The following is a 1084519-nucleotide window of genomic DNA, read 5'->3' as shown; positions in this document are numbered from 1 at the left end:
GTATCCCTGCTATTTTAGTCTAGGGCCTCATTCTCAAGATGTCGTGTCACTCTATTAGCCTGGATTTCTAGCTGTATCTTCCTTTGCTATCAGTTGCCACATCTCCCACCCCTGGGCAGGGTAAGGGCCACTACAGCATAGAAGCCCTCAACAGCATCTCTTCAAGAAGAGCCTTTGCTGGACATTTGTAAGGCAGCAACGTGGAGCTGAAACATTACAGACATTGCATACCTGCATCCTAGCACCCCACCCCCCGCTCCTATTTGAGTCTTGCTTACCAGTTATCCGGAATGTGGAATACACATAGGGACCAGCACTCAATGAAGAGGTTATATATCTGTAACTTGAGGTTCTTTGAAATATATGGTCTCTATCTGTATTCCACTACTCTGCTTTGGCTCATGACTGGATTCACAGTAGAGAAGGAACTGGAGAGTTTGTGGGGAAGCACCTCTCCTTATACTGTCAAGCATGAGGAAATCCAGGGTGCAGGCACAGATCACCAGACATTAACAAGATTTTCCAGTCTCAGGCATGTATCCATGTGTGGAACACAGAGAGGGACCCTACATCTTGAAGTACCTCCAGTTATAAGTAAGTAACCTCCACTTCTGATCAGATAACTCCCCCTCCCACCCCTCCCCATCCTTCAAACTGACACAAAACCTGTTTAAATCCAGGAAAACAAGAGGGCTCCACCATTCCCCTCCCTCCAATTTTGGCCTGCAGCTGGCCTAAGTCCCCGCTTAGACAGCACTTAGCTACCACTTCTCAGGGAGCTGGATTAACTACAGTAACAGGAGAATCCCTATTGTCAGCAGAGGTAGTGTCTGTATTGAAGTGCTACAGTGGCGCTGCTGTAGCATTTTAAGTGTAGACAAGCCTGATGTTTTGTGTCTCCAGGGAGGTCTGGCAGTTCCACTCGCTGTTAATCCACTCAGGTTGTTTTCTGGGAGCAATCTGGTTAATGGGGACAAAAGATTTTGCAATAAAACCTTCTTCCATTCTTGCCACTACGAACATATTTCTCTCTCTCTCTCTCACACACACACACGCAATCCCACAGACCCCCCCACCCTTCCCCACACACCTTGAATCCTTCATCTAGTGGTTTCCTGGCTTTTAGTGCACCCCATTCAAGTGCCTCATCCTCCCCTTAAAGGTCTTTGAATAATGCTGCCCCTATTTCCTCCCATTCTTGCTCCCTATGCACCTCCTCCCGATTGCTCCCTTCATTTGTGCAGACTCTTTCATTCATCAAGCTGCCCCTCTGCCTTGGTAAATGTTCTGCTTCCTATGGACCCAGTGCCCACCCTACCCTCAAATCCTCCCATAAACCAATTTCTCCCAGAAACCCTCTTTCCCCTGTTCTCTTCACCAATAATCTCTCTACACCCTCCTTTACCTCAAATCTTATCCCTTATCTGCTCTGTCTTATATTTTAAAACTATCAAGTCAGAGGCAGGTACATTTCAGTTACAATAATTGAGAAACAAGGAGATTACCCATCTAATGAGTTACATATGTGCGTTTTTGTTGGATTAGCTTCAGACTCTCTAATCACACTTGCTAATGTACCCTTATGCGTAAAGCTGTGTTCAGACTCGGCCTGAGTTCCTTGTGATGTTGAAGCTGTTTATAATTGAATTAAATAAGAAGAGGGCCCTTGAAAATCTAGATTTGAATGACATGAAACTAAAAATGATTTGGTACTGCCACCCAGTGGTTGTACAGGTTTAATGTAGTGAGCAGTCCATACAGTTATCAAACACTTTTTCTTATTATTTATTTTGTTTTATTTTATTTTGGGATTCAAAATAAAATTCTCATGTAAAATTTTCTAGTACAAAACAATGTCACCCACTACCCTGTATGTGGCTGAATGACTGGATCCAAACCCCAAATAATTAATTAACTGACAGATTATAAAAGCATTTAGTCAAGTGCTTTTTTTAATTTCCAGCTTGGGCCAATATAACACACACAAACCACCCAATAAAAATGTTGCCTTGTGCTAATGATACACAAGATGCCCCCAGATTCCACTGGGATCTTTTTCTTTATATATTCAAAAACACATTGTATAAAAAACAAGGTCAAAGATTGTGGGATGAGCTTGCTGAGGGGACTGGGCAATGGAGTATAAATAGTACTTTATAAATCAATAGCACCTTTCATTCAAAGCTTCTCAGATTAATGAATTAAGCTTCACAACGCTCCTATGATGCAGGTGAGAGAGCTACATGGATTATTTCACCTATAGCTGCTGCATTTCAGTTGTATAACAGCTTGTAGCGGCACTGCACAACAGTTGGGAGCAGCGACCAAAGAAATATATCACTTCTAATTGAAACTGCAGGGGGATGTTAGGTAGGCTGAATTTAATTACCCGAATTTGAATTTGGCTTACACATTAGGTAATTAATACTAATTGCTTTATGCAAAGTATCATGAGATCTTGAATTACAAGTGGTCAGTTTTTCATCGCAATCTAAAAGACAGCACAACGGTGCCCTCAACACCAATACTACTCGGGTCAGTACTGAGTCAGAGAGAAAGTGTCATTTGCTGAGGCATTTTGTTGTGCTTTGTAGATTTCCCACTGAAAAAAACCAACAACCTGAACCTCTACAGCTTGTGAGAGCTGTTAGGACTTCAGCACAAGGTGGTATGAGATCTACCACTGGTGTGGTACTAGAATACTACTGTGGTACCCAAGAGGGTAGAGGTGAAAGGGTATTGGTAGTTGGCACTTATTCATATGAACTAAGTCCAGTCTATTAGATAAATGTCTATCCGGGATGGTCTAGACAGTATTTGGTCCTGCCATGAGGGCAGGGGACTGGACTCAGTGACCTCTCGAGGTCCCTTCCAGTTCTAGAATCTATGAATCTATTCTCCCTTGGACATTTGTCCATATCATAAGAGCCATGGCTACAAACTAGTTAAGGTTTGATTGGTAATGGAAACTGAACCAAATCTAACACCTTTCAAGAACAATAAATATTCTAAAGGGAGACTCACATTTAAACAAAGCCCTGCATAAACCAGAACCACAAAATTTATTGTTAAGCCAAACTGCCACAAGTTCCAACTGAAGAGTTAAAAGAGCATGGATTGTAGCTTTGATAAAGAAATTAAAACATCCAGACAAACCTCCCTTGTGCAGAGGGCTGGCATAAAGCAGTGCCTCGTTTCAGTGCCACTTAAGACCTCAAGGAACTAAGGATGTGCATAAGCCTTGAGTTGGCTCTCTGCCCAGGAGATGAATTGCACCCATAGCAAATAGCTCCACCCTTCAATGCAGCAGTTGGGCCTTACACACAAAAATATTTTTCTTCCAATAGTGCCCTCCTCCACCATAATCCCAGCAGTGACTTACATAAATCACAGTATTTGTGTCCCCCATTACAAACTGCGCAGGCCTCACATTCATTCTCATCTACCCAACCCATTGACTGTAATTAACATTGTTTTTAGTCCCAGTGTATAAAATGCTGGTCAAAAGAAAGGGACAGACTGGTGGTTACACAATCCAATGAGAAGGCCAATCATAACTACTCTTCCAGAAAGTAACACTAGTCCCAGTAAGAGTACAGCATTGGCTTAGTAGGCTAATGGGATATATTTTTCTCATTTTATAACTGTGTGTCCAACCACCTTTGAGGATCTGAGCTTTAGTGTTAATGGAAGCCTCCTGCATGTACAGTAAAGGAAAATCAGGTTATTCTTCCTTCATTACAGTCTATTGGATGAGTAAATAACAAAGCCTTTCAGTTCTTGTTTTGGCCGATAGGAGCCTGGAATCATGGAATAAGGTGCAATAAGTGACTAAACTGTGAAAAATAGGCTCCTTGTTCTCTCCCCTTGATTTATTTTACCCCAGTTTAACTCCATAGATGGAATGGGAGTTAATTCTTATTTACACTGGTGTGAATGCGAAGAAAATCAGGTCCCTGGGTTTTTCCCCCTAAGCAGTCAGAAAGAGATTCCCTGGCAGGAAAACGGGTAAAATCAGAACCATGCTAGTTACCCTTTACTTCACACTGTGCTTCCTCTACTGAAATTAAAATGTCATAATTTCACAGGGCATGAAACATCATTTTTATGGATTGTAAAGACACACTTAAGCACATTATGAAGAGCAGTAGCACATACACAGTTTCTTAGAGTTTAACAAAGGAACCTTTATTCAAAATTTGTTGATACAGAGTACATAGATTTGCTCTGTTCAGTGACTAGAAATTGTTTGCAGATTTTTTTCTAGCCATCAGGCAGTTGACAGTTCACTTAGGCTATCAAGTCTTAAAGAGAGAATATTCATATACGTTAATGGTTACCTAGAACACTACAGGTGCAGAACTGAAGAGCATGTGTTATTAAATTCACATGTTAAAAAGGGTTACAGTGAAATAATTATGGACATTTCCCAAGCAGCTCGCAAAAGCCATTGATCTATGTTTTTAGCTTTCACCTGTAGTCCCCTGCAGGGAATTTGCTAGCTTATAATCACCCCTTAGCAAAACCATTGACAGAAAATTAAAATAGACTCTACTTATAGTGTATTCAGAGGGGAAATTCAGCCCTGCGCAGGTGGCCAGCACAAGGCATCTGCACCACTTAAGTCAAATTGAAATCTCTTTTGAGGACTTAACTGATGCATGGGATGAATTCCAATCCAATGACTGTCCCAAAGTGTGCCAATGCATTGAAAAGAGCCCTCTTAACAGAGATAGGCCCAAACCATTGAGTTGGATCCTGACTTCCAACTGAACAACATAGATGCAATCATTGTTAGGGAGTGTGAGAGTACTGTGTTCTTCTTAGACACCTAATTATTTTTCTGAACATTGGTGTTCCCATCATTACAGCAGCAGGACAAAGAAATTACCCACTTTGTGCAGTAACGATGGTTTTTCGAGATGTGTGTCCCTATGGGTGCTCCACTAGAGGTATGCTTACATCTCTCCTAGGACCACCTTTACTATGGCACCGTTGCACTGGGCCCACACCCATTACAATTACATATATATTTTTTGAAGTGTACACATCGTGAATTGCAATGCATTTCAATAGAGAATGTGTGTATGTATTAGGAATTTGATGCTACATTTTCAAAAACAAACTATTTGAAAAGTGTATATATATTTTAAGTGCCACATAATCATGTTGTAGTTTACATTTTATTTCTGGTAAGATGCCTGGCATCACACTCTCAGTGGTGTATGTATATATGCACGCACTGCAGTCTGCTGCAGGCATGGGTGAGTTGCAGAGCGGTAGACTATAAACATAGGAGAATGAATGAACAAGGCCAAGTGATGAAGAAAATAATGTTGAAAAAACATGTAAGTGGCACTCAAAAGCAGAGGCATAAAGCAGAAGTTGAAGATCAGAATGCAAAACTGCATTGCATAAGCAGTTACTTCATTAATAACAGTACAGAGACTCCCGATAATGATACTAATAGTACTAGTAATGATGATGAGTGTATTACTGATGATACTAGTATGGCGGCGGGTCCAGCCTACATTGATCATGGCTCTGAAGAACATGCTGTTTTTTCTAATGAAATCCTTTCATCAAATGAAGAATACAGCAACCTGCTGTTGCAAAACGCACCTGTATGATTACCTTTCTCCGATGCTACCCTATGGATTGTTGAGGCTTTTATCCAACAGACACGGATCCTGATTGCTGCCAAAATCGTGATGGAAAATATGCAATGTCATCAAGACAACAAAAGGACAGAACAAAATCATTATAATGTTTTATTCTTACTTTTATAAATTATTGAGTCATTTTACGAGATCAAGTTTTTTCCAGCAGGGGTTGGCTTCACTATTAATTTTGTGAGACAGTTGAAATAAACAGATTTTTATTGTATCCACATGTAAAAGCTAGGTTACTCACTACTACACTATGAGCTGCTTACTCTCTTAATGCAAGTGTGCCCATTTTCATCTCAAATATAGGAGAAGATGCATTAATATTAAAATGTTTTTTATTTTAGGACACTCTGTGATACAGCCTTTAATTAAGTGTTCCTGAATGGTAAAACTATTGAAAGGCTCTTGCTCATATAGTCACCATCAAATGGCTGTGTCTTCTGTTTTGTGTGCAAATTGTTTTCTCTGAACAGCGCATCTACATTAGCCAATAGAGAGGATTTGATTCATGGGATCACATTGGCAGACTTTGTGACCATGAAAGTTCTACTGAGCATTGACAAGCTCTTCCCCACTTATACAATGTGTTTGTCAAAGACTCAGACTTTGATAAACATATAGCAGATTAATAAAAGAAAGAAATTACGGGACGGAAGTGTTGAAGTGAGTTGTATCAGCAATAAAATTTCCGACAACACGAGATCTGGCACTTAGAGGGTCTAATGAAACCTTTGGCAGTCTTAATAATAGAAACTTCCTTGGCTGCTTGGAGTTCTTGGAGTACGACCATTTCCTGGCCTGCCACATTGACAAGTCTGGGAAGCTGGTCATGGCACAACATCATAGCTATCATCAACTACCTGTAAAGAGTTCATCAAACTAATGGCTGACAAGGTAAAGCAGGACATTTTGGATGAGCTAAAATTGACTAAGTACTCTTTCTTCCACGCCATACTGATCAGCTGACATTTACTGTGCGCTACATGCTGAATAACTGTACATCTGTGGAATGCTTCTTGAATTTTATTCCAGTTACATCACCTAGAGGTCTTCATCTGTTTAATGTTACCAATGAAACCCTAAGTGACGAACTAAAGATCAATGAACAGGGCATCTAACTATTTTTATTTCCGTCTCTGAGGCACTCTATATTCTAGTACAAGAAGTGTGCTTGTCCCTTTAACACAGATTGAGAGAATTTGATTAGCATGTCTCCTTCCATTCTCAGTGTCAGTCTTTCCCAGACGCCAGCAGATCAGGAAACAGAGCTCTAGCTAATCAAGTGATAGACTTAAAGGGACAAGCAGTTGCTCTCTCTACCTAGAAGCTGAAGGAAGAGGATCTTTAAAAAGTCATTGAGTAAATTTTTCTAAAGCTCCAAAGTACTTGTCACTTTTTGAAAATGGGATTTCTTTTCAAAAGCACCTAAGTGATTTAGGAACCTGCATTCCTTATAGTGCCTTTAAAAGCAGAACAACATTTTTTACTTTTCTTGTTTGGTTTCAGAATTGAAATCTCACATATGTAGCTGAAAAAAATATCCACATACCACTGAACATATAGGGTCCACGCTCAGCCCACTCCTGCCAATTGCATGTGCCACCTCCAGGAATAAAAAGACAGTGTGCATCATGTGCTGAGGCAAAACAGCAAGATACTCACCAGTTGCATGACCCCAAGTACACATGACAAGCACTAGCTTTCCACATTTTTTTCAATGGTGAGAAAGGAAGAGGAGAGAGAAGGATTTGAATTTCAGCAAAGCTGTCTCCTCATTTATTTACCTCCCATGAATGCTCCATGCTCTTACTTACAGGCCATGCTCAAGAGTGCATGTAAGGTCTTCAGCATCCTTAATTGTAAGATTGACAGAGGACTTGGCTTATTGAACGATCACAACATTCTTGCTTCATTAGTTTCCCTTTCTCAGGAGATAACAAAATAATGTAACATCATTGGTAACTCTGGCAACTATTCCACTTCCCCTATCCCGGCGTCACAGACAGACACACAATGAGAACTCCTGCTTTATATCACTACACTACTCGCTGGCAGCCACGCAGCCCAGCAAGGGTGATAGGTACAGAGCTGCACAGAAGGGCGTGACAGTATGTAATGGAGGTGGCTGAAGTGCAAATGAAGTGTTCATGCAGGATCTGCTCAGTGCTGGGTGTCACTTTAAACATAAACACCAACTTTTACTGGAGGCTTCCAAAGCATTTTTAAGACATTGATTTATTCAGCCTCACATCAGCCCTGTGAGCTAGATAAGCATCATTAGCCCGACTTTATAGATGGGGAGACAGAGTTCAGGGAAGATAAACGATTTGCCAGAGTCATATAGTGTGACAGTCAGAAACCCAGTAATTCCCATAACTATAATGGCCAATGCTGGAAGAAGCACATATGTTTGTTCAAAGGTATTGTAGTTTTTGCATCAGTGTGCTCCCGTCCTCGCGTCTCAGTGACCCTAGAGGAATTCTGCTTCTGTTCATAGCCCCTCTGATAGTACATCTCTGGCCCCCTGCCTCCACAATACAAATCTTGCTCTCAGAATCATAATGCGTGGTCACATATTGAAATGAATGTTCTCTAGCCATGACATTTTAATCCTCATTCTCTAATTATAGGATGCATCCTGGCGGTACCCTGATCTTAGGTTGGTATTTTGCCTACAGCTCAAATAATTAATTCTGAACTCATTTGTACCCCAGATGGGGATGAGTCCAGCTGCTCCATGGAACATGAGGATTTTTTACTAGCTTCCAATCTCTAGTTTTGGAAGCAGGGTGAATTACTTGGGACAAGGCATTGAAATGATCACTGGAGTAAATAAGCCCAGAAAAAAGAAGCTATGCTAGTGTACTTCAAAGGCCTGCTTGATCCAGTGTCTTGTCAAGGCTCTAGTCGACAGGACAGCAAGGTGCACGAAAACAAACAACCATGTTATTTTATTTGTTAAGCATCTGCCTGGGGGAAACATAAAGAGATATTAACTAGAAAGAGCATATAAGGAGTTGATAGATCTACTAGCTTGGCTACATCATATGAGAAAGCAACTTCTTCCCTTTTCCCCTTGCTTCTATCCTTACCCCTTCCTTCTTTCACCCTACATTCTACTTACTTCTCAGCAAATTTGCCTCCCGAATAGAAACTTTTTGGAGGCTTATTTCCTTTCACTGGTTTCAGATGTGACATAGCAGCAGTACTAATTCAACCAAAGAAAATGTTGGATGGAATTTTTCTGTTATATCTGAATTTCTTTTTTATTATCTTAAGGTCATAGATATAGATGGGCCCAAGCCACTATCTAAGCTGAACACTCCCATGGTTTGGAGACGTTTGGATCATGATTCATATACCACTGTCTCAGCTGACACGTCTCACACTGAACTGAAGCCTAGGATCCAAACTTTGTGAAAGTCCAAATGTAGATCCTGATCCAAACTGCGTGGTTAAGACCAGTCTCCAGTTGTACTGCAACACAGAAATGTGCAAAGATAAATTGTTGTAGCATGAAATAGCTTTGTACCAACTTTCTGTATGTGAAAAACAAAAATGAAGTCATTAAGAGCGAGGACTGTTAAAGCCACTAGCTGCCTTACTTACTAACTGTAGTGATGGACTGCCTTGCCACAGAGATCAAGGTGAACCGCCATGATACAGGATTTTTTTTCCTGGTCTCAATCCATGTATGAAGAATTTAAAGATTTCACTTAAAAAAAAAAAAGAGTTTTCAGGCCTCCTAAATGTGCCCTGATGCCTGGATCTGAGATTTCAGGTGACCAGACTAAACCCTCGCTCTATGGGGAGCTGCGTGCTGCCGCTGTTCATCTCAATGGACTGATGAAGCATACTGATGACTATTTAAATGTCAAGAGTTTAGACTACTTCATAGCTGATCATTTTAGCTGAACTATCCAGCTGTTCTGGGATTTGGGCAGAAAAAGAGCTTGAGTAGATTACCATCACTTTCCCTCCAATTTGACTCCTGGCTAGGAGATACAAACAAAGCCCCCTTCCCTATGTGGAAAATCACAGATAGTTCAGAAAGGAAAAGAGGCACAACTGTTGTCAATCTGACACTGTGTGAAATGGAGAAACTGCAGAACAGCCAGCCCTGAAAAAGTCAAACTGCCAACCGGTAGTAGCCCAGACGTGACAGAAGAACTTTTCAGAATTGATACGGCTGCACTGCTGTTACCATATTCTGTGGTTTCTGTGGTTTCCTTGGAACCCTTACAATGCCAGCTTAACAGTTCCATGTCACGTATGTAGTAGGGCTGTCGATTAATCACAGTTAACTCACACAATTAACTCGAAAAAATTCATCGCAATTTAAAAAATTCATCACACTGTTAAACAATAGAATACCAATTGATATTTATTAATCATTTTGAATGTTTTTCTACATTTTCAAATATATTGATTTCAATTACAACTCAGAATACAAAGTGAACAGTGCTCATTTTATATTATTATTTTTATTACAAATATTTGCACTGTAAAAATGATAAACAAAAGAAATAGTATTTTTCAGTTCACCTCATACAAGTACTGTAGTGCAATCTCTTTATCATGAAAGTAAGGAGGAGTCTTTAAGGTGCCACCAGACTCTTCATTGTTTTTGTGGATACAAACTAACATGGCTACCCCTCTGATACTTGATATCATGAAAGTGTAATTTACAAACATAGATTTCTTTTGTTACATAACTGCACTCAAAAACAAAACAACATAAAACTTTAGGGTCTACAAGTCCACTCAGTCCTACTTCTTGGTAAGCCAATCACTCAGACAAACAAGGTTGGTTACAATTTGCAGGAGATAATCCTGCATGCTTCTTATTTATAATGTCTCCTGAAAGTGAGAACAGGCATTTACATGGCACTTTTGTAGCCAGTGTTGCCATATATGCTAAACATTCATATGCCCCTTCATGCTTCGGCCACTATTCCAGAGGACATGCTTTCATGTTCATGATGCTCATTAAAAAAATAATGCATTAATTAAATTTGTGACTGAAATCCTTGGGGGTTAATTATATGTCTCCTGTTCTGTTTTACCTGCATTCTGCCATATATTTCATGTGATAGCAGTCTCGGGTGATGACCCAGTTTATGCTTGTTTTAAGAACACTTTCACAGCAGATTTGACAAAATGCAAAGAAGGTACCAATATGAGATTTCTAAAGATAGTTACAGCACTCGACCCAAGGTTTAAGAATCTGAAGTGCCTTCCAAAATCTGAAAGGGATGAGGCGTGGAGTATGCTTTCAAAAGTTTTAAAAGAGCAACACTCTGATGCAGAAACTACAGAACCCGAACCACCAAAAAAGAAAATCATCCTTCTGCTGGTGGCATCTGACTCAGATGATGAAAATGAACATGTGTTGGTCCACTCTGCTCTGGATCGTTATCGAGCAGAACCCATCATTAGCATGGACACATGTCCTCTGGAAAGGTGGTTGAAGCATGCAGGGAGAACATGAATCTTTAGCATGCGCATCTGGCATGTAATATCTTGTGATGCCAGCTACAACAGTGCCATGAGAATGCCTGTTCTCACTTTCAGGTGACACTGTAAACAAAAGCGGGCAGCATTATCTCCTACAATTTGTAACTGAACTTGTTCATCTGAGTGATTGGATGTACAAGAAGTAGAACTGAGTGGACTTGTAGGCTCTAAAGTTTTACACAGTTTTCTTTCTGAATGCAGGTTTTTTTGTACATAATTCTACATTTGTAAATTCAACTTTCATGATAAAGAGATTGCACTACAGTACTTGAGGTACTGATGAATAGAAAAGGTGAATTGAAAAATACTATTTCTTTGTTTTTTAGAGTCCAAATATTTGTAATCAATAATAAATATAAAGTACCAGTAAGCACTGTACACTTTGTATTCTGTGTTGTAATTGAAATAAATATATTTGAAAATGTAGAAAATACCCAAAAATATTTAAATAAATGGTATTTTATATGCAATGCCTTGGCTATGGTATGTATGCATGACCAATAACTAATTCTATCCATGCCTCATGGCTTTAGCATATTATAGTCTATTTACTAGACCATATGTACTCTCAGATCTTCTTCTGGCTCATTTATAGACAGATTGTTTAGACCTTTGGAAAGCTGTGCAGATACCCAACCAAGAAAGAAAGAAAGAAAGAAAGAAAGAAAGAAAGAAAGAAATCCAAACTATAAGACCTTCAAAAAAACCAAAGGTCATTACTCTTTTGATACCAGGGAGGTATGTGCCAATGGTCAAAGAACTCACCCTAAGCTCATGACAAAACATTAAGCAATTTCCCAGCCAGATATCTCTGCTATGACCACATCTAAACCATAGAATATTAGGAAACATGTAGCATTTTGCATAATGAGCTTTGAAAAAGACCACACTGCAGTCAGTAGGCTGCAGAGATGCATCATAAACTTGGTGTATGTGGCTTACCACCTAGTCTCTGAACCCTCAGTTTATTGAATCAGATGGTAGTGTCGTCATAGCTCATGCTGTAAAGGCCCATGGGCCACACACACATACCTTTCTTGTGCACATTGCCTAAATCCCACTGATCAATGACTTCCTGCCTGGTTACTGGAATGCTCTGGGAAGAGGCACATAAAATTTCCTAAACTCATTTAGCTGTTCTGTCAAAGCTTAAAGAAGTTCTGGCCCAGCTTCAGCTAGAAAACATATGAAATATATCAGCTGAAGATGAATGCAATAGAAGTTGATGGCCAGTCTGGATATTGCTTCTATTTCTATGAGAAGGTTACTTCTGAAGCCAGTACTAAGGATTCATTTAAAAGCCCAGGAACTCTAGCATTTGGCAAGTATATAGTAAAAGGAGCAAATTCAGGTTACTCTCCCACCCCCTCATTTTAAAAATACATTTACTATCTATGTTTCTAACAACATAATCCTTTGAGGATTATAAGAAATAAGAGAATTGCAAAATATAATGCATTTCCATTGTTTTTCCTATTTGGCTTCTTTCTCATTCTTTCATTGTTGACCCTGACAATAAACTAGTCCTCAAGCTGTGCAGCTGATGAAAGTTCCATTTGCCAAATGATTTTGAGATTTTGATATGTGGATTCATTACAAATTGGAATGAAAACCAAACATTTCCAAATTCTCGGCAAAGGAAATTTCTAAAACAATTTCATTTCAGGTTGGTTGAAAGGTTTCATTTTGACAACACTGAAATGCTTTGTTTGTATTTCAACTTTTTAAAATTTTGCATTATATTATGATATACAATAACATACAAAATAAAACAACTGAAACAAAAAGTCATCATCTCAAAAGAAAACCCCACTAAACGTTTCATTCCAAAGTTGTCGGAAAACTTCCAGTGGGCCTTAGGCAGTATTTGCTTTTGAAAATCCCAATTGATGCCTATCTGCATCTTTGGCACCTAAATACTTTTCCAATTTATCTCTTACGATCTAAATAGAGAAGGCACACAGAGGGTGGGAAACATTATTATAATCCCTATTTTAAAGTTGGGGAACTAAAGCACAGAGTAAACTACAGGCTTGCCTAAGGTCAGCGAAGAAGTCTGTGATCAAAGGCTGGGTGCAAAAATCCACATGCCTTTATTTCCTGTGTTTGCATGGGGTATTATCATGAATGAATGCATAAATTAGGTATTTGTGCCACTGCAATGTCTAGAAGAATATTTCCAAACATAATACCTGATTTGTACATGCAGTCACAGTAACTGAATGCAGAAATATAAGTACCAAATCGTGTATGCCTTTTTATTCACATCTCAAGCATTCATTTTTTGAAAATGTAATAGAAACTTAAAAGCATAGAAATCAGAAATAGAAAAGCTCTCTTTGACGACCCAGTGCATCTAGCTCATGCAGGGTTAATAGTTTCTGACACTTTGTCTAGTCAACTTATAAAATCATAGAATCATAGAATGTCAGGGTTGGAAGGGACCTCAGGAGGTCATCTAGTCCAACCCCCTGCTCAAAGCAAGACCAATCCCCAACTAAATCATCCCAGCCAGGGCTTTGTCAAGCCTGACCTTAAAAACCTCTAAGGAAGGAGATTCCACCACCTCCCTAGGTAACCCATTCCACTGCTTCACCACCCTCCTGGTGAAAAAGTTTTTCCTAATATCCAACCTAAACCTCCCCCCTGCAACTTGAGACCATTACTCCTTGTTCTGTTATCTACTACCACTGAGAACGGTCTAGATCCATCCTCTTTGGAACCCCCTTTCAGGTAACTGAAAGCAGCTATCAAATTCACCCTCATTCTTCTCTTCTGCAGACTACATAATCCCAGTTCCCTCAGCCTCTCCTCAAAAGTCATATGCTCCAGCCCCCTAATCATTTTTGTTGCCCTCTGCTGGACTCTTTCCAATTTTTCCACATCCTTCTTGTAGTGTGGGGGCCAAAACTGGGCACAGTACTACAGATGAGGCCTCACCAATGCCAAATAGAGGGAAATGATCACGTCCCTCGATCTGCTAGCAATGCCCTTACTTATACAGCCCAAAATGCCATTAGCTTTCTTGGCAACAAGGGCACACTGTTGTAAATACCCAAAGTGGTGTGGTTTCTACCACTCTCTTGAGACAGCCTAATACATCTCACTGTCAGAAAGCTTATTTTGATAGAGTACATTATTTTCATATTCATTACTCCTTAGTTCTTCTCCTAGGCATCATATTGGACAACTCATGTCCATCCTTAGTGATTTTTCCTTTCAAATATATAAATTATCATATTCACACCCTCACCCTTCCACCTACCCCTTAGTACTCATTGAGACAAGCAATACATATTTAGTTATGTAAGTGGATCCTTTCAGTTCTCTGGTCATTAGTCATGACTTCCTTTCAATTCAGCAATGTGGTACCCAAGACATTATTCCATGAGATGTAGCATCTGAGCCACATAGTGATATGACTGCATCAAGCCTGCTTCATGATGCCATGCTTTTGCCTGGTCATGTCATGCTTTTGCATTTACAGCCTAATTTGAGATTAGCCATTTTTGCAGCCATGTCACATGGCAAACTCACGTCTAATTTGCTTTCCACCATCACCCCTAAGTCTCTTCAGCATCACTACTTCACAGGTTTCTCAACTTCATTCAATATTTGATGCATCTGGAGAAAAATAAGCTTGACTTTTTCTAGAATGTCTCATTTTTTTATATTCTCTCTATAGTTTTAATCTCTCTAGGACCCTCTTTGTATTAGTTATCCATTCATCTGGTATGATGGATAACGATGAATTACTTACTGACTGAAAGTGGTAGTAGCCTGATTATGTTCAATATGGGCAGAGGACAGTACCAACCAGTAATATATATATTTGAGGCTTCTAAAGGGCCAATTTCATAAAAATGAGGAAAATTATGAGTGAAATAGATTGGAAGGAAAAATGTAGACAGAAAAATGTGAATGAAAATTGACAGTTCTTTAAGAAAAAAAGATTGAATGGCCAAAAATTCCACTAGCAAGAAAGAGAACAACTTCAGCTAAAAGTCCATCCCGGCTCAGTGGCGAAGTGAAGGCAGCAATTAGAAATAAAAAAAGCTATGCATAAAAAATGGAAATGGGGGAAATTGATAGCAATTGATATAGATTAGAAGTTATGCCATAGAGAAATTGCTTAGGGGAAGCTAAAGACATGAGGGAACAATCTGGCAGAGCTAAGGACAACAAGAAGGAATTTTTAAATATATTAGGCCCCTTCCTAGATGGAAATGATAGATATAGATAGATAGCAATGCCAAAAAAGGGCAGAAGTGTTCAATAAATATTTCTCTTCTGTATTTTAAAACTAGCAGAATGATGTACTTGTATCATATGAGGTTAATGAAGTACTTTCGAGTCCATTAGTAACTGAAGAAGATGTTAGACAACATCTGCTAGGAATAAACATTTCAAAATCAGAAAGCTCAGATAACTTGCACCCGAAATCCTAAAAGAATTGTCTGAGGAAATCTCTGATCAGCTCATAAATCTTGAAATAGTAGGGAATTCAAGAATACTGGAAAAGTACGAATATTCCAAAAGGCCAAATAGCATGAGAAAGGCAACTATAGGCTGGCTTGCCTAATATCAATCCTGGACAAAATAATGGAAAAGATTATATGGGATCCAACTGTTAAAGAATTAAAGAAAAGGAACATAATTAATGCCAGTCAACATGGTTTTACTGAAAATAGGTTGTCAAACAAATCTAATTTTATTCTTTGAAGAAATTACAAGTTTGGTTGATAAAGTTAAGTGCATAGACATAATATTCTTAGACTTTTGTAAGACGTTTGACTTAATAGCATATGACATTCTGATTAAAAATAGTTCTATGCAATATAAATAGAGTATATGTTAAATGGCTTTAAAATTGGATGTTAAAAAAAGTAGTTGTCAATGAAGACTCACCATTGAAAGGGGGTTGTTTCTGATGGGATTCAGAAGGGGTTGGTAGTAGGCCTGAGACTATTCAACATTTTAATCAATGATCTGGACATAAATATAAAATCACTGCTGATAAAATTTTTGTGGATGACACAAAGATTAGTGGAGTGGTACAAAAGATGAGTTTTAACACAGCCAAATGTAAAGTGACACATATAGGAAAAAGGAGTGCAAGCCATATCCATAGAACAGGGAACTGTGAGCTGGAAAGCCATGACTCTGAAAAGGATTTAGGAGTTATGGCAGACAAGCAACTGAACATAAAAGTCCAGTGCCAGGCTATGACAGAAAAGGCAAATGCAATCTTTAGTTGTATAAGACAGGGGAATAGGGTGGTGATTTTATCTCTTTTTATAGCATTGGTAGACCAACATAGGAATACCATGTACAGTTCTAGTATCCACAATTTAAAGAGGATGTTGAAAAGTTGGAGAGGATGCAGAAAGAAAAGATACAGAAATTATTAAAGGGCTGCAGAAAATGCCTTACAGTGAGAAACTTAAAGAGCTCAATGTATTCATCTTATCAAAATGAAGACTGAGTGCCTTCATGGGGAGAAAATACTGAGTTGTAAAGGGGTCTTCAATCTAGAGGAGAAAGGCATAACAAGAACCAATGGTCTGGAAGATGCAGCCAGAAAATTCAAACATCTCAAATTTCCTATCAGTGAGGATGATTCACCACTGGAACAAACAAGAGAAGTGGTGGATTCTCCATCTCTTGACGTCTTCAAATCAAGATTGGATGCCTTTCTGGAAGATACGCTTTATCCAAATACAAGTCATACTTTGGTCAAACACAGGTTATTGATGGCTAGATGGATGGGTGAAATGTAATTGCCTGTGATGAGCAGGAGGTACTTTCTGGCTTTAAACTCTGAAAGAATCTATGAATCATTTAATCTATGAAAGAATACAACTGTGTAAGAATCAGGATATTATGAAATAAGTACTCTCCTTAGTTAGGCATTCAGAAATTATTGAAAATGATTTATTTGATTTTGAATAGCTAATTCTGAACATCCATAGTCAATGGAACACTATCATGAACCAGTTGTGAAAATTCATAGGTCCAAATCTGTTTATGTAGTATAAGTCGAACACTTGCAATCAATTACCAACCTCTTAAAATGCATTCTGTTGATCGATGGCTCATGACCAGAAGAAAGAACTAAAGTCAATGAATAAAATGTTCACAATAAATAGTTGAACCAGTTCCACCAGAAATATAATGAATGAACAAGAACACTGGTGCCGTAATACAATGCCTTACGGAGCAGGACCTAGCCACTTCCAGAAACCAAATTCTTGCTTTCTTCCTGCTTTGTTTTGCTTGGTAAATGGAGGGATTTGTGATTCTGAGGCATTCATTTCCGTCCTAGTCCCTCTTTTTCATCATCCTTTGCTTTTCGACCCCTGGACAGTAGGCCAAACACCCATATTCCTTAGCTTTTTTTCAAGACTTCCCAGCATCCTTTTTAGTTCACCTCAAATGAAATGTTTTAGTTTAGTAAAAGCAGAATATATCAAGAGATTTATTCAGGACTGCTTGTCAGTTCCAGATTGTGATTTATCAGTGGACTTCAGTGAATGTGCCACAAATGTGGGCTTTTCCAGGTAACAGTCACACAGACAAAAGCCTGCATATGTGGGAGAAAATGTCATGGAACCCTGTGTGACGTATATAGGGTGACTGAATGTCCCAATTTTATAGAGACAGTCCCAATTTTTTAGTCTTTTTCTTATATAGGCTCCTATTACCCCCAGCTTCTGCACAATCTCAGATAAAGAAGTTTATTTTGTGGGTGGAGTTTGGAAGAGTACAAGAGTACCTTTTTTTTTCACCTCCAATCTCGCAACATGGCACATCACAGGTATATTAGCTTTTTCATACAGCTTAGTTTAATGTTAATGGTGGTAGTCTTTGGAGTGAGGAAGTCACCATTTGAAGATAAGACCTTGTCTACATGATAAAGTCAAACTGGTTTAACTTAAACCTGTTTCTAAACAGAGTTGCTGTAACATAGATAATGGACACTCTTATTTGGTTTACGGGCAGCTTATTTGGGGTTAATGCATTCCTAATTGACATAAGCTAAACTAAAAGAAGCCTGGTTTAAACCACAAAAAGAGGGTCCATACACAGGTTTATTCTGGTTTAACTAAAACAGTTTAAAATCACACTTTAAGTTAAACCAATGTAACTCTCTCATGTAGATCACCCCAAAGTGTTTTCAGTTACACTAACAGGAATGAGCTTTACAAACTCACTTTGTTTGTCATTTGCATTCTTTCATTCATGGCCTTTTGTTTCTTTTTTTTTGTTTGGTAATTTAGCAACAAAGGGCAACAAAAATTGCCTTCTCAGGCTGAGTTGGTGGTTGGCAAATTTTCAGCCCAGACCCAATTTCAGTGCTACTGTAAGTCCCTGAAATACCAAGTTAGAATGGAAAAAATGTGGAGCTAACCTGAAACTATAGCTGTGTGAATGGCGCCACTCTAATTAAGTTATGAAAAACTGTCCCTCTGGAGAGGCATCTCCTGCAGCTCACAAGGAAAAAGATGCAGAACATGTGAATTTGGCTGCAAGCATCAACTGTTGACAATCCAACTTACAAAGCATCTGTATCCATGCCCTTTGGGAAGAATGATAAGTGGTCCTCATGGGAACCACATATTTGTTTAACTCGTTCCTTAATCAGCCAAGGAAAAAATATTTCATATTATTCTGAATACCATCTCAGATTCTGGCAGGATTACCCATCAAGATTATTGCAACCTCTTTGGTTACTGTACTTCAGAAATAAAGCAGTGAGATTGGCTTTGAAATGCAAAAATTCAGGCAATACAATCACACTGTTAAAGGGCCTTCATTAGCCCATGGCTGACCTTTAAAAAATGTTTTTCTCTCCAATTCTTCCACAAACTGCCTTTATGGGGATCTTCTTAGTTCTATCAAGTCACAAGGTTTGACTGAGTGACTCACATTTCTTTAGCTGCTCTCTCACTGTCACAAGACATTTTTATATTTTACACATAGCCACAATTGCTAGGAGGAGACGACATAAAACACACCATTGGCCTTTTATGAGTGGCATGTTTTTATTTTTAACCTCAGCAATTTTATAAGAGGGCGATCTTATTAAAAGTGTCATTCATCAAATTAAATTGTGTTGGCTAGGTTTTGGCAAGGGCTAGGTAACACTGTGACCAGCGAGATGAGGTTTGTAGTTACATAAGCTAAACTAAGATAAGGGTAATCAAATAGGAATAAGGCCATAACTTATTGTCACAGGGATGCAGGCAATATTTCCCCTTGTATATAACATAACACTGCTAGCTGGATGTACTTCATCTTCCCTTCAATAATTTGCAGACAGGACACCATGTATGATGGACCAATAGATTGATCCCTATCCTGTGGTCATGTCTATATTAATAAAAGCACCTGCAAAGAAACCCTCATCAGAATGCTTGAAACTAGATAAAGAACAAACCACCCCCTGCCCTAATGAAACAAATAAGTACTCATCCACAGTAGAGTTGTCAGATCTACTAGTTATCTTCAGAGCTTGGAACTGTTGTCCAACACCTGGATTAACTACCTGCCTGTGGGTGAGGTTGGGCCAGACATTGTCTCATCATCATCCAGCACCTTTGCTATAGTAGAAGAAAACTAGATCCCTTATCAAAAGAAGAGCTAATAGGAGATCATCAAGAAGGAAAAAGATGATGTTTAACTGGGCTGTCTCATAAGCATCCTCTCCTCATCACCCACATTCAGCCCCCTAACAGACAAGAAGAGTGTGCACCAGATGGCTAAGAAGGCACATGCACACAGACGTAATGCATCCGTCGTTGACATACACAGCGTACCAGCTAAACAATGCACTTCCAGAATGGGGAATTGAATTCCAGTCCTCCTGTTCCACTCGCCACTTGAACCACGGGAGTATCACTATTAGCGTCAATCAAGAATTGTGTCTTTGTAGGCCAGCCACTGGAGTGTGATGGAAAAATAAACACATGAGAATGTCTAACTCAGAACATAAGAATGGCCATACTGGGTCAGATCAAAGGTCCATCTAGCCCAGTATCTGTCTACCGACAGTGGCCAGTGCCAGGTGCCCCAGAGGGAGTGAACCTAACAGGCAGTGATCAGGTGATCTCTCTCCTGCCATCCATCTCCACCCTCTGACAAACAGAGGCTAGGGACACCATTCCTTACCCATCCTGGCTAATAGCCATTTATGGACTTAACCACCATGAATGTATCCAGTTCTCTTTTAAACCCTGTTATAGTCCAGCCTTCCCAACCTCCTCAGGTAAGGAGTTCCACAAGTTGACTGTGCGCTGTGTGAAGAATTTCCTTTTATTTGTTTTAAACCTGCTGCCTATGCACATGCACAACAGACAATATATTCCAAGACCTGTTTGATTTTACATTTGCCATCCAACAGCAAGAAACTTGCCACTGTTCTTGCAACAGAGAGAGCAGCCCACAAATCTCTCTCCTTTCCGCTAGCACCTGAGCCACAACACTCGCTTCCTCTCTATGACTCGTTAGCTGATTCTCCAGCACTTCCCCTGAAATTCAGTAGAAGACTCACTTCGGTACAGGTATCCCAACACTGAGCACCCAATACCCAGCGACTCCGTGTCACACCACCTATCATTTCCTTAGTTCTTATTACCTCTTTAGCAGGACTAGGCATTTGCTTTAGCAGCTTGTTGGGAGGAGGTAGGGAGAGACACAAAGGGACCCTTCAGTATAATGGTATCACTGCTTTTCCCAGCATGGCAATCAATGCTGACATGATGTTATTCTTCAGTATGTGCTGCTTAGTTGACCAGTAAGCTAACAACACTGGACACAGCAGCAGCAGCTGGGGTATTAACAACAAGAACAGCAGTGGAGATAGTACTGTACAGCAAGAGGAGCTTACTAACTCAGCTTTACTCAATGTTACGGGAGCTGGAACCAGAACAGAAGCTAACATTCCCTGTTCTAATGCTCTCGATGTCTCCGAATGAGCTGTATTTCACCCCGCATAGCCTTTAATTGTGGGGTGAAGTGAGGCACAGCGAACAAGTGTGTATGGTACCTTGTGCTGTAGGTGAAATAAAACCTTTAGCCAGACAAAATATATAATGTCATGTTATGTGCAACAGTCACACGCACATTCAGTGTAGCATTCTGTCTGCTCTAGGGTGGTTGATGAGCCTGCAACTATTTCAGCTAACAGAGACTGGTCTTTTAGCTCAGGCAGGAGAGGCTCATACTTGAAGACATGGAAGTTTGAGGTTTTGTCCCTGCTGTTCACCACCCACCCAGGGGTGCAACCATCACAACAAAGCTGACTTCTGGTGAGTCACCAAAGTGCTGAATCAGACTCCTCCTAAACTTTGGGGATTGAAACTTTGGAATCAGAGCATGGATATGGATCTCATAGCTAGCTGAAATGGGTTAAAAAAGCTGACACCTGAAACTTCCCAGAACTTTGGGACAAAGTGTAAATCTGGATACAATTTTTGTGGTTCTTGGTTCACCTTTAGTGGTTACCAATCAGACAAGCCGTTCATAAAAAGAAAGAAAAAGTACTGCTCTCCCCTCTTCTGACACCATATTACCACTCTGTTGACCAGTAGATGTTCAGTGCCCTGCAAGTTAGTTTCCCAGTGGAAGAGAAATGATTGGGGCAGAGTCTGGATATACTCTCAGTGTAACTTACTTTATTTTCACACATACACTATTCCTGAAATGAGATGGTCAAACTACATGTTGCGCCTTTCTTCCAGGAATCTGTCCAATTCTCTGGGGGCAACTCTGCCTGAAGAATTGATGCTAGTCAGAGCCCAAGGCAGAAAATAAACTCCCTTGCCTCTCACATGGCTTCCTTGCTCTTCCACAGCTGACTCTACATGCAACCTTGCATGAGCTGAAAATTAACAAGACAATATATCTCCCTGTAGCTGATTGGGCACTAGCTGCCGCAGCACCTCCTGCTGGTCAGTCTGGGAATAAGCTCTTTTCCAGCTACAGAGCGCCTCCTGCTGGCTGGTGTCCCTTCTGCTGCAGGCCCTGCCGTGTCCCTCCTGGACCCCGGTGCCCCTTTCCCTTGGGGTGCTGCCCACAGCAGCGCCCCCCCAAACTCTGGGTCTCCCTTCCAAGGGAACCCCCTCTCCCTTTTCCCAGCTTGCCTCAGTGGCTACTGCCAGTCATCATCCAGCCCTCTTTCCCTGGGGCAGACTGCAGTCTGTAATGGCCACTCATCACTGGCAAGGGGGTTGGACCAGCTGTCTCTGCCTATCCCCGTGCTGCACCTCTGCAGCCCCAGTACCTCCTTAGGCCTTTACCAAGGCCTGCAGCCGGGGATTTGTCAGGCTGACTTTCCCCAGCTCCTTTTGCCACCCCAGCACTGCTCAGCTTCAGGTACCCTGTGTTCCCAGGCAGGTAGGTCCATCTCTCTCCAAAGCTAGCTTTGCCTTCTGGCCCGGCAGCAATTTTATAGGGCACAGCCTGGCCCTGATTGGCTGCCTCCCAGCCTCTTCTTATTGGCTCTCAGACCCAGCCCTCTCGCAGGGCTGGCCTTTTAATCCTTCCAGGGCTGGAGCAGGGTGACCATCCCACTACACTTCCCAAGAGACAAAATTTGCTCGCACACCAAGGCTCAGGACCTAGATTACTATGGCCCTGTCTATACTACACAGTAGTGTACACAGCTGTAACTCACCCATGTGGACACTGCAGGTGCAAACTAGAAAGTTCCTCATTTCCATTAACATAATCCTCTCCAAATAGGGTTTGATGTACTTTGGGGTGCTCTGCTATGGACACACCTCCAGTCTGAACCAAGAGGAAGTGTAGACATAGCCTGTATAACAGCCCCACCTGGTGACATTATAATGCTCATTATGAGCCAGATTTCCAGGCAGACCTCAATGTGGCCTGTGCTTTTGTGAACACAATTTTGTGCTCACAGATTCTTGCATCAGTATTTCACCACAGTGATTACCGAAATAAAGAGATGTTTAATTCTGTGATTTGCATGCACAGACAGTTAAATGTTAAACTACTACAACAGGCCTGCACAACTCATAAAGCAGCGAGGGCCATATTACTCCAAAGAAAACAGCTGAGGGCTGAATCCCCCCCCAGGCCCTGCCGAACCCCCCCACCCAGTGCCACCAAGCACCCCCCCAAAACACAACACGCTCCCAACTCCACCCAGCCCCCCTGAAATACTCCCCTCCCCAGCACCGCCTGCCTCACGGAAACAAACTCTCTTTCCCCAGCGCTGCCCCACCGAAACAGTGGTATTGAACCTTGGTAATATGTTATAGCGGGCCCCTAGGGAAGTATAATTAAGGTAAAAGAAAAATGTCTTTTTGCTAGAAGTAGAATAAGATCTTCCCCTGACATTGTAATCAATTGCCCTGTTGACTGAATGAGGTGTGAATGAGGAAGGCATGGATGGCAGCACCTCCAGACAGCTGCAACCCTTGGAGAGGGGATGGGAGCCAGACCAGATCAGTAGAACAGGTCAGCTATTGACTCCTCGATCGCCTCCTCAGCCCCCCACCCCTCCAGCCCACCTACGCACCCCTTGCCACTGCCCGCCCACTCGCCTCCTCAGCCCCCTATCCCTGCCGCCAGCTCACCTGCCCCGCCCCGCCACTGCTCGCCTCCTCAGCCCCTCACCCCCCTGCTCACCTCCTCACCCCCCACCAGCTCCTGCCTGCCTCTTCAATCCCCTCCCTCACCCACCGCTTGCCTACTCAATCCCCACGGGCCGCACAATGATCCCACCTACTCATCCCCCATGGGCCGCACAGTGAGCCCACGCAGGCCACATGCAGCCCCTGGGCTGCATGTTGTGCAGGCCTGTACTACAACTTGTCCCCAGAATCAGGACAAATTTCACGAGGGCCTTATTCCTGGTGCTGCCTTGCCAATGTGCCTTAACAGCACTAGGAATGAGAAGGCAGAGGTGTTTTGATGCCCATTCAGGGTTTAGCCTCCCTGCAGTATTAAAGGAATGCCAGAATCTGTATTCTGCAATTTATATGTCATCACAAGTCTCAGGCTTTAAAGGGTGTTTTTGCAGCACCATTTGGTACCCAGATCGCGTTTTCTTTCCGTATTAAATTATTGTCGTACAATCCAACCACTTTAATATTCTACCTAATATAGCATCCTCCCTGCTGAAAGGCTCCATTTCCTGTATTCTAATTACAAATAAGTTCCATCATCATAAATATCACCCCTGTTAAGATATTCCCTACTGCTCATGTATGCCGGTGTGAGAGAACATCTTGCTCAGTCGGGCTTCCCTGCAGGCTCCTCTGAATATTCAGGATCTGGCTACATTAAGGCCTTGATCCTACAAATCCTTGTGCAGTGTGTAAGGCTGTTGCATGCAAGCTACTATTTGAATGGAAAACTATATGTGGAAGGATTGCTGGAGCAATGTGTATAGTGGAAGTGCTGAGAACCATTGAACCAAACTGTAAACCCTGTATTTGATGGAAACCACTTCAAGCCAGGGGTGTGGCAGCACCCCAGCTCGCCTAATGATATGTGGGTTCAAATAAGGTTAAGCGCTAGCCACAATTGTCTTTACTGAGGACTAGTCAGTCTCTAGCACCCTCTCTTTTGCTCTCAAATGCACAGGTTAAAATGGGACAGGATGTAAGTGGAGAATGGCTGGGACAGAGGAGATTTGGGTCTGTCATGTCAATGAGATATGTAGCTACCTTTTAAGCCCTGACCCTGCAAATGTGAACACATGCGCTTAACGTGTTGTATATGAGTAGTCCCAGGCACCAGCGCAGGAAGCAGGTGCTTGGGGAGGCCAACGGAAAGGGCGGCACATCCAGGTCTTCAGCGGCAATTCAGCAGCAGGTCCCTCAGGACCTCTCGGAGGGAAGGACCGGCTGCCAAATTGCCGCTGAAGAATGAAGTGGTGCGGTAGAGCTGCCACTGAAGTGCCACCAATCATGACCTTTTTTTTTTCTTCGTCACTTGGGGTGGCAAAAAAGCTGGAGCCGGCCCTGAATGGAAGTATTTATGTGCATAAACTTACACACGTGTGCAAAGTGCGTGCACAATCAGGGCCTTAGTCATTCCTCATACTAGCCAGGAGCAATTTAGCAGCCAAGCAATAATGCAATCATGCAGCCTTGCCTGCTAATGCTGGATTGCATTCCTCTGTATTCCTCTGTATTCTCTATCCTGGCCATTACTCTTTAACCTGCACTTCACAGCGTACAGAATCAAGTCATCAGGGCTGGCAGAAGGGACTCTTTCTCTCACTCCCACCCCCTAATTTTGAACCCACTCAAACACTGTAACTGCAAAGTTAAGTCTTGAACATCCTGCTGAGGACAGAAAAAATAATGGGAAATAGAGTAAAATTGAGCAGGAATCGAGCAGAGTGAAAAGCAGAAAGAGAGAAGTAGTGACTAAAGGAGCGGAGTAGGGAGAGAAAATAATTATTTGTACTTGTATATTTAGACATTGCTTTAATTAAGCAATGTATAACACATAAATCTGTCTACAGTCTTTTATAGTGCCTACTTAGCTTTTGTAAGATACCTCATATTCCTAATGCATACGTAGAATGGGCTTCCCTTTTAGCAAAAATAAATAAATAAAATTAAAAAACCCCCTGTATCTGTAAATTGAATTTCTTTTGGAACAAACCTCAGGTTTTAAAATGTCAGAAGGCAAAACTTCACAAACGCTCCACATGTGGCAAATTTTAAAAGTACTTTGAGAGGGTCCCAATACTGCCAATTTCATGTGGTTCATCTATTCCTAATTCAGTCTGTGGTTTTTAATCACGTCAGCAATGCCACTGACTTGGGAACAGTTTGCCATGTGGCTTAGAGATCTGTTCTCTCTTTCTCTTTTATGAGGCCATGTTAACTACTGGTTAGAGTAGGGTAACAGGTGCTAGTAGCTTAAGATTTTCAAAAGCGGGTAGCAATTTCGAGTGCCTCAGTGTTTGGATGACTAACCTGAGATATGCTAACAAGGCCTAATTTGTAGAAAGTGCTGAGCACCCCCTCTGAAACTCAGCCTATGTGAGGTGTCACTGGTTGGGCACTTGGGTCCATATTTGTAAATGTATGTAAATGCTGGAAGAAGCTAGCTAAAATTCTAGTGGGATTTTCAAAAGCACATAGGTATTGATTGATTTCGATGGGATTTAGGGCTGAGATCCACAAAGTATTGATGTGCCTAGTTCTCACTGAAATCGATGGGAGTTAGGCATGTAAATACCTTTGTGATCCTGGCTTCAGCACCTAAGTGCTTTTGAAAATGCCAATAGGCTTCTTTAGATGCCTAAAAACCTTTCAAAATCTGGATCTTCACATCTCTATACAATATATGTATTAACAGTGCCCATCTCAGAAGGGACTGATGAAGCATCATGTGTGCTCAATGCTTAATTCATGCTGATAAAAGATGCTGGGTCAGAACAAATCATTATGACATTATGATCATTTGACTGGATAATGGACAAATTTAGGGTTTTTTTTTAACCCTGCGCAACCTTGTAAAGTATCTGGGCTGCTGTCAAACAATACTGCATTGTTCCTGACAATCAAGTAGGGTCTCTTCAGTAACTAGAAGGATGGTGACAGTAACAGACCTTGCTGGCTGATGGACCATGAGAAGTGCAAGGCTGTTTTATTTGAAAGCCATGCAATGAATAGCAAGGAGAAGGCAAGTCAGATGTTTCGGCTTCCAGTTGTAAAAAAAACAAACAACGGTGAATGTTCTCCGATAAGCCCCTGGATTTAAACAGAGAGGCACATTCTGCTCCATGGGAGTTCCACTTGAGTAAGTGAGAGCAGAATTTGGCCCCAGATCTTCTCAGGCTTAAAACCTTTGGCACCAAATTCCAGGAAACAGCCATTTGTAGATGATGTATCTGTAAGGGAGGTATTTTGAAATTCTTCATATTAAGTGACTGTAAAGTGAAAGGATCTCCTTTATGAACTCTTCAGAGTGAATCAGATTTCACAGAAACAGTGGATTGGAACTGGGTGATTGGAACTGGCACAAATTTAATGCAAGAGCAGATTCTTTTCATTCTTCCCAAGAAAAGGGGATATATAGCCTGATTCTCCTCTAACGTACATGGCTGTATAGGCTGGATTTTGCAAAGTGTTAAGCAGCCTCCACTGAAATTGAAGTCAATTACAGTTGAGGATGCTCAATATCTCATGGGAATACTCAGTGCCTGGCAGTGCTAAACCTAAAAATCTGGATTAACTTCATGGAGTTATGTCATTGCAGAGACTCTGGTGTAACCTGTGTAAATGAGAAGAGAATTGAGACCACAGAAAGAAAAGATAATTTACAACTAAGAGAAAGAGAGAGATAACTTAGAATGGATTTCCCATTTGCTGATCATTTCAGCCCTGTTTTGCGGTGTTCACCTGGGGCTAACCTTTACTCACATTGGTGGGCACTTATTGCACAAGTAGTGCCACTGGCATTGTGTGAGTAAGGGTTACACAATCTAGCTCATTTACACTGTAACTTTACATGCTGTGCTCCAGCATGTCCCCCACCCCCAACACACGCTAATCCTCTTTGAGCAGTGGGAGATTATACACTATAGATAAAAAAGTGCTTGTTTCTTTGACAAATGCAAGACCTGAAGACCACCCTCTGTTCTGGAGAAAAAATTAGTTTATCTCTGGAAAAAAATGCTGTTACTAAATATTACCCATCATTTGTGGGTGGCCTGAATGAAACTCTCAATTCATCTTATTAAAGGTTATCCTTTGAGGAGCTTTAAAAGGAAATACATTGTTCTTAATTATTCTTATCTCAACAGCTGTATAATTCCTGTTCTTGATTTATAAAATAATATCCTATGAAGGATTATATTTAAAAGCTAGAGATGGGCTTGAATAGCCATCCCCCAGCAATGAACTTTGCAGACATTTTGAACTGGATCTAAACTTTAAAGTTTATGCTCTTTTCAGATTAAAACTCTTTTATTCTTGGTGAAAAGTAAATATCTATAGTTAGTATATTTTAAGTTCTCTTCCTTTGGACCTTTCTTTTGTGAAGATGCACATTAAACTGTTTCTTTAAATTTATAAACTGAAGCCAGACAGGACTGGGCTTGGGAATAGGCAGAAGGTCTCCACTTTTTAAAAAACTTATTCTGATGAAGTTCCCTGTACAGTATTAGAAGATGTGACTGGAGCCCCACAAAAAAGGAGACAAAATCCAATTTTGAATTTTTTTGTGTTTTTGTTTAAAAGTGCAAAATGAAAACTGAAAAATACTCAGGTTTTGGGTTTCTGTTTTTTCAACAAAAACCTAACATTTCGATGAAAGTGGAATTTTTGGTGAAAATTTCTGTTTAGTCAAAATGCCATTTTTCATTGGGAAAAAGTTTGCATGGAAATTTTTTCACACCTTCTGTGAGTCTTTACCATTGTCACCTGACACCTTCCCCTTCAAAAGGGAGCTGCATATTATCGAACTAGATTTCAAAAGAGCTCAGAGGCAGTGTTTTAAGTGCTTGGCTTCTGCACTTGAGCCCTGATTTTCCAAAGCACCTAGGAACTTCCACTGGGAAACTAAATGTCAAGTGATTTTCAAAAGAGCTCAGCTCCCAAAGTGTTGAGTTCTTCTTAAAATCTGGCCATGTATTAGGTGCCCAAATGGGAGCTGAGCATTGTTGAAAACTTGCCCCCCATTTGTGGGTACTGAACTCATTAAAATCCTGATCTATACGTCTCATATAGTGAAGGGTATGTGTGTGTACGTACGTCATGGAAAGATTACTAGAAATATAGAGTCTGTGGACGCATGGACCAAGATTAGAAAAAAAAGAGCCTTAAATTGGGCTCCGAGACCCACATTTAGGCACCTACTAAGTAGCATGATCCAGAGGCTTACATTGGCTAAAATCAGACCACCTACTTAGGTAACTAAATATGCATTTAGGAGCCTAATTTTAGGCACTCATTTTTGCAAATCTTTGTCACCTTCCTCTACATCCCATATATTAATTTAAAGCTCAGTCTTGCAGATGCAAACTAAGTTGAGCAGTTGCCAAAGTTTGCTGACCATGCTGCTTACTTGTTCCTGATCCACTAGGTAGGACTGAACTATTCTGCTCTGTATCAGAGCAGATGCACAGTTCATAGTGATCCTGTTTGACTGGCCAGACATCCTGCTCATGGGTGCTTTGCTTAGTGCACCCTCTGTGCTCATGCTCACTGGTAAGATTTACTCAGTTAGAAAGGCTGGCCCTGCCACAGCTATGCTTCCCAGAATGAGATGCCTCTTGCAGTGCATTTGAGAGGCTAATGTATTTCTACTGTGACTGGTAAAGTATTTGTAAAGGGAAAGAAGCTGTACCTTATTAGATGGGGCAATGAGGATGCTATATTGGACAATCTGGATGCCACATGTTACATCCTGAAAAACATCACGGTGGTGTGCTTTATCAGCATGCCCTGACTGCCTGCGTTGTGCTTTCCCCAGTGCCTGAGACTGTACTGAGCAGATGGTGAAGAACTACGGAGGTGCAAAGCCACTGAAGACTCAACAACTGCAGAGTATGCCCAACAGGGTGCATTGCTGGCTTCACCATTGCCAGCTAGCACAAATAGGCTGTAATCCTGAACAAGCCACTAGAGTGGCACATGGTACACATGTTGCCAGAGTGTCCTCGAAGCTTTTGGGGCAGGTGCTTTCTCTTCATATTTGTTTTTAAAATACTTTTTAGCACATATGTGGCACCATATAATGAGAACAACTACAGCAAAAACAATAATAATTATTTGCTATTTTAAGCACCCATTAGTGTGCTAGCTGCATAATAATACTTAATAATGATTGATAGTCAATATAGTATAATAGAACTACTAGCAATGAAGTCACAATAGATTTACAGCCATATAATTGAGATTATAATCGGGTTCTTAGTGGGATCAGTTATATGTGATTATTTTGTAACTTGACTTTGTGAAATCCAGTTCATATTAACACACCTATGAAGGTGGCCTGCACAGCTTCTTTCTAACACAGTAACCACAGTGTGCACCTAGACAACAATCCTCTCAATGAATATCACATAGTTAGTTACACTTATGTAGAATATCAAGTCCCAGCTGGAGAAGAACAAAATACTGCTAATTTTTCAATAGTGGATAATGTATTGTTCTTTCACCCTGAGTAGCATCATGCCATTTTGAAGCCACAAATAACTATGTTCTTACTTTTCTCTCTCCAAAATAATATGTGTTACAGTAGTCTGGAATACAGGACTAATGACACCACAGTGCAGCCTTGTTCAATAAATACAGCAATGCTAGCAACAAAATATATCCCATCTTACCCAAAATGCCATCAGGCACTTTCCATGTGGAAACAGACAACTCCCATCAAGAAGGTGTAATTGTCCTTAATACCACTGAAGTTTCCATAGACAATCTGTATTACACCAATTTTTATGCAATATTAACGGATGTGTTGCCACTTACCTCACGTATGCATCATTTTGAACAGTGGCTCATGTAGTTGCTAAGGATATGCCTCAGGGAGGGCCTGGCCCTAAGAAATATTTCAGAAATTACAACATGTATTGACTTTAACGGCCATTGTGGATGCTCAGTAACTCTCCTGAGCAAGATCTTAATGTGCAAAGTTGTAACACTCCCATGATACATAATATGCAAATTTCAGCTGTTTTACACCCTGAGTAGCATCACATGAGAAATGGATTTACGTCAGGCTGATCCCTAATGTAGCTATTTGATCTCTGCTCCTCACAGCAATTTATGTTTCAGGGGCAGCCTTATAGTAGCCACTTAGGTCCCAGCATCAGTAGGCTAGCCACTAGATTCACCAAAGGACTTAGCCACCTAAATGCCAGAATCAGGCCTCACTGGGATTCACAAAGCCCCAGCTCAGCTGACCGCAAATACTGTAGGCACCTAAACTTGCTTGACACCTAAATTTTGGCAGTAAAAGCTCCCTAAGTTCCTATGTTTCTGCCTCTAATTATGCACACTGTAGCCCCATGCCAGGTGTTTGGATGCACAAACCAGGGAAAGATACTTCTTCCGCCAAACTCACCTGTGTGGCCCAATCCAGTAAGTGTGCCCAGACCTCACCACCCAATCAGGCTCCTATAGGCGAGCTTACACAAAATGCTGGGGGAAGGAGCACTTCCTCAGAACTTTTACCTCAGTGGTTAGGGTACTCATCTGCAATGTGAGAGATGCTCCTCACCATCTGAGAGAGAGAGAGAGAGAGAGAGAGAGAAAGGATGTGAACTGGGGTCTGCCACATCTCAGGAGACTGCTCTAAAAACACTGTTATGGGATATTCTGATGTGGGACACCCTCAGTCTGTCTTGTTGAAGCTGTTCCTCTTTGGATGACAAATTTTCAAAAGTGATTGGAGAAGGGGAACAGGAGCCTGGGTCTCCCACCTCCCAAGGGAGCATGCTAGTCAGTAGGCTACAGAGTCATTCCCACATGTCCTCTCTCTACTTGTCCAATGATTATTTATTTTTCCAACGTGCAACAGCTCCAAAAAGACGATGAAGGGAGCCCCACCTCCTGCTCAGCACTGGGCTGAACTCCTAGTGCAGACCAGAACAGGCCGATAGCTTTGTTCTAGTTGCCCCCATTGCCCAAGGGCCATTCCAGCAGCCACGGATCACAGAGTCATAACAACACCCCCTTTCTCCTCAGACACCCTTATCCATCTCTGCTGCTTCTACTACCAAAGGATTCTCCTACCCACAGAGAATCCTCCATTGGGTGAATCCATCAAGGTAGCTTTGCGCAGGGTGACTGGTATAATGCTGCTGTAACTGACAAGAAAATGAGCCATTTTCTTTCTCTGATCTCTACACCTTATTAAAAGCATTTATCTATTCTACAATAATCATCCACAGCTCACACTGATGGTTACTCATGTAGAATACTACAGTATTTTTTTTCTAGCAACGTCTGTTTCTATGCTTTTTATATTTTGGCATAAAAATGCACCCCGTGACATGTGCAATGGAAGGAACTGTCCCTTCATCAGCAGTGAAGATAAGAGATCGTCACACAAGCAGTACAGTAATTGTCTTAATTCAAATTCCATATATTTGCTCGTATCACAAGCTGATGTTTTAAAATTTGTGAATCAGGTTTAAAGTGAGGAACAAGTAGCATTGGCATACTGTCTAAGCTCCCCGCATAGCTCTGCCAATACAATGCGTCTCTGCCATGAACTGTAATAATAACCCTGCTAGTCCACTCTCTGGGAATAGACTTTTGTAATTTTCCCATCATTTAAACAATTTTTGAAACAGATTTTCCCACCACCACCATGACACACGAATTCATCAGAATCAAGTAGTCATTTAACCTCATCAAATTACCTGTGATGAAGAGACGTATTATGATGTCAATTTTACAGTTACAAAGATTTAAATGACTGGCTCAAGATGACTCAAGCAGTCTGTGGCAAAGTGTGGAATTGAACCTGTGACACCCTGGCACCCCAATATTCACCATTGTCATGTAATTGGGATATGTTCTGCACAAAATATGCCTTGTGAGGTATCATTCAATTGATTTACTAGACATTAATATCTTATTGGAGTGTACGTGCTATTGTTGAATGTGAAGTTATGAAGTTTGGCTATGTATGTGTTACTGAAACATGTTGTGAGGTTGAATACACCCACAAGAAGCCTTTCAGGTACACCAGAGAAAAGGCCAAACAATGTTAATGGCTTATTGAGGAAATATACACAAGCACAAGGATTACCCCAGGAACTGTGTAAAATAGAAACCTCTCAGAGATAGCACTGCACAATGGGCACTGTTTGACCCAGGTCACAGCAAAAGAGCTTTCCAGCAAGTGGGAAGAACATATAAAAGGGGGGAAAATGACATCATGGGGGGACCTCACTCTCCCTACAACAACACACCTGGAAACACCTGAGGAATCAAGACTGAACAGTGGGGAAGTGATGGTCCCAAGCAAAAGGGATTTCTAGCCTGTATATGAAAACCTGGGAAACAAAAGCTGCAAAGCCAAGGCAGCTTGTGCCTTAAGAATCTGCCAGCCTGTTTATCACTCAGGCTGAAAATTTGCTAATTCATATCCTACTTATCTAATATGTTACGCTCAATCTGTGGTTCTGTTTATTTACTAGGTAATCAGCTTTGATCTGTTTGCTATCGTCTATCATTTTATAGTTAATAAACTTCTTTTATGTTTCAGTCCAAACTAGTGTGTGTTTGACTAAGGAGTCTGGGGAAAATCTCAGCTTGGTTATCGCAAGTGCTCATGGTTCTCTTCATATTGAGGGATAGGTAGACCAGGCGTTAAACCCATATACTGGCCAGATTTGACCAGGGCAGGACAGCACTGCTCTGGGGTCCTAGGCTGAGAGGCTGGTGGTTAGAGACCCTGCATGTGACTGCAGCTGGGTGTGTCCCTACCTGTGTGAATGCTGGTGAAAGTGCAAGTTTGGTGGGCTTTGCAACTTGGCACAGCAGCACAGTGTGAGAGGGAGCCCATGCTGGTAGGTCAGAGGGCTCAGTGGTACCCCAGTTCCAGGTGACACCCTGCAGGGTGGGGGGGAACCCGTCACAGAACCCAAATCTTCTGAGTCATTACCTTAATCAAGCATGATTTTGTGATTCCCCTAAATGTTGGCTAAGATTAGCAACCACCACACTGATATTAAAATCTCATCAGAGCCCAGTCTCCAGAGATGGCAAGCAAATGTCTTGATATCTGCATCAGAATCTGCTAGAGGCACCCATGTGAATCTCTAAAGACATCAGCAGGACTACGTACAGATGTAGCGGTGCATGAAGACAGATCCCAATGCAGAACTGGGGCCATGAGCACTAACCATTGGCTCCACTACTTGCTGTCTTAATTATGGCAACAAGCAAACCCTGAAAAATCTGGTGCCTGATTTCGCTTCCATTGAAATCAAGGGTAAATCTCTCATTGACTTCCATGGGAGAAGGATCAGACCTATGACGTGTCCATTTTCAGGCCATGAAATGACAGGAGAGTCAGATACCGTGTAGCAGATAGCCTGGAAGCATCAACTAAACTCCAGGGCAGTGTAGCCTGACAAGACAAATATAGCAGTTCATTAACTATCCCTGTCCTAAAAATCTGGACTAAACGTTTCAGTTTCTGATCTTACTTTGGATTAATTAGGCATGGCTCAAAATTGACCACAATCGCCAAGTTTCTGATCCCTTTGAATGATTTCAGTTTGAAAATGTAACTGCCTTATCCACAAATGTTTAGAAGAAAAGCTAAAAATAGAATTAAAAAAACTCCTGTGACCATAGAGTGTGTGCGTATCTGAAAACGCAAACCTCCAAGCCTGATCTAAACCAGACTGTTTCTCTCTTTTTCCTCTCCTTTCCCACTCTTTTATTTAAAGAGAACTAGAAAAGAAAAGGCACAATCCTCTGACTCTAATCTGTAGGATAGGACTTAAAGAAGAACCAGTCTGAAATAGAACATGAAAAATCTCCTGAAAAATGACTAGCGGCTTAATGCTGTCACTGTCCTGTGTTTATTTTTCTTTCTTTGATGTCTGATGTCAAAGAGAAAATAATGTCATCTGCTGGAAACTCAAACATGTTTGCATTTTGAGGTAATTAGAATTAATGTTGGAGGGCAAAACTAACACCAAACAATTCCAGCCTTTCCCATGTGAGGAAAACATTCTGTAATGACTTACATTTAATCTGGAATTTGGCAGGCTGTCAGGAGCAGCCCAGATTCATGCGACAGGGTAATATTTCAAAAATATTTTCTTCCAAAAAAACAAAAAAGTATATGTGGTCAGGTTTATAAATGAGGGTAAGGGCCTGCTGCATCAGAGCGCTACTCCAGTTTTACAGGGTGTAACACCATTAAAATCAAAGGAATTGCCATGGTGTAAAACTGGGAGTAATTCATTGGTGGTTCAGGACCAAGGAACCAGATTTTCAAGCACTCAGCATCTGAAACTGGGCCAGATTTTTGGAAAAACTCAGCTCCCATTTAGGCATCTAACAAAGGGCCACATTGTCAGAAACGCCTAGTATCTTGCAGCTCCAATTCTGACGCAAGGGGGAACGTACTGAGCTCTTTTGAAAAGCTGTTCCATATTTATTTTGGACCAGATCATGCCACCACTTATGCGTAGTGAGTAGTAGCTAACTCTGGGAATAGTCCTACTAAGTAATCCTGCCCTGCATGGCTGTTGAAGGAGAAAGGGATCTTTCTCAGGGACTTCTTTTAAATGCTATGACTATGAAGCATGGCTGGACTACAGAAATCCCGAAAAGTTCTAGGATACCTCACAGAATTTTCTTCTTGGAAAGGAAAAAAAAGTGGGAGAGGCAGCACGGGCGGCTCCAGGCACCGGCACGCCAAGCGCGTGCCTGGGGCAGCAAGCCACGGGAGGCGCTCTGCTGGTCGCCACGAGGGCAGCAGGTAGGTTGCCTTAGGCGGCATGCCTGCGGAGGGTCCGCTGGTCCCGCGGCTTCAGTGGACCTCCCGTAGGCGTGCTACAGAATCCGAGGGACCAGGGACCTCCCGCAGGCATGCTGCCGAAGGCAACCTGCATGCCGTGTTTGGGACAGCAAACTACCTAGAGCCGCCCCTGGAGGCGGAAAGAGAGAATTACAAGTGACAAATGCTAACCTTGGTGCTTAATGCACTTCTGGAAGGCGCTCAGATCGTACAGAGATTAGGGAAATATAAAAACTGAATAGAACAGAATTGAAATGACCAGGGTCAGGATTTGGACCAGGAGAAATTTGGTTTGATCTTCACAAAAAAGACTTAAAGTTTGAGTTTGATCCATTCAGGCATCTTTTTGAGTTAACAAAGAATGAAAAAACATAATTTGTCTTCATAAACAAAATAAATCACAATTCTTTTCTCTGCATGGGTAATTAAAAACAGCTAAACTTTGCAAGTTGAAATTTTGCACACAGCTAGTCCTCTGTGAGGAAGAGACTCCTGGCTAAATTTAACATATTAGAAAATGATGAAGTTACTATTGAGTGAATGAAAATGTATTTCATGTATGTGCAATACAAAAAAAATCTACTAAATTTAGAGTTATTGTTGATATAACTATGGAACAGCCTAAATACATAATATATTTGCTTAAAAAGAAAACAACTTCTTTCACACCAGTTTTACCCCAAGGTATCTCCACTTACATCAGTGTAATTGAGAGCAGAATCAGGCCCACAGTTTCTTTGCTTCAGTTATCCAAACAAACGTGTATAACTCCAGTTCCTTGGTTTGTAAGAGTCCCTGGGTTATGAAAATTGAAACTACTGCAAGTATGGGTAGAAATGTTACATGATGTACCTTGGGACTGCAGTTCCTGCTTTGGGACGTTCACATAGACTCCCCACCCCCATCCTGGGATTCCCCTGGGGAATCTGTATGTTTTCCATTTCATACACCGAAGGCAATACTTATTCCTGTAACCATTAATTTCCCATTATCTGTCTTCCTCTGACAATGGCATGTGAAATAGAAACTAGACAGATTCATTTCCTTCAGTCAGTCTTTGTCTGGTTTACTGAGGTGAAGCAGCATGACTAAGAATGCAAAGAGGAAGCATGGGAGTAGCTCCATGGTGTCATTTTCACAATGTGATTTTTAATCCGCATTTTGTTGGTCTTCAAATATCTACACAGAGCTCCCTTTCCTACCACAAAAGCTATGATCTCACGTATGCCAGTGTTCACTAATGTAATACAATGGAGTTACTCCTGATTTACACCGATGCAAGGGGGATGACAATCATGTTCTTGCCTTTAAAGGTAGGTTCTCAGGATGTGAACAGCATTGAAATGAATCACCTGAAAGTAGTATCAGTGCTATCCCAGGCAGTGTGTCACAAAGGATCTAATATCAAACGTGAGATGAGTATTGAAGCAATCATATAGTGCAAGTAAGATTGGTGTTTGACTTTCCATATCCCCAGTAACAAACCTTTAGCGCTAATCCAGATTTATATTATTTATCCATATTTATAATACATATATTATCTCATACTGTCATTCTCCTGGATACCTAACTTGTTTTCCCATCTCACTGCAAGGGACACATGATTCTGCCAGCTCTGAGAGTCACATAAACATAATATCAGCTAGATCTCAAGCAGAGTGAACCAACAGCTTTCTGCATAAGTGACAAAATCTGGAAAGCTCAGGAAATTTTTCTTAATGTCTGCTTGAACCATCCTACAGCGAAGCGAAATCCCAAACTCTGATCATCACCCAGACCATCAATGTTTCTTAACTCTACAAAACTGGCAAGAGAACCTCTTGCTCTTTTTCACCCAAGTTGATAACACCTGTCTTACTTATCCATGACAAAAAATAAAACAAAGTACAGACCATCCATTTTAAATTTACATTGGCCTAGAAGACAACTCCAAAGAAAGTACATGGGACTACTCACTCATATTCCTTGTTAATCATAAGACTGGATTAAACAGCTATCTGGCTGCTCTGAGTGAACGTGCTGAATAGACGGAGCTTGCACTCTCTTCTCTAAAAATGTAAACATAAAGGAATATTCTTGCAAATGGCAAGGCCATACTAGCTACTCCATGTGCTGCCCACAGATCTACTGAGTTCCAGCCCAAGCTTAGGACTGGAGGGAAGTACAAATTTTATTTATGTGCTTCAATCCTGCTTTTGTCTCCCCCTCCCCAGTCGCCTTGCACTCTCCACTCTTGTCCAGTTTCCTCCTCATTTCCATTGACCCTGCCTGCGGTGTGGCTCCCCACCAGAGGTATGATCTTTTTCCTCAATGAGCTGAGCACTGATCAGTGTCTGAAGAAGTACTGTCATGTGTCAAGCAGAGCTAAGAGCTCTACTCCGATCAGCATTTGGCTGTTCACTCTAGCCAGGCATTTCAGGCAGAGCTGACGAGTGGAGTGACTGATGGTGGAGAACAGACAGTATGCAGGGTTCTCACAAAGCAGCAGGCTTAGAGAAGGTAGCATGTGGCAAGGCTCCGATTCCTTGTCTTTTTTACTGCAAAAATAATGTAATATTTCTTTCTGATTTCTTTATTTACAAGTATGGTAGCACCAGAACAACCCGCTCTCTGTTGGCTCTTCCTCTTTTTAGCCTATCTGGTCCCTTTACCTTTGATTCTTTTCCTTCTTTTTTCCCCATGTGCTCCTTCCCGTTGTTTTACTTCCCCTCCAACCACTTCATGTACTTTGATCTGCACAGCAAGAGTCCTTCACAGTGAAATTGACCCGCCTGTGTGAGTCTCCTTTTGCTCTGCACACACATACTCTACTCTAGTCCCAGTACACTCACCAAAAAGAAAGGTATCCAAAGTGCTGTGAAGTCCTTGCTTAACAGCCAGCACACTAGGTTCCGTGCCTTTGTGTTCTGGACAAGAATGAGCACATCGGTTATATCAAACAGAACAGGGAGCATTAATACGGAAAAAAAGGAAGATCTCCCAAATCAGCACCCTGAACGTGCTTTGCTTTTAAAAAACTATCTCTCACCAGTCAAAAATAATCTGTTGCTCAGTGTGGACATATTGGACTTGACTCTCTTCTCCCTTATCCTGAAGTAAAGCAGTAGTAATCCATTAAAATCAACAGAGTCATGTGAGTATTAGGTCTATTCTATGTATGGTTGTAATGTTACCAAGGTCACCAGTTCTTAGGCAGAATTCCTAATTGACTCCTGCTTAAAAACTGACATCCCAATAAGCCTCATTCTTATGCTCTCTTCTAATGAAAAAAACCTCAATAAAAAGTAATTTATCTGTAATAAGCTGTTTGAAAATCCAGGTAAATTTGAGGTTGTTCATTGGGTCACCTTCATCTACTAAAGTATGTAGTTACTTTATTCAAATCTTTCTAACAGGATAGACTGCATAGTTTTTCCCATATAGAATCTTTATGGGTTTTGCCCTTATTAAGCTATAAACTGCAAGTGTCATACCAGTCTGTTATTAATTAGATTCTCAGTCACTTTTTCCAGTACTGAGGGTGAGGTTTGCTGGTCTGAAGCAAAGGTCACCAGAATCTTTCTTGGCTCCTTTATTACATATATTCACATTGTTAGTGGAATTTCCAACCTTCAGGAATAACTGCTATATTTAAAGCAATAGAATACATTTCTTTGTTGGTATACCAGCTATTTCACACTTAATTTCCCTTGGATGAGTACTCTCTGCCCATGACTATTTACTACACTTGAGTGTGTCAAGCTGCTCCATAACTTCCTCAGAGGCTTCAAGTCCAATCAAGGCTGCACTCCGAAGTTCTGTAAAGAGAACTTTGGAAAAAGGAATTTCTGAATCACCTTCAACAACAAAGTCTGACACAAAAATTAATTTAACCTCCTCTGCTACTCCAGCATTCTCATGAACTACCTCTCACTCTGGAAGCTCTAGAACAGCTACAGACATGCATGCGGCTCCTTGCTTCTAACATATAAGGAAATATTCTCGTTAACAAGCTTGACATTGTTGGCTGTCTGGTCCCCCATGCCCTACTTATTCAATTTATTTCCAATTTAGGCTGTGTCAACACTACACTACAAACTTGGGTCAATACATGTTATGTCATACCCAGGCTGCTTGTGTTGGTGCTTCACACACCCTCTAGGGGTGCTTGTGTAGACTTCGCCTGGTATTGCCTGAGTTCCAATCACTTGGAGCAGTATTTCCGTTCTTACAGTCTGCCATTGTTAACCCCAGTAAATTCATGCCCTTCTCCACTTAACCATGCAAGTTTTGCTCTCCCTTTTTACATTCCGATGTCATTCTCATAGGTATACAAATGCTCAGCATTTCTGATAAGGTCTTCTTAACGAGCCTTCAAGCCCATCCTTCAGTCTCAAGTTTTTGGTTTTGTTGTTGTTTTGATTCCGCAACAATCCTTATTTCTCATTTGAATTTCCTCACCTTTATCCTAGGCAAGTACCCGACTATTAAAATATCAACCCTGACTATTAAAATATTAACTTTGCAGTGATCGATACCGCCCATTGGAGCTCATACATTCATCCGCTAGTATAAACTCCTTTATATTTAAGGCTAAGATGAGTTTCCCCTGTGCTAAGCACTAAAAGAAGTGGCTTTACATAGCAGGCATTTATGGTATTAATCAAGTTCCTCTCAAAACCATTCCAGATGTGCCATTCAACCAGTCTATACTGGTTTCATTCAGATCACCCACTGTTATTATTGTACCAACAGATTTTGCAACTTCTTTAATTTCTTTTAACATATGAAGATCTTGAGTCAAGATCTCATACATCTCATACAGGGCAAATTAATTCCAGAGGGCTGCATAACCATCTGTGTAAGGGGCCAATTGACAGTAAGGTGATGGGTGTAATGGGAACTAGGGTAGCATCCCTTTAAATAGTTAATGAGCCCTCTAGTGGGTCTCATTGTGTTCTATATTTTAGAAACTGCCAGAAGCCAGCTGAAGCAGCAGCATGTACATAACTATGCATTGCGTGTTTGTGACTATTTAGTAAACAAGGTTATTTGGGACCTAACTGCACCCCGTGGCTTTTTCATGTTATTTTTGTTGTGCAGAGTGCAAAAGACAACAAACAGATCTAGTGGACAGGGAGAGAAGGTGAGGGCCGCTGGTCACCCCCTGGGTAAGGTGGTGCAGAGCTGCTTGGATGAAGATAGATCTCATACAAATGAGATTTCCCTATTGTGCTAGTGCAGGCTGTGCCTTCAAGGGCTGTGCTTCCCAGACAGTCTGGGCAGGGGCACTGAGAATCACTTGCACTGAGAAACCATCACAGCCAGTAGGAACCAGACACAGAATAAAGCAGATCTCTTGCAAGCACCTTATGCAATGAGTGAACTATTGACAGAGGAACAGTCAGTGCAGCACATGCACAGGGCCCACACAACTTAGAGGGCCCCAGAAGGCTCAAAAGTTTGTATTAGTATTAAGGTCACAGGTTTATCATGGTGTGAAAAGAAGTCATGGAACCCCTTTGTCCATTTGTCTGTGACTTTTTTTGTGTGTCTGTGATTCATCCCACAGTGGCAATTCCAGTGGCACCTCTATCCCCCGGGGCTGGGCCTGGCACCCTGTTCTGGACGTTGCAACCTGGCACACAGAGTCATAGTGTGCCTCGGTTTTGGCACACTTAACTCTCCATGATGATGTGGGGACAGGTGGACCAAACTTCAGTGAATGGCATTGCAACCTTGGGCACTGGGATGGAGGTTTGGGTGGGCCAAACCTGAGCAGTGCTGTGACCAGGACCGGCTCTACAGTTTTCGCCGCCTCAAGCAGCTCACCGAATTGCCGCCGCAAATGGTGGGGGCAGTCCATGTGCCCTTAGGGCGGCAGGCGCGTTTCCGCGGCAGCAGCAATTCTGCAGCAGCTTCTATGTTTATCTGAAGCAGCCACGGACAGCTAAACATAGATGCTGCTGTTGAATTGCCGCCACCACAGAAATGCACCTACCGCCCTAAGGGCACATGGACTGTCCCCGTCGCCTGGGGCGGCAATTCGGCATGCTGCTTGGGGACAAAACAACAGGGACTGCTGCCCCTTGCAAATTGCCGCCCCAAGCACCAGGTTGGAATGCTGGTGCCTGGAGCCAGCCCTGGCTGTGACCCTCTGTGACAGATTGCAATGCCTGGTTCAGGGCATTGGACCCAGCCTCATGGGACACAGGAGACACCATTGTTGGGTGAGTGCAGGAGTGCTTGGTCTCCAACAACTCTCCGGCAAGACTTTCATTCTGGATTAGGATTGTGGTGCCTGGGGGGAAGGAAGGTGCTTCTGGGATTGGTGCCGTTGTGAGTGGGGGACTCACAATGAAAACCTGCACTGAGGTCCATCTTTCTGTTGCTCTGTCACCGGAGTGACTACTGAACACAATGCAATATCAGGTGTAAAAAGGAGCAGTTAAAAGTCCCACTATAGCCCAAACTCTCTGGAAATGTGGAAAACAACCAGAGAAGGTTTAAACAGTGCTTGACATATATCTGCATATATGGTTTATATCTGCAAGCAATGGCTGCCAGTAAAAAGGAAGGCAGTCAGAAGGTCGCCTTATTTCTGACAATAGCTCATTCAGATACACTTGATGTGGTAAATATTTTCAGTTAACCCAGACAGAGGAGACTAATTATGAAACTGTATTACACAAATTTAAGGAGTACTGCACTTCACATAAAAATGAAACAGATGAGAGAGAGGTTTTTAAAAAGAGCATACAGGAAGAAGATGAAACCATAGACCAGTCTGTGACTGATATGAGCCAATCTTACAATTTTGGAGGGCTATAACTGTGTCCCTGATAAGAGACTCGATATGGAACAAAAAACTCAGAGAGAGACTAATGGAAGACAAAGAATTAACTCTGGTCAAAGCAATTAGAATTTGCCAGGAAAAGGAAGTTGCCAAGTCCAAAATGAAGCTTATGGAGGGTGGATACTCTACATATGACAGAGAATCCAAAATACTACAAAAATCGAGACCTGAGGCAGAAAGGCAGGTGAAGCTCAAAGTCAGATTTCAGGCAAAAGAGCACATGGAGCTGCACATGCTGTGTCAACCAACACAATGCCCAACTTATGGGAAAAGACATGCCCCACTAAGACAAAGCCTCGCATATGGAAAAGATGCAAGAAACGCAATGGATTACATCACTTTGCAAGAGTTTGCAAGCACCAACAGCATGCACAACATCGAAAAGAGGGTGATGACAGCACTACTAGCTCAGGTAAATTCTTTGTGGGAGCGATGGACAATGTTGCAGCAAAAGATGATTGGACCATCAATTAAAAGCAAGTGGGTCCTTTATTAATTTTAAGTTGGACACTGGTACACAAGCCAGTGTGTTGCCAGAAACAGTGCTATTAGAACTAAAAGAGAAACCACAGAGATTGGAGGGTAAATGGGTAAAGCTCAGGACTTAAAGCAGAGAGCTTATCCCCACAAAAGGCACATGTGAACTAAATGGATGGGTAAATAACAAATTAGAAAAGATACAGTTTGTAATAGTATCAGGGTTTAAAGTGTGTAAGGACTTGATCTCATCGAGAAGGTGAAGGGAACCAAAACAATTGAGGAAGAGTCCAGGGGACAGGAAGCTCTCAACAGAACAGAGCTGAAAGATCCCCAACTGCACCACAATTCATGCTCCCTAGGAAAGTTCCCTTTGCCCTTAGGCAGAAGTTAAAAGAGGAGTTGTATAGGCTCATTGCATTGGGAATCATAGAGCAAGCAGAAGAACCAGCACAGTAGGTACACTCATTGGTTATTGTTGAAAAGGAAGGACGAACCCTTCACTTATTCATAGACCCAAAATAATTAAATCAATTTGTAAAAAGAGAACATTTTCCACTACGTACAAGGGGAAATATTTTTGGGGAATTGGCCAATGGCAAATATTTTTCTGCACTTGCTGCTTTCTAAGGGTTCAGGCAGGTGCTCTTAGAAAAACAGAACACACATTCATGCACAGTCAGCATCTCTTTCAAGAGACATTAGACTGTCATTTGGATTATTTTTGGCACCCAAAGGTGTTTCACTGGTAAATACAACAAAGTTTTGATGGTATAGAGATACTAAGATTTACATTTTCATCTGGGAAAATACAGTAGAGGAGCATGACCAGAAGCTCTAAGCAAATTTGGAAAGAACCAGAACTGCTGGGCTAAAGCTAAACAAACAAATGTAAATGTAATGGAAATAGCATACCTATGGGAGAAATTAATACAGCCAGGTGTACTAGTAAATCACAGTAAAGTTAAGGCCATTACCAATGTGCCTGCTCCAAAGAACAAGGAAGGATGCAAAGATTCTTTGAACTGGCCAACTATGTAGGGAAATTTGTGATCAATCTAGCTGCCCAAACCAGCAACTCAACAGTACTACTGAGCAAAGACGTCCAATAGATGTGGGATGGAAATCTTTTAAAGAGTTTGAGAAACTGAAGGAGTTAATTAAAGAGGCACCAGTCCTGAGGTACTATGGCAATAAACATAAAATTTAAGTTGTCCATGGATTCCTCGTTGGAGGATATTGGCGCTTATAGCAGTGTGATCAAAACTGGAGACCATAGGCACTCACAAAAACTGAGTATCAATACACTCAGAGAGAGACAGCGAGCACCACTTTGGCTTTAGTCCCTGGGTGTAAAAAGTGTAATGTATTTTTTTAGTGTGAGAGCAGTGTTAGCTGAAACTGACCATAAACCACCTACTGCCATTGCCAAAAGGAGTCGGTATTCACTCCCACCCCACCCCATGAACACAGAGGTTATTTTTTTTCTGCTACAAATGAATGATCTGCAAATTGAGTACAAGCCTGAGAGAGATTTGGTGTTTGCAGATACTTTCTCTAGAGCATTTGACAGAAGTGCAGTGGAGCAAAGTCCAGAGCTAGATTTTCTACATATCAGTCTGATCAAAAAACCTGTCCAGCCTCAAGTGAAATGTGGACTGTGATTTCCAAAGCTACTGCTCAGGATGAGACCCTGGAGAAAGTGATTAAGGATATTAGCACAAAGGGGCCTGGGCAGCATCTTCCCAGCCCACATTATTAATTTCAGTAGGAGCTCTCAGTACTAGATGGGATTTTCTTTAAAGGCACCAGGAAGGTGATTCCTAAAGTGTTACAGAAAAATGTTAAAAAGAATACAAGGGGGTCATTTAGGGATTGAAAAATCAAAGAGAAGGGCCAGAGACATTTTATACTAGCCCCAAATGAACAGCCACATTGAAGAAGCTGTTAAGGTTTGTCGCATGTGTCAAAAATACAGGCCAAGTGAAATGAAAGAGCCCAGATTGGTGACACAGGAAAAATTGTACCCCCGTCCCCCACACCAAATTAGGTCATATATTTGTTTCAACTGGCCAGAAAATACTATGGACAAATAGATTATTATTCTCACCGCCCTGAGATAGCTTTACTAGAATGTATGACATATCAAATCTATTTTTGCTAGACAAGGTACATCTGACATAGTGGTGTCTGACAATGGGTCACAGTAGTTTGCAGTAAAGTACAGTTTTAGATATGTAATCACACCCTCAATCCAATTGATTGGTGGAAAACACTGTCAGACTAATAAAGCACCCTCTAAAAAAGTCAGAGTCAGACTCTGATCCATGTTTACCACTGTTAAATTACAGAGCAGCATCAATGAAGCATTTGCTGTCATCTTCTGACGTTGTTAAACTGAAAAACTGAAAACAAGAGTGCCTACACTGTTAGAAATGGATGCCAGTCACTGGGGACTTGCTGATACATAAAGAGACATGTATGGCAAAACAAAAAAAATTAACATGATTTGGGATCCTGGGGGCTGCCACCAGGTCATGAAAATGACACTGTGTGTCTCTATGATGGGAAACAATGGTCGCACACCGCAGGGGTGTCACAAGAGGTTGTCCTGCAGTCATGTGAAAATGTCACCCCAAGTGGATACATACTATGGAGGAATAGGTGACACCTTTTCCAAATCTCATAAGGGAGGGACAATGAGTCAGCCAGTTTGCACAAGAGGGGCTTGGGCAGGCAATGGCCTCAGCAGGTTGAGATAAGGGAGCCCCAGAACATGAAGCAACCAGAACTAGTGGACTTGCCTCATCCTGACAGCAGTAGGGCTAATGTTCCAAGGGAGACCTGCAGGTCCAAGTGACAGTGAAGGACACCTAAAAGACTAACAGAACACTGTAAATTTAGTTATGAGGTTGTTATAAGTATTTGTAATTCTGTGTTATATTAATGTTGGGTTTTTAAGTGTTAGTGTTATTAAGTTTTGGCTTGGAAGGAAAGACGTGGTTTTAATTTGGGGACTGTGTCTTTGAGGGCTGAGCTTCCCAAACAGATAGTCTGGGCAGGGTGTGGTGAAACTCTTGGTATTACGCATAGCCAGCTGGAACCAGACTCTGAATAAAACAGAGCTCTTGAAAGCACCTTAAGCGCTGAATGGTCATTGAACAAGACACCTCACAATCTGAACAGTGCTATGAATCCTGCAACCTTTTCTCTTCATATGAGACAGTGGGGGTTATTCGAATAGTGTGGTTGAGAGGTGAAAGGAACTAGCTATCCGTCCCATTTTTGTATGCAGAGTGTGTTTGTCACTTTCCCCAAATGGCACGGAGCGGGCCGGGGGGAGTCCTTCAGATTGAACAACAGGTCTTTGGATTATACTGTCAATTCCGTCTCTCCCTCAGATGCCCCAATAGGAATCAAGGAGGTATTTTCTCCTCTGAGGGAGCTTTTAATTTCCTTCTATTTATGGAGTGGCTTCCCTTGATCTAGGGTGTAACAGGTCCCAGGTCTCCTGTGTATTGCAGTCCAGGATCAATAATGTCCAACAATATAGTATATTGTATTCTAGGTCTCATTCTGATCTAATGTACACCAGCTCAAACCCACTGACATCAACTGGTGTAAAAGGAGAGGAAGAGAGACCATAACCAGGCCAACTGAAATGACAACAGAGTTCTGAAAAGCACTTGTACCGAGAGTCTTTTCAGTAGTACACTAATACAAACACCGAACTCAACCAAAGACAAAAAAGAAATTCAGTAATAATCCAGTCATGGTTTCCCATTTGATGGAAGCATTTTCATAATGATTTAGACTTCATCTGGGCACTGGCAATCTGTTATGACTAGCAACTGAAATCCAAACAATGGATTAATATTTCAAAAATAATTAAAGCAAAACAAATAATCACATGAATTGTATTATTTTTCAAAATATGTGATCTTTGGTAATTTGTAGTTTTCACTCCTTGGTGCTAAAATTATGTGGTGCCTTTAAAATTTTCAGGCTTAGGCTGTTTTATGAAGAAATAGACACTAATCACAGTATGTTGCACTGATTGATAGAAATGAAATATTAGTTTCTGTGGACAAATATACTTCAAGTTCAAGCCTCAAATGCAACAGCCTATAGCCTACAATTTGAATTCTTGACCTAAGATACAGGGTAGTTTGCACATCACTCAAAACACAAGTTAACTTTTCCTCTCCTTCTATAGCTGAAACAGAAATGACCTTTCTCCTTCCATCATCATCGCCTCTAAAAACATTACATTATACTTACAACATTTATTTATTTTGGGCTGCAAGTCGGAAAAAAAATTCATTTTCAAATGTTCCCCTCCCTGTGAATTTGATTACATTGTAATAGTTCTTAATCAACCTCAGGTCTGTTTGCCTTCTGGGGTGAAATGATGTTTTGGAAGGTCTATATGGCAGAGTGGAGGTGGGGACCACCAGGACACTATGATAAAGTACTTTTCTTTTTAATTTTACAGTCACAGGGAAAAAAAACCTGTAAACAGAGCTGGCTTTGTACATCTGCACAACACATGGTCACCCAGGTTGCCTCCTGTCATGCGGTAATTGTGCAGAACACTGTGAAATGATCGGTCACACAGGGAAAACAGCAGTAACATTACCCCTATCCAGGACAATTAAAACTTGACTGACAGGGAACAGTGAGTAACTGTAAAGGCTGAGATTGGGGCGGGGGAGCAGGATTGCCCAATATTTTCATTAATGAGCTACTGTAATTTCCACACTTGTGGGCCACACCAAAACTGAAAGTTTGGAAAGCACACAGGACAACAGATCCAACCAACAAAGCCACCTGTAGAGATTAGAACCTATGGATAAAATAGGCCAAAGTACAGTTTAAGCTGCTCCCAATGCTTTGCAAACTGCACACAGGACTCTGGCTGTTAAATCTCCTGGCTCTCCACCATTCTTGGCTCTGGCTTCAAGAACCACTGCTCCTCTAGCACTCTGCCTCATCAGTAAAGTCAATGGAAAAGCTCCCATTGACTTCCCCGGGCTTTGGACCAGATGGTGAAACAGGTAGCTATTGTACCTCATTGCCTGCTGAGTGGTCTGATTTCTTGAGGTTCCTAGATAGGACACAGGAGCCACTCTGGCAAGAGGCAGACAAGGCCAGTGAGTCATTTCACTAGCTTCTAACGTTTGTATTTGTAAAACAAAATTATTCAAACATTCACTCCCCTTGCCCGCATTAGGCACAATTAGGCCTGCCATTTCCATGGGTGTACGTGGGAGATGAAGGAGGCATGCAAAGTAAGCTCCCCACCTTACTTGTGTGGCCCATGACAGTGTCTGTCACAAATGCAGGGAACTGCTCCCTCAGGAAAACATCCTCAGGAGTGCACATCCCTGTAAATAAGGCAGGAAGGCATTGAGGCTATGACCCCACCTCTTTTACAGGCTGAACACTTCTCCTTGCCCTCCTTCCCCCCATGTACCATAAAGCTCAGGGGACAGTTATGTCTCAGGCACCCTGAGCTGTCTTGGGTGGTATGGCTCAGCACAAACCCCTATGCTCAGATGTACCAAAATGGTCCTTTGAGTATACTTTTCTCTTTCTAGCTCAGTCTGTTCCTTTCTCTCCTGTCTGTGGTCCACTCTGCCATTGTTTCTAACATTTGATATTGTCCTTCCCTTCTCCAACCCAGACAATCTTCCTCTTCACATGCCTCTTCTTCCTGAGGGAACTCTATGGTCATTCTCCTCCATTTGGTTCTACGGCAGGCTACGAATTCATACCGTTCTGGAACCCTGACTGCTGACACTTTCACTGTGATGCAGAGAGCAGGACATGACTCAACTTAAACTGACAAACTGGATGGACTATAGAGGAAAAAAGAAGTGATTAAAGGACTGGGGGTGGGAATGAGGAAAAATGAAAGGAATGGAATATATGTAGCTTGGTTGAAAGATGATTAAGCAGGATATGATAAGTATTAGAAAGATGTAAACACCAAAGAGGCAAATTAATTTTTAGGGAATGACGAGGGAGTACAAATAGCAGTTTTGGGATGAAAATGAGAAAAAGGCTTTTAGAAAACATTTGCTAGTAGTGAGATCTCTTATACTGTAGCATAGGATTACAAGGAAAGTGGTGGAAATCCCATTGCTTGAGTTTTTTTAAAGTAGACTGGACAAAACCCTTAAGAATACACTGTAGGGAACAATCCTACACTGATAAGAGGATTAAAAAAATATCTAATAGTAACTCTTTCTGTCTTTATGTGATGACCCTATACTAAAGTTTATTGAGCTGCTAGCTAGTCATCAGTAAAATAAATGATATCTATATCTCCATCCCTATGGTATGCCACACAGCTCCTTACAGCCTTACTTTGAGCTCTGTCTAGTATATATATACACAATAGACACTTTGTTTATAGCAGAAATGTCATCCTCAATTCACAGACTACAATTCATGGTCACAACAACATGGCAATCCTCAATCCACCATGTTTTGCTGATTTACTGAAGGGTTCCCTAAACAGGTGGTATCTTAAATGTCATATGGCAATAATACCTCAGCACTGCACAGTGGAGTGAATTCATTCTGATGTTTTGGCATGAACTCTGACTTTTCTGGTTTGGGAGAGTTTAAATCAGACCTTCAATGGTATTTAAAGATCATTAATTTTTCTTTTTCCTTCTTATCCCAATACTACACCAATTACACAAAGAGCAAAACATAGTATTTGTAAATAGAAAAAAATATGAAAAATCATAACCAACCATTTTTTAAGTATTTAATGCAAAGAGATTACTTGATGCTATGCAAAAAAAAAGTACCATATGATTAACAGGAAATACAGTTATAGAAATATTTATCTGTGAAACACTACATTTCTAAAATATGCCCTTCCAAATTGCTTATGTTATATAATTAACACTAGAGCTGGCAGTTTGCAGTTTGCTGGCAGTTTAAAAAAATTTCAGAATCCAAAAGTTGTGACATTTTTCAGTGAATTGGAAAAAAAAATCCATTTTGGGTTGCTCAACTGGAAACAGATTCTTCCAGGTGGCAATGACAGAGGCCTCCCTTATAACCTTAATGCCAGTGGTTACAGCACTCACCTGTGATGTGGGAGACTCCAAATCAACTCTCCCCTCTGCCAGATAGGGAGAAAGGATTTAAACTTGGCTCTCCCAAACTGTAGGAGTGTGCCTTAGCCACGGGACAGGTCTCTCTCAATAGATCCTGTTGAAGCTGTCCCATTTTGTATGAATAGTTATAGCAGCATTCGAACAGACTTGAACTTGGGCCTTCAGTGTCATAGGTGAATGTCCTAAGATAGAGTAATTTATTCTCTTTGCCTGGCCCAATGACTATTCATGTTCATGATGAATGACTAAGATTTTGGAGGCAGGGCAATTTAAAGTCCCTCAAAATTATTTTGACCGAAACTCTTTGGTGAATTCATATCAAATTCGCAAATTTTTTCAGATTGACTGAAATTGCATTTTCAATTAATAAACTGTTTGTCTATAAAACTTCACCCAGTTCTGATGCAGACATATTATATAAACAAATAAAAGATACATATGAATGGCCACATTTTCAGCTGGTCTCCATCAATGTACCAGCAATATTTTCAGGCATATCTATTTGCATATGCCAACTCCTATTGTTACAGTAGGACTTCCTCCTAACCATAAAGAAACGGACGCACTTGCAGACTCCCTGGACCTGTAGTGGTCCCAGGTTGAGAACACATGATCTAGTCTGACATGAATAACACAGGTCATAGAATTTCATCCAGTAATTCCTAGGATAAGGTGGGAGCACAGGTATCTGATTTGCACATGCTAATACCAATCTGCACCCACAGACAGGATTTTGTGCATGCAAATACAAGCACCTGAGACATGCTGAATATCAGGCACCAAACTCACTCAATGGACTTCCACTGAGTCTGGCAAATTAATACCAGCCTATTGGTGGTATTGCTGATTTCATCAGTCTTCTGGTCAATGAACCAATTACGTGTTGTCTAGTGGTCAAGCTGGAAGACAGGAAAGTGTTTGATTCAATACTAGTTGAGCCACTGACTCATGATGTTACCCACCAAGTAAGTCATTTGACCTTCCTGTAGTTCAGTTAATCCAGCTGGAAAATTGCACGGGAAGAGGGGAAAAGTAGGATTCTCATTGCAAACCACAGACTGAATCTGAGCTGAGTTAAAATACAAAAGGCAATATCAGAATGTGAGTCATAATCAGAACCTCCCTGGCCTTTTCCATCCAGAACGTCTAGTAGTATCATCATTATCATAACAGCAAGGCATTTACTTTAAGTCTCACTTCAGACTCCATGACCAAAAAGGAAACACTGAACACTTGTGCCAGACACATTCAGCTCCTGAATAAATTGAAGGACTATCTGAATGGACTTAATAACTTTGGACTTCTCTGTGTGGCTTGAATTTAAAGTGCATAAATAACCAAAGTGAAAACTGGAATAGAGAAGGATTTATAGTGCTAATATTTTTTTTTAAAAATTCTGATGGGAAAATGGAAAAAGTAGGAGCTTAAAAATACCTTTTTTTCCTTGTGTTATGCTTTCTGTCAAATTTTGCACTGTAGAGACCCAAAGAACATTGTCTGGCAAATCACCAAACTAAATACAACTTGGTGTAAGTTCCTAATAATGGAAATAAAGTTGTGGTGAGAAAGTGTCTTGAGCAGTTTTTGTTGACAGAAGGTCCCTGAATCAGCTGCAAAAACAATTTCTTTTTCAGAATGTCTTCCTTATTCTGAAAATATAAATAGCTCTAATTAAAGCCTCTCTTACTATACGGCTAGTAAGTAGAGTTAAAAAGGGTTGGTTTTGGCCCATACTACCAAAAAGTTGCAAAACAATATATCTCCGTCTCTATCCATAAGGGAACCTGAAATTCAAAGAGGTTTGGCTTTGAGGGCTTGGATATGTCTAGTGTGCCTATATTTAGTTGTGATATCTATAGTGCAACCATGAATTGCAATCCCTTTGAATTTTGAAAGGGTTTGGATTAAAACCTATTTCTGAGGGCCAGATTTACTCGCATTGAATAGTACACCATGAATGGGACCATACATCAGCTAAGGTGTTGCTCAAAATAATCGTACTTTTCTACATCTCAGGGGTGTGATGATCTATATATTAAAAATTGTAAGGTGCTCAGATACTATGGTGATGAGGGCCAGATAAGTGTCTAAAATAGATCAAATGTGAGTAAGGTGGTTAAAATCTGGCTTTATATCATTTAGATTCTGAGCTGGATCCAAAATTAGAATGGAACCAGGTTCAGGTCCTACTTTGAATGCAGCCAAAATCTGGTGAAATAAGTAAGTCTTGTGAGATTTTGACTCAAAATGGCAAAATTTCCTGAAAACAGCTGATCAATGTTGTAACCATTGTAGTGATGCCCTGTCAATAGTTTATCAAGGAGCCAGCATTAAAAAAAATATCTTTAGCTTATCACAAGTGAGTGTGCATGACCACACAAAGAAATTCACTCCTGTGCAAAGGGACAACATAAGGGCTTATGCAAATTCACTCACAGGCATGCTCTATATACAGGGCTGCAGTTTGCTCACAGAGATGAGTGAATGAGGACACTATTTTCTCATATAAGTAAAATTGCATTCTTGTAAGCATAACAAAGGTGGATGGGGTCAGCACCACTTGGCAAAACAAGCACAGGAAGTGCACTTGGTAAGGTTCATATGTTGTCTTGAGAATAGAGTCTCAGCATATACATGACTCATGGGAAGGACACAAAGGCAGGGGCATCAGCTAAGGGGGGGCATGTGCCCTCCATACATGACCTTATTCTGACCCCTCCCCATCCTGCCCCCATCCTGGAGCCTCTGCGCTCTCCACATCTCCTCCCCATCCCATTACCTGTGGCGGGGGGGTTGTCCTCCCGCTGTGCTGGAGACTTCTGATCCGCAGGGCTCTCCGGAACCACAGTGGCAAAAGGAGCAGAACGCGGGGCCACTGGGCAACTCCAGTGTGGCTGTACCACCTCCAGCCCCACCCCCAGCCCTTCCATGCAGCTGTATCTCCTTTCTTCTGTTTGGGGTCTGTACCGCCCTGCCAGAGGACAGGGCAGGGGGCAGTACTGGTACAGCCACATCAGAGCAGCTGCAGCGCATGGCACTGGCTTCTGGGAGCAGCAGCTCCACACCCACAGCTCCTCTGGTGCAGCTGTCCTGCCCCCAGCCCTGTCCTCCAGCGAGGCTGTACAGAACCCAAACAGGAGACGCAGCTGTATGGAAGGGCTGGTGGCGGGGCTGGGGCAGTACAGCCATGCTGGAAGAGCTGCTGGCATGGGCCTCACGTTCTGCTCCAGTGTCTTTCTGGTACAGCATACCAGCAATAGATATCTTAATGGTACGGCATACCTGACCGTACCGCCCTACTTGCACCACTGTTCAGCACAGTGATAATAGCACAATACAGATGAGTGGGAATGAAGATACTTGAGTAGGTAGGAGGGATTTGTACACCAGGAATATTATACTAACACATATAAAGATATATGCTATGTGGTGCAATCTTGTACATTCCAAAGGCAAAATGCTGTGCTGCCTGGCAAAGCTTTTATGAGCCCCAGAGAAGTCACCTCTGACATGGAGTGGAGATATCAAGAGTGGAGACAGACTCCATTAACGTCATGCAAAACCCCCATCAACTTTCCCTTTAATTTGGTGGTAGAATTTGGCAAGGGAAAAAGGCAGATAGGAAGGCAGAGCTGCTCAAAATGTACTTTGCGTTAATCGTCTCACAAAAAATAAGACGTGACCAGACTATTAGCAAAGTTTCTATAGACAATAAAGGGGAAGGGATGCAGATCGGGACCAGGGATGCAGGTCAGAGAACTTCTGAACAATCTGAATGAATTCAGATCAGCAGGGTCACATGCTATTCACCCGAGGGTACTGAATTAGCTGAAGAAATCTTGGAATCCTTGGCAATAATATCTGCAAACTCATGGATAACAGGAGAGGTCCTGGAAGACTGGAGACAGGCTAACATAATGCTTATCTTGAAAAAGAGGAAAAAGGAAGAGCCTGGGAACTATAGACCAGTCAGCCTGATTTCAATACCTGGGAAGCTACTAGATCAGTGTATAAAACATTCAATTTGCAAATACCTGGAGGATGAAGGGATAATACTAGCAGCCAGCATGGATTTACCAAGAACAAATCATGGCAAGCAGCTTGATTTCCTCCTTTGACAGAATAACTGGTTTGGTGGATGAGGGGAATGCAGTGGACATAATATATCTGGACTTCAGCAAGGCTTTTGACAGAATCCCACATGACATTCTGATAAATACGCTGGAGAAACACAGGTTTGGAAGAACTACCATTAAGTGGATACCTAATTGGTTAAACAACCACAAACAGAGAGTCACTATTAATGCAATGGTGTCAGATTGGGGAGGGGGGCTCTCAAGTGGGGTTCCATAGGGATCTGTTCTAGGTCCAGTGTTGTTTAACTTCTTTAGTAATGACCTGGGTGTAGGAATAGACAGCTTGCTGATCAAATATGTAGATGACACAAAGCTAAGAGGGGTGAGGGGGGTTTTCAGCACTGTGAAGAATAGAGCTAAAATTCAGAAGGATGTTGATAAATTGGAGAACTGGGCTATAGACAACAAAATGAAACTCAAAAAAGACAAATGTAAGGTGCTACACTTAAACAAGAAGAAAAACCAAATGCACAAATACAGACTGGGGGATAACTGGCTTGGCAAGAGCACTGCTGAGAAGAATCTGACAATTGTGGTGGATCACAACCTCAACATGACTCAGCAATATGATGCTGTTGCAAAAAAACAAAATGCAAATTTAGGTTGCTTTTACAGAGTCATACCATGTAAATCAGGGGAGAGAATTGTACCGCTCTACTCAGTGCTGATTAGGCCCCAGCTGGAGTAGTGCGTCCAATTTTGGTCACCAATGTATAGAAAGGATGTAGAGAAACTGAAAATGATCCAAAGGCAAGCGACAGAGATGATCAAAGGGACGGAATATAAGCCTTATGAGCAAAAGCTGAAGGAACTGGGTATGTAAGGGAGGACATGATAGTGGTCTTCAAATGCTTGAAAAGCTGCCATAAAAAAGATGATGAAAAGTTGTTCTCTCTTGTCATGGAGGGCAGGACAAGAGACAATGGGTTCAAACTGCAGCATAGCAGATTTAGATTAAATCTCAGGAAAAACTTCCTAACTGCAAGAACAGCAGAACAATGGAACAGACTGCGTCAGGTGGTTGTGGAAGCTCCTTCACTGGAGATTTTAAAAAAGAGGCTGGATAGCCATCTGTCTTGGAGGGTTAGGACAGAACAAATCCTGCCTCGTGGCAGGGGCTTAGACCAGATGACCCTTGCAGTCCCTTCTAACCCTATTATTATATGATTCTATCCAGACTCACCGACAGGGGAGGGAAGGGGGAAGCAAAGAGGGCAATTGCCCGGGGCCTGGGAGATTTAAAAGGGCCCAGAGCCCCGGCTGCTACCACTGCTGCGAGAGCAGTGGAAGCTGCCAGGAACCCCGGGCCCTTTTAAATTGCCGAGGTGCTGCAGGGTTCCTAGGTGTGTGAAGGTGGTATATAGGCCAAGTTTCTAATCTGCCAGGGGTGTGTGCTCCCCTGGTTCTGCCCATGCCCCACCCTAATCCACCGCTTCCCCAAGCTCCCAACCCCCAACTTCTTTCCACCCTCACTCCACCCCCACTCTGCCCCTGCCCCGCCTCTTCCTGCCCAGTTCTGCCCCCTTCCCTGGCACGCTGTGCCCTCATTCTCCCTCCCAGCGCCTGCAAATGCCATGAAACAGCTGATCCACAGGAGGCGCTGGAGAGAGGGAGAGGCACTGATCTGCGGGGCCTGCCAGCAGGCAAGAGGTGCTGAGGGGAGGGGGACGTGCTGATAAGGGGGCTGCCGGTGGATGCTCAGCACTCACCATTTTTTCCCCATGGGTACTTCAGCCCCGGAGCACCCACGGAGTCAGCGCCTATGCCAATGGCAGCGAAGACAGCTGGGCAGGCATGTTGTCATAACATTTTTTCCCAGATCTGGACCTTAGCGTCCAAAATATGGGTGTTAGCATGAAAACCTCCAAGCTTAGTTACCAGCTTGGACCTGGTAATTAAGCTTGGAAGTTTTCATGCTAACACCCATATTTTGGATGCTAAGGTCCAGATCTGGGAAAAAATGTTATGACATGGTGTGCAGCGTTGTGGGAAAGATAGAATCCAGACAAAAAACAAAAAAACTTACACCCAAAACTTCCCTCCACCCAGATTTAAAAAAGTCTTGTTTCCTGATTGGTCCTCTGGTTAGGTATTTTAGGTTCCCTGTGTTAACCCTTTACAGGTAAAAGAACATTAACCCTTAGCTATCTGTTTATAATACATGTGGAAGCCCAGGCCGTGCCGAAAGAGCACATTCAGCAGAACAGCTGGCAGCTCGCTGGGCACCAGCCAGTGCAGGTGCAGCACTGCCCAAATGTCAGGCGGACCGCATCAGCACCTGCTCGGCTTGTGCGTGCATGCACCAGCCACTACATGTGGTCCAGCTCCATGCCCATGTGGTGTTGCCATGCTGGGCTAGCAGCAGCATGGGGCCTGGCTCCAGCCTGCTCTGCATGGGCTTTCTTGGGGACCCACTGACTGTTCTGCCCTGGGGCCCGGAATTGCTGTCAGTGGGCCTGATTATATCCTGCAGGCTCCCATGAATCAACCAAAATTGATTAATTTTGTCAGAAAAATGTCACATCAAGAGTGGCAAAAATATGGTGAGATCACTCTTGAGATTTCAGTGCAATCAAATCTGAATCCAAACATTAGCCTGATTTGGGTTCAGATCTAAACTTAATCAAGGATCTGTGGCAAACATCAACTCTTTGGTTCTCATATGAATCAGAACAAGAATGTTAGATATGAAATACCTTGAACTTTGGAGATCTTAACTGAATCAGAGGATTTCAACCCCTTGAACTTTGAGACAGTTTGGATGTAGATTTGGGGCTTGTCTACAAGGTGTATAGTCCACAGTCAAGGGTGTAAATTCTAGTGTGCACTAGAAGGTTGCACATTAAGTGGTGAGTGTGGACACTGCTGTTATGCATTAAAAGTTCCCTAGTGGACATTAATGTAGACCCTTTGCACACTGGACTATATTAACATGCACAAAGGAACTTTTAGTGCATAACAGCAGTGTCCACACTCACCACTTATATATATAACATTATAGTGCATTTACACTCCTAGACTGTGGACTATACACATGGGCCAGTTAGTGTGTAACATTCTAGTGCACACTAGAATTAGTCCTCTAGTGTGGACTAATGCTCTGTGCAGACAAGCCCTTGAATATGAGTGGTGAACTTCACAATTGGGCTCCATCACTTATATAACATGATTATATGATTACAGTTTGAAATGTTTCATTTTCAGTCTCTGTAAAAGCTGGGTGTTTTTAAACTTCCCTTTACATTTTTTTCCTGTACAGAAAAAAAATCCAAAATGATTATGTATCATCTCTACACAGGATACTGTAAGAAGAGGAATATTATTTCTTCATTACATACTTCTCCTTTCACTTGTTTCCCATGTCCTACAGGCCTGAGACTCGTAAGAACCATTCAGGTTATAATAAGGTCATCCCTCTGAGCAATGAAGGATTTTGATCATAAAGTGTGACTGAACCATGACCCTGCTGCATGAATAATATGAATGATACATCACTAAGGTTTTGGAGCACCGTCTATTTCCCCCAAACAGTAATGCCATGAATTTACACTATATTAGGATGTTGCAAGTGTTACGTGAAGTACCAAAAGTACCTAACCCTTTTAAATGAGGATTCCAGGCAAGGAATTAAAAAAAATGATTTGGGTGCCAAACCTGAGACATCTTAAAAGGGGTTGATTTTTAAGAAGCCCTGAGCACTATCTCTGGAAGACTCTGCTGCTGCCCCAGTTTCCCGCCAACCATAAAAAATAAATAAAACCACCACCACAGCTGAAGTATAATTATTCTCCTTTTGGTTTAGTAACATAAAACAACAGTTTAACTCAAAGCTAGACATTCTCAGCTGTTTTGTCCAGGCTTACCAGTCCACTATACCCTCCCTGGGCTCATTATTCCCTAAAGGTTTTGCTCACTGCAGGTGGCTTCACCCAGACATTTTTTCTAGGGAAGGCTTCTTCCCCAGTTCTCCCTGACCCTGGTCCCCTTTGGATCCTCTGCAGGAGCCTTCCCTCTGTATCCTTGTATCAGGACATCAGGCCCCAGCTCTCTAGCTCTCTCTGCTGGGCCCACTCTGAACCTTTCCTGAGCATTCTTCCACCACTGGAGCAGTCTACCTCTTACAGGAAGATCTCAGTCGGGCTACACACGTGATGCCTAGTGACCTGACCCAACCACTGGCCAACACCCATCACCTGGCAGGCAGATAATTAGGCAGAGGTGTGACTGAGCCCCACTCCACTTAGGGCATGTCTACACTGCAGCTGGGACCAAGTCTCATAGCCTGGATACACAGACTTAAACTAGAGAGGCTAGTGTACTAGAAAGAGCAGAGTATCAGAGGGTAGCCGTGTTAGTCTGGATCTGTAAAAGCAGCAAAGAATCCTGTGGCACCTTATAGACTAACAGACGTTTTGGAGCATGAGCTTTCGTGGGTGAATACCCATGACATGCATCTGAGGAAGTGGGTATTCACCCACGAAAGCTCATGCTCCAAAACGTCTGTTAGTCTATAAGGTGCCACAGGATTCTTTGCTGCTTAAAAAGAGCAGAGTGGGGAATCAGGATGGAGCTTGGGCTCTCAAGCCTAGGGGTCAGGTGGGCTTAAGTGCCTGACCTCCAGCCTGTGCCACCAAAGTCCACACTGCTATTTTTAATGAGCTAGATTGAGCCCCAGTAGTATGAGTCTGTATACTCAGGCTGTGAGGCCGCTCTCAGAGGTAGTGTAGATGTATTCTTAAAAGGATCCTATTCTGTGACAGGCACAAAAAATCACTCAACTGCTTTTGAAAATCTCAGCTCTCAGTTTCTACTGTAGTGGCCTCAAATGCAACATATATTATGTGGTTCATTTACATATATAATAGAAAGCTTTCCTTTAAGCACTCTTTGCCCTCCTCTCAATAATAGAATGGGTCAGGATGAAGGGGAAGGTGAAAGCAGGTGGAAGGTAAAAATGGACGGAGTCAAATTTACATCATGGTCTATGTCTTAGACTTAGACCCAGATTCTGAGCTGCTGTAAATCAGCAAAGCTCCATTGAAGTATGCTGATATACACCAGTGAAGAAACTAGCCCCTAGTATTTGAAGTGCTCATCTCACACAAATATATTGGTGCATTTAGAAATAGGCCGATCTTCCATATCAGACTAAGGAGTTCAGTTCTTGTACAGATATGCAGTGGATGAAGAGCAGTTTCACAGATGAGAAGACCTAGATGCTCAGGAAAATAGCATTCAAATAGCATTGCACTGTTAGTCTATCAGTACTAGAATGAAGTGCTGTATTCCACTTGGAAATTGCAGTGGTGAGGTAGCCAGCTGCTCTTCACTGGCAAAATGCGCACACTTCGTGCCATGATGATTCAAGAAATATTGGCCCTTAAACCTGTCACTAGACCAGAACTGAATATAGCCTGTGTTGCAGCACACAGTCTAGTTTTTTTTTAAATAATGTTGGCTTGCAGGTTTGGAATGTTAGACATATTCTCACATGTGGCATGATAAATCACAGGACTAAGCAATCCATTATGCAGCCAAGAAATAAGCTACATTTCTTTGCACCTCTGACAGCCTCACCTGTGCTTTGTTCTTTAATTTGTTACTGCCAGGACAACTTCTAACATTCCAAACCTCTGAGCATTTTCCAAGCTGCCACCATTTTAAAATACAAACCGAAAAGTTGCCACAGGACTGTTTCCCTCTTTCCTCCCAAATTTGGAACAGGTCTTTCCCTTCCCCAGAATTACACTGGTCTGTGCTGCACATCACTGAGGATGATATCCGTGGGATCAGTTATGGAGACCTGTTTGCCTTACTTGCACTTCTTCCATTAATCCATCTTCCCAAGACTCATTTTAACAAGCTAAATCTCTGAGCAACTTCAACCCGCCTTTGTCTTTTAACAACACATATAAACATATTTCCCTCTCATTTTTACTCTTTATCAATATAGAATTACCCTCCCCTGCAAAAAACCCAAAATAAACGAAACCTATAGCTCTGCCAGAGACTCAGGATGGGACATATTCAATTCTGAACCAGTGACAGATTTCAGGTCTGGTATCTCAAGACCCCAAAGGGTTAGAATTAAGAGTAATGGAAAGGGGAGATTCCTAGCATCCCACACATTTGTGTCTAGCCTTGAAAGGACCCAGGACACCAGACTGGAAACTTGTGACACTTTTATTCATAGAAAAGCTTATTCATCTTATGAAGTGTTTTTTAAAATTACTTTATTTATTCTTTGAAGGTTTTCTCCTCCTCAAGGATGGGTACTTATAGCACTAAGATAGCCTGCTGTAGCTTTTCAGAGACAAGCATAACAGAAAAACTTGCAATAATGCTCTACATGTGATATATATAGAATATGTGATGGTATTAGGGAGTACAAAAGCTACTCTTAGTACTCATTTGGGTTTGCCACTCACATGGATAGCGGAGTCATCCCAAGCCCGTGCCAATAAAAGCTTTATAGCACAACACTACTTATTCTTTATTTACAGGATAGCTTCTCCCTTCCACTCAGACCAAACAAAGTGAAACCAAAATCCATCAGCAAATTACATTAATCGCTGAATGGCATTTTGCCTTAATCCATGGCTTTTAATTTTCCACATCCCTGTCCTTACACAAATCTTCCACTTCTACAGACTGTTCACTGTTTACATGATAAACATTTTCTCCACATTCCCCCTCTAGACTTGTATTGCACAAGCACAAGGGCTGCAGCATATCCCACTTCCTTACTGGCCCCTTGAAACCTCCCTGATGACAGCATTTGGTGACCACAACAGGCAATGAGCACTAATATTGCAGTACAGAGGATTTCCCCCCATCAATGAGGCATGATGCTCAGTTTCTCCATCTGTTCTTCTCATTCCTGGAAACCTGCTGAAAATAAAAAAAACAAAAAACGCCATCCTGGAGGTATGAAATATCAGAAACAGAGGCAGCATCCTTTCCTCTAAAGAAGTGACTGAAGAGAATGGGGCCCCAACCCTAAACTGGGCTGCAGCTGCTCCTTTTTTTGGACTGGTGGAGCAAAGTGGCCCTAAAGCTTTTGTAACAGATCCCTGGAAGCTCACTGCAGTGTGGGAGGCTCCTGTGGAGGCATAGAGTCAATACAATGGCTTCAACACTACCTTCTTCCTGGCATAGGCACATAGCTATAAAAAGGGGATATGGGCAGAGTTTCCTTGTGCCACAGCAATCCTTGGCTCCCTTAAAAGCCTTTTGTGGATGTTGTCCAGGGCCGGTGCAAGGATGTTTCGCACCCTAGGCGAAACTTCCACCTTGCACCTCACCCCCCCGCACTGAGGCGTGCCCCCTCCCCCGTGTGGCAGCTGCCCCCCGTCCACTCAAGGCGCCCCCCTTGCGGTAGCTCCCCACCCTACGCCCTGAGACACCCCTCCTGCCCGAGCTCACCACTGCTCCGCACATGAGCACCCCAAGCACCCCGTCACTGATTGGCGCCGCAAGCCTGGGAGGCAGGAGAAGTGAAGCAGCTCACCCATGCCCCGCCTCCTCTCCGAGCACGCCATCGCTGCTTCACTTTTCCCGTCTCCCAGGCTTGCAGTGCCAATCAGCTTAGGCGCCGCAAGCCTGAGAGGCATGAGAAGTGAAGCAGCCACAGGGAGGAGGGAGGGCAGGGGTGAGCCTGGCGGGGATTTCCCCTGCGTGCCACCACCCTTACTTGCTGCAGGCGGCCTTCCTCGCATTCCCCTGCCCCAGCTCCCTCCGCCTAAATGCAGACAGCAACCAGGGCGGCTGAGGATCCAGCCGCTGTGGTCACTGCCAAAGAAAATGGCTCCCCCCAAATCCCAGCGCCCTATGCGACCCCCGAGGTCACCTAAATGGTTGCACCGGCCCTGATGTTGTCAGCTGGTGAAAGCTTCAGGCTGCTCTAACCTACACTGGCCATTGACCTGACATAGCCTCTTTTTCTGAATTGCACTGTGCATTCTGGCATAGCAAAGGATCAGGACTCATGTTAAGCAATTTTTCTCATTTGACCTGGGATGTCTCCCACTGAGAGGTATTTCTTGCTTTGTAAAACATTTGAGTCAGCAGCCTCAGGAATCAGACATTCAACCTAACTGAGGTAGGATACAGCGCTTCAGTGATTCAGTTTGGTGTGGAAAAATAATTACCAGCAAGTCAGTTTTATGCTGGAGTATTATTAGAGTTCCACCAGCAATCACTCTCCCTAGCCCATAATGCCTGCCCAGCCCAGGCTGCGTTAACCTCATCAGCTTTACTATGGGTCTTCAACCAATGTGCTTCTGGCATCACTTATATGCAACAACTGTAAAGGAGAAAGGAACCATTAAATCCCTACCCATACCTTACATTTTGTTAGCACGATTCCAATGCTGAAATAAAATGGTTATCTAAAAGAGAGCGAGCTTTATACTTTATTCAGAATTTACCAAATTAATGTGAACATTCTTCATAATTAACTAACTAATTTCAGATTCAGGGATATCATCTTCCACAACCTGGCCCAATACCTTTCCGTATGATCATGAGTCTTTTGTTACTGGGCTCAATCTATGGGATCCTATGTGCTTGCAAGCCAGCTGGGTCTGGATAACATGACAGGAAATCAAGGAACACAGGCTTAGCAAAGGAATTTCTTAATCACAGAAACTTTACTCTTAAAAAGGCTTGAGAGTTACAGATCTCTGAAAAATAACAAAAGTCCTGAGATACCCACTCCCCTAGTCTGATCTTACCCCTCCTGAGAGTCCAAGGTTTGTCAGCATTTTAGGTTGGACAGAGTCCCTCCTGCCCTTTTTCTCTCTTGGATGCCCTGCTTACATGTGGTGATGATCAGCCACCTGCACAATGCAGTGCCCCCCTCATAAATAGAGTCTCTGTCTGTTTGCCATGCACTCCACTGGGAAACTCCAGCCCCTCCAATTTTGTCCCACCTGTGGGCCACTGTGTAGAAAAAACATTATTCCATGGGGATGAGCTGGTAGTTGAAAGACAATCAGAGTCTATGGCCCTAGACTGACAGCTCAGTAATAATCCTTCAATGAGATGTCAAGCACGTTCCTCCCAGGAAGGGCACTATCTGCATTGCAATATTATTAGCTGCCATAGGCAAGCCTAGACTCATGTTCAGCACTAGTACAAATATGTGTTTAGACACTGTTCAGCACATAATACAAGATGGAATTGCTAATACACAAAAGGGAGTTCAGAGTTTGCTACAGACGTATCCCACTGGCACGCGACCTATATTGAAATGCATGCTTCATAGCATAAAAGACTACTTGCAAGATAATTAAAAATTCTTATTTTTTTAAGGGCATTACTGCAAAAATTAGACATGAATTAACAATCTGAACAGTGCAATTATGCCAGTGCAATTTTGGGAATTTCATATTTGGGGAGTGTATATAATGACATCATGTCACAAGGCAAGAAGTTACTGTAGATAGGGGTCGATTGTGCAAGGCATGGAGCAATCTGGTTACAAGGCAGCAAGGCACTTAAGCATGTGCATAACTTTGAGCATGTGAGTAGTCCCATGGGGTGAAATCCTGAGCCTATTGAAGTCAATGGGACTTCTGACATTGACTGTATTAGAGCCAGGATTTTGCCCAGACACCTTAATTGGATTTAATTTAACTTATGTGCTTAAAGTGAAGAACATACTTATGTGTTTTGCTGGATCAAGGACCAGAATGGTTAGCACTTTGCAGGGTCAAGTCCAAAGTCCCTATCTTCATGGCTTTGGTGTGACAGCATCTGGATTATTATATTCATTTCTAGACACCTCATTTCTATTTAGTAAATTGAAGGGAGTTTAGAGAAGAACAATGAAAATGAGCCGGAAGCTAGAGGAATGATTTAAGAGGAAAGGACAGATATAATGTAAAATTATTTGTCTTTTCTCAAAATTCAGAAAAGTCTTAAGAGAAATAGGTACATTTGCAAAACTCAGAATCAATTCACAAATGATTTGTTAACCCCTAGAACACACTTCCTCACAGGCGAGGCATTTGCCTTCTCTTTGCATTAGTTTCCTCACCTATGTCATACCTAAATAGTGTTTATAAACTGCCATATACTTGCATTTTTTTATTAAGAAAAATTAGTGAGGGCTAGATTGTGGTAGCCTTCATGGAACTCGGAGGGAGGAGTTTGGAGGAGGCACCAGGAAGTCAGTCTGTGTGCACATGCCTTGAATGCTAGCTGTAGTTCCAGCATCTCTGTAAATATTCTCTTAATAAAGAGCCAGTTTAATTTTAGATATATGGAGTTATCTCACATCATTACCCAGCACATGGTATGCGAAACATGGATGGTGGTAGAAATCAGGTGCTCCTAACCTTGTGCTTAGTTCACTGGACAATGTTGATTTTGTGGTTCTCTTTCACCTGACTCCGTGCTGAAGATCTGAAATCATCTTTGAAAGTTTACGTTATTTCAGGGATAGGCAACTTTTGGCCCACAGTCTGCCAGGGTAAGCACCCTGGCAGGCCGGGCCATTTGTTTACCTGCCGCATTGGCAGGTTCGGCTGATCGTGGCTCCCACTGGCTGTGGTTTGCCACTCCAGGCCAATGGGGGTGGTGGGAAGCGGCGGCCAGCACATCCCTTTGCCCACTCTGCTTCCTGCAGCCCCCATTGGCCTGGGACGGTGAACCGTGGCCAGTGGGAGCCACGATCAGCCGAACCTGCGAACAGGTAAACAAACCACACAGCCCACCAGGGTGCTTACCCTGGGAGGCCGCATGACAAAGGTTGCAGATCCCTACATTATTTCTTGCCACAATTTTCATACTAAAGTTACCTGCTGAGTTTTGGTGCTTACCCACTCATGTCATGTAATAAATACATTTAATAGTAAAGCATGGTAAAAACTCTGTTATATTGGCAATGTAATACGTTATCATAGCTGGCATTCCCAGAATTATTAGCACTGTATCACTAAAAAATCATGCTGGTAGTGGACTGTACAGCATTTCTATTTAAAATAATTCAGTAAAATGTGAAACGGGTAGTTGCAGGTGGGAATTGCTTTTTCCAACCATTGGAAATTCTATATCATTCTATTCTATATAGGTTTTCATACCAATCTCATCATCACAGTATCTGAACACCTTCCAATAGTGCATTAAGTAATGGGGCAAGCATCTGTCATGACTGATTCATTCTCTCTCATCCACTTCTGAGGGGACAACTGTTTGCACACTGTCATGGTTTGTTGTTGTTGTTTGAATGTATATGGGATGATGTATTTAGTAGACAGTATTTGTATGTGGATCCTGGTTAGGCTTAGGCAAGCATTTGCATTCAAGGCCAATTTAAAGTTTAGACCCAAGAATTTGACTCTTCCCTCACCCTCACACTCCAAGTTTAAAGGGGTCCCTATGCTGGTTCATCTCTGCTGATGTAAATCAAGAAGGATTACAGAGGTCTATGTCCCCTATGCTTAAGACAGTGACTTTTTCATTGTTTCTGAGGTGGTGAGAAATAAATGTAACTGAAAAAAAAACTAAGGACTGCACTGTGAAATATGCAGAAGCTTTATGCTGGCTACCAATGCAAGTATGCAGGAATGGCCTGAAGCCCAAATCACACGGACTAATCTCACAATTTGGAAAAGCTATACAGACTTACAGCTCATTAGCTCACCAATCTCTCCACTTTGGTAATAGAGCCAGTGGGAGATGCAACTCACTGTCTAATCTCCATCACCCCTGGAAGGCCAAGTCAACTCAGTGCCCAAGTTCTACTCCAACAGATTATAGATCTACAAAACCAGCTGGATTTCCTTGGGTGCAAAATAACAGTGCTAAAAATGAAGGATTATAAACTTGAATTCTTTCTTTGCAGGCAGAAAAGTCTGTCAGAAAAAAAAAATAGAAGCAGCCTGAGCCTATACATTTCTCTTGGTCAATTGCTACTCATATTTACCAACTTCCAAATTAGTAAAAAATGCCTTGTAAATTTCAGTTATTAACACACGAATCATAGTCGGACAGAACAAGAACAGGGAAATCAAAACAAATGAGGAGAGGAGATGTGTGAGGGAGCTTAGAACAAGGATGTTTATTATAATTATTATTATGACTAAACCACTTCTAAAGTGGCCATCACTAAATCATGTCGATAACCATACATATATATTTGTCTAATGCATATGATGTATCCTATTTGTATAGGAAATGGAATGGAATCCAGACTGGGGTCCTACTTATCCTACTCCAATTTAGAAGTGAGTCAATCTATGTTTTTATTTGGATATGTGTTGCAACAACAAATATTTGATCCTTACTTTTTGGAAGATAATTCATAAACTGGATTTCATACAGTCCTCCAAATTTATAGTATTTGGCCAAAATGCTTGAATTTGGGCATCTAAAATTAGGCTTCTGAATCCATATTTAGATACTGAAAAAGACATGGCATGGTTTTCAGAAAGACTGAGTGCCTATATAACCTGTTGAAGTCAGTGAGATTGGCTGAGTGCTCAGAATCTTTGGAAAGCAGGCCACTTTTATTTAAATGCCTAAGTATGGACCTCAGAGAAGCCTAGCTTTATACACTCAATTTTGAAACTTCTGATCTTAAAAGAAAAAAACCAACCCCCCACCCATACTAATTCTTGGCATCAGCCCTCTTTTGTTCTTTTGCCATTGAAAAGCTCATTTAGCTTTGAGAGGCCCGTTATGCATTGTGAAATATTACCACAAGAATAACTCTGGGAGTGCTACAACACATTTCCTTTTGGGTTTTGTACAAATAAATCAACCATATATCATAAAACACAACCTGTAATAACAATCACCAATATTTATCAAATTTCTGACTAGTTTGAAAACCTGCTCAAATACTTTATACCACCCACAAAAACATGTGTAATAAACCACACTGCAACAAAAATCATACAGCACATAATTACTGGCATTATCATCTATCCTTCTCCCTTTTTTAAAGAGAAGTTTGTTGGTTTGCAGTGGCGCTTCCTAAGCTAATATGTCAGGTGATTTTTAAAGAAAAAAATGCTATACATAGCTAAAAATGGAATGGAATTTTTTTAAATAGCTCATATGCTCTAATTCTAAATGAGTCATTGCCAATTACTAGGACATATTTTACAGGGGATTTACAGAAGTATGGACCTAATCCTGTTCCCACTGAAGTCAATAGAGAAACTACCATTGACTTTAATAGGGCAAGGATTCAACCCTACTTACATATGGGAGCCAAGGATGGAAAAAATTAGAGGGGTGTTAGTTGTTGAACAGATGTGTAAGAACCCTCCCAATTCCAATTTCCACAGAATGTGGCACATTTTATTGCTCTCCTGGTTTTCACGTAGACCATAAGGCGTACATTTGTAAATGGTCTGAACATACAAACACTGCATCCTATATTTGTGTTTGCCCGTCGTAAACTCCTGCCTTCATATCTGTGGTGAACTCATTGTCATTGCCTGTGAGCTCATGTGAGTGTGCAGGAGATTGGTGTATCCAGGAGTGGGCCTAGTCGACACTGTGTGGCTGTTCTATTGTCAATAGGATTTGGACACATCACTCCCATTCAGAGTCACAGGAGCTGTATTTCTAGATTACTTGATCGGCTTTGAAAATAGAAAGCCTATGTTCTAACCCTATCTTTATAACAGTGTGACGAGAGGTGCACAATACTTCTAAAACACTAGGCCCTTAACCTCTCTCTGCCTGATTCCCTTCTGCAGAAGGGATGCAATTATACCACACAGAGATATCAGGAGGCTAAATCCATTCTTGTTTGTAAGGTGCTCAGGTACTATGGTTTTGGGTGCAACAGAAAAGATTAGACACAGATAGCATTGGTATGCAATATAAAATATATATGTACAATCTACAGGTGAATATACAGAGCTACAGGGGCACTGTGCCATTCAAGAGGGAGCTCCTAGAGACATTGTGTACGGGGCAGGCACAGTGCCTCTGGCAGTGCTAGGAAAATGCAACCCCTGCTACCGCCAACCTTTGAAGCCTGTTATGCCCATGGATTCCTTTGATTTAGGGGAAAGAGAGAAGATCAGGTTTCATGGGGAAAAAACGTTTCTCTGTTTTCCTTACAAAATTGCCCTTAAGCATGTAAACGGAAATAAACTAATTATAGTTGAAAAGAGTAGGCAGCTGAGTTCCCTTCTGCAGCAAAAACAACAAGGAGTCTGGTGGCACCTTAAAGACTAACAGATTTATTTGCAGCAGGTCTTCTGCAGCAGGAGACTGGAGAAATTTAAATATTCCCCTCCTCCTCCTTCCCCAGGACAGACATATACATATAAAATAGGTTAAGTGTGAATTAAGTTTGGGATGTATCCAAAGAATCATCTCACTAGGCTTTCTCAAGACCTCATATAAAACGGTGCGACAACAGTGGACAAGAATTGGTTGTATTTGGAAGGATGGCAAAAAATTGTTTTGTGGGGCAAGGTCCAAAATGTACACATTCCACAAACACATGCCAGGCCAGTTCATGCACCCATGGGAAAGAGAGGAGCCCTCTGCATGGATGTCCCTGCCCCTCTGTGGTATACTATCCTGAGAGCTGGAAGGATCACAGAACATCGGCTTTTAAAAGGCTAAACACACTGCCCATTCTGAGGGAGGCAAACCCTCTACTTTCCCCCAAACAAAAGGATTGACATGTGGAATCGTGCAGTTTTCTAGCCTGTTCTTATATGTGGGTTTTTCTCCAAGTGGGTAAGACTTCATCTTTTAAAAAGAATTATTGATAAAAAGTGCAACTGTTGAAACATTTATACCTCCAGTGATGAAAGACTGTCATTTATCTTGTAAAGTCCTGCAAGGTGAAAATTTCAAACAACATTTTTGTGCACTACACACAGGCAGTCACAAGATGAAGTAAAAGCAAATCACAAAGCAAGAAAGGAAAGGGCTCTGTCAACAGCAGCAGCTGAATTAGAAAGTTACATTCCCCCACCAGGAACTTTTCCCACCATTAACATGTCTACAAAGCATTTGTGGATGATATCCAAGCATTGCACACTACCAGTCACAGGATTAAATAGGAATAACTCTAGAATAAATAAGCAGCAGTGATAATTTCCCAGACTTTCCAGCCCTGCCCTCTAACAAGTATCTCTTCCCATAGCATTACAAGGAGTAAATGATAGTATACAAAGAAATTAATAAGTGGTAACCTCATTAGCAGAGTTACATATATCTGCAGGGCTGTTTCCCCCACTACTGTTAATGATGAATAACATTTAAATAGGATGCTATTCATAGGTCATCCCAGGCTCATATACTAACAGAATTCCACGCTTGGTCCAAGAAAGAAGAATCTTTCCCATTGCTGTTAAGATCAACATGTGCCTCAAAGCTTTGGTAGACAAAAGATAAGTTCACTAAACCTGAGTAGATGTAAAATGAACTCAAGCCAAAAATGTCAGACCTGGATGCCTTGATAGTAAATGCATGTTTAGACACCTAAGAAAAATTTGGAGATAGACTCAGCACCTGCAGTTCCCAATGACTTCAGTGGATTTAGCAGCCTAACTTTGGGAACCATGTCTTGAAATTTGTGACTTTAGTGTATGCAATCTAATAAGAAATTCTGCAAGCAAGAACGCCAGCAGATAAGCTGCCCTTTTCCGTAGAAGTGTCCCACAGATGTTACAGAGACTAAAGCAATTTTGCACGATAGCCAGTATGTTCAATATATACAATTAAAGTAATGGCAAACAAAATGAGAAATGGGGTCACGCCCACCCACACTTATGAAGTGGATTTTTCCATATAAAGGAGCAGCTGAATGCAACTGTCCTTCAGCTACATAAGACCAACGTAACATGTGCGAGCGAGAGAATCCTGGCATGTTAATTAGCAATGTAGCTGTCTGTCTGTTGAAAATTGATGCTTCTCATGGCTTTTCTCACTGTGGCTCCCCTCTGAATAACAAAAGGAAAGTCAAAAGAAAGTCTGCAGGAACACGAATAGGCATTGTTCACTAGATGGTTGTTGCATGGGTGCACACAACAGGTTTTGATACATTAGTGTTCAAAGAGACCTGTGAAGCTATCCCATTTCTCCCTAGCCTCCTCACTTCTATTCCTGCTATCGTCTAGGCACTCACTCAGGCAGCAGTTTTGTGATAGCAGGTGCTTGTTCATTTTAACAACATTTAACATCCCCATGTTCCCTGTGGACAGGAATGTTGGCCTGTTGGTCACTAAAGCATCTGCTGAGCTTGATACCTATTCAGAATACACACTGGATGGAAGGCAGTTTAGATAGCACAGAGATATCATTACAAGTACAGCTTGCAAATCCTCCAGAAGTGGTCCTGTGTTTGAAAACACAGTAAGGATGTCTTAAAGATACATTTCCACCCTCAGTGTAGCTTTTGCTTTAGAAGAATTTTCAAGTTCTTAGACACCATCGGAGTCCAAAGTCCTCCAAGCTACCCCAGATAGTCTTTGCACCATGTCCATTACCATTGTCTACATGCCATCTCCTGGTGCTACCATTGATACCTCCAATAATCTCCCTCACAAGTGATGTGTGGTGTAAATCAGGCTAGATGCACTCAGCCATTATGTTAATCAACTTCTAATTCCACTGACTAAGATCAAATTCTCTGCTGGCATATACGTAACTCCACTGGCTTTTAAATCATGGGTTACCTGAATATCACTGTTATGATGGTAAATCCGTTGCAGGGCCTGTTGCATGCTAATGATAGCACCACCTTGTCATCATCTGCCTGATCACATAGATGGATCATGTAGAAAGTATTTTCTGCAAGTAGGCAGATGAGTTACATTATTTTATTGAACCAATTTCTGTTGGTCAAGCTTTTGAGCTTCAGACCTGAAAACGAACTCCAAAGCTTGTTTCTTTCACCAGCAGAAGCTGGTGGGTAGAAAGTAACCAGTCCTAGTTAGCCACTGCCCCAGACTCCACGTATGTCCTGCTATAGCTCTTTAACAGTGCTGCATCTTGTTCTTTTGCATATGTGATAGTATTGTTGTTGCTCCTGAGTCTGACCCACTTCCTGTTGCAGAGAATGTTTGATGGCACAACAGACACATGAAAAGAGGCTATTATACACAAAGTAAAACAGTTCTCAGCAATGACAGAGGGAATTCTAGTAGGCTGTATTACAAACCTAAGGGAGTGTGTAGGCCTTTCTCCAGAAATAATAATCTACAAGTGTCAGTTTGATGGCTCCAGAGAACTCAGAAGTCTGTGAAACAAATAAATTTCACCTTGTAAATATAGTACTTTGTCCTCCTATAATGACTTCCATCTGAGCATCATGTAGTACTGTGTCAGTGCAATATGCTAGAATATTGCTATATATTATTATTTTATAATCAAAGCTCATTTGTTAGTTCATATTTTTGCAGCTTTGCTAAAGAAATCAACAAATCAACATAATGTTCTTCCTAAATATGTAAATTCTATGATCTAAAATAAGACATCAAAAAAATACAAAGTTACAAAAAATAAAATAAAGCAGGAAAGTTAATGAAGGTAATAAATACATAAAATGTGCAAAGTTAACATTCAGGGTTTGGTTTGCCTCTCACGTATACTAATGCAAAATAGAATCAAGATTGTAATGTTCTAAGTTTACCAAAAAATAATAATGAAAATGGAGTAGACTCAATACACAGTAATCAAACCCTAATAATAGTGCTGTAATCTCACCTAACTGTATTCTGGAAGAAGATGTTGTTAACAATATTAAAACTAAAAGTAGAGCTGGTTAAATACCAAGCAAGCCTTTTTCTGACAACCAGTGTGACAATTCAACCAAAATTAATTCTTCATTGTGAAATGCAAATTATTTGTACATTTAAATTAACCATTAATCAATTAAAATTAATCCTAATTAATGATATACATTATCAATTCTTTTCTGACACACAGGCATGCATGTACATGCACACACGTAAAAATATATCACACTTACTACAAAAATTAAGAGCAGTTTTCTATTGTTTTTAATAGTTTTAAGGTGTTACCACAAGTAATTTGTTAATTAGCATTAATATTTAGTTAACTATGCCCTTAACTAACCAAAGAATTAGAAACAACCTTAAATATCTATCTGAATGTTGTAACTCTTAAATCATTGACTCAAGTCACTGTTTCAATATGTGAGATGCTAAAAATTTCATGCCACATTACAAGTCCTACATTATTTAAATGATTGCGGATTTTGTGGGGCCTTATAAATATATATGCTTTCCCTTTGATAATATTTTTGCACTGCATGTAGGAAACAGCATACTTATTAACAATAGTGATCTATGTTCATGTACAGTAGTGCAGAGAGCTTAATGTCTTAATATTCTTAACAACTGCTTAATTCCAAGTACAGAGAGTAGAATTTGTTAGTAATATGTGTAACCCTTCTGCCCCTCTGAGTTGGCAGCAACAAGGGCCGGGTTCAGTATCCAGGGGTTTCGTTTCAACAACACAATGCCAAACCAGCTCGAGCCCTCACCCAGTGACCTGGGAAAATCTTACACACACCCCTAGGTGCCTTGAAGACGCAATACTTCCCCTCTCACAAGCACAGAGTCTCGGGATAGTAGAAAAGGTTTAATTACATGAGATAAACAACAAGCATTACATTGGGAAAACACCTTAACTAGAGTTCATAGACCAAACCGTGAGCAAAGACCCACCCCAGGAAATTGGGCCGTGTCCTTTTCCCTGGGCTCTTGAGTCCAGCAACCCCCAAATCACCCACAGCCCCAAAAGACCCACAATCCAAAAGTCTCTGTCCTGGGTCAGTGCAGCCCCAAAGTTCAAGAGTCCATCTGCAGACATCCCTCCCCCCAGCCTGGGTAGGAAGGGGCACTTTACGTGGTCCGGGGCCAACTGCCCTGCCTCTCCTTGGGGTTCTACTTTCGCCTTCTCCACGAACTGTTCCGCTTTACCAGCCACTCCGCTCTGCTCCTCCAGCCGTCCTCACAAACTGCTCCGCTCCGCTCCACCAGCTGCTCTGCTCCACCAGCTGTCCTGTGAGCTGCTCTTGCTGTCCCTGCAAACTGCTCGGCTCTGCTCGCTCTGTGGGCCGCTCCAGCCATCCCCACAAACTGCTCCCCGCCACTCTGCCAGCTGCTCTGTTCCACAGTATAGCTTCAGGCATCCGCACTCGTTAGCATGGTACTCAGTGCTCTCAGCTCAGTAATTCCAGCTCTTTAGTGATTTCAACTCTTAGTGATCTCAGCTCATAGTAGGGGAGCCCCAGTGCTAGCGCACCATTAGCTCAAAGTGAGTTCAGCTCAGTAACCTGTATCTAGATTCTTAAGGGAATAAAAAAATCAACTCTGACATTCCACAGTGGAGAGAGGAGGGGGTGGAACTGGTGCTTCTGGCTCCACAAGGAGACTGCACCACCAGGCACAGATACCTGTCCCCAGCCTCTCTCAATTCACTGGGTTTTGGAACCCATGTCCCTTGTCTAGCAAGTACCACCCAACTGAGGTTGAGTCATTTCTGTCACAAAGCAGTCCCACAGCTCGCCAGTCTGGGATGGGGTAGGTGTGCCTATGCAAATACACTCTCTGAAAGTCTTTCCCCCAGATGTCAGGGCAGAGCTCATCCTGACTCTGCTTACATCTGCATCAAGTTGAGTGGCTGGGAGTAACACTCAAGTTATTTATGCCTTAATCTTGCAACTGGCTCCCCTACACCCATGCAGAGTTCCATTTTGTTCAATGGGAGTAGAGGTCTGTGCCTACAGATGTGAATGCAAGATCAAGACCTTATGCTCTTATTGTTCAGGTACACCCTTTCTAAGAAGATTGTATTAATTGTATTAAATAACCGGGCACAGACATCTCCTGATTCACAGCCTGTGCTTTGTCGTATGGCTATTCTTGCCCTATCTTTTTTGAAATTGGAACACCACATCTGACAAAATATTTCATAATATTAAAACATTTCCCACTGACTGGCGGAATTACAGAAGCAGTGCGTAGGTTGTGTAGGCCTCTGTCCAGAAATAATAAACATTAGGGTTCAGTGTGATTATGCAAAAGAGCTCTGATAGCAGAGAAACAAATAAATGTATCCTTATAAGACTGGAAGACAGTTGTGCCAGGCCAAATATTAAGTGATAATTACTAGGGATAAGCAAACCATGTGGAGCTGGAAGTTTTGCAGGAAGCTCAAACTTTTAAAAATGTTTTGGTGTTTCACAAAATAAGCTAAGGCTTGTGAAACCCTAGACTTAAAAAAAAAAAAAGAAAGAAAGAAAAGAAGGAGAGCTGGAAAACCTATAACTCACTCCTCTCTGGTCCTGCTACACTGCTCCTGTTGGAAGAGGTGTGGTTTTGATTAAGATCCCAGGGGAAGAGGCGTAAAGACATTTGTGTCCCTCCCCAGAACTGACAAGGATCAGCCAGCTCGCATGACACTCATGCCTACTGTTTGCACTGTTGTAGCTGTGCTATTCCCAGGATATTAGAAGGACAAAGTGAGGGATAAAATATCTTTTATTGTTGGTGAGAGACTCAAACTTTTGAGCTTACACAGAGCTCTTCTCCTGTCTGGACCAATGGAAATTGGTCCAGTAAAAGATATGACCTCACCCACAGTCTCACTCATGCATACTGCCTGGCCTTCACTCGTTCACGCAGCCCACACTGAATGTGTCATCCATTCAGCTGGGTTGCAGGAACAGCTTGCAATTGTGCAGTGTTGCCAACTCATGCAATTTTATTGTAAGTTTCATGATCCTTGACACTTTACTCAAAACTTCAGCTGCTGGATTCAGCATGTTACCTGAGAATCTCAGCTTTAATTTGTTTTTAAAAGTAAGTTGCTAGCCCTCACGGCTGCAGAGAAGAGCTGGCCTGACTCATGAGTTTGGAATGCTTTGGGTTGGCTACAGTGATTTTGGCTCCAGCCACCACAGGCTGCTGTGCCACCTACAAAGCAGCCTGTTGGATCTGAGCAGGGAAAGAGTAATGGGGGAGCAGGCAAGCAGCGGTGAAAGTTGCAGTAGCAGCAAGTAGAGGCAGTGGGGACAGCAGGTAGCTTCCTGCTAAGCTATGCAGCTACCTCCTTGGATACCTTAGCAATACAGCTTCTGCAGGCAACCTCTCTCCCAATTTCTCCCACCTCCTCCACTCACCCAGCCTCACTCCAACAGTCCCCAGCAGTGACCACAGACCCAGCTGTCTTGGCCCCATGGGTTACCCTGATCACTGCTTAGGGCAGTGTGTGATGACAAATTGATGACTATGATCACTTACAATTTTTTGCAAATATGCAAATTTTATGAGCTAAACTGCATCATTGTAAGTAATGTGCATAAAATTCCACACATGAAGCTGCACAAAATAGGTAGCTATGCCTCCCACACTCCAGGACCACTTCTCTTTAATTATGTCCTGGGGAGAAAGAAGTGGCCACCCCTTATGAGCTCTTGAAAGTAGAGACTGATGCTTCCTGCATTATCTATTCAGAGAGGAGGAACAGAAAGGATAACTAGCCCTGTCTCCCTCTTGAACCAGTGCCAGAAAGGTTCTCCTAGGCTAGGCAGCCTGCCACCAATCCCCAAATCCAGTAGTGGCAGTGCTGTGGAAACATCCTTCTTGTCCTGCTGCACTGACAGAGATGCCCTAGACTGCATTTAACTCGGGGTAAACTCTACCATAGCCCAGCCCAGACTTGGGTCTTTTTTGGCATAGCCTCCTATGCAGTCCAGTGAGTTTTAGAGACATCTCTTCCCTAGAGACCGTAAAAGAATTGTGGATGAGAACTGGGTGGATATTTTTCACTGCTGGATGGATGAAGGCATTAAGTCCAACCCAAAAAGCCCCTTCTGAGTTTGGAACGGCAATAGTGATTCCCGCTGGCAGATCCCTCATAAGGAGGAATCGTGACTGCCCCAGGAGAGAGAGTGAGCACTGGTCATCACCTCTCCCCTCCAGAGATGACTAAAGGCAAGAGTTTGGGAGGTCAGGGTTTGTTGTAAGGGACATACAGAGAAGAAGATAGAAAATTCTTCTTCCCTCTGAGAATAGGACAAGAAGGCGGATCCCTTCCATGGGGACCAGGGGAAGTTGTGTTGAGTGCTATGTAGTGAGATCAGGTGATATGTTCCTTTCTTCTCCTTCCTCCAGCTCAGTCAGGAGGACTTGGTGTGTCAGGCCACAACTAAGAGCTCATGCACTTTTAAAGTCCAGTCTCAATAGCAGCCCAGAACTGGCATTTTGCCCATTCTATATAAAAAACAAGTCCAATAAGTTTGGACTTCTGTTCCTAATTATGAATCCACAATGTGAGAATGGGTTTAAAATGAAGTAAAATATGTTCACCCCTCCCCAATAATATTAAAGCACTTCTGACCGACTGGAGTAATACATGCCTTTGCCCAGGAGTCATACACGATAGGTCTCAGTCTGCATAACAAAATAATTCTGGTACCACTAAAATAAGTAGAACATCTGTTCTAAAACTGGGAAACACATCACATCAACTACATAATTAAAATAAGGCATTTCTGAAAGGAACTGTAATGAGTAGTCAATGTACTTGGACACTGTCCCACAGAGTAGACAGATATAAGAGTCCCGATTAGTATTTCACTTGCACTGGTGTAAATCAGGAGTAACACCACTCATGTGAATGGAGTTACAACAGTATATGTGAGATCAGAATCAGGAATAAATAATTCCCCTTTTTTTTTCCAGTTGGATCATAGAGTTCAACTGACTTGAAGCCTCTCACTGAGAAACTAGCTGAAAATGGCTTCTCCTGAGCTGGGTTAACCATGGAAACATAGTGTTGTAGGCCTAGCAACAAAAAGGCACATTCCTGGAGTTTGTAAACAAAATTACTTTCCCTGGGTTCTTTATTTCAACCTGCTCAAAAAGGCAGCAAAATGTACCAACAATTTTACAGATCATTTCAGACATTTTTTGGAGGTAAAGCAACCCTCATGGAACTTGGAGGGAGGAGCATGAGTTATGGGTGGGAAGAGTTTGGAGGAGGCATCAAGATGGAAGTCAGTCTGTGTGTACATGGCTTGAATGCTAGCTGCAGTTTCAGCATGTCTCTGAACAGTTTTTCTAATAGAGTCAATTTAGTTTTACAACCAGGGAGTCTTTTCATGTTATTTCCCAGCACATGGTACGTGAAACAGGAGGCATCTGAGGGGTCCACAGACTACATCTAAGGGGTCTTCAAAAGGCTGTTGTTACCCTAGAACAATGGTTTTCAACCTGAGGTCTTGGAACTCTGGGTGTCTGCAGACTATGTCAAAGATTTCCAAAAGGAACATCCATGTGAACATTTTTTAGGCATCCACAAATGAAAAAAGCTTGATAACCAGTGGTTTACACCATCATTATGAAGCAAAGAATTACAGATTTTAAAAGTGGGCTATCTTTTCTTCGCCTTCCATGTGAGGCCATCAGAATAGCCTAGCTTCATTGTAACCTCTCCCATCTTGTGGGAAAGGCACTATTTAAACATCTCCCTTAGTTCCCATTATGCCTTGCTAGAAGCAAATGACAATCAGGAGGTCTACCAGTGTGCACTGCATTTCTCAGGCTTCCCTGCTCAATCAGTTCCCAGAGGAAGACTGGCTTTAACCACCAAGAGTCAGCCTGTTCCCTTGCCGCTGGGGAGAGAAAAGAGTTCTCCAGACTCCCCTACTTGTGGCCTAAAGCTGGGGTCAGCAGCACACATATGATTATAAAAACCAAAGTGCTTCCCTGAGACCACATCCTCCCTCTTGGTGGTAATGTCACCTTTCCTATACAGATTTGTATAAGGCAAACCTGAAACACGGTGGTAATGGCTCCCCTCAATACCCTCAAAGGACGTGTATACACAACTACCCCTGGAATTAACATATTGGATCAGATCATTATGTATCTACTTTGCATCACATTTCTCACATCCCTAAAAATAAGGCACAGAGATGGCCACGTCTTCATAAACCAAGCAGAAACTGATTAGCTTATGCCATAAATCATGAGGTCTCATATTCTTCACAAATGTAAATCCTATCTAACATAACACCGAATGTTCTCATACTCTATATTATACACAGAAAACTATGTAGGAAGAACATTATTAAAATGGATAAGTCTTGCACTCAGAAGTTGGGATATGTCAGAATTAAGGCTGCCTGTGCATTTGTTATCTTTTGATTGTTTGACTCTTGCACTCTAAACATATTCTTTTAATGTTGATTTTTGTGCATAACTTCCTGTTTTTTTAAAAAAACAGACTGACAAAACAGAAATTGAAACATATGGCATAATATTGACTCCCACATGGGTCACCTGCACTGTTGGAACCTTTAGATCCACCTAATAAGGCCCCTGTCACTTGAGCTAATGGGGAAACTTATAGCAATAGTAGGTTGTCATACTCTATGTGGACCGGCACTAAATTGGAAGGGGACATTTTGTGAGTTGGTTTCACAGCTGTTTGCTGACTGCAGAGGAACAGAGACACAGGAGTCTTAGGTTCCATTACAGGCTCTGGAAGGAAGTATGCTCTAGTAGGCGCAGACTCTTCTGTCTATGTCATCCAAGTGTGATCCTTCTACCCTATCCCCTCCAACCTATGCTTCTCCCAGCCCTGTTTCTTCCCCCCTGACTCCTTGTGCCAATCCCATTTTCTTCACCTAGTCAATCCCAGTCTCCATTCCTCAATCTTCTCAGCCCAGTTGCAGTATCTCCCCACTCCCAGTCCTCGTCTCCTTGCCCAGCTGTTCCCATTTCCCTCCACCATTCCCAAATCTTTGTCCCTAGTCTCCTTGGCTAACCAGTCCCAGTTCATCCTTTCTGGGTCCTTATCTGATCAGACTCTCTCTCCTGCCTCTGGCATCACCTAGCCACCTCCCTCTCCACTCATGTTCTCTGTCCCAATCTCTCCCACTCCTAACCTCTCACCCTGGCTCCTTTCCAATTCAGTATCTCTCTCTGCCCCCACCCCAACCCTTCAGCTCCTTGTCCCAGTCTCTTTGCCCAGACAGATCCAGTACCTCCAACCCCTACACTGTGGCTCCTATTCAGAGCTTGCTCTCCTTCCCCCTTATCTCCTTTCCCCCATCCCACTCATCCTTAGTCCCATTCTTCTTGCACAGTCAGTCTCAATCCCCATTTATGATCCAATCTCAGTTTCCTCCTTCCACCTAGCTGTTCCCAGTACATCCCATTTTCCCTTCCTGGTGACTTTCCCTAAGTGACCCATCCCCATGAAATAAACTTGAAATATACCAAAAACAGCAACTTAGACAAGTTCAAAATATACAAATATCAGGTATCCGGAGAGAGATAGAAAAAAAATGAATAATCAATATTTTCTAGGCACTAAGAAGCCACTGCTGGTTCGTGGATATAGTTTGAACTGAAATAGGGCTAGTTCTTTGGATAATTTTGTGTTTCAAATTGAACAAGTCTCCTAGCACTAGTTTTGAACAAATATACTGTAATGTTTTATTTTTATATAAAATTACTTGGAATTTCTACAAAGTGTGTGTGAGCGGTTTCATGTTAACAGAGGGAAAGATGAGTCCACCATCCCTCATTCTCCTTCCTCTTGCCAGATGATATAAGCTCTAATAGAGCCCAAGCAAGGCGGGCTTGATTGAAATGCCACTTCCAGGCGGTCCTAACCCTTTAGTATCTCATATACAGGCCCTTGATTTGAGTATACCCAACTTTGGCTGGAACTTGCTTTAAAAATATGGCATTGTTTTAGTCATTATTGTGCTGCTAGGTACATAAACTGAAATGAACCTTGATGCTGCCCCAGAAGTCATGTACATGTTCAATGAAATGACAATATTTCACCCGATTGCTGCTGCTTAAAAGCTTGCTGCCCCGTTCTGCTGTGGAGAATCTGCCACGGATGCCAAGAGCAAAGAGATTAACAGTGTCAAACTTCAAAAGATTTAGCCCAGTCAGACAAATTCAAACATATGTTGGGTGGGTAATATAGATCTATAAAATTCTTCTGAAGCAGGATCCTGCTATTCCTAATGTAAGCCACACAGTAATATTCGCCTGCCAAAGTTTTCATCTGGCAATAAATGAGTGGCTCAGAAGCATAACACGGGGAAGCAAACAACTAAAAAAGCAAAAGTACTGTACATATATAAAAGCACCCTGTAGAGTATTGTAAGCACGAGGGTTATTTTATAAAGCTTACACATTGGGGTTCTTATTTCATCAATTTGTTTGTAAGGTTAAATATCTGACTTTCTGCAACAGATATGTAACCTAAAACCCCAAGAGTACCCTTGGGTGCAGACCAGAAAGGTTAAATACCACGAGATACAGCACTGATTATCCTGCCCATACTAAGAAGGAAGCCATGTTTCAAAACAATTTGAAATGGCTCCTGTACTAATAAAAATTGACTGTCTGAGATGTACAGGGCCAAACTGTTCTACAAATTGTGCTCAGAGACCGCGGGTGAATTTAGGTTTGGCCTTGTCTGCATCACCCAGCCAAAGTGCTGGCTTGCACATCCATAGGAGCCATTTCCATAGTTTTCAAACATGTCTCCTTTCTTAGTAGAGATGGGTTTACTAAAAACTGGGCTGAACTCTGTTGAATCTTAATGAACCATTCTGTAAACCTGGTCTGAGTTCTGAGTTTGCAATGAAAACTGAAATCATGCCAGTGTCTGGTGGTTTGGGGTTTCACTGACACTATTTCACGTAGTTCTAGTTACTGGCCAGGGAATTGCTAATAAATACAATGTGGCTGCATCAACACTAGACAATTGGACTACTGATTGGTGGGATAGCACTGGTGTTAGTACAAAAACTGCAATGGATCTATAGCAGCCTTACTATATGGTTTGCATTTCAGCAACATGTCCGCATTTACTGCATTCTCAACCTTTTCTGCTGAAATGCCCCTTAGGTTTCTAGTCCACAATCCCCACTACAACTACCTGAAGACATGGATTCTTGCAAATTTTGAAAGCTCTTCCTGGAGTCCCTGGGAATTGTGGGGGAAGAGTTCACATTCCCATATGGATGACACTCATTTGCTCCTTGCTTGCAAAAAAAGACTTTTGCAGAAAAATAATAGGTAACTAATATAGCACTTTTCATCAGTAGATGTCAAAGCACCTTACAAAGGAGGGCAGTATCATTGTCCTCATTTCACAGAGGGGGAAACTAGGGCACATAGAGCTGAGGTGACTTGCTCAGTGTCATCAAGCAGGCCAGTGCGAGGAATAGAGCTCAGGCTGCTGAATCTTGATCCAATGCGCTATCCTCCAGGCCACACTGACTTTCTGAAGCAGTCATGAGGCATTTGATGCAGGTGCAGGAAGAAGTGGAATTTTCCTGCAATAGTCCCCATCCCTCTGGAACAGCCAGCTCTATGATAATGTCATGGGGATTTGGCCCACGAAACATAGATTGTTGTTCTTTAGACCTGGGAGGAGAATGGAGATTGTTCTGTGCAAGAAGACTATGGATATTCCTGGGCCTAGTATCTTTCTGCTATTGCTTTGTTCACCGCTTCCGCTGTGTACTCTTCGGCTAAATAAGTTGGATTCAGGCAAATTCTTCTGGTGGAGAAAAGCCTAAAACAGGTCATTTTAGACATTGATGTAAATGTTAAACTGACATTGCCCTGTTTTAACTACACTTTTATATTGTGCACAAAAGGTACAAGTTATGATGGTCCCCGATTTTCGATGTTTGAAATATACTGAAATTTCACGATGATGAAGAAAACAGCAGCAATAAAAAAAAATCCAGCTACTGCCACTAAAAAATGGTTGTTCACATGGGCCAGATCCCTGGGTCCTTTAAATGAGCATAGTTTTATTGACTATGCCCCCATACACTAGCTGAGGATCTGGCCCTATTTTCCCATGTCAGTGTATGCCACAAATTAGATGTTTACCTCTCCCAAGCAGCAGTGGGATTTCTATGCATAAATCCTTATGCATAACGATGAAATATATCCCATGAAAAAAACCCTCTATTTTTTGCGTGTGTCATAAAACTTAAAAGAAGGACAAATTTTAGCTCGGAGGGAACTTTTATGGCCTAGCTATAAATCTCTGCAAGGAGTGGTTTGCAATTGAAATACTGACAAACCCTCAAGCAGAGCAGTGCCAGTGGGCGCGACAAAAATGTGTGCTCCAAATTCTACTCCAGTGCGAACAGTGTGTGTGATGCCACTATTCTCAGAGTCCGCAATGGAGCAACCACTATAAAGACTGGAAAATAGTTATTTTTGAATTATTGTCCTCTTCAGAAAATAACTACACAGACAGGATAATTTTGTTGCTAGAACAATTTGGTTCATACATGTTAACAAGATGCTATCAAAACAACATTTTTTTTTATATAAATGCAAACAGGAGAAGAAAAAGAACTAAGGAATTTGTTCTGACACTTCTGGTCTAACAAAGGGAATGCTTTTGGTGTTACACTTTCAGACAATCAAACTTCTTTTTCATCCCCTTTACAAGTATTAGTGTTTAGTGTATTAGTGTTCCTTCATTTCTAGCTCCAACTCTATTGAAGTGTTGTAGCTCATGTTTTCATACATTTTCTTCCTTTTTTCTAGTTACAGAATATTAAAAAAATAATAAATATAAGAAAATGGATTACATTAACAACTCTCAGAGTTAAATTTGGTATCATACCAAATTGCCTTGATCAGTTAATCAACCTCCCTTCAGTTTGTTTTCTTGCCCCCTTCATGGCCAAACTGCTCATGAGACAGAACAATATTTCTATCCCATAGTTCCTCTGATGGACTTAATGATTATGCCTATTAATTATTAATAGCAGTCTTATTTGAATTTCCCTTCTTTACATTTCGTGGTAGCAGGCCACCTCTGCTTGCCAGTCATAATTATAACTACTGACTCTATCACATTTTGCTTTTTTAAATGAAATATAATGTTTGGTTTGGTCCTGTGCCAAGAATTGGATCATTCCCAAATTTGTAATAACATAGCCTTGGCTGATGTTTCTTAGTAACATGTGTAAATAGGAAAAAACAGTTGCAATGCAGCGGCTTGATTTGGCCACATGTGATTACAGTTAAAGAACATGGGAAGAAAATCAGTGGTCTTTCCATGACAGGAGGCCAGTTCACCAATGAGCACATTGCACAGACACACAGAAGGGCAGAGATATGAAAAGTTAACCACTTTCTTTGCCCGGCATCAAGCTAATGCACCATATAAAGTATTCACTAAGAACAGCAGCTTGATATAAGTCATCAACTAAAAGATGAATATTCATACTCACACACACACTCCAACCTCCTTTAGAATATTCCGTCTGGTGAATAATAATTATTTACCTCTGGCAATATTAACACTTTGTTATAAGTAATTACCTTTGTTATAACAGCACCTCTTTCCATTTAATGATGCTCCAAGTAGTTGGCTCCCATAGATAGGACTGTATTGATAATAAAGTGTAAGTGTAACAGTTAGAGATGGGCTCAAGCTTGTAAAATTTGGATCTGGATCTGGATTTTGGACCAGCCAAACTTCCATAGTGTGTGGATCTGGGTTTTGTGGTTCAGGCCATTGTAAAGATAGGGGTCATCCTCAAACTTGGATCAGATTTCAAATTCCCCCAATGTTCAGAAGTCTTTGGATCCAAGGTATCTGGATTCATAGAAGAATGACCCCATGCCCACTAACAATATTAAAAGGGGGCGGAGGGGTCATTAAGTGGGGGGTAAGAGAGTCAATAAGAAAAACCACAATTCTTTTGATTACTTGTGAAATCATCATAGAATTCTTTTCTCAGACTCCAAAATGCTATTTCTGGGGGGAGAGTGATTTTGTATATTACATTTTTCTCTTTCTTTCTTTGTCTGGGTTATTTTAATTTCTTTATAAATTAAGCATCATATATTTACCTTAGAAAGAAATGAATCAAATCCATAATAGCATGAGTGCTTGTAGCAATGAACCACCTTCTTGTTCAGAGATCCATTGTCTACTGTGGGTTACATGAGTTTTATGTATTTATTTGACAATGTAACCATTTTTAAGCTTAAAAATAACATTCAAATAAAAAAAGGAAAAAGCTGCTTTCAATGCAGTGAACTTCACCTGGCGGTTCCATCTCATATCCTGCACAGTGAACAGTTCTGTCTATGCTACGGTCTACCCCACAGGACTCGGGCATTTTTATCACTGTGCAGGCAGGGATTGATGAAGTCAATCTCTTGTTCACATTAGGGACCATTTAGAAGGTCTGCACACTGACACAACCCATAGCTGTGTCTACTTTTGAAATTCTAAGCCCTGTCAACACTATAACCTCCACCATTGATCTGGCAGAGGTACACCACTGATGAAGCCTGGGGTCCTATGCTCAAGTATGAGAGAAACATTTCTCAGTACGTTGGCACTTCTGCTGTCAGAACCTGATAATGCAGCGATGTATGGAAAAATAATAAAAATTAAATAGACAATTTTGAATTTCAAAAGAAGTTCAGTGGAAATCAGATTCATGCTAGCATGAAACTTGGAGGGAATCTTCTTTTATTTGAACTGTTATATCTACTACTATAGATAAGTGATTTTTCCATTTACATCAGAGTTTGAAAATATTCAGTGTTTCCCCACTGTGTACACTCAACTTGCATTCAACTTGTTCCATGAAATTTTAAAGACAAGAACATTGTCCACTTTTCTAGGCTCTATTTGACCTGTCTCATTTGCCTACCACTTCTTGGGTGTAAAGTTGTTTTTCAAAGTCTAATTAATACACCACATATGAACATGAACATTTCAATGTGTGATTTGGTGGTTACAGAAGGAAGCTGGGAGTCAGGACTCCTGGGGGCTGGCCATTCCCGGAGGTCCTGGTGTGCAGCAGAGCAGATGTGCATATATTAATTCAGTCAGATGCAAAATGGAACAAAGGGAATTGAAAAGGCTGTGGCTGGATTGTCCCCCTCAGGGCCGCCCAGAGGATTCAGGGGGCCTGGGGTCTTCGGCGGCAGGAGGCCCCCGCTTCAGCAGTAATTCAGCGATGGGGGGTCCTTCCGCTCTGGGACCCGCCGCCGAAGTGCCCCAAAGACTCGCAGCGGGGACTCCTCACCGCCAAATTACCGTGGAAGCGGGACCCAGCACTTCAGCGGCGGGTCCCGCTTCAGCAGTAATTCGGTGGAGGGGGGTTCTTCCGGCCCGGGACGGAAGGATCCCCCGCCCACCAAAGACCTGGAGCGGAAGAAGCTCTGGGGGCCCGGGCCCCGAAGGAGTTTTCTTGGGCCCCCGGAGTGAGTGAAGGACCCCGCTCCAGGGGCCCCAAAAAACTCTTGTGGGGGTGCCTGTGGGGCCCGGGGCCTGGGGCAAATTGCCCCACTTGCCCTCCTCTCTGGGTGGTCCTGGTCCCCCTACCACACTATATGGCACTTCAGATATTGTGCACTCAGCAACAGGTGAGAGCAGGTGAAATGGGGCAGGAAGACAGAAGCAGCACAGCAGTATCCCCCATTTGTACAAACAGAGGAGCAGCATTAGCATAGGGTTCATAAAAAAAAAAACAGATCCAGGCAGCTCTAATTTACACTTTCCGCTATAGGTGGAATGTATAGCCCAGGAATAAAATGGCTATATTATGGGTTCAGATATAACCCACCAATGCCAGTACTGAAAGTGGGGCATAGATGCCCATTATTATAATGTAGGAAGATGGGTCAATCCTGAAGAAGCTCATTAGGCACATATACAGAACATGACTGCACATTACATTGGTAGAAGAAAAGCTTTGCATCTCACAGTCTCTCTCACGCCACATATTCAGGGAATCTTAAGTATGCTAAGAACGTTCATTACTGTTCGACACCTCCTTCTCATGGGACAACTTTGTTTATTGTTGTTGTTTTTTGAAGATGCTCTTTTATATTTGCCATTTACAGATTTCAGAAACTGCTACTTATAACTTTTCTATGAAAAATTAACACTTCTGACTAGTCCTGGGTGCTCTTTTGAAACTTCTGTTTCTAACATTAGCACAGAAGTATTATATGCATTGTGATAAGTAGGTGTACATTCGGTCCCTTGGATACTACAGAGATGGGGCTATATGGGAACCTAGTTAGACATATAGAGTGCGACTACTCATTCTGGATGGCTGCAAGAGGGTGCTTTTTTTTTAAACAAGAAATTAACTTTTATATGAAGAAAACAGCAGTAATGCAAAGAAGAATTTAAATGTGACCCAGCCATAATGCAGCACAGTGATTTTAGTGGGACGGGAGGTTGTAAGATGCAGTTGCATTTTCAGTTACAGACTAACCCCCATATAAACTCTGTGGGGTCCTGCTCTGGTAGAACGGCTGACGTCATAGACCCTTCTGTCGATTACTAGCCACCACCCCTGCAGTGGGTGCCCCTGGCCCACTCAGACCACGATATTCTCCAAGGTGAAGCACCACTGGAAGGAGCCCGCTCCTGGATCCGGCTCCATCATCCCTGCCTTAGGACCCCACAGCAGAGCCATTCCCCTACCTGCAGTCTCAGTGCTGAGACCTGCCAAGCTAGTCACATACTGAACTGGGTCTGCTCCGCTCTATCATAACCAAGCTGTGTACTGTGAGCAAAGGTAGATACATTAGCCCCAAAATGTTAAAAGCCCTCTTCCCTACTAGCTGAGACGAGGTTTTCTCAGGTCAATGAGGGACACCTGATTCCAATTATGGCCTGCCTGAGGCCTTTAAAAATCTTCCTCTGGTGAGAGAAAAGGAGAGAGAGAGAGACAAGATGCTGCCAGGCTAGTGGCAATAGGGAAATAAGCTTCTGCAGGATGGGAAGCTGGGCTTCTTCCCATAGGGGAAACTGCCAAACCTGAGGCCTGCTAGGGGAAGGACTAACACCCCAGGGCAATCAACTGGGCAACATCCTGCACCAGGGAGGAGGCAGTAAAAAGTACTCCCCTGGATTTTCTTGTTTCTTTTTGTTTGGAGGAGGATCAACCTTTAGGCCAGCCTTCAGGCCTACTCTGATAGTATGACCAAGGGAGCACAGAAGTGGGAAGGCAAATCCTGCCGTGAGTGGGGCTGATTACCCCAGTCCCGCCACCATCACCAGAGTGGGAAGCACTAAATCTGGTGAGACAAAGGAGGTGCCTTGCCACAAGGGTCAGAGCCTGGCCCTCACTGTGGTTGGTTTTTAAATCAATCTGCTAGCACAAGGCAACTACAAAGATGGCTTATCAAGATACCCAAGGATTCTCATGGGGTGAGAGCATCACTGATAGCCAAAGAACAGGAGATCCTCCCATGCCAGAAAGACTCCTTGGAGGCTACTGCAGCCAGTGCAGGTTAGAGCAGCTGTGATGCTAGTTTAACTTGCCCCAGGGGCTGAACTGGGTGCAGTATGGGAGTGCAGCCAGCTTTGCTCCCTCCAGAGTCTTGCATCAAGCAGAACTTAGACAGACCTGAGGATGGAGTCCAATGAGTATTTTATTTTTAATTTGTATTACACTAATACCCAAAATGCATACAAATCTCTAACATCCATACAAACTTAAAGTATGCTTTATGTTATAAATGTTGTAAAGTGTCCCTCCTGTAAGTACGTGAACCATGCTACCAGAATGGAAATGATTATGTCATTAAGAGACATTATGGGAATGACTATTCCAGTGTTAAACCTATGACTATGCCCAGTGTGCACTAGATGTTTGCTGAGGGCCAAGCAGACTCTGTCTGAGGTGAGTATGCATTAAATACAAATATGCATTAAATACAAGTGCCAGAATATTTATTGTAATGCCAGAACATTATAACACCAAAGATGGAGCTCTTAATTTCAGTTCAAGGCCAATGTATTGGCAAAGAAACCCTGAAGAAGAAAAATGGCGAGTTCTTACCACAACAGTTTAAATATTTTCCATTGCAGAGATAGCTCCTACAGTGAAGGTGATGACATTTCTCCACATGGAGGCTCAACACCATTGCAGGTATATAATACTTTTGCAGGCAGAAGAAAGAAAAAAGGGCATTCAGCAGAGACTTTGAATAAATCTGAGAGGTACTGTAACCCCTGAAAATATGTTACTTATGAGAGACATTTATTCTTCATTCACAATCAAGGTCAATGTGAAACAGTTGATTCATATGTTACTCACTTAAAACTTGGAGTTCAAGCATGAATTTGAAGGAGCCATGTGACTCTGCTACATGAAAGTCTTGATACTTTATAAATTCTTAAAACACACAGATTAATAAAATAAAGGCTCATATGTGGCATACAGAATGACCCAGTGATATTTAGAGTGTTATGGGAGGCTGATTTAGCCCTGAGCATAGCCATTTGGAGAGTGTGTGAAATACAGATCTGGGACAGCTCCACTGAAAGCAATGGGGCTACAATGATTTACACTAGTTGAGGATCTGGCCCCAGGGCACCAAGTGACTCAGTACAGAATGGGCTAGTCCACGTGACATCATTCCAAAAACTAGAAATCAAGGAAACCAAAAAAGCAATCAAAATAGGAGAGTTGACAGGCCAAAGTTTCTATGCAAAAGATGGAGTTGAGACTCTGAAAGCTAGTAATTGCCCAGCATTTAGTCAAATATGCCATAAAGTCAAAAGGAAAAGCATCTTCCCAAAGGTATAACACACAATTTAAACCACAACAGTCTCTACATGCTTGGATAACAGCACAGCAGAAAGCCAGATCTCTTTGGAGGTACAGTGAATGAAGGGCACAGTGTTTTGGACTGGGAAACAGATACAAATGATCAGTAATAGCGGAGCTGTATCCTTTGAATTGGATACATTTTAATAATAGCAAATACACTGCTATTCCAAAGGATGAGCTATAATACTGCATCTATGGGAAGTGTTCAGAAAGCTAAAGCAAAGTGAGATTTTTCATATTCATACCTAAAATACTATTACAAAGGCAAGTAGCTACTGTATCACAACTGCTTTAAAAACAATGGGCCAAACTCTGATCTCTGAAGTCAACAGACGTTTTGCTTTTGACATTTATGGGCCATGATTTGGCCCAGTGGGTTTAATTCACCACATTGCACAAGCTGTCCATTGATATAACTCCACACTGGAGTAAAAGTGGAACAGTGCAGTGGTGGATCAACCCAGTAACACTTAATTACTTTCTAAGTTGTATATACAGTTGTACCACTGATATTAGGACAAAAAACTTGTCCAGTTATGAAGTTAGTTACAAAGATGTTTGCTATAATTGTCATAGGATCACTTACAGAGGAGATAAGCCAAAATAATTCTCAGATGTATCCGAACAGAGAATGCCACATCAAGAGAGAGAAATCTGTTACTCTGCTGATGCATCCACCAAGAAAAATTCCATTTGCTCTAACAGCTAAAGTAAAAAATAAACTTAAGAATTTAGAGAGAGGCTAGTTCCAAATACAGTAGCAGATTCCTAAACCTCTTTATGTGGTCCAGCCACTAAAGGAACATTTGGCCAGCATCTTGTACAGAAAAGTTAGGAGTTACTAAAGAGGCAGAACAACATACAAACATGTTTATACTGTGGTTGTCATTGAAAAGCCAAACACAGCACAGATATGTACAGATCCACATGATTTAGATATAGCTATAAAACATAAACATCAGATAAAACCTGTTGAAGATGTGGCCGCTCTCAGAAACAAACATGTTTTGCAAGTCAAGTCTGATGACTTCAGCAAATATTAGTCCTGCTCCCAAGGCATTCTAAAGAATAATTCCACAGATCTTTAAGGAATTAAACAGTGCTAAATTTATAATGGCTGATGATTTCATTTAGATGAGGGACATAAGGAACACAATAAAAGACACAAACAAGTTTTACCGAAAGTAGGAGAAAGACACCTAATATTAAACTTAAAGAAGTAAACATTTGGTCTAACAGAAGTTATCTGTATTGGATGGGAAATCGGGCAAAGACAGATTAATCACTGATTCAAACAAATTGAAAGCAATAGTTGGGCTGTTCACTCCAGAACATAGCCTAGACCTACAGCTATATGGGGATTATGTGACAAAATTCATTCCAAATCGGTCTATGGCTAATAAGGTTTTGAAAAATCCTGAGCAGTCTGGCTGAATCCAGCAAAGCACTTAAGCATGTGCCAGCTGCATAACCATGAGTTACTCAATTGACTTTAATGGATTATTCAACTACTTAAAGTTGGATCAGGCCAAATGTTGGATTAGATCAGAGTGCTCAGTACTTTGTACAGTCAAGTCCTGTGCCCTAATGAAATTACTGGAAAGTGTAAGTGACATTGTGCAGCACTAGGGAGACACAAATAAACAAACATTTGAGCCACTACAAATGTTAATCACCATTTTCAACTATTATGATTTAATTAACCCAGTTGCATTGTCTGTATATCTCTTTCAAAGGCCTATGTGCATGTTTTAATGCAGGAAGGGCAGCCAGTTGCTTCTATACCGAGATCTCCATACAAGACCAAAACCACTTTTCCAATCCCTAAGCAAGAGAGCGATACGATACCCATATTTAAAAGGAGAACTCTACGTGGTTGTTTGAAGTTTCACTAATTTATATGTACGCTTTTAATGTATATAAATACATCACATATCACTTGAAAGTTTGTTTAAAGATCCTTTTATCTATAGCATCACTTAGAACGGAATGTGTGATCTCAGTGTGGAATGTAATTTGGGTTAGGAACTAGCCATACTCTTAATAGGTAATAAACAGTCCAACACCAACCGAAAGTGAAGCACTTTCCTATTCCTACCTCAAAATCAGAAAAAAAAAAAACCCACAGATATGCCCTCCCCCTAATTTTGCATAAACTGAAATCAGCAGTTTACAATGGGTTAAAGAAAGAGCGTTCACATCCCCAAAGGTGGCCATCTGAGAAAGGAATTAGCGAAAATACAATGTATTGCTAGAAGGAGAAAGATTTGTTTCAGCAGCACTGAGTAAAAATGTTCAGCAAAACCCAGTCCTCATCTATCTACTGAAAAATGTTAGCAAGGGGCAAGAAAGATTTTTGTTTTGGCCTGTGGTACATACTTAGCTAACAGACACAATAGCTTCCCAAGAACTCAACTGAAAGTGCTGATCAGGCTCATGAAATCCCAGAGAGATTATGGGAAAAGCTAGATAGAATTTGACCTAGAAATCTATTTGTTGTTACTTGATTCCTACTCTAAAATCCATGCAAAGGCCAAAACTAATTAACAAGTTATAAAATGTTAATGGTTATCAATACTGAATCACAGTGTGTGCAAGGCATAGAATACTAGGGGTTCAGGTTACTGACAATAGCCCCCAGTTCACCAATATATTCACAGAGTAATGGGAGGACTGAGAAAACCAGTCAGAAATAAAAAAATAACCTCTCTAAATATGCAAATAAAGATATGCATCTAGTTCTGCTGGATCTTAGAACTACACCAATAAACACCCGCTTTTGTAAAGCCAATAAAGAAATTGGTTTACCTGGCTCTGATGCTAATGGGCAAATGATCAAGGTCTTTACTATCCGCATAACCTCAGTTATTCAAACCTAAGAAAAGAGTAAACTTACCAATACATCTGTGAGAAAGGCAAAACCCCCCAAGAATGTTAGTATGAGAAACATATGGAACCATTGCCTGCATCCATAGCCACAACCACGTTGTTATAGTAAACCATCCATCTGTGAACTGACAAAAAACAGCCTGAAGTCAGGAAGCATTTGCAGCCCAGGGTAGACTTGTGATTGTATATTGTGGAAATGGACATTTTGTGGTATCAAAGATATGCGTGGAATACCTGTGACATCCCAGATACCAATCAGTGCAGAACTAAGTGATGAAAACTGGGCTCTTAAAGGAACAGGGTGGAGCATCTGTGGTTAAGGCATTGGACTGGGGTTCATGGTGCCTGTCACAGACTTCTTGTGTGACATTTGGCAGGCTGTGTAATCTCTCTGGGTCTTAGTTCTCCATCTGTAAAATACAGTTAATAATACTTCCTTTTTCTCAGCCCTCTCCTCGTTTTTCTTGTCTACATAGACTGTAAGCTCCTGAGGACAGAGACTGTCTCTTGCTATATGTGTGTACATTGCCAAGCAAAACACAGCTTTGAAGTCAGTTGAGGCCTATATGCACTGTTATAAAATATGAAGTAATAACAGCAACAGATAAGGGAATGAGAGACTCTACATCAATGCCAGCAGAGTCACTCCAGACACATGCATATTCAATTTATGAGTGTCATCCAGAACAAACCTTGTCTCACACACAGAGATGCACATCTGGGGAGTAGAAAATGACCACTGGCAACGATCAAGAAACCCCTATTAGTCACTAGAGGTGACTAGAAATGGAGGAAACAGTTCAAATAAATAAGATCCTTTTTCAAATCTTCATCCAAAACTCAAGCTAAGACTTGAGGTCTAAAAAGTGGAATTAACTTTCTTTATTATTTTCCAGTGTTGACTGTAGTTCTGGTACTGTGTGTGGAAAAGGTAAACTGGTAGGAGGAGTATAGATTTGTTAGTTGTGATGTGAACATCACCAGTATAATCTGATCTCTCTGCCAAAGTCTTTGTTTGATTAAATATCAGTCGCAGGTGCAGCTGCTACCTATAGGTTATATCCATGCTGGTCAAACAGAAAACAATACCTGGTGTTAAAATATTACACCAGCAACTGGAATTTTTTGACATCTGTGATGTGCTTGTGTGAAATGCGGGTCGTGATTGCAGTTCTCTTGCCACTAGACAGAAATCTACATAAAACAAAACCATCATAAGTATCAGAGAGGTAGCCATGTTCGTCTGGATCTGCAAAAAGCGACAAAGAGTCTTGTGGCACCTTATAGGCTAACAGAAGTATTGGAGCATAAGCTTTCGTGGGTGAATACTCACTTTGTCAGACGCATCTGAAGAAGTGCGCATCTGATGAAGTGGGTATTCACCCACAAAAGCTTATACTCCAATACTTCTGTTAGTCTATAAGGTGAAACAGGACTCTTTGTCGCCTTTACCATCAGAAGTGGTACCACTATCACTACTCTCAGCAGAGAGATCAGGATTTAATGGACAATGAACTATTCTCCTCTTTGTTTCTCTCCAAAGCATGTTTGAGAAACATTGATGGGATGACATGGGGGAACTTGTGCTGCCAATATGTGTTCTGTGAATAAATAGAACACTTCATGGTCCAGCAATGTCAATCTGGCACCTTTCATGAGCATTCACACCAACATTGCTTTTGATAAAATATACATTCTTGTTTATTTTCCATAGTGCACCAACTCTTGTTAGATGCTCAAGGTCTTAGGAGGTGCTGAGCACCCTCAGTTTTCAATGAAATTCAAGACATGAGCTGAGGACATGGGTGCTTGCAAGATCAGACCCTCAGCTAGTTTGTTTTACACCGGGGGAGGCAACCTATGGCTCGCGTGCCGAAGGCAGCACATGAACTGATTTTCAGTGGCATTCACACTGCCCGGGTCCTGGCCACCGGTCTGGGGCGTGCTGCATTTTAATTTAATTTTAAATGAAGCTTCTTAAACATTTTTAAAACCTTATTTACTTTACATACAACAATAGTTTAGTTATATATTATAGATTTACAGAAAGAGACCTTCTAAAAACATTAGAATGTATTACTGGCACGCAAAACCTTACATTAGAGTGAATAAATGAAAACTCGGCACACCACTTCTGAAAGGTTTTATCTCATTTCATGTGTAAGATAAGACATTTACACTCTGTTTTACACCATCAGGAATGCAACACAATGACCCTCAGGCATTAGAGTTCCTGCTGATGCTGAGAACATTTTGCTCTTTGTATCATTTCCCAAAGAAGTCCAAAAAAGGCACCCCAATTTTTTTGTTATTCCATTTATTTCTGCTTTGACACACACTTTTTTCCATGGACATATTAACATCCAGCTGTACATTCCAATTCCAAAAGGATGAAGGTTTCTCAGACACTTCATTTAAAGTTAGCTACTTTTTGGCCAATATTAATTCTGTTTTCAGAAATTTCATTGAAAAGGGCAAAATCAACTTTAACTTACATTTACTATTTTGTATTGGGTGGGAGGGCACCACCCACTGTGTAGCTAAATGACGTCCTAGGTACTGCATGCAGCATTGCAGCAGACCTAACATACCCTGGACATTGCAGGAAGGTTTCATGTGGCCTTCTTAACAGCCTTTAGATACTATAGGTCCTTATAAAGCAGCTACAATAGATAGATAGATGAATGCAGCAAGTGTTCTAGAAAGAGAAGCTCAGGACACAACCATACTCCAGTGTAGTAGCTGAGAACACAATTGGATCTATTTTTGCCAGTTCCAGCAGATAGTTGCAACACAAAACTGAAATGGAGAAGTGTACCACAGGGCAAACGAATGGCAGTAGGAGAAGAGCTGCAACAGACAAGCGAGCACAGAGTCAGCACATAGCTCTGGGAAGCAAAAGACAATAGTAGTCCCAGGACAGTTGTGGCTGGCCTACAACCTCAATCTGTAAGCACTGCGTGAACCGTATGCCAGAAAGGTTGCCTTCTTCCCGCTCCCTTTCATTACACAAGGTCTCTCAGGCTTACGCAACTACTGACTCTCTTTTCATGGGGAGACTCTCCTAGGCTGGTGAAACAGTCAGGAACCAGACTCCAGATTCTAGCAGCCAGTGTCTGAGACTTTTGAACTCAGCACCATGACAGGCTGAATCTGCCTTCACACTGAGAAACTCTTCTCTCACGGGACCCAACATCCTTCAATGTCCTCTGCATTAGGCCTATAGCATGGCAGCAACCATTAGCCAAGAGCAGTTGACTTTAGGTGAACTGCTGCCCACTCAGGTGCTTCCATCATAGCCAGGTAAAAACCTAACTGTTCCCTTCTTCCTTCATGGTGCTCCCAGTCTCTGCTGGCCTCGAGAGCAAATGACTGTACTCCTGCTTTTCCTATCTTCATGAGTCTCATACCCATCTCTGCATCCTGCTAAAGCATCTCTGACAAGAATGTTTTTTATAATGGTTCATAAAGACATTTTAGAAGAGCCAAATATTTTCCCTTTGGGTTGCAACACTTTGCACCAAATGTAAGACATTAAAAGTTTTTTTTTTTTAAATCACACCTATCCCTGAGACCTGTCTGAAAAAGCATTATTCTGCTTACTTTCTCTTTGGAAAGTGCAAAGACACTATAGTGATGGGCACAGCATCGAAACTTAGAGATATGCCATAGGTTATTTCCCCTCTGAGTAAAAAACAAAGTTTAACACCACTCCTGAAAGATTCCTACTTCCCAATACGTAATCACCGGCACAGACTGAGATTGATTGTTCGGGGCCTTTTTGAAGCGGTTCAGACTCTTAGAACCAGAGACTTGGAAAACATGAGAATCACAGCTCAAAATAATGCTTCATTAACAGGGGAGACAGATTCAATAGGTCCAACAGGCAAACCTAGGAGAAGGCCATCTCTTTGAAAGTTATGATAATAAAACCAGTGATGGAAAAAATAGCTCATAATCCGTCCCATCCCCCCACCAATGAATGATATAACAAACAAAATCAAAGTCTTTCAGCTACAAGGAGGATAGGAACTCATGCTTTAGGGGTTGATAACTCTGTCATTTCACGTGTAAGATAAGACATTTATCTTTCAGACAACAAACAATGTAACACACATCTTTATTGTTTTCCAACATCAATTTATCATTATTCTATTTTATTTAAAATTTATTTTCTTATGAAATATTCAGTTTAAATTGCATTAATTCGTCTAAAATATAGAACAAACACAGAATTTGCTAAAAAAAAAAAATCCCGTTTGTGCTTGTGTTAAACTCCAGTTTGAATTTTCCCCAGTAGAGGGAGCTCAAACTCTAAATAAATACATAAAATTCTCTTAAACTTCATTTCTACTTAATTAGAGCTCCTATTAAAGTCTTCACTTCATGGGAATTAGCTTGCTCTCCATCACACACACAAATGATGTAGACTGAGCAAGATTTCACAAATGACAGAATGAGGAAGCTTCAGTCTTCTAGGAAGTCTTCTTTTTTCCATTCCTTTTTTTCTGGACAGACCAAGTTTTGTGCCAAAGGGAAGTCTCTCCTTTCCCAAGGCAAAACTTTAAGATTATAACTCAAGGAGGAGAGCGATTAGGATAGTGTATACCTTCCCATTTCATTTGGGGCAATGGTTTCCCCTTTAAATCCACTTCTGTCCTGTCTACCCATATACAGGAGCTACAGCGTCAGGTGCCTTCATGCAGACAGAATTTCCTGTCAGGCTATGTGTTAGGCTAGTGGCTGCCTGAGGGAGAGAAGCAGTGTGTACCCTTCCTATCCCATAAACACTCTGTGATGGCCCAGCACTCCGCAAGAGCAACATGTGAGAGATGGAAGCAAGAATAGCCTAGGACCCATGTTGTGAGCAGATTGTCAATGATATCCCTCCAATATCTTGCCTCTCATTCAGCACCATAGACTTCAACGTGCTTCATGAAGATGGGTAAGCATCATTATTCCCATTTTACAGTTGTGAAAATAAGACACAGAGAGATTAATTGACTTGCCCAAGGTCACACAGCAAGATAATGGAGGAGCTAGGGGAAAACAGAGCGTGGGTCTCCTAATTCAGCCTAGTATCCTATCTCCTGGAATATACTGCCTTTCCTCTATGCTATGCTGTCAAGCCCTACTACCTTTAATAACTTTGTAATGGGGAAAAAAGAGACAGAAATGGACAGTTTCCCTTAATCACTACTTTACTGTGCATATCCAATAGTACAATGTAACTTACACACAGATGTATCAGTTAGAAAAATGTCTCCTTTAAAATGCTCAAGAGTTCTCGCAAAAGCTAACAAGGCAAAGAACTGGCATTATCTGACACTGGGCCTGCACACTGCAGTGTATTTGCCAGCTTGGCAGAATCGCCTGAAAGAACTGGTGCTGCTGCTGCCAAGCTCTGTCACAGAGCGTGCACCATTGCAGACAGTGCTGTGGAACTTTTGCAGGGTCACAGAACCCCATGCACCTAGGCTCCACCACCATCCATTGTTTGCCTTGATTTTGCAATTGCTCAAATAACATGGCAATGAGAGTCATAAAAGTAGGATGATCTAGCGGCCAGGACACTACACTAGGACCCAGGAGATGCAGGTTTAATTCCTGGCTCAGCCACTGCCTTCCAGTAAGACTGTGGGCAAGTCACTTAATCCTTGCCTCAGTTTCCCAACTGTAAAATGCACATAATACTTTTCTACCTCACAGGGATGTTGTGAGGATAAAATCCAGTAATGATTGGGAAGCATTCAGAGATTATAGTAATAAAGGCTATATAAGTATTCAGAAAGATAGGTATCTAGATAGCCGGACAGATATGAGTTTATTGTGACTCTATCAAGTTTAAACATTTTAAGATAAACGCTGCTATTGCAAGCCTCTTAGGGTCAAGGAAATCCAAAATAAAAACAAACCGCCAGCACTGAAATGATTGGGATTATTCACATTCAGAACAAGCAAAGAAAATGAGCGAAATCATTTGCCAAGGTCATTTTTAAGACTTTAACCATCTAGACATCTGAGAATAAAAAGTTACGTCAAGCAACTGAATATGTGAAGCCACGTACCAAGAAAAGCTGCAACAGTTTAATTTCTTCCTCCACAACCATTCAAATGGAAAGAAACAAATACAGTGTTTTATCCTTGACTGAAAGCTTTGCAAGTCCGAACTCTGTAAATGAAAGGAAACTAGGCTGGCCAAATTCTGCCCTTATGACGCTCCATCGGCTTTAACTGGAGTTACCCCACAGATTAATTTGGCCCAGGATGTTTACCATTAAGAGAAAATTCAGTTAATCTTGATAGCACAACAGCTTTGAAGCACAGCGTTAAAATGTCAGAAGGCAACTGTCTCACTATTTAACCTCTTTTTCCTCAGCTCTCAGACATCGGCCTGATTTGTAGTTGCAGCTGATAAATTACAAGGTTGACTCTAGCTCCTAATCCACAGGCTAGAGATTTTCCTTCTTCTAAGTTTGGCAGGCAGAAAATTTTGTTTTAAAATGCACCCAAGTGGCATTTGCAGAGCAAAAAATACAAGGCCGGCCCTGTTGTCTCCTGACTTCCCTCCTTCACATTTCTAAATACACATACAGTTGCATGCACCAGCACAAATAAACACAATCATTAACACACAATCACACAAACACATAGAGCAGAGATGAGCCTGAGCCACAAAATTCTGATCCAAATTCTACCCAGCGCCCCAAGTTTATATTTAGGGTTTTGTTTCAGCCCCATCTCTAATTCAAAGCAAGTCATAATCACAGAAACACAGCGACAGAAATACACACACACATATTAACTTCCCTAAGAGGAAGCTTCCAAACCTACATGGCCTTAATTGGATCCTGATCCCCATAATCAATGACTAAAAAAAGCATGAAACTCAGTGTTATGAACTATGTGGAAACTGAGCTCTTCAGTCTTGTTAAACTGGGATACAATTTTTGTGTGTGTGTGTCCAACTCAGACAAGCTGACAATCTAATCAATTATTGCTGTAATTGCGCATGAGTTATTTGTTGTAAAGGAGGCCTGGGATCTTTCCTCTAGTGCATCTGTTATTCTCCCGCTTCTACGTTTCAGGGAGTCTCTTTAGCCTGAGGAGTCTCATTGTCAGTACCCAAAGAAGAAGGGCTGTTTCCATTCTTGTGAATCTGTGTGTGTCCATGTGCGTGTATGCATGTCTTGGTAAGATGCATGTTCAGAAATGTAACAGTGTATTTCTGCACAAGAGATGTCCCATATGTGTGTCTTATAAGTGTTGCACAATGTGTGAATTATTCTGATTCTTATATATACAGGTTTGAAATGGGCAACTGGGCACATGTAATTTAAATGTATTAATATCAAAGACAGAAGGGCTGATGCATCATCAGTGGCTGTTGTTTAATGGATGAAAAAAGTTGGTGAACTCCAACACACAAGCATAAAAAGTAAGGAAGCTGAGCACTGCAGGTTAAGGCAAGGTGCTAAAGTACAGGAGTGAGAACCCTTGAACCAAGTGACAAAGTGATTTACCTGTTTCTCATGTTATTTCCTTTAACCTCATATTTCACCTTTTTACTCTCTGCATCTAACTTCAGTGAACAAATAATGCATCCCCCCTTCCTTCAAAAGATTGGCATCCATGGAGACTAAAGTCCCTTGTTTATCCATAGAAAAGATACAATACAGTTATCGGCAGCACATATCACTATAACCCTAGATGTCAGAAACCATGCTGAGGAGGGTCACATCTAGTGGTCAGAGCCAGGGGGTCAGAGCCAGAATGAGGCACTCAGGGTGGGGTTGTAATGAGGTGAGAATAAGAGAAAGGCCGGAGCAGGACTAGGAACAGGGTTGGAGCAAGAGGAAGGCTGGAGCAAGCTACGGCTTGAGGGGTCTGTTGTCACTATCAGGCAGGGAAGAGTTCTAAGATCTTGAGTGATCTTGAGCAGCCTGACCCGCTGTTCCTTCTGAGAGGCTTAAATACCAACCCTGAGAGTCACCAGACCAGTTTGTGTCTTGTGGATTGGCTGGAGCCAAGCACAGAAATAACCTTACAATAGATCTCTAACAGTTCTAGATCTTAGTCTCCTTTGCCATTCAATCTTTGGCTTCTCTGCTAAGAATGCCAACAAGGGTGCCAGTTAGTCCTAATTGTGTAGGTCACTTTGCCTTTGTGCATCATTTCTCCAGCTGCAAGATGGAGATACTACTTCTTACACATTTGTATACTGTTTTGATATGATAAGGTGCTTTATATGTGCTAAGTATTATTATGAATAATGGTAGCAATCACATTGACAACCACAGTCAAGTGATGGATGTACAAAGCAGGAAGGGTCCCTGTGTCCATATATTCTTACTTGTTGTATCATCTGTGCAATCCCTTTGGAGTCCATGAGGTCGCATGATGGTAACCAAAGACAGAATCTGGTCTCTTGACTTGGCCTCCAGTTAACCAGAGATTCAAGTTGGTACCTCCTGTTTCACAACTGGCTTAGATTAGGGCAGTTATAGTAGGTAAGAAGAAGAGTTATTGCCTGAAACTAATCAATACAAAATTTGGATTATACACTTCTTAATTATGATGTCAGCCAAGCAATGAATAATTTACTCAGTAAAAATTGTCAATACTCCATCACTGGGGGTATATGCAGGAGAAAATAAAGAGGAAAATATAATGGAATAACTTTTGTACTTGTGTGGGAATGGACTAGATGACCCCCAAATCTCTATCAGCCCTAAGACATGTAAGTCAATGGCATGCTATCCAAGAAAGTATTGATTTATACAGGTACTTATAAGACACCCCCCAATCACTATAGTACATTTTAGACTGTAAATTGTCAGCTCTTGGACACAGGGATTGTCATTCACTACATGCATGCATGCATGCACAGAGGGTCTCCAGTACTCATTCATATCTGGCTACTGCAGCACTTCAGAAAAGTAAAATGATCTGAAAAGTGTAGGGGCTTTCATAATAGCTAGGGTGGTTAGAATTGTGTGAAACCAGACTGATTTCACAATCCTCAAATTTAACTTTCCATGAAATTAAATGAAATGGCGACATTTTGTTTAAAATATGCACAATTTTAAAATTTAAAATTCCCTTTTCAATTTTGAATTGAACCATTTTGATTCAGAAATCATCTCAGTTTTACAGGAATATGGTTGCATATTCAAGTGACACATTTATAAATATGGTAAATTTGGGCATCCGTAACATTCTCTGAAGTCTGTGATCACTTTGGATATGCAAAGGATGCAGGATCAGGTTCCTAAAGGTTATTCTTTCCAGCAAGAGCAGCAGCCATGCAATTTGCTAGCTCTGTCAAGGAAGACAAAAAAGCGAAGGGAATAGATGAAAAGTTGTTCAGCTTTAGCAAGGCCCAAGTTATACACCTTCCTGAACAGCTGCAGGTGACTTTCATGTATCAGAACTGGTGTTTTTCAGTTGTGCTGGGGCTTGGAAAGATTAGTCTATGTAGGAGGTGAGCATGCTTTCTGCATAGTACAGTTCTGCTGCACAGGGACAGCATATTGCTGCACAGTGGAAATTTAGGGGTGTGGTGGCAGCTTGTCAGTCTGCTACTTCACGGATCCACTGACCATTCATCACCCACACAGGGAAGGTGCAAGCACCACTGAGGCTACCCTCAGATGTGAGGCTGGAAAAGAAGCTGCAGAGCGACTGCTGCTGCTCTGCGGCCTGGGCAGCGGCAGCTCCAGGCACCAGTGCTCCAAGCACATGCCTGGGGCGGCAAGCCACGGGGGGCGCTCTGCCGGTCCCTGTGAGGGCGGCAGTCAGGCTGCCTTCGGCGGCTTACCTGCAGGAGGTCCACTGGTCCCACTGATTAGGCAGCAATTCGGCAGCAGGTACGTCGAAGCCGCGGGACTGGAGGCCTCCTGCAGGCAAACCACCGAAGGTAGCCCACCTGCCGTGCTTGGGGCGGCAAAAAAGCTAGAGCCACCCCTGGGCCTGGGGAGAGGGAAGGATTACTTCCCTCCCAGCCCTAGATGAACTCTCCAGTACATGGAGCAGCTGCCTGGTCTATGAGTAGAGCAGAGGATTTCAGTCTAAGAGCAAAAGTAACTGTTAATGGAAAACGTATGAGATGTCTCCACTGCAGCTTTCAGTGCTGCTGCCAGACAGAAATCCTAACAATTTTAAGTTGCCATATTCACTGAATACAAACTAAAACAACTGTGTATGAGCGAACATGAAGAGGAATCTATAGTCTCTTGTTCTTTCCTGTGATCCTAACAGGCTGATAAAAAAATGTGGTTGGAGTATATGGAAGGTATTCCATAAATACACTGAATGGAACTTTCAGCATCTCCAGGGAGCTCATTCATCAACTCTGACAGGGATATACACATGAAGGCCTTCACTGAATTAAAAAAATGCTATCCACTTATCTCAACATTCGGTTATCTCTGATTTCAGAGAGCGCTCAGAGAAATGTTAAGCTCTCGCTAGGCCTTAAAAAATAAAAAGGATTCCTAAAAAAAAATAAAAATGAAGAAGATATTGTGCTTAAGTACAGGAGACATTCTATGATTCCTGGTGGACATATTGCCTTGCATTAAAAATGTATTTACTCACTAGTATTTAAATCTCTCATTTTCTCTGATTTAGAGAAAGATATTAAAATCTTGACTGAACAATTCAGTACTCCATAGACAAGCCAATTTTAAATTCCATTGGCATGTACTATTGTCCATTTTGTGTGATTTTTAGGGGAGTTTTCATTATTAAATCTGAAATCTTTTAGGGATCAGACAGCTAAAAATAAATAGGAACCATCTATATCAGGGGTTAGCAACCACTGGGTATCAGGGTAAGCACCCTGGTGGGCCGGGCCAGTTTGTTTACCTGCCACGTCTGCAGGTTTGGCTGATTGTGGCTCTCACAGGTCACACGGTTCGCCACTCCAGGCCAATGGAGGTGGTGGGAAGCCACAGCCAACACATCCCTTGGCCCACCCCACTTCCTGCAGCCCCCATTGGCCGGAAGCAGCGAACCGCGGACTGTGGGAGCCACGATAGACTAAACCTGTGGACATGGCAGGTAAACAAACTGGCCCAGCCCGCCAGGGTGCTTACCCTGGCAAGCCGTGTGCCAGAGGTTGCCGACCCCGGTCTATATTATTCAAGTAGGGCTCAATCCTTCACATTACTGACTACATCCAAGAGCAACTCAACTCCTGCTACTCTTAATGGGAGTTGACGGTGCTCAGCATTTCTGAGAGGTGCTCTGCACTTTAGAGGATGGATCCCTTCAACGACAGGCACAGGGCACATTCTAATACTGGCAAGCTTCCAAAAAAGCTCCAGCAATGATCTCAACCCTGACCTGGAGGGATCATCTCTCCAGCGGCCAGAGATAATTCAGTTTCCATGTTAGTTCATGCCTGAATCTTTCCTGACCAGAGATGGTCAATTGGTGCAAATTATGAGGAGCTGTCTTAGGTCTCAAGATACAAATTACCATCTGACAAGAAGTGAGGGCTATAAACTGATTTTATTTGGAAGCTGAACAAAGGTAAAAGACTGATGCTATATCTACTAAGCCTCCAGTCCCACAAGATATCTAGTTTCCATTTGTAGGTTATGGGGATGGTGATTTAACATACTGCCCTGTGTAACCAATACATAATCAGTGACTTTAAGCACACTGAATACTTACTGTACTGAATTCTGTACTATGTTAATCAACTGCTCCTTGGTACCTGCAGCAAAACAGGCACATTTTGAATTTCACATGAGTTTGGTCTCTACAGCTTGAAAGGTGAAAATAAACAGACAGATGCTAGAAATTTGGACACTAAATCAGACTAGGAATCCAGAATCATCCAAAATTACTAAGGCAGTCTCAAACTGATCCTTCCTAGGATGCCCATTTGCGAATGACAATCTTACATTTGTACAGTATTTTTAATCTAAGAGCTTTACCAGACTTCACTAACTGACTGTATGAACTTTATGTATAGCAGTCGTTCCCAAACTTAGTTCGCGGCTTGTTCAGAGTAAGCCCTGGTGGGCTGTGAGACTCTTTGTTTACTTGAGTGTTCATAGGTACAGCTGCTCGCAGTGCCCGGTGGCTGCAGTTTGCTAGAACTTACCCTGAAGAAGCCGCAAACCAAGTTTGGGAACCTCTGATGTATAGTAATCACTTCCTCCACTAGCTGAGTGCAGCTAGCTCTGAGGAGGAACATGGTAACTTTTTAACTGCACACAGCAGCTCTGCACAATGATTAAGATGAGGATACCTATCCAACTGAAGCAAGAGTGATTAAGATAGGCAGAACTGAACAACTATTTGGAATTAGTCCAATACATTGGAGATAATAGCAGCATCTTTGTGGAACATGCTATAGGTATTGAATCCTTTAATGAACACAAGTGGTCAGTAACTTGGTCATCAAGAACAGTGGCTACTGCACCCCTTTCAGGAATCTGATTTGTCTTGCCTACCCCCAAGTTTCACTTCACTTAAAAACTGCTTGCTTACAAAAATACAAAAGCGATACAGCACACTATTTCTGAAAAATTGCTTATGTTCTCATTTTTACCATATGATTATAAATCAATTGGAATATAAATATTGTACTAACATTTCAATGTGTATATAGAATGGTATAGACAAGTCATTGTCTGCATTAAATTTTAGTTTGTACTTGCTTTGCTAGTGCTTCTTATGTAGCCTGTTGTAAAACCAGGCAAATATCTAGTTGAGCTGATATACCACCTGGAAGACCACTGCATGCCTCCAGAGGTACGCATACCTCTGGTTGAGAACCACTGATCCAGAGGACAGTACCTCTATCAAAACATGTGCCCCCTAACACCTGGGGTATTGTTCCTGTACTGACTAAGAAAGAAAAATGCAACTTGTTGACTCACTAGTCCCAAAGTCTTCCAGTAGCACTGGAGTATTTTCCCCAGAACCTTCCCATCTAAAACTGACCCATTTAGCTGGTGACATATTACATGATGAACTATTGCAGCCCGAGTGTCAGAACCCAAATACTTTGAATTTATATAGTCAAGGATCCCTAACATTATAATAAATATATTTTTAATGACTTATCTGCTCTTGCCTCTTACGGCCTCATCTCTGCCCCTCCATGCCCACAAAAGTGCCACCCTGAATGTCCATTTGTCTACATCTCACACAAATGCCTCTGCATTTACTTTCATGCTGCTTCCTATTCATAGAATGCCCTCTGTCAATATATTTGGAAGGCCACAAAACTCTCCTCCAAATCCCTCCTCGAGACCCATCTTTGCTCTGGTGCCCACAAAACATCATCCAACTAATGGTGGCTAAGCAGAGAAGCAGCTGGGGGATAGCAAATTTTATTTATTTGTTTTAATAGGCAATAATATTTTTAAATTAGTCTAAACGATCACACTGTGCCTATAGCTAACCCATGTTACCGTGTGATCTTATCACCATTACTCTTACCTTCCTTCCCATTTTCTTCTCGCGGTTGGTTAAACTCACTCAGTGCATCTTCTTTTAAATATGACTGTAAGATCCTTGGGGAAGAGGCCATGATGTCCTATGCATTTGCACAGCACCTAGAACAATGGTGCCTGATGCGGGCCTTTGGGCTCTGCCACAATTTAAATAAATAATAACCTTATAACAGCCCGGGAACCGGGTACTAGTACTTGTAATCCCATTTTATATATGGAAAAACTGAAGTACAGAGAGCTTATGTCAGTGTTCAAGTATTATGTCACATGGTACAGTAATACAATAAAAGTATAAATGACTCTATTATAAGGCATATCCACAAAGAGGACAAATTATTTCTGGCATTTCCCAACTTTTGCGTACTCAACCTCTTTACTGCTTGTCAGCTAGATCACAACCTACAGCTATCCGGTATTTTCTTTAGCTCAAGTGGCAGAGGTCTGTGCAGTGAATCTAAAGTTTTCAACCCTGCTAATGACCCATGTGGGTGTCAATATGATGCCACAGGATGGAATTCCTGTTTTTTTTCCAGTTTGCTTTTTTAAAAGCAAAGGAAATTAAACACAACCATCTATCTTAAAAGAACATCATAAAGGTTGCCAAGTCAAGCATTCAAATGTTAGAAAATACCAGAATTAAGCTTACCTGTGCAACACTAGTTCATAGAATCATACAATCATAGAATCTCAGGGTTGGAAGGGACCTTAGGAGGTCATCTAGTCCAACCCCCCCTGCTCAAAGCAGGACCAACACCAACTAAATCATCCCATCCAGGGCTTTGTCAAATCTGACCTTAAACATTTCTAAGGAAGGAGATTCCACCACCTCCGTAGGTAACCCATTCATGTCCCTTGTATTCAAACAGTGTGATGGAATCTTATTACATAATCACATACTACTTTTTCCACAGGACTCCTGCCTCAGTCAGTGCACAAGATGGACCTTCCCTGAGGATGAAACAGAATTTTGTAGTAAAAGAGGCTGTTGTCTGTAGGACCCATGGCCTCATTTGTTACAGAAGCTGGAAGGTGACCAGTGCATAAGGCAGAGGATTGCAGAAGAGAAATGATAGTTTCATGTTTATGAAAGTTGAATGCTGACCTGGAGAACTAGATTTTATCCCTACCTCTGCCAGAGTTCCTGTCATTTAAAAAAAAAATTTCCACAGGTGACCAATAATTTGTGTGTTCCTCATTTTCTGGGTGCCTGACTTGATACCCTGGGGTCTGATTTGCAGAATCTCACAACAATTGAAATCAGTGGGAGCTATGCTTTGAACATATTAAGCTGATAAAAGGTCACAACTCTATGAACATTGAATGTATGAATATTAGCTTCCACAGGAGAGCTATGAGATTTAGGAAAGAACACAGGTAGGTGTATAAACTGGTTAACAGGAAAACTGAAACCACTTTTGTAAAAAATTCAGATGCAGTTTGAAAGTAACCCTTTCCTTATTTAATATAGGGTATAGAGGGCTAGCCATTGAGACCTGTATTTTGTTCGATACATAAGCTGAGGTAACAGACATCAAAAACACTCTCTTAATGGATATGTGGTATAATGAACAAGACAGAAACACTGGTATTCAAGCCTCAGATCGGAAAAAGTCTCTTTAACTGGTGGGAATACATGAAGCAAGCCCTTTAGTAATCTGAATAGAGTGGGGTGGGAAAAAACGGAATGACCATCAACAGGAAGAAGATATGCAGAGATAGAAGCTAAGTGCACTCTAATAATAAAACTGACTGTTAGACTGGAGCATTTTAAAGACAGGAGATAGTTCAAGGTATCAGGAATAGAAGACTCCATGAGTTGAAGATAACTTTTAATGGCCTACTATGCAAATGCTTTTACTTAGCTCTGTATGTCATTCCTGTAGAAGTCTTTCTGCTCTGAATCAAAATACCCCATACTGCTGCAGAAGAGCTCTTGCCAACAGAACTCATCCAGCTAGTCTCCATGACATAGACATGCTGGATTTTGACGTAATGCAAGACATTGTTTCTGAGAAATGATCTCTGGAAGGTTTGGAAGTAGAAGAGAAGAGAAGAGAAGAGAAGAGAAGAGAAGAGAAGAGATGGCGAATGTCCTCTGTGACTTTCTGTGGTGTGTTCCGAAAAGAACCAGTTGTTGAGAAAGCTTTGTCTCTTAAGGTGAGCCACTGCCACCAAAAGACATTTAGTAAAAACTCTTGGGGCAGTTGGCAGCCTGAAGGGTAGGACTCTGAACTAGCAATAAATGTAGTTGACCATAAAATGCAAATACTTCCTGTGAGCTGGGTGGATCGACACACACAAGCAAGTGTCCTGAAAGACAAGAGTCACAAGCCAGTTGATGGGATCTAGAGAGGGGATTATAGAAGAAAGGGTGACCATCCAATGCTTGAAGTGACAGATGAATTCAGTGAGATATCTGAAATCAAGTATAGGACAACATCCTTCTCCTTTCTAATGAGCAAGTAGTGGGAATAGAACCACTTGCTGCAGAAATCCCAGGTGTCATCACCACTGCATCCATCTTAAGAAGAGTGTCCATCTGTAAAAGCAGCAAGCGGTCATGAGAGTGGTCCCTGAAGAGGTACAGGTTAGTGGGTTGTGAAGTTGGCAAAGACTAAAATTGAATTGCATACCCTTCCTGGATAACTTATAGAACCCATCTGCAAAAACTGAAAGGCAATTAGGGGAAAGGAAGGAGAAAAGGAATAAAGATCCTCGAAAATCCATGTAGGACTCTCAGACATAACGTCTTTGCCAGATGAAGAATACACAGTTACAGTAGAAGAAGAAGGGTCTCTGTCTTCTTTCCTGGAAGTGAGGTATTTTCTTAGAGTCTGGAGTCCTCTGATGATAGGAATAAGATGAGGGAGGGCTCTGTCTCAAGAAAGCCTGAGGCCTTCCTTACTTCCTCCACTGAGCCACACTATAGAGACCCAAAGACCGAAGGGTAACCCATTTGCCTTTTAAAGAATGAAACACCTTTTCCATTTTCAAATTTAAAAGATTGTGGCCCTCAAAAGGCAAATCCTCCATTATGGTCTGGACCTCTTCTGGAATGCCTAGCGACTGAAGCTTAGATGCTCTGTGCATAGTGACTGCAGTGGCCATGGATCTTAATGCAATGTCAGAAGCATCCAAAGAGGCCTGAAACAAAGACTTCACCATTGGCTGACCTTGTACAGGAATGGCTCTGAATTAATCTCTGGATCCCTGGGGTTGTTTGTTAACAAAATGAAGAATCTGATACCCCTGTAATAAACAATATTTAGTCAACAAATCCTGGTAATTGGCTATGTGGATCTGCAGGCCTGCTGAGGAGCATACTTTCCTTCCCAAAATATCAAGCTTATTTGGCTCGTTATCCCTAGGAATGGATTTAACAGCACCAGGCTGCAAAGATTTTCCATGACCTACTGCCACAACCAAACCCTCAGAACAGGGAGCTGAAAAAAGATCCTTTTGGGGGACCTCCAGTTTACTTTTCTTAGGAGAGGCTAAGATGGAGGCTGGAGGCTAGGATCTGCCATAGGTCCTTGGTCAGCTCCAGAATACCCTCATAAATAAGTATTGCTAGGTAGTCTTGGAAGACTGGATGTAATACATTAAATAACTTGTGGCAACTTTCCTGGACTATTTCTAATGGACTCTTCAATCATTCTTTTAAGAAGGTCCTGAAATGCTTTGAAGTCATCTGTTGTTGAAGACACAGTTAAGTGTAACAGCTTCATATTGCCAGTGCAGCAGGATGATCATCCTTCTCCTCCCTGAGATTCCTCCTCCTCACTGTGAAAGCCCTGACTCAGCTCCTGAAGGATCTCATATTGTGAGAGCTGAATCACTTTAGATCAGTGTTCCCAAACTTGGGACGGTGCTTGTGTAGGGAAAGCCCCTGGACGGCAGGGCTGGTTTGTTTACTTGCCGTGTCCGCAGGTCCAGCCGATCGTGGTTCCCATCGGCTGCGGTTCATCGCTCCAGGCCAAAGGGAGCCACAGAAAGTGGCAGCCAGTATGTCCCTAGGCCCGTGCTGCTTCCAGCAGTTCCCATTGGCCTGGAGCAGCGAACCGTGGCCAGTGGGAGCCGTGATCGGCCAGACCTGTGGACACGGCAGGTAAACAAACCGGCCCGCCCTGCCAGGGGTTTTCCCTACACAAGTTTGGGAAACAGTGCTGTAGGGAAAGGACTTCTAGAAGAAGATGTTGATAACAAAAATTCCTCTAGCTCTCTGAGGAGTTGAGACAGGCTGATGAAATCCAGACATAACACTCTTAGAGGTGGATACCGGTGAAGAAGAAAATGGGTGCCATGGTATTTTCATAACTGGTACTCTAGGTTCCATGATAGGAGGAGAGTTGGACATCGTAGACAATGGAAAAATATCCAAGATTGGAGATTCTGGTTCCAGAGTAATCATCAGACCAGCAGGTTTAGTAAATGAAGCCAGAGTTGAGGAACTCTGCACCAAGGAAGATGATACCACCAAAGTCAACACTGTCAATACTGATATGGAAGTAGACTCTCCAACAAGTGGAAGATTTCTATCACAATATGGTACTAAAGATGTCAAGATGGTACCGATGACATTGGTACCAAAATGGAGGCAACTGATTGCCAAAGACTGATGGTGCTGTACTGAAGCCAAGGGACATGAGTCAATGGGTACTGGAGATTCACAGTGCTGGTCAGGCTTAGAAAGAACAGGCTAGGAAAAGTCAGAAGAGTTGCTCTTAGATCTCTTCTTGGCTGGGACCAGGGGTTGGTTACTGGTGCTGAAGATTTCTGCGCCTTCTTACTTCAGGCAGCAGGAGTCACTGACTGACCTAAAGAGGGCAGTTGTGAGGGACCTGAGTGCTTCACAGAAGCATGAGGTTTCCTGATACCTAAAGAAAGCCTTTGGTGCTAGGGTAGCCTGGGCACTAATGGAGTCTGTTTTAGGAAGAGCAATAGACTGTTTTTAAGATGAGACATCAGAGTCAAATGCACTCCTCATGGATTTCTCCATCAAAAATAACTTGAGATGAGCATCACAGGCTTTGTGTAAGCACTTAGAGAAAGAGCTAGAACTTGTCAGGGATAGGAATTTCCCCTAGATAGAAGTCATTTCATTTGCCCATCATTAAAAGTCATAGCTGCCTCACAGACAGGGCAGGTTTTAGAACCTGGAGACCAGTCTCTGTCATCAGACCAGATTAGGTACTGAGGGGAGATTTAAAAAAAACCTGTCTTTTTGGTTTTTGGGATGATGGTTGTTCTTGATTTACACCAGGTGGCCAAATGAAACTTAATAATGAAACTACAACCAACCAACACTAAATCTCTAAGCTGCACTAGAAAGCTGAGGGGAAAGAGTAGAACACGTTGTAGCTCCATCTTCATGTCATGGGCAGAAAGAGAGAACAGGGTCATAGCGCAACTGCTCTGCCCTTTATACTCTTGCAGTGCAGGAGGGAGCCAAGGACATTCAGGTCACAGGTGCAGCTTCCACATACTGGTCAAAGAGTCCAAGCTTGTGTGCACAGGGCTCATTTGCCTACAGTGGGATCCATGTAGAGAAACACATGAAGAACCTTAATTCTGGCCTTTCTTCACTTGTAAGTGCTTGACATTGCAACCCTGATAAAGTATTTTTAATGTAGTTTGTGTATGTGTAATATTATATATATATGTGTATGTGTGTGTGTGAGCGTGCATGTGTATATCCCCACACACGTATGTGTGTATGTCTATACGGTGTCTACACAAATAAACATCTGATATGTACATAAAATACTGAAGTCATGCTAATTCTTGTGATGATTTGTAATGGAATATGGTTTCATAATCCAGCTATGTGATATTGCCTGCTGGTGAATTATATTTTATGAGTACAATTTCACTGTATGTATTATCATGTGAGTGTATATAATACAGCGAGTATTCCTTCTGTGCACATATTGGGCTGATTTAAGATTAAAGAACCTCAGTGTATTTAGTCTATTACACAGAAAGTTAAGAGGTGACTCAGTCATGGTCTCTAAGTACCTACATGAGGGGAAGTTATGTGATACTAAAGGACTCTTTAACTAGCATACAAAGGTAGAACAAGATCCACTGGCTAGAAGCTGAAGCTAGATATGTTCAAACTGGAAATAAGGTGTACATTGCTAAGAATAAGGGCAATCAATCACTGGAATATTTTACCAAGGGATATGATGGATTTTCCATCACTTAAAGCCTTTAAATCAAGACTGGATGTTCTTCTAAAAGATACCCTCTAACAGAAATAAGAGATAAGCTTGATGCAAGAATTAGTGAAATTCTACTGTTTGTGTTACACAAGAGATCAGGCTAGATTATCGTAATGACCCCTTTCTGGTCTGAAAATCTACGGAACTATAACTATAGCCTATTGTGGTGTTTTATTCGACTGAGACCACCAAACTCATTTCACATAAATGCAGACTCCAGATAACAGATGGAACAACTTTTAGTCATTACCAGCGTAGGCTGTATTTGATAATTTAGGGCTTGAGCCTGTCCAAATCAGAGCTTTGGGAACAGGATCAGACCCTTAGATGGAAGGGTTCCTAATACAGTATTTCATATCCAATCCCCAAGCCATTCCCTCTCCCTGAAGAGAAAAATAATATTCTTATAATATTCCTCTAATGGGGGAAACACCATCAGCTACAATATATATTGTATACAATATATATATGTCATGTCTACTCCTGGCCACTAATTCAGTCACAGACATTTTTGCTGTCTCTTTCCCATGACTCTTCATAATCAAGGTGCTGTCTCACTTCTGATGCCTGTCCATCTGGAAGAGTTGCCCCCTCATCCTAGCTCAATGTAGATGAATCATTTGCTCTTTTTGTACCTCATCTTAAAGCCTTCCCTTTCTTTCTAACTCATTCCTCCTAACTACTCCCTCCCTGCCTCCCTCACATTAAGGGGATCTCTTTGGGATCCCAAACCACTGAAAATTGAGTTATATGTGCAGGGGGTTACTATATCCAGTGATATAGGTTTGCTATATGAGAAAATACTGGCTATCTAGTAAATCAATAATGAATATCTATTTAAAAACATAAGTTAAAAAAGAATTCCTGAAATCTCTAGAAATTTGGCATCCTTTCTATTAAAGATAGATAGATAGAAAGACAGACAGACAGACAGACAGACAGACAGACAGACAGACAGACAGATAGATAGATAGATAGATAGATAGATAGATAGATATAGTTTAAGTGACCCAAAATAGAGACTTATCAGAAAATACACTTAGGATATAATAATTAAGTAATTAGTATTTGTACAGTAGACTCCACCTATAGGGAAATCACATGTTGGATATAGTGATAATCCATTATGTATTATTGAAATATATTAAATATAGAAGCTGCAATTTTCATTACAGTGAAACTTCACTGATGTTTTACAAAGCAAGTGTCTTTCTTCTATGAGGATGCCACTGCATTTCATTAGTGTTGATTAAAGGTCATCTTGCTGAAAATACCAGACTTCAGCAGGAGTTTGAAACAGGGGAAGGACTCTCCGACCGGGGAGAAAAGGATGATTGGTGAGACATGGAAAGAGAGCTAGTAACTATTTTTGTATGACACATGAGACACGTTATAATAAAGCTGACTAAAACTAAGCATGATTTAGCCAGTCTTCTTGAATAATGATGTCACTCACTTTCTGCTTTCTCCAAACTTATGATTAATAAAAGCGGGGGAGGGGAGTTATTACAGTAACTTACTCTTAGTGGGCAAGAGTGACATCAGCAGCAGCTGAGCAAACTGACAGAACTTAGTTGTGTGTTGCTTTTTCTTCTCTAGCAATGACTAACAAGGGGCTAACAGCATCTGATGAAACAAAGGGCCCTTGAAGGATGCTTCTGGTGAAATGTTTGAATAGGAACCACCATTTTTATTCTGCTTAATTTTATAATCGAATGATGTTTTGGTTGGCCCACAGCATACTCTTGTCTTTTTTCTATTCATAAAATAGGTCAAAAAATACCCCACAACCAGTTCTGACACAAGATTGTTTGAGCCCCATTTTCTGTCTCATCTGCTGATATTATAATGACTTTTTTCTTCATTGTGAATTGCAGGCTGTCTTTACAAGAGGAACTAAACGTATCTTTAGAGCATGGATTATAACAACAACAACCCTAAAAAGTTAAACGTGGTGTGTAGAATGCAGAGCCTCCAGTTAATCTCTGGAAGAATGTTGTGTTTAATTACATTTTCCTTTTCCAAACTGATAGAGACTTATAGAAATCCTGCCTGCTATTTAACCTTTGCAAACTTGACCTCCCTAAATTAGATCTGGCCACCTGGAAATATTTACCAACTGAACTGAAATGCACTTGTGAAAGCACTGCCAGTGTAAATTGAATTCTTACCCCTGTCGAGTAACAGCATGCGCATTGTGCAGCCCTGAACAGAACTCGGAGGTGCCCGGACAGAAGGTTAGATACTTTGGACTCTTTCTATCAGGTTAAGTCTTGCACATGAGGCAGGCAACGTTTGTACTGATAAAATGGGCACTACCTCCAACTCCTCCCCTCTCCCATTCTCCTGTGAGGCAGTGATAGAATAACTAACTGGAGGCTGTGGAGACATGACAAGCCTGGCATTATTAAACAGTTATTCTTTCTGACTGCAACAAACAAACACGGAGTTTACATTCTAATCATTTATATTTCCAAACACTACAAGGCTTCTCATTGTCACTCAGACATCAGACGTACCTTGTGGGGAAAATACATAGGGGCTACTAAAATGAACTGGTTGATAATCCCAATGGTAACATTTGGAAACTCCTCCACAAGTTGAGTGAGGAATACTACTAATAATTAAATACTTAATCATATATCAGCTGAGTGTGTCCTAAAGATGTTCTTGGTTGGAGATCGGTCCTGCTTTGAGCAGGGGGTTGGACTAGATGACCTCCTGAGGTCTCTTCCAACCCTAATCTTCTATGATCTTGCTGGCATTTCACCATTCATGACCAGGTGGCAACATAGTCTTCTGAGAATGGGCGGGGAGGCCTAGGGACTATTGGTGTGTTCTTATCTCCATTCTGCCAGAGATTTGCTTTGAGGTCTTGGACAAGTGACTTGACCTCTGTGTGTCTAAATTTCCCCTACAGATAAATGGGAATAATAATAATTACATACTTCACACAGGATATTTGAAGATTAATTAATTATTTTATGCCGCATTTTAAATATGCAAAGCACTACATACATGCCAAGTATTATTACCCAACACTAGTTATTTTATCTTTTATGCTTAACTTATTGGTGTTGGGGAATCCAATAAGGTAATATAAGCTCTTTGCTATTCTTAGTGTATTCTCACCTAATCTTGGACCTCAAATGTCCTTGTGAACAATGTACTTTTCTTATAAGGGCCATATTTGGAGCTGATCTCTAAAAATGCTCCACAATATTTGTAAATGCATCGATTTGTGCCCACCAAACTCTGTATTTGCAAGTGTAAATAGCGTGTTGCATGGCAGATGAGGTAACTGCACCTGAAAGTGCTGATTTAGTCATGCAATAATTTTGTGTGCAAAAACTGGAATGGAAATCAGGTAATTGCACATACAAATGGGAAGACAGATGAGTAACAACCTATTTATATGTGCAAATGCAGGGATTTTTGATGAACAAGCACGTGTCCAGAAGTAGTTCAGATTTATATTTAGAGATGTGCTGATACTGTATCCCTAGATATCAACTCAGTAAAGAACTGATTTTCTGGAAGAAAGCAATGCATTTGGTCCTACTTTGTGGTGTTAACAAGATGGACTTTTTGCTGCCAACAAGATTTTTATCAAGTGATATGTGCTGCCATTTTTTTGGTATCACTCTTATAGGTATGATCTCCAATAAATAATACTTCTGAGGAAAATGTCACCTGATTTGGTCCAGCAAGAGATCTGTTAGAGAGCCAGTCACAGTTCCTTGATTCTTGGCCCCTGTGTAGGTTAGAACAGCCCAGAGCTGCATTGACTTCTGCCAGCTGGCTTTGGCTCTACACCAGCTCAGAGCTCCTCAGTGTTGGTGGTATACCCAACAGAGAATTTATGGGTAGTTCCTGCTCCCTTTGCATCACCTGTATAGCACAAAGTTAGAGAATTAGGGCAGAGGATCTAACCTATTATATTACTCATCCGCCTATGAAGCACAGTCATCTCTAGAAGAGTATATGGCAGCTATTCTGCACCAGTAACACTACAGAGGATAAATGGTATCATTAGGTCAGAAATGTTGATTGGCCTAAGCATTCTGTCTGAAATCAAACCTCATCCTGTAACTTTCTCACATCTTCCAAATTCAATTGTCATTTGGAAATTCTGACCTTGAGGCCCATTTCTGTTTCCAGAATGACATATGCAATGTGCTTTCCATAAATATTTAAATGTTGAGTCCACACCCGCAGTTCAGAGGCTTAGCTCTGCAGCTTCATACGGAAGGCAGCACTGCATGGTGATTCAGCTCTCAAAGACTATGAAAAAAAGCAGTCTAAAACAAAAGAAAAGCATGTGCCTAATTTTTCAGCTTAACTATATGTACTTTTTGTACTTGAGGTACTCTTTTGTTAAAACTTTACTGGTGGAGGAAACATTTCCAATTGTCTATGATCAAAGCTAACGAATCATAATATTAAACACTTATAAAGTGCTTTTCATCTTCAAAGTCCTACCCAGGAATGACTGGATGGCTCAGAGGATTAGCCATAAAATATTTGGATATGGCACTTTCCACAGCTATAGCACCATTTCAAATCCAACCCACATCAGTGGTCACTAAATATCATTTCCAGGATGGCTATTTGGTGGCTTCTGTGAAATGAGTCAGTTGTCTCAGTTCTGCTCTCAATGAACAGGTGTCCAAATCATGAAACCACAACTGGCATCTTTTTTCTTTTTTTTTTTTTTTTTGAGTCCAAAGAACTGAACAGGCAGAGAGAATGAACAAAAGAAAAAGAGTGTGCAAGCTCGTATTGCTTCTGCTTGTGCTATACCTCTCCTGTGAATAAGCAGAGAATAATAGTATTCAAAGCTGCCAATTTGGCACTGAACAGAGGAGCTAAATTCAGTTTAAGAAAAAACAAAACATTGGAACTAACCAAGAAAAATCTGCTTGATAAGAAAGCTCTCGGTACAGTACTTTGTTGATTTTATAGCATGCAAGAGATACTGTACTTTTAGATTCTTGGTTACTGTCCCTGCATGGGCAATTTCAAAGGAGCAATTGAAAGATGTGCGCATGGAAACACTGATGAGCCCAGCTTGCACACAAAATGTTCATTCTGAGCTACCTTATGTCACCCCTTTTAGTGGGCCACCCTCAGGACTCATCATGAGGGCATGATACCAATAAGCAGACAATGAATAAAGAAAATAGCTGTTTCTACATTCATAGCTGAAGCACAAAAGTGATTGAAGAGGAATCAATATACTAAGCAATTAGATATGGTTTCCAGACCTGTTTCCCTAACCATTAAAAGGCACTTTAAAGGCCTGATTTTGAAAGGCCTCTACTAGGCCATCAATTTGGCAGGTGTAATTTTGCACATACTTTCCACCACCTGGACCCCGTGGAAGGGCCTGCCGGGCTGAATTCAGTTGAAGGTCTGTGAAAGTGGCAATGCTTATGAGCTCCATTCTTATCCTTCTTACATGTCAAGAGATTTAGTAGTGTCAAAAACATCGGCAAAATTCACTCCAGCCATCAGTGGAGTTAAACCAAGGATGAATTTAGACCATGTTTAAAATCAGATGAAAATTGAGACCTAGTTTTTTTAAAAAATATCAGATCATTAATAATAGGCAGTAATGATTTAGAAATAAAAGAAAGATTCAGGTCAGATCTTTATCTGATGTAAATTGGCATATGAAGTCAATGGAGCTATCCTCACATTTACATCAGCTATGAATCTGGCCCTTCATTTGTGAGCAGGCAAACACTCATCAGACTTTCTAAAATCATGAAGCATTATTATACTGAAAGAGGCATCAGTTAAAGGTGAACCACAAAGCCCTTTACCTAACACCTGAGTTCTGGGTGCTCTTTTTATCCTGTAATGGCTGGCATCATTCCTACAGGTTAAATCTGGGTCCAGTTGAAGTCTGGTCCCAAACGAGTCATTGACTTCAATGGGACTGAGATTTGGTTCTAAAAGCTAAAACAGAACCAGTGGTGGAATTGACACTACTATAGATGCTATGCCATTACCTGCAGTTAGAGGAACTCAGAACATGGATCCCTGGATCTATCAGGCAAGAAAGGAAGGAACTGATTACCAAATATTTTGTTTTAAAATTTGCCCTTGGGCCAAATTTATCCCTGATGGTACTCCATTGATTTCATTGGAATTCAGGGGGATTCTCGCCCCTCAGACCAATGCATGTTTCCTGGATTAGGCCTTGAGTCTTAAATGATATGTTAATTAATAACCTTTGAAACACCTTTAAATGTTAAATGCTGCTCCGTCTCTAGCCATAAACTTTTAACATAACTTGCAACCAAATAGGATCTACAGTCTCAAACTCTCTTCAGGAAACTGGCAAATTTTGCCAGTCTCCATGTTTAATTTAAGCCATTTGATGTGATCCTTAATCATGGTCTCTCAAAATATATTTGAGTCAAATATCACTCTCAACATTCTCCACATAACAGAGCTGTTTCTCGGGGAAAATACCTAACCTAGCACTGTACTGGAGATCTGCCTGCTATAAGAACTAGATGGCATGTTAGCTAGTGCGAACACCTCGATTGCTTGCCACAGTCATGATTAAACTACATACTTCATAAATCACAAATCATTTCCTTTTGTAAATAGATTTATTTCCACCCCTTGAGATGTTTTAAACAGACACTGACTGTACACCACATTTGTGTCATTTCATTTCAATCTGATAACATCTTCTGTGTCACCTGCTTTATGCATTTGTATCTTCTGGCTTGTAGTTTAGAGCGGGAAACAGCAATGTACGTGCTCCATGAATGTGAACATAAAAATATTCCTTTTAAAGGCATAGCTCATTGTCCAATGAGCTGTAAGGAAAGAGATCAATTAATAGCATGAGTGGAAGTCGTAAGACATAGTTCAAGACACAAAATGAACATACTTGCTTTTCTTGTTCTAGTGACTTCATACAAGGACAGACCCTGATCAAATAGCACATAGTTAACTTGGTCCCTGAGATGTATGTCAACAACCATTATGAAATAAAGGGGAGAACATGAAAGCTATTCTTTACTTCACCCTCTGAACTTGAGCTTTTATCCTCAGATGAACTTTATTTTTTGACCAGTTCACTAATTATGATTGAAAACACTGGCCCCTCTAAAGCAGCACATAAGCCTTAGAACTAGCAGCAGCAAAACTGGCCCTAATTGGTCAATTTACATAAAAGTGGAAATATAAAACGTCTAAGTATAAGTGTCTGGCACATCTTTTTTCACAATTACAGTAAAATAAGGTACAACAGAGTGACATTCCAGCTGATTCGCACAGCAATCTGTGCCAATGTGTTTTCTAGTGACTGCTCTTCAAAGCAAGAATGGAGACATGCAAATACTCTTGTGTGCAATTCAGGGTTCTAAAATGGCCACTAAATCATGCAACCTCCACTAGGTGAATAACGAAATGGCAGTGGTCCATTTTGCTAGTGGCTGGTAGATTAAAATAGACAATTGGGAAAGGAGGCAAGTTATTGGTATATTAACATTTCTCTCTCTTGCTCGCTCTTTTTGATTCACCAGAGAAATGGAACACGCCTGAAAGTCAACTTGCAGGTCCAGCCTCATTCAGATTTTATGTTGTTTCAACTGCTGACACTAGAGCCTGAGTCAGAAATCCCAACTGCACTAAATGAACAATCATTTTCTGTATTCTCGATCTGACAAAACAAAAGGAAAAGAAAAAAAATAAGAAAAAGAAATCAAGAGTCGCTCTGAGGAGCAGTTGCCCTTTCTGGTGGGAAAGGGTAAAAATAGAGGCAGCTCATTAATACGACTTGACACTGCTTAATGGCAACCAGTGTAAAGGGTCAGATCAGCGGGTTTTTCCATCCATGCTCCCGGAACACTGCCAGCAGGTGTTGCTGTAGGTACAGCAAAAGACAACAATGAAATGAACGGAGCTGGATGGGGTGGAGAAAAAAACAGAGAAAGGAATAAGCATGAAAAAAAGTAGTGATCAAATAGAGCATTCATAAGGCTTTTGGTGAAGCTGTATATCAATTCCCTAAGGAAACGAAGAACATGCACTGAAACGAATAATGTGGCCCTTAATCTCCCTCTAGAAATCCTTGTCATATATCATATGGATTTTAGCATGATTTACTTGGTAGCAGTTTTGCTCACTGTATACCTCCGCAACGGAGCATCTTACCTTGTGTGGCTGTTTGCTACAGTGCAGTAGTTGGGGGAAAAGTCGCTGCATTGGTACAGGTATTGTACTTGGACGAGAAGTTTAACAAGGAGAAGGAAATTAAAGTACTCACAATATGTTGGTCCCAAGTACAAGATAAACCTACTATGCTCCTGGCCAACTTTTTCTCTATCCATAAAGTCAATGCTGTGTGAACTCTTACTGAGTGCATGATCGCTGCCTTGTTCACAGGCATTCACTGCACTACTGATATCAGACTTGTTATTACAAAGAACTTTTAGTGTGGCTACCTTAGGGTGTGAGAGGTGCTAGTTAAAATCAAATCAGTTCTAAGAAAACAGAATTCCATGCTCAAAAAATTCCTTTCCCTGGCTTTATTTTAGTGTTCCAGAGTTTAAGATCTTGTCCTGAGAGTAAATATGTGTGTGCTCATCTGTAATGAAATTATACACTCCTTCAAGTATCTCCCTCACGATCTCTAAAGAGGAAAATGCTCTCCCTAACAACTATGATTCTGAATGCCTACTGAAACCGGTTTCAAGAGACAAGAGCCTACAATCAGCAATTTGTGGCACTCTGAAAGGCTTATTATAAGCATATTTCTGCCAACAACACAACCTATCTGGTCATATGGTTCCCACTATGTCCTAATTTTGCTCATTTTACCAAACTTATCATGTGAACATGGCTCATTCTTCAACCATTCTCCATTCAGACAGGAGTCTCTGCTGCATGAGCATTCCTTTGTACCAGTGCGAGTTTGATATTTCTACTTGTTTTCCTGATCAATTTAGTCATATTCCAAAAAATGTTCATACCCATGTTACAAACGAAAATATATAAATACAATTACAAAACATATTGTGAAGGATGGGGAGTCAATGGGTGTTTTGATGATTAAGAACTGTAGAATCAGGCCCCAGGATCATAATCTGAATGACAAAAGAACCAGCAACAATGTGTGAGTACAAAAAAAGCAAGATTTTGGGTCCACTTTTGACCCTTGCACCGATTTTACTTTGGTATTACTCAATCGACCTCAATGCAGTTACTCTCGATTTTCATTAATGTGAGATCAAATTCTGGCCATTTTTTTCACATGTGCCAAGTCAAACATTATTTACAAGACAGATAGTATGTGTTGTTAATTATAAAATTTTTTAGATGTCCTATTTTTAAAATATGTGATGTAATCTGCATGCAGAGAAAAAAGAAGAAACGGATGTGAGCAACATGATCAAAACAAACAAACAAAGTTATAAACAGCTTTAGAAGCATCCCTAAATTAATAAAGAAGCAAAACTTAGCTAGTAAAAAATTATACCCACCACAAACTGATTCTGAATAAAATCATTTATTTTCCTGACTTTTCTTAAAACCAGAACTTGCGAGTAGAATCTTCAATGTTTTCTTATTAACAAAGCAGGCTAAGACAATTATCTGATTAGTAATTAAATGGCTGACAGATCCTGTGATTGAACTAACAAAAGCTTATCTGTATATATTTATCTAATAAAAAGTTGAAATTTGCCTCTTTGAGTCAGCATGTTTACTTTCCGTCTGATTTTTTTTAAGATGTATACTTTAAACTGGAAATGGTTTAATACTGATACTTGAATCCATGACACTTGAATCCATGACACTCATACTAGACATCAGCTAATTACCAAGAAGTATGTCTCACACAGGAAAACAGTCACCTGATGAGGTCAGTTGGATAAACCAATCCGAAACAATATTCCAACCCACCTAATTTTGATTTAATAGTCCACAGTATTCCAACCCATTTAAATATGTGTGAGTGAGTATATACATGAGAACTACAGTATACAGCTTCACCTTGTTCCACAAGGAGGAATTTGAGCAGTTCTTAACACATAATACACAGTCTCCTAGAGAGTGTGAAGACAGAGAGGTAAAAACTTTAAAATCTGAGTTTTTTTTCTTTTCTTTTTTAAATTAAGACATTTTATCTGCATGTTATCATAGATATATTTAGTGAATGTATGCACAAAAAATTACAGCTTATTTAACTTTAGATACTAATGTGAATTATATTCTCTGCAGTTATCAGAGTAATATGGACTTTATAACTTAAACATATTAAAGTGTGCACAGTACAGAATATATGTATATATGTACACCCAGTCTACATATTTGATTCAAAACTTTGTAAATGTAGAGTTCTTTAAATCAATAAACACTAAGATATGTTAGTACTATATGACATATATATATAATATTACATAGGTATAATACACGTGGCTAAACAACCACACAGGATGAGAAACTAATTATATATACCTATACCTCTATAGCAATATACATCCATACTGTACTTATATGTCAGATATTACTGTGATGGGTGCTCCATAAGAATTTATATGGTTATGTTAATATCTCTTATTTACATACATACTTATCTACTTTACCTGTCAGCACCTGTAACTCTAAATGTATATTGTCATCGCAAATTATATTTTCAGTCAATTAAACTTTTAGTCCTATTTCAGACTCACTTTCAAACTTACTGTAATTACAACAGACTTTGGGCTGTTCATGAGACCGAAGATATTTATATATAGCAGGGGTTGTGTTACAAAGATGTGTTTATAAGAATGGCTGCAGGGTTTATAAAGGAAATGCTGATAGACCCTTAAGCATAACAGTATAGTAACTGAGGTGAGTAGAACTCAGATTAGGGTGTACTGTAGATGCTTTTTAATAGAGAAAAACTCTTATAAAAGAGCCCCATTGAAAAAAGAATTGCACTATGTAACATTTGCAAATGTCTTGTTGATTGCACAAATATTTCTGTATATTTAATTTATTTTCACTATATTATCCCCTGACCTTCCTCTCAGATCTCGTACGTGCAGTTGCTTTATGGGAATTGCAGATTTCACAATGCTTATATTTATGACTTTTTCCCTCTGATGATAATATATGGAACTGTACTAGTTGTAAGATATGATGACCGTATATAAAAACGCAAATTGTGTGTTTGTGTGTGCGCGTGAGAATATAAGAAAGAACTCACGTAAGAAAAAAAAAGAAGAAAAGTGATCTTAAAGATCTAATAGGCCATTAGAAAGAATCTTGAAAGTTTGAGGTAATAAATCTAGTTTTCCAGTTTTTCATTATAACATCAAAACAAAAGGAAGTTTTCTCACTTAAGTGTTTCTTCTTAGCTTGCCAAGGTGAGTAGAGTAGAAGATTATAAAGCATGTCAGGACAACGTGAGGTACTGTAACTGACAAATTAATGATTTTTTAATATGCGGCCAGGTCTACAGCTGATATTAATTGGCATATGGTTACTAGCAGAGGATCTGGCTTTTAATACTATTTTAGATTTACTCATCCTATGCAATCACCTCTTCTGATGTCACGATTATACTATGTGGTTTAAATGAATAAAACAAAAGAAAAGTGTTTTCTAAAAACAATGGGCCAAATCTAGAAGACTTTACTCAGACAAAACTTTTGTTTGAATCAATGAGGGTTTTGCCTGATTAGGGATTGAGTAAAAACTGAATTCGGGCTTTAAGATTTGGCCAGGTTATATATAGCATGTGTCACCATCAAACACTTTTCAGTCATTACTTGATTAACCCCAAACTTAAATATATCTGTCTGAGAAGTTTTGGGAGAACACTAGGGTAGAATGAGGCATATATTTGGATAGGAAGGCAGTATCTTAATATGACACAGATATGTGCTGTACTGTCTCCTGCTTGTGTCTTTCTATGCTTGGCTGCGCTGTGCAGCTGGAAAAAGTGTAATGTACTGTATAGCTCCCCTCGACACCCCCCATCCCCAACAAAAAAGTTTTATTTTGCTCCCTTCAGATTTCTTGCCAGTGTTGATAACTTTGAGCATTAAAAAGTAAACAGAAAAGTAGCATCTTTTCTCTTTTTTCATTCAGGACAGAACAATGTTAAGCTCCAAATATTCAGATCTCTTGTCTTCATACTCCCCCCGTCCACCCCTCACACGCACTATTTAACATCTAATATTGTACAGGAGCAAAAATGAGGTGCTTATCAAAAAGGTGAACTCTTTTCTTTCATTCATGCTTCTCCTGTTCCGTTAAGCTTGTAATGTTGTTGAAGAAATAGAAAAAGATGGGGAATTATAGCAAGGAAACTCAAACAGAAAAATTGAGAGAGAGAAAGAGTAAAGTGAAAAGAAGTGAAAGAGATTTTTTTAAAAAGAAAAGGGGGTGGGGGAGGGCAGAAAACATGAGTGGTGATATTTGAAGAGAGGTGTGGGTTAGGGAGCAATGAGCATAAGGAAGGCAGCTTGGCTGTTCCTCCCCCTTTCCTAATCATAGCCCTTACTCACAGACAAAACTCCCTCCCTCTCTCATTCACTCACTCACTTTAGGCCAATCCGTCCTCTTTCTCTCTCTGTGTGTCTCTCTCCTACTCTGAGACAGAGTCAGAACTCTTCTCCCTGACAGCCACAAACATCTACAGCACTTACTGCATTCAGAGAGGGAACCTGCAAACAAAACTTCACAGAAAACGTTCTATTCTTGTTCCAGACAATTTGCTGGAGAGGCGAGGGGAAAAAAACAAACATACAAACAAACAACAAAAAAACCTGTGTGTGAAGAGAGAGGAAAAGCAGGGCTTTTTAAAAAGGGAATCACAACAACTTTTGCTGCCAGGATGCCTTTGCTTTTGAAGAGAGGATTTTTGTTGGTGCTTTGCTGGATTATAGTGAGGAGTTCTCCAACCCCAGGATCTGAGGGGCACAGTTCAGTCACTGACTGCCCAGCGTGTGCCCTTGCCACACTCTCAAAGGATGTGCCAAACTCACAGCCTGAGATGGTGGAAGCAGTAAAGAAGCACATACTGAACATGTTGCACTTGAAGGACAGACCTAACATCACCCAGCCGGTGCCCAAGGCAGCACTTTTAAACGCCATAAAAAAACTCCACGTAGGAAAGGTGGGAGAGGATGGCTATGTGGAAATAGAGAATGACATTGGAAGAAAAGCAGAAATGAATGAACTTGTAGAGCAAACTTCAGAAATCATCACATTTGCAGAATCAGGTGAGTGCTAGAAAACACTACTGTAAAATATATCTTTCTATGCCAGAACTGCAATTAACTTGTTTCTTCTCCCCAACAATAATATTTTCTGTAAGATTATAGGATGAAGGGGAGGGGGTTAAGAGAAAAGAACTGTAAAAGAATTTGATTCTACCTGATTTAGTCTTGGCTACAGCTTACTTGCTTACACTTGCTAAACTCACACAGCCCAACAGTAAGGAACCTATCTAACCAATCTTGAGCAGAAAGTCAGGCTGCAAAGGAATCTTCCAAACTGCTTGTGAAACCAGAGCAGTTGAAGTACTGGATGCTGGGTCTGATGGTGAAACCTCTCAGAAAGATTCTAATGAAAGAAAGGGATCTGAATATTGTTTTTTAAAATAAACCTTCCTTGTTTAAAAAAAATACCAGTAGGTATTATACCACATGGAGCATATTTAACTTAATACAAGCGAGAAGGCATTTTTTGTTGTTTAATTAGCACAGCATCCTAGGCAATACATTGTTTCAGCGACTGTCAGATAAACTTCAATAGAACCAGGACAAATACTTGTAGATGATCCAATTTATAATGCTGACTTTTGCATGCTGGAAAAAAAAAAGGAAAGATTCTGTTCCTAAGTGCTCCCTGCCAAAGAATGCAACCTTGACAGTGTTCACTTTGAACTATTCTGCTCTCTTTAATTGGTAAGAATAAAATGTTCAGGGTATAGAATTTACTAACTATTTGCTCAAAACCACATCGTATGCCTATAGAAAGCCGCTGTAACATTCTCCCCTAAATGAGTAGACCTAGAACTCAGTACAATAGACTATATGTATGTGCATATACATAAGATCGTCTACATCTTGCTATAGTTGTATCACCAATCTGGAAAGGTATGAAATTGTTCATAGCAACTCTTTTTATGATGCTGTCTAGCCAAAGAATTTTTTCTTGTTGCCAAGACAGTTTTAAAAGAATGTCACTGTTTTGTTTGGTACAGCATATGGTAGGCAAAGTATGCACAGGAACTCCAAGCATTTTTGTTTAAAAGTTTGCTGCAGCAGTATAAACAATTAAGACAACACTCAGAATTTCCAGTCCTGAAAACCTGTTGACTCAGATGTTCTGTTTGCAGGCAAGCCATGCACAGAAGTGTGCATGCTTTTAAGAGCAGGCATTCCTGCCGGCTGTATGGTTTCCAACTGTACAAGAAGCCTTTGCCTTTGGCGTTCTTGTCAATGCAGCCGTTATCAGTTCTTTCCCTGGGAAGAGTTGTGCTTTTCTTCCCTTGTGTGCTTGCCATTTCAAACATTGGATAGAAGATCTCAGTGCAAGTGAACACTTGAAGCAGCTGTGATTTTCTACCTGTTTAAGGAATAGACTTATGGAAGCAGAAAAATCGCTAGGCTAATGAACAGATGCCCCACCTGGTTTTCAGCACCTTTCTCAAAGCAGAGTGGAACACCTATGGAATGAATAGTGGCTTCTGTTCATCCATCAAGTCTCAATTATTTGTAAACTCATTATTGTCTTTCCTGAGCCCTGATGCAAAGGGATTCTGAGTTTGATATATGCCTATTAAACACAACAGCCTTAAATTGCAACTCCTAATCCAATTGGCTCAGAGTCACATGACCAAAAATAATTTTGCCATTGCCCACAGACTGGCCAATAGTCCAGCTGCCAATCTCTCTGTTAATAACTACTGAACTCTCACACAACACCAGTTTGATTTACGTCCATATAACGATCAATATTAACAACAAAATTAATTTAACAAGATTTGTGGTATCTAGTTCTTTAGCAGAATGCAGGGTGCAGAATTTTATTCTCTTGCCTTTTTGGTTGCATTGATGCACTCCACCTTCTTGGAGGGATGTTCTAAGAGATGTTTGGGGCCTTTTTTCCATATCTACTGGATTTAGTTGGAAGGAGATTAAGGGAATTTTTTTTTAAAAAAGTGTTGAATAAAGTAGATATGTACAAGAGTCTAGATTTATAATGGAAAAAATTGACTTCCAGTAGGGTCATTACTGCTAGTCAGTTCTTTAACCTGCTGAACAAATAATTTTCCTCTATAAATTCAAGATTTATTAATAATACTTTGCAGCTGAATAACACTTTCCATCCATGGAGCTCACAGTCTATACAAACACAGATGATTTAATTCAGCTTGACATTAGCTTGCTGACACATACTCACTTGTAAAGATGGAGGTTAAATCCTAAAGCAGTATTATTTTCCCTGTTGTGCACACGTGGAAACTGAGGCAAAGAGAATTCAAGCAACTTCTCTTAGGTTATAAAAGAAGTGTGTGGAAGAGCCAGGAACAGAACATAGATCCATGGGCAATCCCCAATGCCTATAACAATTAATAAGAAAACAGTTGATAAAGAGTCTACAACATTGAAGTATGAGACTAAATATACTCTTCTTTCAGTTAGGATAATATTCTTGCTACTCCTACTAGAATCCACCGTCATCTAAAAAGGAAGCAGTAGAGAATCAATGAAAATTAATGGAAGTTTGACACGAGTTACATCAGCTAAATGCTGGTGAAAATAGGAGTAAGAATTTAGATTTTTGTTTGTGTGGGTATGACCACACATAATCCTATCATATTTTGACTATAGAATAACCAGGAATTGAGGTTATTCTATAGTCACAGGCATAAAAAGAGATATTTCACTTTTTATTGTGAAATCGTCTCCAGCTGTTGCACACAAATATACACCGAAAATGAAGTGTGCACACACTACTCTGTGCATCTATTCTGTTTTTCAAAATCTATATTTAGGCTGATGTTTTATAAAACACAGAGACTAAAATGAAAAATAGGAGAGGATATAGATAAATGGGTGGGGATGAGGGTGTGTGTGTCGGGACTAGAGTAAATGTATTGAACTCTTCTAAAGCACAGGTGCCCTCATATCCTTGAGATCAGCAGAAGTCTTGGCAGGTATTTTTCACTGCTACAATTCCAGGCACATCTTTGTAAAACTAATGACCAAGCATATTGGACAAAAGTTTACAAAAGAACTCTTCTGTACCCTGGCATTCTAACAAATAAAACATGAAAATGATTTTCTACTTACATATCCAGCTAAGATTACTAACTGAGATTAGTTCTGCGAGCATCCTTTTGCCAAAACTCTGTGGTTTACTTCAAGGTCTTAAAAGTTGTGTTAGAGAAAAGGGGAGCGGGGCAGACATATATGTTCTCGACAAGCATAGCCACAAGTTTCCATTGCTTAGATAGCCAATGCGTATAAAATCTGGTTGGTTACTAACCCCTTTATTTTTTTTAACTAGATAGCTTATTAGCCAGTCAACTACTAAGCCTTGAGATAGTGCCAAGTGCATATACTGATCCTGGCAACTAAATCAGCACTGAACAGGGCTACTAACATCAGTCACTGGGTAAGAGAGGGGAGTTGTAAGCATTGAAATCCCAAAGCTTGTCATTAGAGATATCAAGAATAAATGAGAATTGTGATAGCTATTCACATCAGTTTTACCTTTTTGCGTCATTTCATGTCAAATTTAGATGTGAATTGACTTGACAGTAAAGACTCAGACATCTCTTTTCTTAGACAGATTGCCAGCACTGGTATTAATAGCAATGTGTTTGATGTGGATGAGGAGGAAAAAAAGGAGAATGGGTCATTTATCCTTCTTCAATTGTTTAATCAATTGCCTTTTTAAAAGATGCTTATTTAAGTGCACATCCTTCAGTGCTCAGTAAAGCACTTAATGGCCACAAGAGGGCACACTCTTCCAAAGCCTTTTCAATTCATGCAAGTTAACCTTCCTGCAAGCTGCTATTTTACCTAATTGGATCCTGAATCCCAAAGATCTTTGTGCTTATCTGTAGCCTCTGAGTGGAGATCTTGTTTCTTCCATCTAGTTTAAAAGGCAGAAATTCACTGGAGTGGAAGACTACCGGAAAAATAATGCAATGTAAGGAAACAGGCAAAGGAAGGGAAAAGATAAATCTGATCAATTGTTGGATGCTTACATTCTCGAAATCTAGAAATCAGAAATGATTTTTTTTTACAACAGACACTGAGAAATGTGACCATGAATCATCAGCTGAGCTGATTTTATCACATTTTTTCTAATGCAGTCTCCTTGGCTTTTAGAAAACAAATCTCTTTCCCCTTGGGTTTTTTTTTTCTCTTCTCCACTTTGAGATACTTTGTCAAAGATTCCAAGTCTAACAAATGAAAGCAAATTACTTCCAAGAGAGGAAAACCCCTCTTAATTAAATTTATTTTACTGAAACAAAATGAGAAGCTTCTCTAGGGGTTGGTTTGGTTGTGAACAGTTTAAGAAAGTGCAGGTGAATCAAGGAGATAACTAGTTTAGAAAACGTATCTGCATGAACATCACTGTGCGTGCAGACATGTATGCACTTGTGTCTGCAAATATATTTGCTTGTATATATGCATAAATGTGCCTATGTATTTTTATATACATGTATGTGCCAGGGCATGCAAGCCTGGACATGGGTATGCATGAATTTGTGTGTGTAGTGTTTCTGTGTAAATGGGATTGGGCACTTGGATAAAGGTATGTGCATGCACGTCCACATGCATGCCTATGTATAAATGGATGCATATCAGTGTCCAGGTGTATATAAACTGGCCTGTCTGCATAAACGTGCATAGATCTGTGATCAGGTGTCCTTAAATGTGGATATGTGTATTTGTAAGTGTGAAGTCAATATTGTTTGTGGCAACAGAGCTTTAACAATGTAAGTTAAGGTCTAATACTAGTTCATTTGAAGACAGTGGAAACGCTGCTATTCATCTCAATAAGCTCAGGATTTGACCCTTACTGCACAAAAGTGCAATATTTTTATGGAAAGAGTGACAGCTTAGAATTCAGATCTGCAGTATAATTAACATCACACAAATTGTTCTTTTGTCTTCTGCAATACAATGAACCATTTTAACTTAACATTGCAAAAACCTTACTGGTGAAAGCACCCCTACAACTCCCTTGAAAACACACACACACACACAAAACCTTATGAAGGAAGATTTTTAGCTCTAGTGAGGGAACTCTACGTTGTAAGTGCAGAATGTCTCCTTTTTGGATAATAAGGAACACGTTAATTTCTGATAGAATAAAATATGAGTCAATAGTTAGTAGAGCTGAATTTACTCAAATTTCAGATGAGACGACCTTGTCTGTACCTTTTCTGTTGGCCATTTCATGAACATTTATGGGAATGGGTTTTTGTTCACATGAACATTTGGGGAATGGCTGTTCTTCCTGCAAATACCTGTATTCACCTGTAGACAAGAGTATGTGAACATGAATACAAGGTATTTGCTATTTGCACCAGAATTGCTCTTTCCTTGTTTAAAGAGTTACAGTTATCCAGTCCGGGAGCAGATACACAATCCTGTGAGTTAGGTGACCAATCACACATGAAGAATAATGAATAATTGGAGAGAATCATTGTGAGTGATCCATAGACTGAAACACATCCACATAAATTGCCACTGAATAATCATGAATAATGAAAAAAATGTAATAATCAGTCTGATGAGGGATGATTACCAGACAGATAACAGGGCTAAATTCACTGGAAAAACTGTGACCAATTCCTCTAGCTCTAGTGGTCACTCATTAGTAAACCTTTCAAGCAAATATCTCTCAACCACACTCTTCTCTTCATTCCCTCCAGAAGAACCTTTCTGCTAACCTATTTCTTTTTCTCTGTCTCCTGGGGAACGAAAATGAGGAGTAAAGAGAAGGATGCTTTAGAATGTAATTACAGATTGGCACATGGTACAAATCTCCCTCCCCTCCACCCAATCTAATCACAGGCAGTAGTAAAGTTAGCAACTTAAAAAAAAAAAGCTTGCTTTGTAGGGAAAAATAGTTCACTTACAATATAACATAAAAATGACTCAAAATGAAACAGCAATGAAGAATGGAAATTTAAAGTCACAGAGCTCTCTTATACTGTGAACATTTTTCCATGGCCAATTTAAATACCGTATATTAAGAGTAAGCTCCACTGTAATGGTGGGAAGTATAATTGTTTCCATGGGTGGCTGTTGGGTCTGGGGGGAGGGGAACAAAGACTTAACCATTTAATAACATTTGGTTAAGGAAAAACCTACTTTAAATGTATTATCGTTTTATTCAAAAAGATCTTCTAAGTTGTACAATTTAGGCCCTACCTGTGTAGGTGCACATAGCTCAAACTCACAGGGCCCTATCCTGAGGCACAGTGTAAGTCCGAAGTCAGAAGGCTGGAACTGCAAACTAAGGGACTCAACTTGGCAGAAGTGAGGAAAGGAATCATGAGCCTCAGAGTGCACTTTAACACCAGCGGTCCTGTGGTTTCTATTGAGAGACCTAAGAGGGAGTAGCAGGCCTCATGCAGGGATTTGCTGCGTGGGGCCACAAAGTGCCTGGACCCACTGGCAAAGCCCTTGTTTGTCTGTGATATGCCTGCTTTCCTTCTGCATTCTCCTGAGGGACACCAAGCACACAAAAGCCAATTCTGAAGAATAAAGAGGTTTCAAAGTCCCTCACCTCCCAGCTCTGGCATGGTTTTTTCTAGTGAATTGCACCTTCCCTGTCCCCTCAGCCCCATTCCATGCAGTCTAAAAAAATTAATTCTTCCATATTAGGTCATTATACACAGACATAAGCAGCCTTATGATTGCCTTTGCAGCTGGGTACATGAAGGATTTAAATGCATCCTTCCTTCCCATCACATGTTCATGCTCCTGTCCTTAAAGGTATGCAAGCAATATTGAAAGGCAAAAGATGATAGCGCAAACTCATTAAAATATCAAATAGTGTTGCTGTATTTCCCTCCCACTGAATAATTCCTTCCTTATAAAAGCTTTTACCACATAACATAAATTATTTTTTTATTGTTCACTTTTCTCCACAGCTATTGCCAATGTATTTAGCTTTGCTAGAAGATTCCTGTTTGCTCTTTAGAATCAAGACCTTCTTTGTGGCAGAGACCAGCCAGAGCTGGGAAGTAGAGAGGTGGAATCAGACACAAACATCCCCAATGTTTTGTTAAGTAAAGGATGAGAGGATGAGATCTGGGGTTCTGGAATAAGCACATCTCTCCCTTCTCTAGCATTTTCCCCTGTGATAACACAATCCAATATTTTGTCAGTATAGCTCAGAAGCACTGAAGAGATGAAATGGTCAGCAGTGTTGGATTGTGGGACTTTCCACGTGAATCAGGCAGGAGGAGCAGGGTGATTAGAAATGGAAAAAGTCCCTTGAAAATCAGCCGCAGCAGACAAGGAAATACAAAAAGAGGACAATGAAAATATTGCTGTGAGCTTGTGATGAAATGATACCACCCAAAACATTTAGTGAGTTCTCTTTTGCATTTTCAGTTATCAGACAGACTACAGCGTGTTTTTTCATTAGACAACTATATATGAAGCCAGTGTACATTTCCAAAGCATTATGCATTACGCAAGGTTTAACTGAAGCTAAATCCCTGAGCAATGCTTGGGGGAAAAGGGACTGCAGAATCTCTAACCTAAAACACTTGAGATGTGATTCCTCTTAGGATATTTATGTGGCTTTTTTTAAATAAAGACTCTAACCTGGTGAACGTTCAATCATATTGGGCCAACTCTTGAGGTCTAACTAAGCTTTTACTCAGGCAAAACTCTCACTGACTACAATGAGAGTTTACATGAAAGAGGGACTTTGTACAAACCAAGGGTATGTCTCTACTACCCACCAGATCGGCGGGTAGTAATTGATCTATCGAGGATCAGTTTATCGCATCTCATCTAGGTGCGATAAATCAATCTGCGAATTGACGCCAGTACTCCACATCGGCAGAAGGAGTAAGCAGCGTTGAGCCATGGCAGTCGACTCACTGCCATGAGGACAGCCAGGTAAGTCGAACTAAAATACTTCGACTTCAGCTACACGAATAGCGTAGCTGAAGTTGCATATCTTAGATTGATCCCCCCATACACCCCAGTTTAGACCAGCCCCAAATTAGGACTTCAGTATTTGTACTGTTAGTTCTTTCTCAGAAGCTGATTACAAAAGATCATAGTTAGCTGATTTGGGGTAAATTCAAGAGAGTTTTGATTTTTCCCCACCACTGTGTTAATTTTCCCTCCAGCTTTGTTCCATACTAGCCTCCTGAAAACGGACCTAAAACAGGTTTCTTTTTAACATTATAGAATTTTCTGCTAAATAATGTGGGCCTGAGGACTGCATAGAATTTTTTTTCCATACAGAAGCATTAGAACAGTTTGACTTTTTTGCATCTCCCTCTTTCCTTGGAATTTAAATCCATAGTTCTTTATGAAAACATGTCGAATAATGTTGGTGATGCTGTTATGGCATTAGACTTTATCTTATGTTACTTTCCAGCAGCCGTTCAGAAGTGAGGTAAGGCAAAAGCACTGGAAGTCTATTCAAATACTTCATGCTGTATTAGTCCATTTTTTTAATTACTACTAGGGGTTAATTCAACTTTCAAAAACATGGGGACTTATGAAAAAATAATTTTAAAAGATCCAGAGATTTTGTGTCTTTCATGCAACATCTGTCCAAACTGAGTAACTAAGTTGTTACACATTCTACTTTTCAGCCTACATATAAGGTAACTGTGGCTATTTACTGATGGAAGTATGTCACTTTATGATTATTATCAGCTCCCATTATAATGCTAAGAACAGAAATGTTAAATATTGCACCTTGACACCTAACAGCATTAAGTAACGCTTTAATAAGTACTCTCTTTATAAAGCCCTTTTCTCATTATACATTAGAACCAAAAGCCTCAATTTGAATTCCCTTGAATTTAGAGGTGTTTCATATCTAGATCCAGATGCAAATCCAAACCTGCAGCATAATTGCACTACTCTCAATGTTTTGCTCAGAAGTTCAGGCGCGTAACAAAGGGGGTACATGTATCATATGTCTTGAGAGATAGATCATGATAAGCCACAAAATTCAATTCCTGATCCAGAACTCTTGCATATTTTGGGGTGCTCTGATTTAGGTTTTGGTTTGGCCCAATACAGAGACATGAGCAAACTATAAAGTTGGGGTCCAGATTTGAACTTTTCCAAATTTCTAGCATATATGAAGTTTTGGTTAATGCCCATCTGTATCAAAAACCTTCTGCACTTGTGAAGCAGACAGCTTTGCCATAGTTTGTCTATTGCCAGAATAGAAACATGAGCAGCGGCCATGAAATAGCAAAAAAGGCTAACTCATCTCCTTTTAATCACTATCAAGTGCCGGTCATTCTCAGAAAACCTCACATCTCAAAGCTTATGTCACCTTGGATTAGCATGGTCTCTTTTCCCAAAACTTCTTACTAATTTTAAGTGAGAAAAGATACACCTCTGAAAGCAATACATTTACCCGACAGTTCTGTTTAATTCCATGAGAACCACATTTAACCCCCTTTGGAGACGGGTATCAGCAAAGTCGATGGGAAACAATCCATGGGGTTTTCTGTCCCAAGGACAGTTCAAGTCCACAATTTCATACTCTCACTGGGAAGGAAAACAAAAACAAAACAGTGTGCCCTCTGGCTACTCTAATTTAGAAATTACTGTCTCTTTGACCTGGGAATTCCACCTGGAGTAGCTGAATATATCTGTATCAGGACTTCACAGAAAAAAGAAAGCAACAGGTAGCTTAGAAGACAGTGTGGGATGGTCACAGGGTTATAGGAGCCAGGAAATCTTGAGTTCTCACACAGGATTTTCTCTGTGGCCTTAGGTAAGTCACTTAAACACTGTGTCTCAGATTCCCAATCTGTGAAATGGGGATACCTCTGAGGGGTGTTGTGAGAACTAATTAATGATTGTTTGTGGAATTCTTTCATGAAGAAGAGCCAGGATCAACAGCCTTGCTGATGCAATAACACTTTTCAAGTGACCTTTTTGATGCTTTGGTCCTACCATTTCAGTCTTGATCAGTGATTGCCCTTGATACCCTGACACAACATCTTGCTCCACAAGTGTAATGCAGTTTGAAGAATCTGTCCCTATCCATTTTAAAGTTTTACAGTTTTACATCTATAAATTCCGAACATCTGCTGCCTGCCCATCCTATCCCAGAAAGAAAACTTGTAGCCCTTTACCCACAGGGTGCTGGTCTTCTCTTTCTCTAAAAAAAAATCCAACTTTCCTACAAATCATAATGTCATAGTCATAGACACAAACCACCTCTGTTTCTTTTTTTTTCTAAACTAGCCAATTGATTCTCTCTTAACTTCTTCATGCTTTAGTGATCAAACCATAAAACAGCCCTCATCGTTCACTTTAACTTCTGCCAGGGATATGAGGTCTGTATCAAAGAAATTCCCTCTTCCCAGCATAATCATCATCACTGGCATTCCAGCAAGTTTATATAGTTATGCCAGAGAACCTTCTTCAGAAGGTTCTTTAACTCATTTCTTGGTGGATTTGCCATTACTATAACAACGGGCACACTGTGTTAAATTAAGAACAGAATCTATAGCTAGTAGTCCACAGAATTAAATGTCTGGCTGCAGAACACTAAGCCATTTCTGAAATGTATAGATCTGTGAATCTCTCAATGCTAAGAATGATATTTAAGTATTGCTAGGTTTCTGAAACTATTGGCATATACTTCTTTGGTGTAAGAACTTAATGAAGAATGATGATGATTTATAGGGGCCAGATCCTGCTTCCTTTGGCAAATCTCCCATTGACTTCTTTGGACACGGATCTAGTCCCACAATTTTTATCTCTAGACACAGATTTGTATGTGTATTATATATTTTCATGGGCTTTTTAAAAAAAAACAACAACAGTGATTACTTCCCCTGTCAGTTAATAGCAATCACAAGAGAAAGCCAAGCAAAATTAACCCCTACACACCAAGTAATGCCCATTTGCCATTAAATGTACTTAGTGAATTCACATATATGATTAATGCTCCCATAACAAAATTTGATATGAGAAAAAAATTGGAAAACAAATACTTCAGTAAATAGAGAATTTCCACTAAAGAAAAAGTTAACATCAAAGAGATGTGGGAGACAGAGGGGGTTAGCAAGGCACAGTAGGGAACACTCCAAATATTAAATAGAAACATAACTTAGGGAATTTTATTCGTCTGGTGACAATACAATCTTATCAAAGGAATGAAAAATACATACTAACCAGTTCTTCCCATCTGTTTTTATTTATCAACTTCAGGCACCGCTAAGAAAATGCTGCACTTTGAGATTTCCAAGGAAGGCAGTGACCTATCAGTAGTGGTGCAAGCTGAAGTGTGGCTCTTCCTGAAAGTCTCTAAGGCCAACCGAAGCAGAACAAAAGTGACCATCCGACTGTACCAACAGCAAAGACAGCCCAAAGGCAACTCTGAAGGGGCAGAAGAAACGGAGGACGGAGAACTGAAGGATGATAAAAGTGAGACTCTCATCTCTGAAAAGGCGGTGGACACCCGGAAAAGTACCTGGCACCTCTTTCCTGTCTCCAGTAGTGTGCAATACCTGTTGGACCAGGGCAGGAGCTCCCTTGATGTGCGGATTGCTTGTGACCAATGCCAGGAGACTGGAGCCAGCCTGGTGCTGCTGGGCAAGAAGAAGAGAAAAGAAGAGGATGGGGAAGGGAAGGAGAAGGAAGTTGGGGAATCCACAGTAGAAGAGGAGAAAGAGCAGTCACACAGACCTTTCCTGATGATGCTTGCTCGGCATTCCGACGACCGCCTGCACAGACGACGGAGAAGGGGCCTGGAGTGTGACGGCAAGGTCAACATCTGCTGCAAGAAGCAGTTCTTCGTCAGCTTCAAGGACATTGGATGGAATGACTGGATCATTGCTCCCACAGGTTACCATGCCAACTACTGTGAAGGTGAATGCCCCAGCCACATAGCGGGCACATCTGGTTCATCATTATCCTTCCACTCCACGGTCATCAACCATTACCGCATGAGGGGCCACAGCCCCTTCTCCAACCTCAAGTCATGTTGTGTGCCCACCAAGCTACGGCCAATGTCCATGCTATACTATGACGATGGACAGAACATCATCAAGAAGGACATTCAGAATATGATTGTGGAGGAGTGTGGCTGCTCATAGACACACACCCACACCAAGGGCCTGTTGTCTGTGTGGAGAATTGAAAAGAAGCTGCAGTAGAGGAAAGACCCGACTATGGTTTAATCTTTCCAAATGAAACAATTTAAAAAAAAAAGACAACACATGGAGTTCAAAAAGACTGAAGACAGACAAAGGAAGAAAAAGAGCGCATAAACAAACAGGGCTTGAATGAGAAAATTTTTGAATAGCAGTGTGGGAAGGGGGATTCCCCTTCCTTTCAATATGTTCCATATTTTATTATATAGTATGTTAAACATTATTTGTTACAAGGGGAATTGTGTTCCCTCTCCTAGTTACCCATCAGTTCAAGCCCTGGTAGCAGCTTGCCTAACCTGCAGCAATTTGGACTCTGAGTCCAAAACAGCATTGAAATTCTTAGAAAAGCCATGTGTATGAACACTACATTCACTGGCACTTTCCCCTCTCCCCTCCCCCCCAATTTACCAAGGACATAATGAGAGTGTATGTACTATATGTGTCTGTGTGTGTTTGTATGTGTGTGTGTGTATATATATATGCCTGTGTGTGCACGTGTGTGTTTATATGAGCACACACACACACACACACAAATACACACATACATACTCGCACACACACACACACAAATACTCGCATACATACACTTACTTATGTTGGTAAAGGGATAATATTGCGCAGGTGTTCACACCTTCATCTTCTGCACTACATTTGCAAAAAAACCCACAAAAAAACAAAAAAAAACAAAAAAGAAGAAAAAAATGAAAAAGAATGAAAGAAAGAATACAAAGTTACATTTCGTTAAGGTGCTTACAACATTAGAACTATGCAACCTAGTTGGTTTGAAACTGTTTACCTGAGAGAGAAAGGAAAAAAAAAAAAAAAAAAGAAAGAAAGACTTTATTTAATGGAAGTAACATTTTTTTTGTTTCAATGAGAGATACTTGAAAGGAACATGTTTGTCCAGTTACTGGAGCCGAACATTTCTATATTTTGTAAAAAAAAAAATTTTTAATCGTTTACTATTTGCACTACAATGGTGTTTGACCTGTCTAATCTTTATTTAACAAGTATATTCGAGGGAGGTTGATTGGGAGTAGGAGGGGCTGAGAGCTGCACTTATTGTGGGCTATACAAGAACTGCTACAGCACACAAAATAGTTATTTATATTATAATAATAATTATTATTTTGTACCTTAAAAAGAATAGACACATACACCAAAGACATTTATATGAGCCTCTAAACAGTCTGTTTGTGGTTGGTACCGGTCATAAGTAACAAGTCAGGGTTTAGATTAAGGGGACAATGGGGTTGATTACATTCAGGCTGAAATATTGCCCAAAACATCACATTGCGATCTGGATTTAGCTGTGGATTTCAAACCCCTAGAAAATCCTGGGGTGCTTGGGTTCAAGATTCTATTTCAGGCCCATCTGCGGTATAATTGTTACTCCTTTCACATTCATGACACTAAGACTTTTTCCTGATGTACAGCAGCTGTACATTATAGGAAAACAACTTCATACAAGGGGGATATACGTATACTATATATACACATGATATAAGCACTTCAGGCTTCACCCTAATGTTCTTAAAGCAATGAATGGTTGTGTGCAAAGCACAGTGTATTAAAAGATTATTTTTTAATGAGTAGAAAGGAACACATTTAAAACAATCCCTTGTAACAAGAAATCTAAAGCTCCAGCGTATCACTTAGCAAGATCTGATATACTGCATGCAGCTTTGGGCCCTCCCCACCATCACCCTTGTAGAACACAGAGCAAAATGAAAGCTATGGTATTATTTCTATTTCAAATACAGTCTTTAACTGGCTGTCTCAACCACCGCTCTCCAGTCTGGCGACTCTTGATGAGTTTGCACACTATAAGACCTAATTTTCAGTGTCAACACCTAACCTGAAGGGTCCAACCCATAGGGCATAGGTAGATAGGTTTTTAAAATTCTATCACTGTCATATTTAAAAGAATGCTGAAGTAAAAAAATTGTTGTTGGGTAGGGGAATAGGTTAGAGGGAATGGGAGAAACCTTAAGGCCTTGTCTACACTGAGTTTGGAAACCATGAGGCCTGATGCTGCAAGTTCTTACCCGTGTGAGTAAAGGTTTGCAGGACCAAGCCCCCATGTTAGCAACATCCTAGTAAACTGTGCTTTAAAAAACACTTCTTGCTAGAAAAGCATGAATATGGTTCCCCATCTTGGCGATAGCACGGTTTGTAAAAAAAGAGTTTTATAGCACAATTAAGCCCTGTCGACATTGGCCGGGGATACAGTGTGTTAGCACTTTTATGGCAAGAACCATATTTAAGCAGTGTAATCAGGGCCTTCATTTTTGTCAGCCAAAACTGTGTGTGTATGTGTGTGTGTGTGTGTGTACCCATGTCTGTATGAATCGATTGAGATTTTAAAAAAAAGGAAAAAAAATTCCTCTGTTGAATAAATATCAACGTATGTGCTTATAGCTAAGTTTTCTATCTAATTTATTCCATAGTATTTAGATTGCATAGTACAGCTAATGGGTTATACATTTATGTACTTTTTATACAATGCATTTTTTTACAGACTTATTTGCAGTTTGCAAAAAAAAAAAACTTTGTAAAAATTGTAACAATTAGGTAAACACTAAATTTGTCACTAAAGTATTCTATAAGATATCAAGGCTTTCTGATTTTAATTTTTCACAGGAGTTTGTTTTTTTCTTTAAGGGGTTACTAACTGCCAATGGAAAAAAAGAATACATAAATAATTTCTCTTTACAAATTAAACAAACTAAGTGCCTGATCTTGCATCCATTGAAGTGAGTAGCAAAATTACTATGGATTTCAATAGGAGGCAACTCGGATTCTGGAACACTGGAGGCCTGATCCAAAGTTTATTGAAGTTAATGAAAAGATTCCCATTGACTTCAATGGGCTTCAGATCAGGCTCCAAAATTATATATGTAGCCCTCGTGGAAACCTTTCTCATGTCAGTAGTCCCATTGACTTCTCAGACTGGAGCTTAGCTTTGGTCTGTTGCAAACGGTGTGTGGGGAGAGAAACTGTATTTGCATGAATGATGCCACATCCAACATTAATTAGCTCCCACTTACATGAGACTATAGAATGGTTTTGTGAACCAGTTTACAGCATGGTTAATCTCTATGTGCACTGGTAAAGGGAGCCATGTTAGCAATGTCATACTAGCAAGAGCTATTTTTAAGTTTGGTTAGATAGCAGCTGCTGGCATGAACTCCAAGCCTTCTGCCATTAAAGACAATGGCAAAACTCCCATAGACTTCAATTGGAGTAGGATTGGGCTCATGATTTTCCTGGCCAGAGCAGACAGAGTCTAATTTAAAAAAAAAAAATGATGTAGTATAGCTCAGAAAGCCAACTCCCTCCACAAGTTTGTATGTGGTGAAAGGGGACTGGTTCTGGAAAACATGAAACTAGCATGAGAAAATTCTCAAGTGAGGAAAGAAAAGAGGATTTTAGATGTGGTGGCAGGATTACATGACATACATATTGCAAAGAGTGGGAGGTTTTCAAGTCAATAAGTAACTATTCCCAAGCCCTGCTCAGTAGCATATGTACACCCTGTTTCCAAATTTTAAAAGGTTCTCTCCCTTCAATCTCTAGACTCGGTCATGGGGTTTTGATTTGTGGTCAGAGTTATTTAAAGAAGAGGGAAATGAAAACCTATATGATGAAATAAAATCAGAAATTGGGATGTTAATCAAGACTGACTGATCAACCCTCTCCCCCTGTAATAATCTGGTTTAATTAAATCTACATGTCCTCAAAATAGCATTATAAATTGCTACCACATTTGACAAGTTCTTTGAGGGGATGTGATCTTGAAAACAAACTCTCTTTTTAGGTAGCAGCATAGTAAAAGAAAAGCAAAAGGGAAGGCTTTTAAATGCTAACGTATTCCCCTCCATATAAGCCACTCCTTGTGAAATTGAAAATAAAAAATACGTTTCTTCAGTATCTGTCCAGCCCTCATGCTGTAAAATTTCTCAGACTTTCCAAAATGCTGCCTCTTCTGATGATAAAAATTTTTTTTACAAATGTTAGATATTAATAGTACATACAACTTGGAGAGCCTGTTTTAAGTACAACATTGAGAGGATGAACGTATTTATCTGTTATTGTATTCTGGGCCTTTAGTAAAAGGAAATGCTTGCAGATAATTATGATTCCTTTTAGGATTTTTCTGCATTTACATTTCACAGCAGAATGCTGATCTAGGGTCCCAACTTGTGCCCATTAGAGGGAATGGGAGTTTTGCCATTGTCTTCAATAGGAGCAGTCCCTTAACAATCACTGTAAAGTAGTATTGAATCATAAATACCCCATTATTTGCATTCAGGTCATCAGGTTAATTTAAGTGGAACACTACAAACTCAAGGGGAGATTGGCAGCATCCTCTGAGTTGGAGAAGCTTAATCACCCATAGAAGTCTATATACTAAATTAAAAAACTGAAGGGCTACTCTTACTCATACTGAAGAGTGCCTTACTCTGCAAATAGTCCTACTGAGCTCAGTGGGGGAACACATATAGTAATTACTACTCGACATGAGTAGTGGCAGAATCTGCTCCTAAAATGTAGCTTAAAAGGCATGTGTTAAAGTTATTAACATCTTTAAATTAAACCTCACGTTAATCATAATCAATACTATGGGTCAATGTAAGAACCAGTTTCTGATCCACTTGCTAATACTTAATAGAGCTTTATTCCCCAACTGGTGTCATTGCCTTTAAAGGGACTACTTGTGGAGTAATGTGCTATGCAGACTGAGTAAGAGAAATAGGATTTTGGTCTTACATGAACAATTACAATTCATATTTCCATGGGCAGAAACAAACAACTTCTGGGTTGTTTTTGGCGATACAATGGATTTGTGTTAATTCTTAATGGGGTTTTGTATTTAAACACTTTGAAAACCATAAATTGATGATGGGTTGAAGATATATATGTATATGTATATATGTGTATTATATATATCTACTATATATATACACACACACACACCCCCCAGTATAGATATACATATATATAAATTATGAAAGCCAAGATATTATGAAGCCTATTTTGTTTTTATCATTTTGTTTTTTGTTGTTGATGTTATTATTTTTATTATTATTATTATTATTTTGCATATTACATGCAGTGCTTTAACCAATGTCTGTTTGGCTAATGTAATTAAAGTTGTTAATTTATATGAGTACATTTCAACTATGTCAATGGTTTCTTAATATTTATTGTGTAGAAGGACTGTTTTTTAAATTTACAATATGTTTAAAGAGGTAACAGTTTGATATGTTCTCATTTGTTTATATTAGAAGTTATTTATTTTCACGGCATTCCATCTGATATTTTGATATTTGAAGGCATGCTACCTATACTTTGTACAGTTAGTGGGCAGTATTCATCAGCTCCCAGTAGATTCTTAGGCCTTACATTAAATAAAAGACCTGTTTGGGGATTTTTATTTTAAATCTTTCTTATTGGTTTGCCAGGAATAACTCAGCGCACTAATTGTCAGATATTTTGCCTGTGTGACCAATTTATTCCTACTGTAATTGCCTGAAACAGAGGACCAAAGTTGTCCCTGGTGTAAGTCCAAGGAGTTCAGTGAAGTTACATCACAGAAGAATTTGGCTTACAGAGAGAAAATGCCTGTTCTGCAGGAGAATGCAAGGAAAAGACAGAGTGAGAGAAGAGGAAGAGTCTTTGCATTGGGAAAGGATTTTCATGTGTTAAAAATGTTTGGGTCCGGTACAATTTTATTTTACATTGTTCCTTTTGTTATCTTGCTCTTTCCCTACACAACAACAGCAACAACACAAGTGAAATAAATAAAGGGAGTTTCACTGAGCTTTGTGTACTTGTCCCTTAATATGTATTCCTAGTTGGGAAAGTGGGGAGCTGGGAAAATAACAGAAAAGGGGAGATAGAAAAATGAAACAGACAGATGCCTCCTCGTGTAAAACAGATCTTAAAGTTGGGAATTCTACCGTCACTACCTATTAATTCAAGTACATGATCCCAGGGGAAATGGGAATTTTTCATTCATTCATTTTTTAGATAGTGGAAGATACCCAAGTCTGAAAAAGAAAGCAAAGCACATCTGCTCATTTTGAGACTTAATTCTTCCACTACATATTTCTCTGCAACTACAAAAGGATTGAAGACATACAAAACCAAGAGAATTAGGAGTTACCCTAGCAAGATAAAATTACAAGGGCTACTAGTCCATATGAATCAAGGTTTAAACTGATCAACAGTTCCATAATTTGCTCAAATAGGCATAAACAATCAACTAATCAGCTGGGCTAAAGAAGAAGAATTCCCCTGGTGGTATAGTACTTCACAATTCAGTACTATAAACTCTGAGGGTTTTATCTTTTTTCTTTAGCTGTCCTGATTGCCTATGAATACAGCTAGTCCAGGCTACATGGACCATTGGAATGTTCCAATATAGCAAGCCGCAGGGAGCTGGAATATTGAGGTTCATCTTTATGATAGATTGCCTGCCCGCTGTTCAAGTGCACTCGATGGCTGCTGCCATTTGGCCTTTCAATAATCAGAACTTTTTCTGCTGAGCCAGGAGAACTGACTTCCTGTCTTCTAGGTTATTAACTTGAATGCCACTTTTCAGCAAATCAACAGTCACTTCAAGAGAAAATCACTGGCACAAACAATGCCACAGGAATTCAATAAGGGATTGAATACTTTTATTAACATGTATGTATCATTTGCAGCTGTGCCAGCAAAAGAAATTTAAATGGTACCAGTAGCTGCACTAGCAAGACAAGGCTATGAGGGCTATCAGTCCTTATGGTCCAAGGTGCAAAGTGACTAACAGTGATAAAAGTGTAATCTAACTCACATTGTTCACTCAAGGAGGTCAGAAAGAAATGTACCCCCACACCTTTCCCCTAGTATTGAATAACTGAGTTGGTGTATTATGGCATGTTCTCCTCTCTTTGAGGCATCAGGTCATTGACCCCTGGTGGAAGCAAGTAATAGATAGGAGCACGGTGTCATCCAGAATTCTTATATTACTATTAAGGATCATGTACACCACTTTGTCTTTTACATTGGTATTAAATATGGTTGCTACTGTTTTAACTGTTGCTGAAATGCTTCATGTAATGAACAATGGAGACCAAGGAGGTGCATTCCACACTGATGGAGCAATCCCTGGCAAAATTGAGTATCCTTAGTACACTATCATAAGAACAAATTGCCAAATATTAATGAGAGATTAAACAATTAATAAATAGACATGACTTAATTAATGGTGTGGTGCTGAAGAATGGTTCCACAGATCCTGCCACTTCTGTTGCGCTCTGCAAATGCCAGGACGTAAACATTGTGATGTAAATGTCACACTCTCTCTAGTCCCCCATAGGGTTATCAAGGCTGGCTCCAGGCACCAGCGAAGGAAGCAGGTGCCTGGGGTGGACAATAGAAAGGGGTGGCACGTCCGGGTCTGTGGCGGCAATTTGGCAGCTGGTTCTTTAGTGCCTCTCTTCCTTTCTGGCAGCACTTCAGCAGAAACTCAATCACTCTGCTTCAGTCTTCAGTGGCAATTCTGCGGTGAGTCCTTCACTCCCTCTTCTCCTCTTTGATGGCAGCTCAATCGGGTTTTTCTTTTTTCTTTTTTTTGCCACCTGTGTAGAGCAAATGGATCATGGAATGCTATAGCATTATAGCTGTACTATAGCTCTGTATACAAAACAGAAAAGGGAGTGACAAAGAAGGTAGCATGCAAGACACCAGCAGCTAGACTCTGTGGAGAGAGACGAATCTAAATTAACTAAATTAAATTACTGCATCTACAATGGGGAATTGAAAAAGAGGAGATGCCTCCAAGCCTCTCCCCCAGAAATTGAGGGGCTCAACATTTACTTTATCACTGAATAGAGCTATCACAATTTATTGATGCAATTTCAAAAATTCAAATCAAACATGGCAACTCAATGCCAGGGAGCTATAGCACAATTTTTTTGAGGTGTCTTATCCATTTTGCATCCATTTGATGAGGAAGTTGTTCTATCTCTTACAAGACAAATATCTGTCACCTTAATTATTAGCTGCTGTGCTTTCACAAGAGACCAAAACAGAATCTAAAACATTGTAACAGTTTTATTGAGAACAATATTGAGAGGAACTTTGGCCTCAGGAACCAACATGGCTTCCTAAGAAAGGCTCACGCACAGGTTGCTTCTCCACAATGTACAGAAAATCAAGAATGTCTTTCTTCTGTTTTGTTAAGCTACAGATTATGGCCCAGTCCTGTTGCAATTGGTGTATTCCAGATTTACACTGGTTATCTGAAAGCAGAATTTGGTCCCATATTTCAATAATATAACTGAATACAAAGAAACCCCAAAGAGCTGAGAATATAACAAAAGACAACATACATACTTGTATAAACCAAGTAAGTGGCTATTCAAAGTTGAGTGCCATTTGCCTAAGCCTTTGAAAAGCATGAAGATCACCCAGAGCTAAGTTATTTGTGTAAAGAGCTTCCATTTTATCTCCACTGTAAAATACAATCTCCAATCTCCCTTCTACTGTTTGCCTCTAACCTTTACTCTTGGGGGAAATTCTGCACCAAAAAGTTAAAAGTTCTGCAAAATTCTGCATATTTTATTTGTCAAAATAATGCAATATAATCAAACCAGTTTCAATTATTTTGGTAATTTATTTAAACTACAATATAGAAAAAATTACTATAATTATTCAGCATTTCCTAAACACATGAGAGTTAAGTTACAAATACTTGGTAACCAATACTCTGCATTCCAGTTATAATCCTGGCTGGATACTTTGGAAAGTGCTTGGTTCTGATTGCCCTGACATTTTATTGACTGTTTGATAAACATTTTATTTGCCCTCAAAGTCTTTTTTTTTTTTCTTTAAATGGGTAAGTAAAATAGATTCTGAGCTGTAATCTAACCCCATTGTGCTTCTCTGGCACAGGAATAAAAAAAAGCCAGAAAGCACACAGATCTTCCTAGCTGAGGATTCCTTTACTGTCATTTACAATAAGGCTCCTTTAGACCACTCTGGGAATGTAAAGGAGCCTTAAAACTTTTACAATGTGTTTTATGCTCCTGGGGGAATTGACTATGAATGGGAACAATTAACTAACAATAGGAACCTATTAACTAACAAACAACTACACAGGCTGACTGCTACATTTCTGTCCTGCCTGAGGGGACAGAGCCTGCCTCACACCATCCTCCAAACAACCTGAAACCCTACTCCTTTACACTGGGTGCTCCGCAATAGAGAGCGAGAAAGTGTTTCTTGCTCCTTTGCACACACTCCCACCCAACCCTGCTCCTTGGTGGTGATTAACGTCTCCCCACACACGCATACGCAGACCCTCCACTCCTGTGGTGATTTACATCTCTGCCAGCTGCTCCAGGCACAGGAACAGAAGCACCCAGGCTAACGGGGAAGAGGCATGTGTCCCCTGCACATTTTTTTGCTTCCCCATTTTTGTGCAGGGGAGCAAAGAAATCTGCAGGCGATATGAATTCTGTGCCTGTGTAGTGGCACAGATTTCCCCTGAGAGTAAAACTTATTGAGCACTGTCTATTCCCTCTCCAGCTGGTGGTCTAGAGGCTTTGGCCATCTGGTTGGGACTGAGCTACATAATCTATAGGCCTGGACCTCTGGGTGGGACAGAGCAAGGAGCTGTCTTTAGCTCAAAGTCTCCTGTCTAGGGCAGACAGCAAGTAATGGTCTGGTGCTCTTGCCTTCTAGATGGGATAGAGCAGCAAGCAGTCCTTGGCTTCATTCTTTGGGCTGGAACACACAACAATCACTGTCTAGGAGCCCACAGCCTCCTGGCTGGAGCAGGTCACAAATAAGGCAGAGGACTTCCGGCCTAGGCTGAGTAGGTTGGGGACTGGAGTCCACCCAAGGGGTTAGGGAACCTGAGTCGTCCCTACTCCAGGTCCCCACCCAGTACCCTAATAGTGGCAGGTGGTCCTGCCACTGGGTCAGCGGGGATCCCACCAAAACACACTGACTCGCTTCCCGGCAACACAACTGGACTAATATCTGGTTCCCCAGGCTCCTTCCTGCCTTTGAGGCTGGCATGATACTATGGTGCAGCAAAATCAGCCAGCTTTGTTACCCATCTAATTATATCCAAATATTATTCATTTTACTGACATTTTTATAAATTCCCTTTATTTTAAATCATAAAATGACACAATCCTCTAGGCCAGGTGGCTTCAGTTTCTGATGATGATCTTTTGAGTATCTCTCACTCAAAGGCTAGTCAATGTTTCCTCCAGCAAGTTCAAATTCAATTCATGCTAGCTGTTCTAGTCACACAGGCTGCAGGCACCCGTTGGAAGCCAGCTCTGTGAGTAAGTCAACTTGTGAATGACCAGATCGGGCCTGCTGCATTCATACAACAGCAGCAGAGATTATGCTGTTTAGTTTATTATTCCTGGCCTACACTGTCTAAGAAGTAAGAAGGGGGGAACAAAAACAACCCAAAACAAAACAAAGATGAATGATGTGGGAAGATGTAGATAAAAGAAAAAAATTAAGAACGGCCTTTAAGGCATTCTTGTATAAACATAAGTGTTAGTGTTATACAAGGTTGTTGGTTTTTTTCTTTTTCCCCACAGGGAAAAGGAGAGAGTGTAGACTGAAAAGGAGACATGGGTGTAACTTCAAAGATATGAACACACCAGTGGGCAATAAATATTTATAAAACAAGACATGGGCAATAGACCATTAGCCTGCCACACAGTCCTTCCACAAAATGATATATGAAAGACTAAGCCAGGATAAAGAAATGCCGAGTAAAGTCACAGTGGGCCTAAATTTAGATTCCTGTAGGTTTCCAAACACAGCATTTTCAAATATATTAAATGAGAAGGAGGGCAGAGGGGAAAGATGAAGGATTTTTCAAACTAAACACAACTGTTTCACATCTTCATTTTTTCTTTGTTTCTTTCCCTTTTTAAAAAAAATTTCCCTCAACTTCCAGCCTTTGTTCCTTTGTCTCCTAACACATTATTATTCTCAATATGACAAATGCTGTACTTTTTATGCCACATTTTTGATATATTTCTAAAGGAAAATCAAATACAGACCTTTGACTGCAAGGAAATGTGCAAGTTTGCTTCATGCTATAATGTACTCCATCCCCCATTTCCACTTAATGTCTTCACAGACAGACTGCCACCTAGGCATATCCCTGATTGACAGGGTAGTTGGACAGACTACCACTTCCCCAAACCAGGTACTTCTGCTTTAAATTCATAGACATTCTATTGACAGCACTGGATAATGAAGACCTGCCTGGAACATTTAGCAGCATAGAAGAGAAGAAGTAGTCAGATTTGCATGTTAAATACCTTGAGGGACTGGGACTTGGACATCCTTCATGGTAATTTAGACTGCTAATCATTAGTATGCAGAACTAGCATCTCACGTAGGCCTCAAATGGCAGTGAAGGTACATCCCTAAGGAGTGATTTGTTCTCAACAGAACTATTTCTTCTGTGTATTCACAGTTATTTCTGAAAACAAAAATGGGTTTTTTTTTACCGTTTTTTACTTCCATTAGCCCTGCCAGCCTTGAGTGAGAACCATAAATAAGTTGCATTCTGTCTCATCTTCGGCACAGTCCCTAGAAAGGTTTACTGAGCTCCAATCAGTTACACCAACGCAAATTCACTGAAGACAATGGGGTTGACAGGTATCCGCAAAAGCATAATCTGAAGAAAAAGAGTTGAATTGGTGGTCAATGGAGTTACAATTTCAGAAGCCCTAAACTAGCCTGTAGTATATGATGACAATGTGCCAGAAAAAAGAACCTAGCTTCACCCTCAAACCCTAGTGCATTTGCAGAGCTAATATTTAGAGAAGACTGCTTTTTACTTATAAAATGATCAGTTTTGATGCAGAAACTATTTACAGACTATGCCATTTTTAGTGTCACTTTTTTCAGAGAAAAGCCATACCTTAATGCACAGTAGAGCATTATGTCAAGTATCAGAGGGGTAGCCATGTTAGTCTGGATCTGTAAAAGCAGCAAAGGGTCCTGTGGCACCTTATAGACAAACAGACGTTTTGGAGCATGAGCTTTCGTGGGTGAATACCCACTTCGTCAGATGCATGTAGTGGAAATTTCTAGGGGCAGGTATATATATGCAGGCTGCCTGCATATATATACCTGCCCCTGGAAATTTCCACTACATGCATCTGACGAAGTGGGTATTCACCCACGAAAGCTCATGCTCCAAAACGTCTGTTTGTCTATAAGGTGCCACTGGACCCTTTGCTGCTTTAGTAGAACATTATGGCATTCTTAAGCTAAAGAGAAAAGGAAGATTTTAAAGGCTAGGCTTAATAGAAGTGAATATGAGGCCTAAATTCTGATCTCAGTTACACAGGAGTAAATCCAGTGTAATTTCATTAGATTTATCCCTGATTTTCACAAGTATCAGTGAGATCAGAATGTAGCCAGGAGAGAAAAGGGGGGAGAGTTCCTATAAAAGAGTAAACAAAAGCACAGCAAACTTACATTATGAAGAACTGCAGGAAGAAGACACAGGGCAGCCAGATAGGGGCCCCTCTGTGGTACTCAGGGCCCAGAACATTGTCCAAGGTGGGCAGTTGAGGATTCCCTCTGAATACTGGCTTTAGACACACATACACGGGAGCGTGTTTTTCTAGGAGGAGGAGGGACTCAAGTGTGCTGCTCTCTGGCAATCTCCAGCTGGTGTACAGTACCCAGGGACTTCTGTACAAGCCTGCCTAATTTAGAACAGCAAGAATCCTCAAGGTTATGCTGAGGGCCAAACCAGTCCTCGGAAAGTTATGGGATTTGTGGAGTGCTTAAAGCTACCCTTCTCGGATGTGCCAAGTAGAGCTTGACAACGGTAGAGTTATATTCAGCAAGCAAGACGATAGGTAAGTATGGGGTCAGAGAGGTAATGAAGAGCAAGTCCCTGAGGAGTTTTGAAAACCAGCAAACCAATTTTGAATTGGAATTGGAGCTGGACAGGAAGCCCATGTATTTGTATCTATCTATCTATCTATCTATTTAGCTTTAAAGTCATAAAGATTCTTATACACGGCTGTAGGAAGCCCAACAGAATTATGTATACAGTAAATACAATTACATTAAATCTCAGCAGCATTCAGATCAGTTCCACAGGAATTCAGCCAGCATACCCTCGGCCCTCTCCAGAGCCCCAATCAAACAGATGTATTTTGGGCAATTTTGGACTGGTGGAGGAAGAAGTTCCAGAGTCTTGAAGCTCTCACAGAGAATATCCTGCTAACAAGAAGCTCCACTTAATAAGCAAGGCACTGTGTCTTCAATGAGGTGACAAAAGTATAGATAATAGTGGCAAGGTCCTTTTCCAAAAGGAAAGGTTGCAGCCTCCTAGCCAGAAGCAGATAATAAAAAAGCTGACTGGATAATTGCTGTAATATGGTTGTCCACAGCAGCTGGGGATTTAAAACCACATCTAAGTTGTGAACCTGAGTAACTAATGGCAGATGTACTCCTTCAATCAAAGACCGTCATTTTACCTCTGTTTGCCTCCCTGGATGCTTCCCTCAAAGCACCATCATCACCTCACTCTTGCCTGGGTTGAGTTTCAGTCGGCTCACTCTCATCCATGCTCCAATCTTGACTAGACAGTGTCTGAGGCACTGATGTACATCATCCGAATCAAACAAGATAGAGACATACGGTTGGGTGTTGTCAGCATAGAGAAAACACAGAACACCATGCCTCCTTACTCATCCTCCTAATGGCTTCATATACATATAGAGCAGGAGGAGTCACAGAAAGGCCCCTGCAGCACTTCACATTTAAAAGCTCTTTGAGAAGAGAAGCAGTTGTCCACAACTACCAGTTAAAATCTCTCAGAGAAAAAAATGAAGCCATTGAAGAGCAATCCTGTACACTCCCACAGGTGAGTCAGAAGCATCTTGTGATCAGCTAGGTATAAGGTAGTGGAGAGATCGAATAATCCTACCATGGACACCTGGACTTCATTGCCAGGAGGAGATCATTGGCCCAAAGCAGTCCCTGTGCCATAGCTAAGTCTGTGCCCTGATTGACAAGGGTGAAGAAAATCAAAAGCATCTAGATACTGTGAGATCTGTCTCACCACAACCTTCTCCACAGTCTTACCCAAAAAAAGGAAGATATCATCCTGGCAAAGAAATAGCAAAGTTGTCAGCGTCTAGCAATGACTTCTTTAGCAAAGGCCACATCAACGCTTCCTTCAAAGCAATTAGTAGTCTGCTTTCTCTAAGAGAGATCTTGACAAGTAAGGGATGTAGTACATCCACACGGGCCTTCACCAAACAGAAAGGACATGGATTCTTAAATCACAGGTAGTCAACATAAGATAGTGAATGGATCAATACATTCCCTCTTCTGGAAACAGTCTTGGCCATTACCTTACCTTATGCAATTACTGAATAGAGATGAAGGGACAGAAAGTCTATACTATTGAACAGAAAACCGATTGCAAAGAGTACCTTCCATTTGGCCTGGTCTTTTGGTTTATGGAACCCTTTCCTGTAACTGGGCATATCAGGAAATACATGGGGACTGGAACATACAGCTATCTAATTTGATCTATACACTTTACACAGTCATTCAAAATAAAAAGGAATAACAAAAAAAGAAATGTTTCCTGCTTCAATCTGCATGAAGAACTTTTAATCTGATACCTCACAGTCCTTTCTAATGATCCTTAGTGTCATTTCTGTAGTGGGCAAGTATAATTATTTTTGTTGTAGGAATCACTGGGAGAAATACTGTTGGCCTGTGTTATGCAGGAGGTTGGACTAAGATAATCAGAACAGTTATTTCCAGCCTTAAAATTTAAGACTATATATTCCTACATCAAAAAGACCATATCACAGTAAACAAGATGAAGAAGAGAGAAATGAAAGAGATGAAAGAGATCACGTAAAACATGATAAAGGTTAGCACAAAACACAGTAAAATTTCTGTCAAAGAGGGATAAAGCAGATAATTTTGATGCTGCCACTCTCCAAAACAGCAGCATACTACATATTAGGCAAAAGCAAAGGAAAATGCAAATGTGATGTCCTAGAAGACAATCATTGCACATCTCACCCCCAAATATATTCAAAATTACAACATAGTATGTTCTTCATTCATCAGCATTTTCTCTCAACAGTGTTTGGTTTTGGCAGCAAAACTAACATTTTGCTTTAATTCAGATGCAACACTCTGTCAGGTTTAAAAGGTCTCTGGAATGATGACAGCTATACTGTCAGCTCATTGTATTTTACACATTGTTTGGGTATCTTTCCTTTTGTTCTAACCTCAGGCAATAAAGAATATTCTGTTGATACATTAGTAGTATATGGAAAATGCAGTTGCAAACAATTGCAGCACAATGCATTTAGAATTCTCATACACAGGATTTTAGCTATATACTGTGGTTCTACTTGTAGCCACATAGCAACAGCTCTTAGAGTCTAGGAAGGGTGGGTCAGTTCTTGGATGACAGATCTCCAAGTAACTCATAAACATTTCAGGGAGAGGTATTGACTTCTTCTGCGTCTGAGTCAGTATTGAACTGATGACCTAGTATGGTGTAAAGTGGCACTATGCTGCTGGAGGTACTGACTTTAGCATGACGCATAAAAATTAAGTCTCAGCCACCTGTGGTTATTTAAAAGCTCTTGGCTCTTTTTGTCCAAGTAGGGGTGTAAACACTTGTGGTAATTAAAAATCACATAGCATTTACCTACATTTGCAACATGCTGCCTACCTGAAGTGTCAATTGCATGGAATATTCTTACTTTCTGACAAAATATTGTGCAACGTCATTCTGTGCTATTAAAGAATTGCTACATTTTACTCTAAGGACTGGTGCACTTCAGTATCCTGCATACGATTTGTATTTCAGTTTCAAAAGCCTTTACAGATGACAGATGCTATGTAAATATAAGATCTTATTGTACTGGTAACTATTTATGTCGCTGGACATGATGTATATAGTTGGGATGTGAACTGAACACTCTTTTCAAGAGCAGATAATTGTGATCAGACACAATGAAAAGAAATGTAACAATACTATTTTGCCATCATCTCAAGGAAAGTGATTAGCTAAAATCTAAAGGGTTTTTTGGAATCCTAACTCTCAGGACTGGCGCTAGGGGTTTTAGCGCCCTAGGCGCACAGCAATTTCGTCGCCTCGCGCGCTGGTCTCGCGGCTCCGGTGGAGCTGCTGCACTCGTGCCTGCAGGAGGTCCACTGAAGCCGCGCGAGCAGCCGACTGTCCGCAGACACACTTGCGGCAGCTCCACCGGAGCTGCCCGCCGCCCCCTCCAGCAAAACGCCGCCCACCAATAATCCTGGCACTCTAGGTGATTGCCTAGGCTGCCTAAATGCAAGTGCCGGCCCTGCTAACTCTTATGTAGGATTTCTGGTACCAGTATATAAAAACTGATGAAATGTTTTACATACAGTAATACAATACCCTAATTACAGTATGTAATCCATCCATACATCTATGAAAAAGTAGGAATGGTAGGAACAGTGTTTGGGGGCATTTGAATTTCACTTAAGCATGGTGGGCCAAATCCTGAGGTCCTTAATCTTTACTCAAGTAAACTCACATTGAGGTGAAGTAAAGACCCCAGCATCTGTCCCAGTGCATCAGATATTCCTCACATTCTCGTACAGTATTTATTTACTATGGTGCTAGGCACATTAGAGAGATTCAAGATAGACAGACAGATAGAGGAACTGGATGGCTCAGGGGATTGCCTGAGACATAGAGAGATGTTTTCAGGGGTGATGTAAGCAGGAGTAACTTTCAAGTTGGTAAGCAAGCGTAAGCTATGGTAAAATGATATAAAGCCAATGAGAAGGAAAGAAAGAGTTGTGGCATGAAAATAACAGGAAAGTAAGTGGAAGATTAAGTCATCATTCTCCACTACCCTGTGACTGTGTGCACAAATTAGGTAATTGCATACATAAATGGTTTATTACACCTCTAACTAGCCATTTATTTATACATGCAAGTACTGTACCTGACTGCTCATGCAATCGTAATAATCTACGTCCAGTCACAGGTGTGCCTTTGCATATGGCCCCAGAGCTTTTACCTTCTGTATCTGGCTCTATGTCTCCTCAGTTTGTCATTTGGGTTTCTTTGTACACCAGAAATTTAGGCAGGCTACAGTGGTTATTTAAAAATTTCTCATATGACCTTTGAAAATAGATACAGTTAATCATGGTATTATCTATTCTTAGTAAATATTACAATGAATATTGTGATAAATTTTTAAAGGAAACTGCTGTATGCAAAATTCACAAAATCCAATCTCAATGAGAATGTGGCATGAAATGCTTGTGTGCACATATGTCTACCAGACTGCAGTTCCTTGAACATAGTTATTCAAATTAAAAAGTAAAATAGATGCTTTGGTTCCTCTCTAGCTATACCCCCTCTTACTATTATTTCATCAATGCCCATCAACTGAGGCTCGCTGAGTTTAATAAGTGTATGGAAGAGAGACTCAGGGCTTGTCTAGATTAACACTCAGTGAGCGGCAAAATGGGATGTAAATATACAGCTCACTAGCCTGCTGCATTCTGTCTGTTTGGACCCTGTTACCATTCACCAAAATGTGGCAATTGCATACAAAATACCTACATTCATCAATGTGCTTTGATCTATTCTGCTTTGAAACAGGATTATGCCAAAGTGCACTAGGGAACTTTTTGTGCACGCTACCAGCGTCCATGTGGGCAGTTAATGTGTTGCATACTAGCACACTGTAGATTTTCCATCCCAGTTTACTGTGCACTGTTTGTCTAGAAAAGCTTTAATACCTGGCACATTTCCCGCTGTCTCAGTACTATACCTAAACCCAAAGTTCATGATTCTAGGGAGTCAGTGCACTTTTATTCAGATGGGATTGAAACCTGTGGTCCTGACCACTTATGATGAAAGATCCCATGACACTTTTCACAGGAGTAGGGCTATTAACCTCCTTGACCTGACCAAATTCCATTACCCATTAGGCACCATGGGGTGGAGTAAGCCTGAATATGTATGTATAAATTTTTGTGTGCGTTTATAGTGTATGTACACAGTATATGTTGAACAGAAACCAAGGAATGAGCTGACCACAGAGGCTCTAAACCTACTTCCGTGTCCCAGATTGATGTTTTTACATCATTTATTGGCAAGAATGCCAAAGATGTTAGTAGACCATGTTTATTTGCAGAAGATATATTGTAAACCAAAGCTCACAGACTTCCCCAGCGCTCACAGTTTCAACATCCAAGGAGGAATTACAGCACCCTAACGCTAGTGCAACTCAGTGGAGTCACATCAGCATTAAATGGGGTGATGAAGTAGAGAATCTGGCCCATTGTATTTAGTTCATCTTTTCTACGCTGTGGTTGCTATTCAGCCTCTGAGTAGCGGAAGGTTAACATTAACTTTCCTGCTTGGTGCATTTTTCTCTTTCTGCAGGCTGCCACCCTGAATTAGGTTTTGTTTGTTTAATAGCTTGATGGGAAGGATCTTTGCATTCATATTAGGAGATTAATTTAATGCACTTCTGATATTCCAGTGAAAGCAGCCAGGGCATCTAGGAAATTCTGAACACCCACAACTATCACCATCAATTACTGCCTTTATTAGTCCAACCTTGCGGTGGAGACCCAGGGAGAATTTCACTGTCAATTTGAGCATTTCACAGCTTCCCATGTTTCATGAATATATATATGGCGTAATTCACATTTCACTTGTTTGCTACCCCACCCTGTTAAATGTAGCCACTTTGGTAATATGGTGTAAATCACTTTTTATAGTCACTGCTAACAGTTGTCATGGTGCAATAAGCTATATCATACACTAAGAAGAAAGAGGGAGGGGTGGAGTGTGACATACACAGTCCAACAGATTTATTAAGCTGCTTGGTTGATAGGCCTATTCATCTTTCAACACTAGGTGTACAATAGTCCTTCTAACCTAAACTAACAGCACTAGGAAAATGCTAAGAATGTAGATAATATGCATATCAGGAAACACTGATACTGTGTATTCAGTGGTGACAACCTACTACTTTGATAATGGAGCTGATGTATTTTAGGCATCCATTACCTTCCGGATATTTTTTTAAAGGCATTTATAATTTAGGTTGCAAGCGTAGTGCAAATCTGTACTGAACACTGGATTGTACCTATTTTAAGCGTGTGGGGGGTGTTTATAGATCTCAAATGTGCTTAGAAGTATAATCCTAAATTTTCAAAAGGGGCTATACTTCAAGTGCCTCAATTTCTAGATGCAGATCTTGAATAATCTTGGAGAGCTCAATTTTTTCATAAAATGCTGAGCCCTCATGTCTTAAAAATTAAGCCTCTTTAAAGGTATCTTAAGTTGGGCACCTAAATCACTAGTCATTTTTGAAAATGTAAGCCTAGATAGCTCTTCTGCTACATTAATAATGTACAGGGACAGATTAGACAGTCATTTTTAACAAACTGAGTGAGCAGCTGGGATAGGTTGCCCAGGGCTGCCCAGAGGATTCAGGGGGTCTGGGGCAAAGCAACTTCAGGGGCCCCTTCCATAAAAAAAGTTGCAGTACTAGAGAATACTATATTCTCTTGGGGACCCCTGCAGGGCCCAGGGAAAATTGCCCCACTTGCCCCGCCCTCTGGGCGGCCCTGAGGTTGCCGCTTGTGGGGAGTTGCCTGAGGTGAGTGGCATCCGGATCCGGAACCCCACACCTCCCTTCCATGCCCCAAGACCCCTCCTGCACCAAGATTCCCTTCCAGAGTCCACACTCTGCTCCCCCTCCCATGCCCAAAACACCTGCTGCCCCCATACCATCCGGACTATAAACCAGACTTCCTATGAAGATCAGAAATGCTTGTTCATAGAACTTTCTGGTTGGTGAAGTGAAGGATAAAACAGCATTTACTGTATATAACTTAGAATGAGAGGGGGAAGATTTATCCAAACAAATTTGAATAAATTCACAAGTGAAACCAGCCTGAAAAATCAAATGAACAAGTAACTTTTTACATGTGTAATTGTCTCAACGTTTTGTCATTCCTATTCCACATTTAAAACAATAAGACAAAAATGTGGATAAAATCATGTTACCCTTCCCACTCAAAAAGAGCTATTTTTTCAAAGCTCTTATACTGAAAAAATGTGGTGTCTAGGAATTAATGATTTAAACGACATATAATAAGCATTTTGGTGTTCTGGTTAAAGAAAATAAACAAGAGTATTAGCAAATCTTTGTTGAAATAAACAGATGCATAAAATGGGATATCGTAAAGCAATGCAGAATGGAACAAAGACCATTAGTATTCAGCATACTACATAAGGTTCAGCAAAGGTTAACCATTTCAGACCAGAATAGGTGCACAGGATGGATGAGTATACAAGTAGGTTTCCCTCCCTGATGTCCCCTGCATAGAGATCAGGTATAATTACAGCTCTTCGAAGCACAAGGGCTGCTCTGAGCTAGAGCTACCTTAAGTATTCTCTTATTTGTAAGAGGTGGGAAGGGAAAGAACTGCTAAAAGATGCAACATCACATTGCCCCCCATCCTGTACCTCAGGGCTGTGCTTTAATGGCCCAGATTAAACCCAAATGTTACACAAATATCAAGATTATTTGCAGAGATTGATAATAAAGATGGTGGAGCCTGAACCCATGGTTTAGATTAGGGTTTAGGGTTTTGGACTGGAGAGGTGCAAACCATCTGAGATTTGTTTCAAGAAGAATTTGTGAATGTATAGTGCCCAGATCCATTCTGATGGGTTCTCAGGGTCCTGAAGCATTAGAAAGTTTCAAACATTTTTATATAATCACCTTTCATTGTGAACCCCTATACACATTTGGAAATGGAGAGCTTCGTGTACGTTTGCAGAATTTTCCTGCAGTCATCTGTGGGACTAGGCCTCAGCTGTACAACAGCAGATCTTTGAGAAACGAATGTTCTGCAGAAGAACTGGGATCTGATATTTTATGTAAGCCAAATATGGAAAGATGAGTCAATTCACAATAAAAGACAGAATTACAGGAGGAGGTAAGGATAGTAGGCCTAAGGGAAACTACAATTATGCAAGATGACTGCTGCCAAAGTGATAGGGGGCTAGGAGACTTTTTTTCTGTTTTTCTCCCTCGTTGAAAATATTCCTGATAAAGGAAAGGAAGATGACTTTTCAACTGAACATGCCCTCCTGAGCCCATCAAATGGGCTCAACTAATAATGGATGCAGGTGACATACCATGTGACATCTGACACATGATTTATCCCGCTAACCTGTGTTGGGCTCAAATTACACCACAAAGGCAAACATGAAGACCTAAAAAGTTTGCTGATTTCCAAAAAGCTTGCCAAGGGCCTCATTGGACGGCTCACATAATAATAATAACAATAACTAAAATGCTCTAATGAATTACCACTGGTTTGCAAATACATTAGACTCAAACCAAGATAGATTTTGAGTATATTTGCAGTTCAGATCAAACTTTTTGCACATCTCTATTCTAGAATGCCAAATATTCAAAAAATTTTAAAGTCTGCATTTTATAAAAGTAAATGGGGGGAGGGGGAGGAGAAGAGCAACATATACTCTAATTTTAAGAAATTATTATCCTAACACCAACCAAAGAAGAGACTTTCCCCAAATAATCCATCCCCTGTTTTACAGAGTTTCATATGTGCTGGGACAGGACTTTGGGAATTTTGTCAGCACTGTGTAGATACATACATAATACGGACATGATCAGTAAGGCTTATACTTACAGGAGTTGCTATTAAAATCTTTACAATTGCAATTTGCACATAATTAACATTACCAGAGAGTTTATGATATTCCCCACACCATGAATAATGCAGTAAAGTTAATTAGGCAAAAGGCAGAATTGTAAAGATTTTAATTTGTGTAATGCTTCTTTTAGAGTCTCAGTGCCTGGATTTAAGGAGCTCCCAGTAGCTGGGAAAATAGCAGGGGACTTTGAGTGGGGAAGGAAGAAGAATAAACTTGATTTTTTTAAAGGAATTCATAACTGTTTTGTAAATTCTCAACCTACTATTCTTTACTACATTTCCCAGTCTATGAATTTTTTTGTTATGAAGAAAATCTTATCGGTTTTCCATCAGAACACACATTTCTATTGTGTGTTTCTTAGGATATTTCAGTTCCAATATTGTTCAAAAATAGCTACAAGAACCCCTGGCTTTTATTATGGGCTCTGCTTGTAGCCTCTGCCCATGGGCATTGACCCTGCAGCTCCCATTGGCTGTGGTTGCCAGCCAATGGGAGCTGCAGGGTCAGTGCTCAGGGCAGGGGCAGAGTGTAGAGCTGCCTGCTGCACCTCTGCCTAGAAGCAGCAGAAACATGTCACTGCTTGTGTGGAAACTGCCTGAGGTGAGTGTCCCCTGGATACGGCACCCCGAGCCCCCTTCGGCATCCCAACCCTGTGCCCCTCCTGCACCCAAACTCCCTCCCAGAACCCATGCCCCACACCCCCTCCCACGCCCCAACCCCAGCCCTAAATGCCCTCCCACACTCAAACTCCCTCCCTCTTAGCCCTGGCCTACACTGGGGGAGGGGGGAATCGATCTAATTTACGCAACTTCAGATACGTGAATAACCTTAGAGACTAAGAAATTTATTTGGGCATAAGCTTTTGTGGGCTAAAACTCACTTAATCAGATGCAAAATACAGTAGGAAGATATATATACACAGAGAACATGAAAAAATGGGTGTTGCCATACCAACTATAACAAGACTAATCAATTAAGGTGGGCTATTATCAGCAGGAGAAAAAAAAACTTTTGTAGTGATAATCAGGATGGCCCATTTCCACCAGTTGACAAGAAAGCATGAGGAAAAATTAGCATGGGGAAATAGTTTTTACTTTGTGTCATGACCCATCCACTCCCAGTCTCTATTCAAGCCTAATTTAATGATGTTCAGTCTGCAAATTAATTCCAATTCTGCAGTTCCTTGTTGGAGTCTGTTTTTGTTGGAGAATTGCAACTTTAGGTCTGTAACTGAGTGACCAGGGAGGTTGAAGTGTTCTCCAACTGGTTTTTGAATGTTATAATTCTTGATATCTGATTTGTGTCCATTTTTCCTTTTGCATGGAGACTGTCCAGTTTGGCCAACGTATATGGCAGAGAGACATTACTGGCACATGATGGCCTATATCACATTGGTAGATGGGTGAGGACAAAGTCACAAAGTTCAGCCACCAGGTTTGCTGTGACAGCTTGTAGTCCATCTTTGTGTGGAATGTTGGTGTAGAGGGCTTCTACATCCATAGTGGCCAGGATGGTGTTATCTGGAAGATCACCAATGGATTGCAGTTTTCTCAGGAAGTCAGTGGTGTCTCAAAGATAGCTGGGAGTGCTGGAAGCATAGAGCCTGAGGAAAGAGTCTACATAGCCAGACAATCCTGCTGTCAGGATGCCAATGCTTGAGATGATGGGGCATCCAGGATTTCCAGGTTTATGGATCTTGGGTAGCAGATAGAATACCCCTGGTCAGGGTTCTAGGGGTGTGTCTGTACAGATTTTTTCCTATGCTTTTTCAGGGAGTTTCTTGAGCAAATAGTGTAGACTCTTTTGGTAATCCTCAGTGGGATCAGAGGTCAATGACCTGTAGAATGTGGTGTTAGAGAGCTGTCTAGCAGCCTCTCATTCATATTCTGACTTATTCATGATGACGACAGCACCTCCTTTGTCAGCCTTTTTTGATGATGATGTCAGAGTTGTTCCTGAGGCTGTGGATGGCATTGTGTTCTGCACAGCTGAGGTTATTGGGCAAGTGATGCTGCTACTGACTGCTATACTTACCTACATGCCTCCAGCTTTCATTCAGACCACATCACACGATCCATTGTCTACAGCCAAGCTCTAAGATACAACCGCATTTGCTCCAATCCCTCAGACAGGGACAAACACCTACAAGATCTCTATCAAGCATTCTTAAAACTATAATATCCGCCTGGGGAAGTGAAGAAACAGATTGACAGAGACAGAAGAATACCCAGAATTCACCTACTCCAGGACAGGCCCAACTAAAAAAAGTAACAGAACACCACTAGCCGTCACCTTCAGCCCCAACTAAAACCTCTCCAGTGCATCATCAAGAATCTACAACCTATCCTGAAGGACGATCCCTCACTCTTACAGATCTTGGGAGACAGGCCAGTCTTCGCTTACAGACGGCCCCCCAACCGGAAGCAAAATACTCACCAGCAGCCACATACCACACAACAAGAACACTAATCCAGGAACCTATCCTTGAAAAGGGTGGGGGGGAGCAGCCCTGCAGTGGCTGCTCTCTCCTCCCTTGGACTGTGACCCACAATGTAAGTAACTAACTTACATGAGTAACATGGGCTTGCAGGATGTGCACTTATAGACTCATAGACTCTAGGACTGGAAGGGACCTAGAGAGGTCATCGAGTCCAGTCCCCTGCCCTCATGGCAGGACCAAATACTGTCTAGCCATCCCTGATAGACATTTATCTAACCTACTCTTAAATATCTCCAGCGATGGAGATTCCACAACTTCCCTAGGCAATCTATTCCAGTGTTTAACTACCCTGACAGTTAGGAACTTTTTCCTAATGTCCAACCTAAATCTCCCTTGCTGCAGTTTAAGCCCATTGCTTCTTGTTCTATCATTGGAGGCTAAGGTGAACAAGTTTTCTCCCTCCTCCTGATGACACCCTTTTAGATACCTGAAAACTGCTATCATGTCCCCTCTCAGTCTTCTCTTTTCCAAACTAAACAAACCCAATACCTTCAGCCTTCCTTCATAGGTCATGTTCTCAAGACCTTTAATCATTCTTGTTGCTCTTCTCTGGACCCTCTCCAATTTCTCCACATCTTTCTTGAAATGCGGTGCCCAGAACTGGACACAATACTCCAGTTGAGGCCTAACCAGCGCAGAGTAAAGCGGAAGAATGACTTCTCATGTCTTGTTTACAACACACCTGTTAATGCATCCCAGAATCATGTTTGCTTTTTTTGCAACAGTATCACACTGTTGACTCATATTAAGCTTGTGGTCCACTATGACCCCTAGATCTCTTTCTGCCATACTCCTTCCTAGACAGTCTCTTCCCATTCTGTATGTGTGAAACTGATTGTTCCTTCCTAAGTGGAGCACTTTGCATTTATCTTTATTGAACTTCATCCTGTTTACCTCAGACCATTTCTCCAACTTGTCCAGATCATTTTGAATTTTGACCCTGTCCTCCAAAGCAGTTGCAATCTCTCCCAGTTTGGTATCGTCCGCAAACTTAATAAGCGTACTTTCTATGCCAACATCTAAATCATTGATGAAGATATTGAACAGAACCAGTCCCAAAACAGACCCCTGCGGAACCCCACTTGTTATACCTTTCCAGCAGGATTGGGAGCCATTAACAACTGAGTACGGTTATCCAGCCAGTTATGCACCTACCTTATAGTAGCCCCATCTAATTTGTACTTTCCTAGCTTATCTATAAGAATATCATGTGAGACCGTATCAAATGCCTTACTAAAGTCTAGGTATATCACATCCACCGCTTCTCCCTTATCCACAAGGCTCGTTATCCTATCAAAGAACGCTATCAGATTAGTTTGACACGATTTGTTCTTTACAAATCCATGCTGGCTATTCCCTATCACCTTACCACCTTCCAAGTGTTTGCAGATGATTTCTTTGATTACCTGCTCCATTATCTTCCCTGGCACAGAAGTTAAACTAACTGGTCTGTAGTTTCCTGGGTTGTTTTTATTTCCCTTTTTATAGATGGGCACTATATTTGCCCCACTTCATTTTAATTTACAGCTACACCTATACCACTCCCCTAAAAATAATTCATAGTACATAGAAAGTAGTGAATATGGAATTCTGGATGAAGATAATAGAATGTGGAGGGGAAAAAAACAGAGTAGAAAACTGGCATCCTGGAAAGGATGTCATCTGCCAATGAGCACAGGTTTTGAGATGAACAATGAATCAATTAATTGTCTGAAGAAACAGTAAAGTTATGAGAAAGAGCAGTCTCTCAAAATATCCAATCTTGGTGGTTACAGCCATTCATTGTTATGTGGATGAGGTCTGCCTCAATCCGCAGCCTGATGGGAAGTGGGAGAAGGGAAGATCTCAATTCTAATTTTGATCTTGAAACTGACATTTGTCAAGGTGCAAGATGTTTTTTACTTAGAACATTTCTCCCAGCACCTGTTGACCTTTTCCCAGCATCCCTAAAAGCAGAAATGGACAGAGCACAGTACTTGTATACAGTCTTGTCTGGCTCCTGGGTCACTGCTGGATTAGACTGTGGTTCACAAAGGCAGCTGTAACAGGTCTGCTATGGGAGTGGTGCTCCGAGAATATCATTAGATATCTGAACAGGAAAATGAGTTGGGCAGTTCCCAAAGCAATCTGCCCGCAGTGGTAGTCAGGCTTATATTATAAAAGAGAATGTTTTGTTTTTTTTTTATTTATATAATGAGATTAAAGTGAGAAAAAATGCAACTCTTTATGCTGCATTGCTGAGATTGTATTCAGAAAGGCTACTCCAGTAAGGCCTTCTGGGTTAAACTCATAGCAACACAGAAACTTGCTGATTAATTGCTTTGTGCTGTTAGAAACTCGGGGATGCTTCAGGTGGCTGCAAGTAACACTGGAGCTTGAAGCAACAAATCTTTGGATGAGCTCAAACATTCCAGGTTTTCCTGTGCTTAATATGTTACATTGCTATGTTGATATGTAATGTCACAGATGGTAATATTAGTCAGGAAAGAACAAAGAAGCCAAGTCTGTAGCCAAATTAAGGTTAAAGGGACAGGGGAACAAATATATACAGAAGACAGGGTTTACTTTAAAGCTTCTTATGCCCCACTGAACACCTTCTCAAGATCCACATGTTGGCAAAAGTGCCTTTAGAAGACCATAAATCTTTAACCTGGCTGGTATCCATCAAAAAAGATGAAGAAAGAAATGTGGTGAAAATGCTCGGAAATGAATGGATGATCTTAATTTAACAATGGGCAGCCATCCCACAAATTCTCATGGAAACCAGCAGTAGCTTCCTCTCTTTTTAAAATTAACTGTGCAGCCCTTTCCAACAAGGAGACTTACAAAATTTATGTTTATCTTCCTTGCACCATTTAAACTTCCCTTTAACCATTTGTGTGCAGCTCAGGCCCCCTTTTGGTAAGAAGTTCAAAGAAGAGAATTTAGATAGGTAAACTTCAATGAGAAAAGAAAGTATAGGACACAAACTGAAGATGTCCCTTTGCAGATTGGCCATTGCATCTGGATTGCTAGAGGAGATTAACTAGGCCATACAGAGAATATAGTGTTCCTTGGGAAGCATCATAAATAATTAAACTGTGATACTGGTACAAAACACTGGTGCTCTGTCCCACTGCCTTCCTTTTAATTCCACATGTTTAGGAAATGGAGCTGATAAATACTGTGGCTACGTGAAAGAGATACAGAAGTAAGTCCTGTCATTTCTTGAGTAAATTTCAGGAGGGGACTAAGCAACATCTAAAACACCAACAGAACAATTTATATGGAGGAAAATTACCTCATCTCTGACTCATCTAAATATTGGGGGAGGGGAGGAGAAAAAACAATTGGGCCAAATTCAGACCTGGTATAAGCAGATGCAGTTCAAAGTAACTTTGAGAGATTTCAGAAAAGGAACAAGTACCATGTACAAATATAGAACTTTCTTCCTTCTCTTCTAGTTCAAATGAAAGGCAAGAAGAGAAGATAGATATTTCACCCTCAGTATATAAAATGCTGTATTATGTATGTTTAGTTTGGAAACAAATGTCCCATTTTTCCTCCTCACTTAGTTGCGTCTGCAGAGATTGGGGTCGATACAATGCCAATCTACAAAAATTACAAAAATTGTGTAAATACCACAGAGGAAAGACAGCTGAGGGTGCTTCAAAGGAGTGTAATATGGAGCAATGCGATGAAACTGAACAAAGAAAATGTTAGACTGAGTAGCAGGGAATTTTCCTAACACTGATTTTTATTAGACTGGAGTAGGATCCCCAGTGAAGAGTTAGAAGGCCATTAGCCTGAGATGGAAAATACTGTATACTGTAGAGAATAATCTTGCCCTGGCAGGAAATACATAACTTAATAGGTCTTTTCCATCTCCATGATTCCATAAGCTGGGGCCATTCCAATGTGGAAGGTAAAGGAAAGATATATTAAACTACTGTGACTATTTTATAAAGCATTTGAGATATCTCGACATAAGTAAGCATATACGTAAAGCTGTTTTGTTTAAGAGATTTTAGTGTTTGGAAAGAGATTTGATTGTTCTCCATGGACTGGAAAAATACAGTGAAGGCAGAAATAGTGGCAAGCTTTGCCCCCTCTCTTCAATGCTATTCAATCTGAACTCCCATTAGTCTTTACTGTCCTGCTTTCCCTTGAAGAAGGAAATGCCAAACTAAGCTGCATTACATATGATGGTTTTGTAATGTCCTTGATTGTATCAATCCACAAATTCACTATATCCATTATTTCAGTTTTCACTTAAGCCATAAAGTAGGGGTGCTGACTTTAAGTTATAAAATAAATTTACCATTTTATATGATCCATGATTAACTGAGTTACTAGTGAAAACCTGGAGTCACTCCCCAGATGTTGCAGGAGCCTGCGAGTAACACAGAGTTGGTTGCATTGAAGCTTTGAATGTAAAATCTGGAGTGAGGATGCATTTTTTCAAGGGCTGGAATTTTAACAGTATTTGGCAGCCACTTACTTCCCAAGACTAACCAGAAACAGTTAAGAGGATTATCATGTAAAGAATCATAGTAGATGCCCTGGTAGATTAGTAGATACATTTTGAGGTAGAAACACTGAAGCATGGCACCCAAGCCATTTTGAGTCAGAAAAGCCAGAAGAGAGCCTTCAACCTTTGCAGAAGAGGAAAGTAATAGAAATATGTAACTGTGCTTACCTGAAAATCTCCTTTCTTCAAGTAAGTTCCAAAGATCCCTACAATGGGCACTGCAGACTGCTTGTAGGTTGGGAGCAGACCAAACTTCTCAGTCACTGGCAGCAGGGGATGTCCCAGCTCCTGAAGTTCCCTCCAGTCAAGATAATTTGCACAGTTAGGATAATTCACATCTATTTTCCTAAACTAAACTATATTTGGAGGAAAGAGCATAATAGTTTTTCCTCCTACGGAGCATGAAAAATTCCAGCTACTGATAACAAAGCCAAGTCCTTGATGTCAATTTCTATCTCTATTCTGGATGACCTATTGGTCTCCAGGATGGCCAAATCTATGGATCTTATTACTAAAAGAACAGACATTTTCATGTAAGCTCAGTGTGATGCTCTGTACCTCAGCGGCACCCCCTGCACCCCCCATGTTCATCTTTATAAAACAATTGTGTGGTATCCAATGCAAAGTTTGTCATGTTGGGTGTCTTCGAAAAGCTCATAATGCACTGAGCATGGTTGTTACAGTAATTGTCACAGAGGGGTATGTATCAGAGGGGTAACCGTGTTAGTCTGGACCTGTAAAAGTTGTAAAGAGTCCTGTGGCACCTTATAGACTAACAGCTGTATTGGAACATGAGCTTTCGTGGGTGAATACCCACTTCATTGGATGCATGTAGTCATGTCACAGTAATGTTATAGTAAGGTTATAATTTTATGTGTATAGTTATGAGGCTGAAAATGTATCCTCATGGCTTAAAGCAAGCCTATGCAAAAACTCATCAAGCCATGGATGGGACAAACCCAGCCCAGCCTCACAGGAACAATGGACCCTGGCTTAGGCAGCAACAAAAGAATCTGTTAGACCCTTGAGGGAGTCTCCCCCTTTCTTTGGGCGGTTTGGGACTGCAATGAGGTAATGCTCACCTGATTCTGAAGGGGGGTGGTGCAAAGCCAGGAGGAAAGGGAGGACATGATAAAAGGGAGAGATATTTTGCCATGCTCTCTCTCTCCCACTTACATCTACAGACACCACTACCACCATCAAATGACTGAAACACTAATAAGATTTTCATAGCAGTGTGCCAGCAGGGTGGTAAGCAGGATCATCCTTTAAAGGTGGACATCCAAAACAAGGTAGAATATAGATAGATATCTTTTCTGTTATCCCCTGGGCACTAAGGCACAGAGAAGACTGCACTATGGCAGTCGATCACCTCCCAATACAAGAAACATGGCTGTTATGCCCTGAGATTGTCAGTGGTCCTAAGGGACTGTGGTGCATAACCGAAGGGAGAATACTTCTTGAATTTACTTAGGGTAATGAATGTTATGACAGAGGTGAGGACTACCTGTCTGCATTAAGAGTACAAAACTAGTACTAGATTGGAGATAGTAGCCATTGGGAAGCCTGCTCTAATGGGTAGGAAATATGATGACACCTCCTTCAGGGGCTGAATCTGGGTAGTACTCTGTGGAGCAGAATTGGGTTCCAAGGTCATGCTCTATGACCTTGCAGGGCTGGAATACGGTTGCTGACCGAAGGAAGTATTTAATGTTGGGATTTGTATAAAACTTCCTTTTCTTGTTAAATGTTAACATGGTAATTAAACTAGGGACTTTGCACCGGCCAGTTGAATAAGTTTTACTTGCTGACTTCACTTTTGGCATCCAGGAAAGCAATAATCAGATCATCTAAAGGCTTATCTATACTTACATCACTGCAATGACGGATCTGCACTGGTGAAGCTGTGCCTCCATAGTACTTAATGAAGAAGATACCTACACCAACAGAAGAACTCCCATTGGGAAGTGGTAACTATGTCAACAGGAGACGCCCTCCCATTGACATAGCGTTGTCTACACCTGGCGTTCAGATGGTATAACTGCACCACTCAGGAGTATGAGTTTTCAATACCTCTGAGCACAATAGTCATACTGTCATAAATTCATGGTGTAGGTTAAGTATTTATTCTAGTCCCAGGTGGTCGATTACTCCTCTAGTAGCAAACAGCTTTTGGGCTATGAAGACATCCAAAGATCCAATGCAAGGCTAATCTAGTTGGAGAGCCATAGCTTCCACCATGCCACCAGAAAGGCATAAACAGTATGATTACTGTTCTTGTTTCTATCTTTTGTATTGTCGTGGGGAGCAGTGGAAAAGGTAGGAAGACATATGGCAGGGATTTTTGCACAGCTTTGCCAGAGGTCATTCCCCACATCACATCCTGGGTCATGATATACAGAGAAACTGCAGGGAAGTTTATATACTGTTTCCAAATGCAAAGAGGTTGATAACGAGCCCACCAACTGATTTATGATAAGAGAGATATTTTGGGGTATAGGAACCACTCTGCTAATCGGACTTCTGCCATGTATGTCTTACTGGTAATCTCCTTCTTGCTGTGAAGTCTATGGGGACAGGAAATTTTGCTCTGCTCAGGGCAGAAGAATTAATATGAAAACTCTATCAGACATGTTGACCAGAACAGGTCTGTTATCCATGGAAGGAGGTTATGAGACCTCAATGAACATGGTATTCCAGATGATGGATGCTGTGTTCTCACTTTTTGGTACCCATTCTCTGTATTGAACTGGGAAGATCCCTTCAAAAATAAACTTGTATAATAATCCCAGTTGTGGGGGTGGAGAATATACAATTTGAGCTAGATAATCTGCCAACAGATGAGACAGTGAGATGCAGAGGTGATACTGAAATTATTGGATAGGTACCAGATGAACTCTGGAACCTTGAAGCATGCCTGTCTATGAAAGCAAAGTTCCCAATAGGCTCCAATAAGAATTGGATTTCTGTTTCTGTGACACGGCTTATTTTCCATTACGGCAATCTTCAGCTTCTCTTAACATACTTCTGAGATGAGACCTTGTACCCAATACTATTAATCTCACCCCAGGCCTATTGCTGACTTTTCTGGCATCCTGGGTGTATCCTGAATCCAGGATACTCCAGGAACTGTATCACTCTGTGTGATTACTTCAGCTTTCTCTCTGTAAAAAATTCCACAGAAAGATTGTCCAGAAGATAAGTGAATTTTGTTCCTTCAGAAAGCCAGTATTGTTGCTACCATATTCCCGGAGAGAGATTCTGAGAGTACATGTAAGATCAAAAGGTAGCGACTGAAGTTGGGAAAAAGTAAAAGGCCCATCTATAAAATCTAAGAATTGTCTGAGATAAAATGGCAATGATTTGAAGCCAAGCCTCTTTTAGGAGCTTATTTAAGTGTTTTAGACAGGGCTCTGCTCCGCTTGTCCCATATACTCTGAGGCTAGAAACAGGATTGAGAGCAGATTGTAATGCTCTGATCTGAAGCAGATGATGGATGATTTCATTTATGTTGTAACCTTTCTATGGGTGTCTGAAACTGGGAACGGGACAAAGCTGTTCCTGTAATTCTTGCACAGTTCCATAGGATACCCGCTTCTGGACAACGTACAATGACCTCATTAGATCAAAGCTGCAGGTAGCCCTCTGGATAACAAATTTAAAAAGCTTGGCATCAGTCAGTACTCTGTCTCCAGACAAGACCAGTAGGGATACTGCAGATAGCTCTGAGGTAAAGAGAACACCTGGCCCTGCACTTGTTCCAGCGGTCACTTGCAAAGAGGTATTTTGGGGTGGAAAAATGCAGACTTGTTTGTTGAAATTAGCCTATTTGTAAAAATCTAAACATTCTGTGAAGATAGTTGAATTTCAGAGAAGTTCTGATGGGACCCTGGTAGAGTTCCAACAAAACCCTGCCTGTCTGTTTTCCAGCCAACTTTCCCACCTGGGTTCATGGCAGCCCACCAACTGGACTGCACTGGAGTCAAGGACCTCAGAGCTCCCAGGGTCCATGACTCCTGATGAGACCACCACACCGATTGCCTCTGAGTTAGGGACCCCAGATCTTCCAGTGTCTGTGGTTCCAGGGCAGGCCACCATGCAGACTGCCACAGTTGGGGAGCACAGGGCTTCCAGGGTTCACCGCCTCAGCCCAGCCCACCCAGCAGACTGGCTGAGAGCCAGGACTCCATTCCCTTTCACAGAGAGTTTTGAAATATATGGTTTTTGTTCCAAATTGGAATGAAACTAAATTTCAGTATATCAAAATCCTCCACTAAATCCTGTGACACAAGGCCTGCATTGCATTGATCTACTTTGCTGCACTCTGTAAAGCTGAGAAGGGAAAACAATACTGATTTTATTTTCATTCCCTCCGCCCTCTCCCCCCGCTATGGGAGTTTGTCCACATAATTCTGCTTCAGAGGGGATAGTAAAACTGTGCTTAGAAATTGCACCAAAATATTTCAAGAGAGTGGCTAGTGAGCTCCCTGTCCTCAGAGAGGCAGAGCTTATTTGTCTCTCAAAGAAGGCACTGGTCTAGGGCTCAAGGATGGGCTTCCAAGAAACTCTACTCTGCTCTTCCATTCAGGATCCACATGGTCCAGGTAGGTCCAGCATTGGCACATTCATGCTCTGTCTAGTGCCCTCCCTTGGTGGCCTACAGGAACACAGAGGGTGAGGAGGCAGCTGAGCATGGCTGCTGGTGCAGGCTCTAGGGATTCAGGCCCGGATTTCCATCTGACACACTACCTTTTAGTGTCATTCCCCTCATGGAGATGGAGAAGTGGCCAGGGAGGGGTTGTTTGCTATGGAGCCAGTTCTTTTCCAAATCTGCCTGGCTCTTTACCTGCTAGGGGCAGCCCACATTGGTGAGGACTGAGTTCTGCCCCCAGAGCTGGCCAAACTCCCTGAGAAGACACTCAATAAATGTGGGAAGCAAGAAACACAGACCCTTCTTTTACCTTCTGGGCTTTTCTCAGTCTAGCTCACATCCTAAAGACTGCAAGGGAAAGAGCTGCTGCAAATGCCTCAGAAGAGCAAGAGGAAGTGGTGCTGAAGGGACACTCTCCCACAAAATAAAAGGCAGCCCTAGGACGCAGTTGGGAATTAGAGAGACACATTAGTGAGCAAGGTTGCGAGTCAGAGATTAGCAAATAAGTTTGGAATTGCCAGAAAAGGCAAAAGAACTTCTGCCCACTGTGGGGATAAATTAAATGGAGGAAATTTCAGACAGGGCAGTCTGGCACTGCCCTGCTACCAGTGACTGACAGGCCTGATTCTGCCCCTAAACTGCCAGAAAACTGAAGTAATGGTTCCATGGACCTTGGAATAACTAAGAAATTGTTTTACACCGCTTTACACTCCTACACCTACTGGTGGTTAGCTAGGAGCAGCCTTACGATCTCACTGGCAGCAGAGATACACATGATAAACAAAGCTGAAAACAAACAGCTGTGTAGTGTATAGCATTAAAGCTTTCACAGTACAGCAGTAGTAGGACATAAACAAGTCCCTCACTAATTGGAGGATATCCAACAAAGCGTGAGGACTGAAACTATTTGATTGTAGTCTTCATGAGATGAAATGCACACTGCAAGGAAGTCCTATAGAAATCTAAACAGTGTCATTGAAACTGCCAGGCCATGAATAAAAGTAACAAATGGAAAGGGTTATAATAATATATACTCAGCACTTTCAAAACCTAAAGTGCTGACAGGACATTAATCCTCCCAATAGCTTTGTGAGGGCAAACGCAGCTTTAGCATTTTGAGGTGGGCCTGTGAAACAATTTTTGGTCTCAGCCTCAAACTGACTGTTCGCCATGATCACACCACTATGAACTAGAATGGCCTTCTAATTTTTCAGACTGTGAACATGATGATTCTTTGTTTTCTCCACTCTGAGTTTGGAAAGCAGTGCCCAGCTGGCTTTCCTAGAGGTCATGCGCAATTACCAACACTAGACAAACATTTTCTAAGAACAATTCTCCCAATTAACCTGGTCCTGAGCACTACTAGACTCCCAGTCACTGAAGGCATTTGACAGATTTTGTAAATGTTTGGTTATTGTCTCAATGTTTTTCTTTAATTATTTAACTATGTAATGCAGAGTGGCCAGCAACAGACATCTTAGATACTCAAAGTAGCCATCCCTAATACATACAGAGGAAATCTCTGTCAAAGTCTGCCAGAAAAAGCAATGCCCTAAATGTAGTGCACATCTTTTCTTTCACAAATTAGTAGTTACAAATTATTCATTCTCCCACCTCCCCCCGATTAAGAGATAGTACTGCTTCTCCTGCACTAAACCCCCTGCTTTTTGGCTTTTATCACCTATCTATTATTATTTATTGTTTGTACTATTTTAGTGCCTAGGAGCCCAAATCATGGACTAGGACCCTGTTGGGCTAAACACTGTACAAACACAGAACAAAGACAGTCTATTTAGGGTTATGGTTGTGCCACCCTGCGTCACTGTCTACGGTCTCAATAAGTCAATACTCATACACAGCCCTCATCCAACCATTAGAAATGCTGGCTATGCCTTTATGGGAATTAGGAATAATTTAATACCACCTCAGGCAACTTTTGAGCAATGATGAATGACCAAGTACATAAGTCCCTGAAAGGCCTAACCAAATCCACATCATAGTTCTGCCATGGATTTTCAGCTTATGACTATAATTACACAATTTCTAATTCCAGTGAGTGATATGAGAAGAATTCCATAGTCTGACATTAGAAGCAACCTTCCAGCTAACTATTGAGACCAACTGTATTTGCAAAAATCAAATCTAAGATTGAGAGTTGTAAGGGGCTGGCCTAAAACCTTTCTCTTCCTAATAATACATACACAAAGTTTAAAAATGCACATATCCTTTTTGGTATATTACATACAGAAGACTTAAAAACAAAGACATTAATGAGCCAGTCTCTTTGGATCTCAGAATCTGTCCTATTTTCTTCTTGATCTAAACTCTTAGCAGTTCAGACATGCCAGAAGAGAGAGCATCTCATTTTAGATTACTCACATTTCATCTGGAAAAAGCAAGGCTATTTCCACTGCATCACCTCCTGGAATTCTTTTCTCTTCACTTGTCACCCAGATAAGTTTGGATAAGATAAAAAAATCTTTTCCTTCTTCCCCCTCAAAAGACTTAATTTCCTCTTGCTTCCTACTGCCAGTACCTGTTTCACAGTCATAAATATCCACAAAGATGACAAGATCATTTTTTCATCTGGTTATCCTTGCAGAAATGCTACAGCTCTTCCCTCCTCCTCACAAAGAGGGTCGGTTTTCAAGTTGACCTTTAATATTTTAGGATGACCTTAGTCTTAACTAGCTTAAACTATATTTTTAACCACAATATCAATTTGCTGGTATCACTATTCAATACCTTCCATGCTTTTGTCCATATTGATCAATCCAGCAGTTATTAACACAATTTCTCTCCTGCTGACTTCATTGTCTTGCCTGGCTAAAGTATATTTGAACACACAGCAGTCTAATCATTCTCCCCAAAGTCCTGGTCAGAAATCTCTGGTGTAAGAAATCAAGTATGCCTGAGAAAGGAAGTGTTCTAAATTTAAAAATATATATTTGTTTCTGTTTCTTGGTATTTTTTAGATTTCTTTTCCCTGCAAAATGTTGCACAGGCACATGGGGGAATAACAATCGGGGCTAGTCTACAGTCAATTTTTGCACAGGGTTGACTACATTGAAAAATGTATGATTTAGTTATATTGGTGCAACCCCCTAAAATGTCTATAGTAAATGATAAGAAGATTTAATTGATATCTGAACAAGCGATATTGATACAAAATTTCCTAGTATCAGTACAACTGCTTCCACACGTAGTGTGTTCACAGTTATCCATTTCCCCCCGTCGATGTAGTTAATTTGGTGCAAAAATTAAATGTAGACCAGTACTCAGCCACATACACCTGTTTTAGCACTAGCCAATAAGAGTTCCATTTGGTTCAGAAAGGGGCACACAAGAATGGAGAAAACTCTTAAGCCCCCTCCGCACCACTCATCTATGCAATGGCAGATCATTACCTGGTCCTATATTTGCAAAAACAAATATCGACTCTAGAAATGTGACAAATGAGATTAAAAGAATTAAGAGAAAAAGACGGTAGGTTATGCTACCAAATTAACAACTCTGTGATAACATGGACCAAGTGAGATGAACAGGTAAAAATTTGTTGATAGAGTTTAATAGTATGTATGTAACATATAGACTTATAGACTCATAGACTTTAAGGTCAGAAGGGACCATTATGATCATCTAGTCTGACTTCCTGCACAATGCAGGCCACAGAATCTCACCCATTCACTTCTATAACACAGCCTCAATCTATTATATTCTCTTCCATTGCATAACTGACACTCTTCTAATACTTATTTAAGACGATTAAGTGTAGTGTCAACAATTCTGTTTATTTTTCGTAAAGATTTAGTAACAAATATAATATTTGCATTAAGGACACATAATGTACTAGACAAAACTGAGTATCATTGTTGGATGTTATTCTTGAAAATGATCTTGAAAACTAAAATAAAGCTGGTCAAGTAGTGCAAGTGATTTAAGGATAATTTTGTGAATAAACTTGCTGAGTTTGCTCCACTATTATTTATCGGGTTATGTTATTCTTTACTGAAAAGTCTTCAGGTGATTACCAGTTTATATGTAAAAATGTTATAGCACATGAAAGTTCCACAAATTCTAGCACAAGTGATGATTTGTTCCAAAATTTGTACTGAATTGCCTTATTTATTAAAGGCTATTTATTATGTCCTATTAATAATTGCTTATCTTCCTGTTCAAAAAGTGTCAGTTATCCAACCATGGAGCTGAAACAATTTAACATGATTCGGGTGATAATACACACACATCACAAAAACTGAAGAACCAGTTATTGAAAACAAAGTCAAAGCCAAATGATGCCAAATAACTCACAAGGTATTTATTTACATAAACTCTTCAGCAGAAGACTTGTGAAATACAAATGCATTAGTAGATATCAGGATCAATTTGTGAATGATTCACAAAAGTAGTAAAATAGCTAAATTTACTGATAACGATGTGGAATCAATAATTCAAATACTTGTAATGAAAAATATGTATAACCTTAAAACTGAAGAGAACAAGAATCAGTACTACATTTAGGATCGGGATTTTTACAATAATCATCATTGACGTATTTGCAGCATTTACTGTTGAAATCCAGACTAAGTATGGTAACAGAGTAAGAATGTTAACCACAAGTAATAGGTATCCAAAAAGCAAAACAAGCCTCGTGCCATGATAGTTTAGGATTTCATGATTGAGATAAGGAATTATTTGTGTTTGTCTAAGTGCAGAATTTATCAAAAACATCCACACACACCAAAAAAACCCCAAGCCCTAGCGGGTGAGTCCTTGTTCGGCTACACAATTGTACAATCATTTCTATAAAAATGGGACGCCAATGAAGCTAAAAAGTTAGAAATGTGTGCTGCTAGTGGAAATCATAGAATGAATATTCAAGGTCAGATTCTCTGTTGTGGCCAGGAGCTGGGTAGATATTTTATATCTGTTTATGTTCAGGTCCTAAAACAGAGGAACTTCCTGTGTTTGCATCTCCGTTAGTTTATCTCAAAAAAATACTTAAAAGAAAATAGAAATATTAGACCGCAGCAAAAATCAAAACCAAACCACGCCCAAAATACAGCTAACCATGTTATCTTTTAGCTAGGTCTGTGTAAGGAAAATGCAGAGGCATTTCTCTGGGGGAGATGGGAACTATTTTGTGCCAAAACCTCATATATAACTCATGCTTTCCACTCAGTAAACCCTAATCACACTATATATTACATATGCAGGTTGGTTGTGTGGATGGAAAACATGACCAGCCAAAAAACAGATATTCATAGCTCCAAAGAAGAAACTACCTATTTACTTCCCCTAAAGGGAACAATAAAAGAAGTTCTCCTTTCTTGGTCCCTTCCCCACAAAAACAAACAGTACAGCCAAACTGAGTAGGTCTTAAATCAAACAAAAAAAATTCCATAGGGCCAGTTCAAGCATCTCATGGTTAAAGTAAAATGTGGATAAATCTAGACAAGAAAGCATTGACATGAAGAAAATAATTGCATATTATTGTATCTTTAAAACATATAGGGCCTGATTCAACTCCCACAGAAGCAAGTGAAAATACTCCCATTGAGTTGAGGTCCGTAAGTCTGACTCAGCAAAGTACTTAAAGTTGTCTAACTTTAGCACTGGAGTATTTCCATTGACTTCAGTGGGAACTGAAGACAAGTTTAGAATTAGACACATATTTAAGTATCTTCCCGAATGGGGCCTTAGTGTCGAGTTGCTTTCCATATTAATAAATAATAATGGTTACATGACACATAAGTGCAGAGATTGCCCTATTTTTCTACATAATTAGATAATGTTACTTTATTGTTTGCTATATTTCCTATACTTGCTGCCAGGTATACATACCAAGGGAATAGTGTAAATTCTGATGATGACATTATTTAGCAATCAGCAATAATATAAATTATATGAGGCAACTGTACAGCTTTAAAGGTGATAACTGTATTATATGATATAGTATAGCTGTCTGTTAGAAGCATGGTATATTAAATATGCTTAAAATATTATAACATTGAGGTCATAGATCAAATCCAAGATATTGCAAATCAATGGAATCATTCAAATGACATACAAAAAGTATAAACTTCCAACCATATTGGAGGAGATCAAAGTTGCCTGCTCAGGTTCATTGGTCTTACAGCGACATCACTGATCAGATCTGAGCAGTTATTACAAAGCTAGGGCAAAATACTATTTCAATTATGTCTGTTGGTTGCTAATATGGGAGAAATTCAAATCTATTTATTCATACAGTGACACTTTTAGAATCTAAAATATAAGATACTATTGTTTTATGTTAACTATTTAAATGTTGAAATTATAAAAAAAAATCATAGAATTATCAAAATATAGGGCTGGAAAGAATCTTGAGAAGTCATAAATTCCAGCCCCCTGGACTGACGTAAGAGAAATAAAACCTAGACCATCCCTGACAGATGTTTGTCTAACCTGTGCTTAAAAACCTCCAAAGACGGGGATTCTACAATCTCCCTTGGAAGTTTGTGTGATGGGTTGGACCCCTTAGGATGCCATCTGATGTGCTCAGATACCACTGAGTCCACTTTTTATGCCAGTTTGGCCACTCTTTTTACCTGTCTTGCTGAGTAAGGCTATTAAGCGTTCTCCAACACACACAGAACTACCCCCAAGTGCAGAACAAAACAGACATGGAGATCAGTTCTGGGAAGGCTCAGCTTAAGGAACTTGCCCCGGCACACAGATGTCCACCTCCCAAAGATATATTACGAAATCTGCCTCTCCCTCAATGTGGAGGAGGGTATGCATACTTCTTGCCCCTCCTCCCCCAGTTAGAAGTTACAGAAAAATGGGTTTAATAAAAAAAAATAAATTTTATTAACTATAAAAGTCAGATTTTAAGTAGTAAAAAGGGTAACAAACAGAACAAAGCAGATTACTAAGCAAGTGAAACCAAACATGCAAACTAAGCTAGTTTCACTAAAGAAATTGGTTACAAATAGTATTTCTCACCCTAGATATTGTTGCAGGCAGGTTGCAAAGTTTCTGTGGTTCAGAGTTCCAGTTGTATTCCTTTTCAGACTGGACCCCTGTCTCAGTCTGGACTTCCCCCTTGCCTTCCCTTCAGGTGGCTTTTGCAGTTTTTCTTCTTGGGCAGACAGCCTTGGAGAGGAGAAGTCTGATTTACCTTCCTCCCCACCCTTAAATAGGATTTACATAAGGCAGGAATCCTTTGTTTCATAAACTTCACTCCCCCCCCTTCCCTTACAGTGGAAAGATATCAGAAGTCCTGGGATACTTTTAGTATCACCTGACTCTGTAGGATCAAAGCATCCATGAGTCAGTGGCAGTATGGAGCGTCTGCAGGAGGGCCAAGTTTTTCACAGTCCGTTGTCCTCACTGATGGGCCATCTGCCCTGTCTGGCTTTTCCATTGTTGTACCTGAATTGCTAGCAGCGGGCATCACCCAAAGTAATAGTCAATATTCCTAATTCAGACACAGAAATGATACAGGCCTACAAATTGGATAATTGCATTCAGTAAATCATAATCTTTCCAATGATCTCATATGAGCCATCTCATATGAAAGTATATTTCAGTTATGTCATATTCATATCATAAGCATATTTTCATAAAGAATATGGAATCACACATCACAGTTTATTCCAATGCTTAACTAACCTTATAGTGAGAAAGTTTTTCCTAATATCTAATCTCCCTTGCTGCAGATCAAGCCCATTGCTTTTGGCCTGCCTTTAGTGAACATGGAAAACTATTGATCAGAGTCCTCTTTATAACTGGCCTCAACATATTCAAAGTCTGTTATAAGATCCTTCCTCAAGACTAAACATGCCCCTTTTTTTTTAAAGTTTTCCTCATAGATCAGGTTTTCTAAAGCTTTTATCATTTTTGTTACTCTCCTCCAGACATTCTCTCTAGTTTATCCACATCTTTCCTCAAGTGTGCCACCCAGATTTGGACACAGAACTCCTGCTGAGGCCTGACAGTTACTTCCCTTGTCTTATACACAGTACTCCTGTTAGTATACCCCAGAATGAAATTAGCCTTTCTTGCAATTGTGTCCCATTGATAATAGATCAGAAACACCCCCAGATCCTTTTCAGTAGTACTATCACCTAGCCAGTTATTCCCCATTTTGTAGTTGTGCATTTGATTTTTCCTTCTTAAGTACTTGTACTTGTCTTTATTAAATTTCATCTTGTTTAATTCAGGCCTATTTTCCAATTAGTCAAGGGCATATTGAATTCTAATCCTGTCCTCCAAAGTTTCTGTAACCCCTTCCAGCCTGGCATCATCTGCACATTTTATAAGCACACTTGCCACTCCATTATCGAAGTCATTAACTAAAATATTGACTAGTAGTGGACCTAAGACTGAACCCTGCAGGATCCATTTTGACAGTGTACCATTGGTCTTTAAACCAGTTATGCACCTACTTTATAGTAATTTCATCTAGACCACATTTCCCTAGTTTATGAGAATGTCATGTGGGATTGTGTCAAAAGCCTTAATTAAAATCAATATATATTGTGTCTACTGCTTCCTCCTGATCCCCACCCACATCCACTAGGCCAGTAACACTATCAAATAAGGAAATTAGGTTTAATAAAATACATGCATATGGTACTATAGTGACATAACATAAGTCCAATGACAGCAAATTAGCTCCAGATTCATTCTCCAGGACATATTCATTCCTGTACTATAATTTCACATTTTTCCTTTGTGAAAGTTCATCTTATAACATAATTATAGGGGATATGACTGACTGCACACTTATGCCAAGGCAGGTGGTCAGCAGACTGACATGCTTTCTTTTGGAACATGTGGGCTCTTGATGCATCCCAATATCTTGGCACAAACAAAGGGAAAGAGGACAAAAAGCTCCTGTTTCTAATGCCTGCTCACACGCATTGGAAGTACAAGTCGAAACAAAGACAACATTCCTTGTGCAATTGTAACCCACACACCTTCTGGGTGTGGTGTTCTGTCCCATCTAGTGGTACCAAGACCACTTGGAGAGAGTTAAATGAGTCTGCTCTGCAAGCAGGTGGCTTTTAGTTCATGTGGTAGCAGCTCATGCACTAAGCTCCACAGGTCCCAGGTTCGATCCCGTCGATGACCAGGGTTTGTCGGCGTTACACAGTTAGGCAGTTCTGAAAAGAAAATTTTAACCAGTGAGATTTCAACAGCAAATTCTGTTTCGTCTAAGATGGGTACCTTTGCAGCTTGTTGTGCACTGTATTTTAAATGGAGTGTAACCAAACTCATGCTGTATTGCTTCAGAAACATGCACTTCCCCTGCCCCCCCAACCAGAGCTGCCCAGAGGGGTGGGCAAGTGGGGAAATTTGCCCCAGGCCCTGCAGGGGCCCCCACAAGAATGTCGGAGGCGCCCCCCTGCATCCGCCTTCCCCCATCCCCCAGCGCCTCAGCGCGCCGCATCCAGGAGTGGCCCTGGACAGAGCTAAAGTGGCATGGCTCCAGCGGGGCCTGAGCTCCTCCCACTCACAGTTGCATGGTAGAGGGGGCAGGGTTGCGAGCTGTGGCTGAGCGGCGGGAGCTCAGGTCCTGTTGGAGCCATGCAGCTGCAGCACTGTCCAGGGCCGCTCCTGGACGTGCATGCTGAGGCTCTGGGAGAGAGGGGAGACGGGGGTAAGCAACATGGTAAGGGGGCTCGGCCGGGGGGGTTGGATAAGGGGCAGGGAGTCCCGGGGACAATCAGGGGACAGAGAAGGGGCAGAGGTTCTGGGGGGGGTTCAGGGGATGGGGAACAGGGGGTTGGATCATGAGCATTCCTGGGGTCTGTCAGGACTCAGCGGGGGAGTGGATAGGGGTCAGGGCAATCAGGGGACAGGGAGCAGGGGGGCTTCATGGGGGCAGGATCCTGGGGTGGTGGTTGAGGGGATCTTAGGGGGCAGTCAGGGGACAAGGACCAGGGTGGGTTGGGGATTCTGAGGTGGGGCAGTCAGGGGGCAGGAAGTTGGTGGGGGTTGGATAGGGGGCAGGGCCAGGCTGTTTGGGGAGGCACAGCCTTCCCTACACTAAAGCTCATTCAGCAGTTTGAGACTTGCTGACAGCTATTTAACACAAAGAGCCAAGCTTTTATCTTTTCCCTTAGGGTTACCATCCCTTTCACTTCTCAAATGCCAAATTATATCTACATTTAATTTCAGTGCCATAGAGAGATTCATGTCAGGGGAGAGTAGCTTCATTTAAAAATTAGCCACTTTAGATTAACAGTGATAGAGACAAGAGAGCCATAGAGGAGGGGATCACATGAGAAGAACAATATCCTACACTACCTACCTCCTTCCCAACCCTACCAAGGGAAACCCCCTCTCCTCTGCATTCCCTGAGACTCCAGAGGGGTTAATTCAGTGGTTCTCAAATTTTTGTACTGGTGACCTCTTTCACATAGCAAACCTCTGAGAGCAACACCCCCCCGTTATAAATTAAAAACATTTTTTTATATATTTAACACTACTATATATGCTGGAGGCAAAGTGGATTTGAGGTGGAGGCTGACAGCTCACAACCCCCAGTAATAACCTTGTGACCCCTGAGGGGTCCCGACCCCCAGTTTGATATCCCCTGGGTTAATTTAATTTTAGCACCCTGTGTCCATTCACATGCATGTGTTATTTTGAGCATTTCAGTTTTCACAACATAGGCTCATCCCAGATTCTGGAACAAGCTCAAGTGCTCAGTTTGTGGAGTATGTACATAAGCTATAAAAGACAAACCATCTCCAGTTTGTGAGGGACCCCATGGAGAAAGTCTCTAGGAAACAGATAAATTCATGGAGGTTAAGTCCATTAATGACTATTAGCCAGGAGAGGAAAGGAATGGTGTCCCTAGCCTCTGTTTGTCAGAGGGTGGAGATGGATGGCAGGAGACCGATCACTTGATCTGTTAGGTTTACTTTCTCTGGGGCACTTGGCATTGGCCTCTGTCAGTAGACAGGATACTGGGCTGGATGGACCTTTGGTCTGACCCAGTATGGCCATTCTTATGTTCTTATGTTCTAACCTAATGAACCCAAAATTATGGAGACAGATATGAGTCAAGGAAGCCAGCAGAGTATCAGAAACCTGGAAAAATCTCTGACTGGATGGGCTCAGGCATTTGGTCACAAGCTGAGGTGGTTCAAAAGTTTTGGAATTTTTTTAAGCAGAATTTTCTTATTGTTAAGGTAGGTGAGGTAATATCTATTATTGGACCAACTTCTGTTGGTAAAAGAGACAAGCTTTTGATCTTACACAAGCTCTTCTTCACTGGGAAAGGTACTCTGAGTGTCACTGCTAAATACAAGGTGGAACAGACTGTTTAAATTAATACTGTTTAAATCTTTTAAAAAGATTTTAATTGTCTGTTCCACCTTGTATTGTTTCTTTAAACAATCAAACACAGCAAGTAGCAAATATTTGGCTACACGCTTCTGAAACCCCAAACCATATTCAGGTTTAGGCAGCCTAATTTCAGCTTTTCAATTAAAAAAAACAACAAATTTTGAAGGAAAGCAGACACTGACCATGATTTTTTCTGCTTTTAAAAAACCCCTAGTTTCTGATCCAAAAAAAGTTTTGACGGAAAAGATCTGTCCAGCCCTTTTAAAGAGCTTTAGTGCCTTTTAGCACTAGCTGATGCTGAGAACCTGTGATACTTTGTAAAGGTGACTTGAAAAGAAGTTCTCAAAACTGGGTGCCAAGATGCAGAAGGTTTTTAAATGTTTATTTTTCCCAGGGCTGCCGGGGGTGGGGGGGCATGTGGGGCAATTTGCTGCATGCCCCACAGGGGCCCCCACAAGAATATAGTATTCTATAGTATTACAACTTTTTTTAATGGAAGGAGCCTCTGAAATTGCTTTGCCCCAGGCCCCCTGAATCCTCTGGGCAGCCCTGCCCCCAACAGATGGGTACCCATTCTCTGTTGACCCATTCCTACACTGCATGAAGCACAATAATTGGCAAACCATTCAACCCTACCGTATTACGAGCAAATACTACAGTTTGGCAATATTGGGCTTTAAAGAGCTAACCAACTCCTGAATGCAGTCATCAGGCCTTCTGCACTGAAAAACTAAGATCCTTTGTAAGTATGAATGACTGAAAGGGAAACTTCAAAAGACTCCAGATACATTCCCCTAGATGGCATAATCCTGGGGCTGAGGTAACTCTTTTGCTCTCCAAGGAATAGAGATGATTTAAACAGAAGCATAATGGCAGTCAGTTGATTTTTTTGTAGCAGTGTTGAAGACTGCTACAACAGTTTCAGTAAGACATTTATTTGGCTGATGGCACAATCAAGAAGAAAAGCCCCTCCAAAAGCAGCACATAAAGAAACCTCAAAAAGGTTAAGAAGTTGCAGCGGCTGGCATCAGTTTACAATTTTTCTTTCCTTTCACTGGTGCAATTACCAGTGATAGTCTGCATGCAAAAGGTCAGACATTGATTTCACTTTTGCTGGTAAATGCAGAATTACATGGACTTCAGTTGAGTTATTGTTCCACATTTACATGAGTAACAGCAAGAGGAGAACCTGGCCCAGAATATGAACAGGATAAATCATTTTCCTGATTCATGAGCTCATAACTTAACTTAAATCAGTTACCAACTGCAAAGCACCCCCGTGCGCACACACATTTCTGTGTGATTGCTCCCACTCTGATACAACCTCAAGGCAGCCCTGGAAAACATTCTGGAAGCATTTGAGGCTGCAGTCGTACAGCAAAGTGCGGCATGGGTCTGGTTAATTTCAGAAAATTGGAGTGTTGGAATTACAATGTGGTGACAGGACTCATCAGAAGGATTTATTTCCCTGCTTTGGGCTGGTGGCCTAACAAATTGGAAAATATTTGCCTATGTCCTCTGCTTAAGCTCCAGATTGAAGTGACATCTTTTATTAAAATTGCTAGTTTTATGTACTGAAAGATATGCCATGCCCAATCTTACTATCAATCAGGCTATAGTATGTACAACTTTCATTATGTTAAATACCATGCTGATTTTTTAAAGAACAGAAGGATAGAATTTCTTTATAGAAAAATTCTTTAATTGTATATGCAATGCAGTCTATATAATTTTTTTGTACAAGCTATATGTATGCTGTTTAATACTGTCAATATTACATGGTTATTTGCAGTGTTGCTGTAGCCATGTTAGTCCCAGTATGTTAGCGAGACAAGGTAGGTGAGGTAATATCTATTATTGGACCAACTTCTGTTGGTAAAAGAGACAAGCTTTTGATCTTACACAAGCTCTTCTTCAGATCTAGAAAAGGTACTCTGAGTGTCACTGCTAAATACAAGGTGAAACAGACTGTTTAAATTAATACTGTTTAAATCTTTAAAAAAGATTTTAATTATCTGTTCCACCTTGTATTTAGCAGTGACACTCAGAAGGCAAGGAAGACAATCCATATCTGAGAGTGTATACTACAAAGAATGGAAATAATGTTCTACAAGGGATATGTGGACAATAGAATGGTGTGTTGTCTTCCTGGAGACAAGACATGAGACATCACCTAAGACTGGATAGGCTTCTGGAGTCTATTGGCAAGAATCCTTTTGTGATGGGGTCCATACCGGCATTAATGACACAGTGTTATGTGATATTTCACATATTATAGATGACTTCACAGGTTTTTAAAGGGTGCTACAGGAGGGGAATATCCAAGTAATTTTCTTTGAGATCTGTTCTGTCATGAAAGTCAAGGAAGACAAAAGTCATAAGATTCTGGAAGTGAATCCCTGGCTAGGTAAGTGGTGTACAATTGTGGGTTTTGGTTTTGTGGAACACTGGTCCACCTTCTTTAGAGAGATGGGGGCTGTACAGTTTGATGTCTTCTAATGGAGGGGGAACCAATCTTCCAAGGGACAGGCAGGCTATAGTGGGTCAGGAGGCTGAGAAACAATAAAATGGAAGGGTGAACAAGGGGAACAAAGGAGCACACATTTAGCGCAAATTCAAGATGTCAAGAATAAAATTAATCAAAGTACCAAGGGACCTGAAGAGAAGAAATTCTTTAATTGCCTATATTCTAATGCTAGGAGCCTGGGTAACAAAACAAAAGGAATTGGAACTGATCATTAATGAGCATAGATTTGACTTCCTGAAATTACTGAAACCTGGTAGGAGATTCACCTGACCAGATTTTTAAAAAACAAACAAACAAACAATTACACTGGTGTAACTGTCTAGGAAGGCTCAAATGGATAGAAGTGGAGGGAGAGTGGCACTCTGTGAAAAATGGCATTACCTGTTTCCAAGTTACTGATAGTTCTGAAGCAAATAATCTTGAATGCTTATGGATTCATGTTGTAACAGATAAAACACAAGATGGGACACTACTTGGTGTCTGCTACAGATCACCATATCATACTAGAGAGCAGGATGACTGTCTCCTTAAACACACATATATAATGCGTAAGAGAAAAAAAGCTGCATTATAATGGGGGACTTCTATTTGAGTGGCATATGCTGGAGATCTGTTGCATCCAACATGGATAAATTCTACATGAGACCCCAACTCAACAAAGAGGAATTGATCTCAGAACTAAAAGAATTATGGTTGCTTAGATGCAAGTGATCCTGATTTGGTTACATTAGCGTGCGCAAACAGAATAAAGTCCAAAAAGGACCAATTTCACAAAGCTGAAAACAGTTATGAGCCCCATCAGCTAAAGAGAGAATTTAAACAGAAAAATGTGAAAGATAATTGGAAACTGCTTAAGAACATTTTACCAGATGCCCCAAAAGCCATAATCCTACAGTAGAGAGAGAAAGCTACACTGGTTAAAAAGACAAGCCTGGCTTTGAGGGGAAGTGAAAGTGGCTATACATTTTTTAAAGAATACTCAATACAAAACAAATGGAAAAGTGGGGGGAGGTTGAAAAAAATGAATATAAATGAGAAGCTAGGATGTGTAGAAAAATTTATAAGGGAAGCAAAAGGCTATAAGGAGAAATCTATGGCCAGAAGAGTTAGACAATTAAAAGAAAAACCGCACCTTTCCCCCTCCCCAACTATATCATGAACAAAAGGAACCCTAACATTGGTATTAATGCATTACTAGGTGGACACGGTAGAATTGTCAACAATAATGCAGAAGTGTTCAACAAATATTTGTGTTCCATCTTCAGAAGGGGCGGTGGGAACAGCTAAAATTCATCATGAAGAAATATTTTCTACTCCAGTTGTAACTAAAGCTTATGTTAAAGAGCAGCTACTAAACTTAGACATTTTTATATCAGCAGGTCCAAATAACTTCCTTCCAAGACTTTTAAAAGAACTGGCTGAGGAGCTTTCTAGACCATTAATGTTAATTTTCAATAAGTCTTGAACTACCAGGGAAATTCCAGAAGACAGAAAGAAAGTTAATGCTTAGCCAGCTGCTAAAAAGGATAAATGGGATGCCCTGGATAAGTATAGTCCCGTCAGTTTGACATCAATCCCATTAAAACAATGGAGTGGCTGATATGGAACTCAATTAATAGAGACTTAAAGGATGGTCAAAATTAATGCAAACCGACATGGTTTATGGAATACAGGTCAAGCCACACTAACTTTATATATTTTTATGAGTTTATAAGTTTGGTTGAGAAAGGTAATAGATGTAATGTATTTAGACCTCTGTAAGGCATTTGACTTAGTAGCAAACAACAATCCTAATTAGTGAGAATGAGAAATGATACACTTTTAATGACTTTAAAAGCTAGTCTCAAAACAATTGTAAATAGAGATTCATCACTGAGCATCTATGTTTCCATTGGGGATCCGTTTTTCCCACAGGAATTGTTTTTTGGCTGTATGCTCTTTTACATTTTATTCACTGACTTGGGGGGGAGAGAATCATTAGAGATAAAGTTTGAAGATTACACAAAGATTGGAACAGGAATAAATATCAGTGACCAGTGCTCTATTTGTTAAAGAGCAATCTGAATCACTTGGTGTGCTGGGCACAGACGAATACTATGCATTTCAATACAGACAAATGTAAGGTCACAAATCTAGGAAGAAAGAATGTAGACATTACTTACAGGATAGGGGACTCTGTATTAGGAAGCAGTGATTATGACAATGACTTGGGGGTCATGCTGGATAGTCAACTGAAGATGAGCTTTGTGCAATGCTGTGGCCAAAAGGACTAATGCCATCTTTGGATGTACAGACAGGGGAATGTCTAGTAGGAGTACAGAGTTTATATTACCTCTGCATTTGGCACTGATATCACTGTCACTGGAATTGTGTGTCCAATTCTAGTGTCCACATTTCAAGAAAGATGTTGATCAAGTGGAAATTGTCATGGCTCTTCTCTGAATCATGATTAAAGGATTGGAAAGCATGTCTTATTGTGAAACACTTAAGGAGCTCAATTTATTTATCCTATCAAAGAGAAGGATCATGGGTAATGTCATTGCAGTTTATAAGTACCTAGATAGGGAAAGAAATTTGATAGAGGGCTCTTCAATCTAGCAAAACAAGACATAACTACCAGTGGCTGGAAATTGAAGCTAGACAAATTCAGACTAGAAATAAGGTGAAAATGTTTACCACAAAGGGTTATTAACCACTGGAAAGTTTACCAAGGATTGTGGTGGATTCTCCATCCCTGGAAATGTGTAGCTCAGTATTGGTTGTTTTTCTAATCATGCTCTAGTCTAAGCACAGTTATTGGACTTGATGCAGGAATGAATACAATTGATGGTCCGTGTTATGCAGGAGGTCAGGCTAGATGATCACAGTGGTCCCTTCTGGCCTTAATAATTTTAACAACAATAATTCAGAGATTTTTATTAATATACCTAGTCCCTTGTCTGATCTCTTGTCTACAACCAGCTGGACTAAACTATGAAGTGTTACAGTCCATCTATTTGTTAACTAGAGAGTTGAAGAAGTAGGGAGACTAGGAGTGGTACATTTCCACAAAGGAGTTATTTTTAAATCCTAATTCCTAGATTCACTTCAAACTCACTGGAAAATGAACTCCCAACCACAAGATACAATGTGGTAAATTTGGTACCAATAGACGTGCTTTTGCATAAAGAACAAAATAACTTTATATGTAAATATCATTGCAACTAACTCTGAAGTGGCTGCCAACACCTCCATAACAACATGCAGCTCAGAGCAGAGAATATAATTTAGGATATGTGAGTTTGGTGCTCTTATAGTTTACTGTGCGAATAATGTAGTGATGAAAGAGATGGTCCACCTGGGAATACAGACAATGCTTTGTTGTGTCATTTGCTATGTTCTGTAGACAAAAAAAACAGTGTTGTGACCTAGAAGATAAAGTGAGAAAAGGCCACTACACACAAAAGTGTCTCAACACCACATCAACTACCTGTGAGCTACCTTGTTTTTTTAAAATCATTTATATTTGTTTTCTTTCCTTTATCTTTTGCACAAACAGTGCTCAGACAACTTTCCAGAAAAAGCTTTGCTCTGTGAACTACTTTACAGACACAGGGTCCAATTCTCCATTCACGCTGGTGAAAGTCAGGATTAACTTTACTGAAGTTTACAATAGAGCTGATTTGAAATGACAATTTGGCTTTGTATAATCTTTGGCTCCACAAAGTCACGGGACCTCCTGGTCAACCTCCTCCTCGCCCTGGCTAAAATGGTCATCTGCGCAACCAGGGAGAGGAGGTTGGCCAATGGAGACTCCTGTGACTGTGGGGCTTGTTTCCGATCCTCTGTCCGTTCATGTATCCGGGCAGAGTTCCTTTGGGCGGCGTCCACTGGCTCCCTTGACGCCTTCGAGGAGCAGTGGGCACTGTCCGGGGTTCTCTGCTCGGTGTCCCCATCAGGCTCCCTTCTTATGACCCTTTGACCGCACTCTTGTCCCTGTTCTTTTATTAGTTGTCCCCCGAAATCAGTTGAGTTCTGAGGTCCTGTAGATCCTCCCCTTAAGCTGGGGGGGGGGATCCTTTAGCAGTGAGTGGGCTTCCGCCCGCCCACTTCCCGGGAACCCAATAGGTACAAGGGACCATTGCTGAAGCTTGTCCTGCTGATAATACCCAGGCTGCCCCAGTTCTGGGGGTGGAGGTCTCAGGTTCCAAAGCTGTCAGCACATCACCAGATTCATGCAAAAACCTATTCAAGAACATACTAACACACTGAGTTCCAAATAAGTTAGAAGCTCCTGCTTCAGCTGATGTTTTGATAGAAATGGTAGTTGAGTCATTGCAGCTCAATGTGGATTTTATTACGCTTAAGAAAGCATAAAGAGGCAATAAATGTTACATACACTTTCCTAGTATGTTTTGAATGTTGGCCACAGCACACAAGTGGGTGGAACGACAAATAGTTGCTCTTTCAGAACTGGTTGTCACGGATTTTCAGTAGAAAGTCTGAGAGCATTTACATTAGTATCTACTGCTGTGTCTCACTGTTTATTGGGATTTTTTACCCCACTGATGTACCAGGGTTCTTAGGACCATTCTGTTTTGTGCCATTATTAGAGATGGGCTCAAATCAAACCCCAGATTCATCACCCAAAATCTTTGCAAATGTGTGATCTAGTTGAAATTGGATTAGGAGTCAGGAGACCTGGATTCTATCAGAAGAACTGGCCAAAACTCCCATTTTGGGTTTGAAAAAAATTTCAACATTTCAAAATTTGTTTTTACTCTAAATCAGAATGAAACCAAATTTTTCTAAAATTTCTCAAGAACTGGATATCCTGAAAAACATTCATTTCAGAAAACACCAAAACATGGTGTTTCTAAAACAAAATACAATCCCCAGAGCAGCTGAGAGAAATTGACATTCCTGTCACTTTTGCCACTGCTATTAGCATTGAAACTGACAAGAATGTCAATTCTGGTCAGCAGCTGCCAGGGTCTATGGCTCCAGGGCAACCCTGAGCAGGGCTGGCTCCAAGGTTTTTGCCGCCCCAAGCAGTGAGAGAAAAAAAAAAAGCAGCAATCGCAATCGGTGCCTGCTCCACCACACCGCTTTCTTCTTTGGTGGCAGGTCCTTCCCTCCGAGAAGGATCAAGGGACCCACCACCGAAAAGCCCAACATGCCGCCCCTTCCCCTTGGCCACCCCACGTGCCTGCTTGCTCAGCTGGTGCCTGGAGCCAGCCCTGACCCTGAGGTCTGTTCTGACCCTGGAAACTCATTTCAGTCTCCTGGGCCAGATGACTCCCCAGGTTCCTGAGCAGGCAGCCTGAGGAGCCAGCTGGCCCAAAAGCCTGGAAGCCCAGTGGACCCTGTCTCCAGGACAGCCTACATGGTGGGGCTGCCCCAGAACCTAAGACTTGGAAGCCTGTCCCAGAACCTCCCAGCTCCATGGCATATGCTGAGGGTATATCTACACTGCAGCTTGGAGTAAATCTCCCAACCCTGATAGACAGACTCATGCTAGCAGGTCTCAAGCTACTGCTCTAAATATAGAGCACAGGTTGGAGCTTAGACTCTCAAGCCTATGGTATTGGGTGGTCTTGACAGCCCAAGCTCCCCCCTGAGCCCCGATGTCCACATGGCTATTTTTATTTAGTGCACTAGCTCGAGCCTCTAGGACTTCCAGGCTTACAGCTCTGTGGCACAAAATGAAAAGCCAAACTCCAGTTAGAGCCAGAGACCCCACAGCTTCCAGCTCTGTAGTAACTGGGAACCTGGAAACTTTGGAAGTCCTGGTATGGCATGGAGCTGGGCGGTCTGCATAGTGAGGCTGCCCTAAAGCTGTAGAGGCTAGAAGCCAGCGTCCCTAGTTCTGGGGAAAGCCGCATGGCAGAGCTGCCCTAGAGCCACAGGCTTTGAAAGCCTGGTGTCGCTGGCCTCAGGCAGTCCACATTGCTTGGCTCTTTAGCAGCCTACTAGGCCTGTGATTTGGGGAAAGTTCATCAAACCCAGCCTACTATCACAAAAAATTGCAGTTTCAACAAATTGGCATTTTCCAGCTAAACTGTTTTACTGGAAAATTTCCATTTCTATCCTTAGCTCTGTTGCTGATCTGATGTGGGTAAGTGTGACAGGGTTTGACTCACCACTGTGGCACCTCCTGATGGCTGTCCTGGGAATTAGTTTAGCCCATCCATGCACCCTTATCTGGTGACATCTCACCACCATCACTTCTGTTCCCAGATGCGAGTTGTCCCAACAAACAGTGTCCTCTTCAAGACACAGCCCTCCAGCTGTGTTACATTCTGTTCTCCTCCCTTCCAGGAGAACTGTAGTCCACTGTCCAGCCACCTCCTCAGTGGCAAGTGGGAGGGCAGGCTCACCCACTACTCCAGGCCCCCACCCAGGGACCCTGTCGATGGAAACCACATACTGCATCCCCTCCAATCCCTTGGCCACTTCCCCACAGCCCCAGAACCTTCTCCAATCTTGTCTCAGGGCCTCAGCATGCCAGCAGTCAGCTGGGAGCTCACTCTTGCTCCCCAGATCCATCCCAGCACAGCTCTGTTCAAAATATTGGCTGCCCTCTACTTGCAAGACAGCTAGTCCTGCTCCAGGGAGTGCGACTGATCTGACCTACCCTGCGGCTCTTCTTATATCAGCCTGTCTGGCCCTGATTGACTGCTCCTCGTAGCCCTCTCCAATTGGCTCCCTGTTGTGCAGCCTCCCTAGGGTTCTTTTAACCCTTTATGGGCTAGTATGGGGCAGATGTCCCATTACAATAAGTCACTTCACCCATTTCCTCTCCCACCCTTTGTCTTGTCTATTTAGATTGTAAGCTTTTCTGGGAAGGGACTGTCTCTCAGTGTATGTTTTGTACAGTGCTTAGCACAATGGTGTCTCAGTCTTAGTTAAGGCATCAAGGCACTAATATAATACAAATAAATACATGACTACTACTACTAATAATAATAATGGTGTGTATAAGGATTCAGTATCTGGATTAGAATTTTCTTGATGTTCCCTATCTTTATATCAGTTGAACCAAACCTACAGATCTCATCTCTTTTAAATTTGCGGCGTTATGGGGTAGAATTTGAAATCAAGATCAAGACCTGAATTTTGCAGTTCAGGCTCATCTTTAAATATCAATTTTGGTGACTAAATTGGTACTTAGATTGCATAGCACTGAATTTCCCTCTCCTACACTGGTTTATACTACCCCAGTGTTACTCCACTGACTTCAGTGGAGTTATTCATTGATGAGAGGAGAATCAGGGCCTATCTAATCACCATTTAGGAGACTAAAAATAGCACTTCCAAAAGTGGCCACATAGGTGCCAAATAAGGCCATTTAATAAGTATGTTTGTGCAATCACCACTAGTTTTAAATAGGAATGGGTGGGTAGGCAGGTCATTCTCTGAGAAGGCTTCTGTACTTTGGAACTTGTTTTCCCCTTGCGTCATCAGATGTATTAACCTTCTGGATACACTGCAACATCCACCTTTTTTGGTAGGCCTTTAGTGAGGGGAGGTAAGTTGATCAACTTACCGACTGAGTATTTTACAAAGATAGTTAATTTAATGTTACTGGTTAGATTTAAAAAAAAAAAGCCAGATATTTCACTTGAATATTGGATAGCAAAGAGGGTGTGAGATGCCAACTACACATTTTAAAAAATGAAAAGGATATATGCAGATTGAGACCAGTCAATGGAAAATTTCACACACAGATGGGCTTCTGGCAATTATAAAGCTTGTTCCCCTGGACTTAGTTACTTTCATGAAGAAATTTGAGTTGTTTCTGTTAAACGCTAGAGCACAATGAGGATTTCTAACTGAATCATCTGAAAGACTATTTTAAAGAGAGACTATAATAGCAAGTACTACAAGCTTCCTTCTCAGGCTAAAAAGAATCCTTCCTTCAGTGCAATTACTTCAATGGGTTGGGTTTTTTTTATTTTTCTGTCCTCTACCCTCCTTCTTCTTTATTCCCTCAATTTTCATAGAGCTACAGTAACAATTAGTTATGACTCAGATCAAGAGGATTAAAGCCGTACTATTATTAAGACCTAACTGGGGGATTATAAACTACTTTTGAATTCATAGGGTATCTAGGTAGCAATATTTATCCATGTATTATTCATCAGCAGATGATGAGCTAAATACGAATGGTTGAAACAGTTTGGATAAAATAAGAACAGACCAAACTTTCACCTAAAATTCAAACTGTGCCTGGATTTTTTTTGAATTTTGAAAAAAAATGTTTAATTTTCTCCCCTTTTGAGTTGCAACACCTCCGCACTTTCTGGTTTTGTTCAGCAATAAAATAATTTGAGAAAGAATGAACCTGCAAGAAAAGTCCACAGAAAAGCCTGTTAGCATGAGCTTTTCAAAACAAGAAGGATAACATACGTTCACAATCATTTTTGCACTAGCAATATTATTTGTTCTCCCATCATTTATCTTAATGGACAAATGGGCCCAGTTAATTACACAGTGTTTCAACGTAAAAAATAACAGGAAACTGGTTACAAAAATTTTTTAAGGAAATAATCCTGAAAATAATATCTTATATGCAACAATGTATGTACGTTCACGTTTTGGCTCTATAGGAAACAAAAGTGCATTGCAAATACAATTGGGACATTTTACTCAACACTAAAATGTAGCCTTCTTTCTAACGGCACACAGAAATTGTATAATTTTGCACAGGAACACTATTCAGCAGTTTAGGATACAAGAACTTATTCAGTTGTGGGAGAATTTATTTAGGCACAATGTAGAATCCTGGTCCCATTCAAATCAATGACAAAACTCTCCTTGAGTTGAATGAGGCCAGGATTCCATCCAGTAAAATGCCCTTTTATTGGAATCTGGACTGGACATGGGTTCTGTACTGCTACTCTGGTAAAAAGTACCATCAGATAGAGCTTTAACAGCCTCAAGTGGGCAGAACTTTTACATCACACCTTAGATTAGATGGCATTCAAGCTGGCGAGAAAAGTTTCAAAACTCAAATAAAATTTCAATGGAAAAAGGAACAAACAATTCAGAAAAAAGTCATCCCATTTTCAAGCAGCGGGTCAAAAAAAGAAATTTCAATGACATTTCTGTTCCTGAAATTTGAAGTTTTATGAAAAAAAATGGAATACGATTTTCAAGAAAATTGTCATCTTGTTCTTGACTCACTCTGGTTGGCACTTTATAAAGATCAATGTGATCACTCTGTGATTTATACAGAAGTAAACCTTCTCAGAAGCCAGTTACATTTTTTAAAAGAAAGAATCCATTTTTCTGGTGTTGTCATATTACCAGCTATTGAGAAAGAGAAGGGAACACAATCTGATTTTCATTCCTCCTTCAATTCCTTGTAATTCTCACAAAAAGATTCAGCTGAAGAAGCTGTGTGTCTCCTTATAGCATCCAGTTCAGATGTTCTTCAGAAAACTGTCCAACATTTCACCCTTACTTCTTTCTTCTTCTCAGTTTTCACTAAAAACATGTGAAGTGACTTTGTTTAAGGGTCTGGTTTACTTCAGACCAAAAGTTTCTAGCAAACTTTTGATGGGAAAAGTATAAAGTACTGACATATACTGACTTATATATTTTAAAAACCTTCTGAGGGTTGGGAATGACAGAGGACACAGGAACTGGGAGGTGTTCCACAAGCCTCAAGTAGCATGACTACTCCTTCATGCAAAAAGGCCAAAATATCTCAGTGATGTTTTTAAAGCAATGAAATGCCAGAAACCAGTAGCCACAGGTAAAATACTTAAATACTGCCAACATTTTTGCAAGACAGGCTTATAGCACAAGCCAAAACCTGTCCACAGAAAACCATGGTAAAATTGAAGACCATGCCTCAGTATAGTTTGTGCAGTTAAATTTTTTACACATCTGGTGACCATACCTCTTGAGATTTGGATTTGCACAGGAGTGTGTTGCATGCCTCCATTTCTTGTTTGCCATGTTTAGTGAAACAGTGTTACACCACCTTTGTCAGCAGGAATTTTTACAATAAATTTACCCAACACTGTTTGCAACTAAGTTGTAATAATCTCAGGATGTGATACACCAGCCATTTAGAAGGGAGAATCCACTCTAGGTGGGACAAAAAGTTAATTACAAATTTTGTTGGATCATTGTGTGCACACAAAATAAGGGCTTATTCACGTCAGTTAAGAGGCAGAGCTGTGCTGAGGAGAGGGATGAAGTGAGTTGCCTGAGCTACAGTCCCCAGGAACAGTATACCCATGTAACTCATCCAGTATATCTCTCTAACTCATTATTTCTTCAGAGACACTGTGATCACAGTGTCTCTCCAAGGGCCAGAATTTTATAGGTATTTAGGCAACTAGTTTGACACCTAGTTCAATAGGAGTTAGGTACCTAAATACCTTTAAAATCCTGGCACTAAAAAAATTATACCTTAGCAAAGCATGGAAATGGCAGCCCTTTTTATACCTTTTAAAAGGTATAACCAGCACTCCCTCCATGTCATAGTATAAACCCCCACTCTGAACCTTAGCGTCCAAAAGATGGGGTACCAGCATGAATTCCTCTAAGCTTGATTACCAGCTTAGAACCTGTAGTGCTGCCACCAACCAGGAATTCCAGTGCCTGGTACACTCTGGTCCCCACAAGACCCAGACCCTCTGGATCTTAACACAAGGAAAGTAAACCCTTTCCCTCACTGTTGCCTCTCCCAGGCTTCCCCTCCCTGGGTTACCCTGGAAGATTACTGTGATTCAAACTCCTTGAATCTTAAAACAGAGAGGAAAATTCACCTTCCCCTTTCCTCTCTCCCCCTCCCAGACTCTCCCTGAGAGAGAAAGTAATCCTATCACAAAGAGAAATTAATCTTTCTCTCCCCGTTCCCTCCTTTCTCCCCACCAAGTCCCTGGTGAATCCAGACCCAGTCCTCTGGGGTCTCACCAGAATAAAAAAACAATCAGGTTCTTAAACAAGAAAAGCTTTTAATTAAAGAAAGAAAAACCAGTAAAAATTATCTTTGTAAATTTAAGATGGAATATGTTACAGGGTCTTTCAGCTATAGACACTGGGAATACCCTCCCAGCCTAAGTATACAAGTACAAATTAAAATCCTTTCAGCAAAATACAAATTTGAACTCCTTCCAGCCAAATACACATTTGAACTCCTTCCAGCCAAATACACATTTGCAAATAAAGAAAACAAACATAAGCCTAACTCACTATTCTGTACATATAAGAGACTGTATCAAAGAGATTGGAGAGAAACCTGGTTGCACATCTGGTCACTCTCAGAACCCAGAGTGAACAACAACCAAATGCTAACAGCACACACAAAAACTTCCCTCTCTCAAGATTTGAAAGTATCCTGTCCCCTGATTGGTCCTCTGGTCAGGTGACAGCCAGGCTCACTGAACTTGTTAACCCTTTACAGAGAAAAGAGACATGAAGTACTCCTGTTCTGTTAACCCTTAACTATCTGTTTATGACACTCCAGCACAGCTTTTCTAGCACTATCCGGTGTGCCAAGGGGCAGGGTTGTCCTATTCCTGAAGAAGCAGGGAGTCTTGGGTTTCAATGAATTTTTATTTAACTGCTCCTTCAGGAACATAGAGATGACACTGAAATTATTTTCTCATTCAGACAGTCCCCAAACCCTTCCCTCTCTAGCCAACATCCTGCTAGATGGTATTATACAACAAGGGCCATGGCCACCACATCTCCTCTGGTCCATTCAGTAAGCTTGGCATAGCTAGTCAGGGCCTTCTCTCCCTATCACAGAGAGCACTAGTAACCAAGTTATTGTTACTTTCTGTAGGGGTGTGCTAGAGAGGGAAGGGGCTCCTTTCAGGAGCTATATAATTTTGCCCTTCATAAGCGGTGTCAGAAGAAGACAGTGCATGAAGAGTCTGCAAATCAGCTACCTGTCTGTTTTTGTCATACCTAGGGTGTCACAAAGAGCTCACCTCTTTTTTTACAAGCACACATATTGTTTTATTTACCAGTTTGTGAAACTGAACTAGGTATCTGGTTCCCAGCTCTCTCTCTCTCTCTCTCTGTGTCTCAACTTCCTGCTTCTCCTTCCAAAAGTGCTTTCTCTTCCCATTCCCCTTAATGTTGAAATGCCCTAAACTTAAACAAAGAGCTAGAACTATACTGCTGACATTACAGTATATGGGGAGTACTGGGGAGTCCAGATTCATGTAGAGCTTGTCCTGCCTAAGCATAGCCACTTCCTCCCTTGCACAACTGTGCAGCTCCAGATGCAGTCAGTCAGTCCACTTGGGTATGTTCAAATATGTTAAACTTCCAGCACATGTTGGCATAGGTTTTCATTTGTGTGGCACAGTTTGAAACATAACAGATAGCACCTGTTGCTGGAAAGTTTCCCTTAACTACTGTGTCTTTTTTCACTCCAGCACCAGGCAGGACATGCCACTCCAGAGATGAAAATTCAGAAACTGCTTCTTAGCTTTAAGTCAGCATGTTGTAGTCAACCGCCAAATTCACAGGTGAGGCTATTGCCTCCTATTTGGAGGAAACTTATTTATGTGGTCAGTCAAATGAGTAAGTAAACAAAATAGTGTAGGAAATCAAATTATCACAGTTAGTGGTTGGATCCATTCTTCTCTCTTATTTCTTGGAATAAGAACAGGAGTACTTGGGCACCTTAGAGACTAACAAATTTATTCGAGCATAAGCTTTCATGGGCCAAAACCCACTTCATCGGATGCATAGAATGGAACACACAGAAAGAAGATATTTATACATACAGAGAACATGAAAAGGTGAGAGTAGTCATACCAACTGTAAGAGGCCAATCAATTGAGATGAGCTATCATCAGCAGGAGACAGAAGAAAACCTTTGAAGTGATAATCGAGATGACCCAGAGAATAACTTGAAATAACTTACATGCAAAATAAGTTACCATACTGTAATAAAGAATACTCATGATAAGTTTTCATTTCCATGGTATGTTTATTACTGAACTTCCTTATACTTTGTGAATTACAACCTCTATTTGTACTATCTATAGGGGGGACATTTTTGTTCTTTTTACTTGTATGACAATTTTAGATAGTCTAAAAAATAATACTTCCCCAAAAGACACGGATCGTGTTCCACACTCCCAATATCCTTCTGTACTATTCAATAACAACATCTTGTATTTCTATAGTGTCTTTTCATCTGAGGATCTCAAAGAACTTCACAGCATTCCGAAGGCTCACAACAACACCCCTGTCATGTAGGTAAGTATTATGATGCCTATGTTACAGAGAAGTAATTTGAGGCAAAGCATGGTTAAGTGACATGCCTGCATTGACACAGTGAGATGGGCCTGACCTACACACAATGTTGCACCGGCGTAACTAAATGTAGGATGTTGGATTGGTTTAATTAAACCAGTGCAACTTTGTGTGTGGATATATTGGTATAACTTGCTTCTGCTATTTGAACTGATGTTAGAGTTTCCAGGATGGAATATGGATAACTGGTCCCAATCCAGAACCCAAGGCTGCAGGACTGGATATCTCCTGTGGGCTAAAGAATGGGATACAAGGCCTTTCCCCTTTAGTGTACTGGCTCTTTCCAGCCCTAGAATAGGAAGACATGACATTTGTATGTAGACAAGGGAAAGCCCATGGGACCAAACCCAGGTATGCTGTCTCCTCCATTCTCTCCTTTCTGCATCCAGTTTTTGTTATTTCAGCATCAGCCAGCTCTTACAGGAGGGAATACCATCGTTTGTAAGGCAGCTAGATTTGGATCATTTGCATAAATACACTATGCTTGACAAAATTATCCATTATTCATTGTAAAAGAATTACCCAGTGTCACTCAATATATGCCAACAGTTAGACAAATAATAACAGTTTCAGCATTTCCCTCAATCCAGATCACTATGAATTTCACTTCATTATGTTCAGTATGTTCTTCAGCAAACACACATTTATTTGTATAAGCAGTTTCTGTCTTCTAATCAAGGAATTTTAATTTTAGCACAATTCCTGTGCTCCTAATCTAAATGTTAAGAAATTACATAAAAATTATATTAGCATATAAAGGCTTATATTCTCCAGCCTCTTCCCAAGGCCATTGGTTATACTTTGAAAATAAATGTGTCTGTCCATGGAGTTGGGATTAGACTCGGTGGGGCCCAGGGCAGAAAGCCGAAGCCCCAACCCTGCTGCCCAGGGATGAAGCCGAAGCCTGAGCAACTTAGCTTTGTGGGGCCCCTTGTGGTATGGGGCCTGGGGCAATTGCCCTGCTTGCCAACCCCTAATGCCAGCCTTGTCTGGTCACATTGGCAGTACTGTGGCTGTTATGGAAAGGCCACCTTGAAAAGGTGGGTCTTATATCTTGTGCTGAACATAGTGACTCTGTGGTCATTAAGCACAATTTCTAGGTTCCTAAACATTCTGGCAATAGACCTCAGTTATCCAAACCATTGTTCTGATTTGCCAGTTGAGACTTTTGGAGATGTCAGAGCTGTACAAGATTACTTGGCCCTATATGGGATCTTGTCATCAGAAGCCATTCTCCAAGGGCCATAAGGGTTTGTGTTCTAATTGCACCGGTTTGTTCCAATAACACTGAAAATAATAGAGCACAATCAAAAGAGCATTCATGATACAAGGCATTTGTGATATGTGACATGTATGCTATAAAAAGGGGCTTATTCACTATGGAGATGGAATCCAGAGCATCAGAAGTAGCTTCGTACCATAATTCATGGAAAGTGACAGTGAAGAAGCCCTGTAGTTACCAGTGAAATGAAAAAAGGCTAGTAGTAGATGACACTAGGCTTGAGGCTTTCTGTTGGTTCTAAAGTATCAGATCACCTTACTCACAGAATGCCTTGGGATTAGAGAGAACCAGAATGAGGAAAAACAGTTTGAAAAACACCAAACAAACCCTAAGATCTGGACCAATCTGGTATCAATGTTCGCTTATGGAAAGAGTTCACCTTTGCTGAAATGCACTATAGGGTCCAGTAGCTCTATGCACTTTCTGCTGAGTAACATATTGGCTTCAAATCTCATAATTTATTGAACTTCCCCAAGGTCAGAAATGCAGTAAGGATGGGGAAACTTACTTGGGTGAAGGTCTGAGTGGCTCATCATTTCATCACATAGAAACCCAAATAATTTTTTAGGTTCAAGACCATCTAAAAGTCACTCCGAACATGTTTCTTGGGGGGGAAATGGCCCTGTGACCTCCTAGAAAAAATACAAATCCCAGGAAATTGATTCTTCACTCCAGTCAGATGGAATTTATTAATTTTTAAACAAGCCAGTACTAGTCAGTGTTGTCATTATTTGTTGTCTCCTCCTACTGAACTGAAATAGGCCACCTGCCTGCTTTTCCTTTGAGAACAGAAGAAAATAAAAGCTACCAGAGCTCACGCACACTGACAAAATCGTGAATAGGGTTTACTCAAGTTTATGCAAAAACAGCCACACATTTCTACAAGTCAGCTGCTAGAAGCTAGAATTATTACACTCAGGGACTTTGGAATACAACTTGGAAACCTAATAAGGAACCAGTATGAAATGGTTGAGATGGAACATTTTACAAGGTAACTGGGTGCATCAGGTTTATGTGCTGACAAAAAAGGAGGAGGATGGACGTTAGATGGAGTAGCTAAAGCACTGCATTCAAATGTGCAAGTGTTGTGCCCACATTGCCGGGAGATAGCAGGAGGCAATGAGTCATCCAACATTTAATCTAACACCCCCTAAAACAAGATGTATTCGGCATCAACGTGGGATCTCCAAAGGGCTCTCAAAGTTCTGATGATGAGTGGCATGGGTTACTCACACCTTTCTTTCCCTGTAATGCAGCTAGCAGTTAGTAAGCAATTTGATTCAGAGGGAGAGTTTCTGATGAATCATACAGAACTCAGTATCTCAATTTAAGGGCTGTTTGTCATGGTAGTAGATTTCTTACTGCTAATTTTATGTAGAAAAGGGCTTTCGAGGACATCATGATGTTCTCCATTTAGGGAAAAAAATGTAGAGAAGGAAAGAGTGAGTTCAGGGAGTCATGGAAACAAGTGGGTGGGTGCTGCAAGTGTACCAGAGACATAAGAACGGTGGTAGTGGGTCAGACCAAAGGTCCATCTAGCCCAGTATCCTGTCTACTGACAGTGGCCAATGCCAGGTGCCCCAGAGGGAGTGAACCTAACAGGTAATGATCAAGTGATCTCTCTCCTGCCATCCATCTCCACCCTCTGACAAATAGTCTAGGGACACCATTCCTTACTCATCCTGGCTAATGGCCATTAATGGACTTAACCTCCCTGAATTTATCCAGTTCCCTTTTAAATGCTGTTATAGTCCTAGCCTTCACAACCTCCTCAGGTAAGGAGTTCCACAAGTTGACTGTTCGCTGTGTGAAGAAGAACTTCCTTTTATTTGTTTTAAACCTGCTGCCGATTAATTTCATTTGGTGACCCCTAGTTCTTGTATTATGGGAATAAGTAAATAACTTTTCCTTATCCACTTTCTCCACATCATTTATGATATTATATACCTCTATCATATCCCCCCTTAGTCTCTTCTTTTCCAAGTTGAAAAGTCCTAGCCTTTTCAATCTCTCCTCATATGGGACCCGTTCCAAACCCCTAATCATTTTAGTTGCCTTTCTCTGAACCTTTTCTAGTGCCAGTATATCTTTTCTGAGATGAGGAGACCACATCTATACGCAGTATTCAAGATGTGGGTGTACCATCGATTTATATAAGGGCAATAGTATATTCTCCTTCTTATTCTCTATCCCCTTTTTAATGATTCCTAACATCCTGAGACATAATGTGTGAAATTTGTTAGCATACTGTGGACTGTTCTGGTGGTTGATTGTTGTTTTTTTTAAAGGGAATATTGGGAAGAAATTAATCAGATTGTTAAAAAACCTGGCAGAATAAACATGTCAACAAATCTTCTTATTACCCACACTCTATTAAAACGCTGTGAAAGATTTCCATGGAAACATAAGGCTATAAGAAAGGGGAATACCCAGCTCTATGGAGGCTCCAGTCCTCATTTCAAAAAGAGATAGGCAACAAGTGTCAAAACTGATACCTTCTTTAATCAAATCCTAGAAAGGGGGAGCATGGCAACATTGGATGATTCAAACCCAACAGGCCTGGTTGCCTGTGGTGAACAGCAGGAATGATGTGCTAATGCTGACATATGAAAGTACAGAAGAAAAAAAAGTTTCTCAACTGATTTGAATCTGGATGACTAAAGCTGCTACTTGAAATTTTTCAGCATTTGGAGACAGTTTCTAAGTGTGTAATAGTACGGACATCCTGAGAATGCCGACATTTTTTAGAATTGATGACACCTCCCTTTGCAAATGAACAGCAGCTCTGCCTTTCTGCTTTGCCCTTATGCAAGAGCAAATGCACAATATTCCCACTACCTGGAGCTCAGAGAATTGTGCCGCCCAATTTTTTACTATTCACACCTCCTTTCTTTTACACCAGATCAGGATCAATGGAATATTTAGCATTTTTACATGCTTTCCCTCAGCCATAAAACGAAAGTTCATAAATGATTCAGAATAATAAATCTATACCAATGTCTTGGTTCTAGAACTCTATGAACTAATAAATAGGTCCTCCTCCCCTAGCTTCTGAGAGACCCCTTGACTAGAATAACATTGCTTCCCAAAGCATGAAATATAAGTAAGATTCCAATTAGAATTCACTGACACACAATATTTAGAGATCATGACAAGTCTCCTCCTTCTAAAAGATCAAAGGAAAAAAGGAAGGCATAGGTATATGTTCCAATATAAAGCTTTCTGGGCAACATTTCACCTTTTACATTTCAGTCAGGGGTGCTGGAACAATTTGTACAGTGGGAGTGCTGAAAGCCATTGAACTAAACTGCAAACCCTGTATATGAAGGAAATCATTTCAAGATGGGGGTGTGGCAGCATCCCTAGTTCCAACACTTATGATTTCAGCTACCTCCACCACTAAGTAAGGACAATTCATATGAATGACTCTTTTTCAGTATTTTCTCTATTCTATGATATATTCAAAGGTCATGCTGATCCTCATTAAATATGTACTTAAAATCTTGTCCTTTAATAAGCCTTTCAACTGATACAGCAACTTTCATCCAAAGATACCAAATCAGTTGTGAGCAACCTGCGGCCCGTGGGCTGCACTCGGCTCATCAGGGTAATCCGTTGGCGATCCACGAGACATTTTGTTTACATGGACTGTCCACGGGCACAGCCACCCGCAGCTCCCAGTGGCTGCAGTTCACCGTTCCTGGCCAATGGGAGCTGCAGGAAGTGGTGGCCAGCATGTCACTATGGCCTGCACTGCTTCCCACAGCTCCCATTGGCCGGGAACGGGTGAACCATGGCCACTGGGACCTGCAGGCAGCCATGCCTGCGGATGTTCAACGTAAAAAGGAAACTGTTTCGCAGCCTGCCAGCAGATTACTCTGATGGGCTGCATGTGTTCTGCGGGTCTCAGGTTACCCACCACTGAACCAAGTACTTTACAAATGCAAGTACTATCCTTCCAATTTTACAGATGGACAAGCTGAGGCACAGAGACCTCAAAGCCAAAATTTTCAGGACTGGTCCTTTATTTTGTGTATCTCAAGGCTTGGATATGTAACCCTTCTGCCCCTCTAAGTTGGCAGCAACAAGGGCTGGGTTCAGTATCCAGGGGTTCCGTTTCAGTAACACAATGCATAACCGGCTCGAGCCCCCACCCAGTGACCTGGGACACTCACATACCACACTCCCTGGGCGCCTCTAGGAGGCAATACTTCCCCTCTTGCAAGCACAGAGTCTGAGTGTAGCAAAATCTTTTTAATAAAGGGAGGAATCAATGCGGCATCCCATTGGAGAAACACCACAAACCGGGTTATAACACAAACCATAAACAAAAACCCACCTCCAAGTACGTTTGGCACTGTCCTTTTTCCCCTTAGGGTTTTAAGTCCAATCACCCCAAAGTCCAACAACCCAAAAGTCTCTGGTCAATGCCGCCCCAGAGTTCGAGAGTTTATCTGTAGAGGTCCCTCCCCCCAGCCTGGATAGAAAGGGGCACCTTACGTGGTCCGGGGCCAACTGCCCTGCCTGTCCGTGGGTTCTGCTTCTGCCTTCTCCACAAACTGCTCCGCTTTACCAGCTGCTCCACTCTGCTCCTCCAGTCGTCCTCAGGAACTGCTCCGCTCCACCAGCTGCTCTGCTCCATGAGCTGCTCTGCAAACCGCTCGGCTCCGCTCACTCTGTGGGCCGCTCCACCCGTCCCACAGCTACTCCGCTCTGCCAGCCGCTCTGCTGCCACCAGCTGTCCCGTGATCCGCTCCAGCCGTCCCCGCAACTGCTCCACTCCGCCAGCTGCTCTGTTCCACAGTATATCTTCAGGCTCCCCCACTAGTTAGCACAGTACTCAGTGCTCTCAGCTCAGTTATTTCAGCTCTTTAGTGATTTCAACTCTTAGTGATCTCAGCTTTTAGTGGGGGAGCCCCAGTGGTAGTGCACCATTAGCCCAAAGTGAATTCAGCTCAGTAACCTCTATTTAGATTCTTGAGGGAATAAAAATCAACTCTGACATTCCACAGTGGAGAGAGGAGGGGGTGGAACTGGTGCTTCTGGCTCCACAAGGAGACTGCACCACCAGGCACAGATACCTGTCCCCAGCCTCTCTCAATTCACTGGGTTTTGGAACCCATGTCCCTTGTCTAGCAAGTACCACCCAACTGAGGGTGAGTCATTTGTCACCAAGCAGTCCCACAGCTCAGCAGTCTGGGATAGGGTAGGCGTGCCTATGCAAATACACTCTCTGAAATTCTTTCCACCAGATGTCAGGGTAGAGCTTATCCTGACTCTGCTTACATCCTCCCCCCAGCCAAGAATTTGTCGTCCCGACAAATCACATTCCCTACTATACCAACTTATTGGTTCCCTCCAAAAGGCATTAGATAGCCTACTTTAGCTTTCACAAACCTGTGTGCTAAATGTATAGGCTCCTCACTAATCACCCCAGGTGCATCGTAAGTTGGTCTTATTACCCTGTCTCGCCTATTGAGAATCTCTGTTGCTATGGTAGGGGGGACATCCTCTTGAGTGCCGGATGGGGAGGTTTCCTGTGAGTTCCCCTCAGATACTGGCATAGGCTCCTGCATTTCTAGTCCTAACAGTGGAGGGTCGCAGGTGCTCTGGACATCCTCCATCTGTATATCACCACTGTCCAATAGCCTGTGTAAGTCATTACACGGGGGTCCCACCAGTGGCTCAGGGATGTCAGGAATGGGCCTAAATACTTCTGCCATAGGGTTTAGGGTGGAAGAGGATGTGCTCTCTTCTGATTCAGCGGATCGAGACTGAAATCTTGTCTTGATCCCAGGATACACCATGGTTGTGTCTTCCTCCTCAGACTCACTGTCCGATGTGCTGAGTAGGGGTAGGTTAGCTGCAGGAGGCCGGCTGTCCACGTTGGAAGGCGGCTTTGGTACAGCACCTTCGTTCTGCCCAGTTGCCCTGTTGTGGCCCATCTCATAAGGGCTGCCTACCAATTCTCCCACAGGGAGCAAGAGGTTTCTATGCACGGTTTTGGTCTGCCCTGGACCCTCTTCAGGTTTGATCTTGTAGACCGGCAGGTCTCCTAGCTTTTCCATCACTAAGTAAGGTATTGCCTTCCATCTGTCAGCTATCTTGTGTTTGCCAGCAATACCCAAATTTCACAGCAGGACTCTGTCCCCTGGCTGGAGCTCTTGCAGACGCACCCTAGCATCATATCGCTGTTTGTTGCGGTCTGCGTTCTTCCGAGCTGCAGACGTAGCTAAGTGATAAGCATCCCGTAGCTTTTCTCGTAGTCGGGATACATATTGCTGATGGGTTTCATAGCTATCGCCATCCTCTGATACACCAAAGCACAAATCTATGGGTAGTCTTGGTTCTCGCCCAAACATCAAGAGATATGGGGTGACCCCCATAGCATCGTTCTTTGTGGCATTGTAGGCGTGCACCAGAAATGCAACATGTTGGCTCCAGGTTGCCTTCTGCTTTGGCCGCAAAGTCCCTAACATATCCAATAGGGTTCGGTTGAACCTCTCTGGCTGAGGGTCACCTTGTGGGTGGTAAGGCATTGTCCTCGACTTTTTAATACCTGCTATCCTCAGCACCTCCTTCAGAAGGTGACTCTCAAAATCTCATCCCTGATCCGAGTGTATCTGGGCTGGGAATCCATAAACTGAGAAATATTTTTCCCACAGTACTCGAGCGACAGGGGTGGCCCTCTGATCACGTGTGGGATATGCCTGCGCATATCGCATGTAATGGTCGGTCACTACTAGGATGTTCCCAATATTCCTCTTGTCCACTTCTAAAGACAAGAAATCAATGCAAACCAGCTCCAGAGGTTTGTTGCTGGTGATGTTCTTCAGATATGCAGCCCTCGTGGGCAGAGTTTTCCTTTGAACGCATCGTGCGCAGGTCTCACATTTCCTGCGAACATATTCAGCCATCCGTGGCCAATAGAATCTACTGCGGATAAGTTCCAGGGTCCTCTCCATCCCTAAATGTCCAAAGTCATCATGCAGGGCCCTCATGGCCAGGGCTCTGTAATCTTTTGGCAGCACTAATTGATTCAGTTGCTTTTGTAGAGGGTCTGTGGTCGTGCGGTGTAGCACTCCCTGAATCAGTTTTAGTTTGGTCCATTCTCTCAATAGTAGTTTGCCCTCTGGGGTAGGTGGGACAACCTCAGCTGGGCCTCGCCCCTCTCTTTTGGCAAGTAGTGTATCATGAATGTCAATATCTTGCAGCTGGGCCTCTTGCCAGTCAGCCGTATTGAGCATGGGCAAGGGAGATTGGTCCAAAGCAATATAGTTTACTGAAGCAGAAGGCACGCATTCAGGGGGTAGGCCCAAAGTTTCAGCAACACATCCATGAAGGCTCTCATGGGCCTCCGGCTCTCGGTGACTTACACTGCAAATAGCTCTCACTCCATCCGTGGGTATCACAGCAAGTCGTGGTGCCTGTGGACACCTGGACAATGCATCTGCATCTACATTGCTTCTCCCTGATCGGTACTGAATGCTGAAGTCATAGCTAGCCAAAGCGGCCACCCATCTTTGCCCTGTAGCATCCAGTTTAGCACTTGTTAACACATAAGTCAGTGGGTTGTTGTCTGTCCACACCTGGAACTGAGCCCCATACAAGTAGTCTCAAAATTTCTCAGTGATGGCCCATTGCAAGGCCAAGAACTCCAGCTTGTGGGTGGGATAGCGGGTTTCACTATCAGACAGTCCTTGGCTGGCAAAGGCTACAGGTTTACGCTTGCCTTCCACCTCCTGGTACAGTACTGCCCCAGACCCTCCAAACTGGCATCAGTATGCAGGATAAATGCCTTGCTTGGGTCAGCAAATACTAGGACTGGGCATGAGTTAGGCAAGTAATGATTGCTCGAAAAGCCCTTTCACATCTCTCATCCCACCGTGGCCCAAAGGGTTCGAAGGAGCCATAGTGTCTCTGCATGGAAGGCCTTTTATTCTTGGTCTTAGATTTGTCCTTGCTGGACTGATATCCCCTGGTAAGATCATTGAGGGGTTTTACAATTGTAGCATAGTTTTTCACAAATCTGCGGTAATAACCACTAAACCCAAGGAAGGTCTTGAGTTCTCTGTAGTTGCTTGGACATGGCCATGTAGTGAGTGCTTCTATTTTATCAGGATCAGTACTCACACCCTCTTGGGACACGATGTGCCCCACATACTTCACCGAGGTCCTGCAGAACTGGCATTTGTCAATTGAAAGCTTCAAACCATAATCCTCCAGCCTATCAAGCACTTTAAGAAGTCTTTCTTCATGCTCCTCCAAAGTTCTTCCAAACACAATCAGGTCATCCAAATAAACTAACACTTGCAGTAAATTCATGTCTCCCACAACTTTCTCCATAAGACGTTGAAATGTGGCAGGTGCTCCAGAAATCCCTTGGGGCATGCGTTCGAACTGATAAAACCCTAATGGGCAGATGAAGGCTGTCTTCTCCTTATCTTCTTCACCCAAAGGGATCTGGTAGTATCCACTCCGAAGATCCAACACAGAGAACCACTGGCTTCCCAGCAAACAGTCTAAGGCATCTTGAACTCGAGGCATTGTGTACTGGTCAACCACAGTACGGCGGTTTAGGGTGCGGTAGTCAATACACATCCGGATTTTCCCATTCTTTTTACGGACCACCACAATGGGCGAGGCGTATGAGCTGTGGGACTCTGTAATGATGCCATTTGCAGCCAGCTCTTGAAGATGTTGTCGCACATCTTCCATCTCGGAGAGAGCAAGCCTCCTAGATCTCTCTCTGAAAGGTTGAGAGTCATGTAGTCTGATGTTGTGCTCTACTCCTTTTGCACATCCCACATCCCACTCATGCAATGAGAACACCTTGGATCTTTCACAAAGTTTCCTTCTTAGGTGATCTTTCCACTCCTCGGACAATGGTGAATCTCCAAAGTCAAACTTTGCTGGGTCTATTGTTGGCACTTGAGTCTCACACTGGGGTTTTACAATTGATTCAGGCTCAAAGAGGTCTGCTATCTTTTGTCCTTGCCTCACAACAACATCTCTACTTGTTTCATTAGCAATCAGTATAGTCACCTTTTCCTGGGCTTCAGCAGGTAGGGTTATGATCCACTGGGGACCAGCACTCCTTCCGGGAGCTCTCCTTCAGCCGGCTGCTCTATCATTGCTAATGCCCCTTTACTGCCTTTCAGCCTGGTACTCATGACAAGTACTTCTTGCTCCGTCCTTGCAGGCACTACAAAGGGGGTTGTACCCATGTACTTCAGTGCCCAATCGGTAGCTCAGATGTCTCCTTCTTGGTGCTTTCAATCTTCCTATAGGCTTCAGCACAAAGCGTATGGATCATCAGGGTACTCAGGTACTGGTCCCCAGCCCGTTGTCTGCAGTAATCCGTGAGCACCTTGAAGAGGCTGGAGTTGGTCCCTATCAGCACAGACACATCAGAGGTCCCTTTCGGGTCAGGGCATATTAAGGCAGCGGTGTCCACCTCTTGTTTTACCCCAGCAACCTCCTCTTGGAATTCCAGGTGCACTATGACATACCCTTGATAGGGGTATTCATCCATGCTGAGGCCACACAGACCAATGCCAGTCAGTGGCTGTATGGGCAGGTGCCTAAGCATCTGTTGGTAGAATGACTGAAATATAATAGTCACTTGAGATCCAGTGTCAAGCACGGCTTTACACTCAGCCCCTTCAATCCTCACCATGACCTCTGCTCGAGGCCCTATCAGTCCTGCAGGGATCCCAGCTGGATGGTCTCTTCTGGGAGAATCTTCAAATCCTCTAGGCCTAGGTGGTCTCTGTCCCCGGACCTTCTGGCAGCTACTGGATCTCTTCCAACTAATCCTCAGCTTTTCATACACTAAGGAGGGGTTCTCTTCCTTATGGCAGTTAGCAGCACTGTGCCCATCCTGACCACACCGGTAGCAAAAGAATTGTCCTTTCCCCATTCGGCGAGGTGGGACGGTGACTCTAGATACTGACTTCTCTGTCATCACAGTCTGAGGCTCCTTATTCCTGGAAATCTTAGCTCGGTCAATGATGCTTTGCAGCTCAGCTATCCATTCTGTCAGGACCTGCATTTGTTGGGCAAGTTCCTCTGTGGTGCTCACCATCAGTACACTGGCCATTGGCGGTGGCGTCGTGCTGGCTGGTTCCAATGTTTGGGCTTCCCAACACTCGCTGGCCGCCTGCCTTTCTTCTTCTTCCCTGACCTTCTTTATCAGCTGGGAGTAACTTGAGGGATGTTCCTGCCATTCTCTTAGTCGGAGATGAAGTAGGATTGGGTTCCGATACTGAGTCCCTCTTATAACTTGAGCCAGTCTGGTCTGATCCATCTGCTCAGCAGTCACTGCTCCCCTCATAACAGCTCTCTGAAGTAGTCTCTCCAGCCTCTGTATATAGGCTGAAATTTTCTCACCCCTTTGCTGTCGTGAATTAATGAATTTACAGTAACTGTCCTCAGGGCCCTCTACGCTCCCAAAGGTATTATCAAGGGCCTCTAGGCAGTCCTTCACACTGACCTCAGGGTCAGTGAGCTTCAGGGTGCGAATTACATCTAATGCTGGGCCACTAAGGCTCTCTATTAGACATTGTCGCTTTTCTACATCGGGTACAGCCCACTCCCGCAGCATTTCAGTAGTATGCTCCGACCAGAGTTCAAACTCCTCTTCCCCATCAAATAACCTTAACTTACGACAAGAGTTCGACGTAGCATAGGCCAACACAATCTTTTCCAATATATGCCCCAGTGCTTTTGCCCAATCATAGGCTGAGTCTGCCGCCCCTGAGCTAGAGGCTGCAGGGCTGGGGCCCAACAAACCCGACATATTAGCCATTATAAAAACAGTAGTTTCCTCAAAATATAAACACAATTATTTCCCAATACAGTGGAACACTCAACAGGTGCTTGCGAGGGGTACTGATCCAGGGATCCCGGACGAGCCCCCAAAAATGTAACCCTTCTGCCCCTCTGAGTTGGCAGCAACAAGGGCCGGGTTCAGTATCCAGGGGTTCCGTTTCAGTAACACAATCGGCTCGAGCCCCCACCCAGTGACCTGGGACACTCACATACCACACTCCCCTGGGCGCCTCTAGGAGGCAATACTTCCCCTCTTGCAAGCACGGAGTCTGAGTGTAGCAAAATCTTTTTAATAAAGGGAGGAATCAATGTGGCATCCCATTGGAGAAACACCACAAACCGGGTTATAACACAAACCATAAACAAAAACCAACCTCCAAGTACATTTGGCACTGTCCTTTTTCCCCTTAGGGTTTTAAGTCCAATCACCCCAAAGTCCAACAACCCAAAAGTCTCTGGTCAATGCCACCCCAGAGTTCGAGAGTTTATCTGTAGAGGTCCCTCCCCCCAGCCTGGATAGAAAGGGGCACCTTACGTGGTCCGGGGCCAACTGCCCTGCCTGTCCGTGGGTTCTGCTTCTGCCTTCTCCACAAACTGCTCCGCTTTACCAGCTGCTCCACTCTGCTCCTCCAGTCGTCCTCAGGAACTGCTCCGCTCCACCAGCTGCTCTGCTCCATGAGCTGCTCTGCAAACCGCTCGGCTCCGCTCACTCTGTGGGCCGCTCCACCCGTCCCACAGCTACTCCGCTCTGCCAGCCGCTCTGCTGCCACCAGCTGTCCCGTGATCCGCTCCAGCCGTCCCCGCAACTGCTCCACTCCGCCAGCTGCTCTGTTCCACAGTATATCTTCAGGCTCCCCCACTAGTTAGCACAGTACTCAGTGCTCTCAGCTCAGTTATTTCAGCTCTTTAGTGATTTCAACTCTTAGTGATCTCAGCTCTTAGTGGGGGAGCCCCAGTGGTAGTGCACCATTAGCCCAAAGTGAATTCAGCTCAGTAACCTGTATTCAGATTCTTGAGGGAATAAAAATCAACTCTGACATTCCACAGTGGAGAGAGGAGGGAGTGGAACTGGTGCTTCTGGCTCCACAAGGAGACTGCACCACCAGGCACAGATACCTGCCCCCAGCCTCTCTCAATTCACTGGGTTTTGGAACCCATGTCCCTTGTCTAGCAAGTACCACCCAACTGAGGGTGAGTCATTTGTCATCAAGCAGTCCTACAGCTTAGCAGTCTGGGATAGGGTAGGCGTGCCTATGCAAATACACTCTCTGAAATTCTTTCCACCAGATGTCAGGGTAGAGCTTATCCTGACTCTGCTTACAAATATCTATCTGGTGCCAATTTTTGCAGAAGTGATGAAGAGTCAGGATTCTTATTAGTGGTAAATAACTTGCACAAAGTCATGCAGTAAGTCATTAGTACAAAAGAGTCTTCTTCGAGTAAAGGCAGACGTGTATTCCACTTAGGTGTGTGTACGCCCAGTGTGCCGAGCTGAATATTTTGCCTAGCAGTACCAATAATGATTCCAGCCTCCAGGCATCCATTGAGCCTGGTACCGATGAGGGAGCTGGCTGTATTCATGTCATCAGAATACCAGGCAGCCACAGACCTCCTCTGCCTTTCAGTCACAACCTCACCATTGGTCCAGGACTTTTCCAGGGTTGCGCCATTTACAGCCCCTCTAATGGAGCAAGCTACTGAACCCTCATGTCTGTCGGTATTGCATCCCCGTCTAGTAGTGGGGGGCAGAGCCAGTCTGAGGGACTGTGGTCAGAGTTGGACGCCTCACTCCATATGTACATGCTGGATCTTCAGGACATTCACAGTGCATGCCATGCCTTCCGGGACAGCAACAGGACACTCACTCGTTCACATACTCACTGACAATACCACCACCATGTACTAAGTGAACAAACAAGGGAGAGCACACTCTATGTTGCTCTGCCTAGAAGTGATCTATCTGTGGCAGTTTTGCATTGAGGAGGACATTACTCTGATAGCTCTCCATTTACCTAGAATGCAAAATCATGTCATGGACCATCTCAGCAGCTAGTTTTCTGTATCCTGTCTACTGCCCCTCTTGTGTCAGAAAAACACATTCCTCATTGCCATTACATCTTCAAAAAAGGTGTGTGAGGGCTTGTCTTCACTCCCGGGAAGATCAACGCTGCTGCAATCGATGCAGCAGGACTCGATTTAGCAGGCTAGTGAAGACCTGCTAAATTGACAGCAGAGTGCTCTCCGGTCAACTCCAGTACTCGACCTCTCCGAGAAGAGTAAGGGAAGTCAACCAGTGAGCGTCTCCCATTGATATAGCACAGTGAATACACCGCAGTAAGTTGACCTAAGGTGCATCAACTCCAGCTATGATATCACATAGCTGGAGTAGCATAACTTAGGTTGACTTACCCCAGTAGTGAAGACAAGGCCTTATTTGCAGGCTTTGATGATGGGGCCTCCTTACACACAGTTCTCCAAAGAGAAGGTAACTTTGGATAAATTTTGGATGTGGTCATAAAGTGGTCTCTCAGTTTCATGTGAACCAGGCAGTGTATTTACCTGTGTTATTCCCTAAGTCACATTCATCCCCAGAGGAACAGCACCTCTATATTTTAGATGTCAGGCAATGTCTAGCCTTTTATCTGAACTGAACTGTTTCGTGCTTCACCTCACTTGTTTATGTCATATGCAGACCGCATGAAGGGACAAGCACTGTGCAAGTGTGACATGAAGGGGCAAGTCTCTGCACAGACCATCTCTGGATGGATAACAGCCTATATCAAGACTGCATATCAGATAGCTTTGGCTACATCTCATCCAGATACAAGATCATTCGACATGAGCGCAAGAAATGCCAATAGTCTTCTTCAGTGACAATTCCACATTAGACATGTGCAGAATGGCCTCGTGGTCACCCATCCATACATTTACAGACAATTACACTAGTGCCACATTTTCCAGAGTGGACGCAGGTCTCAGTAGGGGAAGTCCTGTGATCCCTATTTTGATAGATAGACTGCAAGCCCCCACTACCCCACTACTCCTGCATGGGGTACTGCTTGTGAGTCACCTAAGTGGGATACATGTTTGCATCTACTTGAAGAAGAAGAAGAAAGTTACTTATTGTAAATGTGGTTCTTCAAAATGTGATGCAGACATGTATTTCACAATCCACCCTCTGCCCCCTCTATATCAAAGTCTGCCACATGGATGTTCAGTGCAAAGGATCTGAGGGGGGTTGGGACAGCGCCACCTCATATAGCCAGGGAAGGGGCCACAGCCACAAGCCACCCATCTACAGGTACTGCTAGGCAAAATCTCCCGGCACACTCAGCATGTATATATTTAAGCAGAATACATGTCTGCATCACATCTTGAAGAACCACATTTACAGTAATTAACCATTTCATCCAGGTCTCCCAACTGCAGGACCCTGCTCTAACCATTAGACCTCTCCTTTATGGATTGAAAACAGAAAATGATTGCTATAAAAAGTAACCAAAAATACTAGATTTTTTGGCCTCTTTTTCCTCCCTAGAATATAGAGGATAAAATTTGGAGTGCAATAACATAACTGGAATGAAACATTGCCTGTTGGGTTCTGATTGTTATCTGTTGACAAATCCACTTATATAAATGTGCCAAAGAAACAGCGAGATGGAATTTAAGATAAGCATTCCAGAACATCATAGATGGCGAGTACAACAGGCCAGTGGAAACTAAGCCTCTGTAGCGTGCCACTTAGGCCTCTTCCTGTCCCTGCTCCACCTCTTCCCCAAGGTCCCCACCACCTGCTGCTGCCTGGCTGAATCCCTCCTCTCCTCCACTCTACCCCACCTCTCCTGAGGTCCCCGCTGATTGCCGCATCCCTCCTCTCCTCTCCTCTTCTCCCCTGCTGGCCCCCACCACCCTGAGTCCCTCCTCTCTTCCACTCCCCTCCCCCACAAAACCCTCTCACCACATTCCTGTGGGCGGGGGGGGGCTCACAGGAGAGAGGGGAGAAGAAGAGGAACATGGTGAGTGGCAGGAGGAGGCCAACCAGGGGTGAGGCCTGGTGTGGAGCTTAGGGTTGAGTATGGACAGGGCTGTGGGCCGAAAAGGTAGGACAGGAAGTTAGCCTTCCCCAAGGGAAGCTTCACCCTCTGCCCGTGCAGAAGATATTATTTAGAAATGCCATGGGCAGCATGGCGTTTTATGCGCTGTACTGCCTTTGTATCAGTAATCTGTATAAGGAGTGATCTGTAATTATGCAATTACAGTTGATTAGTGTCAAACTCATCTGAACACACAAGGTTTGAATAAACACCATACAATCATGCTATACACAGCAAAATAGAACACCACTGCATTCAAATAGGTCTGCAGGGTTGAAGATGACATATATACTCTATAGGAAATTGTACTTAAATGATACTGCTTTTTTCGCCTACAAATTGCAATCCAATATCCTAATCATTTCACATAAGGATTAGTGATAAGTGAATGTCAAAAGGCTTGGAATTCAAGTTTAATTTAGAAAAAACATCCCAAAGATTTGTATACTTATCAATAGTTAATTTGCACATCCTGATTTTGCAACATTCAGCAAAAATCTCCCAGGTATCAGTTCTTTTATGAGGTTTCTGGCAATTCTGCTTCTAACTGTGATATACTAGTCTAAATTTTCAAAAATGACTAGTAATGTTGAGTGTCTAATGTGAGACAGCTTGAAGGATTTGCAGAGGGTAAAATACACAGAACTTTCTTAAAATCAGCCTGCTCCAGGATGTTTTGAATTGGGCCCTCGGACACTGAACCCCCAGAAATCACAAGTGCCTTTAGAAAGTTTAGGCCACTTTCCTATAGTATTTTGGAAGTTTTAAGGTTTTTGTCTTAGACTAAAAGTGGAAATTAAAAAAAATACACATATAACAGAGCATCTTAAAAAAAAGATTTGGTTCAAGAAATGAATAAAGGTTCAGTTAGGGTAGGAAGTTTCTTATTTTCTCCAAACTTGGTCACTCATCCCTAATAAAGATGGATTTGGAAGTGTAACAGGAGATAATTTCAAATTTTTTTTTAATTTTTTAATATTTCTCATGTTGTGAAACACCAAGTGATGTGCAAACCTAAAAAACAATTAATTTTAAATGGCATTTATTCTGCCAGGCAACGAGATAGGAAAGAATAAGATAACTATCTCATGGATACTAGTAAAAGAAGGAACGTTCTGAAAAATCCTCACCTATCACAACAAACTGAGGAGTATACTGTAAATTCCTTGCTCACATTGGTGACAAGTTTCTCACCCAGGTTGTCTCATTCAGTCTAATGGGATAAGTCAGATGAGCAACTGCTCACCAGTATAGGTGAGGTATTAACACACTGGCAATTAATTTTTTCAGGATCAGACCTCCAGTGGGTGTAAAATAGGCAAAACACCATTGACTTAACGGAAACACCAGTTCATAGCTGCTGAGGATCTGAAGGGAGGGTTCATTAGCAATTGCTAGGTGCCAATACAAAAAGTGAATGAACTTTTTATTCAGCCCAGGCTGAAGCATTACAAATTAACAAATGGGGAACTAGATAGATTAAGGAACTGATGAATCAGATACAGAGACTTTCATCCACAAAACACCTGTCTGAATCTGGTTTAAAACACTAAGTGACTGAAGTCGTGACAATCTGACAATTATTTACTGGCCTTTGCAAAGAAAGGTGGTCTTAGTCCTTTTTTCAGCAGGCTGCTGTCCAGGCCATAAAGATCACCCTCTGTAACTGGCATCTTTATTGACAGTTTCCACAGAAAGACTAAGGATAATAAGTCAAGGTACATGATCTACCTTCTTGCCACATGGGACTGATTAAAGCAGGCACAGCAACATGGGGAAAATTGCACTGCTGCTGTCTGTGCTGTAGTTGTTCTGTCAGGAGACAAGGAACACATCCCTGCAGTGTCAGTCTGACACATGTCACAAGCATGGCATTATCTGTTTTCAAAAAGGGGGCTCACTCTAGAAGTTCTGCTTTTAAACTCGAAAGTGGTCAAATCTTGTCTCCATTGTAAAGTTGAAAAACCTAGTCTGTTTTGAATTATACTTCTTTCTGGTGACAGCAAGATGACAAAACCGCTTTACCCAGTCTGGGAAACCCTCAGTAGCAGTACTTGCTTAAGTCAATAACCTTCATGCAGCAAGGGAAAAAGAAAGAAAAGAAAAACTTGTGGGAAGATCAGTCTGATGCAACAATTTAATGGCTTGATGCTGAGAAAACAATTCTCTGTAAAGGTTAGGGTTGATGTCCACTTGAAATTTACTTTTTAAAAAATCAGAATTCAAGAATAATGAGGGCATGCATCAGACATAGTATAATACCAGTTATTCTGACCACAGTCTTTATGATATCCAGACACAACCAAGCAAAGATTAAACATATAGATATTGAGTTTTTTTGGTCTTTCAGCTGAGAATCTTTTTAGGCACAAACACAGGAGAACTTTGTGGTCCCCACTTCAAAAGGGAAGTCTACTGTACAAACCTAAAATGCTAGCTTCCTGCTAATTTAATTTTGACGCCAGCATAATGTATTTCAATATTACTCGGAGAAAGAAGCCTGGATTTTTTTCCCACTTGTTACTGAGAAACCAGTACAGATACAGTTTTAGGGAAGGAATATTAATCAGGGCATAGTCAACTGATGTCATGATTATCATGAGAGATGGAGTCTGGTAAAATAGTTAATTGGAGCTTATTGTGGAACTGAGGCAGGATCTGGAGTCTCACTGCAATCATTTCAAGTCCATTTGTGCATATGCACGTGAAACTTCTGATGACTGAGTTTCTCTGGGACACGTCCCTTTCATCAGTATAAGACACTGTGCAGAAATCAATTAAAACACATTGTGTTGGTCACCAGAGATGAAATTCTGGCATATAAACCCCTCTAGGCTCTCTTAAAAAATCTGGGACCAGTTCTCCATTTGCCTGGCTTTACTTCCGACGTAAACATCCTCTGTGGTGTGCTTACTAAGCTAATAAAAAATAATAATCCAGCTTGCTTGCATGATCATTGGGAGCACTGAGCATGGGGCTGTTGGAAAGGAGGAAAGAATAAACTGAGGGTATGAAGAGAGTGTGAGGGAGGTGTGGCCAAAGAAGAACAACATCAAATTTACCAGATGGTGGCAGAAGCAGAGTGACGAGGGAGTAGAATAGGAAAAAATATTCCCCAAAGCGGCTCTCCTGAAGATCTCATGCTGTTTCTAAGAAGAGAACTGCAAAGTTCCAGGAGACGTTTACTCCAGTACTCATGCCGTTCCTGCCAGCATAAATGTGTGTGTGTTAGTGCGCACAGACAGGGCACATACTTTTGTATTGGTGCAGGTATTACGCAAATAATGGTAACCATGTAGGAGATTTTAAAGACACACTGTTACATCTTCAATGCTGTCTTCCCTTCCAAAGAAATGTTAAAACGTGAAAGCAAAAAATATTGTCTTACTGTCAAGAACACTAAAGATGCTTTTAAAACCAGCAATTGATTTATACTGTATTTTGTTTGTACACAGCAGCTGGTTTACAGGACTGTCATGTGGTGGTGATGGCTGCCTTAAGAATTTTACAACAATTTTTCTAAAAAACCAAAAATTCAAACTTTTAAATTTAAAATCCAAGGAGAAAGACTTTTTTTTAATTGGCCCTTGTACAACTTACCCACTGCTCACTGTTCTTAAAATCACTGGCTCCATTGTCAGAGATAATAAGGCTGGAGGACGGACCCTAGAAGGTAAACGGCACATTTATTTGGGCTTTCTTTAAGCTTTATTAGTATATAGGCTGCTATGTGATCTTTGGGAAACTCAGAGATGCGGTTTGTTTATGAAAGCTACTGCCAGTGGCTGAGATTAGGCTTTTCCCAATGGCACCCCTGGGAGTTGGGACACTTCATGTAGTCAAGTGTCTGTCCACTTGTCCTGCAATTCTGTGACTGTGTTTATGCTCAGCCTCAAGGCTTGTTTTCTTAATCTGGATTCAATGTAGCACAGCTGTGGTATTGAGTGGGTTGCCAGATATGTTTAAGGCAGCATGTTGAACCCCAGTGTGGCAATGGCCACAAGATGGTTGAATGTCGTTGTATACAGAAGTGTGTGGCAGGTAACCACAAGACAAACTTTCCTCTGAGGAAAAGGTGCTTGTTGTGGTACTATCCTGTCCACTGTATGATCTAAGTTAATTACTTACTTGATTTAGTCAGTGAGACTGCAGAACTTTGAACAGAGTCCTGTTGATATTGTAATGCATCTATAACCTTTCCCTCCTTCCCAATGTTGCTATCTCAGCCAGACTGCAATGAATGCACTCCTTGTAGCTAAACAGCACAAGAGTGACCAGATGGATTTCAGAGCTGCCAGCATTCACCCTTGCACCCTTGTTTGGTTGCAAACAAAGCCACAGCCTATGGGATGTTGCCTCTATCTCAGGGAGAAAAAATTACACATATCAGATGCTCCTGGCTGTGCTATCGATATTCGGTGTAACCTTGGGCAAGTCATTTAACTCCTAAGTGATCATAGGCAAGTCACTCAATTTCTCTGTGCCTCCATTTCCTTGTCAGTAAAATAGGATGTTATTACTTACTGACTTCACTGGAATATTGTGAAGCTTAATTTAGTAATGTTTGTAAGATCTGAGATCCTCAAATGGTAGGCCTTAGAGAGAAGGAAAGTCCTGCAATAAAAGTCATAAAAGTCAACTCTTGCTTTTAGTCACTAACAGGGTTCTAAAGCTGCTACCCCTTACTACATTTTGTAGGCCTTGTCTCTGCCTGAAGGAGATTTTTTTTTTAAAGTTTGACGAAACACATATAATTCAATGTGAAGTACAAGGAAAGTGAGGGGAAAAATTCCATGTGATAAAATTATTGCAGTGTATTGTGACAGCCCTAGCTCCAGGGACACTATAGAAAGAGACTAGAAATTTGGCATGGAGTGAAAACAGCTTTCTACAAAAAGTGTTGTGGTTAGTGACATTTAGTTTTGATTTCACCTAATTATGAGTCTTTGAAAACTGCACTTTGTGCCTATGCAGTGCAATGAGTATGATTTTAAGCACTTTTCAGCAATATTTTGAGTCCAGGTAATCTGTGATTCATGCACAAGTAACTTAGCAGCACTGTGAAAAATGCAGTCAAGGGATAGGGTAAAGGAGGCAGGAATTAGGAATTATGTTATGTACCGATATGGTGCCTTGAGAGCATCCCTTTTTCACTAGTCAGCATCTCAATTTCAACTCCACACTGCAGAAACTTACCCCTGAGAAGGACAATTGTTGAGATGTCAGATGTGTTTGTGTGGGGCCATCCCTAATTAAAACTGATTTCTTCTAACCTTTGTAAAACTGCACTAAAGAATGAAACAACAAAAATGGCCAAATAATTTTATATAAAAGTGTTCTCACACTCATGTGATCTGAAAACAGAACAGTCCAACAGATTCAGCAAAAATGTGTAAGGTCAGTTTTGAGTAAATAACAAAATTGCAAAGTAGAAAATGCTCCACGACTGGTAGGGTTTCAAGATTGCCTCAACATCTGGAGCATTTTATAATCAATCTGTTGTAACATACATTTCAAATATCTATATAGAGCAGTTTTAACAAAGGCGTGGCCTGCCAAATTATGGATAATGATCCGCATTCCAAACACTCCATAGTTTAGAAGCACCGAGATTGAGCCTTTTTCAGAGCTTGAGCAAAACAAGAGCCAATCAGAAAACTACAGTAGTTCAAAGTCCTGATCTGGATACTGAAAATGCTACAAAGTTATTTGGTACTCTCATGTGGTAATTTTTCTGTATGAGAACATACTTATGGATATTGCATTAAGACAAAACAGAAAGCTCTCAATTCCACAGAGGTTAATAACCATACAAAATAATAGACTGTCGTGTGTATAATATTCACATGATATAGTATTTTCCTTTGGGCCCTCCATCACAGGAAGAACAAGTGCAAATGAAATATTGTAGGAAAGAACACATGGAAACTGAAGAACAATAATTTCTAAAGCCAGAAAGATGAAGCCAGTGATATTAACCAACATTGATGGTTATTCCCTTTTTCCTCATAAAATACTAATTGGTAAACCAATGAAATGTCAATATGGGAAAAACTTATTTGAATCCTATCACCTAAAAAGATACAAGGATGGATTCAGAAGGAAGTCTAAGATAGCTTAAGTAAGCTTAAAGCTTGTTCCAGCTCTTCCATATGTTGAACTTCACCAACCTAGATTCCCTTGGAAATTTACTGAGATGTATCTTACACTCTCCTGCACACCATCTCAAAATGTGGCCCATAGTCCCTAAACATATTAGGGACCAAATTATTACCTGGCATCTTTAAAGCATATTTCCATACATAGGAGCAATACATTCCAGAAAGGAGTACATCTCCTGAACTTCAGAGATGTGATCCTACTCATACTAGGACAACACAATGAATATTCATATTTTTTTGTTATCTGCAACTCGGGAGTGCAGGGACAAAGAAAGACATTGAAAATGAGTAAAAAAAAAAACCATTTGGCAGCTCCTGTCAACACTTTAACAACAATGGAAAAGTAAGTACTGCATGCAATTAGAACTCACATCATGACATTAAGGTCTGCTCACTGCCCTTCGAGCAGCCTGGAGAGGTTCAAAAGGAAAAGACAGAATCTCATCTCTCTCTTATGACAGACATAACACAAGCAATAAAAATTAACAGATGATTTTGAGCCTTGTTTACATTACATCAGTTCCTCACTGCTCTCTAATGTTCATCAACCTTCATTTAACAAACCAGAGAGAGAACTAAGTTTCAGCTGTATTTTTTTTTAGGATGGGTTTGCTCTCTTTTTTTTTGATCATTTTTCTTTGAACTGGTTTTAAGTGCGGTTATAATTTGAAAATATCATACTGTTAAAATGCCATTGTAGGTTTTCATGTTTATTGTCTCAATGATTTCCAGATCACATTTGCTCAGTTTACAAACAAAATTTTGTTGTTGTTGTTGTTTTAATATTTACCAGGGCTATATACTCAGCCTGGGTACTGAAAGCCAAACTGGCTCATACCTAATACTCATCTCCAATAAAAAGATTCTGCAACTGGAATTTAGTTAACAATTCTGTTTATGATGTGTGAGACAGTATAGAATCCAGCTTGCTCTCTCATAACTACATTGGCTTTCTAGCGCTAAAAGGAGAAAAAATGAAAAACTTGTTTTTGTGAGTAAGATACACATATGAAATTGAGTTGACACACAGAGAACAGAGCTGTTGACTAAGAACATGCCATTTTCACACAGTCACTTTTCTGACCATAACCACACTTTAAACTCTGGGAATGGTTTTATTTTTCTCTCCTGTGGCACACCAGATGTGATACATTTTAATTTTTTTTAACAGGACTCAATTTAAGGCCACATGACAAAAACCTGACACCATAATCCTTAAATTTATATGTCTGACATTATGAAAGTCCTGTGTCAGAGTCAAAATCCTAATAAATCAAACTCCTCACCCTAAAAATCTCCATTCATCTGATGTTAAATGGGACAGAATGTCTCCATGAAGTATTCTTATGAACAACAGAAGGTTCTAAGATGTAATTTTAAAAAGTCTCAGGTCTCCAGCTGTAGTTGTCCACCACAACATACTAGGGGTGGCTGATATAGCAGTTGGCTTCTATGAACACTCAGCTACCTCATTGCTGGGTTTGCATGTGTACCACATTTCACTTCAGTCTTTGGTTCAGTCTGGTGGCTACCTCCCTTTGAAGGTGCTGTGCAATATGGGATGTCATAGAAGGAGGCAGTGAATTATGGGACACTTCAAAAGGGAGGATACCACCTGCCTACAGCAAAGATTCCAAGAAAGTGGGAGGAAGAAACCAGTGAGTGGAACTGCAGAAGATCTCTGTGTCTGTTACATTAAAAGACAAAGACTCCTTTAAAGGAACACAGGCCATTTCTTTTTTACCTAGCCAGGATATGACAGGTAGGCATCACAAGCATGCTTAGTCATTTGCATATGACAGCTTCTATTTTTCAAAGGTAATAATCCAGGAATCCAATTTTATAATACACCCTGGAGGCACGAAATAGAAGTCAAACCATCCAGATTTTGCAACTGTTACTTGGCACATTGCATATGTGTAATTAAAAATCTTTTAATGGAAATCGCTGCCATAATTTGTAAGCTTTCTTTAATCCATCTATAATATATGCAGCACCTGCAGGCACCTGTTCTGTTCTCATAATACAACATCAATAACATGTCTGAAGATGATGGGAACCTAGAAAGGAATGCCAGTTTGAAAACTTGGCTGGTGCTTGGCTCTTCTTGTTTACGGATTTAGCCATCCCCTGACCAAGAAATATCCCATGGATAAATGAGTTTTCTTTTGGAAGAGTCCTGGCCAAGTGGCACTAAAGTATTTTATCACAAAAATAAATTTAAACAAAAACAATGTAATTATATACATAGCCTTTAGGTACGTATATACTGAGTTGCAACAACAGCAATATAACGAAGCAGCATGTGATTTATTAATGAATTAAAAAACCTGCTTTTGGCCAAAGCAAGTTCAAATGTCCTTAAATAATTTGAAATTGCAGACTTGAAATGATCGATTATTAACAGACAGCTGCAAGTTTTCTTGTGAAATTCATCCTAAAGCTGCTGTGTTTGGCCTGAGCTAAATGCTGTTTGTTGGGTTCCAACTGTGAGGACCCAAAATGTTACTTTCTAGCTTTCATGTTCCCAGTTACGTCCCTTTGGCCCAATTTCTCGTCTCCCTATTACTCCAGCAGCTTCCCTAGAAGAGGAAAGCAGACACTGTCTCTCAAAAGTCATTGTGTTCTTCAGCTTTCCTAAGTGGAGAAATCCACAGAGCATTGTCTCTCTGAACAGGAGAGACAGTGCATTCCCTGGGCATTGAAAACAGAGACCCTTTAACCTATTCCAGAGGAGAAAGTATATTGCCATGATTCATGGATTTGCTGTACTGACCATAAAGCATTTTAATACCGTGTCATTTCACTGGGGAAAAAATTACCACTTGCCTTTAAAAAGGAACACGCACATATAAGTTCATGTTTCTCACAGTCTTTGCTGATCTTCAACACATAGTGAAATATTCAGTGAGGGCTGATTCAGAACTAGCTAATGTCAATGGGAGCCCTTCAGTTGACTTCAATGGGCATTGAATCAGATGCCTAGTGTTTTTTTTTGTTTTTGTTTTTTACTTTTTTGATAAGGGCAATAATACACATATTTTGTACTTCGTAGAGCACCTTTCATTGTAGAATTTCAGATGCTTTACAACTAACTGCTGGAGCTGAGTTAACAACTGATTTTTGGGGTTAGTGGCCAAACCCAAGAATCCTCTCCTTTCCCCCGCCCTGCCCATTCTGTTTGTTTTGAATTAAAACTGATTTGTTTTCAGTTTTTTATTGCTGATATGAAAAACAAAGAAAAAATGCGTTGCATTCAATTACAATTGACATTTTGCAAATGGAATGTTGATTCAAAATGACATTTAAAAATAAAATAGTTTTGTTTAGAAACAAAATATCAGCTTTAAAAAAAGAGTTTCCTCATTTTTTATTTGGCCAAAACTATGTGCTGAATTTTACCCAAATTCACTAAAAGTCTTGCTCGACCTCAGACTGCATTTTTCAGCGACTTTACTATTTGCCAAAGAATAAAAAAAAATAGGCCAGATCTATTAAATGCTAATTTTGTTAATCCCCGGGAATGTGTCAAATGTTATTCTTACCTTCATTTGTCAGGTTGGTAAACTGACGCACATAGAGGTAAACTGATTTGACAATGTTTAAATAACGAGAGGAGGAACAGAATTGGAACTCTCATGTTAGGCCCCTATTCAAGAAAAAAAACAAAACCCTACTGTAGCCTCTTTACTTCTCCAGTGATGCCTGCCTCATTATTTTATTTGGCCCTATCGCCAACTCTTATTTCAGTAGGGTTTTTTCCAGGCTGCCTCCAGTGAAGGCGATTCTCTGACTTCCCTAGGCAGTTTGTTCTATTGTTCTACTGTTCTTACAGTTAGGAAGTTTTTCCAGAGATTTAATCGAAATCTGCTATGATGCAGTTTGAACCCATTGCTTCGTCCTGCCCTCTGTAGCAAGAGAGAACAATTTTTCTCCATCTTTTTTTATGGAAGCCTTTCAAGTATTGAAGACCGCTATTATGTCCTCCCTTACTCTCCTTTTTTCCAAATTAAACATACCCAGTACCTTTAGCTTTTGCTCATATGGCTTGCATTCCATCTCTTAGATTATCTTTGCTGCTTGCCTTTGGATCCTTTCCAGTTTCTCTACATCCTTTCTATATAGCGGTCACCAAAATTGGACACAGTACTTTAGCTGAGGCCTAACCGGTGCAAGTAGAGCAGTACTATCACCTCCCATTACTTGTATGCTATGCCTCTGTTAAGGCAAACTAAAATTGAATTTGGTTTATTTGCAACAGCATCACATTGTTGACTCATGTTCAGGTTGTGATCCACCACAACTGTCCATGGTGACTAAGTTGGATCTATCTTCATCACCTTTGAACCCCACATTTAGTTGGCTCAGCTTCAGGACCATGCATAAACTGGTGGGACAGCCTTACCAGTGGCATAGTTCCCTTCTCTCAGAAGGGTGTAATGAATAATTCCCCTCCATGGGTTCTGTCTGGGTTCCTTCCCCACTCTGAACTCTGGGGTACAGATGTGGGACCCACATGAAAGACCCTCTAGGCTTATTTTTACCAGTTTAGGTTAAAAACTTTCCCAAGGCACAAATTCCACCTTGTCCTTGAACAGTATGCTGCCACCAACAGGTGATTTAGACAAAGAATCATGGAAAGGACCACTTGGAGTCCTATTCTCCCAAAATATTTCCCCAAATCCTACACCCTTTTTCCTGGGGAAGGCTTGAGAATAATATCCTCACCAATTGGTACAGGTGAACACAGACCTAAACCCTTGGATCTTAAGAACAACGAAAAATCAATCAGGCTCTTAAAAGAAGAATTGATTTAAAAAAAGATGAAAAAAATCACCTTTGTAAAATCAGGATGGAAGATAACTTTACAGGGTAACAAAAAGATTCAAAATACAGAGGATTTCCCCTCCAGGCAAAACTTTAAAGTTACAAAACAGGGATAAACCTCCCTTTTAGCACAGGGAAAATTCACAAGCTACGACAAAAGATAATCTAACACATTTCCTTATTATTACTTACTATTTCTGCAATATTAGATGCTTAGTTCAGATATGGTTTAGGGAGATGTATTTTCCCTGCCTTGGTTCCTTGCTGACTCCAAGAGAACAAAGAAACACATGAAAACAAAAATCTTCCCCCACAGATTTGAAAGTATCTTCTCCCCTTATTGGTCCTTTTGATCAGGAGTCAACCAGGTTATCTGAGCTTCTTAACCCTTTACAGGTAAGGAAGGATTTTATGCTACGCTTAGCTGTATGTTTATGACAGGTTCTAACATGCAGAGTCCTGCAGAGCTTCATTCTGCACCAATAGTGTACGAAGGGCATTTAAACATGCTAAGGGACATTTTAAGACATTAAGGGCTGTTACTGAGACCCAGTTCTCATCCTCATCAGACCTAAAATATGAAGAATCCCTGATTTACTCATTCCAGGTTGAAGTGAGAATATGGATGAAACAGAAGTATCTGAAACTCAATCCACAGGATTACTAGTTGGCTAGGGACTCATTGCCTATTAGAGGGTAAGGCTATGTTTGCGCCATCTAATGGACAACTATGCCTGTCTTCTGACAACATGGGCTGCAGCCTAGGGACTAGTCTCGATCTGTTTAGATTCCCAGAGGACTTTGGTAGCTCACAGTCCACTTGCCTCTCATGCTGTCCATGAGACTATGGCCTCTTCACTCAGATATGGACCTTGCCAGTGTCACCAGACCTCTGCCCCACCAGCTATATTGTTTCAGGTTTCTTGGCTTCTGGTTATCCTTGAAGGAGTGTCTCAAGGTTAAGCAGGTTACAAAAACAGCAGCTCACCTCCTGAATGAGTTGGGTGGCTATGAGCACCCCTTACTTTTCTGATCTGCTTTTTGATGGTTATGCATTTGCTTCCATGCTCAAGGTTTTGGTTGCAATTTCTGAGGCCCTGAATTGTCTGGGATCCTGTTACATGAGAGATTGCCTTTTTCCCCAGATCTCACTTTGCCAGCTCAGATCTGCTGGGTTGCTCTTGCTGATTTTCCCTTGAGTTTCATCATCTGGGACTGGGACCAGGGTATTCTCAGATGAGGACTTGTGCCCTAGTTGCCTATGAAACTGGCTATATCTGGCTATGCACCAAAGCTCAGCTTTGACTAGCACCAGTGCACAAGACAAGGTGTTTATACAGGCCTTTAAGTAAGCAGCATGGAAGTCCAACTGTTAAATAATTAAAACTGATAGCCTCTAATTGAGACTGTTTTATGTTTGTTTTAATTGTTGTAACTGTGCCAAGACCCTACTGCAATGTATACCACATGAAAATAAACTTCTGACTCTCCATTCATCTGTTCAAACTAAGAGACAATGTTCCTACCTCATTTTAAGTGAAGGGTATGATGGGTAGCAGAATGGCTGGCAATTGTTATTCCCTATTGTAGAACATATTGTTTGTCTTATTGTTTAAATTATGTAAATACTCTCAGCAGATGTGGCAATGTGAGCCTAATAATGAAAATAAAACTTTAAAAATATATACCAAGAAGTCAACTATTATGAATGTTAAAGAGTTTCCATAACTGAAAAATGGTTGGGGGGGGGGGGCAGGCCCTTCTTTAAACACCAGACCGTCAGTGTTTGAAGGCACTACTGGAAATTGTGTATGAAGTTATCATTGTGTGTTTCTTTGATAGTAATTGGTATACTCCAAAACAAGATCTGTAATCCTGGCCTTCTTCAATTATGATGCTTTACATCTCTTTGTTTGAACTAGGGACTTGTGAATTCATCATGCTTGTTTTTGAAAAGCTCAGACATTGCTGGTTGGAATAAAATATTATTAGTTTCTTGTCCTGATCAGGAGAATGTATTAAAAAGGAGCATGGAGACAGGCCACAGAGAGAGAGAGAGTGGTTAGCATGTAAAAGAAATACAGAGAGACTGTAAAATCAGAGCAGAGAAGGAAAGAGAGAACAATTACTTGGAGATATTAAAAGCAAAGAGTCTCTGCCGTTCTCTTTTAAATGAAACAGAAATGGAAGTAATTATTCATTTGTTTTACAATTTATATCTTCATGTAATTATGCTGACAGTAGTGCATGCCGCCAATCTGTGTTCTTTCCACAGCCATTATTATGGGCCCTTCTGGCCTTAACTGTGTGAAGCCTCATGCTAACACAAGTTTAAAAGAAATTGCTGTACTTGACTGATGTTCAATTGGAGCAAACCTATACTCTCCATCCTATTTACAAAGTATAGGACCCGTGAGCATGTGGCTTTATCCTAAGGGTCACCTGCCTCTCACTCTAACATTGGAAGAGTTGAGCGAGTTGTCAGTGGTTTCTCATGTTTCTTCCTCATGCACCACATTTAGCATACTGTGACCAAAGGGTGGGTGGGGGCATTTGCTTGAGACAGTTGCACACAATGAAAGCTAAGTAACAGAAGCACTTATCCACTTTGGTAAAAGGGAGACGTCTGGCTTAGAAGTAGAAGCAAATATCAAGAATAGACAGATGTGAGAGGGCGGCCTTAACATCAATCCATGGTGCCATCATCATTAATGGCTAATGTCCCAACAGTAATTTGACTGCAATAGAAAAGTAGTGTAGTTTGGTTCATCTTACCATGGACAGACCAGCCTATAGACAAGTTAGTGCTCACTGTGTCATTTTTGGTGGCAGATGTAGCAGAAATAGTATGTCAGTGTGTCATGTGGGGCATGTACAGATTTAAAGACATATATTGCCAGTTTAGTTTCATGGCAGAAGTAGATTTTGCAATTTGATATATGAAAACTAACTTTTGTCTCTAAAACGCCACGTTCCACGAAACTGAGGACGTGACTTGGTGAAAGGTTTATGGCCAATTCTGCTATGTTCTAGTACATAAACAGAAAACACCACATTGGACAAGTCATGACACCCACAAGACAGCAGTAAGGGGCAAGAAGATCCTGCATGCTGGATCTTTAGGTAATGTGGAGCTGAAGCAGCATGGCGGGACAGGATTGACAGATTACAAGAATTCAGCTTTAAAGTGAATGTGAAACAACAGCACATGGCACAGAGATGTAATGAAAGCTCTTCTTGGGTTCATGTTATCTGTAACCACCTTCTCCATGAATTTGCAAAAGGGCAATTGAATTCAATAATTAACCAGACTTTAACATTGCTAGCAGTGGCCTATATGCTGTCATTTTCATGTGATCCAGACATAAGGGAAACTGTGGTCACCAACTTGTTTCACATATGAATAAACAAAGACTTAAAAAAAATCTGACGCTTGTAATTAAGAGTTTGGAAGAAAAAGTGAGAAATAGTCCTATTTTCTGGATTGAATACTGACTGAAAAGGTATATTTTATTAAACCTATGGACTTAGAGGTCCAAGATTTCATCTACTGGGGTTTTTCTTTGTGTTTGTTCGTGTGTTTCATATACAGTATACTGTGCTTTGTTCATTGTTGCTATTTTTACCCCCGAGTGTAATTAGAAAAAAATTCAATATACAGACTATGTACAAAATTCCACAGTCCATACTCCCTTTCCTTCTCCCTATCTCCCCCATCATTTCATTGAACAATTAGTTTTAACCTACAAAGGGCCATTATATGGTTAAGTTTTCATATGAATCAACACAGATGAACGCAACAGAGAACACTGACATAACCATGTAAAAAAGACTGTATGGACCAACATTTGAAATGAAAAAGCAACATTTTCTTGTCCTGGGTAAAGACTAAAATTTGTAACTGACATAAAAGGTGATTTTTTTTAAAGACTTGTATTTTCTTTGCCCTTATCCCAGTTATTACTGCTGTATTTGAGACTCCACAGACACTGCATTTCTTCTACTGGCTGGACATTTCTGAAATAGTACCACTATCAGGTAGATCAGATTGTTGGCAAAAGCTTTGGCACCAGAGAGACTCAACAAATAAATTTCATCACACTGACCCTGTACTAAACAGCAACTTTATGTGGATAACCTCATGGGAATGGAAGTTGAGAAAGAGCTATTTCAAGGCCTCCAATAACTTAATCTCTGGACAGTTCATAATGTAAAGCCATTTCTGCTTCCTTTGCTCTCAGTGCTAGAGTGTTTCTGGGATACTGTAATCCTAAAAAGGTAGGGAGGGTAACACAGGGGGTAGGAGTTTGAGAGAGGAGGAGGAGATCCCACTCTAATTATACACTGCTTTAAAATTTAAAAAAAAACAGGAGCCAACTTTTTTTTTTCATGCTGGAAATTCTCACAGCCTCAGTTACGTGAGTGCAAAAAGTAACTTTTATTTGAAGAACCAACACTCACTTCTTTGTTCGGAAACGCAAGGCACCACCCAGCAGACTTGAAGGCTCCTATATTATCAGCTAACTATTTCCTGGGTATATGTTCACCCTTTCCATGCAGCTTGCCTACTTTTTCAATCAAAGAAAATAAAATGTGGGGCAAACAAATTCTGTAAAGCAGTTGAAGTATCTGTGATTTGCTACAACTACTTTATTTTATTTATTTATTTATTTTGAAGTAATGGAAATTTCGGAAGCGTCCAGCTTTACAGAAACAAAATTGGAAAGAATCCAAGGGGAGCCCTAGTATAACACTATGAGTTCTTTCCAAGGTAAAGGGATTCTGCTTAGCATTGCTTGCCATCATTTTAGAATTAGCCATAAGAGGCAGGGCCAGTGTGTGTGGTTGAAAGAAATTGCCAAAGTGGGAAAGGGTTTACATTAGTGAGAGTGTTAATTAATCATTAATGAACTATTTATGCATGGAATGTTTAACCAATTTCTCAAGATTTATTATAACTTCAAATCTATTTTTCCATGACTGGATTTTTTTTCACCTAGATATGTTAGGGCATACTACTGCACTATTCTATCACACTGCAGTTTAGAACAGTGTTTTCAAATGTGCTGAGCCATTACTGTAGAAATCTGTAGGCATTTGTTAAAGGCTGTCTCTGAATTCACCGTATGTAACTCTCAATATGTATGTGTCGTGGAACTTAGGCAATCCAATTTCCAGTCAGCTCGAGAGAAGAAGTGAACATTGCTATCTCTGATCCTAAAGGGCTTGTTTTCTTGGTCACAGAAGCACTGGCACCAGTTTCTTCAAAGCCAACGATGCAAGAGATGGGATCAAATCAACCCCCAGAACTGAACCACACCTGAAATTCTTTGAAATTCAGATCTGGATCAGATTATTGTGGGAGAGGCCAGGGCCTCCCTGCCACAAGACCTTGGTCTGAATGCTTCAGACTTCTCAACATTTTAGATCTAAATCTGACTTTGGGGGTTGGTTTCATCTCTGTCCCTAAAAAACACAAGGACAGACTGTGCCTGACATTAGCATGGGGGTGCAAAGTGTTTTTCCCATCCCTTACTTGTACTCCCTGTGCAATGACTAGGCCTGACAGCAGACAGGAACTGCTCCCTCCCTACTGGAATCGTGGGAGATGCTAGTAGTTCCAAACAGTGCTGAGAGTTTGGGGCAGGAGGAGATAAGACAGGGCCAAGATTCTGACCACAGAGCTGGTTGACTGTACAAGATGAAGCAGGCCGCATGGTCCAAAAGGCTGGTGCAACATGCCTGTTACCCCTGGGCATCAAGGAGTTATAATGCTTTCTAGAGCACTATCCTCTCCCACCCCAAACATGGGTCAATGCCTAAAAAGCACAATCTGTCCCGTTCTTTATAATGCAGCAACTTCAGACAAGCTCTCCCCTCAAGCTCATATGCATGTGCCTTATTGTTCCTAGGCAGGCTAAGAATAAACAGACCATAAATTATCAATGAAACGCTGAAATATTCTTCTCTGTTGTCTTCAATTTTCCTTCTGTATGCAGAGAAGTCAGGCCTCATCCAGCAGCAAGAAGTTTTGCAAAGCCATTGTGGTCTCACAGTTACAGAGCAACATTAATACTAATATAATAAACAGGAGGTGCTTTGGGTTTTTTTCAGTTATGCTAGTTGAGAGTTTTTTTTTTAATAAAGGAATAAGAAAAATGAAGACATCTCCTTTCCCGTCTGCTTCTTTGACCATAAATCTTCAGCACAAACATTTTAGTCCTTTTTAAATACAATGCATCTTTTCATGAGGCAGCTCTTGGAAGCTAGCCTTACCTCATGTTACTGTATATATCAAGGTAGAGTACAGTTTACAGGGTATGCTAGTTTCAATGGGATTGGGAAGGGAGATGAAGTAATCTTATGAGAGGAAGCTTTATTAACTAGAGGTTTAGTCTATAGATTTCACAGATTTCACTGGCCGCAGCTAGCCATGGCAATTCTATTTCATTGTGCCTGAGTTTTAAACATGACTTTGCATTTCATTTCACCCGGTCCTTGAGAAAGACAGGTGTCCATGGATAGTGTATCTGGACACTAAACCAGATACCCAGTCCAAATTCAGGAATGACAAAAGGCTACTGTGATGGAATAAATGCTTCATTCTCAGGCCAACATTTACAGTTTCACCTTCTTTGTCTCCCAGTTCATTGCCCTGGTAAGGTGTCTAGCAGCCGACAAACAGAGCCTAAAATTTAAGACGTCTGCAAAGGTCAAGTTAGCTTTACTTGCACGTTTAGTGAAAGGAGAGCCTAGGCATCTTGCCTTGGCTGTGTAAAGTAACAAAGCAAAACAAAAGAGAAAGTTTAAGAATTTATCGTCTGGAAGTCTTTTGCATCCCTAACAATGCCTTTGTATTTCAGGGCTTTTCAGCTGGCCTTGTCACACTGGAAAGATCTCTGCACAGTCAAGAAAATCCTCTACACAGTTTGATCTCATAAGACCCTGAGATATGATAAGGTTGCAAATCCAAAGCTTTAAAGAAACAGTGACAATGGAAGGGTAAAAACCAAAACAAGTAAAAGGGCCGGGAGTGCGGTTACAAAAGGAACAACGGGATAAGTTTACATAGTATCGCTTTTTTAATATGGGGATAAACATTCATTTGACAGCTTGATTTTCAAGTTTACCTTTTTAGCACTAATACTTTCCCCTACTTCACCAGAGAAACTGAATTCGATTCTCTTTCTGCCTTTGGCTTCCCATGCTCATGACTTTCCCCCCAAATTGTTTACTCTTTTACTCTATTTTCAGTAAAATGTCAGCAAACAATTGTCACCTACTATCTGTAAAAGATAAGTATAGGTGAAAAGGGGAATAGAGAAATCTAACACGTCCCTGCAAGTACTACTGTACTATCTGCAACAGATACATTTATCTGTGCGTAATCTGACCTTCTAACACCCCACAGTATTCTGAAGAGTGAATGCCTGACCCAACACATTTGGGTAGGGTAGCAACTGGTCCTTCTTTTAAAAGACACAGGTCTTCCGAAGAGTGAATACCTGACCTGACTAGCTAATGTCATCCAAAGGGACTCTCTGCATTGATTTCAATGGGAGCTGGATCACATGCTAAGGAAGTTGTAATGGGTCCTACTTTTGAATGTCAGGTATGGTTTACTCCTTTCTAACTATGCACTTTTGCATTTTTCAGCTGGCACATTATGCAATAAAATGATCAGTTTGGAGTAACTGAATCACACTAGGTCATCCCAAATTTAAAAAACAATAAATGATCAATTATCAAAATTGTAGTTAGAAACCTGTAGTTTTGAGATCAATGTGGTATTTAACACCACAAACAGGAAAATAAAGAACTAATACTACTCATTCAAAATCTGGGGATAGAGCCAAAAATACTAGAAGGCTGTCAGTGTGAAGTGCAAAACATCTAATTGCTGTAATTTTACAATGTGTGCTCACACTGTGTGCGATTGTTCTGGCAGATCACCTGATATTGGCTTTTTTCACTTAATGATCATACATGTTTATGAAACATTGGGGGAGGGAGTCTTTACAACTAGAGCTGGGCAAAACTTTCTGGATGAAACATTTTTTTCACTGAAAAATGCATCTTCAGATTGATCAAAAAAATCCAAAAAACTCAAAACATTTAATTTCAACATTTTCAAAATGAAGATCCCATCTGAAAGGTTCTCCCCCCTCAGAGAAAACAGAGTTTAGCCCATAGATTCTTCAGCTATTCTCTGGACAGCAGCCTAGTATCTCTTCAGTTCCTCGGGGAACTATCTCGTTTCCAATGGGGCCAAGCTGTCACAGACTTCCCCCCAATTGCTACCGTAGAGACCTCCCTCTGGGTTGGGAGAATTCCACGTCAAGGAGAGGGAAAATACTAATGTTAATACTGTGTTACTGTCTTCATTGGTTTTAATGTAAGTGTGGAATGACAAGGGGATTAATGAAGGGTTGGGGGCAAGAGAAACAATACACGGAAAATGCCTACCCCTCAGATTCTCCTTTTCCACCCCATCTTTTCCCTCTTCACATGTGGATCCCCAACACCAAGGAGTAGCTAGTGCAGGGAAAGGGATGGGAATGATGCTGCATTCTCTCCCCTTTTACATTCCCAGAGGGCATCAGCCAAACTTTTAATCCTCTTTTGTCTAGAGAGATCATATGGAGCTAAGTTGGTGTTCCAGTTTTTAATATGTTTATTTATGTGCTGTAACTCAAAAATAGCTTGTGGAAATCCTAATTATGTGTTTCCTTCTTGACAGTTAAAGAAAAAATGTATTCAAGGAAACAGCAAATCCTCTGTCAACAAACACTCCACCCAAGCTGCACAAGTCAAAAGAAAAGTAATATGGAACCATGCTTACACAGGGTGACCAGATGCCCTGGATTACTCAAGGCAGTGTTGGAATTAGGCCCACCATCTGTCCCTATTTGGAAGGAAATATAGGGCCTGCTCCCATTTTCCTCAGGGTGAATGAGAGGTTTTCTATTGATTTCAATGGGTGATTCAGGGTACTCAGCATTTTTGAAAATCAAGCCTCTTCATTAGGTGCTTAAATATATGGACTTTGAAGCCAAACTTTGGCATCCATTTCTCAAAAAAATCTTGGCCCTGTCTTTGTATGAAAATGTTAACTTCTGTTCTCTAGGACCTATAATATCTGCAGTTCTTCTGTGAACACTCTCTCTCTCTCTCACACACACACACACATGCTGCAGAAATCGTTACAGGCAGAATTCCTGAAAGTTTACCACCTTCAAATAGATTACTAGATCCCAGGGACAGAGGGGTCTTGAATAACAAGTAGCTAACACATTGCAATCAGGGAGAGATTATGGTTCTATACTGAAAGCCAGAAAGCCGGCCTAGCAAAGCAGCAGCAGTAATTTAGGATTCTGAAATACCAGATGATTTAGGGCTGCAGTCAGGCCTAAAAGTACTACCATTATTGCAAGGGATATAAGCAAATTTTATTACCTCCTGCTTCCTTTCAACCTCTCTTATTCACCATCTGTGTGAATAGCACTGTACCCAAAAATATAATGGGTTAAATACTTATACTGTTTCCCAACTCCAACATTATTTTAGCAAGTATTCTTTTAAAAAAAGATTATTGCTGTTCATTTGCAAGTTAAAAAACACACAGTACGCTAGGATATTTGTTAAACTGGAACTCTGACAATATTTCATATGATGCATACTGCCTTATCTATTTACACAAAACATAAAAATCTGATATATGTATTTCAGTGCTGTGATGAGGAGGGTTCTGATGTAAAATCCATTGCAAACAACAGAAGTAAGTCCTTACTGCTAACAGTGTAAATATTTTATTGCAAGGGCTTGATAAGAGTGATCTCACAGAGCAATGGATCCAGCATGGGTTTGAGAGAACAGCGTCAACTACCTAGCAGTAACAGTGTATTGCTATAGAAAGTTGTCATTGAGATAGGACAATGATCATTTGTGGATGGAAGTGAAGCTTTAAGATATCTGTGGTATTTAGTGATTCATTGTATGAGTGTTTTCCCAATTATATTTTAGAAAAATGTGAAGGTGGCTCAAAGAATGCCAGATCTCCATTATACCTAACTCCTATTTTTCCCTCCTGTCCCCCCATATCATGGTATAAAACCCCACTCTGAACCTTAGCATCCAAAAGATGGGGTACCAGCATGAATTCCTCTAAGCTTAATTACCAGCTTAGTACTTGTAGTGCTGCCACCAACCAGGAATTCCAGTCCCTGGTACACTCTGGTCCCCCAAAAACCTTGCCCGGGGACCCCCAAGACCCAGTCCCTCTGATCTTAACACAAGGAAAGTAAACCCTTTCCCTCACCGTTGTCTCTCCCAGGCTTCCCCTCCCTGGGTTACCCTGGAAGATCTCTGTGATTCAAACTCCTTGAATCTTAAACAGAGAGGAAAATGCACCTTCCCCCCTCCTTCTCTCTTACCCCTCCCAGACTCTCCCTGAGAGAGGCAGTAATCCTAACACAGAGAGGAATTAGCCTCTCTCTCCCCCTTCCCTCCTTTCTCCCCACTAATTCTCTGGTGAATCCATACCCCGTCCCCTGGGGTCTCACACCAGAATAAAAAAAAATCAGGTTCTTAAACAAGAAACTTTTAATTAAAGAGAGAAAAACAGTAAAAAATTATCTTTGTAAATTTAAAATGGAATAGGTACAGGGTCTTTCAGCTACAGACACTGGGAATACCCTCCCAGCCTAAGTATAAGAGTACAAATTAAAATCTTTTCAGCAAAATATCAATCTGAACTCCTTCCAACCAAATACACATTTGCAAATAAAGAAAACAAACATAAGCCTAACTCGCCTTATCACCTAGTACTCGCTATTCTGAACTTATAAGAGCCTGTATCAGAGAGATTGGAGAGAAACCTGGTTGCACATCTGGTCCTTCTGAGCCCCCAGAGTGAACAACAACCAAAAACTAACAGCACACACAAAAACTTCCCTCCCTCAAGATTTGAAAGTATCCTGTCCTCTGATTGGTCCTCTGGTCAGGTGGCAGCCAGGCTCACTGTTCTTGTTAACCCTTTCCAGGCAAAAGAGATATGAAGCACTTTTGTTCTATTAACTCTTACTTATCTGTTTATGACACCCCAGTTCTCTCCTTCTCCCCTCTCCCTATTCATGGATGTTTTCTCCTATTTTATTACTGTTACTCTCACCCTAACATGTTATGTCTATGGGGTACTGTCCTGTTTTGCAGTTTTGACAAGTTGTGAAATTGTATAATTCCATAATTCTGTTGGAGATGATGTAAAGCATAAGGTGTCTAGAAACATATACAAGCTGTAAGTCATTTACCTTTTGTACTTTTAATTGTCTATTTATTTAAGAAAAATCAATACAAATTAAAGGATAAAAGTCTGCCAATGATGCAATAAGCAACAGTGGTTTCTTTCATATGAAAAAAATACTACAGTATCTCCATATCTGTGATTTTGCCCCTTTTACAAGCTCAAGTATGTTGGCCATTTCAAAGCAAATGTCCTTTAACTATCCATTAATTCACACAGGGTGACACACCATAATACCCCAATGTACAACCTGAGAAAGGTGTTATCTCTGCAAATAGAATCTACAGAGTTATCCACTCCTTGCTTATGATGCCATCCAGTATTGCAAAAAGTAAAGACTTATTTGGTGGTACTTCTAGGAATTTCACAACAAATGCTGTTAGACTCCGTTTTTTACATCGGCCTTTCCCGTAGTTGCAAGACTGATGGGCAGGGGGTTGTGTTTATCCTTGGAAGGAGTTAATTTTTTATATCAGTAACACAGTACAGTATGATTTTGCATCTCTGAAATCAATGGGACTACTTGCAAAGAGTGAGAACTACTTGAGGAAGTCAAGATTGCAAGGTCAAGCCCTTAATTTGTACTCATTGGGACCATTCGAGAACATACATATTTGTGTGAATAGTCCTTACTCCCCTGATTTGTCATAGTATTCAGTGACATTATTTTCATCAGTAAGGACAACTCATGCGAGCAAAGGTTTCAGGATTAGGTCTAATATCTGCATTTCAATACTGCATACATTCAAAGCCTTGAAAAGAAAGCATGTTATAAATAAGTAAATAAATAATACATTAAATAAACGTAGCAGTACCAAAAGTCAATAGTGGTGAGACTAGACAAATATCCACTCCCTCCTTTGGCAGCCGGAAACTTCCCGGCATATCTACCTGTGTTATAAGAGGTATCCTGAGTTTCTTGCCAATTTGCTCAAACCATCTCCACTTATAAAAACAATTTAAATAGTCCTGGTTGCCCCCTGCCACTGCTGAAAATATTACATCAGAAAATGTCTACTCTGACTCTTTGTTTACATGGCTCTGTCGAATGAAACATTGGAGAATTCATTGCAGGGAACAATCTTGTGTTAGCAGAAAAATTGACAAGATGACCTAATAGGTCTTTTCCATCTCTAATTTCCATGATTCTACTATTCCTAGAGGGGAAAATAACTTGTCAGCAAAGTTATTATAGAAGAAAATATAACAGCAAAAATAGCTAGAAAGAAAAAGCTGACCATTTCCTTGCTCTAATATATGAATGTAGTTATTCATGTGACAGTTCCTTGTTCCTAACAATTGAGAAAAGCATGATCCAAGATTCAATAGAGTGGTCAGCCAGAAAACCCTCTTGAACTGTCAGAGGCTCAGAAATCCTGAATGGCAGAGGAAGATGAGCAAGGAAGTTAATAAGTAACTTACAAATATATGAAAAATGTAAGTGGAGTCTTCTCTACTCATTTATTGAATGTACATAGTAGAGTTTGGGAACCTGTCTAAAAACTGTTAATTTTTTAGTAATGTGAATTGAACAAAAAAGAAATATAAACCCCCCTGTTGCTTTTGCTAGCCAACACTTTGTTAGAACGATATATCATCAAGTGCTGCTACCAATTCTTGCCTAAGCATAGGTTAAGGACTTCTAGCTGCCAGCACTGGTATCTTCATCACTTCCTCAGGCACACAAATTCACAGGATAGAAAAAAAATATATAAATGGTAGGAAGATCCTTCAAAAAATGGCTCGATTCAGACGGGCATTAAAGCATACTAAGGGCCGCACTGAAGTGTGCTTTAAGTACCTTCCAGAATCAGTACCTAAGTTAAGTGAGTGAATTTGAAGCTTGCATTCCACAAGCATTTCTCACCAAAAGACTGAGAGTTACACTCATCATTTGATCCTATTCCTTAATTAATCTGGCCATCTACTGTGTGCTTTGTTTGCAAAAATGAAAACAGGGAAGAATATGTTGATAATTAGTAAATGATGTACCTAAACTTCAGTTATATTAAAAGAGCACAGACAATTCCACAAATTCCTCATCAGGTTAATTCTTGTGTAACACTAATAGCCAGCACTGTTATTCTGATCTGACTGGCTCAATATACTACTTTAATTTTAAGATGTTCCATTCCTGGACAGCCAAACACAGTCCACTTGGCTGAAAAAAGGCCATGTGATGTACAGTAGTTTTGGAACATGATCCCTTCAGCTAACCAGAATATAACTGAAACCGCTGCCCACATAGGAAAAAGAGTTGTTTTAAAAGGTTATAATGAAAGTTTGGGGGACTGATTCTGTTCTCGCTTATACTGGAGTAAGTGTGGAATAACTCCATTGAAGTCCCCCATCAGTGACAAAGCATTGTATGTGAAATCGTAACTAGGCCTAGGAGATATGCTGCCTACATTTTAGAAAAATCTTAAACCAGACTAAGATCCAGATTTCTCTTGAGGTCTGACCTAAGCAGTTGAGACCCACACTGAACAAAAAAACTAACAGAAACCTTTGGAATTTAATTTTACTGGGGAAATTACAACAATCCTTTGGATTGAAAAGATGCCTTCAGTAAAATGCATTTTTAGACATTATACCCCACATTCTTAGTCAGGCTTCCAACTTGAAGTGGAGGAGAAGGTGAATATTATCTATTATAAATCTCAACATCAGTCAATTAATGTTCTCTAAGCACACACAAAATACCATATAAAAGTATATGTATATTAAGCTGTGGTGAAATCATGAGATCTTACATTGGTAGGTTCACCAAGTCCTGCCACACAAGTTGTAGTCTGAGGTGAAGTGAATATCCATAGCTATTTCTCAGCATTTAAAAAACATCCTTATGGCTTATAACATCTTGAATACATGTAAATGATAACGAAATATGCCATTGTCAGCTAACAATAAGATTCATATTTCATGTGTTGTTATTGGAGGGCTATATTTCATGGCTGCAATATTCTATCTGTGCATATCCCATTACTCATGAAATACCAGAAACAGTATATCAAAGATGAAACAACCACAGGTGACTTATAAAAATATAGCCTTTGATACAGAACAAAAATCTCATAGAGCTTATAATATATTCCATATATACAACAGGTGCGCATTTTTAGTTAGATATGATTATAATAGCTAGGAAGTAAAATTATATATATTTAGACTAACATATAAATGATTAGGATCATATCCGGCTTTCCGAAGCATCAACACAACTCATATTTATTTCAGTAGGATTGCAAGCATGTCCCCAAAGGACATACACTGTGTTATTTGTCCAATATTCTTTAAGGTTTCAGAGGAGCCATTATGGACTGTTGTATACATTAATATTCTGGCACAGGTAAAAACATTCACGTCGTTTGGGTATAGAGAAAAAGTCCTAATGATTGTAGATATAAAATATGAATAAAATAATTACTATAAATGTGTCACTCTGAAAAGTCAATTATCTTGGCTATTCCATTTTAAAACAAAAATATGTTTCCAACACCTAATAGATTACATTTCAGACCAATTACTTCCTAAATCCCGCTACTTAAATCGAAGTCATATTTGTTGTATTGCATGCAAGATTCCAAGATTAAAACAAATACAAAAACCCACCAATAATGTGATCTGTGACATCATGGATAAATAAGTTATTGTTTTTAACTTTAAAATATGTAAATGAATTTTTACAGCTGAATTATAAACACCTGAAAATATGATTTTGTAATGGATATGTATACACAAGTAGGGATCAATGTTCTAGTTCAGAAAAATAAGCACCAAGCCAAACTTCAGCTCAAATGTTGAACTCAATCAAACTTAACCCGCTTCCCTGAAGATGGCTCATATGGATCAATGGAAACAGACCACCACCATAAACAGCGAACCCTGTGAGGAGTCTTGATGAGGTGAAGAGAGTGGTCCTCCCCTGGAGATCTGGAAGAGGGCTAGCTACACTTTTGAAGACATTGGGATGGGAGTAAAGTTCATAGAATCATAGAATATTAGGATTGGAAGAGACCTCAAGAGGTCATCTAGTCCATACCCCTGCTCAAAGTAGGACCAATCTGCAACTAAATCATCCCAGCCAGGGCTTTGTCAAGCCTGACCTTAAAAACCTCTAAGGAAGGAGATTCCACCACATCCCTAGGTAATCCATTCCAGTGCTTCACCGCCCTCCTAGTGAAGAAGTTTTTCTTAATATTCAACCTAAACCTCCCCCACTGCAACTTGAGACCATTACTCCTTGTTCTGACATCAGGTACCACTGAGAACAGTCTAGATCCATCCTCGTTGGAACCCCCTTTCAGAGTTGAAAGCAGCTATCAAATCCCCCCTCATTCTTCTCTTCTGCAGAATACACAATCCCAGTTCCCGCAGCATCTCCTCATAAGTCACGTGCTCCAGCCCCTAATCTTTTTTGTTGCCCTCCACTGAACTGTCTCCAATTTTTCCACATGCTTCTTGTAGTGTGGGGCCCAAAACTGGACACAGTACTCCAGATGAGACCTCACCAATGCCAAATAGAGGGGAATGATCACGTCCCTCGATCTGCTGGCAATGCCCCTACTTGTATAGTCCAAAATGCTGTTAGCCTTCTTGGCAACAAGGGCACACTGTTGATTTATATCCAGCTTCTTGTCCACTGTAACCCTTAGGTCCTTTTCTGCAGAACTGCTGCTTAGCTATTCAGTTCCTAGTCTGTAGCAGTGCACGGGATTCTTCCGTCCTAAGTGCAGGACTCTGCACTTGTCCTTGTTGAACCTCATCAGATTTCTTTTGGCCCAATCCTCTAATTTGTCTGGGTCCCTCTGTATCCTATCCCTACCCTCCAGCACTCCTCCCAGTTTAGTGTCATCTGCAAACTTGCTGAGGATGCAGTCCACGCATCCTCCAGATCATTAATGAAGATATTGAACAAAACCAGCCCCAGGACCAATCCTTGGGGCACTCTGCTTGATACTGGCTGCCAACTAGACATGGAGCCATTGATCACTACCCATTGAGCCCGACAGTCTAGCCAGCTTTCTATCCACCTTATAGTCCATTCATCCAGCCCATACTTCTTTAACTTGCTGGCAAGAATACTGTGGGAGACCATATAGAAAGCTTTGCTAAAGTCAAGGCATAATACATTCACTGCTTTTCCCATGGCCACAGAGCCAGTTATCTCATCATAGAAGGCAATTAGGTTAGTCAGACATAACTTGCCCTTGATGAATCCATGCTGACTGTTTCTGATCACCTTCTTCTCATCTAAGTGCTTCAGAACTGATTCCTTGAGGACCTGCTCCATGATTTTTCCAGAGACTGAGGTGAGGCTGACTGGCCTGTAGTTCCTTGGATCTTCCTTCTCCCCTTTTTAAAAGATGGGCACTATATTAGCCTTTTTCCAGTCATCTGGGACCTCCCCCCATCCCCATGAGTTTTCCAAGATAATGGCCAATGGCTCTGCAATCACATCCACCAACTCCTTTAGCACCCTCGGATGCAGCCCATCCAGCCCTATCGACTTGTGCTTGTCCAGGTTTTCTAAATAGTCATGAACCACTTCTTTCTCCACAGAGGGCTGGTCACCTCCTCCCCATGCTATGCTGCCCAGTGCAGTAATCTGGGATCTGACCTTGTTCGTGAAGACAGAGGCAAAAAAAGCATTGAATACATTAGCTTTTTCCACAACCTCTCTCATTAGGTTGCCTCCCTCATTCAGTAAGGGGCCTACACTTTCCTTGACTTTCTTCTTGTTGCTAACATAAGTCATAACATGAGTTAAAGGCCCTCTTGTGGTCTGAAGAAAGCATCAAATAAAGAGGACTGAAAAGCATGCATTCTGGAGGAAAATGGCTTACAGGAAACGCATTTTGCAGAGGAACATGTTCCAATTGGGAAACAGTTGCACAATCTATTGAGGAGAAAGGGGGTTGTGTGGAAGGGAGTGAATTTCCTGGACTAGTGGTAGCCCAAGTCTTCTCTGATGTATGCCACACTACAGTGAGTTTGTGGTTGATTTAGAAGTCCTAGTTATTAGTAAAATAGTCAAGGAATGTTTTTAAGCTGTGATATTTGTCCTGACAGTGTTCTCATAACTTGTTCCTGCTCCCATTGAAACCCATAGATTTTAATGATGCAGGATCAGCTCCACTAAGCTCTACCCTCTCATGAAAAATGAGAGAATCATGGCATGAGGCAAAGAAGCCCCTTTTCCTTCCTGTAACACTTATTTTTATAAAAAACCTAGAACCATGGAGCAAACTATTCCACCATAAGACATCATCTCCCTACACTGCTTTAAATATCTGCCAAACAGGAATCACAAGGTCATGTAGAAAAAGGAAAAATGTATATAAACAGGTTTTTAAAGGAATAAGTGGAGTCCAATAATATAGGGAAGCCCCTAGTAAAGTACACTCCACCTCAGATATGAGTAATGGGACTTTTGTAACTCACATTCACCACGTGTGAGTTATAGACTTTAGCTTCACTGCTGAGAATTAAATATTAACCATTGCAAGCCAGTGAGCATTCCAGACATATATTTAATAATATATTCACCTCATCAGAACTGCAGATGGAGTGTTGGTTATTTAGTTAGATCAGCTCATAGAGAGACCACATTTGATCTCCACTGGCCAGTGCTGATTCAAGAAAATCATTAAGAATAGTTTTGCTGTTTCACTGGAGCAGGAATTTTTTTCTGTTGGCACAGAGGGTTGCTTTCCAGACAAAAATCAACCTAAATTGATTCCTGAACCTCTGGCCAAAGACCAAGGATTCAAGTACATTGTACGGAGGAATTTCCAGTCATCTTCTTAAAGTGATACTTGAAGGAATAATAAAATAATGATTCAGTATTCTACACTGACAGAAAACAATGATCCTCTCACCTATTAAAGAAAAATACAACAAGGTCTTCCACATACATCTCCAGGTACACTGTATGCAGTCCACATGCCATGGCAATGTGTGTGGCCCCCTGAGCTAATAGCTAACAAAGGAATGCAGAGCCAGAATGTTCCTCCTTAGAGTGCATGTGGGGTGGAAGGAGGGAATCAATCAGCACCACACCACTGTCTCTCCCATCTTGGTACTCACAGAGGGTTCTCCACATACCTGAGTATCTACACATGTGAAGTGGATATAAAGGGGAAGGATTGAGGCAAGTCCAGGGGCACGCACATTGTCCCCCAGCCACAAGCAGTAAGTCTGCCATAAATTAATCACTCCTGAAATTTCATTTCACTTCAGTGCTGAGACCCCTTTGAGCTATGGAACCTCAGTCATAGAAACGCATTCCCTAGCAAAATAGCTATATTATTATTTCTTAAGACAGGTAATATAAATTAGGTGCCCTCTTCATTGTTCTGGCAATTTCAAACTGGGACAACCTACAAAGATGTCAGGGTGCATGTTTGGTAAATCCATTCCTTTAAAATGCACTCTGTTCCACATTGTCTTCTGGAAACACCCCCTTCTGTCTGCAGCCACACAACATTCCCAAACCACTGGCCTAGTTAGATCACTGATTTTAATATATTAAAGATGGATTCCTAACAAATGTTCTTATTGTTTCCTAATTATTTGCAGTGGATTTCAAACCAGCAATGGCACAATTAAAAAGAAAATGAAAACTTCTGTAACCCTTGGAGAAAACGACTTCCATTCTGTGTATCATGTCTCATGTTCATTTGACACGCCAGCTGCATAAGATGGCTGTATATTTTTCCCTTCTTAGAATAATTTCTTTTAAAAAAGGAAGTTATGTTTGAAGGGGCCAGAATAAGTTATGAAAGAAGGTGTCAAAAAAAGAAAAGCACAGGAAAAAATTATGTATGAGAACCAGCAGGGAAAGGCCACGTTAATCTGAGGAAGATTAACATTTGTTGTACTAATATAAGTAATTACTGCATAATAAGGATTGATTGGTATCAATGCTGGTGAATTAGGGCATGCCTATCAGCTTATATGGAATGCTATCCTTTCTAATGTAGTGCAGAGCCAGCAGGTCATATATGACCTAAACCGTGTACAAATTAAACCCCATATAGTTTGCAACAATGAAAAAACAGAGAAAATAGTGCAAATTGGGTGGAGAGAGAAAAAGGTATTAAAGGGGGGAGAAAAGGGGGAGATGCAAGGAGAGGAGGAGGAACAGAATCTACCCATTGAGCAGCCAACAATACACACACAAGATCAAACAACTAAGAATTATGATGCTACCATTGAAACAGGGGCCAGGTTTGCCATTCACCAAAGAGAGGGAAGCTTGAGAGAGCCCCCGAGAGCCCCATCTTTAATTCCAGATGTAACTTGAAAAAAATATCATACTTGCCTCTTGTTTCTGCTGTGTGTGCTCAACTCCCCATTGGGTTATTGGATTCACTCGCTCCCTGCTATCACTGCTGCCAACCGAAAATGTCCTGTCATCTCCCTTGCTTCCTGCCCCTAGCATCCTTGATGATTTTACTGTTCCCTTTCCCTTGCTTTCTCCTCTCACGTATCCTTCTATCTCCATTTCGGCCTCTCCTTTCCATGCTGCTGGACAGGTTTTCCCTTAGTGTGCCAGTGACCTTTTGGGTGCAGAGAAGAATGCTGGCAGACTCTTGACTAACCCACAGATTAACACTTTGGACAAAGTTTATGGATTTTCTTAATTCACAGGTGGGAGTAATTCCCGTGATCTATGAGCTTTGTTTTTGCACTGGTTGCAACATTCCATGCATGACATCTAATACACAAATAACATAGATAACTAAAAAATAACACTTATGTGTTAAAACTAAAGATTCATACTTGTACCCAAAATTTAGCTGAAGGGAAAATGGGGGGTTGAAGAGGAAGGCATCTGGGTTCTTCATAGGCCTGTTTTATTTGGAGGGAAATTTTGTTCTAAACCAACCAATTGACCTGGGGCTGCAGAGAAAACAGACTGAAGCATGAGCTAGAGTTAAAATTCCTGGATGTGATTCTTAATTCACTTACACCAAAACAACACCACTGCAGTTGATATCAGTACTAGGCCCAATGATTCAATAATGTAAGACTGAGGAACAAATTGCATGTGTGGGATTTTCATAAAACTCAGTAGTGGTCTAACTGTTCCTATTTAATTCAATGGACTTCAGTTAGAGCAGAGATAGGCCAGTGCTGAATGCTTTCAAAAATCCCACCCTGTAAGTACAGGATGCTCAGTGTTGATGAGTTAACAACCTGCACTTCCCAAGGCACCAGTAGAAGGACCATGGTCAATCTCTTCTATACAGATGTAGCAGCCAAAATGACCTGCAGGTTAGATTAAAAATGCAAACGTTTATTATTGTGGGATTGTATGTAACATGGCTAGAGGAGACACATGCCTGAAGTAGATCCTGAGAAGTTTTATGAGATTCAGAGGACGATTTGAAACAACGTGCCAGACAGAATTAACTTGAAAATTAAGTGGGTGTCCAGCAAAATCTCTAGGGCAGTGGTGGGCAACCTGGGGCCAGTGGGCTGCACGCAGCCCATCAGGGTAATCCGCTGGCAAGCCGTCAGTTTGTTTACATTTGCATGGCCACCCACAGCTCCCAGTGGCTGCGGTTTGCCATTTCTGGCCAATGGGAATTGTAGGAAGCGGCAGCCAGCCTATCCCTATGGTTCACGCCACTTCCCGCAGCTCCCATTGGCTTGGAACGGAGAACTGCGGCCACTGGGAGCTGCAGGTGGCCGTGCAAATGTAAACAAACTGCCTCATGGCTTGCCAGTGGATTACCCTGTCGGGCCGCATGTGACCCGCAGGCCGCAGGTTGCCCTCCAGGCCTCCACTGCTCTGTGGGGAGATATATGCAAGAACTTTAGTTATGCCAGATCTCAGCCTTTGGAAACTGTGCCCTGAGAAAGGGACCTTTATCTGCTGATCACCTATTACATGAAGAAAAGATCAGAGGCCCAAGCCAGATAAAGGACTAAGTCTCAGATTCATGGGTGTGCGTGTTCTGAGCCAAGGTGGTTAATAACTTGTAACCTCTTTATGGGGTTTGATGGGCTGACTCCTAACAAAGCCCTTGTTGGAGTTGGGTGGTGATCTTTGGTAAGCTTATTAGCATATGTGTAGGTTCTTTTATTGTTTTAATATGTTTTCTCCATAATGCTTTCCTCTTAAGAATAAATGTGCTTGCTTAGGAAAAGCTGTGTGGGACCCTATAACTGTTGGAATTACACTCTTCCTAGCCTCTGAGACAAAAAGCAAAGCAGGCCTGCATAGGCAGTTTGACTTGCTGGGGAATTCACAGTGTAGGCAGGGAACTGTGTGGCCTGGAAGGATCCCAGTCAGAAAGAAGTGAGACATGTGTCTCCACCCAAGAGAAATGATGGCTGAGGAACCAGAAGCTTGAAAGCAGATGCCCTAGAGAAAGAATATATATGCTGTTGCCGTGAACTGTGACGGTAGCCATAAAAGTCATTCAAATCAGCTAAATGAGTTCTGAACTTTAAGGTGAGGATCTTCAAACACTTCAAAGCCTTTGAACCTTGCCAGTTTTGTTCCAGACTTTAAGCCTGTCAAGTTTACAAACTTCAAGACCTGTTTAGAAATGTGTAAACTCCAAGGCAACAAAGAGTTTTTAAGTTTGAAATGATCACAGTGAGTAACCACCAGAGTTAACCAATAATCAGTGTTAAATCACTAACTTTCCAAAAATACCCAAAGATCTTCAGTGAGAATAAATAAAATAAACAATGTTTGAAGACACTTTTTAAAAGTAGAAGTTGTTTTAGAAAGTTCAAAAATCAATCTTTCTAAAACACCTTGTCTGATTGACCTCAAACATTTCATAAACATTTTCCCTTTTTGGAAAATGAAACTTCCAAATTTTCAGATGAAATGGAATATTTTTGAGGAAGTTATAAAGGCAAAAAATAGGGTTTCTGGAGCTGCAAAAAATGCTCTACAATACAGATAATGATAGGAACTTAAAAGCAATACAGTACTTATTCATGATAGTGCCAAGTTTTTGTCATGGAAGAAATAAAGTGTAAAGTTATTTTAATTGTCTTCTGTTGCACTTGCACTGAAATGTTTACTTTAGATATTATAGCATAGATAAGAAAGCGAAAAACGAGCTGACCACTACTTCAAACTACTGCTCAATCTTTGGGGACTATACTCTTTGGCTTGTTGCTATTTCCTCTTCCCATTTTTACAGGCAGGTCAAGTGCCTGGTTGCATTCAGGAGCAGAAAGACTATGAGAAGCTTAAATTTGAAAACAGGAGCTGGAACTGGATTTTAAGCTGTTTTCAAGCCTGGAAGCAGGATTTTTATGAATCCAGGATTGTGAATGTGATAGCTTGTGGCAAGCCTGTTTCAATTCCACAACAGGATCTAAGTTTAACAATAGTATATTTTATTCAGTGCTATGCTGTATTAAAATAACTTCTTGAAATGATTTTTTTTGGGGGGAGGGTGTTGCCTTCTCTGATGATGTTCTCTTACAAACATAATTTAAACCAGCCATAGTCACCCCAGCAACAGGTTTATCCCCAGATGAGCAGTATTTATAAGCACTGACTGTAAATAATAATTCATTTGATCATTTTGCCTCTTTTTCTGTTAATCAATTGTATTCAAGCGGGTTATGAATCCATTCAAAACTATCCACTAGTGGTGAAATCATTCATATGCAGAGGGCTAGCACAAGGCATAGGCACCACTTAAGTGCTCAAAATAGAGTTTTAGTGAGTCACAAGTATTATATTGGCTCGCTGGCATAGAAGTGAATTCCATTCTGAATCATTTGATACACTGTAAATTATTTGCGAGCAGTTTGCTGCAGGTGTTTTCTTGCACTCCCTGTCTCTGTTGCATCCACCCGTTGTCTCTTGTTTTAGACTGCAAGTTCTTTGGGGGCAGGGACCATCTTTTTCTATGTGTTTATACCATGCCTAGCACAATGGGGTTTTGGTCTAGGATCTCCCAGGCCCTATCTCAATTAAAATAAAATTAGTATTCTACATTTGAGCTGTGTTGGGTAATTATGACTGAATATATAAGGAACATGGTATTCTTTTTCCCAACTGAACAAAGGTAACTTTTTGAATCATATTTTTTTTATTATTAGCAGTTCTGAAATTTGCTCCCTCCCTCCAAATAATCTGTGAGTAAACTCATTTGCTAGAACATATGTGGACAGTGAACTCAAACGAGGTAAAGCAAGTGATGTTTCTGAGTGAATGCTTGCAGAAAATGTAGAGATATTTGTCCAACTCTGGCACTGTTCAAACACCCTTTCCCCTGACCTTCCTACAGTTCCAATGCCATTAATAAACTAGAGCTGAGGTAAACCATTTATTCTCTGTAGAGAAAACTTACCACAAAGTTTGCTTTGAGACAGAGAGATAAGATAAGGGAGCTTTCATTAAGCACTGAAACAGAGCCCGTTCATTCCCCCCCCCACCCCATAATGCATTATGTAGATTAGTGGAGAATGACAGGTAGTGACGGCAGGAATTGAGAGACATGATTTTTACACAACAAGTACCTGACAGCACTACACATGGGCAAATCTTTTGCAGTTAATGATTTATTTAACAACTGTAGCCTCATCTGCTGTTAACATTAACAAAGAAGATGTGGAAGACACCGCTCTTATAAACACGACAGATCAGGTTGCATACTGCAAATCACACAGGCGCAGCCCACAGGGAAGGGGCAAAGATGCTTTAAGCCACCTTTCCACATTCCCAGTTCTGGACAAGTAGGGAGTCAAAGAGGCCAAACAGACAAACTCCCATTGACTTCAATGAGGCCAGAATTTCAACCAGGAGCCTTATTTTTTCCCCATGTAGGATACAAGTCTCTCTCGTTAATTTATGCTCTCTATCAAGAAAAAAACAACCCTAGATCTTTTAAAATTCCCCTGTCCCAAAGGAGATTGCCTACCTTACAAGTTTAATTCCTTTGTATAACACTGCGATCCTGTCTTTAAAAAAAACCAGAAAAACTGTGAAGAATTTCATGCACTGATTACATCTGTTCATTGGGATGGTATGATCAGATGCAGTTCCACTGAATTCCAGTTACATTGGAATTTAATTTGGCTTATGGTATCTGGCTACCATTTGCTGGTTACAGCAATCAGCAATGAGGGCATGAATCGCCTCCCATATGCAGCCTGGACAATGGAAAGAAAATATTACATACTGTACAGTGCTGAATGTGAGTGTGATTTCCAGCTGAGAGACACTCAGCACAACTCTTACTGAGTCAGCCAGTAGGAGGTTTCCCTTCAGCCAGCTTGGCTGGGAGTTACAAGGCTTCCTGTTAAAGCTTCAGCTACTGTAGCATACAAGCCACTGTATCCAAGGGCTATATCAGGGAGAGACTCTGGCCACCTCTCAGCACCTCTCAGCCATTGTCAGACTTCTTTCCCAGACACATCAATATTGCTTCTAGTCCTTACTCACACAAAACAGTTTAATATTCCATGCAAGGGACAACAGACATCATACCCTTGTGGTACAGTCTCTCTAGTTTGTTTTGGAATGAGACAATGGTTTCCCTAGGTCTGCAGTTTAAACATTCTCCTGTCTGTAAAGCAAATGGTAACCAGTCTAATCACAAGGAACAGGTTCTCTGGTAACACACCTCAGAAAGGACACCTTTAAATATTATGCATTCCAAGAACGTTATAAGTACATCACATAAAATATAATGAAATGTACAGAAGCCGCTGTTTTATCAAAATGCCATTAAATGGATTTGCTCATGCTACTGGAAAGCTTTGTTGCAAGTAAAAATGGATTTGATAGATGGAGCAGAACCCTACACCAAAACACCTGCCCTTAGACAGCATGGCCCAACATCTGTGTCAGCAGCAGATATGCATTTTGACGCAGTATTACAGAGAAGGATCCTTTGGGCTGACCTGCTTCCTCTGGAGGAATGGCGGGGAAAGATTAATTATATCACTGTCCAGCCATTCCAATTTGTACACCTCACTCTTTTTGCATATGCAAGTTTGTATGAGAGAGTCCGATGGCTCAGATCAGGTAAGAGCACAGGATGATGGTAGCTAATCTCACTGAATATGATTGTTTCTCTTGCTTTGTGCAACATCCTCTGCTTGTGAGGATGTTAATCATCACTACTTATTTTTCACCTTTCTTGGGTGCTTCTGAGACATCCTATATAGAGCCATGATCAACTCGATTACCTAAAACAAAAGCTAGGCTTGGGAAACAAGACTTGGGCCTGGTCTACATTACATGGTTTGGTCGATGCAATGCAGGTTATGTTGACCTAAGGCTGCCTACACTGCTGGCCAGCTTGATCCAGCAGGGGTTGATTTATCGTGTTTACTATAGACACAATAAATTGACCACCGATCGCTCTAACATGGTCTGCGGTACTCCACCTCAACGGGAAGCGCAAGGGGAATCGATGGGAGAGTGTATCATGTTGACACACTGCAGTGACGATACCACAGAAAGTAGATCTAAGTACATCGACTTCAGCTACATTATTCACATAGCTGAAGTTCTGTAACTTCGCACGATCTCCCCCACTCCGTAGTGTAGACCAGCCCCTAGTTGTGAATGTGTCTAAACTTAAATTTTGCTTCCACTGATGTAACTGTGCTGCTGTGCCAGCTTACCACAACCACCTCCCTGAGCAGTGTAGAGTCAGGGTCAATGTAGTTAGGTCAATGCAGTATCAGTGTAGACACTGCATTACTTACATCGACTGTTATTGGTCTCCAGGAGCTGTTCCACAATGTCCCACCCTTGTGAACTCTGCTGTCCAGTGGCCAGGTAGTCAGGAAGTTGCCCCTCCCCTTTAAAGCCCTATGCATGTTTGAATTTCCTTTTCCTGGTTGCCCAGCTTTGCAAGCACACCTAGCAGTTCTCCATTGTTGAATGCAACTGCCCAGCCAACCATGCCAACTACATGCTGCAGACACCTTCCTGCCTGTAGTACTCAGGAGATGTTGGATCTCCTGGGTCTGTGGGGAGAAGAGGCTGTGCAGGCACAGCTTTGATCCAGCCATAAAAAGGTGGCCCTCTGTGAGCAGATTGTTCAAGGCTTGGAGGAGAAGGATTATGACAGGGACCAGCAGCAGTGCTATGTAAAATTTAAGGAGCTGCAGCAGGCATACCAGAAGGTAAGCAATGCCAACAATTAATCTGGTGCAGAGCTGCAGACCTGCTACTTTTACAAAGAGCTGCATGCCATTCTCAGGGGAGACACCACCATTGCCAAGAGTCCTGTGGATACTTCGGAGGAGCCTGAGTCACAGGCCCCAGCCATGAACAGCGAGGAGGAGGAGATATATGAGGAGGAGGAGGAGGAGTATAGGGGACAGATGAAAGGGGGAATCCAGATGCGCAGTGAGCCAGGACATTTTTGATTCTGCCACAGTCCAGCCAGCCGAACATGGACAAGCCTGATAAAGGGGAAGGAACCTCTGGTAAGTATGCAGTTTGCTTTGAAATTACAGGGACGGAACCCCTAAAGTAGCAGGACACGTCTGTTGGTTTATTTTTTTATATCTGTGCTAAAACAGGTAGTGAAACAACAAGAGGTAGAGTTGCTATCTGCTTTACATTCCCCTCTAGGGTTACCCAGAGGGGACTACACAGAGCAGTTTATGTGCACTGGGATGTCCAATGAATCCTCTGTAGAGATCTTGATGAAACTTTTATAAAAGTACTCTGCAATCCTCTGCTGAAGGTTTCTGGGGACAACTGTCTTATTTCTTCAGCCATAGTAGGACACTCTCCCATGCCATTCAGTGATAACTTCAGTAGTACACATTTCAATACACAGGCTAGTCACATATGGGCCCAGGCAGCATCAGAATGCCAGCAGCTGTTGTGTTCTCTCTCTGCCTCTGTTACCCTCAGGAGTGACATATTAGCTAAAATCACCACTGCCTGTCAGAATTTAGTTTCATTGCCCTATACAAATATATTCATGCCTGTGAGCTATTCCACCCTCATTCCCTCCCCATCCCGCTGAGGGCCACACTCATCGGTGGCTGGTGCTGTGACTGGCACCATGCTATATCAATCCCAAGGAGAAGTGATAATGTGCTAACAGCTTTTGGGGATCACAGGGAGTGAGTTCAGTATCCTAAAGTTCAATTTCTGTTGTGAATACACTGACAACGATACCTGTGTGTCTTGTATCTGAAGCTCCTGCCTTTGTGGCATTCTGGGTCTGCCCCTCAGAACACCTGAGCAGATAAGGAGGAGAAAGAAGTGGACTCAGGAGCACATGTTCCTCCAGGATATGCTGCAAACCTGTGCTGCATCAGAGAACAAGACCAGGGCCTGGAAGATGACCTTTGCAGACAGCATGGAGAAGGAAAGAGCAGAGATGGGAAAGGCTTGGAAGTACAAGCAGGAAAAGGAGCAGGAGATGCAGCAAGACATAATGAAGCTTCTCAGGTAGCAAACACAGATGTGGCAGACTCTGGTTAACCTGCAGGTTCAACAATCCTATGCTCGCCTCCCTATGCAGCCCATTGAGAACTCAATGTTGGACCTCTACTCCCCCTCAATATCCCACATGGCCGCAGGGGTCATTGTACTAGCCCCACCGCTCCACCCCGGAGGACGTTAAAGACAACAGCTGCACATACACTGACATGTGAAAGACACAGTTGATGTATGCGTAGCTAAAATAGAAATGATTGTTCTTTCTCCTTCATAAGTCTTGTTCCCTTAATTTATTAAGTTTTATTAAGTTTGAAATGTTTTTATTTGCCTGCTTCAATTCTATTTTTTGGAACATAATTCCTCTTTATTAGTTCACAACATATGCTGGCTGGTGCTGAGCAGGTCTTACAGAGATCAATTTCCTTGTTGCTACACTCTGTCAGAGAACCCAGACTGTCATTCACAAACAATATTAATAGATGAATTGAAAATGTTTGATTCCTACATACACAGCATTCACTATAAGAATCTTATTGGGCTGCAAGAGATCAAGGCCAGGCAAAGCACACAACAGCAACACACACTACTCTGGCTCATTATTAAAATGGTCTTTCAAAGCCCCTCTGAGCCATATAGCTCCATGCTGAGCTCCTCTACTAGCTCTTGTATCTGATTGTTCAAATTCAGCAGCGAGTTGTTCCACCTCCACCCTCTATCCTAGCAGAAACTTTTCCCCCCTTACTTCACAGATTTTATGCAGGACACAGCAGGCAGCTATAACCATTGGATATTCTTTTCACTGAGGTCCAATCTCATAAACAAACAACGGCAGTGTCCCTTCATAGTGCCAAAAGCACATTCAACTGTCAATCTGCCCCCACTGAGCCTGCAGTTGAAGCGCTCCTTGGCACTGTCGTGGTGGCTAGTGGACAGCTTCATGAGACCTGGAAGCAAGGGGTAGGCTGGGTGTCCCAGGATCACTATTGGCATTTCAACATTTCCCATGGAAATCTGCTGGTCTGGAAAGAAGGTCCCTGCTTGCCCCTTTCTGAACAGTCCTGTATTCTTAAAGATGCACACATCATGCACGTTTCCTGACCAGCCTGCACTGATGTCTGTAAAGCGTCCCTGGTGATCCACCAGCACTTGCCTCACCATAGAAAAGTAGCCCTTTCTGTTGATGTACTCTGTGCCTAGGTGGTCCTGAGCTAAAATAGGGATATATGTGCCATCTATTACCCTATTGCAGTTCATGAAGCCCACGCTGCAAAACCATTCACTATGTCCTGCACATTGCCCAGAGTCACAGTCCTACATAGCAGGAGGTGATTAATGGCCCTGCACACTTGTAGGACAATGGCCCCTCCAGTGGATTTCCCAACTCCATATTGATTCCCAACTGACTGTTAGCAATGTGACATTGCAAGTTTCCACAGTGCAATCATCATTCACTTGTCAGCGTGGCTCTTATTCTGGTGTCCCTACATTGGAGGGCTGGGACATGTCAGTACACAGATCCAAGAATGTGGCTTTACATATCCAAAAGTTCCACAGTCACTGCTCATCATCCTAAACCTGCACTATGATGTGATTATGGGATGGAGAATACTCCCCTGAATGACCTGTTTCAGCCCCAGGAGGCATTGCAAAAACTTCTCAAAACATCCTGCACTGGATGGTGGCAAGTAGCACAGTGGGATATCTACTCATAGTGCACTGCAGTCTGCATCGATACAAGTTTTCTTGGTGAGGACATGCATGACTGACGCAAGAAGGGTAGTTAGTGTGCACATGCACAAGCGATGTAATAACTGCAGCAGCTGTATGCCAACATAATTTAGGTCGACATAATTTGTAGTGTAAACATGGCCCTAAACACTTTCCAATCTCCCCGCATCAACAACAATGTGAAGGCACTGAATGAACCTCACAGAACCACTTGAACCCTAATAGTCAAGTGGAAACCATTTTATGTGGGGCAGTTAATTCAAGATCTACCCTTTCTAGTCCCAGACACCTAAGAATTTCAGTCTGCTTAGTTCTCAAACAAACATACAAAAAAAATCAAAATACAAGACCTAGAACAATCCCATCACCTAAGTGAAAGTCTTGATAATATGAAGGGTTACTCTACAAAATGTCCTTTTTTGCTTTGAACAAGTAACAGCCAGAAAGTGAAATCAAGATCTTACACAGTAACTGTAAAATTATACCTAACTTGTTTTGAATGTGGGAACTAATGTGTTCAGAAAAACTTGTTCTTTATCATATTTTATTGGGAGGGTATCCAGTATTTGCTCCACTGTTAGCATATCAGAGTCCTGACATTGCTCAGAAGGACAGTTAAATAAATGACTCTACCAGTCAAATCACTGAACAATTGTATCCCTGCCAGCTCACTTCTGGATCCCCTGCACCAATGGACTGTGGTGACAGCAGTTATGTCATCAGTAAAGTCAAGAAGCTGAGAGTACTTATGCCAGCTCTCAAAACTGCTTATTTGTCTGTCCTATGGCTGTCACTTCTGTTTACTATGAGCCTTACCACGTTTGCAAAGAGTGAATTCGAGATAACACACACAGATGCTGTGAAAACATGAGGGAAGTTAAACTATCCCTGAGAGATCATCTTCCTCCTTTGCTTCCAAGTATGTGCTTCTCATATTGTTCTGGGACTAGATGAGGAGTCTTCTTTCATATGATCATGCTTAAGCGATAAATGGTGATAAATGAACCTACAAAACAATCCACCATGTGCAAATGCTTTAACCTCATCTGTAATGCTCTGCTGTCTGACAACAGCATAAAAACAACATAGGTTGATTTGTGCCCTTCATAGGGTGTCCAGGTGTATTCTTTTTCATGAGAATATTTGGATAATATAAGCCATTTGGTGAATTCTGGTGCTTTTCCAAAGGCAAGGCATTTCTATACAAAATGACCTTTATTTACCTGAGATAAAAGTAATCCCTGACTGGGATGTTTTTGCAGTATTCTGAGAGCAAGATAAACTGTACTCGAGGCGAGGAACAGCCAACCCACTCTTCAGTTTTGAAAACTTCGGGACCACAAGATACCACACAAAAGAGCAACCACAATCTAGTTCATGCACCATATCCTCAACTGATACAAACTGGGAGGGATCCACTGAAGTCACTGGAGCTACGATGGTTCACACCAGCTGAGGAAGTGGCACTATGTCTCTGCGGTAAGTTTCTTGGGGCAGGGATCATCTTCTGTTCTGTGTTTGTACAATGCCCTACCACAATGAGGCTCTTGGTCCACGATTCCTCCTACAGCACTACAGCAGTACACATTCATAATATTGACTCTGAGATGTTACAAGTGAATAACCACCTGGCAAGAAGAGAACTAGATCATTTTCATGGTTTTATCACTCAGTGGACCCTTGGGACGTGGAATTTTGTCAGGTGTGAATTTCTCTCCCATGCTACAATAGCAGCTCAGCCTTCTTGTGATGTATTGAAAACTGTGTTAAAATTACAAGCTATTACTTTAAGGTCTAAGGGGTTTCCTGATCCTGCTCTGAGGGACGCTTGTGATCTGGCTTCAGATCTCAGCAGTCAGTCTGCAAAAGAGCCAGGCTTGAGCAAGGTTTCAGAGTGGTAGCCATGTTAGTCTGTATTAGCAAAAAGAACAAGGAGTACTTGTGGCACCTTAGAGACTAACAAATTTATTTAAGCATAAGCTTTTGTGGGCTAAAACCCACTTCATCAGATCCATGCAGTGGATAGATAGATAGATAGATAGATAGATAGATAGATAGATAGATAGTTAGATAGATATACACACAGAGAACATGAAAAAATGGGTGTTGGCATACCAACTATAATGAGAGTAATCAGTTAAGGTGGGCTATTGTCAGCAGGAGAAAAAAAAACGTTTGTAGTGATAATCAGGATGGCCCATTTCCAACAATTGACAAGAAGGTGTGAGTAATAGTAGGAATGTAAGCAGAGTCAGGATAAGCTCTACCCTGAAATCTGGTGGAAAGAATTTCAGAACGTGTATTTGCATAGGCACACCTACCCTATCCCAGACTGCCGAGCTGTGGGACTGCTTGGTGACAAATGACTCACCCTCAGTTGGGTGGTACTTGCTAGACAAGGGAAATGGGTTCCAAAACCCAGTGAATTGAAAGAGGTTGGGGACAGGTATCTGTGCCTGGTGGTGCAGTCTCCTTGTGGAGCCAGGAGCACCAGTTCCACCTCCTCCTCTCTCCACTGTGGAATGTCAGAGTTGATTTTTTTTTATTCCCTCAAGAATCTAAATACAGGTTACTGAGCTGAACTCATTTTGGGCTAATGGTGCACTAGCACTGGGGCTCCCCTACTAAGAGCTGAGATCACTAAGAGTTGAAATCACTAAAGAGCTGAAATTACTGAGCTGAGAGCACTGAGTACTGTGCTAACTAGTGGGGGAGCCTGAAGATATACTGTGGAACAGAGCAGCTGGCGGAGTGGATCACGGGACAGCTGGTGGCAGCAAAGTGGCTGGCAGAGCGGCGTGGCTGTGGGATGGGTGGAGTGGCCTGCAGAGTGAGCAGACCCGAACAGTTTGCAGGGAGAACTCGAGCAGCTCATGGAGCGGAGCAGCTGGTGGAGTGGAGCAGTTTCTGAGGACGGCTGGAAGAGCAGAGTGGAGCAGCTGGTAAAGCAGAGCAGTTCGTGGAGAAGGCGGAAGCAGAACCCACAGAGAGGCAGGGCAGTTGGCCCTGGACCATGTAAGGTGCCCCTTTCTACCCAGGCTGGGGGGAGGGACCTCTACAGATAAACTCTCGAACTCTGGGGCGGCATTGACCAGAGACTCTTGGGTTGTTGGACTTTGGGGTGATTGGACTTAAAACCCTAAGGGGAAAAAGGACAGTGCCAAACATACTTGGAGGTGGGTTTTTGTTTATGGTTTGTGTTATAACCCTGTTTGTGGTGTTTCTCCAATGGGATGCCGCATTGATTCCTTCTTTTATTAAAAAGATTTTGCTACACTCAGACTCCGTGCTTGCGAGAGGGGAAGTATTGCCTCCTAGAGGCGCCCAGGGGGGTGTGGTATGTGAGTGTCCCAGGTCACTGGGTGGGGGCTCGAGCCGGTTATGCATTGTGTTACTGAAAAGGAACCCCTGGATATTGAACCCGGCCCTTGTTGCTGCCAACTCAGAGGGGCAGAAGGGTTACAGGAAGAATAGTTCTACTTTGTGTAATGACCCATCCACTCCCAGTCTTTATTCAAGCCTAATTTAATGGTGTCCAGTTTGCAAATTAATTCCAATTCAGCCGTTTTTTTGTTGTACTATTGCCACTTTTAGGTCTGCAATTGAGTGACCAGGGAGATTGAAGTGGTTTAGGAATGTTATAATTCTTGATGTCTGATTTGTGTCCATTTATTCTTTTGCATAGAAACTGTCCGGTTTGGCCAATGTACATGGCAGAGGGGCACTGCTGGCATATATCACATTGCTAGATGATCAGGTGAATGAGCCTCTGATAGTGTGACTGATGTGATTAGATACTATGATGGTGTCCCCTGAATAGATATGTGGACAGAGTTGGCAACAGACTTTGTTGCAAGGATAGGTTCCTGGGTTAGTACTTTTGTTGTGTGGTTGCTGGTATTTGCTTCAGGTTGGGGGGTTGTCTGTAGGCGAGAACTGTCCTGTCTCCCAAGATCTGTGAGAGTGAGGGATCGTCCTTCAGATAGGTTGTAGATTCTTTATGATGCGCTGGAGAGGTTTTAGTTGAGGCCTGGAGGTGGCGGCTAGTGACGTTCTGTTACTTTCTTTGCTGGGCCTGTCCTGTAGTAGGTAAGTAGCAAGATGAGTTGTGCCTCTCTGCCTTTGGTAGCAAACTGCATGCTATGTCCCTCTGGATTTGGTGGTGCTGCATTAGATTTTTGGATTCTGTGACAAAGTAGTGTTATGCTGCAACTTTTTCTTTGTTTCTAACTCTTTGGCTATACTGCATGCTTCTTTCAACTGTGTGCGGAGCATGTACTCAGGTAGCCCCTGTTGCACTGCTATTTAATGCCATGCTAGCAGTGTGCTACAGTTTAGGATAGTACAGTACAGACATGCCTGAAGGATGTGGGTATATTCCTGACCACACAGCTCTCTACTATCCCAATCCATGCCTCCCCATCTACTCTGCAATTTTAGCTGTGTAGCCTCTTGCTACCTCCCAGCTGTCAGAGCCTTTCCCCATGCCAGGGAATGACTCCGGCAGTGGGGAGGCACCAGGGAAAAGCTCTGCCAGCTCCCCACTGCTAGAGCTTTTTCCCCTCAGAGGGAAAGATTCCAGCAGCTCCCTGCTTCTGGAGCCCTTCTCCACTGCTGGTAAGGTCACTGGTAGCAGGGAAATGGTTCTAGCAGCAAGGAAAGACTGAGCCCCCTGCCAAAGCTTTTCACTGTCCACTGAAACATGGAGGCAGCCTGCTTTTCACTGGGGCGTTTAGCTACATTCCTCCAAAAGAGGTGTGTAGTGTAGAAGTAGTCTGTGTGTGTATGCTGTGAACACAACCCCTTCCTACTGCCATGCCCATCTCACTGCTGATTTCTAAAAGCTTTGAAACTGAGTTACCCTCGTTATTGTGTTGCTCCAAAAGGACTTATTAGGAGATATGATTTTTAAAAAAATCTACTGGGTCCATGTAACAAATTCATGGAGGAAACCGCTCCACAGTGAGACGCTAAAGGAGCTGGGAAAGAGAAGAGGGAGATTCAATACAATGCTGTGATGTCTTTCCAGTTGCACCCTGCTTTATCATTTGAATAAATACCAGTCAGATCCGCCTTAAAACTACTGTAGCTCTATTATCAGAGGTGTCATATCAAAATCTAAACATTCTGTAGGAAACTGTCAACTCAGATAAACCTTCCAATGGGAACCAAACAAGACGGCTCATTTTGCCTCCTTTACCGCAGTGGCATAATCCTGTAGGTGTTGTTTGTGACACTGTCAAAGGAATTCAGAAAGTTCTTGGGGCACTGGTGTTCAAACTTTCTGCCTGTGGGCTTCCAGTGCTTAAAGGCCAGATCCTGTAAGGTGCTGGGTGCAGTGGGGTGGGGGGAGGGTCACTTAGAACCCTGCAAACCACTGCTTAGACATAGTGTCAAGTCCAACTCCTTAACTCCAGTCAGAAGTTAAAATGGTTGGAATGTGTCTCTTGGATGCAGAGAGAACTAAGAGTTAGGAAAGAAAAGGTCCTGCAGTGAAACCCAAGGAACAGCTTCACTTACAGAAAATGCTTAGGCTGAAGTTTATTTTATGTTATTTCAGCTACCAACAGAGCTAGGAAGATGATAGACTATGAACAATTTGGCTATGTCTAGACATCAGCTGAGCAGCAAAGAGAACTGGTTATAGGGCAGGAGAGTGCAAATGGTGCACTACTGATCCAGGGCTGCTATGCACAAGGCTTGTTCCCAAGCTTAAGGTGGAAAAGGCAAGGTGGCTGCTAATAGTCCTCAATATTGGCACAGGGGTTTCCCAAGACACATTCCCTTTCCTCTAGCCACACCCTCAGGGAAAGTCACTTTCCATGTTGTCCACAATTTTGGAGGATCCTTGCACTGGAGTGATCCTGCCAGGGCCTGGTATATACACTGGCTTTAGCCTTAGAATTTGTTAGCAGTGTGGCACAAAGCAGTCATTCCCCCGGCCCCCAAATGATCGGGTTCCTCTTTTAAAAAAATAAAATTAAAAACAGCTCCAATTGTGCATCTGCTGAGGCTATTAGAGAAGTACTAATACAATGTAGTGATGTGTATCGGCTCAGCCTGACATTTACATATCACCAAAACAATGGTCATGCTTCTTGAAGCACAAGGACTGCTCATTTCAGTTAATTTCATGCATTACTCATGTAGTCTAAGTAGCTTGGAGGGAAAGTGAGAGGAGAAGAGTATCTATGCATGCTTTAATGACTGTTAGACAGGAGGACAATTTGTTTTATGTTTGGAGTAAAGCAGAATTGCATCTAGAACCCAATTAAAAATATAAGCACTGGGTTTATTAAAAGATTAATTCAAACTACCCCATCAAGATAAAGTGCAACCACTCCAAAACTGAAATATAAACAATTCTGAAGCCCATTACATTATTCTCATAGAATTGCATAATAAATTGCATCATACTATATCTATTTTGTCCCCTTATGCTATGCTATGTTGACAGCTGAGCTGGGGTAAATGTTCCAAAAAAAACAGTGATAATGGGAAAAAAAGAGGGTGCCCAGAAATCACAGAGTAAGGATTTTGAAATCTAAAAGTTATGAAAAGGTAGAAAGGAATGAGAACATTTTAGGGATCCCAAAGTTTGGGGATGTTTGGATCTGAGGTTTTGGTTCAGCCTCATTAGTAGAACTGGATAGAAAAAAAACAAAATTTTCCTGTGAGAAATTCTGAGCAAAAATCTTTGTTTGAAATGTATTGATCACACAATTTTGGTTTTCCTGTGGCAAGTTTTATCTTGATTTCAAACAAAAACCTTTTGTTTTTAATTGACATTTCAGCTTAAAATGTAATTTCATTTCAGTTTCTTGAAACAAAAAAACCGAAACAAAATGAAAAAATGTTATGAAATTTCCTGCAGAAAACACACAATATTTTGTCTCAATATACATTTTCTTACCAAAAAGGTTGGTGTTAATGAAAACATACTTCTGGTGGGAAAACTTTCTGCACAAATTATTTTGACCAGCTCTATCCATTACAGAGATTGGGGCAAGGAAGAGTTCTGATCTTGGTCTACATTTTCCCCAAATTCATGGTTGCTGGACTTCAGGGCTTTGATGCAGCTACTAGCTATTCTTAGATATCTGTAGTTTTGCAAATTTTACTTAAATGCTAATAGTGTCTAAAGTTTAATTAAAGACAGAAAAAAATGAATCCTGCCTATATCTCAATTGCTGTAGAAAAAACACCTTCAAATCTTGAAGGTCTAAAAGAATTTTCAGAGAATATCATCAGAATGACTCAGAGGAGTTCTACATCAATGTGAAGGGTCCTCCGTCTAGGGATTAGGCCTTGCACTGATCAGTGTTGCAAAGCCTATGATTCAGAAGTTAAATTCCATTTTCAAAAGTGACATGGGCCTTCAGGGCCTGGATCTATTGAAATCCAGAGGAGTTAGGTGCCTAAATACCTTTTAGGATCTAGTTTTAGGAGTCTAAATCCTATTGACTTTCAAAGAGACTTCTGAAAATGTGTCTTAGACCATCCAATGCTGAGGAGCAATGCCTAAATACCTTTAAAATTCTGGGCCTCAAAGTTTTCCACTCTGCTACAATCAGATATTTCTAAGGTGCCTATCATCATGATGCCTAAGTATCAGTAAATTTATTAGGCCAAATTCATCCCTGTTTAAACTCTGTTAAAGTCTATGGAGTTATGCTAGAGATATACTTTGGACGCTGTGTAATAGATACATATAAACGATATAATCAGGAGAGAAGGCTGAATGAACAGGATTTATAAAGTCATTTGGATAATGTCAGTGATCTGACTGGCTGAAGGGGATTCTACCCAGCGTAATTATCTCCTAATGAATGCACACTCAGGGACTATATGTACTACAAGACTGTAGACAGAGGGAATGTGTTTTTTCCCAAACAAGAAACCCCTTAAGTATTCCCCAAAAGAGGACTTGAGGAATTATATGTGACTCACATGCTTTGGAGGTGAAAGGCAGCACACACCACTGTGTCACCTGGAATCCTGACACTCTTGCCATTTGCACTTAATCAGCATCGGTCCTGATAAATTATTTACCCTGGAGGAATGCAACGGGACGCCAGTTTGTCTGTGCATACGCTCTTATATTCTACTAGACTAAATAAGCAGTGCTGAGGGTTGAGAAAAGAGCCCTGATTACTGTCAATGGGACCCTTTTTACACTCAACTGGCTCTGCTTTATGCACTGCACTCTGCCTACTGTGACACAATACATGTTTAGATGCACCCTTGACATGAGTTTCCTTAAAAGGGAAGTTCAGTGTAGTGGTCATGCATAGAGTATGTTAGACACAATAGGGCTTAGAAACAATAAACTATTGTGTAGGAGGTTGATAGAGAAATGATATCTTAGGCATAAGATCCTATTATTTATGCTATTTAGCATCAAGAGGAAAACAAAATCAGAGATACCATAGATAATATAAACGTTGTTAACCATATTTTAAGGGCCTGATTTAAAGCCACAAAAGCCAGTGTTCATGGTAAAACTCCACAATATTATATAATACATTATCCTTAAATCACTGTTGTGTCTAAACTAGCTACTGTGCTAAAAAAGGTCTGAGAACAGTGCACAAAGTTTCATATCCTTCAGTACTTGCTAGGCAAAAGAGTGGGGAATTAGTGCTGAAGTCTCTGTATGGAGCCTCAACCTAACTTTGAATTGCTTGCTTTTGTAGATAAGTGGGTGGGTCACACCTTTAAATATATGATTTCATTTCTGGAAACCTTCTGACCTGGAGGTACCTTGAAGTGTATCTGATTTGAATAGATTTGACAGGAGATCAGATACTACAGTAACGGAAAGGGAAAAAATGAAAAAGTAAAAGTATACTTAGTGTCACTCACTGAGCCGTAAGGAAAGGGAGCGACCAAATTCTAGGTTTTGTGATTCAAGGTTTTCCATGTTTGTTTAAGGTTTTCATTGGCTTTATTCAAGCCCCAGAGAACCATTTATAGGACAGAATAATTTAAGATCTTTCCTACTTATGGCACTAGTATTCCAGAAAGGTGGAAATACCATGAAAAGACCACATCTGACCCTGGTCATTGTTGCTAGAAGTGAAAATACTCACAAAAGCTACCTACAACTAAAAACACTGATTATTTTGGTTTCCCTGGAATTCCAGTGCTCAGCCTTTACCTCAGGCCTGTTAGGGGTTAATAAAAGCAGCAATTTTTTTTTTGCCTTTAAAATATACCAGATTATTAAAAAAATGGATAACAAATGCATTTAATACAGGATTGTTTCCCTACTACTTGGTTATTAGAACACTTTTTTCTTTAAATGAACAAAGAAATCCAAAGGTTAACCAGTTCCTCATTCCTTTTCACTGTGAGCCAGCATACAGGCTTATCACAGGTTATGCCAGGTTTACACTTAAAATTTAGGTTGACATGGCCACAGTGCTCAAGGGTGTGAAAAATCCACCCTCTGAGGTTAGCTATACCAACCTAACCCCTGGTGCAGACACAGCTGGGGTATCTGAAGAAAACTTCTGTCATGTTAGCTATGATGCTATAGCACTCATAGAATAGACATGGCATTAAAGGAAAATGTTTGTGGAAGCCCTGTGTTAAAATATTGTTAGCACATCACTGGAGTGGTTAAAGACAGGGATAGGGAGGGAAGGAAAGGAAATGAGACGAATGAGAGAAAAAACAGAGACAAGTTCAGCGAAGTCTCTGTATTTTCCAGGGCTCTGAATTTAGCAGGCTGGATCCCTTTGTTTAGCTGAGCTGGGCTCAGTGTAAGACTAGAGTGGGGAAGTCACCTCTCTGTTGCCCTGATTCTGGAACAGACTCAAGGCTGAACTGTGCCCAGCCTGCCCATACATACCTTCCTTCCTTGGGTGAAGGAAGCATAGTGTGTGTATCTGGCTATACTGGTATTATGGCACCTAGGGATCCCCTAACACTAGCAAAATTCCTGGCTGCCCTTGTAGTTCCCCAGAGCAATGCAAAGGAGCTACAACAAGGGACCAGAATCTGCCCCACATTTTTTAGCAGGCTTGTGAAGCAATTTTTCTCTTCTCACTCTGCCTCCTTGGGTGTACACTGACTCCTGTACACTGCTTTCACCACAGTACACAAGGACAGCCTCAGCATTAGGGTAGAATTGTTGAGATGATTGTCTGGGACATTCCTCAGACTCATTACACTCATTTTATAAAACTAATATGGAAGGGTGGTGACCTGGACCCCAACAGCCTCCTGCTGGAAAAATGGAGTTCCTTTTCCGGGGTCTGTGTAGAGTTGCCACTATCTAAAAGAGTTTTGTAAAGAACACTTGTCCAAATAAATTGAGGGCCTATAGACTACTAGGTCCCTAAGCCATAGCAAGGTTTTGTATGCGTTCTGGTGAATTTTTGCCTACATACCACATTTTACAAATAACTAGCTAACACAACATGCCTCTGAATGAGGTATGTATTATTATCCCCCTTTTACAGATGGGTTAAAAAAGAGAGTAGGATTAAGTGATGCTAAAACCACATGAGGAACCTATGTCATAGACAGGATTAAATTGCGGAAGTCTCCCACTTCCAACCCGATGCTTGGTCCACTGCACCATTATGCCCCTCATATCCAACTCCTCTTCTTGTGATCAAAGACCATGCTGGCTGTCCAGCAGAGGATCCTGCTCAAGTGAAGGCAGTTATCTGGGAAGAAGTTAATGAAGGCTTTCATCCCATCAGCCTCAATTTAGATGACACTGCTCCCCACAACCATTTACTGGTTTCAGGCCTTTTCCAAAATGGAGAAACTTGTGTCATGGAACCCAAATCAGCAATGAACATTCAGCTCTAGTGAGCAGTTGATTTTTAGGGCTACTTTCTACAAAGAAAACTAACTTTTGCAATAAAGGAGAAAGATGAAACTAGGTTTTACTAGGACTCCAAAATTTGGGGCAGCTTGTGACAGTGACCTTCACAGGCCTCCAAGGCCACCTCTGCCATGGTTTATCTGAAATGAATCCCTGAGCATATAAAGAATGTTCACTAATCAAAGTCCTTTCATGCTCTAATCAACTCCACTAGCTCCCATTTGTCCATCACATCAAATTTAATCTTCTTGTCCCTACATTCCAGGCCCTACATCACTCTCCCCTTTCCTATTTTCTTGACTTGGTTCTTATCTGTCCTTAGAATTATCCCTGCTTTCAATCCCTGATGTCACTGTTCTTGTGCCAACCCCTACTGTGGATAAGGAAAGCCATGATTGGCGTTGGTGGCGCTTACCTCAATTTCAAGCAAATCGTGGCTTCCCTTGTCTATACTAGGGGACTGCACCTGGGAGCCTACCCTGACAGGTGAAATTAGCACTAAATCCAAGTGGAGACTAGGTTCTTGTTTCTTATGTTGTTCCAGAAGAATTCAATTCTGCCAAGGATGCAAGACTTGCAGCCCCCTTTTTCCATTTCTCCCACAAATGTGTCTATACTTATCAGCTTATTGCCCCTCTGCAAGGAAAGCCCTCATGGCTCTGTCTGACAAACCACTATCTTCTCCTCATTAAAATCACTCCTAAAGTCTCTCTTCCAAAGTGCCCAATATTAATGAGTCAAGAATATTAACCAACTTTATCTTCTTTATTTTTAAAACTTATTTAAAAATAACTCATAAATTGAATCACTGTGATGTGCGTATGCCTAACTGAGTATCCAAATGAATACACTGCTGTAACCTCCCATCCTCACACAATATTCATGTGTCAAATCTAAAATTTGAATGACAAATTATTTAGGGCAGGGACCATTTCTCTCTATGTCTTCTATGAAACATCTTGCAAACCACTGGATGTTATAAAATTATAATAGATAAGTGGAGGTGTATAGCTTTATAGCTTAGTTACCTGTGTAATATAGTTTTCTTATATCTACACCTTTTATAACGAAGGATGCTGATGTATATCCTAGTGCTGGGATGTATGTGAATATATGCAACCTTTGTTTGAAGTACCATAACTTCTAACAAAGAGGCTCCTGGAATGCATTTGAGGCCCACATTTGTCACAATTTACCATGTACAGATTCCTGTTGAAACTTCGTATTATATTCCCAAACCAAAACGTTTGTTTCAAAAACTAGTTACAGTTGCTAAGTGACACCAGCATACTTACCTACTGCATCATTATTTACAAAATACAAACACATAAAAGTAAGGAAACCAAAAGCTAAGGATATCATAAATCTTACACTTCACATAGGATAATCATAAATACACTGCTCTTATCGAGAAGACACATATTTAATCACAAGACAAAAAAACATTAACTCTGATTTTTATGGATTACTTTTTCTATCTTGATCTTAGTACCTAAACATTTTCTTTTAAGGGATATTGCTAACTGGGAATGATCAGTTAGTATCAATTGACAGTAACATATTTTGGTAAAGTATTTATAATTGTGGTTTCTTGATAATAACTGTCTATATTTAGAGTAAGTGGCAAAGTGTTTAAATGGGTTAATTCTGAGGCACGCAAAGACAGATGTCAAAGAAAGACATTTAAAACAGAGTGAATGTACACACACACACACAATCTAAAGTTTTTAAATCATATGAACTTATCAATCCAAATAGACACAGTATATTTTATAAATGCAGACCAGTAGGTTGAAAAGTAAGAATAGCATTCCACCAGAATATCAAGTATAAAACTGGATAAAAATAAAGATTTTTCATGAAAATCTTTGGTTCCACAAGTTTATCTGAAAATTTTCAGGAACAATTTTTTTAAAGGTTGTCATAGTTTTATTGCTCCTTGCTCTCCCTTAATTTTAATCATCTCCCACCCCTTTCCTGCATTTTATTCTTCTTGTTTCCATTTTGCCACTTGAGGGAAAAAAAGGAGGAAGAGAAAAAACACACAAAAAATGGTTTTTAGTCAAACAGAAAATATTAAAAAGAAAACATTTTCATAAACATTTTTCTTCTTAAAAAACTATTTTGACAAAAAATTAATTCCATAAATTTCTTACAGTTTTAATAAAGCTGAAAAAGATTTTAACTCAAGATAAAATCATAATAATGATAATCATTGGTGGCAGGTCTCCTACTAAAAGCAGAGTTTTTAGTGGCCATTAGGTTTAGATTTCCATGCCATTGACCCACAGGGGAATCCCCAAAGAACCACAGATTTTGGGGGAAGAACCCTTTTCTTCATGGGAGTGAACCTTCCCCAACCCCAATGGATCTGAAACTCTGGAGTTTCCATCCATTATGCAGATTATTTGTGTGAAGAGCTAGAAGGATACATCAAAGTTGAAGTAATATTTTGACTTCCTTTCATATTGTGGATTCTCTCTCTCTCTTTTTAGAGAGAGCAGATAACACTAATATACAGTGTGGTGATGCACATCTGACTCCCTCCTGACTGGGGTATTTCCACGTTGCACAGTTCCCTGCCTCCACTGTGCATTCACCAGCGAGTAAGACTGCCTAAGCAGATCTGCTTTACTTTATTCCTCAGAGGCTAGGAACAGCATAATTGCCCTCAGTTATAAGGTACCACATAGCTTTTCCTGAGCAAGCAGATTTATTCTTATGGTGAAAGCATTACAGAGAAAAACATTAAAGAACCTCCATGCATGCTAATAAGCTTACCAGAGATCACCTCCAATTCCAACAAGGGTTAAGATAGGAGTTAGTCCTTCAGATCCAAGGAAGGGTTTTTTCTGTGGTTACAAGTTCTTAACTGCCTTGGCTCAGAACAAGCATAGCCATGAATCTGAGAGTCAGTCCTTTATCCTGCTTCGGCATCTCATCTTGTCCTCATATAACAGATGATCAATGGTCTATCCTTGGGATGGAACTTCAAAAGGCTGAGTTCTTGCATAACTAGAGGGAAATATTTGCATATACCTCCCCCTAAAGATTTTGTGGGAAACCCACTTAACTTTAAAGTTCATTCTGTCTGGTATATTTTTTCATATATCCCTTTGAAGCTCGTAACACTGGTCATGTCTCTCCCCTAGAGATGTTACATACAATCCCACAATAACACATATATTTGCATTTTTAATACAATTAACTCTTAAAATATGTAAACTTAATTCAATAAGGTTTATCCAGGGTACTCCAAGAAAATGCTATATCTATCTCAGCCAGAACATAGGGTTTTGTGTTATGTCATATGTATTTCTTTGATAAGAAAAGTGTGTTTTATAAATCACGAAACTTTCATCTTCCCCCACTTCTTCTCTACATTAAAAATATACTAAATTACAAACATCAGAATACAGATTTTTGGGGTACGTATAAAATCTGTTATGTGCTTAACTGTTGATTACCTGACTTGTAGTTGTTTGATCTTTGTAAATAATGATATGAAAGGTACGTATATAGTCATCACAGCAACCATGTGTGGTGGTGGTGGTGGTGTTTTGAAATGAAGGCTGATTTTTTCCTTTTGGAATATATTCAAATTTACACAAGAACCTGTTACCTGTGAAGATGAGACAGTTTTTAGGGCCTCTAATCTGACCCCATGATATCCCTGGTCAGCTGCTGTCACTTAAAAGTAAGGTTGCATGTTGGTCCACAGAGAACTTACCACTGGTCTGCAGGCTGGTCACATGGTGCTGGCTCTCCTTGTTTCCAGCTATGAGAAAATTACAACAGATGGGAGATAGAGAAACTGAAATGAAGAATAAAAGAACTATTGGACTAACTACAGCTGTAAAACCCATTAAAATACTCTCCTAATGTGACTTTTCCATGTAAACAATTTCTGTAGTTGTCATAGGGATGTTATGTGATTGTGAAAGAGAGGGGTGGGCCGCATGATCTCAAACAGGAAGGAAGCTGGTCCATGACAAAATATCTCTATTAGAAACCCTTGATCTGAAGTCTGGGATGTTATAAGTCTGCACCAAAATAGAAACACTGAAGTGATACAGAGACCGACAAACTACAGGCCACCAGATAGGAAAAAATACGATATCTTAATGTGAGGCCCCACATGCAGAAAAGAAGATCTGGACAATGTAACAGAGAGAGAGAGAGAGAGAAACTAGAAATATATACATCATGTTATGACCAAAAGCAATATTACCAACCAGAATGCTGTAGTGTAAATTTACCTTTGTACCAAAGATAACACAGAAAAATATTAATTACCTACAACATACCACATATCTACAATGTACCAGTCTATATGCTTACACATATCAGTGTAATGTTCTGTGAACCTGCTCCAAAGTTCCACTGCCTGGAGTGGGCTTCACACAGGATTACAGAATCAGACCCTCTCTCTTAATTGTTCGAATTACCTACCTGTCTACAAATTATATGAATAAAAACAGACTGTGTAAGATTGTATTCCCTATTCTTTAGTCTGTTTTTTGCACACCATCCTGTACTCTTTGTTAAGATCTTCTTTAAAAATTGCTAATAAATTAGATGACCTCATCATTTAATTTATTAGTAATTGGACTGTACCATAAAACCTATTGTTGTTGATAGAAAATTACTTTTTTCTGCTACTACTACTAAAATTTTCATGGACAATATATAACAAAAGGTGTTAATGTCATATTTCATCTGATTGTATATTGGCAGCCTCCCAAACACATACCTTACCTAGGTGCTTGCACATTCCTAATCACCATAATATAAGTGGGTACCTCCCAAAATTCAAGCAGCATTAATATAGATGCCTCTCCACCATGTCTGCAGGAGGGTATGCTGTTGAGAGTAGCTTCTCCTCTCATCCCCAGCCCCATTCCTTCAAACCTAGTATATCTCACTACCCACAAAATTGCAAAGGAGGTGCATGGATGGGAGAGAAATTATATTATGATGGTATTTCTCCTCCTCTGTGCCTTCCCAGACAGACTAAGTCACCTTCAGTTACAGAAGCAGAGGGGCCAAATTTAAATATTCATATGAGGGGGAAGGGCCAGATTCTGGTTTCCCACTTGTGTAAAGTCCCTTGAAGTCACTGAAGTTATATCAGTGTATGTTCAGTAAGAGACTGTAACCTGGCCCAGTGTCTTAGTTGGATCTATCCTGTTTAGTGCCGCACATCCCTTTGTAAGAAAGTGTTTGGTCTCTAAGAAGTTCAGTAAAATACACAACTTTCACCATGAGAGACAAGGTGGGTGAGGTAACATCTTTTTATTGGACCAACTTTTGTTGGTGAGAGACAAGCTTTCCAGCTTAGACAGGGCTCTTCTTCAGAAGCTCTGTGAAAGCTCGTGTATCTCACCAACAGAAATTGGTCCAATAAAAGATATTACCTCACCCACTGTATCTCTCCAGTGTCTTGGGACCAACATAAATACAACAAACATTGCACACACTTTCACCATGACATGCAAACCAGCAGTGAATCTTTGAACTGACACGTTGCTCATTTTACTGGCAGCTGCCATCGATTATTGCTAATAGAATTTCATTAGCGATGTTTCACAATGCCACCCTCAAACAAAAAGAAAATCCAGATGCTCTGGATTTATTTTGCCTTAGAGATGGAGATCTTCAAAATTAATGCAGAACGTTTTGAGATCCTATAATATGCATTTTAAAATCACAAACCTTGATCAACAGTAACTGTCATCCATCTAAATATTAGGGTTGTATGAACCATGCAGGGTTCTCAACTTTCCATTCACATGAGCGAGCACTGCACCACCTCTGTAGATGCATAGGGAAGATTGAGTTCATGTTGAACCTCCATGAATTCCACCCCCTCTTCCCAGGAGTGATTCTTAGCACCAAACACAGCAGGGCCCCAATTCTGCAAAGCTTACATATATGCTTAACTTTGCTACTGTGAATAGTTCCATTGCTGCATAAGTATTTCAGGATCAGTTCCTAGAAAATTAGCCCTAATACTTAGGGGACCAAAGCCTCCATAAATATGCAGCAGTAGGGACTATGCAGAGCTAGAAACTCTTCAGAGTAGATGTTTCCCATCTGCTCTCAAGGTATGGAGTGATACCTTCTGCCACTGATCCAGGAAACCAGCTAAAATGGGAAATGTGTCATTCTGTGCGTTAAAGCAACGTTTAACAATTAGATGATATTTATGCAAGCATCACATAATACAGAAACCTGTGAGCTTCAGTCTGCCATTCTCTGATGTGTGTCAAGTCCAGAGTCCAAAAGTAGCTCTTCCACACAGGTGACCCATACTTGGTGATGGCCTCCCAGACACATGCAGAGCAAGACCAATTGCCATCTTGTTCCCCACTGAAGAATGGGAGTGCAGGTGCTCAGCTCCCTTTGAAAGCATTTCACGGTAAGAAAGAATGAGTGGGGAGGTTGCCTTAGAGCTGTCTGCTATATTAACAGCCACACCCTAGGTGTGCAGCACTTTCATGGAATTGGGCTGGTATTCACGGGTTTGGGTAGAGTCCAGAGGATGGGTCAGGTTTGGTTTCTACTTAAACTATTCACTCAGTGCTGTTAAAGTTCCAATTTCTTTAAAACTAGTGACAAAATGCCACCTATATTCTGTGTAAAGTCTCCATCAATTCTGAAACAAAAGGTGATTCTGTAAAAATGGCATTTGGGGATTCCATGGTCCTTTATTTTCACATGAGATTTGCTGGTAAACAGAAGGGTCCCACCCACATAACTGTTGATACCTACATTATTAGAGTCAAGTTAGGTTATTTATGTCTCATTCATGCATTATCATCAGCCCTAATGACTTTGCATAATGAATTCTTCCTTCAGCTATTGTGGAGACTTACTGTCTTGAAACCATCCTTCTGATTACTAGAAAACCTCTGTCCATTGCACCACTAGCTCCCTGAACAAACACACTTACCCTGGCTCTATGGAACTACCCCTCCTTACAGTTTTCTAAAATTGCATGGCACAGGAGTTTCAAATAGGATGGGAGACATGGTCACACATTCAATCTTAACCCTTGTATTCAGAGGCCTATGTCAAATGGGAGCCCCATATCTGCTTGATTCAACTCTGGGTCTGAACATAGGATTAGGACCCAGGAACTGCTGAGTTCTGTTTTCTTCTCTGACACAGACTCTCATTTGGAAGTTGGTCAAATCACTTAACCTCTCTGTCTCTTAAGATCAGATCCTAACTCAGAATCAAACCAATGAAGCTACAGTGGTTTATAACAGCTGGGGATCTCATCCTCTGTCTGCAAAATGGAGACTAGGCAAGGTAAGCAAATAATTTGCAATGAATAATTTATCTGAGGAATTGGCCTCCTATTTTGCTTGCAGAATTATTGAGCAAAATACATTGCCCTTGTTTTTTTATTCAAATTTGTTCAACATATGTGCAATTTTTTAAACTCTGTGAATGAAGTGATAACCATTCTCTGCCATAGTCGATAACTATAATCTGAATTGTGTTTGTTAGTTGTGACTAATTAAATTCATTACACTGTTGGCAATTTGCTACTAGGAGGAATGGAAAGACATGTTCATCACCAGCACTCTCACATGCTTCTGCAGATATTCATGAGACAAACATGATCTTCCTAAAAAATGGCAAGAAGCAAACTCAATAATAAAATTAACGAAAGTGTTTAACCAAAAATTCACTGATTTTTTTCTCCAATATTCACACAGCTCAATTGATTAGCTAATGCTTAGAAGATGAAAAGTACTGCACTGAGGTAAAGATGGACATAAACCAAAGCCTGGAAAAGAACAACCTAAAACTCTAGAAAGGTTTGGATTCGAGCCTACATTTTTATGCCTAGGCCCATCTCTGATATAAACAACACATTTTACCCACACAAATAGTTTCATGAACACAAGACAGAATTCAGAATTCGAACCATAAAGTCCTGTTTTTCATGTAATGGACAACTGTGATTAGAGAATTTGCATTATCTGACAAATAAAGCAGAAAGAAGGATGTTTCCAATCCTCTGAAATATGCTTTTATAATTTTTTTAAAATAATGCAGCTTTTTGTTGTCTTCAAATCCATAAATCTTAAGCAAAACAAACCAATAATACACATTTCCAAGATACTTTCAGCTTGTGAATTAATCTTGGATGCCTAGTTTTACTTTTGTCTTTATTTTCTCACAGCTGTTCGTCGGTTGAAGATTAAATGTCTTTTTATCTCGTGATTCTCTCTCTGGCTAGTAGACACTAAATTCCTCTTACGTTGGTTTGCGCTTTGCAGAATGAAATATTCTGAAGACAACTTTTACTTTTAGATAATGTTCATATTTTAATTAGCTCACTGGCAATACATTTTATGCAAGCCTTAGAGTTGAACAATAGGCCACATTCAGAGGTGAGTCTAAGACAGTTTAAGAAAGTCTAGAGAGCTGAAATTGGTATAAGTTACACTTTCATCCTGTCCTCTCAAACACATATGTTATGCCAAATGGCTGGCCTTAATGAGACACTCAGACTCACAAGGCCAAAGGCAAAGATAATTTGCAAATCATATCCCCTTACACTAGTTTTGACTCCCTTAAGGAAAGACTCCCATTGACTTCTGTCTCCTTGGCATGCAAGCTACACCAACATGCGCTACCTTAAATGCTGGGAAACTAAAAGTGAAAGTAGCCCTAAGGGAATCTGAGTACAACACCAATCTACTTTACATGGAGTCTCCCTGGGCGAAGCAGACCACTCAGACTCTACATGTTGCAGGATTGGAGCTGACGATATTATGAAAGTGGTTCTAATATGAAAAGTAATACAATTTTTAGGCTGCCTAGAAAGAAATATTTTTTTATATTTAGGATGACCAGATGTCCCGATTTTATAGGGATAGTCCCGATATTTGGGGTTTTTTCTTATATAGGCTCCTATTACCCCCCCCGTCCTGATTTTTCACACTTGTTGTCTGATCACCCTATCTATATTATATCCCTTTCCAAGATATATTCAGTTTATTACATATAGGCACTATGTGGCATTTGTGTTTTAATTAGAATGTGGATGTTTTCCTCTCAATTTCTCCATTTAATGTTTTCAGTGGGTGAAGGAATTTTTTTATATTTTAAGTTTTTTTGAATTTTTTCACTTCCTGGTTAGTTTTAGAGTTTAGTTGATTTATGGTTGTGTTTTTATTGTTTGTTTGTGTAGTTTGGTTGAGGTGATGATGTCTTTTTTTAATTAGTTCATTTAAATTGGTTGTTCCTGTAGTAACCTTCCCTCCCCCAGGTCTGAAGGATGCTTTGGGGCTTTTCTCTGGTGCTTTGCTAATCTTCATCAGACTCCAACCATTCTTTATGCCTTTCTCTCCTTTATGCCTTTCTCTCCTTGCATGTCTTAGCTAGGTTTGCATGTCTTAGCTTCTTAACCCTTTGCAGCTCACATGGACCCAGTGTACTTCTGCACTGTCATTCTTCGATGGACATTCAACTGAAAGAAATAGATCATCAGGATGTATAATGTGCATACAGAAAACAGACATGCAGAGGATGTTCTTAGTACAGATATGTTTATTATTTAGCATATAGTTATATAGCATAATTACAAACTGACATTCACTTGAACGGGTTCTGACATTTTCTGCTGTACAGGAGGGCAATAGTATGCATGTACATACTGTAGCCAACATTAAATTATGTAAAGTGAATTAAGTAAATGATGATGTGGCCTCAGCTAAGCTTTGAGGGCAAACATTCTTATCTTAATCATGCATGATAGATCTACTTCCTATATTTAGTTCTTGTTACATGTTAGAACTCCAGTGTAAGAATTTGCTGATTTCACTGGGAGCTTTACCCACTTTGAAAGAGCAGAAAATTGAGATCGACAGATGTAGGAGGGAAGAAAAGGTATAGTAAGTGTTAAGACTCTTTTAGATACCTGCTGATCAGTGGACCAAGTGCAAGCTTCACATGGCACAAACACGGGAGTGTGCTTTGTCCCAGTAATATATGTATCATATAAGTGAATTTGTTGAATGTGTACCCAGCTTGGTTGCTGGGTTTTGAGTTTGGTTTTTTTTTGGAAGGAGGAGATGATGGCAAGGGGTTGTGGACTAGGAAAAAGAAGATTAGGGAGAACATAAGTAATTAATAAACTTGGAATTACTACTCTAATGACAGTTTGTTTCCTGATAGACTGAGAGGCTTTTGATTGCCAACATGAGCTGCATCTGTATGTGACCATGGCTATCTGAATGTCCAGATAAGAAAATAATTGAAAATCTTTCACTTTTGGCACAAAAAATAGATTATGTGTCTAATCCTGAAGTAAAAATCCCTGTAACAGGTCTTTTTACTCAATATCCAATATAACTTGCAATATCTCATCAGAGTTCAAAGGAGGATGGCATTATTCAGTTTCTTCCCACTTTTTGGCACATCTATCTTGTTTTAATCTCATAATTATATTTGTCCCATAACAAAATTAGCATCCTCCCCTTACTTTAGCTATGTGTATTTGCCTAGTGATGAGGAAAGAGATTTTCTCTATGGCTGAGGAAGATTGCACAAAAAGCGCAATTCAGATGACTCTAATATAGTAGGAACTCTAATATAGTAACTAGAATTGTAAGCTGACAATGTGGAAAAGACAAAAGATAAAATACAGGGGCACTGTGGGGAAAACAAAAAGGGAAATGTAGTATATGCTCTGTATGTTGAAAAGAGCCAAATTAAGCTCAGTCACTTTCACTTTTAGAGCTCATTTTCTAATAATGTCCTTATTATGCTGGTCTACTCATGAATTATACATTTCATAATAAGAAGAATCAAAGATGTACTAACAAGAATCTGGAGCTTCCCCACCTGCTGGTGGAAGAGACATAAAGAAGCAAGCGTGTCAGTCAGTAGGTATCTACTAAGGTCCGAGGTCAGAAAGATCAAATTAACTCATTGTTCTGTGTCTCCCACAGAGTCCTTCTTGTACAGTCTGATTAGTGGACTGTATGAAGAAAGGGTGGGGAGAAACTTTCTTTTCTAAAATGAAACAAGCCATTCACCCACCCCCCTCATTTCTCCACTCATCCAAAGCAAACTGGATTAACAATCTAATTTGTTAGCTCCTATAGAAATTATTTATGTGCATAAGGTGGTACATTCAATGATGGAAATGCCTTACGGTGATGGAAGCTTGTAAGTAAGGAGATCTGCTAAGTCTATGTAGCGGATACCTCACACACAGAAGAATGACACTTGTGTGTCATTTATTTCAATAAGAAAAATTTGACCTTAAATCACAATATCTGATTTGTACGTAGGTTCTTGGATAGCATTCTCTCATGGATAATGTTACCATGAGCTGCACATATTGGACAATTTTGCCTTCCAAGTACACCTGTGCAGCCCCATTGACTTCATAAGAGAAAGTAAGCCAAGGGAGAATGACTGTATATTTGTGTGTGCATGCACGTACTATGCTTAAACTAGGCTAATTGAGATGCCAAAATGTAAAGCTCTGGCTGACAGTAGTAGAGCATGATACAGAATGCAGCCAGATAGCTTTTCTCCTGGCTACAGGATATGTCCCAGGTAAAGAGGTTAAAAAAAGAAAAACAGGAATAATTAGAATGAGTGAGGAAAAGAAGGATGGCGGTGCTCAGAGAATGAAATTATCCTTGCCACATTCAACACCATTCCAGAGGTATCCAAAATTCCGATGATACCCATTCTGTGTCATCTTCATTTGCTCTCAAAAGTAAGATTGCCTGTTAATGGGTCAAATTCTGCCAAAAGTTGTACCAAGATAACCTCACAGGCAACTTTGAGTCTTTTGCCGAGGAAAATCTATCAGAGTTGGGAGGAGGATAGCATTCTGATAGCTTAGAAGGCTTCTGGGATTGAAAATTATTTTTCTTCACATAATAATCACAGTGACACTCTTCCCATTCAATCTTATTTTCCCTACAGAGCTCTAAGAGGGGGCCAGTTCTTCAGCTTGGAGAGGTTCTACAAGATTAACCCTACAAATACTAACACACATTTCCCCAAAGTAAAAAAAAGGTAGTTACATCTTGTATCTAACTCATCGTTGGACTTGAACTGGATATTAGACATTTCAGAAAGAATTTAATACATTTCAGTTAAAGTATAACACATTGACCACACACACACATGCGATTTCCTCCCCACTCCCTTACATTTCTTTCCTTCCCTCTTGCTGTCTCACTTTCTTTCTAGCTCTCATAGGAAACAAACTAAAATACATACCACACAGACACAAGATAAACAAAAGTCAAGTCCACAAGACTAAGCCACCAGGACACTGGTTAAAATATTTTCACATGCAACAAAAGGAGAACAGGCATTTGTCTATATATCTGCTTTCATCTCCCAAACCTTTAAAAGTTAATTCATGGTTTCATAACTACAACAAAGTAACTATGTAAAGATTAAAATCAGGGCCTCTTTTTATTTGGATATCAACAGTATGAATCCCACCCAGTCTTTCTAAAAATGGCTTTGGCTGACTCTCTGAAATGCTTCCTCAAGTTCCTCTCCAGCCAAATAAGCAGCGGTCTGGAAAGGATTCATCCATTTAGCAGACACAGAAGAGCCTCATCTTAGATCTATAAAACTAGTCTTTAAATTCCACTGTTATGACTCCACAGACATAAATAGAACAGATACTATTTGTGGCATCCCAGCTGGCTTTTTAGACAAGGTGCACCCATCTGCAAACAGTGGTTTCATGCAGTGAGTAGGAACAATGGCAGATGCCTGGATAGGATAATATGTGGAGTCCAAAAAAGGAATATTTCAGAATGTTTTTTGTATGTGAAGATACTTACAAAGAACTTTCCTGTAAGAGTACTTGTTGTACAGAAACTGCCTTTGTACCTTGAATGGTGCTATGTTTTCAATGAATACTTTCAGTGAAGATGGACTTGATGCTAAGTAAAGCTCTGCTGTACAGTGTAACTCATTGAAGTTCTGGAATAAACAAAAAGTAATAATAGCTTTGCATCGTTAAAGTGAACTCTTTGCTACTAACTGTTTTTTTAAAGTGTCATGCCTTCTACTGATGAAAACAACCTTGAAAACAGAAGTTGTTTGCTAGGGGGGAACAGTGTTTTTTTTTGGTTTGTTTTTATTTTTTACCAAAAATTACAATTTTTTTCTGTTCTCTCCTACATCAAGGACTGAGCACTGAAGATGCATTCCGTAAGCAAAATGGCCATAATTTTGCAGTTCTGTTGAGCAGTTCCATACATCGTGCAACAACTCATTGCATGAAGCCTGCCACATGTTGGCAGTATCTACAGTATCTACCTGCCTGCCTCTGAGTTGCCTGTTCTGCTGAACAGCCAAAGATCTCTGGCCACCAGAAAGGGCATGAGAGGCAGTGAGGGCTAGTGGACTAAGGGTAGGATGAATATCAAAGGGCTCCATCAGCATAACCCATCTCTCTGGGCCAGATTTGCAAAGATATTTAGATTCCTAGTAGGATTTTCAAAATAATCTAGGTACCTAACAACATTGTGATGTGAGGTTGTGATGATTAATTGGGAGACACTGTGATATCTACAATTCATGAATTGTAGAAAACTCCATATGAGGTCCTATTGAAGTCAATGGAACTCTTTGTGGAAAGAGGTACTACCAAACGTAGTAAAGGTGTCACAATGTGGCATTAATGTTGGCCTGGTATTATATAGACAGTACTAAAATCCACAAAACCCTTCAACTGCTTTTGGACAATTGTATATAGCAAAACATTTTGTTATGTTGCCAGTTGTACACAAAATAAGGCACAAGCAGCTGAGCTGGGGAGAGAAGTGACACACAGAATGAGTCCCCAAAGTTTGGGTTGCACACCACGCAATCATCCTCATTAGCCCTCCCTAGTCTCTCCTGACTCGCTGGTTACTCTGAAACCTGGCCTATAAGTGAAGATGAAGTAAAGATAGACAAGAGGCACTTACATTTGGGGTATGAGTGGAGGGGTATGGCAAAAAACTGCCTCTCAGGCCTGTGCATAAAAATGCTAAGGCCACTCTGGGAGGAAAATACAGCTGGTTTTACAATGCACAGGCATCTTTCAGCAACCTACAAAACTGTCAATCCCTGGATGCGATCAAGAAATTTAATGAGGTTTCAGAATGTCATATTAATAGGGCTAAATCAGAGGTTCTAATATCTGTCAGTGATGTTACCTTACTAATATCTCATCCTTGAAATATAAATGGGTTCTGAAGAATGTGACTTATCTAAGCATTAAGCTGAACAGGGGCTTAAATAATGTAATTAAAGATAATATGGATCCAGTTGTGTTAAATATGCAGGAAAACTTTGGACACTGGAATACATTCAGGGTTAATCTCTGGGGAAGGCAGTAGCATGATAAAGATGACTACTGCACCACAGTTTAATTTTGTCATGCAGATGCTCCCTGCAGGCACTGCAGAGGAATATTTTTCTAAAATAGAAAAACCAATTCTTTTGGAAGCATGTAAATCCAAAGCTTAAGAAAACAAAATTATATCCAGCTTTGCGAAAACAGAGGGATAAAACTGCTAAATGTAAAATGGTGTCAAATTGCATCCAGTCTTACAAAAGTTAATAAGTTATGGATTCCGGACATCAATCCTAATATGCCCTGCGTGCAAATGGACAGCCAATGTACTGACTCAATAAATCACAAATCAGATCTACTATAATGCTCTCAATAACAGACAAATGAATATAACCTGTTGAACAATCAACATAGAACAATGGGGTACACTACATTTCTGTAACATTGTTAAGCAAAATCTTATGTATTAAGAATGGCTCAAAACTCACTTAGGAGAAGTCAACTGAGGATATTAAAGTTTTCAGGACATATTAAGCTTTGAAGGTATATTCAAAGCAGATAGTGTTTCCCCAGTGGATCTGAAAAAAAATGAGGCTTGACTGTCAAATGCTTGGTAACACTTGCTATTAAGAGAAATCATGCAAGAATTGTTGGGCCTTACCATGAGAAAAATTACCAGCTGGAGAACCAGCAAGCTTTCTAGAGAAAATCAAATACAACCAGCAGCAAGCATACTCACCTTAAATCAGTTTTATCGCAAATTGATGGGTCTTTTCCTACTTCCACTAGGGTTAGTAAGAGAATAGGGCTCTGAGACAGACAGCTCCTATAGATCATCAAAAGTAGTTAAAGGTGAAGGACGCTGAAGAAAATATACTGATAAGCAATAGACATACTCTGGAAGGGGAATTATATAAATATGAAAGAGGACAGGCTAATATTACAAAATAATTCCAACCACCAGAATGATTAGCCCTTGGGTTACATAATTTGAGGATAACAGATTCTAATTTATGCAAAAAACTGAGTTGAAGTGCAACACATATGTTTTTAAGTCATGATAATGTGATTTTAAGGAGAAAACAATCAAACAATCAAACAATCAAAACAGGGCCCTCGATTCAGGTATATAGATAGATACCATGGGTCTGATCCTGCACCACTGAAGCTAAAGGGAGCGGAATCAAGCCTGATGAGTATAAAAAGAATATAATGATTGAATGAGGGATTTGCATGTTTGTTTGTTTCTTAATTACACACAGTACTTAACTGTTTTTGCTAAAAGACTCAAAAAAACCCAAATAACCATAAAATCTCTGGTCAAAGACAAGACTGAAAGTTTTATTCCAAATAGAATTTGATTGTGAAAATTATGAGTAATTGAACTAAGGAGGTTATAACAAATTTTGCAATTCAACCTTAATTTTAAACTATTGTACCATTGCCATCATACTACTGTAGTTATATTACGCTAAGCTAGAGTAATTGATTTATACGTAGAGCTGGGTGGGTAACTCATTTTTCAGTTCACTGGCTGCTCTGAAAAAAAATGGAAAACAATTCAGTTTGTGTTCAACTGAATCCAAAAATTGTAAAACCTTTTGGCGAATCAATCCATTTCAGGTCAAACAAAACAGAACCTGTTTGACCCAAAATGGATATTTTCAGGCACTACTGGATTCCCTTATAACCTTTCGGTCAGTGGTTAGAACACTCACCCAGGATGTGGGACACCAGTTCCCCTTTCTACCTGATGTGGAAAAGGGATTTGAACTTGGGTCTCCAACATTTCAGGAAGTGCCCTAGCCACAGGGATATTCGAGGGCAGGTCTTTCTCAATTTCTCCTTTTGAAGCTATTCTACTCTGTAAAAATAATTCAATAGTCATTGACGCAGGGGACAAAGAAGTTCCCTGTGAAAGGGGTAGGTGTGGGCTAAGGGATATAATGGGGACTACTGGGGAGCTATTAAGACTCAAAGAATCCTGTGGCACCTTATAGACTAACAGACGCTTTGGAGCATGAGCTTTCGTGGGTGAATACCCACCTCCTCAGATGCATGCATCTGAGGAAGTGGGTATTCACCCACGAAAGCTCATGCTCCAAAACGTCTGTTAGTCTATAAGGTGCCACAGGATTCTTTGCTGCTTTTACAGATCCAGACTAACACGGCTACCCTCTGATAATTAAGACTCAGTGTTTGAGGAGGGCAGCTGGATACGGTCGTCCCAATAATTTCTACTACCATTCCAATGGCAGTTGGTGCTTGAGGCCCTGTGCTTCCACTCCCTCCACCTTAGCAGCTCATACCCTATACATCCCCTTCCAGGTGCCAGTGTCCTGTCCTGTCTCCAATCCAAGTATCTGATACACATGTTCTTGCTCATCCCCTGGGCTGGGTGTCTCTGCCATGACTCGCAGTGGCTGGAAGGCAGGACCAGGCTGGGCTAGGAAGTCAGATCTACTCCCCGGCACCACTCCAATCTCCAGTCCCTCCTCTAGGTCCCACTCTCAGCTCCAAAGTGTATGGTGGGGGCAGAAAACATTGGGAGAGCAGAAACATAGATCCTGCCCCTTGATATTTCCATTGAGGGGGCACTAGCTCGCCCCTGCTGGTTCCGCCATACATAACTGGAGAAAAGACTGGGGCGAGGTGAGTACCCTAACCATCAGGCTAGAGAGTCACTCATTCTTTCCCTGACCTGATGACTATTCATCGTCATTCATAGCGCCAATTCAAGTCAAGTCCCTAAAAAAAATTGGCTAAAACTATTTGGTGAATTCTTGTCCAATTCATAAATAGTTTTGGGTGGAATGAAACTTCATTTTTTGTCACACAAAAATAATCCCAGCTCTATTTATACATACTGTAGTAAATCAGAAAATGAGAGATTTCCATCTCACTAAATTGTGCTAGATAAAAATAGCCAAGTCAAAAGACATTATGAAGGGACGAGGGGAGCAGGAAATAACCTGACTAGTTTTGATAGCACTAGAGTTAAAAAAAGAAGAAAAAAGAAAATATCTCATTCCCTAAAAGAACTATTTAAATATAATTTACAAGGCCTTTGCATGATTTTCAGAAAATCTTTCACAACAAATATGTAGTTTTACATTGTAAAGGGCCATTTGTTTTATAAAATAAAAGTTATTGATAGAAATCAGCTACACCATTAGTACAATTTACCTAGGATTATAATGTAGCTAATTAACACAGACATTATTCTTCACTATTAATGACAGAGTAGCGGGTTTCCTTTCATGTTATACTGACTTTATCTGGTATTTAAACTACAGTGTATATGCTGTACAGCATATCACAGTGCTAGGAAAGAAAAACATTCCCTAGCAATTTTTCTAAAGAACAATAGGAGATTGTAAAGTTAATGTTGGTGTTGGGATTATTGGAAATTCTATCTTCCACTTATTTCTGAGATGGAGTGGGAAAGTTTCAGTGTTGTCACGAGGTTACCAGAAATGGGTGCAATGGTGAATGTGAACTTGTCTTCAGTGGGTGATTGTTGCCTTGTGGTCATTACTTGGGAATGGCTCTGGATTACTTTCTTATTTATATTGGCTCTAATTTAAAAGACACCTTCTTCCGTTGGTTGAAAATAATGCTGCTTCTTTCATTCTAACAGCAGCAGCCTAGGGCTGGAATGTTCTAAAGAAACCCAAGCTTTTGTAAAATGATGTCATATGCCAACTGTGCCAGGCAAATGTGTAGTAATAGCTAAAGCATTCTATAATTAAAACAAGTCCTTGTTAAACGAGACTGAAAGTGATCAAAGCTCTTTTGTCTGTTGTGACACTTGGTAGATGGGAAAAAGTTTTGCTTACATTGAAGGTGTTGTGGTTTATCTCTGTCTCCATCTGAAGTGACCATATGGTACATCCCAAAGAATCCTAGTCTGCAAAGAAAGCAATAAAAAAATGCAGCAAAACAAATGCTGCAAAATGACTTTTTTAATTGGAAAGAAGTGATATGCTCAAATTCAGCCTGGTGTAATGGTTTCACCTACCTTTGTAATGCACATAGCCTACTATCTAATGATCTGTTGAATGGCTGGAAGCCATACTTAGTAGTGGTTTTGTCAAATCATGCTAAGAGAAACAACTTGGCCCTGGTCACTTCACTTATAATATGTGATCTTTAACCTTCCAGTTGTGTTGATTTAAAATATTGTTTTACCAGTAAACCTGCACTTTTGAAATATTTCATACAGTAGATGTGAACAAATCTTTGTCAGCAAAGTCTTTTACTCATTGAAATCCTGGTAACTTAACAGCAGTGGTTCTCAGCCAGGAGTATGCATCTCCCTGAAGGGATGCAGAGGTCTTCCAGGGGTACATCAACTCATCTAGATATTTGCCTACAACAGGCTACATTAAAAGCACTAGCAAAGTCAGTACAAACTAAAATTTCATATAGAGCACTTATTTATACTGCTCTATATACTATATTCCAATTAATTTATTTTATACTTGTATGGTAAAAATGAGAAAGTAAGCAATTTTTCAGTAATAATGTAGTGTGACACTTTTACTTTTATGTCTGATTTTATAAGCAAGTAGTTTTTAAGTGAGGTGAAACTTGAGGTACACAAGACAAATCAGACTCCTGTAAGGGGTACAGAAGTCTGGAAAGGCTGAGAGCCATTGACTTATAGCACACTTTGGACCTGGGCTGTATCATCTGACCTGTGTACAGAATTGCCCTGGAGTGCCATGACATGGATACAGAATTAGACCATTTGTAGTGGCTTCCTATGTAATTATGCAAAATTACCACTCTCACCTGTCCTTACCTTTCTTGATTTCATCCTGTAGAAGCATTTAATTTTGGAAAAGCACACTAATACAATAAAAAAGTCTGTTCTAATGATATTTCTAGCCCAACCTGAAAGAGAAAGTACTGGAAATCTTGAAAGAAAGCCTGCTCTCATGAGTTTTCCATTCTGACATGTAGGCCAAAGAGATGAGTTAATATTACAAGTGCTTCTCTGAGCCTAAATATTTTGCTGAACTGAATCTCCAAACCTTAGGGACGCTGATTTCAAACTTATTGAAATTCATGCATTCTTGAATCAAAGTGGCACAACAATAATTGCAAATGGATGGTAGGGAGGCAGCTGACACAGAGACAATGGCACATGATCATTGAAAAGCTACAGTAGAGGCCAAATACAGCTCAGCATAACAGCCAAATAAAAGGAGGACCACGGGCTGAAAATTCAGTGTTCAGGCCTAAACCAAATATTTATCACTTTGAAATGTGGTGCTCCAACAAAGAGTTTTACATGACTAAAAGCCTATTTCTTAAATGGAGTTTATTGTTACTTCAAAAATACATATGTACTAAACGAGGCTTGAGCATTTAAGGGCACACATATGTGAATAGTTCCATTAACTTCAGTACTGATGAATAAACTACATAAATAAAGTTAGCTGTAATACGCAATACAATGCTGTTTCAGATCCAGGACTCCATAGGTTGGGCTCCATCTCTAATACTTGTCTTTGATTTTACACTACACTCAGCACTATTATATCTGAGCCTCTTAACAAGCTTTCACCTAATTTTTTAAAACAATATTACATATTGAGTTTTATTCCCTCTCCCTCCCATTGCATTTAATTTAAATATCAACTGCCTTTTCCACCATCATTTCAAATGATATCCCCTCAAATTTCAATCCTGTCTCCTCAACGGCGAGCAAAAAAAAAAAAAAAAAAAATTAAAGAGAGAGTCATGTAATGAGAACAAGAATTTCCCTGTTGGGAACCTCCAATATTGAATTACTTGTGTGTCATCTGCAGACTGTAAATCATTCAAGTTAAAAACCCCAAGACAGATTTTTAGGCTTCTCTCATTTTCCTCTTCCCTGACCTTTCTGCACTTTATATCCTTTCACACTACACTTGGCCCACGATCACTTAACTAATTCCTTCTCTATTCTAGATGATGTCTTCTTTTGATGGGCATGCTAATCTGACACATAAACCTACTCTAAAGTATTGTGTCATTAACTCTGAAATGCAATCATGAGAGATTATGTTTATCCTTCACTCCTCTGATCTGTGTGTTACTTTGAAAAAAAAATCAACCCAATTCATACAGACAAGATTTAGCCCTTATGAAAGAGGCTGTTTAAGTTTTTATTAGCACATATGATATTACTCCAGATGTTTCATGGTCTCTAATTTGATTTACACCAGGAATGAATTTGACCCAGTGTCTATAAGTAATTTCACCATAAATTTAGACTTAGTGGTCTCTAGTTTCCTGGCTCTTTTCTACATAGGTTTTCATAGCATGTCTACTCTCTGTATCTATCTTAAAATGGGGTTTATGGTTTTTTCCTGAATAGCCCTTCAGAACTGCACGTCTATCCAAGAAATGTTTAACTTTTCTGTTAATGTTAACTCATGCCTTCTCTTTTGGATTCAATAATGTAATTTGTTCAGGTTTGGATTTTTGTTGGCCAGCAGTCCTTAAATGCAACCTATGTTGAGTGTCTCAATCACTGCCTTACACCAAGCCTTGTTGAGTGTCTCAATCACTGCCTTACACCTTCCAATATGGGACCTTTCCCTTCCCTTTTATAAAGTTGGGAATAAACAAAACCAGAATTAAATCAGAATATACTGGATGTGGGCACTTTACTAATGTACAGGTCATGTCCATAGCATATGGAATGGAGGTTGCAGAGTCCACCAATTAGCCCAGGTTCATGACTTCTATTGACACTCTAGCATTTTTGCTACCCTGCTAACCAAAACTGCTATGATGGTACAGTGGAAAGTTTATGTAATAAAATATTTTAAAAATGTTTCTGGGAAATGACTTCAGTACTTATGAATATACTCCGTAAATAAGAGTTGACATCATTAGCCAACACAATGAATTCCCAGCAAAGTTGCATTTGGTGCCTGACTAGAAAAACAATCCAAGCATTATCAAGAATGAATGTAATTCAACATATATTAAAAACACTTTAGGCTGATGTTTTAAATGTTATTAAGTTTGGGAAGCCATTCGTGTTTGTTAAATGTTACTAATTTGACTCAAAACTTACTTTATAACTCTGGTCAATTATTTGCATTATAATTACTAAGATTTGGTCTACACACAGTTTTTTAACTGAAATAACTATTTTGGTAAGAACCGTGTGTTGTTTTTAAAAAAATACTGCAATAGTTATACCAGTACAATACACTTATATGAGTGTAGAGTCATAGATTTCAAAGCCAGAAGGGACCGTTATGATCACATAGCCTGGCATACTATATAACACAGGCCATAGAGCAGTGGTGGGCAATCTGCGGCCTGCATACAGCCCATCAGGGTAATCCACCAGCCGGTTCCGACATAGTTTGTTTACATCCACAGGCATGGCCACCCACAGCTCCCAGTGGCTGCGGTTCACCATTCCCAGCCAACGGAAAATGCAGGCAGTGGCACAGGCCACAGAGACAGGCTGGCCGCTGCTTCTTGCGACACCCATTGTCCAGGAACAGTGAACTGTGACCACTGGGACCTGCAGGTGGCCGTGCTTGCGGATGGTCAATGTAAACAAACTGCCTCAGGCCTGCCAGTGGATTACCCTGACGGGGCCGCGTGTGGTTGCCCACCACTGCCATAGAGTTTGCGCAAATAATTCCTTTTGAACTAAAGCGTATCTTTAAAAAAAACACATCTGTCTTGATTTAAAAATTGCCAATTATGGAGAATTTACCACTACCCTGGACAAATTGTTCCAATGGTTAATTACCCTCACTGCTAAAAATGTACGTATTATATCCAGTCTGAATTTGTCTAGCTTCAACTTCCAGCCACTGGACCTTGCTATACCTTTGTCTGCTAGATTGAAGAGAGTCATCAAATATTTGCTCCCCATGTAGGTGTAACTCTTCTGCCCGTCTGAGTTGGCAGCAACAAGGGTTGGGTTCAGTATCTAGGGTTCTGTTTCAATAACACAATGCAAAACTGGCTTGAGCCCTCACCGAGTGACCTGTGACAATTACAAACCACCCCCCAAGTGCCTCTAAGAGGCAATACTTCCCCTCTCACAAGCACGGAGTCTGAGTGTAGCAAAATCCTTTTAATAAAGGAGGGAAACAATGCGGCATTATGTTGGGGAAATACCACAAACAGGATTCATAACACAAACCATGAGCAAAGGACCCACCCCTGCAAGTATCCTTGGCAGTATCCTTTCCCCCTCAGGGTCTAAAGTCCAGGAACCCAAAAAAATCACCCAAAGTCCCAAAAGTCCAATACCCCAAAAGTCTCTTGAGTCCAGCAACCCAAAAATCACCCAAAAGTCCAACAACCCAAAAGTCTCTGTCCCTCGTCAGTGCAGCCCCAGAGTTCAAAAGTTTATCTGCAGAGTTTTACCTCCCAGCGTGAGGGGGCGCAGGAGCTGAGCAGTGTTAAGGGGCACCTTACATGGTCCGAAGCCAACTGTCCCGCTACTCCATGGGGTTCTGCTACAGCCTTCACCGCGAGCATCTCCACCAGCCATCCCATGAGCCACTCTAGCCATTCTGCGAACTGCTTTGCTCTGCCAGCTGCTCCGCTCTGCCAGCTGTCCCACGAGCCACTCCAGTCATCCCACAAACTGCTCTGCTCCACTGGCTGCTCAGCAACATATCTTCAGGCCCCCCCACAGCACTCAGTGATTTCAACTTGTAGTAGGGGAGCCTCAGTGCTGATGCATTATTAGCCCAAAGCAAATTCAGCTCAGCAGCCTGTAACTAGACTCCTAATGGAATTAAAATTAGTTCTGATATTCCACAGTAGAGAAATGAGAAGGTGCAGTTGGTATTTCAGGCCCTCAAAAGGAGCCCATACCATCAGGTACAAATTCTTATCCCAAGTCTCTCTCAATTCACTTGGTTTTGGAACCCATGTCCCTTGTCTGATGACTGCTACTTAGTTGATGGTGAGTCCCTCTATCACTGGCCTTGATTCACATAATCACGGTAACAACACTTTTTTCTTCCTGCCCCAATAACAGAGAAACTGGGGATCCCACAGCAGCCAAAGTGACCATTTGGACTCATGCTAGGCGGGGTGGGTGTGCCAGTCCAATCAAGATCAGCCTCTGAAGTTCTTTTCCACAACTTGCCACAATTCACCACCAGATGTCAGGGTAGAGCTCATACTGACTCTGCTTACATAGGTACTAATAGATTGCGGTCAAGTCACCCCTTAATCTTCTCTTTGTTTAGCAAATTGGATTGAGCTACTTGAGTCTATCACTATAAGGCATGTTTTCCAATCCTTTAATCATTCTCATGGCTCTTCTTTGATCCTTTCCAATTTATCAACATCCATTTTGATTTGTGGACACAAGAACAGTATCCCACTAGAAGTCATACCAGGGCTATATATTGAGGAAAAATAACTTCACTACTCCTACTTGAGATTCCCCTGTTTATGCGTCCAACAATTGCAATAGCCCTTTTGCCATAGGGGGATCTCATGTTTAGCTGATTCCTTAATTGCCTTATTCTGGTATAATCTATTCTCCTTCCTGGATGGGAAAAAGCTACGTTGGTATAAGCACTGTTACAGTAGTAACAGTAGGACCCAGCTGTGGCAAGCATCAGGAAGTAACCTGAATGGAGTTGGCTATCATGCAAGCAGTGATATCTTGCTGGGGAAGCTGCTACAAAGATCTGTTCGTTTGATCATCCTGGGAGGTGTGTCTATGGTAGTTGCTTCTCTGTTCAGTGCTAAATCAGGGAACATTATATTTATGTACCTAACTCTAATATAGATTGGCCAGCAGTATTTTAACCTCTGTGTTGTCTAACCCTGCTTAGAGCAGATCAGACAATAGTTAGGGACCATCTTTTTGTTCTGTGTTTGTACATAACAATGGGATCCTATTCCATAACGGGGGTACTAGGTGCTATTGCAAAAGAAATAATAAATAGTAAAAAATAATAGGTTGACTGAAACACTCGCCACCATTAGTGCCTTGCGGATACTAGCACACTTGCATGTACTACCACCAGCGGAAATGAATTTGTGGCAGCAATTGTGGGAAATTTTGGAAAGTAAATATAATGTAGACAAGCTGATAAAGCCTGCCATCCTACTATACTGTCTTCCTTTTAAAGAATGTCTTTGTAGGGTTCCATTTTTATTGTCCATCAATGGCTTCCAGATCATTTCTTCTGTTCACAAATAGATAGATGGAGAATATGGATTTTGGAAGAGATTATATGTGAAAAGTCATGAAGAACTGAAAAAGTACCAGAGGACTGAAAAACACAACTTGGTATAACATTCTGAAATAGGAAAGTAGAGCAATCCGGACAAGAACTATTAATTTATGATAACATCTGTCATGTATTGAAAACTGTTAAAATTACAACATTACTTTAAATTCTCAGGGGTTTTCCTGGTCCTGGTTGCAGGCTAGGGTGCTCTGTAGGGAAGCATGTGAACTGGGTCTTCAGCAGTCAATCTGTAAAGAGTCAGCCTAGAGCAAGCTGGGGTGTGTTGTGCCCTTCTGCCTCAGGGAGCAGTCTGTTTTCTTTTTTTCTTTTTGGTCTGTGTGTGTTATTCTGATTTTAAGGAATAAAGTAGTGTTACATTGCAATCTTCCAGATATTTTTATCTGACTGCTCTGTGTGTAAGCCGTGAACATATCATCCTCAGCTAAACATTTTTTGAGGGGGAAATAATCCAAAACATTATGGCAACTCCCATTGTCTACTAAAAACAGTATGCAACCATGCAAGACAAACAAAAATTGTTTGCTTTGTATCTGTAGGGCTAAAATTCTATCATCATGGAACTGATGGAATGTCCATAGCCCAGAGATTTTCAACTACAGGTTGAACAAAATTGTGTTAGAAACTACAGGAGGGTGCTTGAGTGTTTGCTTTGGACAAGGTATTGTCTAGCGGGGTGGTCCTCAGTACAGGCTTTGCTGTCCCTTTGAACATTCGCAGGCAAAGCTTTAAAAAAAGTAAGAAAACTCTCTATCCAAACAAAGCTTTAATTGAAAAGGAAGGGTAATCATGTCTTGTCAATTTTACTAGACGAGATTATATGTTTTCATATAAATTAACTTGCTCTTTTAGCTGAGACTTGCTCAAAAAAATTAAGGTAATAAACTATGCAACATTTATTTTGCACGCATCTCATCCAGAATTCATGACTTGGAACAATGAATGCAGAATGAGGAACTTGGAACACAAAATATAGAATGTACAACATGGTATTACTCATAACCTGGCAAAGAGGTCTCACAGAAAGCAAATACAGTTGGCATTCTTTGTAATTACAAGTGACACAACATTCACACAGCTCCAAATTTTGGAAATGCACATGAAGCAATATGGAATGTTTTTGTTCGTGATCTATAACTAGAATCCCTGACAGTTTTCAAAGTGCCGTGATATGTATTGAATATGCTGTAGGCTGGTGGCAAGTTGTGTTGAGGGATACACAAATATACCTGGCATCCCATTAAAAAATTATTAAAGTCCCTTTACATATTACCGCCTAATCACTGTTACATGAGGAACTGACATATTAATGAGGTATCTTAAACAAATTTTACCTTAATTATTTTAGTGTAAGTACCACCATAGTACTTTCAAATGGAGTCTGTGAAGTAACATCATCATAAAACTAGAACAGTCAGAAAAAAATCAGACCCATATTTTTTCCATTGGGCCCCAGTTCTATATTGCCTTTCACCTTTTGAACCCATTTACAACAGTGCAAATTAAGAACAGCATGGAGCACTATTAAATCAGAATGCTGCCTCCTTCCCCTCTTCCCACACCATTGTGTGTGGAATTATGCATGCTCTATGAAATTGGGCTCCACAAGCAACACAGGTGGGTCAACACCTACTTTCAGCTGGTTTGAAGATCCTACTGGGGCTTAGACACGAGTTAGGTGTCCAGATGCCTGACTGAGGCAACAGTGTGGATGTCAATAGGCGGAAACTTAGCCACCTAGAGAACTTCAGTGGTGGAAATGTAGGCATCAAGGGGGATTTTAAATGTCTACAAGATTGGGGAAGAGGAGGCAATGGCAGCCTTCCTTATAACTTAGGGGGTAGTTGTTAGGGATGTGGGAGAGCCTGGATTTGTTTCCTCCCAGTGTCTGATGAGTAGAAGGGATTTGAACAGGGGTTTCGCACCTCTCAGTGAGTGCCACAACCACTGAATTATAAGTTATTCTGATGCAGGGCTCTCTCTTGTTGAAGTTGTTCTACTTGGATTAAATATGCAGTGGACCAGAGTGAGAGTGACTCTATAATCCAGTAGTTAGAGCACTTTTCTGAGAGGTGGCAAACCAACGTGGCAAATCCCTTTTCCACATCATGCAAAGGGAGGAACTCCCATATATAACCCAAAGTTTATAAGGGAGTCTTACCCCAACCATTTTGTGTGGACTTCTCTGTGCACCACCACTGTTCTTGCAAGAAACAGCTTAGGCACTTGACCCCAAAAGAGGGTTCTCAGCTGTGGATCACAAGCATCAATAGACACAAACTCCCTGGGAGGCTTAGCACATCATCAGACTCTGCTACTGGCTAGCTTAGGCAGCTCCCTGCCTAGTGTTCTGGCTTTTGCGTGGACCATTCTCAGATGCCTCTCTCCCCATGCATTTTATAGGGAGCCTTAGCACCTAACTGAGGGTTTGGGGATTCCAGCCCATGGCTAGGGCCTAAAAGTTAGGCACTGCAACAGCTAGCAATGCAACGCCTAAGTCCCTTTGTGGATCTGGCCCTAGGGTAAATAAGTAAAAATGTCTTTTTACTCTACATTTTTCCATGAAGCAACCATAACTGTGGGGGGGGGGGAATGGGGAAGGGGGTGGAAAAGAGGAAAGAGGCCCAGGAAGGGCTTTCTTTTTCCAATTTAACTGAACAGCATCTCTCTGTAACCAGAAAATGACATATAAGCCTCAAGTTATTCAGTGGATAGGTCCACTTTCACAGGAAGGCCTCAAAGTACAACCAAAGGCTCTACAGTCAATGGGACTAATGTGCTTAAAAGTTAAGTATGTGCTTAAGTGCTTTGCTGGATAGGGGCCAGAATCAGGACCACAGATAGTCCTGTAAATGCCACTGTATTGACGGATAAAAGTAACTATTAAACAGAAGACTATATGAGGCTCACAGCGATAGACAAAGCGTAACAATCTTAAAACGGAAAAAGTATAAATTAAAAGACTATCATACATTTTCAGATAAATAAGATTTTCCAACTACATAAGGAACATGACGTGATTGGGTACAAGAGGGCCTCTGACAGAGACGAAGGTAATTTATTGACTGAAAAGACAGAGATTGCTAAAAAAGATAAATTAATTCTTTGTCTTATTGTTCCAAAAAAAAGGGGGACAGGAGATAAGATGACAGAAACAGGAAGACATTTCCCAGGAGAAGACACACAAATAAATTATAATTACCCTAAAACAAGTGATCAAGAAATTAGAGCATCTGAACTTGTTACTGACAAGACTCTAGGGCCTAGAACAGAATGATCCCTGCTCTCAGCATTCTGAAGGCAAATGGCAAGAGAGACCTTTACCGGATATATTCATTTAAAACTTCCTCCAAAGCACTGGGAATATCGATGACCTTGAGTAAAGTAAAAGGAACTCCTGAAGTGTTTATTTAGGATGTAAGGAAGAAGTAAAAATCCACAGACCTATCAGCAGTAAGCAAGCTACTAGAAACACTTTCTCACTATGCTCAGAGGCACAACAGGGGAGTACAGTGTTTCTTGTAGACAAGGTAATTACTGGAAAACAAGAAGGCAAGAATGATTGGATTTAGGAAACAGCTGTACCTGATTTACATGGGGCCTGTCAAGGCTTTGTTTTGAATGCATACTAAAGTTCTACAAGAGGCACCGTGAATTACCAATAAAAAGGTTTCTTGAAAAAAGAAAACAGGCAGGGGTGAGAAGGCAACTTATGAAAAATATAGAAGTTTGTTAACAGATGTTCTCAAACCAGAAGCTTAATTTATATGATGGGGATTTCTTTATTTACAGTATCATTCCCCAGTCCACACCTTCTTCCAGAGCTCCCCAAGCCATATTTCTTTCAGCTTTCTCTGCTTGCTCCTTAGAAATAGGAATTTCTAAATTGGATCAGACTAATGGTCCATATAGCCCAGTATCCTGTCTCCAACAGTGGGCAGTCCTAGCTGATCCACAGGCAGCTGAAACAAAACCTACAGTAAGTGGTAATGGAATAACCTGCTTGCAGGGAAAATTTCCTCCTGCCCCCAAATAATTAGGTTGGCTTGTGCCCCAAGCAGAAGGATTTATATCCCTCCCAGAGATCTTATTCATGTGTTTGTTTATTTATTTGCTATTTACTATAACTCTGAATATTCTTGTTATCTCAGTGGTCCCCAAACTGTGGGGTATGGGGGGCATGGTGGAATGTTCGGGAGGGCTTATGGCAGGGCCTGGGCCAGCCCGCTCGGCAGGGTGGGAAGGGAATGCCACCCAACCCAGCTCTACCCATGCCAGCTGGTCCTAGTTCCACTCTGCCCCCTGCTCCATCCCAGCTCTGCCTCTAGACCTAGCTTCTCCACTGTCCCTAATTCAGCCCCCAACTCCACCTTCAGCCGAAGCTCCTCTGCTGAGCCAACTGTGCAATAATGGAGGGACAGATTCCATTACTGGTAAGGGAAGGGGCGTGACAGGGAAAGTTTAGGCACCACTGTGTTATCCATCTAATTGTCCAGTACTTTTTTTTTAATCTTACTAAACTCTTGGCCTCAATGACATCTTGTAACAATGAATTGCACAAGATACTTGTACATTGTGTGAAAAAAATATTCCCATTTGTTGGTTTTAAATTTGCCCACTTTAAATTTATGCGAATGTCACTGTGTTTTTGTGTTCTGAGACAGGGAAAATAGAAGCTGCTGATCTTCTCTCTCTACTACAGCAGTGCAAATAACGGATTTTTCTGTTTGGCACCCATTCTAGAAATTCTGAAATGTTTTGATTTCAGGTTGACCCAAAACAATATTTTTTCTAGTTTTTTGACAAATTGAAAAGCCAGGAAAAAAGTAGTTTGAGGTTGAGCGAAACATTTTGATTTCAGACATCTTTAACTGTTTTTGTAAGCAAAAGCGAAGGAAATTTAGACATGAAGGGCTAAATTCACAAGGGGACTTAGGTCCCATTCATAATAACCTAGGAGGTGGTACAGGTGTTAATAGCCCAGTAGTTAGAGAACTCCTCTGAGAGCTATGAGATGTGTGTTCTAGTCTCTGCCCCAGACTAGAGATTTGACCCTGAGTCTCGTACATCCCTGGTGAGTGGTATACTAAGTATGGGGGAGGGTCAGAAACACCACCACTGCCATTTTCTGAAGCTAATCTGAAAAAGAAAAAGTAAAAAATAAGCAATTTTGACACTTCAACTTTTTCTCCCCTTTTTAAGGGCCAAACTATTTGACAAAATAGACACAATTTCACAAAATGTTTCAGTCACCCCAAATCTGTATTTTTCAGCAAAAAAGAAACCCCCTCTTAATGTGCCTAGTTCTTTTCTCAGTATCATCCATTATTTTGTATGCTTTTAACATATTGCCTCATTCATCTCATCTCTAAGGCTGGCTGGCTGGAAAACTGCCAGTAGGGCTGGCTGGAAAACAAGAAATTCATGAAAAATGTACAGAGTTCAGAATTTAAAATTTGCCAGTTCCACCCAAGAATAGCCAATAGTTAGTCTTTCTTGGAGTTGTTCCACTCTGTGTATGTAATTAAATATTCATGGAGGAGAGGGAAGGCAAAGAGAGACTGACACTATAGCCCACTAGTGAGGCACTGACCTGGGATATGGGAGAGTCAGATGCAAGACTGATTTGGAGCAGAGACTGTAACCTGAGTTGTCCACACTCCAGGTTAGTGGGCTATTCTGAGGTCTCCCCACACACACAGAAAATTTCATTTTGGACCCAAGACACCTTCCTGATGAAAGTTTAGTCAAAAATGATATGATTCCACAAAAAAAGTCTTGGTTTTAATGAATCAGAATTTTCCAATTAAAAACATTTTCTTGAAAAATTCTGGACTGCTTTAGAAGTTGGTCCCAATCTTGTCACATTCTGCACATGAAACTTTTCCCGTGCTCTTAGTCATTCTTGTTGCTTGTTTTTCAATCCCCACTATTTCTACTAATTTCTTTTTTGAAATAGGTAGACTGAACTCAGTATACTACATGAAGGTGTAACACTGATTTATATAATGTCATTATAACTTCTTCTGTAATTTTGTGCAACCCATAATTTATACATCATAACATACTCTTTGTTTTTTGACTAATGCTACACTTTGGGATGAGATCTTCATTGAGTTATCCTCAATGATGCTCATGTCTTTTTCCTGAGTCAATAAAACTAAATTAGAATCTAGTAAGGTGTATGAGTAGTTCAAACTATTACCTCCAGAGTTCATTACTTTTCATTTGTTGACACTGAATTTTATCTGCCATAGTATTGTCCATTCACCTAACATGATTAAATCATTCTGAAGATCCTCACAATCTTTTCCAGTCTTGAATAACCCAAATAATTTAGTGTCATCTGCAAGTTTTGCTATCCCACAGTTCACTCCAGATCATTAATATATATTAGGGCAGGGATCAGCAACTTTTGGCAAGCAGCCTGCCACAGTAAGCACCCTGGCGGGTCGGGCTGGTTTATTTACTTGCTGCGTCTCCAGGTTTGGCCAATCACTGCGAACTGTGGGCAATGGGAGCCACTCCAGGCCAATGGGGGATGCAGGAAGCAGTGGCCAGCACATCCTTTAACCAGCGCCGCTTCCCGCAGCACCCATTGGCCTGGAGAGGTGAACCGTGGCCAGTGGGAGCCGCGATCAGCTGAACCTGTGGACACGGCAGGCAAACAAACCAGCCCGGCCCGCCAGGGTGCTTTCCCTGGCGGACCGTGTCCCAAAGGTTGCCAATCCATGTATTAGGGCTATCACACAATTTAAAAAATTAATCATGATTAATCACATGATTAATTACACTGTTAAACAATAGAATACCATTTATTTTAATATTTTGGATTTTTCTATATTTTCAAATATATTGATTTCAGTTACAACAAAAAATACAAAGTGTATAGTGCTCACTTTATATTTATTTTTATTACAAGTATTTGCACTGCAAAAAACAAAAAATAAACCTAATACAAGTACTTTAGTAAAATCTCTTTATCATGAAAATTGAACTTACAGATGTAAAATTATGTACAAAATAATCTGCATTCAAAAATAAAACAATGTAACATGTTAGAGCCTGCAAGTCCACTCAGTCCTACTTCTTCTACAGCCAAACACTGAGAAAAACAAGTTTGTTCACATTTACAGGAGATAATGCTGCCCTCTTCTTCTTTACAATGTCACCAGAAAGTGAGAACAGGTATTTGAATGGCACCCTTGTAGCTGGCATTGCAAGGTGGTTACGTGCCAGATATGCTAAACATTTGTACACCCTTTCATGCTTCGGCCACCCTTCCAGAGGACATGCTTCCATGCTGATGACGCTAGTTAAAAAAAAAGATGTGTTAATTACATTTGTGACTGTACAACTGTAGGAGGAGAATTGTATGTTCCCTGCTGTTTTACCCACATATTTCATATTATAGCAGTCTAGGATAATGACTCAACACATGTTGTTGATTTTAAGAACACTTACTGTAGATTTGAAAAAACACAAAGAAGTACTAATATGAGATTTCTAAAGATAGCTATAGCAGTTGACCCAAGGTTTAAGAATCTGAAGTGCCTTCCAAAATCTGAGAGAGACGAGGTGTGGAGCATGCTTTCAGAAGTCTTAAAAGGGCAACACTCTGATGCAGAAACTACAGAACCAGAACCAACAAAAAAGAAAACCAACCTTCTGCTGGTGGCTGACTCAGATAATGAAAATGAAGATGCACCGGTCCACACTGCTTTGGATTGTTATTGAGCAGAACCCATCATCAGCATGGACGCATGTCCCCTGGAATGGTGGCTGAAGCATGAAGGAACATATGAACCTTTAGCACATCTGGCACATAAATATCTTGTGATACCAGCTACAACAGTGCCATGAGAATGCCTGTTCTCACTTTCCGGTGACATTATAAAGAAGAAGAGGGCAGCATTATCTCCTGTAAATGTAAACAAACTTGTTTGTCTCAACATTTGGATGAAGAAGAAGTAGGACTGAGTGGACTTGCAGGTGCTAAATGTTACATTGTTTTGTTTTTGAGTGCAGTTCTGTAACAAAAAAACTACATTTGTAAGTTATACTTTCACGACAAAGAGATTGTTTTACCATATTTGTATGAGGTGAATTGAAAAATACGATTTCTTCATTTATCATTTTTACTGTGCAAATATTATAATAAAAATACGCTGATTTCAATTACAACACAGAATACAATATATATGAAAATGTAGAAGAACATCCAAAATATGTAACAAATTTCAATTGGTATTCTATTGTTTAACAGTGTGATTAAAACTGTGATTTATCATGACTAATTTTTTTGAGTTAATTGCATGAGTTAACTGCAATTAATCAATAGCCCTAATATATATAAATTCACCAGTCTTTATGGCACCCCACCCAGGATGATATATTGCTTCTCACATCATAACTACTTAGTACCTTTAGTAACTTCTTGTTAGGGATTTTTCAAAGGCCTTCTGAAAGTCCAAATGCTCTTACTGTAGTAGGTGTCCTACAGGGACAAATACTCCAAATTCTTATTTAGGCAATCCTTCAATTGATTTCAGTGGGCTTGATCCAATGTTCATTAAAATCAGTGGGAGTCTTTCCATTGACTTCACAAGACACTGGGCCAGGCCTTTAGTAAGGGCTGCATGATTTGGTCCAAATGCCTAACTATGGGAGTTCTGCATTGTACACACAAAGTATACACAGGCCCCATAGCTGCCTCACTTAACTCTGAAAATTTTTGATAAGCCTAATTAGAAAAAAATAGATATGACTGATTTGCTTTATTAAAATATGCTTTACCTATCTGTAAAATGAGACACTGTTACTACTGCCCTGCCTACTTCACAAGGGTGTTTCGACACTCACTAAATTAACATTTATATAACTCCTTGGCACTCCCTCAAACGCCCACATAAAAATGTTATTCCCATGTCACAATTCAGGAAGCAGTAACACATTTCAATCTACAAACAGTAAATTCTTGAGACTGAGGTGTTGGCAGTAGCATGCTCCTCCTAGGAATGGGTGAACCACTTCAGATAAAAGATCTTACTAAAACCACACTGCATCTGAAGATTTATTTTGCTAATTCATAAAATGGCTAGCTTTCTCTCTCAATTATCAAAAAGCCATATATTTCTACAGCCTGGAAATAAGTTTAAATTCAGAAGTTTAACTGGGTTAGTTTTTTGGGGGGAATGGTGATATTTTCCATTTTATGCCAGCAGCCTGGAAAGGCAATAGGACTGCTTGATTTCTCTGACCTACAGTAGAATGTAAAATCTACATAGAGGCTAAAGTGTCAGTTAATTTAGAAGCATAAACTGAAGCATGTAAGGCCAGAATGAGAAAGCCAGACAACCCATGCCGCACTAAGATTCCTTTAGACCAGCAGTTAAAAAAGCAGTGTATGCTCAGTGAGCGTCTGAAAGACTTCCAGACCATGAAAGTTCAGGGGACACAGACGAAAACAGATATTGCTGTCCAAGAAACTAACACATTTGAGATTACTTCTCCTGAGTACTGTATACATGCCAATAAGAAAGCTATTTCTGCAGCAGAAAACCCACATTACATACACACACACACACACACAAAAGTGTAAGAAAGATTTTAAACATGACAAAGCTAAAACACCCTATTAATTCAACCACTTCAGGAAAATAATTCCAAGTCTGAACAGGAAACAGCAATCCCCTACCCAGGCCCTAACGTGATGGCATAATATGTACCGGAAACTGTAAAATACTTAGCCAGACACTCTAGAAATTACCTGGAGGAAGGAGAAGCCCTTCAGCCAGAAGTAATCAGGTTTAAAAAAAATACAGAAGACAGAGAGAAATGGTACTGGATGAACAGATGGAAACATATCCATGAAAGACTGGAAGACACAGACCATCAAATACGATGGCTGAGGAGAACAGGCCATTCGTACATCTCAGTAAAAGCTAGCTGTTAACTTAAACCTCAAAAAAGAGAGAATATTACTTACCACCCTTATAATGAAATCCACAAAATTTTAGTGCAGTCACCTGAAAAAGAGAAAGCAGTAAATAATCTTTAGCTAGCTGTAAAAGTCTACATCTAAAGAGCAGATTGCAAGCTTCATTCTTGATGCAAAATAAAGTAATACTTGTTTGATTAGTCATGGCCTTGAATCCTTTGGTGTTCATGTTTCTAGCACCAATAATATAAAATAGCACAGAGGTAGGCTTATTTTTAAAAGTATGTTTGAAATTTCACATTAGAATCTTTGGAAAACCTGCCACTTAGATCTATTACGTCTGAAACATCAAACTGTGGTCAGCTGGCAAAACTTAGCTGTTTTGTGTGACATGGTGATGGCTAGGAAAGTAAGTGGTACAGATCTTGATTTCCATATCCATTGAGCTATTTTGAGCATTTGCTCTAGTGACTGATCCTAGAGCACCTCCTGCACTATGTCACAAACCTTCAACTCCACTCATCGCTCATAAATCCTGAAGGCCAAAGTTAGGACCACACATGAGCTGCTTAGCATCTCACAGGACCCCCACTCATTCACTGAGGGACTGATCTGGTAAATGCAGTGTACCCTCAATTTCCAATGAAGTCTGAGGGTTGAAAGCACTGGGCACATCACAGGATTAAGCCCATAAGGCCTAATATTGTACAGTTCAAATCAATGAAGGTTTTGCCATTCATTTCACTAGGAACAGCACGGATACCCTCAGTACCGCTTAACCTTGTCCAATATTGGCTGTCATTGAAGTATCCTGGCCACGCCAAAACCAAGTAGTCCTGGAAATCATGGAAGATTAGAAACTCCACTTTTTTATAGTTTATCCTAACCTTTTGAGATGTTTTACCCAACGTCTAGAAGGGCCTAATCCAAAGACCATTCAAGTAAATGGAACTAGTTCCATTTACTTCCATCAGGTTCAGACCAGGCCCTTACTAAGGCAAAAAAATCAAGAGGTACTATACCTAGCAAGGTCCAGTTTAGCTTTGATAAACTTGGACCCGTTCCTTCTTCCATTTAATAAATGTCAGAACTTCCATCAACTTGAACGGGACTGGGATCAGACCCCTGATTTGCATGGCCCTTTCTGAAGCTTTACAGGCAATGTAATTTGATATAGTCCTCAATATTTTATTACAATACTGCTTTTCAAGTTCAATTTAATTTGATCTACAGCGTATTGTGCTAATAATTTCCAACTCCTATTTACCTTTCAAGAAACCCAATTAAAATTAAAAATATATTTTTTCCAAACTGCTTTTGTTGTTATATCAAGTGCAATAATTCAAATGGGTTCAAACTGTTGGAGATGGATGAAAGTAAGCATTTGCCCAGGGACAGTAAACCTATGATGAATCCAACACATTCCCCCTTATTCCTGTTTCAAATTAGTGCAAAGACGACCTGTGGAATTCAATTTTATTTTCTTTTAATCAGACACTTTTTAAAAAAAAAAAGGAAAAGTTACTACATAATTAAGTCCATGGCTGTGCCCTTCTGACTTCTCTATTTAGCTGCCAGCTAGTGGGATTTGCATACTCTTGAATAAAGGCCAAAAAAAAAATGGTTTAGTAAAACTACTTATATGCAGACCCCCCTAAAGTGCCCCGTGAAAAGTTTTTATTAAGTAAGATTAAAATTGCTCATTATCCTATAATAACTTCGGCACGTGATGTTGTTTAAAAAAATACTGTACTCGATATGACATTTTTGAAATTTCAAAAGGTAGTTAGACTCTCATTCTTGCAATAAGAAAACAAAAGCTCTGCGATTGTGCATATTATCAATGAACTATAGAATTGCTCCCTCCTCCCATCCATTTATCCTTCATCTGAGATCATTTAGAAAACTAAATTCATGTAATAATATATAGGGAGGTGTTTTAATAGGCCAGATGGAGATCTACATAAAGTAATTCCTTATCATTACCCACATGGAGGATGAATGAGGAATCAGAAAAAAAAGAAGGGGTTTTGTTTGGTTTGTGAAATAATCAAGTTATAAATTTTAACTTCAAAAGGAAAGATTGGCTTTCCCCAGCACTCACCAGAGGGATATGAAAAGAACATATTTGGAGAGTAGACTGGGATTTCATTCCCAGGCCTAAGAGTGACATTGTCTAAACAGCAGGTGCATCTTACGCTATGCCACTTAAAAAGATCTAATAGCAGCATTAAAAAGTAAAGGTACAACAATGCTGAATTGATAGGACTGCATCTGCTATTCTGCTATTCTTTTCCTGCCTTCCCTTCTTGCCTTACTCAACCAAGTAGTTCTCTTGAGTTCAGTAGTTTTCCCCCCGTGTCAGTATAAAATAATGAACTTCAGAAAAGACCAAAGAAAAAAGCCCAACACTCAGAACCGCAGCCAAGCCAAACTACATTGCAAATTCTGAAGTGTATTAACAGTTTTCCCTTAAAAAAAAAAATCTGCCCTTTCCACTTGCAGCCTACCCAAAAATCATAAAGAAGCCTATTTGTAAAATTATCAGACAAATTCTGAGGACAAAAATCCAGGAAGTTTGGATACATATTTGAACTTCTTGACCTTTGGGCCTTAATGCTTGCAAAGACTTTGTATGTGCTTAATGTAATGCACTGTGAATAATCTAAATGACTTCAAAGAAACTATTCGCAATGGTAGAGATAAACATCTGCATAAATCCTTGCAAGATTGGGACATTAGATTCTAAATTCTTTGGGACAGGGACTACACATCACCCATGTGAGCCAGTGTTTAAAGATTCATGGACAGATTTGCAGGGCTGGACTTTTGGTGGGCAAAATGGCTTACGCAGGGAGGATGCCACAAAGGTTGCTTCCTGAATCTCAAGACTGTTCTAAATTGCTCCCCAGCTGCAACAGTCTCAAAGAGTCAATTCCAGTAGCCAAGCGCTGAGCACTCTGGATATGTCCCTTTTCCCCCTATTCCTAGGGCTGTAAGTGTGGAGAGGGCTTGTAGCCCCTATAGCCATCTCCACACCACTGGAGGATTCCCCTTGAAGAGTGAGGGGAATTCTCAGCTAACCACTTCAGCTGACCTTGAGTCACAATCAAAGCAGCACAAAATAGATTGATGGGGTTAAGGAATTGATGGGGTTAAGTCAGAAATCTTTTAACCCAACCTGATTATCTGATTGCAAAGATCTAAACAGCACACTACCTGCCCTGAAAGAGCTGAGTCGGGGCTATGATGACAGCACGTGTAGAAAGGATGAATCAATAGGAAAATTTTAACCAAAAATGTAGCAAACAAGGCCAAACATGCCTATTAAAAACTACTCTTAAGAGCAATGACTTTGTGTGCTGTGCTGGAGGACATTAAATAGATTTTTTTACGTTGATATTGGAAGAGAGCATGTAGCAATAAGGTCAAGGCAGATGTACACCAGGAAGCCCTTGGCGAGGGCTGTATGCAGTGCATACACTATGAACAGACACAAGTGTCTCAGCTGCCAAGTAAAAATCCACATCTGTGCCTTTTTCTTAGCATGTTTGTTTTATTTCAGCCTTGGTACAGTTTGCACATTTGCCTTGCTCAAGACCATCTAGGCAAACTTAGATATTATTTCCATTGCTATCGCTTGTACATTATTAAAACTCTTCTCTGCTCCAGGCAATGAATCCTCATAAATATCATTCTTTTCAATAGGTTTGTTCTGCCAAGACAGAGGAAGCAGCATTATAAAATATAGCATTATAATTTGCAATTCTTCAAAACACAAATAGCCAAGAATTTTGTCAGATCTCCTTCAAGGCATTTTTATAGGCCAGATCTTCAGCAGGAGTAAAATTACATCATTTCAGTGAAGTCAATGGAGCTGCACCAATTTACACCAGTTGAGGATCTAGCCCAGTACATATAATAGTTGTTTATATCGAAATTCTCTTCAAAGTTTAAACAACCAGTCAATTGTTAGAGACCAACATAAAGGTAGAGCAATGACTGTCCAGAGAAACATAAATGCCAAATGCCAAGGGGGGAAAAGGTTCATGTTATAACAGACAGGAAGTGACATAATGTGCTTTTACTTCTGAAAGACTAAAAGAAGTCCTACACTAAATGATGTGGTATGCTGGGGTAGGCATCTCCTAAAAACAAACACATACAAAACCACTCAGTCTTTCCAAGCATTTCAAGGTGGGAGGTATAGAAAGCCAATCATTGTTTGGAGAACAGTGTAGCATTTGTGATACCTAAAGTAACTTTGTTTTCATGCAGCTAGGGCAGCAATCCAAATCTACTAAACTGTGACCACAAACCTATGATTACAACACATCTAAGAGATTATGTCAGAACACAAGTCTATTTTTGCATAAAGTATGCCCAGTCTCTAAGGGAGCATAATTATCCTTTGTATTTAGTAAGCTAGTATCATTTTATGGGTTACTAGATGCCTACAGGTATCTCAGACAAGAATGCAATGGTCCCACTAATGTCAGACAGTCTCCTGCACCTTCACAACAATCACATTTTCTGTATGAGTTCATACCAGGAACAAACTGAATAAGACAATAGATTCTTTCAGACTCTCCAATCCTTACATCATTCCCAAAGCTAGGCCTTTCTGAGGTACAAAGTCCTAAATTTCTGACTTTCAAACCTGGTTTTTGTTTTCCCCTTTAACACTGAAGTTTCTGACTTTCTAAATTTTAGTCTAGTAATGTTATTTTAAAGTAAGACTGAGTTTTTTAATAAGTGGGAGCTTACTGTTATTTAACTGTCTACATCCGAATTCAGGAGCCTATGACCCCTGATTTTGAAAAGTATTAAGCACCCAACAGCTCCCACTGACTTCAGTGGATGCTGCTGGGTACTCAGAACTTTTGAAAATCTGGCCTTTTTTTTAAGACAACTAAGGATGAGCTTGGGAGCCTAATGTTTTGGGAGCTCCCATTTTACAAAATCTTGATCTATTTAAAATCCTTAATTATCTTGTGATGTACCCAAAGAGAGCTTTTCCCCCAAAACCTCTATGTAAACACTGATGTGAGAACACTAAACAGAGATGAACACTCTATAGTGTGTTTCAGGGAGTACAAGTCGGGAGTGCAACACCTGCAGTTTATAAACTGCACAGATTCCCTACAGAGTTTGTAATACGTGCATTAGGCCATGGCACAAAACATATATAAAACCTGGAAAGTCTACCATTGAATTCAATGGACTTTGGATCAGGCCCCAAACGAATATTTTACATTGGAGCTCTATCTTACAGATCACTTGTCCTATGCCAGATCCGCCTTCTCTTTCCTGTTCTTCAAAGCTCTTTTTAAACCCAATCTCCCCACCCCATATGCCAGTCACATGTAACCCTCTTATATATGTCAGGCCTCCCTGAGATTAGAATGTCATGGGAGCTGTAAGAACCCCAGACTGTTGAGTGAACGGAGCAGGAGCAGTAGAGTCAAGTTCACAGCTATGTGATAATACAGCTCAAGAGCAGATGTGGTCATGGGACAATGTAAGAGCATGTTGGGATGCTTTAATGAGCCTACACACATTGGGCACGGTGTCTCAAAACGCAGGACATTTGATAGTTATGAACTTCAGCCTGGAGCATTTTGTCCTTTCAAATGGAAACAACAATGTGCACCTCCATCCCTTTCTGCTTGCAGACAGAGATCATAAGCACAGGTTCTGCGCTCGCTGGAAGAACATATAAATGTGATATGATGGGAAAGAACAATGTAAAACTGTATGAAGCCAGAGATACTATATCCTAGTACCACACTGAACACAATGGAAACAATGCAATTAAAGCCGTGTCTCAAAAATGTATTACTCCCTCACTAATCTGCTCCTTCAGTGTATCCAGCAAGCTGACTTTCCATTTGCCCTCTCCAAGTTATAATGAGTTGCCACCCTCTTGTTACTAGAATTCATGGAGCAATAAAGCTGAACGAGAATATATTACAAAGGCATGCTTTCTGTGCTCCTACCAAATATTTACAGGCTGCTTTAACACCTCCAACCAAAACTTAGTGAAAACATGCAAAAAATAAGAGGAAAGAAGAGATGTGATTACAAGGGAAAGAAAGAGGAATGGAAGGTGAATGGAGAAATGAAAGGATGATGAGGATTCTAAACAGCGAGGAAATGAGGGGAAAGAAGTGAACTGAGAAACAGGGGAAATAAAAGCTAGAAAAGAAAAAAAGAGAAGGCAGGGAAAGGGAAGGAATGATTTTTGTAGTCTCATTGTCCTCTAAAGATGGATACATATTGAAGGGGATCAACCTAATGCTGCACCATCTCCAGAGCTTCTTGCAAGATCCTAGGCTACCAAAAATTTGGAACCTTTCCAACCCACAGGCTTCTAAAGAAAGAGCAGTGTATTTCACATGTCTAAATCTAACTTTTATGGAGAAAAGGGACCATCTTACAAGTTAATTCCTCTTGAGTCTCTAACTTTTCCTAGACAAACATTTGATAAATGCGCCAGACTCAGAGATTACTGTTGATGCAGGCTGTATGATAAGAGGATACCAAGATTCTGGATACGATGGGTGAAATCTTGACTCCACTGCCAAGTCAATGGGAGTTTTCACCCTATGTTTCAACAAGTCTTCTACCCTCATTCAAAGCTAGAGTATTACTCTCATTTGCTATTATTTTTGCACTGAATATCTGACCTCTTCTTACATAATGGATAATGGGCTCAAAATTGTAACAAAGTCTGTTTCCTTAGAACCTGTGGCTAGTTTATATTATTCCCTGAATAGTTTTCTATTCACTGAGTAGGCACATTTGTCACTAGTAACAATGGTATTTTATAAGCTGGAGGAATAGAAAAAGAAAATGCAAACTAAACCCAGAAAACAAGACATATATGGGTTGTGGTAAGTGTTCTATTGCATTGTCCACCTGATGTGTTGCTAGTATTGTTCTCCACACTTGAGATCTGATCCAAAGCCCAATTAATTCAATGGAATGACTTCCATGAACTGTACTCTTCCTACCACCTTTATGCCTACCTGCTGACTACCTGGCAATACTTTCCTGTTACCATGTTGACTTAACTGTATTGTGTAAATTAAATTATGTCACATGCAAACACGTAAATGGATGAGAAACTTGGCACCCTGGAAAGCAAGCTTCTCTCTCCTGCAGTTCTGGAGGATGCCGCCCCGCATCTTAAAGGCAGGATTTGCAATTCAATTATCTCTATGTATATGAATGGGATTTTAAAATTTACATGTTGAAATTAAATTAAGAATTCTTCCAATACATAGTTGATGTGTAGCTCATTTTCTTACCAAAATTAAAGTAGGTTAGACACAGGAACTAGAGATACCCAGGATTATTCCTCTCCTTGCTTGAATTTTTAATAGACAAAATTAGGTGAAAACCCATGCTGCTGTATGGGTGTAATTTGTGACATACAAAAAAAGGTGGATAATTTAAAAATTGGGCAGTAACAAACCCTGAATACCAGCAATTTTTGAACCCAGTGATATTCTGAACAAAAAACCCCAACCCATCCTCGTAGATGTTTCCATCATTTCACACTGACTCTCAGACATTCTAAGCTTCAGTGTGACATGCAGAGCGACAGTCCTGGAGTCTTTCCATGTCGATAGCCTATGCGTTGAGTTGTTAATCCGTCCACGTTCAATTCACTGGAATGTACAGTATCACCTTCATGGCTCTGTCTCTTCCTTGCACAGGCCTTGCATCTAACCCATTACGGCCCCTGTCCTAACACCATCAACATGTGTATTCCTGAATCTGCAGCATCTTTGTAGACTAGTGAACATTTGGAAACATTTTAAGATGTCTGGATCTGTACAGCTGTTACAATGCTAGGCTCAATTAATTTAGCTCGCTGGTAATCTTTCACAAGCACATTTGTTAAAAGAAATAGTTACGTTGTTGGACCGGACTCATGAAATGGATAATGAAGGGGAGAAAATTTTTCCCATTTCAAAAGGCATAATTATGTGTAGCTTGTCAGACCTGTCAATTATTAGTATACAGTAGGCCAATCAATATTTCTTAAGGAATTATTGCCTAAAAATATCAAAACTGTTGACTAGTTATTCAAATTCAAAAGAAGATAAAGGCTTAGGAAAGTACTTCATATACATATAAAATGTAAACAATGACAATTTTCTAATCATTTCATGAATCCAGCCTAGTGATTCTAGGAATTGTAAGTCTTTCAAAAAGAAGGACTTGTGCAACAAATTCAACACCACTCCTAGCTGCTCAGCTAGGATAATAGGGTTGGAATAGTTAGAAATGAACTTATTTGATTATCTAGGCTGTCTCTCTGCCAGAGCAGGATATAACCCCCCATGAAGGTCATATTAGATACTCTGTTGATGATCCACCCAGTCTTAGCCAAAAGACCTAGAACATTGGCGTCTTCCTACATCCTGTGAAGGTCCCAGTTCATGCCTTGGCTATAGTTACGTGTTTGACACACCAGCAAGTTCAACCACCAGATGACGGACTCCACTAATTGTTTAACTCCATACTAATATGTGGCCACTGGTTGGCAAACAAGAAGGAGGAGGATATGATGGGATCCCATGGGCAGCATTCTAAACTGAGTGAGATAGTGAGAGTTACATCAGTTATGTCAGTATTCTCTTGGGCTTTGTTTCAGAAGTGATTTTTGTAATGGTTGTAAAGAACACAGATAGGCACTGACTGGCTTTAGGCTAACCACGGCCTATAGCCCTTATGGCTCTTGTTGCTGATCTCACTCTAGGGTATGCAGAGTACACTGCTCTGGAAATGCTGCAGGCAGGGGTTCCCCCACTCCCCCTTTACAATAAGGAAATACAGCTGATAAAAGTTAGCTCACTTTTGGCTAGATAATGCATATTAATCCCATGGCTTGCAAGTAGTGATCTCACTATAAAACACAACAATAATTTATCCCTGAGCGTGCAGCCAAAACTGCACATGTTCTTACTGAATGTTCTTTGGAACAAGAAGAAAAATGTAAAAGATAAAATGATTATGGCCTTTCATTGTCATGAAGTAAAAAAATACATTTGAGTTTTTTTAAAGAAACTATGGTATTTTAAAAGGCTTATGCTGTCATTGCTGAACCGGAAGGTCAAAAGTTTGCTTCTTCCCTGAGCATTTGCTCAGGCTCCTCTCAAACTAAGAGACTCAGACAGCAAATGTTGCTGGGTTGTATGAGATATCAATTAAATATTTAACCAAGATGAAGCTCTTCTTTTGGACCCAATGGCTCTTTTGCAAGATGCGTAAGAGTGTAAACAAGAAGGAGGAAATCCTGGCACCAATGATTTCAACAGAGATAGGATTTCATCCCAAGTGTCCTTAGCAAATCCCTCGCCTTCTTGCAGTATAAATAAACTTCTTCCTCCCTCTGTCTTGGACCAGCCTCCCCAAAGATTGTGGTCAAAAATGCACCAGAGAAAACTGAACTAGCCAGTGAGAACCAACTCTGCCATGCTTACTCAGGTGAAATAATTCCTTATTGGGACTGCTCGCAGTGTAAGGTAAGGGTCTACTCGAGGAGTAAGGTGCCACTCAAAGGTGAGGGGCAGAATCTAGTCATAAATAATTAATACTTATTATTTGTACCACAGTCGCAACTCCGATCAGGGTTCCATCTTCACAATATCTAATTTACTATGACTTAAATAGTATTTATGCTAGTCAGAGTTAAGCACTGAAATAGAAGTAGGAGTCAGGGAATGTTGCCAGAATATCCATGCGTTAAGATGGTGTTAAATTAACGACGATGGAATTGTCTTTTCACCAGTAATACTATTTATTCACTGAGCTCTGCTCTTACAGCACCAAATGGCAATTCTTAAAGTCAGAAAAAAATATTTTATGCTTTCCCCCCACTGAGTTACATTTAGCCCCCCTTCCAAACACACAAACTTTCCAAAAACAAAACAAAAAACACAAGCATGTGCTCAAAGTAGAAACTGAAGATTGTGTATTTTAATACACGCAATCATACAAATACAAAATTAAAATACAGAACCTGACAATTATTTACAAATACTGTCAGCAAAAGAATTACAATAAAACAGTTCCAAAGTTTCTTTTTCCTAATCAATTATTCTTCAATGTTATTGATGTAAATCCTCTGAGTAATTAATTTCATTTACCAAGCTGTGTGAAATTCAGACCCAGTTTCAAACTCCCAAAGATCTGTGTGGGCCTGGATCCCAGTTTTGGGCAATCACAATACATTAAAAATAATAAGCTTCATTTCTACAGCAACTTCACCTGAAAATCTCAAAGGGCTACACAGACACATTAATTGAGCCCCACAATATCCCTATTAGAGAAGCATTATCAACCTCATTTTTCAGATGGGAAACTAAGGAAGGTTGATTAACGTATCCAAGGTCATACAGGAAGTCTGTTGAAGATCCAGGAAATAAAATGCAGACAATCCAACTCCTAGGCCAGACCTTCAACCACAAAACTCTCTCTCTTTTCTCTATTAAAGTCTTATATAGGGCCAAACTTCACCACACAGAAATGAATTCAGGTGTCAGAAGGAGATAATATTTTACAGGTTCAATACCAAAAATACTATGAATCATAGTGCTTGCTATCAGAATTGTCTTGTGGTTTCTGTACTGGTACTGAGGAGAAATAGATTAAATTCCCAGCTCGGCAACAGATTTCCTGAGAGACCCCAGGCAACTCACAATCTCTCTATGCCTCAGTATCTCATCTGTAAATCGGGCACATTAAGAATACTCTATCACACCTAACGATGAATTTTCAAACTGCGAATAAATAAATAAAAACAATTAAATCTTGCAGGACTGTTGAGAGGAAAATATCATTAACGACTGTAAGGAATTGACATACCACAGGGATGCTCTGCAATCAATGCTAATTGTTATTCTAATTCCAAATTGATTTTGAGGTCCTGAAATTTACCTATGAAAATCCACCACAGGTTTAACTCGAACTATTTCAAATACCACCCACCTCTCTCTTCTCCCCACAACGTCAGCTGAATTTGGTTTTATCTAATAGATCAGAGGTGGGCAAACTATGGCCTGCGGGACTGTCCTGCCCAGCCCTTGAGCTCCTGGCCGGGGATGCTAGCCCCCAGCCCCTTCCCTGATGTTCCCCCGCCCCCACAGCCTCAGCTCACTGGTAGGGGGGTGGATAGGGTTCGGGGCAGTCAGGGGACAGGGAGCAGGGGCGAATGGAGGTGGGGGGGTTAAGGCTGAGGGGTCCGGGAAAGGGGCAGTCAAGGGACAAGGAGCAAGGGGGGTTGGATGGGTGGGGTGTTCTGAGGAGGGCAGTCAGGGGGCAGGAAGTAGGAGGGAGCGATGAGGGGTGGGGGCTAGGCTGTTGTGGGAGGCACAGTCTTCCCTACCTAGCCCTCCATACAGTTTTGGAACCCCGATGTGGCCCTCAGGCCAAAAAGTTTGCCCACCCCTGTAATAGATCCCAGTTTTGAACTCACAGGGTCTGGATGTACTCAAGAAAGACTTCTCACCTTTGGAATCTATGCCAGTTGATCATCAAGCTGAGCCACTTTTAAGACATGACAAGAGTCACCTCTTTGAACAGGCCTGCTCCATTCTAATATCTGAATGATGGAGTCATTATAGCTTGTTCTCCCAAAAGCCCAACAGGAATTTAATACCTCTTAGGAACACAGCTGTCGAAGTGGAAAGGAAGGAAATTTTGATCCTTTTTAATTAAGAAATACAACCCTTTTCCATTATGCAGTGGACCACCAAGATATCAGAGAGCAATGGGTGCCTTCTTAATAATCTGTGATACATAATAGCCAGAGAACATATAATAAAAGATTATAGAACATTCTCTTGCAACATCAGTCCTAGAACAGCTGAGAGAAAATCTTAGCAGCTAATGGTTCAATAAGAATAATAAAGGAAAGAGGGAATCCTAGTTTAGTATGCTGGCCCAACAGAATGTACTCTGAGCATGCATCATTTGCCAGCATGTACCAATACACAATGGGTTCGGTTTCAGCATTACTTCTCTGAGTTTTCCTTCCTTGTGATGGATTTCAGTCAAACCCAGATGCTACTTACAAACTAGTTCTTCAGGATTTAATTCTTATTTGAGTTAGTAATTTAAATGAGGCTTGGAGACCAGCAGTTTGTAGTTCCAATGTATAGGCACGTTATGGAGATTTAGGAGCCACTGAAACTCATAGCGAAATTTTTTTTTCTTAAATTTAAAATTATAGTAGAATCTTGGAAAATCTGTTTTTTTGTTAAAGGGAAAATAGAAAGGAAAAAACTGGCTTACAAGGCAATGAAACCAAAAACCAAACAGGGTGAAAGAAGAGAAAATTATATTTTCCAAGATTACTAGAAGTCTGTTTTAAAGCTAAGCTGCAACAGGAAGGACGCTTTAATTTCAAACAGTACTTTAAATTTAAAGATCCATTCCAAATGCTATTACCAAGCAGATCCTATTGTGATGGTAATGACATATTGCATGGGAAGTAGTGGTTTTACTTGGACCCAAAGAGAAAGAACTATTCCATGATTGATGTACCATATGAGGGTCAAACCGCAAAATCTCTAACTCATTCACTGTCCAGCTCAGTGGAATTGGGTTACTTAAGTATCTTAGATTTCCAAGCTTTTTTTGGAGGGAGAAGGGGGTTTAATGGTGAGAATATTTCACAAATTAAATACATTTTCTCCAGAGGGAATTCTACTAGCATTTGATTTACTTTCTGTTGGTGGGTAACAGTTCCACTAATCCCTCTTAAAGGCCACCACACCGCAGTAGAGTTATGGGTGAAGATGACCACCCAAGACACAGCAGTTCAGAATATTCTCAAGATACTTCAGAGTAAAGGAATGTAGAAGGCAGCTAATAAGTACATTCAGAATAATCAGTCACTGATCCTTGTGTTTCACAATTTAGGTATGAGGAGAAATGGCTAATAATTATTGGCCTAAACACTGGTTTTAAAAAGTTTCTGGGAGTATTAATTATTGTCTGATTTGTCCTCTTGTTTATGTATTCCCTTTTCTCATTTATTTTTTCCCAAATAAGGACATTAAAGGCAGATGAACTCAGCCCCTTAATTGATTATGTTAATCTATGGTATTAGAATTTGAGCCTTCACTGCTAGAGTTAATGGGAGCTCTGTCAGTGATTTCAACTGATGCAGGATCAGGTCTTTAGGCCCCAGTTCCACAGTCCATCCCTATTCAGTAAAGCACAAGCAATAAAATCAATGGGACTTGAATACTTCAATATTTTGCTGAATAGGAATAGATAAAGTTAGTATTTAAATTCCTTGTTCAGTTGGGGCCTAGTGCACAACAGACTGTCCCAAAAGACCTGCATCATTTATATATTCAAATAGCATCCAGAGTACATTGCTTCACTAATGGGATGCCCTTATAAATTTCTGATAAACCATCAATAATATCCTTTCTTCTACCCCACTAATCATAGGTGAAAATGTAGAAGGTCTGAAAGAATGGTGCTACCCCCCCCACCCCATTTCTATACTGATGTCATCTTTACCAAAGAACTGCAGAGTCACAGTATAAAGGAAATACTCCAAGTGGGAAACCTAGAGCAATGGTATAACACTTCAAGGGAAAACTCAGCTACTCATCATAAGGAGGAAACGCTTGCTGAGTGAATTAAGTATTGCCTATTCACTATACTTAAGAGCTAACTTCAAGTCAAGTGACATTTTCTCTCTCCATAGTTCTGAGAAGTCCCCAGGAATAACATCCTCTGCTATTCAGGTCTGCATCTGTTTTGAACTTTACCATTAATCCCAGTTTTAAAAAAACAAAGCAGTTCAAACCTCATAACAAAGTTAAATGAAAATAAAAGAGCAAAAATTATTTGAAAAACTAAGGTATCTTCTCTTTGCTTTCATTTCTTTATTTGAATATAACAAACTTACGGTAGCATGATTGTTATTTTGAATGTAAGGAAACAAAACCACCTGATCGAGGATTGGTTTGTTTTTCCTTAAATCCATCAGCAATTTGTTTTGAATTTGACAAGTCTGAAAAATGATGAATAGCTTAGATGTGTTTCAACTGGTCTATTTCATTTCACTTCTCCCATGCCACTACCTATTTAAAATGAAACATGCTATATTAATCAATGACAGGTTTAGTTATTACTGCTAACATTTTGAAAGGTTTTTTTCCCCTTGTATAATTCCATTCACATTTGGTAGAAAATTTCTCTCACAGTTAGATCATATGGTGTTTAAAATCCATTCAATTTTTACAGCTGTTAATGTTTTTCCACAATCAGCATACTATGTATAGGCCAATCTGAAGAAAATATACAGAGATGATCTACAGAGATCCTTAAAAGTGAGCATATAAGATTTTAAACCGTGTATTTTAAAATAATTACCATTTCTATTTCCTCCTATGAAACTCCTTTGGTAACAGCTTTCTTAGTTTGCCTCTTCAATGATCGAATGAACCCTGACCAAATTCATGTAAGTGTGTTTGCCAAGCACCACAAAATCAGGCCCCCTGGCCCTACTCAAATAATAATCACACAAGGGTTTTTTTTTCCGTGGGACTAAATGGCTCATTGGTCTCTAACACTTGGTTCTCTGCCACTGTGGAACTGAATTAAATCTGTCCCAGGTCACAAATAATTGAGTTAGACAGTGTCCGCTCTTGTAGATTGTTAATGGACAGTAGACCACAGAAGAAAACTTCTGCACTACTCACTACCAGCAGCCTATGTTCACAGGAAACCTTAAGTTGGCCACACTATGGAGAAAGATGGTTCATAGTCATTAGAATTTGATTCTACTTTGGTGGAGATGTGAGAGCAACGTAATACATCTCATGCAACCACCATGTGTGCTGTTAAACACTACTACTGTACTTCAGTTTGCAGACAACATTTAGATACCTTTCTTTAAAATAAACTCCATCCTAAAAATGCATTAGCATTGATTTCATCAGTACCCCACAGTTATGGCTAAGTGGTAGAAAGCACGTAGGGATATTTGGAATTCAACTTCATATAGAAAATCTTAAATTATAACCAGACATGCCAAACCCATGGGGGGGGGGGGAATGCAGAAATTGGGCTTATTTTTGGCTTGTAGCTTGCTGCTTTTTTTTTTTTTTTTAATCAGCTCCCAGCAAACAGGGACAAGGAGGGCAAGCAGGGGCAAGAGAAAGAGTCAGGGGTGCACAGTGAGCCCACCACAGTCCCAGACTGCACGTCATGGGGGTGGAGGGGATCTACTCACAGAGTGTCGGGGTTCTTAGGAATTGGCTTGTTTGGCCTTGTTTTGAAATGGGATTAGCTTGATTTTTGCCTTATTGTGAAAGTTGGGGTGCTTATTTACTGCATGAAAGTTGGCAACTGTAGTTATAACAATAATATTTATCACCCACACTTTCAAAGCATCAAATGATTTCACGATAATAAAACTTGCTCTCTGCTTTTAAAATTAAACCCTATAGCCCATTTAATTTAAGTCAATGGCAATTTTGTCTAGATAATGAGCCCTTACGGGTATGTCTTAAAGTCAGGAAATTCAGATTTAAGGTTAAATTTCTGTTCTTAAACTGATCCCCATGATGGCTATGTAGTCATTGAGGTTTTTAGTGGTGAACAATCTTATATCTCATTTGTAGGGTCCCTACCACATTCACAGTCTATTTTGGTCAATTTCACAGTAATAGGATTTTAAAAATAGTACATTTCATGATTTCGGCATTTTAAATCTAGATTTTCACAGTGTTGTAAGGGTCCTGATCCAAAAGGGAGCTGTAGGGGGCAGGGTCACAAGGTTATTGTAGAGGAGGTTGCAGTACTGCTACTTTTCTTCTGCACTGCTGCTGATAGTGGCAGTGCCTTCAGAGCTGGGCAGCTGGAGAGTGGCAGCTGCTGGCCCGGAGCCCCACTCTGACGGCAGAGGCACCATCAGCAGCAGTGCTGAAGTAAGGGTGGTATGGAATGGTATTGCCACCCTTACTTCTATGCTGCTGCTGCCAGAGCTGGGTTCTCAGTCAGCAGTTGCCACTCTCTGGCAGCCCAGCTCTGAAAGCATCAGTGCAGAACTAAGGGCAGCAATACCACAACCCGCCTGCAACTCCCTTTTGGGTCAGGACCCCCAATTTGAGAAATGTTGGTCTCCATAGATGGGGTAAAAGCACCCAAAATACCAGATTTCACATGGGGAGATCAGATTTCATGGTCTGTGACATATTTTTCATGGCTGTGAATTTGGTAGGGCCCTATTCATTTGGTCTTTGACAGGCAAACTTTAGTTCAGATAATTAACCAAAAGTTTAGATGTGTAGCTGAATCTTATCCAGATCCTCTAAATCTTTTAGGTCTACAAAACTGGGTCCTTTATGAAAAAGATTTTTTGTCAAGTTTCCACTATATCTAGCATCCTATTAGATTGGCCAGCCATGAAAACAGCCATTGTGAGAAGAGTTTAATAACTTGCAGTTCAGAGCAGGAATTGCAAAGTAATGAGAAAATGAAAAATGCTCAGCCCCTAGAAAGCTTTGGTTCAGATTTTGGATCAGGGCTTGGTGTTTTTCGTTCCTATTTGTTTTATCTCAGACAAGTGATCACCTGTTCCTGCCAGCAGGATCTGGACAAAGAAGGGTTGATAAAGGCTTCATTTCACCCTTTCTCCTGTAACTCTGACAACTTTAAGCCCAACACTTAGGGCATGTCTACACTGTGAAATTAAGTCAAGTCGATCTTTAGCAACCGATTTTATACAGTCAATCATGCATGTCCCCACTAAGCGTATTAAGTCGGCAGAGTGCATCCTCAATACCGTGGCTAGCATTGATTCACAGAGTGATACACTGTGGGTAGCTATCCCACAGTCCCCGATGCCCATTGGAATTCTGGGTTAAGCTCCCAATACCTGATGGGGCAAGAACGTTGCCAGGAGTGGTTTTGGGTACATGTCGTCTGTCTCCCCTTCTCCCTCCCTCCTTGGAAGCAACAGCAAACAATCATTTTGTGCCTTTTTTCATGAGTTATCCAAGCATGGAGCCCACTCAGCTGTACATTGCTTTTGTAAGCATTGCAAACACCTTGCACATTATCCTGTGGTATGTGCAGAGCCTAGCTAGGATCGCCAGTCTGAAGAGGACATGGACCCAGATGTTCCTGAAAGCATGGGATGTGGCAATTGGGATATCATGATGGCATTGGGACACGTTGATACAGTGGAACACTGATCCTGGGCCTGGTAAACAAGCACAGACTGGTGGGACTGTATAGTGTTGTGGGTATGGGATGATTCCCAGTGGCTGCAAAACTTTCACATGTATAAGGTCACTTTCCCGGACCTTTGTGAGTTTCTTTCCCCCATCCTGAAGCACAGGAATACCCAGATGAGACCTACTCTGACAGTTGAGAAGCAAGTGGTGATAGCTCTGTGGAAGCTTGCAACACCTGACTGCTCCGGGTCAGTTGGAAAACCATCCAGAGTGGGCAAATCTACCAAGAGGGCTGCTGTGATCCATGTAGCCAGGGCAATTAATACCTTTCTGCTAAGAAGGGTAATGACTCTGAGAAATGTGCAGGGCATAGTGGATGGCTTTTCTGTCATGGGTTTCCCTAACTGTGGTGGGGTGATAGACCAAACTCGTATCCTTATCTTGTCACAGGGCCACCTTGCCAAAGAGTATACACACCGCAAGGGGTATTTCTCATGGGTGTTGCAAGCACTGGTGGATCACAAGGGCTGTTTCACCTACATCAGTGTCGGATGGTCAGGAAAGGTGTGCATGACACTCGCATTTTTAGGAACTCTGGGCTGTTTGAAAAGCTTCAAGAAGGAACTTTCTTCCCAGACTGGAAAATTACTGTTGAGGATGTTGAAATGCCAATAGTTAACCTAGGGGACCTAACCTACCCCTTGCTCCCATGGCTCATGAAGCCATACACAGGCAGGCTGGACAGTAGTAAGGAGCAGTTCAACTATAGGCTGAGCAAGTGCAGAATGGTGGTAAAATGTGCCTTTGGGCCTTTAAAAAAGAGCTAGTGCAGTTTGCTGAGTAGGTTAGACCTCAGCGAAAGCAATATTCCCATTGTTATTACTGCTTGCTGTGTGCTCCATAATATCTGTGAGAGTAAGGGGGAGACATTTATGGCGGGGTGGGAGGTGGAGGCAGATTGCCTGGCAGACAATTTTGAATAGCCAGACACTAGGGCAATTAGAAGAGCACACTGAGGTGTGCTGCAGACCAGAAAGGCTTTGAAAAATACTTTAATGACTGACCAGACTATTGTGTGACAGTTGTGTGTGTTTGTCCTTGATGCAAACCCACCCCCTTTGGTGAATTCTTTGTAAGTCAATCCCCCCTTCAGCCCCAGCTGGCACAGGAAATGAAGTCCCTATTGTTCTGAATCCATTCATTCTTTATTTATTAAAAAAACTTGAGATCACTGGCAACGCTGACTAGTAAAAGGAAGCCCGGGTGTACAAAGGGTTTGATAACAGAGTGGGGTGGGGGAGGAGGGAAGGACAAGGCCACATTGCTGATTGTAGCCACACTACAAATCAAAGCTGTTTGAATGACAGCCTTCTGTTGCTTGGGCCATACCCTGGAGTTGAGTGGCAGAGTCCCCAGAGCCTCCCCTCTGCGTTCTTGGGCATTGGGGTGAGGAGGATAAGCAACTGGGTGAGGAGGGCAGGCGGTTCAACAATGGCAACTCGACTACAGACCCCCGCTGCAGCCTTTCCTGCAGCTCCACCAGATGCCTCACCATGTCTGTTTGCTCCCCCATTAGCCTCAGCATCTCCTCCTGTGTGTTTCGATCACCATATGCTTTCCTGGTCTTTGCCACCAAATGCCTCCATGCATTCAGCTGTGCCCTATCAGTGCAGGAAGATAGCTCGAACTCTGAAAACATGTCATCGCAAGTGCATTTTTTTTCACCTTCTAATCTGTGATAACCTCAGAGACAGAGTTGATGTGGGGAGCACAGAAACATTTGCAGCTACAGTGGGGAAAAAGGGAGAGTTCACTTTACAGAAGATACATTTCTGAGAACAAAAGGAAGAGTCTTTCACAGTGAATCAAGCAATTCACCGCAGACCACACATGTGTTTTAGGTACATGGGCGCATTGTGCCTTTTATATTGAGCGCTTGCCGATATGGTGACTCACACACGGCTGGGTAACAGACTTCAGTTTGCAAGTAGCAATGGTAAGCAAAAAGGTACGTGGGGTTGGTTTCTTCCGCGTTCATAACATGTGGGAATGGTTTCAAACTGCAGCATCCTCCTTTCCCATAGCAACCAATGCCAGTTGTGTTTGCTGTTTAAAAGGAGGGGATGCAGTTTTGGGCTGGATGTGCAGCACATCCCTTCCATCCAGCGTGGCTATTCTTTGGGACGATCCCTTTTAGCCAAGTGCAAACAGTCCAGCATGCCCAGGGTCTAATGTGTCAAGGATCATCAAACAGAGGGGATTACTGTTCCCTTGCAAAACTTCCCCTATTTCAGCCAGGTGACCATGAATGACATCACTCTCCTGAAACCGACACAGAAAGATGAAGACTGAATGTTGCATGAATGCGACCAAAACCCAGGACCATTCACTGCCATGCTTTGTGCTGCAATTATTCCAGACCACTTGCTACTGGCTTGGCATGGTAAAGTGTCCTACCATGGAGGATGGAATAAGGCTGCCCTCCCCAGAAACCTTCTGCAAAGGCTTTGGGAGTACCTCCAGGACAGCTTCATGGAGATGTCCCTGGAGGATTTCCGCTCTATCCCCAGACATGTAAACAGACTTTTCCATTAGCTATACTGGCCGCGAATGCATCCCAATTGTTCAGGGCAAATGAAACATTAAAAACAATTGCTTTTAACCCAGAGGTGTAGCGAGCGCCCTCCATACCCTCTGACCGGAGGGGGCCCCACAAGGAAGGGGGCCCCTAAAAGTGGCAAAAAAATGTAAGGTATAACTAGGTAAGTGACATTTATTGACACTATTGCACAATCCATGTCGGTTTTACTGACAAAACCGTGAAGTCATTATGATACATCATAATGCTATTGGCTACATCAGTTGTCTGTAGGTCAGTTTCGAATTTTAATTGGACCCATTCAAAGAATGTGTATTTGCGTTCATAATGGCGGTCGGCGGATAAATGTTATTAATTTAGTTGTTTAGTTTTTTATTGGTTGGAAATGAAGAAGTGTGCTTTGTGATGTCTAAGAGAATGTATAAGAGAGGAGCTAGTAAACGAAAGGCAGCAAAAGATGCCGAGAAGGAACTTGAGAAAATTCCAAAGTTGTCAACATATTTTGCGCTGCAATCCAACGTACAGGTACAGGCACATGAAATGGACAGCGCTAGCAGCGACGAATCGTATCCAGAAGTATCCAGAAGTGCTTCAAGTGAGGTCGAAGGTGAAGCCAGTTGTTCTACCAAACAAACTGTGACAGATATTCCAGCTGCTGCTGGGAAAGAAGTATCTGAAACTGAACCACTGACTGATGATCCAGGAGATTGGCCGTCTATAATATCGGACAGGCAAGTGTGTGACATTGTTGCACGTGGCCCACCGCAGCAGAATGAAAGTTACGAATTTCCATTTAATGAGGAAAGACGGAGGTTCACAAGTACTCATTTCTATTGAACCACGGCAAATGGTGAAAAAATAAGACGTTCATGGTTAATGTACTCAGTTCAGAAAGATGCCATTTTTTGTTTTTGTTGTAAATTATTTGGCACTGGCGACATACCGCTACGTCGTGGAACATCTGCTTGGAAAGCACTGTCAAAAAGATTTCAGCAGCACGAAACAGGCAAAGGTCATCGAGACTGTATGGTGAAATGGTTTGACCTTCGGTCAGGCATAGTAAACCGTACATCTATTGACCAACTCGAATTGCAGGCTTTTCTGAAAGAAAGAAATTTCTGGAGAAATGTTGTCAAACGCATAGTTGATGTCGTTATTTTCTTGTCCAAAAGAAACTTGGCATTTCGAGAAAGTAATGAAAAGCTCGGCGATCCTTCAAATGGCAACTTTTTGGGACTGTTTGAATTGCTTGCAAAGTATGATACTGTCCTCAGCAAACTTTTACAGAGGATTAAGAAGGCAGAGACACTTGTTCAGTACCTCAGTCCACAGATCCAAAACGAGCTAATTCAACTTGTTGCCAGTAACATTCAAGAGGCCAACATAGCGCAGCTTAAAAAAGCAAAATATTATTCAGTTATTTTGGACTGTACTCCCAACGTGTCACATGAAAAACAGATGTCTGTGGTGTTACGCTTTGTTGAATGCAACGGTGAAGATGGTGTCAATATTCGTGAAGCGTTTGTTGGTTTTCTTAATGTTCATGATACAACTGGCGAGGGCTTATTGGAAGCGTTTCTTGAAAAGGCAAACAACTTAGGAATTGACATTGCTGACATGAGAGGCCAAGCTTATGATAACGGCGCAAATATGAGAGGAAAGAATAAAGGAGTTCAAGCCCGCATGCTAGAAATAAATGACAGTGGCTTGTATGTACCATGTGGAGCTCACACTTGGAATCTTGTAATCTCAGACACAGCAAAGTCATCGAAATATGCCGTTGACTTTTTCGGTCTGTTTAATAGAATATACATTATCTTTTCTTCTTCACCTTCACATTGGGATATACTTCAAGAACATATGCCAATATCTGTTAAAGGGTTATCGGACACTCGTTGGGAGTCGAGAATTGATGCTGTGAAGCCATTGCATTTTCACCTTGAAGAATTGTGCAATGCTTTGTCATCTTTGCGAGAATATGCGCTCGAAAAGAAAGATGGCAATACAGCAACAGAAGCCGGTGCACTTTTAGACCATGTTACTACGTGGCCTTTTGTTCTGACTGTGTACACGTGGTACGATAAACTATTTCACCTCAATAAAACCATCAAATTAATTCAGTCACCAGATGTGTCAATTGACGTACTGCAGGCAGAAGTCGCTGCTACAATGAAGTTTTTGGAAGACTATTGAAATACAGGATATAACACTGTGGTCACAAATGCATGTGAAATAGCAGAGCATATGGGTATTGAGCAGGTGTTTCCAGAAACCAGGGTGCGACGTAAGAAGAGAATGTTTGATTACAAATGTGCTGATGATTCGAGTCGTCTTTCTGCCAAAGAAAAATTGAAATCGCAGTTCTTTCTTGTTCTCACTGATCAGGCCATATCTTCTGTTTCGTCGCGATTTGACCAACTCGTGGAGTGGGTATAAGTTGTTTGGATTTCTGTACAACGCTAACAGCCTGAAGCAGTGTCACAGAGAAAATGAACTGGAGAATCACAGCAAAAATTTTGAAAGAAAAATGGGAGACATTGATGCCAACGAACTCATAATGGAATTGAATCGTTTTATTTATGTCATCGAGAAAGAGAGGGGACTTGTCACGGCAAACAATTTTTTAACGTACATATACAAGAACAGCCTTCAGGAGATATATCCGAATCTTTGCATTTGCATCAGAATTCTTCTGACCACACCAGTTACTGTCACTGGTGCTGAAAGGAGCTTCAGCAGAATGAAACTGATCAAGAATATCCTGCGCTCAACCATGACAGATGACAGGCTTTCTGCGCTTGCAGTTATCTCAATCAAAAACAAGATTGCCAGATCTCTGGACTATGACGCATTGATTAACCAATTTGCAGAGAACAAGGCTCGAAAGAAGCGCTCTGCGTAAATACAGAATACATGTACACTGTAGGCCTATGTATACATAATATGAACCCTGTATATTGTATAAAATAAATACCGCATTCCAGTTTCTGCATTGTAAGGGGCCCCGGACGTATGTTCGGAGGGGGCCACGTTCTTTGTTGCTACGGCCCTGTTTTAACCCCTGAAGTGTCGTTACAAATGTGCACTCACCAGAGGTGCCTTCTCTGCCATCAGGGTCTGGGAATAATAGGTTGTGGGAGGGTACTGGCTCCAGGGTGAGGAAAAGGTCCTGCTTGCCTGCTGTGCATTCTCCTCCTTGTCCTCCTCCTCCTCCACAAAATCTTCATCTGTGTTGTGTGAGGCTGCCACCTTGCAGGTGTCTCAACGGAGAGTGTTGGGGTACTAGTAGGGCCTCTGGAAGGGCATGCAGCCTATCATAGAAGCGGCATGTCTGGGGCTCTGACCCAGAGTGATCACTTGCCTCTTCTATGTCTTTTGGTAGGCTTGCCTGAGCAACTTAATTTTCACGCAGCGCTGCTGTGCATACCTGGTATAGCCTCTCTCTACCATGCCCTGTGCAATTTTGGCAGATATATCAACATTTATTCTGCTGGTTCAGAGTTCTGCCTGCACATATTCTTCTCTCCATACAGCAATCAGATCCAGTGTCTCCCGTTTGCGATTCTAGGACTGAATGGTCACTTGTTCTGCTGAGATCGCTGCACTGACCAAACAGGAAATGAAATTCAAAAGTTCCCAGTGTTTTTCCTGTGTACCTGGCTAGTGCATCAGAGTTGAAAGTGCTGTCCAGAGCGGTCACATTGGAGCACTCTGGGATAGCTCCCGGAGGCCTATACCATTGAATTGCACAGTGCTGTGTCTACACTACCCTAAATTTGACCCAGAAAGGTTGTTTTTAGCACTACTCCCCTCGTCAGAGAGCAGTACAATAGTTGATTTCAAGGGCCCTTTAGATGGACGGAACGGCGTTAGTTGTGTAGATGCATTCATTATAAAAATCGACCTAATGCAGTTAAGTTTGAACTAACCTCGTAGTGTAGACCAGGCCTTAGGGTGAAATCCTGGCCTCACCTGGCAATACTTCCATTGACTTCAATAGTGTTTAGATTTTGTACTTTGATTTTACCAGTGAGTTTCTACTTCTTAAAAATATAACAACAATAATAATTTGAAGGTGGGGGGAATATATGAGATGATCTATTAGCACAAATTCCATTGGAGATTGGATGGCCAGTGGGGATTAAACCCTTTAAATTGCATTAGCCTAGACAATTTGGACTTCCTCCAACAAGATTACACTTAGGAGGTTCAAAAGAGAACAAGTTCACATCTCTAGCAACTTGAGGGATGGTCACAGCCAAGACAAGCAAGAAAGAACAAACAAGCTTCCACATTTCTTGGCCCATAAGAAGCTTTCATCCCAGTATCACCTGACATATTGAAAATGTCGACAGGGACTGCTTGCCTCCCCCAGTGAGCAAATAGCTCAAATGGGCCAGTCCATAGCCCTGCACTCCTCCATTCTCCTACCCTATACATTTATACACGCACACACACACACACACACACACACACACATGCCTGATGAGCAGCAGCAGGAGAGATGCTGCTCTGTTCCTTTTATGCCACATAAAAAGGCCTTAACAGCCTCATTTCAGGGTGGGGTCGAATTCCCACAGTGGTACCTTCAATAACCTATTCAAAAGCCCTGGTGTAGGGGCTGTGTCAGGGTGGAAGGAGTGGTAGGAGCAGGTCCACAGCACACACCACAGTGGAAATTCTGTGCAGCACTGCAGTCCATGTGTCAGACTCCCTAGACTGCCCTAAGCTTATGTAGGCATGCAGGCCTGCCTCAGTCACTGCAGTGGTCACTACATCCCCCAGGACACTCAGGATTAGGAGGTGCAAAGGTGACTTTTAGCCTACTTAGCTCCACTGTCTCAATCTTCTTTAGATGCATGGATCTATCAATAAGCATTCCCTGGTTAGAATGGGAGACTATCGCCAACATGTCAAGACAGGATGGCTATTCTGTTTATCCTAAAAACATACTTAGCAAACCTACTGAGGTGCTGGTAGCCCTGCTCCCTCAATGGCTATTCTCTATGACAGGATTCCAGACCTCAAGATAATAATTCGAAGAACACTAATTTGACCAAGAGTTAAACAATGAGGTCTACTCTCCTCCTTCCTTTTCAGCATTGTACTGTTCTGCAAAGAAAGGGCAGGTGTTGGGATTGGGGGTATTTATTTCAGCTCTTGCTTTTGCTGATATGACCTTCCTGAGTGATTCATGTATGTAGCGGTAGGGGAAAATGCCATCTTCATTTCCCCATGTGGAAAGTTTAGAAGTTAAACCTCTCTTTTCATTAAGGACAATAGATGGAGTGATACCTCGTGCCCTTCCCAAAGGTTTGGGCACTGCAACCACATGCCTCATCTCATCAACATCTGTGGAAAATGTCACTTTCCAAACTAGACACAAATGGACAACAAAAGTGCTTTTACAATATATGTATCTCTAGTTTCTAACACTCCTGCTGCCTCAAAGTGCTATATTTTTAAGCCTTAGTCTTCCTTCACACAAATTTTACACAAGTGCAATTGCATATATATCTAGGGCCCTACCAAATTCATGGTCCATTTTGGGCAATTTTATGGCTAGAGGGTTTTTTATTTGATCAATTTCACAATTTCTGATGTTTGCATCTGAAATTTCACAGGGTTGTAAACACTGGGAGCCCTGACCCAAAAGGGGATCATGGGTGGGGGCCTGCGGGATGTCACAAAGCTGTTGTAGAGAGGTCTAGGATTGCTATCATCACTTCTGTGCTGCCTTCAGACCTTGGGTCTGAAGGTAGCAGCCACAAAGCTTTCTGAAGCTGCAGGAGGTTCCCGGAGGTGGGTCTGATCTCCCTCGTGCTGCTGGAAGTGCCTCAGTTGAGTGCTCCTAGCTGCTAGTCCCAGCCAATGCCCAAGAGTCCAAGCCAATTTGGGGCCCCCCAGAAAAATGGTGCTCCCAGGAGCCATCAGGGAGGAAGAGGAGCCCTGAGCCCAGGTGGCTCAAGCCCCAGTAGGAGCCATTGGAGGATGGGGGACAGAAAGGGGGCAGAAGCCCTGAGCACGGGCGCTCCAAGCCCAGCTCCAGGGTTGCTGCAGTGCAGAAGTGATCTCCTCACCTATGGCAGATGTGCAGGGGAAGGACAAGTCCTGTCCCTCCCCATCCTGGCCAGGACTATCAATTAGAAGTCCATGACTGGGGCACTCCCAGCAGCAGGGAAGAGATTATATTTCACACGAAAGGGCTTATTTCATGGTCTGTGACATGTTTTTCATGGCTGTGAAATTGGTAGAGGCCTATGTATAGACCTACAGTTACTTATGATTTACACCATTGTAAACGGAAGAAATCAGATCCAGCCTGTCTAGTCAAAGCAAGAGCATCTGAAACCAGTAACATGAATTGACCTTTTGATGCCAGAATTGGAATATCACGAGGAACCTGGAAAATTGTAAGTGGGTGCAGTAAAACAACCGGATTTCAACAACCTTTTCACCAGCAGGTATCAGCCTGCTAGCAATATTCCTATTCCACATATAGGAATAACCACTGTTCAAACCAGACAAGAAAAGGAGACTCAGAACACTAATCCAATCCCTGTACACTACTGGCCAAATCTGAGGAAAAGGAAAGAGACAGCAGCGCATATCAGCTCTGCATTGCCATGTCATACTAGCAGCACAAAACTCAGCAATGTGAGGCCAGCACTGGGCTTGAGGAGGTGGTGAGGCCTATCACCACACCAAAAGGGACTGCTCAGTGCACCCATTAGCATCATAGCAGTGAAGCGATGTCTCTTGGGCACAGGGGAAACTGAGGGAGAGAAAACAAATAGAAAGATTTGAGAGGCAACAGGGGAAGAAATTAAGAAGAATCCAGATGAGTCCCCATGCAAACAGGTGCAGGAAATGCCCTTTGCTGTGCTTGCAACTGCCATGGGGTTCTCAGAGGACAAAGTTGCATGCCTGTTGGCAAGCTAGATGAAGAAATCCCTAACTCAACAGGGATATTAAGGCTGTTCCACTGCTGAGTGCCAGGGACCCACTGACGGGACTGATGCTGGGATAGAGCATGACTGAAACAGGAATAGCCTGCTGAGATAGAACAGATTCTGTAATACTCCCAAATCTTCGCATCACTGATCTCGGACTCGACATTCAAAATGCTAATCCAGGACATTAAAGTAATTGCTGTGGGAAAGACCAGAAATCAATAGGAGCAACATTATTATAAGATCAGAACTGGAACCTTCCCACAAGCAGATCCTTCACAACAATGAGATACGGAAAACAAAGCAGAACCATGCAACATATAGATCAGCTATCACAATCTGCCGTTAGAAAATGTGGGAGACAAAGCACAATAGATACCCACAGATGAATGACTGCACAACTAAGTTGACAGTGGAGAGATAGAAACTAGGGACTTTTTCTGCTCTGAAGTTGAAAGAAGCAGGGAATGTGCAAGCAATTGCCTCAATGCTATCCATTAGGAAAATACTGTCCATCAAAGAAAGGCAGTATTTACTCTGTCAATTTTGGAGAGAGGAAAGAGACAGTAGAGAGAGAGCATCTCAGTTCTACACTGCAATGTCACCATGTCAACGCAAAGCCAAGCATTGTGAAGTCAATGAGATCAGGAGCGCTGCCATCTTTTTTGCTGCCCTAGACGGCGGAAGATCCCATCCCCAAAATGCGGCCCCTGACAGAGGCAGCAGAAGGTCCGGCCGCCACGGTCGATGCCCCCCAAATGTTAGTGCTGCAGGCGACCACCTAAGTCACCTAATGGGTTGCGCCAGCCCTGGCTGAGATCAGCACAGTACCTAGGAGGAGGTGAAGCCTGGGTCTGGCTACCCAGAAGGACCTGAGAAGTTAAGTGGGAGCAGAGTGCCTGGGTGAGTCACATGGCCATAGAGAGAGGCAGGGGCAAGTCAAAGGGGAGAAAAGGGAAATGAAATGCTGTAAACGAGATTTAACAGCATTATAGGAAGAAAATAAAAAATTCAGAGTGGTCCCTGGAAGCAGATATGTTCTTTGTGCAGAGAGGACATGTGAGTGAGAGCATGTAGGGATTGGCCAGAAGACACCATTAGATCATCTAGTCTGACCTCCTGTGTATCACAGCTATTCAAATTTCATCCAGTTACCCTGATATTGAGCCTAAGAACTTGTCTGTAACTGAAGTATATCCTCCAGACAGACATCCAGTCTTGCTTTCAAGAGATGAAGAAATGGATAATCCACGATTATCGTTGGTAGTTTGTTCCGATGGTTAATCACCTTTCCTCTTTTAAATGTGTAACTTCTTTCTCAGCTTTTGGCCATTGGTTCTTGTTATGTCTCTCCTCTAGATTAACAAGCCCTTTAGTACCCAGAAGTATCTGTCTGTGAAGGTACAGACACCCTGTAATCAACTCACCTCTCACTTTTTGATACACTAAACCAATTAAGCCGGTTAAAAGTCCATCACTGTAAGACATTTTCTCCATCTCTTGAATCATTTTTGTGGCTCTTTTCTGCATCCTCTCCAGTTTTTCAACATGATTTTTAAAATGTGGACAGCATGCAGTATTCCAGTATTGCTCTAATCGATGCTATATAAAGAGGTAAAACATCTTCCAACTTCTACATTCTACTCTATACTACCAAAGATTGCATTAGACCTTTTTTGCCAGCATCTCAATATTTGCTAGAATATCATGCGGAGTTGCCTGTCCACTATAACCCCTAAATCCTTTTCAGAATCTCTTCTTTCCACGAGTTCACAATTCTGTAGGTATGGCCTGTGTCCCTTGTTCCTAGATGCATCACTTTTCCTTTGGCTACCTGTAACTGGGTCCTTTTCCTCGGCCCCCCTTGCTGAGGCCCTTTGCTGTTCCAATAAAGCACTACAAGCCTCTTCTTGACGCAGCACCCCTGGCTTTTATTCACACAAAGTTCCCACCACCAGTGATACTATTTACAGAGAGCTTTATAGGTCTTACTGTCTCCTCTTACAGGGAGTCTACCCCAGCCTGGAGACTGCCCTTTCTCTGGCCATTCCCCCCTGTTCTCTGGCTGTCAGCCAGCCTTTATGGCCCTTCAACCTGCAGGCCCACAGGTGCAGCTAGTTCCAGAGGCCAGGCACCAGACTTCTCCCCAGCCCCAATCTATTTCCCCTGATTGGGGCTGGCTGAGCAGAGGCTAATTAGGTGCCCTTGCAGCAGCACCCTGCTACACTACCTTAAAACACCTTTTCTTTGAAAGGGCCCAGGTTCTAAGAAATCCAGACTGCCTTGTCTTCATTATTTACAAGAGAACAATCTCAGAGAAATCCCTAAATCCATGGAACTTTAAAGGTTTGGCCCTTTACTGAGAGCTGGGTAAATGGTGCTGCGAGCCCTTGGAAATTTTCTAGTGCTAGGTATAGTGGTTCTGGGATCTTTTTCTAATTGCATTGAGATGCCAATAAAATATAATATGAGATTATGAAGAAAACAGACGTTCTTCTAGCTGCTCTGGTTCAGAGAGAGAAGAGGTGCTTTGTAGTTGTTGGGTAGTTTGTCTTTGAGAGAGTAAGAGCTTTGTCTGCTAGGGATTGGTGCAGAGGGAGCAATAGATTAATGGATCCCATAAAGTGTGAGGGAGGCGTTGTGCAGGCTGTGTTGTGAAATTGATTGAGTCTGCTAGTGTTCTGCAGAGCAACTGCATCTCCCAGTCAGACTGGGCTAGTCTCTTCTTTGTTCCCAGATACAGGAATTAAATTATAACACCTTCCAACCTGAAGAGAACTATGTTTATCTCCAATTCCATGTGACAGAAGCCCTGGGAAGTGCAGAGGATGGACCCAAGAGAAGTCTGAGCCCACAGGAGACAATGGGTAGAACTATTCCTCTGAATTCCATCAGGAAAACAAATTAGAATGAGTTGAAGACACAAACAACCCTCAAAACAACAAACAATTCTTACTGGAATCAGTTACTATAAACCACACTGAATCTGAGGAAATTCAATCTAAACAAGACACTGATGCCTGGTCACTCAGCTCAATCAGCCCAGAACCAGGAGACACTGGTCCAGTCCTACATGTCCTTCACATGACCCTGCAGATGTAATGGCCTCTGATCACTCAGAGCATACTACCAAAAAAAAACCTAGCCTAATCTGTGTTGTCCAGGTCACAGAAGGGTGGCAAAAGCTAGCTCTTTGGTTCTAAGGCGTGGCATAAGGCTTTTAGTTGAAGAAGACTGAAGGGAGAACTGAGTCAGGGGTACAATTAAAAGAAATCCCAGCTTTGAGGGGAAAATTTGTGCAATTCCATAATTTATTTTTTTTTACACTCAACCCTTCCCACACTGAGCAGCCTTGAGGGGAAGCATATAAATATTCTAGATCTCACAGACCAACCTGGATGAAGCCCTTGTTTTGGGGATGCCATGATAGGAAAGGCAAAGGTTCCCCAGATTGTCATACTTTCAGGTGCTGGAAGTAAGTCCTTTGAAGAGTTCTGTGTATGGAAGAGAAAATGCATTGCACACAGTATTACCTGCCCCAAAGTTTCAAAAACCATGAGTCAGGTGCCCCCAATGTCAAGAGACTGGCTTAGAAATCAGATTAAAAAATGTAAATTGTTGTTCTTCTACCTTTCAATTTTCTAGCTCAATCAGGAGACCACAGGTTTCTACCTGAGGCTTTCTTGGCTGGGCAAGTGGTAAGGTTCCAAACTGGTCTTGTACTGATTGAGTTCCAAGGTGGCTGGGCATGAAAAGTCCCAACAGGAGCAGTTGAAGCCCTTGGTGATGTCCTGATTCAGCCTGAAAAGGCTCTAGAAAGTGAGGTGGAAGGAAGGAGTGAGGTCCACAGGTGGCTGGGGTCCATTATATCTCTTTCTAGGGCACTGCTGGGAACCAGGACCAGTGTCTGCTGGTCATGGGTAGATGCAGAGAAAAAGGAAAGGTTGCTCTGGGTAATCAGAGGCCCTTACATCTTCAGGGTGCTGCAAGGGACTTGAAGGATAGGACAAGTGTCTGCTGGTTCTGAGCTGATTGTGCCTGAAAGGCAGATCCCCTCTGGGCATCTGAGGGTCCATAAGAAATGTCAAAGACTCTATGGGGTCAGTTTGAAGTTCCATGTCACCCTCATAGTCCCTGATTCAACCTGGCCAAGTGAGGAGGCTGGGAACATTTCAAAGTGCCCAACTATCTGCTTTCACTTGTTTGCCATATTTGGGATAACAGAGGCTGGGGTGCAGGTGACTTAGAAAGTTCCCTAAGACATCCCCCTCCCAGAAACAATATTTATAACAATATAACAATATTGCCAAAGAGGAACCTGAAAGATCATTAATAGGATGGCTATGCCAGGTCAGGTTCTGCACATACAGGATGGGATCCCAGGGACTGGGCCCAGGGTGTAGAGCCAGCTACGCAGTCCTTCATTCAATCCCATGCGACTTGAAAGCTGAAGCCAGCAAGGGGGTGGGAAGGAGTCCTCCAGTGTGGCTAGGCCACCTTGCCAAGCACCTAGTTGATATGATTATTCTGAGACAATAAACCACATTAAGATGGAGTTAAGTTTGAGAATACATAGTAGTAGTTTAAAGATAAAAACATTACAGCAATGTTGTACTTAGGATGATTGATTTGGGATAAACCCAGGAAACTGGGAGTTAGGGTTAGATTTAAATCCAAAACTCATTGCAACTGCAGATCCCTTTAAGCCCATTAGATCCACTGCAATAAAAAAGTTTAGATTAGACTCCCAGTTCTTAGAAACTTCAGCACATGAGCTCACTGTTTATATGAAGAATGTAAATCCAAAATGGTACCTGCATGCCATATTTCTGATGATAGAACATTCATTAACTATCACTGGATAGTATCAGATGTGATCAATACAAGCTGAGTTCTGGGTAGTAGAATTTGTACCAAAATACAGAAAAATATGTCTTTAATCTCTGGTAGGTAAAAACATACTACTATTAATTTTAATAACTACATTTATATGTGGCGAGTAGAGACAACTCTGACATGCAAACACACACACTTATTTTTAAGCCTGAATCACACATACCTAAATCCTCCCTCTGTCTAGTGAAAAATAAGTTACTACTATCCTCCTCCTCCAGCAGGAAGAAGGTTCCCTCAATTTACAAGAGCCCAAATTTTAACTAGGTGTGGAATTGCTTTTAAGAATTTAATTTGGACTTTTTCCTCCAAAGGTCAGTTTTCCCTGGGGTTTCCAGGTTCCGGGGAAGTGTGCTTTTACTTGTGTTAATATGATACATCTATGGAAGAAAGGTATCTTGCTTATCTATTTTAGGGATGCTCACATACCTTTTTAATTTCTAGAGTAAAGTAAAAAACACCTCACACACTTCCTGGAGCCTTCCTAATCTTTCAGCAGTGAGGGTTTCTAAAAAGAAGATAGCCACTGGGGAAATGTAAATCAATGTAATTCATGTTGCCCTACCCGCCACAGGATTTTCAGAGATCCATGACACGATATAAATCTCAACAAATACCAAAGAGGTAGAATAAAAATGGGTTGACACTCCTCCCACTCACTCTAGTGTAAATCACAAGGGACTCCTGGGAAGTCAGAGTTACCCTGGTATAAAACTAGGATGAGAGGAGAACCAGACCGAATGGACCAGATGCTCTGCACAGAACAGGGGAGGGGACATCAGGGAGCAGGTTATGGCTCCCTGATTCAGAGGGCCAGCACCAGCACAATGACACTTAGAGCTTGTGCCAGGCAGCTCTAAATGATGCCAGTGGCTTAGGGTACTTTGGATTCGTGGAGCAGAGCTCAGATACTCCCTGTCTTTAACACACACATTCTAACCCTCTCTACGCTGATAGAGAAGAAAGGAAAGAAGCAGGTGCAGAGCTCAGAGCCCAGAGTATGTTCATGCCAGCAGGGAGTTCTATGACAGAGAAACTCTCTGCTGGACCTTTGCAGCCACTTTCCAACTCCTTTGGTCCTCCCTGAGTGCTGCAAAGAGATCAGACCTCAATAAAGAGCCCAACTTGCATTTATTCTCTGAAAACAAACTGCACTATCTACTCTTCACAATCAAAAGAAATCTGCTTCTAACGTCTATGGACTTGATTCTAAGCCACAGAACAAATGGAAAATGTTCCCATGGACTTCAATGGGCTTTGGATCAGGCTCCATGTTGCGTAATTCTGTAGAAATTTGTATTGTGAAGCTTACAACCCTAAAACTGTTTGTTCGTTTTACCAACATGTTTACAACTCATAAAAGTCAGCACTTTAAAAAAGTAAGTGCTTAGCCAATTAACCTCTAATAACCTGACTAAGAGTCAGGAAAAACAGCAGAGTCACTGTAGTAAATAGCCTGAACTAGTTATAGAGTACACAACAGAATGTAAAATGAACAGCCTTTGGCATCTGACTTCCAAAGTCATTTCACGTGGAAAAAAGAAAAAGGAAACAAGAACTGCTGGGCCTGAGTCAGTGTTTCTCTGCTACCTTGCCTGGGCATCTTTCCGTACTCCATGGAGACCTAGCAACCACTCTGAATCATCCTAGTACCCCCCAGAGACTATTAGATGAAGAAATAATTAACCCTTAAGCATCTGGCATTTTCCTGTTGGCCAGAGGAGTGTTAATCTTGCAATTATTTTTTTATCCACCTTCTGGAACCGTGGTGGGCAACCTGCGGCCCATCCAGGTAATCTGCTGGCAGGCTGCGAGTCAGTTTGTTTACAGTGACCATCTGCAAGCACAGCTGCCTGCAGCTCCCAGTGGCCACAATTCACCATTCCCAGCCAATGGGAGCTGCAGGAAGCAGCGCAGGTCTTTAGGGACGTGCTGGCTGCCACCTCCTGCAGCTCCCATTGGCTGGGAATGGTGAATCGCAACCACTGGGAACTCAGGGCAGCTGTGCCTGTGAATGGTCAATGTAAACAAACTTACTCACGGCCTGCAGCAGATTACCCTGACGGGCTGCAGGTTGCCCAGCACTGTTTTAAAACTATGAAGAAAAAAAACTTATGTACACGCAGACAACTAGGATCATTGTTAGGGTTCAAGGAACCTAAGCTACCCACATCAACATCCACAAGGTGCAGAAATGACACTTCCTTTCTATTAACATAAATAATACCACCTAGCTCTTAAATACCTATTTTCATCAATAGTATTTTACAAAGATCAGTAGCATCCCTGTTTTACAGATGAGGAAACTGAGGCCCCGAGCAGTGAAGCGACATGCACCAGGTCACCCAGCAGATCAGTGTCCAAACTGGGAATAACGTCCAGGGCAGAACTTCCACTGACATTTGAAATGAAAATCCCCTCTGCAGGATTGCAATAACAGGAACAGAGTAACTGGCAGAGGAGTGTCATTGCTAATTCCAGCAGTTAAGTCTGAGAGTGTGCTCAGAAGCCTGAGCTGCCTGAGATTGAGCTGGGTCAGTTAATAAAAGTGCTGAGACTTCTCCCTGACAAACCTGACTCCTGAACACTTCGCTCAGCATTACAGAGGAGAACTTCTGTGCGTCAAAAATCCCACAGGTATAGGTGGCCCATGAAGATCCTGCCAAGAGGAGCCCAGATCTAGATACCCTCTCACAGCATAAAGTGGATGCTGCTTTTAAATGCAGCACAGGGAACTGGGTATCATTACAAGAACGCTGGAGACGCCAGTCTGCACAGAACTTTCAGGTATATTTCTCTTACATAACACAGGAAACTGCACTTGGGTCTTAGTCTACAGTGTATCTTTAGTTTCTCTATCTCTATCTCAAAGCATGAGAGAGTTTTTCAGATAGAATTTTCAGGGATGTATGAGCCAAGGTTTAAACAGTACTCCATTGAACACAGCTGGAGTCTTCTGTTTTGGAACATTGATTTGTACATTTCCCGGACTCATATGATCAGGTGTCCAAGACTGCAGTTAGCTCACTTGAACTGCACCCGATTCCTCTTTGTGGAGCAGGCAACTATGGTTTGCTGACTAAGCTGTTCACTGTTTTTAAATCTGCTTTTGTGAAGGAAAGTGAAGTTCCATAGTTTAGCCTTAAATTGTCATGGATGTCAAGGAAAGGCTTTTTGTTAAAGATCCTCCTTGAATGCAAACTAAACCGCCAAACTGCAGCCCTTTCACTGAAAGAAAACATGATAGAAAATAGAACTGAGTTCAGGGGACTACAGTGCTCACACAGCACTCTCAAGCTAGCTGTTTTGCTTTTGCTGTTTATGTATTTATTTATTCATATTGGATTCAGTGCTTATTTATAAATGGAGTAATGAGACTGGAGGTAGCTGCCCTCTGCTTAACCCATGTGCACTGCAGACATGAGCAATGCAGGCTTCCCACACAGCTTTGTTGCTGTATCTCAAGCTTGCACTGAAAGATACAAAGCCTGTGGTATGAAACCAAGCTTCCTTTCAACTTCAGTACCAATCCATCTCTGTTATGAGATTCCCCAGGGGGTATCAGCCTGAGTTCAGGGCGATGATGCCATTCATGACCACTGAGTGCCTTCTCTTAATAAATAATGTGACATCATTTCTGAGAATTAGTCTCAGAGAGACAGTGACTTCATGATGCTTTGAAACAGTCACAATAAGTGTGATTTAAAAATTTATGGGGCAAGATTTTCGAAAATGGGTGTCTAAACTTGGGTTCCTATATGCTCTCTGAATCTGAAATCGTCCCACATCAAACATGGCTTTGGGCATGAACAAGGCTCCATCATCCCTATTTATCCTCTGTGTGTCCTCCACACTAAGTCAAATAAGATCTCTCTCTCTCTCTCTCCGTAAGAACAGATCAACTGAGGGATTTTTTGGGTCACTCCCTCTTGCATGTTCCTCCAGCTGCGCAATGGTACACCTTCCATGGTGCACAAACTGACTTCATTCTTAACATAAGTTCCAGATAGTGTCCATCTTCTTTTCTGGATAACTTTACAGAGAAGAGCTTATTGAACTTGGACAAATTTTGGCATTTGCTATAAATTCATTCTGTTTAATACCTAGTATTTTTCTAAGGTATTTCAGATTCAGAAATTTTTGTTCCTACATGCATATACAGGCACCTAAATAAGTGACCTGATTCAGTGGTAGCTAAGGTTTGCTTAGTATTTTTTAAAGTCATTCCACTTATTTTATGGGGCTTTAAGAACTTAACTTTAGGCACTTAAGTTTGAAATGTTAGACCAAAACATATAGGGAGAGACAGGATACACCAACTCAAAGTGGCACCAGACCTTGCTAGAACAGATACAAAACCTGCAGACATATCTCCATGGCTACAATGGTCAATAACCCCCACAACACATCTTTCAAGATCCATGGGTCCCACACATGCCTATCACAACATGTGGTGCATTTCATTCAGTGCGATAAATGCACCAATAAGAATGATGTGGATGAAACCAGACAATCACTACACACTTGAATGAGCACACACATAAAATTGATAAAAGAAACACCATATTCATGCATGGGTGAACACTTTTCATAAAATGTTCACTCCATATCTAATGTACAATCTTCCTTTGAGGACAAGGATTGAGACAACAACTTCAAAAGATGAGCCTGGGAGTTCAAATTCATAACTTCGCTAGAAATTAAAAATCATGGTCTTAATAAAGAGACTGGATTTATGGTTTATTACAACAACCTGTAACCCACAAACCCCACTCTTTTGTCCTATGCCTCAAAGGTGTTAACAGGCAATTCACTTTCTCATATTAAAAAAGACCATTCAGACACAAGATGGGTGAGGTAACATCTTTTGTTCCATCTAGCTATCTGTGCATCTTACAATATATGTGTTAACTACCTATGCTAAACAATCTGTTCCACTTCCTGTTTAGTTGGGCCACTCTGATAACCTTTTCCACACCTAAAGAAGAGTTCTCTGTAGCTCAGAAACTTGTCTCTCTCACCAACAGAAGTTGGTCCAATAAAAATTACCTCACCTACCTTTTATTTTTTACATCTAATAGTTTAAAGCATTAGTGAGCAAAGAAAATCAATGTTCCCATAGGGAAGTGGGTGTAGCTACCATCTAACCAGCATCTCCTCTCTAAACCTTAGATTTATCCTTTTTTATCTCCTCCAGCTTCCTTACCATTGAAGCCAATGGACCTGTTCATGTGGTTGAAATTGCTAGAGGGCTTAAGTGCTTTTCTGGATCAGGTCCTAATTCATGATGCCACAAGAATGGTCAATGACACAATGGCACAACTTCTGATTTGTTAATAAGTTTATCCACATTGCTGTCCTCACCTTTTCAAAACATACTCCCCTACAGTCTAATAAACAAGAGCACCAAAATTGCCTGGCTCCTTTCAACGTATAAAAGGAAAGATTGGACCTCACTAATAAGGTATCAAAACATGGGAATTAATCTAAAAATGTAGCTTACACCATGCTACTTTTGGAAGTGTCTAGCTAGAATTTCTGTGTATTAATATAATAATAGCACTTAACACTTACTGAACATTTGTGCTGTTTTTACTTCTGATTAGCACTGTATTTAAACAATGCACTAGAATATCATCTTGAATGACTAACTACATTGCTTTTAAAGCAAATACAAATTACAAAATCAAATTCAAATCAATCAATCCTACACATACCATTGTTGTAGCTGTTTATTGTGCAAGTTTGGTCATCACCATTTTGGAAAAAATAAATAAATCATACCTTCAGATACCCTCCCAGGTTTTATCTAGACTAGAATTTGTAATTATTAGCTCACAAATTTTAACTAGCATCTTTTAAAACCTTAGTATAGGTAGTGTAGACACGTTGTACCCTATAGTTCCCTCTCAGGTGCACCTTGACCAGCCAATGCTGTTAAAATACAACTTGACCGGTCTATACCATGGTGTTAAAGCATGTTAATATATTTTAAAATTACTACCTTTTATCCTAGTCAACACAAGATTACATGGGGCTATATGGCACAAGATGGGTTGTAACTACAGCAAACAGTCAAACTTATATAAAAGCCCATATATTGAAGGGCCAATATGACATACCTTCACACACACAAAAATTTATAAAATATAGTGTATGTATTTAGGGATTTTGTAATTGCAAGTTGTTGTCTTTACAAATGTGAGATTCATCTCTTTTGTTTTAATCCCAAGGATGGACCCTATATTCTAGTATAAAGCATATTAAAGGAGCTTGGCAGGTTCTTTGAACATAAACTATTGTATTTTTCTTTATGCAGGGTTTTAAACTTGATCTGGAAGAGTGGTAGCCATTTTGCTACTTTCTTCTGACATCTCCTACTCCCCCAATACTGAATGCATGGTCGCAGCTACATATTTGGTACAATTTGCAACTTGTCTGTCTATATTAGCCCTTGTCTTCATGAGGAAAAAGCTGTATTCTTTAACACAAGTTAAACACATTTTTCCTAGTGAAGACAAGGCCCTACAGTTTTTAGCTTGAGGTTAACACTTTTCTTTTAAGAAAAGTCTGAAGAGTCTCAAACACATGTGCTTTACTCCAGGACTTTGAATGGAAAAGTATAAAACATGAATGTTTTTAGCCTAGAACTGACATGTCCAGACTTGCTTTTATGAATGTGTTAATTGCCTCAAGTTAACTGGCAGTCAATCAACTGAAAGTAAAAAAAGTAACGTAGACAAACCCTGGTTGTCCAGACAAATAATAATAAAACTACATGGCATGAGTGACGGCTAATATTTTGTTTTGCTGTGTCATACGCATGTTGGTCCCAGGATATGAAAGACAAGGTAGATGAGATAATATTTTTTATTGGACCAACTTCTGTTGGTGAAAGAGACAAGCTTTAGATTGCCACAGTGGAACCCAGAAGCTTGTCTCTTTCACCAACAGGAGTTGACCCAATAAGAGGGGGGAGGGATAGCTCAGTGGTTTGAGCATTGGCTGCTAAACCCAGGGTTGTGAGCTCAATCTTTGAGGGGGCCACTTAGGGATCTGAGGCATAAATCAGTACTTGGTCCTGCTAGTGAAGGCAGGGGGCTGGACTCAATGACCTTTCAAGGTCCCTTCCAGTTCTAGGAGATTGGTATATCTCCTTTTATTATAAGAGAGAGTTACTGTTACCTATTCATATGGCCTGTCACTTATCTTGCATTTTGGTTTGGTTGCCTGTGAAGGACAGATCTGTGGGTGAGTAAATCCATGAGAGGGATAACTTGGCTTGGAATCAAAACACTGAAAGTGAGAAATTTGACACATTTAATTTGGAAACAGCTCCCTAAATGAGATTCAAAGGAGAAAGGAAAGAGGTGAGGAATAAATGAATTCCTAGACAAAACTCTTTTCAGGTACAGTTAAAGCTGTAGAGAGATCAGTATGTCAAGAAAAATGAAAATTACTTGAACCTAGTAATTATTAAAAATACAACTGTTTAAAAGCCAAGAAATACTAGTTTAAAGGTACATTTTTCATAAAGCAAACAGTGGAAAGTCTGGAAATTCAGACCGCCGTAACTGGCAAGCACAGTGAGTGACTACATGGGGGATGAAGCTAACTCATTATTACTGGTAAGGACACTTGGGAAGAAAAGAGCCTTGGCTAACAAGTGTCACAGCCTTGGCAGTCAGCTAGTTGAGCATGGTGAAATTTTCGAGTTAAACTCTTCCACAAGATTGCAGAAACAGTGCCCATGATGACAATACCAGGAAGGAGTGTAAGAGGGAGCTAGGAAGAAGGCCTTTCACACTGATTTGGGACTAGCTTCGGAGTGATTCATTAAATGAAACTCTGCCACATTGCTAGTTTCTTAACTACTATTTTAAAAATGAAAACCATGAAGTATCAGGAAGGTATGAAGGTAAAGCAGATCAGTAATACTGACCCAGCACTATAAACCATTAATTCAAGATTTCCATCAGAATATGGGACTGTTTTCTGAAATGTCTTTATTCAATAGGTTAATAACATTGATCTATTCATTATACTGGAAAAATGATTCTCCTACATCAATGGAAAGTCACATAATAGTTAATCTGTCCTAGCCAAGTACAGATTTTTAAAAAAAAATATTAAACTCTGAGTTATGACAGAATCTGAGTGGAAACTGAGTGAACACTACACAGACTTAATGAACTGAATGATGAAATAGTCTAAATGAACAGAGGAGACTTTTTGGGGGGGGCACGAAACCAAAATAGAGGTTGTTGAGGTATAGGTCCCAATTTTAACAATACCACCAAAACTTCAAAGGGAATTATGTGTAAGAGAGGATTTTTCCTTCATCTTTATACTGGGCAAACTATCTCACCCTCTAAGGTACTTAAAGGGTCCCTATTACCACAGTATCTAAGGCCCCAGATGATATTTAACATATAACAGCAAGCTGGAGTGATTTTTGTCAAATCTTAACTCAGTATCAATTGTTTCCAAAGTCTCTGTTCAAAATTACCTTTACAAACAAAGAAGTTAGCCACATTTTACTACTAATGCATTATTTAAACAGCACTAAGTACCTGTGAATCTGTGTTCTGAGATTGATATCATTTAGGAGTGGCATTAAGGGCACCTAACTATTTAAAATATAAAACCTTTCCAATGAGAAGATAAGTTAGCATGCTCGGCTCTAGCACCTGTTTTTCCACTGGCTTTTGAGCCATTTTCCTAGCCAAGTTCACCAGGGCACAAAGAGGTCATGCAACTCAAAGAAGGTCACACAGCAAGTCAGCTGCTCAGCCGCTACTAGAACAGAGGGACCTCTTGGCTTTTGTCTTTCCTCTAATCACACAGTCTGCTTCATGTTCCTTTTGGGATGACTACAGTAGGGCTGAAGGAGTGTGAGTCATACTCTGATCCCCACTGCACAGTGATTCACAGTGTGAGTCTGCTATACAAAATAGTCTTTGATTAAGGATTTTTTGTTTGGGGTGGAGGGGGACTGTTCAATAATTTCCAGCTACTGCATATGTTTTTCTAAAGACAAGAAGTAATACCTTTAAAACTAGATGCAAATAAATATTTCATTTCAACATTTATATTTAGAACAAACTAATGTGCGAAGAACTACAAAGTAACAAACTGACCCCGCAAGCTGCTTTATGTGGGCAGATCCCTAAGGCCATATGGAGACCCTATAGTTTGGGGTCAGGTACAGCACTTTTCAAAACAGATAGGACCATATACTTCCCCACAGCCATCTGCAGCGGATATCAGTGGGGTTTACACTGGAAGTTGAGGGTAGTATACGTGCCCCTTGAGATTACCTCTTATACATATGACAGAGCATTTATTCAATATTCATTTTTTTAAAATGGATTGTGACTATTAGAGCCACACTGAGAATGAGCTCCACTGCCACAGCTGAAGCTCTTAATTGACAGCAGCATGTACCACAAATCATAGAATATCAGGGTTGGAAGGGACCTCAGGAAGTCATCTAGTCCAACCCCCCTGCTCAAATCAGGATCAATCCCCAACTAAATCGTCCCAGCCAGGGCTTTGTCAAGCCTGACCTTAAAAACCTCTAAGGAAGGAGATTCCACCACCTCCCTAGGTAACCCATTCCAGTGCTTCACCACCCTCCTAGTGAAAATGTTTTTCCTAATATCCAACCTAAACCTCCCCTGCTGCAACTTGAGACAGTTAGTCCTTGTTCTGTCATCTGATAACACTGAGAACAGTCTAGATCCATCCTCTTTGGATCCCCCTTTCAGGGAGTTGAAAGCAGCTATCAAAATCCCCCCTCATTCTTCTCTTTTGCAGACTAAACAATCCCAGTTCCCTCAGCCTCTCCTCATAAATCATGTGCTCCAGCCCTCTAATCATTTGTGTTGCCCTACCTTTCATGTCCATGCTAATCATGCATTGTCATTACATCCAATTAAAAACCCTAAAATTAAAACATCTAATCTAAAATTTAAAATCCATAGCTTAATGCAAATAAAGGTTTAAAAATATTTGTTGTACTAAAAAGTGCAAAAAAAATATAAAAATTAAAAAACCTAACAATTTTTTTTTTCTTTCAGTGCATGACAGCCTTTTTTGGCAAGAGTTAGGCTACCTGTAACCCTAATAATACTGGACTATTTCCACATCCTTCTTGTAATGTGGGGCTCAAAACTGGACACAGTAGTTCAGATATGGCCTCACCAATGTCGAATAGAGGGGAATGATCACATCCCTTGATCTGCTGGCAATGCCCCTACTTACACAGCCCAAAATGCCGTTGGCAACAAGGGCACACTGTCGACTCATACCCAGCTTCTTGTCCACTGTAACCCCTAGGTCCTTTTCTACAGAACTGCTGCCTAGCCACTCGGTCCCCAGCCTATAGCAGTGCATGGGATTCTTCCATCCTAAGTGCAGGACTCTGCACTTGTCCTTGTTGAACCTCAGATTTTTTTTGGCCTAATCCTCTAATTTGTCTAGGTCCCTCTGTATCTTGTCCCTACTCTCCAGCGTATCTACCACTTCTCCCAGTTTAGTGTCATCTCCAAACTTTCTGAGGGTGCAGTCCACACCATCCTCTAGATCATCAATGAAAATATTGAATAAAACCAGCCCCTGGACCAGTCCTTGGGGCACTCCGCTTGATCCTGCCTGCCAACTAGACATGGAGCCATTGATCACTACCCATTGAGCCTGACGATCTAGCCAGCTTTCTATCCACCTTATAGTCCATTCATCCAGCTTATACTTCTTTAACTTGTCAGCAAGAATACTGTGGGAGACCATATCAAAAGCTTTGCTGAAGTCAAGGTATAACTTTCTCTTAACCACAGAGCCAGTTATCTTGTCGTAGAAGGAAATTAGGTTAGTCAGGCATCACTTGCCCTTGGTGAATCCATGTTGACTGTTTCTGATTACTTTCCTCTCCTCTACGTGCTTCAGAATTGATTCCTTGAGGACCTACTCTATCATTTTTCCAAGGACTGAGGTGAGACTAACTGGCCTGTTGTTCCCCAGATCCTCATTCATCCCTTTTTTAAAGATGGGCACTACATTAGCCTTTTTCCAGTCACCCAGGACCTCCCCTGATTGCCATGAGTTTTCAAAAGATAATGGCCAATGGCTCTGCAATCACATTCGCCAACTCCTTTAGCTAACCACATTAGGGAATTAAAAAGTGGCTGCTGGTATGAGAGGCCTGTGCAACAACTGTCAGGTCTTTGCACATACAATGAGCATGATTTTCAAATGCATTTTAGACAGACACAGATACATGCATACAGAGCTATGGTATTTGCCTTTACTGCAGTACTTGCTCTAATTAGAACAAGGAGTGCTGAAAACACAGTAAACATGACTACTCTAAATGGTAAATATACAAGGACAGTGACACCAACTCTATACAGTGGTATCACTTCAAAAGTTAGGCAAATCCATCCATAATTTCTAATGTAAGTAACTTTCAGCAATAAGAGTATGGAGTCCCCAAATGTGTATGTGCAGGGCCTGTGCAACCCTTGCAACCCCCTCAGCCCTGTGGCAACTCCCCGCCCCCCCTGCCCTGAGGCGCCACCCCCATGGCAGTTCCCCCCCTGCCCTGAGGCGCCTCCGCACCCCACGGCAGCTCCCCCACCAGGGAGCCGTGCGGCAGCTTCCCACCCAGCTCACCTCTGCTCCACCTCCTTCCCGAGCACGCCGCCCCCACTCTAATTCTCCTCCCCTCCCAGGCTTGCAGCGCCAAACAGCTGATTGGCGCTGCAAGCCTGGGAGGTGGGAGAAGTGGAGTGGCAACCGCATGCTTGGGGAGGGGGCGTAGGAACCTTGTAAAAAAAAATTGGGGGTACCGCTTTTTGGCGCGCCCAAATATAGTCGCCCTAGGCAACCGCCTAGTTTGCCTTAATGGTAGCACCAGCCCTGTGTATGTGCAAAGTAGATAAATTGAGGGTTAAATTAAGTGATATCCCTCAAAGTGAAGGATATTCAAGGGGTCTGGCCTGACCTGTAAAGTACAAAATATAACAGGTAATTCATTTTTAGAGGAGTGATGCCCATTACATCTAAAGAGCACTGGAAATATGATTGTAGTGAATTCAGGAAATTTCCATTCCAGATTCCTGGATGGAGGAGGACTGGATATAGCCAGATAAGTTGCAGGCAAAAAAACTACACCAACAAAGATTTCGAGATTTGCTTACCTTTATTCCTCCTTATACAGCCTTTTTAAAAATGCTTTTGCATTGGATTCCTTCTAAAATTTTCACATCTAACCTTTGTACTGTTAAAAGGAAAGTTGGCAGCTTTACTTCCAATTGCCAGATTTGTTTAAAGAAAGGGCTGTTGCCAATGCTGACATTTAAAAAAAAAAAAGAAAAAGAAAAGAAATAGGGTCACTCTGCTGGCTATATTTTGGGTATGTCTTCACTGCAGAGTTAAGCTGGGCTCATATTTGGATGTTTCCCCAACTCCCCTCCTGTCCACTCACATACACACCAAATTCAGGTGAGATGGTGTTTTAAACCCAAGCTACCTAGCTTGGCTAGAGCTCAAGTACCACGTTCACTCGGGTTGGTAACCCAATTTGCACTGAGGATGCAGATCAAATCACTTGAGTGCTGATAGTCCTCCAGTGCCTTCCCATAATTTCCTCTGTGTGCTGAAAAGGGAAGACAAGTTCTCCAGAATTCACTAGTAAAGATCACAGAGCAGTTTAGTAAAGTGCTGCTAAAGCTAATAGTGAATAAAGGTGATAATTAAGTGCAGTGTCTTACAATAAAGCTACTGTTCATATGCCCTAGCTTTTATTTTTTTAAAAAAAGCATAAATAAGCTTTTAACCATGACCAGAGGAAATGCCACACCCATCAAAATCAAAAAGTCCCCTGTCAATCATTTATTACTCAACCCTTTATTATACTTTGAACCATGTGTAATCTTTATTTTCAGACACTCCCTTACTTAAAGATTAAACTAAATAGTTGGAATTTAGGAACAGCATTAATTCGCATGGAAAAATGCCATTAATCATGAGCTGTTATGTTTTCTTCATAATACATTTAAATATAAACGTAAAAAGACTCCTTCAGGATCACTTCCAAATTGCAGTCAGACATACACACAGAGCATCCGTTACACCCTCTTAGATGGCAGAACTTAGAAGTTGACCTTGAAACAATTTATGGTACGTCTATACAGCAAAGAAAACCCCATTGCTGCCTCAGTCTCACAGTGCTCGGGCTGCAGGGCTGTCTCATTGCTGTGTAGACTTCTGGACTTGGGTTGGAGCCTGGGCTCTAGGGCCTTGCGAGGTGGGAGGGTCTCAGAGCCCAGAAGTCTACTCAGCAATGAAACAGCCCTGCAGCCCACTCCCTGTGAGCCCAAGTCAGCTGTCATAGGCTAGCCACAGGTGTCTAGCTGCTGTGTAGACATGCCTGTAGAGATTGAATCTTTAAAGAAACCAAGCTCCACCTACCAGAAGGAGCTAAAGCCAATAAAAGTCTACTTTGAGGAGCCAGTTTAGCTTCCTTTGTAAAATTGTTAAGGGACTAAAAGGTCATGGTTAGGCAGACAGTAAAGCTTCAGGTGGATCTTTATCCTAAAAATACCCAAAGGTCCCTCAAAGGAACCAAATAGCTTCAGAGTGTGCAAGGATGACCCATATGTCCACAGTTCTTACAGAACCTGTTTGAGGGGTAAATTTATAGGCATGTAGATTTCTGAAGGTAAATACTAGGAAGCCAAAGAGACAATTGGGACCCTTCATTTTAGTCTCTTAGGCTAAACTTAAGACTTGAAAAATCATTAAACTAACTATAAGGCAAACTGGGGGACAGCCCATAAAATAAATACAGTAGTAACAATTGTTAGATATTTTGGACCATTGCAGAAGAACAGCATAATATATTTTTAAAAGACTGATAGAGCAAACATGACTACCATTCAGTCTCCCTTCCAGTCCGCTGCACTTGGAACAGGATACTCTCCTAGTGTATCTCATTGCTTAAATAAATATATAAGGAAGATCCAAGTGTGAGACAGCTGAAAGCATTTAAGGAACCCTGTGAAGCACTCTCTTGAGATACTGTGCTGACCTTGTTATATTTAAATTAAACAGTCAGGAAAATCTACATGCACTTCATGAACAGTGTCAGACTTATGATGATATAGGAATTCATCCATTAGTTTCAACTTCCTCTCAAATGAAGAAATTGAAGAGCGAGGATATTTTTGCTGAATCATCTTCCTTATTGACTCTGTTACACATAGGTTTTAGATTAATTTGTTGAGGGACGATTAAGGCACCAGTTCTGCAGATCCTTTCTTACATACATGCTTGTCTAAGCACATAAATAAATATTTGCAGGACTGGGGGTTTACACAGCCATGCTGTACTCTAATCTCAAACTAACACTTTAAAAAAAATCAACACTTCTACAATTCCTAGATCTCTGCAATCAACCAGCATAAGCAGGATTTTGGTTTTTAAGACTATGCACATTTCTCCAGTTTTGTTCAGGCTGGTAGCATAATTATCTTCTGCTATACTCAATGATTAAGCAGCCTTCTGTACAAGATTCCCCGTGTCCAGATCAAAAAAAATATGATGAATTTAACTTATAAATTACTACAGACATTTGAAATGTCATCTGGCACATGAAAATAACCCCCTACCCTCTGCCTCATCCAGACAAAATCCTGCCTAAAGAAGGAGCAGGGCGCACGGTCTAGTGGAGTGAGCCCTGAGTGAAGGGGCTTGTGCATTCTAATGCAGTCTCTGATTCTCACCTCCTCCGTGAGCTTCATCAAGCCAGTCACAGCCTTTCTACCTTTTTTCCCCCTTGATCTGTAAAATGGGGATAACAAATATATTCTCACCTCACTGGGGGGATTGTGATGATTCATATTTGTAAAGACCTCAAGAAGTACTAAAATTAGAGCTGGTCAAGAATGGAAGCTTTTACCTCTATGGGAAGTCAACTCCTCTCTCGCTCACTTTTTGTTTTCAGTCCCTTAAAGAGTCTAATTTTTCACAAAACTTTCTTTCATTAAAAATCCACTTTTTCCATCAAATGCAGTTTTCACTGAGCCCTAAGTAAGCTTCACTAGAAGCACACAAGACATTCTAGAAGCTGACAAAAATCCTCAAATGGCTGAGGGCCTAGTTTATTAGTATCAGGGGGTAGCTGTGTTAGTCTGTATCCACAAAAACAAACAAGGAGTCTGGTGGCACCTTAAAGACTAACAGATTTACTTGGGTACAAGCTTTTGTGGGTAGTGAGTTTTTTACCCACAAAAGCTTATGCCCAAGTAAATCTGTTAATCTTTAAGGTGCCACCGGACTCCTTGCTTTTGTAGCTTATTAGTGTTCTCCCTTTCCCCTCATTCTAAGTCAATTACCCAAATAAGTATGCATGGACCCCAGCACAAGCCGTTCTACTTGATAGACTTAAAATCTTCCTTTTTCCCTATCCCCTGCCTTAGTGATTCAATCAACTCAGTTGGAAGCAATAGAGGAGGAGAAGGACCTTGGAGTATTGGTTAATTGCAGGATGACTATGAGCCGCCAATGTGATATGGCTGTTAAAAAAGCTAATGCGGTTTTAGGATGCATCAGGCAAGGTATTTCCAGCAAAGATAAGGAGGTGTTAGTACCGTTATACAAGGCACTGGTGAGACCTCACCTGGAATACTGTGTGCAGTTCTGGTCTCCCATGTTTAAGAAGGATGAATTCAAACTGGAACAGGTTCAGAGACGGGCTACTAGGATGATCCGAGGAATGGAAAACCTGTCATATGAAAGGAGACTCAAAGAGCTTGGCTTGTTTAGTCTAGCCAAAAGAAGGCTGAGGGGGGGATACGCTTGCTCTTTATAAATATATCAGAGGGATTAATATTAGGGAGGGAGAGGAATTATTTAAGCTTAGTACCAATGTAGATACAAGAACGAATGGGTATAAACTGGACACTAGGAAGTTTAGACTTGAAATTAGATGAAGGTTTCTAATCATTAGAGGAGTGAAGTTCTGGAACAGCCTTCTAAGGGGAGTAGTGGGGGCAAAAGACATATCTGGCTTTAAGAATAAGCTTGATAGGTTTATGGAAGGGATGGTATGATGGGATAGCTTAATTTTGGCAATTGATCATTGATTAGCAGCAGATAAGTATGCCGTGTGGGCGGCGATGGGATGTTGGATGGGATGGGATCTGAGTTACTGCAGAGAATTCTTTCCTGCTGGCTGGTGAGTCTTGCCCACGTGCTCAGGGTTTAGCTGATCGCCATATTTGGGGTCGGGAAGGAATTTTCCTCCAGGGCAGATTGGCAGAGGCCCTGGAGGTTTTTCACCTTCCCCTACAGCATGGGGCATGGGTCACTTGCTGGTGGATTCTCTGCAGCTTGAGGTCTTCAAACCACAATTTGAGAACTTCAATAACTCAGACATAGATTAGGGGTTTGTTATAGAAGTGGATGGGTAGGGTTCTGTGGCCTGCTTTGTGCAGGAGGTCAGACTAGATGATCACATTGGTCCCTTCTGACCTTAAAGTCTATGAGTCTATGTAATTCTGAAAAACTTCTTAAAATGGCACCTTACTCAGCAGAACTTTTCCATGTCTGTTCTCTGCGTCTGCTGATGTTGGTGACTTTAAAAGGGGATATCTGTCCTGTAACATCCCCTGTTGGCCAAGTATACGTCTGCCTCAGTTCCCTCTCCTCTCAGGGCTCCTTAAGACCACCACACAGGTTAAAAGGTATCAGACAACTTTTCCCTGCTGGGGTTCTACTTTCTTAGGTCCAAATAATCTTGAAATACAGTTTGCTATACCCAGACTTACAATAAAGTCTCCCTGACTCATAGTCTCTCACCTCAGGTTCAGGGTTACTCAGCATTCCTCCTCAGGGCTTGTGTTTCTAGACACACTCAGCAGCTCTCTATCAAGTCCTTTCCCCCTCCCTGTAATGCGAAAGGTCCATAGGCAGCAGCCCTTCCCTTGCTACTGTGTCCTCATTTATAGAGACTACGTTTCTTCCCTTAAGTCCAATTAAGCAGCAAGTAATCAGTCTCAGATGCCTCTGGACCCCACTCCCTCCAAAAGGGGCCAGTGACAAACCTATGCTCATATTGCTTTTTACTCCTGTAAGCTATTCATAGCAAATGCAACAAAGAGAGTGGACTAAATTCAGTTTCTTCATGTGTATCAACAGTTCTCCAAGTTTTAATCAACTACATCTGTGCAACTGAAGGCAGTGGAGATGTCCAGATTGAGTGAGTGCCTAATTTAGCCGGCAGATCCTCTATTACTGGTGCCCATGTATGAGAAGGAAGGAATCCAGCACAACTCTGGGACCCTTGGCTAAGTTTTCAGGGCTGGTGATTAGAAAAGCACAATTTTATTTAGGAACTGAGAACATTTGATCTAAATGTGACTAGGAAACAAATAGGGAACCCTCCGATGCCATTTTTACAGAGTAGCACCACATTTAAAGTTTGAGGATCCCTCAACAAATCCACTCACTGACCTCCCCACCCAAATCCCAAGAACAGCACTGTTTACAATGATACAATCACAGCAAACAGGTCAATTATGTTTTGGCAAAATAAGTATTGCGTGCACACTCAAATACAAAACCTAGGTCAGTATTCAACCCGTATATTCTCCTTGCTGTCTGAACACAAGAGAGGATGGGGACTTGCTACATCTTGTGCATCTGTTTTCATTAGAGTTCTACTTATTTTACATTCATCATTGGTGGTGTGAACCAGGCAGTGGTTGGACTGGTTAGGCTTCGTGATTACTTTTATTATAGGGGAGAATGGTAGCACCATTTAGTATTAAGGTTGCCGGATACTTCACAGAAGACCCTGTTTTCAGTTGCCTATAACTCTGTCAAATTTAACCATTCAGCATGAAATTTTCCAAGCCAAATGTCTACTTCAGACTGAATTTTTCAGGAAAATTTCAGCTAAAATGGGTCTGTCATTTCAGAAAAAAGCAAGGGGAAATGTTGTTTGGCCCATGTTAAAAAATTCTGGTAACGTTTTCTTTGACTAGCTTTAGCACATGCTTTGAAGCAGAGACTTCAAACATGACAGTTGGATGTCAGGGATGTGCCTATAGTAGACCCTGTGAAAATCCATTGAACTTTGACTACGTTATATGCCTTGAAAAAAAGTTACGGTCCATCAGTTTAGTAGAGACTTTATATTTTAGCAACTAAAAACCTCTGAAGAGTCCATTTTCACTGGGCATACTCCAGCCTAGGACTGAGCAGGATTTGTCCTGAAATTGCAGCTCTTGGCAGCTGTGGGCACTGCTGGCTCCAGGTCCACACACTCAAACTGAGAGTAGAGAGCCTGTCTCTCCACAAGTACTCTTGTCTCTCCTATGCTCACATACAAAGGCATCCTCCCCTCCTCTCTCCGAGCCCAGGCAGACTGGAGGGGGAAGCAGCCTGATTTGATTGAAGAGAGGACAAGAGATAGACCTCAGAGAGGAAGAAACTGGGACAAAGATTGGATGAGGAGACCCAGTGGAGGGAGATTGGGTTTGGAAGTCAGTGAGGACAAGAAATGCAAGTTGGAGGTGAGTGGGGTGACTGGACGATATGGGAAGAAGATCAGATAGGGAGCTGGGGATTTGGGACTGGCTGAACAACAGGACTGGGAGTAATGTGAGGAAACTGAAGGGGTGAGACTAGGATCTACCTGCAAGGAGACTAGGACAAAGTATCCTGGAGAGTGGAGACTGGGACTGGATGGATGAGGAGCTTGTCTCACCATTCCTCTGCTGTCAGCAAATATCTGTGAACCCCACTAGTAAAGTGTGTCATCTCCCACCTCATACTGATCCACACGGAGGATGACAACCTACATCTGCTATCAGTTACTCTGATAATTCAAGTGGCAGAGGTCTGTGTGGTGACTAAACACGATAGGCAGGTTGGGGAGGCATTGTGCTAGGCACTGTACAAATGTAATAAATGACAGACCCTGTCCTAAAGATGTGATGTGCTATCAAGTGAAAGGATGCAGTCCTATCCAGTGTAAGTGCTGTAAAATGTTAGTAAGGCCAGGCAAGATAGATGGGGAATAAGATTTAGGAGTCTCCTGGTTTCCTTCCCTGGGCTTAATCAGTTAGGTTGTGTAACTTTTCAAGTTATTTCCCCCCCCACACACACACACACGAATTTGAGCAAAAATGGCCTTTTAGTTTTGTATTAACATCCAGATAGTGAAAATACTTTGCCCCAAATTCCATAAAATTATTTCAGTCTCAAACACAGGCAAATCCTGATGAAATATTTCCCAGTTCTAGTAAAAGTAATTTTACATTGGGGAAAATACATATTTTACATTTTGTATGGGAGGGAGTGGCACTCTGTTTTTGGTTTAGCCAAACACCAAATATCAGCCAGTTGTTACTACTGCCAGTTCCACAGTTGTGCCAGACCAGCTACATGGCGGTTGCTTGTCTGTCTTCCTTCTTTCACCTGGGAGACTATGAAGGAGGGATCCATTTTTTTTCCCTTCCTGTTTTTTCTATCCAGAGTCATTATGGACAAAATTAGCTACCATCTGTGACTGAAACTCAGTTTCCACCTTGACCTGTATGCTAACACCTACCATTATTTCACTGGAATGATCAGCGTTTCTATCAGAAATCTAGTCCTCAATAAAAACAATTTACTGCATACTGGAAAGGCCAGTATTTCTCATGTGCTCCCATTTAAGATGCCAAAACTTTTTATTACAAAAAAACATTTTGAGGGTGTTTCCATGAAAAAGCTCCCTGTCAAAGTACACTCACTGCTGGCACATCCCCTGTGAAATTGTAATTGACTTCAGTGGGAACAGAATTAAGCCAAAGCTGAACACGTTTGAAAATCCTGTCCTTAGTGCATACCATGCTTACTATACCTGCCCCACCTCACTGAAAAGTCCCTTCTCTGCCACATGCTATGCTGTGTGTTGCAATCAGAGTGACTCATTCAATGAAGCACAAAGGTACTTTCACTAGTTGGGGCAGCAATCCACTAGAAGGAAAGACACCTTTTTTGGTAGTGATAGGGGAAATGGGAAGGGATCGTGGATGAATGATACAATAAGGCTACCAGACCAATGGCCTAACCTTTTCCCCACAGCCAAACCAGGTGACCCTGTAGGATTTGAGCAATGAAAGGTAATTTTCCACATCTCAGGAGTACTTAGATTAAAACATCAACTTTAATTACTATCCTCATTATTTTCCGGGGTTGTTTGCAAATCTGAGGGCTTGGGCACACGTGTCATATCCCAGGGAGAGCTATTCTATGGTCCTGAACAGGATTCTGAAACAATTCACATACAGAGAGCCCATAAAGTTTCCATCTCTGATTGGGACATCCCAGGCAAATTGATAAGGAAAAAGCTTTCGGTAGCCTGAAGCTCAACAACATTTGTACTGTGTTTGGTTGCCAGCAACTACTCCAATGCAGCGTAAAAGTGAGTAAAAGAAAAATGCTCGCTTGTGTATTCTCTGGCATAAAAGAATGAAACACAATTTCCCAAACTGAGATCATGTGCAAAAAAAAAAATTAACAGCAGATGACAGAACTAACAAAACACCAAAGTAGCTAAAAACTTACTAGCACAATTGTGACTGACCTTTTTAAACAGACAAGCGCAGGGGAAAAATAATATAACCAGGAAGGGAATGCAAGAGTGAAAGGGGACTTATAAAACAATTAAAAACATTTGGTGAAAATTAGAGATGGGCCTTAACCAAAATGCTGGATCCAAATACCCCCAAGTTTTGGCAGACATTCAAAATCTTGCATTGGATCTGAATTCTACAAGCAAGCTTTTTATAATGGGCCTAAATCCAAACCCTGGATCCAAAATTGTAGGAGTTTGAGAATATCCCTGGATCCATGTTGTAAATCTTCTGCCTGAATCAGATGAAAATCTCATTAAGATGTTCATTGAAAGACAACTGTACTAACCAGATGCCTATTTTCAGCAGTTCAACCTCCAAAACAGTTCTAGTCTATGTTACACTAGTGGAAGTAGCGTGAGTTTTGACCTGTGCATAAGCTGGCCAACTCTGATATCTTTGTACAACACACAGAAGCAGGTTTTATTGAAAGCTTCTCCTTCCAACACTTCAGTCCCTCCTACACAGTTCAAGTAGCTTGTTAACTTACATATCCAGCCTGAAGCAGTCCCTCTGGCTTCATAATACAGTCTTTCAAATGAAGAAAATGTCCATAAAAACGGATACAGCAGTTCTCAGTTCACTTACTCAACTTCGCACTGTCTGCTGGCACAAGGACCCTTGGAAGTCAGCTCAGTTTCCTGTGGCAGTTTCCAGTGCTGGATAGATGTTAGCCACTCACTGTGCGCTCACACCAGTTACCTTTGCTCCCCATATGGCCAACTAACTGTATCACAGTATTTACAGCAAATTCTCAGCTCCCTGGCAGCCCCTTCATTCAGCTCCCACAGGGAATATTACTTTGGAATCCCTTTGCTTGCTATGTGCCTCTACCAGAATCAAATGCACTTCCACTTACTCTTCTGGTGACGTGCAAATAAAATATATATTTAAAAAACAGTAAAAGAGCTGTGCTGATTGCCTCAAAATTCTAATATAGGAAGAGCTGAGAAAGCCCATTAGCATTCTGAGAGCCAGATTCTGATCTGGCTTGTATCCTGTGCAGCACCACCCTATGAAAGTAAATCAAGTTGTGAATTGCCATTTCCACTGAGAACTGCAGCCTGCTTTCAGCTAGCAACAATGGCTTAAAATGACTGGAGTTATAGAATATACTCTTTTGGAGTGGGCGGTACTATTAATTTCTGGTTAATATTATACAGATCTCTAATAAATAGCTATATTATATATAATGATGAGTTGGCTAGTATGTATACCACTGCTCCCCTAGTGAATGGAATCAGTATTGCCCAAATATGTATCATACATCCTATAGAGGTAGCATCTAATGGAGAGTCTAATTTAATTCCAATGGTAGGTGCCTACCAAGGGTGGTTCCAGGCACCAGCACGCCAAGTGCGTGCTTGGGGCGGCAAGCCACTGGGGGCACTCTGCCGGCGCCGTGAGGGCAGCAGGCAGACTGCCTTCGATGGCTTGCCTGCGGAGGGGCCACTGGTCCTGCAGCTTCAGCGGACCTCCTGCAGGCAGTGGGAGGTCTGCCGAAGCCGCGGGACCTGCGGACCCTCCGTAGGCAAGCCGCCGAGGCAGCCTGCCTGCCATACTTGGGGAGGCAAAATGCCTAGATTCGCCCCTGGTGCCTACTTCTCCGGAGTGGATGATCAGAGTTCAGTCGCCATGGAGTTCTGAGTTGCCATGTTGTACAGCATAGAAATAACCATCCAACCCCAGAAGTCCATGGATTTGTTACAATATTAGTGTTGTACATGTTGCAAAGTGTTATATGATATTGTATACAAAATATTAACATTTTGCATTTCCCTTTTCTCATACTTCTAGGAATAAAAATAAGAATTCCCTTAACCATTCTAGAGAGAGTAGGGTTCAAATTCACCTTTGGTGTGATTCGATTTCAGCAAGAATCTGGCCCTTTTACAATGCCTTTTAGTAACCAGAACAGAGATAGAATGTAGTACACCCCTTTTCAGCAGTCAGGAAGAGAGCTCTTTTATTGAGAGAGAGGAGATGTCAAGAAGCCTGTGTCATAGGGTGCTCTGGAAATTGGAGGACAAGCCTCAGGCCTTCAGCATGGGAAAAGACAAAGAAAAAGACCTGAGGAGTGCAGCAAAGGAGCCTACTACATATTGCCTAACCTCTTAAGTGTTCCCCTCAAAGTAGGTGATTAATTAATGGTTTTGGTTTAATATTTAGCCTTTGTTAAACTCTTCATGCCAACTTTAGTGATCTATCTTGCTTTACTCTACTACCCGAGACCTTTGTTTACCTAGTTGGGGGTTGAAGGAGAAACTACGCCTGTAAGAAATACAGCCAAGGTTAAAGTATACCAGTTCGAACTAGAAGGGTGATAAAAAACACATTCTTTTATTTACATATTTTCCATGCAACTAATGTATTTATTAAGAAAAATGGGATTTTTGTAGATTTTTTTTCATTCCATTCAGAGTAATTTGGGGGAAAATGTTTTATAAAAACACTGGCAATAAAGCCAGAATATTTTTTGCTGCTGATGAGAATTTTTCTCACGATTTACCATGCAGAATCTGATTCCTTTATGTTTAGATATTTTCTTATGTAAGCAAGAATTAATACATTCAAAGCATGGGAACGTGTTGTACTCATATTTTATTGCATTTATTTTTTCACATACAACTCTCAAGGATTTTAAAATAGCCCAGAAAAATCCCAAATGCATAGAAAGAAATGGTGTGTGTTCCCAAAATATTTCACCAGTTCAGTACTGATAATCGTTTCTCCCTTCTATCACTACTTAGGGTGCTATTTTCATATTATTCAAACAGCTCTATTAATAAACAATAATAATATTTAGCACTTATTTTCAAGGCACTAACATTAATTAATCAGTCCTTGCTACACCCTGGTGAATGAGGTAAATTAGTATTATTCTGATTTTAAAAGATGGGGAAACTGAAGCAAAGACACTTTCCCAAGGCCATAGATTCAGTTAGAGAGTAGTCAGGATTGGCATTTAGGATTTCCTGGATCCTTTCCTAAAACTCAATCCATTAGATGGATTACATGCGTTCAGAAAGGTGGTGGATTAATTTTCCTTTAATGCACAAAAACTTAAATGCCTAATTATCATCAGTCTTTTCCCAGAGGTAAACTGATGATCATATTTGTGACAGCATTTTCTAGCAAAAGTAGTGTGCTTTCTGAGCACAATCATAAATTCACCTCAGGCATGCCTTTACCTTTTTTGTAGCAAAACCAGCTTTTCACTGTGAACTGGCCAACTACCAGTACTCTACAAAAAATAAAACAAATGAAGTTACATGGAATTTGGGTTGTTTTCTTTACTACAGGTGTTTATTGGGTGACAGAGTGGGTGTAGCACAACCAAACAAGAAGTGAACTAAGGAAGCAGACTAAGCTCAACCTCTTCTTTCAGATTTCTCCTAAGGACTTACTTCTGGCACAATGCTTACAGAACACTGCCAGTTGATAAGAGCTAGACAGGTGGTGAGTTATATTGCACTGACGGTCTACATGAAATGTGCTCATGTTATTGTTACATCATCCTCTATCGCCCCCAGTCCTACCCGTTTGTTTCAGCCACATTTTACATTTTGCCATTAATCTAAATAGTAAACTATTTGGGGCAGGGACTGCCTCTTTATTATATGTTTGCACAGCACCTAGCACAATGGTGACTTGATTCTAGATTCTAGATATGGTAAAATAAATCATCTAGTGCTGGCCAACTCAACATCTAACTGTGGTATTGTGGAGTGAGGACAGTCAACAGAAAACTCCTTATCCACATTCTAAAAGATATCTACAGTATTAGCCTGAATAAAACTCAACTATGCATCCTCTGCACAGCTTTGTCCCTACCATGCTTCTTGGACTTTGGATTGTATCCATCTGCCTTTCTCATTTATGACATTGGCACTGAGGTTGACTTTGCGAGGTGAGAGATGATGATGGATGAAGAATCTTCCCAGAGTATGGACCTGATTCAACAAAGCACTCAAGCACATTCTTATGTAGTTTGCTGAACTAGGGACTAGAGTGCTCATTTTAAAGAATAGTGGATGGAGATGATGCTGTGCTTTCATTTTTTTATCTGCCTCTTCCCCATTTCTGAAGCTGTTAGCAAACATGAACCAAGATTTTCAAAAGTTACTTATGGTTCTGGATGACCAACTTGAGCATTTTGAATGAGTCTGTTTTTTAAAGGGAAGGTCCTCAGCATTTTCTATAAGTCAGGCCTCTAAAATGTCTCAGGTTAGGCAGCCAAAATCACTAGACACTTTGAACGTTTTGGCATGATGCATTTGGTTCCTGTTTCTCTTCTTGCCAAATGCTTATTTCTATTTTGTGAGATTGTTCTCTTATTCTTACTTGACATTTCTTTCCTCTACCACCTTTTAATAAAAAACAAAATTAGATATGAACCAACATTCTCTTTATGTTCTTACAACCACCCTCATTACCGTAGTCAGCTGAGCAGCTTCCAGAAGTATATTAGACAATCTGTCTAACATTTGTCACATTTAGTTCTCTCTTTCTCCTGCTGGAATTTGGAAACTGGAACTTTCCTTCAAGCCTCTTCAATTTTGATGGTTCCGATGAAATTGAACTGGATTCTAAACAACATGTGGTTGTAATCTGAATCAAAACCTGACAAATGAGTTTGCAGAATTAAGACCCCTACAGTTTACCCCCTTTCAGAGGTGGAACACAATCTTTTATTGACCCTCTCTCCCAATTCTGTTGGGTCTGATAAAATATAACAAAGAACCCACTCACCATAACTCTGGTTCGGCAATACTGAACCTAACTGACGAGGTTTATGAACCAAAATTAGAGACAGGTCTAAACAATCTTCAAATCCTAAGTTCTCCATAGTGTATGATGTTTGCCCCAAGGTTTTAGTTCAACTCAATACAAACAGAGGACTCAGCAGTGAAGATCAGATCCAAATGTTCAGGGATGGTAAACTGAGGGGTTCTAATTGGGGACATCATATTAATTAAACCAGAGACTGACCTCTTTGGCGTATCACAGGAAGAACAAATTTTCTATGAGGAAAATCCTATCCTGTTCTTAAAACCATTGTCCTCTTTTTCATTCATATATTGCATTAAATCCCAGTTGTTAACTGTTACAGATAGTGATCTGTCATTGCCTCTTCAATTTTACTTTCCTTTCATCTCTATTTGTCTCCTAGCATAAACTAAAGCATGCAAAAGCAATGCAAAATTAACTCCTTTCAGAAACACCAATAGGAGTTTTCCATAAATTCCCTGAATAATTATCCATCATCTCTTTTCACCATAAAACTTCCCAGCCCCTAAATCTGAACATATCAACCTCTCCAAGCCCTGGGGCCTGGGATACCAATCCTGCTTCCAAACCTGCTTTTCCCTTCTGCATTAAACCATGATGGTTGTTATTACTGGCTCTAATGCAATTGCACTTATCCATCCTCGTTCCATTTATTACAAGACTAAGATAGGTGAAGACAAGCAAGACATCAATACACAGCCACAACTCACTCCAAACTTCAAGAATGAAGTCATTCTTCCTCAGAGCTATTTTAGTGGGTCCTCTCCAGTCAAAGGCAAAGAATGTTATCTAAAAAACAGCTTGCTCTAGTAATGCATCACTGGTCACTTCTTGATGCAGAAAGACCTTTGATGTCCTAGAACCTCACAATACAAGACAATAAGAAGTCCTGAGCGACTTTTCATTCATTTATGGTTAGATTTTTTTCTTCTTTGGGAGGAGAGACAAGGATCTTACAGAGAGGCACTCTCTTCCACGCTTGTTCCCTAAAATCAAGGCAGTTTAATGAAACAGTAACCCTTGACAAATCTGCTGTTTCCAGCAATTAATGACCAGTGTGTTAATTAATGTCCTGAGGCAAATTAATGTAGCATTCCAAAACAAAAACACAGCCCATATCCAAAATATTTTAACAGCTTTGTATTCTTTTTCTAACAGGACAGATTCTCCAGTCCAAATCAGTGGACTGAAAAGAGCCTATACCAGGAAAGACATCAGCTTCATTAAAACAGAAATATAATACACTGGTTGTGCTTTTTTTTCCTGACCCAAAACATGGCAAGCCCACAGTGCACTCAGGAAACATCAAATAAAATTAAAGAAAAATAAAAGCATTTTCTCTTCCTTTTCAATGAAAACTCCAGTCAATCAGGGAGGTCTTCCTGACATGCTTTTTCCCTGCCCAATTAATCAGGAAAATGTCATTTATCAACTACTAAAACTGCCCAAATAAGCAAGCTTTTTTTCTTGCACACGATAACAGCATAGAATTTGGTTTTTTTGGAGAGTGCCTTCATGTTGAAGGTATCAATCTTCAAGCATCTTACCAAGTAATAAGTTGCCTTAATTGCTGTGAAGTCCCTGTACTGACAACTGGAGTAGCCATTATGTATTCAGAAATAGCTTACACGCATATTTGGAAATTAGCTTCTCTTTTATCATTCTGCTCTTAAAAGACGTGTTATTTAGCTTCACCTCAGCCAACCAACAGAGAGAAGCACAAGGGAACTCTTCCCACAGAAATGGCAGCACATCAGGAGCAGTGTCTACCTCTACATTTCCTTTCCTACTGGTGCTACAAATAGTGAAGCGCCACCAGTGGAAGTACTAGTGTAAAAGGTCACCATAGAGAGGTACAAATACCCTGCTACATGCAGATTGTACTTGTTTACCTATCTCATTAATGGATTAATTAGCCAATAATAATGCGTAGCACTTACATCAGACTTTATATTTTTTTCAGGCCTGTACCAGCTTTGACCAGGCCTTGAGAAATCCTGACTTAATAGCCCAGGCAACAGAAAATCCACTAGTAGAAGTTTTACAGTGGAGCAGTATGTGTGCAGACACAGTTCCTGGCGTGAAGCCATTTTCCTCATCCAGAGAGCCTACTGTTGAGCAGCACTGCAAGTTGAAGCGAGTTGCTTTGGCTGAGAAATGGCTATAGTTATGGTGGATAGGAGAAACATGTTGATTCAATACTTCCCGTGGGCAGTCTCCACCTGCAAAGGTCCAACAGAGTCCTCAGTGTAGATTAAAGTAATCTTCCCAAATGGAAATTCTGACCTCTCTCAAGGGAGTCCTTCTTCTCCCCAAAGTGTAATATATTGTCATTTGCACCACTCTACTTCAGCAAAAGGGGATCTGGCCCAATATTTAATCCTCACAACACCTCTGTGAGGAAGGCAAATTTAATGTTGATGAATAGTCAATGGATGCAATGTTCAGTGCTTTAATCAGGCAAAACTGCCATTGACTTCTGCCTCACATAGATGGAAACCAGTAAAATATAAAGACTACCCAAGGGACATGGTTTGCTCTTCTACTCTCCATGAGGTATCAGTCAAAGTTTGAAAAGCATGCTCATCTGGCTCCTTCATGTGGCCACCAGACTCTAGTACAGAGTCAGACTTGCCAGTTAGAATGACTGGAGGAGAACAGCTCATAGGGAAATTTCTGCAGAAGCGAGAAAGGCTGAACTTTCATGCTACAACAGCTCATTTCATGACTATTCAGGAAGAGGTGGGCTAGAGCTGGCAGCTCTAGACATTAAAAACTGTGTGAAAAGCACATTCCCTACCTCTAAGTGGTGAAATATTAAGCAAAAGACATTACCTTAGGTATGAAACTCTCTTCATTAACCAGGCTAATTTAGCCTCAAACCTAGCATCAGCCAAACATACTAACAGCAGGAATTTATAAATGTCTGCATTCAATAAAATAGTAAAACTTAAAATAATTCACCATCCATGTTAAACCACAGAAAATATAGTCAAAAAAGCATCACGCTTAAAAACTTTACAAGTTTTTTTATTGTATAAACTAAATTAACAGTTAATAGCAACAATGATGCACTTAAGCAAAAGAGAAGTTGTGGCTGTAGTGATGGCTTTGTATAGAAGTGTGAACTTAGCCACTGCCTGGTGGTTAAGTGGTCACTTTCCCACATGCATGACATGTGCTGTAAGAATGTTAATACTGCAGAAAGTAATAGACAGATCACGTATTTGGTTAAATCTACTTGGCACTGCTGGGGATGGCGCTGCATTGGAAAGGAAAGTTGCAAGGACTCTCTCTCCTCCGCACCTCCTTGTAGCTAAGTCGAGACTCACCAGCCCATCGCCTCCTGTTGGTCATCCGGGAATTAGCTCTTTTCGAGCATACGGCGCACCCTCTGCTGGCTGGTGTCTCACCTGCAGCTGGCCCTGTGTCCTTCCCAGACCCTGGTGCCCTTTACCTCAGGGTTCTGCCCCAGCAGTACCCCCACTCTTTGGGTCTCCCCTCCCAGGGGAACCCCCAATCCTCTAAACACACCTTGCCTCAGTGGCTACTGCCAGTCATCATCCAGCCCCCACTCACTGGGGCAGACTGCAGTCTGTAATGACCATTCATCATTGACAAGGGATTAGGACCTGCTGCCTTTGCCTATTCCCAGGCTGTATCTCTGCAGCCCCAGTAACTCTGTGGGCCTTCAACAAGGCCTGCAGTCTGGGATTTACCAGGCTGGAGCTCTCCAGCTCCCTTGTCCTATTCCCCAGCACTGCTCCAGTTCAGGTGCCTTCCTCTCAGGCAGCTAGCCCTTCTCCCTCCAGGGCTGGAGAGAGACTCCTCCAAGTGCCTGGCCCACAGCCCTCTTATCAGGGCCAGGCCCAATCAGCCTAGCTTGGCTGTTTTAACCTCTGTCTGTCGGAGTGGGGCAACTGTCCCACTACACTCCTGTTCCAGTGAATCATAAATCATTGTGAAGTTTTGAATGCTGGCTTTATGGTGAATTTAATCTCCTTAGGCTATCTACACATGGTTACTGTCTGTGCATCCTAGAGGAGGGAATATTGCTCTCTTCCTAGAAGACATGAACCTTTGGGCCTGTTTATGTTCCTTTGATTCAGTCATTTGGTACAGATTGCTGTTGACAGGCTCCAGACACTTAACACTTATTATGTCCCTATAAAAGGTAATAGATTTTGTTTTAGAATTCTTATACAAGTATGAGTCACACTGTGAGATTGTGGTCATAGGAGATCCTAAACTTCATCATCAGAAATGAAAGATTTGGTTGTTCTTCAGCTACTTGTGGCCCTGCAGAGGTTTACAGTTTACAGTCTAACTCGGGCAAATATGATGCATGAGGTTCATCTACAGCAAGGCATAGGGTTTATGTCTAACGTTATATCTACAGTACTAGACTCAATAGAAATGTATGAAGTTGGAAAGACAACCTTAAAATGTAATTTGATCTTAGACCAATGTAGATTAGAGGATGCAGCTTCCTGGTAAAGTTTCTGTCAGGGGAGCTAAGGAATGGGTTTGAAACCTGAACCTGGATCACTAATCCAGAAGAACTTTGCATTTTCACTGTCCCATGTGGCCTCCAAATGGCATTTTAAACTATGTTTTGATGACAAACTAATAAATAAGAGTTTACTTTTATATAGTACATCTCATCCAACGGTCTTTGCAGACTCCTTTACAAACAGCAAAGCTGGCTGGATAATGAAAACATTTATTTGTGAATAATTTTATTTGGCAGTTGACAGAATGATTTTGCCAGACTCTTCACAAAAATTGTTATATAACCAGCCCTACAAATCAGATGGCCCAAACTGAAATCTTGGCTCTGAACACCCTGTCCCCCAACCATGAACTTTGAGAGTGATTAAGGACAGAACAGAGGTCTATAACTGAATTTTACCAATAATCCCCTTCTTCATAGAGTGCTGACCCAAACCCCCACCCCTCAACTTGCAGGTTCTTGATATTTTTCTATCTGAATGAATATTTTAGAACTATCTTTATTAGGGATTCCACCACTAAAATGCAGCCACCTAAGTGGTGGAATGCGACAGCTGTTCAACAGCACACAAGAACACCACAACATAGAGAAAAACAACTACTGCTAGGAATTTAAGCATACAAAATAAAAGAAAAGAAAAGAAAAGAAAAGAAAAGAAGAAAAAAGAAAAGAAAAAGTCATTTTTTGAAAATAAATTTTTAAAAAAAGGAGAGAGACATAATATGAAAGAGTATTATACCAGTCTACTGGAAGTATGTGACATAAGCATGAGCACTGAACAATTACACACTGTCTGGGTTCCTTCTTATTCAATGACAACATACTTTCTAGCTTGATTCTTAATGCCCCTTGACCAGGTTCTCACTTTATTATTGTTTGCTAAGAGTGTACAGGAAGCACTTAACTTTTAGTGCAGGGAGAGGAAAAGGTCTTATTTCTCTTTCGGATGTTGTCACCATCTCCTGTTTGTTTTTTATCTGCTGCAGGGGGCGGAGGGCGAGGGAAAGAGTAATATACCATGAGTGTGTATGCTTATACCTGTGTGACTTATCTGTCAGGAATGAGCAATCTCTCATATAAAGTTGGTTGTCTATTGTGGTTATGATGTTGTTGAGTCATGAGGTAAATGTCTGGATAATGATTCTAGCCCAGTCTATGCGTTGTCAAAAGAAAGAAAACCCCATTCTAGCTAAAAAGATATGCTGACAAGTGTAGCTTATATTATAAGTATACCTGCCTTTACCTGTCCACCCACGTAGCTACCTGTCTCAGGAAAGGAGATGAGTAATATTTGTTCTCTCTTTGCAATCTGTTCTATGTTGTGGAATGATTCAGAGACACAGAAAAATGTGGAGAGATGGCTTCTACAGATAAGTGAAAACAAATACAAATAATAGTAAATGCTTTTTGAATGGACACACTCTTGGTCTGAAGTAGCTAGCCATGTTCTCTTTTCCCTCTTTAAAGATTTTTTCTGTCACAATCATTATGCAACTCCACGGACCAGCTATGAAGCTCTACCCTTGCCAGTTTGAATCTGTACTGATCAACAGAATCACAAAGCAATGACTATCTGATGGGCTCTTTTCCATTCCAGATGGACAGTTATCTACAACCACAAACTGATGCAATAGTCATCAGACCCTCTCTCCTTTCACATTGCCATAGAAATAAATAATTATAGCAATTGTGGTGGTGACTACAGGAAGCCAGAGGCTTAGTCGCAGCCCTCCACTGGTGTGAAAAGATAAGTGCATAGTCATCCGCAAGGTTTGAACCGATGGGGCGGTAGCAACTTCTAACTGCTTACGCAAAAGGAAATAGACAACATGGAACTGGTAGTAGGAATAGTTAGTTATCTCTAGCGTAGCCAATGAAGGGGAACATGGCACAGCCTTTTTCAGTGTGCTACATAAGGCACTTTGCTGAAAGTCAGTGGGTTTAGCAGTCTGATTTTAAATGTAATGGGACCGGGCAGAAGTAGTTTCACATTTGGTTGTAGCGAAGCAAATCAACCTTAAAGCCCACTATAGGCCTTTGTGTGGCTCCTGCTTCAATTTTGTTGGCTTATAGGAACCACTTGTTAGAAATCACCATAAATCTGGTCATCCTTGCTCCTACAGGGCCAGATGCTGACACTTTATTCACATTAAGTGTACCTCACTCCTCAACAATCTCGCACTGAAATGGAAGAATTCCTTGAGGAGTAAGGTACTATTCAGGTGAGTGAGAGTAGCCTCTGCAACATTACAGTTCTACTGCTTACATGCTCCTATTTATCTAAAGTATTCTATAGTGCCCATCATTCAGAGGCCCACACTCAGGAAGCCATCCCTAGTCAGAAAGGGGCTTAAGCACAGCTACATTAAGCATACACTTTTAGCACTTTCTTGAACAAGTGCCTAAATGTGTTCTGTGTCATTTGCTTCCTTAAGGTGCTGAATTCACTAGCACTACTCAGATACTTCAGGTGCTTAATGTGGGTTCCTGTGATATTTTTAGTCAACTCAGTGACGCACTCTGGGTATGTGACTCGGGCTGGAAGGTGTAATTTCCAGTTGAGGTGTCAGACAGTGCTAGCTCTGGTTGAGCTAGCATGCTAAAATAAAAGTGTAGCTTTAGTAGCACAAGCTGCAGTACTGGCTAAGCACCCGGGGTCCATACTTGGGGTGGCTAGCCCCTCCCACTGGAGTAGTGGCTACGCACCAGGATCATACTTGGGGTGGCTAGCCCCTCCCACAAGCTGCGGTAGTGGTAGCCCCTCCCAACAAGCTGCAGTAGTGGCTAAGCACCCAGGATCATACTGGGGTGGCTAGCCCCTCCCACTGCTGAGTGCCTCTTCTATTTTTAGCATACTAGCTGATCAGGGCTAATGTTGGTCTGCCTTCTCAAACTGGAAATTATACCTTCCAGGTTCCAGAGTAGACATATTATGGTTAACTTTTCCAGACTTGGTATCTATATTTCAGGATCCGAATCCATACATAGGCACTTAAAGTGGCCCTGCTTTTCAGAAGTGCTAAGAACCTGCAGAACCCACTGAAGTAAAAAAATCATTAAGGTCAGTGGATGCTGAGGACATCTGAAAATGAACCATTTATTCAGATGCTATGTATGGATTTAGATGCCTAAATTTAGGCACTCAAGTTTTAAAAGTTTGTCTCCCGCCATTTCCAAAGAAAACAGGACTTGATACAATGTTCTAATTTCTCTCTTTTAAAATACAGTAAAATAATACATCTCTCCTCAGACATGAATCTGATTATCAGCAGCAAGTCTTTTCAGTAAGAGGTGCTGTAATATAGGAAATCCTGCTCTCTTTAAAATGATCTTTCATTAAACATTCTACTACATAGATACCACTTTCATTCTCTATTCTTTTGTCCCATTTCCGTATAAAAATCCTTAAAAACTTGATAAAATATATTTTTTCTGTTTTAATTAACAAACTACAGTTTCTCCATTTTTAGTCTTTATGCAAAATTCCTTTGAAGGGCTTAGTATACAAGTCTGCATACAGATGTTTTCAGTCATGAAGTAAAGCTTGTATGTGTGCTCAGATGTGTTTAATGTCTGGCAATTGCAGCTTCTGTTTATAATAAACACCAAAATGGAAAACATGGCAACTGTTGGACGCGAGTTCCTTTAGGAATATGAAGTCATGTTTGAGGAGGGTATATTCTTCTGTCTCATTTTATGTCCTGGGCATCCTCCTGGCATTTTATGAGGCATCCTCTTATCTCATTTAACCTCAAAGAGACTAATTAGACATGAGGTCATCTCTTCTCAGGTCTGAACAGTGACATTTTTGCATGTGTTGTTTTTTTCTTTCTTATTACCCCTTATTATGATCAAACCCAATGAAGGATATGAACAGCACTGCAAAATTCAAACAGATTGCTTTAATCTAAATAATTCTGACATCTAAGTGTCTGGAGCATGATAATCTCAGCAGGAACAAGAGATTCCCAATCATGTGAAGTTGAGTGTGAGAGAAAGAGAAAAGTGCTCTCGCTCTCTCTCACATACACAAACATCCACCCACTTATTTTCGGGTGATTGGTTTGTTTTCCCCAGGAGGGGTGCCCGCTGATCTCATATCTGATATCTGAAGGAAAAGGAATAAAGAGCTGTCAGCAGTTTAGCTCTATAAGGACTAGATCATGTGAGTGCTGAATGTGTGCAACTTGAGGGGTGGAGGACATAACATCTCTCTAGAGTATTTTTTGTGTGTTCCAGCTATTGGCTTGTGTGCCGTATTCATTCCCCAGACACCTCAATGTCATGAGAACATATGACTGGCCAGACTGGGTCAGACCCAGGGCTGGCACTACATTTAGGCAGCCTAGGCAATCACCTAGGGCGCCAGAATAATTGGTGGGCGCCGTTTTGCCGGAGGGGGCGGCAGGCAGCTCCACCAGAGCCAAGGAGCACCGGACCCTCCACAGGCACCACTGTGGCAGCTCCACCGGAGCCGCGGGACCAGCGTGCGGGGCGGCGAAATTGCCAGCACCAGTCCTGGTCAGACCAATAGTCCAGCTAGTCCCAGTATCCTGTCTTCTGACAGTGGCCAGTGCCTGATGCTTCAAGAGGAATGAACAGGGTAATTTTGAGAGGTCATCCCATCACCAGCCCCAGCTTTTGGCACTTGGAGGTTTAGTGACATCCAGAGCATTGGGGCTGTGTCCTTGACCCATCTTGGCTAACATACCACTGGTCAAACCTATCCTCCCTGAATTTATCTATATTCTGTTTTCAACACGTTGTACTTTTGGCCTTCACAATATCCCCTGGCAACAAGTTGCAGAGGTTGAGTATGCGTTGTGTGAAGAAATCCCTTCCTTTGTTTGTTTTAAACCTGTGGCCTATTATATCATCAGTGTCCCTGAGTGAAATTCTAACCAGCAGCAGAAAGAGTACTGTGCTAGGATAAAGAAAAGAGCAAACATGCCAGTGATTTTTTTTAACATACGACCAGAAAGATAGATATATGGGAAATGGTGAAATGTGGGCCTTCTGATATTTTGTCATTGGGGCTAGCCTGTCCAAGAGTGCATTCTCACCACCATTAGGGATTGTGATCTGCAATAGTGCATACACAATGAAGTAGACTAAGCTTCAGAAGTACCAGTGTCTCAGGAAATAAGAACCTGCCTTACCCACTCTCACATCTGAGTTAGCATTCTGCAACTTTTGCATGCAACATGACAGATTTTGTGCCTGCAATTGCACACCAATTAATTCTTCCTGGCCTCTCAGCAACAAACTGTAATGTCCCATCCAAACTGTGCACGTTGTCCTCTGTGTTATTGACACCTACACAGCTCCTTTACTCAAACAATGACTTATGTAACCAAAAACAAACATAGTACAAGCTGTAAGTCCATTTTTGCTGCTGTTGGTAAATTCCTGACACACCCTACACACTGTGAGAAAAACAAGGTAATAACTGCAGTGGCACTGCCACAGGTCCCATGTGTGTGGCAGGGGGAGAAAGAGCAGATTTCAGAGGAGGACCTCTGCACCATCTGGATCACAGTGTTCTACAGACAGACATTCTCTCAGGGGAGTAAAGAGAGAAAAATGTGGTTGGCAGAAGGCCAAAGCAAGGGCTAGAATCAAATGAGTACCCTGTGTTTGATTATACAGATCCACTAGCCAAACCATTATGTGGCAAGTGTGAGGGACGTAGCAGCCATGGTTGCTACTACAGTCCATAGGAGACATGCTGCCAGGAGCTAGGTGAGGAGGCACAGGACCTCTGTATGGATGGGCTCTGCCAGATTTGAGGGCTGGGTCCTATGGGTAACTAAGGGAAGGTAACCCATTCCCAACAGAAGAGGGAAAAAACACATTAGCTCTGTTTCTCAGAAATACTGTGCACAAGCTAAAGTCTTTACAGCATCTCTAACTCATGTAATTTTGATTCCACCTACAAGCATCAGTGGCATAATGTTCACAAGCATCACAAGATGATGTAGTCACCCTAGACTTGAAAAAACAAACACGTATGTGATAACTAACAAAAATTAGTTAAGATAACATATTCTGACAGTAATTATGCTGAGAAATCAGATACACTGAAGAATTGCAAATATCAGAACACGCCAATGATCCAGCTAGTATAGTATCCTCTCTCAGCCAGTGGCTTCACTGGATGGCTCAGAGGAAGACATAAAACTCATAACATACCTAATTGTGGTATACCCATGCCATACGGAGAAAGTTTTTCCTGTCCCAGGCTGGTGATCAGTTTATGACCTGAGGCATGAATATGATAGCTCTTGTAATTTTATCCTAGCTAATGTAAATGCAGATGCTGTTCTTATTCACATTACATAAATCAAAGGTTCTTAAAAGTTTTTTTAATACTGTGAGGACCACATCTAATACAGACAAATTATGGGTATCTCCTCTCGTGTTCAGGATTGCACAGACCACCTCACCTCCCACATAACATCCCTATGGCAGCCACTACAATTGTCTTGTATGGATAATAAATGATAGAGAAGAATTTATGTGTTATAAAGCTGCATTTCAATGAGGAAGAACCAGCACCCCATGTTCAGCACTTCTCTGCAGCCTACCAGCAAGTGTTCCACAGATTGCTGGTGGTCCACCAGCTACAGTTACCAATCCTTTATTGAAACTTAGTGAAGGCCAGAACTGCTAAGATTAATAATACTTTACTCTGCCTGTAGTTTAATGAGGACTACTCACAGAGTAAGATACATCTAACATGAGAAATGGGAGCAGAGTCTGGCCCTAAGCTATTTGCTTCATTAATATCCTTTGTCTGAGAGTTCTATGTTAATTATACATTGGGTAAACAAGGATTTCTTTAACACTGAATGGCTGCTTGTTCTTGTATTTGAGGAAATGAGATATAGAAATACCCAGTTTGCATTCCTTCCTCATTTATTTTTCAATGCAGCTTTGGGAGCTGGAGAAAATATGCAGGAGGAATGAATGGAATATTGCCCACCATCTGATAATGGTAGATTGCCCCATCCATGATCAGAACTATAATATGGAAAAACTGAACAGAAATATAATACTTACTTGCACTTAAGTAGCACCTTCCATCTGAGGTTGTCAAAGCAATGAACAAAATATTAATTAATAAAGGCTCGTGACAGCCCAATGAGATACAACAAGTGGCATAATGGCTTAAATTTATATACAAACACAGAGCACAACTAATCTGATTTCAATCACCTTCCTGTATTTCTTCATTGTCTGTCTTAGGGTTTTCTATAGTGTCCATCACCATGTAGCTACGCACAGGAATATAAATTTCTTAGAGTTAACCCCAAACCCCACATATGTCTCTAGACATGAAATAAAAATATATATGCATTATTTGTTTCAATGTAGTCTATAAAATGTAACGCTGTTAATTCCTTTGGAATATAGCAGGTGTAAATGCTGCATTCCAATACAATTATCACTCTTCCATACTTCATTGTTCAGCCACAGCAAAGAAGTAGAGAAAAAAGGTGAACTGAGGTTACAGGAGAAGAAAGCATGCAATTAGGAATCCCGTGGAGAGTCTACAGCTGAGGGTCCTGAAGAGAATCTTGAGCCAAAACAGAAGTGATTCCAGGATTAATGTTAATTTAGAACTTTAGACACTTGTAAAGGGGTCTAAAACTGGTCTGGATTTATATGTAGATGGGCCTGAGAAGATATAAGAAGGTGTAAGTTAAGACATGTGCAAGTTAAAAAGGACAAACTCTATTTAAGACATATTTTTTTCTGGTTCTTGATGTATAAATTAGACCAACTTAGACTCCTTCTACCTGGGCTGAATAAGGGTTGTTTACACTGGCCCAAGGCCAGCCAAGTGGACTCACAGAGATCAGGTTAAAGGGCTGTTAATTGCAGTGTAGACATTCGGCTCAAGCTGGAGGCCTCTCCCCTCGCAGGGTCCCAAATCCCAGGCTCCAGCCCACGCCTGAATGTCTACTCACAATTAAACAACCCTGTTGCCCAAGCCTGAGCCAGCTGACATAGGGAAATAGCAGATATTTAGTTGCAATGTAGGACATATCTTAAGAGTACGAAGGTCAAGGGGAGTCTACACAGGCCCCACTATTACACATGACTTTAAATGTGGGCTCTTGTTCCTAAATCCTGGCATACGTTCACATTTTCCAAAAAAATGAAATGCATATAGTTTAAGGCCAGAAGTATAGATTCAGTTAGTCTGACATTTTCACATTATTTTGGTTTTTACTTTATTACAAATTGTTTAATCTGTTTTGTTTTGTTTTAATAACTAGGTAGCAATTTCTCTTGTTATGTCGCATCTACACTGAAGAGATCCTAGTATTATAATGTAGTGCATGCTGGTAATACAGAAACCACTTAGACAAATGTTCAGCAATAGCTCACATACTGTCTTAGAACTTACTAATATTTTACTGGGAATTGAGGAGTGTTGGGCCATGACACTTGTTATCCAATCTTCCTTTCAAAGGTTCTTCAAGATCTTTAATTTCCATCTTAAGAGTCAAGAAAAAATGGACAGAATTACCTTGGTACATAAGAATAATGCTCTCCATTGCAGGTAGTACTAGGTAAAAATTATATCGTTATTGTTAATCCAAAAGGTGTGATTAGTTATCAGAATTGTCCCTTCTGGCCTTAAAAATCTACCAGGCATCTCTGACTCTGCAACTGTTGTAACTGCAGGGTCAGCACTGGGAATGAGACCAAACACTGTGTGGTCTAAAACCCATGTTATTCTGGCCCAGAGGATAGAGCGCCACAGTAACTCAAAATATCATGCACGATAAATCCGCTGAGTAAAATGCAGTTATGCAGGACATCTTAGTTCTGTTTCCAGCCAACTCTAAATCTACACCTGCCACCAACTTAAACAAGAGAGAGTACTGTGTGGGAACATGCCATATAAGCCAGATGAAATCTACATCCCATGTGTCCATATTTTAGACAGGTCATAGCAGCCTGTAGTCTGCTAGCTGTGTTTGAGAGGTCACAACTTTCCGTCCACTTTCATCTTAGATATCCAGCAGCAGCAGCCGCAACACTGTGTGTATATACAGTAGTGTGCTGTATTTCAAATAGCTGGCTTGGATGGATTGCCCTACATCTCCTGGAAGCATCTGCATTTGAATTTAAAGGGGTGGGTGAATGACAGCAAGACTCGGTTCTTCTTCTGACAAGGCTTTGGCAGATCATTGGTTTGTCATCAAACCTATTGCGTTTCTTGTTCCCTGCCAGAAAGTCCACCTACATGCCTGATGGCAATTAGTCCTTTGTAGGTGCTAATGAATAAAAGCAGCATGCATATTTACAAGATTAAAAGAATATCCCAATCCATATTTAACTCCATATATAACCCACACACGCACACACGTAGCCCCCCTCTCCTCATCCACATGCCAGTGTGCACACCACACCACAACTCTTGCTTAGAAAAATGAAAGCAGCAGTGCAGTGATGATCCAACTGCACAGAAGTAGGATTTTTTTTTCCATGAATCATTACCTGTTTTTCCATAACACACACTACAGAAGTATTACTTTATGAACGATGAAGGCAGCCTACATTTGGGACAATCAGATTGGGTTCAGATAAAATAAGACCCCTCATCCTTCACTGCAGACTTGTACTTTCAGACATTTCACTTAGCTTTTCTTTCCCCCACACTACTTTCCATGCTTCTGAGCTTCCTGGTTAAGTCAAAGATCAGAAAGCAGGTATCAAAATGGAATGGGGGAATATATTCCTAAGCAGAGTTGGTCAAAATATTTCCAACAGAACAATTTTTTTGTCAAAAAAGGCACTTTCATCAAAAATCTTAATATTTTGTGCAAAACGTGTTGATTTTGGCGAAATCTGACAGAAACATTTGAAAAGATTATTTTAAACAATGTCATTTCAGTTAATTTTGTTTGACTTTTATATTAAATATTTTGATTACATTAAATTTATGCAACATTTATACTATAATATAAAAGTCAAAGAAGAATTAATCAAAATGATATTATCAAGACATTTTGATATTTTGATGATCCTGAATTGAAATTTGGGGTAATATTTTGAAATGTTGGCTGTTTGTTCTGAATTGAATGAAAAAAAAATCAGAATTGCTCATGGAATGGAAATTCTGGTTGCCGAGCAGTTCTATTCTATGATATTTGTGCAAATCCAACTCTGACCCAGACAGTCTTCTCACGTGACATGTCCAGGTCAAATTTTGCAGACCTAAAATCTTGATAAGCATGAAAAATTCTAAGTGCTGTAAACAAAACATCTAAATGTGTATGGTTCATTCATCACTTAATTTTGCCAGCTCTTATGTAATAATCATTGTTTGACATCTTATTGTGACAGAGTAGGGGAATTCCATTTGGTTTAGTGAATACCATGCAAAATTTTCAACCTCCATTTTGAAAATAACCAACAGGCTATGTCTTCACAGCAGGGTTACGCTGGATGATCAGCATCTGGGTCTGGACACTTAGCCTAAGCTGGGTGTGAGCATCCCCACTGCAAATCCCTACTCAGGTTACTGTTGTATCCTCATTGTTTCCACACTCACCTGTATATCTGGGGGCATATCCCATGATTCTTTGTTCTGAGATGCTCTAGCATCCTTCCTTGTCAATTGTGGAAGAACTTGGTCTGTCCTTCAGGGGGAGCTGCGGGAAGGGCATTCATGGACTAACAGCACTCGAGTGAACTAGCCAGAATTAAAGCAGAGCCTGAGCCCTAACCCAGCCCACACCTCTAGCCAGGTAAGCTAGACCAGGCTTAAGGCATCTCCAAACTCAGGTCAAAAGTTTTTCTGTGTGAAGTTGAACTAAAAACCCATGAAGGGCCACGTTGACTACAGTGTAGATATACCCTCAGTTTGTACCTAATAGAGAGGCTATGTCTGGGGAGGCGTGAAAGAGCAATCAAGGGCCATAAACATTGAATGTATTCTACCCTAATGAAATAATGGGTTTGCTATCAGCAGGGCTATTGACTTTGAGCAGCTCTCTGCCCAGAAACCAAGGACGGGTGGAGATTTGGAGCCTGGAAATTCCCCCAATGGAAGAGAAGGGGCAGAAAGGAGACAGAGTCCACTTTAAAAGAGGAATGCTCTTTAGGCCAGTGGAGACAGGCACTGCCAGAAGCAAACTGCAGAGAAAGTGGCGAAACAATAGCCCCACCGCCTTCACACCTTCTTTGCCCCACTTTAGGATATCTAGACCCCCCGCAAGTGCTAACAAGGAAGCAATCCCTTCGATAAGGAGCATCCATAGATTGTGTTTCTGCTTGGCCCCTGGATGGGAGGCAAAGGGGAAATCCTGTATTTAGAAAAACATTTCCATCTGTACTATACTGCATGTGTATATTCAGATGAGCTCAAGTCAATTTTGGACCTGAACATCCCAGTCCGAACACTAATCCATTTTTTTATATAGCCCCTATATTTATTATAAGCCAACACAAAATCCCTGGTTTGAACACCTCAAAAGTGTGAGGATTTCAGAATTAGGATCTGGACTTTGTTTGGGCCAACACAACCCTCCATGAGGTTGGTCTGTACGAGTCCCATGGCAGAGATAGGATGGGAACTCAGGAGCTTCAGGTGCACGACTCTAAGGATTTTCAGAAGTACTCACAGCAGCTTCTCAGCACTTCAGGAAATAAGCAATACCACACTCTTGTCTGTTTCAGCCTTTTGTCTCAGGACACAATTTATTATACAAACACACACACACACACACACACACACAAACAACGATTCCCTTGACCAAAGCAGGCTGCAAGGCCCAAAGGCCTTCCCCTTTTCATTCTCTCAGACCCAGAAAGAGGACATGCTGTTTCCTTCAATTCCCTTCTGAGTCACATGACATGCAGGCAGACCTTTGTCCTTTCCTGACTGTTTCACCCTGTCACACCACCACATCTTCCCTGGTCTCTCAAGACTGGTCCAAAATACACTTCATCCAACAACTCTGCCCCTTCTGGGGAAAAGAAATTCTCATTCATATGGGTCACACTGGATTTGAGGGCACAGTGAAAGTACAGGGCTGCAGAGCAGCTTTTAGCTGAGAGGATGATCTCCTTCTTAAATGGTAATAATTTCAGAGGAGCACGGTTAGTAACCAAAGTAAAAAGCACCTCAGGTAGATAATATCTCAAAGCCTCGACCACCCATTTTATTGCTAAGCACTCATTTTCAATTACTGAACAGTCTCTCTCTAGGAAGGAGCTTTCTACTGAGGTAACACCAGGTGATCCCCATCATCTAGCTCCTGAGAGGAACAGGCCCAACTCCCTGCTCTGAGGCAGGACAAACTCTTTTGTAAAGTGTAAACACCATAGTGCTGGCTCACTGCAGAGGATAAGCTTGATCTCTGAAAAGCATCTGCACAAGGTAGGGCCTTCCAATGAGCCTTCCAGGGTGCATTATTGTGCAGGTCAGCTAAGTGAGCAGTTATCATGGAAAACGGCAGAACAAAGCATCAATATCCCACTAATCCCAGGAAAGATTTGATCTGCCATTTCATAGAGGAGGCCGGAGATTCTAACAGGGGCATTCTGTTTACTCACCAGTGGTTTGATCTGCTCAGTAACTAGGCTGAATCCAAAATATTTAGTGATTCAATAGTCAATTCAACACATGTCCAGATTAGCTGTTAGTCCACTGCCCTATGGACAGTTACTCTCAAGATGCTTTGATTGAGTAGTTGAATAGATCACCAAGGTAGGAAACAGCATATGCTTAGTGAGGTAAAAGCCCCTTATCTATGAACTGTTGAAAAGTGGCAAGGGCTCCATGGAGCCCAAATGGAAGGCTCTGAATTTGGTACAATACAAACAGAGTGGCAAATGCTGTTACCCCTGCCCCCAGAATCCAGGAAGATATTTGCCAATATCCCTTGGTGAGGTCCAGGTTGGTTATATATGTAGCCTTTCCTAGTCTACTTGTCCACCTGGGGCATGGGATAGGCTTTGAACTTCTACACCACATTCACCATCCTGAAGTCAATATAGAACAGGATACTTTTATCTGGCTTTGAGACCAGCATAGTCAGTTATACCACTTCGGCCTAGTCTGCACTGGGGGAGGGATCGATCTAAGATATGCAACTTCAGGTACGAGAATAGCATAGCTGAAGTCGACATATCTCAGATCGACTTAGATTGACTTACTTCACGTCCTCGAAATGCGGGATCGACAACCGCCGCTCTCGTCACCTCCGCTTCTGCCTCTCGTCCTGGTGGAGTTCTGGAGTTGACGGGGAGCGCGTTCGGGGATCGATGTATCGTGTCTAGATGAGATGTGATACATCAATCCCCAATAGATCGATCGCTACCTGCCAATCTGGCAGGTAGTGTAGACATACCCTTACTCTGGGACTCATCTATTACTGCTGACAGGATCATACTTTCCACTTCCCTCTTCACCATATCCCTCATCCACTTAGGTATTCAGAATCAGCCCTTCTGAACATAAGCAAAATGTGAGAATATACAGGATTTAAGATGTTCAGAGCCATGTGCATGTAGTCGTACCTCACAGCACGTTGTAATTCTTAGAAGCACTATGGATTTGAATGTCCCTGGTACTTTAGTTGTCCCCTCTTCTGCCGTGCTAGCCATCCTTGGGAAACCAGATGACTCTCTACAATGAGGGAACACCAGGGCTCAGAACTCTATATTATAAAGCTTTTGAGCATTCCTGAAACTCTCATTATTGCAATTCAACTGATTTTAAGAAAGACCAAATTATCAACGTTATAGGTTAAATCCTAGTATTTACAGCACTCCTACGGAAACCCAACTTTTAAAAGGCATATGACTCCATACTCTAGGAAGACTTCAGTCATGGCTGATGTTTCATAAACATTCCTTTTTCAAAATCCCTCAGCTATAAAAGGCCACATTTTTAATCTTCTGATTTTCTTGGGTAGTAAAAGTTTTCTATTTTCTCTCTGGCTGAATAGCTGGTGGGGAGGAAAGATAAAAATAAATCAAAGGCAAAGAATAACATTAAAGGAATATTTCAGGCAAATGATTTCTTTCAATGTATTTTTATTTTTACAGCATTCAAAATAACTTCACTTACAGTAACCACTCAAACGGACTGACTCATCTATATGTCCACATGCTTTCTTTAAAAAAAAACAGAACAATTTTTTTTAAGTGATCAAAACAACATGTTGCTGGAACAGATGCCTTATTTGAGCAAAGTGCCACATTTCTCTAATATTTAAAATGATGTTTCAATTTTAAACAAGTCATGAGTAATAGCCAGTGGTACTGGAGATGATGTCTGAATTTTTATCCAGCATCAATGACATTACTGTGAACCACTTTGATAACCCACTGTTTGCTTAGGATTGATGACTATATGTATTTCCTGCCTTCTTGTCCCAATGAAAAGAATGGGTAGGTATTAGTTTTGCCTGAAGGTGCCCACCTGTTCAAAACAATGGGGCGAGGTTCAAAATCTTGGGCTAACAGGACTTTCTAGTGATTCACTTGTTATTCCCATGTCTTATTTTTACAATCTCCACCTTATTCTCTCTGTTGTCGGGCCCCAAAGAACACAGCCTACACAAGTGCTGTAGGAAAGGCAAACCCCTGTGAATGTTTATTGTTGTTCTCCCTTGCTTTTCCTTTCTATTTTCTAGCAGCAGCATATCTGTTTCTGAAAGATCTTGTACACTCTCATGAGCTAATGAGAGGGGAACCTCAAAAAGTTTGGTTTGCTAAGATAAGGACTCCGGGACTGATGTTTATCAGAGCTCATGAGGATGCAAAAATAGGCTGGGGAATCTTAGTTTCACTATAATTTTGTTATTTCTCTGTATCCAAGTGAGTCCCAACATATTACAATAGCAACCCGCTTTATAGTATATTGACACTTCTGTTTAAGGGCCTGATTCATGCATCCAATTGGGCTGGCATTGTCACAAGACATGGAGAACCGAGACGGAGGGTCAAATGGGTTTACACCACCTTGCAGTGCCATAATTCTGGGGCAGATGGTGTGGTTCAGTCATTGGCTTAAATCAGAGCAGCCTCAGTGCTCAGGCTTTCCATAGATCATATTAGCGATAGCCATAACATGGCAATGGCCCCCTATTCTGACAGTGACACAAAGGTGTTGGTGTAGAATTTGTATGCTGCCTGGGGATTCCTCCAGTGCAGAGGGAAATCTCAGGTCCTCCAGCTTTATAGGCTCCTTTGTTGCAGTGAAGTGGTGAAAAAGAGCCCACAGCGCAGCAGAGAAGTGGGGCTCTCCTACAATCCACAATCATCAGCCAAGCAGATCATCCATCCACTCAATCTGGGCCTTTTGGCTTTGTTCTTCTATAAACAGGTTTGTAATTTCAGTGATTCTCACCGTCACCCACTCCAAGCATAAGTGAAATGCAATGCATTCCCTCTTGACTAGTAAGTCTGCTCATCATGAGGTATGGAAAATGCTTTCATTATGAGATGACACAGGAAAATCCTTACAGACCTTTGATATATAACCTAGAATTTAGATATTTGTAGAGGTCTGATCGCAGGGTCGGTACACCCCTTCACAGGGACCAGGTTATGTATGGGGCGAAGAAGGGAAAAAGAACCGTATAGCAGTTTGTCATGTCCTATGTTCGTGACCCTGACTACAAACGTGGTAGTACTATCCTAGTGGCCAGAGTCATAATGGGCCTTTCAGTCATGGCAGCATGGCCCAATGGCCAGAGTCAGTCAGAGGCTCTTTCACGCAGGGCAGTGTGGGATCACTAAGCTTGATTTACTAGCACACCTCAATATTTGAGCTACTGTATTATTAAGGCATCACTTTGCCCTCATTACATCCATGTGAATCAGAAATAACTCCACAGAAACCAATGAAGTTACACTAACAAGAGGAAAATAAGGCCTTTGCTGTTTTAGAAATTACCTCCTCATGGCCAAAATTGTCCTTTGTATTTTTAGAGATGGTCTGAATTAGAAAATCAGACACCACATCCTGCAAGATTTTAGTACTTTAATGTGGGATCAACATCCAAACTTTGTGGCACGAGTCAAGCTTTATAATGGGCCAAATTGCAACAGTAAATCCTAACACTAGGGAAATTTAGATTTATACTTAATCTACATCCGAACTCGATGATACAGTCGTCTGAAAACATTTATTAAATTACTGTTTCTTAATTCAAAAAAGTTAAGATCCTTGAAGGAGCATATGCTCAGCTCAAAAAGAGCTTGTCAGTAGTCAAGTCTTCATCATATTCTAGAAAGTCATTATCTCCATGATAAGATATTTATATTACTTTATTTTCATTATTGTCCTTAATACAAATATCAGCAGGAGCCTATTTGACAACAGGTGAGTCATTGCCATCAGAGAGCTGTGTCATCCTGGGATCTGCAGCTTGTCTCCTTGTTTGGCCTCATTACCTAATCATTTTAGCTAGAAACATAAACCTGCCCAGAGGGTAGGAAAAACCCCTGTTGTTAAAATAGACACAGTCACTGAAGTGTGTTCTCTGAAATGACACAAAGGGGTTTTCCTCCACAGTAAAAATCACGAGCAGTGTAAACGACATACATGTAATGATTAATTTTTTCTGTCTCAGAGACAGGAAATAAATCACACCCTTAATCATGAGAATTATTATGATAAAGTATCAGAAGCTCCTTCCTGTTTATCTCAAGTAGCAGCAATAGTCACAATAGACTGTTAGAACCTGTATTGTATTGGATTATTTTTCCACTGTTCAGTCGTAAGAAAGAAAAAATATGCAACTTCTGGGAATTTACAGCAGCCTTTGTGTCACAGAATTCTGTAGCGTGAATTATGCAAGAGGTCAGACCAGATAACTATAATGGACCTGTAAAAAGCAACAGGGCACCTTTAAGATTAATAGATGTATTGGAGCATAAGCTTTTGTGGGTGAATATCTACTTCATCAGGTTTATAATGGACCTTTTGGCCTTAAAATCTATGACTCTATAAAATGTAGTTTTTAAATACATTTTCCTTGAAAAAAAAATGCTGCAATTAGGGGGCAAATTATTTCACAAAACTCAGAAGAAATCTGAAACATACAAAATCGTAGATGAAAATTCTAGAAGTTTCATAAAAAAGCCTATTCTATTCTACAGTTTCTTATTCAACACCAAGTCAGACAAAACTTTCATCGATGTAATGGGAAGTTTCTTACTAACATGGGCAACATGTCTAGACCTTCACTCCAGTCACATATACAACTAAACAGCACTGATCAGTCATCTAAACACACACACACCATGAGGAAATTCTAAGAGAAAACACACCTATATGAAGAGTTTCCTCTTAACCTCTGCCTCCAAGTAAATATAACTTTATGTAAGGATTCTTACCCTTACATTAATAATCATTTTTGACTGGTAATTATTATAGTATTCTTGTATCTCTTCTTATTTGCACCAGAGCCAATCTGGTATAATCTCACTGAAGTCAACAGAATTATTCTAGAAACTCTGTTGAAGCCTGGATCCAAAACACACTGAGAATCACAGGAATTAATTCCAACGGACTTTGGATCAGGTCATAACAAAATAGAGTCCTGAACTGTATCAATTCAGTCCAGTATCCCTGGATGACCATGGTCTGGGTCTGGTCTCCTGTAATTGAGTGTCACTGAATAAAATAAGGAAGGAGAGTAATGGTGCCATTTTGGGAAAGGATTTCCACTTTCACTCCCCTCTCATGAGTCTCAACCAACTTCCACCAGCAACTGTGTCCAGGTATTTCTCTTCTTCTCCCTGCCCTGGTAATCATTCAGTAGCAGCACTCTTCTAGTTGTAACCCCCTATTCAGGCTCCCACAGCAGCTGCCACTGCTGTCTTTCTTGCTACAGCTCTCCTTTCAGACACCAACAGCAGACTGCCTAGATCTTCTTCCAGAATTCCTTTCTTTATCCCCCAGCAGCTCACCTCCTGGTCACATGTATCCCATCCTATGACTTTATTATGCCTCCTGGCGCCAACAAGTGTTCCTCGTCCTTAACTTTCATAAAACTTAAATTTGTCCTAATATTCCTAAATACATTTCATAAGTAGAGGTTGAAGTACTAAAAGTGCACTTTAGTGAGAAGCATACACACACACTCACAAACACACTTGACTTCATTTCCAGCAACTACCATAGGGTCCGATTTTCAGCATTTGAACTCTTGACAACATATTTTAGAGGAAAACTCATGTGTGAAAATCCTGGCTCCATTGAAGACAATGGCAAATCCCTCCACCGCATTGACTTCAAAGAGGGCCCAGAGTCTACCCAGTATCCATAAAAACCCTGGAAACAAGCAGCAATGAAATAGTGGTATCGTCCCTTTAAAACCTTGTCAGTTGCTTTTTTCAGTTGTCAACCAGGCTGTTTGTCTGTTTTCTTACACTATAGATTGCATCAAAAAAACTTAAAATCAGGCTGGATGTTTTCCTAAAAAATATGCTCTATGAATTATTTTGGGGAAGTTCTATGGCCTGTGTTATACAGGAGGTTAGACTAGATGACAACAATTGTCACTTCTTTCCTTGGAATCTATGCATCAATATAGAAGCTGAAACAGATTTTTAGTATTATTATTATTCCCTTGTTTGAACTGTCTTCTTCTAATGACATTAACACAGATCAAGAAAGCAGTACGGGTTGTCAACACAGCTCTGCACAAATTGGCAATTTCAGTTGGAAGGGGTTATGTAAACTTTTTCTTGGGGCTTGATTAGAGGTAGGATTAGCTACAAACATTTGAATCTCGATCAGGTATGGATTTCAAACTTTTCCCACAAATAAGGGTGTTCAGAGACGGGGTTTGGTTGAGTACAATCTACATTTCTTTTCTAGCCCTGAGATTTGCTATGAGTTCAGAATTTGAAACTCAAAGCAAATTCAGCTGGTCACCTCATTCACCTATTTTCTAGCCCAAGCCCTTTGAATTGAGAACTTTTTACATCATGAATATTTACCATGCAGTTATCACACAGTGGTGTCCTGAGCTGCTGCATTTCCTATTCTAACAATATAGAAATATTGTAATATCACAGAGTAGCATGCTCTGGTAAGTAGCTGAGTTTTTAAATGGTGACCACAGTATATAAGTCATTCCATGTTCATATGAAAAGTCTGAAACCTAAGGCTGGTCAAAAATTTTCCATCAAAACTATTTTAAAGAGAAATCTTGGTTTTGACTAAATGAAATTTTTCACAAAGGCGTCTGCTTCTTATGGAATTTTTTTGATTTTTCATCAAAAACCAAACCAAAATATTTTAGCTAAAAACACAGACTCATTTCAATTCGGACATCCTGCCACAGTGTCTCATGGGAGTTGGAGTTTAGTTTCCTTATGTCCCAATTCTTCCCACTGGTCCACACTCCCAAGCCAGACTACATCTGCCATGGTGCACCTGACTATTCTCAGCCATCCCAATTACAACTCCCATGCGGCACCACGGCAGCATTCCAAATCAAAATATTTCAGTTTTTGGCCGAAATATTTTGGGTTTTGATTTTTCATTGAGCAGTCCAAGTTTTGTGTGGAAAAAAGCCCATTTCTGACAAGCCCTGCTGAAAATCTTTCTATTAATATGGATTAATTTTGGATTTTTAGGAGCCACAAAGCCAAGCAAGTTTAGTGCAGCTTGGGGTTTGACAATGAAGCCTCCTCTGTACTGAAGTTCAGCTGGCAGCTCAAAGCAGGGGTGTACTTATGAAATTGTTGCTTTCTGAGTCTCTTTATTAATGCATTTATTTTTTCATTACTTTGAAGGGCTTTTCCTGAAGCAGAGGCCAATTCATCTTTAATACACGGTAACAGTTTAAGCTGCAGTCAATTACATTTTGAAACTAAACTGAGCGTGTATCCCTTAAGCAGAAACAGAATAAAGCTAATGTTGGCATCAACAATGTATCTGTGCTGGATGTTACTTTCAGGCTTAATCTGATAAGCTCCCTACCAGAAGAACTACTGTCAACCCCCCGTGTTTTGACTTTCTGTCATTCTGAATAAACTACTTATTTCTGTTGCCCTTACACGGGCTTCTTGGTGCTCCTTCATCCTGCTGCACTAATCAAGTCCAATATTCTGTGTCCACCAGAGAACAGCACAAAGCGCCTCTGTAATCCACCCGATAATTTGTAAATACTATAACATTGGGAGGAGGAATGATGCTGTCAGACAATCAGCTATAATCCAGAGAATTTAGCTTTTAATTTATCTGGCTTTTAATTATTTTTGAAGAGCGGGAAAGCCCTGGTAAATCTGGTGCAGATTCTCATCAAACTGGAATACAATGAGGTTTTTTTAGAAATCATTCCAAGACACCACATGCAGTCACTCAAAGAAAAAACCAAACACATTTTGGTGGACTTTTTTCCTCTTCTTGTTGTTCCATTTTCCACAAAATTTTTAAAGGCCTGAATCTGACCTTCCGACCTTGAGAACAGAGAAGTGCTCAAGCAGGGATACCTGGCTAAGTCACACTATTAAACAAAAACAACCACTGGGCCTTATTTAACAAAACAAGCCAAAACCTCAAATGGTAGAGGCCTCTATTTTTTTAAGACTTTATTTGTGGTTCCCTGTTGAATAATTCTCCTTATTCAGAAAAACACTGTATTAACCTTTATAATCTATTTGTGGCTTCACTAAACATACACATACTGTACTGCATGGCCATTACGCTTGGAAATAAACTTCTTATTGTGGGTGAACCTTAAAAAGTTCAGTTTGGCTCAGATAATCATCTAAACATTTGATGCTTATTCACAACATGTCAACTCTTTGAGGCTCTGTCACAACTACCATTTGCTGACAGTCCCTTTCCCTGTTACATGGTTCTTTCATTCTACTGCACTCTCCAAAAAGGCCCAGTTCCCTTCCTCCATGTTATGGCGATGTGTTACCTTGGGCATTTGTTCAATGACACTAGACTACAGCATACATTTGCAATGCTCTATCAGTATGAACTTCTAGAATAAAATCCCTGTTGTTAAACGTTCCTAGAGCTAAGCACTTTGTTCAGTTGTGTTGCGCTATCGCTCTCTCTCAGCTTCTGCCCAGAACATACATTTTGACTGCAAACACAACGACTCTCCCACTTTATACCTGTTTCCGCATTTTGTCCCCTGACCTAGTGAGTTGGTAGTATCTTGTGATTACTGTTATGGGCTGGCTACAAATTGTGCACACAGTTAGTATCCAAAAATCATATTATTTCTGTTACTCTGTCCTTCCTCCCAAAAAAACTGCTTGCTCATTTCACTTCTCCTGTTATGTTTTGCCTTTTAGACTATAAGCCCTTTGCAGCAAGGATTGTCACATTTTTGTACTGTGCCCAGCAGAGCGAGGCTCTGACCTTGTTCAGGCCCCTAAGTGCTACCACAATCTAAATGAACGGTAATAATTTTACAAACTGATTGTGTATGTCTGAGAACTATATTCTTGCTGTTAAAGGGAATGAACTCCCAGATGCCAGGAAACCAGCCTTGCTATACCATCTAGGTACTGGAGGCCAGCATGTATTTTACAAATTCCATCTTCTGGATAATCAATATACTACTGCAATTTGTTTCAGATTTCAAGTATTTATTGCACTGAAAGTAAATTTGATGGAGGAAGTTTAAAATTTATTCCTGTGGGTTCAACCATTCTTTGAACACACTAATCATGTTGCTATCTTGCAGGAAATTGTTACATGTTAGCATAAGGATATGTCTGATGAAAGGATTTGAGACCAGCTTGTGAAGGAAACAGCCATGCCACACTTATTTTGAAAATTACTGTTTGAACCAGAACTAACGTTACAGAAAGCTACCGTTATTGCTAGCCAAATCAAGTCTGCTATAGCAGAGGATAAAATAATTGCTTGGGGAGGAGGCTACAGACCATGTCCGAGCAGTTAATTTATTAATAATATAATCTCTAAACTGGCATCAGAGTGGTAGCAAGATGGTGGTAAGCAGAGCACATTTGACACATCTACAAAGCAGTGCGCCATCTCAGCACTTTCTGGTACTTCAAAGTCAGGCTTTCACAGTGGATCTGTGCTGCATATTGCAACTACATGACAAAACGAAACCATGTGCTACTGGCAGTTACTACATCAAATCACACATGGAGATAGGGCCAGATTAAGACATAGGCACAAAAGGCCTGTGCCTACAAGCTACAGCTCTTGAAGTGTGAGATTACAACAGCTCAGCTTTCATTAACAATAAAAAAACCCTAAATTGGTAGCCTTCAGTGATTTCAAAGAAAAGCTTGACAACCTGAGCCAGGCGTAATCAATGCAGAGAGTCTGCAGGCAACCCATAACAACAGTGCTGAGAAGCATGAACTGTCCTATGTATATCAATGGGGTGTTAACTCCAAGACCAGCTGCTCTGGGAAGCCCTACCAACTCCACCCCTGTGTGTGTGGACTCTCTGTGTGTGGCAGAAGAGTGGTCCAGCAGGTCCACCCACTCATCCTTACAGATATACCCTTGATAATGAGATATGTATTGGGAAGCCCTGCTGCCAATTGTGTTTGATTTGGTGGGGAGCAGTGTGAAAGTGAGCAGGTATGGTGTACTGGTAAGAAGCCCATACCGGCCCATAAGCAGCCCACATTAAAGTGCTGTAAAATGTCTCACGTACTTTTAGGGATATATTTATCTGTGGATTGAACTCCAACCAGTTCCAATGCTCTCTGTGAAGGAACTCAGATAAGACGGAATATAACTGTACAATGCTTAGCCCACTTGATGACTTTCATATATATTAAATACCAGCCAGGGAATGAAAATATTCCTGCAGATTGCTTGTTGACAATGGCAAGTTAGATAACTGATACCCGCCTGGCAGAGAATATTAAATAAATTTGGTGTTAACAAGTCGCCATAATATTGTGTCTACTGAGCAGCTCAAAGCAGTTTATTAAATATATTCAGAAAATATGACATTATATAACTAGAGGACTATCAAAAAGTGGAGGTCCTTCTTTTACATTTGTGATGAGTTAGCTCCACAAAGAAGATACGTAATAGGCAACACTTGCTCTCTAATTGTGCCTAGCGAGCTCCAAAGCCAGATGTCTTCAACTTGTTCGCAAAACATACCAAAGAGGTGTCTGAACCAAAACTGGTTGCTCAGAGATGGACTCAGATTGAGAGTGCACGAAATCCTGTTACTTGCCAGAGGCATCAGAGGTCTGGTATTATGCTACTGCATGTAATCAATCACCTCAGCTAGTGTCCAGAAATAATCGTTTCCTTCTATATTACTTCTACAACTGTGCAGTGCTAGCACACGCTAATGCATTGCCACACCCATGTGACTTGCCTGAATTACAAACTCTGTTCCTGGTTAAAACTCCTGGAATAAAATAGATGTTTTGTGTTGTTCTCTTCTAATTAATAGAGTCTGGTCAGAAAAATTATAAGGAGGATGCAAAAAATCACATAGAAAAAGTTCCCATTTTTCAGTGAAAAATGTTTTGATTAAAAGGTGCTTGAAATGAGGGGAAATGTTTTCAGTACTAAACATTTTTCCTATTTCCACTGGAAAAAAATTACTCAAAAATGTTCTGACAAGTTCTACTAATTAAAGAGAGAAAAATCTACAAGTATCTTTCACATTATTATATCATGCTGATCATCATGTTGTCTCCAATCCAGTTAAATATGATAGGTACCAAGGAACTTGGAGGGAGGAGAAAAGGTTGTGGGAGGAAAGACTTCAGAGGAGGGTACCAGGAAGTCAGTCTGTGTGCATGTGTATAGAATGCTAGGCTGCAGTTGCACGCATCTCTGTAATAGTTCTCTTAATAAGGGCCAGATTGGTTTTACAAGTATGGAGTCCTTTGGTGTCATGATCCAGTATGCAGTACAGGAAACATACCCTCTGTTTTAAAGTCACAAATCCCTGTTTTTCATTCTGTGCTCCTATCACAAGGGGAACACTGATTCTGAGTGAAGCTTCCCTGTATTCCTGTGATATAACTAATAAATATAATAAATGGAAATGTACAGTTGTTACAGAGAACTAGAAACACATGTACAGAACATGAACAAGACAGGGCCAAAGAATTTTAACAGGGTTCACAGGCTTTTAATTACGGCAGAACTGGCCCAGAGTTTCTGCAACAAACACCTCACAGTCTAACTCTCATATAACAACGAACTCTCCCACTTGCAAAGGTAAAGACTGAAAGACTTCAATGAGTCTGTTCTGATCACTGTGTTTCCTGTTTCTAGTTACAGCAAGGGTCATGGGCAAAGCAGCCTAACCAAGCTAGGAATACTAAAAGTTTATTTATTTACAAAGATATCTTCCTTCCTCTGGTTTTCCTCTCCTCCCTTCTTCACCCCCGCAGTCTCACCCTGCCCTGTCTGGTACGTGGGTATGTTATTTATCTTGAAAACATAACAAATAGAAGTTAACATTCACCAACTGTGACTTATCTGACAGCTCAGCACTCTGTTTCAAGTTGTTCACCGTTGGAACTTGATTTCCACAAAGCCTTGCGTCACACCTGGCAGATTGCCAGGCCACAGGCTACTTCGTCTTTTAAAAATGGAAATTTGTTGAATTTCCTGTGCTTTTGCCTCCTTCTCCTCATATATGCGTACGTAAACATATATAATTGGAGGACTCTGCCATACAGCGCAACAAAGATCAAAGATTCATAGTTCACAAAATCGTCTTCTCTTTTGCATTTTCAGCATGAAACAGTATTGGTTTGTACACGATAGGGATTTGAAGAGTTACTAAAATCCTGTTCATAAAGCATCTGGTGTGGTTCCCCCACACCTCCCACCCCCAATGAAGAATCAGACAAAAAATTTCCTATATGTTTCGGGTACCGGTAACTTCAGTTTAGAGGCATCATCATTCTTTGTCCTTTGATTAGACTTTTATTAGACACAGAGCACTAGCCCAGATTCCTGCTAAGATCAACTACTTCCTGACCTCAGATGCACCTCAGGATTGTTTTATTTAAAGGGCCAGTGTGTCTACGGATTTTTTTTTCTTTCCCTTTTTAAACACTGGAATGGACCAGTAGCTTTGAGACACATTCCAGATACTGAACTGTAACAAAATACAAGTAGCATCATTATGTTTCAAGTCATGGATATTCCTTTATGGCAGAATTTGTCCAGAAACAAGGTGTTCCTTACCAGGGCTATTTAACAGTTTACTCTGCAGTACATCCACTCATATCTGTGGCTATTTCAGGAACAGTAGAAACTTCTTGATCCCTCAATCATTGGTTCAATTATCATGAGCCAAGCTTGTCTCCAGGGCCCCAATTATGCCTCTAAGCTCTGCATGCCAAAGGTAAATAGACAACTTTCCTTCTCTGTTTCTTGTTCCCATCTCCCACTCCTCTGTCAGATATATCACAACCAGAAGATGTTGGAACCTGCATCTTTGCTGTTACCTCAGAAATTCCCCACTGTCACAAGTTAGAATTCTCAGAACAGCATGTGTCCATCACACGAATACTCAATGTAAGATTAATTGGCTGCATCCTTGCATCATGTTGCTGCTTTGCACCACTCCAACAGTGCAAAGTAACCTGAAAAATGAAGGAATTATCAGGTACCTAGCTGTACCATTTTCCAGATGCTTTGCAATGGTGGCAAGGATCTGGTTTAGTAGAATCCTCAAGTGACATAGGGTCAGCATAGCCAAATTGAAAACAGACCCCTTCAGAGTCTCTACTAGAGGGGGTGTGTCAGGGGAGTGGCATTCCTGCATTTGAGTGACAGTGAGCTTCTTGGCCTTCTCCTTAGGCAACATGCATATTAGAACAGCCCTGAGGACATTACAAATTGTACCAGGGATTGACCAAGTATTGGGGTGGGAGGGGACATACAAGTGGTATAAGCTACCTTTACTGTCCCCCTTGCATGCTGCAACCGAATTACTCAGCTGACCTGAGAAACAAGCCTAATGTTTTTATAGTTTGCTATTACATGGCTACAGGATTTTCAGTTGTGTGTTTCTACATGGGGCAAATGCTCAAGTCCTCACCAGCCTGAGTAACTGGGCAGGGGATGAGCTCACACATGAAAAAGAATCCTTCCTCCTAGACCATAAAGTGGTGTTGAAACCACTCAGTAGAGGCTATGTCAAACCCCTGTGCCCTCGTGGCAGGCAGGGCAGAGGATCTGCTCAGCAACAGATGTTCTGGCCCCACTCCTGCTCTACCCCACTGCCTTGCATGCTGCTATGATGGGAACAGCATGTTCACCTAGAGACAGAGCAAAATTTGCCCCTCTATCCATAATTTGATTTTGTCTGGTTCTTTTCATTGAAATAATATTCTCCATGGTGCCTGCCCCTTTCTAGCCCTGACTGCAGTGATCCTACATTTTTTCCCCCACATTACTCAGATATCAGTAATAAGGGCCAAACCCTGAGTCACTTTCTTACTCGGGACCTTGTTTAGGCAAAGAAGGACTGAGGTAAAACCTCAGTCAAAATCTTAGGATATAGCCCATTATGATTAACCATGTCAAAAGTACCAGTCATCAAAGATAGAGATCAGTCATATGTACCAACCCCATCCTGTCTCTTCACTACAGGAAACCAATACAGATGTTCTGAACTAGTGTCTCTACTGGCACCCTTGAAAGCAGGCAGATATTTACACTGTTAACTAACAGAGGATTAAAGAATAAATAGATGGCTGAAATGAGGCACTTAATTTCTTGGTTCAAAAAATTTGGGAAAAAAGTTTAGAAATTTTTGAAACATCCTGTTTCAATGGTTTTTAAAATGAAAAAAAAATCCATTTGTTGGTTCAAAATAACTTCCATTCAAAATTTAAGCTAATTATAGTTGAAAGATTTTTTAAAGGTCAAAAAAAGCCCAATTTTTAAAAATGAAATATTTTGATTGACTCAAACATGTTGTATATCTGTTTTTTGTTTGTTTGTTTTAAGATTTTGGCTTTTTGTTCTGATTCAGAATGAGCATTTGTTTTATCTAAAATTTTCCCAGCACAGCTCTTAATTATGACAAAGAAAGTATAGCTGATAGTGTGCTCATCTATTACACATTTCAGCCAAATATTATTATTATGATTATCAGCATTATAAAATGATGATTAGATGATTGGTGCAGTACCTTAGTGGAGCAACAGAAAGAGTCGGTGCTTGTGTACAAGTGGTTGCAGGTGCAAATCTCATGTAACCTGTCCAAGACTGGGTACCTTACTAGAAGATGTGCTGTAGTCAAACACAAGTTACTGGGATCAACACCAGAGTATCTGGATGAAATTCCTATCTGTTCTAGAGTTATATACTCCTGTTCCTCACAGTATATCTTGAGCACCTTCCACATAAATCAGTAACCATATTGCAGGCCTCTGGCATATCTCCCTTTATGGGATTAGAACTCTGCTTGGGGTTTTGCTGGGATTCTTGGGGGCAGGGTGTTAGCAGAGGTTGGAAATAAACAGTGTCAAATGAGGACCACTTTTTGTTTCAGAAGGTGGTGGTCTGAAGGAAGTAACCTGGGGGCAGCCATTTTAAAACTCGATTCTGACTAATCTGGAGGAATTGGTTGGAATTTGAAGGTTTTGAAAGCAACTTGAGTGACAGTGATCATGAACTAATACAAAATGGAGAACTGGTCTGAAATCAACAAGATGAAATTCATTAAAGAAGGATGCAAGTACTGCACTTAGGAAGGAAAAACATCAAATGCACAACTACAAGATGGGGAATAACTGGCTAGGTAGTAGTACTGCTGAAAAAGATTTGAGGATTATAGTAGATCACAAATTGACTATGAGTCCACAATATGATGCAATTGCAAAAAAAAAACAGGCTAATATTCTAGGCTGTATTAACATGAGTGTTGTACATAAGACACAAGAATTAACTATCCCACTCTACTCAGCACTGGTGAGGCCTCATTTAGAGTACAGTGTTCTGTTCTGGGCACCATACCTTAAGCAAGATGTGAAAAATTGGAGAGATTCCAGAAGAGAACAAAAAAATAATAAAAGGGTTAGAAAACTGACCTATGAGAAAAGGTTAAAAAAACGGGGCATGTTTAGTCTTGAGAAAAGAACCCTGAGGAGGGCCCTCAGAACAGTCTGTAAATATGTTAGCTGTTATAAAGAGGATGGTGATCAATTGTTCTCCGTCTTCACTGAAGTAGAACAAGAGGTAATCAGTTTAATCTGCAGCAAGGAAGATTTAGGGTAGATTATTAAGAAAAAAAACTTTCTAAATATAGGAGAGGGCTGTAGAACCCCCATCGTTGGAGGTTTTTAAGAACAGGTTGGAAAAACCTCTATCAAGGATAGGGTAGGTATAGTTGGACCTGCCTCAGTGCAGGGGGGCTGCACAAGATGACCTCTCAAGGTCTCTTCCAGCCTTACATTTCTATGATAATTGTGAGTATCACTTAGGGTGGAAAGACTTTCTCAAAATGGAAGGCTTGCAGTGTTTCCTAAAGATGGTCAGACTCTGGGATTTATATGATTTTCTCTGGAATACAGTTCCATAGCCTATCTCCTCAACAGAGAGTGCTTTGTCCTCACCTTTCACATGCTCTGTCTTGGGCTTTGCAATCAACATTATCCCAGAGGAGTGCAGCTACCATGATAGTTCATAGCTTGAAATTCGGCCTCTGATGTATCTGGGGCTCGATCGATTACTTGCTTTGAAAATTAGGATCAAGGCCTTAACACCATTGGAAGCTGACCTGGAGCAAGCAGCAGGACTTGGAGCAAGGCCTGATGTGCCTGTGGCATCCTAAGCCATGGAGAAGGTTGGCAACCATTAATTTTGTACCATCTGGAGCCTGTGTATCATATTTACATTCAGCTTCAGATATAATGATTTATAATAATCCAGACTGAGGTAAAAATGCATTGACTACTGTGACCAGGTTTTTCATCCATGATGAAGGGACAAGTTTCTCAGCAAGCTGGAATGTATTTTCCCAGCAAGCTGAAAAAAATGCATTTTTGATTACCAGAATCATTTCAGTCTTGGCTGGATCACCTTGAGCCAGCTGTTCTTCATCTAAACTAAGCTCCTTTAGATGTTCTGAAATGCTATGGACCTATGATACACGTTGGTCAGAAGAGATGATCTAATCTATTCTGAACAGAAAATCTGTGAATTAATTACTGTATTTTCTTATGTTAGTGCCTAGAAGCCTCAACTGAGATAAGGCTCCATTGTGCTAGGTGCTGTACAAATACATAGTACAAGACACCCCCTGTTCCAAATGCTTACAGTTTAAATTAGCTAACCAGACAAAAGGAGAGCCATGCCCAAAGTCACCTGGCAGCTCAGTGGGATAGACTCTAAGTCACCAGACTCCTAGTCCAGTGCCCCACCCCTGAGACCAGCTGCCTCAAAAAGATCCAAAATCATTTTACATAGGTAAGTAAATATTAACAACCCCATTTTGAAGACTCCAAAACCTTACAATATTTCAGTTTTCAAAAACTATTTTCCATAAAAATGTTTGGGTTTGGGGGTTTTGGATTTTTGAAATAAAAATATTTTGAGCAGAAATTTCCACAAAAATAATTGGTTTGGTCAAAAAGGCATTTTTTGTCCAAAAAATGTTTTAATGAAAACATTTCAAGCAGCTCTAAATAGAATTAATCACTGATATTCCTTTAATCAAATCTTGTATTTTGATATCAAGAGCTCCACCTGCTGATTTGTTTCCTTGGCGTTCATGGATTTTAAGAGCAGAAAAGACCACACTGATAATCTGGTCTGTCCTCCTGCAAAACACAGGCCATAAAAGCCTACCCAGAAATTTCTGCATCAAGCCCACAACTTCTGTTTAAGTAATAGAATTTTCACCAGTCTTTGGCAAATTAGGCAGGAGTTATGAGGGTCTCTCATGTCAATGAACACTTGAAGCCAGTGTACTGGAAGCAGTGAATTCCTGTGTGGTATTTCTGGTTCTGACACTTACCTTTCCTGTAACATCAGGCAAGTCATTGAACCTTGCTAACTCAATTTCCCTCTCTTGCCACACAGGACTAAAATTACCTATCATACAGGGACGTTATGAGGATTCAATGAATTAATGTTTGGAAAGTGTTGATTTTAAGTATTATTGTGTGCAACATCCTCACTCGTGAATTTTCCAGATTGCAAAAATCAGGAGTGAGACATCACAAAGATGAGATCTTAAAATCAATACATTTTGCATTCTTTTTATTTTGACTTCTGCTTTTTGAGCACTTAGTTTACATGTTTTCAAGCTTTCCCTGCTAGAAACTTCCTTTTAAAAAAAATGGAAACTGAGGTTCTCATATACTCACATGAATCTAGGAGTTGGGGCTTTAAACAATTCAAATATCATGAGACATGTTAAAAATCAGAAGAATGGGCAATTCTAATGTAAGGCAAAAGACCTACAGCAGGGGGTCACCAAAATGTAATCATCTCCCACAACAAACTTACAATTAAACTTTCTGATAACACCTCACTCTATAATAGCAATGTGGACAAAGCAAAAGCAGTCTGTCTTTGACATTACAAAGCTTCCAGCAGTGAATATTTTGCTTGTCAATAAGATCACACAAGACAACTGAATACCCTTCTTTTTTCCCCCTTTCTATTCGGTTAAAAAACCAGGGACTTTCTGGACATCAGTATTTCCCACGTTACCATGGGAGGTTTGCAAGCCAGTATAATTGTTATGTCTAGTAATGCCTTTTGGATGGCTTTCTGGCTCTCCTTTATTTCTCATTCATTTGGCACAAATCACACATTTTATTTTGGATGAGACAGGAACCCAGAAAGTCATTACATTTATAAAGCAAAGTAAATAACTTCATGGTCAGCCTATGGTATTAGCCCATCTCCAAAGTGGCCCTAAATCAAGGTCATCCGTGGGGCAATGGGTGAGGCTTCTTGACCTGAGGTGAGAATGAGATGGGAATGGAAGAGTCAGAGTGAAGGCATAACCACAGTGAACACAGGATACAGCATGGGGACGTCATGGACTTTATTATGTAATGAGAAACTAAGCAATACACATATTTATTACAAGAAAGGACAGAGACTAGGAACAAGAGCATAATATCAACAAAACCTAACAAGGGTAATCTTGTACAAGGGATATAACTATGAACAATATATATGCTTTCCCCCCTCTCTTTCTTCCCCTGCACCACTCCTATCATCTAATGACTACATTTTATCAAGTTGTCATGGAGGGACAGAAGAATTCTTAATCCTGCATGTGCATTATGGTTATGGTTAGACATGAGCCCAAACCAAAATTCTGCATCTATACCATCTTAAATTTGCAGGTGTTCGAAGTTTGGAGCACTCTTTCTGAATGTCACATCCAGCCTCTAACTCTATAATGGGCTCAACCAAAATGCTGCATCTTGGTGTAAATTCAGAGCTGGACCCCAATTATGATTATTATTAAAGGAAACATGTCTTTGAGCAAAAGAAAAATTCACCATTACATAAATCCGAAAAGAGTGTGGTGTGATTGTTATAACCTTAGTCCCAGATCTGGACCTTAGCGTCCAAAATATGGGGGTTAGCATGAAAACCTCCAAGCTTAGTTACCAGCTTGGACCTGGTACCTGCTGCCACCACCCAAAAAATTAGAGTGTTTTGGGGCACTCTGGTCCCACTGAAAAACCTTCCCTGGGGACCCCAAGACCCAAATCCCTTGAGTCTCACAACAAGGGAAATAATCCTTTTCCCTCCCCCCCCTCCAGGTGCTCCTGGAGAGATACACAGACACAAGCTCTGTGAATCCAAACAGAGTGACTTCCCCTCTCCGTTCCCGGTCCTGGAACAAAAAGGACTTTCCTATTCCCCCAGAGGGAATGCAAAATCAGGCTAGCCAATTCAACACACACCGATCTCCCCTGATTTCTTCCTCCCACCAATTCCCTGGTGAGTACAGACTCAATTTCCCTGAAGTAAAGAAAAACTCCAACAGGTCTTAAAAGAAAGCTTTATATAAAAAAGAAAGAAAAAATACAAATGGTCTCTCTGTATTAAGATGACACAATACAGGGCAATTTCTTAAAAGAATATTGAATAAACAGCCTTATTCAAAAAGAATACCAATCAAAGCACTCCAGCACTTATATTCAGGCAAATACCAAAGAAAAGAAACCATATAACTTACTATCTGATCTCTTTGTCCTTACACTTAGAAACAGAAGACTAGAAAGTAGAAACTACTCCTCCAAAGCTCAGAGAAAGCAGGCAGCCAGAAAACAAAGACCCCAGACACACAATTCCCTCCACCCAAAGTTGGAAAAATCCGGTTTCCTGATTGGTCCTCTGGTCAGGTGCTCCAGGTGAAAGAGACATTAACCCTTAGCTATCTGTTTATGACAGTGATATCAAACACCTTTGCAGGGACAGAGCAAACCTGCACAGCATAAAAATGGGCTGGATTGGAATGGAAGATTGATAGCAGTTGGACCAACCATCACTTTAAGTACCTATTCAGTTTTCTGGCTTCCTTCACCACGCCCACCTGACAAGCAATTATCCTGCCTTGTCAATTCCTTTGCCCAACCCTCAATAATAATTCTCACCATTTGCTTTTTCAGTTATCTTTTCTTTTTAAACACAGTTATGATCACTGGAAAAGTTTAAACTTTCAGTCCTGCAAACATTTTTGCCCATAGTTAACTTTAACACAATACTGAGATTGGATTTCTGAGCCCACATCTTCAAAAAAATTGGGGCACTCAGATCCAATATTGTGCCCAAAGATTAAAAGGGGTCAATGTCAACACTCAGAATCCCAGTCCAGTTTAACCCACAGTTTGCTGATCATTATTGTCCTGGTAAAATGTGTGGCATCACTGTGTGTAAAATTATCGGATTCTACTATATGAAATTACTGAGATATGTTCCAAGAAAAGCAGTTACTGAAAGATAAATGACAAACTGATGCCTCAGCCGGGTGTCAACATAATCAAATGGACTATCACCTGATTAATTGGCAATTCTTTGGCAGGAAAATGGGTGCAAGCGAGAAATCTACATTTCCCCCCAAACTGTCTCCTGAATCTCAGCTGGAGATTATTTTCAAAGAAAAAGAACTATAAGAAAGGGGAACAGATGCCTCCAAATGCTCCTTCTTTTCTCTCTGCCCACGGCATCAACAACATCTGAGGACAAGAAAAGTAACACTGAACTGGGGGAGGGGTCCTGACTGACAGGAATCCAGCCAGTAAGACTGCTGGAGTGTGTGGTGAGAGAAACCTTTGCTTTGAATTCATGTAGCTTGTTAAATTAGATTCTAGTCCTGTTTTACTTTTATTTTCTTGTAACCAATTCTTACTTTTATTCCTCATTACCTGTAATCACTTAAATCTATCTTTCTGTAGTTAATAAACTTGCTTTATTGTTTTATCTAAACCAACGTGTTTGGGAGAGTCCAATTGAGATAACAGGATTTGTGCATATTATTTTCTATTAATGAAATGATGGACTTTATAAGAGCTTATATTGTCCAGGAGGGTGCTGGGCAGTACAAGACACATTTCTGGGGGAAGTCTGGGACTGGGATTTTGCTGGTGTTACCCTGCAGTGTAATTCATGGAGTGGCTATAGCACTCATACAGTATAGCTGGGAGTGATTTACATGCTGGAGGCTGTGTGAGAGCAGACCAGGAAGAGTAGCTTACACAATGAAGCAGTGTAAAGGACACCCCATGCTGGAGAATTGAGGGGACTCAGCTGTTCAGTAGTCCAGATTGTACCCTGGATAATGTCACAAACATATTTTTTCAACTCCAAATATCAAACTATTCTTTTAACAGTAGGAGTACAATTGCACTGATTAAATATTGGTCAAGAACTCAACAATGCAAGGGATTCTAAGGTTCAAATAGCATAGCACTGCTTAAATGGTTCTTCATGAAGCACACATAGGAAGAAGATTTTTGCTTTTAAGGCCAGACTGAAATCCTTACTCAGACTGGTGGCAGTTATTCACACAAGCAATCCCACTGAAGTCAATAGGACAACCTGTGCGATTAACTGCTTATTTACTGTGAGTAAGAAGTTCAGAGTCTGGTTCTAAATTTGCAGTTTACTCCTGACCAAAACTCATCTCTTGGGTAACAACGATCAACCTCTTTTCTTTCAAATGTCACACCAGAACATTCGTTTTTGTGTTTCTGTTAGATAGGGATAAAAGAATAATCTAAGTTTTATAAAATTCACAAGAGAAAACCTCAAGACCATTTGGAGAACCATCATCATATACGCCTTAATTTTAAATGAAAAGAGAAGCACTACAAGCTGTTTCCCTGTTTTTGTATGCTAGTATTATGACAAACATTTAGGAGGCTAATGTACTCTGGGGATACCTTGAGGCCTGATCCTGCAAACATATTCATAGCTTGAGTGATGCAAGAAGTCCTACTAATCTCATTGGGACTATTTGCATGAATAAAGTTACTTATGTGTTTGAGTGTTGGCAGGACCTGGGCAGAATTACCTCACACTTCAACAAAGACTGTGGCTCTAAAAACTTGACCTGATAAAGGCTCTGAGAGCCATAACTATGTCCTTTCTGTCCATATCTTTTCACTACGTGTAAAGCTTTCACTGAGTTATTCAGCATAGTGGAAGCCTGGATTACCTTGCATTAGATCTGGAATAAGCATGAGTCGGTGGATGGCGAGGGCATCACCCTGTTTACTTGCTGGCCAGTGCAGCGGGCCAGTGGCCTAGCAGCATGTCACAATATGCTAAGCCTATAAGACAGCAGCAAATTACTACTCACTGGAGAAAGGAGAATGCAAGGGAGAAATTGTGACTCAGGTGTGTGTCTCTGAGTCACAATTTTGCATTACCTGTTAATCAGGGCTGTGCTTAAAGTAAAAATCTAGCCCTTAGGATATGAAGCATGGCTTCCTCTAGAATATACCACTGTCTTCCCTAGTGTGGAAGAGAATTGAGACTTTGCTGTTTGTATCATCTTACACTTAATAAGTTTTCCCCTAACATGAAATATGCCTTCTTGACTTGGTGTCAGATCACAGCAGCAGTTTTACAGTTTTAAAACTTTTTAATGTGAATGTAATGCTCGTGAAAGATACCAAATTGATAGTCTTGGAGGAGGAAACATTCTGTTTACATCTGGTCAGAAAGCAGAAAACTTTTTTTTGGCTAATTTTTGCCAAATTTTCAAAGGGGTTCAGCCAGCTCTGTATCTATTTATCCACAGAGCAGGTTAACCTTGGACAGTATTTCCTCTCTGATTTGGAGGGGCCACTTCCAGCAGCAGAGATTGGGGGACAGCCCACTCCCATCAGTTTCAATGCCCATTCAGTTCTTGGCTTCTCTGTTGAGACTGCTGCCATGTGGTAGATTTTTTTCTCTCTATCAGGATAATTTTATTATGGCTCCCATCCCCACAGCACCTGAACACTTCACATAACACTCCTGTTAGATAGGAGAGTATTATCACCATGTATGGAGAACTTTCCTAAGGCCATGCAAAGTCTGTGGCAGACCTGGGAACAGAACCAAGAAAACCTGAGTTTCAGTCCAGTGCTTTAACCAAAAGAGTGTCCTTTCTCTGTTCAAGCTGGACACTTGTTCACTGGACTAAGACCAAACAGCTATCGGATGGTTACAACCTTTTATTGTCACTACAAACCCAATCTGGATTAGAACCAGCATCTTAGAGGTAAAAAAAAGCTTTATAGCCCATTACCAGTCCCCTGAGCCATCCATTCCACCAGCAAATTGTTAACCAATGTAAATATGAACTAGTCATGCCAGCAATATCAAAATCAGGAAATCCCCATATGCTCAAAATTATTTAGATTTGACATCGAACTCATACGGTAGGGGCATGTTTTTTTTCCTAGGAAACATTAGAAATCAACATTGAGAATGTGAGCTTAGTTTAAATGTCAGCTGAAAAACAGCTGCTACTAAAAGATATAATCCATGAGCCAAGAAATTGAGGCTGGGAGGAAGTTGAAATGAGAGATGTTTAGTTCTTTAATGCTTCTGTGTGAGGATAAAAGGGTGAGATGTAGGGAATCTTCTTTGGCATGAGGCTGCTCAAGCAGTTCTGGAAGTTTCTGTTTAGCAGAATATGATCTCCCCATATGGCACATCTGAGTGGTGAAAGAGATCCAACCATATGCAGCAGTGATGTAACAGGGCCAAGAGGTCAGGCACCTGTGACTTTGCAGCCACATTAAGTTCTTCAGAAGCTGCTTTTTGACTTAGCAGAGCAGAGTTTTCCATCACATATGTGTAAAACATTTAATCCATTATAGGTTTCTTGGCTCTTTCAGACTAATTGTGTGTCTGTGTGTGTGTGTGTGCGCGTGCACGCTCAGATATTTCAAAAAACCAAAACATTCTGCTTCTGAAATACATTTATTTTCCTGTTTCAGAGTTCACCACACATTCCTTTGCAGTGCAAGACTCCCATCTTATATTTGGGTCTTTTTGTTATGTGTGTGCATATTACCTAGAACAATGGGGTCTTGAACCATTACTGGGGCCCCTAGGCAACTGCCACAATTCAAATAATTATGCCCCAGTTTACTTGTCACTCAAAAAGCATATAAAGCCCTTTCCATTCATGGGCACTCAATAAAATACTGCTCACTATTTCTCAAATTCAACTGAGTTTTCCCATGATGATTAGCATCCTCCGATAACCTTTTCAAGCCATAATGAGTCCAGGGTAAAAAAGAATGATTCAAAAATCCCATGATGCAATGGGAGCCTATCTACCTTCTAACAATTGCAACCCAATGTTCAGCATGTAGACTGCAATGTGTAGCATGTCAACACCATCAGCATAGTACCACAAATGAGTCTTCAGAAAATTAATGTCACTGCATTCAAAATTGATTCTTATAGAGTAATAATTTATTTTCTTGGTTATGGTCTCTGTTGGCTGCAGTATTCTAGAAATGTTTCCCTAAAACTACGCAGTTATGAGGTCCGCAAAGGCCCGATCGGACATCTAATGAAGTCAAGGGGAGTCTTTCCACTGACTTCAATAGGCATTGAATCAGATCCCTAATGCTATTCCTTGCATCCCTGAGTGTGGGCCCCAGATGCAGCTGACATAGGAAAAGGCAACAAGCTATAAGGACTCTGTGCAGCTATGTGGGGTTTGCAGTCAGTGCATTACAGAGCTCTGCAGTTATGCCAGTCCCACCAGCCATTGCCATGCAGACAGTGAAAGTGCAGCAGATGCAGCTTTCAGGACTGTAGTAACAGACACAAAATGACTCTACTGCAGCTCCACGGAGAGGAGCTGGGAAGGAATTCTCAGGAATTGGGCCCATACAAGCAAATATATTAAAACACTCCAGGAATGATAGCATACCAAAGACATTATCTCATAGAAAAGGACAGTCCTTTTTCCAAAGAACCCTCCATAGAACATGTGCCAGCCCAAAAATCCCAGTTCCATGCAAGTGATCAAGAACCAGAGGGCCAAGATCATACCACACACTAAGCTTTCTGTAACATTACCTACATCTGCATTTCAAAGGTATGTTGACCCACAGCTTTGTGCTCATATGCATAAGCTGAATTTCCTTATACTCCATAGATACTGGGCTTGTATGTCTTATTATTAAGTATTTTCAGACTATCTCCAAGCACAGTTGCTGTCCCAAAGGATTTCCTATCTACACATTCAATTTCTGTCCCTTGCTACCCCTTTTATAATAATAAACTGTTTGTATTTTTTCCTCAAGAGGCTAGGTCTGGAGCCTCTGGAAATCTGATCGTCACGCATTCCACAACCAGCCAGCCAAAGGACTAAAAAGAGGGACAGCATCCATTCCAACCCCAAAAGCTCCCTCCAGCTAGAGAAGGTGCGAAAAACCCCGCCAGACATTGCTTATGCCATGCATCATTGGCTTGAACCAAACTGAATCCATTAGTAACTTCTTCACAGGAACTTGTTTATTCAAAAATGGAACCTAGCATCTGAAAGTCAGTGTTAAATGAGACCCATTTCTCTTTTTTATTCCTCCTCAGAGATACCAGCCACGCACAATCTGAGTTATATCATAATACGTGGAAAACAGTTCAAACGTTGAACGTAAAAGAGTTAAAACATGCAAGGATCAAGCTTTTTAATCATTCAAGTCTTTCTTCTTCATGGCCTGACTGAGGTATAGCTAGTTTCTGTTCTCTGTAGGTCAGTTGGCTGTTATGTCACAGGCCTTTCACACAGGGTTGAGTCAGATGCCTTCCCATCATTTCAGCTGCTGTGTGCTAATGGCACCCCCACAATTTGTCACAGGGAATTTTGTTAATCAGCGACCTTTCATCTGCCATCATTGTGACATCTAATATGTTCACGTGACTTCTAGATCAAGGCCTCCGTACAAAGCTATGTCACAAAGCTGTCAGCATTAGTACAGGTCATGTCCAGAGCTACTCATCCTGCCCACACACATACAGTTATTGGGGTAGGGTGGGGACTAGTGGGAAGAAAGGGTCATCATCATTAACCACTTCAGGGACACTTCAAACCACACACTACCCACACCTGCACTGTATCACTTGTACTGAATGGGAATTTTCTGAAAAGCCGACATTAAGCGAGAACAAAAAGACCATGTTTTGTAATCAGCCAACAACAGTCACAACAGTACTAAGGAAAATACCTTCCTTTGCCCTGTATTTAGGTGAGTCAGTTGATTTTGTGGCACAGCATGTATGACCAGCATTGAACCACATAAGTCTTGATGACATAAGTCTTCCTTTATGAGAAAAACACAAAGTCTGGAGTAGCAGCACAGTTCAGAGCATAGACAATTCACAGGCATTTGACATTGTTTGTGACAACACTCACAAGGAATCACAAGTGGATACTATCAAGTATTACTATTTGTGTATTAATGAGTCACAATATGCCAGATTCATAAGAGCCAGATGTCACAGCTGACCCAGACAAGGCACTCAGACAGATCCCACGCGTTTCATGTGTCAGCCTTATATCCATTCATAAAACAGCTCCCTCCCAAAATATAAGTCTTGGGAAAATTTAAGATCATTGTGCAATTCTGAGTCTAGTTTCAATCAATTTCCTAGGGTTTCTCTTGCCTTCTCCTTTTTTATCTGTGTTAGTTACATTGTGGTTAAAAGGAAGGAGGGGCAGGAAGTGGTGTCCATCACGGAAAAGGAGAAAGGAACTGAAAAATATGGGTATGCAGACTTGGAAAAAATAACATTATTTTTTGCTTTTCTAAATGTTGCAGCTACAGAAACAATCTCCCGAATGAAGTCAGACAGATGTTTTTTTCATATATTTTTTTTCCCCTTTGGATGGAGTGACTTTCTCAAGAGCACAGCTGAAAAACCTTTGGAAGAAAAACACACACATACAGTCTTAGGCGTTGGAGGTGTCTGGAGCTGAGGATTACAGAAGTTCAAATTGGCTCCCCCTGTCAAAATTACAGCTGCACAAAAGATGCTACAGTTTATCAGCCCAGGGCTCAAAAGGACTTTTTCCGGTTCTCAAGAACTATGCAGGTCTTGAGAAAATGCAGCTGTGCGGCAATCAGACAGAATATATTGGCTGGATTAGGTTCCACCTCTCCCCTTAAATGGTTTATTAAGGATGCCAACCTGTTAAGGGGCGTGATTAGAGAATACCCCCCTGTGTGTATTTGTCATTTCAGGATGATTTATATCAGGACGCGGCCTTTGTGACTTTTTATTATATATAGGTTTTTTGTTTTCACACTTTCTTCTCGAGATTTGAAATGTATACCTCTTCCAGCAAGACAGAACTCACACTCCCTCGTCTTCTCTCTCTCTTTTTCCAGTATATTATCATTGCCTACCGCACAGATGAAGTGAGCAGATTAAAATGTATTTATAATGTCACTGAGGTTCTGTTTTAACTATCGCAGTAAGTTTTGAGGCTACTGTGCTATTCACATCTAACCTGCCCTGGCAAACCTGCTAATCTCAAACTGCAGCACTTGTCAGATGACACTGCAGAGAAATTCCTTTCACAAGTTGCACCACACCACAGTTTTATGGTTGCGTGTGAGTGTCTGTTGGCGTAAGGTTCAGTGTATCACATTTGGATGCAGCAGCATCCGCCAGTTGAACATGGGTGGAGCAGTCCAATTGCTTGCACAGGTATTCTCAGTGTGTTTTGCAAGAAACTTTTGCTTACATATTTTAAATGCTGTATTACCCATTCCTCCATCTACTTTATTTAATACATGAAGAAGAGTTGTCTAGTGATTAGAAGGAGGAATGGGAGAAAGCTACACAGATCTATTCCCAACTCCTGTGTATATTCACAGAATAACCTTGAGCAAGTAGCTTAGACTTTCTCTGCCTCCACTTATCCAATCTGTAAAATAAGCATATTACCATCTACTTCACACAGGTGCTATGAGACTTAATATTTCAACTGCAAACCATGCTGAGCTCCTCAGATAGAAGGTGCTCTATCCGTGCAAAGGATATACTCTGGTAAGGGAGACAACATCATTCATTTAAAATTCACATTCTTGATCCCAGAATAAATGATTGCATTACCCTAAGAGTATGAAGATACCTTTCATTCCTCACATCTAGATGACAGGTACAAACTTACTAGGTCCGATTCCCTTCTTACTTACACTGATTTGACACCATGTAACTCTCTCAGCTTCAGAGAGGTTATTCTTGACCTAGACTGGTATGAGTTGAGAATTGGACCCACTAAATTTTTCCTTGATAACATATCTAAAACCTCCTCTTTCTGTTAAAATTTCCACTAATCCTTGGCTGTATCTCTTGCACTGACTGCACTCTCCACTCCCCTCCTTCCACTCCTGTGTATCAAGAATTCTGCTAAAATCACCTTCCCCCTCTCTTCCAGTCCTCCCACTCTCATCTTCAATCAAGTTTAGTTTTCCCATCCTCACATTCAAGTACATGCTCCTGCTTGTAACTCAGCTTTCTTTCCTTTATGTATTCTCCCTCTCGCGGCTCATACCCCCTCAATTTAACACCCTTTTGGTAATTTAGGCCATTCTTGCCATGCCTTCTTTCCTGCTACCTGTTACACTGGAACAGTACCCGTCTGCTTGTGCACCAAATGACGACCCTTTCCTCATTCAGATCCCTCTTCTGTGACATATTGACATAAAGGAACACTTGTGTAAACATGCGTGTCTATCCTTACAGAGACAGGTCTGCACTGCTTTGAGATGAGGCTATATTTAAACTGTATTGCCTGTATAATTTAGACTCTGATTCAGTTCCCATTAACTTTATGGCTGTTGGTTTTGGCCCTTAAACGGTAAGCTCCTTGAGGAAGGGACTAAGCCTATGACTATGTCTTCTTTTATATTTTGTACACTACTGAACCCAGTGACATGTTCAAAATGGATGAGTGAACCATGAGAAGTTTTTGCTTTCCTCTGAGCTAAAACCTGTAAACTGGATAGTACCAGACACCAGAAATTAGACTATCCCGCCACCCCCATTCACGGGACTCTTCCCTTTATTCTTTGTCTGGTAACTTTCCAAATTACATTATCAGCTTGTCAAAACAGAGATCAAGGCAAACAACCAACATGAGCTTGTAAACTGCCACACACTTCAAATACTTTATAAGTAATAAACAACATTAATCAAGATGTATCTTCATTATGGCAATCCAGTATAACAACTCTATATATTGCATGTATCATTAAAATCTGTCTGCTTTTATAGCATGGTTGAAAGGAATGCGCAGTGCCATGGACTGATACGGTCTATGGTCTTTGGCAAATTAATTCATTTATTTATCTCTCTTTCCCCATTTGTAAAGTGTGGATGATAATACTTACCTAGCTCATAATGACAATTCTTCCTATCACCCAACCTTTGTCTTTCTTGCCTAGGTGTATCTACATGAATGTACTCTGCCTGGCATGCTAGGACCCCAATCTCAGCTGGTATTACTACAATACAAAAAATTCCCACAACAATGATGTTGTACGGATTAATGAATATTTGTCCAGTTCAGCGAGTATGGAAAACAGTGTGTAAGTGTCAAGGTGCTTATGCTGTGGTGGTGGCGGTGGTGGCTTTTCTGTTTATTTTTATTGCTTGTTTGGTTGGGAAGGGTTTTGGTTTGGTTTGGTTTGGTTTTTTTGATTGTGCAAACTTTCAAGTCAGGGACATATTGTGGACAGAAAAAGTACTAAAATGTGATGAATAAATTATTCAGTATGAATTACTCACTTAGATCCAATTATATGCAGAGTCTACTGCAGGTAATTAAATGTATTCTAAAACATTTAAAGTCTCTTCAGATTATATATTTTGGTTAGATTTTACAGCATTCCCAGTTTCATGCCATACATTTTTATGATATGGCGCTTGGTCAGATAGTTAACTATTGCCTATATTGCATGTACAATACATTGTACATGAAGTACTTTTGATCAAGTATCTTGGTAACATATTGCACGTGCCATATGTTTTTCTCCAAATGATTATCCTTGATAGCAAAACTTTAATGGAACCATTCAGAGATGAGGGAGATTTTCCACTCACACTAACTCATTTCAAAGCTTACTGGAAACAGAGGTTGAGAATCTTCCATATCATTTTTCCTTATTGTTTTTGAAGAGGCAGAGAATTAAAATGAAATTGAAGGATTAATAGCACTGGCTAGGCCCAGACATAGGGCACCAATTTTTTTTTATGTCTTTTGTGTGAATCTGTTCCTCTGGAAAATGAACAGCTGATCCCATTGGCTAGAACCAGCATAGCATAAGCAGACACTGTGCTAGCTTCTGCACACAGCTCTGCCAATGTACTTCAATCCCAGCTGTAACATCCTGTCATGGGTCAGGGCTGGTCTCTCCCCCAGAGCAGACAATGAAACATCGTTCCCAATTACCTTCTAGCTTTGCAGATTGATAGGTGTCTGTTTAGAATCAGAAAGAGATCTTGGATCAAACTCTTTTCAGATACCTGAGGAAAACTCAGAGAGGCCAAATTATTCCTTTGCTCTTATGAGCTGCGCTAGCAGGGGTAGCGGGAAGGCATGAACAGTGGTATTCAGAGGTAATCAGCCTGCCTACGATAGATACAGGGAGTAAATGGGCTGGGTGCAGGCCTAACAGGATTCCTTACACCTACAACAGACAGATGTAAGGCCAAAGCACCCATGTCCAACATCTTGCCCAGACTTTTAAACCAGTGAAGAGTGACTATAAAATGCTCCCAGATCAGAATGGTAGCTTTTTACACTAATTTTGCACTGGTATAAATGACAAGATATGGTGTAAGACAAGGAGCACTTGGGAGCACAATGTGTGCCTGCTGTTCCCCTGAATCTGCCTTTCTGCACCACCAAGTATGCATGGATGAGTGTCCCCTCTCCTTTGTGCTCAGGTAGTGCTAGTGGTAGCATTCTACCTAGGTTCTGAATGGGTGCCCTCTTGTCTCTCATAGCACTAGTTAGGACTAAGCCTCACATCTGAACCTGTGCTGTAGAATGGCATAAGCCTCTAATCATAGTGTATCTTAAATGTATTGTTTGCAGTGACCACAAGATTCTCACTGAAGATCAGAGACTCATTTTATATTACAGAGTTGAAAAACAATATTAAAATCACATGGCAATAATCTTATTCTCTTCTATATTACTCCTGGGGGCATTCTGTGTCAAAAAATTTAAAATTCTGCGCATAATATTTTAAAATTCTGAAAAATTTATTTGTCAAAATAACTACATAATCACGCCAGTTTCAATTATTTTGATAATTTATGTCAAAATACCTGTCAGCAAGTATGTCTGTAACAATATAGATGCATACAATATTTCCCTGGGAGTAGGGTGTTAAAGAAATCCCTATGACAACTCAGTTCCTCTTTCCCTGGCCACTTCTCCCCACAGAGCCCAGCTGGGGGGCCAGACACCCACAACTGCACCCTCCCAGAGCCCACCTGCCCCCCCCAGGCCAATACACCTGAATCTCCTCCTCCCCAGAGCCCAACAGCAGGGCCCCCCAGCCCAGATGTCCACACCCTCTTCCCCCCCGCAAGAGCCCAGCTGTGGGTCCTCCCTTTTCCAGACACTCATCCCCCTCACTCCCCTGCCCCCACCACCCCAGATCCCAGGATCCAGAAGGAGAAACAGTCTGATGCTTGATTCCAGGCTTGCACAGAGTTTCCTGCACGTCACCCTCTCCTTCCCTCGGGCATGCTGGGAACTGTAGCTGCCAGGGACCCTCTAGCTCCCCCTCCCCCTCCCCAGCAGTATCTTCTATGTGCAAGGTTGGCTGGGCTGAGTCTAGCAACCCCTAATGGCGGCCAGCAGCACTGCAGGCCACTTCTGTGAGGAAAAGGCAATTCTGCACGCATGTTAATTTCTCCAAAATTCTGCATTGTGCGATGGTGCAGAAGTCCCCCAGGAGTAATATATGTGGCTTTCTGTTTGCAGAGCAATGACAGAACTGACCTACCTTTCAAGTTTCCTGAGTGTGTATTTTAGAGCTGGTTAGAAAATGAAAAATTAGCTTCATGAAACTTTTTTAAGTTGTTTCAATTTCCAAGAGTTCAAAACAAAAATTTTCAAAAATTTTCCCTTACCAAAAACTTAGTTCTCAGTAAAAGATACTTACTGCTAGCAGTCGTAAATGGGCTACATGCAGTTGTAGGGAGTTTCATCGTACCATCCTCTCCATAAACTTATCTAGCTCAGTCTTGAAGTTAGTTAGATTTTTTTCTCCCACTGCTCCCTTTGGTTAATTTCGCCAATAGTTAAAAACCTTTGTCTAATTTCAAGCCTAAACCTGTTGATGGCCAATTTACATCCATTTGTTCAAGTGTCTACACTGGCACTTAAATAACTCCTTTCCCTCCCTGCTATGGTGTTGGGCTCCTGTAGTGTTTTCCCCACCACAGGGATGTTAAATTTAATTATATTATGGTGACTATTACCAAGCGGTCCAGCTATATTCACCTCTTGGACTAGATCCTGTGCTCCACTTGGGACCAAATTAGGAATTGCCTCTCCTCTTGTGGGTTCCAAGACTAGCTGCTCCAAGAAGCAGTCATTTAAGGCGTCAAGAAACTTTATCTCTGTATCCCATCCTAAGGTGACATGTGCCCAGTCAATATGGGGATAGTTGAAATCCCCCATTATTATTGAGTTTTTTATTTTAATAGCCTCTCTAATCTCCCTGAGCATTTCAGTCACTATCACCATCTTGGTCAGGTGGTCGGTAATATATCCCTACTGCTATATTCTTATTATTAGAGCATAGAATTACTATCCATAGAGATTCTATGGCACAGTTTGGTTCACTTAAGATTTTTACTTCATTTGATTCTACACTTTCTATAGTGCCACTCCCCCACCAGCACAACCTGTTCTGTACTTCCGATATATTTTGTACCCTGGTATTACCGTGCCCCATTGATGATCCTCATTCCATCACGTTTCTGTGATGCCTATTATATCAATATCCTCATTTAATACAAGGCACTCAAGTTCACCCATCTTATTATTTAGACTTCTAGCATTGGTATGTATATAAGCACTTTTATATATATCTTTTATCTATACAAGCACTTTTCAGCTGTTTGCCATTGCATGATATAATTGAATGGTACTTTTTTTTAGCCAGTTTATGAGGCAAGATGGAGTTTCCCCAATGAGACTCAGAGATAGCCTGAGGGATACTCCAACCCTACCGATCCGTTACTATACGGAACAGAATCCAACTCACTCTTCCATAGCTGCACCCATCTAAGCTTCTGGGTTAGGAAGTGCTTCCATCTCTCAAGGGGTGTGGGAGAAACAGTTTGTTAAGGGGCTGGCATTGTACACAAGACTGTCTGCCGTTTCTGTCACCCAGTGGAAAAGCAGCACCCTTAATGCTAAATCACAGATCAAGAATGTTAACCTCTGTGACACAAAGCTTGTTAGTACCATAGTAAAGTAGGTTCAAAAGACCAACTTATTAACTTTTTTCCTATACAGGAACGAGCTCTTTATGATACATTCTCTTTGTCACATTGAGCATCTGTAAGCAGTAAGGTAAAGAATAGCCCATTTCCATTATTACATTCGATGGGAAGGAAGGAAATGCAGTTATAAAAAACAAGTAACCACATTCATAATGAATTAGACATTTATGTGGGTAATGAGAAGAGCCACAGTTAATTAGATAAGATTTTTAAAACAATTAATAAGGAATTATAGTAGTACCACTGACACTTAAGGTTGCCTGACCATCCCCATTATAAGACGTCATTTTCAGTTGACTACAGTTGTATAAAACTTTAACCATTGACATTAAATGAGGTAAGGTCCTCTAGAAAATAAAATATGTGATCATGTAATTAAATCATAACACACAAGGGGATGAATTAAGATTGCACAGGCAACATTATTTCTGGCATTTCCTAACTTCTGAGTACTTGACTTTGCAAACTTAACATTCTTTTAACATAGTTTTCCTATAAACACATGCGCACATGCATCACTAGGGTACAAGCTAATCACTTGCAGGGGAGGAAAGGAGAGGGGTAGAAATAAACTTCCCTTATGTGTAAGTTATTCTTTGATTGTTCCTTACAGAGTTCTTTATTCCTTCTTCTGAAACACATGGCGGAGACAACATATTAGACTAGATGAACCCCTGGTCTAACCTAGTATGGTAATTCAAGTGTTCCCCAAAATGCCATAATTCAAGATGGTTGAAGCCACCAGGAGATGGTTCATGTGGTCAAAATACCTAGGCTAACTGGAAGCTTTAAATACCCTCTGCACTTAGCACTTGCATAGGATCAAGCAGGCACTGTATGTCTCAGGCTATCCAGAGTAGTTGAGCCAAATGGAGGCAGCCCTGCTTTTTATTTTTTATAAAGAAGGACATGGTGAAGACTATGGCTGCTGCTTTGAACATGCTACTGTGTTTCATCTCCAGTCCCTACCACCAAAAACTCATATTGAATGGTGAGTAAATGGAAAGGTCAGTGTATTCAGGAATACAATCATCAGACTGTGATGCACAGGAAGGTTCAAGTAATCCTCCTTTATTCAGGTTCTGTTGATTTGTATTACCAGCTTCAGTCCCTCTCAGTGTCTCTATTATAAACCTTATGTTTCAAGCACTGATAACTCAGTTGTTAATATTTTCATTTGGACTATCCCAGGCAATACAAGAGCACAAACCACAACCAAAAAAGGAGAAGGAGGATGTGTAAATATTCAATTTGCATGCACAGAAACTTAACACATCAGTATGCTTCTATCCTCTTCCATCACCATAGTATAAATTAAAGGCTTTGATTCATTTAAGAATTCTGGCAAAAGATTAGCTATAACTACAATTACTTAGATACACAGTTGAACTTTACATGGCTGTGATTGGCCATCAGATATGTAATTTGTTTTAAAATATATATGAACACTTATCTACAAAATAGACTTTAATGGTTCCAAAGGAGGATGGTAGACAATCTTGCAGACAAAGGACCAAGAAACCTGGTTTCAGTTCCTGATTTAACTACAAGCTTAATTTGTAACCCTGGGCAAGTCATTTTAATTTACTCCAGACCTAAGCTCTCTATTAGTAAATTGGGTATAATACTTCCCTACACACAGTATTGTCAGGAAGATACAATCCATTAATTATGGTGAGGCACTCAGAGACTAGGGTGATAAGGGCAATAGGAAGGCAATAGACTATAGAGTCAATAGTTTTCCCAGTACAAATTCCTGAAGTAAACACAGTGCTTGTGGAAAATGCTGCTTTGACAGACCTGGAAACTATAGTCCTCTAGTCATTCCCAGAACCAGTTCAGTTCAAGCAGCAGTAGTACAAGCAGTAGTACAAGCTTACAAGCATGTCTCAACCATGATCTGGAACAATCACACCTCACAAGAGGGAAATATAAAAATATGCTACAGTAGCATGCACATTGGCAGTTGACTGGTGCATTCATCAAGTATGTCGTGACGCATGGGGCTGAAATACAAGGAGCTTCACTATCAAAGAAAATTACTAATGCACACCCTGGAGTGTCTTTCTGATACTATGTATAGCTCAATAAAAAAACAAGTGTCCACAACCACACTCTAGCAGTGTACTTTTTAGCTCCATTCAGTGCTTGACCTCTCTACTGAAGCTGCCACCAACAATGTCATTTAGTTCCAGTTGGGGTGGTGGATTTTGTTATAAAGACACTTTTCAACTAGGGATTGGACTGAGCCCATCAATTCATTTCACCAAACACACTTCAGACCTTTTGTCATAGATGTTATTACCATGGTAGACGGATGTACCACCCAGAGGCAGATGGTTATTAGTCACTTGTAGGTCTAAGTCTCACCAATAATACTCTCCACTGCCAGATAAATGTAGAACTGTGCATCTCCTGAACTGCACAGCGAAGTACCATTTGCTGCTACAGGGGGACTCCTGGTGGAGCTGGGGTCCCTGCAGCACAGAAACTTCAGGGAGAACAGGAAATGCAGCCCTCTCAGGGGCTAATTCAGATTGAGCTCTCAAAGACATTGGATGGGCTAGTTTTTAATGTAAGAAGGAGATAAAGTTCTTGGTGGGTTAGTTGGGTTTTGGGAGCTGAAGGGACTTATGGCTTCTGAGCCAGGAAGGGACTTGACTGAGTTAGGCGAGTTGAGTTGCAGAGAAGGCAATGAATTGGTTAGAGCAGGAATGAGTGCACAGAGCTAGGAAAAAGAGTGGATGATAAGAATTAGAGCTAGCCTGAAGGAGGGGCAGGAGAAGCAGCTAGGATTAGGAGAATATTGCAAAAGCAGTTAGAGGAAGAATAAAGATTGCTTTTCCCACCTCTCCCTTTACTGTAGTGTCCCAATTTTTCATTCTGAAAAGGGAAAGATCATGAGGAGGAGGAGTGGTCACGGTTATTCTACCCACTTCTCCACTGAAATCCTGTCTTGTAACACCAGCCTTCACCACATTTTCTCACTTTCCCTGTTTGTTTGTTTGTTTTTTGTGGTAGCTAAGGCTGGTTTAGGAACATGGAATGGATGGAGGGGGTGGGGGTTGGGGAAAGGGCTGTAGAGAAGTCAAAATAAAATAAAAGTAATGTTGCTTATATGTTAGCCATCTTGTCTATTTAGGCCCCAATCTACAAACATCTAGGTAGATGCTTGTCTTTACAAAGAGGAGTAGTCCCACAGACTGCAATGGAGCTATTCATATGAATGAAGCTAAGCTTTAATATAAATATTTGCAGGATTGGGACCTGAGACAAAGTTCTTATGCACAGAAGCCGCGTGTTCCTAAATTGTTGTACAGTATCTAGCACAATGGAGCACTCTCGGAATATAAATAATAAAAGCAGTAGCTTTTAATGACAGGAAACTAGTTATTCTCAGTGGAGAACCCTTAACTTTAGATGCCTTCCCCCCATTATTACTTGTATTATGGTAGCACCTAGCAGCCCCCAATCATTGATCGGGTCCCCATTGTGCTAGGCACTGTACCAACACAAGGAGATGAACTCACCCCCTGCCCTCAGTTTAATTAACATTTCAGAGTCTCTGCAACACTGCTCTGTAAATTCAGCTTTCTCTAAGCAGGGTTGGTTTGATTGGAAAACTTCTGGTATTTTTTATTTCACATTTTATTCATTGAGATTATTGTGATATGTATGTTTTTTAAAATAAATGTTGTCAAGAATCCTTGATATTGTATTTGCACCCAGAGCAATTATATGGTAGGGGCAATTTGTAAATCAGAGGGAGAGATAGGAGACAAAACAGAAAGACATTAGGTAGAGGAGGGAGAAAAAGGTGGATAGGACAAGATGGGAGAAGAAGGAAGAAAGAGTGGGGAAGAAAGCTGTGCATTAACCTTTTCAAAATTGAAACTGTCTCTTTATGGCCTATTGAAAATACAGGTCCTAGAAAAGTTTTAGAGTTCACTGCTGTCTAGACCTCATAAAAAATCCATTCATTTTTCAGAAATATTTAAAATACTCTTTCACCAAAATATGTATTCACCAAAGTTTTCAGGCTGTTTTTAACCAATAAACAAACAAATAAATAAATAAATAAATAAACAAACAAACCCTGAAAAACTTTTAGTTTCCTTTTTTTGGTGTTTCATACTCTTCTTCCCAACCCCACCTCACCTCACCAAGTTTTTACAACTAAAGAAGAGGGATGAAATAAATATCCCAATTTTTTCATTTCATTTTATCCAAAATAAAATCAATGAACATTTTTAAAATAAGACCAATTTTTTGTTTCTTTTCATGGAAAATACCATTTTCCAACCAATCCAGTATTGCCCACCTTTCAACTAGTCTTTCTATATTTTACAAATTAAAAGCAAAAATCTTAATTTAAAGTTTTCCATACACTACAATGGAGGAGGCCATGTCCTAACCACAGTCTCCCCTCAAGATCAAAGAAACAAACACTCCCAGATTTGTGATACATAACCCCCACAACACCCCTTGTCTCAAAAAAACTCCATTTTTGTTTTATTTTCTGTATCCCCTTTTGCTCCAATTAGAGAGAGAGTAAGCTCAACAAAAGATGTGTATCCTGTCCTCTAGTCTGCCACTTATGTTTGTAATTTCTGCCATTATTCCCTTTTTTATCCATTTGGTTTTAAAATATACCTGGTTCTAGTTACCCTCTGCACCAGGAGCAGTGTTTATTTGCAAAACAAATTAAAAATGGAGGACACCCCATTTATGGAATAAGCCCCTCCCATGACAATGTTAATTAGAGGGTAGACTAATAGTATCATGATTAAAGCACTGGGCTGTGAATCAGGAGAGGTGATATGCTGTGGACTTCCTGTGTTGTCACAGCAAGCACTTGGGCCCAGATTTTTAAAGGTGTTTCAATTAGAGTAAGCACTGTATGTAGCAATCAAAATATAGACACAAAACTGCTTTTTTGTATCTTCCTCATACCATCACCACATGACACTATGATAAGAATTAATTTTAGTTCTTAATCCATGTTTTCTACTAACCAGAAATGTGTGCAATTTGAGATTCTGTAAACACTGACTCTTATATACTGCTCCTTTTAGTATTCATGGTAACAGGGAAACTTGTGTTATCATAAGTCCATACAAAGCAGTAGTTAGGGTCAACACAGTGATCAAAAATAACATCTCTGTAGTGGTACCCTCTGTATTATATTTGCTATCAGGCTGCCTCCTGCAAAGTGCTGGGTGTTGATATCTAGGGGACAATATATGCTTAAAGTTTAGAACCTGTTTAAGAGCTTTAGGGGATCAGGGCCAGAGTGATCAGCACCTGGTGGGATCAAGCCTTTTGTGAATGGTAAAGGATGTACAGAAATGGTAAGCGTAGTACAGAGTTGCATAGTGTGCTGTTGTTACTGAAAAGCTCTATTAAAATACACAATACAACAGATTTTAACTGGCTGTAATACCTGTGTATATTACAGCAGACCCCTTCCCATGCAATACAAAAATTAAAGATTTGCTTTTGTTAGCTCACGGTGAGTGGTTTCCTTTGCACACATTTGACTTTAGCTCTCAAAGTGCTGGAGCTCCAATTTGTCAAGGTATTTTCAATACAGTTAAAATAAAATCAGTTTTGCAGATCCTTACCCCTTGATATTGGTTTACACTTTTACCAGGCCTCACAAAATATTGCTTATAACAGCTGTAGGCAGAATGGCAGCAGTGGGATGCCAGGAGTAATTCATATGAAAAAAATCCTAAAATTCAGAGTTGTGCATTTCTATGGCTCTATAAGAAAAAGATTTTCCACTGACCACAGTAGCTGTAGTGAAGGGAAGTGTAAAATGAGAAATGCATCCCCAAATTTTAATTCTGAAGACGTTCACTATGAAATAAAGCAGCGTATAATATAATGGATTAATCCAGGGGGCAATTTGGGTAAATATTTTGGGGTAAAGTTTCCAAAGAGTGGCACTCTTGGAGCAATTTGTGTCTGTATTTTTGTACTGATAATTAAATGGTGGGCACAAATCTGAGTAACTGTATTTCCAACAACCTGCCTGAGGATGAAAATCAAGAAGTCAGATATGCAAACACTTATATGTGCCCTTTCGATTCATAACCCTTTTTGTTTTTTTAATTTATATCGTCCCCTCTCTTACCATGTACACCTACTTCCTTTTAAATGGCAGGTGGGAATGTTGTCTTCAGCATCATAGGCTGTCTTGCTTGCTGATGTCTGTTTCAGAGCTCTCAGCTAGCTATATATGCTGCAAATGTGGAGGGTGATGATATACATGATAATATACAAAACAGTATGGTCAACTGCATTTATCTAACACCTTTGACTGCTTCATCGGCTGTCTACCTACTAATACACCTCCTGTGGCACTTATTCTTACATTCCAAATCCTTGAGTAGCTTTCAGCAGCCCTATTTTAAAAAGAAACACACAACCTGATGGAGATGTGGTCTCTCCTGGGCATGCTGCCAAACCCATCTGAGCTGGCATTGGAGGAGGAATGATTTGTTTGAGGGTGGGATTTCTTTATGGTGGGGAGATGAGGTGAAGGTTTTAAGCTGTATTGGTCACATAACTGCTCATTAAGGCCTCATTTCAGCAAAGCACTTATGTGCATGCTTAGTGTTAAGCCTTAAAGTCAGTGGGATGTAAGAACACATTCAAAGTTAAGCACATGCTTAAGTGCTTTCCTTAACTGGGATGGATTTGTGAACATGTTTACAGTTGATTATGTGCGTAAGTGTTTTGCTGAACTGGGCTCTAAGGCCCCGATACTTGAGCATGTGCCTAATTTGTAAGTAAGTACACGAGCAGTCCCAAATGCTTAAAGTTAGGCACACACTTAAGTAACTTACTGAAGCAGGCCCTAAATGATGTGTTTGTAGGGTGAGAGGACAGAGCAGCTCTGGTGCTTGGGTGAATCATGGGGTTGCTTGTGATAGCAGAGGGCTCAGCAGCTCCAGGGCTCATTTCCAATTTATGTCTTATCTTAGTAAAAGCTCATGCTTCAGGATTTCAGCCAGGCACATGCAGAGGTCAGGAAGGGGTTTCCCACCCCATGCCCCAAGGTTTCTCATTGTGTGTGTTTATTTCCTTCCTCTGAAGCATCAGGGATGCCCATAGCTGGAGATAGGACATTGGATGGGAAGGTCCACAGCTCTGAGGTGGCATCAAGCATTTTCTCTCCTGCAGGTTCTTTGCTGGCTGGGTATTGCTCACATGGTCAGAGTCAAACTGTTCACCATATGTGGGGTCAGGAAGGATTTTTTTCCCAGATCAGATTGGCAGTGACCCTGGGTCGGGGGATGGGGGACTTGCTTTCCTCTGCAGTGTCACTTGCCAGGATTTTCTAGGTGTATCTCACTTATTTCCATACCATCCAAGGGGCCTCCAGCACTGGTGCACCTCAGTCCTTCCTGTTCTCTGCCACTGACACACAATAGTTTTCATCTCCTGAGGGCTGTAATACTTTGGCCTAATTTTGCTTGTTAGGTTCAGTATGCAGGTGCTGGTGGCCTATGATATACAGGTCAGACTAGACATCTGGTGGTCTCTTCTGGCCTGAAACTCTATGGCATAACTCCTATGTTACAGTGATATATGTCAAGAGCTCCCAGTCCTTTGAATGGGCACCTTTTGGTATACAGTTGCTTTTAGTCTAAAATGTAAACAAATAATTTTGTAAAATGGAAAACACATGTGGTAACTCTAAAGAGAGAACTGTGCAATTGACAAAATGTGCCTCCACTGAAAGGGACAAGTATACAAGAAGCTCATAAATTCATTTCTTGCATACTACTATCTGTGATTTAAAAGAATTCATTACAATGACATTTTCATTAATGACATTCCACTTTGCTCACCAGGGAATATAAACCAGTCATCTCCAGTGGAAAAATCTCACGTTATGATTGGGAAAACATCAGAAAGGACTAGTCATAACATGGATTAATTTAATTTTAGAAAATGTTATGTAAAGACTGAAGATTATTAACAGAATAGAATATTCTTTCTTCATCTTCTTGAACTGAAGAGTCACCCTGGAATTGCAGGTTTCCGACGGTGGTGAGGAGGCACATTTCTTTCCCCCTCTTCCATGCAATTGATGTGGTGGGCTGGCAAACAGAGTCAGAGGAAGAGGACAAAAGTTAAAGGCGAACAGCAGTAGTAGCATTAGGGCACCAAAAGAAGGGAATAGATATGGTCTAATGAGCGTGTAATTGTGGCTGCAGTGAGATGCAGGTTGGGAATGTGCTGTGCTGTTGTGAGAGGGGCTTTTCTGTTGATGTAGGGCACCTGGAAAAGAGGGAAACTCACAAATGAGAGAATAAGCAGGGCAAAGAAAAAAGGCTTGAAAAACTGAAACAGGGAGAGAGAGGGGATAGAATTCTTGAATACGGAACAAGTGCAAAGTGAGAGACAGGAGAGAAAGGACGGGAGCCTGGAGCAAAGGGAGGGAGTTCTAGGTTTTGAGGCATGGTGGGAGTGAGAGAGAAGCAGGAACCTTCTGCGTAATATGAGGGAGATTTTCTAAGTACAAAGAGCAGTTAGGCATTCAACTCCTAAAGACTAACTTCTAAAGACTTTAGAGCTAACTTCTAAAGACTTTTTAACAAACAAACACACACAAAATACCTCTGGTTTCCTCATCTCACAATAAGGAGGAATCTATCACGTGCATTTTCTCTCTCCTGAGCCCCGTTACTGGAGATGGATGCTGCAGCCCTCCCCACTCATTCCATTACTCTGGAGAAAGGAGCAAAGATGTGATTTATCAGAACATTCTGACTAATGAAGAGCTGTAAGGTACATAAACAAAACATGCTTACACTGGAGGTTGCATAAAACACAGATGAGAAGTCTGGGGGCAGAATTTTTCATTTGGGGGTGGTCTGACTAAGAATGTGACTAAGATTTATAAAGGAGAAAGTATAGTAAGCATAAGAGCACCCCAGTGTCTCTGCAAACAACTGGCAGAAGTATAATTTTTAGAAAGTCAAGTGACTAATACACACATCACTAAGTGTTTTGCGTGGCAGAGATTTTCAGGTCATCTTCTTGTGTGTAGGCTCATGCACGGAAAATCTATATGAAAACTACAAAGGTAACAAAGGTGGCAGGAGCAGGGAGGCTATAAAAGTTTGGTAGGGCTACAATGTGAGGGAGCGATAGTGATATAACTTTTAAATAGGTTGTGTGAGAATTGCTGCACTAGCGAGAAAAGACGTTCCTATGCCTATGAAAGGACAGCAAACTCAAAAAAAATGTACAGCCCCTGAAATCATGGCAGAGTTCTGGAAGACAGTGTAAAGGTGGTTATGCCTCCACCTCAGGATGGTATGCAGCATTTGTGAACATGAAGAGATGGCTTGCAATGAGCAACTGGCCCTGGTGGCCTTCCATCTGTGCAGTGATTGGGTCTATGTATGAACCAGCTATGGACGCACCACATGTCCTATCACATTTGACATCTGACAGAGCGTGATAGGGCATGCTACAATGAATCTCACACTCTGAGGCTTGTTTATGACTTAGTCTTCCATAAACTTAACTCTCAGAAGGATGAAGAATAGCAGCTTCAGGGCATAAACTGATCATCAACTGTCAATAAGAAAACATTTATCCTGGTGGAGTTTTACAGAAATAATATAAATAGGTACATAAGAAACGTGGGGAGAGAGTGGTATTTTCCTATGGCATTAGCCATATGAGACTAGATGCTCTATTTAGCTATTCCAGGAGGACAAATACTAGGTTTTCATGCTACAGAGCTGTTTACAATGTTATCTAAAATTCTACGGCTGCATCCTGAGCTTTAAACTACTGGACTGCATGTAATGTGAGATGTACAAGTCTCTCTACTGAAAATAGCAGATATTGATGAAAAACAAATATAGAGATATGTGGGATGTGGACTTGATTATGATGGGACATGTAGCTTCTCAGCCCAGTAAAAAAATTTGGCATCAGAACATTTGCTGACATGGCCATGAAGAACAAATTGAAGACTGGCAGGGGAGGGACAATCACAGCAGCGATCAGTCCAGCAACTGTTTCCACAGAATCTAATCCTTAGCAAAATGCAGAGATGATGTTTCAATAGCAACTGTTCTTAATCATCCAATAAGACCTGGGCCTATGTCCCTCTTACATGCTGATTGAACAATGAGAAGAATTGACAAAGCTGAATTATATTGGTATATAAAACTAAAAGAATTCATGAGCTAAGAGCATTCAACAAAGAAACCACAGTGTATATCACAGATGCCATTGATTTCATACAGATGGTGGCGGGAGACAAATTCCACACATTCAGTTCATTGGTTTCTGAGTATTTCAGGCAGGTCCTAAAAGGATATATCAAAGCTAATTCTGTAATCCTGGGTCTCATCTTCACCACTGAGCTATATCAGCACTGCTGCAATTGATGCAGCGGTGTCAATTTAGCAGGTCTGGTGAAGACATGATAAGTCGACAGGAGAGAGCGTTCCAGTCACTATAATTAAGTCACCTAAATAAGAGACAGAAGCTATGTTGACAGGAGAGTATTTCTTGCCAATGTATATAGCACGGTGTAGACACTGTGTTAAGTCAATGTAAGTTATGTCGCTCATGGGGGTGATTTTTTACACCTCTACAAGACATAACTTACATTGACTTAAGAGGTAGTGTAGACAGGCCTAGGTTTTTGACAGATATGACAACAGTAACACTCTGAAAACTGCAGAAAGACAGTGCTGCACAGGATATACAGTTAGATGCAAGAAATACCAGACCATTGATGGATGCCCTGTGCCTACATGGAAGAAGTTACATGTGGCATCCAACGATCACTTGTTCTGTGACTATATGGTTCAAATGCACCAAGAGTGTAGCAGCACACTCAACAGAAAGCTCTTTGCTTTTCCAATGGTGAATTAGCAAAGTCCTTCATCAGTAAAGGTGTTCAGGAAGCCCAAGATTTGTACAATATTCAAGAGGAAGTGGACACAAGGATGTTTCTACATGCTATATGTGCTAATATGGCTTTTGGATCTCTCGGTATCAAAGGAACCATAGTAATTAGATCACCTGATACAGATGTTTTGGTTCTTGCTCTTCACTACCTTCCAAAACTGCAACACATAGAAAATATGTGGATTGAAACAGGCACCATGACCAGTACAACTGACAAGCATCACTTCATACCTAAGCATGCAATTTGGTTGCTGTTCCAGTTCCGGGCCTGGGACTGGAGATGCTGTGGCTGTTTCAGTGGTAGGCATGGAATCCGGGTCCACTACCTCTGTCTGGGTCTCTGGTAACACAGATGGGGCGTCTGTGGACGGTTCAGGAACAGGAATGGGTCTGGAAGCTTGCCTGGTTTGGCTACGTGTAACCATTCCCACTCTCTTGGCCCGCCTCACCTGGTTGGCCAAGTGTTCCCCCAGTAGCATGGGGATAGGATAATTGTCATAGACTGCAAAAGTCCACATTCCTGACCAGCCTTTGTACTGGACAGGCAGTTGAGCTGTAGGCAAGTCTACAGCTTGTGACATGAAGGGGTAAATTGTAATTTTGGCCTTTGGGTTGATGAATTTGGGGTCAACGAAGGATTGGTGGATAGCTGACACTTGTGCCCCCGTGTCTCTCCACGCAGTAACCTTCTTTCCGCCCACTCTCAAATTTTCCCTTCGCTCCAAGGGTATTTGAGAGGCATCCGGGCCTGGGGATCTTTGGTGTGATGGGGGTGTAATGAATTGCACTCGCATGGTGTTCTTGGGACAGTTGGCCTTGATATGCCCCAGTTCATTACACTTAAAGCATCTTCCATCTGATGGGTCACTGGGCCGAGGTGAGTTACTGGAGACTGGTGAGGTGGAAGGGTAGGGTGTCTGTGGCTTTACTTGGGTGGTATGTGGGGTCTTTGGCTGTCCTCGGTTGTAGGGTTTATGGTCTGTGTGCCCCCTGGGGTAATCGTTCCCCTTGACAGTAGCTTTCTTGCTTTCTGCCAGTTCCATCCATTTGGCTCCAATCTCCCCCGCCTCAGCGAGATCTTTGGGTTTTCCATCTTGTATGTACCGTGTGATGTCTTCAGGAACACCATCCAAGAACTGCTCCATTTGTATGAGGAGGTGCAGTTCTTCCAAGGTTTGAACGTTGTTTCCTGTTATCCAGGCCTCATAGTTTTTTGCAATGTAGTAGGCGTGTTTGGGAAATGACACCTCTGGTTTCCACTTTTGGGTTCTGAAGCGCCGACGGGCACGATCTGGGGTTATCCCCATCCTGTATCTGGCCTTGGTTTGAAAAAGTTTATAGTCATTCATTTGCTGCTTAGGCATTTCAGCTGCCACCTCTGCTAAAGGTCCACTGAGTTGTGGCCTTAATTCTACCATGTACTGGTCTTCGGGGATGCTGTACCCAAGACAGGCTCTTTCAAAATTTTCCAAGAAGGCCTCGGTGTCATCCCCTGCCTTGTAGGTGGGAAATTTCCTGTGCTGTGGAGCAATAATGGGCGATGGGTTGTTAGGATTGGCTGGAGTCTGTTGCTTAGCCTTTTCTAATTCCATGGCCTGTTGGTGGGCTTCCCTCTGGAGTTCTATCTGTCTTCTGTGGGCTGCCTCTTCTTCTGCTTGCTTCCTTCGGTGGGCCACCTCTTCTTCTTCTAGTTTTCTTTTGTGTGCTGCCTCTTTGGCTGCCTGTTCTCTTTGGTAGGCTGCCAGTTTGATGCTTTCTTCCTTTTCTTTCAGCTCCACCTCTTTTTGTCTTTTTTCCAGTTGTCGCCTGTGTTCAGCTTCTTTGATTTGTTCTTCGGCCTCCATTTTTGTCTTGGTAGACATGGTTCCTGTTTTCTTGTGTTGGGGTGCCCTCCGGTGTTTATCTTCCGAACTGCAGGTTCTCTGTTGCCTCCTGAAGTCTGCCTAGCAACAGTGCCTTTCGCTAATCTTCAATGTTAAGTAAACCTGAAAAACCACTTTATTTGCATTTATATAGTGCTGGTAATGACTCTCAATGGGAGTGCTATTGTGTGACAAAAGACCCGTGATAGCACCTTAATGACTTCTTGCTTAACATGCAAGCCACAAACTGCCAGAGAGAGCAGAAAAAAAAATTCTCTCTGGTTCCCTTTTAAAACCAAACTGTTTCTCTGTGCTAAAAAGCCCTTAGCAGAGAAAAGAAAAATATAATATTCCTACTGGCTTCTGGATTCTGTCTATATCCCACCGCTGCCACCATGTCATAACCTTAGTCCCAGATCTGGACCTTAGCGTCCAAAATATGGGGGTTAGCATGAAAACCTCCAAGCTTAGTTACCAGCTTGGACCTGGTACTTGCTGCCACCACCCAAAAAATTAGAGTGTTTTGGGGCACTCTGGTCCCCCTGAAAAACCTTCCCTGGGGACCCCAAGACCCAAATCCCTTGAGTCTCACAACAAAGGGAAATAATCCTTTTTCCCTTCCCCCCTCCAGGTGCTCCTGGAGAGATACACAGACACAAGCTCTGTGAATCTAAACAGAGTGACTCCCCCTCTCCGTTCCCAGTCCTGGAAACAAAAAGGACTTTCCTATTTACCCAGAGGGAATGCAAAATCAGGCTAGCAAATCCAACGCACACAGATTTCCCCTGATTTCTTCCTCCCACCAATTCCCTGGTGAGTACAGACTCAATTTCCCTGAAGTAAAGAAAAACTCCAACAGGTCTTAAAAGAAAGCTTTATATAAAAAGAAAGAAAAAATACATACAAATGGTCTCTCTGTATTAAGGTGACACAACACAGGGTCGATTGCTTAAAAGAATATTGAATAAACAGCCTTATTCCAAAAAGAATACAAATCAAAGCACTCCAGCACTTATATTCATGCAAATACCAAAGAAAAGAAACCATATAACTTACTATCTGATCTCTTTGTCCTTACACTTAGAAACAGAAGATTAGAAAACAGAACTACTTCTCCAAAGCTCAGAGAAAGCAGGCAGCCAGAAAACAAAGACTTAGACACAAACTTCCCTCTACCCAGAGTTGAAAAAATCCGGTTTCCTGATTGGTCCTCTGGTCAGGTGTTTCAGGTGAAAGAGACATTAACCCTTAGCTATCTGTTTATGACAGTGATGCACTCATTCACTCCTGACTTTTGCAACATACTTCCTGCCCTACACACTGTGATGCTGTGTATAACAAAGATGACTCTTTGTATCATTGTTACTGTACCACTGTTACAGAATTGCAACAAATCTTGCACGAACTATGTCATGTGAGGTGTCAATGGAAAAGTTATGATTTGCTAAGTATAATTATCCTGTTTATATGCATGTATCATCTTTTATCTGTAGTTATTAATATTGACTATGTACTTGTATCATAGAATTGTGTTGTATTCCTAGGTGACACCCCCCCAGGATAGAATTTACATTAGGGCTAGACAGCTACACGTTGATGGCCTATCAAGGACACTCCACTCTCACAATGGGCCATTGAAGAAACTCATCCTGTCCAAATAGCTCTTCCTGAGGATGCCTCAGACAGCAATGGGCACCCCTTGTAATTCAGCCAAATATGTAGGTGCATGTGATATGCTCGAGTGACCCTGGACTCCTTCTAGGACCAGTAAATTTCCACACACAGGGGCTGTGGGCTTTGTTTGGGACAGTAAATTTCCATGCACATGGCAAAGGACATAAAAGACCCCTGAAATATCTCCATTTTGCCTCTTTCCTGCTCTAATTCTTTGGATTGTGGATTTACAACAAAAAAGAGCATCTTGAACTATGGACTGAGGCCCTTCCAATCTTTTGGAAGTTACTAGAGAGACTTTACAAGCCAGCAGTCTATTCCATCACTGCTACCAAACTGATATAAGGACTTTGCCATCACTTGTATGTATACGAACAATTAACCATTTATAACTCATTTTTTTAATTATTAAATCTTTAATTAGTTTACTAAGGATTGACTGACAGCATGATATTTGGGTAAGATCTGAGATTCATATTGACCTGGGGATACATGTCTGATCCTTTGCAATTAGAAAGAATCTCACATATGGTGAAATGGGTTTTCAATAACCTCTCACTATATTAGACTTGGTTGTCTGAATGGGAGCCAAGGGCTGGAATAGCTAAAGGAGACTGTGTTTAGCTTCTGATTAACTGGTTGGGTACCACATAAGCTCTTGTTACTGGCTTTGTGAATCTAATTATAGGGTAAATCACCAGCTTTGGGGATTGTCTGCCCTATTTCTTGCAGTCTGCCCTGAGTGTGCCATTATCAGTGTGGTCCATCCCAGGTACTCAGTCACACACGCATTAATAGACTGTGGCTCTCTATCATACCTATTTGGTATTGGGGGCGGGGGAAATCTGTGTTTAATGTTGTCAAAAGAATGGACGCTTACTGCTTCAGTGAGCTTGCTGAATTGAGAGAGAATGATGGACAAGCCACAATTTCTGCAGCAAGAAAGTTGGTAGCAGTGCTGTAATGACCACAGCAAGAAAGTAAAAGCAATGGACAGAGACTGGAATTGCTTGTGCTTCAGTCTAGCCATCAAAAAGGATAAGTCACTGGCCAAACTCCCACTATGTGACAATAATTTTGAAGAGTGTGTCAAAAAAGCATCTTGTTAAACAAAGATTTGGATATCTTCACACATACATAAACCAGATATTGTATCACATTGCAACGTGGATGGAAAAATGTGGATGATGAACTACTGCCTGTATTTTTCAAGGGCTCCTCTGCATCTGAGCTTTTAGAAGATCTTATTTGTGCCTATATCAATAGGGTTTGCTGCACTATCAACTGTGTCTGTAGTCAGAACAATCTTCCCTGCACAGAACTGTGTGCATATCAAGGCAATGAAGGCTCTCGTAACCCACACACTCTCAACAGAGATCATAATGATGAACACGATGATAATGAAGTTGACTAGAAATGTCACTATTACATTTCAATGATACCTGTACAAATTTTTTATTACATTTTTGTTTTACCCTTTAAATTATTGTTGTAATGCTTTGAGGTTACAAAGAAATCCAGTTTTACATCTTGAAATAATACGTAGAGTCATTAAACTAACAGAAATAAATAGAAATATTTCAAAGTGGTCATTTTAGTGTGTTGATGGTGTCATTGCTTATTCCTGTTTCTATGGTAATGGCACCACTTGACAATTCCACATCACACCTCATCTCGAAGTAGATATGATAAGCTATCAAATGATGTATGATGCACATGCATGTAGGGAGAGTACATTAAGTCAACCAAATCAGTGGTGTCTGCCACTCACCTATTTGAGGTAGTTTTTTATTCTATTGATGTTTCTGTTTATTGGGGCAGATGGGTGGTTGCTATGGTAAATACCAATCTGGTTGTAGTGGAAAAGCTTTCTCAAAGAGCAAAGTCTTGCAGTGTTTCCTAAAGGCCATCAAACTGAATTTTTCACTCTGGAGGATAATACTATGTCCTTTCCCTTACCCTTTGTCTCTCTTGTCCATTTAGATCATAAGCTCTTTGGAACTAGGACTATCTCTTACTATGTTTATATACAACTCTTAGTTGGGACTTCTAGGCACCACTGAAAATACCAATAAATAATAACTTTCTAGATGCTATACACATGCACATTATTATGCAGGCCACTCATTGGCAGAGCTGGAAATAGAACTCAGGATCTTCTTGCTTCTATCTCTGTGCTGAATTCACTGACCGATGTAATTTCTGAGGAGAGGAGCATCCCTTTCTACGGCAGTGTGGCTTTTGGAGCAAGAGTTGTTTTTTCTGTTCTTTTTACCTCTAGAGGGAGAAAAGTATTTTGATGAAACTCAGTGTTTTTTTTTAAAATTGTAAAATTGCTCCCATTTTATGGAGCAAGGTGGGTGAGGTAATATCTTTTATTGGACCAACTTCGGTTGGTGAGGGAGACAAGCTTTCAAGCCATACAGGCCTGAAGAAGAGCAGTGTGTGGCTTGAAAGCTTGTCTAGCTCACCAACAGAAATTCTTTCTAATATCCTGTGACCGACATGGTTACAACTATGCTCCAATTTTATGGACATTTTGAGACATACGAAAGCCATTGAATTGAATAGGAATATTTCCCTTAATTTTAATGGGCTTTGAATCAGGCTGATTATGAACTCAAAACCAGGCAAAGTTTAGTGGAAAAAAATCTTTTGGTACACACTATCCCACCCAACTCTGTTTATTTGGGTGCTGAACTCAGAGTGAGACAGATGTGGAAGGAAAAGGAGAGAGGCTCTAAGGAACAATGGGAGAGAGCAGGAAGCAACCTCTTAATTTCTGACATTCAGAACAGTCTGAGAAATATTCTTGTATTAGATAAATCCTATCCTCACTTACACCCATGCAACTGACGGCAGCATTTGGCTGCAATACAAGTGCATTTCTTAACTATTTTTAGTGCCATATGCTATATGACTGCCATATGTTAGCATTTCTTAACTATATGTAGCTATTTCCAATGCCATATGAACTTAAAGGAAAGAGCTCTCCTGATCCCCACTTCAACAATTCCTTAGACCCCCTCTTTCCTTTCCTCTTTCTTCTCTGCTCCTCCACCTATATTTGGTTTCCTTCATTACACTTCCTACTGTTTTGTAAAAAATGAATATTATTTTGTATTTATGTATCAGAGGGGTAGCCGTGTTAGTCTGGATCTGTAAAAGCAGCAAAGAGTTCTGTGGCATCTTATAGACTAACAGACGTTTTGGAGCATGAGCTTTCATGGGTGAATACCCACTTCGTCAGATGCAGAATACCCACTTCGTCAGATTTTGTATTTGTAACTCTACTCCCATTCAACATCTGTTTGTGATACCCCCCCCACACACACTCCTGCTCCCGCACTTCATGGGATTCCATTTCACAGATGCTCTAATAATAATACACTACTGTCATAAGAACAGGAGCTAGATGGACTGTGCAGTAAGTGTGCCACCAATCCTCTGATCTGTCTTCCCTATGTCTGCTCTTTCTCTCTCTTTCTCCTCTCCAGCTCTCTGGACCATCTCTGAATCTCTGGCTTCCTTCTTCTACTTCGTAACTCGGTTGGAAGCAGTTGCTTTCTGTCATGGTTAGTTCATCAGGAATTTTCCTCCATCCCACCACGGCCACCTCATCTTCTGTCATGATTATTTTTTCCCTTTTAGTTTCTTTCCTCTTCTTCTCGTAGTACCAGCATTCCATCTCCTCCCAACTCAAAAAAAAAAAAGATAAAAGAAAAAAAAACTTTGGGGCAGCCAGACTTTGTATCCAAACAGTATGATTTAGTTTGTTTTTTATTTGAATCCCAGCTAGCTACCATGCATAGCTCAGCTTAAACAGCACATTTCTGATCTACTTTACATTTTTAACACCAGATTGTTGCCTGGCACTACACGGAGGTATGAAGGGAAGTAAGGTTATGGAGACTATACTGGTGTAGTCAGTCAGTACAGTTATGCCGACTTAATCTTGAAATGTGGACACAGCCTACACTGCCAGAAGTGTTTTTTCCATCAGTATAGGAATACCAGCTTCCTGAACTAAGTTAGCTATATTGATGGAAGCATTCATAGCTGTGCCTACACTGTGAGTTAGACTGATGTAGCTGTCTTGGTCAGGGATGTGGTTTTTTCACACTCCTGACTGACGTAGCTGTGTTGACCTAACTTTCAACTATAAACCAGGCCTAAGACACACCCTTGTCTCCAATCCTCTATGGGTGCTCCCTGTATCTCTACTGCAGATTCAGGAGCGACTGAAAAGCAAAGGTTGTACAGCTAGTACTTCCTTTCCATGGGCAGATGGGTGGGGAAGAGGTGCAGGGAATGGGCAGACGCTGGACTCAACCTTCTCAACACACCCACCAATGCAATTGAACTCTGATGTGGGGGTAGGGACCTGCTACTGGAAAGGGTCAACAGCAGTTTACTTCTCCCTGGGAGCAAAGAAGGGATTGTGACTCCTGCGTCTCCTTTCATTGGGCTGTGCCGCACGACACACTACAGTATCACAGCTGTAGGGGGAAAAAGGAAGTCCCATACTCTGGCTAGTTACATAGCTTAATTTTTTTTTTAAGATTCTTAATAAAACATGATAAAATACACATTATTTTGACACTAGCACCAGAAACCCAAATCCAATATTCAACTTAGTTAAGCAATGTGATCCACTCCCTCTTCGTTTTACCAGAAAAACAGGAAATCAAAGCCTTGTAACTCTGGGAAAATTCCCATCCATAGCACAACATGAGGTTAGTTGCAACTGTTACCAAAGATAACAATGAATGACAAGCATTTCTGAGAAGGACGATTCATTCATGCCCCAGTACAGAGTGTCACACAAGGCCTTTCCCACAGTTAAGTTCCTCTTAGGACAAAAGGGCTAAGTAGAACATAAGTGTTGCACAGAGCTGTGCTGAATATAGCGGTGAATTTCACCTGTTCTACCTGTGTCCATAACTGGCTTCTAAATGTTGGCAAAGTCTCTTCTATTCCTCACTCTCACTGAAAGTCATCTAGCAGAAGCATGCTCAGCCAGAGCAGTGATGTCTTTTCAGCATCTGCGTATGACTCTTTGCTGCCATTAGTCCAATTATCAACCAAGCCCTCCTTCAGGCAACTAGATCTCTCAGAGCTAAAAGAGGCCTTCATCAGCAATAATCCTGGGGTGATCAAAATATTGGAATCAAAATGGTTATGTACTCCCTTTAACTTCTTTATCCCAAAACCTTTATAATAAAGCATCTCCCCAAACTATCCCCATCTAACTGTGACATTTGCAACAATTTAGCAGGCTTAACCCCAATTTGTGCCTCTTGCTAAATGACCAGTAAATTTTGTGTATTATTTTGAAATATTTAAGATTTCCATCCTTAATGCCTTATAATTATAATCCAACAGTGCCATCCACTGCTTCTCCAAATAATATTTACTTACAGTTTCTTACCAAAATGGTCTTAAATAAGAAATGACACGGTAACTGAGCTGTTTGAAATATACAAAAACACATGAATATGAAATCTGATATGGACACCATCTAATTGTTTAAAGTGCCAAAATTATAATCTGGCATCTTTCATAACAGGTTACCAAACTAAACTGTCAAACAATATTTTTCATAGCTATAAATGATGTCACAGTTCTTCACAGTTAGCCAAACCCCACTCCTTACTCAGACACAAAAAGCTCAGAAATTGATCTCTATGAAATCAATCCAAGAGAATAGCAATTCCTTTTTGACTTAACCCTTCCCCACACATACTAACCCAATGTACTGTAATGGGAGACTGATTCTGTGAGATGGCGAGCTTTCCCTGTGAGTTCCTTCCAATCCCATTGACTTCAACGGAAAATGATGGTCAACACCCCACATAACTGGTACCTTAAATCTGATTCCACATATAGGCTGTTGGATTTTAGCATCTCCAGATATACTAGATCACTAAATACTGATTTTATGGTCTGTTGGAGTAAAGAGCAAATAAACTCCTAGAACACAAAGCCACCTTAGCTTCTTTCCAGTTCCACCCTTGGCATTGCATTACCACTACGGAATACAGATTTTACATGCATTCAGTCAAAAGCAGTTGCTATTTTTTTGGTTCTAGAACCTTTACACCTTCTCTCTCTCTCTCTCTCTCTCTATCTGAATGAATGTATACCTTTTGTCCTTCAGGGATGAAAATAGAGAGAAGACTTTCCATAGCAATAACTAGCCATTGCACCCACTACCTCCCAAAGACATACTGAATCTGTGATGAGAAGTTAATTTGATCTGGCAAGAATTCCAATAACCTCCAGACTCTAATATTTAGGGAACTTCATCTATGACTTTAGTAACATACTGAACTACGAGATTTAAGTTGTCTTTATCCCAGGTAAGCCCTTTAGCTCAGGTACTCTCTATTTATTTTATATCTGTACATTTTACATTTTTATGAACCCAAAGATATTGTCAAGTAGAAAACATAGTAAGATTGGAAAAAAACCTTCATTTAATTAATTTATTTATTTATATTGTTATTAGTTGAGGTGAACCAGTCAAAGCATTTAATGGCAAAACCTCATAATTCAACTAGCTTATTTTAGAGCCTGAGAATACAGTAAACCAAAATTCTTCATAAGTTTCAGAGCAAAGATGTCATTGGGATTGGAAATCAGGAGACATGATTTTGATTCCTATATCAACCTGGTGTTCTTGGGTAAGTCACTCAGGCCAATATCTCCAAACCTGGGTGGCTAACCTGAGGCTCCTAACTAAAAGTAGCCTGAATTTCAGAGGTAATGAGCTCCAAGTGCCTCCAATGGGAACTGTACATACTTATCTTCTCTAAAATGTTAGGCACCAAAATTTGACAATGTCGTCTTAAAACATATTGAGACTGACTTATTTGTGTCTAAAATGTGGCAAAAAATACAGCAGCTGCCATTAAAAAGGCAGCATTGACACACTGCTAGCAGACCGAAGTATCTGAAACTCCACATACCAGATCCTCAGTCCTATTAAGTCTGTTTCATGCCACTCTGGCAACCCAAAGCAGACTTAAAGTTGGCTTAAATGTTCATGTAACAGAGTGCTATGCAACAGCAGCTGATCCAGCACTCTGACCACTGCAACTTCACTTACACACCTGAATATGGGCACTGTGCCAAACTGATAGATAGAAGATAGGCTGGAGAGATTTAAAAGCTAAATTAGAAGGTACAAAGGCACAGGGAAGACATGTGAAGAGGATGGAGGAAAGAGGAGAGAGATAGACAGATGGACAGACAGATTGTCAGACAAACAGTCTGTCTCTCTCTTTTCTCCTCTACTCCCTTCCCTGCTCAGGAGCCTCAGAATCCCAGGCCACTGTGAAAGCTGCTGTGCAATCTATAGTGAAATTTGTAAATAAGTCACTGAGTATTTTACCTAGAGAAGGTCTCTGAATAGTTCATCTGGAAAAACACAGGAATAGCACTTGCCACGGCCCAGCTGAAGATTCGCATTGAGGGGGAATACCTAGTTAGCAGCGTATGGTTACCACAGAGGCTCCTGTGCTACCCACTCAGCTCTGACATGTGCAGACAAAAACAGTAATGTGGACCAAGCTCTCCTGTTCTCCAGCAACCCTACGGTACCACTGGCAGCTAGAATAACATATAGCTGCCTTGACATTAGGACATTCCAAATTTGGATCTGAATTTTGACAGGCATCCCGTCTCACGAGAGAGGAAGATGTACTGAAAAAAAAAAAATTCTACCCCAGAACCAAAAGGCTTGAAGTCTCATGTGAACAGCATTATATGTAGGTCCATTATGTGATGTAATTAAGACCAATTTTATAGAAGGGAGATCAAACAGCTTCTAAAAATTAATGAGAGATTGAATTTTCAAAATTAGTTAATACATAGATTGCTGCAGTCCACTGAATAAGAGCTTACAGACGTAGGAACTCAGCTGGGGAACACCTTTGTAATACAACTCAGTTGGCTAAATCTTTAGCCATTGCATAGCTAATTTTAGTTTGTTATGTTCACATAATATATGCTTGTAAGATCTGCATGCTGGCTGCTATTTAGTACCAGAACCCAGGCATACACACTGTTGTATATTCTGTCATCATGAATAAGCATTACAGTAAGATGTTCTATTTATAGTTCAAGTAAATGAAAAAGAAAATTACAAAACCTTCAGTGTCAGTAAAGTCTAAAACTGCCTGACCTTATGCTATTCATTCATGGCCATAATTTCATCATAAGCAGTTAAAAAAAATAGTAACTGTGACAGACTATATGTATCAGTTTTGTTTATGTGAAACTAAAAAGAAGAATTGTAATAGACTATATAATGTCTTATTTGGTGCTGTATTGCATACTTGGAGTGAAAAGTGTAACTAACTGAACATGGGCAAGCTAAATGCAGGGTTTATGACTGAGGAAATAGTTTCAGAACAAAAAGTTATTTTTTCAATTATGTTTCAGGGTCTACAGATTTGCAGTGTGAAAACTGAAAAATTTGCAAACATTTGGAGAGTGTTAGATTTTGAGCTAGTTGTTTCCTAAACTTACAGAAAACTAAACTCCAAACCTTTTAATAGAAATCTTTCCCAAATCAGAAAGCCAAGCTGTAGAAGGACGCTTCCTTCTCACTGTAGATACTCTAGCCCTGAAAAGACCCTTCCCACCACACCAAGCACACAGATCGTCATGCTTCCGAGATGACCTGTGACAAAAAAAGTAGAAAAACTAGAGCATTGGTGGCAGAAAACAAGCTCTGATACAGATGGACTTGGCCACAAAGGGCCAGATCCTCAGCTGGTGTAAATTGGGATGGTGATGTTGAAGTCAGCGGAGCTGCTATGCCAGTTTACACTAGCTAAAGATTGTACTCGAGGAGTTTCCAAAGACTTTTGTCAATGCCATGAAAGAGGTAAAGAGAGCTATCCTCTCTTCTGTCACAGAGGCAGCAAAATCACCCCCCTCCAAACTCCTCTAGAGTATAAAATTGTTTTGTAAACCCAGTCCTTTACTTAACCCCTACACACAGCACCTTCTGCTGCAAGCAATTATCAAATTACTTCACAGACAAACATTGCTCAAGTCTGAGATAGTCTCACAACTATCTCAGAGTCTCATAACCAAGAACAACAAGCTGAGAGAGCAAGACCAGACTGATAGGAAAGTCAATTGTGTGTGAAGATTTGATGGGCTGGGGTCAAAATACCAATAAAATGCCAAATCCTGCTCACTATACTGACGTGACTAGTCTTCCTGACTTCACTGAGACTACTTGTATTAGAACCCCCACTGTTTGTATGTAGAGCTCAACAAAATTTACCCATTGTATATTCACAACTAGATCCAGTCAGCAAGTGTTCACTAGGTAGGGACTGGATGAAGTAGGATGAGAGAAAACTAGATATCAGTGAAAAATAGATAAAGGAAAAGCAGTGAGAATTTTTTTTTAAATGTCCCAAGTATAGATTTCATACTTCTCTTTGTGTGTGGGAGTTTCACACAAGATTCCCCTGCACTTCAGTGGCAGAGCAGATCTTATGCTCTGGCCTTTTTCTCTCATTGATTCCACTTCCAGCCAGTCATAATTAAAAATGAAATACTAAGGCCTATATTGCGACTTTCATCCCTTGGCAGTATTCAGAAGAAGGAGTGAAGAGAGGCTGTGCTGTGACAGCAAATTCTAGAAATCTTAAGCCTGATTCTGATCTCAGGTATGCTGGTGTAAATCCAGACCAGCAACATGACTTACCTCTATCAGCACTATGAGTATAGACTTCCTGAGTGAGCACTTCGCATGGGCAGAGAAGGATTACCCTGTTATCAGTGAGACACTACAAGCTGAAGGTGAGAACACCGCCTGTTCATCCTAACATCCTACTGTCCTGATTTCTGTTGTTCCAAAATCCAAACAGGCAGAGATCTTGGGCTACATCACTAGGGCAAAGTAGCCCTAAAAGCAGGGTAGCCCTCAATGGCAGGATCAGCCCAATATAGGATGATCCGCTGGTGGTATAGAATTGATGATGCATCTCCTACCCACTCCATGGCCTACATAAAAGGTGTTGTCATGAAAAGCGTTCCTACACCCTGCTGATACCCAGTTTCCATAACGGCTTCTAGGCAACATAGGCAATCAGTACAAGCTAACTCTGGCTGAAAGTTGGTTTATTTATCCTGGGCTGGGGATCAGCCTAGCAGGCAGTCAGCCCAAGATAAGGGAAGCACAGAGGTGGCTTAAAGACCTCTTTTCACTCCCCAAGTTGCACTGTGTCTCCTCAGCCACAGAATTGGGTTCATACATGATAAACTTCTAGTGAGCTAGAACCTTCTGCTTGAGGTGAGATTTTGATATGGTTCTCAGTGCCATCCATCCTGATTAAAGTGAGCAGTCCCAAACTCTGACACAGCTTTCTGGAAGCTAGCCCTGAAAAACAGTAATCATCTTGAAATCTCTTCAGAGTCAATATAATGCCATCATGTATCAGAGGGTAGCCGTGTTAGTCTGGATCTGTAAAAGCAGCAAAGAATCCTGTGGCACCTTATAGACTAACAGACGTTTTGGAGCATGAGCTTTCGTGGGTGAATACCCACTTCCTCAGATGCATGTAATGGAAATATCCAGGGGCAGGTATATATATGTGTGCTAGCGAGCAAGCTAGAGATAACGAGGTCAGTTCAATCAGGGGGGATGAGGCCCTGTTCTAGCAGTTGATGTGTGAAAACCAAGAGAGGAGAAACTGGTTCTGTAATTGGCAAGCCATTCACAGTCTTTGTTCAATCCTGAGCTGATGGTGTCAAATTTGCAGATGAACTGAAGCTCAGCAGTTTCTCTTTGAAGTCTGGTCCTGAAGTTTTTTTGCTGCAGGATGGCCACCTTAAGGTCTGCTATAGTGTGGCCAGGGAGGCTGAAGTGCTCTCCTACAGGTTTTTGTATATTGCCATTCCTAATGTCTGATTTGTGTCCATTTATCCTTTTCCGTAGAGACTGTCCAGTTTGGCCGATGTACATAGCGGAGGGGCATTGCTGGCATATGATGGCGTATATTACATTGGTGGATGTGCAGGTGAATGAACCAGTGATGGTGTGGCTGATCTGGTTAGGTCCTGTGATGGTGTCGCTGGTGTAGATATGTGGGCAGAGTTGGCATCGAGGTTTGTTGCATGGATTGGTTCCTGAGCTAGAGTTATTATGGTGTGGTGTGCAGTTACTGGTGAGAATATGTTTCAGGTTGGCAGGTTGTCTGTGGGCAAGGATTGGCCTGCCACCCAAGGCCTGTGAAAGTGTGGGATCATTGTCCAGGATGGGTTGTAGATCCTTGATGATGCGTTGGAGGGGTTTTAGCTGGGGGCTGTATGTGATGGCCAGTGGAGTCCTGTTGGTTTCTCTCTTGGGTTTGTCTTGCAGTAGGAAGCTTCTGGGTACACGTCTGGCTCTGTTGATCTGTTTCCTTATTTCCTCGTGTGGGTATTGTAATTTTGAGAATGCTTGGTGGAGATTTTGTAGGTGTTGGTCTCTGTCTGAGGGGTCAGAGCAGATGCGGTTGTACCTCAGTGCTTGGCTGTAGACAATGGATCGTGTGATGTGCCCGGGATGGAATCTGGAGGCATGAAGGTAGGCATAGCGGTCGGTGGGTTTTCGATATAGGGTGGTGTTAATGTGACCATCACTTATTTGCACCGTGGTGTCAAGAAAGTGGACCTCCCGTGTAGATCGGTCCAGGCTGAGGTTGATGGTGGGGTGGAAGCTGTTGAAATCATGGTGGAATTTTTCCAGAGTCTCCTTCCCATGGGTCCAGATGATGAAGATGTCATCAATGTAGCGTAGGTAGAGAAGAGGTGTGAGTGGACGAGAGCTGAGGAAGCGTTGTTCCAGGTCGGCCATGAAGATATTGGCATATTGTGGGGCCATGCGGGTGCCCATAGCAGTGCCACTGATCTGGAGATATATATTGTCATCAAATTTGAAATAGTTGTGTGTAAGTATAAAGGCATAGAGCTCAGCAGCCAGTTGTGCTGTGGCATCATCAGGGATAGTGTTCCTGACAGCTTGTATTCCATCTGTGTGTGGGATGTTTGTGTAGAGAGCCTCTACATCCATGGTGGCTAGGATGGTGTTTTCTGGGAGGTCACCAATGCATTGTAGTTTCCTCAGGAAGTCAGTGGTGTCACGGAGGTAGCTGGGAGTGCTGGTGGCATAGGGTCTGAGTAGAGAGTCCATATATCCAGCCAATCCTTCAGTGAGAGTGCCAATGCCCGAGATGATGGGGCGTCCAGGATTGCCGGGTTTGTGGATCTTGGGTAGTAGATAGAATAACCCTGGTCGGGGCTCTAGGGGTATGTTGATTTCTTCTGGTGTTAGTGTAGGGAGTGTCCTGAGTAGATGCTGTAGTTTCTTAGTGTATTCCTCAGTGGGATCTGAGGGAAGTGGCCTGTAGAATTTGGTATTGGAGAGTTGTCTGGCTGCCTCCTTTTGATAGTCAGACCTGTTCATGATGACAACGGCACCTCCTTTATCAGCCTCTTTGATGATAATGTCAGGGTGGTTTCTGAGGCTGTGGATGGCATTGCGTTCTGCACGACTTAGGTTGTGAGGCAAGCGATGTTGTTGTTCCACGATTTCTGCCTGTGCATAGATGTTTTCCTGGAGAGTATATATACAGTATATATACAGCAAACAGGAAAACATCAAAAAAGAGCTCTCCAACCTGGAGACTCTCATTAATAACCAAACTTCTATACAAACGGACTTCACTAGAATAAGACAGGAGATCTACATTACTCACTTCACCTCTCTTCAAAGGAAAAAGGACTGTAAGCTGTCTAAACTCCTACCTGCCACATGGGGCCACAACAGTGGTACCCCTAACCCACCCAGCAATATCGTCAATCTATCCAACTACACACTCAGCCCAGAAGAAAAGTCTGTCCTATCTCGGGGACTCTCTTTCTGCCCTGCCACCCCCACCAACATGATACAGTTCTGTGGCGATCTGGAAGCCTACTTTCGCCGTCTCCGACTCAAAGAATACTTCAAGGACAACACTGAACAGTGCACTGATACACGGGTGCCCTCCCACCAACAGCACAAGAAAAAGAACTCCACATGGACTCCTCCTGAGGGTCGAAATGACAGCCTGGACCTATACATTGAATGCTTCCGCCGGCGTGCACAGGCAGAAATCGTGGCAGGCAGAAACACGCTGCTCCAACATATTTTTAAGTATTATAGCTTTCACTGAGGATCAAGTGTAAGCTATACAACAAGCTACTGTATGTGTGTCTGGAAACTACAGACATCACATTCTCATTCCATACCTGTGAAACTGGGTGACTCTGAATCTATTTTCTTTTCCTGGTCGCTCTTTGAGCAGTATTCTTTAAACTTGAGACACTACACTAAGATATTATTGCTGCCAGAGGGACTATTTTTTATAAGTTATAAAGGTGCAGCCTTCTGGAGTTTGGCTAATGGAAAAGAAAGGCTGCTTCTCTTAGCTATCTTTGGACAGTGCTTCAAGAACTACATAATCATTATACCATTCCAGATTTTATCTTTTTGAAGAGTGATGCTGTAATTTCTCACATTTGACTGTCTCATGGAGAGGCATTTGGTATGGCTGAATAGCATATTCTGGCTCTCTGTAATGAAGGGCATACATCTGACCCTATACACTTAAATTTTGACAGATCTCTTTTGAAACAAATGTCCAGCCATAGTCAACAATGGGAGAATATGATTAATTTCAAATGAAATATTATCTGCTAAACATCTTAGCCAAGAGGAAGTCACAGTTATAATTTACTACTAGTAACTTGACTAGAAGCAGAATTTACATTTGATGCATGCAGTTGTAAAAACCATAAATATTGGCTGGATTGCACTACAAAGCTGTTTTTAATGGGAGTGAAGGAGGGGAGGAAAGTCTAAACTTGACCATGACCTCCTCATTTATTAATTTCAGGGCAGGAATTTGTTGCATCTACTGTTAAAGTATGAATTTATAAAAGGGAGGGTAGATCTGGATTTGGAAGTTAAAGAAAAGGCTAGATGGATTGACAGTTAGCATTTCACTTCGAAGATCCTTGGCCTGAAAACAGATGCTTAACTTGCTCATGTGTGTAGTCCCATTGTCTTCAATGGGATTCTTTTTGGGACTAAAGTTAAGTTCATCTGTGAGTTTTGCAAGATCAAGTCTTGTGTCACTTGTTTGACTCTGGGTAAGACTTATAATTATTTAAAGTATTTAATAAATGTTCAGTTACATTATGGGAACTAATTGTTTCAGGGTGGGAATTTCCAAAGGCACCAAATCACTTATGCTCCTAGATGCTTCTGAAAATCCAACACTCAGTGTAGTTCTTTCTGGACGTTGGGTAAATAAAGTCCTACCCATGGTGAAATATGAAATATTGAGTAGGTTTGCATTTTTCTTCCTTTATCCCCTTCCTCCTCCGAAAAAGAAAGTGAAGACAAACCCAGCAGGGAAGAAATGTTCATTTTGACACACAGAAAAAGGCTCTTTCATTGAGAAATGTATAGAAATGTATATAGGGACACGAATGCACATATATTTGCCCTGCTAGCTAGCGTAGGTCTATACTTAAGGTGGCATGTAGAGTACAGACACTGTTTGCCCAGCTGGCACAGGTATAAGTAGTGGTGTAGATGGTGACGCACTGCTCAGGTGAGTCCAGTGCCCATCTGCCTCAACCTCCACAGGATATATATTCTAAATGGCTCTCTACGTGCCCAGACAGTGTCTCCCATGTCTACATGGCTATTTCACTAGTGTCCTCCTCCCTCCCCGCTGCTGAAGCCTTTCCCCACCACAGTGGAAGCAAGAGGTTTACATTTTCTTCACTACAGCCTTTCCCCACTGCCTCCCCGTCAGAGCCTTTCATTGCCGCATATAGCAACACACCCCAGTGATTGTGGACCAGGCCGGCTTCAGGGGGTTTGCTGCCCCAAGCAGAAGAAGGGGAAAAAAAAAGCTGCAATCACGATCTGCGGCAATTCAGCAGGAGGTCCTTCGCTCCGAACGGGAGAGAGGGACCCTCCGCCGAGAATACTTGAAAGTGCCGCCCCGCTCCGGAGTTGCCACCCCAAGCACCTGCTTGATAAGCTGGTGCCTGGAGCCGGCTCTGATTGTGGACACAGCCTGCCTTTCACTACACGTACGGTACATGCTGCCACAAGTCTACACAACTATAGACAAGGTCTGACATACTAGTGACCAGATAGTCAGGTGGCGTTAATCAGTGTAGCTCTATTGTCCCAGTCCTCTACCCTCTGAAAATGTGGCATTTTAAAACAATTTATTCCTCCAAAAAAAGCCTTTGGGAATTTTACCCAAGTTTCCAGAATTTTTTAAGTTTTACCTACTAATGTCTGGTAATTGACATCATTATGGAGTGGTGGCAGCCACTCCAGAGTTAAAAGTGCAAGAATTTCCACTGAAAGCTCAGCTTTGGCCACTGCAAAGGTGTTCCACTAAAATGGGGTTTCCCCTTGATAGGGGCTGCCATAGTTGCTGATTCAACGAAGGCTGACATTTTTAACAAACAGAGCCCATCTCGGTATTTTTGCTTGGGGTACAAAACAATTATTTGTTGCCTCCCTACAAATGAAACCAATTTCTGCCCATGATTATCACACCACTATGCAGAGGGTCTGCCTTTGATTTTGCAGAGGGTTATAAGAATGATTCACTGGGATACATGCCATCAATAGTTTGTGGGGGGAAGATCCTTAGGTTCCCCCTGCCAGTGTCCTGCTGCATCTGAAGAGGTGGGGTTTGTACCCAGGAAAGCTTATGCCCAAATAAATTTGTTAGTCTTTAAGGTGCCACAAGACTCCTTGTTGTTTTTGCTGCAGAAGTGGATCCCATATTGCTTTCAGTCTTAGCAAGAAGTTTACATTTTCAAGGCAATCATTGCAAAGAGAGGGGCTAGAGATTTGTCTCTTTTATCAAGTGACAGTTGTGATTCTTGTTTACTGGGCCCAAAGGCCAGCATCTGATCTCTGGTTCTTCAGTGCCAATACCCCCTGTTATGGTTACAGTGCTAGATAAACCTTTGACCCCTCAGTGCACCCGCTCAGGTTTTAGGACCCATGTCCTTACCTTTTTAATTTTTTTTTTTTTTGGTAGGAGGAGGGGAATCTTGCGACCAGGTCCCAGTCTATGGCACTGTTCGTACCATCTGTGATTGCACTGGAGGCCTGACTGGTTTTGGCACCTGTGGGTCTTCCCTTTGGGAGCTTGTGACCGGGTGGTTAATACAAATGACCACAGAGCCTTCTCAAACCAAGTTACTGTTTAATCTTAACAGCAAGAACAAAGCATAACATATATGAAAAAAGGGTTGTAATGCAAAAAAGGGCTACATACATGGCTATCTTACTCTAAGCTCTACCTCTATGCAGTGGACCAGGCAAGTTTTGCTTCTTCAGCTCTTCCAGCAGTCTGTCTCTGTGTCAGTCTGTTCTCCATAAACAGTCCCCTGGCAACTGCCTCCCTTCTGTCTAAAGTAACCTTTTTAACTGTTTATTGTCATTTTGGTCTCATGGGCTCGGCAAAACAAGTCTTGTAATTCTGTCTGGAGAATGGGAAAAGCATTTTCCCAACTTAAAGCTCAGGCATTGATTCGTAATGATCCTCACTGTCTTTATGAGGTTGCTTATCTGGAGCTATTGTGTTGCTCTCCTGCTAATTTTGTAACAGCCCTGCTGGTAAACTAAATGAATATATGCATACAGTAAACATTCCAATACTCCACTAAAGTGATACAGTACCTATCCCAGAACACATACAGTATTAATAAATTATTACAGATCAGGCCCACATCCTTCACATCTCGAGCCTAGTGCTTTTCTCAGTACTTTTTGCTCATTGATTTAAACGAGGCTATTCATGTGCTTAAAGTTACACATGTGCTTAAGTATTTAAGTGAATCAGGACCAGAGCGCACCTAGCAGTTTTAAACCCACAATGCTTTAGCGGTAATAGGTTTGACAACGACTGAACAAAACCTAGCGAGTTCGGTGCATGCAGATTATGAGAACCAGGCTCTGCATAGTCTATTCTCATGAGCTAACTGTAGGCTAATCCACTGGAGGTATAGTTTGGATGTGTGGGTTCTACAGACTAATTCTACTGAATAAAACTACAATTAGAGAAAAATTGTGCCTGGACTGTGTGACTCAATAGGAGAAAAAATGGTTCCAATGGGCTGGGTACAAAGACAGCTCTAGTGCACTGGAAGATCAATAGCTGCTTATGGCTAGCTGACCCTAGGGTGACCAGACAGCAAGTGTGAAAAATCGGCATGGGGCTGGAGGTCAATAGGTGCCTATATAAGAGAAACTCCCAAATATCAGGGACTGTCCCTATAAAATCGGGACATCTGGTCACCCTAGCTGATCCTAACTTTTCCAAAGTGGATAGAGAGATAGGAAGGGGGCAATACCACAGTACTAAACCAGACTACAGAACCACACAGGCACAGAGAGAATCATGCACTTCATCTACTCCCAGGGTGGTGAAGTAGCTCTTCTCCTCTTATGCACCCCAGAGCTCTGCCTCCTTCAGATACAAAACCCCAATATTAGTGTAATAGTGTGTGCCTTAAAGGGCATAAAAGAATCCTTAAATTATCCCTTTGCATGCGCACACACACACACTATTTATATATATATATATATATATATATATATATATATATATATATATATACACACACACACACACACACACACACACTACCGTACCTTTCTCTTCTGTTGCAGCCACCACTAGTATCATTGGTTGTGCAATTCAAGAATTAGGCTGTAGCATTCTGTCCCCTCTTAAATCTCTTCATGTTTGAACCACTAGACCAGCTAATGAACTCTCTATAGAATTTCATTTTAAATGGCTATAGGTACCATAGAGCAGTGGTCCCCACCTTTTTGTGGCCAGTAGCACATTCATGTTTTCAGAAGAGTGTGGTAGGCGCCAACAGTTTTTCAAGGCTTATTTTGTATTTGTACATTAAATAATACGAAAAACATCATATTTAATACACATAATATATGAATCCGTAAGATAAAAAGGGTAATTTTACATGTAAAAAGTATTAATTAAATTATTCAGCAATTACTCTTTCACCTTACCATGTGAATTTGCTCTTTTTTATCTACCTGTAAGAAAAATTAAGGAGTTTTTACAAAATAAATATCATAGACAGTTTTCATCTTATTTATTTTTAAAAAGTGAAACATTCTTGAACTGCTGGTCCAAATATATTTATTATTCTTACTTTAACATAGAATGAAGCCTGCAGCCACAGAGTTCTCTGTCCCCAGCAGGCGCGGGACCACGGTTTCTCTCCGGCTTAAGCCGCAGCCCTTCACCTTGCCAGGGATCGAGAACACTGGTGCCCGCAGCCTGCAGCCCCGGGGAAACTGGAGAGAAGCAGCAGCTCCGCGCCTGCCAGGGACAGAGAATGCCGGCACCTGCAGCCCCAGAGTTCTCTGTCCCCGGCAGGGGCAGGGCCATTGCTTCTCTTACCCTGCCAGGGACAGAGAACACCAGCGCCCGAAGCCGCAACCCCGGAGAAGCTGGAGAGAAGATGCAGCCCCGAACCTGCCAGGGACAGAGAACATCGGCACCCGCAGCCTGCGGGCCCTGGAGTTCTCTGACCCCAGCAGGCGCGGCACTAGGCGGGCGCACATAAATGCCCCGGCAGGCGCCATGATGCCCGCAGGCACTGTGCTGGGGACCACTGCCACAGAGTATGACAATCATGTCTACTTTCAGCAAGGTCTCTCTTCCTATTATACAACCAATAAAAAATATTTTTTTAAATTATTTGTCCCTGTACACAATCATAAATGGAAAATTATTATAGGTATAAACCAAGAAATTATGCCCCCATGCATCACTATATGATCAAAATTTTCAAAAGTGGCGGGTGATTTTGGGGTGCATCTGTTTTTTGTGTCCATTTTGGGACCTCTTAAAGGCACCCAACTTTCAGAAAGTTCTGAGCACTCAGTGTTCTCAAGGTCCCTGTAAGGTGTCTCCATGTGGGCATCAAAAAAATGAGGCATCCAAAATCACAAATCACTTTTAAAAATCCTGGTCATTTTTGTCTCTTTACGTTCCTGGCTATGAATAACGTTACAGTCTGTACTGATATAACCATGTTAACTGCAATTGTATTACACACAAAGCAAACAAGCACCAATCAGCTCACAAGCTCTGACTTCTAAAAAACGTTCAAGGCACTCTAAACTTCCTTCTGATTCTGGCTCAAACATAGAAGCTCAGGAGAGACTCCAGGAGAATTAGCAGCCAGTATTAATATTTCCAAGACATTGTTATCCTTTCATATTATATAAAAACCATTACGTAAAAGTTCTCATTAGCAGTAGTGCATTTGCAGTTTTTCCACCTTAATCATTCCAGCTGAAATGTGTTCAGCATTGTGTCTTCCATTTGTAGCCAGGGTTATTTCAACAGTGAAATAAATCCATCCTTGATATAAATCTACAGACTTTAGAGGAGATGAACCAAGGATTAAGTTGGACTACTGTGTTTTATTTCCAAGTAAGAGGTGGGTTCTAACTCAGCATAAGGAGTGTAGTTTGATGGAATGAGCTATGGCCCAAACCCAAGCAAAATACCTAAGTGCATGCTTATCTTAAGCATGTGACTATGCCCATTGAAGTCAAAATGAACCTAATCATGTACCTAAGGTCTGTGCTGGATAAGATCCCATATGAAGACAAAATAAATAACAACATATGTGGCTGTGGTAATGTGTCCACAATGACTACATTTTCAAAGTCTAGAGCAGTGACTACCCATGCAGACCTGATTGATAAATCTTGAAATTTTGAGTATTGGCCAAATTAAAATTATTAATTTTTCAGAAATTTGTACCTAGATTCTGTGTGGTTGCACAAGGGAAAAAAGGGAAAATGCAGGGGCTAGGCACAAAGACAGTTCTGTTGTTCTGGGAGATTAATGGCAGTTTATGGACAGCTGATGTTAAACTTTTCTACTAGCTGAGCTAAAAACATGCATGCATCTGTTGTGCTCACAAACCTCCTCATATGTGTGCACAGAATAAGTAACTGCATGTGCAGATGGGTGCATGTGAACACCTAATTTGCACACACAAATGTAATGGTTTTTCTGACACATGCACATTTTTGCAGGTTGGATCTATTGAGCTGAGATTTGAAAAGGTGTTTCTGTTGATTCATCCCAAAATGCACTGTTATAAAAATTAAGATTAACAGATTTATTTGGGCATAAGCTTTCATGGGTAAAAAAAAATTTCAGTTTTTTACCCACGAAAGCTTATGCCCAAATAAATCTTAGTCTTTAACGTGCCACCGGACTCCTCGTTGTTTTTGTGGATACAGACTAACATGGCTACCCCATCTGAGAATTAAGATAATTGTTAGCTGCAGAAGTATTTAAGCATTACTACTGTTATCTAAGAGAGAGGTAAATAAGCTGCAGTCATTTTGGCACCTACAGAACTAGAAAAGAACAATATAAATCGTTTTCTGAACCGAAAAGGACAAAAGAATTTCTGTTTTCTGTATGATGCGTTACTACTGCTAATGGAAGGCAAACTAAAACATTGACCTTGCCACAGAGTGGTGAACTGTCCTTTTCAATGACATTCAATATGTTAATTAAAGGGCTCTAGTTTTGAAGTTCTAATGTGAAATTGAAGGGCATGTTATTCAGGTTGGTGTGGCATGCAGAATGCCTTTTGGAGTTCCCTAGTAAGTTATTCAGGTAGGTTGGCCAGCAAACCACAGAGTACCATCAGGGAGCAGTCCCAGTGTTCAGAAGGGGGCAAAAGATGATTCAAAATGTATTTTCAACATGATACTAGACTTTCCCAGTGTACTGAGGAGTGCATGAGAATCTGAGTGCGCTACCAGAAATGGCATGTATGTCTGTAACGGTGCTGGTATACTTTAAAGGCAGGGGCTGCTTTATTTTACACTCTCCTGTTAGTCACTTTTCTACAAGGCTTGCCCCACTTACATAGTGCCTTAGCCAGACTATCACCTTGACACATTCCTGGCCTTTGTATTTTTGGCAGGCCTCACTCCCTTTTCACACTATCCCACTGACCTTCTGAGCCATGGGCAACTTCCAGATTTATTCAAGGTAGGTAATTTCAACACTTGCATGGATTTTCAGGTATTGCAACTTACTCCTCACTTGCACACATCTTCAGTTTAAATCACCATTTGCATCACCAGTAAAATTAGGCCTCAAAAGCTGCAATGAATTTTTCGTGCTTATATTTTGTAATGCACAACCAGAGACACTCAGAACCTGATTTCCAGAGGTGCTAGGCACCCACAGCTCTGATGTCGTCAGTTTGAGTTGTAAGTGTTCAGCACCTCTGAAAATCAGACCCAAGGTGTCTCAAGTTGGGCAACCAAACACTGAGGAACCCAAAACTGGGGCCTCTATTGAACATTTTGGCCTGAGTTCTGTTACTGAATATATGGCCCATCATCCTCAAAAGTCAAGGCACCATAAACTGAAAAATCACAGAACGATAAAACTCAAATTAAAAGTCTAAAATGGCATTTTCGTAGGATTAGGCTGCTAAATCCGTATTGGAGTTGGGCACCTAATTAATTGCCTTCATTTCATTTGAAAATCCCAACCCTATTCTACAAAAAGATGACATCAGAGCAGATGATTGTTACAGAAATGACAATATCCTAGACAACTTAATAAGGTTTAACTTAATTTAATAAAGTTTAAGTATATTAGGAGTCCACTGTATTAAAAATGCAAATGTTTATGTATTATTGAGGGGCTGTATGTACTTCCCTGAGAGAGAGAGACCACAGGCCTCCATGAACTAAGAACAGTGGGAGAGTGGTTCAGCAAATTCACTCAGGTTGTATCACCTTCAGAGAGCTACCACAACCTGGAGTGAGGCTCACATATATTGGTTTGGACTGGATTCTCCACGGACCAACAAACAAAGAAAAACATTTTGATTAAATAGCCTGGGTTAAAACTAATTCAGGGTCTTTCTGATCTAGCAAATGGACAGGAGCTCTGGTACAAGGGGAGGATCCAATCCTTAGGAAAGGGTTGGAAGGTCTTTGGCTTACCACGGCACAGTAAGACTTGGATGCTTATCTTGGGCTGAAGCTGTGATGAAGTTGTGACCATAGGAAAATCCTGGGTGGGGTTTGAAGGACTGTTCACTGGTCAGGTCCCCAGTTGTAGCGAGGAAGTGATCTCTGGTAAGCTTATTGGCATGTGTGTATGTTCTTTTATTCTGTTAATATGTTTTCTCTGAAATGCTTTCACCTTACAGATAAATGTGCTTGCTTATAAATGGCTGTGTGGTAACTTAACAGTGGCAATTGCACTGTGTACAATCTCTGAGCATAAAAGTGAAACAGGCCTGTTTAGGCAGTCTGTCTGGTGCTGGAGATATCACAGCATAGTCTGGGAATGCCCCATTCACATATCTCTACCCAGCAGAGGTGACAGCTGATGAGGCTGGAGCCAAGAGGGGGTGCCCTTGCTGGATCATAGAGAGGGAATAGAGGTGCAATTGCCCTAACTGTAACAATGATATGCTGAAACCAACTGTCATGGTATAATTCCCCACTCTGAACCTTAGCGTCCAAAAGAGGGGGTACCAGCATGAATTCCTCTAAGCTTGATTACCAGCTTAGAACCTGTAGCGCTGCCACCAACCAGGAATTCCAGTGCCTGGTACACTCTGGTCCCCACAAAACCTTGCCCGGGGAACCCCAAGACCCAGACCCTCTAGATCTTAACACAAAGAAAGTAAACACTTTCCCCCACCGTGGCCTCTCCCAGGCTTCCCCTCCCTGGGTTACCCTGGAAGATCACTGTGATTCAAACTCCTTGAATCTTAAAACAGAGAGGAAAATTTACCTTCCCCCCTCCTTCTCTTTCCCCCTCCCAGACTCTCCCTGAGAGAGAAAGTAATCCTAACACAGAGAGAAAATAACCTCTCTCTCCCCCTTCCCTCCTTTCTCCCCACCAATTCCCTGGTGGATCCAGACCCCGTCCCCTGGGGTCTCACACCAGATTAAAAAAACAATCAGGTTCTTAAACAAGAAACTTTTAATTAAAGAAAGAAAAAAACAGTAAAAATTATCTTTTTAAATTTAAAAAATGGAATAGGTACAGGATCTTTCAGCTATAGACACTGGGAATACCCTCCCAGCCTAAGTATACAAGTACAAATTAAAATCTTTTCAGCAAAATACCAATTTGAACTCCTTTCAGCCAAATACACATTTGCAAATAAAGAAAACAACCATAAGCCTAACTCTCTTTATCTACCTAGTACTCACTATCCTGAATTTATAAGAGCCTGTATCGGAGAGATTGGAGAGAAACCTGGTTGCACATCTGATCCCTCAGAGTGAACAACAACCAAAATTAACAGCACACACAAAAACTTCCCTCCCTCAAGATTTGAAAGTATTCTGTCCTCTGATTGGTCCTCTAGTCAGGTGACAGCCAGGCTCACTGTTCTTGTTAACCCTTTCCAGGCAAAAGAGATATGAAGCACTTTTTTTCTAATAACTCTTAGTTATCTGTTTATGACACCAACACTGCTCTGTCTTGAATGCCTTAAAACATAAAGGTCTGATGGCACACAGGTAACATGGTATTAAAAAGACCTGGGCAAAGAAACAAAATTTACAAAAAATATCACTCTACAGGCACTGAGGTTTTCCTTAATATTATAAAATTAACATTTCTGGTCATCCTGGTTTAACGTAATAGGAAGCACTGTTCTGCAAGCAAACTTATCCACTACCACTTAAGCATCTGATAATACATTTGCTACTATTATTGATATTTCCATCTTATGCCTTTCCTTTCTCACTAAGCAGCAGCTGTAAGAGCTGTATGTATTTTACAGTCTAAAATGCTAGGAAAACCCACTCAGCCTTTTATCTGTGGTTGTGTTCACATATATGCGTGACTTGCATCTTTATGACTTCTTCCATCTAACACTTACTCAATCCAGCCAAGTGGGGAAGGTGAAAACATAAATGAGTTTGCTTGCTTTTAGAAAGCATACAATCAAGAGATGTGTAATCAAAGAAAAGCTGTAAACAGTCTTCATAAATATATATGATTATATATCAAAGTTCACCTACAGGCAAGTTTGAACAGTGCAAAGTCAGGAGGCACAGAACCAAAACTAATATTTCACAGCTTTTTTTACCCTTCTAATTATTTTAGTTTTTATTATTTTAAAAAGTCTGCTTTCTGTTCTGAAGGAAAGTTTCATGCTCCAGCACCATCCCCTGCTCTTGAAGGCACCATACTATGGAAAGGAACTAAGAAACAAAAAAAAAAGAAAATATTTTCTGATATAAACCAAGAAAAAAAAGGTAGAATAACTGCTAAAATTCCATATTTCCACATCTGCTTTCAATTATACTTATGTCAAGTCATTTTATTATTTGACAAATCCAATCCAAGGAATTAAGCTCTTGTCGGATGCCTTGAAATGTCATTAAATGTTCATACACAAATGCACACTCACTCTCTCTCACACACAGAGAGATAAATTCACTTTTTCCACTCAGTATAAATATCACTGTTAGTCATAGGGATGCCAGAATGACCAAAAAGTTGCCAGCTTTCAGAGTGACAAGCCTCTGGGCTCCTGTCAGTATTGCCCTTTCACATAAGGCCAAAAGGAGCGTGAGGTCTCCGTTTCTCCAGAGCAATTGGCAAGGGACTTACTGTGTGTGGGGGGCGAGCAGGAGGAGAAGGAAATGGAAGAATGACTACCGCCCAGATCAGACTGGGGAGAAAAAAAAATGCATCCGTTTACAAGTTATAATTTTGTCAATAGTCCAAATCTGGTTTTAAATTAAATATTAGTAATAAACTCCAAGAGAAGAGATTTCCAAAAAGCATCACAAAGGAAGCGCTAGGAGAATATGTCTTTTCAACAACTCAGCAGATCTCTCTCTTTGCTTCTCAATTATCCCAGCCCATCCACTTCACAGGCATACTATATGCTGTAAAGATTTAGTGCTTTCAGAATGTTATTATGTACTGGCTTCACAGGTAAACTGCACAATCCCTTCATTTCTTATGTTCTAACCTGGTTAATGTTTGGCAACAAAAAGTACATAAACTATAAGAAATTGACTAATTTATGGAGAGTGGATGCTAGGCACTTTCTGGAAATGAGACCATTTAACTTGTCTTAAATGGGACAGTCCAAACCATGAGTCACTTTAGAAAATCTTCACCACAGTCTCTAATTTGTGACAGCTCAGAAAGCGGAACTATTTTGCCTTTTAGACTTCTAGAATTCTGCTGCTCAGCATGGCTCTAATCCCTCATGACAATAGCTCAGGAAATCAAAATGCTGTGTTGTGGTCATTTTTTCTTCAGAATATGCAATCTCAGTGAGAGGCTTTGAGGTATCACACAACTGGAGCAGCCATGAATGCTATGGCTTATGATAATTTCATTTTACCCACTGCATGAGAAGGACTTTATTTTTATTGCTAGTCATACCTAGCCCAGGCCAAATATAATACTGGTTCTGAAAAAGATCCCTAGTTTGGGCATCTGTCCTTTGTAGACTTTGCTGCGCCCCTCATTCACTGGTCCCTGTGGCAGGCTGAGGCAATGGCACCTTCTTCCAATATGGCCAGCCCTTTGCAAAATTAGATTCTTTACACTAGTCAAAGAGGCAATCAATTTTCTTTGATTTCTTATCCATTTAGATTGCAGTCTTCTCTGTCCACCTTCCATTTATGGGATGGAAACTTTATTATACCTAATCCATTCACCTTCCAAATAATGGTCAGAGACCAGCATCTTCCAAAAACAGAGTAGAGGTCCGTATTACTCCATCCACTCTACATGGACCAGCTAAAGACATCAGAGTACCCTCACATACCTGAGTGGGAGTTTTACTTTTGCCCATCTTTCCATTCTACATCTAATGCTTGTGAATTATAACATTCTATTAACATGAGCAATATATTTCCCACAAGATCAGTATTATATCACAGAAAGGTGTGGTGCAATAGAAAGCTTTTATTGGCATGATTGTACCGCATATGCTATAATTTTTACCACAGGCAGCATCATTAATGCCACTTATCATTTCGTCCTGCAATACATCACATAGATATCGCAAGCGTACATGTGGTGATAGATAGATAGATAGATAGATAGATAGATAGATAGATAGATAGATAGAGCTACTACCAAACCATTGGGCTAATATCATTCAGATTTCACCAGTAATAATGTCTTAGAGACCCCACATTTCATACCTCTCTACTACACCAGTTGAAAGTGGCTTGCGTTAGAGACAAATCTGGGAATTTCCCTATTTGTTTTGTTATTGTCTGCATCATAGCTAAGATTAACAACTAATGAAAGTAGTAACAGGAATATCAAGCAAATTTAATTAATCAAGGATAAATGATATTAATATGAATTTATCTTTCCAGTAGGAATGAGTATACTGCTGTAGACATCTGGACTAAGGTTTTTTTAAAATGACTAGTGATTTTGATTGCCTCTGTTTTTAAGACTGCAAAAATGGGCATGTTTTCATTAAGTATTAAGTAACTCCCACCTCCAAAAATCAGGTCTATTAAGGTGTCTTAAATTTAGCACCCAAAAATTGAGGTACCCCAAATTGCTAATCACTTTGAAAATCTTGGCTCTGAACCTTTGACAACCTTTGAGTTGAACCTGAACCGAAACTCTGAGATCTTTTGAAAGATTGAAAGAAGTTCAATTACCTTTTTTTAAAATGAGATTTCAGGATTGTGATTCAGATTATTTCGCATTTTAAAACTCCACTGAGGACAGAAAATGTTGAAACAATGTAAGATAAGATATAATGGTCATACTTAAGCTAGACCAACCGGATGCAAAATGTATCAGGAGAAACTTCAGGAGTCACCCTGTTGTCATTAAAGTTCTAGCTCAAGCTTTGCTGAATCAAAACACATGAATAGTACTGACAAACTTCTTCATTTTGGGGGGGAAGGGGAGAGTTATTTGAACTTTTTCAGGTTCGCCCAACACTAATTTTAATCTTTTTTCAAAACAATGTATTCACTAGATTGGAGTGGGCAAACTTTTTGGCCCAAGGGCCACATCTGGGTATGGAAATTGTATGGTAGGACATGAATGCTCACAAAATTGGAGTTCAGGTGCAGAAGGGAGTGAGGGCTCTGGCTGGGGGTGCGAGATCTGGGGTGGGGCCAAAAATGAGGAATTCAGGGTGCAGGAGGGGGCTCCGGGCTGGGGCAAGGTGTTGGGGTGTGGGTGGGTGAGGGCTCTGGCTGAGGATGCAGGCTCTGGGGCAGGAGCTCGAGGGCCAGATTAAATCGGCTGGCCGGCAGGAGGTGGCCCGCGGGCTGTAGTTTGCCCACCCCTGCACTGGACCATAAACTCTTCAGGGTAGAGACATCTTGAGTGTGGATAGCACATTGTAGATGCTAACAGAATACAAATAAATAATTACAATTATTATCTAATAATAGAGTTGCAAACTGAGTCAGAAATAGAGGCCCAAGCATCACAGTCTTAGACAAAAAGAATAGTTGGAAACTGTTTCCAATAGCTGAAGTATTTGTGTATTGCATAAGACCTTCTCTGGTTTCAGACACTGTTGTTTTTAGCTGGAAGAAAGGAGAAGGATAATGATTTCTAATGGCCTAATGTATTCTCACTGAGAGTTAGGGTGACCAGATGAGATGAAGAAACTATCGGGACACATGGGGTGGAAGCGGGGGTCCGCCGGCAGAGTAAAAAAAAAAAAAAGCCGAGTGGTGCCGGCAGAGCAAAATATCGGGACAAATTGTATCCCAACCAAAGATCGGTCAGGATGAGGGACAACCACCCAAATATTGGGACGTCTGGTCCCCCTACTGAGAGTACTCATGTCATTTGTGTGTGGTGATACTATCCAAGCAAAGAAGGACTAATCCAGGTTAAAACAGGCACAGGAACAGGTTTTGTATGTTTCCGTTCCAAGGTTCTCATTTGCCTGTGCATGAACACGCAAAGAAGAAACTTCTAAACTAACTTTAAAAAGGGGGAGGTTCTATGTGCCTGTGGATCTTCTCATTTCATAAACAGAGGGGAGTCATTTGTTGGGCAGTAGGCATCAAAAGTGGTTTTGGGAGCATGTTAATCGAAGCTTTGAAAAAAACAATTGTTTGTGGGTTGCTATCCAGTGATAATGAAGATGTGACTCACTGAATGACTGAGAAAATGACAAATTAAATGGTGATTTGGTGAGCCCTCTCACAGCTACGTTGGAATGCAATCATGAGGAGGGGTGCTTTTAAAGTGACAACCCATGCCTCAATCTCCATGCAAAATAGCCATTGCATAACTAGAACGAATGGAGAATTAAATCACAATAAGCATTTGTTGTGAAGCATTTGTTTAAGCTCTTGCTAGAATCTCTTATGAAATATCATATTCAGCTGAGAGTGAGTGCAAAGCACAATGTTTTTAATTTTTCCTTCATGCAGCAGAGATGTTTTCTCTTTCTACCGGGTTTTAAAAAAAATAAATCCTTTAACTTCCATAAAGCTAAAGTAAGGTTTAACTTTAAAGATATGGTTGAGCTTTGCTATGTTGCAGAGGCAGTTGTATGTACTGAAAATATGTGAGGAGTTAGGTATATATATACTAAAAATTATATTCTCTGGTCTGTTGTTAAAAGCAGGTCACTCAAAGGTAGTACGTCTTGAGATAAACTTCTCCAGATAGCAGGTAGGATATAGAGGCAGTTGTTGAGGACAGAGAGCCAGATCCTCAGCTGGTGGAAAGTGGCATAACTCCATTGCAGTTATTGAAATCAAAGCTGTGACACTGATTTATTCCATATGAGGTATGGGCCACATCCCTATCAGCTGGGATAAATTCAGAGGATCTGACCTTTTAAGTCTATCCCACAGTACCAGCTGGCCTAGCTTAAGTTACCTAAATGTCTAGCTCCAGCCCTGTTCATGAGCAAACTGTGAAATGAAAATGCACTAGAAGAGAAATGTTGAAGAACCATCAATAAAACAACACATTTCCAGGAGGAAATAATAAACTTCACTACAGGGCAGTTTAGATAACTAGAACTGTAGAGTGTGAGCAACTTGTGTTTATCATAGGCATGTCTCAATATATTTTTGTAAGATGTACACTCCTCAAAGAAATGTTATTCCCACTAGTTGATTTAATAGCAATGAAATACTATTTTGCAGCTATGTTTTCTGTATAAAGATGACTTGGCCAACTAGTGGTCACTCTGTTTAAATCAATTGAGTTACACAAGGGATGATTCTGGTTTTTTGCACTTAAATAAAATAAGTCATCTGACAAAAGGCAGAAGCAGATACTGCTGGTGGTATGTATATGGGATATGATATTTTCTGAGGTAATCCACCTCAATTTCTTCCTTGGAATAATAACATCTCTGTATGCTCTGGAATCTTGCTTGTCATTACTCAACCATAACAAGCATTTAGGGAGACACTGTTCTTTAGTATGGTTTTAGCCAGATTCTCCTGTCATTTATATTCCTTAAATAGTATGGCCCCCATTCAGGAAAGCACTTACCCACATTCTTAAGTCCATAGCATTCTAGCCTATCTACCTAAGGCACTTATGCGACCTCCATCTGTGTGAGGAAGGGAAGTACTATTATCCCATTTAACAGAAGGGTAACTAACGCACAGCAAATTTAAGGGCTTGTCCACACTTAAAATGCTACAGTGGCACAGCTATACCATTGAGCTGCACTGCTGTAGTACTTCAGAGTAGACACGACCAATACCGATAGGGGAAGATTCTCCCATCACTGTAGTTAATCCACCTCCCTAAGAGATGGTAGCTAGGTCGACGGAAGAATTCTAGAACAGTCTACATGGGGACTTAGGTTGACTCAACTATGCTGCTCAGGGGTGTGGATTATTCATATCCCCTAACCGACGTAGTTAAACTGACCTAATTTTTTAGTGTAGACCAGGCCTAAGTGATTTGACAAAGTCACACAGGAAGTTTAGGGTGGAGCAGGAAATTGAATCCTCATCTCTTCTCCCAAGCTAGTGCCCTGACCACTGGATCATTCTTCTTCTCATTGTTTTCAATGAAACTTCAGCATATTTCCGGGGGCTTGTCTACACAGTAGGGTAATGTGCTCTACAGGGCTTTAATTTTTAAAGTGCTCTATCATGTTGCTCATTAATGGATCCATGTAGATCCTGATGGTGTACAGCTAGTGAGCTTTAACATAGCACTCTTTCAAACTGTACTACATTAAAGTGCACCAGGAAGGTCAACTCAGACCAATGAATGCACAGCACATTAGCACGCTGTAGACATCACACCCCCATAAAGCCCATTGCATTGGGCCCTGCCAACCTGAATACATCTAACTTATCTAAATATTCTTTAATCTGTTCTTTCCCTATTTTGGCTTGTATTTCTTCCACCTTGCTGTTAATATTAATTATAGATGGATGCATGGATGGATTTCACATTAATTACCATGGCAACAGCTCTTGATGGCATCAATAAAATTATGGATTAGATTACTTGTGTATGTCCAGAATAACTCAGTTCACTGAAACCAGCAGAGTTTCTCCAATTTACAGGGTGGGTAACTGAAATGAGATCTGACCCTCTACAAATTCACTTCAGGATCAAGCACAGGAAAAGCAGAACTGTGAGGGAGAGCACCATACCTGAAATGATACCAAACAGAATATGGAATTGTTCATCTAAGTCACTGTAGTTAGTTGTTTTGTGTTAACGCTTCCGTCTCTCAGTTTCACCCTTCTATGGAAGTTCTCATTTAATGCATACCGCTGATGCTGTTTCAGTGCATGAGGCAGATACCATCACAATGTTCTAACTTCCTGCCTCAAATTCAAACATTTTTAAGTGACCTTGTACAGGATTAACATTCCCTGTGCTAACAGCATGCCAACATTCCTCTAACCTGAAAATCTGAAGTGTGCCAACTCAAATAAAGCCACCCAATATGAAAATAGCAGATATGCATCAGGGAACAGGGAAAAAGAGACATTATCTTTCATTCTCGATCTCCCTCTGCCACCTGCACTGCTATTAAGTGCATACCAAACTAGTTAATGCTCTAGCTGTGTTTAAACTCAAGAGACATCTAGAATTCTCAGCCTGCCAACACCCAACAGCATAAGCCACCCAGAAAACAACATAATAAAACAAAACTTTAAATGGAGATTTTTCATATTGAAGTAAACTTTAAAGAGCACACATTCTGTAAATTCACTTGGCCAGTCATTTCCTGTGTTGCCTTTGCTAATATTTCAGATCCCCCTCCTTAATCCACTGTGAATTTATAACCCTGTGTACATGATGTCATACTCTGTTGCCATGGTGAGAAATATGATGTCATGACTACAGCAGCATTATGAAATCATGGGAGGATCATATAGGAAGAGAAAATGGAATGAAGAAGAGCAATCCTATTTGGAAAATAAAAGCATGCAGCAATAGATTATCTTGGCATACAGTAGAAGATTTTCTATAACTTTTGTTACCTATACCAATTAAATGGTACATCTGTAAGAAACAGAACAGTGGAGGAATATGTACGTAACAGGGCTAGCATTTTTGTTAAACAGGGCTATCCTACAGTATGGAATTAGTCAATGGTAAACGCATCTAATACACAAAATTCCTACCACTACCCAATTGAAAAGGGTTGCCATTTCCAGAACCAGGGGAGCATTTATTGTATGTGTGTTGTGAAACTAACATACAGTACAAGAGAAATTACTTGTATGTACTGGGCGGAGGGCTAAATTCATTTATTTTCTGTTTGTTTCCAGGAATGGGGTAGAAAGAGAGCCCACCAAATGGAATTTGACTCAAACAAAAAAGGTAAAGATATAATGCAATAGTCTGTCTGCTTAGCAACATGGGTTGCTATGAACACATCCCTGTGATACCCCACTCTCTGAACAGACTCTCCACTGAATACAGTCCAGTTCATAGTCTCTGTCCTGATATTCAAACCCCTCCTTGGGGTTAGCACTAGCTACCTAAAAAACTGTCTTGTGCTCCAAGACCATGACTTCCCATGGCAGTTACATTCCACCAAAACAATGAAACTGTTGACCAACAGGGAGAGACTTTTGAATGTGGGAGACAGAACTTTCACAGGAGTTGGACCTAGACTATCTGGGACTAACTGAAGAGAGATAAGAATGACCATGGACCTCACCCCTTTCAGAATGAAATGTAAAACTAATTTCTCCAAGTTAGCTTTCCCTAAGTTTTTACCACATACACAACACGGCCATTCGCTCACACCCAAACATAACCCAATCAACCTATTGGGTTATGTTTGGGTGTGAGCGAATGGCCGTGTTGTGTATGTGTAAAAACTTCATCTAGAGGCTGTGAAGAAGAGAGATTAAAAAAAAATCCATGTATAACTACTTGGGAAGTACTCAGTTACCAGAGCAATGCAGGCCACATAAGTACCTAACTAGGTCGATCAGACACAACTATTACAGAACAGTTGTATGAAATGTTATACAAGTGAAATGAGTTAAGGATGGAGTAACAGCCTTAACATCCAGTCTCCTGGCTTTTCTTGGTGTGTGTCATACCCTTAATGTTATTTCAACATTGTGTTTTGTCCTTTAAATTAAATGTACAGTAGGTGTTTTATATTTAATTTCCTTGCTATTTTTTCCCCTAAAGGAAAAAGAATGGAAGAGATTCATGGAAGGTTATAAAACACACATTGTGTACTCAAGAGATTGGAACAGCTCTTTTGGAGCCATTTCGTTCTCTTGGGAAAATACGTAATTAGGTAGTTTTTTAACATGCGTATTATGTACTGAATTACATGTATTTATACATTTCTCAAAGGAGTACTGCTTACACAATAGCCTGGGGCAACTCTTTGGAGTCATTTGGATCTATCATGTAATTATGTACTTAAGATCCATTTATAGTAAATTTTGCTGTGCCTACATAGTAGCTGACTCTCCCTCCCCCCGTTTTAGGTGAATTTCAATGTTTGTGAAGGGTGCCACACTGACAGCCCTGGAGTCTAAAGTCTTCTATTTATCCAAAGAAAGGAACAGCATGGGTACCGAAAGCACAGGCTTCCTTACATTGCCTCTCCAAACATGCTTTATTTTTGACCTCGAGCAGCGACCACCGAAAGGAAGACTGGCTGCTGTGCTCACTGAGAACTCAGCCTTCCTGCAAACAAGTACACAATTGAGATGTCAGGTTTGGAGATGGGGACCATAATCTTCTTGGAACAGGACTAAGACCAAAACATCTTTTTGCTTAGACCATGAAGTAGCAGCCATTTGCTAATCGGCAAACTAGCTCAACTCATTTTCTTTCTTTCATCCAGGAAAAGCACAGGGGCCAGATTTTAAAAGGTATTTAGAAACCTAAAGACACAGATAGGGATCTCCTGGGATTTTGAAAAGGAGAATTAGGCACCTAGGTGCTTTTGAGAATGCCACAGGGGCCCCGATACTCAAAGTTGTTTTAGGGCTCCTAACTTTCAATGGAAATTATGAGTCTAAATATCTTTGAGGATCTGAGCCTAGGTGTCTACCTGCATCTTTAGGTGCCTAAATACATTTGAAAAACTGACTATTATATGAACTTTCTTCCTGGAAAAAAAGCATAGGCCATTTTTAATTATATAAACACCAAAAATATTCTAAAATAGTTCAATCTCTTTATATATGTAACACACATGCCTGAACAGTCTGGTGTCAAGATAGCTGGAGACAGTACTAGAAATGCATAGGCATATATGCTTAAAATGTACACGGTCCATCAAAGCAACTATGGGTTAGACTAAAACTAGCTGTGAACAAGTAGTGGTACAGCTGCTCCGGAGCAGAAGAGAGAAGACATTGTGACTCCTGGTTCCCCTTCTCCTCACTCAGGGTTGTGGGGGATAACAGGAAGTAATCTGCTACAGGTGTAGGTTGCATTGTACCAGTAACAGTCTCTCCATACTGGCTGAGCTGTTCTGGCCAGCACATTGGAGAGGGAGGGTCATAGAGTCAAGTCTCCACCCATTTCTTGTTCTTGTCCATCACTGCTGTGCTGTGAAGGCTGTTCTCCTGCTCATCCGATGCCCCACAATGTGGTGATCCCAGGAAGGGGAGTGTGGGCAGGTCACCTACCTGCCTTAATAGAATATTCTCTCCTACCTTGATAATGGCTGTAGACACAGCTTTAAATTGGTTCCCCCTCACCCTTAATATGAGATAGTCTTTAATTACATGCACGCATGCTATTTCTCAAAAAATACATAGTTAAGGAAGCCAGGTGCATCATGGCGTTCCTTGGTTGTGCATGTTGCCAGCTTAGCAAAAACAGTGGAAAATGTATTGCAATTTTCACCAAAGTACACCATGTCATTTTTCTTCCAAGGGGGCCAATCTCTGTGCCAGTTTCAGCTTCCTCTCTCCCGCTGTTTCAGCAGTACAGCCACAACTATTCAAAAACAAGTTTGTAGGATTTATTTTATTTTTTTTAGTTAGAGAGGGGAGCAGAGTGTATTTCCCTCACTGTATAATCCAAAATGGCTGAACATTTTGCTCAGACCTGCCAAAAATGGCACCATCAAATAAAGAGAGCAAGCATGAATAATCTTAGCACAGTTGGTGAAAGGTTCAGAAAACAACAAGCAACTGAAAAGAGAGGGTTAGCATGGAAATACTTTTGCAACTTTAAGTGCAATGGCTGCTGTTCCTCTAGAGGGAGCATGATGCAAGGAACTAGGCAATAGATAGCGAATTAGGAGAACTATTCTCAGCTCTGCCACTGATTTATTGTGGGGCCTTGAGTGGTTTGAGCAATAGCCTGCTAAACCCAGGGTTATGAATTCAATCCATGAGGGGGCCATCTAGGGATGTGGGGCAAAATCAGTACTTGGTTCTGCTAGCGAAGGCAGGGGGCTGGACTCAATGACCTTTCAGGGTCCCTTCCAGCTCTATGAGATAGGTATATCTCCATATATTATTATAAGTCACTTAACCCTCTGTGTCTCAGTTTCCCGTATGTAAAATGGGGAAGATAATGCTAGTCTACCTACAATGCAAAATGAAATGTTTAGGTATTGCTATAAGACGTAGAGGTCACAAGGAGCTTTTAGCAATAGCATAAAGCTACTCAAAAAGTGAAAAATTCCTTCATTCAGTCCCTTCCCTTTTTAGCGATGCTGCTGGATTTTCCAGGCAGGAAAGCTTTTTAACCTACAAACTAAAAGCCTTCTCTTGTGACCCTTTCTCACACCACCCTTTGTAACATAAGTGGCCCCAGTGACGTAAGTGGCCCTCTTGGCATCAGCTGAGGCTTATTCACAAGACTAAGGGTAGCAGGATATGTCCCAAGACTATTAATGTACATGGTTAAAATGTCTGAAATTGAACAATGGGAATTTTGTTTTCAGCAGGACAAGGTGCTTTACAAGAACAGGATACAACCAGGAATGGTGAGACATCTCCCTCACCCTCACTGTGCTGATACACTAGCTAGTGAGCAAGAAATAGATTTGCTTGTTTGTGTGCAAAAAAGTCTCCCTTAGTGCAGGTTAAGACTGACCCTCGAGAGATCAGTAGGTGAGAGGACCCACTAAGCAACACTCTGTGACCCAAGGACTTCTTCATGCTAATTGGCAGAGGTACCAGGATCTCCTGGGTTCACCAGCAAGGGATCATGTAAGGTGTCTATTGAAAGCCTGAGTCATGCTGGTCATCCTAACCATTGCAAGAAGTATGTATGGAAAATATCTGAGGAGTTAGGTACATATACTAAAAATTATATTCTCTGGGTCTATTGTTAAAAGAAGGTCACTCAAAGGTAGCATGTCTTGAGATAAACTTCTCCAGACAGCGGACAGGATACACTAATCTCCATGGTGGATCATTGTGTATTGTATTCCACACAATAAGAGTCTATTAGCATCCTAAGCCAAATGAACACCTTGTGCAGACTTCACAAGGAAATTAACAGGAAGAAACAAACAGCAGGGGCTTGGGAAAACCTATTTTCAGGTGAATGTCAAGGGTCTCAGCCAAACTCTTTGAAAATGCTGGGGGAAAGGACGTGAGGACGCTATCTTGTAGTAAATGTAGGGAAATGGCTTGTGAGTTAAGTTTAGGCTCTAGAAAGCATATTATAATATTATTTTATATATAACCATTTGTTTCCAATATTCTCACCCCATATCACTATTCTTTGACAATACTCATTCTTTTTTTCACTGTCTAGTTCTGTGTGTAACATAGGCGCCGACTCCATGGGTGCTCTGGGGCTGGAGCACCCACAGAAAAAAAATAGTGGGTGCTCAGCACCCACCAGCCACAGCTGTTCGGCAGCGCTGCCGATCAGCTGTTTTGTGACACCCCCGATCAGCTAATCAGGGGCGCCGCCAAATAACTGACTGGCAGCTCAAGGAGGAGCTTGAAGAAGGGAAGAGACTAGTGAGTGGGGACCTTGGGGAGAGGGCGGAGTGGGGGCAGGAAATGGCACAGCAAGGGTGGGGTCTTGGATGAGTGCGTGAAGGTTCAGGGGAAGGGATGGAGTGGTGGCAGGAAGAGGAAGAGCAAAGGTGAGGCCTTAGGGGGGATGCGACAGAGTGGGGGTGGGATCTCAGGGCAGAGCGGGGGTGAAGCACCCCAGGGAAAAGTAAAAGTCCGTGCCAATGGTGTGTTAAGTAAAGTGGTGACTCTGAGCTGAATCTTACAAGCTGGTGTGTACTATTTCCTTGGGAGTAGAGGATCTGAGAGTCCTGTGAGTGTTCAGTGGAACAGGGCTGAGCACTCCAAAGGGAAGCTGGGAGGACTCAGGGATTGGTGTGTGCCTATCACTTACCTGTACAAAGAGAGTGAGGCCTGAGAGGCAGTGTTTGTGTTGCACAGACAAGAATTCCTCACGATAAGAGCAGGGGGTGGCAAGGCGCCGCACAACCCTGGTACCCATGGGAAATGTCATACACTCGCAGAAGCTGTTTTCATAGCTGAAAGTGGCTCATTTTTCAGTCATCTGCCTTTGTTTTGCAAACAGAGAAATTCCAAGAAATTTCAGACTCGAGGCTTGATTCATCAATGTCTGTGGGGTTACACAGAGCTCATTTTGGCTCACTGTCTTCTCCTACTACCACTGCCATCTCTGGGAAGAAAACTACCAGCACCGCTATCAGCTGATGGAACTTGAGGATTTTTGGTGCCACATTGCAACTTCAAAGGCTGGGATAGTACGGTGCTGGTTTTCTGTGTGCTTTGCTCTCAAACCACAGTCAAGCTACAGTGTCTCTGTTCTGCTCTCTGCTGCTGCGTGCCAAAATAAAATCAGACAAATAAAATAAAATAACAAAAAATAAAATAACAAAAAATCACATGGCAATGAGCAGCACGTTGTTTGTCTCACTCTAACTGATTGTGACAGACTGAGCCGGCACTAGGCATAAATAGACTAAGCAATTCCTTAGAGCCCCAAGCAGCTCAAGGGGGCCTCCTATTAATTATTAGTATGTGTTGTGTCAGGAAGGGCCCCCATTGAGCTAGCACCGGCACTGGTGACAGCCATGAAATGAAAACAAAGTGGCAGCAGCATACAACACACACACACACACACACAGAGTCACTGTTCTACAGTAACTGAATAACCCCTGAGCCCGGCCTGTGGGTGCCCTCTGTCCCCCGCCCCCAGTTCTTCAAAACCCTGTGGCACTGACTCAGGCACTCTCTTAATTGCATCTTCTCCCTCCCCAGCAGTTGCCCTGAAGCTAGTGTCAAGGCTGAAAAAAGAGTGCCAGAAAAAAAGAGTAGCTGCCCACATAGTACATTTCTTGAGTATTTGATAAGTATTCAAGTCCTTCTAAGCATTCCATAGACATTAGCCTTTACAGAACACATGATAAGCATATGTATGGGCTGAATTATGTAATGACACACTGCAGATGTCATTATTTCTTCTACTTATTGTTTATTTCTCCTGCAGTAATGCCTAAGGACCCGGTCAGGTATTAGGGCTGTGCAGTAGCAGGCACTGTACAAACAAGTAACACAAGGCCAGCCCCCCGCCCCAGAGGTCCATACAATCTATTTTTCTGACAATATGGAACAAGTGGCAAACAAAAGGGTGGAAGGCAAGGTGACATCAGAGAGAGGTGAGGCAGCATAAGGTAGAGCACCACATAATGACTAAGGCTAAGATTTTGTCAGGGATATTTTTAGTAAAAGACATGGACAGGTCACGGGCAATAATGAAAAAATCATGGAAGCCCATGACCTGTCCCTGACTTTTACTAAAAATATCCTTGACAAAATGGGGGTCCCCACACCACCAGCAGAGGTTGGGCACTTGCAGGGGCCACTCCAAGCTCCAGGATCCCCCAGCTCATAGTTCTGGGGTACTCCTGCCACCTGCGGCCGCCAGGAGCTTTGAAGGACCATCGGCACCTGCAGCAACTCAGAATTCTGGAGGCCCCACTGAATTCAGGGAGGTCATTGGAAGTCACAGTTTCCGTGACTCCTTTTTAATCCCTCCATTCACCCTCCTTCCCAGTCCCTACTATCCCTCCCCTTTTGTGATTTTCATTCATATTAATATGTTCACACCATACAAACACAAAAGTTAGACAAAAACATAAATATTCTTGCTGGAGAGCTGCAATGTAATAGTACTTTATTTCTTAGATTTCAATATGATAACACATAAGAACCCCAAAACAGAGAGAGACAAAGGAGGCTGCTCCCTAAAAATAGAGAGCCACAACCCATCCCACCTTACTCTAGGCTGGCTAGCTCCAGAACTGACTCTGATTGCATGCTCCATTACACAGCCCCATAGCCTGCAAGCCGGATAGAAAATCCTCCAACTATTAGGGCTTGTCTACACAATATGGTAAAGCACACCAGAAAGGTATAAATTCTAATGTGAGCCAAGATGTTGTGCACTAATTGGCCCGTGTAGACACTGCTGGTGAGCACTAAAAGTTCCCTAGTGTATGTTAACATAATACACAGTAATGTGTACTAGGTAACTTTTACTGCATGCCAGCCACATTGGTGTGAATTAGAATTTACACCTTTCCGGTGCATTTTATTGCACTGTGTAGACAAGTCCTTAAAGTGATGGCTTTCAAATACAAAACACTCCTCAATATACTACACATGACCTGTGCTATTCCTTTCCTTTGTGGTACAGCCACAGGAAAAATATATGTTTTCCCCTTTCCAAATTGTCTCTCACACATGGCCTAATCTAACTCTCTCTTTAGCCGACACACTCAACTTCAGTTGGAACTGGATTAGGTCTACAGATTACAAACCTTTTCCTCTCCAGCCCCACCTCAATTGTGCACATCATGCAAATACACACACACATAAGCATAAATCACCTCTTTCTTTTTAATACTTAGAAAATAGTCCCAGATTTTCATTACAAAATCTGGGCTCTCTAAAGCACAGCTTTCTACAAACTCACTCTTTTTCCCAAATAAAACAAAACAGAACAAAAACTAGGTTAAAATGGAGTTAATGGTATCATGCAGTTATAATACAATTGTGATTAGGGCATTTTAGTGTTTAGTGTCCCAAATTAAAAGAAACACATTTTTAAGGGCTCATTAGGATCATCTCCCCCTCATGGCATCATTAAAGGGCAGAATTAAGGTTGGTTGGGTGCATCACTTGTGCATTTCTTACCCTAACATACCTGGATTTCTTTTAAATGTAACCTAAACTCTGAATTTCCTGATAATTACAAAATTCCTGTAATGTGTTTTACCCTTATTTTACTCATATATACTCTGAACCTTAACGCTCCATCATAAGGTTATGGTTCTTTTTCTCCTGTTAGTTTCCTCAGTTTTTTAAGATTATTAAAAATTTCATACACAAACACTAAACAAGAAATCCAAAGCAAATGCTGCTACATCATATTGTTAATCATTTGATGATAGGTAGATTTTAAGCACAAATCAGTGTTTTATTTGAACTCTTAAGGCTGGATTCACCAGAACACCCAAGAAGTACAAGGCAACCAGATTGCACTAGTTGGGCAAACTGGAGTTACAGTTTACATTGCCAGAGCAGTGCAAAGTCACCAAAGTGTACTTATTTATCTGGTTCATTAATTTGCCATTGATATAGAGGTTTAAAGAACTGTGCTGATGAGACCAGAGCTATGTGAAGGCAGGCAGGGAGAGCCCCTCCTCGAGTCCCAATGTCACTGTGCTACAAGGGCATCGCCCGTATTTGTTTCTTAGTTCCACTCACACTGCTGCCTCAAATGCACACGGGACACAAATCAGCAGTGCCAAGCACTGACGCCCAAGTTAGTGTGCAACCACACAACCTAAAAAGAACAATGACGATGGGACAAGCAATCTACCAATGAAAACTCTTGAGCCACATGCCCAGTCTCCCTCATATCATTGTCATTACAACCAACAGAATTGTTGCATGCAAATGAGCTGTAGAGAAGGAGTGACAATTAGTTAAATTATTTCTGATGTCACTAGGGTGATCAGATGTCCCGATTTTATAGGGACAGTCCCGATTTTGGGGTCCTTTTTTTATATAGGCTCCTATTACCCCCCACCCTTTGTCCCATTTTTTCACATCTGCTGTCTGGTCAGCCTAGATGTCACAATGGCTCCACTTGAGTTATCTTCCTTGTTCACCTGAGCCTACTGTAGCCTGTAGTCATAATAATTCAATACAACAATCATTAATAACTAAGCTTAATTGTCACTTAATTTCTTCAAATATATCCTATGCACGAGTTTTCAATTAATTTTAACTATGGAAAGTTTGAAAGCACTCAGATGATACATTTCTTCAAGGACTCTGTTTAGAACATTTTAGTTCAAACTAATTAAGGGATAAGAGTTTTAAATTGTGGGAGGCTACGGCGTATTTTTCACACAACAAAGAGGGTGAATCCCTGATTTAAGCACAAAAAAAAAGAACTCAACCTTAGCTATGGAGTTGTGATCAACAGCACCATTAAAAACTCCCAAAAGAAAAAGCTTCTCTTCCATCCACACACTCAGCTCATATTTTCCTTTACAACTTAAGCACCCCACAGGGATAAATTAAACCATTTTGTGGGCTCTTTAAAAAATACTGAGAAGTGTCACAGCATCCATGTCTGCAGTGGTGTAGTAGTCACATTGGTCAAAGGATATCAGAGAGACAAAGTAGGTGAGGAAATATCTTCTATTCGATCAACTTCTGTTGATGAAAGAGACATGCTTTCAAGCTTACACAGTCCTTCTTCAGCCAAGTACTGTTCTCCTGTGCTCTTCCTGCAGCTCCCTGCAACAACTGAATTCTCTTCCTGGTGACTCCTTGTGAAATGTTTAGTAAAGGCTTAGCAACTATATAGATTACAAAATAAAATAAAATAAAATAAAATATTTATTGAAGCATTGAGGCATGCCCTGGGCATGACATTAAACTGCATGCTCCACTGCCTTGTGGATAGGTCTTGGCTGAAGAAAGGGTAAGGAATCTCACCTGACAGAAATGGAGCTCATGCTGAAGTGATAGGTAGTTAGCAGCTCTATCTAGGCTACTCTCTGGTAGAAGCTACAACCTCTGTGTTACTGAACATCTAGACTCTCTCTGGCTTTCAGATTCTGGCTCAGAGGTCTAAAGGAGGAGGATGACAGGTCTATGTCAGCCTTTGCTCCTCCATAACACTTTGCCTAGGTGTATGCACTGAAGGTCTTGGCAAGATAGTCGCAGTGATCCGAGAGAGGCATAAGGGCCTGGGGACAGCTATCAAGATTTCCAAGCAGCCACGTTTATGGATGTCCTGCTTGCCTTGTGTGAGGGTGGCCTCTGAGAAGGTGAATCAAACATGCTCTGATTCATTGTTTAGCTCAACTATTTTTATAAATAAAATTGCTTGCTGGAATATTTGGGCTTTGACCCCTGGATATGACTTTGATCTGAATTCGGATTTGAAGGAAAATGGCTGTGTTGAGTAACAAGCTTCCATGTTTCAGAATTGATATTGCAGTTCTTTCGGGCACTCAGCTCTTAGACATAGACTTCATAGGGGGAACGACTACACCATTTACTGGCATGGCAAACCTGAAGGAGTAAGGAGAAAGTATGGTGTAGGTTTTGCTATCAGAAATGAACTTATGTCATCGTTTGAAGCTTCAGTTGCAGTGTCCATATGGATCATGATACTTGAGTTAGTCTTCAGAAGGGATTCATCAACCACATCAGTGTCTATGCTCCAACTCTGCAGTCTAGTAATGAGGAGAAGGGTACCTCTTACCAATAGCTGGAAGAGCTGATCAGCAGGATTCCATGGAAGGAACCCATCCTAATACTTGGAGATTTCAATGCAAGAACTGGGTCCAATGCTGAGATCTGGCCTGGGATTCTGGGTAGGCATGGCATTGGATGTATGAATGACATTGGTCAGAGAGTTCTTGAGCTCTGTGCCAGTCAAGGCATATCAGTGACCAACACCACCTTTGCTGGTAACATCAGAAGAACAACATTGTAGAGACACCTGAGGTCCAAGCTCTGGCATCAGCTGGACTTGGTACTGACAAGACGTACATATTTGAATACACAATCCTTCAAAAGTGCTTCCAGGAGGTACGCTCAAGAATTTTGGCTGGGTCTCTGCAACAGCATCCAACAGGTGGCTGATGCAGGTGACAGACAGTTGTAAGAGATTATCAGAAAGGTCATTGGGCTGATAAAGAACAAGACAGCTCCTCAAAGTTCTGAATGGCAATATCATAACTCATAAAGGGAAGCAACTGGAGAGGTGGAGTAAGCACTACAGAATGATATTCAGGGAAGTCTGTAACAGATTAATGCGTGCTAGCCAAATTTATTGGGTTTGAAGTTATGACTTCAAACGGATGCCAAACCTACACTAGAGGAACTTGAACAAAGCATTAAAATGATTCCTAACAAAAAGTTTCAGGATCTGATTGTTTACCTGCTGAAATCTACAAATGTGCAAACAAAGACTTGCTGCAAAGATTGCACGAGATATTGCTACTCTGAATGCTCTAAGAATGCTCTTTCATCCAACTGTATAAAAACAAAGGAGACATAAGTGGTTGAAATAACCACAGAGGAATATCTTTTCTTAACATAGTGGGAAAACTTTTAAGTTGTATTCTTTTACTTAGATTTCAAATTTTACCTGCGAGAATCTACCCTGAGAGCCAGCATTGCTTCTGCTCAGAAAGATCCACCATAGACATGCTCTTCTCTATAAGACAACTGCAGGAAAAGTGCAGAGAGATGCAGACTCCATTGTACATGGCTTTTAATAGATTGAACAAAAGCTCTTGACATGGTTAGTTGGTCAAGGCTTTAAATTTTTCTGAAGAAGCTTGGTTGTCTGCCTATATTGCTAAATCTTACATGATAGCATGAAGGCAACTTAATGTATGAAAAAGCAAGAATCTGACTCATTTAACATCAACAATGGAGTGAAGCAGGGTTGTGTACTGGCTCCTACATTGGTTAATATTTACTTCTAATTCCTGCTTCAACCTGCATTCTGTGATCTTCAAGGGGATGTCTATCTTAGTATTAGACATGATGGAGGTTTGTTTAAAATTGCAAGGTTCAGAGCTAAGATGAACGTGGAGGAGATCATCATAAGGAGCCTGTTTGCAGATAATGCAGCCCTTGTGGCTCACAGCATTGAAGCTCTACAACACCTTATTACCAAGCTCTCTGATTCATGCAAAATCTTTAGGCTAGCAATAAGCTTGAAGAAGACTTGTCATGCACCAAGGCTCTTCAGAACCACTTCCAAAGATATCACCTTAGATGGCATTCAGCTGGATGTTGTTGACCAATTTTACTACCTTGGTGCTACTGTTACCAGCTATGTAGATCTTGATACTGAGCTCACTAGTATAATCGGCAAAGCAGCCAGGAATTTTGGTCTTTTTCAAGACTAAGAAATTGTCAACCAAAGGGAAAATCCATATTTAAGAGACATGTTTTATCCACTCTTCTATATGGCTCAGAAACATGGATGACTTATGCAAAACACACTAAAAAACTAAACTCTCTCTCTGCCATAGCCTTGAGGCAACCTGCATCCCAAACCCCTCATCCCTGGCCACACCCCAGAGCCCACACCCCAAGCTGGAGCCCTCACACCCTTGCACCCCAATCCTCTGTCCCAGTCCTGAGCCCCCTCCTACACTCCGAACCCCTCGGCCCCAACTCCATCACATGAATTTTGTTATGTGCACCAACAAAATTCATTCCACACATGTGGGGAGAATTAGAGGGAACACTGATCATGACCCTTGACTAAGTAAAGTTGTCGCTGAGGGTTGACACCCCTCATGGAGGGTGCACTATGTGGGCCTGGGAACAGGCTAAAATGTTGTTGCTGACTTCCAGTTCTCTTTTAGCCTCCCCCATGCACCTCAGGGGTTAACTTGGCATCACTCAAGGTTCACATTTGTTTACTAAAGAATCACACACTTCATTGTTTACGTAGGCCAAACTGCACCCCCAGCCAGGCCCTCACTCACTATAGCCCCCTACCACAAAATCAGTCCCCCTGAGTGTCCATTTTCTGCTGCAGCCACAGGAAGTTTTTTGGTGCCCTAACCTCAAGTCTAAAAACACTGTCTCACCCCTGTATCCAGAGTCATTCTGCCCCCCTCCACAGGCCTCTGTGAGGTTGCTGCCTCTCCTGTGTATCCTGAGTGACCAAATGGCACTCTGGGGAGCTGGCTTTTCTGATTTCCACCAGAAGCAATAGGGCTCTGCCCTTCTGTGCCTAGAATACCCTCTGAAATTTCGGACTTAATTCGATGCAGTTTTCAAAAGTTATTGCATTACTGTCAGACAAACAGAGAAATGCCATTGTGTAGAGCACATCACAAGTACCCTCTCACAAGCGAGAGTCACAAGATTTCAAGACCCATGGATATATTTTTAAAAAACGTTCCAATCATGGAATGTGTGACTCCCATGACAAAAAATGCAGCCTCGATAATGGGATTACGGCACCTTTCCATCTGATTCAAATCCAGACTAGGTTGCTAGTGGTTGCAAGTGATGACCATCTGACATCTGCTTAGTGACTTGTGGGCAAGGAATTTTTGGTCTCAGTCCTATTCCTTGAGGGCAAGTGTCCAGCTCACAACTGGTACTCCTGGCTGGTACATACAGAGTTTCCACGTCCAAGTCTGCCAATCCTAGAACTCTCTCAAGTATTGAACTATCTAAAAGGATTTGTTTTAATTTTTATGCATGTATCAATCATCATTTACGAAGCTAGGCTTTTAGGCCCAGATTTTTAAAGGTATTTGGGCATTGTGGCACACAGTGTTGCTATGTCTAACTGATTTGGGGGCCTAAATCTCATTTGCAAAAGAGATTTAGATACTTTAGGAACCTAAATCCCACTGGCTCTCAATGAGATATTAACTTATAAGTGCCTAAACCCCTTTCAAAAATGAGATTTAAACTCCTAGATTGGTTATGCATTGCAATGCTGATCACCACAACACCCAAATGTCTTAAAAATCTGGGTCTTCCTCTGTGTTAATTTCATAATGAATCCAATAATAAATGGAAAGAAGAGAACAGACATAGTTAATATTAAGTCTGTCAAAATGATTTCCTGAGCAGTGGCAGAAGGGATAAATGCATTGACTGCTACAGCCTCAGTGATATTGAAACTCAGAGTAATCCTTGATTTTAGGGAATACCACAAATACGAATGTAATTAGGCAAAAGGTAAAGAAGTTGTACATATTTTTAATGCCACTGTGAGAGGTCCCATTACTAGCTGTGCTTGGTTGTACATTCCTGCAACTCTCTCATTAGCGTCTATCACACGACCACTTGCAGGCCATGATGGCTTATGCTTTTGGAAATAAAGCTTTTATGTTTATTCTAAAGATTATTCCAGTACTTTACGATGGCATAATACAAAGGAGCACTTTTTAAAGGGGTCTCAACTTGCAATTTACAGGTATACTTTAAATCCCAACATTAATTCTGAGTGGAAATGCTAGCATTTAGTGTGCACAGTCAGGTACTTAGATAGACAGGCTAGCATCTGCACTGATTATTAGACCCCAGTTTTGCACATACTTAAATCTCATTGACTTCAATAAAACCTAAGCACACGTTTAAGTACCTTGTAAAATTAAGGCCTTAATTATAGACTCAACACTGCATTCACAGAACTTGAGTCCAACTTTATAAATCGGGCACCAAGGATTGTAGCTATATACATAATATGCAGAATCTGTTTAGCATAATATACAGTTTAAGTGTTTTTTTTCCTTCAGCTAGACAGCTGAAAGTAAACAGTAAGGTATTTTGAAAGTATGTTACCTCTACATGAGGGTTTCTTACAATTAAACTCAGCTAGCCGAATTATTCTAAAATTTCCTAAAGGATCATTACTATAATCGGTTTAGGAGCAGTATCAACCTAAGCACTTGCACACCAAATCAGCAAAGCAGAGCATAAATCTTTTGAGTCCAGAAAAGGTTCTTTTGCTGTGACATTTTTTCCTACAGAGCAACAGTGTACTCTTCAAGCAAACAGAAAGAATGAAGGAAAGATTAAGTGAAGGGCAGATTTATTTTTCACCCATGTAAATGCATTCACCTCCTGGAACAAACATCAAGTTATTCCTTCCCATTCCAGAGTCTTCCTGTTATTATAGCTTCTGGAAGGAAAATCCATCTGAAAAGACAATACTTTTTAAATATGTTTTATAGATATATACATATTTATTTGTACATGTAGCCCCAGATACCCTCCTTTATTGTGAATTACGTTTACACTTGGCTTGGATATTAGGGATATTTTAAAAGCAGGTAGAGAAATAATTGTTTGTTCTGAATAGGGATGGGAGAATTGGGGTCCCAGAAAAAAGATGACTCAAAACCACATCCCATACATCAAAGGACACCAAATTTGAAAAACTTTGGATACATAAAATACCTCAAGCGGATTTTGACCTTCACTGAATCCAGGATGCAGTTTCAGCTGGTCTTTAAATCTCTGGTAAATTGGTTTCTGTCTACAACTCCCACATGTTCTAGGGCTTCTCCAAGCAAGGGCTCAGACGATTCCTCTCTGACTCAGGGCAAACCCAGAGGGTAAGAGATTTCAACAGAGCAGACAAGAAGAGATCAGCAGAGAGACAAATTCTTATATAGACTCAAACTCAGAAAGGTATATAAGCATGTGCCTAGCTTTAAGAATCTGACTATTCCCATTGTAATCACAAAAATCACTAACGGCCCTGTTCGCATACTCAGAATAAGGCTCATGATTAAGTATCTTGCTGAATTGGGACCACAATGAGCAAGCAGGAGAACTTGTAACAGGCAGGGGGTTATTACGGTACTGCCTTATAATGCCCTCTTGCTCTTTGGTTTTTCTTTATTAAGTCCCACATTTTCAATAAGTTTGATTGCCTAACTTATGCTATCTAAAGCCTGATATTCTGGGATATTAAAAGAGCTTATATTGGTTTAAAGTGCAGTTCTGAAAAAATCAGGCCATAGACCTCAAGCTGGGAACCCAAGATTAGTAGTGGACACTTGAAAATTGGGGCCTAAATGTCAAGTACACCAAATTTATTTAATTAATGGCTAATTGTAGCTGAAAACAAGTCATGTTATCACCCAACTTTAGTTGTACACAATATTTTATAGACTTGGGCGCCAATTCCCCAAAGGGGGCTGGTCTGTATAGACTTTTGCACTTGGTGCAGAAACCACTGAAGACAGATCTGCCATTTACTGCATAAATGACAAAGTAAATCAGAGCTTAGACAGATATTTTCAGCGCTTCAGTGACGGAAATAGATATATTAGTTAACTGTAGTCTACGGTATGATATGCAATTAAAAAGAAGAAATAAAACAGAGCAGTGTTGTCATAAACAGATAGCTAAGGGTTAATGTCTCTTTCACCTGGAAAGAAGTAACCTGAAACACCTGACCAGAGGACCAGTCAGGAAACAAGACTTTTTCAAATCTGGGTGGAGGGAAGTTTGTGTCTGAGTTCTTTGTCTTCTGCCTGTCTCTCTCTTGGCTATGGGAGGATTTCTGTTTCCTGCTTTCTAATCTTCTGTTTCCAAGTTGTGAGTACAGAGATCATAATACAACAGGGGTTATTGTTTTTTTCTTTTGTATTTACATGGTATAGTTGCTGGAATGTTTTGAATTGTATTCTCATCATAACCTAGTCCCAGATTTGGACCTTAGCGTCCAAAATATGGGGGTTAGCATGAAAACCTCCAAGCTTAGTTACCAGCTTGGACCTGGTAAAGCTGCCACCACCCAAAAAATTAGAGTGTTTTGGGGCACTCTGGTCCCCCCAAAAACCTTCCCTGGGGACCCCTAGACCCAAATTCCTTGAGTCTCACAACAAAGGGGAATAAACCATTTTCCTTCCCTTCTCACTTCCAGGTATTTCCTCCCTGGGTTCCTGGAGAGATAAACAGAAGCAAACTCCGTTAATCTAAACAGAGGGATTCCACCCTCCCCGTTTCCAGCCTTGGAAAACAGAAGTACCGAGAGCTAATCTCTCTTCACCCCTCACCCAGAGAGAATGCAAAGTCAGGCTAGTAAATCTAACACACCCAGATTTCCCCCTGACTTCTTCCTCCCACCAATTCCCTGGTGAGCACAGACTCAATTCCCTGGAGTTCCCCACTAAAGAAAAACTCCAACAGGTCTTAAAAAGAAAGCTTTTTGTAAAAAGAAAGAAAAATACATAAAAATGATCTCTCTGTATTAAGGTGACAAATACAGGGTCAATTGCTTAAAAGAAATATGAATAAACAGCCTTATTCAGAAAGAATACAATTCAAAACATTCCAGCAACTATACCATGTAAATACAAAAGAAAAAAACAATAACCCCTATTGTATTATGATCTCTGTACTCACAACTTGGAAACAGAAGATTAGAAAGCAGGAAACAGAAATCCTCCCATAGCCGAGAAAGAGACAGGCAGAAGACAAAGAACTCAGACACAAACTTCCCTCCACCCAGATTTGAAAAAGTCTTGTTTCCTGATTGGTCCTCTGGTCAGGTGTTTCAGGTTACTTCTTTCCAGGTGAAAGAGACATTAACCCTTAGCTATCTGTTTATGACAAGTGTGTCATGTAAGTATGGGCAAGAAGTGCTGAGCTCTGACCTCCCAAGCAGATTCTATTGACGTGGTTTTCTAAGATTCTAAATAACAATATTATCCAGTACAAATAGCAAAGAACAAAAAGGAATGAGTCAAAATTTGAGGGAGAGAGGAGAAATAGTGAAGATTTTGGATTGTTAAAGGGTGAGGAGAGATTAAAACATCATCCCTGAAAACCGAACATTTTAAGGTCCTGATTTTGAAACTCAGTGAGGCCTCATGTGGGTGCAATCAAAGAATCATAGGAATGTAGAACCAGAAGGGACCCCAAGAGGTCATTTAGTCCAGATCTCTGCACTGAGACAGGACCTTGATAGATGTTTGTCTAACCCAGGAGTGAGCAAACTTTTTGTCCCAAGGGCCACATCTGAATATAGAAATTGTATGGTGGCCATGAATGCTCATGAAATTGGGGTTCTGGCTGGAGGTGCAGGCTCTGGGGTGGGGCCAGAAATGAGGAATTCAGGGTGCAGGAGGGGGCTCCGGGCTGTGGCAAGGTGTTGGGGTGCGGGTGGGTGAGGGTTCCGGCTGGGGATGCAGGCTCTGGGGTGGGAGCGAAATTATAATCCTGTCCTTCAAAGTGCTTGCAACCCCTCACAGCTTGATGTCATCAGTGAATTTTATAAGAATACTCTCCACTCCATTATCCAAGTCATTAATTAAAATTTTAGTAATATTGGGCTGACCTCTGAAGGACCTGAATAGAAATGTCCTCCCAATTTGACAGTGAACCATTGACAACTACACTTTCACTACAGTCTTTCAATCAGTTGTGCACCCACCTTAAAGCAATTTCATCTAAACCATATTTCCTCAGTTTGCTTAGCAGAATGTTATGTAGGAATGTGTCAAAAGCCTTACTAAAATCCAGATATATTATATGCTTCCGCACTATCCACTATAGCAAGAATCCTGTCAAAGAAGGAAATTAGGTTGATTTAACATGATTTATTCTTGACAAATCCATGATGGATATTACTAATCACCCTATTATTCTATAGGTGCTTTGAAATTGATCATTTAGTAATGGTACACAATGAATTGAAGGATAGAATTGGCAGCATAAGTCAAAAAGTCTTCTATAAAGATTATCAATATTAATATTATTTGAACACAAATAAGACAAAAGGAAGTAATAATCAGATCATCCATGATTCAGTGTTTAACTTAAAAAAAAGAAAGAAAGAATCACATTTGGAGCTAGATCTAAAGAATCATTGGCCTAATCTTTTTCCCATAAGGAATTAAGTTTTGCCTTAAGGAATTTCTTTTCATCATTTCAATCCATAAATATATATTCAGTTTCTTCAAATTGTACCTAAAATTCATCATGAAAATTTAGTACAGTAAATGCTCCAAACACTTTCATAAACCCCTTTTAACAACTTCTACCCTGTGCAGCATGAATAATACGGACTCTTTGTCTATTTCAATCCACAGGGTCTCCCCCTCCCCACTTATTTACCAAGACACATTTTTATTACCTTGAACAGGTAAAAGCTGTGATTAAGGAACAGTAACTATCACATTCTTCTAAACTTTTTAGTAGTTTTCCTAAGGTAAAGAGAGGCAACTGAAAAAAAATGGAAACTGAAAAGCTTTTTGAAGGTTCATATCTGATATTTAAAACTTCTGAACCCTTGGATACTCTGCTATTAGTTCCCATGATAAGACCTACATACAATCTATACTCAAACAAAACTCCTTTTTACTCCACGGAACTTTGAAGACCAGAACATTTTGATTTAGTTGTGTGTGAAAGATTTGGCTGGATATCTTTCAATACCTTTTCTAAGGGCACAGAATTTGTACCATTCCTACTTTTAGCTGATTCTCAGGGATCTCTAATTTTATAATTATGAAAAGCATTTTCTTTAATAAGACTGGATATCATAGCATTAACAGTTATAGCACCAATTCTTCTGGGTTATACCCATGCAGTCCCAGTGAAGAGGATGTTATTATAACCACTGTGGGGGAGGAGTGAGGACTGTGGAAGAGTGAAGGGGAAATCAGAATAGGATATGGAAAGGTGCAGAAACCATCAGGAAAGCACTCTTAGATAACCAGGCAGCTAGCTTTAGACACCAAGGGAGAAGTTCACATCCTCTGCACAAACAGCAACTAAAGGTGCTGTGCATGGATGGAATTTCATTCATAACTCAAAGAGTGAAGGGCATCCACAGCCCCTCTCCTCAGCCACTGCTTCAGCCTCTGGACTGGACTGGTCCTCTGTTACCCTCAAGCCCTGTATCTGGGTCCATGATTCCATGGTGTGCATATATCCATTAGCAGTCTGCCTATATGTTCACAGCAAGGCCAGCTCTAGGTTTTTTGCCACCCCAAGCAAAAAAAAAATTGGCTGTCCCCACCGCAGCCCACCCCCCACCCACCCTGCTGCCCCAGCCCTGGGGTCTCGCCCCTACCTGCACCCCCTGCCGCCCCAGCTCTGGGCCTCCCCCGACCCGCAACCCGCTGCCGTCCCAGCCCTGGGCTCTCCCCCTCCACCCACACCCCCTTCCACCCCAGCTCTGGGCTCTCCCATTTCCTCCCCCACCAGTGCCCCACCACCCACACGACCCCTGCAACCCAAGCCCTGGGCTCTGCCCCCTCCACCCGCACCCCCTGCCGCCCCAGCCCTGGGTCACTGGTAACTCACTCCCCAGGCAGGTCATTCAGCAGGAATTTTGGATGTGCACAGAACACAGGAGTGGTTCCCATATCGTTACAGAACTGCAGCAAAGTGGAACAATTTTCAGCTTGTGTGATTGGAGGATATCTGGATGGATATTATAAGATTGTCCTCCAAAAATGAGGAAAAGTTGAGGTGCTTTTATTATTCTTTTATTCCACTCTTTGTTTCTATGGGGAATTTGTCAATGCAATATCACGGTCTTCCTTTTAAACAAACAAAACTAAAAAAAAAAAGTCAATGGGTGTTGAAAATAGCAATTTCAGACCTAATAACCACTAGGAAGCATATCTTGCTCAATTTTATCTACTTTTTCTACAGCAAATTACAGTGGATCAGGATATTTGATTTGGGAGAAATGAAGTAACAGCTGCCCAAATCGAGCTTGAGCACTCCTGAATTTTGAGGTGTTCAAATCTGGAAGGCAGGTGCTAGATTCCTTTTCTGAATATTAGCTAAATCTGGAAAGGAAAAGTCAATTTCTGCTTCAATGGCTCAGAAGTGGAAATCCTCCTACCTGCCTGGCACTGTATCTAAAGCTGCCAAAATCCCCTAGCAGAGCCTCCCCTCCCTTACGTTTTATTTTAAATTCTAATTGGGTCCACATACCTCCCTTGCTAGACTTCAGATAGAGGCACTGTCCATTTAGTCCACCCAATTCCTTCTTTGGGGGCTGCAAGGTGAGGTCACACCAGTATCCCTAATCCAGTCTGAGGATGTCTTCTGAAGGGGATATCTGGGGCAAAGCCTTCCACTCCTTGGGCACACTTGTTCCCCATTCACAGTGCCACCCCACTCTAGCAGTGAGCTCTCCCTTCACAGCAAGCTGCAACATGAAGTTTTAGCTACCATACTCCCTCCCCTCCCTGTTGATAGCAGCCAACAGAATGCTGGGAAATGTAGTTCTTTCCCTGCTCCAGGGCTGGCTCTATAGGCAGGCAGCTAACCAAGGAAGTGCAGCTCCCAAGGCCCCCTGTTGGTTCTCAGCTCCCAGGCTGGACCCCTGTTGGCTGCCACCCCTGAAAATGGGCTGCCCCAAGCAGCTGCTTGCTTTGTTGGTGCCTAGAGCCGCCCCTGGTTCACAGCCCCATGTGCGGCTCTGCACATTGCTGGAGGACCTCAGTTCCACCATGTGGGCTCTCCACCCTCTGTCCTCCTGTGCAGGGAAACATAGAATTAGTGCTGCTGTTCAGGCTTTAAGTTCCCACCGAGGGGGTAGGAAACAGAATTTCATTCTTAGAGACTACTGGTTTGAAGAGACAACCCTGGTTACATTCTCAGTTGCTTGTGCTTTGATTTGGCGAAGGTGTTGCTATAGAAAACAAATGTCTTGCTTTTGTATAAAAACAGCTAATTCCCAGAATGACTGCTGCCAGAGGGGCAGAGCAAACAAAAAGGGAGAGGTCAAGGGTAACCTTGCCCAGTCAAGCTGGCACGCACCCCGGGAGTTGTTCAGCATTCCTTAGCGATCACTATAAGAAAGCCTGCAGTGGGAATGCAACTTTGTCATTGCAGGGCTAGATCCTCAGCTGGTGAAGCTCCACTGAAATCAATGGGAGTTTGGCACCTAGGTGCTTTTGAAAAATCTCCCTAGGCATGCGTCTGCCTCTTCAGATCCCTAACTACCATTACAAGTCTGCTCCATGTACCTGGCCCACCTCTAGATGGGAAATAACAGGGCTGTATACTAATGTGGTCTGCAGGATTCTCCCCCCTTGACTATGTGGTGTCAGCAGAATTGTGTCATGGCTCCAGTAGGCCCACATTTTCATACATAGCCACTTAGCTGCGGCTAGGGAAGAGGACAGCTAGTGGCCCTCACATAGTTGTGGATCCATGTACTGTTTCCCCAAACTCTCCCAGTTTCACCGTGGGAGAGGGGTGCCATACATACAAAGGGGATGGAGGGAGCATACGTTTATCCCATAGCAACCACAAAATGCTAAGGGGGAGAATGCGCTGTGAGTTAACTATATGAAATAGTTGCTACTCACTCCCCTGAGCTCCAGCAGGAAGATCTAAACTACAGCACAGTGCTGGAATGGTTAAACCACATTCTTCTCAGAGTACCCATTAAGAGAAAAACCCCTCATTTTCAGCCAGTTGAAAATCCACTATTCTACAAAAGTGCATTTATCTGCAGGAAACAGAGCTTTTCTAAAGTGGTTTACTTTGGACAGATCACAAGAACAATAACCACAAAATATGTTTTCTGTAGGCCTTCCAAATTACCACATTCCCTATTCTGACAACAAAAAAATTGAAAAAAAATTTAAGTCACATGGGTAAACGTGAAATGGGCTTAAGGATATGGAATTTGGTGTAACTACAAAAATGACAAATTCCAGTTATTTAAAGATAGAACAAATTAATAAGAAGAAATACAAGAAATCAGATACATTCTCAAGGGAAAAGACCAAATGTACAACAAGTAGAGTGCTTGAAAACTCAGACCCCTTGTTTTGGTTATTAGTTATGCATTATTATCAATTATTTGCATTACTGTAATTCCTAACCAAAATAGAAGTCTGGTTGGTTTAGGCATTGTACAAACACATAGAAAGAGATAGATCTTGCCCCCAAAATTACAGTCTAAATAGACAAGACAGATAAAGTGTGGAAGGGGAAACACAGACACACAGAGGTGATTTGCCCAAGGTCACTCAGCAGGTCAGTGGGAGAGGCCAGAATAAAATAGATCTCTTGAGCTCCAGTGCAGTGCCCTATTCCCTGGACCACAGCCAGGCCATGGGCGGTCAGGCCTAGTAAGTGAAGCCAGAATCGGGTCTAGTAGATAGTGCCACAGCCACAGGTCTGGGCTGGAGTCAGAGGCCAGGAACCAGAAAAAGGCAAATGAGCAAGGTCTATTGTAGCATCCAGCCAGGGATCCACCTAGCTGCACAGACAAATTCCTAGTGTTCCCTCAAGACTTAAGCGGTGTGACTGGACCAATCGGAAACCCCAAAAGCACTGCCAATCAGGCCATCTATAATCAGCCCAGTGGTCTGCACGTGGTGGTGTGGGTGTGGCAGTCACCCAAGGATCAGCGGACCCAGGTTCTAGACCAGGGGTCGGCAACCTATAGTACACGAGCTGATTTTCAGTGGCACTGACACAGCCCAGGTCCTGGCCACTGGTCCCGGGGGCTCTGCATTTTAATTTAATTTTAAACAAAGCTTCTTAAACATTTTAAAAACCTTATTTACTTTACATTCAACAATAGTTTAGTTATATATTATAGACTTATAGAAAGAGACCTTCTAAAAACGTTAAAATGTATTACCGGCACACAAAACCTCACATTAGAGTGAATAAATGAAGACTCGGCACACCATTTCTGAAAGGTTGCTGAGCCCTTTTCTAGACCATGGATCCTCACACAAACTATCTCCAAATAATGCCTAAGCATTTGTTTTAGCAATGATACAAGTCAGCCTACATTCTGTGGGGTGTAAACCATCCAAATTTGATAGAAAATGATCCAAATGAAGCTACTTGTTTCAGAACTTCAACAAAGCAACATGCTATTCATCAACACCTGGATTAAAATAAATCAAAGGGAACTGTCATTTATCTTAGCCAATGTGCCCGACTGGACTAAGCGTGTGGCTAGTAGCCAGGAAGAACTCTTGAGCTCTGTCCGGCTCTGCCTCACTGTGTGACTTTTAGCCAGCCACGTAGGAGGCACTGAATTCCTACAATTCCCCTTGATTTCAATGTCATTTTTACTAGGCACCTGAACATGCCTTTGGATCAGGCAATTAACCTCTCTGTGACTTTGTTTTTCCACCAGTGAAATGGGTATAACTATACTATTTGCCAACTTGTATGAGGTACTGCAAAGATTAATTGCTTTAGTTGTTTGCACAATGCTTTGGAGACATGATCTTTCTCCCATGGACATCAATGGGAGTTTTGCATCGCTTTTAATGGGAGTGGGACCAGAACATTTTTCCTAAATAACTACCAGTATATAATTTGTAACAACCAATATATTTGATGAGTTTCACCTTTTTTTCAGCTTAAGAACTGATTATGAAGAGATTGCAAAAATTCTTCAATGTATTCATTTTTTGTAATTATTTTTAAACTCCTGAGCAAGTCACTCTGCGTCTGCAGAACATCTGGGAACATTCACAATTTGCAGTGTGTTGCTTAGTACCTGAAGTCAAATGGTACCATTTCTCTTCCCTGATTGGATGACATCAGTAACTAACCAACAGCACAAATGGCAAACTTGACAATACAATAAACAGTATGAAATTTGTTTTTAGAAAATATCTGCATGTTCGAGCTTACTATTCACTAGTATCCCTGCATCTAAAGTTTCAAGCACATCCATGTTCCAAGAAATTAATATGAAAATTATAGATATAGTCAAATGGAAAATTCCTTTCAAATGTACAAAAAAAAATCCATTGTTAACTCAGTTCAATTGTTAACTATTAAATAATGGGCCAAATTCTACTCTCAAATGAACCTTTGAACTCAAGCACTGTGAACATGTGCAGCTTGAGAGCAGAAGTTGACTCAATCCATGAGTCAGTTAATGAGGTAACATTTTGGTCATATCCTTCTACTCTGGACAGGCAGAGTGAAAACTTCAACACACAACAAAAGCAATTAAGGCCTGATCCAGAACTTATTGAAGACAGTGGTAAGATTTCCAGGCACGTCAGTGGGCACTGATTCAGGCCCTTAATATGGATTTTTTGGAGGGCGAGGAGTGTGGGTCAGAATATAACATCATCAGCTTGTTTTCAAAGGTCAAAGTCTCTATTCCACTCCTCTGGGGAAGCTTTGTAAGAGAGTGATCAGGGCAAATAATTCCAGAACAGGGACCTGACCTGACTCTTCACCCAAAACCCCAGCTTAAGCCAATCTTTTATTTTTCAAGATTCAATGAATTTCGCTTTTGTTTTCATTTCAATTTTGGCAGAGCTCCACACTGCCGGGTTGTGGCTGAAGCCAGAAGTATCTCCACTTGGTTCAGAATGGTAGCAGTATCCCCATTTCCCTGCCTACACCCCCACCCGTTCTCAGCAACGCAGAACACCATGAGCACACGACAGCATTGTGTTGTATACATAATTAATTTCAAGCTTTTGGTCTTGATAGTTAAAGCCCTCCATTTGATTAACCCAGGCTCTCTATTGGGCAGTGATCATCCACAACAGCTGTGTTTGTGTACGTTCCCTTTCACCTACAAAGGCCACTCTTAAGAATGCAAAAGACAGGGCTTTCTCAGCTTGTGGCAGAGCTGAGGTACAAACCCCTTGCATGCCCTGCCAAAGGGGTAGCTCCTCCCCTGCTTCCCAGCAGAATGGCCAAGTGCAGGGGCCCAGACACTCAGCAAAGAGTTCAGCTGCAGACTCTAACGAGGGCAGGCTCAAAAGAATCAGCTGAGCTGAGTGGAGCCAGCTGGACTTGGGGCTGGGAGGAGTTATAAGCCCAGGGAACTCACTGGCAAAGGGGCAAGCCAGAGGGGAAGAGAGAGGGACTTCAGCTCTGCCTCTACCAGCAGCTGAAAGCCTCAGGGGCTGGTAGACCCAGGGAAGGGTCAGAGTGGGGATTGGTGTTGTGGGAATCGGGACTCTGTATTAGCCTGAAGCAGGCATTGGGACCCTTTCTCTGACCAGCCCAAGAATGAAAGGGCAGTAACCTGTGCGGACCCTGTGACACAACACCTTGAGTCTCCTGACATCCTTTCTTATATTTTAGCCATAAGACCATCCTTTCTTATGGCCTAATTCTAATGCAATAAGCACTGCAGATAATTCCCCTAGACCCTGATGTCACCATCCCAATCCGAAAATAAGTTTAACGTTTTTCACTATTTAAAAAAAAAAAAGACATTTTGAAATTTTTGCAAACATTGCAGAAAGGCCAAACTCCAAATGCTTGCAATTTGAATGTCAAAAGAAAGCACTATGTGCAACTCTGTTTATACCCAAATAATCTGTGGAAGTCTTTCACAATGAAGTGACTGTAGCCCATTGGGAAAGTTTCACTCAGTTTCGGTAAATGGAAGGTTTGGAATCTGTGGTTTCTGACATTTGCTTTATGAGTAAAATAAAATGTGTCCATGCTGGGAAACAATTTAACATTGGAAGGCATCATTGCTTTTATGTAACAAATTTATTTTAATATCAACAAAATGTCCCCACAACAGAGACAATGGGTTCAATCTACATAGAAAGATATGACTCCAATTATCAAAGTATCTGAGCACTTCACAATTTATCCTTATAACAACTCCTTTATAACAACAGACAGGGAACTCAGACAGAGAAACTCTGGGTAGGGCTACCCTGCAATCAGAGATGTAGACATAACCAAGCTAGCTTTGACCTAGCTATCTCAGATAACAACAGCAGTGAAGCCACAGCCATACGGGTTGTAAAACCCACTAGGTATGTACTTGAGTGGCTACTCTGTCCTCAAGTCCATGCTTCCATGGTGTCACTGCTATTGATACTTGAGTTAGCTCAGATATGGCCGTATGTGCTGCTGTCACATCTCTGATAGCTGTGTACACAGACCCTACATCACTTGCCCAAGAACATACAGAAAGATCTGCGGCAGAGCAGGGAATTTAACCTTTGTCTTTGGAAACCCAAGCTAGCACCACAACCACTGGAACAGCCTTCTTCCCATGGGACGGGTTCTCAACTGGTGTAGACCAGTGTCACGCCATCAAAATCAAGGGATCTATGCTGATTTACACCATCTGAGGATCTGGCCCTTTATCACTTGTAGTAAGTTTTCATCTCCTATTATTTGAATGAGTCCGGCTCCTGGACCCCTTTCCCTATTCAGGATGTGAAGAACTGCCATTAATTTCACAAGTAGTTACTTGTATTCTGTAGTAGGAGGTAGGCAAGGCCGTGGGCTACCAAATTCCAGCTGGTAATATTTTAGGTCAGGCAAGTAATGAACGCTTTTAAATCACATGATGCTTACCTTTGACAGTGTTTAATGAACATGCACCTTTACCTTTCATACCCAATGTATTCAAACGTATAGTACACAACACAAAAGAGCAGCCATCCTAAGCACTGAGCACCCTTGAAACACTCTTAAAAATACATCTAATAAAATAAACTGACTCCAATATTTATCCACCAACAACACTACTCAAGCAGTAATATAATGCGACAGAACTTTGACAAACATTGCTAACAAACCACCACCAGAATTCCCTTACAATCTCTCCCCAACCTCACCCCACTCCCAACTCCCTATAAGAGAGTAGAGATGGACAAATATGGGCTGTGCCCAACCATGAGGGGACGGGGGGAGAGAGAGAGAGATATGCTTTTAAGGTTTACAGATGAGGGTATAGTACAACTTTAAAGTCTTTCCCCTGGGAAGTTAGAGCAATGATGGTCTGTGTTCCTGGAATGTCTCTGATTACTGCATAAACTTCTCCAGACAGAAAACATGTTAATAGTTTGACTATAAGCAAATTGCCAAATTTGGCTTAATCAACAGCTACAAAAAATGCATGATGTTGACATAGGGCCTGTTTTGAAGTCCATAGGAGTCCTTCCATCACCTTCAAAGGGCATGGGATCAGGATCTTAATTTCACAGCACTTACAGCACAGAATAGAAATGTGGCGTTTTCTAATGCCTTTCAAACTCAAGGAGAACCAAAGTGTTTTATCATCTACAGAGTAGTTTAGAAAACAGAGAGAAAGTTTTTATGACTGAGGAAGATTTGCTTTGGAACTGTACAAGAGTAGTTGATGGTGCAAAGGAACTAGAACAGTCAGAGGAGTAGGAGGAGAACTAGGAAAGGAAAAGACCACAAAATCCTGCAAGAGGGCAGACTGAAGGAGAAACAGCATCACAGGCAACAGACAGGTTAAGGAGCATGCTGGAGTAAAGGCCCTGGGACTTGGCTAGAAGGAGGACACTAGAAGTCCAGGTAACAAACGTTTCCTTGGAATGGCAAGGGCAAAAGCCAGACCGGAGGGAATCTAGGGGGGAATTAGAGGAAAGGAAGTCAATGCAATAATTGAAAAAGGCTTGTCAAAGAGCTTAGAAGTGAAAGGAGAAGGAAGATAATGCAGTAGCTGGACAGACAAGAGGTGCTGAAGGTCAGTTTTTGATAATGGGTGATAGAGATTTTGTGTAGACTGAGGAGGAGGAAAAAGTGAGAATAAGAATAAGGAAGATTAGCAGCTAGAAGAGGATTGGAGTTAAGGGGACAGAGATAGAAAGTAAGGGCTGGATTTTCAAGGGTTCAACACCCATATTTGAGGGTAGACTTTTCAAGAGCACTCAGCTCTTATATAGGCATTAAAATAAGAGGTCAGATTTTCAACACAGCTTGGCCCATTAGCCATGAAAATCTGTACCTAGAAAAGACAACTGAGAAGGAGAGACTGAAAGATTAAAGTATGTTGGGAAGGAAGAGGTGAAGGAAGCTCAAACTGGATTTTATCAAGCTCCCCTGTATGACTATTTGCTGCACATGCTTGTCACAACATGCGGTACATTTCATCCAGAGCACTCAATGCCCCAGTAACAATTATGTGGGTGAAACCAGACAACCACTATGCTCACCGATGAACTCACAGAAAAATGATAAAAGACAAAAACATCACATCACCCGTGGGGCAACACTTTTCACCAAGCGATCACTTTATATCTGACCTCTCACTACATATCACCAAAGGAAACCTGAGAAAAACCTTCAAAAGATGAGCCTGGAAGCTTAAATTCAGAACTTTTCTAGATACTAAAGATCATGGACTGAATAGAGACACTGAATTTATGGCTTATTACAACAATATATAATGCATTTAAATCCTCTCCACACCAGCTTCTCCCCCCCATCCCCAATCCCCAATGACTAGTGAGGTATTAATGAACCACTTTACCTTGAATAGTCTCTTAAAATGTGTGTTAATTATTTATGATGAACAATCTATTCCACCTTGTATTTAGCTGTGACATTCTGAGTACATTACCCAGACTTCAAAAAAAGCTCTGTTTAATCTCGAAAGCTTGTCTCTTTCATCAACAGAAGTTGGTCCAGTACAAGATATTACTTCACCCACCTTGTTTACTATTAAATCAGATGCTAATAAATGCCTATCACAAAGCATATGATACAGTACGAGGCAAAATATACATATTTTTTCATTTCTATTGTGGTCCTAGAAGATACCTTTAAGCAGCTTTATAATGACCATCTACAAAATATTGATTGTAAGTCAGCTACATTAACAAACATCTGAACAAGGTTTTAAAACAAAACAAAACAAAAAAAAAGCAGCGCAAAACCCTCTTAGCCCCTTCAAGAAAAGAACCCAACAACTTCAAGAAAAGCCTATGTAGACAGACAGACTTAGTAACCTGCCCTGAATGCCTGAAACCTAGTTCCTGTTGGACCAAAGGAGAAAACAAACTTCATGGGTGAGGTCCCAACCCCAAGAATAACTTGCATCTACCCTCCCACCCCCACCAGCCAACTAGGCAGTGACCCCGGTTTGTTAGCATCTGTAGAAGGTCTTCTAAAACTATTGCATGTCACCACTGAGTTCTGTGATAAAGGCCCTCTGGATCCCAGCCTTCCCAAAGAAGTCAAATAGATAGTTACTGATAGACTGAAACATGACTCTGCTGTCATTCCTGTTGCTTCTCCCCTTGAACTACAGCAAAGTCTTCATAGAGGTATTTGTAAAGAATCCCTGTCTGCTCAAAATTCTCTCTGAACAGACAGAGGGTCATACCTGCCTTCCTCATATCTTTGAGGGGACACAGGGTCAGCAGAATTACTCAGCAGCACAGGTGGTCAGACAGTGGGTTTTATTTCCATTGGATAATATTTATTATTTACTTTTCAGCAAAAAAAATCAAACTGAAATTTTGCAGCTGAAAACTTCAATTCAGAAATGCTGCTGCTTTTGCCACATGTGAGGTGTAGTTTGGGTGTCTCATGCTCCCATTTCTCCTTTGATCGGACTACATTTCCCATGATGCAACATGCTAGCTCCCTTTGATGACCTGCAGATAGTCCTATCTTACTCCCTCTCTTTTCACTGTAGATTAGATCATCACAAGAAGACAATTTTTACAGAAGACAATTTAACACAGAACTCCTCAAATAATTTATACTATGTTTTAATGCGTTTTTTGTTAACTGGCACTTTCTAATTCACTTTTAATTATAACCCTAGAGAATAAAGCAAAATAAAAATTAACAATTTGGCCTCACCTCAACCGTTGCCCACCCCGCTTCAAAGTTTGTCAAGAAGAGCCCTTGTCAAGAAGAGCTCTTGTTGCAATAGTTTCATGGGTCCTTGGCCTATGTGATCTCAGGCACTTTCCTTACATATCTAACCCCAACACCAGTCAAAACAGACTTCTACAATATTTGAATTGATAGGCTGTCAACTTTAAAAAGGTGACATAATCACCATTTACCAGTGTATTTTTATCTGATTGGTCAATAGCACGCAATTTCCATGTAGGGAGGATACTTGATCTTGCGGGAACTACTCGGGGTGGGGGTCTATACCACCTAGTAACAGCACTGTTTAATGTCACTCACATGAAATGTGAGACACAGTTCCACAATTCCTAAAGTTTGAAAGTACTTTACTTTTCCTCCATCTTTTGGCACATAAATACATTTTGAATGCATTGCTGTAATGTCACAGAGATTAGAGAATTCACTGCATCTTGTCACTAAGATAATTTTAAAATAATAATCATGTCCATTTTATTTGTGAAGCTGTCAGGCTCCCTTTCCTCCTTTGGTTGAACAAACTGGGGCTCTACATTGTATTAGGAGTGGCATAGCTGCACAATGACTTAATGAGAACTCCCTCACACATGGCATGCTTTGCCTTGCCTTGCCTGACTTACAGGAGGTGAGGTTAGCAGAGGGGAACAAGAAGTGGGAAAAATGTATTGCACATAAGACAGAAGTGGAGATGCTGACTTTTCCCCTGGTTACATGAAAAATTAGGAAAACATAATTTTCCTCTGTGTATTTTTGCTGATTTTATTCACCATTAGTGAAAAAGAAATGTTCACATCCCAATATAAGCAGGTGATCCCAGTGGATACATCAAGTTTTGCGCAAGTTCAAGTTTGCTCTAGCCATTGGACTTGAAGCTGGACTTAATTCAGGAAAATCCTATGGCCTTTGTTAGGTGGGAGGTCAGACTAGATAATGACAATGGTCCCTTCAGGAATCTATGAAGTTTCCATTTAATTTGGGCTCAAATGGGATTTGAACATAGGTCAGACATTAAATAAGGATAACTGGGTCACATTTGGTCCTCCTGGTCACTACTCACAAAAGGCCCAGGTCTGAAGGTCATACTTAGTCAAGACTTCCATTGCAGCACTTGCTTACTTCAGTGCTTAAATTAACAGCAGTCACACCTCACAGTAGTTAATAGCTGTATCTGAGCTAAGTTTTTGACTCATTACTCGGTAGGTCTGCCTGCTTTTCTGCAAAGCAATCATGCAGAAGGTTAACCAGCTTAAAGCCAATACCACACACAAGCCATGGCAGCAGCACGTTCCTTTCCAATGTAAGTGGAGAGAAATCAAAGCAGCAGCAGCATTGTCAGAAGGAGCTGTATACAGTTATGACTAGCTACTTCCTATGTTCAAAATTGCAGGGATCTAGTTTTATTAAACCTTAATGTAATGATTGATTTCTATTTTTGTAGGAAAAGGAGAGCTGTTTAAAACTATGTATCCATTGATTTCTACTCAGAGGTGCACATATTTGAGGATTGCTGGGAAGAATGCAGTATGTTTTCATAAATAATCTGAGTGTATTTTCAGGGTCTTTTAGAAGAAAATGTTGCTACTCCAGTGACTAATATGCTTGGGCAATATCAAGGCAATTGTCTGATGGGACTTCAGACAACATAAAACCCTGCGGTCAGATCCTGCAAGTGTGAGCACAAGAGTTGTAGGAGAAGACGTCTGAGGTTTATGGGAGCTTTGTAGGCTCCTAGACTTCCAACGATTTAAAGACTTTTAGCCACATCAAGTTTTCCGGTCTTCAAAAGTGTAGATAGTTGCAGTCTATTTATTTACAGAACCTCCTGTGACTTCTGTCACAATAAGCAGCAGTAACAGGATTAGCACTGTCCTTGTTGAACTGACTACTGCAAGTGAGGCAAAATCATGCCTCAGGTTATCTCCTCTGGTATCTGAATGTCAAAATACTGATGGGAAAAACACTTAAGAGGGGAGCAAAGAGAAACTGTGTGGGCACATTGGAACAAATACATTGACGTTAATGGGCCAGATCCTAAGCTGATGTAAATCAGCATTATACTGTTAATGTCAACGGAGCTAAACCAATTTGTTCTCACTGAGAATCTAGCCCTTAATTCTTTCCCCTGAAAAAGATCCTTTGGAAAGCCTTGAACTAAACTGAGTGTGATTTTATGGTATCTTATTTATGTATTCAGTTCGTAGAAAAAGGAAAAAGAATGGCCTCAATATGTGAAAACAACACATTTATTTGTAAACATGATTTGATAGTGTGAAATAGTTTGCAGCAATAAACAAAGCTCAGTTTAGTACTAGATCATCTATTTTATCTGAAGCTCACTTCAAACCATTGTTTCTCTCAGTAAACTGGCTGATCCTCTTGAATTAAAAGTGGATTATATGGTAATGCCTAGCAACCCTTTCCCCAGATCCTAGTTCTATCCCTATGGTCTCCCTGTTCATTTGGGTCTCTATGCACACTTATTTCTATATTTATTTAGGAAGTCACTAGTCCAGAATCTCCTTATGCCTTTAACACATGAGCAGAGTGTTAGGTCTGGTGCCAGGAATGCAATACAAAAAAAAAAATAATGATTAGGAGAAGATCTGAAAAGAGAGAACACAACAAAACACACAAAACAAGCAAGCAAATGAACGAGAAACACAGAGCTTCAAAAACGAGCAACCGCAATGTGCATTTCAACTTGGTTACGTAACGTTTCTTGTTCCCAGAAGGTAATATACAGTTGTGAAGTTCAAATGTAATACAGAGGATGTTGTTTGTTCAAGTGGAAACAAAGTGACAGGCTAGTTATAATGCCAGGCCTGTTTCCGATACATCGGGAAAAATATGGACATTATTTGCCGAATATCAGTTTCAGTTAATTTTATTTTGTTCTAGGAATAAAATGGCATTGCCTCACTCCACTGATGCACACAACAAAGTTTAGAACCTTCCCATGCAGTTTTCTTTAGTTGTGAATTATATGCTTAGATACTGAGGCATGGCATTTCTTCTGTGGTTGAAGAACTGCCAAATTGGTTTGTATAGAAGAAGTGGCTTTTATTTAATCTCTTGCTTGGTATTTATTATGGGCCAGATTCTTTCACCTTTATTCATAATAGTAACAGCTTACTCCTTAATGCACTGAATTTGACCAAGGCTGGCAGAATCTGGCTCTGTTTTAACTATAGACATAGGCCTGAGCCAAAAATTTGGATTCAGATCTAAATTTCCCTCCTAGTAAAATGGAATTGAGATCATGGCCATTAAAGAGATGTAGGGCAGTCCCTAGCACACAGACCCATACCCAAATTTCCTCCAAACATGGTGTTCAGCTATGTGGTTCTGGTTTGGCTCCATGTCCAATTAAAAATATAGAGAGCCTCACCAAATAAAATCACAAAAGACCAGTACCATTCATTCATGTTTTGACTCTCAACTGGGTTTGGAAAATGCTTTTTTTACGTAACTGGAAAAATGCAACAGTTGAGGTTTATTTCTGCTACACACTCCGAGATTGCCATAAAAATACGATGTAATGTAAAGCAAATATTTACACAACTGAACATGGGAATAGAAGTCAGTTTTACAATAGGCACTTCAACGATGTTTTAAATTAGAGATTAACAAAGAGCTCATGCACTCAGAATTCTGTTTAAAATCAATCACAGGGGCGATCAATTTGCTCACAACTTTGATTTCATGCTAAACTGTTTTAAAAAGTAGCTTATGTGCAAATGGAGATCACAGCATGCAAGTGTTTCAAGGATCTGCTTCTTTTCACAGGGGACAAACATTTGGGCAATTATCATGATTAAGATAAGAATTACATTCCCCAGATAAAAATATAGGAAATGATTCGCCACATAGGATTCTGTAATCGGAATATTTACCCCCAAAAAACATTTCTTTCATGCAGCAAATACCAGATTGCTTTAGTTGATATGTCAGTGTTAGATCTATTTCAAACACAAGGAAGAAAATTAAGAATTAAATGATGTCTCCTCCTTTGAATTTCCTTAGGAGACATGAAGGGATCCAAGAGAAGAACAAGCAACATAAACTCAGCATGACAGATTAGAGTTAAAGCTCTTCACTTGACTTCATGCTGAACAACTGCGCCAGTCCCGAGAAGTTCCTCGATGGCTTTGTCCTCATACCCCAGTGCACCCTTCAGTACCTCCACAGTGTGCTGTCCAATAAGAGGTGGAGGCTTGGGCTTTGATGCATTGAATTCACTATATCTGACAGCTGGGCCTGTAAAAGAATGGACATAGGGAGAAATTATCTGAATGACTGATAACATGTGCTAGCATTTAATGCTATGTTGGACTATTTTGTGTTGTTTTATGTGATGGTTATCCAAGAAATATTATATTTGAAAATAAGCTTACCTTTTAAAAATACATCTGTGTTTATTGAACACATTCCACATTGAAAGGACACACCCGTACCCAGTTGTCTGTCATTCACATGAATGCAACATTAATTCACTAAGTGCTGAGTCCAATTGTCCATGACTGAACTCAAAGAGAGTTTTCCATTGATTTTAATGGGAGTTGGGAGAGGCTCCAAAACACTTGCACCTGAAGTGTCACCATTCTAAGGTAACTGGATGACTTCGGAAGCTAGCAATGGTATACCAGAGCCTTTCACTTCTACTCTCGGTTCAGTCATTACTCTGATGATTGGTTGGTGGGCACTGTGAAGTGAAATGTGCTCTCAATTTTGTTCCTCGTGGACAAATGCCCAAATAACAACTGGCATGCTTATTGGCAGTCTCAGCACAGAGGCCAACACTGAAAGGGCATGGAGAACAAATGACACTCTCCCTCTGAGGCCTGAATTGAGGTGTATTTGCAGAAAAATGTACAATGGCACTTCTGGCACTGTATCTACTCTATGCAGAAATGAAGGATGACAAATTTCCAGACTGGCCAATCCAAAACTTTTCTTCATTACCAAATTCAACAATGATTTTTGGGATGATTTCCCAAAGGATATCCTCTGTTCACAGTCATATCCTGTATTATATCACCGTAACAGCTGACAAGCTGCATCGTTCACAGAGTTACTTCTCTGTTATTCTGCATGTAATACTAACGCCTCCATTTAGATATATAAAGAAAATCACATAGCAATTTATCACCCCAAACTCGGTCCTTTTGACTTCGTTCTGAAAGGAACATTTGGATGAGAAAGAGGAAAGACAGAGTGAAACTAATTTATGAAAACTATTCAAAAACAATAATTAGACACTATTTTTCTGATGAGTTTCCCCTCACTTTTTTTGAACAGAAAGAACTCATTCTTAGGTGCACTGAGTGTGAAATCTTAAGGAAGTGTGAGAGACAGGAAATTGGCATGAGGACACCTTTCCGCTAACTCTTAGGGCCGGCTGGGGTCTGAACCAGCCCCAGTATAAGGTATAGCAATTACAGGGCTGCTCTAACTTGTGCTAAATGAAGAGTTGCCTAAGCACTACTCCACTCATCCGAGCTTGCCAGAGTGTGACATGCTCCAGTCCTGTCATCCTTCACTCCCAACATGCCCCATTCCTGCCTCTTCACTATTCCAACATGCCCCTACACAGTGGAGGATGGAGTCAGGGCCATCCTCCTCCGTGGCCCTGATTACACACTGTAATCAACTCAGCTATAACGCTTCTTTTTAATAAGCTCAACAGATTGAGTGCTTTACATATCTCATTGTAAGGCATTTTCTCCAAATCATTTTTGTGGCTCTTTTCTGCACCCTTCCAAAATATCAACATACTTTTCAAAATGTGGACAGCAGAACTGTATGCAGAATTCTAGTATTGGTCTCACTAATACTGTATACAGAGGTAAAAATCAACTCCCTACTCTTACTCATTACTTTCCTATTTATACACCCAAGGTTTTTGCCACAGCATCATACTAGGAGCTCATGTTGAGTTGTTGTATCCACTATAACCCCAAATCCTTTTCAGAGTCACTGTTTTCCAGGATACAGTCACCCATTCATAGCGGGTGGCCAGCGTTCCTTCTTCCTAGATGTATGATATTCCATTTGGTTGTATTAAAAGGCATTTTGTTTGAATGGACCCAACTTACCACACTTTATGACTGGCCTGTGTTCATCATTATTTAACACTCTCCAATCATTGTGTCATCCACAAATGTCGTCAGCAATTATTTTATATTTACTTCCAGATTATTGATAAAAACATTGAATTGCATCACGTATAGTACTGATTCCTGCGGAACCCCACTAGAAACATCCACATTTGGTGATGATTCCCCACTGAAAACTAATTTTTGAGATCTGTTGGTTAGCCAATTCTTAATTCAGTTAATGTGTATTTTATTGATACTGCATAGTGCTAATTTTTAATCAGACATCTTACATTATATTATGTCTATGCCATTACCTTTATTAACCAAACTTGTAATCTCATTGAAGAATAATATCTATGTTTGACAAGACCTAATTTCCATAAAACCGTGTTGACTGGCATTAATTATATTCCTTTAATTTTTATCAATTTTATCCTGTATCAGCTTTTCCATCATTTAACCCAGGATTGATGTCAGACTAACAGGAGTGCAGTTATATGGTTCGTCCTGCTTGCCTTTTAAAATAACTGGCACAACTTTATCACTATTCTGGTCTTCTGCAATTTCCCAGTATTCCAAGATTTATTAAAAACTAACATCAGCAGGCCAGACATCTCCTTAGCCAACACTTTTAGAATTCCTGAGTGCAATTTTTGTGTGTCAACTGACTCAAAAATGTTTATTCCTAGTAGATGCCATTTAACTTCTCCTCAGTTATTAATGGACTGGAAAATACTTCATCGTCCTCTTGTGAAAATAATATATCATCCTGCATCTGTCCAAATTTAGAGTAGAAATATTTATTGAATACGTCTGTCTTTTCTGCCTCCTTATTTTACCAGCTTCATCTGGTAATCAGCCTATACAGTTGTTAGGATTTTTTTTGTTCCTAATATACTTTAGAAAATTCCTTCTTGTTGTCCTAACCCTGATAGCCATGAATTTTTCCTGATGTCTTTAGCTTCCCTTATCATTTTTTTACACTTCATTACTTGTAGTATATATTGATTGTTATCTGGTTCCTCTTTTCTCCATTTGTTATTGTAGCTAATTGCTGCCTTCGCTTCTCCACCAGATCAGGATGGACTTTAACCCCCAGTTATCCTCTTTCTTGACTATGTAATTGTGGCTTTTTGGCCATCTAATACAGTTGTCTGAAAGAACTCCCGATTTTAATTCACATTTTTCTTTCTGGATTTTTCTTCCAAGTCCATTTTGTTCATCAGTTTCCTCATCTTTGGGAGAGTAGCCCTTTGGAAGCACCAATCATATATATTATTGGATGGGACTATCCTCTGTTTGCCTATATTAAATGTAAAATTACATTCCAGTGATTAATTCATATTTAGCCACCATAATGAAGTCTAAAATAGAATTGCCTCATGCTTTTGTATCAGAAAATGATCATTATAATTTTTAGAAAATCTTATGCTAGCTCAAACTCTAAACTGGTCTTATGGCACATCGAAAGAGCATTCACAAGCAATCATGCTGATTTAAATGTCAAAATGTGGAAGAGGAATGCCCACTTAGGTTACACATTGCAAAACTAGGCTCTTAATTGTGATAAACTGCAACAGGTGAAAGATATTTTATGGAAGAGAAGAGTGATTATATGTGTGGGCATGAAAGATAACCAGAGAGAACCCAAAGTGATATTAATCTAATGTGCTTGTTCAGAGAGAAGAGAATATTGCATACCAATGTCTGCTTTTAATTTCTTACAGGTTCCAGATGTTAGCCAAATGATCGATCCTTAAATAAGTCTTTGAGTTTCAGTAACTACATAATTGTTTGCATGCAAGTATACCCTTCTCCAAATCCATCCCTAAGGCCTTTCTAGCTCCCACATAAATCATGCATTTTTCCCTTCCATTTTATCTACTCTCATCCATAAACACAGCAAATACAAAATGTTCTGATAAGTATAGCAAGAATAACTACTTAAGATTCCAAGTACAGTTCTCCTCTGAAAAGTGATTGTAAAAATGACATTGGGGTTCCATATTTATTGTCTTTCCATGACTTCCAGTAGGACATTTTGTACAGTGTGTTTTTGGATTGGAGTGGATTAAAAAAGGGAGAAAAAATGTAACATTTATTCACTGACTTTCAGGGCAAATGTACTCAGTTGACAAGTAGCTAGACTTTTATCCTATCTTCCAGCTTGCAAATTCAACTTGGAGCTGAAAGTCAAGCAGAGTCCTTTCCTTCCTGTGCATCATCACTAGTAATAAAGGTTCTACACACAAATCTTTGCTGTCGGTGACACCTGTTCAAAACCCAAAGCAAGCAATGGCTGTGCAGAAATGTTGCTGAGCGGCCCTAAAATACAAACATAATCAACTGTCCAATGGAATTTATTGAAGAAGGAATACCATCCGTCTCTGTTCTGTAGGGATAACACAAGTGGCAAGCAGCACTGGTCAGGAATTTTCCAAAGAAACTGTTTTTAAACAGAACATGCCAATTCATCAAACCTGAAATATTTCAAGGAAACGTTTCAATTTCGGCAAATGTTCAATGAAAGACAGGCAAAGATTCCAACAGAACTTTTCCTACCACACAGTTTCTGTCAGAAACCTGCCTAGTTTCCTACAGTTTGCCTGGTGGGGCTATTGAAGAACCTGGAAATTCCAGGGTCCACAGCTCTGGAGAATACCTGCTAGGTGGCCTGCCTTGAGGCTGGGTACCCCAAGGCTTATAGATTCCCATTGCAGAGCCGGGAGCCTAGATGCCTTGGCTCTAGCAGGGGTCTGCAGGACATACCAAAGATCCTGAAAGCACTGAGAATCCAAGCCAGAGAGAGGAGTCAGGACTACCTGTGGTCTTCACAGAAGTCAGGGCAGCTGATTGATTTTCTTTTGAAATGATGCAAACCAAAACTGTTTGATTTTTCTTAAATGAAGGTATTTGGATATTGGAAATTTTTTTAACGAGCATCATCAGCATGGAAGCATGTCCTCTGGACTGGTGGCCGAAGAATAACGGGGCATATGAATGTTTAGCATATGTGGCATGTAAACACCGGCTACAAAACCTTGCAACACCGGCTACAAAAGTGCAATGCGAACGTCTGTTCTCACTTTTAGGTGACATTGTAAACAAGAAACAGGAAAATTTTGATATTGGAAATTTCAAAATGGCTAATTTGATTCTGAAACAAAACCAAACCTTTTTTTAAATGTCAGAATTTCTCACAGATAGGAAATTCCAAATTTTGACCAGCAACAATTATAAATAGCAAACAATTATTTTTGTCACAGTTATGATTCTGAATAAACATGGAGAAACATAGGAAGATACTAGTTTTACATTGTACTTTTACATAGCAGAAATGCCCTATGACTGCAAATTTCTTTATGAACAAAAATCTGAAAACATTCATAGGACTTACACAGTTAATTGTCTTCTGTTTGCACTTTGTTTTTTTGGCTGTGTAAATACTGATGTTATTTTAAACCTGTAATAGTCTGCATTGACATCAGTGGGCTTTGTATAAGAACCATAAAGAAAGAAAAGAAAATGGGTACTGACTAGGGCTGTCAATTAATCGCAGTTAACTCATGCAATTAACTCAAAACAATGAATCGTAATTAAAAAAATTAATCATGATTAATCGCACTCAGAACAATAGAATACCAATTGAAATTTATTAAATATTTTTGGATAGTTTTCTATATTTTCGATATTGATTTCAATTACAACACAGAATACAAAGTGCACAGTGCTCACTTTATATTATTATTTTTATTACAAATATATGTACTATAAAAATGATAAACAAAAGAAATAGTATTTTTCAATTCACCTGATACAAGTACTGAAGTGCAATCTCTTATCGTGAAAGTGCAATTTACAAATGCAGATTTTTTTTTGGTTACGTAACTGCACTCAAAAACAAAACAGTGTAAAACTTTAGCGCCAACAAGTCCACTCAGTCCTACTTCTTAGTCTGCCAATCACTAAGAAAAATAAGTTTGTTTACATTGACAGGTGATACTGCTGCCTGGTTCTTATTCACAATGTCACCTGAAAGTGAGAACAGACATTTGTGTGGCACTTTTGTAGCCGGAGTTGCAAGGTTTTGTAGCTGGTGTTTACATGCCACATACGCTAAATATTCATATGACCCTTCATGCTTCAGCCACCAGTCCAAAGCACATGCTTCCATGCTGATGATGCTTGTTAAAAAAATAATGCATCAATAACATTTGTGACTGTACTCCTTAGGGGGAGAACTGTATATATCCTACTCTGTTTAACTCACATTCTGCCACATATTTCATGTTATAGCAGTCTTGGATGATGACCCAGCACGTTTGTTTTAAGAACACTTTCATAACAGATTTGACAAAACGTAAAGAAGGAACCAATGTGAGATTTCTAAAAATAGCTACAGCACTCGACCCAAGGTGAGTACGAGGTGTGGAGCATGCTTTTAGAAGTCTTAAAAGAGCAACACTCTGGTGCGGAAACTACAGAACCCAACCCCCCCAAAAAGAAAATCAATCTTCTGCTGGTGGCATCTGACTCAGATGATGAAAAGGAACATGCGTCAGTCCGCACTGCTTTGGACTGCTATCAAGCAGAACCCATCAATAGCATGGAAGCACGTCCTCTGGAATAGTATTTGAAGCATGAACGGATACATGAATCGTTAGTTCATCTGGCACATAAATATCTTGCAACGCCAGCTACAACAGTGGCATGCAAATGTCTCTTCTTACTTCCAGGTGACATTGTAAACAAGAAGCAGGCAGCATGATCTCCTGCAAATTGTAACCAACCTTGTTTGTGTGAGTGATTGGCTGACCAAGAAGTAGGACTGAGTGGACTTATAGGCTCTAAAGTTTTACATTGTTTTATTTTTGAATGCAGGTTTCTTTGTACATAATTCTACAATTGTAAGTTCAATTTTCATGATAAAGAGATTGTACTACAGTATTTGTATGAGGTGAATTGAAAAATAGATTTTTTTTCCTTTTTACAGTGCAAATATTTGTAATAAAAAATAAATATAAAGTGAGCATTGTACACTTTGTAATTCAGTGTTCTAATTGAAATTAATATATCTGAAAATGTAGTAAACATCAAAAAATATTTAAACTAAATGGTATTCTATTGTTATTTAACTGCACAATTAATCACGCAATTTTTTAAATCGCTTGACAGCCCTAGTGCTGACATTAAATAATACTTGTTGTTTTTATTATTATTTCTATAGTGCCAAGTGGCCACAGTCATGTAACATGCTAGGCACTGTAGAAACAGAGAACACACAAACAGTAATCAGTTTGATGACAAAGGAGCTTAAAGGGATTCCTTAATCCCAGATACAGTCTAGTTATCATACTACAAGATTTTTACGAAAACAATATCTTTGGTGCAAAAAAAGTCCCATTTCTGAGCTATTCTTAAAAGTGGCTGCATGCCTGATTTCAAGAAATTATATAAATGCATTTATTTCACCTAAAAACAGACTAATTATACACTTAAAAGTTTCATGAGATTCTGCAGATTAGTCTAAACTAATTCAGGAAAACTGGTACCAAATCAGAAATTCTAAAGCCAGATATAAGCAACTCTAAATTGTAACATATACCAAGTTATAGCATTTTTAAGGATAAAAGTGAGGTTGTTACATCTAATTTGTAAATAGGTACTTCTATTCTCTTTTGCTGTGCAGTCAAATCGTAATCTAAGAATTTGTAGAAAATGTACAGTATATAGAAAACTAATATAGCTCAGTATCTTCTATAGAAAGTTACATTACAGACTAGCACTACACAGAAAATTACACAGTAATCATAAAATATATGCATTCCTTGATCATTTATTATTTGGTATATCATTAGACATATGGCATTTCATTTTTATATAGTTCTAAATTTAGCTACATCCATTCACAGAGGCTACCTATGATCCATCATTAATGATCCCATGTACTTTCCTCATGTAAAATTCCACTTTACTTCAGTGTCAGTTAAGGGTGGGTAAAGGCTGCAGAATTAGGCCTTAGCAATCCTAGACTCCTAGTGGACATCATTCCCAACTCTTCAAAGAACCCAATTCCAGAAATCAGCCAGTCAAATAATATACAAATGTTAATTAAACAGAACTCACCTTTGAGGTAATGATTACTACCCCTTGAGACACAAAGAGGTGAATTGCCTTGATCAAGGTTATACAGCTTCCATGGGTGGTGTGTTAGTGGTTTGCTGTGCCATGCAGTAGTATAGATACTGGACTGAGGTCCAAAAGGGAGCTGCAGGTAGAATACAGGAATCCTGACTCCAAGCCCCTGGCTCTAATCACTCCACTCCACCTCAATGGATTAGTGTTGTGTAATAAATGGGAAAGACCACGTGAAGAAAATAGTGAAGTAAAAAACAGTTGCTTAGATATGACTTTTTTTTCTTTTAAATTAGGATTTAGGTGCCACATTTTTCAGTCTCAAGTAAACACAAACTAACCATTTATTTTACTACATCTGAAATTCTACACTACAGTGGCTTTATTTTGACTTCTTTGGCACATTGCTAAGATATACACTGCAGAAACTGCTTAATCTTCAAGGCTTAATAATGCAACAATTAGTCAAGCTTTATATCAGTTAAAATGATGATAGCTACAGTACTAAGCTGTCTCACCAACCTCCCCAGTACTTGAACTCAACATCACCATAATAAATTCTATTTATTTGACGCCTATCTGCCATAGAATTCCAGGCGCCAAACAAAGCAATAAAGTTAAGACACATCAGACACATTAAAACATAAGATAAAACCATTGAAACATCATCATGCCATAGAAAGGGCCTCAGAGAATTAAAATTAAGTGTCTATTAAAAAAAAAGGTTTAATATATGGCACTCCTTGGAATATGTCATAGGGCATTTCTGAGATGAAGGACTGCAGAAGCAAAGATAAGACCTGTCCAAGTCATAGTTTGAGCACCAAACACTCCAATTACCTGCAAGCAACAAGAGATAAAACCCTTCGCCATTCTGAGTTGGTACACTATATAGGCTGCTGGACGCTCAATAAGATAATTCTGACTCAATTTATTACAGGTATTAGAAGTTAAAGTTAACCTCTTAAACTGAAATCCCTTCAGAGATGCAGAGCAAAGTACACGGTAGTTAATAAACAGAATCACCTTCGCTTCTTCCCAAGAACAATGCTGTAGCATTTTGCACCAGCCTCAGGCACCGTATCCGAGTTTTTCTGCAGCCCAAGTTATAGCATATTGAAGCAGCCCAACATCAGTTGCACAAAAGCAGAGCGCCACAACAACAGACCACGTGCAAGAACTGTAGAATAGCTAGCATAACGAATATTCAGCCCAGGTACGGGCTACAGTCTGACAATATTTTTGAAGATGGTAAAAATCAGCCTTGACTGCATTCAGGGTGACCAGAAAGCAAGTGTGAAAAATCGGGAGGGGGGTTGGGGATAATAGGCGCCTATATAAGACAAAGCTTCAAATATTGGGACTGTCCCTATTCTGGTCACCCTAACTACATTTCAGTATCTAACATCTGCCCATGATCATGATACTATATATAACTGCTTTTGTTTAATATTGATGACCCAAACCTGACAGAAATATACGAGAACCAAAGCCAAAACAGGCTTGAGGAACACTACCCAAAATTCCATGACAGGCCTATACCACTATGACACTACTCAGGAAAGCAGGCCTCTTCTGCAGAATCATCCTAATCTGAGGTTTTAGAACCTTGCACTAAGACAAATAACTTCACAACTCAACAAATAACTCATGTTGGAACCCAGGACATAAGAGGAGTCAGAGTGTCTTTGAAACAAAGCAAATCAGTGCCTGGGACAGCCAAGGTCAGGAAAATGTTTAGGTTGAGGTTTGTGATTATTTGTTATTATTTAACTGAGCAATAAGGACAAATGCAAGAGATGGCCAGATCTGGTGCACCAGGCCTTCTGTTTGGCCCACCAACCTGTTCCATCCTACTCCCTGCTAAGGGCTCTGCTATAAGGATGGTCCCATTACCCGGCTCTGGCTCATCCTGGGCTCCAGCCCCTGCACTCTCTGCTGGTCCCAGCTGCACCACCCCCAAGTTGACCCATCTCTGAGTGCTTTCCCCCAGCCCCTACCAGGCTGGCACCTACTGGCTCAGAGGAAGCTCTGCAGCCAGGCTGAGAAAAGGGCTCCTTGGCAGGGGAGCACAGGGGCCAGAGCCACCAGGAGCCCCTGGCCAGATGGAGTCAGGAAGTGAGGCCACCCTTACAATGGAGCACCCGACAGGGAGCAGGAAGGAACAGCTGACACCCAGCAGGTCAAACAGAAGGCACTCACTGAAGGCCTCACTTGCTAGGTGGTCCCTTTCCCTCCCTGGGCCCTGACTGCAGAGTGTCCTCTGACCTGGCAGGTGCTGGCCTGGGTAGGGGTGGGGTGCTAAGATGTGGGTCAGAGCATGATGACGATGCAGCTGGAACTGGGCAGCAGAGCATAGGAGCTGGAGCTGCCAGTAACCTGGGGCAGAGCCAGTGCTGAATAGTGGGGGGAGGCTCCTGTCTCCTGCAGCTACTCCCCTCCCTCTCACCACTTTTGGGACTGAAAATCCTGATTACCCAAATGAGAATGGGGGGACATACTGCTCATTCAGATAATGAGGATTTTCAATTAATTGGAATTTGGATAAACAGACTTTACCTGTACATAGCATGATGGTAAACAGAAGGAAAATAAACTGAAGTGCATCCTCAAACATGTCCCTGATTGGACTAGCAGTCTGCATGCCGTTCAAAAATCAGCCAATCATACATTGCTAATCTCTGCTAGCTAGGTTAAGAATTGGTGTGCCTTCACTAGAGAGCAAGCACCTGGGCAGCCTTTTGGCCCTGTAAGATTTGGACATTGCCTTATCTGTACCCCCCAGAAAATGAAATTGAATACCACTGAGCTAGAGTATCAAAATCTGCAGAAGAATCTACCAACTGCAACAGTTTCCTCATTACTCTGCTTGCACACAGAGTGAGCACAGCATTTAAGACACTGACAAGGTCAGTCTCAGCTCTGTATCCACAACAAAAGCCCAGTAAAAAGTGTCATGTATCTATATATAATTTCTGTCCACATGTCCCTCAACTTCACCCTTAACCTTGACCAAACAAATTATAAACTTATAAACAAAGCAGCTTATAATTTCCAAAACAACAATCTTGCAGGATGAAACACTTTTCAGTAAATGAACCCGAGTCATGCTTGCACTAGAAATTAAAATCTTCAAGATTAAGGACCCACAGGAAGTCCAATATCACAACTGGAATGAATTCATCAAACTGTTAAAAAAAATTCCTCAATCCTATGTAGTGGTCTCAAGACAAAGAACTTCTGAAATTTTGGTTTAACATTTTATGTAAGGGACAGGCTTCAGTGGGCTTCATAAACACTGACCACTTTTGGAAATGTAATGCCTTTCGTGTCCCTGTATCAAGAATTTTGGTATGAGATGGGTCAAAGGACCAATTTCATATTGGATGCTAAATTGGAGCCTTCCACCCTAAGTTTTGTTCCTAGATATATTCCTGATACATGGAGGTTACCTGGTAACAAGACGATGTGGTTCCATTGTGCAGCTTTGGTCATTAAAAAATTAATCCTGAAAAAATGGAACAGTTGCTCTCCACCAAACACTGATGACTGGCTCAGTGATATGGCTGACCTCACAGCCAATGAACGACTGGGATTCCGCAGAAAGGGCATGCCCAAAAAATTCAAAGCAGTTTTGGCAGATTTTTTAGAGGTCTATGATTAACGCAGATCCTCTAAATAGATATATCACTTCCCCTCCCCGCCCTTTAGCCTAACCCTCTTTACTTATACTATGTATTATGATGAATCTTGTGCTTTGATATATTTGTTGTATTTAAAAAAAACAATAAAAACAATAAATTAACAGGAACAGATGCTCAGTGCAAATAATTTACCCATGTTGGGCACATTCTCCACACTCAGGAATTACTCCCAAACATGTTCTCTGTATGTATAAATATCTCCTCTCTGTATGTTCCATTCTATGCATTCGAAGAAGTGAGCTGTAGCTCACGAAAGCTCATGCTGAAATAAATTTGTTAGTCTCTAAGGTGCCACAAGTACTCATGTTCTTTTCCCCAAACAAATGGATAGCCATATCATCCACTTTTCAGCCACGAATGATAGATTAATTAAAAAATCTTGGTTGGGACAAGTCGAAGAGCATCCAAAGTAGCTTAAAATACTGAAGACTCACCCAGACTATGCTTGGGTGCCAGAACATGTCTTTTTTTCATTCTCAGCTCTGGGCTTTTTTCTTTGTTGACCCTAGAGTTGGAACCCACTCTCTGACCGAATCCATAATTAACAACACAGTGTTACTTGAAAGAGACAAGTGAATCGTGAGTTCTGATGCAGTTAGCATTGGTTATGGCCAGACACGGGACACAAGCTATCAGACTAGCTGGTCAGATCTTTTTTGGATGCCTCCATCACACAAGTTTCAAGACATCCATAACACCACAACCAGACATGAAATACCAGCAGTTATATACAGTATGAACTGTGATACCATCCATAAATAATACTGAACTGTTTCAATAGTCGTCAATTTATAAACACCTTTACGTTTTTTATTTTTCCTCCTTGAGAAAGGCCTTTTTGAATGAAATGTCAGGGTTTTTGCCTATTGTAGCAAATAAACGTATTACAGTCAGTTATTAATTATGTTCCTTGCTTTTCGTTAGAATATGTCAAAGTAATTTCCTGTGAATGCCAGATTTTGGTATATTGATTTTATGTCAAAGAACTTTCAACAAATACCATACACATACACATTTTTTAAATATAATTTAATTCCAGAAGTGACACAAAAGCACTGTTAGTTGTTTGAAATTGTTCCTTAAAAGTGACCTGCAAAGGAAAAACAAACTGGATTTTTGCCTTTTTTGAAGATGAGCTGGAAGTTTGGGGATTTTTATCAAATTAAAAAAAAACTTCTCCTTTTTGTTTAGATTAGACATTATTATTTCTTTTACAGTAACATCTAGCGATCCCATTGAGAAATTTTAATCAAAACTGATTCATCAACATTGAAATGTTTTATGGAAATGTAACAGCATTTTCTGACAGAAAAAAGTTTAGTCACATATTTTTCAATCAGCTATAAACTTCATCTGTATAGCAGCCAACAAATTCTGGTCACTGCAAGTCTTCACTGTAAATGACAACCCACCAACCTATACAAATATGAGTTTCATGGAAATTCTTGAAACTGTACGTCCAAACAAGACAACTGAATCTGACTGAGCAGAGCTCACTCTTCCATACAGGGTGGATTGATTTAAAATCACCAAGTAGAAAGCCTCAGTTTAAATAATCAATGTTAATCAACTTTCCCATTTGTACTTAAGTTATTGTCTAAAGAAAGGTGCATTCTCATTGGTAGATACAACCACTGAAATATGTTGATTTACAACTAAATAGAGCCTTAACTCTAGGCTTAGTACATCTGTTTGCTTTTTTTGTTGTCTTCTGTGACTGAAGATAATGCTGATGACAGTATTACATCTTGTGAGCTAAAAAGGCCAATATGCAAGTGACAGTCCTTTCCGCATGAAGTGCATAGGTAGCTTAATGCCAAGGAAGAAATTACAATTTGTGCATGATGAGTCTGCTGCTGTTTATGTCTTGGCCTCTTTGCCTCAAGGTCCATAGGGTGATTAATCTCAAACCAGGTAACTCCATTGTTGACTGCTGCTGGCCAGTGTGATCTATCTGTTGTTGATAATTTCCAGTTATTAATGTCAATGTTGCACTGTTTCAATTTATGCTTCAGTGTGTCTGTGATGGAGCACTGACCCCACATTGGTCTGTAAGGGGTTAATGTAGTCCTAGGGAGGCTGCATAGAAAGCAACCAAGAGGAGTGGGGCTGCGAGGAGCAGCCAATGAGGGCTGGGCAGGCCCATATAAGAAGAGCTGCAGAACAGAGCAGCTTCAGTTGCTCTCTGGAGCTCAAGGACAGAAGGCTGGCTGCATTGCAGAAGGAAGAAGGCTGGCACCTCGGAGAGAGCAGTGCTGGATAGGATCGGGGAGTGACAGCGAGCTCCTGGCTCGCTGCTAAGACTAGCATGCTGAGGCCCTGCGGTAAAGGGTGAAGAAGGTGCTAGAGCTGCGGGGAAGTGGCCCAGGGAAAGGTACTGAGAGGTTGGAGTGCAAGCAGCATGTGGCTACCATCTACAGGGTCCCTGGGCTGGGACCTGGAGTAGTGGGTGGGCCCAAGTTCCCCCTTCTCCCCCACTCACCACTGAGGAAGTGGCTGGATTTTCAGACTGCGTTACATTCCCCCAGAACGGGGCAGCACAGACTGTGGTACAGCAGGAGGGCTGGGTCCTGAAGAGGTCTTCATGGTCCTTGGAATGACACAGGTCCAGGAGCAGAAGTGACAGTGGTGAGATATCACCAGAAGGCGGCGCACTGGCTAACAGAGCTAATCCCTGGGACAGCCATTAGGAGGCAACGTAGTGGTGAGTCAGACCCTGTCACAGTGTCCGTGAAGCATTTCTTCTGCCCTCCTTATATGCAGTTGCCCACTTTAAGTTCGCCATACAGCAACTGCTTTGCATTCTGGTGTTGTCCATCCTCAACACATGACCAGTTCAGCATAACTGTGATGCGACAAGCATAGCTTCAATCCCTGTGGAGCGACTACGTTCCAGAACCTTATTATTGGTAGCTTTCTCTTCCCATTTGTTGCTCAGCATGGCATGCATATGTCATAAATGGAACTTATCTTGAAGCTTAACGTGATGCCCATAGTAGGTCCAGGTCTCATATGCATACAACAAGTTGGACAGCACAACTGCTTTATAGACTTTTACCTTGGTTTGAAACTTAATATCATGTTGATTCGAGACTGCCTGATACTCTGCCAAATTATGAACTGGCTTTGTCGATATGACTTATCAGCTCCTTGTCTATGGTAACTTCATTTGACAATATAGCACAGGAGTGGGCAAACTTTTTGGCCAGATGGCCACATCGGGGTTGCAAAATGGTATGGAGGCTGTACCCTCCCCCAAGCAGCCTGCCTCCCACCCCCTAACCACCCCTCCCACTTCCCGCCTCCTGACTGCCCCCCTCAGAACTCCAGACCCATCCAACCCCCCTTGCTCCTTGTCCCCTGACCGCCCCCTCCCAGGACCCCCTGCCCCATGGGACCCCACCCCCATCCAACCCCCCCTCCCTGTCCCCTGACCACCTCCTCCCAGAACCCCATGCCCCTAATCACCCCCCTGGCACCCCACCCCCTATCCACACAAACACACCTCAGCCCATTTCAGAATGTGGCCCTGCGAACATGGAGCAGGGGCAGCCATGCACCTGGAGAGAAGCAGCAGTTTCCCCTTCAAAGCGCTGCTTCTCTCTGGCCGGCTGTGCAGCCCATCGGTGCTTCTCTTGAGTCCTCCGGCCCATGCTCACGGCGCTCCCACCACTTGCACCACCCGCCTGCTTCCTTGCCCCTGCAGAGCAGCCCCTCATCAAACCAATCTTGATTACATCATTTTGTGGCACCCAGGATGGTGAAAGCAGGTTAATATACAGAGTCACAAAAAGTTGTCCACTCACTGTTTATATTAGCACTAGTAGACAAGCCAGCAGGGTCACACAAAGTAACGTTATAACAGAGCTGTGCTTGTGTAGCTTGATCTTGTATTCACTGTAAGTTGAGCCACCTGACTGGTTTAGATGGTGACTTGCGACGCACTGGTCAAATTACTAATAATAGTTTGAAGAGAATCATGTAATGATCTCTCCAGCAGTCTTCCTGTGCATGGCTGCAGTGATTTGTACATCTTATAGATCTCGCCAGCAGACGATGACGTAGTTGATAAGATGCCACTGTTTGGATAGTGGGTGCATATGTGACATTTTCTTTTTGTCTGGGAGGCAGAAAAAGGTATTCATGACTGCTAATTGCTGTTTGATGTCCCCATTAAATAACAGAGTTTCATTGCTATTCTCTCTCCCAATCCCATGCTGTCCAATGGCAAGCCACCAGATTACTGCATTACTTCCAACCTTTGCATTAAAGTCCCCCATGATAATCCGTTTATCTAATGCTGATGTAGACATGATAAGTTTGCCTAAGTCACTACAGAACATTTTTTTTCTCATTGTTGGCATTTGTCACGGTCAGAGCATAAGCACTGATGATGGTAACGTACCACTTACGTTTCAATGGCAATTGTAGAACCATAAAATAGAGGATCACTTACGCCTTTAGGTAGACTTTCAAGCTTGGAAACAATGGAGTTGTTAAGGCAGAGCCTGTCGGGGCTCTGAAGATGGATGACCTTGCCAGAAAAGCATGTACCCTGGACCAATCTTGCCCTTTGCACTAAGTCTGGTTTCACTGGGTGTGGCAATGTCAGCCCTATACCTGGTGAGTTCCCTTGTAACAAGTGATGTGCCTCTCTCAGGTCAGCTGGTGGTAGGGCTGTCGCTTAAAATGCAAATATTCCACAAAGCTATTATAACTGGTGTTGTGAGCCACCTACATGCAAATCTGTGACTACAACTGCAATCGTGATCATGTCTGTTGCTTCACCACTCACCCATGACTGTAAGACTTTCCTCCATCATCAGAACATACACATGAATTGGTTTTAATGGTAATGGCTTGTGTTGCACCATCCACGGTCTCTCACCCATTCACCTGTGCTCCAGTGGCATGCACTCACAAGACAATTGGTGGGAGCTAGGTTGTAGTCTATAGCTGTTGATGTGGAATCATTCCATGTGCTTTCTATAGTAGCAGACAACTGCTATGCCTGCATCCACTTGCTCAGAGGCGGATTAGGGGTTTGGGCCAGAGCAAGTGGGGGACCCTCCATACTCCTTCTGCCAGCAGCCCCCTCCACTCCCTCCCCTGCACTCCTGTCAAGGAAATGGGGCCGGGGCATGGGGGCTTGCCCTACCCCACCACACTCCCTCTGGCCAGCAGCAGGGCCGGCGCTTGCATTAGGCAGCTTAGGCAATCGCCTAGGGTGCCAGCATTATTAGGGGGCAGCATTTTGCCGGAGGAGGTGGCAGGCAGCTCCGATGGAGCTGCCACAGTCATGCCTGCGGATGGTCGGCTGCTCGCGTGGCTGCGGTGGACCTCCCGCAGGCACGACTGCGGCAGCTCCACCGGAGCCGCGGGAGCAGCCAACCGTCCACAGGCAGGACTGCGGAGCCAGGGGACGAGCGTGCGGGGTGGCCAAATGGCCGTGCGCCTAGGGCGCTCAAACCCCTGGTGCCGGTCCTGCCCAGCAGAGTGGGTCCAGGTGCAGGGTGCCCATTTTTCTGGGGGGCCCCCAATTGGTCAGGGCCCCTGGGCATGGGCCTCATTGGCCCAGTGGTTAATCCACCACACTCTTGCTACACTGTTGTAGAACATAACACTCCTATCTACCACTGAAACCACTGAGGTCTTCACTACCAACTCAGCAGCTAGGGGCTTGGGCTAGTGAACACTGGTGGGCCTATTCACTACACCTCTGGGGCCCCATGCTGCTCTTTTTGCTATCTAGCAGGGTAAACTATCACTATATATATTTAATAAGAAATTATACAGCTTAATATTTCCAGAGTCTTATTAATTGGACATTTTAGTACATTAGAAAATGGTGAAAGATATACTGCTTATTTACTAGATAATTAACTTTTTGCTCATGATTTATATCAAGCTTAAACACACAAAACAGCATATAAAACCTTTATTAAACCAAACCTTAAATGTTTGGATACATAAACTTCTTTTATCAAAAAATGATTCACATTTGGAACTAAATTGTAATTAGTTTAGGCCGTAACATATGGTCTATCAAATTCAGATTTAATTTTACACAGCCTTATTTTTAAAAAGAAAAACATTTTATAATTTAAATAATAAAATAAAAAAGTTAAAATAAAAAATCCATTTTTTTTATTTTAAAATAATCATTGATTTTTTTACCTATCCTGATTCCCACACATTTGCAGGAGAACCACACTATATAGGTACTCTCCACAGCAAACGAGGAGTTTGATTTGATATTTTGGATTTGGTATTTTGTTTTGAATTAGTTATTTCTGGGTAAGGTGCTCAGACTCCTTTAGCACAGGCTGCTAAAAATTTTTAGCTGAGATTTTGAAAAGTGGTTAGTGATTTTGGAGGTCTTTGTTTTTGTGTGGCCAACCTGAGATACATGAAAGGGGGCTGATTTTCAGAAAGTGCTAAACACCCACCCACTGAAAATCAATCTCCTTTAAGATGTCTCAAGTTAGGCACTGAAAAATTGAGACACTCAGAATCATTAGTCACTTGTGAACATCTGGGCCAAGAGTTTCTTTTTGTTAGCAGAAATACACAAGAAGTGATAAGGCCCTTTGATTGAGCAAGCAAAATGAACAAGCACTCAAGCAGTTCTCTTAGACGGCTTGCATTCTCCTGCTACCTCCTATTCCAGACAATCATCTGTTTTATTTTCACTTTAAATTCTTAAAAGAAGACACAGCATTTGTATCTGAGCTTTGGGAGTGTGGTAGGGAAAGGACGTATTCCAGATTTGGCCCAAACTCCTATGAATTTATAACTGACAATTTGATCAATACTGTGTCAGTCCGAAGTAGAGGGAATTGTTTTGGCTTTCCATTGTCTCGTGCCAGTCCCTGACGTGATATTCAGCTCAGCTAGTTGAAAATATCAAAGCAATGTGTGGTACAGAGAAACAGCCTTTAAACCAAGTAGCCTTCAGTTTGATTTGGGAGTGAGGTACAGTTATCAACTTCAATAGGCCAAATTCCTGGAGATTTCATCACATGACATTATCTTTAATTAAAGATTGCTCTTTAATTCCTGGAGACTCCCAGGCAATCCTGGAGGGTTGGCAACCTAAAGTGGGAAGGTGGGGGGGGAGAGGGAGAGTGAAGTATAGGCTGCTTCTATATCTAAGTTCTTGCGGCTTTCAACATTTGCCAGCCTCTCTTATGTCAGACAAGGATTTCAATGTTGCATTCTCCCCTGCAAAGAGTGAAAGAGTCAGAAATCATCTGTCCTCACCCACAAAAGACTAGCGGGGGATTAAGAAACAGAAATTTAAGAGCCAGACACACCCATGAAGAGGAATGAGGCATAAGGTTAGGAAGCCATCCAAAGCTCTTTTGCCTATCCCCATATTACAACTAAAAGACGCTTTGCGCTCAAGAAGACAACTGAAAAGCCTGGGAGCCAAAATTAAAATCAGATTGAAACCAGCCATGCATAAGCAATATCCCATCTCAAATACACACACATCAGTTTCATTAAAAATTCCCCATCCTCAGTTTTTTTCCATCTCCTGATATTTTGGCCATTTCACTTACTCCCCTTTAACTGTGAAGCAAAGTGCTTTTACTTACTCATTGTGTAATTCTGAAGCTCTAATCTTAAGTAGCAGGTGCTGGTTTTTAACAGAATTTTTCCATCACTGAATGTCTGGAAGTATCAGCAGCACCTTCCTCCCACACACCCCATCACCTTTGATCCTTTGCCACTTGCACTTGTGGGTTTTCATTTTATCATATTTCTTTTGCTCTCAAGACTCTGCTTTTTCACTGCAATCCCTTCAATCTACACCCCCACCCCTACCAGTTAACCTCATACAATTGGCAATGCTTTCTCTTAAAAGTTCTGATAAATATTATTAAAGCCCTTAATGTCTCCTCCAACACGGAAGACCTAATTCTCATTTATACTAAGACTCCTTTACACTGCTCTGGTAATGTAAAGGAGCCTTAGATTGTGTGTAAATGTATACCTCTACCTCGATATAACGCTGTCCTCGGGAGCCAAAAAATCTTACCGCGTTATAGGTGAAACCACATTATATCGAACTTGCTTTGATCTGCTGGAGTGTGCAGCCCGCCCCCCCAGAGCACTGCTTTACCGTGTTATATCTGAATTTGTGTTATATCGGGTCACGTTATATCGGGGTAGAGGTGTACTTGAATTGCCAGAGGTTTTATGGTTTATGCACACAAAAACAGGAACCAAAATAACTCATCTGTTCTACTTCACACTTTTAGTTACTTCAGTGCAAGTCTCACTTTGGATTAAATGTGTCCTCTTTCAATTTAATTTAAATCAGTAAAAAATCAATTTACGTTAAATTGAAATAGGACATATTTAATCCAACGGGAGAGTGTCCACATGCAGTCTGCAAACTGAGATAACTCAAGAGGTGAATTAAAATTAATGTAGTCATTTTGGTCCCAGTTTACATGTAAACAAGCCCTTAGTATTTCCGTGGCACTGACAGTTTACATAGTACAAAAATAAAAGGAGCTATAATAAGTGAACTCTCACTCTAGTCTGAGTAACAACTTTTTGCCTGTAGGTTCCTTCCAAGCTCAGTATTATTCAATGCATCAAAGTGCCAAGTATTCATTATAGTCCAAAATTATCTCCCTAGTCCTATGCTTTAATCGGGTTTCCAACTTCTTTTTAACTTACTACTATCCTTACAGTATCCGATTACTACAGGAAAGCTTATTTCTATTCTTTTTCCCAAACATGCAAATTGGAACATAGTTCTTGCTCACAAAGAAACAACATGCTGCTGAAATTACTGTATCTCTCTCTCCTAATAGCTTGACATTAATTTGATTGAGAACACAATACTCAGCCTAATAAAATGGGGACCCATATTGTGAAGCAGTATATCACAAAGACTTATACAGCTTTCTACTAACAACATTTTAATTGAACTTCTCAGTCTTAACAAGGCATTCCAATTCCAGGAAGCCATACCAACTGCTTTCTTAATTCACGAAGCACAGAGCCTATCTTCTGCATTGGGAGCACGCAAAAGTGTTTAAAGTTAACTTAAAGACCTTTCATAGATTATTTCGATTCTCAGGCTGATTTCTAAGACAGCTGTTCTCTGCCTGATTCAATGTGCAGATTTTATTTTAACACACTCAATATTCCCTGGTTACTTGCCATATAACTGGATCTTACAGGTGTAGAGCATGTTTGTAATGCTTGTTCATCCATTTGCAGGGGGAAAAAATCATAAAATAAAATACTTTATGTTGTTTTCCTGGATTCTAATGTTTTCCCCCTAACTTTCAGATATTATATCAATTGAAGAATGCCAGGAATTACTTCACCCCTTAATATAATCTCTAACAGGTACATATATAAGTATAAAATTAATTTCAAAGACAGCTGTTATTTTTGCTTATAGTAATCCCTGATATTCCTTTAAAAAAAGGCTTAAAAAGGAAGAGGGACTGCTTTCTATGACATGGGAGCATTTAAATCTACTATGTGTATTTATCTATTACAGTTCTCCCTTTACAGCTTCATTCACACTTAATATAAAAAAACTTTTTAATAGGAGGAAAAAGGTGGACTCTCTTCTGATTTATTTCTTATGGATGTTTCTACCTGGCAAGCTGGATGCACACAGAGCACCCAATATAAATAGAAAAATAAAAATATCTATATCAGCACAGACCACAGGTCAACCTAATCTTAAAGTCAGTATGGTCTAGTGGACAGGGAACTGGCCTGGGACTCCAAAGATCTAGATTCTGCTCCTGAATCTGCTGCTGACCTGCTCTGTGACCATGAGCACTTTGTCCTTTTTGTTTAGATTGTATGCTTTTTGGGGTAGGGACTTCCTATATGTTTTTATAGTGCCTGACACAATGGACTCTGATATTTATTGGAGCATTTATGCACTAATGTCAAACACACAAAAATAATAGCAGTCTAGCATCCTAGCTCCCAAAGTGGCCAAACCTGCTTCAGAGGAATACAATCCACTTTCCCATACCCTATTTGATCTGTTATGTAATACGCTTCCAGGAGGGGATTTTTTTTCTGATCCCAGATGGTCTGTCCTGTCAGTTTAGGACCTGATGCCACAATTGATAGAATGTGGGTAGCCAGCCTGCCAATGCATTATCAACTGCAGAATCATGACCTCAGACTGAATGTTCTTTGGGACAGGGGCTGTTTCTCACTATTTCGTAAAAAATGTACATTAATTTGTTTTTGTGGTGTCAACCACAGTAGGGTTCTTATTTTGCTTGGGGTTTTTAAGTGCTACTGTAATACAAATACAATTAAATAAAAAAATAATAGCAGTAAGGGATTATGGAACAGGTAGTGATGCCAACACTGTTAAGGGTGAGTTTAGTTGTTTACTTCAAACACTGATTCATCCTTTTTATAATGAATGAAGACAACAGTCTCCCTTCTCCAAATGAGCAGCTCAGAATCTGTGATCAAAGAGTGAATTTGTGGAGTATTTTCAAGTAAATCTGTTAGTTTATGAGTTAAATTAATGTAAAATGAACCTTTTAAGAAACTGCTCTGTTTGAGTATCATATTTTCAGGGCTATCTAGCTAAAAAATGGCTGGTTACTAACCCATTAAACTTTTCATATTTTTAAAACTCGGAAAACTCAGGGAACAGGCACATTACAAGAAATTAAGTTGTACTGAAGCGACATTAAGATTATGGTATCTATTTTTTATATTAGTGTTACACTAGAAGCAACTTAAGTAACCATCTTCATTCCTCTTCGGGTAATTTACATACTGCAATTCTTGATTGAAATGCCCAGCTCCAAATACCAGAAAGTATCAGGAGGGTTAAACAGCGAGATTGGCTGTGGGAGAAAATGGAGGAGGCTGTAGAAACAGATTGGGGGGCCAGGAACAGCTGGTTTCTTTGGGCAGGCAGAAAGCTCTAGAACAAGCATGGGGTCAAGCAAGGCTTTAATAAACCCCTCAATCCCCATACTCCATCCCCTATATTCACAGAAACCTCTTCTGCTGTCCCTGCTCTACTCTACCTCTTTATCTTCCCATATCCCATGGCTGCCCTACCAATCCCATGCCTCCTGCAGCCCCTACGAAGCTTGTCCTTCTACCCAAGACCACACCATATCCCTTTGCCCACCACCCAATCTTCCACTCTCCTTCTGTGTCCAAAAACCCCTACCTCCCCATGCAAACCAACATTCCTTATCCTTATTCTCCCATGTCCCCATGCACACCACCCTACTGCCACCCAGCCTCACCAACACCCATGGTATCCCCTGCTCTTATACTTGCCCTCCAATATCTCCGAAGTCATACTTCCTTCTCCCCCTCCCAATATCCAAACCCTGCCCTATCACGCCCAGGATAGCCTCCACCAACCAGTATCTCCCATATCCCACTATTCAGCATTCCTGCTGCCCCAGCCCTTACATGTATCCCTATCACCCACCATCCCTTGATACCCTCCCTTACCCACAATGTCCAACAATCTCCCTTTCTTCCCCCATTTCACCCACCATCAACTTCTATGCCCTGATGCTCTCCTGACCTCCCACACATCTCCTACCCAGCTCCTGAACACCCAGCTGTCAGCCAACATTTTCTGCTGCCCACATCTCCCCATTCCCACACCACTGCTCTGCTACACACATTGTTTAAATAAGTCAGCCATTGCACATTCAAAGCAATGTGTGAGACTGAGAGAAAGAATAGCATTCTGGCCCAACTCAATCTTATTTTCTTCATTTTTACTTTCTGGTCTACTTAGGTCTTTGTGGCTTGGACCCATCTCTATTGTTAACTAAACAGACTGTACTTTACAGCATGTACTGTAACTGACATGTCTTAAACAGGCATAGGCAAACTCAACAAAGAATTAGTGACCCTTAAAAGTGTCAGGATCATCTGAATGCATGCTGCAAGATGAAATGCCAGCTGTATTTATAAAGGCATGTTTTTCGCGTAGACATCTTAAAGGCTGACCTCAAATAAAAGTAAAAACAGATTCAGATCAAGAAATCAAAACAACAAGGGGAAAATAATAGATGCCTGGATTCAGACTGGGCTGGTTTTCACACCCTTCATTTTTGTTTATATATTATTTTTTGCATTATTCGCATAATAAATACCATAATGAAATTTATTTATTCCAGATGGATGAAGCAACAATCTGTTGGTGGTACTGCAAGACTTTTTTTTCCTGTACTGGGTTTGAGAAATAATATCTCAATCTCATCAGATTAATCTGATTGCTGTTTGTTTCTGTGTGACTCAGAGCAACAGTGAGACCCAACATCAGTCTGCATTTTCTTAGCCCAGCAAATTTACTGATTTTCAATAAACTAGTGGTTACATCAGCTGCCTTTAAGTAAGGAGTCTTGGGGCCAGATCCATAGCCGGTGTAAACTGCCATAGCCAAATGAAGTCAGTGAAGCTCTGACCAGCTGAAAATCTATGTCCCTGAGGTCTATTCCCAACAGCCACTAACTCACTCTCCTTTACTTTAACTACCTTCATAAATTTTACCTTAAAAAGCAATTTTTATAGTGCATGCCTGAAATATAAAAAAAAAATCCTACTTAATGTGATCAAAAATGATAAAAAAGCAGATGTAAATTGTATCATTTTAATACAAAAGATTTAGTCTCTCAGATTTTCATCAAATTAAATGAAGGATCAAATTAGCCAGAAATGGAATGGAAGGCACTGAGCTATATTAACATTTTTATATTCAGGTCTCAAGTTTATTTCTTGTGACTAATATAGTGTAAACTCTAATCTGAACTGGCACAAATATTGTGAGACTGTTACTCCCATGGATCAACAGCTTCAAAATTGATTAGTGATTATGGGTGCCCTAATACTCTGTTTTTCAGAGGGTGAGTGCTGTGAGGATTTCTGAAAATCAGGGTACTTCTAAGATGTCTCAAACTGAGTGCCCAAAACACTAGACACTTATTAACATGATGGCTTGGTATTTCCAAAAGCAATGCACTTGATATTCTACAGGAAAGGCAATCTCATGGTATTTGCATTCGGAATTGGCATCAACACAATTATGCCGTTTCAGGGAGATCCTGTAGTTGCAGGTAGAGGAGTATGTGAGAATGGTAGGAAAAGGAGAAAAAGAAAATGAGATACTGAGAAGACAGAAGGAGAGAAAGAAATAGCTCAGTAGATTAGACTTTAGAAGTATTATTGTTGATGCTTGTTCATATCTGAATCCTGATTCAGAAATGTGAAAATGAACAGGACTATCATCCTATCTACTGTGCATATAACATCACATGGACAGCTTCTCTGACTGCAGCTTGTGCATAGGACTGTGAATGTATTGCATTCAGCCTCTTTCCAAAATTCAGAAATCCTGAATTAAGTGAAAGAAGCAGAGGGGTCTGTGGTTTATGAGGAGATTGGCCTGCAAGATGTGATATCACTCCTATGTGTAAATCAAATATCCTCTGTGATGTGTACCTTATACCAACTCACTGTCTAGACCTGCCAGAAACAACCTCAGAGAAACATAAAACATCATACATAAGAACAAGTAGTAGTGAATGTTGGTGTTTCTTCTGGGATGAAATCAGTACAGTTTTTCTGGCCCCGTACTTCAAATATACTTGGTGAGCTTTTATATTCAGTTTTGGCATAAATTACTCCTATGTCAATCCTTTAGAAGTTAGACATGACCATCTAACAACAAAACTAGGACTCACATGGGGTGTATAACAAAGCTTTAATGATAACAGAAGGGAAACTAAGAATTTCATAACCTTAACAGAGAATTTTTCTTTAGGGAAGGAAAAAGAGTGTGTCATAGGGCCTGCCTAGACTAGGAAAATAGATCCTCCTTAAAAACGTGTTAGCCATCAAGTTTCAAAACACAGTTTTAAACACAATCTCTTTTCCTAGTCTAGACATGCCAAGAATTTGCTGAGGGCTGATCCTGAGGATTGTTGAGATCAGCAAGTCCTACTGAAGACACTTCCTATTGAGAGTAAGGTCCTGAAGGAGTAAAGAATGACTCTTTAAACTAGTAATAATAAGCTTCTAGATATTAATGTTGCAGGTTAAAACAACAGAGGGACTGATCTAATTCTGTACATTGCAGCCAGGTCTTTGAACATCCACTGTTACGTAAAATCTTCCTTTATGTGAGGATGCATAAAACATAATACCATCGACTTCAACGCAAGCAGCTTGCAAGGGATTTCCTACATGGATTTATTTGCAACAGGTAACTTTCATTGCAGGAACACAATGCTAGTCTTCCACAAAATATATCCACTGCATTTTCTATCAGAGGGCCAGCAATAGGTCCTTCATGGCAGGATTTCCTAAAATTAATAAATCTGCTGTCATAATCCTCGCTGCTTCTACTGACAAATTTAATAAACTACAGGATGCAAAACTCTGGAATACTATTGGGATTTCATTTTTTTTTGCTTGACCAGCTTTACAGAGTAGCACTTCTGAGACATGTTCAAGTGGTATAAACCTAATCCTTAGCAATTTCCTCTTTTCTCAAAAATTTTATGAATAGTGAAGGGTTTCATATATCAGACAAGAGTTGCCTTTTTTGTGTATGTGTCATTCTCGAGGAAATGTACTTTGCTGCACTTGAAAACTAACATTTACAAGAGATTCAGAGGACGCATTCCTAACTAAACCTCTTAAGGTAGAACAAGGAAAGGATTCCTTCAAGTCTGAAGTACAAGACAGGGCAGTGGGAGAATTAGAGAAGAGGGGACTTAGAAAGTTTTATCGTTAACTTCAGTGCGGCAAGGATTTTTCCATTGTTTTTTATTCCCATCTTTGGCAAAGATTTCCTGTGTCAACCTAAACAAATCACATATGGTCTGGTCAGGTGAGGTCAATAGGTCACTAGCATTTTCGGTTCTTAGTTCCCTTATTCTTAAAATGTGGGTGATGACACTCGGGTCTGGTCTACACTAGAAAGGTCTATTGAAAAAATGTGTATTCTGTTTTCATAGCCTGGTGAAAGATCACACACAGTTTTACATCCTACCACACAACCCTCCACATCTGATGGCACAGTTATTTCCCTTTCAGGTGCAACATAAGCCTCCGGCTGGTGTTGTTATATTGGCACAGTGTACCAGCGTAGATGCAGATATACCTGTACCGATGTAATCAGTCCTTTGGCAACAATCCCACAGTTCAATGTTCCCTTCACTAGTGATGTGCCTGGTAAAAGTTTTGAACTCTACTGCCCAGGGGTCACTGTGACTGGAAGCCTGCCTTCCATTTAAAAAAGACCACTCATTGGGTTCTTGTTACCTTTCTCACAAGCACTAAAAGCATGGTTTCACCTCATCCTTATGCTATGGCATGGTAAAGGACGGAGGTCCTTGATTTTCTAGGAATGTGGGGAGAGGAGAATGTGTAGGTGCAACTACGCTATCATTTTTATTACTCTAAAAGCAATAAAGGGAGAAAAAAAAACCTTTGCTCAAAAAGTGAATAAAAAATATAACAGAGAATTGTTTTATATTTAGTTGTCTGAAAGAAGGTATCGAGAAGATCTATTATCCACCCCTAAGCAGGCAGAAAAACTGCTCCATAATTCCTTAAACACTGTCAAGCACGCAACACTTAAAAAATTGATCACACAGGGATGATTTTCATTTTGTTGCACATCCAGATCCGAGAACAAATATTACACAAGCCCAAAAAACTTAAGAAAATGCCCCAGGAAACAGAAGAAACAATTAGTGTGTGGGGGGGTGGGAGGAGGGAATGTGAGGAAAGAGAGATGGAGTATTCAGGGGAGGTCCTCATGTCCAAGCCAAATACAGTAGAACTAGTCAGTGATTCAGCACAAAAGTTCCTTGGCAGACCAGTGAGGAAAGGCAAGACTCCAGCTGAGCCACATAGAGAAACAAAAATGCTCTGCTGTATCAAAAGGGCAGGACTTGAGTTTGCAACCTTTAGAAAGGGCATTCTCAGTTTCGTTCTCAGCATTCTGAAAATAATAATGTTAACTCATGTTTCCGTATCAGAAGCTTCAAGCTGAAGTTGGTTTACTCCTCAGCCTATTTTTTTCACCCAAAATGGTTTGTTACTGTAGGATTGCTCATGAGTGCCAAGTACTTTTTAAAGAAAAAGGAGCAGCAGAGCACTTTTTTTTTGTTTTTCCTTTTTTGGGGGGAGGGGACAGAGAAAACAATGCTACTCAAATAACCCCATATCATTGGAGAGGAAATATTCTGAGACCTAGGGATGAGAATGGAGAACAAGCTAATGTCACCGTTAGGGATTTTAGTGTGTGGAGAAGCGAGGGTGGCAGACAGACTAGAGAGGTTATAGAATGGAGCTGGATAAAATATCAAAGGGGTAGCCATGTTAGTCTGGATCTGTAAAAGCAGCAAAGAGTCCTGTGGCACCTTATAGACTAACAGACGTTTTGGAGCATGAGCTTTCGTGGGTGAATACCCCCTTCGTCGGATGCATGTAGTGGAAATTTCCAGGGGCAGGTATATATATATATATGCGAGGTTATCATTATCTCTAGCCTGCTTCTTGCTTGCATATATATACCTGCCCCTGGAAATTTCCACTACATGCATCCGACGAAGGGGGTATTCACCCATGAAAGCTCATGCTCCAAAAGTCTGTTAGTCTATAAGGTGCCACAGGACTGTTGGATAAAATAGCATTTCAGACAGCAGCAGCAGATAGTATGTTCAGTGAGCTTGGAAGCAAAGGGACAGAGGAGAGGGATGTGCGGTGGGGGTTTTTTATGATGGGGGAGACCAAAATATGGATGGAGTGTGACTGGAGGGACTCGGGGGAATGTGAGAGGGTGAGGCAAATGGTAATGGAAGAGGTGAGAATGGGGGAAGGAGAAATCAGGCGCTAGCAGGGGTTACAGTTGTTGGGACAGATAGAGGGGCTGGAGGATGAGAGCACTCAGAAAGCCTCAGTTTCAGTGAAGGGGAAAACAAGATGGAGACAATGGCAGGGTGGAGTAGATTCTGAAAATCAGGCCCTTTTAAAGGTATCTCAAGTCAGTCATCCAAAAATCAGTTTAGAAAATCTCACTTAGTTTATTTAAAATATATGATCAACTATTTGTAAACCTGAGGCAAACAAAAAAATGAAATTTACACAAACAATGGTATTTATTCCAAAAATTGTTTCTGCCATTAGATTTGCATTAGCTCTCATATCCCGCAAGCATTAAACTTTCAACTGGAAGCAAATGAGAACAATTCTCAGCCACCTCTTTATAAAAAGCCTTCAATCATTTGTAATGTTTTCTGACCAGTAAATAACAGTACTGCTTCACTGAGCTATTTAACTCATATTACTTACAGCTGGGGACAAATGAGGAACAGTCATCTTCTAAACGTAGAGAGGCAAAAAAAAAAAAAATTCAATCCCCAAAAAAACACAATACCCGCATCCAAACCAAATTAGATTAGGATTTCTCCCCACTGGTCGGAGGAGATAAAAGATAACCTTTTCAACTTTTACTTTGCCTCGCACTGCATTTATATTTTCAAATGAAAGATTTTGAAAATGGAATTTTACAAGTGTTAATAGGTTTCAGTCCTATCTCCACTGCATGGAGACTAAATACAGATGGAACCACTGAAATGCCGCTACAACTGGAATGTCTGTGCTGACTTTTAAGATAGCACACCACGGCAGTTAAAAAAAAGATCATATGGTGCCAAATTAGGCATCCCCGCACAAAATTCTGGGTAAACAGACTTATGAGAAGGAATCTCTGCAGGAGTTTGGGGTGGGGGAAAACCTCAAAATCCACCTCTTCCTGCATTTTCCAGCCATTTTCCCCCCTCCCTTGGGCATTGAGCACTCTTTCAGTTGCAATATAGACCATGGGATGCACTAATAATGGCACCTCCCCAAACACGTGGGGCCTCACACCAGTCATAAACTCATTGCCCATATCCCAAAGCCATTCCTTCTCAGACAGTGGTATGAAGAGAGTCACCTCAGCAGCCTCCTCTTATTACTGATTGTATCTGAAACCCTAAATGTTAGGCACTTCCTAGAAATAAAGAAAAGTGAACAGTCCCTGCCCCAAAGAGCTCACAATCTAAGGCTCTGTAAATAATTACACACACAAGTAATGAGGTCAGTGGGATTACTCACATGTGTAGACAAGTATTTGCAGGTCCAGGGTCTAAATTCTGACCTGACACTGATGTCAGACAAAATTCTATTAAAGCACAGCATATCCCTGTGTTGCCTCCCCAAAAGCAATTGACACTTGTTAAATAAGCAAACAGTACTGCTCTCTCCAGTAATACTTGATACCCATACTGCCATGCTTGGAGTGTCAATACTGCCAGGAGGTTTTGGAAGGCGATTGTGTGTATGTGTTAAGGGGAAGAACAGTGGTTCCATTAGATTCAAAACCTTCTGCCTTTACTTTGCTCTCTCAGTTTCAAACATATTGCTTTCTGATTTTTCATACTTTATATGATTATTAGTTGATTGATCATTTCTCTTAGTATTGTGCCCAGAGGTGTAAATCCAGATTGAGGCCCCGTGGTGCTGACTATCGTACAGACATGCTGTATTAGACAATCTTGCCCTGAAGAGTGTACAGTTTGAATTCTGTACTGCTGGGAGGCACAATAATATACAGCAATGAATGCAACCAGAGATCTTAAATAAATTCCTTTAAATAAACACTAGAACAAGGAGGAAGTGTTGTCCAAAACAGGAGGACCTATGCAAAATTCCTATCAGATGGAAGCTGCTCTCTCTATATCTCACACTGTTCTCAAACAGGCTGATAGGAGGGATTTCTCTAGTATATCTTATGGTAGTTACATAAGACCCCAAAAAGGATCAGGGTTCCATTGTGCTAGGTAGAGTACATACACTTGAGAAGAAAGAGCCCTTTCCTGAACAGCTTAACCCAATTAACTTGAGTTAGCTAACATGTTTGTATATGCTACTCTGGACACGGCACAGACATTTGTTTCAGGACACAAATGGTTGAGCCTTAGGCTAAATCACAAACATTTGCATTCTGGAACAAATATCTGTGGAGTGTCCAGATTCACATGTACAAACATTTTAGCTAACTCAAGTTAAATGGAAACCAGTTAACTTGAGGTAAACTCTAGTGTAGACAAACCCTCCAAGACAAGAGAGACATAGGATGGGAGAAAGGGAGAGAACAGAGACAAGCAAAGTGCTTAGGATGATGATAGACACATTTTGTTAGTCTGCTCTCTCTCTCTCTCTTTTACATAAGCAACATGAACACTTCAGGTATTTCTCAGAGGATAAGAAAATGCAATATTCAGAATAAACCTGACAATGGTTAGGCTGCTGGTATGCCAATATTGTCTCATTATTACCTTGTACTCCCCCATCTATCTGTCTGTATCTACCCCGTTGTGTCATTTTATATTAGATTGTAAACTCTGTGGGGAAGGGACCTGAAAGGTACACTTTGGAACTGTCCCTCCCAATTAGGAACAGGTGGTCACCCTACTTCTGAGACTTGTCCTATTCTTTACTCAAGAGACATCCTTCCTCATAACATGCAGCCAAAGGGCACGGGAGGAGCCATCACTTTACTTAACACAAATAATTAGTGTGCATTGATTGTAGGAATTATAGCTGCAATTTCAGTGTTGCACAACCTGTAGCTAAAATTACAGTGAGATCCAGTGGTTCTGTACAGCTCCAGTCTCAGGGTATGAGCAATATATAAAAAGTAAATGACAGCATATACTGTATAAATATCCTCAGTTAATTGTGTATCTCATGGTAATTCTGACTATCAGTAGAAAATTAATATCTCTCAGCTGTGGTGCTGGCTGTGGTTTTAGTTTGTTTTGCTTTTCCATTAAGGAACCCAGTATTTGTGGCTGACATTTTTATTGCATTAATGGCCGGAAACAATGTGAGAAGAATGCAGACAGAAGTGGAAAGCATTAACAGAAACATTTAAAACTATTGCATGGACACTCTAATTATGATGGTGAGTAACAGACTTGTAGCTGAAGAGGCCAGGTTCAATGAATGGTTCAAAGGTAATTCCATATATTTAATTTGAGCTTCCACTTTCAAAAAGTGCAAATATCTCTTTCTGGAAGTTTACTGTTTGTAGCTTAAAAATGTACATAGACTTTTTCTACTCAGTTTTGCAATCTACACAGTAATACTACAACTGCCTTTTCCTATTAAGAAGGCTAAAATAATATGGGCCAGATCCTCAAATGATGTAAACCTGCGTACCTTCATTGTGTAGTCTAACTTTCAAAAGTCTAGTGATTGTGTTGATTCATTGCCACTCTTACTTCACTACAACCCACTAATTTTGATTTTTTCTTGAAGATGGGTCACCATTCTAGAGCAGCTGATATTTTATCAGTATTGCGGACACCGGGTGTGAGGTTTTTTAGGGTTTGGCAGGTAAGGGAGCATTGGTGGAGTAGGGACTGTGGATTTTTCAGAAGCAGAAGAAACTTTTTTAGTTGTTTTTAGCAGTGATTAAATTTTGACATATCAATCTTGACAGAGCCCATTCAACTAAAAAAGGAAAGCAAGTAAATATCAGGTAACAATCCACAGCTCTGACTCTATAAACATTTATACAGTTGAGTAACTTTACACTAGTGAGTAGTCTCACTAAACTCAATGAGACTACTCACTTGTGTAAAGCTACCCATTTGGGCAAATACCTATGGGGCATGAGCGCTTGCAGGATGAGGGCCTCAATTTGTACCAGAAAGTAAACATCTCTGAGGTAGCTAACAGAGGGAGAATACATGGAGAAGCAAGAACAAAAAGACATTTAAAAAATGAGGCATTATACAGAAAATAGATGAGTCATGAAGATGCGAAAGGGATTTATTAATACCAGAAACCTAGCCAATGACGAGTGCAGAAGAATGAAATTAATGCCAGTGCTTCAACAACACTATCAAACTATTTGCTTTTGTCAACTTATCACAGGAATTATTTCCTTTCCTCTCATTTTGAAAATTTATTATGCAATTAGACATCACTTTAATAAACTGCATGCATGCCTCTGACAACTGTTTGCTCAAAATGCTTAGAACTTTTCAGTTTTTGTTTTAAAAAAGAAAAACACTAGGAACTTCAAGTCCTGCCAATTTTTCCTCCCTGCCAAGTCCTATTAGCATAAATGAATGGTTTATTTTAAGAAATGCCTGATAAATTACTCTACACAATCAGTAATGAGGGTACTGTCAGCAAAGGAGAATCATTTCCAAAATTTACTTGGCACAAATGAGTGGTTGACTCTAGCTCACAACGATGTTATATTGACTCTAGCCCCTGTTTTATTCCATAAATCTACCTGACCTCTTCAGGGTTGGGGAAAACAACGTTATTCTATAGAAAGAGAAGTTGCAGCAAATTTGCTTTTATTCTGCATTTGCTTTTTAAAAAATAGATATATGCAAGCTAGCTTTGTAGCTTGGGATTGTCCTCTTAGGCCACTATAACAGGTAGCACTCATCCCTGTGCTTTTAGGAGTCAAACCAGAAAGTTAAGAGGGATATACTATCTGGAAAATGAAGGCATAAGGGCTTCCAACTTGCTTTAGTTAGACTCCTAAAAACATTCAGGCAATTAAAGCCAACAATCTTTCAGCATTTCTTATAAAGATTTTCTAGGTATGATCCTTAAATGATTTATTAGTCATTCCTGTGAAATTAGTTACAACATGGAAAACCTTTCGGATAATTATAGATGTTAAAATGAGTTACTAGATCATTTGTCCATCCCTCTATCAGTGCAAGATTATTGCCTTTTTTTTTTTAAGGGCTTTGTCCAGTCTACTTTTACAAGTCTCAAATGATGGGGCTTCCAACACTTTCCTTGGAAGACTATTTCACAATCTTATACATTTCTATTTCAATTTCCAAAAGATTTCTAACAAGGTCTGTATAATGTTTGCAGCAACATAACATCAAAACCTTGTGTGTTTCTTAGTAGGAGACAAAAGTGTCTAATGCAATATTTTGTGTTTAATGTGACAAATTCTTAATGTTTAGCCATATATTAAATATATGGTTAAACATGAAGATCCAGATACAGTGTCTAACACAACACAGTATGCAGGCATGCAGTATACAGTGCAGATGAAGAGAAAAGTCCCATAAGCCTTGTGAAGTTACATAGTAAAAGGATATGCACCAATTGCTTCCCCGGGGATAGGTTGTGAACCCCATCTTGCTTGTCAACACACAGCTGCGGTATTGTCAATTAGAATCCATACTACCTTTCTTTCAACAACAACAAGAAAGGCCTAGAGAGCTAAACAGATTGTCCTGAGCTCCAGGAGACTGTTATGCAAACAGAATACTGGAACTGAAGTGCCACGCTGACTGACAAATCCAGAATCCAAGCTCCCCCATCTGTATCTGGCAGTATCCGTAACTATTATTAAATTAGTGACTGTAGAAGAGAAAAGAGCCCCCACAAATTACACTGTATTTTCTGCCCTACCATTGCAAAGCTTTTGTTAAATGAAGCAACAGGGTCAAAGGCTGCCCCAGTGTTGGGACCCCTACGATTGACAGAACTGCTCTCTTGCGAAGTCTGGGGGGATGGTGTCATTTTTCTGTGCCTGGGATTTTTAGGCACATAAACGTGCTTGTCCAAGGAATGGATATAAATTAAAATGTTGCCTGACTTTTAAGAAAAGCTCATCTCTGCATAAGTGTTAGCAGTGTGAAAGAAAAAGAAAAGCCCTATTCAGAGACTCGAATTCTCTCAAGCTTTTTCCTCTCTTCATATTAAGCATATTCCAGGCAGCTGTCTAATGAAATGTTTCTTTCTCCAGAGTAGGGTTCTGAACATGAAACTTTTACTTAACCTGCTTGAAACATATACCACATTTTTGCCAGAAAGTGCACTGAGGACCAGCAAAGCAAATCTGCCAAGTCAGACACCTTCCTGGGAGCAGCCTGCATCTGATCTCTTGGGACTAGAGAAAAAACATTGTTTTTCATTTGTTTAGTTTATTCTGACGTTCAGAGGTGCACAGTAGATTTGAAATGCTTATGGGGAGAATTTTTGATTTTCCATATGTTTTGTGAGAGTCTGTTTTAACTAGTTTAAGGATGCATATGAATCAGAGCAAACTGTGAGCCCCAACTCAAGCACTAAAGCCCAGGGCTTCTATGAGCAGCTGTCTGATGACAGGCTCTGAAAGGGGAGGTTTTAACTGCAGAACACCTTACAAACTCATCTTAATTTGCAGCTCTGCACTGGTTTCCCTGCCTGAGGGTCTTGCTCACCCAGAGTCTGATCTTCCTCCAAACCCATTGACTTCAATGGGCTTTGGATCAGGTCCTGCAGAGATGGGGCAGATTTGTTATAATGTACCAAAGATGCAAATTTTCCAACAACAATTTTAAATTATTTATGCAGAGGAACATTCTGAGATTATTCTTTGCAAACATCATGAAAACTGAGTACACGAGAAATTATGGAAAAAATAAGTCCCTAAGAACAACACTATTATACAGACAACTTTGTGTCACTCAGTAACACTACATACTGGCCTTGCTCCTTTGGTCTGGCTGAGATGTTCATGGCCCTGACTGTTAACAGCTCCTAATGCATGAAAAAGAAAAAGAAATCCCAGAAAGACAACTTTCCCAGATATTTCTGTACGAGTCTTTTCTGTAGGCTCTGGTGACTTGTTTCTATGACCTCCCAGTCCATCTAAAATTATATACCTCTTGCTGGCTGAAAGGGCCATCTGCCAAGCAAATGTTACTTCTTCACCACTGCTGGTCCTGGGTAGATCACTACACTAGTGAGAGGAACAGAGTTTTTTTTCCAGGATTTATCTTGGATCAGATGCTTTCCCACTCCCTTTGAGCACCAAAAATCCAGTATGCCTCCTCACAGGTGATAAACTACTAATTCCATACAGGCCTTCTTGTTACAATAGAATGCACATCCCAGGGTGGTGGGCATTCAAATACAACAGATAAAAATAGTCCAGTCAGAGGGGGATGTAAATGAAGACCTTTTATATTTCTAGAATAAAGGAAGAATTAGAAGAAAGTTTAAAACTCTCAAAATTGAGAGGTAAAGAACATATCTTCTGATGTTAAATTAACCACTTTCCTGGTGATTCATTTGCACATATGTATGTCAGTCAAAAAGAACCTTAGGTGCTGCCTCAAGTGCAAGGACGGATCTCACTGGAATGTAATAATATAAATGTGATGTGTCTGTACTACAGATGCTAGAATGGAAGGGATGCATTCAAAGGATTAAAGAAAAAAACTTACTGAAAAGATTGATAGTATAAAACTTTTTTTCAACTAAAAAATTATTAATGATACTCAAGTGTTAAGGATCAAATAGATCCATCTGTGGGGAAAAAATGATAATTTCAGAATATGTACCATTTATTGAGAACCAACTCAAAAGTGTAAATAAGTTCTACTGGTTAGCAGATATTGAGGCTACAGTATAGATGACCTTAATTCACACTCTGTGTGATTTGGATCTCTCCCTAAAAATATATAGTAGGAATAGAAGAAAAAACCCATTGATAGTAAATGGATGTAGGTTTTATCATTTTTCTGCAGCATGCACACTAGCATAAAAAAATACAATTAATGCCATGTCCCAAATTTCATTGTATGGCAAGTGGTCACAAAAAAGTGTTAAGTACTCTTGTAAAATGTACATTATCTTAACGATTTGGCTTTTTTCCATTGGAAAGCTTTTCATTATTACGTAGACATGAATCAATATAGTTGTCTTTTTTTTTTTATTGCTGACTAAATATTACTAGTGGGAGAGCACTCTGGCAAGCAAACTGTATATCCATTATAACCTGAAGTTTAGGACAAATCTGCATTCTCTGCCAATGTGCCTTAATCATTATGTTTCAAAGTTACAGTATTTAGAAAAGATTGGAAACATGAGACTTGTAGAATAAGCCAACATATAATCAAAACTCATACGCATGCACAATGTTTTTCCTCCCTTAAAAAGACAGTTTAAATATCATGACCATTGCATGGGGGGCCGGGGCGAAAGGGAGCTGTGTACTGATTATGCTATGGAGATATAAATCTGAGTTTCATATGACAGAGTAGTATTAGTTCAGTATTAAGGCTGAGAAATTAAGTACTTAAAAATTGAGAAATTTCCAAAGTTATGGTTGAACATTCAAACCGGTACTCTTGTCTTTTGTGTGAAGTCTTTAAAATATGGTCCCTCTTTATATCACTATATAAATATCAAACAATATCATATATAATGCAATGTATATTATTTTACCCTGAATACCATGCTGTATTACTCAGTTAAGTTCCTCACTGAATATTACTTCTCATTAACTTATAGCTAATTTAAAAATTCAATATGTAGAAAAACATTGAAAATGTTGCCATAACTCAGCCAAAAATTCTATTACAAAAAACATTTTTCTTTATATATATATATATATAGAGAGAGAGAGAGAGAGAGAGTCTACTGAGGTTTTCACACTTCACTTTAATCAAAAATATCTTTTACAATACAATTAGCCTGAATTTGAAACTCATTCACAACTTTCTCAGGCATTTGTCTTCACTAATGCAATCTTTAGAAGCCAGCAGCAGCACATGTAAGTTCCTTGATACTACGTGGTGGTGAATATTTGAGACCCTGTTTGTAAATGAAACTATGTCAAAGTATATGACAACCCAATTCTAACTGGACTGATGAGGCCTAGTGGTCCAATTTCACAGCTCTCTTCAGATTTCACATGCACTAAAGCTCTCAAGCTGAAAGACCAAAAGAAAAAAGTACACCCACCAGAAGCAGGTTGAAGAACTAAGACACTGGACTGAGGCCTGGTCTATGTCTAAAACTTAGGTGAACCTAGCTACATTACTCAGGGCTGTGAAAAACTTCATGCCCTGTGTGACATACTTAGTGCAACCTAACCCCCACTGTAGATGTGGGGGTTAGCAGAATTTTTCCTTTGATCTAACTACCACCTCTTGGGAGGGTGGATTTAGTACAATGATGGGGGAAACCTTTCCATCGCTGTAGTAAGTATCTGCTCTGCAACTGTGCTGCTGTAGCACTTGTAGCATAGACATGCTCTACCACTGACATGCTATGTGACTTTGAGCAAGGTATTTCATCTTTCTTTGCCTCAGTTACCCTATCTGTAGAAATAGGAATAATTATACTAATGTCTCTTTATAAAATGTTTTGCCTTCTATAGATGCAATGTGCTATATCTGATATAAGAGCTAAGCATTATTATTGTAAGTATAAATGTAATCTTTTTATATAAACCTTCTATTTTTATATGATGAAATAAATGTTTGTAAAATTAAATATGATTCTATTTTCTGAAAGACACAGCTGTCACCATCATCCAATTATCTGCATTGTATACACCAAGAGCACCTAATTCTCTTCTCACATCGATGTCATCCTGAGAGAACTCTCTTGACATCATTGGTGTTACTCTTGATTTGAACTGGTGTAAATGAGAAGAGAATTATGCTCAGACTTTGTAAATATACCTTATGTGGCACTTTGACTTACTTCTGGGTGTTCCTAGGGAAGAGAACAGCAGATTTTTAGAACTATTTAAAAACTCTAATCACATTTCATGCCCTGCAACATAGCAACTGCCTACAAATCATCCCCATTACATAAGAGACATAGGCCATGTCTAGATGAACACTTACTGCACGGCAACCTGAGTGTAAATCTATAGTGCCCGACATCCCATTCACTAGCTATCAGTGTGGACCCTGCTGCTATGCACTGAGAGCTCCCTACTGACAGATTGATATAACACAATAATTGACTGGCTGTCAATAATTGCTATGTTTTTCCTCTGAAGTAGCCTTTTTATATTTCCACTTATGAGATGGGCAGAGGCGAAAATAAGCTGGCCTGGTCTGGTATGGCGTACCAGTAAGAGCCGGTACACAGCCGACCATACCGGCAGGGCCGCTGATGAGGGGGACCAAAAGGGGCAGCTTCTCCAGACTGGCAATTAAAAAGGGCCCGGAGCTACAGCAGCCGGAGCCCTTCAAATCACGGCCAAAGCCCCAGGGTAGTGCTAGCGGCACCCGGGAGCCCTGGGCCCTTTAAATCGCCACCGGACCACGCTGAAGGGCCTTCCGCCTAAGGCCCCGCCCTTTCTGGTTGAGCCCCCCACCACTCAGGATCCCGGCTGCCCTGCGTACCGGTAAGTACTTTAAGTTACTTTCAACCCTGGAGATGAGATTCTTAGGCCCTGATTCTGTAACCCCATTGTAAGGGCCTGTGGAATGCACAGATATGAGTGGCTTTCCCAAACCACCAGCAGGTCCTAGTGGACATTAACTGATTACAGCTTCTTACAGTTGCTTTGGAGAAATTACAGGCGTCTAGCTCAAGACACCCAACAGCACTGTGCTGACTATGCTACCGTAGACAATAGCTGCAGACAACCACTAACAAAGAAAACAGTTCCATACCTAGAGTGTGGTGGAGGATGGTGATGAGCTGAATGGATGACCAGTTTGGCAATAAAAATCTAGTTGTGTCAGAGCAGGAAATACAGTGTAGCTTTCCTCTTCTAATTCCTGTGGGAGTGTCACAGGACAACTCGGTCTCTACGCAGTGTACTTCACTGCCTGGCCAGTTCATATGGTCTCACAGTCACAAAAACACACCAGGGTGTTACCCTTTCACCATGTGTGTATTTATTCTTTTTTTCTTATAAAGTATCATAAAATCATAGGACTGGAAGGGACTTCAAGAGGCCATCTAGTCCAGTCCCCTGCACTCAAGGCACAACTAAGTATTATCTAGACCATACATGACTAGTGTTTGTCTAACCTTAAAAATCTCCAATGATGGAGATTTCACAACCTTCCTAGGCAATTTATTCCAGTGCATAACCTCCCTGACAGTTGGGAAGTTTTCCCTAATGTCCAATCTAAACCACCCTTGGTACAATTTAAGCCCATTACTTTTTGTCTTCTCCTCAGAGGTTAAGGAGAACAATTTTTCTCCCTCCTCCTTGTAATAATCTTTTATGTACTTGAAAATTGTTATGTCCCCTCTGAGTTTTTTCTTCTCCAGACTAAGCAACCCCAGTTTTTTCAATCTTCCCTCATAGGTCATGTTTTCTAGACCTTTAATCATTTTTGTTGTTCGTCCCTGGACTTTCTCGAACTTGTCCATCTTTCCTGAAATGTGGTGTTCAGAACTGGACACAATACTCCACCTGGGGCCTAATCAGCGTCTTGCTTACAACACTCCTGCTAATTCAGCCCAGAATAATGTTTGGTTTTTTTTATAACAGTGCTACACTGTTAACTCATATTTAGCTTGTGATCCATTATGATCTTCAGATCCATTTCCACAGTACTCCTTCCCAAGATCTCCCTCAAATTGTGCCAGCTTCTAGGAACTCTGAAGTTAGCTCTGTTTGCCAGCTCTCAGGGTCAGAACTCTCTGAAGGTGAAGGGTTCCAATGCTATGATAAGGGACTCCCTAGGCATTACTTACAATTTCTGTATTTGTTTTCCCTACCCTCCTTCTCAGTATTTCAGGAAGTACTTAAAAAGTAACGAATTTCAGAACATAATTCTATGCTATTGTCCATCCAGACTAGAGCTTCACTAGATCTGCCAATTCTTGATACATTTCCCTGTAGTCTGTGGAGACTGGAATCAATGACTGAAATGCAAGGGAAGAGAGAGGCAACTCAAAAGTCAAAGATTCTCTGTTGATCGCATGCTTGCTGTCAGGAAATCCTAGCAAAAAGCAGGATTTGAGGAGCAGACCATTAAACTCCTGCTCTCAGGTTTGAAATAAAACAACTAATAAATCCTACAACAGGGTTTATAGGGACATTGATTTGTGGGCATAATCAAAGCCAGGACGTAAAAATTCCCTTTCAGGAATTAAACCACTAATCCTTGACTAGCTAGCTAAGAAAGTAGCAGAGGTAACATGCTACCACTATTAAAATCCATGTCTCATCCTTAGCTTCTGTATTCCCTGGAGTGGCTGGAAACAGAGAAATTGGAATACTAGCCAGAGCTGTTTCCTTTGTCAAAATTACTGAGCCCAAATATGACTCCTGTTGGGAAATTAGGGCCAGATTTTAAAAGACAGGCATTTCTGTCAGACTTTTTCAAAAGGCTGTGCTCACGCAACAGAAATATCTGCTTAGTGCACATAGTTGGGGTCTTTATGCACAAATTAGGTCTGTCAGTTGCAAATGGGTAATTGCATACATACATACTTCTTTGAAACTCTGTCACTTAACTTTTTTTCAATCAGAAAGCTTCTACTGACAACTATTCTGCCTTTACAGTTCCTTACGCCATGTTTCTGAAAACAGCTGTTACCCTGTAAGAGAGATTAAAATCTCATTCTGTTTTACAGGCTCCTTAGTCAGATTTAGTCTTTACATTAGTTCAAATACAGTGAAGTATTGAAGAACATCCTGTTTACAGGGGAAACCAGCCACAAACGTTTAGGTGAAAAATACATAGGCCCTAAACGGTTTCAATTTTAAGGGAGAAGTGGACACCAACTTGTGAAATTCCTTCCCCTCCAACGACCTGACATCTGCTTTAAAATCAAGGGTAAATTGTTTTTACCATTGTTCTGTCTAGTATAGTTTTAAGTATGTTAAAAAACACTATTCCATAGCCTAACTGATCTCTCTATTAGGAGAAATATTTTTTCTCATACAGGCCCTGATCCAATGCCTAATGACTTTCAACCAACTTTGGATCAGACTGTTACATTTTCTGTCTTGATTTTATCCCTTTACACATTGTTATTCCTCCTTTCACAAAGCTAAATAATTCCTCATCGGTCACTGGCATTTAGATACTTTGAATATTCGTAGACAGCGGTGGCTCGTGCCCAGAGGGACTGGTAAGGCTGCAAGCCACCCTACACCACCGCTCCTATACTCCCCTCCAATGCCCTACCTTGTTCTGCAGGGTGGTCATGTATTCAAAGTGGAAAAACTGGGATATTGTTCAGGATATTACTTGGAAGCATTTGGTGAGGGATAAAAGAGGTTGGTGGGGATGTAGGAGAAAAGAGGCCTGCACCTTTGTCCCTCTCCCATTTCTTCCCCCTTTCAACATGAAAAACTAGAACACTTTAGCATAAAGAGTAGGGTGAGAGAAAACAGTATTTATCCCTCTGTCTTCTCTTCACTGTCTCTTCTAGCCCCAACCTCTCTACCTTTATCTTAAATTTCATTCTACCATCCCCCACTGCTATCTCTCACCACTCCAAATCCCTAAACACCCTTGTTTCACAACTGACTCAAACAACAACCATCTGTGCACTCCCTAAAAACCCACAAAAAAACTCAAAAGAAATAACAGTTAAAAGTTATACAATGCAGTGCTTCCTATACTCAAAAAAGGAGAAGAGCTGAAGACCCCAGGAATTCTGTTATGGGCCTTGCTATGTCAATCTAATTAATGTAGGAGGTGCTCAGATATTATAATAGTAGGTGCTATACAAAACTGGATGGATGGATGGATGGATGGATGGATGGATGGATGGATGGATGGGCAGGAATAAGCACAAAACATTGGGTTTGGAGTTGATAGGTACGTGGGTAGAATGAATGCATACAACTTGATCAAATCAAATAATCAAAATTCACTGGACCACAGAAAGCAACCTCAAGATTAGAAGCATGAGTGCATGAGCTATTCTTCTATTCATATTAGAAAAAATACACAGCTGAGGAAAAATAATCTGAAATACAAATATTTATGGGAAAGAAAAGTTCAGAAAATAGTGACATTGGCATAGACTTTGTGATGATACTGGAAAGCAAATTAAATGTGAATTTGAAGTGCAACATGACAGCAGCACAGGTCAATGCAATTTTTAACCATGCATGCAGAGGCATCTAATCTCACTATGCTAGGCAACAACAGTCTTTCTTAACTCTGTTCTGATGCAACCACACCTGGGATTCAGTTTCAGGCACAACACTACCAGAAAAAAACTGTGAGGGGTACAAGGAAAAGTAGCTAAAAAGATCAGAAGTTTTGACCAACTGACTAGGAAGGAAGATTTCAAAAGTTAAATATGTATAACTTGGATAAGCAATAAGAAGGGCATAAAGCAGTATGGACAAGTAAGAGCTTCTCCACAGTTAAGGATAAAAACTGAGCTTGATTTATATACTTAATATTGCCCCCCTCTTCCCTATTCAACCAATCCACAAACAGGGCTGGATTAACTCTCCTGTGGGCCCATGGCTATTAGATTTTGTGGGGCCCCCGTATACAAGTTTTTTTCCTAATTTAAAACAAAATGATCACAACTATGGCATCAAGGCTATTAACACTATCCTAAACTTGCATTTAATTAACATAAAGACATTCTGTTGTTACATATCAGTCTTAAAACTTAAAATTGGTTCCCAGCCAATGGGAGCTGTGGGGATGGTGCTAGGGGTGGGGGCAGCAAGCAGAGCTGCCTCCCTTCTTCCTCCCACCCCCACAGGGGCTGCAGAGATGTGACAGCAGCTGGCCACTTTCGGGAGCGACGTGGGGCCACGGCATGCAGGCAGCCTGCCTGAGCCCTGCTGCGCAGTTGGACTTTTAGGGGCCTGGAGATTGCGATCGACTGGCAGCGACTCCAGGATCAACCAGTCAATCGTGATCAATGGGTTGGTGACCACTGAACTGTATATAATTATGGATTTATTTTTGCAGGGCTCCTCTTAGCCCAAGGCCCTGGGCTGCAGCCCCTAAAACCCCTGTGTTAATCTGGCTCTGTCCACAAATAAAGGAATATTGTCTTCAAATATTATGTAGGTCAGGTTAGGGGATGAAGAAGAATTTTTCTATCTGGCTCAGGTAGTTACATGACCCATCACTGCAGTATCTGAGTGCCTCACAATCTAATGAATTTATTCTCACAATATCTCTGTGAGGTAGGTTCCTGCTATTTATCCCCATTTTACAGATGGGGAACTGAGTCATAGAGAAGCAAAGTGACTTGCGTACGGTTACACAGAAAGTCTGTGGTGCAGCAAGAACTGAATCCAGGTATGCCAAGTGCTATGCTAGTGCCCTAATCACTGGAACATCCTTACTCACCTATTAAATGTGAGATGATGAAGCAAGAGATTCTTAAAATATGACACCTTAAAAATAGAGGAGTACATCATAGTCCAAAATGTCTTCTTGCTTTTTTTATTCTTTTCAATATAAATGCAAAAAGAAAAGAAATAACCTTAGTTTAGTGGACTTGTCCAGTCAAAAGTAAATACGAAAGGGCAAAAAATAGTTATTAACATTTTAAATAACAACCTCAGAATGACAAACTGGATTCAATAGCCTTAAATTAGGGTGCTGCAGTGAGGCGGCCTGGTTCCCAGCCGCCTCGGAGTGGGGGGAGCCCCTCCAGACACCAACATGGGCAGAGCCAGTGGAGCTTGCGCCCACACCCCAGAGGGCAGGGCGCAGGACAGGAAGTACAAAAGCCCAACCCCAGAGCTCGCTAGAGGCCCGGCCACTGGAGAAGCCAGACGCCTGTGGCCTAGCTCCCTGTTGGGAGACTCCTGCCGACCCAAGGACTGGGGCCAGAAACCAATTATACCCCGGAGAAGCTGGTAATCTTGCTGCTGGCAAGTTACCCAGAGGAGCTGCCAAGCTTACCACCTGCCGGGTACCCAGAGGAGCCCATGGTGCTTGAATCATTGGAAGACTCCGTCCAGACGCAGGTACCTCTGGAGGGGGAGGTAGGAAGTAGCCCAGGGGCAGCCAACCTTAGGCTGGCTGCAGCACACCCAGAGCCCATGTCTGTGTTGCAGTCAGGATCCCCACTGATGCAGCAGTGGGTTGTCTACCGCTGCTAGGGCCCCGGGCTGGGACGCAGTGGAGCGAGTGGGACTGCGTCCCCCTTGCCACCTAACATGCGGGTGGCACTCTCCTCCTCTCCCTGGTCCTTCGGAGGTAGGACCTGTGCCTGTTATTGAACTGTTTGCTCCACCCCTGCCTGAAGGCCTGAGCCACTGACTGTTGCCCTGCCCTGACCTGGGGCCGGGGCCTTGCTAATATTAAACTGTTCGCTCAGCCCCTACCTGAGGGCCTGAGGTGCTGACTCTTTGCCACCCCACCAGGCTAATTCCATCAATTCACTGGACCTAAGTAGTGAGGCAGCCTAGTTCCCTGCCGCCCTGGAGGGGGTCAAGCCCCGGCCGAACCCCTACATGTGCCAAAAAAGCTTTCATTCAAAAAAAAGTCTCTAAAATTATTCTATCCAGAGACAGACCTAAACATATAAATCAATCACTACAGAGGCCTGTCAATGGAAAATATAAACACCAAAATGGAAATTAATCAAGACAAGCTGTACTGTAAATTAAGACACACAAAAGAAAGTGGTGGTCACCACAGATAGAAAATTCTTCTAATGCTTTTTAGTCAGATTCCAACCTGAGAATAAAAAGTCAGAGAAAATTAAAATCAAGTTTATTTAGATTCATCTAGATGGTGTGAAGAACACCGTACTGCTTTGCTGCTGATTCCAACCTCTGCTAGTCCCTCTTATGCCTGTCCTGTGGACTTCCTAACATGCTCATTTTGCTGCTCAAATTTTTATATTGTACCTTCCCATTATGTAATTTCTGTATAGGAAAAATTTCTCTCTTCACTGATACTCTGTACTTACATAACTTTTTGAAATTAAGTGTAAAATATATGTATGGATGTGTATATATATAAATACACATACATTTTATATGAAATATAAATATTTAATCAGTAAAGTGAGCACTTTATATAAGTTATTGGTATGTGTGTGTACAAACACACATACACCTTACACCATAGGACTTACAAAGCTCAATCTATCTTGCTTTTCAACAAGAAAGATAAAGTGCTTTCATTCATGGGGAGAAAACATTGCGTACTAAAGAACTCTTTAATCCAGAGGAGAAAGGCATACAAAACCCAATTGCTGAAAGTTAAAGCCAGATAAATTCAAACTGGAAATAAGGCACACTTGGCATATGTCTACAAAGTAAAAACAAAAACAAAAACAAAAAAAACAAACTTGCCAGTGAGTCTCAGAGCCTGATTCAACTGACTTTGGCTTCTGCTATGGGGCCAAAAATACATGTAGACATTCAAACTCGAGCTGGAGCCCGAGCTCCAAGGCCTTCCCCCTCACTGGGTCTCAGAGCGCAGGCTCCAGCCCAAGTCCAAATGTCTACATACACCCCACAAGCCCAAATCAATTGACCCAGGCTCCAAGACTCACTGCTACAGGGGTTTTTTCCTGCTGTGTAGATGTACCCATATTTAACAGCGAAAGTGATTAACCATTGGACCAAACTACCAAAGAAAGTAGTGGATTCCCCATCTCTCTCTGTCATCAACTCAAGACTGGATGCCTTATTGTAAGTTATGCTTTAGTTAAACACAAGTTATTGGGCCCAGTATCAGCAGGTAACTGGATGAAATTCCATACAAGAGGACAGACTAGATGATTTTATCGTCACTTCTGACCTTAACAGCTATGAAAATATGCTCATTTATAACAATTTAAATCCAGCCATTCACTACACTCCTGGGATCGGGCTATGGAGGGCTCTTTTTGGAAATGGGGGGTAGGGCTTGTTTGTTAGGAAGATATGTGGTGGGAGCATGCAAGAGGATTTGTACACTCATCCAGGGCCAGCTCCAAGCACCAGCTTATCAAGCAGGTGCTTGGGGTGGCAACTCAGGAGTGGGGGGGGGCACTTTCAGGGATTTGGCGGCAATTTGGCGGAGGGTCCCTCACTCCCCTCGGAGCGAAGGACCTCCCGCTGAATTGCCGCAGATCGCGACTGTGATCGCGGCTTTTGTTTTGTTTTGTTTTTGGCTGCTTGGGGCAGCAAAACCCCTGGAGCCGGCCCTGCACTCATCCCAGGGTTCTAGGATTATGGGAAATTGTCTAAATCTTTAAAACATATTCTGACATTTAATTAAACTAAACTTTTGAATTGACAGTGGATTCCTTTTCTTATCCAATAATTATTAAAGATCATAAAGATATAATTGCAATGTATGGGTGCTGAAGTAATTTGGCTGTTTTACAATGCACCCGAAGCACACATATATATCTTTACAATCACACACCCTGTGCTGTGTGAGCACCTGGCTGTGCCTGGTCACAGAGGAAGGGGATAGGAAAGTGCTTTCTGAGCTATTTGAACAGGCAGAGGTGAGGGACTATTTTGTGTAAAACAACAAAAATATTGTTTTTTGTTCCTAAACAAAACTGAATTCCAGAGACACACATGACAGCTGCAATAAATGTTATCTCTGGTGAGAGGATAACACTTTAGCCAAAATGGTTGCTTAAATAATTCCATTTCTTTAGTTTGATTCAGATGTATGACTGAGTGCAGAAAGGTGATATTTTTGTTTATTTGTATCATTGGAAAAGTTTCTAGTATAAAACAAAGAAAGCCAGATAGTAACTCACTGTAGGTGGAGAAAAAAATAATGAAAATCTTTTCATCCTTATCAATAAAACTACTGCGAAAATAATATGCCGAGTTACACTCACTCACGAGTTTTATTTTATTTTATTCAGTACTGTGTCATACAGAGTAGGTGGAAGTGCTCTCTTTTGTTTTAAGGAAATATCCTTCTGTCATTTTGACATCAAAAGTAGAAAGAAACATGTGCTATAAAAAACTGCTTTGGCTGCCACGTATGTATATTACCAAAAGAGAGACTTAAATAAAAACGCTAAGGTCTGCAAAGAGCAACTTCCAGCTGAGAGAAGCTTAACACAAGGGCAGACTCACTATTGGCTCAGCTGACAGAACTGCTGTCTGCAGAACATAAAATTCCTAGTTCCAGTCCATGCCATAGTGATGCGCAGGCTGCATGCACAGCCAATCTGGATTCAGGGAAAGGTGTGATGGCTCCCAAGAATGGAAATCACAGCAGTAAGAGTAGGGTGACCAGACAGCAAGTGTAAAATATTGAGATGAGGGTGGGGGGATAATAGGTACCTATATAAGAAAAAGCCCCGAAAATCAGGACTGTCCCTATAAAATCAGGACATCTGGTCACCCTAGGTAAGAGGTAGCTTACTTATTCTTCCCTAGTAAGTGGGGAAGCATTGATTAAGGTGCAAAGGCCATTCTACCATTTGGGGGGGGGGGGTAAAGCACTTTAAAAAATACTAAGAAAACATATGCCGGAGGAGTAAAGAGGTTTACTATTTATTCTTCACTTTAAAAGAAATTCTATCACATTCCAAATTAAAATATCACACACTTTTTTAAAAAAAAGTCCTTTACTCATCTGAATAATCCCCAAACTGAGAACATACTCCTTACCTTCCCCACTACCTCATTTCTGGTTTTGCAATCAGTACCAATCTACTGTTTATATACAGATATATAGATATAGATATAAAGATTTTTTTAAAGTATTTTGAGGATAGCCAGGTGAGATGACATACATCATTTCTGTGGAGTTCCAGCAATGGTACTGAATTCCTCAAAATTGAAATCAGCTCTGCAAATGTAAAAGACATAAACAGTCAGTGCTGATGACTAAAAAAGGCAAATGAGGTAACGGTAATGCTGGTGAAGCTGTTTGTCTCCAATGTGCCATAAATAGTGAAGTGAAATTAATTTTTTTCAGTCAACATTAGCTATGCATACGCACACACACAAAAACACACCAAGAATGTATGATGAGAAGCAGACAGGATCAGAAGTTCAGGCAGGGGCTCTTGTAGAGAATTGCTGGGATGTTTTATTTTGTTGTTGTTCCTGTAGCGCGAGATCTCCTAGCTGCAGGAAACAATGTATTGTAGCGCAGATTTCTTTAATTTCCTGCAAAATCCCTCAATGCAGGACAGCACTTTTCAATGAATTGTCTCTGCCATATATCTAATCCTACTGCATCTTCCCCCCTTTCCCAACACTAAAAGATTGAAAAGAAGACGGCATAGTTAACAACAGTCTGAGGTTTCTGGCAAGTTGATTCAATACAAGGAAATCCCATCACAGTTTTCGCCTTTACAATCAATCTGCCTTGTTTTCCTGGGCAAAATAAATACACTGCTACCTCAATATAACGCCACCCAATATAACACAAATTTGGATATAACGCAGTAAAGCAGTACTACTCGGGGAAGGAGCACAGGGGGCTGCGCACTCCAGTGGATCAAAGCAAGTTCAATATAACACGGTTTCACCTATAACGCAGTAAGATTTTTTGGCTCCCAAGGACAATGTTATATCGAGGTAGAGGTATATATCAAAAAAGCACTTGACACTTCAATAACACCTTCCTTCTAAAGACAGCAAAGTGTTTTTCAAATATTAATAAATTAAGACTCAAAACAACACTCCTGTTAAGTATGTAATTGTTATTTTGACCCAAAGTCGTCTGTGGCACAAAAAAGAAGACAATCCAGATTTCCTGACACCCCATCCTGTCCCATAACCAGATGTCCATTATTTTTCTGTAACTGTGATATAACAACTTGCTATCATGGAACCACCTATGATGTAACCAGTCCTAGACTATGACACCCAAGAATGAATTGGACAGTAAGAACCGGCTGATTATGAACAAAAATATTCTTCTCTTCTTTTCACATGATATATTTGTAATCCACAATGACAAGAGAAGTAATACAGGAAAAAGGGACAGTTCTACACAGTGGGTTGGCTAATCAGTGTAGATGCTCTGAACATAGCCCCAGATTCAAGTGGGAGGAGCTTTTGTCCTGTTTCATGGAAAAGATAAGCCATATGTAAGGTGACTTGCTTAGCCCACAGAGGCTGAGTCTGCACCAAAAAGGAATACTGCACTGAGTCTGGATCAATCCTTCAAACACATATAAATAATCTCAAGACACTGAAGGAAGCCTGTACCAGAATGCAAAATATAGGACAGTTCCCCTTCACTCTAAGTCTAGCCCATGCAAAACTAAGTTGCTGCTGTTCAATGTTTCACACATATATCATTACAGCAGCAAACAGCATGTTTCAAGGCACCGCTCCCCAGAGACTCTCACTTATCACATCCATGATATCTGCAAACACAATGGGGCTATATGTTGAACCCATTGCAGGCTAGCATTTACTGGAAATGCTCTACTGTAGGCCCATTTAGTTTGACTACAGTAATCCCTCCATCATACATATCCTGGATAAGATAGACATATCCTTCTGGCATACTTCTCCACTGCAAACTCTACCAAACTAATTCTCTTGGTACACAATTACACACTTCTCCAGATCCACAAAGACCACATCCAACTGCCATCTCTTTTCTGTGAATGTCTTCATGAGAATTTGTAGCACAAATATGGAATCAATTGTGATCCTTTCTGGCATGAATCCATACTGGCCTTTCCAAATGTCAACCATACCACTTAGGCCCTATGACGAGGATGTTCAAGGCAAATAAAGACCACCTTAAAATAAATCTTGTTGGGAAAGTAGGATTCATCAGCCTTGGCAGGCAGCTCATCTAGGAGACCGAAAACTCCAATTTCAAACCAGTGGTGTCAGGGTTGGACAGCCGACATGTCAAGCTTATCCAACAGATATTCTCATGAGTTTTTCTACCTTAAAAGGTTAGTAAAGTGGATTGTATATATTTCTGACAGGTTTACTTTTTGTTGTTGTTGTTTAACTATTTAAAAAAAATTAGTGATAAAAGGCAAGATTTTAAAGGCCAAACTGTATCTTGGATAATGCAGATGTTGGGAAAGTTGTTATTTGAGCTTTCAAAGTCATATATGAAATATACCATAATTGGACAGATTTGGACAATAGTTCATGCTATAAAAAAAATAGGGGTTGGTGTATATTATACCCTATGTAGCCATTGAAAATACATTGCCCAGTGGCCCACACAAAGCAAAAGAAAATGCTGCGTTGGTGGAAAATGAATTGATGTTCTTCACCAGAAAAGTTTAGGGTTAAATAAAATTCCAAGGCTTCCTCAACTTTGTTCACTCGTTTAATTTGGCTGCCCCAATACCATCCAGTGAGATCTGGGTTTTCTCCTATAGCTAACCTCTCTCTTCCATTATTTTTCTGTCCTCAAAGGGTCTGTAGTACTTTCCATTCATTTTCTTAAACATATTTAACTCCTCTTCCAGATCTCTCTGTATCCACCCATCTCACTAGATTCTTATATGGCATCTATGACTGTGGTATCTGAGTGCTGAATGAAGACATTAATTAAGACCACGTAAAAACAATCAACCTGCAAAGAACCACACACATTTTTATTCATCTTTTTTAAAATTCTCTTACAGCTTTCTGAAAAACCATCTTGCCAGTCAGAATAAATGAGCTTCCTTCTTCTATATCTAAGATCTATATTGAAATCTATACAAGAAGATCTTAACAATACTTTTACTAATAGCAGTAGCATGTATGTACAAAGACGTCCTTAAATAAAGACTAATACTACCACCCTTCTAGAAGTAGAAAATACCAAACTATTAAGTTATATCTTGACTAAAAACAACACAAGTGACTACGAATATATTTCTAACAATTTACCTCCTCCACCACAAAAACTCATCAACACCTGATGTGTTGTTCTAAGTATTAAATTCCTTAAGAGCATGGGAAAATATGCAGAACTAATGCCTGCCATCTCTCTGTCACACAGTGTATCTCAACTGGGGACTACAACAAGAAAGAAGCATTAGGAATCCTGCCTTTAAATGGAAGAAAAAACAAATGTAGTAGCCCTATAAGCAATATTCAAAAGATAGTTAAAATCAAGAGATGGGCCTACATCATAAAATTCAAAGGTGAAATCCTAGCTTCACTGAAGAAAATGGCAAAATTCCTATGAACTTAAGGGAGCCAAGATTTCAACCCAAATGAAGACCCAGATCTGTATTTGAACTCACCCACAGCCTGGGTGGGGGGAGTTGGATAAGGGTGTTTGTTCAACCCAATATAATAGAAAGACAGAGGCCCGCCACAAAATTCAATGATAAAAATCTTCCAGCATGAGTACTCACTCATTCATAATAAGTGTATTGCTGCATGCAGAACTTTGCTTAGCAACACAAAAGGCTATCAAGAACTTCAAGTGTGATGTCTGCTTCTCCTATTTCATCTATTAAAATTTGTCTAGATGTGGACCAGAGATAAGAGTCACTCCAGTTTGGCCTAGGGTCCATAGCCTCCCCCCAGTACTATTATGGATATATGTGTTTGCAATATAAGACTCATTGTCCAGCATCTATAGTGAAATCTGTCTTAGGCAACTTTAAGTAGAAACCAGTCATACAGTGGAGGTAGTCTCTAACTAACAGTTGAATATAATTGCACTGGAAACTACTTAGAAATACTTTTAAATGGATGTTGATGATGGGATTGCCTACTGGAGGTTGCTTTGGTGCGGTTTTCACTCTAAGCCAAAGATGTATCTCTGACCTGGGTAATTGAAGGATGCTCCTAAGGTTTACCATCAATAGTAATCAAGCTCTTAATGTCATTTCCAAGTTACGGGCAGAGCCATACAGTGTCATTATGTTTACCCTCCTTCCCCTGCTCCATGCCAAGATAGGAAGTAATTCTGCTTTTCCTGTTCAACTGTCCAGTGATCGTTTCAGCCATCTGCTTTAATACAAAAAGTCCTTTATAGAAGCCCATCTAAATAGCAAACCATTAGAGAATAAGATGATTTATTTTAGTTTCACTGCACTGTCACAAGTTTTGAGTTTTAATAAAGTAAAAAAAAACATAAGGATTTGGGAAGTGCTGTAGCTTACCTATGTGAAAACTCTCTTTCCTGCCAGTGCTTTCTATCTCTGCTGACAGACATTAGAACATTCCTTTCATCTCCTTTCTCTTCTTGCAGTTTAACTTTGCCCCTGAAGGAGTATTTTCTTTCTCAAAGATAGATTATGTATTGCATGCAACGTGAAAATTTACACACTTTTCCTGTTGCCATCTGCAAGGCTTTTCTACCTGTTTTTTTTTTTAATTGAAACCAAAAACCTTGCTTGCCTTTTCATTTTAGATAGACAAAAGGGATTTAACTTTTCTCTTGAAGAGTAAAATATTAAGAGGTACATTTTCATAAATGCTCATTTGAATTGTGGAAACATTTTAGAGTATTTTCTCCCAAACTTCTCAACCTGGTGAGGCCCAAATATGGGACACAATGTGTGACAAAGACCAAACATGAAGCAGACAAAAAAATTATTCATGCAGGAATATATTGAATCATATAGGGTTCATTCCTCTCAAAAAACTCTTTTCTGTAACCCTGTGTGACTCCAGGATATGCAACTTAAGAAAAACTTTATGGATCAAATTCTTCCTACAGCTATGTGTGTGAACTGAGCTGAAATTGATGGGAATTGGGTGCATGTATCAGGGGCTAGTATCTGGCACTGAACGTGTTTACATAAAGAGATAACATTATAAAAATAAAGCTGAAAGATGCTCTGCATGGAGGGGGGAAAGTGAAATTTGTGAGAAAGGGAGGTGTAGGGAAGCAGCAAGATTTGAGTGTTCAGCATTGACCTAAGTGCTCCTATTGAAATCGATAAGAGTTTACCATTTACTTCAGTGGAAAACGACTTAGGCCAACTATGATTGCTTGTCCAGTCTCAATTAGAAAAAACATAAAGGGCCTGTTCACATCTCCTATAGTCCTCAGAAACTCCTTGTTAAAGAAGTAAGAACAGCTAACCAGACATTTTCATTGCAGAGCCTGCTGTCAAGCAAAAGACCATGCTTCAGGATGTGGCCCCCATTTTGTTTTTGCTTTTACAATAAAAAGGCCTAAAAGAAGAGTTTATGCAACACTCAGAGTAAACCTAAATCAAAACCATATTCATATAGATGCTTTAACAGTAATATTTCTAACAGTGAGAGGTTGCAAACACTACCAAATTCATGCTCATATTTTAGGAGAAGCAAACTAAAAAATTCATGAACTGGTCCTATACATACCCATTGCCCTGCTAGTAGAACAAACATGAGCATAGGTGTCAACTGTCAGTCAAACATCCATTCACAAGACTGAAATGCCAGAACACATCACTTCATTTTTTTAAAAGTTCTATCTAGAAAGAAAAATTAAATATTCCAACCTGGAACAGCTATCTTCCCTACTGTTGGATGATCCATTTCCATGATAAGTCCATTGTGCAGCACCTAAAAAAGCACATACATAAACCACAGATATAATTAATTAGTAGACTCAAGATGAAAATAGGCAACATCAGTACCGTCACAAAAAGACATTATGAAAAATATTAATTCACTAAAATTTTCAATTAGCTGCAGGCCAACATTGTCAAAATGAAGTACCTTAATGTTAGACACCTAAAACTTATTTATGTATCTAAATAAGTGCTTAAATAAGTTTTTTTGTGTCTAATGTTCAGTATTTCAGTTTGAAATCTTGACCTTATTTTTTTTCAGTTTAATTTCCAAGTTGTAATATTACTGTAAATCACTAGAAGGCTTTACTGCAGATATTCTTACTGAACGCATAGGCATTTAGATCTTGGCTCCAGGTGTGCAGGGTTAAGTCCAAGTAGAGGAGCTCCCACCATCTTTAAACCCTTCAGGCAGTGATCGGTTCTTTTCCGTTTGTATAGTGCCCATCACAATGGGGCCCCAGGCCTTTGGGTACTATCATAATATAATTATTTACTACTAATAATAAATAATAATAGTCAGGGAGTGGACAGAAAGTGGACAAAGCCTTATCTCTGCCCCGCCACTCACCCTCTTAAATATGCCAGCCAGCAGGGCTAAATCTGCACAAAGAGTAGTAACCTTACATGACAAGCCATGGATTTGATAGGTGGCTCTGCAGAGTCACAGATTCACTGGCACTCCCTTAAAACCACCCTCCATGCAACTGTGGATGAAACCCCCAATAAGCACATTTTTAGCCAGTATAGACACTGAATGGTTTCAGACGCCCTTGATTATTTTTTTCAGTTTTAATTTCAAATAAGGTATATAAATGTTCCAAAAGGGACTAGTAAATAGCACCACATTTTTTAACCATTTACATTACATAAATATATTAAAAACATATGGGTAACATATAATCTCCTGTTTTTTCTGTCATTATTCAATTGCTCTTGAACTTGCTAGGGAACAAACTATGTAATGTTCTGCTATTATCCTTTAAGAGGGCTAAATGGGTAATTACACCTTGTTTGGTCCGTATGTGTGTTTTATAAGGAGTATATGCCATAGCTCTGCCAAGGGTATATCTTCAGTGGACCTGTCATCAATCACAAATGGAACTTTTGTTTTTCCTTTTTATTTTTAATCAAGAAACAAATATCTAATTAATATTAACATAAAACACTGACGGTTTTTGCCATTCCAAATCCCAGGCAGATGTGTATTTTTCCTCTGGCTACCCATTTAGTTTTTTTCTATTATTCTACCACTGGTATGTTAATGACATAATCAGAATTTTTAAAACCATTAATTTTGTTAATGAAAGTCTAAATATAGATAAGCTCCTGCCAGCCAATTTTTAAATTTCTGATATAGTGACCAGTGTGGCAGTGGATTATCTGTTAGGGACTGAACAGAGTTATGGTCTCTAACTTTAATAGAGAGGATGGCTAGGAAAATCTCATTGCTAAAAAAGTAGTGTCAAAAAGTCTCATTTTCTGAGGTTACTCTGTTTAGCTGGCAGTTGGAAGTACAAAGCATACTTGACGGAAGATATCAGAGAAAGAAAGTCTGTTAGCTACCCAATAATATTATTGAAAAATCAGCTCTTTTCTTCTTAGTCTTAATAAGGAAGTTTTTCTTGATCCATGTTGATTTAGTTAATTCTTTTAAAAGTCCAAATCCAGCAAAGCAGGTAAGTATATGTTTAACTCAAAGCCAAGAGAACACTCATGTGCTTAAAGTTGAACGTGTGCTTGGCTTTGTTGGACTGAGGCCTAAATGAAACATTTAGAAAGAACATTAGCTGTCATAAAATAGCTATAAAACTCTATAAAAATTAGTCAGGGCTAAAGGATTTTCCCAATTTCACTGTCTCTAATTTCTTTTTTGGTTAATACAGACTGCTGCTTATAACACTTGGCAAAAATTCTTATCTTCGTGGAATCATATGTCATACACCCCTTTTTCCGCTTAAATTAAGTAATAAAAGTTTATTTCTTCTGTATCTCTACTCATCATCAATCTATCTAATTTGTTCTCACTCACACAGAAGGTTTGTTTAAGATGTAGTCATGTTTCCCCCTCATTTTCGTAGTTGATACAGTGTTGATTTTATTATTATTACTTGTGTTCTTGTCGCACCTAGGCATCCCAGTCATGGCTGAGGGCTCTAGTGGACTAGGTGCTGTGCAAATACAGAACAAAAAGACAGTTCCTGCTCCAAAGAATTTATAAGCTACGTATAAGAAAAGAGACAACAGATGGACAGATAGACTGCCTTAGAGAGGAGTACAAGGAAACAATGAGACAATAATATCTCAATACTGAATGACAGATGATAGTTACGGTGGGGATAGGCCTTACAAGTGAAGACAAGTAGCTTACTTTTCATGTATGACACAGAAGAAGGAACCAGGGGAGGAATGCAAAAAGAGAGGCGATATGGTCAAAGTGATGGGTTAGGAAAATGATCTTTGCAGCAGCATTCTGAATGGATATCAGTGGAGCAAGGTTGTATTTGTAAAGACCAGTAAAAAAGATGTTGCAGTAATCAACATGCAAGATGATTACAGCCTGGATGAAAGTTCTAAATGTGTGGATGGATAGGCAAGGCCATATCTTAGAGATGTTATGCAGAAAAAATCTGCAAGATTTAGACTTATTCAGGGTCCTAGAGAGAGGTTCAAGTGAAAGATGTGCCTGAGTGAAATGCTGAACATTCATGCAGATTTCAGCGAGACAGGCTGAGAGTTTTCCCTCTCGGTGTGATGGTTTTCTCTAATATGCTGGAATCCCTTATCACTCTTATATTTCCTTTCCAGAGTTATTAATCGTCACACCCATATATTAAGTTCCATCCTCTGTCTCTTTTTTTGGAGTGATGCGATGCTTATCAATTAGCCCCAAAACAATGGAATTGGCAAAAGAGTTAATTTTTTTCTCACATCATCAGTATTATGTCAAATAAATATGTAATTTCCTGTCTCATTTTTTCTATTATTCGGATTTCCAAAATAGAAAACAACAAGGAGAATGACTGAGTCTTCATTGTCTCTTCCCTACAAGCATCCTATCAATTTTGAGGGTGATCCTTATGGACATATTGTCTCATGACACAACACCACCTATTCCCATACCATCCTAGTGAATGAGCTAATGTTTACTCTCATTATCCATCAGGGAAAAATAAATTCTGGAGACGGAAGTATAGAGTGGGAACAAGAGGCCTGATCCTCCACTACTTCACACCTTGCGGTGCTCATTTACACCTTTTGAAAATTAAATGACAAGTGGATGCAACTTGCTACTATTCTGATTTAGGAGAGTCCTACCCCCACTTTGTATTCACTTTGCATAGTTTAAGACCATGGAAACCAGCCCCAGAAGATATAATTTGATGGGGTGCTGCCATCCTCAAGCATCTGCTGCGTTAATATTACAGTAGAACCTCAGAGTTACACACACATGAATGGACGTTGTTTATAAAGCTGAACAAAACATCATGGTTGTTCTTTCAAAAGTTTACAACTGAACATTGACTTCCTATCGCTTTGAAACTTTGCAATGGAGAAGAAAAACGCAGCTTTTAACCTTCTTAATTTAAATGAAACAAATACAAAAATAGTTTCCTTACTTTGTCAAATCTTCTTTTAAAAAACTTTCCATTTTTTAGTACTTTCCATTTGACACAGTACTGGATGTCATTTTTAAGTAATTTTCTCTTGCTTCTTGTTCATCATCCATAAAAAAAAACGCCAACACAAAAGCCCATTGATTTAAATGTCCATTCAATAGCACTAAAAAAAATGCTAAAGCAAAACTTACTGGCACCAGTCTTTATAATGACAATTATTAAAAAAAAGTATCCAAACTTGTTTCCTGCTTAATTACGACAGGATAAACTATGTAGACTTGAAAAAATCTTTAATGGTATTCTGTCTGAAGTTGCTAGAAGGCTCTTTTACTGCCAAGGTGCGTATCTCTTGAAGCATCATTAGGTTCGTTGGTGTCGCTACAAACAGTTATTCAAGCCATTGAAGACAGGTAGTGAAGCACTCTTCTGCTTGTATGTGTGGAATCTTCTTGGTATTCTCCTCCTCCTTGTCACCATCACTTTCAATGTCACTGTCCAGTTATGCTGTTTCTCGTACCAATTACATTATCTCATGGTTGCTAAGAATAGGGTGACCATTCCCATGTTCATCCATGTTTAGCCATTCCTCCTGTTTCTCCACGGTGATATCCAAAAGCTGTCACTCTTCAGAAAAATGTAGTTGATTAATTTCCATCTGATCATTATTTTCCAAATTATCTGGTTCAGCGTTATCAATACCTGGCCAAAATGCATTACATGAGTATCTCAAAGACTCAGAGCCAATCTCACCAGGACTCAGCACACACATAGACAGTATTTTTTATTGTGAGCTGTTTACGGAAATCTGTGCAAGATTCAAACCACATTGATCCCAGTAATAACCGTCATAAGAGGTTTTGCCTGTATCAATGTTTTATGTTGTCCGTAATACCTTGGTCCATTGGCTGAATGAAACTTGTGATGTTTGGTGGCAAAAACAAACACTGAATGCTTCCATCTTCCATCAATAGATTTTAAATGGCAAGATGAGATGGAGCACAGCTCGGATAGGTAAAGATTTTGATATAAGGTAATCTTTAACAAGTGGAACAAAGTGTTTAAAAAACCAGACTGAGAAAATGCCTCTATCCATCCAAGCACTGCGCTGGCTGTAGTAATGGACAGGTAGAGTTGATGTAATGAGGTTTGCAAAGCAGTGAGGTTTCGCGCTTTTGTAAATGAACCACAATGGGAGATGGAAATCCCCACTTACATTAGCAGTAGCCATCAGTGAGACTTGATCTTTACTGGATTTGAAATTCTTTGCCTGTTTTTCTGAACTATCTGCCAGAGTCTTGTTTGGAAGCAGGAGCCAGTACGGGCCTGGCTCATTGCAGTTTAACACTTGGTCCAGGGTAAGTTCATGCTGTTCAATAAATGATATGGAAGTGTTTTTAAATTCACCGGCAGCATTTGAGTCAACTGTCGGAGACTCTCCCTGCATCCCCAACTGCTGTATTCCATGCGAATTTTTGAATCGACAGAGCCACCCTGTGCTTGCTTTAAAATGGTCCGCACCTTTGCCTGGATACATTTCTCCATAGGGTAACTTTGCCTTTTCTGTAGCCATCACACCACTTGTAGGAGTGCCTTTCGATCTCTCTTTTGCAAACCTACAGAGGCACTGCGTTATCAAAAGCAGCTGCAGCAGCAATTTTGCATACTATACACCTGCTTTTTACTGTTCCACTGTCTTTGGCTTCTTTTGCAAATTGCTTTATTTCTTCCTGGCTTTTCTGAATATCAGTGATTTCCTGATACCCTATTCTACTGCTATTTTGCTGATGCTAACATCATCAAGTTTTTTTTTTTAATATTTCTAGCTTTGTGTCAATTGAAAGTGTGACAAATTTGCACTTCCCACTGCTTGCCATTTCGCTTTGTCATACAGTACAGTACTTGAAATCATTTCAGAGGCCAGAGAACTGTCCTCAAATGTGCTTTTACTGCAAGGCCAATATCATGTCACATCAAACTGCTCAAGAAGCCTCTGTATTTAGAACGAAGGGTGAAAATTTCAAAGAAGCCAAAGAGGCTGATTCAGTTGAGGGGATGCTCTTCCATTACTACCCCTTTGCTCATATTTATCCTACAATCAGTGCCTTTCAGCTGAGATTGGGAGAGCTCTCTGCAAAGGTGGCACTAAGGAACCTGGCAGCAACGCCTGGTTTGCAAGCAGCTCCTTCCTCTACTCCTGTTTCTTGCCTTTGGGCTGTGGGGCAGGCCTGACCCATACCCTGGGCACTACAAGTGCCAGCCTGCAGCTGCCTTTCTCCAGGGCATGCAGGGAATCTCCAATCTGTCACCAGCGTCCCTCCCTCCCTGCCCCTCGCGCTCCCAGAGGTGCTGCCAGGACCCAAGAGCGCAGCCACAGGCAAAGCTTGGGCTGCATCAGTGGGTGCACAGTGCAGGCTGTGGCTCTTTAAAATGGAGATGCTCCTCCAGAACACAGCATGTCCACAGCAGCTCGGCTCCAGCAGCTCACGCTCCAGGCCAGGCTCCAGCCACAAGAGCAGCAGCTCACATCTCAAATGTGGTAGACCCAATGCTAGCAGCTTCCTTGCAGCATCAGCACTTCTGGGCTGCAGCAGTTTCGTTCCTGGGCTTGGACTGAGCCATGCAAGCTTGTCTCCCTCCCGGCTGAAGGGGGGGTGAAAACAGCACCTGTGGCTTATAAGGACCCTGGCGCTGCTCCTGCTCTGCCTGCTCAGGCTTCCTTGGGTTGGAAGTGGGGGGTTAGCATGCCCTGCTGGGAGATGGCAGGGGGTGATGAGCAAGGCAGCTCTGAGGCCAATCATGCACCTGGAGAAACTGCAGAGAGCGGGCTCAGATCCAGTTCAAAGAGAATGTTGTGAAAGCCCAGATGTGTCTACCTTTAAGATGCAATACAGGTAATGTACAGTATTTGCTTTCTTTGTCTTGGCTGCTGCCTGATTGTCTACTTTTGATTGCTTACTTCCAGTTCCAAATTAGGTGTGCAGTTGACCAGTCACTTCTCAACTCTGATGTTCGTATCTTCGAGGTTCTACTGTATTTAATATTTTTTGGAATTTCTTCTTCATAGTTTGCTTGCCTGGATCTAAATGGTTTCATATTTTACTATACTAGATGTCAAGTTAGAGTCCTAACCAATCTGATCTTTTGCAAATCAAGCTAGTATTGGGAGGAAATCCACTAAGATTACGACTTGGTCAATGACGGATTCTGTTGTGATCTTCTTGTAATGCCCTTTGGATTGAGCAACTCCTCAACCACTTTCCAACATTTTATAAATGATGTATTCCAAAACATATTGGACCAATATGTAGTAGTCTACCTATATAACATATTGATTTTCTCTGAGTACTCTAAACAGCATACTGCTCATCTCCTAGCTGTTCTGGAACACTTACAGCAGTACGGCCAAGCTCAAGAAATATGCCTTTGATGTGGCCTCCATGGAGTACTTGGACTTTATTTTATCCCCAGTAGGGGTCCAGATGGACCCAGGGAAGGCCCAGGATGTCCAAGACTCCCCACACAGTACATGACCTGCAATGCATCCTGGGATTTGCCCATTTTTATCAACAATTTATCCTGAACTTCTCAAAACAAATTGAGCCCCTTGCTGCTTTCCTCTGGAAAAATGCCCAATTCCATTGGTCTCCTTAGGGCCAGCATTCACTCAATCAGCTGAAACTTGTCTTTCCTACTGTGATGCTGTATGATTGAAATATGACCATGTATATCAATGTTGCTACCACTGTTATACAATTGCAACAAATCTTTTACAAAGTATGTCATCTAAGGTGTCAATGGAAAAGTTATGATTTGCTGAGTATAATTATCCTGTTTATATTCATGCATAATTTTTATCTGAAGTAATAAATATTGACTATGTACTGCCATCCTACATATGAGGTGTATTCCTGGGCAACACCTACCAGATAAAATCTACATTGAAGCCAGACAGCTTTATGTTGATGGCCCATCAAAGGCAACTGACTCTCACAATGGTCCACAGAAGAAACTTGTTCTGCCCGGATGGCTCTTTCTGCAGATACTTTTGCCAGAAAATGGTTAATGGCTACTCCAGTGAGTCATCAAAGCAAGTAAGGGCATATGACTGCTCATGTGACCTTGGACTCCATCTTGTGCCTGTAATTTTCTATCAATTAAGACTGAGAGCATTCCCCACATGGGAGAAAGTATAAAAGACCCTGGAAGCATCTCCATTTTGCCTCTTTTCTGCTCTGATCTCTGGACTCTGGACTCACACTAAAAGAAGCATTCCGATCAATAGATTGAGGACCTTCCTATCTTTTGGAAGTCATCAGAGACTTTACAAGCCAGCAATCTGTAACATCACTGCTACACACCTTATCCAAGAACAAGATCTCACTGTCACACAGACCTTCGTTGTAGAAGCTAACTCCTCCAGTATAGCAATCAGGGCAGTCCTCTCCCAGCAACTTGGTCCCAAACGAGCGTAACACCAGTGTGCTTATTATTCAAGCAAATTAACTCCCACAAAATTAAACTATGAAATTCTTGACAAGGAACTCCTGGTGATAAAAATCACCTTTGCAGAATGGCAGCACTACCAGGAATGAGCTCACCACCCAGTCAAGGTATTCACTGAGCATAAAAAACTGGAATTATCTACTTCAGGTGAAAGCCTTAAACCAACAGCAGCTTCAGTGGGCCCTGTTTTTCTCATGACTGCCCCCTGATGATTGGTCTTAACTTCTCCGCTGCACATAATTTGCCTACAACAATGCAGACCATATGCCTACTGGAAAAAGCCTCCTCCACCCGTTGTTGGGTTTTTTGGTTTTTTTGTCTTTTGCCTACCATGGGTACCATCCCTGATTCCATCTGTAGTTACCCATGTCCTCTCCCAACCTGGCCGCCTCAGACCTGATACAGCAGATTCACTGGGCCAAGGAAGAATTGAAAGAACACCTGGGAAGGGCAAGGGCAGACTATACACGGCATGAGGACCTGCATCAACAGCAAGGCCTCACCTACTCTGTGGCTCTCCACAGAGCATCACCACACAGACAGACCTGCTCCCAAACTGCATGTTCGATTCTTTGGCCCTTTCAAGATCCTACGACAGGTTAATTCAGTCATTTTTGAACTACAACTCTCTGAAGGTTCACCTGGTGTTTCATGTATCATTTCTGAAACCGTGCACAAAAAACACTTTCCCTCACAGGACCTAGCCAGGTCAAGGGACATGAGGAATATATGGTTCACGAAATTCTGGACTCTAAACAGAAATGTGGAAGGCGCACGTACCTTGTTGACTGGGAGGGTCCTGAGGCACACACACCTGGGAACATGCGGAAAACATACACCTCCCCTGCATTTGTACAAACATTCCATACAAATCACCCCAAAAAGCTTGGTAAGCGCCAACCTGCCACACAGTGACCTGCTAATTGTCATCAGGATAGGAACAGAGCTCTGACAGAGGATCCCAGTCCTTCAATCTGATTGGCAGAATGCTGGGTGTCCTGATCAGTTCACTGCTTCTATGTAAACCCAGAACATGAACAGAAAGTTGTCCATGCAACTGGGTTCTCCCTACTTTGGATTGCTTCCCCTGAGATACTTGCTCTGACTGCCTGCTGCTGATCTCCTGGTAACCTGACCCTGCCTGACTCCTGGCCTCGGTTTGCCTCTAGCCTGTCCCAGATTCTGACCTCCTGGTAATTTGACCCTGCTTGACTCCCAACTCCTGCTCTGACCACCCATGTCCTGGTCCTGACAATGTGTGATTCCCAGCTCATGTAGGATACCCATGCTAGCTCTGCTTGAGCTTGAACTAAAAATAGGAGTATGGTCAGGGTAGCAGGAGCAGCAGCTCAGGCTAGCCACTCAAGTATGTACCTGGAAGATCTGGGTATGTTCAGTTCAGTGAAAGTACTTGTCACCATTAATGTTAATATTGTAGATGCTAAATATGTTATTTCTCTTTTTAATTGCTTTTTAAGTCTTAACTCTTTAAACTTCAATCAGTTTAAAAAATGAGTTGGCACAGAGAGAGAGTATATAAGGAAGTTTAAGGGAAGTATAATTAATATTAAAATATTGTACTGCTACCATAATATAATGTTAAAATTGACATATATGCAGGAGAGTCGTGACATTCAAAATTAAGGTTCCCATAGGAACTTTATCTCTGCTCTCTTCTGAGGTAGGAGTCTTTTATTACACGCTTATAGTGCATATACAGTAATGCAGCGTGCCACAAGGACTTTCACAGGTCATCTCTGGGGAGCAAATAAAACATTTATGGTGCCGTGGTATTGACTTTATATTTGTTGAGATACTTAGACCTTTACTACCCATGGCATTTCCTATTCTAAGTATAGGAAATACTGAAAATAACACAGTCAATAAAACTATCATGCAGTAAATGTCTCCAAGTTGGTTTGAAGGATCCATGTTGATCCTCTTAAATCTTCAAAAGCTCTTGAGAATTGTTGAGGCCCAAAGATGGATTAAGTAATTCTTCAGGAAAAAAAAACAACAACCTTTGGGAATCAAATATCAAATACTGAGATTTGTAAGAAAGAAACAAATAGTCAAGGGGTTACTAAGGATTAACAAGAATTTGTCTTCCTCTCTTCCTTGGAAATGAATGGGCCTGTTTCATTCAAATGAGCAAAATACTCCAATTCAGTTACAAAAGGTAGCAAACAGACCTGATTCTAGAGTGCCTTATACCTTTTATGATACATATACGAGTGCAAAGGCAAATGTAAAATACTATCAAATCAAAATAGTAGTGCTTGCATTCACATTGCAGAGGCTTAAATGACCAAATGAGGGGCAGGTGATGGAGAACCAGGCATGCCACACTTGCACTTTTTGACACCAATAAGGAGGTATTTGACTGCCTGTTGGGTATTTGGCAAAAACTCTAAGTACAATGCACATTTCTTGTTCCGACTTCGGTCCATCTCAATTAGCATGCAATTAGGAATATGATTATCTAAGCAAGTGGAGCTTCTCTTTGGTTCATAAACAAACAGCAAGGTCCCAAGTTCATCCTAGTTGATTTTTACTTGAGACACATAGCACCCAACTTCCAACCATCAACCACAGGAGGTACAGGAATCAGACAGACTGCAAAATGTAATGCCAGAAAGAAAAGCCCAGTTTTTTTAAACATTGTTCAATATGGAGTAATATGTGCCAAATATGTATGAGCTCTGACATTACTATTTTATAGTATCGTAAATTTAACAGAAGGGATTATCAGTGCCACAAAGGAAATGATGTAACAGCCCATTTCATATCTCTATAGCCACAATATAGCTGTTTGTGGGTAAATGTAATTATTACTCCTAGCTCCAAACCACAAGGAAGTGATATAATTGATTTTCCCGGATCTGCTAAATGAAGAACCATAACCATAATTACCCAGGAAACAAGTAACAACGTATGGTGTGATCTGATACATCATAATGATATTGTGTGATACACACTAAAAACACTTCTCCCCCCCAAAAAAAATAGAAGACGACGACAGCGGCTTTAACCCATTTGAAATCAAGCTTTAAATGTCTCACCTTTCCATTTCATTGATTGGTCTATTGGATCTTGTATTATCACAAAGGATAAACAGGAACACATTATTTTTCATATCTCTATCAAGGCCCTCTTTTTATCTATGCAACAGTCCCAAATTTTTCCAATCTCTCTTTATACAGTTGTTCTTTTGTACAGCTAAACATTTTAATCACCTGTCTTTAAATCTCTTTTATTTCATTTTTGAAATAGTACCTATTTTTCTGAGAATGCACATTTTTGTTAGCAGTTGACTCACTTTATTAAGCTCTTTTGGAACTCATGAACGAATGCAATCTGATCTTTTTGCTTGTCTTGCTACTCTTTATCAGTTTGTTCCAGCAGCTCTTATTTTGACACATCAGTTTCTGATGATTCCTCATCTTCACTAACTGAAAAGGGTAGGTATAGAGTACGTATTTCCCTAACGTCCTCTGTGACACAAACTGATGAAAAAAGCATTGTTTCTCTGCAGCATCCTTATTCTCCTTAATTGATCCATGTTAGTTCTATTGATTCCTTTGCAGATTTCCTGTTTCTGATATACTTTTTATTTTCTTGGGGTAGGGCCTAGAGTTCTTTTTGCTAATTGCTCTTTACAATCCCTCTCAGCCCTCCTAAAATTCCATCTGATATTATACTTGCCGCAGTTTACGTGTCTATTGACTTCACAGGGTTGAATTTTCACTTTCTGAAGGACACTTGTTTGGCTCAAAAAATCCCTAATGAATCTTGCCATATAACCATACTAGATTATTTCTTGCCTTCCAACTCCCTTTCTTGTTTTATTCCTTTGTTCTACAACAGAACACTTAAACTTTCTCTCATGCTGAGTCTGAGGATTTTAGTTTCCTTATTTTCTGTTTCAGTCTTTTGACTGACTTCTTAATTTTGGGCACTCCTCTCAGAGCACTGAACTTAATTATTCTGTGGTCACTACTTTTGACTGTCGGTGGCCTATAGCCACCATTGTGACTCAATATCAGCTATTTTAGACCATTCCTATGTTTTATTTGGGACTAAGTCAAGAATAGCTACTCAATGTGTATGCTCTAGAACTAACTATTCCAAAGAAGCAATAATTTAATGTGATGATTTGAGAAACTATTTCCCTTAAACCTTGTCCCAATGTAATATTTGACCAGCTGAAGGTAGCTGAAGTCACCCATTATTACTGCCATATTAGACTTAGTTGATTCTTTGATCTCTCAAAATATTTTGCACTCAATATCCGTTTCCTGACCAGACGGCCAGTGGTATAGCCCCTAAACTACTCCCCCAGCTCTATGACCTAATCTGTCCTTCCTGTACATAGACAGGCATTACAATATCCTATTGGTTTTTGTCTTTCCACTATTCTTCCGTAATGCCTACTATGCCAATATTCTCTTTCCTTGCCAAGAATTCTAGATTTTTGTTTTTTGCTTTACACTTCTTGTGTTGGCATATGATCACCTGTAGGATTTGTATGTGTGTGGGTAAAGTGTGTGGTGGGGAGGGGCAGAGGTTGGCCATCGGCTTCTTTTTTATTTAACTCTTTAGTCTGACACCCTGTTAGCTCTCCTAAATTTTGCTCCTTCATTTTTGCTGTAATTTCATACTCTACTTAATACAAAGATGCCTTTTGTTACTGATCTCCCTACCAGAAGTCTTTGTGCAACCTGAGTGTTCCTCAACCTCTGCCAGCTTTTCCCCAGCTTCTATCTTAAAAAATCCACAAAAATCTTGTTCATTTTCTGTGCCAGCAGTCTGGTCCCACTCTGTTTAAGGTGAAGTTCATCCCTTTTATATAGATTCTCCCTTCAACACAATCCCCTCTTCTGGACACCACTTTCTCATCCATGAACTAAAGTTGCTGAAGTTCTCCCTGTGGTGCTAAACCTCCATATTAGGCCAGAAGCATTTCAGAGAAATTTACTATCAAGGTCAAGGACCCAAGAATTCTCCATGTTTCCAGGACCGCTCTCCTATACCTCCCTACTTTATTAGTCCTAAATATATACCTCAACTGCAACCATGAACTCCTACCCAGTATTCATTAGAAGTTTATCTAGATGTCTCCTGAGGTCCATCACCTTTACACATGATAGGAAAGACAGCGAGTGGTTCTCACAGTCAACAGGTACCCAGTTATCAATATTTTTAGAGATTTAATTCCCTAATCCTAATTTCAAATTAAATTACTGTGGGAATATTTGATTAAGATAATATTTAGAATGTTTTCTGGGTTGGACCCCACACCAAACTGCATCACCAGCCATGACAAAACACAAAAAAGTCAGATTAAGTAATCAAAACAGTTTTAGACAATGAAAATCATTCATAACATAATAGAAACACCTTCACCATTGTCTAACGGACAAACACGTTCTTAGAGAAAAGGTTGAAATTCCATTTATTCCTCACAGTAGGTACGAGACAGCTGCTAAATACGTCTATATAAATCTCAGATGTTTTCATCAGGTGTATTGGAAAATAATGAAAGTGACAAGAGAAAGTGTTCTTACTCTAACAGCAGATGGTATTCAAGCAAGGGGTCAGCTGTGGAATTCTTTCAGAGAAGCAAATATTTCAGAAGGTTTTGTTATGACAAGCCATAATTAGTATCTGTAGGGAATTACAGAGGGATCTGGAAAACAGAAATTCATAATTTAAGCCAAAAATTTTCAAACGTGAATGGCTAACATTAGTCTCACAAATCTATAGTTAGTCACCTACATAAAATGGCTTGATCTTTGGGTGGCTCAGTGCTTCTGAAAATCAGGACACTCCTATTGAAGTAATTAAAGACACACCTTAAAAGGGCTTGATTTTTAGCAGGTGGATGCTCAGCACTTTTTGAAAATTTGGCCCTTTTAAAGTGTCTCAAGTTCGGCACCCAAAGACTGATGCACACAAAATCACTAGTCACTTTTGAAAATCTTGGCTTTTCGAAGCCTAATTGTAGGCATTCTGAGTTGAAACTAACATATAAATATACACACACACACACACACACACACACACACACACACACACACACACACATATCTATAGACATACATACACATATACATATATGCATATATATATCTATTTATCTCTTTGGCCAGATTCTCTGTCCCAGTCTTCCCCTTTGGTAAGACTCTAGTGGTACAAAGGTGATGGAATCTGGCCCTATATTCCCAATTGGGAGTATCTATCACAGGAGTTTCCACAGTGGAGATAGAAATCCAGGGAGGTAAGTGAATGTTGGGTGGGGTGGAGACGTGGCCAGAGTATGCTGTGCTTCAGCTATCTCTAACTGGCAGTCTCTTGGGGAAGGTTGCCAGCTGGCACAGGTTAAATCAAGTAAGTTGCTCTAATTTGAACCAGGGAACGACAGGAGTCAGGGGCTATAACTGGGTCCCTGATGGACTCCCACCTCATAGCACAGAGTAGAAACCTCATATAGCTGAGAATCTGGCTTAATGAGATTAAAAATATTAATTCTTTTAAATTTACTTTTGTTATCAACACAACCTTGGAAACTAAAACTAAAATGTAATTTTAAAATGACATATGTGCTTCTCTGCTTGTAAATTCTATATCCATGGTAGTACTTATGCAAAGAGAATGGGTTTGTTGCCATCCTGATACTTTCTGGTTCATGAGTGCCAGCCTGAGAAGGATGCATTTGCCATCAAAGAACTGGTACAGTCAAAAGATCGAGTTTTATTCCCAACTTCTTGTGTGGCTTTGGTCAAATCATTTAGGGCCAAACTAAGTCACTCCTACTCCATGTTAAGTAGTACTTTATACTGGCAAAAGCCCTACCGAAGACTGACTATCAGGGAGTAAGGGACTACTTGAAGTAAGAATAGAACCATCTAGTCTTTAATCTCTCTAAACCTCTGTTGTGAGGCTTAATTTATTAACACACATAAAGTACATTGAGAGCCCTGGATGAAAGATGCTATGAGAGTAAGTAGTTATTAATAAGACAAACAGGAAAAAATTCTGGTCCAGCTATTGTGTATGCCTCTTTCAGTCATAAGAACTAACAATTTACTGCCACTTCTGGTGGTATGAGTCACAAGTTTATCACATTCCATCACCTCATTTAAATAATTAAAAATGTTACATTTAAAATTAAAAGCTTACTTTTACAGTTTGTGTATTTTAAAAGAGACAACAAACCTAATATAAATGGTAAAAAACAAAAGCCAAGCAAAGAAATATGTGCACGCAGATGAGCTGGAGTGGATGAATGTCAAAAATAGCACCATGAAAGGCTTTCATTTTAAATTTATTTTATTTTCATTCAGATTTCATATGAAACAAAAATAATTTTCCAGATGTTTTCCTTGTGGAGACAGTCTTGGAAAAGTAAATGGATATAAATGTATTGCTAAGGCTGAAAGTACCCTGGGCTCCAATTGGGCTTCACTTCTGTAGCAGGAGACTGGAAAGGAAGGAAGATAAAGAACCCTGCCACTACCACCACCACACACACCCTCTGTATGTGCAATGTGTCAGTTACATCTGGGGTGTAGCCCGATGTTTCATAATGCTACTCCTTCCCCAAATCCTCTAACCAGCCATGTGCTGGTCTAATAACGATGGAGATGAATTTGTTATGGTTTTTATGATGAACAAGGGTTTTCTATAAATGAGGTTTTCTGAAGTATCTGCGCCATGGGATATGTCATGTGTTGTTGCAACTCTGAAGTGCAAACTTTAAGGTGTGTCTGGTCAGATACAATTTACAATAACTGTTATAGCACAATATGCCTGATTTTCCAACCCTTACCCACAGTGAGTAGTCCCAGTTAGTAAGTATTCCTCTAATAGCTGTTCTGTTAAAGAAATCATATGCATCTTCTTATATGCACATTTATGTTATGGAAAAATAGATTTGTAGAAGAAAAACAAGTCTCAATAGTCAGTGAGCCTTGAATACTCACAACATTACTGCCTGGGCTAACAGTAAGCAAAGGAACCATTAACAGCAGCATTGTACCATTCACGCTAATATTTCATTCAGTTTTTGAGGGTCCATGGAGGCCTCACCTGTTTCTCCATGCAAAGTAGTACATAATCAGTATAGGTTTTCCAATCTTACACACCACATTGAGCTCCCGAGAGCCTTACTTTAAGTACCCCATCCATCTTTCACCTGCTCTATAACTGTTGTGGTTTATTTATATATCATTCATTGTTTTGTTAGAGCTGGCCTGTCAGCTCAAGGTACTCACCCCTCCCACAGCTATAAAGCTTGCTCACCCACAGAGGAATGCCACTTAATATTGGCACCTGCTTATTGTTGTAAAGTAAATCCAGATGGAACTGTCTCCCTGCAGACTGTAGTCTTGCTGTGGAGAGAAGGATTCTCTACCTTCCCCTCAGAAGCCGTTCATTCCTATAGAATCTTGAAGTGATCTTTACAACCCTTTAGAAGAGGTTCTCTGTGTCTTAGTTGGAACTGTAGGGTTTTGGCCTAAGTTATATGCATCTTGGAGATGACTGCAATATAAAAACACAGATAGATGAGCTAGACAAATTTTGTGTTGAACAGCTTGAGTTGTTTGTCTTTCTCTCCTGTGCAACCATAGGAACCAACTGGAATGTTCAGAAAACAGTATTTCGTGTGTTATGACCATTGTGGGGCCTGATTTGCACGGTACTTCACTGACACTGACCTCAAGGTCAATAAGTCTTAAGAAATAGGGGACTTCTGTCAGTCTCATGTTAGGTTAAGACCCAGGAGTGAGAGTCCTGCAAGGTATCTGCTAAGAAGTAGAATTAAGAAGCAAATAATTTCCCTTTATATATCAACATCTTTCACTCCTAAGAACTATATTGCTAGAATCAATATCTGCAGTTCTAGTTAAATTTGAAACACCATTTCCAATATAAACCTCTAACTTTCAGGGTTTTATTCCTTAACTATGATTTTTTTTTCAAATTGCAGTAGGACGTATGAGTTCTAAGGACAACCAACAATTTTAGGCCTATGAGCATACAGAGGTGATTTTCTGTGACAAACTTTTTGAACATTACAAATATTAAAATTTTTAAAAATATAATATTGTATATCTATTTAGTCAGCAATCTGGACTAGATTAAGCACTTAATATCAACAGAAAGCACTTAATATCAACAGAAAAAGAAAAATACATCTGTTGTTACTATTGGATATTTGACTGCCAAGCATGTAATATTCACTCTTTTTTGTTTTATAGATTTTTAAATAGACCAGTTCACATTAACTTTTTAGTAGCTCCAAACTTTTCCTACTTTAAAGTTAATGGGGGTTATTCTATTTACCTCAATGAGACAAGGACTGGGCTCAGGATGATCAAATGTGACCAAATTATCATTATCTTGACCACTTCAGTACAAACTAACCAAATAGGCAGCAATAATGTCATTGGCTGTTATAACACACATTTTATATACATTACTTAATGGAAAAAAACTTAAGAGAACACCATAGTTTTCTCAAACCATCCAACTATTAGGAAGTCTGGAAATTCAAAGTTAATTATATATTTTAAAAACCCTTTGAAACATTCAAAAGTTTGGAAACGAACAATTCAGTTCCCCCACACATCTTCCAAACTATGCATCCAGCTACAATTTTGTATCCATGATTCACCATGCTATGCTACACTTCTGATGTATAAGATACCTACTTTTTGTTCTATCTTTTAAGAGATCTACAGCACAGACTCACAACCACTGCGTCTGGGGCTAAGGCTTGGTCTACACTATGCGTTTAAACCGATTTTAGCAGCGTTAAACCGATTTAACACTGTACCCGTCCACACTACGAGGCCCTTCATATCGATATAAAGGACTCTTTAAATCAGTTTCTGTACTCCTCCCCAACAAGAGGAGTAGCGATAAAATTGGTATTACCATATCGGATTAGGGTTAGTGTGGCCGCAAATCGACCCTTTCAATGTCACCCTATGTCTACCGAATGCTGCTGGTAGACGCAACGCTGCAGCAGTGAAGAGCAGTATCCACTCCTCTCCCCTGCCCGGTGGCAGACGGTGCAGTAGGACTTGTAGCCGTCCTTGTTATCAACCCGTGAGTGCTCCTGGCTGGCTTCAGGTGAGGCTGGCCGGGGGCGCCTGGGTGAAAATAGGAATGATTCTCAGTCATTCCCAGTAGATGGTACAGAACAGCTGGTAACCGTCCTCATCATAGCAACTGAGGGCTGAGCTCCATCAGCCCCCTCCCTTTCCTGTGTAAAGAAAATATTCTGTCCTGCCTGGACTGTCATAGCAGTGGAATGCTGGGCTTCTCTCCCCCGCACCACTTAATGTCCTGCCTGGACTGTCATAGCACCAGGAGGCTGCCTCCCCTTCATTTTATCTCACTAACAAGTCGCTGTTTCTTATTCCTGCATTCTTTATAACTTCATGACACAAATGGGGGGGACACTGCCACGGTAGCCCAGGAAGGTTGGGGAAGGAGGGAAGCAACGGGTGGGGTTGTTGCAGGGGCACCCCCCATGAATGGCATGTAGCTCATCATTTCTGCAGGATCTGACATGGAGCAGCTGTGCTCTCCGATACACTGATTCTCTAGTACACTTGCCCCATATTCTAGGCAGGACTGACTCTATTTTTAGAAACCATAAAGGAGGGATTGACTCGGTGAGTCATTTCCAGTTTTGCCTTTTGCGCCCCCGGCCGATCTCAGCCAGGGGCACCCACGATAGCAGCAGACAGTATAGAAGGACAGATAACTGTCATCTCACTGCCAATTTACCGGCAGCAGACGGTACAGAACGACTGATAACCGTCTCTGCTATCATGCAAAAGCAAATGAATGCTGCTGTGTAGCACTGGAGTATCGCCTCTGTCTGCAGCATTCAGTACACATACGGTGACTGTAAAAAAAAAAAAAAAGCTGAACAGGCTCCATGGTTGCCGTGCTATGGAGTCTGCCAGGGCAATCCAGGGAAAAAGGGAGTGAAATGATTGTCTGCCGTTGCTTTCCCGGAGGAAGGAATGACTGACGACATTTACCCAGAACCACCCGCGGCAATGATTTTTGCCCGATCAGCCACTGGGCTCTCAACCCAGAATTCTAAGGGGCGGGGGAGACTGCGGGAACTATGGGATAGCTATGGAATAGCTACCCACAGTGCAACGCTCCAGAAATCTAAGCTAGCCTCGGACCATGGAGGCACACCGCCGAATTAATTTGCTTAGTGTGGCCGTGTGCACTCGACTTTATACAATCTGTTTTATAAAACAGGTTTATGTAAAATCGGAATAATCCCGTAGTGTAGACGTACCCTAAGACTTCTCACATTACAACATTTTATATTTGAACTCCCAAATACTTTTAGGGAATTGTTCTAAACAATTTTCCTAAACAGAGTTAGGCTCTTTTTCCCAGAAATAAATTCTGTGCTGAAGAAATGGTAGCCCCCACTGCTCCATGTGACACACTCTCTCTCTCTTTCAGGCTAGGCCTATACTCAAAAGTTAAGTCAACCCAGCTACATTCCTCAGGGGTGTGAAAAATCCACCCCCCTGAGCAATGTAGTTAAGCAAACCTAATCCTGTGCAGACAAGTGCTGGGGTGATGGAAAGAATTCTTCAGTTGACTCAGCTACTGCCTCTCAGGGAGGTGGACTACATATGCCAATGGGAGAATTCCTCCCATCGCTATAGTGAGTGTCTACTCTGAAGTGGCACAGTAGTGTAGCTGTAGTATTTCAAGCGTAGACAATCTTTCTCTTTCTCTCTCATTCCCACTGTATTTCCCTGCCTGCTGCTTCCCCTTTCATGACTTTCCATGACAGGAGCATGTACAGTTTATAATATCTACCTCTAGACCATAATTTACATAGATATCACTATTAAAAACTTAATGATTTCACCAATAAACTCCCTAGAACAATGGCACCACTGCTCCCCAAAACCAACAGATTAAAACAAACTTGACGTTTCTACGGCAAATTGTACAGGAGTTATGATGTGCAAAGGAAAGGCAGGAAATTATTACAGACCTCTTCATTTTTTGAACCTCAATCCTCCTGACATTTTACTCAATTTACACGAAAATTATCACAGAATTCTTCTTAACATAAATTCACATATGCAAATTTTCTGATCAATCTGTTTGTTTCTGAAGTTAAGCGGGTTGTGATTAAATTGGATTTATAATGAAAGACCACCTTCAATCTTAACGATGGAAAAATTAGCATCTCGCCCTAGTACCACAGCTAGGCCAAACACTATGATCAAATAAAATAAACAGTAATCTCTCCTAGTGAAAGGATTTTTTTTGCAGACCAATCTGACTTTAAGCAGAGGTTCAACATAACTGAAATTGCTATATGTATGTAATATTTTGGAGACATTTCAGAACTCTCATACTTCAGTATAACTAGGTTTCGCAGAATTGGATTTCTATTTTTGTATAATTTTGATGGATAACATCAATGTTTATTTTTAAGCTTTTTTAGATTTTTATCCATTTAACTTTTCACAGCTGCAGGAAATTATAGGTGGCAGACAATTATTTAATGAAGACGATGTTGAGCTTCAAAAAGTTAAAATTTTATAAACTGTTAAAACGCAAATTGTCACAATCATGTCAAAATGTACAAAGTAAATATCCTTAAATCAAGGATATTTACCTGTCTTTACTATTAATTTGCTAGTCCATTTGTAACAAGTCTAATCCAAAATCTAAATCACTGTGTTTTGACTCTAGTAGATTTTCAAGTAGCATCTTTCCTACTTTGCTGATCTGTAAATTTCTATAATTACTGATGGAAATATATAACAATGTTTCATTACATCTGAGTTCCACTGTAATAAATATTTAGCGCATATGCCAGAAATGTTTTATCATGTCAAGTCATATGCACTTGTTTAAATATTTCCTTTCCATAATAGCTTTTAATTTTTAACACTGCTATACGGGCAGAAAATAATGAAAGAAAATTGAATGTAAAAATTGTATAGAAATGAGATCTCATTTAAACCTGCCAAAGTAATGGAAATTTAAAACACTGGTCCCTATCCTGCAAATTGTTTCATAAAATAAAACCTCTGCTCCACTGAAGGGCAGGGTCTTTGGAGCAATTTGCAGGATTGGGGCATATAACTGAAATTTCATGAGCTCAACATGTTGTCATAAGGTACAGTAAATATAATCTCTAAACAATAAACTTAGGTACTAGCTTCTGATCCTGCAAAATGAACCTTCTGTGTGGATCCACAACAGAAGGTTCATTTTGCAGGATCAGAGGCTAGTACCTAAGTTCCTTTAACTTCAGTGGGATTCCACGCAGACCATAATGGCTTGTGCAGATTACCACTTTTGGTATCAGGGCTACAATACATTGACACCATCAGGTGAGTAAAGAATGATATAACTTTAAATTTGAACGTTGTGGTGTCTGTAGATTTAACACATCCCATCAATGTGGATGTATTTTGTCCATTAATGAATGCAGTCTATAAAGCTATTTTAGTTTATCAGATTGATTATCATTATCTCAAATTATAATAGGGAAATTTGAACATGAAAAAAATGTCACCGTGTAAGCCGGTCGTGTCGGGGCTCATCCCCCTCAGGCACGGCGGGGAGCCAGGGCGCCTCCTTACACACTGCAGTCCGGGTAGGCTTACCCCTCGGCAGGTGTTGAGCGGGGTATAAGGTCTGTAAACAAGGTAAAGCCCCGGCCCTCTAGCCGGGGTCGGGGCTCTCAAAGTAAATAAGCCCCAGCCCTTGGACAGGGCGGGCAGTAACAGTCCAGGCTCAGGCCTCTGGCAGGGGCTGAGCAAACACAGTCTCAGCCCAGGCCCTTGGCAGGGCGGGCAGTAATAGTTCAGACTCAGGCCTCTGTCAGGGGCTGAGCAACCACAGTATCAGCCCGGGCCCTTGGCTCGGGCAGGCAGTAATAGTTCAGGCTCAGGCCTCTAGCAGGGGCTGAGCAAACACAGTATGAGCCCGGGCCCTTGGCTCGGATGGGGCACCAAACACAAGTCTAATTCGCTCTGGCCCTCTGGGTCAGGGCAGAGCAGTGGCAAAGTCAAAGGGGCCCAGCCCTTGGTTCGGGCGGGGCACCAAACACAAGTCTAATCAGGTCTGGCCCTTTGGGTCAGGGCAGAGCAGTGGCAATAGGCGGAAAGAGGGGGAGTCTGCCACCCGGTTACGGGTGGCAGGGGGAACGCAGGCCCTCCCACTCCACTGCGTTCCAGCCCGGGGCCCTAGCAGCGGTCACGGCCCGCTGCGGTCAGTGGGGATCCTGGCCGCAACACACTGACATGGGTTCGGGCTCTTCAGGAGCCAAACCAGGGTTGGCTATCCCCGGGCTACTGCCAACCTCCCCCTGTCTGGGTACCTGGTCCTTGCCCACGTCGTCTGGTGGGTCCCAGACCATAGGTTCTTCCGGGTACCGGTCGTGGGGAAGCTCAGGCCACTCCTCGGGGTATCGGGCACACAGCAGGTCAGGCCGACGTTCCTCCGGGTACCGGGTCTGAGGCAAGTCCAGCCAGCGCTCCTCTGGGTAGTGGGCACGGGACAGGTCCGGCCAGCGTTCCTCTGGGTAGTGGGCACGAGGCAGGTCCGGGCAGCGCTCCTCCGGGTAATGGGCGTGGGGCAGGTCAGGCCCGGCGGGAGCCCGGGCACCAGCGTCTGTCCTCTCCGGCAGCCTGCGCCCAACTGAGCGCTGGGGCCGGGCTTTTATACTTCCTGCCCCGCCCCTTGACTTCCGGGGGGCAGGGACAGGCCATGCTGACTCCGCCCACTGAGGCACCTGCTCTGGCTCGTCCCTCTCAGGCGCGGCGGGGAGCCAGGGCGCCTCCTTACACACCCCAAAGGGGAAGTCCTATAGAGCTTTCAGATGTGTAACTGTGTAACAAATATTCTACTATAAGGAAAGTGTACTATAGTGAAACTATTAGAAGTTGTAACTTTTAAGTGAACCATTAAAAAAAAAGACACTGACAGAAAAGGAAATATATTTTAATTGTTTATTTTAATTAATGCATTGACTAATAAATATTAGCTATCAGTTAGAAAATATTCTTAATATAATATATGCACTAACATATTATAAATTCTCAATGTAAAATAGGATCTTACTCCAATGCAACCTTAACGCTATCAAAGGATCAGAAGAGTTTGTAATTGCCTTTCATGATTATCTTGATGCTTTGTATTGTACATACTCTTGGATCATATACATGTGTCCGAAGAGTTACTGAATATTATATGAGCATATAAAATGTCTCAGTAAAACTAAAATGTCTTGGAATTTTTCTTATCAAAGGCGACCATTTTCAAAATTCAATTTAATTTCAGAACATAAATATTTAGGCTGGAATTTTCAAAGGGGCCTAAGAGTGGTAGGGAACAGATTTTAAAATATATTTAGGTGCCTGAAGCTGCAGATAGGCTCCTGGTGGGATTGTCACAGGTGCTTGTATTTTCAAAATCACTAAGGGAAATCCAGTCGGCACCTATCCACACCTTTAGGGACCGAAATATCTTTAAAAAAATCTGTCCCTAAGCACCCAGCTCCCAAGTGGAGTGCCTAACTCCCTCAGTCTCCTCTGATCATTCCGCCTTATTCAGTTCAGCAATTTAGTTCCGTTAATACTGTCACTGCTGAGTTTTGGTGAAAGAAACATAGGACAAGACACCTTTTCCACACTCCAAACCTTGACAAATGAACCAAACACAATCCTCCTGACCTAAATGAGCTCAATACCGAGATAACTGCATCATGAAATAAATATACCATTCCTGTCAACAGGACACAAGAACACTCAAAAAAAGACGGTTACTCACCTTTGTAACTGTTGTTCTTCGAGATGTGTTGCTCATATCCATTCCAGTTAGGTGTACGCGCCGCGCGTGCACATTCGTCGGAAAACTTTTACCCTAGCAACTCAGTGGGCCGGCAGGTCGCCCCCTAGAGTGGCGCCACCATGGCGCTCCATATATACTCCTGCCGGCCCACCCGCTCCTCAGTTCCTTCTTGCCGGCTACTCCGACAGTGGGGAAGGAGGGCGGGTGCGGAATGGATATGAGCAACACATCTCGAAGAACAACAGTTACAAAGGTGAGTAACCGTCTTTTCTTCTTCGAGTGATTGCTCATATCCATTCCAGTTAGGTGAATCCCAAGCCTTACAAAGGCGGTGGGGTCGGAGTGAAATGTGGCAGAATAAAACTGCCGAGCCAGAGGCTACAGCCTCTCTTGAACCAGGGCATACTGCGAAGCAAAGGTAAGGACCGAGGACCAATGGAGCTTCGCGACAGGTCTCGTGGGTAGAAACACGAGCCAGCAAGGCGGCAGATGAAGCGTGAGCCCTGGTAGAATGCACGGTGATGTGGCTTGGGGAACTATGAGCCAAATCATAACAAGTGGGGATGTCCGTCATCACCCAAGATGAGATCCTCTGAGAGGAAAACAAGCAAGCCCTCCCTTTGGCCCGCTACCGGGGCAGAGCTGGGGCGCCTTAGGCAATGATTCTGTCAGCACAATATAATGCGAGCACTCCACAGATGTCCAAGGAGTGCAACGGTTATGCCCATTGCGTTGAGCTGTGGGTAACATGAAAGGCCAAACACTTTAGGGAGGAAAGCCGGGTGCGGTCATAACTGCACCTTGTCTTTGTGGAACCTTCGTAAGAGCTCTGATCTCAGAGACCCGTCTGGCCAAGACTAGGTTGAGGCCCCAGGGCGGGGCTGGGCGGCGCACCCGAGGGTGCAAGCGCTCCAAGCCCTTGAGGGACCTCGAACCCATAGAGCGTGGGACACTGAACGTCCATCTTAGCCTGCTGGAAGGTAGGGACGGCTGCTGAGAGTATCCTCAGCGCTGATAGCGCCAGATCCTGCCGCTGAAGGCCAGAGGCAGGCCAAATAGAGGGGATCGAGACCTCAGCAGGAGCAAGATCGAGCGTACTGCAGCTGTAAAGGAAACGCTTCCACCTGGCTCGGTACGTTGACCAGGTGGAAGGCTGCCTGTCACCCCAACTCAGGTACGCAGGAGCCACCGTGAGGCGAAGAGGCTGCAGGTCCGAGTGACGAAGCCTGTCATTGCCCTGAGTGATGAGGTCTGGGCTGACAGGCCGAGCAACGTGGTATGTCAGTGCTGCCTGGACCACTCTGGAGTGATCATGATGACGCACGCTCCGCCCCTGCGGAATTTGAGCAGGACGTAATGAACCAGTGGGAACAGCGGGAAGGCATAATGCAGTTGGCCGTTCCACGGTATCAGGAATGCGTCCAAGATCGATTCCGAGGAGAGACCTTGGAAGGAGCAGAACACCTGGCATTTCCTGCACTCGCGGTGAGCGAACAGGTCTGTGTGAGGAACCATTTCCACCTCCGGAAAGCGGGACGCCTCACATGGGGCAGAGTGATGACTCGTAAGACAGGAAAGACCTGCTGAGTCAAAGAGATAAGACGTTCCGAACGCCTGGGAGAAAGGACGTCGCCAGCTCCATCGAGCGGGCCATGCAAAAGACCCGGAAATGGATGGCCTCCTGACAAAAAAGGGGGGAGGACTATGTCCCCCCTGAATGCTTATGAAGCACCTGGCCATTGTGTTGGCTGTAAACACCGAGATACAACGGCCTCGCAGCTGCCGCTGGAACCCCTGGCATGCCAGGCGGACTACTCTGATTTTTGGGGCATTAATGAGGAATGCCAGCTCCCTAGAAGACCGAAGGCCTTAAGCTCGGAGGTGACCATGAGCACTCGAGCAGAGAGATGATGCGTCCGCCGTCAGGGGCAGTGAGGGCTGGGGCGGATGAAACCGCATCCTGTCCACACCAAGAAGGGGGTTAGCCACCACTCTAGGGAGCCTAAGGCGTTCGAGGGAACGGTGACTACCATGACCATTGGCTCCCTGTCCAAGCGGTACGCCGAGGTGGGCCGGACTTGGAGAGGACGGAGGCGGAGCTTGGCGTGCTTGGTTACAAACTTGCGGGCAACCATGGACCCAGGAGACTGAGACAAGAACGAGCTGAGGTCGTTGGGAAAGCCTTCAGACCTCAGATGATTGATGCCATCGCCTAAAACCGCAGTTGCGATAAGCAGGCTCCGGCTAGGTAGGAGACCAAGATAGCCCCTAGGAAGCCCAACCTCTGCGTGGGAACCAGAGTGGATTGCTCTATAGTAATCATCAGGCCTTGATCTGTGAATAAGACCGTGACGATGCCCACGGCTGAGTGGGTTGTGCGTCAGAGTCTCCTCGGATAAGCGAATCGTCCCAATACGGAAAAACGCATATCCGACATAGCTACGGTAGGCGGCGACTATGGCCGTAAACCGGGAGTATTCACCGCTGGCTATAAAGCGGAGGCATCTCCCGTGCGGAGGGAAGATGGCATTGCGAAAGTACGCGTCCTTCCTATCCAGGGCGGCATAGTAGCCCCCAGGAGGCAAGGATGGAATAATGGTTCCCAGGGATACCATGCAGAACTTTAACCTTATCCCAAACCGGTTGAGTCCATGCAGGACCAGGGAGGTCTGAGACCTGTGTTCGAGTGGGGAACTAGGGCATAACGGGAGTAAAACCCCTAGCCCCTTTCGCCCGCTGAAGGGGGACAGGGCTGGAGCAATTTAAAGGTGGTACCTATGCTCCATCGTGCGCAGGACCCAGCGATCTAAAAGTAACTGGGGCCATGCCAGGAGAAAGCGGGATCAGGACCCCGTCCTGCGACTGGTACACCGCCCTCCGACGAACCTTGGAAGGTCCGTCTTTGGTCCCAGTGGTAATTGCGAGGGACCTCGACTCTGGCTTTTTAGGGGGCCTGACGTTTGTCTGCGACCACCTTGGCCTTGCCGTTTTCCAGAGTTCTGCCTCTGGCTAGGCACAGAGTATGGCGGCTGGGGCCATAAAGGCCTGCGTTTGGTCGCAAGCGTATACACGCTGAGACGCATTAGGACCCTATTGTCCAGCAGGCTTCGCAGTCTGGGGCTGTCTCTGCCGCGAAGATGCCTTTACCAACAAAGGGTAAATTCTTTCCCCCGTCCTCCAAGACGGCAGCGAACTCTAGGTGGGAGGTTCGAGGGAGAAACTCCTCCACCCAGGTGCTATAATTATCGCAGCTAAGCAAGGCTTGTTGCTTTGCTACCCAGAGGCGCAGGGCCCCTGCAGAGTACACCTTGCATTCGCCAAGGCTCTTTCTGCTTCGGGGCTGGCGCCCGCTGGCCATGATATCAGGATCGTGGTCCTGAGCATAAAATCTGCGCATATGGGATGACACGGATGCGTGTCCGGATGGCCATGGAGGTACTAAAAGAAGGCACGGGCCGAGTCTCTGACTCACTCGGACCTTGCCCAACTCGGCACCGGGGACCGGCATCGGGAGGCGTATCGGTACCTGGAACGAGATCCAGACCCGCAACCAGAACGGTGTCGGGAGGTCGACCGAGATCTCGAGGCTCGGAGAAGAGCTACAGGAGTCAAGGTACCTGCCCCGGTGCCAGATGTCGGAACGGTGCCGATAGCGGGTCGGCGAACGGGATACCGACCGGTGCAGCGAGTGTGACCAGTACCGAGGAAAACAGTACCGGGACTGCCAGTGGTGTCCGGCGTGCCGACAGGACTTGGAGTGTCTGCGGGACCGTGATCATGGACGGTGCCGCTCTGCTGTACTGACAGGGGACAGTCCCTTGAAGAGACTGTATTACCCGTACCGGCGGTGCCCGGGTCAGGCAGCACTGACTCTGTCATGGCACTGAGAGCCCTCGCCGTTGGTAACATCTCCGGCGTGCAGGGAACAGCAGGCTCAACCACAGTGCGTACTGGGGAGCTGTCAGGCACCGGATTCGACGGCCCTCGTGGGGCCGGGATCCACGGTACCGAGGTCATTAGAGCTTCGGTAGGTGCCGGTGCCGGGCGAACCGAGTTAGATAAGCTGTCTGGCTGCGGTGCCGTCAGCACTGAAGCAGCGGGAGTAATACGCTCAACCACGGCGCGTGCCGGGGAGCCGTCGGGCACCGGATTCGATAGCCCTTGTGGGACTGGAATCGACGGTGCCGATAGAAGCAGCCGGAACAGGAGCTCAACCACGGCGCGTGCCTGGGAGCCGTCAGGCACCGGATTCTACGGCCCTTGCGGGACCGGGATCGACGGTGCCGACGTCATCGGTGCCGCAGCAGGTGTCGGTGCCGGGCGATCCGATTTAGACGAGCTCTCTGGCTGCGGTGCCGTTGGCACGGAAGCAGCAGGAGCAATACGCTCAACCACGGCGCGTGCCGGGGAGCCATCAGGCACCGGATTCTACGGCCCGTGTGGGACCGGGATCGACGGTGCCGACGCCATCGGTGCCGCAGCAGGTGTCGGTGCCGGGCGATCCGACGTAGACGAGCCCTCTGGCTGCGGTGCCGCTGGCACGGAAGCAACAGGAGCAATACGCTCAACCACGGCGCGTGCCGGGGAGCCGTCAGGCACCGGATTCTACGGCCCGTGTGGGACCGGGATCGACGGTGCCGACGCCATCGGTGCCGCAGCAGGTGTCGGTGCTGGGCGATCCGACGTAGACGAGCCCTCTGGCTGCGGTGCCGCTGGCACGGAAGCAGCAGGAGCAATACGCTCAACCACGGCGCGTGCCGGGGAGCCGTCAGGCACCGGATTCTACGGCCCTTGTGGGACCGGGATCGACGGTGACGACGTCATCGGTGCCGTAGCAGGTGTCAGCGCCGGGCGATCCGACTAGACGAGCTCTCTGGCTGCGGTGCCGCTGGCACGGAAGCAGCAGGAGCAATACGCTCAACCACGGCGCGTGCCGGGGAGCCGTCAGGCACCGGATTCTACGGCCCTTATGGGACCGGGATCGACGGTGACGACGTCATCGGTGTCGTAGCAGGTGTCAGCGCCGGGCGATCCGAGTAGACGAGCTCTCTGGCTGCGGTGCCGCTGGCACGGAAGCAGCAGGAGCAATACGCTCAACCACGGCGCGTGCCGGGGAGCCATCAGGCACCGGATTCTACGGCCCTCGTGGGACCGGGATCGACGGTGCCGACGTCGTCGGTGCCGGGCGAGCCACCTTAGACGAGCTGTCTAGCTGTGGTGCAGCTGGCACAGAAGCAGCAGGAGCAGCAAGCTCTACCACGGCGCGAGCCGGGGAGCTGCCAGGCACCGGATTCCCTGGTCCTGGGGGACTGGAATCGACGGAGCCGAAGTCATCGGTGCCTCTGCAGGTGACGGTGCCGGATAACGCAACTGAGGCGAGCTCTCTGGCTGCGACGCAGGTGGCACGGAAGTAGCGGGAGCAGGGGGCTCAACCACGGCGCGTGCCGGGGAGCCGCCAGGCACCAGCAGGAATCGTAGACTCTCTCGACCTCGGAAGAAGGGAGCGGTGCCGAGTCGACATCGGTGCCGGCGACGGTCGGTGCCGAAAGGCCTTGGTGGTACCGGCGGGGTCCGGTGCCGAGGAGGCGCTTCTGCCCGCCGCTTGAACATCGCTCCGCGCCCAAGGTGGAGGGGCAAGTGAAAGTCCCGCACCTTTTTGTTCTCGGCTTAAAAGCCTTGCAAATGGGGCACTTATCTGTCAAGTGTGATTCCCTGAAGCACTTCAACAGGAGTCATGTAGATCTCTCTTCGGCCGCGGCTTCTGGCAAGCCGGGCCCCTTTTTAAAACCCGGTGAGCCATGCATGGCTCCGGCACTGGGCTCATGGAAGGGGCTACTTCCTGAACCCCGCTAACTAAACTAACCATACAAATATATATATAAAAGTGTTATAACTGCATAATTATATACGAGAAAACGAGTAGCTAGGGAAGTGGAGGTCAGCTAAGCCGCGCTCCACTGTTCCAACGACCGACACGGGCGGTAAGAAGGAACTGAGGAGCGGGTGGGCCGGCAGGAGTATATATGGAGCGCCATGGTGGCGCCACTCTAGGGGGCGACCTGCCGGCCCACTGAGTTGCTAGGGTAAAAGTTTTCCGACGAATGTGCACGCGCGGCGCGTACACCTAACTGGAATGGATATGAGCAATCACTCGAAGAAGAATGTTCAGTTTCCTGCAGGTTTATTCCAGAAGGGTTTGAGCATTAAACCAAAGGGAAAAAAGGTAAAATTAAAAAATGATTTATGGTCCACTAGCTGAAGGATGATTTAGCCAATAACCTGAAAAGTCATGAAGAATGGTAATAGTATCTTAATTGATTTTTCAGAATTTTTCCAGAAGTTGTCAAGCTTCCTCTTCATTTACATTTTTGACTCACATCTAATTGAAAATATCAAACTATATTTGATATTTGTCCAGTGTTCAGATGACATTGTAATGCTGAAGTCACGAGGCAGAGTTTCTTTGCATTACAGTAAATTATTGTATATCTGCTTTGGTGGTTTTTTCACAGTCTCCAGTTTGATATTTCTTTTTCGTTTCTTTTTCAAAGGTCAAAGGAATGTAGAGCTCATGAGAGGTGTTGACATGACAAACTGCAAAAGAAGGTCTTTTGTTTCCTAAAGAGGCCATTGGCTGCTGAGGAAAAACAAGAACCGACAGAAACTTTCACCCAAAAATCTCCTGGAGCCGAAACCATTTTTGGCATTTAGAAGCATTTAGTTCATATTTTGCTTTTTCATTTTCAGATGCCTGTGCACTGCGTGGTTTCAGGGGGGACCAGAAAGAAAAGTATCAAAAAAACAAGAGCAATACAATTGATTAAGGACCAAAAGGACTGACTTATGAGGAAAGAAAAAAAGAGTTGAATTGGTATGGCTTGGCTAAGCGACAGCTTTGGGAACAATGGTCGTTTACAAATACTTGATGAGTGTCAACACCAAGGTTGCAGAGGAATTATTTAGTGTGCTGCATTGGCGTATAGCTAAAATTAATGGGATGAAAATGAGAAAGGGAAAATACAGGCTGAATATTAAAAACTATCCGATGCTAAGACCGACTAGGCTTATTAGTTAAGTCTCTTAAGGGAAGTCATGGGAGCCCCAGTTATTTGGATTTTTAAAACTAGAGTAGACAGAACACTATAAAATAAACTATATGAAATAATCCTGAGCTGTCAGGAAATGGATTGGACGATCTAATAAATGGTTGCATCTCTAACTCCTAGAATCTATATGTAGCAGGGTGGCTACCCGCTCCTGCCTTTTGGGGCTTAAAACAGCCCAAAGGAGGGCTGTAGCTGGGGCAAGAAGCCTGGGCTGATTGGGAGAAAGCAGCCAGGCCCAGCCAGGCCCAGCTGGCCCCTATAAGAGGCAGTGAGCCTGGAGCCCAGACAGTCTTCCTCTGCCTGTAGAGGGAGAAGGGCCTGGCTGCAGGGAGCTAGACACAGGGCACCTGGGTGAAGCAGGGCTGGGGAAAAGCAGAGGAGTTGGGCAGCTCCTGCCTGGAAAGCCCCAGGCTGCCGCCTAGCATTAGGCCAAGAGGTACTGGAGGTTGCAGGGGACAATCGAGGGGTAGGCAAAGGCAGCAGGTCCAAACCCCTTTGCTGATGATGAGTGGCTTATACTGCAGTCTGCCCCAGGGACGGGGCTAGATGGAGACTGGGCAGTAGCCAATACTGAGGCAAAGTGGGGATTATGGGTTGGGGGTTCCCCTGGGAGGGGGAGACCCGGTTGAAAGAGGCACCGGGGTCCAGGGAGGGACTCGGGGCCAGAGGACAGACGGATCACTGGCCTGCAGAGGGCACTCCTGGCTGGAAGCAAGCTAATTCCCAAAGTCACCAGCAGGAGGCGCCGCAGGGGTGAGTCCGACTCATTTACAGTATAATTATATGAAAGGTCAATACCGCAGTCATTCCAATCAGACTGAATAGAGATGCATCAAAAATCTTGTAGGAAAACCTCTTCTCATGGAATTCCTAGCCTAAGCGCCACACAAACAGGTTCAAATGAATTTTGGATAAGGATGGCTTTGGGGATGGTTATCAGAACCAACTGATATCCACCCAAATACCAATTGCTACTATTTACCAGCATAAATGGTAAATAACTGTGAATAGCATCCTACACTGTCACTGTCAGGGGAAAACAACTTCTCGATGGTCATGCGTTCTCTGGTCTCCCTGCTGAGACTGCCAATAAAATGCCAGCAAGTCACAAAAGCTGCAGTGCATTTTGCAACATGGACTATATTTAATGCAGACCATCAATGGCAACAACTTCCAGTTATTACTAATGTGGGCGGCATCTGAGTGAATGACCTAGAGACCCAGGCATCAAGGGGAAGAAGAGTTTTGTGGCTAAGGAAATGGACTGGGACCCAGGAGACCTAGCGTCAATTTTTTACTCCATCATAGGTCTCCTGCGTGACTTTGGGAACGTAACTTAATTTCTATGTGCCTCACTTTCTCATCTTTATAATGGGGGGAACAATAGTTCCCTACCAATCAAGAACATTGTGAGGATAAATTAATTAGTGTTTGTGAGGTTGTCAGACAAGGGGGGCAATGGAGTCCATGTAAATAACTGGATATATGGAGGTGGTGGGCATGATTCTCTTCACAAATGCCTCAATTTTATCAGTATAAGTCATCTGACTTCAGTGGAGTTACTCCTGAGTCTCAACAGTAGAGGTCAGAGGAGCCCCCTGAATAAAATTACATGATGCACAGGGCCCTTTTTTTTCAGATTTTATTTTATTTAGGTTTTTTCCCAGGAATTTATTACCAGTGTTTATTACCACCACAACAAAAACAAGTGAAAAATTGGTGAAAAATAATAATTTTTCTGGGTAAATATCGGGGTTTATTTTGGTGGATGGAAATACAGGAAAAAAGTATTCAGAAGATTAATGCTTTGAATTCCATTCATCAGTGCGGTATGCTGCAGAACTAAAACAGAACTCAAAACACAATGCCAACTCTGAGTTTAAGAAAATAATACATCTTTAATCCCCAAATAAAACGTTTCATTTGAATAAACAGTTTACTGTTGTAGACCTAGAACTATTAGCCTATAAATATTTATATTTAATAATTGGACCACACCATTTGCAGCACATACACTCAATTCATCCTTTTATCCTGTTTTTTTTTAACTTTCAAATACTTCCTTGTGTTCTGAAAGATATTCTGATACAGATTTTTGTCTTCTTCCCATTTTAGTGTTTCAAATCTTTAAACCGTTATTTGCTAACAGCTTGAAATGTGTAGGCGGTGAGTGTGAGATTCATCAGTACATTCAGATGTGCACGCATTTCAGTGCTTGTGTGTGTGCCTGTTTATTTATTGTTTATATCTTCTAGATCAGGGGTTGGCAACCTTTCATTAGTGGTGTGCCGAGTCTTCATTTATTCACTCTAATTTAAGGTTTCGCGTGCCAGTAATACATTTTAACGTTTTTAGAAGTTCTCTTTCTATAGGTCTGTAATATATAACTAAATTATTGTTGTATGTAAAGTAAATAAGGTTTTTAAAATGTTTAAGAAGCTTCGTTTAAAATTAAATTAAAATGCAGAGCCCTCGCAGACTGGTGGCTAGGACCTGGGCAGTGTGAGTGCCATTGAAAATGAGCTCACGTGCCGCCTTTGGCACACATGCCACAGGTTGCCTACCCATTCTAGACTAATACATAACCCTACTTCAACAGGCAGCTTTGCATGTACACACAGACTAAAGTATTATCATAATACATGTATCTCATGCAATGCATTGTATTTTCCTAATAAAACAAGTTATTCTTTATATATTTGAATGATCCAAAAGTAGAATGAAAATCAGAAAAAAAGGAGTACCACCTTTTGTAAAACCCGGGAATTTTTTGATAAAAATAAGTGTAAACAGAAAATAAAGGGGCTTAACTATCCAGTAAAATTACATATATGACAGATGTTCACCATCACCTTCCCCAAATTTTCAGTGGCATGGGTATTCCTTAGCAGCTTTTCTTTCTACAGACTGCAAAATATTCAAAGGTTTAAAAATAGCATGCAATGGGTGGGGAAGGAAGGCAGTAACACCTTTCAGAAAAAGGAAATCCCAGTCTGAATGAGGGTTAAGTGAATAAGGTATAAAAGGACAGCTCAGACATATGTTAATTCAGTTTCCTCTTCTCGCAATGAGAAATATCCCATCTTTAGTCAGGGCTTTCTTGGTTATAGGCAATTGATAGCTAGGGACTGTCTGTCTTCTCCCTTAATCCATCAACAGATACTGGGAAAGAAAAGAGCTGCCACAGAACGTGTCCAGAAAAAAATCTGGAGCTTTGTCAGGCAGGGATCATGGAGGCAGCCCACTTATTTGTCATGTATAAACGAACATCAGAAGAGCCGGTCGTCATAACGCTATGTCTTTTTTTAACTTGTTCAGGTATTTAAGGCAATTAAGCTTTGCTGAACTGCATGCAGGTAAACCATGCTAAATTGAAAGATTATCAGCTTTAAGTCACATGGTACTAAAAGAAAATCTTGGTGGAAAAGTGAAACATATTTAAGCAATGTCTATGTACTTCTATAAAAAGGCGAGAGACAGCCTTTAACTTACTTTTACAGACTTTTAGATGGTATTTTGGTGATTAAATTGTACAGGCCTAATTTTGATAGCTGCTTCTTATCAGAGTAGGTGAGGTTGAGCTGGTCTTCCTACTCCCAAACTATCATGCAGGGTCCAGTTGTGGGTTAAAATGCCCTCAGTCTCATACAACCAAAGAATGAGGGTTGGCATCCTTAGCCAAACCTCTCCTGCCAAATTCTTGATTCTACCCACTGCTAAATGCTACACCCTTCCCTCCTGATGAGGAGGAGTAAGGATACAGGCGTGGGGTATTTCCGTCTATGAAAACTTACAAATATTCCTCCCCAACAAGGTCTATCAGTCCTTCTTTTGGCCAGTGCTCAGGTTGACACCAGGAGCTGGCCTCTGGGTTGCTCTTACACTGAACAATACAACACTCCACTGAACAACAGCCCCAAATTACTGCAATATTGATGTTTATTGTCACTCTCTCATTTTATTTATTTATTTATTTGGTATTATCTCTTATCATGACTATCCCCCACTTACCAGGCCTCCAGGCTGCTGTGAAGAAGAAGGTGAAAAATCACTGGACACCTTGTCAGTCTTGATCAGAAGAAAAATGCCTTCCTGATCCCAAGGTGATCTGCCAGATCCACAGCAATTCTGGAAGCCAGACGGGGGGCAGCGGGAATTGTATCAGGCTATTGAGCTCAGGGGAGCCCCCAGAACATCTGTAACTGGGGTGAAATGGGGATGAAATGGGAAGGGGTGGGGCCCAGTGAAAATGATGTACAAGGGTCCCAAATTTTTCTTGCTGGGCCTGGTGACAACTACACCACCTTTAGGACAGGGCAGCTGAGCAACATGAATGGTTGCAACATGCCTGGGAATATTTAACCAGATAAGGAGGGGACATTTGCTGGAGTCAGCTGGCTCCCTCATCTACATGAACAGTCCAGTTGGGGCTAGGGGAGGCAAATACTCCATTCCACTCTACCCAGCCATATCCACAAGCCCACACACAACCCATTCATGTGTTTTGGATAGGAGGAGCGAATGGGGAGATTGGGGACACTCTGATGACTGAAGAAGCCTTCCCTGGGACCAATATTCTGGGGATGGCTATAACCTGCCAGTCTGATCAAACCCCTTCTCCACCCTTCAAATACGGGAGGGGGACTTCAGAAGAGAATCACACCAAAACGTTTTTTTTGTTATTTCTTATTTAATTAATCCTCTTCATATGTTGTGGAATCTAGAACTGTACTTTATAGGTTGTAATTTCTGGAACTAAGTCGGCTAAGTTCCTTGGCTACTGAATCAGGCAAAAATAAGTCTTTAAAGTTAGATATTTGCTTAAGAGGTTACAATAAAAAAACAGATATACCTTTAAGAAAAGGGGGATTATGGGTAGATAAAGAAACTGAAGAAGTGGAGTGTGAATGTGGAGTGTTATTCACAGTCTTCCTGATGACCGAACAGCAAGACAACAGGTTCAGTCCTGTTTCCATTGAGGCAAATGAGAGCAGGAGCAAGTCCAGTAATGTGGTGCCTCAGTTCAGTCACGTTTTGCCATTTAGTGTGTTAACAAAGAATATGAGATGGGCATTTATAGCTGTATTTTTAAAATTTGGAGTAATAAATAAAATAGATCAAAAGTTCCATTTCATTCAGTAGCAATCATTTAGACGTGTTTTAAGTGAAGGATTAAAATGTGGACTTGGGGTATGCAGAATATTTTTATCTCAGGTGTCAGGTCTTGACATTAGACTGGAGTGATTCCTTCAGACTGGTCTAAGCTAACCATCACCCAAGTGAAACAACTCAGCAGCCCAAATCCTTTTTCCAAAGTACTCATACTTTTCTTTTTGCAGAAGCTGCTGAAATGGTCAGTGCTTACAACCAGTGTTAAGCACTGAAAAGAGTTATCCCAAAGTCTAATTAGATCAATATTAATTTTCCAGGGCTTTAAGCCACCTAGCTATTTCAGCTTGAAAAAATATAACTGCAGAATCATTTGATATTTTAAATGGAAAGAACACAAGAAAAATCCCAAATGAAACTCAAATCTACCAATTAAGCAGGAGTGAGAAGCAGTCTGAAAGCATAAAGCAACTTTTTTCAATCTCTGGAAACTAGCCAGAAATGCAAAAGTTTCATTTTTCAGAAGAAAAAAAATATCATTTTTGATGGATTGCAATTTGGAGAACTGTTACCACTATATTTTGAAAATGTATACGTTTATATAGTGAAACATATCACACAATAATTCATCAGCCTCATGTTACTGCTCTGTACTTGTGATGACTTTAGAAGGACTTTTTTCCTTCTTGTTAATTAATGCCAAAACTTTCAAATGAACCTGAGAACACGAAAACCATATGTTAAAATTTGACACTTATGCTCAAACTACAATATATAATTTTTCTCTTTAGCTTGGTAGTTATCTGTTTAAAATGTTTCTCAAAAGCATCATAAAGTATCAACAAAATATTCTAATACATAAAGGAGACAGGAGTCTAGAAATCAGCAATGAAAATGACATTAATGGATTTAGCAAGCAAAGGGAGAAAATCTCTAATAGCGGACATGTAATTTCTCACAAAACTTGATTTAAACACAAGCCGTGTATCAAAAATTCAACAGCATAATCCATCCATTTAATTCAATTATAAAAATACAAGAACCAGCTAATAAATTTAGCTCAAATCCTCCCTCACTAAAGCTATACTCCCACATAAGATAATATATAAAGATTCCATGATTTGGCCTTCTGCTTCTTTAGCAAAATCTTTTCTTGCTCCCTGAATAACATTCACAAATCCTGAAACACTCCACAGTCATGTCTGCCACCTGTATGCACTGACACCTTTTTGGGAGAGTCTTTTTAGCCTGACTGACATTTGGGTAAGAAGCTCTCACTGAACTGCCAGCACACATTCCAAATATCAGAGAAATTGCATTCTAGGGGCAAAATCTTAGTTCCGTTGCAGTCAATAGCAAATTCCCACAGGGGCTGTGTATTAATTCTTGTTGTCAGAAGGAAGTCACAGTGCAGTGATGTTTGAGAACCCCTGCCCTAGAGTCTATGATTACGTGAAAAACCCATATTGTAGTATTTCCAATCAGGCTGAATCAGGTGAGATCAGAAATCTGACCTTAGTATGTCAGGTCAACCTTATTTAAATTAAATATTTTTATCAATAGTTGGGCTTTAGCATGGTTTCCTTGAGAAAGGTAGACATGGATTTTCTTCTGGGAATCAAGAAAAGTCTGGGAAGCTTCTAAGGACTTTTCACTTATACACATACACACAACTTTCTATAGACTGGTAATGTTCCAAATAAGAAGCTTTATGCATAACATATTTAAAAGTTACATTTAAGGTTTTAAACAGGATTCACAGAGATTTGGGACTTAGTGACCATTCTGAGAGAGGGAAGTTGGCAGCTTGTCCCTTCAGCAATTTGAAGAGTAAACATTTCTGAGACATTCTGCAGCTCTGAAATGATGAGGTCAGCAGCTATTGGTGACATACTCTGAGACACAGAGAGGACCTGCAATATTAGCAGATGTTCTCCTGACTCCTGCTTGCTAGTGCCTGTGTGCCTGTTGTCATAGTTTTATGCACTAACACACCAAGGTCACAGAGGAAGTCCATGGCTATTCTAGAAATCTTTTCTTCTCAAAGGAAGAGTCACGAATGGCATTAAAAAAAGGCTGAAATAATTAAGACAGTATACAGAACCATATTATTCTGAAATTGCTGGCACTAGAACTATTTGAGAAACAAATTCAAAATCAGATCTTCCATTCTTCCTTTAGAACTGTGTTTTTTTAAGAATCAAACCACACTGTTTTCATATTTGTTCCTTTACTTAGGCTAACCTCCCTGTGCAGCAGGAAAGATCGTTTTAACACAGTTTTCCAAATTGCACAAATAGAGAATCTACACACAAACTTTTACATGTTCCATTGGCATATCACACTGTAAACTTGCCCATATTTCAGTTTGTTTAGGGAGGCAAGCAGTTCTGTTAATGTGGCCTAATGTGTAACAGATGTGTTAACGGTGTTGTTTTAATTCTATGAATTCCTCTTTAAAAATCAAGAAGAGTTCTGGGGTGGAGGGCGAAAGAGGAGGCAGGAAGAAAGAAATGCACATGGTTTTAATTTGGGGGGGGATGTTATGAAATTCACTTCGCTGCTGCAGGCAGTACTGGAGATTAACTGGAAACTGGCTGAACTTACCTTTAAGTTCATAAAGAACATTCACTCTATAAAGTTTCCTTATAGCACCTTTTCATATAATGAGATTTAAATTCTGTTAGCACAGAAAACAGTTCATATGTTTTAAGATGTGTCTTACTTTCATGACTTCAGATGCCTTTCCTCCCAAAGGCAGAGATTCAGCTTTGAAGGACAGTTTGCATCTGAAGGATGCTCAAGGATTGCCCCAGGAGGAAGACAGTGCACCTTGCTGATGCCTCATGCTTCCAGCCACAGGCCTGAAGAAATCTATGGCTGGAAGCACGAGGCCTCACATCTTATATCAACCCCAGTCTTCCTAGGCCTGAATATGCAAACAGTACTGGCCACAATGCTTATTATCATGAGTCAATGGGATACTCATGGTAGTAAGCACTATACTTGGTAGCAACTGTTGGAAGGATTGGGCCTTATGATAGGTTTTCCAGTGTCAGTGATATTTTTGAAAGTTTTTATTGGCGTTTTATAGTGTGAACAAAAACAGTTTTAAGTGAAGTGGCCAAGAGTTCCCTTTCCAGGAATCCACTTGAATCACCAGTAAGCTGCCTCTTCCCTTCTCTTCCTTCTGCACCCTCCCAACAACTCACTGACAGCTCAGTCCTACATGCTGGTGAGCACCCAACAAAGTCAATTTCTATACCCAGATGTGGCTCTCGGGCCAAAAAGTTTGCCCACTCTTGTGCTAGGCACTGGACAAACGCAGTAGTAGACAGTCTATGCCCCCCAGACCTGCTGACAATGTAAATAAACAAGAAAGCCGTGAGGCTTAATCCTACAGAAACTTCTGCATGTGAGCAACTTCACCAATGTGAGAGGTTCAATGGGACTAAATTACTTCCATGTTCAAGTAGGGCTGTGGCCTTGTTTTTAGAACAAATGCAGAAAAATCCAGAGAATTACAGTAACTATTCCTTTTTTCTCACTAAAATCTCTTCTAAATAAAAACTGCGGATTGTGATGCATTCACAGATAAGAGTTAGTGAAAGCCACACCCACCTGATGTGAGGATGAAAGGATCCTGGCATAATAATGAATACTGCTCTGCTACACTTCTAATAAAATTAATGAGGAGCCTGTGTATGGAAGAAGTTCACATTTTATCTTTTAAAATATCTTTTACTTCTTTTTACAAAGTCATTGTGATTCAAATGAAAATTTAGTATAACAAGAAATTAGTAGCAATGCATCTTTTGGCTAAGATTTAAAAGCAGAACTTTGCACACTCATGGTCATTAAAGATTTTTACAAGAATAAGGGTGTTACTCCCTGGACTAATTCCAATTTTGGCAATTATACTAAGCTGACCTAAACTTCCACCTGTCCTTCAACTGGATATATTGTTCTTCACTTCACTTCCTGAAAATCTATCTTAGGGAATGTCTATCATGCAATTAAAACCCCTTGGCTGGCCCATGCCAGCTGGCTCGGGCTCAGGCTAAGGGGCTCTTTAATTGCAGTATAGACATTCCGGCTCAGGCTGCCTCCCAAGCTCTGGGACCCTCCCACCTCTCAGGGTCCCAGAGCCCAGGCGCTAGCCCAAGCCCAAACTTCTACTTGGCGATTAAACAGTCCAAGCCTGAGTCTCTTGGCATGGGCCAGCCATGAGTTTTTAATTGCAGTGTAGACATACCCTTAGTGTTGGTATAGTGTTTTGCGCCAAAGGTAGCTGCAATTCAGTTGTGAATAAAGTGATCCTCCACATAACAGCATATAATTCAGGGAAGCATCCCACTTCAGAACAGCACTTAAGCACATTTTTCAAATTAATCAAAGACTTATGTCCAACTGAAATCAATGTAATGTAAGCATGTGCTTTAGGTGCTTTCTGACTAAGGATGTACTAAAGCACATGCTTACGTGCTTTGCTGAATTGGGATCTTAAAGAACTTTGGGATTTCTTAAGATGACGAATTCTGCATAAATGTAAGGAATTGTTATCAGGTATTATAATGAGCTCTTTCTGAAGATCTATGCACATCTTCACATGATTAATGATTCTGTGTGTGTTTTCAACAAATATCAAAATTATTTGTTAGGACTACATTGAAGCAATTTAAAAATTGCAAAGCACAGGCAAATTTGCACTGCCAAGCAAACAGTTAGGTCAATACTTACTCCTTGTAAAAGTCAAAATGTAAAATCAAAAGGCCTGGTTCTGACCTGATTCACACTACTGGAAATTGAGACTATGAAGTTACAAACAATGTAAACCAGGTGAGAGTGAATTTGGAATCAGCCAAAAAGTGTTTGAATGATCCTTATAAATATTTTTTTTAACTTGGCAGTGCGAATTGTTTTCTTCAATTGCATCACACAATTAGCAAAGTTTCTGGCATGTTACATCAATGAAGGGATGGAAGTTACAAAAAAAAGGAAGAAATACATTTTACAGGTGTCATGTAAAATGTGGTATTTATACTGCTTTCCAGTAGCAATCAGCATTGCGATATGCAACTAATTTGCTGGCTGCCAAGGAGGCCCATGTTTGGCTAACACTTTTTAGCTGATTTTATTGAAAGCTGCAAGTCATACCAGGAATCTGTTTGCTTTAAAATGATTGATGCAGGAAGATGGGCAGTTTGTGTCCACAGACTGAAGTAATGATAGCAAAGAGTCCTGTTGCACCTTATAGACTAACAGATGTATTGGAGCATGAGCTTTCGTGGGTGAATACTCACTTCATCGGAAGCACTGACGAAGTGGGTATTCACCCACGAAAGCTCATGCTCCAATATATCTGTTAGTCTATAAGGTGCCACAGGACTCTCTGATGCTTTTACAGATCCAGACTAACATGGCTACCCCTCTGATACCTGAAGTAATGATGGCTCCTCTGAGCAACAACTTTCCCCTCTTTTGTAAATGTCTGTGTTCTGAGAGATCCTGACATTTGTCCTGAGGGGGAAGAGTGAGATGATTTATCTCCTTTTAAAATCTCAGTTCCCCAACTGATAAATTAACCAAGTAAACAAAAGAGGATGAAATCATACTTGCTATTCAAATTATTAAATAGTAATTCTGAACTGAATAAGAACTGCACTTTGCCCTTCCAGCTGAGGAGCTGAAAACTCTTTGCTTGACAGAATTAACCCCCAAAACCTCATGTGATGTAGGTATTATCATTCCTATTTGATTTATGGGGAGAGCAAGGAATAGCAATATTAGGGGCCAGACTGAACCATAAATATGCTGCCCTAGCAGGAACCTTGGGAAGGAACTGTGGTACCAAGTGAGTCACAGTTCCTTCCCTGCTTCCCCCTGAAGAAGAAAACTCCCTGTAGTCCTCTCTTACTTCCCTCCACATGCTGCCTTGACACGCTGGAAGGAGGAGGGACGAAACTGAGACTCCATTCACTCTCTATCTCTTTCCATCCCAACTCCATCCCTACCTGCTCGTGGGAAGGGAATACTGGGGATACAGCTGATATTCCTGTCTCTCACTCACTCTTCCAACCCAGCACCTGGAATTGCAGTGAGGGGAACAATAATGAGAGGAGAGGTTGTCTTACTCCCCAGTGTGAATGCATAGGACAGGGTCATAATCCAGCTCTAAATGACATGCCAGAGGCCACACAGGAAGTCTGTAGCAGAAGCTGGAATAGAACCCAGGCCTCCTGCTGCACAGGCCTAAACCTTCACGACAAGATCATCCTTCCTTCCTTGCCCTAATTCTGTGTGTTATTTTCAGGAACATGATAGATTCTAATCTACTCTGTGACCCAATTAGTGCTGCATGCCAGTCTCCCACCCATCTGCAACAGACTGCCCTGCACTCCTGAAAACACTTCAGATGGCATTTTTTCAAGAAACACTAATCAAAATGAAATCTCTCTCAATTAATTATCCCTCTAAAACCTGCATTCCGATCCCCTTTCACTAACTGAAAATTACTTACCCTTTGTTCTTCACAAAGCCGGGAGTAAATTGGGTAATTTTAGCATTCGTTTTTTTAGATTGCTCCTAAATTTAATGTGGGAAGCTCTTTTTTCCCTTCTTCTTCTGTTTTGCTAAAACAAGTTAACTTAGAACCATCTCTTTTCAATCAGGTTTATATCAAGAATCGGGAAGATGAGTGGCTCAACTGTTTATTGATCTCATTATTACAATGTGTGTGTGGTTACTTCTGATGCCTAACCCTGTGTCGTACATTATCACCTGACTGAAAAAATTATGATACAACATTTAAAATGAAGAGACTAAACAGCTTCCTCTCAAGTTCTTCCAGCCCAACATGCTTCAAAAATCTTTCCCAGTTCCTATTAGATACACATGACAGTGTTTGCACTTATGATTAGGAATCAGCTCTTGACCTTCCAAACTTGTATTGTTCGCCAAAGAGTGCTCTGCTTCAAATTCCCCAAAAGGCCACGACCTGCTGTCTGCCTTTGGTCATTTACAAGTAAGGCCTTCATGTTTTTTCATATGAATTCTAAGATGTTTTCTGAGAGTCATCGGTTCAGATTTAACCCTTTGCTGTATATTTTTACATTATAAAAATTGTAGCAAGCAGCTGAGCATGCCACATTCTCTATGGCCCTTTCCTTCCACAAAACAGCCCTTATGGCTTATGGCCTTCTCCTCCATTGCTCTCTCTCACTCTCTTATAGAATCACATTAATTAGAGGTGGTAAGAAGCTATTCAATCACCGAGTCTATCTCTCTGCATAGGCTGGCTTGTCTCATACTGTATTGTTCATATCCTAATGTTCTCTCCACCTAGTTTTAAATGTTCCAAGTGATGAGGCTTCCATCAATGCCCTTGAGAGACTATCCTGCAGACTGATAGGGTCACATTGTCAGGCTATTTTTTCAATTTCCTTTTCACAATTTAAGGCCACTGCTTCTGGATTTACCCTCTTGAAAGCCTGTGTTATCGTTCCCTTGTAATGTCACCGTTCACATATTTGTAGGGGTGTGTGAAGGAATTGGAAAGGCAACTAGCTGGGCAACTAGAGATGATGCTTGGTGAGGAGAAGGAAGTAAAGAATCTGTGTGCCCAGCTCAGAGGAGAATGGCCAGAATTTGTGTACATAGCCCCACTGGGAACTGAAGAAGTGAGGAAACAGCTGAAGAGCTGGACACAGAACTGCAGGAATGGACTGAAGAGTTCTGGAGAGTGGTAGCTGGAGATGCTGTTGGTCTGGGAGTTGCAGAAGTAGGTTGTGCAGAGGGAGCTGATAAAGCTTGCAACCATCCTTGCCCACTCAAAGAGTGGCAGCATTACAGGAGTACTGCGCTGAGAGTAACTATGTGAAGTGGTGAGTCAGGTGAAAGGCTTACACCACACAATGCCCCTAGGAGTAAGTAGTAGTATCTCCATTTTTCAGATGGTGGAACTGGAACAGAGAAGTGACTCTAGTACACCACAGACTTTCGTTTTCAGAACTGGGATTCAAAGTGAGAAATGTTGTACTCAGATTATGACTCTTCCATAGGATTAAAAATATAAAGCATGGGATGTATTAATTAATGTTGAGTTTGTATTAACATATTTTGAATACAGCATATTTATTAATGTGCAACATATATTACCTAAGGGGACATTGCCAATCTGAACTTTTAAAAAAATATCATTTGTGACAGAGCATCCTTTAAACATTATGGGTGAAATCCTGGCCCCACTGAAGTCAAAGGCAAAACTCCCAAAGACTTCAGTGGGGCCAGGATTTCACCCAATGTCCTGAAATATTTTCTAAAATATTTTCTTCCATTTGTATAAGGATTTTTCTGCTCATCTGGTTATAAAGATTTTTTTCAGTAACTCAGTTTGTCCCCTGTTAAGTGACCATACAGAAAAACTGTGGGAATAAGTACGTATATTTTAAATTGTCAAATGAACAAAATAAACAAACTTCAAAAATAGAGAATTTTATCTGTTAACTTCTTTCAGTTATAGTGATCTGAGGTGCTACCTGCAACCACAGATGTCCAAGATGTTCAGACAGAAGTGTAATTTTCAAGTTGCAGGTGATACATTAATGTAGAAGAACATTTTAAAAGATCAGTTTTAGCTTTAATCCCTTGCAAAATAACATTAACCTTAAACCATAGGAAATACCTACTGGGATATTAGACTGTGATTTTAGTTAGAATCTAGGTTAGCAATAACAGTCCAAATATTCACTTATGTATACAAATAGTCAGCTGGCACACAGGTGTTTGGCTTTCTATTTGACAATTAGACAAAAAGCCATCAGATGCTTCTTTCTAAGACATAATGAGAGTGTAGAAGAAAAGAGAAAGATCCACGAACACAGGTAAAATGAAAGATCTATTGTCTTTGCTTGCCTGTGTGAAAGTTCACATGGTGAGAAGCATTTCTTCTCAGGTTTAAAGTGTACATATTAATATTATGTTGCACATATTGTATAAGGCCCTTCACCCAAGAATCTGAAATCACTGTACAAAAATAAGCATAAATTAAATTAAATATCGGCCCTCTACGAGGTGAGTACTTTTACAGCTGGTAAATTGAGACAAGAGAAGTTAATGGTCTGACTTTCAAGTGTGCTGAGCACCCAATGCTTTCAATGAGCTTTCAATGGGTGTTCAAGTCTCGCAGTGAACCATAGACAGAGCTAGGAAAAGAATAGATGGACTGAATTCTGATCTTCAGTTACACCAGTGTAAAACCAGAGTAACTCAACTGAAATTAACTGAGTCTGGATTTACACTGGAGTAACTAAGAATCTAGACCCCTTTACCTCCTGACTCTCAAACTGCCGCCACAAACAACAAAACACAACTCTTTTGTGCAGTAGACTCACTGTGCTGATCCAGGCTGTCTTACAACTGAAACCCCCAATTGTTTTTGTTGTTTCAGTATCCTCCCTTCATCTGCCCCATCATATCTGCTGTCCAGCATGAGGCTGCTGGTAACTGTAATGAAGTGATGCCGCTGTGGGCTTCCCTGCAGCTAGAGGTTTACCAGCACTGGGCAGGTGACTGCAATTTCCATCACATCAGGACAATTACTTTTAGGAACGGAAAGAACCTTCTCCACCTCCCTCCTTTTCCTCTACCCCTCCTTCTGCTTAGTTTGCACGGTGCGATCCAGAAATGTTCAGATAATACTGTGACTGTGAGTCTCAACATAACCGGTGCTACAGGAAATTGAACTGCAAGACAGCAAAGTATTTTTTAAAGGAAACGCTATTCAAAAAGCTAAGCCTGGGAAACAGATCATGGAAAATCTTATGAATAAACTCTTGATTCTTTACCTCTTGAGCAGGGAGATGGTACTGTGGTCCCCGTAGAATACGCTTTCAGAAACAGTCCTTAAACCATGTTAAAATGTAAGGTTTAATTTAATACCAGCAACACCCTCCACTGCAAACAATGGATAATGAGAAGTAGAAAAATTGAAACATGCAGTTAAACTGTGTGCACTGAAAATCTCCAGAATATCACAATGGTATTTATTCTTATGGCATTTTCAAATGGCATGGAAGGTTTTCATTTTCCTGAATGATCTTCCTAAGCCAAAACTTGCTAAAGTAATAAATCATAACTGAAACCATTTCCATCAAGAACAAAAACCTACAAATGAACATGGTCACAGAAAGGGAATATAACACCAGGCATTCAAATGTTCCAATTATCAGTCTGTCAGCTATGACTGACCTGACTCAGTTCCTTCACTCGTCCAATCCATGCTTGAAATGACACAGTAACACTCATCACAAGATGATTAGAACAAGGATGGCTTGACTACTGGGATCTATTTCTAACATTGCCACTGACTTGCTACATGACCTTGGACTAGTCCCTTGACCCCTCTGTGCTTTAACTTTCCTATCTAGATAACAAGTTGAGACAACATGTCATAATATGTGTTGTGAGGCATAATGGAGATCCTTGTATAAAAGGCACAATAATACTGTGAAGTGCTATACTATTTTATCCTTGACAACAGAAGATTTTCATGTCTTCACATATACTGTTTTAATGAAAAAACCAGTTACCATTTGTTTATACTGGAATTTTTACACAAATATTGCAAAACACCGCAACCATAAAAGAATGCAATGATGCCTATAGGCGAAGCCCATAACAATGGTTTCTTTGGTAAGTTAATTTATAGCACTGACATCTGGTTGTCACTGAGCTAGCTGCAGAGCTCACTCCAGCTCTGATGGATGTGGATTCACATCTCCACAAATCTTGTAGAACAGGTTACTGCACAGTAGCTGACCTTATGCAATGTGTATGGGGATGTGCTCCCCATACTGAACAGCAGGAGACAAGCTGCTAACATTATTCTAAAATACATCCAAATGGAAAGCGCAGGGGAGCACACAGGGGAAATATCACCTTTGTATTTAAAACCAGTTGGTGGTGTCAGACCAGTTACTGGTGGACATGTGTCAACTTCGGGAAAACCATCAGCACTACATAACTGGCACCACCGGCTGTCTCAGCAGAGATGACAAGTATCACATGAACTGGAGAGGTTGCTATCCTCTGCATGAGGTGGTCCTTCTAGAAATGAATTGAGGCTCACTGATGGGGTAGCACTGGGAGGCTTGCCCTGCCACTAACAGTGTGATAACAGTATTGTGCATAAGCATGAGACCTTTCCAAAGCACTGCATTGTAAAATATAAAAGATTTACGTTTAAGAACAGTAAAATAAATTTAGCCTATGGGCAGATTCACCTGTCTGTCCTTTTGCCCAAGTACGTACAATGCTTCCTTAACTCAGGGGAGTACTGTGAGCAACAATTAAATTTGAAAAGTGATTTTAGAGCTTTGGATGGAGGGCAAGCACTGCTGTAGGTTACCACAAATATAAAAACAACAATGTATGGATGGCTCATTGCAAATTCATCCTGCTTAATTTTTCGAAAAATGAAGAAGGAAAAGGCACAGACTATATATGGCCTAGATTTTCAAACACAACTAGTGAGCTTGAGTGACCAAAATGAGACACCTTAAGGTGGCCTGATTTTCTGAGGGCAGTTGCTCAGCATTTTCTGATAATCTGGCCCCTTTCAATTACCCTTCCCCCCTTCTGCCTCCCCAAAAATAAGACTCTCAAAATCACTAGTCACATATGAAAATGTTGTAATACATATAAACAGACTGTATATAATGCATTGGAAGCAGGAGAAGAAAATCAGGCCTTCAGACCTTGCTTGAGGTGTACCCGATTGCTTGCCAAGGGTCAGGAGAAAATGTTTTCACCCAGGTACATCACCACACAATTGGATGGTGTAATACGGTGACAGTGATGAGGGGAGGGTTAATTTGGCTCTAAACAATCAAGCATTGGCCACTGCAGCAAGGTTATTAGATAGATGCACCACTGGTTTGATATGGCATAGCAACTCCTATGTTTCTAGACTGACTTTGCTTTGAAGCCTAGAAAAAAACGTAGATACTGCCTTTGACTCAGCAGAATGTGTCCGAATTCTTTCAGGAAAGGACAGTCCTTTTGATTCATACATGATGTTGATACACACTCTAACCCATCTAGACAGCGTTTGTACAGAAACAGCTTTTCTCTTATTTTTAATTTCATAAGCAATGAACAATTTATGGGATCTAAATTGTTTGGTCCTGTCTACATAAAAGGCTAGAATCTTTCTAACATCCAGAGTATGCAGTGTAGGCTCACCATCATGAATATGAGGTTTAGGAAAGAAAACCAGCAAAATTATAGAATGAATTACATGAAAGTCTGAAACCACTGTTGGTAAAAATTTAGGGTATGAAAGAAGAACTACCTTGTCTTTATGAAAAACTTGAATGGTGGAATCAGACATCAACGCATGCACATCACTTATGCATCTCGCAGATGTAATGGCCATCAAAAACACTGTCTTAATAGACAAATAAAATAAATCACAATTATCCAAAGGCTCAAAGGGAGATCTCATCAACTGCAAGAGCACTATATTCAAATCCCAAGATAGGATAAGGTGTCTTATTACTATGCTATTAGTAAAAATTGATTTTCCCTCCACACGTATGTGGTATACAGTTATGACTGAGAGATGAACCTTTACTGAAGACAGTGAGAATTTTTTTTTCCCCCCGAGGACAACAGATTCTGTAAAATGTAAGTAACAGGTACTGTATATGGATCCATATCATACCTAGAAATCCACAATAAAAACTTTTTCCACTTGTGACTGTAACATCACCTTGTAGATTCTTTTCTAAAATGTAGCAATACATTCTGCATCTTCAATGGGCAACTCTTTTCTATACTTCCCCCCCAAGTCCTATCCCTCATGCTATTAGATGGAGAGACTGAACATCTAGATGATAAATAAATCATGCTGTGCTGCTGTGACAACAAGCCCGGTACCAGATGTAGAGGTTCCATTAGATCTTTGGTGGACTAAGTTCAGACAATATCATTGCCTTGGCCATGCTGACACTATTAAAATTACCTCGGCTTTGTCCTGTCTTATTTTGTTTAGGAGGGGAATTGGGAGAAATGCATACATCAGGCCTGGATCTCAATGAATTAGAAAGGCATCTGATATTGATTCCCTATCTCTGTCTGCTCTCAAGCAAACATTTTGACACTTTTTGTTCTTGCTGGATGTGAAAAGAACTATTATTGGACTCCCCTATAAATCGAAGAGGTGTACTACTACTCTGTCCTTTAAAGACCACTCACGCATCTGACATTTTGACCTGCTCAGGTGGTCCACAACGGTGTTTTGCTCCCCAATTATTTGGATCACTAATGTGATCTATACAACAGTTTCAAAGACTCTTCACCTCCATGCATAAATGTAGAGAATGAACCCTCCACTTATGTGTTCAGATAATATAGTGTCACCTTATTGTCTGTTACTACCTGAAGCACCCTGCATTATACCTGAGGTAAAAATACCTTCAAAGCCAATCTGATTGCTCTCAGTTCTAATATGCTGATGTGAAAAGTCTTTTCTTTTGATGACCAGTGAACTCTAAGAGCTTGTTGTTCAAATGGGCTCCCCAACCCAGTGATGGAGCAGGAGAAAATGAAGGGCATGCCCATCATTACATTCTGGGCATTTGTCCACTACATTATTGTTGAAAAGACTTGCTGTGGAATTATTATTCTGCAGTGTATGCTTTCTATACCTGTTATTTATTGCCAATCAGTGTTGGGGTTCTCTCATCCAAAGACAAGGATATGGTGTCACAGATGTGCTTGAAGCAAATACGCCTAGTAGCCACAGAAAAATCAATACTTTTTTTTGTGGAGACTTATGGACTGCTTTATAAACTTGTTTTCTGGGAGAAAAGCCTTTGCCATTGTCAAATCTAGTCAAATAAAGGGTTGGGATCACAACTGACTTCTCCCAATTTACTTGTAATCCTAGATTGGCAAAAGGACAACATATTTGTTTTACATGCAATAGGATGTCCTCACTAGACAATGCTTTTATTAACCAATTTTTCAGGTATGGTTAAAAGATCCCTTGTCTTCTTATGTATGCTGCTACTACCACCGATGGACATTTCATAAAAACTTTGGGTGCTGTAGATAACCCTAAAAAGAGGGCCGTGTACTGAAAATGGTCCTGCCCAACCACAAAACACAGGTATCTCTGGTGACAAGGTCTAACTGACATATGGAAATATGCATCTTTTAAATGCAGAACTGCAAGACATTAGAGAAGTTAGAGACAACATGAATTTTATTTTCGTGGGAGTTTAATTTTCTTAAATCCAATATAGAGCAAAGACCCCATTTTTTTTTAAATTATAAAATAATGGGAGTATATCTTTTCCTCTTTAACATTTCATCTGTATGTACCCTATATAAACATTCTCTTTCCAAGGAAAGATCCTCAATCCTCACTTTTGCCTCACGAGGCACACTTACTGATCTGAGCCATGCATGCCTCCTTAAAGTGATGGCTGATGCAAATAAAGAGTCAAACTGGTGTTTGGGAACTGTCATAAACAGATAAGTAAGAGTTAATAGAACAGAAGTACTTCATATCTCTTTTGCCTGTAAAGGGTTAACAAGATCACTGAGCCTGGCTGTCACTGACCAGAGGACCAATCAGGGGACAGGATACTTTCAAATCTTGAGGGAGGGAAGTTTTTGTGTGTGCTATTAGTGTTTGGTTGTTGTTCACTCTAGGGGCTCAGAGGGACCAGACATGCAACCAGGTTTCTCTCCAATCTCTCCGATACAGGCTCTTATAAGTTCAAAATAGTGAGTACTAGGTAGATAAAGCAAGTTAGGTTTATCTTTGTTTTCTTTATTTGCAAATGTGTATTTGGCTGGGAGGAGTTTAAATTTGTATTTTGCTGAAAGGATTTTAATTTGTACTTGTATACTTAGGCTGGGAGGGAATTCCCAGTGTCTATAGCTGAAAGACCCTGTAACATATTCCATCTTAAATTTACAAAAATAATTTTTACTGTTTTTTCTTTCTTTAATTAAAAGCTTTTCTTGTTTAAGAACCTGATTTTTTTTTTATTCTGGTGAGACCCCAGGGGACTGGGTCTGGATCCACCAGAGAATTGGTGGGGAGAAAGGAGGGAAGGGGGAGAGAAAGGTTAATTTTCTCTCTGTGTTAGGATTACTTTCTCTCTCAGGGATAGTCTGGGAGGGGGAAAGAAAAGGAGGGGGGAAGGTGAATTTTCCTCTCTGTTTTAAGATTCAAGGAGTTTGAATCACAGTAATCTTACAGGGTAACCCAGGGAGGGGAAGCCTGGGAGAGGCAACGGTGAGGGAAAGGGTTACTTTCCTTGTGTTAAGATCCAGGAGGGACTGGGTCTTGGGGGTCCCCGGGCAAGGTTTTGGGGGGATCAGAGTGTACCAGGCACTGGAATTCCTGGTTGGTGGCAGCACTACAAGTGCTAAGCTGGTAATTGAGTTTAGAGGAATTCATGCTGGTACCCCATCTTTTGGACACTAAGGTTCAGAGTGGGGAATTATACCATGACAGGAACATTCTGTCCTTCCATGACCAGAGCAGTCACAATTGCTTATGCTCCCCTGGTAGTTTATTAAAAAATGATAATATCTTTGGCAAAATATTGTACTGGTACCATAACTATCTCACAGTTTAAAATATGCATGGCTAAAGGGGTAGAAAAATATTTTCCTCCCAATGTCACTCAGTCTCTTCCCTTCTTTGTTAGATGGAGTAGAATGTAGTAGGGCACGTTTTGATGTTTGTAAAATCACTTCTACCACTAAAAAAATTTAGAGACGGAGGGGTCACAGCCATATCCTCCTGGGGAAATGGGTACAATGTATCATTCTTTTTTGATAAAGGTTGAGGAGATGAAGGATAATTCCAGATGGCTTTTGTTGGCTGGCTCAATACCTTCAATAATGGAAGCACAATCCTTTGTCTAGTTGCTGTTTCAAATATATCAAACATTGGATGAGATGACTCCTCAACTGAAACTGACGGAATATCTAGAGAGCTCACCATACAGTTCAATAACTCATGAAAAGCTGCAGAGTCTGGAACTGACTTAATCCTATCAATTCTTTCTCTTCCAAAAAAAAAATGACTTCCATGCTATAGGAGACTTATCAGGGCTCCCAGCTTCTATCAGATACGTGTCTGTCAGATCCAGAAGTTGAACTTAATCTACACATTTGCTCAGAGAAGCCCCATTCTCATACATCAGGAATTGCTGATAAGAAACGAGGGATGGCCAATGAGACCAGTGCATCCACAGAGGTATCTGCCAATCTGGCCAAATACTTAGATCCAAATATTTAGATCCAAATACATATATCTATGTTCTTATGGATCCACGTTATACAGGTGTCTTTACTCATAGTACTCCTTCCACAGATCCAGACTCCAAATCAAATACTTTTTCTGACCCAAAATCGCTCTCGGTTCCAACAGAACTGGAGACAAAAATACCCTCAGCTGAACAAGGGAACTGGAAACTGGAGAAAAGTTCTTTTCTGAGAATCCAGAAGGTGTCCTTGGAGTTGGAGGAAGAACACAATCCCCCAATTACTGTACATGTCCTTTCCCTTCTGGAGACAGACATATTTGAAACCGTTGGAATATGGTTTCTCCTTGCTCCAACAACATAACTGACTCTACACCTGGTGGATCTGAGGTCAGATCTGATCTATGAACCTGTGTCTGAACAATTATGTGTTGAGGTGCTGTCCTATCAGTCACTGGTGTTGCAGTATGTCCTTACTTCACTGGCTCATTCGGATCCGAGGGTAATGAATCCAAGGAAGATGGTTTTGTTACCTTTCCACAAAGCAGCATATCAATACTCAGTTCCTTACATTTAGTTTATATAATAGAATCCTTCACTCACAGATTGGCTCTCTTAAGAGAGGCTCACACTGTTGACAGCTGACTACTGACAGCTTCCTGGGTAGATAAATCATTATCTAGAGGATTGGCTAAACATAGAGGCTGACACCACAGAGGTTTTACTCTGTTTCTGGGCCTGGTCACTAGACCTCTTATAGTTCAACAAAGATGGCTTCTCTTTTTAACCCATAGAACTGTCCTGGACCAATGATGGTCTATGGATCATCTCAGTAGCCTGTTCCCTGCCAGTTCCAGATGGATTCTTTCTTTGTTCTTGAGGTAAACATAGAGAAAACTGAGCACTTGGAGGGTCAGTGCCCTTATGCTAAGCATGACAGGCAAAGAAAATGTGTGTCAGACGCTGGGAACAGTGCTGGACAAGATACACATCTTTTAAAAACAGACTTTTTTTTTGTTCAATTAAAATTAACTATACTATTACTAACTATAATACTAAACTATCTATAACTACAACTACTAAGAATTAAGATTTTAAACTATATAACTAATCACAGATCCGATAGGATTCTTGAGCTTCTCACAAAATGTTCAGCTGGTCGTGGTTAGAAGGAACTGAAGGGGGAGGAGCACCAGCCCCTTTTATACCCTTGAACTATTTAATGATCTCTGAGGAGAGGGGTGAGGGAGGAGTCTTATCACTCTTATGACTACTGCTATTTGAAGCTCTACTGTTCAGGCTGCACTAGTCTGGAGCATCCCAAGAATGGGAAAATGCAAAGTTCATCTGGAAGAACTGGTCAGTTGTCTGTAGTTTATCACTCTTGGATTCTTCACACACATTAAGTTTCACATAGCAACATCCACAAGTAATGTTATCATCTCTGGCTAGGTAGGAAACTCCATACCGCCCTGGTAGACAATGATCTGACATCAGTTATTCACACTTTTATCACTTTTTGGCCAGACTACAGCAAAGCAATATACTTGGGCATGAAGCCTTCAGCACTAAAGGATCTCCCCCAGTACGGTATGCTGCAGCATGTCTCCTCAGCAACACAGACTACAGTGAGAACATCTTCATACCTGTCCTCTGCTCCCTACACTGGGCTTCCCATAGAATCTTGAATCAGGCATAAGCTCTTGGTCCTTTTCTTCAAGGCACTCAATGATCTGGACCTAGGGTATCTAAAAGACCACCTGAAGGTCCAGGATGAAGACCATGGCCAACAACTTTGCTTCTCTGGCACAATGAAACTCTGAACACAAGAGTAAAGCTCATCTGTGCAGGAGACAGGACTTCTTGGAGACTGGTCCGAGACTGTGGAATGAAATCCCCCAGGAACTCAGGATCATCAAATCTCACCACCTTTTGCTCCAAGTGCAGATTCATTTCTTTGATATTGCCTTTTTTAACATGAATACATAGCACTATATGTATAAAATCTCCCAAACCTAAAAGCCTACCAAAACACTCCACTGCACACAGTTCTCCCCCTAAGGAGAGGATGAGAGAACAAAGAATAAGTGACAGATGTTAGTCAGATTGCTTACAGCACTGTAAGAAGATGCTCAGATTCTGTGCTAATGAGTGTGGAATAAGAGCCTATATAAAGCAGAACGCATGAGGTAGCAGTGCAAGTTTCCCCATACTACAATGTGTCCCATCTCACTTTTGATTAATGAATCCAAATGCACTTTTAAAAAAAATCTGCATTCCAGCTCAAGCTCAGGAAGGTCCCAGAGACATTTCCTAGAAGGGAAGCATTGTGTGTTTGTCAGGAGGGTTTGGATCTCACGACCTGCACACCTTTGAACTCTTACACTTATTTTGCACAATCTCTCTAAAACGTCTACTTTTAGTTATTTACAACTATATCTGTATATCACCACCCAAAACCAAGAGTCAGGTAGAGCATTAGCTTGTTTTTGTTTACAAAAAAAATAGTAATGAGGGTGGCACATACATAAATAAATATATGAGCTCCACAATGTAAACGGCTAAGTGATCAATTTAAAACATTTGTTGGCCAAGTCCAGAAAGCCTGGGATATCCTATATGGAATTTAGAGAGAGACAATGATACATGCAAAGCTTCATTTATGAATGTAAAAACTATTTTAGTAGAATGGAATCAAAAGAGACATCCTTTAAGATCTTACAGCAACATTACACTACCCAAATATTAAATGTATTCATGTTAATAGGGCTGATGCATTACATTCAATAGACTAGAACAGAGTTATAAGCTAACGTCATTTCTGTTGGACGTGTCCTTCTATCAGATTGTACCTGAAAGAGCTATTCACAAATCCCACCAGTACTATTAATATTAGGGGGGAGTTGGCAGGAGGGGTTTAAACACTCAGTATATGTGTCTGTTGGGAGATCTTACAACACTGCGGAATGTTTCAGGTGAATTTCCCAAATGCTTAAACTTAGCACTCTTCTGCAGTATGCAAATATATCCTGCTCTGCTGGGTTGGATAGATGCCCTTTGTTCACACTATGGAACCTGTATCTAACTAAAACTCTGATAATGGAAAAGGTGACTGCTATGAATAAAGGCCACATATTGGATTTTTACAACATCTGGAGACCCCTCCTGAGAACAATACCTGACAGAGGAGGCTATAGTGCAGAGTCTGGGCTACATGAACTTCTGTGGGAATTTGTGAAGTGCTGGATAATATATGTTACAGAAACAGATGTAAGGATACTGACTTACTTAATTGATCAGAGCTGTGCAAGTCCTTCAAGGGGTCTGGAAGCAGGTAAGGGATGGGTTTACATGAGGTTGGTTGTTTGCAGTTCTTTGCAAGGAATGAAATTATTTTAATTAGACACACTCTCTTGGTCAACTACCATGCACCTCAGTTAGAGATAGAAATAGTAAATACTCAGGATATATGGTCTAAGAATACAGGGAGGTCAGACAGTACTTCAGTTGTTTTATCAGGAAGACTGAAATTCATGACCAATAAGAACATGTACAGCTATGTGTGCAGAGATTAGGGTAATAAGAACTCATGCTTCCCAATGGAAAGCACTGCACAACCAGCACATATATACACACACAGGCAATCTTTTGTGATGGAAAAGAAGGGTGACCAGGAGAAAAGGGGGAGTGGAAAGGAGGCTTCAGCTGTCGCTGACGTTAGCTGAAGGGAGGGAGAGTGAATATGATTCAGGGAATAATTTACTCTGGATTAGGAGCAATGCTTGCAATATTAGGCTAAATGTACAAGATGTGTGAGAGAGGTTGCCCATAGGATTGGACCATGCACCATAGCAATGTGCATGCACCTCAAAGATTTTATTTAGCCCAGTGCACTAAGTGCCCAACCTGATACTCCACCGATGAAGAAGACCAGTGAATACATGCACCTGTGGTGTGAGTATAGCAGCAGAGTTCTGTGTAGCTCAAAAGCTTGTCTCTTTCACCAACAGAAGTTGTTCCAATGAAAGATAATACTTCACACACCCCGTCTTGCTAATATCCTGGGACCAATACGGCTACAGCACTGCAAATAGCAACAGTAAAGGCAGAGTTACACTGTCCTTCCACCTGAATGCTCAGCCGGGATCCATTCCTAAAGCATTCCCAAATGTGACCTGTGCAGGTGTGAAGATAAGTACAAAAAAGATTAATAAAAAAATACTGTGAGGAAGGAACAACAGCTGCTTACCACAGATGCTTCAGATAATAAAGTGAGTGAGAGTGACAATATATCAAATTAAAGTGATGTGATGTGTAATATATCAAATTAAAGTGATGGGAACCAACTAGAAAATCAATCTCTCTCTCCAATGTACAAGTAAATGACTTTCCTGGTGCAGATGAATACAACTGTTGATCACTTGTATAAGAGTTAGAGAGGGGACGTGACAAGGTGGTCATATCCAGTTAAAAAAATACTATATATTATACACCTTTCAATTTTCCAGTTCTCAGTTGTGACTCTCAGACGACAACAATACCTTCCTTTTTCTTCTTGAAATAATTCTCACCCTGCTTTTAGGACTACACGACTGATATCATATAAAGAGCTATAATAAAACCTCTGCATTAACAGTAAAATTAAAAGGTATATTGAAATCAGAAAAGGTTCAGAAAAGGGCAACAAAAATTATTAAGGGTATGGAACAGCTTCCATTTGAGGAGAGATTAGTAAGACTGGACTTTTCAGCTTGGAAAAGAGATGACTAAGGGGGGATATGATAGAGATCTATAAAATAATGACTGATGTGGAGAAAAATAAATAAAGAAGTGTTATTTACTCCTCCTCATAACACAAGAACTAGGGATCACCAAATGAAATGAATAGGCAGCAGGTTTAAAACAAACAAAAGGAAGTATTTCTTCACACAATGCACAGTCAACCTGTGGAACTCCTTGCCAGAGGATGTTGTGAAGGCCAAGACTGTAACAGGGTTCAAAAAAGAACTAGATGAATTCATGGAGGATAGGTCCATCAATGACTATGAACCAAGATGGTGTCCCTGATCTCTGTTTGCCAGAAGCTGGGAACGGGTGACAAGGGATGGATCACTTCATGATTACCTGTTCTGTTCAATCCCTCTGAAGCACTGGTCACTGTCGGAAGACAGGATACTGGGCTAGATGGACCTTTGGTCTAACCCAGTATGGCCATTCTTAAGTTTAAATTACACATAAGAGCAGACAGCAAATCAACATCTCCAGATATATAAAAATGTCAACAGTGGAAAAGCCTATACCGAACTAGGGAAGGGGAGATTCAGTTCAGATAAGCACAGAAAAATTAGAAAGCTCATCTGAGCTATCCAAACTTATGGAAGCCACAAGGCCCAGCCACAGAAACTTTCTATTCACCCCTACATAATACTGACCCTTGGGGCCAACAAAGCATTTGTTTACTTTTGGGTCTTGGTAACAAAAAACTCAACCCATCTTTGGCCCCCATCTATCCATATTGTCTCCAATCTCTACAATCTAAGTGGCTATAAACAATTTTTTCCCATCCAAAACATTATTCTTTAGAACACCAAAACGATTAATAAGAGATGAATGGATGCAGCTCAGCACCTTGTCTGATCAAATGTCACCTTTTGTGATGTTTGGCAGTTCTCTTTTCCTCAAGGACACAAAAGGCAACCGTCTTGATCAGACAAGAGGCACCCATGTGCGCATGTTGCCACATAAACACAGACACGCAATTTTCAGTTATATAAGTTAGCCAAAACTGGTTTATTTCCTTCTGGGAGAATGTGTAACTCAAGCCTTTCTGTGTTTGTGATGTTACATTTGGCTGAACACCATTAATTTGAATGATTGTACATGTTACATACTGGGTGATTAAACATTTTCATGTCAAAGAGGGTGTCTTGTTAATGTGGTGTGGAGGGCTTCTTTCTTCCTGCTGAAACCTGATCTTGACTAACCCTTCACATGAGTAAGGAGCACTTTGTATATGAACGTCTGGGCAAAGTGAGGATGTCTTAGGTCTCACAGACTGCATCCAGTAAATTATTACTCTATTTATGGCTCAAGTGTGATTTCCCATCTGGTATTTATGGGAAAACGTGTTTTTGAAGGACTAACAGCATTCTCGGGTCAGAACTGTAACTGCACAAGATTACCATTGCCCTCCAAAAGGTAACACAGTTATACACATACTTGGGGAACTTAAAAAGGTGTGACTTAACTAAAAATGGGAGGTTTTAATGCAATACTCCAGATATTCCTATAGGGCCTGATACAAAGCCCATGGTATTCTACAGCACTATTGTTTTCATATCACTAAGTGATAAGGGGGAGCAAGCCTCCCACACACCAGAGACTATGGTCCGGGGTAGCTGATCACTGTGCTTCATGTTACAGTTGAATATATAAATCAAGAAGATGGAATGGAGCCAATGGTTCATGGGTCTGATCCAAAGCCCATTGAAATCAATGAAAAGAGAACTAGAAGGAGATCATTACAGCTGACCACATAACAACAATTCCATTTCAGAATTTGTGTTTGTTATGCATAGGAACAAAACCAAAACTTACTGAATGCTTTTGTGAAAATGAAATTGTGTTGAAATGTCCATTTTTGGATCAAAACCTGAGTTTTTTCATTCATTTTGGTGTTTGCTCGTATGTCTCTGTTGCCTGGTGGTTAGGACACTGGCTGGGGCAGACACAGGTTTAAGTCCCTGCTTTGCCTGATTAAGAGCAATGTTTTTCATCCCAGATCACTATGAGTCTGGCAGAGTAGACACTAGAATCTGGATCACCCATATCTCTAGCCACCAGGCTATACAGTATGAGAGACATTCCTCCCCCTCCCTCCAAATGAAAACTTATTCAAAAGCAGTACATTTTGATGACAATAAAATATTCCAGCACACTATTATCTCCAACAGAAATAATTCTGCATTCTAAATATGAAAGGATGCTCAGAAATGATGTGTTGCTGACAGCAAGTTATCCTATAACTGGAATTTACTCTAGCATTTTCTGCAGCGGTGAAATCAGAACTGGGAGCAGAGTTTTTCAAAACTGTGTGCCAAATTGTTACTAAACCCAAAACAAGTATAGCAGGCCTCAGTACTAAATGGAATGCTACAATGCAAAATAGGGTATCCTAACTTTGGTGCCCCCATTTGAAATTGGTTTTATAATGTGGACTAGACAAGAAGAACAGTATAATATTTGGCTGAAACTTCTCTAAAGAAGATTCTAAACATGTTCTACATGTGCTACGAACTAACTAGTCTACACCCGCAAGAGGATTCTTGCGGCAATCCTATTACATAGAAAAAAATGATCACTGGTTTGCAATTCAGTAAGCCACCCTGTTGATTCCCCCGAACCATTCTAAGTATCTTGAAAAAAATTTACTGGCTGGCACAGTCCCTTGCATCAAGACTGGCAGCGCTGATTTTGTATATGCCACACCACTGATGCCGTAATTGTCTGAACTATTGAATGAATGAAAAAATAAAAGTTTGAAAATAAAAATCCTATATGCAAGAGATACTCTTGACAAAACAATGAGGGCCTCACATGAACAGCAGGGGTGAATGCTAATAGCCTGTTCTATTAAAATGATTTATAATACATATAAAAAGAGCACTGCATCAATAAAAATAAGTTAGTTAAATAAGCAAAAGTCCTATGAAAACTCTGATGTGCACAGAGAGACAATTTTACAATTCTGTGTAGAACTAACTATTGTGAAGTCTACTTTGGCATGTTCTGAACATCTTTACTTAGCTCTATGCTCAACTGTACCATTGGCAAATGTCTCAAATGTTTTCCTGAATGGAATCTTTAATTTTTTAGTTGTACCTATATATGTATGTGCAAGAAACCAGAATGGAAAAAAGAGAGACAGCGTTATAAAACAACAATCATAAAGACAGCCAAAGGGGAGTTATTCCACTGAGTTAATCAGCCAGGCTTTCATGCCAAGCTACACATGTTTCTAGTCTCTCCCATTCACTCAACAGCAAGAGATCAAATATTATGGTTCCTTTTCCATAGCTATCCCAAACAAGCAAAAGCATAAATCCAAACAAAACAGGTAAAATAAAATTAAAAAATTGGAACTCTCATGCTGTATGGTGACCATATGCATCAATTCTCAAAAACACAAAGCAAAATATTCATTTCCTTTTTCTGTTGGAATACTTTCGATTTCTGACATGAGGAACTGTTCCCAGTAAGTGGTAATTTACAGTGGCTTTTTATTGCTTAATGTGGAAAATCCAGAGGGGTAAAATATGGGAGTTTAAAGATATTATTCCCAATAACTTTCAGAGTTAATCCTAAAAATTTGAAAGGTCTGTTTTTTTACAACTAAACAAAGAACGCCATATGGAGTCTTGGTGTTGGGTGCGACATCACCACCACAGCTAATATACGAGAAAAAATAACCTCCTGCCTCATGGATGAGCCTTAGTAATTACGGCTTTCAGATAACAGAAACAGAGTCTTTGTTATGGCACAAGGGAATGGGATGTTTTGTTACAGAAGGATTTAATCTTTATTAAAAACTAAAAGGCTGTGCCAATAAGATTTTTTTAAGCTAGCTTTTCCACTGAGATTCCCAAGCAACATCTTTTTCTTTCTTTCCTACTTTTCTTTTCTTTGCTCAGACTTTGCGTAGAAGCTAAGCTTTTCTTCTGCATGACAGCAGAGTTCTTGGAAAAAAAACATATAATTCTTTTTTCACTGGGAAATCTGCATTTCCATCTGACTAGAGACATAAAGCAGATATAAGGAATTAAGTATTCATCCAACTACCCCAACCTCCCCCTTCCCTCAGACCGACCTACGTTTTTTGGGTATGCCATTTGCCATTCAGTGCACATCTGAGGCTTCAGCTCCAACAATGAGCCTATGCTAGATGTAGCTGGATTTTCAATCATTCGGTATGCTGAAAATGAATAAAAACAAGAAAAAAATGCAGTATGGAATGATGGAATATGTATTAAGCTGGTTCACGGCCTTCACCAAATGTCCCACTTACAATGAGTTTTAAAGAAGACTTGAATTTGGGTCTCAGCACCGTGGAATAAAACCAGCTTATTTTTTCCCCTCCTGGTTGCCAAATGTGAATAAAGCAGATACTATGTAAAAATCATATTTCAGCTCTACTGCTCTTCATGCTGACCCTTTAATGAATCCCTTCTTCAAAGAATATTTGTCCCAAATACCACATCACATATATCTGGTTTGTTTAGGAACTTTGTTCTAAAACACTAGCCTCGGGTTTGTTTGGTTTTCTTCTTTACATAACTATAACACAGATTTCTCCCCAAATAATCCAATTTAGGTTTTAATTTAATTAAATCAGACAATTTATCTATCACATGTAAAAGACTGATCATGTTTCATTTGGTGAAACGATCCATTTCATCTGGATCAGAAATCCCAGCAGAGGAGTGAGTGCATCTGTTGGAAAGAAATCATCTTTCTTCGATACTAGAAATCATTTATATTATCTGTCTGCACTGCCAACCTAAAGGTCTAAAGTGATCACACGCTGTTTGCACCAGGTCTGCATAATGAGGACATTTTTTCATAATTAGGAAAGTTATCGTTTAAGGTCAGCAAGCAGCTAATGAAAGGGGAACTTTCTATTCCCCTTTGCAAACTGTATGCCAGCACTGTGAACAAAAATAGATTACTTTTGTTACTTGATTTATTTCTCAAAGGGAGAGGACAGATGTCAAATATGCAAAACATGTCGGTAAAGGGCTTGTTTCAGGCACCATCAATTTTTCAAGGAATATAGCAAAGAATTTGTGTGGGCGGGTTCCCGGGGAGTTCCCTCCCTCATCCCTTTTTTCCTGTTTCTGAGCAGGCAAATGGGGTATTCCTCTGAGTAAGGGCCCCAACCCCAGTTGTCACATTGTCTATTTAACCCTGTAGCCCTATTTCTTTTTAAAGAACTGATTCAAAGAAAACTTTTTTTAAGTTTTGCTATGTTCTGATGTCATTTTACAGCTTTGTTTTTTGTTGTACTGCATTGGCTGACATCTTGTGCACGGTGCCAGCAGTCTAATTAAGAAGCAATCTTTTTTCACTTTCTTCTTTATAAAGGAAGAGCATTCAGAGCTTTTGGCCTTTTCCAGAAACCCACTACACTCCAGCAGTCCTAGCATTTTATACCTCTGATACATAAGAAAATACTTGCAACTGTATTGACCCTTCCAAAAAAAAAAAAAAAAAAAAAAAAAAAAGAGAGAGCATGCAAAAGGGCTTACGTAACATTAGCAGCAATAGGAAGAGTTATACTTTTTATTGGGCCAAAAATGTATAATACACAATTCTTTCAGACAGATCACGTCCTTTTCTCACATGATGACAAGCTTGTTCAGAATTAGATACCATTTGATACTGTAAATCAGTAATTTTTAGTACAAGTCAATAGACTAGATCCACTCACACTGCCCACTAGCTAGCTGTGTGGAGGAATAACTTTGTATTTCTTTTACTTCTGCTTTATTGAAGTTGAAAAGTAGATTACAGTATAGTGCATGAAAGACCTTTACAATTATTGCAAATGAGAGACACTTAGGTACTAAAAAGACACTGGCTGATTGCCACAATCTTGCTACTTGCCAATAACAGACATGGGACTCTAGTACTGTCACCACACCATATGATAATCCAGTTAAATGCCTGTGCTTAGCCCCACTCTAGATGTGCGCCACTCCAGGAAGTATGAACTTCCCAGGCACGGTCAGAAAGTGACCTGAGTTTGTCATTACTCTTGCTGGTAACTATAATGTTTTACTTATCCAGGATTATTTGCACTAAGCATGCTATATTTTATGTATTCCATGAAAGATCAACATGTCATGACCATTAATGATGGAGGTGAAGAAAATGCTATGCTCACCTTACCAACTGTTTCCAAGAAAGTAGGATAGCATGCTTTAACGGTTCTCTGAAAATCAACGAGGAGCATGTTGCTTAAGATAGTCATCTCAGCCAGTTTTAATTTGAAGACAATACTAACAACATACAGTGGAAATTCCCAAAGACCATTTGCCTCCTATTGTTCTGCATCAACTACTGTTTCATTCATTTAAATTACAAAAAAAATCAAAAATATTTAAAGTTCTTTGGGGGCAAGGACCATCTTTTTGTTTTGCGTTTGTGCAGAGCCTAGCACAATAAATAAATAATTACTACAACTACCACCACTACCACTACTACAGGATCACTGGGACAGATTTCTGCTCTGTCAAGAAATTGATTAGATCTAGCTACAGTACAACCCCATAATACACTTATACACTTCTAATAGGAGTCTCTACATAGCCCTGATGGTGATCAGTGAGGTCTTATATCAATTTAGAGACTACCATAAGAAAGATGACCTACCACCACGACCGCCAATCTAGTGGAGAACCACAAATGATAGAAGACCTAGTTCCTCTCTGTCCCAAAAGCCACAAGACACTAGAACTTTCTAAGCTAGCCAGACTATATCAAAGCTGACCCCAGTGGATCTCCTTCCCCCTCTCTCTGCCAATATCATTAGGTATCCTAATCCCATTGTCTAAATCCAGAACTGGTGTTCATGGGTAAAACTCTATTGAAGTCAATGGTGTTGCACCCACTTACATGAAGTCTGAATTTTTTCAGGTCAACCATATCAAAGTAATAGATTATTTTCTATAAAGTCCTGGAGTGAAATCCAGATTCCACTGAAGTCAATGACACAACTCCCATTGACTTCAATAAAGCCAGGACTTCGCCCTGGTAGCCAGAATTTGCTGCACTTCCAATGAATAGTAGTGGGAGTGCTAAACCTATTATTCAATGGCTCCCACTCATGAGGCTCTAGAATGAATGTACTGTTCTGTTAAAGAAAATCCCAGATGGCAGGATGAATCAAACAGCAGAATGACCATCACACGGACCAAGAGAACTATCCTCTTATATTTCAGGCTGAAGGACTATTGTAATCTTAGTTTACAACAAGCAAGAATATTTCCTTTTCTCCTTATGTTATTAATGCTGGACAGTAATAATGTTAAATGTTCACATAGGTTTGTCTTGTGCAATCAAACCTGCTTAGATAGGAATTGTCTATAGTCTTGCATAAGTGTATAGGAAAAAGAACACAGGTTGGTCACTGTAGGCTGAAAAGAGAGAGGACAGTTGTGAGGTGTATGTGCTGCAACTTCCGTCAATCAAAGGAAACAGTCAAAAGAGAGTCTGCACTTCAGTGACTACAGTGACTCTTAATCTCTTTCATATCAGGATCTGCCTCCTCCCATCTCATCTAGTTAGCTCATATGGCAATATGGGAAGGGCAGAGTGACTGTGAACTGGATGGTCATAACCCTCAGCCAAGGAGAACCTACTGCACTCAGAAAGGTCAAACTACCATGGTTTTACAAAACCAAGACAATACATTAAATAAAGTAAATTTAAAAGTATCAAAATATTTTCATTATGCTAAAGGCATTTTCATTCAGTTAATGGGGGGATTAGGTGGCACAATAAGCCAACACACTACTTCTCCATAGCCAGAGATCTGGGCTCAAGTCTGAACTCAAGAAAGATGCAAAAACAAATGTTACAGTTTCATTCTTTCCCTAGTAGATATGTATCTGTATCACAAAGCCATCCCATAGCTCAATACTATTTCATACCACTGTCAGCCTGTGCTCCCAGATTTGACCTATGAGTTGCACAGCAGAGTTCACTGGTAGAGTTGCATGGAGAATTTGGCACAGAGACTGCCAACTCCATAACTGGCTCTGATCAGCACTATTATCAGCCCGTTTGTCATGAATGTGACATACCCCTGTTTGTCCCCCTTTTTGTTTTTTAAGAGGGCAGTATTTTATAACCACCTACATTTTGTATTCATTAGGTGGCATTCTAACCTTTGGACCTGCACAGAATCATGGAAATGTAGCATTGGAAGGGACCTCAAGAGGTCATCTAGTCCAGACCCCCATGCTGAGGCAACAGCATGATGGTGCACTGTGCTGCCAGAGATACCCGTTCAGAATACCGTTCATGCCTATGCAGTCATTAAAGACCAAGTTGCTTTTCCTTAGCATACAAGAGTTAACCCGTGTCCTGGCCAAATCTAACTCAAGTAATTACATTCTGCTTCCCTGAATTCCTCCTGCAGTTGTGCCCAGATATGGTATTTTTCTTCACTGCCTCTCCTAAACTGTTGTAGCGTTGATGATAACTGCATTTTAGTGATGGGTGAAGTTATCTCTATGTATGAGTAGGAGGATAGTCTTATGGCAAGGACTGACTCTGAGTAAAGAAAACTGAGCGCTCTTCCTGGCTTTACACAGTTCTTGTAACTTGCTCAGAAGTTAATTAACTGCTCCATGCCTCGGTTTCCCAAACCAGAAAATTCTACTTATTTAGACTTTGGGACCCTCAAAGAAGGTTAAAAGCAGTAAATGAAATTCAAAGGCATGTATCAGATGATGTGAAATTTCCAGTTGTTGTTATATCATAGTACAGTGCACAGTGCTCAACAGTCCCTTGTATCCAGACCAAAAACGCACTTGCAGTTCAAGTCTCCATCTGATTTTTGCAAATGGCCCCTATTGTTTTTTTTTTTAATAATAGGATGAACTGAAACCTCAAATCCAAACACCTCCAAAACTCTGGAGTGTCTGAAACCAGGATCCAGGTATAAATTGTGCAGCTTAAAGCCATTTCCAATTAACAAATTTTATGAACCGCTGACAGTTTCTGCTCCAAAAAAACAGCCTATTACCTTTTGATGCTAGCACATGCCCTCAATATTTCAAGGTAAAGGTATCGGACAATATTTTAAACCTTTTTTCTATCTATGTTTTGTGAGTGCAATATCTTCTCTAAACATTTGGTCTGCATATGGAGAGACCTGTGAGTTAATGCATGCTAAAGTGTATCAGACAGGCCTCCAAGTAACACACACAGATGAAGGAGCTAAGGCAAGGACATAAGAAAACTTAAAAATCCTCCTTTTCATTCTCCATATTCATCTGGACTATCTGCAATTTCTACCTTTGTTAAGTCAATATTTCTTTAATTTAAAGTACACTGCATATTTTGCAGTTATTATGTAAATAGAACTACTTCTGAACATACACTAAAAAACCTTCATACCTCCCCAGTCTAATCAGGTAAATGCAGCCGATTAATGCCAAGCCTTTCAAAAGTAACTAGTGTTTCAGGGTTCCTCCATTTTAAAAAGGCCTTATTTTCAGAGAATGTGTGCTTGGCATTCATAGCAGTCAAGTCTGAGTTCGGGTACCAAGTGCTTACTATTAGTTCATTATCATTCATCATGTTTCATATTACATCATAATCTCCTCATACATAATGCAATTTCCTATCGTTTTCTTGCATGTGGACTGTGATTTTTTTTTTAAACTTGGTAATCCCGAAGAGTTGTGTATGTATTCTGCATGAAGTAGCTAAAATTCAGGGCTGAAGGGGTTAGGAACGGAGCCAAGGTTGTTAGGATTAGATTTTATCTATGGTATATGTGAAAGGGGGGCATTTATTAGTTGCACACATATCTCCCCCTGAAAAAAATACCCAAAACATCTGAGAACCAGCTAATAACAATGCACAAAGCATCTGTAAATAGCTTAAATTTTTGATGAATAATTTTTTGAGACTGCAGTGGCCAGATGATTGTCTTGCTCTGGGAAACAGGGTTGGATTATCCCCATCTTTGCTAACTTCCTAGCCCTCTCTGAATCCAATTCACAACTGCTTTCCTTGTTTTTCAAAACTCTCCAAGAACTCACTCCACCCTATCTCCTTGACCTCATATTCACCTACTTCCCCACTCACTCATTCAGCTTCTCCAGTCTTGGCCTCCTCTCTATCTTCCCCCTATGGCCTTCCACAGTTGGGTGTCTCTCTTTTGCTCGTGCTACTCCGTCCATCTGGAATGCTCCAATGAACCACTGAGTCACTTCCTATTTAAATCTCATCTTAAGGCCTTCCTTTTCTCTTTAACTCATGAGTGAACCATTTTGTGATTCTGTGCAGTTAGGACACAATATAAATAACATTAATTGTATAACTGTCCATCAAGATTTGTAGTAAAGTACAAAATACAAATACGGAATGTAAAATGTCACAGGCAACTTTTGCAGTTATATATCCCATGATAAATGTGAGACTTAAACTTAAATATTACCATAAATGCATATAGAGCATAGAAACTCACTGTCAAAGTTAAGCTTTATCTACTTTAGAAGATATTATGAAGACCACAAAAATTGATTGGGTTTTTTTGGTGGGGGGGGTATACAGAAAGATGCTTTTACATTGAAAAAGGAGCTCTCAACACACACAAACACACACATGTACATAAAGATTAAATTAGATTCAGTGGAATTGACATTTAAAAACATTATTGTATGTTTTAGTGTGTGTGTGTGGGGTTAATTTGTAGTTAGCTGTCGAAGAACAAAATGCCATTTGTGTTTGGAAAGAATGTGTTACTTACAGAGAGTGACTCCTTAAGAAAGAAGCTTTCATCACAGGATGTATTCTGTGGAAACATACATCTTACCTTGTAGCCTGAGCTGTTTTACTGCAACTCGATTCCTGTCTTAACACTCAGCTTTCAGCAAAAATTGCCCATTACTACCCGCCAAGCAAAAAAAACCACCACCACTCAAGCCCTTCAAAAGAAATTTGCAACTATTTTTAATTCATGTTGAATTAAAGAACTATAGGGCAAAAGCCAACAAGTATTATTTTCCAGTCACACCACATCATGTACATACTTTAAATGATGGATTGATGTTAACATGTATTTGGGGACTTTTTACAGATTACACACAACAATATCTAAGCATTTAAAAAAGTAACAATCATCATGGTATCAAAGTGTGAAGTGTCAGTTTCTAATAATTGTCCCTTGAATACAGAAGATCAACTGGAGAAAATTCCCATCAGTATAAATATCAGCATTTTCTGTTTGGGGGCATTGTTGACATAAATTATCTGGATTTCCATTTAACCTGGACACATGAGATTGTATTGAGTGCAGTTGCTGGAATGTATTATGTAATTCCCATTTTAAACCAGTTGGTTTCCTGAATCTGAGAGCAATGAGCAGTGAGCAAAGTTTATGGGTCAAACCTTAGTTTCTCTTGTACTCTTGCCAACGTTATTGGGCCAAATTCTATCGTGCCAAGATCTGATTGGAGCTGGAGAGATGGGGCCAGAATCTGGAAGCCAGATTCTGCAAGCTCACCTGCACCAGGTTGAAAAATGGTGGAGCACAGCTGCATTCCACTCTGACACACCCCCTTCCTGCCTCCAAAATGGGTCTGAGGGTTGGCAAGTTCTCGCAGATTCTGGCTGCTTTAAATTGCACAAGCACTGCAAAGGAGCCAGTACTGGAGGAGAGAATCTGGTCATAGTGGATTCAGTTGTGTCTGCATGGTGGGTGTACTTGAGGTCAGCGAGTGGCCCTCAACATATAATGAGAACATACACAAAAATGGATGGTTTTGGTAGTTTGTCCTGAGTAACTATAAAAGCCACACACAATGTAGTTAATATTTGTACAATGTCATTGCACTGTCATAAACCCATAGCCTCCGTACTGAGAACTATATGAAGCACCCTTTTTCCCTTGCCTTTAAAAACAAGGTATTTATACCCTGTTAATAGACATCTGACACTCTCCTTTTTTCTGTTCTTAAAACACTGTAACCCTAATCTACCTTTCCCCTAAAGCCATAAACATACCTCCAGGTTGTTTTTTAACAAAACAACTGGTGGAATCACAAAAGAAATAGATGATTTCAACTTTTTCATTCACTTCACAAAATTTCCCCAGCACAAATGTGGGACTGTGCAGGTGTATGCAAAATACTTCTGTTCCGACAAGAGCAGTGTATCTTCATAACCAGCGCTTCACATAATGATGTGTGAACTAAATGCTAACTGGAATAAAATGAACAAGATACAACAAAGTCCCAGACGAGGGACATGTGTAGAAGAGGGACTAAGCCATGCGATAATAAAAAAGTCAGAAGGCTGGCGGTCCATGGGGGAATCACCATTCCCCTTTTTCCTTAAACTTCTAGTGCTAGGAGCAGGGTTTGCACATAAGCTAGATTTCCAGTTCACAGAGCTGTATTAGTGGGTGTGCATCTTAGCAAGGACAATGGGCAGTCACCACACCACTACAATGCCTCCAGGGGCATTGGGATGTACATGCAAGAGCAGCAATTCTCAGACCCTTTTAAAGGGTACAGCTTGCCTATCCCAAAGAACCAGGCCACCAGCCTTTTGGGGTATCTAGTGCCACTGAAGGCCCTCCCACTCCCCTGCCCATTCCTTCTGGAGGGACAAACTCTTGTGTACCTCCTCCAGCTTCAAAAATGGGGCAGAATGTGGCCCAGGAAGTAAAAAGTGCAGAATTCACAAGGGGCTGGGCCCTGTACCCTCTCTTCCCCCTTGGGCACCAGAATACAGTCCTTAGCATTTATATAGCATGGCTCCACACAGCTAGATTAGCTAATTAGCCCACACAACACCCTTTGGGATAGCTACAATAGTTATTATTATTATCCCCATTTTACAGACAAGGAACTGATACAGAGAAGCAAGTGACTTGGACAAGACTACACCATAACAATGGCAGAGCTGGGACTAGGTCCTGGTTCCAAGACTTGTTTACACAGAGTACAGTAGCTACTGGGAAAAATTGAATTATCCAGTGCAGTGTATCCAAAATTATGCAGATAGGGCCAGAACAAGCCTCTCATTTGTAACTTCATGAAATATTAATGCAACGAAACCTGATTGTGTTGATTTTCTTTTAAAAAATATTTTATAAAAGGCACTTTATATAATAGAGTAGAATTGTCTGTTTTTGTCAATTATGTTTTAATAAAAAAAGAGGCTAATCCAAGTCCTTTTATGTAACTGTCACTTTGCGGATAGATCTAGTCTATCTTAGAATATGCCATGCATTTACAGGGCATAGAAACCACAAGCATAAGAATGGCCATACTGGGTCAGACCAAAGGTCCATCTAGCCCAATATTCTGTCTTCCGACACCGGCCAATGCCAGGTGCTTCAGAAGGAATGAACAGAACAGGTAATCATGAAATGATCCATCCCTTGTCACCCGTTCCCAGCTTCTGGCAAATAGAGGTCAGGGACACCATCCTGGTTCATAGCCATTGATGGATCTATCCTCCATGAACTCATCTAGTTCTTTTTTGAATCGTTATATTTTTGGCCTTCACAACATTCTCCAGCAAAGAGTTCCACAGGTTGACTGTATGTTGTGTAAAGAAATACTTCTGAGATTTAAAGTTCCCAGGTATCTTTTTTCAGTTGATACAACCTAACTCAGGACCAGATCCAGCATCTTGTTCACTACAAAGCTTATCAATCAGATTAGTAAGACTTCCATTGACTTTTGTGGGCTCTGAATCATTCTCCTGCATGCTTAGCAGTAAGTGATTGCAGGATCTGGCCCTAAGTCCCCATGGCTTCAAGCTCCCTGTATGAAGCTTTTGTAGCTGCCTCCAGGTATTCAGTCTGTATCTTTACTCACTTCATGCTTTACCCAGCAAAGTAAAATATCCCATTTACGGCATTCTGCGTGAGTGACATCTGATTGTGCCAACAATACATTCAAGAAACACGAAGCAATAGACCACAGCCTATTATAGGCCATATAGGTAGTGGTACATTTTAATTTATATGCCCTTTCCTCTTACACAACTTGATACTGACTCTCTAACCCGCTGATTCATTTTCAGACAAAAACTGTTTGTGAAGTTCATTATTTTGCTTATTGTGCAGGAAATAATTTAAATTTGCAATTAAAATGTTGAATGCATCCCAGTTGAATGCTTGTGAAGTTGGTAACAACATTTCATTCTTGAGAAGCTGGGCTGTGACCTTTCAAGGGAACTTCAGCCAGAACTTTTACATCAAGTTAACACCACTGGGCAAAAAAAACAAAGTCATTATTTCTGCAATAGCCATACAATAATGTTTTCTCACTGAGTCACCTTAGAAACAAATTAATTTTCTACATATAAGTTACTCTACGCCTTTGACTCTTAACTTTTTTAATCCATCTAAACAATAACCAAAACCTGGGCAGACATGATCCATTAACTCTCTGTTTTGCAAGATCCTCCACAATTTGTTTCAGAAATAAAAGTTTCTTGTTAAAGCTGAGATAAGGTGCAGTGGAAAGGGTGTGGGGAAGGGGGGAAGGGAAATGACATTTAAAAATGCTTTTTAAAACACCAGATGTTGCAGAACCAACAGAGTGGAACAATGTATTTGATTTATCAAAAGAAAAGGGTTGTTTGTCTACATTTTTAAAAACTCAAGGGATACTTTTAAGGCACTTAGTTGTGGTCTTTCTGTGTGTGAAGAACACAGCAAACGCCCTTATAGATTCGATATTTAAATGACATGCACGACAAGGGAATCGCTTGATGTGGTTCAGCATTTGCTCTTGTTACACTCTGTTCTGTCTATAAACATTCCAGCTGTGTGAATAATATAAAAACTATGCACAAGCTTTTTGCCATTCTTAGTGCATCTCTCTGGTGCATTTTTTACTTCTATAAACTTGCCATGGGCATGTCACAAAGCAACAGTGAAAATGTACTACTGTACAGTTCCAATGGCAGATGTGGGCAGCTCATGAGAAGATTCTGCTTTCTAATGATACTAGCTGTGCTTAGAACTTCAGCCTAAGAGAATTTAGCTGGATGCCTGACAGTTACTTAAACTTTACCTCTCAGAGGTCTTAGGAGAATCATTTCTCATATTTTTGTAAATGGGAGAAAACCTCTTTCTCCACATATGCACGTGCATACACAGCCGTTCTCTCATATCAGTAAAGAAAATAACATATCCATTTAAAACCAATCCATTCTTGCAGGTTTTCAGAGCTGCGGCTGACATTTCATGGAAAACTGACAGATGTTTTGTTTGGAAACAATTCTGCTTACATATTATATCATTTCTATATTTCTGTAGAAGCATTCTGGAATGGTTAGGAGACAAAAGTCAGGAATTCAGAGTTCTATGCCTGCTCTGCCATTAACTCGTTATGCACCCTTATACGTGTATTTAATCTCTCTGTGCCTCAGTTTCCTCATCTGTAACACATGGATAATAATAAATACTTAGCTATCCCACGGACGAGTTGTGACTTTCAGCTGTGAAATGTGACTATGCAAAAACTGCACCTTCTTACTCAACACAGCTACTCTCTAGGTGAAATTCATACATGAATTCATATGGACTAGGTATCACATGAGTCGTATTCTCAGGGCTTTAAGGAGGATGTAAGTCGTACCATATGCTGTGCTTGTGTGGAGTAGTGAATTTCACCCCTTGAGGGTATTAGCCAAATGCGCTAACTTTAGTAGCAAAAATTAATTTTTCCTGATTTTGCTCCTATTAAGCGTACAGAACCAACATAGCTAAGATAGTTAGATGAGGATTCCATTCCATCTTGCCCTCCTTCAACACATTTGTTATATTTCAATCAGTCATCCCTATGCAACCACACAAACTAAAATGGGATTGCACTGGTATCACTGAGGACATAATTTGAAGGCAGTAGGAGACAATGAAACTTGAAGAAAATTGTGTTGCAGCGGTGCAAATGAGGGGTGCCAGCGGGACCCTTCTTACTAGAGACAGATCAGATGAAAAGAACCCAATTAGCTCTCAGAGCACAGGCTCAGTTATCAAGGAAACGACCTCACATACTTTTATTTTTAAAGTGAACACATTTGATTAGGAGTTGCTGAGAGAAACAAACATGAAAGTTCCCAGTACCATTTTTACGATCACTTTTCAGAGTCCAACTGCACTTAACCATTTGTAAAATATTGGGAAATTCTGAGATTAAAGGGACTACAGAAGGTATTATTATGCCCCTTCTTTGTTTTTTAGGCCATTTGCATGAAAACAATCTTCATTTCTTCAGATATCATCTCCTGCTTATGTCCCCAACTGTTTGCGTTTGTAGCATAATAATTTCCAGAGCAACTTATGAAAAAGAATACGATTATGGCTTAAGATGAGGGATACAAGAAGGAGCTGACAAAAAATTAAGAAACAAAAGAGGTTGGGGATTTTTTTACACAAAAAATCTCCTACCTTAATAATGAGAAGGAAAAGGAAAGAAAGGGACACCATATGATGCATGTAGGATTTGAATTTGTTTAAATGGAGGGGGCTGGTTTTCACTGGATGCCAGATTGGATAATGTATGCATTGGCCTGTGCTGGAGCTGCCCGTGTGGCTATGCTCACGGATGCACTGTGCCATGTGGCACTTCCTCATCTGCAGAGGGAACAATCCGGCTGCACCATGCCTTTAAGAGGCTGCCCCATGCTCCCCCTTTGTACGCAGCCATTTCCACAGGTGGGTATGAAGGGAAGTAGGGACACCACACCCTTCACGGTGGCTCATGCCCTTGTGGATACCAGAAGGGAACTCCTAAATGCTGAGACTGTAACTGATTGGCCTTAGGTAAGCAGGTGGCTTTGCGTGCCCTCCACTTTTTGGCACACTCATATGGGACTAAGCAAGTTCTGACATTAAGGCTTTGATTCTCTGCTAAGAAAGAGCAGGGCAGCAGGGGTGTTTGGAGGAGCTGCAGGGAACGATTTCCAACTCTCCGACACGAGGCCATCTGGTATTAGCGCAAGTTAGAGCTATACAGCAGAAGATCTACCTTACACCACTAGCATAAAATCCCACAGGGAGCAGGGATCTTACACCAGTGGAGGTCTGGGCATAGCAGATGGTCTGTCATGCCCTCAACTCCCTGTCTCACCTATGCCCTGTCCCCCACATTCCACCTCCTTCCCCTCACATGAGGGCTTCCCCCACCTTGCTCCAGCTCTTCAGCAGCTCCCCTGCTGGCAGCCTACTGAATCACAGAGGAGAGAGTAGCTAGGTAGAGAGAAGCTACTTGCTTCTTTATCCAGGTGTAGGACTTCAGAGAGAGAAGGAGAGGCGTGCCTACCAAAGCATGGCTTCTCACCGCCAAGCAGCCAGCCAGCCTAGCCCAGCCCAGGAGAGGGGAGGGGAAACAGAGGAGAAGCTGAGATCAACCACCAGTTAATGGTCCCTGATCTGGCAACTGTCCCCTAGGAACCATATATTTGCTGGGTATAGCTAGAGCGCAGCATACTCCAGCCATTTATTTCTTCTCCTCAATACACCCCTTTGTGCCAGGGGCTGCAGGGAGTGGAACACAGGAGCTGGCAATGCCTGAAGGGGAAACTTCTGCCCCACCCCCACCCAGAGTGGGAATCCAGGGCTGAGGACTTTTGCATGGCTTCCATTTCATTCCCCGTTGCACTACCTGAGTGACACAAAGGAGAGTGAAGAGCAGAGAGACTGTGGCCCTTCTGATATTTTTGTTATCAAATGTTTGGATGAAGGGGTTGGATATCACCGAGTTAGATGAATGTTTGTTCTCTGAACCAAATCCTGTTCCAACTGAAGTCAATGGGAGTTTTGCTTCGATGGGATCAGAATTTGCCTGCTAACTACAAACATGTCAGGAATAACTATCACCCAACCTCCTACGTAAAATCTAGCTACAGCTAGTACAGACTTTTACAGATCACCCTGGTGAATGCTGCTTCCTGGAAAGTGAATAACAACAAGAACCTTAATGCTGTGGGGTAGATAAGTCAGCTCAATGTCATCACAGCAGTGCCTTTCTCAGCCACATTGGAGACAGAGAATTGGAAAAAGTCTCAGAAATTCTGCGCTTCTGGATTAATGGAAATTGATTGACAAGGCTACGGAGACACCATGTATGTTCTGGAAGAAGGATGTTGGCTGCATCACATAAGCAGAGCCCTTATTGTCTGATCCACACAGGAGCATTAGAATCAGCTATAGCGACACAAAACTTCTGGATAGATGCCAGTCACTGTGATGGTATATACCATAAGTGGGGAGTAGATACGGGTTAGGGTTAGCGTGGGGAAGCTGAGATCTGAGAAAATGGAGGTTTTAGATCTTGTTAGCCTACCAGCATGACTACTTTGGGTCAGGAAACATGATTGCAAGCAAAGAGCTACTGGTTCTTTGGGTTCACCAAACATGCAGTTTTACTTCTTGCAGCCATTTTCAAAGTGATAGGAAATGGGAACTAGGTTGTGAAAAGTTCACCATATATATTTGCATATTGTTACCACTAGTGAATGTTGCTTCCTGTAGCAATATGAATTTGGAAAGGCCCATTCTTCCATCACAGCGCAAAGAGATTTATACAGAAAGCTCCTGTTAACATATGCCAGTCTCCTCTGGACTGAAAGGAAAACAAGACTCTCAGGCCTGGCTGCACCTAAAAATGTTGCTGGCATAACTATGTCAGTTAGGAGTGTGAGAAAACAAATCACACCCCAAACTGACACAGCTACACCAGCAAAAGCTCTAATGTAGACACAGTTATACTGGCAAAAATGTCCTTTTGATTATGTAGCTTATTCAGTTTGGGGAACGCTTTTGCATAAGCTGCATCTCCACTAAGAGGGCTTGTAGGTATAGTTATATTAGTAGAAAATGCCGAGGAAATGCCTTAAGACATTCCACCAACAATGTTAATTAAAATGGGAAAAAGTCATTGGGAGTTTTGCCATAGGTATTACCAGGGCCCAGGGTTTTACTTAATAAGCCCACTAACAGTACCAACACCCAGCACAATATAGGTAATTTGGCCTAGTTTTCCAGAAATCCACATGTGTAATAGCACATGCAAACATATGCCATATTTGTATGAATGCATTTTCCCCCAGCTGTGATCACAAAGAGGTCAAATATGCATGCATTTTTGTGCCTTCTGCTCTAAATTTCAGGCCCTTAATATTTGTACAACTCTTTGAAATTCCATTAAGCGCTATGTAGGTGCTTTGTACTGTTGTTATTATATTGATTTACTTGATACAGGTCTAGAAAGATACCCAATTTACCTCCACTACCTCACAAAAAGGTAGCTTGTTGACTAAACTGTTGTTTAGTGAATTAGTAGAATGATCATGATAGAATGTGTTTTGTGCCGTGATGTGGGTGATTTTCAAACAATCTCTCTTCCTAAAAGATCATGGATGTAAATGTTATGCTTCTGAAGCTGCCATATTGTGAAAGCACTATGAGCTGATGGTTTCTATTTATCCATGAAAGAGAATATGGCACTATATTCGATTTCCCTAACTACTCTGACTAACGGAGCTAAGGGCTCTTGGTTTTTAATTCCTATTGTAATGAGGACACCTGTTTATTCTGTGCTGGATGGAGGCCATTTCACTTAGGCCAAACAGTCGACAGACGGTAACTACTTTTGCTTACTACTGACTCAAGATGCAATCTGTGTCTCATTGATGTCAATATGAGTTTCACTATTGGCTTTAACAGGAGTATGTTTGTGCCCTAGGATTAGATTTGTACCAGTCACCTAGAAGCTAGTGCCTCCATATCCCATCACAAATTACCCTAAGCCTTCCAATTCCTGCAAAAAAATTTAAACACAGTTAAATAAACACAATCCTCTTCAAATTATATCCTTTGATTAATCACAGGAAAGGTGAGCTATGGTTAAAAAGAACTGTACCGGTATCCTTGGAAATCGTAACATGGCATGCTGGCAAACGAAACATCACTGAACTTGTTTAAAATAAATAAATAAGGCCCCTAACATCAAACAGTCCTGTGCATTTATCTTCCGAGCAATGTATTACAGGTGACCTCTATAGACTGGAAATAGGGTTACATTAACAAACCTTTCACTTTAAAGTGGTGGATAGTGCGAGATGAAAGGGTGCTCTCCCTAACGTCTTGCAGTGCTACTGGCTCAGGTTTAAAGAAAGTATGCAACCAGGTATTTGTGTCACATTCTAATCTGTGATACTGACATGGATGTGAAAAGCAAAACCCTTTGAAAATGATACTTTCATATGATGAAAAAAATCTGGAGAGCTCTGTGCAAAAGGGTGTGAGAAATGTGAAGGGGAGTAAAGATAAGAAGATAAAGGGAAACTTTTACAATGAACACTGCTGCATACTTATGCCATCAACAGTTACTGATGTCTGTAACTGTGTGGATTCACATCAGATAAATTGATATTGGAGTTTGAGGTTTAAACTAAATACGAGTGCTCAGTGCCTTCTTGTTCCTGTAAAGGTTTTAAGAATGTAGCTGTGTTCACTCCGGGAAAGTCATGGAGTTACATGACTGTACTGTGTTTACTGAACTAAATGATTACTTAGTTACAGGTTTCAAAAAAAAATTACAGTATGCTCAGCCTTGATATTCCCTCATGACTTGGTCATTTTCCCTGCTGCGTTTGCTTACGTAGCCTTGTGTGTTAATATCACAGAACTCAATGAATTGAATCTCTTGTATTCAGATTTGTTCTTTTCTATCACTTGGAAATGAAGGATGTGTGACCCTCCATCCATCCATCTTCTGGTTTATATTGTGCTCATCACCATACTATCAGAGTGCCTTCCACATAGGATCAATAGCAACTGCAAAGCCTCAAATAAACTTCATGGAATCTCTGGCACATCTCCCTTCTCAGGGTCAAAAAACTGCTTGGGGCAGGGTTGTTTTGTTTTGTTTTGTTTTGTTTTTGAGTGAAGGAGATGATGGAATAGAAGTAGGTGATATGCATCTATTCCTAGACTAATTCTGCCCTTGATTACACTCAGTTAACCCCACTGAAGTGACTTTGGATTGACTTCAGTGTGGATGTATGGTAAATGACTGGAGAATTTGGATCGACCATGTTTCGGAAACTGATCTAGTACCATTGAAGTAAGCAGGGAATGTTGCCATTGGCTCCACTGGGAGAAAGACTGAAGTCTAAATTATGCAACGAAATATCTAAAGAAACCAAAATCAAATCCAGAATATCACATTGTTATTTAACCTTCTGCGCTTACAGTTATAGGCACCAAAATGCAATAATCATATGGTCATGGAAACTATGCTCTGCTATCAATCTAATGGAACTATTTAAAATAAAGAGCTTAACACAGAATTATCCAGCTACCCTCATTATCCTCTCTGCATAATATATCACAGCACAGAATGGGTTAAACAAACGTTCAGAATCAACATCAGCTCTTTGCTGTTTCCCAGTTATATGAAAACCAGTTCTTAACAGTATTATACAATATCATTCAATATTTTAGAGGCTTTGTAATGTCCCATGCTTCAGGTTCTACAGTAACTTGGCAGAAAGCCAATCTCTGGTTCTCTTTAAAAAGAGATGGGACCCTGTGTTGCCTGATGCTTCCTGAATTCTTCATAGTTTGAGTTTCCCTGGCAAAGATTTCAAATCTGACCACAACAGTTAAGGAAAAAAAGCTTACAGTCTACTATAAAATATACAAATCAGGAAATATAGACAACTAACAAAAACAGTTTCAGTACTACTTGATGAGAGGATATTTTTCCCCTCCAACATTCCAGTAATGTAAAACCACTGTATAGAAAATCATTTTTCAATTTCAGGAAACATCGTTACTAGCTGCCAAAAGTCGATCCATATAATAAGAACTATTTACTAAAGCTGAACACCTGCAGTTTTATAGAAGGCCTCTCAGGACAGCTGTAACTAAGTATCCCAGTCTACAGCAGCCAATCACAATCTTAAACTCTTGTCTAAGAAACAATGCATTTTGCTAGCTGAGCTGTGTGTGTCTGTGAGTGTGTGTTACATGTGCATATACACATCCCTTCTGAAAATGACAGAAAGTGCCCAAGAAGTGAAAGCCCAGGCTAGTGATGGAGGCCTAAAATAATCCTAAGAATACAGTTGCTTGCTCTTAGAAGGTTCTTGGAATCATGCCAGAATGCTAAGAGTTAGCCTTTTTTGTAGGTTGTGATCAGGCAAATATGTGTACATTACATGCATTCCCAATGCTAAATTAGGATGTAAATTGTTTTAATAGTTCAGGTGAAAATGACCAGCATAAATTAAATACCTCCCCACAACATACACAAATCACATACCCCAAATCAACCCGCTCAATTAATTCTACTGGTTTCCACAAGTGAGAATCCTGTCAAGCTGAATCTTTAAAAATTCACTAGACTCTTTCCCTATTCAATGAGTGGGTGACTGCATTGGCACAGGAAAACAGTACTAAAGGTCAGGTGCTACCAGGCTTTAGCACACAATCTGATAAACACAGTTTTATTTTTGGATATGCTGCCTAACACTCAGTCCCAAGCATCTAAAAACCCATCCATGCTTATGCATTACCAACATGCTCCCAAGCCAGGGAGCAAACATGAGCCCATTTGGACATATGCATCAGCATGGGGTTGAGATAAGGAGAAGCAGTGAGAAGTACAGCTCCCTTTTCTCCCCTTGGCAGGGGAATAGTGACCCTTCTGCAGCTCACCATCCTCCTTAGCCGGCATGGTGAAAGTTCTCTTTTCAGTTTCAATCACTTTCACCATTGGCCATGAAGTATTTTGCATGCACAAAGTGCATACACACTTGGCACACAGATGTTTAAAAATGTAGTCCTCATTGTTTTCTAAGTAACTGAGCCACAGAGAATCAATAGACTTGCCAAGAAAGAAACAGATGTGTAGATAACTATGCAGACACTTTTCTTAGATTTTGGTCCTGCTCTTTGGAGATAAGCTGAAATGACAATTGCCACTTGAGGCATCTGATCTTAGACTCTTACCACCTGCATAGGAAGAGGTCATGAGTTAAGAAAAGCTCCAGTGCAGAGGGTTATTTTCCCCCTTCCACCAGGTAAAGAAAGAAAACTAGCTTTGAAAATATTTTCCTGAGAGCATACAATTTTGCCAGCTGCGACAAGGCTGCATGTCACACTCAGGACATTTAGCATAGATTTCGGATAATCTGGAATTCAACCTGTAATAACACACTGTACAGAATTCCCTGCAAAGAGGAGGGTCTGGAAAAATCAGTTGAGAAAAGAACAGAGATTGAAGTTAGACTTAGACATACACACACAATGGTTTGGGAGTGGAAACAAAAAGAAAAGAAACCCAAGGAGCTTGAACCTCCAAATGGTTTTCATGGGTGTTTACCAAACCGTGAATAGTATTCATTCCTGAATTAAAAACATAAATTCCCTACGATTTTACTTCTATGTAAACAAGACCAGTTCAGCTCTTATCCCATGTTAGTAGACTGAACATTATGTAGATCTTACTAAGTTAAATGCTGAAATGAATGTTGTTAGCTCCATTGAAAAGAGCGTGGTCTATTCCCTGGTTGACTGGAAACCTGAAACTGCACATGCTTGCAGGTCTCAGCCAGCACTCCATGAGCCAAGGGGTCACTTGAGCCAGTATACATGGTGTGGCTAATGGCAGCATCTGAAGCATGAAAACTGTTTCAAGGGAAGTTTCAATAAGCTCATACCTTGACTGAAGGCTTGCCTATCAGGATGTGCCCTGAGCTCAACCATCAGTGCAGCTGCATCTGGGCAAATCAACAGTGCAGACAGGATAAACCAGGATAAATTGTGATTTGCACCCAAAAGCCTTATCCTAGTTACATACAGGGCTAGGCTCCACACCAGTGGAAATTTTATTTATACTATGGGCTTGTACCACTTCAATTAAACTGGTAGCTGGCCACTCATGGCTGAAACCGGGGCAAATTCCCAGTACAGACAAGGCAAGCTGAGGACGTGAAAAGAAACCACATATACAATAGATTCTATTTTGTAGATACTTTTCTTTGCTATTTATTTCTCTAATGTTCAATTGTTCATAAGCCTAATAAAGCTGCTGCACTTCAAATGATGTAAGATCACATGGCCTAAGTTTCAAACTAATCACTTGGGATGAAATCCTGGCCACACTGAAATCAACTGTCATTTTCTTCAAGAGGGTCGAGATTTCACCCTTGATATTTAGGAAAGGTTCAAAATCAGGCTACAATGCTACTCCAGATAGGCACTGATGTAACAAAGCTCGGAATCTGGAATTCAGCCTGAATTAAATAAATACCTCATTTATCATTTTACTGTATAAGTCAATAGTTTCTAGTGAGTTCTTTTTTTATATAAACTGTCTGTATGTACATATTCAGTACACCCAACTACGTATTGTTGTGCAGTCTGTGGTACAACAGTTAGCCACCACCCAGTGCTTCTGAAGTGGTTACACTTCTTTTGCTCTTCTGATTATTATTAATGATTATTTATTATTATTATTATTATTATTAAACATTTATATTGCCTAGAGGCCAACCAGAGGAGGACTCCACTGTGCTAAGCACAGTACAAACATACACAAAATGAGAGTCCTTGCCTGGAAGATTTAAAATGATCATCTCTATAGATTTTCTTTTTAACAATTACATCATTGCTGTGGAATCCTATAGGTTGGTTCCAATAATACAGAAAAGATTTATTCTAGTCTATCTATAGGTAACCCCAGAATTTTGTGTACTCTGTCCAATTATTTTCTCTCTGAAAAGACATGAGCCACTCCTTGGGTCCAAGTGAAGTAAGAGGTTGGTATGTCATTATATCAAACAAAATTAGAGTGAAATCTACTCACAAACGGCTCATTATTCCAGAGATGCATGTGTCTGAAAGGTTAGGTTTAAATAAATTGCTCTTAACTATGCACAAAAAACCACCATTAATGAAACATTAAGTTCTATATTTTAATCACACCAAAGACAGGAAATTCAGAGCTGATGTTCCCACAGCAACCTTAAATCTGTCCTATTGTGTATATTCATTACAAAAGAGCCTTTCTTTACATGATCACACAATGTATGTGAATAGAAAATGATAGAACAACTACAGTTTGAACAAATCAGGAGCATATTGTTAAGATTTACTATTGCAGAGAAGCTTATTGAACAGTTCTCCCAATAAGTAAGAGTTCTGAATGTTGTCAAGTGTACACATTCACAGCATGGTAGTATAGTATAACACCAGTTTTCTTCAATCAGCACTTCTTATTCTCTCTGCCCGTGTCTGATCGCTAGTGCATAAAAACATGTGTATGACATTTGGAGACACATCTCTTACAAAATCTGTCTAAAGGACAATGCATGGCCTATGCTATTTTCAAACCTCTAGAGCTCTTATTTCAAAGTACCTTTCTTCACACTACGCAAAAGCACAATTCTTCACTCAGGATTAAGATATTCAGCAAGGCATTTAAACATGTGCTTCATGGGACTTCCATGACTTCAGTGGGACTACTTCCGTACTTATAGTGTAAGTACTTTGCTGAGTTGGGGCCTAAGTGCATGTGATGCATGAGTTGAAAAACAAAGCAACTTTGGACTTTTTAAAATGAAAGAATACATCCAGCTGAATTCTGTAACAAAAGAAAGGCTTTTTCACATCCTGAAAACTCAAAAGTTACCTAGGGCATTTCATGAAAGATTTAGAAAATGAGTTGGGCTGAATCCTCAGGTACACAGAATCTATGCTCAGCAAACCTGGATTCTGGGGAGGACTGGAGTAAAAGTGGCTTCATGAGACTTTACACCTCCCAATGATGGGGACATCTGGAAGCTATTTTGGTCCCTGGTGTGAATGAGAGCAGCCTCAGGGCCATTGTCCTAGTGGGAATGGCTGTGATTCAGCATGGTCTGGTCAGACAGTCTCCCAGTACCAGCATCCCTCTGACATGGGGTGGAAAGGGCTGGAAAGGGGTGAATACCTGCTGAGGATTCCTCAGCTGCCTAGTTCAAGAAGTTTTACGTTCTTTTTATGCCGCAGGACCCATCTAAAGAAGACTTTGTGTGAGCCTGGCCTGGCTCCATATGTCTGGAGGACATGAAACTCAGCATAAGTTTCAACCTAATAGGTAATTTTCCTGAGAAAGCTCAAGGGAAACGAATTGTTTAGAATAAAATTGTAACAGCAGTGCCCATGCTATGACATACGCTATCTGTGAGGACTTAAAAGATGATCGCAAGGGGGAAGAAATATTTTGAAAGTATTGAGTTGAAGTTGCTCAGCCCATAGCACAAGTGCTCAACAACTCACATGATTGCTCCCTGGTTTGTAGAAAAAACTAAGTGATCATTTCCTAGATAAAGGAAAAGCGATATGCCTGGCAGAACTTCCTGCCACGGCTTTGGAGCAGAGCCCAGAGCTGGAGCGCAGAGTAGCAGGTTTTTGCCTAGAGCTGGAGTGGAGCTGGAGCACAGCTCCAAAGCCCTGCTTCCTGCAGTGTGAACTATTTGCCTTCCTCTTATACTCAGTAGATTTTTACAGCCCATTGTGTAATAGTGTGTTCATTAGAAAACACAGCAGGTAGTGCAGCATAACACGAGTCACTCAATGATACACATGCAAAAATGTACTAATTTCAACTACTTTTAGTCATTTGGAACCATATATAATATTTTTCTTGACTTAAATGTGGAACTCCCTTTGTCCCCCATGGACATTCTATACATAGCGTGAGGGCTGTACATGGCCCTTATTTTGTTTTTATTCTGATATTTCCATTTACTCTCACAATAAAATCCAATACAGATTGAAAAACTAGCCCTGAGATAAATATTTTAATTGATGTCTGTATTCCACCATAGATTATTAACTTGTAGCTGGTTTGCCTACAGAGTTGTTATTTGTTAAGCAATATCAAAGAGGTCAGCCCTGTACAATAGAAAAGGAAGGTGCAGTCCTGGCCCAGAGCAACTTACAAAAGGCAGACAATACAGTTCAGACACATAATACACTGGATGGCCAGGGTTCTTGAGGCCAGATATGCCTAGAGAGAGAGACCAGATCTGGGGTCTGATTTCACTAACTTCAATGGGCTTTGGATCACACTATTGTTACACATGGGGGAAGAGGCTGTTCTAGGCATGGAGGAAGGTGTGAAGGCAAGAGCACAAGGAAAGCAAGTAGTTAGGAGGAGACATAAGCAGGAAAAAGGAGCGAGAGGAAGATGTTTAGGTACCCAAAAGGTAATCAGGACCTAATCATAAAGCGTCTATGTATAATCCTTTTGCCTGTTTCATTTAAGAGATGTTTACATCTGAAATATGGTATTTGTAAACTGAATTGGACTACCAAGGCTTGTTTTAAAGTATTTTGATAGTCACAGAAAATTGTGTGTTTTTTTCCTCTGTGGTGACAGTCATCAGTTTTCTGACTCCCCGAAGTGAATCCAATATTAAGTCAAAATCTATGTAACACCACACAGAAAGGTAGCAATCAACAACATTTACTATGAAAAATACCCCACCACATTTAGAGTACAAACTATAGCAATTCAAGGTAAGTGGAACAATTTACTAATACTCAAATCTGTTTCATGCTTAAAGGATTAGTACCCTGTTTTAATTTTTACAATATGGAATGAGGTTATTTTTAAAATGCAGAGTTGTTTTGTTCCTTCTTTTATGTTCTTACTAACCTGTCTGCCCTACATAGGCAACTTCTGTGTTCATGTGCATTCATTGAAAGCAGTGTGGCGTAGTAATTTCAAGTTTTATGTGCTTTAAGGAAGGGAGAGTGTCTCCACTGGTATTTGGCAAGAGGGCGCGTATACTGCGGACCCTCCTGTCATCTAAAAACTAACTCGGAGAATGTTTAATACATGGGACAAAATACAAGCACAGTAGAAGCCACTAACAAGTTCAGGCAAAAGTATATCCATGTTTTTAGAGATATTAGAAATGTAGTGAGGTATTCAATGTGCCTATAACTTGAAAACCTGAAGTGCTTACTCAATATTTACTTTAAGCCATAAAAGTAAGTAAATACTCAGAATTTGGCTCATAAAGAATAAATCAAGTCCTTTATTTACATAACACCAGGGGTGGCCAACCTGTGGCTCTGGAACCATATGCAGCTCTTCAGAGGTTAATATGTGGCTCCTTGTATAGGCACCGGCTCCAGGGCTGGAGCTACAGGCACCAACTTTCCAATGTGACCAGGGGTGCTCACTGCTCAACCCCTGGCTCTGCCCCCATTTCACCCCTTCCTGCCCCCTCCCCTGAGCCTGCCGTGCCCTCGCTCCTCCTCCCCCCACAAGCCTCCTGCATGCCACGGAACAGCTGATTGGGAGGTGTGGAGAGGGAAGGGGAGGCGCTGATTGGCAGAGCTGCCGCTGGGTGGGAGGTGATGGGAGCAGTGTGCAGCGGGAGCTGATGGGAAGCTGCTGATGTATTACTGTGACTCTTTAGCAATGTCCATTGGTAAATTCTGCCTCCTTCTCAGGTTCAGGTTGGCCACCCCGACATAACATCTTGCATTAAATGAGCCTCCTCGCTGCAATCTCTAGGTTTCAGTTCAATTCAGTTTAATTCAATAAAAGTGTATTGGCATGACAAGCTCTACTAGTATTTCCAAAGTGTCAGAAAATGACAGACCATCGGGTGCCTCTCAGGGCTGGTTCAACCTACCCAGGACAGGATCAAAGACAGACTCATAAGGTTGGAGTCATCAGCACTGGATCAACGTGACACTGGGGGAATAAATTTGTTGATCGCTATTTTTTTTCCTACCTGTCCATTCCACTAACAAGTGATTGGAATGATTTTTCAAAATATTGGTTAGATATATTCAGACTTTGAAGACTTAATTCCTTCTCAGAGGCAGACAAGAGAATGTGCCTATAATGAAGTCTATTGTCATGAAACCAGACACATATTTCACCGAATGCCAAAATTTCTATTAAAATGGCTATTTACTATTAATTTATTCCTACTCACTCCAACTAGGGACAGACAGACTAAATAGTAAATTGAGTAGCTTGCTCATCCTTACCTTTGGCCCACTGTAATGAATTCAGCCTTTGGGCAATTAAATATTAACTGCTTCACCCCTGGTAACGGTTCTGACTTCCAAGGGCACTGGATCACATTTTAACATCATGGGAATGTCGGGCTCAAACACATATCCAAAAACTGTTCTGAGATACAAGGCATATGTTGATATGAGAGGAAGAATTGCCCAGTGGTTAGGACACTAGCCTGACACTTGGGACACTGAGGTTCAAGTCCTTGCTCTGCTCTAGACTGCTTTAGGCAAGTCATTTAGCCTCTCTGTACCTCTGTTCCCCATCTGCAAAATGAGGATAATAGCCATTTCCCAACCTCACAGAGGGGTCGTGAAGATAAATACAAAGAAGATTGTGAGGTGCTTAGATACTATGACTGACAATGGGGACATATGAATTTTTAGTCCACAGTCCCTGTACCTAAGTGAATTCATAGTCACATGATTTAAAATGACACACTAAAGGGGCTGGGCTGAATGAGAATATAACTTAACAATACATTTATTTTCTTGTGGGATTTTTTTATATTTGAATAATTTTTAACAGAGTAACAAATATTGTTTATATCGTTCCCTAAACCTCGAATAATTAATCCTCTAATAAAAGTTAAAGTGGCTTAAATGTGAAATACTTTCCTGCTAATTTTTTTATTTTTTTTTAGTATCCTTCCCAGTAATAAAATTTACTTTCTATAAAAGGAGATGTTTGGATGTCTACAGATGGAGGCTCATAAAACAACACATTGTGCTTTGATTGGATAATGAAAGAGTTGGAGGGGAAATTGAGGGGGGAAGGAAATATTCACCCTTGTTCTACATATTGCAGCTATATAAAATCTACAAGCTGGTCCTGCTCTGTCACTTCTTTTTTATATGGATGATCTGGCATCACATCTCATCTGGAGTGGAAGGAGGAGAGTCTGGTTTTATTGAAAGGCAGTTAAGAAGGTATTCTGGTGATTTGGCTCAATAAAAAAACAGCAGGAAAGTAGCTTGAACCTATCATTACTTTGCATCAAGGACAAAGGAGGGAGAAGGAAGGAGGATAAAGAGTAGGTTAACTTCATAGCACCAGCTGAATTATATCATTAGTAGTAAATATATTAGAGTAGTGCTCCTAGATTCCAGCTGGGACGAGTCCTATTGTGTTGGGTGCTATACAATCTTCACCTTGGAACGCTTACAGACTAAACTACAGACAGACAAAGGAGCTATATCATGTGCCTTTACCGACTGTTCACTGAGAAAGCCCATATCCCAGTAATGAGCAGTTTAAATGGAGGTGACAAGTTGGAACTTGGCTACTTGCTAACTCAGCAGGGTTATGAGCTGATGAAAAGTACCATGGAATCTTTAAAGACCATTAGTAGTCACCACTTGGAGTTTTTTTTTTTTTTAATCTCAACAGAAAAACAGTACCTCCAGATATACAGTGTCCACTAACCCCACACAGGAGCATTGATTCAGTGCTGATTCAGGGCAGGGAATACTGTGTAAGGAATCTCCCAGCACCATTTTCTGCAGCTACTAGATGTTCCTTGGAGCTCTTATGTGCAACCCCCGACCCAGCTCAACCCTGCTTATCAAGTGAAATTTAATGGAAAAGTGGCAAATGTGACATGGATGCATGCTACTTAGTGTGCTGACTCTGGAATCCAGCGTTCTCACTGAACAAGAAATATCTGTTTGTTCTTTCTTCTGTGGACTATACTACACATACATCTAATGAAAACTGCAACAATTTTCTGGGAAAGCATGCACCAAATCCCTCTAGAATTTATGATTTGAGGCCCACATTATAAACAGATCTGGCACAGGTCTGCCTGATTTACAAGCTATGCTTCTGTTTCTTTGTTTTGGTTTGGGGATGGTTGTTGGTTTTTTTGTTTGTTTGTTTTTTGGAATTGCTTTAAACCCTGTGCTAAGGTACAGCATACTCAGCATCTTACCTCTGGCTGAGACAGAGGGGAAACAAGAGTAAAATCCACTCAAGGGCCTTTTAAAAAAAGGAAGAATTAAACAAGGAAGCTGATGCTCTGATGTCAAATAAATCACTAGGTCACAGTATTTGAAAACTATTTTCCATAGTTGTCTGAACTAACGCAGCGTGTAAGTAAAGGGGGGAAAATATTGTAGCTCAAATAATAAAAAATGTGTCGAGCAAATGAGATCTACAGAAGAAAAGGAGAATGGACATGATGGAAAAATATGTTCATATATATAGATTCTGAACAAATGTATAGAGCTGAAGGGAAGTCAGCTAATTATGTGTTAGGGTTGGGAAGGGCATAATTAAATAAGGATTAAGACAAAAAACAATATTGTTTATATTCCACAGAGAGTTTGGTCCTATTATATTTTAATACCTGATATTTGTTATTAATACTATTATTGCAATATGAAAAAGTGAAATATACTTCAACTTATCCTACCCAATAATCATTTAGGATGGTATTAAGGTCCCACAGGGGAACCAGCTCTTTCACAGATGGGTGGGGACGAATGATTCCCCTTAGAAACATCACCACCATGGGGGTCGAGAAATTGACTTCCCTTCGATGGGTGGATGAAATGCTGAGATCACTCCCAAGTGAACCCTCAATGAGCTGACAGAGAGACCAGATGACTGAAGGTGCAATAGTTACTCCAAAATATGCTGAATACAGACCAGCAATGGCTGAGCTACTCGAGCAAGCGACCAAACGGAAAAATCCTTCTAGTTGGCCAGTTGCCCTAGTAAAGGGCTTCCTGTTGCTAAGTAACTTCTACCCAACAGCATCAGAACAGTGATCCTCTCCTTCTGCTCATTTAGCCATGTACCACCCCTCTGTGAGATGTAGAGTGCTGAACACTGGATGAAAAAACTTAACCCCGTCAGTAGGTCAGGATGAAGAGTAAAATATATGGGAGACCAAATTGATAGATTGAGGAAGCTGGAGAACAAACACTGACTAAGCTAGAACAAAGAGAATCAGTTTGGCATGATCCAGCTTCGACTTGAGAATGACCTGACTGGGATCGGAGGGAAGCCATGCATTGGACTTGACCCGCAATTAAGGTGGAAGGCATTGGTTAAAGAGCCTGGACTGAGACCCGCTTGACAGCAAAACTGATGGCAATTCTTGCTGTCTCTTGTTGCAAAGAGATTGGTAATTGGAATGTCTCATTCTGCAAAGATGGACCTCAGCGTACTGGACTTCAGAGACCTCTCATGATACTGGGAGGTATTCCTGCTGAGGTAATCTGCCAAGTGATTCTTGAGCACAGGCAAGTGAGTGGCTGTGGGGATGATGTTCTTCCTGATGCAGAATTGCCACAACTTTATTGCCTCCGGACATAGCTGGCTGGAGATGACTCCTCCCTGTTAGTTCACATAATACATTGTAGTGGTATTGTTGGTGAGTAGATAAACTGCTGTGTCCCTAATGTGATTCCTGACAGCATTGTAAATGGCACAGAGCTCTAGGACATTAACATGGAGGGAAACTTCCTGTTCCAACCAAAAGCCCTGAATCTTCAATGCCCCTAGATACACTCCCCAACCTATTGAAGGAGCATCAGTACTATTGTCCTGGTTGGTGGGCAACACACAAAGGAAAAACCTGGGCATACATTGCTCTGTGAACTGTCCACTTGCTGAAAGGAACCAAAATCTCCAGAGGCACTCGGGCAGGCCTATCCAATAAATGATGAGTGACAGACCAACTCCAACCACACTATATTCCACCTCAGGCTCCGCCCTACCTGTCCCTCTATCCTGGAGCTAATGGGGGCTCAGTTCCAGCCAGCGGCCTGGAGCTCGGGCCCGCCACTGGTGGACAGGATGGCCCGAGACAGCAATTGGGCTGGCTGGAGGGAGGGTCTGGCACTTGGGCCAGCCCAAGGTGGGGGTCAGGCCAGCGGCCTGGGGCCACTGGCTCAGCCTGGCACTGGGGCCAGCCTGGCATTGGGCGGCCCGGCTGGGGCAGGCAGCCTGGCACTGCGGGGGCTGTCTGGCGCAGCTGGGGTGGGTGGGCCAGGGCTCCCTGGCCACGGGGTAGAGGGTGTAGCTCAGGGCTTCTCCGGTTGCAAGAGGTTTGAGGGGAAGCTCAGGGATCCTCCAGCCACAGGGGTGGAGCCTCAGGCATGGGGGGGGGTCTGTGGGCTAGCCTCTCTGAAGGGGGGATCATCCACTGCCAATCAATGAAGTTAAATCTGGACAGCAGCACCTGCTGATTTGTAATGCATATCTGCAATGATGAAGACAAATTTTCCTCCCCATTAAATCCAGATTATTGGACTCTTTGTCCTTAGGTGTGAATTTTGTGGCAGAGCTCCAACCTTGTCCCTGTGGGTCCCGCACTTCTAGGTGGTATATACTAGCCTCAGTAGCTCACTGTGACCCTACTCCATAGCCCTTCTCTCTCTAGGACCAGGGTTACAGTCTACTGAGCCCTTTTCATCATAGCCAGCAAGGAGGCTGTTGAGAGAACTCCCGCAGTCTCTGTTGTCCCTAGGGGCTTATTTCAGAACAGTTTAGCCTCCTGTCCTGACAAGGGCCTGACTTCCCTTCCCAGGAGGTGTTCCTTTAGTGGTGGGTTGGGGGGAATCCAGGCCCACCCTCTACTCCAGGTTCCAGCCCAGGGACACTAATGGTAGCAGCTGTTGGCAGCCAACCTTTCACTGCCAGAGCAGCTACATTTCCCTTGGCCACTTCCCCACAGCTCTCCTGCTTCTTCCTTCCTCACTCATATCTTAGGGCTCCTTTACCAATGTCTTGAGAGTGTCTTCATTAACCAACCCTTCGGCCACACTTCCACTCCACTGCTTTGCCTGACTAGAGTGAGCCCTTTTATAGTATCAGAGGGGCCTTAATTAGAGTCAGGTGGCCACATTCGCTTAATGGCCTCACCTGATTCTTTGCAGGTTAATTGGAGTCAGGTGTTCTCATTAGCCTGGAGCAGCCCCTGCTCTGGTCAGTCAGGGAACAGAAAACTGTTAATCCAGGGGCCAGTATATCTGCCTTCTGCTACTCTGCTGTACCCAACTGGCCTGGGTCTATCATAATTTATATCTCCTCAGTCATGGCCTGTCATTTACTGCTGTCATCACAAGAGAGTTAGGAGCTAGAAGAGATTAAAAACACTCAAACCCATCATGGGCACATAATACCACTTTTCAGAATGCTTAGCTGTAGGTGAAAATGAAGCTAGGGTATTCCAAAGGGACTTGGAAGGCTTCAAAAGGGTTTCATTTATCGGGAGACCCAAAAAACAGATTGACAGAGCCAGAAGAGTACCCAGAATTCACCTATTACAAGCCAGGCCCAACAAAGAATATAACAGAACGCCACTAGCCTTTATCTTCAGCCCCCAACTAAAACCTCTCCAGCGCATCATCAAAGATCTACAACCTATCCTGAAGGATGATCCCTCACTCTCACAGCTCTTGGGAGACAGACCTGTTGTCGCTTACAGACAGCCCCTCAACCTGAAGCAAATACTCACCAGGAACCACACACCACAGAACAAAAACATTAACCCAGGAACCTATCCTTGCAACAAAGTTGGATGCCAACTCTGTCCATATATCTGTTCAAGTGACACCATCACAGGACCTAATCGCATCAGGCACACCATCAGGGGCTCATTCACCTGCACATTTACCAATGTGATATACGCCATCATGTGCCAGCAATGCCCCTCTGCCATGTACATTGGCCAATCTGGACAGCCTCTACGCAAAAGAATAAATGGACACAAATCTGACATCAGGAATCATAACATTCAAAAACCAGTAGGAGAACACTTCAACCTCTCTGGCCATTCAGTAACAGATTTAAAGGTGGCAATTTTGCAACAGAAAAGCTTCAAAAACAGACTCCACAGAGAAACTGCTGAACTTGAATTGATATGCAAACTAGATACTATCTATTTAGGCTTAAACAGAGATTGGGAATGACTGAGCCATTACACACATTGAATCTATTTCCCCCATGTTAAGTATCTTGTCAAACTGTCTTACATGGGCTATCTTGATGATCGCTACAAAAGTTTTTTTTTTCTCCTGCTGACAACAGTTCACCTTAATTAATTAGCCTCTTAGAGTTGGTTGGGCAATTCCCACTTTTTCATGTTATCTGTATGTGTGTGTGTGTGTGTATATATATATCTCCTCACTATATGTTCCATTCCATGTGTTCGATGAAATGGGCTGTAGCCCACAAAAGCTTATGCTCAAATAAATTTGTTAGTCTTTTAAGGTGCCACAAGTACTCCTGTTCTTTTCGCGGATACAGATTAACATGGCTGCTACTCTGAAAACTATTTCTACAAACATTTCTACCAGTCAGCTTGCTGAAAACAAACACTAAAGGGGCAAGAGAATTTGGTGTTTTATTTGAATGAATATCTTTTCACTGAATGGCAGCCTCCAAAATATCTGAGAGATTCTATTAGCAACATTGGAGGCTTGCAGAAACAGAAGCAGAAAAAAGAATCTAGAAACTTCCATTTCAAATGCCTGCTCCGTTTCATGTGAAACTGGCAGTACAATCGTTTAATCCCTCCAGTACTTCAGTGGAAAAATCACAGCATGCAGCTGGATGCAACATCCAAGGCCGCCCCTTCTTGTGTTTTTTCCATTTCTGGCAGCAGACTGTCATACATACAGCATCTGTCCATTTCAACAGACCATAGCTGTACATTCAATTGTACTAAAAGGGTAAAAGAAAAGGGAAAAAAAGAAAGAGCAGTTCAAAGCGCCATGAAAAGCCAGGACTCCTACGATGTTGCAGGTGTGGAACACCAGATCACAGCTAGCTATCCATGCTGCAGGAAAGACTAAAATTAGTTGCAGAATTCTCATATCTGTCTACTTCTACTGGAATGACATCTGAATTACAAGAGTTTGATTATGCTACCATCAAAGGTTCTATAAAAGTGATCCTCAATCTGATTCATGACCCTGAGATTTGTGGGTAGGAGGGGGAGGAATAGCTATCCTTCAGGAAAAGGCATTATTATTAATACAGCAGCATGAAGGTGAGTTAACCAGACACAGAATACTGTATTCAAGATATATATGTATGGATAAAGCATAATTTTCCTTTTCATGTGACAGGCACGTTTTTTCTAATAAATATCCAAATGTTATATAGTCCAATCAAAAACCTCCTTTTGTGTATGGTGAGCTTTGACACACTTGAGAATTATGCTCAGTAACTTGTAGGAAAGGTATACAAAGAAAAACAAGTAGAGAAGAGGTCCTTAAATACATGTTAATTATTTTAGAAAATTAGCCAAAATTTCTGGTTATTCTAGTAGCAGACTAGAGAGGCTCCAACTAAAATATTATCATTGTTGTCTGAGGCACTGTGCAAACACATAGCAAGAGACAGCCTCTGCACTAGAGAGTTTACAGTCTAAATAGATGAGACAGACAAAAGGGAGGGAGAAAGGAAATAGGATTATCCCATTTTACAAATGAGGAACTGAGATTCAGAGAGAGTAAGAGACTCACCCAAGGTCACGCAGGAAGTATGTGGCAGAGCTAGGAACTGAGCCCAGATCTTGGTCCAATACTATAACCACATGACCACCAACCTCCCCTAATGTCCACAGCATTCATATTATTTCCTATAGCAACAAGAGGGAAGTAACAAAGAAATTCTGCAGATGCTGAAGTAACTGTATTTATTTTATCTTAAGGAAAAGTGGCAACTATTTCAGTGCTACAACTCCCGTAAATGACGAGGAAGATAAAAATGGCAACCAAGTGCCAAAAACACATGGATGTCTGACTGGTTATTGTGTATTGTTTATTGTGTCATGTTTTGGTGAGGGTGCAAAGTTTAAAAAAATCAGACTCCACTATATCTTTAACACCAAAAATGTAACTGATGTGTTACCAGATTTCACTTGATGGCAGAACTTCATCAGGCTCTAAATAATCCAGGTTAGATCAAAATAAACTAAAGCTAATGCAATGACAGCCTCCTGTTTAGTGTCCATACACAGATCCAGCAGCAGTCTAAATCACATACCCACTTTTTGCAGAGAAATCAGAGTATGCATTTTACTTTCTGCTCAGAGTTGTTGGCTGAATGTGTTTCTGCAAATTTTAAAACTTATCCCACTGCCGTACGATAATGAATAACAAATAATACATTTTATTTATGTAGTGCCTATCTGCCAATGGCATTCTTGGCACTTCACATAAAAACAAATATACAGATTAAAGAGACAAAGAGTCACACATGATTAAAAACAGACAGCCAATTAAATGCAATTTAAAATAAACATGTAGCCATTGTGCCATGGCGAAGGACTTTAAAAGGTTTTAAAACTTGATTTAAAATTCCATGATTTTTTTTCAATCAAGAGGAAACACAGGGCAGCAGCTATTAAGATGCAACTACTACCCACTCTGCTGCTAGACTGGCTGAAATAACCAGATACTCTTTGACCTTAGACAGATATAGGAAACCTAAAGCTCAGAGAGGTAACAAGAAATTAGTCCATGAGGAAGCTGGAAATTGTATATCTATGCTGGGTAAAAATGGCACCTTCTCACTCAACAGATCTGCACCTAGTGTATAAGCTGATCATACCAACTGACTTCAATGATGAACCAAGCAAGCTTGTACTATTTTTTTACTGCTGTTACTTCAGCAGAGACAATACAGCTAAGACTATCTCTTCTCTAAGTGACGCACCTGGGCCTGAGCACCTGGTTAGCCTAGCTCAAAGCTCAGGTATGAACAGCTATGCTGCAAAGTCATACCTGAGTTACTGTGTCTTCACTAGTGCCGCCCTCACCCATGCATGCTACTAGGACTTCTGGGGACATTTCCAGGTTCTTTGTGCTGCGGTAAGATGAGCTGCTCTGTGATTCTTTCCCAGTGAAGACCTACCCTAAGAAGGGGTGTGCTAGAGCTCTTTGTTATTCTGCATCATTAGCAGAATTGGTTAACTAAGTGACAACTGACAAGCCAAATTCTGCCCTCAGTTACGTACATTGTAAACAGTGGGTGTGCAGATGTGTAACTGAGGGCAGAATCTGAAGGCAATTGGGCTACACAGGGGCCTGGAGAATCCTTATCATTTTTGAAAATGTGATAGAAGCAAAGATTCCAGATTGACATTCAGGACCCACTTTCAGCTTAAAGGGCTGCCAGTTAGGAAAAAAAAAAATTATTTCTAAATGGAGCGTATTTGAATAAGCCACAATAAAAACAGAACCATGCAATGCCATTTTTATAATTTTCAGAGTAGAACAACACTTCAAATGTTCAAAACTAAAATCTTAAAATCAATCTATGATGAGCCAAATAGCCAGTAGAGTGAACAAATACCCGTTTCCATAGTAGATAAAAAATTGCACAAATGTGATCAGACAGAATAGCCAGTTGGAATATGGACAAATGGTCAGGGACGTTGTTCTCCAACAGTTGTAGCTTTAACAAAGCCCTTGTGTACATCTCAGTAACCAAATTTAGAGTGTTGACTGGTCTTTAGCAATTCACTATGTTTTGAGTACAGGATTCAGAAATGCATGTCTATCATACATTTTTCATGGGGATGAAAAAAGAATCCACTCTACTGCCTGAAACCTAAAGGTTTGTAAAGAGGACATAAAGGATCACTATTCTCCCATTACTTAAATAACTACAAAATCCCATAAATTAGCTAATTCACCAGTGCTAAGTGGAAAAAGAACTAATATTTTACTCAGAAATAACCCTTGGTGGTAGCCTTGAGTAACCCAAGGTCTTCAGAGCACTATCTTTCCTGTGTTTGCAAAGCCACTGAGTTTGTTTTAACTACTGAAAGTCAAACAAACCCGATCCTCAAGCCTAAGCAAAAGGTGAACTCTTATTTCTTTGACAAACTGGAAAATTCTTTTCAGTACCATGGTGTTTTGGGGCCTCCCCCCTTCACTGAATTTCCAATATACTCTTATTAGTAAACTGTAAAGGAAGGACATTAAGCTCCCCTGAAAATAAACTTTCTAAACAGAAAAAAAGGAAAACAAACAATCTGAAAAACAAAATCAATCAGTGCACAGAAAATAGGCTGGTAATGAAATAGGACAATTACTACTATGTTTGCTCATTCCTACCAAGACATAGCCAATACTTTGGTAAAAATGTCAAGAAGGAACTAGAGATTCACTTCTTGATAAGAAGTCCTGGTATTACCATAGGTACCTGAAATATAACAAAATAGTAATAAATAATATTTTATACCTCTATAATGTCCTCCATCCAAGACTCATGTTGTCAAATAAATGTAGTTGGATTTAAAAGGTGGCTGGATAATTTGATGAGCAATGACAACATTGTGGGTCAAATTTCAAGGGAGATTGAGCGGGATCTCTTTTTGAGAATACAAATATTTTCATGCATATTTTTGAGAACTATCAGCTGAACACAGAGATGCTGGATTCTATCACTTGTACATGTAGGTGAGAGACGTCACACCTGTCAATCTCAGCAGAACAAATGGTACTTGTGTATAAAAGTGAAGGAATCTGTGTGTGTGTGTGCGCGCGTGCGTGCAGGAATGTACCTGTTCAGGTGCTTGCACATGCAAAGCTGCAAACACAGAAAAGGAGAGTGAGTTTTGAATATCAGATCCTAAGAACTGTGCACACTAAGAAAAGGGTAATCAAATATCATGTCAGGGGGTCAGAGATGATCACAAAAAGGATCAAGAAGGAACTCCCTCCTCCCACCTTCCCAAAAAACTATAGTAATATATACCTTGCAAACTCCTGTGAAAGGAACCATCATTTTCCTCTGGATCATGAGTTATGGGTCACTGACAGAGGCATGATATCAGACTCGATGGAATACTGGCACAATGTGATGTAACAAACCATAGTTCTGATGAACTAATAGTGGCTCTCACTAACATTGATGTAAATGGTGTTAAACCTACTGTGAGATCAGAATCAGGATGCTTATTTTCTTAAAAAGAACAAGTTTACTTTTTCACTGGGGGGTGGAGGTGGGGAAACATTACAGACCAAGAAAAAGATTTAAATTAGGAAACCCATACATACTTCCTGAATCGATCCCAAAGTATGTCTGGTGCAGGGAGCTTTTACTTCCTTTTTCTAGCCTTTCCAGTCCCTGTGGATTAGGATGGGCAACAAACCATTCTGTTTTTTAATGGAGGGTGTTGAACTGAAGAACTTAACCATAAAGACCAGCTTCTTATTCTTTTCAAATAATAATTGTACCGACTTACGAGGCATCAAAGGAGCACTGTGGGGAAGGAGGTGGGGAGCAGTAAAAAAAAGAAGAGAAGGAGAAATATATCCAATTTCTTTTCTGAAAATCACCAATGCTTCTGAAGTACTGGGTTGTACTGAATCACCTCTTGGTAGCTAGAGATGGTTGCCAAAAAGGGTTGCTCACTGGAGTGAGTAAAAAGTGACTCTTTTGTAACCAAGCTTTGAACTATTTAATATGTTCTCCAACTGAAACAAATGAGCAAAGGGCAGTGGTTATTTAAAATAAATGAAGACAAAGGAAAAGATCAGCATAGAGGGATTGGGTCACTTGCCTCAGTCAGTAAATGTATCTCATAATCACGTCAGCTCATAACGGGAGGTAGGGATCCCCCTACCTGACCCACAGCAACCTCTATGAGGGAAACAGAGAAGAGAATGTAATTGTTTCTCTTCTCATTGTCCTTGTTGCTAAGCCATGATGCCAACCACATGCTGATTATCTCTTGTGTTACATAAAGTGCTCTCCTATGGTGCCAATTGCCTGCCGTGTTGTCTGTATCCTGTTGCATAAAGCGCTATCCTGTATTGCCATGTGCTGTGCCAAAGAGCTATTCTCTGCTACCATGCTCCCTGTCTTCAAAGCTCAAATGCTCTTTGTTTCTCCGTCTGCTTCTGCCCACATCTTAGCAGCCGCTTAATGATTCAAAGCAAACAGGGCAATTTCTCAAGTGTGATTTTTCAGTAATGCTGAGAAATGAGGAAGAACAGAAAATAATTATTTTTTGGTTGCACGGAAGGCTGGGGTGGGGTGGGGAGGGGAGGAAGGGAGCTGTAAGAAAAGACCTATTAAAGGCAGAGCCATTGCATGGCCCTTATAATCTAGATAACTATGATACTAGCAGTTCTGTATCATTTAAGGACCATTTTGAAGATAGCATAATAGCTACCCCAGCATTAAACAAAACCTGTTCACAGATCAGCCATTCTAGCTGACCCATGAGCCTGCCATATCAGCAAAATGACACAGAAGTGTTGATATGTTATGGGAATAAGAGCATCATCCAAGAAAGAACACATCTAGAAGCCCATTTCACCTGACTGTAGGCGAAGAGCCAGTTCACACAGTACAGTATAATGGAAACTGCTCTTTTGGGTAACCTGGAGAGAATGAGACTTTAAATCAGCTGCTCTGGCACTACCATTTCTGGCAACTTAAAATGGCAAGTCAGATGAGTGTGTGTTAATCCATCTAATGCACACAAAGACAAAAGTTAGGCAAGCTGATTCCCAGTTGAGGAGGGGAAGTGGAGAAATCACATTATCAATTATTATTTTTGGTGAGGCCATACAAAATCCGCTTTCATCTTACAATATCTTCCAGAGCCCTCGCCCTCTTCCATAGGGCTTAGCGTGCACTGAGAGAGGACTGACCCCCTACAATGCTAGGCTGGGGGGTTGGGTTTACTGCTTGTATTAACATGTTGAGGGGTATTTTGGCAAATCTTTCAATCTATAATTAAATGTGTCTTTAAAGTATTAAAACAGACTGTTTTTATTTTAAAAAAAATTCACATCTGGATTGGAGTTTGTATGCCAAGTTTCAGCCTGATGGAGCTTCAAAGAGCTGCAATACCAAACCCAAAAATCAGGGGTGGAAATGGACATGCCAACTCAAACTTAACAACAGAGGTGATATGTTAAAATTCTGGGCCCCAGAAATCCTGGCCCCACTGAAGAGGATGGCAAAACTCCCATACACATTAATGGGGCCAGAATTTCACCCCTAGGGACAGATCCACAGCTGGTGTTCATTGTCATGGAAGTCAGCATCCCCGGGTATCTAATTAAGGAAATGTAGGGTGAAATCCTGGCTCCACTGAAGTCCATGAAAGTTTTATCATTCTCTTCAGCGGGGCCCGGATTTCACCGATAATCCACATATTGCAGGTACCACTGTAAATATCAGTCCCCTTGCAGTCATACATTTGGCTTAGAACCCAAAAGAGGCTAAACCCCACTCCCCAACCCTCATAATACCATCTTTTCACACCACTAGTCTTATGGCTCTTAGCAAGAGCTATTGCTATGAATGAATCCAATAATTCTGAAAACAAAGAGCTGAGATCTGCATTCCCTACTCACCCAATAATTCCTACTGATATCAATAGAAGCTCTAACTTGCACAGAGAATTTGGGCTTTGATTAAAAGGAGGTACATTAAGGTTCAAACACCATTTGTAAAAAAACACTGTGTAATCTTGCATTTCCATGGTGAGTAGATGAGATGGACCAGCACAGAAATATTGCCATGAAGGCCCTGATCCAAAGCCAGGTGAAATCAATGGGAGACTTCAGCAAGTTTTGGATTGAGCTCAAATTGCTCAAATGTTTATATTTCACATACTACCCCTTAGAATATTCCAAAGAAATATAGAGGGTTTGGAGCAGTTTATCAGAAAAAAAAATATTCCAATAATACATAGTAGCTTCACGGTGCATAAATACCATGCCAATGACTTTTTAAGTGGAACTAATATAACAAATCTGTCTTTTGCAGACAAGCTTTTTAGAACCAGTGAATCAGAGAAACTTAAGGCTGGAAAGTACCACAAGAAGTTATTAAGTCCAGACCCCTGCACTGTGGCAAGATCAAGTAAATCTGGACCATCTCTGACAGAGATTTGGCTAACCTATTTTTTTAAATTTCCAGTGAGAGCTTAACTATCCTTATAGTTATAATTTTTTCCCTAACATCTAACCTAAATCTCCCATGCTGAAGATTAAGCCCATTGTTTCTTGACTTACATATTGTTGGCGCACAATTGACAACCATCCTCTTTATAACAGTCCTTAACATAATTGAAGATTGTTATCAGGTCCCGCTCGGGCTTCTTTTCTCAAGACTAAACATGCTAAGTTATTTTAACCTCTCCTCAGAGGTCAGGTTTTCAAAACCTTTTATCATTTATGGTGCTCTCCTCTGGACACTTTTCAATTTGTCCACTTCCTTCCTAAAGTGTGGCACCCAGAATGGGACACAGTACTACAGCTGAGGCCTCACCAGCACTGTGTAGTGTGGGATAAATATCTCCCATCTTATACGCAACACTCCTGTTGATATACCCCAAAATGATATTAGCCTTTTTTACAGCTGCATCACATTGCTGACTCATGTTCAATTTGTGATCCACTATAACCCCCAGATCCTTTTCAGCAGTACTACTGTCTAACCAATTATTCTCCATTTTGTAGTTGAGCATTTGATTTTTCCTTCCTAAGTGAAGTACTTTGCACTTGTCTTTATTGAATTCAGATCAGCTCTCCAGTTTGTCCAGGTTGTTTTGAATTCTAATCCTGTTTTCCAAAATGCTTGGAAAATTGCTTTTCCTGTATGGAATACTGTGTTGTGACATACTATACATTCTTCATTCCACCTTCTATCACATCCCATGAGTCAAAGGTAGAATGCAAAAAGAATTCCTGAAATACTATCCCCAATAAACTACTACTAAACATTATAATTCAATGTGGGCATATAAACCGCACTTTAAAGAAAATTGAATTTGTTAAAAAATTAAAGCTAACCCAAAGTTACTTTGAACAACGGTCTGGCTGATTGTTTTCAGATTTCCAGTATAAAATAGGCTTTTTGTTTTATATGTTATATACCCTCTGAGGAAAGGAGTTGTACCTCGAAACATATGGGCATTCAAAATTTTTATTTTTAAACACAATACACTATGTCTATAAAACTTTGCTTGGAGGCCAAGGAATTTATAAAAGGTGCATAACAGCAAAGCTTAGAGAAGGCTATTGGAATAGAAGCCTTGGGATAAAGATGAGAAGTCATATTAATTAACTGAATTAAATATGAAGAGCACTTCCAAATGGAAATTCCTTTACTTTGGAAAAATGTCTGTATTTTAATTTGATGTCATTTAACAGCTGTCTGCTAATTCTGAGCAAGTGTTAAAATGCTTGACAAGACAGACCATGTTTGTAAATGAATGTTTATGTTGAGGAGTAGCCATATCATTTTAACAATCTGCTACACGGTGTTTCTATTTTATTTTACTAGTGGAACATATTACACAAGGACCACAGAGACGATCAGTTTTACAAGGATTTTAAGAAATACTTTAATACAAAATTTTTTTTTAAAAAGCACATGCTCTACTAGCATCCGACGAAGTGGGTATTCACCCACGAAAGCTCATGCTCCAATACGTCTGTTAGTCTATAAGGGGCCACAGGACTCTTTGCTGCTTTTACAGACCCAGACAAACACAGCTACCCCTCTGATGCTCTACTAGAACAAGCATATACACTTTTTGTTTTACACTACAGTACCATCTGAAGAGAAAGGTTATTAGCTATTCTCTGTTCATATAGCATAAGCCATGAAAGAGTGTGCATTAGTAAGATGCAGTGGATGTCTCGGGTGTGTTTAAGCTTTGTGTCTGCAACTGCTTGTGAAAGCCTGCTAATGCACACCCTTAAGTACTAGGGTATTAGCATTAGAGTCTGACTCACTTAATTTTACATTTTAAAAAAATGTAAGTACACAGTTTTGTGTGGGTTTATGCAACATGTTCTTCCAGTATGAAAAGATATGAGCAAACGAGTGGTGAAAGAGTACAGCTCTTTTCACTAATATTTCTAATACCTGTCTTTGTGAGTTAATTTTTTCAAAAACTTTAATGACTTCCTGATTGGTCACTTTCCCCACTGCCTTTAGCCCCAGAAGTTTTACTTCTCCTTCAGCAATAGTTGTTTGTGACTCAGTGACTGAGTCATTCAATATAGCATTTCATTAGAATTTGAGTTAAAAGTGCTGAAAGAACCATAAACTGCAGCTGAAATGTAAGCCTGACATGTCGGCCGGGGTCACAGCTAATGTCACTTTCCCCTACAGCTCTCACTCTCCCCATTCTCTGACACAACTGACTCATTTCATCCCTTCAAAATGTCTCCCACATGCACACACTTAACATGCTGGGGCAACAGGAATTGTTTCTGTGTGTTTCAGTGAAAATGCCCAAGCTGGACAAAGCCGTGATGTAGACAAAAAGGCCCAACCAGTCAAACAGAATGTGGCTTCAAACCACCAGAACCCACAGCTGGATTCTGATTGGCTAGATGTCCTCTTTCTGTTCTGATGTTTCAGGTTTATTAAGCAAGTAATGTATGGCCACTATATTCCTGACCACAGTAGTTAAATACTACTACAGTAACTCCTCACTTAAAGTCAGCCTGCTTAACATTGTTTCGTTGTTATGCTGCTGATCAATTAGGGAGCATACGCATTTAAAGTTGTGCAATGCTCCACCCTTACATCGTTTGGCTGCCTGCTTTCTCCACACCTGGTAGCCTCCCTACAACCCCCTCCCCCTAGCGCCTCCCGCCCCTCGGCAGACTCTGTGGATCAGTGCTTTCCCCTCCTCCCCATGGCAATCAGCTGGCTTGCAGCATTTTAAAGGCAGAAGGGAGGGGGGAGGAGTGAGGACGCAGCATGCAGGCTCCCCCTCCCTCCTGAACGCAGCAAGCCAGCTGCTTGCCCCAGGCAGGAGAGGGGAGGAGCAAGGACTTGACATGCAGGCTCCCCCTCCCTCCTGCCAGCGGCAATCAGCTGGCTTGCAGCGTTCAGGAGGCTGGGGAGGGAGTGGGGAGCCGTGCCGAGTCCTCGCTCCTCCCCTGAGCAATCAGCTAGCTTTCTGCATTCGGGAGGGAGGTCGAGCCTACGCGTTGAGTCCTCACTCCCTCCTGCTTCCAAAATGCTGCAAGCCAGCTGATTGCCCTGGGCAGGAGGGAGGCGGGAGGAGCGAGGACTCGGTGCACCTCCACTCCCTGTCCTGCTGGCGGCAATCAGCCGGCTTGCGGTGTCTTGGAGGCAGGAGGGTGGGGAGGAGCGAGGACTCAGCATGCAGACTCCCCGTGCCTCCCGAACACGGCAAGCCAGCTGATTGCCTCAGCAGAAGGAAGGGGGAGGAGCAAGGATTTGGCATGCAGGCTCTCCTTCCCTTCCCTCCCCTGCTTCCCAAACGCAGCAAGCCAGCTGATTTCCCCGGGAAGAAGGGAGGGAGAGGAGAGAGGACTCGGCGCACCTCCCGCCTCACTCCCCTACGCGGCAATCAGCTGGCTTGGCATTTAGAAGGGAGGGGAAGGAGAGGGAAGAAGCCAGGACGCAGTGAGCAAAGTAAAGGGGGAGGGGTGGGGGGGAGAAGAGGTGGGTCAAAGGTGGGGGCTTGGGGGAAGGAGTGGAGTGGCCAGGCTAAAGGTTGAACCCCCAGCCTCTGGTGCTTGCAGAGTAGGGGAAACTGCCCTGGAACCTAACTCCCTATTTACATTAATTCTTATGGGGAAATTGGATTTGCTTAACATTGTTTCACTTAAAGTCACATTTTTCAGGAACATAACTGCACCTTAAGCGAGGAGTTACTGTATATTCTAAGGGAGTAAACCTTTGGGGTAATTTTTTTCTGCATTGATTCATTCCCTGTGCGCCACTTAGGTGCTTCAAGGAGAATGGACACTGGTCCTCTGCGGCATTTCAAATGCCACCCTTCTTGCAGTCCCTGAAGCAGGTGGAGGGGGTGTAGCTGGAGTGCAATGTTCGCTAGCAACACACAGATTGTCCAGATAGGTAAACACTCAGTCTATTTTCATGCACAAATATCTAGTGTTCATATACAATGAAATAAATTGCACAGGCAGTCTGTGTGCACAATCCTGCACACATTTTTACAAATGGCCTTGGACTTCTAGTTTTGAAAATCAGCCCTGAAAGTAAAAGTAATACACTGGACAAATAGTAGTAGTATAGGAAATAAACTATAATTATAACAGAATACAATGAACTATTTTTCACTGCTTTTTAGGCTTACTTCCCTAGAGCTACAAAACAAGCTTCTAATGAGCTTTGAGTAATCACATAAATAGAAAATCTAACATTGCAATGCTTGATCGTGATCTCAACTACTTAGATATGTTTTGTATTATGCCACAAAACAGTGGTTTGTTCATGAAATGGAACAAAATTTCATGTATTACTTGTACTTTGGCCCTAGGCATGCATGTGTTGAAACTGTAATCCCCAGTGCATTTCAGAATATGTTTAGACAACTTAAGTTGCTCTGTGAAAGCCACCCAAAAGGAAAACCCCTATTCCATTAAAAACACAAATTACCAAAAGCTAAATGTTTAAGTGTAGCCTCCAGTATAGAAAGAAAGATTTCCAACACACTGCTTATTTTCTCAGTTTAAAAAAAAAAGTAGATGATGATGCATTCAGACACCATACAGGAAAGCTGCAAATTAGTTAAAGGCTGATCTACTGCATACACATTATATTATACTGTCCAAAAGAAACAAAATATTCTCTGCCAAGACAGGAAATCTCTACACTAAAATGTCATTGCACGTGACTATACCGATGTGTCCAAACACAGAGATGGGTCTTTCCCTAAGGTACACAACAGGCACATTCTCTTTTTCCTTGTTGGGAGGTTGAGACCAAAAGCCATAGGTGAAAGGTGCTAAAAATCAAATAACTCTTTTCTCCTGTGTAATTTATTTACAGATATTATAGACCCTGGTATCACAGATATTAATGGTGTTACCCTCACAATACCCCAGCGAGGTAGAGAATAACTTTCTATACATGAGAAACTGAGGCACAGAGAGACAAAGTCACTTGCCCAGAGTAGCATAGAGAGTTTGTGGCAATCGGGAATGGGACCCAAATCCCCTGAGTTCCAGTCCATTGTTTTAAATACAAGAACATCCTCCCAACCAATATTAGCTTAACAGATGATAAATAATAAATAATAAATTTATACTACTACTACTTGCCAGCCTAAGATTTTATTTGCACCAGCAGGAGTTTAGGAGACAATTCTGCAGCCTGAGAAGAGTGTTATCGGCAGAGATCGACCCAGAACTGGATGTGAACTGCCCCCCAAAAGCTGTGATTGTTCAGGTCCACCTGTTCTTCATGATAACTTTAATTGAAACTAATTCATCTTGTATTCATTTATGAATTTCCATCAGTGAACAATAAAATTCAACAGCACTTAATTGTTGCCCCAAACAAAACAAGTACTAAAGAAATTACATTCTGTACAAATGCTTGGACTAATTTCTTTTGCCGGTGCTTTGAGTGATTCCCATTGGTGAAAATGCATTTCACAGTACAAACATCTTTTTGCACTGCTTATGTGAGCATCAATATGGTGATGACTAAAAAAAAAAAAAAAATCACATTCTATTTGAAATTCATTGAAAGAGATGGCACAATTGACAAATTACAATCTGATCATGAATGAAGATTTGGTGACCACACAAGCAACCAATAAAGCTGGAAGCAAAAGAGTTACTCTAGAGAAAAGTTCCTCCACCCATTAAAAAAAAAGTTCACTAGCCCTTCACAGAGTATTTTATTACATTACATTAGTAACAAGGCATGGCATTAATTAATTCATGAAAAAGAAGAAAAATTACTATGAGAAGTTCCACTGTATTTTACAATGAGAAAGGTAAAAAGATAAAGAGGAAAAAAATTGAAAATGTCACTTGGGGCTATACACATTGGGCCTGATTCTCATTTACATTAAGACTCGTTTTATACAGCGCTCTCTGTGTAAAAGGATATTTCATGTAACTTATGCTGATTTCAAGGCCCTACACAGAACCAGAGTGATGCCTTAGTATAAATTAAAATCTGGTCCATAATGTGAACACTACTAGAAGTCAGAACTTTTTTACCATTTAGAAAATTAGTTGCACCCAGTATAAAATACAAAATATGCACATGGTAAACACACTGGACCAAATTCAGATCTGATGTAATCACACACAAGCCCAATTACTTCAAAAGGGACCAGTTGTGGAATACAGTATGACTTAGCATGAGGCAACATGGCAGAATCTGACTCTCACTGAGCAGCTATGTTACTTTAAATGGGATTGAGTTGCAAAATATTATTCAATATAAGTAAGTGAGGTAGATTTGGGCCATCAATAATTTACTGAAATAGCTATCAGGAGAGCCATCTCTGGCATTAAAGGAATAGAAACTGCACCCCAAGAGAAGTAAAAAAGAAGAGGGGATGCTGCAATTCTGAAATGCCACATCATAGCAAGACTGACTATCATCAACAAGACAAGAGAGAAAAGAGAAGTCTAATATCCCATCCACCAATTTTTCTTTCTGAAAACAGGAATGACTTAAAATCAAAATATAATACTGATTATAATACAAAATATGCTGATATTACTTAGTTCTGCCATGAGTGCAGGGGACTGGACTGGATGACCTCTTGTGATCTCTTCCAGTCCTATGGTTCTATGATTCTATGAAAACTAAAAATGGACTTTCTGACACATTCACATCCAACACCAGATTCTGACAAAGATGTAGCACAGCAGTTCTTCCATTGTGACCTGCAGAGCACATTTGGTCCCCAGAACACTTACAGGTGGCGTGCAAAGTCCGGCGCCTCCTTCCAGTTTCTATCTGAGAGTCTACACACCAGTAGAATACTCTGGAAAAAGGTGAAGGCAGCATAGCAGCCTCTATAGTGTTATTGGCCGCTATCAAACACACTCTTCTGGACTAGATGGGCCACTGCCTCTTCTGATATGGCAATTACCGTGCTCACATAAAAAGGAAATAAAAAGGCGCAGACAGTGTGGAGAAAGGAGAAGGAGCCAACTGCCAGGAGGGAGCCAGCTGAGTCAGGGGATGGAAGAAAAAGATTAATCAGCATGGACAGAGAGAGGAAGACTAGGAAATCATGGACAAGGGGAAGACAATACTGATTTCACATACTGTTCTGCTGCTAACCACTGAAATGCTATTGCTTTCCTCTTGTGGTTAAAAACGACAGTTTTCTTTAACTCTTCAAATTACCTCTGCTCCACCTTCCAACTGCACTGCGTTCCAAGGATTATTAACTGCAGTGCTTTAGGAAAATACAAAATGAAGTAGTTGTACAAATGATGGGATGCAGAGACAGACAGAAGAAAGCAGCCACAATTTACTTTAGTTTTTTGGGTTTTTTTAAACCAGGACTCCACATAGACTCTAGGATCATATGTAGGTGACACAGATGTCTTATTAGTTGAAGACTGGTAGCATGAACCAAAATGCCAAAGAGACTGAATTAAACAGGTCACAGGTCAGCAGCTCTGCTGGAAAAATATCTTCAAGAATGGAAGAAAAAATGAGGTGCAAGAAAAGCTATGCCAGACAAACATATGGAATCTCCAGATGAGCCGGTGCAATCATTAGGCAAACTAGGCTGCCGCCTAGGGTGCCAAGATTTGGGGGACGCTGAAAAGCAGTGCCTAAAAATAGGACCAGATAGCAATCAAGACGCAGGCTGCAGATCGCAGATTGCAGGGAGGATGTAGATAAGAACCACACTCCCAATGAAGTGCTCTTCGACTCCTGCCATTTAGAAAGCCAGCAAAGTCCTTTGATTGTGAATTGATAATTGTACAGATATTGCTGTGTTGGTAGGTACATTATATTACAGTACTAGCTCCTCTGTCTTGCAGATGGCACAGGAGCAGCTTGTGGCGAGAAGTGTAAGACTCCCCCCCCACCCCCCCCCCTTGGGGCTGAGCTATGCTGTCAGTGTGGTGCAGCCAGGGCCGGCTTGCACGTGGCATGCTCAGAGAGCGGACTGCAAGATTTCCAGGGCAGAGGCTCTGCTCCCTGGGGAGAGAAGGGAGGGACGCCGCAGCTGGCAGCTCTGCGAGCTCTCTTGCGTGGAGAGGTGGCTAAGCCACTTTAACACCCACCTCCCTGCGCCTCAGCTTCCTACCCTCCTGTCCCAACCCTGCTTTGGCGTGAGGGCCACGCACTCTCTGCCTTCACAGTCCTGTCTGCCCCCCACCCCCTCCTGCTGGAGCGAGAGCAAGACCGACTCATGAAGGCAAAGCAGGCCACATGCTCCCATTGCCCTGCTGCAAATGCACTTGGCCCGCTGCTGCTGCATGCCAGGAACTGGAGAGGATAGTGCCCATTTCACCTTGCGGCTCTTTGAATCCTACCCCACTCGCCGCCCCTCTCCACACCCAAACCCAGTCTGCTTCCCTTGCATGCCCCAGCCAAACCCAACCCTCCCAGTGACCGAACCCGGTCTGCTCCCCTTGCACTCCCCAGCCAAACCCGAACTCCCCACTGACTGAACCCAGTCTGCTTCCCTTCCCCACCAAACCCGAACCCCCACTGACTCAACCCAGTCTGCTTCCCTTCCCCATGGAAAAATAAATTCTAAATTATAACATGTTACTCTGTGACAGTGTATTGTGTATAATAATGTCAGTTCTGTCAGGTTATTCGTTTATTTTCCTTAAATATGTAGACTAAATAATTAAATTAATAAAATGTCAAGCCGAACATGTATCAGTTCTAATGAACAATGCCATATTATGCAGTATTCATTTTTGAAAGTTTTTAATAAGCGATGCTGGGTCGGCGGGGGAGGGGAGTGCAAGGTGGAAGTTTCACCTAGGGCGCAAAATATCCTTGCACCGGCCCTGGCCACATCCATGCCATTTGTTGCAGAATATTAGCCAACAAAAGGCTCCAACCAGCAACGCTACTGCAACATTGAGAAACAACTCTTTCTGCTGTGAAGGACAAGCCTCCATTTTTTTTTCCCCTGTGCAGCTGAATAGATTAATAATCAACTCCCCAAAAACTCCCAAGGAAGTCTTTCTTCTAATCTCACAAGCTTTCGAGGCATCTTATCTTATGATTCTTCAAATCGCAAAAGTAGGAAAACCTCATGATACTAGGGAGTAGTTAGTTCTGTCAGGAGCAAAGAAAATGATTTAAGGTATCTTTAGTGTCACGATAAATAAGTGGCTGACTCAGTATTGTACCTTTGTCAAATAAAACAACAAGAGGAATCTGTGACTGGGTTAAAATGTGAAAGAACAATGTTCTCAAATTCATTGAGGCCTTTTTGCATTTCAGCTTGGTAAATCAGCTAAAGCGGCTTCCAATCCACTTCTCAGTTAATGTCAGATATAATTCTGCTGGCAAAGTGCAAAAGAACCCAGTATTTGCCACCTCCCTGTCTGCAAAGGCTATTTTTCAAATACTAGATGGATTAATGCAAGAGAGTGGCCTTGAGTGACTATGCTGTGCAGGGAGCATGACACATGAATATGTCCAAATGGGTGGGAAAACCCACCCTCTGCTCTCTTGCAATGAAGTTCGTTCATTTCAGGAAGGGAAACACTGACATGACTATTTGACTATTCCGAAATATAACCCTTCCTGTCTGATTATTCATTTGTGTGGTCCCATGCTTTGAAGGCTTCTCATGCCGTGTACAGCTGGCTTACTTATCAGATACTTTTGTCAATTTCAGTGTTGTGAGAATGTTCAATGAACAGGACAAGTCTGAAACCATGCTTTCAAAAATTGATATTATAGACTCTGCAAGTAAATGAAGATAGTTTTGACATGTTTCCTGCCTTGGATGGATGCCAGTGAACACTTTCCATTCAAAATGAATACACATATTATTCAGGAAAATTTGACACTGCTGAAATAACTTCCCTGTGAATACTTCTCCAAAAGACTAATACGGTGATGAGTAGATCAGATAGTCTTTCATTGCAGCAAGGAGTGCGATTTAAGGTTTGTCTTCAAAAGAAGTCAATCACCTCCTAGAGACACTAAAGACCTCATACAACAACTAACCTCTGAAATAAAAGGCTGCCGCTACAGATAAATATCTAGCACTTACAGATCAAGCACAGAAATGTGTGATGCCTTTCATATGAGCATACCTATAGGACAATGAATTTTCAATGCTTGTGGTATTCAAGATAATGTACAGATCTAAACTTCAAGCTGGCAAAGATCTGTGACCACAGTCCATCCCAGCATCACAGCACTATGTTCAAGAAAGCAACCCATTCATCACATTACAGATATGCACACATAAATTAAGTACTAATATTTTTCCACGTAAGCAGTTTCTATAGTTGCCACAGGGATGCTACCTGTTCACAAATGTGAGGGTAATTGGGAGGCTGGAAGAGACAATGAGCACCATAAAAAAAAATTGAGAAGACTGGTCTAACAAATATACCTGCCTGGAACTTTTATTCAGCTAAGACCTAAGATACTGTATTAACAATACAATGCTGTAACTTGAATCCTGTGTATGAGAGTAGCCCGCCTGTAAAATGAGGTTAACATAAAAATACTAAGTACCCAGTCTTAACTTAGTTTAAACTAAGATTCACATATTTGCTGATGTGATGAATTTTTAAGAATTTGTATTCATGTATATCTACTGTGACAAAGCTCCTCCTCTAACTTGGGCGGTCCTGTGCTTATTGGCTGATTTGCTCACCTCAGTGATCTCCCCCACAGTCTGGATCAACTCCTCCTGTATCTGATCAGGAGTTGGGAGGTTTGGAGGGAACCCGGGCCCGCCCTCTACTCCGGGTTCCAGCCCAGGGCCCTGTGGATTTGCAGCTGTCTATAGTGCCTCTTGTAACAGCTGTGTGACAGCTACACCTCCCTGGGCTACTTCCCCAAGGCCTCCTCCAAACACCTTCTTTATCCTCACCACAGGACCTTCCTCCTGGTGTCTGATAATGCTTGTACTCCTTAGTCCTCCAGCGGCACACCCTCTCACACTCAGCTCCTTGTGTCTCTTGCTCCCAGCACCTCACATGCACTTCCTCTCCTCTGGCTCCTCCCCATCTGACTGGAGAGAGCTCCTTTTAAAACCCAGGTGCCCTGATTAGCCTGCCTTGATTGGCTGCAGGTATTCTAATCAGCCTGTCTGACTTAATTGGTTCTAGCAAGTTCCTGACTACTCTAGTGCAGACCCTGCTCTGGTCAGTCAGGGAACAGAAAACTACTCACCCAGTGACCAGTATATTTGCCCTCTACCAGACTCCTGCACCCCACTGGCCTGAGTCTGTCACAGTACACTTTGCCTATGCTGTATGCTGAACCCAATCTATACATTCCCCACCCGCAGAGATCGAGTTAAAAAGGTAGCAGTGGCAGCAGCAGTAAGTGTCTTGAAATATTGTAATACTAAAGCCTATGAAAAAACTATGAAAGAGGAATCCTGGGAAAAGCAATTTGATTTGTTATTTTTAAATGCACTGTGTTGAATGAATGTTATGATAATGGTTTAATTTGTAGAAATCTTGATTGAAATCCAAGGTATCAAAAGGATTTCTAGCTTTTCAATAGTAAAAGATAAAACAAAAATGATCTTTTCCTTCACAATTGGCAGTAATAAAGTAAAATGTAGTCTACCCCATCTAGAACCCCAAGTTCCTTATTTTTAAAGAACTTAAGTGCAGGTTTTTAATGTAATAGGATAGCCATCTGTAAAGCAATTTGCAAGATTTTATCTAAGATGATTTTAAATTATGTTTAGCTTTTACATTGAAGATGAATCCCCAAGAGGAAAAAAAATTGAAGAATTAATTCTTGTTACTACTTGTTACTTGTCTAGGGTGGTCTCAGGAATGACTCCTTCAATATATAAGCTGTGTTATTCAGGCCACAATCATATCCATCTGGCACATGCAGGTAAGGGACATATGCTTAAAGTGTTATTATCATGTACTGTCTGACATCACCAACAACGGACGGGCCCTAAGTGTCATCACATATATGATTAACTGGAATTAATCAGGTCATGCTCCCCCAGAAGGAAGCTTTATACATTGCTCCTTCCAGCAGAGGGAGCATCACCACTGATATCTACTGTACAAGCTGCACCACAAAAAGCAATCCTGGCTGGAGCTGGAGCACTAGCTCAACAAACTAATACATCTTAATCTGGGTCACTGCACTGACATTCTGTCCTCTAATGCTCTATGTTCCTTTGTTGTGCAATTCCAGCTCACAATGAGGTTTCAGTCGACTTTCAGATCTCAATCATACCAGCTTTGGAAAAGGAGGGAAGGAGGAAGGAAAATGAGGGGGTTTCACTTGGGGAACAGAATGTGGCTGCTCCCAGAAAGAGGAAACATTGACTCACTTGTCTCTACTGAACACTTTGATTGCCTATGCTGTATGCTAAAACCAACATATAATTTCCCACCAAAGAGACACGTTGAAAGGGTGGCTATGGCAGCAGCACTGAAGAGGTGTGCTTCAGCTAGTCTCTGGTTCTATAAGCAGAACCCCAAAACACTGAACAGGCATCAGCAGTATAATATTAAAGTCATCAGACTGCAGCTAAGAAGTTGACCATGCCAAACTCTTTTGTATAAAAATAATCCTTAATGAGCTGGGACTATTAGAAGGAAAGGAATGGAATGGAATGTTCAACCTCTGATTAGATTCCATAAAGTCAGAGGCAGGAAAAATATCCTGAAAACTTTGATATCGGGTGGTGTATCCCAGAACTATTTTAAAGGTGTGTTTCAATTTTATCTAACGTGCATTGCTATGCCACAGTCACCACCAATCTCAAACACCCCCAGAATTCATCTTTGAAAAGCTTAAATGCAAGAGCACTAGGCTTGTGGAAAATAAAACACCTAAATGGTACTATGGTGGGTTACCTGAATGCAGTTCTTTCACTGAACACTCCTTTTAATTTCTGCATCTGCTCTGGCTTACTGGACTGAAGGAGAGACGCTGTCCTTCGCAGGAGGAGTTCCAAGGCAGAGGCCAAATTATGTAATGTCAACAAAGGATGGCAAAAATATTAACAACTTTAGTTGGACTGGACTTGAAAGACTAAAGATGGGCCAAAGCCATTGAACTGAACAGTCCATGGATTTTGAACAGTGCAAGGTTCAGAGATGTCCAGATTTGGGCCTTTAGGCCTTCATAAAGATAGGGGCTGTTTGCATAACTCAGGTCAACATCTGGATTCAGAATAACTTCATAGTGTCAGAGTGTTTGGAGCCAGAGTTTTGGTTCAGGTCCCAACTCCGTTAAAATGAGAAAGACTGTGCACTGTTTAATATGGTTACAGTGGAAATACACTTGCTTAATTATTTAAACATGATCTGGATAAAAGTCACTGTAAGTTTCAGCTCTTATGGGAGAGCATCCCACAGTGTAATACTTCTTGCCATTAGGAATTTTTACTTGACAGTCTGCCTAAATTCTTCCCTAATTATAATTCCCTAAACCACCCTAAACAATTTCTCTTGTTCCTTGATGTTTACATCCTTCAAATACTTGTGCTAAACACAGACCCTCTTAATCATCATTTGGGCAAGTATAGTATAGCAGGATTTCTAAATACTGTCTCACAAGCATTCTCAGGGCAAGCAAATACTGGCTAAGAGAGGGATACAACCTAAGTTTTGCAAGCACATAGCCAGGGAAAGCTCCCTGTCTCTAAAGAGTTTTGCTTTAGGGATGGACTAGTTGTAGAGTCTGAAGAATCAGCTCCACCACCTAGAGAATAAGCAGGGAATTCAGCCCCCTAAAGCAGCAATTTTGTGTCACCTGGCAGAGTGTAGGGTCATTTGCTTGGAGGCCTAGTGACTCTACATTTCCACTCGGCTCCTTCCTTACTTCCTTCATTCTGCAATGGAACCATGGCCCCTTCAGGTCTTTATGGCTGGTAAACTGAAAGCATCTTGGGGACATCACGGGGATTTTAAAGCTGGTTCACCTAGCAGTAACTTGAAATCCACCCAGACTACTCACCAGCTCCTCCTAGAACTTGCAAATGACTCTACCATTTACCTCCCTCCAGAGCATACCACACACGGAAGCTTCTGTAGTGTCTGTAGGCCAGAAGAGAGAGTGCAGCAGAGCTGATGCTCTCATCCCACTGGGCGCTGGAGAAATATCTGGTCATAATTTGCTATATTCTGCCTGCAAAGCAGAGGATAGAATGATGGCCAAAATGAGCGTTAATCTGAATCTTTTAAACCTGAGGGCGGCGGGTCAGGAAAACACAAAACAATTTATAGACTCTAGGATCATTTGAAAGTCTAGAGACCCCAATACCCAAATTAATTGTGTTTGTGTTTACATGTGCACGCGCACACACATTTTATGAGAACGACGTCAGTTATGATGAAAGCTGTTGGACTAGTAGCCCTGGAAATGTTTCCTCTAGCAACAGACCAGGTGTAGCACAGGCAGCAGCAGTGCAAACTCCTCAAAACTCACAGCCAGAGTGATTCAGTCCTGTCCTGGAAAAACCATTTCTAAAGGTGAGATGACATTCCACCCTACATGTTTTTTAATCATCGGGTTTAAAGTTTCTTTGCATTGCCAGTCGGTGGTTATTGTGGAGGTAACTTTTGTGATACGGACACTAGCTCACTAGAATTAAACAGAGACCATAATTTCATTTCATTTCACAATAGTCCCCAAGCATCCATCAGATAGCATACTAGGCCTGAACAAGGGGTGTCGATCTACTAGTGGGTGTCAACATATTAGGCCTGAACAAGGGGTCTCAAAGAAAACCTGCTATCCGATTATCAATCCTTTGAACTATGATGACCCCATTAAAAACAAGAAGTTAGAAAGAGGCTGCAAAGTGACATAATGTGTAGTGCTCAGTACAGGTAAAAGTACTAATCATTGTAATAGGTGAATAAATAGATTTAAGGATATTTTAAAAGTCTCTCTCTCGGCACACAAGTCAGTATCTTATGAGGGGACCGATTGCTCATGTAGGTCTGTCTTGCAACAGTTATTAACTGACCAGCCTTGCATAAAGGGGAACGTGCCTGCTTAAGAGAGTGCAGTGCACACTCCTCTCTGAAGGAGAATACGGGATACACAAAGTCGGAAATTGTGGCTGGGCCCCTCACAGGGTGTGGAAGGGACAAAGCTCCTTGTACCCTCCTTTTCTCAGACACTGATGCGGGTGCCAGTCACAATTGGCCTGTTGTACAGATGGGAAAAAAGACAAAATTATTTTAAATACAAATCAAAATGATTAAAATTTATTTTAAATACAAATGCCAAAATGAGAAACAGCTCAGATCTGCGTGTTCTACTCTGCATTAGGAATTGGTTTTCCTGAAACTAAAAGCTGGATGTTCTTAAAAACACATCATAACAAAATGACAGGAGAATAACGAGAAGTGAGAAATGAGGTAAAGTCTTGCCAGATCAGTATCTCAAACTGGCTTAGTAGAGCTCATTCTCTAACCCACATATGAATGAAAATACAGAGAAATTGCTGGGAGGAAATAGATCTCAGGAGAGGGTTATGCCTGATAAGATGACGTTTGGTCATTAGTGGCCACAGAATAAAGATTGTATGCACATGATAATATCATTTAAATATAAAGTTTAGTAGAGATACTGCTCTGGATATCTTCCTCTCAAGTATCAATTTTTCCTTCATAGAAGATAGTGAAGGGAATAATTTAAAATCTTTCAATTAAAGAAATGAGAGGTTTTTTTCTTACTGGGTAATGAAACTTTGAGTGATGTAACTTTATTTTGATGTGATCATTGCTCCAGGGAACGTGTAATTAATTGGTGAACTCTTTTAAATCATAGCAAAAGGTTTTTTGTTGATTGATTGGTTTATTATTTTGGGGGTCTCCGTTGAATAGCTTTATATTTGCAGCTATCTTATATTATGGACACATTCTGTCTTCTGCTTGGTAAATTGTCTTAAGAGAACATTGTCAAAGTACAATTATTATTTTGTATGTGTGTACTCAAACATGTGTGTGTGAATTTACCTTGAACCATTAATGATGTTTGTTTACTTTTTGCAAGTTGGCCTGTGAAACAAGACAGACCAGTTAGTTTCACTCACCAGTTAGTTATTTTCATTTTCTGGTTCTCATGCTCTGGCAAAACAAGGTTATTGTCTTTGGCTTTCCAACATTGCAGGGGAATATTTAAAGTATTTTAAAGTACCAGTTTTAATTAACTTACTTTAAAATAATGTAAACAGCAGGTGGCTAAGAATAAGGACTCCTGGGGTAAAATCCTGTCCCCAGTGAAGTCAGTACGTTTTTCTATTCCCAAATCTGCTGTGAGCAGGTTGCGTGATCTTGGACAAACTACTTAACCTTGTTAACATTTACACATTGTTCACACTATCCCTGGTACAGACATGCTGGAAAACAAGTTCCTTGCTCCAATTAGTTTACAATCTAAGGGATTTTTACAATATAATATTTTCAACACGTTGAACATCCAACAGTGCTCATCAAGGTCAGTGGGTGCTGATGAGTGCTCAGCACTTCTGACAACATTGCCAATTATTTAGATACCTAACTATGGATTGAGCAGCCAAACTTTAACCTCCTGTTTTTGAAACTCTTTGGCCCAATGAACAGCCTTCGCTAAGGCATGTCAGCCAGCAGAAGGGCTGTTTCCCCAGTCCCATGGTAACATTAGTAGCTTACCTCCATATCACACCTGATCCAGAAATTTACTCCTAATTTTTCAAAAGAACTCAGCACTCAGGAGTTCTCAGTGTGAGCAGCTTGGTGATCAGCACTTCAGCCCATAATCTCTGAGCTATACTGATGGTGATACCCAAATACACCAGTCTTCTACAAATTAATCCAGAGGACAATCTACAGGACATTTGGAGGGAGGCATTTAAAAAAATATTACACTGAAAGTGAAAACTATTTCTTACTTTTTCTATTCTGCCATAATTATTGTCTAGCTTTTGTAAACTCTCACAAACAGGCTATGTGAAACCTTTTGCTCATTCCCTTCTTTAATTACTAAAGGCAACAGTGATCAGCTTGTATCTAACTCCTAGGAAGGAGCCTAACTGAAACGTTCCACTTTGGGATCCTGAAGTTACCAATCTGAATGAGTGAAATAAGAAAAGTATTCTATGTTAACATTAATGTATTCTGCTTCCTCCCAAGAGATCTTCTGTGGATTGATATTATAAGGTTATATCAGGAGGTAAAGTCCTAAACACTCTCGCGGTTTATTAAAAAAAAATCTTATTGGATCATATTAACTTTATTCAGAAAAATGATGTAAAAACTCTAGGGATTACACAGATGCATGGAGGTTCTCTCACATAAAGCTCATATCAGATTTGCGCTAACAAAATTGAATTTCATATCTTGGACACTTATGGGTTGATTCTACATTCCCCTTCTCATGGGAATTGTCTCCTTGACCATTGCATGAGCAAGGGCTTCTTGTGTAAGAATTTGCAAGGCTGCCCATATACAATATGGTAAAATAAGTCAAACCCCAACATACATTTAACGAGAATATTAGTGGAAGTGAAGGCCAGGATGATTTTAGTATGCTTCCTAAACAAAAATAGGAATGAACCAGCAAGAAATAAAAATTCCAAGAAGAAAAGCTGAAGACAACAAGAGAGGGGATAGATAGGATTATGTATCTGACAAGGCTACTTCAACACACTATCACCCGCTGCTATTCCTCAGAAAGGGAGCACTGACCCATATTTGATAAGACTAAATTATTTCCAGTTTCCACACAGGAAATTTTGGAGACTAATGCATGTTTATAAAACAGTTACAATCCTGAGATTAACTTCAGCACCAAAGCTGGCCTAGTCAGCCCTAAAGGCTTTTAAGACCAGGCTTACCAAAAGTGATTCTGTGCGAACAGCCCTAATTTTACCTGCTAATTTCCCTTCCACAGCAACCTCCTTCACGAAAATGTTTTACTCTACAATTCACAGAAAAATAGTCTGTCTTGCTTCTTACTATTCAAAACAAAATTCTAGTGAAAATAACTGAAAGCTGGCAAAACAACATAGTTCACCAATATTAAAAGAACATCAGCACTCAGGCTTCAATGGTTGGTAGGTATTGTGGGCCAGATTCAACTTCAGGTATGTCAGTGGAAGTCTGGAGTAACTCTATCAACTTTAATGGAGTTATTCCAGCTTTGCATCAGTGTATCTGAGATCAGATTCTGACCCTGTACATTTGAGAGTTATATTAATTATAAAAATTAATGCCCATCACTATAGTGCCCATCACTATAGTTTCTAATGACTCCTGAAGAACACTGGTTGTAACCAGTCCCATTTACAATTATTAAAAGCATAATGTTGGCCCAAAACATAGGTTGTGTTGCATCTATGAAGCACAATTGTTTTGGATTGTTTGGATCATGAGGTCTCTGAGATAGCCAGATGAGAAAGAGAAATTTGCCTTTTTAACTTTCTAGGATACATCCAAGAGGAATGAGAGGATCCCCAGAAGTACTACCTCATGATGAGAAATCTAGCAATATGAGCATGGAAGTTTGTATTTTATCCAAAGTTAAAAGAATGTCATATGTCAAGTTCAGTAGGCAATTTCTGCTATGTGATGGTGTGAGGTCCTACTCAGAAGGTTCAAGGATATTGACAGAAGACAGGTACTATAGAAGTTTGGTTGCCAACACCCTTCGATGGTCACTATCATAATAATCTTTGTACAAGTATGCCTTGTGAGGTATCATTTGGAAACTCATGACTTACTGTTCAATATTGTCCTGATAAAATATGTGTGGCAACATTGTATGTAAAGTTATACAATTCAATTGTATGGTGTTTCTTAGAGATATTACAAATCTGGGGAGTGGCCAAACCAGTTCCTTGGAGACAAAACATTAGCTGATGCCTCAGCCAAATGGGCCATCAACTGTTAAATGGCTATTCATTGGCAGGAAAAAGGACATGGGCGAAAAATCTTCATCTTCACAAGAAACAACTTGGGGGCTACTGTCCAAATGGACTTTTTGTCTCCTGAAGCATAGCTGGCAATGCTTCTCAAAGAAGGGAAAGAACTATAAGAAGAGATGAGAGATGTCCCAAATCATGCCTCCCTTCCTCTTTGCCCATGGCATCGCCAATACCTGAAGAACAAAGGAAGCAGCACTGGACTCAGGGAGGGATCCTGACTGAAAGAAGTTCAGCCAGTAGGACTGCTGAAACATGGTGAGAGAAACCTTGCTTTGTAATCATTCTAGTTTGTTAGTTTAGGCATTAATTGCATTTTACTCTTATTTTTCTTGTAATCAATTCTAACTTTTATGCCTCATTACTTACATTCACTTAAAATCTATCCTTTTGTAGTTAATAAACTTGCTTTATTGTTTTATATAAACCAGTGTCTTTGGATTGAAGTGTTTGGGAGACTCCATTTGGGATAACAGGATTTGTGTATATCATTTTCTATTAATAAAATGACAGACTTTATATGAGCGTGCATTGTCCAGGAGAGAGAGCTAGGCAGTACAAGATGCACATTTCTAGGGAAAGTCTGGTACTGGGAGTTTGCTGATGATGTTCTCTAGTGTAATTCAAGAGTGGCTTGCTGTAGCACTCATACATTATAACGGGGACTAACTAACATGCTGGCAGCTGTGAGCGAGCAGACCAGGAATAGTTGCTCTCATAGCGAAGCAGTGTAAAAGGCACACCAGGTTAGAGAGGTGAGGGGACACAGCTGTTCATCAGTTCAGATTGTATCCTGGGTATGTCACACACCCCTCAACAATTTTGTCCAGAAAAGGGACATTTGAAAATGTGGAAAACATGGGAGGAGGCAGGGTGTAATTTGTGAGGTCACTGGTGTCAAATGTACATTTCTTCAAAATTTGCTAGAGAATTGCAATCTTCAGGGTGGATGGAAGATTGTCTTCTCTGAAGGATGCACTGATGATTTCAGGTATTATGAAGGCCAGAGAGTCTTTGTAAACTTTCATCAGACAATCTGGACCAGACCTTCCTCAATGCTTCCAATGCTTTTTCTCTCTGTGACTAGGCCTAAGTCAGTCAACGCAGGTGGATCTGGGATGCTAGCTTTTTGTTTCTGGTTCTTATTTCCTTAGTCCTAGCAAGATACTCTTTGTTTCTGTTCATTTGACTGGCAAAATCAGATGAAATATAAGATGTGAAGGGAGGCATTCCAGGTTCATTGATCGGTTTCTGTACAGAACTGTTTGACACATTATGGCTTAATAGCCTCAATTATGGCTTTTTAGTTAACTTATGAGTTCTAAATAAGGCTTTGTAATTGATTATAAAATGGAGTATGTATTTATTTGCAAATCATTATAACAAAGTAGGTCATTATAGCCCAGCCAACAAGTATATCCTAGACTCTCAGGCAAATGCTACATTCTTGATTGACTTCCACCATCTTTTTTTTAATTAAAAAAAACAAACAACAAACAAGGAACCAAATACAAAGAAATGCTAAAGGTACAACACAGACAAATGGCTGACCCTGAGCCCTTAACTCACAATGCCCTACTTTTTTTCTCCTAGTGGAATGAGCTAAGGAAGGAATTAATTTAACTGTACATTTTCTGCCTTTTGTTGGTCAAAGTCTTATGGTTCCTTAAATATGGAGAGTGATGGATGGGGGGTGAATGTAATAGTTAATAATAATGGATTTTCCACTAAATGCAATGACCACGGCTAAACGGATTGCCTTGTGGTAACCTTTTCTTTTCCATCAGCTCATTTAACTACAACAGTCTGAAAATTAGCTATGTACTTGTGTGCGTTTATACACAGCACAGTGTTCACAATTATTTGTACCATCATAGATTTATTTTCAAGCCAGAAATAACGTTAGCTTTCTGATGCAGAAATAAGAGTTTCTCCAGTTGATGTGAATTATTTATTTTAATACAGGATACTAAATCATGCTATAGGACATGGCAGTCATCAGTTGAGAGATCCTTATTATGTACTGGAAAAGCCAAACTAATAATATTTACTAATACTCTATAACGTAATGAATAATGATTACACAAGACAAGTATTCTGCGTTCAACCAAAGTGAAAACCAGAATCAACTGAATGAAATCCAACCATTCAGAGTTAATGCACAGATTTTGACCAACTTTTCTTGTATGACAAAATAAATAAGACACTCAAAGTCACTTCTGAAACTCCTAGCCACCGACTCTCTACTTTTTCATAGATTCCAAGGCAGAAGGGACCGCTGTGATCATCTAGTCTGACCTCCTGTCTAACACAAGCCGTAGAACTTCCCCAAACTAATTCTTAAAGCATATCTTTTAAAAGATCATCCAATCTTGATCTTTTTTAAAAAAAATTAATCTATCCATGCTAAAAAATACCCTTATATTTGAGCCTTTGCTTCACTCTATGATTGTCATACTTACAAAAAAGGCTCAGCCCATTTCATATTTACAAGGTGTTCTTTGCCTGCACTCCCTGAGGCACATGCTTAACACAAGCTGTGAAGGACAGCAGACTGTTTCTCAAATTAGGACAACATCAGGGCTTGGATGTTTCTGCTTATTTTCCCTTAACCCAAGGAACTGACTTCCCTTCATAGATTAGGCTCTTTATGTCATTAGCTAAGTCTCAATCACGCCTGAAGACTCACTTCTTTGGGACTGTATTTTCATATCCTGTTTGGTTTAATTTTTTACATTTTTTTGTAAAGTACTACAAGATGTTTGCAAGAAGGGCACTCAATAAATGGGAGTGTCTCAGATATATATTACATAGAGCATAAATACAGCCACTCATGTACCCACACATGCAAATTCATATGCACATACAAACACATTCTACATTTCATGTAAATAATGGAGAAACATTTCTACTCAGAAAAATTACCAATCATACTATAAATAGCTTTTGCAATTCCCAGCTATTTCTCTGTTGTAAAACCCCTAATCTTTCCAGATGGAAGTATGAGGGTGAGGAGGAGGGAGAAATGGGGCTCTTTTAAAGAAACCAGCTCCACAAACTCATAAACAGAGAAGATAAAAGTGTTTAATTCAACACAGAGACAGTATTTTCAAGTGAAAAAAGCATCCTGGCAAGAAAGAAGTCTCCAGTGCCTCAAATTCTCACAAGACAATAACCATCAGATCCTGAGCTACTTCTTATAAGCACAATTTCCTTATTGTGAGCAGCTGTACATTGGTCAGCATTGCACAATTGGCCAGGTGCATTAAGAAGCGAGAGAATGAGAAGGAAAAGGGATTTTGCCTTCCTCTGAAGCATTAGATGGACTAATAATTTGCTCCAATACAGCAGTTATGGGCCTATATCCTTGGCTACATTTGAATTGTTCAAAGGTGGCTTTAAGCCACCTGTATGCCACCCACAATCCTGGGCAATCTGTGCATGATCCTTAGAGCTACTTTAATTTGTGCCTAGTTGTTTATGGTACCAAGCAACCATTCTGGAAGTTGGGGATCACTAAGATGTAGGGACACATTTTCTTTCCAGCCACCTAAAACATTCCCTCATGCCTGGGAAGTCTTCGTTGAGCCAGATCCACAGGCTTTCCATCTGCTTTGGAAAGCTGGAATCTGGCTTCTTATGTTCAAAACAAACATGATCATTAATACTAAAATGGATAAATAAGTTATCTTAGGTTAAAAAAACTGTTTTAAAGTCCATGATCAGATTTTTGGTGAATTTTATTTCCAAGTCTTTTGTGCAATATTTAACAAAAGATTACATGTGACAGCATCCAAGGAAAAGATGGTTGCAAGGGTTAGTAGAAAGCAAAAATACCAGATATTTCAATATTCACTCTCTCTGCAATATAATACAAAATCAATTAGAATTTAATTTTTTCCATGCTGGTTAAAGAGGAAAAATGGGCCCCTTTTTACAACAATTTTGCCAACGTACATGAATTTTCAAATAAAAATGCATCCTTTCTCATTGGGAGAGCCTTTGACAGATGATTACTTCTGCCTCAAAATCAAAATCTTTTTGATTTGAAAACAGCCGACTTGTTGAAATTACAAATAAACTGAAACATAAATGATGCAAAATTAAGCACAAGGAAATGAAACATTTTGACACACAAGTCTATGAAATAAAAATGAAGTTGACACAGCTCTAGGGTTTGCTATACAAACCTTAGAATTGTCAGGGCCTGAATGTAGGAAATGAATTTTAAACCTTCCTTCTCCCTATTGATTACACTTAATATTAATTTCTGTGGGATTATTTTGTGTCAGAGATAATGGAGATGTATGTTTAGAACTCAATGAGTTGTTACATGAATGATATACTAACTAGACAACCGTACTGATTTCATCACAACTGTACTCATTGAGCAAGGCAGAGAAAGAATGAGATAACATATGGAGTGGGTATGGACAGAAGTCCCATGCATGGAGGTTTCCAAGAATGGAGCATTCAGATGACAAACTTCCTTACATACATACATACATATTTTAGATCTGTTCTATTGCTTTGATCATTACTGAAAATATGGATACATACATTAGGATTTGGCAGTTAACTGCTGTCCCATCCTATAAATGAGAGTACATAATTTATCAGGTTCTATTAATATATTTAAGAAGTCTGAATTAAAACCTGACCCTTGAGGAACAATATATCAATGATAAAACAACCACCCTCTTCTTCTCTCTTTGATCCCTCAAGTCAAACATGTAAAGGACAAAATGTCTAAATAAACCTGTAATCGGAGGAGAATCAGTATGTCCTGATACCTTCCGATTTTTATTGGGGCTTTGGACAATTTCCTCTTGTTTGAATTTCCCTGGTTGTATTTTGTTTCTAAATCCTCTTATAGGCATGTTTAAACAACAGACTCCCACTGCTATTACTGAATGATTAATGACTCTGTCTGTGTTCAAGAAATCCCAAACAGTGATTCACTGGTGATGATAACCAATAAAAAAACTGCTAACAAGGAATTTGTACTTTTTAGAAGTAGATAAATATCTGACAGTTATTCTTCTGAGAAAAATAAATGTACTGGTGAGTATTTCCTTGCTGTAATATTTGTGTCCACTGCAAATGATGGGCCAAATTAATCCCTAAATACAATGAAGTTACACCAGGAATGATTTTGGCCCACTGCCCTAAGACAAATTAAACATTTGACCAACATTTTCCAACCTGAGGGACTAGAGTTAGGCTCCTGAATTAATATTTAGGCACTTAAACAAAAATTGCCTGATTTTCAGAAGTATCAAGCACAAATCCCATGTAAATTACTGTTCAGCACTTCTGAAATAGAGACTAATTTTATTATAGGACCTAAATATGGACTTATTAGCCTAACTTTAGACATCCAGGTTTAAATATTTTGAATTTTATCTTTATTTCAGACACATTGCACCTGATTCTGATCTCACACTAACTTTCCTGGCTCAGTCCCCCTCTGTGGACAGATGCCAGTCTGCCGTGAGTGGATCCAACCACTGAATCCCATGGGCTTCTAAGCCTCCTGGGTCTGGATAATGACTAATCACTGTTCCTAGCTCTGGGTCTCTCAGGCACACTCCTAGGTGAAAAGTGTGTGTTTGACACCCTTTTTGGGCAGCAGGACCCTGCAGTCCAGCTGCCTACACCCCAGAACCAGCATCTCAGTTCTCCTGAGCCACCTGTTGCTTATACACGCTCCCTTGGAGTTCCACTTTGCTGTGGGAGCTCTGAGCTTCTCGATTAACTCCTTCAGAAACAACATAGCAGGCAAAGAAGGAACACAGGCGTAGCAAAGGAATTTCTTAACCACAGGAACTTTACTCATAAAGAGCACTAGAAAGTCACAGATCTTTGGAAAACAAACAGTCCTGAACACAGTCCATCCCCACCCCGGAGTCCGATTTCACCCCTTCTGTGAGTCCTGGGTTTGGTCAGTGTCCTTAGGGTAGGCAACTCTTCCTGCCGTCTCTCTTCTCCAGCCTCTTCTTCTGACATGTGGCAATGGACCTTTCAAAGAGAGCATTACCACTGAAATACAGTTTCTGACATCTTTCGGCATATGCCATGTTGAGACACTCCAGTTCCTGTGCCCATTCAGGCTCCCGTGTCAAGAGTTAATTGTTCTTGTGGATTGATCTGTATTTGAGAGACAGAGTTGATGGTCTTGGATTGCTCTGTGCCAACTTCTCAGACTCAGTCATTCAAGCCCCTACTGCAGAATGGATGCTTTAAACCACAGCAGAGATTGCAGCACAACATGAAAATCACGCTCCAAAATGAAGGCTACAATATAAAGCATGGAGACCCTGAAATAAAATGGACTTCACACATTGACACAGACATGTCTCCCCAATTGGTCATAAGGTTCAAAGCATAGTTACCATTCTTACGTCTGCAACCATACTATTTTGCCAGTCTTCCACAAGAAAACATTTTTGTATTTAAAAATAATACTTTTTGTACAAGCGGGTAGCCAGCCACAAACAAATATAGTATGTGAAGTACATATGGATGGCTGCTCAGTTCAATCTGTAAGCAAATCAAACATGCCTGTAAAGAGTTCTCCAACAGTCCAAGGAAGATAGACAATGCTTGTGGGGGATTCAATACCTAGAAAATCAAAAGAACTTTCTGCAAGGCAGAAAACAGGACAGTGCATTATCTGAAGAAGAAGAATGTCCAAGCAATCTTCTCTGAGATCCTTCCTGTCCCATGAGCAAAGGAAGACAGAAGGCAGAAGATTCTGGAAGTGAATCACTGGCTAGGTAGGTGGTCTGAGTGGACAGTTTTGGTTTTGTGGCCATTGGGTGACCTTTTATAGAGAGAGGAGACTGCATAGTTTGGATGGCCTCCACCTCTGCAGAAGGGGGACCAATCTTCTCAAAGATAGGCTGCCTAGAATAGTCAGGAAGGGGTTAAACTAATAGCAAAAGGGGAAGGTAAAAAGAGGGAAGATATGAACATTCAGTTAGCAAATCAAGATGTTGAGAATAAAATAATCAAGGAAACAAAGGACATAAAGAGAAGAAATGCTTGAATTGCCTATTCACCAATTCTAAGAGCCTGAGTAACCACAAGAGGAATTTGAATTGCTCATTTATGTGCATAAATGCAATATAGTTAGTATGACTGAATCTGGCAGGATGATTTGCACAACTGGAATGCAAAAATTCATGATTATTACCTATTTAGGAGGATCAAGCAGGGAAAAGGAGTCGAGGAGTGGCACTCTATGTTAAAATTGGCATTACCTGATTCCAAATCACTGATAACACTGCTCTACATCCAAAATGTTTCTGAAATAAATGTAGTCCAACTTTACTAATTCTAGGTCACTGAGAATGAAAATGATGCTTAAAATTGTTGATTGGCTCTAGTTTTCAAGATATGCTATTGAGTCAGTATATACGCCCTTGACTTGGGAATGGTGGAGGATAAGTGAGTTATAAAGGGAAGGGATCTCAATTTAAACCAGAAATGACTAAAACACATCTTTGACTGGATCTATGAATAAATCTACGACTGGGTTTGGACAGTACTTGCTTTTTAGGCAAAACAATGAATGATGCAATCTGAAGCTGGTATTGCGTCATACATGATATGAATTGCATGTTATTCCTAGAAGTCATGGATGATGCAATCCACTCATCACTCTGCTGAACAAATTGCCCTAGATCAGCTCTAGAAATCATACAGTGTCGTGCTCTCTTATTTGTCAGTGTTTGATTTTGCAAAGGGACACATTTCTGTTTAGCCAAAGTGAGCAGAGATGCCTCGTACTTATGTGAACAGTGCAGATGACTTCTGCTATGTTTGTGGTGAAGTGACTTTTGCATCACAAAAGCGCAGTATAACCACTATGGTTAAGAACGCCTATCACCTTTCTTTTGGCTGCAAAATTGGAGATCAGGACAAGAGGTGGGCCCCACACATATGCTGCAACACTTGTGCAACAAATCTTCACCAGTGGTTGAACAGGAAAAGGAAATCTATGCTTTTTGCAGTGCCAATGATTTGGAGAGAGCCAAGAGATCATACCACCAATTGTTACTTCTGCATGGTGCCTCCAGTTGGGAAAGGTGTGTCAAAGAAGAAAAAGTGGACTGTGCATTATCCAAACATTCCATCAGCTATACGCCTAGTACCCCACGGAGAAGGACTGCCGGTTCCTGATGCACCAGAATCCTTCTCACTTGAGTCAGACGAGGAAGAGGAAGAGGATGAAACTTCTGGTCCTGAACCATCAATGTCACAGGACCCACATTTTCCCCCATCCTCCTCCTCTGAACCACACCTCATAACACAAGGTGAACTGAATGATCTTGTCAGGGATTTGGAACTAATCAAGAGTAAGGCAGAGCTGTTGGGCTCCAGACTACAGCAGTGGAATCTCCTGGCAGGCTATCAGGGCAAATGGAGCCCATCAATGCTTGCAGACTACTGCTGGACAGTGACAAGAGAAGCTCCATTTAATGAATACAAGAGACAAGCCAAGAAGCGCCGAGTAGACACTGAATAGGACTAAACTATATGCAAAATAGTTTTTTGCCTTTTGTTTCATAATAAATTTTATTTATGTAACCCTTTTGCTGATTTTTAAAGTGTCACATAAACAGGACAGGTGAAATATTATCATGTAAAGCAACCATAAACACATGAAAAGACCTACGTTTACAATTTATGAATAAAACTCTACTATCTACACAATATACATAGACATAAAATGTAAAAATTTAAATATCTTAGAAACAGTAGCCAATCAGTTGTTTTAATTGTCATATTTGAATTCAGCACATCAAAATACATAATAAAAAACACATTTTATCTCTGAAGCAGACGACTTCTCAAAAATTGTAGACCAGTGTAACTTGGAAGAAAATTATCTTAGCACATTGATTCATAAGCATTCAATAGATAAAGCACAAGATAGGGTATTAGTTGGTGTCTGCTGCAGACTACTAAAAACACACAAGAGAACAGGATGATCTCTTCCTTACACACCTAAAATGTGTAGGAAAAACAAGCTGCATGGTTATGGGGGACTTCAATTTGAATGACACATGCTGGAGGTCTCATGCTGCCAGTACTAAAACATCTCTGAAATGTAACATTATAGATGACAATTTCCTAACTCAAAAAGTGCTATAGCCAACATGGGAAAATTAGACCTTGTCCTAAAAGATAAAGAGGAAGTGATCACAGAACAAAAAATTAAAGGTAGCCTAGCTGAAAGTGATCATGACTTGAGCACATTTATAATGTAAAAGCATAATAAAGTCCAGACCCATAAATATACTTGGTGCTTTAAAATGGCCAGTTTCACAAAGCTGAAAACAATTATGAGACAATCAGCTGGGAGGAAAAATTTAATCAGAAAAATGTGAATGCTAATTGGGAATCTTTTCAGAACACTTTGGGAATCATTTAAGAACACCCTACGAGGGTTCAAAAAGCCACAATCTCAGAATCAAGAAAGAAGGCAGTACTGGTTAAAAAACCAATCTGATTTAGAGGGGAAGTGAAGGCAGCTGTAAAAATAAAAAAAAAAATGTAACAAATGGAAGAAAGGAGAAGTTGATAGCAAAAAATATAAATCAGAAGTTAGGAACTGTAGAAAATTGATAAGCGAAGCAAAGGGCACAAGGAGAAATCTATGGCCAGCCAAACAAAGAACAATGAGTTTTTTAAATATATTAGGAAAAAAAGAATCCTGATAATGGTACTGGTCAATTATAGATGGCAATGGAAGAATTATCAACAATAATTTATACAAAAGAAAATGCATTAAATGAATATTATTGTTCGGTATTTGGGAGGAAAGCAAATAATAAAGTCTCATAATACAATTACAATGACACTCTTTCCATTCCACTTATATTGCTGGAGGATGTTAAACAGAATCTACTAATGTCAGACATTTTCAAATCAGCAAGTCCAGATCACTTGCATACTAGAGTTTTACAAGCTGGCTGTGGAGCTTGCTGGATTATGAATTCTGAATTTTAATAAGCCTTAGAACACTGGGGAAGTTCCAGAAGACTAGAAGAAAACTAATGGTCTGCCAATTTTTAAAAAGGGTGAACAGAATGACTTAAGTAATTATAGGTCTGTCAACCTGACACTGATCCAGGGCAAGATAATGGAGCAGCTGATATGGGATTCAATTAATAAAGAATGAAAGAAGGGTAATGTGATTAATGTTGTGATGGGTTCCCCCCAGGGTTCCACCTTGAACTGGGATACCACTGAGCCCTCTGACTCACCAGCCTGGGCTCCCTCTTATACTGTGCTGCTGTGATAAGCTGCAGATCCACTCCTAATCCTACATACTTCCACCAGCATTCACACAGGTAGGGACACACCCAGCTGCAGTTACATGCAGGCTGACCAGCCACTGCATGAATCAACAATAGAGATACTATAGCCAAAATAACCACCAGCTTCCCAGCCTAGGACCCCAGAACTGTACCACCCTGCCCTGGTCAAAACGCCAACCAGTATGGATTTATTATCCAATTTCTTTCTCTCTGAATGTGGAGAGGGAATGCAACAGCCTTTTCCCCTTGAACTAAGATTTCCAAGCACTTCATTCAAACTCACTGGTTTAGATAAAACAAAAACATAGAACAAGTTTATTACCTACAGAAAGATAGATTTTAAATTATTATAAGTGTCTGTCACGGAGAGGGCAATGGAAAGAAGAATTGTGTGAATTTCAGTCCGTGACCAAGTCCCCAATGAAGTGATGAGACAGCAGAGTGAAGGGTAGGACGTCATTAAGAGCAGGCATAGTAAAATGCAATGGGTCGGGCATGTAGTGAGGCTCACTGACAATCAATGGACTGAGCTGTCACCAAGTGGTAAGAACGAGAACTGAAATGATCACTCGGCTGACCTCCAAAGAGATGGGAAGATTTATCATGAAAACACATGGCCGCACATGGAGAAGGAAGGCCAAGATACAAGAAGAATGGAAGACGTGTTGTGATCGACGCAATCTATATGATGGCTGAAGGACTGATCAATCAAGGTCATAGCAAACAGATCAAAGTAGCTTACCTAATAAACAAACAAAAACACAAACTAAGCTTAATGTACTAGAAGGATAGGATTTGAATTAACAATCTCTCACCCTGACTGACGATACAAGCAGGCTTGCAGATTCTCAAGGCACAAGTTGCACTTGCTTTGCAGCCTGGGATCCCCACCCTTGTTCCAAGTCCTTTTCATTAGGAGCTTCTCTCAGGTGTTCAGTTGTGGGGGAGTGAAGAACAACCAATGATGTAACTCCCTGCCTTATACAGCTTTAGCATATGGCAGGAACCCTTTGTTTCAAACTTGGTTCCCAGACCAGTTTGTGGAAAAATACAGACATCCCAAAATGGAGTCCCGAGTCATGTGGCCTGGTCACATGCCCTTGTATACTTTGCTGAGTCATGGCAGCCATTACTTACAGGCTGTTTGGAGCATTCTCAGGAAGGCTTACCAGATGGGGGATAAGCCCTTCCTAAGGCCTATTGTTTTTTCCTAATGACCCATAACCATGAACAGGCCCTTCACGGCGACTATCTAGACTGGAAGCATTTTGCCTAGTGGGAGTCACCCAGGTGTGACTACAATACATGTGAAATACAGATATATAGTCAATATTCAAAAATTCAGATACAAAAATGATACATGCATACAAATAAGATAAACATATTCAGCAAACCATAACTTTTCTAATATCATAATCGTACAACTATGAAGAATATGGGGTGCAGCGTCACATAAGGATTTATGGAAAATAGATCCCGTCAAACCAATTAGATATCTTTTTTTGACAAAATTACAAGCTTGGTTGGTAAAAGTAATTACAGTTTTGTAATAAAATAGTTACACTTCTGTAAGGCATTTGACTTGGTACCACACAACATTTTGGTTAAAATAATAGAATGATATAAAATCAACATGGCACACATTAAATGGATACAAAACTAACTGATAGGTCTCAAAATGTAACTGTAAAGGGGGAGTCATCACTAAGCAAGTGTTTCCAGAGGGGTCCCGTAGGTATTGGTTCTCAGCCCTATGCTATTTAATATTTTTATCAATGACCTGGAAGAAAACAAAAAATCATCATCGATAAAAGTTTGCAAATGACCCCAAAATGTGGGGGGGGGAGATTTTTGATAAATAACGAAGAGGACGGGTCACTGATTCAAAGCGTTCTGGAAGACTTGGATTCAAACAAACAATATGCACTTTAATGCAGCTAAATGAGAATGTCTACATACAGGAATTATGAATGTAGGCCATACTTACAGGACAGCATACTCTATGCGGGGAAGCAGTGACTCTGAAAAAAATTGGAGGGGTCGTGGTGGATAATCATTTGATCATGAGCTCTCAATGCGGCGCTGTGATCAAAACAATTAATGTGATCATGGAATGCATGAAGAGGAGAATCTCAAGTAGGGGTAGAGTGGTTATTTAACCTCTCTATTTGGCACTGGTGTGACTACTGCTGGAATACTGTGCCTAGTTCTAGCCCTGGTTTACACTACGAGTTTAGGTCCAATTTAGCAGCGTTAATCCTGCACCCATCCACAAGACAAAGCCGTTATTTTTGACTTAAAGGGAAGTTAAAATGGATTTCAGTACTCCTCCTCCGACAAGGGGATTAGCACTGAAATCGACTTTGCCAGGTTGAATTTGGGGTAGCGTAGTTGCAATTCGACGGTATTGGCCTCCGGGAGCTATCCCAGAGTGCTCCATTGTGACTGCTCTGGACCGTGCTCCCAACTCTGATGCACTGGCCAGGTAGACAGGAAACAGCCCGCAAACTTTTGAATCTCATTTCCTGTTTGGCCAGTGTGGCGATCTGCAGCTGAGTGCAGATCTCATGAGCATAGGTGACCATGATGGAGTCCCAGAATCGCAAAAGAGCCCCAGCATGGACCAAACAGGAGGTATGGGATCTGATCGCTGTATGGGGAGAAGAATCCATGCTATCAGAACTCCGTTCCAAAAGATGAAATGCCCAAACATTTGAAAAAATCTCAAAGGGCATGATGGACAGAGGCTATAACAGGGACCCGCAGCAGTGCCGCGTGAAACTTAAGTAGCTGAGGCAAGCCTACCAAAAAACCAGAGAGACAAACAGCTGCTCCAGGTCAGAGCCCCAGACATGCTGCTTCTATGATGAGCTGCATGCCATTCTTGGTGGTGCAGCCACCAGTACCCCACCCCTGTACTTTGACTCTGTCAATGGAGTAGCATGCAACAGGGATGCAGGTTTTGGGGATGAGGAAGATGAGGAGGAGGAGGTTTAAGATAGCTCACAGCAAGGAAGTGGAGAAACCGTTTCCCCTGACAGCCAGGAACTGTTTCTCACCCAGGACCTGGAGTCAGTACCCCCTGAACCCACCCAAGGCTGCCTCCTGGACCCACAAGGTGGAGAAAGGACCTCTGGTGAGTGTACCTTTGTAAATATTATACATGGTTTAAAAGCAAGTGTGTTTAATGATTAATTTGCCCTGGCATTCGCGGCCAGTACAGCTACTGGAAAAGTCTGTTAACGTGTCTAGGGATGGAGCGGAAATCCTCCAGGGACATCTCCATAAAACTCTCCTGGATGTACTCCCAAAGCCTTTGCAAAAGGTTTCTGGGGAGGGCAGCCTTATTCGGTCCTCTATGGTAGGACACTTTACCACGCCAGGCCAATAGCACGTAGTTGGGAATCATTGCATAACAAAGCATGGCAGCGTATGGTCCCGGTGTTTGCTGGCATTCAAACAGCATCTGTTCTTTATTTCTCTGTGTTATCCTCAAGAAAGTGATATCATTCCTGGATACTTGGTTGAAATAAGGTGATTTTATTAAGAGGACATTCAGAGGTGCCCATTCCTGCTGGGCTGTTTGCCTGTGGCTGAACAGAAATGTTCCCCATTGTTAGGGAGGGGTGATGCGATCATCCCAGAGAACTGGGTGTGTTGGGGAGTGGGGTTTAGTTGGGTTTGTGCTGCATGTTAACCCGAAAACTGCAGCCCCTCCTCCTTTTAAATGGCCAACCCATTTTAAATGGCCAACCCAGCGGCTGCTTGGTATGGGAAATGAGGGTGCTGCTGTTTGAAACCATTCCCACATTATGAAGCTTACAGAAGTCAGAAGACTGTGTCTAACCATGGCTGCCTGGAAGCCAAATTCTGTTGCCCAGCCCTGCATGAAAGATCTCTCACACCAAACCGACATGCCCTCAATAAGATGCAAAATGCGACCTTGTACCAAAAGCACATGTGCTATGTAATGTCAACAGCAAGGTTTACCATGAAAGAGTCTACCTATTGTTCTCTAACTACCACTCTCTCTTTCTTTCCTCCACCAGCTGCAAAGGTTTCAATGCTCACACTATCTTCTCCTTCCCAGAGGCTAGTGAAGATTAGAAGGTGAAAAACCACACTCGTGATGAAATGTTCTCTGAGCTCATGCAGTCCTCCCACACTGAAAGAGCCCAGCAGAATGCGTGGAGGCAGACAATGTCAGAGTGCAGGAAAGCACAATATGAACGCGAGGATGTGACGGACTGAAGATAATAAGTGGCAGGCTGAAGAAGATAGGTGGCATCAGCTTGGTGACAGAAGGCAAGAGGCAATGCTGAGGCTACCGGAGGAACAAACTGATATGCTTCAGCGTATAGCTGAGGTTCAGGAAAGGCAGTTTGGGCACAGACCGCCGCTACAGCCCCTGTGTAACCAACCGCCCTCCTCCCAGGCCTTCTCACCCAGATGCCCAAGAACGAGGTGGGGGAACCTCCGGACACCCAACCACTCCACCCCAGAGGACTGTCCAAGCAACAGAAAGCTGGCATTCAATAAGTTTTAAAGTGTAGTGTGGCCTTGTCCTTCCCTCCTCCCCTACCCCTCCCGGGCTACCTTGGCAGTTATCCCCCTATTTGTGTGATGAATTAATAAAGACTGCATGAATGTGAAGCAACAATTGCTTTATTGCCTCTGCAAGCGGTGATCGAAGGGGGGAGGGTGGTTAGCTTACAGGGAAGTGGAGTGAACCAAGGAGGGGGAACTCTCACACCGTAGCCTGGCCAGTCATGAAACTGGTTTTCAAAGCTTTTCTGATGTGCACCGTGCCCTCATGTACTCTGTTAACTGCCCTGGTGTCTGGCTGTGTGTAAGCAGCTCCTGACTACTGTCCAGGCTTCCATTGTACGGCTTCATAAGCCATGGCATTAAGGGGTAGGCTGGGTCCCCAAGGATAACTATAGGCATTTCAACATCCCCAATGGTTATTTTCTGGTCTAGGAAGAAAGGCCCTTGCAGCAGCTTTTGAAACAGACCAGAGTTCCTGAAGATGTGAGCGTCATGTACCTTTCCTGGCTATCCCACGTTGATGTTGGTGAAACATCCCTTGTGATCCACCAGTGCTTGCAGCACCATTGAAAAGTACTGTGCTCCGGTGCCAAGATAGGGATATGGGTTCCATCTATCACCCCACCATAGTTAGGGAATCCCATTGCAGCAAAGCCATCCACTATGACATGCACATTTCCCAGAGTCACTACCCTTGATATCAGCAGCTCTTTGATTGCATTGGCTACTTTGATAACAGCAGCCCCCACAGTAGATTTGCCCACTCCAAATTGATGCCCGACTGACCAGTAGCTGTCTAGCGTTGCAAGCTTCCACAGGGCTATTGCCACTTGCTTGTGAACTGTGAGGGCTGCTCTCATCTTGGTACTCTTGCACTTCAGGGCAGGGGAAAGCAAGTCACAAAGTTCCATGAAAGTGCCCTTACGCATGCGAAAGTTTCGCAGCCACATGCAACACTGTGTGGTCCCACCAGTCTGTGCTTGTTTCCCGGGCCCAGAATCAGCATTCCATGGCATGAACCTGCCCCATTAACACCATGATGTCCACACTGCTGGGGCCCGTACTTTGAGAGAAGTCTGTGTCCGTGTCCTCATTGCTCTCGTCACCACGCTGCCGTCGCCTCCTCACCTGGTTTTGTTTTTGCAGATTCTGGTTCTGCATTACTGCAGGATAATGCATGTGGCGTTTACAGTGCTCATAATTGCGGCGGTGATCTGAGTGGGCTCCATGCTTGCCATGCTATGGCATCTGCACTGAAAAAAGGCACAAAATGATTGTCTGCTGTTGCTCTGATGGAGGGAGGGGTGACTGATGACATGGCTTACAGGGTTGGTTTACAGGGTTGTCACACAGAATAGCCCCCTCAAGGATTGAACTCACAACCCTGGGTTTAGCAGGCCAATCCTCAAACCACTGAGCTATCCCTCCCCCCACTAGTCACAGAGGGAGAGGGGAGCAAATGAATACAAAACAAATCTGGTCTCTTTATTGTTTTGATCCATTCCATCTCTCTTATACATCTTAGACTGGCAGCAGACGATGCAGTACGACTGCTCGCCATCGTCATCTCCTGGCTGCTTGCCAGAAGATGGTGCAGTACAACTGATAGCCATTGTCGTCTCCTGGCTGCTTGCCAGAAGACGGTGCAGTACAATTGCTGGCCATCGTCGCCTCCCATTTATGTCCAGGCGCCCTCGGCCGACCTCACTGAGGTCAGCCAGGAGCACACATATCTGCCCAGTCGCCCTGACCGACCTCACCGAAGTTGGCTAAAAGAGCACCCAGGAGACAACGACGACAGCTACCAATCGTAATGCACCGTCTGCTGCCAAAAGGCAATGAGCTGCTGCTGTGTAGCAATGCAGAACCATGTCTGGCAGCACCCAGAAGACTGTCAACGGTGACAGTGAGCTGAGCGGGCTCCATGCTTGCTGTGGTATGTTGTCTGCACAGGTAACCCAGGAAAAAACGCAAGAAACGATTTATTGCCATTGCTTTCAAGGGGGAGGGGGTTGACGACATTTACCCAGAACCACCAGTGACAATGTTTTTGCCCCATCAAGCATTGGGAGCTCAACCCAGATTTCCAATGGGCAGTGGAGGCTGCTGGAACTGTGGGATAACTACCCACAGTGCAATGATGCAGAAGTCGATGCTAGCCTCGGTACTGTAGACGCACTCTGCTGAGTTAATGGTCTTAACAGTCTTAAGTGGGGGGACACACAATCGACTGTATAAAATCGATTTCTAAAAAATCGACTTCTATAAATTCAGCCTAATTTCATAGTGTAGACATACTCCTAGTGACAACAGCTCAAGAACGATATTGGCAAAATGGAGAAGGATCGAACAAGAGCCATGAGAATGACTAACAGAATAGCAAACATGCCTTGTAGTGACAGACTCAAGGATCTTGGTCTATTTAGCTTAAGAAAGAGAAGGTTAAGGAGCGACTTGATGACAGTATAAAAGTACTTACATGGGGGACAAATATTATAATGGGCTCTTCAGTCTAGCCGAGAAAGGTATAACAATTCAGTGGCTGGAAATTGAAGCTAGACAAATTCAGACTGGAAATAAAGCATAATTTTTAAGTGGTGAGATTAATTAACCATTGGAACAATTTACCAAGGGTCAAGGCAGATTCTGCATTATTGACAATTTTTAAATCAATTGTGGATGTTTTTCTAAAGATCTGCTCTGGGAATTATTTGGGGGAAGTCCAGTGATCTGTATTATACAGAAGCTCAGGCTAGATGATCACAATGGTCCCTTCTGGCCTTATAATCTATGAAGTAGTAATTTATTTTGAATAATTATATGCAATGGAGAATGGACTGATCAGAGGATTATTAAGATGATAGCAACTGTCATCACCTATAGCCCATATCTAATATGACCAAAACTTGCTATTGTTTTATGGCTATTTGGTGACTTATAGTTTCTTGTTCTCAATCAATCTCCCATGTTGCAAAACCACAACAACCACAACAGGTACTAACTAGATCCCCTGATGGCAGTCCCATACAGAGGCCAAGGACTGAATGTATTTAAGAAATGTCACTACACTCTCAGTCACGATTCAAGCACATTGGAGAACTTGAACTCCTGCTGCCTGTGTTGTACCTGTTTCATAGCTAAATCAATTGATTTTAATATCAGGAGTAGGCAATCTGGCACTGACAGGAACACTAAATTCACTTGAAACAATGTTACATGGAATATGTTTTAAAGTTCTATGCATATATCTATTCCCATACAGCCACATTTTGGGTAACCTCGCAGGTGTACAAGGGAGAGCGACCTTCTAGAAGATTTCTTTTCTTCGTAGACCCTGTACATTGGTCCTGTCATCCTCTCGGAGGGCAGGGAGAGGTCTGGTTATGATTTCCCCTTCCTGCTCTGGTCAGCAAAGTTATGGAGAGGAATGGAAATATTTCCCCTGCATACTTGGGAGCGCCTTATAGCACAAAGCTTTCCAGTGCTCTGGTGCCTCTACCAAAGTGAGGCTGCGGCTACTATCCACAAATACAGCCTATCATGTGTTTGATTCCATTTAAGGAAGACCCTACTATTTGTTCTCTCCAACTCATGTCAAATAAAATCTCCATGCTGTGTTCGTCATGATGTTTCTACAGAAACAAGCTGTGACACCATACAATGTTACTCATATGAAACCTCTGCAGAGAAAGTACGACAAAGCAATACTGCTGTGTGGAAGAAACGTTAAAGGGGAATACTGTATATTCATAGTCATCATCATGAAAATACACAAGAATTAATGACAAATTGAAGACCACTGAAATACCCTTTTAAAGTGAACAGGTTCAAAAACATTTAAACTGTACTAAAGTAGTCTTTAAAACAGGATGTTATACTTAAGGAATCATGTAATATGTTTGTCTTTCACAGACCAATTAATCACTGGATGGAGGAGTTAAGACCCAATCAAAATGTAAAGGTGTTTATGGCTGCAGCTGGTCATTAAATTATTTCTATAAAACTTAAACACTGGATTTTATTGTTTTTATTACAGATCCACTCTTACAAAAAATACATTCAAACTTCCCTTTTTAGTGTTTGTGGTTTAGGCTATTGTGCTTCTGTTAACCGAACTTTTCAAGTGAAACATGAATGTACCTCCCTACCTCCCAACCAAAACAAAGAAAAGAGCATGCCATTCTGGTACCAGTGGAACTGTGACAAAACAAGAGGACTCAGAACTATAGGAACAGGTTCATTCACACAATTGTATGTGACACTGGCCTTTTCAATGTGTGGCAAAGGTCTTAAATGAGGGACATGACCAAAGAGAAACAGTAAAATTATGTGGGGCTCTTTTCTTTGATAATTGTATTTTAATCATTAAGAAATACAGCAAAGATAGACCACGATAAAGAAGATGCACCTAAGAAAGAGATGCTGAACAAGATTTTCAGCATCCTCATCGCCAGCTGGCTGGATGATTATAGTATAATGTGATTTTAAAGAAGCTGATTCAAGCTGTGTCATTAAAATTCAGTTTCATGTCCAGAGCTGTAGCAACTCATGTGAATGCCTCCCGGAGGTTCCTGGGAATGCAATCACTATCACTTCCCAGGAGGGTGCGGTGTGCATGTCCTCTGCAGCAAGACAACTTTGCTCTCCATTTAAAAACAGGTTGGACAAACCACATGGCAGAGAGGGTCTAGATTTACTTGGTCCTGCCTCAGCACAGGGGGCTGGACTTAACAATTTCTCCAGGTCCCTTCCAGCCTATACTTCTACGATTCTGTGATTTCTTCCGACCATGGCTCTGCTTCCACTTTGTCCCTTTTGGTGAGGTGAGCTCCCATGGGCTCACTAGCGTTGAGCTGTTCTTGTATTCAAGAAAGCGCAAGGGCTGTAGTTAAGGCTCATCCTTGTGCAGGGGTAGAGAGAGAGAGAAGCACCTTATGACTTCCTCAAATGATGCACCCTGCAGTGCATTTGTAGAAAGTTAGGGTGGGATTTTCAATTACACCTCCAGGATTTGGGAGAATAAGTCCCACTGAAAGTCTGATAATATCTTCCTTAAAAGAAAACTACACATATACAGCTCAGCACATCCATCAAAACTGTAGGAAAGATTTTCCTGCTACTTATACACTGAAATCAAGCTGAAAACTTTTATTAAATTTAATTATGTTAATATAATGACTAGCGTCAACCATCTTGCCGAAAAAAGAGATGTTCTTTTCCCACTCCACTGGAATGAGAGCCCCTCAGCAAAGACAAAAATGGTTTTCACCATCTTGTTTTACTACTGAACTGCCATAGGAAAAATGTAATCTTTAATGTAAAGACAAACCAACAAAAACCAAACATATAAGAGCCCCTTTTGTATGAACTTTTGAGAATGATTTCCATTAAGATTTATATTTTATTCTTTTAATTTTCTAAGTGCTTTCATTTAACATGTCACTCAGGAAAGCCAGAAGAGTAAATTCGATTATATTTTAGAAATTACTTCAGTGCTTTGTGATTAAAGATTTCAAGCGTGTTATCTTTTTATCAGACAGATTACTGGAAGTCTAAAAATCTTTTATTTCAGTATTAAATCCTTAATTCCTTTCTTCAGCATCTGAGTACAATTTGCTTGCATTGTCACTTCTAGCCATTTGGAAAATGATCCTTAAATATAATTCTTTTAGTAATAAACCTTTAGTTTCATTCACAGACAGTTTTTAAGCAACAAAAAGCACGTGAAAAGCAGAATCAGGAAATGAGAAAAGCTCATGATGTGGTAGTTTGAAGGAAATGTCATTGCTCAAGCCATCAGCTTTTCAGGATGGAGGCAGGCAGGAACATAATGTTAGGGAAAGGAAACCCAGTAAAATATTCTCTTCGTTGCATAATGAAGCCTTTTGGAAACACTCTTTGCAATACTGGGGGAAAGTTATATATTGTACACCTTATTACTTATGGGAAAAATAGACTGGCTTAAGCCACACCTGGTTAAAGGGGGAAAAATAGTATTTTGAAATGTCTGCAGAGCTCATTAATACCCTAATACCAAATGATTCAAAGCTATCTTTGGCTTTAATTCAAACTGTTGTCCTGAGCATTGCAACATGGCGACAATTCAAAAAACTCAACTGAAGTATGCCAGAAATTTTCAATGTTTCATTGAAAAACCTGCTAGGTGGGTTCTTTGACACCAGAGCATGGGGGAAGAGGGATGCAGCACAGGGGAACAAACACCAGAGCAGAAAACTCATGGAAACAAATGGGAAAAAAATAGTGGTCAAATCATTACCTTCACTTTGAAAGTAGCAGTGGGCTGTTAAAAGAGTAACTCCTTCATTTAAGGTTAGGCTTCAGCGTTTGTATCATTGCACTTAGTTTTATTACAAATGAATTATTCTGATTTTATCAACAAGGTGACCCAAATTTCAAAAAATATAAAACTCATGATTGGCCAACCCCCCCAAGCAATGTCATGTCAAGCACTAGCGAGGGCAGGATCTTGCTTGGTCAGAATTGTGGGAATGAGAAGTGTCTTTGTCAAACTAGTATATGGATTCCATAATAAGTCAGCACAGCTACTCAATTGTTTATCCATTATAAAAGGCACTTGTAAAAGTATTTTAATACCAAAAGATTAGCATTTTCTTCCTTCCGCATATTCTGCTTTTGAGAGCCAGATCACAAATTGTGGCCAAGCAGCACTTGGCACAGAACACAGAGTGAGGGAAAAAGTGGCTCCAAGTGTAATCTAGAGCAGCCTCAGGGTTTTCTCGGGTAGTTAAGATTTCTGCTGGCTGGAAATCACCCCCTCCAGCCTCTGCCCATACCTGGGGCTTACCCAAGAATGCACTTTTAAACATAAGAGAGTGGTGATAAGTGGAGTGCTGGTGTAGAACTGACTACACTGGCTTTATGGTATTTTCCCTATATCACAAGACTCCCTAATTGGCCAGCTAGGGTAGTTCTCTGTCCCCTTCATGCCACCAGAGCAACACAGATGGGATGGAACAGGAAGCCAGGCTTGTCCCTAGATCTTTTGAGCTGGATTTTTTTCTGCTAACCTTTTTTAGGACTAGATGATAAGCACCCTCAATCCTGTTGAATGTGAGTTGAGGTTGTTTAGCATCTCTCAGACGTGCTCAACACCTTGCAGGATTGGGACCTTGGTGCCTGTCTGGGAGCACATTCGCTATTATATTTCTTCACATTGACTTTCTCTCAGTGAGGTTTTCCATGCATCCCTTTAACCCGTTGGCTTGTCCAGGCAAAGAATTTTACTCCAATAGATCGTTCCAACAGCCACTGGGTCTCACCATCACTCTCAATAAACTTGCTTCAAACATTTGACTAGCAGCTGGACAGATGCTGCCCAACACCCTGACCATGGATTCATGGGACAAAGACACAAGGTGATATTTTTATTTCCTTCAAGGTAGAGCCTAAAATGACAGTGCTATGCATAGCTTTTCTCTTGTGCTGGAAGGATGGTTTCATGGAGAAATATAAAAAACTTATACCATAGACCAAATGTATGCATTAGCACAATTTGTGTTTTCCTTATGAAAAGTTCATTAAGTAAAACCAAAGAATTTCACTCAGCTTTATTCATGGGAAACAATATGCTTACCAAAGGTGGTAAAATGGCTAAGCTGAGGTACTGTGTAATACTAGACACATTTAATTGCCACATTCTGCCTGAAACAAGTTTTGGACACTTGCTTCACCCTCATTGTGGCTCCTCCTTATAGATGGTCTTGCTTCTCATATGGATTTAGCCAGATCTTATCTAAATTGGTGGTAGATGACTATAAAACCAATACTTCTGTCATACGTTTTGCAATGTCATGGGGAAAATTGTAATAAAAAATCTTTTTAGTGTAATATTACAAGACTACACACATACGTAATGCCTTCCTTTTGTTTTCAATAACATAACTAAATCTAAGTGAGGGTGGCACTAAAGAAACATAATATCACATGCTCTGTGTAAGATCAAACGTTTGTTTCTTTTGCCAGACAGAAGTTGGTCCAATAAACTATATTACCTCATCCACCTTGTGTCTCTAATATCCTGAGACCAACATGGCTACAACAACACTCTAAACCACATATGGTGTGGGTAAGTCTAGGATAGCTATTCTCATTGATAATAGATTATTTTTTCCCATTTCCTTTCAAACTGGTCTGAGTTCTACACACACCTTATTAAAGGGAGTGATCACATCCTCAATAAGGATCAACACTGCAAACGGCCTGCAGCCTGAGCATAGAGGTTATCAAATTCAATGGAATCACTCACAGTGAAAAGCACTACACTTGAGAGTGTTTGCAGGAACAAGTCTTAAATCAAGATTGAAACACAGTTTCCTGAAAAACAGATTACAAATACAAAGAACTACAGTAGAGATTAGAACTACAGAGGAGACTGAAAGATTGCATTTACTCTAGTACATTTAAGTACATATAATTTACCAATTTTGAAGCTCCACCTTTAGTAGCAATAGCGGAGGGCTGCAGTTTAGAAAGGACCTGGGCATGTTTACCACTAACCCTGTCTATACACTGGCCTACACCTATTACAAATACTAACTGAAGTGCAAGGGTGGGGGCCATATTTTTCTAGTGTTGACAATGCCTAAGGAGCTGGATTATGTCTCTCAGCATTTCCACAGTTTAAACTGTGGCTTTCAAGCAAGCCACCCGGCATATGATATAGATCAAAACCATTAGTCATTTTTCCCCATCCTAAAAAATCTTGACAATACTGGAAATTGTAATTAGAATCTGTATAAATAATGCCTTTGCAACTAGCTGGATAAAAGTAAACTACGGGTAATAAGAAGTGAGAACGCATTAGTCCTGTAGGATCTTTTAAAGGCAGTTCACCAAGTGATTGCACCTATATTACTGAACCACCTGGACTTCAGTAAATTCTGTTTGTAACCACTATGCCACAAAATCATCAGTCATTTATCAAAACATGTTTGCTCAGCTCCAGTCTAGAGCATTTCACTGCTGCTCCGCAGTAAAGTAGGAGTATTACATCATGGGACTGACTGTTGTTGGGATTGACACAAACCAACAGCAAGACAACCAGCCTTTGGCATATAGAAAGCACCCTCTCACACCTGTCTTCAAAGGAAGCAATCAGCTTTTCAGATGCTGCTGCTGGCACAAGAGGGGGAGACAGCTTTTGGTGGTGGAAAAGGATGGCAGTCAAGGGTTTAGGTGGTTTACAAATCAACAAAAAGAGATAATTCCTGAGTTATTTCCATTTACAGCCAAGTGGATGAAAGGGGGAAGTCTGTGCCTGGATGGGAAAATGTTTTCATGTAGCATTAATAATTTCAGTAACTTCTTGGATAATATCTTAGAAGTTTAATGGTTACAGTGTGGTCAGGAAATGAACAGTAATGAATGGTGTTGAATCATTTCATCTTTAAATACAGAAAGAACAAAGTCTAATAATTATCTACAGCAGCTTAAATCCTATAAAATGCAAATGAAAAATATATATATACTAAGGAAACCTGTGGCCACAAGCTGAAAGAGTTAATTTGGGGCGGTGGGGAAGGGTGGTATCAAAACCCCTGCTCTAAGCACTAGTTCAAGAGCTCTTGCTTCAACTATATGGTAGAAAAGCCAACATGCTTTTATCAGATACCAGTGTTTATAGAAGCAATATAATACAGTATTTTATTAAATGTATATTTTACACCAGATCAAACTATGAATTGAAACATCTGTGTCCAAGTTAATCTCAGATATAACACGGAGATTATCTGAATTGTGTGTTTTCTTTTGTGATCTTTTTAGATGTGGCTTTTTTTAAGGGGGGAGGGATAATTTTCTTAAGCTTTTATTCCTATGCAACAATGCCAATAGTTCAATGTAACAGAAATATCTTTAAAATCACCCAGATGAATTGCCAAAGACCTTTAGTATTTTTCCTATATTGTTATACTGGGAGCTCTAAAAAATAAACCATCATCATATAAATAGAGGCATGCAGCTCCAAGCCAGTTACAGGTCATTCATGACACATTTATTTAAAACTATTTTATGAGCAATACTCACATTCTCAAAAAAACAAAAGATAGAGGGCTCGTGGATTAAGCCATACTGCTTGGAAAATTAACTTTAAAAAATAGATAAACATAGCTTGGTTTCTATGCTTAAGGAAGAGATTTTAAAACTCCTTTGTTCCAGTCTTCAGGATACAGAGGAAAGAAAATAGAAGTAAGGACTGAAGACTAGTGCCACCCCCCCCTTTTTTTTTATGTATGGGATCAGATTATCTATAAATCAATTTCATATGCTACTGAAACAATTGTTTCAATATAGAAATTTTAACCAAAAAAAATCCCCCCAAAATTATTGTAGTATCTATCATTAATTAGCTGACAGGGAACAGCTGAATGTCTTAGGGGATTGATAATAGAGTATAGAGATTTAACTTTACAGGGCCACTTTACATCCACTGATGATCCTTAAATGGACTATGACAAATATGTTTAGTATTAGTATTGACTACTGTAGACACGTTTACCATCTAAAGAACTGTTCTAAGTCTCTAGAATAATCATTCTCAGACTTCTTATTTTTACGGTTAGACTCAGGTTTGCTGATGTTCCCTTGCATAAGACCTAACTGGTAGGATCTTATTCTCTATTTCAAAGTTAATGTCATTTGGCTGGAATAGAGTATCTCTGTACTGGGATGTGACAGAGAACAAAACCACATCTCTAGGAAGTCAGCTGCTCAAGAAGACATGAAGATCCCACTTCCTCAACTTGCAGCAGGTACTGAATCGTTCTACAGTTTACAGCCATGTGCATTATACAACCGACTATGTGCCACCTGCCAGCAGAGCTACTTTTATATTATTACTTCATTAAAAAAGTTACAATTGTTAGCACTGTATACTGTACTACATCCCTTGCTCTTCAATAAAATGTCAAACTGAGTGAAAATGATTCAGGTATTTTTTCTTACCTAATACTTACTTCACAAACTCTCAGCAGTTGTAAATGAAGGTAATTAATCACTGAAACAACTTCCAAAGGATCTCCATCACTGGCAATTTTAAAATCAAAATTGGATGTGTTTTTCTAAAAGATGTCCTAGCTCAAACGGGAATTAATTCAGGGAAGTCCTATGGCCTGTATTATGCAGGAGTTCAGAGCAGATGATTATAGTGGTCCTTTCTGGCCTTACAATCTATGAATCTATAAGTACTGTAGGTGGCAAGCTGCTGTACTGTATCAGTGTTGACATAACAGCTTTAAAAAAGTAGATAGCTTAAGAGATCAATAGCATAAACAGATCAAATGGCATTTTGGTGCTGAATGACTTTGGTAGAACAGTTCAGATCTGGATCCTAGCTCTTGTCAAGGGTTTCCTCCTGGGAACACACCACTGCCAGAGGGGAGCAGTGTGCAACCTGTCTCCTCCTCCCAAAAAGTACTTAGTGCCAGACAGAAAAAGAAAACCACGAATGAGATCACCATGTTTTTTGCAGCTCTTGTTGGTGGGAGTGAGCTAGCAGTGTCTCCCCACTCCATCACCAGATACCCTTTGCATCTTTGATGGGGATAGACAATCAGGCTCCCCAGTAGTGCTGGTAAGGGGGAAACAACACTTTTTTTCTTCCATGAAAAATTTTGGTAAGAATTAACAAAAAATTAATTTTTGTTTACATTTTTCACAAAAATTTAGATTTTTTTTGGCAGAAATTTTAAAAATAGGTTTTGGCTGAAATTTTTCAAATTTAGGATGTTTGTTGAAAAACCAAAATTTCTGCAGAAAGCAGACACTTTTCAATGAAAAATTTTGTTCAGTTGAAAAATCAATATTCCATCGAAAAATAGTTTTGATAGAAAAATTTTGACCAGCCCTATTCCCAGGTCTCTACATATCTGGCAGAAGAAACCAGACATCAAAGAAGTCTCCCAGTGGAGGCTGGGGGGAGAAGGGGAAGGAAATGGCCTCTGTCAAGCTCCTGCTGAAGCTGTACTTCCTTATGTTTCTTTTAAATCTCCTGCCTATTAATTTCATTGGGTAACTCCTGGTTTGTGTGTTATATGAAGGGTAAATTACACTTCCTTATTCACTTTCTTCACACCAATCATGATTTTATCGGCCTCTATAATACTCCCCCTTAGTCATCTCTTTTCTAAGCTGAACAATCCCACTCTTTTAAATCTTTTCCTCATATGGAAGCTGTTCCACAACCATAATCCTTTTTGTTGCCCTTCTCTCTGCTTTTTCCAATTCTAATGTATCTTTTTTGAGACAGGGTTACCAGAACTGTACGCTGTATTCATTGTGTGGGTGTACAATGGATTTGTATAATGGCGTCATGTCTTTACTGTCTTATCATCTATCCCTTTCCTAATGGTCCCTAACATTGTTATCTTTTTTGACTGCCATTGTATACTGAGCAGAGGTTTTCAGAGAACTGTCCTCAATGCTCCAAGATCTCTTTTCCTGAGTCGTAACAGCTAATTTAGAACCCATTATTTTGTATGACCAGATGGGATTTATGTTTTCCAATGTGAATTACTTTGCATTTATCAACATTGAATTTCAGCTAACATTTTGTTGCCCAGTCACTCAGTTTTGTGAGATCCCTTTGTAACTCTTTGCAGTCAACTTTGGACTTAGCCATCTTGAGTAATACTGCATCATCTGCAAACTTTGCTCCCTCATTGTTTATCCTTTTTTTCAGGCCATTTATGAATATGTTGAACAGCACTGGTCCCAGTACAGGTCCTTGGGGGAGGGGCAGGCGGGGTCTCTTCTATTTATATCTCTCCACTGTGAAAAGTGACTATTTATTCCTATCCTTTGTTTCCTGTCTTTTAACCTGTTACTGATCCATGAGAGGACCTTCTCTCTTATCTCTTGGCTGCCTACCTTGCTTAATAGACTTTGGAGAGGGACCTTGTCAAAGGCTTTCTGAATGTGTAAGTACGCTATATCCACTGGAACACCCTTGTCCACATGTTGTTGACCCCCCTCAAAGAACTCTAGCAGACCTGTGAGGCATGATTTCCTTTTACAAAAGCCGTGTTGACTCTTCACCAACATATCGTGTTCATGTATGTGTTTGATAATTCTGTTTTTTACTGTAGATTCAAACAATTTGTCTGGTACTGAAGTTGGGCTAAGTGGCTAATTGAGAGGATCACCTCTGAAGCCTTTTTTTAAAAATTGGCTTGTCCTCCAATTCTAAGCATGTTATACTATGGACTATAGACAGATCTGTTTAAAAGAATCCTAGGAGCAATTTGGCCAAAGCTGATCATGCCTGTATCCTTTTGATGTACACCAGGAAACAAATATCCATATTACTGTATTCTCATCTCATCTCATCCATACTGAGAATTGGTGGGACACTTTTTGGACTTCAGTAGGGTTGTGACCACATCCCTGAAATATCCTACTTCATTTAAATGTGATCTTTCAATAACCAGGCAGTCAGGTTCAGAGATCCCAGTTTGCAATTGAATAGACAGCTGTGAGATGATAAATCCAGAGCGGATCACATGTGGTAGTGAAAGGGCCACAGACAATCCATGAGGTGTGAAAACCAGGGGCTCCTGGCCAGTGTGGTGCAATCAGAATCACTGTAGCTAGTTATGTCCATATGAGTTGGATGGTGCATGTTATCATAGGAAAAGGAGGGAGTGCATATAGCAGACGCCAAGGCCATCCCTGGGCGAAGGCGTTGATTTACTTGGCCCATTGAGCTCTTCTCCTGATATAGAAGTTGTTCATTTTGGCATTGGAACTGGATGCAAAGAGATCCTACATTGGTTTTCCAAAAATCTGGACTATGCAGTTGAACTCCCTCTGGTGGAAACATCACTTCTGCCGGTCTGCCATTTTGCAGTTGAGCCAATCTGCTGTGGCATTCAGTTTTCCTTTGGTATCCATGGCTCAGACTGACAGAATGTTTCTCTTGGCCCACCTGAAGAAGGTCGTGGTTTCTGCTTGTAACAAGCTTCACTGCGTGCTTCCCTGTCTATGTATGCCATGGCAGTGTGTTATCAGTGAATACAAAGGTGTGTGTCTGGATTTCAAGGCAGAGAAGAATACCTGAAGGGCCAGGTAAACTGCCTGCAGTTCTAAACACTTTATGGCATAATGGGATTCTGTTTGCAATCACTGACCTTGTCCTCTGTGTCATGTCATATGAGCTCTCCATCCCTCATAGCTGGTATCCATCATTATGGTGTCTCTTTGAAGTTCTGACAATTGGATATTGTCTGTGAATCTTGTCAGCTGGAACCACCATCTGAGGGACCTTTTCACAGTGGAGAGAAGTCTTCTAGTGTGAGAGATGGCATTGTGAATGTGAGCGGGGAAGCTCAGCAGGTAGTGTACTGCAGACACCTGAGATGAAACTTTGCCCCTAGGAGTAGGTATATGTATGAAACAAACATGCCTAGTAGCTGAAGTAAATCCTTCATAGGAGAATGTGGACTGTGAAAGATCTTGTATGCTTTGTCCAGAATCTGTGCCTGAAAGACTCTGGAGAGGAAGGCCCTGTGGAGTATGGTGTCCAGCCCCAGGTGTTCTGTTGTCTGTGCAGGGACAAGCTGGCTTTCCTCTAGATTGATTATAAACCCATGTTGCTGAAGGGTGTGTATTGTCAGTTGTGTGTCCCTGACTGTCTTCCTTGGGGAGGTGTCTCTTACCAGGATGTTGTCAAGAAAAGGGTATAGATGTTCCCCTTTTTGCCATAGGGATGCCACTATAACCCCCAGAAACTTTGTGAATACCTGGGAAGCAGTGGCAATGCGAAAAACAAAGGCTTTGTACAGCATATGCCAAGTGCCATATGCAAACCTCAGGTACCATCTGTGGCAGGAAGATGGGAATACGGAAAAACACCTCCTTTAGGTCCACAGAGGTTAGAGAATCCCCCTAGGTGATAGACACTATGGCAGAGTGAGCAGACTCCATTTTGAACCTGTGGAAGTGGATGAACTTGATGAGAGTCTTTAAATCCAGTAGCATCCTGTCCACTCTGATTTCTTCAGAACCAGGAAAAGTATGGAATATAAGCCCTGATACCATTCCTGGCCTGGAACGGGCTCTGTCACGCCAATTTGGAAAAGGTGACTGATTTGCCAGAATATAGTAAGGCCTGAGGGAGAGGGGAGAAATTTAGAGTGGGGGATACTTTTGAATTCTATGGCATATCACTTGCAAATGTCATCTCTCACCCATTCATAGTGGTGACAAACCAGGTGGGAACAAAAAGAGACAGGAGAGGCCCCCCAGGAAATGTTGGAGGGAAGATGGTAGTCATAGATTGCTCGTGGGGGCATTCCTGGAGTCGAAGTCACCTCTTGGTTTATTAGACCTGACTTTACCTCTTCTATTCTTAAAGAATCTGTTGTCTGTCCTATCATATCTATATGAGGTTCCATAACCCTGAAAGGACCGTCTAGGGTGGAAAAATGACTTAAAAACTCTCTTTAGAGCTCTGTGATCATTATCCGTGAAGAGAGGCTTTTTGGTTTTGTCCTGTGCTTTGGAAGAAGCTTTTCATATTGGCTCCCCCAAAAATTTCTCTCTCAAGTTTGGATTTGCTACCGAAACTTGTACTGTGAAAAAATCTGCCTTCCACGTCTGTAGCCATAGAAGTCTTTTAGCTACTGTTTTGGATGCCATCAATCTGGGGAGAATCTGAAAGCATTGACCGAGAGTCTGAAACTAGAAGACATATTAGGGAAATTGTCTTTAAAGAGGCCCCAAGCCCCTTCGCTCTATCTTTTCAGGGATGTCAGAGAGTAGGGACTCAGTATAAGCCATACTGTTCTGGCAAAAAAAAAGTGGTTATCGCTGAAGCTCTGAGGGATGCTGAAGCCATTTCATAGCCCCTGCAGAGGGCTGGTTCCACCCTTCTGTCGAGAGATATCTTTGGGAAGGAATTCCCCTTCAGTCAAGAGGTTAGTGTTCTTGACATGATTGCATCCATTTTGGGTAAAGCAGCCAACAATGCTTTTGATTGGTGGATGTTATAGAAGTTTTTGATCTGATGCTTTGTCTCCACTGGGCTTTCACATTCCATCTTTGTGGCCCTAAACTGGGCACCCAGGATGAGAATGTAAGGGTCATGTTTAGAGCCAGCTGGAAAATATTGTGGATATTTTCGACTCCTTGACCTCCTCCTCATTCCCCTTTTCATCCTTTATAGCCAAATGCTCAGCGGAGATGCCCAAGAAAGTAACTGCCTTTCTCTGAATAGATTTGAAAAAAAATGTGCAGGGAACAAGAGTTCCTGGGATTTTTTGGGTTTCCTCTGCCTCAGATTCTGAAAGTTTACCCTGATCTGAGGAGGAGGAGGAGGAGTGTCTAGACTTAGAGAACTTGTTTGCTTTATGTCTGTGCTTGTGACCCTTACTCCACTTACAGCGACAACTAACAGGGGAGAGAGAGAAAGATTCAGAGTAATAAGAATCTGAGTGGGCATGCCTATGCTTGTGCTTTCTATTCTTACGTCTTTTGCAGGGTCTGATCAGATCATAGACAGAGGAAGAGAAGAAAGAGGGGAATAACTCTTCAGATAAGCTCTCTCTCCTGTAACTCCTTGGGAATCTGTCCCTGCATTTTTGGACCTTTTATTCCCTGCTTGGGCTCTGGATAGGAGGAGGAAAAAGTGGATGAGGAATGACCTCTATGTAATTTTCTCCTGTTCCTAATTTTTTTCATTGGATGCCACTGTGGGGACTATAAAATGGCTGCCGAGGAGGCAGTGCCAGGAGCCTGGGATAAAATGGTTACCTGTGGAACATGGGATCCTGGCTCCAAAATGTCCACCATGGCCCTGATATAAAGGAAAGAGGGGCATTGACAGGAAACTGGTGTCTCTGGAAAATTGGCGGTTCTTAGGACTCCTGAGGAATACAGGAGTGTCGTGACCACCGCTTGCCCACTGGCAGGGAGGGGAGGTCCCCAGCAACTTGCACAGCCCCCACTGTGGGACTTTAGCTGGTGAAGAGAAGGTGGACAGAGTCCTGGAGGTTTTCCTCTGCACCAGTTCTACTGACTGGAACTCCCAAGGACCCTGTGGTTCACTCTCCTGGGGTGGAACACCTAGCGATGGTGCCAGTCCGTGTCAGTGGACATGGATTGAATTCCCGATGTTCTAGGCGCTTGGTTCAGTACCTTGCCTTTCTGAGCCTCTTATTCATCTACAGCTGCTCTATCCTATTGGTGCAGGCCAGAGGCCTGCTTTATAACTACAGTTGCACCAAGGTTGGGGAAGCAAAAGGAACACTTTTCCCCTTTGATACACTTGGCCAAGCCAGCTGAGCACAGGGTACAGAACCTTCTCTTTTGCTTTTTCAGCCATCATCAGGGGCTTAATTTGGAGAAGAGCTAGTTAACAGTCCCCACAATTGCCCAGCATTCCATGAGGTAAATTTTAATGAGCCTTAAAAAGCCAATAATCCCACACTAAAAAGTGGAGAGCTGATGGGGTGAAAAGGACCTAGGAGAAAAGAAGAAAAAATTAATCATGTTTGGGACTGTCTACAGAGGACCCGACTCTGAGTCTCCTACACCTTTGGAGGCAAAGAAAATTCTGAAGTGGCTCTGCAGTGTGAAGAAAGTCAGCCTGGCCAAACAAAAACATCTGACTCTGCCTACTGCAGAGTGGAGACTGAAGAACTCATCACTTCTGAATTCATGGACCATCCCCTGCAGTGAGCATGTTTATATCCTCGGTCTCTAACATGTTAAAGGAAAGCCCCCGTTAACAACTAAAAATCTATCTGAGATGGTAAAAATATTCTTAACACATTTTTGTTTATGACTGACAAAGCTTTTTCTTCTGACTTCAAGGGGGAAAAATGGCTAATGGGTTGTTCAAATGTTTCCCTATCCAGTCTGTACTAATCCATTTCTCAGACTGTATATCATAACTAATTCTATCAAGATTTGCAGTTTTTACCCAGCAGCCTTAGGGTTCTAAGAATAACTTATTATTTATGTGCGTAGAGTACAAATGGGTTAAACAGGGGCTTTCTGGAGGAAAAAGTGGGGACAGTTCTCTTCACTTTTACCATCTTATTCTGTTTAATGAAGCCACCATCCATTCATCCATCTTAGGAAACTGTAAGCATCCAAATAAAAAAAATTAATTGCTTGTCCTGGACTGGATCATTAACTCAGTTCCTCCCACATGCAGAAGAGAATCTTATGGGATATATAAAGTACAGGGAATTATTAGGGGAAAGCCTTTAAAAAAAACAACAGTAGGGATGTTTATAGTCTCCTCACTTTCATTTATTTCTTAAATACAGAACACGAGACTGAGTCCATGTCTTAAGGGTGTCTATCCAGGTTCTTATACTGCATCCATCTTTAGTATCTTTATTTGCCCTTACTGAAGTGTTTTTGTCAGCAACAAGATGCACCATGCTAAACTAGCTGCAGCTTTCATGTGATTTTCTCAGTCACCTTAGCAGTGTTACTGAAGTTCTAGTTCGGCCTACAGATGGGAAAGGCACATATCACTATGAACAGGTTTGTATTTGACACAAAAATGTCTACAGAGAATGTTACTGAACTGAAAAGCATGCAGCATGGTGCACTATTGATACCTTAGAAATGAATTTCAGTATTTATCACTGAATATAGTTTTATTCTATGATATAATATATAGCTGCATAAAAGGCTCTGAATGCTCCAGGGTTTGTGCTGGCAGAAAGGAATAAAAGATAGTGCAATGAAAACAGTGACCTTTCTCCACCAAAGGGTAGGCAACTATCTAGCATAGGCCCAAAGTGGAGAATTTGGACAAAGAAGGAACACAGCAGGGCACTCACAGGATACTCCATCTCAGCTCATTCCTTATACAGCTTCCTCCAAGTGGGCTTCTTGGTGCCCCAACCACAACTTAAAGCTGCCCTCCACAAGCAGAATCTCTGGGGGAGTTCAGTTAAACAAGCACAACTTTCTCCTCCTATGAGTCAATTTGCATTTTGCATCTCCCTGCAATATCACGGTACTCTTAACTCCATACAATATTTAGAATGAACCAGAATCTAAGACTCCTTAAAGAAAAAACTTTCACCCAAAACTTGATCCCAGCTATTTTTGGAGATTCAGAAATAGTAAGATGATTTTGTTTTTCACACCTTCACATTTCTTGCTTCCACCCAGGACTAGAAATTGAATTCCCAGAATACCTAAAGAATGGCTGCTACGGCTCAATCCAAAGTAGGAAAGGTCAGAAATCTTACAAGAAAACCAATGTAAAACTGAGCTTGAAATTTCACAAAATTTAGCTAGTTCAAATACTTTGGACAGGGAATTAAACTTGTAATCATAATAAAATATTAATACTTATGACTTATTCTTTGGGTTATGAACAATTATCAGAACATATCAAGGAAGAGGAAACCTGAAATTCGCTTCTCAGTTTTGATGCTGGGAACGAATCTAATAAAACATAATTTTCAAATTATTTTTAGGGTGTGCTTTTTTGTATGTTTGGGGCAGTTTGGGTTTTTTTAAATCCTTTCCACTGAGATGCAGCTAATAGATTCTGCACATTGCCTTAAAATGATTAGATTACTTAGCAGTTGCAAACTTGATATGCTTCCTACTTTGCAAGGGCAGCTGTATGACCTGATTTTTAGGCAGGCTTTAACTAGGCCTCCATTTTTGTGCCTGCAGTTTTGTGAACTCTAATAGATGCAGGGGCAATTTGAGGTGTCTAGATAGCTACGTACTGGGTGTGACCTACACCCACAAAATGATAAAATAATTAAAAGTCTTTAAAACTGTGAGCCTTTATTTTTGGTTGGTGGCTGACAGCCAAGAGGAACAGCAGTGAGCTTCAGCACAAATATACACACACACACACACACAAGCTCAGGAGAAAGGAAAAATACTCCCAAACCATACAATAGTAATGGGGGAAGGCAGTTCCCTGCAGCACTCCTTGTTGTCAGGAAAGGCAGAACTCCCTTTCCGCCACACACCGACATTATTGTTTTGTTGATCGTGAGTTTGTTTGCATGTTATAATATTCCCAGCCCTTCAAGGTGGACCAGACCCACCTTCCCCGATTCACAGCCCAGTGGTGCACTACTAAATCCCATGGACATTTCAATTTCAGTGTTTGGCATTGGAGGCAGAGTTGAACTGATAGAGCACCGATGGAGTGTGTGTAACTGTGCTGGAGGCAAGAGGCTCTTTTGTATTAACTCCCCTTCATTGCCTTCAACTCTCAGTAGTTGCAGAATACGCTGCCAGCACAAAGCCCTCCTTTGCCTTGTCTTCCACAGCAAAATGACCTTTCACCTGGATTGGCTGGCCAGCCACAGAGCGTAATCCCCTGGGTCTACCAGGGTTTGCATAGCTTGGAAGGCCCTATATGCTTTGCTGGATCAGACACTTAGCAGGCAGAGACACAACAACAGGCTGTCAGGGTAGAGGAAGAGAAGAGGATTACATAGTATTTATAGGGATAAGGAAAAAAACACAAGAGAAATCATGTTTCATTACAAATATGCTACTCAGATTAGCCAAACTTCACATTCTTAACTCAGCCAATTCCTTGTTGAACATTGTTTCATAAAACAGAGCACCCCTCCTTTATATTTCTCTATTTATGATACAAATGAGGATAAACTGGAGCTTTAGACGGGGGCGGAAAGAAATTTTAACCAATATGTGACCTTAGCAGATGTAATCCAATCTAATTTCCACTACTTTAGTTTACGGATGCTTATGCAACTGCATAGCAGAGCAACTGAGAGACAAAACAATGGAAGTTTTAAAGCTTTATTTATTGCTGGTTCTCAAAACATTCAATCGCCATCATGCTTCAACTGCCAAATCTAAATTGGAGAGTTAAAAAAAAAGTGCTCTTCAGGGGAGCATTAGAGCTCTATAGAGAGGTGTTAGCTCAAAGAGATGGAGCATCTGGCCAGGGACCAACTTGCCTATGAGTCCAGACCAAGTGGACACATATGGATAGCTTTTAGAAAATCATAAATGGTAACAAGCACAGAAAACTCCCTCCCTTACATGTCCAGTCTCCTTGTTTGACATTAGCAATTACACTGTATTTGCTGCCATTAGCAGATTACAGTAAATTCCGCCAGACTCTAAACAATTTTCATATAATCTAATCACTTCCTTATTTATTCATGTTTATCTGCAATTTTTTCTCCTCTTTCAGCTGGATTGCTATTTGATATTACAAAGCATTCCAACAGCAGTTTTGCTACTAATTAAGTGCCCAAAAGCAGTACATTCATCCCCTCTTCCTAAAACACAAGAAAATGTGGTAAATCTCACCCTAGATGTTTAAGGCATTCTGGGATTAGTAAAATACAAGGTGAAAATCATTACTGCATAGGCTTTCTATGCCCCATATCTACAAACAATGGAGAGCACACCATCTCACCATTTAAAATATTTGTGGTTTTGCCTACTCTAGAAATGGTCAGCTATTAGTTATAAATACCATGCTGAAGTCTTAGTCTTCTCTGGTACAGACAATACATCTGTAAATTTCATGAATTTTCTTGCTGTAGTTCCATATCTGTTCATTACAAAATTATGCAGTGATATGTTTGACATTACATGTCTACATAAAGTTGGCTGTTACTGCTACTCAGAAATCATCAACACAAATATCATACAGATTTATTATTAAATGAATATTGTTCACCACTGGATTCTAGGATTTCTCAGCATTTCCATTATGAACCTTTATTTACAGGATTATACCTTTAACTTGGCTCTAAAATGTCACACTAAGTTATAACTTAGCATAGGAAGTAATAGAAGTGAGCATACATGAATGCTACTCCTGTTCTGTGCTCTACCATGGGCCTCTTCCATAAAATTGGAGCAATATGTTGATCGACTGATATTTTTCAATGAAGTTTTGAACAAAATATTTTTCACTTTCTGGAGATTTAATAAAAATGGAAATGCTATTTTCTTGACAAAATTCATTATATTGAAAAAGGAGCTGCAAGAGGAGGATGAGAAGGGGATAGTGGAACCCACAATATTCAGATGTTCTGGCACATTCAGCATGAACCATGAGGTCTTGGGTTCTTTCCCCTTTACCACTGACTGTTCTTAATCATACTTGCTACTTATGTAGCACTTCACAAAAATCACTGAATTACGCAGATTCTACAGATGGGGAAAACTACAGGCTGGGTCTTGTGTTTACCAGGAACAAAGATGTGTTCGTAGCTCGTGTTAGCTAACAAATAGTAACTAACCTGAGGTAAAATCCTGGTGTAGACAAGGCAGCTGTAGTATTAACACATAATAGCAAGATGAGGTAAACTCTGAGGTTTACCTTGGCCTGCAAACACATGTGAAAACTAGAAACCTGCCTTCCAGAATTAGAAACCATGTTTTCAGACTGCTAGGTCCATGCCTAATCTGTTGGATGTCAGTGTCACCCAGGCAAACTGGCACAATAAAAAGGGGATGCACTATTAATCTGTTCATATGGCTAAGGAGAGACACAAGAACAAACACAATCATCAGATACAGAATAACAGAAAAGACTATACAGGGATTTAAATTCCTCATTTATACTCATTGTAGTTAGGCACAAAGGGGTAACGGTGGGCTGAAATCAACATTCCCAAGAAATTTCAGTTTCCTGACGACAGTGAATAAAACAAATTTGATGGACTGCGGAAGAAAAGCAGGAATGACCACAAAAAAAAAAGAATGGAAAGTAAACTCAGTGGGTAGCTAGGCTCTGACTGAGAATTAGGGTTGCCAGTTTTGGCTGGATGTATTCCTGGAGACTTCATCACATGACAGTCTTGGAGGGGTTGGCAACCCTACTGAAAATGAGATGTTCTCCTCCCTCTCAAAAGAGACTATTGAAAAGGTGGCATAGATCGGAGTGGCCAACCTGAGCCTGAGAAGGAGCCAGAATTTACCAATGTACATTGCCAAAGAGCCACAGTAATACATCAGCAGAACCCCCATCAGCTCCCTGACCCCTCCCCCCTTCCCAGAGCCTCCCACCCACCAGCAGCCCTGAAGATCAGCGCCTCCCCCTCTCTCCCTGAACCTCCCAATCAGCTGTTTCGTGGCATGCAGGAGGTTCGGGACGGGGGGAAGGAGCGAGGGTACGGCAAGCTCAGGGGAGGGTGCAAGAAGGGGTGGAGTTGCGGCAGGACCTGTGGCAGAGCCAGGGGTTGAACAGTGAGCACCCCCGGTAACACTGGAAAGTTGGCGCCTGTAGCTCCAGCCCCAGAGTCAGTGCCTATACAAGGAGCAGCATATTAACTTCTGAAGGGCCGCATGTGGCTCTAGAGCCAGACGGTTGGCCACCTCTGGCATAGATGGTAGTTCTAAACATTAGAGTGAAGTTCCAGGTTATCGTTAATTATCTTGCTACACTTTGAAGCATTTAGCCATGCTCACAAGGGAAACAATAGAAGAAACAGGCAAACCCCCATGATGAAGTCTGATCATGATGGATGAACAATGGATTGAACATTTCTATCTGGACAGGAGTCTCACTGCAGTATCATGTGATATACTAGCCAAATGCCAGTTCTCAGCTCGAGTCCAACAGAAGACAGCCCTGTCAGCTCGTTTAGGCATTAGCTTACTTATGAAAGTGGACAATGTGAAGAGATAAACAGAAAATTGTAACAAATTCTGTCACAACATTCCACAGCCATTTAATCATGCTCCACTTTCATTCATCCACTCCAGGACAGGAGATGGAGAAGGTGGAATTTTTGTTTGGATAACATTCCTGGCTCACCCATATACCATCTGCACTTTCCTTACAAAATAATAAGGTGTAATGGAAAACTGAGTGAAAGCTGGTTATTTTTATTCCCAGGGGTTTGCTATAATTTTTTTCACCCAGCATCTTGCATTCCTTGAATTTTGCTCTGAGTTTCAGGTTTGAGCAAACCCAAAAATGCTAAGCAAAAACACGCAGCTGAAACAGCCAAGTTTCATGTTGAGACCATGTTAAATCACTGAAGCTTTGCATGGTTTCAAACTGAGAATCATCAGTCTGACCTAGTTTGCTTGGAAGTTTGCCTGAAACTATGCCCAAGTTCACCGAAAAATTGTCCCAGCCTTTGCCAGAGTACTAGACTTGCAATACATCAAGAAACTAAACTAGACAGGAACCAGTTTTAAAACTACAGACTTAAATCCAACATATTATAGAAGGTTGCAGTGTAGCAAAGGAGATGGTTATCTACAGTCTTTAGATAATGGAGAATAAGTAAAGCATTGTGATTTACTTGTATAATTCCCCTTGAAAGCTTCCATTAAGGGGAATTATAGTCTTGTCTTGATTTCATGTTGACAATTTTTTGAAAATTTGTGACAATTTTTCAATTTTACAGAAAAGTGTTTTAAGTTGGAGAACTTGATTTGGATCAGACTCCTGTCTGATTTATCAGTGACATTAAAAAAGGCCTTTTCTTCCTTTCTATGTCCAGCCTACCCTAGTCTAGATCAAAAGCCTCACAGCAGATTCTCATGGCAGCTACATTTTTTGCAAGGATGATCTTGTGCCTTGCCAACTTCTTTACATTTGGGATCTATGTGTGAATCACATGAAAACGAGAGATTGAATTCAGAGGTGACAGAATGCTACTGATATGCTTTGTCCTCCTTTACTTCCACAATTAGCTGGGATTATTATTATGTCTTCTCCAAAGACATTGTTATATAAGGATGCCCCTTTCTCCTCCTCCCCCTTCCTGTCAGATGATACATTCAGTAAGTGTAATCTGAATTTTGGACTAGGTGAAATACACTGAGAAAAAGAATGATGTTTTTGGAAGTAAATTTGCACAATAGAGGCAAAATGTCTGGTGAGAGAGAAGGTTCATTGTATTTACTCAGGTTATCTTTTATCTGAATATATCCATCTCTTTTAACCTTTCCTGATTAGACCTTTACTAAACACTTCTGGCCTGATTTTTAAAGGTGCCGAACACTGGCAGCTTCCATTGACCTCAAGACTGAATTTGTATGCATTCTTCACCTTTGAAAGTCCGATCATTCATCTTTTTTTTTAAAGACTCCTCTGAACTCCAATATAATTATGTTCTTTTCAAAATGTACATCTTGGCTAAGTCTATATATGATATGGATATTCTACTGCCTAACCAAAATACCAGTCTCCTGGGCTTCAAGGATACGCCTATAAAACCAAACTATTGTATTTCTGAGACTGATGGTAATTCTTCTCTCCTCCTGTTCACCCCACTCACTTAGTCCAAGCTCCAGTTTACCCAGAAGATGAGAAGCTAAGCTCTATTTGACCTAGTTCACCATGCACTCTGACCAGGCAGGTCTAAAGGGAATCTTTTTGCTGTTATATAATGCAAATCATTAATATATAATGAATCTTTTTGCTGTTATATAATGCAAATCATTAATATATAATGTTATAATCATAATAATGCACTTGATTTTGATGAGCGGAATCTACTCATTATGCACTGCATACAATGGTAGAAAACATTCCTATGATGATCACATCCTGACCTAATACAACACAAGTTACTTGCCTCCACCCCCCAAAATTCACCTCTTTGGTTTTCACACTTTCTGGAATGTATGGTGAACACCTCACTTTTGCAATGGGTTCTGTAACTGACGCATGTCAAAAATCTGGCCTGATTTAGAAAAAAAAATAAATCCATCCCTATTCAGGAAAGCACTTAAGCACATGCTTAAAGTCACACTGAAGTTATGCATATGCCTAAGTGCTGTTGCTGAATAGGGATACTTTCCTGAACAGGGCCTATAACAGCACATTTATTTTAACAACTAGTGGCCTCCTACTTGTTAAAATACAACCATGAACAACAAGATAGTGGCTCTTTTTCGAAAGGTGATTTGTGCTGACAACACAGGAAGAGCAAGAGGAAAACAGAAGAGATTTATCATGAGAAATGTGCAGGAAAACGTGCAAGAATTGTAACAATTGCCAAAGATACTATACACAAACACTTCAGATAAATTCAATAAGGGATCAGAAGGCCTTGAGGTAATTATAACTTTCAGTCCCTGGTGTGTGACCTAGTCGTGAAAGGCAGTGATTGCATTTAATCCCCTAAGCATGGCACTGTAGAATCTGTGAACTCCCTACAAGCACCTATCACAACTAGGTCTATCATTATGATGATGGGAATGGGAAGGGGGGAAGAGGGAAGGGTCATGTATTCAACTTTATAAAATGTGTGAGCATAACAGGTCCTTCAGGAAAATGCAAGGAGGAATGCAGGGGACGCGTGCTCTAGGTGTGTTACATGCAAGCTCCCTGCACAGCAGCATGCAGGAGGCAGAAAGAGGCAGGATATGGGCATGCCAAGGGAGAGGCAGGGCCCAAGTATCCACCAAACCATGGGTCCACTTGTACTGACCCTCATGGGGGTGCCTGCATAAGGGCTCAGAGAGCCTACTTCATTCACTGGGAAGAAGTAGCCTCTACAATGTGGCTCCCCCTGGTACATCAGCTTTGTATCCCATATAACTAGTCAAGGCAGGTGCAGGACCCTGGATCTGCCCAACTGCAAACATATATACTGAAACCCCATTTCAAATCAAGTGGAATAACTGTCCAGAATTGCTACAATGCACTGCAATGTGCAACTTGCAATTGCTACTATTGTGAACCTCTCTGCTCAGAGCAAAGTTATGTTAAAAAACAAACATCATTACAAGAGGGTTCCACCGCATTCCTTTGTCCAATTATATGCTGCCAATTTAGGTTTATGAGCTCTGGCAGCTGAATAATAAGGAAAAAACCCAACAAGAAAAGGGATTTTTTTAAAATATGTAATTTTTTCCTGTTTTTACACCAATCGATTTGCTCTGTCAGCTTGTTTTATTTAATAGCAATCATCATGATCCACCCATTGGGAATACACTTATATATATATATATACATATATAGGGGGGTGTGTGTGTGTGTGCATGCATGTTTACCTACATGCACGCACATACATAATACAGTGAAGTTACAATACATGTGTAAACTTCAGCTGTATGTACTCATTTGTTGTAAGCACCATCCCTAATGGAAAATAGACCATGTCTCCTCCTTAAGGGGCTGATTAGGACCACATGTTTCACTGTGTCTTATGTGTTTGAGGACTTCGCAGATATTTTCAAAACCAAATTACTAACAGTTGACTAAACTTATTTCCCCAGTGAAAACTGTTGGCTACTAACTTAGTGAATCTGAACACACTTGTCCCTAAATATGCAGGTAATCACCATAGAGCCATATGTCTAAAGTGAAGGGGCAGAAGGGAGCAAGTTTCATATGTGATGGTAATATATTCTGTAGTCAAATGACTTTGTTTACCCAAGTAACCCGGTATTACATCAGTTTTCCTACAGAGATAATAAAAAAAGTAATTTTTTTAAGAGACAGTTACTTAATGTGCAACTTGTCACCACTATCAGCTTCAGAATAATAAAATACATGTGGAAAATCCCTTGCAGCAAGCCTTCTGCAACACAGATTCTTCTCTAGTCTGGGTCAGAGGGTGTGTATGTCTCTGAAGGAAATGCTATCTCTTCTTCTTTCACACACCCACTCACTACAGGCCATGCAACAGAAAGCGTTTTTGTGATTCGTCCACTGTATGCATGGCAGCAACTACTTGAATTAAGGAAAATTACTGTTGTTTCTTGGGTAGGGTCTGTGCTTTAACAAAAAAAAAGAACACCAAAATAATTTTTTATAAATTAATAATAGTATTTACCTCTATAGCAATCTCCAACCCAGAATCATAAACTGCTTTGCACAGACAGTGTATTAAAGCTTGCATCACACGTGCCATATGGGTAAATATGATTAGACATATTTTACAAATAAGAAAAATGAGGCACAAAGAGGTTAAATGACTTGCTAAAGGTCAGTCAGAAAATCTGTGGAAGAAGCAGGCTGTCAGAAACTGAGAGTGGATAGTCATGTCTAGTGGTTGAAGCAGCAGCAGTCAAACCTAGTGGTTGGAGCAGTGGTAGTCATGCCCAGTTGTTGGGCTGGAGACCAGAGCCAAGGAAGCAGGAATCAGAAACCAAGAGTGAGCTTGGAACAAGGCAGAAGCGGGTGCCGTCTGTCAGAAAAACTAAGCAGCAGGGGACACTCCCAATGAGGTTGCAACACTGAGCAGACTGGAATGGCTGCTCTTGTTGGGAGCCAATATCCCTAGCCTTGGGGTCACCAGTTAGACTAGGGGCCAGCAACCTTTCAGAAGTGGTGGGCCGAGCCTTCATTTATTCACTCTAATTTAAGGTTTCACATGCCAGTAATACATTTTAGCATTTTTATAAGGTCTCTTTCTATAAGTCTGTATTATATAACTAAACTATTGTATGTAAAGTAAACAAGATTTTCAAAATGTTTAAGAAGCGTCATTTAAAATTAAATTAAAATGCTAATTTTATGCCACCAGCCTGCTCAGATCGCTGCCAGCCTGGGGTTCTGCTCACCAAGGCCGGCAGCGGGCTGAGCAGGGCCTGCAGCCAGTACCCCAGACCTGGGTGGGGAGGTTTCGGGGTCAGGGCAGAGGGCTGGGGGAAGGGGTTCAGGGCAGAAGGCTAGGGTTGGGGGGGTTCAGAGATGAGGGCTGGGGTGTGTAGGGGATGTAGGGCAGAGGGTTGGGTGTGGGGGGGGTCAAGGGTCAGGGCAGACGGCTGGGAGTGTATGTGGGCTGCACGGCAGAAGGCTGAGTGTGTGTGGGGGTCAGGGCAGATGGATGGGACTGTGGGTGTGGAGGGCAGAGCGCTGGGTGTGGAGGGGTTCAGGGCAGAAGGCTGGGTGTGTGTTGGGGTGGGGGGGTTCAGGGCAGAGGTCTGGGGAGTGTGGGGGGTGTAGGGCAGAAGGCTTTGTGTGTGAGGGGGTTCAAGGTCAGGGCAAAGGGCTGGGGGGTATGGAGGCTGCAGGGCAGAAAGCTGAGTGTAGGGGGGTCAGGGCAGAAGGCTGGGGGTGTATGTGGGTTCAAGGATGAGGGCAGAGGGCTGGGTGTGGCAGGGGTCAGGGCAGAAGGCTGGGGTGCTCGGCTCGTAGGGGTGCTCCCAGCCCCCTGCCCTGAGCGGCTCAAGGCAGGGGGCTGGAAGGGATGTGCCCTGTTCCGCCCCCTTCCCCAAGGCTCCGTCCCTATCTCTCTCTGCGTCCTGCACAGAGATGTGTGCACACTGCTGCTCTTCCCCCTTCCCCTCGGTAGGGCCATCAGCTGATTGGCGCAGGGAAGGAGAGGGGGCAGGGCAGGAAAGCACAACACTGGGGGAAGAAGCGGGAGGAGGGGGAAGCTTGGTTGCCGCAGAACCAAGCTTCTGCCTCCTGCCCCGCAGGGGAGAGTGGTGGGCGGGGATGGGGGTGGGGGGGCTGAGGGCCAGGACTGCCGCTCAAAATCGGCTTGCGTGCCATGTTTGGCAAGCGTGCCGCAGGTTGCCAATCCCTGAGTTAGACCTTCGCCAGTGGATGGGCTGAACCCTGGCTGACTGACATGGAGCCCCTAGGTTTCAGGTTCCAGGATGACTCATCAGACTCAGCACCAATGATCAGGCTCAGGCTCAAAGAGCACTCATCAGACCATAGGTGCTGGAACTAGGGGTGCTGGGGATGCAGCAGCAGCCCATGGCTTGAAGTGGTTTCCATCATATACAGCGTTTACAGTTTGATTCAATGGCTCTCAGCACCCCCACTATACGCATTGTTCCAGCACCCCTGCATCAGGATCAGAGATGACTCATTACACTGCCACTGAAGCCCAAACTCCAGACCTCCTATCTGTGGCTTGAACCACAGAATCATCCTTCCACTGTTAAATTGGTCACTTTTTGTGCTCACTAATGGCCTGGTCTTGCAAGGATCTGAGCTGAGATGCCTCAAGTCCCTTTGACTTCAATGGGAAGTAACGGCTCTTAGCCTCAGGCCCTAATGTAGAGACTGAACACATTTTCTAAAGCTATGGAAATTGTTCCCTAGCATGGTAAATGTTTCCTAGCACAGCTCTGTCAGTGCAGCTCGTGATTTACCTTCATAACTTCTACCACTAGTCCTGGGCTTCTTGTGTGCAGATATTGCCAACTGTCTTGAACAAGAAGCAGTAAGAAGGCCTGTTTCTCCACTTTGCCATGCCAGTAAAACTCCAGTGAAGACAATGGAACTGCATCAGCATAAAACCAGTGTAATGGAGAGAAGCATATATAAGAAATAAAGATATAGCCATACACTTGGTCATTACTAACAAGTTGTCTAATGCCTACTTAGGGATCTTGAGCTATATCTTTAAAAAGTTATTTTCCAATGTGCTTGGATATTGACAAACTCATATTTCTTTTCATTAACAAAGACTCCTCCTCAAAACTCCTGGCAAAACACAATGATGGGCCTGTAGCTGCACAGGGGTTAATAACAGAGGATCCACTAGTACATAAACCTTTTCCAGTTTGCATCTGAAAATCCTAACATAACCTTTTATGGGACAGAAGGTTTTCAAGGCAGAATTCTTGACACTATAAGATGTTAAACAGATGTACTGTACAGCCTTCCAGGTTGAAATCATGAAAAGTACACTTGAAGTCTGTGCGCTGTAGCCTATATTTTTTAAAAAATAAAGTATGGATGCTGCAAGTAAAAAAATATTGATATTATCCACTTTTTGGGGGGGAACAACACATTTTAAAATAATTCTTTTTTTACTATCAATAGCTATTTAAGTTATGCATTTTAAAATAAGGCTTATAATCGGGGAAACCTCTCTCTCCCTCCATGTGCTGCAGGTGCTGGCAACCTGATCCCAGATGTTTGTGCAAGGAACCATCCATTGTAGAAATAGCAAGAATGGCAGCAGAAAGCAGAAATAAATAAAAACTGACCTCCTGACATTTCAGCTCACGTGTGCCTCTAAAATGTGTGAAATATTTATAATCTTTCCCCTCCACCCCTATGCACACTGATGGCCTCAGTTTTCACCATTGTTTGTGTACTGCCAAAGCCCAGGGCTGGGAATGTCTGTCTTGCTATACAGATGATCTGCACTGCTTGGTCAATCATCACAAGCTTGTACCCTTTGAAACATACATTCCTTACGTATAATGTTTCTACAGACAGTGTCATATATTCCAGGCAACGCTGCATGAATTAATTCAAAGGTGCATAAGCAGATTCTCAACACAACATATACTGTATGAAAATGTATAATTTCAAACAGTTCTGAGTAATCAGCATATTATAACTGCTAGAACCCACACTACATCATGGAGTCATTTTTTAGCATTGATGTGCATTATTATTAGCTATAAAGTGATGTAGAGGTACATGCCACTTTTAAAAGATTATGGTCCAAAAAGTTTAAATCTACCTCAGCTGAATACAGGACATGACAACAGTTTAGGCACCATGTTGAGACCTTAATGCATCTAGACATTAACACCCAGCCATTGTAAACAGAAAAATCAACAGAAAGTTTCACAGAACGAGCAGAACTGAAAAGGAGAGACAGAAAGATGGTTACTGAGCATGGGAAGTGGAAAAAGCGTCCACAGAATCATAGAAGATTAGGGTTGGAAGAGCCCTCAGGAGGTCATCCAGTCCAACCCCCAGCTCAAAGCAGGCCCAACCCCAACTAAATCATCCCAAACAGGGTTTTCTCAAGCTGAGCCTTAAAAACCACTAAGGATGGAGATTCCACCACTTACCTAGGTAAGCTATTCCAGTGCTTCACCACCCTCCTAGTGAAATAGTTTTTCCTAATATCCAACCTAAACCTCCCCCACTGCAACTTCAGACCGTTGCTCCTAATTCTGTCATCTGTCACCACTGAGAACAGCCAAGCTCCATTCTCTTCGGAACCGCCCTTCAGGTAGTTAAAGACTGCTATCAAATCCCCCCTCATTCTTCTCCTCTGCAGACTAAATAAGCCCAGTTCTCTCAGCCTCTCCTCATAAGTCATGTGCCCCAGCCCCCTAATCATTTCTGTTGTCCTCCGCAGGACTATCTCCAATTTGTCCACGTCCTTTCTGTAGTGGGGGGCCCAAAACTGGATGCAATACCCTAGTTGTGGCCTCATCAGTGCCAAATAGAGTGGAATAATCACTTCCCTCAATCTGCTGATAATGCTCTTACTAATAAAGCACAATATGCCATTGGCCTTCTTGGCAACAAGCACACACTGTTGACTCATATCCAGCCTCTCATCCACTGTAATCCCCAGGTCCTTTTCTGCAGAACTGCCACTTAGCCAGTCGGTCCCCAGCCTGTAGCAGTGTATGGGATTCTTCTGTCCTAAGTGCAGGACTCTCCACTTGTCCTTGTTGAACCTCAGATTTCTTTTGGCCCGATCCTCCAATTTGTCTAGGTCAAATCTACTTTCTCTTCCCTCCCCCCAATCTTAGTGTCATCCACAAACTTGCTGAGGGTGCAATCCATCCCATCATCCAGATCATTAATGAAGATGTTGAATAAAATTGGCTCCAGGACAGACCCCGGGACAGTCCGCTTGATACCGGCTGCCAACTAGACATGGAACCATTGATCACCACCCATTGAATCCCACGATCTAGCCAGCTTTCCATCCATCTTATACAGGGCCGGCTCCAGGCCACAGTGCACCAAGCACGTGCTTGGGGTGGCACGCCGCGGGGGGCGCTCTGCTGGTTGCTGGCAGGGCGGCAGGCGGCTCCGGTGGACCTCCCGCAGGCGTTTCTGTGGACGGTCAGCTGGTCCCACGGCTCCGGTGGACCTCCCGCAGAGCCGCGGGACCATCGGACCCTCCGCAGAAACGCCTGTGGCAGGTTCACCGGAGCCACGGGACCAGCTGACCTTCCACAGAAATGCCTGCGGGAGGTCCACCGGAGCCGCGGGACCGGCGAGCGACAGAGCACCCCCCACGGCATGCCGCCATGCTTGGGGCGGCGAAATTGCTAGAGCCGGCCCTGATCTTATAGTCCATTCATCCAATCCATGCTTTTTTAATATGCTAGCAAGAATACTGTGGGAGACCGTATCAAAAGCTTTGCTAAAGTCAAGATATATCATATCCTCCGCTTTTCCCATATCCACAGAACCAGTTATCTCATCATAGAAGGCAATCAGGTTGGTCAGAAATGACTTGCCCTTGGGTGAATCCATGTTGACTGTTCCTGATCACCTTCCTCTCCTCCAAGTGCTTCGAAATGGATTTGTTGAAGCCCTGCTCCATGATTTTTCCAGGGACTGGGGTGAGGCTGACCAGTCTATAGTTCCACGGATTCTCCTCCTTCCCCTTTTTTAAAAATAGGCACTATATTTGCCTTTTTCCAATCATCTGGGACCTTCCCCGATCGCCACGAGTTTTCAAAGATAATGGCCAATGGCTCTGCAATCACATCAGCCAACTCCCTCAGCACCCTCAGATGCATCACATCCAACCCCATGGACTTGGACATGTCCAGCTTTTCTAAATAGTCCTTAACCTGTTCTTTCACCATTGAGGGCTGCTCACCTCCTCCCCATACTGTGCTTCCCAGTGCAGAAGTCTGGGTGCTGACCTTGTCTGTGAAGACTGAGGCAAAAAAAAGCATTGAGTACTTCATGTTCTGTCACTAGGTTGCCTCCCCCATTCAGTAAGGGTCCCACACTTCCCCTGACCTTCTTTTTGTAACTAACATACCTCTAGAAACCCTTCTTGCTACCCTTCACAGCCCTTGCTAGCTGCAACTCCAATTGTGCTTTTGCCTTCCTGATTACACCCCTGCATGCTCGAGCAATATTTTTATACTCTTCCCTAGTCATCTGTCCAAGTTTCCACTTCTTGTAAGCTTCCTTTTTGTGTCCATATATGCCTAGGCACTATGGTGATGGATCCATTAAAAATATCATAATAATGATAATACCAGTTCTTATATAGTCAGAGATTAGACAAATTAGATAAGGTAGATAGATGCAATGGGAAAGAAGATGTGAAGCAAAGGCTGAGAGAAGACAACAAGGGTTGTAGGGAGAGAGGCTTCAAGGGAGTACATAAGGAGAGAGAAAGGATGGAGGAAGAAATGAGAACAGCGTTATAAGCATGGTAGAGTTGTGAAAAACCTTGAAGCAGAGGGTATGGACTATGGCTTTAAAGTGGAAGGAAATAAGCCAATGACATTCCACTTACATAATATCACTTTCTTTTTCCAGACACACTTCCTTTTGCTCTTTATGGAAGGGAAAAACCATATAAAATGGGCAAATCTTTTAAACTTAGAGTACTACAAAATAACAAGAGTGTAAGTAATCACATTGCAATCAATGGAACATCTCGGGATAAGCACATGCTTAAGTGGTTTGATAGATTGAGGTCAGAGTGCTGAGCACCTTGCAGGTTCAAGACCTTGGAGCTGTTTCATTTATGAAAACTAGGGCTGTTGATTAATCACCATTAACTCACGCAACTAACTCAAAAAAATTAACTGTGATTAAAAAAATTAATCGTGATTAATCGCAGTGTTAAACAATAAAACACCAATTTAAATTTAGTAAATATTTTGGCTGTTTTTCTACATTTTCAAATATATTGATTTTTATGACAATGCAGAATACAAAGTGTACAGTGCTCATTTTATATTATTTTTATTACAAATATTTGCACTATAAAAATGATAAAATAAATAGTATTTTTCAATTCACGTCATACAAGTACTGTAATGCAATATCTTTATCGTGAAAGTGTAACACACAAATGTAGATTTTTTTTTGGTTACATAACTGCACTCAATTAAATGTGTGACGAACTTCTTGGGGGGGGGGGAATTGCACATATCCTGTTCTGTTTTACCCCTGTAAGCAGAGTCAGGATAAGCTCTACCCTGACATCTGGTGGAAAGAATTTCAGAGAGTGTATTTGCATAGGCACGCCTACCCTATCCCGGACGAGCCCCCAAAAATGTAACCCTTCTGCCCCTCTGAGTTGGCAGCAACAAGGGCCGGGTTCAGTATCCAGGGGTTCCTTTTCAGTAACACAATGCATAACCGGCTCGAGCCCCCACCCAGTGACCTGGGACACTCACATACCACACCCCCCTGGGCGCCTCTAGGAGGCAATACTTCCCCTCTCGCAAGCACGGAGTCTGAGTGTAGCAAAATCTTTTAAATAAAAGAAGGAATCAATGCGGCATCCCATTGGAGGGTTACACCCCCATTCTGCCATATATTCTCAGATGATGACTCAGCACATGTTTGTTTTAAGAACACTTTCACAGCATATTTGGCAAAACGCAAAGAAGGTATCAGTGTGAGATTTCTAAGGATAGGGACAGCACTCAACCCAAGGTTTAAGAATCTGAGAGGGAGAATGCTTTTGGATGACTTAAAAGAGCAACACTCTGATGAGGAAATTACAGAACCTGAACCACCAAAAGAGAAAATCAACCTTCTGCTGGTGGCATCTGGCTCAGATAATGAAAATGAACATGCGTTGGTCCGCTCTGCTTTGGATCATTATCGAGCAGAACCCATCGTCAGCATGGACACATGTCCTCTGAAATGGTGGTTGAAGCATGAAGGGATATATGAATCTTTAGCGCATCTGGCATGTAAATATCTTGCAATGCCGGCCAAAACAGTGCCATGCGAATGCCTGTTCTCACTTTTAGGTGACATTGTAAACAAAACATGGACAGCATTATAGCCTGAAAATTGTAAATGAACTTGTTTGTCAGAGCAATTGGCTGAGGTAGGACTGAGTGGACTTGTAGGTTCTAAAATTTTACAGTTTTGTTTTTTATAGTGCAAATATTTGTAAACAAATATAAATATAACGTGAGCACTGTACACTTTGTATTGTGTTGTAACTGAAATCAATATATTTGAAAATGTAGAAAACATCAAAAAATATTTAAATAAATGGTACTCTATTATTGTTTAATTGTGTGATTAATCACGATTAATATTTTTAATCACTTGACAGCCCTAATGAAAACACAAAATAATTGCACGCAGGTAGAGTTTCTAACTTGTTCTGAACAAAACATACATAAATCATGTAACACCATACTTACCTTTTCCCTGACATTTGGCTCTGCTGCTAACTCAAAAACAAGAGAACATATACCAAAGTCTAAACCTTCTTCCCCCCAAGTTTGGCTGTTCCAAGAGTTTTCCCTGCAAGACCTCCTCTGTCCCACCTTCTAGTTTCCTCTGCCTCTTCTGTTCCCAACCCCTTTTATATCCAGGTTGGAGTTAACTAGATGCACCTGCCACTGTGACTCAGCTGCAATTTCCCTGCACTCAACAGACAAACCCTCAATCCCTCTGCAAAGTCCTAACGTCTGCCAGCCACCCTGTTACAGTAATAAAAGTATGAACCTTGTGAAGAAAGCAACTTAGCCCAAACTGTCTACAGCTCTTTGCATACAAAATGGATATAAACTATAATATTTTTCTTCTCCTGCTGCTTACTGTTACTAAAACAGTTTAAATTTAATCTGAGGTTTCCAACCAGTTGAATTGTTACTAAAAATCTACTCCTTGCTAATTGTTATAGAAAAAAGTTATGTTAACTGCTGCTTTCTTCCTATTATTACATATAAAAATAATTTGTTGATAATGTTGATTATACTAAATTTAATAGATGAACATTAGACTCATCTTGACATAACAGTACGGTATACTTAGAAAAAAAAATTAAGGTTTCTAAATATGCATTAGTTAAGTGGAGCCTGAGTCTACCAAATAAATAATTGCAAATACTTTAAAACCATGTTATTTACCCAGTACATAATAATGGCCCATGTATTCATACTCTTTTTAATAGGAATACCCAGCTCTTATATAGAATTTTTCATCAGTAGATCTCAAAGCACTTCACAATCAAGTATATTACTATGTACATAATTAAAAATTATTTTACACAATTAAGTATACTTCTTTATTGATACTATCAATAAACCAGACCTGTAGCATAAATCTGTATTAAGAATTATATGGATTCATCATCTGTGTAGTAGCATTACTAATACATATATTTTGAGCTATAGATTAACACAAATTTCCAAAACACAGAACTTCCTGTCTTCATTCTCAGATCATTTTAAAATGACTAAACACAACTTTGCAATGAAAAACAAAGTTGAGACATTGAACACAATAAGGTATTAAAAATCCCTAACAGTAACAGAATTTCATCTTGACTAATGCCACTGCTACATTCTCCTATCAGATAGATGGGGAAGACCTCAGTAAGCAGCACAAATAAATGCATATCTTGGCAGCAATGAAGAAAAGTTGATCAGTTGGAGGGACTTACATGACTCGCTCACCAAGTTGATTTTGGGACATATATATCAGAAAAATGCTCCTTTGGTTTGGCCTTGAGGGTGCTTTTATCTCAATGCAGATATATTTAGCATTTCATTTCCCTGACAATGGCTGCAATGAGTACCAGAAAAAGAAAATGGGTGGAGTTACGCCTTAGCTGAAATAACTGCCATATTGCAGCCATCTCAAATGTGGAGTCACTAAACAAAGGGAAGAGGATTTGTGTTTTCCACACATAACAACCTATCAAGAGATTTCAAGCAAAGAGGATATAGCAGCTTCGGAGGGAAATACAGTATATGCATTTACCTCAGGTTAGCATGCTGAAATTTTAAAAAATAGACATTTCTCAGCATGAATAATTTCTAAAATGTCTATCAATCTCTATCATCACTGCAGAGATGACCACATCAGGTTACAACACATTTTCTATAAACCTTTAGATCTTTTCAGAGATAATAATGCAAATGAGATCTTTTATTGACTCCAAACTCATACAGGCTGGGGTGCTGTGGTTGCACCCTGTAGTGCTGTATTAATGGTGAAATATTTCTCAAATATGCTTTACAGCAATGAAGCAAATTAATACATTATAGGTTTAAATTCAATGTTTTTAGTTAATAAAACCCCAGACCTCTTATACAAATTATGCAATATGTCTTAGGGCTGGTCTACACTAGAGGAGGGGAACGACCTAAGATACGCAACTTCAGCTACGTGAATAACGTAGCTGAAGTCGAAATACCTTAGATCGAGTTACCTACCATCCTCACGGCGCGGGATCGATGTCCGCAGCTCCCCCTGTCGACTCCGCTACCACCGTTCACATTGGTGGAGTTCTGGAATCGACAGGAGCGCGTTCAGGGATCGATATATCGTGTCTAGATGAGACACGATATATCAATCCCCAAGAAATCGATTGCTACCCGCCGATACGGCCAGTTGTGAAGATGTACCCTTACTATATGGTTTCAGGTATAGCTCTGGACAAATGTTGTAGATAAACAGTATATTATGCTTCCTTAAAAGAATGGATTTATCACATACCTATTTAATTCTGTTGTCACCTACTGTAATCCTGCTCTGATCAGTGGTCAGTAGTGACCAAAGCTATTACCATCAAAATGAATGAGAATGAGTTGGTGGTCTCAACTCAACCCCTAGTGACCAGGTTTAAACTAACCACCAGCATAACTGGCAAATCTGATGGTGTCTCAGTAGAACGACCTGGAGTAAACTGACAGGGGACTGAATTATTCATCCAAGCCTAAAGCAGGTCCTCCCAGGTTATAATTGAGGCACTTTGGCAAAACAGTTTGGGCAACATTGCATTGCTGTTTCCTGTGCTGCACTATAACTGTTCTGTTCAGGTTAAATAGGAGACTTTGGTTCCCAAAGCTACCAATCAGACCTTACACTGAATCATTCTACCTCTCAGTGTTATTGGATTTTTTTTAATGCCTGGATCACTTAGTTCTCAAATTTACACACACACACTTTATTATTTAACATTAAGAAGTATATAATCAAATATAGGCCCCATTTCATACTTAAGTACATGACTAGTCCCATTGACTTTAATGGGACTACTTAGTTGCTTAAAGTCAGGAAGATGCTTAAATACCCTGCTGAGTTAGGCCATAGCACTGATTTTTTACTTTAAGGGGCCAAATTGGTGGAAATTCATTGATTTCAATTAAGTTATACTTATAGCAGGATGAGTTCCCTTCTTCTCTCCCAGTGAAGAAGTGAAGGCTCATGCCCACATGACTGGCATGCTCAAAATGAAGTTATTTAAAACAGCTGTGACACCTTTTCTAAATTTCCTGTATTGTGAAATAACAGCAGTGTCTGTTTCAACATTGTCTTCCAGTCAACTTGTAAAGAAATAAACCATCTCCAGATGCTCTTATTTGGTGTTTGTTTTTCCATCAGTCGTCTATAATGAGAGATCGAGAAAGTGTGTGCAGTGAGAGTGAGAGCGTTTGCATTTAGTTCTAATACAACAAGAGAACTGACAGAATTGAAAAGAAGCAAAGTTTTGTGACAGCAAATATTTCTCAAAGAACCAACACTTTGCAGTTATTTTTGTAAAGTTTTGTCATATGGGATATAGCCACACATTTACTTGATTAAAAAATTGCTTCTCATTTTTTTCTTTGATTTCATTTCAATTAGAATGGCTATGTTTAGCTGATCACATTTTAATTTTTTATATGTGGTCCAGCATATTTAGGAGATAAGGACATGAAGGAAAGTTATAATGATTTCCAAGTATTTTAAACTTTCATAGAAGAGATGCTGAATGTCATACTGCTTTCATTAGTACAAAGAATATTTATAACTGATGCTATTTGTAACAGACTAATTACTGGGTAGGTGGCAGCCTATCAGAAAAAAAAAAGGCAGTTCAAGAAATCAGTCTTTAACTTAATGGCCAGTTATATTACTGTGTGACAAGCTACTGGACCAACACACTGCAAAAACTTAAGTGCATATTCATATACCGGTACCTAGGAAAAGGGCATGTAACATACTGAAAAAGAAACAAGTCCTAATAAATCAATAAGTGCTTGTCACAAATACAGAAAGTTCCTAGAATGGACCGCATGTCACTAAGGATCAGTTTTGGGGGGCCCAAACTCTTACAGAAGGATGGACAGGCACTGAGCCTGGCCCTTTGCATTGCAAGTTGGGTATAATCATCAATGTCTTCCACAGTTTGCAGCATCCCTTGTCTAGTCCTTCAAACTTTGACTGAGATAATGGGGGGAAATTTAGCTTTTGGAGGCAAACTCCTTCTAGCTGGCTGAAGTGCTAAGAGCTGGTCCCTCTCTTTTTTTTCCTTGCTACCTGGCAACCAGCTTGGGATCCACACTGTAATATCTGCAACCCAGAAACTGTTTCAGTCCTGCTTTGGACCTTTAGGAGTTAGGTTAAGTTAACAACATTACAGCCTCCATTTTTAGTCATGCTCATGTGTCTGTCTCTCCTTCCACCGTTGAGCTAAACTCCTGAAGTATCACCTTTGCATCTTCTCTCTCTCTCTCATGTTGCCCAAGAGTTCCCTTTCTAGTGCTATCACTGGTGAGTTTTTGTTTGCCATCCTCTTCCTAAGGCTATTTGTGAATTATGGGAATATCCTCTTTTATGGGCCATTACATGTCACACAGGTATGTATGAAATGACGAACCCCTAGCTGAGTGTCCCCAGTGTGAGCTACGGTGCACCTCTAGCGTTGCCCTAAACATCTGAAACTCATCTGGGGCATCCCGAAGGACACTCTAATCACTGATGAAGTGTTTGTTTTTTTTAAATGAGATTCGTATCACTTTTGTGATTTTCAGGACTCAGCTGAAAAACCCAGAAAAGGCAGCTGGGGAGTAGAGACACACTATAGCCTTGTCCACACAGTTTTTGTACTGTTATTTCTGTTAGGGGTGTGATTTAAAAATAAATAAATAAATAAACAGGTAAAGCAGTACATTCCCTAGTGTGGATGCAGCTATACCTCTATAAAGATGCCTTATTGCCAGCATATCTTATTTTCCTAAATTTACGGGAACAAGCTATACCTGTATAAACACCATTATATTAGCATAACACCATCCACATTAGGGAGCTGTAAAACTTTAATTATTCCAATTTCAAACCAATTTAGTTAAAGGAGTACAAAAACTCTTTGCAGATCAGCCCTTTTTTCCCAGAGAAGCAGCTCAGGCTGTCTATTTTCACAGGAAATTCCTGGACACAATCTGACAATAAAATTCAGAAATAAAAAAAAATGACAAACAACTACAGTTACCTGAAATCATACACTGAAAATTGGTTTTGAGCATCCAAAGCTTTTGCCTTTGATATCCATGCAGACTCTTTCTGTCCTAACTTCACTTAATTCAGTTTGGATATAGGTCTACTTCACTGTGATATTTTGAAAATGAGAAATGAGAATGAGATTTTCTTTACCTAGCAATCGATAAGCTTCTTAAGCTGATAAGCAACATACATATTACTTTCCACAACGGTTAGGGGAAAGAGTACACAGGAAGTGAAGAAAAATACTATCTCCAACTGAAATTGCTGGGGAAATTTAAGTTGGCAAAATATCAGTTCTCATGCTAAAATTTCATCAGGACACTACCACTACTACTATTAAAAACTTCCTCAGGATCTTAGTAACCAAAAGCGCACACAATTTTGAATGTGTAACACAAGAAAATGACTGCAGTCCAGCCTCACACTGTTTACCACCATTACGCAGTGGCACAGGTTCAGTGCAGACTTTGTGGGAAGAATGCCACCTACAGAATCACCGGCACCAACTCCTCCAAGCACTTAGCTATACCTTAGAAGACAGACCACGGACAATCCCACTTACCTTGCAAAACGTGATGGGATTACAATGTAACAATTTAAGTATGTGTATTCTTACCTATAATGAAACCCATACAGCTCAGCTTTGACTCCATATTTGCACTGTATCCAAGAACGAAAATTCCAGTCAGATAAACATGCTGTTAGGAACTTCAAAGAAATTACACACCAGCAAGCACAGTTCCTTGAAAGCTCAATGGCATTGTCTTTGGTGCATTCCAAGATTGTAGGACCAAAATTCTTTGAAACTGACTGGCATCACTTTACTGAAATCCGGGAGTAGTGAACCACTGTGCAACGAACCTCTCCAAAGAGCTTTGAAAAAGCTGGGTCATGAATTGCTAATGCTGGAGCATAGTGAAGAAAGAACTGAAGTTTTGAAAAGGTCAGTGAGACACTTCTCACTATGTTCCTGAACTGAGAACTCATAACGCAACTTTTTGAAAACGTCCTTGCAAGTTCCCTCTTTAATTTGAAAACCAGTTCACTGGAAGGTTTTTGGTGCTTCTCTGAGATCTCTGGATAACTATGCTTGAAATAAATGCTTTTTTTTAGAAATTTATGATCTTCATAAAATGAGAGTCTAAAATAGAAGGGATGGCTCTTCACAACACATGCAGGCATATGTATTACTAACACACACACATTTTTCAATACTACTGTGCTGTGACACTTTTGCATTTTTATGTTTGATTTTGTAAGCAAGTAGTTTTTAGTGAAGTGAAATTTGGGGTACACAAGCCAAATCAGACTCCTGAAAGGGGTGCAGTAGTCTGAAAGGGGATACAGAAACCACTTTCCTAGAGTGTGCAGGAACCATAACTTTGTTTCAAGGGGAGTTCTAGAATTCTGAAATCTCTTTTGTTTCAGAACAGAAAGAAAACAAAAAATTCAAATTTTTCCACAAATCAAAATTCTGGAAAAAATTGCATTTTTGGTCAATCAAAATTGAAAGAGTTCATTCGGATTTCAACTGTTGACATCATACTTCACAGTGTTAAAAACTAAATGAAAAGTCATTTTGAAATGGAAATTTGAAATATTTTGTTTTGAAAAGGCCTAAATGGAATGTTTCAATTATATTGAAACATGGGGCTTTTTCTCCAATTTTCACTTCAAAATAATTTTTTTCAAAGGCAACATGTTCTCACAAAATGCTTTGTTTTTGACACAATGGCATTTTCTGGAAAAACATTCCATTGGAAAATTTCCAATCAGGTCCAATACTGAAAGAGATAAATGCAAAATTTAACTCCTCTCTTTCACCTCTCTACTAGAAATTACTTCCAGAAACATTGTATAACTTGAAGGCCTTCATCAACTGTTTTTCAGTTGCAGGAACCTCTGTATAAGAAATTCTCTACAGTATTACAGACAAGAATATAATTTCACTTGACTTGAATAACCCTTAGTGGACTGCAAAAACTGTTTCGGTAAATCACTAAAGTGATTCAAAACATGGTCCTTAAAGTACATCACTTTTTAAAAAACTAAACTAAAGTTTAAAATATTCTTTGTTTCTTGAATTGCTTTTTGTGTTCATAAGTTCAATTGTGGAAGCTTTTACAGATGCTAGGAAAATTTTGCCAGGACGTGTTCAAATGAAATGATTTACAGAATATGATATAGTCCAGGGGTTAATAAAACCCACCAATTTCACAGGCTTTCACAAATAATAAGATGAAAACATCAGATAATTTTCAACTGTCAAATATTTCAATTCTTAACTTTCTGTTTTTGAGGCATATTCAGCAGAATGGCTAACGGAACTGTATTAGTCTTCTGGGACAGGAAGAATAAGGTTTCTGTAAAAACGTTAAATTAATTTTTATAGTGATGCAAACTCAGGGAAGGGTTCTTAAGGGATGGCCTTCTGCCACAGGGTGGAGTTTTGTTTTGGTATCCTTTTAGAGCTTGCAGGTGTTTGGCAGGAGCTGAAATCAGAGCCAGCTGTGATATTTCAACTCTGATATTTCCCTCCCAATACTTCTCAGAAGTGATGCATCAGGATGTCTTACACCTGATGGACTCAACTTGTGCGGTATGTCTGTAACTGTTCTGCTAAAAAATACCATTTCAGGACTTTCATTTTTATTTTCTGCTCACAGCACTGATATGATAAAATGTATCAAGGAATATGGTTTTAAACATTAGCTAACAAATTATTAAAAATTGTCCATAATGCAGCCATCTTATTCTTTTTTAAAATTTCTGCCAGGCATTCGGAAACAACAGTGGCATTGTATGGTGACTGTAAAAGAACACCAATGAAAAAAGTAAGAATACTTTCATTCCCCTTATTTAATAGCTAGAGATCTTTATGCTTTCATGGCCTATCTGCAGTATAGTGCGTACCTGCTTTTGTTTTGTTTTATCTTTTGGAGGAATTTGAATTATTTCTGTTAAAAAAAAGTTCTCTTTTAAGTTGATATTGTTTGGAAAACCTCAAACCACATTGTATTTCATACACATCTTCCCAAGGGTATGTTAAATAGGACCACACTCAGATCATCCAGTAAATGTTTAAAACTTTTAAAGAATTCTTTTAATGTACTCTATGATTTTGGCCTGATTAAAAGAACATATTTTAGAAAAAGAGAACTTGGAAAAAATCTGAATATAAAATGCTGCAAGCCGATAGCCTATATAGTACCTTTATAGGACCTTCTATAAATATACTTTTCTCTCTCTTTTTCTCTCTCATTTTTTAAGGAAAGCAAGTTGTCCCTTTAAGGGGTCTTAACTGTGTGAATGTTTTCTTAACTACTGTATCAGGGACCCTAAGAGAGCAAATGCCTGTCTCTCAACCCTTTTAACCTCTGTCTCCCTCCCCCTCACATAGACACTGATTGACTTAGCAGTGAGAATGCCTGCAGTATTCATTTTAACAACACAAATGAATAAAAGATTATAATCAGTTGGGAAAAGGTAGACAACATTTCATTCCATTCATGGAAAAAATGTATCACCTGGCGATCCAGCTTAGTCAAAAACTTCATTTTTTTTGGCAGATCAGTTACAGTATGATTGAAGCTGTTAATGATGTTAACAAACCATCCTGGGGTCAGACAAGTTGTTCTGAGTTTACAAAAGAAATTATGTGGGTGTCTTTTGACCCTCATGATTCCACGGTGAGGGAAAGACACACACCTATAGTTGATTAAATTGTATACCACTTCAGTCCTCCCTTTTAGACTTGCGTCCCTTTCCCTTCAGTCTTGCTTCCATCCCTCTTCAGTTTTACCCCATGCGCTTGGTCTTTGGCTGCCAAAGGCCTTGTGGTGCACCGTAAAGCATTTTGAAGCATTGCTAACAGCTGTGCTGGCATAACGCTTTGATGGTTGTTGACATGCACTACATTGTGAAGCCTCAGTCACCAGTGGTGTGAGCCCACATCTTATGACTGCTGCTTTATATTAAGAATGACAAAAAACTGAAGATGATTAGGAAACAGTGGAGATGAAAATTAATGAAACTGTTTCAAACTTAATGTTACTGAATATATATATTACATTTTATATTATTATATATATTTTAGTACTATTGCTAGTAAAAGATAGCCAGGGAAAGAATCTTCATAGCATGTGGATTCCAAAGGTATCCTGGTTAGAGGTAAAGGAAAGTGTATCCACATCCAAAGGCCACCGGTTTGGGTACTGCTTTTGGTTCTCTACAATGAGGCAAAGCTAGTGAAATTTAAAAATGTGTTAGCTGATTGTGGTAAATCCTTGAGTTTTAAATCCTACTGCCTTTGTCTACATTTAGTGCTAAATGGTGTTTAAAAAATATGCTTATTAACGCAAGTTAGCTAACATCTCCTAAACACAGATTTTCCTAGTCTAGGCAGATCTTGAGAGAAGATGAACAAAAAAGAATTCTTCCATTATTTCAGAGTGATCACAAAGTCCTTATACTGTATATCATTATAAGTGGGACAAGTTTTACATATCTGATACTTTGGCTATGATTATGGTATGGTCTTGTTGGGAAACATCTTCTATTCCTGTTATAAATGGGATTTGGGAGTGTTGGGGATATCTGGATTACAGAACCTGAGCGATTGGTGGATTTTCTGTTCTACACATTCCCAGTCCACTGTAGTGCTTTTTGTAATGCAGGAAGGGAGTTCACAATATGGTCTATTAAGGGTAAAGCTGTTGTTGAAGAGTGAGAATGTTATAGTATATTGGTGGTTTATGCAGACACGTGGCTGCTGCTGAAACACAAGGACAGTGACTGGATGCACAGGTGAAAACTGGCATCCCAGAATAAAGGGATAGGCGCAAATTCATTAACTTTTTCCTTGAACTGGCCCTAAACTTCTGAGTCCAAGTCACTTTTGAGATATTGGATCAGAAAGGGCAATGGAGGTCCCATCTGCAGATGTTTGGAGTACTCGCCACAAAAATATAAAGTACAATTAAAAATATAAATAAAATATCCAACACAACTGGAAGACTGAGTTTACTACTCTCCGCATTGGTCCTTTCTCTTGTATTCACCTCTCAGAGAGATAATGGTGTAGAAAGTATATCTAACCCAGTGATGTGATGCTAGTATTTCAACAAGGGATTCTAGCACACATTTCTTTCCATAACTATACAATAAACCCTGAGTTCCAAGGGAAAGGGACTATTCACTTGTTTGAGCACAAGCATTTTCTCAGAACTATAAATCAGGGAGGGAGATAACACCATTTACTAAACAAACCCATTAAGCTGCACTTCACTAGAAATGCTTACATTTTGTTCCAGAAAGTGATGAGAACAGAGCGATAGTGTAATAATGAGTCCAGAGGAGTGTGTGGAAGGGACACAATTTTTCAGGAAGTTCTATGACAGAAGTTGGGAATAAGCATGCTCCTTAATGGGAAAACAATTTGAAAAAACCTGGCAATTGGTGCAATCTGGTCCATTTCAAAGGCAAGGGCATCACTGTGTGTCCCATGGTAGAGATGATTTAAAAGTATCCAGGGGGAAGGCAAACTTTGTCAGAAGCAGGGAAACTACCGCAGTCCTCCCTTCAATTTGGTATGCCGTTTTCAGCAGAGGCGCTTTAGTGATACTTCCCCCCACACACACCCCACATCATCGCTTTAACCTCTAAAAAATCCTCTCTCTCATATTGTTATTGACTTTTTTTAATTTTGTGGCACATCGAACAAAAAGTGCAGGATCTCCTTTTCAGTATCATCCTATGTATAATCCCCCAACCAACTAACTCCTGAGTAAAATAAAGCCTCCTGCAATGTAGTGTACAAAACCCAAGCTTAATCCCTGTGAAAATTATGAAGTGAGAAAGTTGGCCTGGTTATCCTCCATACACAAAGTCAGCATGGTGCTTCCTCATTTCAAGGAATAACAGTGCATTAATCTACCAAAACTTCCACTCTTATGCAGCAGTAGCTTTATAAATGCAGGCCCTTGATATACAATAAATGTGTTCCTTTATCGCACATTCATTTTCTGTTCTTTTATTCTTGTGCACAGTCTTTAAATATACTATACAGTCTATATACTGGAGCACAGCAGATTTTACATACAGAACAGATTCATTTATTTCAGTAGTCAATCCTATTTTACAATTTTTAGTGATGCACTTTGATTCCTTGAACACTCTCATTACTTTATCAGATATTTGATTCAGAGGATGTTCACTGTGCATACATTTGCACTCAAGTAGATGTATAGTCTTTATGGAACAGGTTTATTCTAGCATCAGGAATTCATTTAAATGAGATTCACTGAGTAGCAGAACAGGTGCAAAATACAGCCTGTTAACTTCGTTTGACAGAACTGGTTGAGCTGGCGAGAGAACAATCAACCCAACAAGCTCCAATGGGAAAATCAGTGCAGTGCCCAGCTTTCAGAAATTTATGGGCGTAAGAAGGTAAGAATATTTTAACCAAATGTATGGTATCTGTTATGAATAAAGAAACATTTAACATTGTGAAATACTAAAAGCAAAAGACAAATTCCTCTTAGTTCTTGGGAGTTCCAAGCCAAGAAATGGCTCAAAATATTTCTGCATCATATTTTCATTCAACTGCATTCAAAGCTTGAGAATTTTTATCAATATACTTTGTAGTTATACCTACTATAAAGACTAGGATGATTGCCTGTGAGAGTGAAAAATTATTTTCCCGCACTGCAGTATTTGTCTAGAAAAATGTTGTTCTCCTGTCCTCTGAAGAGTCAGACATTGCCCTTTGATGACAGCAAGATACTGTACAAGACTTGATGTACCAATGGCCTAATATAATATGGAAAAGGCTATATTTCCAAATGTACACTCCATTTTAGGGTCAGCAGTTAATGATCGTTTGTAATTATACCATGTTACTAGCCTCATACTCAACACAAATGACTGGAATCACATTTTTACAGGTAGTTAAAAGCTGGTGTAGAGGAAAGCAATTGTTACTGAATATTTGTAAAACATGTTACTAATGTATCACAAAGGCTCTGTGAGAACTGACCTGAGGATCCGAGAATACTTGCTGCATACTGTTGATTGGACCATATGGAACACCACTACCTTCAAAGAGTTCAAGCCATTTGGTGGTCATTTTTTCTGAAAATCTAGGAACAAACAAGGAGCATGTGGTTTAAACTCTCTGTTTCAGATTCCAAAGAACGCAGAGCACCCCCACCTCCCCCAATGACTTCTTCCCAGGCAGGCAATAATATAACAAAAACGTGCTGCATGTGTTCTTTGGAAATGCAAAGACTACGCCTTAGGGCAAAGATCATGGTTAGAATGACCTATAATTCTATCTGATTGTCTGATGCAATCCAGCAATGATGCAAACCAAATTATCAACATTTCCAAATATGGATCAATGGGTTTCCTTGAGTCCTTAATTACAGTAATGTGCTTCGCATTTTATTTATTTATTTAACAACAAAAGAATAGACATGATGTGGGTAAGAGTCTAATGTATGAAAGTGTCTTATTTTTGATCATAAAGATCACTGATTTAAAGCAGTACAATGTTTTTCCTCCATTACATTTGAAACATATGTCAGACTTAACAAAACACAATTGTTGGTCAGATAACATCAACTACATATTTATTTGCTGTACGATTATATAATCAGTCCTCAGGACATCCGGTTGAGCATATGTGTGCTCTGCTTACCCTGTGTAATCCAAAATTCCAAGTCTTTTTATACCATTTGTAAAGCTTAGCTCACTTCCTTGAAAGCATTCAATTTTCAGAGAGTCGGAAGTCCTTCTCTCTACTGTATTTCCCTCTTGAGATACTTGCATCCTATTTCCATAACTGCAATTCTATTTCTTGTCTGCGAGGCAGAGTTACTGGTATCCAGACAGTACAAATGGTCCTGAAGCAAAGGCGGTAACTAGCAAGTATAAGATGATATTTTCTATTGGTTTCTGAATTTCTGAAGCAGAAATGAACTGACATGGATTCCACCTCCTAAATTTCCTGAAGATACATAACATGATTGGCTGCCAAGATACTGGCCAGGTTTAAAACCATTGAGGGGAGGGAACTGGCATACTAGATTCAAACACATGAAGGAACTGACATGTAGTATATTTCCTGCTAGGTTTTCCTGCATAACTGGCACTCTATTTCACCATTTCCAAGTTCCTGAAGTCTAATAATCAACAACATTAATAACACTAAAATTTAGTTCAAGAATATACTGTTCCCAGACATCTCTGGATGTCTAATAAAAATGTTAAAACAAATATTAAACACAAAGGGTATAGAGACAAACCTATATCAGAGTCAAAGAGATGCTATGGATAACTTGTACACATTACTTGTATTTTCATGTATAGTCTGTAACTGGCTGCAAAGTATTTTGTGATACTTCGGAATGAAAATGCTAGGGAGATAAGCTATGCTGCAATGTTCTGTATTGCATATTGGAAATGTGCTATCCCAGCTTCACTTACATTTCTCTTTTCTGTACAGAAGGGATTTTACCCAATTTTCATGAAGTAAATTTAATTTATCCTACAGTGAGCGATAATTATCCAACATTAAGGTGAAATTCACCCAGGTGCACAAGGCATTTGTATTTCAAAGCAGTGAGACAAGAGGTGTACAAGATGTTCTTCAAGATGTTTTGTTCCTATCGGTACTTCATGCCAGGATCTGCATGTGTCCATTCTCATTTAATGGGAGATACTGTCAACAGTGTCCACAGCTGCACCCTACACATCATCTTCATGCCCTGGTACAAGAGTATATAGGGAGGGATGGACCCACCATCACTCCAGTTCCTTCTCAACTGTGAAGCCTTCTTGGGAAATCTAGGTTTCTTTCTGGGAAGTTCGGTGAACATGGTTTGATAAATGGGCAGGACAACTGAGCTGTTTGAGACTTGCTGTATTTCCTTTTTGTCACAGGTGCGTAGACGCCAACGTACTGAGCAAGTCTTTGTGGGGAGTAGAGGGACCCATTGAGGAACCACTGAAGAGCTTCAGGCCCTCAAAGGGAAAGTCCTCCACAGTTGTTTTGTATTTCCCAGGGAAGGATGGAGGATTGCAGCCAAGATACTCAATGCATGGACTATGGTGGTGGCCACAGAGGGCAAAGCTGTGAAAGCGATGCCAAGTGAGGCCTGAAGGGAAGCCTTGACAATCGTCTGGCCTTCTGTGATGAGATCCTGGAACTGTTCCCTCTGGTCCTGTGGCAGATGTTCAGCAAAATGAGAAAATGTGAAATAATTTGTAAAGTCATATTTTCCCATTGAGGCCTAATAGCTGGCCACCATGAATTGTAGTTTTTGTTGTCAAGAAAGTCTATGCATTTAAGTTTCTTGTGAGAAGAGGCTGACCAAGACCAATACTGTCTAGTTCTTACATTAATTGCATCAATGACCAAAGGGTTAGAGGTAGGATAGGAGAAAGGATACTTTGAACCCTAGAAAGAATATACTATTTTTTTTTATCAGTCTGCTTACAAGTGAGTGGTATGGTCACTGGTGTTTGCCACACCAAAGGGGCTGGTGCTAACAGATATTGAAGCGTAAGGCAATCTTCTCCAGGGGGAAAGTATGTAAAATGTTCAGCAAATAATGTTAATCTCCTCCAACAGGATCTGTAAGGATTTGAGGTCTTGAAACATCTTGAAATCATCCCATAGGATGACAGGGTGTGTGGGCAGGCATAACAGCCTCATCCGGTGAGGAACAGGATTTGTACAATGGTGGTGTCTCCTCTGCATCTCGCTCCTGCTGTTCTGAAAGTTCTTCCTGTGGAAGATGGCCCGCTGGCAGTAGCTGTTGCTCTTGATTGGACCTCTTGCATGAGAGCACACTGTATAACTGTTCTCATAGAGGTCCCATGGGTTCCAAAAAGCCCACTGGACTGAATTATAAGGAACAGGGCAGGACCCCGGGGATCCCTTGCCAGAGTTGATGGGCCAGTCATCCACTGGTGGTCTCCTCCTCAAGACACATCTCAAGGGAGGAAGGCTAGAAGGGAAAGATGGTGGAAACCTGCACGGACACATCTGAGACAGAGGAAGTATCCTCACCTGTGTCCAGTGGAAGAGCAAGAGGCATCAGTACAAGGGGTCACATCACTACTGGAAGCCAGAGAGAGACAAATAACTGCACAGTTTCCAGTGGTCAAGTCTTTGTAAAAGGATGCAGTAGGAGAGGGTAAGCCAGCTTCAGAGGGTAAGTTGGTACTGGTGGGAAATTCCTCTTGGTACCCCTCAAGAGGGGATTCATGCTCTTCCAGATTTGGAAGTCCTCCTGAGACAGGAACCTGGATGGGAGTGGGGAATCTGGATAGTGTTGCGAGTTATTAGGGACGGTAACAAAGGACAATCCATATGCTCTTTACTATGATCTGAGAAGGATAATACTGAACACAATTATTTTAAGATCTTGGACTTGGAGGAATCCTTGTGTTTAAAAGGCTCCAGTTCTGGTACTGATGCCGGTGCTGCATGAGGTTGCTTGCCTGGAGGCATCTCGGTGTGCTGCATGTTGGAAACTTTTCTGGTGGTACTGTGAACTCAGTTCCAGAAGAGTTAGAAGCCTCAGTGATATCCATATCGGGATGTGAGGACTCCTTGTTTCTGATCAGAAGAGTGACTTTCTTCTCTTGTCTCTGTTTCTGGAGAAAGTGGTCTCTTCTTTTAGATGGTCTCAAAGAATATGAGGACCCACAGTATCTTTGCTTATTGGAGCTGGGGCTCGTGAAATCGCCAGCGCATTCTGAACAGTGGAGGCTTGAGAATGAGGGGCCCAGACTCACAGGTCTCAGCGAACGCTCCATCAGAAGCAGTTTCAGTCTGTCCCCTATCAACTTTCGGGATCTGCTTTTGAATTCACTTGCACTTGGAGAGGACATGGGTCTCTCCAAGAAAGCCAAGGCTGTTGGAATGCCTGTTGCTGAAGGGGAAGGATCTGTGGCAGGTCATGAACTTCAGGGTCTTGGACATAACCTAACAGGAAAAGCTGGAGATGGAGAGGGCTGAATGAAATGTAGGCGCAAACAAACAAAAAAGGATGAGGAGAGCACAAAGTTGTGCAAAATTCAATAGAAAAATAACATTAAAATGAAACTATAGCAAAGAAATCAAAAACAAGAAAATAAGAAAGAAAAGTCAGCAAAGCTGTGTAGCTAGCTAGCTAGCAGACACAATGACTGACTGTCTCAAGCTGCAGGCATCTGAGAAGGAACTGGAGCAGCAGCAACTTTACCCCTTCCTACATAGCCTTATACCAGAGCATGAGGATGTGTAGACAGCAGACCCACGGATACGACTGACAAAATCTCCGATCAAGAGTGCACAAGTGCACGCACATCCTCATATAGAGCAACTATAGGGACAATAACTTGAAGAAGAACAATAGTACATAGGCCTTCTGCAGAGGAGGAAATGTTACCAGTAGTGAATACATTTAACAAAATCATAATAGTAGAAATGAAGAAGTAGTAATACTACTGTGACGGGTTGGATCACAGAAACCCCCTTGGGGCTGCCAACTGATGAGCCAAGACTAATTCTGCCCCTGCTTTCCCTGCCAGCTTGGGACTCCGGCACCCTGTCTTGTTGAGCCAGACATTCCCATCTGCTCCAACACAGACTCAGGGTCTGAACCATGCGCCCCAAAGCTGCAGACTTAACTGAAAGCTTCAGTGCCCTGCATGGTTTGAGTCAGACCTGCTAGCCAACTGCAAATCCAGACCCATGTCTGAACCACGTCCCCTAACGGCTGTAGGCTTAATTGAAAGCAGGTTAAGAAGTGTTCCTGTCTATAACACTCAGAAGCCCACTCCCAGTGGGGTCCAAATACCAAATAAATCCGTTGTACCCTGTATACAGCTTATACAGGGTAAACTCATAAATTGTTCACCATCTATAACACTGATAGAGAGATATGTACAGCTGTTTGCCCCTCCACCCCCAGGTATTAATACATACTCTGAGTTAATTAATTAAGTAAAAAGTGATTTTATTAAATACAGAAAGTAGGATTTAAGTGGTTCCAAGTAGTAACAGATAGAACAAAGTGAATTACCAAGCAAAACAAAATAAAAAACACAAGTCTAAGCCTAGTACAGTAAGAAAACTGAATACAGATAAAATCTCACCCTCAGAGATATTTCAATAAGTTTCTTTCACAGACTGAATGCCTTCCTAGTCTGGGCACAATCCATTTCTCTGTTACAGCCCTTGTTCCAGCTCAGGTGGTAGCTAGGGGATTTCTCATGATGGCCCTCCATTGTTCTGTTCCACCCACTTATATATCTTTTGCATAAGTCAGGAATCCCCTGTCCCCCTCTGAGTTCCCACCCCTCCTTCTCAATGGAAAAACACCAGGTTAAAGATGGATTCCAGTTCAGGTGACAAGACCACATGTCACTATAAGACTTCATTACCCACTTGCCAGCACACGAGTATGCAGGAAGACTTACAAGTAAAACAGAGCCATCTACAGTCAATTGTCCTGGTTGATGGGAGCCATCAAGATTCCAAACCACCATTAATGCCCACACTTTGCATAATTACAATAGACCCTCAGAGTTAAATTTCATATTTATAGTTTCAGATACAAGAGTGATACATTTATACAAATAGGATGACCACACTCAGTAGAGTACAAGCTTTGTAATGATACCTTACAAGAGACCTTTTGCATGAAGCATATTTTAGTTATGTTATATTCACACTCATCAGCATCCTTTCATACAATCATATAGAGCACAACATCACAACTACTACTACTAATAATAATAATAAACAACAACAAAACTAATTTGTGGTCATGGGATAGAAATATGAAACCCATATCACACGGTTAGCTGAAACAACCTATTCTCAAGCACAACGTTTGATACAACTTTTTTATTCTTTTTAATCTATTTTAATTATATAATTTGATTAATATAAAAGTAATTTCCTGGCAAAGACTTGCTTAGGAACATAGGTGCAGGTATAATGAATCTGACTCTTAATCCATCCAGTTCAGTATCCCCTCTGACAATATCCAGAACCAAATGCTTGAGAGAAAGAAACCCCATAATAGAGAGATGTGGAGAATCTGTTCTCCCCACCCCTTGAAGTTCACATACTAATTCCTAACAGAAATTGATTTAAGCTCTGATGTACGGGAAGAAGAAGAATTGGGAAGGCAAACGCTGCATTTGGAAGACTCAAAAACATCTGGCAACCCAAAAACATCTCCCTCAAGACAAAACTGCAATTGTTCTCGCCATCACAACATATAGCAGTGAGACATGGCAATTTACCAAGAAAGAAATTCAAAAGCTGGATGCATTTCATCACAAATGTCTGTGAAGAATATTGGGAATAGCATATACAGATAGGAAGACGAATGAAGAAGTCAGAAAAATTACTGGCAAGGTACCCTCTTACACATAATCTACAAAAGGACACATCAGTGGCCGGGACATGTGCTGAGAATGGAAAAAGAACGCTTACCAAATACCACCCTTGAATGCAAGCCAGAATATGCAAGAAGAAAGAGAGGAAGACCATGAATAACATGGAAACGAATAGTTCTGAACGACATCAAGCACCTCAACATGAAATGGGAAGATTTGGAGAGAAGGGCAGTTGACAGGCAAGGATAGAATCATAGAATCATAGACTATTAGGGTTGGAAGGGACCTCAGGAGGTCTTCTAGTCCAACCCCCTGCTCCAAGCAGGACCAATCCCCAGATTTTTACCCCAGTTCCCTTAATGGCCCCCTCAGGGATTGAACTCACAACCCTGGGTTTAGTAGGCCAACGCTCAAACCCCTGAGCGTTCCACCGAAGCACAAGATGGACTGGTCTAAGGTATGGGTTTTATCTTCTTTCCAATATTATTTTATGTATTAACTATTCTAATCCTTTATATTTTTTTATCCACATAAATGTCCAATCTCTCTTTGAATCTTACTACTTTCTTGGCCTCAGAGACATCCTGTGGCACTGAGTTCTGCAGTCTAATTACACATTGTATGAAAAAGTATTTCTGTCCATTTTTAATTTGCCACCTTTCAATTTTATTGACTGTCCCATGAATTCAGAGAGAGCAGAAGTTACAGATCTATCTTTCCCTGACCCTTCATTATTTTGTTTCCTTTCATCATGTCTTCTCTTATTTGTCTCCTTTCTAAAGTAAACAATCCCAATGTCTTCAACCTCACTTCAGACAAAAGTTTATCCGTGTCCCTAGTAATTCTTATCCCTCTTCTCTGAACTGCTCTAATTCTGTAATATCCTTCTAGAGATTGGGCAACCAGTACTGCACACAGAAATTAAGGTGAGGTCATACCATTGATGTATGTAATTATAATCTTTACCATATTATTTTTGACCCTATTCCTTTTGCATCTTAACATATGGATAGCTTTTCTGACCACAGTTGCACATTAACAAAGGTATTCACTGAACTTTCCATAATGATGCAGGTGCCTGTCCTGAATTGATACCGTTAATTTAGAGCTGTGTAAAGTGTATGAGTAGTTCAAATTTTTCCCTCTAATGGCATTACTTTGCCTTTATCAACACTGTTTTGATTAGCCATCGTGCTGCCCATTCACCTAGTTCAAGTGTCTCTGAAGTTCCTCACAGTCCTCTCTGGTCTTGAGTAACCTAAATAATGTGAGTCACCTGCAAATGTTGCTCCTTCCCCTTCCAGATCATTCATAAATGTATTAAACAAGACAGAGTATGGAAGCTTGGCGCACCCTGCTGCTAACCTTTTGCCAAAATGAAAACTGATAATTTAATACTACTCTTTGCTCTCTGTCACCTAGCCCGTTTACAATCCATGACAATACACTCTGTCTTCTTCTGCCTACTTAGAATTTTTAGCAGCCTCTTGTCAAAGGCCTTTTGAAAGCCTAAGGCCATGTCTACATCTAAAATTTTGCAGCGCTGGTTGTTACAGCTGTATTAGTACAGCTGTATAGGGCCAGCGCTGCAGAGTGGCCACACTTACAGCAACCAGCGCTGCAAGTGGTGTTAGATGTGGCCACACTGCAGCGCTGTTGGGCGGCTTCAAGGGGGGTTCGGGGAACGCGAGAGCAAACCGGGAAAGGAGACCAGCTTCGCCGCGGTTTGCTCTCGCGTTCCCCGAACCACCCTGCAAACCGCAGGGAAGGAGACCTGCTTGCTCGGGGGTTCGGGGAACGAGAGAGCAAACCGGGAAAGGAGACCAGCTTCGCTGCGGTTTGCTCTCGCGTTCCCCGAACCACCCTGCAAACCGCAGGGAAGGAGACCTGCTTGCTCGGGGGTTCGGGGAACGAGAGAGCAAACCGGGAAAGGAGACCAGCTTCGCTGCGGTTTGCTCTCGCGTTCCCCGAACCACCCTGCAAACCGCAGGGAAGGAGACCTGCTTGCTCGGGGGTTCGGGGAACGAGAGAGCAAACCGGGAAAGGAGACCAGCTTCGCCGCGGTTTGCTCTCGCGTTCCCTGAACCACCCTGCAAACCGCAGGGAAGGAGACCTGCTTGCTCGGGGTTCGGGGAACGCGAGAGCAAGCCGGGGAAGGAGACCAGCTTGATTACCAGAGGCTTCCTCAGGTATGCTGGGATACCTGCTTATTCCACGGAGGTCAAGAAAAGCGCTGGTAAGTGTCTATACTTGATTACCAGCGCTGGATCACCAGCGCTGGATCCTCTACACCCGAGACAAAACGGGAGTACGGCCAGCGCTGCAAACAGGGAGTTGCAGCGCTGGTGGTGCCCTGCAGATGTGTACACCTCCTAAGTTGCAGCGCTGTAACTCCCTCACCAGCGCTGCAACTTTCTGATGTAGACAAGCCCTAAGTAAATTATGTCAACCAGTTCTACTGTACCCACTACTTTTTTGACACATTCAAAGAATTATAATAGATTAGTGAGAATTATGGTTTCTTTACAGAAACTGTGTTGATAAGAATCTATCGTGTTGTTGTCTTCAAGGTGTTTTATTATTCTATTTTTAATTACTGTTTCAATCAATTTACTTTGTACAAAAGTAAGAATACTGGTCTGCAATCCCACAGATCACACCTCGAGCCTTCTTTAAATATACACAACATTTGCTACCCTTCAATCCTCTAGTACAATAGCTGTTTTTAATGAGTGTCCATATATTTGCTAGTACTTCAGCCACTTCCTACTTGAGCACCTTCAGAACTCATGGCCTAACGCCTAATTACACTGTAAATTAACAATTTTCCAGTGCTACTACTTCTGACACCTTAATCTCTGCTAGTGCCTCATCTTTATTTCCAGGAAAAAGATCCATGGTGCTTATCTTCCTAATATCCTTTGTGGTGAAGATTGAGGCAAAGAAATTTAGCTTCTCAGAAATGTCCCTATCTTCTTTAATTACTCCCTTTAGCCTTTGGTGATCCTGTGGAGCCAGTGATTATTTCACTGGTTTCCAGATTCTCATGTACTTCGTGAATTTCTTGCTATTCTTGTTAACAAAATGAATATAGATGTGCCCCATAGTAAAACATGGATGGTTATTGAATGAAAAGGATACTCTGAAATTGGAGTCCTTTCAACAAGAGTGTCAATTACTTAAGGCTACATAAACATTATTCTCCCATGGCAAGTCTGATTAATTTTCAAGACAAGTACATTTATCATCATTGGAGTTAACACAAGTGATCTTGGATATTCTGTGAAGTAAATGCCTGTCAATTTCAAAACATACCACCCTGGACTGCAGCAATGGCAGGAGTCCTTTAGAAGTTTTAGTATTCTTCTGCGCCTTTTCTTGTCCAGCAACAGAGGAGCCCTTATTGACATTGTGTGGAAAACAAAAGGGGCAGTCTTTTAAAAACATACACCTTAAAAAAAGAAAATCTCATTTTGATCACGGTCTTGATCTTTTTATTTATTTATTTTGTGGGGGCTGGAGAGAAGTCCTAAAAGCATTAAACTCAGTCAGTCAGAGATGTGCCATCTCCACATTCCATCATCCCTAAAGGAAACATCCATCATTTTCTCCTGCGATTGAAGCTCTTGACCTAAATCTGATGTCGGATATCTTCCTTTATCTGTGCTGAAAAGCAGTAAGAGCATATTTTTATTAAACGCACAGAGGCAAAACTGTTTAAAATAATGGTCTATATTCAGCCTACTGAAGCAAGACCATACAAGCTACTTTGTCCTCAGACTCATTCTGTCGTCTTTTGGCATTCCAGTACATACTGGAAAGAAATGTTCTATCAATGTCTACCTAGATACAACAATGTGAACTATAAAAAGAATGAGAGCACTAAACCTATATTTCCAGACTCTGGTAGGTTTTAGGTTAGGCTGTTAATTTTTGCGTGGTAACTTGGTTTCTGGTTTTACCATAAGTGATTGCCTACTGTCTAGTAAGTGCAATTTTGTATAAAAGAATTTAAACTGATAAATGATATAGGCTCCTCCAAACTGAAGGACCAAAGCAATTGAGATGGTTGATGCTGAATACTATACAATACAATCTTGAGATAACAGAAAACTAATGCTTTCTCCATCAGGAGCCCAGAACGGTGAAATTCTCTCCCCACAAAAGGTACTTCTGTGGTAATCTTCAGGATTATGTGCAAGATTTTTTTTTCCTTTGCACCATTCAAAAAAAATATTTTTTCTCTTAGTTGTATGGTTTTGTATTGTATGTTGGGGTCCCCAACTTTGTATAAACTCCAATTTATTAATATTTGCCAAATTATAGTTTTCATTTTCTGTTGTTGTTTTTTTGCTTTTGGTTTTATTATTAGGGCACCAAAACTCTTTGAAAATGGGCACCAAAAAATTAAGCTATTATTATTTAATCTCTCTGGTTTCTAAGAGGAAAAAACGGCACTCATGAAACACAAATTACTCAAAAGTAGATCATTGTTTTATCAGTAATTAAAAGAGCCAGCGACACAGTGGACTATAACATCGTACTGAGTAGTGCTGCAATTCTGAAATGGGATTGTGAAGGTGAACCCATTCTCTGCACCTGGACAGAGCCTCACTGACTTTAAATGGTACTCGGTGTAGATGTCAAGGGTTGCCCACACAACTCAGACCACAGGAATGGTGTCTAATTGTGTATTTAGAGAGAGGGGTTTTTTTAAATGCTTGTTCTGCCTTCAGATATGTGCACACTTCAACTGAAATCAATAGGAATCGGCGCCTATCAGTAAGAGTGTGAATGGGGATCAGAGCACAATCTGGCCATTAGGAATGATCAGCAAAGGTATTTTTGATCCATTACTGTCAATCATCTCCCTGTATTTGGACACTTCTGAAAGAAGTGGAACTTTTTTTGTTTTATTTTATTATATGTTAGGGTTGTCAAGCGATTAAAAAAATTAATCACGATTAATCATACTGTTAAACAATAATAGAATACCATTTATTTAAATATTTTTTGTTTTCTACATTTTAAAATGTATTGTTTCAATTACAACACAGCATACAAAATGTACAGTGCTCACTTTATATTTATTTTTATTACAAGTATTTGCACAGTAAAAAAAAAAGAAATAGTATTTTTCAATTCACCTAATACAAGTACTGTAGTGCCATCTCTTCATCTTGAAAGTTAAACTTACAAATTTAGAAATATGTACAAAAAAACTGGTTTCAAAAATAAAAATGTAAAATTGTAGAGCCTGCTATTCCACTCAGTCCTACTTCTTGTTCAGCCAATTGCTCAGACAAACAAGTTTGTTTACATTTGCAGCAGATAATGCTGCCTGCTTCTTGTTTACAATATCACCTGCAAGTAAGAACAGGTGTTCTCATGGAAGTGTTGTAGCTGGCGTCGCAAGATATTTACGTGCCAGATGTACTAAATATTCATATGTCCCTTCATGCTCCAACCATCATTCCAGAGGACATGCTTCCATGCTGATGACAAGTTCTGCTCAAGACTATCCAAAGAAGTGCAACCTGACACATGATCACTTTGATCATCTGAGTCAGATGCCATCAACAGAAGATTGATTTTCCTTTTTGGTGGTTTGGGTTCTGCAGTCTCCGCATCAGAGTGTTTCTCTTTCAAGATTTCTGAAAGCATGCTCCACAACTCGTCCCTCTCAGATTTTGGAAGGCATTTCAGATTCCTAAACCTTGGGTCAAGTGCTGTAGCTATCTTTAGAAATCTCATATTGGTACCTTCTTTGCGTTTTGTCAAATCTGCAGTGAGAGTGTTCTTAAAATTAACAACATGTGCTGGGTCATCACCCGAGACTGCTATAACATAAAATACATGGCAGAATGTGGGTAAAACAGAGTAGGAGGCATACAATTCTCCCCCAAGTTCAGTTAAAAATTATCTCATGCATTATTTTTTTAACAAGTGTGCTCAGCATGGAAGCATGACCTCTGGAATGGTGGCCAAAGCAAGAAGGGGCATACGAATGTTTAGCATATCTAGTACATAAACCCCTTGCAATGCTGGTTACAAAAGTGCCACGCAAATGCCTGTTCTCACTTTCAAGTGACATTGTAAATAAGAAGTTGGTGGCATATCTCCTATAAATGTAAACGAACTTGTTTGTCTTAGCAATTGGCTGAACAAGAAGTAGGACTGAGTGGACATGTAGGCCTTAAAATTTTACATTGTTTTGTTTTTTAATGCAGTTATGTAACCAAAAAAATCTACATTTTTAAGTTGCATTTTCATGATAAATTGATTGCACGATAGTACTTTTATGAGGTGAACTGGGAAATACTATTACTTTTATCATTTTTACAGTGCAAATATCTGTAATAAGAACAATAATATAAAGTAAGCACTGTACACTTTGTATTCTGTGATGTAACTGAAATCAACATATTTGAAGATGTAGAAAACATCAAAAAAAATTTAATAAATTTTGATTGGTATTCTATTGTTTAACAGTGTGATCAAAACTGCGATTAATCGTGATTAATTTTTTTTAGTTAATCGCGTGAGATAACTGTGATTAATCGACAGCCCTATTATATATATTTTCTTTTTACAAGAGACACCATCATGTAACATATTAGTCTGTGGTAAGGAGTCTGAGATGCAGGTTTTTCTGAATCCCAGGGCCTAACAACTAAAGGCTCAAGAAAGAAAGAAAGAAAGAAGACCTCTTACTGCAGAACTTGCAGGTCTTTACTTCACCAGAACAGGACCCAGACTGCACTCTCTATGGTAAGTGTTTTATATTTTGGAGAAAGCTCCCAGCCCTCTCTGCATTTAATCACACACCAATTACAAAGTTTCTACAGCCAGGATATTAAAGAAGTACATTGTAACCTGCAGTGTTTAAAATTAAAGATATTTTAGATTAAAAAAAAATCAAAATATCCTAGTAATCTTTATGGTTTAATGGTCTAAATATGGGGGGGGATCATTCCTCAGTGCAAATAACCCAACTCGCACTGCAAAATTCCTTTGATATTTGATCGCTGTAAGTTAAAAGCTAAAGCCTGATCCAGCAGCTTTCATGCACATGTGTACTCTCATTGAACTCCTGCATTTATATAACCATAATTATACATTTACAAATTCAATAAATAAGCTGGAGTAAGAAAACCGTTGCTGCTTGCAACACCACATCCCAAGTTTATAGCCTGGACAAAAATATTCACAGGTTAGCTGTGCAGTCAATTCCTAAAACTAAAGGTAGCTCACTCTTATATTGGTACTAACATGCACCATGATTTTTCAATCATTCACTCGCAAGCCAATACACACATATTGCTTGTTTCAACACTGTACAGGAAATGTCTAAAACTCAGACTAAAATTGACCAAATTGAATTATCAAATGCAGTTTGTTCTTTAAAAAAAAAAAAAAAAAAAAAAAAAACACCTCTGCTTTCCATGTATTTCTACTGAGAGTCATGAGTCAGCTTTCGCCTGGCAAATCTCTAGCCATTAAAATGTCTTGATTTCCATCTCAATTCTTGGGCAGGCAAGGGTCAGAAGTGCTGCAGAAACACACTCAGCCCCTGGAGGATCTAGGCTGGGGAAAGCTAGAAAATGCTCTGCTGCGCAACTTTCCCAGCCAGTTAGGAAGCAATATCAATGCTCCGAAGAATGTGTTCTCAACCCAGGGGTTGCAAACAGGTGTCTGAAACTCACGACCACCCTGCATCTCCCATTAATTTCTTAAATGCATGAAAACATTTCCATTGCTATTAGGCTCTGTAAAAGCTTGCATCTACCGTATCCAGATTGTGGGCCCATGCTAAATTACATTGATAACGTGCCTTTAAATACAAAACATATGTTTTTAACAATGAAGGGCGGAAGCAGAACTACCACCACAACAAGCTGGTTTCAAAGAGAACCACATGAGCAAATCATGAATATCCATCACATCTGTGAAAAATGCAACATGTACAATCACCCTTCCATCATGTGCTTTATGACTACCCATAGCATTTGATACCATCTGATACAACCCTTTTTGGAGGACACTGGCAGGCATGGGGAATCAAGCAAATTGAAATGGTCCCGGATTATATGAGAAGGGTGGAGAAATCGTGCTTGAAAGAGGGTTTACAGTAGATTGCAAATGATGACAGCACAGAGTATTGCAGGTGAGCTAGTTCAATCAACCTTGTAAATCCAAAAATGTGTTTTAAATGACCAATCAAGAAAGCCAAATGCAGTGACATACAACCTCTCTCTTTCTCCAGAGAAAGGAAGGCGATAGGAACCTGAGGAGATAGATAAGACTGAGAGCAAAGGAAAACTTTCTCTTTCAGCTATTCACTGGCATTCACATAGACATGCTCCAGCTTGTTTGCGAGCTATTTCAACAGAAATCCAGGGCATGATGTCTACCAACGGTTCCTTGCAAGTTTTGTTAAGACTATCTTTCTTCTTCAATGCACTAAAGCTTTCTAATAGCATGAACAAAACCATTGGACAGTTTGTTAACGTGGTTTCTAAATATTTTGTTTCTTTTTCATGGCTCCCATGCGCTATTATTTTCACGTAAACAGTACTAATACATGCTATAATTCCCTGATCACATCTTTATTTAAAGTTGTATCCTCCCAGAGTATAACCTAGGAGAGAACCACAGTTGTTCTGATCCTACTGTTTATAAACACCTGACACAGAGAAAACAGGGCACAGAAGGGGAAAAGAGGATTAGGAAATCACCCTCTCTACCCAAAACAAGCTTAGAAGACTGCACCACTGAAGCAGACACTTGAGTTTTCCATATAGAGCTTCACACTGTGTCATCTGGGTGACTGCCAAATGGATATGGTGTTGCATTTAATGTAGGAGTCTCTGACATTTACTATATAAACTATAAACAAATGCAAACCATTATCTCTAAGTGACATAAAATGTTGAATAAAACCCATCAAAAGATAGAAATTTCCAGTTACGTCTGAAAACACTTAATATTGGAAAAATAATTTTAGGCAAAACAGATTTATGAGATGGTTTCACCCCCAATTGAGCCTTTTAGCATGCTTTTTTCATATGAATGGCTCAAACCATTAGCATTAGTTATTAGTAAATTTAAAATATGGGATTACTTAAGTGAAAAATGGATTTTTAAAACTCTTTCATGGATCTTCTCTAACTCTACTTTCTTCCTATTTCATACACTCTTCTGTTCATCTTACAATGATCTCCTCTCTCTCTCTCCACACAAAATAGACACTTTGGTGCAAGAGACTTCTCCTCTGCAACTACTGCGATCCAGAATAGTGTTCCTGCATCTCTCTGCTCCATCGACCATCCATGTTCAAATATGATCTGGAATCTTTTCTCTCATGCCTAAACATTCATAATTTCTCTTCACTTCACCATTAATTACACTGGTCTACAATTTTTGAGAAGTCGTCTGCTTCAGAGATAAAATGTGATATTTATTATGTATTTTGATGTGCTGAATTCAAATATGACAATTAAAACAACTGATTGGCTACTGTTTCTAAGATATTTAAATTTTTACATTTTATGTCTATGTATATTGTGTAGATAGTAGAGTTTTAATCATAAATTGTAAACCTAAGTCTTTTCATGTGTTTATGGTTGCTTTACATGATAATATTTCACCTGTCCTGTTTATGTAACACTTTAAAAATCAGCAATAGGGTTATATAAATAAAATTGATTATGAAACAAAAGGCAAAAAATTATTATGTACATAGTTTAGTCCTATTCAGTGTCTACTCGGCGCTTCTTGGCTTGTCTCTTGTATTCATTAAATGGAGCATCTCTTGTCACTGTCCAGCAATAGTCTGCAAGCATTGATGGGCTCTATTTGCCCTGATAGCCTGCCAGGAGATTCCACTGCTGTAGTCTGGAGCCCAACAGCTCTGCCTTACTCTTGGCTAGTTCCAAATCCCTGACAAGGTCATTCAGTTTACCTTGTGTTATGAGGTGTGGTTCAGAGGAGGAGGATGGGAGAAAATGTGGGTCCTGTGACATTGATGGTTCAGGACCAGAAGTTTCCTCCTCTTCCTCTTCCTCGTCTGACTCAAGTGAGAAGGATTCTGGTGTATCAGGAACCGGCAGTCCTTCTCCGTGGGGTACTGGGCGTATAGCTGATGGAATGTTTGAATAATGCACAGTCCACTTTTTCTTCTTTGACACACCTTTCCCAACTGGAGGCACCATGCAGAAGTAACAATTGGTGGTATGATCTCTTGGCTCTCTCCAAATCATTGGCACTGCAAAAGGCATAGATTTTCTTTTCCTGTTCAACCACTGGCGAAGATTTGTTGCACAAGTGTTGCAGCATATGTGTGGGGCCCACCTCTTGTCCTGATCTCCAATTTTGCAGCCAAAAGAAAGGTGATAGGCTTTCTTAACCATAGTGGTTATACTGCACTTTTGTGTTGCAAAAGTCACTTCACCACAAACATAGCAGAAGTCATCTGCACTGTTCACACAAGTACGAGGCATCTCTGCTCACTTTGGCTAAACAGAAATGTGTCCCTTTGCAAAATCAAACACTGACAAATAAGAGAGCACAACACTGTATGATTTCTAGAGCTGATATAGGGCAATTTGTTCATCAGAGTGATGGAAGCTTTGTTATGATTGCATCATCCATGACTTCTAGGAATAACATGATGCAATTCATATCATGTATGATGCAATACCAGCTTCAGATTGCATCATTCATTGTTTTGCCTAAAAAGCAAGTACTGTCCAAACCCAGTCGTAGATTTATTCATAGATCCAGTCAAAGATGTATTTTAGTCATTTCTGCTTTAAATTGAGATCCCTTCCCTTTATAACTCACTTATCCTCCGCCATTCCCAAGTCAAAGGTCATATATACTGACCCAATAGCATATCTTGAAAACTAGAGCCAATCAACAATTTTAAGCATCATTTTCGTTCTCAGTGACCCAGAATTAGTAAAGTTGGACTACATTTATTTCAGAAGCATTTTGGCTGTAGAGCAGTGTTATCTCTATAATTGCAGTTAACTTAGTAAAGAATTTTGGGACAAAGCTTGAATGAAAGAGAATATACAAAATAAAGTTATACAGTAAAAAATTATCAAATATATTTGTGCGAGGCAAACAACAGATCACTAGTCTGAGTGTACTGTAAATATGTAATTAGGCTTTTCCAAATGACTACTACAGTATCTATTCCATAGTCTGTAAGAGTCTCTTGTGTTGGTGGCTAATTAGACCCTTCTAGGTTACTGATCATCAACCCAGTAGATGGCAACAACTCATCTGAAGCCCTGAATGTCCCATTGAGGCAATGTAGTTGCTCTTGACATATTTGCAGATACAATCTGTGATGACAAGCCGTTCTTAAAAGATTTTTTATTGTCTGTGGATTAAGGAAATGATAGTCAAAGTATGCCTATGACATAAATGTAGGCACCAATGGCTCATGCAGAAGCTTTACTATATTGTCAATGTGAAAAGTTCCCAATTTTATACCCAGTGGAACCTTTTACAATGGAACAATTGATTTGTTTCCTCCCCAAATCATCTCAACATTCTAGTTCACCTTGCAAATTTAAAAAGATATGGAAACTACTAATTACTCTCTTTTTTTTTTTTTTTTTTTTTGCTCTTACCATTCAAAAAACAGCTAAATCGAGATCTCTGCCTATGTGGAGATCAACCTCGTGACCCAAAGAATGGTGCCAGAAAGTCTGCAGGGGTCTCCTGGCACCTAGCATATCTCCCACCCAACATTTTTTGTTTGTTTCTTCAAAAGAGGATTGGGAGGTTGGCCTTCTGGTGACCCCAGCAAGGGACAGTCACAGTCCCATGCACACACGGACTCCCTCACTACTCCTATGTTTTAGCACAGGCTAAAAAGAGGCAGTCTATGGGAGCAGGAACCATTCTTGTTCTTTTTTCCAACAGTTTGAAGACATTCACTATTCCTGGAGAAAAGAGGAAGGGGGCAGAATTGGCTATGGTGGTGGTCATGTTTCTGAACATAGTCCCACAGCAGGGCTAAGCTTCAGGATGCTTCACAACAAGTACTTAACCCAGGCCTTGAAGGGAATTATTGCAGAAGTGGGACCTGAGCATTGCTGAGGCTATTCTTGACAGAGAGCTATCTCAGTAATGTGTTCGTCCCCACTCCAGCCCCGATGGCTGTCCAAGCTGTACAACAGAGGTCAATGATGAGATAATGTCAGTCCTGGAACAGGCTTGGGGTAGTACTTCTCTGCTCTTTCTAAGGTCCAGGAGGATCAGAACCAAGATAGAGAGGATGGAAATGGTTTATCCAAACACATTAGCAAACTCTGGTTGGGGCTGGGGCTCATCATCCTGGATCACATGCCCCACAAGCAGATCTCTAGGCACAGTCAGCAACATGAACTCTATTGGGTCAACCTCAAAATAGCAAGGCTGAGGAAGGAAGCTTAGCCCATTGAGAGGCAGCTTGGGGATGGAGACAGCACAAACAGGATTCCAACATGGAAAATGCACTGTCTCCAATAAGGCTGGAAAAGCAAAAGTCAGTTTATTAGGTGTAGGAGAAAGCTACTCAATAGGGTTTTCTATTCCTAGAATAAGGCATGCTATGGCAAAAACTTTATGTCTACATTTAAAGTAACAACAATTATATCAAGGGAATGGCAAGTGCCCAGACCAACACCCCACTGGCGAGTGTCCCCCTTCAAATTTGCACCTAAAATTCCCTCGGAAAGGGAAATGAAAACGATTTGCATCAAGAAAGAGAAATAGCAACACACTTTAAAAAAAGACTTGGAGCAGCATTCAGGGCTGTGAAACACATAGCACCTATTCTGTATTCTTAAACACAGATGAAAAATGGGAATTTGGTGAATGCAAAAGCTGAAATATTTTCTTTTCTTTTCCATATGTGAATATCAGCTATCATTACAATTTAACAACAGGACATGTTCAAACTATTTCTACTTGAAAGTTAAATATATATAGAAAAAATTGCAAGAGCAGGATGTTCTTGGGGAAATATAGCCTGACAGATTGCATATCTTATTCCAAAGGTAGCTCTGTGAACAACTGTATTGATTTCGAATTATGTTCAGTCAGGTGCGCTTTTTTCTATTCTGTCATATACATAATGAGGACATGTGGGAGGATTAAAAGTCAAATGTGGTACTAACTCAAATCTTTCGCTTTTTGAGAGGAAACCATGGAGATTTTGATATGCTTGATTTTTTCCCCCCTTTGACTGTCAGTTTTGTTGGTGATGCTGACAAATTCTTGTTGGCATTTGTCTCATCTTGAAAAAAATCAAAATTGTCTGAGGGGCCCATCTATTTATGATGGCACCCACCATCTGAATATCTGTATGGTAATGACCAGGAAAAGGAGGCTGGAGTAGATGTCCTACTTCCTGAACATTTGTTTGGTTGGTTACAAAGAATCAGCGGCACTTGCTGTGATCTTTCCAGGACCTGGAGAATAAATTGGTTGCAGGGTCCTAGTCAAGAATAAAACAGAGCAACATTCATTTATTTTCACCTTCCAAGACACTTAGATATCATGGCAATTGGAGCCTTAGGAAACGGGATTAAAGAAGCTATCATAAACTTTGCCAGATCTTCAAAATGCCTCCCACAATGAGCATCACTTGTGCCTTACAGAGACTGAGTTTAGGCGAACATATCAGAACCTGTGGCCTCATGTCCCAAAACATAGACATAGACTGGGACACAGGTAGAGCTAAGAATGATGCAGAAAGACTGGTGCTATCAAAGAATGGATGCCCATGAATATATTCCTCCCTGAGACCTGTATGTTTGAGATGTTACAGTTTCTGGGCCTTATCTCACTAGTGTCCAGGATAAATGTTGGGTTCTTTGGCTTTACTGATTAGGGCTATAAGGCTTAGCAGCAGCCAAGTAACACATCACTCTGCCTAATTTCAGTAAAAGTTGAGGTCTCTGCCTTGTCCTACATTTCTGCATCAGCCACACGTTTTTTTCTCTCCCATTTGCTATCAATAATTAATCATATATGCTACGTTTCCACCTTGCATGATTTTCCTATGGCCAAGTTATAAACACCAACAACATGGGCTTAGAATAGAAAAAGTACCAGATCCTGTGTAACTTCATAATAGCTAGCTTATGCACATGCAGGTCCCTTTAAGATACTTCACATGGTAATTCTTATAAAAACTGTGTATGTTTTATTCAACAACACCATAAGCAGTCATGTAAAACATGCACAAATTGTTAGTGTTTCCTTCTACTCTAAGGCAGCAGTATTTGGTGCACTGTCTTTTATCAAAAAGTTCCAGAATTAGTTGTTTTTTTTTTAAATGCTTAGCATTGAAAACACAAGAGCTAGAAACATGCCCCCCTTTCCAAGCCTCTCTCTTCCTACTACTCAAGACAAGAAAGAAGACTGTATCCCAAAGATGAACTTTTCTGTGTATAGAAAAGAGAGAGTGGGGCTTCAAAGAAAATAAATGTAATTTATATTTGCACCCAGTACAGAAAGAAGCCATTTTGAAGTTTTGCAGCATACGTAACTCAAGAGTCTCGGAAAATTAGTCATACTTTTGTTGTTATTGTTTTAAGGGCTTCTCTACACATGGGGTTTAATCTATGCTACCTCAAGGTAGTTTAGTGTGAAAACTCCCGCATACACACTACGCAATTCCTTAGAGTGCACTAACTCCGCACTTAGCGCAAACTCTGGAATATCTGTCAAAGTGTATTAAGTTCAATGTGAATTGAGTTAGTGCGGTCTACTGTTCTGTGTGCATGCAACATAGCTGCACACTACTTTGGCAGTCCTCCAATTGCTATCCCACACTGCTTTTTGGGCATGTGTGACTGACCTGTCTGTTCACTTGTGTACCCTCCTCTTCTCTGTGGCCAAGTTGACCAGATGGCCCTCACCCATGTGAAAGTTGGTGTGGTGCTATGATCGGCTCATTTGCACCTAGATTCCAATATATAGGCATTACAGTGATATTATTCCAGCAGCCTTTACAACATATCTTGGACAAATGCTTAAAGTTGTGCCAAAAGCCTAGCTCTCATTGCCATTTGGGGAGAACTGTCAGAGCAGCAAACTCTTGGGACCAGCTACTGCAATAAAGATGCGTTTGTGAACATTGCTAGTCAGATGTCTGAGAGGGGTCACGACTGGGACATCAACCAGTGCTGGATAAAGAGCAAACCATTCAGGAGGACTTACATGAAAACCATGGATGCCAGGAAACAGTCTGACTGTGAAAATATAACCTATCCATTTTTTGAGGAAACGGTCAGGATTTTATGCAATTACACCACTGCTGAAATTTCCAACCTAAAAGGGAAGCAGAGAGGATTACTATCCAGCTCGCCCCCAGGTGTCACCTGCTAACTCCTTCAACCCATATAAGACCTCCAAGGTACAGCCTTAACTGCAAAGCCAAACCAGGAACACAATTCTCAGTCCTCTACAACCTCCAAGGTACAAGTGCAAACCCAAACAGCATGGACTGCACACTCTAAACCCCTAATGTGTCCCTCCTCATGTACACACCACTTACATCTCTGAGGTCCTCCCAAGACTGCAAAGAATCTCAGGGAGAGGAAAGCAGAAATCATGTTAAAAAAACACTATAATAGCCCCTCTAGAACCTGAACAATAACCATTTTTTCCCTCCCTACTCCCCCAAGGCATGGCACGTGCAGCAGTCCAGACTCTCAAGAACAGGGCCTTCAGCACCAGCTGAGCAATTGGCTAACTGAGGAAGAAGAAACAGGGAACTTGCATAAAATATCCGCAGACCGCGTTGCAGGCTCCCCAAAAATCTGAAAACAACGGATTGTATTTGAGGTCAGAAAAGGAAAGAAGACAGGGAGCTATCCAAAGAGAGTGATAAAGTGGCCAGATACAGCATTGCAATGGCCAGAGATAGCGCTGCCATGGCAAAAGATATACTGTAGAGAAAGACAAGGACACGCAAAGTTAACTCTTGTAGGTGACACAGCAGCAGAATGCTCATCTGTAGTACATGCTGCTAGCAGGCACACAGAAAATCCAATGCCTTCAACCAGGACGCAGCCATGTTCTGCAGCCTATGGACAATACAGGGTAATTGGACACTAGCGTATGTTCCCTGCTGCATTTCTGCAATCATGCTCCCAGATGTCATTGCTCTCCCCAGCTCAAACTCAGGGTAACAAGAACAACTGCAGCTGAGAGCCCAGCTTTTTCAAGCCATCTAACAACGCTAATAAGTTTGAGCCCCAATACTCTACACCAGAATGCAGATGCAAGCTGTATATTCGCCTGTGAATCAAAGTCCCCACACTGTTCCCATATCGTTGTGCACTGCCCTCCACTGCACTGTGTCACTTTAAAGCTATGTTTCATTGCTGTTTTAATCAAAGGTTTATGTCTGGCTGCTATAGCACAGATTAAATTTGTAACTGTTTTTAATATTAAACAACATTCATAAGGAATCTGCAATGCATAGCAGGCAAAAAATGGTGAATTTTGCTTACTTATATAAAATAAAGAGTGCCACAGGTGCCATTTCTACCACCCATCAAAGAAACTGCAATGCCCACAATCCAATCCCCCTCCTCCCAGCACCACACCTTTGGGATAACAGCTGGACATGCAGCTGCATATTTTCAGGCCTGAGACACAAAATAAGAGCAACAGGCATCCCTAACAACACTGCCCTGGCTGTTTCCATTTTCTAATGGACACCTTGGTGGCTGCTCAAACCACTAAGCAAGTCTCCTACCCATCATTTGGCCTTTCTCCCTTACTCTCACAAACATTGCGCAAAATACAACACATCTCTATAATCTTAGGCAAGTTTTTTTCTTTTCCTGCACCTTCCATCCTGGCCAAATGCACAAGTCACTATCATTCTGCAATGACTGAGGCAATAGCTAAACAGTTCCTCCATGCCTTTTGTCCCAGTACCCTATGAATGGGATAAGCCCGGTCTCGCAGCATAATCAGAACAATCTCCATACTATTAATGTCCATAACGATCCTGGGGGCAAAGTCTCCTTTATTCACTATGGTATAGAGCTGAGTACCAAAATCGCATCCTAGCATCACGGCCTCTTCCAGACCAAGCTGCATTTACCTTCGTGAACCTGCCATGGTGGTAAGCCAGGCTGTGGAGCATTATGGAGCATTTACCTTCGTGAACCTGCCATGGTGGTAAACCAGGCTGTGGAGCATTATGGAGAAATGCTCCATTCTGTTTATAAACTCTGAGCCCTAGTGCAAGAGGCAAATGATAGGTACATGGGTCCCATCAACTGCCCCAACACAATTTGAGAATCCTTTTATTATCATCTCCTGAGCTCTACCAAGCTTTATAACCCAGTGCAGCAGTATGTTATGCACGGCATCATACATCTGCATAACAATGGCCCCCACAGTTGATCTGCCCACGCTGAACTGGCCAGCTACAGACCGGTAACATTTGAGGGTGTCTCGCTTCTAGATGGCAATGGTGACCTGCTTTTACAAGGGTCTGCGACACCACCTGTTGGTATGCTTTTGCTCCAGCATCAGGGCTTGTTCAACACAGATTTCCAAAAGGCTGCATTTGCCATCCTGAAATTCTGTCACCAATTCTGATCATCCCAGGTCTGCAGAACAATGCTTTCCCACCAACTGACGATGGTCTCCTGAGCCCAGAAATGGTGCTGCACTGTGTGAAACTGTTTCAGGAAAAGCTCATGAATAGAAGTTGCTTGGTTTCATCCTCTTCTTTCTCATCCTTGTCCTCCTGCCTCTGTTGCTGATGGAAAACAGATTGCTGCAGCCACATCATCTGTCTTGTGGTGTGGCAGGCAAAGTCCAAAACCAAAGCCACTGGGCTCCAAGAGCTCAAATTAAGCCCAAATAGCCTCCGGGTACTTGCAGTTGCCAGCATAGCAGGGCACTGTTGGGTCCATACCGGCTAACAATAATTCATAAATGGTGCTAGCCCACCCAGAAAGAGAGGAAGCATGGGACAGAAGGAACAGAATCATGGGTTTTCATTTTGTTTTGAAGTGTTAGCATAATTGTGCTGAACTGCAGAATGGTCTTATAATGTGTGAGTCTATAGTCACATAGGATGAGGGAGCAGCTTTATGGAAACATTCTATTGCATTAGTATTTTCACACCTAGGTACCAGAGTGATTAGGAGCTTTTTAAATGGAGAGAAAGAGAGAAGACAGACACCAAATGTTTGCGAGCATTTGACCCCTTTCACTTGCAAATGACTGCAAGTATCCTAACGAACACCAGAAGTGTCGATCTCCTGAGTTACCTAGGTCAACAATTTGAACGGCTATATTTTTATTGTTTTATTTGAATGGAGTCCTGAGGCTTAAACACAGACATTCAAAAAAGAGAGTTCTGCAAAATGTTAAGACACTTCCCAGGAAATTGTATTTGAAACCTTTCCCCATTTCATTCGGCACAATTTCACACCCCTGAAATCTCACGCTTCCTCAAAATTTTGAAGCAATATTTTATTTTGTTTCTTAATCTTTGAAACATGAAGATATTTTTTTAAAAAATCCACTTTCTGCTTAAAAAATTCCCTTGTGATAATCTCAGCACTCTAAGCAAGGGGTGCAAGTTTGCTGTGCTTCATGACAAGTGCAAGACAATGCATGGTGACTAGTACTAGCAGCCTGATTCTGCAAGCAACTACCACCGGCTACCTCACCTTCAAGATCCTATGGTAAAAAAAAGAAGAGAGGGGATGGAATGTTGTGGAAAATGGTTATGGCTCATCAGATATGATCTTAAATGTGCTCTTTAAAATGCAAATGAGACACTTCAATATGCACTTCTCTCCTAGGGGCTCCCCTCTTGTGACTAAGTGGGAATCATTTAGCAAACCTCTCATTAATGGAGGATCATGTTCCTCTGTACTTCCTTCCTGCTCATTTCTTTTCCTCTTGCACTTTTATATGCAACATTCCACAGGATTAAGACTGAGGTGACTAGAAGCTTAAAAATATAGTGTTACAATACATGTGTTACTAGGGTACATTCCAGACCTAACCGTTCTGATTCTAAGTCTGTAATATTTTAAGTCTCCATGATGAACTGATTTTCTTTTCATAAAGATTCTCTTTGGGTTTTTTTGTTTTGTTTTGTTTTTTTAACACAACTGGACAGCCTCTCTGGGTTGAAATTTTTCAGTACTCATGAACAAGAACGGTTTATTTAACTCTCCAAGTACCTACATTTCAAAAGCTTACCAAATCAAACTTGGCCACTCTACAAATGACTATCCAATAGCAAATAAATGCAAAGTTTCCATGGAATGTGTACAGAAACACATGCCTACGGGTATGTCTACATCTACAATTTTGCAGCGCTGGTTGTTACAGCTGTATTAGTACAGCTGTATATGGCCAGCGCTGCAGAGTGGCCACACTTACAGCAACCAGCGCTGCAAGTGATGTTAGATGTGGCCACACTGCAGCGCTGTTGGGCGGATTCAAGGGGGGTTCGGGGAACGCGAGAGCAAACCGGGGAAGGAGACCAGCTTCGCCGCGGTTTGCTCTCGCGTTCCCCGAACCCCCCTGCAAACCGCAGGGAAGGAGACCTGCTTGCTCGGGGATTCGGGGAACGCGAGAGCAAACCGCAGGGAAGGAGACCTGCTTGCTCGGGGATTCGGGGAACGCGAGAGCAAATCGGGGAAGGAGACCAGCTTCGTCGCGGTTTGCTCTCGCGTTCCCCGAACCCCCCTGCAAACCGCAGGGAAGGAGACCTGCTTACACGGGGGTTCGGGGAACGCGAGAGCAAACCGGGGAAGGAGACCAGCTTCGCTGTGGTTTGCTCTCGCGTTCCCCGAACCCCCCTGCAAACCGCAGGGAAGGAGACCTGCTTGCTCGGGGATTCGGGGAACGCGAGAGCAAACCGCAGGGAAGGAGACCTGCTTGCACGGGGGTTCGGGGAACGCGAGAGCAAACCGGGGAAGGAGACCAGCTTCGCCGCGGTTTGCTCTCGCGTTCCCCGAACCCCCCTGCAAACCGCAGGGAAGGAGACCTGCTTGCTCGGGGGTTCGGGGAACGCGAGAGCAAACCGGGGAAGGAGACCTGCTTGATTACCAGAGGCTTCCTCAGGTATGCTGGGATACCTGCTTATTCCACGGAGGTCAAGAAAAGCGCTGGTAAGTGTCTACACTTGATTACCAGCGCTGGATCACCAGCGCTGGATCCTCTACACCCGAGACAAAACGGGAGTACGGCCAGCGCTGCAAACGGGAGTTGCAGTGCTGGTGATGCCCTGCAGATGTGTACACCTCCTAAGTTGCAGCGCTGTAACCCCGTCACCAGCGCTGCAACTTTGTGATGTAGACAAGCCCTACGACATTTGTTACAATCAGTGTTTCAACACTGAATGCCAGATGAATTCACAAGAACATCACATAACAAAGTACTATTGGAGGCATCTAAACTCAAAGTGTGTGTACAGCACTAGCTGTACTTGCACATAAATTACATAGAAATTCAGCTTAAGACTACACCTAAACTATGAGTTAGGGGTGTGGTTCCCCAGCCTATGTACACATACTCACGGTAGCTCAGTGAGAGCTAGCGTGAGTATGAATACACCTCTACCTCTATATAACGCTGTCCTCGGGAGCCAAAAAATCTTACCATGTTATAGGTGAAACCGTGTTATATCGAACTTGCTTTGATCCACCAGAGTGTGCAGCCCCGCCTCCCCGGAGCATTGCTTTACCACGTTATATCCCAATGTGTGTTATATCGGGTCGCGTTATATCGGGGTACAGGTAGTAGCATAGCCATGATAGCACAGGCAACAGCGGCACAGCTTAGCGGTGCCAAGCACAAATCTAACACCCCTAGCTCATAATGTAGCCATAGCCTAAGCGATGTCTAATAGAAAAGAACATAAACTTTGGTGAGCAAGATGTAAAACAGTAACTGAGACAGCAATGAGATCATCTGATGAACCAATAGCTAAGGATATAAAAATAATTAAGAAAAGACTTTCTGTAAGCAGATCACAAGTAGGATACTTGCAGGATAACCAATGAGTCCACTACTTCTCCCAGATGTAACGTGGGAAATTAAAGAGGATACAGGGATTGCACATAATATCGTTGTTTTCTTTGCAACCATCTTTACCATTGAGGGTGACGGGAAAATACCGGCATTGGAGTTACTCTCTATATTTACCAAATGTGAGAGATTGTCACAAAAAGAGGTAACCAAAAAAATAAAAAAGTTGATGAAACAACTTGAGAAATTAAATTGAACAACATAAGGATCTTTTGGCATTCAACAAAGTCATCTAAAGGAATTAAACACCTATTAACAAAAGAGAAAGATTAATCACCAGCAACTGTTTTTCTTCCAGTAGACTGTCAACACAGATCCACCCTTCTTAGGAAGGCGCATGTGCCCTCAATGCCAAGTCAAACACTGTAGATTTTAGAAAGCAACAATGCCTGGGAGGCTGCACGCAGTCCCAACTCCACCTTAGCCTCTTTCCACTTAATCAGAATTCAATGGAAAAAGAGGAGATGTCAGGAAGGCAGGTGGGTAGTATGAATTTATGCTAGGAATCTACTCAAAGAATAAGCATACCTTGAATGCTAGCCTTCTTTCTTCTTCAAGTATTGTGCCTATAGCATCTACATTCAAGAGCAGCTACTAGCAACAACCCATTTGTTGGGCTGAGGATTTGCTGGTATGAGGATTAGCAATTACACAATGATGGCAGAACAGCACTCCCAAACAGAGCATCAGAGCTAGCGACCAGGACAAGCTACTGATGCTGAGATTAAAGATATGAACTGAACTTTAGGTTACTACTTAGATACTTAGGGGTACGTCCAGACTACCCGCTGTATCGGAGGGTTAAAATCGATTGCTCGGGGATCGATATATCGCATCTAATCTAGACGCGATATATCAATCCCCGAGCGCGCTTATATCGATTCCGGAACTCCATCAACCCCAACGGAGTTCCGGAATCGACACAGAGAGCCGCGGACATCGATCCCGCGCCATCTGGACGGGTGAGTAATCCGATCTTAGATATTCGACTTCAGCTACGTTATTCACGTAGCTGAAGTTGCGTATCTAAGATCGATTTTCCCCCCCTAGTGTGGACGAGCCCTTAGAAACCGTGATTCCAACTGCTTTGGATGCACTAAAATTAAGTCCCAAAACAGCAGTGGCTCACAAATAAGTGAGAAAAAATGACCTAGTCCATTTCAAAAACGTATTAATGGTAGACAGTGTGGTGACATCTTTGCTGTTTCTTTAAATCTTTACCTGGAAGCCAGGCAGAAGAGGGGCTAAAGAAAGATTTAGGCAGAAGTCCTGAAGTGAAGACGACCAACAGACAGGCAGGAAAATTATTTTTAGGGATAATATTGTCTCCCTTATTCTAATAGTGAATCTTGTTCAGTGCTCGTGACTCTTTCTGTGATTCTTTACTACGTCTCATGAAAGAATGTGCACAGATTGAAAATCTTTGCACTGGAGCTGATATGGCTGTAAGGCAAACTTACAAAATCCTTGTGTTTTCAGATGATATGGCTGCCAGATGGACTTTGGCAGTACTCCAGAATAATTCAGGGTGCTTTAGTTGTAACAAATAGTTCAAACTTAGAAAGGCCGTGGAAGTGAAGAGATGACAGTGCTCATTAGAGCACAAGGAAAAATTTCTTCCACTTGGAGTCATAAGTCTCTTGCTCTGATGGCTCCAAGTGAGATGTGCTAAACTTCCTGGGAAGAGCTCAAATGGGAACTTGACAACAGGCCATGACCCAGTCCACTCAGTAGAAATACAGAATCTGGATAAAGAGCCTATAGAGCCCATATCACCCCAATATCAGAATATCATGACTTTGGCCTTGTGACATGAGATGTGGCAGACCTAGCAACTCAGATCGAGAATCAGTGAACCACGTGGAAACTATTTATACTGACCAGTGAATTTCTGGCTCAGATAAGATGTCAAGATATTGTTCATCTTCCTGGAAAATGGCAGAGTTGGGACAGGATGATGCACCCACCATTTGCAGAACCTGACATCCCCCCACCAGTGTGGCTGTCCAGGAAGATGTGCATCAGCCTGTTCCTCATTTAAACAAAGAAAGTGTTACAAGATAGCTGAATTGCTCTCGCCTATTTTTATATTTATACTATATTTATTATTAATTATTAATGTATTAATTAATAGATTTATTATGATGATACTTAATCCCTTCAGATTTACATCATGAGTGTTAGCCCCATCCTTTATAACCATTACAATGACAGACAATCGGTAGGAGGATTGGAGGCATACTTGGGTACCACATCAGAAATTCTTGACTGTTTCAGGGTGTGATCATCAGAGACTGCTGTGACTGATGTGTTATTCATATCCTGCTGCATAGGTATCTCAACCTGAGTCTGGACAGTTAGAGTCATGAAAGGACTTGAATCAATCATTGAGGTAGAGATAAGTGTGAATATACAAACCTCTTAAGTGAGCTGAAGGTAAAGCTAAGCAATTAGAAAAAATGCTTGGAGCTGCTTAGAGTCCAAAGGAGACAACTCTGTATTGGCAGTGATCCTCACCCATACAGAACCTCTGGAATTTGTGCCATATCAATTTGATAGGTATATTAAAAAAGATACTGTTTAAACTGAGAGCCCCAAACCAGCCTTGTGGCTTTACAGAGGGGAATGCAGAATTTGAACCTTCAGGTACACATCCTTACCTTTCTTAAAGCTAGTGGGGGATGCAACCCTCATTTGGTTTTGGGGGGCAGGGGGAAGCTAGAATAAATGAATAATGGGAAGAGCACACCTTCCTATGATATTGCAGAGGAACAGTTGAAGAAGGGAAGTTACTATGTCTCTCAGTCTTTTGGTAGCAGTGGGATACCTGAAAAGAGATGGGGAAGGAAAGGTCAGAAAGCTTCTACAGAATGCAGATAAAACAGTTACCTTTTCTGTAACTAGTGTTCTTCGAGATGTGTTGCTCATGTCTATTCCACAGTAGATGTGTGTGCTCGCCACATGCACCGGTGCCAGAAGCTTTTCCCCTAGCAGTACCCATAGGGGAGCACCCCAGCGACCCCTGGAGTGGCGCCTCCATGGTGCGGTATAATGGGTGCTGCGCGCTCCTCCGACCCTCAGTTCTTTCTTGCCAGATAACTCTGACAAAGGTGAAGGAGGGCAGGATGTGGAATAGACATGAGCAACACATCTCGAAGAACACCAGTTACAGAAAAGGTAACTGTCTTTTCTTCTTCGAGTGATTGCTCTTTTGTATTCCACAGTAGGTGATTCCAAGCTATATCTGTTGGAGGTGGATAGGAGTTCATAAATTCTCGGGACGGAGCACAGTCCTGCTGAACCCGGCGTCCTCCCTGTTTTGGGAGATGATTACATAATGTGAGGTGAAAGTGTGAACTGAAGACCACATAGCAGCCCTACAAATGTCCTGAATGGGGTCATGGGCCAAAAAGGCAGTCAACGAGGCCTGGGCTCGAATTGAGTGCACCTTCACAATTGGCAGCGGGGGGATTCCCGCCAGGCCATAACAGGTACAGATGCATGAGGTGATCCAGTTGGAGAGCCACTGAGTGGAGATCGGCCAGGGAGACCATGCGGAACTTGAACTTCATCATGTACTAGTTCAAGCCTCGCAGGTCCAAGATGGGCCTGAGCCCCCCTTTGGTTTTCAGGATAAGGAAATCCAGTCGTAGTAGTCATAGTCGTAGTAGTACCCCTTGCCTTTGAACTTCCCTAGTACCATTTCCACTGCTCCTAGGCCCAGGAGCCGCTCCACCTCCTGCTCGAACAGGACCCTCAGAAGGACCATCGGCCTCCCTCTCCAGACCTCCGAGGAAGGAGTCGGTGGGATATACATCCTCGGCACCATGCCCGGAGACCAACCAGGTGGTGGACCCTCCAGTGCAACCCAAAAGGGATGGGGTTGGGGGTGGTTGGGCGGGGAGGAAGTGAACTCGAGGGTGTAGCCATGGGAGATGGTGTTGAGGACCCATCAGTCTGAGGTCAGCCATGACCACTCCGGGAGGAAAGCACACAACCGATTGGAGAGGGGAAGCTTTATTGAGGGTGGATCCCTGATGAGAACTGGCAGGATGCCCCCAGGCATCCCATCAAAACTACCTTTTGTCCGCCTGCTTGCCCTTGGAGGACCCAGGCTGGGGGGCAGGCAGAGATTGCCTCTGTGGGAGCGTCTTATAGTCCCACAAATTCTTATAAGCAGTCTCATATTTTGAATGGGTGGCCTGAGCGGGAGTCTGCTATGGCTTGAATTTAGGTTTAGCCGAATATGGAACATAAAGACCCAGAGTCTGGAGAGTCATGCAGGAGTTTTTCAGGCAATGCAGCTTTGTATTGGTTTGCTCCACAAATAGAGCTTTGCCGTCAAACAGGAGGTCCTGCAGGAAGGTCTGCATCTCACTGGACAGCCCAGAGAGCAGGAGCCATGATGCCCTTCTCATGGACACCATGGAGGCTGTGGCCGTGCAGCCGTGTCCGCTGCATCCGAAGCTGCCTGCATGGTTGCCCTGGCAGCCATAGTGCCCGCCTCCTTCCTGTCTTGCTCCTGGAGGGAGTCCTCAAACTTGGGAAGGGAGCCCAACAGATTGAACTCATACTGGCCCAGGAGAGCTTGATGGTTCGCCACTTGTAATTGAAAGCTCAAGGACGAATAAATTATTCTTTGAAATGAGTCCAGCCTCCTTGAATCTTTCGTTTTCGGGGTAGGAGCTGGATGGCCCTGCCGTTCCCTGTGGTTGACTGACTCGACCACTAGAGAATTAGGAGCAGGGTGGGTGTATAAGTATTCAAAGTACTTGTGTTCTGCTCTCTTAAAGATGGGGGCCAACGAGGCTGGGGTTTGCCACAGGGCATTTGAAATTTTCACCACTCCTTCATGGAGAGGCAAGACCACCTTGCCCGATGCCGAGGAGGACAATACATTAAACAGAGAGTCCGAGGGTTCCTCCATCTCCTCTGCTTGGAGGTGGAGGCTTGATGCCACTCTTTTTAAGAGTTCTTGGTGGGCCCTAAAGTCCTCCTGTGGGATGAAGGGAGGAGGGGCTGTAATCATCTCATCCAGGGAGGGTGAGGAGGTCAGCATGGTACTTCGTGCGTCCACTGGCACCGGAGAGTCCACCGTCTGGTTCGTCTCTGGGCATGGTGCCAAGGATGTATGTCCCACTGACTCCTTCCTCAGATGTCTGGAGAGGGAGGCCGATGGTCCTTCTGAGGCTCCGGCCACCAAGTGAGCCCCCACTGGGGGCTGCATTGGGGGTCACAGTGCCCACTGGTACCATTGGGCCAGCCATGGGGCCCAGTGTCACTGCACCTGCTATGGCACCAGCAGAGCCGGCTGTTCGGCCAAGCTGGCCTGACCCATTGATGGATGACTACGAAGGGAGGCCGGGCTGACATATGACCTGCCGCTGTCTCTGGACCAGGAGGACTGGCAGCACCAGGAGCGATGCTAACCACGGAACCGTGAGTCCGACATGGAGGACCAGTACCATTGCTAATGGCTGCTCCGCGATCGGCTCTGGTGGGCGGACCTGTGACGACGAGACGGCTCTGATCGATGCCCGGGGCTGCGGAGGCTGTGTCATGGTGGGGTCCTGGAGCGGGACGCCAAACAGGAATGACATCAACATCTTGCTGTGATCGGCTGTGATAGCCCCTCCGAGACAAGGATCTTTGGCATTGTCTGCCTCAGTCCCATCGGTGTTCGCGCCTCAAGGTGGAGCAGAGCCGAGAGTCTCGGTCAGATGGAACCCAACCAGACAGTCTGGTGGGCATCGAGGACGATCCACATGGACTTTACCCTGAATGGTTGCTGGGCGGTGAACAGTGTTGGGAACGTTGCCTTGACCGAGCCTGGTACCGAGCCGGGGGTGACTGTGGAAATCCCAGGGGTGGCTTGCCTTTGGAGTGTGGGGCCAACATCAGCGGTGCTCCTGGTACCAGCATGGACATAATATCCCAGGCCACCTGCAGGGCCTCCGGTGTGGAGGGCATCTGAACATCTGGGGAGGCCTGCTCCGAATGGACCGAGCTACTCCGCTTGACTTGAGTCGGAGCCCTAGAGACCGGTGGAGATCGAGGGCTGCCCGACGTGGGTCTAGCCTCTGTCTTGGGTTTACTCCGATGCCACGGCGCTGAAGGGTCACTGCGCACCGACACCATGGTGCCTGGTGCCAACTGGAGCGGCACACAAGAGCTGGGGTCAGCGCCGACTCCATCAGAATAGCCCAGAGCCTAATGTCTCTTTCTCTCTTCGTCAGAGGCTTAAGCAATCTGCAAATCTTGCAGCGATCGCTGAGATGGGTTTCCCCAAAACAGTGTAGACAGTCTGTATGCAGATCATTCAGTGGCATAGATCGCCTACAAGTGTTGCATGATTTAAAAACCAGGGCATGGGGCATGCGCCGGGCCGGGCGCGCTAGCTAAACTAATCTAACTGAACTAACTAACTAACTACAGGTATCATACACTGAACGAACAAGCAGTTTGGGGGACAAGCTACAGCAAAGATGGAGCAGAGCAGTTCCGAAGCACCTTCAGTGGTGGCAAGAAGGAACTGAGGGAGGGGGGAGCACATAGCACCCCTTATACCATGCCACAGAGGCGCCACTCCACAGGTCGCTGGGGCGCTCCCCTACAGGTACTGCTGGGAGAAAACTTCCGGTACCGGTGCACGTGGCGAGCACGCACATCTACTATGGAATACACATTAGCAATCACTCAAGGAAGAATTAAATATTCCCATGAGGGCAAGGTAATTCCACTTCATTACAACTGAAAAAAAAGATAGTTGGTACCAAAACATATAGTAACCAAGTGAAGTGGAAAGGAGCTTCTCTAGTGCAAAAAAAATCTGCTCTGTGTATAATAGAGAATTATAGGCACTGACACATAACCAGCCTTAAAATATCAAAATATTGGTGATACCTTTCCTTGGACCATCAAAAACTCAAGACTTAATGTCTCTGCTATTCACTCCAACAAGTCCTGAGAGTTGTTGAAGTTTTTTATGTGTTGGGTTATACAGATGGGTAGCCCACATTCTTATCCAGAACAGAACACAAAGCAAATAGCTGGTCCTGGCAGTCTTCTTCCTCCTATTTTTCATAATCACCATCCTCTTCATCTAAGTACAGGAGGACTCCACAGACATGAGATCTTAAACATACTGGGATGACCTTCAGGTCTTTTAGAAAATCTGAACTAAAAGGCTGCAGGTCTTCCAGGAACTCTAAGAGAATTTTTCTTAGAAGGGTGACCCTTAGTTGTGTGTCCCACATAGACCAATTAGGTCAATGAGTATGGTGTTCAAAAGCACAAGGAATAAGCCAACGAGATGTCAAGAGAGGCACAGGTTAACTTAATGCAGAAACAGTACATGAAGATCTCCAAAACAGACGATCCCTTGAACTGAGAGCCCTCAGAACAAACTTCAAACTCCGTTCCTGAAGGCAGCAAATTCAACACCAAGAGCCTTCTGTCCAAGAGTGCCCGTTATCTACAACCGACCAGAAGTGCAAGTGGAAAGCACTGCCTTCTTAAATGAAATCCAGGTTAATGAAGCCACACTGTAACTTTAATGTAAAGCTATTACTTTGCTGCTTGCTCACTTACTAGTCCAATACATGAAACACAACATTTTTAAAAGGAGAAAGTGTCTAAATAAATTACGAACAGAAAATACTCCAAAAGATTAAAAGTAGTGGCAAACTTGCAAATGATGAGACAACGTTTTTGTACGTTACCATGTTGATAATGTACGATGGTAATATTTTCCAGTTTAATAAACTTACCGGGTTGATAATATTTCAATAAGCTCTTTCCTATTCTGCACTCGGAGTTTGTTAGTTTTATATCTGGAATCTTTACTAACTTCAAGCAAATTCAGGATCTAAATGACACAAAAATACAGTGAATAAGAAACACATTTAGCAGGTAAATGTAAAGACCATTTGTGCAGCCAAGCAAATTCATAGGTCCCAAGGATACAACAATAAGGACATAAGGTAACTCGCTAAACAACCTTCCTTTTAGTTAACTTTTTAAAAATAAAACAGCCATGAGGAAAAAGAGAGGATATATTATCTACCCAATGTCATCAGCAAGCTGGGGAAGAGATGGGAAAAGAACAGGAAACCTAAATCCCAATCCATCATTCTTTCTATTAACAGTGTCTCTAGGCACTGATATTATACATTCTAGTACATTACAAAGATTGCATGCAACCGTGGTCAGGGTGGGGGAAACAGTAGACAGACACATACACATAGCACTGTAAAAAGAGTCAGTTCCTTGGGACCACGCTACACCGAGTTATGTCACAGGACCACAATGCTGATTGTATTTGAGAATGCTGGCAGAGAGGGGAAATGCTATGTCTAAGTGGTCTTTTTTCCATTTCAGTGTTTTGCATTAAAACGGCAGTAAAAAGCAAACATATTTTCCTTTGGGGTGTTATTTTTCTTCATTATTATTTAGTGAAGTATTAAGGAAGAAAAAAGATGGCGTAATCTCATAAAAAGGAAACACATATCTTGTAAAAGTAACATCCACCTAACATCTTGGAAACTTAATAATAACGCACCGACAAAGTGGAATTAGACTGAAAAGGGACTTTTAAAAATGTGGCAACAAGAGTTTGGCAGTTTTATAGGAACATTAATAGGACAGAAGAAGACCATATGGGTTATCAAGACCTACAATATCTGTATTAACCTCAGCATTTGTTTGGATAGACAGATGAATAGATCAATGTTAGTTAATGGGCTGATTTGTGTTCCACAAGACAAAATCAAATCAACTCCTGTATCATTGTAAAGGGAAAGGGAGAATTCCTAAAAAGAAAAGGATAATATAAGTTCTCTCTATCTTGCTTATATATATAGAGACAGTTTGCTGATCCTGGTTCCACTTGGCCATTGCAAGCTAGCACCATCTAAACATGGTAAATATTTTCAAAGATGCCTCATATCTACCACCATAACAAAACTGATTCTTGGATGGTGATGCTACCTCTAGATCTGGCCTCTAATTTTTAATCTCTGTTAATCTAGATTGGCAGTGACCAAATGTCATTATCATTTGATGACTGTTTAGTTATGTGTGTGAATCAGGTGTGGTCACAGACCAGCTCTGAGTCAATGACTGCTCATGTGAGTGAGAAACACAAGTTCTTGCAGGTATCCTTTTATCTGCAATTCATCCTGTCTTTGGCCCTGTCTACACTTTCCGGGATCGACGCTGCTGTGATTTGATTTAGCGAGTCTAGTGAAGACCTGCTAAATTGACTGCAGAGAGTTCTCTGATCGACTCCAGTACTCCACCGGAATGAGAAGAGCAAGGTAAGTCGACAGGACAGCATCTACCGTCGGTGTCTACACCATGTGGTGTCTACACCATGCTGCGTCAATGGGAGATGCTCTCCCTTTGACTTATCTTACTCTTCTCATTCCAATGGAGTATCGGAGTCGGCCAGATAGCGCTCTGCAGTCGATTAAGTAGGTCTTCACTAGATCTGCTAAATTGACTCCTTCTGCAGCAATCGCAGCAGTGTCGATCCCTGGTAAGACATGGTCATAGCTGGAGTAGCATAATTTAGGTCAACTTACCCTGGTAGTGCAGATATGGCCTTTGTGTGTCATCCTGCCATTGTTATTTTGTTTATTTCACTGTGATAATTTTAAAGTTCAACTGTTCCCCTCACTCCTTAACTTCTCGAGCACACTTGCACTAGAACTGGCCTTCAAAATGCCTAAGAATGGATGTTTTGAGATTATACATTTGGACTATTCATTTCCAAAATGTGTGGATTTTTCTTTTGTTATATACATTAGCCCATTCCTGAAATATGTCTTTGTTTTAGAATTCACATTTAGATCCAAGTAGCCCCATGTTAGAACGCGTTTTTTTAAATTGTTGATCAATATGAAACATGTTGCTTCTGTGCTTGTGTGTGGAAAATAGAAAAGTTTCACAAAAAGCCTTCAGCAATTAATCAAATATCAAAAGATCTAGCTCCACAAATAATTTGTGGGTTTTCTCCTCTTCTTCTTTAAGATTACTTGTTCAAAAGCATATGGTTCAGGCAGAAAGGCTGTAATCATTTACAGCTCTGGGCTGGCTGCTACATCTCTGTAGTGAATGTCTTCACAGGCAACAGCTTCCGTATGTTCCATATTTTTAGCACTGACCCTTCATAATAAGGCTCTTTGATACCAGTTCAAATATTTGAATTAATGTTCTCAGTATTTACAGAGGGTCCCTCTTGCAGCTTAAGTATTTCGAGCCTTCTGGCAATTAAAGTACTCTTAATTTATCACCTCTTCCTTTTCTCTATGTCTTTTAGTTCTACAAGTAACCTCCAGCTTAAAATGAGACAAACCTTTAAGAGTTTTAACAACATTGCATCTGGTTTGAAAGTAGGCATTCCTACTGAGCTTCTGGGCATCTTACCTGCTTCAGTCTGTCTCTATAATTATTCTTTAAGAGTAGCAATGTTAGTCCTTCTAAATAAGGATATGAAAACTGATTTGGATGAAAAAGCAATGAGAACTGTTGCTCAAAACTGAACCCTCTTGTGTACGGAAAATTTTAATTCTTGCACATCTGTGGCAGTACAGTACTGTGGAGATACTGAAATGTCTTGCATAAGCCTATTCTAATAGTATTTAATGCTTTAAGATGGGATATAAAACCAAGATCTGGACCATTTGTTACAACTGAAGTTCTCATGGCACTTTTCATAAAATTAGAAGAGTAGTAAGCCTGGTTTTCTGGCTCAGTTCCAACAAGGTAATTTACATGATGTTTATCTAAATTTCTCTTACTCTTTAAACTGGTTGAAGTTCTCTTTTTTCGTTTTAATCTTCCTGCATCATTAAACACCTAGAAGTGGGTGGATTGATCCCTGTATTGCCCTTACCTATTTTACAGGGCTGTTGTTAGATTTAAGTAATATAGTACAACAGTGATTTTTCAAAGATCTCAGCAGACTCCAAAACCTTTGAGTAATTGGGATCTTGACTAATTATGGGAGCTGGCTTAGGTTTGAAGTCTGCAGGCTAGAAGCCTATGTTCAGGGTCTCCAGCGCCTCCTGACTCTGAACACAGACTTCAAAGCCTCCTAAACCAGCTCCCGTATTAGAGAAAGCCATGACAACTTACTCAAGGATGACCAGCTCCACAGCACTTCAATGTATAATTCTTTAACTGCTGACATTTCATAATGACAAAGCTCCCCCACTCTCCTCTCAAATGCAGCTCCCTTGTCTGGGACAATGAGACTGAGAGAAGTCCCTGCAGTGGTACTGGTGTCAGTCACTAGAGCTCGACAAAATTTTTCAGCCAAATAGTTTATTAACTGAAAAATACAGTTTAAGATTAACCAAATTATTAGTGAATCCCAGTTGAAATTTGTAAGCAGTTTCAGATGAAGAAAATGATTTTTAGCAGAACATTTCATTTCAACACCTTTGAAATGACACATATTGACTTTTATTTATTTTTAAAAAAGCAAAATGCTGGTTAAGCACAGCCAAAAAACAAAAAAAGACTACCAAAAATGAAAAAAAGAAAAAAATATATTGCTCCCTACAATTTTTTCCCCCAATATTTTGTTTTGGTGGGGAGAAAAAATTCCATTTCAGGTTGACTCAATCAAAAAAATTGAGGGGGAGGGGGATTTTTCAGTTCAGTGACCAAACCGAAAAATCAATTATTCGCTCAGCTCTGTTGGTCACCCTAAACTCTGAAGAGTTGGCTTATTCATGGGGTTTATACATTTTACAGTGATGAAGAGATTACAATACATAGAGACTTGTGTACTGAAAACCTGTGGAGCTGGCCAACCCTGGGGAAGTTGGCCAGCTGTCTGTGACCAGGAGAACAAACTTAAGCAGGAGAAAGCAGCCCACCAGGGAGCAAGGTGTCAGATTCAGCCACAGTTACCTGGAATTCGAGGGAAATAAGACTCAGTTTTTAAGTACAAGGGGTTTTGGCTACATGAATTTCAGATAATTATGACTGCTTTGCACTTCGAGATACTTGGACGCGAGGCAATATAAAAGTGCAAATTATTAGTCCAATATAGTCAAAGAAGGAACATAATGGACTTCTTGTGATGAAGCTTGATCTAATGAGATTGCCAGCCCAAAAAGGTCTTGGTAAGTCTTAGGATAAGTATCCAAGCTTTTGGATTCACATTCAAATTAAACGTGGAGAGGTTTAGAAAGCACTAATTTAAAATTGATTAAATTGGTAATATACTTTATGTTTGTGTGGTCATTTATAGTAGGAATGGGGAAACTTGTTGAGCCTAATTTCTAACCCATTTAAACATCATAGGTTCAGAAGTTTGACTTCAACCCAGATGTTACTGGTTTTGCATTCTGCTTATAAAAGACTCAAAAAGAGCAATGAACAAGCAATGACAAAAACGAAGCAAATAGAGTGAGCAAAATGACAAACAAATAAGGAGACTGTGAATAAGGGGGAAGGAACACTAGCCAAAATCGGGAAAACATAGTTAAAGAATATTTAGATAAATTGGATGTATTCAAGTCAGCTGGACCTGAATGAAATTCACCCTAGGGTACTTGAGGGTGAAGCAGTCTTAGAACCATTAGTGATTATCTCCAAGAACTCATAGAGGATGGGTGAGATCCCAGAAGACTGAAGAAGGGAAAACATAATACCTAAAGAGTATTTTAAAAGGGAACAAAGGGAACCCAGGGAATTATAATCAGTCAGCGTAAATTCAATACCTGGAAAGATAATTGGACATATTATCAAACAATCAATCTGTAAGCACTTAGAGCAGTTGTGAGCAACCTGTGGCCTGTGGGCTGCATGGGGCCCATCAGGGTAAGCTGACTGTGGGCCACGAGACATTTTGCGGACATTTTTGACCATCAGCATGCATGGACCCAACAGCTAGCCATTCCCGGAGGGTCAATATCTGCAAAATGTCTTGTCGCCTGCAGTCAGCTTGCCCGTGGGCTGCCAGTTGCCCACCACTGACTTAGAGGATAACAGGGTGATAGGTAATAGCCAACAAGGATTTCTCAAGAACAAATCATGCCAAACCAAGCTAATTTCTTTCTTTGACAGGGTTACTGTCCAGTGATATACATTGATTGTAGTAAGGCTTTTGATATAGTCCCATGTGACTTTCTCACAAACAAAGAAAATGTGGAATCCCCGCTACTGGAGGTTTTTAGGAACAGGATAGACAACAACTGTCAGCAATCATCTAGGTATATTTCATCCTGCCTAAATATGGGGAATGGACTAGGTGACTTCCTCAGGTCCCGTCTAGCCCTACAATTCTATTATTCTAAAGGAGCAGACGGGAGAAAAGAGAAAAATTATAATGAAAAACCGAACAGTCTCTATACCACTTATAATCCACCATTTGTGCCAGCTAGATTTTAGTCATGTTTCTCTGTCTTTAACGCTGTGCCATGGCACAAACTACACTCTAGATAAAATAACCTTGCTTTCTTTTACTTTTTTTCAAATTTATTTATTGGGGGCAAGGGGTGGGCAGAACTGTGTTTAAAGACAGGTAAAAGGTTTGAGATCTCAAAAGTTAATCTAAGATTCTCCTGGGAACTTTCAATAGAAACAGGAAGTAGAAAATGGGTGTATTTTTCTTAGACCCAGATTCAGTGAGGTATATGAGCACGTGCATAACTTTAAACACATGAGTAGTCCCATTGAAGTCATATGCTTAAAGTTAGTTAGGGAAATGCTGAACTACCTTGCTGAACTGGGCCCACAGTCCTGTAAAGGGTGACAATGCCCCTTTTTCAATGTTGGTTGGCTTCCCACACAAACTAAATTGTGTTCCAAAGGAATCTGCACTATCCTATCAGTTGAAGGCCATAAGATTCCCCCATCTCTAGCTGAAAATTCCCACCTGTAGCATATCTATGGCTGTATTAAGCATGGATTGAATGACACAACTTGCCTGGGCTTCGTTCTCCAAAAGCGTCCAAGTGTGTGACTCAGGGCTTGTCTACACTGGCACTATACAGCACTGCAACTTTCTCGCTCAGGGGTGTGAAAAAACACACCCCAAGCGCATCAAGTTTCAGTGCTGTAAAGCACTAGTGTAGACAGTGCACCTGCGCTGGGAGATGCGCTCCCAGTGCTGGTAGCTATTCCCCGCATGAAGGTGGTCTGCCAGAGCTATGCCGTGATTACACAAGTCATGTTAAAGCACTGCTGCTAGTGAAGACGTGCCCTTATACGATGCTCACTACCCACAAGGCTCAGAGTATTTTTGGTCAATTTAGACCTCTCCAAACCTTATGGCCTGATTTTCAAATGTGTGCAGCACCCACAATTCCCACTGACATCACCTGGAGCTATTGGGTCCTGAGCATCCCTGAAAATCATGCTATTAATCCACTATCACCATGTTCACAACATGCAACCTTTAAAAAAAGTTATTGATATTTGCTTTTCTTTACAGATCTGAAAGACTAATGTAATGCAAATACCTCATATTGTCAATCTTAAACATCATTACCTTGCACACAGTGACAAATTGCTGATCATTCCCAGCTCCCACCACCAGGTAGCCATCCTTAGTTTTGAAAGCCTACAAAAACAAACAGAGATGTCAAATTATGACTAAAATATACTGCATGAGACTATCTTTCAAGTTCTGGCCCTGTAATGAATTTCCAAAGGTCTTTCTCAAGTGAACCATTATGTTCAAATTCAATTTATGGTTTTATAAAAGCAGTTCAAAGTGAGAAAAAAAATCAGTAATTTAAAGTTCCTTTGATTTTTCCCATTCTGGCAAGTCTTCTTTTAAAGGCTGACAATGCAAACAGATTTATTTTACCTGCTACTCCTCTCCTTAGTACAAAGACATGTAACTTGGCTTTAAGCCGTTCAAGTTACATCTATGATTTGTGTAAGTATGTGGAAAAGCCTTTTTCACAATGGATATAACCTCTATGCAGAGGACTAGCACAAACTTGGGGCTTAAATGGTACATAGGCCTTCTGCTGGTTCTATGCACAGGGGCAAATTTCACTGTATGTTCTCAGGGAGCAATTTTCTTATGCAACATTAAGGTCTGCTCTACAGAGTTTTTATATCAGTATAACTATTTTAGTTGGAAGAGTGATTTTTTTTTAAACCAAAATAGTTAAATCAATACAACCCCTAGTGCAGATTGAGTTATACAGGTGCTGTATACTGGTATAGCTTATTCCCCTCCACACAGAGGAACCAGTTATAGAAGCATAAGGCTCCCTTTTATACCACTGTAACTGCATCCACTCTCCAGGTTGTTTAGCACTTTAACTATAACAGTATAGTTAAAGTGCTATAATTTTTCTGTGTAGACAAAGCCTAACCTGCTGAGACACAAGAGACTAAGCTACATTTAGAACAACGCTTGCTTACTGTCTCTATAAAATGCACTTCCTAGCTGAAAGAATTATACAGGTCAAAGAGAAAAGTATGAAAGCAACTTTCCAGTTGGATAATTAGCCACTTGACTGTAAGATTCTCACTTAGAAAATGAGGGCCAAATCCTGTAGGCTTACTCAGTCGCAAGCATTCAAAACTCCTGTTGATTTGGTCCTAAACTAATAAAAATATACAGGCATGTAGAATACATATAACTGTTTTTACTGTGTTTTCAGACTGAGACACAGGAAATGAACACAGAGATACTTTGGGAAGAAGAACATAGAAAAGAATTATGCAAGGCTAAAGAGTTCCTTAACATTTATTATGCAAACATTTATTTATGCAGATTTTAGTCTAAAAGAAACACTACAGCAGTTATCAAGGACTAACCTAGCAATATTTAACCACTTTTTTGCATACAAAAAAGTATCAATAATTAAGATTCTGACTTTTCTAGCAGTAATTGTGTTAATACTACTGTCATGATAAAAAAAATATCTTCAGCAACAGGATGAGTCTATTTTAATAATCTCCAAATAGCAATATTTTTTCGTTGATGCTATGTAATCTAAAACTAGCCACATACACATTACACAAGTTAATGTTTAATTTCTATGTGCTCTTTTGCATGTATAGAACCCAGTCATTTTTTATTTATATGATCGCGTGGTATTTCTCTATTAATGCAAATTACAAAGTCTCCTACAAACCTTCATGCTTTGCAATTTCTAATCTGAGGTCTCCACTAGTGCCACCATTATTAGATACAGAATAAGTACATACACACATAAAGAACTTTTCTCATTAAAAAAAGGTACACATTGTATGAAAGATGACACAATGGCAATAAATACATATTCCAAAATATTCTCAAAATCAGCATTATGGCTTAAAACAAAGAGTTTGGTACTTATTAGCAATTACCTCTGAGGCACATGCAATCTCTGTAAGAATTGCAGTCACATGACAAGCCACACAGCAGTATTAAACATGCATTCATAACGGTAAGCTGCCAAAACGGTGGAAGTCACTCAAAATTTAAGGGGGTCCGGTCATTAGCATTTATGCTTCAGTGGCTTTGTGGTATGTGTGGGAAAACTGATCATTCTTAATTGCATTGTATATTTAAAAAGCAAAAACAACAGTCATGTCATCCTTACTCAACAAAAATAGTATCATCATAAATGCAGCAGTGTCTTTTTGCATGAAGCTTACTCAACTTCCTTCAGCAGCTATTTCTGAGCGTCCCATTACAAAATAGCTGATTATTTGCCAGTAGTTGTTGCTGATAAAGCAGAAACTTTCAAATGTTATTAGCACAGCATTGATGCCAACATTTAAGAATGATAACAATGGTTTTATTCATCGCTCATAATTGTACACACACCACAGGTTACCACAGGTTACTGTCTGGTTACAGAAAGCTTTACTATAGTATTATTCAAAGGAGATTCAGGGCAAAGTGCAAACAGACTTTAATGAGATTTTGTTTTGATAAACTGCTGTCTATCACATCGAATCATTTCAAATTAGAGCAATAAAAGGCATTTCACACAAGGCAAAAGTCTTTTTTCCTCCCCTATTTTTGGAAGAATTAAGGCTTATGATAGGATATGACATAAAATACTGCATGTATTGCTAGTATTTTGCTAGTCTAGGTGTCCTGAACTCTGGGGTATATAGTAGGAAAGACAAAAAGCACAAAATTACTAAAATATAGACAAGAAAATTATTTCACAAGCTTATTCATGGAATCAATAGAGATGGAAAATCGGACATCCCAAGGCATGGTTTCTCTGCACTATCTGAGAGGTTTCTATGCAGACAATCTACCAGGAAGGAGATTGTACGTTCAATGAGATAGTTAGAGAGCACATTTAACCAACACATATAAGTTAAAGGCAGATCCTAAAAAGTAATGTGCATGTATCTATAATTCTCATTGACTTAAATTACAGGTACTCATGCAACCACTCGGCACCTTTCAGAATTTGACCCTAAAAGCTGGTTTATGCTAGAAATATTTACTATACCAAAAAATAAAATCAAATAACCACATATAAACATGTAATACACTTTGTATCCATGCATGAGATGTTTCAAATGGTTTACAAGAATGCTCCAAACTGCTGGGTAAACTATATGTTCAGGATTTAATACCAGTTCAGTTTGAACCATTTGTGCCTGAATCATTTTAGCGACGGTGTGGGTGCAGACTTGCTGATAAGTTCTAGTCAGAACTAACCAGTCCTTCCACTACTGTCTTCCAGTGGCCTTTCATTTAACTTATCGGTTACTTGTGAGGAATTTAACCAAAGAATATGTCTAATGTATCTAAGTCTACTGTGTTTATTGTCCCCTTCATACATGTCAACCAAATGATGTACAGCAACAGTCATAGATAAGTAAAATATCTTTGCAAATGTTTTATATCTGGTGTTGGCTTCTACAAACAAATGTGTTGGCTAAAGGAACCAAAAGATATTAACTATTACTAGAGAGGGACAAGATGGTTGAAATAAAAGAAAAACTGATCCAACTTTTAATCAATACTTTAACTGCACCCAAAACACAGAGGTCAAAGTGGTTAGTCAGCTGTTGTGGTGGTGGTGGTGCTGATTGTTTTCATTCCTGTGGAGCTCTGTAGTTCTTGCAAAAAATAGTTTTGTTTGGATGGAGAAGTATCAATACACTGTGAGAATGGGTGTGCTTTCATTGCTCTTTTTAAGGTATTTCAACACAATTTCTAGACCAAAACAGTTAAGGTAAGTTTAGATAAACATCTAATTTTTGCATGCTTTCCTGAACCAAACCACCAAAACTCTTGGTGATTGACCATTATTAACTACTACGTGTTTGTACTTTTCACTTTTAAGACAGAGATACCTACATGAATGTATTGGGATTTTTAAACGCTTTTATGAAATTATTAGTTACTAAGTATAAAGTTCTTACAAAGGAAAGCACTTAACTACATGCTTCAATCTGTCCCTATTCTGGACAATACTTAAGTACATATTTAAGTCCCATTGACTATAAATGATTGATAGAAACGCAGCCGCAGATACAGGAGTATCTTAGTCCTCTGATGGCCCTAAAATCAGGAACAAAGTCTTGAAGTGACACTGAAAGCAGACTAGGAGAAGATGAAGGAAAGGAAGATGGGGCAGACATATATTACTGCAGCCTATCCTGTTGCACCAGCTGGGTTCATAGCAGTGCTTCCACAGTCAACAGCGAGTACAGTAAATCAGAGTAATCTAGTCTAGAGATGAGAAACACGTGCATCACTGTGGTCAAAATCTTCATCAGCGAGGAAGGGGCAAGGTTCCTAGCAAGATGAAAGTGGAAGAAAGATATTTAGTTGCTATCTGGTTGCTTAGGGTTAATAAGTCCAAATAAGACCATAAGGCTTTGCACTAAACAGACAAACAGGGAAAGACCCCCTTCATGGAAGGAGAGGACAGTATCCCAAATCCCAAACAGATCCTCAGTAGGTCTTCCCTTTCTGACCTACACTACTTGCCCAGGATAAGTCTGAGCCAGCCAGTATTAATTATTTATTATTTGTGTTACAGTAACATCTACAGGCCCAAATTAAAATCCTGGCTTCATTGTGCTAGGTACAGTCCCTGCCTTAAACTATGGCTACATTAGAGAGCTTGCAGATGCGCCGCAGTAAGCTTTGGAGGATAGCCGCTCTATGCTGATGGGAGAGAGCTCTCCCGTCAACTTAATTAATCCACCCTCAATGAGCAGTGGCAGCTATTTTGGCAGGAGAAACTCTCCCGCTGACATAGCTCTGTCCACACCGGCACTTAGGTCAGTGTAATTTATGTTGCTTGGGGGGCTGGCTTATTCACACCCTGAGAGACGTAAATTATACTGGCATAAGTGGTCATGTAGACATAGCCTCAGTAAGAGGTAGTTGCTGTGTGCATGAAAGCGCAGCACCTGACTGGTGCAAATGGGTATGCTCACAAATTTTGTAATTTTGGAGGCTCCTTTGAGAATCTGCTTTCTAGTGATTTGGACCATGGAAAAACTATCATTTTGCCTTTAATTTATCGCTGAAGCTATCTTAACTGCAGTTTTAAGTTACCATTGTGGTATTTCAGCCAAAGCAGCATAGGTCATGTAAGGACTAGTGCTCTCTAGTCACAGTGCTACGTAAAGGCTGCAATTAACAAGAAGGTGATGTATTCAGAAGTTGGCTGACCTATGAAGGAGAACTTTTCAGCTGCCAGCCAAAAGGAACTACAGCGTGTGTTCTTTTTCCTCTCCCTCCCCCTCCAACTTTATTTCCAAAAGTTATTACAGAGCAGAAGTTTCTCAGTCTCACTTCAGACAATAATTGATCCAGAACTACGGTAACTCTTCAAAATGGGGTAAATCTGCCACATCTTTTCCACACCTTTACACATTTCTTTGAATGAAAGCTTCAACTATACTTCAGCATCACGGCACTCCCTTCTTTCTCTCTAACGGAAAGAGCACCCCTCTTGCTACTAAGTGATACCTAATTACACTGTAACAAATGGGAATGAGACCAAGAAATCTGGTTAATGGTAGTTCTGAGCAGTATGTATAAATCATAGGGACCACACAGTTTGAAACTATTTGCCTACATTGTGCTCTCTTCTAGTAAAAGCAAACAGTCAAAATAAAAAATGTAAATTTCACAGACTTGAGCAATGTATGCTGAATGCCCTCACTTAGCAGACTAAAGCAGGGCATTCAGCATATAAACAAATAACTTACCTTTTTCCTCTTTAGATTTCTTTAAATGTACCACTTGGCTCCCACTCCACTGCCATATCCCAGCACGAACTATAGTGTCACATCACAGCTACCAGGATAGTTTCCTGGACTAAGCATAGCACTGAGAATCAGGAGGCCTTAGTGGCTGAGAATCAGATCCAATTGCTGTGTAGCCATTGGCAAGCCACTCAAGCCCACCTTTTTGTAAGTGTAAGCAGAGCTAGGATGAGCTCTACCGTGACATCTGATGGTGAATTATGGGGAGTGTGGAAAGAATTTCAGGGAGTGTGGAAAGGAATTTCAGGTATTTGCATTGGCACACCCACCTCACCTAGCATAGCCCACGGCAGCCTGGGATGGTTATTTTGACAGCTCAGGGATCCCCAATTTCTTTGTTATTGGGGCAGGAAGAATAAAGTGGTGTTACCCTGATTATGTGAATGAGGAACTATGAGACTGCTTTATGACAGAAATGACTCAACCTCAGTTAAGTAGCACTTGCTAGACAAGGGACCTGGGTTCCAAAATCCAGTGAATTGAGAGAGGTTGGGGACTGGTGTGTGTACCTGATGGTATGAGCCCCTTTTGAGGGCCTGGAACACCAATTGCACATCTTCCTCTCTCTCCTCTGTTAAAGAATAGAGCTAATTTTGATTTCATTAGGAGTCCATCTTAAGGCTGCTGAGCTGAATTCATGTTGGGCCAATGGTGCACCAGCACTGGGGCTCCCTTACTATGAGCTGAAATTGCTAAGAGTTGAAATCACTAAAGAGCTGGAATTACTAAGCTGAGAGCACTGAGTGCTGTGCTAACTAGTGGGGGAGCCTGAAGATCTATCACTAAGCGGCTGGCAGAGTGGAGCAGTTTGCAGCATGTTGGAGCAGCCCATGGAACAGTGAGCGGAGTGGAGCGGTTTGCGGGGACAGCTGGAGTGGTTGGCGGGTTGGCTGGAGGAGCGGCACAGCTGGTGTAGTGGAGCTGGTCGTGGTTAAGGCTGCAGCAGAACTCCATTGAGAGGCGGAGCAGTTGGCCTTGGCCCACGTAAGGTGCCCCTTACCACTCTGTTTAGGCCCCACCACCCTGTGTGGGCCTCCCCCCTATTTCCACCCAGACTGAGGGGGTAAAACTCTGCAGATAAACTTTTGAACTCTGAGGTGGCACTAACCAGAGATTTTGGGGTTGTTGGACTTTGGGGTGATTGGACTTAAGACCTTAAAGGGGAAAAGACATTGCCAAACGTACTTGGATGTGGGTTTTTTGCTTATGGTTTGTGTTATAATCCTGTTTGTGGTGTTTCTCCAATTGGATGCCGCATTGTTTCCCTCCTTTATTAAAAGGATTTTGCTACACTCAGACTCTGTGCTTGCGAGAGGGGAAATATTGCCTCCTAGAGGCGCCGGGGGGGGGTATGTAAGTGTCCCAGGTCACTGGTAGGGGCTCGAGCTGGTTATGCATTGTGTTACTGAAACGGAACCCCTGGATACTGAACCCGGCCCTTGTTGCTGCCAACTCAGAGGGGCAGAAGGGTTACATAAAAGTGCACCAATTTTGTGGGCCTCAATCTTTGGGCATCCAGCTTTAAACAACACCTGTTTATCAGGAGTCAGTAAGCAATTCCAAGTGAAGTCAGCGGGAACTACAGTGCTCAGAACCTGTGAAAATCAGGTCCTACATTTCCACCTACAGTATATTCTGCAAATACATGATTTTATAAAACTAAGATCCTTTTAAATACTAGGTTTGATTCACACTTTGCCGCAGGCTTCCTACCGCCCTGCACCACTGTCACATTTGTCTCTATTTTTAGACATGCACGATTTGGAGAAAGAAACTTAAAATCAATCTATCCCTTTTTTGTAACAAACATTAGTCAAGTTTTAACAGTAGTAAAGACTGCATGTGACATGACAGTTGGTGTACACAAGTGTTAATGTCTTATCCTATGAGAGTATAGCTATAGATATTACAAAAGAACTATACACTCAGGTGGATGGATCACTTGTATTCAGAATTACAGCACATGTGCTAAGAACAAGAAGAAAAAAGAGAGGGGAACCACTGATTTCAAACACCCGATCAAGTTGCTCAATCAAAGCCTCCTTTAATGTTTCTTTCTGTTTCTATCTTCAAAATGCACATGCAGTACTGTCCGCCCCAAACATTCAAAAATCACGAGTCAAGTCCACAAAATATTTAGGAACTGTCTTACAAATTAAGAGATTTTTAAAAACAAATACATTTGGGGTTCTTTTTACTTGACTTCTTGGTTTCTGAGTGTTTGGGAGTTACTTGATTCACATTTTCAAGCATTTCTCCACAACTATGAAGGTTATTTGTTTATTTAACAGATAAGAAGAGGCCAGTCCTCACTTACAGACAGCCCCCCACCAATCTGAAGAAAATACTCACCAGCAACTACACACAAGACAACAAAAATACTAACCCTGGAACCAATCCCTGCAACAAACCCCGCTGCCAACTCTGTCTGCATATCTATTCAAGGGACACCACATCAGCCACAGCATCAGAGGCTCATTCACCTGCACATCTACCAATGTGATATATGCCATCATGTGCCAGCAGTCCCTTTGCCATGTACATTGGCCAAACCGGACAGTCTCTACGCAAAAGAATAAATGGACACAAATCAGACACCAAGAATTGTAACATTCAAAAACCAGTAGGAGAACACTTAAATCTCCCTGGACACGCAATAACAGACTTAAAAGTGGCAATTCTTCAATAACAAAAACTTCAAGAACAGACTCCAATGAGAAACTGCAGAACTGGAATTAATTTGCAAACTGGACACCATCAAATTAGGCCTGAATAAAGACTTGGAGTGGATGGGTCACTACGAAAAGTAATTTTCCCTCTACTGATACTCACACCTTCTTGTCAACTGTTGGAAATGGGCCACTTTGATTGCATTGGCCTCGTTAGCACTACAGAAGTAAATTTTCCTTCCTTTGGTATTCACCCCTTCTTGTCAACTGTTGAGAATAGGCCATTTCCACTTTAACTGAATTGGCTTGTTAGCACTGACCTCCCACTTGGTGAGGCAACTCCCACCTTTTCATGGGCTATAATATACATTCTGCTTACTGTATTTTTCACTCCATGCATCTGATGAAGTGGGTTTTAGCCCACGAAAGCTAATGCCCAAATAAATTTGTTAGTCTCTAAGGCGCCACAAGGACTCCTCATTGTTTTTGTTTATTTAACGAAAGCTGAGATTCTCTGCTCCAGGAGCTTTAAGTAAAACAGTAAATATCATGAGAGTCACAATAACAACACAAGAGTTGGTGACACTGCACGTGACCCAACGGGTATGAGTCAAACGGTTCAGATACAGACCTGAATTGCCTAAGATCTGAGGTTCTAGTTCAGGCCCATTTTTAGCAATAGCAGAGATTAAATGTGGTGCTGCCAAGAGGTAGAAAATGAGGAAGTAGAATGTGAGACAATTTCATTGTCTTCTGCAATATATGTCTTATGGACAGTTTTCTTAGAGTTCAAAGTTTGCACACAAGAGTTGTAACATACTGTTTACTAAATTTGTTTTCAATGCCCTAAATTATTTCTCTCAGTCACTTCCTCAGTATTATAAGTATGTCAGTTAGGAAAACTGAGGAGAATTTCATAAAGGTTACTTTATAATAGTTTTATTGATGCAATGGAGATATGTTTGGGGCTGTATATCTGGTTTTAGGCTGCGCAACCACTTTGGGGAGAAAACTGTTGGCTTTTTTTTTTAATATTTCATTCAGCCAGAAAAGAAAAATACAACAGCCCAAGTATAACATGAGATAGAGAAACTCATGTTCATGCAGCAGATTTTCTCCTTTTCCCAATTCGGAACAGAATATACTACTAAATTCACCAGCCACAGTACAGTGAGTGCTGCCAGGTATAAACACTGTATGAAAGAACAGTGAACAGCTTAAAAGTGGGAAACCTGTTCAGTTTCACAATGATTTCTAAATTATTAACATGCCTAAATTAAAAAGAAGCTCTTTGATATTGTAAACATGCCCCTGCTGTTTTCCGTGGCCAAGAAATAAAACACTGTGCACAGGATCACATTCTCCATTGCCACATTAGTTTTCCATGAGCTTTTCAACAATGAATTTACACACACACACACAGACACGCATGCATATGCAAAGTAAATAAATTTTAATCACAGTATCGTGCTGGAGCCAATGTAATTAAGGTTATGTCAGCATTTCCATTTAAGCTTCTATTTACATGAGGTTTATGGCATGGCCATAAAAATCCAGTTAGGTTGAAATTAAGCAAACAGGGTCTTATATAGTAAGCAATATTTAAGAAAAAAAGGTGCACACACACACACACACACACAGAGCAGCCATTTGCTACTTATATGGGAATTAAAACAGAAGTTTACTGGTTTTACAGGGCACAGCTGAGCTATTTTTAAAATAATATTTTCCTCAATGTTTATAATAATCTCTCAAAAGCCTGAAACCAAACTCTGTTTCTTTACCTTCTATCTCTCACACAATGGTTATTTTAGAACCTCTCATGATGTTTTGGCCTGATGACATTGCTCTTTTTGATTTAAAAGCAAAACAAAAACCAGTGAAACATTTATGTTGAAAAATAAAATACATACAAGGACTGATCCTAACTGGGGCCTCTAGGTTTTACTGCAATACAAATAATAATAACTAGTTCCTGGACCGTGTAAACAATTATAAGATATATATCTGGTTGGTCAAAATTGAGGTTGTCTTAGTATCATTTGGAAGGCAATTCACTAAATTCTGCTCTTTAAGTACCCTAGTGTAAATCTGTAGAGGCTTGACTGATTTGATCTGAATTTATACAGGTGTCACTGACAGCAAAATTTGGCTCATTATTTTTGTCCCCCACCTCTGTTTCTTGGCTTTCTACAAATGGATTTGGAGTTAAAAACTGACCTTTGGAATAGACTTTAATACTGATTATGATTCAAGCAACCCATGTTCTGCCAACCAGACTGGCATTTCAACGTGGGAACCAGATCCTAACACAAGCAATCCAAAACTCACAAAATAAGCCAGCCAATTCAATTTCCTTAAAGGTCCTGCTTCAAACAGACCCTTTAAGAAGCAGTGCTGCGTGCTTTGTAGAGACCAGTCAAGAAGAGCAGCATATTAAGTGAGACTGCTGCATGAAGGCAGAGGAATCAGAATGACAACGAGGCTCCTCTCAATCTCCCTCATTAAAAAAATGCTTAGGTCTTTTACATGAGATCCCACTTAAATTCACACCAAATTTACATGAGTGTGTTTTCCAATCTGGCCTTTTCACAATCTGGTCTAGGAGATTTTTAAACTAAATAATGCTGAAGATTGAAATCCTCCATTTAACTAAAAGACAGAATGAGGAAAGGCAGAGCAAGAAACCGACACCACCCTGCAAATGTGCCTCTGCCCTATTTTACAGATCTTTCAAATTGTAAGTTTTCAAACAATAAATGATCTCACATATCATTCTGTAGACACAATATAGTGAGCTAAGGATGGATGTTCATAAAATTCAACCTTGACTCCAAACTTCCTTGATTTGTGGTTTTAAGTCAGACTCATTACCATTTATTGCATGTAGTTTGTTGTGGTTTAAAATACTACTTTATCTTTAATCAAGGATTTAAAAACTGCATTGGTCAGACATTCAGGATGCACACTATTAAATCCTGAACTTGTGCTGAAAAAGTACTGCCAGACCAAAGCCTCAGTGCTAGTGGGAAGGATCAATAATATCTAGTGAGCTGTCAAAGTAACATTTGTGAGGTGAAAATTAATGATTTAAGCTGGAGTTTTCATACGGAGTTTCAGGGAATTAGATGCTTACACCTGTGGCATATCCATCCTAAAACACTGTAAAACTGAGAATCCCATTTTTCCCTACAGTATTTCATATGTATTGGTCTCTAGTACTTTAAGAAATACAGAATTTTAAAATGATATTATTGACTACCATCTTGCCTTCCCTCTCCCATATTCATTTCAAATCCGATATTCTTTTAATGTCCAATAACTGGGGAACCACTGGAATTAGAAACCAAGGTGTTATGCCCTCTGAAAGCTCAGAATGCCAACTTTCAAATACTTAGAATATTGATCTTTAACTCCTGCACTTAAAAACCAAAATACCATTTTAAAATGAAGTGGAGGAAAATATATATACACACAAAAAGAACAGGCATTAACATAGATCTTTCCATCCATAGAGCTCAAAGTGCTTTACAAACATAGTTAAGCAGTATTTGACCCATTTTACAGATGGGGAATTGAGGTATACAAACTGAGGCCTTGTCTACAGTAGGAAGATTTTGCCAGTATGGTTACACCATTATAGCTGTGCCAGCAAAATACTGTTGTGAGGATGCAATTTTATCAGTATAAAAGTGTTTATACTGGGAACCAGCATAAGCTATACCAGTATAAGCAAGTTATACTGGCATAACTTCACCTATAGCAGGGCTTTTACCAGCATAGCTATGTCAGTTTAAAAAAAAAAATCACATCCCCTAATTGATATAACTATGCCAGTAAAACTTTTTAAAGAGTAGACCAGGTCTAAGTATTTTCAAGGTCACACTGTAAATCAGTAGCACATCTGGAAAGAGTACCAAGATGTCTTTGTCCGTAGTTATCCATAGTTCTTTGACAAAACATATCCAGCTTTATATTCACTTCTGAGTGCAAGTCAAGTTGCTGTCCATCTATATTTTAAGCTCTTCTTCAGAAAATCTTTTCACACTGACAATCTCACAAACTAACACTGTCTTTAATCTTCCTTGTTGAGTAAGATTGAGAAGATGGTAGATATACAAGCGTGGAGACAAACAGAAACCTCAGATTTTCTTGATCCCTTTCAGTTAGACTTTTGGCCTCAGTTTGACATTAAACTGCTCTTTTTTCATTGGTTGATGATCTCATCCAGGTGAAGGACTAAGATCAGGTATCTACACTGATACTTTTCAGATTCATCAGCAAACTTTGACACTGTTGACCATTAAGTTTTTGCTGAATCTCATGTAGTCCCCAGCTTACAAGTGGTTCTGCTTTTTTCCAAGAGGTCTCTTAGGTTGATTTGTGGAAATTGCTTGTCTTCACTGAGCAATTTCTTGTACAGTGTATCATAAGACTCAATTTTTTCACCCATATGATCAACAGGTATGAGACTATTTTGGAAGCAAGTGAGTTGATCTGGATTGTGGTGCTATCTGTACCCAGAAAACAAACAGACCTGGATGAGCAGTCTATTTACTTTCTCAGTGTGTGGCTGAAATTAGGGCATGGATGAGAGCAAAGTTAATCTGGAGAAAATAGAAGTGATGGTAGTGGATTGCATGAAGGATCATGAGGGTCCTCACAGGTAATTTCTGCTGTCATTTTTGAGAGTTTTGCCCACCCTTCATTGAAAAAGTTCAAAACTTGGAAATGTAACACCCTTCTGCTCCTGAAGTTAGGGATGGGATCTGCAGAAGTTTCTAATTTTCCCTTATATCCTGACTTTGACTCTGAAATACATTCCCTTTGTGACTTCAATTGCAATGGAGGGCTACATCTGAAGATCAATCAGAAGTTATAATTGGTAGAGAATGAAGATGCCCATCTATTAGTTTTTATCAGACAGGAATGTCTTAGGCCACTTCTTTGACAAACAAACTGGCTTCTTATTAACTCCCTCAAGAAATTCAAAGTGTTCATCTTGATCTACACAGTTACAAATGGTTTGGGATCTGACGAGCTGAAAAACCACTCCCTCTGTGAGCTGCAACAGTAGAGGCACGTGAATTAACAATCCCCAGATTGAATCATGTTGGAGAGAGAGGCTGGGCATTTTCAGTGGCATGATTTTGACTCTGGGAATCACTTCCTGATTGGTTCAAAAGAGTCTGCATTTGTTGACATTTAGAGTACATAGACCACTACAGAGACATGTGGCTGGTTAGTCAAAGGCAGCTGGGAGACTAAAGGAGTTAGCTAGCTGAGTTCACCAGAGTAGGAAGACAGGGAGATCAGGGTGGGTTTTTTGTTTGTTTGTTTTTGTTTTCCCCTTTTAACTTGCAGATACTCTGCAACAGGAGGAAAACAATACAGCGAAAACAATATTGCTAACTCTTCCTCTGCCTGGACCTGTGGGGCCCCTTGCCAGACAGGCATCCAGACCCTGGAGACTTCTACTCAGATCCTGGTCTTCATTGGCTGGGAATACAGCCTGAATGTCCCTGCCAAAGAAAGCCAGGAAGGGGGAACCACCCAGCCAGTGTGAGAGGTGTCTGTGGAGCCCTCAGGAAGCAGGTCAGAGAGCTTCAGGAAGAGGTGGCTCATCTGGGTAGCATCCAGGAGCATGAGGACTTCATCACCAGGACACACATGGAAACATCTGGGACAGAGGATGCTAGCTAACTATAGATGACTATAGCAGCACCAGAGGAGGAAGCAGAACTGGCCACTTTGTTGGGAAGAGACTGGCTGTTGGCCACCTCAGGCAGCAGTCAATGCTCCACTCCCCTCCCAGGTGCCCCATCCTTTGAGGTCAAGAACTTGTATGCTGTACTGTTGACAAGAGGTGATAAGCAAACCCCAATGGCTGAGGAAGAGGAGCCACCTGCTCCTAAGGCTAAGAAGTTCATGTCCATTGCAGCCCAGATGAGGAGATGAAGGGTAGTGGTGGTTGGGGACTCCCTTCTGAGGGGTAGAGAGGCATATAGCTGCCAACATGACCTGATGTCCTGGGAGGTATGTTGCCTGCCTGGAGCCTGCATCCAGGATATCATGGAAAGGTTGCTGAGGCTCATCTGCCCCTCTGACCACTAATCTATGCTGCTCATCAACGTGAGCACTAGTGATACTGCCAGGTATGACCTTGAGCAGATCAGCAGTGACTTCATGGCTCTGGGAGCAAGGGTGAAGGAGTTGAGACGGCAGGTGGTGTTCTTGACCCTTGTCCCAGTAGAGGGTAAGGGCTGAGGCAGGGAAAAGTGCACCCTGGAGATAAATACACGACTTTGCAGATGATGTCACTGGGAGGCTATGGCTTTCTCAACCCTGGGATGCTGTTCCAGGAAAGAGGACTGCTGGGAAGAGATGAGGTCCATCTTACCAAGAAGGGAAAAAGCATCTTTGGATACCAACTCGTCAACCTAGGGAGGAGAGTTCTAAACTAGGTTCAAAGTGGAGCAGGTGATAAAAGCTCACAAATAAGCATAAAAAGGCAACCTTGACATAAGGCTAAAGGTTGGAGGGTGGTGAATGGAAAATTAAAATATGAAGATAGGCATAACAACAGGGAAAATAGTGAGGAGGGATGAATCTGCTCAACAGCTTAGATCTCTATTCACAACAGCAAGGAGTGTGGGACATAAATAGGAACAACCAAGTATTATTACAAAAGCTAAATTATGACTTAACTAGCATCACTGAAACTTGGTGAAATAAATCTTAAGACTGAAATATTGGTGTAGAGGGATAATGGCTTATTCAGGAATTCTATAGTTCTGTAGCAAAGAACAGCATTATCAGACACATGACTTATTGGGGAAGAATAAACATGCCTTTTGTAAAGGGAAATCACCAAACTTTGAATTCATTGAGTGGGTCAACAAATGGATAAGGGTGATCCACTGGATATGGTGTACTTGGATTTTCAGAAAGCCTTTGACAAGGTCCCTTGACTGCACAGAGTTACAAAGGGATCTCAGAAAACTGGGTGAGTGGGCAACAAAATGGCAGCTGAAATTCAGTGCTGATAAATGCAAAGCAATGCACAATGGTAAATACAATCCCAACTATACATTCAAAATGATGACATCTAAATTAGCTGTTAGCATTCAAGAAAGAGCTCTTGGAGTCATTGTGGATCGTTCTCTGAAAACATCTGCTCAATGTGCCGTGGCAGTCAAAAAAGCTAACAGAATTTTAGGAACCATTAGGAAAGGGATAGATAATAAGACAGAAAATATCATAATGCCACTATATAAATCCACGGTATGCTCACACTTTGAATACTGCTTACAGTTCTGGTCACCCCCTCTCCAAAAAGAAAGATATATTAGAAAATAGGAAAAAGTACAGAGAAGGGCAACAAAAATGAGTAGGGGTATGGAAAAGCTTCCATACGAGGAGAGATTAAAAAGACTGAGACTATTCAAACTTGGAAACGAGAAGACAAAGAAAGGATACAATAGAAGTCCATAATCACAAATGATGTGGAGAAAGTGAATAAGGAAGTGTTATTTACTCCTTCACATAACACAAGAACTAGGGAAGGTCACTCAATGAAATTAATAGGTAGCAAGTTAAAAACAAAAACAAGGAAGTACTTCTTCACACAATGCACAGTCAGCCTGTGGAACTCATGCCAGGGGATGTTGTGAAGGCCAAAAGGTATAACTGGGTTCAAACAAGAATTAAATAAATCCATGGTGGATACGTCCATCAATGGCTATTAGCCTACATGGTCAGGGATGTAACCCCATGCAACTCCTGGGTGCCTCTAAGGCTCTGACTGCCAGAAACTGGGACTGGATGACAGGAATCACTGCATAATTCCCAGTTCTATTCATTCCTTCTGAAGCATCTGTAACTGGACACTGTCAGAAGACAGGATACTGGGCTAGATGGACCATTTTGTTCTTAGGTTCTTACAAAGAAAAGGCAAGGAAAAAAGGGAGGAGGTGTTGCATTATACATCAAGAATATATATACCTATTCTGAGGTCCAGAAGGAGGTTAGAGGCAGACCAGTTGAAAGTTTCTTAAGGAAGAGAAAAAGGAGAGGAAAACAGGGGCAACATCATGTTAGGGGTCTACTATAGACCACTGAATCAGGACGAAGAGGTGGATGACGCATTTCTAAAACTAATAACAGAAATCCCCAAAACACAAGACCTGGTCATAGCGGGACTTTAACTACTCATACATCTGTTGGAAAAGTAATACAGCAAAACACAACAAGCCAATAAGTTCTTGGCATGTATCACGGACAACTTTCAGTTTCAGCAGGTGGAGGAAGTAATCAAAATTACAGTTATTTTAGACTTGATTCTGACTACCAGGGAAGAACTGGTTGTGAATCTGAAGGTAGAAGGCAATTTGAGTGAAAGTGATCATGAAATGATAGATTTCATGATTCTAAGGAAATGAAAGAGTGAAAGCAGAAGAATATGGACAATATACTTAGAAAAATCAGATTTTAATATAAACCCAAGAGAAAAATAGCTAAGGGGGAAAGGAGTTCAGGAGAGCTGACAGTTTTTCAAAAAGACAATATTACAGGAGCAACAGCAAAGAAAAAATAATGCAAAGAAAAAATAGAAAGAATAGTAAAAGGCTACTATGCCTCCATCATGAGCTCTTTAATGACATCAGAATCACAAAGGAATCCTATAAGAAGTGAAACACAGAAAAATTGCTAAAGACAAGTACAAAAGAATGGCACAAATATTAGAGACAAAATCAAAAAAGATAAGGCAAAAAATGAGTTACATCTAGCAAGGGACATAAAAGGCAATAAGAAGTCCTAAATATCCTAAGAGAAAGACAAAGGAAGTGTAGGTCCACTACTTAGTGGAGAAGTTGAGCTAATAATGGATGACATCAAGAAGGCTGAATTGTTTAATGCCAATTTTGCTTCAGTCTTCACTAAAAAATTTAACAGTGACCAGATGATTAACACAATTAATATTAACAATAAGGGGGGAAGGAACATAAGCCAGAATATGGAAAGAACAGGCTAAAAAAATATTTAGATAAGTTAGATGTATTTAACTCGGCAGGTCCTGACAAAATTCACTCTAGGATACTTAAGGAACCTCAAAACCATTAGTGACTATTTTCATGAACTCAGAGGATGGATGTGGTCCCAGAGTACCAAAGAAAGGCAAACATAATACCTTTCTTTAAAAAGGAGAACAAAGATGACTTAGGGAATTATAGATCAGTTAGCCTAACTTTGACATTGGGAAAGATACTGGAACAAAACAAGTTGTAAGCAAGTAGAGGATAATACACTGATAAGTAATAGCCAGCATAGATTTGTCAAGAACAAATCATGGCAGACCAACTTAATTTTCTTCTTTGACAGGATTAGTAGCCTACTGGATGGGGGGAAGCTGTAGATGTGATATACCTTGAAGGATTAGTAAGGCTTTTTACACTGTCCCACCTGACGTTCTCATAAGTACCCCAGGGAAATGTGGTCTAGATCAGTGGTTCTCAAACTAGGGCCACCGCTTGTTCAGGGAAAGCCCCTGGCAGGCTGGGCCGGTTTACCTGTCACGTCCACAGGTTCGGCCGATCGCAGCTCCCACTGGCTACGGTTCACCACTCCAAGCCAATGGGGGCTGCAGGAAGGGCAGCCAGCATGTCTCTGGGCCCACGCTGCTTCCTGCAGCCCCCACTGGCCTGGAGTAGCGAACCGCGGTCAGTGGGAGCCACGTTCAGCCAAACCTGTGGATGCGGCAGGTAAACAAACCAATCCGGCCCGCCAGGGGCTTTCCCTGAACAAACGGCGGCTCTAGTTTGAGAACCACTGGCCTAGATGAAGCTACTATGACAGATATGACAATTTCCTGCAATATCCTTGGAAGACCTTATGAATTAAGTTTAAGTATCTCTGAGATCCATTGTATTAATTAAAAGAATAGTTCAGTATTATTGTGGGCAGGGACTGTATGTAATCTATAGGATAGTAATATGTAGAATGTATATTTTAGGTGTTGGACATGTGAAAAGATGCCTGCTTGTCTGTCAAGGAAAGGGACTAGCCCGGCAAAAGCTTAGTCAGCAACCTGATCAGGCAAACAACTTGGTCAGCAATCCAATCAGGTAAACAACTGAGTTAGCAAACTAATCTTAGTGTTAGGCAGAAAAGTGTTTTATACAATAATAAAAAACTTTGTAACTATGTATTTACAGTGAGCACCTGAACATGGCTGTGCACTTGCATTTAACCCTATCCTGTGCCCTGTTTTGTTTGACTGATCACTCACTGAAACAGAAATGATATATGTCTTCAGCACAAGAGTCTGCCTGTGAACCTGTGAGTTCTGAGTAGTGGGGCAAAGCATCGGTCACCTCAAGGGGAGAGATGTGACAGAGGTGAGATCTGGGAGTTCAAAAGACTATATTGAACAATGTTCTAGAAAAGAATGAACTTTTGGAACAAAAAGTGTTAAGTAGTATTTCTAGGGAATATCTAGAGGAAGTGAACGCAAATTCCCCACCTCCAGCTATGCAAAAACCCAGCCTGTTGAAGCTGTGCCCTGAGAAAGGGGCCATTCTCTGCTGATCACTTATTACATGAGGCCAATATCAAAGGCCCCAGAGGAGTACAGGAAAGACTGGACTATTCATGATTGTTCTGAGATAGTTATGAACTTGTAAACATAGGGAAAATGTAGGTTTTGAATGATTGACACCTATCAGATCCAAAGAATGGAGTTGGGGTGACCTCGGGTAAGCTTTTAACATGCATGCATGTTCTTTTATTGTTTTTAGTACATTTTCTCTGTAATGCTTTCATCTTAAGAATAAACATGCTTACTTAGAAAAAGCTGTGTGGTAATTTTTAACTGCATGCAATTCTAGCCTCTGGAAAGAAAGCAAAGTGCCGACACTGGCCTTCTAGGTGGTCTGGTTTACTGTGAATATTAAGGATAGGCAGAGAATTATGCAGCTTGGAAAAATCCTGCTCAAATGAGAGAGAGATGTGGGTTTCTACCCAAGAGAGGTTGACAGCTGAAGAGCTGGGAGTCTAAGTGCCTGGTCTTAGTCAATCATAAGAGTGGAGGGCGGGGATGGAATACGAGTGCAGTTACCCTGAAATTGTGACAAATACTTAACAGTGAGTGCATGACTGGTTAAATAACCATACTCAAAGAGCAGTTTTCAATGATTCTGTGTCAAAATGGGAGGATATAGCTAGTGGGGTCCAAGTTGTCTCGAATTCGGTACTATTCAATATTTTCACTAATGACTTGGATAATGCAATGAAGAATGTGTTTATAAAATCTGCAGATCACACCAAGCTGGAAGGGGTTGGAGGACAAGATTAGAATTCAGAACAACCTTAATGAAATGGAGACTTAGTCTGAAACCAAGAAGAAAGTCAATACAGACAAGTGCAAAGTACTATGCTTAGGAATTAAAAATCAAATGCACAAATACAACATGGGGAATAACTGGCTAAGCAGTAGTACGGCTGAACAGGATCTCGGGTTTACAATATATCACAAATTCAATATGAGTCAACAATGCGATGCAGTTGAAAAACAAGTTACTATTATTCTGGGATATATTAACAGGAGTGTTGTATGTAAGATACAGCAGGTAACTGTCTAACTCTAGTTCAGTGGTTCTCAACCAGGAGTCTTAGGTCCTGGGGGGGCTGCGAGCATGTTCAGGAGGACTGCCAAGCAGGGCCAGTATTAGAGTCTCTAGGGTTCATGGCAGAAAGCCAAAGCTCCACTGTGTGGGGCTGAAGCCTGGGGCCCTGAGCCCGCCAACTGGGGCTGACGTCGAAGCCTGATCAATATAGCTTTGCAAGGGCCCCTACGGCATGGAGCCCTGGGCAATTGCCCACCTTGCTACCCCCTAATGCCAGCCCCTGGCTTTTATATGCAGAAAAACAGTTGTTGTGACACAGATGGGCCATGGAGTTTTTATAGCATGCTGGTGGGGGAGCCCTGAAAGAATAAGGTTGAGAACCTCTGCTCTAGTTGGCACTGGTGAGGCCTCAGCTGAATACTGTGTCCAGTTTTAGGTACAACATTTTAAAAAAGGTGTGCACAAATTGGAGAGAGTCCAGAGGGGAACTACACAAATGATAAAAGATTTAGAAAACCTGATTCATGAGGAAAGGTTTAAAAAACTGGACCTAGTTTCTCTTAAAAATAGAAAACTGAGGAGGGATCTGATAACTGTCTTCAAATACGTTAAGAAGTGTTATAAAAAGAGGACAGGGATCAATTATTCTTCATATAGACTGAAGGTAGGACAAGTAGTAATCTGTTTAATCTGCAGCAAGTGAGATTTAAGTAAAATATTAGCAAAAACTAAGAAGAGTTAAGCTCTGGAACAGATTGCCAAGGGAGGTTATAGAATCCCTGTCACTGGAGGTTTTTAAGAACAGGTTAGAGGGAGGGCTGGGTATACTTGGTCCCACTTCAGGGCAGGAGGCTGAACTAGAGGATCTTTTGAGATCCCATCAGGCCCTACATTTCCATGATTCTAGGAATTATCCTATTTACATGAGCAAAGAATTCAACACAGTGATTTTTTTTTTTAAGAAAGGAAAAACAAATGGCAAACTGCAGTTCCAGCTTACCAAGTTAAGAATCACAGCTAGGCCCATCAATATTTAGCATTATGACACTGGCAAAAGGCAATGCAGAATTACTGCATTCCTGTCTCAGCCAATTGCTACTGCCAAATCTTCAAAGTGCAAATAAGCACAAATGTATAAGAATTGGTTTGGTTTAAAGTGAACACACTTTTGTAAAAATTATATATATTTTAATGTAACCCTTCTGCCAGTCAGAGTTGGCAGCAACAAGGGCCAGGTTCAGTTTGCTGCACCTCTCCACTAGCACCCCTGCCAGCCAATTGTTGATCTGCCAAGTTTTCTTCACGTCTCACCACTTAACAAAGCTCTCAGTGATTTCAGCTGTTAGTGAGGAGAGCCTCACTGCTGGTGCACACTGGGCAGTCTCTTCAGGGCCGGCGCAACCCATTAGGCAACCTAGGCTGTTGCCTAGGGCACTAACATTTGGGGGGCAGCAACCGCGGCGGCTGGATCTGTGGCGGCTGGATCTTCGGCCGCCTTCGTCGGGGGCGGTATTTCGGGGGCGGGACCTTCTGCCACATAGGTTGCCAAAAAAGCTGGCGGCGCTCCTGAGTCTCTTGAATCAGAGACACTGTCCCAAAGCAGGTCTAATGCTTAGACCGAGGTATCAATGATTTCATCTCTGTGGTGTGTAACAAGATTCTCAGTTGAATCTAAATTAGCTCTTTTATTACACAGTGGAGAGAGGAAGGGTCTAAGGCCCTTGAGCAGGACCCACATCACTGTCTGTCCCCACCCTTTCTCAACTCGCTGGGCTTTGGAACCCATGTCCTCTGTCTAGAGAGTGCCATTTAGTTGAGAGTGATTCCCTCAATCAGGGTATGCCAAGTACAGTGCTGCTGCCCTTGATTCACACAATAGGATAACCACCCTTTATTACCCTAATAACAAGGAGACTGGGGATCCAACACCAGCCAAAAGTGACCATTTGGGCAAGCAAACCCATCATGCTGAGCACCTAGGCAGGGTGGGTATGCCCATGCAAACAAGATCAGCTCCTGAAGTCCTCTTCCTTAGCTCATCACTAGATATCAGGGGAGAGCTCATTCAGACTCTGCTTACATTAGTAATATACAATTATAAGTACATATAAATATAGTAATTAAATTACAGGATACCAAAGAGATCCAGTCAAATAACTCAAATGTAAGTGATTGCTATCAACTACAAACATATATTTAACATAAGCATGTTACACTCTACAAAACAAGAGAACAAATCTGTGTTAAGGATGATGACCCTAGTTAGTGAGTTATGATCCCAGCTATCAGATGGATTAGCCTGGCTATGGCCCAAGGATGGTGCCAGCAAGTCTGCAGGGGCTGCCTGGCATCTGGCCTGTGTTCTTCACACACACACCTCTTCCCTGTTTGTTTATCCATGGATGTCAAAGGGTTGGCCTTCTGGTGACCCAGTTGGCCTTCTGACCACACTCGGGCTGGCAACAAGTGGGCAGCAGAAGGCCCAACACACAAATCACAAAGACCCCCTCTTGTGTTGCCAGGGTTTAAAACGGGCTCTTGGCAGTAGCACTCTTGATCTCTTGCTGAGAGCATGAAGTGCTCCCCATTCACTATCCTCTGAAGTTGATTGAAGGGTGACCTTTTCACTATGTTAAACAGAAGTAATGTTGGTCCTTTCCCAATGCAGAGGTAGATTCTGACCGTCATGTCTGAGGGTTGACAGAGATTTTTTTTTTCAAGTGTTGGTGAAGTTAATAGTGTTTTAAACCTTCCCTGGAGAACTGTGTAGGGACCATCTGATGGAAATCTGAAGCTGAAGAGTAATACCAGAAAGCCATACTTGAAGAGGAGCAAGGAAGGGTTGAGCTGGTCGGTTATGCTAATTACAGATGAGTAGGTGACAGCTTTTTTAACAGTGGCATACAGGCAATTTCCCTTTTTGGCATAAATTTGTTTCCATTGTTACAAAGACTGAGCTATTTATTGTCTGCTAATAAAACTTTGCTTAGAAGTACGGAGAGGCCATCATAGTTAGTACAAATCAGCAAGAAAGTTACACTACTATTCTCCATCATATCAAATTCTGTATTAACAACCTGACTGAAACATAAATGCTATTTACATGCACAATATATTTGTTCAGATGCTACCTGCCCTTTCTTTTTGAGATCCATCAAGGTTAAAAAAAAATCTAAGCTCCTACTAAAATCTGGCTTCAATTTCATCACTGATTATGATCTCACACAGAAACAACCTGGGTATAGGAAGGAATTTGAGCAACTAGAACTGGCATGGAAGGGATTATGAATAATATAAATCCAATTCGTATAAGTAAGCAAGCCCAAATATCAATTGGACTAAAACCTTTAAGACAAAAGGCTCTGAGCCTTATGGAATACAGGCTTATCCCAATATAAGACGCAAAGAAAGCCACACTGTTGAAAGGTACAAATGGGGGTAGGAAAGATGTTACACCTTCCCCACTCAACAAAGTTTAAGCATCAAGCAAAATCTGGATGGTCTCCACAGAGGGGTAACACAGCAGCAATTTCTAGATTCCTAGAGTGATTTTCAACAGAACTTGTGTTCTTAAAATGACTTAGGTGCCTTTAAATCTTATTCAGTAAGTCTGCCAAATATAGCATTGGAATCAAGAATCACCAACATGGGAAGCAAGGGTGGGGAGACCTAGGGAAATTCTGAGCTGGTGTAATTGTTTATCATGTTAGGCCTATTCTAACAGAAGAAATTGCCATACAGCAAGATTGCCTGGCTCCCTTCCCTCAGTCACTTAAAAAGCAGAAGATAAACTTGAGAGTTAGAAGAGCTATATCAAATGTATGTGTGGGGCGGGGGGGAGGATTATATAAGAGGGGATGTAACAGGATGGCTAGCCCCCCAAAGGGCTAGAGGCCTGGGGCCAACCAAGCCTACTTACTAGGCCCAGCTGAGCAAGGATCACCTGATTTCCCCTATAAAGGACAGCAAAAGCTGCACAGAGGGATCCAGCATGCTCAGGGAGACCGAGTGGAGCACAGAGGCTGCTGGGAGTGAGTAAGCTCTAGCAGAGAAAAACAGGGACTTGGGCATGAGACTTCAGAGAGCAAAAGCCTGGAGGTGAACCGAGAAGAAGAACTTGAGAATTTTATTTTGAACTGTTTGCAGATAAAACCCAACCCTAAGAAGAGGGGATATTGGAGCAAAAGCCTACGTGTGGAATTTCAGAAGAGAAAACTGAAGTGGAGGCTGGCACAGTTCAGGGCAACTGCACCTGTATTCCGCCTCTGTGGTCTACAGACCACCCACTTATGGCTCCCAGCTCTTCAACCATCACGTCTCTTGGACAGAGACCCACATCTGTCTCCCTCCTGACCGGGGCTATTTTAGGCTTCCTATACCTGATGTGTCCAGCAAGCCAGACTGCCTAAAAGGCCAGTGTCTGCACTTTGCTTTCTCTCCAAAGGTAATAAAACAGTGTAATAACTCTGCTGTTACAAGTTACCAAAAAGCTTTCTAAGCAAGTACATTTATTCTTAAGGTGAATGCATTTTACCTTATTAAATATGTTAAAAACAATATAAGAACCTAAACACATGCTAAAAAGCCTACCAGAGGTCACCCTGAACTCCAGCCTCAGGCTCTGGTATGTGTCAGTCCTTCAAAACCCACACCTGGGTTTTCCCCTTGGATAAATAACTGACTGAGATTCAGAATCAGAACAACCATGAATAGTTCAGTCTTTCCTTTACATAATGTGAGCCTTTGACCTTGGCCTCACATAACAAGTGATCAGCAAACAATGGGACCCTTCTCAGGACATAGCTTCAAAAGGCTGAGGTTTTGTACAACTGGAGGTGGGGAATTTGCAGTCAACTCCCCTTTGATATTCTCCAAGAAACCTGCTTGCCACCTTTCCTTCCAAAAGTCCACTCTTGTCTGGCACATTGTTCAATATAGTCCATTGAAACCCTGGGGTCTCACATCTGTCAAATCTCTGCCCTTGAGGTTATATACAATAATACATAAACCATTCTTTTAATACATTGGACCCAAAGGTACTTAAACTTAATTCAGTAAAGTCTCCCAAGGCTATTACAGGAAATGGCGTAATCTGGAAATTACAGGAAATCTGTCACAAAGGCCACTTGGAGATCCCCGCTGAGGCCTTGATGGCACAATTTAATACAGCACTAAGAACCATGGGATATGCTCGCAGATGTCCTAGTGTCTAAACTGGGTTAGTGCAGCACTAGTGTGGACATAGCTACATGAGTATAATTCAAGTATGGTTTAGCAGCATGGGTTTAGGTAATCTGGGTTCCAGTACCCAGATGCCCAGACCTAGGTTAACTCTACAGTGAAGACATACCAGAGAGAGTTAACAGACCCTTGCCTGTCTCCGTAATAATAAAGCAAACCAATCAATATAGTGATTGGACAAGAAATACCTCGACAGGAAGACCCACCAGTGAAAGCACAGAAGAGACGATTCTGATATGAATGGGATTGTGTAGCAGACAAATAGAGGGAAATCCCTGGTCCTGGAATTTAGGATTAGATGAAGGAAAAGGAAAAGCCTGAATGGCACAGATCCACATGAAGAAACACTTGAGAATTACTAAGTCTGGGTGGGAATTGTGGCAAGAGAAGGAGTACTTTTCCAGGGCCCTTCACTCAAAGGGAAACACCCCTGGACTACCCAATCTACGCTTCGTTGAGTGAGCTGCAGGAAAGCTTGGCTTCAAGGTGCAGAGGGAGCTGTGAAATTCCCAGCACAGCCATTCCTAATTCCAGCAATTCTTCATAGCATGGTGGATGAACAGTGCTGTGGGCCATCCACAGCCCCCATGATTCACTCTACACACATACGTACAATGTAAAATTGTTCTCTCTCCTCTTCTTTTTTTTCCTCTTTTTTAAACTCATCCAGACGTTTCAATTTCATCTGTAAATCTCCTTTAATGACACATTCAGTCAGACAGCAGAGTGAAAGATTTATTATTGAACACTTAGGCTCTTGCTGTCTCTTTGGCTAGAATTTTGCAGACTATGGGTCAGGGACCTTTCAGTTTCACTGCGACCCCCACGGGACTAGTTTATCTGAAATCTGAGTTTCCCATACCTTCAACAACCTCTACTAAGATAACATCACCACTATTCATGAGGGAATTCAAACTACCATTCACAACTGGATAGGTCTCCATTTGTTACAGAGAAGCAGCATAAATCTTTGTAATATCAATGCTTTGTCTCATGATCTCTCTCCCTTTCCCAGTGCATCCTTCTCTTTCTCAGTTAAGATAAAAAGGTTGCCATTGACTTAGACATTTGGTTTGGTTTTGTTTTGTTTTTTTAAAGAGCCAAAAACACAGCTGGGAAAACGGCAACCATCCTCTTTTCAAGACAGTCTCAGATTTTCAAACATTCTATTTTATTGCTTGGCAGGTCAATTCAGGATTTTTGAGTGGTGAAGACCTTTCCCTCACTTGACCTGGAGACTAGCAGAGGCAAAGACATGTTGATCGAATTCTTTAAGCAAAGCGAGACAGAACTTCAGTTAATTACAGACATACCTAAGGTTTCAGAGTAGCAGCCGTGTTAGGCTGTATCCGCAAAAAGAACAAGAATACTTGCGGCACCTTAGAGACTAAAAAATTTATTTGACCATAAGCTTTCGTGGGCTAAAGTCCACTTCATCTAGGGTGACAAGATGAGAGGAAGAAAATATCGGGACACCTGGGGGTGGAGGGTGGGTCCACTGGCGGAGCAAAAAAAAAGCTGAGAGCTGCAGTCAGTTAAAAAAAAAAAAGCCGAGTGCTGCCGGTGGAGCGAAATATCGGGACAAACATCTAAATATTGGGACGGTCCCGATTTTATCGGGACATCTGGTCACTCTAACTTCATCAGATGCATAATATGAAACATATAGTAAGAAGATATATATACATACAGAGAACATGAAAAAGTGGAAGTAGTCATACCAACTGTAAAAGGCTAATTACTTAAGATGAGCTATTATCAGCAGGAGAAAAAAAAACTTTTGTAGTGATAATCAAGATGGCCCATTTTAGACACTTGACAAGAAGGTGTGAGGATACTTAATATGGGGAAATAGATTCATAACATAACTAAGTCACCTATGTTGCTTTCCTCATCCAAAAATCAGCAGTAGCATCAGTTACTCAATTTCACTAACATGTTGCGGGGGGGTTGCCTGCAATTGTTTGCAGAATCAAGACTCTTACAAAACTTTTGAACACTCCTGAAGTCCAAGTCTGACAGTAGGTACTCTTCAAAATTTCCTGTTTCCAGTATGACAAAATCTTGCACAGCACAGAGCTTGAAGAGTAATTTTTTGAAAGTCTTATTTATTAGGGATGTGTTTCATTTCAGTTGGCGAGAAAACATGAAGGAAACACTAAAATCATTCCAAAAAGTCTATTCACCAAACAAAGGCAAACATTAAAATAAAATTATTGTTCTGGCTTACACTCATGCAAGCAATGAAACACATAGTTCAGGATCAAACCTCCAATATCTACTCACAACAGGGTGCAGTTGTGTAAAATTAAGGTTGGCACTACATTGTGCCCAGATATTTGAGGTTTGGATCCTTAGTTATGAATTTCCTTGCTTGTATGATCTTAAGCCAGAGAACAACAGTTGTATTTTAATCTTGCCTTTTGTGAAATTCTCTGGACTTTTAAGTGTTTACATACAACATTGAGTATGGCACAAAGTAACACCAATTCCATCTGTTTACTGCACATGCTATATCATCATTCTAGGTTGAATAATCAAAGTTTTCACATGGAATTACAATACAGAATCCACAGCAAGGAAGTGGGATTTTTAAAAAAAATATATGTCACATGCTACATCAGAAAAGACTGCATGAAAACTTTTATGACTAGAATTTAAAATGTGGTTTCCCTTGCTTATTTTAAGTTACTGTCAAATAGAGGGAGAGAGTAAATCTCTGAGAGAAACTTCCTCAGCATGATCCAGTTTGTTTGGCTTTGCCATTTTATAAATACTGTAAGTTCTTAGGGGCAGGTACTGTGGGACAGGTCCTCGGCTAGTGTAAACTGGCTTCGCTCCACTGAAGTTAATGGTATCGTTTAAGTGTTTACATGGCTTAACATCACTGAATTTGTATATTAACACTGAAAGATATAGTTGACTTCAATGGAGTGAAACCAATTTACACCATTTGAGTAGCTGGCCCCATGTCATCTTCTGTGTTTTCTACATCACCAAACTCATTATTAGTACTTAAATAAGTACAAATAAAATTAACAAATGTTAAACTAGGATATAATCTAATCAGTTATTGATGTTGAGTACATCAATCAACAGGGTTTTAGAATTACATTTGCAAGAGACAAGTATCAGAGGGGTAGCTGTGTTAGTCTGGATCTGTAAAAGCAGCAAAGAATCCTGTGGCACCTTATAGACTAACAGACGTTTTGGAGCATGAACTTTCGTGGGTGAATACCCACTTCGTCAGATGCATGTACTGGAAGTTTCCAGGAGCAGGTATATATATGCAGGCAAGCTAGAGATAGTGGGGTAGGTTCAATCAGGGAGGATGAGGCCCTGTTCTAGCAGTTGAGGTGTGAAAACCAAAGGAGGAGAAACTGGTTGCAAGAGAGACTGGAAAAAGCAAACTTTTTGAAGGGAGGCTGAATAAAACTTGATGAATTTTCTTTTTAAATTTTTGGCTGCAGGGATGGGAGGTATAGAAGAACTGCCTCCTTGAGACATGCCCAGTTTCACCTTCAGGGGACATTAATGGCCAAGAAGCAGACCTCTGAAAATAAAATGTTATGATGGAAATACTAACAAACCATTAACTACATGGCAGTTTTAGCCGATAGTACTATGCTCTTTCTTACTCTTTTTATTACATACATTAGATCTATGGAAACTGTTCCCCATACTCTTTTGAATGGGCATATGATGGATTGTATGTTTCCTTATTCTTGGCAATGCCCTCTTGTCTTATGGATTTGGAACCAAACGGTCACTGGTCTTCAACATCATGTTCTCTCTCTCTCTCTCTCTCTCTCTGTCTTATAAGTACACCGATTAATAACTTGAGAGCAGCTTCCCATCGTTGAAACACAGCTAAAGTGGCTTTAGGGTCAGATCTGATACCCATACTCACTGTGAGCGGCAGACTTAACTCCATGAGTAGTCCCATGTGACTTAAAGGTATCACAAGCAGGCCCTTAATTAAGATGAGTATTTCTTTGTTTTGTAGCCAGATGAATATACAGGCCATATCATTGTGATCATCCATTTAGCTGGTTTTTATTGTACTTGAAACATTATTCATGGAAAGAACTGTTTTGTTCATCAGGATGATTTTGACACGCACTTATAAAAGTTACATATTGTGGCTATTTCTTCCTTTCCAATACACTTAAGAACATATATTCATTTTTGCTCAGCCTTTAGTATCTTATAAAGTGAATTTTGTGTTTATGAAAAGCACCAAATCGCAGCTCTGGAATTGAAATCGTCTTATGTCTATAGAGCAGATGTCAAATAGGCTGTAACACTGATAGCTTTCCCACATTACCAAACCAATATGCCTCAGCCAACCCCACTCTGGAGATATCATTTCTCAGATTGAGATGGCAGCTCAGTTTCCATAAATCTTTGGCCATGCTATTAAGACTACTAACAAGGGCACCAACAGAGGTAATGATGTTTGTGAGGTTATCACTTGACCACTAAGAACTGCTCTGAGACCACCAACTTTTTTCACCAGCTGAGAAGCTATCAGCAGTAATAACTAATCGAAGTCCATTTTCAAATGGTGACCTAAGGATGATGAACATTCTATCACATTTCAGATTGTCTTTAGTGTAATTAAGTATTTTGTAAGATGCTGGAGTTCTCACTTGAAATTCAATATTTTCCATGATTAGATTTCATTGTTATTCCAAGAACCCTCTTAAAATATATTAAACAAACAAAAGATGGTTAAAAAGAATGCGGATCAGCCTCTCAGCAATAAATTCTAATCTAACACAGCCTCTCTCTTACTGAAACCTACTTCAGGATAAGCTTCGTTCAGTCATTATTCCTAACAGACATAACCAATGGTACATGTGGTAATTCAAAAAACTGGCAAGAAAACATAAAACTATTCTCTTTATTAAGATAAATGGGGCCATGAACACTTGGTGGTCAGAATAAAGAAAAATATCTAGGGGAAAAGTCACTTCAAAATTCTTTTAAAATCAGTTTCTGCTAATAAGCATTTTATATTTTATATAAAGATATTACATCCTGTACAGCCTTCACCAGAACCACTTAAATCATTATTTCTTTTTAAAAAATTACTTTCTTCAATTATAATTTTAAGATTGTGAGTACCAAGATGCTAAAAATACTTTGGGGTAAAAGGGGAGGAAATTTCTTTTCTTTAGATTGTAAGACTTACAGTCTGTCTCTTTTCGGTGTTTGAATGGGGCCTTTTCGCATTGCCATAATATAAATATTTATTAATAATAATACTGTTTAAGATACAGGGACAGATTCTCAGTTGGAGGAAAACAGTGTTGGCCCACTGAAGTCAATAGACATATACCAGTTTACACTATCCGAGAATCTCTTTCACTGTGCTTCTGTTCCATAGTTAGAATAACAGAACAGATTAGGGCCTTGTCTACACTAGAAAAGGTCTGCCAATGAAAATCTGGCAAAAATCCTAGTGGAGAGCTATTTTATCAGTATAGCTTATACAAGTTCCCTAAATGTAGTAGAATATACCTGGAAGAAGTTTTTTGCCAGTGTAACTCTTTCTATCAGGGCCAGCTCTAGGTTTTTTTGCTGCCCCCCGTCCCAGCCCTGGGCTTCTCGCCGCACCTCCCTGCTGCCCCAGCCCTGGGATCTCCTCCCGCACCCACAACCCCTGCAGCCACAGCTCTTGGCTACCCGCTTTTTCCCCCACCATTGCCCCCCACACACACACCTCCAGCCGCCCCAGCCCTGGGCTCTCTCCCCACACACCTGCACCCTCCTTCCGCTGCAGCCCTGCGTCACTGGTAACTCGCTCCCAGGGCAGGTCATTCAGCAGGAATTTTAGATTTGCACAGAACACAGACAGGATTGGTTCCCATATGGTTACAGAACTGCAGTAAAGTGGAATAGTTTTCAGCTTGTGTGATTGCAGAATATCTGGATGCATATTATAAGACTGTCCAACATAAAAGAGGAAAAGTTGAGGTGCCTTTATTATTCTTTTGTTCCACTCTTTCTATGGAGAATATGCCAATGCAATATCACTCTCTTCCTTTTAAACAAATAAACAAACAAAAAGGCAAAGGCTGTTGAAAATAGCAATTCCAGTCCTAATAACCACTGGGAAGCACTTCTTGCTCAATTTTATCCTACTTTTTCTACAGCAAATTACAGTGGATCAGCATATTTGATTTGGGAGAAATGAAGTAACAGCAGCCCAAACTGAGCTTGAGCACTCCTGAATTTTGAGGTGTTCAAATCTGGAAGGCAGGTGCCGGGGGCCAGGCTGTGGCTCCTCAGGAGAGCACGGTGGCATGTATGCAGCAGTGTGTCTGGCGCTGCGCGGAGCCAGACACACTGGTCTGAGTGGCACGGTAAGAGGGCTGGGGGGTTGGAGAAGAGGTAGGGGGTTCCGGGAGGGCAGTCAAGGGACAGGGAGCAGCGGGGGTTAGATGGGTCAGGGGGTTGGGGGGGCAGTCAAGAGACAGGCAGCAGTTGGATAGGCATGGGAGTCCCAAGGGTTTGTCAGGGGACAGGTAGGGGGTGGGGTCCTAGGGGGGAGTTGAGGGGTCTCAGGAGGGGGCAGTTGGGGACAAGGAGAAGGGAGGCTTAGATAGGGGATGGGGTCCTGGGGGGCAGTTAGGGGCCTGGGTCCCAGAAGGGGGTGATCAGGGGACAGGGAGGTTAATTAGGGCTGTAAATTTTCAAATTTCGATCCATCAAACTCTTACATCAGCAAAACTTAAATATAGACTAGGCTGTGTTTATGATGCGACTGTAAGACCATAATTTCCAGATGCCCATGTAATGTGACAGTTCTGTTGAGATGGAAAAGTTATTAAAAGTCTTTCAACTCAAGTCACCTGTTTATCAATTGTTAGAAAATAGCACACAAGATGCATGGGACAATAATCAGATGAACACGTTGTCTCATTTTTATCACATTGGGTAAATGGGAATTAGGTTGTGTCTTGTAAAACATATTAAGATGTCTTGTTTGCATTAATTACAAGAACATTTGAGTCAACTGTTCCTGGCTTGTACTAATTTCATGATTCAACATATCCTGACTTTACAACACATGTATATGTGTTTCATATTGGGACAGTTTTAATTTAAGTAAATTAAGAGTGCAATGTGTGTTCCATTCTGTTGAATGTCATTACACTTTGTTCCCATATTATAATTACCCATCAGGATTCAGAAGGCTTATCATATCAGCCAGCAGTTTAAAAACAAAAAATACTGGCTTCATTAGGGTGCATTATACAGTTGCAATTCCTGGTCCTCTTTATTCACTAACGAAGTGCAAGTGTAGTCTAGGGGAAACTCTGGTTTGCGCATTTGCACTACCTTGGTGGAAAATATTCTGAGTGGTTTTTCCCTTCAACATGTGTCAGATATGGAAGGAGTGGGAATTGCTCAATACAAAAGTAAAATAAACTGTCTACAGCTGCACATAGCCAGTTTGTAATAAATACAGAAAGGTCAGAAACTAGCAACATTTATCTGTGTGTGCAGATCTTTCCTATGAATGTTGCCATTGGCTTCACATATGCTGCTTCCACGATTTCCCGTAATATGGTGGCTATGACATACTGTTACTAGGAAATCAGAAGTGTGTATGTGGGAGGGGAAGGTGCAGGGGGAAGGGCAGAAGCTTTTTTTCATGCTAGTTCCTGTATTCTTAGAGAAACTTCAATAGTAAAATTAAACCACAGAACCTCTCTGTTAAAATTCTAAATTAAACAAAAGCCAAGAAATGCAGAATTCAGCCTGAAACCCTTTCCTGAATGCACTGCCTTGTGCCTATACATTCTGAAAACCATTCATTCACTCACTATGGGCCTGAGTTTGACTTCAGTGGGGTCTCAGAAAGTCTTAGGATCAGGCCTTATCGGAGCCTATCCGCAAAACCTAGAGCTGCCACTCAGCAAACAGCAAAACGTTATCAGGACACGATGTTGCATGATGATGTGATATAGTACAGAGGTCATGAAGTTGAATGACATGCAGGAAAAACATCAAATGGCAACAGACGTATGGCTGTGATAGTTTAGGCAATATTTCTTCAACTTATGAATTCCTTTTTGTTTTGTGAAACATCATTTATGATTGTGACCTTCGGTGTATTTTACAACCTCCATGTTGTAGCAAAAACAGGGGCCTCAGAGAGTCATCAACAGCCGCTTAGTTCTACCCAGGTAGAACAACGGAGTTGCAGTTGGCAGAACCACTGACTTTTAAAGACTGTATGCTCAACACTCCCATATGAGGTTGGAGCATGGAAAAATCACCAGCAGAAGAGAAGCAGAGAAAGGTGTCAAAGACTGCTCTTGGAAAGGACATGCTCTTCTAGGCAAGGGGAGCCATTACAACACTGAAACAAAAGACATTCTGGAGCAGTGGGGAGGAGAGTCTTTGCCATCCCCCAGTGGCACTGACCAAACCCAAGAACTTTCATGAATGATGAGGACTCAGTGTAGGGGAGTGGTGGGAAGACGGAGATAGTGTTCAGGTATGTATTGTTTTACATAGAGCTGTAACTCTCCTTTGCTGACTAAGAGTAAAGTGTGTGCTTGCCATGTGACCCCAAAGAGATGAACTGTAAAGCAGTGTCCACAGAAGGGGGAAACTCTGGGGGAGCATGCACAAGCAACTGGGGAGACTTGAAAAGTTCAGCTCCAGTTTTAGGATGTCAGGAAATTTGACTGCAGGCTCCCACCTCCTAAGGAAGGGGGTCAGTCAGGGAGTCTGCATCCCCAGAGCAAGTGTTGAAGGCCTAGAGACAGAATCAGTGACTGGACCCTTCCCAGATTCAGCTGGCTTCTGTGCACATGGGATCCAAAGGCTGAGTTTGATTAACAGATTCCAGTGACTGTCTATTAGGGGACTCATCCAGGACTGTAACAATGACATTTCAGCATTAGATCTAATCATTTCTCCTGAAGTCATAATCATTCACAAGTAAATTCATAAATATATGTAAATATGTTTTGAAAAGACAAATATTTTCTCTGAATTCCTTTTATTACAAAAAACAACCACCCCAAAACCAACACTGCAGTAGTATAAGATAATCATTCGAACTGATGCATTAGCACTCTTGAGAGGTAGAGTCTTTTGAACCATTATTGTACAGTCAAAGTTCGAGGCCAGAAAGGACCATGTAATCTGACCTCCTTCACACCACAGGCCAACAAACTCCACTAATCACCCCTGGACTGAGCCCAACGACCTGGATCGATTAAAATAGCACAGCCCTCAGAAGACTAAACTATTGTGTGCCATAGGCGGGACCAAAGTGCACCCCTGTAAAACAGATGCTCTAACGTTTCCACGGAGTAGAACAGAACTATACAGTTATGTGGATTGGGCTGCACATCCATGGAGCCAGATGTCCTGTGAGGCCTTTTCACATAACAGTCAAGGAAATTCCATAGCCCCTAGGATTTCACCCTACATTAATAGTGTACCTTCACCCCAGGAACATTCTGGAGTGACCCTGATTAGTTTTAGCTTTGGCTCTTTTTCCTTGCTCTTTAAACTGAAATGTATTATGAGGCAAAAGTATGTAGAGTTTAGGCGTGGGGGAATGTAAAGGAAAACAAGAAAAGATATAGTTGCTCAGATTTAAAGGAGAACTTGTCTGAAACAATGTCATGCATGAGATTTGCTAGGAAATCTTTTAAACAAAAAGCTTCTATCTTCCAAGTAAACATTTTCTATACTAATTGTAAATATTCTTCCTTAAATTTATTTTTTTATATATTTTGAACATTGCCTCATGTTTTTCTTCATCTCTCTTGTGTGTTGCAATGGCACAGAAGTTACTTGACAATAAATTCCAAAAGTTAATCTACTTTCTGACCTCAGATGTTCTTAACATAACCTAATTCATTCAATTCCTTCAGATAAAATCAGAGTTTTGCATGCAGATTTTACTTCACCATACAGTACATATTTTTAATAAATTGCACCATGATATACCGGATAAAGGTCCACACACAGTTTTGTTCAAGCTGACAGGTCCTATTTTATTTATTAGCGAAAAAACCTTGCATGGGACTTCCTAATTTTCGACAGAAGGGTTTTAATGTTGTTTGGCTTATCCACATCTTTACATTTTCTGCCAGGTCAGCAGCTAAAGGACTTGCACTTTTGTACAAAACCTAATAAAATTATGGAAAATGACAGCGAAGAGAAAATTAATGCATTTAAAATGTATTTTATAGTCTAGCACAGCCCAAAGGGAAAAAAGAAAATGGGAAAATGTATGTAACAAAAAATGCAGGCCACAAGGTACAACAAGAAAAAGTATATTAAAAAAATGAGTAAGTTACACAGACATACAGACCAGATACATGATTTGTGAACACAAGCATTTCTTGGGCTGTGGATTCCTTGAATATAGTTGCCTCTGACCTATTGGAAAGTGGTAGAAGTCCAACCTAAGGTCTCAAGTGTAAAGACTGCGGTGTTCTCACCTCAGTCCCTAGAAGACAGTAGTCCTCATCACTAAAACCACATATAATTCAGAAAATTGGCAGTCCTTGTTCAAGAGAGACCAGGTCTTAAGCTGCTTGGAAATTGAACTTCCTCTCACCCTGAAGAGGGTGGATTGTGTCAGCTGAGGGTGAATCAACATGGAGAACTTTTACAGACGGTCTTCTTTTTTTTTTAAACTAAAATCCCCAAAATGGACTTGTGCTTTCAGCTCTACTTACTCTCCTTTCCACAATCATTTATCATAGCTATTAATAAACTGTATCTATATATTTTATCTATTTGAGATATTTTAGGCTAATAGACAAAAGCCAGATGCACTTGTAAAATGGTATTTTAACTAGAAAATGAAACACGTGTATGACAGTAAGAGACCTACAGCTGGAAAATAAAGCTCATTGTTTCAATGGCTGGAAACAAGTTAAAACCAACTGCTTGTTTCACTAGGGATTGGTGTTGGGGTTTATAATCTTGCTGTCAAAGTCACGTTGTTACTCTTGGATAATTTTCTCCCCAAATGACAGAGTTTACTTCCTATTTCTGGCTACATGCACAGTGCTACAGTAACAATTACCTGATGCATATACTCATAAGTCAAAGTGGTCTGAAATTTTCTGACAATGTTTTTCTGTCAGAAAATGCCATTGTCAACAGCAAAATGTGTTTTTGGAAATATCCCACCTTCAACAAAAATTTATTTCAAAACAAAAAGTGTCTTGATATGGTCAAAATGTTCCATTTTGCCTTTTTTGGAACATCGTTCTGATTTTCCATTTGGACAAGACTTTTCATTTCATTTGTTGTAATACAGATCTATGATAAAATAGAATATAAGATGAAAAAATGTCAAAATTGGAACAAAACATTTCAGTTTTGTCCACACTAGATGTTTCAATCAATTCAATATGGAATTTTTTGGCATTTGGGTTTGTGGGAAATTTAGTTAGTTAGTTCCATTCTGGAACAGAAGAAATTTCAAAAATCTGAAACTCCCACAAACTCCCATCTGATACCCACACTGCATTATTCATAAATGGTTATCTCCTACCCATCAAATGCTGTTAAAACAACCTCTTGTGCAAAACCCAAGTAAATGGGCTTTGTGCATCAGACATAAAACAGTCTCCCACAACCTGGAAACTGCATGTGGAATAACTGCATAGCCCCTGAAGATCCCCTACATGGCAGTGTAGACAAGTGGGTGGAACCGCTTGCAATTCACCTCCCTCTCTACCAGTTCACTCCTACCACAACACCATGCCCTCCCTCTAGGCTGTTTCAGAGAAGGACATCACAAACAGCTCTAAGGTGCACAGGGATTGTCGTATTACCTTGTACAGCCTGCCCTCATTACACAGTGGAATCACAGAGTCCCTGCAACATCCATCACCACTGCTCCTGACAAAGCCAACCAGGACTTTGGGAAGCCTCCTCTCCCTTGGAGCAGACTGTCTTCAGGGCAAGAAGCTCACACGGCTTCACCTTCCTGGGTCTGACCTTGGAGCATTCAGCATCCTTTGCCCCTCCGTGTGCTTTCCACAGTGAATCTGCCCAGGTGGGGTCCTGGGGAAGCCAGAGAGTCCAGCACACATCCCCACTTCGCAGTCAGATGTGACTCTTAGCCAGCCAGTAAAACAGAGGTTTATTAGATGACAGGAACACGGTCTAAAACCGAGCTTGTAGGTACAGAGAACAGGATCCCTCAGCCGGGTCCATTCTGGGGCCCAGCAAGCCAGACAGCCCCATCTGTATTCACTTCTCGTCCACAGCCAGCTCCAAACTGAAACCCCCTCCAGCCCCTCCTTTCTGGCCTTGTCTCTTTCCTGGGCCAGGAGGTCACCTGATCTGTCTGTTCACCTGTAGCCATCCCCTTGCAGGGGGAAGGGCCCCGGCCGTTTGTTGCTAGGACACAGAGTGTCAGCCATTTATGCACACTGAAGACTTAAGAAATGCATTGGGGAAACTGAGGCACCAACACAGTAGTGAGAGGAAACATTAAGAACAGTCCACTTTGTCACATAACCTAATAGTAACGATTTTGACATCCAGAAGGATCCCCAGTAACTAAATGTAACCACTGCTGTCAAGATCCAGCACACACTGTTAGGAATAAATATGAAAAATATTTATTCAGGTACCTGACTCTATTACATGGGTTGGCAACCTTTCAGAAGTGGTGTGCCAAGTCTTCATTTATTCACTTTAATTTAAGGTTTCACGTGCCAGTAATACATTTTAATGTTTTTAGAGAGTCTCTCTCTATAAGTCTATACATTATATAACTAAACTATTGTTGTATTTTAAAATAAACAAGGTTTTCAAAATGTTTAAGAAGCTTAATTTAAAATTAAATTACAAAATGTTGATCTTACACTGCCGGCCCGCTCAGCCCACTGCTGGTCTGGGGTTCTGTTCACCTAGGCCGGCAGCAGGCTGAGCAGGGCCTGCGGCCAGCACCCCGGCTGGCAAGGGTCCAGCAGCCAGAACCCCAGACCGGCAGCAGGCTGTGTGGGGCCGGGACCCCAGACCGGCAGTGGGCTGAGCAGCTCAGCCCACTGTTGCTCACGGGTTCCATCCGCCGGCTCCTGCCAGCCAGGATTCTGGCTGCCGGACCCGCTCAGCCCGCTGCCGGTCTGGGGTCCCGGCCCTGCCCACATGCAGTGGGTATCTAACTTCTCCCTGGTTCTGGCCCATTCTCCTCCTCTCTCTGCACTGAGTTGAGCGTGGGAGTGCACTGAGCACAGGGGTGAAGGGTCTGGGCAGGAGTTAGAATGAGGGAGGAGGCTCAGGGTTGTGGCAGGAGGTTTGGGTGTGGGGCACTTACCTGGTATCATAAACCTATTCCCAGATTTGGACCTTAGCGTCCAAAATATGGGGGTTAGCATGAAAACCTCCAAGCTTAGTTACCAGCTTGGACCTGGTAAAGCTGCCACCACCCAAAAAATTAGAGTGTTTTGGGGCACTCTGGTCCCCCCAAAAACCTTCCCTGGGGACCCCAAGACCCAAATCCCTTGAGTCTCACAACAAAGGGAAATAAACCTTTTCCCTTCCCCCCTCCAGGTGTTCCTGGAGAGATACACAGAAGCAAACTCCGTGAATCTGAACAGAGGGAGTCCACCCTCTCTATTTCCAGTTCTGGAAACACAAGCACTTCCCTCTTCACCCAGAGGGTATGCAAAGTCAGGCTAGTAAATCTAACACACACAGATTTCCCCCTGACTTCTTCCTCCCACCAATTCCCTGGCGAGCTGCAGACTCAATTCCCTGGAGTTCCCCACCAAAGAAAAACTCCAACAGGTCTTAAAAGAAAGCTTTATATTAAAAAAAAAGAAAAAGTACATAAAAATGGTCTCTCTGTATTAAGGTGACAAATACAGGGTCATTTGCTTAAAAAAATATTGAATAAACAGCCTTATTCAAAAAGAATACAATTCAAAGCACTCCAGCAACTACAGACATGTAAATACAAAAGAAAAAAACAATAACTCCTATTGTTTTTATGATCTCTGTACTCACAATTTGGAAACAGAAGATTAGAAAGCAGGAAATAGAAATCACCTCATAGCCGAGAGAGAGTCAGGCAGAAGAACCAAGAACAAAGGACTTACACACAAACTTCCCTCCACCCAGATCTGAAAAAATCTGGTTTCCTGATTGGTCCTCTGGTCAGGTGTTTCAGGTACTTTTTTCCAGGTGTAAGAGACATTAACCCTTAGCTATCTGTTTATGACACCTGGGCAGCTCCCATTTGGTGCGAGGGGTGCAGGTGGGACTGTGAGGGGGGTGCATGAGCTCCCGTTTTATGCTCATGGTGGGGGTGCGGATGTGGGGGGTGCAAGAGTCAGGGTGTGGGGAATGAATGGGGTGTAAGGGGGCTGGGTATGTATGTGGAGGTACAGGGTTCAGGGCCTGGGCGGTGTGCAGGGTTGCGGGGCTCAGGGCAGAGGGCTGTGGAGGTGGGGGAGGTCAGGGCAGAGGGCTGGCATATGTCTGAAGTGGGGTCAGGGCAGGGGGCTGGAGGGGTTATGCCCCTATTCCACTCATCCCCTTCCCCAAGGCCCTGCCCCCGCTTCTTCTCTGCCTCCGCTGGGAGCAGTGACCACGCTGACTCTGCTCCTTTCTGACCCCCTCCCTCGCAAGGGCCATCAGCTGATCAGCCGGCAGGGAGGGAGGGACGGAGAGGCGGAGGAGGGGCAGGAACCCAGCACACTATGGGAAGAGGCAGGGGAGCCAGCAGGACCAAGTTTCTGCCCCCTGCCACCTGCCTCTGGTGCAGGCGGGAGCGGAGAGCGGAGAAGAGCGGGCCAGGCTGGGCTGGGCTGGGCAGGATTTTCAATGGTGAGCTGCTGCCTGCCAGGACTCCAGCAGGCAGCAGCGTGCCATGAAAAATCGGCACACATGCCATAGGTTGCCTACCCCTGCTCTATTAAGTAATCAAATAAGTGCATTCCTTACAACCCAACAGATTTCAGCCCAAGTCCTGTGCACCAAAGCAACCTGGCATCAAATCACTCATCTCTTTTGGATAACAGTATTCCATCCTCGCATTATAAATATTTGTATTCTATATCTTGTATTCCCACACGTATTTGCTGATAAATCAAAATAAAAAAAAATAAAATGTAGATTTAAAAATTTATCTTTTAGGGTCCTGTCCAGGGCCAGCTCTAGCAATTTCACCACCCCAAGCATGGCGGCACACCGCGGGGGGCACTCTGCCGCTCGCCGGTCCTGCGGCTCTGGTGGACCTCCTGCAGTCTTCCCTGCAGGGGGTCCGGTGGTCCCACGGCTCCAGTGGAGCTTCCGCAGGCACGCACTCCTGCGGAAGGTCCACCGGAGCCGCAGGACCAGTGGACCCTCTGCAGGCATGCCTGCGGGAGCTCCACTGGAGCCACCTGCCGCCCTCCCCGCAACCGGCAGAGCATCCCCCACGGCATGTCGTCCCAAGCACACGGTTGGCGCGCTGTGGCCTGGAGCCAGCCCTGGTCCTGGCTTTAGCCTTCTGCATCTACAAATATAATCCCACTATCTCCCTCTTCATAATGGCCCTCTTAAGCATCTTTCCTTTCTCCTACCCTTCCATGTGCTGTTATCTCCTCTTGTTTATTCTCATTTTAATTAAATTTCCAATCCTATGATAGGATCAGCACAGGAACACCTTTTATCCATGACTTTGGTGGGACTCCATGAAAACATACAAGCCTCCAAAGACCCTGTGTAGGATAAAGATCTTAGGTTGCAAGCTCCTTAAGGCAAAGAATTCATCTTTACCTGTACTGTAAAGTTCCAGGAAAATCTACAGCACCATATGGGAGGCAGTGTGTCTCATGGACAGAACCCTGGTCAGAGACCTGGGTTCTATTCCCATCTTTGCCACTGGCCTGCTAAGTCACCTTTAGCAAGCCACTGTGTCTCTGTTTCCCTATTTGTAAAATGCTAACCTCCTTTGTGAAGTGCTTTGAGATCAACTGATGAAAAGTGCTGTATAAGAGCTATGTATTATATTACTACATTAATAAGAATAAATAAAAATTTATACTCACATATTCATGAGATTCCAGAACAGCTGTGGTCACCCCTATATGAAATGACCTCTGAATAAATCTTGTCAGTAGGAGCTAGATATTTTTCCAACCTCAAATCCCTCCTGAATGAGATGAAATTGTGAAGGCCTTAAGAATAAGCCTGCCCACACATTAGCAGCAAACCAAATTCTTTTTCATCCCTCCTACTCTGGAAGAACCCAAGAGATTCTAAAATTCTTCACTGTTGTTCTTTAGGTTTCAGTGCCACTGAATCAGCATTCCTGTGCATGTATCTATCCTTAAAAATGTGTGTGTTAAACAGGTATTTTAAAACCAACATCGTGAATAATGTTACACCATGATGACTGCTAACATTTGGTCAAACCCCTCAGCATGATGAACAGATATAGTGCAAGGCAAGTTTATGCCCTGCAGGGGGTTAAGCTGATGATGATCTAAAGAAAATGTTAACCATTTTACACTCCTGTATAAAAAAAAATTTGTTTCCAGACTGACAACCAAGGATCAGCTAGAAGCCAAATAAAGCAGTCAAAATACCGAATGATGAAATGGAGCAAATGAAACACTACCAGAACATTTAGTATAGAATCACAATGTGAGATTCTATAAAGAATACACAAACACTGTTCCTTCAATATAAAATACCGTTTTATAAGTAGAGCCCTACCAAATGTACAGTCCATTTTGGACAATTTCACGGTCATAGGCTTTTAAAAATTGTTCATTTCACAGTTTCAGATATTTAAATCTGAAATGTCACGGTGTTGTAACTATGAGGGTCCCGACCCAAAAGGGGGCCGGCCATAGGGGGAGTCACAAGGTTATTGTAGGGGGGTTGCAGTATTGCCACCTTTACTTCTGTGCTTTTGCTGATGGCAGTGCTGCCTTCAGAGATGGGTTTCCTGCATACCAAAGAGGTTCCAGAGATGGGTTGGACTTGGCCCCAGGAGCAGCCCCTGCAGGGGAAGAAGTCGTCCCATCCCTCCCCAGCCCAGCTGGGACCAGCGTCTGGAGACCAGTGCATGGTAAGAGCCCCCAGCCCTGCTCCTCCCTTACACTAGCCAGATTTCACAGGGGAGATCCAATTTCATAGTCCATGACACATTTTTCGTGTCCTTGAATTTGGTAAGGTCCTATTTATAAGATTAACACTAAGAGTGGGATTATATATTCTGGTTCAAAAAATCTAGTGAACTGCACTGTATGGCTTCTATACCATTTATGTTGCCCAAACCTTATTACAGTACACAAATAACTTACCTCTAAGGAACATCTACTGCATGTGAGAATGTGTGCTGTATAATAACAATTTACTGAATTTTTCATTCCAAAAAAGCACAAATTGCTTTACAAATTTAAAACTTGCATGTGAACTACACACAGGGATCACACCCTCCACAATGGATATGGAGCCACCACTGAAGTGAAATATTTCAACTATTTAACAAATCACAGAAATGCTACCCAACATTACTGACAGAAAGAGAAGAATATTATATGGCATCTAACTGAAATGCAAGAAGAAATATAGTTAGGCCAGACAAATTATCCAGAATACTAGAGTTAGCTCCCCTACTCTTAACAAAATGTGGTAGTAGCTTTTTAATAAGCAAAAGTGTTCAGACTCATAATTTTATCTCTCACGTAAAGGAATGCACCTCTTCCCCAACATCACAATAATTCTCCTGTACTGTGCTGGCATCCTGACTGAATAATGGTGCAAAATAAAGCGCACCACCCACTGAATCATCAACTCCATTCCCCACTCTATGGCACCTCTGTGTTCTTCAGAGGTGTCTCATTCAAATAGTGAGGACTCAGCTTCACCCTGCTTAGATTGTGGGATCTGGCAGTTTCATAGCAAAGGAAGTACAGCAGCAGGCCTGCATATATTGTGAGTTACACTAGGAAAATATATGGATCCAGCTAATAAGGTAACTAAAACGTCAGATTGAACCTACTGTCATGAAAGACGTTCATGTGAGAACAAGGATAGAAACTGTAGTTTTCAAACTACAGTTAGGCATCTAAACAAAGGTGGCCTGATTTTCCACAGGCTTTTAATACCCATGCTCCCAGAGAAGTCAGGGGCAGCTGCAAGTGCTCAGGATCTCTGAAAATCAAGCCAGTTTTATTACAGTGCATAAATGTGGTACTCACGTCTGAAAAGGCTGGTTGCATCATTCCTACAAACTGATCAGTTTGATTAAATGGATGGAATTGGGACAAGTGAGAACATTTGGATATGTGTTTTCCAAGAGAAAATGGTGGAGGAGTAGAGTGAATCTAAGGAAACTTGGAAGGGAAGCCCAGAAAGACATGGAAGGGGAAAGGGAAAACACAGGGCTCTAGCCGAACACTAGTTACTGCTTTAAACATGTGCCTGGAACTATATATATGCTAACATAAGAGGGAAATGACCCAGAACAAACAAAATTGCAAAGCAAATGCTAAACATGTTGTTTTTCCCCACCTCATAGGAGAATATACAGTTTATCCTACTACAGTTCTATTTTTTATCTTCTGCATGCCCCATGCAATTGGGAAGTGAAACTGTTAAGTCTTAATGTCAAGATTTAAAGGAGCTGTTTCATTTTGCGTTCAAATGCTTCAGTTTGGCAATGGAACATCTGCTTCAAATGCTTCAAAGGATCCTGACATTTACAACAATATGCCCAAAATAATAGAAGTAACCTTAGACCATTACTGTGTACATTGTAAAACTGAGCATTCTTTGTATTCTGTGTTCCTTCTACAGAGCTTGTCATCCAGGTGCAGAAATGACATGGAGTTCAGCAGTAAGAACTGTATTTCATCAGTGTAGTTGCAACACACCTTTTATTAGGCTGATAAAAACACTTGTTTCTTAGTACAAAGAAAGATGACTGAAATAGGTATACAAATGGGGGTGGGGGGAATGTTCAGAAAATCATGTGACAAATCAATCAAAAGACTTCAAAGTAGAGCACTTTTTCTTTGTGTCATTGTAGGACTAACGTTTAGTGTTGTAGTTGTTTTCTGATGAATGTCAACAAAAAAAAATCTATTATAAATCATATGATTTTTCCATGTGTTTTATGGGGGTTTCTTAGAACATGAATAAAATAATAGCTGTAATAAGAAAGGAATTCTCTCTCATTGCACAGTACTGTTAATTTATTTATATTTAGATTGAAAAAATGCCAACAGCCCCCAATAAATAAAAAGCTGCTGAAATATTTTTAAAATTGGATCTTTTGTACAACAAAAATTATCCAAAGGATCCCATCATCAAAGGAAGGCAAAGTCTATTCCAGCAAAATTTACTGAATATGCTTATATTAGTAATGAAAACCATATTGTGAAATTCCTTGTAATTAGTGAATAACAAATGCAAAGCACAAATCACAACAATAGCTCTGACCAAACCATTTATGAATGTGGCAAACAAATGCAATATTAAAAGAACAGAGTGCTTCTCAAATTTACACATTCTGCACCTACTGTATTGGTCTAGAGACTAACTAACAATATATGGGTTGTTCAGGTGTCACGCTGAAGTCATGATGAAAAAAATACCTGGACTGAAAACCATGATCTATCTTTCAAGCTCTTTTCTTGCGGGTTAACAAGAAACCACAGGAAAACTCAAATAATCAGTGAACCTGGACACACATTATTAGGTGGAATAGGGAAGGGTATTTTTGCTATATTCAGGCAAATATGGGAGTAAGTGAAAAAGCTGCTGAATGGAGCTGAATCATCTATCCAGAGAACTTGTAAGATGCACACAGTGAGTATGATTTCAGTTTTCAAGAATAGTTGCTACTTGGAAAGGCTAAAGAAGCTGAGTTAAATGAGTTGATCTAACAGAAATTTTGCATGCTAACAGCTCTATTATGGCGGCTTAACAGGTGTGTTAGGAGATAGCAAGGTGACGCATGCCTCTTCATCTCCTCCCTCAGCATAGCTACACAAGGGGCAATCCTAATACTGCTGCCTATGCACTGATAATGCATGCCCCAAAGAGGGCGTCTTAGGTGGGCTGGGATCACCATATGGACGACATTCAAGAACGGGCATACAAAACCTGCTGTAAAGTGGTTGCAATTATTGCCTGTCAAACTCCTACCAGAGCCCAAGGTAGCATTGTGCCTCTTTTCCTAGTGTCTGGACATTGAAGACACTTCCCCCTCAGCTCACAAGAGCCACAATTTGGCCTTAAGTTATAAGTGGAGTTAAATAAAAGGGATCATTTAATATCTTCCTCTGCTTAGAGGTTCACAGATTGGAGATTCCAAATTCTGTGTCAGGAAATGGAGAACAAACAGTGCCATAAGTTTTCTATTTTATTTCTACATGGAACATGGCAAACCAAAGAAATACACCAGTATTTCAGCCATTCATTCAACCTGTATAAACAAAGTAAAGTGTTTAACCTAAAATAGCCTGATTTGTCTTAACAAATTTTTTAATTGTTTTAGGAAATACAGAGTTCAAGCAAAGCTATTTCACTCCAGGCAGAGACAAAATAGGCTTTGGCTTGCATGTGGAATACTATTGACTCCAACAAACTCCCAGGTTCTGCAGATTTTAAAAGAGAAGGTAGCATAAACAAGAATCTCTCAAATTAAAATCTCAGTAACGCTGAGCTCAGCTCAGGTCACGTTAAATTTGGGCAAGCTGATATACTCATCTAGAAAGAGAGAGATAAAAATGAAATAGATAAGGTCTGTCACAATTTTTTCTATGGCATGAACAAGTATTGTGATTATTGCAACAGAAATACCAGTCTCCACTTGTGTCCAAGTTTCCTTTGCCTTTCTTACAATAACATAGAGAGTGTACAGGATTGTAGTGAAACCCTATATTTTCAAGATTTAGTAGAGAAAATGGTAATGTTTAGTAATGCCCAGAATTTCCTAAGTTTAGGCATTTACATTTATTTCCCTCTCCTTATCACAAGACAATCTAGAAAGACTCTAGCCTAACTGCTGAAGTTATTATTAATTTAACAACAATAATACCTAGCTCTTAGTGCTTTTCATCCATAGATCTGAAAGTTCTTTACAAAAGAAGTCAGCAACTTTATTCCTATTTTACAGATGGGGAAACTGAGGCACAGAGCAGATAAGTAGCTTGCCCAAGTTCACCCATCAGGCCAGTGGCAAAGCCAGGAATAAAATCCCGGTCTCTTCAAGTTCCAGACCAATATTTTATCCACTGTGCCACACTGCCTCCTTATTAGAGTGATGTGCTCTGACTATAAAGTAACCTTTGTGGCTAAAAAAGTAAAAACTTTTTGACACCTAAAATAACATGTACATTTTGACTACAGAACGCCTTGCAAAATTAAAACACCCCATTCATTGTACGTATGAATATATGACTTGCTGAGCCAGGTAAAACCATTTACCTATAGACCTGTCAATTGAATGAATTCCCTCCAGCAGTGACCAATATCTGATGCATCACAGAAAGCTGGGGATTCTTTCCCAAATTCTGTCACAATCTACTATACCAGGGGACTGAGATGTGAGTAAAAATTATGCAAGATGCCAATATATTACAGCTGCATTATCTCAATAGCCTTCTGTCCACTTGTTGATTTAGAAATCTAGAAATGACATGACAAAAGCAGAATAACATTAGGCAAGCTTACATAGAGCTTGTCTACACAGCGAGTTAGTGTGCACCAACTGGGATGTAAATTCTAATTCCCCCCAGCACGTCTAATGCTAACTGTACATGCGGACTCTGGTACACATAAATGTCCCTAATGTGCATTGACATAGCCCCATTTCAAATAGTACTATGTCAATTTACAGTTGGGAACTTTTAGTGTCTGCCAGCAGGGTCCACATGGACAATCAGTATGCCACATGCTGGTACACACTAGAATTTACACATGAGCAGCTGAACATTAAAACACTATGTAGACAAGCCCATAATAAGAGTTTAAATCAAATCTCCCATTGTCTGCCATATGAAGTTTATAGGTTTCATAGCTATTATCCAGTCACATTACAGTATTACATGCTACTCCCAAAAACCGAGGGATTAGAATGCCATAAGAGGACATTTTACAAAGGAGAATCTGCATTTCAAAAGCATTGGAAAAACTTTGAAAAAATACAGTCACACTCAAAATAAAATCCTTTTTCACAGGTTTCATACGCGTCTACTACTTATAAAGGTCAATTTCTATTACAGCATATTATAGTCAAAGAAGAATGCTAAATCTAAGGCCTGATCCTCCAATAAGCTTGATGCCCGTAGCCCTTGCACCCACACAGAGCTCACTGCGGGATCAGAGCCTAAAATGAGACCTACCCATGCAAGCTTTGGAGCTGTTCCTTAAGGATCTGAAAGTCCTCAACTCCCACTGATGTCAATGGAGCAGAAGGCACCCAACACCAGCTTCTGATTATTCAGAATCAGAAATTGTTCCTGCTACCAAAAGAAGACGAAAAGAGGAACCAAAATTGGTTTGTCTCTAAAATGGAAAAAAAATAACTTCTGAACTGATGGAAAAACATCCGGTCCACTACAAAGTTTGGACTAAATTTATCTTCTGAACATGCCAAGTACTTATCTGTGACATAGTTAGCAAAGCTAAACAGGGTAACCTCTCTGTATTCTCACTTGGGCCCCAATTCTGCAAAAGCTTATGCAAACGCTTAACTATGAGCACATGACAGTCCCATAGAAATCAAACTACTCACATGTTTTAAGTATGCAAATATAATTTGCAGGATTGGGGCCTTCTTTGCTTTTAGGAATCCTTTCAAAAATAATTGAAATTCATCACTACACGTATTTTTTCTGTTTTAAGAAGATTATGGACTTCATCAGCATCTCATTATTCTAACTACTGTAGGAAACTTTACTATTTATTAACAATAGAAGGCCCCAGTTTAAGATAGCACCACAGCACATGCTTAAGTCCATCCCTAATGATTTCAATGGGACTCTAGCATAAACTTAAACAAGTACTTATATCGCCTGAATATGGATACATTCTTGAATCAGGCCTGACATGCTCCCATTTTTCAAATAATTTTCTAATTGGCAATTCAACCTTCTCTATACCATACAAGGAATAATTATTTTAGACTATTTTCTGTTGGAGCACATTCAGTTCAGAATGCATGCACACACACCATATGTACATGTCAGCAGTGGCTCATGAGTGAAAAGCTCAGAAATTAATCTTCTCCATTCATACGTTAATAAACTGAACACAAGTTTCTCAATTACTAATTTTCAGGACCACAGAGGCCAAAAAGGAAATACAGGCATCCAACAAAACTATTTCAGCTCTTGGGAACACAAATTCACTAAGGAAAATACTTTGAAAAATGTTCAAACATACAGGTGCACAAATTCAGATGAAGGAAAAAATCGTATGCATGCAGTACTCTCGATTAGTGTTGTACTTCAACTTCTTTTAGGCCCCAATCACACAAACTGTACCATAGAATCTCTATGGATAGTAATTCCATACTCTAATAATAAGAATATAGCAGTAGAGATCTATTACCTGACCAGGATGGTGACAGTGACTGTGAAATGCTCAGATTAGAGAGGCTATAAAAATAAAAATCTCAATAATAATGGGGGATTTCAACTATCCCCATATTGACTGGGTAGAATCATATAATATCAGGATTGGAAGGGACTTCAGGAGGTCATCTAGTCCAACCCCCTGCTCAAGACAGGACCAATCCCCAGGCAGATTTTTGCCCCAGATCCCTAAATGGCCCCCTCAAGGATTGAACTCATAACCCTGGGTTTAGCAGGCCAATGCTCGAACTACTGAGCTATCCCTCCACCCGTCACCTCAGGATGGGATGCAGAGATAAAGTTTCTTGACACCTTAAATTACTGCTTCTTGGAGCAGCTAGTCCTAGAACCCACAAGAGGAGAGGCAATTCTTGATTTAGTCCTAAGTGGAGCACAGGATCTGGTCCAAGAGGTGAATATAGCTGGACCACTTGTTAATACTGACCATAATATAATTAAATCTAACATCCCTGTGGTGGGGAAAATACTACAGTGGCCCAAAACTGTAGTGTGTAATTTCAGAAAGGAGGACTACACAAAAATGAGGATGTTAGTTAAACAGAAATTAAAAGGTACAATGCAAAAAATGAAATCCCTGCAAGCTGCATGGAAATTTTTTAAAGACACCATAATAGAAGCTCAACTTAAATGTATATCTCAAATTAAAATAACATAGTAAGAGAACCAAAAAAGTGTCATTATGGCTAAACAACAAAGTAAAAGAAGCAGTGAGACATAAAAAGGCATCCTTAAAAAGTGGAAGTTAAATCCTAGTAAGGAAAATAGAAAGGAGCCTAAACTCTGGCAAATGAAATGTAAAAATATAAATAGGAAGACCAAAAAAGAATTTGAAGAATAACTAGTCAAAGACTCAAAAAGTACCAAATGACTGGAGGATATTTAACATGATGTCAATTTTTAAAAAGGGCTACAGAGGTTATCCCAGCAATTACAAGCCACTAAGCCCGACTTCCATACTGGGCAAACTGGTTGAAACAATAGTAAAGACCAAAACTGTCAGACATCTAGATGAAACTAATTTGTTGGGGATGAGTCAACACGGTTTTTATAAAGGGAAATCATGCCTCACCAATCTACTAAAATTCTTTGAAGAGGTCAATAAGCATGTGGACAAGGGGGATCCAGAGGCTATAATGTACTGTACTTAGATTTTAAGAAAGCTTTTGACAAGGTCCCTCACCAAAGGCTCTTAAAGTAAGATGTCATGGGATAAGAGGGAAGGTCCTCTTAGGGATTGGTAATTGATTAAAAAATAGGAAACAAATGGCAGGAATCATGGTCAGTTTCAGAATGGAGAGAGCTAAGTAGTAGTGTCCCCCAGGGGTCTGTACTGGGACTAGTCCTATTCAACATATTCATAAATGATCTGGAAAAAGGGGGAAAAGAGTAAGATGGCAAAATTTTCAGATGATATAAAACTACTCAAGATAGTTAAGTCCCAAGTCCCAAGCAGTTACAAAAGAATCTCACAAAACTGGATGACTGGGCAACAAAATGGCAGATGAAATTCAACATTGATAAATGCAAAGTAATGCACATTGGAAAACATAATCCCAACTATACATATAAAATGATGAAGTCTAAATTAGCCATTACCACTCAAGAAAGAGATCGTGGAGTCATTGTGGAGAGTTCTCTGAAAACATCCTCTCAATGTGCAGTGGCAGTCAAAAAAAGCTAACAGACTGTTGGGAATCATTAGGAAAGGGATATATAATAAAACAGAAAATATCATGTTGCCTTTGTATAAATCCATTGTATGCTCACATCTTGAATACTGCATGTAGATGTGGTTGCTCCATCTCAAAAAAGATATACTGGAATTGGAAAAGGTTCAGAAAAGAACAACAAAAATAATGGCTACCATATTAGGGGAGATTAATAAGACTGGGACTTTTCAGCCTGGAAAAGAGATGACTAAGGGGGGATATGATAGAGGTCAATACAACCACGACTGGTGTGGAGAAAGTAAATAAGGAAGTGTTATTTACTCCTTCTCATAACACAAGAACTAGGGGTCACTAAATGAAATTATTAGGCAGCAGATTTAAAACAAACAAAGGGAAGTCAACCTGTGGAACTCCTTGCCAGAGGATGTTGTGAAGGCCAAGACCATAACAAAAAAGAACTTGATAAGTTCATGGAGGATAAATCCATCAATAGCTATTAGCCAGGATGGGCAGGGATGGTGTCCTTAACCTCTGTGTGCCAGAAGCTGGGAATGGGTGACAGGGGATGGATCACTTGTTGATTACCTGTTCTATTCATTCCCTCTAGGGCACCTGGCATTGTCCTTTGGTCTGACCCAGTATTGCCATTCTTATGTTCTTAAACGTGTTACTTTCCTTGTATGTGTAATTTATTCAAGACAATGTACATAAACGTTTGTAGGATCAGAACCTTAGAGTGCAAACTCTGGCTTCAAATTCTATCTTTACAGACATTTGTGCTGCACTCATCATGGGTTGCATGTTACAACTATTTCATGAAAAATAGGAATGTACCTGATTTTGGGCAGGAAATCTACATTACTTTGGACCACGTCAGCCTGGATTGACGACAAACAAGCCAGCAATGCACAATTTTAATTTTACTATAAAATTACAGCTAAATAAAATCAAATTTGTACTTGATTTATAAAATTTAATATCCATTTTCATTAACCAGTGCCATACTGAAATATAACATTATTTTGTTACTTTTTAAAGTAAATTTTAACAGTGGTCAGTTCAACTCAAGACTCACTTTCTTATTATAGCATATTAGACACCTGTTATCCATACATACAAATAGATAGTTTGCCTTATAACAGTGGTTTTCAACCTTTTTTCATTTGTGGACTCCTAAAAATATTTGAATGGAGGTGCGGACCCCTTTAGAAATCTTAGACACAGTCTGTGGACCTCCAGAGGTCAGCAGACTGCAGGTTGAAAACCACCGCCTTACAACAGAGTCAACTATCACTGCCTTAAAGAACTGCAATTAGTCCATTATAAACTACACTTTTCAAAAGTATGTAATTCAGACATAAAACCCCTACTCCAGGCTGAAACTTGTCCTTCAAAAGTTTCAGCCCAAAAGCAATTTTTTTTGTTTAATTTGGTTTAAATTAGTCTTTTTAAATTATAAAAGGTAAACAAAAAAAAGGTTTATGGTTTCATTTTTGGGTTCTTGTAACTTAAAATAGTTTTGATTTGTATCCCTTCCTGTTTGTTTTACTTTAAAAAAAAAGAAAATGAACAAAACTTAAACCAAAGAATGAACAACAAAATAAAGCAATTCTTAATGTGGATGATTTGTGTTCGTTCAGTCCCCATGAAATCTCAGTGAAGTCAAATGGGTTGCACAGGATGTAAGTTAGCACAGAATGTGTACTAAAAGCCTTTGTGTATTAAAACACTTAAATAGTGATGATATTCAGATGTACAAAGACTGTTGACCGTCTATAGCAATTATTTTTCCCATAAGGGTCTAATACACCTTATTGTGCAGATTCACACTATGTTAAGTGTGCCTTCTACCCTGTGTAGCTCTTTGACTCAGCTGTGAATTGCCATCTCAATGAAACCAAGTAAGAGCTTGAACAGCAATGAACACGAGAGGTTAGTACCTCCCCAGGTTAGCCCATTAGTCTGTGAGGCTATGTCTTCAATGACAAGAAAGATCTGTTTTTACCTCAGAATAACTAACGTGTATCAGCTATCCCACTGTAAATCTTCATGGAGACAAGTCACCATAGTTTTACTGCAAGGTAAACTCGGCAAGGTCAACCAAGGGTAAGAGTTAGATGACTTTGCTTCACTATGGGGCAGTAAATACAAGTGCCTTGTTTCCTCTTAGGATTTTACAAGATCACTATGAGGTGTTTGCTATCATGCTGTAAAAAAGCAACTATTTATGTCAGTGAAGACAAGGCTTGAAAGTATACATTGTATGCAATGACCCAACCACATGTAACTGACCTGTAGGAGTCTTTGTGGTATGTTTCATGAATAAGTTGCAGGTTAAGTACCACTGAGATCACTGTGGCTCCTTCATTTGAAGAGCTAATGATTCCACTAGAAAAAGGCGGATTTCATGGACAGCATCTCAAGTGCAATTTAAGTAAGTTTAAAAAAAAATTCAATTTAAACCAAAATTAAAGCCAATGTTATTTATTCAGATCTCTATCCTTTAGGTATTAGAAGGGTTCAACAACAGTGTTCAATCTTAAATATTAAATCCAATCCTATGTAGAGTGGTGTGTATAAAAGGCTATAGTTACAGATTTTATAACATACATTCACAAAATCTTATTGTTTGCCGTATGCTTCACCTTGTGTTTTGCATTGTTACAGGGCTCAATCATACATTTCTTGGCAGAAGTCCCAGTGAAATCAGAGTTTGGTCTGAATAAGGAGTGAAGGATCAGGCCCACAGAATGTTCTACTTTTAGAACAACTTAAACATCAGCCTATGAATCACCTCTTTCTTTATTTTGTGAAGAAATGAGCAGGCCCTCTGACATATACAGAAAATGCTCGTTTCCTCCTACAGAGAACTTTTTGTGAATGGGGATCTAACACGAATGATTAGATTTCAACTTCTCTTTTTAGTTTTATTTTTGCAGCCAATAAACCTTGTGTAAGCACCTGTTTCCACAGGGATCTACCCAAAATAATGATTTTTGGACTCCCACACATTAGTAGAATGAGCCTGGCAATATGTAACACTTTTGGTGCCATATTATCTAACCTTCATATTTTCTTCAATAAGCATATTTTGTTTTCTGCTAGGCTATACATCGGCATTTAAAGCCAACTAAGCTTCCCTGTGCAACAATAACTTAGAGTTTGGACAAGCTAACAGCCATCTTTCTAAGAGATTAAAAGAGATCCTACCCATATTTGACCTTATTATTGATAATCAGCAGTAGGAGAACAGCACTAACTCCATATGAACGTAAATATATTCTGCTTGCTTATGCTATATAATGACCATATTTTGCTCTTGTGGTTTATTAAAGCCACTGTACTTATGCTCTTGTAATTCATATTGGCCTACATTTCTCTCAATATATTTTCTCTACATACATAAATATGAATATTAATAATAATTAATTAATAATTATCAAGCCAGTCAAAAACAAAAGCTAGGCCCATGGAGTTCCTAATGAAAATTTAAAAAAAAATCCTGCTGACCAGGGCTTTTTATTTCCTTACAAGTCCTTACAAAATAAATCAGAGCTGCATAAAGAAAAGAATGGAAAAAAGAAAGTACGTTTATTTGCCCATGGCTTCCTGGAGGGATCTCTGACACCTTTCAGGTCTCCCCAGTGAGTATGAAGGTTAATGATTATATACCCTACCATATTTCCCATCAGTCTTGCCCCAGCCCAGGACTACAATTATGCCTGCTAAGATGGACTAAATTTCCCAACAACCTCAACCCCACCTGGATCTCAGGGAGAGACAGGCTGGGACCTTCCCTGACCAAGCCTTGTCTCTCACTACGGAGGGGAAAGAAGTGTTCCAGCCCATACTTCACATAGAACTCTGATCTCTGTCACTAAAAACAGTCAGCAGCATGGATGTTCCCCAAACCGCATACTTGAGACCACTTGCTTTCTTTCAGTGACAGCATCCCCTGGCTCAGAGGACTTGTTCTTTTAAAAGGATAGTGCTGGCCCAGGAGAGTCTCCTCCTTATAGGAATGGAACACCTGTTACAAATATGTAAACGTCTACATCCCACTACTAAACCTTGCTTTTAGTGAACTCCAATGTTACAAGCAGAGAGCTAACAATGATTGCCTCTGAAATGGAACAAAGAATTACATGACACAGAGCAGGAGAAAGTTTCTACTGAGTCCCTCTATTTTTCTTTTTATGCACAAATAACTAGCAATTTTAAATGAATTTTATGATAAATAATGTGCTTAGAGATGTCATTGTTTAATAAATTCTTTAAATAGAATATATCAAACTCTGATAAAGTGTCTATTTTATAATGTTATAACACTTGACTGGCATAATAAAGAGAGGCTTCCTGTCAAGCAGTATCTGTAGCCTGTTTTAGTTCTGCAACCCACCCAGGAACTTGGGAAAATAATATGTTGGTCATGTCTGAGCAAATATTTTAAGAGAGGGCTATAACTAATATTCATAGTTCTCTTTTTACTTCTTATTCAAACAGTTATGTTAAGTGTATTTTCCATTTTGCATCCTTTAGTCTTTGACATTGCAATAGGAATTATGATGTCATAAGTGAAATGACTGATATAATGACAGCTATCTCACATCTTTTACCCAGACCTGATATGTAAAGCTTGTCCACTTTCCCTTCATTTGCTCCTTCCTGTACACCTGGGTCATATTCCCTTCATTAACAGAGAAAAAATGACTAGAACTGCTGACTTATAAATTCTTCCTATCCAATAAACAGAAGTGAAAGTGCCAAGTCCTTCAGTCTGATGACCTCTCCAGGAGTCAGCTCAGAAGATGGATAAACTCATTTCCACTCTAAAATATTCCTTCCTTTCTACTTCACAATTAAAAAAATACAAAAACAAAAGATTTTTCTTTTTATAGCTCCAGAGACTACAGCTGCAATCGTAGCATGACAAAAATCCCCTTTTCATAAGGCCAATATTAATGACTCCTTTTAGCTTCTACTGGCCACTTCAATGACTCCTTCAATCTATCCTCAAGACAAACAACAGACTAGTGCCCACTTTGTTTTTCATTTACATCAGATTACCCAGTATCATCTGTCTTGCTATGATTACAACAACCAAAGTTTCAAAGGAAGCCATAGCACCCATAGAAGACACATCAATGCAATTTCCTATTGCAGGACTTATATATAATGGTAGAAATCATCAAGCAATCAGTCACCAGTTTAAAAAAAAAAAAAAGCCATCTCAGCCTAATGGAAAGGTTGGTAAGTATCTGTTTATTTCCTCTAGATCCCAGAATGCCACAGCCAGAAACAAATTTCTTGTTACAAGCATGCTATCCAATGCCTTAAAGGGTTAAAGAGTCATTAGACATAACTCAAGTTACTGCTTTATGGAGCAACACTGGGACCTCCAGGTACTTGATTAGCATTCCATATTACTATCAGTATTCCTAAAAAGTCAGGACACATTGTAAAATACTCTCCTGATATTTGGAGACAGAGACAGAGAGTGAATCATAATTGATCAGATAAGGAAATCAGGGTAGAACAAACAGATAGATTAAACTGCCACTCTCCTATCAACTGACATTACACTATATACAAGATTTTAAATAATGCTTCTTCTACAGAAACAACTAGAACAAAAAAAAAAAGATATTTTCAATCGCATTAATTCAATCAAATTAGCTCAACAGGATTGAAAACTCTGTCAAAATACAGGCTGCAACCACAGAAACTCGCCCTTTTTGCTGGTCAGAACAGCACCTAATTGTCTCTGTAGAAGACTCAATACATAAACCTTTGTTTATAAAATAAGATCAATGGATAGAATGGCACTATAATGGAACTACTAGAATCATCTCTATTCTCCCTCTGATTTCTTTATCTGATAAAAACTAACCTGACTAAGCTAAACAATTAAAAACACACCCTTTTCACACATCAAGACAAGGACCTAGGTTTTCAAGCCATTTAAACATTGCTGAAAATGTCAGTTTTTAACAACCACAGTCCTCACTTTTCCGGCCTGGCCCCAAAATATATGTTCGTCTTTTGCTTCTAAAGGCACTCTGCCAGCAAGCAATAGCCAGTCCACCAGCTGCGAACTCTGGTTTAACAAACTGCCGGTGGTGTATCGGACCAACACTTGCAGAGTACTGTCATTCAAAAGCACCAGATTCACAAAAAAATTAACAATAAAATGATCTAAAACACTAATTCCAATCATCTTCATTATAACACCTAAGCGGCAATGTTTGAAGGACACTACTGTAATGAGTGCAATATGTATCTAAATTAATATATGCCTAATGACCCAGAAAGGGAAAAATACTTTTACATATACACAGACACACCGTATGTATATAAGGAATATATAATGTGTAGGAAGGCTCTTTGTGCTACAGAAGGAAAATACATGTCATGTGATGCAAAATGATTATGGTATGTATTGTTCCTGTAAATCAAATTAGCAAATTTAACATGATATGTTGGCAGGAAATTTACAGTACTCATACCCCTGGACTGCTGTCCCATAAAATAAAACTATGATTTATCAAATACATCAAGCCAACATGACTGAAGTCATAACATCCCTCTCTTCAAATTGGATCCATGTCTTTAAGAATGATTTGCCCTTTCTGTGCATAACCACTACGTATCATGAACAACAAATTTTGCAACTGACACAAAAGTGCACTTACAAAGGTTTGAAAATGTATATTCTACAAAACATTATTAAAAAACCAGGGCTGTTAAAGAAATAGAATCTGAGTGCAGGTTAAACTTGTTTAATAGGTTTCTACTATTCTATAAAAATAGTCACTCTGGCCCTGATGCAGCAAAGTAATTAAGCATGTGCTTAAATGCCTTGATGAACTGAGACCTATAATTGCCTGCAGCTGTTTTTGCCAATTTTGCTGCAAGTAAAAAAGCAGTTTTTGCCAGTGAAAACATACTATAATGCGTGCATCACAGGAGAAGTTATCTTGACTCCACCTTTCTGTGTTTCTCATTCAAATTCTGTAGAGCTTTATTTATACTCAAGTTTCCATAGGGCCCCTGGTTTTATCTGAGGACTTTATAGAGAATAAGGGGGGAAAAGAATTATGGATATATATCAAAAACCTTATTTTAGTGTATTTTCCTTTTTTTCTGTTTAATTAATACAGAAAACTTGCTGGAGACTGAAACTTGGCAAGGACACAAAGGGTCTAATTCTTCAAACACTTGATACTGAGCATACTGGTTATTGCCATGACTTGATGGATGCAGTATAAGAAATAAACGAAAAGAACAGAAACAGAATTTTGATTTCTAAGGGGGTTTTCAAGGCAGGAAAATCTATATCAAGTGTGCCTGAGGGATTAGGCCCTTGGTTTTGACCCAACTCCTAATGAGGTCCCTGGCAAGAGTCTCAGTCACTTCACTAGGAGATGGATCAGGCCCTTAGCCCTCCCTGGTGATTAGCATCTTTCTTGCATTGGGGAAATACACATTCAGAGGGTACTTGCTAAGAGTTAATTTTTTAATGGCTTCTAAACATAACAGATAAGAAGTTAAAGCAAATCAAAGGAGTATTAAAAAGAAATCACCCTATTACCAAACATAGGACTAGAATAAAATCCTTGTAAAATAAGGCTATGTCCCCACTACAGGTTACTTCAGCATAACTTCTCCCACCAACACAGGAACCGCCGTTCGCGGAGACTGGAGTAGTTAACCAGATGGGAAAGCTCTATACCATTGGCTTAGAATGGCTACATTAGAGAGCTAACAGCATTGCAGCAGCGCAGCTGTAAACTCTATAGTGTAGCTGTGCCTAAATCTCCTAGGTCTGCTGAGATTACTTTTTTTAAGCAGAAACTAAAGAATATTACAGGGCACAATCTCACTGCCTGATCTAACCAAGGACTCAGCAGACAAAAGGGATGCTGCCCTCCAGCTATTGTTAGGACAATTTGCATGAGGGAGATTATCGCAGTAGCAGTCAGGAGAGAGTCTCCAAGGTATATAGCCTGTCATCCCATATGGGCTATTAGCATACAAGAATCATCAAGACAATCTATTGCTGGCAAAAGTGGTGTGTTAGTAATGGAGAAACCCAGAGGAAAGACATCATGGAACATGAAACTGATTAAAATGCCTAGAAACAAACAAGAACTCATGAATCAAAAACACTGAGGGTTCTGAAATGCAATTATCTGGAAAAACCCCCGAGGACCAACAATCATACTAGATCCACAGTTACATTAGCCTCCCATCCCGTTTGTTTTCTCCTGACATAAGTTTTTAGAAAGGGAATTCTTACTCCTGTCGTCCCGCCTAACAAAAACATTCCTTCATGCAGAGTTCTAGAAAGTCACTGGATTTTCCTTCTCTGCTTGCCTTTTCTTGGCACTTCAATATAAAATCTGAGGGCAAAATGGTTATGGTCTACATTCATCCTTGGAAATTCCACTGGTTTTAATTGTTACTCATGGGTACTTGGCTCTATATTTATGCCCATGTGCAGTTTTACATGTCAGTTCATTCTGTACAGTATAGCCAAGGTCCATGAATAAAATGACTTCTCATGGATGGATTTACATGCAGAGAAAAAGATACAGGTATTATCGTTGCTCTGCATAGAAGGTAGATCTACACTGTTTACTACACAACACTTCTTATGGGAGCATGTAAAATACATACATTGCCACTCCACTAGCATGGGCTAAAACAGCAGTGTAGACAGTGAGACACTGCTCAGGTGAGTAAAGACATGCCTGAATCTTTAGGGCAGTTTTGGACTACCTGCAGCCATCTGGGCAATCTGATTGCAGGCCGCGAGACGTTTTGCTGATATTGACCATCCACAGGCATGGTCCCTCGCAGCTCTCAGTGCCTGCGGTTCACCATTCCCAGCCAATGGGAACTGCAGGAAGCTGTGGTCACCACGTCCCTGAGGCCCGCTGCTTCCTGCAGCTCCTATTGGCCAGGAATGGCAAACCGCGGCCACTGGGAGCTGCGGGGAACTGTGCCTGCGGATGGTCAACATCAGCAAAATGTCTTGCGACCTGCAATCAGATTACCCTGATGGGCCGCAGGTTGCCCACCACTGGTTTAGGGTATGTGACCCTGGGAGCCCTTTAACACCAGCAGAAGGCCAACCACACCGTAATTCATATCAGGCCTGACGTACTCACTACCCCCAACATACAGTTGTCATAATATGTATTAAAAAGGTAGCATGTAAGTTACCATATATAAACTGGTGACACACTGGTCCTGAAAATCACTATGTGATGTACATGTGGGTTGCGTTCAAACAGGTATATATGTGCACTGGAAATATGTTCTTAAAATGTGTTTGGGAGGCAGTGCATGAAACCAGCCTGCCCTAAGCAAAGAAATGTGGATTTTCCTGTCTGACCAGCTTGTCTAAAGGAAAAAGACAGTGAAGGTACATTTACATAGAAGTTACACAAAGCAATCAAGTGAACAAGCAGTGGAGGAGACTGGGGGACAGAGTCTGTACCACCAGATGCCTTTCTGACCCTTGAGAGAAAGCCATTGGGGAGCAAAAAGACATTAAATTATCCATCAATAAGAGACAAAAAATGCCAAAGCTCTTGGAATCTGTGAAAGATGAATCCTTCAGCCATGTGTGTTGAAGACTCTGGGATCTGACATGGGTGAGAAGTTGCATGAAACCAAAACTGTAATCTGTTACGCTTTAGACACTAGAAAGTGTTTTATTTTGTTTTGTTTGTAACCATATCTTCCTCTTTTCTCTTGCTTGTATCACTTAAATCTCTTCCTTAATAAACTTATTCTTGTTTTATTACAAACAGAACAACATTTCAGTGCTGTGTATTAAAGTGAAGTGTGTGCTCTGTCTCTTTGGAGGCAGGGATCTTAATTTCTGTGAGTGTCCAGTATCTGGGGGAACTTGGGAACTGGGGTTCACTGACTGTCATCTGCAAGGCAATGTTTTTTAGACTGGCAGAGTCTCATATAGTTTGCTGGCAAGGCAGACAGGCTGGAGTGTCAGGGAGCTGACACAGCGTAACCAGAGCAAAACACTCACTTAGTGAGGCAGAGGGTAACACTGCAGTTTACAGTTCTGGGTATCCTGAGCAGAACATTCTCGGATATAGACTTTACACAGCTCCCCACACGTCCAAGCAGTACCTTCCTCATCTCCACTGCTATTTTTGGCAGTGCAGTGTTCCACTGCCAGAGTCTTTTGCTGCAGGGAAAGGATCTGGCAGTGAGAAGCATCTCCAGCAGAAGGAGGCGAGGAAAAGTTCCTGCTACTGGAGCCTTTCCCCACTGCAGGGAGCTGCTAGATCCTTTCCCCGCCGCAGAGAAAGACTCCAGCAGTGGGGAGGCAATGGGGAAAGGCTCCACAAGTGGGAGGCAGTGGGAAAAGGCTTCAACAGCTCCCCTCTGCCAGAGCCTTTCATTGCCACATATTGGCACACACCAAAGTGTGAGTGCAGCCTTCTTTTCACAGTGGCATGTAGCTACACCTACCTTGTACACCCCCACCAGTGGTGTACAGTGTAGATACAACTTAAGAAAAAAAACAGACCAGTTTGTAACTAAAAGGCCTAGTCCTGTTCCCACTGAAATCATCAGCAAAGCTCTCTTTGACTTCATTGAGAACAGAACTAGTCACAAAAGAGAAAGTAGACAACACTAAGGGCCTTGATCTGTCCTTAGACGTAGATGGGTATAGCTGCCACTGACTTCAAGTCAACAAGAGTCATTGGGATCTAAAGGCAGACTACAAATCCCACCCATCTGCCAGCCAGGAAGGGTGGGAACACATGCACTTGCAGTTACAAGAACCTCCACTTCCAAAATGAATGCAATATGAAAAACAAATTGCAGATCACTCTGTGGTAGCTTAACCCGTTCACCCATAACAACGTGACCTCAGGTAGGTAAATGTGTTACTAATCTAACTCAAATATGACTTCACCATGCTTAAGCTTCAAACTCTATTCCACTCTCATGAGAATATTCTCCCACTGTCAATTCCCCTAGATGTAGATATATAAAAAAGGATAGAGTATAAGGTTTGTACCTAGTGTAACCTGTGGACACACAATAAATACAATTCTGGGTTTATATGCTAGTAAATTTATTTTTAAATGATTATTCATTAACTTTGTTCCAACTGGGTTAAAAACACAGAGAAATGCCTACCATTTCCATTGTTATTGTTATATTAACTCACAGTTCTCCCGTGGGCAAATCAAGGGAGGAAACTAACCTAATTATCCATTTGAAACTATCTTCTCCTAATAACTTTAGTGTTAACATTTCTGCTAAGATAATCATTGCTTCCAATTTTCCCCTCGAGCAATGACTGTTCACGGCCACAGTTTGTTAGGACATACTGAACTTCAAACTTTTATGAAAATGCCACAACTTCACAGACTAATCCAAATAAAGTTAGTATGCACCTGCTCAGAAACCTAATGCTTCTTCTACATATTCAGTGAAGTTGTCCTGTTCTCTTGTTAGCTATTACTCTGAATCACATCCTGTTTGGTTGTGGGGTTTTTTGTTTTGTTTTTTGGGGGGTTTTAAATTCAACTAATGGTACTCAAAAAATCTGAGAGTTTTTATTTCCAAAATTTTACAGCTAAACATGGTTCACTTCTCTGAATACCTCTGCAGATTTCTTTCTAAACAAAGCCACAGCCTCACTGCACAATTTAGACTTAAAACAAACATTTGTAATGCTGTTTTCCAACACAGAAACAAATCAACAACGTGAAGAAGTGTAGAGTTTATATTAAGTACAGAGAAAACAAAGAAGTTCAATATATCTTCATTAAAAAGTAAGTGAAATATGAAAAAACTAGTAAGGAGCAGGAGGGACAGTTCAACCCTCAGCTGAACTATTACAAATGGGAGAAATAAATTCAGAGGTGGGGGGTGAGGAGATAAGTGAAGGGAAGGATGTGAGAGCTGAGATCCTGCAGTATTTTTTGCAATAGTTCCATCTAGTTTGTTCGCTTCCAGATGACTTCTAGTGAGTTTACAGACAAGGCAAGAACACCTGATAGAGGATATTACAAAGACACCATCGCTGTGAATCTGCCATCTCTTCAAGCCTTGCTTCCATCATTGAACTCGAAAGAAAACAGGAAGGATGTCAAAAAAAAAAACAACACCAAAACCAAGCTTTTTAAAAAACCATGACTATTCAGACCAAGACCAAAAAGAAACAGGTCTTATTTGAAACACATTTTCCTGTATTCTATAATCTTTTTATTAACACATTGAGTTCCTCAACCTACACTACTTTAACGTGCACGCACACACAAACATGCACACACACACAAATAATTACTTTTTCTGTTTACTTAAAATAATTACGTGGGATTTCCTGAGAACATGATTTTCAAATTAGGGACAAACCAATCTGAAGATTCTTTGTTCCCTTTACCACAGGAAATGTAGTGGATTTGGTTTTAAACTCAATTTAAATATCAATTTAAAAACTGGGAGTTCTTATCTGTGACTGAGCCATGACAATTAAAAATGTTGGGGAAAGCAGTGCTCATACATATATTTAGCTGTTGAAAATATCTTTTAGAAACATTACATTTAATGACTCTCCAGTGCATGTCTGGGATTTCTTTGTAATCTTCTTGAGCAATGTGTAATATTTTGGCAAGATCCCAAACCTGCTCAGTTAGCAGTAGTAGAGAAAAAGAAAGGCAATAAAGGGAATTTGTTGTCTTTTTTTATTATTAGTTTTAGAAAATTTAAACATAAAGGAAATCTCGCTCTACATTAACTTTACCCAGTTGCTGCATTCCAGAAATTTAGCACAGATTCGCATGTGCTTCTTTCCATATCAGCCCTTACCTGGCCTAAACAATTATTGTGCATGTGCTGACCAGCTGCGAAAGAAAGGGAGGTGGGGAGAAGCTACAGAGCTTTGGATTTGGAAAGCAGACAGCTGAATTTCCTGGCTCACCCTGTGGCCCACTTAATGTCTCAGTCAGATGACCAGCAGAGGCAAGTAAATGACACAGGAGCATATACTGAATGTCAAGTCCTAGATTATACCCATATCCAGTCTCTCTTTCTAATCATGATAGTCTTGATTTAAGAGAACTGCATTCTAGCTAGACAAATCTTAGTTTTTAATTCTCCCCATGGCTCATGTCAGTAGAAAGACAGATTTGTGTGTGCAGCTAAGAGTCTGCCTAAAAATGCTCCATTTTAGCAAGTTGGTATTATTCTTCGTTTACAAAGCTGACGATACAATACTGACTTCCTTTCGTTTTTTTCTTTCATTTTAAGATATAACTAGGATATCTCTCAATGCAGCTGTATAATTTGATAAAACATCCAAACAGATACACAGCTAAATGAACACCTTTTTTGGATTTTCAAAAAAAAAGAGTGATTTAGGTATTTAAAAAGTAAAAGGTATAACAAATGAGTAGTTTGTCTAGATATTGTTATGGGATATTTTTTAACATTTGTTTATAAGGAATGTGTTTACAGAGTTGTGTTCTTAAAGGGAGTATCAAACATTAGTTTCAGTGATGTTACAGAATTAGAGAAAACCATAAGGTTTGTTTATCATGTTTGCTCTAATTATTGGTATATATATCGTTAGGAAAAAAATTATACTTTACAACTAGAATGACTGAAAACAAATTCTCGACTTTTCATCTTTTTTAGGTTATTGTTTCCAGACTTGCTCTTCCTTTAATCCTTTTTCCCATCCCATCTTCTGTTTGTGGCTAATGCTCATGGCTGGGGAACAACATTAAATGAAAGAGGGGGATACACTACAAACCATAGCTGATCACGGAAGTCTTGCCCAAATGGCACACAGACTTTCCAGTCTCATCCCTTCCCCGTAACACACACACACACACACACACACACACACACTCTTGTGTTTGATTGTTTGGAGGTCAGCATTTTCACCTGGTACATTAAAAGCCCTGTCACATTCAATGTTATAATTTCGGATCTGATGCTTCCCAGCAACAGTAGATTTTGAATTCATCAGCTTGTACAGCAGCTGTCTGCAATATGGGTTGATCTACTGTGCTTGTCTTACACTTCAAAAAATTTTTTAAAAACTGTGATAATCCCCCTAAGAGTGAAGCTGAAAAGCAGCATTACATTAACTCACATGTGGCAAGCACAGCATATCCCCTGTCTGTGCTAAGGATGCCATTATGCCATTAATTTAACTAATCATCAACTGCAGTCAGTTATATTGCATTCACTTTCACAATGGTGTGGAGACACCCAGTCTGCGTTATTTTTACTATTATGACAACTATTCTTACATATTTATTTTAAAACATCTGCATGACAAACAAAAAATTGCTGAGATAGAGTGAATATGAAACTTGCCACACATTGCCTATTTATCTACGTTTTTCTTGGGGAGCAGTGATTGAAGGGGGATGATGGGGATCCTGAGCAGTTGGGATGGAAAACCGAACCTTCTGTTGCTGGAATTATAGTAAATTATGGGAACAATCTGCTGTAGATGGGGTGCAAAGTCTGATTAATAATCTCCGGTCTTTTGACTTGCAATTGCACTGATTTTTTGTTTGGTTTTTTTTAACAGTGCACAGAACACTAGATAGATGCTACGTCAATACAAAAACAAATAAATGTGGTGTACATTGTAGCATATGGTAAATGCTTCTGTTGTGGCCACACAGTTAAAGAGAGAGCAAACACACACATTTTACTTAAAATTAGGGGATACATCTAAAACCACCAAACAAAAACATTCAGATTGCAGGTCTGATCTCAGTTCAACCAATCATAATAGGGTGTTATAGCTCGTATATTCCTTTATTAGTGATCTCGGAAGGAGCAGGAGCTATTATGAAATACTGCAACTTGAGTTGTAGTAGGATACTCGAGGACTAGACAAAGAGTTTAAGGATGGAATAGTAATTTCAGCTGTGAAAATTGCTTGCTTCTGCACAGTAAATGTGGATCCTTAATTGTTTCCAATGTTTGGATAGTTGAATTTCACTATGAATTATTTTTTAATTACTTAGTTTTGCTTTGGTATAAAAGTGCCATATACCAATATGGTTTATTTCCCTTCCTTTATAGGCATAAACTATACTGGTATAACTGCACTATATAACAGTTTAAGTATAGTGGTGTAATTAAAGTTGCACAGTTTTTGTATGCAGGCGATCCCTAAATTACAGGTGCAAGATAAACAAAATTTAAACTGATATAAATCCACATGGGTGTCTGCCCAGGTTTAAAATCACACCTTAAGTTAAACTGGTGGAATCTTGTATGTAGGATTAAGTTCTTAGAGACCAGAAACTAATTTGTGGAGAATGTGTCCCAGCTCTACTTTTGTTCTTTTTTATCATTACAGCACGGAAAGTCCCTTTGAAACCACAGGTACAAGAAAACTATTCATATTAGATCAGTGATTCTCAAACTTTTGTACTGGTGACCCCTTTCACACAGCAAGTCTCTGAGTGTGACCCCCCCTTTATGAATTAAAATCACGTTTTTTATATATTTAACACCATTATAAATGCTAGAGGCAAAGCGGGGTTCGGGGTGGAAGCTGACAGCTCGTGACCCCCCACACAACCACCTCATGACCCCCTGGGGGGTCCCTATCCCCAGTTTGAGAACCCCTGTGTTAGATTTTATAAGAATTGGGAAAGCTAAGAAAACATGAAAGCAGCAGTGTTGCCAACACTCACAATTTTATCACAAATCTCACAATATTTGGAAATGTATTTAAAGCCCCAGCTCTGGGGGTGATTACATAAGAATTTCAGCTTTCATTATTTTTTTAAAAAGTAACTTTCTAGCCCTCTTCGTTGTGGAGAAAAGCTTGAAAATTTGACACTGCCTCCCTCCCCAAGCTATAGTAGCAGAAGATAAAGGTGTCAGCTTCCTCCAGGTCCTGGAGGTGCTCAAACCGCACTCTGCCCCAGGCCCCGCCCCTGCCCCCACCCAACATCTCCCCCCAAGCCCACACCTCCACCCTGCCTCTTCCTGCCCCTGCTCCACTCCAGGTCCACCCTTTCTCCCAAGCCACTGCTCTGCCTCCTCCCCAAGCATGCCCTGTCCCCACTCCTTCCTGTCCACCATGCCACAAAATAGCTGATCGCAGTAGGCAGGAGGTGCTGGCAGGGTCAGTGCAACCACCAGGCGAACTAGGCAGGCGCCTAGTGGTTGGGGACACCTAAAAGCCCGCTCAGGCGAGTAGGTGGAGTGGAGGTGAGCTGGGGCAGGAGGGGGGCACGGGAAGGGCCATCAGCAGTAACGGGGGGGCACACAGGAGAACCACTCCCCGCCCCAGATCACCTCCACTCTGCCTCCTCCGCTGAGCACACAGCCCCCACTCTAATTCTCCTCCAATCGGCACCACACACCTGGGAGCAGAGGAGAATTAGAGCAGCGCCGGTGTGCTCAGCAGAGGAGGCAGAGCAGAGGTGAGCTGAGGTGGAGTGGAGGTGAGCTGGGGCAGGCTCGCCGGGTGGTGCCAGCTGCCGCAGGTGGTGGCAGTGTTAGCTTCCGTGGCGTGGGGCTCCCCAGGTTGGGTTAGCTGCCATGGGGGAGCTCCTCTTGTGGGAGGGGGCAGGTGGGGGTGGTTAGCTGCCATGGGGGGGCAGCGGGCAGGGTTAGCTGGGCTGGAGGGTGGCACAAGGTGGAAGTTTCGCCTAGGACGTGAAACTTCCTTGCACCAGCCCTGGGTGCTGGAGGGAGGGGGAGGAGTGGATCGACGGGGCCGCTGGTGGACAAGAGGCACTAGGGGAGTGAGCGGGGAGCTGGCTACCAATGGGAGATAAGCACCCTGGAGCACCCACAGTGTCAGCGCCTATGGTAGAAAACAAACTGAAAGACCCAAAAGTTGTTATTTTTTAATAACTCATGATTTTGAGGGCCCTGACACATGATTTTTGAAAGCTCTGGGGTTGGCAATACCAAAGTAAATAACTTGCACATCAAGATTTACTAACACATTTGTTCTTTAGTAGTTATTTTTCAAACAAATATCTGAACCTCGTTTCACTGTGTCATTAGTAAGGATATGAGTGTATCACAGAGGCCACGGATTCCGCGATTTTTGGTGATCTCCGTGACTTCACCCCCACATCCCCGGGGACTCGAACTGTCACCACCCTCCTTGGCAGCACAGCTGGGGCTTCTAGGAATTGTTGTTTATTGACCGCAATCTATCTATGACATTTGCTAAAAATGATCTTGACAAAATCTTAACCTTAGTCATTAGCAAGTCTTTCATTTGAAAGTTGTACTGATACCTCATGGAAAAGTCTGAAAAACACTCTTGAGGGACAGTTCTGCTTTTTATATATTTTATATATATTGTCTGCTTTCTCCCTTCCTCTTTTTTTTAAATCACTGAAGAGTATTTTCCATAAAACCTAGACATTTCACAGTTTCTTTGAACATGTGTCACTACATTATTCCTTATGAAATTCACCTCTGTGACACTTGACCTTACATGGCATTGAAGTTATACTGAGGTCTTGTTTTAAAGTCTTAAATGGAACTTGAGTGGTGAATTAAGCCTTGTAAAGCCTTTCTCCTAGAGAGTCAATTCCACCCCAAATGACTTCCTAATTCTCTATCTGGGACATCATATGAAATACATGAGCTCTCTGGGACTTTACTCTCTGTCCTTTACTCATTTGTACATCACCAAGCACAATGGGGCCCTCATCCCCTAACTGAGGACTCTAGGCACTACAGCAATTCAAATAGAATAATAAACAACAGCAATTGATTGTATTATCACAAACAGATATTATGACTTTGAGTGCCGAACAATAACGAAATATCCACACAGGACAGGGCCTAGAGGTCCCATTTGGTTTCTGACAAGCACAGAGTCTGACTCAATAACCCCTTTATACCAGATAGCAATGTCCTGATACTGGTATGGACATTCTGGTTCACCAAAGAATGTCACATGAGGTCTTACATGAAAGCTGGGGTCACAGTGCTCATTAATATCATTGTGCAATGTTTGTACAAGTACTATGTAAAGAGCTAGGTATATATACTGAAAATACGCTCTCGGTGTCTGCGTGAAGGGGTGAGTCGCCAAAAGTAGTGAAAAAACAGGTTTTCTGTCAGATAAGATATATTTATTCATCTGTCTCCCTGTTGGGAGGTTAAGGACTGTAAGCTAACACACTGGATGCCTATTTCCATATGAAGTCAACAAAGAGATGTGAAGTTAACAGGGAAGCAGCACACAGGAAAAATAAGCCATGGGTGGTTATCCTATCTCTGAGTACAGACAATGAGCTTTTGGAGAGTATAAGTTGAAAGCAAAGATGACAATTTCTTAAAGTAAATGGGCAATGTGTTTACATTCATGGGACCTCAGCCAATTTTGGCTGATATACTGCAGAGGACTTTGGGAGTGAGATAAACTTCTTTAGGAAGGAAGTTAAACTGATAGTTAAATTTAGTCTCTAGAAAGCATGTTGTGATTTTGTTTTGCATGTAGTCATTTGTTTCCAATATTCTTACTCGCTACCACTTGAACCTTTGATAACAAACTTATTCTGGTTTTCACTAAAAATATATCTAAGTGCTGTGATATTAAGCAAGTTGCTGATCCTGAGTTAAATCATACAAGCTCATGTGTATGCTGTTCCTCTGGGAACAGCAAACTGGTACTTTTGTGATTGTTCAGTGGATAGGAAACTGGACTCTACAGGAAAATGGTTCAAAGGGGCTTGGGGACTGGAGTATATCTATTGTTAACCTGCAAAGCAAAGTAAGGGCTGACAGAGGCCAGAGTGTATGGGTGGCCAACAGGCTGGTGGTGTCAAGGAGCTGGCACCCAGTTAAGCACAAGCAAGACTCCCTCATGCTGGGGTGGAGAGTAATAAGGTGACTCATAGTCCTGGGTATCCCGAGAACTGTCTCACAGAGGTATTACTGTAATAATTTCTTATTATTTGTATTAAAATAGTGCTTACAGGCTCCACTGTGTGGGGCATTGTACAAGTGGATCAGTATAGTCCCTGTCCTGAAGATCTTAGAATCTAAACAGACAAGATAGGCTAAGGTAAGAGAATGGAATTATTAGCCCCAATTAGCAGATGGAAAGTTAAGGCATAAAGAGAAACTAAAGTGACTTACCCAACATCACACAGTCCAGTGACTTACCCAAGGTCACACAGAGTCTGGAATAGATATGGGATTTGAGCCAATATCTCCTGAATTCCAGTCCAGTCCCTTAACCACAAAACCATCTCTTCCTGTCTCTTTAGTTCCTCTCCTTTTCAGCTCTCAGAGATGTACAAGATTTTGCCAAATCAGCATTTTTTGATGGAAAAATGTTCCATCAGTAAATTTCCATCCAAGTTGACTGAAAGTGACATAATTTTTGTCAGTTTCACAGCTATACACCAGTGAATAGCGGTCATGAAACTGATTTCCAAAAACTCAAATTGTTGCAGAATGTAAATTTGGCTTCCTGACTAGATTTTCTCTCTCTCTCTCACTCTCTCTCTCTCTCATTTACACACACACACACACACACACACACATCATTATATACAGTGAATAAACTTCAGTCTTTCATGATTCACATAGAAATGCTATTATAATTTTAACGTTCCCCCTCAACTTCATTTGACAAGGATGCGAACTTAAACTGAGTTGTCTTTATATAAGAAAAGCACCAAATCAAATCCTATCATTTTAAAATAATACAATCTTATATTACAGAAAGAAACGGGGTGTACAAAGAAAAAAATATAATTCCTTATTATGTATTATTTGTCTTCCAGTAGAGCTTAAAGGTGCTAGATCAGAATCAGGCTCCACTGTGCCAGGCACTGTACAAAATTAAAAGGCAGCATGCTTCCTCAAAGAGCAAATTTAATTACTTGTATACTACAAAAAGAAAAGGTTGTTTTGTTAAAATTATTATTCATGGCCAGAACTCTGTAATCACTATCATAACCACTCTGCCCAAGGATAAATTTGACAAGGTCAGAAGAATTCTCTCTATTTGTATGAAATATTATCAGACAGGATGACTTTTGCATGCATAATATTTTATATTCCTCATCTTGATGCTACATTTGAAAATGCATTACAACTCAGCTGATGCTTCTCTACCTAACACTAGATCACCTTGTTGTTTGTTTATATTGTGGCTAATATACATAGCAGAGGATTGTTACAATTCAGAATGAGATTGAATAACAATTCATTACAGAACCATTACAACGGAGAGCCAATTAAAGGTTGAGTTTATGCCCATTTTTATTTATGATATACTTAAAAGGACTGGGGGGGTTGTTTTTGTTTTTTAAAAGGAACCTGTTATGTTTTTTAACCTCAGAAACACCATGAATATCAAGCCTGGTCTTCCATAATTTTGCTGGAGGACCTCTTGGGTGTCTCAGAGATGTGTAAGTCTCATATATTCACTGAAGATGGAGGGGTATTTAACAAAAACATCCCAAATATGCATTATGCTCTGGAGTCAATTTGTTATAAACAAAAAAGGTTTTCTAATTTGACTAAAAAAATCCCATCCTCTCTCAAGGGCTCTGTGTTCAGTCTCCTGACTCTCAGGGTGTCCTCATTTCACAGTTTTCCAGTCACCATAAAGTCTTTCAATGTCAATAGAACCTGGATTTTTAATTATTTTTTTTTAAAGGGCAGGAAAAAAAACCCTTTATGGTGACAAAAATCTTTCAGGCTTTCTTTATACGGTTTAAAGAAACAAAGAGACACAAACTATTTCTTTCCCCTTTGTAGCTCACCTGAGGGGTTCCTTAATGATCCCATTCTAATGTGAATATACCTATGGTGGAGTAAGACTACTATTATTTTATAATGAAAAAATCTAGCTTTTATCTAGTGTTTTTCACTAGTAGCTCTCACAGCACTTTACAAAGGCAGTCAGTATCATTGTCCCCATTTTATGGATGGGAAAACTGAGGCACAGAGCAGTGACTTGACTTACCAAACACCACCTGGCAAGCTAGTGAAAGAGTCAGGAATAGAACCCATGTCTTCCAGTGCAGTATTCTATTCACTAGGTAACATTGCCTCAACATATTTTATACCAGTGTAAGCTGTGTATGCGAAAACACAAGAGGAGTTAACTCCCAAACAACTATGGATTAGATTCAAATTTAAGTTTTTTAAGGAATTTTTATTTTTTTTAAAATAAGGCTGTCTCCCTTTCCTAACAATTTTGTTGTTCTTTCTCAGGTCTTGCAATACTAAGTTCTCTCCAATAGCAAGCTCTAAAAAGTTAGGGCACATCAGAAATGTCTAGACTAGGAAGAGACTTTAAAAAAAAAAATCAAGTTAGCTAACCAGTTAGAAACACCACCCACCACTATGCTTAGACGCAGTTTACCTTGACAGTCATGTTAGTTGGTTGGGGTTGACCCTATGCTGCCTCCTGGCAAAGCTGTTAAAACTGCATCTAAACTAACAGGGTCCAGATCCTCAGCTAAAGTAAAGTGTATTAGCTCCTCTGACCTCAACTGCTATAACAATTTACACAAGGTGAGGATCCAGCTCTAGGGGTATGCCTAGGTTAGAGTTTTAGCTCCTGTTGTTACTCAAACTCAAATTGCTTAACACCTTTATAAGTGCTATATATACACCGATATATTACAAGCTCCTAGCATGGATGCAATTATAAGGCCCTTATAGTGGTAGTGATTATTTCTGTAAATTTATGGAATTTTTCATGTTTTTTCTAAATGGTAATGCATGCCACTTTTTAAAAAAACCTCTCTTAAGAAGTATGAAGAGTTTAGAAATGAATGGTAGATATTAATTACAGGATAATTTGGCCTTCATGCTGTGCTTGATAGTCACTGTACAGATGAACTGTCTCTGTTTCTACACTCAGTTGCCACCAGTAAAATTAGAGGATATACAGAGTACATTTTGATGCAGTTATATAACCAGTGAGCTCAAGCAACAGGGTATTTACAGGTAAAAACATTAAAAGAAAAGAAGTTTATTAGACAAAAAAAAATACACACAGAGAATAACAGGATGTTACTTTGCAAAATGCCATATAGACTGTATAGCATTTATATGAAAAAGTAGCTTATAATTCTGATAATTTACATCATTCAGCCTAAACAGCAGCTCAAATACATGCTGCAACATTACTAGATTACATGAATGACATCTAGTGGACAGACCTTTTCATAACTATTAAGAGCTTCTAGACAAACTTTTCTGTCTTCGTGCTCAGAAAACAAGCACGTGAACAACAATTAAACTGAGATCAGAGCAAATTTTCCTGTTATTATTCATTATTATTTTAATTTTTTCCTTTCAGACAAACTCAGTATCACTATGCAGACATCTACCATTCCTCTCTAGCTGTAAAATGGAGAGATATTGGCCACAAATCACAGTGTTACCAGCTCCTTACATTCTTATTATCAAAACTGAACATAATAAAAAAAATGTTTCCACTACTGTGTGTGTTCTTAGTCTTTGAGATGCATCAGTTCATATTCATTTCAGTATCTCATCTTTATTTTATTCACTAGTATTCTTCCAAGTTCTTTTCTCCTAGCGTTTGAGCAAGATTTGACTCTTAGGAGGACATGCTGTGTTGCTGTTACTTACTTACAAGGCCCCGCACACGTGTTACCACTCAACAGAAGGGCAACAGGGCCCTCGTGTCAAAAGAAGGGATAACAAAATATCAGAACTCTCTCATTTCTCACTGGTTACACGTACCATAACAAGAAATCTGATAAGGAACTTTAAGCCATTAAAGGACTCTGTTGAGCTGCACATGGAGGGGATGATCTGTGCATGGATTTGTTCCCCTCTGCCTACAAGCAGAGGAGGGTCAGCCACATCTGCAGCAGTATTCTCTTCCCAGAATCCCATCCCCTAGTCACTGCAGAGATTCCTCCATGAGTCCAGAGGACCACATGTAGGAAGGGCCAGGGTCAACGGGATGTGCACCAGCCCATTCCACCAAAACTCGCCACAATCATGAGAGGAATCCAAAATGAAGTGATTTTATGTATATATACCTATATCATGGAGCTGGGGAGAGCAATGGGGGGGGCCTTAAACTGATGTGGTTGCTCAGGGCCCTGTGCATCTGGGAGAGCTCCAAGATCGTCAGATTTGCAAGCCAAGCACGTGGCCTTCTTCCGTGGGTGTGTGCATGTGGGGCGACACAATATAAACCCTGTCCTTCACTCTACTGATGGAACAATGTGGATGAACCATGAATGATATACCACTTACAATATAAAAGGAGGCGTTTGCTCTGAGGGAGCATCATCACTTGTAAGCAGGATGTGCAGGAGACAGAGGGCAGGAGGCACTCTACACAGCTTGAAATGCTGACAAACCTCAGACTCAAAGAAGGGGTGAGGTCAGACATGCAGAGGGGAAGACTCGAGACTATGTTATTTTTCAAGGGTCTGTAACTCTCAAGTGCTTTCCCAGAGTAAAATTTCTGTGGTCAAGAAAATCCTTTGTTAAACCTGTATTCCTTACTTACCTACACATCATCCCCAAAGGAGTTAAAGCAGAAGCCCAGAGAGCCCGCAACCTCAGGAAAACTGTAGGGGAGTATATGAAAGTGATTCGGGAGTCTGAAGCACTGGTTTCAGAGTCTAGGGTGTTTGGACTGCAGAGTCCCATGTTGCAAGGAAGGGAATCAGACAAGAGGTTCTAGACCAGGGATGTTGCCTATAGATCCAGAGGTTAGGGTTGCCAACTTTCTAATCCCAGGAAATTGAACACCCTTGCCCTGCCCCCTCCTAAAGCCCCACTCCTGCTCACTCTATCCCTTCTCCCTCCGTCGCTTGCTCTCCCCCACCTACACACTCATGCTCATTTTCACTGCAAAGCCCAAATAGGCATATTTATTGTTTTGACAGATGCACTATGCTAATTTCAGGTTTTATTTGCCACAGGACGCTGGAGCTGAAAGCAAAATAGTCAAACAGGGTAATTTAAAAAAAAAGAAAATTTCACAAAGGTTTTCACAAAGGATTCTTTCCTTCTCCTCTTCCAATTTTTTGTAACCACGATTAACTGTGATTAAAAAATTAATCACGATTAATTGCACTGTTAAACAATAGAATACCAATTGAAATTTATTAAATATTTTTGGATATTTTTCTACATTTTCAAATAAATTGAAATATATTTCTATTACAACACAGAATACTAAGTGTACAGTGTTCACTTTTCACCTCATACAAGTACTGTAGTTCAATCTCTTTATCATGAAAGTGTAACTTACAAATGTAAATTATTTTTGTTACATAACTGCACTCAAAAACAAAACAGTGTAAAACTTCAAAGCCTACAAGTCCACTCAGTCCTACTTTTTGTTTAGCCAACTGTTAAGACAAACAAGTTTGTTTACATTTATAGGTGATACTGCTGACTGCTTCTTATTTACATCACATAAAAGTGAGAACAGGCATTCACATGGCACTTTTGTAGCTGGTGTTGCAAGGTATTTACGTGCCAGATATGCTAAATATTCATATGCCCCTTCATGCTTTGGCCATTATTCCAGAGGACATGCTTCCATGCTGATGACACTCGTTAAAAAAAGTGAGTTAATTAAATTTGTGACTGAACTCCTTAGGGGAGAACTGTATGTCTCCTGTTTTACCCACATTCTGCCATATATTTCATGTTATAACAGTCTCAGATGATGACTCAGCACGTTTGTTTTAAGAACACTTTCACAGCAGATTTAACAAAACGCAAAGAAGGTACCAATGTGAGATTTCTAAGAATAGACACTGCACTTGACCCAAGGTTTAGGAATTTGAAGTGCCTTCCAAAACCTGGGCCAGATGGGGTGTGGAGCATGCTTTGGGATGTATTAAAAAAGCAACATGTCGATACAGAAACTACAGAACCTGAACCACCAAAAAAGAAAATCAACCTTCTGCTGGTGGCATCTGACTCAGATGATGAAAATGAACATGCATCGGTCCGCTCTGCTTTGGATCATTATCGAGCAGAACCCATCATCAGCATGGACACGTCTTCCGGAATGTTGGTTGAAGCATGAAGGGACATATGAATCTTTAGCGAATCTGGCACGTAAATATCTTGCAATGCCAGCTACAACAGTGCCATGTGAATGCCTGTTCTCACTTTCAGATGACATTGTAAACAAGAGGTGGGCAGCATTATCTCCTGCAAATTGTAACCAAACTTATCTGTTTGAACGATTGGCTGAAGTACGACTGAGTGAATTTATAGGGTCTAAAGTTTTACATTGTTTTATTTTTGAAAGCAGTTATTTTTTATACATAATCCTACATTTGTAAGTTCCTTTTCATTATAAAGAGATTGCACTACAGTACTTGTATTAGGTGAATTGAAATATACTATTTCTTTTGTTTTTTACAGTGCAAATATTTGTAATAAAAAATAAAATATAAAATGAGCATTGTACACTTTGTATTCTATGTTGTAATTGAAATCAATATATTTAAAAATGTAGAAATCACTCAAAAATACTTAAATAAATGGTATTCTATTATTAACAGTGCGATTAATCACGATTCATTTTTTTAACTGCTTGACAGCCCTAGTAATTTTATGTGGGGCATTAGGACCACACATTATCACAGCTGCAATGCGTCCATTAAAGGCCCACTCCTGAAGCACGAATACAAATCCATAGTGCACAACCACACAACTGTACACCTGTGCATATATCTATATAAATAAATCAGTAAGAAACTGACTTCCACACCTAAATGCAGATACACACGTGTATTCATGTGTACACATCTAGCATGCACTAACACATATACGTCCACATTATTTATTATTACAATTGCTGTTTAGTGCCTAGACACCCCAATTAAGATCAGGGCTCCAGGATGGTAGATGCTGGACATACACATGTAAAGAGAGAGTCTGCAACAAAGAGATTATAATGTAGCTAGACAAAGGTGGGGAGAAATGTATTATACATTGGCTCTTCTGCAATTACTAGTGAACGAGTTGGGGGTGCAGCTCCGTTCTCAGCACTTGGAAATGGTGATAGAGCAACACACAGACACCACACCAGCCGCCCCAAGCCTAGGAGCCGGACATGCCGACAGCTTCCCAGGAGCCGTGCGGCACAGCAGCTAGCAGGGACCCTGCCAGTCCCGCTGTGCTGCACCGCCAACCAGACAGTTAATGGCCCAGTCAGTGGTGCTGACCAGAGCTGCCAGGATTCCTTTTTGACTGGGTCGAAAACCGAACACCTGGTCACACTACCAGAGCTAAAATGTGACTAGACACTATGCAGACCCAATTCACTTGGAAGCATGTGGGACTCCTTGAAGGGGTTCACTTGCAACAGATTGGCATCAGTAGAGAGGGGTACTAGGGCAGGTTGTAACAACCTCTATACACACCATGGTGAGATTACTTCTCAAGAAGAGATGGGAGGTTCTGCCACCAGCTGCAACTGCTGTGAGTTTGCTCTAGAACAGGGGTAGGCAACCTGTGGCATGGGTGCCGAAGGCGGCACGCAAGCTGATTTTCAGTGGCACTCACACTGCCCGGGTCCTGGCCACCCGTCCGGGGGGCTCTGCATTTTAATTTAATTTTAAATGAAGCTTCTTAAACATTCTGAAACCTTATTTACTTTACATTCAACAATAGTTTAGTTATACATTATAGATTTATAGAAAGAGACCTTCTAAAAAGTTTTAAAATGTATTACTGGCATGCAAACCTTAAATTAGAGTGAATAAATGAAGACACGACACACCACTTCCGAAAGGCTGCCGACCCCTGCTCTAGAATATCTACACAAGCCTGTATAAGGACCACACAGAAACTTTGTGATCATCCCTCCTCCATCTCGGAGGTAAAGTTCTTTCTCTGGGAAATTTCTGTAACTCCTAGATTCAGCTTTTGGGTATGGATCATTTACGTAACAAGAGGTTTAACTTTTACTAAAAATTGTTTGACCAATATGCGCTAACCACACCATGCTGCAGGATGATCCCCTTCCTTCTCCCAGGACGTTTTGCCTTTGAGCACTGCTAACAGTGCCTTCAGTCAAAGCATGGATGAAAAAAATACCTACTATTTTCCTGGGAGGAATCTTTTGCAGACTTAGGTGATTTCTTATACCACAGTTGGATTATCTTGCAGATCGCATAATAGCTGATGTGTACAGAAGAACGAGTTTTAGGATATTTACTTCAATGGGGCCAGGATTTCAATTCTAGATATTAAGAGGATCTCAATGAATATCTGAAATCCTTTTGTAGTCAAATTTTACACGCAAATAATCAGGGTAAGGATCTGAATATCTTGATGAAAGAATGACACAGTTATACAACTGGATACCCCCAAAAGGACCCTTATTTCTATGCAAAATTACATCAAGTCTGCAAATGAGATCCTTCTTAGTCATGCAGAATCCAGGAGGATGTGTTATGCCTTTGTATCTTTTATCTTTCTGACCAGCCTCTAAGAAAGGGGATAGAAAAAGAATAAAAAGACCCTGGTACCTGCAAATCAAGAGGACAATCTAGGCAACTGAAGTATCTGGAGCAAAACCTGGGAAGCTGAGCATTCACAGAATGAGAGGAAACACGTATGTTGAGGATACTCAACCTGTTCATTAGGGACTGAAATAACCATGGTTAAGAGACCACATTTTCCTAGGGGAACAAAGTTTGTACTCAGTCCATCTGAGCCTAAAATTTATTTTTAATGGGAAATGGGCAGCTCTAAGAGCAGTGAGGTTTTTCACTGCCCAGAAGAACATTTGAAGAGGAATGAAGGACCATTGGTCTCCACTGGTAGTTTAAATAGCATGCAACTGAATAACTATCTAGACTAGCACAAGGTTGCCTAAGAGAAGCCCTGTACAACTAAGAGGACTTTTCTTGTGTTTCCTAGATCTAGAACACTTACATGTTGCTTTGACTCTAGGTAGAACTTAGACAAATTCCTCTGACAAATTCTATTCGTACCATACCAAGTCACATCTTTTGTTAGAATAGTCCACTGAGGATCTGAAAAAGAGGTGCCCTTTAACAGAATGAATGCCCAGAACCACCAAAAGGAAGAAAACTTTACCCAAAGAAGGAAACTTATCAGATTGTCTAAGTTCTGGTCTTTTCTGATTCTGGCTCAAAGTAGTAAAAACGGTAGGGTCACAGGATGGAAGTGAACCCAGAGATGACCAGCTCAAAGCAGAATAGAAAACAGCTGCATGGCTGCATTCTCTGGTGAAGCAAGCCGTGCTGCACAGTTTGAAATTTCTGAATGGTTGACATTACTTTGGTTGTCCTGCTTACAGAGGCAAGCCATGCCAAGTGCAAAAAACAGATCTTCAGATAAAGTTCTAGGGAGGGGTCTGACATAGATTTAGCTGTGTGCACCTTCTGGAGAGAACTGCCCCAACAAGCAAGTCAATGAAGTAGAGGATTACTTTGATCCCTGTTTCTTGTGGAGTGCGACTACAGTACAATTGACGTGAGTTTTGTAAACTCTCTGAGTTGGGGACATTCCATAGCACAGAACCGGAGATGCAGTTGCCAAGGAAAATGTAGGCATGCTGTTCATTAGATGGCTGGTATATGGCGACAGCTGCTTATTATGCTGATCATAATAGTCTCATTGTTATCTTTGTGCACCTTCCATCTGTTTGTTGTATCCATCTGTTGTCTCTCAAAATATACTTAGATTGTGAGCTCTTTGGGGCAGGGACTCTTTTTTTTGGGGTGTTTACAATGCCTAGCACAATGGAGCTCCAATCCCTAACTGGGGCCTCTGAATGTTACTGCAATAGAAATATTAATAATTTTGGTCTTGAAGAGTGATCAGAATGCACAAAAAAATAGCTTTCAGATCCATAAAGGGCAAGTAGTTCTGTGAAACAACAGACAAAATAACTGACCAAACCTAAGGCAGATGGAACATCCTGAGGCTGACACAATGGGTGGGAGCATTCAGAGTGCTCTGAAAATTGATATAGATTGAAAAGGTCCTATGACTCTTCCATCTAAGGTAAATGATCTTACTGGCAGCATCGTAAGGAGCTGCTTGACTGCAACTATGTAGAAAGACAGATGAATGAACAATATGGAGTAAAGGGAAATTGGAGGAAATCTATGTAGTAACTGCTTGCGAAAAATGGATCTTAAACAACAAACTAAAAAGAGAATGCTCCTCTGGATTTAAAAGTGAAACTGTGTTTACTGATTAACAAAGGGTAGTGACCAATGGTTCAATGTCTAGTTGGCAGCTGTATCAAGTGGAGTGCCCCAAGGGTCTGTCCTGGGGCCAGTTTTGTTGAACATCTTCATTAATGATCTGCATGAAGGGACAGACTGCACTCTCAGCAAGTTCACAGATGACACTAAGCTGGGGGGAGAGGTTGGTATGCTGGAGTGTAGGGATCGGGTCCAAAGTGACCTAGACAAATTGGAGGATTAGGCCAAAAGAAATCTGATGAGGTTCTTCAACAAGGACAAGTGCAGAGTCCTGCACTTAGGACAGAAGAATCCCATGCACTGCTACAGACTGAGGACCAACTGGCTAAGTGGCAGTTCTGCAGAAAAGGACCTGGGGATTACAGTGGATGAGAAGCTGGATATGAGTCAACAGTGTGCCCTGGTTGCCAAGAAGGCTAACAGCATATTGGGCTGCATTACTAGGAGCACTGCCAGCAGACAGGGCCGGCTCTAGGCACCAGCATTCCAAGCATGTGCTTGGGGCGGCATTTCTCACAGGGTGGCATTCCAGCCCTTTCGGGGCAGCCCTTTTTTTTTTTCTTGCTTGGAGCAGCAAAACCTAGAGCTAGTCCTGCCAGCAGATCAAGGGATTATTCCCCTCTATTCGGCACTGATGAGGCCACATCTGGAGTACTGTGTTCAGTTTGGGCCCTACACTACAAAAAGGCTGTGGACAAATTGGAAAGAATCCAGCAGAGGGTAACAAAAATTCTTAGGGGGCTGGGGCACATGACTTATGAGGAGAGGCTGAGGGAACTGGGCTTATTTAGTCTGCAGAAGAGAAGAATGAAGGGGGATTTGATAGCTGCTTTCAACTACCTGTAGGGTGGTTCCAAAGACGATGGAGCTTGGCTGTTCTCAGTGGTGGCAGATGACAGAACAAGGAGCAATGGTCTCAAGTTGCAATAGAGGAGGTCTAGGTTGGATATTAGGAAACATTGTTTCACTAGGAGGGTGGTGAAGCACTGGAATAGGTTACCTAGGAAGCCGGTGGAATCTCCATCCTTAGAGGTTTTTAAGGACTGGCTTTACAAAGCTTTTGCTGGGATGACTTAGTTGGGGTTGGTCCTGCTTTGAGCAGGCGGTTGGACTATATGACCTCCTGAGGCCTCTTCCAACCCTAATTTTCTATGATTCTATGAAGGGATTGCAATTGTCTCTATATGTGTTGACAGCACCCTGCAACCCTGGCTTCTAATGGTATGTCTAGACTGCAGGGTAAGACCAGGGTGAGTAAAACTTAAGTCAGCAGACTGTGGGTTTATTAACTTAGGGCTTGAGCATCTGCACTCTCGTAACCCCAGGTTAGGAATTGTTGAACCTTGGGACCCAACATGGGTTTCCACCATCTACACTGCATTATGTGGGCCCAAGTCCAACCACCCATAACCCAGACTTCCTAGTGCCATCTCAAAATGTGGCTGCTCTAGTCCTTTGTTCATAGTTCAGTGTGGGAAAATTTGACTGTCCAGGTGCCAAAAAAAGCCAGCCCACGGGACTGTGGAATACTTTTGATGGACTCCCAGAGCATGAAGCCAGCAAGGCTGCATCTACACTGCAATGCAATAGGGCTTGAACCCTGGGTCCCAGCTGGACTCAGACATGGACCCTCCACCTCAGTGGGATCCTGGGTCCAACCTCTACATTAGCACAATTTGTGTGTAGACAGAAGGATGGTTAGGCCTGAGCCGGAGGTCAAACCCTGGACTTACACTTCACTGTACACATATTCTTACTGATTCCCTTGCCTTGTAGCAATGAAAAACCGCTCTTCTTTCTGGTTTGTACAATGAAAACATAACGATATCTAAAGACAGGTTTGGGATGGAAATAAGATCTGGTAGTGAAGGGTTATTTCTTTTGTTTGTTTGTTTTTTAAATTCTTTGGGAGATCTTTAAGGACTTAGTCAAATGGTGCTCCAGAGACATTTACCAATAAAGGCATGAACAATTAGCCTATTTTTCACTGAAAGTTTCTCTATGCACAAGGATTTTAGCCAAAGTGCTATGAGTGTTAGAGTTAGAGTAGCCACTGGTCCATTGGAGTGCTGACAAGTATGCTAAAAGGGGTCATTTAAATACTTATATTATGCTTCTCTAGATCTCCATCATATCTGTCCTGGCAGGTGCTTTGGAACAAATGACCCAGTGGCAGGCTGCATCTGAGGTGTAATCCAGACAAGACTGAGGTAATATTATTGGTTAGGTAAAGCAGCTGGAACCGGCAAAAATCTTATCACCTTGACTGGGGGAGAAAGTTCACACATTTCAACAAAAATTCAAAATCTGGGTGCCTTATTAAGGTCCTTGGTTACTCCTGGCTACTCTGGTAACATGTGTGGTTGAAAGCACATTTCCATCTGATATTGCCTAGAAGAGTGTGCCTTTTCTTTTTGGATACAGCCATTGCTACAGTTAGCAACTTGTTTGCCACTCTGACATTAGATCACCGTAATGCTGATGCTACATCAGGAGGCTATATGACTGTCTAACTCACTGACCTACTTCCTTGTACTCCCACATTGGTCTGTCTGTATCCATAATTGTCTCTTGTCTTATTCTTAGATTGTAAGCTCTTTGAGGCAAGCACTGTCTTTTTATTTTCTGTTTGTACAGTGCCTAGCAAAATGGGGTCCTGGTCCATAGCTAGAGTTTCAAGGTGCTATGGTAACAAAAGATAATAATAATAATAATACGCCTCTACCCCGATATAACGCGACCTGATATAACACAAATTCGGATATAAAGCAGTAAAGCAGTGCTCCAGGAGGGTGGGGCGGGGCTGCACACTCCGGCAGATCAAAGCAAGTTCAATAAAACGTGGTTTCACCTATAAAGCAGTAAGATTTTTTGGCTCCTGAGGACCGCGTTATATCGAGGTAGAGGTGTAATAATAATGATACTACATGGTGAAACAATTTGGAAACTGAAGCTAGTGCAGAATGCAACTGCCTAAATATTGAAATTTGCTTCATTCAGGGAACACATCACATCAGTGCCCCCGAAACTGCACTGGTTGCCACTAAGTGTGTCAGGATAGAATTTGAGGTTTTGGCTTTAACATATAAAAGCGTCAACAGCTTAGAAGATTGGTGGGCCCATCAGGGTAATCTGATTGTGAACTGCGAAACATTTTGCTGACATTGACCGTCCACAGGCACAGCCTCCTGCAGCTCCCAGTGGCTCCCATTCCCAGCCAATGGGAGCTGTGGGACGCAGAAGGCCATAGGGATGAGCTGGCTGCCGCTTCCCGCAGCTCCCTTTGGTCGGGAATGGTGAACTGCGGCCACTGTGATTTGCAAGGGGTCGTGACTGCAGATGGTACTGTCAGCAAAGTGTCTCGCAGCTCACAATCAGATTATCCTGATGGGCCGCAGGTTGCCTACCACTGGCTTAGAACTTGCTCACCTGAGAGACAGTTTCCCTCCATAAAATATTATTGCAGTCCTGATCAATGAAGGTGTTCAAATTGGAACTCCATCAGTTTAAACAGGAGAGGGCTCATGGCAAAGCATTCCCCAGGAAGGGCCCTAGGATCTTTTGAATTCACTTCCCTCCTTGGTCCAATAGAGTCTGCATTTTTTAGTCTTCCTGGTACACTGCAAAATGCACCTCATTTTGCAAGCTGTTAAAGAGGATCAAGGGGCAGCAAATGAAGAGTCTGATTATTATTTGGATTGTCTCCTGGCTTTATACTAATACTGGAGTGTTGGCAGTGCCATAAGCTTGGTCATTATCTTAATTTTTGTCTTCAATATTGTCACTTCAATAGCTGTGGAGAGACCAGGGTTCCAGATTAGCATTATAAAATCAGTATTTAAACAAAGATAATTGAGAGCCTCACTGGCACCTTGAGAGGGACCGTTAGCAGAAGAGGAGCTCAGACAGCCATTCCATAAAGACGCTGGTGGACAGCAAGCAAGCAAGATGGAGCTTAGATACTCAGACTGGTCTCAAAAGGGACAGAATAACTGAGAAATCTTAAGGCAACATGTGTTTGCCCTCAAACTGTGCACTTGTATTGGTCACTTGTTGTCTGTGCAAATTATGCAAGTAAAATCCCATCTAGACTGACCAATGTCCACTCAGAAAAAGTGGTAACGTTCTTGCCCTCTGTTTTGTTACAGTTTTGTGGCCCAATCTGGGAACTGGGACTTCAAAAATGTTATAGCTCTTGCTATATGATAGCTTATTTTTAACAGGACGTTTAAAACAAATGAACAAAAACCCACAGAAGAAAAAAGAAGTCCAGGAAGAGAGCAAATTTTGGATGCCACCCACTTTTCTACCTCGCTGATAATTAATACAAATGTTTATAAGTAAAAAACATGAAACGATTCTTTATTCACAACAAGAAATGTAAAATGTAAGCATAGTTTCATTAGATAAAAATGATTTTTGAACCTTAAGAAAAATTTTCAAAAATGATATACATTGTTTTAAACATACAACTTTAAAAAAAAATCCAGCTGATATTTCCTACCTCCCAACACCTTTGCTCCCCCTTTAGTAAATGAAAACAAACAAATTAAGTTAATCATTCAGAAGACAGACATGATTTCTTGTAAGGCTCTAAAAACCTGTGGGTCAAATCATGTGAGGACTGGGTCCTTTATTTGCAGCTTTGGGGGTACCTGTGGTTTTAAAAACCTCTCACTGCCTGAACTATCTTGTCCTTAATAGAGACCATTTTGCCTTTTGAACTACAGGAGCATTTCTATCAACATCCAAATCTCAATAGTGGCTGAAGAGAGGCGTGTGAGTTAATGCTCTGAAATTTAACGTAGCATGCCTTTCCTTTTCACCTCTATTTCCTATATTATACCCATCAAGACCTACCAGATATTTCCCAATCAAACTACTCCTAATGATAAAACATGCTTAGAAGAGAAAAGCTAAGCCTCTCACTTCTTTAGCTCCCAGATATAATTTTTGTGTATGCTAATGAGCACTGTCGTTAATGAGTGAATCATTCAATTGTATTGAACTGAACTATGAAGAAATGTATAACAACCTTGTGTTTGAGAATTAGAATAGAAGACCATACATTATAACACAATTTTGTCTGTTCATATACTATAACTGGGAAAGGTTTTTTTTTTTTAAACAACACATGTGGGGTCAAATTATGGCCTGGGTTACAATTCAGCACCCTTCTGAATGAAGTAGGATTGCACAGGCATACTCAAGAGTAAAATTTGGCCCTGTACATAGAAATAAATAAACCACTGACAAAGAATACCCTGGCCAAAATCATGAGATTTCAGGTTAATGAAACAGGAATCAAGACGACACTTGATACACACAGCTGAATGCATTCATCGAAGAAGCCCTAGAATACACAGGCATCAATTAATAAAAGTACACTTGCTAATTACATGCATGTTCAAATGTTCTAATTAAATACTGCTTGCTTTGGTCAATACTGTGATGTGACTGTGGTCAGAATTCTGTCACGCATAGAGATGCAGATGTTGTAAATTGTTTACATTTTGGCTTTTTTAAATCCTCAACATCTGTTGAAAGAGAGACTCCCAAGGTTACCTAATCTGCCATGATTTAACAACATTTTGACATTTTTAAAGTACTGTAGCAAATTCCACATCACTTCAAACTTGTAATTTACTGCCTGTTTGAAGACTCATATATGCCAAATTTTTTAAAAAGTCTACTGTCCCAAGGAAAAAAAAACAAAACAGATTTTCTGAAACAGAATGAAATTTTCTGAAATGGGCTTTTTATTATTTGACCAAGTTATATTTAATTAGCTTTCTCTGGAAGGATTAACATTTCAAAACTTTGCATATTATTCTAGGAAGTGAAAGGCAATATTTCTAATAGTTAAGATTGGGAACCAAAAATCCAGGTTCTGGCATTCTACTCCAAGCTCTGTTCTAATTACCTGTGTAATCTGGTCACTTAACCTCCCTGTGTCTCAGGGTATCCATCTGTAAATAATATGCAATAAAATTTACCTCACAGCAGTGCTCAGAAGCATAATTAATCAATATTTCTAAAGCACTTTGAAATCCTTGGATGGAAGGAGCCATATAAATGCAAAGGAAAGTTCTAGAAAGTAGCAAAGAATCCTGTGGCACCTTATAGACTAACAGACATTTTGGAGCATGAGCTTTCGTGGGTGAAAGCTGCATCTGATGAAGTGGGTATTCACCCACGAAAGCTCATGCTCCAAAACGTCTGTTAGTCTATAAGGTGCCACAGGATTCTTTGCTGCTTTTACGGATCCAGACTAACAAGGCTACCTCTTCTCATACTTTCTAGAAAGTAAAAATCCTCATAATTGTTCACTAATGGAAAGTTAGCAGATGATCCATCCAAAGCACTATAAAACCACAGCACTCCCACCATAAATTACTAGCTCAAAAAATAGAGAACTCTAATTAAATTAAGATTTCTTATAATATTATAATATTATTTATAATTATACAGTCAATCCACAAGAACATTCCCCAAATACTTTTTAAAAATTGAAAGTAGACCAGAATATAACTCTTCCACTAACATTTTAGGCTAGATTTAAACAAAATCTATATTTATCCTATGATCACTGCATCCTAAATACATTAACTCTGTGCCATAAGTGAAGAGGGGTAATGAAACTTTCCTTAAGTCTTTATGCTATGCAGCCATGTTTGTGTGTTTCTTTTTCAAGATTTCAGTTAGGTTTTGGTTGTGCAAAAGAAAGAGCAAAACTAAGTGAATGGATCCAAGTATCCTAGCTCAGGAGGGTAAAGAAAATGTTTTAGGTAGTCAGGTTTTGGTTTTACTTAAGTAAACCCAGTGTCGTTTGGATTGGGGTTTTGTTTTTAACTGCTACCCCCTTGAACCCGAGTAGCTTGGGTTTTGCAGGTTTTTTTCCAGTTAGGAGGAGAAAACGATGATGGAGTCAGGTATTTCTTTGATGCAATACTTTTTATTTTAAAAGAATGTACAAAGTCCTGTTTTCCTGAACACAAAAGAAATCAAAGAACAAAAGAGCATTTCTTTCCTCATGGCTCCAAGCCCAGTTTTACCAGAACTCTACCCAAAAGCTCCCTCTCTTAGCTTTTCTCAGGGCCATGCTCCCAGTGCTCGTTCAGGCTGCATCTGATGCTACCTTGTCTCTCAGCATCTCTGCTCTTTCTACCATTCCTCTCACAGACATACCACCTTCACAATAGCCAGCAAAACCTCTCCACGCATCTTTGCCTTGCATATGCCTTTGTTTTAGGCTGTGATATATGCCCGTCTTTGAGAATGGAGGCCTCTACTATTTCAGCTACCTGGTTACCTAAAGGAGCTTATTGGCTTCTTACAGCTAACCTAAATGAAGGGTGGTAGTTACACTCCCCAGTATCGATGAGGTTTAACCCAACACATAGCAAAATGAACTGAAGTTCAGAAGAGGTTGGATCAAAAGTTACCGTTTTGGCCTAGCTCTATAAAATACAGATGGATGTACTAATGCTGCACTGATATATAGATAGGTTGATTTATCCATTAAAAAAAATCCCTGTATTTCTATTTTTAAATTTTCAATTTGCAGTGGATGAGTGCAGGGAAAAGCTTACCATTCAAACCCACACAAGCACTCAGTGTATCTATAGTCACACTTTAAACACAGAATTTGTTCCCAGACAGCAGATCCTTTTTATTAAATTTAAGTGCTGATCTTCACAATAGTACTGCCACCAAGATAAGTAAATGATCTGAACCAAATGGTTATTCTGTGATTACTGGCAGAGTTCTCAGCACTGGACCGATGCAATTCTTAAAAAGATCAGAGTGTGGTCATTTATGTAAATAGCATCATGTTATTCCAAGTATCTTCAACCACTAGCAAAATACCAGCAGCTTCTGAACTCCTAATAAAAAAAAATGTCTCACATGGGCTTTTATTCCTCTTCTTCCACCCCCTCAAAACATACACACGATAAGAGAAGCTGTTAGCAAAGTCAGTGGAAGCTACCCAAATGTTGTGGGACCTTTGGACCACCCTAACCCATTCATATCACTCAAACAGAGTCACAAGGAAAAGATACTGGCATTCAGTGGTGATAAAGTTTGGTTCAATAATTAGCATGCAATACAAATCATCTTTTTTTTTCTTTTAAATAGCTGTACTCAGTGCCTCTCTCGGGTGAAAAACAATCACGCTTTAAAGTCGTATAATTTCAGCAAACACCTTTGATCTTTTTTAGTGTCCTGTTAACTAATCTACCACTGATGAAGAAATATGCAAAATCTAAAATGAACAACAAAGCCTTGTTCTAGCCAGATGCTGATGCATTACAGAGTACTGTAGGTCACAGCAAGAGTAAATCATTTCCCAATACCATATTATACAAAACCACAGATTACAAGCACAAAACACATCTTCTGTTATCTGCTTACCTGATAAGGAACAATACTGCCATGAGCAGTACCCCACCGCTTTCCTTCCATTTTGCAATTAAGGTAATTAGCTGCTATATGGGTAAGACATGCAACCTGCAAGAAGAGATAAAGGACAAATATTCAGGGAGACATCAAACTTTCCTGGCATTTTCAGCCTGTCAGACAACTGTCATCTTACTTTAATTCACATTTCTTATAGACTCCATATATCCAATAGTATGACTTGTGTGAGTAAGTGCTAGTCAATGAACAGGCAAAGTAACCAGTGTCCACTAATTCTAATCAACAACAGTTGGCACTTCTATAGCACTTCAAAATAATATAAAAGCCTGGGCAAACTAAGCATCACACAACCCTGTAAGGTCAGGAAGTATTATGACTATTTTACAGCATGATCAACTGAGGCAAAGAAAGCTGCAATGACTTGCCCAAAGCCAGACAGGAAACAGTGACGGAGCTGGGAACAAAACCCACATTTTCTGACTCTCATTCCTATGCTTAAGTCACAAAACTATCCTTCCCCTATCACAGGATTATCCTTTTCTCTTCCCCAACCTTCTCCTTCTACTATACAGGCTAAGCCACAGAAGATATTTCAGGATTCTACCACTCACCACATGAGCTGTAATATTAATTATGCAGCAAACCTCAATAAATCATTTGCCATCGGATGATGAGGAGATTTATCAAGTTGTTACTCAAAGAGAAAGTTGAAAAATATGGCATGCTAATTTTAGTGACTAGAGCCTGGGGGGGTGAATCTGAAAGTAATCTGCACTTTATAACATCAAATGTGTATTTTAGTTGGGAAGGGGGAGAAGGTTAACATCTATGATGTGGTCATGCCTGAAAATCAGAGGTTCTCTTGCAATTAGTGGCAGATTTGACACTAATTGGAAGAATGCAGGATGTGACTATTAAGTTTGTAACTATATGTCTGCAATCCAAACAATACGTTAGAACATTACTTTCATCAAGGTAATGTGAAGGCTATGTAATTTTAGACTAACTTTTTCAAAAAATGCTCTTTAAATTACTACTAATGAGTCATTTTAACAGCAACTGTTTATTTTAGACAATAGAGCATAATATTCTTTGGGCCAAATTCAGATTTTCTTCAGATTTCTTCCCCAGATGTGTGCAAATTAACACTGTTTTCAAAATGGCGATAGATATTTTGAGTCTGTATTCCAATGACAATGAGCCCTCTGCAACTACGCATACAAATTACAGCTAAGAGAAGTAACAGGAAGGGTGTGTAAAGGGGTTGCAAATGAATTTGTATAATCTGCACTAAAGTACATAGCCCATGGTATTTACCTCAAGCTCCACCAATATAATGTTATGCAATACCATGAATTATAGAGCGCCTGGAAGCAAGATGCCACAACTCTCTCCACAGTTATTCTTCTAGTTGCCTCTTTTCCCACACACACTGAAAGGACAGCTAGTATTTGTCCTTTTATATTTAAAGAGAGAAGCAACAGAATGGTGAAATTGCAGCCTAGGCGAGACATGCAGTCCTAATTCGTTCATAATGCAGCCCAGCAGAAAACACAGGAAAATATAAACTGGCTGAGTGTTCAGTTACCCATCAAAAAGCTTTGGTCACCCACATAAATCCAGCTACAAATACAATACAATTTCTATACATTTTCTAAAATACTGTGTTTTTATTATCCATGTGCTGTCCAGAAAGGATACCATAACTAGATTTCAGCTGCAACGTACTATATCTGATTGTGACCTCGACACATCTAAAAGGTAACCAAAACCTAGCAGTACTTCAACAGGGGACACCCTCTTCCCCCATGGAAAACCTAGGTGATGCATGAATTAAACACTGGTGATTCAGTAGGTGGTACTCCTCCCTCTGGTTCACAACTCATATCCCAGCAACATGTGAAGAAACACTGTGTTGTTACAAGTGTCTTTTGGATGAGACATAAAACCAATGTTCTGAGGACTTGTGAAAAGTAGGTATTTCAGCCCCAGTATCCTGGACATTTTCCAATTTCCGTAGCAAAATCACACCTAAAACTGCAAATGATTATGGAATTCTTGCCTTATTCCTGTCCCAAAGTATTTTGTTCTGTTATGGTACAAAGTTAGACTTTTGCAGTGTTTCACCCCGAGAGGTGTCTGCATTTCAGTTGTAGGTGAGATGTATAATACGGGCCACGACAATTAAGCTTGCAACCAAGATTTATTTTACACACACACACACACACACACAACTTCTCACAGGACTAACATTTCCCTCTGGAAACTATTTTGTTGAATTCTACATAGGACATTGTGGGTTAAATTCTGGCCCTGCTGAAGGCATTGAGGATTCTGCTTTTGACTTTAATGGGCCAGGATTTCAATTCCCCCTCACCCCTAATATCAGTTTCATAGAACAAATATTTTTCAAGTATCGGAAGTTACAAAAGAGAGAGACAGCGCTTTTAAAAAAATTTACAGTGTCTTCCAATTTTTCCCAGTCACCCTTTACAGGTTAGTAGCAACTGGCTTTTAACATAGTGAATGTCAGTGAAAATGAGGTAAGATCAGAGGCTAAAATAGGGAAAGAACAAGTTTAAAATGACTTAGACAAGTTAGACGTCTTCAAGTCACCAGGACCTGATGAAATGCATCCTAGAATATTCAAGGAGCTGACTGAGGAGAGATCTGAGCCATTAGCAATTATCTCTGAAAAGTCATGGAAAACAGGAGAGATTCCAAAGGACCAGAAAAGGGCAAATAGAGTGCCAAACTATAAAAAGGGGAATAAGGACAACCCGGGCAATTACAGATCAGTCAGTTTAACTTCTGCATCTAGAAAGATAATAATTAAGCAACCAGTTTGCAAAATAACTAGAAGATAATAAGGTGATAAGTAACAATCAACATAGATTTGTCAAGAATAAATCATGTCAAACCAACCTAATAGCTTTTTTTTGACAGGGATAGGAGCCTTGTGGGTAGGAGCGAAGCAGTATAGATGTGGTATACTTGACTTTAGTAAGGTTTTCGATACTGTCTTGCATGACCATCTCATAAACAAACTAGGGAAATACAACCTATATGGAGCTACTATAAGACGGGTGCATAACTGGTTGAAAAACAATTCCCTGAGACTAGTTATCAGTGGTGCACAGTCAAGCTAGAAGGGCATAATGAGTGATGTCCCGCAGGGGTCATTTCTGGGTCAAGTTCTGTTCAATACCTTCATCAAGGATTTAGATAATGGCATAGAGAGTACACTTATAAAGTCTTTGGACGATACCAAGCTGGGAGGGGTTGCAAGAGCTTTGAAGCATAGAATTAAAATTCAAAATGATCTGGACAAACTGAAGAAATGGTCTGAAGTAAATAGTATGAAATTCAATAAGGACAAATGCAAAGTACTCCACTTAGCAGGGAACGATCAGTTGTACACATACAAAATGTGAAATGACTGCCGAGGGAAGAGTACAGTAGAAAGGGATCTGGGGGTCATAGTGGATCACAAGCTAAATATGAGTCAACAGTGTAACACTGTTGCAAAAAAAGCAAACATCATTCTGGGATGTATTAGCAGGAGTGTTGTAAGCAAGACATGAAATAATTCTTCTGCTCTACTCTGCACTGATTAGGCCATAACTGGAATACTGTGTCCAGTTCTGGGTGCCACATTTCAGGAAAGATGTGGACAAACTGAATAAAGTCCAGAGAAGAGCAATAAAAATGATTAAAGGTCTAGAAAACATGATCTATGGGGAAGACTGAAAAAATTGGATTTGTTTAGTCTGGAGAAAAGAAGACAGATGGGACATGATAACAGTTTTCAGGTACATAAAGGGTTGTTACAAGCAGGAAGGAGGTAAATTATTCTCATTAACCTCTGAGGATAGGACAAGAAGTAATGGGCTTAAATTGCAGCAAGGGCAGTTTAGGTTCGACATTAGGAAAAACTTCCTAACAGTCAGGGTAGTTAAGAACTGGAATAAATTACCTTGGGGGGTTGTGGAATCTCCATCACTGGAGATTTTTAAGAGCAGGTTAGACAAACACTTGTCAGGGATGGTCTAAATCAGTGGTTCTCAAAGCCGGTCCGCCGCCTGTTCAGGGAAATCCCCTGGCAGGCCAGGCCGGTTTGTTTACCTGCTGCATCCGCAGGTTCGGCCGATCGCTGCTCCAGGCCAATGGGGGTTGCCGGAAGGGCGGCCAGCACATCCCTCGGCCCATGCTGCTTCCCACAGCCCACACTGGCCTGGAGCGGCGAACCGCAGCCAGTGAGAGCCGCAATCAGCTGAACCTGCGGACGCGGCAGGTAAACAAACCGGCCCAGCCCGCCATGAGCTTTCCCTGAACAAGCAGCTGACTGGTTTTGAGAACCACTGGTCTAAATAATACTTAGCCCTGCCAAAAGTGCAGGGAACTGGACTAGAAGATCTCTCGAGATCCCTTCCGGACCTACAATTCTATGATCCTAACAGATGAATACAACTGTTCTAGCACTAGGAAATTCACACTCATACATGTCCACAGGCACTTGTGCTCACTACAATGGAGAAGGAAAATAAATCTGAAAGACAAGAAGGATTATTGACAAACTTCCTCAGTACTGAATGGATCTCCACCATCAAAGCTGCTGGGCAAAGACGTTTGTGTCAGCAACAACAGGTAACGAGTCCAAGGGAAAGGCAGGAACCCTGTGCAGCTTAGCAGAGCCTCAATGCACTTGGAACTAGACGTTGCCCTCACGCCAGCTAAGGCCGTGATTCACCAAGATACTTAAGCACATGCATAATTTTTAACACATGAATAATCCCACTTAAGTCGATAAATTACTTTTAGGGTTAAAGTTGCACAAATGCCCAAATACTTTGCTGAATCAGGGCTTGAATTACTCGAGATTGGGATTTTCAAATGGGACCTATGGGAGTTAGGTGCTCATCTCCCATTGACTTTCAATATGAATTGGACACCTAACTCCCCCAGGCCCCTTTGAAAATCCCAGTTGAAAGTTTCATGATTGTACAAACAACACTGGCTTAGAACACATCCAATTTAGCTCTTCAGTGCTTTATGTTTTATATAACAAATGTGAAGTGTTTAACTGGGTGAGCTCCTAGCCACTTTGGTAGTTCAATCATACATCTTTAACTAATTAATTAGACTTAAAAGCTACTCCTCTCTTAGAATCATAGAAACGTGGGGCTAGAAGGGACCTTGAGAGGCCATCAATTCCAGCTCCCTGTGCTGAGGCAGGATCAAGTAAACCCAGACCATCCCTGACAGGTGTCAGGGCCGACCTTAGGGGTGGGCCACCCGAGTAACTGCCCAGAGGCACCATGGTCAAGAGGTCAGAAGTCAGAAACTACTCCTGGTTGGCAGAGAAGTGCCACAGGGGTTGGGAGGTGCCCAGATTTCTGCCTACTTCCTCCTGACAGAGGAATGGAGGTGGGGAGGGGCAAGCGGCAATGCACAGATACTGTTCCCCCCCCAACATTCTTCCGCACCCCCCCTCCAGGGGGCTTGGAGGGAGGGAGCAAGCAGCAACATCAAGCAGTCCGTGCATCCAGGTCACTTTCCCCACTTGGGCTATGCTGTGAGGCGAACATCAGGAGCTGCTGCTCTGCTGTCCTCCCCATACACAGCCCAGATGGGGGAAGTAAGCAGGATGCAAGGAGCCCTGACATCGCTTCTCACTCCCCACCTCACAGCCCCCTTGGAAGGAGCAGCACTGGAGAGGATGGGGGCAAACAGCAATGCCAGCCGCTCTATGCATCCACATCAGTTTCCCCACCTGGGCACAGGCAGGGAGTGCAGGGGTTGGGGCACAAGGGCCACAGTGTAGGGCAGGGATTGGCAACCTATGGCACGCATGCCAAAGATGGCATGCGAGCAGATTTATAATGGGATGCTGCTGCCTGCCAGGGTCCTGGCCACCGGCTCTGCTCAGCCTGCTGCGAAACCCAGGCCAGCAGCAGGCTGAGCGGGGCCAGCGGCTGGGACCCCAGCAGGCAGCAACGTGCCATTAAAAATCCTGCCCTGCCCTGCCTTGCCCGGCCCGCTCTTCTGCGCCCCTCCCACTGGCATTTGCACATGCTTTCCTGACCTCCGTCACTTCTGGCGGGAGGTTGTGTTTCCGGCTGTCCATACTGCTACCTGGTGTCTGTGGAGTCTGAGCAGCCCTGAAAGTGGACCCACCGGCAGGGGCAGGAAGAGGAACCCAGCCCCACAGGAGTTGCAGCACCCGCGAGGCCTGTAAGTGGGGAAGGGTCCTGGGTCCCAGCTGCGCCATGCGCCCACCCGCCCCAAGCACAGCCGGCCCCGCTTCCTGGACTCAGGCTGCCCCGGGGTTGGAGCCCCGGTGCCGGGATGAGCTCGGCTCTGTACTGGGGCAGGCCATGTTCCACAGCCCAAACCCAAGTCCGAGGCTGCGGCTCGCCGCCTGCTGGACCCTGGGAACAGCTGGGTCGAGCCTCTTTCTCCACCCCAGGTCACTGGATCCCACTCCCCTCTGGTACTGAGGGCAGAACCCAGGAGTCCGGAGCCTTAGTCTCCGTCTGCTCCCCACCCCCTCGAACAACTAGAGCCCAGCTGGAAACCTAGGAATCCAGAGTCCTCGCCCCCAGCTCTCCTCCTCCGAGTGTCAGACACCAGCCCCTTCCCTTGAAGATTAAGACCATTATTTCCTAGCCTACCTTCAGTGGACAAGGAGAACTGATCCCCATCCTCTTCATAACAGCCCCTAACATATTTGAATATTGTTATCAGCCCCCACCCCATAGTCTTCTTTTCTCAAGACTGAACATGCCCATTTTTTTAAACCTTTCCTCGTAGATCAGCCATTCCACCATCTTGTGAAGCTGCTATGCTTTGCACGGTCCCTAGCCTATCTGATTTTTCTTCATCTCTCTCCCCGCCCTACCCTGCATAACTTAACTCTGACCAACAAGACATACTCACAAAATCTTTCAGAATATACATTGCTAATATATGATTTATGTAAAGCATATAATTAGGTTGGAACAGTATACCATTTATCTTGTTTATCAGAGTTAAGGTTGTTACTAAGTACATAAAGTGGATTTCCTCATCTAGATTATTGTTAGCCAAATGATGAACTGTAAGCGTAATGGAATAAATATTTAAAATTACCTTAACTCTACATTTCCATACATTTTAACTTTCAGTTTTATGTGTTTTGTATAAACACTATACTACTGTAGTTACTTTTCTGTATGTTGTTAAAGTATTTTTTGTGAGGATTAGATGCTATAGATGCTTCCTGCACACAGAATGGCTGCACTAAAGTATCAGTTTGTAAAATGCTCTGCAACCCTTTAGGATGAAAGAATCTTTATATATGTATAAAATTAAGTATTTTTGTTTAGTCTGTACTTAAAGCTGTTTTCTTAAAACACTACAGGCCTGTTGCAATTTTAATAAGGAACAAACCCACAAGAGCAACTTCTGTACCTGTAAACATTAAGCCAGATGTAATTCAATGATAAAGTAATCTCTGTATTCATTTGCCTGCACAGACAGATCTACCTACTGTAAATGTATATTATCAAGTGTCTATACACAGACTACTCTTTTTATTTTTTTTTTAAACTCAGTGAAGGGAACACACACATTTGCGTTCCTTTGCAAAATTACTAATGATGGTCAAATCATATGTTTACTGTACATACCTACCTAAACCAGAACAAAAAGAGCTGCATTAAGGTTTGAAAAACTATATTCAGACAGAGACAATCAGACAGATGAGGAAACTGGATATTAAATGCCAGAAGCTAAGAGCAGACAGCGAAAAGAGACAGAGTTTCAAAAGATTTTTTTTTAAGACAGCACATCAAACAAAATTTATTACAATGAGTTCACTGACTCAATCATTTATGTGTAAGCTCATAAGCGGGCAGGAAAAACAGAAAAATGTGATGAGTAAGTAGAAAGATGAAAAAACAACATTTTCAGTTAGACTGTTCTCTTTCTTATCCTTCCAAAGTAGTGTCTATTTTATTTTCATACATCCTTATCAGGCTTTGATTCATATCCAAGTTCGTTTTATTTCCTCTCAGCCTTTGGATTTGTTGGGGGAAAACGTAGGCTGCTTTATAGAAACTTTGATACAAGGTACAAAAATCCATATAATGCCTTATAAGTTTTATTAAGGCACTTCCCTATGTGCAGCATAGATATCCTTTTACAACATACTGTGAAACCTGCTTATAGAATACTCAGATTTTAATTTATAGTGCTGTAGAACAAAAGCCCTGAATTGTTTCAATGTGTTGCAGTGCAAAAATGCTAGTCACTCTGATTCTGCCTTTACTGTACTGGTCTGTGAAAAAGTATCTTCCTCTCACTTCCTAAAAGGCTACTAAAAACCATCCAGTTAAGGGCCTGATCCTCAGCCAGTGTAAATCAACATAGCTCCATAGCTTCTTGAATCCAAACTAACATAAAGACTTGATACTTCTGGGAAGGGTGGTTTGAAGGAGGGAAAGGAGGGAGAGTTCATTCCTTTTTCTTATCCCTTTTCTGAGACTCGGTTGTGCTTAGTTGTGTTAAAAAAAAAAAAAAGATTCCTTCGCTTGGTATATTAAAAAAAAATTCACTTAGAAGATTCTGAACCCATTCTGAATTCAATGGCAAAAACTCCCATTGTCTTAAGTGAACCCACTTAAGACAATGGGAGTTTTTGCCATTGAATTCAATGAGAGCAGGAGGAAGACCTTTAAAATAGTGCTTTCATTCCACTGTTTTCATGTACAAGTATATCTGCTTAATACTGTCATATTACTCTACAGAAGGAATGTATTCTTGCCTATAAGGCTCATTTCTCATAATAAAGATATCCAGTTCGTGATGACTTATCCACACTGCAAGGCTGATAGATGTTGGCACTGAATTGCCTCCTGCAAACAAGAAATGGTCCCCACCACAGAGGCAGTCTTCTCAAGATGGTAAACTCATTAATACTGATTCCTGTCCCGGAACTTGCGGAAAATCTTTGAAGAAAATTTTCAACAGAAAAGTGACAAAATGTTGCAAGGGTTTTTTGTTTGTTTTTTGTTTTGTTTATTTCTTTTTGCTGTTTTTCAACTATCTAATAAAAATATAACTAACAGTTGTACAGGCAAGAGGAAATTTTACCTCTCAATCAATCTGGATACCAATAAATCTAGAAGACACTACTGGGAATTCACAAGCCATAATGAAAACTATCCCGAAAGAAATAAAAGGGTTTGAGGCAGGTTGGAGGTGACTAAACACTGTTGCCACCTAATGACTGCTTGGCAACCTGTGTGAAATCAGTTAGTGGGCTCAGTTCAGTTCTTACTGAAAAGGAGCTTACATCATAAAAAGCACCCTCAAAATTGGCAGCACGACTAGCTATCTCTGCAGAGATCAAGAGCGTTACTGGTATGGAGACTGAGCTAGCCTCTCAACCCTGCAGACTGTCCTTCCAGAACATAGCATAGGGAAAACTGGAGGGATGGGAAAAGGGAAACTTGCAGTGTTGACACCTTTGTTGACACATTGTACAGTAGCTGTTCTATGCATAAAGGATTTTGGTCTCAAGAGATATCCATTCAGCAGCTTGATAAAATAGAACTCAAAAAATTAATTCAGTCTCATTGGGATCTTCAAATGAGACTAAGGGAGTTAGGCACACAAGTCCTATTGACAGTCCCATTTAAAAATAGACTAGATAAAGTATTAGAAAATGTGCTACACAGGGAACACACTTTGGCAGGGAAAGTAACTAGGTGACCTAAAAGGTCTTTTTCATCTCTGTCTTTTATGAGACAGTACCTAACTGTATTTCCAAGAAAAGTTTAAAAAATTAAAATACAAAAGTTACAACTGAATAAAAAAAAATGTACATAGCCAAATACAGATTTCAACTTAAGGCTGTAAAAAAAGGAACACCTCAAAGAAATGTAAAGTCAGAACAGATCCTCCTTTTATTTATCCAGTTGCATGATCAAATGGAGGGGTCCATTGACACAGAAGCATGATATGATACATCCAGGTTGGTCATCAGTCCTAGCTTCAAACTCTTTTTGAAATCTGAAAGTTACTTAAACCATAACTTTTTGTTATGTAAGTATATTATTGTGCTGATTTCTGGTTCCCTGTATGACATGACTGCTCAGTTTCATGAAATGAATCAGAACTGATTTCTTTCCAGTGAGCGCTATCTAAAGCTAAGGTAAATTCAATTGCACATGCTTTTTTTAAAATGAAGATTATGGAGCAACAGAGTCATCACTGGATGGCTTAAATAAGTCACTGGTATGCACTCAATATCCTATATAACACTGAAAAACCCTACCTTAAAAGAACATTATTAAGGTTGCAAACTCAAGCACTTCAAAGTTAGGAAATGCCAGAACTAAGGTTGCCAGTGCAATCTTAAACTGGCCACCTTGTGCATAAGTATTATGATTCAGTTTTTAATTACACAATCACATACTATTTTTTCAATAGGATCACTGTCTCATTCAGTGAATGGGTACTTATTCAATATTTCCTTTTATCCATCTCATTCAATATGTGGCCTCAGGCACCCCTGACCACCCCTGTCCCCATCTCTTGCCCTCCACCCCTTCAGCCCTTTCCTTCTCTGCTCCTATCTACCACACTACCCAGAAACCAGCTCCTGACTCCCCCCACACCACTGTTTCCCCTTACCAACTCCTGTTTCCCTCTGATCCTCCCAAAAGGCACATCCCTGACACTAGGCCAACCCTCCTGCCAAATTTCAAGTCACTGCTTCAAAGCAATCAAACAGATGTAAGAATTCTTTTTAGAGGGCAAAACAATGTCTTTTTCCCTAGTCTCGTTCCTGAAAACAGCTGAACCATTTTAGATGAAATTATAAATAAATGAATAAATAAAATTAATTAATTTTTCAGCCAGTGGCAGACACCTGGCATGGAAAATTTCAGCCAAAACTGTAGAAGACTGACAAAGCTATAAGCATCTGAAAACAGGGTCTTCAAATGGAAAGTGGTAGACAGACTTAGTTATCTGTGCTGCTATCAGGTCCACCTACAATGATTTGTTCAAGATTGCTTCTGTTTAGGATAGAAAAGCCACCAGCACAAATATCATCAACGTTCCTGCCTTCATTTTTATAGTTTTGTCAAACGTTTAACTCTGCACAAGAATTTTTTCTTCTTCGGTTTATATTCAAATAGCTATTTTACTGTATATAAAAAGTATTTTCTTATCAGAAGCTGTTCTTGTCAACAGAACAAGAATTAGAACTTTTATGCTGGGTCTTATTTTCTATTCTTTGGACTATTTTTAAAGACAGCTTATTTTGTGCCATTGACAATTTAGAAAATAATGTGGGCTAAATTTTCAAAAAGTAGATTCCATTTCTTTCACATAACCCAGCCTTGTGTGCAAACACCTGCACATATATTTCTAGAGCACTAACATGAGCACACAGGAGTGCCTGACCTTGACAGTTGAGCACACAGGTAACAGAATCTATTCATGCAAAACTCAGACAAAGAGATTCTGTTCATGAAAATGTTATTGTGTGCAAGCATTGGCATTAAAGCACGTATTAATAGTAGTATCACCTGCATTACAATATTGCTTGAAGGCTCCAGTCAGGCATTAGTGCCTCACTGTACTCGCTTTTGTGCCACACATATCACAAAGACAGACCCTGCCCCAGATCTGACACAGGTATTTTTCCATGCAAAGTTGCACACACACAAATGGAAACTGTGGTAGGGCTCCTTTCAGTTTTGGTCCTCTGTTTGGAAACAATGCCATTTACAGTATAAAATATACACTCCGGGTGAAATTTTTTAAAAAGTGCCCAAGTGATTTAGAAGCCTGCATCCTATTGACTGTCTAGGCTATTTTAGGGCTTGTCTATACAAATAATGCATGTTTAAAATGCTGGTAGATGCCTGGGGCCTTGCCTACATGGAGACTCGCACTGTTTCTTCCACCAGATGAGCTGGACATTCTAGCAATAGTAGGAATTTTTAGGGAAAATATCTTAATGTAGCCAATGCCATTAACATTGGTTGGAACTGAGGGTGTTTAGCATCCATATAATCATCCTCTTCAGAAATAAATGTCCTATTTGGCAACAATCATCCCTAGCAATAAAAAGCAAAGTTAGAAACCACTAGGACACTATGGTCATCTGATGACCATATTCGTTCTGGAAGTGGAAATGGGCTGTGTTTACTCTCAGATCTTAACAGGGATCTTCCATTTAAAATATTGGCAATATATCAGTAACCTGGGACATCAGTCTTTAAAAGAAAGGGGTCATGGCATAGAAAAGGTTTTTAAAAATAATTAAATCATACACAGCAATGTACAAGTATATGGGGGTAGAAAGTTTACACATTTCAGTAAGCTTCTGGTTGAATTGATAAGCAGCTATTTTTAGAAATGAAGAAAAAAATGTTAAATGAGTTGTATGAATCCATTACAGCCGGACTGCTGAAAAACCAACACACATGTTCATTTTCAGCAGGACACTTGTGAATTCCCATTAACTATCCCCCAGGAGTCCCTACTACAGCATTTACACTTCTAAAAGAATATTTACTAACGCTATTGGCGCTTTCATAGGGAAGCACAGAAAATGTTCAGCAAAATTAACTCTAGGGTGAGTGGTAACAAAATAGGGGGTGAGTAGAAATCTACAGAATCCATAATCCTGATATTTTTGATACATATAACATCTTTTGCAGCTTCCCTTTGAAAAGCAGTGTGTTTGATGATACGATGGAAGTTGTCCATAAATATATGATAAATTTAACGGTAGTAAGTCACCAGGACCAGATGGTATTCTCCCCAGAGTTGTGAAGGAACTCAAACATGAAACTGAAGAACTACCGTGGTATGATCTGGAAAAAAGCACACACGGTGAGGAGGCAAAGTTTGCAGACAATACTAAATTACTCAAGACCGTTAACTCCAAAGACTATGAAGAATTACAAAGGGACCTCACTAAACCAGATGCCTGGTGTCATGGTATAATTCCCCACTCTGAACCTGAGCGTCCAAAAGATGGGGTACCAACATGAATTCCTCTAAGCTCAATTACCAGCTTAGAACCTGTAGCGCCGCCACCAACCACGAATTCCAGTGCCTGGTACACTCTGGTCCCCACAAAACCTTGCTCGGGGACCCCCAAGACCCAGACCCTCTGGATCTTAACACAAGGAAAGTAAACCCTTTCCCTCACCATTGCCTCTCCCAGACCTCCCCTCCCTGGGTTACCCTGGAAGATCACTGTGTGATTCAAACTCCTTGAATCACAAAACAGAGAGGACAATTCACCTTCCTCCCTCCTTCTCTTTCCCCCTCCCAGACTCTTCCTGAGAGAAAGTAATCCTGGCACAGAGAGAAATCAGCCTCTCCCTCCCCCTTCCCTCCTTTCTCCCCACCAATTCCCTGGTGAATCCAGACCCAGTCCCCTGGGGTCTCACCAGAACAAAAAAAACAATTAGGTTCTTAAACAAGAAAAGCTTTTAATTAAAGAAAGAAAAAACAGTAAAAATTATCTTTGTAAATTTAAAAAAAATGGAATAGGTACAGGGTCTTTCAGCTATAGACACTGGGAACACGCTCCCAGCCTAAGTATACAAGTATAAATTAAAATCTTTTCAGCAAAATACCAATTTGAACTCCTTTCAGCCAAATACACATTTGAAATCCTTCCAGCCAAATGCACATTTAAAACTCCTTCCAGCCAAATGCACATTTGCAAATAAAGAAAGCAACCATAAGCCTAACTCGCTTTATCTACCTAGTACTCACTATTCTGGACTTATAAGAGCCTGTATCGGAGAGATTGGAGAGAAACCTAGTTGCACATCTGATCCCTCTGAGCCCCCAGAGTGAACAACAACCAAAACTAACAGCACAGCACAAAAACTTCCCTCCCTCAAGATTTGAAAGTATCCTGTCCTCTGATTGGTCCTCTGGTCAGGTGACAGCCAGGCTTACTGAACTTGTTAACCCTTTACAGTCAAAGAGATATAAAGTACTTTTGTGCTATTAACTTTTCTTATTTGTTTATGACACCTGGGCAACAAAATGGCAGATGAAGTTCAATGCTGATAAGTGCAAAGTAATGCACATTGGAAAAAGTTATCCCAACTATACATATAAAATGATGGGTTCTAAATTAGCTGTTATTTAACAAAGAGATCTTGGAATCATTATGGATAGTTCTCTGAAACATCTGCTCAATGTGCAATGGCAGTCAAAAAAAGCTAAACAGAAAGTTAGGAACCATTAGAAAAAGGAACAGATGATAAGACAGAAAATATCATGATGCCACTATGTACTGCATACAGTTCTGGTCTCTCCATTTCAAAAAGGATATATTAGAATTGAAAAATACAAAGAAGAGCAACAAAAATGATTGAGGTTTGGAACAGCTTCCATATGAGGAGAGACAAAAGACTGAGACTGTTCAGCTTAGAAAAGAAATGACTAAAGGGGGACACAATAGAGATCTATAAAATCATGATTGGTGGGGATAAAGTGAATAGGAAAGTGTTTTATACCCCTTCACATAACACAAGAACCAGGGGTCACCCAATGAAATTAACAGGCAGCAGGTTTAAAACAAACAACAGAAAGTATTTCTTCACATAGTACACAGTCAACCTGTGGAACTCATTGCCAGGGGATGTTGTAACAGTCAAAAGTATTACTGGGTTCAAAAAAGAATTAGAGAAGTTCATGGAGGACAGGCCTATCAACGGCTATTAGTCAAGATGGTCAAGAATGCAACCCCACGTTCTGGGCGCTCTAAACCCCTGACTGACAGAAACTGAGACTGGACAACAGGGGATTGAGCCCTCACTAATTGTCCTGTTCTATTCATTCCCTCTAAACCAGTGATCAGCAACCTTTGGCACGCTGCCCACCAGAGTAAGCACCCTGGCAGGCCAGACCAGTTTGTTTACCTGCCACGGCCGCAGTTCAGCCAATCATGGCTCCCATTGGCTGTGGTTCGCTGTCCCAGGCCAATAGGGGCTGTGGGAAGCGGTGCGGGCCAAGGGATGTGCTGGCCGCTGCTTCCCATCGCCCCCATTGGCCTGGAGCAGCGAACCGCAGCCAGTGGGAGCCGTGATTGGCCGAACCTGCGGATGTGGCAGGTAAACAAACCGGCCCACCCCGCCAGGGTGCTTACCCTGGTGGGCTACATGCCAAAGGTTGCCGATCCTTGCTCTAAACAAAGAATCTGGCACTAACCACTGTTGGAAGACAGAATGCTGGGCTAGATGGACCATTGGTCTGACGCAGTATGGCCATTCCTACATTCTTATTTATGATCTTGTAACTTAAAATATCCATTTACTATAGCAAAACAAGTTTACAGAGATTAAAAAAAATGTGCAATCAGAATTTCTACACAACAAGTGGTTATATCTACCCAGGAGCTTTGTTGTTCAGTGAAGTCAAATACTTCTGAACAGAGAGAACTGAACTTCATCAAACAGCAAAGGGTCATTTTATTTTACTAGTAATATCTTTAGGCAAATCTTACAAAAAAGCACTTTTAGGAGAGAGGCCTGCTTTCAACTGCCTTGGCATAGGCTGCAGTAACACAAACTTCTGGTTCGTATACCAGAAAAAGAGAGAGATAAAGAGAGTAAGAGACAGTCCTGCATTGTGTTGCAAGGCTAAAAAGTCTTTGGAAATAGCCCATTAAGCTCTTTGGTGCTAATGCACTCTGGGAATGACATACGAAACAAACCTCTGCAGGTGAGTGAAATGTTTGAAATGGCACACAGTTTAAGAGCACTAGATTACATTTCTGTCTCTGCAATATAAATGAGCACCCACCGTTTATTCATCCATTGTGCCTTCTTTGAACTCTTTATGTTTTCTTCAGCATAAATGGTTCATCTATTGAGGTGTCAAAGTGTACAGCTCAAAAGAAAAATGTGGTCCAAAGTTCTGTTGGATTTGGGAAATAAATGGGTTTGTATTAACCATCTGGATGCCTGGAGCCAAGATATGGCATTTTCTTGCTGGTGATTCATTTTACATTTCTAGCTCGCCCTGAAATTTCTTGACTCTCTGCACTGGAAAATGAATGAATCCAAAATATAATTGATTGACTCTAAAGTTAAAAGACTTTTGATAAATGATTTTTAATTAATTAAGGAAGAATTTGAATGGATACAAAACACAGGTGTATGGTTCTCTATATAATAATGATTTTCTTAGATAGATCCAGAACTGAGTTTCAGCTGAAGTTATTCAACAAGAAATAGAATGATACACAATTGTAGTCTAGTTTTAAATCAGAGGAGTCTAATTTGGTTAATGATCCTTCAAAAACTTTAGGCTCTTCTATGATCAACTGCAACCTACACTTTAGTCTTTTGTTGTATGTACATTTGATTCTGTTTTTAACCATATAACACATTCTGATCATTATTATTTATATAGTATTGTACTTCAACTGAATTTGTACCAAACAGCAGGTCTGTGAGAAGTTTATAATTTAACTTATGTGCTGGAAACAATGTAATACAGAATAATACAAACACAGTGGCATATGGTCACTATGTAATTACTTCATCAGATCAAAGTAATCAGAACATGATGTTTCAGCATCACGTTCTTCCTTCACTCCTCTTGAAATTACTCCTATCAGACATATTCTAATCAGAGCAACATTGATGCCAGGGATCTACTATAATAGTCACTGTTCCTGTCCTGCCAACATTCCATCAGCATCTCCAATAGGACAAGCTTGTGGGGGTTATTAGACCTCCAGAAGTTCAGCATCACACAGAATTCAGTTCTTTTACTCACTTACTGTAACTTGACCTTGGCACCTTCCTCCATCAAGTTATAGTCTGTTCTCTTGTTGTTTATATAAATTACTAAGCCATACAGAGGACCTATGGGCCTTATTCAAAGCTCATTTCAGTCAATGGAAATATTCCCATTGACCTCATGGAGTCTGGATCAGGAGAGCGCTAAAAATTTGTTTATTGTCCTGTTGGTTACTCATACTTCTTCATTTTTTCACTTCTTTACATCTGTTAGCCTGAACTCTTACTTTCCAGTTTCGGGGGTTGCACTTTTTCTTCTAATCCATAAAGTGATTCTGATATATTGTACATTGGTAACAAACCATAGTAAAACTTTCAGTTTCATATCCAGAGTCATGTCCATAATTCAAAGACCATAATAAACTCACTGTATTGACTGGAACTAATATCTATCTTCATCATCAAGCTTTCTCCTTTCCCTCCTCTAGTCTATTGCTATGTTTTAATATGTTTCCTATACTTTTTAGAAAAGATAGGGTTTTCCTTCCTCCTAATAAAATAATAATAATAAAAGCTAATAAATCTTCTTCAACTATCATTAGTACAACTCATGAACCCAATCAATCCAAGGTCTAGGTGGAGCATAATCTACCAGATTTTATGTATTACTAATGATTTGAAATAGCAGAAACAGTATGTAATCTCTGAGGCCAAACTCAGCTTTTCTTTCAAACACGTTAATATTGCTCTTTCAAAAAATCTGTATAGCTCAGGGATGAGCAAACTACGGCCCAGGGGCCACATCCAGCCTCCAGATGGATATTAGGAAGTTTAGACTTGAAATTAGACGAAGGTTAGGGGAGTGAAGTTCTGGAACAGCCTTCCGAGGGAAGTAGTGGGGGCAAAAGACTTATCTGGCTTTAAGACTAAGCTTGATAAGTATATGGAGGGGATGTTATGATAGGATAGTTTAATTTGGGCAATTGATCTTGGATTATCCCCAGATAAGTCTGCTCAATGGTCTGCGGGGAGATGTTGGATGGGATGGGAACTGAGTTACTGCTGAGAATTCCTTCTTGGGTGCTGGCTGGTGAGTCTTGCCCACATGCTCAGGGTTTAGCTGATCGCCATATTTGGGGTCGGGAAGGAATTTTCCTCCAGGGCGGATTGGCAGGGGCTCTGGAGGTTTTTCGCCTTCCCCTGCAGCGTGGGGCATGGGTCGCTTGCTGGTGGATTCTCTGCAGCTGAGGTCTTCAAACCAATTTTGAGGATTTCAAATAACTCAGTCCTGGGTTAGGGGTTGTTATAAAAGTGGATGGGTAGGGTTCTGTGGCCTGCCTTGTGCAGGAGGTCAGACTAGATGATCATATTGGTCCCTTCTGACCTATGAGTCTATGAGTCTATGTTTTAATCTGGCCCTCGAGCTCTCGCTGGGGAGCGGGGTCCGGGACTTGCCCCACTTCACGCGGCTCCTGGAAACAGTGGCATCTTTTCCCTCCAGCTCCTACGCGTAGAGGCAGCCAGAGGGCTCGGCACACTGCTCCAGCTCCAAGCATCACCCCTACAGCTCCCATTGGCCAGGAACTGCAGCCAATGGGAGCTGCAGGGCTAGTGCCTGAAGATAGGGCAGCGCGCAAAACCTCCTAGCGGTGCCTCTGCTTAAGAGTCATAGGAGGGACATGCCACTGCTTCTGGGAGCTGCTTGAGGCAACCGCAGCCCAGAGCCTGCACCCCTGACCCCATCCCATGCTCCAACTCTCTGCCCCAGCCCTGATCCCCCTCCTGCCCTCTGAAACCCTCAGTCCCAGCCCAGAGTACCGCCTGCACTCCCATCCCCACCCCAGAGCCCGCACCCCTCCATCTCAGCCCGGAGCCCCCTCCCGTGCCCTGAACTCCTCATTTCTGGCCTCACCCCAGAGCCCGCACCCCCTACTGGAGCCCTTACCCGCTCCTGCATCCCAACCCACAATTTCATGAGCATTAATGCCCCTCCATACAATTTCCATACCCAGATGTGGCCCTCATGCCAAAAAGTTTGCCCACCCCTGGGATAGCTCAAGCGGAAGCATACAGTGCCAAATTCTGCTGTTTCTTATGCTGATAAAATCAGTGGAATGATTCAGAAGTTATACCCTTGTAACAGAGTAGTATTTGACCCATATTTTTTAGAACAATTAAAAGTAACTTAGCATTCATTTTTGCTACCTCGAAGATACGCAGTGAAAGAGAAAACATATTTCTCTATGTAGTGTGTACACTACACTTTTTTAATCACGTGCAGAAGACAGAGGGAGAATTTAGTGGTTTGGAAAGCTGGTGCTAAATAGCCTTGGAGACAAACTTCCTTGTTCATCCACAGGCTAGATAAAACACGGATAACTGTGTAAGATTCTTATATCCTGCCCTACCAATGTGCCTCAACTTTCACCAGCAATAACCACCTCTAAATAGGATAAGTTCACCCTCTATGTCCATTCAAACCATGAGCTCTCCAATTAACACAGACAACACAACATGGCCTAGTAGAGAGGAAGCATTGCCTAGAAGTTATAGCAGTAAGCAGCGAGTCAGGGGACCTGGATTTCATTCTTAATTCTGCCACTGAAATATATCATGTGACCTGGGGCAAATCACAAACTTTATGTGTCTCAGTTTCCCTATTTGAAAAATGGGGATCAGGCTTACCACTTTTGTTAAGTGCTTGGAGATAATAGAATGAAAGGTACTATTCAAACACAAAAAGTATTATCATCATCAGTTTATGGTTATGGTTTGTGTGATACCTGAAGACCTGAACTGAGATCACTATATCATCTCACAAAGACAGTCATTAGAGACTATCAGTGTGGTCTGGATTTGGACACCTAAAAGGCAAAAGTTTCTAAAGCTCACTGCTAATCCAATAACTATCCTGCAATTTAAAACACATTTACCAATAAAGATATGAATGAAGAAAACAATGTCTTCTAATTTGCTAGATTTTTCCAGAGTCATTTAACAATTATGAGAATATACTGTGTATCTTTATAACAAATATAAACGGAAATGCAGTAACTGGAAGCAGAGAAGTGACTTGAGAACAATCATACATTACAAACAATATTAACCACATTATCCTGTCTGTGGAATCTGAGACAATACATAATAAAAATCGTTAATGTTAAAGAAGTATAACACATCTTGCAGTATTTCAGTCCAGAAACTAGCTCACTATAGTATTTTATTTATTTATTGTGCCTGGTTGCAATTAAATACAGGAAGGATATTAAAACTTCCAAGAGATTTTTTTTTCAAACCACAACAGAAGAATAGGCGCAGTTGCATAACTGGAGCCAAATCCAAAACCCACTTCCTTCTTATTTACTAGCATCAGCTAAAGGACACTATTTAGATGCTGATGCTAAAAGATCTGGAGTTGACAACTATAAATCATCTATGGGGAAATTTTTTTTCAAAACAAACTTATGCCAAGGGTTAAAAGTTTATAGCTGAGAGACAACAGAAAGTTAGTGCCCACTGCAAAAACTACATCTAGTAGTCATCCTGTCTCTCTTCAATAAAGGCCCTGAATTTTGTTTTGTTGTGGGAAAAGAAATCTTCACCAGTTAATAATTACACTGTAGCAGAATAATATATTAATATTCTGCTACAGTGTAATTTGGTGTAGATACAGAATCGGAGGGCTCTTTTACAGGATGACATTCTATTTTACTAGCAGCCATTTGTCATCTATACATAGCAGAGCTAAAATTAGAAAATATGCTTCCTGATCATCATGTTATATATCAGGCTTTGGTCTTCTTCATTAGCAGCAGAATTTCAGTTCAATGTTGCCTTGTTACCATCACTGACAGATCTGTGCAGAAAGTTTAATATTAAGGTGATCTGGGAAAAAGAAGACCTCTTGCATGGCTTTAAGAAAAGCATCAGAATGACATTTGAGAATAATGATGGAGGCTTAAATGTTGGAATGTACAGATTTGGGGGGAGAATGGATAAAACAAACCAAATACTATTTTTCAGCACTTTCAATTATTTCAGGTATTTAAATAGCTCTGATTCTTCATGTTCTTACACAAAGATCCCACACATTTTATCTTGAGTACAGTGAATGAAAAAGAAGGCAATACTGTCCTCTTACAGGTATAGTGTAGCCCTGCCTACGACTTCATATCCTTAAATGCTGTTTGTGTTGAATGGAAAGGTGAGTATTTTAAATAAGGTAAGGGTGAGGGAAGGAAGAAAAAGTATAAACAGGCTGCAATGTTAGCTCTGTGCCAGAAAGTATAACAGTTGGATGCAAAAAGTTCTCCATAAAGGTCACTGTTGCCATATCAACTTTAGTAAGACTGTCCTTCAAGAACACATTTGGTTTGCCATCCAGGAGAAGCGATCTCTCCCTTCACAATAGAAGAATTACTAAACTCTAGCTTGAGTCAGGTTGGAAAGAAATATATCATTGTCAGTCTGTTTTGGGATTGCTATTTTAAGGCCAAATTCTGAAGCCCTTACTCAGACAATATTCGCATCTGAACCCAAATGAGAGCTTTGCTGAGTAAGGACCTAAGGATTTGACCATTATTCAGGATACAACTACAAGGAAACAAATGCTATCTTTGAAATTAACAACCTAAATTTTCTACACTGCAATTCCTTAGCCCGAGACAGCTGGCACGGGCCAGCTGCAGGTTTTTAACTGCAGTGTAGACAGACCCTGCCAGATTATATACTGACTCTGACATTCAGGGTGATCCTGTGCAAGTTACTTAGGGCTGAACGCTCAAAAGGAGTTAGGCTTCTAACTTCCATTCATTTCAATAGAAGTTAGCACCCTAAATAGAAGTTAGGAATCTAACTCCTTTTGAACATTCAGCCCTTAGCCTCTATGGAAGAAATAAACCTCAGTGCTAAGGCCGCACTGTACTAGGGTGATTTCATCAGCTGTGTTTATGCATACATCACAGGGACATTAAAAACACTAATTAATCAAGCCTCAAAGTGCTTTGAGACCCTCAGTAAAAGACGGTATTTAGTTGTCAGACAGAAGTGCTGTAGTAATAGTCATCGATCAAAATAAATCAACCACTACTACAGAAATATAAACCAGGAAAATTGTCTCTAGTATTGCTTTCAATGTCATTATATTAGGGATGCATTTGGCCCAATGCACAGAAACCAATAAGAAAAGTAAATCTACATCAACAAGCTAAGTAAAACATTCTTTAAACCCGTACCTGAGATGACAATAGATTGCAGTCAATGTGAAGTCCCTTCCCAGTTTTATATCTTTGAAGCAGGCCGGCCATGATTGCTCCATACGTGTACAGCCCTGTAGCAAGGTCTGTCATGGCTACTCCTGGCCTAACTGGATCACCATCCTAGCAAAAGAGAAAAAATGGGAACAGGGAAGAAATTAATATTTTGTTATGGTACATTCCATATAAGACAAGGGTTAAAAAATATGTTCCTAGTACGTATTACAGAAACATGCTAAGAAGCTAAAATATCTTCTGAGTGAATTAAGTTGAAAAGCCTGCCACTGAAAAATATACATTCTCACAAGTATCTGCAGATAATCTGTTCCTAGCAATTCTGTAACTTTACAGCACTCTCCTCTACAAACAGTGGTAAATTGGGAAAGAACTGTTGTGCTACTCTAACCTCTAATCAACATTATCGCTTTCATTCAATAGTTTCAAAATGTCTTTTAAAAATAAGAAATTGTTAGAGGCAAAATTATTCCAAAGGAAAACACAATTTAATATATCTGGAAAACAAGATACTGTAGGACTTGTCGTACAGTTTGTCAGTGGCACATGTCTGATTGAGGAGAAAGGCAAACTGCCCGATTAATTTTCTCGCTGTATCTTAAAACATTCGTCACCCGTTTCCAGTAGAAAAGATTGTTTTACAAAAGGAAGCCCTGAAATGCCAGTGGGGATTCACGAAGGTTTTATGAAATGAGACACAATTTGAGACTCACTTTGTAAGCATATTTAATCCTCAAACATAAAAAACATATATATACACAAAATGAAAAGCTTGTGATTCTGTTACTGAAATGTAAGAACACAGTAAGAGTCCCATACAGCTAATTAGTTAGGCCTACTAGTGTTCTGTATTTGCCCTTCAATACAAGCACACTTTTACCAATGTTTGCTTTCTCATCAGCTAACATATTGCAAAATTACAACCAAACCAATCTGAAAGTGCCAATATTGAGCTGACTGGCTGGAAGTGCAGGTGGTATAAAAATATTCAAAATTCTGAATCCAACTGTCCAGTCGTCCATGATTTTCCTGTCACATGCAATGTGATACAATGAAGTGTAACAACTTCTCTTTGCAAACATGTATTTGGGACAAAAACCTGGATCTTCAATTGTAAATACTAAAAGAGAAGGAACAAAATCAGGATTAGGTTCCATCAGTCACGCGTCAGCCTTTTCTCACTGTTTAAGATTCAGTATTTGAGATCATTCAATCTAACTAAGTAACAAAGATTTCATAGCTTCTCTGAATCATTTTTCAATTGTGTCCTAATTAATAATAAAGAACTAGAACCACGCAAAAGCATGCCAGATTTCCATTGCAAGTGTGACAGTAATGTCATTGGCCTGTAATCTTCAAATCCCTCTGAAATCTTCAATTGCTTTTGTAAATTTAGTGCTTCTCTATAGAGTGCCTTGTCCAAAATAAGTGTCATGTTTTGACCAAAGTTCTCCTCAGGTTCAATGCAAATTTCAATGCATTGATAGTAATTGGATCAATCTAGGTACTTCTGTGGCCCCCCCTCATAGTATATCTGAATGTGACCCAAAAACTAATGAATTCATCGTCACAGTATCTGTGTGAGCTAGGGAAGACCTATCTCTATTTACAGATGGGAAACTAAGGCACAGACAACATTTCTTGTCCAAAGTCATTCAGGAAATATGTGGCAAATCCAGGAATTGAACCAAGGTCTTTTGAGCGCCAGTCCAGTGCTTTGACGATAAGATTACCTAACTGTGGAAAAATTTCTGAGCGTTCCATACAATATCATTAGGAAGCTGGGACTCAATCCTCTTTTTTTAATCAACTAACCATAATGCTGATTATGGTTGAAGAACTGTTTTGATCTTCCATCATGTGCTTCAGAATTGTGCTAGAAATTATTTCTTTCCCAACAAGGCTTATAGTGTCCTGAACACTCGTATTTCAGACATGAAATAGTGTCACACTGAAGTCAATGGCAACACTCTCATTGACTTCATCCGGGCCAGGATTTTGCCCCAGAAGTTTAAGATTACTGCATCCAAGAAGTTCTCACTTTGCTGCATTTTATTTTTGTTGTCTGAGCAAAAGGCAAAGAGATTTTCCAATATCACAGACTAGTCATAAATATCAGCTAGGGAATGAACAAGTCTACTAACAGAAAAGATGAGACAACCATTATTTCAGAAGCTATAGTACTTTTTACTCTAAGAAAGTTAAAAATTAAGGCTCAGATTCTGATGCCATTACTTGCATTGAATAGTTCCTTACTCCACACGTGATGGCACTGAAGTCAATGAGACTACTTTTGGAATAAGGTACTCATCATCAAGAGGAAGGGTATCAGAATTTGGCCCGAATTCAGTATGAAAAAGGTAATGAAGTATGAAGGTTGCATCTCATAAAAAAGGGCAGCGTTTTGTCAAACAGCACACAGACAAGACACCTTTAAGCAATTCTGGCAGACATTCAATAAAACTTGAATTTGTAGAGTCACTTTAACTACTTCTCAGTTTACATTGCTAATTCTAATCACTTTTTAGGACTACAAAATAATTATGATAATTCCGACTCTTTTAAAAGAACTTGATTTCACTCAAGAAAATAAAAAGCTGTCCTTAAAGTCAAATACTGTTTTCCTATTCTGTTTTTAGCAGAGTAAGTTGCGTATATAAATTCAATAACTAGCTATCTATGAGTCATTTAAATGGGATTTTGTTTGTACCAGTAAGGTAATGAATCGACAGCGTGCCCTTGTTGCCAAGAAGGCTAATGGCATTTTGGGCTGTATAAGCAGGGACATTGCCAGCAGATCGAGGGGCGTTATCATTCCCTCTATTCGACATTGGTGAGGCCTCATCTGGAGTACTGTGTCCAGTTTTGGGCCCCACACTACAAGGCGGCTGTGGAAAAATTGGAAAGAGTCCAGCAGAGGGCAACTAAAATGATTAGGGGGCTGGAACACATGACTCAAGAGGAGAGGCTGAGGTAACCGAGATTGTTTAATCTGCAGAAGAGAAGAATCAGGGGGAATTCGATAGCTGCTTTCAACTACCTGAAAGGAGGTTCCAAAGGAGGATGGATCCAGACTGTTCTCAGTGGTGGCAGATGACAGAACAAGGAGTAATGGTTTCAAGTTGCAGTGGGGGAGGTTTAGGTTGGATATTAGGAAAAACAATTTCACTAGGAGGGTGGTGAAGCAGTGGATTGGGTTACCTAGGGAAGTGGTGGAATCTCCTTCCTTAGAGGTTTTTAAAGCTAGGCTTGACAAAGCCCTAGCTGTGATGATTTAGTTTGGAATTGGTCCTGCTTTGAGCAGGGGGTTGGACTAGATGACCTCCTGAGGTCCCTTCCAACCCTGATATTCTATTATTCTAATACTGCGCTGTCAAATGCACTAAGAAATCAATTTGGGGACAAAAAATTGCAGGAAATTAAGCTTCTATATAAGATGGCAAGAACCTACTACTTTATTCATTATACTTTAAAATTGTCAAATTAAAAGTTAAGACGACACAAAGTAGAAATTAAAGAAATCTTGAAAATCACCATTAAAAGTACATGAACAACTAGTGTAATAACTATAAAGGAAAGGGAACAGCCCTACCATATATAATACTATGAAATCCCTCCTGGCCAGAGACACCAAAATCCTTTTACCTGTAAATGGTTAAGAAGCTCAGGTAACCTGGCTGACACCTGACCCAAAGGATCAATAAGAGGACAAGATACTTTCAGATCTTGGGGGAGGGAAGGCTTTTGTGTGTGTGCTCTTTGTTTTGGGGTTGTTCGCTCTTGGGACTAGGAGGGACCAGACATCAATCCATGTTCTCCAAATCTTTCTGAACCAGTCTCTCATATTTCAAACTTGTAACTAACAGCCAGGAAAGACGTGTTAGTTTTATCTTTGTTTTCTCAACTTGTAAATGTTCCTTTTTGCTAAGAGGATTTACTTCTGTTTGCTGTAACTTTGAACCTAAGGCTAGAGGGGGTTCCTCTGGGCTCTATGAATCTGATTACCCTGTAAAGTTACTTTCTATCCTGATTTTACAGAGATGACTTTCACCTTTCTTTCTTTAATTAAAAGCCTTTTTAAGAACCTGATTGATTTTTCCTTGTTTTAAGATCCAAGGGGATTGGATCTGGACTCACCAGGATTTGGTGGGGCGAAAAAAGGGGGGATGGTTAAAATCTCGTGTTAAGATCCAAGGGGTTGGATCGGTGTTCACCAGGAACTTGGTGAAGAAGTCTCTCAAGACTATCCAGGAAAAGGAGTTAGTACTTGGGAGTGGTGGCAGCAAAACCAGATCTAAGCTGGTAATTAAGCTTAGAGGTTCTCATGCAGGTCCCCACATTTGTACCCTAAAGTTCAGAGTGGGGAAGGAATCTTGCCAACTAATCTTCTGCTACTTTAGGCATAGCCCCGAGCAGGGGCTGGTGTGAAAGTTACAGAACCCCTTGGTGGCACTATGACTCACAGAGACCTCTTAGTAACAATAAATCCCCTGCTTATAGAGGACTATATTAGCAATATGTTAGACCCCCTTACCACTCACCCCATGCCATGTTTATTTTGGCTAGTAAGTAAAGGGGATGGAGCCAAGGCTCCACCCATTCCCCGCCCCACCACCTGCTTTGGGGAGAAAGCAAGCAGGCAAGTTTTCATGGTTACTTCTGTGTGGGGGATCCAATGGCCAGAAGCTGGGTAGAACTGAATCAGTGCATAAGAGAGATTTTTTTATTTCCCTGTTCTATCACGTAGTCAAGATACTATCTACCCTAAGCTGTTTCATAGCAAACATCAAACAAAACCTTTACCCTATATCTAGTGACAGCCTTCAGTACGTGAAGCAAAATGTATCCATCTTAATCATAGGGGCAGACACAGAAAGGGCATAATTCTAAATTTCACCAGCTTGCAAATAAATGAGACAGCAACATTCTGAGATTGAAAACAAAACTCCACTGGCTTAAAAAGACATCAAGTCTCAACGCTGATGGAGAAAATTACAAATGCGATATGATAACGACAGGGATGATTTCAGCAGACACTGTATCACATGAACTTCTTTCTTGGATCTTGGTACCAACATCTGCCTCATCAAGTACACCATTGTCCAGTTCTTGCTTAATAAGACTGTATCTTCTTCTCCTCAAGTAGATTTCCTTTGTCTCTGTACATGGTTAATGGACAATTCTTTATCTATGACTCACAAAGAAGAAAAACTTCGTTGAACGTAACTTAAGATTGCGCTCATCAATAAATCAAACCATAAAAGAATTTGTATTTCCTAAATTAAAGATTAAAAAGGATTAAAGGGTTGCAAAATCAAGCTCGCTCAAATTAGAAAATGCCAGGATGCCTTAGTTCGGCCCACTTGTGCATATGCATTATGATACAGCCTTTAATTATATGACCCTACCCCCTCCCCCCCCCAAAAAAAAGAGCACCCCTGGTTCATTCAGGGCATGAACAGAGGTTAGGTAATGAAGGAATCTGTTGTCTATAGGACCCATGCCTCATTTGTTGTAGAAATTGGGAAGTTTGTAGTGAACAAGGCAGGTCAGCTAGTTAACAGGAGCAACTAAGTGATCCTTGGGGTGAGTTTGTTGTTTGTTAGCTTGTTGTGGTATGCTTGCTTGAAGTTTATAGTGCAGTCTGTTTTGGGGGCTATGTACTGAGCCAAGCAGTCTGCTAAACTAGGCTAAGAGTTTACTAACAAGGCTCTAGCCTGCCACTCTTCAATCCCTAATCCCTTTAGGATACCATGAGAAGGGGGCAGAGTTAACACACAGAGAACAGAAGTTTAAAAAGCCAACTCAGAGGCAACCAGAGGAGCTAGTGAACACAGGAGTTTTGCAAGGAAATTTAGAGAAGACGTGCAAGTTGCAGACACATCTAACAAACACACTCTAAATTTAAACCAATATCCCACTCCGTCACCAAACAGAAAAAACCCTGCAAGAGTTAAAATTATGCTGGCAGATGTCCTGCAGCAGAGTGGGGGGCTGTCCAGTTTATTGAACTAAATGCGACAAATACAATTACCTGCCTAATGAGCAGGTTGCTTATGTGTGCCTGCGGTGTAAGCAGTTCATGGCCCTCAGACGCACAGACCAGGCTCTTAAAATCATAGTGGCTGAAATGGAAGATCTCAGGGAGAGAGAGAGGATACAGAGGAGCTTTCAGAGACACAGTAGAGCAGTCCCATCCCGAATCTGACAGCCTCTGTGCTGGTGAGAAAGAAGAAAGTCTGAAGGAATGAAAGCATCAAGCTGGAGCAGATAGAAACAAACCCACCATTGCAACCCTCCTTACAGATGATGTCATGGTATCCTCTCGCACTGGGGATGCCACTCTGAGGGAGGGAACCCCTGTTATTAGGAAGAAACAGGTAATAGTAATGGGAGATTCAATTATTAGAAATATAGATGGGTTTGAGATGACCGGGAGAACTGCATGGTGAACTGCCTGCTCGGTGAGAAGGTTTGCAGACTTCTCAAGACATCTAGATAGACTAATGTGCAGTGGTGAGGAGGAGCTGGTGGTCATGATACATGTAGGTACTGGTGACACAAAAAAAGACAGGAGAAAGGTCCTGAAGGCCAAATTTAGGCTGCTAGGTAAGAGATTGCAGTCAAGGACCTCCCTGGTAGCATTCTCTGAAAGGCTTCTAGTTCCACATGCATGGTCAGTTAGACAGGCAGAACTGCAGGGTCTCAATGTGTGGAAGAGACGATGGTGTTGGGAGGAGGAGTTTATTTATTTATTAGAAACTGGAGAATTAATAATTTGTTTATTAGAAAGTTGGAAACCTTTGGTAAGGGAGAAGCCTATACAGGAAGGATGGGCTCCATTTAAACCAAAACAGAACCAGATTCCTGGCATGTAAAATTTTAAAAGTCATACAGGAGTTTTTAAACTAAGGGCTGGGAGAAAGCTAACATGTAAGGAGGATCACATGGCTCAGATAAAGACATCTCTTGGGCAGGATTCATTAAAGGGGAAACTTCCCACAGGGCTGAAGGCCCGACACCCCACTCCCCCACAGGACAGAAGCCCCTAACCCCACTACCGTGCTGCAGGGCAGAAGCCTTGAGCTCCTCGCACTCCAGTCTGGTAGGTGGAGAATGTGGTGGGAATATGGGAGATGCCATGAGCCACACTTTAACTGTAAAAGAGCCGCACGCGGTTTGGCCACCTCTGCTCTATATCCTAGGAGAGAGGAGAGGACAGAAATTGATAAAGCACAGGTAGGAACTGACCAGAAACAATCAAACAAAAAAGTGTCCCACTCAACTGCATCACATAAAGGCAGATAAATACAGTAATGACAAATTTTATAAGTGCTTGTATAAAAATGCCATAAATCTAACTATGCAGTGCTATTGTAGACATTTTGGTTCCAGGATATTAGAAAGAAGAGGTAGGTGAGGAAATCTCTTTTATAAAGGTTAGTCCAATAAAATATATTACCTCACCCACCTCGCCTCTCTAGAAGTCTAAATACTAAAATGGGTGAACTTGAGTGCCTGATATTAAATGATGATATTGATATAATAGGCATCACAGAAACTTGGTGGAATCATGGGCGGCTCTACGTATTTTGCCACCCCAGGCACAGCAGTCAGGCAGCTTTCAGTAGTACGCCTACGATAGGTCCGCTGGTAACACAGGTTTGGCGGCATGCCTGAGGGAGGTCCGCTGGTCCTGCTTGTTCGATGTACTGCCGCCAAACTGAAGCCGCAGGACCGTCAGACCTCCCACAGGCATGCTGCTGAAGGCAGCCTGACTGCCGTCCTCACGGCAACTGGCAGGCTGCCTCCCACGGTTTGCCGCCCCAGGCACGCGCTTGGTGCACTGGTGCCTGGAGCCACCCCGGATGGAATGATGATAATCATTGGGACATGGTAATATCAGGGTATAAAATATACAAGTCATGCTGGTGGGGGAGTGACACTATATGTGAAAGCATAGTCAAATATATAAAAATCTTAAATGAATCCTGCATGGATAGAAATTCAATGAATAATAACAATATAATAGCAGAAATATACTACTGACCACCTGACCAGGACAGTGATTGTGAAATGCTCAGGGAAATTAGAGAAGTTACAAAAACAGAAAGCCCAGTAATAATGGGGATTTCAACTATCCCCATAATGACTGGATACATTTCACGTCAAGATGAGATCCAGAGATAAAATTTCCAAACACTATTAACAACTGCTTATTGGAGCAGCTAGTCCTGGAAGCCACAAGGGGACAGGCAATTCTCGATTTAGTTCTGGTCCAAGATGTGAATACAGCCGAACCACTTGGCAATAGCAACCATAAATGAAATTAACTTTAACATCCTTGCAGGGGAGAAAATACCAAAGAAACCCACCACAGTAGCATTTAACTTCAAAAAGGGGAACAATGAACAACAACGACAACAAAAGGAGGAAGCTAGTTAAGTGGAAATTAAAAGAAAGATTCACCAGAGTGAAATGCCTGAAAGCTGCATGGAAACTATTTATAAATACCATAATAGAGACTCAAACTAAATGTATACCCCAAATTAAAAAAAAAAAAAAAAGAGGGACAAAATATGCCACCAGAGCTAAACAGCAGAATAAAAGAGTCAGTTAGAGGCAAAAAGGCATCCTTTAAAAATTGGAAGTCAAATGCCAGTGAGGAAAATAGAAAGGAGCATGAACTCTAGCAAGTCATGTGTAAAAGTATAATTAGGCAGGCCAAAAAAAGAATTTCAAGAGCAACTAGCAAAAGGCACAACTAACAGCAAAAAAAAAGTTAAGTATATCAAAAGCAGGAAGTCTGTCAAACAATCAGTGGGGCCACTGGCCAATCAAGGTGCTAAAGGAGCACTCAGGGAAGAAAAGGCCATTGCAGAGAAGCGAAATGAATTCTTTGCATTGATCTTCACTACAGCAGACATGAGAGAGATTCCCACACCTGAGCCATTCTTTTTAAGTGACAAATCTGAGGACCTGTCCCAGATTGATGTGTCAGTAAAAGAGATTTGGAACAAATTGATAAATTAAACAGTAATAAGTCACCAGGACCAGATGGTATTCACCCCAGAGTTCTGAAGGAACTCAAATATGAAACTGCAGAACTAACTGTGTAATCTATCGCTTAAATTAGCCTCTGTACCAGATAGGGAACCAGACAGCAAATGTGAAAAATCGAGACAGGGAATGGAGGGTAACAGAAGCCTATATAAGAAAAAGACCCAAAAATCGAGACTGTCTCTATAAAATCGGGACATCTGGTCACCCTAGTACCAAATGACTGGAGAATAGCTAATATAAACACCAATTTTTAAGAAAGACTTACTGACATGTAATTACCACAGTCACTTATGGAGCCTATTTTCAATACCCGGCAAATTGGTTGAAACCATAGTATAGAACAGAATTGTCACACAGATTAATACAATATGTTGTGAAAGAATCAAAATGGCTTTTGTAAAGGGAAAAAATGTCTCATCAATCTATAGGAATTCTTTGAGCACGTCAATAATCATGTGGACAAGGATGATCGGGTGGATACAGTGTACTTGGACATTCAGAAAGCTTCTGACAAGGTCCACCACCAAAGGCTCTTAAGCACAATAAGCAGTCATGGAATAAGAGGGAAGTTCCTCTCATGGATTCGTAACTGGTTAAAAGACAGGAAATATAGGGTAGAAAAAAGTAGCAGGTTTTCACATGGAAAGTGGTAAATAGCAGGGTCACTCAAGAATCTGTACTGGGACCTGTACTGTTCAACATATTTCTGAATGATCTGGAAAAAGGGGTAAACAGACAGGTGGCAAAGTTTACAGACAATACTAAATTACTCAAGATAGTTAAGTCCAAAGCTGATTGAGAAGAGTTACAAAAGGATCTCTCTAAACTGGGTGCCTGTGCAACTTAATAGCAGATAAAATTCAATGTTGATAAGTGTAAAGTGTTGCACGCTGGAAAAAAGTAATCCATACACACAAAATGATGGGTTCCAAATTAGCTGTTATCATTCAAGAAGAGACCTTGGAATCACTGGAGATAGTTCTCTGAAACATCTGCTCATTGTGAAGCAGAAGTGAAAAAAACCTAAACAGAATGTTATGAACCACTTGCAAAAGGATAGATAATAAGACAGAAAATATAATGCCAGTATACATAATTCATGGTACACTCTCAGCTTGAATACTGTGCGCATTTCTGGTCCCCAATCTCAAAAAACATATTAGAATTGGAAAGGGTACAGAAAGGGCAACAAAAATAATTAGGAGTATGGAACAGCTTCCATATGAGGAGACATTAAAAAACCTGGGACTAGTCAGCTTAGAAAAGAGATGACTAAGTGGGAGACATAATCAGGGCCGCCCAGAGGATTCAGGGGGCCTGGGGCAAAGCGGGGGAGCTGCAGCACTTGTACTCACCCGGTGGCAGTCCGGGTCTTCGGCAGCATTTCGGTGTTGGGTGGGGGCTGGTGGTGGAAGGCCTTCATGCGCTCCATGCCTTCGGCAGCACTGAAGGGCCCCCGCTGCCAAAATACTGCTGAAGACCTGGACCGCCGACAGGACAGGGCTCACGGGGCCCCTGTGGGGCCCGGGGCAAATTGCCCCACTTGTCCCCCCCTCCCTAGGCGGCCCTGGACATAATAGAGGTCTATAAAATCATGACTGGTGTGGAGAAAAAACGTTATTTACCCCTTCACATAACACAAGAACCTGGGGGTCACCCAATTAAATTAATAGGCAGCAGGTTTAAAACAAACAAAAGGAAGTACTTCTACACATGACAGTCAGTCACCCCATGCAACTTGTTGCCAGGGGATGTTGTGAAGGCCAGGAGTACAACTAGGGTTGAAAAAGAATTCGATAAGTTCCTGGAGGATAGCTATTAGCCAAGACGGTTAGGGATGCAACCCCCACGCTCCGGATATCCATAAACTTCTGACTGCTAGAAGCTGGGACTGGATGACAAAAAGGATGGATCACTTGACAACTGCCCCGTTCTGTTCATTTCTCCTGGCACTGGCCACTGTCAGAAGACAGGATACTGGGCTAGATGGACTGTTGGTCTGACCCAGTAAGGCCGCTCTTATGTTCTTACGACTGCAGAAAGAAAAATAGTTTCAAGGTAAAGTAGTTGAATGCTGTCCTGGAGAACTGGATTCCATCCCTGCCTCTGCCACTTGAGTTCCTGTGTGAGTCTGGACAAGTCTCTTACACCAAACTTTTCTCAGGCAGTCACTTCTGCATGTAATTAAAGGCTGTATTATAATGCATACACTCAAGAGGGTCAAATTAAGGTTGCATGGGCAATGTTTATTCTGGAATATTCTAATTTGAGAGTGCTTGACTTTTCCAGCTTTTTAATCCTTTTTAATTCTTAACTTTGTACTTCCTGTTTTTTTATGAAAACAACCATAACTAATCTTCAAGTTTTTTGTTCATAAATTTCTTTAGATTTTTACGTGGTATTTGTATAACATTTACACATTTGTTGTCTTCAGTATATATTTTATTTCCATTGTTATCTTGTGAAGCTCGATATTTCACCACTCAAGTGCCACATTGACCAATATTCTGAAAATAATTAAACTAAACTGTATTCAAAACAAAAACTTTTTTTGCAATTTCAGTTTTAGTGCAACTTTTAAATTACCTTTTTTCTAACTGTATAACAGAAAACTGAGCAAGAACTCATCTTTTCCTACTTTTTAAAAAACAATGTCATAGTCTCCAATTTGTAACAAGCAGATAATATACATGAAAAGGAGCTCTAATTTTGTACCTTATTTTCATGCTACCCTTTTTGAGGAGAATAACAAACAATTGCTCTTGAAAAGAACCAGTATAACTTACCACAGCACAAACTCAAAGGAGCACAGCAAGCGCTTATCCAAAACCATTCTGCTTCCATCACAGTTTCTCCTGTGACCCTTCTTTGTAATAATGGGTCATCTTAGGTATATCAGGTAGCAAAAGCAGCCACTGCCATAACATCCAGGGCAATCATGACTCTCTGCAAATATGCTAATGAACTGGATGGAGTGAGCAACAAGTGACTGATTATCTCTGACATCACAATGTTACTGTTCAGGCAGCAGCAAGGAGCATCAAACATGCACTGTGTGGGGAAAAAAAATCAGGTGCTCCAGTGTTCCTAAATTTTCTAAAAAAAAAATAAAAAATAAAAAAAAAATCCAGCAACATGCAAAAAGAAAATTCATAGTGGAAATCATTCCACACACATTAATGAGTGGCCAAAATCTGGTTCAAATCCCCCCTGATGTTTACAAAAAAGGGTTATGAACAAAAGTTAAGACACTGAGGTATAGACAAAGTAAAACAGAAAATTTTGACACAAAGTTAATTATTGCCTTGCTACTGCAAGACCATAAGAAGATTGAAAAATAGACCATCACCCCATGGTGCCAACATTGCTTCTGAAACCAACTACTGAACTCAAATTTTGGGATTCCTTCCTTCTTAGCACAGAATCAAAGGCAGCATCTCTGCAGTGAAGCATGTAACATACTCTACTTTCCATTACAAGGTGGATCTTGTCCTTCCTCTTCCATAACTTCAACTAAAAATCTCCTTGTCCCTTGAAACTTTTGTCTGCCAGCCAAAAAGTTTATGACAAGGTTTGGGGAGGCTCAAACAAGTAATTTATGAGATATGAAACATTATTAAAAAGGTACATTTTCAAACTTAACTCTATCCTTAAATGGTTTTGATTTGGGGATATAAGTTAAAGATGGAAAAGTCCACCTATTATATCCTATGCCAGTACAAGATAATTTGGTACAATTAATTTTCTAGTTCTAAAATGTTTCCAACACTGTCTTTGGGTGAATACGCCACAGTTTAAGAGATCTAGACCATTAATAATCTATTTTTTTCTGATGTTAACATTAAAGTTTGGTTTACCTAATTTCGTCCCCGTACTCGAAGTTATATATTTTTATCAGCCCAAGTAACTCCTTTCCTTCTTCGGTGTTTACACCAAGCTTTTGCCCTGTCCCCTTAATCAGCTCTTACCCTATACTGTTTGTTTAATTTTCATCCTTCCGCATAAACTTGTCTATCTGTGATGGGATACGTAGATATGTAGATATTACTAGTATATGAGGAGTTAATTTCATCTTCCTTTTCCCTCCTCATAGATCAGCTCTCCAAGTAAAATAAACTTCTATCCTATGGCTTCTGCCAGTATAAAAACGTAATGAAAATATCTTCACAGCCCCAAACAAAAAAAGTTTTAAGTGTAGACTTGCCCAGAGAGAGAATGCCTAAGGCTTTCCCATCCAGGCTCTGAGGCTGGGTTGATGTTTAGGTGGTTGTTTATTTCTCTTTTTTGCTTATGTTAACTTGTTTTGATTTGTATTTATAAAAGGTTCTTGCCTGCTGAAATGGACCTTCCTGTCTGTTACTGCTCAGCCATTCCGCCAGTTTCCACTAACTCATTTTTGCTGCTTTTTTCTAAATTCCCTTGTCTACATCTTTTTGGCACTGAGATGCCCACACTGAACGCAGTTTTCTAGAACCCTATTCACCTGAGTCCAAACTGTGAATGATCAGCAGCTTCCTACATACTGCTTCTTTGTGGTCAATCCAAATTTGAACTGATCACTCTTATATTGCCAATGTAAAATAGAAAACATTCTGTTAAATGACATGCTTAATAAAACACTTTAATTCCAGTAGTCTTTAAACTGCTTTGAACAGGCAAAGGATGGGAAATAAGTTGCCAAAGCTAATGGGAAACAATCATGGCTAATTTTCAGCAATATACCATGTGTAGCCTTTTGATGAGCTTGTGTTTTGTTTGTTTTTAATCTGAAGGATGATGGCCCCTCTGGTACTGCAGATCCCAATAAGGCCTGACTGTCTTTAATTCAATAAAAGACAATGTTTCTTCAGTAACAAAAAATGCCTAGTAAATAGATACACCACTACAAAGATTCTCTTAATATCCAAATTGTATGTAATGATTCACTAAGAGAATTCTTATCTGAATTGGTTTTGAAATTACACTCAAATTATTGCCTTAATGAGTCAGAGAAAATTCCATCAAAGGAACATTCATCTGGCACTGCTGCATCTGGGTACATCAAGTTTTTTGTTCCCCAGATACACGACTTGAATGTGGTGAGTTTCTACTAATTATGTCTTTGAAGACAATAAAAATGTCATCCATGTAAACTACGTCCTTTTAGCATGTTTCAAATTTATACAAAGAAAAATAGAATCTGGCCAGAGGTATCTACATTAAAGACAGAAAGGCTCTTTGGTACAGATTTAGACAAAACCAGACTCCATTCCATTGTTTGCTATATTCTATAAATACATTGTGAAAATACTACCCAAGAGAAGTAAATCCGGAACTCCATAGTTTACATCCTTCATTCCTAATACTGAGGTGGTCTAAATTCCACTTGTGGTTCAGAATTTAACATGGCAATATGGTCCAAGGATAACATTTCATCCTTAACGCTGAATGTCTTTGTTTCTGTGCAATCAGTGAGAGCCTTACCAATATTTCAATGTAGTTTTGAGTGCATGTGTATATTTGTAATACTATAGTACAATTTAGCATCTTCAACAATTGGAGCTCAAATTTCCTGGAGACTATTTCAAAACACTCAGCATGAAGCACTAAGTCATTTCAAAACACAGGCATTTCTTACTGAAAACCTTCAGAATTTCTTCAAAAACAGATATTTTCTGAGGATTCAAAGATTTTGAAATGTGATGTGCCCGATGTATGATCTTCTCTTCTTTTCAATTCCCTTCTCTTTCCATCTCCTATTGTGCAGCCAAATATGATATTGTACTGTATCTTTGATGCATTACAATTTTGTATTACCTTTTTTCCTCCTACGATACTTGTATCACTATTTCCTTAATAAAAAGACGACTGGAAAAAATGTGTGCATTAAATTTTACCTTAGACTTCTATCTCCCCCACTGCCGCCCTCTCACTCCCTCAAAATTATAATTTTACAAGAAATGTGAGTATACAGTGAAAAAGAATGTTACACAAGGGACAAAAAGCCTTAATTAAGGCTTAGGTTTTGCTCAAACTTCCCTGCAGTTTAAGCCATAGATTTCATGATTCACTAACAAGAAACAGTTCACTAAGTCAGGCACCAAAGCTGCTGTTCAGAGCACAGTGAAGTTCCAGGTCAACTGTACTGGTAAAATCTTTTTATTCTGGGGCATCAAGTCAGCAGCTAGATTGTTGGAGTGAATTAAAATTGACCATATGAGGTGTGACGGGTTGGACTACAGAAACCCCCTTGGGAGCTGCCACCTGATGTGCCGAGACTAATTCTACCCTTGCTTTCCCTGCCAGCTTAGGACTCCAGTACCCTGTCTTGCTGAGCCAGACACTCCCATCTGCTCCAACACACACCCAAGGTCTGAATTACTTGTCCCAAAACTACAGGTTTACCTGAAAGCAGCTAACCAAAGTGTTCCTGTCTTTAACACTCAGATGCCCAATTCTCAATGGGGTCTAAACCCAAATAAATCTGTTTTATCCCATATAAAGGTTCTGCAGGGTAAACTCATAAATTGTTCACCCTCTATAACATTGATGGAGAAATATGCATATTTGTTTGCTCCCCCAGGTATTAATACATACTCTGAGTTAATTAATAAGTAAAAAGTTATTTTATTAAATACAGAAAGTAGGATTTAAGTGGTTCCAAGTAGTAACAGACAGAACAAAGTAAGTCATCAAGCAAAATTAAATGCGCAAATCTATGTCTAATCAAACTGAAAACAGATAAGATCCTCACCAGTTCCAGAATGCTCCCTTTTACAGACTAATCTCCTTGTAGCCTAGGTCCAGCAATCACTCACACCCAGGGCTGGCGCTACCATTTAGGCAGCCTAGGCAATCGCCTAGGGCGCCAGAATAATTGGTGGGCGCTGTTTTGCCGGAGGGGGCGGCAGGCGGCTCCGGTAGAGCTGCCACAGTGGTGCCTGCGGAGGGTCCGCTGGTCCACAGCTCAGGTGGAGCTGCCGCAGTCGTGCCTGCGGACGGTCGGCTGCTCGTGTGGCTCCAGTGGACCTCCCACAGGCACGACTGTGGCAGCTCCACCAGAGCCGCGGGATCAGCATGTGGGGCGGCGAATTTGCCGTGCGCCTAGGGCGCTCAACCCCCTAGCGTCGGTCCTGCTCACACCCCCTGTAGTTTACTGTCCTTTGTTCCAGTTTCTTTCAAGTATCCCAGAGGGGGTGGAGAGGCTCCCTCTTTAGCCAGCTGAAGACCAAATGGAGGGGTCTCCCAGGGGTTTAAATAGACTCTCTCGTGGGTGAAGACCCCCTCCTAACTCCTATGCAAAGTCCAGCTCCAAGATGGAGTTTAGGAGTCATCTGAGCAAGTCACATGTCCATGCATGACTCTCAGTCTTTATACGTAGAAGCCATTGTCCACATGGTATCCTGTAAAAAGAACAGGAGTACTTGTGGCACCTTAGAGTCTAACAAATTTAGTTGAGCATAAGCTTTCGTGGGCTACAGCCCACTTCATCGGATGCATGCAGTGCAAAATATAGTAGGAAGATATATATATATATATACACACACACACACACAGAGAATATGAAACAATGGGTGTTACCATAGACACTCTAACAGAGTGATCAGTTAAGATGAGCTATTACCAGCAGGAGACACAAAAAACTTTTTGCAGTGGTAATCAAAATGGTATCTTGTATGTGTCCAGGAAGACTTCTTATGCAGATTGGAGCATTCCAAAATGCATTGTTCCCCAAGTGCTTCCTGACTGGGTACTTAACCTTGTGAATTCCTTCCTAAAGAAGCTGACCAAATGCCTCACAAAGCTTACTTAGAAATCAAGCAAGTATACAGCCAATATTCTTAACCTCAAGTACAAAAATGATATATGGTATGACAAAGTTCCTCCTCTACCTGGGTGGGTCCTGTGCTTATTGGTGGATTTGCTCACCTCAGTGATCTTCCCCTCTGGTGGAAGCCACAGTCTGGGTCAACTCCTCCTGTGTCTGATCAGGAGTTGGGAGGTTTGCGGGAACCCGGGCCCTCCCTCTACTCCGGGTTCCAGCGCAGGGCCCTGTGGATCGCAGCTGTCTATAGTGCCTCCTATAACAGCTGCATGACAGCTACAACTCCCTAGGCTACTTCCCCATGGCCTCCTCCAAACACCTTCTTTATCCTCACCATAGGACCTTCCTCCTGGTGTCTGATAATGCTTGTACTCCTCAATCCTCCAGCAGTACACTCGCAGCTCCTTACACCTCTTGCTCCCAGCTCCTCACATACAAATCTCACTAACTGGGAGGCTTTTAACTAGCTCCAGCCAGCTTTTGATTGGCTTCAGGTGGCCCAATCAATGTAGCTATCTCCACTGCCTTCTAGAAAGATCTTAATTGGCCCCAGGGGTCTTGATTAACCTGGAGCAACTGCCATTTGGTTACCATGGTCCTAGGGATTTGTTTAGCCTGGGGCTAACATACCTGTTCCTCACTACTTTACTGTAGCCATCTGGCCTTGCCCCATCACAATGTGTACAAATAGGATGAATACATACAGTAGACCATAACCTTTACAGAGATATGTTACATGGCACAGGCAGCATAAAACCTATTCCAGTTATGTCATATTCCCATCAAGAATTATGGGGTACAGCGTCGCATGAGATACATAAGGAAGTCCCTGTGGGCTGAGTGGGAGTATAACTTTTGCTACTAATTCCATCCCTGCTTCAGAAACATTCCAGAGTTCTGAATACAACTTCTGAAATGTACTCTATTATTAAAATGGCTCGGGTCAGAAACTAGAAGCGTTAATGTAGCTTTAAAACTGAACAATTTTTAGGTGATTGTAGATATTATGTGGATGTTTCTAAAATTAATTCTAATTTGTGTACTCCTTCAGTAGAATAATATCTCCAGTGGTGTCCCCAGAGCACACTCAATGAACTGTTCACCAGAACTTTTGGCAAATTAGGATTCCACTGTATTGTCACACAGTGATCGTCTGTGGATATGATATTGCATAATACAGAGGCCTCATGTCTCACCCTCATTAGAATTTTTTTTATAGCAAGAATACAAATATTTGTAGTTTATCCTGAGGCTGTTTTTCAGGGTAAACCACAAATGTTCACGGCCTGAAACAAATGTTTGGGGAGTGTCCAGACTGGCCGTTCTTTACACAAGTATTAATTACAGAGAGTTATTTGGCAATCAATTAACTCAATATAAAAAAAAATGGGTAAAAACACCTTAATCACTATCATTCAAGTGTCATTAAAGATACTATCCACCAGGGATTCTCACTCTTATTTCCTAACACAAGATGTTAGAAAAGTGAGAATCCTGTCAGAATGATAAACTTCAGAGAAGCAGAATTACAACCAGTAGGTCATTTTCTCTTCTGGGTTTATCACAGTCACTTAATGTGCCAGCAAATGTTCTATTCTGATTCAAGTATTGTATATAAGCTACTATTTTCATGTTACTTTAGTCGATGTCACATGTGGCAGCCTCTTCCCTGAAGACTTTACATTCTAATTAAACAATACATAACCAAAAGGGAGAGGGGAAAAGAGAACACAAGAATTCGTTTTGTTTTGTGTTTACCCTACCTGTTACATATTTTAACTCTGTAATTTTTATCGATAGTATACACACAGCTGATAGTACTTACAGAACAAAGCAGGCTTTTGCACACCTACCCTCACTTGAATGAGAGGTTTTGCCACTTTGTTTTTAATGTTGTTCAAAATTACACATAACTATTACTTATCCATAAACAGTGCCATTGGAACTTTGCGAGCTTTATTTATTGACATCCTTTTGAGATCTGCTGATGAAAAAGCTCTATCATTATTTATTATTATTAAACCAATTCAGAATGGATTTTCATTGCAACAGCTAAAGGTACTTCTATGTCCTAGAGGCTATGAAAGTCACCCCAAAGCACAAGGCCTATACACCACTTAAGTCTTCAAAATAGGACTTTAGTAGCACTGAGGCACTGCGCTGGCCCTTTGCACATGAAAGAATGTGTGTTTGGGGAGCCCTTATAGAATAAAATATGAACCAAAAACTTTAGATGAAGAGAAATAAGAGCTAAAAGTTAGCATGTTTATTTTAATCAGGCAAGAGAATGACTTGAGTCAGAATGAATTGTTAAAAGCCCACGGTGAATACACAGAGCTGTTAGCAACAGTGATTAAATGATTCTAATGATTACACTGCCTGAAGTACTGGTGAGGTGATGTGAACATCTGGGTTTCCAGTGTAGATCTTAACATAACCTTTTAATAAAATCCATCTTCATAATGGCCACTGAGGAATATTACTCCCATAATACAACTTACTTCCAATTATTCAGCGTAACAATGTACATTCTGTCATTTATATATCATTGAAAAGTTTTATTAGAGTTCTATTTTGTTAAAGTTTAACCTTTTAAATAGGTTTCCTTTAACTCAGTATTAACAACATTTGCCCCTTTGTAACAGTTATTATTTCCATGGAATTTAGCTGGCCAATTTTCAGTTCAGGAAGTTGTGTGTGTAACTTCTGCTGTTGTAATGGAAGCAATGCTCTTCACTTCACAAGCACTGCATCAGAATGTAAGGAATGGTTACTTTCCCTACAGAAACTGTAGTTCTTTGAGATGTTGGGCTCGGTGTAGAGCCCATTGTACATGCATATGTGACTCACATGATTGGATTTTCTTTAAATAGCAGGGTCTCTTAAGGCAATGCATGCACCCTGTGCCGCCTCATATTCCCACACAAGGGCATTCCCTCATAATTCAAAGCCCATGGTGGCTGAAAAAGGGGGACGGAGGGTAGGTTTGAGATCCATATTGACTATAACATCTTGAAGAACCACAATTACTGTATTTATTTCTTCTTTGAGTACATGTTTGTATGAACCCCCGTAGGAAACTAGCAAGTAGCATCCCATCTGAATGGTGGGAATGAGGAGTATAGCTGCATCAGTCAAACAGTGACTGAAGTACTGTTCTCCTGAACTTGGCATCTGACCTTGCAGCTAATTCCAAGGGATAGTGCTCAACAAAAATCAGTGGGTTAGTCCACGCCACTGCATTACAGATCTCTGATATTCCTGAAGTGGGGGAAGGTTGTTGCTCATGCTCTGGCAGAATGAGCTGTGATGCTCAGTGAGACAGGAACACCAGCTAGATGATAACACATCAAGATACATGATGCTATACATTTTGATACTCTTTGCAAGGAAGTGGCTTGACATTTAGAATGTCTGGCTATAGCTATAAACAGACACAGCAACACACTGAATGATTTGGTCCTGTCACTATAATAAAGCAAAGTCTTGGATATATTTAGTGTGTGTAACTTCTTTTTTCCTCATGTATCAGAGGGGTAGCCGTGTTAGTCTGGATCTGTAAAAGCAGCAAAGAGTCCTGTGGCACCTTATAGACTAACAGACGTATAGGAGCATGAGCTTTCGTGGGTGAATACCCACTTCGTCCGATGTATGTCGACGAGTGGGTATTCACCCACGAAAGCTCATGCTCCAATACATCTGTTAGTCTATAAGGTGCCACAGGACTCTTTGCTGCTTTTTTCCTCATGCTGATTGTGTCTCTGGGAAAAAGGAAAGTAGGCTGATTTGACTGGTTCTGATGAAAATCTGAGACCTCTTTAGAAATGAACTTTGGGTGGGGTTGCAGCACTACCCTGTCTTTCAGGTTAGAAATGCCTGAAGCTCACTCACTCTCCTTGCTGAAGTGATAGTCACTAAGAAGACTGACTTCAGAGTAAGGTGATGAAAAGAACGTTCTGAGAGTGGTTCGAACACAGGTTCCATGAGCCTCAGGAGCACTAAATTGGGAAGGTGTGCCTTTTCCAGTCGGGTGTCAATCACAGTTCCTGTGAACTCTATCATCTCAGATGGTGTGAGTGACAATTTTTTGTAGTTCACTAGGTTCAGATGAGTGAATAAGACAAGCATACATTCCAGCTTGCCACCATTTCCCACTACAATCTGCCCTCAACAGCCAAGTATGATGAATGCCGTGCCTTCTCAGGCTGCCACCACTGCTAGGCATTTCGTAAAAACCCTTGGTGCCATTGTCAGGATCTCTTTCCCACTTTGAACTTTAGCGTCCAGAAAGTGGGGACCTGCATGTCCCTTCTAAGCTTAATTCCTAGCTTAGATCTTATAGCGCTGCCACCAACCAGAGATTTCAGTGCCTGGTGCACTCCTTGTCCCCCCAAAACCTTTCCTGGGGAGACCAAGACCCAAACCCCTTAGGTCTTAACATAAGGGGAAATAAACCATCCCCCTACCTTTCCCCTCCCAGACTTTCCCCTCCCTGGGTTACCCTGAGAGATACTGTGATTCAAACTCCTTGAATCTTAAAACAGAGAGGTAATTCACCTTCTCCCCCCTTCTCCCCCCCTCCCAGACTCTCCCTGAGAGAGAGATACTGATCCCAACTCCTTGGATCCTAACACAGAGAGAAATTAACCTTTTTCTCCCCCTTCTCTCCTTTCCCCCACCAATCCCTGGTGAGTTCAGACCCAGACCCCTTGGGTCTTACACAAGGACAAAATCAATCAGGTTCTTAAAAAGAAAAAGCTTTTAATTAAAGAAAGAAAAAAGTAAAAATTATCTCTGTAAAAATCAAGATGGAAAATGTTTACAGGGTCTCAGCTTTACCTATACCAGCGGGACTCCCCCTCCCAGCCTAAGTATAAGTTACAGCAAACAGAGGTGAAATATCCTTCCAGCAAAATACACATTTGCAAATAAAGAAAACAAACATAAATCTAATCCGCTTTCTATCTATTACTTACTATCTTGAACCTGAGAGACTGTTTCAGTAAGATTGGAGAAATCTGGTTGCATGTCTGGCTTCTCTTAATCCCAACAGAGAACAAAGAACAGAACAAACAGCACAAAACAAAGACTTCCCTCCACCAAGATTTGAAAGTGTCTTGTCCCCCGATTGGGCCTTTGGTCAGGTGTCCGCCAGGTTCACTGAGCTTGTTAACCCTTTACAGGTAAAAGAGACATTAACCCTTAACTATCTGTTCATGACAGACATGAAGAGTCCAAATGGTAGTACCTTGTACTAGTAATGACATTCATGATGATATCAAATCAAGTGTTTCCTGCAGGCCAGGTGGATGAATATATGAAGCCATATATATTGAAAGTCAAATGACATAAACCAGTCTTGAACCTGCAGAGATGCAATGAGGGAGGCAAGCACTATCACTTGAATCTGAGGTGGTGTATATATTTGTTTGGTCTTCTTTGGTCTAGGATAGGATGAAGATCTCCTTTAATCTTCAGGGGAAAAAATATTAGGAGTGGAAGCCTCTTCCCTGTACTCCTGAGGAACATCCCAGATAAAGCAACAAGGCCACTTCTTTTTGTAACAGTTTCTTGTAAGAAGGGTCTCTGAAGAGATAGGGAAAGGGATTAGGTAGGGAGAAGGTTGTGGAAATGACTGGAACATCCGTGGGCAACTACGTTCAAACAACCATTTGTCTGAGGAGGTATCAGACCAAGCCTGATGGAAAGGGGCAAGGTAGCTACCAAAGACTGGCTCCCAACTGGATGACAGTCAAGCATAGGTGATACAGGAAATAGATGAAGGGTGTCTCCTTGAGTATGATGTCTCGATACCATTGCTCCAGCTCCCATGCCAAAGCTGTCCCCAGTAGGGATCTTGACAGTTTTGTTAGGACATACCTTGGTCACACAATTGGAGCAAGCTGAAGGTTGGTGTTGGTATCTTTAGCAGTGCTGATGCCAGCAGTGTCAGCATATTTTGCACCACTCCTTTGGCATTGGATGTAGACACCTATCCTTAGAGGAGTGATGCCTCTTCTCCTCTCTCAGAGGCAGGGCCGCTCTATGCTCGGAGCTGTCTCTGGTCTTCATTCAGCCCTTCCTTTTGGTATTGCCCCTAGATTGGAGTGGTGGTGCTGGCTCCAATGATACATAGTCAGTGCCAAGTGTTCTGGTGCTGAAGTGATTGCCAGCACTAGTGCTGAATGCCCTGGTGCCAGGGTGATCAGCATCAATGTGACCAAAAATCAATTTCAACTGAGTTTTCTTCCCTGACTTCTTTTTGCTGCTGGACCCTCCACTTGCAGCCCCTGCCACGAAGGATTTACACACAAAAGCACTTTTCAGTGATGTGGCTCTCCCTAGACTGAGAAGGCATCAGCTAGGCCCATCAACCAGGAGAAAGAGCCCATCGCAGGTCGTACAGGGTTAAACCCTTAAGGTTTAGAGGCCACTATAGAGGTTGGCACGAGGCACCTTGCCCTGTTTCACAGGGAGATATATTTCTGTTTAGATGGCTTTTTTAAGAAATTCAAATTAAAAAAAATTAACAAAGGTACAATGGGTGAAGTATTTCTTCACAAACTAATCTAGAAGACGAGTTTAAACCTCAGAGAAAAATAGCAGGAGAGACACTAAGTGAGTTCCATCTCACTGCCATGGGTGGTAAGGGGGAACTGAGGGAGAGTTTCACTTGGTCTGTCCTTTATGCCCTCACATAGGAGCATGAGGTGACACGAGATGCATGAGCTGCCCCAATGAACACTGCTATTAAAAAAAAATCCAATCTCACAAGCACGAGCCATATGTGCACCTACAGTGGGATCCAAACTGAAACATACTCAAAGGAGAACCTCACAGCCAGGTGATCTATTCCACATACTGTATGTATTACACAACAATAATGGAGCAACAAGACATGTTGTCACCATCATCACCATTACACGAACTAAAACAAAATTAGTTTTCAGGGTGTCTTTCAGTATTTATTCCATCTCCTTGTTTCTTTTCAATTCTGTGACCTGTTCCTTGCCAAACAAGTCCAATACAAGTCCTTGGGCAGCATGAGCTCCCTACAGCCTGTCGAATACAAGTTATTTGTATTCGAGTGGCATCTAGAGGCCTTAACTAAGAATGAGGACTCACAGCGCAAATTGCTTTACATACACATAGTAGAACACGGTCACAGCCCCAAAGAGCTTACAATTTAAATAGATATGACAGGCAAAAGGTGGAGGAGAAAAGAAATATTATCCCCATTTTACAGATGAGCAAATAAGATATAATGAGGTTTTCCCACAAAAGGAACTTAACCCAGGTTTCCTGAGCCACAGTCCAATCCCTTAACCTCAAGGCCACCACTCCTCTCACCTGTTACTCTTCCCTTCTCGCTTTCCCCAAAATGGCAAGTTTGTGAACAGTCACATTTGGATTTAGAAGATATTAGAGAGCAATCACAGCTGAATACATTGCTTATTAAATAATGGGGGAAATAACTTTAAATAACGTCAACTTTCATATACAAATCTCAAAAGTCACTCATGAAATCCACACATAAGCCAATAAATTTTCAATTTAACTAAGAGTTTCTGCTGAAATCATGTCTCTGAGACAACAGGCCCTCTCTCCCATATTCTTGTTACTTACTTTTTCTGCTACACCACTCTTCTTGCTGCCACTCCAGGTGTACCAAATCATTACAGGTTCACATGGCTTCATACCCCGGCTCTTTGGCAAACTTTCAAACAGACACTTCTTTTTCTGTATTTTCAGAGGCTTTTGGTCTTCATAGTTCTCATTTCGTGACCAACATCTCCAACTGGCTGTCAAACTCTCTCTTATAGAACATCTATTTTTAATTCTGAGCCTCTATTTCCAAATCAAATTCTTCTCAAATTTCATTGCTCCCTGTGGCAAGGACCTTACTTATAATTTATTATTGTAATTTTGAAATTGGTCATTTCATCTTTGTATTAATTCCATACAGTCTGATGGATTTTATTTACTACATACATATAAAATCCAGGCCTCTAAATGACTAGCACTGGCAAAATATTGGAGGCATTCCCAGGTTCTTGATGGTTGGATTATTCCTTTTATTAAACTTCAGTGGTTAAGAACATCTATGTTACCCCAATACCAGCCATCCCCCTCATTTGCTGGGAAAGTGGAGGAGAGAGCTCTTGAGATACAGCTGGACAGCTGGGGATAGATACCTCTGGGACCTTAGCTAGCATGAGGAACAGTGGTGCCCCATCTGTAAAAACAGCCTCATGCATGAGTAGGGTTTGGGCAGAGCTCAGAGGCCCTTAATTCCCACCAATCACACTTGCACATTATAAATTGGCAACTAGAGGGGTGAGGTTTTACCTTCCTCAGAGCACACAGGAGATTTGGCTAGGAACAGAGTAGTACAGTAGTGATACTTATTTGTCACAACCACACAGCATGTGCCCAGTACAGAGGTAGCAGAGAGGCATGGGCAGAAACCCCTGCTGTGCAGCGTAGGGAGGGTTTTAATGTCAGGTGCAGAAAGAGGCACCCTTCACTTAAACCTTCATCCACGGCAGGGAAAGGTTTGGAGGGGGAAGGGAATCTGCAGCCTTCTTGGTCTTGATCCCCAGATTTTGCAGGAGAGGGTTAGAGGTGATGTTCCCTTCATGTCTCCTCTGCCTTTTACAGCCATTTGTTTGGGAATTGCTCTTCATTCATCCTGCGAGAGAGCCTGTGTGGGCAGGAGATGCCTGACTGTTCCTTCCCTACTTCTGTTACGTCCTAATTAACAAAATCACAGCCTTTGTATAGGATATTTTATTCATCACTTAATCTGTGGTGACTAAGCCAATGACAATTTATTCAAATTCATGCTGATTACTGGATCTTTCAATGTCCCTTTTCACACATATTATGCATTTAAATACCAAGGGGACAGAACCTTAGAAATACTTTAGATAGATTACTTAAATGCTTTCATTTTCTTTATTTTAAGATTTTGAATATGACATTTAAGGCCCTTCATTCCAGAATACTTTTCTAGCTGTATACACTTCATATACATACCCACCAAGAACTAAGGTCACTTTCTAGCTTGTTTCTAGAATCTATTATCTTATTATAAATTAATTCTAAATGCTAGGCTTTTGCCAATATTGTCCTGTTGTGGGAGAACACCGCTTCAAGAGACTTGCATTGCTAACTCATTCTTTCATCTTAAATCAAAGCTTATATTTCATTTTTCCAGCTACCAACCTCTTTAATTCTTTTTATTTCTACAGGCCATTTTATTAAGTACAGCACAAAGCTTCAGTGCATGGAAAAAGGTCTTTACTAAATTTACAATAAAGTTAAGTACCTCCGGTCCTGTGATATGCATAAGACCAGAAACAGCCGCTGCAACAGAGTCATAACCTGCTCGCTGAAACACTGGACCAGTCTGACCATAACCTAAAAACAGAAAGAACTATTTAAAATGCAAACCGTTACCCTTACCAAGGAGATACAGTTTACTACTTTGGGAAAGAAAGAATGCATAAAATTTCTCATCTGTTTCTATACATGTGTTGTCTAGGTTATACAGACAAGAAACAAATAAATACTGCAGTCTTATATTTACACATACTGCCCTTCTTTAGACTAAGTAGTGTTTTTTATTCCAGGAGGTCAATAATATGCTCTCTGAGTCAACGTGTCTCCGGATGTCTTGACGGAAGAATTTTAACTAAATGGTGAAATCCTGGCCCGACTTAATTCAATTGCAACACTCCCGTGCTATTCACTTTGGGCCTAATTCTTCCATCCTTACTTCACAGTGGTACTTTACTCCAACTGATTTCACTAGGCAACTCACAGAGTAAGATACTGTTTGATATGTTTAAGGGTGACAAAACTGACCGCTTAGAAAGAAAACTTATTGTTCATTGTCACAATGCGTTTTTGATGAAAAACAACAATTTTTCCTCAACTCTATAAATAATTACAAATCATTAACGAACCCTTTGGAATTACTTCTCTTTAGAAGCAGCAGAGAGAGAAGACACACTCTGTGTTCCTCCTTGGTTCTGCTTACCCCATAACTTCTCCTCTTAACAACAATCACAGAATCTTCCACTATACCTCATACTGGCCTGCTGCACACCAACTGTGCATTGGACCCTGCTGCCATGCAGTAAACATTCTAGTGCACTTTTGAGCTACTCCAATTTCAAAGCAAAGTAGATCAAAAGTACACTAGGGAACATTTAGCACAAGGCAGCAGGGGCCACACAGACAGCAGGCTAGTGCAAGGTAAAATTGACCATCTGTTTGTCTAAACAAGCTCTTAAAAAGGTAGCCCATTTGAAGGCTATCTTTACCTACCCTTTCCTTCTTTTAGAACAGACCTCACTACATAGTATCAGACATTAGAAAGGAAGCATTTAGTATAGGTTGCCTGACACTCCATTATATGACTTTGTTTTCATTTTACCATAAATTGTGATTATATCCTATTGTTAGAACATAATACGATGAGATATTTGTGTTGCTGCAAGAGAAATACTTCCTTTAAATGTCTACAATTATGCCTTTTACATCTACATTTCTAGGTGACAAGCCAAGGTCTTCACAAACTGAATCTGTATACAATCCCTTTATAGTTCTATCAATAAAAAATTCACACAAACCCACCCCAACCAACGCAGTTATAGTGGTACAAAAACTGGGGGTAGACCAAAATGAATTGTCCCGTCCATAAATGCTGAGGTAAGATCCCAGACTAATCTCTGGGGGAGCCTAAATAGCCACTGATGACATTAGGACTTCTATAAGCTCCCTCACAACCAGCTTCTTCCAGATACATTAGCTCCTCTGCTGAGCTGCTGCTATGTCCTCTAGCCATAATAAAGCAAGTCAGTAGCAGAGAAGCAGCCTGGTCTAGAGAATCACATTGGGGGCTCCTCTATTTCAATCCCATCCCTGGCACCAATTCAATTTGTGGCCTTAATCAAGTCCACAACAGTCCACAACAGTAAAATGGCATTAGATAGCCTTTTCAAAGACCTACCAACATGCTAAAATTCATCAGAATGTACACAACATTCATTTCATTGGAATTGTGCCTTGAAAAAATATTTTTTCAATGTTTGTATCTATGCACAGATGCCACCATAAGCAGTTTTCCTGCAGCAGAAGACTAGCAGGACATAAAAAAACTGGGCAGCTCACTCACTCTCTCCACCTCTCCCCTCAAAAAAAAAAAAAGGAAAAACACCTTTATGTAAGAAAAATAATCATTTACTTTCTGGACACACAAATTTTCACAAATCAACCCAAAAATGCTATGACAGGCTCCAATGATATGTGCTGTTATCTCCCTGAACAGTAGCAGCAAAATCATTTCAATATGTTTGGGTCCACTTCAAAAACAAAAAGAAAAACACTCAAAACAACTCCAAGTGACTGGACAGTGAAACACACTGACAATAAGTGAGAAATTATGAAGAACAAAAAGCACTGGCCTCAATTATTAACAGAGAACAGACCTCTCAACATGTCTGTTCATACAAATGTTTTCACAAACAGGAAACATCTGAAAATTAAATATTTAGAATGTAGAATCACCATAAAAACTCCTTACAATACTATTCTGATGAGGACAAATAACCATCCCTCAAAATACTCATTCTGTACTTTTAAAGATGATCAGCACAGTTATTTAAATTTTTCTAAGAGCCTTCTTATGTTAGAATACATATTTTGAAGTTCTCCCAATGATTTTTTTTACATCTATCAATTGATTTCAAAACATTGCTCATTGCTATGTGCCAGCTGCAAGGTTAAAACCACCTGGTGCCATGCAAAGTTTAAATGGTAGAAAGATATTAAAATTAAAAAAGGGATGTGAGTACAGAATTATATTTTGGACTCAGATTCTGAACTAGTAAAGCTAGTATGGGGCCAAAATCCATTTTTGGTTTGCCTAGTCACAGGAAATCTGGAGTTGGAAACAACCTGGAAAAGAGATGGCAATCCAACCTTAAGAATTAAGGGATGAATAACTAATTGTAAGGTTAAAAGATATAATCGTCCTTCTCTAGACAGACAAAAAACAAAAGGATACATGTTTTTGAACTTAGCTAACTGCACAGATCACAAACAAATAAGGATTTAGCCACAAGACTGAACGAATGTACGTATGTCTGAGCATGTGCCACACAGGAAATTTTGTTTTTTTAAAATGTGTAGGGTCGATTTTTCAAAGTCAGGGCACACATCTGAGCAGACCTCGCAGCATATGCATGCAAGTACTGTAACAAATGTGTTGTGAATAAAAATAGATGTTTACCATGCACATAATCAGTTTGGCCTTGTGTTTGTGCAAATACCCAGTGCACATCCACTCATAAATTAAACACACACACACACACACGTATGCAAGCAATTGCACATGCTTACCTCCAAAAATAGGTTCCATGCTAATATTACATACAGTCTTGAATGGACAAAATTTAGATACAATGTTACATTTGTTCTAGGCGTTTACCAAATCAACTAAGTTTGTTTTTATTTTGTTCGTGGGTATTGTTTTGTTTGGGGGAGTAAATTAAAATGTCATGATTTAGGGAATTCTCAGCTTTACATAAATTTAAAGAAACAATTGTCAGATGTGCAATCGCTGAAGGATTTATTTCTCTACTGATTTTGCTTTAAAACCATGGGAGTCCTTAGAGTCCTGTAAAGTGGAATTTCTAAATAAATGGGGGAAGGATGTTCCACAATTCCAAATCTCCACCCCACGGGTTAGAGCTGTAGGGCCTGATCCTCTGAGGCACTGCACATCCTCCATTCTCACTTCCCAAAGGAAGCTCAGCGCTTTTCAAGACCCTGCCATTATAGGCCATATTTGTTTCATTCACACTCTTCAAAGCACTCAGTCACATCATCAACGTGGTGACAAGAAAGTCAACAGAGAAGCAGCAACCGCCGCCAGTCTAGTCCCCAAGTACTGTCCCACAGTTGTCACTGCCAAAGCATTATTGAATATGATTTGTATAGTACATACCAACTGCCTTACGCCGCACTGAACACAAACTCTGAATGCACACTGGAGAACAGCTTGTATATTCAACACAGCCATTTATGTCAGTGCTGGCCACAATTTCCTCTCCTCAGGCTACAGCTGCCACTGTCCTGATTCATGCTGACAAGCCATCCTTTATCCACTAAGGAGCCCTGTTATTAATTTATTGTCCTTCCTCTCTCACGGGCAGGAAGAGAGACATGGTATGAAACAAGTATCGAAGAACAAATTCACTAGTTTGCTGGGGTCAAATGCGGGCCAGCGTCCATCTTGTAGAATGCTTAAAAAGTCTGGCACAGCTTACATCTTGCCTCAGCTTGGGATGGACTAGATAACTTCCTGAAGTCCTTTCCAACCCTACACTTCTATGATTCTATATACATAGTGAACTCCATGGTATTACTCCAGCAATCCCAGATGTGATGGGCTAAACTCAGGTGGAGAAAGGCATAGATCTTTACTGGCTACCATTAGCACTCTGTTTTTCAGAAAGTCCTGCACAATTACATTTATGCAGCAAGCAGAGTAGAGTATATGACTAAACTGCTTACCACATGCAACATTCCCATCATCTCCAGGATATGAAGCCAGGGTGAGAAAGGACACAGTCAGCTATCCATCTCTCTCTTTTGACTTATGCAAACAACTGCATGCAGTGTGAGAGTGTTCAAAACCACATATGCCTACTATACCATGTGCAGGATGCTGCTATTCTTGCGTCTGACTTTCTTTAAGTTGTGAGGAGCCATTATGCTGAAAGTGACATATGATACGAGGATGAGATGAGGACAAGGCTAATAGGAAATAATAAAGCAGTTACTAATACTAGAAGCTATGGGGTGCGTACAGGACAATATTTCAGTACAGAGCAACAAAAGAGAATGCTGGTGTCAAAGAAAATTCCCCTAGCCAAACTGAAAGATAACAATTATGTCAGAATAAAGCTAGTGCACTTCCCACAAACTGGAGGAATTATTGCAGAAGTGACTGTATGAGACAGCCTTTGTCCAGGACAAGGTTTCAATCAGATGTAACAAAAGTGAACTTATATCAGAGAAAATTTCACCTGTATAATGCACTATGACATTTCCTGACAGACATGAGGGCTGAGAGAAAAATATTTCTTCTCCCAGATTTTTCCAATTGAGTTAGTACAGAGAATTTTTTCCCAGGTATCTGCCTGGGGGGTCTTGGCCAAATATTCAGGGTCTAACTGATCACCATATTTGGGGTTAGAAAGGAATTTTCTCCCGGGTCAGACTGGCAGAGGCGCTGGGCGGTTTTCACCTTCCTAACCAGTATGGGGCACGGGTCACTTGCAGGTATAAACTAGTGTAAATGGTAGATTCTCTGTAACTTGAAGTCCTTAAACTATGACTTGAGGACTTCAGTAACTCAGCCAGAAGCTAGGGGTCTATTACAGGAGTGGGTGACGTTCTATGGCCTACAATGTGCAGGAAGTCGAACTAGATGATCATGATCGTCCCTTCTGACCTTAAAGTCTATGAGTTGGATCACAGAATCATAGACTTTAAGGTCAGAAAGGACCATTATGATATCTAGTCTGACCTCCTGCATAATGCAGGCTACAGAATCTCACCCACCCAACTCCTGTATCAAACCTTGTCTGAGCCATTGAAGTCCTCAAATCATGGTTTTAAAAGACTTCAAAGTGCAGAGAATCCCTTGCCCCACGCTGCAGAAGAAGGCAAAAAACCCTCAGGGCCTCTGTCAATCTGTCCTGGAGGAAAATTCCTTTCTGACCCCAAATATGGTGATCAGAACTCAGATGGAGATATGGATCACAGAACTCAGTCAAAACACAGCAGCTCTTTTGTGTGAAAAACCACATGTAAACTAATTCTGCCTAACTGGGGTGGCATTCCTGCTCATATGAGATGGGGTCAGCCAGTCAGGGACATAGGAGAAATCCCATCTGACCTATCCTAATGAAAGGGTCTCATCTTGAAACATATCACAAAAGATAAAAGGATAACAACATTTGCAAATATAAGAGCAAAAAAGTTTTGCAAAACAAGCTACTATTAAGAGTCCACAGACACAAAATGTTCTAACTATTGCCACACAAGTCAAATCCCAAAACTGCTTGAGGACTTGTGTCACCCAAGACAGACAGACTTTTTTTTTTAACACAATTCTGTTAACGAAGTAAAGGAATCCTTTACAGTATCCAAAAGGGTAAAATTATGACTAACAAGACAAAATATTAGGAAAGGAAAAATTTAGGCTGAAAAAAATCAAGAAACACTTCATAACAGTGAACGTTATTAGAACTACAGAGTAGTGTCACAGGTGAAGTTGTTAAAGTTGATTTTGAAATATTTAAAATTAACTACACAAGAAGCTGGAAAATACTTTCTACAGTAGAGAACACTCCTGCACTGGTATGGTAAAGATGTTCTGTATGTCTTTTCCGTCTCTAGATTTATAATGCCATGTTAGCCATGAAATAGTTTTTCCTTTTGCATCAAAAGAAAGTGGCATTTTTTGCTAGCCTTATAACAGACAGACGCTTCATAAACGTTAAGAAAGCTGGCAAACCAAATGAAGATGTTTGCCCCCTAAAAAGCGCCCACGTGTCATAATTTCGTAACACTTATGATCTTGTGCTGTTCCCGGATAGGTACTGCAACTGTATTTAGCCACTCTTTGTTTGCTTATTTAAGGGTTTCTAATGGTAAGATGACAGAATTCCTTATAGATGTATAAAAAACAGTACTCTTTGCCTACGACTTGTAAGTAAGCACTAAGGGCAAAGAGACACCAGTAAAGTAAAATGTTTTGCAACACTGTCAATTAAAGGGACACTAACTTAAAAATTATATCTGCTGGAGTTTATTCTCAACCTACTATTGTTAAAAATAACATCTGCAAATATGATAGTGATTACTGAAAACACACTTTCTATGATTTTTCAGTTTTGTTTTGTTTCATGCCTTTCACAACTCTGTGTTTTGTCAAGTTTCACTGTTTCCCAAACAGGGTCAGTCATTTAAACACTGTTTCAGCCTTTTACCAAAATGACTGGCTGATGTCCCTTTAATTAATTGCCAGAGGAAACTCTAAATTGGACATTCCGATAAAAATGAATGTCAGCATTTCTTATGCCAAAATATTGTCCAAAATATTAATATGCTAAACAAAACCAAAATCACTGTTTCTGCATTTCTTCATAATCCACTAACAAGATAAAATTTTATAAGATTAAATATAAAACACATTGTTTTGGGGGGGGAGGGGAAGCAAACTGGAGACATGCTGTCAACAAAGACCAATTCCCTGTAGTTAGATTCCCACATGACAAATGACATAATGTCAGTCTGCATAGAATATTCTGAGCAAAACACAGAAAATGTGCTCAACACAGGCAATTCTACAAATAGGAACTAAGTATGTCACAAATTCAATCCAGATAGATGGATATCCCTACTGAATAACAAATTAATGAGAAACACCTTTAGACTTGTTCTACTGCCAAAAGAAAGCATTCAGTTAAATACAGCCTACATCTTTATTTAATAAAGATTAATGAAACAAGCAGAAGAACACAAGCAATTCTCTATTATGAGAAAAGCCAAAATGTAAGAGACATATTATATGAATCTTTGTAATGTCAGAGCTGCCAGATATGTTAGCAGAACAAATAATGACTTTCGGAAAATCCCTGCCATGTGTTGGTCACAAGAAAAGGAAGTACAGCTTCCTGGGTCAGCATACTTAAAGCGGATCAGAACCAATATGAAAAAGCTAAAGTCAGAGCAAATTGTCAGAAGAGATGAAAGAACAAAAAGTAAACCTGTGACAGCACATAGAAAACTCTGACAATCCTGCAAATAAAAATCTCTACATTTCCTCTCCCAAATGATAATTCTGGATATGTATACAGTACATCCTGTCTGTATCCATCTGCCATTTGTAGTCTTAGATTGTAAACTCTTTGGGGCAGGGACTGTTGGTTTTTTTTGTTGTGTTCGTACAGTGCCTAGTACAATGGGGCCCTAGTCCATGACTAGGGTTCCTAGTCACTACAGTAATACAAATAAATAATATTAATACAGCAATTAACTAATATAGAAGGAATAAAGTAACTGAAATGCTGTAGGTCCCTCTTATAAGTAGCATTGCTTTGTGTTATAAATCTATGTGCAAAGATAAAATAATATGAGTAAACAGCATTCAAGAATACAATTATAATTTTACTGTGTTTTAGCTAACTATAGGCTGAATTGAGATTTTTCAAAGTGATATATGCCAATTAAGCACTAAAAGTCCACTGATTTTTAATGGGATTGAGGCACCCAGTGTCGTTAAGTTCCTTTGAAAACCCCCTACCTCAGTTCTGGGCTTGATCCAAAGCCATTAAAGACAATAGGAATATTTCCATTGATTTCAATATGGTTTTGATCAGACCTTTTGGCCTTCCAGCTCATGAATTTTGGCTACTCAGCAGGCCTGCAATAATTGCAAAGTCTAGGGTGCAATGATCTACAAGGATAACAGCGCTTATGCTAGTTTTAACTTTTATCCCTCAGTCAGCATACATTTTAATCAGTTACATATTGAATCTCAGACTGGGAAGCTGCTTGTATCTTCACTTTGAGTAGCTCTACTACATGACCTTAGAAAAGTAGTGAGATTTAGTGGTCTATCTTCTGAAAAAAAATATGATCTTAAAAAGAAATACCTGGCAGAGATTAGGCTTAGTATTAGCATGGATTTTTTTAAAGGTACCTTGGAAATATTTTTTCCACTTATGGTTTCATAAATAAATACTTTTTTTAAAAAAAAATCTCCAAGCTTAAAGGATGAGCATACTACCTCACATTTTTGGCCCGCTAAACTCTAAACTAGATTTCATTTACAGTCATCAACTAACATTAATGTTTCATTTGTTATGGTGAAGATATAAATCCATGTCTGAAGTTGCAATGAACTGCCACAAGACCAGAAACAAGTGCAAATCTGGAGTGTCTTCCCAGGATGTAAGAGCCAAGGAGCATTTTAGGGAGAGTTTAATTGTGTATACTTACGACTGATTTTTAAGTGAATATGTGTATGTCTAGTGTGAACAGCTGCCCTCATCATGCAATACTAAGTACTTAAAGTATATGTTCATTTATTGTTTGCATGTCACACCTTTGTACAGTGATATTAAAACGGTACGTGTATCTTATTTATGAAAACAGTCAACCTTAATAACTGATGGTTGAAACTCTCCAATTTTATGCAATTTTTCTATCACAATTTAGTCAGTGGACCCGCTAGCAAAATAAATAATATTTCACAGGTCATGTGGCTATCAATACATAATGGATAAGCTTTGAATGGTTCTCAGCCTCAATAAGCTTATTAAACATGCTTAGTGTTAGCTTCAATTCTGCTGGCTTTAAACCCTTCCTTATCCTATTTATTCATTTTCTACTCCTGTGGGAGTGCATTTAAAACAAGCAAAAAATCTCAAAAGTATATGAGGACACAGGGTGCACAAAGTAGAATATGACCCCCTGGTGACCAACTGTACCACCTACTGCTTCACACCACGGACCACCTAAAACAACACAAACTTGCCACAGTACAAATAAACTTCCCAAGCAGTGCATAAGCAGAACAAATCTTTGACGAACACTGTCTGTAGCAGATACAATTGTCATTCCACATTCTCAACTGTTCCTTTTTCATAATAGTATTCTTAAAAATACTTATTTTATCCTCAGTTACATTCTCTGGCTGGTACAGTATTGAGGAGTGAAGGCCTCTGATAAAATAATGAGATCCATTAATTTTCACTAACTCCTCCCATGGTTTGAGTGAACAAATCCCATTTAACAAAAGACATGGCAAGACTGGAAAAGAAAAGAAAAAAAGAAACTCTTTGAAATCACCACCAACTAATAAGGCCTTGATCTGACAAGGTTATAAGTGACCTTGGGACAGATCCTCAGTTTTAGTAAATTGTCATAGCTTAATTGATGTCAGTGGAGCTACAACTTACCTCAGCTGAGGATTTAGTTCCTTAATTCCCAATGAATGGCTTTTATTTTATTCCAGTTCTTACAATAAAAAATGGTTAGGAATACCTCACAGAAGCCACTCAGTCTTGTGATATCCTAAGGACAAAGACACTGATCAAAGTTATCAGTGTTATACCTTTTTATTAAACGGGATTTCTTCATCCAAACTACAATAATAATTTCCCCCAGAACAGTCTACAGTAATTCTTTTCTGCGATGTTTATAAACAACTTTACCACAATATGACTCAATTCTTTTTGAAAATCCCATTAACAATAAGGAGCTGAACTCTATCCTGGAATAACCTGTTACACCACAGATGAATGTGACCAGTTTCTCTGTTGCCTCTCTTAATTAAATTTGCCGTATGGGATGACATTTTCAAGTCAGTAAATGTCCTGTAGCAAAAGCATTATACAATCCTTTTAAAATGTACCCTTAAAAATATTATGAATTAGAACTTTCTTCAAACATATGGGTAGGGTTTATTTCAAAACCAATTACACTATGATTGGTGAATACAATGAATAAATGTCAATGAATAAACACTCAGATAAAGGTGTTGAACACATTCACTGGGCATACTCTCTAGCCTGTGCCTGGATTCTCTCCTTTATTTATAGAATATCTCAATCTGACCCATTTTAAATATAATGGAAAACAAAAAGTTATCAGAGTTACTACTAACTCTGCAGCATATCCACAAACCTGTTCTTATTAAAACCTTATTTTGCAGCAAAACCTACAACTTTTAATGACAAAATTTTCTCCACACTGGGATATATAATGCTTTTAATGTTCAAACAAGGGGCAAAATGCCAGACACTTCCATCATTTTCATGTCCATAAATGATAGATGTCTTTAGTAATCACTGTCTTTCTCCCACACCCAACACTTTTATTTTGTACTAGAGAAATGTTCTATTTTATCACGTTATTTTAAATACAGAGAATTAATGCAGACCATATGCACATTGGTTTACATTTTCAGGTCAAAACAAGCTTCATACAGTATTCCTACTAATTTAATATACTGCAGAAATATAGTACATGGAATTATCATGAACATTGCACCACAAATCCATTTTGATAACTCAGATTTATCAACAAATGATCAGCACAAGCCGAAAAATTTGCTATTTAAAACTTAAAAGCCTCCAACCCCCACAAAAGAGAGCATGAGTATCTTAGACATATAAAATAAACCAGGAAGTTATCATGAGATCTTGCTCTCAGAAAAGGAAGATTTCGTTTCTGGTCCCCCAAGGTATGGTAATAGGGATTCAAATGTTTGTTCATCTTTTCTTGAGTCATTTCTATAAGAAACTACTAAAACCCAAGGAGAATAAAAGCTGTTTCACAAAATTTATTGCAAGGCTTTTAAAGCTGCCTAAAATCTTCCAGCTTTATTTTTGTTAATGTAAGTAGGCACTAGTCCAAGTAAAATAGCTACTGAAAAATAAACATTAAACCGTCAGTAAGTGTCTCCATAATTGTACTGGTTGCTATGTTGTTCATATCCATAACTTCAGTGGTCTAATCTGGTTTCATTCACTGTAAACTACACCAACGTCAGATTTTACCACTCATAGGCATCTGTCTGCTATGGTATTCTTCATTAAGACTGGAGCCAGGAGCCTTTAACTTCAGATTTTATATCAAATAGTGCTTGCTGCAGGTCACTGATATTTAGATGGAAGGTCAAGCTATGACTGTGAAACCTTGAAAAACTAACGTCTCTATGTGTGTTTGAAAGTAAATATTGAATTTTAATGGAAGAAAGAGTTATGACATTCTCACTAAACTTTGTATATACTTTATACTCAACAAGGAATTAGAGTGCTGACAATGAGTTATATATCAAAACTGTACAAATTCTCTGTTGTTTCTTACTCCTAAACTCACTTTCATCTCTTTTGCTGTTCAGACTATGTGATAGATGGGACTGATCAAGAACAGAAGGAGGAAAACGCCATTGCCTTCCTGGGACAGAATATTAAATGCAAGTTTAAAAGCTAGCTCAGTGGCTTAGGATAAAGATGTGCCCTGCATGCTGATGGTGTGTTAGGCAGAAAGATGCAGAAAAGTCACACTGCAGTTGGAGCCACTCAGCCAGAATTCCTTCTGCACGTTGTGCATGTGCAGACTGATTCACAGCAGAACATCAGCTCTGCTGCCCATGGCAAGGGTGCACTGTGCTCTCTGCTCTGCTTTCAGCCATCTCTGCTCCTCCTTGTCTCCTTTTAGACAGCTTGCACCCACTGAGGCCGTGGGAGGGAACTGGGATTACGCACCCCAACAAGATTCTGGCCAGCTCTTATGCAGCAGTTCAAGTAAGGTTCAACCACCTTACACTAGCATACCATTGCAGAGACCAGACAGAGTTTGGCCTGTAATTTCTAGTATTTTGCACGACCAGCACATGTGAGAGACTCAAGTTCCGTTGCCAAAGGTTTGTCACCATGCTGAACTTCACAGGAATATCCTGATCTGAGCAGATTGGTCTTGGATCCTGTAAAGCTAACTGTAACTTTGCAAGATCAAAATCAAAACAAAAAACTCACCTAACATGAATTTGCTTCAGACAGGAAGTACTCCTTATGTGCACTCTGACAGAGCATCATAATGTCATTAGTTCTGTTCCATGGGATAAATTCCCTTAAGGTTTGGTTTTACTCTGGAAAGAGACTCTGTAAAATTGACGTTGTGGAGTTCCAGTTTATTGTGCTTCAGTGACGTCTAACTCAAACGTGTTCAGTTTACAAACATCAAGATGCTTTTTCTTTCCTGCATACACAACATGGACTCTCAAAGTCAAGTCTGAGTCTTCCCACTTCTTAATTAGCTAGAACAACAAAGATTCTATTTCTACAAACTAAATTGCACCCTCATTTACATCTCTAAATTCTAACTGCTTTCACATTCTGCTCTTCAGGTTCCGTTTGTACATGGTCTCTTTTTAGAGTACAAACATGTTGGTCTCAAATGAGAGTGCTCAGACCTTTCCTACTACAATATGTAGAAAACCTGTACACGTATCAGGTGTACAGATTAAGACAGCATCTTCCTCACGTTTAATTACAAAACACTCACGTACTGACTACAGTACTGCCAACCCCATGTCAACTCTTCAGGTATGAGTCATGACCTCAAATAGTGATGATCATGACTTTTTTTTTTAAATAAATGTGGGGTTTGATTATTTGCCTTCTGGTTTCTGAGCCTTTAGGTCACACGTCGGTCATGCTTCACCACTATTCTCCACACTTGCAAATGCTAGAAACTTTTTTTTTTAAATGAAAGCTGAAATTCTTGCCCATCCGCCACCCCCAAAAAATTGCCTTTAGGAAAAAATACCAAATATTGTGAGATTTGCACTAAAATCATGAGAGTTGGCAACACTGAAACCATTACATCTAATAGCATGTACACGGTATTTTTATAAAGATGCCTCAAGAAAAGGTGACAGCCTGCTTCCAGATGGATCATCCAAGATATGAAACAGATGGGAAGGAAAATCTGCCTAAGGAGCAGAAGAGAAGATCAAGATCCATGTGCAGCAGAAGGAACATCCGGGTTATGTAGCTACTGTTTCAACTGGGAAACAATTAACACCACTGGTTAAGAATGAATTTAAAAAAAAAATCCTCATGCCTCCTTCACTTTTTCCAATTAAGATAATTACAATCTCTACAGAATACAATTCAGTTTTACCTTTAAGGCTTTTTGCTTTCTTTCCCATCATTTAATTGTGGTTACTTAAGTTAATAGTAAACTGCTAAGGTAAAAATATTTCACATAATTAGACTATTCGGTTGGGTTTTATTATTACTAATAATTTTAGTGGGGGAAGAAAGATTATTATAGGGCCACCAGAATCCCAATTCTGACACTGTGGGCCAGCTCAGCTTCCATCAAAGGAGAAAACAGTGATGCTAAATTGGGGTATATTTTCTTAGTGTCTGCTCACAAACTGTATACGAGTCCTTCAACGGGGTGTCCACAAACTGCACGCAGCCAACTTCCATTTACACAGAAAGCACTATGGCCCTTTCTCTCTTGGACTCTGGGAATCTCTCCACTTAAACACACTGTTCCCTTCTCCTCCCTCAACCCCAAAACTATTCACTTAGGACCACATGGCCTTGAAAGGTGAGTCTGGGCATTGGTCCTCCTTTTGTCCAGTCGCTTTGCAATACAGAGGAACCTCGGAGTGGCCAAGCAGGGAAACTGATCCGCAGAACTACAATGGTATAATTATACTGCTATAGCTAACTTCACCTTGTACACAAGCCCTTAAAATCATACAACCACCCTTAAAAATTGACTTGACATAATGAGAGCTTACACATCCATATGGGTATGTCTACGCTACGGGATTATTCCGATTTTACAGAAACCGATTTTTGGAAACAGATTGTATAAAGTTGAGTGCACACGGCCACACTAAGCACATTAATTCAGTGGTGTGCGTCCATGTACCGAGGCTAGCATCGACTTCCGGAGCATCGCACTGTGGGTAGCTATCCCATCACTCCCGCGGTCTCCCCCGCCCATTGGAATCTGGGTTGAGATCCCAATGCCTGATGGGGCCAAAAATTTGTCGCAGGTGGTTATGGGTAAATGTCATCAGTCAATCCTCCCTCCGTGAAAGCAACGGCAGACAATCAGTTGCCCCTCCCTCTGGGAGCGTCCATTTGATTCTTTGGCTTTCTGGTATGCTTGTCTCAGCTACTTAAGTTTCACGCAGCACTGTGTTGAGTCCCTGTTGTGGTCTCTGTCCACCATAGCCTTGAAGATTTTTTCAAATGTTTTGGCATTTCATCTATTGGAACAGAGTTCTGATAGAACAGATTCATCTCCCCATACAGAGATTAGATTCAGTAACTCCCGTACGATCCATGCTGGAGCTCTTTTTTGATTCTGGGACTGCATGGTCACCTGTGCTGATCAGTGCTCCATGCTGGGCAAATAGGAAATGAAATTCAAAAGTTCACGGGGCTTTTCCTGTCCACCTGGCCAGTGCATCCGAGTTCAGATTGCTGTCCAGAGCGGTCACAATGGTGAACTGTGAGATAGCTCCTGGAGGCCAATACCATCAAACTGCAGCCACACTAACCCTAATTCGAAATGGCAATACTGATTTCAGCGCTACTCCCCTTCTTGGGGAGGAGTACAGATATCGATATTAAGAGCCCTTTATATCAAAATAAAGGGCTTTGTTGTATGGATGGGTGCAGGGTTAATTGGGTTTAACATTGCTAAATTCAAAATAAACTCATAGCGTAGACCAGGCTTAAGGCTACATCTATATTTGGAGCTGGGAGCATGCATCCTACTTCATCCAGACCCATCCCCCATTTCTGCTCAAACTAGCATACTAAGAACAGTAGTGTAATACAGGCAGCAGCACAGGCTAGCTGCCCCAGTATGTACCCAGGGGCTCCCGGCATAGGGTTGACAACTTTCTAATCACACAAAACTGAACATGGCTGGTTTCTGGGCTGAGGGTATGGGCTCTGGGGTGGGACTGGGGATGAGGGGTTTGGGGTGTGGGAGGGAACTCTGGGCTGGGCCAGGGAGTTGGGGTGCAGGGGAGGAGGGTGCAGGGTCCTGGCAGCACTTACCGCGGCTCTGAGGAACAGCCGCCAGGTGCCTGTGGTTTCTAGGTAGAGTCACGGGCAGGTGGCTCTGCGCAGTGCGCACTGCCTTTTCACCCGCAGGCACCGCCATGCACAGCTTCTATTGGCCGTGGTTCCCAGCCAATGGGAGCTATGGAGCCAGTACTCGGGGTGGAGCAGTGTGCAGAGGCTCCCAGTCCCTGGTGGCCCCAGCACCTAAGGGCTGCAGGGACCTGGCAGCTGCTTTTGGAACTAAAGTGGAACCCGGGCAGGTAGGGAGCCTGCCTTAGCCCTGAGCCCCCACTGCATCGCCAACCAGACTTTCAACAGCCCGGTTGGCAGTGTGACCAGAGCCGCCTGGGTCCCTTTTTGACTGGGCATTCCGGTCCAAAACCAGATGTCTGGCAACCCTATCCAGGCAGGTACATATTTGGGGTGGCTAGTCCGAGCCACTGCCCATATCACTCCAGCTACACTGCTATTTTTAACATCTTACTTACAGATATCTAGCACAGGTACATCTATGCAAACTGAGAATCAAACCCCCAGTTAAAAGTGCAGACATACCCTTAGACTCACATACATTACAACTTTCCACAATAAAAATATTAACTTCTGTTTAATTACTCAGAGCTAAATCGTAGCTTTGCCACTAGCCCAAAGCAAGAGCCAGCACCCTGTGGCATTTCCCTAGGAGCAGACTAGAAGGCAGCCTGTGTTTCTTGCAGTCACAATCAGTTTTCCAGTTTTCCCCGTGCTTCTACAGAGTGAGTTCCCAGGGCCACATCTATAGCTAGTGCATCTACTTTCCCCAACTGCACGGACAGCTATGATGGCTGACACATGTAAGGGGAGCCAAGACTCTGCCCATCTCCCGCCACCTGCTGTCATATGCACGGAGAGGACACATTGGCTCCATAATCACTGCTCTCCAGCCCATGTAATTATTCCACAATACAGGCAGCCCACTCAGAGGAGTAAGGGGATGCCTGACGTCCTCTTACTCTCCTATGCAGCCAAGCAAGTTGGGACATGATTTTACCCTTAAAATAAAGAATTAGCAAAAAGAGTCCCTGGAACGTTTATGTTGCTAGACTTCCAATACAAAGTCCTGAGTTCACTATGTATTAAGAAACATTCCCTCCAATTCCTTATATTCTGTTTATTCAGACCTGAGTGAAATAGTGGTTAGGATCACAATCCTGCATACACAGGACTTGTCTACACTCAAAAGTTATACCACTTCAACTATATCAATATAGTTAAAATAGTACAAACCCATAGTGTGAATACAGTTATAACGGTACAAAGATGATTTATACCACTGTGGGAGAGGAATAAACTACACTGGTATAAGCTAACTTTGTGCTAGTGCAAATGCATCCATAGTAGGGGTGTTTCACTATAGCTATTCTGGTAAAAATTAAGATTTGCACCCCTAACCAAAACTGCACTTATGCCATGTCTTTCTGAAATAAAAAAAATCCTCAACCACTTGAGTAGTCCCGCTGACATAACTGGAATACTCATGTCACTAAGAGCTACTCACATGAGTAAGGGATTTCAGGGACATGCACTAAGAGACACTCAATTTCTACCCCTTCCAAGGCTTTGTGCAATTAGTTAAAATGTTGTTTATGAATAGAAACAAAGTATGTACATTGGTCAGGATCACTTCAGTTTTCTACTTTTGCATTTGCTGAACCCAAAAAGTAAGTATGAAGGGTTTTGAAACTGTTATTTCCTGGCAGTAAATAAATGAACTTGTCCCTTGGCCTTGATTTACACAAAACAACAACATGTAACCATAATTTATTTTGTCTAACTGCTTTATAACGGCTTTGTGAATATGGCCCTAAATTTTTGGTCATGCTGCAGTGCAAATTAAAGTTTTATTCCAGAAATTTTGAAATGCACAATGAGGGTTACTGGACTTTTCTCCTGAAAAACAGGCATTTGGAACAAATGCATTGTCAAGATAAATAAAACCTTACTGATTCAGGTATCAAATGTAATAAATGGCCCATTTATTATCAGAAATATTTTAATACATATTTTGGAAACAAACTGTAGCCCAACATTCTCTGGTTTCTACTTAGTATGAGCAGTATCATATATTTCTAAATCCACTGCTGCATGCCAAACAAGTTAGCCCTTAACTACAACAGGAACTATGTTTATCTAGCTGTGCCAATGTATATTCCCACATGTGTGGTTTCATTTAGAATTGCAAAGAAGCACTCCACTGCAGGGAAGAAAAGCAGCATGATGTGATTCAGAGTTAATTTCACTTTATTCCCACTAAAGAACGTTTATTTTAAATTTAGAAGTAAAGCGTCTTCTGAACTTTTGAAAAGAAATGGTACACTATTCTTTGTTCTGGATACACAAGTGATTTTTTTCCCAGTTATTCTCTAAATAGCGCTGCAATTCTCCTTATAAACTGATGCTCCACTGAATTCTTGTGCGTTGACAAGTGAATTTTGAAACTCTGTTTTTACATAATGTGCCTTCTATTTTTAAATTAGTGTCTCACATCTATTCTAGACAGGTGTATAAGGCTTTCTGCCCATCCCCTTTAACTTCAGCGTGCTAGTAAAGCTTTTTAATATGTTGATCCCATAATATAAAAAAGAACACAGGAACAGGGTGACCAGATGTCCTGATTTTATAAGACACTCCTGGTTTTGAGGGCTTTTTCTTATATAGGCTCCTATTAATCCCCACCCTCTGTCCCGATTTTTCACACTTGCTATCTGGTCACCCTAAACAGGAATGACATTAGCCAATCAAGTCTGATACTTCAGGCAGTAAGTGGTCATCTATGGGCTTGATCCAAAGCCCAGTAGAAAGATTTCTTATAAATATCTGATCCTATCTAATGTAACTGTGCATGATCTGGAGAAAGGGGTAAACAGTGAGGTGGCAAAGTTTGCAGATGATACATAACTGCTCAAGATAGTTAAGCCCAAAGCAGACTGTGAAGAACTTCAAAAAGATCTCACAAAACTAAGTGATTGGGCAACAAAATGGCAAATGAAATTTAATGTGGATAAATGTAAAGTAATGCACATTGGAAAAAATAATTCCAACTATACATACAATATGATGGGGGCTAATTTAGCTACAACGAGTCAGGAAAAAGACCTTGGAGTCATCGTGAATAGTTCTCTGAAGATGTCCACGAAGTGTGCAGAGGCAGTCAAAAAAGCAAACAGGATGTTAGGAATTATTAAAAAGGGGATAGAGAATAAGACTGAGACTATATTATTGCCCTTATATAAATCCATGGTACGCCCACACCTCGAATACTGCGTACAGATGTGGTCTCCTCATCTCAAAAAAGATATACTGGCACTAGAAGAGGTTCAGAAAGGGGCAACGAAAATGATTAGGGGTTTGGAGAGGGTCTCATATAAGGAAAGATTAAAGAGGCTAGGACTCTTCAGTTTGGAAAAAAGAAGACTAAGGGGGGATATGATAGAGGTATATAAAATCATGAGTGATGTGGAGAAAGTGGATAAGGAAAAGTTATTTACTTACTCCTATAATACAAGAACTAGGAGTCACCAAATGAAATTAATAGGCAGCAGGTTTGAAACAAATAAAAGGAAGTTCTTCTTCAGACAGTGCACAATCAACTTGTGGAACTCCTTACCTGAGGAGGCTGTGAAGGCTAGGACTATAACAGCGTTTAAAAGGGAACTGGATAAGTTCATAGTGGTTAAGTCCATAAATGGCTATTAGCCAGGATGGGTAAGGAATGGTGTCCCTAGCCTCTGTTTGTCAGAGATGGAGATGGATGGCAGGAGAGAGATCACTTGATCATTGCCTGTTAGGTTCACTCCCTCTGGGGCACCTGGCATTGGCCACTGTCAGTAGACAGGATACTGGGCTAGATGGACCTTTGGTCTGACCCGGTACGGCCATTCTTATGTTATGTTATCTCATTATCTATCTAAATGTCTAATCCTTTTTAAAAAAAAATCCTACTGAGCTTTTTCCCTTCAGTGACACATTGTGGAAGTGAGTTCCAACCGATTAATTATGTGTTGTGGAAAAAAATATTTCCTTTTATCCATTTCAAATGTATGGCCTTTCTGTTTCATGGAATGTCCCTTTGTCCTTCTGTTATGAAAACAGGTAAGTAGGAATACCCAATTTACCATTCTTTATTTTATATACTTTTATTGCATCCACAATTTGTTTTTCTCCTTTCTACACTAAAACAGCCTCCTCTTTCACACTCCCATGAATCTCTTCCGTACCTCCATTTATTTTCATTACCCATCTCCAAAACCCTTCTATTTTCTACTAGATGCACTGGATTTTTTTTGATGGGGTAACTAGAACTGGTAGTCCAGCTGAAGGTATACCATTGACATTTAGCATGACATAATATTGTATACACTTCTTCATATATCCAAACATTTATTTGCGTTTTGGTTACTTCTACACACTGAACAGAAGTTTTAACTAAGCCATTCGCATCCTAACAGAAGTTGGATTCTGTTGAGAATATTGGGTCTATTGTCTATGCTATGCAAGAGATCAGACTACATAACAATGGTTCCTTCTGAAGTTAAAAATTATGAATAATTCTCTAAATTGACCCCAGTCTTATCACTGTTTGCTAACAGTTAATTCAGAACCAAGCAATTTATAGGAGTTCAAATTATTCCTTTCATTATGCATTACATTTGTCAACACTGGATTTCATCTGTCTCTGTGCTGCCCATTCACCTAGTTTTGAGAGGTCCATTTGGAGTTTCTCATAGTCCTTTCTAGTCTTGACTAACCTAAATAATGTTGAGCTATCTGCAAATTAAGCCACACACTGCTCATGTCATCAGATCATTAACAAATACTGGTCCTAGTGTAACCTTTGGCATGTTTAGATCGAGTTTCTAATGCATAGTAGTACTTTACCTCTCACCTCTTGGCTACTTATTTTCCTTAATAGTCTCTCATGATAATCTTTGACAGTCCAAATGAATGGTCTCATTCACTTCTCCTTTAATCACTATTTTACTGACACACTCAAAGAATTCTAATTGACTAGGGAGGCATGATTTTCCTTCTCAAAAGCTGTGCTGATTTTCCCTATCACATCCAGTGCATTTCAGTGTTTTATATCTTCGGCTTTTCTTTCAACCAATTTACCTGGTCTTCATGAGTAAGGGTCTCTGGCCTGTAATCCCTAGGATCTGGTTTAAAAGATAGATACAATAATATTTGCTCCCTCCACTTCATTCAACCTATCACGTAAGCCTAAGGCTGATCAGCAAACTCCAAGGCTTTTTACCTCTGGGAACTGTTCATTTTATTCTTTTAACCACATTGGAAACCAGCTGCAAGTTGTGATAAATAAACACCACCACTCCAGTACCTCAGTTAGGTACTAAGGTCTTTCTATTTAACCCACTGGGGCTTGAAGATGCTGCTAGGAAGGCCAAAATAAAGGCCCCTCCCTGGTCCTATGCCAATTGGCCCATGGGAGAAAAATTCCTTCCTGACCCCCTGAACAGGAGATCAGCTAGACCCATAGCATCTGTCAGGCCAGGTTCCCATTCCTAGTTCAGGTGGGCTTCTGGAACGGAGCCAAAAGAGGCTCCACATGGACCCTGTACTCAGCTAAATCCTGGGAGCTGAGGAATGCTGGCCAATCAGCACCCATCTCTCCCAGCTTGCCAATAGGTGCCAGACTCCCAGGGGGAAGAGCTACCTGTTTGTTCCTTGGTAAGTGTCTCCCTCCCTCACCACTGGAACTGTCCCCTTGCACCACTGGCCCCATCAATTTCCCCCACCCGTTGATGTGAGTGAGTGGCTAGGGATTTTAATTTTGTGTTTTATAGCTTTAGGGCCTTTTTGACTTACTTCCTCATGTTGAAAAATATTTCTATAGTTTAAGGTCATCATGCTAGTTTTGGTACAACCCCAATCAACTTAAATTTTTTGTAGTCACATTTATTTAGTTGCTCAGCTATAGTTGTTGCTTGAACCATCTTCAGTATTTGACTTAAGACAGGAACCTACTCTTGATTTAGTCCTGTGTGTTCCTTAACTAGCTGTTCCAAGAAATAATCACTGAAGGCGTCAAGGATTTACTTCTCTAAATGGTGCCCTGTAGTGAAAATTGGCTCATTTATGTGTAGGTGGGTAAAGTCACCCATTATTATTGTATTAGATTCTGTTGCCTCTTAAATCTGCCTGTTGCTGCTGCGATCTAGTCTGGCCCCATAGAAAAGGGGCAAGAACTTAACAAAAGAGTTATGCAAATGTGCACCAGCTGCAGATCAACCCCTACCTGGCTCTCTAGAAATAACAAGATCACTAGAAAAAAAGCCCAGGAACTCCAGGTTACCTGCCATTGCATAAACCAGCATCTTCTGATAAGGAGGAAACTACAAACTGGCTCTAATCTGAAGCAATTCCACATATGTCACCACAGTTAGTTAATGAACCAGAGGATTTTAAGAACACTTTTCCAGGTGTTGCTACAACCAGCCCAAAGATTATTGTGGTTGTTTTTTCTGTTGCGAAAATACTAGAGATGAAACAGGACATTCATACAGAACAGTGGTAATGTATTTAAATACTACAGGATGTATCAGAACAGCAGTTCTCAACCGGGGATCCACACCCCAGCCGGCAGTGTAGCAGGGCTCAGACAGGCAAGCTGCCTGCATGCCATGTCCGGTGGCCCCCCACACTGCTCCTGGTAGTGGCCAGCTGCTGGCACGTCTCTGCACACCCCTGGTGGTGGTGGGGCAGCTCCATGCACTGCCCCCACTCTGGGCAGCGCACAGAGACCTGCTGCTCCCTCCCCGCAAGGGTCACGCAGAGACATGCCACAGCAGGGCTAAGGCGGCTTCCTGCCCACTCTGCCTCCCTCTCTCCATGCCGTTTCGCTCCCAGAAGTGGCCAGCATGTTCCTGCGGCCCCTGGGGGGGAGAGCAGAGGGTCTTCGCATGCTTCTCCCCCCCCCCGACTGCCAACTCTGCAGCTTCCGTTGGCCAGGAACTGTGGCCAATGAGAGCTGTGGGGGCAGTGCCTGTGGCTAGAGGCAAGCAGAGACCATCTGTCCCCAGGGGTGGCTCTATGTATTTTGCCGCCCCAAGCACGGCAGTCAGGCAGCTTTCAGCAGTGCGCCTGCGAAAGGTCCGCTGGTAAGGCAGATTCAGAGGCATGCCTGCAGGAAATTTCACAGTCCTGCGCCTTTGGCGTACCCGCCGCCGAATTGCCACCAAAATGGTGGGACTGGCAGATCTCCCGCAGGCATGCCACCGAAGGCAGCCTGACTGCCACCCTCATGGCGACCGGCAGGCCTCCCCCGGCACGCGCTTGGAGCGCTGGTGCCTGGAGCCGCCCCTGACTGCCCCCCCCCACCCTGCCTAGGAGCTGCTGCCAGGGGGGTGTGCGCGCGTCGGTCACTTTGGGAGCCACCCCCCAATCCTCTCCTGCACGCCAGAGCCTACATGCTGCACCCAAAATTCCTCCCAGAGCCTGCACCCCTCACCTCTCCTCCCACACCCCAATCCCCTGCCCCAGCCCAGAACCTGCACCCAAACTCGTCCCAGAGCCCCGCCACCCATGCCACCTCCTCCCGCACCCCAACCCCCTGCCCCAATCCAGGTAACTCACTTTATTTTCATTTATTTCCCATTACTTATAATATAGGAGGAGGATGAAAGAAAAAAAGAATGAAAACCAGGGCGGGGGAGATAAGAGAGAATATTCTTTTTCTTGGCTGGGTCTCAATGGGAGGGGAGGCCTGAAAATGAAGGTCCCACTAACTCTAAAACCACCACTGTTCATAAGTTGTTTCCCTTTCCCCCAATCTTTAATCTAATTTTTTTTTTTGGGGGGGGGGGTCTTTTCAGGCCACAACCTTGACAACAATTATGCACATGAATAACTCTGATCATATGAGCAGTGTCATACTCTGTAAGGTGACTATCATATATAACTGTTTGCAGGATCAGGACCTTAAACTGTAAGCTGTTTTGGGCAGAGTGTATTTTCCTATATGTCTGCACAGTACTTAATACATCTTATCTACAACTAGTATACAAATAATTAATTACTAATAATAAATCCTAACTGTTACCATACTAGGATCTCCCAGATGTATCAACGGAGCTATGGTCACTTAAAAAGGGGACACTTGAAAGAGCTCTCATACTGCCAGTAAAACAGTAGAGAAACTACCTATATATGATGCAGTGACTGTATCTACTCTTTTTTGAAAAGGATAAAAAAAAAAGGCAATGGGAAGGAAAATAAGGAAAGCTACAGTTCCAAATCACCTTTACACAAGAGAAAAAGCACACACAATTCAAACTAAAAATCTAAAATATAGACAAAAACTCTTTTTAAATTAATAGTCAGGTTATTATAGGAGACCAACCAAAGACCAATCAAAAATCAAACTAAAAAATCTCATAAAACACAAGTATAGTTTCCCCCATAGAGTTCTGAGTTACAAAAAATATTTAAGAATCCCAGCACTTTGATTTGGAAGTAATACTCGGCAGCCAGTGTTGTCCTTTTAAACACTGCCCCCTACTGTTCAGAAAACGGTCCTAATTAACTTTCTCATAGTTATAACGAAGTGCTAAACAAGTCCATACCAACAGCATCAAATGGTCACTCCTCCGTGATCAGCACACGTATGGTTTACTTTAACTGGCCAGTTTTCATAAACTTAAACCAATCTAAACCACAGAGCTGTCAGAATATATTAGACTTAGAACTAGTTTAAGATTACTCTAATTAGCAATGAAGCCAACTTGTGAGTGAGAACAGACAATCTAGGAGGCTCAAGAGTGCTCAGAAAACAGCAGAAATGTTGGGAAATATCACAAAGATTCTAGCACCAGGGCAACAACCAGTGCAATACTACATAAATTCAATCAGACTTGTTTAGATAAGAAACTCAATTTACTAACCACCTTTCCAAAATTCCAAAAAGAAGTTAGCATTTGGCTTACCTATGTGTAAACTCTTCACTAGTGCATGACCCTGGCTTTCTGATAAGCTACTTGTCTCAAACTTAACAATTGCTACTTTAAGCACAGCAATCCAAAAATTTAAAAAAGAGGCAGTTCCAAAATAGTATTGCTTTTGTGTAAAAGACTGCATTGACCAAAGTCTAGATATGATACATCTTATTAATTTAGAGTTGCTCTTTCACATCTCCTGGCTTGTCAGTGTCACCTTGTGTATTCTCTTCATGTTTCTACTGTCCTAGGGACAAATAAAGTGATTCTTATGGTGACCACTGCCAACTTGGAATAATAATAATATCCATTGTCAAAAATTGTATTCAGATTTATTCTCAAAACATTTAATTTTTTTCACTGATCAATTTATTTACGACACTGGAAAAACAGCACTGCAGCTACTCAGCAGGGACAAGTGTTGATTAATATGTCCAATTGGTATGATTTTTAATAAAAATACTGTATAGCAGCAACCTACAGGAAATTCTGTAAAACTTGCACATAACTTCTGGCTGAAGCAACCACCATACATACATATTCATTTAACATATATAATTTACATTACTAAGGGCCTGATTCTGCAAACACTCAGGCAGCTTTACTCACATGGATAGTACCACTGACTTCAAATCAGACATGTTTAGATAACGTTAATGATTTCAATGACTATCCAAAACGGTAAAGTTACATGTGAGCTTAAGCAATTGCAGGTTTCGGATCTTAATGTAAAATTTGTTTTCTCACCACTAACTTTTGAGCAACACTTTATAAACAAAGCTTTATGAGAAAGGAGGTAGTTGAGGAAGGTTCCAAATGCATTAAGTTTTTCAGTGCAAAAATTAACTGGCTGATTAACTATTACCCCACTGTTAGCAAACTAATTACAAATGTGTTATAAAGATCAACAAAAGAGTTCCAGAAATACCTGATCCAAAGCACACTGAAGTCAATAGAATCTTTTTACTGATTTCAATAGTCTTTAGATCAGGTCCCAAATTTGAGGTGGTGCTTGCAGCACCTATTATTAAGGTTTCCCAACACTTCCTACTATAAAAGAGGCTGTTTTCAGTTCCTTATAACTCTGCCAAACTTTAATTGTTTGGGCTGAAGATTTCCATATTAGAAGTTTGCCTCCTGCAGAATTGTTTTGAAAAGCTTCCATCAAAAGAGTTCAACCCCAAAAAGTGGGCGAAAACATTTTGCCATGCAAAATACACACACACACACACACACTTCTAACTGTTTTGTTGAGAATGTCTACCACACCAATTCTTTGTAACAGACTTGAATTGTGGCAAGGTGTAGGATCTCAAAAGATTCCAGCAGCACTAATCACACTTTATCTCCTCACAGCTTCTATCTGCGACTGCTGTCCCTACAGAGCAACTGAGCATGCTCCAGCCCAGGGCTATAGGTGCACAAGCTAGACTCTCCTTGCAGTTGTTGCTCACAGTTGCTGTGGGTCAGGGTGGAGTCAAGCACCAGAACTAAGAGTAGGGACCTTGTAGCTCCTGTGCTTTCAATGACCTCAGTTTACTGGCACCAGACAGTGTAGATGAGGAAGGGGCCTGACTCAAATGCAGAGAGGATAAGAGGTGGATCAGGTGTGGAAAGGAGTAGATTGGGACAAGGAGCTGAGATGGAGCAGGACTGGGATTGGGAACAAAGGAAGGAAACAACAGAGAGAAAGACTAATAATGGTGAGAAGATGAGGAATGGGGGGAAGATTGGAATTGGCTGAGCAAGGAGACTAGGGGATGAGGTGAGGGGGAGACAGATCTGACAAGGGGCAGGGTGTGGAGGAAGAACTGAAGCTGGCTGGCTGAGTCTAGTACAAGGACCAGGGTGAGGATGACACAGACTGGAAAAGGAGCCCAGAGAGAGAGAGAGAGAGAGAGAGACTGGAACTGGGAACAGCTGTGGAGGGGAGAGTGGGAGTGAGGGATGATGGCCAGAGAGACTGGAGGAGGGTGAGAAGAGACAGACTGGATGAGGAGTCATGAGGAGGGAACTGAGACTGGCTGGGCAAGACGACCAGAGGTTGCCACAAAAGGGACAGGAGTTGGAGGACTTTGTGAACTCTACCAGGAACACAACCGTGTTCACGGCACCAAGGAGGAACCACCAACTAATAACCCTGGCAGGCCATGGAATCAGAGCGGAGTACAGACTGGCCTACCGTGGTTCCTTGCCTTCCACTGGTGGGCACATGTCCCACCACAGTGTCAGGGCAGGACACAAGAGCAAGGAAGTGGATGGTATGAAACACGAATATGTACAGATGTTTTCTGGGTGCAGCTCAGAGGCAGACCGGCATGATGTCATTCAGCTGACTCAGGTGGCAGGTCGGAAGATAGCCAGGGTGAGGGGGGCTTGCAGTGCGGGGGCCAGATGACAAGTTCTGGAAGGCCATGGATCAGGGGTGGGCAGGGATCACCCTCCCACAAGAGTTGTGTACTTTTCCCTGCAGCTTCTGATTCTAGCACATTCCATCCTTGGTCCCACAAAGGTGCAGTATTTCACCGTCAACCTCTTGCTGGCACTGGCCAAGATGGCCATCCATTACTTCAGGAGAAGGTAAGTGAGGGGAGCAGGAGGCAAGGCTGCCCTCACCTCCTGGAGCATACACATGGTGGACAGCCCCATGTGTGCTCCACTCTAGTCCTTCTGATCTTAGTCCAGGAAGTCTCCAAATCTGGTGGTACCAGCCAGGTACAACCTTCGACACACCAAGGAGGACTCTACCACCTGCATACAAAGATGGAAGCTGTGTAGGAGGGGTTCCATGCAGAGGTCCCCCCTCAGCAGCCACTAGCTTCCATATCCTGAGAAGATCCTGATAAAAGACCAACAGGTGAGACTTCTTGGGTGGAGATAACAGAACTGCTGGTCATGTTGGAGGTCTCAGAGTTGGAGGAGGAAGACATGTGCCGGGCTAAAGGAGTCTCTACAGAACCTGGAAGTGAAAGGCATGCACCTAGACTGATGGTTTCTCTAAGACAATGGTTCTCAAACTGTGGATCAGGACCCCAGAGTGGGTCACGACACCATTTTAATGGAGTTGCCAGGGCTGGCGTTAGACTTGCTGGCACTTGGGGCTGAAGCCAAAATCCAAGCCCTACTACCCAGGGCCGAAGCCCTCAAGCTTTGGTGTTCCCGAATGGCAGGCCTTGGGCCTGGGCTCTCAACCCTGGGGTGGTGGGGCTCGGGCTTCAGTCACCCTTCCCAGGGTCATATTATAATTTTTGTTGTCAGAAGGGGGTCACGGTGCAATGAAGTTTGAGAAAGACATTAAACTCATCAATAGACATCACCAGCTTTAAGGTAAGAAACAAAAAGAATTATCCTTAAAGTGAACATACGCCCAAGCTTTTCCATTTGTGAGTTTTCCCACTTTAAACAAACTTATATGAATCCAGTTCTAGTTGATCTCATGTGGCCTGCTCCCTTTCACTCCCCAGCCATTTCCAAATGATCAAAGATCCTTCCCCTATCTCAGCTGTCAACATAGAACAGTAAATGTACAATTTACTAAGCAGTCCTAAGTGCACAAGTTTACACTCATTTCTAAAGGGAGACGGCATGAGACAAAGAAAACATATTGGGATATCCTGATTTGAAATCTGTAACATATGTGAATAAACATCTTGGTGAAATAATTCCACTCCCACTCTCCCCGCAAAACCCCAAATATTTTGAAAATCTAAAATTATAAGTCTGTTGCAGACAAAATACAGAAAATGAATCAAGGGTGACATCCTAGCCCCACTGACTAGGAACTTTGCTATTGATTTCAATGAGATCAGGATTTCATACCAATTGAATAACAATCAAACAGATTATTAATCATCATCATCATCTTGGAGAAACCCGTACTAGCAAAACACTGAAGCGGGAACTTTTGAGCCCAATACTTCTTGAACTTTAGTAGTATCTTCTCAGTTGGTGGTTGTCTTATTGTGAGGCCTGAAATCAAAACTTTCAGACAGAAGCCATGAAATAACATTAGCCCCACCTTTGGAAGAGTGAAATCTAAAAAGAATACAGGATTCAATTGATTACAAAAATTAAAAAGCTGCCAACAAATCAAGAAGAGATCGAATCAGAAGAAAAAAGTTGCGGTCAGAATGCAACAAACAGAGAAAGAAAAATAGCTAGAGCACCACATATTGTGACATGCTCAGTCATTCATGCACTAGCCAGCCCAAACTTGCTTGTCCTTTAAAAAAAATCAAAGGACATCAGAACTATTCATATTAGAAGAATGAACTGCCTCTTTCAAGCATCCAATCACTATTCCCTTCAGTTGCAAGGTACAGCAGTTAGACCCCACAATTTATTCAACCTTTATATATCTTGTACATCACTGAGTTTGTTTTACTAGTGGCTTCAAAATGTTTTAATCCACAGCACAGGAGATAAGTAGAAAAGATTAAGACAGTCACTATGGCAGGAAAATAGTGTTGATTTAAGTAAAATATGCAGACTATTTAGAAACTATCAGAGGTGCACCTGTGCCTGCCGATAGTGGGGGAACTGTGAGGGCAGCCGGTTTCAGGAGTGTTACCGAGCATGCTCAGTCCAAGCCAAGCAGCAAATCGGGGGGGGGGGGTGACGTGACCCTGCTTCCTCCCCCCTCATTTTCAGAGGGACTGAGAATTCCACAGTAGAACTGGTTAAAAAAAATATTTTTTTCTTCAATGGAAAATTTTGATGAAAATGTAAATTTTCATTTTTATCTAAATTTAACAGGGAAAAAATTCAACAGAAATACAAGTACCAAAAACTTTTATGTCTGCCAAAATATTTAAGTTTTTGGGACATTCCATTTTTCGACAAAAACTTTTAAAAGGAAGCAGAAACTTTCTGTGAAAAAATTGTTTCATCAAAAACCCAATTTCCTGTTAAAAATGTTTCAACTGAAAATTTCTAATGAGCCCATAGTCTTGGGGTTACTATACTTGCAAAATCCAAAACTGGGGTACTATTGTGGCAACACTATTTAGAGTTATGAAGTAGTCACACAAAGCTAAAGTACACTTCTTTTTAAAAATGCATGCTGGTATCAACACTGCCAGCTTCTGGATATTTCTTGGATTGTAGGTTTTTTTTTTCCCTAGTAATTTACGGTCTGAACTAGTTTATAATTAAACAGTGAACAAGTGTTGTTAACATTTACTTTGAGCAAAAGAACAGCATTGATTGTAGAGACTATCAGTTGTCTTTTATCTTCACTCCAAAACCTGTTCTTCTCCCCTGATGCTCGTTTCACTTGTCTGTCTCAGTAAACACAATGCAAATTCTACTCAGGATAGCCATAATTCTTGAAAAAACATTTTGTAGTTATAAAAAATCCAAGCGTTTTGAGTGATGAAACAAAAAAGTGGGACAGTTCAGGTGTCTCAAAAGAGACATTTTGGACTTGGAACATATTATGAAAAACCAGAACTGGGATATATATATTCACTTTGCATAGACTTCAATGGGAAACATGGATGCTCAGCACTCCTAAAATTCAGGCCATTGATGAACATGCAGTCTAATATATCAAAAGGTCACCTCAGACCCACTCTGTAAATTCATGTAGATCGAGGTGGCCAACCTGTGGCTCCGGAGCCACACGTGGTTCTTCAGAAGGTAATATGCGGCTCCTTGCATAGGCACCGACTCTGGGGCTGGAGCTACTGGCACCAACTTTCCAGTGTGCCGGGGGGTGCTCACTGCTCAACCCTGGCTCTGCCACAGGCTTTGCCCCCACTCCACCCCTTCCGGCCCACTCTCCTGAGCCTGCCATGCCCTCACTCCCATCCCCTTCCCCCAGAGCCTCCCAGATTCTGCAAAACAGCTGATTGGGGAGGCGCTGATTGGAGGGGCTGCCAGTGGGTGGGAGGCTCTGGGGGAGCTGATGGGGGGCTGCTGACATATTATTGTGGCTCTTTGGCAATGTATATTGGTAAATTCTGGCTCCTTCTCAGGCTCAGGTTGGCCTCTCAATGTAGATGCACTTTCTAAAATAAAACAATGCATTGAACATACACCGTACACTATTTCCAAACATCTCTGTCTTTGTTATTTGAAAACCACATTTCTTTATGCATGGTAAGTATGAAGTTTAAAAAGAAGTATTTGGTTCTAATTATATAAGTGCATATATGTGCAAAAAATTCTTCACAGTCAGAAAATTCAAAAATTGCTAAATGTGTTTTCGTGATTTGTTTTCCTTCTGGACTGAGCCAAGTTGTCAAAAGTTCATTCTAAACAGTATATTTGTTTAAGTTATAATTTATTTAAAATGGGAATTTAAGGCAGAAATCTCATTTCTACCATGACTCTAAACATCAGAGTAGACATAGCAGATCTAAAGAACCTTTAACTATCAAATGTTGACCTTACCATATTAGGCCTGTTTTTTTAATGTAACACCTTTTAATATAGTAAATTTTTTTAATTACACCTCAGGCTCTGATCCTGCAAACACTTACACATGTGAAACATTGAACTATTCACATAAATAAAGGTGAGCATATGCATAAATGTTTGCAGGATCAGGGCCTAGGGTGGTATTTCTGCATTTTTTAAAATTCATACACCAAGAATTATATCCTAAGACAATTCCTTTTACAAAATCCAGTTAATACTATGAAACAGGATAAAGACTATAACTTGCCAAACTAAAGTCCAAGGTCAAATAGCAGTAGTAAATGCCTCTTATGTCAACCCTAAATTCATGACAGAAGGCTGTGAAGAATATAAAACCTCATGGTTCAGGATTTAAACCAATTCCTAACTATTAGATATACGAATGAGAGCTTTATGTGGGATAGATTATTATTCCACATCTGACTATTGTGGGGTGTCTTGACCCTCCCTCTGGTACTGCCACAGCCAGAGACAGGATACTGGACTTGATGGACCGCAGGTCTGATCCACTATAGCAGCGCCTATATTGAGCAAATTATCGTAAAGGAGTTTGCATGGCTGCCAACTGCTATTTTCCCTACACCTGCTTTCTAGATATATAGAAAATGTCAGTCTCCAGAAATATCATTCCATTAATCTGAATGAGCATAAATGAACCAGGAAGGTTTGTATAAAATGGCATGCCTTCTGCTGCAGAATTTTGGAAACAATAAATGAAAGTATGAGACTTTGCACAAGTCTGCAAAGTTAAAATACCTGTTATTGAACAATACACAATGTGAGGAGCAATCTTGTTAATGTCTTCGTACCCCAGGCCCATTTCAGCCAGTTTCCCAGGGACATAATTTTCCACAAAAACATCAGACACAGCTGCAAGCTGAAAGAAAAGACAAAGATGAGTCAGACTTCTTAATCAACTTCTGAAAGTTCAACAAGTTCCCCACATAACTTAATTTAAAATTTCAGTAAACAAGATAGTTCTTGGCTTTCCTACAGTACAGAAGTCACAAGGTAATTGTGACTGGCTTAAATAAACTTGTTATTCTGAACAAATGGCTTCTCTGCTCTGGTCAGTTACATATTAGAAGTATTGCCTGCCTAGAATGGATTCACTATTAAAATCTTGAATGTACCGTATACGTTGTTATAAGTTGTCATCATGGCAACTGGCCAAAGGCTGTCTACATTTAACAGGACAAACACTGACATTATATTGGTCTTTCCTAATTTTAGGAACGAGTAGGGAGAAGAGAAAGCACCCTTCATCCATTGCTGTTTTTTCTGTGGCAGAAACAGATGTTTTTGGCAACAGTGTTTTTAATTTCCAAACTATCAATTTCACATACAGTATCTTTTAATATATTTCATGGACCTGGTGCTGTCTATTTTAGCATATAACTATCCGATTATGTTACATGAAAATCCTAAAGGCAGCTTCAGGAATAGAATATCCAGTCCTGGAGCCTGACTTTCTGTATCATAGCAGAAATGACAATGCTTATAAACAATGTGATAGGATGCAGCTGCTTTCTAAACCTAGAAAACTCCAGGTCAATGGATTGTTTCTCAACATAGCAAACAAAAGACTACCACCCTTTTCTCAAGTGTATCTATTTCTTATGCTCTGCAACTAAAGCTTTTGATCTGGATATATTCTCCATATGCTTTTATAGTTGACCCCAAGGGCTTTTACCAAGAAAGGCAACTTAAAGGTTAAAGATACAGAGATATCTCTTATTATTTTCACCTGTTCAATGAGGGGGAAAGGATTTAATATGGAGTGAATACTCAAAGGCTAATCCTTGGTTATCAACATTTCCTTTATACTTTATATATTTCCACATAAAGAATCTTTGCATCAATTTAACTAAACCAGTATCCTAAAATTGATTATTGTCAACTTGCCTACATATTTATCTTAAATCAATTTAGTTAAATTGGTGTAACTTTCATGTGTGGATATAGGTTTAAAATTAAATACATTTATACAGATTTAGCTTATGCATGTAAATTTACCAGCATAAATTACACAATATAAACCAAGTTTAAATAAATAGATCAGCATCCACACTAAGTTGCACCAGTTGAATCAGAATTAAAACAACAAAAAAACCCACATCTTTATATTTAAACCACTACAATTATCTGTCTAGATCAGCACTAAATCAGTCTGAATTCATGCCTTTTATTTCAGTGTACGTTTTTAATGTAAATCAACCCTCTGTTGCACAATATAGGAAATATCTATTTAGTTATTGTACAGATATATAAATAGTCTGATCCAAAGCCTACTGAAATCAATTGAAAGACTCCTAATTATTTTAATGGACTTTGAATCAGAGCCTAAATCATACCTTCACTCATCCCCACAAATGGGGAGTTATATCTGGACCTATTTATAAATGGTTAGGTCATGCGAACAAAGTTAATTATGAACCTCTGGAGATAAATAGGCTTATACCTGAGAAGATGGTGGTGGTCATTTAAAGGAATTTGAGAAACAATCCACTGACACGTACACATATACACGTACATTAAACAAACACAGGCTTTGTGCAAAAGTGAACTGTTTTAGATTATTGCAAGTTGACCAGAGTTCTACTTTCTGGAGCTATCATGTATCTGGCTGATTACTATGTACAGTACATTGGAACAGTTTCCATAAACTAGTGTCATCATATCAGCAATCACAACCATTATTGTTCTAGCATGCAGGCTGTTTTACTGTATCTAAGGCCAAAGCAAACATTTAGCCGGGCAGACAGAAACTGATTCTCATTCAGACAACAAGGCATGCAACTTATGAATGATTGGATTGGCTGCATGGAGGACACACAAATAACATCCATAGATATTCTGTAAGTTTGACATAAGGTAAAAGTGCATTTTAATGTCAAGGGACAGTATCAAGAAAATCCAGGACTACAACGTGACTGGTTTAAAATCATTTAAAGCCTTTTGCGGAATCGTCTCTAGATTTTTAATAAACATTGTTGAATTTTAATAGAGGAGGATTGATTGATGTTTAATTCACCATTCCATTGCTGAGAAATGAAATGCGCAGTAGTTCGTGGAAGCTACAAAAAGTGTGTGACTGGCATGGGAGGAGTCCTGTCTCTCATGGAGAACAAGGGTACCACAGAGCTAGTGCTACTGTCAGCACTAACCTGGAAGACGGAAGAAGGTAGGACCATAGCCCTCCAACCTCTCTGCACAGGCTAGCAGAAACAGTCAGGTAAGATGGGAAGCACACTTTGAACACTCTTTAAGGGTGTCTTCACTGTAGAATTAATGCAGGCATTTACTGTGTTGTTTCCCCAACCCCTCTTGCCCACACACCAAAAAAATCTCACCAGAGTTTGGTTGTACTTCAGACACAGGGTGGCTGGCCCAGCTGGGGATACAGGCTAGAGCTCAGGTACCACTTTCACTCAGGCTGGTAACTCACTCACTTTGTAGTGCGGACATAAGCTAACTCTTTCAATTGCTGATAGTCCTCCAATGCTTTCCCACAATGTCCTCCCCCTCTCATCTAGGGTGACCAGATAGCAAATGTGAAAAATCGGGACAGGAGATGGTGGGGGTAATAGGAGCCTATGTAAGAAAAAGACCCAAAAATCGGGACTGTCCTTATAAAATCGGGACATCTGGTCACCCTACTCTCACCCCAAAAGACCCAGAAGGAGAGACAATTTATCCCACAACTCACCAGGAAAAAAATCAGAGCCACTCGGTTTACTGCAGCACAAAGAACCATGGAAAATACCCCCAGAAGTCTAGTGACACACACAGGGGAATGCGCCACCAGTGAGGACACAGAAACTCAGATTTGGCTTTGCAATGTGGCTGCTCGCACTTGGGCTAGACTAAAGCCGATCACCCAAGTTAACTCATCACTCTAAGGTGCTGCACTAACTGTACTACTCGGGAGCTCTACGAGGCTTGGTCTCACCCTGATGCCTTGCTGGTGCACTCGGATCACCCTAACCCTGACACAGAGCTGTGACTTAATAGCAATCAAATTCCACTGTTCATGCCCCACTTTAGATCTCTGAATAAGAAGTCTAGCTTTCTTATTTTGGACTCCAATAATGAATGGAAACAAAAAGGTGCATGCACTGGAATTGTACTTAATACAGCTAGTACACTATTCTGTTCAACTTTATATCTTAGTAAAAAGTGGTGGTATAAGTACAAAAAATATAGATTATTTCTGTTTCTCTTTCTCTTAATTGCACTCATTATTTGGAAAACACCAATACTAAAAACAGATACTATTTTATTAAAAGAAGAAATTTTTTAGAAAGTAATATTAATATTGCCAATTTATCCTTTTGGGGAGAACTTTTAAAAGAATTCCATAAACATAAGTTGTATCCCACCGCACCTATCAATTTCTCTTCTCTGACATAGGCATGAGCGTGGGATGGATCTGATGACTTCAGAGACAGAGGCAGCTAGAGCTGTTGGTCAAGGACAGCAGAAGAGAAAAGAGCCTGCCCATTAATTTCCCATCAGACAGTTTTCCCAAAACTATGGTAACTAATATCAATTTTATGTGAGAACCACTACGAAATTATTTATAGTAAATGCACAGCAGGATTATATCCTACAGACTTATCCTCTGACAGAGAGTTTTGACGAATTGGTAAGTAGGGCTGTAAAAAATATACTCAGACATATCAACACAAAAGGGTGATAGGATGTCAGATAAGTGGACTTGCTACTTTTAGAAGAGAGGAAATGACAGATAAGATTAGATTTCTCTCTACTGAGCTGCATATCCACTTATCCATCACATTCTTAGGAAGCAGCCAGCAGTGACCAAAAATATTAGAAAGGGCAAACAGTGATATGAGCTAAGTAGACTAAGGAAGAGCAGCATGAGTTACTAGGGCACCAAAGAGTGAAATAACCTTGTGACTAATTATGTGAGAGCAGATGTCTGGAAACCCATCTTCTATTGCTTTGTAAAAGAATGAAAAATGGACCAGACTGCTGATTTACTGATTTGCAAGCCTCTTCTACCCAAGTTGTTTTGGCTGCATCTGTGGAACGTGCCTGAAGGTTCTCTGAGGCTACTAGTCATAGATTCACAGTCTTCTGGCTTTGCTCTTTAACACAGCTATGGATACATGTAGTGAACATTTCTTTGCATGCCTTCTTTCCCATATTCAAGATGGAAGTTTAGGAAATAAGACAACTGATTTTCTGAAGTGTTCAGTACGCTGTATATAAAATTTTAGTACCCACATAACCTCTAGCTAGAGTACACACCATTTCTTTCTGGTGCTTGGGATCAGGACATAAGTTAAGGATAGATTATGTCCCAGGACCTGAACTTCTCTTATTCATTAATTTCCTTATAGTATTTAACAGAACTTTTTTCTGTATGGAACATATAATACTAGATAAGGCTCAGAATTCAGCATGGAGTGTGTGCCAGATGTATTGATCACTAAGATAACCACCAGTTATAAATCTGCCACTAAAGAAAAAAGTATCCATTCATGCACACCCATTTGGTCAAATCCAGCACTGGGAAGGTCCCATCTTCTGGTTCCAATTTAGGTTCAACTATAATCACACAATGATAAATCTGGAAGATTTTAGCACCATATAATCCAAAACCACCAACCTGTTAGCCCCAGACCAGAAACTTTGCCTAAATCTAGTCCAGAACCAAAACACATCTCCTTAGTCCATCTCTACTGTTACTACAACACCACTGCTTTGGTTGCCATTGATACAAGGCCTGAATGTTTGCTCTTTAAATCTGAGGTGAATGATTGCACAAATTCTAAATTTGCTTTGTAATTTCTTCTCTGTTAGGCTTCAATTTTCAGCTTTATTTTTTTGTGGGGGAGAAATCAGCCTCCGCTGGAATGATGGTCTCCTTCATTTCCACCGTCACTCTCATGTCAATTTCAGGCATCTAAACTATTCCTTGGTTCTCCTTTTAGATCTTCTACAGTATCATGATTTGCCTATTAAGGCATCTGCTGTTGGAAGACTTTTTCCATTCAGACCTATTTACTTCATCTACAGCAGCACTGAGGGAAAAATCTAACTATTTTTTTGCTGCTAGTGGGAAACTATTTGCCTGTAGGGGCTTGTTTGGCTTCTACTGTTCCCAGGTCAAGAGAGTCAGGACAACTAAACAATGCAGTTGAAATACTCCTGAGGGAAAAACCTGGTTTGGGGAGCCTACTTAAATTTGTCTGACTCAGAATGAAGAGGCTCCCTCCAAGGGATGAGGAATCTACAGACAAGTATGACACTAAAAAAGATGAAGCCACATGTTTCCTGAGCCTATGACCTTTGGTTTTTCAGTTTTTTCTAACACTCCTTATATTTTCTAGATATTTTGTAACCCTTGCCTAAGGAATAATCAATTAGTTTAGGGGAAGAGGGACAGAAAGTAGCCCTACTTATCTTTTTCTTTTTAGCTTTTGGCCTTTCAGTAAAATTACTAGGGGAGGAGACTTCAGAAATGACCCATATTTTACCCTAAATGCTCTCTGGGCAACAGAGTCACTTGGGGCTTGCCTATATTAGGAAAGGTGGTTAAGGTGAGGTCCTGCCATAACCTGTGTCTACATGAAGGAAATTATTGTGGTTAGGTTGGGGTTAGTTAGCATGTTTAGTTACCTAGCCCCAAGCTAATCTTGATAAACCTTAGAACAGGAAGAAACACCATTGTCATAGTTATCAAGGGCAGCCCTGGAGAGAATCAGGAGAATGTGCTGGACAGAGGAAGAAGTGCAGAAGTGGTAGGATGGGGGTCTCCAACCCCCTTCTCTGTTATGGGACTTGATGGATTTCCTGAACTGCCACTCCTTACTTGAAGAGTTTACCCTGTTTCCTGGAATCTGTGTATTTCTTGGCAGGTGGCTGTACCTACTATGGGTGCTAGTTGAGCTCTCCCACTAAGCTATACCACTAACAGTCCATCTTCTGGATGCACAATAAATTTTGTCTCAGTGCCAAGCTGCCCATGTGTTTCTGCTCAGGTGTTAGGTGCTGATATTGTGGGGTGGCAGATGACGGGAGGGAAGCTGCTAAAATACATCAATTTTATATTAAGCAAAATTATTTTATTTGTATAATTTTTCCAAACCATCCATAGAAAACCTATAAAGTTAAGTAACAATCAATATTGCCTTGCAGTTCTATTCTGAGGTCTGTCTCTGAAAATGACATTATAGAATTCTTGGTTTAAGGTCTCCAAATGATTTCCATATTAAGTGTGCTCACTTCTGCATAAGCAAGAAAAAACAAACTCAAATTGGAATCCATCATTTTATATAATCAACACCAGCAAAAAATTGCTCTTTGCTGTGTTGGTTCTGCAAGGTTAACAGGAGTAACAAGTAGAAAATCTTGTCTGTCACTAAATTAAACAGGTGAGACATAAATAAGGAATAGCTCTATTGAATATGACATGCCATTTTTACATAGTTACTTTTGAGAATAAAACCACATTTTAAGTTCTAAAATGAAAAACTGAAAGAGACAGAACAGAAATATGAAGCCTGATCTGGCAAGTGAACAGATATTGAGGCAGCTTTGCTATTCATAGGATCTGATCAACGGTAAACACATGAAAAACACTTCAAATATTGGGACCGAGGCCTGCTCCTACAGACTTCATTGGGCAGTGAGCAAAGTAGACATATGCAAACATTTGCTATACATTAATGAAAATATAGATGAACAGATGGTTCACCATTCCTAATACAGTGAAATACTCTTAAACATGAAATTGATTTTTCCACAGAAAAGCTTTACACTAAGCACTATAAATGGAAGTACAATTTCTCATTGCAATGCACTGAAACAATTTGGAACTTAAGTGTGAAATCCACTTTAAAGAGGATTTCACACTATCCAAACGCATTGTAACTGAGTTGCACTATATACGAGCCATTAAGATAAATGTTTTAGTGTATAAAAGAAAATCAGTTTATTGCTGTTTAACACAACTATACAGGTGATACACATTAATGATGTTACCCTGTTTTTAATGATTAATCAGCCATTATACTAATGCTCATTCTTTGCTATTATGCTGAAAACATGCATTTTACATTGATTTACATAGTACCAGAACATACCTCTCTGATTATCTTTGCTCCTTTTGGATTTTTCATGTTGACAGCTATACTCTGGTAACAAAAAATACAATATTGTTAATTATGTGAAAGTCCCTGTGTCACTCACCCTGTTATCGTCTTCCAAATGCAACAAATTATACATCCTTAAATGTTCAGAATACTCATTCTGGTTCTTTAAAAGAACTATTCAGTTCCAATTTAATGCTAATTTTAATCTTACCACATTTACATATAGTAATTGTAAACTACAGTATTTGGGGTTTGTACCCCGTAACGCATGCTTAAGAAAAACCAGACAATTGGAATTCTTGCTCTGTTAGTTACTGATTTCTCCCTAATTGTTACAGTTATCCAATTGGTAAAAAAAAAAAGCTTCTGTTCAATATAATCCAGTCTCTAGTACTACAACAAATATTATCTAAAGAACATAAAAGCAACATTTTATAAAGTTTGTTCTGAGTTCCTTGTCACAGAAAAAGCCAAACCACAATGCACAATAGAGGAGCTTCTATTTACCTTTTTATTTCGATTTACACTGAGAAAATAAATGCTTTCTGTTCCAACAAAAGGTGGTCCCCAGGCTCTTGTGTCATCACCAACTCCTGAAAATAAGAATGTCACATTTTTGTAACTGTCCAGTATCATACTGCACCAAATACACTAACAAATATGCAGAAAATGAACGCTATGTTCTTCTCCCAGTTTACCTTTAAAATGGCTTAAGCAGCTAGGACAGCCAAAACATCTCCTTTAATCACCATTGGTAGACAATGGTTTAGAATCATACATATTTTAGATATTTTTTGTTATCTGTAAAGAAAAACTCCTAAACCTGATGAAGCAAAACAGGCTTGTTTTTGCCACTGCTGTGACTATTTGAAAAATATTTTTATTGCAGTCAAAGACAAAAAGTACAGAATAAGGGATGATATGAATATAAAAACAGCTCACTTCAAAAGCAATATTAACTGTTAACGTGCTTGAAAATAAATAATTTGAATTGGACTGTGTTGTACTGAGTTGGCAATCCAGTACCTCTTTTAGGTTGACCTCTTGTCCTCCACACTCCCAATTTCATCAACAATTAAGAATGTCAATATCTAGCCTTTACGATTGTGAAAAAAACCTTCAAACTGTGAACCAAGCATAATCAATGTTATATTGAGTTTGTAGACAGCCTGACACAGCTCTTAAAAGAATAAACTGTCCTGCTTATCCGCACCTTAGATGTCCATTCACAATAATTTAAATGCCAACATTATTAACTATTTCACTGGTGACCAAAACGTGTATAAAAAAAAAAAAGAAAAGGACGATCGTAGTACAAAGATACGCACAATCTACTGTGATGACATTTTACTTTGATGCCACAAGTGGGAGGTGCTTGGAAGAGTATCACCACTTTTTTTCCCCCAGCAGGGAGGAGCAGAAATCAGGGGCGCTATTAAGTCTTATCAATGGCTGGGGCAATCCTGAAAAGCACAGCCAGACATCCAATACCCCCGAAAAAAGCCCAGATTCCCTCAGAGTAGTGTGAGCTTGGTCTGCTCTGGTGGTGCATGTAAGACCAGACAGCTTCCTTTCTCATTCCAATGGCTGCTGCTGCTCCTCCCTCTACCAGAGGATGTCTGCAGCCTGACAGGTATCACTACACCCGTTATGCCTAGGTTCAATTTTGAAGCTTTTCTTCAATCATGAGAGCTAGAAATATATATTTTAAAATGAAAATTTTGATTCAGAAATAATCACATGACTGTGGAAGCCACAGTCCTAGGCATGTGCCTACTGTGCTTAGACTTTAACTCCTCCCTCTCCATGAATCAGGGTTGGCTCTAGGTTTTTTGCTGCCCCAAGCAAAAAAAATTTGGCCGCCCCCTTACTTTTTTTGGCTTTTACACATTTTCACTTTTCAACGTTTGTTTTGTCTTGTTTTTGACTGTTTAAAATTAAAAATAATTAAAACAGAGAATTTGTAGTTAGTGAAATAAAACAATTTCCTACTAGTGTACTCATTCACTCGCTGGGCCGGCCATGGAGTGAGCTGGGCTGTTTCTGCCTAGACAGAGCTAGGGCTGCCCATGCGCCAGAGGCTTTGGCATAGGCAGGACATCAGCGCCAATCCCAGGGCTCATGTGGTCCATGCGAGTCCGACCAAGCCATGCTGCTGGCAGGCTACCCAGTCTGGCTGTCGCTGCCGAGTAGCCAGAGGGGCCTGGAGCTGTGTGGGAGACACCTAACAGCTCTGCCTCCTGTCTCTCCTTCCCCACGAGCATGCCCAGGGGCTTTGTGCTGCCCTCCAGAGCTGGGTGTCACAGCCCCATGCCAGGAGGAGCAAGCAGTGGGCATGTAGGTGGGGGCGGGAGGGCTGACTGGTCCCTCCAGCCAGGGCACAATCACCTCCACTCCCCCAGCGCCAATTCCAGTCTGAAATGGCTGTAGCAGCCATGCCCAGGGTCCCACGTCTTGCTATGCAGCAGGGGGAGGGGAGGAGGCTCTGAGAGCAGGACTGCGGCCTGGCTCCCACACTGGCCTAGGGGCCCCGTGGCTGGAGGGGCAGCGCACCCCAGGGAGCCTGGCGTGGGGCAGCCTCAGCAACACCCAAAATCCTGGGCAGTCACCCCACAGCGTGGCCGGGGACAGAGCCAGCCAGACGGGGGGCACCGCCTGTAGCTCTCACGTGGAGCGAGCTGGGGTGACTGTGGGGTTCGGCTGCCGGGGCCAACCAGCCAGCAGCTGGTGATCGCAGGGCAGTGTGCCCGGGGCCTCCTGCTCCCCAGCACCCTGCGAGCCGGCTGCTGGCTCAGCCTACTCAGCAGCCAGGGCCGGTGCAACCATTTAGGCGACCTAGGCGGTTGCCTAGGGCGCCAAGATTTGGGGGAGCCAAAAAGCACCCCCAATTTTTTTTAAATGGTTGAGCAGCCGCTGCTGCTGGGACAGAGAGGGAGTCTGAGCTGCCCGCATGGCAGCCGGCAGCCCTGGGTGTCCCCTTGGTCAGGGCGCCGCCGCGGCAGCCAGCAGCCCGGGGATCCCCCGGGTCAGTGCGCCGTTGCCGGCAGCCCAGGGGGTCCCCCGGGTCAGGGCGCCGCCACGGCAGCCGGCACCCCAGTGTGTTCCACGGGGTTAGGGCACCGCTGCGGCAGCCCGCAGTCCAGGGTGTCCCCTGGGTCAGTGCACCGCCGCGGCAGCCGGCAACCCAGGGGGTTCCCCGGGTCAGGGCGCTGCCGCGGCAGCCGGCAGCCCAGGGGTCCCCCAGGTCAGGGCGCCGTTGCCGGCAGCCCAGGGGGTCCCCCGGGTCAGGGCGCCGCCGCGGCAGCTGGCAGCCCAGGGTGTTCCCCGGGTCAGGGCGCTGCCGCGGCAGCACGCAGTCCAGGATGTCCCCTGGGTCAGCGCGCCGTCACGGCACCCAGCAACCCAGGCGGTTCTGTTGCCGGCAGCTCAGGGCTTCCTCTGGGTTGGCGCGCTGCCGCGGCAGCCAGCAGCCCACGGTGTCCCCTGGGTCAGCACGCCGCCACGGCAGCCGGCAACCCAGGGGGTTCCCCGGGTCAGGGCGCCGCCACGGCAGCCGGCAGCCCAGGGGGTCCCCCGGGTCAGGGCGCCGCCACGGCAGCCGGCAGCCCAGGGGGTCCCCCGGGTCAACGCACCATTGCCGGCAGCCCAGGGCTTCCTCGGTCGGCGCGCCGCTGCAGCAGCCGGCAGCCCAGGGTGTTCCCTGGGTCAGGGCACCGCCGCAGCAGCCCGCAACCCAGGGCTTCCTCTGGGTCAGCGCGCCAGCAGGGCCGCCCAGAGAGGGGGACAAGAGGGGCAATTTGCCCCAGGCTCAGCAGGGGCCTCCACGAGAGTTTTTTGAGGCCCCTGGAGCGGGGTCCTTCACTCGCTCCGGGAGCCCCGGAAAACACTCGTGGGGCCCAGGCTCCTGGAGCTTCTTCTGCTCCCGGTCCTTGCTGGTGGGGGGTCCTTCCGCTCCGGGGCGGAAGGACCCCCCACCGGTGAATTACCGCCGAAGCGGGACCCGCTGCCGACATGCAGCCCGGTCTTCGGCAGTAATTCGGCGGCGGGGGGCCCTTCCGCTCTGGACCAGTCGCCGAAGTGCTCCGGAGACCTGCGGTGGGGGCCCTCCACCACAGAATTACCGCTGAAGACCCAGCTGCACTTCGGCAGCTGGTCCCACTTCGGCGGCAATTCGGCGGTGGGGGGGGCCCGTGGCGGGTCTCCAGGGCACTTAGGTGGCGGGTCCCGGAGCGGAAGGGCCCCCCAGTGCCAAAGCAGGGGCCCCCTGCCTCCAAAGACCCCAGGCCCCCGGAATCCTCTGGGCTGCCCTGGTGCCCCGTTGGCAACCCAGGGAGGTCCCCTGGGTCAGCACGCCGCTGCCAGCAGCTGCCAGTCCAGGGGTTCCACTGCGCAGTCCTGCTTGGAGAGGACACGGAGCAGAGGTGAGCTGGGGTGGGGAGGTACCGCAGGGGTCCTCAGGCCAGGGGGTGGGGAGCTGCCACGGGGACAGGCGGCACACTTCATGGTGGGGGGGGGGGCAGGGAGCTGCTGCAGGGCTGGCGGGGCGCAAGGTGGAAGTTTCGCCTAGGGCGCGAAACTTCCTTGCACCGGCCCTGTCAGCGGCACAAGTTTGGCTCAGTCTGGGCTGCCGGTCCCCTCCCTGAGCAGGAGGTGGCAAAGCGGGGAGGAGGAGGAGGAGGAGGAGGTGGTGACAGCAACAAACTGAGGAGGAGCCTGCAGCCCGCGCTGGAGGAGCAGCCCGCCCGGCCGCCATGTCCGCTGCCACCCTCTGTGTTCCGCGACTGGGATAGGGCCACGCTACCGACTCCTGCCTGAGGGGGGCTGCTTGCTGCCTGTGGGAGAGCAGCAGCGACACGCTCCCCCTGCCCCGCCGCACAGCCCCAGTGGCACCCTGTCAGAGAACAACAGGGCGGTCAGGATCCAGCCCAGGACACTGCCTCAGGTTAGAGCTGGGGCCCCAGCATTATGCCACCCCATGCTGCCCCAAACACCTGCTTGTTTTGCTGGTGCCTAGAGCCGCCCCTGCCATGAATGAATATGAACCTTATGGAAGGGGGAACCAAGCTTGAGTAACCCAGCAGAGCTTAAAGCAGCATATATTATTATATCACATTTATATTGCAGTAGCACCTAAAGGCAACAGCCAGGCTGAACATCATTGTGCCAGGCATTGTACAAACATAAAAAATTACAGTTACCAAGAACTCCACATTTTGGTGTCTCAAATGGGAGGAGCTTGGGAAACTATCATTACACTTTTTTCTACACATATCCAGTTCAATCCATATCATCAATACATTTCTACAGTTCCTTCCTATAAGGATCTCAAAGTGGATTACTAACACCAATAATGGAGTAAATTAGTAACACCCCTGTAAAGTAGGGCTTTTGTCACAGGATGAGTTTATTAACCCACTTTACAGATGTGGGAAGCAGACACTGAGAGGTTAAGTGACTCCTCCAAGATCTGAATGTGACAGAGCTAAGAATAAAATGCAGGTCCTCCCAAATCTTAGGTTTGTACTTTAACCACAAGACCCTGCTTCCTCCCTATACCCATTACACTTTGAATCCTAGTTTTCAGTTTCACCTATTGGTATGGGACTGTGACCTTTCCAAAATTAAACAATGTAACACCCTAGTGAACAAAGTTGCAGGAGCAAGTCTCTGAGAGGATGATTTGTTGGCTGAATTGGTAGAATCCTTTTCTTAGGTGTTCATTGTGGATAGGTTTCCGATTTAAGTATAATAAATGAGTGTGTGGTTTGACTTTAGTGGGTTTTTTTAAATAAAAAAAGAGAAAGGTTTTGTTTTTTTTCAAATGGCCGGAAACTTATGTAAGGAAAAACACATGACATAATGTGCAGCTGCTATGACATATCTGCATGCCTCAAGTGCGTAGTGAGGCACAAGACTGGAGGCCAAATGTGGAAATACCTCTGAAACAACTGCACTCCCAGGAGTTTGTTATTCCACTTGTATAATTTTAAGAGAAACTCAACTAAACAAATAAAATCTGCAAAACTTAAGAAATCTAGCTATTACACTAGGACAAAGCACTTGTTATTAGTATCTAAAACAACAAGGAAGTTCTTAAGAAAACTTCTTCAAATCTAAAAAATACCAGCATAGAGTGGGAACAGAAATCAGTCATAATAAAGTAAAATATACAAAAGCAGTAACTTGTTATGATCCTACAAGACAGAGATAAATTCAGGCCATAACTACCATGCTACCAGGCTCAGAGGGAGCCATAAAACAAATGCTTATTTTATTTTGGGGGAGGGGGTATCTAAAAATTCACTCCTGAAGTCTGTTAACCTCGGACACTTCCAGAGCTAGAAGTGAATGTTCTGCGGGAAACTGAGAATCTCCCTTTCCAATGGAATAAAGATCCCATTTCTATTCATGGCCGGATACGAAATACTGGACTTTAAGGCTGTAACAATTTTATACACAGAAAATCTTTCACTGGTACAAAATTGAGTTTACATTTAAGGGAAAGAGAAGGAAACATTTCTCTGACAGGTTGTTTTTTTAAGTCAGCTACTTGAAACTGGTCAGTGATTTGGAATATTAGAATCAGCCTCAGGAAGATGAATCAGTGGGCAGACACCTTTTAATCAATGAATCCAAGTGCTTGTAATCCCCATTTCAAGACATGTGTAACAACAACAAAAAGTAAAGAAAATAGTTACTGTAATTGAGACTATTTTTTAAATGAAGCTCTAGTCTCTTGTTTCTTGCCATACCAATCTGTTCAATTCTACTTCAATATCTCTGACTTACGTGCCTAATTGTGGCCAACCTCAAGAGGCAAGTAATTTGCTCAGCATTCTACCTCTGTGCAACAAAACGTACTCCAGTTTAAGTTCACACAGAAAAGCTTTAGCTCAGGGCATATTAAACTACTGAAACATAATACAGTGATGGGAAAACACCTGCTTGTTCCCCTACTGGTATGGGATGTGTCCTATGGGTGTTTACTCTGGTACAGTGCAAAATACACTTTAAAATTCAATCTGACTAATGCAATATGAATCTACATCAGTGGTTCTCAACCCGTGGGCCACTTGCAGCCCATGTGACATCCTCAGAGCCATACAGGTACTTTATATATTGTGTGGATGTGGCTCACATAAAACAGAGAGCTGCATATGCAACCCGCATATGTGACCCATAATGGTAAATAGGTTGAGAACCACTGATCTATATCATTTCGTTGGTGGGATAAGGTATTCCTAATTTTATATGCTTACCTAATTTTCATTCAAGACACATATTTTAAAGAGACAATGTTAACTCAAACATTGCCCAAACTGTAGATTTTTTTAAAAATTAATTAGAAATATTTCTAAACACAAGCTAACATTCGCCTTCAGCATTTGCAACCCAAACATTGCAGCACTAAGAACCTATCCAAGCTGAAGCAAATTTTAAAAAGCGGGCAAACAACATAAACAGTGTAAGCAATTGCTTTAAATCCTTCAGCTTTGAACATCTACACTTTTATTTGTCAAAGGACATGCATTCCTCCCCTCAACTCCCCCGGCTACCCCAGGAATGGCTCCGACTTTCTTATTTTAGTGTCCACGCTGTATAATTTATTCAAGTCCCCTCCACTAACACCTGTACAGTGCAACAAAACAGTCCTAATCTCTATGACCTTCACCTCCTGTTCATCAGGGACCAGGGAGGAAATGAGATCTCCCTTCCTTGGAATTTCCTTCAATCTGGGCTCAACTAGCCCTGTACTCCATGCTCTGGCACTTCCTTTCTGTCTTTTATCAAGATAATCAGCTGATGGGCCAATTAATTCCTTAAATCACACAACTTCCTTGTCTGATTAACTACTTCCTCCTCATTTCCTCAACGAGCCATCACTGGGGAAGCTAATTGAGGCCACAGTGATCAGAGTGCTGACCCTCTATTAGACCTCAGCACTCTGTCACAATGAATAACATAATGAAGTAAGAGTTTGCATAAAATATGATTTTTAAATTGGCAATTCCTCTTTAAAATCCATGTACAGGGCCTAATAACCATACAATTTCCATCCCTTCCATACAGAGTTGTGTTGCATATTCAGTTAAGAAATTTTCACATGGCTCTTGCTAAAATCATTGTTCTTAGAAAATTACCTATAACATCATAGATTCATAGATTCTAGGACTGGAAGGGACCTCGAGAGGTCATCGAGTCCAGTCCCCTGCCCTCATGGCAGGACCAAATACTGTCTAGAGGACATTCTACTGATTAGATTTTATGCATCAGCATCTGGTAACAGATAAACTTTCAGTTAATAAAAAATAATGGCAAAACATTACCATTAATCTTAAAACAATTTTTTTTTCAAAAGCTACAAGACCTGCCACATCTGCTCAGGAAGGTGGAGAAAACTGTGTCTGTACGTGTAACAGAGAGTGAAGGATACCAGGGAGGAATGATTGAGGGGAAGGATTGTAGAGGAGTGTAGAGTAGTGTGTGCTTTGTGATTCTCCAGAGTAGTATAAAGCAACCAGGGTGTACAGGTGAGTATGGCTATAAAAATTGAAGAGGTTACTTCATATCATCAAATCATTAGAAATATCTCATGGTAATATTACATTTTAGCATCTCCTTTAGTGTTTGTGTATGACATTTTTAGTTACAAAACCACAATAAAATTCCCAGAAAAAAATACATTAATATTAAAGTCAAGGTTAAGAATGTCCTATACCTACTTAGATCTCCGCCAACTCACAGGGTTTAAGCCAATTTTGTTTAATTTACCATTATGTATTACCCTATATGTTATTTGAATGAATGAGTTATATATTTTCTATGGATGTTTCAGTTCTGGTCTCCCTTCCCCATCTGCATTTCACAGAAATCCATTCTGCAATCACATGCTATTTACAACCAACAGGAACAAGACTAAAAGTTCCTATTCCTAATCTAGGTACTCCTACGCTTACAATTGTACTCATTTCTATCAGGCTATCCAGATTCTTATACTGGCACCTATCAGCTGCTGAAAAATAAGGCCAGCTCTTGGGTAGTTGGCTCCCCCTCTGTTCCTTGGAAGAGAGGGGCAGAAGGAACAAGAACTCAGAGCTGCAGCAGAAGCCATGGCATTCAGGGTTTGGGAATCCTGCAGAGAGGTGGGCCAGCCTAAATCACTTGTACTGGGGATATAGTGGGAGAGCCTGGACAGAAATAGAAAGATCTGCAACTCAGGAAAATCACATACATGGATCTGAACCCTGAAAACACTGGTGTCTGTTTTGTTGCCTTCTTTTGGAACGCCAGCTATATCCAGGCAAATATGGCTACAATCTTCCCGCTCCCAAAAAATCTCTACCCAAAATAATTAATACCAGTCATATTTCTCATTTGTAGAATTATAATTTCATATACTGTCAACGTTTTACAGAAGCTTTCAGCCATTGGAGAGTTTTTTGTAATGAGAGTCATAATCACTGTTCCCTCTAGATGTACAGGGTAAGAGAGGAAAGAAGCATTGGTGCATTCATCTTTCAGAAGTCAATAAAAGTCTTAATTTCATAGCTTCAACTTGGGGCCTAGATAGATCAAATTATGCTAACAATGCCTTTTATTGCATGCCTAGTTTGGCGCCACCACTGTAACAATGCTGTGCCACTCCTATACACTGATAATTGTAGCAACAACAGATCAGAGTGTATCTCAAAATAAAGATTCTATTTTCATAGTATCAGGAACCTAATGCTAAAGTTTTACACAAGCCCATAAATTTCCATTGCATTAATAGCAGTTTCTTTTGGAAATCCTCTGTGTACTGATGGGAGAAAAGAGTCCAGAATGACCAGTTAGAAACCTGGTGTTTCAATCAGTAACAGATGTCTGATTAATATGCCAGAGGCAAATGATTCACTAAATCCAGCTGTAAAAGCAGATGGGTGTATTTTATTTCCAGAGGTCAAAGAGAATGGGAGTGCTTCTGCAGCACTCCCAACCCTTGCCTAAGAAGCAAGTGATGAGACCAGGAAATCAATCAAAGGTCTTTCATGTGGTAATATAGAACAACTAATCTCAGGGCCATCAGTTTACGAGATCTAACAAGGTCACCACATAAAGTGTAATATGTTGCCATATATCAGTGATAACATCAGTCCAGTTATACATCTCTAGGTACAAAACCTATTCTGGATTCAAAACAATTCCATTTAGCATGGTAGGCCCCAACCATTTTGCATAGGCTGGCCCCAAACCTCCTGACTCTTGTACTAATTTTTAGTCTTTTTTTGTCTGTTTTAAATAAGCTGCCTTATTCACAATTGGCTTTGCAGGTAGAGCAAACCATGTGTTTTAACTGGTAGCCTGCAGCTATCCTCTGAAGCCACCAACAATACATAAGGGTCATAACAATATAGAAAAAAAATAGACGTTACTATATTTCTTGTCCTATAATGAGCTTATAAACTTCTTGGGGCAAGGACAATTTTATCATTAAATGTGTGTACAGCATCTAGCACAGTGAGGCTCTGCTCCCTGACTGGGGCCTCTGGATGCTCCTGTAATAAAAATAAATCACAAAAATAATACATAATTTCTGGAAGGATTCTGTTTGTCATGACATTATAGTTCAGACTGCAGCACTCTTTCCCTAAACCCTGTTTTAAAAGCCTTTTCATGTGATAAAGAAAACTCATTAGGCCAAAAATACTTAGTCTGAGGCCAAAGGAGAATCTTTCTAAATAATTTAAAGGAAAACAATCTAAATTTTGAGTAACAGGTAACATACATTTCATGTCTAAAGTCTTTTGCTAAGTGGACTAACATTATTTTCTGAATCCATAACCCAAAAAGGACTTGATCTTAGAACTTCAGACTTCTCATGTCCTTATCCTTCCTAAAAGACTTAAGGACATAAGTTACTTTTGAACGAAACGTATCTACACTTAACACTAAATTACAGTTTTTAGAATAAATTGACAAGAGAAGCTCCAGTAACTAGACCAGCAAGTATGCCAGCAACTACTTCTCCACCAGTGAGTCTGCAGGAAACTGGAAATAGAATGATATCCACAGGGCCCCAAAAAGAGTCAAAACCTGTAGGCTACATAGTAATAGTTAAAAAATTAAAGTTTTCCAAGGGCCTAGCTAGACACACACCACCACTCAACCTAGCATTTTCTTTCTCCTCACTTCTGTGAGGTGCGGGTGGGGGGGAAGCAGTCAAGAGAATTGCATTTTACATGTTCAGCCTATACTGCGCTCCTCAAACGCCTAATGGGCCTTGACTATAAATCAATGTGCCTCCAAGGATTGCAGGGCACCCGTTAAAACAGCACAGAGGAAAAAAACTATTCAAAAGTACATAGACAACTAATGATTAAACTAATCCTCATTCTGATTATATTAAGAAACCTTACCTGGTCTTTCCACTTTAATAACTTCCGCTCCTAGGTCTCCTAAATTCATTGTTGCAAAGGGTCCTGCAAGTACCCTGCAATATTAAAAAGCAGTGGGTTTTTGTAGCTGTTCTGTCACAGTATTTGAATCTCAGAAAACTATTCTGAACTACAAACAGCAGACACAAACCTTGTTAGATCAAGAATTTTCACACCTTCTAGCGGCTTCACCTTATTAGCACCTGGTAAGAAAGAGAAAACAATATTTTACTGTGAATCTCTTTTTTTAAGGAGATTAATGTCTCTCCGCGGAAGTCCGAAATATCTGCTATATCACACTCTGCCTTGCTACCCACATTGCGTAAAATGGGGATAACAACAGCTTCAGATATATAAAATCAGTTAATGTTTGTAAAGCATGATGTAAATTATTAGTATTGTACATCCTATTTTAAACCCCTTAGAACACTACAATATATTGTTCGTTATTTTTTTAAGTGCCTGTTACATACTGATAAGCAGCAGCCTGTGGAAAGAGCCAATAAACTCATAGCAGTCAGTGTCAAGAAGATATATGAATTAAAACTAATGGATAACAGACTGACATGAAATAACGACTCCCCAGCTGCAGAGTAGTTTGACCTATGCTGACAATCAAAAGTAGGGTCAGCTCTTACAACACATCCAAAAAGCGTGTCTTCACATTTTAAAAGGCACTTGAAAACTGAAGCAGATGAGCACAAACCAAGAAAATATTTGTTCTGTCTGATAGCACTCGTGATGGCAAATATATGCTCAAGAAATTTATCCACACATATTTTTCCTTCCTTCTCCCCCCTTTCCTCCCGACCATGACCATCACTGAAAACTATATGAAGGATATTAAACCACAAGGGGAGGTAATAGACTTGCAGTTTAGGTCACAAGTGTTACAGATCGTCTTGGTGATCTTGGGCACGTCACTTAACCCCTCTGTAAAATGGGGGATAATAATATTTTGCTACTTCATAGGGATATTGTGAGGTGTATTAATTAATATCAATTAGATGTTCAGATACTATAGTGATAAATGCCATAGCAATTTTGATAAATAATTAAAAAATGAAAGCAGACCTCTGCTAAAACTAGAAAGGTTACATAGCATTAGCCAGGAGGAACTCATCTTTACTCATGTACTTGTTCAAACAAGGGGAAAAGACATAAAGCATAAAGAAAGTATATTGTAAGACAGTCTCACTTTCTCTCTAGTCATCAGTTACAAAGCATGCACACAGAATATTAGGATGGACTGGGAATTTAAGGCCCCTGTTCAAATATTTTAATTCACCACCCTGCACTCAATGAAAAAAATAGTGTCTTCAATTGTAAGACATTTTCCTCAATTATTACAAATCTCTCCAGAGGGATTTAGGTGGTTTGTTTTGTTGTTGTGACTGTTGTTGTTGCCATGAGGAAGTGTGATATGCAGACTAGTCAGCGTTTAAAAAAAAAGTCTGTCTAAATATTTGCCTCATAGTTGTTTTGCACATCTTAAATACAGGAAGTCAGGTACATATGTTTAGTACTTTTGTATTTCACTGTAAATACTGGAGAGGTTGAAAAATAGTTTACTAGTAATTATGCTGGATATCAATATAAAATATTTGGTGGTACAACCTCAATAAAGCCACACAGAGCTTGATGACACGTCATCAGCCGTTCATCTGTAAACTCACTTAGGCCCCAGATGATAAGAATTTAACCATATGCTTAACTTTAAGCAGGTAAGTTGTCCTATTGACTTCATTAAGACTGACTACTCTCGTGATTAATGGTAAGCATATGTTTAAGTGTGTTTTAAGTGCTGAATCAGGGCATTACAGAAGAACACAACTTTATAAGAACATCTGCAGATGACGAAAAGTCTGCCTTTCTTTCCATCCTCTCCAAAACTTGCAATCTCTTCACTGTTCCACCGACCATATAGAGCCTGATTTTCTCCCTTTCTCATACATACACTACCACAGCAAGAGTAGTTTCCCAATTAAAGGCACTTTCAGAATCAAAAAGTTCTGCAGCTGCAGTTGACAGTCCTTTAAAGTCCCTTTAGACTCTCTAAGGGAAGTCTGCAAAGTATTTAGATTTCACCTGTAAAATATGCATTTACACAAAGCAATAATTAACAAGAGACTGAGTCCCCATTATTATCATATCATTCATATTACGGTATTAATTAGGAACCCCAACCAATGACCATGGCCCCACTGGAGTAGGGGTCAGCATAGGAGAAATGCCGAAGTGTTTCTGGGAGAAGCGGTCTGTTGGGCAATAGATATGGGAAGTTGAATAGGTGTTGTCCCAGTGACAGAGAACACTGCTATACAGCCAAAATGCTTCTGAAATAAATGTAGTCCAACTTTACTAATTCTGGGTCACTGAGAATGAAAATGATGCTTAAAATTGTTGATTGGCTCTAGTTTTCAAGATATGCTATTGGGTCTGTATATACAACCCTTGACTTGGGAATGGCAGAGGATAAGTGAGTTATAAAGGGAAGGGATCTCTATTTAAACCAGAAATGACTAAAATACATCTTTGACTGGATCTATGAATAAATCTATGACTGGGTTTGGACATTACTTGTTTTTTAGGCAAAACAATGAATGATGCAATCTGAAGCTGGTATTGCATCATACATGATATAAATTGCATCATGTTATTCCTAGAAGTCATGGATGATGCAATCCACTCATCACTCTGCTGAACAAATTGCCCTATATCAGCTCTAGAACTCATACAGTGTCGTGCTCTCTTATTTGTCAATGTTTGATTTTGCAAAGGGACACATTTCTGTTTAGCCAAAGTGAGCAGAGATGCCTCGTACATGTGTGAACAGTGCAGATAACTTCTGCTATGTTTGTGGTGAAATGACTTTTGCATCACAAAAGTGCAGTATAACCACTATAGTTAAGAAAGCCTATCACCGTTATTTTGGCTGCAAAATTGGAGATCAGGACAAGAGGTGGGCCCCACACATATGCTGCAACACTTGTGCAACAAATCTTCGCCAGTGGTTGAACAGAAAAAGGAAATCTATGCCTTTTGCAGTGCCAATGATTTGGAGAGAGCCAACGGATCATACCAGCAATTGTTACTTCTGCATGGTGCCTCCAGTTGGGACAGGTGTGTGAAAGAAGAAAAAGTGGACTGTGCATTATCCAAACATTCCATCAGCTATATGCCCAGTACCCCACGGAGAAGGACTGCCAGTTCCTGATGCACCAGAATCATTCTCACTTGAGCCAGATGAGGAAGAGGAAGAGGAGGAAACTTCTGGTCCTGAACCATCAATGTCACAGGACCCACATTTTCTCCTATCCTCCTCCTCTGAACCACACCTCATAACACAAGGTGAACTGAATGACCTTGTCAGGGATTTGGAACTAGCCAAGAGTAAGGCAGAGCTGTTGGACCCCAGACTACAGCAGTGGAATCTCCTGGCAGGCTATCAGGGCAAATGGAGCCCATCAATGCTTGCAGACTATTGCTGGACAGTGACAAGAGATGCTCCATTTAATGAATACAAGAGACAAGCCAAGAAGCGCCGAGTAGACACTGAATAGGACTAAACTATGTACATAATAGTTTTTTGCCTTTTGTTTCATAATCAATTTTATTTATATAACCCTTTTGCTGATTTTTAAAGTGTTACATAAACAGGACAGGTGAAATATTATCATGTAAAGCAACCATAAACATATGAAAAGACCTAGGTTTACAATTTATGATTAAAACTCTACTATCTACACAATATACATAGACATAAAATGTAAAAATTTAAATATCTTAGAAACAGTAGCCAATCGGTTGTTTTAATTGTCATATTTGAATTCAGCACATCAAAATACATAATAAAGATCACATTTTATCTCTGAAGCAGACGATTTCTCAAAAATTGTAGACCAGCGCAATTAGAGGCAAGGGGAAGGTCTGTGGAAGGTAGATCAAAAGCTTGATTCAGAACGTTTCAGAAGCAATGCTAATAAGTGGAACTACTCTTGCCTAGTTATCTATGAATTTACATAAAGCCTCAGTTTTGCTTTCTGATAGTAAGCCAATGAGCTGCAGACTGATTTTTACATGATACACTCAATCTATGCCCACTTGATCATCAGAGAAATAACAATTCTAATAGACTAGTCATATGAACATTGCCAAAACCATTCCCTCAGTCCTACTATCCCAGTATCATCCCCCATCTTCATCCTCTCCTGTGCCAGTTTTTGATTTCTTAAGTTAACCAAATAGTACCAACTTTGCCTCTTTTTGAATTAAGCCTATTGCCCAACTAGTGCAAGAATTCCTCTCTCTCAGGTGTAGTTATACTTGAAAATTGTTTATTCCTATAATAAACTGGACAAACACATGGACCTCTATTATAAGTAGCTCTGATTGAGAAAAAAACAGGCCCACTCAAACTTTGTAGACTCTGAAGATATTTTAAACAGAAAAGTCTCCCAAATTAGATTTAGTACACTTTACACAGGCAGGATCATGTCAGGTGTGTTAGCATATCTTATTACAACATTAACAAAAAGAAACCCAGAAGTTATTTCATAGTAGAACTGATTTGTACTTCTTTTAATCCTAAAGATCTTAAAGTTTTATTTTATATTTTAAAACAGAGGCAGATATAGGAGAAAGGGGACAAAAGGAAGCATTCCATAGGCCTGATTCTTCTCTCCCATCACTTTTACACCAGTGCTGCTCCACTGTCTTCAATTAAGTTACTTCTGATTCATATCTGGGCAAGTGAGGAGAATCAAGCCCTCCTCCACCGAATTGCAGAGTGGATATTCTCTCATTCATGCAGACTGCCTCCAGTGGCCACATTTACTCATTGTGTAAGTAGATGCAGCGTCAATGCACACACTTATACCAGCAATCAATTTGAATGAATAATGAAAATACAAGCTACTGCTGTGGAGTGATCATTCCAGTTCAGCTGCTTATATTTGTATTTGGTATTTGAAACAGATTAGAAAATGAGCAAATCAATTCCACTTATTAAATGACCGCCAGAAAGTAGGTTTTTTTTTAATTAAAGATAAAAATAGAGCTTGCAGGAAAGGAGAGAGTGAATCCATTATGAAATCCCAATCAGTGAAAAGTTTTGTTAAATAATAGGAGGCTCACAAAATGGGTTGTTTGCCCATAAAATGGAAACAAACAGCTTAATAACTGAAGTAAAAAGTGCAACGTATTCTCTATATATTGCTGCTAGTAGTCTGATAATTAGTTCTTCTTGGGCTCCAGCCCCTCCCATGATTTTCCCTTAACTTTTTTGCCACCTGCATACATTCACTGACCACCCTGGAAAGTCTGCATTAGAATCAGAACCTTTTGAATTCCTCCTCAGCCACTGTGGAAAATTATACCCTTAAATGTTCATTTTCATTTAGAAAAAATAAATCATTTGCAATCCAGACAGTTATGTTTTTGCTAATTCTGCCGCAAGAGTGTAGAGTCAAGTCAATTTCAGATAAACTTAATTAAAAAAAATAATTTCTTTAAAATGCTAGGGGACAAAGAAAACCATCTAGAAATCTATGTGAATTCAGTCTGCAATCATTAAAAGATATTAGTGTCATATTCTCATGTCCTGCATGGACATTAAAATATCTCATCATATTTTTTTTTCCTAAGAGCAGAAGTTTCCCTCGGTATCTGCAGCCCTAGAGGTAGTTGCATTTCAGTGTTTGTGTGTGTGTGTGAGAGGCTCTCTGCGCCTCTGGGGAATTAACGATTTTATTATAGCACATCACACCTATAGCATAATTCTCAGCCAAGCAAATATTTACGTTGGCTTGTTCGTTATCATCCTGCTCTGTAAACGCTTGTGTTTTTCTAAACTAAGATCGCTAGGGCAGGAAACATGGCAAAGGTCTCTCACCTGTACACATATATAATAATAATAATAATATAATATGAAGAGACGATTGCTCTGAGATACTTTTAAGTAAAACTTCTCCTGGACTTTGATTCCTTTCCACGGCCCTGCGCACGTGTTACATGACACACACGATCCCTGGTGTCCATGCCAGATAAAAAACAAAGTGGTTTATTAAGTTAAGAGTTTAAAAGATGTGGCTACCTGGCTGGAGAGAGCTTCCCTGCACCCCTCTGCTGCTGCTAGGTGAGGAGAGGATTCTCAGAGGGCTGGGGCAGAGGGGCGAGGCAGGGCAGCCACTGCTGCTAGGGAGAGTGGGGCACAGACTCCTTCTGCGCCTGACACAGGAGCAACTCCTTCTTCGCAGCACAGCGCCCAGCATTGCTGCGGCTGCCAGCCCGAGCCGGGACAAAAATCACACGCCTCAGAGGCACGGTGGGCTACGTCCTGAGGCGCAGGACAGAGTCACTGCGAGCAGTAGCGACCGCTATCAGAGCCGCAGGCACCCGGGGAAGAGGACTGGAGGAGGAGCATCAGTGTCCGATTTGACTCGGACCTTCCCCACCTCCGTGTGTGTGAAAAAGGTACCCAGGCCTGTGTACTGCGCAGGCGCAGTGCTACGCTACTTCCAGTCTACCCCTTCCACACGGAAATTCTCTCCCCCTTTCGCACTGCGCAGGCATAGTTCTCAGTGTCTCTTCTATTTTTTCTCGGAGAGTGAAAATGTTCCCAGCTGTGTGGACTACGCAAGCGCGACGCTAAATGTCTCCTGGTCCCTCCTTTGTGAGTGCGAGAATAAGACCACCTTTCCTTGTGGTAGTGGGTAGCTAGGCTTCAGGGTTGTGGGGAAAACCCTCAGCCTCAGTCACGGTCAGGGAGTTCTCAGACATTGTTTCACTGTGGTTTGTTGCTTTATTCTTCTAGGGAAGATGGGGACTTAGGTGGCTTTCTAGTACATTTTGCTCCCAGAGTAGCAATTTTTGCTCTGTATTGCCCCTCTGCTAAATCCTTTTCAGACTGAGCACTGCTGCTTCACATAAACCCAGAGTGGCATAAATTTTGACCCTGTGCTGTGAAGTTTTATTCTGCCTGGCTGAGCAAATAGTTGGGGAGAATCTCTCTTGTACTAATTTACTTTGTGTGAAACTAGAGTTGGCATATTCAGCCCATGCATTTGTAAGGCATCCATCATAAGGCAATGAGAGTGTCCTTTACAATATATAGCTCACAAATGTATTATATTTTCCCCTAGTATGGAAGGAAATTCCTTACTGCCCTAGAAACTGATGATCATCCTCTAGGATATGTTGCCAGAAGATGATGAGAGGAGAGTTCCACCAGTTGCATTTAATCAGCCTGAATAAAGAGATGTATCTTATTTTTTTCCAGAGAAAGTTTAACAAGTTTAAACTCTAGCATACCTTTGTTGAGGAACTTTCAGGGTGGGAAACAAAATTTGTTACTGTTATTTGTACTTTTATGTATTTGAGAGGCATTCAAGTACTACAGTGATAAAACCATATAAGTATGTTGATAGACATAAATAGGTAAACCTATCACAGAACATATTTTGTTGGAAATCAACAATTTGAGCTATTTTGGGGGAAATGAATCAACAAGGCATTAGTTTAATACAGTCTCAACTAGGCTGTAAAGTTTGGGCCTCTTTCATATGGAGCACAGTTTAAACTTCATGGAGGTAATCAGGTTATCTGTTACTTTTGTTTGGTTTGAAATGGTATTCTGCAAGGTTGGTTTATAAAATGCAGCAATTTATGGCTTGTATTTGTAATTTCTTTTTACTTAGCTCTTTTAAAAAATGCAAAAGATTAAATTAACTTCAAGATTGCAAATTTTAACACCTAAATGACAGGTAATAAAAAAGTTATAGGCGCTCATGCTGAAGCAGAAATGGGGCTAGGCATTGGTCCACCCACACAGAATGCAGCATTGAGGCCCTCGTTCTCAAAGCTATGATAGAATCTTGGAAGGTTTATATAAAGGGGCTACACTTCTCCATTAATTTTACCTACATTAAAGAGCCACCATAATACTGAAATGAAGTTGTCTTGGATGGGGGTTAGACTAGATAACCCTTGTGGACACAGTCCTGTCTAACCCTGTGATTCTATGACGTGGTTAAGCTGACCTAACCCCAAGTATAGACCATGGTAGCTCCACAGAAAAATTCTTTGACCTAGATTCCCCCTCTAGGGGAGATGGATTGCCTAGACAAATGGGAGAGCTCCTCCCTTCAATAAGAGTAGTGTCTAACTGAAGTGCTTCTGCAGTGCAGCTGTAGCATTTCAAGTGTAGACGGGCCCTGAATCTGCAGAGCCTGAAACAATAGCTCTGATGTGGGAGCAGCCCAATTCAACTCAGTGGGGTAGTTCACACCTCAGATTGTCAGTGATAATTTAAATGTCAATATTGTTAACTATTTCACTAATCAAAGCATGTCTGAAAGGACAAGGATAAATACTGTGAAGATTGGGTTGCACTAGTACAGAGTATGGCTACACTTGCACTTCAAAGCGCTGCCGCGGCAGCGCTTTGAAGTTTCGAGTGTGGTCGCATACTCCACATCCTCTATGGATGTAGCTTGCAGTGCTGGGAGCCATGCTCTGGCACTGTTTACACTGGCGCTTTACAGCGCTGTATCTTGCAGCGCTCAGGGGGGTGTTTTTTTTCACACCCCTGAGCGCGAAAGTTGCAGCGCTGTAAAGCGCCAGTGTAGCCATGGCCTAAGACTATCACTTTATAAAACAACAAGCTGATCTGTGCAGCCAAAAGACCAGAGAGGAGGGTACCTGAGACCTACTAGGAGAAAGTAATCCTTAAGAGCCATCAAGTGGCACCAAGCCTGAGGAAACCCACTAGGGCAGATGGGATCTTATTTTGAACCAGTGGTTAAAGTAGATTGAAACAGGAGGGGGGGAAGCTCTCAGTGCACCAGCCAAGGAGAAGCCAGAGCAGTGATGCTTACCCAAGCCAGGGAGCTCTCCCTCTGATTCTTTTTTCTTCCTAAATCTGTTCAAAACAGCGGCTGATCTAAGTGCCTCTGACGTTTATATTTATTCGAATTGATAAAACACAGGTGTTTGGGTGTGTCGGGTAAACCCAGCCACAAGGCACTACCCTGCCTGGAACCTAAAGCGGGTTAATGGCTACAGTCTGCTTTGGGGATGGGACTTCACCGTCCATGCGGAGCCAGCAGTGACAACACGAGGGGCCTTCTCCTAAGAGGAGAGCTTCACCTTCGCCGTCTTCAGCCAAACCTTGCCGACCCGTTGCGCGGCACGGCTGGGTGCCTCCTCCCCAGGGACCCCGGTGCCCTAAATGATGCTGGGGGGAACGCTAGTGTCGTGCCTCTGCCTCCCCGGAACCTCCGAACCCGGAACCTCCTGGCCGCGGCACAGGGCGCGTCGGGCCCCAGCGAGCAGCGTCGCAGCACGCCACGCACGCGCCGTGTCTCTCTGCCAGTTAGCAGAGGCGGTTGCGCACTTTTCGTTCGTTTCGCGGCTCGGGGCTGCGAGGCCGCAGTGGGAGCCGGAACGGGGCCATGCACCGACAGAGCTTCCGCCCCCCCACGCCTCCGTACCCGGGCGGGGGACCCTGGGGCGGCGGGTTTCGGAGCCCTCCCTCCGGCGGGGGCCCTGTGCCGCCTTCCCCGCGGGGCTACGGGAGCCCCCACCACACGCCGCCGTACGGCCACCGGCCCTACTCGCCCCGAGGCCACAGCTTCCATGGCGGCGGCGGGCGGTTTGGGAGCCCGTCCCCGGGGGGTCAGAGCCCGCGCAGGCCGCACAGTGCCAGCCCCAGGTACTCGGCCCCCTACGGCAACGTGTCCCCGGCCGCGGCCCAGCAGCGTCCGCCGCACCATCCGCAGCAATACAAGTCCTCGCCGCGGGGCTCCCAGAGATACTACCAGGTATGGGAGGTGGAGCTGCCTGGACAGCGGGTGGGGCTGCTGTGTGCCTCGGTGTGTGGGCGCCGTGCGCGTGTAGGGAGGAGAATAATGGCTGATTGAAACATGCAGCAGCCCCCCCCCCCAACTTCCATTCTCCCCTTAGGCTCCCTCCCCAGATCCCAGAAAAGAGGGACGAGTGTAATACAGAGTGAAATCCACCCGCACCCTGTACTAGAGGGAGGAGAGAGACTGATTCACACAGCCAGCGCTTTCCACATTTTCTGAAAGGGGGGAAAACTCACGCAAAGCAGAATCCCCTTCCAGACCCTTTGGGACTGGGAAAGAGACAAGAACCCCAGGAATATTCCCCCGCCCCCTCCTGTCCTGGCATTTGAGGGACGGGATAAGAAAGCAACATACAAACTCTTCCCTCTGCTTCCTTATCTTAGCCTTTTCCCAGGTCTCAGTTTTACCGAGTTGTTTTAAGTTTGTTTTTTAAGAGCTGACATTAATTTGAATGTTTGTAACTTTGCCTGGGACTTCTTACTTGAGTTGACATAACTGGGAGATTAGGTACTGTCAAGCATGGGTTGTTGCTGCTAAAATGACTTAAAAAATTATTTTCAAACAGTTGAAAATCTTTCTTAGCTACAAAAGGAACTTTAAAAAGAGATGTGAAGTACTGTCTAAATAATGCTTTGTGGTTTTCAACTTCCAATTTTAAAGCGGTGAATCACCATGCTAATTTCTCAATTGTACTTAGTTTCTGTATGGGGCTAATAGTTAAAACAACTCCTGTGTGGGTAAAATATTTCTTAGCTAGCAACATCATAACTTTTGTAGTTAATAACTTAAGCTTTGTCTTTAAAATCAAAAGTGTGTGTATGTATGTAGGGGGGAGGATTATAGAACTAACTTTACCAGAATGCACATGCACTATAGAAATGCCCTGGTCATAGTCCCAATAGCTGATATGTAAGTGTAGAGAACATTCTGCCAAACATTAAGATGTTAACAACAAAAAAAAAAAAAAAAAAAAAAAAAAGTAGTAAGCCAATCAGGTAGAAAGTGAACAGTGTTAAAGCCATGCAAAACACAGTTCCTAGTAACTACTGAAATTAGTATTGGTTTTCAGCTCAGTTGGAAAAACCTATTTCAATTCCCACTAAAAGGGCCTGATAAGATGTTCATGGATCTTCATGCTAAATCGTTCTGGTTTTGCCTTTTCAGAGTGGTTATTGACATGGGACTATTCTTACAGCACTGGAAGCTATGGATAGTTTGTTAAATTTCTGTAAAATTAGTGATCAAGTTATTTTGTTCACGGTGTATTCTTTATGGGAGTAAATGAATAAAAGGTAGGAATTTGCAGTGGAGGAAGGGATTGAAATCTAAGATGAGTAAAAGGTATGGAGGGGACAGTTAACAAGTGATCTTAAACTTCATGCTGGTAGATACTAAAAATATTTAGAAAAGTACCATAACTAAATTTAACTGTTCTTTGAGTTGCACAAGTACAGAATATATAAATAAACATCAGGAAGAAGTTATATTGTGGCAAAGTGTAACTACTCATGACTGTGTCCCCACAACTTAGGCGTTGGCTACTCTGGCGCTTTACAGCGCTGCAACTTTCGCGCTCAGGGGTGTGAAAAAAACACACCCCTGAGTGCTGCAAGATACAGCGCTGTAAAGCGCCAGTGTAAACAGTGCCGGAGTGCGGCTCCCAGCACTGCAAGCTACACCTGTAGAGGATGTGGAGTATGTGCAGTGCTGGGATAGCTCTCTCCCAGCGCTGGCGCTGCGACCACACTCGCACTTCAAAGCGCTGCTGCGGCAGTATTTTGAAGTTTTAAGTGTAGCCATACCCTTAGGGCTTGTCTACACTGGAGAGTTGCAGCGCTGGTGGTGGGTTTACAGCGCTGCAACTTACCGTCCACACTTGCAAGGCACATACAGCGCTGCATCTCCCTGGCTGCAGCGCTGGCTGTACTCCTGCTCTGCCTGGGGTATAATGATTGCAGCGCTGATGATGCAGCGCTGCTCCGCCAGTGTGGCCGCCAAAAGCACTGTAATTGGCCTCCAGAGGTATTCGGAGGTATCCCAGAATGCCTGTTCAGCCACTCCCAACAGCGCTGCAAATGCTGCAAATGTGGCCACACTGCAGCACTGGTAGCTGTCTGTGTGGCCACACTGCAGCGCTTTCCCTACACAGCTGTACGAAGACAGCTGTAACTCCCAGCGCTGTACAGCTGCAAGTGTAGCCATACCCTTAGTCTCTAATAGATTAGACCCCTGCATTCAGGAGAAAGCTATTTCATAATGCCTTCTGGGAAGAAAATGACGAGTACTGAGCAGTTTGATTCCATTGTCTGTTCAAAAGTTTGTGTTACCATTGGAGAGAAGAATATTCTCTCTCTTTCTCCTGTAAACCCATCATTGCTCATACACATCAAAACCTCTAAAGTTTGTAATACTACTGACATCCTAAAGTTTAGGGACCTAGAAGAACCATCTAAAATCTTTTGTCTGGAAACACAACTTAGAAAAGGCAATTCTTATTAACAGTGTTTGTTAGATGTTTTCTTAACACTTAATATTGTGTTTTTCAAGCACTAAAAATGAGGACAGTTGAATGTGCACCCTAAGTTACCATAACCTTCTTTAAAAAGGACAAAAAAGCTTAAAGGCAAATAGTATTAAGTATAGATTTGTTGTTATATTAATATTCAAAACAGTTTGAATAAATGCCTGTCCCTGTCTAATTATAGGGTTTTCTCTTTACTTAGCTTTGACATAGTTTTCTGCCACAAGTTTTTCTTCTTCCACTACCACCTCTTTATGCTAACTTGATTAACCGTTTGGGCATAGTAGTAACTAGTAAGACTTTTGAATACAGAGGCTCCATCTCCATCAGGGAAATGTCCCATTGCTGACAGTGATGGTAACCCTGATTCTCCCATCAGTGGAGGTTGGAAAAATGTGGAGATGGGACAAAAAATTTCAGCATTATTACAAGAAGTGCAAAATCTGGTAAATGGTATCCTATTGTGCTTTCTATAAAGGGTTGAAAACCCTTGGCTCCTCTGAGCTGGCAGCTAAACCTTTTCAGCACTAACAGAGGAAATTGGGAATGGGAGTGACCATTGCTACCTTTCTAGGCATTATTACCACATTTAAAATCATGGTATTAAACCATGTCAGCTAGAGAGAGTTTTTCTTGTGTAGACAGAGCCTTAGGTTTTCTATTCAAAGGAGGATTGATGTGAGAATAGCTTCACTATATTAAGTGTTCTGAAATTTGTCTCCCTTTCCCCGCACTCTCTCAGTAATAAAATTAAGAATTAACACTTTTTTTGTGTTTGGAGCTACTTGTCATGTGTAATATTTTAAGATATGAACTTCTACATACATAGGGACTTATTTCAGAATAGTAATTTGTGATTAACAATATGTGGAAGCTCCTGTTCCAGAATGAGTGCTTTATTCCAAATGAGCTTATTTCAAAATGGGGTTCTTATTCCAAAAAAGCATCAACACATGGAGGGGTTAGCTATTCCTGCCTAACTTTACACCCACCTTATTCCAAATTGAGTTTCACGTCTAAATGAGCCTGTTAGAATTTTAAATACACTTCTACAACGCAATCATCCCTTCAAACTATTTACTACAAATCTAGTGTGAGAGTTTTTGAGTTTGGATAAATTAATTGTCTTCTGAATGATGAGAATTATAAGCAGAATGTTACAAAAAGAATAAAGATTTCCTGAGTGTGGTGATTGGGAGCAGTGTTATAACCTCTAAAATGTTGTAATCTAATATAGTGAAGTGAAGCATCTCTTTCTTGGATCAGTCTTCTGAAGTCTAGAATACAGAGCTTTGCTTTTTAATATGCATGCTTAAATGACAGTCTCTTAATGACAGTCTTTTTTGCTAGTTTTTGTTGGCTTGGTCTAGGGAACACTTGTAAATCTACTAACATCTCATGAAAGGCTTTGTGAAATATAATTAGCAACTGTTCTTTTGTTTATATATACTTATTTTTTTTATAACTTGGGTACACTGATATGAAAATTATGGCGTTGTTCTACTTCTCTACTTGTAGTCATTCTGTTTGTGAGATCCTAGTCATATCCATATAATTTAATTGTGATGAGATGGAGAAACAAGAAGTGGGGTGAAAAAAATCAGATGTTCTTCAAGGTGACTTCTGCATATTCCCATTTGTGGGATGTACCTCCAGTGCCATCAAACTTCAGGTGGTCTCTGGAAAAACTTATCTACTGTGCATCCCTTTGCAGCTCCAGATTTTTAGAATTATGGTTTGGAGAGGCTGGATGGTCCCCAACATCCTCAGTTCTTCCTCTTCTGTGGCTAGGAGTAGGGACCATCTCTGTGTGTGGAAGGAAAACTTGTTGCTGTTTGGTATCTTCAGATACATAATTTCTGCGTCATTGTTTAGACCAGGGATCAGCAACCTTGGGCACACGGTTCGTCAGGGTAAGCCCCCTGGCAGGCCGGGCCGGTTTGTTTACCTGCCACGTCTGCAGGTTCGGCCGATTGCGGCTCTTACTGGCCGTGGTTTGCTGTCCCAGGCCAATGGGAGCTGCAGGAAGCAATGGCCAGCACATCCCTTGACCCGCGCCACTTCCCACAGCCCCCATTGGCCTGGGATGGCAAACTGCGGCCAGTGGGAGCTGCGATCCACTGAACCTGCAGATGTGGCAGGTAAACAAACTGGCCCAGCCTGCCAGGGGGCTTACCCTGGCGAGCCACGTGCCAAAGGTTGCTGATCCCTGGTTTAAACCATCCCTGGGCAGTTTGTCTGGTTCCAAGTTTTTCCTGCCAAATTTGAGAGTTTAAAATCTTATCTGTTGGTGTGTGAAGGGCCTAGATTTACACAAAAGGAAACTAAGTTTACAGAGGAAAGTGTGAAATTAACAATACTAATGCTGTCAGATTCACAAAGTAAAGTGTTTGTTATAGTTATCTTAGGTTATGTACTTGGAACAGTAGTCAGTGAGAATAATTAAGTGGCTGTCCCTTTAATGTAATTTGTCTGTGCTTTGATAAAATTCAGATCTCAAAAGCACCAACAGACAAATAATTAGTCCATTGTAAACAGTTTGTGCTGCATTTAATTAAGATTTATGTAGCAACAATACCCACATTTGGTTATCTAAAGAAGGGAATCTTTTATGTAGAACTTGAAAAACAACTGTTTAACCCAAATATAATGTTCTTTACTGTAAGTGTTTTGGGTTAACTGTGTCTTTGGGTACATCTACACTGCAGGATTATTCCAATTTTACATAAACCGGTTTTGTAAAACAGAGTGTATAAAGTCGAGTGCACGCAGCCACACACAGCACAATAATTCGGTGGAGTGCGTCCATGTACCGAGGCTAGCATCTATTTCTGGAGCGTTGCACTGTGGGTAGCTATCCCATAGTTCCCGCAGTCGCCCCTGCCCATTGGAATTCTGGGTTGAGATCCCAATGCATGATGGTGCAAAAACAGTGTCGCGGGTGATTCTGGGTAAATGTCGTCACTCATTCCTTCCTCCGTAAAAGCAACGGCAGACAATCATTTCGCGCCCTTTTTCCCTGGATTGCACTGGCAGATGCCATAGCATAGCAACCATGGAGCCCATTTTGCCTTTTGTTGCTGTCACTGTATATGTACTGGATGCTGCTGACAGAGGCCGTACTGCAGCGCTACACAGCAGCATTCATTTGCCTTTGCAAGGTAGCAGAGACGGTTACCAGTCATTCTGTACCGTCTGCTGTGCCATTGTAAATTGGCAAAGAGATGACGGTTATCAGTCGTTCTGTACTGTCTGCTGCTGTCATGGGTGCTCCTGGCTGACCTTCGCTGAGGTCGGCCGGGGACGCAAAGACAAAAATGGGAATGACCCGGTGGGTCATTCCCTCCTTTGTGTTGTATCTAAAACTAGAATCAGTCCTGCCTAGAATATGGGGCAAGTGTACTAGAGAAGCAGTGTATCAGAGAACCAGAGAGCACAGCCACTCCGTGTCAGATCCCACAGAAATGATGAGCTGCATGCCGTTCTAGGGGGTGTCCCTGCAACAACCCCACCCGTTGCTTCCCTCCTCCCCTAACCCTTCTGGGCTACCTTTGCAGTGTCCCCTCATTTGTGTGATGAAGTAATAAAGAATACAGGAATAAGAAACACTGACTTTTTAGTGAGATAAAATGAGGGGGAGGCAGCCTCCAGCTGCTGTGATAGTCCAGGCAGGACATTAAACGGTAGAGGGGAGGGGAGCGCAGCATCCCGCGGCTATGATAGTCCAGGCAGTACAGAATCTTTTCTTTAGACATGAAAGGGTGTGGCTGATGGAGTTCAGCCCCCAGTTGCTATGATGACGGTTACCAGCCGTTCTGTACCATCTGCCGGGAATAACCGGGAGTCATTCCTATTTTTACCCAGGCGCCCCCAGCCGACCTCACCTGAGGCCAGCCAGGAGCACTCACGGGCTTATGATGAGGACTGCTACCAGTCCTACTGCACTGTATCGTCTGCCACTGGGGAAGGGAGGGGAGAGGATGCTACTGTTCATTGCCCCAGCACCATGTCTACCAGCAGCATGCAGTAGACATACGGTGACATTGAAAAAAGTCAAGAAACGATTTTTTCCCCTTTTCTTTCACGGGGGGGGGGGGGGGAGGGGAGTAAATTGACAAGATATACCCTGAACCACCCCGGACAATGCGTTTGACCCTACAGGCATTGAGAGCTCAGCCAAGAATGCAAATACTTTTTGGAGACTGAGGGAACTGTGGGATAGCTGGAGTCCTCAGTCCCCCCTCCCTTCCTCCGTGAACATCCATTTGATTCTTTGGCTTTCCGTTACGCTTGTCACACAGCACTGTGCTGTGGACTCTGTATCATAGCCTGGAGATTTTTTTCAAATGCTTTGGCATTTCGTCTTCTGTAATGGAGCTCTGATAGAACAGATTTGTCTCTCCATACAGCGATCAGATCCAGTATCTCCCGTACGATCCATGCTGGATCTCTTTTTGGATTTGGGACTGCATGGCCACCCATGCTGATCAGAGCTCCATGCTGGGCAAACAGGAAATGCAATTCAAAAGTTCGCGGGGCTTTTCCTGTCTACCTGGCCAGTGCGTCAGAGTTCAGATCGCTTTCCAGAGCCGTCACAGTGGTGCACTGTGGGATACCGCCCGGAGGCCAATACTGTCGATTTGCGGCCACACTGACCCTAATCCGATAGGTAATACCAATTTCAGTGCTACTCCTCTCGTCGGGGAGGAGTACAGAAACTGGTTTAAAGAGCTCTTTATATCAATACAGAGGGCCTCGTTGTGTGGACGTGTGCAGCATTAAATCAGTTTAACGCTGCTAAAATCGGTATAAACGCGTAGTGTAGACCAAGCATTTGTCTGCTTTGTACAGCACAGATTAAACCCTCAGCTCTTAAATACTTTGTGGTGTCTAGATTTTGCTTTTTGTAAATGGGTCTTTGTAAACTCTTTCCAACCTTAATCTATTCTTTGTTTTGTTGCTTAGCTTTTAAATTAGATCTGTTTCAGGACTGTGTAGTCTATTTAAAAACAGTCTCAGTTTTTTTTTTTCTGCAGTTACATACAGGTATGAAGTGAACATTTACTTTAGACAAGCTCACTCTTGTATAATGGTACATCACCGTTCCCAAGAAAATATTGTGATGAACCTTGATACATAAACTCAACTCTTCTGAGGAAGATACTCTAGGGCAGTGGTAATTATCACTAGCAGATGGCATTTGAAAGGTCTGCTACATTAGAGGAAAACTTTTTTCGTTTTAATTAGTCTATTAAATGTTTCTTTACCTGATGGTTTTCTTCCAAAGGGATCACCCAGGACATCTACTCCATTTGGTACAGCGCATGGCAGAGGGAAAAGAGTGTCTAATGATGTGGAAAGCTATTACAGACCTTCAATGCTTGAGGACCCATGGGCTGGCCTAGAGCCAGTTTCTGTTACAGACATAAACCAACAATACAGCAGTGAGCAAACAACATATACTGGTAAAAAAGGGAGGTATTTCAGTTAATGTTTCTAAAAGCCAAATAACTCCATCTGTCAGGAAAACTTTGGGACAAAATCTTTACACCTACACAAAATGAACCGTAATCAAGATCCTAGCTATTGCTTTTATTTGAACAAATGTCCACCCTTTTATCTGACTTCTTTTTACTGCATTGGATATTTTTATGTATGGAGGGAAAAGTAGTGGTGGATAATACACATTTCTGGCTACATGGAAGTGCCTACCAGCTTTGAAGAACAAAGTGTTCTTTAATCACCAGCGATTGATTTGTGTCTGTTAAAACAGGTTTCCCTATATTTACCTCTTCCATGCCAGATAGTTAACCTAACTTTTATTGTTAACTCCTTTAGGAAGTGGTATTTTTTTATGTTTCAATGTTTTTAGAATGAAGTGTGGAAATACAAAAAAACAAAAACCTTTGTAAATCCTTGGTTTGTAATGTAAAAAAAAATATTTTAGGACTTTTTTGTTAAGGTGTACTTGGCAAAGAAGTAATTAGTGAAATTAGTTATATTCTGTAAATATAATGCTTGTATTCTGTGGTTAAATTTTGATTTTGTACACAATTTTTTGTTAATTCTAGTGTAAATAAGTGAAACATGAGTTTTAGCCATCTCAGGAAACCAATGTATTGTATTTGGAAAGTTTAATTTGTTAAACCAGCTCTTGAATGATAAATGTCTGTAATCATGTTTGGGTTGTGTGTTTTTGTTTTGTTTTTTGTTTGTTTGTTTTTTGGGGGTTGCATTTTAAAGGATTCATATTTGAAAACAAAATAGAGATTTATGGATTATAGCAAACAAATCTGTTTTCCGGCAAATAAAAATTAACTTTCACATAAACATTAGATAATTAAATGAATACAAAGATGTCATCTTGCTCAAATTTTTAGAATAGTGTAGATCTGGTGATGAATGAAACTCAGTTTGTATGATTAAATAATTGAATTCAGTGCATACCATAACACTTCATTCTTAAATTGTCCATTAGCATTTATAACTCTCTTCTGACTTGGATAAAGAAACGAGATTAATATCTCTGCCTACAAGAGCCTTTTTACCATTTTTTGTCTCCTGATGGGTTGTGTGTCATATGAAAGCTTTGTTTAGGGCTTATCTACACTTGGAGTTATCCCTGATTAACTCCATGTGTGGATGCTCTTATTTCCAGAATAAATAGGGAATAAAACCATGTTTAAACAAGCCCTTTCTGTGACTTGTTATGCATGTAGTAATGTCTAAGAACTGTCAAAATACTTGAGATGTTATGGTTGGAAATATCAGTATTTTGTTTTTGACCTTCCTTATGCTGGATTTTAAATATAGATTATGGGTGAGAGCTTCCTAAAGTAAAGGAAGTCTGAGGTCTATTTTAAATTGTGATACTAAATTTGGGTGCTTCATAACATTTCAGGAAAATGACCTTGGTAGTTGTAAGATTCACATACTCTGATTTTTGTGTGTGCACACATTGCATTCATGGATGTCTGCTTAGGACACTACTCAATACAACTTGCTAAGTTGTAGCTCTCAAATAATCAGAGTTTTGCTTGAGTGAGGAATGTGAAATAGCCCTTAAATGTTTGCAGAATTCATCCATACTGTGTGCTTGATGTCAAGAATATTTAAACCCTCAGTCCAGAATCAAAATTGGTCCTTGGTTAACCAGCTATTGGTGATGTATCATTCGACTGTCCTTGTTCTTATCCACAGTGCATACCAGCAGTACTGAGATGACTTAAAAATAAGCCATGGAAAGTTTTATAGAACTAAAAACAATTAAATGTACCCCTCATGAAATGTGAAATATTAAGCTTTGCTTTTTTTATCTGATGGGGCTGTAAAGCTCAAACAAAAAGCAATGGGATGCTTTACTGATTCAACTTTCTTTTTCTGTTCAATACATAATTCAGTGCAGTTTCTTTTTAATAACATGCTTTATGCTCTTGGGAAACAGATTCGGTGATATCTGATACTCTTCAGAGACTCAAATTATAAATGTTCCCAGTTATAGACATGAGAAGAAACTGGGTTTGGGAAGGGAAAGGATTCGTAACAGAAGACACTGTAAGAGGTGGGACTGCTTTACAATAGCCCAACATCAGCTGCCATTGTACTGCGTAAAGATGCATTTCTTTAACTTTGGCTTTACAGTTCACCCCAGCTACCTCTGGATTTGGGTCTCAGACTTCAGAGAAGGTAGTTGCTGTTCCAAAAAAAAGAAATTTTCAGGAAAATATCTTGAAGTATTGTTAAACTAATACAGGCCTTCAACAGTGCCATCTATTATGCTGCTGCTCCTGTGCATGTCAGGATTTGGACCTATATTTATGATAAAGTACATCAAACTGCCAGACTCCAATAACTCAGCCAAGAATTGGCAAGGGATATAAATGTAAACATAATCTTTTGCTAAACTCCTCAAACTCCACCAAGCACTTACAGTGTGAATAGTTTGGTGGTCTTACTCTACAATAAACTGATCAGTGTTTCAAAATGTCATTATTAAATAGCTGTGACTAAAATGCATGAATTCTTGTTCATAACTGTAAATATAATGTACTTGAAGCCAATTTTCAGCTTTGATGTATTTTCTGTAGTTTGAAAACATTTGTTTCACTACAGATTTTGCTGTTTTTCCAGTGGCAAACATTCCTTCTTCACCTGCTTCTAATGGGGCTGGAATACATGACTTCCTTATTTGTTTATGAAGCTTATGCATGATATCAGAATGGCTCTGAGAATAGTAGTTGATAGACAATGCACCCAGGCTTCCCCTCTTTATGAGCGCTGTAAAAATGGTGCCTGTGTTTTTGTTGATGAGTGGACTCTTCCTTTAAGGAAAAAATAAGGATATGGGGAATGTTTGTTCCTTAGCAGACTTCAGACATTTTAAGGTAAGTTTTATGTTTAGGTCTGTTTTATTTACGTAGAATTGATAAATTTATTTATCTACCCTACTGTGTTTGCCTTCAGTCCTTTGTTCATGGAGCTTTCCTGTTAACTCAGTTTTTCAAGTTTTGCATAACTCCAGAGTAGTGCAATTACTTTTGACAAGCTCTGACGCAAATATCTAATCAGACATACTGATATTCACTGTGAAGTTAAATTGTTATTGCTCTCACTACATATGCTACAGATCAGTATTCCCTCTAATTTTTTCCCACCCATATGCAAAATGAATTTTGTTATGTGCACCAATATGGAGATGATGTGTGGCATGTCACATTCATATTGGTGCACATAACAAAATTCATGTGGTGGGGTTGGGTCCGAAGGGTTCTTGTGGGAGGGGACTCAGGCCTGGGACAGAAGGTTGGGGTTGCGGGGGGTGAGGGCTCCTGCTGGTGGGCTGGGGTGGGGCTGGGGATATGGGGTGCAGGAGGATGCTCTGGGGCTATGGTGGGAAGCGAGAACTTGCCCAGCGCGCGCTCTCCGCAGCTGCACCTGGGTTGCTGGGGAGAGGCACCTATCCCCACCCCAGGAGCTTGGGGGCTGCAGAATAGGTACCCCAGCAGGCCTGGACAGCGCCTGGGTCTGGGCTGCAGAATGAGTTTAGGCTGGGGGAGAGGCCTCCCTCCTGCTGCAAGTTGGGGGCTGAGGGAGGAACGCCCCTCCCCTGGCTGTAGCAGGTCTCTGGGCAGGTTCCCTAAGAGCCTGCACGGCACTAAATAGGCTGCTGCACATCCGTGCAGCTTACAGGGAATTTAGGTACAGATTCCCAGTTGGTCTAAATTATCATCTCCAATTTACACCAACTGATGATCTGTCCCAAAGGGTGTATGTTACTTAGCTATTGTGAAAGTAATTCAGGTTTTGATTTTGTGTGAATAGTTGTCATTACTTTGGGTTACATTTATTAATAAACTTGTTAAAGTAGCACCCAAAATGTTAAGCAATTCTCACAATGAACATGAAATGAATTCAACAATGAAATCATCAGAAAGTGGCTATTTAATTTACTGTTCTTTGTCAAAGTTATTGTTTAACCATGAGTGAGTAATGAAATATATTAGCTATTTGCTAGAAGACAGTGATCGGCATCCTGTGGCAAGGGATGTGCTGGCTGCCACTTCCCACAGCTCTCATCGGTCAGGAACGGCGAACCGTGGCCACTGGGAGCTGTGAACGGCTGTACAAATGCAAACCGTCTGGTGGCCTGCCAGTGGATTACCCTGATGGGACTGATCCTATTTTTTCCTTTATTAAAAGGCTACCCTGTAGAAGGAAATAAGAAGGAATATACAAAACTTCTCGTCAGTTACAATTTTTGGGGACACTTCAACACTCCGAACATGGCTAACTGAAGTTGTTTTCCCCCCAATAATAATCTTAAGGCCTTGATTCTGAAAAGGCTTCTTTGTGTGCTTAACTTCTTTACTCATGTGAATAGACTCATTGACCTCCAAAGGGATTGTTTATATGAGTAAACCTTAAGCATGTTTGTAATTCCCTGGGATATAAGTTTGCAAGTTGTGCCACTCATCTGTGTTCAAACACTTTTTCTCTTATCTTTCCAGCAAATACAATTTAATAGTAACAGTTGTTCTGGATTCAAATACAAAACATTTAAAAGATCATGAATTAGATAGGGCTGCCTAGAATCAACTTAAACTGACTTATAATCTTTGTCCAGATGTATATTTAAGTGAATCCTGTTCTTCTTCCTCCTAACTGCAGCACTTCCCTCTCATGCTGTCTTTGGGGATGGAGGGATCCATTGTATTATACAGTATCAGAGGGGTAGCCATGTTAGTCTGGATTTGTAAAAGCAGCAAAGAATCCTGTGGCACCTTATAGACTAACGGATGTTTTGGAGCATGAGCTTTCGTGGGTGGGACGAAGTGGGTATTCACCCACGAAAGCTCATGCTCTAAAACGTCTGTTAGTCTATAAGGTGCCACAGGATCCTTTGCTGATTGTATTACAACGAATCATTTGTTGGATTTTATGCCCATTTGTTTTTGTTTAGGTATAATTCTCACAAAGTCATCTACTTTAGTTAAGATAGGCCAGTTGAGTTTTTTTCTTACAACATAACCACTAAGGCAAGGAAATCTTAAACTATAGCAACGTTCATGCCCAATATCATTCTCCAATCCGCTCCCAGAACAAAAATCAACTTTCTTTCAATTTAACAATATTCTTGTTCTCAGTGCACGTAAAATTGCCTGACCTTAATTTTTGCATGTAGTTTTTGTTACAAATATACATTTCACTAATATTTGTGAGGTTTTTTAAAAAAATGTAAATAGGGAAGCAAAAGTCCAAGGGTTGGAAATGGAGCTGGGGCATCTTGATGCAGATTTAAGTATATTAAGCAAAATATCATATCTTGACCTATATTGTTATATTAACATTATGGGCAAGAGAACTTGAACATCAGTTAGACTTCTCCACCAGAAGTGTACGGTTATTTGGGGGGGTAGGAATGGGCAGGAAGGTGGTGGTTAAAGCATTTGTTTCCCTAGTCCTGACTAACTCCACTCCTGAAATCCTTGGCCAATTTTCTTCCCCTGCAATAAATCCTAGGCAGGTGACTCCTGCATTGCCTGTCAGTGTTCATGCAATCTGTAAGCACAAGTTTTATACTGATATAAATTGTTGTTAGTAATTTGTAAAACTTTTGCACACGTACAGATTTATTCTGTTACAGTCAGGGGTGAGATTTTCAAAATTACATGCGTTGGCCCGATTTTGCTCCTAATAAAGTCAATAGAAATTTTACTGTATACTTTAATGGGAGCAGAATTAGGCTGATACAAGTGCTTTTGAAAATCCTATCCTTGAAATTGAATATTAACTTTTTGGGAAGGGAGAAGATAAGAATACAGGGATCACTAGCCAAAGGGGTTTCCACAAGGCTTGTAAAGCAGGCAGGAGAGCAGCTCATTTCCTAAAACACCGTGGAGGTATGCAGATACCACAGAGGCATGGAGTTCTGCAGACTTTCCGCAGTCTGAGACAAGTTATAGGTGCTGCTTCTTGCTCTGTTACCTATTTCATAGAACTGGAAGGGACCCTGAAAGATCATGGAGTCCAGCCCCCTACCTTCACTAGCAGGACCAAATACAGATTATTTGCCCCAGATCCCTAAGTGGCTCCCTCAAGGATTGAACTCACAAACCTGAGTTTAGCAGGCCTATGCTCAAACCAGTTCAACTGGTGAAGCAGTGAACTTTATAACTGATAGCTGTAAGACTGTCTTTGGATGGAAAATATTTTCTCTGCCTCTCCTTAGTTGAAACCATCAAATTTATTGTATGATCTCTTCAGCAAAAATGATGGATTAACTATTTTATTTTACATTGAATAGTGGCATGCTAAAGTTAAACCACTTTTACACTGTAATATTTGCTGTATATGGAAAATGACTGACTACAACTTGACTCAACAGCTTCTATTTTTAGTTTAAAAACAGCATGTCTTGTAGATTCTAAAAGTAAGTCAATATTCAACTTTCAAGCACCAAAAATCCCTCTTAGAGTTCAAAAAGGTTAGACTATCCCTCCTCCCCCTCCCCCCCCAGGCCACACACACACACACTCTCCCAAAAGGGGTAAATTAAATGTTTCAGTTCCTCAAATTACCAGATTTACTTGTAAGGGCAGAAAAATTCTTGAGCTGCTGTTACAAGATAGTTCATCCTTCCCTGTCTTACTTACACTATAATAGTCCTTGTCCTATTTTAAAATTTCAGCCTCATCGTGTGCTCCTTATTCAAGCAAAGTTTCTATTTACTTCAAAACAGACTCATGTAATTCAGTAAGGAGTGCTGGATCAGCTCTTTTACCTGTAGAACATTTAACCTCCGAAAACAAATTATGTACTGAGTACTGTCAATGGTAGAAACAGCAATTGAGCTGGGATTCCATTCCAATATAAATTATTCTATATTAGCATATTCCTTGGCAGCAGATATTGCCAGGCTTGTTCTTTATACATTAAATTCACTAAACTAAGGAAGTAGGCAGTAATCTTGAGAGGATCACTTTCAATTTAAGGCCTAAATCTAGGCTATGTAAAGGTTTTACTAAGAATAAAAATGTGTTAATGATTTGTATCCATACCTTTTAGGGGAGATATCCAGTCTTCATTTAAAGATTTCAAGGGATGGAGAATCCACCATCCCAACTGAAGGTGTTGCAGTCAGTTAGCTTCACTGTTAAAAATGTGCACCTCGTTACTAGCTTGAATTTGTCTAGCTTCAGATTTCAACCATCGGATCATGTTATACATTTTTCTGCTAGATAAAAGAGCCATCTACTATCACAGATCTCTTCCCTGTGTAGGTACTTGTAGATGGTGATCAAGTTTACCCCTTTACCTTTATTTCAGTAACCTAAATACAGGTTCTTAAGCCTCACTGATGCATATTTTACAGACCTCAAATCATTTTTGGAGCTTTTTTTCCTAAACCTTCCATTTTTTAACATTTCGTTTGAGATGTGGACACTAGAACTAGACTCATTATTGCAGTAATGATCTCACCAGTGTGGCATACTAATGCTAAGATAAATATCACCTCCATACTCCTATTTGACATTTCTCTGCCTGTGCATCCAAGGATCATATTCACCCTCTTAGTCACAGCATCACACTGGTAACTCATGTTCAGTTTATCTGTCATAACTCCTAAATCCTTTTCAGTGTCACTCCACTGCAGGATACTGGCTCCTGTCTTGTGTGACCTACATTCTTTGTTCCTAGATATGGCCTTGCATTTGGGTGTATTAAAGCCCAGCTTTACCGTTCTCCTATTTGACAGTTTTACCCATCTAGCTCGTAAGATGTTACTCAGGATAGCATCTAAAATAAAGATCAATATTGCATGGAACATAAAGTTGCTAATGGAATTGGCCCTCCTCTTTTTGAATCTTTAGCTACTGTTTCTCTGCTGTCTACACTTTTTGTCCTGGCAAGTAGCATTCATAATATCCATCTCCTCAGCAGAGGGTTTGGAGCAATTAGTAGTTCTTTGATGCAAATTTCCTTTCATCTCAATTCAGTGACAAGGTAGAGATCAAATAATCCCAGAGTTCACTCTGTAAAAACAATGTATAAACAAGAACATCTGCTTACCCTCACTTTGTTCTCCTCTTCCTTCTGATAAAAAGCTTTAAAATTCAGATTCAATTAGAATGAAAGTTCAACCTGAAAATTTTTTTTTCAAATTATAATACAAGTGAAATCTTTCAAGCCTCCAGAGCTGACTGACTACTTCATGCATTAAGGAAGGCTATAGTAGAGGTTTAACATGCTTAATGTGAAGACCATTCAGCTAGATCAGTGGACTGAAAAAAAATCTGCCTCTCCAAGAATGAGTAAGATAATTACATGAAAATTTATACTACTCAGTAACTGTTATTACAAATTAGATGTTAGGACTTCAGGTGATACAGCTGTATGGCTCTTAGAGGTCTTACAGAACAAGTAACAGTTAAGTCAATTTTTCTGCTACATGGATTTATTTTATATGCACTGCTGCTCTAGAAATTGAGCAGAGAAAGGAAACTTAGGGTGTAGTTCAATTGTGCCTACAGGAATTAAACACACAACTCCCATTAGCTTTCTATGCCTAACTCACCCACTTTTGAAAATCCCAGCCATAATCCTTGGATATAACCCAGGGTTTTTGCAAAACTCGCTTGGAAATACTTGTTCAGTCAGTTTTTGTTTTGTTTTGTTGTGGGATGTATAAATTAGTTTGTTTAGGAAAATTTGTCTAATTTGTCCGATAAGCTAATCATAATAGGAACTTGAGGGAATGACAGAAATAGCATGTTCTTTGGAATGTGGCCAGAAGATTTACCATGCTAATCAGTTACATCTGCCTGCAGAGCATAAAATATACTGGCAGACCAGATGTCTAGAGTGGTATAGTAGAAACCTGACTTACAGGCACAGGCTCTGACCCTTGTTTTTGCCGGTGGGTGGCTCCCTCCATGCGAGCGGCAGGCAGGCAGGCCTTCAGGGCAGAGCAGTTGGTGGGGCTTTGGGAGGAAGAGGCCGAGTGGGGGTGGGGCCCATAAAAGATTAATCTGGCTCTGCAGGTCCTGAGCACCCCTTATTTTTTTTCGATGGATGCTTGAGCCCCAGAGCACCCATGGAGTCGGCGCCTATGCTTACAGGTAAGGTTCTGGTTTTCCTTTTCAGTGGGCAAGAAGCTCAGTCTGTGGTTCCACATGAAAAACTCTCTTGATGGCATGATAAATATTTAATGTACAACATGTAGAATATTTTTATTACAATAGTTTGAAAGTTCTGAACTGACAACATGGTGGAAACAAAAACTAAGGTGTCAGGAATACTTAAGCAAGAGCATCAGTCTCAATGCTTTTCTCTTTCCCCCGACCTCTATCATTCTCAAAGTAAACTTTCATCTACAGCTGGAAACCACACCACCTCATTTACCCTTCAGTATGAGAGCCCGACTAGATGCTGGCCGCATCTGTTTCATCATTATCGGATGGATGCCCTGTTCATCCTCTGAATATTCATTAGAAACTGCTGTAATAGACAGGAAAAGATAGCTCTTGTTTGTTTCTCAGCTCAATCTCCCCAAATCTTCTGCAAATATGGTGGACCTTAAGCCTGTAAATTCATATAGGATCCAATTCTTCCAGGGGACTTTTGTTACTGCACACAGCCCCCTTAACCACAAGCCTGTACACCATTTCTGATTCCCTGTCTGGTCTACTTGACCTCCATGCTAATAGGCAGTGACTGAAAATGAGAACCTTTGGGAGGTTCTTATATGGCTCAAGTTCTTGCTTGTTAAACTTTACAGATTGGTCATCAGAGGCAAGGGAGCTGGAGTTGATCAAGAGGAAAGAAGACTTTTCCACCAACAACCTGTTAAGTTGTTCTCTGGAGGCTACTCCAACCCCATTCCTTCATCAGCTTGCACCAAAGCACCTCCACAAAGCTGAGCTGAATGCAGAGTGTTCCTGGTCCACGCTGGCTCTCTTACCACCTGAAATATTTTGCCTTCCCTTGCATGGTGAAACCACACTGGGTCCATTGCCAGAAGCCTTCAGCACCTGCCAAGGAGGAGTGATTTATTCCTGGGTTCAGATACTATTTCTTTTTTTTTTTTTTTTTAGCAGCACCAATTAGATAAGTTGACTAGTGTCAAGAAATTTTAGTTTAATTCTTCAGTTGATACTTGAAAAGCACCGCTTAAGCAAACCATCTGCTTGAAGAGATATCTCAGGCATGTGGGCTACTAATGTCTTTGTCCCTCTGTGAATTACAGATTTAAAATCTTGTATGAGGTACTCCTCCCCTGTGAATGAGTTAAATTATGGAATTTCTGCCCTAAACTGCAAAAGTAGAATTGTCTTGAGATTATCAATGATTTTTTGCCACCTTGGCTAGCTAGTGCAGGAAGGATAATATCAAAAGTTCTCACAAATTAGGGGAAAATCCTTTGTAGCACTATAAATAGTTTTAATCTCTTACCCTTGTATTCTTAACTATAAATTCACTTTATGTATATAACCTTTCATCCAAAGGTAGCCAGAATGTTTTAATACTTTAAGCATCACACAGTCCTTTTAAGACAGGTCAATCCCATTCCACCATTTTACAGATGGGGAAACATAAAAGGATAGGGGCTAGATCCACAAAGATACTTAAGTGCCTAGCTGCCTCTTTAGGTGCCTAAGTCCAATATTTAGGTGCCACTGACATTCTCAATACCACTCCTCAGCTGCCACCTAACCCTGTAGGTGCCTAAAGTCCCCATAGTGAATAAGTTTCTGCCAGTAGGCAGGCACAGATCTTCCTAAATCCTGGTGCCACTCCACAGCAAACTAACTGCTCAGAGCCCTAGCTCACGTCTAAGCCCCAGTGGCATTCTCAAAGTAGGCATTCCCTTGTCTCTTACCGGCAGAACCCAATTTCAAAGGTGTTCTCTGAGCATGCTTACAGGATTAAATTCTGCACAAGAGACAGCTTTGGAATTTCGTGCGTGTCTGTCCATCCAATAGCCTAATGTTTAGGGCACTTATCAGAGATGTAGGAGACGTTTTCAAATCCTTTCTCTGTCTGATTTGGACTTGACCCCTGGTCTCTACCTCCCAGTTGAGCACACTAAATGGATAGGCTGTTGGCATTGCTCCTCAATCTCTCATGGTGAAACTTTTCCACTTTCTGTACATAATTCATTGGGCCAGAGAGAGTGAGTGACTATAGCCCAGTGGTTAGGGCACTCACCTGGGAGGTGGAAAAGTTAGGTTCAAGTCCCTGCTTCAAATCGGGTAGGAGAGGGATTTGTAGTTGGGTTTCCCACAAGACATGCACAACGTTCTCAATCTGTGGTAACCCAGCTGCAGTTTTTTAAAAGAGGCAGTTACATGCCTAAGTCCCACTGCAGTTAGATGCCCTTGGCTGGTCTTTCCCATTGCAGGGTCTCAGAGCCTGGGCTCCAGCCTGAGCCCAAATGTCTACACCACAATTAAACAGTCCCATGAGCCTGAGCTAGTTGGCAGGGGCCAGCCATGGGTTTTTAATTGCAATGTAGACAGTCTATCTGACTCTAGCCTTTGTTCCAAGGTTTCTCTGATATTCAGTGACAGAATGGGGAATAAGACTTGAGTTATTGAATTTCAGTCCCATCCTCTAATTACTAGACATTGCTTCTGATTTCAGGGTTGGTTTTGTTTTTAATCTGGTAGCTTTTTTTGATACGTTTTTTCCACAAAACTGCTAGCTGTAACCTGTGATATCTGATTCTGCTGTCTACATAGCATCTATAGGCATCTACATAGCACCCTCCCTAATGTAAATTGCTCATTAATTGTATCCTATAGCCTTGTCCAAGCCTGCATAGCTGCTTTCATTTATTTTTCTGGGGTATCTTTCTAGTAAGTGACTGCCATTCCTGCTACAAAAAGCTTGTAGATGCCCTGAGACAATCTTATCTTTTTGCAAAATAAATCCAGTGGAGATTTCTCACATTTCTAGCATGTAATAGTTTAAAACCATTGAGAATCTTCATGATTTCTTTACTAAAATGTGCAATACTTGTCAACGTATCTGTACCATTCATCATTTTAGGAAATTTGGGTAAAAATAAGCCTCTTGAAATACAGAGAGTAAAAACAACTATCTACCTATTGTGCTGGATAAACGGAATTTTGTTTCTTTTGAATAAAATTGAAAGATATAAAGTGAAATTCTGGCCTCACTGAAGTCAATGATAAAACTCCCATTGCCTTAGTTAGAGCCAGGATTTCACCCTTAGTATCCATTTTTAAAGTCTGTGCAGGAACTAAATGTTACATTATTGTAATAAGACTTCTTTTGTTAATTTTGCATGGAGGAAAGTGCAAAAGTTTAGGTTGCACCATAACTTTCTCAAAAATAAGAGCTGGAATACTTGTACTAGTAAATTTTACTGCACCTGGAAATGATTTAGGTAGCAATCTGTTTAATTATTGTATTTTCCACTGGAGGATTCCCAAGCAATTAGCACTGAATAAGACAGTCATTAGCAGTATTAGTCATTAATTTAAGGGGCTTTTTTTTCCTCTTTATAAGCAGAAGTTTTATAACTGAAGAAATCTATAGTGTAGCCAACCAGTTGCTGTGTGTCATGGAAAAAATTGTTGCGTTCTTATTTTCCATTAGCCTGAAAGCAAAATCTGAGTGTTCTCTAATATATTCCATAGTCCTGAGTGTGTGTTTGGCATATATGAACATGTTTATAACATTGCAGCAATATACTTTGATTAGTTTAACCATTTTCTTGGCAGTGAGACCTTTCTGAAATAACTATTCTCTGTACTCCTTAGTTGCTCAAGTTAATATTTACTATACAACTTTTGGACATTTTTCTATAGAAAAGCCTTTGTCTAAAGATAGACTGAACATGTCAGATGTGATTTACAGTGGCCAAATTTACCATGAATTGTTGCATTAAAAGTTTTTAGCAGGCTGTGTTTTATACTGGAACACACTTTTCCCCCCATGTCATAACAGTAAGGGTATACAGCTTAAGCGTACGAAATTGATTCAAAATAAAAAGAAAAAAGGGTACAGTTTCTTCTTCCTCTGTCAAACCTTTTTCTTCTAGTCACCAGTCCTTTGATTTAAGTGATACATGTATGGAAGTAATATAAACAATGAGTTGTTGCCATGTTACTCTCTACAAGCCAATTCAAAGGAATTTACAATACATGTACATTAACATTTTAGAAAATATTAAGGCTCACATTTTTAGAAGAGCACACAAGCAGTTGCATATGCAAAATTTTACATATAAATAATTCTTATCCAGTCATATTAATTACATGCATAAATCTAACAATCTAGTCTAAATTGCAAAACACCTGCATTCCGCTTTCATTATATAATGAACATAAAAATTGATAACAAGCACTAGATAGGTGCTATATTTAAGGTTATAATACCGTACATGCATATTTTTTGTTTTGTTTTTAAGTGCACGGTTGTTTTGTTTTTCATGTACACTTTTCAGTGTATATTGAGGGCCAGATGCCTCTAGTATGAGGCTCTAGTCTAGAGGTCGCCAATGCAGTGCCGGCAGGCGCCTGCATACTGGCTAGTGGACGAGCATCCACCAAAATGCCACAGACGAACTGCATCATCTAGAGGTATCACTGCTGAAATGCCACCGATTTTCTGCGGCAACACCTCTGGATGACGGCATTTCGGCGGTGATGCCTGTTGACACTGCTTGTCAGTGGAATTTTGGTGGATGCACGTCCACCGCCACGGTCTTCTGTGGCTCATCATCTGGCGCCTGCCAGACGAAAAAGGTTGGAGACCACTGCTCTAGTCTCGAGTAACTCTGTAAAAATTGTCCTCTCTTACTTAATGGACTTGCTCCATGTCTTTTTCAGTAATATCTACTTAATTTAGTAAGATAAACTTGTAGTACTTTTTATTCTTATCAATACTGCAGAATCACTAGAAGACTTGGCTAGATTCCATACTGGGTTGGGGCATAATCAATAGAATTGTTAAATGTGAGAGTTGCAAGATTGTAGCCTCACCCTATTGAGGTTAAGGGTGAAAGAAAGTAAAGATAACATTGGAGTTGCACAGGTGTAACAGAGGACAGAAATTGTTCTGCACAATTCATTATTGACCATAGTTAATAAGATAGAAAGAAAAACAGCTTGACTTTCAGATCCCAAGTTGAATTTGCAAGCCTGGCAGGGTTTCTGGCAGGAGGATTGGATTACTACAAAAAAAAAAAAGTCTTGTAAACTGAGCACATTTTACATTATTTAGAAACAAACATGCAACCTCACAATGTAAGCTTTAGACCAGTTGTTTTTAGAGTCAACTGTATATGTGGCTTAAGCTCTTGAAAGAGTTTACAGATGTCAGCATATGTTAACAACTTAAGCATTAGCCCTACCTTAGATTTTTTCTTTTCTTTAGAAAAAAATCAGAAATAAAGTGAAAAAATTATGTTAATGTAATGTATTATTAAGGTTGTTTGCTTAAAGTCACCTAAAGTCAGGAAGTGCAGAATTTAAGGTTTCAAAAACAGCACGAACGTAGATGTTGCATCTATGTATTCTATTTTATGACTGTTTTCTGGTTCTCTATAATATTGTATGATGTAAAAAGATGTATATCATAAGACATACAGTAGGTGTAATGAAGCCAAGTTAATGTTACTGTTGGAACCTTAATTATTTTATTTTTTTGCCTTTTAGTGACTGTGCAGCCTTAATGTTGCACTGAATTGGACTTGTTTTTTCTAATCTAATGATGTATTTAAAGAGGAACTTCAAGAAAGAGAAATGCAAACCACCTGCTGTTGAGGCTCTCATTTAAAAACAAAAACCCTACTAATTGTAATTACTAAAATTCCTAATTAAAGCCATCATTCATGTCCATAGAACTACTCAGTCTTATGTACCTAACTGATTTGGAGCCTAAAGGAATAATTTCTCTGAATGTGAGCACTAGATCTGCTTCTTTCCAGCCTATGGAATCCTACAACAAGACAGGAAGGCTCCAAGCAAACCAGTGCTGCTCTATTGAATGAAATCTTTGGTGAATTTGAGTGACTTAAACAATCTCTTTGTCAGAATTAAAACATGGAGAGACAAGGTGGGTGAGGGTAATATCTGAAGAATAGCGCTGTGTACGTTAGAAACCTCGTTTTCACCAACAGGAGTTGGTTCAATAAAATATCTCCCCCACCTTGTGTGTCTAATATCCTGGGACCAAGAAGAATCAAAACTTATTGTTTGTTACTAATGTTGATTCTGCCTTGTTAAAGATCTCAGTTCCATTACAATAAGCATTCTTCATCTGAAATTTCTCATGGATCTCATTGGTGACAGCAGCAGCAAAGCCTTAATTATGTGAGTTCTGATCTTAAGAACAGTAGATTTTGCATTGGTAAACTAGCCTTAGTTGAAATGTTTTAACTGACTATTGCTGTTGGATTTGAATGTTGTCAGTTCCTGCATCAAGTATATATGGCATCTTACAGCTACAGGAGCTCACTTAACTAACAGTAAAAAGAGTTCTTTTCTCTTTCAATATTTTTTCCTTGGCTGGCGTGCACATAGTATGCTGATGGAATAATAAGACAGTGTCACACTTTAATCAATGTATGAATTATTTGATTTCTTCTACTGGAACTATAGCTAGAGTGGTTACTCATGTCTTGTTACTGCAGGAAAGGATTGGCTTTGAATTTTCCTACATATATTACCATGCTGGGCACCTAAAAATAGTTGCATTTACAACTTTCCTCACTCAGTCACAGAACTCTCATTTGTGCCCCAGTACATATTGGTCCCCTTTGCAAAATGAAATGCCTCTTGGATACTTTAAATTGTATCCTCTAGCTCAGTGGTTCCCAAACATTAACAACCTGTGAATCCCTTTCACTAAAATGTCAAATCTTGCAAACCCCCTCCTAAAAATGATTTCCAGGGATTTGCACCTTTACTGAGTATAAATTATAAAAGCAGTGACCTTGGAAATATAAAATTTGTTTTTATGACATGCCTATTACACACTATTATTATTTATTTATCACAGTATTTTTATTATATTCTGAAAACGGCAACACTCTTCCAAAATCTCACTTTCATAGCTTATATCACTTTGAATAGGAACCTTGTCTTATAACAGGCTTATGTGTCATCAAGGAGTATCAGATGTGAAACAGCAGGAAAGTATTTAAGAAGACAACTCAAAGAGTTCCTCCTACAGAAGCATTCAGGTCATGAGCAGTCCAGACAAACAAGGCACGTTACAGCAAAGCTTAAACTTGTTCTTCATAATTTAAAAAACACTAGCTGTCTATTTAATTTTAATAACAGCAAAACAAAGCCCCCTCCCTTTCCATTTCTTATATAGAGTCTTGAAGTTTAAATCTCCTCAGTGTGATAGATATGCTTGCTTTGATCTGCTTAGCTGTTGGAACTCCAAGGGCTCTTGGCTGCTGTAGCGGTGCTGCCCTGGGGTCCCTAGGGACAGCTCTGGCCACCATTAGGGAATTTTTCACGAATCCCAGTTTGGGAACCACTGCTCTAGCCCTACAGCCACTCATCCCTTGCTTTAATGGTACCAGAAAAGTACCTGGATTGGAAATCCAAAAATCCTTTTTGTAAGTAACGTCCACCTATCAACTACCAGCAGTTCTCAAACTGTGGGTTGGGACCCCAAAGTGGGTTGCAACCCCATTTTAATGGGGTTGCTAGGGCTGGCATTAGACTTGCTGGGGCCCAGAGCCAACGCCCAAGAGCTTCAGCCATGGGCAGCAGGGCTCAGGCTACAGGCCCCGTGTCTGGGGCTGACACCTTTTTGGCTTTGACCCCTCCACCCAGCATGGCAGGACTAGACCAGGGTGCTAAAGCCAAAGCCTGAGAGTGGCAGGACTAAGGAGGGCTCAGGCTTTGGTCCCCTCTCCTGGGGTCGTGTAGTAATTTGTTGTCAGAAAGGAGTCACGGTGCAATGAAGTTGGAGAACTCCTGAACTAAACCAGTCCCCAAGAACACGAAATAATTTTAGAAAGGCGTGCGCTAGTCTTTCAAAAGACTTCAGCAGCCAAAGACAAGAGAACCCCTTCTCCATTCTGGCTGAATAGCACTCCACTCGGATGTTTCGGAAGACTCCAGAGACTGCATTTAAAAAAAAAAAAAAAAGACAAACACATACATGCTTAAGTTTAAGCGCACATAGTCTCATTGAAGCCAACTGAGGTACTCACATATTTAAAGTGTTTGCAGGATCAAGGTCAAACTTGTTTTTTAAAAATCTGGGAGGATAATTAGTAGTATGATTTTTTTCTTCTCCACCCCCCATCCCATTAAAGCTAACAAGTTTTCAAGGAAGAAATCTGGCTGTCTCACCAAGAAATACTTTGCAGTTTTGGATTTTTCCCTCTGGTGATATTTCTCCCCATCAAAGAGTATGGTAAATTGCTTCCATCTACATCAGAAGTGTGTGTCAACATAAATGGTAATGTTCCACCAGTTATCCATCCAGACTATTCCTTACTTCCCTGTCTGGATATCTGCCAACTTTATTGTTCTCTGTACTCAATTCCTTTTTATCCTTTTCCAGGAACACTTAGTAATAGAGCATGGCTATCCAGATCTTTCCTCAAAACTGCATCTCCCTTTTCCCTTTTATTACTGTATGGAATTCCTTATACAAACACTTTGGAAGCATGCACTGATAGCTAGTTGAAGTAGTGGTATAAATAGTAGTTAATATAAGTTGCCAGTTAAAAGTCCAGCCACATATTTAAAATAATTCCTCTTTTGGAAAAAGGCCATATGCTGCTTTACATTACAATCAGTAAAGCAAAATCAGTTATTCTATTTTGCCTCAGTCATCCTCATTCATTGGTCTGGCAGGATAGCTTTCATACTTGGTTTCCATTTTATACAACTCCAGACACTGCAGTGCTGTCTTTCTTTTGGAGCAAAAGACTGGGATGCTTTCTCTCACACACTCTCTTGAATGGCCTTTCTAGCCTCTCATATTCACATTTAATGAAATCTGCTAACTCAGAAAGTTACCTTTTTACCTAATGATGGAGGCTGAACAAAGGATGAACTTTTTAATGCAAAGAAATACGGTTTGCAAAGTTTGTTTTCATGTTATCAAAAGGCGTAAAACAATTTTAATTGCAAATGTCATAATTTTAAAATAAACCCCCTTCGAACTTGCCTATCCTTCTGTGGCTTTACTCCAGTGTCCTTTGCTAGTGTATGCTGGCTGTGACAATACAAGCATAGTGTGTGCTTGGACATCTCAGAGAAGGAATCTACAATCCACAACTACAAAAGGGATCTTAAGAAACCAAAAACTAATAAAGGTAAGTTGTTTTCTACACACAACAAAATTTAGTATACATCTAGTGCCATTCTTACCCTTGCTGCTACGGTATCACCAAATAACCTGAAAGCTCACTTTTAAAAAAAATATTCAGAACCCCTTCATAGAGACTGACAATGTAATATATGTATATTGGGTTTCTGTTCAATTACCTTCATTTTTGCAGTTGTTTGTATTTGTTGTTTTTGGTTTCTGACATGCACTTTTGGGGAACATAGTTCAGAAGAATTCTCATGGCTGTTTGTTTGCTTAGCACTAGCAGAGTGTCAGAGACAAGTTCCCTACCACAAAGAGCTTGCTAATCTTAATTAACCTCTCAAGCATTTGCTTGCTTGTGGCCTAGATATAGCGGAAGTTTCCTCCACACAGGTAGCCTGATAAAAGAACTGCCTCTCACCAGGCTACCCAATTAAGTGGCCAGTTGAGAAGAAGTGCATCTAGCCAATGGAGAATCTGACTTGTAGAGAGGGGAGGGATAATCTTTTTTGCACTTCCACTGTGCTTCTAGCACCCTCTGGATTTTGCTGTTTGAACGCTATATGATCTAAATCAGAGTTTCTCAACTCATGGGGTTGTAGCTGAAAAGTAGATGACCAGAATGTGTAACATGGTAATGTGGGAGGCCTGGGAAGAGCAGGTCTTGCTCCTGGTGGGCTGTGAGAAGCTGTGGGGGAGGGGTCAGGTCCTGCCCACAGTGGGGGAGGGAGGCCTTGCCCAGTAGTGTTGCAGAGCCCACTCTGTACTCACCCCACAGCAGCAGCTCCTGTGGCCCAAGTCCCAGGAGGCTGCCTGGGCTTGGCTCCCCACTTCAGGCATTGCAATCCAATGCACTGGGTTCTAGCACTGCTCAGGTTTGGTCTAGCTGCCCGAATGGTGGTGTAACCACAATGCTATTCACAAACGTGGGTAAGTTGTGCTTTGATGCCAGAAGCCGCAGTGCCCAGAGTAGGGAGCACAGTGCCCAGTCATCCCATTGGACAGGAGTCTCTGAAGTTGCCGCTATGGTATACATGGTGTACTTATTTAGTACATATGTTAAAGTAGCTATGATATATATTGTGGGTAAGAAATATTTAGTAAGTGTTGTGGTTTTTTTTAAGCTATTTACTGGGTTGGGAGAGGCCATCAAGGTTTACAAATGGATCCTGAGCCCCAAAGGGTGGAGAACCACTGTCTAAATGGTAATAGAATACCAGTAAAACTAAGATCAGAATGGAAAGAAGGCTGAACTAGTCAGACATCTTTCACTGTGAAAAATACTAAATTTACAAAATAAAAATCTGTTTAGATATTTTCTCTCTCTTGTGGGGGGGGGTCAGACAAAATTTAAAGTTATTTACAATAATAAAAGTAAGTAATAAAAAGCAGCAGTTTCCCAGACCAGTAGTGTCTTTGTTTAACAATTAAGTTAATGGACTCATTTGTGATTAATTTAGTTTTGTAATTAGTAGGATAGCTCATGCTGCATATCATGTTCAAGTAGTAATGTAGCTAGAACTTGATTTAGGTATGAAACCCAATCAGAATTAGTGGTCACTTCTCTGTGTTGTGTAGCAAGAATTTCCTGTAGGATTGTATTCTGGTCTGTCCATTTTGGCAATTGCTTTTGTACAGGCTGAAACCAGACGCTGCACAAGATTTGTCTTCCATAATGGTGGCACCTTTTTTAAGCTGTAGAAAAAATATTACTAAATATTTCAAAACGTACATTGTTTTATCATTGAAGGTGCAGAGTCAACTGCAAGCACTATATGGTTCATCAGCTTTTGACTTAATTAAAAGGTCCTAACATCTTAACCATAAATAGTAGTTTGAGTAGATTAGATCATAGAGTTGGACAGTTTCTTTCATGTGGTTTCTTTGCATGTTGGATGACTATACAATGAATCCAAATGGGGGGGAAACCAAACTGAGGAAGAATGTCACCTGTAAAGACAAGATCCAGTCCTTAGTGGAACTGAAGTTCAGCAGATTCTATGTATCTATCTTAGATACTTTTGTGCCCGCATTACCATAGTATGTGAGCACCTCAGTCTTTTAATGTATTTATCTTCTCAACCCTCCTGTTAAATAGGGAACTATTATCCCCATTTTACAAATGGGGAACTGAGGCCCTGAGAGACCAGAGCGCTCATCCTCAAAAGGGATTTAGGCCTAAGTGACTTACCCAACACTGCATTACCCAAGGTCACACAGTCTGTGACAGAGCAGGGAATTGAATGAAGGTCTCCCAAATCCCAGGCTAGTGCCCTAACCACTGGATCATCCTTTCTTCTATGTGATAAATGTCTTCATGTCAGTCTGGTATAGGGAATAGAAATTGTTAAATGCCCAACACTTCAAAAGGATAAAGTATAAAATAATGAGTTTGGTAATGCTGACACTCTGTGACCTGGAGCAAGTCACTTTACAATATAATTTGGACACAGAAATATTACCACTCAAAATGTCAAGGTTATTGTCTTAGGAAAAGTAGTAGAGAACCAGCTTTTTTAGAATCACTGGGAAAAGACAATCCCCAGGGAAAAGACTGACGTTTCGTCTCAGCTCTTAAAAATTAAGAACAAATTAATCAGTGCTGTACAGATGTGTGTTCCTTACATTTCTCCTGATGAAACAACTTCTCATCCCTGCGTTCAGTCTCATGACACAGGCAAAGTAACCACTGGACCATCCTTTAGGTGCTAGACTGTGACTTAGGAAGCCTGTGTTCAGTTCTCTGCTTTGCCACAGGTTGCACTGACCTTGGGTATATCGTAGTCTCCCTGCACCTCATTTCCTCAGCTGCAAAATAAAAGTAGTAGCACATCTCTCTCTCTCTCTCTCTCTCTCTCTCTCCCCGAACTATTGTGAGGATAAATAGACTAAAGATTGTGAGGCATTCGGATACTGTGGTGGTCAGAGTCATATGGGGTATATCTACACTACCTGCCGGATCAGCGGAAACCAATAAATCCAGTGGAGGTTGATTTTAAATTGACCCCTGAGCGCTCTCCCATGTACTCCACTGCCGTGAGAGGTGCAGGCGGAGTCATTGGGGGAGCTGCAGCAGTCACTGCAGTGAAGACACCACGGTAAGTCGATTTAAGTATGTCGAATTCAACTACATTATTCACGTAGCTGAAGTTGCATAACTTAGCTCGATCCCCACCCGTAGTGTAGACCAGGCCATACTCTATTTTTCTCATCTCCTGATTTGGTTGATGTCTTACCACTCCCCTCGAGAAAACAACTAAGAAATTTGCAACAATCATATGATTCAGAAAGAAATACAGTGTGCAAGAAAATCTGAAAAGTAACCAATGCCTCTGCTTAAAATAAATGATGTGTATAGATCAGGGAGACCTGGAACTCAGAGCTTTAGACTTTGGGATCTGTACAGAAAACCAGATTTACAGGAAACCTTGTCTTCACGCTGTACTCTGCTATGTGTACATTTTACCAGGGTGCTTGCTTCTACTGTTTTACCTCCAAGTCTGTGACCTCCTGCCAGTAGTTTGGGACCAGATAACTCAGCAGTAGCACTTCTTGCCTAAGCACGTTGGAACTGTTAATCTGCATACTAGGTGAAGGCTGAAATTGTTTTCTCTCTCTCTCTTCTCTCTAAGCTCAGCTGTTGAAATTAGAGGGGTTCAATCCACACCCTAAAGAGGTTAGGAAGGCATGACAAGGTAACGTGGCTACTCTGTGTAGTAGTCTGCCACCACCCCACAGTATGCATTACCAAGGGTTAACAGCTAGACAGAAGAGAGAAGTATATAGAGAAATGATGCGGTAAAAAGCATGTTTTACAACATGGCAAAATAAATAAAGTAATCTTAAAAGTTGCAAATGAATTCAGCATTAACTTGCCCATTTACATACCATTAGAAGATCACAGCTAGTTGTAAGAATCTAATGCAGTACAAAACAACTGAACCACCTGGGAGGCTCATACTGGCAAGAGGGTTGAGTGAATGCCTAGCAGACAGATTTGGCTCCTGAATCTACACCCCATTTTTCAGGCGATGTGGTTTGCTCCTGTTCCAAACTACCTCTGAGATAAGTGGTTAAATCACGTTCTCCTCATCCAAGTGTTCACAGCCCTAAGCATAATATTTAACTCACTAAAATAGGGCATTGATCATTCCTGTGTCAGAAAGGTCTGAGTGGTCATTGCTTTTGTGCCGATATTTGGTCTCTTCTTGAAGGGTTTTGATTTGGTTTGTGTAAAATTGATTCAGCCATTGTAGGATCTGAAAAAAGAGAAAAATGTTTCTCACTATATTATAAAATAAAAAATTTTGCATCTTTTGAACCTTCTTGCAGGAAAAACACCTGCGGTTTGAATGCTGAGGCTTTGACATTAAAACATCTTCTCAGAGGTGCACAGCTTTATTCCTGAGGAAGTTCCTTTGATCCACCAATGTCTGTACATTTGAAAGTCTGGTTCTGAGCATATACAGTAGATACATTCGTTAAGATCATTGTGTGACCTAAGCAAGGCTGATCAAGATGTGCATACCCAACGCTGTTAGCTTCACAGTGAACTGTCTGGTTCCCTGTGCTAGAGTTCTGGCAAGAGCTCCTTTTGAGACTGTATGTTATACTGAGGCTTAGCCAAGGACCCCAGCTAACACTGTACCTGCATTATTGTTCAGCAAATAACATGATTACATTCTGTCTCAAATATATAACTTTTCCTACAACCTTGCATATGCAGATGTGCCACGAAATATAAGAGTAGGAGGAAAGGTATCCTGCCATTTATAATGGTTTAAAATTACATTAACTTTCATTCATTGTAGCACTCAGCAACATTTTAAGAAACTACTTCTTGGAATTTTAAAAAGTACATATTACCTAACAATATTAGGTATTTCACACCTACGAGGGAAAACAGATACTTATGGGAAAATTCGGTTTTTGATTTACTTAGAAATATATTGGTAAGATTTGAAATAGTAATGTATAAGGACAAAATTCTACAAAGAAATTCTCGGTCATTAAAAAGACATGATTATATTAAAGAACATGCATCTAGTACTTAGATAAAGTAATTAACTTCCTTAGGAAAGTTTGAGGATAGGTCACATGAAAACTACAGAGAAGTGATACTTAAGACTGGTAAAAAAAGAAAATCAAACATGTTAATGCAATGGTGTACATGATTTTCTGTTGGATTAAAAAAAACTCCAGCCACATACAGTATTAAATACATCTAAAAAAAGAACAAAATCCTCTAAACATATGGTGATGGAGGGAAGCCGCTGCAATAGACTGTTGAGAGAAGAGAACTGATCAGTTAGAGCCTGATCCAAAGCCTGCTGAAGTCATAGGATGTCTTCACATTAACTTTCATGGTGTGGGCTTTGAATTCAGTGATTGTTGCCAAATGCTGAGCACCTTTGAAGATTATACTCTAAATCAATAGATGTATTGGACCATTATAACTATGAAATTAATGAAGAAAACATTACAAGATACTACACTTGCACTTAAATCTATTAAATTTTATTTTTTGAGCAATAGTGTATGATTGCACAAAGACTTTGTTGTAATGCATCAGCACAACAGAGCATGTGCAGACTTAGCCATTTCCTTCTTTTGGTGTGCTTAACTGCATCCTTAATATTCTCAGTGTAACTTTTTGGATAGAATAATAAATGCTTAAATTGACCTGGTTTTCTTGCCTATAATTTTACTTTTAAAAAGTGAGATCTGTTATTCTGGCTATTTTACTACTACCACTGAATCTCCGAAGCAGGTATGAAGAGTTCCTGTTCCTCCTCCTGTCTTTAGAAATCATCAGTTCCCTGTGCTGGCACATTTACTACTCTGCCTGTGTAACTCTAGTGTAGGCTTCCAGAGAGATACAAGATTGGAACATGTGAACATACACTAAATTGAAGATTTGGGGTAGGGTTTTTTGTTTTGTTTTTAAATCCATACTAACATTTCTCTTTCCACAGTATAATTTTATGACTGCTAAGCAGTCATCAACAGAGTTAATAGGATGGACATGGCCAGAGTAGCAGATCCTACTTGTAGAAGTAGAAAATGATATGTAAGAAAATTAAGTTGACCTTTCCCCTTTATAGGATCCACTAGTGTGGACATTATATCTAGGAGGTTGCCAGCAGAGTCCAAACATTCTCAAAAATTAAGGAATGAGAAATTATGAAGGTCCATAGCTGTAACAGAAGTGGAAGCTTGAAGCAGAACTTGTGAATTCCTCAGACTCAAAACAACTTCTTCCTAGATAAAAGAATGATAGGTACCAATGAGGTAGGACCATGAGAACTACAGTCTCCAAATATTGCTCAATAGTCAGCATAGCACAAGTGCTTCTGGGTTGACAAAGGAGGTCAACCAGCCTCCTCGAGTATCCCTGTCTGAGTAACACTCTCCATACATGGTTATAAGCCTCAGCCTGTGGAGCTCTGGATGACTGAGTAGCTTGATGAATGGGCCTCAGTTTTAGAATCTGCAAATATTACTCCTGGGGGAATTCTGCACCAAGAAATTTAAATATTCTGCACATATTTTAAAATTGTATATTGTTTTGTCAAAATAATGTGATATAATCCAGCTAGGTTAAATAAATTACCAAAATAATTGAACTACAATACAATGGATGGAGAATGGGAGTGGGGAGCATTGAAGGAAATCACCACACCCCTCTGTCTAATAGTAATGTAGCTAATGTTGACCCTTTACTTCTAATTATTAGTCAACAAATATATGCAGCCATATGCTCAGTGTTACATCATAGACAACTGTAGAGCAAGTGAGGGCTGGGGACTCAAACTCACAATTTATACTGGCTACTGACCATCTCCAAAAACAGTAGTAAACAGTTTATAGAGCACATTTTGACAGGAAATTTTTTCAGTCCAAAAATGTGGACTAGTTGTAATCACTAAAGCACCATAAGCATTTATAAGGCCATACTGTCCTTTACAATAAAGGCTCCTTTACACCACTCTGTCAGTGTAAAGGAGCCTTAACATTTCTACCTGTTTTATACTCCTGGGGGAATTCACTAAGAACAATGGGAATAATTCACTAAGCAGGCAGGCTGCTACATTCCTCTCTGCCCGAGGGAGCATAACCTACCTCAAGCCTACCTCTTGAGAAATACCCCAAAGCCCTGCCCCTCTGTGCCAAGCGTGCTGCAATAGTGTGTGAGATGGACAGAGTGTGTGTCACACACACACACTCACACGACTACCCCCACCAGTGATTTATATCTCTGCCTGCTGCTCTGGGTGCCCAAACCGATCTGTCTGCACTGCCAGGGAGTGGGCACATGACCACCCTTGTGGCTTCAGAAGTCATTTTTCTGCAGGTAAGCAAAGAAATCTGCAGGGGCCATGAATTCCACACATGCAGTAATGCAGAATTCCCCCAGGAGTAAAATACATAGTAAATATCATCAACATAGGTAGTAATCTGCAGGACCAGAGTCTCAGGATGGAGCAATCAGGTTGACTAAAGCCTTGTTCTGATGTGGTCTTCCCTGCCTCTTGACCATGACAACGCTGTTCACCAACCATTGGTCTGCCCACAGTAGAGAATAGTCCTGTCTTGTGAATGTCAATGGGAGGGGAATAGGTTTCAGACTCCAAACAGACACTAGCAAATTAAAGAGACTTCTCACTGAGCACTCAATCCCCTACTGCTAAGCAAGTTGGCTGGCATGTTTAACCAAACTAGAACATAAACTGTTAGGAGAGGATTATGATGGATTAAAAATTCAAAGTTGATACATAATACTTGTCCTATTCTTTCCATACAGATAAGTATAATGTTCAGGGAAATCTCATGGAACAATTTCAGAAAGGCATTGACTGCTTAAAGGCCCCAGAAGGGGTGGTTTTTTGTTGTTTTTTTTATTGATTCTTGACCATTTCATAATACCATAAGTTCTGCTTCTCTTAAAATGTTCTCTGTAGAAAAGATAATAGAGGATGCATCTGCTCTAGAGGCTTGTCCTTAAGAGGATCCCTCTCTAATCGTGAAGGGACTTGATTATTGAGGATTATAGAGAAAACACTGGGACCTTTCCTGTACCCTAAGCTTTCAGTTTGGATTGTGGGATGGAAGTAGTACTGCTAATAGAACAATGGGAACATGGAGATAAGTTCCTTCAAAGGTGCCAAATCCTGAGTTAGGTAAAGGGGAGACTTTTAAAAAAATTCTTATATATTTATATTGAGTGTGAAGGTGAAACTTTCATTTATTTTCCCTGGAAGAGGGAATTGTAGGGCACGTTACGTTTCAGTTCAGTGGAGAAAGACCAAAAGGTGGTCTGATAAACTTGTTGGATGGGAACCAGTTGGAGAGGAAGGGCAGAACTGGTTGTTTTGACTATTTTGGAAATTCTATCTGTGGCAAACATACTGGTAGATGTTCACTGATTTCTTGGTTGAAGAATTTTGAGCCTTCCTCTCTTTAGAAGGATGGGAGAGGTTGGATGATGCTTGATGCTTTCCCTGTGGATATTCTGAACCCTTTGACATCCTCCTTCACACAAAAGCTAAGTTCTACATGTCAGATCCAGTTCTTTAGCTGCTTCTTTCCTTCTTGCTCCATGACAGTTTCATCAGTTAATGGACCAAGAAAAGGGATTTGGGCAGGAGCTCCAGAAAGTATGCTACACAGACCTTTTCTCTCCAGTCTGGTGATATATGGAAGAATTTGAGACAATGGATGAGAAGGCTAGCCCCAGTATTGCTACAGTACCAACCAACAGACACATCACTTAACCTAGTGGGAAAAAATGGCATAAGACTTAAAGGATATTTTCCCTTTTTGGTAGTGGGTAGGGAAGTCCCCAGTTTGGCAAGGGAGACCAAATTTAAAGGAAAGGTACCCGCATGAATGCCCAGACAATGGTGAGGGGTACAGATCCTGAAGGCATGTAGATATGGATACTAGGGCTCTTGGTAAATAGCTGGGTAATTTATTCTGTGCAAAATGTTTCTTGCCCTGGTTGTTAACCTCTCCAGTCTCCCACAGAGAAGGATTCGTGATGCAGATAGATCATCCACCTCTCTTAACTTTTGTGCCTTCTAGGCAATATTTGTGTGTCTGGTGAAGCAAGCAGGTGGTTGCTAGGCTGCTGGCCACTTTTGGGCAGGGGAGTAAATCGAACTTTGCTCTAAAGTCGTACTGTAAGTAGCTACAGCACCAATGGAGGGATAAGGCACTGGGGGGAAACCACTGACAGAACCCCCAAGCAGCCCAGTGCACCTGAGTTGCCCTTGATCCTGGCTTCAATCCTTTGTCAAGGCCTAGACCGCTGTAGGGCTGGGGTGAGAGAGGCCCTTCCTGGTCACAGTGGTGGCATTGCTATTATTTCAGCATGGGGAGGAAAAGGCTAAATTAAGGTAACTCTCCAGGCTACTTCCAACTCGCCCTTCAGGAGGAGCTCGCTGGAAGACATTTGTATTAGTAGTTTATTAGCATTGTACCTAGGAGCCCTACTCATGGACCACGTCTCCATTGTGCTAGGCACAGTACAAACACAACAAAAAGACAGTCCCTGCCCCAGGAGCTTACAACTCAAGTATAAGACAAGATGGGCGCAGACAGGAGAGTACAATCAATTAATCACACTATTGGTCAGGCAGGCAGTGGTCTCTGCAAACCAGCAGTGCAGTTGAGTGTTTTGTAGGCATCTTGAGAAAGGAGTGTTTTAAAGAGGGTAATGAGGCTTTGTGGATGTTTACAGGGAGCTCCTCCCAAGTGTGTGGAGCAGCATGGGAGAAGGCATGAAGGTGCTTGTTTGAAAATTTAACATGTCAGCAATGGAACAATCGGAGGTGAGTGTCAACAGAGAATGAGAGACCAACAGTAGTGGGGGATTGGCTGTGAAGGGTGTTGAAAATGAAGACAAGCAGCTTATATATGATGAAATATAGAAGGGAGAAAGAGTAGAGGGATGACATGACCAAAACAATGGGCTGGGAAAATGATCTTTGCAGCAGGATTCTGAATAGGTAAGACCAGGCAGGACAAGCTTGCATATGTCAAGGCCAAAGAGAGGGGTGTTGCAGTAATCAAGTCACAGGATGTTGAGATGAGAGTTTTAGCTGGACGGATAGATAAAAAAGGCTGTGTCTTATTGTATATCTACACTAGAGCTGGAAGATGTACATTCCAGTGCAAGGAGACATACCCACACTAGCTCTGATGGAGCTAGCATGCTAAAAATAGAGTGTAGCTACAGTGGCACAACAGGAGGAGATAGCCACCTGAGTACAATCCCATCCAAGACCATAGGTATGTACTTGGGATGGCTAGCCCCTGCTGCTGCTCAGTCCGCTGCAGCTACGCTCTATTTTTAGCATGCTAGCACGATCAGCTAGCGCAGGTCTGTCTCCTCGAGCTGGAATTTTTACCTCTTCCACAACTAGTGTAGACACCCTTAGAGATGTCATGCAGAAAGATCAGCAATATTTAGATGCTGCCTAAATGTGAGGACCTGAAGAGAGGTTTGAGTTGAAGATGACACCCAGGTTACAAACCAGAATGACAGGCAGGATGGCAGAGTTATCCACAGTGATTAAGAAAGGAAGTAGTGAGGAGGGCTTAAGTGGGGGGAAGATTAGGAGCTCTGTTTTAGCCATGTGTAGCTCAAGCTGATGACTGGGCATCCATGAGAGGACAGACAGGCTGAGATTTTAATTGGAAAATGCTCAGTGTTGCATAAATGAGGCACAAAACTGAAGAAATCTTGAAAAACACCACTTGTGCCCTTGAAACTGCACCCAAACTTCTTTCCAGCAATGCTGCAAAGTTGAGGAAGGGCTATGAATACCAGCCCCCTGCCTTGATCCAAGCACTGGGGAAATAGACCAAGCGAAGGGAATCCCTGGCATCCTTGTTAATCCTTAGTATTGCCCCTCTCTCTACCAAAATGGCTACTGAACTACTGCAAGTGAGTGAAAGACACAGCAAAATCCTGTCTGGAATGAGAAGTCAGAGGAACCACAGGGTGGAGACAAAGTGGAACATACATGTAGAGTTGTTGACATTCCAGCAGCTGGGAATGGGGTGTCATTTGTTGTGGGAAAAACATTTTAGAACATGCCTCGGAACAGTGGAAGTAGCATAGGTATGCGGAAGTAAAGGCTAAAGTAGTGGATCTTATCATAGTGAAAGGACATTGGAGAAATAATGCAAAACATGTTAAAACGTAACTGTAAAACAGAACTACTCTGAAAAGCAACCGATTAACCCCTATTTTACAAACTGTTTGGGGACCAAGGAGTTCATAAAATTTAACATCAAGATTACAGAAGCTAGAGTGCAAAAGTTGCAGAATGGTCACTGAGTTGCTTTCTCATCCTTCAAACCAGTGCAAAGCAGTTCCAGAGGATTGGAATGTGTAGGGATGTCAATTTGTTCTTCACCCATGTCACTTTTATTGTGATTTATTTTTCCATTGAGGAAAAATTATTTGTATAAATTGCTTGCAAGATTGAGGCTCATAAAATTGAGATTCTACTTATGTAAAAATGGTTCCTTCCTATACAAAACCTACACACTTTGTATTCATAGTCATATCTGCTCCTCTCTCACACACACTAAGAATAAAAATCTAGTGACTACAGTTTTTATTCTGTGTGTGTGAGTGAGAGAAGGCATCGGAGGCTCAGACATCAGCAGAACTGTTAGTTAAGTTCCAACTGTAGGCCAAATTCTGCCCCCAATTATACTGAGAACAGAATTTTTCCTTTAGAATCCATGATGTGTGATGATGCATGAACAGAAACTTGATTCTCAGGTCCCAGGTTGAGTTTGCAAAACTGGCAATTAGAAAAGCCATTTTTTACTGTATGAATGCAGTAAATTTGAGGCAGAGGACACCAACTCTAAGATTAGAATTAAAAAGTTACTTTGTTTACTGCACACTAAGGCTTTTTTTACTCTCCATGTTTTGATACATTTAAAAATATTTTGTTTACAAAAGATTCACTCATTCATCTAATGACCCGTTAGGCTGAGCACTGCATAGGGCAATCCTTTAATGAAACAGCACTAAGCCTGCCATGCAATCCCTGATGCTTACAGGAATTGTTCATGCAGAATGTAGCTAGCTTTGTGATGTGTGCTTTGACTATTTCCCACTAATTCACATACTGTGATGCATCTTATAGCCTCAGGGTTCCCTAATCTGGCAGCTACAAAAAGCCTGAACTGAGCAGTCATGAGAAGTAAATTAATGAACTTCAACATCACAACCCTTCAGAGTGTGTGGAACAACAGCACTGACATTTCAGCTTTGAACTGTGGGTTGTGCTGTTCTTTTTCCAGCAGGTGCAGTTGGAGGGGGAAGTTACCTTCCCACACACTTTTTGTAGCTGCCAGAAAGTCTGCATGGAGGAAAAAAGTCTGAATTCTAAATGTGTTCTGGCAAAAGTAAATGTAGAGATACAGGGTATGTCTACACTGCAATCTTAGCAGGACTTGAGTCAACTGACCCTGGTTATAGAATCCAGGGCTTGAGCATCTACACTGATTGTCAACCCTACATTAAAAATTTTCTAATCTGGGCTTGAACCTGGGGGCTATGACGTCCATACTGCAGCACGCAAACCCCAAACCAGCCATGTCCCAGACTCCTTAATGCCCTCTTGTGTTGTAGCCGCTCTAGCCTTTTGACTGTAGTGAACTGTGGGAAAACTTGACTTTCCACCCTGCACATCAGAGGAAGTTTGAACAGCCTGCCAACACAGCCTAGCAAGCAATCATTTTGGTCTGTGCACTCCCAGCTACCAGAGACAGCAACATGGAGGAGGGACCATTTGAAGAACTTCTATTGCTTGTGCTTTCACTCCTGTGTCAGGGAACAGGCAAAGCTTCTGTGAGATGCTGATGGCCATTTCAGCAGTGCTTTCTGACCCACCAAAGGGCACCTGACTGAGTTTATGATGAAGCAAGAGGGAAAGGAGGCAGCAGCACCACAAGGACCCAGGCATGGCAGACTCAAACTGGCTGATGCTGCTCATTACACTCACTATAGCTGCTGATGCTCCCTACATAGACAAATGCTTTTGGAGCAGACAACAAGTACAGGGAGGCCCACAACGTCATGCGAATGACAAACAACAGGCCCAGAACTTTGGCATGAAGAAAGCTATATTTCTGGAGCTTTGTGAGCAGCTTGCTCCAACCCTCCAGTGCAAAGACATGCATGAAGGCACCCATGCCACTCCAGAAGTGGATTGTTATAGGCCCCTGGAAGCTGGCTACCCCAGACTGCTACAGGGCTTTGCCAACCAGTTTGGTGTTGGGAAATAGACTGTTGGTAGAGTGGTTGGCAGACATTTCTGAGGCTATCAGGCATATGGTTTACCCAAAGTGGTGGGCATAATAGATATTCCTGAAGTAATGGCTGGCTTTGAGAGAATGGAGTTTCCAAACTGTGCTGGGGCTATTGATGGGACTCCATGTGCCTGTAGTTTATCCTCCTCAAGGAGCACATGAGTAAATGTGAGCCCTTGTGGACCACAGTGGCAGATTTATGAATGTCTGTATGGGCTGCATTGGAAATTTCATGTTGACAGGGCTTTTTGCTGATCAGGAATCTACATTCATGGACAGGCTGGGACACTATTCCCACCAAATGACATTGTCATGAACAGAATTACCATCCCCACCATTATTCTAGGGGACGCTGCATGCTCCCTTTTGCCTTGACACATGAACCTTAAGAAGCCATGGCAAAAGGTTTAATACGTTCTCAGCAAGCATAGAATGGTTGTTGAAGTGTTTTTGGCAGATTGAAGTCCTGTTGGCAATGTCTACAGACCTGTTTGGATGCCAGGGTCAGCCATGCTGTGCACATTACTGCGCTCTTCACAAGCTTTGTGAGACTTTTCTTCAGTGGACCTGACAGTGAGGGGCCACTGAACCAGTACACACAGTCAGAAAGTGCTCTACCATTGCTGGAGCTGGATGCACCCAGGCAACGGACGTCAGGGATGCTTTGTGCTCCCTCACTATGAACTTGCCTGACCCAATGGAAGATGGGCTCATTGATTTGGGGTGGAGGGATAGGGGCTTGAGTGCCATGCAATGTATTTATGGATGATATGACCTTTTACAAAATGGGGGCAGGAGGTGATTGACTTCTTTATTTGAATCCATATTGTGATTGAAGTGTTGGTTGCTGTACCTAACTGTATAGGGGAATGGTGTTTGCTTATTAATTCCTAGATGTCCCTGATCATATGATTACCTTTATTGCTATCACTGTGTGACATCATACAATGTGTACTTAAAATGATAACTTTCTTGGAGACATAAGCTTTATTTATAAATGTCTTAGAAAAGTATAACGTTCCCCCATTGCCAGGCAGGCCAGCTGCCATTACTACAATAACACATCAGTAACAACAGAACCTTACAGGGGACAAAAAGTGATGCAGCAGAAGCCAGTACTCTTGCAGCCATTATTGAGATCAGCTGCTTAAACAGTTCTCTCTGCTGAGGTTTGGCCTCCTCCCTTAGCTGCCATTCCTGGTCCAGAAACTGCAAAGCAAGTGCCTGTCCTCAAGCCCCACAGCCAGCCTCAGCCTTTCTTCGAGCCATATGTCCCTCTGGGTTTGGTACTGGACCTGATTGGTGGCCACGGCCAGATCTCAACTGTAGATTCATCATGGAAACACTTCCTCTTGGAACAATCTGTAAAGCTATGTTGGGCCAGGCTTATACTGAACTGTGGAGGTACAGCAGCCACTAGAGGTCAAGGAGCTTGGAATATGACAAGACACAGAGGAGTTGGTTCAAATAGCCCAGTGGAGGAGCACAGAAAAAAATCCTTGTGGAACTTCAAGGACATCAAATGTTACTTTTCCATACTGAACCTCAGTATATTATGAGAGGGATGCTGCAGACCACAGAAGCTCCCCAGACACAGCCTGGTTAATCGCAGCAACAGAGGTGCAGAGGCAATGGTAAGTTGTAAATTCAAAACTGTTTTTTGTTTTCTAAAAATTGCAGAACTATTTGTGCTGGGGATGAGAGGTGGGCAGTCAGTGGTCATGTTACAAAAGCTTTTCAAATCATTTCAGGCTTGTGGTGCCCGACTGGCAAAAGGAGATGTTATTTCAACCTGCTGGTGAGAAAATTGCAGCATATGCAGCCAGTGTATTCAAAGTGACTGAACAACACACCTGAGTGGAAGGACCTGGACACCTACCAAAGTGGACCTGGAACATATGCCCTTCCCCAAAATGTGACCACTTATCTGGAGTTCATGCTGCAGGAGAAGTTTGCATCTATCAGCATCTGGGATTGGGCCAGATGTCACAAGGGAATCAACAGGATTTTGTGTTAGGTTCCACCTGGCTGAACCTAGGATGACCAGAGAGCAAATGTGAAAAATCGGGACGGGGGTTGAGGGTGGGGGTAATAGGAGCCTATATAAGAAAAAGACCCAAAAATCAGGACTGTCCCTATAAAATCGGGACATCTGGTTACCCTAGCTGAACCGGATATGATTGTATGCGAAGATGTAACTTCACTGCCATGCCTTTCCCCCCCACCCTGCACATTTCTGGACTCATTTTCAAACCCCAGCTGTATTTGAGGCAAATTATTTTGTCACCTATAGACTGCCTGGACTACCTCTACCTGAATGGACTGGATTTGTGAATGGATTTCTACCTCCTTTCCGCACAGTTCACTGTTTCCAAGTGGCTCATTATGCTGCTGTGTGGTTACAGAGTGGCAAACTTACAGGAATGGCAGGGGAAGGTTAGCATTTTTAAGAAGCAGGAGTGGCCTAGCAAAAATCTGCCAGGCATTTTTGCTGTTTATATTTCCTAATAGCCATCTCCATGTTAGAGGGAGGTGGGGAACCGTGCCCCTGGGATACAATCTCCTGTTAGGGGATACATGCTTCTAGCGAGGACTTCTAATAACTTTTGCATTGGTTCATAGAATGGAAATCCACCCTATTACTTTATGAAATGGAGTCAGAAACTTACCAAGCTCTGGAGTGGCTTCTGACCTGTGTCGGCTGCAGGCTCCGAGGCAGGCTGTTCCTTGGAGGGAAGGCTTCAAACAGCTCCTCTGAATATGGCCCTAGGATGTGCTGCTACTCCTGTGGCAGAACCTCCCAAAGGACCCTTTTCAGCAACAGCGTCACTTTGCTGGCCTCACTCCGTCCCAGCTGACCAGCTCATCCTGCACCACTGGCTCTATTCTCGGCACAGTGCCCAGCACCTGGTGAAATACCTCATAAAACGGGCACAATAGTAGTGAGTTGCCAATGGTGCAATTCTGATCCCTGGTTTTCCTGTACTCACCCTTGAGCTGTTTAAGCCACTCCCTATACTGGTTACAAGTCTGACGTATTTGCAATGCTGCCAGCGTCTTTACTATTTGCTGGTAATGCTTGATCATTCTAGTATGCTTACTGTGGTTCTGCTGGCTTTGCACCAAGGATTAAAATCTAGCTGCGCTTCCATGACTGTGAAGCTACGTGCTTTGCAAAAAAGGCTGGTCAGTCTCCATTGCAAATTCTGAAAGCTTTCTGATGGTGCATTTGCAGCTCTCTAGTCAGAAGCCAATGGAAGGGTAAATGCTGGCTCACTGAGCTGCTGCAGTACACCAAGTGGGGTCAATTCCATTTTCATTGGAGTCTCAACTGAGGATTCTTGGGGTAGAGAGAACTAAGGAAGCTGGCCCATGAGATTGTGGGATACTTTTGGCCAGCTCCCAGGACACAAGTCAAGCAGGATTGCGTTGACATTGCAACTCAATAGGTCTTGAACCCTGGTTCCTGACTTGGTTTGGCACCTCCAGCCCCACAGGGTCCTAGGTCAAGGCTGAGAGATTTGTATGTAGATTCAAAGGGGAGATTTAAGCTCAAGCTTGAGTCCATACCCTTAGTAGCTCCTGGTTTGCTAGAGATGCTTCAAATTATGAGTGTATGGACAACTGTATGCACTATTCCTTATAAAAGAAAGCACATCGGTGTGGTTCATATATAAATAACATCTTTAACACCACTTCATTTGTTCAGAATGGTTCTTTGAAAACTAAAATGCTTCAGGTTATAGCTCAAGTTACTTTGCCTTTGTTTCTTGTCAACTGATTTCATCCTGTTATAACTACTAACTTTTGTAACTCAGCGTTCTCTGTACTGAAATAAGGAGTCTATGTTGTTGCTGCTTGCTTCTCTCCTATATGCCCGGATACAATTTCCATTCAGCAGTTGAAGAAACAGCCTAAATCTTTGACAGAAGACTCAGGTTTTCAATATAGTTGGTAGCAAGGCTTCCTTTTCCTGAAATCAGATGCTTCCTTAGGTTGAGATTCACACATTTCCTGCCTCTCTACTGACTAGCTGTGCGCGCGCACTTGACTAGCTCACATGTACATCACGTGCTCCCCTTCATCAGAGAAAGTAAGTACTCCATCTAAATACATTGTGAATGATACTTAGCATTTATTTAGAAGAAAAATGAAACAGTCTGTAGTCTTTCCTACCTTGCTACCCTGTAGAGATGGTCATGCTGTTGAAGTTTGTTAAAGAAAAATCTCTGGGTAAAAATGACCTATTGACACTGTCTACATTAGATCCATTTTTCAATTTCATTGCATTGGTTCTGCTTCAGTTGTGTTTGCAACTTTGATAGAATGGTGGTGGACAGCTGCAAGGTAAACCCTTAACACTAGCGGTTGTCCTAGTGCTGGTAACAACAATGGCACTAAAAATGTGAACAGTGGATATTTTTCATAAGTCATCCTAGTGTAGAAAGGGCTATTGTTAGAAGTCATGCCAGCTTTGTGCATCTCTCTCCAACCTTGGTATAAAAATAACCCAGAAATTAAAAAAAAGTCTGGATTACTGATTTGGAGCCTTCATCACTTTTGGCCTAGGCATAGATCCTCACTTTTAGTGGGCTCAAAAAAAAAAAAGCTTGTCTGCACCTCTACTTGTACATCCCTAGTATTTTACTTAAAATACCTCACTGATCTATATATACCATGTTCCAGGAGAGCAACCAACAGCTCAGGCAGCAGGTTCTCCAGCCAATCACCTAATTCCCTGAAGAGATCTGCACCTCTCCCATGTTCTTCCTTTGAAGTGAAAAATAATATATCCTTTTGTTCTACAGTAGATTCCAGCCCTCCATAATTCAAGACCTCTTCATGCCATTTGAACTTGATATGTTAAAAATCACACTGCAATCTTCTCATTTGGCCAGCTAACTAAAGAATTCCCCTTTTTACTAACCTGACCCCACTGACTCCTGATCAGTTTCACTATGTAAAATAAATGGAAAAAAAGGAAATTAAATCAGGTTATCTTTATTCTGGTAGCTGTGACACTTCACTTGGCTTTGAAGTCTTAGGTATCCTGTGAACAATGGGTTAGTGACATCAGCACAGCAATACTAATATTCCATTATCACAAATTATGAACGTTAAATACACAAATTGAGTATGGTGACTGCCTGGCTTTGAAAAGCATTGAGTGACTTACAGATTTTAATATACTGAATGCTACTGAAGGTGTGGGATTCCAACATGAATGGTGAGTTAAGCTATTCCATCATAATAAAATGTAAAATAATTTTGTGATAGGCTATTTGATATCCAACGAGGGAAAACAAGGATAAAAAGGCTGAAGTTCTCATGGTATTTTATTTACAGGCTACTCAATACATCTTATATACAAATGGCTTAAAGAAATATCAACAGTAAGTAAGCTGAAGTAGCAGTTTCAGTATTTTAAATTGTTGCCCTAAAATAATTCCTATGATAAGAGTACTTAACCTTGTTCAGCAAAGATTAGTTTGAATTTAAGTCCAGCACTTAATTTTTAAATATGAAACAGTTTAGATCTGAATCAGTTTTCTGGCAATATATTTAATGGCATACTTAACTGCAGAGAACACATTAATACTGCCTCAAACAATTTTAAGCATTAACCAAAATGTTTCCACCAACATAATTCAATTGAGATTTTTCATCCTTTGGAGGGGGTTTGTTTTAGATTGAAGAGAAAAATAAAAATTCAAAAAGTTTGGGTGAAATTTATTTCCTCTACTGGAAATGAAACATGGGGCCAGCTCTTGTAGTTTGGGACCTAATGGAGTTTTTGCCTGAATAACAATTGCATGAAAGTTACTTGTGCTAGTTTTAAAAATTTGTTTTACAGCTTATTTATAAATCTCAGCAACTGATGAACCTTTAATAACTTTCTTCAGACTGGCACTAACTCCTGCTATAAATATAACAGAAAAAGGAATCTCAAAGCATCAATAGTTTACATTAAAACTCCTTCCACCTCTGTTTTTCATTAAGCAGCTGATGCTTAAGATGATAGAAGGTAATACTAATTAAATATGTATGAAAAATATAAATATGCAATTTTTAAAATGTATAAGTAATTTCCTAGCAATTACATTTGCATTTAAAGATCAGATTTAGTTACTTGGATGGGGGGGGGTATGCTGTAGGTTTTTGGGGTTTTTTTTTTTTTGCAGTTTCTTCTACTCAGGATTGCTTTATCCTAGGATCATGAATTTGTTTTTGTGTTAGTGTCTCCCTCTCCTTTTCGTTTGGCTGAAGTTATGTAATATCCTGCCTGTCATACTAGCACTATGTGTTTTTAATTTTTTTACTCCAGGTAATGCTGGAGACCACCTCATTCAAAATTAACTATTCAACATGTGATATATCCAGGATCAAATACTTTACTTTAATCTGGATAGTAGAGAAAAACACATTTTAATGTTGGGTCCAATTCTCTGCAGTACTTCTAGGAGGTGCAGCAGAAGATGTAATCCCAAGGGGATATGGGGCAAAGTAACTTTAAGCCATTTTTGCACTGCCCATATTCTGGGCACATCTTAGAGCAGCCACAGAGGTTGCTCTCATTTTTTGCAGCCTTCTGAGGGCTGAGTCATAGCCTGGGATTGCTAGAGAACTGTACACTATGGAGACATGACCTCCTTATCAGGGCTGCTTGTAAGGGGAGCGGCATAGGGCTCATACCCCAAAACTGTTCTGACCCTTGCAGGGTAGCAAAATGTCATACAAGGACGAAGTGGGAGAAATCTCTTGCCTGGGTTTTAAAAGAGGCAAGATTATTGGGGCTGAGTAATTCAGCCTGACTTTCTGAATTATTTGAACACTGTGGACCATTGGTTTTTAAATGTTAGGCCAGTATTGCTTGAACTAAAATTAGTAGAAAAATCACTGTGCAATACATATACCAGCAATGGCATGTGAATGGATTTGCTAAATCTTAATGCATTTGTTGCCAATCCATTTGGAAATCAGCTTTGTATCCTTTTCTAATTGCTTTTATTCTTATTCAGTCAAGATCAAAGTCTAAAATTAGTCAGATGTTTTGATATCAACCAATACATTAATATGCCAAAGTTTCTAACTACATGGAACACCTTAATTGTCACAGTATTTCAGTTCATAAATCAAACTGCTCTATCACTATTTATGTGGACAAGAGAGACTGGCTTTTTACATAAACTTAGGTGAAATAAGTGTATCATCTGGCTCGAAAATTTACCTCTACGTAGGAAGCTGTAAGAGGTATTTCTTCCTCACATTTTATTTTTGAAAGTCAAAATCACGTATTCCTGATTTGTTCTTTATTATCTACTTTTCATTTGGACTTACCTGCTTCTTAGTGAAGTCTCACAAGGCTTTATTTTTTTTTTTTTTTGAAGTGCAGTACACGTTAATATTTGACCATGCATTTCTTGCCACAAAGGTTGTATATGGATTTGAAAGCCTTTTGCCAGATTTTACACCTAAATTTTGCTAGATTTTTGTTGTTAAACCTGGCTTTTGTTTTAGCTGAGCATACTTTTATAAAAATGGTAAGATGCTGTAGCTGAACACAATGACAATACTAACACTATTCTGCTTGCATTTATTCTCTCCTTCAAAAAATACTAAGATGTGTTTAGCTCAAGAAAAACTATTCAAACACAGTGTCATTTTATATGAAGTGTTTAATTTCTTTTAAACACAGGCTATTCAGGTCACAAATATTTGTTTCCAGCTTAGCTGCTTTTATTTTCAGACAGCAGGACTCTCTAGTGTGGCTGATGGGAACTTGGATAACTATGAGATTTAGAGGGAAGTCTAAAGAGATAACTCACCATGATGCAGCTGCAGATACTTGAACACTATTTAGTTACATTTTAATGTTCTTCACACCCTATGCTGCAATAATTAGTCATAAATTAGAACCAGAATTTTAAATGAAATAGACAACTTTGGCTTCTAGTCTGAAAATCCAAGAAATCACTGACATGACTCAACTGGTAATAGTGTATGTAGAATTTTTACCTTTTTAAAAGTAATTAAACACTGTTACATAATGTATCAATTTATCAACTGGATAATCAGTTGGAAAATTGTATCCAATATGGGCTATTAAACATTCTTTTCAGTACATGGAAAATATAGCCATATCCCCCCTCTGCAGGAGAGAGAGGCTGCTGTTCTCAGAGGAAAACATGCTGGAAAATATAACTAATATAAAACTGGAGTGATGGTTTCTGGTAGCAATTTTAGCTACAGTAATTTTTGTTGTTGTTCAAAGACAGATTCAAATCAAGTATTACAATGATCAGTGGAACAGCTGAATATAGAAAGGATTAATTGGCACAATCCCAGTTTCCAGAAAATTTGAACTGCTAAATTTTCTATGTTGCATTAAATACTGGTCTTTAACCTTGGAGGCTTTCCATAATGCTCTTATATGTGGTAAAGAGGAGACAGCGTCAGCTTTCCACACAAAACTCATTAACTATTACCAATGACACTGAAGAAAAAGCTCTCTCATATTGTCTTCCTTAAAGTCAATTTTACCATCCATAGCTCTGTATAAAGTAGATATACTTATTTGGCAGAGAGACTACAGAAGTTAATAGAGCTTTTAGAGAAAAGTTGTGGGAAACCTACCTTTCTTTAATGGCTTCACATTGACATTCTCTCAGTAAATTCAGTTTGGGGATGGTCATTTCAGTGAAGAGAAAACTTAGTATACCTACTAAACTGGCTTAGCTGACAAATGGCAAATATGCCACTTTAAAATGTGCTCTATCCAAGTTGCCTATAATTATCTGTTTTAATGTAGTGTATCAAAGTATTAGTCTTTGAATCAAGCTACAAAATAACCTCAGAGAAAGGGAATTTCCTTTCAAGAAAAATGTAGAGAATTTTTGCAGACCTTAAACTTACACGTTAAGGCACTTACCATTCAAGTAAAACAGTTTTGATACAAACATGTCTGGGAGATGGGGAAACATTTTACTACACCATCCTTTTTTTTTTTTTTTAAGGAAAAAAATAACATTGACCAAATATTTATAAAATTTTTTTATCAAGAGAGAGGTTGTGTTTTATTATCTGAAATGAGCACAAAGTACACCTTCCACAATAACACTGAAAGCAGTGCAAAGACTGACAGTGACCTTTGACTAAAGGTAGTTTGTAAAAAGAAAAATATCAAATAAATCAGTGCCCTGCTTTGATTGTTGTAAAATTTTTTACATTAAAGTTGGTCCAAACTTACAAAAAAAAGCACAAATGTGCATAGTTCAGAAGATCTGAAAGAGTGCCATAAAAAGCTGATGTCCCTAAATTTAGCATCCACTTAAAACTGCCAAAAATACAAAATAAAATTCATAACTAGAATTTGTGAACATGTACAATCAATTGATCTAGTTTCCAGACAGCATGAGTTTTAAGCAGTTTAAATTTTCCTACTGTATGCAAGACCCTTTTCCACATAAAAATAAAGCTGTTGAATTAACATTATTCAAGTCTACTGGACTGCTGCTTTAAACTGCAGCTAGAAAAAAAGTCTTTCCAGATAAAAATGATGTGCCTGAGGAAAAACAGATACTCAGTATGGTAATCCTCTGCCTCGCCCTCTGACTGTTGATGTGCTAATGTGTCCTCTGTATCCTTGGGAATATCCAGGTCCTTGGGCTGGAGAAGTCCAAGTTTGTCCATGTATGTGGCTAATGCCACTAGGGTTTTCTTGTAAATTACTTCCATAGCTATAGTTGTGCATCTTTGTGGACAAAGAATGAGTACTTTCCGACCCTGTGGAAGTGTCGCCACTGTTTCCCAGAACTGCAATAGGGCCATGGCTATATTCAAATCTATGGTCCTTATCTCCACTAAATAGCAGGGGACCGGTGTTGAGGTAAATGTCTCCATAACCAGTTACTGAGCTGGGAAATGGTTCTGAAAAGGCAGGAGGTGGAGGTGCACCACCAGAGTGAGATGAAGCAGTACTGTAGTTATCCAAAGACTGAATATCTGAATTTCCAATGAAGTTTCTCCTTTCCAGTGCCCCAGATGATCCACTTCCTATTCCATCATTACCACCATAATGGACAGAAGAGAAAGAAGGTCCAAAATTATCCTTGTAGTCAGTTACATAGGAGTCTCTTGCCTGATAATCCACACTAGTTGTTACTGGTTCCTCAGTTGGCTGAACCTGATGCTGAGAAAGCAGTTGTAGAAGAGCAGCTTTCACCCCAGCATGAGGATCCGTTCCTGAAGAGCTAGAAATAGGCAAATGCTGGTTTTCTGTCCGATAATCTAGGTCGTCTTCTTCAGTGAGAGGCGGTGGTTCTGGTGGCTCAGGAGGACGCTGGTCTGGGGGCAAAATACGAGGGCGTTCTTGTTCTGGTGTTAGGTTTAGAAGCCTCATCTCAGGCTGTCTAACCAAATCATCTTGACCTAAATGGATTAAAAACGAGAGCCTTAGAACAAGATCTGAAATTACGTTTGACAAATAATTACAATACCAGAAGGAGAAGAAAAAACACTTTGCAGAAGTATCACAAAGGTTTGCTATTACACTTCTTCACAAAAAATAAAGGTTAATCAACTAATTAAGTTTAAGAGTATCTGAGAAAAGGCATTTTGGAGACGCAAGGAGACACTGCCTTCAAAGGTTTTTCAGAACTGAGAGTTCCAAGATCCTCCTGCAAGCACATGTGATCAGCTAATTTGGGATAGGGGGGAGGAAGGGGAGAATCGAACAATATCCTTGAGGAGGTTGGTAACAACAGATGTTATGCCAGAAGGGGAGGAAAGTGCACCAAAGATGTAGGCCAAAGCCCATACTGACATGGGTTTTGGGAAAGGGACAGAGACTGCTACAAATGGTAATGGTTGAGATTTTACATTCCTTCACAATATTCTTCTACAGAGCTGCCAATGCTATTTAGTAACAAGTAAACCAATAGGCACTGAAGACATATGGCTGAAATACTAATTTCATGATATTCAAAAAAATTAGAACTCTGAGAAGCTCCATCAGTTAAACATTTCATGTGTACACAGTATGTATGGAAATCCTAGTGTTTTAATGAAAATTTTAAGTTGACCATATTAATTTCACAAATGGAAAATTTGCACACCCTGGTCAAGTAATTAAAGAAAGTAGGCATGGAAAATATTTGATGCTGTAGTTACTTAAACAAAAGGAGTTTACTTAAAGGGGCTCTGTTAAAGTTGGTAAACCTACAATTAACTAAAGGAGACCATCTATTTTTCCAATCAAAACCAGTTATTCCTCACACATCAGAAAAGCAAACAGGTATATATTAGACAGTAAACTTTCAGAGTTTTTTTGTTTGTTGAAAACAACTGTTTGTACAGCACCTGACTGGGGCATCTAGGTGCTACCATAATAATACGAACACCACAGTGCCAGTATAACTGCACATCTACACCTTTGAGTAAGTGTATGTACAGTATAATAAAATCAGTCACAATGAACTATGAAAGTTTTATAAAGATAGTAAGTGACAAAAGGAAATGACATTCCTTCTCACATCCTCAGTGTCATCACTCCTGTGCATGTTTTGCTAATGGGTATGGCGTAACCATGCATACATGGGGTACAAAGCATGTTGTTAGCTGTTTATCTCCAAGTCAATCTCTCTGGTGGTCAAGATATCTACTTTCAACATTCAAAATTGTAAGTACCTGCACATGAGTATAATGATTTGATCAGATGTGGGTAAACAGATGCTGGAGATACTGTGTCCTCCTGGTTATCAGATGCAGGAGTGCGGGGCTCTGGAGGCTGCCTGAGTTGTAACGACATTTCATTTCCTGATCCATTCTCCTTCTCCTCTAGTACAAGATCTTTTTGCTTTGTTTGCTGAGTCTTTATTAACTGAGACAACAAAACAGCAAATGCACTCTGCACAGCTGCCTGGGCAGCATCAGTCTCAACTTTAGGCTGAGTCAGCTGAGCAGGTGGCACAGCTGGCTGAGTGATTGCTGGCTGTTGCAAAGGCTCCTGTTCTAGTTGTGGAGGAGGCGGCTGTTGCTCTGGCTGTTTTTCACCTGCTGCCAAAATACCAGCAGGAATGTTTATTTTATCAAGTTGCTGCTGAGTCTCTGCATTTATCTTAATATTCAACACTTCGGCAAAATGTGCCATGCTAACACTTGATTTAGACTGTAGAAGATTTAGCAGGATTGCCACTTCATTCTGGTTTAACTGCTGTCCAGTGCCTGTTTTCACTAAAGACAAAAGGGAGTTTTAAAAGTGTTATTTAGAACTGTCATATTTCAGAGGCTCCAAATCAAGCTTAATATACCATGGCTGATATTCTTGGCAAAGTACAGGTTTCTGACAATACAGAAATGGAATGCTTTTACAAATTAATTACATTTAGAAGAGTATTAATAGGAAATTGAATAGCATGATCCAATACAGAGAAAATGACTTACAAAGGGCACGCCCACACACTAGACAGATGAGAAACATCATGTTTGAGCTCAATTTTCCACAATACAATGAAGCCAGGGTTTAAGGCCACCTGCCTTAGACAGCTGTAAGATTTCCAGTCACCACAAAGTCTCCTATCTTTGACATACTACATCCCTTTGCTTAAAAAGTGGCCATCTGCAAAACACAATTCCAGTCAGACCCTGACCCTCCAGATGCTTAATTTGTATGCTGTGACACCTGCTAAGGTGACTAGACAAACTGACCCAGAAGCTAATGAGCTAGCTGAAGGTAATGGTGTAAGTGCCAAACTACTGAGAAGGACAAGTAAAGTTCTGAGTAAGGTAGAAGACTGTTCTGTTGATTTCAGAGGTATGGGGAGACAGCCACATGAGAGCAGATGCATGGGTTTTAAGTCACCTACTCATTGCTAGCTTTACAGTTTAGAAGAACTCATAAAGGCACTTTATGGTGAGGCTTCTTATTTGTGTTATGAGACTTATGAACTTTAAACAGACAGAACAGGTCAAGGGTACACTCAAATACGAAGCAGGAATGGAACAGGAGCCCTTATTCAGGCTGTACCTACAGATTCATCATGAAAGAGAACACATAAACCTAGCAGCATGACCAGTGAGAGAAGAAACTTTTGTTATTTGGGAATGGCACAAAATCCTAATAATTCGAATTTCAATTCCAGATCTGCCAGTTGGTGAACACAGTAAAAGCCTAGGATCTTATTTAATTCTAATGGGGAAAATTCTCTCTTTATAGAAAAATGAAGCAAAGGCATCCGTCAGGTTGATATCAAATATTGGATATCAAAATTGAACTTTCACATGTGAAACTAGAAGGCTACCAAAGCAATGTAACTTCTGGCAGCATCCAATGAATGTCTCTGGACAGCTGGAATTTTTAAAAACTTCCTGTCCTCAGCATTTGACTCATCGCTAAAGCGGACACAGTTGTGAACAGACAGTTGTTGCAAAATTAAATCAGGCTGCTTGTTGATGTGCGCTGAGGTGCTACCAGCTAAAATGTAGCGAAGACCGGGGGAATTCAAAAACAAGTAACTTATTTTTATTTGGCAATGCACAGAACTCTATTCTCTCAGATGCTTTGCACTGTATTCTCTTGATGTATTAATTAACCACATAACAGATGTCAAGCCAGCTGCAAATTACATGACATCTGAAAATGGTCTGCTCAAGGACCAGGAACAGAAGATATTTCTCAGAATCCAAAATTAAAAATCCAGTAGACAATATGAATGAGAAAGAAAATTGAGGCATCTTCCTACCCACTTCAAAATTTTAGAAGACATCCCTATCATAGGGGAATTAAAATTCTTGGTGGAAATCATAAGTGAGCTCCCCACGCACTGTTAAGTTATAAAATGCAATTACAAGAGCTTCACATAAGAACCAGAACAGTAGCAAATAATTCAGGACAAATTTTTTTTTTACCCAAAATGAACAATGTTAGTGCTTTGTGCATTGTCATATGTGCAATGATTTAGTTTATTTAAATTTGGATAAAGCCTGCACTTGTGTATCAGCTCCTTAGTTTGCCCTATGGACTTGTGTATTTGTTCATTCAGCATGTACACACTCCTAAATCTTAGAACATAAACACAGACATTTTCAATTTTATACAGTACTGTCTCTGCTCCACCACACACTAAAATCCTGCTTTCGCCACCTTGGAACATATTTTCTTTTATACTTACACTTGTGCCAAGAATGACATGGGGCTGAATAATTAATTCTTGAGTTCTTTGGTTAATTTGGTATTAGATATTATTATTAATACAGTTAATACTCTATGAGGTGACAAATAACTCCAACCACTGGGACTCTTAATAAAATTTGCTAATCGTTAACATTGGACAAAATTTTTAGGGGATAAGCAGAATCTGAAAGTCTTGCCAAGACTTGAGGCTACTGTTGCAAAAGAGTGGCAGAAATACACTACTGGATTACAACAAAAAACAGGATGACCAGGAGCAAGAGGTGGTAAACTACACGGGTCATGAGAACTATATCATTACATCTCTGCAACATATGCTTGGAGCTATGGTCTGCTGTTAGAGAGCTAGCTGATTTGAGATTATTACTGTCCATAGAGAATTTAAATGAATGCACTACACATTCACACACTTTCAATTCTTGGAGCTCCCACTTTAGTGACACTATATTTTATACTTGCTTGCTGCATTACAAAGCTGTCTATGTCAAACTCTTATCTGTTCCTTTGTCAGCTGCCCCACACACACGACATACAGAATCTATACTTTAGAATGCAAGTTAAAAAACACCTTGCTTATAGTAGGGGCAGTAGTACCAACTCCTGTATAAGGAGACACCCCATTTGATTACGATTATAAATTAACATTTTCTTCCTAGTGGCTTTGAAGCAGTTTTTTGTACCACCAAGCAAGACACTCTAGGCTTGGTTTTCTGCTTTAATGAGTAGAGGTAGCTCACTAATTCTCTTGTCATTATATAGTAAAAGCTCCCTCATTAGCTAGTATCTCAGCTCAGCATCACCAGCTAGAAGAGACTTGCTAAAGCAGATGTACTTGGGAGAGGGAAGATCACTTAACATGGGGGAGGAATCTATTTGTTGTGAAGATGATGTTTGACTTGAAACCCTTTCCCTTCAATTTATGTCATGATCAGTGAGGTTGCTCTAGACTATGAAGAGTTGTACAATGTGAGTTACAGCAACTTCTCATGGATGGGGTATTAAGAAACCCTGAGGTGGACAATAGACCCCCCCCTTCCCCCAAAAATTCAAATGACTACTAGGCAGGTCAAGATATTTAAAAGCTTTGACACTGGTCAAGATGAAACTCATTATACAAGTCATACTGGGAATGCCTGACTGCTGAGGACAAGATAAATCTTTAGCATTTTTTAAATTTACACAATTTTGTTTCCCTTAAGAATTCCGAGAGCTTGCAAGATTTTGAAAGTGTTAACATCTAAATTTCTAGATGCATAGTCAGCAAGTAATAGACAATTTAAAAATGACAAAAAAGATTACTGACCAAGTGCTACACTAGAGTTGCCCTGAGTTGTGAGTTTGGAAGAAGTCTGCATGCCTTGTGGGGTGTTCGTTCTGCTATCATCCAGGCCTAAAGACAAATCCTTCCTAGGAATTTTAGCTGCTGTTGTGTCATCTGTCATGCCCATCTGCTTCTGCCGTCTACGTTTCTTACTCCACAGTTCATGACAATCTTGCCACAAAGGAAGGCTGTAAAGAAGAATGGTAAATATTCAGCATTATCTTTGTACAAAATATTAAAATAAATGCTCAATATACAACATCAGATCTGAAAAGGTGAGTTTGCTGGAATTCTGTGAATCCATACTCATAACAAGTGTGTAATGCAAGTATAATCTCAGAAGATGTTTGATAAACAAGTCCTCCTGGCAGAACAAAATGAATATTTATTTTCTCAGCAGGACAATGCTGTCTACTTGGATTCACAGAGTTTACAAAAAGGAAAGGGGCTCTAGTATAAGACCTCAGCAATCTGCAATCCTCTAAACAGTAATGCAGAACTTTTGCATTAAAATAGGGGAATAAATGCTTTCCCCCCCCCCCTTGTTGTTTGGAGACATTCATTCTTCTAAATACACTTGCAGGTTACTAACAGTAAGAAAGATGTACAGAAAGTCTGACTAACAAATCAAACACGAAACTAGGGAATAGTTCTCATTCATAGTACAGGAGCCACTCAACTTTGCAGTTCTCTTAATGGGACTGTTACTCATATCTGGCACATTAGGTATTATGTTTGTACTACCTGTGTTTTCTCCACTACACAATGAACATTAAATACACACTCCCATCTTGTATCATGTAAGCACTGACATTACCACAGGAAGTAACTTACTCCGGTGGAGGCATTTTAGACGGTTCCACATCTCGCAGAAACTCACACTGAAGAGCCTGTTCAGCTGTACAACGCTTGCTAGGATCCAAAGCAAGCATGTAATCAAACAGATCTAACGCAGCTGGTGGAATACTGGCAAGGAGGAGAGAAAAATGGGGGGGGTCACGTGTTATTTCAGATGCCATGTCTTTGTGCTATAAAACTTATATTTTTTTATTTTGTCAAGTAGAGTTTAATTGTATGATTTAAAACTTGGGCCTTATATTAATACATTTGTTTTAAAAGTTTTCCTTTTAACAAGGGTCTAATATTACTATATACTTGGAATTTAGCACAAAGAGATTTAAACTTTTTAATTGGGCTACAGACAATAATTCTATTGCTTTGAAGTTACACAAGTATAAACAGGATGATACATTTTCTTAAACCCCGAAATAGTCGAAGGAGAAAAGGCAGTTTTTAAAATAATCTTACAGATGTTTTCTGTAACTTTCATGTTTGTTATTTGCATGAGACAACTCCAATGGCATTATTTTAGGATACATGGCTTACAGAATTAGTCTTATATACTGAATTTATGACTAACAAGCCCCTAATGTTAGCCAATCACAATTAATGACTAAGTACCCCGAGCTGCTTTCAGCCATAGGGACAATGAGCAGGTGCACCCAGGCCCAAAGAGCAACCATTTCCAAAGTACAAAGCTGACAGGTGGCTGAAATATTTGGCTCAATTCCCCCTTCCTTGATACATATACACAGCTCCCATTAACTAACAACAATAGCAGCTCGGCATGTGTATCAAGGGAAGGATAGGAACTTCAGGTCACTTCTCTCTGCATTTGACTGAACCCAGAAACAAATCTTTCAAAAATACTGAAATTCTTAAAGGACCTAAGAAAACCTAATGTAATACAGATGGTTAAATGAAGTCTCCATCCTTACAAAGCAAACTCTTCTCTCAGTTTTCGACGATACTGCTTCTTTGGTTTCATGGTGTTGAAATAGGCTAACTTTATTACATCAGGCCAGACTGCAGGACAAGGACTCCCACAAATTCGGCTATACACCAAACACAAACAAAAAACAAAACAAAACCATCAGTATATGAAATCAAACACAAGGTGTGCAGCTGTAGTTTTATACTCACAGGCATTGTTAATACAAAGAAAACAAATTTTAGACTCCATGGACATATTCACAGGCTTCCTATGATCCATGGGCATGAAGTTTTTCATGAGTTGGAGAGGAAGCGTAGGTAAATATCCAGTCTTAAGAGGCCAAAGAATACCCCACTAGAAAAACTATTACCTCCCCCACACTTCTCCAGCACAGAGGCTCTTTACTGTGTTCTTGAAAATGATACAAGACTCCACTTAGCATGCTCAGGTAGCATCCCATGTACCCTAATGCATGGTCAGTTTCTTCCAGAAACTAGAATTTCTCTTTAGACAGGATAGAAATTTAAAGGGAAGGAGTGAATTTGGATGAATTTAGATCTATGATGTTTCTCTTTTTTTAATCTTGGTGTGGAAAGGAACTCTCAAATGACTGGAGTAAACAACACTCCATTGCTGACTAAGAATTTAGTTATCTGCTTAAGGACAGTAAGGAGCCTTGGGAGGTGGTGGCAGAGGTGAGATCTGGTGTTTGGTTTTTAAATTTAAGAAAAAGGACCAGGGGCTAAATTAAAAAAATTAAAACCATCTTTTGGCCAAAAGGGTCATTGAGCCAGCCCACCTCCATATATGTGGTTGCACAAGTCTGTCCCTTCCACTGGCTTTGTCTAGAGTAGGATTTAAAGATAGGGTGTTCCAATGCGTTAGCCACCACATTTTTCAAAAGTCTATTGTAGACCAGGCAGTGTAGACTTTAATACTAGCAAACCTGATGGAGTTAAAACCCAAGCTCTCCTCAGGCTTTAACTCAACAAATCTTAGCCCGTGTTGAAGGCAATGGGCCTCATCTACACTAGGCTTTTTCAAAAATGTTCGTTAGAAGGTCTTAGTAACATGTTATAACAGTACCCCTTTCAGCCTAGTCTAGACAAGGCCACTAAGTGTGAAAAGTAGGGTTTACACTTTGTGGGCTTCGCAGTCAGAAAGCTAAAGTTGCATAAATGTCTGGTTGATGCTGCAGCTCGCAACCTTGCAGATATTTGTTTTCAACTTCTACAGCAAGTTTTTCCTATAAATAGGGTGGTCTTGGGCAGAAGAGCCTACCATCTTTTATGGCCTTTGGGTTCCTGGAAGACTAGAAGTATTTTCTAGAGACTTATCTAGACCATCTTTAGACCACTGTGCCACCTTTGTGCCTATTTATATGATCTAAAGCATATTCTGAAAAAGAAGTTAAGTCTAGAGGAAAAAGTAGAATTGTCTTTTTCATGATTCAAGTCTATCTGTGGTCTTGAAATACTTGGGGGAAAGACTACCGGGGAAAATAATAAATTCACAAAACACTCATGATCACCTATGATGTTGGCAGAGGCATCAAAATATTAAAAGTGGCTAGTAAGTTAAAAATTGACAATGATATGACTGACAACTATTCCATTATAGGTGGTTTAGGTTCCAGTTAAAATGTGCTGGGAACAGTCCTAATGTATTAAATTATTAAATGTACAGCATCAATAGAGAAAAAATTAAGCTATGAAAAATTAGTTGATATTCTTTTGATATCAAAACAAATTTTTACAAATGACATCAATTCACTCTATACAAAACTATGTCCAGTTTGGTCAAGAAAGCCAGAACTGGAATGAAGTGCTGCACTGCCATCTTGTGGTTAAAGCAAAAACAACAAACAGTCACACAACATGAATTGTTTCAGTAGTGTAAAATAACAGGGTGACCATCGCCATGTTTTGCACCTTCTAAAACAGTGGTCCCCAACCTTTTTGGCTGGCGGGTGCCAGCCGAAGGACCACTGTGGCAGAGGAGCACTCGCCCAAATGCCGCCGCATTTCGGCGGCGATGCCTCTTGATGATGTCACTTGCCGACGGCAAGCAGCATCACTGAGAGGCATCCCCACCGAAATGCCGCTGAAATTTGGCGGCATTTCGGAGGGTGCTCTCCCCAGGGCCAGGACGCAGGTGCATTAAGATGCCCCCGTGGGCGCCATGACCACTGTTCTAAAAGGTTGTTATACTTGTACAGACCAATTTTCCTACATGTTACATATAGCATTTACAGCTCATGTAACTTACTGCTTTTCGGAATCAAATATTTAACCTTGTGAAGAGAGATCAGGATAAAGGAGCAATTCACTGACTCATCCTCTTTCTTTTATAGGAAGAAGATTCCACCCCACTGCCTAGGTTGATTATGGTATTAGAAGCAGGAGACAGCATTTGCCACCTGAATAGAGAAAAGAGACTGACTCTACTAATTCAAACAGCTACTGCCTGAGAAGATCCACTGGGATGGGAAGGTAAAGGAAGACTTTATCTCCCCAAGGTATCTGGCAACTCTTGAGGGAAAGTGGAGAAACACTCCCTCCTGCAGCAGACAGAAGCCAGTTGCAGACCTGGGAGAATGAAAAAGCAGCATAGGACCAGCAGTATGCAGAGAACCTAGCCTTGAGCAAAGCTTTCCCTTTAAAACAGTCATTCATTACTCTCCATGGTGGCCTTTTAACCTGCTGATGGGAAAATGGAGTTAAGGAAGCTTCAGTCTCACCTGCTTAAAAAGGTGAGCATGTCAAATGCCCTGTTGTGAAAGGGGCTTCAGTAAAGGCTAACGCCAGCTGCACTATAAAAAATCCTACCTATCACTGCATTCCTATGCCACGGAAAGCTACTAAGCAGTTCTCCAATTCTGAATAATTTGTTTTACAACTCCCCAAAAGTTACTACCATTTTTTTTTTTCTGAGAAACAACTCAGACAACTTTTAAATGTTAATATTGTAACTCCATTTTTTTTGAATGCTCATGAAAAATAAAAGTGCTGTCTATGATTTTATAAAGCACCAACCACACCGTGGAATGTATAAGTTACCTTATTAGTTCCAGCTGAGCAAGTTCCTGATTTGCTTGAAATATTGGTTTTTTAGTAAAAAGTTCACCCAGGATACAGCTGTAAAATAAAGTTTTATATAATTCCATCAATATCATTTGATATAAATGTTATTTGAGATTTATTTTGGTTCATGATTTACATTTAACACTTTTGTTTTAAAACTTCTTACCCACAGCTCCAGACATCTATGGCTGGTGTATATCTTTCCTCTCCAAGCAGAAGTTCAGGAGGCCGGTACCATAAAGTAATAACTTTGTTGGTATATGGTCGACTGAAAAAAAGGAGAGAGAGATATTCAACATTTCTCTTAAAATGAGATTGTAGTGAACTAATAAAAGTTTGGGGTTTCACTACTACACTGTTGTTTTACAAATGCTCCATTTTTTCCATTCCCTTTTTACCAATACTGAGGCTGCTGCTGCTCTATGGAAAGTTATTACTTAAATCTACCAAAGGATAGCCTGAAACAATCTCAGAGATAGGTAAACAACCATCTTCCTGGGGCACTAAAAATATCATCAGGCTTCAGAGATAAATACCTATACTGCTAACTATTTAATTGTTATTTGTTTTAGCAATAAGACTTTAGTTAATATCTCTATCCACTGCTGTTAGATGCAGTTACTGGCACAAAAGAGTTGGTTGCTGAAGTGCTGAAAAAAGAGTTAAACAGTGGAAAGAAAAAAAATTCAAGTCACCTCTGCCTCCCTCTCTTTCCCCCCCCCCCCAAAGGACAGAAGCATAGATGCAGCCATTCTGTCACCGCACCTCCAATCACCAGTATGATTTTAGCCATTAATATTATGTAACTTGAGGTTTTGTAACATTTTACACACTTTGAAAGCTGAGATTCCAATATTTTAGACAGTGGATAGTAATGTTTCAGTATTAACAGTTTTCAAGACAGCATCTAATACAACAGAAACTACATATCCCAGCTTTCCCAGTATAGTCTTTGGATAACTGAAAACCACCATTTCACATCTGTCATCTTTAATAAAGCATTAGGTTTGAATTGCAAATGCAGAGGTATAAAGTAATGTATTTTAATAACTTATATGTGCTTAAATAAAAAGAAATTACAAGCAATTTCTGCCTTCCATAGCAGGTGAACATTCCACACTGCAAATGACACCACTGTTATGTTCAGTGCAACTGTCTAATCAACTAAACACACTAATCTACATTAAATACACAAGTCCACATTGAAGGGGGGCATAAAAGTGATAAGCTTACACTAAAACAATGCCCCTCTGGTCGCCCCACAAGCATGCACACTTTCAAACAAACACACACTATTGGAAACATTTTCCAAAGTGCATAAATGGCTTAGGCTCTTAAGTCACTTTTGAAAATGGGACTTCTTGTGGAAAATTCTACCCCATCCTCTACAGATCTGCCAGATTTATTCCAGAAAAGAGTATTCTTTTCACAAGTATTTAGATAGAGACATTCAGTAACAAAAAAAATCAAACCTATCAATATTCAATTGTTAAAGATTTCTAGACAGTACTTTCTGTTTCAACAGGTATGTTCTTATGTAATATGTTACACCTTCTAGCTGGATTCAGAAGTGATTTTTTTAAAGTTAGATACACAATTGTGAATGAAATTACCACAACTCTGAGTGAAAGTTGGATAAATATGTACAAAAATGTCCATAATCATTCATTTGCATGTACAATTACCCTCCTCAAGATCTATGCATGCATAAGTTAAGCACACAATTACAAGTGCATACAACTTATTTTTTCAAAGCTTGCTTTCAGACTTCAAATTTTGATAAATGAGATACACAACATATTTCAGTGATTCTAGCACTCAAGTAATGCTTTAAGAAATTTCTTCTGCTGCTTCAAGGTCCCAAAACCTTCTAAATACTGTTTAATCAGATCGGTAAATCAATTGTCAAAAAATGTAGTTCAGTTAGTAAAAAAGTGGAAAAATTGTTACAGCACAATCCTTAATGTTCATTAAATCCTACTATTACTGAAGAGAAGACGTACTCAATAAGAGACTGAATCAGGAATGAGATGCCAAGCTGCTAACAAGCTTCCAATTAGCCTTCCAAATTTAATATGCAATTATGTTAAAAAAATTAAAAACATTTTAATACTGCTTTTATTGATAATATAAAGTAATAATGCTGCTTGTGTTTATACTAAAACCAACTGTTAACTTATAAAATTTGTTTTTTAAGTCTAAATGCATTTTTCACCACCCCCGAAGAACAAGCTGAATTTTACCACAACAATGCATTTTAATTATTGATAAAAAGAGCTATTTATGAGCCTTATTATCCCTAAATGGCAGCCACAGTGTCATGATGTAATGGAAGCTACACATAAAAATTAAACAAGTGTGGCGCACACTGAAAAGAACTGTGGGGTAAGATTGCATCCATTCACTGCGGAGCAATTGTCTCCATTAAATCATTAAATTTCCTGGCAGGTGCTTAGTTATCCAACCCTGCAATTTTCCTGTAACAAGCTAGATATGATTAAATAAACTTATAAAAAGGTACATTCTTGAATTAGCAAGGCTGTTTATTCATCATAAACCAATGGAACCAGGGGCATTGCCATCAAGAGCAAGTTTACTGTTCTGGCACCTACAACAAACAATAAACCTTTAACACTTAAAACACAGTTGTGCCTCACTTTCAAAATCAAGCATGAACAAATCAAACTGTGTACACAAATGGCCAATAATACATGCAACTGAAGTCCTATGGTTCCAATTATCCAATGTGCAAGTGGCAAAATGCTAAGTGTACACTTTCAATTTTGGAAACCAGATTCTGCATATTACCATTCATGCCAGAGAAAATTACTTCAAGGAGATGACATTAAAGTACAAACCTTTAACAAGATACTAAAGCATATTACACTCAGCGGCGATTTGCTTACATACAGGCATGGTGGAGCAATACAATTGTAACACCAGCATCAAAAAATTTTAAAATTTCTTCAGTCTTTGTATCTGTTCTCAAAAGTTTTAAATTAAACTCCCCTAATTTAAAGTGAGATATCACAAAGAAAGAACTGTACTTAGATTTTAGCCAGTATTTCTTTTGGAAATGTGAGCAGGAAGTCAACTTTACCCTTCCCATTTGAACCCTTCCCAGATATACCAACAGGCATAAGAACAGCCATATTTGGGTCAGACCAAAGGTCCATCTAGCCCAGTATCCTGTCCTCTGACAATGGTCAATGGCAGAGGGAATGAGCAGAACAGGTAACCATGCCGTCTCCCATTCCCAGCTTCTGGCAAACAGAGGCTAGGGACACCACCCCTGCTCATACTGACTTATAGCCATTGATAGGCCTATCCTCCATGAACTTGTCTAGCTTTTTTTTGAACCCCATTATAGTCTTGGCCTTCACAACAACTCTGGCAAGGAGTTCCACAGGCTGACACTGGATTGTGTGAAAATATACTTCCTTTTGTTTGTTTTAAACCTGCTGCCTAATAATTTTATTTGGTAACCCCTAATTCTTGTGTTGTGAAAAGGAGTAAACAACACTTTCTTTCTTACTTTCTCCAGACCAGTCATGATTTTACAGACCTCTATCATATCCCTGGTTCTAGTCATCTCTTTTCCAAGCTGAAAAGTCACAGTTTTATTACTCTCTCCTCGTGTGGAAGCTGTTCCAGACTTTTAACCATTTGTTGCCGCCCTTTTCTGTACCTTTTCCAATTCCAATATATCTTTTTTGAGATGGGGCGACCACATCTGCATGCAGTATTCAAGATGTAGGCACAGCACGGATTTATATAGAGGCAATATATTTTCTGTCTTATTATCTATTCCTTTCTTAACGATTTCCAACATTCTGTTAGCTTTTTTGACTGCTGCTGCACACTGAGTGGATGTTTTCAGAGAACCATCCACAATGACTCCAAGATCTCTTTCTTAAGTGGTAACAGCTAATTTAAACCCCATCATTTTATATGCATAGTTGGGATTATGTTTTCCAATGTGCATTACTTTGCATTTATCAATGAATTTCATTTGCCATTCTGTTGCTCAGTTTTGTGAGATCCCTTTGCAACTCTTCGCAGTCTGCTTTGGACTTAACTATCTTCAGTAGTTTTGTATCATCTGCAAATGTTGCCATCTCACTGTTTACCCCTTCTTCCAAAACATTTATGAATATGTTGAACAGCACTGGTCCCAGTACAGACACCTGGGGGACACCACTATTTACCTCTCTCCATTCTGAAAACTGACCATTTATTCCTACTCTTCATTTCCTATTTTTAACCAGTTATCAATCCATGAGAGGACCTTCCCTCTTATCAAACGATAGCTTATTTTGCTTAAGTGTCTTTGATGCTTTGAAGCTTTTTGAAAATTTAAGTACACTGGATCACCCTGGTCAATATGCTCGTTTTGACCCCCTCAAAGATTGGTGAGGCAAGATTCCCCTTTACAAAAGCCAGGTTGACTCTTCCCCAACAAATCATGTTCATCTGTGTGTCTGATAATTCTGTTCTTTATTATAGTTTCAACCAGTTTGCCAGGTACTTGAAGTCAGGCTTCATCATCATCATCATCTCCTCCCCATTACGCCTCTGGTGTTTGGGGCAGCGACGAAGCTCCTCCACTCGTCTGTTTCGTTCAAGTCTTTTAATGGTTCCCCAGCTGTGCCCTAGGTTTTTCAGCTCGACTTCCACAGCTCTTCAACATGTTATTTTCAGGCAGCCTTGTTTTCGCTTGCCTTCAGGTGTCCATCTTATTCTACTCTTGTGATGGAATCAGTTTCCATCTGAAGCACGTGGCCAATCCATCTCCAACGCCGCCTGGCAATGATGGTGCTCAGATCCTCTTGGCTGCACTGTGTCAGTAGATCTTGGTTTGAGATTGTCCTGGGCCAAAAGATATGGAGAGTTTTTCTGAGGCAGAATGTATGGAATGAAGACAGTTTGAACATGTCATACTTCCTCACTCCCCAGCATTCTTCACTATAAAAGTAGTGCTGAAAGTACACAGCTCTGATAAATCTTGAGTTTGGTTTTTTATGTTGATGATTTCCAGACTGTATTTAAGCTCCTGAAGGTGTTCCTGGCTTTACTGATTTTGTTCCGGATGTCCTGGCTTCTTCCACTGTCCTGGCTGATGGTACTGTCCACATATGTGCATGTTTGTACATTGGTGAGAACATAATCCTCTATCTGTACTGGTGATGGTGAGACAATATTAAAGGTCATGATGTGTCTTATTGCAGTTGATTTTCAGTCCAATTTGCTGGCTGAATGTGTTGTGTCCAGTTTTTTTTTCTTGTATATGGTGTTGGATATTTGATAGGAGAGTGAGATCATCTGCGAAGTCCAGGTCTTCAAAGGTGTTCATTTAATGCCTCTGGGCATGTCTTCTGTTGTACACTTCATTACCTAATCGATGGCAACGCTGAAGAGGATTGCAGACATGACCCACCCATGACATACTCCTGTTTTGACTTCAAAACTGAGCTCACTGTGATCAACATTGCATGTAAAGTTGAAACAAAAGCTTTTGATATTGATTATAAGGAGAGGGATTCCACAGGCCCGCAGAGTGTGCTGTAGGCTGGTCCTGTGAATGCTATTAAAAGCCTTCTCAAAAGAAAAAAGGCTTACTGGCCTGTAATTGCCAGGATCACCTCTGGAGCCTTTTTAAATAATTGGCATCACATTAGCTATCCTCCAGTCATCTGGTACAGAAGCTGATTTAAATGATAGGTTACATACCACAGCTAGTAGTTCATCAATTTCACATTTGAGTTCCTTTAGAACTCTTGCGTGAATACCATCTGGTCTGGTGACTTATTAACGTTTAATTTACCAATTTGCTCCAAAAAGGCAGAATATGCATGTTAATTTATGGAAGCAGGAGTAATATTGAAATGTTTAGGCAGGCCACATCCTAACTGTAAACCTGCATCCTTCATCTCCAGTCAGTTTATATCAAAACTGAAAGTATTAATTGTGATGTCACTAGTCAGAACTCTTTAGTAAAAAAAAATCATCTATATCTGTGCTATTACAGCTAATGGAGATTATCTTTTAACTCAAGAAGTAAGCCTCTCTAATGGTATTTATGAAACAATAAGGGAAAAAGAACACCACATATTTAACTGAAGTTCAAAGTCTGAAAGGAAAGTGCGTAAACAGATTCTCATCTCCCCAAAGTTATTTGTCCATAGTATTCTCGAGAGATTATAGCTTTGGTATTGCAGAAAGGATACTTGTACTTTTAAAGAACCAGGATGAGAAGTGTTCCTTTTTCCCACTCCATTTACACTTTAGTTTTATGTTTGTGGTTTTAATACTATGCACACATCAGGTGACTGACCTCCCTCCTTCCGGGGCTTCACAACTTTTTATGCTAGTTGTTTAGTTAGATGGCCTGAAAAATGTTTATCAACATACAGCTATTATACTTTGACATCTCAACTAAAATTGAACTAAAGCATGAATATAACTGAACTATACCAGCATAAATCACTGCATAGCTACACAGTACAAACCTTTACTTCTATCATTTCAGATATTTAATCAGAAAAGAGGATGCCATATTAAAAATGTGATTTGACTTAAACTTCCCTCTACAGAAAAAAGCATCCCTAGCTCTGATAACCACAGAGACCTATGCTTTAAATATATATATTTAACAGAACGAGGTCATCTTACCTCTCCTCTGAGCTATACAGTCGAGCAAGCCCGAAGTCTGCAAGCTTAATCTGCCCTCTGGTGGAAAGAGTAAAGAATTTTTACTGATTAATCTTGTTAACAGATTTAAAAACCACACAGATGTTTAAAATGCTTTAAACTTCACTAATTCACACTAGTCACCAGGAGAACCATAACAAATTACTGCATCATCTCAATTAATAAGTATGCTAACCAATGCAATTTTAAAAAACAAACCATAAGGGATTGTGAAATGTTTTATTTTCTTTTGACAAATGCAGATATACACTTCAAAGAATATTAATGAACATTCAAGGTATACTTTGTAAAATAATCAACGAACACCACATAACTGTATTTATTATGTTGATAAAACTTTGAAGAGGGGAGACTGCCATTTCTGTACATTTTAAGCCTGGTTTTAATGCTGTGGAGATTACTAATTCGCACTTCAGTAACCTTTTACTCAGTAAATTGGCCTATTTACTGGTAACTGTAGCTAATAAATATTAAATCATAAGTATTTGCATAGCACCCCCTTGTAGGAAGTATACAAAACTAAACACTCCATTTGTATCAAAGGCTAATGTTGGGATTTTAAGACTGATTTTTCAAAAGGCATATAGGATGCTGCTGCTCAACAGGCAACATACCATGACAATCTGGAAGGTTGGATGACTTACACTGGAAAGGACATTCATAGGTTTCTATAAGGAAAGAAAAGGACGTGGTGCTTTCACAAAGTTTGTTGATTTTAAAAAAAATCCTTTATTTCTAAATGTTACGTACTAAGTTTATTTATATCCCAGGATTTATTTATATCTATTTATTTATATCTCAGGATATTAGAGAGACGGGGGAGGGGTGGTGGTGAGGCAATTCCTTTTATTGGACCAACTTCTGTTGGCAGTTCCAGATATGCACTGAGGCTTATGTTTATATACATAAGTGTGAAACATGGATTATCACTTGTGAGCAAGAGTATCCGTATGTACCTAAAATATGTGTTTGAACACATCTGGTTGCATATTCTTTTAAACTGAAACATTGTACTTCTACACTCCCGAAAGATGAGGTCTTCAGTATTATACAATGTGATAAGATGAGTCTCCACACATTTGACTATAAGATCAGATAGTCAAGAAAGCACAGGTCAGAAAAGACGGTTACTCACCTTTGTAACTGTTGTTCTTCGAGATGTGTTGCTCATATCCATTCCAATTAGGTGTGCACGCGCCACGTGCACGTTTGTCGGAAGATTTTTAACCCTAGCAACACTCGGTGGGTTGGCTGGGCGCCCCCTGGAGTGGCGCCGCTATGGCGCTGGATATATACCCCTGCCGGCCCATCCGCCCCTCAGTTCCTTCTTGCCGGCTACTCCGACAGTGGGGAAGGAGGGCGGGTTTGGAATGGATATGAGCAACACATCTCGAAGAACAACAGTTACAAAGGTGAGTAACCGTCTTTTCTTCTTCGAGTGCTTGCTCATATCGATTCCAATTAGGTGATTCCCAAGCCTTACCTAGGTGGTGGGGTCAGAGTGAGATGTTGCAGAATGCAAAACTGCTGAGCCAAAGGCTGCATCATCTCTGGACTGTTGAACCAGAGCATAATGCAAAGCAAAGGTGTGGACCGAGGACCAGGTAGCTGCGCGACACATCTCCTGGATAGGTACATGAGCCAGGAAGGCGGCAGATGAAGCCTGAGCCCTGGTAGAATGCGCGGTGATGTGGCTTGGGGAAATAGCCAAATCATAACAAGTGCGGATGCACGTCGACACCCAAGATGAGATCCTCTGAGAGGAGACAGGCAGGCCTTTCATTTGGTCTGCTACCGCGACAAAGAGTTGGGGCGTTTTATGAAAGGGTTTTGTCCGCTCAATATGAAAGGCGAGAGCTCTACGGATGTCCAGGGAGTGCAATTGCTGCTCCCGTCACGTTGAGTGTGGCTTCGGGAAGAAGACTGGGAGAAAGATGTCCTGGTTAACATGAAAGGCCGAAACTACCTTAGGGAGGAATGCTGGGTGTGGTCGCAACTGCACCTTGTCCTTGTGGAACACAGTGTACGGCAGATCCTTCGTAAGAGCCCTAAGCTCGGAGACTCGTCTAGCCGATGTAACGGCTACGAGGAAAGCCGTCTTCCAAGACAGGTATAGTAGCGAGCAGGTTGCTAACGGCTCGAATAGGGGAGACATAAGTCTGGTTAAAACCAAGTTGAGGTCCCAGGTCGGGGCTGGGCAGCGTACTTGGGGGTATAAGCGCTCCAACCCCTTGAGGAACCTTGAAACAATAGGTTGTGAGAACACGGAACGGCCACCTTCGCCTGGGTGGAAGGTAGAGATGGCTGCCAAGGGTACCCTCAGTGATGATACTGCTAGGCCCTGCTGTTTGAGAGACCAGAGGTAGTCCAAAATAGAGGGAATCGAGACCTCAGTGGGGGTAAGATTATGTGTTTCGCACCAGCAGGAGAAACACTTCCACTTGGCCAGGTACGTTGACCGGGTGGAAGGTTTCCTGCTATCCAGGAGAACTTGTCGTACTGATGCAGAGCAACGTAACTCTGACTGGTTTAGCCACGCAGCAGCCACGCCGGGAGGTGAAGGGCCTGCAGGTCCAGGTGGCGAAGTCTGCCGTGGTCCTGAGTTATGAGGTCTGGGTGGAGTGGCAGGGTAACTGGGTTGGCTATCGACAGGTCGAGCAACATGATGTACCAGTGCTGCCTGGGCCACGCTGGAGCGATCATGATGATGTATGCTCTGTCCCTGCAGAGTTTTAGCAGGACCTTGTGAACCAGCGGGAACGGTGGGAAGGCATAAAGGAGCTGGCTCTTCCACGGCATCAGGAAAGCATCCGAGATTGATCCCGGAGACAGACCTTGGAAGGAGCAGAACATCTAGCATTTCCTGTTCTCGCGGGAAGCAAACAGGTCTATGTGGGGAAATCCCCACTTCTGGAAAACAGAATGAACAACATCCAGGCGGATCGACCACTCGTGAGACAGGAAAGACCTGCTGAGTCGATCTGCCACAGTGTTCCGAATGCCTGGGAGAGAGGACGCTACCAGATCTATCGAGTGGGCTATGCAAAAGTCCCAGAGTTGGATGGCCTCCTGACAAAGGGGGGAGGATCGTGTCCCTCCCTGTTTGTTTATGTAGTACATGGCCGTTGTGTTGTCTGTAAACAGTGAGACACAACGGCCTTGCAACTGTTGTTGGAACGCCTGGCACGCCAGGCGGACTGCTCTCAGTTCTTGGACATTTATGTGTCATGCCAGGTCCTGAGATGACCAAAGGCCTTGAGTATGAAGGTGACCGAGGTGAGCACCCCAGCTGAGAGATGACGCGTCCATCGTCAGGGACATTAAGGGGTGGGCCGGATGGAACGGCATCCCTGCACACACCAGGGAGGGAGTTAGCCATCATTCTAGGGAGCCTAGGGTGCTATAGTGTCTATTGGGTCCCTGCCCTGGCGGTATACCGAGTTGAGCCAAACTTGGAGAGGACGGAGGCGGAGCCTGGCGTGTTTGGTTACAAACGTGCAGGCAGCCATGTGACCCAGGAGACCGAGACAAGTGCAAGCCGAGGTCGTTGGGAAATTCTGTAGACCTCGGATGATTGTTGCCATCGCCTGAAACCGCGGCTGTGGTAAGCAGGCTCTGGCTAGACTGGAGTCCAGGATAGCTCCTATGAAGTCTAACCTCTGCATGGGAACCAGAATGGATTTTTCTACATTGATCATCAGGTCTAGATGTGTGAATATGTCCTTGACGATGCCTACATGCTGAGCGACTTGTGTCTCGGAGGCCCCTCAGATGAGCCAATCGTCCAGATATGAAAAAACGTGTATCCGACGTCGGCGGAGGCAGGCGGCGACTACGGCCATACACTTTGTAAATACCCTTGGGGCTGTAGAAAGGCCAAATGGCAGGACCGTAAACTGGAAGTGCTGATGGTTGGCTACAAAGTGGAGGTATCTCCTGTGCGGATGAAAAATGGCGATGTGAAAGGAGGGCGGCATACCAGTCTCCAGGATCCAAGGACAGGATAATGGTCCCCAGGAATACCATGCAGAACTACAACTTTAACATAAACTGGCTGAGTCCTCGCAGATGTAGGATAGGTCTGAGACCTCCCTTCAACTTGGGGATTAGGAAATAACAGGAGTAAACCCCCTTGCCCCTTTCATCCATTGGTACCTTCCTCTATAGCTCCCATGGCGAGGAGCGTCCGCACCTCTTGTAAGAGGAATTGCTAGTGAGAGGAGTCCCTGAAGGACAAGGTTGGAGGGTGGGAGGGCGCGGTTGAAATAAATTGGAGGTGGTACCCATACTCCACCGTGCGTAGGACCCAGCAATCTGAAGTTAACTGGGACAACACCGGGAGGAAGTAGGAGAGACGGCTGGAGAAGGGAGGAGAGGGATCCTGGCCTGTAACTGGTACGCCGCCCTCGGGCGCACCTTCAAAAGTTCGTCTTTGGTCCCAGTGGTGGTTTCGAGGGACCTTGATTTTGGCCCCTTTGGGGTCCTGACGGTTGTCTGCAACCTCAGCAGCGCTGCCTGCCAAAGTCCTGTCTTTGTCTAGGCACAGAGTATGGGCGGTGAGGCTGGGGACAGAAAGGCCTGTGTTGGGTCACCGGCGTATGCATGCCGAGAGAGCGCATTATGACCCTGTTGTCCTTCAGGCTTTGCAGATGAGGTCAGTCTTTTCCGAGAAGAGGCCTTTACCATCAAACAGCAAGTCCTGAATGGTATACTCCAGCTCCGGTGGGAGGCTTGAAACCTGAAGCCATGAGATGCGCCTCATGGCAACACCCGAGGGCAGAGTCCTGGCTGCTGAGTCAGCTGCATCCAACGAGGGCTGGAGGGAAGTTCTGGCCACCTTTTTCCCTTCCTCCAAGAGGGTAGCGAATTCTTGGCAGGAGTCTTGAGGGAGAAGCTCCATAAACTTACCCACAGCCACCCAGGTGTTATAATTATAGCGGCTAAGCAAGGCTTATTGATTTACCACCTGGAGCTGTAGGGCACCTGCTGAGTACACTTTGCGGCCAATTAAGTCCATTTGCCTAGCCTCCCTCGATTTCGGGGCTGGCGCCTGCTGGCCATACCGTTCCCTCTCATTAACAGACTGGACGATTAGTGAGCAGGGAGGAGGATGGACATACAAGTATTTGTACCCTTTAGAGGGCACCATATATTTACGCTCGACTCCCCTGGCCGCAGGAGGGATAGAGGCTGGAGACTGCCATATAGTGTCGGCATTGGCCTGGATGTTCCGAATAAATGGTAGGGCCACTCTAGTGGGGGCATCCGCCGAAAGAATGTCCACTACTGGGTCCTCTACCTCCGGGACCTCCTCCACCTGGAGGTTCATATTGAGTGCTACCCTCCTTAGGAGGTCCTAATGGGCTCACAGGTCGATTGGAAGAGGGCCCGAGGAGGATGTTCCTGCCACCGCCTCATCTGGAGAAGAGGAAGAGGAGATGCCGGCAACAAGCCGGTCCCGTGTGGCCTCTTGCTCTTGGGCGACCTCCTGTTCCAGTGGAACCTGGGAGTCCGGTGGGTGAACTGGGGCTTCCTCCGTTGCAGTCGGAGGAGGATGGCTAACCGTCACCTCTGGCACTCAGTGCTCTGATGAGACAGAGCGGGACGGCACTACTGGTATGCCTTGGGCCTGGTGGTATGCCCAAGGTGTCCAGAAAGACCACTGATGGGGTCCTTGGTCCTGGGCCTGGGTCTCTTGGAAGACTCTGGTGGGCACATCAGAATCGCGGTCCTGTGCATAAGAGCTGTCCACGTGGGACGACACTGATGCGTGTCTGGATGGCCATGGAGGGACTGAAAAGCCCTGGACAGAGTCTCTGTCTCTAGCGGACCTTGCTCTACTCGGCACTGGGGACCGGTACCGGGAATGAGATCAGGACCTGTGACCAGAGCGGTGCTGGGAGGTCGACCGAGATCTCGAGGCTCGACGTTGGGAGCGGCTACGGGAGTCACAGTGCCTGGAGGGGTGCCAGGAGCTGGAACAGTGCTGACAGTGGCGGGTCGGCGAACGAGATACCAAATGGTGCCACGAGTGCGACCGGTAGTGAGGAGAACGGTGCCAGGACTGCAAGTGGCATCGGGAGTGCCAACAGGACCTAGAACGTCTGTGGGACCGTGATCGTGAACAGTGCCACTCTGCTGTGCCGACGGAGGATGATCTTGTCAAGGCAGGCTTGCCAATAGACTGTATTACCCACACTGGTGGTGCCGGGGATTGAGGCAGCGTCGACTCCGTCATGGCAATCAGATCCCTCGCCGTTGAGAACGTCTCTGGCGTGGATGGAATAGTAAGCTCAACCACGGCTCGCGCCAGGGAGCTGACAGGCACCGGACTCGACGGCCCTTTTGGGACCGGAATCGACGGTGCCGACGTCATCGGTGCCGCAGCAGGTGTCAGTGCCAGGCAATCTGACTTAGATGAGCTCTCTGGCTGCAGTGCAGGTTGCACGGAAGCATCAGGAGTCTTAGGCTTTCTCGACCTCGGGGAGATGGAGCAGTGCCGAGTCGACTTCGGTGCCGGCGATGGCCGGTGCCGAGAGGCCTTGACAGTACCAGCGCGGTCTGGTGCCGAGGAGGCACTTCTGCCCGCTGATTGATCAGTGCTTGGTGCTGAAGGTGGGGGGGGGGGGGGGGGAATAGCTGCCTCCATGAGGAGCTGCTTTAGCCGAAAGTCCCGCTCCTTTTTTGATCTCGGCTTAAAAGCCTTGCAAATGCGACACTTATCTGTCAGGTGAGATTCCCCAAGGCACTTAAGGCAAGAGTCGTGTGGATCTCCTGTCGGCATCGGCTTATGACAGGCCGAGCACGGTTTGAAACCCGTGAACCGGGCATGAGCCCCGGCACCAGGTGTGGGGAAAGGGCTAATCCCCGAACCCCTCTTAACTATACACTAACTATATATAACTTTGAATTATATACACAAAAAAATAACTAGAGAACTACGAGTAGCTAGGGAGGTGGAGGTCAGTAAAACCACATTCCACTGTTCCAATGACCGACATGGGTGGTAAGAAGGAACTGAGGGGCAGTTGGGTCGGCAGGGCTATATATCTGGCGCCATAGCGGCGCCACTCCAGTGGGCGCCCAGCCGACCCACCGAGTGTTGCTAGGGTAAAAATCTTTCGACGAACGTTTACACGGTGCGCGCACACCTAATTGGAATGGATATGAGCAAGCACTCGAAGAAGAAACTATGCTTTCACATATTTTAATTTAATATGACAAATGCAACTAACAAAAATATCCAAACACAAAACCTGGCTGTAATGGGGGACTTTAACTATCCAGATACCTGTTAGAAAAACAATACAGAAAAACATAAAATGTCCAATTATTGGAATATGTTAGGGGTCACTTGTATCAGGAGGAGGAAGGATCCAGGGGAAGCAGCCATTTTAGATTTCATTCTAAACTGGGAGAAACCGATTGTGAATCTGAAAATTGAAGACAATTTGGGTGAAAGTGATCACAAAAGGATAGCCTTCACGATTTTTAGAAAGGAAGGAATGAGAGCGACTCCAAAAAGGCAGACCAATAAACTCAGAGAACTGGGAGTCAGGGTCCCATAGGAAAACAATGTAAGGGAAAAAGGAGTTCAAAAGAGCTGCAATGTATCAGAGACAAAACATTAAAGGCAAACTATCCTGATGCAAAGAAAGGAAGGAAGGAAGGACAGAAGGGACAGCTCAGTGATTTGAGTATTGGCCTGCTAAACCCAGGGTTGTGAGTTCAAGCCTTGAGAAGGCCATTTAGGGATCTGGGGCAAAATCAGTACTAGGTCCTGCTAGTGAAGGTATGGGACTGGACTTGATGACCTTTCAGGGTCACTTCCAGTTCTATGAGATGAGTCATCATAATATAATATATTAAGATATACCTAAGAAGCCACTACATCAGGAGCTCTTTAAATGAGCTGCAAATCAAAAAGGAATCCTACAAGAAGTGAAAACGAGGACAAATTGCTATGGATGAGAACAAAAGAATAGCACATAGGGACAAAACTCAGACTCATAGACTCCAGGACTGGAAGGGACCTCGAGAGGTCATCGAGTCCAGTCCCCTGCCCTCATGGCAGGACCAAATACTGTCTAGACCATCCCTAATAGACATTTATCTAACCTACTCTTAAATATCTCCAGAGATGGAGATTCCACAACTTCCCTAGGCAATCTATTCCAGTGTTTAACTACCCTGACAGTTAGGAACTTTTTTCTAATGTCCAACCTAAATCTCCCTTGCTGCAGTTTAAGCCCATTGCTTCTTGTTCTATCATTGGAGGCTAAGGTGAACAAGTTTTCTCCCTCCTCCTGATGACACCCTTTTAGATACCTGAAAACTGTTATCATGTCCCCTCTCAGACTTCTCTTTTCCAAACTAAACAAACCCAATTCCTTCAGCCTTCCTTCATAGGTCATGTTCTCAAGACCTTTAATCATTCTTGTTGCTCTTCTCTGGACCCTCTCCAATTTCTCCACATCTTTCTTGAAATGTGGTGCCCAGAACTGGACACAATACTCCAGCTGAGGCCTGACCAGCGCAGAGTAAAGCGGAAGAATGACTTCTCGTGTCTTATTTACAACACACCTGTTAATGCATCCCAGAATCACGTTTGCTTTTTTTTGCAACAGTATCACACTGTTGACTCATATTAAGCTTGTGGTCTACTATGACCCCTAGATCTCTTTCTGCCATGCTCCTTCCTAGGCAGTCTCTTCCCATTCTGTATGTGTGAAACTGATTGTTCCTTCCTAAGTGGAGCACTTTGCATTTATCTTTATTGAACTTCATCCTGTTTACTTCAGACCATTTCTCCAATTTGTCCAGATCATTTTGAATTTTGACCCTGTCCTCCAAAGCACTTGCAATCCCGCCCAGTTTGGTATCGTCCGCAAACTTAATAAGCGTACTTTCTATGCCAACATCTAAATCGTTGATGAAGATATTGAACAGAACCGGTCCCAAAACAGACCCCTGCAGAACCCCACTCGTTATACCTTTCCAGCAGGATTGGGAGCCATTAACAACTACTCTCTGAGTACGGTTATCCAGCCAGTTATGCACCCACCTTATAGTAGCCCCATCTAAATTGTACTTTCCTAGTTTATCTATAAGAATTTCATGCGAGACTGTATCAAATGCCTTACTAAAGTCTAGGTATATCACATCCACCGCTTCTCCCTTATCCACAAGGCTCGTTATCCTATCAAAGAACGCTATCAGATTAGTTTGATACGATTTGTTCTTTACAAATCCATGCTGGCTATTCCCTATCACCTTACCACCTTCCAAGTGTTTGCAGATGATTTATTTGATTACCTGCTCCATTATCTTCCCTGGCACAGAAGTTAAACTAACTGGTCTGTAGTTTCCTGGGTTGTTTTTATTTCCCTTTTTATAGATGGGCACTATATTTGCCCCCTTCCAGTCTTCTGGAATCTCCCCCGTCTCCCATGATTTCCCAAAGATAATAGCTGGAGGCTCAGATACCTCTTCTATTAACTCCTTGAGTATTCTAGGATGCATTTCATCAGGCCCTGGTGACTTGCAGGTATCTAACTTTTCTAAGTGATTTTTTACTTGCTCTTTTTTTATTTCATCTTCTAAACCTACCCTCTTCCCGTAAGCATTCACTATATTAGACATTCCTTCAGACTTCTCAGTGAAGACCGAAACAAAGAAGTCATTAAGCATCTCTGCCCTTTCCAAGTCTCCTGTTACTGTTTCCCCCTCCTTACTGAGCAGTGGGCCTACCCTGTCCTTGGTCTTCCTCTTACTTCTAATGTATTGATAAAAAGTCTTCTTGTTTCCCTTTATTCCCATAGCTAGTTTGAGCTCATTTTGTGCCTTTGCCTTTCTAATCTTGCCTCTGCATTCTTATGTTATTTGCCTATATTCATCCTTTGTAATCTGACCTAGTTTCCATTTTTTATATGACGCCTTTTTATTTTGTAGGTCATGCAAGATCTCATGGTTAAGCCAAGGTGGTCTTTTGCCACATTTTCTATCTTTCCTAACCATCGGAATAGCTTGCTTTTGGGCCCTTAATAGCATCCCTTTGAAAAACTGCCAACTCTCCTCAGTTGTTTTTCCCCTCAGTCTCAGAGAGGCTAAGGCACAAAATGAGTTACACCAAGCAAGGGACAAAAGGCTATTGATCGAAAAGGTTCTAGAAATACATTAGGAACGAGGACAAGAAGAAAGTGTAGATCCACTACTTAGCAGGGAAGGCTAATAACAGACACCAAGAAGACTGAAGTATTTAATACCTATTTTGCTCCAGTCTTCACTAACAAAATTGAGATTAGATACTTAATACACTTAATATTAACAAGAGGGAAGGAACATAAGTCAAAATAGGAAAACAACAGGTTAAAGAATATTTAGATAAGTTAGATGTATTCAAGTCAACACGGCCTGATGAAATCACCTTATGGTACTTATAGAACTAGATGAAGCAATCTCAGAATCTAGCAATTATCTCTGTGAATTCATGGAGGATGGGGGAGGTCCTAGAGGGCTGGAGAAGGACAAATAGAGTACCTATCTTTAAAAAGGGAAACAAAGAGGACCTGGGGAATTAGATCAGTCAGCCTAACTTCAATACCTGGAAAGACAGTGGAACAAATTATTGAAGAATCAATCAGTAAGCACCTAGAAGATAATAAATAATAGCAAACATAGATTTGTCAAGAACAAATCATGCCAAACCATGCTAATTTTTTCGTTTGACAGGGTTATTGGCTTAGTGGACTATGGGGAGGGAAGCAGTATATGTGTTTTATCTTAATTTTAGTACAACTTTTGACCATCCCACAAAACATTTTCATAAGCAAACTAGGGAAATGTGGTCTAGAGAAACTATTATAAAGGTGGGCATATACTGGTTGAAAACCCATACTCAAAGAGTAGTTATCAATGGTTCACTGTAAGTGGGAGAATGTATGAACTGAGGAACCTCGGGGATCTGTTCTGCATCCAGTACTATTCAATATTTTCGTTAATGACTTGGATAATGGAGTAGACAGTATGCTTATAAAATCTGCTAATGATATCAAGCTTAGAGAAGTTGTAAACACTTTGGAGGACAGGATTAGAATTCAAAATGACCTTGACATTTTGGAGAATCAGTCTGCAATCAACAAGATGAAATTAAATAATATGTTCAAAGTACTAAACTTAGGCAGGAAAAATCACGGAAGGCAGTAGTATTGCTGAAAACGATCTGGGGGTTATAGTGTATCAAAACTTGAATATGAGTCAACAATGTGATGCAGATGCAAAAAAAGCTAAAATTCTGGCGTTTAATAACAAGGGCGTTTGATGTAAGACACAGGAGGTAACTGATTCATTTTAATTGGCACTGGTGAGGCCTCAGTCGGAGTACTGTGACCAGTTCTGGGTGTCACACTTTAGGAGAGATGTGGATAAACTGGAGTGGCCAGAGGACTGTAACAGAAATGATAAAAGGAGAATAACCTTTCCTCATTGGTCAATTTAACTGGGTATGTTTAGTCTTGAGGAAAGACACCTGAAGTGACACCTGATAACAGTCTTCAAATAAGTTAAGGGTTGTTATAAAGAGGGCAGTGATCAACTGTTCTCAGTGTCCACTGAAAGTAAGACAAAAGGTAATCAGCTTAATCTGCACAAATGGAGATTTAGGTTAGATATTAGGAAAACTTTCTAACTGTAAGCAGAGTTAAGCATTGGAATAGGTTTCCAAGGGAAGTTGTGGAATCCCTGTCACTAGAAATTTTTAACAACAGATTAGACAAATACCTGCCAAGGATGGTCTAGATCAGTGGAAGGCAACCTGCAGCCTGCACGTGGCCCAGCAGGGTAATCTGATTGCAGGCCATGATACATTTTGCATCCACATGGTCCTTTCTTCCTTAGCACAGGTGGATAGACTGATGGCCTAGAGGTCTCTTCCAAATCTATTTTATGATTCTATGATTAAACTCTGAAATTATATTTCTTAGCACTGGCTGATGAACCTAATTCCTGATTTTGGTGTTTCCACACAGGTAAAGTAATGAGTAAACAGCAGGAACAGAAATTAAATTGAATGATACTAGGTTCAAAGTTGAAGCTAGTTTTAAAAGTAGCAATAAGCAACCTCAATAATGGAAGTCTATTTTTCTAGTGATAGAAGAAAGTGACACAAATTGCTAGAATTAAATTAAAGGTTTCTTGTTTAAGCTGTTACTTTATAACTTTGTGAACACTTTAAAGTTAGTTATATCCATACCTATTATTTAGTAGAATATTTGAACATTTAATATCTCTGTGCAGGAAGTTCTTCTTATGGCAGTAATCCAATCCCTCCATCAACTGTCTCATAAATGACTTTATGTGATTTTCATTAAAATGAACCAAGCCAGATTCCAGGAGTCCCATCAAGTCATGGTCCATATATTCAAAGACAAGGTAAAATGCACCTAGAAAGAGGGGGGAAAATTACAGATTTCATAATATTCCAAAATATCTCAGTACTCTACTTTTAAAAGTACAGCCTAGTATTCTTCACATATATTAGAGTGTGTTCATATTTTTGTAAAATCTGGATAACCTTGGAGATGCACCTTATTTCCAACTGCTTAACTGCATTTAAAACACAGCTGAAAATATATTTTCCTATTACTTTTCTGTGTAAGCAACTGTTGTAATTGTCAGAGATACAGTAAGAACAAAAAGCTAATGCAGTGGAACCTCAAAGTTCCGAACACCTTAAGAATGGAGGTTGTTTGTAACTCTGAAATGTCTGTAACTTTGAACAAAACGTTATGGTTGACTTAATACACCTTTGAAACTTTACTATGCAGAAGAAAAGCTTCTCCCCTCCCTCCCCTTTTTTTTAGTAGTTTATGTTTAACACAGTACTGTACTGTATTTTCCCTCCTTATGGGGGGGAGAAGTCTCTGCTGCTGCCTGATTGAGTACTTCCAGTTCCAAAAGAGTTGTGCGGTTGCCTGGTCAGTTCATAACTCTGGTGGTTCATAACTCTGAGGTTCTACTGTACAGAGGATATCTGGATAGAATTACAGTGGCTTCTTCACAAAATACCAAAATTGTTTAGCTGGATTAGTGAACCTTGTGGTGAAATCCAGAAATAAACTACATCTAGAGTAGAGGTGAGCTAACACTGTATTTCTCTGTTATCATCCTCCAATTTATTTTTAAGCTTGCACTGTGGAATTGTGTCAGGAATGAGCCTACTATTCAGACTGGCAGTGCCTACAACACAGACCAGAACAAGTCAGAAGAGGAAGTCCACAAGTCTGCAGCAGCTCTGCAGAGGTCCAGATTTCACATCAGAAGTTAGTTCCCTCACACCTCTAGTGTGGCAGAATCTGGCCCTTTCATTCCACAAGTGATTCCATTAAAATCGACGGGATTACTTGTGAGTCTGGTGCTTAATACTGAGAAACTCTGAACGCTGAATACGTAACTTGAAGTGTTAAGGTAAGAAAACAGCATTAATCTCTATCTAGAACCTATTTCCTTTCCCCCTTCTCCTCCCTGACTGCTGCTCAGAGAAGTTCATGAGCTCTCCATAGTAACACCGAGCCCTCCTTGACCAGCAAGAGGGTTGTAATGAAGAAACTATATCCTACAGGTTCTCCTTATCCTTGCAAAAAGCCTTCAAGAAAACAGGACCTTCAAGGCTCACCCCTTTATAAAATACTAACATCTACACCAGACAAGAATTCCCAACAGCCTAGGCTCACTATATAATAATGGTCTCACATTAGAAGCTAATGAAAGTCTGCAGTTCAGCAACGGGCACTCAATATGCCACATTTAAATAAGGTTAATACCCAAATGCGTAACTTGAGAAAAGTGAAGGGCCCTGACCAGCAAACAGAAGCTTAGTCAGTCTTCTTTGCTTAGCATTTAAGCAGACAAAAAGAGATTGCTCCTAGCTCTAAAGAAAATAATATGTTAAGAAACTTGAGATCAAAGTAGAAGAGCGACCCTTTTGGGTACTGTACATGGCTCTCCTGGCATTTGTGGCATTTTCTTAAGCTCCCCTCTATCTGCCTGATTTCAGGCACAGGGAGCTGAGTGCTGATTCTAGGATAGCTCCTCAACCCCCGTGTTGTCACACATCTACAGAGGGCAAGGGAAGTGCTGAACAAATGGACCAGAGGTTACATGATCTTGTCACATCGAGGAAGATAGGAAGGGAAAGGATGGAAAACAGTTTTAAAAGGGAGCTGCAGACAGCCACAGGTCTCCTGATATTGTATTGCAATGTTTACATAATGTTGAGGTTCCCACACAATGGTATGTAGAGAGCTAGCTGTTTACAAAGTGCTAGCTCCTCATTTCCAAAAGCTAGACTTCATTTAAAACACAGATAAAAAGGTTAAAATTTTCCTTACTTGCCATGTAACCAATTGTTGTAGTTGCCACAGGGATATTGTGACCTTAAATAAGAAGGAAGGTGGTACATGAAACACTTAAAATGCAGACCACCCAAAGCTTGAACCCACCCCACACCCCCAACAAAATGCATCATCATAATGTAAAAACCACCGGATCAGACTAAAATTTCATGATTTAGTGACTTTTTCTAACCACATTTGATGAAATGGTTCATCAACTCTGCAAAGCCAAATACCACTAATCTTGGGAAAATATTTTGTATTCCTGAGTGTATGGAGGGTACTAATGCTGGTGCCCCATCATCTGAGTGCCTACTTCCCTTCCTTGCATAAAAGAATACTACAAGCCCATCACATATGCAGTTAAACAGCACAAGATCTCATCTCTAAACATACAGCAAAATGAATAACTATAGCTATCTATCACTGTGAACTTATACAATCAGGCCTAGTGCCTTTTTAAAATGGAAGCAAAAGAACTACACAAAACTCACATTTCTTTCATCTTCCTTTCACAAAAGTTAATAAAGCGAAAAGAGCTTGAAGAGGCCCTACTATACAGGGGATAGAGCATCTGGACTGACTCATTTTGGGTGATTTTGCTTTCACTACACTGTTCAAACACACCACAGTAGGTGATGATATCTCAGAAGGATGACAATTATTGTGGGAGCATTAAGAAATAAAAGAAGAATGGCATATGAATTAGCTATGGAGTTGGTTGATGCTGTTAAACTGTTTTTAACACTCTTTCAATTAAATACACCAGATTCTCACTCCAATTTTTAATAATGAACATGAGTACAGCAAATATAGTATAATTCCCATTTTACTCTTCTGACTGTGCTAGTGCAAATGAAAATGGAATGTAACATCAGATTTATGCTTTACAAAATAAACTAAATATGAGATACAGTGTTGTATGCGGATTTAACAGTGTTTCAACTGTCAAGCTGATCTGACTTTCTTTTTCTTGCCTACAGTGGAACTGCCAGAACTAGATTACTAAGCAATTATACACTGTTGTATTCATAAGATGAGTGACACTGCAATTTCGTATTGCCGTAATCAGAAATACGTCATTACAAATTTGATTTTCAGTATTACTCCAGCTAATTTTAGTTTGCGACTGCAAGAGACATTAGACCAATCCAAATGAAGCGTTCTGTTTACTCCTTCATAAAAACAAATGCAGGGTTATTTTCATGAGGTGGGTGTGATCTCACGGTGAGATAAAAGTTATTTATGCTATCTGATCATGTCAGGACAAAGCAGGGAGCCTGCCATCTTCCCTGCTTCTTACCCTTGCGTATACATCAGGGGATGGGCCTGATATTCAAGGCAGTAATTGGGACAGGGAGGGAGGAAGGAGAGAATGAGAACACAAAAGAGGCCTTTAGATGGACAGCAACCTGTTCACTGCACAACAACCAGTTTCTCCTCATAACCCACAATATATGGTAGCTCAGTTCATAGCAGCACCAGGCTTTAGGTGTAACCTAGGCAAATCTCACATAATTCTCATTCTCATGAGGAAACACCAACTGGCATGGGAACCCTATTTTCCTCTTTCAAGTTAGAGACCAAGAATTTCAAGAACTGTGGGGTTAAATTATTCTTCAAAAGAACCCATTCCTCCACATCAGCTTTCCCCATTAGTCACATTTCATGAGGCAGTGCAATGGAAGCAAAAGTCCCGCTATGCTAAATTTCATGAAATCCAAATAAACTGGTTATACCAAATTACTTACTTAATTTATACATTGCTCATCTTAGTGCCTGCTATGTTAAGGACCTGAACTGCTTCAATGAGTACCTATGGGGAGGAAGGCATGCTACAGTCTATTTCCACATGCTGGAACAGTGGGATGTCTTTGCCTAATTCCCTTCGCTAAAACCATGCAGCTCATCTCCCCTCCTTCTGAGTTAAACTTCCTCAACATTACTTGGAGTTGATGGAGAAGCAGCTGGATAGTGGTAATAGTGATCAGTTCTGAACATGAGATAAGAGACAGCAACTGAATCTATTAAGGAGGTACATGCCTATGTTAAAACAGTACTGATACTATATCCCAACAGATATAGAACAAACTTCCCCAAAACACATTCAGAATCCTCATAATTTGTTAACAGGATGAGACATCCTGTCTAATGGAATTAACACATATATGGAAAGTTTTTTAACTTCTTGTGTTAACGTTTTATGGACAATAAAGGTACCAAATAAGACTATGTCAGAATCCTTCCTACAGCATTGCAAAAACAGGTTGTGGGACAAGGATGATAAATATAGGTCTAATCTTCACTCTGATGGGAAAGAGTGTAAGGTGATGCAAACTGTGGTGCTTGCTTTCGTTGGTTCCTTTGTCACTATTTTGTTTATTTTATTACAATTTGGTTACATTTTTATTTCTCATTATACTGATTACAACTCAATTGAGAAGGCATACAAACATTTAAAAATTCATGAGGCATGTATGTCGCTTAAATTTCATTGCAAGAAATCACTCTGATCAGAGATCATCTCCTGTCTTCAAAATCAAGCCTTCTGTGTCATCATCCCAAACTGTACATATTTTATAGACTCAGACTCTAGGACTGGAAGGAACCTCGAGAGGTTATCGAGTCCAGTCCCTTACCCTCATGGCAGCACCAAATACTGTCTAGACCATCCCTGATAAACATTTATATAACCTACTCTTAAATATCTCCAGAGATGGAGATTCCACAACCTCCCTAGGCAATTTATTCCAGTGTTTAACTACCCTGACGGTTGGGAACTTTTTCCTAATGTCCAACTTAAATCTCTCTTGCTACAGTTTAAGCCCATTGCTTCTTGTTCTATCATTGAAGGCTAAGGTGAACAAGTTTTCTCCCTCCTCCTGATGACACTCTTTTAGATACCTGAAAACTGCTATCATGTCCCCTCTGTCGTCTCTTTTCCAAACTAAACAAACCCAATTGTTTCAGCCTTCCTTCATAGGTCATGTTCTCAAGACCTTTTATCATTCTTGTTGCTCTTCTCTGGACCCTCTCCACATCTTTCTTGAAATGCGGTACCCAGAACTGGACACGATACTCCAGTTGAGGCCTAACCAGCACAGAGTAGAGCGGAAGAATGACTTATTGTGTCTTGTTTACAACACACCTGTTAATGCATCCCAGAATCACGTTTGCTTTTTTTTGCAACAGTAGATGTATACATATTTTAACAATTTCAGTTACACTGAATTTGTTTCTCAAATTTATGTTTAAAATCCTAATCAAAACAGAACACTAGTTTGAGTTGCTTGAAAACCACCAATATTTTTTATAGTTTTGCTAATTTCTAAATAAACAAATGATTAGTCTTGGATTTTTTAAGTAACACTGTGAAATATTTATACTCAATCTCTCCGTATTTTTAAAGTAAGATTCAGGTCAGCAGTGTTTGGGTTTGTTTATATATGTGTTATGTGTGTGTGTATGCGAGCGCGCACACACAAACACACAACTCTACCTCGACATAATGCTGTCTTCGGGAGCCAAAAAAATCTTGCCACATTATAGGTGAAACCGTGTTATATCAAACTTGCTTTGATCCACCTGAGTGTGCAGCCCCGCCCCCCCCCCCGGAGCACTGCTTTACCGTGTTATATCCAAATTCTTGTTATATCGGGCTAGAGGGGTGTGTGTGTGTAAATAAATCTGTAAGATGAGGAAATGCAATCAACATAATCAAACTATAGCAATTAAATAAGAAAAACAGTTAGACTATGTCATTTGTTCCTATGAAAGTTCAGGATTGTTCTCTGTAATACATTTATTAGTGTAATGCCCTGTCCAATATTTTATATGAGCCAAAAAGTACAGCTTGCACCTCTTCTCTTAAGAAATTTTATTTTCAGTTTTTAAATCTCACTAAGTATCTGGTTTGAACTGTACTGCCCAGATGCAGCAAGTCATATTGTCCCCAAAGTTCATCTTCTCCTGTTTTCTGCCCACACACACAAAATATTAAGGCTAAGAAGTCACGAACTCAAAAATTAGGAAATGCCAGAATTAAAGTAATTTGTGCATCCTTAGTTCAGCCCCCTTCTGTGTATGCATTATTTTCCCCCAGGACTCCTGCATCATCCAGTGCACAGATTGGACAGTTCTCACCTAGTGCTCAGCTATTCAATTTTTTTTTCCTCTTCATTGTTTAATGTTTGGCTCTAGATCATATTTACTGCACACTATTCAAATCTTACTACTAAGACATATTTATTAATTTCCTTGCTGGCTTTTTTATGGAGCTCCATCAGTATAGTACCAGAGAGCTTTATAAATATTCATTTATCTTCACAGCAGCCCTGTGAAATGAGGGGATGGGATTATCCCCACTTTACTGATGGGGAGAGGAAGTACAAAAGAGATCACAGCAAATAGTATCCACTAGTTTTGGGTGACCAATTTGAGATGCTTAGGACCTGATTTTTCAGAGTAATTGGCAATATATATAAGTTGGCAGAATTCAATTTTTATTCTTTTATAATTTTGACAGATGTGTGTTATTTTAAAGCATTTTTTTCAATTTTTACTGATATACATTTTCACAGGGTCAAACAATTATTTAATGACAGAAAACGCTGAGATTCAAAGAGTCAAAGTTTTATAACCATTAAAAACAAAAGCTGTCAATATCACCTGTCCAATATACAAAATAAATAGCCTCAAATCAAACTCTAATGAGTTCTCAAGAAGCATTTTTCTTACTTCTATTATTATTACTACTACTCCTATTATTTTTCTTATTTCTATTATTACTGATGGAAATTTTTTTTGTCAGTTTCTGTGTATGGGGAAATCGACATTTACGGATAAAAACCTCATCGTTCCAAGCCTAGCTATACAGCATTTTTTATTTCAAAGGACAACTCCCATGAACTACAGTTGCAGTCAGGGTAGATAATTTAAAAAAAAAAAAAAAAAAAAAGACCCAGATTTTTTAATTTAAATCTTATTTAAATTAAATACAGATTGATTTTTTTTTAAATTAAACCTATTTAAGATTTAATTTTAAATTGAGAAATAGTGTTGTGGCCTAATCTTACTATAAGCTATTAAAAAGGAAATACAAAAAATAATATTCAGCAGTATGTTTGCTGCCAGAGTTTTAAAGAAAGTCATATCACTCAACTGGTGTAAGCCACTGGCTAGGCACCTGGAACCAGAGTTTGCCGAAGTAAAAAACGAGCTTTTGATAGAAACAGCCTCTTCTGCAAGTGCAGAGAGAATATTTTCTTCATTTCAGTTTGTTCAAATAATGCTAGGGTGACCAGATGTCCCAATTTTATAGGGACAGCCCCGATTTTGGGAGCTTTTTCTTATATAGGCACCTATATACACCCCCCCGCCCAAACCTGATTTTTTACACTTGCTATCTGGTCACCGTAATTAATGCAGTTCAATGACTAATTCCTTCAAAGCTAAGAAACCAACTGGAAGTTGAACAAGACAGAAAGCTTCTTTTCCTCTTCCAATCTATGAATTAAAATCCAAGTGGAAGAGGATGGGAACTATTAGTTCTAAAATCTGGAAGAAAACAGGGACCAGAAAAAAAAGCAGTGCAATTCACTAACTAGAGATACTTTATTTAATAAATCAGTTAGTTTAAAATGTAAAACATGGTTTGATGAACTTTCGGATAATCATTTTCCCCCCCTATGTATCCAGCACATTTCATGTAGTTTTACTGAATTTTAAAAAAATTTAAATGTTATTTTTGTGCATTTTTAATTGAATATGAATTTCCATCCACACAGAGCTTGACACAAATTACAAGTAAAACGTTAATCTAGCAAATAACACATCATTCACCATTTCTAACAACGTTAAAAATCTGAATAAAAGGTAAATTAAGTCACATGATTGCTTAAATAAATGTGTATAGCTACAGCAACTCCTCCTGCCTGGCAAAAAGCAGCACTGAATTTAGTGTGAGTCTATGCAGGATTGTAAATCAATACGTTGTAAATCAAGAACCGATAACTAAAAAGTACTAATGATTTAGATTAAGGTTTCTTCCTGGGTGATTTAAATCATCATTAAAATCAGTGACTTAAATCAATCCATCCTGGTTGCAGCTATGAGCGCTCAGCACTTCTGCAAATCAGACACCAGGATCTCAAGTCAGACACCCAGAAATGAGGAACGCACAATTCATGGACTGCATATGACAAGTTTAGTTTCGGTAACTTGCCCAGCATCACACAGGAACTCTGGGACAGAGGCAGGGATAGAATCCAATGATCCAAGACAGCATTCAACTGCTTTAACCAGGACACCTTCCTTTGTTTTCCTGTGATCCCCTGCCTCATTCACTTTACATCTGCCAACTTCTGCAACAAACGAAGCAGATAATCTCCTTCAATATACAACCCTGAGCAGGTCTATGCTGTGCACTGAACGAGTTAGGGGTCCTGTGGGAAAAAACAGTATGTGATCATGTAATTAAAAACTATCAAAATGCACAGGCACAAGGGAGCTGAATTAAGGTTGCACAGACAAACTTAATTCTGGCATTTCCTGACTTTGGAGTGCTTAACTTTGCAATCTTAATAATGTCCTTTTAAGGTTATCTGTGTGTACGCAATTCCTTAGGTTTTTAAAAAAGAAAACTGAAAATCCACCACACCCCACAGGAATTCCATGCTGTGGCACCAGAGTCACCCACGTTGATCACCAGCAGGGTTGGAGTATTTAGATCAGCTGTATAGACCTCTACTACTTGAGCAAATGGAGTAAATGAGAGGATGGCAACGTACTACTGCTATGTGGACCAGTACTACAGGCAGATGAGAAAAACTTTGCCCTCGAGTTTCACAGATATTTGCTGACAGGTGAGGAATGGCAAGTCAGTCAGAGATCTTGGATTCCAGTCCAGGCTCTGGAAGGGAACATTCTTCAATAGGTATCAACTCTTCTGCCTGTTCCCCTAAAGCGACTCCTTCAACATTGTCCTCTCCAACCAGTCCTTTTCCCGCCTAAGCTCCTCGTCTCCTCACCTATCAAGTGCCCGTGTCCACTCCTCAGGCTTCTCATCAGTCTCAGTCTTGGTGCCCAGCCAGACCAAGTTTCCCTCCACCCCCATCTGGCTCCACATCTGATGCTGCCTCCATCCCTCACCTTAGCCTCCAATCACTTTCCCTCTTCTACTACCCATGTTCCCCATCCCCACTGGCTCCCAGTCTCAATCGTCTCATCAAGTTTTAGTGCCCCCTCCCCCAATCCAACTCCCTATCCCAATCTCTTTGCCTAGACAGTGCCACACCCAGTTCCTCATCAGATGTCTCCCCATCCCCATTTCCTCCTTTCCCCCAGGTTCCTCATCCAATGCTAAGCTCTCACATTGCAACAGCTGAGAGTAATACTTTCTTCTATCTCCAGCTGGCTAGGAGACTCCCTCCCATCCTGGTGGATGAAGAGCTGGCCTCACTTATTTATGCCTTTGTCACCCCTCAACCAGATTACAGCAATGTGACATACTATGCATGAAACCATCAGCATCTGGGAAGCTCCAACAAGTACAAAATGCCACAGTGCATCTCCTCAGCTACTATGAGCACAACATACCCGTTCTCCCTCTCTGCATTAGCTTCCCATAGAACTTCGAATCAAATTCAGAGTCTTGGTCCTTATCTCTAAATCATTGTCCTGAAAAGACCAGCCCCAGAGAACCTACAACTCCAGATCAAAGAGCATAGTCGAAAACATCACTCCTCTGGCACAATGAAACTCTCAACAATAAGAATGTGAGCAACTTTAAAGAAATACGTTCTCTAATAGATCAGCAATGTAACAACGAAACAATGTTAACTGGGATGATGTTAAGTGAGGAGTTACTGTATGGTGCTGAACATGGTATAAAACCTGTATAGAATAGAATCCAAACTCTGTTCCCCACCCCTAAATTTTCATCCCAGCCCCAGTCACCTTATCCAACTATTCAGAGTCCCCTCACAGCTCCCAGTTCCCTTGCTTTGCCCCGACTACTCTAAATCCCAGTTGTAATCCCCCATTCATTATAAGCTACTCCCTCTTATCCCTTTCTGCATTTGAATCAGGCAGTTTCCTCCCCCATGCTGCCTTGTCCCATTAGGGAAGTCATTAAGAGCACAGGAGAGAGTGTCCCAGCTCTCAGCTGAGGTGTCCAGATTTGGCAAGGTACACACCTGCAACTACAAAAAAATGCTGCTCAGCTAGGAAGCCTCTGTTGAGAATGTACAAACTGATTTTTCAAAGGCTTATAACTTGGCCACATTGGGACAGATTTTCACGGGAATGGTAAAAGGCACAACAACCCTGCCAAGTCCTTGCTCCAAAGCATGGCGGTACTAGAGCTGTTCAAAGGAAAGTCTGCCAAAATTTAATATGGGGAAAACCAGGTATTTTCTCCTAGCCTCATTCTTGGGAATAGGTAAACCATTTTGGCTGGAATTTAAAAAAAAAAAAAAACACCACCAACCAAAAGCAGACACTCAGCAAGGAAAATTGCATCCCAGCTGGTTAAAGACTGACAAAATTATAGGCAACTGAAAACAGAGCCTTATAATGGGAAGAGTCGGGCAACCTAAATAGTAGGTGGTGCTACACTCATGTTTCTAAGTCCCTTTGCATTATTTCTCTGCCCTTGGTGCTCACAATGCTTTCCAAATTAATACTTTAAGTTTAGTTAGTGCTTTCAAATCATTAATAAAATTAAAGCTAGCTCTAATCCCAATACTTGTAGTACCTTGTTAAGGCATCTTCTCCCAATTTGATATTTTACCATTTATTATTATGCTTTGTTTATGGTCCTTCAGCCAATGTTCTGTCCATGGAACAGTAATCACTTACAAGCCTAGTTGCAAAATGAATTAACATAAGATTTCATGACTTAATTAAAAATTGTACTAAATACAAACATATTATATATTTTGCTTTCCTTTCACTCACTCACTTTGAAATGCTGCCTAAAACAATTGAGTTTGTTAGGTAATTTGTTCATAAATTGGTGCTGCTTATTACTTATATTTTTGTAATCCTCTAGATATTTAGTGTTTTCTTAGTATTTGTTCCTTTTTTTAAAAACATAACATTTGGGACAGCAATGGTTAGAAATTTTGTTTAACACTAGTACTCCATTTCTTTTCTCCAGTTGTCCATAACCTTTATGGTAGTCAAAGACTATTCAGAAGCACTGTTAGTCATACAAGAAGTTTGTTATGTAATTCTTCTAATGCCCTCACATGTTTTCCCATCCAGCTGATGTGTACATTTAAGTGTCACATATAGTTTCTTAATCAGTTGCTCCTTATAAAAACATTTACTTTCTAATCAACCCAATCTATGTTATGAGTCTTGTTCCATCTGTTTTAACAAGAAGTACAATAGCTCAGTCATATGAATCCATTTTATTCCTTCATTAAAACTGTTCTCTCTCTCTCTAGTACTCGTCACCTTAATTTGTTTCTAAGAGTCCTCCTCATTCCCTTTAGCCCCTGGTTAGCATCTTTTCATTCTATTAAGGTTTTCCTATATCTTCTGTATAAGTTACAGATGACTATATTCTTGTGTGATACTACTACATATCATACTCTACTCATCTTCTATTTCTTCAAGATTTGCATTCCTGTAATTTGTTTTCTAATAATCCTTTCTAATAATCCTTCTAATAATTGTTTTCTAATAATCCTCTAATAATCCTGTATGTACATTCTGTCTCAGATTGCTTTGTTTCCAAACAAATTCCGTGGCCAGATACTTCTCAAGTGAAAGACCTGTCACTGCAAGAGCTTACCTAGTCCTTGAAAGTAGTTACCAAATATATCTGGTGCCTGCATTGCTCCAGATATTCGCCCAATGGAATGAGAAATCATACAAAGGTCTCTTCTAGATTTGCATTAGAGACAATACAGATCAGGAGTCCTCACTACCTCTCAGAGCTTCTCATGTTGTTCTAACATAGGATTACAGATGGCAAGCTGGGAGTTTAATAGCCAAACAAGTAGACCCCCATCCATGCTGAGTCAGAGCCCAACCTAAGTGTAGAAAAGGAATATCTGCCTCAAATAAATAAGCAAACCATTCCAGACATTTTAGCTGGTGTACTGGAGGCAGCACACAGAGTCACCCAAAATGAGCCTGCCCAGATCTAGCACCCCCCACTCCCTCCTGTGCCCCAATCGCCTGCCCCTAAACTTCCATGCCTCGCACTCCCTCCTGCACCCCAATCACCAGCCTTGAGCCCCCCTCCCACACAGAAACTCTCCCCTTGTCAACCAGAAATTTTTACTTAGCGGCACCTCGCATTCCCTAACATGCTGGATACCAAAGCTTTTACTGTGTATAGAAGCTCTTCCTCATAGGAAGATGAACAATCTGGCCAATAACAATGAGGAAGTCAAATCAGAGCAAGATATTAAACCTGACTAGCCAAAAAAAATTGATAGCTGACACCTTATTCTAGGGCGGAAGTCTCCATGTTTCCAGAGATATTTCTCCAAACGTGTCACCGGTGGAAGTGGGCAGTTTCCAGTTACACCACCACTTATACTATTTCAACTTGTCAAAGATCCCAGATGAGCAAGCAAAGGGAAGAGATGTTCTTTATTACCTGAACAGATCCATACCTCTTATATCTGTTCTATGCTAGCCCACCCCCACTACCAGTACTATAGGAAGCACGAAATGGCCAATATAATGACCAGGTTGCAAAAAAACGCTTTTCCTCATGACCCTTCGAACACCATGCCGTCACTAAGTTCTGCAGTTCCTAACAGACTTCATATTAGTCCTGGGAAGCCTGGGTAAAGTTACTTACAATGGGAACAGAGAGATAGCTCTGCAGTGAAGTATTCTCTGATGATTGCATGACTGCTGTCAGGGAATCCTCACAGGCTTTCAGAAAGACTACAGAACTGCCTGATAGCTGGAAGAAAGTAACCAGTCATACAAAGTTTATAGGGACTTTGTTCTGCGGGTCAAAAATCAGAACAGAGGTAAAAACCTTTTCAGAAGTATAGTCACTGACTACCTTGCCAAAGTAGCAGCAGCAATATGTCCAGTGCCACCATGAAGTCAATATGCTTCAGGTTAGCCTAGTTTCTAAATGGAGTTTCCAGAAGCGAGGAATCTGTCAGTCAGATCTGCTTCCTCATCAGAATCTCTCAAACCAGGACTCCTTGTCTTTTTGGGATATCACTGTGTTGCTCAACTATTTAATCTTAATTCCTCTTGCAGTTTAAGTGGTTTAACAGCAAAATCAGCATGTCTTCTGGTTTCCAATGCCCAGCAAGATTATCAGAAGTGACTCCTGAATAAGGATAAGGAATAAGGAAAAATCTAAAGGCTGTGAATTTTCCTAATTTAAGCAGACAGTAACCTTATAACAGATTAGCAAAGAACCAAGAACATATACCCCCTCCTGTCTCAAAATGCACATTGGCAAATACAGAGCTTTAACACTTGGTATGGACACCTCTCCTAACAGCCGAAGGCTTCTGAAAACCACTTCAATACCATCAGTTTTGAACTGAATCACATGAAAAATGCAGGCTTAATTGTTGTTACATTTGGGCTGTGAAGGAGGGCCCCATAACAATAGAAGACGAGACAAGCAATAATTTGTGTTTCATGGCAGCTGAATAAAGGAAATTTAGTAAAGACCACACTAACCCCCTCCACTGTGTTCAGCAGAAAAGGAAAGCAAGCATATGCACCAAGAAGAGCAGTAATATAGCTGGGTTAGCCATTTGGAAGTCAGCTATTTAATTAAAGGGTCTTTGTATTTTCAACAGCCCATCTCTTAACAGAGATGGTTCAAAACTCTATTGTATGCAGTACGTAGGAAAAATTGGTTTGAAAATTAGGAGTGGCTGCCCTAGATGCAGAGAAAGGGTATGTGCTTGAAGAGTTCGCTGAGTGAAAATGACTACAGCTGATTGACATGGGGATTTCAGAATATGCAAGAGCTTTTTAGGCCTACTAAATATCTAAAACTTAGGTAAATCTAGCTATATCGCTAAGAGGTTTGAAAAATTCAGACCCGACACACACAGTTAAGCCAATCTCAGACAATGGAAGAATTCTTCTTTCAACATAGTTACTGCCTCTCAAAGGGGTGGAAAACCCTTTCCATTGCTGTAACAAGTGTCCATACTATAGCAGTATAATCCAACTGTATACCTATAATCCAACTGTATCACCATAGAGCTTGTAGAGCAGACGTACCTGTAACCAAAGCTATGGGCTGGTCTATACTAGAAAACTTAAGTCCACCTAGCTACACCACTCAGCGGTGTGAAAAATTCTTCTGCTAATCTAGCTGGCATCTCGGTGAGGTAGATTTAAAAGTTTATTAGAGAATGTTTAAATAAAAAATGATTATCTACACCAACAGGAGAACCCCTTCCATCACCACAGGTAGTTTCACACAGACATCCCCAAAGACAAGAAAAACCCATAACTTCTAAAGAGAGGTAACAAAGGGTAAATGGCTTCTGGAACACACATCCCTCTCTCAGGCTGTCTACACACTACATAGCTTTTAGCTACAGGGGGCTTTTTTAAGCATCTGTGAACGAAAAAATTGTGTCGTTCAATTGGCAGTGTAGACAAGCCTTCAGAGTCAGTCAATGGGCATGGGAGGAGATTTACACTTTCAGCAAGCAGTACTGCCCTCAGGCTGCAGCAGGCAAACACAAAGAGAAGCCAAAAATACAAAGATGAGAGCTGGTTATGGTGTTTGTCACAAGGACCCACACAGTCAAAGCCATTTGCTTCTACTATAGCTAGAGGTTGTGACAGCCACAGTTTCTGTAGCCTGTTGGTCACAAGACAAAGCCTTCATCATAAGACAATGGAGGGTCTCAGATGCAAGAAGTACAATTTGGCAGCTGAGAGGCTCAGGCCATGTCTACATCTAAAATTTTGCAGCGCTGGTTGTTACAGCTGTATTAGTACAACTGTATAGGGCCAGCGCTGCAGAGTGGCCACACTTACAGCAACCAGCGCTGCAAGTGGTGTTAGATGTGGCCACACTGCAGCGCTGTTGGGCGGCTTCAAGGGGGGTTCCGGGACCGAGAGAGCAAACCGGGAACGCCGCGGTTTGCTCTCTCTGTCCCGGAGCCAGCCAGCAAACCGCGGGGAAGGAGACCTGCTTGCTCGGGGTTCCGGGACCGAGAGAGCAAACCGGGAAAGGAAACCAGCTTCGCCGCGGTTTGCTCTCTCGGTCCCGGAGCCAGCCAGCAAACCGCGGGGAAGGAGACCTGCTTGCTCGGGGTTCCGGGACCGAGAGAGCAAACCGGGAAAGGAAACCAGCTTCGCCGCGGTTTGCTCTCTCGGTCCCGGAACCCCGAGCAAGCAGGTCTCCTTCCCCGCGGTTTGCTGGCTGGCTCCGGGACCGAGAGAGCAAACCGCGGCGTTCCCGGTTTGCTCTCTCGGTCCCGGAACCCCGAGCAAGCAGGTCTCCTTCCCCGCGGTTTGCTGGCTGGCTCCGGGACCGAGAGAGCAAACCGCGGCGTTCCCGGTTTGCTCTCTCGGTCCCGGAACCCCGAGCAAGCAGGTCTCCTTCCCTGCGGTTTGCTGGCTGGCTCCGGGACCGAGAGAGCAAACCGGGAAAGGAAACCAGCTTGATTACCAGAGGCTTCCTCCTTCCACGGAGGTCAAGAAAAGCGCTGGTGAGTGTCTACATTGCATTACCAGCGCTGGATCACCAGCGCTGGATCCTCTACACCCGAGACAAAACGGGAGTACGGCCAGCGCTGCAAACAGGGAGTTGCAGCGCTGGTGATGCCCTGCAGATGTGGACACTCTCAAAGTTGCAGCGCTGTAACTCCCTCACCAGCGCTGCAACTTTCTGATGTAGACAAGCCCTCAGGTACTAAGAAGTATCTAAAGATTACCTTCCACACGTGAGAAGTGTGGCTTTATACCTTGTTAAAAGCAGAATACCTTGTAAGGACAGATACATCTCTTTCAGTAAATTAGAATTTAACCCCCTCTCACCCTGGAAAAAAAAATTATATGTATATACACACTGCAGTCACTCAATCCTATTGGTCTAGAAAAGGTAGTTAATTTTTCTCCCCTCCTTGAACATAGATCAAATCCTCAAAAGACCCAATCCCAGTTCAGAAGCTGAAACAACTCAGAGCAGCTTTTTCCTATTAATGCCCCAGATATCACCTCTGAGGATTTCTTCACCCAGTGATTCCCAATGTTTTTTTTCCTTCTCAAGTATTGGCATATTAGAAATGCACATATTAAGTAAAGTATTTTCAGCTTTATATTTGTGACCTGCTTTGTTTAGATAACAGCATGTGTTTTATAGGTGGGGCAGCAACAACCCTTATATTAACATTGTCTAATACTTTCCATTACACATTTGACTTAAAAAAAAAAAAGAAAAAAGCTCTAATAACTCAATGATTTGCAGTAAGACTTGGAATTCTGGCAAGGGGACAGACCAGAGGTAAGTGAGGTGCCTTTTGCTGTTCCCATGAAAATCCATTTGGATTTGGCGCAGTTAAAAGATCTGAAATGGTCCTGTTCCATCTGTGTTTTGCTCAGTACAACTTGCTAAAAGCCTGCTATCAAAATTCCTTAACATTCCATTAGCAATGCTCATGCATCAACTCACCATTTCCTTTCAGCATGCCACACAGACCTGGAACTCCTGACAAGACACACAAAATGCATCCTCCTATTTCTCCTCCCTATATTTGAACACCCAACTGCTGGGGGGGCGAGGGGGGCGCGGAGTGTAACCTGGGTTGGAAGCCAGGAAGCAATGAGTTTTAGATTTCTTCTAATTTGCTGTTAATAATTTGGTGCCCCTCACAATCATTACTGAGCAAGGCCTCATGCTCCACTGTCAGGTTACACAAGGAGGAAACAGAACTCTGATCTTTGATATAGCTGACCCAAGTCTCACCCACTTCACCATATGGACTTTCAGAAAGAGTCAGCCAAATCTATGTTCTTGGCTATGCTGTCTAAAATGGGGCTACTCATACATATGCAATCGTTAAATGTCAAGTGGGTGGAGTTAATTTTTTTATCTAAAGAGACAGATGAATATATATATATAAATAATTCTTATATTCCCATCAAAACAGAAATACCTGTTCTTAAAATCAAAGATTCATTTTTATCAAGAAATAGTCCATAGTTTGGCATTTTCACTAGTCTGACACACTAACACATTCAAAACCAAACCTGCAAACTAAAATCAGAGGGTATAACAGCATTCGAAAATATCTGCATGTGCCTCACTCTTTTACATGTTAGTTTTAAGCATTAGGTTATTCTTTATTTTTTTAAATCAAACTTTAACCTAAAGCATTTTTAGAAGATCAAGATAGTAAGGCTATTACTGGAAAAGTAAATTCAACTGTCTCTTCACTGCAGGAACTGCTATGCTGTATATCTTGAACCGGATAAATAAATTTAAAAATAACCATTATTAAAGTTTCTTTAAATTAAGAATCCAAGTTAAAAATGCAGGTTGTGACAGTTTATTGTGAAAACTGAAGAACAGTGTGCTTGTTCTAGCTCCAGGCTGTCAGGAATGTGATGTGGCTACAACTTCTCACCAACAAAGGTCATCTCATAAACTATAATCCATGGGGCAACAGAGAGAAGCAGTAACCCAAAAAGCAAATTTCTGACTGCAACTTCTTCTCACATAGCCTGCAACAGTAAAAGTCTTGTATACCCTTTTGCCAATACTGTCTGTTTATGAAGAGGTTGTCGTCAGACTAGTTCTGTTTAAGCCACTTCACAGAAATGCCATATTAGAAGACTGTCCAAATTCACATTAGTATTTTAACAACAGCTGAAAACAGTTCTCTTTGTTATAAATATCAAATATAAAAAGGGAATCAGTATCACAAGTACAAGCTCAGCCCCAAAAAAGGATTAATTAATTTGATAGTACCAAAACGTGCCAGGCACGTTACAAAAAGAAACTCTCTCTGTCCTAAAGAGTTTACAATCTAATTTTAGATGTGGCATGAGTGACAGAAGAGAGAAGGAAAAGACACTTTCAGCAATAAGACAGTAACAATAGCTAGGCTGAATGATCATGCAATCTGTTTTCATGAGCTAAGTAGAAATCAGCCTGATTAACAACTGAACAAAAAAAAAAAAAGCAACATGGAAAATCTAAGTTACCTGCTACAAATGGCATGTGTTCGAGGCACACCCTTCACTACCACAGTCACTACCGAACCCTGGTGGAAGTCATCTCTTTTGGGTGACACATAAAAATCAGTGTCTTGGGTTATTACTGCCCCTACGGGACATCTTGCAAGAGTAGGGATTTTAACCTTGGCACCATAACCAAATTCATGCTACTTCTTTCTGCCTAAACAAAATGTCACTCAATGTGTCAACTGGCTGTATAATATATTCATCTTTTCCTATCTGATCTATTGTGCAGTGTTGCTGCACTGTACTAAACAACTTTCACATTCCTTTCAAAGGAGACTGCATTTTGATGATGGATGAAGTGATATATGTTCATTGATTTAGCTTTTAGAGGCCCCTGGGATTCTTTGATATTCAATAACTACAAAACAGGAACTTTTCTTACTACCAATTTCTTCTCTGAGTTCAGGATTCTACTGGCACAGAACAGAAATAGTTCCTCCTTACATGCACATTAGGACAGAGAGGAACCAATGAAAAGCTCATTTTACAGCACTTTGTTTAGCTTAGCACCACTCACTTGTCCTACTCTCTCCCCACTCAGTACTTCCACAGCAGGAAAAACAAATTGGTTTTGATTAGTAGCCCGTATAAAAACCTCACATATTCACAGGATTCTTTTATAGATTCCTAACTAATCAACACAAAAAAATTGGTGGTAAGAAAATTCTCCTTTATGGGGCCTGGCTCAATTAGCACAGAACAGACTGGATCTATTTAACACGTCATGGGTATCCAAATTCCTTAAACTGATGTTTTCTCAGGCAAAAATTTTAACAGGAAGACACCTATTGCTTAGAGACCCAAACAAGCCAAGGTTTACTGAGAACAGCCTGGTAGATTACTGCATGAAAGATATCTCCAAAGATGGAATGACCAGCTCTATTGTCAGATTTACACTTGCAAAGAGCACATCACAACAGCCCTGTACAAATTTCCCTTCTGTAGCCTTACTGCTCTCTGCTTTGAAGGTTGCTGTAGCTCAAGAAGAGCGAACAAAGATGATGAAAGTTTGTAGGCCTCTGACATGCAAGAACAAATCCATCTTACTTACTAATAAATTCATCTGTACTTTGGCCTTCAAAGACGGCCAATTTATACATCATTTTGCTCTTTTGCTTCCTTCTGTCATCTGCACTCATGCCAAGTCCAAAAAATGAAATCACAAGACAAATATAACCTAGGCCTGTAAGGAAAATGTTTTCCCTAAAGAAATGAGACTGCAGTATTCCAGTGAGGCAGGAGAAAACAAGGAGAGCAGAGTGGAGTCTAAATTGGACTCCAAATGACAGCTTCCCATTGTCTGTTAATCCTACTTAATCTACATAATAGGCATCTTCACATCCACACTGTAAATCAAAGTTACATTTATTCTGTTCTGAGAGGGTTCACATTAATACTCCAAAAAGCAATGGTATTTATTTGTTTGTTAAATAAAGGGCTTGTATAGAGAACAAGCAGCATTTACAACTCCTTGCTGAAAGGCTACTATCTGTAAATGCACTTTTTAAATAAAACTTCCACTTGCAGATACTGAATTAATATTTGCTTTAAGAATGGAACTGCAGAGAAGTAGTTGCCCTGTGCATGTGTACATACCTTTGTCCTTCTTGAAGTCCAAAGCATCTTCCTTATCTGTCACTATTTCCTTCATGTTGATAATGCTTTGATGGTTGAGCTGTCGAAGAATCTTAATCTCCCGAATAGCTGTAATTGGAAAACCTTCCTTTTCATTATCCAGCCGTACTTTCTTTAGCGCCACCATTTCTCCTATGAGAAGGTTTAAATATAAAAACATGAAGGATAGCACTCAAACAAATGAAGTTCAGATTTTTTGTCATTCAATACAGTCTTTCTGAATTACAATATTTAAAAAAAAAAAAAGATGTCAATCATTCATGTTCCAGTATGTGCACCTAAAAATAAATTTAAAAAGTAAATTCAGGTCCATGTTAAGAACACTCTCACAGCTCAGACACCAAATCTTTTGCAGAAGTGAAACTATAAGACAACTTTCTCACAACTACTAAATAGCCTTCTTCCTTCTTTCTCATCTGCAATCGAATCTGCCTCCTTGGGTTTCCAATCACTAAGAGCACACACCCACAAGAATGAGAGTCAACAGCATCTCTACATTTAAAGGCCTATGCATGCTGCGGATTTCACAGTACAGGACACCTGAGGTTAGAAATAGAGGAAGGTTCTTTCTTGCATCTTTTTTCCTTTTGATAAGCAATACATCTAGCACATTTGTAATACAGCAAAGAATACTAATGTAAAGTGAGATCAAACAAGAAAATAAAATAGCATACATCAGGAAACTTAATCTCAAAATACTGCTTATTATAAGGTGCTGACCAAAATGTCCTTTGATACCCCATGGCTGGTGTTCCGAGAAAGCCATAAAACAAACAGATAGGCAGTTACAAGTTTTGCAACATTTCAGCTTTTAATTAAACTATGGTGCCATAAATGAGAATTATCTGACTACTATAGGAAAAGCAACCTTAGAGATCACATGTCAGATCAGGAGGCCCTCCTCCTTTATATTATTTCAGGTAGTAGCTATGAAGTTGCAAGAAGGAGAAACTGCAAAGTTCCAGAATATACCCTTTGTTCAACAGCTTCTTTCATCAATAGTTCCTACAAGCATTACTGCTGTGCCTCTCTCTTTTCTTTCTCACTTTAACTGTCTTCAAAGCATGAAAGCTGAAGTAGGAAATTGGCCAAAAAATACCTGCACCCTATGCTTCTAGTAACTGCGGGTTATTGCATGATTTTAAACAGGATAGAGAAATTATTACTATTATGGAGAGGTACCAGGATCAAAATACAACACAATTCTGAAGAATTTTCCAAGATGAGAAGGGTAGAAAAGCATAAGCATTTTACAAAACATACCAAATTAAATCCATGTAATACTGCAATTCTGTAGTTAACAGCACTCATGCATTATATATTTTTAGATCTTACCCGTATCCTTATCCCTGGCTTTGTAAACTTGCCCATAAGTGCCTTCTCCAATAATGCCAATTATATCAAATTTATCCACGCAGCGTTTTCCCCAGTCAATGTCTTTTTCCTTTGTTTCACCATGGCGTGGTCCACATATTCTGTTAAATAAAAATTAGTTCTAAAAATACATCCATAAAAAAATGAAAATGTTCAGAAACAAGTTATCTGTAAAAAGTAACCTTTTTCATATTACTAAGGTCTTAGAAAAATAGATCTGAGAGAACTGAATGAATTCAACTTTCAACATTTATGTTCTTTTAATTTCTCTCAACTTGGACAAAGAAAACAGACTAGTTAGATGGCAAATGAAACTGAAACTCTTTCTAGTCAATCACTTTGCATTTCTCCTGCCTTAGCACAAAACTGCATTATTCGCATTGAAAACAGCACAAAGGAATGTTTGTTTAAAAATGGTCTCCACTGAAATTTATAAAAAAAGCAAAATTATTTTGTCTCAGGAAAGAGACATTTTGAGTCACATTTTACTTAACAGTTTCTGCATCTGTCCATCCAAAATAATACAGACACACTTCACTAATTATTAAAAGATGCCTATCCAGTGGTTAGTATATTTAACGATCATACGAGATATCTCATTCAGTATCTACCTTCTTCAAAGTGTTATAAATGCAGCAACCTCATTGGTAAAGGATTAATGGGTGCAAAGAAAGGAACAGCGGCTAGCCTTACATATTAATCACTTTCTGGACAGTTTACACAACAATGAATTTCAAGGGAAAATTTTTAATGTGGTGCTTTAAGGGAGGGTATACAAGCAAGAGGATATAAAACCAAGTAACTGTCTTAAGCATGGGTTGAGTGGGCACTTTCAGTTCTGCATCTAAAGAGGACCTTCACAGTTACTCACCAACAAGCCTATTCCAAACCACTTTCTTTTTGTCTGCAGTTTCTGCTCATTTGGTCCCTCATTACTGCACATAGAAGTGCAGAAGGATGAGGGACCAAAGGATGAGGATAAATAAGTGAATAGGGTTCAGAGAAACTTAGTGGAAATGAGACAAATAGGGAAATGGTGGGCAGTACAAAATTCCAACTTCTCAAATGGTGCCAGTGAACCTAGGGACTGCCTTGCCTGTCTAGAAGACCCTCAGAAATAAAACACTGAGTCATTTAATGGTTAAAATACAGGCTTAAATAGCACAAAGTAGAAGTAAATTGATGCATCTTGATTCAAGATTTGCTGCAGGCATTAATCTATTTCCAGTACATCCTATGTTGAATAATTATAAAACGACAGGGAAATTATATATATTTCAAATTTTTATATTTTGAAGAAACTTGTATATCACTTTGTCTTACATGCAGTTCCTTTAAAAAAAAAAAAAGTAAGTAGTAAACATACTTCGGCCTCCTTTTGCTGTGTGACTGAACTGCTGGTTTCTTTTCTTCAGGACTTTTGGATAAATCATCTCCTCCAGGCAACTCTGGTGGGAGTGGCAAGTCTGCAAGCAGATGTCGGAGTTTCTTCTCCACTTCCTTTTTAACTGCCTTCACTGAAAGATTCCCTCGCAAACTATAAAGATGAATAGAATCAGCTAAAACGGACTAAAATTCTTTTCCGTTTCATGACTAAAAACCTAATGGGGGTTAGACCTCTGTGGAATTCACCACTAGTGACTATTTCATAGAGTCTGCTTTTGCAGCAGTCTCTGCTTTTACAGCCCAGAGGTCATTTGTTTGTGTTTTACATGTGACTACTAAACAGAGTGATCTAAGAACTACCGAAAAAAGAACAGGAATACTTGTGGCACCTTAGAGACTAACAAATTTATTTGAGCATAAGCTTTCGTGGGCCCACGAAAGCTTATGCTCAAATAAATTTGTTAGTCTCTAAGGTGCCACAAGTATTCCTGTTCTTTTTGCGGATACAGACTAACATGGCTGCTACTCTGAAACCTGTCAAGAACTACAGAGCTGACTGCTGAGTTGCTGCAGAAGCTGTGAACTAAGATGATGAATACTTTTAGCTTTTTCCTGGTGAATGTTAAAGTTAGTCATGACAGCATGTATCAGAGGCCAGGACAGGTAGTCAGGAAACCTGGATTGATCCCTGGTCTAAATGGGGCTTGGGGGGGGGGGGGTTTGAAGGTGTCAACCTAAGATACGCAACTTAAGTCAGCGTATCTTAGGCTGACCTACCTGGCTGTGAGGACGGCAGCGAGTTGACCGCTGCTGCTCCCCCATTGACTCTGCTTCCGCCTCTTGCGAGCTGGAGTTCCAGAGTCGACGGGGAGCGCGTTTGGGGATCAATTTATCCATATCCAGATGAGATGCAATAAATCAATCCCCGACAGATCGATCTCTACCCGCCGATCTGATGGGTAGTGAAGACCTGCCCTAAGTCTCTGTCACACACTTCACGTGTGAGCTCATGCAAATCAATGAGCCTGGTTTTTTACTATTTTCCCATCTGTGAAGAGAGGATAATACTTACTCATCTTACAACAGTATTTTGAAAGGCGCAGTTAGAAGAGCAAAATCTTTTTTTTCTTTCAATTCCATTAAAAAAAAAATCTGATGCACAAGCAGCATATGAGCACATACATGGAGGCAGAGAGTCTAACTCTATGTCCCACATTGCCTCACACATCTTGTTGCTCCATATGACTGTCACCGTTTGGCTCTCTGCTATTCACTAGCCTATTTTAAAAAAATACGCTCTCTAAAAATACAGTACTATGGTGACTTTTTCCACTGTTACAGTGGACCTTTTCAGTAACTATATTATTATTATTTCATTGGCAATACTGATCTATAAATAATCATTCTGACATTGATTTAAAACTGATCTTGTCTGGAGGCCTCACCGCTCTTCAAAGTTTTCAAACTGCACGGATAGCTATTTGAATCCAAAATTGGTCTACTAAAATAATATGAAAAGTCTAATATAGAACTTTCAGTCATATTCCCTCTCATCCACTTATGTCTTTTCATACTCCCCCTTACTAGTGTCCCTTCTGCTACTTTGCTTCTAAATCTAGAAGGATGTAATACTTATCCTGAGAATGTTACTGAACCAAAACAGTCTGTTCGCCCGTCCCCGTCAGTTTCACAGTAGTTTAAAATCATTTTTCTAAAAACAGCAATTTTGAAATGAAATGCATTGCCTTATTTTATGGAACGTGAAAACATAACACTGGAAAGAAGGTTTCTAGCCAGCAAAGGCATCAGGCTTTGGAATTGCCTCCCAATAATAGTAGTGGTTTTAAAATTGAGCTTGATAAATTCATGAAACTGATTATATGATGTAGTTGCTTGCAACAGCAGGAGGCTGGACTTTACAACTCAGGAGGTTCCTTCCCTTCCAATGTTCTTCCAAAATATTATATAATGTTCATGTAAGTTACATAAAAAATAAGCTACATGTATAATTTAATTCTACCTTTGCTTTAGAGTATTAGTTACCATTAGAGCCATCAGAATACCATTTATTTATTTTTAAAAAGATCACCTGGCTATCTGAATGTGTTACAAGTAGACAGTGGGTAACATCTCAGATTACTGTAAATGAAAGACTAAGGAAAACTCTCCACACTCCTCGTTTTACTGTATATATTAGACAGCATTTTTTATATAGTCAATTTCCCCCCTTTGTCTTTCACACAACAGGGAAGAGAACACGTTTAAATAGAAAAATGTTACTATAAAAGCCACAACTTTACTAAAGGGAGCCAAAGCTTTTTTCAAAAGCAGAATCTTTTAATTTTGAAATGATAGTGTCCTTTAAAATATTTGGACTTGAATTCCTCTTAGACTATTAGAAGTAGAAGTCCAGGTATTTTTCCTTTGAGTTTCAATAAGATCTCCAATCATCTTGTCACAATGTGATATAATCATTTATAGATTGGTAACGTAGACAAATATTGTACCTTTTGGACTATCTACTAGAATGTTAATTTACATAGATAAAATCAATTGGTAGAACTAGTTTCTAAAATCCAGTTTGTAATATATTGTGTACGCATGACTCTCCCTAATTATCAGATTGCTAACTCAACTATTTCTGAATAAAAATATAATCTGAAGTTAAACTGGTTAGGATATATTACAATGCATATTTAGCATTCTATTTCAGGCAGAAGCTGTTTATCAGCTGGGATCAGGGAGCAATTTCTTCTTTCACACCTCAATAAATAAATGCTGCTCAACTGACCACACCCTTTAGGGGTTAATTTTTTGCCCTCCTCTCTGCTCTAGACCAGATAATTTACAGTAGATATTTGTGACCAGAGTCTTGTTCTCATGAAAACAAAAGGCAGTTTTGTCACTATCTTCGAAGAGAGTATGACTGAGCCATGCATTCCCATGTTCACTACACAAATCCATCATTTTTGGAGGAATGGATTGAATTCTGCTGGCACTTCTGAGGAAAAGAAGCAATTTCTTTCCTATAACACAGGAAATTTGTCAGACATTTCAATCGTATTTCTTTCACAATCTTTGTACTTTAACACATATTACACCCTGTGTTTTTTATATTTATCCATCCATTTAAGTCTGAATTCCTAGCAACTTTTATTTACAGGTAAGACACACATGGCCTGCTACTACACAGTTTAAAATGATAAAGGAAAGCAGACCAAACAAGTATAAACACTCCTAAATTTGAAAGATTACAATGCTGCATAAAGTTTCGTGCTTCTCTCTAGTGGAGGGGTGGGCAAACTTTTTCGCCTGAGGGTCACATCTGGGTGGGGAAACTGTATGCAGGGCCATAAATGTAGGACTGGGGCAGGGAGTTGGGATGTGGGAGGGGATGCAGTGTGCAGGAAGGGGCTCAGGACAAGGGTAGGGGAGTGGTTCAGGATGCAAGTTCCATTCCAGCGCTGGTTACCTCGAGCGGCTCCCAGGTGGCAGCGGTGGACAGCAGGGCTAAGGTAGGCTCCCTGCCTGCCCTGGCCTTGGCCCTGTGCCGCTCCCGGAAGCGGCCAGCATGTCCAGCAGTGGCTCCTGGGGGTGAGATGGGGCAGACGGCTCCACTACGTGCTGCCTCGCCTGTGGGTACCACCCATGAAGCTGCCATTGGCTGTGGTGCCTGCAGGTGGGCCCTCTCCCTCCCCCTCCTTCAGGAGCCGCAGGGATGTGGTGCCGGACGTTTCCAGGAGCGGCATGGGGCCAGGGAAGGGAGGGAGCCTGCCTTAGCCCCACTGTGCAATGGGGCTGGCAATCCCATGGGCCAGATTGAAAATCCTGATGGGGCAGATCCAGCTCGCAGGCCATAGTTTGCCCTCCACTGCTCTATTGGTTTAAGCCAAAGCAGTGTCTTTACACATGCATGGAATCTCTAAATCATGTTATCACTGCAGTTTCAATGCTAAGAATATGAAGATAGATGCCTTCACATGTTGACTTTTTTTTTTTGGCATTAATCTTTTAAAATCTTAATCTACAAGCTAAGGACAGACTGAAAACCGGGAGCCTATAAAAGTGTGGTATTGGTAATACACACTCTAGACTTAATATTGCCCAAAAATCAGAGGAAAAGAACAACAAGCTACAATTTAACAATTTTCTAATACTGATATGGTTTCTACCTCAGAGCTTAAAAAAATTGAATATGGTCTAGGTTCCATAACCATTTAGGACCTAGAAATACTTCACCATGGACATAATATTTTCATAGTTCATATTCACTTCAAAGACAAACTATGAGCTGCTTTACTTGCTAAAACCAGTGCTCATTACCACTGCAGTGCTTACAACGTTGCTAACCCCTTCAAAAAATAGGGAGTTGCATTCATTACAGTACTGTGTAGGGGGTCAGTGCTGTTACTATCAGAGAGGAAAAAACGAACACTGAACTCAAAGCCTTGGCAAGTAAATTATGGAGGAACTACCTGTACTTCTCAAATATTGTTACTAAATGCATTTTTCGTAAGTCTAGTTATATGTAGCTGAAGTTATACAAGCTGATTTGAGATCTTAAATATTTTGTGTGCGCACAAATTATTTAAAAAAAAAAACAGAACTTTTCAATCCACCTCTAATTTTCAGCTTGTCCTTCTCCTGTAGAATTTTTACTGACAAAGTTATCTTAGAACAAATCCTTCCCCCATCTTAACTCCTGGAATACACAAGTAAATTACTTATACTTATAAGTAATGTCTCTGCCCCTTTAAGTTCCTAATAACCACCATCTTAAATCAAAGTTAACTGAAGAACAGAAACAAACTGCCTAAACTGGAGCTTTTGATCAGTCCTATGCAATTGTGCAGGTTTTGATTTCTTTAAAAATACACATGAATGTACATACTCACCTGTCAGTATCTGTATCTTCAGGCAGCATAGGAGGGAAAGGCAAGGGTGGCAGTGTCGAGGTAAGCAGTGCAACATTTTTATCTTTCTCCTTGGTTCCTAGATTTGGTGTTTGTGGTTTGTTTTTCTCCTTTACAGTGACTGGTTGCTGCTTTATGGCAACTGATTTATTCTCTTTTACTACTGCTGCTGCTTTCTGTTTAGCCACTTTGTCTACAATCAAATTATTTTCCACCTTTGTTTCCTGAAGAGAGACTTTTGTTTTTGTCTTGTCGTTTTTCAAAGTTGCACCACTTGTAGGAGAAGGTGTATGCTCAGTTTTTATTTTCTTCAGCTCCTTCACATTGTTTGTTTGAGGTGCACTCACACCAGTGTCAGTGTTTCCCTTAGTAGGCGTAGAGGTGTTTGAAATTTTTGCATTGGCTTTGGCTGCTTCTGCAGCTCTAGCTTTTTTGTTCTTATTCAACTCAGCCGCCAGGCTACTTTTCAGAGTCAGTGTGCTAGGAGAAATACTCGAGTGACGACTTCTGGACCTAGATAATCTGTGCCTGCTGCGAGACCTTGAGTGTCTTGACGAGTAAGGGCTTCTGCTTCGGGATTTTGCTGATCTCCTGCTTCAAAACAGTAAAGATGTGGTCAATTTAGGCTTAAAAATAAAGAATGTCTGTTTAACCTGTCTTCCTTATTACTGAACAGCATTTGCAAACACTGCCACTGCCATCACTATGTTTAAAGGGTGAACATGAATCTAAATAAAGGCATAAGGAAAAACTTTCAGAAACAATGAGAACTCTATCTCTGAATACAATATCCATAGCACAGACATAACCACGCAGGACCTAGGGGTATATTATGAATCTTTTTTTGCACAGCTCCTTTGTAAAAAGTCATTAGGAAATCACAAAAATATAAGCACACAGAAAACGCTGCATGCCTTCTGATCAGCTGTTTCATTTCCTTCCTCAGTGTCAGAACTGTTCTTTGCTTGTTGATAGAAATAACTTGATACTAAGCAACAACTATTTTTAAAAAACTACATAAATAGGAGGATAAAAAATTGCTTCGTTGACAAGAAGAAAGTTATGGAACTACAGCAATGTTAATTTTGCAATTTTGTGTCTCTTGTTAATGTTTCTAGTACATATTTAGCAAATTTAAATACTAAGTTACACACCTGAAGAAAAAGAGGAAGAGAAAACCCTATTTATGAAGCTGGAGCAATATTGCTGTAGGAACCTTAATTTGTGAATTTGCTGCCTTATCAAAATGTCTGGTTAACTATTGTTGCAGTAACTTTTTATTATTATCTTGTATTTGAGAAATACTACTGAATACATAGTTAGAAACTATTGTGATGAGCTGCGCACAAAGAGGCAAACTGAAAGACAGCACTCAATCTTAACTTTAATTTCTGAGGACATAATGATACAAGTGTAATGCTGTATTAATGCATTTTTGTAACAGTCCATACTTTTTTTGGACCGATAACTCTCCTTGCATATCCCCTATCCCTCATCACAAGCATGTGTAACCCACAAGCTGTCATACTATCGTATGTTATTTATTTACATTGCAGAAAAGGAAGCACAACGGGGGAGAGAAGAAAAGAATGTCAATCATCTGGATTTCTGCACATGTGCAGAGAACTGAACAGGACACACATTTACAAGTGCCCAGAAGGGGAAAATATCCAAAAGAGAAAATGTTGGTAGTTAAAGAGAAAGCTCAGCAATTGTTTGAAGCCATTGTGAAAGATACCAGTTCACATGCATTTTTACTTTATTAATTCAATAGACTCCATATTTTGACTTGCCTAGTAGTTTTGATTTAGTTTTTTGCTGCAAACTACTAGAGGCAAACTGCCAATTTAGACCACAGGTGTTAAAAATTGGCTGCTCTGAGTAAAATATAAACAAAGTGCCCTAACTTATTACTATTCCATGAAAATTTATGAAACTGTTTCTTCATCTACTTTATTTTACTATGCATATCTGTCACCAAGTCCATTCACCATATCCACAATTGTTCTAAATTAAGTTTAGTGGAACTACACTGTAATTCTACTTTTCTTGACTAGATCATTCCTGGAGAAAAAGTTATTTCAGTGAGTCCATTTATCTAGGTTAAAAAAATAAGCTAGAATAGTGAGGATCAGAGTTCTCAGTGTCCTGTACACTTCAGCTCATAAAAAATATAACCAGACAACATCTAAGAACTGGCAGCTAAAACAAGGAAACAAATATCATAAATGTTCCTGGAATGTTTCATGTGTTTGAATAGTACCAGCTAATTTAATTCTGACTGTGCATAATATATTTTATTCATATACAGATATGTGCTTCAGATAAGTTGATCTGGTGTTATACAGTATTAAAATAGAGACGATTCTATTCCATATATATGTTAATTTCCAAAAGAGAAACATGAATCTTGTTTGAGAAAAGTAGGGGTTTTCAACTCTTGCTATTGACATATCAAGATTTGACATATCAAGATTTAACTGAGATTAACATGTTGATAGCCAGTTTAGATTAAGTAGGACTGCTGCGATATGCTATAAACTAAACAAGCTGAAACTAGTGGCTATACGGAGCTATATTTCATTAGATATGTCAGAACAATTTAACAGTTCAAAACACAACAAATCAACCAAAATCTTTTCCCCAAGATATATACCTAGTTCCTGAGAAGTTTAGCATAATTCACTTCTGTGCCAAAAAGGTTTTTACAGAACCCTCTGGCAGAATTGGAAGAGGTCAGAAAAGAAGAAAACTGGGGGGGGGGGGGAGGAAGAGAATCACTGTACTCTACAGCATTTCCAATTGACACTGAAATAATTATGTAAAATGCACTTTTTCAGATCAGTATGTTGCAGAATGTTTTCTACTTTTAATAAAAAGCATGACAGAACCAAAATGGCCAGCAAAATATTTTGTTATACTGGACTGGTGGTGTCATCCCCCCTCACCTGTACTCTGTATGCCTGTAAATTTTTGTTCTATCGCCCCTCCCCCCAACACACATACACTTTTTTCCTACTTGTTTTTGACCTTGGAAATATAAGAAATGTCAAGTCTTGCATTCTCCAGTTTTTCTGGAGGAATTCTAGAAACTTGCCTACACTAGAATGAAAGATGTATTTTGAAAACATGTTGGCTCCTAACATGAGTTTAAAACTCTAGCACAAACAACATAAATAGTACTTTAAAACAAACTGGTGGAGCTAAACCCTTCAATCTCATCCAGCTAAAGTGTTAAAATGAAACTTGGCCCTATCTACATTAGGGTTCTAAAACATATTAGTTAAATGTATTAGTTAAAAGTTCCAAAATACTTTCCCAGGCCTGGCTGACCTGAAGCTTTCAAAGTGGTACAATTATTTCAATTAGGAGTGTGAAATTTTTTTCTTAAATAATTACATTGGTACAACTCATTGTGTGGACACAGTCATACTGATACAAAGTTGCCTATGTTGCTATAGCTTATTTTCCCATCCCATATGGAAAAGAGCTTTGCTGTTATGAGCATCTTTATACCAATGTAATTGCATCCACATGGAAAGGGAAGGGGAAGACAGGGGATGTACAGCATTAAATATTAGTACAGTTTAAGTGGTATAACATTTGTGTTTAGCCAAGGCTTTAGCTGGACAGAAAGTATGAAGGTCTCACAGAGATGTTTGGGAACTATAGCACTTAACTGAATGGGCCAGGATGCTGAATCTTTGAGGAAATCTTCTTTTACCCTAAGTGTTGGTCATTCAAGTTTCATAGGTGCTAATCAAAAAAGTCTTTAAACAATCTGACTAAAATACTCTTCCTCTTTCAAACACTTAACTTCCACTCTTTTGGCCGGTAATTTCATCGTTTCCTTAGTTTACTAGTCTTAACAGCCTAGACTGGACCCGAATGTTTAGTATAAAAAAAAAGTAGACAAGCAGAAAAGGAAAAAAAACTTCAGGCTTTCCTGATATCCCAAAGGACAGAAAAAGGGCACAAGCACAATTTTTTCCCTTTACAGGTTCCTTTTTTTTCCTGAAAAGTCTGTCCTCAGATGAGTGTACAGAACTCCATTTTCCCAACTGAGGGAAGAATTTGGTCTCAAGCATATACCAACTGGTTTTAGCATTATTCATAGGCTACAACTTAGTTTAGAAAAGATTAAATTACAAAGTTATAAAAATGGTCTCACACATGATGTCCGGACTTTGTCCAGATAACATTTTTGTTTTAAAAGAATCTTTCTGGTAAATATCAGTTTTGTATACTGTAAAAGTTAGTGGACATCATGACAGGGACCTAACTTCTTATCAGTGCTTATATCAGAATTCTGCTCAGTTCTTCAAAGACTACTGACACATATATATTGCCCCATCTTACATGTATTTGCCACCAGATGCTTTGTGCTTAGTCAAAAATTTCTACTTTTTTTTTAAATTTTACCCAAGGAACTATATTTTTTTAAATATCTGTTGCATTAACTATTGAAGAATATAAAAAGGATCTTCGGCCCAGTTTGGAGAGACTAGAGGCAGTCCAAGGCTTAAGTACCACATACAGTCCTCCTCAACTGAAGGAAGTTGCCATAATGCTAGATTTTTAGAGGGAACTATGGATGAAGAACAATGTTTAAAAAATCCTGGCTTTATATCAGTTTGTTTCAATTTTTCCGTGTTTATGCCCAGCAGCTGACATTGTTTGGTGTTTGTCAACACAGAGGCACCTGTCTTATTTACTTATTAATTGTTCCATAGATGCACCTAACAAAGGGAACACTGCATTGCTACACTGCAGCAGCTCTTCACACCTAATTTTTAGCATTTATATAGCACTATATTTTTCAAAACATTACAAAAATTCATACAACACTTCTGAAGTAGACAAGGACTCAAATCCTATTTTACAGATGGAGAGAAACATAGACAAATGAGATAGAATTAGAACTCAGGAGTTCCTGACACCTGACCACATGTTTTTCTCGAGCCAGGTTCAGAAGAACATACTAGGAGTGAAACTAGGTTATATTGGTTTCTCTCTGAAATAGCTTAAATGTATATTACTGCTGCTAGACACAAAGGGAAAGTAGAAAAAGGGAAAGACAAAACATAGCATAAACGACAAGAGATTAAAATATAGAGAAAGGAATAACAGTAGAGGGCTTTCTCCAAAACAACCAAATCCAGCATGATTTTGGGCAATGCTTTCACATATTAGCAAACAGGGTAAAGCATTGTATTTTTAAGCATAATTTAACAAACTTCTGCTTAACTTCTTAAATTTTTCAAAGCAGACTGGTTGTCCTTTTATCTCTGCTTAATTACTGGAGAGCTTTCACAACAAGCTACTACTTTGGATACTGGATTTTGTCAGATGCATGCCTCAAAACTATCACAAAACTGTTCTTCAAAGATTCTGTCATACCTTCAATGTTAACTATACAAGTTGCATCAACACCTAGTGTATTCAAGAATTAATGCAAAAAGTTAATGTAATATTTGAATAATCAAGCACGCTGAAGTCAGAAAACTCCAGTAGTTAGTTTATAATGGAACATTAATTGCTACCATTGTATAGTCTGAATATTTTAAAGGTCAGAATGAAAAAACCAGCAATACATTACTTAGAAATAACCTCGTGTATGTACTGAGTGAGAATTTTATAGCTGGAATCTTAAGTTTGTGAATTTCTTGATTGGAGTGCTCGAGTTATTTGTTGCATCACACTTTCCCATCCCCACCCCCTTTTATTAAAAAGAGGATTAAGTACTTCAGAGGCATATCACCATTGTTAACACACACTAGTAGCACATCAGAAAAACAAAAATTTTAACTTAAGCAAAAAATGCTAGCTTTCGCTGATCATAACCTTTTAAAACATTTACAAGATTTTGTTTAAACCTTTATGGTTTTTCCTTTTAATTAGATATTCAAGAGAAAGTCAAGTTTGAAGTGTTGACTTTCAGCCATTTGAATTACGCAAGAGCAAACATTTTAATCAGAACTTATCAGGATTTTTTTCCCAATATTTGCACAGTTCAAGAACAGCTAATCTGATTTTTCCCAATTCCTTAATAAAATATTCAATTTTAGGCCAAGATGCAACACCTCAGAGATCACCACAAGAAGAAGGTGTTTGCGAAAGTTATCAGTAACCGAAACAAGGGGAGCAGGTTAAAATGGAATCTACAGCTCAACCCTAGCAAATGGTATACGAGCACCATGGTCTTCCAGTGTAATTATCTGTTCTTTTAAAAATATTTGAAAGGCAGATCTCTAAATTTAATCAATTGACTTTTACCATAAATTTCCCAAGACACTATATACCCATATGATCACTCAGTAATTTGAAGGACCAGTGACAGGATATTCTGGTTAATTATAATTTTAGCCTAAATTCCCTCGGTGCATTAATAAGCAAATTTCACATTAATTCTCCTTACCTATGATAGAACAAATTTTCTCTCATGTGATATACCATTAATTATGTTTTTCTTTTAGTCTACTTTTTAATTCAGTGTCTACATTTGCATTGCAGACAGCTATACAAACAAAAAAAAACCTATTTAGTACTGCTATTTGAGCAAGTGCCACATGTCTTAATTTTATCCAGGTATTCAAATTCTATTCCTTCAGTACTCTGAAGTCATTAGCAAGTCTAAAAAAAAAAAATCAGGAATGTTGGGTAACTTTGAAATTTAGTAATTTTATTTTCTCCTTAATTTTATAACTAATGTGTCCTCAGTAGAGAACCCTTGCTCAGGGAATTATTTACCAACAGAGATTAGTCTGACCTCAGGCCTGTTTCCAGAATGCTTTGCAAAATTAACTGTTTTTCCTTATCTTTGGTTATTATGGGACGGAATTTTGAAAAAGAACAAGAAAAGAGAGCCACTGAACAAAGGAGAAGTAAAAACCTAATCCCACTACAAGTAACAATGTAAATCTTAAATTCTGAATTCAGAACTCACACCACAATGACAGAAGTCCTTGATATACATCAGATAGATATAAATTAGTTAAAAACAAGTATTCAGAATTTAAGTGCTCTTCCATTCCCTACCTTAAAAAACTGAAGTTTTTAATTTTAAATTTTTCAAGGAAAGCTTCATCCTAAAGAGAACTTTAATAAGTATTATTTTTAGAATACCCCGTCCTTCAAATAGAAAAATATCTAGGCTAAAAAAAAAAAAAAAAAAAGTCATATTGCTTTAATTTTGTCTATACCTAGTGCAACACCAAAGGTCTGGTGCAATCACCTGTATGTAATTTTCCCAATATAAACATCCATTTATTTTAATTGTATGAAATACTCAAACATATTAGTACCTCTACCTAAGTATGAAATAAAACAAATAAATTAGGTTATGTGAGTTGAATGTGTGATCACAGTTTACAATGACCTGGATTACCTGAATGAAGTCATGGGAAGCTACCTTATCTTGTCTTACAATTCCATGCTTTGTAAAACACCTCAGAATTAGTTACTAGAGAAAGTTTAAATACTCTAATACAGATATGAAAAGTTTGTTGCAATATGGTTTTGTTAATATAACATATTTTTGTACTAGAGTGTTCAAAGTTCAATCTAGTTGCAACAGAAATACCTTATATCCTCATTCTTCTATTATCTTAAATGTATAATTTTTTCCTACAGAATAACTCTGTTAATATAGACAAAAGAAAAACATAGGCAACACTACCAATTATTTCAAGTAGTATCTTAATAGCCGATGCTCATTTGTCTCCCAGTCCAGCAAAGAAACACTAAAACTGATCTCATTCAGACCAAGCACAACAGGTCTTGAAAAATCCATTCACCTACTCATTGGCAATGAGTGAAACTTTTCAGTGGCAAGTGAAGGAGCTTAAACAGTGTCCGTAGAATTTAAGGTTTTTAATGAAAACTAAATTTCTAGCCCTTATGGTTGCAAAGATAAATTTCCAGATGTGAACCACAGAAAAACTGATGCAATGTCTGCAGATGCTAAGAGCCCATCTCCAAGCTGCAACAGGTTGAAAATGACAAGACACTAGTCTAGTGGTCTCAAACTTTTGTACTGGTGACCTCTTTCACATAGCCTCTGAGCGCAACCCCCCCTTATAAATTAAAAACACTTTTTTATATATTTAACACCATTATAAATGCTGCAGGCAAAGCAAGGGTTAGAGTGGAGGCTGACAGTTCACAACTCCCCATGTAATAACCTCGTGACCCCCTGAGGGGTCCTAATCCCAGTTTGAGAACTCCTGCACTAGTCAATTTCACAACTGCAATTCAGAATTCTGGACAGACAAGTATCATGTCAGTTTCACTCTGCTGCTTATTTAAGTTATAAGGGAGTGAAGTCATTGGAGCTGTTGTGTCCTGGACCTCATTAGTTTCTTCTCCACCCCCAATATTTTATATAAAATTTCTGGCTGGGAGGTTCAGTCATCTAGCTGAAAAAGTATATAATTCTTTTTCCAAGCCTTGAAGACAAAATACCTAAAGCATTGTAAAAGGTTATTCACGTTATCTTCATTTTCACCCTTCCTAGATACCAAAATTGCTACAGTCAGGTAGCATTACTGCAAGCACATTCTGTGCAGCTCTAGGGCATTATCAATAGGAAACAGACTAGAAGCCAGAGAAAGGTGAGCTTATTATCATAACACCATTACACCTAGACACTAGCTCAGAATAAAGCCTTTATACCAGCGGTTCTCAAACTGAGGGTCAGGATCCCAAAGTGAGTCACATCCCTGTTTTAATGGGGTCGCCACAGCTGGCACTAGACATGCTGGGGCCTGAAGCCGAACCCTCAGCCCTACCACCAAGAGCCAAAGCCCAAGGGCTTCAGCCCTGGATCGCAGAGCTCAGGCTTTGGTTTCAGCCCTGGACAGCAGAGCACAGGTTATAGGTCCCTCGCCCAGGGCAGGAGGCCCATGCTCAGGCTTCAGTTCCCCTCCCAGGGTCATGTAATATTTTTTGTTGTCAGAAGGGTGTCACGGTGCAATGAAATTTGAGAACCACTGCTTTATATCATACAGGTCAAGATGGTACATGCCCTAAGAAGCTGTTGCCGTCATGAAAGCATTACACTTGTCCATGCAACTATGGCCTAAGCCAGGGGTAGGCAACCTATGGCACGTGTGCCGAAGGTAGCACACAAGCTGATTGTCAATGGCACCCACACTGCCTGGGTCCTGGCCACCAGTCCAGGGGGGGGTCTGCATTTTAATTTAATTTTAAATGAAACTTCTCAAATTACATACAACAATAGTTTAGTTACAGACATAGAAAGAGCCCTTTTAAAAAGGTTAAAATGTATTACAGGTCTGTCGCATCTTACGCACATTTAACATGCGTGATTTCAGCTTTATATGGTCGGCAAAAAACACGAAAAAAAAAATTTTAATACTGTACCTGTATTGTGGGCGATTCGCCTGCTATTATACTCAATGTAATTTTGACTAGACACGATTTTTGCTTTACATGCTGACTGTGGATGCAACAGACCTGTACTGTCACGCAAAACCTTAAATTACAGTCAATAAATGAAGACTGGGCACACCACTTCTGAAAGGCTGCTGACCCCTGGCCTAAGCTATGCAGTAAACCCTTACAAGGGCATCATTCATTTGTGCAACTAAGAAATGCACATTAACTGATTCAAGATTCATATTATAACCTTCACATTTATTTACATAATTCCAAAAATGCCCCACAAAATGAAAATATATAAACTAGTGCAAAATATTTATATTGGGGCAGATAAAAACTGCCCAGAATTTTCTGATATACCCACAACAGGAAAACCTTCAAAAACACGGAAACTTCTCTTTATACCTTTTCCCATAAAGCAGGTGAGGCACTGAATAGACTATACCCAGACTCCCAGAGATCTGTGAGGTAGGATGGACTGGTAACTGATATACCTCTTCAAGGTGTACTCTCAAAAGTAACAATGCACTGGCATGGATGGATAATTTCTATCTTTCAAGGCAATTTGAGTGGTTAACTCCCATAGTTCCCTTTGAAAAGCCCAGCCCTAAATAATAGCTGCTTTGGAAACACTAAATTAGACAGCTCTTAAAACCTCCCAATCAATACCGTAGCCTGTTCTGCTACTGGCTGGCCCAACTGCTCCAGCAAGCAACTTAAAAAGCCTCCTATCCCCTTGACAAAGACAGTAAAACTTTTAGACCTTGTCTACACAAGGAAAATGTAATTTTAAACTGATTTAGTTACACTGGTGCAAAAGTTTATATGGACACATTGGTTTAAATCAGGCTTATTTCCATTTAGCTGATTAGGAATCAGTTTAAATTAAATTGAAACAAGCCACTCAAACTAAGGCCTTGGCTACACTGGTGCTTTACAACGCTGCAACTTTCTCGCTCAGGATTGTGAAAAAAACACCCCGAGTGCTGCAAGATACAGCGCTGTAAAGCGCCAATGTAAACAGCGCCGCAGTGCTGCAAGCTAAACCCCATCAGGATGTGGAGTACGTGCAGCACTGGGAGAGCTCTCTCCCAGTGCTGGCGCTGCAACAACACTCGCACTTCAAAGCGCTAAGTTTCAAGTGTAGCCATACCCTAAAATAAAGATGTTTACACAGGGGCTTAACAAAGTTTAAAATGGTTCAATTTTCTTGTTTAGATAAGACCAAAACTGAAACCTCTATTCCATGTGTGAGAAAAGGCCATCCCAAGATGGCCATGATTAATCCTTCCTGCTGTCCTCCATATAAGAACAGATTTAAGAACAGAAGCATGGAAAATCCATTATATTCTCCCCCAGCAACAGGCAAAGAAAATGATGTTCAGAGCGGCATTTTGAATAAATAGGGCAAAATAGGATTTATCAAGGCCAGAGAGGAGGTTGCAATAGCGAAGATATGAGTAATGCAGGCCTGAATGTGAATTTTAGTCATGATGACAAAAAAGAAAAGCCAGATATTAAGAGATGCTATGCAGGGAGAAATTGAAAGATTTAGACATGCCCTACATGCGACATTTTAGAGAGGGATGAATTGAAGACAGTGTTCAAGTTACAGACATATTGTGTGTTAAAGGCAAAGAACCCCCATTACAGAAAATTAATACTTTTGGGGAGGCCTAGTTAAAACAGGAGCTGATGTAAAAGCAGACAGGTGCTGAGGATGACTCAAGTACACCCAAGAACTATGTATACCCAAGAACTACGGCCCTTTATCATCAGAGCATCTGTGCACTGCGCAAGCATTAATGAATTTATCTTCACATCCACTTCAGCAAGTATCATCCCCATTTTATAGACAAGAAACAGTCAAAAAGAGTACATGTGACCTAACCAAGGTCAACTGCAGGGCATGGAATTTAACCCAGATCTTCTAGGTCCAAAGCCCTAATCAGAAGGCCATCCTTTCCTCCCTCAATGTCTCCATAAATGCAGTCTCTCACTGGCTGCCCCAACTCCTCTAGCAAGTCAGAAAGAAGACATCGGCAAGGGAAATTAGTAAATATAGAAGTATCTCCGTATATACTAAGAGACTGGACAGAAATCACAGATGAACTGGGGGGAAAAGTCAAAGAAATTCTGGAAAACAAGCCATCAGATTTGGAATTCAGACATTTGTATGACAAATTAGGTAATTTTTTAATTGAAGGGATAGAAATTCTCATGCTTCAAACCAAAAGCCTACTTTGTTTTGTAATTGTCCACTACACGGTTTCATGCACCTTCCTCTAAAGCATTCCTTACTGGCAGCTGTGTAAAGAAAAATAAACTGGACTAGATGAACTACTAATTGTATCAGATATGGCAATTCCTTAGTTGAAACCCATGGCATGTTATTGAACCTCATGACTGGAATACTGCACACATCAGCTCATAATTCAGCAATTCTGAATTCAATCAATATTTCCTAAATACAATTGTTTTCTTAAATCATGATAATTTTTTTTAAAGTTTCTTTAACCAATTATAACACTCTTAAATGACAAATACTTTTTATCCTAATGATTGTCTTTGTTCCGATTATGAATACTTTTTCCTGTTTTGAAACATTCTGAAGTTTACTAAGATGTTTCACAACAACTGCAACTTCAAATACATCTCATTTTTAAAAACCATCTTTGTTTTATTCCCCCAACATAATACAGGATACAAACTGAATTACTCAACCACTTCAATGTTTAGTGCCCATCCAGAAAGTGGATTTTACTGACAAGCCTCAGTAGAATGCCAGGATAGCTCAGAGAACATGCATCATTTTCAATGAGCACTGGCCAAAGTGTTAACTGACAGAACCATCAGAGGGAGCATGAAATTGTTTTTCATGGAGCCTACAGAATTCTTGTCAATGGAGTGATAAAACTTAAAAATACAAATATTTTTAGAACCTGAATAACTTTACACATCAGTTTGTAACAACTTTAAGATAGATCAAGTATTGGCCCAAGACCATTACAAGATTATTTTATTACAAATATAGTTGTTCTTTTGGAAATATGTACAGGCCAAACACACAGCCCTCTCAAAAATCCAGTTAATTAAAAACAAGTTAATAATAAATATCTTTACAATACAAATACAAAAGGTAGATAACTCTAACTGACAATACTCAGCCATTACTGAAGCAATTTTTTTCTGCATACACAAAAAACATAATTTAGCCATCAGGTTAGTATATACATTAAGCAGAGAAAGACCCTGACCCTGCCAAAACACAAACACTTCATTAACTTTTTGCACTACAAGTGCCCACTGGTATCAGTGGAACTACTTGCAGTGCATGAAGTTTAAACACAGTGGTATCTTTGCAGGACAAGGACATAAGCATTTTTTTAAAAAACGAAGTACTTAGTGAAACATGCATAATTCCTTTGCAGCATTTAATATTGCCTTTTTCTACAACAATAATTAGTTTGCAGTAATAATTTACACAAACACTAAATGCCCCATATTTTATTCAACTTAATTTTTAATGAACTGAGTGCTAAAAGATTAACTAAGCTATAAAAGAATTTAACATTTATCTATCTCTTGGGTTAGAGGAGAACAGAATGCTTATGAGGGAAACCTGCTCATTATAACATTTAACAGACATAGTACCCCAGAGGTCTTACCCTCAGTGAGGGACAGTGATTTCCCACTTCAGATAACATTATAATGGGAAGTTTATAACCACTGCCACGCACAGGGAAGATTTTACCTTTACAATCTCTCTTCTCTACAAGAGAAAAAGGAGCAGATGTAACAGGCCCACTTTGTTGCATTTAGGTCTCTTCCCTGATCCAGGAACAAGGCAGGAGCATGATTTTAGTATATCAGTCTCTTCCCTCCCTTCTCCCCAATGGGATGGAAGAACAGAAAACCCAGTTTCCCTCCTAAATTAGATATAAATCTCCCCGTTTCCCCATGCAAGTTATTCGGGACAGAGCCTCCCCACACCCCAGCGGATATAACCTCCTCCCGCCCCCGACACTCTTTTCCGTAGACATATACACAGCATCGTACCTCCAACACCAACTCACCTGACAGTGGGGCTGTAGGGGCTCCGAGAGCGGCGCCAGCTGCTACTGTAGGGACTGGGCGACACATCCCCGCCGCGTTCGTACGAGCTGTGCCGGCTGTAGCTAGGGGATCGGCGACGGCTGTAGGGGCTGAGAGGGGAGCGCCCGCCGATGGGGCTGGGCGATTTGCGGCTCCGCTGGCTCTGGGAGGCCCTGTGCGACGGGGGGCTATCGTCCCGGCCGGGGCTGGGGGACGATCGCTGCCGCCTGTAGGCCCTAGGCTCGGCCTTATCCTCCCGATAAGCCTTCGGCGGGTCCTTGTAGGCCGAGGGCGGCTCTTTGGCCGCTTTAGTCCGGCTCCTGTGCGCTTTGCCCTCCCGCTCCTTCCTGCCACTGCCGGGGGAGGCGGCCAGGCCCTTCCTGCGGGCGTCGCTGCCGCCGCCACTGCTGCTCTTGGGGCCCTCCCGGTCCTGGCCCCCGGTCTGATTGTGGCGGCTGCGGGACTTGGAGGAGGAAGAGGAGGCCTCGGCTCCCCCCCTGGCCACCGCCGTCCCCTCCTGCTGCTTCTCCTCCCCCCGCCTGCGGTGCTCCCGGTGCCGCTCTCTGGAGCGGCCGCTGCTGCCGCGATGTTCCCGGCGCGGCCGGCTGCTCCGCTCCGACTCCCCCCGGGGGCGCTGGCTCCCCCCGCCGGAGGAGGAGGCCGGGCTTCCCCCGCCGCTCCCCGCCCCGCCTGGTCCGGCCGCTCCGCTTCCCACCAGCCCCTCGGACTGGGAGCTCACGTCGTCGTACTCCTCCACCAGAGTGCTCAGCCCCCCGCTACCGCGCCGCTTCTCCGGCTCCTGGGCGCCGCCGCCGCCCCCTGCGCCTCCCCCGCGGCCCCGACGCCGCTTGTGCCGGGACCCCGAGCGCCGCTTGCCCCGGGGCCGCTTCCGCTCCCCCCCGTCCCCGCAGCAGGAGGAGGCGCTGGTGGCCGCCAGGAACAGCAGAGACTGCGGCGGCAGCGGCGGCTGCAGGAGCGGCGGCTGCAGGAGTGGAAACAGCAGCGGGTGAGGAGCCGGCGGCGGCGGAGCGGGAGGCTGCGGCTGGGCCGCGAAGCGCTTCCGTCTCCGGTGATGCAGCCGCTTCTTGTCCGCCGGCGCCTCCACCGCTGCCGAGCCGCCCCAGCCCCGGCTTCCCCCGCTCCCTCCAGCTGGCGCCGCGTCCGAGGTGCTCGGCATCGAGATCACTCAAGGCCGAGGACTAGGACGCGGCCTGCGAATCCGCCGCCGCCGCCTTCAGGGCGCTGCCGGCGCCATGGAGACACCGCGCCGCGCAGAGGCGGCCCCCTGCCCCGCAGCCCGCCTCAGACCGCGCCGGCCGCGCCTCACATCGGGCCGCGACCCCCGCGCTCGGGCCGCCCGGCAGCAGCGGGGGGTGGGGCTGGGGGGGGCTCAGTCTCCAACGAGCCCGGAGGCTCTAGGCCCGGCTCCCGCTGTCGCAGCAACACGGAAGAGTCTCACGGCGGCCTC

General features: G+C 41.0%; 4 protein-coding genes and 2 long non-coding RNA genes across 9 annotated transcripts; 3 read left to right on the top strand and 3 right to left on the bottom strand.

The window, feature by feature from the left end:
* Window positions 1-54744: 54744 nt before the first annotated feature.
* On the bottom strand, window positions 54745-67633 carry LOC115644908. Its single transcript, XR_003998625.1, has 3 exons — window positions 67623-67633; window positions 55402-55412; window positions 54745-54840 (listed from the first exon to the last, which is right to left on the bottom strand). It is a non-coding gene; the product is annotated as an uncharacterized LOC115644908 (long non-coding RNA).
* A 56715-nt stretch (window positions 67634-124348) lies between these two features.
* On the top strand, window positions 124349-137063 carry INHBA (inhibin subunit beta A). Its single transcript, XM_030549357.1, has 2 exons — window positions 124349-124736; window positions 135933-137063. Exons 1-2 carry the CDS (start codon window positions 124349-124351, stop codon window positions 136817-136819), a joined length of 1275 nt encoding a protein of 424 aa, XP_030405217.1. The 3' UTR covers window positions 136820-137063.
* Window positions 137064-486087: 349024 nt separating this feature from the next.
* On the bottom strand, window positions 486088-959488 carry SUGCT (succinyl-CoA:glutarate-CoA transferase). 2 transcript variants are annotated; one of them, XM_030551395.1, is made up of 15 exons: window positions 959111-959488; window positions 953168-953219; window positions 952999-953072; window positions 942110-942195; window positions 941594-941644; window positions 934233-934353; window positions 902694-902785; window positions 876460-876603; window positions 854439-854534; window positions 766245-766316; window positions 759505-759602; window positions 754485-754562; window positions 724275-724377; window positions 541973-542036; window positions 486088-488145 (listed from the first exon to the last, which is right to left on the bottom strand). In XM_030551395.1, exons 1-15 carry the CDS (start codon window positions 959286-959288, stop codon window positions 487982-487984), a joined length of 1473 nt encoding a protein of 490 aa, XP_030407255.1. In that variant the 5' UTR covers window positions 959289-959488; the 3' UTR covers window positions 486088-487981. The 2 variants fall into 2 exon arrangements, with proteins under 2 accessions (XP_030407255.1, XP_030407256.1); XM_030551396.1 differs by lacking the exon at window positions 754485-754562.
* LOC115646008 lies at window positions 665547-674231 on the top strand. Its single transcript, XR_003998900.1, has 3 exons — window positions 665547-665561; window positions 667422-667427; window positions 674121-674231. It is a non-coding gene; the product is annotated as an uncharacterized LOC115646008 (long non-coding RNA).
* A 2865-nt stretch (window positions 959489-962353) lies between the features above and the next one.
* On the top strand, window positions 962354-1023186 carry MPLKIP (M-phase specific PLK1 interacting protein). Of its 3 annotated transcripts, none has more exons than XR_003998899.1 (3): window positions 962354-962837; window positions 1022198-1022596; window positions 1023100-1023159. XR_003998899.1 is itself a non-coding variant. In XM_030551394.1 (3 exons), the coding sequence occupies exons 1-2, from the start codon at window positions 962469-962471 to the stop codon at window positions 1022312-1022314; spliced, it is 486 nt and encodes a 161-aa protein (XP_030407254.1). In that variant the 5' UTR covers window positions 962354-962468; the 3' UTR covers window positions 1022315-1022336; window positions 1023100-1023186. The 3 variants fall into 3 exon arrangements, 2 of the variants coding, with proteins under 2 accessions (XP_030407254.1, XP_030407253.1); XM_030551394.1 differs by having other exon boundaries at window positions 1022198-1022336; window positions 1023100-1023186; XM_030551393.1 differs by lacking the exons at window positions 1022198-1022596; window positions 1023100-1023159 and adding an exon at window positions 970691-971926.
* CDK13 (cyclin dependent kinase 13) lies at window positions 1007543-1084294 on the bottom strand. The gene is made up of 15 exons (XM_030551392.1): window positions 1083033-1084294; window positions 1069537-1070145; window positions 1064622-1064792; window positions 1063217-1063356; window positions 1061843-1062013; window positions 1044026-1044070; window positions 1041889-1042078; window positions 1029600-1029656; window positions 1023094-1023195; window positions 1022904-1022981; window positions 1019849-1019965; window positions 1018905-1019036; window positions 1018053-1018258; window positions 1014247-1014792; window positions 1007543-1012989 (listed from the first exon to the last, which is right to left on the bottom strand). Exons 1-15 carry the CDS (start codon window positions 1084226-1084228, stop codon window positions 1012142-1012144), a joined length of 4608 nt encoding a protein of 1535 aa, XP_030407252.1. The 5' UTR covers window positions 1084229-1084294; the 3' UTR covers window positions 1007543-1012141.
* Window positions 1084295-1084519: the final 225 nt, after the last annotated feature.

Source organism: Gopherus evgoodei, chromosome 2 (genome assembly GCF_007399415.2).
Source record: "Gopherus evgoodei ecotype Sinaloan lineage chromosome 2, rGopEvg1_v1.p, whole genome shotgun sequence".
NCBI classification, from domain to species: Eukaryota; Metazoa; Chordata; order Testudines; family Testudinidae; genus Gopherus; species Gopherus evgoodei.
The sequence above is the reverse complement of the archived record's forward strand: the minus strand, read 5'-3'. Positions and strand labels throughout refer to the sequence as shown.

Bases quoted from the DNA above. Each gene is read 5' to 3' on its own strand.
- INHBA (XM_030549357.1), top strand. From the start codon at position 124,349: ATGCCTTTGCTTTTGAAGAGAGGATTTTTGTTGGTGCTTTGCTGGATT. The intron at 124,737-135,932 runs GTGAGTGCTAGA...TATCAACTTCAG, and splicing joins CATCACATTTGCAGAATCAG to GCACCGCTAAGAAAATGCTG.
- SUGCT (XM_030551395.1), bottom strand. From the start codon at position 959,288: ATGCTGGGCGCTGTGCTGCGAAGAAGGAGTTGCTCCTGTGTCAGGCGC. The intron at 953,073-953,167 runs GTTTGTGTCTGC...TTAATATTGCAG, and splicing joins AAAATTCTTGATCTAACAAG to GGTACTTGCAGGACCCTTTG. The intron at 941,645-942,109 runs GTAAATAGAAGC...TTTTGTTACCAG, and splicing joins GTGTAAATCGAAATAAAAAG to AGTATAGCTGTCAACATGAA.
- MPLKIP (XM_030551393.1), top strand. From the start codon at position 962,469: ATGCACCGACAGAGCTTCCGCCCCCCCACGCCTCCGTACCCGGGCGGG. The intron at 962,838-970,690 runs GTATGGGAGGTG...TTTCTTCCAAAG, and splicing joins GCTCCCAGAGATACTACCAG to GGATCACCCAGGACATCTAC.
- CDK13 (XM_030551392.1), bottom strand. From the start codon at position 1,084,228: ATGCCGAGCACCTCGGACGCGGCGCCAGCTGGAGGGAGCGGGGGAAGC. The intron at 1,019,037-1,019,848 runs GTAAGGATGGAG...CCTCCTTGCCAG, and splicing joins CTGAGAGAAGAGTTTGCTTT to TATTCCACCAGCTGCGTTAG. The intron at 1,018,259-1,018,904 runs GTAAGTTACTTC...TCTTCTTTACAG, and splicing joins TCTAAAATGCCTCCACCGGA to CCTTCCTTTGTGGCAAGATT.